General features: G+C 48.6%; 1 protein-coding gene across 1 annotated transcript; it reads left to right on the top strand.

Annotated features, from left to right (window-relative positions):
* The first annotated feature begins 447348 nt into the window (after nt 1-447348).
* On the top strand, nt 447349-1008221 carry LOC146839177 (CD5 antigen-like). The gene is made up of 7 exons (XM_085603204.1): nt 447349-447483; nt 531557-531630; nt 564983-565300; nt 743541-743855; nt 983610-983930; nt 991511-991543; nt 1004259-1008221. Exons 2-7 carry the CDS (start codon nt 531567-531569, stop codon nt 1004786-1004788), a joined length of 1581 nt encoding a protein of 526 aa, XP_085459330.1. The 5' UTR covers nt 447349-447483; nt 531557-531566; the 3' UTR covers nt 1004789-1008221.
* The last annotated feature ends 834 nt before the right edge of the window (nt 1008222-1009055 follow it).

Below are 1009055 nucleotides of genomic sequence, written 5' to 3'. Positions count from 1 at the left end.
CCGGGACTGGGGAGGCTTCCCCTGCACCTGTGGAGAATAGTTTTCCGATTCTCATACAGCGATTCTCTAAAAAATTGCCAAACTATTCTTTGATACATCTGGCCCCAAATTAATTTATTTATCATTGTTTAATAATTTGTTGTTGATTAATTGTAATTAATTAATTAGTAATTAATTATGGTAATTGAGTAATTAATTTTAGGTGTGTGTTGTGGTGCTAATAGGTGTAAATGGTGCGAAGGGTGGGAAGTAATTTAAATGTTATTGAATTATTAATTAGTTGTTAATTAATTAAAATTGGTTGTTTAGTAATTAACTATGGTAATCTTATGTGTGTGGTGTGTTGTGGTGTTTAGAGGTATAAATGGTGGGAAAGGTGGGAAGTCATTTATTTTTTATTGATGAATTATGAATTATGTGTTAATTAATTTAAATTAACTTATTAGTTATTAATCGTAATTGTGTAATTAATTTTAGGTGTGTTTTGTGGTGTTTATAGGTATAAAGGGTGGGAAGAGAGGGAAGTAATTACATTTTTATTGATGAATTATTATTTTTTTTACATGAATTTAAATTAATTAATAAGCAATTATTTATTGTAATTGTGTAATTAGTTTTAGGTGTGTGTTGTGGATATTATAGTGATATAGAATGTTTAATCAATGAATATATATTATCTTTTTTAATAATAATATATGATAAATGTATTCTTAATTATGTTAATTATAGGAATACATTTTAATACAAAATAATGATGTATTTTTTTTATTGGTGTGGTGTTATAGGGTAGGAAATAAAATAAATACATTTAAGTTTTTAATAATTTGTTTGTGAATATTTGTTTCATTTCAATAAATATTGTTTATCAATGTATTTTTTTTTTTTTTTAATAATATTTGTAGGTTTTTATTATATGTAATTAAAATTATAATATGTCTTATTTTCATATATTTAACACATTTAGGTGCCAATTCCGATCCGGTAAAAAATTTCCCCGTCCGACTCGTATCCGGATTTTTTTCCGTCCGATTCGTCAAAGTAGCGTCCCAACTGCCAAGTACGATTCGAACGGAAAAAAGTCCGTACGAATCGCATCGGGAACATTTCCCCACACGTCCTCGGGTCGGGAAAATTCACCGACACGTCCCCGGTCGAAAAACCCACCGTGCGGAAAAATAAAGTCAGACTGCGCAAGTACGATCCCTCCCGTCCTCCCCATTTCACAACCGTACGGAAAAAACATCGTCCGAACCGAACTCCCAGAGCAACCATGGAGACATGTGCCCGCATACGCGCCCAACACCCCACCACCCCCCCGCCCGCGAATGTACGCCCCGAACCCACACCCGTGTATGTACGCCCCGAACCCCCACCCGTGTATGTACGCCCCGAACCCCCACCCGTGGAAGTACGCACCGAACCCCCACCCGTGTATGTACGCCCCGAACCCCCACCCCAGCAGTGTATGTACGCCCCGAACCCCCACCCGTGTATGTACGCATCGAACCACCACCCCAGCAGTGTATGTACGCCCCGAACCCCCACCCGTGTATGTACGCACCGAACCACCACCCCAGCAGTGTATGTACGCCCCGAACCCCCACCCGTGTATGTACGCACCGAACCCCCACCCGTGTATGTACGCCCCGAACCCCCACCCCTGCAGTGTATGTACGCCCCGAACCCCCACCCGTGTATGTACGCACCGAACCCCCACCCGTGGAAGTACGCACCGAACCCCCACCCGTGTATGTACGCCCCGAACCCCCACCCCAGCAGTGTATGTACGCCCCGAATCTCCACCCGTGTATGTACGCACCGAACCACCACCCCAGCAGTGTATGTACGCCCCGAACCCCCACCCGTGTATGTACGCACCGAACCCCCACCCCAGCAGTGTATGTACGCCCCGAACCCCCACCCGTATATGTACGCCTCAAACCCACACCCGTGTATGTACGCACCGAACCCCCACCCCAGCAGTGTATGTACGCCCCGAACCCCCACCCGTGGAAGTACGCACCGAACCCCCACCCGTGTATGTACGCCCCGAACTCCCCCCACCCGTGTATGTACGCACCGAACCCCCACCCCAGCAGTGTATGTACGCCCCGAACCCCCACCCGTGGAAGTACGCACCGAACCCCCACCCGTGTATGTACGCACCGAACCACCACCCCAGCAGTGTATGTACGCCCCGAACCCCCACCCGTGTATGTACGCACCAAACCCCCACCCCAGCAGTGTATGTACGCCCCGAACCCCCACCCATGGAAGTACGCCCCGAACCCCCACCCGTGTATGTACGCACTGAACCACCACCCCAGCAGTGTATGTACGCCCCGAACCCCCACCCGTGTATGTACGCACCGAACCCCCACCCCAGCAGTGTATGTACGCCCCGAACCCCCACCCATGTATGTACGCCTCGAACCCACACCCGTGTATGTACGCACCGAACCCCCACCCCAGCAGTGTATGTACGCCCCGAACCCCCACCCGTGGAAGTACGCACCGAACCCCCACCCATGTATGTACGCCCCGAACCCCCCCCACCGGTGTATGTACGCACCGAACCTCCACCCGTGGAAGTACGCACCGAACCCCCACCCGTGTATGTACGCACCGAACCACCACCCCAGCAGTGTATGTACGCCCCGAACCCCCACCCGTGTATGTACGCCCCGAACCCCCACCCCACCCGTGTATGTACGCCCCGAACCCACACCCCACCAGTGTATGTACGCACCGAACCCCGACCCGTGGAAGTTCGACCCGTACCCACACCCCACCAGGGGATGTACGGACCGTACCCCCACCAGTGCATGTACGGACCGTACTGACGCCAAAAACACACGTACTGAACCAGGACAAACCATATTTACACAAGGAGAGTCAATTAGAGTTTCCCCACACCACCAAACATGCCCAACAACCCCACAAACATCACATACACTGACCTGCAACTGCCAAAATGCCAAACAGAGGCCCAAAACACAACCACTCCTCATAACACACCCACACAAAATTCAAACACAGCCACACCCACAAATGGACCAATAAAAAGAGACCACACACACAAACCATGAGCCTTTGCAACAGACCCACTGCTGCCAGAGCCCACAGACGACCCACACCACCATACTTGAACCTCACACTTGCATACCTTCACACAACCACCTACACAAACACCCCGTCATCACATTCACACACACACCTCCACTACCACACTCACACACCCACAACCATCCACACCCACACCCCCACAACCATCCACACCCACACCCCACGCCATGTCCACTACCAAGAATCCAAAGTTCACAAAGGAGGAGCTGGAGATCCTTGTCGACGAAATCCTCAGAGTCGAGCCACAGATCTTTGGAACATTGGTCAGACAGACCAGCATAGCCGAAAAATCTACCATGTGGCAGAGGATTGTCGATTCTGTGAATGCTGTTGGGGCCACCAGAAGGACCAGGCACGAGTGCCAAAACAGGTGGTACGATCTGCGGAGGACGGTCCGCCGCAAAATGACGGACAACCACAACCAGGCCAACATCACTGGAGGAGGGCTGCCCCGCAGACCGGTACAATACCATCCCTGGGAGGAGAAGGTGATGTCCACGATAGCGGTGGAGGGACTACACGGACTACCAGGACTCCCAGACCCTGGTGAGTACACAAACAACTCACCTCACATGGGGGGGATGCCATACACAATCATTCATGCACGCCACCCCCCCAAGCCACCACCGGACACAACCACACTCCACCAACACACACATGCCACTAGCGCCTCCATGCCCCATGCCCCAATCAGGGCCATGCCAAGTCACAGGACACACAAAACACCAACACAACACAGGAAGTGGCTGATGCTGGGAGGGGGGGGCATCAAAACTAACATTGAGCAACTCACAAGCACACAACAATGCCCTCAGCCCATATGGCACAGGGCACAGCCATACAAACTGTGTGTACCCACACAGTACTGTCTGGCCTGGAAATGGTGGCCGCCTTGCAGGATGACATGGGTCTGAAGGCACAACTTGCACATAACAGCAGACAATGAAGATGCATCGCTCTGATAGAGTCTCAGCACACACCGCCACAGCAGCAGCCTACACTCAGACACACTGCCCAATGGGTGCCCGGAGAACAGAAACTAACTCACATGAACATGCCAATGGCCATTCAAAGACCGGCTAACTGTGTGTGCCCAGGAAGCTGGCCTGAGGTGACAGAGGGTGACAAATAGAGGGAGGGAGAGGGGGAATGAGAGGGAAGGAGACAGAGGGGGACACAGGGAGACAGACAGAGTGAGGGAGGAGGCTGACAGAGGGAGACCGACAGAGGGAGGAGGGTGACAGAGGGAGGGAGGAAGGGAGACACAGGGAGACTAAATCACCTTTGGGTGGTGTGGCCATGTCCACTCGTCAGCCGGTGGACTGTGTGCATGCAGATAAGGTCTGGCAGTGCCTCAACGCCCCCCTACCGTAGATGAAGACCGGTCCATGTGTCAATCTGTGCACGAGTACATCTGTGCTGCAGGCACAGACCTAACCACACACCCAGTATACCCACCCACTGTGTCGGTAAGAACCCTGTCACAAATGCTTCAGTCACCTACCTGCATCATCAAATTGCCTTGGCAAAACACCATTTGGCCACGTACAGTGCAACACGTAAGGCGCCTATGCATGGCTTGCTACGCCCGCACACCACACTGCTGAATGTGTACCCAAATAGATGCATCAACTAAGATTGGGTCACATATGCGTAAAGCCCTGACAGCTGTGGCCAAGGGACATACCCATGCACAAGTGCACTGTGAGAGGAATGCAAGACAGATCCAACTAGCCAGAGGAAGAGTGCCAAATCAGAAATACATGAAACATGGATGTCACATGTAACACTGTTAACATTGTCTCTCTCACACACAGGTCAACGTCGTCGATCACCCCCCAACACTGGGGGGGAAGTTGCACAGGACCAGGCTCTGCGGGATGAGGACCCCACCGCCAGCGACGACTCTCACCAATCCGTGGATGACCCAGACCAACCTGGCCCCTCTGGTGTCCAACCACCTGCAGTACCTGCGTCAGGTACAACTGTGCCAACCACCACCCCCACTCCTGCCACATCCCAGGAGACGTCCAGGAGCCCTGCCCGCACACGACAACCCAGCCAGCCTGCCCAGGTGGGACACGGTCCTCCGGGCACCCAGGAGGAGGCAGGCGGCAACGCAGATGCCATCCCTCAGGGGTCCCGGAGACCCGATGCGCCCACAACGGCAGGCCAGGTGCACGTGGGCAGGGGTGGCGGGAGTGGAGGACGGCGGAGGCGCGAACCTGACCAGGGAGCTCAGGACCCGGTAGTGTGCCAGGTCAGCAACATCCTGGACACATACCGGCGTGACAACAGGGGCATGTGCCAGATTGCGTCCACCCTCAATGACATCAAGGGGACCCTCGAGGAGATGAAGACCCTGCAGGCCCAGCAACATGCCTGTCAACTGCAACACCAAGGAAGGATGGAGGCTAGACAGGCTGAGCTCGTGGCGGTGCAAACCCAAATGACCGGTGTACTCCGTCGGATTGCCGACAACATGGGCAACCCTCCCTGTGGCACCAGGCGAAGGCCATTACCAGACACAGGGAGGGATGAGGAGGAGGAGGATTCATCCGACGGAGCGTCACAGGCATCGTCACGGCCTGCTTCCGAGGGTCCCCGCAGGAAGGTGGGTCGTCCACGAAAAAGACTGTGAGAGTCAGCAGAACATCACCATCTCCCAGATCACCTGGCCTGGCACCTGGCCCTCTGGCCCAATAGCACCACATGACATTCTCTGCCACATGGACTTGCTGGTCACTGTCTGACCTATGTTGACGAAGACTGTGGCATGGACTCTGAGAATTTGCAACGGCAAGGATACCAACTCCCCCAGTGAACTTTGGATTCTACACTCCCGCAGTGCACCCCTTGTCATCCCCACAAACCCGTACCCCACCACAAATAAATTAATCACAATTACAAGATGATGCCGTGATTCTGCATTATTACAATACATGTGTGTGTCGTCAAGTCAAAGCATGCCTGATCTCAGAATTAACTCCAACCATCCAAACCGTGGGGTCTCAGTCTTGCCCAGGACACACATGGGTCCCAATGTATCATCTGATACAGACATGGAGTACCATACTCACCTGTGCTGGGCCCAACCAGCTGAGGGGTTCCCGCACAACTGTGGCTACAGACACATTTAGGGGAGCAACAGTCATGCGCAGAGGTCAGGGATCATGTGGAGTCACCTGGCATGCCGCTCCCAGGTATGTCTAGACATGTGTCCCTACCATGTCCTGCATGCTTGCGTCAGGCGGATGTTGAGAATGGTGGCTAGGCCAAGGTTGGATGCATGGAGATGCCAGAATGCAGTTTTGGATCACAGTGCCACATGGTTGTGTTGGGGTTGTGGGCTGCATCATGAGTGAGGGCGTGGATCGAGAAGGTCATCCTGCAGCTGGCTGTGAACCATTCCCCCCATCCCGTTGGGACGTTGATGTGGCCTGGTTGCCCGGATATGGACAAGTATCATGGGAGTTGAAAGGCACATGTCCGTAGACTGCAGGGTAGGAGTAGACACGGATGTTGTAGGTGCCCTGGGGGATGGTCTCTCTTGCCTTGAGGTGGATGGAACTGTGCATCTTGTGCATAATACAGATTCCAATCCCTGACAAACCGCTAGCATCTTGCTACTCTACACATAGACACATATGCACCACCTCGGAAAACTATGCCAGACATGCCGCATGCACAGTGGCAACAGGCCACCATTGACAGAGAAGAGGCACCTTGGAGACAGAGGGACTAATTTATTAGTCATGTGTGTTGGAATGACAATGCTACTCTGTCAACACATACACAGGTCATGTGGATGTACACGTGGGAGCAACACTGGCACCCCCCATTGCAACACAGATGCTGGTAATCCATTGAACTGGCACACAAGTGACGGATAATAGCTAAACACCCCCTGCTGCCACAGAGAGGCTGCTATACACCATTGAGGCCCTGATGGGGCTATCACACACCATGTCAACCCGGTGCATCCTGTATGTTCCCGAGGCCAGTGTTACACACATTGATGGCCTCATCACAATCCCCAATCCCCTGACACATGACAGTCACCAAGTCTGACCATGGCTCCAGGTGAAGCCTGCCCCATGTCATGTTCCCCATGTAGGATCCACATGGATGCAAATTGACCACACATGACCCGGAGAAGTGCACACAGACTACAAACAATTTACACACCCAAAACGCCGTGAGGCATCCCTTACCCTAAGGAGATTTCCAAACTTGCCCGTGCATGTGACGCAGAATCAGCACATGTTGCTGTGTTCATGAGGAGTAGCAGGAGCACAACAATGCCACCAGCAGACAGCATGCCCATGTACCTGTGGAAGAGAGACACACAAGGAGTCAGCCCAAAGGAGCACATCCGCAAGCATGTACTCAACACGTATCATGTTGTCAACATGACAGGTGACAATGATGACTCTCGGACAACATCCTTCCATTGCGCCATCACTCGAGTGACACTTCAATACACACCACTGACTCACTTGGCAGACATGCAGATGGACACACACATTTCAACACATGCCACACACGGCCCAATGCGTGCACACTCAGACACTGGAACTCACCACTAAGCAAAGAAGTCGCGTATGAGCCGACTCCGCATGTCCTCCACAGCCGCCTCCTCCTCCACATCACTTGCCCCGTCCCCAAGCCCTTCATCCTCCACGGGTGGATGGTCCTCATCATCTTGATCCAGTATGAGTGGAACAGCTCTCTCCACTGCCATGTTGTGCAGCATGCAGCAGACGATGATGATCTTGCACACCTTCACCGGGGCATATGGGAGTGCGCCGCCCGTCTTGTGGAGGCACCGGAATCGGCTCTTCAGAAGGCCAAACGTCCTCTTAATGACTCTCCTGGTCCGCCCATGGGCGTTGTTGTAGCGGTGCTCGGCAGCCGTGCTGGGGTTGCGGACAGGCGTCATCAGCCATGGCATGTTGGGATAGCCAGCGTCCCCTACAAGGAAACATCATGGACAGAAGTGTGTCAGCACAGGCAGTGAGATTGGAAGATGACGCCAAACACTGAACTGCCAGAGTCTACCCACCAACAATACATGCTCGCTCGTTCCGCAGCTGCAGCATCATTTCAGGCAGCCTGCTACGCCTCATGATGAAGGCATCGTGTGCTGATCCTGGAAAGCGAACACAGACATGTGAAATCACCATGTTGGACAGACACACCACAAGGGCATTAATGGAGTGGTAATGTTTGCGATTCCTATACACCACCTCCTGTGCCTGTGGTGGTACCAACGCAACATGTGTCCCATCTATGGACCCAATGACATGGGGCATCCCTCCCAGGGCATAGAACTCGCGCTTGACACCTGTCAGCTGCTCACGATTTGGGAATTTGATGTACTCATCCAGGTGAACAAACATAGCCTCTAAGAAATCATGCAGAACACGGCTGGCTCCTCTGAAAAATTTGTAGTGCAGTGATTTGCTGTTGTGTCATGCTCTCCATTGTGTCTCAGTGGCATGGTGGGTCGACAAACTGTGTGTTCCATGGCCTACATGTGTACATTGTTTTGTAGGTGTAACTCCTGTTGCTTTTCAGGCTATGCAATGTGACCTATGTATATTTGACTCATGTGACATATGTGTACAGGTGTCTGATTATCTCCTGTCTCTTCACCTTGCCCACAGCATCGCCGGGGGACACGGAAGGAGACACCAGCACGGACCGGGAGGAGGGATTGAGCACCAGTGGCAGCAGTGCTGTCCTGTCTGGCACATGGAGTGGCACGGAGGCCGAAGGGAGTGAGGCAGAGGACCTGTCGACTGCCAACACAGACTATGACGCAGACGGGTCCGAGGCTGAGCTCCCAGAGGTGTCGGAGTCTGCCCCCCCAGCTGATGGCAGCCCTCCACATCCCCCCGCCACCTCAGTTTCCATCACCGGCCTCCCACGTGCTCGTGGCCCTTCCCTCCGTGCTCGGTCCTCACATGTCTCCTTCCTGCCAGGCACCGCACCCCCTGCCCCTGTCACCACTGCTGCGGTGAGTGCGGAGTCTGTGGACATCCTGAGGCAGTTGCAGGTTGGTCAGACTGCGATGCTAAATGTCCTCCATGCCCACACCCAGGTGCTGACCCAGATGGAGGCATACATGGAGGGCATGTCGGCTGCGCAGTCTGACCAACGGCAGTTGCTGAGGTCCATAGACTCCACACTCACTGCAGGACTGGATCTCCTGCAGCGCTGCCTACCCCCCCTACCCCTGCCCCATCCACAATTCCCACTCCCGTGCCTGTCCCACGCACATCCAGACGTCAGCGTGCACGCACCCCACCAGACACAGGCACCACACCACCAGGGAAGTCAAAGCGCACACCTCCTGTCACGCACACACAGGGTGAGGAAGGCACACGCACTGGGTCGGGGGGGAAACGTACTACACGCAGCCACAGTGGGAGTCCGCAATCCCCACAACCCACTCCCTCCAAATCCACTCCCCTTAGCTCTCCTGGCCAACAGTCGGTGACTGCATCATCCACTGCAAGTGTGCCCCCCCGCCCCAGGATGACACCACCCCGCAAGCGGTGGAGGCAGGACCCGGCCAGGGGAGTTGAGTCCCCCACCCTGTCCACACCCTCTCCCAGTGGCGCTGCGACCCATCCCTCTGCCCCCCCCCCTCCTTGGGGCCTGTGGTTCAATTGGGTGCGGGGGAGTCGCTGGGGGACCTTGCCAACGTGTGCAGCGCCATTCTGTCCTCCACCTTTGGCGCTGGCACCCCCCCTGTGGCGGAATCATCCGTCCCTGCACCCACAACACCTACCCTTGCCCCTCCTGTCCCTGCGGTGCCTGTTTCCACCCTCCCCCCTGATGCCCCCTCTTCTGTGGATGAAATGGACATGTGAACTGTGCAGGCAAGCTAGGGGACACACGTCCCGATGTGTCCCCCCCCCCGGACTTTGCTGCTGGCCTGGCCCATGGCCCTTGTACATGGTGGACATTTTCTCAAAGACAATTTTCCTGCTGAATAAAGCATTTTCTTTTGGTTTTGCACACTGATGCTTTCCTGGACTTGCTGTTGGTGCTGGTGCTCCCTGAGTTGGGGTGGTGATGATGTGTTAGGGGTCTGTGAAATGTTGTAGTGTGCTGCTCATGGGGTGTACCCTGCCATCTGCGTGCCATCACAGAGGTCTCTGCCAATGGTATTTGGTCATGTTTGCTCTCACTGTATGGTGACATTGTCCCAAGGTGTGTTCCATCCTCTGTGGAGCCGGCCATTTTCCCTGCAGGGTGTCTCCCAAATGCTGTGCTGTGCTGTGTCTACATTTCCTGGATGTGTGAGGGTTGCCTTTCAATATTGCCATGCTGGCTCAGCGATGGCTCCACCTGCATCTGGGGTTTCACCCTTGTTGGTCACTGAACTTGTTGATGGGGTGTATTGTCCTATGTCTTGGCACTGCTGGGGGACTCTGCACCCAACCCTCCTGTCTCAGGGCACTGCTGGGGGACTCTGCACCCAACCCTCCTGTCTCAGGGCACTGCTGGGGGACTCTGCACCCACCCCTCCTGTCTCAGGGCACTGCTGGGAGGACTCTGCACCCACCCCTCCTGTGTCTGGGCACTGCTGGGAGGACTCTGCACCCAACCCTCCTGTCTCAGGGCACTGCTGGGAGGACTCTGCACCCACCCCCACATGTCTCTGTGCACTGATGGGAGTGATAGGCACCCACCCCCATGTCTCTGTCCACTGATGGGAGTGATAGGCACCCACCCCTCACATGTCTCTGTCCACTGATGGGAGTGATAGGCACCCACCCCTCCTGTGTCTGGGCACTGCTGGGAGTGTTAGGCACCCACCCCTCCTGTCTCAGGGCACTGCTGGGAGTGATAGGCACCCACCCCTCCTGTCTCAGGGCACTGCTGGGAGTGTTAGGCACCCACCCCTCCTGTCTCAGGGCACTGCTGGGAGTGATAGGCACCCACCCCTCCTGTCTCAGGGCACTGCTGGGAGTGTTAGGCACCCACCCCTCCTGTCTCAGGGCACTGCTGGGAGTGATAGGCACCCACCCCTCCTGTGTCTGGGCACTGCTGGGAGGACTCTGCACCCAACCCTCCTGTCTCAGGGCACTGCTGGGAGGACTCTGCACCCACCCCTCCTGTGTCTGGGCACTGCTGGGAGGACTCTGCACCCAACCCTCCTGTCTCAGGGCACTGCTGGGAGGACTCTGCACCCACCCCCACATGTCTCTGTGCACTGATGGGAGTGATAGGCACCCACCCCCATATCTCTGTCCACTGATGGGAGTGAGAGGCACCCACCCCTCACATGTCTCTGTCCACTGATGGGAGTGATAGGCACCCACCCCTCCTGTGTCTGGGCACTGCTGGGAGTGTTAGGCACCCACCCCTCCTGTCTCAGGGCACTGCTGGGAGTGATAGGCACCCACCCCTCCTGTCTCAGGGCACTGCTGGGAGTGTTAGGCACCCACCCCTCCTGTCTCAGGGCACTGCTGGGAGTGATAGGCACCCACCCCTCCTGTCTCAGGGCACTGCTGGGAGTGTTAGGCACCCACCCCTCCTGTCTCAGGGCACTGCTGGGAGTGATAGGCACCCACCCCTCCTGTATCTGGGCACTGCTGGGAGGACTCTGCACCCAACCCTCCTGTCTCAGGGCACTGCTGGGAGGACTCTGCACCCACCCCTCCTGTCTCAGGGCACTGCTGGGAGGACTCTGCACCCACCCCTCCTGTCTCAGGGCACTGCTGGGAGTGATAGGCACCCACCCCTCCTGTCTCTGGGCACTACTGGGAGTGATAGGCACCCACCCCTCCTGTCTCAGGGCACTGCTGGGAGTGTTAGGCACCCACCCCTCCTGTCTCAGGGCACTGCTGGGAGGACTCTGCACCCAACCCTCCTGTCTCAGGGCACTGCTGGGAGGACTCTGCACCCACCCCTCCTGTCTCAGGGCACTGCTGGGGGACTCTGCACCCACCCCTCCTGTCTCAGGGCACTGCTGGGAGGACTCTGCACCCACCCCTCCTGTCTCAGGGCACTGCTGGGAGGACTCTGCACACACCCCTCTCATGTCTGGGCACTGCTGGGAGGACTCTGCACCCACCCCTCCTGTCTCTGGGCACTGCTGGGAGTGATAGGCACCCAACCCTCCTGTCTCAGGGCACTGCTGAGAGGACTCTGCACACACCCCTCCTGTTTCACTATATGTACGCTTAGAACATACACATGTGTGGGTTCGCTCCTTGCATACGCGGGTGGGGGTACGTGTCGTACTTACACTGTTGGGGTGGGGGTACGCTCCTTGCATACGAGGTGGGGGTACGTGTCGTACTTACACTGTTGGGGTGGGGGGTACGCTCCTTGCATACGCGGGTGGGGGTACGTGTCGTACTTACACTGTTGGGGTGGGGGGTACGCTCCTTGCATACGAGGTGGGGGTACGTGTCGTACTTACACTGTTGGGGTGGGGGGTACGCTCCTTGCATACGCGGGTGGGGGTACGTGTCGTACTTACACTGTTGGGGTGGGGGGTACGCTCCTTGCATACGCGGGTGGGGGTACGTGTCGTACTTACACTGTTGGGGTGGGGGGTACGCTCCTTGCATACGAGGTGGGGGTACGTGTCGTACTTACACTGTTGGGGTGGGAGGTACGCTCCTTGCATACGCGGGTGGGGGTACGTGTTGTACTTACACTGTTGGGGTGGGGGGGTATGCTCCTTGCATACGAGGTGGGGGTATGTGTCGTACTTACACTGTTGGGGTGGGGGGTACGCTCCTTGCATACGAGGTGGGGGTACGTGTCATACTTACACTGTTGGCGTGGGGGGTACGCTCCTTGCATACGGGGTGGGGGTACGTGTCGTACTTACACTGTTGGGGTGGGGGGTACGCTCCTTGCATACGAGGTGGGGGTACGTGTCGTACTTACACTGTTGGCGTGGGGGGTACGCTCCTTGCATACGGGGTGGGGGTACGTGTCGTACTTACACTGTTGGGGTGGGGGGTACGCTCCTTGCATACGCGGGTGGGGGTACGTGTCGTACTTACACTGTTGGGGTGGGGGGTACGCTCCTTGCATACGGGGTGGGGGTACGTGTCGTACTTACACTGTTGGGGTGGGGGGTACGCTCCTTGCATACGCGGGTGGGGGTACGTGCGTACTTACACTGCTGGGGTGGGGGTTCGAGGCGTACATACATGGGTGGGGGTTCGGTGCGTACATACACGGGTGGGGGTTCGGGGCGTACATACACGGGTGGGGGTTCGGTGCGTACATACACGGGTGGGGGTTCGGGGCGTACATACACGGGTGGGGGTTCGGTGCGTACATACACGGGTGGGGGTTCGGGGCCTACATACACGGTGGTGGTTCGGTGCGTACATACACGGGTGGGGGTACGGGCCATACTTCCACGGGTGGGGGTACGGTCCGTACATACCCGTACCCACGCTCTGCATGCCTGGGTACGGCCTGTACCCATGCCTTTGGTGGGTGGGTACGGTGCGTCCCCCCATTGTTGCGGTGCCGTGGGGTCCGCACCGTACACAGTCCTTGGGGGCGTGGCTACGGGTCGTACCACGCGTACCCCTACATGAACCCAGCACTGCTGGTTCGAGCCGTACCCAGGCCTTTCTGAGGTGGGTACGGGCCGTGCCGCGGTTGTTGGAGTGACGTAGGGGGACGCGTGGTACGTTCCGTACCCACGCTCTTGCGGCCTGGGTAGGGTACGTACCGGTTCGCGTGACCATCCACTTCCGATGTGGCGGACGCATGCGTTGCTGGCCACGCCCCCACCCCCTGGAGGTGACCAGTCCCTGATGGTCAGGTATGTCCAGGCCATGTATGATTTGGTGCCATGTGTTGGTGTTGTGTGTCCTGCCACTGCCACCCCCTTTGCCCCTGGTTGTTGTGCTGACCTTCTGCGGCGTCTGCGTCGGTTCCTGTATGCCAGGTGGACTGCTAGGAGGGCAGGGATGGCACGTAGATTCGGGTCCATGTCTGTTCGTCGCGTCCAGGTCCTCCTTGTTCGCGTCGTCCTGATTTCCCGGCAGTTTTTGGCTGCCGGAAAATATATTCCGTGCGAGATGACGTCGGTTCGAATCGTACTTCCTGGTTCGTTAAACGTGGGCTGGATGCGTACCGACGTCAGGTCGGCGCTTTTCCGGATCGGAATTGTGTTTTGAATCTGTTCGGTCGGTGTTTTGTTCGACTCGGACGGAAATGGTGTTTCCGTCCGAATCGTACTTGCATTGTCGGATGGATTTCGCACCGGGTACGAGTCGGACGGAGAAAAGGCTCCGTCCGACGGTTCGTACCCGCTTTTTCCAGGATCGGAATCGGCCCCTTAATGGTATATTCCTTAAATATTATTTATTTATTTTTAAGGATATATATATTTTTTTAATTATTGTAATGCTGTTCGTAATTTTTACCCCTCCGCCATCCAATACTTTCCCTACGACTGTTTCACTCACTGGAGTGAGAATAGTAATTTTTACCTCTCTGCTATTCTACATTTTCCCTACTGTTATATTTATCATGTTGCAAAATGTACATTTATGTTATTTTTGTGTTAATAGTTTAATTTTAGATGTTTTTTATTTTAAATTATTGATATATCAATATATTTTATTTTTATATAATTGAAAATTTAAAAAAGTTAAATAAAGATAACTGTTAATACATTTTTAAGTAAATATATGTATATGTATGAATTATTATGTTTGTGTGTTTATATTTTTTAAATTAAGTTTATTTTTTATATTTAGTTCAAATGTATAATAAATATAATTTATTTTGTTAAAGGTAATATTAATATTCTATATTTTTAATATATATATTTTTTATTTATTTATATTTTAAAATCAATATTTTTTACATCTATATTTTTACTTCGATATTTTTACAATCTTTATTTTTACTAATAATATTCACAGTACTTGAGATTTCCGGCGGGAGGAGGACACTACGTCTTTTGATATACGGACCCGTTCACCACTAATTTTGTGCTGGAAAATCTACCACTGGGAACATCCTCGTTATAAAGTTTTTACCCGCGCCGGAGGACAGTGTGGGTCGGAATTAACACCGCTCGATAATATACACAGATAGAAGCTGTTTCAGCCTTGAAAAAGTCGCAAGTTTAATACTTGGAGGCGACTAAACACGTATTGGCATCTGGCTTTGGCTTTCTACTGAATCACAGTTTGTGAGAATACATGTTGGACCAAAGAAAAACCAAAGACTTAAGCTTCACATCATTTTATACATGAAATAATTTTTGTTCTGTTGGATTACACTTTTAATTCTGAAACGATATAACTTCAGTGTGCTAAGGGATTTGTATTAATGTATGTACTGTAATTTTACTGCAGAAATTTCAGGAGAGTATAGTGGTTCTCTTCTCCCTTATAGCACCAGACCAATATTAACATTACCTAATAACCTAATGAATTTTTCCAGGAGCGCCATCCCTATCAAATAATACCTTTATACTGGCTTGCTGTTAATATTCTCAGTGAACGATTTAACGAGAGCTTGCCCTGCCTCAACAGTAACCAGAAACGACGCACTCCATGCAGCATATTCCATGAGATATAAGCCTGTACTTTATTTATCAGGCAGGAGTCAATAGCTTGGTGGTTACCCTTCTTTAAAGTGTAAGCTTCTCTGGCACTAAAAAAACATATTGACTAAGGTGCTCATTAGGATGGTGGGTGGAGGCACTTCCGCGGTGCTGGCGGTGGCAGAAAATGTAATTTTCCACATGCCAGCAGCAGTCCTCACAGGCGCCTTATTACAATGGGCAAACATAGCCCATTTGCAGTCTGCCGCGGTGCGACGTGAACCGCCATAAAAATGCACCCATCACCGCAGCAGTGGGAGCCACTAGAGAGACCCACCGGCATGCAGATTTACGTCCCGTCCGCCGTACAAATCAGGATGCCCCAAACAGCCTGTCACACTGCAGCGGAGAAACCACCCAACCGGAGATGGCGGAAGTACGACAGCAGAGCGTGAAACCAGAATCCTGGTCCCCCCCACCCGGTCCGGCCGGCAATGGATCCAGCTCTACATGCCTTTCCGGTACTGTACCTGATCCACTACCAGCAAATAATGGACCCTCGTGGGCAACGCCACAGATATAAAATCACACAACTCTGCACACAACCACAACACACAACTCCTGGGCTGATATACGGTTCCTGTCCACATCAGACACTCTGGTGGGACAGGAACACTTCCCCAAGTGTACCCACACATATCCTACCTGTCACAAAATCACCCCTCCGCATCCGGGTCACCCATCATCCGCAAAATCACAGCAATGTCCCGGTCACGTCACTGCAGTGGTGCAGGCGCGGGAAAACATGCGCACAATGTAATAGGCAGTGCCAGCACCAGGCATGGGCAGTCCACAAAGAGTAACAGGGCCCCACCTCCACCTTTCACACACTACACCCCCACACCCATTTGGGGACATGCTGTGTGCTAATCCTGTGCCCCCTTCAAAATTAATCTGCCAGGTGTACCCAGACCCTGTACCACACACACCAAACAACCAGGGAGCCTGTCTCAGAAGGTAGGGGTGAAGAGGAACACCCTGCACAGAAGCTCAGGGGCAGGGCATTCCTCCTCCTCACACCTACCCTCCACTCATGTCAAGCAAACTGAGTCCAATCACAAAATGAACACTCACACTGCATATGAACAACTACTTAACTGTACACACTGCCTTTCAAGTCACTCAGACACACCTCACACTAACACACAGCCACATACACATACCAGATGTCAGCAGAAATGGAGGACAATAAATGGGCTAGCCAAAAGTGAAGTGGACAGTGCTGGAAAGCCATGGAGCATGCCACAAAGCAGGTGTACATCACATGCAAGAGAATGAACATATCACACCACCCTTAAGCCGTGAAATCAGACCTGGGTGACACAGTGAGTGGAATTCAACCAAAGTGACCTCTGTGCAACAACTCAGGGAGACATCAAGGCAAGCCATGCATAGGCACAGGAATGACAGGAAGTGTCTGAAGTCAAACAGTGATCAGCCACACATCTGTCTCAACTTACTTGACATGTGTATGACATCAGCACAACACACATGGCCCATTGTCACACTCCTTGACTGGCAAACACAAGTAGGACCTTCACACATACCCCTCCTCTACCCACCTCACACCTGCACCACTCAACCCCAGTGTTAAACACACAGAATGGTGCAAGTGATGTCCTATGAGTACACTGACAACCAATCACACTCCCTGGGGTGCATCCACAAACATCAGACACACACTCGGGATGCCTGAACCAATGCTGACACAAAAACAATAGCCAAACACAAACCTCTCAAACAACACTCACAGAAGTCCAACAAGCCCACATATGGCCAGCCAAACAGTGAAAAGGCAATGGGACCCCAGACAGAACAGGATTACACAACATTGTCACTCAGGACCAATGCACAGACACCATACCCCAACATAGACAAGACGTGCATCATCTCAAAACAATCGTGAACACAAACTGGGATCAATGGGACAATAAGCTAACACAGACAGACACACCACACCACCCATCAAGTCAACATGGTGTCATAGTGTACCACATGCATGCACATGCAAAATCCTGACAAGTGACAGGTCAAAGATAGGAGGACATAGCCGTTGTGTGCACTCAAAACAAGGCCAGTAATCAGAATACACCTTGCTACATGTGACACACACACAAGTAATGCACACTGCACTTGCAACACACATCAGAATGAATCACAATGCCCAAACTACTCACTCACAATGTCATGCAAATAGAACATCACACACAGAGCATCTGTCAGCAGAAAGAGCCAACACAGGCCAAACACTGCATACATACACAACAAAAACACAATAGATGCACATGCCAATCAATCACATTGCAAACTCAGCTGGACATCAGGGGATTCACACCAGGCAAGTACAAGGCAACATACACTGACAGCACTGCATGCAGGCCAAGCAGTGTGTGCACACTAACCAAATCAGGAACACACACATCTCAGTGTCACACCATGTACTCCCACAATACGAATCAGCACAGCACACAGAGAACATCACACTCAGGAAGGGTAGCAGTACCTCAGCAAACACACATACAACTAACCCAACACTCACGGATGAACAACTCGGGGACACCCAGGTGCAAATAACATGACCAGAGGACTGTGCAGCACAAACATTTGCACTGCATATGAGCAAACATGACTGCAAACCAGTGCAAGAAAATCACACATAACTTATTGGGAAACTGTCCTGAGTGGCACATTGGTCCTGTGCACAGATCAGCACCACAAAGCATAGTGTAACAAATGGCGTCGTGGGGAGGCTCACACACTGGCAACCCAAGGGGATAGGTGACAAGAGTGTGAAGTGGTTTGTACGTCAGTAGTGGACAGGTCAGGAGTGTACTATACACAAATACATGGAGGAGTCACTCACAATGGGTAGGCATCAGAAACAAAATTAGGGGATGGTATGACTCCACATCCCACATACCATACTGGAGCCAAAAATGGCTCAAGTGACAGCAATGCATGAGAAAACTCACCAACAATGTCAGTGTGGCTGAGCAGGTCTGCACAGTGAGCACAAACAGTAACAAGACAAATGGCAGATCAACAAAACACAACACATACTTGGCTGTCACACACTCTGCAGAGTCACAAATGGCAGCAACAACAAGTAGTTGTCCCCCAGGAGTGCAAGGACACACCAACACACTGCACAGTGCACAACCTACAACTCCTATATGTGCACACAAGCACAAGCACAGGGCTGACAAATCAAACAAACAGGGTCTCAGCTCCTGGGTCATACATGTGTGCAGTTGGCATTGCAGAGGCGCACACACATCAACACAACTGACCAAGTCACACCCCTTCACACTTCATGACCACTCAAGTGCACACATTCAAATGTACCCATGTGACTAGGAAGACAGGCCATCACAAGACGACCATACACCAACACTGCTGTTTACACATCGAGAAACATAACACAGACATGATAGACCCTGGCCAGCCTGCCTGTAATCCTGTGGATAGAATTCCCCTCTGTGCTGGTAGTGCACCCTAACATGCGTGTACAATTTAGCAAAGCTGACCATATGATGAGTCTGATAACAGTAGATCATCACAAACACCCATCATTGCACCCTCAAGCCTCAGAATGAAGAAGAACTAAAGTGCCCCTCACCTCTGGCAAACCCTGAACAAGTAAAAGAAGCAATTGGCAATGTCAAAGTGGCATACTGAGCATGTGTCCCATGCAACCATACACATACAGAACACACTTTTATTTAGCAAGGATACTGACAAAGCAGACAACAGGAGGAACTGTCTTTATTACAAATAGGCATCAAAAGTAGACAACAGCAAGGCCAGTGGCCAGTCCATTTATTTATGTTATTTATTTTCAGAGTTTTGTATAGCGCGAACAAGACCCTTGCAGGTATCAGAGCGCTTTACAGTTCAGATATATCAACATAAAAACGTATAACTAACTTGAACTAGGTGAATACAGTAATGGTAAACATACCAAAACAGCACATATTTACAGGGGAATATCAATGAGTCTGGTGAATTTGGCCAGAAGAATCGCTTTAACTTCTTTTTTTTAAAAAGCTGCGGATGGATTAAGTCTTGTTTCTTGGGGCAAGGCATTCCAAATCCTGGGAGCCATTCCTGAGAAGGAGCGGTAGTAGGTTTTCTTCTTGGAGAAATGTTGTGGTTTAAGTAGAATATTGTTGGAGCACCTAGTAGATCTGTTACCACCCGATAGTACCAATTTCTCTGCTAGGTGTCTCGGTGTTTTGTGATGCAAGGCATTATGTGTCATACAGGCGATTTTCAAATGGATTCTGGCCTCAAAAGGTAACCAGTTGAGGGTGCAAAGATCAGGGGAAATGTGGCAGTTTCTTTTGGAGCCTGTGATGAGTCTAGTGGCTGTATTTTTTGAGGCTCTTAGAGGAGCGGTCGTTGATCTGGGCAGGCCGCAAAGAGCAATACTTCCATAATCCACTTTGGGAATTACTAGAGATTGAACTGCCTGTTTAAAGTCGCTTGCCGGTATGAAGGGTTTCATTTTTCTCAAGGTTTTAATCTGGAAATTAGCTCTTTTGGTTGCAGCGCTGATGTGCTTCTGCATATTTAGCTTATTGTCCAAGAGTTATTCCTAGTGATTTAGCAGAATCAATGACGATAGGTTGACCATCGAGTGCTGTAATGTGCTTCATCCATTCGCGGATGGTGGTTGTTTGGTTGGGAGGAGCGATTAAGAGAAATTCTGTTTTTAGGGTGTTTAGTTTTAGATGGTTCTCTGCCAGCCAGATCTGTGTTTTATGGAGTGTTGTATTAAGGGACTTGATGTCTTCAAGTGAGTGGACCTTAATGTAGAGCTGTGTGTCGTTCATATCTCAAAGAAGGCACATGTGTGCATGAAAAGCTGCACAGGGAATGTGCATCCTAAGTGATAAACAGCAAGGCCAGCGGCCAGTCCATAGCTCAAAGTAGGCACATGTGTGCATGAGAAGCTGCACAGGGAATGGGCAGCCCTAGTAACAAACAGCAAGGCCAGTGGCCAGTCCACATCTCAAAGTAGGCACATGTGTGCATGAGAAACGGCACAGAGAATGGGCATCCATAGTGACAAACAGCAAGGCCAGTGGGCAGTCCACAGCTCAAAGTAGGCACATGTGTGCATGAGAAGCTGCACAGGTAAGGGGCACACAAAATGATAAACAGCAACGCCAGTGACCAGTCCACAGCTCAAAGTAGGCACATGTGTGCATGAGAAGCTGCACAGGGAATAGGCAGTCTTAGTGACAAACAGCTAAGCCAGTGGCCAGTCCATAGCTCAAAGTAGACACGTGTGCATGAGAAGCTGCACAGGGAATGTGCAAACAAAGTGACACACAGCAAGGCCAGGGGTCAATTCATAGCTCAAAGTAGGCACATGTGTGAATGAGAAGCTGCAAAGGGAATGGGCAAACAAAGTGACAAACAGCAAGGCCAGTGGCCAGTTCATAGCTCAAAGTAGGCACATGTGTGCATGAGAAGCTGCACAGGGAATGGGCATCCATAGTGACAAACAGCAAGGCCAGTGGCCAGTCCATAGCTCAAAGTAGGCACATATGTGCATAAAAAGCTGTACAGGGAATGGGCATCTATAGTAACCCTGGGCATAGCTTGTGTAGTAGCACTACACGTAGCTACAAGAAGCACACTTTGAACCACGCTCAACTGCTCCTCAAACTGCATAGCTGATAGTACTGTGTGCTTGTCTGCTCTGAGCAATAATTGCAAACAGTATCTTGCAAAATGCAAGATTTGACAAAATATGTATTTCTTTCTGTATAAGCTAAAATGCATATAGTCTTTTCACAAAAGTGAATATTATAAATTAGCAAGCAGTGAGAGAGGTGATGCTTTTGGGATCCTCCCTAACCGAGGGAGAGAACCAAGCAGATGCCTTGAAAACAAAAAGCACAACTTCTTGAACGATTCAGTGGTGGTCCCATCCTCTTAGGACCAACCCAAGCACAGTTATTGGCAAAAATACAATCCTAACCAAAGGCCCTGCAAAGCATTATGGGACGAGATTAGCACTGGGCAGTGAATATTATAGTATCCAATATCAAAATGATTATACAAAGAGCTGCAGTTTAACTAGTCGTTACTAGGTGTCCCTCACGAGTCAAATGCAAAAGCATTGAAATTATTATTTTTATTACATCAAGCTGCAGTTCCACTCGTCGTTACTAGATGTCACGAGTCAAATGCAAAAGCTTCATGAAAGGGTTTCAATGCTTTTGCATTTGACTCCTGAGGGACATCTAGTAAAGACTAGTTGAACTGCAGCACTTTGTAGAATTATTTTGATATTGGACACTATAATATTCACTGCCCACTGCTAATCTCATCCCATAATGCTTTGCAGGGCCTTTAGTTGGGATTGTATTTTTACCCATAACTGTGCTTGGGGTGGTCCTAGGAGGAAGGGACCACTACCTGCATTTTATTATTAAGACTCAACATGTATTGGGTGACGTTCCAATTAGTGTATGCTTTTCTTTCATTGATAGAAATCTTGCTATTCTCCATGATTTTAGCCATAACAACCATACCCTTAATCAAAGAACTATGACTGAAATCCGGATAATTCATTTGTGAAGCAACAGACCGTCTGAATTTACTTTGATATGCATTTGAGAAAATAACAAAGAATGCCCAAGCGGAACCTTCGTAGGAGAAAGGAAGAACTAGAAATGGTATTCCCTTCTCAGTAGTATGCGGCATAAGACCACATACCCAACAATCAGTTGTGTTAACCACTAATTGATGCTGGTGTAATAGTTGAACAAAAGAATTATTGTAATACTCGGTTCTTCTGACAAGTTCATGTGAAGGGAAAGTATGGAAAACGTGTGGAGAGATAGTAGAAGAAGGCAAAGAAAAGGAAGGGGAGGTGTGTCTTGGCACAAAACATAAACTATCCAACCAATAATCGCCAAAGCAATACATAATGATATCAAAACACATAATACTGTAACGACTGTACATTATTTTACAAGATGCTTTCTTTGTTTCATTTCTTCTCTCTTCAATACTTGGTGTAGTTTCCATTTTCACTAGTGGATGCTCACGGCAATCTTCCTTAATCACTAAAATCACGATACTCTACCATCCTATGACACTGAAAGATCCTGCAGACCTATTGTCACTAATCAGGTCGTGACCTAGACTCCTACCGTGACCCTGCAACCTAAACAGAACACTACACAAGGAGAAGGGGAAAAAGTCTTCAATGTTCTTTTGTCGGGGCCTAAGAGTGTAGTGATCCTTCCCAGAAACACTTTGATCTTGAAACAATGTTTTTGGTTCAGTCGTGTTCAAGCGACGGTGCAATGGAATCGCTTTCTGTAAGATGTCGTCGTCCTCTTTCTCAGACAATGTCCCATTCAGGTGTGCATCGCTAAAGGCTACGAATCGTGGAACTGTTTCACCTTCGCAGTCACTAACCCCTCTACGAACCCACTTATCGAAAGGCAAGGGCAAAGGTACTTTCTTGCAGTGCACACCGTGAATCAAATTTTTCTTTCCTTCAACTTTAATTGCTGTCCTCGTCGTGAGAAGAACCATTCGGGGCTTCTGCCATCTGGGCTCCAAATTCTTCTTCCTCTGAAAATTGCGGACGCAGACCCAGTCACCTGGATGGATGGAGTGACCTGGATCTGTGGAAGCCTCCGGCAAAGCACTCCGAACCTGTCGATGAAGGACATGCAATTTAGTTGTAAGTTCATGCAAATAGTCAATTAACATTGGGTAGGGCAAATCTGAGAACTTTTTAGGACGAGGTATTCCCCATACGTTGGCCGGACGGCCAAACACCACTTCATAAGGGCTAAGTCCCAGACGAGAGTGTACTGCTGTTCTGGTGGATAGCAAAGCTAACGGCAAAGCATCAGGCCAATTAAGTCCTGTACTTGCTTGAATTTTCGCTAACTTTAGTTTCAGGGTCCCATTGTAGCATTCTACTAAACCTGCTGATTGGGGATGATTTGCCGCATGGAACTTTTGCTTGATTCCAAGACCTGCACAAACTTTCTGCATGACTTGGCCAATAAATTCGCTCCCATTGTCACTCCAGACAATGCGCGGCAAACCAAACCTGGGGAAGAATTCTTTTAGAAGGATTTTAGCTGTAGATAGGGCTGTGTTATCCTTTAGAGGGTATGCTTCTATCCATCTCGAAAAGGCACATACTGCCACCAGAACATATTTGAGGTTGTTGCATCGATCCATATGAATATAATCGATTTGCAACACTTCAAATGGGTATGTCGGAGGAGCAAAATGACCTGCTGGAGTGGGGGTTCCCTTTCCTGGATTATACATCAGACAAACAATACAATGCTTTACTACGTTGTCTGCACATTTAGGGATGCTCTCATTCTGCCAAACTGGAGCTAACGGTTTACAAATACCTCTTGCACTAAGGTGAGCTGGACCATGAGCCATAGTAATCACTGGGAGTACGTGAGCATCTGGCAACAACCATCGTTGATGTTCAGACAATTCTACCCAACAACCCATCTCATCTAACATTCCCGTACTTTCTCTCCACTTGCTTATCTCTCTTTCTGTAGCCTCTTTCTGAATCGTTTTCACGCTTTCCACTGTATTTTCACACATTCCTCTTTCTCTAACCCAATTCGCAGGACCTGCCGTATACATTCGACTCATTGAATCTTTCGCTGTTTTCTTTGCTGTTTCATCAGCAAATGCATTTCCTCGTCCAACATCACCCATTATCCTCTTGTGAGCACTACACTTCACTATCGCAATTTCGACAGGTAAAGTAAGTGACTCAAGGAGATCAGTCACTAACTGACCATGCTGTATCTTAGTGCCATGTGAAGTTAGGTAACCCCTCTCTTTCCAGAGACGCCCAAAATTGAACGCGACACCAAAGGCATACTGACTGTTAGTGTACACGTTCACTCTTTTCCCTTTTGATATGGTGTGGAAATGAGCTCAGTAAAGGAATCAGCATCAGATTAGAAACCAGAAGGCCCTAAATTGATGGATCTCTGACATATTATCGACAGACACATTATCGAACTACACAAATATCGCATCAAATATATCGACATCAAAAATATCGACATTGTATACTTATTTAAAAAACTACACTAATATCGACACTACAATATCGTAATACAATTATATCGATCACACAAATATCGCGCACATAAATATCGCAATACTAAATATCGACATGAGTTAATAAATATGACACATGTCACAAATATCGATAACCAAAATATAGACATCAATAATATCGTTTTTTTAAAATATATCGACAATTCTAATACTAATAAAACCAATGCTTTCAACAACATAAAGACAATTTTTTCCCAAAACATACATTTTCAAATGAGATTCTACTTAAACATAAACATAACATTTATAGCGATCTCAATATTAAACAACATAATAAAAAAACACTGAAATAATTATCACATTGGCATTTCGAACACATTTAAATAAAATTACTACACATTATAAACAATCTTTTTATATATAATTATTTAAAACTCTCCTCCTTTAAAACTAAATATACTCTTAGTTAGCATTTTCCATAAAAGGAAACCAATTAACTAAAAAAAATTCAAACCATCCAATAGAAAGGCCAGATACAGAAAACAACCAATAACATTCAAGAAACAATTTGAAACCACTATATAAACCAATTAAAACAAGTCTTCTACTGTGCCTTAAACCAAAGCATTGAACGAAGAAGAAACTCTACTAAACAGAAGAAACCTACATCCTACTACTATTCTAAAAACGTAAGTAAATATTCTTTTCTAACTAAACTGCCAAATTAAACTAAAACACTAATTTATCTTTACTCAAATAAATAACTAACTTATATATTCCATCTCTTTATGTTTCCACTACAGATATTACTCCAAACAGCTAAAGAAAATATTGAAGATTGCCAGAAAAGACTCAATAAAAAGTAAGTATAGTATCAAAATACTTTATAAAATATTAATTAAATCCTACTCAAACCCCAAAACATCCTAAACCCCTAAACAAATCCATGTTCTCTTTATTAAATTTTTAAAAACCTGTATAAATTAACACCTATAGTCTATACCACTGGGCATGAGGGTAGGCTCTGTTTGCTTAGGGAGAGGTTAGGCTACTGCATCTTATTTATTAGGGAGGAGGGGCACATAGTAAGAGGGGTAGGGGACGGGGGTACATTGACATGTGGTGGGGGAGGGGGGGTAGAGAACTGGGTGGGAAGGTTGTTCATTCTCCTGAATAATTGGTCTTGATGATACATGTGTGGTACTTCCGGGACAGGTGAAGGCGGGGGAATGTTTTTTGAGTTGTTGATTTGTAAAACAATAAAATACGTTTCAACAAAAAAAATATAGTCTATACCAAACAGCAATACCACCCCACTTAAAAAACTAAACCAACCACAACAATATATTTTCTTTCACTTTCAGAGACTACATCAACTAAACAGCATTTTGTCTACAAACAACATCTTCATTCAAATACAACCAAAAACACTTGGTAAGTATCTATAAAAAAAATGCTTTTTTGCTATTTTCATTTAAATATATAAAGTACTATTGCATATATTTTAATATACATTTTTTCCAGATATCTAACACATCACGATGACAGAAGAAGCCCAATTCATAACTTCGCAGAAAGGAAAATTCCTATTGTGTTACATGGGTTACACATACACCCAAGAAAAGCAGACGGACCGAAAAGTGAACTGGAAGTGTACTAAATATTATTCTAACAAATGCTACGGACGAGCAACAACAAGAGAAACAACTGTACTATATACAAGAGAGCATAACCATCCACCCAATCTCTCTGAAATAAAAGTCAGATCAACCCTTGAAAATATCAAAGAATTAAGCACTGGTTCACAAACTGCTACAAGTGTAATCCTAAAAGAACTATTACCTAGAGTGCCCAAAGAAGCAAGAGGCCAATTACCATCAATTGCTTCTATAAAAAGAACTATTGCTAGGACCAAAAATCAACCACAACAACAATACCATCCCCTAAAACTTTTCAAGATATCATCATTCCACCAGAATTAACTATCACCCACAATAATGAACCTTTTATTTTTTTTGATAACAAAAGCACAGAAAAAAGAATCATAATGTTTGCTACTGCAAACAATATAACTAAACTGCAACAATGCCAAACATGGATGATGGATGGCACCTTTACAATATGCCCTAAACCATTCTACCAGCTTTACACAATACACGGTCAATATCACAACACTTCCGATACCTTTAATCTATGCACTATTACCTAACAAACAAAACACAACATATAATGAAATGCTAGGAAAACTAAAACAAGAATCAAATGATTTTTACCCTCAAAGAATTATCATAGACTTTGAGCAAGCCATGATAAATTCCATTCTCAAACTGTACCCCCATACAGCTATCCAAGGATGTTACTTCCATCTAAACCAATGTATATGGAGACATTTACAAAAATCTTCACCAAGGTGCCGATCACGATCCGGTAAAAACCGGGTACGAACCGTCGGACGGAGCATATTCTCCGTCCGACGCGTACCCGGCCGTAAAATTATACAAACAGGGAATTACGATTCGTACGGAAACACCTTTCCCGTACGAATCCTACAAAACCCCGACCGAACAAAATAAACCTACAAATGCGATCCGGGAAAGCTCCGACTTGACGTCGGGACGCACGCAGCCTGCCATTCACGAACCAGGAATTACGATTCGCACCGACGTCATCCCGCACGGGGAATATTTTCCGGCAGCCAAAAACTGCCGGGAAATCAGGACGACGCGAACAAGGAGGACCTGGACGCGACGGACAGACAGGACGACGTGACCAAGGAGTACCAGTGCGCGATGGACACACAGGACGACCGCTCAGCCCTCCACAGGGCTTGGTCGCCCCACTCACTGCTGCTGCTCCTGCCTGCCTCTGCCGCCTCCTGCCTGCAGATTCCTTCGCTCGCTGCCCGCTGCTCCTGGGAATTTCCCGCTGCTCCTGGGAATTTCCCGCTGCCCGCTGCTTCTTGGAATTTCCCGCCGCTGCCTCCCTGCGGCCCCGCCCCCCTGTGATTCCATTCGCCGCCCTGCTCTTGCCACCCAGCTGCTCCTCCCTCCCGGCTCCTTACTTAAGGGGACCGTAGGACACCACAGAGTGTGACCGCTCAGCCCTCCACAGGGCTTGGTCGCCCCACTCACTGCTGCTGCTCCTGCCTGCCTCTGCCGCCTCCTGCCTGCAGATTCCTTCGCTCGCTGCCCGCTGCTCCTGGGAATTTCCCGCTGCTCCTGGGAATTTCCCGCTGCCCGCTGCTTCTTGGAATTTCCCGCCGCTGCCTCCCTGCGGCCCCGCCCCTCTGTGATTCCATTCGCCGCCCCGCTCTTGCCACCCAGCTGCTCCTCCCTCCCGGCTCCTTACTTATGACGCCCCCAGAGCGACCGCGCAGCGGACGCGCGCAGCGGGAGTGCCGAACCCTCCACGCACTCAATGCCGGCCGAAACACCGCCTGCTACCGAGCCACCCCGAGACACACCCATGGACCCTTCACCTGCCTGACCTGCCGCTTCACCAGCCTCCGACCCAACACCGCACCTGCTAAACCGAGCCCCAGCAACAAACACCTGATGTGCATCTTGCTCAACACCCGCTCCGTTCACAGACATGCCGTCGAACTTTGGAATCTCCTCGACTCGACAGCACCAGACATCGCCTTCCTGACGGAAACCTGGATGAACGCCTCCTCAGCGCCCGACGTCGCCATCGCCGTCCCGGAAGGCTACAAAATCACCAGGAAGGACCGCGTCAACCAGACAGGAGGAGGCATCGCCATCATCCACAAGAACACCATCCGCATCACGACCAACTCCGATGACACCTTCACCTCCGCCGAACACCTCCACTTCCAGATACACACCGACCCCAAGACCACGCTCAGAGGCACCCTCGTCTACAGACCACCGGGACCACGCACACAGTTCAGCGAAGACATCACAGACTTCATCAGCCCATACGCCATCAATTCCACCGACTACATCCTCCTGGGGGACCTCAACTTCCACCTGGAGGACAACAAGGACCGCAACACCACTGCTCTGCTGGACAACCTGGCCAACCTCGGACTCAAGCAACTGGTAACCACCCCCACCCACTACGCCGGCCACACGCTTGACCCAGTCTTCTCATCCAGCAAATACGTCACCTTCAGCCACTCCACCAATCTCCAGTGGACTGACCACAGCTGCGTCCACTTCAGCTTCAGTAAAACGACGACCCACCACCACCCTCAACAAGCCCCCCGCAGGAGCTGGAACAAGATCACCGGCGACCAGCTCACCACCTTCCTCAGCCAGAACCCCCCTACCAGCTCAACGGACCCCAACGAAGCCGCCAACAACCTCACACAGTGGATCACCAACTGCGCAGACGCCCTCGCACCACTGAAGAAGAACCCCCCCAGCAGACGCGGCAGCAAGAAAGCCTCCTGGTTCACCGACGAGCTCATCACCTCCAAGAAGAACTGCCGCTCCCTGGAAAACACCTGGCGCACCAACCAGACCACAGACAACATGACGGCCCTCAAACACGCCACCCGCAAACACCACCAACTGATCCGCGCCACAAAGAAGACAGCCTTCAAGGAACGACTGGACAACAACACCCACAACAGCAAGGAACTCTTCAGCATCGTCAAAGAGCTCTCCAACCCCGACGCCGGAAACAATGACATCACTCCCTCGCAAGACCTCTGCGACTCCCTCGCAGCCTTCTTCCACAACAAGATCGTCAACATTCACAACAGCTTCGGCCCACCAACCACGAACCCCACCACCGAACCGATGCCCCCCACCGCCACCCTCCGCACCTGAACCACAGTCAGCACCGAAGACACAACACGCACAATGAACACCATCCACTCCGGATCCCCTACGGACCCCTGCCCACACCACATCTTCAACACGGCCAACCACATCATCGCACCCCACCTCCGCGACATCATCAACACCTCCTTCAACACCGCCACCTTCCCGGAGTGCTGGAAACACGCCGAGATCAGTGCCCTGCTGAAGAAACCAACTGCAGACCCCTCTGACCTCAAGAACTACCGCCCCATCTCGCTCCTCCCGTTTCCTGCCAAAGTCATCGAGAAGACCGTCAACAGACAGCTAGCCGCCTTCCTCGAGACCAACGGATCCCTCGACCACTCGCAATCCGGCTTCCGAGCCAACCACAGCACGGAGACCGCCCTCATCGCAGCCACAGACGACATCAGATCCCTAATGGACAACGGGGAAACTGCGGCCCTCATCCTCCTGGACCTCTCAGCAGCGTTCGACACTGTCTGCCACCGCACCCTGGTACAGCGCCTGAACAACACCAGCATCCAGGAGAAGGCCCTGGAGTGGATCACCTCATTCCTCGCCGGAAGAACCCAGAGAGTCCGCCTCCCCCCGTTCCGGTCAGCGGCCACCGAAGTCATCTGCGGCGTTCCACAAGGGTCATCGCTCAGCCCCACCCTCTTCAACGTCTACATGAGCCCCCTCGCAACCATCGCACGTCAACACAACCTCAAGATCATCACCTACGCCGACGACACCCAGCTGATCCTCTCCCTCACCAGCGACCCGGACGCCGCCAGAGCCAGCCTACACGAAGGGATGAAAGACGTCGCAGAATGGATGAAGAACAGCCGCCTGAAACTGAACTCAGACAAGACAGAGGTCCTCATCCTGGGATCATCACCCTCCGCCTGGGACGACTCCTGGTGGCCCCCCGCCCTGGGAGCCACCCCCAAGCCAACGGACCACGCACGCAACCTAGGCTTCATCCTGGACTCCTCCCTCTCGATGACCAGACAAGTCAACGCCGTCTCGTCTTCATGCTTCAACACCCTGCGCATGCTTCGAAAGATCTTCCGGTGGATCCCCACCGAGACCAGGAAGACGGTCACCCAGGCCCTCGTCACCAGTCGGCTGGACTACGGGAACGCCCTCTACGCCGGCACTGCCGCCAAACTCCAGAAGAAACTCCAACGGATCCAGAACGCCTCAGCACGACTCATCCTGGACATCCCCCGACACAGCCACATCTCCGGACACCTGAGAGAACTGCACTGGCTCCCCGTCAACAAAAGAATCACGTTCCGACTCCTCACCCACGCACACAAGGCCCTCCACGACCTGGGCCCCAAGTTCCTCAACAGCCGCCTGACCTTCCACAAGCCCACCCGCCAGCTCCGCTCCGCCAGCCTCGCACTTGCCACCGTCCCCCGCATCCGCAGAGCCACCGCCGGAGGAAGATCCTTCTCCTACCTGGCAGCCAAGACATGGAACTCCCTCCCCATCCACCTCCGGACAACGCAAGACCATCTCGCCTTCAGGAAGCAACTCAAGACCTGGCTGTTCGAGCAGTAGCGTTCCCCCCCCCCCCCCCAGCGCCTTGAGACCCTCCGGGTGAGCAGTGCGCTATACAAATGCCTATGATTGATTGATTGATTGACGACGTGAACAAGGAGTACCAGTACGCGACGGACAGACAGGACGACGCGAACAAGGAGTACCCGTACGCGACGGACAGACATGGACCCGAACCTACGTGTCATCCCGGCCCTCATTGCAGTAGACCTCCTCTACAGGTTACGCCGCAGACGCCGCAGAAGGTCAGAACAACTAAGGGAGGGGTGAAAGGGGGGGAAAGGGGGGGGGGCAGGACCAGGGGCAGGCCACAAAACCCCCACCATAGTCACACAGCACACATGCCCTGGACATACCTGACTCCCAGGCCCTGGTCACTACGAGGGGGTGGAGCCTTGTCCAGCCAAGCCAGCAACCGCCACAACGGAAGTCCTACACCACGCGAACCTGCAACACAACCAGACAGGTACGTCCCGTACCCACGCCTTAAGAGCGTGGGTACGAGTCGTACCACGCCCACACCGACGTCACCCCAACAATGGCGGGACGGCTCGTACCCACGTGGCAAAGGCCTGGGGACGGCCCGCACAAGCATCACATAGCGTGGGGACGGATATGTACGGACCGTACCCCCACCCGCGGATGTATGGAGCATACCCCCCACCCCAACAGTGTAAGTACGACCCGTACCCCCACCCGCGGACTCATGGAGCGTACCACCACCCCAACAGTGCAAGTATGACACGTACCCTCACCCGCGGACGTATGGAGCGTACCCCCACCCCAACAGTGCAAGTACGACACGTACCCTCACCCGCGGACGTATGGAGCGTACCCCCACCCCAACAGTGTAAGTACGACCCGTACCCCCACCCGCGGACTCATGGAGCGTACCCCACCCCAACAGTGCAAGTACGACACGTACCCTCACCCGCGGACGTATGGAGCGTACCCCCACCCCAACAGTGCAAGTATGACACGTACCCTCACCCGCGGACGTATGGAGCGTACCCCCACCCCAACCGTGTAAGTACAACCCGTACCCCCACCCGCGGACTCATGGAGCGTACCCCCACCCCAACAGTGTAAGTACGACCCGTACCCCCACCCGCGGACGAATGGAGCGTACCCCCACCCCAACAGTGTAAGTACGACACGTACCCTCACCCGCGGACGTATGGAGCGTACCCCCACCCCAACAGTGCAAGTACGACACGTACCCTCACCCGCGGACGTATGGAGCGTACCCCCACCCCAACAGTGTAAGTACGACCCGTACCCCCACCCGCGGACGAATGGAGCGTACCCCCACCCCAACAGTGCAAGTACGACACGTACCCTCACCTGCGGACGTATGGAGCGTACCCCCACCCCAACAGTGCAAGTACGACACGTGCCCTCACCTGCCGACGTATGGAGCGTACCCCCACCCCAACAGTGTAAGTACGACCCGTACCCCCACCCGCGGACGAATGGAGCATACCCCCACCCCAACAGTGTAAGTACGACCCGTACCCCCACCCGTGGACGAATGGAGCGTACCCCCACCCCAACAGTGTAAGTACGACCCGTACCCCCACCCGCGGACGAATGGAGCGTACCCCCACCCCAACAGTGTAAGTATGACACGTACCCCCCCCCGCGGACGAATGGAGCGTACCCCCACCCCAACAGTGCAAGTACAACACGTACCCTCACCCGCGGATGTATGGAGCGTACCCCCACCCCAACAGTGTAAGTACGACCCGTACCCCCACCCGCGGACGAATGGAGCGTACCCCCACCCCAACAGTGTAAGTACGACCCGTACCCCCACCCACGGACGAATGGAGCGTACCCCCACCCCAACAGTGCAAGTACGACACGTACCCTCACCCGCGGACGTATGGAGCGTACCCCCACCCCAACAGTGCAAGTACGACACGTACCCTCACCCGCGGACGTATGGAGCGTACCCCCACCCCAACAGTGTAAGTACGACCCGTACCCCCACCCGCGGACGAATGGAGCGTACCCCCACCCCAACAGTGTAAGTACGACCCGTACCCCCACCCGCGGACGAATGGAGCGTACCCCCACCCCAACAGTGCAAGTACGACACGTACCCTCACCCGCGGACGTATGGAGCGTACCCCCACCCCAACAGTGTAAGTACGACCCGTACCCCCACCCGCGGACGAATGGAGCGTACCCCCACCCCAACAGTGTAAGTACGACCCGTACCCCCACCCGCGGACGAATGGAGCGTACCCCTACCCCAACAGTGCAAGTACGACACGTACCCCCACCTCGAATGCATGGAGCGTACCCACATCCGTGTATGGAATGAGCGTACATGTTGTGAAATAGGAGCGGTGTGTGCAGAGTCCTCCCAGCAGTGCTCTGAGACAGGAGGGGTGGGTGCCTATCACTCCCAGCAGTGCCCTGAGACAGGAGGGGTGGGTGCCTATCACTCCCAGCAGTGCCCTGAGACAGGAGGGGTGGGTGCCTAACACTCCCAGCAGTGCCCAGAGACAGGAGGGGTGGGTGCCTATCACTCCCAGCAGTGCCCAGAGACAGGAGGGGTGGGTGCCTAACACTCCCAGCAGTGCCCAGAGACAGGAGGGGTGGGTGCAGAGTCCTCCCAGCAGTGCCCAGACACAGGAGGGGTGGGTGTAGAGTCCTCCCAGCAGTGCCCAGAGACAGGAGGGGTGGGTGCAGAGTCCTCCCAGCAGTGGCCAGAGACAGGAGGGGTGGGTGCAGAGTCCTCCCAGCAGTGCCCAGAGACAGGAGGGGTGGGTGCCTATCACTCCCAGCAGTGCCCTGAGACAGGAGGGGTGGGTGCCTAACACTCCCAGCAGTGCCCAGAGACAGGAGGGGTGGGTGCCTAACACTCCCAGCAGTGCCCAGAGACAGGAGGGGTGGGTGCAGAGTCCTCCCAGCAGTGGCCAGAGACAGGAGGGGTGGGTGCCTATCACTCCCAGCAGTGCCCAGAGACAGGAGGGGTGGGTGCCTAACACTCCCAGCAGTGCCCAGAGACAGGAGGGGTGGGTGCCTATCACTCCCAGCAGTGCCCAGAGACAGGAGGGGTGGGTGCCTAACACTCCCAGCAGTGCCCAGAGACAGGAGGGGTGGGTGCAGAGTCCTCCCAGCAGTGCCCAGAGACAGGAGGGGTGGGTGCAGAGTCCTCCCAGCAGTGCCCAGAGACAGGAGGGGTGGGTGCAGAGTCCTGCCAGCAGTGCCCAGAGACAGGAGGGGTGGGTGCCTATCACTCCCAGCAGTGCCCAGAGACAGGAGGGGTGGGTGCCTAACACTCCCAGCAGTGCCCTGAGACAGGAGGGGTGGGTGCCTATCACTCCCAGCAGTGCCCTGAGACAGGAGGGGTGGGTGCCTATCACTCCCAGCAGTGCCCAGAGACAAGAGGGGTGGGTGCCCATCACTCCCAGCAGTGCCCATGGAACGCAAAGGGTGGAGTAGCCACAGATACCATGCCCACAAATGTCAGTCAGGTGCACAAAGACCCTGCAGTACATGTACCACATATGTGCGAGGCTGGGAGTATACGCATGCATAGGGCCAAAAATAAAACATGTCCACATGAAGTCATGTCAATAGTCCACATACACAAGTACGATGACTACCAAGGATGCCACGAATGATGCAGGTGGAGAATGGCTCAGCATGCATGTGCAAAGTTGAAGGACTCCGTCACACACCCAGCTAATGTACACCCAGCTCTGCGCTAAAGTCAGGGGACACCCTGCAGGGAAGAAGCCAGGGTACACAGAGGAAGGAATACACCTTGGGACAATTGCAACATGCAGCAACTGCTTACATGAATGGAGAAAGCTAGCTAACACCGTGTGATGGCACACAGATCCCAGGGTCCCCCCATGAGCAGCACACTACTACATTTCCCACACACCCAACACATGAACACCACCCACAACCATGTAGCAGCCCCACCAACAGCAATGCCAGCAAAGCAGGAGTGTTCCAAGGGCAAAAAATAAAAAGCTTTATTCAGCAGGATCCAAAAACTGGTATGTAGGAAGTTCAATATTTACAAAGCCCATAGGGCAGTCCAGGAGTCACAGCTGGATGGGGGACACAGTGGGATGCGTGTCCCCTAGCTTGCCTGCACAGTTACAAGCCGTTGTCTTCCACAGGGGTGAGGGCATCATGTGGGGGAGAAGGAACAGGCACCGCAGGGACAAGAGGGCGAAGGGTAGGCGACGTGGGTGCAGGGATGGAGGATTCCACCACAGGGGGTGGGGCAGGGCCAAAGCTGGATTCTAGGAGCGCGCTGCACACCTTGGCAAGGTCCTCCAGGGACTCCCCTGCACCCGAAGGAACCACAGGCCCCAAGGAGGGGGGGGGGTCAGAGGGATGGGTCGCAGCGCCACTAGGGGAGGGTGTGGACAGGGGGGGACTCAAGCACCCTGACCGTGGACCTCCTTGACCGCTTGCGGGGTGGTGTCACTGTGGGGCTCAGGGACAGAGCGGCCATGAAGGAGTCTTTGGGGGAGATCTGGCCAGGAGAGCTGAGGGGAGGGGATTTGGAGGGAGTGGATTGGGTGGAATGCGGACTCCCACTCTGGCTGCGTGTCACACGTTTGCCCCCCGACCCAGTGGGTGTGCCTACTTCACCCTGTGTGTGCGTGTCAGGAGGTGTGCGGCGGACCTTCCCTGCTGGTGTGGTGCCTGTGTGTGTTGTGGTGGGTGCATGCTTACGTCTGGGTGTATGTGGGACAGGCATGGGAGTGGGAAGTGTGGAAGGGGCAGGGGTAGGGGGTGGGACGTAGCGCTGCAGGAGACCCACTGCTGCAGTCAGTGTGGAGTCTATGGAGCTCAGCAGGTTGCGTTTGTCAGCCTGCGATGAATGAATGCCCTCCAAGTATGCCTCCATGTTGTTGAGGACCTGGCTGTGGCCATGGAGGACATTAAGGATCGCAGTCTGACCAATCTGCAACTGCCGCTGGATGTCCACAGACTCAGCATTGGCGGCAGCAGTGGAGACAGGGTCAGGGGGTGCTGTGCCTGGCAGGAAGGAGACATGTGGTGACCGGGCACGTTGGGAAGGGACACGAGCACGTGGGAGGCGGCTGATGCCAATGGAGGGGGCGGTGCCAGATGTAGGGCTGCTGTCAGATGGTGGTGCAGCCACCGCCCACTCGGAGAGATCATCCTCGGACCCGTCAGCTTCATACTCTGTTGTGCCAGTCGACAGGTCCCCGGCTTCACTCTCCTCCGCCTCAGTCCCACTCGAAGTGCCAGCCCCGATGTCACCGCTGGCACTGGTGCTCGGTCCCTCCGCGCCGTCTGTGTCCATGTCTCCCTCCGTGTCCCCCAACGATGCTGTGGGCAAGGTGAAGAGACAGAAATTAATCATACACCTGTATACATATGTCACATGAGTCAAAACTACTTAGGTTACAGTGCATAGCCTGAAACAAAGGAAGAGTTACAATTACAAAACAAGGTACATATGTAGGCCCTGCAAGACACAGTTGTGTGACCCACCATGCCATGGAAAAACTATGGAGAGCATGACACAATAGCAAATGAGATGACATGGAATTTGGACTGAGGAGCAAGGCCCTGGGGACAATCCAGCACTGCATCTGCACCACACAGCGTGGCAGGAAATAGGGATGAGCAGGGACCATAGCCAGGAACTAGAGGCACATGCAGCATAGGTAATACTGAAAACATGCCCACCCTGACTGGCACACTGCACCTTGAGTGTATGTCCAGACAAACATCACACACTGGCCAGGCCCAGCAAGGAGATTACAGGTCTTGACATGTAGGCCATGCCCGCACTACCCACCCCCTACATGAGACTAATCTGTGGAGACACAGGAAGCACTTACATCTCTTAGTCTGGGTGAAATACACATGGGATGCAATAATTCAAGATTGCACACCAAATACTCAAGGTGCGCCTGTCCAAATATTCATGTACAAATGGGCATCATCAGATGATTGCAACAAGACACACAGGCACTGGCCACCGTGAGTATGAACAAGGAAAATCAGGTCAGGCTGGACACTGGACACTTCTAATACATCTCACGTCAATAAACATGGTGCCAGGGGACGATGGCACAGAGCACAACCCATGCTGTAGACACAGAGATTGTCGACATTCTCGGATTACACACATGATACCTAGGTAAATATGCCCCTGGGGACAGGTGCGGCCACACAACTCCAAGCTCCTGAATGGGAATGACTGCAACACACGCTAACATTCCTGCACTATGCGTAACGCACACTCATGCACATCATGTCACAGGCCACCACATGGGACATGCCTGCTGGAAGGCCTGGCACTCGAGATATTAACTCCCATGTCTGGACTCAGCATTAGTGCCAACTGACATGGAACCCACAAGTCCAGAACTGGACAGGGCACAGGCAAGGTCACAAAACCTGTTACACACCCCCCCCACACATGATGCTGCAGGCATTGTACACTTGGAGAAGGTGTCAGGCCACATAACCTTGTGATGGAGTGACTACACACACACCAGGGAACACATTGCAAGGAGGGGAAGGGAGGCAGGAGAGCACTGCAATACTGTGGGGAACAGGATCTGCACAGCACCATAAACCCTGGAAGTGTATCCATGGAACAGTGCACTTTCAAATGCTGGTGAAACACAACAAACACACACATGTACCTACCCCCTTCCGGCTGCTGCATGTCCTGTAGACGCCTGTCCAAGTCTGGAAAGACCACCGCCAGCACACGTTTCTGGATGTGGGAGAGACGGCGGCGCCCGCGGTTCTTGTGGCTCTCAGGTGAGTCCCCCAGCAGGACCCGTGCGATCCTATGCGTCCAGCACCAGATATCCTGCCAGCGTTTCCTCACCTGGGACAGGTGCCGCCTCCGACCATCCGCACTCCTCACGGCGCTGACGGCGTCCAGCCATATCCGCTCCTTGGCAGAGGCGTCTACCTGTGAGGATGAACAAGTGACACTACATCAATACACCTGGCACATGTCACAGGGACACAGATTAGAACACATTTTCTGTCTACAACAAGGCATAGTGTGCATCCAACGCATTGCACCTTTGTCATAGGGACATGATCCTCTGGGGGAAGGCCAAAAGCAGTACGTGCCATTGAAAGGACACAGGTGGAATGAGGGCAACTACACAATCAATGAGCCAGGCTCACACTGTGCATCACACCCACCCCTCCTGTCTCAGGGCACTGCTGGGGGACTCTGCACCCACCCCTCCTGTCTCAGGGCACTGCTGGGAGTGATAGGCACCCACCCCTCTTGTCTCTGGCCACTGCTGGGAGGACTCTGCACCCACCCCTCCTGTCTCTGGGCACTGCTGGGAGGACTCTGCACCCACCCCTCCTGTCTCTGGGCACTGCTGGGAGTGATAGGCACCCACCCCTCCTGTCTCTGGCCACTGCTGGGAGTGATAGGCACCCACCCCTCCTGTCTCAGGGCACTGCTGGGAGTGATAGGCACCCACCCCTCCTGTCTCAGGGCACTGCTGGGAGGACTCTGCACCCACCCCTCCTGTGTCTGGGCACTGCTGGGGACTCTGCACCCACCCCTCCTGTCTCAGGGCACTGCTGGGAGTGATAGGCACCCACCCCTCCTGTCTCAGGGCACTGCTGGGAGTGATAGGCACCCACCCTTCCTGTCTCAGGGCACTGCTGGGAGTGATAGGCACCCACCCCTCCTGTCTCAGGGCACTGCTGGGAGTGATAGGCACCCACCCCTCCTGTCTCAGGGCACTGCTGGGAGACATCAGGCATTCCCCCCCTGGGACCCCCCTACAGTACATAGCATGTGTGTCACACCTGGACACAATGGCAGAAGTCACAAAAAAGGGACACAGTCTGTGCCACTGGACACTGCACTCACCTGATAACCTGGTCGCCCATACAGCATGGGGTACCGTGGGAGGATCACATCCACCAAAGCCATGTTCTCCTCCAGGGTGAATGGCTGTGACCTCTCCACAGCCCTTGACATGGTTTCAGGGAATCAGTAGCAGCAGCTGGGTCGTGGAAGACAGAGATGAGCAGGCAAGTGCTCCCTCAGGGGACCTGGCTGCCTTATATCTGCCTTGCTGGCCCATCTCATGCACAGGAGTACAGAGTGATTGGTCACTCACATTTGCATCCTATGTTTCCTCCAATCCCTTCAAACCTAGCAGTCTGTGGGTTCTCAATCTCTTTTTTTCTCCCGCATGATGTCAGCCCCACAAACACATTGCAACAAAGTTGATTATTTCCAACTGACTTCTGCTGTGCACCTTCCAGAACAACTTCAAAATTTGAACTTGGTCTCCATGACAACCAGCATGCATGTAGGCCTCAATACTTGTCCCTCATGTGTCCCCTATGTAATTTGGAGCTTCACACACAGGTACGGTGCGTTCCGGGGCCCTAGGGCACCCCGAATGCATAGCAACGGCCCGTACACGCGTGCCGACGTTCACTTTGACTATGGGTGTCCTCGCGTATGCGTACTCGTAGTGGTACGGGCCGTACACACGCCTGTACGCTCCCTATCACTATGGGTGTCCTCGCGTATGCGTACTCGTAGTGGTATGGCCCGTACACACGCCTGTACGCTCCCTATCACTATGGGTGTCCTCGCGTATGCGTACTCGTAGTGGTACGGCCCGTACACACGCCTGTACGCTCCCTATCACTACGAGTACGCATACGCGAGGACACCCATAGTGGTAGGGCCGTACACACGCCTGTACGCTCCCTATCACTATGGGTGTCCTCGTACTCGTAGTGATAGGGAGCGTACAGGCGTGTGTACGGCCCTACCACTATGGGTGTCCTCGCGTATGCGTACTCGTAGTGATAGGGAGCGTACAGGCATGTGTACGGGCCGTACCACTACGAGTACGCATACACGAGGACACCCATAGTGATAGGGAGCGTACAGGCGTGTGTACGGGCCGTACCACTACGAGTACGCATACGCGAGGACACCCATAGTGATAGGGAGCGTACAGGCGTGTGTACGGCCCGTACCACTACGAGTACGCATACGCGAGGACACCCATAGTGATAGGGAGCGTACAGGCGTGTGTACAGCCCTACCACTATGGGTGTTCTTGCGTATGCGTACTCGTAGTGGTATGGACCGTACACACGCCTGTATGCTCGCCATCACGATGGGTACACATACGGCAGCACTCCCATAGTGATATGGGAACGTACACAGGCCCTCTTAGCAGCAGTACGGCGGTTTTCACACATCACAGTGGTGACAGGCGGCACACAGGAAGGAATAGGGCGGACATACTTGTCCATGGATGGACATACTTGTCCATGAATGGACATCAAGGCATCGTCTGTGCATTACTACATGTGTGGGGCACAGGTGTGACAGGCTGTGATGTGGAACATTACTCCTGAGTCGAGAAGGCACCAGAGGTATGATGAGATGTGTACAGATGTACTGTGTGACGGTGCAATGTGTGCCAGGCATGCCCTTGATTCCTTTGACATGTGTGCATGTCGTACTGCACACTTGGGATGAGCGTCACTGGCATGGCACGGACACCAACACACGCAAGTGTCCCCTGATGCCCGGTACAGGGGTTACCACACCTGACTTGTCACTACCCACGGTGCACAATGTGACTATGTCATGGATGTGTGGGGGCTTCCCATCAGGTTGATTTTGGAGCACCCTCAAAAGCTGCAGCTGTTGCAGCAACCAACATGTGTCTGTGTGTAGATTGACATTGCACACTGTTCTGCACACCATGCCACATGTGGTATCGGATGTGAGGTGCGCATGTATGCATGGGACACGGAGTAGCGTGACAAGGACATGTCTGCATCCTCTCAATGAATGTGTGGTGAGTCATGACATGTGCACCTTCATGGCAAGGTGTGTGGGCTGTCCTAGGGTAATGTCATGTGACCTGTAGCTCTAGTCTTCCGCTACCAGTCTCTGCAATCGGCATCCTACTTCTGCTGATGTGTGGGCGTATGTCACTCCTGTCTTGCGTCTGCCTGTTCACTTGCACTGGGACACAGCTAATCCCACGCCATGGCATGGGGAGGTTCTCAATCTCCGTGTGTAGCTGGCTCTCGGTAGGAGTGTCACCTGGCAGCCATACGTGTCCAGGGCATGTAGCACATACCTGACTCCCTATGTAGCATATGTGTATTGACAGATTAACATGTGCTCAGTACATATAAATTGTTGTCGTAGTGCACTCACTCTTCCTTGTCACTTCCAAATTACTGCAGAGCGCCGCCTCTTGCCCGAGCAATTCCGGACTTGGCTGCCATGCAAGAGAATGACAGTATCCGGTGCTACCGCTTCCCCCAACGGTTGATTCTGGAGTTGACGGCGAGACTGGCACCACACCTGCAACCGCTGCACAGGTATCCTACGGCACTGACACCCCAGCTGAAGGTAATGGCAGCCCTACATTTTCTTGCCACGGGTACCTTTCAATATACCATAGCTCATGTTGGTGGCATGTCCCAGAGCATGTTCTGCCGTGTGCTGCATGATTTCTTAGAGGCCATGTTGATTAACCTGGATGACTTCATCAAGTTCCCAACCCCAGAACTGTTGACTGGGGTCAAGCGTGGATTCTATGCCCTGGGAGGGATGCCCCATGTCATTGGGTCCATAGATGGGACACATGTAGCTTTGGTACCACCACACGCACGGGAGGTAGCGTACCGCAATCGGAAGCACTACCACTCCATCAATGCCCTTGTGGTGTGTCTGTCCAACATGGTGATTTCACATGTCTGTGCTCGTTTTCCAGGATCAGCACACGATGCCTACATCATGAGGCGTAGCAGGATGCCTGAAATGATGATGCAGCTGCGCAACGAACGAGCATGTGTTGTTGGTGGGTACTGTCTGTCTGTCCTGTATTTTGCATAGCCTACCAGCACGACCGCTTCACCAGTTCTAACGATGTCCATGTGCTTTCCATGTAGGGGACGCTGGCTATCCCAACATGCCATGGCTGCTCACACCTCTCCGCAACCCCATCACACCGGCACAGCTCCGCTACAACACCGCCCATGGCCGGACAAGGCGAGTGATAGAGAGGACGTTTGGCCTGCTGAAGAGCCGATTTCGGTGCCTCCACCTTACCGGCGGCACGCTCCCATATGCCCCTGCGAAGGTCTGCAAAATCTTCATGGTCTGCTGCATGCTGCACAACATGGCAGTTGAGAAAGCTGTGCCACTCATCCTGGATCAAGATGATGAGGACCATCCACCCGTGGAGGACGAAGGGCTTGGCAATGGGGCTAGTGATGTGGAGGATGTGGAGCCGCAAGAGGACATCCGGACTCAGCTCATACGCGACTTCTTCGCTTAGTGGTGAGTACCAGTGTCTGATTGTGCACGCATTGGTCCCCGTGTGGCATGTGTTGCAGTGTGTGTCTCCACCTGCATGTATGGCATGTGAGTCAGAGGTGTGTGTGGTTGTGTCACTGGAGTTATGGTGGCAGTGATGGTTGTATTTTCCAAGTCATAATTGTGAACTAGCATGTTGTCATCCATACATGTGTCGAGTACATGCACATGCAAGTGGCTGTGCTTTTTGTGGCTGACTTCTTGTGTGTCTTCCATCCCCAGGTATTTGCGCATGCCGTCTGCTGCTTGCATTGTTGTGGCACTGCTATTCCTCATGGACACGTCATTGTGGGCTGACTCAGCGTTACAGGCACGGACACGTTTGGAAGTCTCCTTAGGGTAAGGGATGCATCAGGGGTGTATTGGGTGTGGCAGTTGTTGACGATGTATGCACACTGCCTCTGTGGATGTTTGGTTCCTCTGCAGCCATGTGGCATCACCATGGGACACGACATGCAGCTGTGTACACCTGAATAGATGGTCTGACTGGTTGACAGTCACCAGTGATGGGATAGAGGATTGTGATGATGGCATCAATGTGTGTAACACTGCACTCTGACACATACGGTTTGCATTGGCTTGACATGGTGTGGGACTTCTACATCAGCGGATCAATGGTGTATGGCTGTCTCTCCGTGAGCAGCTGTGGGTGTTTAGCTGTTGGCCGACTTTTGTGTGCCAGTTCCATGGCTATCACGCATTTGTGCTGCAGTAGGGGGGTGCCAGTGTTGGACCCACATGTTACTCCACATGACGTGTTCATGTGTACTTCAAGTTGCCTCTGCAATTCCGAACACATGACTAATAAAGGTGTCCCTATGCCTCCAAGGTGCCTCTTCTCAGTCAATGCTGGTGTGTTGCCACGGTGCATCCAGCATGTCTGGCATGGTTGTCCCTGATAGTGGCCATGTGTCTATGTGTCGAGTAGCAAGATGCAAGCTGTGTGTGTGGGCTGAGACTGTGTATTATGCATGATGTCCATGGGTGTGTGGGTATTGTGACATGTGCCATCCCCATGCATCCAACGTTGGCCAGGCCCCCATTCTCTGCATCCACCAGACTCACGCTTGCAGGACATGGTTCTGCCACCTGTCTACACATACCTGGGTGCCCCCCAGGACACTGGACGGGATCCCTGACCTCTGCGCATGACTGTTGCTGTACTCAATGTGTCTCTAAGCATGGTTGTGCGGCCACCCCGTCAGCTGGTTGGGCCCATCACGGGTGTGTATGGTGCTCCATGTCTGTCTTGCCTAATACACTGTGGCCCGTGTGTCCTGTGCCAGACTCAGGCCCCAGGGTGTGGATGGTTGAAGTCACAAGAGGACTCAGGCATGTTTAGACTTTACTAGACACATGTAAGGTAATAATGCAACCAGCAGGCATCTTCTCTTCATGGTGTGAATATTTATTTTGGAGGGGGGGGTGTATGACGAGAGGGGCTTCCCGGGAGTTTAGAATCCAAAGTTCAGTAGGGGAGTTGGTGTCCTTGCCATTGGAAATCCTCAGAGTCCATGCCACAGTCTTTGTCCACATTGGTCAGACAGTGACCAGCAAGGCCATGTGGCAGAGAATGTCTCTTGATGCTGTGATGCTGTTGCTCCAGTGGGCCAGGTGCCAGGCCAGGTGTCCTGGGAGATGGTGATGTAGCGCCGACCCTCACGGTCCTTTCCGTGGACGACCCGGCCTCCTGCGGGGACCCTCCGAAGCAGGCCGTGACGATGTCTGGGATGCTCCATCGGATGTTTCCTCCTCCTCCTGATCCCTCCCTGTGGGTGGTGATGTTCTACGCCTTCTGGCACAGGGAGGGTTGCCCATGTTGTCGGCCATCCGACGGAGTGTATCGTGAATCCCCTGGAACACCGTCACTTGCTCAGCCTGTCTGTCCTCCATCCTCCGTTGGTGTAGCAGTAGACAGGCATGTAGCTCCGCATGTTGGGCCTGCTGGGCCTGCTGGGTCTTGATCCCCTCGAGGACAGCCACAACCTGGGCCATGCCCGTGGTGTCCTGCCGGTATGAGTCCAGGATGTTACGGACATGTGAATATACCGGCTCCGCAGCCAACTGGTCAGGCTGGTGCCTCCGCCGTCCTCCACTCCCACCACCCCTGCCCACTTGCACCTGGCCTGCCCTTGTGGGCACATCGGGTCTCCGGGACCCCTGAGGGGTGGCATTGGCGTTGTCGCCTGCCTCCTCCTGGGTGCCCGGGACACCGTGTCCCTCCTGGCAAGCCTGGCTGCTTTGTGGTGGTGGGGCAAGGATCCTGGGTGTCTCCTGAGATGTGGCAGGAGTGGGGGTGGTGGTTGGCCCCGTTGTACCTGACGCAGGTGCTGCAGGTGGTTGGACACCAGAGGGGCCAGGTTGGTCGGGGTCGTCCACAGAGTGGTGTGAGTCGTCACTGCCGGTGGGATCGGGCTCCCGCAGATCCGGGTCCTGTGAGTCTTCCCCCCCAGTGTTGGGGGGTGAACCACGACGTTGACCTGTGTGTGAGAGAGACAATGTTAATTTTGGTCCAAGCAACATCCATGTTTCATCAGTTTCAACGTTGACACATTTCCTCTTGGAATTAGGATCTGTCTTGCATTCCACTCACAGTGCACTTGTGCATGGGTGTGTCCCTTGGGCACCACTTTTGCCCCTTTCACTATGTGTGGCCCAGTCTTACTTGCTGCGTCAAGTGTGACTGCAGTCAGCAGTGGAGTGGGCAGGTGTGGCGAGCCATGCATTGGCGCCTTCCGTGTAGCACTGTACATGTGCACATGGAGTGGTTCCACACACTTATCTAATGCAGGCAGCTGTCGTTGTGCTCGTGAACAGGTTGTGACATAGCCCTGTGTTTTGCCATGGGGAAGAGGGGGGGTTCTGGCACTGGCCACCCTTGGCTACATGCACGCAGTCTACCTGCTAACGAGCAGACATTCCCACACACCACACGGATGATTTGCTCTCCCTGTGTCTCCCTCCCTCTCTGTCCCCCTCTCCCTCCCTCCGTGTGTCAGCCTCCTCCCTCTGTCCGTCTCCCTGTGTCTCCCTCCCTCTCTGTCCCCCTCTCCCTCCCTCTCTGTCCCCCTCTCCCTCCCTCCGTGTGTCAGCCTCCTCCCTCTGTCCGTCTCCCTGTGTCTCCCTCCCTCTCTGTCCCCCTCTCCCTCCCTCTCTGTCCCCCTCTCCCTCCCGCTCTGTCCCCCTCTCCCTCCCTCCGTGTGTCAGCCTCCTCCCTCTGTCCGTCTCCCTGTGTCTCCCTCCCTCTCTGTCCCCCTCTCCCTCCCTCTCTGTCCCCCTCTCCCTCGCTCTCTGTCCCCCTCTCCCTCCCTCCGTGTGTCAGCCTCCTCCCTCTGTCCGTCTCCCTGTGTCTCCCTCCCTCTCTGTCCCCCTCTCCCTCCCTCTCTGTCCCCCTCTCCCTCCCTCCGTGTGTCAGCCTCCTCCCTCTGTCCGTCTCCCTGTGTCTCCCTCCCTCTCTGTCCCCCTCTCCCTCCCTCTCTGTCCCCCTCTCCCTCCCGCTCTGTCCCCCTCTCCCTCCCCCCGTGTGTCAGCCTCCTCCCTCTGTCCGTCTCCCTGTGTCTCCCTCCCTCTCTGTCCCCCTCTCCCTCCCTCTCTGTCCCCCTCTCCCTCGCTCTCTGTCCCCCTCTCCCTCCCTCCGTGTGTCAGCCTCCTCCCTCTGTCCGTCTCCCTGTGTCTCCCTCCCTCTCTGTCCCCCTCTCCCTCCTGCTCTGTCCCCCTCTCCCTCCCTCTGTGTGTCACCCTCTGTCACCTGAGGCCAGCTTCCTGGGCACACACTGTTAGCAGATCTTTGAATGGCACTTGGCTAGTTGATGTGAGTTTGTTTCTGATCCCCAGGCACCCATTGGGTGTAGTGTGTGTCTCTGCGCTGCTGCTGTGGTGGTGTGTGCTGCCACTCTTTCACAATGTTGGCTGTTCATTAGCTGCTGTCATGTGCAAAAACGTGCCTTCACCCCCATGTGTTGATGCAAGGCGTCCGCCATTTGCTGGCGAGTCTTTCCTGTGTGGGGACACAGTGTTTGTATGGCTGTGACCTAGGCCATATGGGCAGAGGGCATTGTTGTCTGCTTCTGAGTTGCACTATGTGAATTTTGTGGCCCACCCTCCCGCCATCCGGGTTACCGTGTCATGTGTTGGTGTCTTCTGTGGCCTGTGACTTGACATTGTCCAGATGGGTGCATGGGGCATGGTGGCGCCAGTGGCATGTGCGTGTTCATGGAGTGTGGTTGAGTCATGCGATAGCTTGGGGTGGTTGCATGCCTGTTAGTGATTTTGGTTGTGGATGACGTTGCCCCCATGTGAGGTGCGTTGTTTGTGTACTCACCCGGGTCTCGGAGTCCTCCTAATCCTTCAACTGCCTCCACCGGCTTTATGGCCATCACCCTCTCCTCCCAGGGCTGGTAGTGTACGGGTCTGCGGGAGGGCCCTCCTCCAGTGGCGTTGGCCTGGTTGTGTTCTTCCGTCATCTTGGCTCGGACCCTCCTCCGCAGATCGTACCACCTGGCTTGGCATTTATGCCTGGTCCTTCGGGTCTCCGCAACAGCATTCACAGCATCGACGATGGTCTGCCACATGGCTGTTTTCGCTGCCATGCTGGTCTATCTGACCAATGTTCCAAAAAGCTGTGGCTCGACTCTGAGGATTTCATCGACAAGAACCTCCAACTCTCGGTTACTGAACTTTGGATTCTTGTTAGTGGGCATGGTGAGGGGTGTGGGTGTGTAGGGGGGGTGTGGATGGTTGTGGGTGTGTGGGTGTGGTTGTTTGGGTGTGTGTGTGTGTGAATGTGATGAGGGTGTGTTTGTGAAGGTGGTTGTGTGAAGGTGTGCAAGTGTAAGGTGTGGTGAAGCTTGTAGTCTGGTGCTGTGGGTTGTCTGTGGGGTCTGGCAGCAGTGGGTCTGTTGCAAAGGCTCATGGTTTGTGTGTGTGTGCCCTTTTTATTGGTCCATTGGTGGGTGTGGCTGTGTTTGAAGTTTGGGTGGGTGTGTTATAAGGAGTGGTGGTGTTTTGGGCCTCAGTTTGTTTTTGGCAGTTGCATGTCAGTGAATGTGTTTTTTGAGTGTTTGTTGGACATGTTTTGTGGCTTTGTGCCATTCGAATGGTGTATTCTTGTGTTGTTATTTATTGTCCTGGTTGTGTACGTGCGTTTTTAGCGTGTGTACGGTGTGTACATGGCCCATTTGGTTGTACGGTGCTGTCCTTGTGTGTGGCTTGGTACGACTCGTACATGCGGTTGTGATGTTGGGGCCTGGGGTGCGCTCGTACTTAGGAGGTTGTGGTGGGGGTACGACTCGAACGTACTGGGGTGTACATACACGGTGGTACGACACGTACATGGGTGGGGGTTTGACTGGAACATACTGGGGTGTACATACACGGTGGTACGACATGTACACGGGTGGGGGTTCGACTGGAACGTACTGGGGTGTACATACACGGTGGTACGACACGTACACGGGTGGGGGTTCGACTCGAACGTACTGGGGTGTACATACACGGTGGTACGACACGTACACGGGTGGGGGTTCGACTCGAACGTACTGGGGTGTACATACACGGTGGTACGACACGTACACGGGTGGGGGTTCGACTGGAACGTACTGGGGTGTACATACACGGTGGTACGACACGTACACGGGTGGGGGTTCGACTCGAACGTACTGGGGTGTACATACACGGTGGTACGACACGTACACGGGTGGGGGTTCGACTGGAACGTACTGGGGTGTACATACACGGTGGTACAACACGTACACGGGTGGGGGTTCGACTCGAACGTACTGGGGTGTACATACACGGTGGTACGACACGTACACGGGTGGGGGTTCGACTCGAACGTACTGGGGTGTACATACACGGTGGTACGACATGTACACGGGTGGGGGTTCGACTGGAACGTACTGGGGTGTACATACACGGTGGTACGACACGTACACGGGTGGGGGTTCGACTCGAACGTACAGGGGTGTACATACACGGTGGTACGACACGTACACGGGTGGGGGTTCGACTCGAATGTACTGGGGTGTACATACACGGTGGTACGACACGTACACGGGTGGGGGTTCGACTGGAACGTACTGGGGTGTACATACACGGTGGTACGACACGTACACGGGTGGGGGTTCGACTGGAACGTACTGGGGTGTACATACACGGTGGTACGACACATACACGGGTGGGGGTTCGATTGGAACGTACTGGGGTGCACATACACGGTGGTACGACACGTACACGGGTGGGGGTTCGACTCGAACGTACAGGGGTGTACATACACGGTGGTACGACACGTACACGGGTGGGGGTTCGACTCGAACGTACTGGGGTGTACATACACGGTGGTATGACACGTACACGGGTGGGGGTTCGACTGGAACATACTGGGGTGTACATACACGGTGGTACGACACGTACACGGGTGGGGGTTCGACTCGAACGTACAGGGGTGTACATACACGGTGGTACGACACGTACACGGGTGGGGGTTCGACTCGAACGTACTGGGGTGTACATACACGGTGGTACGACACGTACACGGGTGGGGGTTCGACTCGAACGTACAGGGGTGTACATACACGGTGGTACGACACGTACACGGGTGGGGGTTCGACTGGAACGTACTGGGGTGTACATACACGGTGGTACGACACGTACACGGGTGGGGGTTCGACTCGAACATACAGGGGTGTACATACACGGTGGTACGACACGTACACGGGTGGGGGTTCGACTCGAACGTACTGGGGTGTACATACACGGTGGTACGACACGTACACGGGTGGGGGTTCGACTGGAACGTACTGGGGTGTACATACACGGTGGTACGACACGTACACGGGTGGGGGTAGGACTCGAACGTACTGGGGTGTACATTGATGGTGGTACGACAAGTACAGGGGTGGGGGTAGGACTCGAACGTCTGGGTGCTGGGGGGAGTGTTGGGCGCCTAAGTGGGCACATGTCTCCATGGTTGCAATGGGAGTTCGGTGCGGACGGTGTTTTTTCCATACGGTTGTAAGGTCGGACGCACTGGATGGATCGTGATTCCTGGGTCGGACTTCACTTTTCCCATTTGTACGGTAAATCGTCCGAGGACGTGTCGGACACATTTTCCGACCCGAGGACGTGTGGGGAATACTTCCCAATGCGATTCGTAAGGACTTTTTACCGTGCGAATCGTGATTGGCAGTTTGTACGGCACTTGTACGATTCGTACGGTAAAAAGACCGGATACAATTCGGACGGGCCTTTTTTTTACCGGATCGTAATTGGCACCCAAGTGTAGAATATGCCACTAACATAAGTTTTGCACTTCAAATAAAACTTCTAACAGCCCTAGCTTATGTACCAACCACAGATGTTGCAGAACATTACAATCTTTTATTAGAAAGTCCATTCTACAAACAAAATGAAGTAAAGTTATCTCCCCTCTTAGATTATTTTGAGGATACCTGGGTGGGGAGACAACACAGATCAGGCCATAGACGTCAGCCCAAGTTCCAAATACCTTGGTGGAATGTATATGTAAGTACACTCAACCAACAAGCCAAAACTAACAACGCCGTCGAAGGCTGGCATAATGCATTCCTAACTTCTACTGGGAGAACAACTCCAACACTACAAAAACTACTAATTGCCATACAAAAGGAACAAAGTTTCCAAGAATTAAGAATGCAACAATCTGTCCTACAATTAAAACCAAAACAGTCTAGACAAACTACTCAAATGTATAATTACCTACAACAACAGGTACAGCTATACCAATCCACAAGAGGACTTGAGTACTTAAATATAATAGCTCAAACTCTCTTCTAAACCCTTTCCTAAATATTAACCCACAATTCTACTAAAACAACTATCACAACATAAATAAACCACTTTATTATATCACATATTTAATTATGTGGTCTAAAATATATAAATCAATTATATGGACATATATTTAGACAACATAATTAAACAAACCAAGTACACAACAACAATATTAAATATATAAGGTTTGGCCACCAACAATAAAAATATTTAAATGAACTTACCTGTGTAGTTGCTCCAATGGGATAATAACATTCCTTCCAAATAAATCCAGGTAGTTCAAAATCCATAGGTATCCCAAAAAAAATCCCAATAAAATGTAAAAATACAACTGTTTATCGAAAACAACGTCTACGGAAAAAAACGACTATCCATTAACCATAAAAATCCCGAAAAATATTAAAAAGGTAAATAACCGCTCCTGGAAACCCGAACAATAAAGGAAGTGTAAAATAAACATTAGTAAACACAACTAATACACACTTCCTTTAAAAAAAATAAGGTGTTTGAAACCGACGAAAATATCTTCTCCGTAAAACCTACAAAAGAGAAACAAACATTCCCACCCACCCACAAACACACAAAACGCACCTAAAAACATCACTACAAACGTTATTCAAACACTATAAAACTTTAACACACCGAGATAACAAAACACTAACAAAGCCACAAACACGGAACACAACGTAAATTATAAAACCGTATACAAACTATTACTAACACCCTAACTTCTAAAACATCAATCAATACACACTTATTACAACATTACTACTTCCACAAAACACTTAAAACTATTTAATAATAAAGAAAATAACTCTTACCTTCTCAAACGCGAAACAGCTCCCGACCGCTACCTGGATTCGACCAAAATAACCCAAAACAACAGCGAGCGGTTACAAAATAAAAGACCCAAACAAACATAACAACTAAAAAAATACCAATAAATGCCCTAACTATTTATTTAACATTACACATTACTTTAAAAATTAGTAAAACATTAGAATAAAATACTAAAAAAGAATACCTGTTTTTTTTATCAATGTGAAAATTATTTAACGTATAAAAATAAATATAATAAATAAAATATTTGTATTAATATATCAATAAAACAGTATATATTACCAAAATAAATAGATATTTATGTCCCTCGATATTAAAAAGTCGATATATAGACTGCTCACCGATGGCCGCGCGGCGCTGAAGCTCCGCCGTCGACCCAGCAAGTACGCTGCCTTTCCCGACCTCCTGATGCGGGCGCTGGGTGCCCGGCTCCGACGCTGACTCTCCCGCGGCCCCGGAACACTCCGGGATAGAGATCTGGCCCCGAATGCATCCCAGACGACCGGCGGACGACTGGGACTTGCGGACCTGAGGCCCAAGATGGCGGCCTGAATTGGCGGTCGAGGACGTGAGTGTGGGGCCGGCGGCCGGCTGGGAAGCAGGTACCCGGGGGGGAGCTGAGGGGGGGTATTGAGCACCGGGGGTGGCCTGGCGGGGGTCTGCTTTACTCCCTGCGCCGCTGCTGACCGGAGGACGGCCGGGCGCTTGGCTTTGGCCATGCGCGGCGGTCGCGGCCTCTCTCGCTGTTGCCTCCCTGGGGCCCCGGGCTAATTCGATCGGGGGCCCGGGGGGGTGGCGGGACGGCCTGTTGGCAGCGGGGGTGAGCTGGAGGGACTCCGCGCTGGGCCGTGCGCCCGGGCTGCCTCTGCCCCTGTCCTTGGGCCCACTGTTGAGGGGTCCTGTGTTCCGCGGTCTGTGCTGACCTCTCTCCTTCACCCCCACCCTGCAACACCTGGCTGAGGCTGCTGATAGCATCACTGGGACTGCCCCTCTGCTCTGTACGGATCCTGTGGCCCCGTGAGAGCGCTCCCTGGTCCTGTGGGCTGCGGTGTCGCCTTGCTGCTTCGCATCCCGTGGCAGTGGCCCGGGCCTGAGGTACTGCGGAGCCGAGACCGGTCGGATTCCCCGGAGTATGCTGCATCGCCCGTAGCACTGGACCGATAAGTTGAGGATTGAGTCGCACTGCTGAGCCGTCGCTGCACTGTCTTTAGCCACCTTGGAACTACAACAAGCGGGCTGGTTGCCGTCCGGCCGTGTGGGGGCATGGGTCGCAGGGACCCAAAGCAGAAAACGCTGCCCTTTGAAAAGCTACCTGAGCAACCGGCGGACCAACGCCCAGAAATGCCGGCCCCTTCGGAGGGCTCGTCCGGCGATCCGACGGCCTGTGCCCCGGCCCCAGGCTGGCTGCAAGAGATGCGTGCTGGGTTCAGGGCCCTCGATGGTCGCTTTGACGCTCTGGACAAAACGCTAGAAACAATGGGGGCCAAGATCCAGGCCCATGATAAGCGCTTGGTGGAGGCTGAGGCCCGGATCTCGGCCATGGAAGATGGCGCAGTGCAAGAAACCAAGCGCATAGATAGAATGGAACGCATATTGAAAGAGGTGGCCATCAAGAACGAGGACTTGGAATCGCGCAGTCGGCGCAACAACGTGCGAATCACTGGGGTTCCGGAATCCACGGCTACTGGCAGACTGGACGTTTTTGTGGAAAAACTGTTGTCGGATATTTTTGGGAGAGAATCCTTCACACCGGGCTTTGTAGTTGAGAGGGCGCACCGCTCCATGGGGCCGTGACCTAATCCGGGGCTCCCGCCTCGCCCGCTGATTGCCCGTATTATGAACTTCCGGGACCGCGACACGGCCCTGCGACTGGCTAGGGAGAAGGGTGAGATCACTTGGCAGGGCTCGAGACTCTCATTCTACCCTGATTTCACCGCCATGGTCCAGGAGGCCAGACGGAAATATGCGGGGGCGAAGGCGGTGCTCCGCAACCTAGGCCTAAAATATGGCATGCTCTACCCGGCCCGGCTGCGGGTTGAGATTGATGGCCGTGCTCGGCTCTTTGACAATCCTACTGAGGTGCAGGAATTCTGCCGCACATACAAGCCACGCAGAGGCCCTCCGGGGGGGAGATGAGGATGGACAATCTCCTCCGCGCAGTGGATCAGCAATTAGCCAAGACCTGGTTGCGGGCTCCGGGGTTGGCTGAGACAGCGCCCGTGTCCTAGCTTTGTTTTTTCCTAATGCTAGCTACAGGGGACTTTGGAACACTTTTTGTATAACTGTTTTGCAGTGCTGGGTTGATAGCGGGTCGTTGTCATCCCCCATTGGTTGAAACCGCTGGGAATACTTTTGGTTATGATGCTCTGCTTTTTCCTGTGTGCTTACAATTGGTGTTGCTATTTGGAGCTATGTTTTCTTTTCACAGGTTTGGGTTTGCCTCACGTTTGCGTGATATGGCTGGGTGGGGGGAGGGGGGGAGGAGTAGGTTACTTTGATCTTATTGTCATGGCTGTGGGTATGTTGACTTTGCTGATACACGGAGACGCTGCTGCTTTCTGGCTCCCATTGCTTGTTACATGGCATCGATGGCTCACATAGGCTTGAATGAAACCCCCATCGGCCTATCGCTAATGTCTTGGAACGTCAGGAGCCTGAACAACCAGCGGAAATGCAAACAGATACTACACTATTTAAATCGGCACCGAGTTGACGTTGCTTTTATCCAAGAGACGCATTTACATTCCTCTGTTGACGCCCGCTTTGCGGCTTCGTGGGGCGCTCATAGATACTTTTCCAATTTCAGTAATTATGCCAGAGGCACCACAGTGCTGATTCATAAGAGAGTCCCGTTTCACTGCCAGACGTTCCTGGGGGACAGGGAGGGACGTTACTGCATAGTGAAAGGGGTGTTGATGGGTCATGTGGTCATTCTTGTATGTGTGTATGCTCCTAACACAGATTCCCCGGATTTTTTTTATGCGCTTGCTGCCCAGCTTGCAACTCTTGAACCGGCCGGCCTCATACTTGGCGGCGATTTCAACATATTGATGGATGTGGATCTGGACAGTACTTCGGGGGCCACTGATTCTAAGCCTAGGGCGCGGCGCGCACTCTTAGACCTATGCCACCAGTTCTCTTTGACCGACACCAGGCGCAGGCGCAACCCGACCAACACTGACTACACACACTTCTCGGGACAACACAACACTTGGACCAGGATTGACTAATGGCTCCTGTCCCCGGGCCTGTCCCCCTGGTTCCGTGAGCTGAAGATTTTCCCTAGAACATACTCAGACCACTCCCCGGTATCACTGTGTTTGGACGTTCTGCGGCCCGAGGGTTTTGAGCGGCAGTGGCGATTCCCTGGGAGGGCGCTTTTGGACGACCTCTTTGTCCACGAGATTTCCGAGGCGATCGAAGACTACTTCACGATTAACACCGGATCGGTGGACTCATGGGCCATGCTTTGGGAGGGGTTTAAGGCATATATCAGGGGGATTTGCATAGCTAAACATGCTGGGGTCCTAAAGGCATTGCGCGCGACAATCAGGCAATTGGAGACACAGCTAGACTCGATTGACGCTGAGGCGCAACGTGCGCCTAATGACGACGTGTCCTCTAGGCGGCTGCGCCTCCTGACTGACTACCGGGAGGCAGCGGACAGAGAGATTCTATATCTGGGGAAATACCAGGCCACGCGTAGGTACGGGGAGGGGGACAGGCCGGGACGCACACTGGTGCACACTCTGAGACCGCCATATAGTAAGTCCTTGATAGCCGAGGTAAGGGGCGTAGACGGCTCGCTCCGCACGACGCCCGCTGAGATCAGGGACGAATTCCTGGCCTACTTCTCAGATTTATATACGTCCAAGTTAGGCGAATCCTCGGCCTCCCGCGAGGCCTACTTATCTGAGATCGCGCTCGTATTCCTGGATAGGGGTATGCAGGAGTTCATGGCGGAGCCCATAACGGTGGCTGAGGTACGAGGGGCGATTAAGGTGCTTCGTGGCTCCTCCGCCCCTGGCCTCGATGGCTTCTCCAGGGATTTTTACAAGGCCTTTTCTGATCTGCTGGCGCCCCAGCTTATCGAGGTATACGCGGAGGCATTGGAGCGAGGGTCCCTCCCGTCGACCCTTAGCGTAGCAGTCATAGTTCTGCTCCCGAAACCAAACAAGGACCCGGCGTTATGTGGGTCGTATAGGCCCCTCTCCCTCTTAAACGTCGATTACAAGATCCTGGCCAAAATAGTGGCCAACAGACTTTCCCAATTGATGGAATTCATTATCTCGCCCGCACAATCGGGCTTTGTCCCCCTTCGCTCGACGTCCTTGAACCTGCGGACGCTATTCACGGTTCTGCACAGAATTAATCCGGCCACGCCTGCTGCGGCGATCCTCCTAGATACTGAAAAGGCCTTCGACTCCCTAGAATGGCCTTTCTTTCTTTCCGTCATGCAACGCATGGGCATGCCGGCGAACTTCCTCGCCACCACGCGGCTCCTGTATAGCCGCCCCACGGCCCGTCTGCGTGTCAATGGTACGCTGTCCCGCCCTTTCTCTCTAACTCGCGGTACGCGACAGGGCTGTCCGCTTTCACCGCTACTGTTCATTTTGGCCATGGACCCCTTAATACGACATTTCCAGGAGCGGCATCTCCACAGGGGTCTCCAGTTTCGGACGGGTCCCTTGCTAGCTTCCCTCTATGCGGACGACACTATCCTGTATGTCAGAGAACCGCAGGTCAACCTTGCTCCCCTGATACGGGAGATCCTTCGCTTCGGTACCTACTCGGGACTGGGCATCAACTGGCACAAGTCCATCATTTTCCCGTTGACTAGCGGCACCTCCCCATGGCAGTGTGAGTTCCCGTTGGAGTGGTGCTCCGACTCGGTACGTTACTTGGGCATACAGATACATCTGAACACGGACAAAATTGTCCGCCTCAATTATGGCCGCGCAATTGCAAGGCTGGAGACACAGGTGGAGGGGTGGCTGCGGCTCCCGCTCTCCATGTCAGCCAGGATTGCCATCATAAAAATGATCGTACTCCCCAAATTTTTGTATCTATTTAATAATATCCCTGTTCCTCTCACCCGGGCCTTTTTCTTCACCCTACGGTCCCACTTGATTAGGCTGGTCTGGGGCGGGAAGCACCCCCGGATCAGCTGGAAGACTCTTACGCTCCCGCACGATAGGGGCGGCTTCGGAGTACCGGATCTGTATTTATACTACCTGGTTGCTCAGTGTGCACACGCCCACGCCTGGTACCATCCTGACGCAGGGATCCCGTTTCTTTGACCGGAGGCGGACTTCGTTCTCCCGGGTCGCTTGTCAGCGGTGTTACCCAATGGGGTACCCCGGAGCCCAGTGGATATTCAAACGGTATCCACCACCAGCTGGGCCTGGAATCGACTTTCTCGCTATTTAGCCCAGCCCCTCCTTTACTCCTCTTCTCTCCCGCTTCCTAACCCCGGGTTATTGCCTGGCACGGGCGAGACACTTGTGCAGCGTACATTAACCAAGTTTAACCTCACTAAGATCGGGGACTTATACCCTGGAGGACACATATTCTCGTTGTCAGAGGAAGCGCGATTCAGTGAGGCCACGTTCATGGACAGGTTTGTCCTACGCCGGCTTTATTGTGCGGCGCGGTCGGGAATTGTTGGATTCCCTCTCGAACCTGCGTCCTTTGAACCCCTCACTATCCTCATTGACAAAGATACAGGAGCCCATATTTTTTCTCAACTGTACAAGGCATGTGCAGCTCTGGTTCCATGTGCGGATGACCGGTTGCGGGCGGCTTGGGAGACTGACTTGGGTAGGCCTATTACGGACGAACAATGGACCGTTTGTTGCAAAGTCACTAACACGATATCACTTAATAGTCGTCACAAACTCCTCCATTACAAATTTCTTCGCCGTTGCTGCATGACCCCCGATAGACTCCATGCCATTGATCCCTCGCGGCCTCACACATGCTGGAAATGCTCTGCACCGCATGCTGATTTTGCACACATGTCATGGACATGCCCAAGACTGCAATTATTCTGGACACAGGTACACGAGACCCTGGGAGATATGTTGGGGCTGACACTGGTTCCCACGCCTGAGGTTGCATTGTTATGCTACACGGTAAATTTCTCTAAGAATGTTCGAAGGCTTGCCTCTCTGGGCCTGCTACTCGCCAAGCGGGAAATTGCAAAGCGCTGGGGGATAGAACGGCCCCCACGGCCAGGACGTGGCTCACTGCCATGGCTTCCTGCAGCACGAATAGCGAGATCTACTCCAGTCTCCTCCCCACAGTGGCGCGACCCAAGGACATCTGGGGCCCTTATAAAACATATATCGCAAACCTGCCTAGCTCTTCCCCGCCACACTCAAATTCTGGAATAGTGCCCACGGGAGTGGGGTAGACTATACAGCGCCAGAGTTATGCTTGTGGTGTGGTCGTGAAATGGATGTGGAGTGGTGGTCCTCCTTACTGTGGGTCTTGGGATGTTGGTTATACGGGCATTGACTGGTGCGGGGGTGTGGGTCGAATATAGGGGTGACCATGGAAATTGAATGATGGGTCCTTGGCGCGAGATTTTCATGTCTGAGCTCGGGCGGATGGAAACGATGGGTTGGTTGATGGGGATCTACGGTCCGATGCCTTGATTATGTGGTATTTCTTGTGTATGGGACGAAAGTGTCGTAGTGTATCTCTTCACTGGTTATCTATTGAACACACAGCCGATGTCTCTGTATTGTTTTATTTTTCAAAACTAAATAAAGCTTTAAAAAAAAAAAACTTCTGACCTAGAGTGAGATGTACGCCTGAAGGAGAACAATATATGGTAGCATGCATTCTTTTCAATAGGTCTAGACCCAACAGATTCTCACCGCAACCATTCGTCAACAGAAGAGAAGCTTCCAAATCATAAAGCCCAAATGAAATAGGCAAGGGACAAGAAACCGGATTGCGAACAGGGGCGCCAGAAAATCCTACAGAAACATTCGTTAAGCCAGACAAAGGTGCGCCAGGGAGTTTAGAATGAATGATAGAACTTCTCATTGCTCCAGTATCTAGAAGAAATGGCTCTGATACACCCATAGTAGTGACGTTGACATAAGGGCCATTTTGATCTACTGGGATTGGCACAACTCCTCTACTTTGTCCATGGCTGTCCTAGTTGGCATGAAGACTCTCATTTTCGCCTTCAACATAATGGTCCTCATTATAGTATTGAGTGGATCTCACATTTTACTGATCAAAACAGTTCATGGAATTAGGAGAAGGATGGGCACGCTGTTCTTGAGTCAATATACCTCGACCTCTACCTCTGTTTGCTGACTGGAGGCCAGCACGACCTCGTGGAGCAGACGATGCTCCATTACGCTGCAATAAAACCGGACAACTGCTTTTAAAATGACCTTCCTCCTTACAATAGGCACATTGATTAGGACCTAACAGAGGTCGTGAAGTGTATGGCTCAGGTTTCTGATACAATCTCTGAAACTGCGGTGGCTGTTGAGTTTGAGGCTGAACGTAACGTGGCGGATAAGCTTGCTGCAAGAGAACCTTTGTTTTTAGATCTTTTGTTTTCTTTTCTTGTTTTTCTTTTTCTTCTTTGTCTCTATTCTCGTAATATTGTGCAGTAGCCAATATCTGGGCAGAAGAAGAAACAGCCCAAGAACTTTCTGAATCCTTTAATTTGTGTGACAGCTCGGGAAGCAAATTGAATACAAATTTGTCCACGAATAGTCGCTGTCCACCCTCAGTAGCCATGTCCTGACCACTACGATCGATGAATGTCTCTTCAAACCGAGTAAAGAAATCAGAGACACTTTCATCTTTCTTTTGTTTACATGCTGCTAGCTTATCCCAATTCACTCTCAATGCAGGCATCATAGTTTTCATTAACGTGATGATTCCTCCAGGAAGCTCCGAAATCAAAGCGTCAGGCTTTGCACTAACCACTTGGTCTCTATCTGTATTAGCTATGACATCCCAAGTAGCACCCAGTTCCTGTGCATGATCCTCTCTACGAATCTTAGCCCATATTGTCTGTGGAACTACATTTCCCATTAGCATATCAATATCTGCCAGATTCATTATACAAGCATTGATTGTCTGCGATAATTCTTTGTAATAACCTGCAGGGTTCTTACGAGGATCTGGTAGAGTCTGCTTAAGGGCCAAAACTTAAGATCTTTTCCATGGTACATGTACCCATATACGCTGGAAGTGAGCAGGAATAGCTGGATTAGCACCTGCTGCCGCAACCTCTTCCTTCCATACTGGCGGAACGTCTCTCATAGGATAATTTTTCGATGTCAGTTTAACCGACGGATCAGAATCAAGAAAAATCTGGGAGAACAATAAGGTTCTATAAGAGATGAGTGTTTTTACAGCTTCCTCAACCTTGGAACCTACAATAAGTCCTCTTTCAAAATCAGTTTGGACATCTAATAAATCTTGTGAGATCGGACTCGAACTCACATCTTCCCATTCTTTGACGAGAATGTCGCACATTACATTGAAAACATACCTTTGTGTAGGTGCATTCCACTGCAAGGCATAATATCAGACATACTATATTGTGGACCCTTCTTAATCCATCTTCGTGCCAGAGAATCTAGCTTCTCTCGTTCCTCGGAATCTGGGAACTGACTACGTGATTGTCTTCGAGCAAAAGCCGGGGACGCATTAAGAGCTCCAAAGAAAGGAGATAAAATACTAGTGACAGAATCTGTGACACACTTACGCATAGACGGTGAATTAGACATCAGATATGGAGATAGAATATTAGGAGAATTATCAAGAATATTAGGAGAATTATCAAGAGAAGAACTAGAAATTACAGGAGGAGCAGAAGGCAAAGGAGATGATGGCTGAGAAACTGGTAATACCGGCAAGAGTGGTAGTACTGGAGGAGGCAGATACTGAAGAGCCGGAACCGGCGGAGGTACTACCAGCAACTGAGCAGGCTGCAACGGCTGAGGCACATTAACATTTTGCGTATAGGGCGGAGGCAACCTCAATAAATGAGACATTAGGGGATCTTCTTCTATATCTTTCTTGTTATCAGAAGGAGAAACAGGCAACACCGGATAGCATTTATCTATCGCCATACGATGTTGTCTTTCTGAGATTTCAGTCGCATTGTCAATTTCATCATTTTTGAACTGTTGGGCAGCCTGTATAATCGTCATACCCTGTGCTTTCCTATCTCGTTTTGCTTGTTTAATTTCTTTCTGTTTGGCTTCCTTACGCCAAAGGCGAAGAGAGTCAAACATTGCCGGCTGGGCTTTTCTTTTGAACAAAACTGTTTCTAAATTATCTAGCACATTAGGACCAAAACTACCGTTCTCTGGCCATTTAAGAACACCATCTTTCTTTGTGTATCGAGTCCATGTCTCGTTAAAGGCAATGGGGCCGATACCATGTTTCGAGTAAAGCTCATGTGTGGGAGTTCCAACCGAAGGAATCGGACAAGAGTCCTCAAGTCGGGAGTCCCTATTACAACCAAGACAACAAATTCTTCCAAACTTAGTCAGGCCAGGCATTTCACAATGACTCTGGACTGTTCACAAACTTCAAGGGAGTAAAACTCAGTTTTACGCAGAACAAATGCACTTACCCTCGGTTTTAGTCTTTGCAAAAACTAAATCTAAGTAACCTAAGGATATCAGACAAAGAACCAAGATTTGTGGGCGCGACCCACGAAAATACTTAACTTAACTAAGGACGTCTTCTTCCACCAACAGAGGCCCGTCTATCGTCTCGCTTTACCATACATCACCAAAGGAATGGGCCAAAGCAGGGCAGCAGTCAGGGTAGCGGCCACCAGTAGCCGTCAGGAAGGAGTAATCGCGCTGCAAAAGACCTTCGGACCACTTTCGACATACAGGGGTCGCTTAGTGTGGCTCGCGAACCCTCCGGAATTTTCTTGCGAGGCTCCTCACGACCTTCGAGCAGAACCGGTACCACTGAAGCCGCCCCACGATGGGCGCCAATTGAAGAACCAGAACCTTTTGGACCTGGCGGCACAGGGTACGCCCTCCGTCTCCTGGGTTCACCTGCTTCGATACACAGAGACACGGGACACTCTGTCGGCGTTAGAAGATTGAATTTATTTAGCTGCAGCTAGTACAGTTATCCTAAAAGTACACAAAGTAGGTTCTCAGGAGACTGCCACTTTACTCTGTGGCGCATCAGATTAAATACCATACAATATAGGATTATTAACAGAAAACACGCCCCAAGCAAAGAAGAAAAGAGCCAATAGGGAAAGTGGAAAACAAAGCGGAACCAGTAAGAAGGGTTCGAAAACAGAAAGATCAGATGACTCGAAGAGTCCTCTCCTCCAACTGTGTTTGTCATCCCACCCCCGAACTTAATATATTAATAGATTACAACTGACTTGCAGGTGGTGAGATACGTTTGGGTGTATTGGAGGACGGGCATGACACAGGAGAATGCTAGCAGGAGACAGTGAAGGCCAGTTGATAAGATATGATCGGGAAAGAATGGTGTGAGCCTACAGATAGTTGGAACAGGGATTAGGGAAGCAGACACGGATTAGTGTACTCGGCTAGTCCAAACACCAGCCTCGCAAACAAGGCCGAGGACGTATTTTGACACCCAGCTACGGGAAAAGCAGAAAAGACTTCGTTCACCGTGCTGCCTGAGTGGTGGCAACACAAAATGGCGGCGGGTTACAAAATGGCGAGTCGATTCGATCGTAATCGAAAATCGAAGTTCCTCAATTCCCAGAAGTGATGGGGTCTCAGCTCCAATATTTGTACTGCAAAATCCTTTGTTCTCTGAAGGCAGAGAGTGTATGTACCTAATCAAAACCAGTTCTATCCTCCTGGGTGCAGCTTCCTGGTAGGAGGTGGAGACAGCATTGTTTGAGAGCAGACCTGGCCCATGTAGATGAAATGAAATCTCCTCCCCCTACTCTCTATTCTATGAGTGCTTCGGTCAGTGAAAGGAAATCTCTGCCCCCTACTCTCTATTCTATGAGGGCTCAGGGTAGTGACAGGATATCTCCTGCACCTACTCTCTATTCAATGCAGGTCCTATTCAGCCCAGCCCTGACCCATCAAACTGCCGGAGCCAAGGCCCTGTCACTCACAAACCAGACATGGAATACACAAACCTAGCGGAGTCATGCTGGATGGTTATGCAAGAAAATACCTACTTTCTAAAAGTGGTGTTTTCAAACACAGAATGTAAAAATCACCCATATTAAAAGATGTATTTTAACATTCTGAGTTCAGGCATATTAAACTTGAATTTCTACCTAGTTCCCTGGGTCAGTTAGGATTATAAGATGTTATAATCATACTGCCCATTCTGGCCTATAGGAACAGGTAACCTTGCAATAGTGAAAAACGAAATTGGCTGTAATTCACTATCAGGACATGCCACACACATCAGGGCATGTCCTACCTTTCTCATACAATGCACCCTGCCCATGGGGGTACCTTGGGCCTAACTTAGGGGTGACTAACATACAGAAAAGGGAAGGTTTAGGGACCGGCAAGTGTGTGCACTTGCCAAGTCGACATGGCAGTCCCAGACTGCACACAGGCTCTGCAATGGCAGGCCTGAGCCATAGTTTACAAGCTGCTTTTGTGGATGCCACAACCAGTGCTGCAAGCCCACCAGCAGCATTTGATTTACATGCCCTGGGCACACATGGTGCACTGTACTAGGGTCTGACAAGTAAATCAAATAAGCCAATCATGGCATCACTAATCCATCACACCATTTACAAAAGAGAGCATATGTATTTTAGCACTGATCAGCTGTGAAAAAGTTCCCAGAGTCATAAAACCACAAACAACAGGTCATAAAAAATACAGGAGGAAGGCAAAAAGTTCAGGCACGACCCTGCAAAAAGGGACAAGTCCAACATAATGCAACTATTTTGATGTATTTGTTTTATGGCACTACTCACCACAATGCAGAGTGTCAAAGTGATTGACATCACATATACACATTATACAATGACAATAAATGATATGAGTGTAAATCAAAGTATAGGATGTGTTACAAAGTGTAGGAGTCATATGTCCCTCACAGCTGATTGTGCTATATCAGAAGGATTGCAATTCATGAACTGCAAGTAACAAAAAGATGTCTGGGTTAAAAACAATAATCCACTTATCCAGCAACATCAAATAAAAAACTGTCATCCCCATGTTACAAGATGTACTTTGCAGGAGGCACATTAACCCCCTGTGCAATTGTAATTCAGAACTGGGAATAGACAAAAAATCTATTCTCCCGAAAATACGATAACCTGCAGAGCTATCTTCCCATTATTATTGCTCCCTGAGATTTACAGGGCACACAAAGATCTCTGCAGCAGGTGCCTTAACCCCATAAGATATTTTAAAATGCAGACTTTGCAACAAATGAATCAAAACAGATGTACTGCCAAGTTTCTCCTTGTTGCCAATATTTTTCTGGCAGTTAAAAAAAAAATGTATTACTTGAGGGCAAGATTTTGTGTTGAACTTGATGCAAAATCTGGTCATGCGCTCAATGTACTCATGATAGACTCATGATTGACCTGCTGAACATATGGGTGAGGTGATAGGATCTGACGTCATTTCTTGTGATGTCAGTTCCTGCGAGGTCATGGGTTGTGATGTCACTTCTGTGATGCCACCTGTGATGTCACAAATCATGATGTCACTTGCATACTGCCTAACTTGGTTAGCCCCCCACCTCTTTCTTTTACACCTCATGCCCTGGTACATCACATAAGACCTTAAGAGAATGAAGAGATTGCTTCAAGTCTCCTCAGTGAGTTCCATCCTACAGGCGCCTCCATTGCCTCTCACTGCTCTGCTGATAATCTCAGCGAAGCTTGTCTTCTGGGGACGCAGGATGCTCATCTCAACTGCATTCATGACTTCATGTTTGTATCTCCAACTGTTCTTCGATTTGCTTCTTCTTTAGTTCTCTACATGGACAACCTTACCTTCTGTTCTCACGTTCAGCTCATATGTTCAGTTGTTTGCAAGATGTGAATAAACACTGGGCGTGAACTTGTATTTTCCACAATTAATCTAACCTGATAAAGTTAGCGAGGGAGTGATTAATAGCTTCTTTTCTATGAATGAATTACACTCTCAGTTCTTAAGTTTATCTTCTTCCAAAAGTCTGGAAAGTTCACTAACCTTGTGCTCATGATTGTCTCTGCATCGTTACCTTCTAAGCTTCTCTTGAATCACTGCACTGTCTTTGAGTCTGTGTATGTCTGGGTGTCTCTGTGTGTCTGTCTGTGTGTGTCCGCATCACTGCCCTCTTATCTTCTCTTGAATCACTGCACTGTCTTTGATTCTGTGTGTGTCTGGGTGTCTGTGTGTCTGTCTGTGTGTGTGTCTTCATCACTGCTCCCTTAGCTTCTCTTGAATCACTGCACTGTCTCTGAGTCTGCGTGTGTCTGGGTGTCTCTGTGTGTCTGTCTGTGTGTGTGTCTTCATCAATGCCTTCTCAGCTTCTTTAGAGTGACTCCTGGGTCTTTGAGTCCATTAATCGCATACAAAAGTCTTAGCAGTTCCTTTTAACTCAACACGTTTTCAGCAGAAATGGGGAATTACTCTGACTCTTGAGCACACCGCAGGTGAGGCAGGAAAACATGGGGATTCACCTGCTGTGGGGCCGAATGCTGATCTCTCCCCAGCAGCTCAGTGGAGGTGCATCACCCCAGGGGCACAGGCTCCAACTCTAGAGGGGCCCCAGTCCTTGGGAAGGGGGGCTCATCATTTTACATCACATCACTGCACCCCCACCCAGCTGTGTAGGTTGTCCTGCAAGAGTCTTTTTTAGGGATTATTGATTTGAAGGAATCCTCATTTAGGGCCTGTGCTAAATTCCTTTAGAAAAACTTAAGGGGTGAGGCATTAGTACCCAGCCCCCCCTGTCCCTTGAACACATGGAGGGGGGTCGCTCTCACCCCTGATGTTTCACCGGATGATGTGCTAAAGTGCAGATGAGGGATAGGTTTCTGATGTGTAGCCTTTACATCATAAATGTGATGAAGATGCATATATAAAATGTGTGTGTGTCTGTGTGTGAGTGTGTGTCTGTATGTGTGTGTGTCTGTGTGTCTGTCTTTGTGTCTGTGTGAGTGTGTCTGTCTCAGTGTGTTTGTCTGTCTATAGGTGTCTGTGTAAATGTGTGAGACTGTGATTGTGTCTGTCTGTGTATACGTGTTTGCCTGTGTGTATGTGTTTTAATGTGGTACTGTATACTGACAAAACATAAACAGTGACATAACACTAACTAGCCTTCTTCAAAGCCGCATAAATAGGATGTCCCCTTCCAAGAGCTTATAACTACAGTCCGCACCGGGGGCCTTTAATGGGTGAAAAATACAAGCTGTCATCTGGGATGGAAAGGGTCCCCTAGGAGGCTCTGCTGTGCATTGTTGGCACTACACACCCTCTCAGCACTAGCAGGTTCCAGAACTGGCATCAGAGACACGCGCCTGAGGTTTGAGGCCAGACAGGTGTGTAAACAAGGGACCTGCCTCAGGCAACCACTGTACCAAGGTCTGACGTGATGCATCCTCTGTGTCTCCCACCCGCGCTTTCCCGCCGCTGTGTCCCTGCAGCCCCGCCCCCGCTGTCCCTTTCGCCATCACTGTTGCCTCTCTGTTTTTGTTTGCCACCTGCTGCCTTTATTGTATTTTATTGCCGCCACTGTTGTGCCCTTTCTGACCTCGCCCCCCTGGCCCCCGTTTTTGCTTTCTGTGTCCTTTTCCTGCCGCTGAGTCCCTGCGGCCCCGCCCCCCGCTGTCCTATTCGCTGCCCCGCTCCTGCCTCCCAGCTGCTCCTCCCTCCCACAGCCCCTCATATGGAGGCCGCGCAGCGGGCGCCCTGCTCTGCACCCATCCACGCCTGGACTGCGCCCAGAGCCAGAACCCCTGGCCCACGCCAGAACCAGGGTACCCGACTGAGATACGACTCAGCCTCCCTCAACACACTCAACACCGGACGACCACCTGCCTGCTACCAAGCCACTCTGAAGCACACCCACGGACCCTTCACCTGCCTAGCCTGCAAATTCACCTGCCTCTGAACCTGCAGACCACCCACTGGACCTAACATCAACAACAACCACCTCAAGTGCATGCTCCTCAACACACGCTTCGTCCACAAGCACGCCGTCGAACTCTGGGACCTCCTCGACACAACAGCACCAGACGTCATCTTCATGACGGAAACCTGGATGAACGCCTCCTCGGCCCCTGACATCGCCATAGCCATCCCGGACGGCTACAAGATCACCCGGAAGGACCGCGTCAACCAAACCGGAGGAGGAATCGCCATCATCTACAGGAACACAATCAGCATCACGACCAACGCCGAAGACACACTCTCCGCCGCCGAACACCTACACTTCCAGATCCACACCGACCCCAAGACCACCCTCAGAGGAACGCTCATCTACAGACCCCTGGGCCCACACACACAATTCAGCCAAACCATCGCCGACTTCATCAGCCCGCACGCCCTAGCCTCACCAGAATACATCCTCCTAGGGGACCTGAACTTCCACCTGGAGAAAAACAACGATAACAACACCACCACCCTGCTCGACAACCTCGCCAACCTCGGACTCAAACAACTGGTGAACACCGCCACCCACCACGCTGGCCACACGCTCGACTGCATCTTCTCTGCCAGCAACCACGTCTCCTTCAGCCACTCCACCGGACTACACTGGACTGACCACAGATGCATCCACTTCACCTTCAAAAAGACTACATCCCACCACCGCACGCAACAGATCCCCTGCAGATGCTGGAGCAAAATCACCACAGACCAGCTCCTCTCATCACTGAGCCAGAACCCGCCAGCCGACACCTTTGACACCAACGACGCAGCCCACAATCTCGCACAGTGGATCACCACCTGCGCCGACGACCTTGCTCCACTGAAGAACCCCCCAGGCACTACCGGCAACAGGAAAACCACATGGTTCACAGACGCCCTCAAAGACTCAAAGAAATCCCGCCGAACCCTCGAAAAAACCTGGCGCCACGAACGGATAACAGGAAACATGACAGTCCTCAAGAACGCCACTCGCGAACACCAACAGCTGATCCGCACCACCAAAAGGACATCGTTCAAAGAGCGGCTTGACAACAACATCCACAACATCAAGGAACTCTTCAGCATCGTCAAAGAGCTCTCCAACCCCAGCACCAGCAACAACGACATCGCACCGTCGCAAGACCTCTGCAACTCCCTCGCCACGTTCTTCCACTGCAAGATCGCAGATATACACGACAGCTTCGGATCCCAGACTCCGCCTCCAGACACCGAACCGATGACCCCCACCACCACCCTCAGCACCTGGACCCCCATCAGCACTGAAGACACCACACACGTCATGAACACCATCCACTCTGGCTCCCCCTCTGACCCATGCCCCCATCATATCTTCAACAAAGCCGACATCATCATCGCACCCCACCTCCGGAACGTCATAAACAACTCCTTCACGTCAGACACCTTCCCTGAGAGCTGGAAGAACGCAGAGATCAACGCCCTTCTGAATAAACCCACAGCGGACCCCAAAGACCTCAAGAACTTCCGCCCCATCTCTCTTCTTCCCTGCCCGGCCAAAGTAATCGAGAAGACCATCAATAAACAGCTGACTGCATTTCTCGAGACAAACAACTCACTTGACCCATCCCAGTCCGGATTTCGAGCCAACCACAGCACTGAGACCGCCCTCATCGCAGCCACCGACGACATCAGGACCCTGATGGACAACGGAGAAACAACCGCCCTCATCCTCCTTGACCTCTCGGCAGCCTTTGATACCATCTGCCACCGCACCCTAATAACCCGCCTCTATAACACTGGGATCCAAGGAAAGAATCTGGACTGGATCACCTCGTTCCTCTCCAACAGAACCCAGAGAGTCCGCCTCCCTCCCTTCCGCTCCGCGGCCACCGAGATCATCTGCGGCGTACCCCAAGGCTCCTCGCTCAGCCCAACCCTCTTCAATATCTACATGAGCCCCCTCGCCGCCATCGCACGCAAACACAGCATCAACATCATCTCCTACACCGCCGACACCCAGTTGATACTCTCCCTCACCAAAGACCCAGCCACCGCCAAAACCAACCTCCAGGAAGGAATGAAAGACGTCGCAGAATGGATGAAGCTCAGTCGTCTGAAGCTGAACTCAGACAAGACGGAGGTCCTCATCCTCAGACAATCCCCATCCGCCTGGGACGACTCCTGGGCACAGCACCGACACCCACGGACCACGCACACAACCTGGGTTTCATCCTGGACTCCTCCCTCACGATGGCCAAGCAAGTCAACGCCGTCTTGTCCTCGTGCTTCAACACCCTGCGCATGCTCCGAAAAATCTTCCGGTGGATCCCCACCGAACCAGAAAGACGGTCACCCAGGCCCTCGTCACCAGCCGACTGGACTATGGGAACGCCCTATAAGCAGGAACCGCATCCAAATTTCAGAAACGTCTTCAATGCATACAGAACGCCTCTGCACGACTAATCCTCGACATCCCTCGCCACAGCCACATATCCGCCCACCTGAGAAACCTGCACTGGCTCCCCGTCAGCAAGAGGATCATGTTCAGGCTCCTCACCCACGCACACAAAGCGCTCCACGACATGAGCACCGAATACCTCAACAACCGCCTCTCATTCTACACTCCCACCCGCCAGCTCCGCTCCACCAGCCTCGCCCTCGCCGCCGTCCCACGGATTCACAGAACCACCACCGGAGGAAGATCGTTCTCCTACCTGGCAGCGAAGACATGGAACTCCCTCCCCGCACACCTACGACTGACCCAGGACCATCTCACCTTCAGGAAACACCTCAAGACCTGGCTATTCGAGCAGTGGCAGCACCCCCCTCCCTTCAGTGCCTTGAGACCCTCACGGGTGAGTAGCGCGCTCTATAAATGTATTGATTGATTGATTGATTGATTGATTATGTGCTGGTCCTACAGGTGCAGAACACATCACTAGTGTAGGTTGGATCACTAGCAAAATATCGAAAGACAAAAAATCGACCTACAAAAATATAGATACTAAATTATCGATAACATTATTATCAATATCACATACTTATTTAAAAAATTACAAAAATATCGAACACACAATATCGAACTACATAAATATAGATACCCCAAATATCGCAAACACAGTTAGCGAAAACCTAAAATATCGACGCTCATTAATAAACATTTACTTCATTACAAAATATCGTAAACAAAAATATCGACTACAAAAATATCTCCATTTTACAAATATCGACTATATAAAATTAAATTAAATACTACAATCAAACAACATAAATACCAAATAATGTATTTAAACTCTACACCAAATTAATATTACACAATAATATATTTACTAAATTTCAAAATCTATTAAGAGACTTAACAATTTAATAAAACATTATTAACAACCTTCCTACATTAAACAACAATAATATGGAATTATACTTTAATAATTCATGCATACAATACATAATATAACGTTTTTAAAAATACATATACAATAATACACCACAGACTACTAATTAGCGTTTTCCTTATTTGGAAACTAACTACCAGAACATTTAAAAAAAAAAAATCGAACTAACCAATAAAAACACTCCAAATTCAAACTAACCAATAAAACACAGATAACAACATCCAAAGCACTATAAAAACAGTTGAACTTCATTCACAGTCCAGAACCGAAAAAAGAAATTGAATGAAGAAGAAAATCTACAGGATTGCAACTGCAGATATAAGGAAATCAACATACAGCAAATATTTAAAACTATCAAAAGTAAGTAAACTATATTATACTCATTAAGACTCAAAGTAAATAAATTGAAATTACAATATACATACACTATAAATAAATAAATGTCTTCTTTCTATTTCATGTTTTCACTACAGGAAACTCCAAAAGAAACTAAGAAAATACAGAAACGCCCCAAAAAAGATACAACTAACAAAGTAAGTATTTCCCAACCAAAATTAAGCTAATAGATTAACCCCTTCTGTGCCCATGACGAGATGGTCTCGTCATGGAGCACAGTCGCGCTGTGCCCATGACGAGACCATCTCGTCATGACACCCACCCAAGGGGGAAGCACTGGCGCTCCCCCCGTGAGTGGTCGATCTTTTTTTTTTTAACTGGGAAGGCAGGGGAAGACCTTCCCCTGCCTCCCCCCGCCCCCCTCCCCCACATCATCAATGACGTCAGCGCGCGAGGCGCGCTGACGTCATTGGAGGTGTCCCCTTTGCTCTCCGAGGCGCAGGAAGCCATTTGCTTCCTGCGCGTCGGAGAGTAAATGTGAGTTTTGGGGCTGGGGAGGGGGAATTTTAGCGATCGGTGGGTGCTGCTAGCGTGGGGGAGTGGGGGCGAAATACAGTAAGACAGAGGGGTTGCAAAGTGCCCAGATTGATTTTATTTGCATGCAAATACACCAGCTTCACAGAGTTTGCCAGTGAAGTGCTACTTTTGTTTTCTTGTCTAACTTTGAATAGCATTGTTCAGGGGGGGGCGAAATAAAGTAAGACAGAGGGGTTGCAAAGTGGCCAGATTGATTTTATTTGCATCCAAGTACACCAGCATCAGAGTTTGCCAGTGAAGTGCTACTTTCGTTTTCTCGTCTTCCTTTGAACAGTATTGTTGTTCCCGGGGGGGGCGAAATAAAGTAAGACAGAGGGGTTGCAAAGTGGCCAGATTGTTTTATTTTTATTTTACATCTAAATACACCAGCATCACAGAGTTTGCCAGTGAAGTGCTACTTTTGTTTTCCCGTCTTCCTTTGAACAGCACTGTTGTTCCCGGGGGGGGCGAAATAAAGTAAGACATAGGGGTTGCAAAGTGGCCAGATTGATTTTATTTACATCCAAATTCACCAGCATCACAGAGTTTGCCAGTGAAGCGCTACTTTCGTTTTCTCTTCTTTCTTTGAACAGCATTGTTGTTTCCAGGGGGGGCAAAATAAAGTAAGACAGAGGGGTTGAAAAGTGGCTAGATTGTTTCTTTTTACATCCAAATACACCAGCATCACAGAGTTTGCCAGTGAAGTGCTACTTTCGTTTTCTCGTCTTCCTTTGAACAGCATTGTTTCCAGGGTGGGAGAGTGTACCATTCCTGGAGGTACTGCAAAACCTGGTTGATGGGTGAATTGGAAAACACAATGTGCACCATGGCTCTGTGTTTATGGATGTGGTCTACCATACTGCTTATGTTTTGTAAGGATGTAAGCAATGGACAGTGAAACGGTTCCCTTCAGGGCCCTCTAGTCATGTCCATAACTTTTCAGGTGAAACCACTCGCTGATTTCTGAATAGTTAGTGAGAGATCGTTTAGGTAACCATGTTGTTTCTGCTTACATTTCACATGCTTTGCATTCCCTATGAGTGGTTGCTTTTTTTAGGCAGCATATTACTCTTATCAAGTGCATAATTTGAATTGAGCCACATCCAAGTGTTTATAGCGGGCACAATTAGGTTACAGCTGAAGGCAGTGCGAGTTTCAGTGGGCAAGTATGGTGTTCAGTGGGGATGTGGCACTATGGCCAGAGCAGTGGAATTTGGAACTGGGGAACCGGGTTCCACATTCATGGCCAGTCCACCACACCACTGTACTGAGGGAGCACATTCCCATGCTAGACCGTAGAAGGCCACACTAGACCTTAGAAGGCTTGATGTCTTAGCACAAGCAGGTGAACCCTAGTGGTGTCAATTGTGGGTTAACCTTGAAGGCCTGTCCACCACAATCCATACTGAAGTCCATCTCAAATTTCCCACCTCCCAGCGTTCCCCTGGGTCTCCCAGTAAAAATGGTGCCTCACTTGTGTGGGAGGCCCAAGTACCCGCGACAGGCAAGGACCCAAAACGTAGTAAGGTGACATCAAAATTGCCTATCTCAAAACAACCTGGTTTTGCAAGGGGGGTCACCTGGGTTTTTGGCCCGGTGCTCGGCGGCCATCTAGGGAAACCTACCAAACCCATACATTTCTGAAAACTAGACACCTGGGGGCTTCCAGGGAGGTATGGCTTGCATGGATCCACGAACGTTTCCTTACCCAGAATCCCCTGCAAACCTCAATTTTAGCTGAAAAGAACACTTTTTTCACACATTTTTGTGTGGGAAAGTTGTGGCATCACCGGGCTCCCTCAAATTTCCCACCTCCCAGTGTTCCCCTGGGTCTCCCGGTAAAAATGGTGCCTCACTTGTGTGGGAGGTCCAAGTACCCGCGACAGGCAAGGGCCCAAAACGTAGTGAGGCGATATCAAAATTGCCTATCTCAAAACCACCTGGTTTTGCAAGGGGGGTCACCTGGGTTTTTGGCCCGGTGCTCGGCGGCCATCTAGGGAAACCTACCAAACCCATACATTTCTGAAAACTAGACAGCCGGGGGCTTCCAGGGAGGTACGGCTTGTGTGGATCCCCCAACGTTTCCTTACCCAGAATCCCCTGCAAACCTCAATTTTAGCTGAAAAAATCACTTTTTTCATACATTTTTGTGTGGGACAGTTGTGGCATCACCGGGCTCCCTCAAATTTCCCCCCTCCCAGCGTTCCCCTGGGTCTCCCGGTAAAAATGGTGCCTCACTTGTGTGGGAGGCCCAAGTACACGTGACAGGCAAGGGCCCAAAACTTAGTGAGGTGACATCAAAATTGCCTATCTCAAAACCACCTGGTTTTGCAAGGGGGGTCACCTGGGTTTTTGGCCCGGTGCTCGGGGGCCATCTAGGGAAACCTACCAAACCCATACATTTCTGAAAACTAGACACCCGGGGGCTTCCAGGGAGGTATGGCTTGCGTGGACCCACCAACGTTTCCTTACCCAGAATCCCCTGCAAACCTCAATTTTAGCTGAAAAAATCACTTTTTTCACACATTTTTGTATTTTCTTACGCATATCAAACGATCCATACAAAGGCCATCGTAACTCAGGATCCTTTTTGGTGTATTTCCTCCACACTGTGCTGTACATTATAGAGGAAAGACCATGCTTCACATACATATCCCTATTAGGAGTCCCCTCTGGGGGGGCTGGGCAGATTCCTCAAGATTTAACCGGTTTCCAAAACAGCAGCACCACTTACGGAGTGCGCTAAAAGCAGGCATGCTCAAAAATAATGCAAAATATGCAGTATTATCAAAAATGGCACTTAAACTTTGCGCCGTTCAGATTTAAACAACTCCGGAGAAATATCTCCACATTACCTGCCTATATGTGTTGCAGCGCATATATTCTCACAGTAATCAATACAAAATATGACCGGTCATCACAAATCAAACTCAAATAGACAACCCAGGCTTCAAAACTCGGAGCAAGTACCGTACAATGGTTCTTACCAATCAAGAGTGTCCAGATTCCAACTGCCAAGTTCCAAAATTCGCCCAAACGGCTGTCACGGCAGACCGACAGAAGAGGTCTCAGTCGAGGACCGGCGCCACCCAGATGGTCAGTTCGGAAGGGAAGGAAGAAACCTCGGGATGCCAGGACTAAAAACGCCGCTGGCAGTGATCACATCCCCGGCCAAATTCCTCACCTTCGTCACGACCAGTCCTTCGAGCATCCGAGTCGCCGATGAGCCCCACGTGACGGGCGCCAATTGATGAGTACAGGCCCCAGCTAGGCCCGCAGAATACAAGGGTTCGCTCTCCTGTAACAAAAGCTAGAAGGAAGTTGGCACGGAAACTGCAAATACAAAAACAGAGTTTATTAACCCTTAAGGGTGGTCCTACAACCTACACAACACTCTTCAGTATTGCATAGAGTAGCACAAAGAACTTGCGTACACGGTCCCCTTTTATACACAACAGAGGGGCTCATAAGTGGGTGGATACAACATAGAGCAAAATTCATTACCATTTATGGACATTTTCGATACAGGATCAATATGTGGGCGGAGTTAACAATTTCCTGAGCCCGCGAAAACATGGTCAAACAAGGACTAACTGATAACAGATGTGGTCAAGTCTGGGCATGCGCCAGACGGACAAAGGAGCTATTTATAGACTGTTACTAGGCAGATTACAAGAGCAACTAGCGAAAAGGTAGGACTCTTCTCGTGCAAAGCACGTGGAGGCATGACAATACAAAATGGAGTCCAGACTTTAGTCAGCATAAGACAAGAAACATGCTTTAACTGAAGAGAATTCATGTCTTTAGTGAATGCTTAATCATATCGCTGTTTTAGGTTTCAACAGACGACCCTTTCAGCATTTACTGAAGACATTCGGCTTATTAGGATAATCATCATATATGTCAATTTTCATCATCTCTTCCACCTCTTTGTTTAAATGTTTCTGATAGATGACATTTGCAATAGCTTTCTTATGAGGAATACAGAATGACACACATAAAGAACAGAGAAAAGGACCACACTGAACACAGATGCAACAGGAAAACAGAACTGCTTCAATAATACAGAAACCAGTTAAAACTTTCCATCCCCATGTAGTAATCAATGCCCAAAACCATCCAGAAAAGGTCCAAGTGCCATTTTCTGTATGGAGCTCAGCTGCAATTTTATGCAATTTATTAATAGCATTATAGACTGATGGCGTGTGGTCAGGAATGAATACACAACAACTACTTCTGATAATTCTACATGCTCCACCTCTGTCAGCTAATATAACATCTAATACCATACGATTCTGTAATGCAACAATTCTAGTAATTTGTAATTCTTCCGTAAGATTCCCAAGAGCAGCAGCGGTTTGATTCGTCACAGCCTCTACAACTCTTGTTAATCTTCGAACCTTCCTACTATTTAGGGCAGCTCCAACAAAGAAAAACAATCCTAAGTTGAAATCAACATACTGCTGTAAGCTAGTATCAGTTTGATCAACATCATCAATAGATAGAGTACGTTTATACCTATTTACAGTTACATTGTTCAACAACTTCAAATCTTTATGATAGGATGCAGGTGCTAAGAATACAGGGGGTAATAAAAACGCTACATAACATACTCCGGACCAGCCGGCTGGTAAGCGATAATAACCCTTATTCCCACATACGAAGTATGTATTATGGGAAGCTAAGAAAGTACTATTATTTAATCCATCTATATTCAAAACAATAATACAGTCACTAACACCAACAGGAATATGACCCACACTCTGAACACACAGATCCGCTTGAGCTTGTGCCACTTGAATCACAAATTGTTTATTCCCAGCAGTGTCTCTGGTGTTCGTGAAGATGTAGGGGATCGATTCATTGTCTGGTCGATATTCTTCCCACTCCCATATTGTCCCATTCGCTTGTGGATAGCCGTCTTTATCTTGATGACATTCCCTATTGAGGTGCCGATTCCGATCCGGTAAAAAATTTCCCCGTCCGACTTGTATCCGGATTTTTTTCCGTCCGATTCGTCAAAGTAGCGTCCCAACTGCCAAGTACGATTTGAACAGAAAAAAGTCCGTACGAATCGCATTGGGAACATTTCCCCACACGTCCTCGGGTCGGGAAAATTCACCGACACGTCCCGGTCGAAAAACCCACCGTGCGGAAAAATAAAGTCCGACTGCGCAAGTACGATCCCTCCCGTCCTCCCCATTTCACAACCGTACGGAAAAAACATCGTCCGAACCGAACTCCCATAGCAACCATGGAGACATGTGCCCGCATACGCGCCCAACACCCCACCACCCCCCCGCCCGCGTATGTACGCCCCGAACCCACACCCGTGTATGTACGCCCCGAACCCCCACCCGTGTATGTACGCCCCGAACCCCCACCCCAGCAGTGTATGTACGCCCCGAACCCCCACCCGTGGAAGTACTGCCCGTACCCCCACCCCAGCAGTGTATGTACGCCCCGAACCCCCACCCGTGTATGTACGCACCGAACCCCCACCCGTGTATGTACGCCCGAACCCCCACCCCAGCAGTGTATGTACGCCTCGAAACCACACCCGTGTATGTTCGCACCGAACCCCCACCCCAGCAGTGTATGTACGCCCCGAACCCCCACCCGTGGAAGTACGGCCCGTACCCCACCCCAGCAGTGTATGTACGCCCCGAACCCCCACCCGTGTATGTACGCACCGAACCCCCACCCGTGTATGTACGCACCGAACCCCCACCCCAGCAGTGTATGTACGCCCCGAACCCCCACCCGTGTATGTACGCCCCGAACCCCCACCCCAGCAGTGTATGTACGCCCCGAACCCCCACCCGTGTATGTACGCACCGAACCCCCACCCCAGCAGTGTATGTACGGACCGTACCCACACCCGTGTGTGTACGCCCCGAACCCCCACCCGTGTATGTACGCACCGAACCCCCACCCGTGTATGTACGCCCCGAACCCCCACCCCAGCAGTGTATGTACGCCTCGAACCCACACCCGTGTATGTTCGCACCGAACCCCCACCCCAGCAGTGTATGTACAGACCGTACCCACACCCGTGTATGTACGCCCCGAACCCCCACCCGTGTATGTACGCACCGAACCCCCACCCGTGTATGTACGCCCCGAACCCCCACCTCAGCAGTGTATGTACGCCTCGAACCCACACCCGTATATGTTCGCACCGAACCCCCACCCCAGCAGTGTATGTATGCCTCGAACCCACAACCATGTATGTTCGCACCGAACCCCCACCCCAGCAGTGTATGTACGCCCCGAACCCCCACCCGTGGAAGTACGGCCTGTACCCCCACCCCAGCAGTGTATGTACGCCCCGAACCCCCACCCGTGTATGTACGCACCGAACCCCCACCCGTGTATGTACGCACCGAACCCCCACCCCAGCAGTGTATGTACGCCCCGAACCCCCACCCGTGTATGTACGCCCCGAACCCCCACCCGTGTATGTACGCCCCGAACCCCCACCCCAGCAGTGTATGTACACCCCGAACCCCCACCCGTGTATGTACGCACCGAACCCCCACCCCAGCAGTGTATGTACGCACCGAACCCCCACCTGTGTATGTACGCACCGAACCACCACCCGTGTATGTACGCCTCGAACCCACACCCGTGTATGTACGCACCGAACCCCCACCCCAGCAGTGTATGTACGCCCCGAACCCCCACCCGTGTATGTACGCCCCGAACCCCCACCCGTGTATGTACGCCCCGAACCCCCACCCCAGCAGTGTATGTACGCCTCGAACCCCCACCCGTGTATGTACGCACCGAACCCCCACCCCAGCAGTGTATGTACGCCCCGAACCCCCACCCGTGTATGTACGCACCAAACCCCCACCCGTGTATGTACGCCCCGAACCCCCACCCCAGCAGTGTATGTACGCCTCGAACCCACACCCGTGTATGTTCGCACCGAACCCCCACCCGTGGAAGTACGACCCGTACCCACACCCCACCAGGGGATGTACGGACCGTACCCCCACCAGTGCATGTACGGACCGTACTGACGCCAAAAACACACGTACTGAACCAGGACAAACCATATTTACACAAGGAGAGTCAATTAGAGTTTCCCCACACCACCAAACATGCCCAACAACCCCACAAACATCACATACACTGACCTGCAACTGCCAAACTGCCAAACAGAGGCCCAAAACACAACCACTCCTCATAACACACCCACACAAAATTCAAACACAGCCACACCCACAAATGGACCAATAAAAAGGGACCACACACACAAACCATGAGCCTTTGCAACAGACCCACTGCTGCCAGAGCCCACAGACGACCCACACCACCATACTTGAACCTCACACTTGCATACCTTCACACAACCACCTACACAAACACCCCCTCATCACATTCACACACACACCTCCACTACCACACTCACACACCCACAACCATCCACACCCACACCCCCACAACCATCCACACCCACACCCCACGCCATGTCCACTACCAAGAATCCAAAGATCACAAAGGAGGAGCTGGAGATCCTTGTCGACGAAATCCTCAGAGTCGAGCCACAGATCTTTGGAACATTGGTCAGACAGACCAGCATAGCTGAAAAATCTTCCATGTGGCAGAGGATTGTCAATTCGGTGAATGCTGTTGGGGCCACCAGAAGGACCAGGCACGAGTGCCAAAACAGGTGGTACGATCTGCGGAGGACGGTCCGCCGCAAAATGACGGACGACCACAACCAGGCCAACATCACTGGAGGAGGGCCGCCCCGCAGACCGGTACAATACCATCCCTGGGAGGAGAAGGTGATGTCCACGATAGCGGTGGAGGGACTACACGGACTACCAGGACTCCCAGACCCTGGTGAGTACACAAACAACTCACCTCACATGGGGGGGATGCCATACACAATCATTCATGCACGCCACCCCCCCCAAGCCACCACCGGACACAACCACACTCCACCAACACACACATGCCACTAGCGCCTCCATGCCCCATGCCCCAATCAGGGCCATGCCAAGTCACAGGACACACAAAACACCAACACAACACAGGATGTGGCCGATGCTGGGAGGGGGGGCATCAAAACTAACATTGAGCAACTCACAAGCACACAACAATGCCCTCAGCCCATATGGCACAGGGCACAGCCATACAAACTGTGTGTACCCACACAGTACTGTCTTGCCTGGAAATGGTGGCCGCCTTGCAGGATGACATGGGTCTGAAGGCACAACTTGCACATAACAGCAGACAATGAAGATGCATCGCTCTGACAGAGTCTCAGCACACACCGCCACAGTAGCAGCCTACACTCAGACACACTGCCCAATGGGTGCCCGGAGAACAGAAACTAACTCACATGAACATGCCAATAGCCATTCAAAGACCGGCTAACTGTGTGTGCCCAGGAAGCTGGCCTGAGGTGACAGAGGGTGACAAATAGAGGGAGGGAGAGGGGGAATGAGAGGGAAGGAGACAGAGGGGACAGAGGGAGACCAACAGAGGGAGGAGGGTGACAGAGGGAGGGAGGAAGGGAGACACAGGGAGACTAAATCACCCTTGGGTGGTGTGGCCATGTCCACTCGTCAGCCGATGGACTGTGTGCATGCAGACAAGGTCTGGCAGTGCCTCAACGCCCCCCTACCGTAGATGAAGACCGGTCCATGTGTCAATCTGTGCACGAGTACATCTGTGCTGCAGGCACAGACCTAACCACACACACAGTATACCCACCCACTGTGTCGGTAAGAACCCTGTCACAAATGCTTCAGTCACCTACCTGCATCATCAAATTGCCTTGGCAAAACACCATTTGGCCACGTACAGTGCAACACGTAAGGCGCCTATGCATGGCTCGCTACGCCCGCACACCACACTGCTGACTGTGTACCCAAATAGATGCATCAACTAAGATTGTGTCACATATGCGTAAAGCCCTGACAGCTGTGGCCAAGGGACATACCCATGCACAAGTGCACTGTGAGAGGAATGCAAGACAGATCCAACTAGCCAGAGGAAGAGTGCCAAATCAGAAATGCATGAAACATGGATGTCACATGTAACACTGTTAACATTGTCTCTCTCACACACAGGTCAACGTCGTCGATCACCCCCCAACACTGGGGGGGAAGTCGCACAGGACCAGGCTCTGCGGGATGAGGACCCCACCGCCAGCGACGACTCTCACCACTCCGTGGATGACCCAGGCCAACCTGGCCCCTCTGGTGTCCAACCACCTGCAGTACCTGCGTCAAGTACAACTGTGCCAACCACCACCCCCACTCCTGCCACATCCCAGGAGGCGTCCAGGAGCCCTGCCCGCACACGACAACCCAGCCAGCCTGCCCAGGAGGGACACGGTCCTCCGGGCACCCAGGAGGAGGCAGGCGGCAACGCAGATGCCATCCCTCAGGGGTCCCGGAGACCCGATGCGCCCACAACGGCAGGCCAGGTGCACGTGGGCAGGGGTGGCGGGAGTGGAGGACGGCGGAGGCGCGAACCTGACCAGGGAGCTCAGGACCCGGTAGTGTGCCAGGTCAGCAACATCCTGGACACATACCGGCGTGACAACAGGGGCATGTGCCAGATTGCGTCCACCCTCAATGACATCAAGGGGACCCTCGAGGAGATGAAGACCCTGCAGGCCCAGCAACATGCCTGTCAACTGCAACACCAAGGAAGGATGGAGGCTAGACAGGCTGAGCTCGTGGCGGTGCAAACCCAAATGACCGGTGTACTCCGTCGTATTGCCGACAACATGGGCAACCCTCCCTGTGGCACCAGGCGAAGGCCATTACCAGACACAGGGAGGGATGAGGCGGAGGAGGATTCATCCGACGGAGCGTCGTAGGCATCGTCACGGCCTGCTTCCGAGGGTCCCCGCAGGAAGGTGGGTCGTCCACGAAAAAGACTGTGAGAGTCAGCAGAACATCACCATCTCCCAGGTCACCTGGCCTGGCACCTGGCCCTCTGGCCCAATAGCAGCACATGACATTCTCTGCCACATGGACTTGCTGGTCACTGTCTGACCTATGTTGACGAAGACTGTGGCATGGACTCTGAGAATTTGCAACGGCAAGGATACCAACTCCCCCAGTGAACTTTGGATTCTACACTCCCGCAGTGCACCCCTTGTCATCCCCACAAACCCGTACCCCACCACAAATAAATTAATCACAATTACAAGATGATGCCGTGATTCTGCATTATTACAATACATGTGTGTGTCGTAAAGTCAAAGCATGCCTGATCTCAGAATTAACTCCAACCATCCAAACCGTGGGGTCTCAGTCTTGCCCAGGACACACATGGGTCCCAATGTATCATCTGATACAGACATGGAGTACCATACTCACCTGTGCTGGGCCCAACCAGCTGAGGGGTTCCCGCACAACTGTGGCTACAGACACATTTGGGGAGCAACAGTCATGCGCAGAGGTCAGGGATCATGTTGAGTCACCTGGCATGCCGCTCCCAGGTATGTCTAGACATGTGTCCCTACCATGTCCTGCATGCTTGCGTCAGGCGGATGTTGAGAATGGTGGCTAGGCCAAGGTTGGATGCATGGAGATGCCAGAATGCAGTTTTGGATCACAGTGCCACATGGTTGTGTTGGGGTTGTGGGCTGCATCATGAGTGAGGGCGTGGATCGAGAAGGTCATCCTGCAGCTGGCTGTGAACCATTCCCCCCATCCCGTTGGGACGTTGATGTGGCCTGGTTGCCCGATGCAGTAGCAGAGCTGTGCAGATGCACTCCGGATATGAACAAGTATCATGGGAGTTGTAAGGCACATGTCCGTAGACTGCAGGGTAGGAGTAGACACGGATGTTGTAGGTGCCCTGGGGGATGGTCTCTCTTGCCTTGAGGTGGATGGAACTGTGCATCTTGTGCATAATACAGATTCCAATCCCTGACAAACCGCTAGCATCTTGCTACTCTACACATAGACACATATGCACCACCTCGGAAAACTATGCCAGACATGCCGCATGCACAGTGGCACCAGGCCACCATTGACAGAGAAGAGGCACCTTGGAGACAGAGGGACCAATTTATTAGTCATGTGTGTTGGAATGACAATGCTACTCTGTCAACACATACACAGGTCATGTGGATGTACATGTGGGAGCAACACTGGCACCCCCCATTGCAACACAGATGCTGGTAATCCATTGAACTGGCACACAAGTGACGGATAACAGCTAAACACCCCCTGCTGCCACGGAGAGGCTGCTATACACCATTGAGGCCCTGATGGGGCAATCACACACCATGTCAACCCGGTGCATCCTGTATGTTCCCGAGGCCAGTGTTACACACATTGATGGCCTCATCACAATCCCCAATCCCCTGACACATGACAGTCACCAAGTCTGACCATGGCTCCAGGTGAAGCCTGCCCCATGTCATGTTCCCCATGTAGGATCCACCTGGATGCAAATTGACCACACATGACCCGGAGAAGTGCACACAGACTACAAACAATTTACACACCCAAAACGCCGTGAGGCATCCCTTAACCTAAGGAGATTTCAACACTTGCCCGTGCATGTGACGCAGAATCAGCACATGTTGCTGTGTTCATGAGGAGTAGCAGGAGCACAACAATGCCACCAGCAGACAGCATGCCCATGTACCTGTGGAAGAGAGACACACAAGGAGTCAGCCCAAAGGAGCACATCCGCAAGCATGTACTCAACACGTATCATGTTGTCAACATGACAGGTGACAATGATGACTCTCGGACAACATCCTTCCATTGCGCCATCACTCGAGTGACACTTCAATACACACCACTGACTCACTTGGCAGACATGCAGATGGACACACACGTTTCAACACATGCCACACACGGCCCAATGCGTGCACACTCAGACACTGGAACTCACCACTAAGCAAAGAAGTCGCGTATGAGCTGACCCGCATGTCCTCCATAGCCGCCTCCTCCTCCACATCACTTGCCCCGTCCCCAAGCCCTTCATCGTCCACGGGTGGATGGTCCTCGTCATCTTGATCCAGTATGAGTGGAACAGCTCTCTCCACTGCCATGTTGTGCAGCATGCAGCAGACGATGATGATCTTGCACACCTTCACCGGGGCATATGGGAGTGCGCCGCCCGTCTTGTGGAGGCACCGGAATCGGCTCTTCAGAAGGCCAAACGTCCTCTCAATGACTCTCCTGGTCCGCCCATGGGCGTTGTTGTAGCGGTGCTCGGCAGCCGTGCTGGGGTTGCGGACAGGCGTCATCAGCCATGGCATGTTGGGATAGCCAGCGTCCCCTACAAGGAAACATCATGGACAGAAGTGTGTCAGCACAGGCAGTGAGATTGGAAGATGACGCCAAACTCTGAACTGCCAGAGTCTACCCACCAACAATACATGCTCGCTCGTTCCGCAGCTGCAGCATCATTTCAGGCAGCCTGCTACGCCTCATGATGAAGGCATCGTGTGCTGATCCTGGAAAGCGAACACAGACATGTGAAATCACCATGTTGGACAGACACACCACAAGGGCATTAATGGAGTGATAATGTTTGCGATTCCTATACACCACCTCCTGTGCCTGTGGTGGTACCAACGCAACATGTGTCCCATCTATGGACCCAATGACATGGGGCATCCCTCCCAGGGCATAGAACTCGCGCTTGACACCTGTCAGCTGCTCACGATTTGGGAATTTGATGTACTCATCCAGGTGAACCAACATAGCCTCTAAGAAATCATGCAGAACACGGCTGAACATCGTCTGGGACATGCCCCCGACGTCAGCAATGGTATGTTGGAACGTACCCGTGGCAAGGAAGTGTAGGGCTGCCATCACCTTCAACTTGGGTGTCAGTGCACTGGGATACCTGTGGCGCGGGAGGAGGTGTGCTTCCAGCCGGCCAGTCAACTCATCAATCAACTCTTGGCTGAATCTGTAGCGGCGTATACAGTCCCGTTCATGCAGGGCATCCAGGTCTGGCATTCGTCGAGGGAGAGGCGGAGCCCTGCAGTGAAATGGAAGGAACACCGAAGAGTGAGCACTGTACGACGACATTGTCAATGCACTGAGCACATGTGAAACAGCCAATACACAAATGCCACATTCTGAGTCATGTCTGTGCCACATTTCCTGGACACGTACGCCAGGCAGCTGACACTCCTACCAAGGGACAGCCACTGACGGAGTGGGGCAAGCTCACGATGACATGGCATGAGACTAGCTGTGGGCCAGTGTAAGTGAACATGCACATGCATCACAGGAGTCACAGACATCCACACATGTGCAGAAGTAGGATGCGTATGGTACAGACAGGTTGGTGTGCGCGATATGCACTGGTCACATGTAATAGGAAAAGGACAGGCCACACACATTGCCTTGGAGGAGTACATGTCGAGACAGAACATACATACATTGAGAGCATGTAGATATGTACTTGTTTTGATACTCCGTGTAGTTGCATACATACACACCTCATGGCAGATCACATATGTGGGCTGGTGTGCGGAACAGTGTGCCATGGCCATCTACACACAGACACATGTTGGTAGCAGCAACTGCTGATGCATTGGACCACACACCTACAGCAAAATCATGGAAACACATGCCACACACATGACATGGTTGCAGCGTGCAACGCAGCCATTCACATGACATGTGTAATATTCCGTGTACCTGGCATCAGGGGACAGGTGCGGGTGTCCATGACTGGGACATGCAAGTGACTCATGGCTCTACTAGTGTGTACGACATGCACACATGTCAAAGGAGTGGAGGGGATGTGTGGCACAATGCGCACCATCACACACGACATGTGTACACAGCTCATCGTACATATGCTTTGCCCACACCTTAGGGGTAATGTGCCACATCACATCCTGACACACCTGTGTCACACACATGTGGTATTGCACAGACAATGCATTGGTGTCCACCCTTGGCCAAATCTGACCGCTCCATTCCTGTCTGTGTGCCGGTTGTCACCACTGACAGGTGAGGTACGCACCGTACATACGCTCTGAGGGCGTGTATAGGGTCCCTGGGCCAACATGGGCGCTGGCGTGTGCGTACGCCAGAGTGATACGGTCCGTACAAGCGCTTGTAGGGTCCGGATCACAACATGGGCGCTGGCGTATGCGTACGCCACAGTAGTACGGTCCGTACAAGCGCTTGTAGGGTCCGGATCACTACATGGGCGCTGGCGTATGCGTACGCCACAGTAGTACGGTCCGTACAAGCGCTTGTAGGGTCCGGATCACAACATGGGCGCTGGCGTATGCGTACGCCACAGTGATACGGTCCGTACAAGCGCTTGTAGGGTCCGGATCACAACATGGGCGCTGGCGTATGCGTACGCCACAGTGATACGGTCCGTACAAGCGCTTGTAGGGTCCGGATCACTACATGGGCGCTGGCGTATGCGTACGCCACAGTAGTACGGACCGGACAAGCGCTTGTCCGGTTCATACTACAGTGGCGTATGCGTACGCCAGCGCCCATGTAGTGATCCGGACCCTACAAGCGCTTGTACGGACCGTACTACTGTGGCGTACGCATACGCCAGCGCCCATGTTGTGATCCGGACCCTACAAGCGCTTGTACGGTCCGTATCACTGCTTTTGGGGTGCCCTAGGGCGTGGAAAGCACCGTACCTGTGTGTAAATGTACGAAAACACATAGGGGACACATGAGGGACAAGTATAAGGGCCTAAATGCATGATGGTTGCCATGGAGACCGAGTTTGATTTTTGAATTTGAGCACCAGGTGCCCAGCAAAAGTCAGTTTGCAATAATCTACATTGTTGCAAAGTGGATGTTGACTTGACATCATCATCAAAACTGAAACCATGCAAAGCCACACACTGGGGTAGGTTTGAAGGGATTGGATGAAACGTAGGATGCAAATGTGACTGACCAATCAATCTGTACTCCTGTACATGAACAGGCCAGCCAGGCAGATATAAGCCAGCCAGGTCCCATGAGAGAGCACTTGCCTGCACATCCATTCATCCATGAGCACTGCTGCTGATAGTGATTCCTCTGGCACCATGTCCAGGACTGTGGAGAGGTCACAGCCATTCACCCAGGAGGAGAACATTGCCCTGATTGATGTGATCCTCCCACAGTACCAGAGCCTGTATGGTCGACCAGGGGTTCAGGTGAGTGCAGACTCCACTAGCTTAGACTGTGCCCCTTTTGTGTGACAGTGACTTCTGGCATTGTGTCCATGTGTGACAGACATGCACTGGTGTTTAGAGTGGGTCCCAGGGTGTGGATGGCCTCATGTCACCCATGCAGAGCATGCTGTGTTTCCTGTGTGCACTCCTCACTTGCATAGTGCCTACTGTGACAATGAATGCATGGTGCATGCCACATACTGCCGGGCTACTCCTCCTGGGGATGTTGTTTCCACAGTCCTGATGTGATCCTGTGTTCCCCCCAGTGTGACAGGTGACAGTACCCATGGATGTGTGTTTGTTCAGTGTACCTGTGCTGTGAGTGTCCACAGGCCGTGTTCGTCCCCTGCACATTGGTGTGTGTGTAAGTCCCCTGTCATGTGGGTGAGTGCATATGGGGAGTGTTGCACCCCAGCTGCATGAGGGATGGATATAGCCTGCCCATCCGATGTGAGCAGGGAGCAGTGCTGTGTGCATGCCGTGCTGAGCAGCCCCCCACCTGTGACACCCCCCGTCTACTGGCACATGGGCAGAGTGAGGTGTGTACCCGCAGTTGGCAATGCCATGTGCTTGTCCTGTGCCTGTGTGTGTCTGTGTACTCTGCTGAGGTAGCATCAGTGTGCTGGGGCAGGTGACTGCTTTGAGGTGCTGTACATAATCCTGGTGTAGCCTGTGAGGCACAGTGTGATCCCTGGGCAGTGAGTGTGTGGTACCCCTCATGCCACCCGTGTACTTTCAATGGCACGTAGTGCTTTTGGCCTTCCACAGTGGATTATGTCCCTATGACAAAGGTGCAATGAGTTGCATGCATACCATGGCCTGTTCATGAAGAGGATTGTTCTATATGTGTGTCTCTGTGTCTTTGCTCATGTGGATTAATGTATTCTCACTTTTGCATCCTCACAGGTAGGCGCCATTGCCAAGGGGGAGATCTGGAGGGAAGCCGTCAGTGCCGTGAGGGGTACAGAGGGTCGGATACGGAGCCTGCCTCAGGTGAGGAAACGCTGGCAGGACATCCGGTGCTGGACGAGGAGGATTGCACGGGTCCTGCTGGGGGACTCACCTGAGAGCCGTAAGAACCGTGGGCGCCGTCGTCTGACCCACATCCAGAAGCGTGTGCTGGCGGTGGTCTTCCCCGATATGGACAGGCGCCTACAGGAGAGGCAGCAGCAGGAAGGGGGTAGGTACATGTGTGTCAGTTGTGTGTCCCCAGCCAATGTAAGTGCGCAGTTGCATGGATACACTGCCAGGGTTTGCTTGTGCAGTGCGTCAACTTCTCCCCAAAGTGGCCCAGTGCTGTTCTCACTCACTCCCTTCCCCTCCTTGCCATGTGTTCCCTGCTCTGTCTGTAGCCACTCTTGCTCAAGGTTGTTTAGGCAGGCAGTTTATGCAGGTGCCCAATGCTAGCAGCATCATGTGTGGGGGTGATGTGTCACAGGTCTGGGGACCTTGCGTGTGCCCTGGCCAATTTCAGTCATTGTGGTGTCCATGTCACTTGGCACTGATTGTGAATCACGACATAGGGGTGTGTCTCCAAAATGTACAGCCTTCCAGCATGCATGTCCAATTGTGTGCCCTCTGACATGATGTGCCTGAGTGGGAGGCCTGCTAAGTGCAGGGACGGTTGCTTAATTTCCAGTCATGTCCATCCTAGACCATGGAGGAGTGTGGGCACTACTGTGCCCTGGGGCTCCTCTTCCTAGGTCTCATGTGCGTCATCCAACAATATGGCCATTCACTGTGTCTTCGCCATGGGTTGGGTAGGGTGGCATTGTACCCTGGGCTCAACTGTTAGGACCTACAGGTTGCTACATGTGTCCACTGTACAGGGGGACCCATTTTGCTTGTGCATACTCACAGTGGGCATTACCTGTGTGTGTTGTTAATAAAATCTGATGATGTTTGCCTGTCAATGATGTGTGGACAGGCGCACCAGGGGCAGTGTGTGTCCAGTCATGAATTAGTGTAGGCCATGTGTTTTCATCCCAGAGTAAGAGGTGTACATACTTTCTCCGTCTCAATGAGATTGTCTCAGGTGTGGGTGGTTTGTGCGTACAAGGCCTACATGTCAGAAGCTTCATCCTCCTTGCTGGGTTTGGCCTGTGTGTGATGTTTGACTGGACATACGCTCAAGGTGCAGTGACCCAGTCATGTTTGGCATGGTTTCATGTATTGCCTTAGCAGCATGTGGCAAGAGTAAATGGATATGATTCCTGCTCATCCCTTTTTGACGACGCAGTGTGGTGCAGATGCTGTGCACATTTGTCCCCAGAGGCTGGCTCCTCTGAAAAATTTGAAGTGCAGTGATTTGCTGTTGTGTCATGCTCTCCATTGTGTCTCAGTGGCATGGTGGGTCGACAAACTGTGTGTTCCATGGCCTACATGTGTACATTGTTTTGTAGGTGTAACTCCTGTTGCTTTTCAGGCTATGCAATGTGACCTATGTATATTTGACTAATGTGACATATGTGTACAGGTGTCTGATTATCTCCTGTCTCTTCACCTTGCCCACAGCATCGCCGGGGGACATGGAAGGAGACACTAGCACGGACCGGGAGGAGGGATTGAGCACCAGTGGCAGCAGTGCTGTCCTGTCTGGCACATGGAGTGGCACGGAGGCCGAAGGGAGTGAGGCAGAGGACCTGTCGACTGCCAACACAGACTATGACGCAGACGGGTCCGAGGCTGAGCTCCCATAGGTGGCGGAGTCTGCCCCCCCAGCTGATGGCAGCCCTCCACATCCCCCCGCCACCTCAGTTTCCATCACCGGCCTCCCACCTGCTCGTGGCCCTTCCCTCCGTGCTCGGTCCCCACATGTCTCCTTCCTGCCAGGCACCGCACCCCCTGCCCCTGTCACCACTGCTGCGGTGAGTGCGGAGTCTGTGGACATCCTGAGGCAGTTGCAGGTTGGTCAGACTGCGATGCTAAATGTCCTCCATGCCCACACCCAGGTGCTGACCCAGATGGAGGCATACATGGAGGGCATGTCGGCTGCGCAGTCTGACCAACGGCAGTTGCTGAGGTCCATAGACTCCACACTCACTGCAGGACTGGATCTCCTGCAGCGCTGCCTACCCCCCCTACCCCTGCCCCATCCACAATTCCCACTCCCGTGCCTGTCCCACGCACATCCAGACGTCAGCGTGCACGCACCCCACCAGACACAGGCACCACACCACCAGGGAAGTCGAAGCGCACACCTCCTGTCACGCACACACAGGGCGAGGAAGGCACACGCACTGGGTCGGGGGGAAACGTACTACACGCAGCCACAGTGGGAGTCCGCAATCCACACAACCCACTCCCTCCAAATCCACTCCCCTTAGCTCTCCTGGCCAACAGTCGGTGACTGCATCATCCACTGCAAGTGTGCCCCCCCGCCCCAGGATGACACCACCCCGCAAGCGGTGGAGGCAGGACCCGGCCAGGGGAGTTGAGTCCCCCACCCTGTCCACACCCTCCCCCAGTGGCGCTGCGACCCATCCCTCTGCCCCCCCCCTCCTTGGGGCCTGTGGTTCAATTGGGTGCGGGGGAGTCGCTGGGGGACCTTGCCAACGTGTGCAGCGCCATTCTGTCCTCCACCTTTGGCGCTGGCACCCCCCCTGTGGCGGAATCATCCCTCCCTGCACCCACAACACCTACCCTTGCCCCTCCTGTCCCTGCGGTGCCTGTTTCCACCCTCCCCCCTGATGCCCCCTCTTCTGTGGATGAAATGGACATGTGAACTGTGCAGGCAAGCTAGGGGACACACGTCCCGATGTGTCCCCCCCCCCGGACTTTGCTGCTGGCCTGGCCCATGGCCCTTGTACATGGTGGACATTTTCTCAGAGACAATTTTCCTGCTGAATAAAGCATTTTCTTTTGGTTTTGCACACTGATGCTTTCCTGGACTTGCTGTTGGTGCTGGTGCTCCCTGAGTTGGGGTGGTGATGATGTGTTAGGGGTCTGTGAAATGTTGTAGTGTGCTGCTCATGGGGTGTACCCTGCCATCTGCGTGCCATCACAGAGGTCTCTGCCAATGGTATTTGGTCATGTTTGCTCTCACTGTATGGTGACATTGTCCCAAGGTGTGTTCCATCCTCTGTGGAGCCGGCCATTTTCCCTGCAGGGTGTCTCCCAAATGCTGTGCTGTGCTGTGTCTACATTTCCTGGATGTGTGAGGGTTGCCTTTCAATATTGCCATGCTGGCTCAGCGATGGCTCCACCTGCATCTGGGGTTTCACCCTTGTTGGTCACTGAACTTGTTGATGGGGTGTATTGTCCTATGTCTTGGCACTGCTGGGGGACTCTGCACCCACCCCTCCTGTCTCAGGGCACTGCTGGGAGGACTCTGCACCCACCCCTCCTGTCTCTGGGCACTGCTGGGAGGACTCTGCGCCCACCCCTCCTGTGTCTGGGCACTGCTGGGAGTGTTAGGCACCCACCCCTCCTGTCTCTGGGCACTGCTGGGAGTGATAGGCACCCACCCCTCCTGTCTCTGGGCACTGCTGGGAGTGATAGGCACCCACCCCTCCTGTCTCAGGGCACTGCTGGGAGGACTCTGCACCCACCCCTCCTGTCTCAGGGCACTGCTGGGAGGACTCTGCACCCAACCCTCCTGTCTCTGGGCACTGCTGGGAGTGATAGGCACCCACCCCTCCTGTGTCTGGGCACTGCTGGGAGTGTTAGGCACCCACCCCTCCTGTCTCTGGGCACTGCTGGGAGTGATAGGCACCCACCCCTCCTGTCTCTGGGCACTGCTGGGAGTGATAGGCACCCACACCCCTCCTGTCTCAGGGCACTGCTGGGAGTGATAGGCACCCACACCCCTCCTGTCTCAGGGCACTGCTGGGAGGACTCTGCACCCACCCCTCCTGTCTCAGGGCACTGCTGGGAGGACTCTGCACACACCCCTCCTGTTTCACTATATGTACGCTTAGAACATACACATGTGTGGGTTCGCTCCTTGCATACAAGGTGGGGGTACGTGTCGTACTTACACTGTTGGGGTGGGGGGTACGCTCCTTGCATACGAGGTGGGGGTACGTGTCGTACTTACACTGTTGGCGTGGGGGGTACGCTCCTTGCATACGCGGGTGGGGGTACGTGTCGTACTTACACTGTTGGGGTGGGGGTACGCTCCCTGCATACGCGGGTGGGGGTACGTGTCGTACTTACACTGTTGGGGTGGGGGGTACGCTCCTTGCATACGAGGTGGGGGTATGTGTCGTACTTACACTGTTGGCGTGGGGGCTACGCTCCTTGCATACGCGGGTGGGGGTACGTGTCGTACTTACACTGTTGGGGTGGGGGGTACGCTCCTTGCATACGAGGTGGGGGTACGTGTCGTACTTACACTGTTGGCGTGGGGGGTACGCTCCTTGCATACGCGGGTGGGGGTACGTGTCGTACTTACACTGTTGGGGTGGGGGTACGCTCCCTGCATACGCGGGTGGGGGTACGTGTCGTACTTACACTGTTGGGGTGGGGGGTACGCTCCTTGCATACGAGGTGGGGGTACGTGTCGTACTTACACTGTTGGCGTGGGGGGTACGGTCCTTGCATACGCGGGTGGGGGTACGTGTCGTACTTACACTGTTGGGGTGGGGGGTATGCTCCTTGCATACGAGGTGGGGGTACGTGTCGTACTTACACTGTTGGCGTGGGGGGTACGCTCCTTGCATACGCGGGTGGGGGTACGTGTCGTACTTACACTGTTGGGGTGGGGGGTATGCTCCTTGCATGCGAGGTGGGGGTACGTGTCGTACTTACACTGTTGGCGTGGGGGGTACGCTCCTTGCATACGCGGGTGGGGGTACGTGTCGTACTTACACTGTTGGGGTGGGGGGTACGCTCCTTGCATACGAGGTGGGGGTACGTGTCGTACTTACACTGTTGGCGTGGGGGGTACGCTCCTTGCATACGCGGGTGGGGGTACGTGTCGTACTTACACTGTTGGGGTGGGGGGTACGCTCCTTGCATACGAGGTGGGGGTACGTGTCGTACTTACACTGTTGGCGTGGGGGGTACGCTCCTTGCATACGTGGGTGGGGGTACGTGTCGCGCTTACACTGTTGGGGTGGGGGGTACGCTCCTTGCATACGAGGTGGGGGTACGTGTCGTACTTACACTGTTGGCGTGGGGGGTACGCTCCTTGCATACGCGGGTGGGGGTACGTGTCGTACTTATACTGTTGGGGTGGGGGGTACGCTCCTTGCATACGAGGTGGGGGTACGTGTCGTACTTACACTGTTAGCGTGGGGGGTACGCTCCTTGCATACGAGGTGGAGGTACGTGTCGTACTTACACTGTTGGGGTGGGGGGTACGCTCCTTGCATACGAGGTGGGGGTACGTGTCGTACTTACACTGTTGGCGTGGGGGTACGCTCCTTGCATATGCGGGTGGGGGTACGTGTCGTACTTACACTGTTGGGGTGGGGGGTACACTCCTTGCATACGGGGTGGAGGTACGTGTTGTACTTACACTGTTTGGGTGGGGGTACGCTCCTTGCATACGAGGTGGGGGTACGTGTCGTACTTACACTGTTGGCGTGGGGGGTACGCTCCATTCGTACGCGGGTGGGGGTACGTGCGTACTTACACTGCTGGGGTGGGGGTTCGGGGCGTAAATACACGGGTGGGGGTTCGGGGCGTACATACACGGGTGGGGGTTCGGTGCGTACATGCACGGGTGGGGGTTCGGGGGTACATACACTGCTGGGGTGGGGGTACGGTCCGTACATACCCGTACCCACGCTCTGCATGCCTGGGTACGGCCCGTACCCATGCCTTTGGTGGGTGGGTACGGTGCGTCCCCCCATTGTTGCGGTGCCGTGGGGTCCGCACCGTACACAGTCCTTGGGGGCGTGGCTACGGGTCGTACCACGCGTACCCCTACATGAACCCAGCACTGCTGGTTCGAGCTGTACCCAGGCCTTTCTGAGGTGGGTACGGGTTGTGCCGCGGTTGTTGGAGTGACGTAGGGGGACGCGTGGTACGTTCCGTACCCACGCTCTTGCGGCCTGGGTAGGGTACGTACCGGTTCGCGTGACCATCCACTTCCGATGTGGCGGACGCATGAGTTGCTGGCCACGCCCCCACCCCCTGGAGGTGACCAGTCCCTGATGGTCAGGTATGTCCAGGCCATGTATGATTTGGTACCATGTGTTGGTGTTGTGTGTCCTGCCCCTGCCCCCCCCCTTTGCCCCTGGTTGTTGTGCAGACCTTCTGCGGCGTCTGCGTCGGTTCCTGTACGCCAGGTGGACTGCTAGGAGGGCAGGGATGGCACGTAGATTCGGGTCCATGTCTGTTCGTCGCGTCCAGGTCCTCCTTGTTCGCGTCGTCCTGATTTCCCGGCAGTTTTTGGCTGCCGGAAAATATCTTCCGTGCGAGATGACGTCGGTTCGAATTGTACTTCCTGGTTCGTTAAACGTGGGCTGGATGCGTACCGACGTCAGGTCGGCGCTTTTCCGGATCGGAATTGTGTTTTGAATCTGTTCGGTCGGTGTTTTGTTCGACTCGGACGGAAATGGTGTTTCCGTCCGAATCGTACTTGCATTTTCGGATGGATTTCGCACCGGGTACGAGTCGGACGGAGAAAAGGCTCCGTCCGACGGTTCGTACCCGGTTTTTCCAGGATCGGAATCGGCACCTGAGTCTGAAAAGTAGTCGTCCCACTGTAGGTTTCCGTGTGGCAAAAAGCAAAGTGTACCATGCTCTACAAGAGCCATTATGAGAGAAAGGAAGAGGTATAAACGGCGTTCCTCCTTTCTTCTGATGAGCTGGCATCATACCACATATCCAACAATTCGTAGCATTTGTAGCAACATGGGTATGATGCAACATCTGGATGAAAGTATTATTCAAATAAGACTGACGATGCTTTAATTCTTGATACGGAAGGGTGTAAAAATAGTGCTCCTCAGGCACTGGAGTAGTCAAGACGAGTAACTCACGGGCAGGAGTCACATCCTCAACAAACCACGTGGTTATACCAACAATAGCTACAATGATAATAAAGCTTGTCGCACAAAAAATCTTCTTCTTCTCCATCTTGTAGTAAAAGTCAATATCTTCCTGAAACTAAAAGGTTGTCAGAACTCTTCCCCTTAGGCAGCCGTTGATTTCTTCACCAGCGGGCCAAGACGGGTGTCGCTACACTAATGCAGGGCTGATCCCCCCCCCCTTGCCTCATTGGCTCTCGGTTTCACTAACCTAAGGGCCGTTCTGACAACGTATCTAGATACAGAAAAAATCACTTCCTCGGTCTGAGATGATATCTTCCTCCTCCAGGAATCGCTTGGTCCGGGAAGAGCTCCTCGGTGTCGTTCGGTTCCACAGCACGGCCTTTCTCTGAAGTCAAGATTTCTCGATGGTCGGTCAATACAGCAGGCTCCACTAATCAAGGTGGCACTTTACGACAGTGCAAGGAGTGGATCCAGTTCTTCCCATTGGAGACTCGCACAGCTGTCCTCGTTGCGAGCAAGACTTGCTCAGGACCAACCCATCTCGGCTCCAGACTGTTCGTCCTTTCAAACACCTTGATCATAACATGGTCTCCAGGCCGGAGGTTATGTCCTTCACCTGTGGACCGATATGGGAGCGCTTCTCGAACCTGTTGATGAATAGAAACCAAATTATCCGTTAACTGTGCCAGATAATCATTCATCATTACACAAGGTACATCATACACTGACTTCGGTTTTGGTGGACCCCAAATATTCATTGGGCGTCCAAACACAATCTCATAGGGTGTGAGACCGGTCCGAGAATGCGGTATCGATCTAATTGACAATAATGCCAGTGGTAAAGCGTCTGGCCAAGTCAAAGAAGTCGAAGCTTGGATCTTAGCGATCTTAAGCTTCAAAGTACCGTTATATTTCTCAACCAATCCCGCAGACTGAGGGTGAAACACTGCATGAAATTTCTGGGTAATTTCCAGTCCTTTCAGGACATACTTGATAACGTCTGCTATAAAATGAGGCCCGTTATCGCTCCACAACAATCTACAAACACCATATGGAGGGAAGAACTCCTTCAATAGCATCTTGGCTGTAGTCATTGCAGTATTGTCTTTCGTAGGGTATGCCTCAACCCATTTGCTGAAGGCACAAACCACTACTAGAACATACTTCAGATTGTTACAGCGCTCAAGCTGAATGTAATCCATCTGCAAAACCTCAAAGGGTGCATTGGGTGTTGCAAATTCTCCTGCTGGAGTTCGTGTACCCTTTCCTGGGTTGTACCTCAGGCAAATCATGCAGGTCTGCACTACCCTCTTCGCCGTACTAGCGATCTCCGGAGGCTCCCAAACTCGTGTGAGTAATTTGACAATTGCGGAAGCTCCGACATGCGCTAGTCCATGTGCCATCTGAACCATAGGTTGTACAAAAGCTGTGGGTAACTTCCATCTATCCATCTGCTTACTTCTCCAACACCCTTCGTCATCTAATTCTCCATCATTGGACCACTGCTCCCGTTCCTTATTGGAAGCGGTCCTCTGTATCTCCAGCACTTCTCTCCTAGCATCATGCCATCTTTCTGCCTGTGACTTTACAACATACATTGCAGTAGAGCCAGGCTGCATCGCCGTCTCTCGTGCCACCCGGTCTACAAAAGCATTCCCTTCTCCAACTTTATCAACCACCTTTTTATGGGCACTACATTTAACTATAGCAATCTTCTTTGGATATGTTAATGCAGTCAAAAGGTTGTGAACTAACTCCCCGTACATTATCTGTGCTCCATGTGACGTTAGAAACCCTCTCTCCTTCCAGAGTAGGCCAAAATCGTGCGCTACTCCGAAGGCATAGCGGCTATCTGTATAAACATTCACACACAATCCTGTACTGAGCTCATATGCTCGTGTTAATGCTATCAGTTCCGCTGCTTGAGCTGATTTCTGCGGTATGCGTGCTGTCTCCACTATTGTTTGTAATGTGGTAATTGCATACGCTGCTGAAGTCGTACCATCTGGTAGCTTCAGGCATGATCCGTCCACCCACAGTTCTCCATCTACATCTGTAAAGGGCGTATCCTGGAGATCAATACGACCCTTTGTCTGTTCCTCAGTCACAAGAATACAGTCATGTGCTTTTCGCGCTTCGGACTGAGTTTCCGGGAATGGCAACAATGTGGCTGGATTTAACGTTGCACACCTCTTTAACGTAATATGAGGAGCCAAATGCGTCAACTCATATCCCGTTAAACGAGCACTGGTCAAATGCTGCGTCTTTGTCTGATTAAGCAGGGCATCAACAGCATGGGGAACTAATACCAAGAGCTTATGAGATAACACAATTCCCTCGCTTTGGCGCATTGACACAGCTGTCGCCGCAACCGAGCGAAAACAACCAGGCAATGTTCGGGCAACAGGATCAAGTACAGCCGAAAAATATGCACAAGGGCGCTGCTTGTCGCCGTGCATCTGCACTAAAACTGATAGTGCACATCCATCTTTCTCATGCACATACAGTGAAAAGGGCTTCGTATAATCAGGGGTACCTAACACTGGTGTTGAACAAAGGGCTTGTCGTAATTTCTGAAAAGCAATTTCACACTCATTTGACCAAGGAAGAGGGATTGGAATGTCTTTTGTCAAAAGTGCTAACAACGGCTTAGCTATGTGTGAAAACCCCAATATCCATTGCCTACAGAAAGAAGCAAGACCCAAAAATGCACTCACATCCTTCTGTGTGGAAGGCACTGGCGTGTCCAAAATTGCTTGAATACGATCTGGTGTGAGTGCACGCCCCTCCTTAGACAAAAGGTGACTCAAATAAGTCACCTTTGGTCTACAGAATTGCAATTTCTTCCTCGACACTTTGTGATTGTGAGATGCCAAAAAGGAAAGCAAGGATAACGTACACTTCTCACACAGCTCAGGAGTGTCGGCCGCCAACAAGATGTCATCGACATATTGTATAAGGGCGACACCATCAGGCAGAACAAAGGAATCCAATTGTCTTTTTAATGCTTGACTGTAAATACTAGGGCTCTCTGTATAACCCTGAGGGACTCTACAAAATCTATAAGACCTATTATTCAAAGAAAAGCCGAAAAGGTATCGGCTATCGGGATGAATAGGAATCGAAAAGAAAGCATTTTTCAAATCAATAACTGAAAATGTGGTCGCCGTTGGCGGGACCAGAGTGAGTAACGTCGTGATATCAGAAACCACTGGATACTGAGGTATCACTATCTTATTCACTTCCCTTAAGTCAATGATAAAACGATAAACCCTAGTATCGGTATCTTTCTTCAAAATGGGTAAAATAGGACTGTTGCAGACATTGTAGGGAACTTCCTCCACCACTCCCACCTTAATCAAATCCTGCACAATCTGTATGAGTGCCTCCTCCCCCTCCTGGGAAATACGATACTGAGGGAGACGTGGTAATACCGCACCCTCCTGGACACTAATGTGGACAGGCGGGATCACCATCTGTCCCACATCAGTATCCGAAGTGGCCCACAAAGTATGAGGGAGAGAAGCTAATACAGTATCCTCCACAACCACACACATCTGTTCTGTCATAGGGTGATTATCGTTTAATATCACTCGTACTCCAGTAGGGGAGCAACGAATCGTAGCTCTGAAGTGCTTAAGCATATCAAGACCCATAATGTTGTCGGGCGTGTTCGGGGCAAGCAAAAACGGACAGGGTGCAGAAAATTGGTCAACATGAAATGCAAGGGGTCGGGATAGAGGGCTTCGAGAGAGTGTACCATCAAACCCTACCGATGTAACCATTAAGCCAGATGGGGGAGCCCTCGGAACCAATTGTTTGGACAGCGCACTGCGAGTAGCTCCTGTATCAACTAGGAACCGATCAGTAGAACCCAGAACATTTGCTGAAACATAAGGACCTTTCTGATCAACCGGCACTTCAACTGATTCCAACCCCCATCCAACGCAATCCTACGCATGCTGTGAATCATGGTACCCAGAACGGTCGTTCCCAGACAGTTGATACTGATTTTGCCAATCGAATACATTAGGTCTATCTCGTTGCTGCACGTTAGGCTCAAATCGAGCACGATCATTAGAGTTCCCTCTAAAATTCGAAAAGCCCCCTCTACCTCTCGGTGGTCCCTGACCACGTCCCTGACAAGATGCATATAATACCGGACAATCCCTGGCCCAATGACCCAACTGTTTACAATACGCACATTGATTTCTATTAACATCTGACCGACCCGAAGGGGGACCATAGAATCCTCCTCTACCTCTTTCGACACCCCGACGAGGCGGACCATACACTTGTGCTAGCATCACCTTAGTTTTCAAATCTTTCAATTTCTTCTCCTCATTCCCCTTCGCTTCTTGTTCCTGATGCTCATAATACTGAGCCATAGTCAGGAGGGATGCCGGCGACGAGGTGGACCAAGAACTTTCACTCGCTTTTAATCGAGCTGCTATTCCCGGTAATAAATTCGCCACATATTTATCAACAAAAAGATGTCGACCCGTATCATCCGTGAGTGACTGACCACTGAAATCATGAAATGTCTCCTCAAAGCGCGTAAAGAAGTCTGAAACTGATTCATCAACCTTCTGTTTACATGAGGCTAACATGTTCCAGTCAATCTTTTTAGGGGGGATAATTGTTTTCAACTTAGTCAAGATAGCGGCAGGAAGATCTAAAATAAGCTGGGGCAGTTTTTGCGCGGGTTTTCTCTCCCTATCCTCATCCTCAATCTCAGACCACCTAGCCTTAAAAGTGGTTGGATCATCCACCTTCCGCACAGATCGCCACATATCCGGTGGTAAAATGAGCCCAAAGAACAAATCTATATCCGCTAAAGTCATAGTACAAGAATTCAAGGCTTCTTCGACCTCTTCGTAAAAGGCCGCTGGATTCTTGCGGGGGTCAGGCAATGCATTCTTTAATGCCATAACATCAGTCCTATGCCAGGGAGTATAAACCCAATTATACACAAAATATCCCCTAGCATCGGGGGAAGACATGTCTGAACTATTTCCTGCTCCTTTAGGAGGAACATACAAAGGTGCCGCCTCTCGCATCGGTTTAGCATGCACTAGTTCGCTCTTATCTGAATTGTAGATAGATGATTGTTTGCCGCCGATGTGTGAATCCGATTGCTCCTTCTCCCCTGCCTTTAGGCGCGCTCTCTCTTTAAGTTCAAACGCCGCATCCCACAATGCAAACAGCCGTCGGACCGCATCGGGTACCTTAGAGGGAGAAAAAACACAGTTGCGTAATGCTTTAGCGTCCGATACTACAGCATCAGGCTCGAAAACATCTGAATATTTCCGAAAGGCAGTAATCACTTCATCAGAAAAAGTTTCAACAAAATACAGCTTCTCTCTATCCTGCCAATTTTCCAAAAGTGACAATAATTCAGTAAGAGATAGCTTGCCTTTAAGAGCACGAAGAGAAATTTTCCGAAGCTCACCCATACGCTCAGTTGATAACATGGACCGCGTGTCTACCTTATCCGAAACCGATCCAGAATCCTGTGACCTCGGGGCAGACGCGCCAACATAAGGGGGCGGAGAGCGATCTAATAAATGAAAATCATCTTCAAGATTAGTAAGGACAGGATAAAGTGGCTGGCGGACAGCATATTGACCCGACACTTGCAACCTACGCTCTTTCTCTTGTCTCTCCGCCAGTTCTCTTTCCTCCCGACGCTTCGCTTCCTGTGCTCTCACATGATCATTTTTCCGTTGCTCTTTATCAATCAGCGCTTTCTCACGATTCTCTCGCTCACGCACTTCCTTCACCCATAACCGAACACATTCAAACATGTCTTGCCGAGCACGCCGTTTACACATACACTGTTCCACATACTCAATCTTACGCATATCAAACGATCCATACAAAGGCCATCGTAACTCAGGATCCTTTTTGGTGTATTTCCTCCACACTGTGCTGTACATTATAGAGGAAAGACCCTGCTTCACATACATATCCCTATTAGGAGTCCCCTCTGGGGGGGCTGGAGCGGATTCCTCAAGATTTAACCGGTTTCCAAAGCAGCAGCACCACTTACGGAGTGCGCTAAAAGCAGGCATGCTCAAAAATATTGCAAAATATGCAGTATAATCAAAAGTGGCACTTAAACTTTGCGCCGTTCAGATTTAAACAACTCCGGAGAAATATCTCCACATTACCTGCCTATATGTGTTGCAACGCATATATTCTCACAGTAATCAATACAAAATATGACCGGTCATCACAAATCAAACTCAAATAGCCAACCCAGGCTTCAAAACTCGGAGCAAGTACCGTACAATGGTTCTTACCAATCAAGAGTGTCCAGATTCCAACTGGCAAGTTCCAAAATTCGCCCAAACGGCTGTCACGGCAGACCGACAGAAGAGGTCTCAGTCGAGGACCGGCGCCACCCAGATGGTCAGTTCGGAAGGGAAGGAAGAAACCTCGGGATGCCAGGACTAAAAACGCCGCTGGCAGTGATCACATCCCCGGCCAAATTCCTCACCTTCGTCACGACCAGTCCTTCGAGCATCCGAGTCGCCGATGAGCCCCACGTGACGGGCGCCAATTGATGAGTACAGGCCCCAGCTAGGCCCGCAGAATACAAGAGTTCGCTCTCCTGTAACAAAAGCTAGAAGGAAGTTGGCACGGAAACTGCAAATACAAAAACAGAGTTTATTAACCCTTAAGGGTGGTCCTACAACCTACACAACACTCTTCAGTATTGCATAGAGTAGCACAAAGAACTTGCGTACACGGTCCCCTTTTATACACAACAGAGGGGCTCATAAGTGGGCGGATACAACATAGAGCAAAATTCATTACCATTTATGGACATTTTCGATACAGGATCAATATGTGGGCGCAGTTAACAATTTCCTGAGCCCGCGAAAACATGGTCAAACAAGGACTAACTGATAACAGATGTGGTCAAGTCTGGGCATGCGCCAGACGGACAAAGGAGCTATTTATAGACTGTTACTAGGCAGATTACAAGAGCAACTAGCGAAAAGGTAGGACTCTTCTCGTGCAAAGCACGTGGAGGCATGACAATACAAAATGGAGTCCAGACTTTAGTCAGCATAAGACAAGAAACATGCTTTAACTGAAGAGAATTCATGTCTTTAGTGAATGCTTAATCATATCGCTGTTTTAGGTTTCAACACCTGGTCCCTGAGGTCAGCGTCGGCGAGTACGCCTATGCCCGTGTAATGAATGCAAGTATGAGTAGCAACCCCACACACTTTCCTACTCCCTGCTGACGAGAGGCAACTACCTCGAAACACGTGTCCAGGGATGGCCAACGCTACTCATACTTGCATGGTTGGTGGGTATACTCTGGCAGTCCTGTATTTAACATCATCTGCCTGTCTTACTGCTTCTCCTGACCCACTGTTGTCCATGATGTTTCCATGTAGGGGACGCTGGCTATCCCAACATGCCATGGCTGATCACTCCTCTCCACAACCCCAGCACGGCTGCCGATCACTGTTACAACAACGCCCATGGGCGGACCAGGCGAGTGATAGAGAGGACGTTTGGCCTCCTGAAGAGCCGATTCTGTTGCCTCCACAAGACCGGTGGCGCACTCCCATATGCACCGGTGAAGGTCTGCAAGATCTTCCTCGTGTGCTGCATGCTGCACAACATGGCAGTGGAGAAAGCTGTGCCACTCATCCTGGATCCAGATGAGCAGGACCATCCACCCGTGGAGGATGAAGGGCTTGGTCACGAGGCAAGTGATGTGGAGGAGGAGGAGGTGGTAGAGGACATCCGGAGTCGGCTCATACGCAACTTGTTTGCTTAGTGGTGAGTTCCAGTGTCTGAGTGTGCACACTTTGGGCCGTGTGTGGCATGTGTTGCAATGTGTGTGTCCATCTGTATATCTGCCAAGTGAGTCAGAGGTGTGTTTGGATGTGTCACTCGAGTGATGGTGCAATGGAAGAATGTTTTTCCAGAGTCATCATTGTCACCTAGCATGTTGACAACCTTATACGTGTTGAGTACATGCACATGCATGTGGATGTGCTTCTTTTGGCTGACTTCTGGTGTGTCTCTCATCCACAGGTACTTGCGCATGCTGTCTGCTGGTGGCATTGTTGTGCTCCTGCTATTCCTCATGAACACAGCAACATGTGCTGAATCAGCGTTACATGCACGGACAAGTTTGAAAATCTCCTTAGGGTAAGGGATGCAGCACGGCTTTTTGGGAGTGGTATTTGTTTTGAATGTGTGTGCACTGCTCCTGTTCATGTTTGGATACTTTACATACATGTAGAATCACCATGGAGCACATGACATGGAGCTGAATTCACCTGAATTGATGGTCAGACTTGGTGACAGTCATCTGTAATGGGATTGTGGATTGTGATAAAGCCATCAATGTGTGTAACACTGCCCTCGGAAACATACGGGTTGCACCGGGTTGACATGGTGTGTGAATTCCCCGTTAGGGGCTCAATGGTGTATTGCAGCCTCTCCGTGAGCAGCAGGGGGTGTTTAGCTGTAACCCGTCACTTGTGTGCCAGTGCTATGGATTTCCAGCATCTGTGGTGCAAAGGGGGGTGCCAGTGTTGGTCCCACGTGTTCATCCACATGACCTGTGTATGTGTTGACAGAGTTGCATTAGCATACCGACACACATGAGTAATAAAGGTGTCCCTCTGCCTCCAAGGTGCCTCATCTCTGTCAATAGTGGTCTGTTGCCACTGTGCATGCAGCATGTCTGGCATTGTTCTCAGAGATGGTGCGTATGAGTCTATGTGTAGAGTAGCAAGATGCAAGCTGTTTGTCAGGGATTAGAATCTGTGTAGGTATTGTGGCATGTCAGTCTCCATGACGGCCACTGTGCTGCATGTGAATCCATTGTGTGTGTGTGTGCCATGTTGAACCAGACATTCCTTCCTTGTCATACACCTTTTGCATAGTTCCTTCCTGAGATCCTTGTCTTTGTGTGCTACTTGTGGCATTGTTTTCTTGACATGGCACATGCTGCTGCAGGCCCTGCAGCAAGGGCACCCAGTGTCCACGCAAACGAGCTGGTGTTCATCATGGATTGCTTGCTGACATGTGCTATGCTGATCAGCAGCATCTGTGCCTCATGCGGCAGCACACTCTGCATTATGCACAAGATCCTCAGTTCCATCCACCTCAAGGCAAGAGGGAGACCATCCCCCAGGTCAACTACGACATCCATGTCTAATCATACCCTGCACTCTACGGACATGTGCGTTACAATTCCCATGATACTTGTCAACATCCAGGGTGCATCTGCACAGCTCTGCTTCTACATCCGGCGACCAGGCCACATCAACGTCCAACAGAGATGGGGGGAGTGGATCACTGCCAGCTGCAGGATGACCTTCTCAATCCACGCACACACTCAGGATGCAGCCCACAACCACAACACAACCTTGTGGCACTGTGATCCAACACCCCATTGTGCCATCTCCATGCATCCAACCTTGGCCGGCCCACCATTCTCCACATCCACCTGACTCAAGCATGCAGGACATGGTTCTGCCACGTGTCTACACATACCTGGGAGTAGCACCCCAGGACACTCCACATGATCCCTGACCTCTGCGCATGACTGTTGCTCTTCTAAATAGGTCTGTAGGCACAGTTGTGCGGCCACATCCTCAGCTGGTTGGGCCCCTCACGGGTGAGTATGGTGCTCCATGTCTGTCTTGGATGATACATTGTGACCCATGTGTGTCCTGTGCCAGACTCAGACCCCAGGGTATGGATGGTTGAAGTTACTACTGAAATCAGGCATGGTTTGACTTTACAACACACACATTGTTAGACCTGGCACCTTGGTGTGAGTCTCCCTTCCTCTTTTTCGTCGCTGTGCCTCATGTGTTTTTATGGTGTTGGCCGCTCAGCGCGCTGTGCCACTGCCAACCAGTGTCGCGGTGCAAGTGCTCGCTATGTAAGTTGTAAATGTTGGTTGGATTCCATGAATGGATTGTTTGATTTACTGTCACACCCCAGTAAAGTGCGCCAGGAGCGCCCGGGCATGTAAAGGCAAACACCGCTGGTGGGTTTGCAGCACTGGTTGTGCCACCCACAGAAGCGGCCGGTAAAATATGTCTAAGGTCTGCCATCGCAGAACCTGCGTGCAGTCTGGTACTGACATGCTGACTGGCAAGTGTCCACACTTGCCGGTCCCTCAAACCTTCCCTTAACTTCATGTTAGTCACCCCTCTGGTAGGCCCACGGGCAGGGTGCGTTGTGAGCATAAGGTAGGACAAGCCTAGATGCGTCGCATGTCCTAGTAGTGAATTACCACCATCTTGTTGTTCACTACTGCAAGGCTACCCTGTTCTCATAGGCCAGTATGGGCGGCCTGGATTGTTACACCCTATGATCCTAACCGACCCAGGGAACATGGTAGAAGATCGAGTTTAGTATGCCTGAACTCGGAATAATAAGGTACATCTTTTCCCAAGGTTTATTTTAATATTCCGGGTTTGCAAATGCCGCTTTTAGAAAGCTGGCCTTTGCTTGCCTAAACATTTCAGCCCGCCTCTGCGTGATGTGTATCTGATGTCTGGCTGGTATGAGTGACAGGGCTGGGGGAACCCAGATGGGCAGGGCTAGGTAGCCTGGTGGTGAATAGGACGATCGACAGGTAGATGGGTGGGAGGAGTGCTCCTAGGCTCTGAATAGGACAGTGCTCTGCCACCTCAATGCCGGCTCCGCCCCCTGTGGAGCGTCTGAGGACTCTGCCCTGCACTCTGAAAGAAGAAGCCTGCATCACGTAAACAAAGTGCTCAGAAACCGGACTGGACTAGGCAAGGGCCCCCCTGGCCTGGGAGAACAAAAGATTTGCTGTATAAATGGAGGAGCCCTGCTCCTAAGAAACTAGATCCGCTTTTGACCAAGAAGAATCTCTGCCTGAGGAGGAGGCACCAGGAAAGCTGTAGGAGGAAGACTGTTCCTATCCTGGGGGATTGGCCTGCAGTGGTGACCTTGCTACCAAAGGGGAGAAGAGAAACTGTTGCTGAAGACTTTGCTTTATTTTTACTTTCAAGACTTGTGCTTTCCAAAACGATCTCCAAGGGCTTGGAACTGAGCTTGCCCCCTGAACTGAGCCACAGGACCATTGGGCTCTACCTGATCTTCACTCGCCTGCCGCTGGACTGTGGTGTCCTTTCCCTCGCCGGAGCTGTGACCCTCGTGCCCCAGTCCCTCCCTGAGCCGTGACCAGGACTGCTTAGCCGCCCCCACCTTGGGAAGAGCCTCGCTTGATCGGAGCCGCTCCCCCTACGCTCTGCTGGGCTGCCCCTGTCACCTCGCTCGCTGGAGGCTCGCTGCGCACCTTCACCCTCCCGCCGGAATCGGCGTTGTTACCATCTCAAAGCCTCGGACGGCCCGGACGTAACCTGCGTGCCCGGCTGCCCCGCTTTGTTCACCCGCCACCTGCAAACACCCCGCTCTTGCCGTGAGCCTGAAGATCAGACCCCCATCGTGAAGTGTGGGAGCCCCGGACGCCGCCTCGCCCTTCTGTCGAAGAGCCGCTGAAATCCCTCACCCGCCTTCGCGTCAAGAAACAAGGTACTGTACTTACGAACTCGACCGCGAGCTCGCATCGGATCCAGGGTCCGCAACGTTCTGATTTCCCTGTCATCTGCCGTGTGCTTCCCAGGCGTCGCCTCAGCACGAAGTGCGCTGAGGTCTACAGTTACATTGTGCCCGCCTAAAGAACTTCCATAACAAAGAGACTTTACCGTATTTCAAAGAGTTGTGGCCCCATCAGTTCAATGTTACTGGGCCTTGTATTTGAATCTGCTGAAACTACATAAACGCTTATTTTTATATATTACCTGATTGGTGTCCGTTTGTGGTGCATGCAGGGGGTTTACTGTATGTATTATTGCACTTGCTTAACCGTGTACGCCTGAGACTTAGCCTAGACTGCTCGCGCCACGCACCTAGAGGGTGAGCAGGGGTTATTCTGGGGAGTCATCCTTCGCCCTGACAAGAAGTAAAGGGTCCCTGCTTGTTGTGGGTACACACCTGCGCCAACCAGAGCCCCCTCATTTCTAACATTGGTGGCAGCGGTGGGATTTACGGATTTGCATTTGCGGTTTGCGTATAGTGAACCACTGATCACCACGTAGTGAGAGCAGACCAGTAACACAGCCACAAGACTAGAATTTGTTTTTGTTTTGCCAAGAATCTCCGTTGTTTAAACCATGCCTGGTTCACTCCCCGCCGGAAGGGCAGCCTCTATAATCTCTGGATTAGATGACATAGATTGGGGAGAAGGCGCACTTGAGGGCTATACAAATGAAGAATTGAAGGGTTTTTGCTCCAAGTTCAGAATTGCCCAAACTGGATGAAAAACAAGACCCAACTCGTGAAGGCGCTGAGGGCCTGGTATGAGTCAAAGGCACCAGAGAATCAGGTGGAAATGGTTCCACCAGAAAGTGTCCATGAGTTTGGCAGAGGCCTGTCGCCAGAAGAGTTGGCAGACAGGGCAGCAACCCGGGCACACGAAGTGGAGATGGCAAAACTTCATGGGCAGATGGATATGGAAAAACAAAGATTAGCCATGGAAGAAAAGAAACTACAATTAGAGCATGACATGAAGCTGAGGGAGCTGGAGCTGAAAGCAAAAAGTTTGGAGCTTAATCCCTCTGGTGGCAGCACACCGCCAGCACCGGCGGAACCAAGAGTCTATAGTCCCAAGGATTTAGTGAATGAGTTCTTCAAGAATGACGACATCGGGCAGTGGTTCAGAGCCTACGAGGTAGCCATGTCTTCCCACCGGGTCCCTGAGAGAGATTGGGGAGCAGGGTCGTGGGGACGGTTCCTGAGTGAAGGGCGGGACACACTGTTAGATTTACCTGCTGATGTTCATAATTCTTACGCCCATATGAAGGAAGCATTGATGACTAGGTATGGGTTGACCCCTGAGTTATATAGACAGAGTTTCAGGGGTTGCACTAAGATTCCCAATAGTACGTATGTGGAGTATGTGACTTTCTTTTGCAGAGCGCTGGATGGTTGGGTAAAGGGTAGTAAGGTAAATGATTATCAAGGGCTTCTTGATTTAATGGCATGGGAGCACTTGTCCAGTAATTGTTTTCCTGAGCTACGCCAGCACCTGATAGATAGTAGGCTGACTAACCCTAGGAAGCTTGCTGAGGAGGCGGACCGCTGGGTCAGTACCAGGGTCCACAAGGGTCCCGTGGGAGATTCCGCCAAAGGTGGGCAGGGTCCCCAGCAGAAGAGTGGGGGGGACAGGGGTAAACAGAAGCAGTTCCCAAAAGGGCCCCAAAGTAGTCCCCAAGGGAACCAAGGGAAGGGTTCTCAGCCTCCACCACCCCAGAAACCGACCGGGGCCCCGACAGGTCCTCCTGTTCAGAAGGGGCCCATAAGATGTTACAGGTGTAACAATTTGGGGCATTTTGCCTCTGATGTAAAGTGTCCATTGTTTGGTAAACCAGCACCCACTGGTGCTCCACCCCGGCAGGGGACTAGTGTAGCCTTGGGGGAGGAAGGGGGTATCCAAGGTGGGTGGGGTCCCGCAGAGATGTCCCTAGTCTCGCTAGGAGACCGTGAAGTGGTCCCTCCAACCCAGCTGCCTGAGAACACTAAGAAGTACAGGCAGTGTGTGACCATAAATGGCCATAGAGTGGAAGCTCTTAGAGATACAGGAGCCAGTGTGACAGCTGTCAGGTGTCACCTGGTGTCTCAAGAGCAGGTGGTCCCCAATGCATTCTATCCCGTTGTTGCCGCTGACAACACAGAGAGGCACTGCAAGGTGGCTCAGGTTCCCTTCGAGTGGGGGGGGTCTCTGGTACTCTTCAGGTAGCTGTGAGGCCCGCCATGCCTGTAGACTGTTTGTTAGGGAACGATTTGGAGAGCTCACCTTGGGCTAAGGTGGAGCGGAGTGCTCACCTGGAGATGTTGGGTATGCCGGATTGGGCGTGTGTCACCACACGGTCCATGGCAGCCAGTAGAGGTACTCAAGAGGTCCTGGAGCCTGAGAGGGAGGCCCAGGAACCGGCCTCAGAGAGAAGGAGCAAGGGGCGCGGGAAGCCGGTCCCTGAAGTTCCCACGGTCCAGGAGGAAGCAGACCTTGAGGGGGATGCCCTGGAACCTACAGGGGAACAGATAGCTGAACTGGGAGACCTGTCGGAGCTGACCCATTGGCAGCAGGAAGAGGGTCCCACCAGGGAGGACTTTTGTAAGGCGCAGAAAGAGTGCCCTTCTCTCGTGGGTATCCGGCAGCAGGCTGCAGACCAGGCCGCAGGGGATCAGTCAGGATCACATTTTGTTTACTGGGAGAACGACCTCCTATATACAGAGCCTAAGGTTGCTGAGCCTGGGTCAGCCCGTGCGCTGGTGGTACCCCAGGACTTCAGAGCCTTCCTACTGGGGCTGGCTCACGATGTGCCATTGGCAGGGCATTTGGGGCAGGACAAGACCTTTGAAAGGCTTGTCACCCACTTTTATTGGCCTCAAATGCACAGGAGTTCAGATACTCACTGCAGGACATGCCAGACTTGCCAGGCAAGTGGAAAGAGTGGAAGGAAGCAGAAGGCTCCACTCCAGCCATTCCCTGTGGTCGGTACCCCATTCCAGCGAGTGGAGATTGACATTGTAGGGCCACTGGACCCCAGGACAGCGATGGGCAATAGGTTCATCCTGGTCCTGGTGGACCATGCCACCCGGTACCCGGAAGCCATTCCTCTGAGGACAGTGACGGCCCCCGTGGTGGGACGTGCACTGATGGGAATTTTCTCCCGAGTGGGATTCCCTCTAGAGGTGGTGTCTGACCGCGGTACCAATTTCATGTCCAAGTACATGAAATCTCTTTGGCAAGAGTGTGGTGTAACCTACAAGTTCACCACACCTTACCACCCCCAAGGAAACGGGTTGGTTGAGAGATTCAACCGAACCCTCAAAGGCATGATAATGGGCCTAGAAGGACCCATGAGGCGTAAGTGGGACGTCCTCTTACCATGCCTTCTATTCGCTTACCGTGAGGTGCCACAGAAGTCTCTGGGGTTCAGTCCCTTTGAGCTTCTGTATGGTCACCCAGTCAGAGGACCTCTAAGTCTGGTCAAGGAAGGCTGGGAGCAATCTCCCAGGAAACCTCCCCAGAATGTATATAGCTACCTGCTGGCCTTCAGGAATCAGACTAGGCGATTCAGGCAACTTGCTGAGGCAAATCTGGAAACCAGCCAGGAGGAGATGAAGCGGTGGTACGCCCAGAATGCCACTCTGGTAGAGCTTCAGCCTGGACAGAAGGTATGGGTCTTGGCCCCCGTGGAGCCGTGTGCGCTCCAGAATAAGTGGACCGGTCCCTTTGAGGTGGTGGAGTGCAAGAGTCCTGTTACCTACGTGGTGGACCTGAAGTCTCCTAGGAACCCCTTAAGGGTCCTACATGTCAACCGCCTCAAGCCCCACTTGGAGAGGTCCCAAGTGGGCATGCTCTTGGCAACAGATCCTGGGATGGAAGAGGAGACAGAACCTCTTCCTGACCTCCTGTCAGCCAGGGAGCAAGATGGGTCAGTGGATGGTGTCATCCTCTCTTCCACTCTGACCCCTGAGCAACAGGATGATTGTCGCCAGTTGCTGGGACAATTTTCAGATCTGTTTTCCCTGGTCCCTGGTGTCACTGATTGGTGCGTCCATGATGTGGACACTGGGGATAGTACACCTGTGCGGCACAAGGCCTACAGGGTGACTGACAGGGTGAGGACATGCATCAAGGAGGAGGTCTCCAAGATGTTTGCACTCGGGGTAATTGAGTCTTCTAGCAGTCCTTGGGTCAGCCCCGTGGTCTTGGTCCCAAAGGCTGCAGCGCCGGGAGCCACACCCGAACTCCGGTTCTGTGTGGACTACAGAGGACTCAATTCGGTCACTAGGACTGACGCACACCCCATCCCCAGAGCTGATGAGCTCATAGATCGGCTAGGGGCTGCCCATTACCTTAGCACGTTTGATTTAACGTCTGGGTATTGGCAGATCGCCTTGACCGAGGGGGCTAAAGAGAGGTCAGCATTTTCCACCCCAGATGGGCACTACCAGTTCCGGGTTATGCCCTTTGGGGTGAAGAATGCCCCTGCCACCTTCCAGAGATTGGTCAACCAGGTGTTGGCTGGGTTGGATTCGTTCAGTGCAGCCTACCTGGATGACATCGTGGTGTTCAGCTCCACTTGGGAAGAACACCTGCGACACCTCTGGGAAGTGTTGATGGCGCTGCGCAAGGCAGGCCTCACGATCAAGGCGAGTAAGTGCCAGATCGGGCAGGGTTCCGTGGTGTACTTGGGACACCAAGTTGGGAGTGGCCAGGTGGCACCCCTTCAGCCCAAGATAGAAACCATCCTGAATTGGGAGGCGCCCAAAACCCAGACAGAGGTGAGAGCCTTCCTAGGACTCACCGGGTACTACAGGAGGTTTGTCAAGGGATATGGCAACATGGTTGCCCCCTTGACAGCGCTGACTTAGAGGAAGCAGCCCCGGAAAGTGATTTGGACTGACACCTGTCAGAAAGCTTTTGAGGCCCTGAAAACTGCTATGTGCACGGCGCCCGTGCTCTTGGCTCCCAACTTCTCCAAAGAGTTTATCGTTCAGACAGACGCTTCAGAGTGTTAAATGGTAGCGGCAGGTTCAGTCGATAACCTTTCAAGTATTGCCCGGCGGTAACCACCTCTTATACCATTCGATGATTAACCAATAAAAGAGGCAGGCGCCGGAGACTGGAAGGCAGGAAACAAAGTTTTATTCCGTCGGAGCAGAACACATCAGATCGGACAGCAGGGTATCGTCTCGAGGTGCTCTAACCGCATCTCTGAGGCCTGGCCTCTTATACACAAGTTTATTGCTTTATTACACATGACACATTCTTGTTGAGACTTTGATGTACGGAAAGGCATCCTTGGAATCCCCACCTCAAGCTCGTTCCCACACACATCTACAGTGGAAGTCCCCACCCCACCCACAGTAGGAGATGGCTATCACACAGCTGGACATTCCGCCAATTCCCGGGGATGTGTGCGACTGGTCGGGTCTCAGGGAGTGGGGGTCTTATCCTACTGTAATCCCTTTGATGTGAGGTGTTTCCCTTACAGTAGGGGCAATAAACTGCATCCGCAGGGCTAGGTGATGGCCTGGGATCGGTTCGGACAATCGGGCGCAGAGGAAGGGGGTTATCAAGAGGATGTATGACTATGTGTGGGATGAAAGGAGGTGTTGGTCAGGCGCGGGATGTGGTACCATGGCAGGGTCGCGCAGGAGGAGAGGGTTTATGGCCTATGCATGAGGGAGCGGGGGTGGTCAGCGCACGGGGGGGGGCGTTCGCAGCGCCAGAGGGACGCGCTGGCGATCGGCAACGAGCAGGGAGAGGGGCCATGATGCCTAAAATGGTCGCCGTGTGTTTCCGCGTGCGGCGCTGGAGAGAGACAAGATGGCGCAGATAATGTTCAGTTACGAACTAAATTTCCACAGTCCTCCCTTTTAACATATCTCGCCAGCTTGTTTAGCCGACATCCACCTTAGTTAAATTCTTAGTCATGACATCGTAAATGCTTTCATGCGTTCCTGTTTTCAAAGTGCACAGTCTTAGGACAGACAGGAATAATCTGACACAATTGTACATAATCACATGTAGTTGATGTGATAGGCGAGGAGGTAGCGCATACAAAATTACATCAGCTGTGTCATATGTCAGACCCGGAGATAGGAGGAGGGAAGCTTGCTTGAACACAAACATGATGCCGTAAAAATGTTCTGGCAAAACAAGGAATATTACATACATTACTTAAGGCCTAGACTTCGTGTGGATCAAACTAGACAGCATAGTCATGTGCACGGCTGATGTTATACAATTGTCATTATACAAAGTTAATGTTTCTTAGATATCAGTGTACATTTGGAAGTGACCGATGTATTATCTTGGAAACTCGATTGGAAGATAGTCAATACGAAAGTGGTTGGGAGAGGAATTCAACTCAACATGAGTTACAGTCAGAGGGGGGCAGTGTCCAAAAGTGAGTTCTGCTTTCCAGTTTCCTATTACAGCGAGCCATCACTGGTAAGCTCTCATTGTTCTTCTTCTTTCGTTGGCACTGTTGAGCACCGACGGTGGAGCTAAGGTCCAGCTCAAATCCAGGTTTTTCGTGTTGCAGGGTGTGCCCATCCTTTGCTCTCGGATCACAGTCCTGTTTTGTCCTGTTCCCTAACTGATCTTATCATAGGTACCTTGAGACGGGGTACCCGCATTTCGTTCTTCTTTTGTCAAGTCAAGTTCAAAATCTCATATGAAAAAAGGGGGGGGGGGATAGAGGCATGCTTTGGGAGGCCGAGGGAAGAGGGGGTGGAGTGGGATCGGATCAAAAAGCGGACCAAGGAGAGCAGAATCTTTTAGCACTGAGCCCATCACTCGGGCTCGACGGGCTGGGACTTCAGGCACGAGCTGATCAGTGAGCAGGGGGGGGGCTTCGGGACAGCCCTTCTTTCTATCACTGTCCATGCTGAGAATGGTGCCTCGTCCCGCATCATTTTTCTCCGTGGCTCCCCCTTGGTCGAGGCCATAGATGTTCCATGATCCGCAGCCAGGCTGTGCGTCACGTCCGACCCCTCTCCTCCGATGACCGCATGCTATCTTTGAATGAGTACAAGAAACAAAATCTTAGAGAACAGGTAGGGAAGACGTTTACACACTTCATTCTCTCTCCCAACCCCAAGTAGTCGGGGAAACGTTTATCGGTCACTTCATGGTGGATGTCTATTAACTCTGATGTCGGTGTATGCTACTAACTCATTAATCATTGCTGTGGTGCAGACTTGCGAGGGTTCCTGCAAATTTCCATCATCGGGTCTGTTAGGTGTTGATTCCTGTACCTTATAAATGTGGCAAGAAGTCTGACATCTATCAACTTCCTTGTCTATGAAAATTCGAACCGACTTCTCCGGTAGAGACTCGTCTTTCTAACACAAGCCCTGTCGATTCATATATATATATATTTTTTTTTCAGGGACTGCTAAGTTTATGAAAAAGTGTGAGGTGCTACTGTCATGGGCTCACAAATATCTGTTTCGGGGAGGGAGACAAGCTAAACATTTTTCTTGCTGGAGACAATAGTTAACCTTTATCAGTTTTAGGCGATGTATCTTTAAAAACAAGGTCATCAGCTGTATTGCTTAAATTATCCAGGGACGGCTAGTACAGGACTGGGACTATTCTGGAAGGACGGGGTGCTTAGACGCTCTATTTCTGTGCAATGGGCGGGGCGATTCTGAGCGATGGAGGTGGAGTCGTTAGTGTCCTAAAAACAATAAAACCACTGACATATGGTTCCCGTTATAAGGGTCAGATTGGGAGACATCAGTCGTCTTACCTGTCCTTTCTTTCTCAGCCAATTAAGTTCCATCATTTTACAGAAAGGAGAGGTAGTAGTGTGGCAAAATACGGTTGTTTTGCTTCTGTCAATTTGTTTGAACACTGTCGTGTTTAGGCCAATTATACATATACTGAGGACGTACAGTGTCGTCATCTATTCAAAAAGAGGGCAAGGGAGCCTTCACCGAGGGAGAGAGAGAGAGAGAGAGAGAGAGAGAGAGAGAGTGTGAGAGAGAGAGAGAGACGTGCGCAACAAGTAGGCTATTTGGTACACGTACGACATGAAACGAGAGACAGAGAGAGAGAGAGAGAGAGAGAGCGTGTACGATTATAGGCTACTTGGTGTATACACACATAGAGCAACACGGGTCAGTTTTACGTACGAAAACACAAGCTGGGGGAAAACAAATTCAACGTTCACGTACACACAAATACCGGATAGGGTGTAACAGTACATACATCAAGCACAGAAACCTAAGACGAAGACACAGAGCTATTTTGGGTCAGGGGACCTTTCCTTTCCTGTCCTTTTTATATGCGTGCTGCGTATTTTCCGTATGTACCGTAATTCATTTTGGGGGGGTTTTGGATGAACCCCGACCTGGGGTATTCTTAACTTCTCTTATTTAGTCAGCACAGGAATCGACTCACTGGTGGTACATTCGGGTTATCAGTTGGAGTCGGGTTCGTCGTACTGAAATGATCCTTCAAGCTTCTGGTGTAAGTCACCCTCCAATTTATTAGCTAACGGGAGAGGGAGAGTCGTTTCTTCAAACGAGGAGTTACCATATTCGGGCTTAATTTCCCATCCCCTTGATCGATAGACAAGCATTTCAGTCATACAAAGACGTTCTCTCCAGTGACCCAGGCATATGCAATACATACACATTCATACCGTACAATCAGGGCACGTACGCACAGTCATACCATCCAGTTTTTCACGTTCCCAGTGATGGTCTGCACTCCACGCACCACCTCACAGCACTTGTCTATGTCTTTCCCTACAGGGAGCACGGTGCGGTCCATGTCCACTCTATTCTTCAGTCGGAACTTCCGATGTAACCTACAGAGAAAAAAAGAAGGGGGGGGGCAGCATTCAAAGCACATAAGCGCGCATAAACACGAAAAAGTTCTACTTACCACGTACCAGACTAGCTGCAGGAACGTATAATACCACAGATCTTGACTATCCCTTTTTTTTGTTTTTTTTGTTTGTGTACTATATCCTTCCTTTCTACTATACCAAAAATGCTTCATTTCATTTGTCCTAAAATTCGGGTTCCCTCTTCGTGCATTTGTTTCCCAATTAGTCATATATTATGGGACAAATACCATACCTTACATTCGACAGATACCTTAAGCTACAGCCAACCATTTTCTAACAACTCTGGAAAAAAAGACAGGTGTGACGGATACAATTTTTTTTTTTTTTCATCAATCCAAAATTTAGGCAAAGGGTCTGCATTATCTGTCTTCTATTGTTTGGAAATGACAGCCATTATTCAAAACCTTATCAACCTAGGCGATTGGTATGACGCTGATTCCATAATTCCTTCGAAAACCCTTTATTGTGAAAATGTCAGTATACAAATACGGGCCTACAACCGTATAGGCCAGCCACGGTGCAAGAGGCGTCGAGTATCATGAGCAACACTACCTTAGCGCGAAAATAAAATTGATCAATAATGAGAAGACCAGCATCAATAAGGTTGTTTGCATGCCCAGTCAGTACCCTCCCCGTCCCCCGCCCGCCATGTACAAAAAAGCCGTATACATATCCCTTAACATTAATGCCAAGTAACCGGAACACCTATAAGGAGTTGTAGGTCCCTCCCACATTGGCGCCATTTTGGGGCGAGGTTGGGTGGGCCCAGGGTACAGTCTAAATGTTTCCACTAACTAGCGCCGGACCAGAATCCCTTTCGGTAGTTCAAGAAATTTTCATTAATGCCCACAGAAAGAACAGACAGCATGAACCGTGACTCAAAACCGGGTCATGCTGAGGTTCCACCGGAACTGATTCGAGTTGGTAGTCTACAGTGTCTCCTGGTACTTCAAACAGAAGCTGGCATCAGCATGAGGGCACCACCACCTCGCAGCAACGCCGTGGTCCTTTCGGAGAGCGGGACAGCAGGCGTGTCTCTCTGCCGACGCCCTGAATCAGTCTCTCTCACGGCACAAAATAGGGACAAGATGGCTGCCGCCCGGGGCAAAGACAAGTTAACGTGGAATGATCGAGCAATAGTGGCGGTTGCCTCTACCGGAAGTCCGCGGGAGTCGAGGGCCAATGACTCCCGTAGAATCTGCAAAGCTGAGAGGACGTTTTCAAGGGTGGGGCCCATGCCCGAGCAGGCAAGCTTCCGAGTTCCAAGGTAGCCCAGAGCCATCTTTAGTGGACCAGGCCCGAATCCGAAAAGCCGGCCGCCATTTTGAGACCCACCGGAGTGGGTCCCCCGACCAACCAACTGCGGGGGCCCACTTCTTGGGTGGAACGCTAATGGAAACTTTGGTGCAGAAAGGAACCTCGGCATGGGTGGTCGTCCGGCAGGTGAAACGTTAATGGCAGTCCTGCTGCGGCTGGCCGGCGAGGGAAACGCTAAGGGGTGCTTCTACTGCAACTGGTCGGTGAGTGAAACGCTAAGGGGTGCCCTACTGCAACTGAGGAGCCTCCACCTAGGGAGGCGGGGGAGGCCCGTTCGTGTCGCCTCCCCCCAGGGAACCCCACGCCGTCTTTCGGCGCAGCATTGTAGGATGGCCAGACCAGTACAACAACTTGTTGGACACCACCTCGATGCCGTCTCGGCGCGTCGTGTTGCCTCCGGCCTATTCGCACAATGGTTCGCCACTGATGCCGCCTCACAGGCCGATGGATTTTTGTAGGCGTGTTTTATAGCCCACAGCCTACTAAAAGACAGACCAAGGCAGCCCAATGTTGCTACTCCGAGGAGGGAGGGACTGGGACTGTGTCACGTGGACGGTGAATTCCTTTGGATGGATGTTGCAGCAGGCTGCCATGTAAATAGTTGTTTAAAAAGAGTGTTTTGACATGTTTACCCTGTTGGAGTGTTGCATATACCTACAAGTTTATAAAGCGTTTCAATCATACTACTTTGTTGGAGTGTTGTATATATTTGTAATCTGGCAATGAACACAAGGATGTTACTGCATAACCAGAAAAGACATAGCCCAATTGTGCGCGATCTAGCCCAGTTCGGCGACGCCGATGGTGGGTATCAGCAGACTTCCATTTGTGTAGGGTTTTGTCGTTTTATTGGGCGGGGTGGGTGGTAGGGCAGACATGCTTAGGCAGCGAGAGCGACGGAGCCGAGCTACCTCGTGGCCATCTCGACCGTGAGCTTGGCTCCTTCCCCTAGTTTCATATTTTTCGCGAAGGGCTATTTCCTGGTGTTTCTTATTTTTGCAGGGTCAAAAGGATCCCACCAGTGGCCTACTGGTTTTGCTCAATCCCTTTTGTTTTTCTATAGCGATTTTTTATATGCCATAGTTTGCTATAAGCTACAGCGACTAGTCCATATTTAGTAAACATGTCCTTATTAGGGGTGCCTTCCAGTGGAGCCGGATGGTTCATCTCTAATAAGCGGTCCGGGCAGAACCAACTACCAATCAGTGGGGAGAAGACAGGCATGATGGGTTACAACGGGGACAAAAGTCTGCACTACCTATCTTTTCACTGCTTGCAAAGACTAGACAGAATATCTCTATTCCACGTTATTTGTAAGCAGAGAATACCTCCAAAGAACCAATATCGAACAACCAGTGTTCGGACAATCAAACAATCAAATGGTGAGAAAGAGATAGGCACGACGGGTTACAATGGGAGACAAAAGTCCGCGTTACCTACCCTTCACTATCTGCAAAGACTAGACAGAATATTTCTATTCTACGTTATTTGCAAACAGAGAATATCTCAAAAGCACTATTCGTCAAAGACAATCAATGTTCGGACAATCAATCAGTGGGGAGAAAAATAGGCACGACAGATTACAAAGGGGGACAAAGGTCCGCGTTACCTACCATTCACTATCTGCAAAGGGGGAGGGAATATTTCTACTCTTCCCCGTTTGTAGGCAGCGAATATCTCACAAAGAACAATAAAATAAGCAATACTAGTATTTTCAATCAATCAATCAATCGTTTCTCAATTCTTCGTGTTACACGACCTTACCCGGACCGCATGGACAGTTTCTCGTCTTCCGCCTCCGGTGCCCGATCGTCCTCTACTCTCCGTATTTGCCGCGGCACTCCTGATGGTTCCCAGTCAGGACCGTAGATCACTAGAGAGAGATCTGCTCGATACCAGTGAAGTTCGGATGATCGGCTGCCAGACGAGGGTCTGTCGGGCAGGAGCTCTTCCCGATCGTTGCAGTCGTTCACTCTGTCGTCGGGACCTCTCCCGTTGGATCCACGTGTCGCTGACGGGCCCCACGTTTGGGACGCCAATTGTTAAATGGTAGCGGCAGGTTCAGTCGATAACCTTTCAAGTATTGCCCGGCGGTAACCGCCTCTTATACCATTCGATGATTAACCAATAAAAGAGGCAGGCGCTGGAGACTGGAAGGCAGGAAACAAAGTTTTATTCCGTCGGAGCAGAACACGTCAGATCGGACAGCAGGGTATCGTCTCGAGATGCTCTAACCGCATCTCTGAGGCCTGGCCTCTTATACACAAGTTTATTGCTTTATTACACGTGACACATTCTTGTTGAGACTTTGATGTACGGAAAGGCATCCTTGGAATCCCCACCTCAAGCTCGTTCCCACACACATCTACAGTGGAAGTCCCCACCCCACCCACAGTAGGAGATGGCTATCACACAGCTGGACATTCCGCCAATTCCCGGGGATGTGTGCGACTGGTCGGGTCTCAGGGGGTGGGGGTCTTATCCTACTGTAATCCCTTTGATGTGTGGTGTTTCCCTTACAGTAGGGGCAATAAACTGCATCCGCAGGGCTAGGTGATGGCCTGGGATCGGTTCGGACAATCGGGCGCAGAGGAAGGGGGTTATCAAGAGGATGTATGACTATGTATGGGATGAAAGGAGGTGTTGGTCAGGCGCGGGATGTGGTTCCATGGCAGGGTCACGCAGGAGGAGAGGGTTTATGGCCTATGCATGAGGGAGCGGGGGTGGTCAGCGCACGGGGGGGGGGGCGTTCGCAGCGCCAGAGGGACGCGCTGGCGATCGGCAACAAGCAGGGAGAGGGGCCATGATGCCTAAAATGGTCGCCGTGTGTTTCCGCGTGCGGCGCTGGAGAGAGACAAGATGGCGCAGATAATGTTCAGTTACAAACTAAATTTCCACAAGAGCATGGTGTGGGGGCTGTTCTTTCACAGATTAATGAGGAGGGCCTAGATCAACCCGTAGCCTTTCTTAGCAGGAGGTTACTTCCACGGGAACAGAGGTGGAGTGCTATTGAGTGTGAGGCATTTGCTGTGGTCTGGGCGCTGAAGAAGCTAAGACCCTACCTGTTTGGGTCTCACTTCCGGGTTCAGACGGACCACAGGCCCCTCAGATGGTTGATGCATATGAGGGGTGAGAATCCAAAGCTGTTGAGGTGGTCCATTTCCCTACAGGGTATGGATTTCACGGTGGAACATCGCCCTGGTACAGATCACGCCAATGCTGACGGTCTGTCCAGATTTTTCTGACTTAGTGATGAGGAACTCCCTGGGGTAGGGTAGTTCTCCCCACTTTTCTGCTGGAGGGGACACGTGTTAGACCTGGCACCTTGGCGTGAGTCTCCCTTCCTCTTTTCGTCGCTGTGCCTCATGTGTTTTTATGGTGTTGGCCGCTCAGCGCGCTGTGCCACTGCCAACCAGTGTCACGGTGCAAGTGCTCCCTATGTAAATTGTATATGTTGGTTGGATTCCATGATTGGATTGTTTGATTTATTGTCAGACCCCAGTAAAGTGCGCCAGGAGCGCCCGGGCATGTAAAGGCAAACACCGCTGGTGGGTTTGCAGCACTGGTTGTGCCACCCACAGAAGCGGCCGGTAAAATATGTCTAAGGTCTGCCATCGCAGAACCTGCGTGCAGTCTGGTACTGACATGCTGACTTGCAAGTGTCCACACTTGCCGGTCCCTCAAACCTTCCCTTAACTTCATGTTAGTCACCCCTCTGGTAGGCCCACGGGCAGGGTGCGTTGTGAGCATAAGGTAGGACAAGCCTAGATGCGTGGCATGTCCTAGTAGTGAATTACCGCCATCTTGTTGTTCACTACTGCAACGCTACCCTGTTCTCATAGGCCAGTATGGGCGGCCTGGATTGTTACACCCTATGATCCTAACGGACCCAGGGAACATGGTAGAAGATCGAGTTTAGTATGCCTGAACTCGGAATAATAAGGTACATCATTTCCCAAGGTTTATTTTAATATTCCGGGTTTGCAAATGCCGCTTTTAGAAAGCTGGCCTTTGCATGCCTAAACATTTCAGCCCGCCTCTGCGTGATGTGTATCTGATGTCTGGCTGGTATGAGTGACAGGGCTGGGGGAACCCAGATGGGCAGGGCTAGGTAGCCTGGTGGTGAATAGGACGATCGACAGGTAGATGGGTGGGAGGAGTGCTCCTAGGCTCTGAATAGGACAGTGCTCTGCCACCTCAATGCCGGCTCCGCCCCCTGTGGAGCGCCTGAGGACTCTGCCCTGCACTCTGAAAGAAGAAGCCTGCATCACGTAAACAAAGTGCTCAGAAACCGGACTGGACTAGGCACGGGCCCCCCTGGCCTGGGAGAACAAAAGATTTGCTGTATAAATGGAGGAGCCCTGCTCCTAAGAAACTAGATCCGCTTTTGACCAAGAAGAATCTCTGCCTGAGGAGGAGGCACCAGGAAAGCTGTAGGAGGAAGACTGTCCCTATCCTGGGGGATTGGCCTGCAGTGGTGACCTTGCTACCAAAGGGGAGAAGAGAAACTGTTGCTGAAGACTTTGCTTTATTTTTACTTTCAAGACTTGTGCTTTCCAAAACGATCTCCAAGGGCTTGGAACTGAGCTTGCCCCCTGAACTGAGCCCCAGGACCATTGGGCTCTACCTGATCTTCACTCGCCTGCCGCTGGACTGTGGTGTCCTCTCCCTCGCCGGAGCTGTGACCCTTGTGCCCCAGTCCCTCCCTGAGCCGTGACCAGGACTGCTTAGCCGCCCCGCCTTGGGAAGAGCCTCGCTCGATCGGAGCCGCTCCCCCTACGCTTTGCTGGGCTGCCCCTGTCACCTCGCTCGCTGGAGGCTCGCTGCGCACCTTCACCCTCCCACGGGAATCGGCATTGTGAGCATCTCCAAGCCTCGGACGGCCCGGACGTAACCTGCGTGCCCGGCTGCCCCGCTTTGTTCACCCGCCACCTGCAAACACCCCGCTCTTGCCGTGAGCCTGAAGATCAGACCCCCATCGTGAAGTGTGGGAGCCCCGGAAGCCGCCTCGCCCTTCTGTCGAAGAGCCGCTGAAATCCCGCACCCGCCTTCGCGTCAAGAAACAAGGTACTGTACTTACGAACTCGACCGCGAGCTCGCATCGGACCCAGGGTCCGCAACGTTCTGATTTCCCTGTCATCTGCCGCGTGCTTCCCGGGCGCCACCTCAGCACGAAGTGCGCTGAGGCCTACAGTTACCTTGTGCCCGCCTAAAGAACTTCCGTAACAAAGAGACTTTACCGTATTTCAAAGAGTTGTGGCCCCATCAGTTTAACGTTACTGGGCCTTGTATTTGAATCTGCTGAAACTACATAAACGCTTATTTTTATATATTACCTGATTGGTGTCCGTTTGTGGTGCATGCAGGGGGTTTACTGTATGTATTATTGCACTTGCTTAACCGTGTACGCCTGAGACTTAGCCTAGACTGCTCGCGCCACGCACCTAGAGGGTGAGCAGGGGTTATTCTGGGGAGTCATCCTTCGCCCTGACAAGAAGTAAAGGGTCCCTGCTTGTTGTGGGTACACACCTGCGCCAACCAGAGCCCTCTCATTTCTAACACACATGTAGTGGAATAATGCAAAATGACGGCATCATCTGGTGATTGTGATGATTTCTATTTGTGGTGGGGCACGTGTTTGTGGGGATGAAAAGAGGTGCTTGGCGGGAGTGTAGAATCCAAAGTTCACAGGGGGAGTTGGTATCCTTGCCATATGAAGTCATCAAAATCTATGCCACAGTCTTTGTCAACATTGGTCAGACAGTGACCAGCAAGGCCATGTGGAAGAGAATGTCATTTGCTGATGTTCTGCTGTTGGGCCAGAGGGCCAGGTGCCAGGCCAGGTGACCTGGGAGATTATGATGTTCCGCTGACTCTCACGGTCTTTTGCGTGGACGACCCATCCTCCTGCGGGAACCCTCAGAAGCAGGCCGTGACGATGCTTGTGATGCTCCGTCGGATGAATCCTCCTCCTCCTGATCCCTCCCTGTGGGTGGTGATGTTCTTCGCCTGGTGGCACAGGGAGGGTTGCCCATGTTGTCGGCTATCCGACTGAGTGAACGGTTCCTTTCCGTGTGCACCGTCAGGAGCTCAGCCAGTCTTGCCTCCATCCGTCCTTGGTGTCACTGTTGACTGGCATGTTGCTCGGCCTGCAGGGTCTTCATCTCCTCGAGGGTCCCCTTCATCTCGTTGAGGGTGGCCACAACCTGGCTGATGCCTCTGGTGTCACGCCGGTATGTGTCGAGGATGTTGCTGACGTGTGACATTACCGGTTCATGAGCAAACTGGTCAGGTTCGTGCCTCCGCCATCCTCCATTCCCACCACCCCTGCCCACTTGCGCCTGGCCTGCCATTGTTGGCACATTGAGTCTCCGGGACCCCTGAGGGATGGCATTTGCGGTGTCGCCTGCCTCCTCCTGGGTGCCCGAAGAACCTTGTCCCTCCTGGACAGACTGGCTGTGTTGTTGTGTGCGGGCAAGGCTCCTGGGTGTCTCCTGGGATGTGGCAGGAATGGGGGTGGTGGTTGGCACAGTTGTACCTGACGCAGGTGCTGCAGGTGGTTGGACACCAGAGGGGCCAGGTTGGTCTGGGTCATCCACGGAGTGGTGAGAGTCGTCGCTGCCGGTGGGGTCCTCTTCACGCAGAGCCTGGTCCTGTGAGTCTTCCCCCTCAGTGTTGGGGGGAGATCGACGATGTTGACCTGTGTGTAAGAGAGACAGTGTTAATTGTATTACATGCGACATCCATGTTTCATTCATTTTTGATTTGGCACAGTTCCTCTGGGTGGTTGGATTTGGCTAGCATTCCTCTCACAGTGCACTTGTGCATGGGTATGTCCCTTGGCCACAGCTTTCGACACTTTACCAATGTGTGACACAATCTTAGTTGATGCATCTTTTGGGAACGCAGTCAGCAGTGTAGTGAGCGGGAGTAGCAAGCCATGCAGAGCTGCCTTACGTGTTGCACTGTACATGGCCAAATGGTGTTTTTTCCATGCTATTTGAGAATGCAGGTAGGTAAATTAACCATTTGTGACAGGGTTCTGACAAACACAGTGTGAAGAACCAGAACCTTTTGGACCTGGCGGCGCAGGGTACGCCCTCCGTCTTCTGGGTTCACCTGCTTCGTTACACAGAGACACGGGACACTCTGTCGGCGTTAGAAGATTGGATTTATTTAGCTGCAGCTAGTACAGTTATCCTAGAAGTACACAAAGTAGGTTCAACTTCTCAGGAGACTGCCACTTCACTCTGTGGCGCATCAGATTAAATACTATACAATACAGAATTATTAACAAAACACACGCCCCAAGCAAAGAAGAAAAGAGCCAATAGGGTAAGTGGAAAACAAAGCGGAACCAGTAAGAAGGGTTTGAAAACAGAAAGATCAGATGACTCGAAGAGACCTCTCCTCCAACTGTGTTTGTCATCCCACCCCCAAACCAATTCATTAACAGATTACAACTGACTTGCAGGTGGTGAGATACGTTTGTGTGTATTGGAGGACAGGCATGACACAAGAGAATGCTTGCAGGAGACAGTGAAGGCCAGTCGATAAGATATGATCAGGAAAGAATGGTGTGAGCCTTCAGATAGTTGAAACAGGGATTAGGAAAGCCAGACACGGATTAGTGTACTCGGCTAGTCCAAACACCAGCCTCGCAAACAAGGCAGAGGACGTATTTTGACACCAGGCTACTGGAAAAGCAGAATAGACTTCGTTCGCCGTGCTGCCTGAGTGATGGCAACACAAAATGGCGGCGGGTTACAAAATGGCGGGTCTTTTCGATCGAAAATCGAGGTTCCTCAGACCCTCCTTTTGCCAGAACTCAGGCAAGATAGACTCACGTTAATCTGAGTCCACATCAATAGCCATGAGATCATCAAGCTGTTGTTGTAACATCATCCTTATGTTTTCTGTTACTTGAGGTTTGGGTCTTGAAATGCACATAGTGGCACAAAGATCACAGATAGCGGGACCACTGTTGTAAATTGCAAATAACGATGTGATTAAGCATTTACTAAAGACATTAATTCCTTTGCGTAGAGTATGTATTCTCTGTTATGTTGACCGAAGTACGGACTCCATTTTGTATTGTCATGCTTCCACGTGTTCTCTACGAGAAGAGTCCAACCTCTGTGTTAGTTGCTCTTGTAATCTGCCTAGTAACAGTCTATAAATAGCTCCTTCGTTGATCTGGCGCATGCCCGGACTTGACCACATCTGTTATCACTTAGCCTTGCTTGACCATGTTTTCGCGGGCTCGAGGAGTGTGTTAGCTCCGCCCACGTATTGATTCAGTATCGAAAATGACCATAAATGGTAATGTTCTTCGGCCTCGTGTTGTATCCACCCACTTATGAGCCCCTCTATTGTGTATAAAAGGGGACTATGTACGTAAGTTCTGTGTGCTACTCCATGCAATACTGAAGAGTGTTGTATGGATTGTAGGACCACCCTTAAGGGTTAATAAACCTTGTCTTTGTACTTTGCAGTTTCCGTGCCAACTTCCTTACAGATTTCATTACAGGAGAGCGAACCCTTGTGTCCTGCGGTCCTAGCTGGGGCCTGTATTCATCAATTGGCGCCCGTCACGTGGGGCTCATCGGCGACTCGGATGCTCGAAGGACTGGTCGCGACGAAGGTGAGGAGTTTTGCCGGGGACGTGATCACTGCCAGTGGCGTCTTAGCCCTGGCATCCCGAGGTTTTTCTTCCTTCCCTTCCGAGCTGACCGTCTGGGTGGCGCCGGTCCTCGACTGAGACCTCTTCTGTCGGTCCTGCCGTGAAAGCCGTTTGGGCGATTTTGGAGCTTGGCAGTTGGAATCTGGACTCTTGATTGGTAAGAACCGTTGTACGGTACTTGCTCCGAGTTTTTGAAGCCTGGTCTGGCTATTTGAGTTTGATTTGTGATGACTAGTCTTATTGTGAATTTGTCTTTGTGAAAATATATGCGTTGCAACACATATAGGCAGGTAATGTGGAGAGATTTCTCCGGAGCTGCGTAACTTTGAACGGCGCAACGATTAAGTGCCCTTTTCTTTATAATATTGCATATTTTGCATTATTTCTGAGCATGCCTGCTTTTAGCGCACTCCGTAAGTGGTGTTGCTGCTTTGGAAACCGGTTGAACCTCGAGGAATCTGCTCCGGCTCCCCCAGAGGGGACTCCTAATAGGGATATGTATGTGAAGCATGGTCTTTCTTCCATAATGTACAGCACAGTATGGAGGAAATATACTAAAAAAGATCCTGAGTTACGATGGCCTTTGTATGGATCGTTTGATGTGCGCAAGATTGAGTACGTGGAACAGTGTATGTGTAAGCGGCGTGCTCGTCAGGATATGTTTGAGTGTGTGCGGCTGTGGGTGAAGGAAGTGCGTGAGCGAGAGAAGCGTGAGAAAGCGCTGTTTGATAAAGAACAACGAAAGAATGATCATGTGCGTGCACAGGAAGCGAGGCGTCGGGAGGACAGAGAGCAGACGGAGAGTCAAGAGAAAGAGCGTAGGCTGCAAGTCTCGGGTCAATATGCTGTTCGGCAGCCACTTTATCCTGTCCTTAATAATCCTGATGATGATTTTTATTTACTAGATCGCTCTCCACCCCCTTATGTGGGCGCATCTGCTCCGAGGCCACAAGATTCTGACCAGGTGCCGGGTAAGGTAGACACGCGGTCCATGCTGTCGGCTGAGCAAATGGCTGACCTTCGGCAAGTTTCCTTCCGTGCACTTAAGGGCAAGGTGTCCCTGGATGACTTGTTCCATACTTGGGGGCCGTGGCAGGATAGAGAAAAATTGTATTTTTTGGGTCACTTTGCTGAGGAAGTGACTGCTGCTTATTGGAAATATTCCAATGTTTTTGAGCCTGATGATGTGACATCGGATGCTAAAGCATTGCATAATGGTGTTTTTTCTCCCTCTAAGGCTCCTGACACGGCTCGACGGCTGTTCGTTTTGCGGGATACGGTGCTGGCCCTTAAAGGAAAAGCGCGCCAACAAGCAGGGGAGGAGAAGCAGTCGGATTCGTGTACAGCAGAGGGCCACTCCTCCACCTCACAGTCAGATAAGGGCGGCATAGTGCATGCTAAACCAATGCGAGAGGCGGCGCCTTTGTATGTTCCTCCTAAAGGAGCGGGGACTAGCTCGGACGTCACCTCCGCCGATGCTAAGGGGTATTTTGTGTATAATTGGGTTTATACTCCCTGGCATAGAGCTGATGTTATGGCATTAAAGAATGCGTTGCCTGATCCCCGCAAGAATCCAGCGGCCTTCTACGAAGAAGTCGAGGGGGCCTTGAATTCTTGCGTTATGACCTTAGCAGACATAGACTTGTTCTTTGGCCTTATTCTACCGCCGGATATGTGGCGATCTGTCCGAAAGGTAGATGATACAGCTGCCTTTAAGGCTCGGTGGTCTGAGCTTGAGGATGAGGATAGGGAGAGGAAGCCCGCGCAGAAACCACCACAGATTATTTTAGATCTCCCCGCTGCTATTTTGACTAAGCTAAAGACAATTATCCCCCCTAAAAAGATTGACTGGAATATGCTAGCTTCCTGTAAACAGAAAGTTGATGAGTCAGTTGCAGACTTCTTTACGCGCTTTGAGGAGACGTTTCATGATTTTAGTGGCCAGTCGCTCACGGACGATACGGGTCGCCACCTTTTTGCGGATAAATATGTGGCTAATCTGCTGCCGGCAGTTGCGGCCCGTTTAAAAGCGAGTGAAAGTTCTTGGTCCTCCGCAACTCCGACGGCCCTCCTGACTATCGCTCAGTATTACGAGCGTCAGGAGCAAGAAGCAAAGGGCCAGGAGGAAAAGAAATCGAAAGATCTAAAAACTAAGGTGATGTTGGCCCAAGTTTATGGCCCGCCCCGGCGGGGTATTAATAGAGGTAGGGGAGGATCTTATGGTCCTCCTTCGGGCCGATCCGATTTGAATAGGAACCAATGTGCGTATTGTAAGCAATCGGGCCATTGGGCCAGGGATTGCCCTGTGTTGCATGCTTCACGCCAAGGACATACCCAGGGTGGCCCGAGAGGTAGAGGGGGTTTTTCGAACTTTAGAGGGAACTCTAACGATCATGCTCGTTTTGACACCACTGGGCAGCAACGAGATAGATCCAATGTTTTTGATCGCCAGCATCAGTATCAAGTGTCGGGGACTGACCGACCGGGGTACCATGATTCTCAGCATGCATAGGAATGCGTTGGATGGGGGTTAGAATCAGTTGAGGTGCCGGTCGATCAGAAGGGTCCTTATGTATCGGCTGAGGTTTTGGGCTCTACCGATCAGTTCCTAGTGGATACAGGAGCGACACGTAGTGCGCTGTCTAAACAATTGGTTCCGAGGGCTCCCCCATCTGGCTTAATGGTTACATCGGTAGGGTTTGACGGTACACTCTCCCGAAGCCCTCTCTCACAGCCCCTTACATTTAAGGTTAATTCTTTTTCTGCACCCTGCCCGTTCCTGCTTGCCCCGTACACACCGGACAATATTATGGGCCTTGATATGTTAAAGCATTTTAGGGCTACAATCCGCTGCTCCCCTGCTGGTGTGCGGGTGATATTGAATGATAATTATCCACGGTCTGAGCGGATGTGTGCGATGTCAGAGGATGCGCTGTTAGCTGCCCTCCCTCGTGCTCTGTGGGCCACTTCGGATACTGATGTGGGCCAAATGGTGATTCCACCGGTCCACATTAGTGTCCAGGAGGGGGCGGTGTTACCACGCCTCCCACAGTATCGTATTTCCCAGGAGGGCGAGGAGGCTCTTATACAGATAGTGCAGGATTTGATTGCAGTGGGGGTAGTGGAGGAGGTTCCCTACAACATTTGTAATAGCCCGATTCTCCCCATTTTGAAAAAGGATACGGATGCCAGAGTCTATCGGTTTATTATTGATTTGAGAGAAGTAAACAAGATCGTGATACCTCAGTACCCAGTGGTTTCCGATATCACGACGTTGCTTACTTTAGTCCCGCCTACGGCAACCATGTTCTCAGTGATCGATTTGAAAAATGCCTTCTTTTCTATTCCTATTCACCCTGATAGCCGATATCTTTTTGGGTTTACTTTAAATAATAGATCTTACCGTTTTTGTAGAATCCCACAGGGCTACACAGAAAGCCCTAGTATTTACAGCCAGGCTTTGAAAAGACAATTGGACTCCTTTGTTCTGCTGGAGGGGGTTGCCCTCATTCAATATGTCGATGACATCTTGCTGGCGGCTGACACCCTGGAGTTGTGTGAAAAGAGTACGTTATCCTTACTTTCCTTTTTAGCGTCCCACAATCATAAGGTATCTAGAAAGAAATTGCAGTTCTGTAGACCAAAGGTGACTTATTTGGGTCACCTTTTGTCTAAGGAGGGGCGTGCACTCACACCGGATCGTATCCAAGTAATCTTGGACACACCGAGACCGTCCACGCAGAAGGATGTGCGTGCGTTCTTGGGCCTTGTTTCTTTTTGTAGACAGTGGATATTGGGGTTTTCACATATAGCTAAGCCATTGTTAGCCCTTTTGACAAAAGACACGCCTACCCCGATCCCTTGGTCAGATGAATGTGATGCTGCTTTTCAGCAATTACGGCAGGCCCTTTGTTCAGCACCAGTGTTAGGGACCCCTGATTATGCAAAACCCTTTTTGTTGTATGTGCATGAGAAAGATGGATGTGCATTATCAGTTTTAGTACAGATGCACGGCGATAAGCAGCGCCCTTGTGCATATTTTTCGGCTGTACTTGACCCTGTCGCCCGAGCATTACCAGGGTGTTTTCGCTCGGTTGCGGCGACAGCTGTGTCAATACGCCAAAGCGAGGGAATTGTATTATCTCATAAGCTGTTGGTATTAGTCCCCCATGCTGTTGATGCCCTGCTTAATCAAACAAAGACGCAGCATTTGACCAGCGCCCGTTTAACGGGATATGAGTTGACGCTTTTGGCTCCTCATATTACGTTGAAAAGGTGTGTAACGTTAAATCCGGCCACATTGCTGCCATACCCCGAGACTCAGTCTGAAGCACAGAAAGCACATGATTGTATTCTCGTGACTGAGGAACAGACAAAGGGTCGTATTGATCTCCAGGATACGCCCTTTTCAGATGTAGATGGAGAACTGTGGGTGGACGGATCATGCCTGAAGCTACCAGATGGTACGACTTCAGCAGCGTATGCAATTACCACATTACAAACAATAGTGGAGACTGCGCGCATACCACAGAAATCAGCTCAAGCAGCGGAACTGATAGCACTAACACGAGCATGTGAGCTCAGTACAGGATTATGTGTGAATGTTTATACAGATAGCCGCTATGCCTTCGGAGTAGCGCATGACTTCGGTCTGCTCTGGAAGGAGAGAGGGTTTTTAACATCACATGGAGTACAGATAATGCATGGGGATTTAGTTCACAACCTTTTGACTGCATTGACATACCCAAAGAAAATTGCAATCGTCAAATGTAGCGCCCATAGGAAAGTAGTTGATAAGGTTGGAGAAGGGAATGCGTTAGCAGACCGAGTAGCGCGGGAGACTGCGATGCAGCCCGGTGCTACTGCTATGTATGTAGTAAAATCGCAAGCGGAAAGATGGCATGATGCTAAGGAGGAAGTGCGAGAAATGCAAAGGACCGCTTCTGATAAAGAGCGGGAGCAATGGGCTAGAGAGGGGGAATTGGATGATGAAGGCTGCTGGAGAAATAAGCAGATGGATAGATGGAAATTACCTACGGCTTTTGTACAACCTATGGTTCAGATGGCACATGGGCTAGCACATGTTGGAGCTTCCGCAATTGTAAAATTGCTTACCCAAGTCTGGGAGCATCCAGAGATTGCTAGCACGGCAAAGAGGGTGGTGCAGACCTGTATGATCTGCTTGAGGTATAACCCAGGAAAGGGTACTCGAACTCCAGCAGGAGGATTTGTGACACCCACTGCACCCTTCGAGGTTCTGCAGATGGATTACATTCAGCTTGAGCGCTGTAACAATTTGAAGTATGTTTTAGTAGTGGTTTGCGCCTTCAGTAAATGGGTTGAGGCGTACCCTACGAAAGACAATACTGCAATGACTACTGCGAAGCTGCTGTTGAAAGAGTTTTTCCCTCGATATGGCGTTTGTAGACTTCTGTGGAGTGACAATGGGCCTCACTTTGTAGCGGATGTTATAAAGTACGTCTTGAAGGGCCTGGGCATCACCCAGAAGTTTCACGCGGTATTCCACCCTCAGTCTGCAGGACTAGTCGAGAAGTATAATGGTACACTGAAGCTCAAGATCGCTAAAATTCAAGCTTCGACGTCTTTGACTTGGCCAGATGCTCTACCACTGGCATTATTGTCAATTAGATCAGTGCCACACTCTCGAACTGGCCTTACACCATATGAGGTCGTTTTCGGACGCCCAATGAATATTTGGGGTCCACCAAAACCTAAGGCTGTGTATGATGTACCTTGTGTAATGATGAACGATTATCTGGCACAGTTAACGGATAACTTGGTTTCTATTCATCAACAGGTCCGAGAGGCGCTCCCTGATCGGTCTACCGGTGAAGGACATGGTCTCCGACCTGGTGATCATGTTATGGTGAAAGTCTTCGACAGAACGAACAGTTTGGAGCCGAGATGGGTTGGTCCTGAACAGGTCCTCCTCGCCACGAGGACGGCTGTGCGAGTCTCCAACAGAAAGAATTGGATCCATTCCCTGCACTGTCGGAAGGTGCCGCCCGGATTGGTGGAACCTGCCGTGCTGACTGATCAACGAGAAATCTTGGCTGCAGAGACAGGCTGTGCTGCGGAGCCAAATGCCATAGAGGAGTTCTTTTCGGACCCCGCGATTCCTGGAAGAAGGCGATATCATCTTCGACCAAGGAAGTGAGTTCTCCAGTACCGGGACATATTGTCAGAACGGCCCTTGGGTTAGTGAAACGGAGAGCCAATGAGGCAAGGGGGGGGGATCAGCCCTGCATTAGTGTAGCGACACCCGTCTTGGCCCGTTGGTGAAGAAATCGACCGCTGCCCAAGGAAAAGAGTTCTGACAAACATCTTTAGTTTCAGGAAGATATTGGGTTTCTATTTTGGCATGGAGAAAAAGAAAATCCTGTGTGCATCAGGGTTCATGTTGACAGTAGCTATTGTGGGGATAACCACATGGTTTGTGGAGGATGTAACTCCTGCTCGGAAGATACTTGTGTTGACAACTCCGGTGCCTGAGGAGCACTACTTTTATACATTACCATACCAAGAGTTGAAACATCGACAGTCTTATTTGAATAACACTTTCATCCAGATGCTGCATCATACCCACGTTGCTACGAACGCTACGAACTGTTGGATATGTGGGATGATGCCAGCCCATCAGAAGAAAGGAGGAACGCCATTCATACCACTTCCTTTCTCTCATAATGGCTCTTGTAGAGCATGGTACACTTTGCTTTTTGCCACTCGGAAACCGACAGTGGGACGATTACTCTTCAGACTTAATAAAGAATGTCATCAGGATAAAGATGGGTATCCGCAGGCGAATGGGACAATTTGGGAATGGGAAGAGTACCGACCAGACAATGAATCTATTCCCTACATCTTCACGAACACTAGAGACACTGCGGGAAAGGACAAATTTGTGATTCAAGTGGCACAAGCCCAAGCGGACCTGTGTGTCCAGAGTGTGGGTTTTATACCTGTTGGTGTCAGTGATTGCATCACTGTCCTAAACATCGATGGACTGAACAATAGTACCTTTCTAGCGTCCCATAATACATACTTTGTATGTGGAAATAAAGGTTATTACCGTTTGCCGGCTGGGTGGTCTGGGGTCTGCTATGTATCATTCCTATTACCTCCTGTATTCCTAGCACCAGCATCTTATCATAAAGATTTGAAACTATTGAATAATGTGACTGTAAATAGGTATAAACGTACTCTATCAATCGATGATGTAGATCAGACTGATACCAGTCTGCAACAGTATATTGATTTCAACTTAGGATTGTTTTTCTTTGTTGGAGCCGCTCTAAATAGTAGAAAGATCCGAAGATTGACAAGAGTAGTAGAGGCTGTGACAAATCAGACTGCTGCTGCTCTTGGGAATCTTACGGAAGAATTACAGATCACTAGAATTGTTGCATTGCAGAATCGTATGGTATTAGATGTCATGTTAGCTGATCGAGGTGGAGCTTGTAAAATTATTGGAAGTAGCTGTTGTGTGTTTATTCCTGATCATACGCCATCAGTTTATAATGCCATCAATAAATTGCATAAAATTGCAGCTGAAATCCATACAGAAAACGGCACTTGGTCCTTTTCTGGATGGTTTTGGGCATTGGTTACTGCCTGGGGATGGAAGGTCTTAACTGGTCTCTGTATCATTATAGCAATTCTGTTCCTTTTCTGTATTTGTATCCAATGTGGCCCCTTACTTTGTTCCTTATGTGTATCATTTTGTATCCCCGATAAGAAAGCTATTGCCGATGTTGCTTATCAGAAACGTTTAGCTAGAGAAGTTGAAGAAATGATGACAATTAACATATATGATGATTATCCTAACAAACTGGTTGTCTTCAGTAAATGCTGAAAGGGTCGTCTGTTGTAAATTGCAAATAACGATGTGATTAAGCATTTACTAAAGACATTAATTCCTTTGCGTAGAGTATGTATTCTCTGTTATGTTGACCGAAGTACGGACTCCATTTTGTATTGTCATGCTTCCACGTGTTCTCTACGAGAAGAGTCCAACCTCTGTGTTAGTTGCTCTTGTAATCTGCCTAGTAACAGTCTATAAATAGCTCCTTCGTTGATCTGGCGCATGCCCGGACTTGACCACATCTGTTATCACTTAGCCTTGCTTGACCATGTTTTCGCGGGCTCGAGGAGTGTGTTAGCTCCACCCACGTATTGATTCAGTATCGAAAATGACCATAAATGGTAATGTTCTTCGGCCTCGTGTTGTATCCACCCACTTATGAGCCCCTCTATTGTGTATAAAAGGGGACTATGTACGTAAGTTCTGTGTGCTACTCCATGCAATACTGAAGAGTGTTGTATGGATTGTAGGACCACCCTTAAGGGTTAATAAACCTTGTCTTTGTACTTTGCAGTTTCCGTGCCAACTTCCTTACAGATTTCATTACAGGAGAGCGAACCCTTGTGTCCTGCGGGCCTAGCTGGGGCCTGTATTCATCACCACAGTGCATACAAAGGCAACAGGAAAATATGATTGTCAAGATTATTCCAAGGAATGTCAATACTTTCCAACCCCATTTGGACAGTAGTCCCCAAAACCATTCCGTTAAGGACCAATCTCCTTCGTCCTGATGAATAGACTCGGAGATTATATGCAACTTGGAAATAGCTTGGTATACTGTGGGAGCGTCATTAGGAATGAAAATACAACAGCTTGACCCGATCAATTTACACACTCCACCACGATCGGCAAGAATAAAGTCTAAGGCAACTCGATTTTGTAAGGTCATAAGACGATCCGCCTGTAGTTCCGCCGTGATATTACTCAAGGCTCCTACAGTGATGTCTATTGTAGTCTCCACAACACGGACCAGTTGCCTTATATTCCTGCTGTTGGCCATTGGACCCCAGAAAGGAAGAAAACCTTTAAGGAAATCTCCTCCTTCTTGTCCCGAGGTGTCTTTGGAGTCAATAATTCCTCGGCTGAGACGGGTTCGGTGATAATTGGCAGAAGCAGTGTAAGTAGGAGGAAGAAGGAAAGCTATGTAGCAGGTACCAGAGAAACCCGTTGGCAACCAGGTATAAGCTCTATTATGACAAATGAAATAGGTGCCTTGAGACGGTACTAGAGGAGGTGAGTTCAGAGAGGAATAAATGTAGGTGTAGGAACAGTTACTTTTTGGTGCAGTGTCAGAAGAGCGATCGTTTATTTTTAAACAGAAATTACCTTGATGCGGTATAGTCCAGATTGGTGAGGATTTCTCTTTTCCCATTTTATTATTAAGACTCGACATTTATTGGGTGACGTTCCAATTGGTGTATGCCTTTCTTTCATCGATAGAAATCTTGCTATTCTCCAAGATTTTAGCCATAACTACCATACTCTTAATCAAAGAACTATGACTAAAATCCGGATAATTAATTTGTGAAGCAACAGACCGTCTGAATTTACTTTGATATGCATTTGAGAAAATAACAAAGAATGCCCAAGCAGAACCCTCATAGGAGAAAGGGAGAACCAAATATGGTATCCCTTTCTCAGTAGTATGCGGCATAAGACCACATACCCAACAATCAGTTGTGTTGACCACTAATTGATGATGGTGTAATAGTTGGACAAAGGAATTGTTGTAATACTCGGTTCTTCTGACAAGTTCATGTGAAGTAAAAGTATGAAAAAGGTGTGGAGAGATAGTAGAAGAAGGTAAAGAGGAGGAAGGGGAGGTGTTTTTTGGCTGCAAAACATAAACTATCCAACCAATAATCGCCAAAGCAATACATAATGATATCAAAATACATAGAGTGTACATATACTGTAACGACTGTACATTATTTTACAAGATGCTTTCTTTAGTTCATTTCTTCTCTCTTCAATACTTGGTGTAGTTTCCATTTTCACTAGTGGATGCTCACGGCAATCTTCCTCAATCACTAAAGTCATGATGCTCAACCATCCTATGACACTGAAAGATCCTGCAGACCTATTGTCACTACTCAGGTCGTGACCTAGACTCCTACCGTGACCCTGCAACCTAAACAGAACACTACACAAGGGGGAAGAAAGTGTCAAATGTTCTTTTGTCTGGGTCGAAGATGGTAGCGCTCTTTCCCTAGAACACTCTGATCTTGAAACAAACAATGTTCTTGGTTCAGTCGTATTTAAGCGGCGATGCAATGGAATTGCTTCCTGTAAAATGTCGTCGTCCTCTTTCTCAGACAATGTCCCATTCAGGTGTGCATCGCTAAAGGGTATGAATCGTGGAACTGTTTCGCCTTCACAGTCACCAACCCCTCTACGAACCCACTGATCGAAAGGCAAGGGCAAAGGTACTTTCTTGCAGTGCACACCGTGAATCCAATGTTTCTTTGCTTCAACTTTAACTGCTGTCCTTGTCGTGAGAAGGATCATTCGGGGCTTCCGTCATCTGGGCTCCAAATTCTTCTTCCTCTGAAAATTGCGGATGCAGACCCAGTCACCTGGACGGATGGAGTGACCTGGATCTGTGGAAGCCTCTGGCAAAGCACTCTGAACCTGTCGATGAAGGACATGCAATTTAGTTGTAAGGTCATGCAAATAGTCAATTAACATTGGGTAGGGCAAATCTGAGAACTTTTTAGGACGAGGTATTCCCCATACGTTGGCCGGACGGCCAAACACCACTTCGTAAGGGCTAAGTCCCAGACGGGAGTGTACTGCAGTTCTGGTGGATAGCAAAGCCAATGGTAAAACATCAGGCCAATTAAGTCCTGTACTTGCTTGAATTTTCGCTAACTTTAACTTCAAGGTCCCATTGTAGCATTCTACTAAACCTGCTGATTGGGGATGATTCGCTGCATGGAACTTATGCTTGATTCCAAGACCTGCACAAACTTTCTGCATGACTTGGCCAACAAATTCGCTCCCATTGTCACTCCAGACAATGCGCGGCAATCCAAACCTGGGAAAGAACTCTTTCAGAAGGATTTTGACTGTGGATAAAGCTGTATTGTCTTTCAAAGGGTATGCTTCTATCCATCTCGAAAAGGCACATACTACCACCAGAACATATTTGAGGTTGTTGCATCGATCCATGTGAATGTAATCGATTTGCAACACTTCAAATGGGTATGTCGGAGGAGCAAAGTGACCTGCTGGAGTGGGGGTTCCCTTTCCTGGATTATACATTAGACAAACAATACAATGCTTTACTACGTTGTCTGCACATTTCGGGATACTTTCATTTTGCCAAACTGGAGCTAGGAGTTTACAAATGCCTTTTGCACTAAGGGGAGCCGGACCATGAGCCATAGTAACCACTGGGAGTACATAAGCATCCTGTAACAACCAACGTTGATGTTCAGATAATTCTACCCAACAACCCATCTCTTTCTGTAGCCTCTTTCTGAATCATTTTCATGCTTTCCACTGTATTCTCACACATTCCTCTCTCTCTGACCCAATTTGCAGGACCTGCCATATACATTCGACTCATTGAATCTCTCGCTGTTTTCTTTGCTGTTTCATCAGCAAATGCATTTCCTCGTCCAACATCTTCCGTAATCTTCTTGTGAGCACTACACTTCACTATCGCTATTTGGACAGGTAAAACAAGTGACTCAAGGAGATCAGTCACTAACTGACCATGCTGTATCTTAGTGCCATGTGAAGTTAGGAAACCCCTCTCTTTCCAGAGACGCCCAAAATTGAACGCGACACCAAAGGCATACTGACTGTTAGTGTACACGTTCACTCTTTTCTCTTTTGATAGTACACAAGCTCTCGTCAATGCTATCAACTCTGCTGCTTGCGCTGAATTGTGTCTAACACGCGCAGTTTCCACAATCGTATGTAAGGTAGTTACAGCATAGGCTGAAACCGTATCTCCATTAGGCATCTTAAAACAAGAACCATCTACCCATAGAGTTCCATCTGGATTCTCTAACGGTGTGTCTCTCAAATCAATTCTTCCTTTTGTCTCTTCCTCAGTACGGAAGAAACAGTCATGCTGATCCTCAACACTCTCCTCATTAGGAAGGGGCAATAAAGTAGCTGGATTCAGAGTGTTGCATTGTTTGATGTGTACGTGACTAGCCAATAGCGTCAGCTCGTAACCAGTTAAACGTGCACTCGTGAGATGCTGTGTCTTCGTTCTGTTTAGTAAGGTATCCACTGCATGTGGCACCATGACAATAAGAGTGTTATCTAACACTATCCCAGCGGACTGTTGGATGGAAATTGCTGTGGCTGCTGTGGCTTTGAGACAACTAGGCAATGCTTTAGCTACGGGATCTAACGTAGCCGAAAAATAAGCACATGGCCTCTGTCTATCTCCAAATTGCTGTGTCAAGACTGATAATGCACAACCTTCTTTCTCATGAACATACAGCGTAAAAGGCTTAGTGTAATCTGGGGTACCCAGTACAGGAGCAGAACACAGAGCAGTGCGTAAATCAGTGAAACTCTTTTGGCACTCTTCAGTCCAAGGAAGGGGCTGAGGCGTATCTTTTAAAGTGAGTGCCAACAAAGGTTTAGCAATCAAAGAGAAGTTAGGGATCCACTGTCTACAATACGAAGTGATTCCCAGAAAAGCACGTACTTCCCTTTGTGTGGATGGTACTGACATTCGAGCAATCGCCTGAATTCGCTCTGATGTCAATCGTCGTCCCTCCTTTGATAGGAGATGACCCAAGTAGGTAACCTCTCGACAAACATACTGTAGTTTGGAAGGTGAAACCTTGTGTTTCAGCTTAAACAAGTGACGCAACAGTGCAACAGTGACATCCTTACAAATATCTCCTGAATCGGCAGCGACTAACAAGTCGTCCATGTATTGGATAAGGGCAGCACCAGACGGCAAGTGAAAAGTATCAAGATGACATTTCAAAGCTTGGCTGTAAATGGAGGGACTTTCACAGTACCCTTGGGGTGCGCGCTTAAATCGGAAGCTTCGGCCTCCAAGAGAAAAACCAAAAATGTCCCTACTCTCTTCTGCAATTGGAATAGTAAAGAAGGCATTCTTTAGATCAATAACAAAAAACCAAGTCGCTGTGGAAGGTATCATAGTCAACAAGGCAGTGATATCTGGAACAACAGGAAATTGTGGAATCACAATTTTGTTTACTTCTCGCAGATCAATCACAAACTGGTACACAGGAGGCTGAGAAGGATCAGTACGTTTAAGAACAGGAAGAATAGGACTATTGCATGCGTTGCCTCTCGTTTCTTCAACCACACCCTTCCGAATGAGATCATGAATGATTTCTAAAAGCGCCTTTTCACCTTCAGCAGAAATTCGATATTGAGGAATACGTGGTAATTCAACATTGGGCTTAAGAGTAACAACATAAGGCGGTATCTCAAGACAACCCACATCGTTCGGACCTGTGGCCCAAAGTGCTGTCGGAAGAGAAAGCAACTCGGGAGGAAACTGATCTTTAGACAGATACATTGGGGAGATCAACTTCTGACCTAAGGTGAGATGTACACCTGAAGGAGAACAATATATTGTAGTATGCATTCTTTTCAATAGGTCTAGACCCAACAGATTCTCACCACAACCATTTGTTAACAGAAGTGAAGCTTCCAAATCATAAGGACCAACGGAAATAGGCAAAGGTCAAGAAACCGGATTGCGAACAGGGGCGCCAGAAAATCCTACGGAAACATTCGTTAAGCCAGACAAAGGTGCCCCAGGGAGTTTAGAATGAATAATAGAACTTCTCATTGCTCCAGTATCTAGAAGAAATGGCTCTGATACACCCATAGTAGTGACATTGACATAAGGGCCATTTTGATCTACTGGGATTGGCACAACTCCTCTACTTTGTCCATGGCTGTCCTAGTTGGCATGAAGACTCTCATTCTCGCCTTCAACATAGTGGTCCTCATTATAATATTGAGTGGATCTCACATTCTGCTGATCAAAGTAGTTCATGGAATTAGGAGAAGGAAGAGCACGCTGTTCCTGAGTTAACATGCCTCGACCTCTACCTCTGTTTGCTGACTGGAGGCCAGCACGACCTCGTGGAGCAGATGGCGCTCCATTGCGCTGCAATAAAACCGGACAACTATTCTTAAAATGACCTTCCTCTTTACAATAGGCACATTGATTAGAACCTAACAAAGGTCGCGGAATGTATGGCTCAGGTTTCTGATACAATCTCTGAAACTGCGGTGGCTGTTGAGTTTGAGGCTGAACGTAACGTGGCGGATAAGCTTGCTGCAAGAGAACCTTCGTTTTTAAATCTTTCGTCTTCTTCTCTTGCTTTTCTTTTTCTTCTTTGTCTCTATTCTCGTAATATTGTGCAGTAGCCAATATCTGGGCAGAAGAAGAAACAGCCCAAGAACTTTCTGAATCCTTTAATTTGTGTGACAGCTCGGGAAGCAAATTGAACACAAATTTGTCCACGAATAATCGCTGTCCACCTTCGGTAGCCATGTCCTGACCACTATGATCAATAAATGTCTCCTCGAAACGAGTAAAAAAATCAGAGACACTTTCATCTTTCTTTTGTTTACATGCTGCCAGCTTATCCCAATTCACTCTCAATGCAGGCATCATAGTTTTCATTAACGTAATGATTCTACCAGGAAGCTCCGAGATCAAAGCGTCAGGCTTTACACCACCCACTTGGTCTCTATCTGTATCAGCTATGACATCCCAAGTAGCACCCAGTTCTTGTGCGTGATCCTCTCTACGAATCTTAGCCCATAATGTCTGTGGGACTACATTACCCATTAGCATATCAATATCTGCCAGATTCATAATACAAGCATCAATTGTCTGCGATTATTCTTTATAATAACCTGCAGGGTTCTTACGAGGATCTGGTAGAGTCTGCTTAAGGGCCAAAACTTCAGATCTCTTCCATGGTACATGTACCCATATACGCTGAAAGTGAGCTGGAATAGCTGGATTAGCACCTGCGGCCGCAACCTCTTCCTTCCACACTGGAGGAATCTCTCTCATAGGGTAATTTTTCGATGTCAATTTAACCGACGGATCAGAATCAAGAAAAATCTGAGAGAACAATTAGGTTCTATAAGAGATGAGTGTCCTTACAGCTTCCTCAACTTTGAAACCTACAATAAGTCCTTTTTAAAAATCGGCTTGGACATCTAATAAATCTTGTGAGATCGGACTCGAACTCGCATCTTCCCATTCTTTAATGAGAATATCGCACATTACATTAAAAACATACCTTTGCGTAGGTGCATTCCATTGCAAAAAGTTAGGCATAATATCAGACATACTATATTGTGGACCCTTCTTGATCCATCTTCGTGCAAGAGAATCTAGCTTCTCTCGTTCCTCGAAATCTGGGAACTGACTACGTGATTGTCTTCGAGCAAAGGCCGGAGACACATTAAGAGCTTCAAAGAAAGGTGATAAAATACTAGTGACAGAATCTGTGAGACGCTTACGCATAAACGGTGAATTAGTCATCAGAACTGGAGACAGAATATTAGGAGAATTATCAAGAGAAGAACTAGAAATCACAGGAGGAGCAGAGGGCAAAGGTGAGCTAAGATCAGGAGATGAAGGCTGAGAAGCTGAAACTAATGGTAATACCGGCAAGGGCGGTAGTACTGGAGGAGGCAAATGCTGAAGAGCCGGAACCGGCGGAGGTACTACCAGCATCTGAGCAGGCTGTAACGGCTGAGGCACATTAGCATTTTGCGCATAAGGCGGAGGTAATCTCAATAAACGGGACATTAGGGGATCTTCTTCTATATCTTTCTTGTCATCAGAAGGAGAAACAGGCAACACCGGATAGCATTTATCTATCGCCATACGATGTTGTCTTTCTGAAATTTCAGTCGCATTGTCAATTTCATCATTTTTGAACTGTTGGGCAGCCTGTATAATCGTCATACCCTGTGCTTTCCTAGCTCGTTTTGCTTGTTTAATTTCTTTCTGTTTGACTTCCTTACGCCAAAGGCGGAGAGAGTCAAACATTGCCGGCCGGGCTTTTCTTTTGAACAAAACTGTTTCTAAATTATCTAGCACATCGGGATCAAAACTACCGTTTTCTGGCCATTTAAGAACACCATCTTTCTTTGTGTATCGAGTCCATGTCTCGTTAAAGGCAATGGGGCCAATACCATGTTTCGAGTAGAGCTCATTTGTGGGAGTTCCAACCGAAGGAATCGGACAAGAGTCCTCAAGTCGGGAGTCCCTATTACAACCAAGACAACAAATTCTTCCAAACTTAGTCAGACCAGGCATTTCACAATGTCTCTGGACTGTTCACAAACTTCAAGGGAGTAAAACTCAGTTTACGCAGAACAAATGCACTTACCCTCGGCTTTAGTCTTTGCAAAAACTAAATCTAAGTAACCTAAGGACATCAAACAAAGAACCAAGATTTGTGGGCGCGACCCACGAAAATACTTAACTTAACTAAGGACGTCTTCTTCCACCAACAGAGGCCCGTCTATCGTCTCGCTTTACCATACATCACCAAAGGAATGGGCCAAAGCAGGGCAGCAGTCAGGGCAGCGGTCACCAGTAGCCGTCAGGAAGGAGTAACCGTGCTGCAAAAGACCTTCGGACCACTTTTGACATACAGGGGTCGCTTAGTGTGGCTCGCGAACCCTCCGGAATTTTCTTGCGAGGTTCCTCACGACCTTCGAGCAGAACCGGTACCACTGAAGCCGCCCCATGTTGGGCGCCAATTGAAGAACCAGAACCTTTTGGACCTGGCGGCGCAGGGTACGCCCTCCGACTTCTGGGTTCACCTGCTTCGTTACACAGAGAGACGGGACACTCTGTCAGCGTTAGAAGATTGGATTTATTTAGCTGCAGCTAGTACAGTTATCCTAGAAGTACACAAAGTGGGTTCTCAGGAGACTGCCACTTCACTCTGTGGCGCATCAGATTAAATACTATACAATACAGAATTATTAACAAAACCCACGCCCCAAGCAAAGAAGAAAAGAGCCAATAGGGTAAGTGGAAAACAAAGCGAAACCAGTAAGAAGGGTTCGAAAACAGAAAGATCAGATGACTCGAAGAGACCTCTCCTCCAACTGTGTTTGTCATCCAACCCCCGAACTAATTCATTAACAGATTACAACTGACTTGCAGGTGGTGAGATACGTTTGTGTGTATTGGAGGACAGGCATGACACAAGAGAATGCTAGCAGGAGACAGTGAAGGCCAGTCGATAAGATATGATCAGGAAAGAATGGTGTGAGCCTTCAGATAGTTGAAACAGGGATTAGGAAAGCCAGACACGGATTAGTGTACTCGGCTAGTCCAAACACCAGCCTCGCAAACAAGGCCGAGGACGTATTTTGACACCAGGCTACGGGAAAAGCAGAATAGACTTTGTTCACCGTGCTGCCTGAGTGATGGCAACACAAAATGGCGGTGGGTTACAAAATGGCGGGTCGATTCGATCGTGATCGAAAATCGAGGTTCCTCATGTGGGTGGGTATACTGGGTGTAAGGTTCTGTTTGTGCCTGCAGCACGGATGTACTCGTGCACAGATTGACACATGGCCCAGTGTTTATCAAAGGTTGAAGGGGGGGTTCATGCACTGCCAAACCTTGTCTACATGCACACAGTCCACCTGCTGACGAGCGGACATGGCCACACCACCCAAGGGTGATTTGGTCTCCCTCTGTCTCCCTTTCTCCCTCCCTCTGTCAGCCTCCTCCCTCTGTCCGTCTCCCTTTATCCCTCCCTCTGTCAGCCTCCTCCCACTGTCCGTCTCCATCTGTCTCCCTTTCTCCCTCCCTCTGTCAGCCTCCTCCCACTGTCCGTCTCCCTCTGTCTCCCTTTCTCCCTCCCTCTGTCACCCTCCTCCCACTGTCCATCTCCCTCTGTCTCCCTTTCTCCCTCCCTCTGTCAGCCTCCTCCCACTGTCCGTCTCCCTCTGTCTCCCTTTCTCCCTCCCTCTGTCACCCTCCTCCCACTGTCCGTCTCCCTCTGTCTCCCTTTCTCCCTCCCTCTGTCACCCTCCTCCCACTGTCCGTCTTCTTCTGTCTCCCTTTCTCCCTCCCTCTGTCAGCCTCCTCCCACTGTCCGTCTCCATCTGTCTCCCTTTCTCCCTCCCTCTGTCAGCCTCCTCCCTCTGTCCATCTACCTTTCTCCCTCCCTCTGTCAGCCTCCTCCCTCTGTCCGTCTCCCTCTGTCTCCCTTTCTCCCTCCCTCTGTCACCCTCCTCCCACTGTCCGTCTCCCTCTGTCTCCCTTTCTCCCTCCCTCTGTCAGCCTCCTCCCACTGTCCGTCTCCCTTTGTCTCCCTTTCTCCCTCCTTCTGTCAGCCTCCTCCCACTGTCCGTCTCCCTCTGTCTCCCTTTCTCCCTCCCTCTGTCAGCCTCCTCCCACTGTCCGTCTCCCTCTGTCTCCCTTTCTCCCTCCCTCTGTCAGCCTCCTCCCACTGTCCGTCTCCCTCTGTCTCCCTTTCTCCCTCCCTCTGTCAGCCTCCTCCCACTGTCCGTCTCCCTCTGTCTCCCTTTCTCCCTCCCTCTGTCAGCCTCCTCCCACTGTCCGTCTCCCTCTGTCTCCCTTTCTCCCTCCCTCTGTCAGCCTCCTCCCTCTGTCCGTCTCCCTCTGTCAACCTCCTCCCTCTGTCCGTCTCCCTCTGTCTCCCTTTCTCCCTCCCTCTGTCAGCCTCCTCCCACTGTCCGTCTCCCTCTGTCTCCCTTTCTCCCTCCTTCTGTCAGCCTCCTCCCACTGTCCGTCTCCCTCTGTCTCCCTTTCTCCCTCCCTCTGTCAGCCTCCTCCCACTGTCCGTCTCCCTCTGTCTCCCTTTCTCCCTCCCTCTGTCAGCCTCCTCCCACTGTCCGTCTCCCTCTGTCTCCCTTTCTCCCTCCCTCTGTCAGCCTCCTCCCACTGTCCGTCTCCCTCTGTCTCCCTTTCTCCCTCCCTCTGTCAGCCTCCTCCCACTGTCCGTCTCCCTCTGTCTCTCTTTCTCCCTCCCTCTGTCAGCCTCCTCCCTCCCTCTGTCTGTCTCCCTGTGTCCACCTCTGTCTCCGTCCGTCTTTCTCCCCCTCTCCCTCCCTCTGTGTGTCACCCTCTGTCACCTCAGCCCAGCTTCCTGGGCACACACAGTTTGCAGGTCTTTCAAAGGCCATTGGCTTGTTCATGTGGGTTTGTTTCTTCTCTGCGGGCACCCATTGGGCGGAGTGTCTGAGTCTGCGCTGCTGCTGTGGAGGTGTGTGCTGACACTCTTTCAGAGTGATGCGTCTTCATTAGCTGCTGTTATGTGCAAATTGTGCCTTCATACCCATGTCGTCCTGCAACGCGGCCACTATTAGCAGAAAAAACAGTACTGTGTGGGGACACACTGTTTGTATGGCTGTGCCCTAAGCCATATGGGCTGTGGGCATTGTTGTGTGCTTCAGAGTTGCTCTATGTTAGTTTTGAGGCCCAGCCTCCCAGCATCGGGGACATCCTGTCTTGTGTTGGTGTTTTGTGTGGCCTGTGACTTGGCATGGCCTTGCTTGGTGCATGGGGCATGGAGGCGCTAGTGGCATGTGTGTGTTTTTGGAGTGTGGTTGTGTCCGGTGCTGGCTTTGGGGGGGTTGCGTGCATGATTGGTATTTTGGTTGTGTATGGCGTTCCCCCCATGTGAGGGGAGTTGTTTGTGTACTCACCAGGCTCTCGGACTCCTTCTACTCTGTCTATTCCCACCGGCGGCAGCGTGGCCATCACCTTCTCCTCTCAGGGATGGTAGTGTACCGGTCTGCGGGGCGGCCCTCCTCCAGTGATGTTGGCCTGGTTGTGCTCGTCCGTCATTTTGCGGCGGACCGTCCTCCGCAGATCGTACCACCTGGCTTGGCACTCATGCCTGGTCCTTCTGGTGGACCCAACAGCATTCACAGAATTGACAATCCTCTCCCACATGGCAGATTTTTCGGATATGCTGGTCCGTCTGACCAATGTTCCAAAGAGCTGAGGCTTGACTCTGACGATTTCGTCGACAAGGACCTCCAGCTCCTCCTTTGTGAACTTTGGATTCTTGTTAGTGGGCATGGTGTGGGGTGTGGGTGTGGATGGTTGTGGGCGTGTGGGTGTGGATGGTTGTGGGGGTGTGAGTGTGGTTGTGCAGGTGTGTTGGTGTGAATGTGATAAGGGGGTGTTTGTGATGGTGGTTGTGTGAAGGAGTGCAAGTGTAAGGTGTATTGATGTATGTAGTATGGTGCAGTGCGTTTTCTCTGTGGTCTGGCAGTAGTGGATCTGTTGCAAAGGATCATGGTTCGTGTGTGCTGGGCCTTTTTATTGGTCCATTTGTGGGTGTGGCTGTGTTTGAACTTTGGGTGGGTGTGTTATAAGGAGTGGTAGTGGTTTGGGCCTCTTTTTAGCTGTTTGTCAGTTGCAGGTCAGTGTATGTGATATGTATTTGGGCTTGTTGGACATGTTTTGTGGTGTTGTGTGCATCGAATTGACTCTCCTTGTGTTTTTTTGGTTTGTCCTGGGTCAGTACGAGTGTTTTTTGCGTGTGTACGGTGCGTACATGGGCCATGTTGTTGTACAGTGCTGTCCTTTGCTATGGGTTAGTACGACTCGTACATGCACGATGTTGGGTGAGGGTGCTGGTGTGGGGGCCTGGGGTAGGGAGCGTCCAGACACGGGCAGGGTGTTGGTCTGCAACGTCCATCGGTGGTGGTGTTTCGCACCGTACATACAGGGGGGGCTGGGTGTATGGTCCGTACATACACTGGTGGGGTGTTGGTACACTCCATTCATACACGGGTGGGGGTACGGTCCGTACATACACTGGTGGGGTGTTGGTACGCTCCATTCATACACGAGTGGGGGTACGGTCCGTACATACACTGGTGGGGTGTTGGTACGCTCCATTCAAACACGGGTGGGGGTACGGTCCGTACATACACAGGTGGGGAGTTGGTACGCTCCATGCATACACGGGTGGGGGTACGGTCCGTACATACACGGGTGGGGGTACGGTCCGTACATACACTGGTGGGGTGTTGGTACGCTCCATTCATACACGGGTGGGGGTACGGTCCGTAAATACACGGGTGGGGAGTTGGTACGCTCCTGGCATACACGGGTGAGGGTACGGTCCGTACATACACGGGTGGGGGTACGGACCGAACATACACTGGTGGGGTGTTGGTACACTCCATTCATACACATGTGGGGGTACGGTCCATACATACACTGGTGGGGTGATGGTACGTTTCATACATGCACGGGTGGGGGTACGCTCCATACATACACTGATGGGGGTTCGGCGTGTACCTCCGCGGCCGGGGGGGCGTTTGGCGCGTACATGTGGGGGATGGGGGGGTTCGGCGCTTACATACGGGGTCTGGGGTGGGGTGTTCGGCGCGTATGCGGGCACATGTCTCCATGGTTGCTATAGGAGTTCGGTCCGTACGGTGTTTTTTCCATACAGTTGTAAAATCGAAAGGACGGGAGTGATCGTACTTGCGCGCTCGGACTTCATTTTTCCAATTCGTACGGTAAATCGTCCGGGATGTGTCGGACACATTTTCCGACCCGAGGACGTGAGGGGAAATGTTCCCGATGTGATTCGTATGGAGTATTTCCCATGCGAATCGTACTTGGCAGTTTGTACGCTACTTGTACGATTCGTACGGAAAAAAATCCGGATACAATTCGTACGGGGGAAATTTTTCCAGGATCCGAATCGGCCCCATAGTGAAGTTCTTATAAGTCCAGAACAAAGTATGACTTTAAACAAAGAACCATTTGTCATTTTTGATAATAAAAACAATGACAAAAGAATAATAATATTTGAAACTGCAAATAATCTCTCTAAACTACAAGAATCACAAAACTGGATGATGGATGGGACTTTTACCACATGTCCCAAGCCTTTTTTCCAACTATATACAATACACGTCCTATATCACAATTGCAATATACCATTAATTTACATATTATTACCAAACAAACATAACTCCACATACACAGAACTATTAAATACAATAAAACAAAAAACAAATAACTTTTCCACACAAAAAATCATCCTAGATTTTGAACATGCAATGATTAACACTATATTAAAAACACACCCCCATACCTCCATCCAAGGCTGTTACTATCATTTTAATCAGTGCCTATGGAGACACATGCAAAAATCAGCCCTAAGCATTGAATATGCAACTAATTCAGCTTTCGCATATCAAATGAAAAAATTAACAGCACTAGCTTATGTACCTGACACAGACGTAACAGAACATTACAACATTTTAATAGACAGCGCCTTCTACAAACAAAATGAAGAAAAACTAAGTCCACTATTGGACTATTTTGAAGATACTTGGGTCGGCAGACTACATAGATTTGGCCACAGAAGAAACCCTAAATTCTTAATTCCCTGGTGGAACGTATACAGAAGCACATAAAGGGGCCGATTCCGATCCTGGAAAAATTTTCTCCGTACGAATGGTATCCGGATTTTTTTCCGTCCGAATCGTACAAGTACTGTACATACTGGCAAGTACGATTCGCATGGGAAAAAATACATACGAATCGCATTGGGAAAATTCCCCTACACGTCCTCGGGTCGGAAAAAGTGTCCGACACGTCCCCGGACGATTTTACGTACGAATCGGAAAAATGAAGTCCGAGCGCACAAGTACGATCCATCCCATCCGTCCGATTGTACAACTGTATGGAAAAAACACCGCACGGAGGGATCCTCAATAGCAACCATGGAGACATGTGCCCGCATACGCGCCGTCCCCCCCAGCCCCCCATATGTACGCGCCGTCCCCCCCCAGCCTCCCCGCGGATGGACGCGCCGTACGCCCAGCGCCCCCAGCGGATGGACGTGCCGTACCCCCAGCCCCCCTCTGTGTATGTCCGGTGCGGACCCCCACCCCCGAATGTACGGTGCAGGCCCCCACCCCCGTATGTACGGAGCGTACCCCCACCCCACCCCCCGAATGTACGGAGCGTACCCCCACCCCCGTATGTACGGAGCATACCCCCACCCCAACCCCCGAATGTACGGAGCGTACCCCCACCCCCGAATGTACGGTGCGGACCCCCACCCCACCCCCCGAATGTATGGAGCGTATCCCCACCCCCGTATGTACGGTGCGCACTCCCACCCCACCCCCTGAATGTACAGAGCGTACCCCCACCCCCGAATGTACGGTGTGGACCCCCACCCCACCCCCCGAATGTACGGAGCATACCCCACCCCCGTATGTACGGAGCGTAACCCCACCCCACCCCCGAATGTACGGAGCGTACCCCCACCCCCGAATGTACGGTGCGGACCCCCACCCCACCCCCCGAATGTACAGAGCATACCCCAACCCCCGTATGTATGGAGCATACCCCCACCCCACCCCCCGAATGTACAGAGCGTACCCCCACCCCCAAATGTACAGTGCGGACCCCCACCCCACCCCCCGAATGTACGGAGCGTACCCCCACCCCCGTATGTATGGCGCGGACCCCCAGCGCCGTACATACGGGGGTGGGGGTATGCTCCGTACATTCAGGGGGTGGGGTGGTGGTCCGCACCGCACATTCGGGGGTGGGGGTACGCTCCATACATTCGGGGGTGGGGGTACGCTCCGTACATTCAGGGAGTGGGGTGGTGGTCCGCACCGTACATTCGGGGGTGGGGGTACGCTCCATACATTCGGGGGTGGGGGTACGCTCCTGTTAGAAGGCGACCTCAGAGGAGCCCGGAGGGGGCCCTGACTATCCTGAGACCAACCCTCGAGGTATCGTAGCCGGCCACTGGCGGGAGACTCCTCAGGGGAGGAATCTCGTATCTAGGATCATACACTCGGCACCACACGACAAAGAGACGCCACACCGTGAGTTCTTAAGAACAAATCTTTATCAAATCGGAGTCGTAGGATCTTTATGATCAGCAAGGCAAATATAGAGCACGGGCTCACAGAGTCTCGGGGGTATAGGAGGTAGCGGGACAGTCTTTGGGGATATGGATCAAATGCAGGGGCGTACCCGGCGCACAGCTCACAATCCTCGAGCTGGGGGATACGCTTGTCGTCGTCGGGGTCCGGCGGGACCAGGAGAGTCTGTGGGAGCCGCGAGTCACTCAGCAGGGCTCAAGCACAAGTTTGGAGGTCTTACGATCTTTCGGGGAGCCGCGAGTCACTCAGCAGGGCTCAAGCACAAGTTCGGAGGTCTTACGATCTTCGGGGAGCCGCGAGTCACTCAGCAGGGCTCAAGCACAAGTTCGGAGGTCTTACGATCTTCAGGGAGCCGCGAGTCACTCAGCAGGGCTCAAGCACAAGTTCGGAGGTCTTACGATCTTCAGGGAGCCGCGAGTCACCCAGCAGGGCTCAGGTGTTTCCAAAGGCGAATCTGCCGGATAGTCCCAGAGCACCCCTTGTTATAGGTCGACTCCTCTTTGATGTCCGGAGTCTGTGCAGGCAGGGGTCTTGTCACCTGGTGGTCGCTTGTCGGGGTTTCCTGCCATTGTCTTTTGATCCTTTCAGGGCCGGGTCGGGAGGAGTCCCAGACACCCAGCAGGCATGGAGCCAGCCCTCGGGGAGGCCGGAGGGCCGATCGAAACCCACCTTCCCAGGGGAGCTCAGAGGTGCGATGGAAACTGCCCCTCCCTCTCTCATCCCAATGGGAGCGTGATGTCCTCCAGCCGGAGTGGCGCCTCTAGGCCAGGGTCGCGCTGGGGTCGGGCGGCCATCATGGTGCATGAGGTGGGCATGCGGGCCCGGTGTGGCCGAAAGGAGGAAGGCCACGGATGGGGAAGTCCGGGTCGGGTGTGTGTGTGTTCTGGTGGGAAGGATCGGCTAGACCGTGTGCTCGGGGGCTGCATGAGGTGCATGGGTCAGGATATGTGGTGCGGGGACAGGGATGGCCATGCCACGAGGCCGGGTCTAACACGCGTTCTCCCCCAGCTGAAAGCCGGAGAGAACTACCCATCTTCTTGGGGGTTCTCTTCGCTGAGGCGGAAGAACCGGGAGAGGCCATCGGCGTTGGCGTGGTCAGTACCAGGGCGATGTTCCACGGTGAAATCCATCCCCTGGAGGGAGATTGACCACCGCAGTAGTTTGGGGTTTTCTCCTCACATCTGCATGAGCCATCGCAAGGGGCGATGGTCAGTTTGGGCTTTGAAATGGGTGCTGAACAGATAGGGGCGTAACTTCTTGAGGGCCCAGACTACAGCGAACGGCTTGCGCTCGATGGTGCTCCATCTCTGTTCTCTGGGCAACAGCCTTCGGCTGAGGAAGGCTACGGGCTGGTCTAGGCCTTGGTCATTCACCTGGGACAGGACGGCCCCAATGCCATGCTCGGAGGCGTCCGTTTGTACCACAAACTCCTTGGAGTAGTCGGGGGCCTGGAGGACGGGGGCAGTGCACATGGCCGCTTTCAGGGCATCGAACGCCTCTTGGCAGGCAGAGGTCCACTGCACTTTCTTGGGTTGTTTCTTGGACGTGAGTTCCGTGAGGGGACTGACCAGGCTGCCGTACCCCCGGATGAATCTCCGGTAGTAGCCCGTGAGGCCCAGAAAGGCTCGGACCTCCGTTTGGGTAGTGGGTGATTCCCAGGCTAGGATGGCGTTGATCTTGGGCTGTAGAGGGGCGACCTGGCCGCTTCCGACCTGATGCCCCAGGTAGACTACCGAACCTTGCCCAATCTGGCACTTGCTGGCTTTCACGGTGAGGCCAGCCTGGCGCAGGGCGGTTAGCACCCTCCGGAGGTGCTGGAGGTGCTCACTCCATTCGGAACTGAAAACCGCGATATCGTCTAGATAGGCAGCGCTGAACTTTTCCAGCCCGGCCAGGACTCTATTTACCAGTCGCTGGAAGGTGGCCGGGGCATTTTTCATCCCGAAGGGCATTACGCAAAAGCGATAGTGCCCATCCGGGGTGGAGAAGGCGGACCGCTCCTTGGCTCCTTCTGTGAGCGCAATTTGCAAATAGCCGCAGGTGAGATCGAATGTGCTGAGGAACCGAGGAATGGGGTGGGCATCGGCTCGGGTGACTTCATTGAGTCCCCGGTAGTCCACGCAGAAGCGGAGTTCTGGGGCGACACCGGGGGCAGCTGCTTTCGGGACCAGGACCATGGGGCTGGCCCAGGGACTGTCTGAGGGTTCGATCACTCCCAAGGTCAACATCTTCGAGACCTCGGCTTGAATGCAGGACCGGACCCGATCAGGGACTCGGTAGGCTCGGTGTTTCACCGGTGGGCTGTCTCCGGTGTCCACGTCATGGACACACCAGTCGGTGACTTGGGGGACCAGAGAGAATTGGTTCGGAAAACTGCCCTAGGAGCTGGCGGCAATCCTCACGTTACTGGGAAGTGAGGGATGGGGAGAGGTTCACTCCCTCTATGGAGCCATCCTTCTCTTTGGTACACAGGAGATCAGAGAGGGGATCTGACTCCTCTTCGGCCCCGTCATCGGTGGCCAGCAGGAGGCTCAGTTCCATCCGCACAAAGTGAGGCTTGAGGCAGTTCACGTGAAGGACCCGGAGGGGGTCCCGTGGTGACTGGACGTCCACCAAGTACGTGACCTGGCTCTTCCGCTCAATCACTTTGAAGGGCCCGGTCCATTTATCCTGGAGGGCGCAAGGTTTCACGGGGGCCATGACCCATACCTGCTGGCCCGGCTGGAACTCGACCAGAGTGGCATTCTGGTCATACCAGCGCTTCATCTCTTCCTGGCTCGCCTCCAGGTTGGCCTCGGCCAGCTCTCGGAACTTCCTAGTCTGGTTCCGGAGGGTCAGGACGTATCGGAACACATCTCGTGGGGTGTTTCGGGGCGCCGCCTCCCACCCTTCCTTGACCAGGCTGAGGGGCCCCCGGACGGGGTCCCCATAGAGTAATTCAAACGGGCTGAACCCCAAGGATTTCTGGGGGACTTCCCGGTAGGCGAACAGGAGGCAGGGGAGCAGGACGTCCCACTTACGCCGGAGGGGCTCTTCCAGGCCCGCGATCATCCCCTTCAGAGTCCGGTTAAACCGCTCTACCAGGCCATTTCCTTGGGGGTGGTACGGGGTGGTAAACTTATACGACACTGCACATTGTTGCCACAGGGACGTCATGTATTTGGAGATGAAATTCGTACCGCGATCGCTCACGACCTCGCGGGGAAAACCCATACGGGAAAAGATTCCCATCAATGCCCGGCCCACCACGGGGGCTGTGACGGTGCGCAGGGGTATGGCCTCAGGGTATCGGGTGGCATGATCCACCAGGATGAGGATAAAGCGGTGACCTTGGGAGGTGGGGGGGGTCCAGGGGCCCCACGATGTCGATTCCAACCCGTTCAAAAGGGGTACTGACGACAGGGAAGGGTTGGAGGGGAGCCTTGCGCTTTCCTCCGCTCTTTCTACTAGCCTGGCACGTGGGACAGGACTTGCAGTGGGCTTCTACATCCGCTTTCATTCTGGGCCAGTAGAAGTGAGTCATGAGGCGACTGTAGGTTTTGTCCTGGCCCAAGTGGCCTGCGAGGGGGACGTCGTGGGCCAAGCCCAGGAAGAGGTCTCGGAAGCTTAGGGGTACCACCAGCACCCGGGCGGACCCTAGCTCCACCGACTTCTGCTCGCTGTACAAAAGGTCATTTTCCCAATACACCCGGTGCGTTCCAGTTTGGTCGCCCGCGGCCCGGGCCTCTGCTTGTTGCCGGGGCCCGACCAGGGAAGGACAGGTAGCTTGCTCCCGGCAGAACTCCTCTCGGGAGGGGCCCCCCTCGTGGCGCCACTGGGCCAACTCGGGCAGATCGACTAGCTCGGTGACCTGTGCGGAGTCGGAAGGTAGGAGTTCATCGCTGGCGACCGACCCTCCTTGTGGAGGGATGTGGGGACCCTCGGCCGGGACCATCCTGTCTTCTGTGGTCGGGGCATCTTCGACTTCCCCAAGGGGGGGTCAGTCGGGCTGCCATAGATCGGGTGGTGGCGCACACCCACTCAGGGAGACCCATCATCCCTAGGTGGGTCGTGCGCTCGACTTGTTTCCAGGGGGAACTTTCCAGGTCGTTCCCCAGGAGACAGTCGACTGGCTGGGAGGTTCTCACTGCGACTTTCAGTTTACCGACCACCCCTCCCCAATCAAAAGGCACCAGGGCTACCTTACACAGACTTTCCGTATTGTCAGCGGAAATTACCGGGCAAAAGACGTTGGGGAGGATCTGGTCTTCGTTGACTAGATGACTGAGGACACCGGTGATGCTGGCCCCGGTGTCACGAAGGGCCTCTACTTGGTGGCCATTGATCGTTACGAGCTGCCCATATTTCTTCGTGTTGGAGGGCAGGAGGCTTCCAGGGACCATTTCTCTATCTCCTAATGATACTAGGGCCATGGCGGCGGGTTCCCACTCTACGGTCTCCTCAACCTCCTCCCCCAGGGCTACATTGGCTATCTGTCTAGCGGGGGGTGCTGTCGGGGTGATGCGTGGGGCCATGGGGCATTCAGGGTCGTTGGCGTAATGCCCGGGCTTCTGACAACGGAAACAAGTGATGTTCACCCGGTGCCCCCGTCTCACTGGTGGGCCGGATACAGCTGGTGGGGGCGCCGGGAAAGGCGGAGGTTGGGTTTTCGGGGGACTGGACCTCTCTCTACCCTCCCTGGTTCCCCCCTCTCTGGCGGGGTGGTCCCTGACTGGCTCGGGGGTACTCTCCTACGGGGCCCCGGGAGACCAGGGTGTTGGTCCAGCGATCCGCCTCGACAGCCAGCTTTCTCGGATCCGTGAGCTTGCTGTCGAGCAGATGCTGGCGTAGTTCCACAAAGCAGTTCGCAGCCAGGTGTTCCCACAACATGAGGTCGGTTAGTTCTTCTAGGGTGGTTACCTTGCTGCCCTTGATCCACCCATCGAATGCACGGCTGAAGAAGTTTACATACTCCACCCAGGTGGTGCCTGGGATCTTCCTTCAGTCCCGGAACCGCTGGCGGTACATCTTCGGGGTGAGGCCGTACCTTGTGAGGAGGGCCTCTTTCATGTGGTTGTAGGAGGTCTGCATGGAGGTTGGTAGGTTGAGCAGGGTGTCTCTCCCTTCGCTCAGAAATCGTCCCCACAACCCGGCCCCCCAATCCTTCTGCGGGACCCGATGGGAGGTCATGGCGACCTCGTATGCCCTGAACCACTGTTGGATGTCATCGTTTTTGTAATATTCTTTGACCACATCCTTGGGAATGTGGACCTTCTGCTCTGCCGGGGAGGCCGCCTCTTGGTTTCCCAGGGGGCCGCGCTTCTTCGCTTTTTGCTTTTAGCTCGATTTCCTTCAAGCTGCGTTCGTGCTCCAGTTGAAGTCTCCTTCCTTCGTGTTCCCGTTGGAGTTTCTTCTCTTCTAGTTCTCCTTGTACTCGCATCTGTTCCACTGTTAGCTTTTTCTCGGCTAATTTCAACTCGCCCTCGATTTTAAGTTTGGCCAATTCGAGTTTGTGATGGCGACTTCTCTCTCTGTCTGCGAGTTCCTCCGGGGATAGGCCCCCGTCTGGTACGAAGCTTCGCACCTGGTTGCTGCTGCGTTCTCCTTGGGAGGGTCCAGCTTTGTCGTGGAGCTCCACCGCTCCTTCTGGGCGGGGGGCTCCAGAATCCACCCAAGCTTTCAGTGCCTTCTGCATATCTTCTTTGGTGTTGAGACGAGTGGTAGCGATTTTTAGTTCTTTGCAGAATTGCTTCAGTTCTCTGTGCGTGTACTCTTCCAGTTGTTCCGCCTGGAACACGTTACTGGTGTTGTTTTCTGTGAGACTCATGGCGTTTCCTTCTGCCATCTTTGTCGGTAGTGCATCAGCCGTTCACGGTACGATCTCTAGATTATGGGCCCGAATCCCGTCGCTTGCCACCAATGCTAGAAGGCGACCTCAGAGGAGCCCGGAGGGGGCCCTGACTATCCTGAGACCAACCCTCGAGGTATCGTAGCCGGGCACTGGCGGGAGACTCCTCAGGGGAGGGATCTCGTATCTAGGATCGTACACTCGGCACCACACGACAAAGAGACGCCACACCGTGAGTTCTTAAGAACAAATCTTTATCAAATCGGAGTCGTAGGATCTTTATGATCAGCAAGGCAAATATATACAAGTAGAGCACGGGCTCACAGAGTCTCGGGGGGGGTAGGAGGTAGCGGGAGAGTCTTTGGGGATATGGATCAAATGCAGGGGCGTACCCGGCGCACAGCTCACAATCCTCGAGCTGGGGGATACGCTTGTCGTCGTCAGGGTCCGGCGGGACCAGGAGAGTCTGTGGGAGCCGCGAGTCACTCAGCAGGGCTCAAGCACAAGTTCGGAGGTCTTACGATATTTCGAGGAGCCGCGAGTCACTCAGCAGGGCTCAAGCACAAGTTCGGAGGTCTTACGATCTTCGGGGAGCCGCGAGTCACTCAGCAGGGCTCAAGCACAAGTTCGGAGGTCTTACGATCTTCAGGGAGCCGCGAGTCACTCAGCAGGGCTCAAGCACAAGTTCGGAGGTCTTACGATCTTCAGGGAGCCGCGAGTCACTCAGCAGGGCTCAGGTGTTTCCAAAGGCGAATCTGCCGGATAGTCCCAGAGCACCCCTTGTTATAGATCGACTCCTCTTTGATGTCCGGAGTCTGTGCAGGCAGGGGTCTTGTCACCTGGGGGGTCGCTTGTTGGGGTTTCCTGCCATTGTCTTTTGATCCTTTCAGGGCCGGGTCGGGAGGAGTCCCAGATACCCAGCAGGCGTGGAGCCAGCCCTCGGGGAGGCCGGAGGGCCGATCGAAACCCACCTTCCCAGGGGAGCTCAGAGGTGCGATGGAAACTGCCCCTCCCTCTCTCATCCCAATGGGAGCGCGAAGTCCTCCAGCCGGAGTGGCGCCTCTAGGCCAGGGTCGTGCTGGGGCCGCGCGGCCATCATGGTGCATGAGGTGGGCACGCGGGCCCGGTGTGGCCAAAAGGAGGAAGGCCACGGATGGGAAAGTCCGGGTCGGGTGTGTGTGTGTTCTGGTGGGAAGGATCGGCTAGGCCGTGTGCCTGGGGGCTGCATGAGGTGCATGGGTCAGGATATGTGGTGCGGGGACAGGGCTGGCCATGCCACGAGGCCGGGTCTAACAGCTCCGTACATTTGGGGGGTGGGGTGGGGGTCCGCACCGTACATTCGGGGGTGGGGGTACGCTCCGTACATTCGGGGGTAGGGGTATGCTCCGTACATTCGGGGGTGGGGTGGGGGTCTGCACTCTACATTCGGGGGTAGGGGTACGCTCCTTACATTCGGGGAGTGGGGTAGGGGTCCGCACCGTACATTCGGGGGTGGGGGTACGCTCCGTACATTCGGGGGGTGGGGTGGGGGGACCGCGCGTACATACGGGGGGCTGGGGGGGACGGCGCGTACATATGGGGGGCGGGGGGGCGCGTACATACGGGGGGCTGGGGGGGATACGGCACGTACCGGGTCCCCAATTCCGCTCGCATCGCGGCGTACATCGCTTTTCCGGCACTTTTTGGGTGCCGTAAAAATATTGCCGTCCGGACTGCTGACGGTTCGAATCGTACTTCCTGGTTCGTGAAACGCAGCCTGAATGCGTCCCGACGTCACGTCGGCGCTTTCCCGGATCACATTTGTATGTATATTTTCGTCGGTCGGTGTTTTTTACGATTCGTACGGAAATGGTGTTTCCGTGCGAATCGTACTTGCATGTTTGTAATGTTTTTTTCCCAGGTACGAGTCGGACGGAGAAAACGCTCCGACCGACGGTTCGTACCCGTTTTTTCCAGGATCGGAATCGGCACCTAAATGGAAAATCAAAAACTAATAACGCAGTTGAAGTATGGCATAACGCCTTCCTTCAATCAACAGGCAGAACAAAACCAACACTAGAAAAATTTATATCATGCCTACAAAAAGAACAGAGTTATCAAGAGTTCCGAATGGAACAATCCATAACTCAGCTAACTCCAAAAACCTCAAAACAAACTAAACAAATGTATAAATATCTAGAACAAGTAAAGTTGTACCCTACTACCAAAGATCTAGAATACCTAAACATCATAGCTAAAACACTTCTTTAAAACATCAATACAAACAAATGACAAATTACTCATTTTCAATCATATCAAACACATAAAATATATATATTTTATCACAAAAATAATTACTGTGTGTAACATATTTATACATATTTTAATAAATATATTAACACACATTAATAATATTTGTAATAAAATAAAAATAAACAATAATGATATAAAACAATACCCACCCACAATAAATAATAATAAATTAACTTACCAAGTTTATTCCAAACTCTGTAAAATCCATTTTTTGCTTACACAATCCAAACATAAAAAATAAATGTTTCCCAAATAAAAATGGAACAATACAACTGTCGATTAAATCCATAATCCATGCAGCAAATATCCATCGGAAAACCATGAAAAACCCGAAAATAGATAAAAATAGTAAAAAACGCTCCAGGAAAACCAAAAATTGTAAAGAAGTGTCAAAAACATATTAGTCAATATAACGAACACACACCTCTTAAAAAACAAACGACTCCATCAGAAACGAAGAACCTAGGAAAGAAAGTATAAAAACAAAACAACATACACTCCCACCCACATAAAACAACACATAAACACTTACTAACAATAGTACTAGATTTAAAAAAGTTCTAAATATACATTAAACACCTCAAACGTAACTCTCGAAACATGCCTACACAACGTTAAAAACACGTGAAAACACTACACGCAACTATAACACATAACATTTCCAAATATAACTAATATATATCCAGCTACACTAAGGTGCCGATTCTGATTCGGAAAAATAAAATACCGTACGACTCGCATCGTATTTTTTTTACGTCGAGTCGCTCAAGTACCGTACAAACTGGCAAGTACGATTCGCATGGGAAAAACTCCATACGAATCACATCCGGAAAACTCCCCCACACGTCCTCGGGTCGGAAAATGTGTCCGACACATCCCCGGACGATTTACCGTACGAGTCGGAAAAATGAAGTCCGACCGCGCTAGTACGATCACTCCCGTCCTTTAGATTTTACAACTGTATGCTAAAAACACCGTACGGACCGAACTCCCAAAGTAAGCATGGAGACACGTGTCCGCATACGCGCCGAACACCCCACCACAGACCCCGCATGTACGCGCAAAATGCCCCCCGGCCGCGGATGTACGCGCCGAACCCCCACCACACCCGTGCATGTACGGACCGTACCCCCACCCCACCAGTGTAGATACGGACCGTACCCCCACCCGTGTATGAATGGAGCGTACCAACACCCCACCAGTGTATGTACGGACCGTACCCCCCACCCGAGTATGTACGGACCGTACCCCCCGTGTATGTACGGACCGTACCCCCACCCCACCAGTGTATGTACGGACCGTACCCCCACCCCACCAGTGTACGTACGGACCATACCCCCACCTGTGTATGAATGGAGCGTATCAACACCCCACCAGTGTATGTACGGACCGCACCCCCACCCGTGTATGTACGGACCGTACCCCCACATCGTGTATGTACGGACCGTACCCCCCGTGTATGTATGTATGGATACTTGTATAGCGCACGACTACCCGGAGGCCTCTCGGCGCTTGTACGAATACCGCTGTGGAACCCATCCTGGCTTTTCCCTGTGAGGCGTCCACTCCTGGGCACCCCCAAGGTGAAGGCCAGGCATCCTTAGCGTTGTGGGGGCCGTTGTGGGGGCCGTTGTGGAGATTAAGCAAGCTATTGCCCAGAGTTGCAGAGTGGGACTCCATGATTAGAATGGCACCGAGGCGAGAATTATCAGGTCCGTGGAATTTAGAGCCCAAGACCCGCCGAGGCGGGGAATTGAACCCTGGTCCCGGGCTAGACCTCTGCATCAGGGTCTGCCGCTCTAATCATTGAGCCACACTTCTCCACGGACCGTACCCCCACCCCACCAGTGTACGTACTGACCGTACCCCCACCCGTGTATGAATGGAGCATACCAACACCCCACCAGTGTATGTACGGACCGTACCCTCCACCCGTGTATGAATGGAGCGTACCAACACCCCACCAGTGTATTTACGGACCGTACCCCCCACCCGTGTATGTACGGACTGTACCCCCACCCCGTGTATGTACGGACCGTACTCCCACCCCACCAGTGTATGTACGGACCGTACCCCCACCCCACCAGTGTACGTACGGACCGTACCCCCACCCATGTATGAATGGAGCGTACCAACACCCCACCAGTGTATGTATGGACCGCACCCCCCACCCGTGTATGTACGGACCGTACCCCCACCCCGTGTATGTACAGACCATACCCCCAACCCACCAGTGTATATACGGACCGTACCCCCACCTGTGTATGAATGGAGCGTACCAACAACCCACCAGTGTATGTACGGACCGTACCCCCCACCCGTGTATGTGCGGACCATACCCCCACCCCGTGTATGTACGGACCATACCCCCCGTGTATGTACGGACCATACTCCCACCCCACCAGTGTACGTACAGACCGAACCCCCACCCGTGTATGAATGGAGCGTACCAACACCCCACCAGTGTATGTACGGACTGTACCCCCCACCCGTGTATGAATGGAGTGTACCAACACCCCACCAGTGTATGTACAGACCGCACCCCCACCCATGTATGTACGGACCGTACCCCCACCCCACCAGTGTATGTACGGACCGTACCCCCACTCCACCAGTGTACGTACGGACCGTACCCCCACCCGTGTATGAATGGAGCGTACCAACACCCCACCAGTGTATGTACGGACCGCACCCCCCACCCGTGTATGTATGGACCATACCCCCACCCCGTGTATGTACGGACCGTACCCCCACCCCGTGTATGTACGGACCATACCCCCAACCCGTGTACGTACGGACCGTACCCCCACCCCGTGTATGTACGGACCATACCCCCAACCCGTGTATGTACGGACCGTACCCCCACCCCACCAGTGTATGCACGGACCGTACCCCCACCCCACCAGTGTACGTACGGACCGTACCCCCACCCGTGTATGAATGGAGCGTACCAACACCCCACCAGTGTATGTACGGACCGTACCCCCACCCGTGTATGAATGGAGCATACCAACACCCCACCAGTGTATGTACGGACCGTACCCCCACCCCACCAGTGTACGTACGGACCGTACCCCCACCCGTGTATGAATGGAGCATACCAACACCCCACCAGTGTATGTACGGACCGTACCCCCACCCGTGTATGAATGGAGCGTACCAACACCCCACCAGTGTATGTACGGACCGCACCCCCCACCCGTGTATGTACGGACCATACCCCCACCCCACCAGTGTATGTACGGACCGTACCCCCACCCCACCAGTGTACGTACGGACCGTACCCCCACCCGTTTATAAATGGAGTGTACCAACACCCCACCAGTGTATGTACGGACCATACCCCCACCCCGTGTATGTACGGACCGTACCCCCACCCCACCAGTGTATGTACGGACTGTACCCCCACCCGTGTATGAATGGAGTGTACCCCCACCTCACCAGTGTATGTACGGACCGTACCCCCACCCCACCAGTGTACGTACGGACCGTACCCCCACCCGTGTATGAATGGAGCGTACCAACACCCCACCAGTGTATGTACGGACCGCACCCCCCACCGGTGTATGTACGGACCGTACCCCCACCCCGTGTATGTATGGACCGTACCCCCACCCCACCAGTGTATGTACGGACCATACCCCCACCCGTGTATGAATGGAGCGTCCAAACACCCCACCAGTGTATGTACGGACTGTACCCCCCACCCGTGTAGGTACAGACCGTACCCCCACCCCGTGTATGTACGGACTGTACCCCCCACCCGTGTATGAATGGAGTGTACCAACACCCCACCAGTGTATGTACAGACCGCACCCCCCACCCGTGTATGTACGGACCGTACCCCCACCCCACCAGTGTATGTACGGACCGTACCCCCACTCCACCAGTGTACGTACGGACCGTACCCCCACCCGTGTATGAATGGAGCGTACCAACACCCCACCAGTGTATGTACAGACCGCACCCCCCACCCGTGTATGTACGGACCATACCCCCACCCCGTGTATGTACGGACCGTACCCCCACCCCGTGTATGTACGGACCGTACCCCCAACCCGTGTATGTACGGACCGTACCCTCCACCCCACCAGTGTATGCACGGACTGTACCCCCACCCCACCAGTGTACGTACGGACCGTACCCCCACCCGTGTATGAATGGAGCGTACCAACACCCCACCAGTGTATGTACGGACCGTACCCCCACCCGTGTATAATGGAGCATACCAACACCCCACCAGTGTATGTACGGACCGTACCCCCACCCCACCAGTGTACGTACGGACCGTACCCCCACCCATGTATGAATGGAGCGTACCAACACCCCACCAGTGTATGTACGGACCGTACCCCCACCCGTGTATGAATGGAGCGTACCAACACCCCACCAGTGTATGTACGGACTGCACCCCCCCACCCGTGTATGTACAGACCATACCCCCACCCCACCAGTGTATGTACGGATCGTACCCCCACCCCACCAGTGTACGTACGGACCGTACCCCCACCCGTTTATAAATGGAGTGTACCAACACCCCACCAGTGTATGTACGGACCGCACCCCCACCCGTGTATGTACAGACCGTACCCCCACCCCGTGTATGTACGGACCGTACCCCCACCCCACCAGTGTATGTACGGACCGTACCCCCACCCCACCAGTGTACGTACGGACCGTACCCCCACCCGTGTATGAATGGAGCATACCAACACCCCACCAGTGTATGTACGGACCGCACCCCCCACCCATGTATGTACGGACCATACCCCCACCCCGTGTATGTACGGACGTACCCCCACCCCACCAGTGTATGTACAGACTGTACCCCCACCCGTGTATGAATGAAGCGTACCCCCACCTCACCAGTGTATGTACGGACCGTACCCCCACCCCACCAGTGTACGTACGAACTGTACCCCCACCCGTGTATGAATGGAGCGTACCAACACCCCACCAGTGTATGTACGGACCGCACCCCCCACCCTTGTATGTACGGACCGTACCCCCACCCCGTGTATGTATGGACCGTACCCCCACCCCACCAGTGTATGTACGGACCATACCCCCACCCGTGTATGAATGGAGCGTCCAAACACCCCACCAGTGTATGTACGGACCGTACCCCCACCCGTGTAGGTACAGACCGTACCCCCACCCCGTGTATGTACGGACCGTACCCCCCCATGTATATACGGACCGTACCCCCACCACACCAATGTACGTATGGACCGTACTCCCACCCGTGTATGTATGGAGCGTACCAACACCCCACCAGTGTATGTACGGACCGTACCCCCCACCTGTGTATGAATGGAGCGTACTAACACCCCACCAGTGTATGTACGGACCGCACCCCCCACCCGTGTATGTATGGACCGTACCCCCACCCCACCAGTGTATGTACGGACCGTACCCCCACCCCACCAGTGTACGTACGGACCGTACCCCCACCCGTGTATAAATGGAGCATACCTATACCCCACCAGTGTATGTACGGACCGCACCCCCCACCCGTGTATGTATGGACCATACCCCCACCCCGTGTATGTACGGACTGTACCCCCACCCCGTGTATGTACAGAACGTACCCCTACCCCACCAGTGTATGTACGGACCGCACCCCCCACCCGTGTATGTACGGACCGTACCCCCACCCCACCAGTGTATGTACGGACCATACCCCCACCCCACCAGTGTATGTACGGACCGAACCCCCACCCCACCCATGTTCGTACGTACCCTACCCCAGGCCCACACACCAGCATCCTCACCCAACATCGGGCATGTACGAGTCGTACTAAGCCATAGCAAAGGACAGCACTGTACAACAACATGGCCCATGTACGCACCGTACAGATGCCAAAAACACTCCTACTGAACCATAACTAACCAAAAAAACACAAGGACAGTCAATCCGAGGCACACAACACCACAAAATATATCCAACAAGGCCAAATACATCCTATACAGTGACCTGCAACTGACAAACAGAGAAACAGAGGCCCAAACCACTACCACTCCTTATAACACACCCACCCAAAGTTCAAACAGAGCCACTCCCACAAATGGACCAATAAAAAGGCCCAACACACACAAACCATGATCCTATGCAACAGATCCACTGCTGCCAGACCCCAGAGACAACGCACTGCACCATACTTCAACCATCAATACACCTTACACATGCACTCCTTCACACAACCACCATCACAAACACACCCTCATCACATTCACACACACACACCTGCACACCCACAACCATCCACACCCACACCCATCCACACCCCCACCCCCACAACCATCCACACCCACACCCCACACCATGCCCACCAACAAGAATCCAAAGTTCACAAAGGACGAGCTGGAGTCCCTTGTCGACAAAATCTTCAGAGTCGAGCCACAGCTCTTCGGAACATTGATCTCCATATGGCTTAGGGCACAGCCATACCAACAGTGTGTCCCCACACAGTACTGTTTGGCTGCTAATGGTGGCTGCGTTGCAGGACGACATGGGTATGAAGGCACAATTTGCACATAACAGCAGCCAATGAAGACGCAGCACACCGAAAGAGTGTCAGCACACACCGCCACAGCAGCAGTGCAGACTCACACACTCCGCCCAATGGGTGCCCGCGGAGAAGAAACAAAGCCACATGAACAAGCCAATGGCCTTTGCAAGACCTGCAAACTCCGTGTGCCCAGGAAGCTGGGCTGAGGTGACAGAGGGTGACACACAGAGGGAGGGAGAGGGGCAGAGAGAGGGACAGAGACAGAGGTGGACACAGGGAGACAGACAGAGGGAGGGACGAGGCTGACAGAGGGAGGGAGAAAGGGAGATGGACAGAGGGAGGAGGCTGACAGAGGGAGGGAGAAAGGGAGAGGGACAGAGGGAGGAGGCTGATAGAGGGAGGGAGAAAGGGAGATAGAGGGAGACGGACAGTGGGAGGAGGCTGACAGAGGGAGGGAGTAAGGGAGACAGAGGGAGACCAAATCACCCTTGGGTGGTGTGGCCATGTCCGCTCGTCAGCAGGTGGACTGTGTGCATGTAGACAAGGTTTGGCAGTGCCATAACCCCCCCTCCAACCTTTGATAAACACTAGGCCATGTGTCAATCTGTGCACGAGTACATCCGTGCTGCAGGCACAAACAGAACCGTACACCCAGTATACCTACCACCTGTGTTCGTCAGAACCCTGTCACAAATTGTTAAGTTACCTACCTGCATTCTCAAATAGCATTGAAAGAACACCATTTGGCCACGTACAGTGCAACACGTAAGGCGGCTCTGTATGGCTTGCTACGCCCGCTCACTACACTGCTGACTGTGTTCACAAAATATGCATCAACTAAGATTGTGTCACACATAGGTCAGGTGTCGAAAGCTGTGGCCAAGGGACATACCCATGCACAAGTGCACTGTGTGAGGAATGCTAGCCAAATCCAACCACCCAGAGGAACTGTGCCAAATCAAAAAATAATGAAACATGGATGTCGCATGTAACACAATTAACACTGTCTCTCTCACACACAGGTCAACGTCGTCGATCTCCCCCCAACACTGGGGGGGAAGACTCACAGGACCAGGCTCTACGTGAAGAGGACCCCAACGCCAGCGACGACTCTCACCACTCCGTGGATGACCCAGACCAACCTGGCCCCTCTGGTGTCCAACCACCTGCAGCACCTGCGTCAGGTACAACTGTGCCAACCACCACCCCCATTCCTGCCACATCCCAGGAGACACCCAGGAGCTCTGCCCGCACACAACAACGCAGCCAGTCTGTCCAGGAGGGACAAGGTTCTTCGGGCACCCAGGAGGAGGCAGGCGACACCGCAAATGCCATCCCTCAGGGGTCCCGGAGACTCGATGTGCCCACAACGGCAGGCCAGGCGCAAGTGGGCAGGGGTGGTGGGAGTGGAGGACGGCGGAGGCCCGAACCTGCCCAGTTGGCTCAGGACCCGGCTATGGCACACGTCAGAACCATCCTGGACGCATACCGGCGTGACTCCAGAGGCATCGCCCAGGTGGTGGAGACCCTCAATGAGATGAAGGCCCTGCAGGTTGGGCATCATGCCAGGATGGAGGCAAGACATGCAGAGCACTTGGAGGTGCAGAGGGACCTGAGCCAATCCCTCCGTCAGATCGCCCAAAGCCTTGCAAACCCTCCCTGTGCCAGCAGGCGTAGAGCAGCACCAGCCCCAGGGAGGGAGGAGGAGGAGGAATCATCTGACGGAGCGTCCCTTGCACCGTCAAGCCAGGCGTCTGAGGGTCCCCGCAGGAAGGTGGGTCGTCCACGCAAGAAAACGTGAGAGTCAGCGGAACATCACCATCTCCCAGGTCACCTGGCCTGGCACCTGGCCCTATGGCCCAACAGCAGCACAGCAGCAAAGGACATTCTCTGCCACATGGCCTTGCTGGTCACTGTCTGACCAATGTTGACAAAGACTGTGGCACAGACTCTGATGACTGTCAATGGCAAGGACACCAACTCCCCCTGTGAACTTTGGATTCAACACTCCCGCCAAGCACCTCTTGTCACCCCCCCAAACACGTACACCAGCACTAATTAAATTCATCACAATCACAAGATGATGCCTCCATTTTGCATTATTCCACTACATGTGCGTGTTGTAAAGTCAAACCATGCCTGATTCCTGAATTAACTCCAAACCACCATACCCTGGGGTCTGAGTCTGGCACAGGACACACATGGGTCACAACGTACCATCCAAGACAGACATGGAGCACCATACTCACCCGTGATGGGCCCAACCAGCTGAGAGGGTGCCCGCACAACTGTGCCCACAGACCTATTTAGAAGAGCAACAGTCATGCGCAGAGGTCAGGGATCATGTGGAATGTCCTGTGCTGGGAGTCCCAGGTATGTGTAGACACGTGGCAGAATCATGTCCTGCATGCTTGAGTCAGGTGGATGTGGCGAATGGTGGGCCAGCCAAGGTTGGATGCATGGAGATGCCACAATAGGGTGTTGGATCACAGTGCCACAAGGTTGTGTTGTGGGTGTGGGCTGCATCCTGAGGGTGTGCGTGGATTGAGAAGGTCATCCTGCAGTTGGCAGTGCTCCACTCCCCCATCTCTGTTTGACGTTGATGTGGCCTGGTCGCCGGATGTAGTAGCAGAGCTGTGCAGATGCACCCTGGATGTGGACAAGTATCATGGGATTTCTAACGCACATGTCCGTAGAGTGAAGGGTAGGAGTAGACACGGATGTCATAGTTGACCTGGGGTATGCTCTCCCTCTTGCCTAGAGGTGGATGGAACTGGGGATCTAGTGCATGATGCAGAGTGTGCTGCCACATGAGGCACAGATGCTGCTGATCAGCATAGCACATGTCAGCAAGCAATCCATGATGGACACAGCTCGTTTGCGTGGACACTGGGTGCCCTTGCAGCAGGGCCTGCAGCAGCATGCGCCATGTCAAGGAAACAATGCCACAAGTAGCACAGAAAGACAAGGATCTCAGGAAGGAACCATGCAAAAGGTGCATGTCAAGGAAGGAATGTCTGGTTCAACATGGCACACACACACACAATGGATTCACATGCGGCACAGTGGCCGTCGTGGAGACTGACAGGCCACAAAACCTACAAAGCCATGGACATCATGCACAATACAGAATCTAATCCCTGACAAACAGCTTGCATCTTGCTATTCTACACATAGACTCATATGCACCATCTCTGAGAACAATGCCAGACATGCTGCATGCACATTGGCAACAGACCACCATTGACACAGATGAGGCACCTTGGAGGCAGAGGGACACCTTTATTACTCATGTGTGTCGGTATGCCAATGCAACTCTGTCTACACATACACAGGTCATGTGGATGAAGACGTGGGACCAACACTGGCACCCCCCTTAGCACCACAGATGCTGGAAATCCATGGCACTGGCACACAAGTGACGGGTGACAGCTAAACACCCCCTGCTGCTCACGGAGAGCCTGCTATACACAATTGAGCCCCTAATGGGGAATTCACACACCATGTCAACCCGGTGCAACCCGTATGTTTCCGAGGCCAATGTTACACACATTGATGGCTTCATCACAATCCACAATCCCATTACAGATGACTGTCACCAAGTCTGACCATCAATTCAGGTGAATTCTGCTCCAGGTCATGTGCCCCATGGTGATTCTACATGTATGCCAAGTAACCAAACATGAACAGGAGCAGTGCACACACATTCCAAACAAATACCACTCCCAAAAAGCCATGCTGCATCCCTTACCCGAAGGAAATTTTCGAACTTGTCCGTGCATGTAACGCTGAATCAGCACATGTTGCTGTGATCATGAGGAATAGCAGGAGAACAACAATGCCACCAGCAGACAGCATGCGCAAGTACCTGTGGATGGGAGACACACCAGAAGTCAGCCAAAAGAAGTACATCCGCATGCATGTGTATGTACTCAACACGTATAAGGTTGTCAACATGCTAGGTGACAATGATGACTCAGGAAAGACATTCTTCTATTGCACCATCACTCGAGTGACACATCCAAACACACCTCAGACTCACTTGGAAGACATGCAGATGGACATACACATTGCAACACATGCCACACACAGCCCAATGCGTGCACACTCAGACACTGGAACTCACCACTAAGCAAAGAAGTTGCGTATGAGCCGACTCCGCATGTCCTCCGCCGCCTCCTCCTCCTCCACATCACTTGCCTTGTGCCCAAGCCCTTCAGCCTCCACGGGTGGATGGTCCTGCTCATCTGGATCCAGGATGGGTGGCACAGCTTTCTCCACTGCCATGTTGTGCAGCATGCAGCACACGAGGAAGATCTTGCAGACCTTCACCGGTGCATATGGGAGTGCGCCACCGGTCTTGTGGAGGCAACGGAATCGGCTCTTCAGGAGGCCAAACGTCCTCTCTATCACTCGCCTGGTCCGCCCATGGGCGTTGTTGTAGCGGTGATCGGCTGCCGTTCTGGGGTTGCGGAGAGGCATGATCAGCCATGGCATGTTGGGATAGCCAGCATCCCCTACATGGAAACATCATGGACAAGAGTGGGTCAGAGAAGCAGTAAGACAGGAAGATGATGTTAAATACAGGACTGGCAGAGTATACCCACCAACAATGCATGCTCGTTCGTTGCGCAGCTGCAGCATCATTTCAGGCACCCTGCTACGCTTCATGATGTACGCATCGTGTGCTGATCCTGGAAAACGAGCACAGACATGTGATATCACCATGTTGGCAAGACACACCGCAAGGGCATTAATGGAGTGGTAATGCTTGCGGTTACGGAAGGCTACCTCCTGTGCCTGTGGTGGTACCAAAGCCACATGTGTTCCATCTATGGACCCAATGACATGGGGCATCCCTCCCAGGGCATAGAACTCACGCTTGACAGCTGTGAACTGCTCAGGAGTTGGAAATTTAATGAACTCATCAAGGTGCTCCAACATGGCCTGTAAAAAATCATGCAGAGTACGGCTCAACATGGTTTGGGACATCCCACCCACATGGGCAATGGTATGTTGAAAGGTACCCGTGGCAAAGAAATGTAGGGCTGCCATCACCTTCACCTTGGGTGTCAGTGCACCAGGATACCTGTGTAGCGTTTGGAGGTGTGCTGCCAGCCGTGTTGTCAAGTCCTCAATCAAACGTTGGGGGAAGCGGTAGCGGCGTATACAGTCATTTTCACGCATGTCAGCCAAGTCTGGAATTGCTCGAGGGAGAGGCGGAGCCCTGCAGTGAATTAGAAGGGACAACAAAGAGTGAGTACAGTACACCACCAATGTCAATGTACTCAGCACATGGTCAACAGGCAATACACATATGCTACATACAGAGTCAGGTCTGTGCAATATGCCCTGGACACGTATGGAAGCCATGTGACACTCCTACCAAGAGACAGCTCCACACGTTTATTCCCAACCTCATAATGCCATGCCATAAAACTAGCTGTGGGCCAGTGTAAGTGAGCAGGCAGACGCATTGCAGGAGTTACAGACAACCAAATATGTGCAGAGGAAGGATGTTCATTGTACAGACAGGTTGCGGAACACTAGAGGCACAGGTCACATGTACTAGAAAAATTACACACCACACACCTTGCCATTAAGGAGTACATTTCTGGAATGATCCCACATACATTGAGAGTATGCAGATATGTCCTTGTTGTGAAACTCCGTGTCGATGCATACACACACCTTACGTCGGATTCCACATGTGGCGTGGTATGCGTAACACTGTGCCATGGCCATCTACACACAGACACATGTTGGTTGCAGCAACTGCAGATGCATTTGACCAAACACCTACAGCAAGCCCATGGGAACACATGACACATACATTACATAGTTACAACGTGCAACGCGGGTAGTCACATGTCAGGTGTGAAAACCCCTGTAGCTGGCATGAGGGGACAGTTGCGTGTGTTGTTGACTGTGCCATGGCGGTGACGCTTTTCACAAGTGTTCTGTACTACATGCACACATGTCAAAGGAGTGGAGGGGATGTCTGGCACATACTCCACCATCACACATGACACCTGTACACATCTCATCATACAGCTATTGCCTTCACAACTCAGGAGTAATGTGCCACATTACAGCCTGACACACCTGTGCCCGACACATGTAGTACTGCGCAGACAATGCCATGATGTCCAGCCTTGGACATGTATGTCAGCTCTATTCCTTTCTGTGTGCTGCCTGTCACCACTGTCAGGTGTGAAATGCACCGTACATGCGCTCTGAGGGCGTGTGTACGTTCCCCATCACTATGGGAGTGCTGCCGTAGGCCTACCCATAGTGAAACGGGCCGTACACGCGCGTGTACAGGGTGTATCACTATGGGTACGCATACGCGAGCAAAGCCATAGTGAAACGGGCCGTACATGCGCATGTACGCGGCGTATCACTATGGGTACGCATACGCGAGCAAAGCCATAGTGAAACGGGCCGTACACGCGCGTGTACGGGGCGTATCACTATGGGTACGCATACGCGAGCAAAGCTATAGTGAAACGGGCCGTACACGCGCGTGTACAGCCGGTACGTACCCGGTCGTCAAAATTTACAAACAATGAATTACGATTCGCACGGGTACACCATTACCGTACGATTCGTAAAAAAGCCCGACCGAACAAAAAAAACCTACCAATGCGATCCGGGAAAGCGCCGACCTGACGTCGGGACGCACGCAGCCAGCCATTCACGAACCAGGAATTACGATTCGCGCCGACGTCACCCCGCACGGTGAATATTTGGCGGCTGCCAAAAACTGCCGGGAAATCAGGACGACGCGAACAAGGACCACCAGTACGCGACGGACAGACAGGACGACGCGAACAAGGAGGACCAGTACGCGACAGGACGACGCGAACAAGGAGGACCAGTACGCGACAGGACGACGCGAACAAGGAGGACCAGTACACGACAGGACGACGCGAACAAGGAGGACCAGTACGCGACAGGACGACGCGATCAAGGAGTACCAGTACGCGACGGACAGACATGGACCCGAACCTACGAGTCATCCCTGCCCTCATAGCAGTCCACCTCCTCTACAGGTTACGCCGCAGACGCCGCAGAAGGTCAGAACAACTAAGGGAGGGGGGGAAAGGGGGGAAAGGGGGGGGCAGGACCAGGGGCAGGCCACAAAACAACCACATAAGTCACACACCACACATGGCCTGGACATACCTGACTCCCATGCCCTGGTCACCACGAGGGGGTGGGGCCGTGTCCTGATAAGCCAGCGACCGCCACTACGGAAGTCCGTCACCACGCGAACCGGCAACACAACCAGACAGGTACGTCCCATACCCACGCCTGAAGAGCGTGGGTACGAGTCGTACCACGCCCACACACACGTCACCCCAACAATGGCGGGACAGATCGTACCCACGTGGCAAAGGCCTGGGGACGGCCCGCACAAGCATCACATAGCGTGGGGACGGATATGTACGGACCCCACCCCCACCCCGTATGCATGGAGCGTACACCCACCCCAACAGTGTAAGTACGACCCGTACCCCCACCCGCGTATGCAAGGAGCGTACCCCCCACCCCAACAGTGTAAGTACGACCCGTACCCCCACCCGCGTATGCAAGGAGCGTACCCCCCACCCCAACAGTGTAAGTACGACCCGTACCCCCACCCGCGTATGCAAGGAGCGTACCCCCCACCCCAACAGTGTAAGTACGACCCGTACCCCCACCCGCGTATGCAAGGAGCGTACCCCCCACCCCAACAGTATAAGTACGACCCGTACCCCCACCCGCGTATGCAAGGAGCGTACCCCCCACCCCAACAGTGTAAGTACGACCCATACCCCCACCCGCGTATGCAAGGAGCGTACCCCCCACCCCAACAGTGTAAGTACGACCCGTACCCCCACCCGCGTATGCAAGGAGCGTACCCCCCACCCCAACAGTGTAAGTACGACCCGTACCCCCACCCGCATATGCAAGGAGCGCACCCCCCACCCCAACAGTGTAAGTACGACCCGTACCCCCACCCGCGTATGCAAGGAGCGTACCCCCCACCCCAACAGTGTAAGTACGACCCGTACCCCCACCCGCGTATGCAAGGAGCGCACCCCCCACCCCAACAGTGTAAGTACGACCCGTACCCCCACCCGCGTATGCAAGGAGCGTACCCCCCACCCCAACAGTGTAAGTACGACCCGTACCCCCACCCGCGTATGCAAGGAGCGTACCCCCACCCCAACAGTGTAAGTACGACCCGTACCCCCACCCGCGTATGCAAGGAGCGTACCCCCCACCCCAACAGTGTAAGTACGACCCGTACCCCCACCCGCGTATGCAAGGAGCGTACCCCCCACCCCAACAGTGTAAGTACGACCCGTACCCCCACCTCGAATGCATGGAGCGCACCCCCACCGTGTATGTTCCAAGCGTACATATCCAGAAATAGGAGGTGTGTGTGCAGAGTCCTCCCAGCAGTGCCCTGAGACAGGAGGGGTGGGTGCAGAGTCCTCACAGCAGTGCCCAGAGACAGGAGGGGTGGGTGTGGAGTCCTCCCAGCAGTGCCCAGAGACAGGAGGGGTGTGTGCAGAGTCCTCCCAGCAGTGCCCTGAGACAGGAGGTGTGTGTGCAGAGTCCTCCCAGCAGTGCCCTGAGACAGGAGGGGTGGGTGTGGAGTCCTCCCAGCAGTGCCCTGAGACAGGAGGGGTGGGTGCAGAGTCCTCCCAGCAGTGCCCTGAGACAGGAGGGGTGGGTGCAGAGTCCTCCCAGCAGTGCCCAGAGACAGGAGGGGTGTGTGCAGAGTCCTCCCAGCAGTGCCCTGAGACAGGAGGGGTGGGGGCCTATCACTCCCAGCAGTGCCCTGAGACAGGAGGGGTGGGTGCAGATTCCTCCCAGCAGTGCCCAGAGACAGGAGGGGTGTGTGCAGAGTCCTCCCAGCAGTGCCCTGAGACAGGAGGGGTGGGGGCCTATCACTCCCAGCAGTGCCCTGAGACAGGAGGGGTGGGTGCAGATTCCTCCCAGCAGTGCCCTGAGACAGGAGGTGTGTGTGCAGAGTCCTCCCAGCAGTGCACAGAGACAGGAGGGGTGGGTGTGGAGTCCTCCCAGCAGTGCCCAGAGACAGGAGGGGTGTGTGCAGAGTCCTCCCAGCAGTGCCCTGAGACAGGAGGTGTGTGTGCAGAGTCCTCCCAGCAGTGCCCTGAGACAGGAGGGGTGGGTGTGGAGTCCTCCCAGCAGTGCCCTGAGACAGGAGGGGTGGGTGCAGAGTCCTCCCAGCAGTGCCCTGAGACAGGAGGGGTGGGTGCAGAGTCCTCCCAGCAGTGCCCAGAGACAGGAGGGGTGTGTGCAGAGTCCTCCCAGCAGTGCCCTGAGACAGGAGGGGTGGGGGCCTATCACTCCCAGCAGTGCCCTGAGACAGGAGGGGTGGGTGCAGATTCCTCCCAGCAGTGCCCAGAGACAGGAGGGGTGTGTGCAGAGTCCTCCCAGCAGTGCCCTGAGACAGGAGGGGTGGGGGCCTATCACTCCCAGCAGTGCCCTGAGACAGGAGGGGTGGGTGCAGATTCCTCCCAGCAGTGCCCTGAGACAGGAGGTGTGTGTGCAGAGTCCTCCCAGCAGTGCACAGAGACAGGAGGGGTGGGTGTGGAGTCCTCCCAGCAGTGCCCAGAGACAGGAGGGGTGTGTGCAGAGTCCTCCCAGCAGTGCCCTGAGACAGGAGGTGTGTGTGCAGAGTCCTCCCAGCAGTGCCCTGAGACAGGAGGGGTGGGTGTGGAGTCCTCCCAGCAGTGCCCTGAGACAGGAGGGGTGGGTGCAGAGTCCTCCCAGCAGTGCCCTGAGACAGGAGGGGTGGGTGCAGAGTCCTCCCAGCAGTGCCCAGAGACAGGAGGGGTGTGTGCAGAGTCCTCCCAGCAGTGCCCTGAGACAGGAGGGGTGTGTGCAGAGTCCTCCCAGCAGTGCCCTGAGACAGGAGGGGTGTGTGCAGAGTCCTCCCAGCAGTGCCCTGAGACAGGAGGGGTGGGTGCAGAGTCCTCCCAGCAGTGCCCAGACACAGAAGGGGTGTAACACATGTGTGTGATGCCGGAATCACCCACATGCATACTGCCTACAAGGGAACATGTCCCCATGAACTCATGTCAACAGACTCCACACACAAGTACAGTGATCACCCAGGATGCCACGATTGTTGCAGGTGGAGACATGGCCATGCATGCATGGCCAAAGTAGAAGGGCACCGTCACACACACAGCTCATGCAGACACTGCTCTGCGCTAAACATTGCGAACACCCTGCAGGGAAGAAATCAGGGTACACAGAGGAAGGAATACACCCTGGTACAATTGCAACATGCAGTAACTGCTTACATGAACAAAGAAAGTTAGCCAACACCTTGTGATGGCACACAGATCCCAGGGTCCCCCCAATGAGCAGCACACCACTACATATCCCACACCCCCAAACCCTGAAACACCACCCAAAACCATGTAGCAGCCCCACCAACACCAATACCAGCATAGCAGTAGTGTGATAATGAAAACAAAATTAAGCTTTATTCAGCATGAGCACAATGTCCGTGGATCGCAGGCAGTTCCATATTCACATAGCCCATAGGGCAGTCAATGATTCGCAGCCAGATGGGGGACACAGTGGGATGCGTGTCCCCTACCTTGCCTGCACAGTCAAAGGGCATCGTCTTCCATACTGGTGAGGGCATCATGGGGGGGGGAAGCAACAGGCACCGCAGGGACATCAGGGCAAAGGGGAGGCGTTGTGGGTGCAGGGATGGAGGACTCCACCACAGGGGGTGGGGCAGGGCCAAAGGCGGAGGCCAGGATGGCACTACACACCTTTGCAAGGTCCTCCAGGGATTCCCCTGCACCCGAAGGATTCAGAGGCCCCAAGGAGGGGGGGGGTCAGAGGGATGGGTCGCAGCGCCACCGGGGGAGGGTGGAGACAGGGGGGGAGACTCAACCACCCTGATCGAGGACTTCCGTGACCGCTTGCGTGGTGGTGTAACTGTGGGGCTCAGGGACAGAGCGGCCATGAAGGAGTCCTTGGGGGAGATGTTGCCAGGAGAGCTGAGGGGAGGGGATTTGGAGGGAGTGGACTGGGTGGAATGCGGACTCCCACTATGGCTGCGTGTCACACGTTTGCCCCCCGACCCAGTGGGTGTGCCTACCTCACCCTGTGTGTGCGTGTCAGGAGGAGTGCGGTGGACCTTCCCTGCTGGTGTGGTGCCTGTGTCTGTTGTGGTGGGTGCATGCCGACGTCTGGGTGTATGTGGGACAGGCATGGGAGTGGGAAGTGTGGATGGGGCAGGGGTAGGTGGGGGGAGGTCGCGCTGCAGGAGACCCACTGCTGCAGTCAGTGTGGAGTCTATGGACCTCAGCAAGTTGCGTTGGTCAGCCTGCGATGAATGAATGCCCTCCAAGAAAGCCTCGATGTTGGTGAGGGTTTTCCTGTGGGCATGGAGGACATTAAGGATCGCAGCCTGACCAACCTGCAGCTGCCGCTGGATGTCCACAGACTCAGCATTGGCGGCAGCAGTGGAGACAGGGGCAGGGGGTGCGGTGCCTGGCAGGAAGGAGACATGTGGGGACCGGGCACGCTTGGAAGGGACACGAGCACGTGGGAGGCGGCTGATGGGAACTGAGGGGGCGGTGCCAGGTGTTTTTCCGCTGTCAGATGGTGGTGCAGCCTCCGCCCACTCGGAGTGATCACCCTCGGACCCGTCAGCTTCATAGTCTGTTGTGCCAGTCGACAGGTCCCCGGGGTCACTCTCCAACGCCTCTGTCCCACTCGAAATGCCAGCACTGATGTCACCGCTGGCACTGGTGCTCGGTCCCTCCGCGCCGTCTGTGTCCATGTCTCCCTCCGTGTCCCCCGACGATGCTGTGGACAGGGTGAAGAGACAGGAAGTTATCATACACCTGTATACATAAGTCACATGAGTCAAATCTAAGTAGGTAACAGTGCATAGCCTGAAACAAAGGAAGAGTAATATCTACATCACAAGGTACATATGTAGGGCATGCAAGACACAGTTGTTCGACCCACCATGCCATTGGAAATCCATGGAGAGCATCACACAATAGCAAATGAGATGACATGGAACTTCTGACTGAGGAGCATGGCCCTGGGGACAATCCAGCACTGCATCTGCACCACACAGCATGGCAGGAAATTGGGATGAGCAAGGACAAAATCCAGGAACTAGAGGCACACGCAGCATAGGTAATACTGAGAACATGGCCACCCTGACTGGCACACTGCACCTTGAGTGTATGTCCGGGAAAACAGCACACACTGGCCAGTCCTAGCAAGGAGTTATCAGGTCTTGACATGTCGGACATGCCCGCACCACCCACCCCCTACATGAGACAAATCCATGTAGACACAGGAAGCACGTACATCTCTCAGTCTGGGTGAAATACACATGGGATGCTAAACTGCTATATTGCACACAAACTACCCAAGGTACGGCAGTGCAAAATATCATGTACAAATGGGCAGCATCAGATGATTGCAACAAGACACAAAGGCAATGGCCACCGTGAGTATCTCATTGGAAAATCAGGTCAGGCTGGACAGTGGACACTTGTAATACATCTCACGTCAATAAACATGGTGCCAGGGGACAATGGCACAGAGCACAACCTATGCTGTAGACACAGAGATTGTCGACATATTCGGATTACACACATGATACCTAGGAAAAGATGCCCCTGGGGACAGTAGTGGGCACACAACTCCATGCTCCTGAATGGGAATGACAGCGACACACGCTAACATCCCTGCACGAGGCCCAACGCACAATCATGCACATCATGCCACAGGCCACCACATGGGACATGCCTGCTGGAAGGCCTGCCACTCGAGAGATTAACTCCCATGTCTGGACACAGCATTAGTGCCAACTGACATGGGACCCACAGGACCAGAACTGGACAGGGCACAGGCAAGGTCACACAACCAGTTATACACCACCCTCACACATGATGCTGCAGGCATTGTACACTAGGAGAAGGTGCCAGGCAACATAACCTTGTGATGGAGTGACTACACACAGACCAGGGAACACATTGCAAGGAGGGGAAGGGAGGCAGGAGAACCCTGCAATACTGAGGGGAACATGATCTGCACAGCACCATAAACCCTGGAAGTGTAGCCATGGAACAGTGCACATACAAATGCTGGTGAAACACAACAAACACACACATGTACCTACCCCTTTCCGGCTGCTGCATCTCCTGTAGACGCCTGTCCAAGTCAGGAAAGACCACCGCCAGCACACGTTTCTGGATGTGGGAGAGGAGGCGGCGCCCGCGGTTCTTGTGGCTCTCAGGTGAGTCCCCCAGCAGGAGCCGTGCGATCCTCCGCGTCCAGCACCGGATATCCTGCCAGCGTTTCCTCACCTGGGGCAGGCGACGCTTCCGGCCATCCGCACTCCTCACGGCGCTGACGGCATCCAGCCATATCTTCTCCTTGGCAGAGGCGTCTACCTGTGAGGATGGACAAGTGACACTACATCACTACACCTGCCACATGTCACAGGGACACAGATTAGAACACATTCACTGTCTACAACAAGGCCTAGTATGCATCCAACGCATTGCACCTCAGTCATAGGGACATGATCCTGTGGGGGAAGGCCAAAAGCAGTACGTGCCATTGAAAGGACACAGGTGGAATGAGGGCAACTACACAATCAATGATACAGGCTCACACTGTGCATCACACCCACCCCTCCTGCCTCAGGGCACTGCTGGGAGTGATAGGCCCCCACCCCTCCTGTCTCAGGGCACTGCTGGGAGTGATAGGCACCCACCCCTCCTGCCTCAGGGCACTGCTGGGAGCGATAGGCCCCCACCCCTCCTGTCTCAGGGCACTGCTGGGAGCGATAGGCCCCCACCCCTCCTGTCTCAGGGCACTGCTGGGAGTGATAAGCCCCCACCCCTCCTGTCTCAGGGCACTGCTGGGAGTGATAGGCCCCCACCCCTCCTGTCTCAGGGCACTGCTGGGAGTGATAGGCACCCACCCCTCCTGTCTCAGGGCACTGCTGGGAGTGATAGGCACCCACCCCTCCTGCCTCAGGGCACTGCTGGGAGCGATAGGCCCCCACCCCTCCTGTCTCAGGGCACTGCTGGGAGACATCAGGCATTCCCACCCCTGGGAACCCCCCACCAGTACATAGCATGTGGGTCACACCTGGACACAATGGCAGAAGTCACAGTCACGAACAAGGGGCACAGTCTGTGCCAGTGGACACTGCACTCACCTGATAACCTGGTCGCCCATACAGCATGGGGTACTGTGGGAGGATCACATCCACCAAAGCCATGTTCTCCTCCAGGGTGAATGGCTGTGACCTCTCCACAGCCCTTGACATGGTTCCAGGGAATCAGTAGCAGCAGCTGGGTCGTGGAATACAGAGATGTGCAGGCAAGTGCTCCCTCATGGGACCTGGCTGCCTTATATCTGCCTTGCTGGCCCATCTCATGCTCAGGGGTACAGAGTGATTGGTCACTCACATTTGCATCCTATGGTTCCTCCAATCCCTTCAAACCTAGCAGTCTTTGGGTTCTCTATCGGTTTCATTCTCCTGCATGATGTCAGCCCCACAAACACATTGCAACAAAGTAGAAGAATTCCAACTGACTTCTGCTGTGCACCTTCCAGAACACTATCGAAATTTGAACTTGGTCTCCATGACAACCAGCATGCATGTAGGCCTTAATACTTGTCCCCTATGTAATTTGGAGCATCACACACAGGTACGGTGCGTTTCGGGGCACTAGGGCACCCCAAATGCATTTCAACGGCCCGTACATGCATGCCGACGTTCACTATCATTATGGGTCTGCACGCTTATGCGTACTCGTAGTGGTACGGACCGTACACACGCATCTACGCTCAATATCACTACGAGTACGCATACGCGTGCAGACCCATACTGATAGTGAGCGTAGATGCGTGTGTAAGGCCCTATCACTATGGGTCTGCACGCGTATGCGTACTCGTAGTGGTACGGACCGTACACACGCATCTACGCTCACTATCAGTATGGGTCTGCACGCGTATGCGTACTCGTAGTGATATTGAGCGTAGATGCGTGTGTACGGTCCGTACCACTATGAGTACGCATACGCGTGCAGACCCATACTGATATTGAGCGTAGATACGTGTGTACGGTCCGTACCACTACGAGTACGCATACGCGTGCAGACCCATACTGATATTGAGCATAGATGCGTGTGTACGGTCCGTACCACTAGGAGTACGCATACGCGTCCAGACCCATAGTGACAGGGCCTTACACACGCATCTACGCTCACTATCAGTATGGGTCTGCACGCGTACGCGTACTCGTAGTGATATTGAGCGTACATGCTAGTGTACGGTCCGTACCACTACGAGTACGCATACGCGTGCAGACCCATACTGATATTGAGCGTAGATGCGTGTGTACGGTCCGTACCACTAGGAGTACGCATACGCGTGCAGACCCATAGTGACAGGGCCTTACACACGCATCTACGCTCACTATCACTATGGGTCTGCACGCGTATGCGTACTCGTAGTGGTACGGACCGTACAAATGCCTGTACGCTCGCCATCACGATGGGTACACATACGGTAGCACTCCCACAGTGATTTGGGAACATACACAGGCCCTCTTTGACAGCTGTACGGCGGTTTTGACACATCACAGTGGGGATAGGCGACACACAAGTAGGAATAGGGCGGACATACTTGTCCATGGATGGACATACTTGTCCAGGAATGGACATCAAGGCGTCGTCGGTGCATTACTACATGTGTGGGCCACAGGTGTGACAGGCTGTGATGTGGAACATGACTCCTGAGTGGAGAAGGCACCAGATGTATGATGAGATGTGTATAGGTGTAATGTGTGACGGTGCAATGTGTGCCAGGCATTCCCTTGACTCCTTTGACATGTGTGCATGTCGTAATGCGCACTTGGGGTGAGCGTTACTGGCATGGCACGGACACAAACACACGGAAGTGTCCCATGAGGCCCGGTACAGGGGTTCTGACACATGACTTGTCACTACCCACAGTGCACAATGTGACTATGTCATATATGTGTGCGGGATTTCCATCTGGTTGATGTTGTAGCACCCTCAGAAGCTGCAGCCGTTGCAGCAACCAACATGTGTCTGTGTGTAGATTGTCATTGCACGCTGTTCCGCACACCATGCCACATGTGTTATCGGATGTGAGGTGCACATGTATGCATGGAACACGGAGTAGCGTGACAAGGACATGTCAGCATCCTCACAAGGAATGTGTGGTGAGTCATGACATGTGCACCTTCATGGCAAGGTGTGTGGGCAGGCCTAGTGTTATGTCCTGTGACCTGTGGCTCCAGTGTTCCGCTACCAGTCTCTGCAATCGGCATCCTACTTCTGCTGATGTGTGGGTGTATGTCAATCCTGTGTTGCGTCTGGCTGTTCCCTTGCACTGGGACACAGCTATTCCCATGGCGTGGCATGGGGAGGTTCTCACTCTCCGTGTGTGGCTGGGTCTTGGGAGGAGTGCCACCTTGCATCCATACGTGTGCACTGCTTGCCATGTAGCACATACCTGACTCCCTATGTAGCATGTGTGTATTGCAAGATTAACATGTGCTCAGTAGACATGAGTTGTTGTCGTGGTCCACTCACTCTTCCTTGTCACTTCCAAATTACTGCAGAGCCCCGCCTCTTGCCCGAAGATTTCCAGACTTGGCTGCCATGCAGGAGAATGACAGCATCCGGCTCTACCGCTTCCCCCAACCGTTGATTCTGGAGTTGACGGCGAGACTGGCACCACACCTGCAACCGCTGCACAGGTATCCTACGGCACTGACACCCCAGCTGAAGGTAATGGCTGCCCTACATTTTCTTGCCACGGGTACCTTTCAAAATACCGTAGCTCATGTTGGTGGCATGTCCCAGAGCATGTTCAGCGGTGTGCTGCATGATTTCTTGGAGGCCATGTTGATTCACCTGGATGACTTCATCAAGTTCCCAACCCCTGAACAGATGACTGAGGTCAAGCGTGGATTCTATGCCCTGGGAGGGATGCCCCATGTCATTGGGTCCATAGATGGGACACATGTAGGTTTGGTACCACCACACGCACGGGAGGTGGCATACCGCAATCGGAAGCACTACCACTCCATCAATGCCCTTGTGGTGTGTCTATCCAACATGGTGATTTCACATGTCTGTGCTCGTTTTCCAGGATCAGCACACGATGCCTACATCATGAGGCGTAGCGGGATGCCTGACATGATGATGCGGCTGCGCAACGAACGTGCATGTGTTGTTGGTGGGTACAGTCTGTGTGTCCTGTATTCTGTATAGCCTACCAGCACGATCGCTTCACCCCTTCTAACGCTGACCATGTCCTTCCCATGTAGGGGATGCTGGCTATCCCAACATGCCTTGGCTGCTGACACCTCTCCGCAACCCCATCACGCCGGCCCAGCTCCGCTACAACACCGCCCATGGCCGGACAAGGCGAGTGATAGAGAGGACGTTTGGCATGCTGAAGAGCCGATTCCGGTGCCTCCACAAGACCGGCGGTGCACTCCCTTATGCCCCGGCAAAGGTCTGCAAGATCTTCATGGTCTGCTGCATGCTGCACAACATGGCAGTTGAGAGAGCTGTGCCACTCATCCTGAATCAACATGACGAGGACCATCCACCCGTGGAGGACGAAGGGCTTGGCAATGGTGCTAGTGATGTGGAGGATGTGGAGCCGCAAGAGGACATCCGGACTCGGCTCATACGCGACTTCTTTGCTTAGTGGTGAGTACCAGTGTCTGAGTGTGCACGCATTGGTCCCCGTGTGGCATGCGTTGTGATGTGTGTCTCCACCTGGATGTATGGCACGTGAGTCAGAGGTGTGTGTGGGTGTGTCACTGGAGTGATGGTGCCAGTGATGGTAGTATTTCCCCTGTCATTATAATGACCTAGCATGTTGTCATACATACATGTGTCGAGTAAATGCACATGCAAGTGGCTGTGCTTTTTGTGGCTGACTTCTTGTGTGTCTCTCTTCCCCAGGTACCTGCACATGCCGTCTGCTGCTTGCATTGTTGTGGCACTGCTATTCATCATGGACATGACATCGTGTGCTGACTCAGCGTTACAGGCACGGACACGTTTGGAAGTCTCCATGGGGTAAGGGATGCATCTGGGGTGTATTGGGTGTGGAAGTTGTTCACGATGTATGCACACTGCCCCTGTCGATGTGTTGTTCCTCTGCAGCCATGTTGCATCCCCATGGGACACGACATGCAGCTGTGTACACCTGAATAGATGGTCTGCCTGGTTGACAGGCATCAGTGATGGGATAGGGGATTGTGATGATGGCATCAATGTGTGTGACACGGCCCTCGGGCACATACGGTTTGCATTGGCTGGACATGGTGTGGGACTTCAACATCAGCGGATCTATGGTGTATGGCAGGCTCACCGTGTGCAGCAGTGGGTATTTGGCTGTTAGCCGACGCTTGTGTGCCAGTTCCATGGCAAACACGCATGTGTGCTGCAGAAGGGGGGTGCCAGTGTTGGACCCACATGTTACTCCACATGATGTGTTCATGTGTACTTCGAGTGGCCTCTGAAATCCCGAATACATGTCTAATAAAGGTGTCCCTATGCCTCCAAGGTGCCTCTTCTCAGTCACTGCTGGTGTGTTGCCACGGTGCATCCTGCATGTCTGGCATGGTATTCCCTGATTGTGGCTATGTGTCAATGTGTCGAGTTGCAAGATGCAAGCCGTGTGTGTGGGCTGAGACTGTGTATTGGGCATGATGTCCATGACTGTGTGGGTATTGTGACATGTGCCATCCCCATGCATCCAACGTTGGCCAGGCCCCCATTCTCTGCATCCACCGGACTCTGGCTTGCAGGACATGGTTCTGCCACCTGTCTACGCATACCTGGGTGCCCCCCAGGACACAGGACTGGATCCCTGACCACTGCGCATGACAGTTGCTGTACTCAATGTGTGTGTCAGCACGGTTGCTCGGCAAGCCCCTCAGCTGGTCGGGCCCATCACGGGTGTGTATGGTGCTCCATGTCTGTCTTGCCTAATACACTGTGACCCATGTGTCCTGTGCCAGACTCAGGCCCCAGGGTGTGGATGTTTGAAGACAGAAGATGACTCAGGCATGTTGAGACTTGACAAGACACATGTTAGTTAATAATGCTACCAGCAGGCATCTACTCATCATAGTGTGGTTTATTAGGGGGGGGGGGGTGGCAAAGTAAGGGTCTTTCCGGGATGTTTGAATCCAAAGTTCAGTAGGGGAGTTGGGGTCCTTGCCATTGGAAATCCTCAGAGTCCATGCCACAGTCTTTGTCAACATTGGTCAGCCAGTGACCAGCCGTGCCATGTGGCAGAGAATGTCTCTTGATGCTGTGATGCTGTTGCTCCAGTGGGCCAGGTGCCAGGCCAGGTGTCCTGGGAGATGGTGATGTAGCAGCCACCCTCACGGTCCTTTCCGTGGACGACCCGGCCTCCTGCGGGGAACCTCAGCAGCAGGCCGTGACGACGTCTGGGATGCTCCATCGGAGGTTTCCTCCTCCTCCTCCTGATCCCTCCCTGTGGGTGGTGATGTTCTCCGCCTTCTGGCACAGGGAGGGTCGGCCATGGTGTCGGCCATCCGACGGAGTGTAGCGTGAATCCCCTGGAACGCCGTCACTTGCTCAGCCCGTCTGTCCTCCATCCTCCGTTGGTGTACCAGTAGACAGGCATGTAGCTCCGCATGTTGCTGGGCCTGCTGGGTCTTAATCTCATCGAGGCTCCCCTTGATCTCAGTGAGGGTGGACACAACCTGGGCCATGCCCGTGGTGTCCTGCCGGTATGAGTCCAGGATGTTACGGACATGGGAAAATACCGGATCCCCAGCCAACTGGTCAGGCTCGCGCCTCAGCCGTCCTCCACTCCCACCACCCCTGCCCACTTGCACCTGGCCTGCACTTGTGGGCACATCGGGTCTCCGGGACCCCTGAGGGATGGCATTGGCGTTGTCGCCTGCCTCCTCCTGGGTGCCCGGTACACCGTGTCCCTCCTGGGCAGCCTGGCTGCATTGTGGTGTTGGGGCAGGGATCCTGGGTGTCTCCTGGGATGTGGCAGGAGTGGGGGTGGTGGTTGGCACAGTTGTACCTGACGCAGGTGCTGCAGGTGGTTGGACACCAGAGGGGCCAGGTTGGTCGGGGTCGTCCGCAGAGTGTTGAGAGTGGTCGCTGCCGGTGGGATCGGGCTCCTGCAGATCCAGGTCCTGTGAGTGTTCCCCCCCAGTGTTGGGGGGTGCCCCACGACGTTGACCTGTGTGTGAGAGAGACAAAGTTAAATTTTGGCCATGCAACATCCATGTTTCGTCATATTCAAAGTTGGCACATTTCCTCTTGGAATTAGGATTGGTCTTGCATTCCACTCACAGTGCACTTGTGCATGGGTGTGTCCCTTGGGCACCACTTTGGCCCCTTTAACTATGTGTGGCACAGTCTTACTTGCTGCGTCAAGTGTGACTGCAGTCAGCAGTGTAGTGGGCAGGTGTGGCGAGCCATGCACTGTACATGTGCACATGGAGTGGATCCACACACTTATGTGATCCAGGTAGCTGTCCTTGTGCTCGTGAACAGGTTGTGACATGGCCATGTGTTTTGCCATGGTGAAGAGGGGGGCTTCTGGCACTGGCCACCCTTGTCTACATGCACGCAGTCTACCTGCTGACGAGCAGACATTCACACACGCAACACGGCTGATTGCCTCTCCCTGTGTCTCGCTCCCTCTGTGTCCCCCTCTCCCTCCATCTCAGTCCCCCTCTCCCTCCCTCTCAGTCCCCCTCTCCCTCCCTCCGTGTGTCAGCCTCCTCCCTCTGTCCGTCTCCCTCCCTCTGTGTCCCCCTCTCCCTCCATCTCTGTCCCCCTCTCCCTCCATCTCTGTCCCCCTCTCCCTCCCTCCGTGTGTCACCCTCTGTCACCTCGGCCCGGCTTCCTGGGCACACACTGTTAGCAGATCTTTGAGTGGCCCTTGGATTGTTGATGTGAGTTTGTTTCTGATCTCCAGGCACCCATTGGGTGTAGTGTCTGTGTCTGTGCGCTGCTGCTGTGGTGGTGTGTGCTGCCACTCTTTCACAATGTTGGCTGTTCATTAGCTGCTGTCGTGTGCAAAACAGTGCCTTCACCCCCATGTGTTGATGCAAGGCGTCCGCCATTTGCTGGCAAGTCAGTCCTGTGTTGGGACACACTGTTTGACTGGCTGTGACCTAGGCCATATGGGTAGGGTCAATTGTTGTCTGCTTCTGAGTTGCACTATGTGCTTTTTTGTGCCCAGCCTCACGCCATACGGGTTCCCGTGTCATGTGTTGTTGTCTTCTGTGGCCTGTGACTTGCCATTGTCCAGCTGGGTGCATGGGGCATGGTGGCAGCAGTGGCATGTGCGTGCTCATTGATTGTGGTTGAGTCATGCGATGGCTTGTGGTGGTTGCGTGCCTGTTGGTGATTTTGGTTGTGGATGCCGTTCCCCCCTTGTGAGGTGCGTTGTTTGTGTACTCACCCGGGTCTCGGAGTCCCTCTAATCCTTCGACTGCCTCCACCGGCAGTATGGCCATCACCCTCTCCTCCCAGGGATGGTAGTGTACGGGTCTGCGGGAGGGCCCTCCTCCGGTGGCGTTGGCCTGGTCGTGTTCCTCCTGCCTCTTGGCTCGGACCCTCCTCCGCAGATCGTACCACCTGTTCTGGCATTCCTGCTTGGTCCGTCTGGTGTCCGCAACAGCATTCACAGCATCGACGATGGTCTGCCACATGGCAGTTTTTGCTGCCAGGCTGGTGCTTCTGACCAATGTTCCAAAGATCTGTGGCTCGACTCTGAGGATTTGATCAACAAGGACCTCCAATTCTCGGTTACTGAACTTTGGATTCTTGGTGGTGGGCATGTTGAGGGGTGTGGGTGGGGATGGTGGGGGGGGGTGTGGATGTTGGGGGTGTGTGGATGGTTGTGTGTGTGTGTGAATGTGATGAGGGGGTTTGTGTGAGGGTGGTTGTGTGAAGGTGTGCAAGTGTAAGGTGTGGTGTAGCTTGTAGTGTGGTTCTGTGGTGTCTGGCAGCAGTGAGTCTGTTGCAAAGGCTCATGGTTTGTGTGTGTGGGCCCTTTTTATTGGTCCATTGGTGGGTGTGGCTGTGTTTGAAGTTTGGGTGGGTGTGTTATAAGGAGTGGTGGTGTTTAGGGCCTCTGGTTGTTTTTGGCAGTTGCAGGTCAGTGAATGTGTTGTTTCAGTGGTTGTTGGCCATGTTTAGTGGCTTGGTGCCATTCTAATGGTGTCTTCTTGTGTTGTTTTGTTTTGTCCTGGTTGTGTACGTGCCTTTTGAGCGTGTGTACGGTGTGTACATGGGCCATTTGGTTGTACGGTGCTGTCCTTGTATGTGACTTGGTACGACTCGTACATGCGGTGGTGATGTTGGGGCCTGGGGTGCGCCCCGTACTTAGGAGGTTGTGTTGGGGGTACGACTGGAACGTACTGGGGTGTACATAGACGGTGGTACGACACGTACAGGGGTGGGGGTTCGACTCGAACGTACTGGGGTGTACATGGACGTTGGTACGACACGTACAGGGGTGGGGGTATGACTCGAACGGACTGGGGTGTACATACATGGGGGTCGGACACGTACAGGGGTGGGGGTACGACTCGAACGGACTGGGGTGTACATAGACGGTGGTACGACACGTACAGGGGTGGGGGTACGACTCGAACGTACTGGGGTGTACATAGACGGTGGTACGACACGTACAGGGGTGGGGGTCGACTCGAACGTACTGGGGTGTACATGGACGTTGGTACGACACGTACAGGGGTGGGGGTACGACTCGAATGGACTGGGGTGTACATACATGGGGGTCGGACACGTACAGGGGTGGGGGTTCGACTCGAACATACTGGGGTGTACATGGACGTTGGTACGACACGTACAGGGGTGGGGGTACGACTCGAATGGACTGGGGTGTACATACATGGGGGGTCGGACACGTACAGGGGTGGGGGTTCGACTCGAACGTACTGGGGTGTACATGGACGTTGGTACGACACGTACAGGGGTGGGGGTACGACTCGAACGGACTGGGGTGTACATACATGGGGGTCGGACACGTACAGGGGTGGGGGTACGACTCGAACGGACTGGGGTGTACATACATGGGGGTCGGACACGTACAGGGGTGGGGGTTCGACTCGAACGTAATGGGGTGTACATGGACGTTGGTACGACACGTACAGGGGTGGGGGTACGACTCGAACGGACTGGGGTGTACATACATGGGGGTCGGACACGTACAGGGGTGGGGGTACGACTCGAACGGACTGGGGTGTACATAGACGGTGGTACGACACGTACAGGGGTGGGGGTACGACTCGAACGTACTGGGGTGTACATAGACGGTGGTACGACACGTACAGGGGTGGGGGTCGACTCAAACGTACTGGGGTGTACATGGACGTTGGTACGACACGTACAGGGGTGGGGGTACGACTCGAACGGACTGGGGTGTACATACATGGGGGTCGGACACGTACAGGGGTGGGGGTTCGACTCGAACGTACTGGGGTGTACATGGACGTTGGTACGACACGTACAGGGGTGGGGGTACGACTCGAACGGACTGGGGTGTACATACATGGGGGTCGGACACGTACAGGGGTGGGGGTACGACTCGAACGGACTGGGGTGTACATACATGGGGGTCGGACACGTACAGGGGTGGGGGTTCGACTCGAACGTACTGGGGTGTACATGGACGTTGGTACGACACGTACAGGGGTGGGGGTACGACTCGAACGGACTGGGGTGTACATACATGGGGGTCGGACACGTACAGGGGTGGGGGTACGACTCGAACGGACTGGGGTGTACATAGACGGTGGTACGACACGTACAGGGGTGGGGGTACGACTCGAACGTACTGGGGTGTACATAGACGGTGGTACGACACGTACAGGGGTGGGGGTCGACTCGAACGTACTGGGGTGTACATGGACGTTGGTACGACACGTACAGGGGTGGGGGTACGACTCGAACAGACTGGGGTGAACATACATGGGGGTCGGACACGTACAGGGGTGGGGGTTCGACTCGAACGTACTGGGGTGTACATGGACGTTGGTACGACACGTACAGGGGTGGGGGTACGACTCGAACGGACTGGGGTGTACATACATGGGGGTCGGACACGTACAGGGGTGGGGGTACGACTCGAACGGACTGGGGTGTACATAGACGGTGGTACGACACGTACAGGGGTGGGGGTACGACTCGAACGTACTGGGGTGTACATAGACGGTGGTACGACACGTACAGGGGTGGGGGTCGACTCGAACGTACTGGGGTGTACATGGACGTTGGTACGACACGTACAGGGGTGGGGGTACGACTCGAACGGACTGGGGTGTACATACATGGGGGTCGGACACGTACAGGGGTGGGGGTTCGACTCGAACGGACTGGGGTGTACATACATGGGGGTCGGACACGTACAGGGGTGGGGGTACGACTCGAACGGACTGGGGTGTACATACATGGGGGTCTGACACGTACAGGGGTGGGGGTTCGACTCGAACATACTGGGGTGTACATAGACGGTGGTACGACACGTACAGGGGTGGGGGTTCGACTGGAACGTACTGGGGTGTACATACACGGGTGAGGATGTACATACACGGGGGGTACGTCTCAGCCGTACGGGGGCGGGGGGGAGTGTTGGGCGCGTATGCGGGCACATGTCTCCATGGTTGCTATGGGAGTTCGGTGCGGACGGTGTTTTTTCCATACGGTTGTGATCTCGGACGCACGGGATGGATCGTGATTCCTCGGTCGGACTTGACTTTTCCCATTTGTACGGTAAATCGTCCGAGGACGTGTCGGACACATTTTCCGACCCGAGGACGTGTGGGGAAATATTCCCAATGCGGTTCGTATGGACTTTTTCCCATGCGAATCGTGATTGCCAGTTTGTACGGCACTTGTACGATTCGTACTGTAAAAAGACCGGATACGAGTCGCACAGGGGAATTTTTTACCGGATCGTGATCGGCACCCAAATGTCCTCCATGGCCACAGCCAAGTGCTGAACCAGATGGAGGCATACAGTCTGACCAACGCAACTTGCTGAGGTCCATAGACTTGACACTGACTGCAGCAGTGGGTCTCCTGCAGCGCTACGTCCCACCCCCTACCCCTGCCCCATCCACACTTCCCACTCCCATGCCTATCCCACGTACACCCAGACATCAGCATGCACGCACCCCACCAGACACAGGCACCACACCAGCAGGGCAGGGCAAGCGCACACCTCCTGGCACGCACAAACAGGGTGAGGTAGGCACACCCACTGGGTCGGGGGGAAAACGTAGGTCACGCAGCCAGAGTGGGAGTCCGCATTCCGCAAAATCCACTCCCTCCAAATCCACTTCTCTCAGCTCTCCTGGCCACGAATCCAGCAAGGATTCCTTCATGGCCGCTCTGTCCCTGAGCCCAACTGTGTCACCACCCCGCAAGCGGGCAAAGGAGTAAGCCTGGGTATAATACTACGCTTCGCTGACGGAGCATGCAAAGTTTGCAGTACTACGCAAAATGGACTTAGCACAGTAGAAATCCGTGCTCCACCACGTAGCGTAGCAGTAATAGCAACATAACCCACAAATGCTTTGCTACAGCAATTTTACATGCTAGAAATCATTAAACAAATTCACAAAAGTAAACTGTGAATGAAAAATGTTAGGCAATGAGAGAGGTGATGATTTTGGGGTCCCCCCTAACCTATGGGGAGGAACAAGCTGAAGCCTTGAACACAAAGAGCATATCATGCTGGTGAACGATTCCGTGGTGGTCCCTTCCTCCTAGGACCACCCCAAGCACAGTTATGGGCAAAAATACAATCCCAGCCAAAGGCCCTGCAAAGCATTATGGGACGAGGTTAGTAGTGGGCAGTGAATATTATAGTGTCCAATATCAAAATAATTCTACAAAGAGCTGCAGTTCAACTAGTCGTTACTAGATGTCCCTCACGAGTCAAATGCAAAAGCATTGAAATTATTATTACATCAAGCTGCAGTTCCACTAGTCGTTACTAGATGTCCCTCACGAGTCAAATGCAAAAGCATTGAAACCCTTTAATGAAAATTTTGCATTTGACTCGTGTCGATTCGTGAGGGACATCTAGTAACGACGAGTGGAACTGCAGCTTGATGTAACAATAATTTCAATGCTTTTGCATTTGACTCGTGAGGGACATCTAGTAACGACTAGTTGAACTGCAGCTCTGTGTAGAATTATTTATTTTGGATACTATAATATTCACTGCCCACTGCTAATCTTGTCCCATAATGCTTTGCAGGGCCTTTGGTTGGGATTGTATTTTTGCCAATAACTGTGCTTGGGGTGGTCCTCAGAGGATGGGACCACCGCCGAATCATTCAAGAAGATGTGCTTTTTGTTTTCAAGGCATCTTCTTGGTTCTCTCCCTAGGTTACGGAGGATCCCAAAATCATCACCTCTCTCACTGCTTGCTAATGTATTATTTTCACTTTTGTGAAGTGACTGTATGCGTTATAGCATATAAAGACAGAAATTCTAATATTATTGTAACTTGCAGCGTGCAAGTTGCTGTGTTATCAGCTACGCATAGATCAAAGTAGCTGAACGTAGATAAAAGTGTACTTTGCGTAGCTACGTGTAGTGCTGCTACGCAAACTACGCCCAGGCTTACAAAGGAGTCCCCGGTCAGGGTAGTTGAGTGCCCCCCCTGTCCACACCCTCCCCCAGTGGCGCTGCAACCCATTCATCCGCCCCCCCTCCTTGGGGCCTGTGGTTCCTTCAGGTGCAGGGGAGATGCTGGGGGACCTTGCAACCGTGTGCAGCGCCATCCTCACCACCTCCTTTGGCGCTGCCCCACCCCCTGTGGTGGAGTCCTCCGTCCCTGCACCCACAACGCCTGCCCTTGCCCCTCCTGTCCCTGCGGTGCCTGGTCCTTCCCCCCCACATGATGCCCCCCCGTGGAAGACAGGGTGGTCTGAACTGTGCAGGCAAGCTAGGGGACACGCGTCCCACTGTGTCCCCCATCCAGCTGTGACTCATGGACTGCCCTATGGGCTTTGTAAATATTGAACTTTCTACGAACAAACACTTTTTGATCATGCTGATTAAAGCCATTTTTGTTTCCTTTGAACACTACTGCTTTTCTGATATTGCTGTTGGTGGGGCTGCTACATGATTTTGGGTGGTGATCATGTGTTGGGTGTGTGGGAAATGTAGTAGTGTGCTGGTCATAGGGGGGACCCTGGTATCTGTGTGCCATCATGTTGGACTTGGCCCTTCTGGCAGGTTCACCCCCGAGACTTTTTGCTTTTTATTGGTAACTTGGTGTAGTGATTTTGGGTTTCTGCGCACTTTACCGCTGTGTCCCAGGGTAAAGTGTGTGCGTGTTGTGAGGTTGGCCTGCCCTCCCATAGGAATGCATGGGGAAATGTATGTGTCCTGGTAGTTCCTGATGCGTGGGGTGTGCAGGCCCGAGTTTGGTATGTGCGGACTCGTGTGAGTGAATGCTGGGTGATGATGTGTACGGCGTGCATGTACCTAGTGTGGAAGTGCCACTTCTAGAAGTGGGCACTTCAGTGTGCAGTATGAAATGTGTGGCTTGTCTGGCGATTGGCTGGTGGAGGTCATGTGACGGACTAGGGAAATCCCCAGAGTCAGGAGGAGTCACCCAGTGGTGAATGGGGAGTTAGCATGCTGATGGCTGGGGAGGAGTATACCTGGGTCCTGAATAGGACAGGGCTTTCCCCACACAATGCTGGCGCCGGCCCCTGTGGTGCGTCTAATGACCCTAGCCCTGCCAGTGAATAGGGAGAGGGGCTGAGCAAAACAAAGTGCTCAGGAACCTGTTGTAACTGGTTCGCCCCTTCCCTGCACCTTCAGACAAAGACTTTTACTGTATAAAAAGGGGCTGTGTCCCCTTACAATGTGTTCTCTTGCAGGATCCACTTGAGGGGGGGGCCTGCTGCTGCTGGGCGCCAGGAGAGACCGCCACTGGGGACTGCCTCCCTGCTGGAGGGCCCTGTGAGCTGGCTCTGGGCCCAGTCTTTGCCCCCCTGCTCTTTGAAGGACCTTTTGGCTGGACTTGGTATCCCTAAGCGCCTGGGAGCGCTTGTATTTACTTGTAGCGCCTGGGAGCGCTTTTTGGGCTTTATAGCGCTGGGAGCGCTGAGTGGCTTTGTAGCGCTGTGAGCGCTTTGATTCTGCTTGCGGGTGCCCACCCCGCTTATTTGAGTACTCTTACGGCGGGTGCCCACCCCGCCGTACATCGCTCCTATCGAGGGAGCTCACCCCTCTTATCGCCAGGAAGATCACCGCCGCAGCCCCGGCAAAACAGGAAGTCAGGCGGCCGAGGGCGGGCCTCCGGGACACCAGGACCGGAAGTAGGATGGCGGGAGCCTACCCCGCCTCCCACCGAGGACTCGCGTTGAATTGCAAGCCCCGGAGCAGGCAGGAGCCTACCCTGCGCCCCGGGGTACTGAGGAGAGAAGCTGCCTTCCAGCGGACCGGCCAGGAGCAGAGCGGAGTCCCCGGAGAACAGCCCGGTGAGTAGGGAAGGGCTGGGGGACTCCGTACATGCTCTGTGGGTGCCGGTCCCAGACCGGCCTATTCCTCGAGCGGCCCCCATACATTGCAGAGCCCCGTGAGGCTCAAAGGGGGCATGAGTGTTTAGAGTGCTAGACGCTCCACCGACGGGGACATTATTCTTTGGTGCCCAGAGCCCCGAGGAGGCTCCAACGTTGGCTGGGCATTGTTTATTCCAGAGCCGAGTGAGGCTCCAACACCCTGCATTGTTTCCTTCGAGCGCTGGTGCGCTCCAACGGCGTTGTTTGTTTAGAGCGCTGGTGCGCTCCAACGTGGGGGACATTGTGGTTGCTGAGCGCGTGGCGCTCCAACGTGGTGGCAGTATTTTACCGAGTCCGGTGAGACTCCCACGAGTGGCCCAGTATTTGTCTAGAGCCTGCGAGGCTCAGGGGGCATTGCCTGTTCTAAGAACCCAGAGAGGCTCCCCACGAGAGCGACAGATTTGTGTTTGAAAGGGCACAGTGGTGCCCACGCTCCTTCCTACAGCTGCCCAGCACTTAGTGGGCAGCTGCAACGTTTAGGTGGGGATAATTATGTTTTACTTTGCGCAGCTGGCGCAGTCTGACTTGAACACAGGGCGTCCTAGCCCCTACAAGGCCAGTTGGCCTAGGGACTGCCACAGGTGGTGGCATATGAGTCTTGCACAATTGTTCCTTTCCTTGCACCTCTGAATGTGTTTTTATGCGTCATGTGCCATTGCTTTACACCTCTGAATGTGTTTTTATGCATCATGTGTTTTCCTTCCCTACACCTCTGAATGTGATGCATCATGTGTAACGTCCTATTACCCCTACAGGTATTGTGATACTTAGGTGGTTGTTTGCTTTCTCCTAGTACAGGTGGTGCTAGTGAGGTTCCAGTCCCCTGCGTGACAGTTTCCTAAGGTAGTTAGGGTTGCGTAGGTGGTACTTTCCTGATACCAGTAAGTACTGGTTGTGTGCTATACCTATTATTTCTGTGCTACAGTAATTTTATATATTTTTGTGTTACGTTCTAAAAAGTGCTAATTCCTGACAGTGGTCCATGTGGCCCTGTCCCCTGTACATATAATCCCTTGTAAATTCTGCCCGTGCCGGTTGGCACATTGTAAAGTGTGTGTTTTTATCTAATGTGTTGTGTATAATACAAAGGCTATTTTTATAGAATACCTTGTGTGGAGTTTCCTTTGTGGTGGGCCTTGGGTGTTGTTGCTGGGTGCGCGCACAAACGCTTTACACATTGCCTCAGAGATAAGCCTGACTGCTCGTGCCAAGCTACCAAGGGGGTGAGCAGGGGTTATCTTTGGCGTGTAACTTCCTTGCCCTGACTAGAGTGGTGGTTTCTGCCTGGCTTTGGCGCAAGCCTTAGCCAACCCGAAATCCCATTTCTAACATTGGTGATCAGCGGTGGGATTTGGACTTGCGTTTGCGCTGTACCGCAGCAGCGACTGGCTACACCACAAAACTCTGCATTAGATAATCACATTTTAGGGATTATTGTTGTTTTTGAAGTTCCATTATTTTCTCTCCTAAAGGTGTCCTTTGTGAATTATGTACCCCTGTGCTAGCTCAGACACTCAGGTTCCTTGTGTTAAACTCTTCTCAGGAACGTCCGCCAAAATGGAGCCTGCTTTTAATTTCTGTGGTCTGTTTAGATACAGTAGGTTGGAGTTGGTAAGGTTCTGTGAAGAGAGGGACATGGAGGTGGGTGAGTCAGATACCCAGTCCAAACTGAGGGACAACCTGATCCTATGGCAAAAGGATGAGTGGGAGCGAGAGCGCAGTGAGGAAGATAGGGCCCGGGCCGCACGCCGAGAGGGTGGTGGGTCTGAGGGGAGCCCTGAGGAATCGGAAGAGGAGGAGGATTACCTGACAGGGACGCCAGTAGAGAGAGAAGACCCCATAGATAGGGAGTCCCTTGCTGGGTCCAGTGTCAGGAGCAGCACCCCATCCCTTTCCCTGTCCCCAGAGGAGTGGGTAGATAGGAGGGAAGAGAGGGAGCATTAGCTGGCCATGGAGAAGCTCAGGTTAGAGCATGCCCGGGGGATGGCGCAGCTGAATATAGAGGAGAAAAAGCTGGAGACCGAGAGGGTCTTAGCGCAGGAGAGGATAGAGGAGGTTGAGAGGGCCTTCACCAGGGAGAAATCAGCGCTGGAGAGTAGACTATCCCCTGCGCGCAGTCTTAGTTTTCTGGGCTCCCCAGGGAGGGTTGAGTCCAGTGGTGGCAGCGAAATAGAGTCCCGTGCGACAAGTCCCACTCCCAGTTCCCCGAGTCTGGTACCTGTTTCCCAAGAGGAGGAGTATAGGTTGAAGTTCAGGGGCAGTAGAAAACCGTCTCACAAGTCGTGGGGGTTGTTTGTGGATGACTGTCATGATGCACTGTTGGACTGGCTGATGGTCAACACGGAAGAGGATTTGGATATAGTGCTCAAAATGATTGTCAAAGAGCAGATGCTCAGTAGTTGTTCTCCAGGGTTGCGCCAACACCTGTTGAGGTATGACTGCTTTTGTCCTTGGAAGCTGGCAAAGGAAGCAGAGCGCTGGGAAAGCGCTAAAGGTTCTCTGGAGTCATTAGGGAGTGACTCCAAAAGTAGTGGTTCAGGGATCTTCCAGCCCAGCGTGGTGGAAGAGGCTCCGTGTAGCCCAGCTAGGTCCCAGGATAGCGAGGAGGGTGTAGGGGCTTACGGCCTGGCTCAGTGGAGCGGGAGTAAGTGGGTGACCGAGGGTCCCCAGACGTACGAAACCCTGCCTCAGGACTTGGATGGTTTCATGAGGGAACACCAAGTTGGGGACCTAGGCTGTCCTGTTAGCCCATTTGAGGAGGATCACCTAGTGAGTAGAGGACCGGGAGCGCCTGTAAACAGGGCTCCTGTGGTTCTAGAGTCTGGCAGTACCGCTCCGGTAGGGAGGGTACAGGAGTCCAGCATGAGGAGTGGTTGGGGGATGAGTTTCCCAGTGGATGCACCAGTGGACCAGGGACTAGCCAGTTGGGCTAGATCTTCTTGGGGGGACCAGGGTGGCGCCACTTCTGTTCTGGGGGATCTTCGCGCACTGTCAGGTGGACAGGGGGCGGGAGATCTGCGCCAGACAGACAGTCACACGACACATGGGTCATGTGTCAGCCTCAGGGGGATGGTGTGTAAGTCCCCAGAAGTCCTGGAGTGCCAGGCAATTATTCCACCGAAGGTTTTAGACCAGAGGTTGGGAGGCCAGGTTCAGGAGCAGCCTGACCTGAAGGGTCGGACTACTGTAACCAGTATCCTGGCCGGTTCTTCTTCCAGAGGTACCGCCCCAGTTGGTAGGGAGCAGGACTCTGGAAGGGGGTGCAGAGGGTGGGAGAGCCCACCTCTGACCCCGGTGCAACCTGAGGGGTTAAACCCTAGGTTGGGAGACCAGTTCTCAGGGAGGGGTCCTGAGCTGGTTGGTGAGTTATGTTACGGGGTCGCCTCTCAGAGGAAGAGAGGACGGAACCCTAGGAGAAGAGGTAGGGGGAGGAGAGCCTCACCCGTGACTTTTGGTCAGCCTGAGGGTACGGACCCTAGGCTGGAGGATCAGTGGCAGTTTAGAACTGCCCTGATGAGGGGTAGAGTGGAAAATGGTCACTATGTGCCAGGGGTTACTACCCCCCACTCTGTGGTTAGGCAAGGACCAGTGGCGCCTAGGTGGTCTAGGGCCTGGTCCTGGCCACGGACAGCTGAGGAGTACCAGGGGGGTAGCCCAGTTGGTCCGCCGAGTTTTTTCAGAGGAAACCCTATGAGTTCAGAGTGGCGTAAAACCGGAGACTGTCCCTGCCGTTGCGGGCCTGCATCCGTGTTTTATCGCCCCAAGCAGGGAAGACCATCACGGTGGTGATTGGTCTACCCTGCGTTTTGGCTGGAAGAGGGTCGTGTTGGACTTGGCCCTTCTGGCAGGTTCACCCCCGAGACTTTTTGCTTTTTATTGGTAACTTGGTGTAGTGATTTTGGGTTTCTGCGCACTTTACCGCTGTGTCCCAGGGTAAAGTGCGTGCGTGTTGTGAGGTTGGCCTGCCCTCCCATAGGAATGCATGGGGGAATGTATGTGTCCTGGTAGTTCCTGATGCGTGGGGTGTGCAGGCCCGAGTTTGGTATGTGCGGACTCGTGTGAGTGAATGCTGCGTGATGATGTGTGCGGCGTGCATGTACCTAGTGTGGAAGTGCCACTTCTAGAAGTGGGCACTTCAGTGTGCAGTATGAAATGTGTGGCTTGTCTGGCGATTGGCTGGTGGAGGTCATGTGATGGACTAGGGAAATCCCCAGAGTCAGGAGGAGTCACCCAGTGGTGAATGGGGAGTTAGCATGCTGATGGCTGGGGAGGAGTATACCTGGGTCTTGAATAGGACAGGGCTTTCCCCACACAATGCTGGCGCCGGCCCCTGTGGTGCGTCTAATGACCCTAGCCCTGCCAGTGAATAGGGAGAGGGGCTGAGCAAAACAAAGTGCTCAGGAACCTGTTGTAACTGGTTCGCCCCTTCCCTGCACCTTCAGACAAAGACTTTTACTGTATAAAAAGGGGCTGTGTCCCCTTACAATGTGTTCTCTTGCAGGATCCACTTGAGGGGGTCCTGCTGCTGCTGGGCGCCAGGAGAGACCGCCACTGGGGACTGCCTCCCTGCTGGAGGGCCCTGTGAGCTGGCTCTGGGCCCAGTCTTTGCCCCCCTGCTCTTTGAAGGACCTTTTGGCTGGACTTGGTATCCCTAAGCGCCTGGGAGCGCTTGTATTTACTTGTAGCGCCTGGGAGCGCTTTTTGGGCTTTATAGCGCTGGGAGCGCCGTGTGGCTTTGTAGCACTGTGAGCGCTTTGATTCTGCTTGCGGGTGCCCACCCCGCTTATTTGAGTACTCTTACGGCGGGTGCCCACCCCGCCGTACATCGCTCCTATCGAGGGAGCTCACCCCTCTTATCGCCGGGAAGATCACCGCCGCGGCCCTGAGGTTCTGTAGCGATCCGAACCCGTGTATTCGGTATCGTAGTACTGACACGATTTTGGTACCAATGAACCGCAAATGATCCATTATATGCATGACAGTGTTTTCGCTACGCAACTAGCATGAATTCACTGAGAAATAGGGCATTCTGTTGTAAAGTCATGGCATCCATTTTAGTTACGGCATCCATTTTGTTTCTTGCCCTCACATAGTCAATGAACGGGCGATGACCCCGGCAGAGTCACCTTGTTAAGGACACGTAAGCTCGAGCCCCGAGAAAGTGTGGAAATATGGATTTTTCTGGTCAGTTATGTCCCCTATCTTGGACCCCAACGGTTCTATGTGCATGTCGCAAGTACATGTATGATCCCTCCAGTTCCAGTAATGATGACGCAAACACATGTGCGTCCACCGTCAACATGTCCTCTGTCAGATCCGCCATAAGTGGGCTGGATATTCCATTCCTAAATATGAAAGGCCACCGGCTTTATATGGTTCACTTATGCCATTTTTCAGTTCAGGCAAGTAGGCCCTGATTCTGTCATCGAACTCCTTTTGCCTTCTGCCTCTGAAACTCCAGTTCAAGCCTGCATCCGTGACCATGAACTTTGTCTCATCCTCTGCGCGGCTCACGAAGCCTGACATCAGCCTATTCTCTGCCAAGAACTGTATTTCACCTTCGAATTATCTGCTTCCCCCTCAGCCGATGCATTCCTGCCTAGTAGCTTAAGTAAACATTCTTCCAGTTACCAAGCAAAAAGGCCCATCTTCTCTGTCCTCATGCGAGTAATTCATAGCCCTGTTACCATGGAATATTCCTACCCCCTCGCATTCAGTGTAGACACCTAGACGCTTGTACACGCACGCACAGTCAGTATAGAATAGATTCTGTCCGAGAGTCCTTCTTTTGTGGATAACATAGTTCTTTAAACATAGGATGTAGATATGATTTGGGATTAGGTTGACTTGACCCCCCAGACTTCTTGTCTCCACACGTAGAGCTAAATGTCAAGTCCTCGTCACCCCCTAGTTACACGTCAATTACACGTCAGACTGCTGCGCGCGCATCAATGCCAAGTATTATCTTATAGATCCACCTATGTATTACATCATAGCCAATCATGTTCCTTATTACTCATTATTACACCCATTTTCGGCTACGCACACCAAAACGTCAATGTCCTTATCAATTGTTACGCCTACTGTATTCACTTCATTATGATGTATGTATTATAAAAGTTACTGCTTGTCAATAAAGTATGTACTTCACTTCCTGAACTCCCGTGGTGATGGAACTTGAAGCATCCGATTATAATCGCTTATTGGAATAAAGCCCATTCTGAGACTCTAATATCACGGATTCTGCCTCTCATTTCATTGAGCTATTTTACTATGTTCCTGTATCAAATTCAGTCCCGGTAAAGGAGAAATATTTACCACATGATGGCGCCCGAACAGGGACACTTTCTCATCTCACGCGCCGGCGGTGCGTTGCAGGCCCGGTCCCCTGCCACAGCTGGACGGACAATAACGCGTACCAGCAGGATTTCCTGTATCTCCCTCCGGTCAAGCGGGGGCGACTGAGACTGCAATCAACACCCAGACGAGGCGGTGAGAAGTGCGAAGTATCCCGACCAGAGCCTAGCTGAGAGAGCAAGATCCGAGGTATACAGAGACCCACCAGTCCGACGTCAAGTCCAGTGTCCGACGAGTCGAGTCGAGTCCAGTCCAATCCGAGTCAAGTTCAAGTTACTGAGGCCTTCCGTTTCCGAAGCTACCCGGTGAGTACCATTGCTGGGGAGGCATTTCTGACGTGCACATAGGTTGTGCCGGTCAAGACGGGTTTGGGTACACAAATCCGGTCTGCACTGTTTTAGCAGTGTATCTGTACTGTTTAGCAGTATATCAAGTATTCCGAAGTATTCCGAAGTGTCTAGTTATTTATCTAGTTATTGTCGAGAATTAAGCTTGGTGATTAGTTATGCAGACGATCATCATTGTTGTTTCAGTTAAAGGTTTAATGTTAAATGTTTGAAGTGTTTAAGTATATCGTGGTATGAATGACTGTTCATTATCGTGTTTATTGTATTAAGTCTGTTCAAATTCAAGTATCAGGTCAAAATCAAGTATAAGGTCAGTTCTCAATATGCCGTTCTTTTCGAAATTAAGACAGATCACTACCAGAAAAGGGGTTCTCGAAGAAGCCGTCCCTATTCCTCCTAGGGACACCCCAGGGCACTTTATGTATCATAAACATGGATTAGACGCCATATTATTTCTTGATCTATGGGTAGACTATACCAAGGGATTACCAGAAAGTCAGAGGTGGCCCACAGCAGGGACCTGGGATGCAGAGTGCATCATGAAAGTCGAGGAAGAGTTATGGAAAAGGAAAGTCAGACAGTCACAGAAAGACGCCGTTGAATTATGGCGTAAAGAATCACATAGACGAACAGAAAAAGCACGTAGACAGGAAGAGAAGAGTAAAGAGAATTCCAATAAAGTTCGAGAGAATCTATTAATTGAGGAAGGTATCCGAGTGAAATCAGAACAAGTAGACAGACAAAGAAATGCCCTTATGAATGGTATGTATCCCCTTCTGGCCGAAGGATTACCTAAGGCTACTCCGGAAACGCCAAAAGACTTGCCAACCCCATTGTTCCCAATAAAGGTACATCCTAAGGGGCATCCTAGAACCGCAGAAGATGTTTTTCTTTCCTCTTATTTAGATGACGCAGCTCCCGAGTATGCCAATTCCGCCCCACGTAGACCGCCTACCAGGGAGGTTCAACGCCAAGATCCAGTACCCATATCCCTACGGCAACAAATCGAGTCACAAGTTCCGGCAAGCACATCTGTTTCTGTATCCGCTCCTACAGCTACTTCTATGGCTGTGTCCACACCTGTAGTTGCCGTGTCACGTTCAACGAATCCTTTTACACCCGACGCCCCAGATGGAGCCGCGGGAGGAGCTACCAATGTCTTTTCTACGCCACCCAGAATAAATAAGCTTACTTTTCAAGAGTCAGCGCATTCACGTACACCCAAACTCCTTAGTGCCCGTGCGCTTAAGGAACTTCTTATAGATTGTAGATATGACCCGGTGCCTGGAAAAGAGGACGAAATGACCCTAGCATCATTGCGTATCAGACGAGCCGCAGTGTATTTAGCGAAATTACCAGGAATGACTGCACATCTAGATAATATATATCATTTTGTCCAAACGGGGCGAGATCCAGAATGTATTTACAGAGCTATGGAATACCAGAAAGTAGAGATACAGGGGGAACTGTTACGTTTCCTCATAAATTGTGTGATCAGAAATCAAGACCGACCGGGGGTAGACCCGGAAGCCATGAGAATTCTTACAAGATGGAGCCAGAATATATCAGAAGGAAGACATGATAAACAAAATTGTATAATAGCCATGTGCCGAAAGATCCGCAAAGAAATAGAACGCCTACACGAAGAGAGATTAGAGACAGACGAGTCCGAACAAAACGAGGAAGAAGGGCCAGGACTGCCCACAGGACAGTCAGACACCATAGCCTATGTAGGAAGAGGAAGATCTTGTAATAGGAATCAGACTAGATATCATACTGACTCAATACATCCGACGTGTCCAGATAATAACAGGAATTTTCAAATACCTATAATTAATATAAGGTCTAACGAGCATTCGTTCCAAACCGCCGACAAACTACTCCGAGAACGAAGGGGTTATCATTTCCTCGATTCTATGGATGAACAAGATTTAGCCAGGGCAGCTGTCCATTGGGTGGACAGTCCCGAAAAATACAGTGATGATACAGTAGTACGCACATTTTTGAATCTTACCCCAGATGAACAAAGGTTAGCTGGGATTTATATGATCCAACAACTCATTATACTATATCGGAGTCAGCATTCGGACCCTGGTCCCTTGCCTGACATACTGACTGAATTACTTATGAATAAATGGAGAGGTCCAGGTACTGAATTAATTAAAGAAATTCTAGAATCAAGAAAGCAGTATATTCTTTTCGTATGTTCAGAACATGTTCCATTGTCCGTCAAGGAAAGAACTACGTATCACATAGATAGACAGAATCCCTTACGAGAAGTGCACCCAATAAAGGGTGAGGACAATGAGTTTAAACGCGTATTTGTATATACGCCTATATCGAAAATAGAATTATTAGAAATGAAGAAAGTAGTACCCAGTCATGACAAGGACCCAGCGGGGTTTCACCGAGAAATTAAAGACATGTTACTCATGGGAGAGTATACCTACCCCGACATTATGACAATATTAAAGGTGTTGATGCCTGCTGGCATTTATGAGAAACTCAAAGAAAAGGAGTGGGAGGTAGGTGATCAAAAGATAGAATGGTCAGCATTAGAAGCAGAAGAAAGGGCCCGAGGTCCAGGTTCGGGGCTTGGGGACAAAACTAAGGCATTACCAGGACTACTAGTACAGGTACTGCCACGTTTATTAACTACGAAGAAGGAAGATTGGGGTACAATTTCAGCCTGTAAACAGAAGCAAGATGAAGACACTAGTGATTACTATGCCCGTTTTGAAAAATGTTTTGGTATAAATAGTGGCATAAAAGCAAGTAGCGAATCATACCCACATCTGTTTGTAACAAAATTAGTAGAAAATGCTCTGCCTCCAGTAAAGAATAGAGTATTAAAATTCGAAAGTACCTGGCAAGGTAACACTCCAACACAAATGTTACAAATGTTACGGTACCACCACAATAGAATTAAAGAGGAACAAGAACATGAACACAGACGCATGAAAGACACAAAAATGAAAATGCTAGTTTCCCAGACAGTTCCAGCTGAAGGACATAAAAAGGGTATGACACATTCCGATTCAGCAGGACCTGTAAAAGGGACATGCAATTATTGTAAAAAGCCAGGCCATTACGTACACGATTGTCCAGTTTTAAAACATAACATCGCCATAGGTAAAACACAAGAAAGATCACGGCCACTCAGACAAGACCAGAATGAACAAGGAGCTATACAGCATGTCCAGGCAATGCCAGCCGCACAACAGCCAATACAGTTTGTGCCAGCTGCACCCCCATTGCCTGTTGCTGCCACACAAACAACAACACGACAAATGTATCAGACCGCACAGTATGAATATCCCGAGTATCAGCGTTACGCATGAACTAGCCTAGAGAGGGAAGTTGACTTACCCCTTATCGAGATTCCTGTAGATCAAGAAGGACCTTATGTACATAGTAAATTATTAGGTCAAGATAGAAAATTTTTACTCGATACAGGGGCAAGTCGAACAACTATAAAACATAGTGAAGTTCCAGGGGCACCCCTCTCAGGCTCACAGAATATTTCCCTGGGTTTTTCAGGCAAACCTATTGTTAATGAAGTGTCACAGCCTCTGCCACTCACGATAGGACCTCTGACCCGAACTACAGATTTACTGCTTACTAAATCATGTCCAGAAAATTTATTAGGAATAAAAACGTTAAAAGCTCTAGGAGCCATAATATGTTGTTCTCCGGAAGGAGTAAGATTGTTTTTACGTGATTTTAAAGGTCACTATGTATCTAGAGACATGGATCCCCGACTACAGATTTTACCTACACGTCTATGGGCACAAGGCCCTACTGATGTTGGTTGCATGAATATTACACCGTATCGAGTCACACTAAAGGCAGGAGTGGTGCTACCACGAATGCGACAATACAAGTTACCACCAGATGCTGTAGTGGCTTTACTACAAATCATTGACGAGCTCATTGCCCACGGAGTAGTTGTGGAAACAGACTCCAATATATGTAATTCACCGATAATACCGATTCTTAAACGAACAGATCCGAAGGCCCCGCCAGTATATCGATTGGTTATTGACCTGCGCGAATTAAACAAATGCATTGTGCCACAATTCCCTGTGGTCCCAGATATCTCGTCATTACTGACAGCTATTGATTCCGAAGCGACATTCTTCACTGTAATCGATCTCAAGAATGCCTTTTTCAGTGTCCCAATAGATCCGGAAAGCCAATATTTGTTCGGATTTAGTTTAAATGGACGTAGCTTTAAATTCTCACGCGCACCTCAAGGATTTACAGAAAGCCCCAGCATCTATAGCCAAGCATTGAAACGAGAACTTGACAGTATCCACATGCCAGTTAACACTGCTCTGCTTCAATACGTCGATGATCTGCTGATCACCGCCCGAAGCGAACCTGAATGTGAAAAAGCATCACTGACAGTTTTACAATTTCTAGCCGAAAAAGGGCACAAGGTTTCCCCTTCTAAGCTGCAATTCTGTGTCCAGCGAGTTGTTTATCTTGGACACTCGCTGGACAAGGAGGGAAGGCAGCTTACACCCGACCGCATTCAGTTGATAGCTAACATGCCAATACCCAAGACACAAAAGGAGGTGCGGGCTTTCATAGGCCTCACTTCATATTGTAGACAGTGGATCCCTCAATATGCATTCCTAGCAAAACCACTCACTCAGTTGACTACCCAGGAGGCAGCCACATCGACTGTTCTCCCTTGGACTCAGGAACATACACAAGCTTTTGAAAGCCTAAAGAAAGCTTTATGTCAAGCACCAGTTCTAGCAACACCATGTTACAGAAAACAGTTTACACTCTTTGTTACAGAACGCGAAGGTACTGCTTTGTCAGTACTCACACAGGAACAAGCAGGAGCACACAAACCATGTGCTTATTTTTCTAGTACATTAGATCCCGTAGCTCAGGCTTTGCCTGCATGCCTGAAATCAGTGGCCGCAACAGCTTTAGCAATCAGACAAAGCGATACCATAGTGTTAGGACATCCATTGACAGTTCAAGTACCACACGCAGTAGAGGTTCTTGTAAATAGAACACAAACACAACACTTGACCGTAGCACGACTTACAGGGTATGAACTTACATTGTTTCAGCCACATATAGAAATAAGACGCTGTAACACATTGAATCCTGCCACACTTTTGCCAGTAATCGGAACAGACCCACTAGCTCATGACTGTATTGAAGTCATTACTGTAACGACAAAACCCAGACAAGACTTGACCGATGTTCCATTGTCAGATCCAGACCTGACATTTTATGTCGATGGTTCATGCATGAGAACAAGTACAGGAGAGTTAGTAGCCGCTTATGCAGTCACAACAGATACTGAAGTCATTGAAACTAATCGTATAAATACTTTGTCAGCTCAAGCCGCAGAGCTCATCGCTCTGACACAAGCCTGTATTCAAGCCACGAATAAAAAAGTCAACATATACACTGATTCACGTTATGCATTCGGAGTTGTACATGACTTCGGCGTGCTGTGGCGAGAGAGAGGTTATTTAACTTCCCACGGTGCCCACATTCAGCACGGTCCCCTCATTCATGCATTATTAGATGCAATACATCTACCCACTGCAATATCAATTATGAAATGTAAAGCCCATACAAAGGTTACTGATACCATTTCCCAAGGCAATGATCTAGCCGACAGAACAGCTAAACTGACTGCTCAAACTCAAACCCCCGGTATGACAAAGACAATAGTCCCGACACCGACACATTGTATGACAGTTAAAGATCCTACTCTTGACGTAATTGACATACAGACACATGCTACACCAGACGAAATAAAGAAATGGACTGAATTAGGAGGGATCCAAACGGACCAAGGATGGATGATGAAGGAAAAGTCTGTATGGTTCCTCCCTGATTCAATGGTCCAAGTCGTAATTAACACTATACATAGTCCAGCACATCTAGGAGAAAAAGCTATGCTAGATAGCATTCAACACATTTGGTTTAATAAGCATTTACGAGCAGCAGCCAAACAAAAGGTCCGTACCTGTATGATCTGTTGCCAGTTCAACCCAGGAAAAAGTGTTCCCGTAGAACAGGGTGGATTTCAGCCTCCTGATCACCCTTTTGAAGTCCTAGAGATGGATTATATCCAGATGGAACGATGTCGAGGATTCAAATATGTTCTCGTAGTTGTCTGCGCTCTGTCCCGTTGGACAGAGGCGTACCCGGTTTCAGATTACACTGCCCCGACTACTGCCAAACAGTTGGTTCGAGAATTCTTCCCACGATACGGTTTACCACGTGTTGTCTACTCAGATAACGGCCAGCCGTTCTCATCCGAATTAATGAAACACGTTTCACTTCTGTTAGGTTATCAGTGGAAATTCCACTGTGTCCGACATCCCGAGGCAGCAGGTCTCGTAGAAAGACATAACCAGATACTGAAAATCAGACTGTCCAAAATATGCAGAGAGAAAGGTGTCGACTGGATAGTAGCATTACCAGTTGCACTCTTTTACATGAGAATGGTAGCACACTCTAGAACAGGGCTATCCCCGTATGAGGTGATCTTCGGTAGACCACCGAATATGTGGGGGACGCCCATACCACGCAAAATAACTGATATTGACTGTAATATGCTGACAGATTACTTGGCTTCCTTGATGTCTGCACTACAATCTTCTCGTTCACAGGTAGCTGCAGCCTTTCCCGACAACACTGAGGTGAAACCCCATGACGTTGTTCCGGGTAATCTTGTCTTTGTGAGAAATTTCGACAGAAAGAATCAACTGGAGCCCAGGTGGAAAGCACCCAAGTTGGTCCTGTTGACCACAAGAACAGCCGTGAAGATCGAGGGCCGCAAAGGCTGGATTCATTCAAGTCACATAAAAAAATTTCATGGACTACCTTCAGATATAGACACTGTGCCCTGCACTCCCTCACAGACTGATTCAAAACTTCCTTTGGTGGAAAAAACTGAAAGCGAACTTTACAAAGATAAGTTAAGGCCTAGGACGTCGAGCAATTTGATTGTTTAAGTCCTCTCCAAGGTGAAGCGGTTGAATTGTCTCTGACATGTATCCCCTGGACCTAAGTAGAGGAAATACCGGAAAAATGTTGAAACGACAGGCGTATTGCAAATCACTGCGTAGCCACTGCATAGTGACATTATTAATTTTGTTTTTATTGAGTCTTTTAATAATTATTACAAGTATGTTGTTGCACATATATTACCCTATTTCTAGACATGTTTATAATGTTGCTGCTGAACATTCTTTTAGTGACTTACCTCCGCATGAATTGTCTTACAGACTTGCGCTGCGCAATAACACTTTCATTAGTATGATACATTATTCCCATCAGACTAGTAACGCCACCAATTGTTGGGTGTGTGGCCGACTCCCTCCCTATCAGAATTATGAAGGAGTCCTGCCATTCTTTCCGCATCCATTTACACATAATGGCTCCTGTGGAGCATGGTTTAGTTTAATTAATTCCATAGACTCAGATACGGCAGTTTACCAAGACCATTGGATATGGGGAAACCTGAACCTAGTTTTACTCAAAGTCTGTTACCCTGACAAGGAGGGTCGCCCCAAAGGAACAGGAACTGATCTAGAAAATGAAGTATATAGATTAGGTAATTTTACACCTAATCTCATGATTCTAAATGTCATATCCGAAGTTGAGCTAGTCTTACCCACCATGTCAGTATTCCCAGCAAAAGGTGAATTGTGTGTAAGAAAGGTTGGTTCTATACATATGGGCCATAGTAAATGCACTATTACAGTAGAATTCAGTGATCAAGGCAAATCTTCATTCAGAGCTTCTCGCCACTCCTACTTTATATGTGGTCAGACTGCATATATGCGTCTACCTCTAGATTGGGATGGTACCTGTTACATAGCATTCCTTTTGCCACCTGTTTTCCTAGCTCCTCCTGATTATTACAGAAATATTCATTTAGTACACAACAGAGAGCGGAGAGATCTCCCCATTGTCGATTACACTGAGACGGCATGGGACAAGTATGTAGATTTTAATAAAGGCATCTTTCCCTATATAGGTACTGTTACTAATAGTAAGCTAATACGTAGATTAACTAGAACCCTTGAAGCAGTAGTGAATGAAACTATTTCCGCCTTAGGCAATTTAACAGAAGAACAGTCTGCTATGCGGATTGTTGTGTTTCAAAATCGTCTTGTCCTTGACGTCATCCTGGCTGATAGAGGCGGAGCTTGTAGGGTCATCGGATCAAGCTGCTGCGTATTCATACCAGAAAATTCGCCATCCGTATATAAAGCCATCACTCGCCTTCACAAGATAGTAAGCCAGATACACCAGAACCCAGGCACTTGGACTTGGTCCAGTTGGTTTTGGAATACGGTATCAGCCTGGGGATGGAGAGTTCTATCCTTCCTAGGTATAAGCTTTCTCATACTATTCAGTTGCTGTCTATGTCTGCAATGTGGACCAGCAATTTGTGGTCTATGTGCCACATCGTGCATTCCACATCAAGATTTTCATTCAAGATCCCGGAAGAAGAAAGAAGAACAAATGATGCTATATGAACAGATCAATGGATTGATGAAGATTGATATCTCTTGAAGGGCAAGAAGGGGACAAGGAGGGAATGTGGAAATATGGATTTTTCTGGTCAGTTATGTCCCCTATCTTGGACCCCAACGGTTCTATGTGCATGTCGCAAGTACATGTATGATCCCTCCAGTTCCAGTAATGATGACGCAAACACATGTGCGTCCACCGTCAACATGTCCTCTGTCAGATCCGCCATAAGTGGGCTGGATATTCCATTCCTAAATATGAAAGGCCACCGGCTTTATATGGTTCACTTATGCCATTTTTCAGTTCAGGCAAGTAGGCCCTGATTCTGTCATCGAACTCCTTTTGCCTTCTGCCTCTGAAACTCCAGTTCAAGCCTGCATCCGTGACCATGAACTTTGTCTCATCCTCTGCGCGGCTCACGAAGCCTGACATCAGCCTATTCTCTGCCAAGAACTGTATTTCACCTTCGAATTATCTGCTTCCCCCTCAGCCGATGCATTCCTGCCTAGTAGCTTAAGTAAACATTCTTCCGGTTACCAAGCAAAAAGGCCCATCTTCTCTGTCCTCATGCGAGTAATTCATAGCCCTGTTACCATGGAATATTCCTACCCCCTCGCATTCAGTGTAGACACCTAGACGCTTGTACACGCACGCACAGTCAGTATAGAATAGATTCTGTCCGAGAGTCCTTCTTTTGTGGATAACATAGTTCTTTAAACATAGGATGTAGATATGATTTGGGATTAGGTTGACTTGACCCCCCAGACTTCTTGTCTCCACACGTAGAGCTAAATGTCAAGTCCTCGTCACCCCCTAGTTACACGTCAATTACACGTCAGACTGCTGCGCGCGCATCAATGCCAAGTATTATCTTATAGATCCACCTATGTATTACATCATAGCCAATCATGTTCCTTATTACTCATTATTACACCCATTTTCGGCTACGCACACCAAAACGTCAATGTCCTTATCAATTGTTACGCCTACTGTATTCACTTCATTATGATGTATGTATTATAAAAGTTACTGCTTGTCAATAAAGTATGTACTTCACTTCCTGAACTCCCGTGGTGATGGAACTTGAAGCATCCGATTATAATCGCTTATTGGAATAAAGCCCATTCTGAGACTCTAATATCACGGATTCTGCCTCTCATTTCATTGAGCTATTTTACTATGTTCCTGTATCAAATTCAGTCCCGGTAAAGGAGAAATATTTACCACAAAAGGCTGACGCTGCATGACTAGGCAGAATCAAGCTGCCTCCCTTGCCTGAGGCCAGTCCTGCTATACTGGTTCTCGTGTCCATTGTCCTGACTGAAAGGCCGAAGACGGTAGCCATGCCCGTTTATGATCCATAAACACCTCTTATCCTACTTTTCAATCCTTTGCACCTGGCTCTGCTCCTCTCCTTCTGGGCTTTTACAATGGGGAGGTTACGATTTTTATGATGGGGAGGATCGGGCAAAGAATGGAAAACTGACAAGGGGACCTGATCGAATACCGAAAACCTACGACTAATTATTGTTTGATGTCTATTTACTGTTTGTTTGGGATACCGGGTTGGGCATGAGAAATATTCGTGTAATGTTGCCTAAAGACATTTTTCGTGTATTTAAGGAACAACCCACTTAATGCAATTTGAACAGTCTCGTAGATTCTGCCTCTGTGTGGTTCCTATGACTTCTGTGTCCCTGCAGTGAATAAATCTTGGTCTCTGACGCCACCATCGAGAAACCCGCGTCTCTGTTTATTTGTGCACCGAGACAGGAAGGAACTCAGGGGTCTTCGGGTGTTGTTTCCCTGACACCTCTGGACTCTTAAAAGTCCAGAACCTCAAATTGGCGCCCAATGTGGGGCGACGTCATCCGGTACCGGTCCAAAGCCTCAAAAGTTCGAGGAGTTTCGTGTGAAGATTCCGAAGGGAGGTACCCCGCTTCATCGATCCCTGCATGTCGTAAAAGTGGCCCGACGATCTCTTCCACGAGGGTTCCCGTTCCCAGACGGCTACAGAGGACCGCTGCCCTGACTGTCGCCCTGTCTTGGACCCGAGGTGCAGACCTTAGTACGGCGAGACGTAGACGGGTTCTCCTTGGTGACGTCTTCCACATTTCAGTTAAGTATTAAGTGGGTTATGCTCAGTTTGGTTGTTCTTTGTTGCTCTGGTTTAATTCGTAGATTATCATTGGTTGCTCTTGTTTAGATAATCTTTGTTTTGGTATTGGTTCATTTTGGTAGGCCTAAGTTCTCTGCGCATTTTGGTTGGAATTTGTCTTTGTTTGTCATGACTAACAGTAGTAATTGTTTCCTGTCCTGGTTACGTTGCAACGGGGATTCCCGGTTGGAGGATTCGTGTTCGGTTCCTCCAATTGGAACTCCTACATATGAGCTCTATTGTAAACATGGTGTGGGTCCTATAGCGTATAATGAAGTATGGGTCCGTTATACCAGAAAAGATGGTGTCCTTAGTTGGCCACCGCATGGTAGCTTCGAAACCGAAATTCTAGACAATCTAGAAATGAAGTTGTTTAAAAGAAAAGCCCGGCCGGCAATGTTTGATTCTTTTCGCGTATGGCGCAAAGAAGCCAAACAGAGAGAAATTAGGAAGACGAAGAAAGAACAGAAAGAGAAAGGGTTGACTTTAATGGAGTCTGCTAGGCAGCTGCATGTCAACGAGACTGAGAAAGCAATGGAGATGGCGAATAGAAAATATAATTTGGTAATTGATAAATGTTACCCTGTATTGCCATCTTGTCCTACTAAGCCGATAGAGGATCATGAAAAGGATCCTCTGTTGTCTTACCTGTTGAATTCACCTCCACCGTATGCACAGGGTATTACAGCACCACGGTTACTACCTGTTGTACAGCCAGCTGCTGGTCAGCCTGGAATAGTTGCTCCACTTCCTTTGATTCCAGCTCCTGTCCTTCCCGTGGTTAATGTTCCTTCGGCACCCCCTCTTCCTGGGTCGCCTGTTCCGCCTTTGCCTGTCGTTTCGCAAACTGCTTTACCTGCTACTCCCACCCTTACTATTTCATCTGCTTCAGCTGCCCTGCTCCCGAACCCTGTGAACATTCTGACTCCGCTTTCTGTTCGTTGGAAAATAACCGACTCTGTAACTAATATCTTAACTCCTCTCTACAGGTCTTTAATTGGGACCCCCGTTTTTGACTCTATACAGAGACGTAGCCAGCTTCCTGGTCCTCAGGAACGAGAAATGTTAGATTCGACAGCTCTTAGGTGGATGTCGAAAGCTGTGAAGTATGATGCACGAAGGGTGTTAGATACCTTTATGCAATGGAATGAACCGACTCAACGTTATGTTTTTGACGTGATGTGTTCTCTTGTGCGTGAGGAATGGGAAGATGATGACTTAGATTCCGTCCCCTCTGATCTGATAAATATTCAGCAGAAATTTGCCGCAGGAATGGTGATAGGTTCAGAAGTAAGGGGAGCGATAGAACTGATTTTAGCTTATAGGGATGATTCCCCTCTTCGAGCGACAAGGGACCCTGATGGTTCACCGATTACTAGGAAAAGACGAGGTCAATATCCAATGAGGGAAGTTCCACCGATATGGCGTGATGCAGTACAAGCTGATGGGGCTAATGGTATTGCAGCTGCCCCGGCACAATTCCAGAGAGTGTGGATACACATGCCTTGGAAGCGGGCCAAAGTATTAGCAGTAAAACAGGCGCTGCCGGACCCGCGTAAAAATCCTGCTGGTTATTATAAAGAGTTAACGCAGACAGTTCAAGCGTGCGTCATGAATTTGGCAGACATTGAAATGCTATTTGGTAATGTAGTGCCACAGCCTATATGGGCCAAGATTCGGCAAGAGAACCACCCAGTCGCCTTAGGAGGTGATTGGCCAGCTATTGTAGCAGCAGATGGGCAACAAGTTGGCGGTGCTAAACCTGAACCTCTGATTGCTGCCTTACCTGGCAGAATAATTAATCTGATGAAAACGCTGATGCCAGCGTTACGAGTTAATTGGGATAAACTATCGGCATGCAAGCAAAAGAAGGACGAAAGCGTCTCTGACTTTTTCACTAGATTTGAAGAGACCTTCGTAGACCACAGTGGGCAAGATATGAGTACTGAGGGAGGTCAGAGGTTGTTTGTCGACAAGTTTGTGTTTAATTTACTACCTGAGCTTAGTAACAAGTTAAAGGATTCTGAAAGTGCATGGGCAGTGTCGACGACAGCACAGATACTTGCAACTGCTCAGTATTACGAGAACAGAGAGAAAGAAGAGAAGGAAAAGTCAGAAAAGAAAACGAAAGATTTAAAGACTAAAGTACTATTGCAACAGGCGTATCCGCCTCGCTCGAATCAGTCAGATTCACAGCAGCGACCCCAGTTTCAGCAACAGCCACAATTCCAGCAAGGGACGTCCCAAAGATTTAATTATGGTTTTTCCCGACAACAGTTAGCATGGAATCAGTGTGCCTATTGTAAAAAGGAGGGTCATTATAAGAACGAGTGTCCGGTACTGCACGCACAGACTAGTGGTGTCCCAGCTCAGAGAGGTAATGTTGGGTTTATGCAAGCTCCTAGAGGTAGAGGACGTGGTACAATGACACCACAGGCTGATCGCCCATCAAATTATTTCGATCAGCGAAATGTACAACCTGCGCAACCAGGTAGATCTCCACAGTATCATGTTGAAGATTATTATGATAATAATGAAGAGATTCAGAGAAGCGAGTACTAGGACAGCCACAGGCAAAGAGAGGGAGTAGTATCAGTTCCAGTTGATCAGAGTGGACCTTATGTCGCAGTAGTTAAATCAGGCGTGGTCGAACCGTTTCTGTTGGATACTGGTGCGGCAAAAAGTTCAATTATGCATGCGAAACTCCCTGGCGCACCTTTGTCTGGCTTAACGAACACTTCAGTAGGTTTCTCAGGCGCCCCTGTTCACAATCCTGTTTCTAGTCCTTTATCAATTTCTGTTGGGCCATGCGAACTAGAAGCACCCCTTATCCTAACAACCGGTTGTAATGAGAATCTGCTTGGTTTAGATCTGTTGAAACGCCTGCATGCGACACTGTACTGTTCTCCTTCGGGAGTACAGCTCACATTAGGCAAAAGAGTCATCTCTCCAATGTATATGTCGATGGATAAGCTCCCACCGGAGCTGCGTTCTCTCCCTGATACTCTTTGGGCGACTGGTCCTAACGATGTAGGCCTCTTGGAAATTCCCCCTTATGTGGTAAGTCTGAAAGCGAATGTTAAATTCCCACGAATCCCACAGTATCGGATTTCGAATGAAGGTGAACGTGCACTCTTGCTGATTGTGAAAGACTTAATACAGAAAGATGTGATAGAGGAAACTAGAGGAAATGTCTGCAATAGTCCTGTTCTGCCGATTTTGAAACGCACTGACCAGTCTAAACCTCCAATCTACAGATTTGTGATCGACCTCAGAGAAGTTAACAAAATAGTGATTCCGCAGTTTCCTGTGGTACCAGATATCACTGCATTATTGACATTGATTCCTGCCTCAGCCTCATGGTTTACAGTGATCGACTTGAAGAATGCCTTTTTCAGCATTCCGATAGCTGAGGAAAGTAGAGACATTTTTGGTTTCTCCTTAGGAGGTCGCAGTTTCAGGTTCAAGCGCGCTCCACAAGGTTATTGTGAGAGCCCTTCAATTTACAGCCAAGCATTGAAGAGTCAATTAGATGCTCTTGTACTTCCTCCTGGTGCTGCTCTGATCCAATATGTAGATGATCTTTTACTGGCTGCTGATGACAAGGAAACCTGCAAAATAGCTTCAATTTCTTTATTACGTCATTTGTCAGACTTGCATCACAAGGTTTCACCTTCTAAACTGCAATATTGTTGCCAAGAAGTGACCTACTTAGGTCATCTCTTGTCAAAGGAGGGAAGAAGGTTGACCCCAGAGAGAATCAAAGCAATTTCGCAGATGGCTGTACCAAGCACACAGAGAGAAGTACGTGCATTTTTGGGTATTACGTCATACTGCAGGCAATGGATTCCAAAGCTTTCTCTCATGGCAAAACCATGGGTAGCCCTGACTGGAAAAGGTGTTCCGAGCCCTTTGCCATGGTCTGATGAATGTCAACAGAGCTTCTCCGACTTACGTGATGCGCTGTGTTCAGCTCCTGTGTTAGGTACCCCTGACTACAGTAAGCCGTTTACTTTATATGTCCATGAAAGAGAAGGTTGTGCGTTGAGTGTTTTAACGCAACAATTTGGTGACAAACAACGGCCTTGTGCATATTTCTCATCCACATTAGATCCGGTAGCCAGAGCATTGCCAAGTTGTTTAAGAGCTACAGCAGCAGCTGCAGTGTCTATTCGACAGTCTGCTGGACTAGTCATGAACAACATGTTAGTAGTCATGGTTCCACATGCTGTGGATACACTCATGAATCGAACGAAAACCCAGCACCTCACCAGTGCTAGACTATCAGGCTATGAGCTGACGCTTTTGGCAAGTCACATTCAGATCAAGCGATGCAACATATTGAATCCAGCAACGCTGTTGCTGACTACTCAAGAGTCGAGTGATTCAGAGCCCCATGATTGTTGTTTCAAAACTGAGGAAGAGACAAAAGGTAGGATCGATTTAAAAGATACTCCGTTACTAGATCCAGACGGCACTTTATATGTCGATGGGTCGTGTTTCAAACTACAGAATGGTGATGTGACGGCCGCGTATGCAGTTACGACTTTGAGTACGATTGTTGAGACTGCAAGAGTAAGTCAGAATTCTGCCCAAGCTGCAGAATTAATTGCATTAACAAGAGCGTGTGTTTTAGCTGAGGGAAAGAGAGTGAATGTGTTTACTGATAGCCAATACGCCTTCGGCGTAGCACATAGCTTTGGACGTCTATGGAAAGAAAGAGGTTTTCTCACGTCCCATGGGACTAAGATCCAACATGGACAGTTAGTCAGCGATCTATTGGAATCTCTGACCCTACCGAATGAAGTTGCGATTGTGAAGTGCAGTGCACATCGAAAGATTACGGATGATGTTGGCCGTGGGAATGCGTTTGCTGATGAGGTCTCTAAAGAAACGGCCAAGAACATGACGAGCCGAATGTACGTTGCAAAGTCTGCAAGATGGATTGCTGAATCAGGGATGTGTGAGAATACGATTGAAAGTGTGAAGGCAATCCAGAATGAAGCAACTGAAAATGAGAAGAATGAATGGAAGGAGAAAACGGGTAAAATGGATTCAAGTGGATGTTGGGTTGATTTGTCTGAGCAGCAGCGTTGGATGTTACCTGACGCGTATGTGCTCGCAGTAGTCACGATGGCGCATGGAGCGGCGCACATCAGTTCGAAAGGGATCTGTAAAATGTTAGCTCCAGTATGGAAGAATGATGGAATTACTAAGTGTGCGGAAAGAGTGGTGAAAAACTGCATGATATGCATAATCCTGGCAAGGGAACCCCAACCCCAACTGGTCATTTTGCTCCCCCTTCTTGTCCCTTTGAAGTGATTCAGTTGGATTTTATCCACATGGACAGGTGTAACAATCTTAAATATGTCCTAGTGGTAGTCTGTGCCTTTTCAAGATGGATTGAGGCATATCCATTAAAGGATAACACTGCTATGTCCACTGCCAAAATCCTCCTCAAAGAGTACTTCCCTAGGTATGGTATGCCACGGATTGTTTGGTCGGACAATGGAAGTGAGTTTGTAGGGAAAGTTATGAAGAGTGTGTGTACGGGTCTGGGTATCACCCAGAAATTCCACAGTGCGAATCACCCACAGTCAGCAGGTTTGGTTGAAGGGTACAATGGTACCCTGAAGCTGAAACTTGCTAAAATTCAAGCTTCCACTGGTCTATCTTGGCCAGATGCACTGCCTTTAGCTCTACTGTCCACCAGAGCGACTGTACACTCTCGAGTAGGGCTTAGCCCATATGAGATTGTGTTTGGTCGTCCTGCTAATGTTTGGGGAGTCCCTAGGCCAAAGGAATTCAAACAGATCGAACATCCAATGTTGATTGATTATCTTTATGACCTGACTGCTAAACTAAGCCTTATTCATCAACAGGTATTCGAATCCTTGCCCAAACTGACAGAGAGTCCAGGCCACACGTTGAAACCAGGCGACCAAGTAGTGGTGCGGAATTTTGAGCGAACTCGGAACCTCCAGCCAAGATTCGTGGGCCCGTTTCAGGTGCTCCTAACAACGAGAACTGCTGTACGCCTAGCTGGAAGGAAGAATTGGGTGCACGCTAGCCATACGAAGCGTGTCCCTCTCCCACTCCCCTATGACAACTGGGTTAGACAGGGATTTGGTGTATCCGAGACAGAACCTGTTCCTAGGCTCATCCCTTTCAGTGATGCAGAGTACATAACGGACCCACGAACTGAAACACAGAACTTTGACACCTCAGCAGGAAATGCTCCTTTGAACCCTGAACAGAGTGTTGTACAAAGTGAACATTTGTCACCTGTGGAGTCGAACATTTCTGCACCTGTAGACCAGCTATTTCAAGATCAGACAAGACCCGGGAAATACAGATATAATCTACGTTCTCATGCTATGAACTAATGACATTGTATAATTACCTTTTTGTTTGAAAACTGTTTTGATCTTATTGCATTCCTTTCAGTAAGGAAGTTTGCTCTAAATTTTTTTATCTTTTTGCTTTTGTTGTTCTCTCACCTTGCCGTCTGGGTTACCGTAGGGTCGTAACGTGTGCCTTGTTTTAATTTGCAGGGAACCAGACACAAGGTTGGTTTCTTCTGTTTACTTTGGGAACTCCCAGAGTAGACAGAGGCAATTTTTTAACAGGTACAAACCATCCGTTGCGAACGGTTGTAGAAGATGGAGCTTCCTGAACTGCGACGGGTTAACGTCATAAATGTGCACAAGACAAAACTATATGACATATTGTATAGCAAATGTCTTCTAATGCAATATGCTCTGACACTTCTGATTGTTTTAATAACTTTGGTAGGCGGAATTATTTTTGGTATTCAGTTGATCTTTACACCTGTTACATCTACAGTATCTCCTCATGTTCCCGTTTCTCCGACTGTTGTTTCTCTTCATTCTTTCCATCCTTTTCCTGCCCACGAGCAAGCTCGACGCTCTGAGTTTATAAATAACACTTTCATTCAGCTCTTGCACCAACATCAACTAGTGGTTAACACAACAAACTGCTGGGTGTGTGGCTTGATACCACATACCATGGACAAGGGCATCCCTTATCTGGTTCTGCCCTTTAGTTATAATGGATCATTCTGGGCATTTCAGACCATGTTCGCTTATGCCCTAGAGACCTATCCCCCACGACCTCCGCGTTCCACTAGGTATAACTCCGCTAATAGAGCCTTGGTAAAAGGAATCACTGACATGGTTAGAGATGTCAATAACACTCCATTCATTCCCAAGGATGAATTGCGAGTTTACATGGGTTGGAATGTTACAGAATATGGCATTACTTTGGGTGAGAACAAACGTAAAAGCTCGACTCTGATCTGGGTCGTACCCCACCAAGGTCAGGTCTGTTTGCAAGGAAATGGGAGGAATCCGAAAGCTCGACTAGGGAAGAGTGACTGTATCGAAACATATGTCTTCCCGTCACAGTCTTCCCCTGCATTTTTTGCTGCTAAAGGTACCTATTTTGTTTGCCAAGACAGAGCATACACATGGCTGCCTGCTGACTTCTCAGGCTCATGTTATATCGCTCAACTGTTACCTCCGACATACACTGCTGCACCGGACTATCACAAAACTAGAGTTGTGAGAGGTGTTTTCAATAAAGAAGATACTGCTGGCCAAGAAGCAGGAGACTTCTTCAAAGGTTTCCTTCCATTCTGGGGGCCTATGGCCAACAGTAGAAACTTACGTCAACTAACACGGGTAGTTGAATCCACTATCACCGAAACTGCGGGTGCCCTTAGTAACCTGATAGCTGAGCTTCAAGCGGATCGCCTCATGACGTTACAGAACCGTACGGTCCTTGATGTGTTACTTGCAGATCGAGGTGGGGTATGTAAGATGATCCAATCGAGTTGCTGTGTTTTTATCCCAGATAATGCGCCAACGGTATACAAGGCCATCTCTAAGTTACACAAAATCTCTGACTCTATTCATGTAGAGGAAGGTGACTGGTCATTAATGGGATGGTTCTGGAGTCTGTTATCTGCGTGGGGATGGAAGGTTCTGATAGTCACTGGTGTTGCGTTGGTATTTTTATTTTCGTGCTGTCTCATTGTTCAGTGTGGTCCTGCCTTATGTAGTCTCTGTGTTTCAACATGCGTAAGAAGACCACCTGTTTTCAGAGATACGCCACGGGATAGAGTAATGCTTCAACAACATATCAGTGACCTGATGAACATAGAAATGGACTCTGACATAGAGTAAGTTATTGCCTATGTAAGGGCAAAAGGACGGTCTGAGGTTCTGTAGCGATCCGAACCCGTGTATTCGGTATCGTAGTACTGACACGATTTTGGTACCAATGAACCGCAAATGATCCATTATATGCATGACAGTGTTTTCGATACGCAACTAGCATGAATTCACTGAGAAATAGGGCATTCTGTTGTAAAGTCATGGCATCCATTTTAGTTACGGCATCCATTTTGTTTCTTGCCCTCACATAGTCAATGAATGGGCGATGACCCCGGCAGAGTCACCTTGTTAAGGACACGTAAGCTCGAGCCCCGAGAAAGGCTGACGCTGCATGACTAGGCAGAATCAAGCTGCCTCCCTTGCCTGAGGCCAGTCCTGCTATACTGGTTCTCGTGTCCATTGTCCTGACTGAAAGGCCGAAGACGGTAGCCATGCCCGTTTATGATCCATAAACACCTCTTATCCTACTTTTCAATCCTTTGCACCTGGCTCTGCTCCTCTCCTTCTGGGCTTTTACAATGGGGAGGTTACGATTTTTATGATGGGGAGGATCGGGCAAAGAATGGAAAACTGACAAGGGGACCTGATCGAATACCGAAAACCTACGACTAATTATTGTTTGATGTCTATTTACTGTTTGTTTGGGATACCGGGTTGGGCATGAGAAATATTCATGTAATGTTGCCTAAAGACATTTTTCGTGTATTTAAGGAACAACCCACTTAATGCAATTTGAACAGTCTCGTAGATTCTGCCTCTGTGTGGTTCCTATGACTTCTGTGTCCCTGCAGTGAATAAATCTTGGTCTCTGACGCCACCATCGAGAAACCCGCGTCTCTGTTTATTTGTGCACCGAGACAGGAAGGAATTCAGGGGTCTTCGGGTGTTGTTTCCCTGACACCTCTGGACTCTTAAAAGTCCAGAACCTCAGCCCCGGCAAAACAGGAAGTCAGGCGGCCGAGGGCGGGCCTCCGGGACACCAGGACCGGAAGTAGGAGGGCGGGAGCCTACCCCGCCTCCCACCGAGGACTCGCGTTGAATTGCAAGCCCCGGAGCAGGCAGGAGCCTACCCTGCGCCCCGGGGTACTGAGGAGAGAAGCTGCCTTCCAAGCGGACCGGCCAGGAGCAGAGCGGAGTCCCCGGAGAACAGCCCGGTGAGTAGGGAAGGGCTGGGGGACTCCGTACATGCGCTGTGGGTGCCGGTCCCAGACCGGCCTATTCCTCGAGCGGCCCCCATACATTGCAGAGCCCCGTGAGGCTCAAAGGGGCATGAGTGTTTAGAGCGCTAGACGCTCCACCGACAGGGACATTATTCTTTGGTGCCCAGAGCCCCGAGGAGGCTCCAACATTGGCTGGGCATTGTTTATTCCAGAGCCGAGTGAGGCTCCAACACCCTGCATTGTTTCCTTCGAGTGCTGGTGCGCTCCAACGGCGTTGTTTGTTTAGAGCGCTGGTGCGCTCCAACATGGGGAACATTGTGGTTGCTGAGCGTGTGGCGCTCCAACGTGGTGGCAGTATTTTACCGAGTCCGGTGAGACTCCCACGAGTGGCCCAGTATTTGTCTAGAGCCTGCGAGGCTCAGGGGGCATTGCCTGTTCTAAGAGCCCAGAGAGGCTCCCCACGAGAGCGACAGATTTGTGTTTGAAAGGGCACAGTGGTGCCCACGCTCCTTCCTACAGCTGCCCAGCACTTAGTGGGCAGCTGCAACGTTTAGGTGGGGATAATTACGTTTTGCTTTGCGCAGCTGGCGCAGTCTGACTTGAACACAGGGCGTCCTAGCCCCTACAAGGCCAGTTGGCCTAGGGACTGCCACAGGTGGTGGCATATGAGTCTTGCGCAATTGTTCCTTTCCTTGCACCTCTGAATGTGTTTTTATGCGTCATGTGCCATTGCTTTACACCTCTGAATGTGTTTTTATGCATCATGTGTTTTCCTTCCCTGCACCTCTGAATGTGATGCATCATGTGTAACGTCCTATTACCCCTACAGGTATTGTGATACTTAGGTGGTTGTTTGCTTTCTCCTAGTACAGGTGGTGCTAGTGAGGTTCCAGTCCCCTGCGTGACAGTTTCCTAAGGTAGTTAGGGTTGCGTAGGTGGTACTTTCCTGATACCAGTAAGTACTGGTTGTGTGCTATACCTATTATTTCTGTGCTACAGTAATTTTATATATTTTTGTGTTACGTTCTAAAAAGTGCTAATTCCTGACAGTGGTCCATGTGGCCCTGTCCCCTGTACATATAATCCCTTGTAAATTCTGCCCGTGCCGGTTGGCACATTGTAAAGTGTGTGTTTTTATCTAGTGTGTTGTGTATAATACAAAGGCTATTTTTATAGAATACCTTGTGTGGAGTTTCCTTTGTGGTGGGCCTTGGGTGTTGTTGCTGGGTGCACGCACAAACGCTTTACACATTGCCTTAGAGATAAGCCTGACTGCTCGTGCCAAGCTACCAAGGGGGTGAGCAGGGGTTATCTTTGGCGTGTAACTTCCTTGCCCTGACTAGAGTGGTGGTTTCTGCCTGGCTTTGGCGCAAGCCTTAGCCAACCCGAAATCCCATTTCTAACACATCACAAGGTGTTAGCTAAGTTTCTTTGTTCATGTAAGCAGTTACTGCATGGTGAAATTGTCCCAAGGTGTGTTCCTTCCTCTGTGTACCCTGACATCTTCCCTGCAGGGTGTTTCCAATGTGTTGTGCTGAGCTGTGTGTACATTAGCTGGGTGTGTGACGGACCCCTTCAACTTTGGCCATGCATGCAGAGCGATGTCTCCACCTGCATCCTTCGTGGCATCCTTGGTGATCACTGTACTTGTGTATGTGGACTGTTGACATGACTTCATGTGGACATGTTCCCTTTTAGGCAGTATGCATGTGTGTACTCCCAGCCTCGCACACATGTGTTACATGTACTGCTGGGTCTTTGTGCACCTGACTGACAATTGTGGCCATTGGATCTGTGGGTACTCCAACCTTTTTCTTTCCATGGGCACTGCTGGGGGCCGCTGCACACACCCCTCCTGTGTCTGGGCACTGCTGGGAGGACTCTGCACCCACCCCTCCTGCGTCTGGGCACTGCTGGGAGTGATAGGCACCCACCCCTCCTGCGTCTGGCCACTGCTGGGAGTGATAGGCACCCACCCCTCCTGTGTCTGGGCACTGCTGGGAGGACTCTGCAACCACCCCTGCTGCGTCTGGGCACTGCTGGGAGTGATAGGCACCCACCCCTCCTGTGTCTGGGCACTGCTGGGAGGACTCTGCAACTACCCCTCCTGTGTCTGGGCACTGCTGGGAGTGATAGGCACCCACCCCTCCTGTGTCTGGGCACTGCTGGGAGGACTCTGCAACCACCCCTCCTATGTCTGGGCTCTGCTGGGAGGACTCTGCAACCACCCCTCCTGTGTCTGGGCACTGCTGAGAGGACTCTGCAACCACCCCTCCAGCGTCTGGACACTGCTGGGAGTGATAGGCACCCACCCCTCCTGTGTCTGGGCACTGCTGGGAGGACTCTGCAACCACCCCTCCTATGTCTGGGCACTGCTGGGAGGACTCTGCAACCACCCCTCCTGTGTCTGGGCACTGCTGGGAGGACTCTGCAACCACCCCTCCTGTGTCTGGGCACTGCTGGGAGGACTCTGCACACACCCCTCCTGTGTCTGGCCATGTACACTCCATACATACACGGGTGTGGGTACAGTCCGTACATACACTGGTGGGGTGGGGGTACGCTCCATTCATACACGGGTGGCGGTACGGTCCGTACATACACTGGTGGGGTGGGGGTACGCTCCATTCATACACGGGTGGGGTGGGGGTACGCTCCAAACGTACGCGGGTGTGGGTATGGTCCGTACATACACTGTTGGGGTGGGGGTACACTCCATACATACACTGTTGGGGTGGGGGAACGCTCCATATGTACGCGGGTGTGGGTACGGTCCGTACATACACTGTTGGGGTGGGGGTACGCTCCATACATACACTGTTGGGGTGGGGGTACGCTCCATACGTACGCGGGTGTGGGTACGGTCCGTACATACACTGTCTGGGTGGGGGTACGCTCCATACATACACTGTTGGGGTGGGGGTACGCTCCATACGTATGCGGGTGTGGGTATGGTCCATACATACACTGTTGGGGTGGGGGTACACTCCATACATACACGGGTGGCAGTACGGTCTGTACATGGACTGGTGGTGTGTGGGTACGGTCCGTACATACACTGTTGGGGTGGGGGTACGCTCCATGCATACACGGGTGGGGGTACGGTCCGTACATACACTGTTGGGGTGGGGGTACGCTCCATATATATACACGGGTGGCAGTACGGTCCGTACATGGACTGGAGGTGTGGGGGTACGGTCCGTACATACACTGTTGGGGTGGGGGTACGCTCCATGCATACACGGATGGGGGTATGGTCCGTACATACACTGTTGGGGTGGGGGTACGCTCCATACGTACGCGGGTATGGGTACGCTCCATGCATACACGGGTGGGGGTACGGTCCGTACATACACTGTTGGGGTGGGGGTATGCTCCATACGTACGCGGGTGTGGGTACGGTCCCTACATACACGGGTGGGGGTACGGTCCGTACATACACTGTTGGGGTGGGGGTACGCTCCATGCATACACGGGTGGGGGTACCGTCCGTACATACACTGTTGGGGTGGGGGTACGCTCCATACGTACGCGGGTGTGGGTACGTCCATGCATACATGGGTGGGGGTACGGTCCGTACATACACTGTTGGGGTGGGGGTACGCTCCATACGTACGCGGGTGTGGGTACGGTCCCTACATACACGGGTGGGGGTACGGTCCGTACATGCACTGTTGGGGTGTTGGTATGCCCCGTACATGCACGGGTGGGGGTGCGGCCCGTACCCATGCCTTTGGAACATGGGTACAGGCCGTACCGCCATTATTGGGGTGACGTAGGGGTGGGCATGGTACGACTTGTACCCACGCTCTTAAGGTGTGGGTACGGTACGTACCGGACTTGTTGTGTTGCCGGTTCGCTTGTACAACCACTTCCATTGCTGGACACGCCCCCACCCCCTCGAAGTGACCAGGCCCTGAAGGTCAGGTATGTCCAGGGCATGTATGATTTGTGACTTGGGTGGGGGTTTTGTGTCCTGCCCTTGCCCCCCCCCCCTTTGCCCCTGGGTGTTGTTCTGACCTTCTGCAGCATCTGCGTCAGTTCCTGTAGAGCAGGTGGACTGCTATGAGGGCTGGGATGACACGTAGGTTCGGGTCCATGGCTGTCCGTCGCGTACAGGTGCTCCTTGCGCGCGTCGTCCTGATTTCCCGGCAGTTTTTGGCAGCCGGAGAATTTTATCCGTGCGGGGTGACGTCGGTGCGGTTCGTACTTCCTGGTTCGTGAAACGCTGCCTGAAAGCGTCCCGACGTCACGTCGGCGCTTTCCCCAGATCACATTTGTATGTATATTTTCGTCGGTCAGTGTTTTGTACGGAAATGGTGTTTCCGTGCGAATCGTACTTCCATGTTTGTAATGTTTTTTTCCCGGGTACGAGTCGGACGGAGAAAACGCTCCGACCGACGGTTCGTACCCGGTTTTTCCCGGATCAGAATCGGCACCTAAACAGTATCTAACTAGGTTCAAAATTAATTTTGAAACCATCTAAAACATAGAAAACAAACCTTACCTTTGACGACGCGAAGTAACTCCCAACCGCGAACTTCCCTTCAACCCAAATGACACAAAACAACATTACCGGGTTACAAAATAGAGCGCCCAAAACATAAGAAAACATTTAACTATAGAAAATAATACTCATTAAATCAGGTAAAATGTTAATTCAAACACAAAAAGTTTTCAAATATTTAACTAAAATAGACCTCTTTTTTTCATGTACTTAAAAATTGTAATAAAATGTACCTAATTTGTAAAATTATAAAAATAAATATTAGAAAAAATACAATATTTATTATTATAATTTCTAAAAAAAAATACAACAAAACAATGTATAAAACATTGTTACAAATATTTTTCATTAATTATAAAATTATATTTATGTTAAAAATTGGTTTGATTTGAAAACATTGTAAAAACTATTAATATTAATATTTTAAATATTAATATTAATTAAAAATTGTAACATGTTTCTAATACAAATGTAAAAATGTTAAAAATGTATACATATGAAAACTGTTTACACATTGTTTGTATAAATATTTACAAAACCCATTGCTATATTAAACTTAATTTAAAACACAAAATTGTACTACGGTATTAATAACTAAAATGTACTAAAACACTGTACAAAATATAGTAAATGTACATAACATTTTTTCTGCCCTATATTCAAAATGTTTGAATTGAATTACAATGTAAATAAAGATTTTTCTGAATTATCCTACTCAAATTAATAAACAATAAAACATTTCAAAACTACAATAAAAACCGTGTGCTTTTCTTATTAATTGTGGTTCTCTGATTATTTATATTTACCTTCTATTGTCAATATTTTACATATATAAAAATTGTTTTTACAAACATAAAATAAATAAATATTATACATTTAGTGAATACCATTACCCATTATTCCAATACAAAATATTCTTTTTTTTTTCTACTAATAACATTAAATATATCAATAAACATATCACATTAAAACTTAAATTAATTAAAATGAATAATAAAAAATATACACAATTTACATACTATTATCACTACAATCAATAACAAAACATAAATAATTACCTATTTCCACTCTAATCTACAATAAATTGTGGTAGATGCTGGACAGTAAACATTAATAATTTCCTATTCCCACTCCACTGTACAATAGGTTGCAGTAGGTGCTGGTCAGTAAACATAAAAAATGTACTATTCCCACTCCAGTCTATAATAAATTAGAGTAGGTGCTGGACAGTGACCATAAATAATTTTCTATTCCCACTCCAGTCTATTAAAAGTTGGAATAGGTGCTGATCAGTAAACAACAATAATTTACTATTCCCACTCCAGTCTATAATAGGTTTGAGTAGGTGCTGGACAGTAAACAAAAATAATTTACTATTCCCACTCAAATCTATAAAAAATAGGAGTAGGTGCTGGACACTAAACATGAAACATTTACTATTCCCACTGCAGTCTATAATAAATTAGAGTAGGTGCTGGACAGTTACCATAAATAATTTACTATTCTCACTCCAGTCTATTAAAGGTAGCAATAGGTGCTGGTCAATAAACAACAATAATTTACTATTCCCACTCCAGTCTATAATAGGTTGTAGTAGGTGCTCGACAGTAAACAAAAATAATTTACTATTCCCACTCAAATCTATAAAATATTGGAGTAGGTGCTGGGCACTAAACATGAAAAATGTACTATTCCCACTCCAGTCTATAATAAATTAGAGTAGGTGCTGGACAGTGACCATAAATAATTTACTAATCCCACTCCAGTCTATAATAGGTTGTAGTAGGTGCTGGACAGTCAAAAAAAATAATGTATTATTCCCACTCAAATCTATGAAATATTGGAGTAGGTGCTGGACACTAAACATAAAGGTGCCGATTAGGATCCTGGAAAAAAATTCCCCGTACGACTCGTATCCGGTCTTTTTACCGTACGAATCGTACAAGTGCCGTACAAACTGCCAACTACGATTCGCATGGGAAAAAGTCCATACGAATCGCATTGGGAATAATTCCCCACACGTCCTCGGGTCGGAAAATGTGTCCGACACATCCCCGGACGATTTACCGTACAAATGTGAAAAATGAAGTCCGACCGCGCAAGTACGATCCATCCCGTGCGTCAGATGTTACAACCGGATGGAAAAAACACCGTCCGCACCGAACTCCCATAGCAACCATGGAGACATGTGCATGCATACGCGCCCAACACCCCCCCAGCCCCCATATGTACGCGCCCAACCACCCCCCCAGCCCTCGTATGTACGAGTCGAACCCCCACCCGTGTATGTACACCCGTGTACGTATGAGTCGAACCCCCACCCGTGTATGCACACCCGTGTATGTACGAGTCAAACCCCCACCCGTGTATGTACACCCGTGTACGTACGAGTTGAACCCCCACCCGTGTATGTACACCCGTGTACGTACGAGTCGAACCCCCACCCGTGTATGTACACCCGTGTACGCACGAGTCGAACCCCCACCGTGTATGTACACCCGTGTACGTACGAGTCGTACCCCCACCCGTGTATGTACACCCGTGTACTTACAAGTCGAACCCCCACCCGTGCATGTACACCCGTGTACGTATGAGTTGTACCCCCACCCGTGTATGTACACCCGTGTACGTACGAGTCGAACCCCCACCCGTGTATGTACACCCGTGTACGTATGACTCGAACCCACACCCGTGTATGTACACCCGTGTACGTACGAGTCGTACCCCCACCCGTGTATGTACACCCCCGTACGTACGGCCCGTACCCCCACCCGCGTATGCATGGAGCGTACCCCCACCCCAACCATGTATGTATGGCCCGTACTTACACCCGCGTATGTATGGAGCGTACCCCACCCCAACAGTGTATGTACGGCCCATACCCTCACCCGCGTATGTATGGAGCGTACCCCACCCCAACAGTGTATGTACGGCCCATACCCTCACTCACGTATGTATGGAGCGTACCCCCACCCCAACAGTGTATGTACGGGCCATACCCTCACCCGCGTATGTATGGAGCATACCCCCACCCCAAAAGTGTATGAACGGACCGTACCCCCACCCGTGTATGAATGGACCGTACCCACACCCGCGTATGTATGGAGCGTACCCCCACCACAACAGTGTATGTACGGACCATACCCTCACCCGCGTATGTATGGAGCGTACCCCCACCCCAACAGTCTAAGTACAGAGCGCACCCCAGGCCCCAACACCAGCACCCTCACCCAACATCGCGCATGTACGAGTCGTACCAAGCCAGAGACAAGGACAGCACTGTACAACAAAATTGCCGATATACACACCGTACAGACGCTAAAAACACATGTACACAACCAGGACAAAGCAAAACAACACATGAAGACTCCATTTGAATCGCACAAAGCCACAAAACATGTCCAACAAGCACAAATACAACACATTCACTGACCTGCAACTGCCAAACTCCCAAACAGAGGCCCAAAACACAACCACTCCTTATAACACACCCACCCAAAGTTCAAACACAGCCACACCCACCAATGGACCAATAAAAAGGCCCAACACACACAAACCATGATCCTTTGCAACAGACCCACTGCTGCCAGACCACACAGAGAAACAACTGCACCATACTACAACCTCCACTACACCTTACACCTGCACACCTTCACACAACCACCTTCACAAACACCCCCTCATCACTTTCACACACCTGCACAACCACACCCACACACCCACAACCATCCACACCCACACCCCCCACAATCATCCACACCCCTCACCATGCCCACTAACAAGAATCCAAAGTTCACTAGCCAAGAGTTGGAGGTCCTTGTCGACGAAATCCTCAGAGTCGAGTCACACCTCTTTGGAACATTGGTCAGACAGACCAGCATTTCCGAAAAAACAGCCATGTGGCAGACGATTGTCGATGCTGTGAATGCTGTTGCGTCCACCAGAAGGACCAGGCATGAATGCCAAGCCAGGTGGTACGATCTGCGGAGGACGGTCCGCCGCAAAATGACCGACGACCACAACCAGGCCAACATCACTGGAGGAGGGCCGCCCCGCAGACGCGTACAATACCATCCCTGGGAGGAGAAGGTGATGGCCATACTGCCGGTGGTGGAAGTGGACGGAGTAGAAGGACTCCGAGAGCCTGGTGAGTACACAAACAACTCACCTCACATGGGGGGAACGTCATCCACAACCAAACTCACAATCATGCACTCAACCCCCACCCGTGTATGTACACCCGTGTATGTACGAGTCAAACCCCCACCCGTGTATGTACACCCGTGTACGTACGAGTCGAACCCCCACCCGTGTATGTACACCCGTGTACGTACGAGTCGAACCCCCACCCGTGTATGTACACCCATGTACGCACGAGTCGAACCCCCACCCGTGTATGTACACCCGTGTATGTACGAGTCGTACCCCCACCCGTGTATGTACACCCATGTACTTACAAGTCGAACCCCCACCCGTGCATGTACACCCGTGTACGTACGAGTCATACCCCTACCCGTGTATGTACACCCGTGTACGTACGAGTCGAACCCCCACCCATGTATGTACACCCGTGTACGTATGACTCGAACCCACACCCGTGTATGTACACCCGTGTACGTACGATTCGACCCCCCACCCGTGTATGTACACCCGTGTACATATGAGTCGTACCCCCACCCGTGTATGTACACCCCCGTACGTACGGCCCGTACCCCCACCCGCGTATGCATGGAGCGTACCCCCACCCCAACCGTGTATGTATGGCCCGTACCCACACCCGCGTATGTATGGAGCGTACCCCACCCCAACAGTGTATGTACGGCCCATACCCTCACCCGCGTATGTATAGAGCGTACCCCACCCCAACAGTGTATGTACGGCCCGTACCCTCACTCGCGTATGTATGGAGCGTACCCCTGCCCCAACAGTGTATGTACGGGCCATACCCTCACCCGCGTATGTATGGAGCGTACCCCCACCCCAACAGTGTATGAACGGACCGTACCCCCACCCGTGTATGAATGGACCGTACCCACACCCGCGTATGTATGGAGCGTACCCCCACCACAACAGTGTATGTACGGACCATACCCTCACCCGCGTATGTATGGAGCGTACCCCCACCCCAACAGTCTAAGTACGGAGCGCACCCCAGGCCCCAACACCAGCACCCTCACCCAACATCGCGCATGTACGAGTCGTACCAAGCCAGAGACAAGGACAGCACTGTACAACAAAATGGCCGATGTACACACCGTACAGACGCTAAAAACACATGTACACAACCAGGACAAAGCAAAACAACACATGAAGACTCCATTCGAATCGCACAAAGCCACAAAACATGTCCAACAAGCACAAATACAACACATTCACTGACCTGCAACTGCCAAACTCCCAAACAGCGGCCCAAAACACAACCACTCCTTATAACACACCCACCCAAAGTTCAAACACAGCCACACCCACCAATGGACCAATAAAAAGGCCCAACACACACAAACCATGATCCTTTGCAACAGACCCACTGCTGCCAGACCACACAGAGAAACAACTGCACCATACTACAACCTCCACTACACCTTACACCTGCACACATTCACACAACCACCTTCACAAACACCCCCTCATCACTTTCACACACCTGCACAACCACACCCACACACCCACAACCATCCACACCCACACCCCCCACAATCATCCACACCCCTCACCATGCCCACTAACAAGAATCCAAAGTTCACTAGCCAAGAGTTGGAGGTCCTTGTCGACGAAATCCTCAGAGTCGAGTCACACCTCTTTGGAACATTGGTCAGACAGACCAGCATTTCTGAAAAAACAGCCATGTGGCAGACGATTGTCGATGCTGTGAATGCTGTTGCGTCCACCAGAAGGACCAGGCATGAATGCCAAGCCAGGTGGTACGATCTGCGGAGGACGGTCCACCGCAAAATGACCGACGACCACAACCAGGCCAACATCACTGGAGGAGGGCCGCCCCGCAGACGCGTACAATACCATCCCTGGGAGGAGAAGGTGATGGCCATAGTGCCGGTGGTGGCAGTGGACGGAGTAGAAGGACTCCGAGAGCCTGGTGAGTACACAAACAACTCACCTCACATGGGGGGAACGTCATCCACAACCAAACTCACAATCATGCACGCAACCACCCCAAGCTATCGCATGACTCAACCACACTCCATAAACACGCACATGCCACTAGCGCCACCATGCCCCATGCACCCAGCTGGACAATGCCAAGTCACAGGCCACAGAAAACACCAACACAAGACACGGTAACCCAGATGGCGGGAGTGTGGGCCTCAAAAATCACATAGTGCAACTCAGAAGCAGACAACATTGCCCTCTGCCCATATGGCCTAGGTCACAGCCAGACAAACAGTGTGTCCCCACACAGGAAAGACTTGCCTGCAAATGGCGGACGCCTTGCATGAAGACATGGGGGTGAAGGCACCTTTTTGCACATGACAGCAGCCAATGAACAGCCAACACTGTGAAAGAGTGGCAGCACACACCACCACAGCAGCAGCGCAGACACAGACACTACACCCAATGGGTGCCTGGAGATCAGAAACAAACTCACATGAACAAGCCAAGGGCCATTCAAAGATCTGCAAAAAGTGTGTGCCTAGGAAGCTGGGCTGAGGTGACAGAGGGTGACACACAGAGGGAGGGAGAGGGGGAGAGAGAGGGAGGGAGACACAGGGAGACTGACAGAGGGAGGAGGCTGACACAGGGAGGGAGGGAGAGGGGGACAGAGAGGGAGTGAGAAAGGGATACACAGGGAGACCAATTCAGCCTTGGGTGGTGTCTGAATGTCTGCTCGTCAGCAGGTGGACTGTGTGCATGTAGACAAGGGTGACCAGTGCCTGAATCCCCCTCTCTTCTCCATGGCACAACACTGGGCCATGTCTCAACCTGTGCACGAGCACAACGACAGCTACCTGCATTATATAAGTGTGTGGAACAACTCCATGTGCCCACGTACAGTGCAACATGGAAGGCGCCAATGCATGGCTCGCCACACCTGCTCACTCCACTGCTGACTGCAGTCACAATTGACGCAGCAAGTAAGACTGTGTCACACATAGGTAAAGTCTCAAAAGCTGTGGCCAAGGGACATACTCATGCACAAGTACACTGTGAGTGGAATGCAAGACATATCCAAATACCCAGAGGAAATGAGCCAACTTTGAAACTAATGAAACATGGATGTTGCATGGAACATTAATAACATTGTCTCTCACACACACAGGTCAACGTCGTGGATCACCCCCCAACACTGGGGGGGAAGACTCACAGGACCCGGCTCTGCGGGATGATGATCCCACCGGCAGCGACGACTCTCACCACTCTGTGGACGACCCCGACCAACCTGACCCATCTGGTGTCCAACCACCTGCAGCACCTGCGTCAGGTACAACTGGGCCAACCACCACCCCCACTTCTGCCACATCCCAGGGGACACCCAGGATCCCTGCCCCACCACCACAACGCAGCCAGGCTGACCAGGAGGAACACGGTGTACCAGGCACCCAGGAGGAGGCAGGCGACAATGCAAATGCCACCCCTCAGGGGTCCCGGAGACCCGATGTGCCGACAAGGGCAGGCCAGGTGCAAGTGGGCAGGGGTGGTGGGAGTGGAGGACGGCGGAGGCGCGGGCCTGACCAGTTGGCTGCGGAACCGGTATATTCCCATGTAAGAAACATCCTGGACACATACCGGCAGGACACCACGGGCATGAGCCAGGTTGTGTCCACCCTCAACGAGATGAAGGGGACCCTCGAGGAGATCAAGACCCAGCAGGCCCAGCAACATGCGGAGCAACATACCCGTCAACTGCGACACCAAGGGCGGATGGAGGACAGACAGGCTGAGCTTGTGACGGTGCTCACAGGAATTAACTGTTCACTCCGTCGAATAGCCGACAACATGGGCAACCCTCCCTGTGCCACCAGGCGAAGAACATCACCACCCACAGGGAGGGATCAGGAGGAGGAGGATACATCCGACGGAGCATCCCAAACATCGTCACAGCCTGCTTCTGAGGGTTCCCGCAGGAGGGCGGGTCGTCCACGGAAAAGACCGTGAGGGTCGGCGCAACAGCACCATCTCCCAGGACACCTGGCCTGGCACCTGGCCCACTGGACCAACAGCAGCACGTCAGCAAATGACATTCTCTGCCACATGGACTTGCTGGTCACTGTCTGACCAATGTTGACAAAGACTGTGGCATGGACTCTGATGATTTCCAATGGCAAGGACACCAACTCCCCCAGTGAACTTTGGATTCCACACACCCGGAAAGCCCCTCTTGTCATACCCCTCCAACACGTACCCCAACACAAATAAAAACTTACACGATAAAGAGATGATGCCTACATTTTGCATTATTACCTTACATGTGTCTTGTAAAGTCTAACCATGCATGAGTTTTCATATGACTTCAACCATCCATACCCTGGGGCCTGAGTCTGGCACAGGACACACATGGGTCACAATGTATTAGGCAAGACAGACATGGAGCACCATACACACCCGTGATGGGCCCAACCAGCTGAGGGGGTGGCCGCACAACCGTGCCGGCAGACATATTGAGTACAGCAACAGTCATGTGCAGAGGTCAGGGATCATGTGGAGTGTCCTGGGGGGCACCCAGGTAAGTGGAGACAGGTGGCAGAACCATGTCCTGCAAGCTTGAGTCAGGTGGATACAGAGAATGGTGGCCTGGCCAACGTTGGATGCATGGGGATGGCACATGTCACAATACCCACACAGTCATGGACATCATGCACAATACAGAGTCTAATCCCAGACAAACAGCTTGCATCTTGCTACTCTACACATAGACACATAGCCACTATCACTGAAAACCATGCCAGACATGCCGTATCATTCACCGTGGCAACACACCAGCATTGACTGAGAAGAGGCACCTTGGAGGCATAGGGACACATTTATTAGTCATGTATTCCGGAATGCAGAGGCAACTCGGAGTACACATACACAGGTCATGTGGATTAACATGTGGGTCCAACACTGGCACCCCCCTTCTGCACCACAAATGCGTGATATCCATGGAACTGGCACACAAGTGTCGGGTAACAGCTAAACACCCCCTGCTGCTCACGGAGAGGCTGCCATACACCATTGATCATCTGATGTGGAAGTCCCACACCATGTCAAGCCAATGCAAACCGTATGTGTCCGAGGGCAGTGTTACACACATTGATGCCATCATCACGATCCACTATCCCATTACAGATGACTGTCAACAAGTCTGACCATCTACTCAGGTGTATCCAGCTACATGTAATGTGTCCCATGGTGATGCGACATGTCTGCAGAGGAACCAAACATCGACAGGGGCAGTGTGCACACATCGTAAACAACTGCCACACCCAATACACCCCTGATGCATCCCTTACCCTAAGGAGACTTCCAAACTTGTCCGTGCGTGTAATGCTGAGTCAGCACACGATGACGTGTCCATGAGGAATAGCAGTGCCACAACAATGCAACCAGCAGACGGCATGCGCAAGTACCTGGGGATGAGAGACACACAAGAAGTCAGCCACAAAAAGCACAGCCACTTGCATGTGCATGTATCGACACATGTAAGGATGACAACATGCTAGGTCACAATTATGACTGTGGAAATACACTCATCACTGGCACCATCACTCGAGTGACACATCCACACACACCTCTGACTCACGTGGCATACATGTAGATGGACACACACATCGCAGCACATGCCACACGGGGACCAATGCGTGCACACTCAGACACTGGTACTCACCACTAAGCAAAGAAGTCGCATATGAGCTGACTCCGGATGTCCTCTTGTGGAACCACATCCTCCACATCACTAGCCCCATTGCCAAGCCCTTCGTCCTCCACGTGTGGATGGTCCTGATCATCTTGATCCAGGATGAGTGGCACAGCTTTCTCAACTGCCATGTTGTGCAGCATGCAGCAGACCATGAAGATTTTGCAGACCGTCAACGGAGCATATGGGAGGACGCCGCCGGTCTTGTGTAGGCACCTGAATCGGCTCTTCAGGAGGCCAAATGTCCTCTCTATCACTCGCCTTGTCCGGCCATGGCCGGTGTTGTAGCGGAGCTGGGCCGGCGTGCTGGGGTTGCGGAGAGGTGTGATCAGCCATGGCATGTTGGGATAGCCAGCGTCCCCTACATGGAAACCACATGGACATAAGTAGGACAGGAGAAGCGGTCGGCCTGGAAGTCTACGCAAAATACAGGACAGACTGAGTGTACCCACCAACAACACATGCTCGTTCGTTGCGCAGCTGCGTCATCATTTCAGGTACCCTGCTACGCCTCATGATGTAGGCATCGTGTGCGGATCCTGGAAAACGAGCACAGACATGTGAAAACACCATGTTGGACAGACACACCACAAGGGCATTGATGGAGTGGTAGTGCTTTTGATTCCTGTACGCTACCTCCTGTGCCTGTGGTGGTACCAAAGCCACATGTGTCCCATCTATGGACCCAATGACATGGGGCATCCCTCCCAGGGCATAGAATCCATGCTTGACACCAGTCAACTGTTCAGGAGTTGGGAAATGGATGAACTCATCCAGGTGAAGCAACATGGTCTCTAAAAAATCACGCAGCACACGGCTGAACATGCTCTGGGACATGCCACCAACATGAGCTATGGTATATTGAAAGGTACCCGTGGCAAGAAAATGTAGGGCTGCCATTACCTTCAGCTTGGGTGTCAGTGCCGTAGGATACCTGTGCAGCGGTTGCAGGTGTGGTGCCAGCCTTGCCGTCAACTCCTCAATCAACCGTTGGGGGAAGCGGTAGCAGCGTATACAGTCATTCTCCTGCATGTCAGCCAAGTCTGGAATTGGTCGGGGAAGAGGCGGCGCTCTGCAGTAATTTGGAAGTGACAAGGAAGAGTGAGTGCACTACAACAACAATTTATATGTACTGAGCACATGTTAACCCCTTCGCTGCTAGGCCTTTTCCCCTCCTGTGCTAAGCCTTTTTTGGGCTATTTGGGGTAGTGCGCGCTTAGGCCCCTTTAACTTTTTGACCACATTAGGTATCCACGCCAAATTTGCGTCTTTTTCTTCCAACATCATGGGGATTCTAAAGGTACCCAGGGTTTGTGGATTCTCCTAGAGGGTTCCCAGAAATTAGTCAAAATACAGCAAAATGTAGTTTTTTTTGTGAAAAATGGGGAAAAGTGGCTGCAAATGAAAGCGTCTGGGTTTTTCTCTGCAAATGATATAAAAAAAGGGTTTGTGGGGCTGAAATCACAATTTCTCCAGCTTTTAGGGAATGACAGATTTTTGTCAGAAATCCAACATTTTTTACACAGTTTTTACATTTTTCTGGGACATACCCTATTTTTGCTATTTTTTGTGCTTTGAACCTCCTTCCAGATAATGGTAAAAATGGGTAGAAAAGCAATAATGGATCCTGGAAAGCTATACATTTTTTAAAAGTAGACAAAATTCTGAATTCAGCAAGGGGTCATTTGTGTAGATCCATTAAGGTTTCTTTATAGAAACTAACAGGTAAATATAGGAAAAATTAAAAATTTGTTGAAAAAAGCAGCCTTTTGAGTCAACGTTTTCACCTGTAACTTCTTCGAATTATGACATCTCTTTGAAAGAAATGTACCGTTACATCCGGTGGACCTTCCTGGTTGTGGGGATATATAGGACTTGTAGGTTCACCAAGAGCCCAACGAACCCAGAGTACAAAACTGAGCAGCATTTTGTAATGGTTTTCTTTGTTGTTCCGGGTATATAGCAATTATTGTGGGAAAATGTATACATGTAAAAATCGGCATGAAAGACACCTATGTATTTCTGAAATGGGAACAAATTACAGAGTTTAGAAACAGTGCATATTTGGACATTTTCGAAATTGGGAATACTCATACTTGCATGACAATTATTGGTCATTTTTCAAAATGATTTTTTTTTTACACAATGTCTTTCATTTGGAAGGGAGAAATGCATCAAAAATCAATAGGTAATAACATTTGTTTTACAAATCTGAACTACCCTAAGTCTCCCGATAAAAATGGTACCTCACTTGTGTGGGTAGGCATAGTGCCCACGACAGGAAGTGGCGCAAAACCTAAGGTGAACACACCACATTTTCACACTGAAAATTTACACTTTTTTTGCGAAGAGTCTAGCTGTAGTTTTTTAACCCTAGCCCTGCCGGCACCTAGGGAAACCTAGCAAACCTATACATTTTTGAAAACTAGACACCCAGGGGAATCCAGGATGGGGTGACTTGACTGCCTCCCACCATGGTCTGCTACCCAGAATCCCTTGCAAACATAAAAAATTGACAAAAGAAATACATTTTCCCCATATTTCTGTGATGGAAAGTTCTGGAATCTGCGTGGATCCACAAATTCCCACCCACCCCACGTTCCCCAAAGTCCTACGAGAAAAATGGTGCCTCACTTGTGCGGGTCGGCATAGTGCCCGCGACAGGAAACGGCAAAAAACGCAACGTGGTCACACCTCAATTTTGCAGTGAAAAATGACCCTTTTTTGGCAAAGTGACTAGCTGTAGTTTTTGAACCCTAGCTCTGCCGGCACCTAGGGAAACCTAGCAAACCTATACATTTTTGAAAACTAGACACCCAGGGGAATCCAGGATGGGGTGACCTGACTGCCTCCCACCATGGTCTGTTACCCAGAATCCCTTGCAAACGTAAAAAATTGACAAAAAAAACACATTTTCCCCACATTTCTGTGTTGGAAAGTTCTGGAAACTGCGTGGATCCACAAATCTCCACCCACCCCACGTTCCCCAAAGTCCTACGAGAAAAATGGTACCTCACTTGTGCTGGTCGGCATAGTGCCCGCAACAGGGAACGGCGCAAAACGCAACGTGGTCACACCTCAATTTTGCAGTGAAAAATTACCCTTTTTTGGCGAAGTGACGAGTTGTAGTTTTTGAACCCTAGCCCTGCCGGCACCTAGGGAAACCTAGCAAACCTATACATTTTTGAAAACTAGACACCCAGGGGAATCCAGGCTGGGGTGACTTGACTGCTTCCCACCATGGTCTGTTACCCAGAATCCCTTGCAAACGTAAAATCTTGACAAAAAAAACATATTTTCCCCACATTTCTGAGATGGAAAGTTCTGGAATCTGCGTGGATCCACAAATTTCCACCCACCCCGCGTTCCCCAAAGTCCTACGAGAAAAATGGTACCTCACTTGTGCGGGTCGGCTCAGTGCCCGCGACAGGAAACGGCAGAAAACGCAACGTGGTCACACCTCAATTTTGCAGTGAAAAATGACCCTTTTTTGGCAAAGTGACTAGCTGTAGTTTTTTAACCCTAGCCCTGCCGGCACCTAGGGAAACCTAGCAAACCTATACATTTTTGAAAACTAGACACCCAGGGAAATCCAGGATGGGGTGACGTGACTGGCTCCCACCATGGTCTGTTACCCAGAATCCCTTGCAAACGTAAAAAATTGACAAAAAAAACACATTTTCCCCACATTTCGGTGATGGAAAGTTCTGGAATCTGCGTGGATCCACAAATTTCCACCCACCCCGCGTTACCCAAAGTCCTACGAGAAAAATGGTACCTCACTTGTGCGGGTCGGCTCAGTGCCCGCGACAGGAAACGGCAGAAAACGCAACGTGGTCACACCTCAATTTTGCAGTGAAAAATTACCCTTTTTTGGCAAAGTGACTAGCTGTAGTTTTTTAACCCTAGCCCTGCCGGCACCTAGGGAAACCTAGCAAACCTATACATTTTTGAAAACTAGACACCCAGGGGAATCCAGGATGGGGTGACGTGACTGGCTCCCACCATGGTCTGTTACCCAGAATCCCTTGCAAACGTAAAAAATTGACAAAAAAAACACATTTTCCCCACATTTCGGTGATGGAAAGTTCTGGAATCTGCGTAGATCCACAAATTTCCACCCACCCCGCGTTCCCCAAACTCTTACAAGAGAAATGGTACCTCACTTGTGCGGGTCGGCATAGTGGCTGCGACAGGAAACGGCGCAAAATGCAACGTGGTCACACCTCAATTTTGCAGTGAAAAATGACCCTTTTTTGGCAAAGTGACTAGCTGTAGTTTTTGAACACTAGCCCTGCCGGCACCTAGGGAAACCTAGCATACCTATACATTTTTGAAAACTAGACACCCAGGGGAATACAGGATGGGGTGACTTGACTGCCTCCCACCATGGTCTGTTACCCAGAATCCCTTGCAAACAAAAAAATTGACAAAAAAAACACATTTTCTCGACATTTCTGTGATGGAAAGTTCTGGAATCTGCGTGGATCCACAAATTTCCACCCACCCCGCGTTCCCCAATGTCCTACGAGAAAAATGGTACCTCACTTGTGCGGGTCGGCATAGTGCCCGCGACAGGAAACGGCGCAAAACGCAACGTGGTCACACCTCAATTTTGTTGTGAAAAATGACCCTTTTTTGGCAAAGTGACTACTGTAGTTTTTGAACCCTAGCCCTGCCGGCACCTAAGGAAACCTAGCAAACCTATACATTTTTGAAAACTAGACACCCAGGGGAATCCAGGATGGGGTGACTTGAGTCCCTCCCACCATGGTCTGTTACCCAGAGTACCTTGCAAACGTAAAACATTGACAAAAAAAACACATTTTCTCCACATTTCTGTGATGGAAAGTTGTGGAATCTGCGTGGATCCACCAATTTCCACCCACACCGCGTTCCCCAAAGGCCTACGAGAAAAATGGTACCTCACTTGTGCGGGTCGGCATAGTGCCCACGACAGGAAACGGCGCAAAACGCAACGTGGTCACACCTCAATTTTGTTGTGAAAAATGACCCTTTTTTGGCAAAGTGACTAGCTGTAGTTTTTGAACCCTAACCCTGCCGGCACCTAGGGAAACCTAGCAAACCTATACATTTTTAAAAACTAGACACCCAGGGGAATCCAGGATGGGGTGACTTGACTGCCTCCCACCATGGTCTGCTACCCATAATCCCTTGCAAACGTAAAACAATTAACAAAAAAAACACATTTTCCCCATATTTCTGTGATGGAAAGTTCTTGAATCTGCGTGGATCCACAAATTTCCACCCACCCCGCGTTCCCCAAAGTCCTATGAGAAAAATGGTACCTCACTTGTGCGGGTCGGCATAGTGCCCGCGACAGGAAACGGCGCAAAACGCAACGTGGACACACCTCAATTTTGTTGTGAAAAATGACCCTTTTTTGGCAAAGTGACGAGCTGTAGTTTTTGAACCCTAACCCTGCCGGCACCTAGGGAAACCTAGCAAACCTATACATTTTTCGAAAACTAGACACCCAGGGGAATCCAGGATGGGGTGACTTGACTGCCTCCCACCATGGTCTGTTACCCAGGCGGCATGGCTTGCGTGGATCCCCCAACGTTTCCTTACCCAGAATCCCCTGCAAACCTCAATTTTAGCTGAAAAAATCACTTTTTTCACACATTTTGGGGTGGGAAAGTTGTGGCATCAACGGGGTCACACAAATTTACCACCACCCAGCGTTCCCCCAGGTCTCCCCGTAAAAATGGTGCCTCACTTGTGTGGGAGGCCCAAGTACCCGCGGCAGGCAAGGGCCCACAACGTAGTGAGGTGACATCAAAATGGCCTATCGCAAAACCACCTGGTTTTGCAAGGGGGGTCACTTTGGTTTTTGACCCGGTGCTCGGCGGCCATCTAGGGAAACCTACCGAACCCACACATTTCTGAAAACTAGACACCCGGCGGCTTCCAGGGAGGTATGGCTTGCGTGGATCCCCCAACGTTTCCTTACCCAGAATCCCCTGCAAACCTCAATTTTAGCTTTAAAAATCACTTTTTTCACACATTTTGGGGTGGGAAAGTTGTGGCATCACCGGGCTCACACAAATTTACCACCACCCAGCTTTCCCCCAGGTCTCCCAGTAAAATTGGTGCCTCACTTGTGTAGGAGACCCAAGTACCCGCGGCCGGCAAGGGCCCAAAACGTAGTGAGGTGACATCAACATGGGCTATCGCAAAACCACCTGGTTTTGCAAGGGGGGGCACTTTGGTTTTTGACCCAGTGCTCGGCGGCCATCTAGGGAAACCTACCAAACCCACACATTTCTGAAACCTAGACACCCGGCGGCTTCCAGGGAGGTATGGCTTGCATGGATCCCCCAAAGTTTCCTTACCCAGAATCCCCTGCAAACATAAATTTTAGCTGAAAAAATCACTTTTTTCACACATTTTGGGGTGGGAAAGTTGTGGCATCACTGGGCTCACACAAATTTACCACCACCCAGCATTCCCCCAGGTCTCCCGGTAAAAATGGTGCCTCACTTGTGTGGGAGGCCCAAGTACCCGTGGCAGGCAAGGGCCCAAAACGTAGTGAGGTGACATCAAAATGGCCTCTCGCAAAACCACCTGGTTTTGCAAGGGGGGCACTTTGGTTTTTGACCCGGTGCTCATCGGCCATCAAGGGAAACCTACCAAACCCACACATTTCTGAAACCTAGACACCCGGCGGCTTCCAGGGAGGTATGGCTTGCATGGATCCCCCAAAGTTTCCTTACCCAGAATCCCCTGCAAACCTCAATTTTAGCTGAAAAAATCACTTTTTTCACACATTTTGGGGTGGGAAAGTTGTGGCATCACCGGGCTCACACAAATGTACCACCACCCAGCGTTCCCCCAGGTCTCCTGGTAAAAATGGTGCCTCACTTGTGTGGGAGGCCCAAGTACCCGCGGCAGGCAAGTGCCCAAAACGTAGTGAGGTGACATCAAAATGGCCTATCGCAAAACCACCTGGTTTCGCAAGGGGGGTCACTTTGGTTTTTGACCCGGTGCTCGGCGGCCATCTAGGGAAACCTACCAAGCCCACACATTTCTGAAAATTAGACACCCGGCGGCTTCCAGGGAGGTATGGCTTGCGTGGATCCCCCAACGTTTCCTTACCCAGAATCCCCTGCAAACCTCAATTTTAGCTGAAAAAATCACTTTTTTCACACATTTTGGGGAGGGAAAGTTGTGGCATCACCGGGCTCACACAAATTTACCACCACCCAGCGTTCCCCCAGGTCTCCTGGTAAAAATGGTGCCTCACTTGTGTGGGAGGCCCAAGTACCCGCGGCAGGCAAGGGCCCAAAACGTAGTGAGGTGACATCAAAATGGCCTATCGCAAAACCACCTGGTTTTGCAAGGGGGGTCACTTTGGTTTTTGACCCGGTGCTCGGCGGCCATCTAGGGAAACCTACCAAACCCACACATTTCTGAAAACTAGACACCCGGCGGCTTCCAGGGAGGTATGGCTTGTGTGGATCCCCCAACGTTTCCTTACCCAGAATGCCCTGCAAACCTCAATTTTAGCTGAAAAAATCACTTTTTTCACACATTTTGGGGTGGGAAAGTTGTGGCATCACCGGGCTCACACAAATTTACCACCACCCAGCGTTCCCTCAGGTCTCCCAGTAAAAATGGTACCTCACTTGTGTAGGAGGCCCAAGTACCCGCGGCAGGCAAGGGCCCAAAACGTAGTGAGGTGACATCAACATGGGCTATCGCAAAACCACCTGGTTTTGCAAGGGGGAGCACTTTGGTTTTTGACCCAGTGCTTGGCGGCCATCTAGGGAAACCTACCAAACCCACACATTTCTGAAAACTAGACACCCGCGGCTTCCAGAAAGGTATGGCTTGCGTGGATACCCCAACGTTTCCTTACCCAGAATCCCCTGCAAACCTCAATTTTAGCTTAAAAAAATCACTTTTTTCACACATTTTGGGGTGGGAAAGTTGTGGCATCACTGGGCTCACACAAATTTACCACCACCCAGCATTCCCCCAGTTCTCCTGGTAAAAATGGTGCCTCACTTGTGTGGGAGGCCCAAGTACCCGCGGCAGGCAAGGGCCCAAAACGTAGTGAGGTGACATCAAAATGGCCTATCGCAAAACCACCTGGTTTTGCAAGGGGGGGCACTTTGGTTTTTGACCCAGTGCTCGGCGGCCATCTAGGGAAACCTACCAAACCCACACATTTCTGAAACCTAGACACCCGGCGGCTTCCAGGGAGGTATGGCTTGCATGGATCCCCCAAAGTTTCCTTACCCAGAATCCCCTGCAAACATCAATTTTAGCTGAAAAAATCACTTTTTTCACACATTTTGGGGTGGGAAAGTTGTGGCATCACTGGGCTCACACAAATTTACCACCACCCAGCATTCCCCCAGGTCTCCCGGTAAAAATGGTGCCTCACTTGTGTGGGAGGCCCAAGTACCCGTGGCAGGCAAGGGCCCAAAACGTAGTGAGGTGACATCAAAATGGCCTCTCGCAAAACCACCTGGTTTTGCAAGGGGGGGCACTTTGGTTTTTGACCCGGTGCTCATCGGCCATCAAGGGAAACCTACCAAACCCACACATTTCTGAAACCTAGACACCCGGCGGCTTCCAGGGAGGTATGGCTTGCATGGATCCCCCAAAGTTTCCTTACCCAGAATCCCCTGCAAACATCAATTTTAGCTGAAAAAATCACTTTTTTCACACATTTTGGGGTGGGAAAGTTGTGGCATCACTGGGCTCACACAAATGTACCACCACCCAGCGTTCCCCCAGGTCTCCCGGTAAAAATGGTGCCTCACTTGTGTGGGAGGCCCAAGTACCCGCGGCAGGCAAGGGCCCAAAACGTAGTGAGGCGACATCAAAGTGGCCTATCGCAAAACCACCTGGTTTTGCAAGGGGGGGCACTTTGGTTTTTGACCCGGTGCTCGGCGGCCATCTAGGGAAACCTACCAAACCCACACATCTCTGAAAACTAGACACCCGGCGGCTTCCAGGGAGGTATGGCTTGCATAGATCCCACAACGTTTCCTTACCCAGAATCCCCTGCAAACCTCAATTTTAGCTGAAAAAATCACTTTTTTCACACATTTTGGGGTGGGAAAGTTGTGGCATCACCGGGCTCACACAAATTTACCACCACCCAGCGTTCCCCCAGGTCTCCCGGTAAAAATGGTGCCTCACTTGTGTGGGAGGCCCAAGTACCCGCGGCAGGCAAGGGCCCAAAACGTAGTGAGGTGACATCAAAATGGCCTATCGCAAAACCACCTGGTTTCGCAAGGGGGGTCACTTTGGTTTTTGACCCGGTGCTCGGCGGCCATCTAGGGAAACCTACCAAGCCCACACATTTCTGAAAATTAGACACCCGGCGGCTTCCAGGGAGGTATGGCTTGCGTGGATCCCCCAACGTTTCCTTACCCAGAATCCCCTGCAAACCTCAATTTTAGCTGAAAAAATCACTTTTTTCACACATTTTGGGGAGGGAAAGTTGTGGCATCACCGGGCTCACACAAATTTACCACCACCCAGCGTTCCCCCAGGTCTCCCGGTAAAAATGGTGCCTCACTTGTGTGGGAGGCCCAAGTACCCGCGGCAGGCAAGGGCCCAAAACGTAGTGAGGTGACATCAAAATGGCCTATCGCAAAACCACCTGGTTTTGCAAGGGGGGTCACTTTGGTTTTTGACCCGGTGCTCGGCGGCCATCTAGGGAAACCTACCAAACCCACACATTTCTGAAAACTAGACACCCGGCGGCTTCCAGGGAGGTATGGCTTGTGTGGATCCCCCAACGTTTCCTTACCCAGAATGCCCTGCAAACCTCAATTTTAGCTGAAAAAATCACTTTTTTCACACATTTTGGGGTGGGAAAGTTGTGGCATCACCGGGCTCACACAAATTTACCACCACCCAGCGTTCCCTCAGGTCTCCCAGTAAAAATGGTGCCTCACTTGTGTAGGAGGCCCAAGTACCCGCGGCAGGCAAGGGCCCAAAACGTAGTGAGGTGACATCAACATGGGCTATCGCAAAACCACCTGGTTTTGCAAGGGGGAGCACTTTGGTTTTTGACCCAGTGCTTGGCGGCCATCTAGGGAAACCTACCAAACCCACACATTTCTGAAAACTAGACACCCGCGGCTTTCAGAAAGGTATGGCTTGCGTGGATACCCCAACGTTTCCTTACCCAGAATCCCCTGCAAACCTCAATTTTAGCTTAAAAAAATCACTTTTTTCACACATTTTGGGGTGGGAAAGTTGTGGCATCACTGGGCTCACACAAATTTACCACCACCCAGCATTCCCCCAGGTCTCCCGGTTAAAATGGTGCCTCACTTGTGTGGGAGGCCCAAGTACCCACGGCAGGCAAGGGCCCAAAACGTAGTGAGGTGACATCAAAATGGCCTCTCGCAAAACCACCTGGTTTTGCAAGGGGGGCACTTTGGTTTTTGACCCGGTGCTCGACGGCCATCTAGGGAAACCTACCAAACCCACACATTTCTGAAAACTAGACACCCGGCGGCTTCCAGGGAGGTATGGCTTGCATGGATCCCCCAACGTTTCCTTACCCAGAATCCCCTGCAAACCTCAATTTTAGCTGAAAAAATCACTTTTTTCACACATTTTGGGGTGGGAAAGTTTTGGCATCACCGGGCTCACACAAATTTACCACCACCCAGCGTTCCCCCAGGTCTCCCGGTAAAAATGGTGCCTCACTTGTGTGGGAGGCCCAAGTACCCGCGGCAGGCAAGGGCCCAAAACGTAGTGAGGTGACATCAAAATGGCCTCTCGCAAAACCACATGTTTCGCAAGGGGGGTCACTTTGGTTTTTGACCCGGTGCTCGGCGGCCATCTAGGGAAACCTACCAAACCCACACATTTCTGAAAACTAGACACCCGTCGGCTTCCAGGGAGGTATGGGTTGCGAGGATCCCCCAACGTTTCCTTACCCAGAATCCCCTGCAAACCTCAATTTCAGCTGAAAAAATCACTTTTTTCACACATTTTGGGGTGGGAAAGTTGTGGCATCACCGGGCTCAACAAATTTACCACCACCCAGGTCTCCTCGTAAAAATGGTGCCTCACTTGTGTGGGAGGCCCAAGTACCCGCGGCAGGCAAGTGCCCAAAACGTAGTGAGGTGACATCAAAATGGCCTCTCGCAAATCCACCTGGTTTCGCAAGGGGGGTCACTTTGGTTTTTGACCCGGTGCTCGGCGGCCATCTAGGGAAACCTACCATACCCACACATTTCTGAAAACTAGACACCCGGCGGCTTCCAGGGAGATATGGCTTGCGTGGATCCCCCAACGTTTCCTTACCCAGAATCCCCTGCAAACCTCAATTTTAGCTGAAAAAATCACTTTTTTCACACATTTTGGGGAGGGAAAGTTGTGGCATCACCGGGCTCACACAAATTTACCACCACCCAGCGTTCCCCCAGGTCTCCCGGTAAAAATGGTGCCTCACTTGTGTGGGAGGCCCAAGTACCCGCGGCAGGCAAGGGCCCAAAACGTAGTGAGGTGACATCAAAATGGCATATCGCAAAAACCACCTGGTTTTGCAAGGGGGGTCACTTTGGTTTTTGACCCGGTGCGCGGCGGCCATCTATGGAAACCCACCAAACCCACACATTTCTGAAAACTAGATACCCGGCGGCTTCCAGGGAGGTATGGCTTGTGTGGATCCCCCAACGTTTCCTTACCCAGAATCCCCTGCAAACCTCAATTGTAGCTGAAAAAATCACTTTTTTCACACATTTTGGGGTGGGAAAGTCGTGGCATCACCGGGCTCACACAAATTTACCACGACCCAGCGTTCCCCCAGGTCTCCCGGTAAAAATGGTGCCTCACTTGTGTGGGAGGCCCAAGTACCCGCGGCAGGCAAGGGCCCAAAACGTAGTGAGGCGACATTTTTACCGGGAGACCTGGGGGAACGCTGGGTCGTGGTAAATTTGTGTGAGCCCGGTGATGCCACGACTTTCCCACCCCAAAATGTGTGAAAAAAGTGATTTTTTCAGCTAAAATTGAGGTTTGCAGGGGATTCTGGGTAAGGAAACGTTGGGGGATCCACGCAAGCCATACCTCCCTGGAAGCCGCCGGGTGTCTAGTTTTCAGAAATGTTTGGGTTTGGTAGGTTTCCCTAGATGGCCGCCGAGCACCGGGTCAAAAACCAAAGTGACCCCCCTTGCAAAACCAGGTGGTTTTGCGATAGGCCATTTTGATGTCACCTCACTACGTTTTGGGCCCTTGCCTGCCGCGGGTACTTGGGCCTCCCACACAAGTGAGGCACCATTTTTACCGGGAGACCTGGGGGAACGCTGGGTCGTGGTAAATTTGTGTGAGCTCGGTGATGCCACAACTTTCCCACCCCAAAATGTGTGAAAAAAGTGATTTTTTCAGCTAAAAGTGAGGTTTGCAGGGGATTCTGGGTAAGGAAACGTTGGGGGATCCACGCAAGCCATACCTCCCTGGAAGCCGCCGGGTGTCTAGTTTTCAGAAATATGTGGGTTTGGTAGGTTTCCTTAGATGGCCGCCGAGCACCGGGTCAAAAACCAAAGTGACCCCCCTTGCAAAACCAGGTGGTTTTGCGAAAGGCCATTTTGATGTCACCTCACTACGTTTTGGGCCCTTGCCTGCCGCGGGTACTTGGGCCTCCCACACAAGTGAGGCACCATTTATACCGGAAGACACTTCCTCATGCAGAAAAATACATCCCTGGTGTCTAGTGGACTTTTCTGCCCCCCCCTGGGAGCAGAAACGGACAGAAAGACGACCGATCTGCCCCCAGGGGGGGCAGAAAAGTCTTCCCATTATTTATGCCCCAGAGGAAGCGACCCTTGCCCAAGGGGTCGCTTCCTAAATTAGGAAAAAGACATCCCTGGTGTCTAGTGGGCTTTTCTGCCCCCCCCTGAGGGCAGAAACGGGCAGAAAGACGACCGATCTGCCCCCATGGGGGGGCAGAAAAGTCTTCGAAATAATTTGGCAGCCAAGGAAGCGACCCTTGCCCAAGGGGTTGCTTCCTAAATTATGAAAAAGACATCCCTGGTGTCTAGTGGGCTTTTCTGCCCCCCCTGGGGGCAGAAACGGGCAGAAAGACGACCGATCTGCCCCCAGGGGGGGCAGACAAGTCATCGAAATATTTTGCCAGCCAAGGAAGTGACCCTTGCCCAAGGGGTCGCTTCCTAAATTATGAAAAACACATCCCTGGTGTCTAGTGGGCTTTTCTGCCCCCCTGGGGGCAGAAACGGGCAGAAAGATGACCAATCTGCCCCCAGGGGGGGCAGACAAGTCTTTGAAATATTTTGCCAGCCAAGGAAGCGACCCTTGCCCAAGGGGTTGCTTCCTAAATTATGAAAAACACATCCCTGGTGTCTAGTGGGCTTTTCTGCCCCCCCTGGGGGCAGAAACGGGCAGAAAGACGACCGATCTGCCCCCAGGGGGGGGCAGAAAAGTCTTCAAAAAAATTTGGCCGCCTAGGAAGCGACCCTTGCCCAAGGGGTCGCTTCCCAAATAAAGAAAAGAACATCCCTGGTGTCTAGGGGGGCATCCCTGCTCCACGATCGCGACGCTGTGCGCGATCGTGGAGCAGGAATGCCCAGCATTGAGACATCAGGGGAGAGGAAATACTCTTTCCTCTCCCCCGATGCCTCAAGGCCTCGCAATTCCACCCCCCCCGCCAAACACCTACCTGATCCATTGGACGCGCTGGAAGAAATGAATTCCAGCGCGTCTAACACTTCCTGGTTACGTCGGCGCACGCTGTGCGCGCTGACGTCATCACGAAGTGTGGGGGGGCTCGGGGGTGGCAGCGGAAGCTCTTCCGCTGCCATCCCCCTCTGTAGGGGCACGATCGATGCCCCAGGGGGGGAGCGCCAGCGCTTTCCCCGGGGGCTGTGCTCATGACGGAACGGTTCCGTCATGAGCACAGCCCAACCGATGCTCATGACGGAATCGTTCCGTCATGAGCATCGAAGGGGTTAATCTGTCAATACACATATGCTACATACGGAGTCAGGTATGTGCTACATGCCCTGGACACGTATGGCTGCCAGGTGACACTCCTACCAAGACCCAGCTACACACGGAGATTTTGAACCTCCACATCCCATGGCATGGGACTAGCTGTGTCCCAGTGTAAGTGAACAGCCAGACGCAATACAGGAGTGACATACATCAACATATCAGCAGAAGTAGGATGTTGATTGCAGAGACAGGTAGCGGAACACTAGAGCCACAGGTCACATGACATTACACTAGGACAGCCCAAACACCTTGCCATGAAGGTGTACATGTCATGACTGACCACACATACATTGAAAGGATGCAGACAGGTCCTTGTTACGCTACTCCGTGTCCCATGCATACATACACACCTTACATCCGATACCACATGTGGCCTGGTGTGCGTAACAGTGTGCCATGTCCATCTACACACAGACACATGTTGGTTGCAGCAACAGCAGATGCTTTTGAGGGAACACCAACATCAAGCTAATGTGAACACACCACACATACATGACATAGTCACATCGTGCACCGTGGGTAGTCACATGTCTGGTGTGGTAACCCCTGTAGCGGGCATCAGGGGACACTTGCGTGTGTTGTTGACTGTGCCATGCCAGTGACGCTCATCTCAAGTGTGCTGTACGACATGCACACATGTCAAAGGAGTGAAGGGCATGTCTGGCACATATAGCACCGTCACACATAACATCTCTACACATCTCATCATACATCTATTGCCTTCACAACTCAGGAGTAATGTGCCACCTCACAGCCTTTCACACCTGTGCCCCACACATGTAGTACTGGCCAGACAATGCCTTGATGTCCATCCATGGACAAGTATGTCAGCTCTATTCCTTTCTGTGTGCTGCATGTCACCACTGTTATGTGTGTAAGGCACCGTACATTCGCACTGAGGGCGTGTGTACTTTCCCTATCACTATGGGAGTGCTGCCATAGGCCTACCCATAGTGATAGTGAGCGTACAGGCGTGTGTACGGTCCGTAACACTATGGGTACGCATACGCGAGCACACCCATAGTGATAGTGAGCGTACGCGCGTGTGTACGGTCCGTATCACTATGGGTACGCATACACGAGCACACCCATAGTGATAGTGAGCGTACACGCGTGTGTACGGTCCGTATCACTATGGGTACGCATACGCGAGCACTCCCATAGTGATAGTGAGCGTACGCGCGTGTGTACGGTCCGTATCACTATGGGTACGCATACGCGAGCACACCCATAGTGATAGTGAGCGTACACGCGTGTGTACGGTCCGTATCACAATGGGTTTGCTCGCGTATGCGTACCCATAGTGATATGGAGCGTACACACGCCTGTACGGGCCGTTGCTATGCATTTGGGGTGCCCTAGGGCCCCGGAACGCACCGTACCTGTGTGTGAATCTCCAAATTACATAGGGGACACATGAGGGACAAGTATAAAGGCCTACATGCATGCTGGTTGTCATGGAGACCAAGTTTAAAGTTAGATTTTTTTTCAGCAGGTGCCCAGCAAAAGTCGGTTTGAATGAATCTACTTTGTTGCAAAGTTGTTGTGGAGTTTACATCATGCTCAAGAAAAAAAAGAGCAAAGCCACTGACTGTGCTAGGTTTAAAGGGATTGGAGGAAACATAGGATGCAAATGTGAGTGACCAATCACTCTGTTCTCCTGTGCATGAAACAGGCCAGCAAGGCAGATATAAGGCAGCCAGGTCCCATGAGAGAGCACTTGCCTGCACATCTTTTGATTCTACAACACTGCTGTTGCTCGTGATTCCCTGGCACCATGTCAAGGTCTGTGGAGAGGGCCCAGCCTTTCACCCTGGAGGAGAATCTGGCATTGCTGGATGTGATCCTCCCACAGTACCCCATGCTGTATGGGCGACCAGGGTTTCAGGTGAGTGCTGAGTCCACTAGCACAGACTGTGTCCCTTTTTTGTGACTGGGACTTCTGGCATTGTGTCCAGGTGTGACACACATGCATTGTACTGTACAGTAGGTCCCAGGGGGGGGAATGCCTGATGTCTCCCAGCCAGAGCATGCTGTGGTGCATGTCTGCCGTCCTCACTTGCATTGTATTTACTGTGACAATCACTGCATGGTGCATGCCACATTCGGCCTGTCTTATCCTCCTGGGAATGTAGCTTCTACAGTCCTCATGTGATTATGTGGTCAGCCCAGTGTGACAGGTGCCTGTACCCACAGATGTGTGTTAGTTCAGTGTACCTGTGCTGAGAGTGTCCACATGATGTGTTCGTACCCTGGACATCGGTGTGTGTGTAAGTCCCCTGTCATGTGGGTGGGTGCATATGTGGAGTGTAGCACCCAAGCTGCATGAGGGATGGATATACCCTGCCCATCTGATGCGAGCAGGGAGCAGTGCTGTGTGTCTGACGTGCAGAGCCAGCCCCACACCTGTGAGCCCCCCCGTCTAGTGGCACATGTGCAGAGTGAGGTTTGTAGCTGCATTTGGCAATGGCAGGTGAATGTCCTGTGCCTGTGTGTGTCTGTGTACTCTGCTGAGGTAGCGTCAGTGGCCTGTGGCATGTGACTGCTTTGAGGTGCTGCACATAATCCTGGTGTACCTTCTGATGCACAGTGTGAGTCTGGATCATTTATTGTGTCGTACCCCTCATGCCACCTGTGTACTTTCAAAGGCACGTGGTGCATTTGCCATTACACAGAGACAAATGTCCCTATGACAAAGGTGCAATGCTTTGGCTGCATACTATGCCTTGTTGAAACCAGCAAAATTGTTCTAATGTGTGTCTCTGTGACATGTGGCAGGTGTATTGATGTAGTCTCACTTTTTCAATCCCACATGTAGGCGCCGCTGCCAAGGAGCAGATCTGGAGGGACGCCGTCAGTGCCATGAGGAGGACGGAGGGTCGCAAGCGGCGCCTGGCCCAGGTGAGAAAACGCTGGCAGGATATCCGGTGCTGGACGAGGAGGATCGCACGGGTCCTGCTGGGGGACTCACCTATGGGCCCTAAGAACCATGGGCGTCGCCGTCTGACTCACATCCACAAGCGTGTGCTGGCGGTGGTCTTTCCAGACATGGACAGGCGCTTACGGGAGAAGCAGCAGCAGGAAGGGGGTAGGTACATGTGTGTTTGTTGTGTGTCACCAGCATTTGCAAGTGCGCAGTTGCATGGATACACTGCCAGTGTTTAAATGTGTGGTGCAGGTCCTGTCACCCACAGTATAGCGGTGCTGTCCTTCCTCCCTTCCCCTCCTTGCCATGTAATGTAATGTAATGTAATGTAAGTGCCAATTTGTATCGTGCGGCAATCGCTCCAAGGAGCATCTAGGCGCCCAGAAAGGACCACCAGATGTTAGGTAGTCCCTATGCTTACTTGACCGAGAACCCGAATTACACTAGGCTTCTGGCAGTTATATCTTGGAGATTAAAGATCCAGGTTTTTAGATGTTTACGGAAGTCTATTTCTTTATCCAGTAATCTCAACTGGGGGGGAAGAGTATTCCATGCTTTTGCTCCCAGTACCGCCAGGGATTTGCCCCCTCGAGTTTTGAGTCTGAAACTCGGGACGGTAAGCAGGTTGGCCGTTGAAGAACGCAGTGCTCTGGTTGGACAGTATCTGCTGAATTTTTTCCTCAGATAGGACGGGCCTAGGTTGTGAACAGCTCTAAAAGTAATTAACAGTACTTTAAACAAAACCCTTTTTGTAATGGGCAGCCAATGTAATGCCTTGAGGGCTTTGGTTGCAGATGATCTTTTCGGCCATTTTAGAACCAGCCTCGCTGCTGCATGTTGCACCATCTGAAGTTTGTGTGTGACAACTTTATTTGTACCAGCATAGAGGCTGTTGCAGTAATCGATGCGCGATGTTACAAGTGCAACCGTAACTGTTTGCCATGTGTTCCCTGGTCTGTGTGTAGTCACTCTTTCACAAGGTCATCTGGGCTGGCAGTTAATCCACATGACCAATGCTTGCAGCATCATGTGTGGGGGTGGTGTGTTACAGGTTTTGGCACCTTGCCTGTGCCCTGTCCAGTACAGTACTTGTGGGGTCCATCTCAATTGGCACTGATGCTGAGTCCAGACATAGGAGTATGTCTCTGAAGTGTAATGCCTTACAGCAAGCATGTCCTATGTTGTGGCCTGTGACATGATGTGCATGAGTGTGCGATACGCAGAGTGCAGGGGCGGTGGCCTGTGTTGCAGTCATTACCATTCAGGACCATGGAATATTGTGGCCACTACTGTCCCCTGTGGCATACTTTGCTAGGTATCATGTGTGTCATCACAATATGTGGACACTCTCAGTGTCTACAGCATAGGATGTGCTCTGTGACATTGTGCCCTGGCACCATGTATATTTACGTAACGTGTTCTACAAGTGTCCACTGTACAGCCTGACCTAATTTTCCTCGTTCATACTCACGGTGGCCAGTGCCTGTGTGTCTTGTTACAATTACTGATGATGGCCATTTGTAAATGTGATCGTTGTACAGGTGCACATGGGGTATTTTGGGTCCAATATGGTTTTCTGGCAGCCCATGTGTATTTCTCCCAGACTAAGAGATGCAAGTGCTTCCTGTGTCTCATCACATTGTCTCATGTAGGGGGTGGTTGGTGCGGGCAAGGCCTCCATGTCGACACCTGAAATCTCATTGCTCGGTCTGCCCAGTGTGTGATGTTTGTCTGGACATACACTCAAGGTGCAGTGTCCCATTCATGTTGGGCATGTCTTTAAGTATTACCTTTGCAGCATGTGCCTCAAGTTCATGGAGATGGTCCCTGCTCATCCCTAGTTAGGGCTACGCTTTGTGGTGCAGATGCAGTGCTGGATTGGCCCCAGAGCCTGGCTCCTCTGTCCAATTCCATATCATGTCATTTGCAAATGTGTCATGCTCTCCATAGTTTCTCAGTGGCATGGTGGGTGAACCAACTGTGTGTTGCAGGGCCTATATATGTACCTTGTATTGTAGATGTTACTCATCTTTCATTTCAGGCTATGCACTGTAACCTATGTTGATTTGACTCATGTGACATATGTATACAGGTGTCTGATTAATTCCTGTTTATTCACCTTGCCCACAGCATCGTCGGGGGACACGGATGGAGACACCGGCATGGACCGTGCGGAGGGACCGGGCACCAGTGCCAGCAGTGACACCTTAGCTGGCACATCGAGTGGAACTGAGGCAGAGGGGAGTGAGCCGGAGGACCTGTCCACTGCCACCACAGATTATGAAGCTGACGGGTCCGAGGCTGAGCACTCCGAGGGGGCGGAGGCTGCTCCAACAGCTGACAGCAGCACAACATCTCTCCCCGCCCCCTCCATTGCCATCACCGGCCTCCCAATTGCTCGTGTCCCTTCCTGGCATGCTAGGTCACCACGTGTCTCCGTCCTGCCAGGCACCGCACCCCCTGCCCATGGCTCCACTGCTGCCACCAATGCCGAGTCTGTGGACATCCTGCGGCAGTTGCAGGTTGGTCAGGCTGCGATGCTTAATGTCCTCCATGGCCACAGCCAAGTGCTCACCAACATGGAGGCATACTTGGAGGGCATTTCAGCATCGCAGGCTGACCAACGCAACTTGCTGCGGTCTATTGACTCAACACTGTCTGCAGCAGTGGGTCTCCTGCAGCACTTCGTCCCACCCCCTACCCATGCCCCATCCACACTTCCCACTCCCTTGCCTGTCCCACGTACACCCAGACGTCAGCATGCACACACCCCACCAGACACAGGCACCACACCAGCAGGGAAGGCAAAGCGCACACCTCCTGGCACGCACACACAGGGTGAAGTAGGCACACCCACTGGGTCGGGGGGGAAACGGAAGACACGCAGCCAGAGTGGGAGTCCACATTCCTCATGACCACCACCCTCCAAATCCACTTCTCTCAGCTCTCGTGGCCAAGAGTCGGACACAGGGTCAGTCCTGCCCAGTCTGTCCATCAGCCCCAGTGTGGCACCACCCCGCAAGCGGTGGAGGCAGGACACCGGCAGGGGAGTTGAGTCCCCCTCCTGTCCCCCCCTCCAGTAGCGCTGCGACCCATCCCTGTGACCCCCCCTCCTTGGGGCCTGTGGTTCCTTCGGGTGCAGGGGAGACCCTGAGCGACCTGGCAGTAGTGTGCAGCGCCATGCTCGAATCCACCTTTGGCGCTGCCCCACCCCCTGTGCTGGAGTCGTCCGTCCCTGCACCCACAACACCTCCCCTTGCCCCTCCTGTCCCTGCGGTGCCTGGTCCTTCCCCCCAACATGATGCCCCCCCCTGTGGAAGACAAAGGAGTCTGACTGTGCAGGCAAGCTAGGGGACACACGTACCACTGTGTCCCCCATCCGGATTGGAGTCATGGACTGCCCTATGGGCCTTGTATATATTTACATTTATGATGATTTTTACTTACATCCTACTGAATAAAGCAATTTGTTTTTTCCTTTGAACACTACTGTTTATCTGGTGTTGCTGTTGGTGGACCTTCTCCAGGATTTTGGGTGGTGATAATGTGTTGGGTGTGTGGGAAATGTAGTCTTGTGCTGGTCATAGGGTGGACCCTGGTATCTGTGTGCCATCACAAGCTGTTGGCTAAATAACTTTGTTCATGTAAGCAGTTACTGCATGGTGACATCGTCCCAAGGTGTGTTCCTTCCTCTGTGTAACCTGACATCTTCCCTGCAGGGTGTTGCCACTATGTGGTGCTGAGCTGTGTCTACATCAGCTGGGGGTGTGACGGACTCCTTCAACTTTGCACATGCATGCTGAGCGATGTCTCCACTAGGCCTGGGCGGCAAATTCCGTTCCGCTCGCGGAATTTGGGTAATTTTGCGTTCCGCGGTGAACGCGAAATTGCCCAAAATTCTGCTTTCCTCGACTTCGCGAAATTCTTTGCTTGTTCGCGTTCTCAAAATGCGTGTTTGCGAGATATTTCTCCCCAAGCACGCAAACAGCGATTGTGAACAGGAAAAAAGCATCGCGAACAAGCAATTCCGCGTGCTCGCGGGATTTCTGCGTGTTCGCGGAGATTTTTTACCATTTCACGGAGATTTGCGTAACGCGGTTACGCAAATTCCGGCCACCCCTAGTCTCCACCTGCATCATTCGTGGCATCCTTGGTGGTCACTGTACTTGTGTATGTAGACTGTTGACAAGACTTCATGAGGACATGTTCTCTTTTAGGCGCTATGCATGTGTGTACTCCCAGCCTCGCACACATGTGGTACATGTACTGCAGGGTCTTTGTGCAACTGACTACCATTTGTGGGCATTGTATCTGTGGGTACTCCACCCTTTGCGTTCCATGGGCACTGCTGGGAGGACTCTACACCCACCTCTCCTGCGTCTGTGCACTGCTGGGAGGACTCTGCACCCACCCCTCCTGTGTCTGGGCACTGCTGGGAGGACTCTGCACCCACCCCTCCTGTGTCTGGGCACTGCTGGGAGGACTCTGCGCCCACCCCTCCTGTGTCTGGGCACTGTTGGGAGGACTCTGCACCCACCCCTCCTGTGTCTGGGCACTGCTGGGAGGGCTCTGCACCCACCCCTCCTGCGTCTGGCCATGTACGCTCCATACATACACTTTTGGGGTGGGGGTACGCTCCATACATACGCGGGTGTGGGTACGGTCCGTACATACACGGGTGGGGGTATGGTCCGTACATACACTGTTGGGGTGGGGGTACGCTCCATACATACGCAGGTGAGGGTACGGTCCATACATACACTGTTGGGGTGGGGGTACGCTCCATACATACGCGGGTGTGGGTACGGTCCGTACATACACTGTTGGGGTGGGGGTACGCTCCATACATACGCGGGTGTGGGTACGGTCCATTCATACACGGGTGTGGGTACGGTCCGTACATACACTGTTGGGGTGGGGGTACGCTCCATACATACGCGGGTGTGGGTACGGTCCGTACATACACTGTTGGGGTGGGGGTACGCTCCATACATACGCGGTTGTGGGTACGGTCCATTCATACACGGGTGGGGGTACGGTCCGTACATACACTGTTGGGGTACGCTCCATACATACGCGGGTGAGGGTACGGTCCGTACATACACTGGTGGGGTGGGGGTACGCTCCATACATACGCGGGTGTGGGTACGGTCCGTACATACACTGTTGGGGTGGGGGTACGCTCCATACATACGCGGTTGTGGGTATGGTCCATTCATACACGGGTGGGGGTACGGTCCGTACATACACTGTTGGGGTGGGGGTACGCTCCATACATACGCGGTTGTGGGTACGGTCCATTCATACACGGGTGGGGGTACCGGCCGTACATACACTGTTGGGGTGGGGGTACGCTCCATACATACGCGGGTGAGGGTACGGTCCGTACATACACTGTTGGGGTGGGGGTACGCTCCATACATACGCGGGTGTGGGTACGGTCCATTCATACACGGGTGTGGGTACGGTCCGTACATACACTGTTGGGGTGGGGGTACGCTCCATACATACGCGGGTGAGGCTACGGTCCGTACATACACTGTTGGGGTGGGGGTACGCTCCATACATACGCGAGTGTGGGTATGGTCCATTCATACACAGGTGGGGGTACGGTCCGTACATACACTGTTGGGGTGGGGGTACGCTCCATACATACGCGGGTGTGGGTACGGTCCATTCATACACGGGTGTGGGTACGGTCCGTACATACACTGTTGGGGTGGGGGTACGCTCCATACATACGCGGGTGAGGGTACGGTCTGTACATACACTGTTGGGGTGGGGGTACGCTCCATACATACGCGGGTGTGGGTACGGTCCATTCATATACGGGTGGGGGTACGGTCCGTACATACACTGTTGGGGTGGGGGTACGCTCCATACATACACGGGTGAGGGTACGGTCCGTACATACACTGTTGGGGTGGGGGTACGATCCATACATACGCGGGTGTGGGTACGGTCCGTACATACACTGTTGGGGTGGGGGTACGCTCCATACATACGCGCGTGAGGGTACGGTCCGTACATACACTGTTGGGGTGGGGGTACACTCCATACATACGCAGGTGTGGGTACGGTCCATTCATACACGGGTGGGGGTACGGTCCGTACATACACTGTTGGGGTACGCTCCATACATACGCGGGTGAGGGTACGGTCCGTACATACACTGGTGGGGTGGGGGTACGCTCCATACATACGCGGGTGTGGGTACGGTCCGTACATACACTGTTGGGGTGGGGGTACGCGCCATACATACGCGGTTGTGGGTATGGTCCATTCATACACGGGTGGGGGTACGGTCCGTACATACACTGTTGGGGTGGGGGTACGCTCCATATATACGCGGGTGGGGGTACGGTCCGTACGTACCCGTGCCCACGCTGTGGAGTGCTTGTGCAGCCCATACCCAGGCCTTTGGCACATGGGTACGGGCCGTACTGCCATTGTTGGGGTGACATGGGTGTGGGCGTGGTACGACTTGTACCCACGCTCTTAAGGCATGGGTACGGTACGTACCTGTATTGTTTTGTTGCCGGTTCGCGTTGTCGCCCACTTCCGTTGTGGCGGACGCTGGCGTTGCTGGTCATGCCCCCACCCCCTCGAAGTGACCAGGGCCTGAAGGTCAGGTATGTCCAGGGCATGTGTGCTGTGTGACTTGGATGGGGGTTTTGTGTCCTGCCCATGCCCCCCCCTTTGCCCCTGGGTGTTGATCTTCTGCGGCGTCTGCGTCGGTACCTGTAGACACCCCTGTACGTTCGAGTCGTACCCCCACCCGTGTACGTGTCCTACCCCCGTGTATGTACACCCCTGTACGTGTCGTACCCCCGTGTATGTACACCCCTGTACGTTCGAGTCGTACCCCCACCCGTGTATGTGTCGTACCCCTGTGTATGTACACCCCTGTACGTTCGAGTCCTACCCCACCCGTGTACGTGTCGTACCACCGTGTATGTACACCCCTGTACGTTCGAGTCGTACCCCCACCCGTGTACGTGTCCTACCCCCGTGTATGTACACCCCTGTACGTTCGAGTCGTACCCCCACACGTGTACGTGTCGTACCACCATGTATGTACACCCCTGTACGTTCGAGTCGTACCCCCAGCCGTGTACGTGTCGTACCACCGTGTATGTACACCCCTGTACGTTCGAGTCGTACCCCCACCCGTGTACATGTCCTACCCCCCGTGTATGTACACCCCTGTACGTGTCGTACCCCCGTGTATGTACACCCGTGTACGTGTCGTACCCCCGTGTATGTACACCCGTGTACGTCAGAGTCGCACCCCCACCACAACCTCCTAAGTACGGAGCGCACCCCAGGCCCCAACATGACAACCGCATGTACGAGTCGTACCAAGCCACACACAAGGACAGCACTGTACAACTAAATGGCCCATGTACACACCGTACACACGATAAAAACGCACGTACACAACCAGGACAAAACAAAACAACACAAGAATACACCATTCGAATGGCACAAAGCCACTAAACATGTCCAACAACCACTAAAACAACACATTCACTGACCTGCAACTGCCAAAAACAAACAGAGGCCCAAAACACCACCACTCCTTATAACACATCCACCCAAACTTCAAACACAGCCACACCCACCAATGGACCAATAAAAAGGGCCCACACACACAAACCATGAGCCTTTGCAACAGACTCACTGCTGCCAGACCCCACAGACAACCTACAGCACCATACTACAAGCTTCACCACACCTTACACTTGCACACCTTCACACAACCACCTTCACAAACACCCCCTCATCACATTCACACACACACCTGCACAACCACACCCACACACCCACAACCATCCACACACCCCCCCCACCATCCACACCCACACCCCTCACCATGCCCACTAACAAGAATCCAAAGTTCAGTAACCGAGAGTTGGAGGTCCTTGTCGATGAAATCCTCAGAGTCGAGCCACACCTCTTTGGAACATTGGTCAGACAGACCAGCATTTCAGAAAAAACAGCCATGTGGCAGACGATTGTCGATGCTGTGAATGCTGTTGCGTCCACCAGAAGGACCAGGCATGAATGCCAAGCCAGGTGGTACGATCTGCGGAGGACGGTCCGCCGCAAAATGACCGACGACCACAACCAGGCCAACATCACTGGAGGAGGGCCTCCCCGCAGACGCGTACAATACCATCCCTGGGAGGAGAAGGTGATGGCCATACTGCCGGTGGTGGCAGTAGACGGAGTAGAAGGACTCCGAGAGCCTGGTGAGTACACAAACAACTCACCTCACATGGGGGGAACGTCATCCACAACCAAACTCACAATCATGCACGCAAGCACCCCAAGCTATCGCATGACTCAACCACACTGCATAAACACGCACATGCCACTAGCGCCACCATGCCCCATGCACCCAGCTGGACAATGCCAAGTCACAGGCCACAGAAAACACCAACACAAGACACAGTAACCCGGATGGCGGGAGTGTGGGCCTCAAAAATCACAAGGTGCAACTCAGAAGCAGACAACAATGCCCTCTGCCCATATGGCCTAGGTCACAGCCAGACAAACAGTGTGTCCCCACACAGGAAAGACTTGCCTGCAAATGGCGGACGCCTTGCATGAAGACATGGGGGTGAAGGCACCTTTTTGCACATGACAGCAGCCAATGAACAGCCAACACTGTGAAAGAGTGGCAGCACACACCACCACAGCAGCAGCGCAGACACAGACACTACACCCAATGGGTGCCTGGAGATCAGAAACAAACTCACATGAACAAGCCAAGGGCCATTCAAAGATCTGCAAAAAGTGTGTGCCTAGGAAGCTGGGCTGAGGTGACAGAGGGTGACACACAGAGGGAGGGAGAGGGGGAGAGAGAGGGAGGGAGACACAGGTAGACAGACAGAGGGAGGAGGCTGACACAGGGAGGGCAATGTCAAGTCACAGGCCACAGAAGACACCAACACATGACACGATAAGCCGGATGGCGGGAGGGTGGGCCCCAAAAATCACATAGTGCAACTCAGAAGCAGACAACAATGCCCTCTGCCCATATGGCCTAGGTCACAGCCAGACTAACACTGTGTCCCCACACAGGAAAGACTCGCCAGCAAATGGTGGACGCCTTGCATTAACACATGGGGGTGAAGGCACGTTTTTGCACATGACAGCAGCTAATGAACAGCCAACACTGTGAAAGAGTGGCAGCACACACCACCACAGCAGCAGCGCAGACACACACACTACACCCAATGAGTGCCTGGAGGTCAGAAACAAACTCAAAGCAACAAGCCAAGGGCCATTCAAAGATCTGCTAACAGTGTGTGCCCAGGAAGCTGGCCTTAGGTGACAGAGGGTGACACACAGAGGGAGGGACAGGGGGACACAGAGGGAGGGAGACACAGGGAGACGGACAGAGGGAGGAGGCTGACACACAGAGGGAGGGAGAGGGGGACAGAGAGGGAGGGAGACACGGGGAGACGGACAGAGGGAGGAGGCTGACACACAGAGGGAGGGACAGGGGGACACAGATGGAGGGAGACACAGGGAGACGGACAGAGGGAGGAGGCTGACACACAGAGGGAGGGACAGGGGGACACAGAGGGAGGGAGACACAGGGAGACGGACAGAGGGAGGAGGCTGACACACAGAGGGAGGGAGAGGGGGACAGAGAGGGAGGGAGACACAGGGAGACGGACAGAGTGAGGAGGCTGACACACAGAGGGAGGGACAGGGGGACACAGAGGGAGGGAGACACAGGGAGACGGACAGAGGGAGGAGGCTGACACACAGAGGGAGGGACAGGGGGACACAGAGGGAGGGAGACACAGGGAGACAGACAGAGGGAGGAGGCAGACACACAGAGGGAGGGACAGGGGGACACAGAGGGAGGGAGAGGGGGACAGAGAGGGAGGGAGACACAGGAAGACGGACAGGGGGAGGAGGCTGACACACAGAGGGAGGGAAAGGGGGACAGAGAGGGAGGGAGAGGGGGACAGAGAGGGATGGAGACACAGGAAGACAGACAGAGGGAGGAGGCTGACACACAGAGGGAGGGAAAGGGGGATAGAGAGGGAGGGAGAGGGGGACAGAGAGGGAGGGAGACACAGGGAGAGCAAATCAGCCTTGTGGTGTGTGGGAATGTCTGCTCGTCAGCAGGGGGACTGCGTGCATGTAGACAAGGGTGGCCAGTGCCAGAACCCCCCCTCTTCTCCATGGCAAAACACAGGGCCATGTCACAACCTGTGCACAAGCACAACGACAGCTACCTGCATTATATAAGTGTGTGGATCCACTCCATGTGCACATGTACAGTGCTACACGGAAGGCGCCAATGCATGGCTCGCCACACCTGCCAACTCCACTGCTGACTGCAGTCACACTTGACGCAGCAAGTAAGACTGTGCCACACATAGTTAAAGGCGCCAAAGTGGTGCCCAAGGGACACACCCATGCACAAGTGCACTGTGAGTGGAATGCAAGACAGATCCTAATTCCAAGAGGAAATGTGCCAACTTTGAAACTGATGAAACATGGATGTTGCATGGACCAAAATTAACATTGTCTCTCTCACACACAGGTCAACCTCGTGGTTCACCCCCCAACACTGGGGGGGAAGACTCACAGGACCCGGCTCTGCGGGAGGCCGATCCCACCGGCAGCGACGACTCTCACCACTCTGTGGACGACCCCGACCAACCTGGCCCCTCTGGTGTCCAACCACCTGCAGCACCTGCGTCAGGTACAACGGGGCCAACCACCACCCCCACTCCTGCCACATCCCAGGAGACACCCAGGATCCCTGCCCCACCACCACAAAGCAACCAGGCTGGCCAGGAGGGACACGGTGTCCCGGGCACCCAGGAGGAGGCAGGCGACAACGCCAATGCCACCCCTCAGGTGTCCCGGAGACCCGATGTGCCAACAAGGGCAGGCTAGGTGCAAGTGGGCAGGGGTGGTGGGAGTGGAGGACGGCGGAGGCGCCAGCCTGACCAGTTGGCTGGGGAACCGGTGTATTCCCATGTCCGTAACATCCTGGACACATACCGGCAGGACACCACGGGCATGGCCCAGGTTGTGTCCACCCTCAATGAGATGAAGGGGACCCTCGATGAGATAAAGACCCAGCAGGCCCAGCAACATGCCTGTCTACTGCAACACCAATGGAGGATGGAGGACAGACAGGCTGAGCTCGTGACGGTGTTCCAGGGGATTCACAATACACTCCGTCGGATGGCCGACAACATGGGCAACCCTCCCTGTGCCAGAAGGCGTAGAACATCACCACCCACAGGGAGGGATCAGGAGGAGGAGGAAACATCCAAAGGAGCATCCCAAACATCGTCACAGCCTGCTTCTGAGGGTCCCCGCAGGAGGCCGGGTCGTCCACGGAAAGGACCGTGAGGGTCAGTGCTACATCACCATCTCCCAGGACACCTGGCCTGCACCTGGCCCACTGGAGCAACAGCATCACAGCATCAAGAGACATTCTCTGCCACATGGCCTTGCTGGTCACTGTCTGACCAATGTTGACAAAGACTGTGGCATGGACTCTGAGGATTTCCAATGGCACGGACACCAACTCCCCTACTGAACTTTGGATTCCAAACTCCCGGAAAGCCCCTCACATCATACCCCCCCACCCCCCTACAAAAATAAAAATTCACACCATGAAGAGAAGATGCCTGCTGGTTGCATTATTACCTTACATGTGTCTTGTAAAGTCTAAACATGCCTGACTTCTCTTTTGACTTGAACCATCCACACCCTGGGGCCCGAGTCTGGCACAGGACACACGGGTCACAGTGTATTAGGCAAGACAGACATGGAGCACCATACACACCCGTGATGGGCCCAACCAGCTGAGGGGGTGGCCGCACAACCGTGCTGACAGACACATTGAGTACAGCAACAGTCATGCGCAGAGGTCAGGGATCCAGTCCAGTGTCCTGGGGGGCACCCAGGTATGTGTAGACAGGTGGCAGAACCATGTCCTGCAAGCTTGAGTCCGGTGGATGCAGAGAATGGGGGCCTGGCCAACGTTGGATGCATGGGGATGGCACATGTCACAATACCCACACAGTCATGGACATCATGCACAATACACAGTCTCATCCCACACACACAGCTTGCATCTTGCTACTCGACACATAGACACATAGCCACTATCAGGGAAAACCATGCCAGACATGCTGGATGCACCGTGGCAACACACCAGCATTGACTGAGAAGAGGCACCTTGGAGGCATAGGGACACTTTTATTAGTCATGTTTTCGGGATTGCAGAGGCAACTTGATGTACACATGAACACTTCATGTGGAGTAACATGTGGGTCCAACACTGGCACCCCCCTTCTGCAGCACAAATGTGTGATAGCCATGGAACTGGCACACAATTGTCGGCTAACAGCTAAACACCCACAGCTGCTCACGTAGAGACTGCCATACACCATTGATCCGCTGATGTAGAAGTCCCACACCATGTCAAGCCAATGCAAACCGTATCTGTCCGAGGGCAGTGTTACACACATTGATGCCATCATCACAATCCACTATCCCATCACTGATGACTGTCAACAAGTCAGACCATCTATTCAGGTGTACACAGCTGCATGTCGTGTCCCATGGTGATGCTACATGGCTGCAGAGGAACCAAACATCGACAGGGGCAGTGTGCATACATCGTGAACAACTGCCACACCCAATACACCCCTGATGCATCCCTTACCCTAAGGAGACTTCCAAACTTGTCCGTGCGTGTAACGCTGAATCAGCACACGATGACGTGTCCATGAGGAATAGCAGTGCCACAACAATGCAAGCAGCAGACGGCATGCGCAAGTACCTGGGGAAGAGAGACACACAAGAAGTCAGCCACAAAAAGCACAGCCACTTGCATGTGCATGTACTCGACACATGTATGGATGACAACATGCTAGGTCACAATTATGACTGGGGAAATACAACTATCACTGCCACCATCACTCCAGTGACACACCCACACACACCTCTGACTCACGTGCCATACATGCAGGTGGAGACACACATCACAACACATGCCACACGTGGAGCAATGTGTGCACACTCAGACACTGGTACTCACCACTAAGCAAAGAAGTTGCGTATGAGCCGAGTCCGGATGTCCTCTTGCAGCTCCACATCCTCCACATCACTAGCCCCATTGCCAAGCCCTTCGTCCTCCACGGGTGGATGGTCCTGGTCATCTTGATCCAGGATGAGTGGCACAGCTTTCTCAACTGCCATGTTGTGCAGCATGCAGCAGACCATGAAGATTTTGCAGACCTTCGCAGGGGCATATGGGAGCGCGCCGCCGGTCTTGTGTAGGCACCTGAATCGGCTCTTCAGCAGGCCAAACGTCCTCTCTATCACTCGCCTTGTCCGGCCATGGGCGGTGTTGTAGCGGAGCTGGGCCGGCGTGATGGGGTTGCGGAGAGGTGTGATCAGCCATGGCATGTTGGGATAGCCAGCGTCCCCTACATGGGAAGCACATGGACATTGTTAGAACTGGAGAAGCGGTCGTGCCGGTAGGCTACGCAAAATACAGGACAGACAGACTGTACCCACCAACAACACATGCTCGTTCGTTGCGCAGCTGCGTCATCATTTCAGGCACCCTGCTACGCCTCATGATGTAGGCATCGTGTGCTGATCCTGGAAAACGAGCACAGACATGTGAAATCACCATGTTGGACAGACACACCACAAGGGCATTGATGGAGTGGTAGTGCTTCCGATTGCGGTACGCTACCTCCTGTGCGTGTGGTGGTACCAAAGCAACATGTGTCCCATCTATGGACCCAATGACATGGGGCATCCCTCCCAGGGCATAGAATCCACGCTTGACCCCAGTCAACATTTCAGGGGTTGGGAACTTGATGAAGTCATCCAGGTGAATCAACATGGCCTCTAAGAAATCATGCAGCACACGGCAGAACATGCTCTGGGACATGCCACCAACATGAGCTATGGTATTTTGAAAGGTACCCGTGGCTAGAAAATGTAGGGCTGCCATTACCTTCAGCTTGGGTGTCAGTGCCGTAGGATACCTGTGCAGCGGTTGCAGGTGTGGTGCCAGTCTCGCCGTCAACTCCAGAATCAACCGTTGGGGGAAGCGGTAGCACCGGATACGATCATTCTCCCGCATGGCAGCCAAGTCCGGAATTGCTCGGGGAAGAGGCGGCGCTCTGCAGTAATTTGGAAGTGACAAGGAAGAGTGAGTGCACCACAACAACAAATAATTTGTACTGAGCACATGTTAATCTGTCTATACACATATGCTACATACGGAGTCAGGTATGTGCCACATGCCCTGGACACGTATGGCTGCCAGGTGACACTCCTACCAAGAGCCAGCTACACACGGAGATTGAGAACCTCCACATGCCATGCCATGGGATTAGCTGTGTCCCAGTGCAAGTGAACAGCCAGACGCAAGACAGGAGTGACATACACCCACACATCAGCAGAAGTAGGATGCCGATTGCAGAGACTGGTAGCGGAACACTAGAGCCACAGGTCACTTGACATTACACTAGGACAGCCCACACATCTTGCCATGAAGGTGCACATGTCATGACTCACCACACATTCATTGAGAGAATGCAGACATGTCCTTGTTACGCTACTCTGTGTCACATGCATACATACACACCTCACATCCGATACCACATGTGGCATGGTGTGCGGAACAGTGTGCAATGTCAATCTACACACAGACACATGTTGGTTGCTGCAACAGCTGCAGCTTTTGAGGGTGCTCCAACATCAACCTAATGGGAACCCCCCACACATACATGACATAGTCACATCGTGCACCGTGGGTAGTGACAAGTCAGGTGTGGTAACCCCTGTACCGGGCATCAGGGGACACTTCCGTGTGTTGGTGTCCGTGCCATGCCAGTGTCGGTCATCCCAAGTGTGCAGTACGACATGCACACATGTCCAAGGAGTCAAGGGCATGCCTGGCACACATTACACCGTCACACATTACATCTGTACACATCTCATCATACATCTGGTGCCTTCTCGACTCAGGAGTAATGTTCCACATCACAGCTTGTCACACCTGTGCCCCACACATGTAGTAATGCACAGACAATACCTTGATGTCCATCCATGGACAAGTATGTCCACCCTATTCCTTCCTGTGTACTGCCTGTCACCACTGTGATGTGTGAAAACCGCCGTACTGCTACTAAGAGGGCCTGTGTACGTTCCCATATCACTATGGGAGTGCTGCCGTATGTGTACCCATCGTGATGGTGAGCGTACGCGCCTGTACGCTCTCTATCACTACGTGTACGCATACGCGAGGACACCCATAGTGATAGGGAGCGTACAGGCGCGTGTATGGCCCGTACCACTACGAGTACGCATACGCGAGGACACCCATAGTGATAGGGAGCATACAGGCGTGTGTACGGCCCGTACCACTACGAGTACGCATACGCGAGGACACCCATAGTGGTAGTGAACGTAGGCACGCATGTACGGGCCGTTGCTATGCATTTGGGGTGCCCTAGTGCCCCGGAACGCACCGTACCTGTGTGTGAAGCTCCAAATTACATAGGGGACACATGAGGGACAAGTATTAAGGCCTACATGCATGCTGGTTGTCATGGAGACCAAGTTCAAATTTTGAATTTGTTCTGGAAGGTGCACAGCAGAAGTCAGTTGGAATGAATCTACTTTGTTGCAATTTGTTTGTGGGGCTGACATCATGCAGGAGAAAAAAACAGATTAAGAACCCACAGACTGCTAGGTTTGAAGGGATTGGAGGAAACATAGGATGCAAATGTGAGTGACCAATCATTATGTACTCCTGTGCATGAGATGGGCCAGCAAGGCAGATATAAGGCAGCCAGGTCCCATGAGGGAGCACTTGCCTGCACATCTCTGTATTCCACGACCCAGCTGCTGCTACTGATTCCCTGGAACCATGTCAAGGGCTGTGGAGAGGTCACAGCCATTCACCCTGGAGGAGAACATGGCTTTGGTGGATGTGATCCTCCCACGGTACCCCATGCTGTATGGGCGACCAGGTTATCAGGTGAGTGCAGTGTCCACTGGCACAGACTGTGTCTCTTTTTTGTGACTGTGACTTCTGCCATTGTGTCCAGGTGTGACACACATGCTATGTACTGTAGGGGGGGTCACAGGGGGGGGAATGCCTGATGTCTCCCAGCAGTGCCCAGAGACAGGAGGGGTGGGTGCCTATCACTCCCAGCAGTGCCCAGAGACAGGAGGTGTGGGTGCCTATCACTCCCAGCAGTACCCTGAGACAGGAGGGGTGGGTGCCTATCACTCCCAGCAGTGCCCAGAGACAGGAGGGGTGGGTGCAGAGTTCTCCCAGCAGTGCCCTGAGACAGGAGGGGTGGGTGCCTATCACTCCCAGCAGTGCCCAGAGACAGGAGGGGTGGTGCAGAGTCCTCCCAGCAGTGCCCTGAGACAAGAGGGGTGGGTGCCTATCACTCCCAGCAGTGCCCAAAGACAGGAAGGGTGGGTGCAGAGTCCTCCCAGCAGTGCCCAGAGACAGGAGGGGTGGGTGCCTATCACTCCCAGCAGTGCCCAGAGACAGGAGGGGTGGGTGTGATGCACAGTGTGAGCCTGGATCATTGATTGTGTAGTTGCCCTCATTCCACCTGTGTCCTTTCAATGGCACGTACTGCTTTTGGCCTTCCCCCAGAGGATCATGTCCCTATGACAAAGGTACAATGCGTAGGATGCATACTATGCCTTGTTGTAAACAGCAAATGTGTTCTAATCTGTGTCTCTGTGACATGTGCCAGGTGTATTGATGTAGTGTCACTTGTTCATCCTCACAGGTAGACGCCTCTGCCAAGGAGCAGATATGGCTGGACACCGTCAGCGCCGTGAGGAGTGCGGATGGTCGGAAGCGGCGCCTGTCCCAGGTGAGGAAACGCTGGCAGGATATCCGGTGCTGTACGCGGAGGATCGCACGGGTCCTGCTGGGGGACTCACCTGAGAGCCATAAGAACCGCGGGCGCCGCCGTCTCTCCCACATCCAGAAACGTGTGCTGGCGGTGGTCTTTCCAGACTTGGACAGGCGCCTACAGGAGATGCATCAGCTGGAAGGGGGTAGGTACATGTGTGTTTGTTGTGTTTCTCCAGCATTTGTAAGTGCACTGTTCCATGGATACACTTCCAGGGTTTATGGTGCTGTGCAGATCCTGTTACCCACAGTATTGCAGTGCTCTCCTGCCTCCCTTCCCCTCCTTGCAATGTGTTCCCTGGTCTGTGTGTAGTCACTCCATCACAAGGTTATGTAGCCTGACACCTTCTCCAAGTGGCCAATGCCTGCAGCATCATGTGTGGGGGTGGTGTGAAACAGGTTTTGTGACCTTGCCTGTGCCCTGTCCAGTTCTGGACTTGTGGGTTCCATGTCAGTTGGCACTAATGCTGATTCCAGACATGGGAGTTAATCTCTCAAGTGCGAGGCCTTCCAGCAGGCATGTCCCATGTGGTGGCCTGTGACATGATGTGCATGAGTGTGCGTTACGCATAGTGCAGGGATGTTAGCGTGTGTTGCAGTCATTCCCATTCAGGAGCATGGAGTTGTGTGGCCACTACTGTCCCCAGGGGCATCTTTTCCTAGGTATCATGTGTGTAATCCGAGAATGTCGACAATCTCTGTGTCTACAGCATAGGTTGTGCTCTGTGCCATTGTCCCCTGGCACCATGTTTATTGACGTGAGATGTATTACAAGTGTCCAGTGTCCAGCCTGACCTGATTTTCCTTGTTCATACTCACGGTGGCCATTGCCTGTGTGTCTTGTTGCAATCATCTGATGATGCCCATTTGTACATGATTATTTGGACAGGCGCACCTTGGGTATTTTGTGTGCAATATTGAATTTTTGCATCCCATGTGTATTTCACCCAGACTAAGAGATGTAAGTGCTTCCTGTGTCTCCACAGATTTGTCTCATGTAAGGGGTGGGTGGTGCGGGCATGGCCTACATGTCAAGACCTGAGATCTCCTTGCTAGGACTGGCCAGTGTGTGATGTTTGTCTGGACATACACTCAAGGTGCAGTGTGCCAGTCAGGGTGGGCATGTTATCAGTATTACCTATGCTGCATGGACCTCTAGTTCCTGGCTATGGTCCCTGCTCATCCCTATTTCCTGCCACGCTGTGTGGTGCAGATGCAGTGCTGGATTGTCCACAGGGCCTTGCTCCTCAGTCAAAATACCATGTCATCTCATTTGCTATTGTGTCATGCTCTCCATATTATTTCCGTGGCATGGTGGGTCAAACAGCTGTGTCTTGCAGGGCCGACATATGTACCTTGTTTTGTAGTTGTAACTCTTCTTTTGTTTCAGGCTATGCACTGTAACCTAAGTAGATTGGACTCATGTGACATATGTATACAGGTGTATGATTAATTTCTGTCTCTTCACCCTGCCCACAGCATCGTCGGGGGACACGGAGGGAGACATGGACACAGACGGCGCGGAGGGACCGAGCACCAGTGCCAGCGGTGACATCGGGGCTGGCACTTCGAGTGGGACTGAGGCGGAGGAGAGTGAATCCGGGGACCTGTCGACTGGCACAACAGAGTATGAAGCTGACGGGTCCGAGGATGATCTCTCCGAGTGGGCGGTGGCTGCACCACCATCTGACAGCAGCCCTACATCTGGCACCGCCCCCTCCATTGGCATCAGCCGCCTCCCACGTGCTCGTGTCCCTTCCCAACGTGCCCAGTCACCGCATGTCTCCTTCCTGCCAGGCACCGCACCCCCTGCCCCTGTCTCCACTGCTGCCGCCAATGCTGAGTCTGTGGACATCCAGCGGCAGTTGCAGATTGGTCAGACTGCGATCCTTAATGTCCTCCATGCCCACAGCCAGGTCCTCAACAACATGGAGGCATACTTGGAGGGCATTCATTCATCGCAGGCTGACCAACGCAACTTGCTGAGGTTCATAGACTCCACACTGACTGCAGAAGTGGGTCTCCTGCAGCGCTACGTCCCACCCCCTACCCCTGCCCCTTCCACACTTCCCACTCCCATGCCAGACGTCAGCATGCACCCACCACAACAGACACAGGCACCACACCAGCAGGGAAGGTCCGCCGCACACCTCCTGACACGCACACACAGGGTGAAGTAGGCACACCCACTGGGTCGGGGGGCAAACGTGTGACATGCAGCCAGAGTGGGAGTCCGCATTCCACCCAATCCACTCCCTCCAAATCCCCTCCCCTCAGCTCTCCTGGCTACATCTCCCCCAAAGACTCCTTCATGGCCGCTCTGTCCCTGAGCCCCACAGTGACACCACCCCACAAGCGGTCAAGGAAGTCCACGGTCAGGGTGCTTGAGTCCCCCCCTGTCCACACCCTCCCCCAGTGGCGCTGCGACCCATCCCTCTGACTCACCCCCCTCCTTGGGGCCTGTGGTTCCTTCGGGTGCAGGGGATTCCCTGGAGGACCTTGCTAAGGTGTGCAGCGCGCTCCTAGAATCCACCTTTGGCCCTGCCCCCCCCTTGTGGTGGGGTCCTCCATCCCTGCACCCACGTCGCCTACCCTTCGCCCTCCTGTCCCTGCGGTGCCTGTTCCTTCCCCCCCACATGATGCCCTCACCCCTGTGGAAGACGACGGAATGTAACTGTGCAGGCAAGCTAGGGTACACGCATCCCACTGTGTCCCCCATCCAGCTGTGACTCCTGGACTGCCCTATGGGCTTTGTAAATATTGAACTTACTACATACCAGTTTTTGGATCATGCTGAATAAAGCTATTTATTTTTTGCCCTTGGAACCCTACTGCTTTGCTGGTATTGCTGTTGGTGGGGCTGCTACATGGTTGTGGGTGGTGTTCATGTGTTGGGTGTGTGGGAAATGTAGTAGTGTGCTGCTCATAGGGGGGACCCTGGGATCTGTGTGCCATCACACGGTGTTAGCTAGCTTTCTCCATTCATGTAAGCAGTTGCTGCATCGTGCAATTGTCCCAAGTTGTATTCCTTCCTCTGTGTACCCTGCCTTCTTCCCTGCAGGGTGTCCCCAGACTTTAGCGCAGAGCTGTGTGTACATTAGCTGGGTGTGTGACGGAGTCCTTCAACTTTGCACATGCATGCTGAGCGATGTCTCCACCTGCATCATTCGTGGCATCCTTGGTAGTCATTGTACTTGTGTATGTGGACTATTGACATGACTTCATGTGGACATGTTTTCTTTTTGGCCCTATGCATGCGTATACTCCCAGCCTCGCACACATGTGGTACATGTACTGCAGGGTCTTTGTGCACCTGACTGACATTTGTGGGCATGGTATCTGTGGCTACTCCACCCTTTGCGTTCCATGGGCACTGCTGGGAGTGTTAGGCACCCACCCCTCCTGTCTCGGGGCACTGCTGGGAGGACTCTGCACCCACCCCTCCTGTCTCTGGGCACTGCTGGGAGTGATAGGCACCCACCCCTCCTGTCTCTGGGCACTGCTGGGAGGACTCTGCACCCACCCCTCCTGTCTCAGGGCACTGCTGGGAGTGATAGGCACCCACCCCTCCTGTCTCAGGGCACTGCTGGGAGGACTCTGCACCCACCCCTCCTGTCTCTGGGCACTGCTGGGAGTGATAGGCACCCACCCCTCCTGTCTCTGGGCACTGCTGGGAGTGATAGGCACCCACCCCTCCTGTCTCAGGGCACTGCTGGGAGGACTCTGCACCCACCCCTCCTGTCTCTGGGCACTGCTGGGAGTGATAGGCACCCACCCCTCCTGTCTCAGGGCACTGCTGGGAGGACTCTGCACCCACCCCTCCTGTCTCTGGGCACTGCTGGGAGTGATAGGCACCCACCCCTCCTGTCTCTGGGCACTGCTGGGAGTGATAGGCACCCACCCCTCCTGTCTCTGGGCACTGCTGGGAGGACTCTGCACCCACCCCTCCTGTCTCTGGGCACTGCTGGGAGTGATAGGCACCCACCCCTCCTGTCTCAGGGCACTGCTGGGAGGACTCTGCACCCACCCCTCCTGTCTCTGGGCACTGCTGGGAGTGATAGGCACCCACCCCTCCTGTCTCTGGGCACTGCTGGGAGTGATAGGCACCCACCCCTCCTGTCTCTGGGCACTGCTGGGAGGACTCTGCACCCACCCCTCCTGTCTCTGGGCACTGCTGGGAGTGATAGGCACCCACCCCTCCTGTCTCAGGGCACTGCTGAGAGGACTCTGCACCCACCCCTCCTGTCTCTGGGCACTGCTGGGTGGACTCTGCACCCACCCCTCCTGTCTCTGGGCACTGCTGGGAGTGTTAGGCACCCACCCCTCCTGTCTCTGGGCAGTGCTGGGAGGACTCTGCACCCACCTCTCCTATTTCACAATATGTATGCTCATAACATACACGGATGTGGGTACACTCCATGCATTCGAGGTAGGGGTACGTGTCGTACTTACATTGTTGGGGTGGGGGGTACGCTCCATGCATTCGAGGTGAGGGTACGTGTCGTACTTACACTGTTGGCATGACGGGTACGCTCCATACGTATGCGGGTGGGGGTACGTGTCGTAATTACACTGTTGGCATGGGGGTACGCTCCATACGTACGCGGGTGGGGGTACGTGTCGTACTTACACTGTTGGCATGGGGGGTACGCTCCATACGTACGCGGGTGGGGGTACGTGTCGTACTTACACTGTTGGGGTGGGGGGTACGCTCCATGCATTAGAGGTGGGGGTACGTGTCGTACTTGCTCTGTTGGCATGGGGGTACGCTCCATACGTACGCGGGTGGGGGTACGTGTCATACTTACACTGTTGGGGTGGGGGTACGCTCCATCCATTCGAGGTGGGGGTACGTGTCGTACTTGCTCTGTTGGCATGGGGGGTACGCTCCATGCATACGCAGGTGGGGGTACGTGTCGTACTTACACTGTTGGGGTGGGGGGTACGCTCCATGCATTCGAGGTGGGGGTACGTGTCGTACTTGCTCTGTTGGCATGGGGGGTATGCTCCATGCATACGCGGGTGGGGGTATGTGTCGTACTTACACTGTTGGGGTGGGGGGTACGCTCCAGGCATTCGAGGTGGGGGTACGTGTCGTACTTGCTCTGTTGGCATGGGGGGTACGCTCCATGCATACGCGGGTGGGGGTACGTGTCGTACTTACACTGTTGGGGTGGGGGTATGCTCCATGCATTCGAGGTGGGGGTACGTGTCGTACTTGCTCTGTTGGCATGGGGGGTACGCTCCATGCATACACGGGTGGGGGTACATGTTGTACTTACACTGTTGGGGTGGGGGGTACGCTCCATGCATTCGAGGTGGGGGTACGTGTCGTACTTGCTCTGTTGGCATGGGGGGTACGCTCCATGCATACGCGGGTGGGGGTACGTGTCGTACTTACACTTTTGGGGTGGGGGTACGCTCCATGCATTCGAGGTGGGGGTACGTGTCATTCTTGCTCTGTTGGCATGGGGGTACGCTCCATGCATACGCGGGTGGGGGTACGTGTCGTACTTACACTGTTGGGGTGGGGGGTATGCTCCATGCATTCAAGGTGGGGGTACATGTCGTACTTGCTCTGTTGGCATGGGGGTATGCTCCATGCGTACGCGGGTGAGGGTACGTGTCGTACTTACACTGTTGGGGTGGGGGGTACGCTCCATGCATTCGAGGTGGGGGTACGTGTCGTACTTGCTCTGTTGGCATGGGGGGTACGCTCCATGCATACGCGGGTGGGGGTACGTGTCGTACTTACACTGTTGGGGTGGGGGGTACGCTCCATGCATTCGAGGTGGGGGTACGTGTCGTACTTACTCTGTTGGCATGGGGGGTACGCTCCATGCATGCGCGGGTGGGGGTACGGTCCATACATATCCGTACCCACGCTATGGACTGCTTGTGCGGGCCGTGCCCGGGCCTTTGCCACGTGGGTACAGCCGTCCAGCCATTGTTGGGGTGACGTAGGTGTGGGCATGGTACGACTCGTACCCACGCTCTTAAGGCGTGGGTACGGGACGTACCTGTATGGTTGTGTTGCCGGTTCGCGTCGTGAAGGACTTCCGTTGTGGCGGTCGCTGGCTTGGCTGGACACGCCCCCACCCCCTCGTAGTGACCAGGGCCTGAGGGTCAGGTATGTCCAGGGCATGTGTGCTGTGTGACTTGGGTGGGGGTTATGTGTCCTGCCCCTGCCCCCCCCTTTGCCCATGGTTGTTGTTCTGACCTTCTGCGACGTCTGCGTCGGAACCTGTAGAGGAGGTCGACTGCTATGAGGGCCGGGATGACACGTAGGTTCGGGTCCATGTCTGTCGCGTACAGGTCCTCCTTGTTCACGTTGTCCTGTCTGTCCGTCGCGTACGGGTCCTCCTTGTTCGCGTCGTCCTGATTTCCCGGCAGTTTTTGGCATCCGGAAAATATTCACCGTGCGGGATGACGTCGGTGCGAATCGTGATTCCTGGGTCGTGAATGGCAGGCTGCGTGCGTCCCGACGTCACGTCGGCGCTTTCCCGGATCGCATTTGTACGTTTATTTTAGTCGGTCGGTGTTTTGTACGATTCGTACGGAAAAGGTGTTACCGTACGAATCGTAATTCCATGTTTGTATATTTACACGACTGGGTACGCGTCGGACGGAGAATATGCTCCGTCCGACGGTTCGTACCCGGTTTTTACAGGATTGTGATCGGCACCTTAGTATATCAAAAAACATATCACATAAAGGTGCCGATTACGATCCTGGAGAAACCGGGTACGAACCGTCGGTCGGAGCGTATTCGCCGTCCGACTCGTACCCGGTTGCAAAACTTAACAAACATGAAAGTACGATTCGCACGGAAACACTATTTCCGTACGAATCGTACAAAACACCAACCGAGGAAAATATACACACAAATGATATCCGGAAAAGCGCCGACGTGACGTCGGGACGCATGCAGCCTGCGTTCCACGAACCAGGAAGTACGATTCGCACCGACGTCATCCCGCGTGGAGAATATTTTCCGGCAGCCAAAAACTGCCGGGAAATCAGGACGACGCGCACAAGGAGCACCTGTACGCGACGGACAGACATGGACCCGAACCTACGTGTCATCCCGGCCCTCATAGCAGTCGACCTCATCTACAGGTACCGTCGCAGACGCCGCAGAAGGTCAGAACAACACCCAGGGGCAAAGGGGGGGGCATGGGCAGGGGCAGGACACAAAACCCCCACCCAAGTCACACAGCACACATGCCCTGGACACACCTGACCTCCAGGCCATGGTCACTTCGAGGGGGTGGGGGCGTGTCCAGCAACGCCAACGTCCGCCACAATGGAAGTGGGCGACGACGCGAACCGGCAACACAACAATACAGGTACGTACCGTACCCACGCCTTAAGAGCATGGGTACGAGTCGTACCACGCCCACACCCACGTCACACCAACAATGGCGGTACGGCCCGTACCCATGTGCCAAAGGCCTGGGTACGGCCCGCAAAAGCACTCCACAGCCGTACCCCTACCCGCGTATGTGTGGAGCGTACCCCCACCCCAACAGTGTATGTACGGACCGTACCCCCACCCGTGTATGAATGGACCGTACCCACACCCGCGTATGTATGGAGCGTACCCCCACCCCAACAGTGTATGTACGGACCGTACCCCCACCCGTGTATGAATGGACCGTACCCCTACCCGCGTATGTATGGAGCGTACCCCCACCCCAACAGTGTATGTACGGACTGTACCCTCACCCGCGTATGTATGGAGCGTACCCCCACCCCAACCGTGTATGTACGGGCCGTACCCACACCCACGTATGTATGGAGCGTACCCCACCCCAACAGTGTATGTACGGCCTGTACCCTCACCCGCGTATGTATGGAGCGTACCCCACCCCAACAGTGTATGTACGGCCCGTACCCTCACCCGCGTATGTATGGAGCGTACCCCCACCCCAACAGTGTATGTATGGACCGTACCCCCACCCGTGTATGAATGGACCGTACCCACACCCGCGTATGTATGGAGCGTTCCCCCAACTCCAACAGTGTATGTACGGACCGTACCCCCACCCGTGTATGAATGGACCGTACCCCCACCCGTGTATGAATGGACCGTACCCACACCCGCGTATGTATGGAGCGTACCCCCACCCCAACAGTGTATGTACGGACCGTACCCCCACCCGTGTATGAATGGACCATACCCACACCCGCATATGTATGGAGCGTACCCCCACCCCAACAGTGTATGTACGGACCGTACCCCCACCCGTGTATGAATGGACCATACCCACACCCGCGTATGTATGGAGCGTACCCCCACCCGTGTATGTATGGAGCGTACCCCCACCCCAACAGTGTATGTACGGACCGTACCCTCACCCGCGCATGTATGGAGCGTACCCCCACCCCAACAGTGTATGTACGGACCGTACCCCCACCGTGTATGAATGGACCGTACCCCCACCCATGTATGAATGGACTGTACCCACACCCGCGTATGTATGGAGCATACCCCCACCCCAACAGTGTATGTATGGAGCGTACATGGCCACACGCAGGAGGGGTGGGTGCAGAGTCCTCCCAGCAGTGCCCAGACGCAGGAGGGGTGGGTGCAGAATCCTCCCAGCAGTGCCCAGACGCAGGAGGGGTGGGTGCAGAGTCCTCCCAGCAGTGCCCAGACGCAGGAGGGGTGGGTGCAGAGTCCTCCCAGCAGTGCCCAGACACAGGAGGGGTGGGTGCAGAGTCCTCCCAGCAGTGCCCAAAGACAGGAGGGGTGGGTGCAGAGTCCTCCCAGCAGTGCCCAGACGCAGGAGGGGTGGGTGCAGAGTCCTCCCAGCAGTGCCCAGACACAGGAGGGGTGGGTGCAGAGTCCTCCCAGCAGTGCCCAGACACAGGAGGGGTGGGTGCAGAGTCCTCCCAGCAGTGCCCAGATGCAGGAGGGGTGGGTGCAGAGTCCTCCCAGCAGTGCCCAGATGCAGGAGGGGTGGGTGTAGAGTCCTCCTAGCAGTGCCCATGGAACGCAAAGGGTGGAGTACCCACAGATCCAATGCCCACAAATATCAGTCAGGTGCACAAAGACCCTGCAGTACATGTACCACATGTGTGCGAGGCTGGGAGTACACACATGCATAGCGCCTAAAAGAGAACATGTCCACATGAAGTCTTCTCAACAGTCTACACACACAAGTACAGTTACCACCAAGGATGCCACAAATGATGCAGGTGGAGACATTGCACAGCATGCATGTGCAAAGTTGAAGGAGTCCGTCACACCCCCAGCTGATGTAGACACAGCTCAGCACCACATAGTGGAAACACCCTGCAGGGAAGATGTCAGGTTACACAGAGGAAGGAACACACCTTGGGACGGTGTCACCATGCAGTAACTGCTTACATGAACAAAGTAATTTAGCCAACAGCTTGTGATGGCACACAGATACCAGGGTCCACCCTATGACCAGCACAAGACTACATTTCCCACACACCCAACACATTATCACCACCCAAAATCATGGAGCTGGTCCACCAACAGCAACACCAGATAAACAGTAGTGTACAAAGGAAAAAACAAATGGCTTTATTCAGCATGATGTAAGTAAAAAGCAACATAAATGTCAATATATACAAGGCCCATAGGGCTGTCCATGACTCCAATCCGGATGGGGGACACAGTGGTACGTGTGTCCCCTAGCTTGCCTGCACAGTCAGACTCCTTTGTCTTCCACAGGGGGGGGCATCATGTTGGGGGGAAGGACCAGGCACCGCAGGCACAGGAGGGGCAATGGGAGGTGTTGTGGGTGCAGGGACGGACGACTCCAACACAGGGGGTGGGGCAGCGCCAAAGGTGGATTCAAGCATGGCGCTGCACACTACTGCCAGGTTGCTCAGCGTCTCCCCTGCACCCGAAGGAACCACAGGCCCCAAGGAGGGGGGAGTCACAGGGATGGGTCGCAGCACTACTGGGGGGGTGTTGGACAGGGGGGGGACTCAACTCCCCTGCCGGTGTCCTTCCTCCACCGCTTGCGGGGTGGTGCCACTCTGGGGCTGATGGACAGACTGGGCAGGACTGACCCTGTGTCCGACTCTTGGCCAGGAGAGCTGAGGGGAGTGGATTTGGAGGGTGGTGGTTGTGAGGAATGTGGACTCCCACTCTGGCTGCGTGTCTTCCGTTTCCCCCCCGACCCAGTGGGTGTGCCTACTTCACCCTGTGTGTGCGTGCCAGGAGGTGTGCGCTTTGCCTTCCCTGCTGGTGTGGTGCCTGTGTCTGGTGGGGTGTGTGCATGCTGACGTCTGGGTGTACGTGGGACAGGCATGGGAGTGGGAAGTGTGGATGGGGCATGGGTAGGGGGTGGGACGAAGTGCTGCAGGAGACCCACTGCTGCAGACAGTGTCGAGTCAATAGACCGCAGCAAGTTGCGTTGGTCAGCCTGTGATGCTGAAATGCCCTCCAAGTATGCCTCCATGTTGGTGAGCACTTGGCCGTGGCCATGGAGGACATTAAGCATCGCAGCCTGACCAACCTGCAACTGCCGCAGGATGTCCACAGACTCGGCATTGGCGGCAGCAGTGGATACAGGGGCAGGGGGTGCGGTGCCTGGCAGGAGGGAGACACGTGGTGACCTAGCACGCCAGGAAGGGAAACGAGCAAGTGGGAGGCCAGTGATGGCAATGGAGGTGGCGGGGAGAGATGTTGTGCTGCTGTCAGCTGTTGGAGCAGCCTCCGCCCCCTCGGAGTGCTCAGCCTCTGTTGGACAGGCCACACGAAGGGCTTGCTCCCTCCCCGCACGACAGGGCCCGAGCTCCGGCCCACCAGGCATAACCCCCGAAAAGCACCTGTACCCCGTCCCCCGACGGATCTTCTGCCCTCGGACCTCTACTCATCACGGGGCCCAGCCCCACCGGCTTCCCCGGCCAGTTCAAGCCGCCATCTTGGGCCCTGCACCACGAGGCCGCGTGGCCTCGCCCCGACCCTAACCCCGGGCCTGGCCGGCCCCGACATCCCGGCACCACCATCCACCCAGGAGGTGAGCGGACCACTTGGCAGGTCAGTGGGAGAACGAAGCGTCAAGAGCTCTTCCCCCGCCAGGTGCCGATCGCCTCCAGCTCCCCCAGGCGCTGGCTCCACCCCCTGCTGGGTGTCTGGACACCTTCATCCCGGGCCCTCCGACCTCCAAGTGCGAGGGTCCGGACATCAAAGGACGCCTGCCCTATAACTGGGGCAACTCCGGAGCAGGAAGGCAGTTGTATCCTGGAGTCGAGAGACACCAAGAGAACTCAGCCTTGACGGACTACTGGCGCTGCCGTAGCCCTATCCTGCGAACTATCGTCCTGCCTGCTGGCGCTGCCGCGGCCTTCTGCAACCATCTATCCTCGTCGGGACCTGCTGGCGCTGCCGCGGCCCGTTGTAACGACCATCCTCACCGGGACCTGCTGGCGCTGCCGCGGACCGTACATCGACCATCCTTCCGGGACCTGCTGGCGCTGCCGCGGACCGTGTACCGACCATCTCGACCGGGACCTGCTGGCGCTGCCGCGGCCCGTACCGGCTAAACCACCAAGCTCGAGGATTGGGAGCTAACCATCATCTCATCCGAACTACCTGACTGGTAAACAGACTGTCCCGCTACCCCCTTCCCTACTTTGAGAGACTTAAATAGAGGGGACCCCTGAGTCCAGACCTCCTTGTACCATTCAACCGTACCTTAAGAAGTGCTTATAAAGAACACTGAATCTTATCCTTGTGTGGTATCTGTCTGTGGAGAGGGAAGTTACTTGTCTGTACGATCGCTGGAGACGGCTCTCCCCGGAGACCTCTCCCCCTGACCTCGGCCGACCCTCCCGGTCCGTCTACCCTTTCTAACATTGGTGGCCAGCGGCGCGATCCGAATCAACGCGTAATCGTACAGAGAGTAGCTCACCCCACGACAAAACCACGATGTCAGCCAAAGATAGCGGTTCCACTGAGAAATTCCAAATGGATAAGTTAGAAGAGTACAACCACCGCGAACTGAAACAATTCTGCATAGAACTTGGCATTGCTACCACCGGCCTGAGTACCAAAGAGGATCTAAAGCACGCCCTTGAGTCGTGGACGGAAACTGGGATCGCCGGACCCTCCGACCAAAACAGTGTCACACCAGAGGGGAACGCCACGGCTCCCGAGGTGCGGGGAACGGGCCTCTCGCAGGAGGAGATCCGAGAGAGAGAAAGAACCCGACTGCACGAGTTGGAAATGGCACGACTCAAGATGGATGGGGAACTCAAGTTAGCCGAACAGAAAATCAACCTAGAGCACATGCGGCTCCGAGAAGAACGAGAAGAAAAGCAGAGACAGAGAGAGTTGGAGGAAAAGAGAATAACGCTCGAACACGAGCGCCAACTGGCGGAAATAGAACTTCGGAAACAGAGTAAAGAACTGGGGGTGCCTGAGCGACCGCACACCCCGGGGCCAACCGAGAAAAAAGTCCACATCCCCAAGGATGTTGTCCGCGAGTACGTCCGAGAAGACGACATACAACAGTGGTTTAAAGCCTACGAGATCGCCATGACCGCCCACCGGATCGACCGGAGCGATTGGGGAGCCGGACTATGGGGGAGGTTCGTCAACGAGGGTCGCGATGCCCTGCTGCAACTCCCAGATCACCAAATGTCGTCCTACGACCACATGAAGGCTGCCCTCCTCTCCCGCTACAGCCTCACACCCGAGATGTACCGCCAGAGGTTCAGAGATTGCACCCGGATCCCAGGTACAACTTGGGTGGAATACGTGAACTATTTCAGCCGTGCCTTCGAGGGTTGGATCAAGGGGAGCCATGTCACCACCTACGAACAACTCTTTAACCTTATGGTATGGGAGCACCTGTCGAACAACTGTTTCGTCGAGCTCAGGCAGCACCTCCTCGACAGTAAGTTGACTGACCCCCGGCAGCTCGCCACCGAAGCTGACCGATGGGAAAGCACCCGAGTGGGCCGGAAAGGGCCACACGAGCAGAACAGAAGCAACCAAGGCCAGCACCGTCCTCGGGGAGGAGGAGGGGGCCAGGGACGAGGGAGAGACGCCTTGCCAGCAACCCCCGTGGCCAGCACCCCGCCCCCGGCCGGCCGGGGCAACCCCCCTTTGCGTCCTGGGTTCCGAGCCAACGTCACGTGCCACCGATGCCAGCGAGTCGGCCACTACGCCAATGACCCGAGCTGCCCGCAGAACCAAATGCCCAAGCCCCGCCAGGTAGCGGCCGCCGCCCTGGGGGAAGAGCGATTACCGGAGGAACCAGAAGAATATGAGCCGGCCCAGCAAGAGTGGGAACCGGCCGCCATGGTCCTGGCGTGCTTAGGGGGAAGAGACATGGTCCCGCGGGCTCCCCTACCCGCTAACACCAGGAAATACGGTCAGTGGGTGACCATTAACGGACAGCGAGCCGAGGCCTTGCGTGACACAGGCGCCAGTGTGACGGCCGTCCGCTGTCACCTGGTGAAGCCCGAACAGATCCTGCCGAACATTCTCTGCCCCGTCCGCTCGGCCGACAACTCTGAGAGTATGTGTCAGATGGCCTGCGTCCCATTCGAATGGGGAGGGGTCTCCGGCCTGTTGAAAGTGACGGTCCGGGACGATGCCCCCGTGGACTGCCTCCTGGGGAGTGACCTCGAGAGTTCCCCGTGGGCCACCGTTGAAAGAAGAGAGCACCTGGGGATGCTGGGCCTCCCGGACTGGGCCTGCATAACCACCCGGTCTATGGCCGCCCGTGCCGTCCCCCGATCAGAAGAACCGGAATGGCCAGCACCTCCGCCCCCGGTCGCCCCAGTAGACGGCAACGATGAGGCCAGCCCCCCAGACCCGGCGACCGAAGGGGACGCGCAGCCCCAGGACCTTCCTGACCTGGCTCAGTGGTGTCGAGAGGGGGGGCCCACCCAGGAACAGTTCCGCCAGGAACAAAAGACCTGTCCCTCCCTCGAGGGACTCCGCCAACAAGCCAGCGCCCAGAACGCCGGGGACTCCACCGGAACTCACTGGGTCTACTGGGATAACGACCTGCTCTACAGCGAGCAAAGAATCGCCGAGCTGGGGGCCGGTCGAGTACTGGTGGTACCTCTCCGCTTCAGAGACTTTCTGCTCGACCTGGCCCACGATGTCCCCCTGGCTGGACACCTGGGCCAGGACAAAACGTACAGCCGCCTAGTGACCCACTTTTTCTGGCCGAAAATGAGGAACGACGTCCTGAACCACTGCCGATCTTGCCCCACATGCCAAGCCAGCGGGAAGAGTGGTCGGAAGCTGAAAGCCCCTCTGCAACCCTTCCCTGTGGTCACCACCCCGTTCGAGAGGGTGGGGATAGACATTGTGGGGCCTCTGGACCCCCGCACGGCACAAGGACACAGGTTCATCTTAGTACTGGTGGACCATGCCACCCGCTACCCCGAGGCGGTGCCCCTACGGACCGTGACAGCTCCGGTGGTTGGCCGGGCCCTAATGGGGATCTTCTCCCGGGTAGGCTTCCCCCGAGAAGTCGTCAGCGACCGAGGCACGAATTTTATATCCAAATACATGAAGTCCCTCTGGCAACAATGCGGGGTCACCTACAGATTCACGACCCCCTATCACCCCCAAGGGAACGGACTAGTGGAGCGTTTTAACCGCACTCTCAAGGGGATGATTGGGGGATTGGAAGAGCCCCTCCGTCGCCAGTGGGATGTACTACTCCCGTGCCTCCTCTTCGCCTACCGAGAAGTTCCCCAGAAGTCCCTCGGTTTTAGCCCTTTCGAACTCCTGTACGGGCACCCTGTGCGAGGGCCCCTCAGCCTAGTCAAAGAAGGTTGGGAGATGGCCCCCCTAAAGACCCCTCCAGACGTCTTCAAATACATCCTGGCCCTCCGCAATCAGACCCGGCGCTTCAGGGAGATGGCCAAGGCGAACCTCGAGGCCAGCCAGGAGGACATGAAGAGGTGGTATGATCACAATGCCTCCTCCGTTGAGTTCGAGCCTGGACAACAAGTATGGGTGATGTCCCCCACCGAACCATGTGCCTTACAAGATAAGTGGACGGGGCCCTTCAAGGTGGTCGAGCGCAAAAGCCCCGTCACTTACCTCATCGACCTGGGGACCTCCCGGAACACCCTTCGGGTCCTCCACACCAACCGACTCAAACCACACTTTGTGCGCTCAGAACTCAGCCTCCTGATGGCTACGGACAGTGGGGCAGAGGAAGACTCCGAACCCCTCCCGGATCTTCTGAAGACTCAGGAGAAGGACGGCTCCGTGGACGGGGTCCGGCTCTCTGACGCCCTCACTTCGGAGCAACGCCAGGGCTGCCGGAACCTCCTGCTGCAGTTCGCTACCCTGTTCTCCCTCACCCCCGGGGTCACCCCTTGGTGTTTGCACGACGTGGACACCGGGGACAGTCCCCCTGTCCGACACCGGGCCTACCGCGTACCAGATCGGGTACGGGCCTGCATACAGGAGGAAGTGGCCAAGATGCTCACAATCGGGGTCATCGAGCCCTCGGACAGTCCCTGGGCCAGTCCGGTTGTATTGGTTCCCAAAGCCGCTGCCCCCGGCACCGCACCTGAACTGAGATTCTGCGTCGACTACCGGGGCTTGAACGCTGTCACCCGGACCGACGCTCATCCGATCCCCCGAGCAGACGAGCTGATCGACCGGCTGGGGGCCGCCCGCTACCTTAGTATCTTCGACCTAACAGCGGGCTACTGGCAGATCGGCCTCACACCCAGGGCTCAGGAACGGTCAGCCTTCTCTACCCCCGATGGCCACTACCAATTCAAGGTCATGCCCTTCGGCATGAAGAATGCCCCCGCCACGTTTCAACGCCTCGTGAACCAGGTCTTGGCGGGGCTCGAAGAGTTCAGCGCTGCCTACCTGGACGATATCGCTGTATACAGCCGCCACTGGTCCGACCACCTCCGTCACCTCCAAGAGGTCCTACAGGCCCTCCAGCGGGCCGGCCTCACAATTAAGGCCGGCAAGTGCCAAATTGGCCAAGGGTCTGTGACCTACCTTGGGCACCAAGTGGGAAGCGGGCTGGTGGCCCCGCTACAACTTAAGATTGCTGCCATCCAGTCCTGGCAGCCCCCCGTCACCCAGACCGAGGTCCGAGCCTTCTTGGGGCTCACCGGCTACTACCGGCGGTTCGTGAAGGACTACGGCAGCATCGTGGGGCCCCTCACGGGTCTCACGTCCAAGAACCAACCGAAGCGGATTAACTGGACCCCCGATTGTCAAGCGGCCTTCGAGAAGCTGAAGGCCGCCCTGTGCACCGCCCCTGTGCTCCAGGCCCCCGATTACAGTCGGGAATTCGTGGTACAGACCGACGCCTCCGACCACGGCATCGGAGCCGTCCTTTCTCAGTTAAACCCCGAAGGTCATGACCAGCCGGTGGCCTTCATCAGTCGACGTCTCCTGGTCCGAGAACAGCGCTGGAGCACCATCGAGAGGGAGGCCTTCGCAGTGGTGTGGGCCCTCAAAAAGCTCCGGCCCTATCTCTTCGGTACCCACTTCCGGGTACAAACCGACCATCGACCCCTGCAGTGGCTGATGCAGATGCGGGGGGAGAACCCAAAACTCTTGCGCTGGTCCATTTCCCTGCAGGGAATGGACTTCACCGTGGAGCACCGACCAGGCCAAGACCACGCCAACGCGGATGGCCTGTCCCGCTTTTTCCGCCTCGACGAAGAGAGTCCCCAAGGAGATGGGTGACTCTCCCCGCCATCAGCTGGGGGGACGCATGTTGGACAGGCCACACGAAGGGCTTGCTCCCTCCCCGCACGACAGGGCCCGAGCTCCGGCCCACCAGGCATAACCCCCGAAAAGCACCTGTACCCCGTCCCCCGACGGATCTTCTGCCCTCGGACCTCTACTCATCACGGGGCCCAGCCCCACCGGCTTCCCCGGCCAGTTCAAGCCGCCATCTTGGGCCCTGCACCACGAGGCCGCGTGGCCTCGCCCCGACCCTAACCCCGGGCCTGGCCGGCCCCGACATCCCGGCACCACCATCCACCCAGGAGGTGAGCGGACCACTTGGCAGGTCAGTGGGAGAACGAAGCGTCAAGAGCTCTTCCCCCGCCAGGTGCCGATCGCCTCCAGCTCCCCCAGGCGCTGGCTCCACCCCCTGCTGGGTGTCTGGACACCTTCATCCCGGGCCCTCCGACCTCCAAGTGCGAGGGTCCGGACATCAAAGGACGCCTGCCCTATAACTGGGGCAACTCCGGAGCAGGAAGGCAGTTGTATCCTGGAGTCGAGAGACACCGAGAGAACTCAGCCTTGACGGACTACTGGCGCTGCCGTAGCCCTATCCTGCGAACTATCGTCCTGCCTGCTGGCGCTGCCGCGGCCTTCTGCAACCATCTATCCTCGTCGGGACCTGCTGGCGCTGCCGCGGCCCGTTGTAACGACCATCCTCACCGGGACCTGCTGGCGCTGCCGCGGACCGTACATCGACCATCCTTCCGGGACCTGCTGGCGCTGCCGCGGACCGTGTACCGACCATCTCGACCGGGACCTGCTGGCGCTGCCGCGGCCCGTACCGGCTAAACCACCAAGCTCGAGGATTGGGAGCTAACCATCATCTCATCCGAACTACCTGACTGGTAAACAGACTGTCCCGCTACCCCCTTCCCTACTTTGAGAGACTTAAATAGAGGGGACCCCTGAGTCCAGACCTCCTTGTACCATTCAACCGTACCTTAAGAAGTGCTTATAAAGAACACTGAATCTTATCCTTGTGTGGTATCTGTCTGTGGAGAGGGAAGTTACTTGTCTGTACGATCGCTGGAGACGGCTCTCCCCGGAGACCTCTCCCCCTGACCTCGGCCGACCCTCCCGGTCCGTCTACCCTTTCTAACAGCCTCGGACCCGTCAGCTTCATAATCTGTGGTGGCAGTGGACAGGTCCTCCGGCTCACTCCCCACGGCCTCAGTTCCACTCGATGTGCCAGCTAAGGTGTCACTGCTATCCGACGGAGTGAACGGTTAATTCCCGTGAGCACCGTCACGAGCTCAGCCTATCTGTCCTCCATCCGCCCTTGGTGTCGCAGTTGACAGGCATGATGCTTCGCATGTTGCTGGGCCTGCTGGGTCTTGATCTCCTCGAGGGTCCCCTTCATCTCAATGATGGTGGACACAACCTGGCTCATGGCCGTGGTGTCGTGCCAGTATGTGTCCAGGATGTTTCTTACATGGGAATATACCGGTTCCGCAGCCAACTGGTCAGGCTCGCGCCTCCGCCGTCCTCCACTCCCACCACCCCTGCCCACTTGCACCTGGCCTGCCCTTGTCGGCACATCGGGTCTCCGGGACCCCTGAGGGGTGGCATTTGCGTTGTCGTCTGCCTCCTCCTGGGTGCCCGGTACACCGTGTTCCTCCTGGTCAGCCTGGCTGCGTTGTGGTGGTGGGGCAGGGATCCTGGGTGTCTCCTGGGATGTGGCAGGAGTGGGGGTGGTGGTTGGCCCAGTTGTACCTGACGCAGGTGCTGCAGGTGGTTGGACACCAGAGGGTCCAGGTTGGTCGGGGTCGTCCACAGAGTGGTGAGAGTCGTCGCTGCCGGTGGGATCGTCATCCCGCAGAGCCGGGTCCTGTGAGTCTTCCCCCCCAGTGTTGGGGGGTGATCCACGACGTTGACCTGTGTGTGTGAGAGACAATGTTATTTTTGTTCCATGCAACATCCATGTTTCATTAGTTTCAAAGTTGGCACATTTCCTCTGAGTATTTGGATATGACTTGCATTCCACTCACAGTGCACTTGTGCATGGGTATGTCCCTTGGCCACAGCTTTTGAGACTTTACCTATGTGTGACACAGTCTTACTTGCTGCGTCAATTGTGACTGCAGTCAGCAGTGGAGTGAGCAGGTGTGGCGAGCCATGCATTGGCGCCTTCCGTGTTGCACTGTACGTGGGCACATGGAGTTGTTCCACACACTTATATAATGCAGGCAGCTGTCGTTGTGCTCGTGCACAGGTTGAGACATGGCCCAGTGTTTTGACATGGAGAAGAGAGGGGGATTCAGGCACTGGCCACCCTTGTCTACATGCACGCAGTCCACCTACTGAAGAGCAGACATTCCCACACCACCCAAGGCTGAATTGGTCTCCCTGTGTATCCCTTTCTCACTCCCTCTCTGTCCCCCTCTCCCTCCCTCCCTCCCTGTGTCAGCCTCCTCCCTCTGTCCGTCTCCCTGTGTCTCCCTCCCTCTCTCTCCCCCTCTCCCTCCCTCTGTGTGTCACCCTCTGTCACCTCAGCCCAGCTTCCTAGGCACACACTTTTTGCAGATCTTTGAATGGCCCGTGGCTTGTTCATGTGAGTTTGTTTCTGATCTCCAGGCACCCATTGGGTGTAGTGTCTGTGTCTGCGCTGCTGCTGTGGTGGTGTGTGCTGCCACTCTTTCACAGTGTTGGCTGTTCATTGGCTGCTGTCATGTGCAAAAAGGTGCCTTCACCCCCATGTCTTCATGCAAGGCGTCCTCCATTTGCAGGCAAATCTTTCCTGTGTGGGGACACACTGTTTGTCTGGCTGTGACCTAGGCCATATGGGCAGAGGGCATTGTTGTCTGCTTCTGAGTTGCACCTTGTGATTTTTGAGGCCCACACTCCCGCCATCCGGGTGACTGTGTCTTGTGTTGGTGTTTTCTGTGGCCTGTGACTTGGCATTGTCCAGCTGGGTGCATGGGGCATGGTGGCGCTAGTGGCATGTGCGTGTTTATGCAGTGTGGTTGAGTCATGCGATAGCTTGGGGTGCTTGCGTGCATGATTGTGAGTTTGGTTGTGGATGACGTTCCCCCCATGTGAGGTGAGTTGTTTGTGTACTCAACAGGCTCTCGGAGTCCTTCTACTCCGTCCACTGCCACCACCGGCAGTATGGCCATCACCTTCTCCTCCCAGGAATGGTATTGTACGCGTCTGCGGGGCGGCCCTCCTCCAGTGATGTTGGCCTGGTTGTGGTCGTCGGTCATTTTGCGGCGGACCGTCCTCCGCAGATGGTACCACCTGGCTTGGCATTCATGCCTGGTCCTTCTGGTGGATGCAACAGCATTCACAGCATCGACAATCGTCTGCCACATGGCTGTTTTTTCGGAAATGCTGGTCTGTCTGACCAATGTTCCAAAGAGGTGTGGCTCGACTCTGAGGATTTAGTCGACAAGGACCTCCAACTCTTGGCTAGTGAACTTTGGATTCTTGTTAGTGGGCATGGTGAGGGGTGTGGGTGTGGATGGTTGTGGGGGGTGTGGATCGTTGTGGGGGGTGTGGGTGTGGATGGTTGTGGGTGTGTGGGTGTGGTTGTGCAGGTGTGTGTGTGAATGTGATAAGGGGGTGTTTGTGAAGGTGGTTGTGTGAAGGTGTGCAGGTGTAAGGTGTAGTGGAGGTTGTAGTATGGTGCAGTTGTTTCTCGGTGTGGTCTGGCAGCAGTGGGTCTGTTGCAAAGGATCATGGTTTGTGTGTGTTGGGCCTTTTTATTGGTCCATTGGTGGGTGTGGCTGTGTTTGAACTTTGGGTGGGTGTGTTATAAGGAGTGGTTGTGTTTTGGGCCTCTGTTTGGGAGTTTGGCAGTTGCAGGTCAGTGAATAGGTTGTATTTGTGCTTGTTGTACATGTTTTGTGGCTTTGTGCAATTCGAATGGAGTCTTCTTGTGTTGTTTTGCTTTGTCCTGGTTGTGTACGTGTGTTTTTAGCGTCTGTACGGTGTGTACATCGGCCATTTTGTTGTACAGTGCTGTCATTGTCTCTGACTTGTTACGACTCGTACATGCGCGATGTTGGGTGAGGGTGCTGGTGTTGGGGCCTTTGGGTACGGTCCGTACATACACTGTTGGGGTGGGGGTATGCGCCATACATACGCGGGTGAGGGTACGGGCCGTACATACACTGTTGGGGTGGGGTACGCTCCATACATACGCGGGTGAGGGTACGGGCCGTACATACACTGTTGGGGTGGGGGTACGCTCCATACCTACGCGGGTGTGGGTACGGTCCATTCATACACGGGTGGGGGTATGGTCCGTGCATACACTGTTGGGGTGGGGGTACGCTCCATACATACGTGGGTGTGGGTACGGTCCATTCATACACGGGTGGGAGTACGGTCCGTACATACACTGTTGGGGTGGGGGTACGCTCCATACATACGCGGGTGGGGGTACGGGCCGTACGTACACGGGTGTACATACACGGGTGGGGGTTCGACTCGTACGTACACGGGTGTACATACACGGGTGGGGGTTCAACTCGTACGTACTCGGGTGTACATACACGGGTGGGGGTTCGACTCGTACGTACACGGGTGTGCATACACGGGTGGGGGTTCGACTCGTACATACACAGGTGTACATACACGGGTGGGGGTTCGACTCGTACGTACACGGGTGTGCCTACACGGGTGGGGGTTTGACTCGTACGTACACGGGTGTACATACGACGGGTGGGGGTTCGACTCGCACGTACATGGGTGTGCATACACAGGTGGGGGTTCGACTCGTACGTACACGGGTGTACATACACGGGTGGGGGTTCGACTTGTACGTACATGGGTGTACATACACGGGTGGGGGTTCGACTCGTACGTACACGGGTGTACATACACGGGTGGGGGTTCGACTCGTACGTACGTACACGGGTGTACATACACGGGTGGGAGTTCGACTCGTACGTACATGGGTGTACATACACGGGTGGGGGTTCGACTCGTACGTACACGGGTGTGCATACACGGGTGGGGGTTTGACTCGTACGTACACGGGTGTACATACTAGGCCTGAGCGGCAAATTCCGTTCCGTTCGCGGAATATGCAGAATTTAGGTAATTTTGCGTTCCGCGGAGAACGCGGAATCGCCCAAAATTCTGCTTTCCGCGGCTTCGCGGAATTTTTGCTTGTTCGCGATCTCAAAATGCGTGTTTGCGAGATATTTCCCCCCGAGCACGCAAACTGTGGTCGCGAACAGGAAAAAAGCATCGCGAACAAGCAATTTCGCTTGTTCGCGGAATTTCTGCGTGCTCGCGGAGATTTTTAACAATTTCGCGGAGATTTGCGTAACGCGGCTACGCGAATTCCGCCCACCCCTAGTACATACACGGGTGGGGGTTTGACTCGTACGTACACGGGTGTACATACACGGGTGGGGGTTCGACTCGTACGTACACGGGTGTACATACACGGGTGGGGGTTCGACTCATACATACAAGGGCTGGGGGGGTGGTTGGGCGCGTACATACGGGGGCTGGGGGGGTGTTGGGCGCGTATGTGGGCACATGTCTCTATGGTTGCTATAGGAGTTCGGTGCGGACAGTGTTTTTTCCATCCGGTTGTAACATCAGACGCACGGGATGGATCGTACTTGCGCGGTCGGACTTCACTTTTCACATTTGTACGGTAAATCGTCCGGGGACGTGTCGGACACATTTTCCGACCTGAGGACGTGTGGGGAATTATTCCCAATGCGATTCGTATGGACTTTTTCCCATGAGAATCGTAGTTGGCAGTTTGTACGGCACTTGTACGATTCGTACGGTAAAAAGACCGGATACGAGTCGTACGGGGAATTTTTTTCCAGGATCGTGATCGGCACCAAAAACTTAAATTAATTAAAATGAATAATAAAAAATATACACAATTCACATACTATTATCACTACAATCAATAACAAAATATGATGAATACTTAAAACACTAAACATAAATTATTACCTATTTCCACTCTAATCTACAATAAATTGTGGTAGATGCTGGACAGTAAACATTAATAATTTCCTATTCCCACTCCACTGTACAATAGGTTGCAGTAGGTGCTGGTCAGTAAACATAAAAAATGTACTATTCCCACTCCAGTCTATAATAAATTAGAGTAGGTGCTGGACAGTGACCATAAATAATTTACTATTCCCACTCCAGTCTATTAAAAGTTGGAATAGGTGCTGATCAGTAAACAACAATAATTTACTATTCCCACTCCAGTCTATAATAGGTTTGAGTAGGTGCTGGACAGTAAACAAAAATAATTTACTATTCCCACTCAAATCTATAAAATATTGGAGTAGGTGCTGGACACTAAACATAAAAAATTTACTATTTCCACTCCAGTCTATAATAAATTAGAGTAGGTGCTGGAAAGTGACCATAAATCATTTACTATTCCCAGTCAAGTCTATTAAAAGTTGGAATAGGTGCTGATCAGTAAACAACAATAATTTACTATTCCCACTCCAGTCTATAATAGGTTTGAGTAGGTGCTGGACAGTAAACAAAAATAATTTAGTATTCCCACTCAAATCTATAAAAAATAGGAGTAGGTGCTGGACACTAAACATGAAACATTTACTATTCCCACTCCAGTCTATAATAAATTAGAGTAGGTGCTGGACAGTTACCATAAATAATTTACTATTCTCACTCCAGTCTATTAAAGGTAGCAATAAGTGCTGGTCAATAAACAACAATAATTTACTATTCCCACTCCAGTCTATAATAGGTTGTAGTAGGTGCTCGACAGTAAACAAAAATAATGTACTATTCCCACTCAAATCTATAAAATATTGGAGTTGGTGCTGGGCACTAAACATAAAAAATTTACTATTCCCACTCCAGTCTATAATAAATTAGAGTAGGTGCTGGACAGTGAACATAAATAATTTACTATTCCCACTCCAGTCTATAATAGGTTGTAGTAGGTGATGGACAGTCAACAAAAATAATTTACTATTCCCACTCAAATCTATAAAATATTGGAGTAGGTGCTGGACACTAAACATTTAGGTGCCGATCACGATCCGGTAAAAAACGGGTACGAACCGTCGGACGGAGCATATTCTCCGTCCGACTCGTACCCGGTCGTCAAAATATACAAACATGGAATTACGATTCGCACGGAAACCCCATTTCCGTACGAATCGTACAAAACCCCGACCGACGAAAATAAACGTACAAATGCGATCCGGGAAAGCGCCGACGTGACGTCGGGACGCACGCAGCCTGCCATTCACGAACCAGGAATCACGATTCGCACCGACGTCATCTCGCACGGTGAATATTTTCCGGTTGCCAAAAACTGCCGGGAAATCAGGACGACGCGAACAAGGAGTACCTCTACGCGATGGACAGACATGGATCCGAACCTACGTGTCATCCCGGCCCTCATAGCAGTCGACCTCCTCTACAGGTTCGGACGCAGACGCCGCAGAAGGTCAGAACAACAAAGGGAGGGGGGAAAGGGGGGGGTGGCAGGACCAGGGGCAGGCCACAAAACCCCCACCAAAGTCACACAGCATACATGCCCTGGACATACCTGACCCTCAGGCCCTGGTCACTACGAGGGGGTGGGGGCGTGTCCAGCAAAGCCAGCGACCGCCACAACGGAAGTGCTTGACAACGCGAACCGGCAACACAACAATACAGGTACGTCCCGTACCCATGCCTTAAGAGCGTGGGTACGAGTCATACCCCGCCCACACCTACGTCATCCCAACAATGGCGAGACGGCTGTACCCACATGGCAAAGGCCTGGGTACGGCCCGCACAAGCATTCCACAGCGTGGGTACGGATATGTACGGACCGTACCCCCACCACCGTATGCATGGAGCGTACCCCCCACCCCAACAGTGTAAGTACGACCCGTACCCCCACCCGCGTACGTATGGAGCGTACCCCCCATGCCAACAGTGTACGTACGGACTGTAACCCCACCCGCGTATGCATGGAGCGTACCCCCCACCCGAACAGTGTAAGTATGACCCGTACCCTCACCCGCGTACGTATGGAGCGTACCCCCACCCCAACAGTGTAAGTACGACCCGTACCCCCACCCGCGTACGTATGGAGCGTACCCCCCCTGCCAACAGTGTACGTACGGACCGTAACCCCACCCGCGTACGTATGGAGCATACCCCCACCCCAACAGTGTAAGTACGACCCGTACCCTCACCCACGTACGTATGGAGCGTACCCCCACCCCAACAGTGTAAGTACGACCCGTACCCCCACCCGCGTATGTATGGAGCGTACCCCCCCTGCCAACAGTGTATGTACGGACCGTAACCCGACCGCGTACGTATGGAGCGTACTCCCCACCCCAACAGTGTAAGTACGACCCGTACCCTCACCCGCATACGTATGGAGCGTACCCCCACCCCAACAGTGTAAGTACGACCCGTACCCCCACCCGCGTATGTATGGAGCATACCCCCCCTGCCAACAGTGTACGTACGGACCGTAACCCCACCCGCATACGTATGGAGCATACCCCCCACCCCAACAGTGTAAGTACGACCCGTACCCTCACCTGCATACGTATGGAGCGTACCCCCCACCCCAACAGTGTACGTACGACCCGTACCCTCACCCGCGTATGTATGGAGCGTGCCCCCCACCCCAACAGTGTAAGTACGACCCGTACCCTCACCCGTGTATGCATGGAGCGAACCCACACACGTGTATGTTCTAAGCGTACATATCCTGAAATAGGAGGGGTGTGTGCAGAGTCCTCCCAGCAGTGCCCAGACACAGGAGGGGTGGGTGCCTAACACTCACAGCAGTGCCCAGAGACAGGAGGGGTGGGTGCCTAACACTCCCAGCAGTGCTCAGAGACAGGAGGGGTGGGTGCAGAGTCCTCCCAGCAGTGCCCAGACACAGGAGGGGTGGGTGCCTAACACTCACAGCAGTGCCCAGAGACAGGAGGGGTGGGTGCCTAACACTCCCAGCAGTGCTCAGAGACAGGAGGGTTGGGTGCAGAGTCCTCCCAGCAGTGCCCAGACACAGGAGGGGTGGGTGCCTAACACTCCCAGCAGTGCCCAGAGACAGGAGGGGTGGGTGCAGAGTCCTCCCAGCAGTGCCCAGACGCAGGAGGAATGGGTGCAGAGTCCTCCTAGCAGTGCCCAGAGACAGGAGGGTTGTGTGCAGAGTCCTCCCAGCAGTGCCCAGAGACAGGAGGGGTGGGTGCAGAGTCCTCCCAGCAGTGCCCAGACGCAGGAGGGGTGGGTGCAGAGTCCTCCCAGCAGTGCCCAGACACAGGAGGGGTGTGTGCAGAGTCCTCCCAGCAGTGCCCAGAGACAGGAGGGGTGGGTGCCTAACACTCCCAGCAGTGCCCAGAGACAGGAGGGGTGGGTGCAGAGTCCTCCCAGCAGTGCCCAGACACAGGAGGGGTGGGTGCAGAGTCCTCCCAGCAGTGCCCAGACACAGGAGGGGTGTGTGCAGAGTCCTCCCAGCAGTGCCCAGAGACAGGAGGGGTGGGTGCAGAGTCCTCCCAGCAGTGCCCAGAGACAGGAGGGGTGTGTGCAGAGTCCTCCCAGCAGTGCCCAGAGACAGGAGGGGTGGGTGCAGAGTCCTCCCAGCAGTGCCCAGACGCAGGAGGGGTGGGTGCAGAGTCCTCCCAGCAGTGCCCAGACACAGGAGGGGTGTGTGCAGAGTCCTCCCAGCAGTGCCCAGAGACAGGAGGGGTGAGTGCCTAACACACCCAGCAGTGCCCAGACACCGGAGGGGTGGGTGCAGAGTCCTCCCAGCAGTGCCCAGACACAGGAGGGGTGGGTGCCTAACACTCCCAGCAGTGCCCAGAGACAGGAGGGGTGGGTGCAGAGTCCTCCCAGCAGTGCCCAGACGCAGGAGGGGTGGATGCAGAGTCCTCCCAGCAGTGCCCAGACATAGGAGGAGTGTGTGCAGAGTCCTCCCAGCAGTGCCCAGAGACAGGAGGGGTGGGTGCAGAGTCCTCCCAGCAGTGCCCAGAGACAGGAGGGGTGTGTGCAGAGTCCTCCCAGCAGTGCCCAGAGACAGGAGGGGTGGGTGCCTAACACTCACAGCAGTGCCCCTGCAAAGAAAAGGGTGGAGTACCCACAGATCCAATGCCCACAAATGTCAGTCAGGTGCACAATGATCCTGCAGTACATGTACCACATGTGTGCGAGGCTGAAAGTATACATATGCATAGCGCCTAAAAGAATACATGTACACATGAAGTCATGGCAACAGTCTACATACACAAGTACAGTGACCACCAAGGACGCCACGAATGATGCAGGTGGAGACATCGCTCAGCATGCATGGGCCAAGTCTAACGAGTCCGTCACACACCCAGCCAATGTAGACACAGCTCAGCCCCACATATTGGAAAGACCCTGCAGGGAAGAAGTCAGGTTACACAGAGGAAGGAACACACCTTGGGACGATGTCACCATGCAGTAACTGCTTACATGATCAAAGTTATGTAGCCAACAGCTTGTGATGGCACACAGATACCAGGATCCACCCTATGACCAGCACAAGACGACAATTCCCACACACCCAACACATAATCACCACCCAAAATAATGGGGCAGGTCCACCAACAGCAATACCAGAAAGACAGTAGTGTACTAAGGAAAAATAAATTGCTTTAATCAGCATCCAAAACATATGTTTTTCCCTTCAAAGTTCAAAAAGTACTATGCCCATCGGGCAAACCAAAGTTCCAATCCAGGTGGGGGACACAGTGGGACGCGTGTCCCCTAGCTTGCCTGCACAGTCAGACTCCATCGTCTTCCAGAGCGGGGAGGGCATCATGTGGGGGGGAAGGACCAGGCACCGCAGGGACATGAGGGCGAAGGGTAGGCGTTGTGGGTGCAGGGATGGAGGACTCCACCACAGGGGGTGGGGCAGGGCCAAAGGCGGAGGCCAGGATAGCGCTGCACACCTTTGCAAGGTCCTCCAGGGTCTCCCCTGCACCCGAAGGAACCACAGGCCCCAAGGAGGGGGGGGCGGAGGGATGGGTCGCAGCGCCACAGGGGGAGGTTGTGGACAGGGGGGGGACTCAACCACCCTGACCGGGGACTCCCTTGACCGCTTGCGGGGTGGTGTCGCAGTGGGGCTCAGGGACAGAGCGGCCATGAAGGAGTCCTTGCTGGATATGTGGCCAGGAGAGCTGAGGGGAGGGGATTTGGAGGGAGTGGATTGGGTGGAATGCGGACTCCCACTCTGGCTGCATGACTTACGTTTGCCCCCGACCCAGTGGGTGTGCCTACTTCACCCTGTGTGTGCGTGCCAGGAGGTGTGCGTATGACCTTCCCTGCTGGTGTGGTGCCTGTGTCTGTTGTGGTGGGTGCATGCTGACGTCTGGGTGTACGTGGGACAGGCATGGGAGTGGGAAGTGTGGATGGGGCAGGGGTAGTGGGTGGGACGTAGCGCTGCAGGAGACCCACTGCTGCAGTCAGTGTCGAGTCTATGGACCTCAGCAACTGGAGTTGGTAAGCCTGCGATGAAAAAATGCACTCCAAGTGTGCCTCCATGTTGTGCAGCACTTGGCTGTGGCCATGGAGGACATTAAGGATCGCAGCCTGACCAATCTGCAACTGCCGCTGGATGTCCACAGACTCGGCATTGGCGGCAGCAGTGGAGACAGGGGCAGGGGGTGCGGTGCCTGGCAGGAAGGAGACATGTGGTGACCGGGCATGCTGGGAAGGGACACGAGCAAGTGGGAGGCGGCTGAAGGCAATGGAGTTGGCGGGGTGCAATGTTGTGCCGCTGTCAGCTGGTGGTGCAGCCTCCGCCCACTCGGAGATATCATCCTCGGACCCGTCAGCTTCATATTCAGTTGTGCCAGTGGACAGGTCCTCGGCCTCACTCTCCTCCGCCTCAGTACCACTCAATGTGCCAGCCACGATGTCAACGCTGGCACTGGTGCTCGGTCCCTCCACTCCGTCGGTGCTCATGTCTCCCTCCGTGTCCCCCGATGATGCTGTGGGCAAGGTGAACAGACAGCAATTAATCACACACCTGTATACATATGTCACATGAGTCCAATCTACATAGGTTACAGTGCATAGCCTGAAAAGAAAGATCAGTAACATCTACAAAACAAGGTACAGATGTAGGGCATGCAACACACAGTTGGTTCACCCACCATGCCACTGAAAATCCATGGAGAGCATGACACAATTGCAAATGACATGAAATGGAGTTTGACATAGGAGCCAGGCCCTGGGGACAATCCAGCACTGCATCTGCACCACAGAGCGTTGCCGAAAATAGGGATGAGCAGGGACCTTATCCATGAACTTGAGGCACATGCTGCATAGGTAATACTGAAAACATGCCCAACATGACTGTCTCGATGCACCTTGAGTGTATGTCCAGACAAACATCACACACTGGCCACACCTAGCAAGAAGATTTCAGGTTTTGACATGTTGGCTTTGCCCGCACCAACCACCACCTACATGAGACAATTTGTTGAGACACAGGAAGCACTTACATCTCTTAGTCTGGGTGAAATACACAGGGGCTGCATAAATGCAAGATTGGTCGCCAAATTCCCAAGGTGCGCCTGTCCAAAGAATCATGTACAAATGGCCATCATCAGATGATTGTAACAAGACACACAGGCACTGGCCACTGTGACTATGAACAAGGGAAATCAGGTCAGGCTGTACAGTGGACACTTGTACTACATTTCACGTCAATATACATGGTGCCAGGGGACAATGGCACAGAGCACAACCTATGCTGTAGAAACTGAGAGTGTCCACGTTTTGTGATGACACACATGACACCAAGGAAAATATGCCCCAGGGGACAGTAGTGGCCACACAACTCCATGGTCCTGAATGGGAATGACTGTAACACACGCCACCATCCCTGCACTATGCGTATCGCACACTCATGCACATCATGTCACAGGCCACAACATAGGACATGTGCGCTGTAAGGCATGACACTTGAGAGACTAACTCCCATGTCTGGACTCAGCATCAGTGCCAACTGACATGGAACCCACATGTACTGAACTGGACAGGGCACAGGCAAGATCCCCAAACCTGTTACACACTGTTAGACTTGGGGGTCTCTGGTTGGCTCAAGGTTGTCCTTGTGTCAAGCAGGAACCCTCTCCTCTACGTCAGGGCGCAGGATAACCCTTCGCGAATGACCCTTGCTCACCCTCTAGGTGCGTGGCGTGAGCAGCCAAGGCGATTCCTCAGGCGTTGTTGGTTAAGCACTTACAATCGCACACACAGTAAATACATCAATCCCCCCAGAAACGGACACCAGACTTGGATATGTAGAAAAATACGCTTCTTTATGTAAAAATAGGTATATATATCTCAGCAGACTTATCACAAGACCAATAACTTTTTCGCTATGCCACCAGGTTGTAAAGCAGGCAAAGGTTCTTTGTTCGTAGTTTCAAATGGATACTTTGTAGTCTCTCGCAAATGTTACTTGTGGTTCCAGTACTTACAGAGATCGGCTCCTGCGAACGGGGAAATAAAGCGTTTCGGGCCCCGAGCCCGATACTGGAATTCTTAAGAACGTGTAGTTGCTTTTGGGAGTCGGCACGTGAGGGTGCGACTCAGCAGTGATGGGGCACCTTTGGATCCTCTTGAGCAGGTGCATGTAGTCAGGCAGGCGCGGCCCACGACCCTCAGCACGGCAGTGCGGGGGTCTCCTCAGCGGGGGCGGCACGGCCTGATGTCAGGGCGAGATCGCGAAGCGGGGTCACAGGGCACGGTCCGTGCAGCTGGGGACCCGGCGGGGATCACGATCGTCGGACAAGAATTCCGGCAGGAGGGGCGATAGCGCTTCAGCGCGCTCCAATAACAGGCAGTTGCAGAGGTGCCGGCAGCCTAGCCCGGGGTAGAGAGCGACTCCGGTCGGAGCGAGGCTCTCAAGGGGGCAAAGGCAGGCAGGCTCCCGAGTGTCACAGCCCTAGGAGGGGCGATGAGGGGCGCAGTCTTCCTCAAGCGGGATACACACACGGCTCGAGTTTCAGGACGAGCAAAGGCACAAAGAACCCACTGGTCCTGGGGTTCTGTTCAGGGGGCAAGCTCAGATCAAGCCCTTGGAGAATGTTTAGAGCACAAAGCAGCAAAGTCTTTTCAGCAAGTCTCTTCCTCTCCTTTCTCAGCAAGGCAAGCAGCAGGCCAGCTCCTCCAGCATCTTCTTCTCCTTCTAGTCGGGCAGAGGTTCTTTGTGGTAAAACAGGATTCTGATTTCTTAGGAGCCAGGCTCCTACTTTTATACCGTGATTCTTTTGTTCCTTAGCGCCAGGGGGCCTGGGCCTGGCCCAGTCCAGTTCTGGAGCACTTTGTTATGGTGACTCTGCTCTTTCCTTTCAGCAGCAGGGCAGAGACATCAGCCGCTCCACAGGGGGCGGCGCCGGCTTTGTGGTGGCAGAGCATAGGTCTATTCAAGAGTCCAGGTGTGCTCCTCTCACCCATCCTGGTGTAATCTCTCTACCCACCACCTGGCAGCCAACCTGTCTCTGGGGATTCCCCAACCCTACTCCTTACTGTTGCTAGGCAGAACACACACACACAGCAGAGGCGTACTGAAATGGCTAGGTCAGTAAATACTAACTTTCTAAAAGTAGTATTTACAAACCCAGGATATTAAAATAAACTTGACTACAAGAAGTATTTTATTATTCTGAGTTCAGGCATACTAAACTTGACATTCTACCATGCTCTATGAGTCCACTGGGGTCACAGCGTGTAGCGACTCCAGCAGCCCATTCTGACCTATGGAGAGCAGGTAGCCTTCAATAGTGAAAAACGAAAATGGCTGTAATTCACTATTAGGACATGCCACAGACCCAGGGCTTGTCCTACCTTACACCTACAATGCACCCTGCCCGTGGGCCTACCATCGGGGTGACTAACATGAGGCAAAGGGAAGGTTTGGAGGCTGGCAAGTGTGTGCACTTGCCCAGCCAGCATGACAGTACCAGACTGCACGCAGGTTCTGCAGTGGCAGGCCCTAGACACATTTTACAAGGCCGCTTCTGTGGGTGGCGCAACCAGCGCTGCAGGCCCACTAGCAGCATTGGCATTCACAAGCCCTGGCACTCCTGGTGCACTTTACTGGGGACTGACAGTAAATCCAATAAACCAATCATGGACACCAATCAATGTATACATTTTACCATAGGCAGAGCATATGCACCTTAGCACTGGTCAGCAGTGGTAAGGTGCCCAGAGTCATAAAACAGCCAAGAACAGGTCAGAAAAAATACAGGAGGAAGGCAAAAAGTTTAGGGATGACCCTGCAAAAAGGGACAAGTCCAACACACACCACCCCCACACATGATGCTACAGGCATAGTTCACGTGGAGAAAGCGCCAGCCTACATTAACTTGTGAAGGAGTGACTACACACAGACCAGGGAACACATTGCAAGGAGGGAAAGGGAGGCAGGAGAGCACAGCTATACTGTGGGTAACTGGATCTGCACAGCACCTTTAAACCCTGGCAGTGAATCCATGCAACTGTGCACTTACAAATGCTGGTGACACACAACAAACACACATGTACCTACCCCCTTCCTGCTGCTGCTTCTCCTGTATGCGCCTCTCCAAGTCTGGAAATACCACCGCCAGCACACGCTTGTGGATGTGGGTCAGACGGCGGCGCCCCCGGTTCTTATGGGTCTCAGGTGAGTCCCCCAGCAGGACCCGCGCGATCCTCCGCGTCCAGCACCGGATATCCTGCCAGCGTTTACTCACCTGGGACAGGCGCCGCTTCCGACCATCCGCACTCCTCACGGCACTGACGGCGGTCAGCCATATCTGCTTCTTGGCAGAGGCGCCTACCTGTGAGGATGAACAAGTGACACTACATCAATACACCAGGCACATGTCACAGAGAGACATGTTAGAACAAATGTGCTGTGTACAACAAGGCATAGTATGCATCCAACGCATTGCACCTTTGTCATAGGGACATGATCCTCTGGGGAAGGGAAAAAGCAGTACGTGCCATTGAAAGTACACAGGTGGAATGAGGGCAACGACACAATCAATGATCCAGGCTCACACTGTGCATCACAAGGTACACCAGGATAATGTGCAGCACCTCTAAGCAGTCACATGCCACAGGCCACTGACGCTACCGCAGCAGAGTACACAGACACACACAGGCACAGGACATTCACCTTCCATTGCCAAATGCTGCGACAAAACTCACTCTGCACATGTGCCACTAGACGGGGGGGGCTCACAGGTGTGGGGCTGGCTCTGCACGTCAGACACACAGCACTGCTCCCTGCTCACATCACATGGGCAGGGTATATCCATCCCTCATGCAGCCCGGGTGCCACACCCCACATATGCACCCACCCACATGACAGGGGACTTACACACACACCGATGTCCAGGGTACGAACACATCATGTGGGCACTCTCAGCACAGGTACACAGAACTGACACACATCTGTGGGTACAGTCACCTGTCACACTGGGCTGACCACATAATCACATGAGGACTGTAGAGGCTACATTCCCAGGAGGACAAGACAGGCAGAATGTGGCATGCACCATGCAGTGATTGTCACAGTAAACACAATGCAAGTGAGGACCGCAGACATGCACCACAGCATGCACTGGCTGGGAGACATCAGGCATTCCCCCCCCCGGGATCCCCCCTACAATACATAGCATGTGTGCCACACCTGGACACAATGCCAGAAGTCACAGTCACAAAAAAGGGACACAGTCTGTGCCAGTGGACTCTGCACTCACCTGATACCCTGGTCGCCCATACAGCATGGGGTACTGTGGGAGGATCACATCCAGCAAAGCCAGGTTCTCCTCCAGGGTGAAAGGCTGTGACCTCTCCACAGACCTTGACATGGTTCCAGGGAATCAGTAGCAGCAGCTGGGTCGTGGAATACAAAGATGTGCAGGCAAGTGCTCCCTCATGGGACCTGGCTGCCTTATATCTGCCTTGCTGGCCTGTTTCATGCACAGTAGTACAGAGTGATTGGTCACTCACATTTGCATCCTATGTTTCCTCCAATCCCTTCAAACCTAGCACAGTCAGTGGGTTCTTATTGTGTTTTTTTCTTCAGCATGATGTCAACTCCACAAACACATTGCAACAAAGTAGATTCATTCCAACTGACTTCTGCTGTGCACCTTCCGGAAAAAATTCAAACTTTAAACTTGGTCTCCATGACAACCAGCATGCATGTAGGCCTTTATACTTGTCCCTCATGTGTCCCCTATGTAATTTGGAGCTTCACACACAGGTACAGTGCGTTCCGGGGCCCTAGGGCACCCCAAATGCATAGCAACGGCCCGTACAGGCGTGTGTATGCTCCGTACCACTATGGGTGTTCTCGCGTATGCGTACTCATAGTGATATTGAGCGTACAGGCGTGTGTACGGTCATACCACTATGGGTGTTCGCGCGTATGCGTACTCATGGTGGTACGGAGCGTACACACGCCTGTACGCTCACTATCACTATGAGTGCGCATACGCGAGAACACCCATAGTGATAGTGAGCGTACGCACGTGTGTACGGTCCGTACCACTATGGGTGTTCTCGCGTATGCGTACTCATAGTGATAGTGAGCGTACAGGCATGTGTACGGTCGTACCACTATGGGTGTTCTCGCGTATGCGTACTCATGGTGGTACAGAGTGTACACACGCCTGTACGCTCACTATCACTATGGGAACACATACGGCAGCACTCCCATAGTGATACGGGAACGTACACAGGCCCTCTTTGCGAAAGTACGGTGCTTTTCACACATCACAGTGGTGACAGGCAGCACACAGGAAGGAATAGGGCTGACATACTTGTCCATGGATGGACATCAAGGCATTGTCTGGGCAGTGCTACATGTGTGGGGCACAGGTGTGAAAGGCTGTGATGTGGCACATTACTCCTGAGTCGAGAAGGCACCAGATGTATGATGAGATGTGTACACATGTAATGTGTGACGGTGCAATGTGTGCCAGGCATGCCCTTGACTCCTTTGACATGTGTGCATGTCGTACTGCACACTTGGGATGAGCGTCACTGGCATGGCACGGACAACAACACACGCAAGTGTCCCCTGAGGCACGGTACAGGGGTTACCACACCAGACATGTCACTACCCACGGTGCACGATGTGACTATGTCATGTATGTGTGGGGGGTTCCCATTAGGTTGATGTTGGAGCTCCCTCAAAAGCAGAAGCTGTTGCAGCAACCAACATGTGTCTGTGTGTAGATTGACATGGCACACTGTTCCGCACACCATGCCACATGTGGTATCAGATGTGAGGTGCGTATGTATGCATGGGACACAGAGTAGCGTAACAAGGACATGTCTGCATCCTCTCTATGAATGTGTGGTGAGTCATCACATGTACACCTTCATGGCAAGGTGTGTGGGCTGTCCTAGTGTAATGTCATGTGACCTGTGGCTCTAGTGTTCCGCTACCAGTCTCTGCAATCGACATCCTACTTCTGCTGATGTGTGGATGTATGTCACTCCTGTCTTGCGTCTGGCTGTTCACTTACACTGGGACACAGCTAATCCCATGCCATGGCATGTGGAGGTTCACAATCTCCGTGTGTAGCTGGGTCTTGGTAGGAGTGTCACCTGGCAGCCATACGTGTCCAGGGCATGTGGCACATACCTGACTCCGTATGTAGCATATGTGTATTGACAGATTAACATGTGCTCAGTACAAATAAATTGTTGTTGTGGTGCACTCACTCTTCCTTGTCACTTCCAAATTACTGCAGAGCGCCGCCTCTTCCCCGACCAATTCCGGACTTGGCTGCCATGCGGGAGAATGACTGTATCCGGTGCTACCGCTTCCCCCAACCGTTGATTCTGGAGTTGACGGCGAGACTGGCACCACACCTGCAACCGCTGCACAGGTATCCTACGGCACTGACACCCAAGCTGAAGGTAATGGCAGCCCTACATTTTCTTGCCACGGGTACCTTTCAAAATACCATAGCTCATGTTGGTGGCATGTCCCAGGGCATGTTCTGCCGTGTGCTGCATGATTTCTTAGAGGCCATGTAGATTCACCTGGATGACTTCATCCATTTTCCAACCCCTGAAATGTTGACTGGGGTCAAGCGTGGATTCTATGCCCTGGGAGGGATGCCACATGTCATTGGGTCCATAGATGGGACACATGTGGCTTTGGTACCACCACAGGCACAGGAGGTAGCGTACAGGAATCGCAAGCACTACCACTCCATCAATGCCCTTGTGGTGTGTCTGTCCAACATGGTGATTTCACATGTCTGTGCTCGTTTTCCAGGATCAGCACACGATGCCTACATCATGAGGCGTAGCAGGATGCCTGAAATGATGACGCAGCTGCGCAACGAACGAGCATGTGTTATTGGTGAGTACAGTCTATCTGTCCTGTATTTTGCGTAGACTTCCAGCACGACCGCTTCTCCTGTCCTACTTATGTCCATGTGGTTTCCATGTAGGGGACGCTGGCTATCCCAACATGCCATGGCTGATCACACCTCTCCGCAACCCCATCACGCCGGCCCAGCTCCGCTACAACACCGCCCATGGCCGGACAAGGCGAGTGATAGAGAGGACGTTTAGCCTCCTGAAGAGCCGATTCAGATGCCTCCACAAGACCGGCGGCGCGCTCCCATATGCCCCGGCGAAGGTCTGCAAAATCTTCATGGTCTGCTGCATGCTGCACAACATGGCAGTTGAGAAAGCTGTGCCACTCATCCTGGATCAAGATGATCAGGACCATCCACCCGTGGAGGACGAAGGGCTTGGCAATGGGGCTAGTGATGTGGAGGACATGGTTCCGCAAGAGGACATCCGAACTCGGCTCATACGCGACTTCTTTGCTTAGTGGTGAGTACCAGTGTATGTGTGTGCACGCATTGGTCCCCGTGTGGCATGTGTTGCGATGTGTGTGTCCATCTGCATGTATGCCACGTGAGTCAGAGGTGTGTGTGGATGTGTCACTGGAGTGATGGTGGCAGTGATGTGTATTTCCCCAGTCATAATTGTGACCTGGCATGTTGTCATCCTTACATGTGTCGAGTACATGCACATGCAAGTGGCTGTGCTTTTTGTGGCTGACTTCTTGTGTGTCTCTCATCCCCAGGTACTTGCGCATGCCGTCTGCTGGTTGCATTGTTGTGGCACTGCTATTCCTCATGGACACGTCATCGTGTGCTGACTCAGCGTTACACGCACAGACAAGTTTGGAAGTCTCCTTAGGGTAAGGGATGCATCAGGGGTGTATTGGGTGTGGCAGTTGTTCACGATGTATGCACACTGCCCCTGTCGATGTTTGGTTCCTCTACAGACATGTCGCATCACCATGGTACACATTACATGCAGCTGGGTACACCTGAATAGATGGTCAGACTTGTTGACAGTCATCAGTGATGGGATTGTGGAATGTGATGATGGCATCAATGTGTGTTACACTGCCCTCGGACACATATGGTTTGCCTTGGCTTGACATGGTGTGGGACTTCCACATCAGCGGATCAATGGTGTATGGCAGTCTCTCCGTGAGCAGCAGGGGGTGTTTAGCTGTTAGCCGACACTTGTGTGCCAGTTCCATGGCTATCACGCATTTGGGCTGCAGAAGGGGGGTTCCAGTGTTGGACCCACATGTTACTCCACATGACCCGTTCATGTGTACTCCGAGTTGCCTCTGCAATCCCGAATACATGACTAATAAAGGTGTCCCTATGCCTCCAAGGGGCCTCTTCTCAGTCAATGCTGGTGTGTTGCCACGGTGCATCCGGCATGTCTGGCATGGTTTTCCGTGATAGTGGCTATGTGTCTATGTGTAGAGTAGCAAGATGCAAGCTGTTTGTGTGGGATTAGACTCTGTATTGTGCATGTAGTCCATGACTGTGTGGGTATTGTGACATGTGCCATCCCCATGCATCCAACGTTGGCCAGGCCACCATTCACTGCATCCACCTGACTCAAGCTTGCAGGACATGGTTCTGCCACCTGTCCACACATACCTGAGTGCCCCCCTGGACACTCCACATGATCCCTGACCTCTGCGCATGGCTGTCACTATACTCAATATGTCTGTCGGCACGGTTGTGCGGCCACCCCCTCAGCTGGTTGGGCCCATCACGGGTGTGTATGGTGCTCCATGTCTGTCTTGCCTACTACAATGTGACCCATGTGTGTCCTGTGCCAGACTCAGGCCCCAGGGTGTGGATGGTTGAAGTCAAATGAGAACTCAGGCATAGTTAGACTTTACAATACACATGTAAGGTAATAATGCAATCAGTAGGCATCTTCTCTTTATGGTGTGACTTTTTATTTTGGTTGGGGTGGGGGGGGTTGACATGAGGGGCTTTCCGGGTGTGTGGAATCCAAAGTTTACTAGGGGAGTTGGTGTCCTTGCCATTTGAAATCCTCAGAGTCCATGCCACAGTCTTTGTCAACATTGGTCAGACAGTGACCAGCAAGTCCATGTGGCAGAGAATGTCTTTTGATGCTGTGCTGCTGTTGCTCCAGTGGGCCAGGTGCCAGGCCAGGTGTCCTGGGAGATGGTGCTGTTGCGCCGACCCTCACGGTCTTTTCCGTGGACGACCCGCCCTCCTGCGGGGACCCTCAGAAGCAGGCCGTGACGATGTTTGGGATGCTCCGTCGGATGTCTCCTCCTCCTCCTCATCCCTCCCTGTGGGTGGTGATGTTCTACGCCTGCTGGCACAGGGAGGGTTGCCCATGTTGTCGGCCATCCGACGGAGTGTACTGTGAATTCCCGTGAACACCGTCACGAGCTCAGCCTGTCTGTCCTCCATCCTCCGTTGGTGTTGCAGTAGACAGGCATGTTGCTCCGCATGTTGCTGGGCCTGCTGGGTCTTGATCCCCTCGAGGATGGACACAACCTGGGCCATGCCCGTGGTGTCCTGCCGGTATGTGTCCAGGATGTTTCGGACATGGGAATATACCGGTTCCCCAGCCAACTGGTCAGGCTGGCGCCTCCGCCGTCCTCCACTCCCACCACCCCTGCCCACTTGCACCTGGCCTGCCCTTGTGGGCACATCGGGTCTCCGGGACCCCTGAGGGGTGGCATTTGCGTTGTCGCCTGCCTCCTCCTGGGTGCCCGGGACACCGTGTCCCTCCTGGCCAGCCTGGCTGCATTGTGGTGGTGGGGCAGGGATCCTGGGTGTCTCCTGGGATGTGGCAGGAGTGGGGGTGGTGGTTGGCCCAGTTGTACCTGACGCAGGTGCTGCAGGTCGTTGGACACCAGAGGGGCCAGGTTGGTCGGGGTCGGGTTCGTCCACAGAGTGGTAAGAGTCGTCGCTGCCGGTGGCTCCGTCATCCCGCCGAGCGGGGTCCTGTGAGTCTTCCCCCCCAGTGTTGGGGGTGATCCACGACGTTGACCTGTGTGTGAGAGAGACAATGTTAATTTTGTTCCATGCAACATCCATGTTTCATTGTTTTCAAAGTTGGCACATTTCCTCGGGGAATTTGGATATGTCTTGCATTCCACTGACAGTGCACTTGTGCATGGGTATGTCCCTTGGCCACAGCTTTTGTGACTTTACCTATGTGTGGCACAGTCTTACTTGCTGCGTCAATTGTGACAGCAGTGGAGTGGGCAGGTGTGGCGAGCCATGCATTGGCGCCTTCCGTGTAGCACTGTACGTGTGCACATGGAGTTGTTCCACACACTTATATGATGCAGGTAGCTGTCGTTGTGCTCGTGCACAGGTTGTGACATGGCCCTGTGTTTTGCCATGGAGAAGAGGGGGGGTTCTGGCACTGGCCACCCTTGTCTACATGCACGCAGTCCACCTGCTGAGGAGCAGACATCCCCACACCCCACAACGCTGATTTGCTCTCCCTGTGTCTCCCTCCCTCTCTGTCCCCCTCTCCCTCCCTCCGTGTGTCAGCCTCCTCCCTCTGTCCGTCTCCCTGTGTCTCCCTCCCTCTCTGTCCCCCTCTCCCTCCCTCTGTGTGTCAGCCTACTCCCTCTGTCCATCTCCCTGTGTCTCCCTCCCTCTCTGTCCCCCTCTCCCTCCCTCCGTGTGTCAGCCTCCTCCCTCTGTCCGTCTCCCTGTGTCTCCCTCCCTCTCTGTCCCCCTCTCCCTCCCTCTGTGTGTCAGCCTCCTCCCTCTGTACGTCTCCCTGTTTCTCCCTCCCTCTCTGTCCCCCTCTCCCTCCCTCCGTGTGTCAGCCTCCTCCCTCTGTCCGTCTCCCTGTGTCTCCCTCCCTCTCTGTCCCCCTCTCCCTCCCTCTGAGTGTCAGCCTCCTCCCTCTGTCCGTCTCCCTGTGTCTCCCTTCCTCTCTGTCCCCCTCTCCCTCCCTCTATGTGTCACCCTCTGTCACCTCAGCCCAGCTTCCTGGGCACAGACTGTTAGCAGATCTTTGAATGGCCCTTGGATTGTTGATGTGAGTTTGTTTCTGATCTCCAGGCACCCATTGGGTGTAGTGTGTGTGTCTGCACTGCTGCTGTGGTGGTGTGTGCTGCCACTCTTTCACAGTGTTGGCTGTTCATTAGCTGCTGTCATGTGCAAGAACATGCCGTCACCCCCATGTGTTGATGCAAGGCGTCCCCCATTTGCTGGCGAGTCTTTGCTGTGTGGGGACACACTGTTTGTCTGGCTGTGACCTAGGCCATATGGGCAGAGGGCATTGTTGTCTTCTTCTGAGTTGCACTATGTGATTTTTGGGGCCCACACTCCCGCCATCCGGGTTACCGTGTCTTGTGTTGGTGTTTTCTGTGGCCTGTGACTTGACATTATCCAGCTGGGTGCATGGGGCATGGTGGCGCTAGTGGCATGTGCGTGATCATGGAGTGTGGTTGAGTCATGCGATAGCTTGGGGTGGTTGCGTGCCTGTTTGTGAGTTTGGTTGTGGATGACGTTCCCCCCATGTGAGGTGAGTTGTTTGTGTACTCACCCGGGTCTCGGAGTCCTTCTAATCCGTCCACTGCTACCACCGGCAGTATGGCCATCACCCTCTCCTCCCAGGGATGGTATTCTACGCGTCTGGGGGGCGGCCCTCCTCCAGTGACATTGGCCTGGTTGTGTTCGTCCGTCATTTTGGCTCGGACCCTCCTCCGCAGATCGTACCACCTGGCTTGGCATTCATGCCTGGTCCTTCTGGTGTCCGCAACAGCATTCACAGCATTGACGATGGTCTGCCACATGGATGTTTTTTCTGAAATGCTGGTCTGTCTGACCAATGTTCCAAAGAGGTGTGGCTCAACTCTGAGGATTTCATCGACAAGGACCTCCAACTCTCGGCTAGTGAACTTTGGATTCTTGTTAGTGGGCATGGTGAGGGGTGTGGGTGTGGATGGTGGGGGGGGTGTGGATGGTTGTGGGTATGTGGGTGTGGTTGTGCAGGTGTGTGTGTGAATGTGATGTGGGGGTGTTTGTGAAGGTGTGTGTGTGAAGGTGTGCAAGTGTAAGGTGTGGTAAAGCTTCTAGTATGGTGCTGTAGGTTGTCTGTGGGGTCTGGCAGCAGTGAGTCTGTTGCAAAGGCTCATAATTTGTGTGTGTTGGCCCTTTTTATTGGTCCATTGGTGGGTGTGGCTATGTTTGAACTTTGGGTGGGTGTGTTATAAGGAGTGGTTGTGTTTTGGGCCTCTGTTTTGGATTTTGGCAGTTGCAGGTCAGTGATTGTGTTGTTTTTGAGCTTGTTGGACATGTTTAGTGGCTTTGTGCCATTCGAATGGTGTATTCTTGTGTTGTTTTGCTTTGTCCTGGTTGTGTACGTGCGTTTTTTGCGTGTGTACGGTGTGTACTTCGGGCATTTTGTTGTACAGTGCTGTCCTTGTGTCTGGCTTGGTACGACTCGTACATGCACGATGTTGTGTGGAGGTGCTGGTGTTGGGGCCTGGGGTACGCTCCATACGTCTGCGGGTGAGGGTACGGGTCGTACATACACGGTTGGGGGTACGACACGTACACGGGTGTACATACACGGGGGCACGACACGTACACGGGTGTACATACACGGGTGGGTGTACGACTCGAACGTACACGGGTGTACATGCATGGGTAGGGGTACGACTCGTACACGGGTGTACATACACGAGGGGGTACGACATGTACACGGGTGTACATACACGGGTGGGGGTACGACTCGAACGTACACGGGTGTACATGCACGGGTGGGGGTACGACTCGTACACGGGTGTACATACACGGGGTACGACACGTACACGGGTGTACATACACGGGGGGTACGACTCGAACGTACACGGGTGTACATACACGGGGGTAGGACATGTACACGGGTGTACATACACGGGTGGGGGTACGACTCAAACGTACACGGGTGTACATACACGGGGGGTATGACTCGAACGTACACGGGTGTACATACACGGGTGGGGGTACGACTCGAACGTACACGGGTGTACATGCACAGGGGTACGACTCGTACAGGGGTGTACATACACGGGGGGTACGACACGTACACGGGTGTACATACACGGGTGGGGGTACGACTCGAACGTACACGGGTGTACATGCACGGGTGGGGGTACGACTCGAACGTACACGGGGGTACATACACGGGGGGTACGACACGTACACAGGTGTACATGCACGGGTGGGGGTACGACTCGTACATGGGTGTACATACATGGGGGGTACGACTCGAACGTACAAGGGTGTACATACACGGGGGTAGGACACGTACACGGGTGTACATACACGGGTGGGGGTATGACTCGAACGTACACGGTGTACATACACGGGGGGTGCGACTCGAACGTACACAGGTGTACATACACGGGGGTGTAGGACACGTACACGGGTGTACATACATGGGTGGGGGTACGACTCGAACGTACACGGGTGTACATACACGGGGGGTACGACTCGAACGTACGGGGGCTGGGGGGCTGTTCGGCGCGTACGCGGGCACATGTCTCCATGGTTGCTATGGGAGTTCGGTGCGGACGGTGTTTTTTCCATACGGTTGTAACATCGGACGCACGGGATGGATCGTGATTCCTCGGTCGGACTTCACTTTTCACATTTGTACGGTAAATCGTCTGGGGACGTGTCGGACACATTTTCCGACCCGAGGACGTGTGGGGAATTATTCCCAATGCGATTCATATGGTCTTTTTCCCATGCGAATCGTAATTGGCAGTTTGTACGGCACTTGTACGATTCATATGGTAAAAAGACCCGATACGAGTCGTACGGGCCATTTTTTTACCGGATCGTGATCGGGACCAAAATATTTACTATTCCCACTCCAGTCTATATTAAATTAGAGTAGGTGCTGGACAGTGACCATAAATAATTTACTATTCCCACTCTAGTCTATAAAAGATTTGAATAGGTACTGGACAGTAACAAAAATACATTTACTATTCCCATACTATTCTATAATAAATTACAGTAGATGCTGGACAGTAACCATAAATTATTTCCTATTCCCAATCCAAATTATAAAAAATTGGAGTAGATGCTGGACACTACACATAAATAATATACTATTCCCACTCCAATCTACAAAAAATTGTGGTAAGTGCTGAACAATAAATAAAAATAATTACCCATTCCCACTCCAATCTATACAAAATTACAGTACATAATAAACAGTAAACATAAATAATTTACAATTCCCACTCCCCTTTTTAAAAAATTAAAGTAAGTGACAGACACTACATATAAAAAAATTACTATTCCCACGAAAATATATTACATTTTTGGGTAGATGCTCGACACTAAACATACATATTTTTCAATTGCCACTGCTATATAAATTCTAATTATGAAAAACTAATTACTAAACATTATCAATAATATGCCCCTAAAATTATTTAATTTTAATAACTCCCCACCCTCATCCCACATAAATCCCAAAAAAACTCTTAATATTTAATGAAAATTAATAATCCTATTTTCCTACATTTTTATGTCTATATCTGTTTTATATTTTTGTTATGTAATAATAATATTTAATACAACATATCTATTTTTAGTAAAATGACCAACCTTATCCCCTATGAACGCACCAATCCCAGAACTAAAATAATTTTTCATCTTTTCAATGCCAAATCCATTTTTTTCTTTCTAAATATATTCTGAAATGTGTAAATATAACAAAAAATATTATGGTGACAAAATAATCTTAAAAACACTCCCTACAATAATGCTCTATAAAACAAAAAACACACTCCTAACTATATTTCTAAAAATGTCATTTAATTTAAATTATTTTTTTTTAAATTAACTGCATTTTTATATTAAAGTTTCATATGATTTAATTTTACTAATACATTTTTCAAACACTACCCATCCTTAACCCTATAAACCCACCATCACACTTCTAAAATAAAATATTAGAATAACATTTTAATATTAAATTTTAACTTTTCTAAATTTATAAATAAATTTACAAATTTTTATATAATTTAATTTTATATAAATATTTTCAAAACACTACCCACCCTTATCCGCCATACAACCAAAATCCCACTCCTCAAAGTACTCCTAAAATTGAGATTTTATTATTAAATATTTTTATAAATTAGTTATTCAATTTTTTAATAAAAAACATGATATTTAACAGTATTTTTTTTTAATAAATAAATCCCCAAACTTAAAACCTACAAAGACAACATCCCACTTTTAATATTTATTGTTTAATTTAATGTAAATATTACAATTTGTACTACTAAATTAAATTCTAAATTTATAAATATTTAAAATTATATTTCATAAAAAAGGTATATTTTTAAAACACTCCACACCCTTATACCCTATAAACCCAAAATTCCACTTCTACAATTAATTTTCTTCATAAAATTAAAAAATTTCAATTTTATAAATAAATGGAAATTTAAAATTATTTCATAAAATATTAAATTTAAAATATATATTTCTAAAACACTCCCCACCCTTATCCCCTATAAACCCAATATCCCACTAATAAAATAATTTTTCTTATTAAAATTAAAATATTCCAATTCTATTAAAAAATTGTAATTTAAAATTATTTCATAAAATATTTAATTTAAAATATATATTTCTAAAACACTCCCCACCCTTATCCCCTATAAACCAAAAATCCCACTTATTAAATTAATTTTCTTATTAAAATTTAAATTTTTTAATTTTATTAGAAAATAGAATTTTAAAATTATTTCATAAAATATTAAATTTAATATATATTTCTAAAACACTCCCCACCCTTATCCCCTATAAACCCAACATCCCACTTATAAAATGTATTTCCTAATTAAAATATAAATATAGAAATTATTTTGATAAATTAAATTCTAATTGTACAAATATTTCATAGAATATTTCATTTAAAATATATATTTTTAAAACACTCCCCACCCTTATCCCCTATAAACCCAACATCCCGCTCCTAAAATTATATATCAAAATTCAAAATATAATAATAATATAATCAAAATTCTTAATTTTAATACACTTAAATAAACATTTTCTAACACTTATAAACAATAAATTTAAAAATATAACAAATTCACAGAATACTATCCTTTTTCGATATTTTCACAACACGATATTATGACATTCGATATACTATACTTCGATATTTTACTACACATAACAATATCGAAATTTTTTACATCGATATACAAAACAGAGATATTTTATACCATCGATATTTTTACTTCGATATTTCTGTATGTCGATATTAAAATTTCGATATTTTGACTACTCACCGTGTAGGTTAATGTATGTGCTGGTTCTTCAGGGATCTACAGGTGCAGACCACATCACCAGTGTAGATTAATGAATGTGCTAGTCCTCCAGGGCACTACAGGCTCAAAACACATTAACCTACACTAGTGACATGTTCTGGTCCTGGAGGACCGGCACATACATTAACCTACACTAGTGACGTGTTCTGCACCTGTAGGAACAGCACATACATTAACCTACACTAGTGACATGCTTTGTTCCTGTACGAGCAGCACATACATTAACCTACACTAGTGACATGCTCTGCACCTGGAGGACCCGCACATACATTAACCTACACTAATGATGTGCTATGCACCTGGAGGTCCAGCACATACATTAGCCTACACTAGTCATGTGCTCTGTGTCTGAAGGTCCAGCACATACATTAACCTACATTAGTGACATGCTCTGCGCCTGTAGGACCAGCATGCCCTGTACCAGGAAGAAACAAAGCAATGGGTCACGCTACAATCCTGTACTTTACAACGAAGAAATAATGCACTGTGCCACGTTGTAATCAGACACTGTGCAATGAAGAAATAATCAATGCGCCACGTTACATTCAGATAATCTGCAAGAGAGAAATAAAGCAGTGCATAGCGCACCAAGCATGTAGATCGTCAGGCACAAATGAGGTGAGGTATCATACGATAGTTTGATATTTCTTTAGCAGCAATAATGCAAAGTGTAATATGACAGTTTAGGTGCTCCGTGAACAGTGCCCCCTGTATGAATCAATGATGACCCAAAAGTACTGCTTCTCACTCCGGCCCCAGTACTGGCCCTCCTTGGGTCAGCACGGGCCGAGATCTGAGCCAAAACAACAGGCTTGCGCAGTTGACAGAAGCAAGAGGCAGAGAGAGTGAATATTGACCTGTTGAAAAACATTTTTTGCAATCTATGGTGTGGAACAGTCATATACATTTGAGGACCTATGGATGAAATATCCATTCTAGGCTGTAACATTTAAGAATATTAGTTTGACTCACGCTTGTTGATCTATGGGATTGTGACAACAATATCAATCCACTTAGCCTTGAAGAAGTCACTTGTGTGACAAAACATGTGTCGGCTGGTTTCTGGACTGCAGTACAAGCTTCTTTAAAAAATCTTTGACTCCTGTTCTCTGATTATGTTTTTTGAACAACACTGTATATGGTGACAACACCATTTATTTACTATATGTTGAGTGCTTTGGTACATCAGTTTCTCATGTTAACAGAGGTGTCTCACCAATGCATATAATGCATATTGGAAAGTATGATCCATCTGTACCATATAGCACCATAATAAGACTATTCTTTCTGTAATCTCTTTGACAAATATGCTGGCATACGCCAATAGTGGTGCAATCGAAAAAACCATCAGTACCCATCTAAGTTTTCCGAGTATTGGTATACAAGAGTATTATAGCATCCAGCAATTTTGGGGGAATACCCCATCCTGCAAGTTGCTGCCAAATTAATACTTGGGGTACTGAATCGAAAGCAGCTTTTAAATCTGTAAAACAAATGTATGGATTTTATTGTTTGGACACCAAATACCCAAGGTGCGCCTGTCCAACTAATCATGTACAAATGGTCATCATCAGATGATTGTAACAAGACACACAGGCACTGGCCACCGTGAGTGTGAACAAGGAAAATCAGGTCAGGCTGTACAGTGGACACTTGTACTACATTTTACGTCAATATACATGGTGCCAGGGGACAATGGCACAGAGCACAACCTATGCTGTAGACACTGAGAGTGTCCACATTTTGTGATGACACACATGACACCTATGAAAATATGCCCCAGGGGACAGTAGTGGCCACACAACTCCATGGTCCTGAATGGGAATGACTGCAACACATGCCACCATCCCTGCACCATGCGTATCGCACACTCATGCACATCATGTCACAGGCCACAACATAGGACATGTGTGCTGTAAGGCATGACACTTGAGAGACTAACTCCCATGTCTGGACTCAGCATCAGTGCCAACTGACATGGAACCCACAAGTACTGAACTGGACAAGGCACAGGCAAGGTCCCAAAACCTGTTACACACCACCCCCACACATGATGCTACAGGCATTGTTCACGTGGATAAAGTGTCAGCCTAGATAACCTTGTGAAGGAGTGACTACACACAGACCAGGGAACACATTGCAAGGAGGGGAATGGAGGCAGGAGAGCACCGCTATACTGTGGGTAACAGGATCTGCACAGCACCTGTAAACCCTGGCAGTGTATCCATGCAACTGTGCACTTACAAATGCTGGTGACACACAACAAACACACATGTACCTACCCCCTTCCTGCTGCTGCTTCTCCTGTAAGCACCTGTCCAAGTCTGGAAAGACCACCGCCAGCACACGCTAGTGGATGTGGGTCAGACGGCAGCGCCCGCGGTTCTTATGGGTCTCAGGTGAGTCCCCCAGCAGGACCCGTGCGATCCTCCGCGTCCAGCACCGGATATCCTGCCAGCGTTTTCTCACCTGGGCCAGGCGCCGCTTGCGACCGTCCGTCCTCCTCACGGCACTGACAGCGTTCATCCAGATCTGCTTCTTGGCAGAGGCGCCTACCTGTGAGGATGAACAAGTGACACTACATCAATACACCTGGCACATGTCACAGAGACACATATTAGAACAAATTTGCTGGTTACAACAAGGCATAGTATGCATCCAACGCATTGCACCTTTGTCATAGGGACATGATCCTCTGGGGAAGGGCAAAAGCAGTACGTGCCATTGAAAGTACACAGGTGGAATGAGGGCAACGACACAATCAATGATCCAGGCTCACACTGTGCATCACAAGCTATACCAGGATTATGTGCAGCACCTCTAAGCAGTCACATGCCACAGGCCACTGACGCTACCTCAGCAGAGTACACAGACACACACAGGCACAGGACATTCACCTGCCATTGCCAAATGCAGCGACAAACCTCACTCTGCATGTTAGAAGGCGACCTCAGAGGAGCCCGGAGGGGGCCCTGACTATCCTGAGACCAACCCTCGAGGTATCGTAGCCGGGCACTGGCGGGAGACTCCTCAGGGGAGGAATCTCGTATCTAGGATCGTACACTCGGCACCACACGACAAAGAGACACCACACCGGGAGTTCTTAAGAACAAATCTTTATCAGATCGGAGTTGTAGGATCTTTATGATCAGCAAGGCAAATATATACAAGTGGAGCGCGGGCTCACAGAGTCTGGGAGGGGGGTAGGAGGTAGCGGGACAGTCTTTGGGGATATGGATCGAATGCAGGGGCGTACCCGGCGCGCAGCTCACAATCCTCGAGCTGGGGGACACGCTTGTAGTCGTCGGGGTCCGGCGGGACCAAGAGAGTCTGTGGGAGCCACAAGTCACTCAGCGGGGCTCAAGCACAAGTCGGAGGTCTTACGATCTTTTCGGGGAGCCGCGAGTCACTCAGCAGGGCTCAAGCACAGGTTCGGAGGTCTTACGATCTTCAGGGAGCCGCGAGTCACTCAGCAGGGCTCCAGCACAAGTTCGGAGGTCTTACGATCTTCAGGGAGCCGCGAGTCACTCAGCAGGGCTCAAGCACAGGTTCGGAGGTCTTACGATCTTCAGGGAGCCACGAGTCACTCAGCAGGGCTCAGGTGTTTCCAAAGGCGAATCTGCCGGACAGTCCCAGAGCACTCCTTGTTATAGGACGACTCCTCTTTGATGTCCGGAGTCTGTGCAGGCAGGGGTCTTGTCACCTGGGGGTCGCTTGTCGGGGTTTCCTGCCATTGTCTTTTGATCCTTTCAGGGCCGGGTTGGGAGGAGTCCCAGGCACCCAGCAGGCGTGGAGCCAGCCCTCGGGGAGGCCGGCGGGCCGATCGAAACCCAGTCGACTGGCTGGGAGGTTCTCACTGCGACTTTCAGTTTACCGACCACCCCTCCCCATTCAAAAGGCACCAGGGCAACCTTACACAGACTCTCCGTATTGTCAGCGGAAATGACCGGGCAAAAGACGTTGGGGAGGACCTGGTCTTCGTTGACCAAATGACTGAGGACACCGGTGATGCTGGCCCCGGTGTCACGAAGGGCTTCTACTTGGTGGCCATTGATCGTTACGAGCTGCCCATATTTCTTCGTGTTGGAGGGCAGGAGGCTTCCAGGGACCATTTCTCTATCTCCTAAGGATACTAGGGCCATGGCTGCGGGTTCCCACTCTACGGTCTCCTCAACCTCCTCCCCCAGTGCTACATTGGCTATCTGTCTAGCGGGGGGTGCTGCCTGGGTGATGTGTGGGGCCATGGGGCATTCAGGGTCGTTGGCGTAATGCCCGGGCTTCTGACAACGGAAACAAGTGATGGTCACCCGGTGCCCCCGTCTCAGGGGGGGCCGGATACAGCTGGTGGGGGTGCCGGAAAAGGCGGAGGTTGGGTTTTCGGGGGACTGGACTGGGACTCTCTCTGCCCTCCCTGGTCCCCCCCCCCTCTCTGGTGGCGTGGTCCCTGACTGGCTCGGGGGTACTCTCCTACAGGGCCCCAGGAGACCCGGGTGTTGGTCCAGCGATCCGCCTCGACAGCCAGCTTTCTCGGATCCGTGAGCTTGCTGTCGAGCAGATGCTGGCGCAGTTCGCAGCCAGGTGTTCCCACAACATAAGGTCGGTTAGTTCTTCTAGGGTGGTTACCTTGCTGCCCTTGATCCACCCATTGAATGCGCGGCTGAAGAAGTTTACATACTCCACCCAGGTAGTGCCCGGGATCTTCCTGCAGTCCCGGAACCGCTGGCGGTACATCTCCGGGGTGAGGCCGTACCTTGTGAGGAGGGCCTCTTTCATGTGGTCGTAGGAGGTCTGCATGGAGGTTGGTAGGTCGAGCAGGGTGTCTCTCTCCTCGCTCAGGAATCGTCCCCACAACCCGGCCCCCCAATCCTTCTGCGGGACCCGATGGGAGGTCATGGCGACCTCGTAGGCCCTGAACCACTGTTGAATGTCATTGTTTTTGTAATATTCTTTGACCACATCCTTGGGGATGTGGACCTTCTGCTCCGTCGGGGAGGCCACCTCTCGGTTCCCCGGGGGCTGCGCTTCTTCGCTTTTTGCTTTTAGCTCCATTTCCTTCAAGCTGCGTTCGTGCTCCAGTTGAAGTCTCCTTCCTTCGTGTTCCCGTTGGAGTTTCTTCTCTTCTAGTTCTCCTTGCACCCGCATCTGTTCCACTGCTAGCTTTTTCTCGGCTAATTTCAACTCGCCCTCGATTTTGAGTTTGGCTAATTCGAGTTCGTGATGGCGACTTCGTTCTCTGTCTGCGAGTTCCTCCGGGGATAGGCCCCCGCCTGGTACGAAGCTTCGCACCTGGTTGCTGCTGCGTTCTCCTTGGGAGGGTCCAGCTCCCCAGGCGTGTGTACGGTCCGTATCACTATGGGTACGCATACGCGAGCACACCCATAGTGATACGGACCGTACACACGCCTGTACGCTCACTATCATTATGGGTACGCATACGCGAGCACACCCATACTGATACGGACCGTACACACGCCTGTACGCTCACTATCACTATGGGTGTGCTCGCGTATGCGTACCCATAGTGATACGGACCGTACACACGCCTGTACGCTCCCTATCACTATGGGTGTGCTCGTGTATGCGTACCCATAGTGATAGTGAGCGTACATGCGTGTGTACGGTCCGTATCACTATGGGTGTGCTCGCGTATGCGTACAAATAGTGATAGTGAGCGTACAGGCGTGTGTACGGTCCGTATCACTATGGGTACCCATACGCGAGCACACCAATAGTGATACGGACCGTACACACGCCTGTACGCTCACTATCACTATAAGTACGCATACGCGAGCACACCCATAGTGATACGGACCGTACACACGCCTGTACGCTCACTATCACAATGGGTGTGCTCGCGTATGCGTACCCATAGTGATACGGACCGTACACACGCCTGTACGCTCACTATCACTATGGGTGTGCTCGCGTATGCATACCCATAGTGATAGTGAGCGTACAGGCGTGTGTACGGTCCGTATCACTATGGGTGTGCTCGCGTATGCGTACCCATAGTGATAGTGAGCGTACAGGCGTGTGTACGGTCCGTATCACTATGGGTACGCATATGCGAGCACACCCATAGTGATACGGACCGTACACACGCCTGTACACTCACTATCACTATGGGTACGCATACACGAGCACACCCATAGTGATACGGACCGTACACACGCCTGTACGCTCACTATCACTATGGGTGTGCTCGCGTATGCGTACCCATAGTGATACGGACCATACACACGCCTGTACGCTCACTATCACTATGGGTGTGCTCGCGTATGCGTACCCATAGTGAAACGGACCGTACACACGCCTGTACGCTCACTATCACTATGGGTACGCATACGGCAGCACTCCCATAGTGATAGGGAACGTACACAGGCCCTCTGAGCGAATGTACGGTGCCTTTCACACATCACAGTGGTGACAGGCAGCACACAGGAAGGAATAGAGCTGACATACTTGTCCATGGATGGACATCAAGGCATTGTCTGGGCAGTAATACATGTGTGGGGCACAGGTGTGAAATGCTGTGATGTGTCACATTACTCCTGAGTCGAGAAGGCAACAGATGTATGATGAGATGTTATGTGTGACGGTGCAATGTGTGCCATGCATGCCCTTAACTCCTTTGACATGTGTGCATGTCGTACTGCACACTTGGGATGAGCGTCACTGGCATGGCACAGTCAACAACACACGCACGTGTCCCCTGATGCCCGCTACAGGGGTTACCACACCAGACATGTGACTACCCACGGTGCACGATGTGTCTATGTCATGTATGTGAGGGGTGTTCCCATTAGCTTGATGTTGGTGCTCCCTCAAAAGCATCAGCTGTTGCAGCAACCAACATGTGTCTGTGTGTAGATGGACATGGCACACTGTTACGCACACCAGGCCACATGTGGTATCGGATGTGAGGTGCGTATGTATGCATGGGACACGGAGTAGCGTAACAAGGACATGTCTGCATCCTCTCAATGAATGTGTGGTGAGTCATTACATGTACACCTTATTGGCAAGGTGTGCGGGCTGTCCTAGTGTAATGTCATGTGACCTGTGGCTCTAGTGTTCCGCTACCTGTCTCTGAAATCGACATCCTACTTCTGCTGATGTGTTGATGTATGTCACTCCTGTGTTGCGTCTGGCTGTTCACTTACACTGGGACACAGCTAATCCCATGCCATGGCATGTGGAGGTTCACAATCTCCATGTGCAGCTGGGTCTTGGTAGGAGTGTCACCTGGCAGCCATACGTGTCCAGGGCATGTGGCACATACCTGACTCCGTATGTAGCATATGTGTATTGACAGATTAACATGTGCTCAGTACAAATAAATTGTTGTTGTAGTGCACTCACACTTCCTTGTCACTTCCAAATTACTGCAGAGCGCCGCCTCTTCCCCGACCAATTCCGGACTTGGCTGACATGCGGGAGAATGACTGTATACGCTGCTACCGCTTCCCCCAACCGTTGATTGAGGAGTTGACGGCAAGGCTGGCACCACACCTGCAACCGCTGCACAGGTATACTACGGCACTGACACCCAAGCTGAAGGTAATGGCAGCCCTACATTTTCTTGCCACGGGTACCTTTCAATATACCATAGCTCATGTTGGTGGCATGTCCCAGAGCATGTTCAGCCGTGTGCTGCATGATTTCTTAGAGGCCATGTTGCTTCACCTGGATGAGTTCATCCATTTCCCAACTCCTGAACTGTTGACTGGGGTCAAGCATGAATTCTATGCCCTGGGAGGGATGCCCCATGTCATTGGGTCCATAGATGGGACACATGTGGCTTTGGTACCACCACAGGCACAGGAGGTAGCGTACAGGAATCGCAAACACTACCACTCCATCAATGCCCTTGTGGTGTGTCTGTCCAACATGGTGATTTCACATGTCTGTGCTCGTTTTCCAGGATCAGCACACAATGCCTACATCATGAGGCGTAGCAGGATGCCTGAAATGATGACGCAGCTGCGCAACGAACGACCATGTGTTGTTGGTGGGTACACTCTGTCTGTCCTGTATTTTGCATAGACTTCCAGCACGACCGCTTCTCCTGTCCTTCTTATGTCCATGTGGTTTCCATGTAGGGGACGCTGGCTATCCCAACATGCCATGGCTGATCACACCTCTCCGCAACCCCATCACGCCGGCCCAGCTCCGCTACAACACCGCCCATGGCCGGACAAGGCGAGTGATAGAGAAGACATTTGGCCTCCTGAAGAGCCGATTCAGATTCCTCCACAAGACCGGCGGCGCCCTCCCATATGCCCCGGCGAAGGTCTGCAAAATCTTCATGGTCTGCTGCATGCTGCACAACATGGCAGTTGAGAAAGCTGTGCCACTCATCCTGGATCAAGATGATCAGGACCATCCACCCGTGGAGGACGAAGGGCTTGGCAATGGGGCTAGTGATGTGGAGGATGTGGTTCCGCAAGAGGACATCCGGAGTCGGCTCATACGTGACTTCTTTGCTTAGTGGTGAGTACCAGTGTCTGTGTGTGCACGCATTGGTCCCCGTGTGTCATGTGTTGCGATGTGTGTGTCCATCTGCATGTATGCCACGTGAGTCAGAGGTGTGTGTGGATGTGTCACTGGAGTGATGGTGCCAGTGATGAGTGTATTTCCCCAGTCATAATTGTGACCTAGCATGTTGTCATCCTTACATGTGTCGAGTACATGCACATGCAAGTGGCTGTGCTTTGGCTGACTTCTTGTGTGTCTCTCATCCCCAGGTACTTGCGCATGCCGTCTGCTGGTTGCATTGTTGTGGCACTGCTATTCCTCATGGACACGTCATCGTGTGCTGACTCAGCGTTACACGCACGGACAAGTTTGGAAGTCTCCTTAGGGTAAGGGATGCATCAGGGGTGTATTGGGTGTGGCAGTTGTTTACGATGTGTGCACACTGCCCCTGTCGATGTTTGGTTCCTCTGCAGACATGTCGCATCACCATGGGACACATGACATGTAGCTGGGTGCACCTGAATAGATGGTCAGACTTGTTGCCAGCCATCTGTGATGGGATAGGGGATTGTGATGATGGCATCAATGTGTGTAACACTGCACTCGGACACATACGGTTTGCATTGGCTTGACATGGTGTGGGACTTCCACATCAGAGGATCAATGGTGTATGGCAGCCTCTCCGTGAGCAGCAGGGGGTGTTTAGCTGTTAGCCGACACTTTTATGCCAGTTCCATGGCTATCACGCATTTGTGCTGCAGAAGGGGGGTTCCAGTGTTGGACCCACATGTTACTCCACATGACCCGTTCATGTGTACTCCGAGTTGCTTCTGCAATCCCGAATACATGACTAATAAAGGTGTCCCTATGCCTCCAAGGTGCCTCTTCTCAGTCAATGCTGGTGTGTTGCCACGGTGCATCCGGCATGTCTGGCATGGTTTTCCGTGATAGTGGCTATGTGTCTATGTGTCGAGTAGCAAGATGCAAGCTGTTTGTGTGGGATTAGACTGTGTATTGTGCATGATGTCCATGACTGTGTGGGTATTGTGACATGTGCCATCCCCATGCATCCAACGTTGGCCAGGCCACCATTCTCTGTATCCACCTGACTCAAGCTTGCAGGACATGGTTCTGCCACCTGTCCACACATACCTGGGTGCCCCCCAGGACACTCCACATGATCCCTGACCTCTGCGCATGGCTGTCGCTGTACTCAATATGTCTGTCGGCACGGTTGTGTGGCCACCCCCTCAGCTGGTTGGGCCCATCACGGGTGTGTATGGTGCTCCATGTCTGTCTTGCCTAATACAATGTGACCCATGTGTGTCCTGTGCCGGACTCAGGCCCCAGGGTGTGGATGGTTGAAGTCATATGAGAACTCAGGCATGGTTAGACTTAACTAGACACATGTAAGGTAATAATGCAAAATGTAGGCATCATCTCTTTATCGTGTAACTTTTTATTTTTGTTGGGGTACGTGGGGGGGGGGTATGACATGAGGGGATTTCCGGGTGTGTGGAATCCAAAGTTCACTAGGGGAGTTGGTGTCCTTTCCATTGGAAATCCTCAGAGTCCATGCCATAGTCTTTGTCAACATTGGTCAGACAGTGACCAGCAAGTCCATGTGGCAGAGAATGTCTTTTGCTGATGTGCTGCTGTTGGTCCAGTGGGCCAGGTGCCAGTCCAGGTGTCCTGGGAGATGGTGCTGTTGCGCCGACCCTCACGGTCTTTTCCGTGGACGACCCACCCTCCTGCGGGAACCCTCAGAAGCAGGCCGTGAAGATGTTTGGGATGTTCCGTCGGATGTCTCCTCCTCCTCCTCCTGATCCCTCCCTGTGGGTGGTGATGTTCCACGCCTGGAGGCACAGGGAGGGTTGCCCATGTTGTCGGCTATCCCACGGAGTGTACTGTGAATTCCCGTGAACACCGTCACGAGCTCAGCCTGTCTGTCCTCCATCCGCCCTTGGTGTCGCAGTAGACAGGCATGTTGCTCCGCATGTTGCTGGGCCTGCTGGGTCTTGATCTCCTCGAGGATGGACACAACCTGGGCCATGCCCGTGGTGTCCTGCCGGTATGTGTCCAGGATGTTTCTGACATGGAAATATACCGGTTCCGCAGCCAACTGGTCAGGCTCGCGCCTCCGCCATCCTCCACTCCCACCACCCTTGCCCACTTGCACCTAGCCTGCCCTTGTGGGCACATCGGGTCTCCGGGACCCCTGAGGGGTGGCATTTGTGTTGTCGCCTGCCTCCTCCTGGGTGCCCGGTACACCGTGTTCCTCCTGGTCAGCCTGGCTGCGTCGTGGTGGTGGGGCAGGGATCCTGGGTGTCTCCTAGGATGTGGCAGGAGTGGGGTTGGTGGTTGGCCCAGTTGTACCTGACGCAGGTGCTGCAGGTGGTTGGACACCAGAGGGGCCAGGTTGGTCGGGGTCGTCCACAGAGTGGTGAGAGTCGTCGCTGCCGGTGGGTCCGTCATCCCGCAGAGCCGGGTCCAGTGAGTCTTCCCCCCCAGTGTTGGGGGGTGATCCATGACATTGACCTGTGTGTGAGAGAGACAATGTTAATTTTGTTCCATGCAACATCCATGTTTCATTCGTTTCTAAGTTGGCACATTTCCTCTGGGAATTTGGATATGTCTTGTCCCTTGGCCACAGCTTTTGAGACTTTACCTATGTGTGGCACAGTCTTACTTGCTGCGTCAATTGTGACTGCAGTCAGCAGTGGAGTGAGCAGGTGTGGCGAGCCATGCATTGGCGCCTTCCGTGTTGCACTGTACGTGGGAACATGGAGTTGTTCCACACACTTATATAATGCAGGTAGCTGGCGTTGTGCTTGTGCACAGGTTGAGACATGGCCCTGTGTTTTGCCATGGAGAAGAGAGGGGGATTCAGGCACTGGCCACCCTTGTCTACATGCACGCAGTCCACCTGCTGACGAGCAGACATTCCCACACCCCACAAGGCTGAATTGGTCTCCCTGTGTGTCCCTTTCTCACTCCCTCTCTGTCCCCCTCTCCCTCCCTCCCTGTGTCAGCCTCCTCCCTCTGTCTGTCTCCCTGTGTCTCCCTCCCTCTCTCTCCCCCTCTCCCTCCCTCTGTGTGTCACCCTCTGTCACCTCAGCCCAGCTTCCTGGGCACACACTTTTTGCAGATCTTTGAATGGCCCTTGGCTTGTTGATGTGAGTTTGTTTCTGATCTCCAGGCACCCATTGGGTGTAGTGTCTGTGTCTGCGCTGCTGCTGTGGTGGTGTGTGCTGCCACTCTTTCACAGTGTTGGCTGTTCATTAGCTGCTGTCATGTGCAAAAACGTGCCTTCACCCCCATGTCTTAATGCAAGGCGTCCGCCATTTGCTGGCAAGTCTTTCCTAGGCCATATGGGCAGAGGGCATTGTTGTCTGCTTCTGAGTTGCACTATGTGATTTTTGGGGCCCACACTCCCGCCATCCGGATTACCGTGTCTTGTGTTGGTGTTTTCTGTGGCCTGTGACTTGGCATTGTCCAGCTGGGTGCATGGGGCATGGTGGCGCTAGTGGCATGTGTGTGTTCATGGAGTGTGGTCGAGTCATTCGATAGCTTGGGGTGGTTGCGTGACTGATTGTGATTTTGGTTGTGGATGACGTTCCCTCCATGTGAGGTGAGTTGTTTGTGTACTCACCCGGGTCTCGGAGTCCTTCTAATCCATCCACTGACACTACCGGCAGTATGGCCATCACCCTCTCCTCCCAGGGATGGTATTGTACGGGTCTGCGGGGCGGCCCTCCTCCAGTGATGTTTAGGCCTGGGCGGTAAATTCTGTTCCGTTCGCGGAATTTGCGGAATTTGGGTAATTTCGCGTTCTGCGGAGAACGCGAAATTGCCCAAAATTCCGCTTTCCGCGACTTTTTTGCTTGTTCGTGTTCTGAAAATGCGTGTTCGCAAGATATTTCTCCCCGATCACGCAAACAGCGATTGTGAACAGGAAAAAAGCATCGCGAACAAGCAAATCCGCGTGTTCGCGGAATTTCTGCGTGTTCGTGGAGATTTTTCACCGTTTCGCGGAGATTTGCGTAACGCAATTCCGCAAATTCCGCCCACCCCTAGTGATGTTGGCCTGGTTGTGGTCGTCGGTCATTTTGGCTTGGACCCTCCTCCGCAGATCGTACCACCTGGCTTGGCATTCATGCCTGGTCCTTCTGGTGGACGCAACATTTTTCGGAAATGCTGGTCTGTCTGACCAATGTTCCAAAGAGGTGTGGCTCGACTCTGAGGATTTCGTCGACAAGGACCTCCAACTCTCGGCTAGTGAACTTTGGATTCTTGTTAGTGGGCATGGTGAGGGGTGTGGGTGTGGATGGTTGTGGGGGGTGTGGGTGTGGATGGTTGTGAGTGTGTGGGTGTGGTTGTGCAGGTGTGTGTGTGAATGTGATGAGGGGGTGTTTGTGAAGGTGGGTGTGTGAAGGTGTGCAAGTGTAAGGTGTAGTAAAGGTTCAAGTATGGTGCTGTAGGATGTCTGTGGGGTCTTGCAGCAGTGAGTCTGTTGCAAAGGCTCATGGTTTGTGTCTGTGGGCAATATTTATTGGTCCATTGGTGGGTGTGGCTGTGTTTGAACTTTGGGTGGGTGTGTTATAAGGAGTGGTTGTGTTTTGGGCCTCTGTTTGGGATTTTGGCAGTTGCAGGTCAGTGAATGTGTTGTATTTGTGCTTGTTGGACATGTTTAGTGGCTTTGTGCCATTCGAATAGTGTATTCTTGTGTTGTTGTGCTTTGTCCTGGTTGTGTACGTGCGTTTTTAGCGTGTGTACGGTGTGTACTTCGGCAATTTTGTTGTACAGTGCTGTCCTTGTGTCTGGCTTGGTACGACTCGTACATGCGCGATGTTGTGTGAAGGTGCTGGTGTTGGGGCCTGGGGTGCGCTCCGTACTTAGAATGTTGGGGTGGGGGTACGCTCCATACATACGCGGGTGAGGGTAGGGGTTGTACATACATGGTTGGGGTGGGGGTACGGTCCGTACATACACGGTTGGGGTGGGGGTACGCTCCATACATACGCGGGTGAAGGTACGGGTCATACATACATGGTTGGGGTGGGGGTACGCTCCATACATACGCGGTTGAGGGTACGGGTCGTACATACACGGTTGGGGTGGGGGTACGGTCCGTACATACACGGTTGGGGTGGGGGTATGCTCCATACATACGCGGGTGAGGGTACGGGTCGTACATACACGGTTGGGGTGGGGGTACGCTCCATACATACGCGGGTGAGGGTACGGGTCATACATACACGGTTGGGCTGGGGGTACGGTCCGTACATACACAGTTGGGGTGGGGGTACGCTCCATACATACGCAGGTGAGGATACGGGTCGTACATACACGGTTGGGGTGGGGGTACGCTCCATACATAAGTGGGTGAGGGTATGGGTCGTACATACACGGTTGAGGGTGGGGGGTACGGTCCGTACATACACGGTTGGGGTGGGGGTACGCTCCATACATACGCGGGTGAGGGTACGGGTCGTACATACATGGTTGGGGTGGGGGTATGCTCCACACATACGCGGGTGAGGGTACGGGTCGTACATACACGGTTGGGGTGGGGGTACGGTCCGTACATACACAGTTGGGGTGGGGGTACGCTCCATACATACGCGGGTGAGGGTACGGGTCATACATACATGGTTGGGGTGGGGGTACGCTCCATACATACGTGGGTGAGGGTACGGGTCGTACATACACGTTTGGGGTGGGGGTACGGTCCGTACATACACGGTTGGGGTGGGGGTATGCTCCATACATACGCGGGTGAGGGTAGGGGTCGTACATACATGGTTGGGGTGGGGGTACGCTCCATACATACGTGGGTGAGGGTACGGGTCGTACATACACGGTTGGGGTGGGGGTATGCTCCATACATACGCGGGTGAGGGTACGGGTCGTACATACACGGTTGGGGTGGGGGTACGGTCCGTACATACACAGTTGGGGTGGGGGTACGCTCTATACATACGCAGCTGAGGGTACGGGTCGTACATACACGGTTGGGGTGGGGGTACGCTCCATACATACGCGGGTGAGGGTACGGGTCGTACATACACGGTTGGGGTGGGGGCATGGTCCGTACATACACGGTTGGGGTGGGGGTACACTCCATACATACGCGGGTGAGGGTAGGGGTCATACATACACGGTTGGGGTGGGGGTACGGTCCGTACATACACGGTTGGGGTGGGGGTACGCTCCATACATACGCAGGTGAGGGTACGGGTCGTACATACATGGTTGGGGTGGGGGTATGCTCCATACATACGCGGGTGAGGGTACGGGTCGTACATACATGGTTGGGGTGGGGGTACGGTCCGTACATACACGGTTGGGGTGGGGGTACGCTCCATACATACGCGGGTGAGGGTACGGGTCGTACATACACGGTTGGGGTGGGGGTACGGTCCGTACATACACGGTTGGGGTGGGGGTACGCTCCATACATACGTGGGTGAGGGTACGGGTTGTACATACACGGTTGGGGTGGGGGTACGGTCTGTACATACACGGTTGGGGTGGGGGTACGCTCCATACATACGCGGGTGAGGGTAGGGGTCGTACATACATGGTTGGGGTGGGGGTATGCTCCATACATACGCGGGTGAGGGTACGGGTCGTACATACACGGTTGGGGTGGGGGTACGGTCCGTACATACATGGGTGTACATACACGGGTGTACAGTCACGGGTGGGGGTACGTGTCGTACATACACAGGTGTACATACACGGGTGTACATACACGGGTGTACATTCATGGGTGGGGGTACGTCTCGTACATACACAGGTGTACATACACGGGTGGGGATTCGACTCGTACATAGGAGAGCTGGGGGAGTGTTGGGCACGTATGCGGGCACATGTCTCCATGGTTGCTATGGGAGTTCGGTGCGGACGGTGTTTTTTCCATCCGGTTGTAACATCGGACGCACGGGATGGATCGTACCAGCGCGGTCGGACTTCACTTTTCACATTTGTACGGTAAATCGTCCGAGGATGTGTCGGACACATTTTCCGACCCGAGGACGTGTGGGGAATAATTCCCAATGCGATTTGTATGGACTTTTTCCCATGCGAATCGTACTTGGCAGTTTGTACGGCACTTGTACGATTCGTACGGTAAAAAGACCGGATACGAGTCGTACGGGGAAATTTTTTACAGGATCGTAATCGCCATCTATATGGTTTGGCTGCATCAAAAACAACGCCAGAATAATGGTTCTGAAGGCTGCAGATGGCCTCTGCTCATGCAGGGGCACCCTCTCACATAAAACCCAGCACCTGCCTTCAGGATTGGTAAGGCCTGCAATAGGGGTGATGGATTGGTTTATTTTTAAAGTGATATGTAGAGATATAGTGAACGTATATCTCAGTAAGGGGTGCATGCACCACCTTAGACAGGCTGCTGTAGCAGTCCTGTTGTGTCATTTTGGAAGGCTTCCCAGGGGTGGCATAATACATGCCGCAGCCCGTGGTAGGCCTCTGGGGTACCTATGTCCTGGGTGCATAGTATACCATATACTAGGGCATTATAAGGGTACCCCAGAATCCAATCTGGAGTGTACCTAAGGTACAGGGAATACATTTAGAGAGGAAGCAGCTAGGTTGGGGATCTGGTTGGCAGGGCCGCAGCCAGACTAAAGTCGGAAAACAGTGAAACATCAGCAAAAAGTGGGGGTAACTATAAGAAGCAGATCCTACTCTCCTGCAGTGGTGGTGCTGGTGTTGGTACTGGTGGTGGTGGTGGTACTGGTTGTGGGGGTACCACTGGTGGTAATACTGCTGGTGGTGGTACTGGTGATGGTACTGGTTGTTGTGGTGGTACTTGGTGTACTGGTGGTGTTAGTACTGGTGGTGGTAGTGGTGGTGGTGGCGGTACTGGTGGTGGTGGTACTGGTGGTGGTACTGTTGGTAGTACTGCTGGTGGTACTGCTCTTAGTGGTACTGGCACTAGTGGTAGTGCTGGTGGAAGTGGTGGGGGTTGTACTGGTGGTGGTGGTATTGGTGGTGTTACTGGTGATATTGGTGGTGGTAGTGTTGTTGGTGGTGGTATTGATGGTACTGGTGGTGGGGGTGTTTTTACTGGTGGTAGTGGTGGTGGTGGTAGTACTGGTGGTGGTGCGGGTGGTACTGGTGGTAGTACTAGTGGTGGTAATGGTTGTGGTAGTGGTGGTACTGGTGATGGTACTGGTGGTACTTGGTGGTGGTATTGGTGGCGGTGGTGTTACTGGTGGTGGTGCTGGTGGTGATGGTACTGGTAGTGCTGGTGGTACTGGTAGTGGTACTGGTGGTGGTGATTCTGGTGGTGGTGGTGGTACTGATGGTGGTGGTACTGGTACAGGTATTACTGGTGGCAGTGGTGGTGTTAGTGGTGGTGGTACTGGCGGTGGTGGTAATGATGGTGGTTTTGGTACTGGTGGTGGTGGAACAAGTGGTTTTACTGGTGGTGGTGGTGGTACTGGTGATGATGGTACAGTTGGTGGTGGTACTTGTGGTGGTGGTGGTACTGTACTGGTGATGGTGGTGGTGGTACTGGTGGTCCTGGTGGTGGTGGTACTGGTGTGGGTGGTAATGGTGATGGTGGTTGTAATGGTGGTGGTGGTGGGGGTGGGGGTAGTACTGGCGGTACTGGTGGTGGTGGTACTGTTACTGGTAGTACTGGTAGTGGTGGTACTGGTGGTGGTAGTGGTATTACTGGTGGTGGAGGTGATAATACTGGTGGCTGTGGTTCTGGTGGTTGTGGTACTGTTGGTACTGGTGGTGGTTGTGGTGCTGGTGGTGGTTTTACCAGTGGTGGTGGTGGTACTGTTGGTGGTGGTGTTACTGGTGGTGGTAGTACTGGTATTGGTGGTGCTGGTGGTGATACTGGTGGAGGTGGTGGTACTGGTGGTGGTACTGATGGTAGTGGTAGTAATATTGGCAGTGGTGTTACTTGTGGTACTGGTGGTGGTACTGGTGGTATTCATGGTGGTACTGGTGGTGGTGGTACTGGTGGTGGTGACGACACTGGTGGTGGTGCTGGTACTGGTGGTGGTGGTAATGGTGGTACTTGTGGTGATGGTACTGGTGGTAGTGGTGATGGTACTGGTAGTAGTGGTGGTAGTGGTAGTGGTACTTGTGGTGGTAGTGGTGGTGGTACTGGTGGTGGTGGTAATGACGTGGTTGTGGTACTGGCGATAGTGGTAGTGGTACTAGTGGTGGTACTGGTGGTGGTGGTACTGGTGGTGGTGGCAATGATGGTGGTTGTGGTACTTGTGATGGTGGTACTAGTGGTGGTGGTGCTACTGATGGTGGTGGTGGTACTGGTAGTGGTGGTGGTACTGGTAGTTGTGGTGGAGGTACTGGTAGTGGTGGTGGTACTGGTGGGGTAACTGGTGGTGGTAGCTAACTGGTAGTGGTGGTGGAACTGGTGGTGATGGTACTGGTGGCGGTGATACTGGTGGTACTTGTGGTGGTGGTGGTGGTACTGTACTGGTGATGGTGGTGGTGGTACAGGTGGTGGTACTAGTGGTGATGGTACTGCCGGTGGTGGTGTTAATGGTGGTGGTAGTACTGGTCCTGATGGTACTGGTGGTGGTACTGGTGGAGGTGGTGGTACTGTTGGTTGTACTTGTGGTGGTACTGGTAGTAGTGGTACTGGTGATGGTGATACTGGTGGTACTGTTGGTGGTGGTACTTGTGGTGGTACTATACTGGTGATGTTGGTGGTGGTACTGGTGGTGGTGGTACTGGTGATGGTGGTTGTACTGGTGGTGGTGGTGGTAATGGTGGTGGTGGTACTGGTGGTAGTACTGGTGGTACTGGTGATGCTGGTGGTGGTCCTGGTGGTACTGTTACTGGTGGTACTAGTAGTGGTGGTACTGGTGGTGGTAGTGGTGTTACAGGTGGAAGAGGTGGTAGTAGTGATGTTTGTGGTATTGGTGGTTGTGGCACTGTTGGTACTGGTGGTGGTTTTGGTGATTGTGGTGCAGGTGGTGGTGGAGGTACTTGTGGTTGTGGTGTTACTGGTGGTAGTAGTACTGGTTATGGTGGTATTGGTGGATGTGGTGGAACTGGTAGTGGTACTAGTGGTGGTACCGATGATAGTGGTAGTAATGGTGGCGGTGGTGTTACTGGTGGTGGTGTTATTAGCGGTACTGGTGGTGGTGGTGGTGGTACTGGCGGTGGTGGTATTAGTGATGGTACTGGTGGTGGCAGTGGTGGTACTGGTGGTGGTGGTAGTGGTACTGGTGGTAATACTAGTACTGTTGGTGGTGGTACTGGTGGTGGTGATACTGGTGGTACTGGTGGTGGTGGTACTGGTGGTGGTGAGGGTGGTAATGGAACTGGCGGTGGTGGTGCTGGTGGTGGTACTGGGGTGGTACTGGTGGTAGTGGTGGTGGTGGTACTGGTGGTGGTGGTACTGGTGGTGGTGGTACTGGTACTGTTAGTACTGGTGTAAGTGGTGGTGGTACTGGTTGTGGTAGTGATGGTGGTACTGGTGGTGGTGGCAATGATGGTGGTTGTAATACTGGTGGTAGTGGTGCTACTAGTGGTGGTACTGTACTGATGATGGTGGTGGTGGTACTGGTGGTGGTAATTCTGGTGGTACTGATGGTGCTGGTGGTGGTAATGGTGATGGTGCTTTTATTGGTGGTGGTGGTGGTGGTGGTAATGGTAGGTTGGTGGTAGTACTGGTGGTAGTACTGTCTGTACTGGTGGTGGTGGTCCTGGTGGTACTGTTACTGGTGGTACTGGTGGTGGTAGTCTTGTTACTGGTGGTGCAGGTGGTAGTACTTGTGGTTGTGGTACTGGTGGTTGTGGTACTGTTGGTACTGGTGGTGGTGGTACTGGTATTGGTACTAGTGGTGGTGGTACTGGTGGTTGTTGTACTAGTGATGGTGGTGGTACTGGTGGTGGTACGGGTGCAGGTGGTGGTACTGGTGTTGGTACTAGTGGTGGTACTGGTGGTGATAGTATTAGTGGTGGTACTGGTGGTGGTACTGTTGGTGGTGATGCTACTAGTGGTGGTTGTACTGGTGGTAGTACTAGTACTGGTGGTAGTGGTACTGGTGGTGGTGGTACTGGTGGTGGTGGTGGTGGTACTGGTGGTGGTGGTGGTGGTACTGGTGGTGGTGGTAGTGGTACTGGTGGTAGTACTAGTACTGTTGGTGGTGGTACTGGTGGTGGTGATACTGGTGGTACTGGTGGTGGTGGTACTGGTGGTGGTGAGGTTGGTACTGGAACTGGTGGTGGTGGTGCTGGTGGTGGTACTGGGGGTGGTACTGGTGGTGGTGGTACTGGTGGTGGTGGTACTGGTACTGTTAGTACTGCTGTAAGTGGTGGTGGTACTGGTTGTGGTAGTGATGGTGGTACTGGTGGTGGTGGCAATGATGGTGGTTGTAATACTGGTGGTGTTGGTGCTACTAGTGGTACTGGTGGTGGTACTGTACTGGTGATGGTGGTGGTGGTACTGGTGGTGGTAATTTTGGTGGTACTGATGGTGTCGGTGGTGGTAATGGTGATGGTGCTTTTATTGGTGGTGGTGGTGGTGGTGGTAATGGTAGGTTGGTGGTGGTACTGGTGGTAGTACTCTCTGTACTGGTGGTGGTGGTCCTGGTGGTACTGTTAGTGGTGGTACTGGTGGTGGTAGTCTTGTTACTGGTGGTGCAGGTGGTAGTACTTGTGGTTGTGGTACTGGTGGTTGTGGTACTGTTGGTACTGGTGGTGGTGTTACTGGTATTGGTACTGGTGGTGGTGGTACTGGTGGTTGTTGTACTAGTGATGGCAGTGGTACTGGTGGTGGTACTGTTGGTGGTAGTACTGGTAGTGGTGGTACTGGTGGTGGTACTGGTGGAGGTGGTGGTACTGGTGTTGGTACTAGTGGTGGTACTGGTGGTGATAGTATTAGTGGTGGTACTGGTGGTACTGGTGGTGGTGATGGTACTGGTGGTGGTTGTACTGGTGGTAGTACTAGTACTGGTGGTAGTGGTACTGGTGGTGGTGGTACTGGTGGTGGTACTGGTGATGGTACAGGTTGTGGTGGTGCTACTGGGGGTACTGGTTGTGGTGATACTGGTACTGGTGGTGGTACTTTGGTAATACTTTTACTGGTTGTGGTGGTGGTGGTACTGGTAGTGGTACTGGTGGTACTGATGGTGGTAGTGGTAGTAGTACTAGTGGTGGGGGTGGTGGTACTAGTGTTATTGCTGGTGGAAGTAGTGATGGTGGAACTGGTGGTGGTATTGGTGGTACTGGTACTGGTTGTTCTGGTGCTGGCGATAGTGGTGGTGGTGGCAATGGTAGTGGTGGTGATACTGGTGGTGGTAATTCCGGTGGTGGTGGTGGTACTGGTGCTACTGGTAGTACTGGTGGTGGTGGTGTTACTGGTGATACTGGTACTGGTGGTGGTGGTACTGGTGGTGGTACTGGTGGTACTGGTACTGGTAGTGGTGGGGGTGGTACTGGAAATTGCGGTTCTGGTTGTGTTGGTACTTGTTATGGTGGTGGGACTGCTGGTGGTCCTACTGGTGGTTGTACTGATAGTGGGCATACTGGTCGTACTGGTGGAGGTGGTACTGGTGTTGGTACTAGTGGTGGTACTGGTGGTGATAGTATTAGTGGTGGTACTGGTGGTGGTGGTGGTACTGGTGGTGGTTGTACTGGTGGTACTGGTGGTGGTACTGGTGATATGTAGAGGTTGTGGTGGTGGTACTGGGTGTACTGGTTGTGGTGATAATGGTACTGGTGGTGGTACTTTTGGTAGTACTTTCACTGGTTGTGGTGGTACTGGTGGTGGTACTGGTGGTACTGATGGTGGTAGTGGTAGTAGTACTGGTGGTGGTGGTGGTGGTACTGGTGGTAGTGCTGGTGGAAGTAGTGATGGTACTGGTACTGGTTTTCTGGTGCTGGCGGTAGAGGTGGTGTTGGCATTGGTAGTGGTGGTTATACTGGTGGTGGTAATTCCGGTGGTGGTGGTGGTACTGGTGGTGGTATTGGTGCTACTGGTAGTACTGGTGGTGGTGGTGTTACTGGTGATACTGGTATTGGTGGTGGTGGTACTGGTACTGGTAGTGGTGGGGGTGGTACTGGAAATGATGGTTTTGGTTGCCTTGGTACTTGTGGTGGTGGTGGTACTGCTGGTGGTCCTACTGGTGGTTGTACTGATAGTGGGCATACTGGTCGTACTGGTGGAGGTGGTACTGGTGTTGGTGGTGGTAGTGGTGTTGATGGTGGTGGTATTGGTAGTAATGGTGGTGGTACTGGTAGAGGTGGTACTGGTATTACTGGTGGTGGAGATACTGGTGGTGGTGGTGGTACTGGTGGTGGTATTAGTGGTGGTGGTGGTACTGGTGGTGGTAGTGGTGATAATGGTGGTACTGGTGGTGGTATCGGTGGTGGTGGTGGTACTGGTGGTGGTAGTGGTAGTGGTGCTGGTGGTGATTGTACATGTACTGATGGTGGTTCTGGTAGTGGTACTGGTGGTGGTACAGACGAATCATAGACATGGCTATAAACAAAAATGCAGAGACATGAGTCGTTCTTCCAGATAGCTCACTATCTACACACCCCATTATTACCAACTCTGGAGAGATGATGACTGGAATGTTAAGGACCCGGTTTAGGAAGCACTCGACATCAAAGAGGAATTCCCTCAGATTCGGACAAGAATGGAACATGTGTATAGCATCTGCGGCCAAAAGGCCACACCTTGAACAGGAATCACCCTTCCATGCCCCCCACTTTGAAATGTTTGCCGGTGTATAATAGAGATCGAAGATTGACATAAAACTTTGAGTCCGTAAGCTGCCAGAAACTAAGACAGAGCCTGCAAGATCTAACTCTGGCCTTAAGTCCACGCCGGTCTTGCCAAATTTAGTCTCCCACTTAGAGTTTTGAAGATCAATGTCATCAGGTAAGCTGGATATCATATGTTGATATTTTGTGCCAATTCTAGCCCTTCTTTGGATTAACTCAAATAGAATAACCCTTTCAAACAATGCAGGTATTTCATGTGTATGTTTATCAATAAAGCTTCTGATCTGGAGATATTTGAAGAAGTCATGAGAACTCAAATGAAACTTGTCCTTTAAAAGAAGAAAAGAAACCATTTGCCCACCTACACTTAGATCACCTATACAATTCATGCCTAATAGCTGCCACTTAAAAATAATATGATCCTGAAAAATAGAAGGTAAAAGCCGGGCAGCTTTAAAGGGCGTATAAAAATTAATATTAGGAATTGACCATTTATGGCAAATTTTCCGCCAGACTGAAAACATGGTAGCTATGACTTTGAACCTAGTTCTCTTAAAGTAGCTTGGCTCCAGAATACACGTTAGTATACCCTTAGCGGCCGAACCCAGGCCAATCTCATAGATTGTCGGTCTATTCGAAAGCGGAACAACTGCCCTATCTCCCAACAACGGTAAGCCTAGATGTTGTATCATGGCAGAACAATAATATAACAAGAGATTAGGGACAGCCCATCCTCCCCGATCCCTAGGAAGACACATCCACTTGGCCGCCCTTCGTGAGCAGCGATACCCCCCAGAGAAAATTGTAACAAATCCTTTCAGCCTTAACAATACTCTTTCGTGAAAACTCTAGGGGAATAGTTCGGAAAAAATAGAGAAATTTAGGGAGGACCAACAACTTGAGTACGTTGCAATGACCATACAAGGAAAGGTGCAGATGGTCTAACCTTTCAAGCTTGATATTGACTGACTTTATTACTGGGAGAATATTAAGGTCGGGGATATTATCAACCAACGCGGTAATTTTGACCCCTAAATAAATTGCTTCAGATACCACAGAGACTGCAGAGGGACACATAGCAGTTGATTGAACTACCTGCGTTTTTGAAACATTAAGCATATAGCCAGATAACAAACCAAATTGGTCAGCAAGAGTTGTTAACCTCTTCTGTGCCCATGACGAGATAGTCTCGTCATGGAGCACAGTTGCGCTGTGCCCATGACGAGACTATCTCGTCATGAAACCCACCCGCTAGGGAAGCGCCAGGCACAGGAGGGGGAAAAGGCCTGGCACCCAAGGGGTTAAAGCTGAAAACGCGGATCTGACATCACTGGTTAAAACAACAATATCGTCCGCGTAGGCTAATGTCTTGTATTCGGTAGTTTCGATCTTAATCGGCCAGATGTTTCGATTTCTTTCAATTTTACCAAGAAACGGGTCAATATACAAGGCAAACAGCAGGGGTGAGCAAGGACACCCCTGCCTTGTACCTCTACTAATATCGAAAGATTCTGATTGCTGACCAGAGATACAGTGACTTGACAGCCTGAATAAATTCAGCACTGAAACCTTTCCAGCAAAGTACAGCCCACAGGAACCCCCAGGAGACCCTGTCAAAAGCCTTCTCGGCGTCTAACAGGATCACCCCGAGGGGAGAACTAGTGGCCTTAGCCCAATCCAATAGGGCAATGACTCGACGAACATGGTCGGCCGTGTCCCTTCCCGGTATAAATCCATGCTGCCGAATGGACACTAGTGGAGTAATACCGCCGCTAGACTGGAAGATAAGATTTTGGAATAGATTTTGCTATCAGTGTTTATCAGAGAGATTGGTCGATAAGATGAAGGGTTTAATTGAGGCTTATCTTTTTCTGAAAAAGGATGATAGTGGTTTGAGTCCAGGAGTGCGGGATAATTCCCCTCTGTGCTCCCATAAAGATTGACAAAATGTCGTGGGAGATCTCGGCGCTAAATGCCCTATAGAATTCTAGAGGGATGGCATCGGGGCCGGCGTCCTTCCCGTTAGCCAAGGATTTTATTGCCAGCTCAACCTCCTCCCAGGTAATTGGGGCGGAGAGAGCCTCATTTTGACCCACTGTGACCCTTAGAGTATTAATATTCTGAAAAAAAGCGTCAAACATAGGTTGAGTTAGAGAATTGCGCTTTTCTTCCGTATAAAGTGATATATAGAACTTCAAGAACACATCCATGACAGCCTCTTGAGTGTCCTGAATATTGCCCTGTGGATCCTGAATTCTACTTATGCGATTTGAAACGCTTCTCTGTTGAAGTCTTTTGGCAAGAACTCTGCACGAATTTTCACCAAACTCGTACATCGTTGCCCGATAATGGGCAAACTTAGCAGCCAGGTCCTGCCCGAGGAACTCCAGCATTTTAGCCTTAATTATAGCAACCTTCTGGTGACTCTGCTCGGCGTTAGACCCTACATTAATATTACTTACTAATTCCATCTCTGCGGAGCGGAGCTCTTCAACACGTCTCTTGATCTGCTCCTGAGTAGTCTTATATTGAAAAGCTGCAAAACTCTTAGTCTCACCGCGTGTTGCATCCTTGACCGTATCCCACACAATACAGTCAGAGGCAGTACCCCTTTTAATGTTTAAAAATTCGGGTAACCACTTTCTCATATGTTCCAAATAAGCCGAGTTCAATAATAATTTTCTTTCAAATGTCCACGCCCTGGGTGGTCTGGGCGTGCGAGGAAGCGGGTATATAGCAATGAGAGGGTTGTGGTCTGATATGATTCTTGGATAAACCGAGATAGAGGATACCTCTGCCACCTGGTCAGACATAAAAAAATAATCCAAGCGGACCAATTTGTTATGGGGAGCAGAAAAATATGTATGCCCGTCTTCATCTTTATTATGCCTAGACCAAACATCAATAAGTCCATATTCTTGAACTAAAGTGTGAAGGGTCTTAAATACCTGAGGTTTCCTACCAGAGTATTTTGAAGCCCTAGTAAAATCAAAATTCCCGGGCAGACTAATATTCATATCCCCACACAAAATCATAGATTGAGACCATCCTGCTAATTCTAAATTTAAATATCTAAAGATTTCAGGATCGTCCAAATTAGAGCCATAAATTGTACAGATGGTTAGAGGTCTATTCTCAAAAGCTAAGTCTGCTATCGCCCATCTACCCAAGCTATCCTCCAGGACCCTTTTACAACCCCCAACTCCTCGTTTCAATAGAATAGCCACCCCTCTAACCATGGACGTCTGACGGGAACAAGCTATTAAGTCATAACCAGGAACTTTCAAGCTATCTCATTTACCCCACGGTATATGTGTCTCTTGCAGACATACAATATCCAATTGTATAGTGTGAATAAGTTTGGCAAACAGGGCTCGGTTTTTTACCATCATTTAGGCCGCATATGTTCCATGAGCTTAATCGCAATTTATCCAGCCCCATTTAATCTCACAAATGAAGCTGTACTCATATGCCACCCATTGTTCCTTTTAGTAACAGCCATAGTTGCAAATTTGAGCATAGCCCGGACGAAATACAAAAGCATAGCTAAAACATTACGCAAAAACCTTTGTTTCCCCCAAACAGCACCCCCCCTTAATCCTACCACTAGCTCTAGCCCCTCCCTTACCCCAGAAAAACCCCTGGTGGTGTTATTGGTGGCACTGGTGGTGGTGGTACTGGTGGTGGGGGAACTTGTGGTGGTGGTACTGGTGGTGGTGGTGGTGGTACTGATAGTGGTGGTATTGGTACTGGTAGTGGTGTTGGTGGTGGTACTGGTGGTTGTACTGGTAGTGGTTGTTGTACTGGTGGTAGTGGTGGTACTGGTGGTGGTGGAACTGGTGGTAATGGGGTACTGGTGGTGGTGGTTCTGGTGGTAGTGGTGGTACTGGTGGAGGTATTTTTGGTGGTTGTACTGATATTGGTGGTGCTGGTTGAGGTGGTACCAGTACTGGTGGTGGTGGTACTGGTAGTGGTGATACTGGTGGTGGTGGTGGTACTGGTGGTGAGGTTACTGGTGGTGGTGGTACATGTGGTGGTGGTACTGGTGGTACTGCTGGTGGTACTGGTACTGGTGGTACTGGTGGTGGTGGTACTGGTGGTGGTAGTACTGGTGGTGGAGACATTGGTGGTGGTGGTACTGGTAGTGGTGGTGTTCATAAAACAGGCTTTTGAAAACAACCCACAGGTGGCTTTAGTACAGATGACCTAACACAGAAGTGCTGTTGTGGTATTCAGCCCATTAGAACACGATTATGCGCTACCTGGAATTCACATGATTTAATTTGCTAATCCTTTCTAATTCCATTTTACATTGGGGGCTTTGAAAAAGACAGGAGATAATTTTGGGTTAAAGTGATTGAAAGCAGGTGCCCATGTTACGGGGCAGCCGTGCTGCTCAAAAACCACAATCATTTGCAATGCTTTAGGTCTCGCATTTATGCAGGATTAAGCTATTGGCATTGTAAATGACAATGCATATTATTTATGTTTTGAAAACTAAAAAAGAAGGCACTGTTATTTGTAAGCCTGGGCGAAGCACTACGCTACGCTCGCGTAGTTTGCGAAGTTCGCGCTACTTCGCACTACGCGAACTGCACGTAGCACAGTGCGAACACGCGTAGCATAGTGTTGCGTAGTGCTGCGGTCATTTTTTTTTTGCTTGCTCGCTGTCCTCAACGTCAAGTTGGCGACCGCAAGCAAGCAAAATGACATCCCGGCGAGACTTTTTCCTTGTTCGCGATCAGCAACATCAAGTTGGCGATCGCGAGCAAGGAAAATAAACCTCCCGGCGAGATTCCTAACGCGAGGATGTCAGGTTTCTCATTGCGAGGGGTCGCGTATGCTCGCGGCCGCTCGCGATGAGAAACCACCAGTTCGCGTTGAGAAAGCTGCCGCTCGAGTAAAAATCTACTCGAGCAGCAGAAAACTACAGCTCGCACTGTGCAAGATGCCATTTTCAATGATTGCACAGTGCCGGTTGCTTGTCCGCACTGTGCAATCATTGAAAACAACATCTTGCACAGTGCGAACATGTTACTACGCAGTTCGCGAAGTGCTACGCGTAGCTCGCGTAGTGCGAACTTCACTTTGCGTAGCTTCGCGAAGTGCTACTTCGCGAACTACGCCCACCCTTAGTTATTTGCAATGTCCCTAGCTCAAACTGGTGTATATGCGAGACTTATTGCATTGTAAATGCTTGTTGAAATAATGAGTAAAAACGCTCCCTTTTGGCCTACGCAGCATATTAATTAAATAAACAAGCCCTGCCACTAAACTGAAAGCGTATTGCGCTGCAAATAAAAAAATAGTATTGCTTACCGAGTTTTGAAGGAGACCATGTAACACTACAAGTAAAAGATCTAGTCCTCATGGAAGGTAACAAATGGTGACAGGGAGGGACTAACAAGCCTCATTATCAATTGGGGCCAGCATTGACAAAGGAGAATGACACCAGTCAATCAAAAATATGGGCGGAGAGAAGGCGAGGCTTCCACAGCATACTCGACCACTCGACCACTGCATGCCTCGCAGAGCGAGCAGCTCATGCGCCCTGCCCCTAGGCTCGGCCTAAAAAATTGAATAAACAAGGCTCATCGGAGCCAGAAGCCTGCTGGAGCCCACAGGTGACGCCTGGCGTGATCCAAACTACTGGGCAGCTGACCACAGTCACACCGTGGTCAAAAAACAACCGCCGGGGTATGCTACATAGATCACACAGCCTTGCTCGCCTGCCGCCTCTGTCCTGCTAGCTCCTGTTGGCGAGGGCAGTAGGGTGGCACAGCGTGGCAAAAACTGCACCAGTAACCCTAAACCAACTCCAATGCCCACCGCAGTGACAGACAACTCCCCCACCCAACTCTGCTCCAGCTCCCTGCTCCTTGCTTTTGATCCACAGATCGCGTCAGCTGCGTTGCTGCAATGCTGCATCACCAAAAGTGATGCATTTCAAAAAAGTACACCAACCACACTACATTAACATTATAAGATTAAGCATGTGTGATATATGCAGACTGTCAGACAAAAATTGTCCACAAAAAGCCAGGTCTTACCCGCAACAGTCGGGTCAAATAATTTCCTTAGAGTCACTTGAGAATATAGCACAGAGAATCTATCATTCCTGGATTTGATGATATATCCTCCTAAAGGCACCCTTGAGACAGAATTATACAGGAAGCCGATGGCCTGAAAACCAGGGTGGAGAGGAAACAAAGTGGGCCCTTCAGGGCCCCCTGTTGCCTCATGGCCATTGGGTGCACGGAGGGGGGCACATGATGTGCCCCCTGTGTGCATGCATCTCAATACCCACACAGCATGAATTGCATCAGTCCATTGCATGCAGGTAATGCCTTTGACGGTCTCATTGAGGGCATCCTTGAGACAGAAGTGCACAGGAAGCCAATGGCCCAGACTACGCTGCTCTCGTTTAAGAGCCACCATCCCAAAGCGTTGAGGGACAATTTACCAGTGGGACAATTCTATCGGGTGATGTGCAACTGCCCACAGATATACAAGTATAAGGACCATGCACATGATCTGGACATGCAGTTAGTACATGGGCACTATCCTGAAAACACAGCGGCCAAACGAGCAAGAACTAACACCTGTGCTGCCTTACTGGAGAAAAGATTGAAGACAAACACTCCTGACAGAACAGTCTGTGTTCTGTGTTCACACCTTCATTAATTTATCAACTACCATCAAATGGGTGGTGTGTAAGAACTGGCACATTGTAAACAAAGGGAAATTATTTTGTCAGCTACCTCTATTTGCCTCTAAATGCAATCAAACTTTAAAAGACCAACTAGTACACACAAGACCTCTCCTCCCTCTATCATCCAGACAGGACACACTGCAGACCCTACTACCCATGAGGTGGTACTTTCCAAGTGGATCCTGTGGGGTCTGTGCATACACTACACATTCCACACCTCTGGAGCTTGGACTGAGCACTCCATGGGAATTACGACAGCGACAAGCTATTCTAGCTGATCACATGACCTTGTAGTGATGATGTCCAGGAGGATCATGGTTCACATCAGTGATCACCAGAGCAGCATTTGGTGCAAACTAAACTCATCCAAGTTTACAAGACACTTTGTAGACAAGGGACACAAAGCAGATGAATTCTCTTGGACTGTACTGGACAAACCAACTGTTCCAACTAATATCCGTGATGTTTTACAATTATTTTTATCAAGGATATACGTTGAGTATGATATACCGTGGATGGCTCATTCCTAGATAGTTCAGTAAATGGGGGTGGGGGGTGGTGATTCATGGTGGTCATATGGCTTCGCATGCTGCTCTGCTCAGGTGAGGTGAGGAGTGCTCCCGTACTTGGACGGGATTTTGAAGAATACTCCTGAAAAATTCAAGGAGAATGTTTGGAACAGGCATCACCTAAATAATGACAAAAGCTTGTGGGGACACTAATTGGAATCATCAGTAGCCTTTTTATAAATTTATTTTCCATAATTTGCAAATGACAGCTGTTGTGATACCCCCATACTCCTACTCCACATGTTACCACAGGTACACATTTGGCTTTATAGAGTGTAACTAGCTCAGTCACCGGTTTATGTCCCACTTTGCTGGCAAAAGAAAAAAGTCCCTCAACCACCCTACCTACATTGTGCAACCTTGTAGTAACGAGTGGATGCCAATTCAGCTGATTGTTAAAAAGCACCCTAGTTAATTCAACATTTTCATTTTATCAATCCTCTTCGCACCCACAGCATCATTTCTAATTTTAGTCTTTTGAGGCCCACAGACCATAACATAAAATTTAGTAAAATTAACCTTTAGATCAAGTGACAACATAAAATCAGAAAAAGCATTAGGAGATGTGCTGTTAGGGCCATTAAAAAAGTATCATGCTCATAAGAAAGAAGCGAAACCTGAGTGCCCCCAATGCGTGGACAGTCAAGTTCTTTATCTGACAAGAAAGCATCAAGGCCATTGGTGTATATTATAAAGAGAAATGGAGCTAAGATGCACCCCTGCCGGACGCCCTCTGTTGATGCAATAGGCCTAGTTTGTTCGCCATTAGCGCCATATCTGATAGTTATAGTTGTAGAGGCGTGGAGCCTGCGGAGGAGAGAAACTAAAAATTCCTCAACCCCCATTTCCCCCATCAGTGCCCACAGCTTCTCCCGATTTACAGTATCAAAAGCACTGGACTAGACCATGAAGGCCAGATGAATAGAACCCTTCCTGGCCCTCATGGACTTGCCCATTATCAGGGACACGTTGAGGCGCTGTTCAGTAGTGTCCATCCCCCTCCTGAAATCATACTGTGATCTTGCGATCACCCCTGTGTCTGTCGCCCAAGTTTCAAGTCGAGCTAGACAACCCTTCCCAACAACTTTGCTGTGGCATCAAATAGGGAGATTGGCCTATAACAGGAAGGGTCACGTCTGCTAACTTTTTCGAACACAGGGACCATTATATAGCCTCCTTCCAAGATGCTGGGAGAGGGCCGATCACCACTGCTTTGAACACATTGGTGAATAATGGGGGCTTACAGAATAGCATTAGTTTTCTAAAGATCTCGTGGCTCTGGATACGGGCCAGGGGCTTTCATACTCATTCCTGTGGCTAGAGCTTCCTCATCCTCAGCCACTGAGCATGACGCACTTAGGGCAAAGGCCGCGGTTAGAGCTTGAGGCAAATCCTCACTGGTTACCTCATATTGGTGGCCTTTGGGATTGAAAATGGCCACAAAGTGTGCTTCCCAAACATCCCCCAAAATCAGGGAATCCATCCTACTCATCTCCCCATTGAATAGTGGGCGATTTATAACTTCCCAGAAGCTTTTCAAGTCCTTCGGGGAACTAGTTCTTTCCAGGTCATCCCAGGCCGATGGCCTCATTTTGTCATTCCTCTGCTTCACTATATTATTGTATGCATTCTGAGCATGCTTAATTTGTGCCTTATCTCGAGAATGTGCATGCAATTCCAGATTTAAAAATATTTGTTCTCTTGTACATTCCACGTTAAACCACCTTATCGTCGGGGGGGGGGGTCCATCTCCCTTAATTAATTTGGTCAGGTTTTTAGCTACATCCGAACAGATCTGTTGAAATTCCTGAATAATCTCTCCTGGAGGCAAATCATAGGCTAGGCACTTCATAATCGAGTCTTAATTAGTTATAACACTTTTTGCTTGAAACTGAACAGGGTTTACTGTGTTCCATTTAAGTGTTACCCCTTTATTGCGATTAAAAGAAACTTTGCAAACAGCAACATTCCCCGGCTGAGCTATTATGCTAAGGGACGCTATAAGGGGATTATGATCACTCGCGGTATTTGGATCCACCTAAAAGTCACTACTGAGTGGTAGGAACTTTTGTGATATAAATATAAAATCGATAAAACTCTTCCAACCTCCACCAACATAGGTGGGGCACTGAATTGAGGAGTTGCTAGCTAAGTCGTTAACCCCAGATCATTCTCCATAATAATAGAATTTAGAGCCTCTCCCTGGGGTGTGATTAAATGCACCAGGGGCTGCCCCTCTATGCTTATAATCCCACAGGCATGGCCAGAGCTGTTAGGGCAGATTGAGTAATTAGAATCTCCTAACTAAAGAATGCATAGGAATTGCCAAAGCTGAAGTTTTGTTAATTTCTGTCTGTAAAGCCTCGATAACATGGCAGGTGTTGTGGTTAATAATATTGTAATACCAGTTCACCACTAGTAAATTGACTTGTAGCATTTTAGAAATCACAACTAATTGAAACCATGGAGATGTGCCAACAACAGTAACTTTTATAACCTCGTAATTTACTGAGATTGGCATTGCCAACTCTCCTTTAGCACTCCCGGAGGACAAGTGGGTTGCAATAACTGTGTAAGAACAATAACCATTCAAAACAATGCCCTTCATGTACCATGTCTCCTGAAGAAAGATGATATCAAAACCTTGGATATAAGTTAACCAGGCCTTGTCACTCAGTTTAGAACCGATGCTTGCTATATTTCATGAAGTAAGTTTAAGTAGAGACTTTTGGTGTCCATCCTTTTCCGTCCCCATGACTTCATTATTTTTAACTTGGTCAGTTACATTGGTGGGGGCTCCAAAACCTCTCTGGTCGTAATATCACTTAAAATTATGTTGTGGGGAGGGGAACAATTTTTACAATTGTCCCAGTCCATCTCACAAGTATTTATTATAGGGGCGGGGTTTCAATGGGATCAACAATATCCCTATTTGTGAGTGAGTCTGTGTAAACTCCTGTCCCTTAAGCTCTAAACGGCAAACCTACACTCACCGATGCTGCTGGTAGGCTATTATTATTATTATTATTAAGCATTTTATAGAGCGCAACAGCTACCCCAAATAGGGGTGTCCCGGCGCTAAAACACAACAGCGATTGCAGCCAGCGTGAGAGAGAGCCTAGAAAAGCCACGTTTTTAGTGCTTTCCTAAAACTAGATTCAGTATGTGCCTGCCGCAAAGATTCTGGTAGGGTGTTCCACAGTAGTGCTGCACCCACTGTGAAGGTCCTCCCTCCCAGGCGTGCCCGCTCAAAACGGGGAATTTGCAGCAAAGTCTGGGAGTTTGATCGTAACACCCGATTTTGTTTATATAAACACACTCTTTGCTTTAAATATCTCGGACAATTTTCCTTTAGAGTCCGATATGTCAGAGTCATGGCCTTAAATTGGATTCGTTTCGCCACCTTCAACCAGTGGAGCTTCTGTAAATACGGAGAGACATGATGTTTAAATGGAATTCGTAACACCAGTCTCGCAGCCGCATTCTGAATCAACTGGAGGCGACCAATGGCATATTTGGGTAGACCAAGATATAGACTATTGGCATAGTCCAACCTGGACGTGACTGTAGCATGCACTATGGATTTCCGGCAATCCTCTGGTAGAAAATGGAGGATTCTCCGCAGATTTTTCAAAGTACTAAAACAGCCAGAAGACACCTGCTTGATTTGAGCCGAGAGTGAGAGATTCGTCTCCCATTTCACACCTAAATTCCTCGCGCACACGCTAGGAATAGGTGGTACCCCCATCTCTAATGGCCACCACAATTCCAGATCAGGAGCTAAGCCCTTGCCAAAAAACAAAACTTCAGTTTTACCGGCATTGAGCTTTAGTTTGTTTGCATTCATCCATCGAGCTATGTCTTGTAAGCAGCCCTTAAAATTCCTGAAAGTGTCTACCGTCCGCTCCTTAAATGGAAAGACCAGCTGGGTGTCATCGGCGTAGGAAATCGCTTTGACCCCCCAGTTGGCAATAAGGGTAAAAAGCGGTGCTAAATAGACATTAAACAGCAAAGGGCTCAGGGCTGAGCCCTGAGGAACGCCACACCTGATTTGCTTAGGTCTAGATACAAATGATTGTAGAGCCACTTTCTGGGAGCTCCCGCTTAGGTAAGATTGTACCCAGGCTAACACCATCCCGCCGAGCCCTGCATCTTGTAATCTCTGGATTAGGATGGCATGGTCTACAGTATCAAACGCCGCGGATAGGTCCAGGAGCACCAGCAACGCCGAAGCTCCTGTATCCAATGTCCATTTCACTGACTCTGCCACCTCGAGGAGAGCGGTCTAAGTACTAAAACCTGCCCGAAAACCAGATTGAGTATCATGAAAAACCTGGTTCCGCTCTAAAAAAGCGGTCAGTTGGCGTTGAACCAATTTCTCTAACATCTTTCCCGGGGCCGGGAGCAGGGAAATAGGTCTCAAATTGCTGAGGTCCCCCGGATCACCGTTTACTTTCTTCCTCAAGGGGAGAAGAGTTGCGTGTTTCCAGGAGTCGGGAAAGATGCCTGTCACTAGGGAGGTATTCCAAATGTGAAAAAGGCCCTCGGTCAAAGAAGGAGCTAACATTTTCCAAAATTTTGGCGGGCACGGATCATCTGGCGCACCCGACCTACATTTTTGTAGCTCCCCTAATGCCTCTTGATGAGAAATCTGGGTAAAGTTTGAGAGTGTTACCCTCTCACCGTCATCTGCTGGAGTGTCCAGTTTCACGGTGGCCTCAGAGGGGGTAAAAAAGTCATAAACCCTAGAGATTTTGTCATCGAAATAGCTGGCAATTTGTTCACATTGTTCAACGGATGCAGAGACCTTCAACTCACTTGCCTTAGGTTTAAAAAAAGATTGGACTACTTTAAAAACTTCTGTGCAGGAGTGATCTGCATTCTGGATGCGGGCAACAAGATAGTCCCATCTGGCAATTTTTAAAGCCTTATGAAGTTCTTTGGTTGCCTTTTTATAAACCGCTTTAGCTAGGTCGCAGTAGGCTACTCTCCATTGGCGTTCTAGCTTTTTGCATTTACTTTTTTTTTCCTTCAATATGGCAGAGAACCATGGGGCCGAGGGAGAGCATCTTGCAGGTTTCCCTGTTCTAATTGGTGCAACAGCCTCCACTGCGTTCGCAATCCATTGATTTAGCAAGGCTGCGTTAGAATTGGGGTCCTGAGACAGCTGGGGATAGCTATCTCTCAATCTGGGGCTTAAAGATTCTGCGGACAGTTTTTTCCAGTCTCTTTTTTGCACGACCTGAATGCTATTAGCCAGCTTAACAGGGAGAGTAATTGAAAATGGGACTAAAAAGTGGTCCGACCAGGTCAGTGGCAGTGGGGGCCTTATTATAATGTTATTAAGATTTGAAAAAATAAGGTCTAGAGTGTGTCCTGCAATATGTGTTGAAGAAAGCACCCCTTGTGCAAGGTTAGCCCCCTCTAGAGAGGACACAAATTGCGACGCTTGGACGCAGTCTGGGTCATCAATATAAGGTTAAAATCGCCCAAAGCCAAAAAGTTGGAATAGACTACTGATTTTTGGGTAATCAGATCACTTAGAGACTGCAGTGCAGTCACTGCATATGCAGGTGGTCTATAGAAAAGAATGCCAGCCAGAGCATAAGAATAATCTGGAAGCAAAAATGTAAACCTTCAATACCCTCCACGAGAAGCGGGGCAGAAGACACAAGCTCCCAGGAATCTCTAAAAATAGCAGCCACCCCCCCCCCCCTCTTGTCCCCCCTTCACGGTTCACAAAGCACATTTTGAACCCCGGCGGGGTAGCTAATGAGATTGAAGTCATCGCATCCACACACAGCCAAGTTTCTGTAAGAAACAGGGCATCCCAATTCTCTTCAGTTAAAATTGACCAGATCTCCTCGGCATGTTTAGTTAGTGATCTGCAATTTACTAAGCCTAAATTAATTATGGTCTTCTGAGCAGGCAGTGGTCCCTTAAAGGACTGCCCCTCCTGGGCCATCTTTCTTTGAGTCAGAATCTGTCCACATTCTCTGCAGCAGTGTGGCAATGGGGAGTGAGCTAAGTCAGTCTGATGTGCCCCCCTGCAAACCTCTCCCTGGAGGTCTAGAAGTGACTCACGAGACCACCTTAGGTGGCCCAATCTATCAAACCCAGCAGCACGGCTGGCGCTGGCCGCGCTCCGGACGCGGACGGGCGCAGACGAGCTTGCCTTAGGCGCATCCGGTGCGCAGCCGCCGTGTCTCCCGCTCCATATACCCCCAAGCCGGAAGTAATGCAGAAAGTGGGCGGAGTCGCGTCAGTCCCTCCGCAACAATCGGCACTAATTTGCCGTGGCGGACCAGGGATCGCGACCCGCCAGATACAAAGACCCAAGAGCGAGCTGTCTCCCCCAAAAGTGTCAAGTGCAGCAGTGAGCAAATTTACATCAGGTAAAAAATCGTATTTGTGTTTTAAGATCAGTGCAAAGTTTTGTTTAAAATCAGTGCAAAGGGCTAATCAACAGATAAAAAACATAGCAACAACATTAAAGTTAAAAGCAATTTCATCCCCCCAATTCTGTTCGCTTGTGATTGCAGTAAAGAAAGAATTCTATCTCACGCTAGCGCGCACTCAAATCGTGCTCAGTTAGTCAAACAATTTCTGAAAACCCAGAAAGGACATCAAAGCGGTTATAATGGCTGAAAGAAGGAGGCTGTGTAATCAGATTTATACCAGGCCCGCCCTTGAAGACAGTTTTCTCACCAAATGTTCAGGTTGCGGAGGATAGAAAAAGCCCAACAGGTAAGTCTCTATAGGGTCGCCATGTAAACAAATTGAGCACAATGCAGTCCCCACCCCCACATTTAGTCATATGACCCAAACATCTCACTCTCCTGACCATGATAATATTATCCGACCGGTTTATCTTCGATTACATTTTCTTAGAGCACCAGTGGGTCAATTTATTAATAAGGCTTTGACAGGCTTCTTCCTCACCAACTGCCAAACAGGGGCCCCCCTTCAAGATCAGAGTATACAGTGTGCATTCTGGTGGCAAATTCAACACGCTTTTGGCACCCATCCCACCCCTATATTCGCGTCCTGTCCCATTTATATCTACGTGACCTTGTGGCACACCGGTCCTGTCTGTTGTGGATAACCTTGGTTGGTTAATGTCCACCTGCCCCGGTCTCATATTTTTCCTAACGGTGTTCCTAGCCATTATGGGATCTTGGGTTACTGAAACCACAGCACTATGTGCCATAATTATTAGGCAGTGGATCTATGGGAGGAACCTGGTCATTTAGAGTAGATGTTATACTTGTGGAAATCAGTCGACTTGACGGGACACTAGAAGTGATGGCAATTACGTCAGGGTTTCTTGGGCAAGTGGTGTTATCAATTTGGTTTTGGGGTTCCAAGACATTTCCCAAACCCATTAGGACTTGGGCAAGCTGTTGTTCAATGGGTGTCAAAGTCTCTTGTACAATTTCACTGAGTTTAACTATGTTATAATCAGCATTATTATCTGGGTTCATTAATATATTAGCTCTCCCTCCTCCCAACCGAGTCCTTGAAGTATTGCCAGCTAAGGCAATACTAGTAAGTTTTCTTAGTTCTTTTGCCCCTTGGTGAATGGCCCCTTAATTTACGATCAACCCCTACCATATCCATCTGTTTTCTTTTCCCTCCATTTGCGGCTTGATTTGCAGAAGGTTTCTCCCCAGGGCCGGTGAGCGGGTCAGATTCTTAATTGGGGGCATGTAACACACACTGGCTTGAAATAATTATGGTGGGTGATAGAGGAAGTTGCGGTCTCAGCACTACTGCAGGTTCCAAGGTAGAAATTTGACAGTCCATTAGGGCAGATGGAATTGAGAAGGGAGCTAAAAAAAGTCTGCTTTCAGCTATTTCAAACTGCTTTGTTAACATGCCCAACCGCTTTTTGTAAATAGCCATCCAATGTTGTGTCTGTTGTTCTTGGTATGGGGTGGACTTCCGTTTCCCCATTGTACCCATTGTACAAACTACTGTTCATAAAAATAAATATTTGAAGGAAAATAAAATTTAAAAATGCCAATTAATTTACCTTGCAAAAACAACAATTGATGGACAGAATGCAGAACAATGTCATACATTCTCCCCAGTACAGAGATCTGGGTCCAAATCCATCGTTTTTCTGCTCACCATACCGTTCCAGTTTGAACCCAGCCATGTGCAAATCAGTCTTGAGTCTGACCCTGTGCCTCATGGGTACAGTCCAGCCCGAACTGCCAATCCAGGTCCTCCCTGGACTGGAAACAAGCATCCTAGGACCGGTTTTTGGTATCGCAATTTATTTACCTTAGCATAACCTTCCCTCAATTAGGTCCTAAACAGGTAGAGGTCCCAAGGGCAGATTGCAGAGTGAATGCAGAGCGCATGATGATGAACCAGGAGGGGTGGCCCAGGCCCAGCCTCCTCCAGGCTCTGACGGGCTCAGACGGGCATGCCCTTGGCCCGAGCTTCACCTGGGCGTGGCCCGGGCACGCATGTGCGTGGCCCATGCTGCGGGAGCCCTGTGTAAAATTTAAAGCGCCTCCTGGCGTGAAAAACCACCAGAGGCTCCTGCTGCGTGGGATATTTAGGGATGCAGTCCACGATAGCCCCTGGATTGACTTCGGTGGCGGAAATGTAGTTTCTGCAGGAGCCCTGTGCAGAATTTTAAGCGCCCCCTAGCGTGGGAAACCGGCAGCGGCTTCTGTCACGTGGGATATTGGGGGATGCAGTCCACAATAGCCCCTGGATTGACTTTGGTGTTTGGAATGAACTTTCTGCAGGAGCCCTGTGCAGAATTTAAAGTGCTCTGGGCACGGGAAACAGTCAGCGGGTCCTGCCGCTTGGGATGTTGGGGGATGCAGTTTCCAATAGTCCCTGGATTTACTCTGGTGGAGGGAATTAATTTTCTGGGCTCCCCAATACAGCAGAGTACGTGGAAGTCTCACCCAATAAAATAGATGATGTGGGATATGACAACTTCCACAGGCATTAAAGTGAGGTCATCTAGTAGGATCTCTGGATATCCAACATAGTGTCTGTTGTTGAATGTCGATATAAGGGGTGCATCCAGCCCACTGTGGCACGTGTGGATAGAGTGAAAAGGTTCTGTCACATCTTACCCGGGAACCTATACTGATAATGAAGTCGATAACATTTCCCTGTTGCACATATCATAATGCAACTACAACAAAAACCCAATCTAGTGAGAACCCAGTATTTTATTTCTTTAAAAAAAAGCATGATAGAGAAGCAGACTGTATGTTAATTATCATGTAGTCACTGACTATGTCATGAGTAATGTAATATGTGATGTCATCAGCAGTGCAATGCGGGGCACGATTTATAGTTAGCTCAACTAACTATAACGGCCGAATTTCTATCGTTTTGTACGAGTGCAATGTCCAACTAACTATAACGTCCCTAAAACCTGTGGTTTTTTGAGTGAATTTCTAGAGTTTTTTAAAGCTAATTTCAAATTATAGCATCCCTGAAACCTATCTTTTTTTAGTGAAATTCTAAGGTTTTTTAAATGCTAATTTCTGACTATAACGTAGAAGTCGCATTTAAAGAGTGGTACAGAAAGGGGCCGGGTCTCTGACCAACGCTCAGTATTTCTGCTGAGTAAGACTTACAGGAGGTACCAGGAGGGCTTTTTGGCCTCCAAAGTCCCTCAGGAGTAAAGTCGACTTTTTTTCCCAACCAGTACTGTGCCAGACCTCTCAGCAGGTAAAAGGATGGGTAGTTGGCCCCCAAGGACAATCTTGGGGGGCAACTATCCCTCCTATTACCTACAGTAAGTCCCACACAGCAGGAATGCTAAGTTCTCATAGCTGGCCATACCCCCTTTCCCCACCACTCTGCAAACATGCTCCCTGGTGCACTCTTGGATGGGGATTAAAATCCCCTTCGCTGCTAGGGGCCCTTAGGGGCCAACTAGCCTACCTGATAACTCCAGTATGCCCCAGATAGTGGGATTGCTGACATGTGGACACAGGCCATGCCCCTTTCCCCTATCACTCTGCAAACGCTCCCCCTGGCATGCTCTTGGTTGGGGGATGAAGTCCCCTGGCCTCCTGAGGGTACCTCGGGCCCACTAGCCCTCCTGTTATCTCTAGGAAGCCCCACACAGCTGGACTGCTAAGAGAGCTCTGAGTCCACAACCCCTTTTGCACCACTCTGCAAACATGCCTCATGGCGCACAGCTGCTCAGGGGATAAAGTCCGCTTTAGTCCCTGGTCCTTAGGACACAAGAGGATCTCATCGTCCCAACAGCAGTGCACCAAGAGGTGAGTTTGCAAAGTGGTGTAAAGAGGGGTGTGGCCTCAGACCACCTCTCAGCAATCTCACTGTGTGGGCTTACTGGAGGTACCTGGTGGGCTAGTTGGCCCTTAAGGACCCTTGCCATAGCAAAATGAAATGTCCCAGGGGTGGGCACCCTGGGACATTGCTGGAGCCAGCCCTGGGGGGTGGCGGTCCCCAGGGCCATATAGGGCTCCTGCAGGTGGGCGGCGTAGCCCCCCTCCCATCATGGTTGAAACCCCTGGGAGGTGGTGGTCCCCGGGGTTGGGGGTCTGCTACGAACCCCGGTATTTGCATTAAGTGTGCCCCAGGGATGTGGTGGTCCCTGGGGCAGTGTGGGGGTGGAAGCACTTAATATAAATTATTTAAGCCCTGGGGAGGAGACGGTCTCCGGGGCTTGTGGTGGCCCGCGAGACCCTCCAAAATAACTGAATGCCCCTGGGAGGTGGCGGTCTCCAGGGCAGGGTAGGGTGGCAGAAGCCTCCACCACACATTTTATTGAAAAGCCCCGGGGAGGTGGTGGTCCACAGGGCTGCCCCCCACACATAATTTAAAAAGCCTCAGGGTGGTGGCAGTCCCCAGGGCTGTAGAGTCCCGCGCGGTCCCCCGCATATATTTTGCACATTGCCCAGGGACCGAGCCTACCCAGGGGATTTTTAAAACGAAGCACAGGACATTAAAACATGCTTTATTTGGCCCTGGGGAACCCTGTGGGACCCACTGACCACACCTAGGGGGTCATGGTGTTTCTATCCTGCCCCCTTTTCTTTATTTTAACCTTTTTTCATGTGACTGAGTTCTACCGAGTCACAAGATGGTGCCAACACTTTCTGGTTTGAAGTCAGAGTCAAGGTCGTCATCGGGAGAATCCACGGTCACCAGATATCGATTTTTTTTTTAAATATCAATATCTCGGGGACTACTGAATGGATTTACACCATTTAACAAAAAGCATGCTTCCTGGACCAAAAGCTAATTTGTTGTCAAATGTGGTGTAATTCCCTTCAGCAGTTAGGGTTGTAGCCATGTCTAAAGTTTCCATTAGAAATTAACATGGAGAAAACACGTTTTGGGACCCCCCTTTTTTCTCGGCCCCGGCTTGACTAATCACCCCAAAATTTCAAGACAGGAGTGCCGCATTAGTTCTAAAAATTCCGCGAAGATTCTTCAATCGGTGCCAAAGATATTGGCAAAAGAAAAAATGCTTTTTGATTAGAAACAATTGAGATATTATCTACTGGCGGTCGCCAGTAGATAGTTATAGTTAGGACCGTGTTTCCATAGGAAATCCGCAACATTCTATTTGGAATAACTTTGGCGCCGATTGACGAATCTTCACGAAATTTTCAAAATAGGTGGGGCGCTCCTCTCCGCTTGTACCCTAAAAGTCTCGGGGGGATTCGTCAAGCGGGGCTGAGAAAAAAGGGGGGTCCCAAACCGCGTTTTTCCCGTGCAATTTTCCATAGGGACCTTTAGTCCAAGGTACAGCCCAAACGGCTGAACAGAATTACTTTAAATTTGGCAAAGAGGTAGTCCTCAGGTCAGGGATGTTCCTTTTGCATATCTGGTGTCAATCCGTTCAGTAGTTCCTGAGAAAATCAAAAGTAAAATCATATATATATCTGGGCGGAGCCTAACCACACATCTCATCGTGAGATCTGATTGGCTGTCAGCACTTCATCCAAGAAGTGTTGGCAGCCATCTTGGGACCAATATACATGATAGCACCTCATTAAAAAGCCTTGCAGTTAATAGAAGATTTTAAGACTTTAGTTACATTATAAATCATTTGTTGATGGTACCATACTCATTTTAGGAATTGTGGTGTGTTCTAAGGTGATTTTACCATGTGAAAAAGCCCTCTGCTGGGATATCATGATTGAGAGAAAAATATTTTCTCATGCTTTTCCCACAGAGGTTTGGAAGGTGATCTATAAGCTAAACTGAGAGCTTATTTTCTGTAAATTCACATTATCTTTCTCAGTCATTTTTTTTTTAAATTCACTGAAAATTCAATGTAACTCAAAGGGGAAAATCAATACCCCAGTTTTTTTTCAAAATCGCCCTCTTACCAAGTTCAAAATGTTCGCAAGTATGGTACATTGGATCATGGAAGTAAACGGGGTAAGGACATGGACTTGGATAACAGAGGACAGGAGGGACATGGAGAGGTGCACCAAACTGACCCTGCAGGGCAGGCATCAGGGTTTGCAGCAGCACAATACACCACACAGGGCATGCGGGACGAGAGTGCAGCACAACAATCCATAGAAAGCAAGAGGGAGGGGACAGGACCATGCACATGGACAACAGAGAACAGAGGGGCAAGAGGCAATGGTAGCTAGCTGACCATAATGGACAGACAGGAGAGAAAGCTGCAGCATAACAGACCATAAAGGGCAGGAGGGACGGATCAGGGGCATTACAATGGAACAGACAAGCCAGGAGGGAGGGAGTAGGGGTCTGCACATGTAAACAGAGGGCTGGGGGCAAGGGGGCAGGGCAGGAGCAGCAAGATAGCCATGGATGTCAGGCAGGATGGGCACTAGAAGCAAGACACACCATGAAGAGCAACACTGAGACTGTGATGGCATACACACAGACCATGGAGGGAAGGTGGGAGGGGGTCAGGGGCAGCTAACTGACCACACAGGGAAGGTGGGAGGGGCAATGGCAGCACAGAAGACCATGCATGGAAAGCGGGAGGGTTAGTGGCAGCACAATGGCTATGATGGGCAAGAAGGAGGGTGGAGGGGCATGCACAAAGGACCATGGAGGATAGAAGGGAGGGTCAGGACCTGGGCACAGACAAGAGAGTTCAGGGGAAAGGGCCTCACAACAGACCGCATGGGGCAGGCAGGAGGAGCAGTTGCAGCACAACAGACCTTGGAGGGCAGAAGGGTGTGGCAGTAAAATGGACCATGGAGGACAGGAGGAAGGGGATAGGGGCATGGCATGTGGACAGGCAGGGTGGAGGTGGCAGGGACAGGTTACAGTCATCTGACAATGCTAGGCAGGTGGGAGGGAAGTGGCAGCTCAATAGAACACTCAGAGTAGATAGGAGTGGCAGGTCCATGGGATGGAGCAGGGGCATGCACAAATGCACGGATGGCAGGGGGGAGGAGAATAGGGTCAGCAAGCTAAGCACAGAGGCTAAGCAGGAGGTCAATGATGGGCCATAGAATTGGGCAATGGAGGGCAGGAGGAGTGGACTGGTACATCATGCTAAATGGAGGGCAGTGGCAGCACATCAGACCATGCATGGCAGGAGGGAGGAGGCTAGTCCATGGATTCAGACAGCAGAGGATAGGGAGGAGGTGGATGGGGCAGCAAGCTAACTGTTCAGAGAAGGTGGGTATTAGGAACTTTATTGTTTTTAAAATGTGTGTCTGTGCGAACTACTTAAAATATGAACACGTATGCAGCATAATCTCACTTTTATTCAGGAAGAAGAGGGCGTTTGTGACTGTGACTCCGGGCTCACTTGGCAGAAACACCCCCTGACCCTCCACCCCCCATCGCAAAATGTAATGTCCGTGAAAAGGGTAGGTGGACGCAGTGTTATATAGAACATAGTCCTGAGAGCACGATTGAAAATGAAAGCTAGATATAGTATATGGTATAAACTATGCACCAAAAAGTGTGATATAAGATGAACCGGGGCGTGAAATATAATATGCAATACATTGTGCGCAATGACAGATTCATTGGAGAGCGCGAGATAGCACAGGCACTAGCTCGTGCTATGCGATATGCGCCTTAGAGTGTAATATGCACAGGGCAGTGTTGTGTAACCTAACTAGTCTCTAAAATTGTAATATAAAATATGTGCTGGGGAGTGTAACTTTGCATATGCACTGTGACAAAGATATGGATCCCAGATTGTAATATGTATGGCATAGCGCTGTGCGTTATAACATAGGCATCGAGGAAGGCACGTTAGATGGGGCAATATAACCCGTGCGAAGGCAAGTGTGGCACGACATATTCACAGGGTGGTGTTACAGTGCACATGGGCTAGAGAGTGTCATAGCATACGCACTAGCTGGTGGAATACAACACAGAGGTGTGAGGCACTCGGCGGGCACTGGTGGGTGTAACACAGCATTGGGCTCAGCCAGGAGCACACTGTGACTCTCAAGTGAGGTTCGTCTCCTTTCCAGAGAGTAAATTAAAAAGTATTACACATCCGGCGGTGGATGTGTGTTTTATTAACCCGTGAGGGGGGTTTCTTGCAGAGTTTGGTCGAATTTTTGTGGAATCCCCTTTGAATGGCTTCGTGTGCGTGTATATTAAATGTGCTCGTCAATAGCTACCCATGTTTGTATAATTAAACGACAAGGGTGTCTACTTGGAGAGTACCCTCTGGCGGGGGTGCCGGGATTAGGCACGGTAGGGCATCAGACACGTCACAGCTTCACTAGCGGTAGTAATACATTCCATGTGGATTCATTCTATGCATAGTTGCCTTTTAATGATTATCACGCAAATCGTCATGGTGATAGGTACATGCGGTTTGTCCAGCATGTCCTAAGTGTTTCTATAAATATATATTTTTTGAAATAATAAAAAACAAAGGCCGGCCCTGGTGGATGGGGTCCCCGGGGCCATAAGTGGCCTGAGGAGGGGGGCAACGTGGCCCCCTCCTAAAGAATAAAAAAAAAAAAGGCCTTGACCCGGGGGTTGGGGTCCCCAGGGCCGATTAAGGCCTTGGGAGGGTCAATTTATTTTTTTTTTAAACAAAGAAATGAGGGTTCAGGCCCTGGGGGATGGGGTCCCCAGGGCCAGTAAATTAGAAAAAGAAGGGGGTCCACACAGCCCTCCTTCTTAAAAAAATAAATAAAAGACCGGCATCGTGCCGGAGGCCACGCCCTCTCCTAGCAGCACTCTGCAAATGCACCCCCTGGCCAGTTGTAAGTTGGGGAATTAATTCCCTTTCAATAATGAGGGTCCCTGAGGGCCAACTAGCCCAACAGGTATCTCCAGTATGCGCCAGGGAGCCGCGTGGCAGACAGGTGTTCTGAGGCCACGCCCCTTTTTACACCTCTATGCAACGCAGCTCTGTGGCGCTTACTGGAGGTACTTAGTGGGCTAGTTTGACCCTAGGGACCCTCAGGATTCAAGGGCACTTAAATCTCTCAACTTAGAACGGCCACAGGGCGCGTTTACACAGTGGTGAAGGGAGGGGACGGGGCCTGAGGTGACGTGTGCAAACACGCCCTGTGGCGCGTTTTAAGAGGTAGTTTTAATCACCTGCCCTATTATATACTAGGGGCTTACAGAGGAGGTCATGCTGATCACAGGAGGACCCCAACGCATAGTGTTACCTAGTGTATGTAGGTGTTTTCACTGTATTCTGAGTGTCTTTTAACATAGCACTGGCTGGTTAGTCAGACTCAGTTAACACCAGTATCCGTATGAAAAAGTTGAGGGTACAGGATGATTTTGCAACAAGGCTTCTTTCTGTTCTTCTGTTTGTTCTTTCTGCACGTTATCCTTCTTCCTGCACTTTTCTTCGTCTTTGAGGACTTCTGTTGCTTCTTTCTGCATTTCTTTTTTTACTTTCTGTCCTATCTCTGTAGCCATAGTTGGAAATTAGCATTTAAAAAACCTTTGAAATTCACTGAAAAAACCATAGGTTTCAGGCACGTTATAGTTAGGAATTAGCATTTAAAAAACCTTAGAAATTTACTGAAAAAACCATAGGTTTCAGGGGCGTTATAGTTAGCTGGACTTTTCACTCATAAAAAACCATTGAAATTCCCCCGTTATAGTTAGTTCAGCTAACTATAACTCGCGCGCCCGCAATGCACTGCTGATGACGTCACATATTACATCACTCATGACATGGTCGGTGACATCACTGATGACATCACTGATGACATCACTGATGTCATCTCAAATGACATCACTGATGACATCACTGATGACATCATCCAGTGAATGTGTGTTTTTCTGAAAATTACATGTTTTATATATGTATATCTCAAGGTCGATGGAAGAATAAATGGGTATATAAGTGTCTAAATGGATGATTTGTTTTTGAAAAATAGATTGTATAACTGACTGATTAAGTGTATCTTAGTGAATACATGGCTTAGTGAGTAATGTTTAAATATGTAAATATCTGTATCAGTCTCTCACTTTGTGTATAAGTGGCTGCATGGGTTGGTGAGTAGCTACATGAGTGTCTATGTAGGTTATTAGTTGGTTTTTTGAGTATCAGTATGAGTGTCTGAGTGTCTGTATGGTTCGGTGGGGGTATTACGTAGTGCATAAGTGCATGAATGAGTGACTCACTGTTTGTATGTGTTGAAGACAGCATGTGTGCAGGACTGTATTGGTGGATGAGTGTGTGCATGGGTGTGTTAGTGTGTGAATGACTGTCTCAATAGCGTCTTTATGAGTAACTACATATGTTTTAAACTAGTATATGTGACTATTGGTGTATATAAGTGAGTATATGTGAGAGTGAGAGATTGAAAGAGTTCCTGTATGAATAAGTATGTGTTTCTATAAGTGATTGTTTAAAAGACTAAGTATGTGTACGTTTCTGTAGAAGTAAGTGTGGTGGTGTATGTATAACTGTATATGCAAGTAAATGGATGTTTGATTCTTTATTCGCATGAGTGACTATGTGTGTGAGTAACTCTATGGATGAGTGGCGTTGTGTAACAGGATGTATAGGTGTATGAGTACATATGATGAGTGAGTACATGTATGAGTGACTGTATAGGACTGTTGGTGAATGAGTGGATGTGTATGTGGATCTTAGAATTACTGAATAGGTTGTTGTAACTGATATTGGTATGTCCATTGTTTTGAAAATTTTAGTTTCTATTTTTGAATGTGTGTATCAAAGGTTATATTAGGGGGAGAGGAGGTCTGCCACTCTATCACAAAGATGATGTCATCAGTGATGTCATTTGAGATGTCATCAGTGATGCCATGAGTGATGTCACTGACCATGTCATGAGTGATGTAATATGTGACGTCATCAGCAGTGCATTGCGGGCGCGCGAGTTATAGTTAGCTGAACTAACTATAACGGGGGAATTTCAATGGTTTTGTACGAGTGAAAAGTCCAGCTAACTATAACGCCCCTGAAACCTATGGTTTTTTCAGTGAATATATATATATATATATATATCAAGACCAGGCTCCCTTTGCAAAAAGAAGCTCGAGCACACACGGATCACCAAGAAAGAATGCTCCTTTATTTTGGCATACGGCATGACGCGTTTCGTCATGAAACTGACTTCCTCAGATGCCGCCAAACTAGTCAGTACTTTCCAAGCCCACATTTAAAGCACCATGCCCCGCTGCGATTGGTTGGGACATGATGACAGGCTAGCGAGGGGAGTGTCCCGAACTCGGAACTCTGAGTCCGTGTGGAGCAGAGGCATCGGCGTCAGTGCTTCGCCAGTGGGCGGTCTCTGCTCCTTCTCCACGTTTTGCCTGGATCTCTTTGCGGGTGGCGAACAGCTCCCCGGGACCCTCACCCCACCGCTTGCACCCCACTTCTGGCTCAAGGATCCCGCCTCAGTAAGTGGATTCCCTTTGTACAAAAACAGTGCTGGTTTGCGGGATACAGTGGTGGTTCGGCGTTTCCAAAAAGTTTTTAGATTCCCAAAAGTTTGCCACTAGTCCGCCGAACAGCTTCTGGGGTGGGCGCTCAATGGTGCTCGTGGCCGCACCAAAATACCAAGACCAGGCTCCCTTTGCAAAAAGAAGCTCGAGCACACACGGGTCACCAAGAAAGAATGCTCCTTTATTTTGGCATACGGCATGATGCGTTTCGTCATGAAACTGACTTCCTCAGATGCCGCCAAACTAGTCAGTACTTTCCAAGCCCACATTTAAAGCACCATGCCCCGCTGCGATTGGTTGGGACATGATGACAGGCTAGCGAGGGGAGTGTCCCGAACTCGGAACTCCGAGTCCGTGTGGAGCAGAGGCATCGGCGTCAGTGCTTCCCCAGTGGGCGGTCTCTGCTCCTTCTCCACGTTTTGCCTGGATCTCGTTGCGGGTGGCGAACAGCTCCCCGGGACCCTCACCCCACCGCTTGCACCCCACTTCTGGCTCAAGGATCCCGCCTCAGTAAGTGGATTCCCTTTGTACAATAACAGTGCTGGTTTGTGGGATACAGTGGTGGTTCGGTGTTTCCAAAAAGTTTTTAGATTCCCAAAAGTTTATATATATATATCAAAGTAACTGCTTTTCACCAAAGTCGATTATCCTTTGCTCGGCAAGCAGACTCAGACCCAATTTTCTGTGCTTACAATAGCAGTTTAATGTCGGCCATTACGTGTTTCTGTCCAGGAAGGACCTTGATCACATGACAACGCCGTCAATGTTCACAGACCATTTAAAACGCTAACATTTTGCTGAAACATAATAGATATAGAAAACAAAATAAGCATGCCGTCATGGATTTCAGTATCGCTCATTATAGAGTTTTTAAATAACTAAAGTATGAATAATAATGATAACAAATTCAAGTGCCAATTTACAACAAATGCAAATTATCAAAATTTGATGTAAAAGGTTAAAAGATAGTAATAAATACATAAAAAACCTTGAATATAATAAGACAAAAAGATTTTTTTTTTTTTCAAATGTCATAATAAATCCTCTAAAAACGTTATAGAATATTAAAAAAACATTAATAAATATTGTGATCTAAAAGAACTTGATTTTGTTCTATTGGCTTATATATAAATATATGTTCATACAATATAAACAATGTCTGGATAAATCCAAAATTGTAGTTTAGAGTGAGATTTTACTGGCATGAGTGCAAGGATCGAAGATTCCTAATTGGGAATCAAAAAATCCTTAATAACAGAAAGTGCTGTGTGCTAATTGAGTTAAAAAACCCTTAAGTGTTCAAAAAAATTTTTTACAGTGCAAAAAGTGTGGTGTGTTAAAAAACCATTATGTTAACTGGTTTTGAATGACGTAGCAGCCTCTATTTACCCCTAGAAATGTGTCCCATGGGTTTTGTTTTCAAGTTTATTTATATTTCAAAACATTAATAACTTGATTGGGACGGCGTAAATATAGTTAGAACAATTTTCATCAAAAATAGATATATAATACAGTTTGTGCCAATAGGTAAAAAGGACGCACAGAGTTCTGGGAAACAAATGGGTCATTTTTATAAGCAGGTATATAAGTCTTCCGTATTGTTAAGACCTCCCGGAGATTTACTGTCATATTAAGAATATAGCAGGTTTCAAGTCTTCTCAGCCAGTATTCCCTATCTCCCCCTCCTTTGGTTTTAGGTATAGCATCTATCACAAAGTATGCTAAGTATTTTAAATCCTTATTGTGGACTTCTGCAAAATGCCTAGCTACAGGGTAAGTGGAATCATTATTATTAATTGCCCTGATTTGTTTCAGGATTCTTTTGTTCACCGGTAGTTTAGTACTGCCTATGTATTTTAATGGGCATGTACATTCCAGAACATATATTGCAAATTCTGTTTTGCAGTGCAAAGGTTTGTTGATTTTTATCTCCTGATTGCTGAATGCATTACTGTAACTTTTTTTGTTTATGCCATATTGGCATGCTTTGCACATTTTGCATTTTGTGAATCCGTTCGGGATAGCTAACCAATTTGTACGGTTAGATGATTCCGGGCTGCTGGAGACTAAACTGTTGTAAATTGAAGGTGCCAGTTTGTAGGTGATACTAGGTTTTATAGGGAGATCATGACCTATAATGGGATCATTTTTGACAAGAGCCTTATTTTTATGGACAATTTTTTAATTGTTTTCTCTTGGGCGCTGTAGGTGGTAATTAGTCTTAACTCATCAGAACTGGACTTATCTATTTGTATCTTTTTTCCTATATATATATGTATATTATTCATATGCAAAGAGATTCTGCCGGTCCGGCGAAAAGTCACGAGCCACTCCGGTCTCAAGGTGTAAAGGTATTTTACATTCAGCAGATAAATAAGACGTGTTTCGACCACACATTGTCATTTTCAGTAGAGTAATTTTTAAGAAAATAGAGCGTCATGAAGGAAGGAACAATAAAAGACACAAGGAAAAGATTTGAGAAGATTGAAAAAATGCTTCATTATGTTTAAAAAAAAATTGTCATTCTTTTGTAATATCTCACAGAATTAATTTGAAAAACATTAAATCAATTAAACATATTTGTAGGTGTGGACTAAGGCAATGTTAACCTAATGTAAAATAATTCATCATCTTTGTATAGTATAATGTTAAGAATTCTATAGGATTGCACCTCATGAAATGATCAAGTATAAGACACTGTTAAAAAGTTTGAGTATGTCCATTCTTAATTCTCACATGTCAGAAAAAGAGGGGGATTTTGTCATTTATATCAAGTGGGTTTAGTACTCCATGTACAAACCTTCTGTTGGTACAGTCACTTAGGTTCTATGAGTTTATCTGAGTACGAGTGCTTTCATAGTTTACGAATAAACATATTGCTATAGTAGCTCTATCTCTTGGCGTGAACATGTAAAACGTGTCACGTGATAAATTATAATCATATTAATAATCAGACCACTGCAGACTACTGACAATATGGAGAGGTGATAGTTGCTTGGAACATCTCCATTCTCCGGTGCATTTAAATTATACTTCTGGCTCTCCATGTATTCATGTCACTCGTCAAACACTGGTCCTGTGATTCAATAAGAAATATTTCAGTGCTGTACAATATTTAACAAAAATAATACATTCTCCAAACCATTCTGACTGCTGATGATGCAAACCTGCAATATTCTTGCCAACAGTCCGCATTTAACTAATAACCAGCTTCTTAATCAACTCACAGTTAAAAAAAGATTGATAATAGTTAGGAAACCTTTCTTCTTCCACACAGCAGGTGGTGCAGTATAATGCTCATAGAAAATAGTGAATTTCCTCCTCCATATCGGTGATATCATTATCAGACCCTTTCACAGATACAATCACCCTGAACCTGTGGGTCACCACCCAACTCAATGCCACTTGGATTCAAAACTAGAGTAATTGAAGCAGTAGAATCTGTATCCTGAAAGGTACCAACAGGGGACCCCTCATCACTCTCATCTCTCGAACCCTCCTCTGTGGAATGCCTACTCGAGCCCAATCAGTCACCGGCCAAAAGAATTGCCCTTTATAACTTGAGACACCTCAGGTGTGTGTCCTCGTTTCCTTGAGCACTTTCTTGGTTTCTCCAAACACCTAGCAGGAGAAAGATCACCCTGTGATGAAAGAGCATCATCAGTAGTGCATGGGGGAGATGGGGTATAAACCTCAAAGGATCATGAAATTGAACTCACAGGCAGCTCATTCATTGTGTCCATGGTGGTGCTCAGCACCAAATAGACCACGCCGCAAACCTTAGGCAGAGGTTCCTCTGCAACAGGTTCCTGCTGACATTGCTGGAAAGTCTCAAGTCCATCCATAGATCAACCTGTTTCTCCAAATGGTGGCACTGAAGAATTAAGAATGCTCCTATACCTTAAAGCATTATTTTGGAGAAAAGTATCAAATTAACTCTCAATGATTGTATTACTTTTGTTTTTTTTTGTTTTCTTTGTTTTGTTTTGTTTTCTTTTCTTCACCCAAATCTAAACACTACAGCACAACTAAACTAACCATGGAAGGTGTCAGGAAAACCTTTTGAACTAGCTAACCATGTATTCTCGAAGGAAACACTATTGCCTCAAAGTGATACAGATCTAGAAAAGCCTATGAAGGGGAACAGATGTTACACTGCTAAATTAAGGATTTGGAAATAATGCCCATAAAGGTCAAACCGTGACCTCAACTGACACCGGGAGTTTGCCCTGCCAAGCAGAGCTTTCTCAGAGTATTCAAAATTGTCTCCAAAGATGCATTAGTCTTTCAAGAAGAAACACTTAAAAGGTCACAGAGGAAGCATTAATCACCTGGGAGAACTCAGCTTCAATAAACATGTCACATGACAGCACCTAAGCAACTTGAAATGCTTGATTAAAAGTAGAGAACATTGAGAGACAGTAACAATTCAGAATAGCAGGAAAATGCAACAGAGAATATACTGTTATTCATGTTAATATTTTAAATGAATCAGGAAAAAAGAAGATGTTGTTGGCTCTCACTAGAGCAGTAAAGAAGAGGCAGGCCTGACTGGGACTGCAGTATTTATAGTGCTCCTAAAAGAGGTCAATCAATCAATCAATCAATCAATCAATCAATCAATCAATCAATCAGGATTTAATAAAGTGCAGCAAATCACCTGTGAGAGTCTCCAGGCACTGAGGTCCTCAGAGGTTACAGAAATGATTATTACAGACAGCCTGTGGAGGCAGAGTGCATTACTGTTTAAAGGAAGTCATATGGAAATATCTTCTTTCTGAAAACTGAGTTTACAGCAAAGATGACCATTGAGTTTGGAAATTGTATGCCTTATAAAGCAGAGACAGGGGAGAGCGGAACTAGGAGAAGAACCAGGAATGGAATGAGAAGAAACAGGGGGGTCAAATAAATAAATACATGTTCTCAAAGGCTTGGTCTTAGTAGCTGGCGTCAGTACCTTCCTCCTCATCTTCCTCGTCACAGTCACCCTGGAGCACATCATTCACCCATAGAAAAAAATCCCAAACAACATAGTGGCCTCACAGGAAGTACCTGTCACTTGACCTATAAGGGTGGGGCAAACCCAGACCATAAACTGTTTTTTCTATGCATTCCGGCTGGAACATCCATAGATGTGCACCACTGGTGTTCAAGCAGTGTTGAGTATGTTTTGTTTTATTTTATCGCTTGGGTAGAACTGCAAAAGCTTCTCCACTTTTTTATTGTTTTTACTTTTTCTGGGTCGCTACTCCCCTGCTGAGCATTAGGGATGGTGCTGACCATTTTCTTTTCTCTCGTACAGCCGCTCTCACGCTGAGAAATTTGGAGCAGCTGTGTGTTTTGCTATTTTTACCACTGCTCCTACTCTGAGCAATTGAGAGCAGCGATGGTGTATTTTTTTCCTGGTGCAGTATTCCAAAGCGGCACCGGCCTACTGCACCAGGGAAAAAACACACCACCTCTGCTTCCACCATGTCTGCAGTTGGTTTTGATTGTTGGCTGGGAAGGGACATGATCTGAGAAGCATAGGCTTAAGTCTTCTGGCTCTGATGTGTCAGAGCCTGCTTCCTCACATCAGCCTGTGGGAATGGATCTTGATGTCCTTCAGGCTATGATAAATAAGTCGGTGGCTTCTGCTTTTGCGGCACAGGAGGGTCCGGTGCCTAAAATTCCCAAGTTTTCTTTCCAGGCTGACCCAGACCCTAATGGATCAGATGAGGAACAGTGTGGTCGGTTTGAGAATTGTGCAGAATTGATGGAGGTGATGACCCACTAAAGGACAATTTGTCCTTTCCAACTGAGGTTCATATGGATGAGGAGTTTTTTTTTTATTGGCAGTACCGTTGGAAGGAGACTTATGTTCTTCCCATTCATAAAGCCATGTGGGGGCTTTGTACAGAGAATGGTATCATGTCGATAAGGTTGGGTTCCCTCAGTTCCTCACTAAGAAGTATCCTCTTAGTAATTGTCTGGCTAAGTTTCCCCCTCAGGTGAAGGTGGACACTCTGATGACTGGTCTGGCTTTCAGTGGTTCCATCACCTCTGATTGGTTGATAAGAAGGTGGATAATGCTGCGAAATGGGCTTGCTCTGCCGCTAACGTTTTCATCCGGGCAGGGGCATATGCCACATATGTAGATCATTCTCTCCTGCATGATTTTCAAACATTATCGGAAGAACTTCAGCAAGGGGATGATGTTAATTTGCATCTGTCCCTTATGGAATTGTAAGTGCGCTTCTTGTCAGACATTACCTTTGACTCTATGTCCTCTGCTTTGGCCATTTCTAATTCTGCTAGGCAGCACATCTGGCTGAGGTTGTGGAAAGCGGAGGCTTCCCAGAAGTCCCTCTTTTTGCATTTACCCTTTGATGGAGCTAAGTTGTTTGTCTCTCAACTCAAGGAACTGTTAAAGTAGTCTCTGGAGGATCTTAAGCTCCTGACACCTCTGAGGCCTGCGTGAGAGGTCAGGGGTTTGATAACTGAAGAGCGTTTGCGAATCCCCCTTGGCTGGGAAGGGGCGCTTCAAGCCCTTTTGTGGGAGGGGACATGGCTGTGTCACTACCTCCTCTGATAAGTCCTGGCACCAGTCTGCATGAGCTGCCCTTACCAATTCCACTACAAAATCATGACTATCTAAGAGTGGGTGGTTGAATCGGACAATTTTCATCAGCTTGGGCAAGTGACGTCACATATGTCTGGGTTTTTCACCTGGTGGTAGAGGGTTATTCTATTAACTTCTCTTCTCGGCCTCCAGATCTTTTTGTCCTGACTCTAACTCCTCTGGAAGGGTGCCATAACTCCTGTCCCAGAGAAGGAGTGGGGTCAGAGGTGTTATTCACTGATGTTACTGGTCCAGAAGGTGTTGGGGGGTTACTGCCCTGTCCTGGATCTCAAGACCGCAAATTCCTATGTGCCTTACCAGAAGTTCAAGATGGTGAGTTTGCAGAAAATGTTGCCCCTTATTTCTCCTGGGGCCTTTTTGGCTTCCTTTGACCTTTTGAATGCTTAGCTCCATATCCCTGTGCATTCTCTTTCCCGGAGGAATTTAAGGTTCTACAAGGTGGGGTATAATTTCCAATTCTGTGTCCTCCCCTTTGAATTGCCCTCAGCCCCTGGGCTGTTCACGAAGGTCTTTGCTCCCCTGGTAGGTCTGTTGGGTGCATCTGTTTCCTTACCTTGATGACAGGCTTATTACTTCCTCATCTTTCCTTAAGGCCCAAGAGGAGGAGGCATTGGTGATGAAATACCTGGAGGCCCATGGGTTCATTGTGGAACTCAGCAGGTCCCACCTCATCCAATCTCAGGAGCTCCAATTAATCCAAAACTCTGTTGATAAAGGTGTTTTTTCCACCCGCTCACCAGCTTTGGCTCAGGTCTCATCTGGAGTCCCTCCTATCTGCTCAATCAGCTTCCGCAAGGGACTGGTTGAGGTTTCAGGTAGGAAATGTCTGATTTCCTTTTCCTGGTTCCTTAGGCTCACAGGCATCTCTTCATTCTGGTGTATCCCCTTTTGTCTCACTGGAATCCGAAGTCCCAGGATTATGATGCCCTAGTTCCAGTGGCTCCCACCATTCTCTTCAGCTACAGTGGTGGTTGCTGCTGGAAATCCTGGTGAAGTTAGTTCCCTTGGATTCTCCTGAGCCCTGTTCCCTGACAACTGATTCAAGCTCTTATGGTTGGGTGGCCACCCTCAAACTCTGACTTCTCAAGGTTCTTGGTCACCCACGGGGTACTGGATGTCTTTGAATTGGAAGGAGCTGGCTGCGGTTTTCAAAGCTCTTCTGCACTCTACACCTCTTCTCAAGAACAGGTTGGTTCAAGTCTGCACAAACAATCAGGTGGCACGGGCCTATTTGAACAATTTGGTAGGACTTGTTCTCTGCTTTTGGCTCTCCTAGAGGACCAGATTACTGTTTGGGCAGAAGACAAACTGTTGGGTCCGTCTGCGATCTAGCTGCCAAGGAAGGAGAATCAGCATGCAGATCAGCTAAGTCACCTTCTCCCTTCCTCTGTTTCTCTGTCCATGTCTACTCTGGTATTTCAGGAGATTTCAGAGAGGTTTGGTAGGAATGATTGGATCTCTTTAGTTCCCCACAGTATGCTCTTTTGCTGAGGTTTTGCACCTTGGATTCTCTCCTTCTTTGATGTTTCTATCTTTGGAACCCTGTGGTTTCTTCTCCTGTTCCCCCATGGGATCTTCCTCTGGTCCTTAATGCTTTACAACACTCCTTGTAACACTCCCAGTATGAGCAACTCCCTTCTGTGTCTCCGGAATTTATGACCCTGAAGGTTTGTTTTCTGGTGGCTATCACCTGAGTGAGGCATTTGGGGAGATTGGTGCCTTGCTTTGTCACCCTCCTTTGTTGAGGTTATTTCTGGAGAAGGTGGTCCTTCGTCCCGACCAGGACTTTCTTCCTAAGCTTCCCTCTTCTTTCCATTTGGCCCAGGACATTGTTCTCTGTGCTTTTTTTCCCCAACCCCTCTACCGCGGAGGAAATCCTGCTTCATTCTCTTCATTTGACAAGGCCTCTTGTTATTTACCTTGAGTGAACCACCTCTTTTTGCCAGGTGGATTTTCTGATTGTCACTTTAGGGGTGGCTATGCAGGGTCATCGCCCTATGATGGCTACGCTTTTTCATTGGGTTAGGTCAGCTATTTCATTTTGCTATCTTAATTCAGGGGTTTATCTTAATCCTGTCATTCAGGGGCATTCCAACAGGGGTATGGCTTCCTTCTGGGCTTTTAAGGGCACCTTGTTGAAAGATATTTTTGCGGCTGCAACTTGGTCTTCCAACATACCTTCATCTCCCATTATAAATTGAGAATGGGGGAAATGTTTTCTGCGGATTTTGGTTCTGCTGTTCTTGCTGCAGTTCACTGATCAATCAATCAAATTTTGCTTTATTCGGTTAAAATATTAAAACCATCAAAGCACAGGACAGAAATTCATGATACAGACAAATGCAATTACAAAAAATAATTAACACAAAAAATTAAATACAATACTGTTTGGCGCAATATACAATAAAAGTATGATTTACAATTAATTCATTTATTCGATAATAAACATTCTAAAAAATCATGTCTTCTAAAAAGGCTCTGTCCATAACAACAAATTAGGAGCAGTGCTCATTAGAGGATAACTATATAAGCAGGGCCCTGTTTCTAGCTCTTAAAGCACCCACAATGAAACAAGCAACCCCGAAACAAGTCAAAGGAGAGTCCAACATTTGTAAATAGATCAATGCAGGCCTCGCTTGCTTAAATTGACAATTCTTCAAGATCGGCAGAATAAATTTTTTGCGCTGAGAAGAGTACAATTTACAAAAAAATAACATATGCAACAAGTTTTGTTCAGAAATGTTGTCACAAGGACAGGGCCCCAAGGTTTCCTCCTTAAAAAATCCTTTTGGGTGAGCCAGGAGCCAAGGGAGCAAACCATGCTTAAACCTTATCAGCAAAAACATGTGGAAAGGTTTGTTAATGAAGGTTAAATAGGGCTGAATCCCACTCCCTGAACTTAACATAACAAACCTCCTAACTAACGGTTTCTCCAGTTCCTCACCTTCCCTTGACAACATTGCTTTGGACAAAAATTGATGCTTAATGGCCTTAATTTGTTCTTTACTTAAAACACAAGGGCTGGTGAACAAATCCAGACAGCCGAGTGAATTCAAATTGTTTTTAATATAAAATAGCTACGGGATAGACAGGGCTTTTTCCAAGGACAAACAATCTTCGATAATTTGTTGGTTTAGGTTTGGTGGCTGTTGTGCCCAAACCCTCAACCAACCTAATAGCGGTGCAACAGCTATTTGGTCGGCAACATATCCCATCCCCAAATCCTCATGAATGTTAAAAGTGGGAGCAGACGGAGGGAGAGACAACAATTTCCGAAAGAAATTATTTTCGACTACTTGGATGTTAGGAGCAGCCTTGTAACCACAGACCTCGCTTCCATAAAGTGCCATGGGCAAACACTTTGCGCTATAAATTTTTAATAGAGCAGGAAGCGGTTTACACCCTAAGCGTTTTACAAAGCCCAACAATGCGCCAGTAGCTCTGGCTAGATTGTTCTTTTTCTGAGCGCGTTGTATAACCCAAGATGATCTGTCGTCGAATGCAATCCCCAAATAAGGGAAGGACTGAACTTTGGTTAATTCCTGCCCATTGCAGAAGAATTTCACCCTTTTTGCTCTCCCCGAGCCAATCGACATAGAGTGGGATTTTTTAAAATTAATTAATAAGTCTAAAGAGACCATAAAATCATAAAAACCATTTAAAAGCGCTTGTAGTCCTCTCGCGGTTCTGGCCAATAAAACTGTGTCATCAGTTCACTGATTTGTGCTTATCTGCAAATTATCTTTCTTGGCATCCTTGTGGTTGTTGGTTTCCTTTTTGTTTTGTCTGGCGGTTTGGTATACACTCCAGGGTAACTGTGACAAGGAAAGTGGAGGAGGAAGGTAATAACTCGTTACTTACCGGTAATCTTCATTACTCCGAGTCATAGTCTTCCTCGTCAAAGTCCTGTTCCCTCCCTCCCACCCTTGGGAATTGGGGGATGAACAAAAAGTTAAAATGGTCCTTTTGGTCGCTGCACTGGTTCTTGGGTCTTCTTTGCTTCTCTTCTTTGGTTAAGTTGTTATTTTGGGGGGTCAGGTATTGCAGGATATGGTGTGGGTTTACCCCACCCTTATTGGTCATGTTACAGGTACTTACTGTCTGGCCGCCATGTTGGGTGGGGATTTTTTTATATGGATGAATGCTGTGCCCCAAACACATAGTGCTCCGAGTGACTGTTGCGAGGAAGACTATGACTTGGAGTAGTGAAGATTACTGGTGAGTAACCACGCTATTTTACTTTATACTAGGGTGTCTGTTGAAAATAGGTAAAGCAGAAGAGAAATGAAGAAGACTTTGATGTGTAAGGTCAGCAGCACCATCAGCATTCCAAAACCTGATATGATGGAAGCATCTTTTTGACTCCTATTTGATAGCAATTGGGGGGAGAATTCTCAGCAGCAAGGAAACAGGCTGTACTTCTTCACAATCTGGACATTGAGGGACGCAATATCTATGAGAGCCTGAAAGAATTTGCAACGGGCAAGGTGAACCAAAGGATGTTTTTGAGATGTCCCTCACCATGCTGGAGTAACATTTTGGTCCACGCATAAATGTGGTGATGGAGAGGCACACGTATTTTATGAGGGCCCAGACTAAATAAGAACAGGCAGCCAACAATGTGGCTTCTCTACAAAATCTTGCACTGACCTATAAATTTGGCAAATTGACTGGTTCCCTCTTCAGGGATTAATTGGTATGATGCACATCCCTCACTCAAAAAAGCAATGGAGATAGTAGGGGTCATGAAGCATGCTTATGGGTTGATTAAGGAAATGCAAGGGAACACACCCCATCCGGTGCACAGCGTGTCTACATTTACTGACAAGGCTGCTGCTGACAAGGTTTCTGGGGGCAATCAGAAGAACATCCCTCAGAAAACCAAGTGGTGAAGGTGCAGCATCTTGCAATTGAGGTCCCAGTTCAGGAAAAGAATCCAAATCCATCTGTTTTACATGTAACAGTACTTACCATCGTTCAGAAAGTCCTAATTGTATTGCACGGAATTCTGTGTGTTGTAATTGTGGACCAAAGGGGTATTTTATCTAGTTTTGCAAGAGAATAATGGGGGATTAGGTGCTGGACGTGCCTGAGGGGAGTCAGAATGGGATTTTTGTGTGTGGTGTCTTCCTCCACAGATGATAATCATGTGGATGATATAGTTGACAATGACCATATAACGATGCCTCAATATGAGGTTGAAATAGGAGAGAAAAGCCTCACAGTTTTGGTGGCTTCTTGTCTCCATTCAGGCTGGTGGGGGATGGGAAAACATCTATGGGAAGAGTGGTGTTGTGTTGCAACCTTCTGAGATTTTCCCAGAAGGGTGCTGGGGGATAAAGATAGACTTTGTAGGCTACAAGGTGATGATTATAAATTTCAAGGGAAGAGAGATAGTGGTTAAAATACACATGGCCAAGTGGGGAGACATCCTATTGGGGTGGAGGCATCAGAGGGATTTGAGAATTGTTTTGAACCCCAATTCTTCCAATGGTGAATGAATTTACAGAAGTATTCAAAGATCAATTAGGACTTCTGAAAGGATTTAAGCATAAAATCATCTATAAAATATCACCATGCCAGTGGTGCATCAGGCAAGGAAGGTGGCCAGTCACATGATTAAGACTTTGCAATATGAGTTGAACAGGTTGATATAATTGGAGGTAAATGAGAAGATAGAGAGATATAGTCCTCAGAGTGTTTGACCCTAGTAGTTATTTTTTATTTTTTATTTTGTAAGCCCTCATTCGCCATTAGCTAAACCAAGAGGAATTCAGCTGTCTCCGCCGCCCCCCACTTAATTGGCACTGACAGGAGAGCTCTGAGCTAAAAGAATGTACTATACACAGAACCTCCCTTTCGGTCTGCTCTGTTTCTCTCTGTGCATCTCGCAGAGCAACCAGAGAGGTGAAGTAACCCAGTGTAGAGGCATAATCATTGTACTGATTCCCCCTGATGATCAAAAGTACCCTGCCATTCCTCACATGGTGCCCAAAAAATCATTTTTCTTGCTCTTTTTTTATAATAAGGCTCTATCAAGCTTCACCATGTATTAAATAGAGAGTAACCACTCTAGAAGCATGGGAGATGTACCTTTAACCCAAAGTTTACCATTGTCTCTCCTTTCAAGTAAAATTAAATAACAAAATAACTTGTTTTCCTCCAGGGACATTGACTCGTAATATGGAGACAACCCAAAAAAATACCAAAATTTTGCTCACCTGGATTCCAGGCCCAAACATGCCTTCCATACCTCTACTTACAGCGGCCCAAAAATGGTGTAACATTGGACAAGTTAAAAACATATGGACAACATCTGCTTCAGCCTGGAAAAATGTTGGACATTTTGGAGTTGGACCCTTTGTGAATGTGGATAGCTTTAAGGGAGACCAGTGCACCCTGTGGAGACAAAGTATATGATTTCTCCTTAGGTTTGCAGCTTGAAATGTGGTTTATAAGATGTTATACGATACTTACCATAAGTCTTCTGGATAGGCGCCAGGCAAGCACTCTCCCCACAGCTCCGATGGAAGTTTAAATTCGTCCTCTGCCAAGTCTACCAACAGCCGATATAAAATCTCCACCTCTTTCTTTTTCGTAATTTTCTTCCTCAGTGTCATCTCCAATTCATTAGACGCGTCAACTGTCGTACCAACAGCTTGTTGCCAGCTCTTTTGCAAATACTTAAATTTGGATAATCCATTATCCGTAAGTGTACTCAGAGAATCCCAAGAGAGCAGAGAACCCTCCGGTTCTCAACGTAATATTCCAGCTATTTTCAACTGGGTTACCAGAGAGTCCTCAGTCCATTCAGGCGGCCCGGAGCATCCCAGATAGGTGCCAATGCGCTGTAATAACCGATATTCAACAACTTCCTAACCTTGAACAATGTAGAGGCTAGACCATTTAAGATCTTTAGGTGAACCTTTTAAAAAATCTTGGGTCATTAAATGTATATAAAAAGCCCTGGTCCCCTCCCTTAAAATCTAGCAGCATCTTCTTAAACATTGTACCGATGTCTGAGCTGTCTGGTACATTAATGAGTATTTTCCTGGCCCTCATTAGGAATGCCCATGCATAAGAAACTAGATCTCGCAGACACGGCCCTCCCTTGTTTTTCTTTCTGTGATATCCTAATGCCTTTTGAGGCCCATATAAAACTGTTTATTTTTGCCTTGAGTTGTTTCAGTCCCTGTTCTTTAAATGACAGGGGGATGTTTTGTAATAAAAAAATGAGTGTAGGTAGAACCAACATTTTTACTAAATTATCTCTACCTATTAATGTTAGAGGTAGGTAAGCCCAGCTCGTTAAGGAATTATGTGAGTCTTTGCTAATCTTCTAGAAATTTGTATCAGTAATATCTTCAATGTTGGGTGTAATCATTATGCCCGGATACCTTATCACTTTTTTCGTTGGATGGACATTTGTGTCTAGGTTCCAGGCCATACCCTCAGTCTTTGATGCATTGATTTCAAAACCAGAAACCTGACCAAACTGTTGAGCCTCCTTGTAAATTATTGATATTGCAGTGTTTAAATCTGATGTAAAAACCATCAGATCATCGGTGTATGGAGCCATCTTCCTTTCCCAGGATTTTTATTTAAGCGGAAGCATTCCGGGATTTCTTCTAATCATTTTAGCTAGGGGCTCAATATATAGATTAAAAAGCAACTGGGATAACGGGCAACCCTGCCTTGTGCCCCTTCAGATTTTAACTTGAGCAGAAAGGTTCCGGTTCACTAAGATATAGGAGTTTGATAAATAGGAGTAACTGTCCTGCAAAGGTTTCCCCCCAGATAATCTCAGTATATACTTCAAGTAGGCACAGTTAACTCTGTTAAAAGCCTTTGTGGCATCCAAGGTAATATTGGCCAGTGGTGTTTTATAAAGTGTTGCTAAATCGATTGCCCCAATCAAATTATAAGTAGGATCTCAAATTTCTCTCCCTCAAATTAAGCTTTTTTGATCCCTCTGCAATAGCCCCCCTTTTATCATTCCATTCAACCTCTCTGCCAAAATATTGTAATCAAGATCTAGCAGAGAGATGGCTCGGTATGAATCACATGAAGGCGACTGTAGCTTCATTCCAAGATAGCGGCATATTCCCTCCCTTTTTAAAAGTATCGAAGAATAACTTCACCATAACAGGAATAAGGGATTCCTTTAGCGCTTTATACAGTTCCACAGGCCGGTCATCTGGTCCTGCAGCTTTACCAGATTTTCTAGCTGCTAATGCTTTCTTGATCTCATTACTTGTTATCGAGCTATTCAAGTTATGAGATTCATCCTCAGTGATTTTATTTGGGAGATCTTGGCCCAGCCAGGCCCTAATTGCTTCCTCCTGGACAGTCAGATCCTCACGATATACCTCTTCAAAATGTTTTTGAAAAGACTCTTCAATTTCTACAGGGCTCATAAGTAAAATCCCAGAGATATCAGAGTTTACTTCTTTGATGGTTCCTCTGGCCATATCTTGTTTGGTCTTCCATGCCAGAAGCTTCTTGCAGCCCTCTCCATACTCGAAGTGAGCTAGCTTGCTAGGTTGCCATCTCTTTTTCAGCCTAGAATCGATCACCACAGTCACATCTAATTTAAGAGACTGGAGGTTTGCTGAAATCACTTTGTCCGTCAGATTACTTCCATGAGAAATAAGGTTCTGCTCTGCCTTTGGATTGTGTGCTCCATCCCTTCCAATTCAGCTGTGTACTTTTTCTGTCTGTCAATTTGGAGTGACGTTATATGACCTCTCAAAAAAGCTTTATACGTGTCCCAGACAACTTCCATTGGAGCAGTGTCCATATTGGTTAAAAAAAAGCTTTTGTATCCACTATTAAATTCTCAATTACCTCTTTCTCCAAAAAATAGCACAATCTAGGGTCCATCTTCTGTGGATCAACTTTGCTGGCACTTTGATGGATAAAGTTACTGCCGAATGATCCGAGAGATGTTCCCCCAAATGTTTTTTTATCGTGCACCCATCTCTTCAAATCCAGACTCAACAAGAAGAGATCTAACCTGGACTTGTGGTCATATTTCTTGTTATGAAAAGTATGCCCTCCCCTGTTCCTCATTTTATCTCTCCATACATCAAACCATGCTAGCTGCTTCACAGCATTTTTAATCCTAGATCTCATTTTAAAATTCTAAATTGCTTTACTTTTCAATGACCTATCCAGGGCAGGGTGTAAGACCACATTAAAGTCGCCAGCCAGAATTAAGGGATCTGCAAAATTTAACAATTCAGAAAGCAAATCTCTGAAGGGAGCAGGATCGTCTGTATTGGGGCCATAGTATCCTGCCAGTGTAAGTTTGTAAGCATAACTAGTAGTTCTTGCCCTGAAAGAGAATGGTGCAAAGATCCGAATGTGCGTCAATCTCAGAGATCTCAGTCAAAGCATCTGGATCAATCACCAAACACTGCTGAACACCACAGAGGGTCTTACCACACTTAAATGGGCCATAGTGTTTAGTGTGATGGATTTGTCTGCCGCTTACCACCGGGTTTTGCTGCATGAAGATTTCGGAGCCCTCCCCTCTTTCGCCATGCCTTTGGGAGCATATAGATTTAGGAGATTTCAATTTTGGTTAGCCTCAGCCACAGTGTACTTACAAAGGTTGATGGAATTAGTGTTGGAAGGCAGAGGGTCTGTAATGAATTTCCAAGATGATATCTTGGTGTATAGAAAGGATAAGCAACAACATGATGTTTTGAGGCAGGTATTCACCAGCACTGAAGGACAGAGTTCTTACCTTGAAAAGTGTACGTTTGGGGTAGGGTCATTTGCATACCTCGAACACAAAATTTCTGGAGAAGGAAACAGTCCTGAAATTGAGTTGGCCAATTCAATCATTGAGATGCTATCTCCTTCCAATAAAGACCAAATCACGTAATTTTTAGGGGGCATTACTCTAAGTCTGTCAGGAATTTTGCCAGTGTTGTGCAGACTTCAAGGTTCCAACTTAAGAATGGTCTACTGGTTGAGTGGACTGATGAAGCTGAGAGGGCTTTCAAAGTCAAAAAGAATGAAATTGCCTGAATGCTGACTCTTGGTCATTTTGATGGTACAAGGAGAACTTTCCTAATAAATTATGAGATTTTTAAGGTACTTGGTGCAGTATTGTCCCAGGTGAAGGATGGAGAGCAGAAGGTTGTTGCTTTCATCCCACGCTCTCTCAAGGATGCTGAGTAAAGATACTCAGTTATTGAGCAAGAGACACCAGCCTGCCGCTAGGCAATACATCAATTTAACATTTTCTCGTGGTTCTGCATGGGTAATATAGGAACTACATAACAAACTCAATCCATCCTGGTTGCAGTGTTAGGAACGGATGAAGTTCGTAGATTCCAGTGTGGTTGAGAGACTTCAAGCAAAGTTAGACTCATCAGACAACAAACCTGGTGAGGTCTTTAAAATTGTAAATAAATGTATCCATCCAGATTCCATGCTTCAACACTCAACACCTTCTCTCAAACTCTGCACTCATCTTTTGATTTTATTTTACCAAAATTAAATCCCTTGTCGACTCCCTACTCCTTTTGAAAAATGTCCCAATGAGTACTGATGGCGCCTCAGCTCAGCAAGAAGTTTTATTGCCACTCAGTGTCAAATTATTGCAGGAATTTGCTCCCATCTCACTATAGGACTCTGCCCATTCCTTAAGATCTTGCAAATCTGGGTCACTGGATGACAGTTGTCTACTTCATTTCCTGGTATCCAACTGTACCGCAATCAATTTGCTCCTAAATCAGCTTCTTAATTAGTTGATTTGACTATCCATACTGCCTAGGGGTTGGAAACAAGCCAAGTTGATTCAACGTCTAGTGGCTCATGGTGGATCAGGGCAAGCAGGTTACACTGGTTCTTCTATATCCATCCGCAGCTTTTGATATGGTCCTGCATTCTACTCTCCTGCAGCGTGTTGGTGCAGTAGGTTTTGGTGGTCCAGCCTTGGCGTGGCTGCGTTCCTTTTTTGCAAAGAGACCTCAAGAAGTTTTGATGGCTCCTTTCACCTCATAATCAAAGTCATTGGGTTGTGTAGTTCCCAGAGGTGTGTACTGAGCCCCAGACTGTTCAATGTGTATATGACCCCTTTAGCGACTCTAATAGAATCGTTTGGCATACAAATTTCTTTATATGCTGACGATACACAGCTTCTCCTCACTTTGGACCATAAAACCCCCAATGGTGTGAGTAAAGGCATGTAACACACCCGTATTCCAATGGATGCATGACAGCAGCCTCTAATCTAATGCCAGCAAGACATACATCTTGCTTTTCAGGTCTCCCTCCCACTTGGAACAATGGATTTTGGCCTCAGGTTATCCTCCTCTATCCCCCCCGCTACGGTAGCGAGTAATATGGGATGACATTTGATAACACAGTGTCTTTTGCTCCTCAGGTGGCAGGGATAGTAGGTACCTGTTTTGACGTGCTAAAAATGCTAAAAACATTTTGTATCTGCTTCTCCTCGTGCAGCAAAAAACAGTGATCTAGGCATTGATCACCTCTAGGTTGGACTAGGCCAACTCACTCTACTGGGGGTTGCCTGCCTACCTCCTGAGGAGATTGCAACTAGTGCAGAATACCACCCCTCGACTCTTGCTGCATCTCCCCTGGAGGGTTCACATCCAGCCAGCTCTGGCTGTGAAAGAACGTGTCAGGTTCAAAGGCCTAGTTCTAACTCATAGCGCATTTAATCGCAAAGGCCCTCCGTACCCGTCCAACAGATCTATTCTGTATCAACTGGTCAGGTCTCTCCAGTCCTCCGATCACTTGCTGGTGGTCATCTCTCGATTAAGAAGTAACAAATGGGGCGGAGCTCTTATTTTTATGTGGCTGCCAACGAGTGGAATGCTCTTCCAGTACAACTCAGTGCCACCGGGGACATTTTCCCCTTCAAGAAACGTCTTGAAGCTGAGCTCTTTGGGGAAGCCTTTTAGTTCTTTTATTTGTTGGGCTATATTTTACTGTTAGCGCCGGGACACTCTTTGAGTACTTGTTGCGCTGTATAAAACCCACAAGTAATAAGAGTGAGTTTTAAAGCGTATACCTGTTTCCTCTGTTTTGCTTTTATTTCCTTATGTTTAGACTTTTATGTTTCTTGCTCAGTTTTGTACATTGTTGTGATGAGTGGAACTTTAATATCCATAGGAGGGAGATGTGTTGTGTCTTTCTCTTGGAATATCCCTGGCCTGGTGTTGCATCCAGTGATGCTCCTAGGGTACCGTAGTAACTGGTGGGATATCGAGAGAGTTAGTGGGCAGCTGGTGGGAGAAGAAGCAAGGTCGCTGTGTCTAAGCTGTGTCAGCTGTTGGTGGAATAAAGATCTTGAACATACCACTGCCCAGGGTATTATCTTAACAGATCTATTGTGTCAAAAGGCAAACAAGCTGCTTGACCAGTGTCGTTTACAAGTGGCGTTCGCTCTGTCACTGTTTGTACAAAATGGCAGCTGGCAAGCCCCACGTCACTCTGATGTGAGGGCCTTCCCAAGCACAGCCCAAGAGCTCTAAAGAGACTGTGGAAGTGCCACGTAACCATAAACTGGAACCTGCTGCCCCAGTAATTGGCAGGAAAGTACCATGTGTGCTGAAGCTGTTCAAAGTAAATGTCAACTGAAGTCTCTGTAGAGACCGCTGCGTCTGGAGGGAGGAAGTTGACGCCGCCTCTGTCTGCTTGTGTGATGTATACAGTTTTCTCAGGAGATCAAAGGATAAGTCAAACAACGGTCCCACAAAATGAAGCCTGACCGAAGATACGGTTCATCTTCTGATTCTATTACGTATACACTGACACCTGTCAATCAATCATATATACATTGTTGAGATACAGAGGCTGGGACACACACCATAGTGTAACAACTACCTCATTTCTGAAAGGTCCAGAGGGCATCTAATGATGCACTTTGGTTCGAGGTGAAGCAGCACAAGGATAGAGAAAGGGCAAATATCCTGATGGTAATGCCCTGTGGAGCATGCATTAATGCTGGGAGAAGCAGTACTTTGGTGGAGAATTTCATTTGAAAAGCTTTTGCCTATCGGATGGGCTTTGCTAATGGGAGGGATGAGGGCAGATGGTGTTGATTTTGAATGTGATGATTTTAAAGAGCGATATAAATGGCCTACGCTCCATAGAGCTTTCTCGATAGACTTTGGGGAGCCGGGCAGGGCCGGCTTTAGCGCTGGTGGCGTCCGGTGTGACAATGTTTGTGTTTGTAGGTGCCCCCCAATAACCACCTTCGCCATGGATTCCCTCACCACCACCCTTTACCAGTACCAAAGTATCCATAACCAGACTCTCTCAGATGCATTTAATTAGCTTTATAGCGACACTCATAAATGCATATGGTGTCAGAGCATCTTTGCATTACACACACGTTACTCAGAAACAATCAATCATACGTTTGTTAATCAGTGTTAGACCTGGCATTTGCTGTGGTCTGGGCACTGAAGAAGCTAAGACCCTACCTGTTTGGGTCTCACTTCTGGGTTCAGACGGACCACAGGCCCCTCAGATGGTTGATGCATATGAGGGGTGAGAATCCAAAGCTGTTGAGGTTGTCCATTTCCCTACAGGGTATGGATTTCACGGTGCAACATCGCCCTGGTACAGATCACGCCAATGCTGACGGTCTGTCCAGATTTTTCCGCCTTAGTGATGAGGAACTCCCTGGGGTAGGGTAGTTCTCCCCACTTTTCAGCTGGAGGGGACACGTGTTAGACCTGGCACCTTGGCGTGAGTCTCCCTCCCTCTTTTTGTCGCTGTGCCTCATGTGTTTTATGGTGTTGGCCGCTCAGCGCGCTGTGCCACTGCCAACTAGTGTCGCGGTGCGAGTGCTCCCCATGTAAATTATATATGTTGGATGGATTCCATGATTGGATTGTTTGGTTTACTGTCAGACCCCAGTAAAGTGCGCCAGGAGCGCCAGGGCATGTAAATGCAAACACCGCTGGTGGGCTTGCAGCACTGGTTGTGCCACCCACAGAAGCGGCCGGTAAAATATGTCTAAGGTCTGCCATCGCAGAACCTGCGTGCAGTCTGGTACTGACATGCTGACTGGCAAGTGCCCACACTTGTCGGTCCCTAAACCTTCCCTTAACTTCATGTTAGTCACCCCTCTGGTAGGCCCACGGGCAGGGTGCATTGTAAGCATAAGGTAGGACAAGCCTGGATGCTTGGCATGTCCTAGTAGTGAATTACCGCCATCTTGTTGTTCACTACTGTAAGGCTACCCTGTTCTCATAGGCCAGCATGGGCGGCTAGGATTGTTACATCCTATGATTCTAACCGACCCAGGGAACATGGTAGAAGATCGAGTTTAGTATGCCTGAAATCGGAATAATAAGGTACATCTTTTCCCAAGGTTTATTTTAATATTCCGCGTTTGCAAATGCCGCTTTTAGAAAGCTGGCCTTTGCTTGCCTAAACATTTCAGCCCGCCTCTGCGTGATGTGTATCTGATGTCTGGCTGGTGTGAGTGACAGGGCTGGGGGAACCCAGATGGGCAGGGCTAGGTGCCTGGTGGTGAATAGGACGATCGACATGTAGATGGGTCAGAGGAGTACTCCTAGGCTATGAATAGGCCAGTGCTCTGCCCCCTCAATGCCGGCTCCGCCCCCTGTGGAGCGTCTGATGACTCTGCCCTGCACTCTGAAAGAAGAAGCCTGCATCGCATAAACAAAGTGCTCAGAAACCGGACTGGACTAGGCAAGGGCCCCCCTGGCCTGGGAGAACAAAAGATTTGCTGTATAAATGTAGGAGCCCTGCTCCTAAGAAACTAGATCCGCTTTTGACCAGGAAGAATCTCTGCCTGAGGAGGAGGCACCGGGAAAGCTGTAGGAGGAAGACTGTCCCTGTCCTGGGGGATTGGCCTGCAGTGGTGACCTTGCTGCCAAAGAGGAGAAGAGAAACTGTTGCTGAAGACTTTGCTTTATTTTTACTTTCAAGAACTTGTGCTTTCCAAAACGATCTCCAAGGGCTTGGAACTGAGCTTGCCCCCTGAACTGAGCCCCAGGACCATTGGGCTCTACCTGATCTTCACTCGCCTGCCGCTGGACTGTGGTGTCCTTTCCCTCGCTGGAGCTGTGACACTCGTGCCCCAGTCCCTCCCTGAGCCGTGACCAGGACTGCTTAGCCGCCCCCGCCTTGGGAAGAGCCTCGCTCGATCAGAGCCGCTCCCCCTACGCTGTGCTGGGCTGCCCCTGTCACCTCGCTCGCCGGAGGCTCACTGTGCACCTTCACCCTCCCGCCGGAATCGGCGTTGTGAGCATCTCCAAGCCTCGGACGGCCCGGACGTAACCTGTGTGCCCGGCTGCCCCACTTTGTTCACCCGCCACCTGCAACACCCTGCTCTTGTCGTGAGCCTGAAGATCAGACCCCCATCGTGAAGTGTGGGAGCCTCGGACGCCGCCTCGCCCTTCTGTCGAAGAGCCACTGAAATCCCGCACCCGCCTTTGCGTCAAGAAACAAGGTACTGTACTTACGAACTCGACCGCGAGCTCGCATCGGATCCAGGGTCCGCAACGTTCTGATTTACCTGTCATCTGCCGTGTGCTTCCCGGTCGCCGCCTCAGCCCGAAGTGCGCTGAGGCCCACAGGTACCTTGGGCCCCCTAAGAACTTTCCGTAACAAAGAGAACTTTACCGTATTCCTAAGAATTGTGGCCCCATCAGTTTAACGTTACTGGGCCTTGTATTGAATCTGCTGAATCTACATAAAAGCTTATTTTTATATACTTCCTGATTGGTGTCCGTTTGTGGTGTATGCAAGGGGTTTACTGTATGTGTAATTGCATTTGCTTAACCGTGTACGCCTGAGACTTAGCCTAAACTGCTCGCGCCACGCACCTAGAGGGTGAGCAGGGGTTATTCTGAGGAGTCATCCTTCGCCCTGACAAGAAGTAAAGGTCCCTGCTTGTTGTGGGTACACACCTGCGCCAACCAGAGCCCCCTCATTTCTAACATTGGTGGCAGCGGTGAGGATTTACGGATTTGCATTTGTGGTTTGCGTATAGTGAACCACTGATCACCACGTAGTGAGAGCAGACCAGTAACATAGCCACAAGACTAGCAATTGTTTTTGTTTTGCCAAGAATCTCCGTTGTTAAAGCCATGCCTGGTTCACTCCCCGCCGGAAGGGCAGCCTCTATAATCTCTGGATTTGAGGACATAGATTGGGAAGAAGGCGCACTTCAGAATCATACCAATGAAGAATTGAAAGGTTTTTGCTCCAAGTTCAGAATTGCCCAAACTGGTTTGAAAAACAAGGCCCAACTTGTGAAGGCGCTAAGGGCCTGGTATGAGTCAAAGGCACCAGAGAATCAGGTGGAAATGGTTCCACCAGAAAGTGTCCATGAGTTTGGCAGAGGCCTGTCGCCAGAAGAGTTGGCAGACAGGGCAGCAACCCGGGCACACAAAGTGGAGATGGCAAGACTTCATGGGCAGATGGATATGGAAAAACAAAGATTAGCCATGGAAGAAAAGAAACTACAATTAGAGCATGACATGAAGCTGAGGGAGCTGGAGCTGAAAGCAAAAAGTTTGGAGCTTAATCCCTCTGGTGGCAGCACACCGCCAGTACCGGCGGAACCAAGAGTTTATATTCCCAAGGATGTAGTGAAGGAGTTCTTCAAGAATGACGACATCGGGCAGTGGTTCAGAGCCTACGAGGTAGCCATGTCTTCCCACCGGGTCCCTGAGAGAGATTGGGGAGCGGGGTTGTGGGGACGGTTCCTGAGTGAAGGGCGGGACACACTGTTAGATTTACCTGCTGATGTTCATAATTCTTACGCCCATATGAAGGAAGCATTGATGACTAGGTATGGGTTGACCCCTGAGTTATATAGACAGAGGTTCAGGGGTTGCACTAAGATTCCCAATAGTACGTATGTGGAGTATGTGACTTTCTTTTGCAGAGCGCTGGATGGTTGGGTAAAGGGTAGTAAGGTAAATGATTATGAAGGGCTTCTTGATTTAATGGCATGGGAGCACTTGTCCAGTAATTGTTTTCCTGAGCTACGCCAGCACCTGATAGATAGTAGGCTGACTAACCCTAGGAAGCTTGCTGAGGAGGCGGACCGCTGGGTCAGTACCAGGGTCCACAAGGGTCCCGTGGGGGATTCCGCCATAGGTGGGCAGGGTCCCCAGCAGAAGAGTGGGGGGGGACAGGGGTAAACAGAAGCAGTTCCCAAAAGGGCCCCAAAGTAGTCCCCAAGGGAACCAAGGGAAGGGTTCTCAGCCTCCCCCACCCCAGAAACCGACCGGGGCCCCGACAGGTCCTCCTGTTCAGAAGGGGCCCGTAAGATGTTACAGGTGGAACAATTTGGGGCATTTTGCCTCTGATGTAAAGTGTCCATTGTTTGGTAAACCAGCACCCACTGGTGCTCTGCCCCGGCAGGTGACTAGTGTAGCCTTGGGGGAGGAAGGGGGTATCCAAGGTGGGTGGGGTCCCGCAGAGATGTCCCTAGTCTCGCTAGGAGACCGTGAAGTGGTCCCTCCAACCCAGCTGCCTGAGAACACTAAGAAGTACAGGCAGTGGGTGACCATAAATGGCCATAGAGTGGAAGCTCTTAGAGATACAGGAGCCAGTGTGACAGCTGTCAGGTGTCACCTGGTGTCTCAGGAGCAGGTGGTCCCAAATGCATTCTATCCCGTTGTTGCCGCTGACAACACAGAGAGGCACTGCAAGGTGGCTCAGGTTCCCTTTGAGTGGGGTGTGTCTCTGGTACTCTTCAGGTAGCTGTGAGGCCCGCCATGCCTGTAGACTGTTTGTTAGGGAACGATTTGGAGAGCTCACCTTGGGCTAAGGTGGAGCGGAGTGCTCACCTGGAGATGTTGGGTATGCCGGATTGGGCGTGTGTCACCACACGGTCCATGGCAGCCAGTAGAGGTACTCAAGAGGTCCTGGAGCCTGAGAGGGAGGCCCAGGAACCGGCCTCAGAGAGAAGGAGCAAGGGGCGCGGGAAGCCGGCCCCTGAAGTTCCCACGGTCCAGGAGGAAGCAGACCTTGAGGGGGATGCCCTGGAGCCTACAGGGGAACAGATAGCTGAACTGGGAGACCTGCCGGAGCTGACCCATTGGCAGCAGGAAGGAGGTCCCACCAGGGAGGACTTTTGTAAGGCGCAGAAGGAGTGCCCTTCTCTCGTGGGTATGCGGCAGCAGGCTGCCGACCAGGCCGCAGGTGATCAGTCAGGATCACATTTCGTTTACTGGGAGAACGACCTCCTATATACAGAGCCTAAGGTTGCTGAGCCTGGGTCAGCCCGTGCGCTGGTGGTACCCCAGGACTTCAGAGCCTTCCTACTGGGGCTGGCTCACGATGTGCCATTGGCAGGGCATTTGGGGCAGGACAAGACCTTTGAAAGGCTTGTCACCCACTTTTATTGGCCTCAAATGCGCAGGAGTTCAGATACTCACTGCAGGACATGCCAGACTTGCCAGGCAAGTGGAAAGAGTGGAAGGAAGCAGAAGGCTCCACTCCAGCCATTCCCTGTGGTCGGTACCCCATTCCAGCGAGTGGGGATTGACATTGTAGGGCCACTGGACCCCAGGACAGCGATGGGCAATAAGTTCATCCTGGTCCTGGTGGACCATGCCAGCCGGTACCCGGAAGCCATTCTTCTGAGGACAGTGACGGCCCCCGTGGTGGGACGTGCACTGATGGGAATTTTCTCCCGAGTGGGATTCCCTCTAGAGGTGGTGTCTGACCGAGGTACCAATTTCATGTCCAGGTACATGAAATCGCTTTGGCAAGAGTGTTGTGTAACCTACAAGTTCACCACACCTTACCACCCCCAAGGAAACGGGTTGATTGAGAGATTCAACCAAACCCTCAAAGGCATGATAATGGGCCTAGAAGGACCCATGAGGCGTAAGTGGGACGTCCTCTTACCATGCCTTCTCTTCGCTTACCGTGAGGTGCCACAGAAGTCTCTGGGGTTCAGTCCCTTTGAGCTTCTGTATGGTCACCCAGTCAGAGGACCTCTAAGTCTGGTCAAGGAAGGCTGGGAGCAATCTCCCAGGAAACCTCCCCAGAATGTATATAGCTACATGCTGGCCTTCAGGAATCAGACTAGGTGATTCAGGCAACTTGCTGAGGCAAATCTGGAAGCCAGCCAGGAGGAGATGAAGCGGTGGTACGACCAGAATGCCACTCTGGTAGAGCTTCAGCCTGGACAGAAGGTATGGGTCTTGGCCCCCGTGGAGCTGTGTGCGCTCCAGGATAAGTGGACCGGTCCCTTTGAGGTGGTGGAGCGCAAGAGTCCTGTTACCTACGTGGTGGACCTGAAGTCTCCTAGGAACCCCTTACGGGTCCTACATGTAAACCGCCTCAAGCCCCACTTGGAGAGGTCCCAAGTGGGCATGCTCTTGGCAACAGATGCTGGGATGGAAGAGGAGACAGAACCTCTTCCTGACCTCCTGTCAGCCAAGGAGCAAGATGGGTCAGTGGATGGTGTCATCCTCTCTTCCACCCTGACCCCTGAGCAACAGAATGATTGTCGCCAGTTGCTGGGACAATTTTCTGATCTGTTTTCCCTGGTTCCCGGTATCACAGATTGGTGCGTCCATGATGTGGACACTGGGGATAGTACACCTATGCGGCACAAGGCCTACAGGGTGACTGACAGGGTGAGGACATGCATCAAGGAGGAGGTCTCCAAGATGTTTGCACTCGGGGTAATTGAGTCTTCCAGCAGTCCTTGGGCCAGCCCAGTGGTCTTGGTCCCAAAGGCTGCAGCGCCGGGAACCACACCCGAACTCCGGATCTGTGTGGACTACAGGGGACTCAATTCAGTCACTAGGACTGACGCACACCCCATATCCAGAGCTGATGAGCTCATAGATCGGCTAGGGGCTGCCCATTACCTCAGCACGTTTGATTTAACGTCTGGGTATTGGCAGATCGCCTTGACCGAGGGGGCCAAAGAGAGGTCAGAATTTTCCACCCCAGATGGGCACTACCAGTTCCGGGTTATGCCCTTTGGGATGAAGAATGCCCCTGCCACCTTTCAGAGATTGGTCAACCAGGTGTTGGCTGGGCTGGATTCGTTCAGTACAGCCTACCTGGATGACATCGCGGTGTTCAGCTCCACGTGGGAAGAACACCTGCGGCACCTCTGGGAAGTGTTGATGGCGCTGCACAAGGCAGGCCTCACGATCAAGGCGAGTAAATGCCAGATTGGGCAGGGTTCCGTGGTGTACTTGAGGCACCAATTTGGGAGTGGCCAGGTGGCACCCCTTCAGCCCAAGATAGAAACCATCCTGAATTGGGAGGCGCCCAAAACCCAGACAGAGGTGAGAGCCTTCCTAGGTCTCACCGGGTACTACAGGAGGTTTGTCAAGGAGTATGGCAACATGGTTGCCCCCTTGACAGCGCTGACTTCGAAGAAGCAGCCCAGGAAAGTGATTTGGACTGACACCTGTCAGAAAGCTTTTGAGGCCCTGAAAACTGCTATGTGCACGGCGCCCGTGCTCTTGGCTCCCAACTTCTCCAAAGAGTTTATCGTTCAGACAGACGCTTCAGAGCATGGTGTGGGGGCTGTTCTTTCACAGATTAATGAGGAGGGCCTAGATCAACCCGTAGCCTTTCTTAGCAGGAGGTTACTTCCACTCCACGGGAACAGAGGTGGAGTGCTATTGAGCGTGAGGCATTTGCTGTGGTCTGGGCACTGAAGAAGCTAAGACCCTATCTGTTTGGGTCTCACTTCTGGGTTCAGACGGACCACAGGCCCCTCAGATGGTTGATGCATATGAGGGGTGAGAATCCAAAGCTGTTGAGGTTGTCCATTTCCCTACAGGGTATGGATTTCACGGTGCAACATCGCCCTGGTACAGATCACGCCAATGCTGACGGTCTGTCCAGATTTTTCCGCCTTAGTGATGAGGAACTCCCTGGGGTAGGGTAGTTCTCCCCACTTTTCAGCTGGAGGGGACACGTGTTAGACCTGGCACCTTGGCGTGAGTCTCCCTCCCTCTTTTTGTCGCTGTGCCTCATGTGTTTTATGGTGTTGGCCGCTCAGCGCGCTGTGCCACTGCCAACTAGTGTCGCGGTGCGAGTGCTCCCCATGTAAATTATATATGTTGGATGGATTCCATGATTGGATTGTTTGGTTTACTGTCAGACCCCAGTAAAGTGCGCCAGGAGCGCCAGGGCATGTAAATGCAAACACCGCTGGTGGGCTTGCAGCACTGGTTGTGCCACCCACAGAAGCGGCCGGTAAAATATGTCTAAGGTCTGCCATCGCAGAACCTGCGTGCAGTCTGGTACTGACATGCTGACTGGCAAGTGCCCACACTTGTCGGTCCCTAAACCTTCCCTTAACTTCATGTTAGTCACCCCTCTGGTAGGCCCACGGGCAGTGTGCATTGTAAGCATAAGGTAGGACAAGCCTGGATGCTTGGCATGTCCTAGTAGTGAATTACCGCCATCTTGTTGTTCACTACTGTAAGGCTACCCTGTTCTCATAGGCCAGCATGGGCGGCTAGGATTGTTACATCCTATGATCCTAACTGACCCAGGGAACATGGTAGAAGATCGAGTTTAGTATGCCTGAAATCGGAATAATAAGGTACATCTTTTCCCAAGGTTTATTTTAATATTCCGCGTTTGCAAATGCCGCTTTTAGAAAGCTGGCCTTTGCTTGCCTAAACATTTCAGCCCGCCTCTGCGTGATGTGTATCTGATGTCTGGCTGGTATGAGTGACAGGGCTGGGGGAACCCAGATGGGCAGGGCTAGGTGCCTGATGGTGAATAGGACGATCGACAGGTAGATGGGTGGGAGGAGTACTCCTAGGCTCTGAATAGGCCATTGCTCTGCCCTCTCAATGCCGGCTCCGCCCCCTGTGGAGCGTCTGATGACTCTGCCCTGCACTCTGAAAGAAGAAGCCTGCATCGCATAAACAAAGTGCTCAGAAACCGGACTGGACTAGGCAAGGGCCCCCCTGGCCTGGGAGAACAAAAGATTTGTGGTATAAATGGAGGAGCCCTGCTCCTAAGAAACTAGATCCGGTTTTGACCAAGAAGAATCTCTGCCTGAGGAGGAGGCACCGGGAAAGCTGTAGGAGGAAGACTGTCCCTGTCCTGGGGGATTGGCCTGCAGTGGTGACCATGCTGCCAAAGGGGAGAAGAGAAACTGTTGCTGAAGACTTTGCTTTATTTTTACTTTCAAGAACTTGTGCTTTCCAAAACGATCTCCAAGGGCTTGGAACTGAGCTTGCCCCCTGAACTGAGCCCCAGGACCATTGGGCTCTACCTGATCTTCACTCGCCTGCCGCTGGACTGTGGTGTCCTTTCCCTCGCCGGAGCTGTGACCCTCGTGCCCCAGTCCCTCCCTGAGCCGTGACCAGGACTGCTTAGCCGCCCCCGCCTTGGGAAGAGCCTCGCTCGATCGGAGCCGCTCCCCCTACCCTGTGCTGGGCTGCCCCTGTCACCTCGCTCGCCGGAGGCTCGCTGTGCACATTCACCCTCCCGCCGGAATCGGCGTTGTGAGCATCTCCAAGCCTCGGACGGCCCGGACGTAACCTGCGTGCCCGGCAGCCCTGCTTTGTTCACCCGCCACCTGCAACACCCCGCTCTTGTCGTGAGCCTGAAGATCAGACCCCCATCGTGAAGTGTGGGAGCCTCGGACGCCGCCTCGCCCTTCTGTCGAAGAGCGGCTGAAATCACGCACCCGCCTTTGCGTCAAGAAACAAGGTACTGTACTTACGAACTCGACCGCGAGCTCGCATCGGATCCAGGGTCCGCAACGTTCTGATTTCCCTGTCATCTGCCGTGTGCTTCCCGGTGGCCGCCTCAGCCCGAAGTGCGCTGAGGCCCACAGGTACCTTGGGCCGCCTAAGAACTTTCCGTAACAAAGAGAACTTTACCGTATTCCTAAGAATTGTGGCCCCATCAGTTTAACGTTACTGGGCCTTGTATTGAATCTGCTGAATCTACATAAAAGCTTATTTTTATATACTTCCTGATTGGTGTCCGTTTGTGGTGTATGCAAGGGGTTTACTGTATGTGTAATTGCATTTTCTTAACCGTGTACGCCTGAGACTTAGCCTAAACTGCTCGCGCCACGCACCTAGAGGGTGAGCAGGGGTTATTCTGAGGAGTCATCCTTCGCCCTGACAAGAAGTAAAGGGTCCCTGCTTGTTGTGGGTACACACCTGCGCCAACCAGAGCCCCCTCATTTCTAACAATCAGCGTATAGGAAATGTTTCATAAGACAGAGACTTACAAGGCGTAGGAGTGGCAAGGCATCCCTACTGGTAAGTAGTGTAGTTTAAGAGTGCTTGGTCCAAAGAAGCACAAACTCAGAATGTGAAAAGTAACTAAGAATGACAATTTATTTCTACCCAAATTAACCCTTTTTGTAATATTCATCCGTGCTCTTATCTATACTTTGCAGTGTGCATGAAGTTCTACGATGAACGTTTATAGACCACTGCTCTATGTTAGGAATTTACCTTAGAAATTGCAAGTAAGAAAAGGATGTCTCTTTTAAAAGCAATAACCCACTGACCTGTTCACATTTTATGCACTTTGTAATCTGCATGATACATGTTTTTTGCATCAAACATATTAACACTTTGCGCTACTTTATAGTGAGTCAAAACCTCAACTTGACAAAATTCTGAACTCTCTCCAGGAAGATCTTTAATCACAGGAGTTATCTTGACATTTTTTTTGTTGCCTGAAAATTGCTGGAGTAAAGGAATGTGGCAGCAGATGGTTTAAAACCCTTTGTGAATACCGAAAGTCGTAAAGTTAGGATTTTGTCTAAAATTACTTTTGTGAATCGGGCCCGCATTGTTTGATGGCTTCTGTTCTATGATTGAATTACTCTCTCAGTTCTTGGGTTTCTCTTGTTCTAAAAGTCTGGAAAGTTCACTAACCTTGTGCTCAATATTGTCTCTGCATCGCTGCCTCTGACCTTCTCTTGAGTCACTCCACTGTCTTTGAGTCTATGTGTGTCTGGGTGTGCACTGTGTCTTTGTGTCTGTCTGTGTGTCTGTCTGTGTGTGTGTCCGCATCATTGCCTTCTGAGCTTCTCTTGAGGTTGTCACTCTACTGTCTTTGAGTCCATTAATCACATACAAAAGTATTTTCAGTTACTTGTAACTCAAAAGGTTTTCTACTGAAATGGGGTATTACTCTGACTTGTGTGCATGCTACAGGTGAGGCAGGATAAAATGGGGATTCACCTGCTGTGGGGCCGAATCCTGATCTCTCCTCAGCAGTTCAGTGGAAGTGCATCTTCCAAGGGGCACAGGCTCCAGCTCTTCAGGAGCCCAGTGCTTCAGGGGCTCCAGTCCTTACGGGCCACAGTCCTTCGGGGGGCCTCATCATTATATATTACATCTCAGCACCCCCGCCCAGTTGTGCAGGTTGTCCTGTAAGAGTCTTTTTTGGGACTATTGATTTAAAGGAATCTTCTTTTATTGCCTGTGCTAAATTGAATTCCTTGAAAAAACTTAAGGAGTTAGGATATATATCCAGCCACCCTGTCCCTTGAGCTCCTCGAGGGGTGTCGCTATCTCCCCTCATGTTTTCACACATGATGTGCTACAGTGCAGGTGAGGGATAGGTCTCTGATGTGTAACCTTTACCACATTGATGTGATGGAGACATGCAGATAACATCTGTGTGTGTGTCTGTCTGTGTGTGTGTGTGTGAGTGTGTGTGCGTGTGTGTGTGTGTCCCCATATGTCTGTGTTTCTGTCTCTGTCTGTCTAACAGTGTATGTGTGTGTTTGTGGCTGTCTTTGTGGCTGTCTGTCAGTGTCTCTGTGTGTCTGTCTGGGTGTTTGTGGATCTGGGTGAGTGTCTATCGCTGTATGTGTCTGTGTGTCGATCTGTCTGTGTCTGTCTGTCTGTCTATGTATCTGTCTTTGCATCTGTTTGTTTGTGTGTGTCTGTCTCTGTGTGTATATCTGTCTGTCTATGTGTGTCTGAGTGTGTCAGTGTGTGTGAGACTGTGTGTATATGTGTGTGTGTGTCTATGTGTCATTCTTAGCCTGTTTCTATATCTGTGTGTATGTGTGAGACTGTGTCTGTCTGTGTGTGTGTGGTTGTGTGTTTACCTAGTTTATGTCTGTGTGTGTGTCTGGGTTTATGTGGTACTGTATGCTGACATAGCATAACCTGTTATATAACACTTGTTCCCTTCCAAGCATTAGGATTGTTGTAATGTTAGAAACACTGAGATGTGTGGTCTGTGTTAAATTTTATTGGGAGACAGTCCGAGGTGTCTGAAGTGGTCTGTGCATATAACTACAGTCTGCACAGAGGAGCTTTAATGTGTGAAAAATACAAGCTGGCATCTGGGATGGAAAGAGTCCCCAAGGAGTATGTTCTGTGCTTTGTTTGGAGCTACACACCTTCTCAGCACTGGCAGGCTCTAGAACTGGCATCAGAGAGACGCAGCAAGGTTTGAGGCCAGACAGGTGTGTAAACAAGGGATCTGCCTCAGGCAACAATTGTACCAAGGTCTGACATGACGCATTCTCTGTGGGTAAATGTTTACCTGCTAGAGGCTCACCAGAACGGAGCTTTACACAAGACCTCATCCTCTAGGCGCTACAGGTGCATAGCACATCACTATTGTAGGTTAATGTATGTGCTGGTCCTACTGGTGCAGAACATGTCACTAGTGAAGGTTAATGTATGTGCTGGTCCTACATGTGCAGAACACGTCACTAGTGTAGGTTTATGTATGTGCTGGCCCGACAGGTGCAGAGCATGTCACTAGTGTACGTTAATGTATATTCTGGTCCTACAGGTGCAAAACACGTCACTAGTGTAGGTGAATATATGTGCTGGTCTTTACTGTATAGAACACACTGAGTAAAAGGCGTCCATCAAGTCAATAAGTGAGATGTGCGCCCTCAGACCCAATTATTTTGAACTGCTGTCCTGAGATAAAGCTGTTAACGTTTTGCACAGTGGTATTTATAATAGATATAGGCGCTTATGGTGAGTACACCTGGTATCTATGGGCTTAATAAATCAGTGACGGTGCTCAAGGGTAGGGGAGAACCACCAGCCTCCCTAAAAACTGCGGTCAGACCACATATAATCAAGAAAAGGGTACCCAAGCACACGTTCAAACAATGTGAAATACGGTTAGTATAAACATAAACAGATAACACAAATGGGTCTTTGTTTCTTTCTTTTGGGTTTCTTCGGTTTATTGTTCTTTTCTCAAAGTGTATTTCATAGTCTTCAAAACGTTCCCAAGCCAACACGTGTTTCGTCGCCTTTTGTAGTTTTTTACATGCGACTTGTTCACGGCTAGGTACAAATTGATACGGTAATTACATTAATTGATATGTTCTTACAAGATGCAAACATTTGTTAACAGCGTAAACAAATGTGCTCCCAGGGTGAGAGTGAAACTATGGGTAGAGTTATCCATAGATGGTATCATCAGGCTATAGTGTACTATCAAACACCGTGAGGTGTGGTGAGCACTAGCCATATCATATCAGTTGGTGATTGCCAATTCTCCTATATGCTAACGTGTGAGTGGTATATGTGAGATAATCCTGTGTGTGCCGGAACTTTAATCCAGTTCGAATTTGATCCAAAATTGCATGCGGTATGAACAGTCTAGTAAGGTAGAAAATGAGTTTCACAATACTCAATCTTAATGTGAAGTTTTCTTCTTTATGAGTAAAATTAGAGGAGTGCCAAATGGAAAAAAATGGTGATACAAATAAGACAACTGACCTGTTTACGGTTTAATATGCAGAGTCTGTGAAGTATAAACAATGCCAAAAGAAGTGTCAAAATGGTGACTATATAGACACTTTGTCACACGTATTAAGAAATGGAGAGGTATTACGTCCAAAGTTATATACATACGTCTAGTATGACGATAATTCCTGGTCATACAATCCGACGACGAGGGGGGGGTTTTATTGGTCAGTTATATCCAAATGAAATGTTATCACATTTCCGCATGTGCTCCAGATCTGAGCACCACGTCTGTAATAAAAAGGTGGAGAATCTAATTATAGGGCACAGCCTAACATAAATGGTCCGTTTTAAACCCGAAATTGCATTATTGCGGCAATGTCGAAATCAGCTATGTGTAGATATATGAGGTCTGTATATGTCTCTTCTGCGTATACTCTCAATAACCAAGGAAACTGTAAGTTCTTGGTCTCCTAAGGATCAATACATGATTTAGGTTTCAGTATGTGCAAGAGAAGTCTCTATGTACCTATTTACAAAAAATTCTCCGAATGTTATAAGTTGACTTTTTACGCATGGTTATTAGGTTAATTCAAAAAAATATATAAATCGTTGGAGCCCAAGTAAAGATCCTGATACTCCCACTATCTGGCTCATAATCTATCCGTATGTCTATTTCGGTAGGGAGTTAAAGGCTAGGAAAAGGTGACACGGCGTGCTCCGTGAATCGTTCTCCTTACGGCATAATTACAAGGTGTATCACATTAACCGATACCCTCTTACCTCTCGGTCTGTATATTTGTATCTCCCCCAACCGCGTCTGGCTCCGAATCAGAGTTGCCGGTATGCGTATAGCTCTCAGGTTTATACGTGGTTGCGAAGTCATGTGACCGGAAGTCAGACTGATGCGGATGTAAAAACCGCTTTCGAACCTAAGCGCCATATTCGAGAGGGTTGCGACATTGAGAATGGGTCTTAATTTTCTTGAGACCATTCTTTAAGTAAATGTGGAATGCTTTAAACCGGTATGTCAGTATACTAGTGTATTAGTGTGAACTACATTGTTATAATCCTAACTGATTCGAGAAAATATTAACGCAATGTAAAATTGATTTGCGTTGTTGAGACAGAAGGACCATAACTCCCCGTATCCAAATATGAGGATAATATTGATTTCAAAAACATTAGGGTGTATGTAGAGCTTCTGAGTCTGGAAGCCATCTTAGGTCAGGACACGCCAAAGGCATTCAAAGCAAAAAAACTTTATAAATGTCAAAAAGCCCAGAGACCACGACTCCACTTTAGATAGTCGTTGAGTACATATTATCCAGGCATAATTTCATGGACAAATCAAATTCCATATAATTTATCAGATTTACGGAACACAGCGCAAAAAACCTTTATAAATGTCAAAATGCCCAGAAACCACGACTCCAATTTAGATAGTCGTTGAATACATATTATTCAGGCTTAATTTACTAGACAAGTCAAATTCCATATAATTTATCAGGTTAACGGAACAAAGCGCGTGCCTGTAGTTAGAAAAAGCCTTATTTGTGTGGTGTCTGAAATGTTTCTAAACTCAAAGACTGAACATACCGTGATGTGTGTAAAGTTGATGGTGGCTTACCATATGCAATCCAGAGTGAATTACGGTGAATGGGTGAGTGACATCATGAAACATATACTCTACAGAAATTCCCATATTCTCCTCAATGGAGCCATATCTATATCACAATCAACAGGTTTTCAAAGGAAAATAACCATAGGTTTGTGCATTATCCAATACACTCAGGAGATGATACAGTAATATGGTCATTTACATTGTCTGGTTTCATTTACCTAGAAAATAATGCATTTCATCATCAACATTAATCCCTAGCTCTGTCGTGCGTAATTTTAAAATCCAGGAGGCTTCGTTCCTACGAAGCATTAGTTCTCTGTTACCCCCTCTGGGGTTCCTCATGGTTTGTTCTATACCATAGAATTTAAAGTCCCTGTGTGTAACCTGCGAGTGGCATTCTAGGATGTGTGTTGCAATTGGGTATCTATCATCACCCTGTTTTACTGCCCTCATGTGTTCCCCTATCCTGACACGTAAGGGGCGTATCGTGCTGCCCACATATTTTTTGTTACACCTACACTCGATGATGTATACAACAAAATTTGTATTACAATTGATGTTTGTCTTAATCTTGTAACTTCTCTCGTTTGGACCCATGAATTCCAATTTTTTATTGTAAGCCCATTTGCACGCTGAGCAATGTCCACATCTGTGGAAACCCTCCATATGTGTAGCCAACCAGTTTCTTCCGGTGGTGGCTATTGGATAGCTGGGGCTAAGGAGACCTCTAAGGGAATTTCCTTTTTTATAGGTGATTTCTGGTTTGTTGCCAATAATCCCTGTCATGGTGTCGTCTTTTTTGAGGATATGCCAGTGTCTGTTGAGACTCTTAACTAGCACACCCGAAATGTCATTGTAGTTTGTGATAAATCTCACTTTGTCGTCCTCTGTCTTCTTGTTAGTATTGTCCCTGAGGGTCGTTTCCCTTTTGATCCTCATGATCCTAGTTTTAGCTTTTTTTAGGATGTTGGTATTGTAACCCCTGGATTTGAAACGTTCGGTCATTTCCTCAGTGCATTTAGTAAATTCAGAGTCCAGACTGCAGTTGCGTCTGGCTCTGACAAATTCTCCATAGGGTATTGCATTGATCTGATGTCTAGGGTGTGCGCTGGTGGCATGCAATACTGCATTGCACGCCGTCTCTTTGCGATACAATCTACTGTTGATCTGATTGTTCCCTACATATAGTTCTATGTCAAGGAATGTAACTTTCATTTTGCTGTACTCGTGTGTGAATCTGATATTCCATGTGTTACTGTTGAGGTGTTCAACAAATTTCATGAGTGTTTCTACATCTCCTGTCCAGATCATTAGGCAGTCGTCGATATACCTGCCCCAAAACAGAATAAACTCTATCCATTCTGAACCATGCTGGCCCCAGATCCACTCCTCCTCAAGCCATCCCATGAACAGATTGGCGTATGAAGGAGAGAATCTGGAGCCCATGGCAACTCCCTGTTTCTGACGGTACCACTTATCCTTAAATAGAAATACATTATTGTCAAGGATGAGTTCTATCATGGTAATTAGCATTTCTGTGTGTTCCCATGTACTTGCTGATCTTGTGCTAAGGATTTTTTTGATAGCTTTCAATCCACATTCTCTATTGATGCTGGTGTAGAGGGCCGTGACGTCTAGTGTAACTAGTATCATTTCTGGTCCCCATGTAATGTCCGATAGGAGTCCCAAGATGTGTTTTGTGTCCCGTATATATGATGGGAGGTTGCAAACCAATGGTTTTAGGAAAATGTCGACATATTCTGACAGCCTTTCTGTTGGGCCCTCTATCCCTGAGATGATGGGTCTACCCGGAGGAAAAGGAAGGTTTTTGTGTATTTTGGGCAGTGTGTACAGGCAAGGGTATCTTGGTTTGTTAACCTGCAGATAGCTGTACTCATCATGATCTAAAATACCCATGCCATACCATTGTTTTAGATGTCTATTAATGTGTTCTGTCAATTTCCAAATTGGATTGCTGGGAAGATGTTCATAGCACTCCAAATTTCCTAATTGAGAGAGAATTTCTTTTTCATAGGCAAGGCTGGACATGATGACAATGTTGCCCCCTTTATCTGCCTCCTTTATAATAATGTCGTCATCCGTTCTTAACTTGTGTAGTGCTTGTCTTTCCCCATATGTTAAATTGTCATTCATTAATCGTGGTGTGTGCTTCTTTAGATCAAATCTGTCTAAATCACTGCTAACAAGTTTATGAAAAATGTCTATACTGTTCCCACTCTGTAGCGTTGGTACCCATTTGGATTTCTCTTTTAGGCCACTTTCTATTCGTACATCACTCATCACATTCAAATCACGCATAATAATATCTGCAGTGGTAATTTCATCCTCACAATCTGTTAGTGATAACAGTAGTCTAGTATCAATAATTTCTTGAATAGTCACTGCACTCAAAGGATGTGGTTGCTGATCCATAGTATCTTTTTTATTCATTTCATTTGTGAACATAAAGTGTTTCTTGATTTTCATTTTCCTAACAAATTTAAACAAATCAATTTTCACATCCACCACATTACCATGACTCTTGGGACAGAAGCTAAGGCCTTTTTTCAAAAGTGTTTCGTCATCGCTTGTAAGAGTTCTGGTTGACAAGTTAACTATATTCACAGTATTTACTTTCTCTTGTTCCAAGATCTCGTCTTCATTCCTGCCTTTTCCTCTCTTCCTGCCTCCTCTCTTCCCTCTCCTTGTTTTGGGCTTATAATAGGGCGTTTGTTCTGTTCCCTGTTCCCTTTCTTGATGCGTAAAACCTCTTGTAAAAAACGATTCCCTAACTCTGATGGGTCTGTCCGGGTATCTCCCTGTTCTGATTCGCTAGTTATTGGTGTATCCAGTGAGGTGTTACTTGAGCTTACGGGAGTTGCCTGTTTTGATTTCACGGAGTCATCCTTGGATACAAGGTGATCATATTTAGCTGCGAAGGTAAAGATTCTACCATTGCGGTAGTCAGCCTCATCTCTCTTAAGTTTTTTCGTTTTTCGTGCTTTAATTTCTGAGATGTGGTATTTCAAGATGTCATTCAAGATATTATAGTTTTTTTCAGTTGGTTCTGGAAGATTTAGAAATTTAATTTCTGCCTCTAGGGTTTCTATCTCTGTTTGTAGTTTAGCTGTTTTTCTATCGCAATTCTCAATCAGTATCTCCATAAGCTTATTAGAATTTTTGGCGTGTCCTGACCTAAGATGGCTTCCAGACTCAGAAGCTCTACATACACCCTTATGTTTTTGAAATCAATATTATCCTCATATTTGGATACGGGGAGTTATGGTCCTTCTGTCTCAACAACGCAAATCAATTTTACATTGCGTTAATATTTTCTCGAATCAGTTAGGATTATAACAATGTAGTTCACACTAATACACTAGTATACTGACATACCGGTTTAAAGCATTCCACATTTACTTAAAGAATGGTCTCAAGAAAATTAAGACCCATTCTCAATGTCGCAACCCTCTCGAATATGGCGCTTAGGTTCGAAAGCGGTTTTTACATCCGCATCAGTCTGACTTCCGGTCACATGACTTCGCAACCACGTATAAACCTGAGAGCTATACGCATACCGGCAACTCTGATTCGGAGCCAGACGCGGTTGGGGGAGATACAAATATACAGACCGAGAGGTAAGAGGGTATCGGTTAATGTGATACACCTTGTAATTATGCCGTAAGGAGAACGATTCACGGAGCACGCCGTGTCACCTTTTCCTAGCCTTTAACTCCCTACCGAAATAGACATACGGATAGATTATGAGCCAGATAGTGGGAGTATCAGGATCTTTACTTGGGCTCCAACGATTTATATATTTTTTTGAATTAACCTAATAACCATGCGTAAAAAGTCAACTTATAACATTCGGAGAATTTTTTGTAAATAGGTACATAGAGACTTCTCTTGCACATACTGAAACCTAAATCATGTATTGATCCTTAGGAGACCAAGAACTTACAGTTTCCTTGGTTATTGAGAGTATACGCAGAAGAGACATATACAGACCTCATATATCTACACATAGCTGATTTCGACATTGCCGCAATAATGCAATTTCGGGTTTAAAACGGACCATTTATTGTTAGGCTGTGCCCTATAATTAGATTCTCCACCTTTTTATTACAGACGTGGTGCTCAGATCTGGAGCACATGCGGAAATGTGATAACATTTCATTTGGATATAACTGACCAATAAAACCCCCCCCTCGTCGTCGGATTGTATGACCAGGAATTATCGTCATACTAGACGTATGTATATAACTTTGGACGTAATACCTCTCCATTTCTTAATACGTGTGACAAAGTGTCTATATAGTCACCATTTTGACACTTCTTTTGGCATTGTTTATACTTCACAGACTCTGCATATTAAACCGTAAACAGGTCAGTTGTCTTATTTGTATCACCATTTTTTTCCATTTGGCACTCCTCTAATTTTACTCATAAAGAAGAAAACTTCACATTAAGATTGAGTATTGTGAAACTCATTTTCTACCTTACTAGACTGTTCATACCGCATGCAATTTTGGATCAAATTCGAACTGGATTAAAGTTCCGGCACACACAGGATTATCTCACATATACCACTCACACGTTAGCATATAGGAGAATTGGCAATCACCAACTGATATGATATGGCTAGTGCTCACCACACCTCACGGTGTTTGATAGTACACTATAGCCTGATGATACCATCTATGGATAACTCTACCCATAGTTTCACTCTCACCCTGGGAGCACATTTGTTTACGCTGTTAACAAATGTTTGCATCTTGTAAGAACATATCAATTAATGTAATTACCGTATCAATTTGTACCTAGCCGTGAACAAGTCGCATGTAAAAAACTACAAAAGGCGACGAAACACGTGTTGGCTTGGGAACGTTTTGAAGACTATGAAATACACTTTGAGAAAAGAACAATAAACCGAAGAAACCCAAAAGAAAGAAACAAAGACCCATTTGTGTTATCTGTTTATGTTTATACTAACCGTATTTCACCTGAGATAAAGCTATTGCCGAGAGGCTGAAACAACGGGTTATTAGGCGTGTACCAACCAAAGAGGCTGCAAATTGCATACCAGGTAAATGCCGATACCATGGGCTGTGGTGTTATTCAGGTATGCACTGTATGCAGGTGTGCGAGTTTCAGACCTTGGGATGGATATGATGTGATAATTGTCCTCGTCTCCTTCCACACCCCTTTTGGACACGCTCAAACTCAGGAATTATGCAGTTAGCCTATACGTGTTTCTGCTAAATTTTATATGGTGCAATCAGAGGTGTGCGAGGCAGTAAATTAACAGGGCGACCTGAGCCAGAGTGAGCTAAGGGTCTGGCTTGGCTCTTGGAGCCACTGTGCGAGCCGAGCCCTGAAAATGTTTGCTGTGTAAATCATACAACAAACATCAGATAAAATGATTAAGTCAAATCACAGTTCAAAAAAGTGTCTGTTTCACATGTGGAGCCCTTGGCATTAATATGGCGAGAATGGTTTGACGTGCACCCTACATGTGGCCAAGATTGTTGTAGATAATTGAACATTATGCCTTTTAAACTACGGAAACGCCCTCTAAGCTGGTGATGTAGCGCGGAAACCTGGGTAACGGGAATCAGGACAAAACCCCGTACCTAATATCCTCCCTTCGTCACAGACCAATTATCACATTAATACATTCACTCCTACAATCATTGGTGGGGCCCATAACAGCAACATTCACACTTCTCTTCTCACTGGCCTGCACTTACAGGAGAGATAAATGTTCCAAGCGCTGACATGAAAGGAATACCTTATAACCTATACAGAGAAAATTATTTACACTTCTATGCACTAATACCCTTATCACTACACATCATAAACCTAAACATTAGGATACTCCTCCCTTGTGATCAATGGATCAATTAGTTGATTTGGTGTTGATGATTTAGTCCAGCTAAAGCATACTCAAAGATCCTGATCTAGCCCCTTTTCAATAAACAACCAAGCACATTTTCTTGTTAATCAATATTTTTGTTTATCTAAATAATGCAAGAATTTTAATTCCATCCATTAAATTTATTAATCATTACGCAAATTACAGAACACCATATTTACCTATTCTGGCTATTGGTCGTCCTCTAAGTCATCAAAATTAGTCGTCAGCATGCTACAGTCCCAAAGATTGGGTCAAGGACCAGAGACGTGCAAGTATCGATTAGTGCCCATAAATTTTGGAAGTCCTTAGTTCATCAAGAAATTGGGCAGCAATTCAGTCTGTCAAAGATTCAGGAACACAGCCATCACGTAGCATCACCGTCGTCTCCGTCAGCAAAGGAAACACGCAATCTATCACCAGCCTTTTTTTTCCCTCTCTATTCTACCGTCTTTTATAATAAAAGTAAGGTCTAAAAGATGAATTTTTTAAGATTTGGGCATCATCCATTGGTCAGTTAAGATCGTCCGGTGAAGTTTCACACAGTTCATGAGGTCATATCGTCAGGCATGATCCATCCGGTTCCTTGCACAAGTCCTTTGTTTGAATATTTGGCAAGCATCCCCATCGTGACTTTGCTAAGGCACAGCAAGTCTAGGGTCATGTTGAGGCCACTGGTACATGAGGTTGACGCAGGCGCACTTTGTCTGAAACCTCGTGGAATGGTGGCCGCCGAGTATGTCAGGCGGCCATCTTGATTTTAGGCCCAAAGGATAACTTAAGCGAAACAAACACAAAAAGTAATTAAAACATGGAAATAACGAATAAAATGTTAAACCCTCACTAATTCCCCTATGTGCTTGTAATAATCTAGCATATGGCGACATTTAAAGTGTTCATATTCACCCATTGATGTCATCTGGTGCAACATACAATAACGTCACAAAAGCAACATATGTCATGCAATATTCTATTTTCCTAGTATTAGTATGCGTGCATATGTTAATTACAAATTATTTTAGCCATGCAAAATGCAAATCCCACGTACATTTCATACATTAGTAATGTTGGTTAAACATCACACAAACACATTAATAATATTATAATTAATGGATTATTCTAATTAGTATAAACATGCAGAATAGGGGGGTATACAAAATTCTGTTCTACCCGCTCCATCAAACCCCCTTTGGTGATTATATCTCCACACCATTACCATTTTGTATTACTTTTCATGGAGTCGAAGTGAGTTCTTGCTTTTATTCCCAACTCAGTCTCCCCAGTCTCTTCTCTTTTTGCTTTTCTTATACATATTTTCCTTAACTTCTTCTAATTCTATTTCTTCATATTCCCTCTCTTGTTTCTTATCTTTTCACCTTAAATTTTCTCTTTTTAACTTTTTCTGAATGTTCTTCTTTTTATGGCAAAGACACCCCAATCTTAATATTAATACTAGGAAAATCACACATGTTAATGGAAATAAGATTTTTCCTAAAAAAGTACTACCTAGATTTACTAAGAAATTCTTAATAGTAGATATTTTCTTTCCAATCTTTTCCCAAACACCTTTAACCTCCAGTGGTGCAATTTCGTCATGCAGTTCAGTTATATTTTTAATATAAATTTTCAAATCTTTACTTTCGTCTGGAATGTAAGTACAACAATGTTGAACTTTCAGCATTCCACAGACTCCACCCTCTTTTGCCAATAATATATCAAGGGCAAGTCGATTTTGCATTACCATGGCAAGCATGGCAACCATTTCTGTGTTTACCAATAAAAATCCTCCAGCGGTTCTTGTTGACAAGCGATCCACTACTGTTGATAGCCTTCTAATTTTGATTGCATTCAGAGATATTCCCAATGTTGGTATCAATGCTCCAAAGATATCACCCACAATTTCTGACCAAGATTCTCTCTTCCTACGTGCTAAATAACTACCTGAATTATGTATACCATCTTCTCCTCTTCCCATATGAAAAATCTTCGAGAAAACCAGGCCTACATAACATGTGCCATACCAATGGTCTGGCAAACGATAATAAGCCTTGTTCCCGCAAATAAAGTGTAATCCAGGAAAAACTGGATCATTTCCTCCTTTAAATCCCCATCCACCCATGATTCGGTATGTATCAAGGCATTCACTATTACCTACAAAGTAATTATCATATGCAGTTTGATTCCTTCTAATACACAGTTTTCCTTTCCGAGGCCAATCTTAAGCCATAGTTGCACTAGCTTCTCCTTTCAAGTGTTTTTCCATTTCTACATCCCAGACTGTCTTCTCCACCTTTCCTTCAGATGCGTTCCTTTGCATTTTCAATCTCCTTTCTTAAACCATATCCAAAAATGTATTTTCTTCTTTCTTTAAACTGCAAGTCAAATTGTTTCTAATTATATACTCTAATGTTAGTTCTTTAGTCTCTAAGAAAAGTTCACCTAATACCTTTGCAGGTTTTACATTGTTGAGCTTGTTAATTGATGGTACTTGTGAAAATATGTTATCTACATCTGAAAAATAATACTCTAACTTCCCTGTTTGGTCAAATAAACTAGCTATTACACTACATGTTATTCCATAAGTTACTGGAAGGTGGTGATAAGTCACTCCCTCCGATACTGATGCGGGTAACTGCATACAAACATAGCAGTCCCTTGCGTCCATTGTCTTTACATATTCATACAATAATTTTGAAAATACATTATTAGAAAAATCAGTTATTGACCTTTCTTTATGCAAATAGTTTATATCTATTCTAGTTAGAACAACCTTTTGAATCTTTTCTGTATTAGTTTTGTTTTCACTATGTCCTTGTATTGTATCTATAGTAACCTTAAATGAGATCATTAGAGCAAGTATACTCCACAGAAGCATTAGTAATCCTGTACAACAACAACAACACAATTTACACCATCTTTTCAAAAATATACATCTACCTTTTCTACTATCTGTGTTTGCCATTTTTGTTAAAATGAACAGTGTCTTTTGACTTAGCCTCTTCTACTTCACAACTAGTTTGTCTAACCCAAGGCTCTAAGCACCTACTTGGTTCTACCAGTTTTTGTCTTTTTTCCCGTATTTTATTGTCTTTCCATTAGCAGCTTCCTTGTCTCATTCAGTTTGGCATCTCATCATCGTTCACCTTTCCTTCGTGATCTGAGTACAGAATGTCCTGAACATCAGCTTCTTCTCCAATATCGGACAAGATAACTCTCAGGATTTCTGATTCTTCGTCCTCCTCAACCACTTCCGGTACAGTCATCTCTGGATTTCCTTGGCTATCCGCCTCTTCTTTTACTTCAGGCAAGGCCACATATGTCCATTCTGGCGACTTATACTTCTGGTTAGAATTCCTCGTTCTTTTTAACCCTGGGCGTAGTTTGCGTAGTAGCACTACACGTAGCTACGCGGAGTATACTTTTATCAACATTCAGATACTTTGATCTATGCGTAGCTGATAACACAGCATCTTGAATACGATAAAATTAGAATTTCTGTCTTTATACGCTATAACGCATATAGTCATTTCACACAAGTGAAAATTATGCATTAGCAAGCAGTGAGAGAGGTGATGATTTTGGGATCCTCCCTAACCTAGGGAGAGAACCAAGCAAATGCCTTGAAAACAAAAAGCACATTTTCTTGAACGATTCGGCGGTGGTCCCATCCTCTGAGGACCACCCCAAGCATAGTTATTGGTAAAAATACAATCCCAACCAAAGGCCCGGCAAAGCATTATGGAACATGATTAGCAGTGGGCAGTGAATATTATAGTATCCAATATCAAAATAATTCTACACAGAGCTGCAGTTCAACTAGTCGTTACTAGATGTCCCTCAGGAGTCAAATGCAAAAGCATTGAAATTATTGTTACATCAAGCTGCAGTTCCACTCGTCGTTACTAGATGTCCCTCACGAGTCGACACGAGTCAAATGCAAAAGTTTCATGAAAGGGTTTCAATGCTTTTGCATTTGACTCGTAGTAAGCTTAGTTCTTTTGATTTTTTAATTACAACTATTTCCTCGTCTTTTGATTTCTCTTGACTCGTTACTTTATTCACTTGTTCAGCTCTTGGTGAATTTACTCGTGTCAGTCGATATCTCAGTCTTTTTATTTTACTTCCTTTATCATTCTTTTTAGTTCTCCAAGCTCTCTTTCTTAGAACTCGACCTTCAGGTACTTCGTCTTCGCTTTCCTCTGTCTCTGTTTCAACTTGCTTTTTACTTTCAACATCTTCTTTTTCCACCACTTCTTTCGTTTTCCCTACTTCTGTCCCTCCTTGAATCTCCGGCACGCAATCTTCCTGCTGACTACTTGTCCCTTCTTCTAACTGGATGCTGCAGTTCCCTATACCTCCTCGGGGGTCTTCCGCAGAAATCTTTCCCTCTCTCTCTGTATCTGGCACCTGTCCATCTAACTTGGTTATTTCAGGTGGAATTTCTCTCAATCTTTCATCTGGAACTTCTCTCTCAGTGATTTCTTTAATTGTCTTTTCACTGTCTTTTCCTTTTCTCAAACATTGAGTTCCTTGTTCAGTCTCTGAGCCTGAGCTGGTATCAGAAATCTGTAGCCTTCTTCTCAAGGAAATACTTCTGGGGATGAAAGTTAGATTTGACTCTGATTCCCCCCTTTCAGGGTTTTCTTTGGTTCTTGTCTCTTCGTCATCTGATTCAGTACTAGATTCTGATTCGTCAAAATATTCCTTTTCTGTGCTATCCATTGGATTTGGAATTCTCAATGTGTGACTTGCATGAATCCAGTTTTTCAGTCCAGCACACTTCACAGCTGTTGTTGTTGTCAAAATTACTTGTCGTGGTTTTCCCCACCTTGGAACCAGACAGTTTCTTCTTCTGTGTACTTTGATTCTTATCCAGTCCCCTGGGCTCCGATCATGGGCTTGCTTCTTTTCAAGGGTGGTGGCATCCGCTCCAACCTGATGAAACACAGAATGAACTGCGTCAGCCGGGCTTTTACATTAATCCAACACCATGTCATGAGTTATAGAAATCAGCTTGTTGACTGGTATGAACATAGGACGCATTGCTCTACCCATGATGAGTTCATGAGGGCTCAACCCTGTAGTTCTGTCTGGAATTGATCTAATAGTAGTGAGTACTAGAGGCAAGACATCAGGCCATTTCATACCTGTGGCTGAAAACATTTTCCCTATCCTGTTTTTGATAGTACCATTCATCTGTTCCACCACACCAGAAGCCTCTGGGCGATAGGCACAATGTCGTTTTTGTCGTACATTCAATGCTTCACAAATCGATTTTATGATCTCATTATGGAAATGTCTTCCTCGGTCTGATTCAATTGTTACTGGGAATCCGAATCTAGGGATAAATTCCCTCAAAGGTAATTTTGCCACTGTGATTCCATCATTTCTCCTTGTTGGGAATGCTTCCACCCATCTAGAAAACAAACAGACCATAACTAGAACATACCTCAACCTGTTACAGGGAGGCATCTCAATGAAATCCACTTACATTCTGGTAAAAGGCCCTCCTTCTCGACCTATTGTTCCTAGGCTCACTAGTGTCTTTCTTCCAGGGTTGTATTGCTGACATATAAGGCACCTTTGACAAAGACTCACTGCTACAAGTCTAAATTTTGCATTGTACCAGGTCTGCTTGAACGACCTGATCATAGCATCTCTCCCTATGTGTCCCTGGCCATGATACATCCGTGCCATGGCAGACATCATGCTATCAGGCATAACTGGTCTTCCATCTCGATAGACCCATACATGGTCCTTTTCCCTTGGTGCACATCCTGCTTTTACCCACTGCTACATTTTCTCATCTCCTGCTTCTTCCTGCAGTTGCCTTACTTCTTCCCAGGTTCCTACAGTGTTAGTAAACATTAAGGTGCAAGAAATCACTTCCTTCTCCTTCACCCTATTTATCGAATTCTGATTAAGTGCACAGTATTGAGCCATATCATTGGCGTACTTGTTGCCGATGGCGATGTAATCGCCAGACTGACTGTGGGCAGCACACTTCACAACAGCCAATTGCCTAGGCAGCTGTATCGCCTCAAGCAATTTTCAAACCACCTCAGCATTCTTCATGGGAGTTCCACTTGATGTCAGAAACCCTCTCTGCAGCCATATTTGGCCGAAATCGTGCACCACACCGAATCCGTACTGGCTGTCATTTATCACGGTCACTCTCACACTCTTCCCAATCTTACATGCCCTAGTCAAAGCAACAAGTTCAGCTACTTGGGCCGATTTTACTCCTTTCAGGTAGGATGCTTCCGTTACTGCTGCAACTGTGCAAACTGCATATGCTGCACTCAGCATTCCATCATCTGTTCCCAGGCAAGACCCATCTACACACATCACAAAATCACTTTCTGGTAATGTTACATCTTTTATTTCAGGACGTGGTTTGGTACAGAAATCGAGTACATCCAGACAATCATGATCTGCTTCATCTCTGACTTCCACATTCTCAGCATCAGGCAGCAACTTTGAAGGATTCACATTCAAGCATATCACAAGACTTACATTCGTTGAACCCAATATGACTTTCTCATACTTAGTCAGCCGACTATGTGTCATGTACTAAGTGCGACTCCTTGTTAAAAGGATTGCCACATCATGTGATACAAACACTTTCACAGGATATCCCATCACAATTCCTCCACTCTGTTCCAAACTCCGACAGGTAGCAGCCACTGCTTTCAAGCACCCAGGTAAGGCTACTGCTGCTGGGTCTAGCATTGATGAGAAGTATGCAACTGGTCTCCTCAGTTTTCCATACTTTTGTATTAGAACAGAGAGTGCACATCCAATTCTCTCACTGCAATACAACTCAAATTCCTTTTCATAATCAGGCATACCTGATGCAGGTGCTTCACACAACCCATCTCTCAATCGCTTAAAAGCTGCCAATTCTTCTTTGTTCAAATCAATGGGATCTCTCACATCACTTCTTGTCAAACGTACCAAAGGCTTTGCAATCAGAGAGAAATTGCTAATCCACGGGCGACAGTATCCAACCATTCCAAGACACATTCTCACCTCTCCTTGAGTCATGGGAGCTCTCATTCCTTTTATGATCCTGATCCTGTCTATTGTTATTGATGGAGCAGAGTACAGAAGATCTTGTGTGTACTCCGTTCAGACCAATCACCCCCATAACAAAGTCATATGTTACTTTTGTTTGCTGTGTATTAACCAAACACACACACATTACATGTGGGAAATGCTCTGCATTTACAGGTTTGATTAACATATTAATTAATGGTGTAAAACGCACGTTTAATCTATTTTGCGCATTTAAATAGAGTAATAGTGCATGTCTATGTTGTAGTGTACATTGTGCATTGCATGCTGCTTTTGCTTCACTTTAATGGCTTGCAGTGTGATGCTTTTCCGCTAGGTACCAGTTTTTAGGGGATAAATATTAGCCCTGGTGGGTGGGAGGACAGAAAACACTTATTTTCTGTGTATTCACATTTTCTTTGTGTGTGTTTATCGTAGTTTGGCTGGTGGCCAGTTTCAAGATGGCTTCGTTTTCCCGGTTCTTCGCAGTAGAGAATGCTTGCATCATCTGGCTGGAGGAAACTCATGCATGCACTGTGCTCCACTGAACTTTGCAACTCCAGCTGACTATGTTCGAGGCCATGCCGGTAGTTGCTGAGAGCCTGAATGATAGCACGAGATCAGCTGAATGCCTGCCAAAGAGAAAGAGTTGAATGCCTGCCAAAGAATGACCACGTAGCAACAGCTGAATCCCTGACACTGAACAGTTGAATACCTGCCAATTAACCTTTGAATGCCTGCTAATGAACTGTACGACAGTCAAATTTTTATCTATCAGCTTGTCAAACATAAAGTTATTCACAGACATCCTGGGAGCTGAGAACCACATTGTTATTCCTGAACATCCTGGAAGCTGAGAACTACATTGTTATGAACGGACATCCTGAGAGCTGAGAACTGCATTGTCATGACCAATCAGAGCAAGGGAAACGACATGAGTTGAAACATTTGAGGGTAGAGAGCCAGCAAACACAGGATAAATATCAGACCAAAATTGGGGTTTGTAGTGAGAAAAGGCGGAGGAGAAAAGCTGCTTTGGAGAGATGCTGGGAGCTTGGAATTATGCCAGACTGTGCACTGATGGCCCCTGTTGGTTCGAGATCGTTGGGGGACACTAGCTTGGGTGAGAGAAGTCGTCAAGGAGGTCAAGGGTTAATTAAGTACGTTGGGGTTTTAGTGCTGGGTAGGAAGGTTTTAGTGTAGGAAATCTTTAGAATTAAATGCATGTTTTTAATTATGGTTCACTGATCCTTCATTTTGGAAACCCTCTGTCAGTTACATGACCAAGGATTGATTTTTAACCATTTTGAGAATAAAGAAATGAATGCAAACCTACATTTTCTCTTCATGACTTTTATTAAACAGTTTCTTGATTTATGTCCTGAATAAATGGAAATGCTCAAGTGAAAATTAATAGTGAGAGAATAAATGATAATTTCCTTTATGCAAATTAATTACATAAAATCTTTTAACTGATTTCAGGTGTTCGTGATTCTTTTAGAATTAATTAATTATCCAATTCAATATATCGTTGTGGTGAGGTTAAGCTGCTCTTGACAATCACCATCAACCAATCCAACTAATTGGTCCGTCGACCAAGTGGGTGGAGTGCCTTGACGATAAAGCTAGGATTCTACAGATGCAGATGTACATAATGTATTTAGTGTAAATATTTTCCTTTAGGTAATAAGGTATTCCCCCACATGTCCAGCGCTTGAATTACTCATCCCTCCTGTGTGTGCAGACTCAGTGAGAGAGACGTGTGAGGGTTGGTGTTATGGGCCCCACCAATGACTGCGTGTGTGAATGAGCTAGTGTGACGTCGGATCTGCGACGCAGGGAGGGTATTGGTACGTGTTATTCCCCATTCTTCCCGGTGTCGCGCTGGAACCTTATCTTTCTCAGTCCTTTTTCAATATAATAGCCCAAATAATGTACTTCTTTCTTGAAAAATTGTAATTTTGATGATGACACTTTAAGTCCTCCATCAGCCAGATGATTCAGCAAGGCTATAGTGTCTATTTCACAAGCTTCACGGGTTTTCAACGCCACAAGAAGGTTGTCGATGTATTGGACTAACACTGAATTTTCTGGCATTTCTAAACTCTCTAAGGATTTCTTCAATATCTGATTAAATATTGAGGGGCTTTCTGTATACCCCTGTGGAATTCGGCACCAAGCCAAAATACGTTCGCCAAAACGAAACACAACAATCTGCTGGCTGTCATGGTGCAATGGAATGGAAAAGAAAGCTTGACACAAATCAATCATTGTGTACCATTCTGCATCATGGGGAATCTGATATAAAATCACAGATGGATTCGGTACAATGGGACAGCAATGCATGACACAACAATTTTATCTATGTTTCTCAAATCTTGCACTATCCTAAACTTTCCATTAGGCTTTTTCAGTCCCATAATCGGGGAATTACATGGACTGCTCATTATTTCTCTCAGAATGCCTTGTTGTATCATCTTTTCAATCACAGGAGTAACTCCTTCAATTATCTCAGGTGTCAATTTATATTGAGGGACATTTGGTTAACTTACTCCTTCCTTCACTGTTATTTTTTCTGGGTCTACATTTATCATTAGTCCCATATCTTCCCCTGAGAAATCCCAGACTTCTGCTTTTACGGTCTGTTTCAATTCTTTAGGTAATTCATCAGGCTTAAACACAGCATAGGCTTCAGTAACCTCAGTTTCCCTGTTTGCCATAGTCATTTTATATAGCACATCTTCATCAGGAGTTTCAAATGCTATCCCATCAGGGGTACAGAATATAGTGCAATTCATTTTGCACAGCAAATCCCTACCTAGCAAATTCACAGGACTTGTTTCGCAGAAAACAAAGCGGTGCATTTCTGAGAATTTCCCTATGCTAACTTTCAATGGTTCTGTAAGATAAGTTTTAATCTGTCTGTTGGATACACCAACTACTTGGATCGTTTCATCCGAAAGAGGAAGATTCTTAATATCAGCTGACCTAACAGTTTATCGAGTAGCACCAGTATCAACTAAGAAAGTTATATTTTCATTATTTATCTTCCCATCCACAAATGGGCCTGTCTGGTCTACTTCTAGAGTTGCGCCAAGTACACACTCCTCTTCCTCCCTTCGGCACCGTCAATAACCCTCTTCTGAATCGCTCTCATCGCGTTGTGGCCAATACAGTGAAACAGTGCTAGCGCGCGGCAGCTTAGTTACCTGTTCTTCGTTGTAGTATCCTGTCTCATTACTGTATTTCTGTGAGTTTTTGCTTTGTGGAAAAGGCGGTTTTGGCACCTGATTCTGTTGGGTAACAACCTGCTGCTGTCGCTGTGGTTGAACACTCACCTCATTCTGCACCTGTGGATTCAATGATGCATTTTCATTGTTAGTACTTGGGGGAAATTTACACTCGGATTTCAAATGCCCTGCTCTACCGTAATTATAACGTGGGAATTTCTTTTTAGCTTCTTCTATATTAAAATTTCCCTTACCTTTCCCAGGAATTAATTTTTGTCTAGGGCCTGTATTATTCGCTTGTTCCGCTCACTGAGCTTCCTGCCTCTCTGCCAGTTTTACTTGTGCCCACATAGCTTTCTCTTTTAATTTACGCTGTTTTGCTTCAATCTCATCACTGAAATATTTTGCATATCTCAATACTTCATCTATTTTCTTATTTTGCCAATCTACAGTATGTTGTTTGATCATTTCATTGATTTCTGGACGTAGCCCATATACAAATCTGTATACAAAATTACTTAAATCCTTTTCACTCAAATTTTCATCACCACTGAACTGTTTAAAGGCCAAAATCAGCCTTTCGTAATAGGCATGTACCGACTCCTTACTTTCCTGATGAGTTCTTTCAATTTTCACCCAATCTGTTTCTTTAGGAGGTACTTTATTTTTCAGAAAGGCAATAACCTGTTCATATTTCTTCATAACGTCTGGATCAGGGGCTCCTGTCTTTGAATCCCTAGGGTATTCCTGTGTTGGCCAATTTATCATAAGCTTGCACTCTGTCCATAAATCTGCCGGTACTATTATGTCAAATAGGCTATTCAGATCATCCATAATACTTTAGATAACTTCACAAATTTGTCCACTTGCCTATACCACTCGACAGGCTTTTCGCGTAGTCGAGGAAAATCATTTGTAAATGACAAAATATCTTGTCTAGTCCATGGAACATATACATATCCTCCTTCTGGAATTTCTCTCATGGGGCATTCTGTTACTACCTTTTCCTTTCCAATGCTGCAAATATTTTATCTGAGGCATCATCTTGTTTTCGGTACCACCTGCTTCTCCATTTATCTACATCTCCCCATTTTCTCAACAAAATAATTATCTCCTTAATCTGACTTATCCGTCCTGTAGCATTCAAATTTTGAATATATTTTTCAGTAAAATCTATTCAATATGGTTTTTGTAAAGCCTTCACCTTTTCAATATCTATACCCATTTCATTTGCTACTTCTTCTAGTCTTTCATGCAGATTTTTTGCGCTCCATGTTACACTTTTGCACAAAAACAGTAACTCCTCATCCTGATAAGTTTTTAATTTCTCTGTGGGGATAGTTCCTACTATTAGCTCTTCCAGTACCATTCATAATTTGGCCACATTTATTGATTGGGATTCTTTGTCTTTTTTCTGCAAGCTTCTCAACCATTCACTCAATTCTTCTGAAGATGGACCTACTGGTTTCTCTACGTTACTTCGTTCTGAGTCCCTTTGTGTCTCTAATACTGATTCCATTGTCATTGTATGTCTTTCTGCTAAATATGGACCTATAAATGGGTTACTCGAAACATTTAGTTCGATCATACTCCTTGTCTGTCTCCATGGATTTTCATTTTGGTTCTGCTTTGTCTTTTCAATCTGTTTATTACTATTATAAGGGACTGTTAAACAATGTTCACTATCTTTCTGTTTATCAAAAATAGGCATCACAGGGCCTATAGTCACTGGAACAGTTACAGCTTCTAATTTTTTTGTCAATTCTCTTATCTTTTCATTTAATTCTAAAGTTGTTTTTGCTAATTCTGCCGAATTTTCACCACTCATTTTATCATCTGATTTTCTTTCTAACTCTCTGATGGCATTATTTTTCCCTATTTCTTGGGGAACTGGTTCAGTCTTCATGATTCGCAAAGTTTCTCTCATTGGGGCACTAGGTGTCCACATTTCAGATTCTGGTTGATACGGAGGTGGATTTTTATAAAACATGTCATCAAGAACATCATCCTCCGATTCATTCACCCCTTACCCTCTTGATTCTATATTATGGCTTTTTTCCGTACATTTTTTACCTCCAACTTCTTCAGCAGTTCTTACAGGAAACAAACCTTCAGTCATACTCGCATTCCGCCACCTTCTCATTCTCTCATCATGAGTGTCATGTCCATATCTACCAAACTGGTACTTATACCTTGCGCCACTCCTCTGTCTCTCTCTGTCATGCATTTCATCTTCCCATTCGGTCAATGCTTCAAACTGTGTCGGTCTAGGTCTCGGTTCTAGGTTCATCATTCTTTCTCTCAAATTTCTCAAAACCGCTAAATTAAATGAACCATGCTCTGGAAATGCCAAAACTCCATCATTCTTAGTGTATTTTACCCAATTTTCTAACCAAATACAAGTATGATATCGTATTTCGCAACCATGAAGGATACAGGCGATTTTGGCGGGGGAAGCAACTATCCTTCTCTAGTCACAATCAGTTTGTCCTTTTTAAACCATTTCTTGATTTTCCCAAACCAGGACTTTTTCTCCTTTTCAGGTGGATCGTGATACAGTATTTCGTCTTTCGTGTATCGCTAGTCTTTTCCTTACGACTGTTCTATTATTTTAGCCAATAGTAGTGCGACTCACACTAACACACCAATCCGGTGTGTCTACGTCACCATGTAATTCTCCACTCCTAGCGCGGCGTACACTAACGCACCAATCAGGAGCGTCTACGTCTCTAGCTGACTGGCCAATCCCAGTGCGGTCTTACTGACATCAGCAGCCGCTGCCGCAGCTCCTGGTCCTATTAACCCCTCCTTTACAAAATTCTGTCTGTAAGCTTTTTACGTTCTTCCAATTCACAAATCTGTTAGTAACGACATAAAAACGCCACCATTGTCCGCTTCGCTAACCAAAGAACAGTCAATGACCTTTCTCACAAGAATTCCATCTTTCCCGAGAGCAGCGCTTACCTCTGCCCTACTACGGAATTGTTACTTCCGTTGATAAAGTAGCACATCCCTCTACCTTACCCTTCTAGCAAGCATTAGCTAACCATTTCTCCAGAATTAAGACACCTAGTTGGAGACCCAATGCTCCTGAGAAATAAAACCAGAGTTTCACAATTAACCTGAATGCTATTTCATTTATACACTTTCATTCGGAAAATGTAGTACATTCACACAGAATTCTGTCTTTCCCGAGAACAGCGAACAGTCTGTCCTACTACAGAATTATAACACACGTTAATAAAGTAGCACTTCCCTCTACTTTATCCTTCTAGCAAGCTTAGGGAACACCTATTACCTTTTCAGTGATAAGCGTTATCAGAGCTCCTTCTTTACTCCTGGTACCTAAGACCAAAATTTCACAGGTGACCGTCGCTACCATACACTTCTTTCATACAGGAGATATTTCTAGTGGCAACAGACGGCGATGTCACCGAACCGAACCCTGAAAATGCGTCGTGCAACTACAATCGTCACACATTTTCCCCGTGTACTTACGGGCTACATCAATTCCGTCTTTCCCGAGAGCAGCGCTTACCTCTGCTCTACAACGGAACAGTTACAAACTTCCGACTTCCTACCTCCCAGAAGTCGTGTAAACAACATAGAACCTGACGCATCTCAACATAGAGTGTTAATACATAAACCAATACCAATCAATCATCGATAAGCAATGTACAAGCAATTATCACCAAACCAAAACAATAATAACCATCATCTTGCTACCAGAAAAACTGATGTAGTGCGGAAACCTGGTTAACGGGAATCAGGACAAAACCCCATACCTAATATCCTCCCTTCGTCACAGACCAATTATCACATTCATACATTCACTCCTACAATCATTGGTGGGGCCCATAACACCAACATTCACACTTCTCTTCTCACTGGCCTGCACTTACAGGAGAGATGAATGTTCCAAGCGCTGACATGAAAGGAATACCTTATAACCTATAGAGATAAAATTATTTACACTTCTATGCACTAATACCTTTATCACTACACATCATAAACCTAAACATTAGGATACTCCTCCCACGTAATTAATGGATCAATTAGTTGATTTGGTATTGATGATTTAGTCCAGCTAAAGCATACTCAAAGATCCTGATCTATCCCCTTTTTAATAAACAACCAATCACATTTTCTTGTTAATCAATATTTTTGTTTATCTAAATAATGCAAGAATTTTAGTTCCATCTAGTAAATTTATTAATCATTACGCAAATCACAGAACACCATATTTACCTATTCTGGTTATCGGTCGTCCTCTAAGTCATCAAAATTAGTCGTCAGCACGCTACAGTCCCAAAGATTGGGTCAAGGACCATCGACGTGCAAGTATCGATTAGTGCCCATAAATTTTGGAAGTCCTTAGTTAATCAAGAAATTGGGCAGCAATTCAGTCTGTCAAAGATTCAGGAACACAGCCGTCACCTAGCGTCACCGTCATCTCCGTCAGCAAAGGAAACACGCAATCTAACAGCAGCCTTTTTTTCCCTCTCTAGTGTACCGTCTTTTATAATAAAAGTAAGGTCTAAAAGATAAATTTATTAAGATTTTGGCATCATCCACTGGTCAGTTAAGATCGTCTGGTGAAGTTTCACACAGTTCATGAGGTCATATCGTCAGGCATGATCCATCCGGTTCCTTGCATAAGTCCTTTGTTTGAATATTTGGCAAGCATCCCATCGTGACCTTGCTAAGGCACAGCAAGTCTAGGGTCATGTTGAGGCCACTGGTACATGAGGTTGACGCAGGCGCACTTTGTCTGAAACCTCGTGGAATGGTGGCCGTCGAATATGTCAGGCGGCCATCTTGATTTTAGGCCCAAAGGATAACTTAAGCGAAAACAACACAAAAAAAGTAATTAAAACATAGAAATAACGAATAAAATGTTAACCCCTCACTAATTCCCCTCTGTGCTTGTAATTATCTAGCATATGGCGACATTTAAAGTGTTCATATTCACCCATTGATGTCATCTGGTGCAACATACGATAACGTCACAAAAGCAACATATGTCATGCAATAGTCTATTTTCCTGGTATTAGTATGCGTACATATGTTAATTACAAATTATTTTAGCCATGCAAAATGCAAATCCCACGTATATTTCATACATTAGTAATGTTGGTTAAACTTCACACAAACACATTAATAATATTATAATTAATGGATTATTCTAATTAGTATAAACATGCAGAATAGGGGGGTATATAAAATTTTGTTCTACCCGCTCCATCACCGGCATCAACACGTCTCTACTATGCAGCCTCCAGACTATCCAGAACACGGCCGCCAGACTCATCCTCGGGATCTCTCGACACAAACACATCAGCCAACACCCACGCAAGCTCCACTGATCCCCCCCACGCCTTGAGACCCTCATGGGTGAGTAGTGCGCTTACAATCCCTTGATTGATTGATTGATTGATTGATTAAATCAAACACAATATATTTTTGGAGAGCTTGCATTTGTAACACAGGATTTTAAAGGTGCTGTCTTTTTCCATAGTGGAAAAAAAGGAGGAGCAATAAAATAACATCTTTAACTACAATCACTCCGTTTGGTTAAGCGGAGAATCAATGTTTAATGCAGGTTTTCTGGGTTCTTTCTGTACAGACCAGCCACGGAAGAGATATCTATTTGGGTCTCCTTTGTAACTCAGACATTAATGCTCTGTTTTGACCTCTTTGTGCATGAAGGTGGATGAGCCATGGTGCAGGCAGAAGCCATATTCAAAGCTGGGCCCAAGGGTCCAACAGAACCTCAGTGGACCCAGAGTCGGCTCCAGGGGTCGAGCTTTCAGCGGCTCACCCACCTCTAGGTGTAAACTACGCAGGCCATCACCAGAGGATGCTCAACAGGTGGACTTGTTTTAACCCCTTCAGTGCCCATGACGAGCTGGACTCGTCATGGGCCGCGGTGGCGCTGTGCCCATGACGAGTCCAGCTCGTCATAGACCCCGCCCGCTAATGCAACGGCCGGCACTGGGCGGGGAAAGGGGCGGGCACTGAAGGGGTTAATCCCACCTTTGCAAACAGGAGTTTGCTTCTGAATCAGAATTTGCTCGGAGAATAAATGAGTCTCATAGACGTGGATGGGCCCTGCTTATGTGTGGAAGAGTCTGCATATCACAAACCGCACAATATACCAACCCCAGGATCCCAACGATTCGGGAACTCAAATATCCATATCATAAAACGGAAGTCCTTTGTCAGCGTAAAAGGTTGAATCAGAAGGACTAACTTAATTCACATAAAAAGTGCATCTAGCACATATATAACGGTTTGGAAATGAAATTAAATTGCTGAAATGCAGCTTATATGATTATATATTTAGTTTAACTGCTGAGTTTCCTTGAGCAACCTCATTTTACTGGACCTATTATAACTTGAAAACCACTGCCTTATTCAGAGCAATTGAACATGGACAGAAAATAATGACCCTGAACACAGAGGAGAGCGCCCCCGTATGGGCGCACAAGGAACTGCAACAGTGTCTTGAAGGCCCATGCGCCTTGTACAATGCAGGAAGCTTGAAAAAAAGCACCTTACGCAACTTTAGAAGAGGCGGTGTCTGTCCTTTGAAAATCAGTACATACAGAAACCCTCTCACCGTTGTTAAAATGCCTTGGTCACCCAAAATCCAGACTGTGCTTCACCACCTCACCCAAAGCATCTTTAGGGCGCGTCTGGCCTTAGTGCAGTGTACATAAAGTTCTTATCTTAAGTGCCTGATAACTAGCTCAGAGGGTAATGCATGCCACATACAGGGAGTGAAAGTAAGCATTAGATTACCAGCAGTGGACCTGGTAAGATAAAGCAGCAAGTAGACACCAACGAGTTGAATCATATGAGCACCTGTTATTTACAGAGCGAGCTATCCTTATTTAATAACACATTGTTGGGACACCCATCATGAACATAGCTCCTTAGCCTGCAGCTGCTTCAAGGGCCCTCTAGGACGTTGGCATACTGCGAGGAAGCGGGAGGCATCCCTGGGGAAGAGGGCATCGGATGAAAATACCACTGCCATGATTCGAACTAGAACATCTTGGATTAATTATCCATAGTGCCGCGAGGGATGCAAAAAAATAAAAACAAAAGCAAGAACAATATACCCTGATTCACGTTAAGCTTCTTGTCGGTGCTCAATGAAAGATGTTGTTGCTTCTGTTAATGACATCGAAGAAGTGGTGCAATGAGGGATCCTTTATTCAGCAAGCTTCAGTGCTCAGGGCACGGTGCTTGGCTGGGTCCATGGGCCCTACTTGTTGGCAAGGGGTCCACGGGCCCTACTTGTTGGCAAGGGGTCCACAGGCCCTACACTTCGGCTGGGTCCACGGACCCTATTCATTGGCTGGGTCCACAGGCCCTAGGCATTGGCTGGGTCCACGGACACAGTGTGGCCAAGTCCTAGAAGGGGAGAGGTGGTTGCAGTGTGCGGTGCACAGAGCACGGTGCTTGGCTGCATCCACGGGCCCTACGTGTTGGCTGGGTCCACGGATCCTACACATTGGCTGGGTCCATGGGCCCTACGTGTTGGCTGGGTCCACGGGCCCTATACATTGGCAGGGTCCACGGGCCCTATGCATTGGCTGGGTCCACAGGCCCTAGGTGTTGGCTGGGTCCACAGGCCCTAGGTGTTGGCTGGGTCCACGGGCACAGTGAGGCCAAGTCCTGGAAGGGGAGAGGTGGTCCTGGAAGGGGGAGGTTGTCCTGGAAGGTGGAGGTGGTTGCAGTCTGCGGTGCTCAGAGCACAGTGTTTTTCTGGGTCTCACGGGCCCTACAAGGCCAAGTCCTGGAAGCGGGAGGTGGTTGCAGTGTGCAGTGTTCAGGGCACAGTGCTTGGCTGGGTCAATGGGCACTATGCCTTGGCTGGGTCCACAGGCCCTATACGTTGGCTGTGTCCACGGGCCCTATGCGTTGGCTGAGTCCACGGTCCATACGCGTTGGCAGGGTCCATGGACAGAGGGTGGCCAAATCCTGGAAGGGGAGAGTTGGTCCTGGAAGGGGGAGGTTGTCCTGGAAGGTTGAGGTGGTTGCAGTCTGCGGTGCTCAGAGCACAGTGCTTTGCTGGGTCTCATGGGCCCTACAAGGCCAAGTCCTGGAAGGGGGAGGTGGTTGCTGTGTGCGATGCTCAGGGCACGGTGCTTGGCTGGGTCAACAGGGCCTATGCGTTGGCTGGTTCCACAGGCCCTACACGTTGGCTGGGTCCACAGGCCCGATGCGTTGGCTGGGTCCCCGGTCCCTACGCGTTGGCTGGGTCCACAGGCCCTACGCTTTTTCTGGGTCCATGTACACAGCACGGCCAAGATCTGGAAGGGGAAAGGTGGTTGCAGTCTGCGGTGCTGAGGGCACGGTGCTTTGCTGGGTCCATGGGCCCTATGTGTTGGCTGGGTCCATTTGTCCTACACATTGGCTGGGACCATGGGCCTTATACGTTGTCTGGGTCCACGGGCCCTACGCATTGGCTGGGTCCACAGGCCCTATGCATTGGCTGGGTTCATGGACACAGAGTGGCCAAGTCCTGGAAGGGGGAGGTGGTCCTGGAAGGGGAAGGTGGTTGCAGTTTGCGGTGCTCAGGGCACAGTGCTTGGTTGGGTCAATGGGCCCTATGCATTGGCTAGTTCCACGAGCCCTACACTTTGGCTGGGTCCACGGGCCCCACGCGTTGGCTGAGTCCACAGGCCCTAAACGCTGGCTGGGTCCAAGGGCCATACGCGTTGGCTGGGTCCACGGGCCCTACATATTGGCTGGGTCCACAGGCCCTATGAGTTGGCTGGGTCTACGGGGCCTATGCGTTGTCTGGGTCCATGAGCTCTATGCATTGGCTGGGTCCACAGGCCCTACATGTTGGCTGGGTCCACAGGCGCAGCACAGCCAACTCCTGGAAGGGGAGAGGTGGTCCTGAAAGGTGGAGGTGGTCCTGGAAGGGCAAGGTGATTGCAGTCTGCGGTGCTCAGAGCACAGTGCTTGGCTGGGTCTCACGGGCCCTACACGGCCAAGTCCTGGAAGGGGGAGGTGGTTGCAGTGTGCGGTGCTTGGCTGGGTCCACGGTCCCTATGCGTTGGCTGGGTCCATGAACCCTACACGTTGGCTGGGTCCACAGGCCCTACATGTTGGCTGGGTCCATGGGTCCTATGCGTTGGCTGGGTCCACGAGCCAATCACTTTGGCTGGGTCCACGGGTGCTTCACGTTGGCTGGGTCCACGGGCCCTACACGTTGGCTTGGTCCACGGGCACTACACTTAGGCTGGGTCCATGGGCACAGTGCATTGGCTGGGTCCACGGGCCCTACGCGTTGACTGGGTTCACAGGCCCAATGCGTTGGCTGGGTCCATTGGCCCTACAGATTGACTGGGTTCATGGGCACAGCGCATTGACTGTGTTCACGGGCCATACCTGTTGGCTGGGTCCACAGGCCCTACACATTGGCTGGGTCCATGAGGCCCTACACGATGGCTTGGATGATGGGCCCTACACATTGGCTGGGTCGACGGGCCCTAAGCGCTGGCTGGGTCCATGGGCCGTATACGTTGGCTGGGTCCACGGGCCATACACGTTGGTTAGGTCCACAGGCCCTACGTGTTGGCTTGGTCAACGGGCCCTACGCGTTGGCTGGCGTACACAGGCCCTATACATTGGCTAGGTCAATGGGCACATTGCGGTGACGTCCTGGAAGGGGGTAGGTGGTCCTGGAAGGGGAAGGTGGTCCTAGAAGGGTGAAGTGGTCCTGGAAGGAGGGAGGTGGTTTCAGTTTTGAGGTGCTCAGAGCACAGTGCTTGGCTGGGTCTCACAGGCGCTACACGGCCAAGTCCTGGAAGGGGAAGGTTGTAGCAGTCTCCGGTGCTCAGGGCACGGTGCTTGGGTGGGTCAACGGGCCATATGCATTGGCTGGTTCCACGGGCCCTACACTTTGGCTGGGTCCACAGGCCCTACACGATGGCTGGGTCCACGGGCCCCACGTATTGGCTGGGTCCACAGGCCCTACGTATTGGCTGGGTTCACAGGCACAGCGCGACCAAGTCCTGGAAGGGGAGAGGTGGTCCAGGAAGGTGGAGGTCGTCCTGGAAGGGCAAGGTGATTTCAGTCAGCAGTGCTCAGAGCACAGTGCTTGGCTGGGTCTCACGGGCCATACACAGCCAAGTCCTGGAAGGGGGAGGTAGTTGCAGTGTGAGTCCACGGTCCCTATGCTTTTGCTGGGTCCATGGCCCTCCATGTTGGCTGGGTCCACGGGCCCTACATGTTGGCTGGGTCCATGGGCCCTTAGCGTTGGTTGGGTCCATGGGCCCTATGCTTTGGCTGGGTCCACTGGCCCAACGTGTTGGCTGGGTCCACGGGCCCTTCACGTTCGCTGTGTTCACGGGCCCTACATGTTGGCTTGGTACACAGGCACTACACTTTGGCTGGGTCCATGGGCACAGCGCATTGGCTGGGTCCACAGGCCCCACACATTGACTGGGTTCACGGGCCCTATGCGTTGGATGGGTCCACAGGCCCTACACGTTGGCTGGGTCCATGGGCTCTATACTTTGGCTGGGTCCATGAGCACAGCACGTTGGTTGGTTCCACAGGCCGTACGCATTGGCTGGGTCCACAGGCCTTAAGCGTTGGCTGGGTCCACGGGCCCTTCACGTTCGCTGTGTTCACGGGCCCTACATGTTGGCTTGGTACACAGGCACTACACTTTGGCTGGGTCCATGGGCACAGCGCATTGGCTGGGTCCACAGGCCCCACACATTGACTGGGTTCACGGGCCCTATGCGTTGGATGGGTCCACAGGCCCTACACGTTGGCTGGGTCCATGGGCTCTATACTTTGGCTGGGTCCATGAGCACAGCATGTTGGTTGGTTCCACAGGCCGTACGCATTGGCTGGGTCCACAGGCCCTAAGCGTTGGCTGGGTCCACGGGCCCTACACGTTGGCTGGGTTCACAGGCCCTACACGTTGGCTGGGTCCACGGGCACATTGCGGCGACATCCTGGAAGGGGGGAGGTGGTCCTGGAAGGGGAAGGTGGTCCTGGAAGTGTGAAGTGGTCCTGGAAGGATGGAGGATGTTACAGTTTGCGTTGTTCACGACATAGTACTTGGCTTGGTCTCACCGGCCCTACACGGCCAAGTCCTGGAAGGGGGAGGTTGTAGCAGTCTCCGGTGCTCCGGGCACAGTGCTTGGCTGGGTCCATCGGCCCTACGCATTGGCTGGGTTCTCAGGCCCTACATGCTGGCTGGGTCCACTGGCCCTACGTGTTTTCTATGTCTATGGGATCTACGCATTGGCTGGGACCACAGGCCCAACGCATTGGCTGGGTCCATGGGCCCTACGTGTTGGATGAGTCCACGGGCCCTACGCATTGGCTGGGTCGACAGGCACATCGCCGCCAAGTCCTGGAAGGGAAGTGGTGTTCCTGGAAGGGGAGGTGGTCCTGGAAGGGCAAGGTGATTGCAGTCTGCGGTGCCCAGAGAACAGTGCTTGGCTGGGTCTCATGGCCCCTACATGGCCAAGTCCTGGAAGGGGGAGGTGGTTGCAGTGTGCAGTGCTTGGCTGGGTCCATGGGCCCTATGCGTTGGCCAAGAGCTGAAAGAGGGAGGTGGTCCTGGAAGGGGGAGGTAGTTGCAGTCTCTGGTGCTCAGGCCACAGTGCTTGGATGGGTCTCACGGACCCTACACAGCCAAGTCCTGGAAGGGGGAGGTGGTTGCAGTCTGCATCATGGCTGGCAGAGTCCAGCAATGCCCTCTGTACTCAATGGTCACCGGCCCCAAAGTACACTCTGGAAAGCAGAACCCCTATGCCCTGAGAAATGCACTTTTCTGCATTTTCCATGTCTCAGGGATCAAAGATACCCTCTCACAGCCATGGTGTCATCTGTGATGTCAATCCTTCTGTCCAACCCACTAGGTTGTCAGTAAAAGGTACAAAATTAGGCCAAATATTTTCATGTTCTGCTACTATTTCATTGGGTGTCAAATCATTGCCTGTTCCATTTCTCCCCTGTAGGCTTGCATGTGCGCCATCAAATGCTAATCTCCTTAGTTTCTATTGTCCCCTTTGTAAAGGTTGTTCTGCCTTCCTGCTTTCTTCTCCCTCACAGTCATACTGTGACTGTTTTATGTTACGTTCCTCAAAACGGAACAATCTGTTTATATGTTCAGTGTTGTCATCAAATGCCTCCTCTGATCCTTCGTAGGATTTTTCTGATCCCATATTTCTTCTTCTAGATTGCTATCTATAAGAACTGTGTCCTCTGGTCCTCTTCATTCAGTCATATGTGGCCCATTTGGGGCCCTCCACTGTCCCAGGGGCCCTTCTTCCCTGTCCTGAGTCGCTCTTGGGTCTGCCTGACCCCCTCCTGCATTTCAACCCACTTGCCTACACTATTCTCCTCTGCTCCTGGGTGCATGAACCTCCAGCACCCAGTGGGATGATGTTCTGGTGTGAAAGCTAGTCTTCTTGTCTCATTTTCACTGTTGGGACTTGTTTTAAAAAAAAACTATCTTCCTGTTGTCTAGCACCAGCTGTTCTCTGCGAGTCCCTTGACCCTTCATTAAGTCCTTCCTAGAGGGGGGCATCTTATCCTCCGAATGAGGAGTAAATATGGCTTCCTCCATCCCTACATAATTTGTACTATCCCACCCAACATCTCTGTTAGACCTGTCAGTCCTAGGGTGGTCTCCCCATCTATTTTTGATCGTGCCTCATTTTTTCCACCCTCATTTTTATGTTGGACTTAGGTCTCCGGGCGCCTTTTCATTGCCAATCAGTGTTAAGGTGCAGGTGCTCCCTTCTCCCAAGATGGCTGCCACAGGCCCCTGCTACTGCAGAGTGGTCTTCATTAGTAGCACCCTAGCTGCCAGGAGCTGGCTGGGACCCCACAACAATGTTGCCACACCAGCCCGCCTTTTTTGTCCCATAGGTAGAATGGGGAAGCTCCTGGAATGTGCTGGAACCTTCTAGAAGGGAGGTGTGGTTTTTACTTTTGCCGCCTTGGTTAGAGATCACCTGACCTAGGGATACTTAACAGAGGGAGGGAACTTTTTCTAGTCAGTTGGCCAGTGGGGTAGAGCAGAGCTGGAGAATCCACGCAGGAGTTTTAGGCAGTAGGGCCTAGCCAGGGACTTATGCCTCTGAGAGTGACAGGATTTAGGTGCTGCCTCTTAAGTGAGTGAGGGATCCTGTAAAGCCCACTGATCTTGCCCAGCAGTAGGAGGATCCAGGGACCCTCTACCTGCCTGACTAGAAAGGACCTAGTCGCCAACTCAATCCCTACCCCCCAGGAACAGAACCCCCCAAGGGCGCTGGAAATATCTGCGCCATCAGGACTTCAGGTCACCCCTGAATACTGAAACTGAATGCTGAGACCTCATGTCACGACTGCATGCTGAACCTGAATGCTGAAACTGAATGCTGAGGCCTCATGTCACGACTGCATGCTGAACCTGAATGCTGAGACTTCATGTCGAACCTGAACACTGAAACTTTACGCTAAAGCTGATTGTGGAACGGCTGGAGATCAACCAGGTACCAGCGCTGAAACCCCTGCGCTCCCTGACCTGGCCTGGGATCCCCTGCATCAATCCCCGTTGAGCGCGGAGCTCTCCCGCTTAATTTGATCCCCCCCCCTCTTGGTGTGCGGGGACTCGAGCGCGCTCACCGCCGCGGCCCGGAAGCCTGAAGTGTGCATCATCACCACAGCGTTGCCCGCGGAGAAGCCCGGGGCCCCGTCGCTGCAGTGGCAGTTGCATGTGGAGGTGTGTGAGGCCGTGACCGGCCCCGTCGCGGAAGGATCTACTGTGGAGTCCGGAGCTGGGTTGGACGCCTCCAGACGTCGAGATCAAGGTAAGCCGGGAGGCTTGGGACGGACCCGGTGCGCCCCCTACAGACCGGGAGCGGCACCGCACCCCGACACCCAGATTCCCCCTCTGTTGGAGTTCCCCCCGTTCACCCAAGACTTTGACACCCCGCCGAGGGATTGCCCGTCACCTCCGAGACTGTCGAGCAGCGTTGTGCCCTACGAACTGCACAGAAGTACTTGAAGCTTGCTTAGTACGAGTAGCGCTACGTTCGCAGGCTCTGCTCTGAAGTGTTCGATGCTCCATTATTACGAGTAACGCTGTGTTCGCAGGCTTTGCTCTGAAGTGTTCAATGCTCCATTATTACGAGTAATGCTGTGTTCGCAGGCTTTGCTCTGAAGTGTTCAATGCTCCATTATTACGAGTAACGCTATGTTCACAGGCTTTGCTCTGAAGTGTTCAATGCTCAATTATTTTGAGTAACGCTGTGTTGGTAAGCTTTGCTCTAAAGTGTTCAATGCTCCATTATTACGAGTAACGCTGTGTTGGTAGGCTTTGCTCTAAAGTGTTCAATGCTCCATTATTACGAGTAACGCTGTGTTGGTAGGCTCTGCTCTGAAGTGTTCAATGCTCCATGATTACGAGTAACGCTGTGTTGGTAAGCTTTGCTCTAAAGTGTTCAATGCTCCATTATTACGAGTAACGCTGTGTTGGTAGACTTTGCTCTAAAGTGTTCAATGCTCCATTATTACGAGTAACGCTGTGTTGGTAGGCTTTGCTCTGAAGTGTTCAATGCTCCATTATTACGGGTAACGCTGTGTTGGTAGGCTTTGCTCTGAAGTGTTCGATGCTCAATTATTATGAATAACGCTATGTTCGCAGGCTCTGCTCACAAGGATTCAACGGCGCAATTATTGCGAGCAGCGCGGTAACCGCCCACTGAGGCGCTAAGGGTACCAGGGGGGTGGGAAGCCCGCGAAGTCGGCCCTGAGCCCCCACTAGTCCCCAGGGGTGGCGCTACGATTCCCAGTCCGTACAACGGATGTTAAGGTATATGAGTGTGGCCTAGGGCCTCAGAGGGAATTGCTGGTGAATATAGCGCTGAGGTCACCAGGTACCGCCTACAGCACCGTTATGTATGATTGGGGAAACAGATGCTAACCTATGTAGAGAAGGCCATTTACATCTAATGAACTGCATTTACATCTAATGAACTGCATTTACATCTAATGAACTGCATTTACATCTAATGAACTGCATTTACATCTAATGAACTGCATTTACATATAATGAACTGTATTTACATCTAATGAACTGCATTTACATATAATGAACTGTATTTACGGCTAACTGCTTAGATAAACTTGAGTTGTTTGCATAAACCCTACAGTGTGGCGTCCCTTATTGTGTTCGTTCCCTGCTTCAGAGGATGTGTGTGTTGTATGGTCGCTTTACACATAAGCCTTTGGGTGCCCAGCCGCTCGAGTCACGTTACCCCCTTAGGGCTTGGTGACCCCAGGTCTTACAATCTCCCATGGAGTATTAGCCATTCTAGGACATGGAGATATACACATGTACTCTCCATGCTTCGAAGAAGATTCTGGCTACACGGCCAAGTCCTGGAAGGGGAAGGTTGCAGTAGTCTCCGGTGCTCAGGGCACAGTGCTTGGGTGGGTCAATGGGCCCTATGCATTGGCTGGTTCCACGGGCCCTACACTTTGGATGGGTCCACAGGCCCTACTCGTTGGCTGGGTCCACAGGCCCTACACGTTGGCTGGGTCCACGGGCCCCTTGTATTGGCTGGGTCCACAGGCCCTATGTGTTGGCTGGGTCTACGGGCCCTCTGCGTTGGCTGGGTCCATGAGCCCTATGCGTTGGCTGGGTCCACAGGCCCTACGTGTTGGCTGGGTCCACAGGCACAGCGGGGCCAGGTCCTGGAAGGGGAGAGGTGGTCCTGGAAGGTGGAGTTGGTCCTGGAAGGGCAAGGTGATTGCAGTCTGAGGTGCCCAGATAACAGTGCTTGGCTGGGTCACATGGCCCCTACATGGCCAAGTCGTGGAAGGGGGAGGTGGTTGCAGTGTGCAGTGCTTGGCTGGGTCCATGGGCCCTATGTGTTGGCCAAGTGCTGAAAGGGGGAGGTGGTCCTGGAAGGGGGAGATGGTCCTGGAAGAGGGAGGTAGTTGCGGTCTCCGGTGCTCAGGCCACAGTGCTTGGCTGGGTCTCACGGCCCCTACACGGCCAAGTCCTGGAAGGGGGAGGTGGTTGCAGTCTGCGTCATGGCTGGCAGATCCAGCAATGCCCTCTGTACTCAATGGTCACCGGCCCCAAAGTACACTCTAGAAAGCAGATCCCCTATGCCCTGAGAAATGCACTTTTCTGCATTTCCCATGTCTCAGGTATCAAAGATACCCTCTCACAGCCATGGTGTCATCTGTGATGCCAATCGTTCTGTCCAACCCTCTAATTTGTTAGTAAAAGGTACAAAATTAGGCCAACTATTTTCATGTTCTGCTACTATTTCATTGGGTGTCAAATCATTGCCTGGACACACAGGGAGTACATGTGCCATATCTTCCCTTAGTGTCATCTTTCCTGCTATACCAAATGTTCCAGTTCTCCCCTATAGGCTTGCATGTGCACCATCAAAGGCTAATCTCCTTAGTTTCTATTGTCCCCTTTGTAAAGGTTGTTCTGCCTTACTGCTTTCTTCTCCCTCACAGTCATACTGTAGCTGTTTCCTGTTACGTTCCTCAAAACGGAACAATCTGTTTATATGTTCAGTGTTGTCATCAAATGCCTCCTCTGATCCTTCGTAGGATTTTTCTGATTCTTCTTCTAGAATGCTATCTATAAGAACTGTGTCCTCTGGTCCTCTTCATTCAGTCATATGTGGCCCATTTGGGGCCCTCCACTGTCCCAGGGGCCCTTCTTCCCTGTCCTGAGTCGCTCTTGGGTCTGCCTGTCCCCCACCTGCATTTCAACCCACTTGCCTACACTCTTCACCACTACTCCTGGGTGCATGAACCTCTAGCACCCTGTGGGAGAATGTTCTGGTGTGAAAGCTACTCTTCTTGTCTCATTTTCGCTGTTGGGACTTGTTTTTAAAAAAAACTATCTTCCTGTTGTCTAGCACCAGCTGTTCTCTGCGAGTCCCTTGACCCTTCATTAAGTCCTTCCTAGAGGGGGGCATCTTATCCTCCAAATGAAGAGTAAATGTGGCTTCCTCCATCCCTACATATTTTGTACTATCCCAGCCCAACATCTCCTATGGAGTATTAGCCATTCTAGGACATGGAGATATACAAATGTACTCTCCATGCTTAGAAGAAGATTCTGAGTGGGCTATACTCAGGGTCTGTCTATCCCACAGCAGGGGAATGTGAAGAGGAGGTTAGCAAGTGCAATGTACCAGGTTGCATCGTGTACATGCCCCGTACCTTTACTCTAAACTTAAATTCAAATCTTGGGAGAGAGATGGAGAAGCCAAAGGAGTGGCCTGAGGCTTTATCTTTGGCTCTGTCATACTTGTTTCACAAAAGACCTTCCATCGGTCTAATGTGGTCTTCCTTTTTTCTAGTTTACTTCAATTGCATTTGCTTTGTAGGAAGGTAGCCAGGTGATCTACCTTTGTAGTATCGAATGTGCCCTCTAAGCCTAGACTATACTATACTTTACTATATATCACACTGTACATGGACTTTTAATAAATTGATAGGGTATTTCCAAACTTCAAATAAACCTTTACTAGGCTGTGAAGGTGAACATCAAGAATATTTATCCCTAGACCACTTCCCTCACTACTCCTGGGGGTTGGTCAATTCTTTTTAGAGGCCTTCAAGAGGATGCCTTAATCACGGGAAAACAACTGCAACAGATGTTATAGATTTTAAAACAAACTCCTGTATTCTGAGTATGCACAGGTCTTGTTTGTAGTTACTGAAAGGTAGTCAATTATATTGCTATTTATAGTAGCTGATAATTCTTCTTCTGTCCGTAAACCCTCAAGAAATGTGTGTAAGCCCCAGTCTATACTGCATGGTAATTCTCCTAGCCCCCAATCTTGAGGCTCCATATTTTCATACTGGGGAGAATAGTTAGTAGTGTCAGCAGTTATTATGGGGTCCATGAGGCTATTACTACTTCTACCACGAGGACAATGGTCTTGCATTTGTTCTTCGGATGGTTCTTTTTTAATGTGTCTGGCAGGGGTGCTTCTGTTATGTTAATGTAAGTTGTATTAAGGCCTCGAGGTGATATACTATTAATACCGAGGCGTTCCTAACATTCTAACATTAAGAGGTTATTCAATGGTATTGCTATTATCGGTCTACTAAGGTCAGTTCCCTTAGAGAGGGCAGCAGACAGACCAATATAACAGTGGATAATTAATGTGGGGGTCTGTTATAATTGATTAGTTAACTGTTGGAATATTAACCTAATTCAGTCAATTACTTTAAACTTTCATGTATAATATTGTAACTGTAAAGAATAGGAAAGCTAATACCTATTCCTAAAATATACCCTAAATAGCCTAAACGTATATACTAACATTATTATGTGGCCACATTTCATATATGTACATATACATCAATATTACATTTCATAACCTGGCAACCAAAACACTACTTCATCAATTCTAAATTACATACTAGGCAAACAAAACATTACTGGTCACTTCTCTCTGGATTCGTAGAGAGGACAACATTTCACTATTTTGCAGAACATACACTGATTACTCAGCCTTAAACCCTGTTCTTCCTTGACCACTTTTGACTTATTTAGTTGAGTCACTAGTATCTTCCGGTCTTACCACTGGGATCCCTCAATATTGTGTCAATACATAAACTTGCATGCGAACAATAAAATAATATATTATTGTAATAATTGCTAAAGTCTTTACATATGAAAAGTGTTAGAAATGGGCTTTCTGGTTGGCTAGGGCTTGCGCCAAAGCCAGGCAGAAACCACCACTCTAGTCAGGGCTGGGGAGTTACACACCAAAGATAACCCCTGCTCACCCCCTTGGTAGCTTGGCACGAGCAGTCAGGCTTATCTCGGAGGCAATGTGTAAAGCGTTTGCGCGCGCACCCAGCAACAACACCCAAGGCCCACCACAAAGGAAACTCCACACACGGTTATATATAAAAATAGCCTTTGTATTATACCAAAACACATTAGATAATATTCACACAATTTACACTGTGCCAACTGGCACGGGCAGAATTTTACAAGGGATTATATGTACAGGGGACAGGGCCACATGGACCACTGTCAGGAATTAGCACTTTTAGAACTTAGCACTTAGAACATAGGATATGAAATTACTGTAGCACAAAATAACACATGTAGCACACAACCAGTAACTACTGGTAACAGGTAAGTACCACCTACGCAACCCTAACCACCTTAGGAAAATATTGCGCAGGGAACCAGGACCTCACTAGCACCACCTGTACTAGGAGAAAACAACCACCTAAGTATCACAATACCTGTAGGGGTATAAGCACTTTACACATGACGCATAAAAACACATTCAGAGGTGTAAACACAAGGCACATGACGCATAAAAACACATTCAGAGGTGCAGGTTCGGAACAATAGCGCAAAACTCACGTAAGTCACCACCTGTGACAGTCCCTAGGCCAACTGGCCTCGTAGGGGGCTAGGACGCCCTGTGTCCAGCAGAGTCAGGGCTAGACTGCGCAGGCTGCGCAAGCCAAGCGTAAAGGCCACAATCTAAATGTTGCAGCTGCCCACTAAGTGCTGGGCAGCTGGAGCAGTGAGCCTGGGCACCACTGTGCCTTTTAAAACAAATATGGCCGTTGTTGGAGCCTCTCTGGGCTCTGGGAAAATAATGCCCCCGACGTTGGAGCCTTCTAGGCTCTAGAACAGTGTGCCTTGTGGGAGCCTCACTCAGGCTCTAACAACAATGCGGCCCGCGTTGGAGCCTTTGGGGCTCTAAAACAAATATGCCCCCAAAAGCGTGGGAGCCTCATCGGCTCTCAACCAACTGTGCCCCGTCGGAGCCTCACAGGCTCTGCCAACTACTGCCCCCTTCGTTGAAGCCTCACGGGGCTCATTAACACACAATACTGTCCCGTTGTTGGACAAATGTCTCTCGCCTCACGCGCTGCCGCTGCCCACTGTCAGGCGGGGCAGCGGGAAGGAGGAACGAGCACGGTGCCCCGTCACACCCCCAGCCACCCAGCAGCTGAGCCCAACTCACCGGGGTGAATGCGCAGGTCCCGGGCGACGGCAGCGCTACGGTGGAGTCCCGCTCTGGGACTCAGGAATCCCTTGGACGCCGGCACCACTCCCCGGATCCCACTGACTTCCTCCGGGCGACGCGGGACTCTCCTCACTCAGGGGAGCTCCGCTGTACTTGGCTGGCTTCTTCCGCTTCCCGGCCGGAACTTCCTTGCGCTGGGCCAAGCCCCGCCCACGTCCTCACGAGAACTGCCTGACTTCCTGGATTTCCCCCGTTTGGGGTGGCTCGGGCCGGCGGCGGTGAAGCGGGACAAATTAGGGGTAGGCTCCCTCGAATTATAACACTGGCCAACAGAACGGCACAGATGCTGGGTGGGCACCTGCTTTTATAATAATAATTAATTAAGCGGGGTAGGCTCCCGCTCGAGCACATAAATGAACGGCAAGGTCCCAGGCGGGGTGGGCACCCGCTAGGGATCTTAATTCCCTAATACACCGGGGTAGGCTCCCGCTCGAACAGCCGAGAAAGGGGGGGGAGGCCCAGGCAGTCTCCCTTCGCTGCCAACACCCCCTGAAGCGCCCTCCTAGGGAAAGGGCAGAGCCCAGCCAGTCCTTGGGCTGGGGGGACCCCCGCAAAGCACAGCCAGGCAGGCCAGCACGCAGGGACCCTCAGGAAGCAGCAGCTGGGTCCCGCGGCGGTTCCTCCTGGCAGGGTGTCCCCCTAAAGTTAGGAATAAGTCAAAACATTTTACATGGGGTCACAGTCCCTTCTTATACACAGGTTTACTTTCTCAAGGTGCAGGGGAGGGGCGAACCAGTTACAACTGGTTCCTGAGCACTTTGTTTTGCTGAGCCCCTCTCCCTATTCAGAGAAAAGGCCAGGGTCATCAGTCGCACCACAGGGGGCGGAGCCAGCATTGTTTGGGAAAACCCAGCCCTATTCAGGACCCAGGTGTACTCCTCCCACCCATCTAGCTGCTGATCTCCCTATTCACCACTGGGTGACTCCTCCTGCCTCGGGGGATTTCCTAGCCCGTCACATGACCTCAGCCAGCCAATCGCCAGACAAGGCACATATTACACACTGCACACAGAAGTGCCCACTTCTAGAAGTGGCACTTCCATACTAGGGATTTGCACGCCGCACACATCATCGCGCAGCATTTCATCACACGAGTCCGCACATACCAGACTCGACCCTGCACACCCCACGCATCAGAAGCTACCAGGGGCACATACATTCCCCATGCATTCCTATGGGAGGGCGGCCTATCTCACCACATGCACTCAGGGTGCGCACGCCCTTTACTCTGGGACACAGGGAAAGTGCGCAGAAACCAAAAATCACTACCACCAGGTCACCAGTAAAAGCAAAAGGTTCAGGGGTGAACCTGCCAGAAGGGCCAAGTCCAACGCAACCCCCTTCCAGCCAAAATGCAGGGCAGACCAATCACCACCGTGATGGACTTCCCTGCTTGGGGCAATAGAACACGGACGCGGGCCTGCAACGGCAGGGACACCCTCCTATTCTACGCCACGGTGAACCCATGGGATCCCTTCTAAAACCACTGTCCGGACCAACTGGACTACCCCACTGGTACTCCCAAGCTGTCCGCGGCCAAGACCAGGCCCTAGGCCACCCAGGTGCCACCGGTCCTTGCCTAATCACAGAGTGGGGGGTAGTAACCCCTGGCACATAGCGGCCATTCTCCACTCTTCCTGTCTGCAAGACAGGACTAGACTGCCACTGGTTCTCCAGCCTAGGGTCTACAACCTCAGGTGGACCAGGAGTCTCAGGGAAGGCTCTCCTCCCCCTACCTCTTCTCCTAGGGTTCCTTCTCCTCTGGCGAGGGGTACACCTAGAACGCCATTCCCACCCAGGGTTTAACCCCTCAGGTTGCACCGGGGTCAGAGGTGGGCTCTCCCACCCTCTGCACCCCCTTCCAGAGCCCTGCTCCCTACCAACTGGGGCGGAACCTCTGGAAGAAGAACCGGTCGGGACGCTGGTTACAGACGTCCCACCCTTCAGGTCAGGCTGATCCCAAACCTGGCCTTCCAACCTCCGGCCTCGAACCTTTGGTGGAATAATCGCCTGGCACTCCAGGACTTCTGGGGATTTACACTCCATCCCCCTGAGGATAACAAACGACACATCTGTCGTGTGACTGTCTGTCTAGCGCGGATCTCCTATCCCCTGTCCACCTGACAGTGCGCAGAGATCCCCCAGAACAGAATTGGTGTCACCATGGTCACTACACGGGATCCTGGCCCAACTGGGTAGTCCCTGACCCACTGGCTCTTCCACTGGGAAACTCATCCCCCAATCACTCCTCACGCTGGACTCCTGTACCCTCCCTACCGGAGCGGCACTGCCAGACTCTAGAACCACAGGAGCCCTGTTTACAGGTGCTCCAGGTCCTCTACTCACTAAGAGATCTTCCTCAAGTGGAGTAACAGGACAGCCTAGGTCCCCAACTTGGTGTTCCCTCAAGAAACCATCCAAGTCCTGAGGCAGGGTTCGTGCGTCTGGGGACCTTCGGTCACCCACTTACTCCCGCTCCACTGAGCCAGGCAGTAAGCCCCTACACCCTCCTCGCTATCCTGGGACCTAGCTGGGCTACACTGAGCCTCTTCCACCACGCTGGGCTGGAAGATACCTGAACCACTACTTTTGGAGTCACTCCCTAATGACTCTAGAGAACCTCTAGCACTTTCCCAGCACTCTGCTTCCTCTGCAAGGTCCCAAGGGTCACGGTCCTCCAACCCCAACAGGTGTTGGCACAACTCCGGCCCACAACGACTGAGCATCTGCTCTCTGATAACCAGCCTAAACATGCCGTAATAACTACATTCCGTATTCTGATTCACTCATTCGGACAGTGCATCATTACATTCATCCACAAACTCCTCCCAAGATTGGTGAGACAGTTTCCTACTGCCCCTGAATTTCAACCTATACTCCTCCTCTTGGGAAACAGGTACCATACTTGGGGAACTGGGACTGTGATTTCCTACACTGAAATCTATATAGCTGCCACCACTGGACTCAACCCTCCCAGGAGAGCCCAGAAAATTAAAACTGTGCGCAGGGGATAGTCTACCTTCCAGAGCTACTTTGCCTCTGGTGGAGGCCCTCTCAGCCTCCTCTATCCTCTCCTGCGCCAAGACCCTCTCAGTCTCTAGCTGTTGCTTTTTGACCTCCAGCTGCGCCCTAGCCTGGGCATGCTCCAACCTGAGCTTTTCTAACGCCAGCTGGTGCTCCCTTTCTTTCCTCCTATCCTCCCACTCCTCTGGGGACAGGGAAAGGGATAAGGCGCTGCCTCCTACGCTGGACCTAGCAAGGGACTCCCTACCTATGGGGTCTTCACTCTCTACTGGCGTCCAGGTACTGTCATCTTCTTCCTCCTCTTCTGAATCTTCAGGGCTCCCCACAGACCCACCACCCTCCAGGTGTGAGGCCCGGGCCCTTTCCCTACTGCGCTCAAGATCCCTTTGATTCGTAACCCACCAGGTCAGGTGGTTCCTAAGTTCGTACAGAGTGTCTGACTCTCTCACCCCTATGTCTCTCTCTCTACAGAACCTTTCCAACTCCTGCATACTGTACCAAACTAGATCACTGAGATCAAAAGCAGGCTCAATTCTGGCGGACGTTCTGGTGAAAAGATTACTCAGGGAACCTAGGGGTCTGAGCTTAACACAGGAGTACACAATTCACAAAGGATTCAGCAAGCTCTCTATCCCAGAGAACTCACACTCACTTGTCTAGTGCCACACACCATTCATCCACGCACAACCCTCCCCTCGGACTGGTAAGGCAGTTTCTACCACCCCTGATTCCTCAACCTGACCACAAGTGACACAGGTACCAACTCTGGGCGCAGGGCGGGGAACAAATGTACTGGACACTATTATGCTGCCACCACTGGATCCCACCCTTACTGTGTTGAAAGAGACCTCAGCTAGGCCTACCAGTGCAAGGGGTTCGCCCTTCTCTGCACAGAGTCCTCAGACTATTGGGAAGAAGTTGGCACAGAAACTGGAATAGAAAATACAAAGTTTAATAAACCTTCATGAAGTGGAACCACATTCACCCAGCACCCTGTGGTGCTGAATGAATGTAGCACACAGAGTAGAAGAACCATGTGTCTTTTATACCCACACAGGGGCTCAGAAAGAGGGCTGTACAAGCATACACGAGAAGAGTTACATACATAGATGGTCATACAGAAATGCACAGTCAACAGTAAAGGAGGAGCCAGCAGTTGCTGACTCTGGTAGAAACAACCTGATAGTTACAGACTAAAAACAGATGTATGGACAGTTAGATATTCCTGCGCATGTGCAGGGTAGCAGAGTCTAAGTATAGCCAGTCCTTTAAAGAGAGCACAAGGGTAAACAAAATGGCTGCCAGAAATACAAAATGGATTCCATAAAATATACAGGATAGCCTCTAAATACCAGATGGATTCTGCTAACGCAAATTTAATCGCAGCCAATTTACGACGGCTGGTGAATCCAGAAACACATTTCCACAGAAGTGACACTTAAGAACAAACTTAGCACAATAATCCCTATACCATGTGACTATCTAAATGCAGAGTTTTGTGGTGCAGCCAGTTGCTGCTGCGGTACAGCGCAAACGCAAGTCCAAATCCCACCGCTGATCACCATTGTTAGAAATGGGCTTTCTGGTTGGCTAGGGCTTGCGCCAAAGCCAGGCAGAAACCACCACTCTAGTCAGGGCTGGGGAGTTACACGCCAAAGATAACCCCTGCTCACCCCCTTGGTAGCTTGGCACGAGCAGTCAGGCTTATCTCGGAGGCAATGTGTAAAGCGTTTGCGCGCGCACCCAGCAACAACACCCAAGGCCCACCACAAAGGAAACTCCACACAAGGTTATATATAAAAATAGCCTTTGTATTGTACCAAAACACATTAGATAATATTCACACAATTTACACTGTGCCAACTGGCACGGGCAGAATTTTACAAGGGATTATATGTACAGGGGACAGGGCCACATGGACCACTGTCAGGAATTAGCACTTTTAGAACATAGCACTTAGAACATAGGATATGAAATTACTGTAGCACAAAATAACACATGTAGCACACAACCAGTAACTACTGGTAACAGGTAAGTGTCACGTTCCGTGTTCCCTGGTTCCTCGGAGCTGTGCTGATGCTGAATGGGGTCCACCTCTTGACCTCCCCAAGTCCGGAATATAAAACAGCGCGGACTGGTGAAGTGGTCAAGCGAGGGAAGGAAAGGGTAGGGACAGCGGGGAAGGAGATCTGAAATGAGAGAGAGAGCGCACCATCAATATATATCTACAGAGACTTCGTGGACACAGTGTGATTACCGGATGGATACTTTATATGGGGCCTCCCCACCCCTACCTGAAATGAGAAGCGGAGGAACAGAATAGTGGATGCGGGGTTGGTCGCGGTGTGGTTTACCTCCGGTACCAGGAAGCAAGGAGACCGGTATACTCTCTGTGAGAAATATTGTCTTTCCTCAACAGAGGAGTGAGGCAAACAAGTAAAGGTGTGAGCGGGGGTTGTGTCTTACGGAAAGTGTACCAAAACCCCAATCTCATCTATACCCCGACATGACAGCCAGAAATGATACAAGAAAGCAATGTCTCCCTTGAGGGAGTCTTACTGCCGGTGGGGTGTGTCTCCTCCAGGGGATCCTCCAGCAGCTGGACTAACCGATGACTCTGGCTTGGTAATATGTGGCAAACGGCGGTGCTCCTCTGCACGAGACGTAACAACAGTCTCTCCAACAGAGGAGCGAACAGGGAACACACCACTGCCGGGTTGGTAAATGGCACATGAAGCTTTAGCGCTCCTCCGCACGAGACGTAGCAACCGTCTCTCCAACAGAGGAGCGAACAGGGAACAAAACAATGCCGGGTTGGTAAATGGCACGTGAAGCTTTAGCGCTCCTCCGCACGAGACGAAGCAACCGTCTCTCCAACAGAGGAGCGAACAGGGAACAAAACAGTGCCGGGTTGGTGAATGGCACGCAAAGCTTTAGCGCTCCTCCACACGGGACGAAGCAACCGTCTCTCCAACAGAGGAGCGAACAGGGAACAAAACAGTGCCGGGTTGGTGAATGGCACGCGAAGCTTTAGCGCTCCTCCGCACGAGACGTCGCAACCGTCTCTCCAACAGAGGAGCGAGCAGGGAACAAACAGTGCCGGGTTGGTGAATGGCACGCGAAGCTTTAGTGCTCCTCCGCACGAGACGTCGCAACCGTCTCTCCAACAGAGGAGCGAGCAGGGAACAAACAGTGCCGGGTTGGTGAATGGCACGCGAAGCTTTAGCGCTCCTCCGCACGAGACGTCGCAACCGTCTCTCCAACAGAGGAGCGAGCAGAGATAAGATCCGGAGTCGGGTTGGGAAAGGCTCAGCCAGAATACTCACGACTTGGAAACGGGAGCCTCTGGAGCTGGTCGACAGGTCTGTACGTCACACGGAACGCCGGGACTGCATACAGCATAGGAATAACCAGCGCCTGTCCGTCCTTCCGGGTTCCCAGATATAGGTCTGGCGCGCGCATACACGGTGCGTGCAAGGCACCTCGCGCTGTGCCTCATGGGAAACGTAGTCTTTTCCCGGATGTTATCGGGATGGGAACAGTCAGTGTTTACCGGGTGCTCGGCCTGACAGTACATCCACCTTTCCGAGAACACTGACTGATGCGCGGCTTACCCGGGTATCGTGCATGGAATGCAGCAACCAATCGGGCCGCGTGTATCGCGGTTGCTGGTTCCCAAGAGTTTTCCTCTGGCCCATACCCTTTCCAAGCCACCAGGTACCACAACTTGTCTCTCACCACCTTGGAGTCCACGATCCCTTGAACCTCATACTCCCGATCATGTTGTACCCATATAGGCACTGGTTGTCTTTTCACCGGACAGTGGGATGGCTTAAGCAGGGAAACGTGAAAGACCGGGTGGATCCGCAGGGATGGAGGTAACCTTAGTTTGACTGCTACAGGGTTAACATGCCTGATCACCTGGTAAGGACCTATAAACTTCGGGTGGAAAGCGCTGTACTTTCTAAACCTGATATTCCTCGTGGAAAGCCAGACCCGCTCCCCTTTCTTGTATGTGGGGCCTGGTCGTCTGTGTTTGTCTGCCTGGGCTTTATACCGCGTCTTGGCGTGGAGCAACTTATCTTGGGTATTGAGTAAAATACTGCGGATATGTTCTAGTCTTTCTTGCACTGTAGGGAACTTGGAGTTCTGATGTGGAAGGATAAGAGGAGTAAACCGGGGGTGAAAACCGTAGGGGCTAAAGAAAGGGGAGTGTTGGGTAGAGGAGTGTTCAGCGCTATTGTAAGCTATCTCTGCTACCCAGAGCCACTCCACCCACGCCTCTGTATTGCTGTCCACGTAGCATCTGAGAAACTGTTTTAGTGTCTGATTAAGTCTTTCAGATTGGCCATCAGTCTGCGGGTGAAAGCTGGTAGAAAGTGCGGATTCTATCTTGAGTTCAGAGCACCAGGTTGTCCAAAAACGGGCAGTGAATTGGGCCCCCCTATCTGATACGATGACTTTCGGTAGGCCATGAAGCCGAATCACATGGGTTAGAAGCAGCTTGGCTAAGGAGCTTGCTGTTGGAACCTGTTTACAGGCAATAAAGTGACCCATTTTGGATAGATAGTCAATGACAACCACAATAGCGGTGCACCCTTGATCTTTGGGTAACCCCACAATGAAATCCACCGAAAAGCGTTCCCAGGGGGTATCGGGGGTCGGTAGTGGGTGTAACAATCCCTGTGTGGGGCGAGGGTCGGCCTTCATTTGGGCACACGTGGAGCAGTTTTTTACCCAAGACAAGACATCAGCACGAACCGAGGGCCACCAAAATTGTCTCTGTATTTTTTCCAGGGTTTTCTTCCCTCCGGGATGTCCGGCACAAGGAAGGTCGTGACACCACGTAAATACCATCCTTCATAGCTCTTGTGTTGGGATCAGGAGTTGGTGACCTTTCATCAACAGACCCTGGTGGTTTTTCCAATCGGGGTGGAATTTCGACCAGGTCCTCCACGTAAATGTCTTTAAACCATGCTTGGTTTTCTGTAAGAACAAATCCGTGTGGATGGTTCCAATCACTCTGGTGGGTTCGATAATGGCCCTTTCCATTGTTCTGGAGTGTACTGGTGAGGTTTCTTGTCTCGTAAGATCGTCTGCTTTCCAGTTGTCTTTGCCGGGGCGAAAGGTGATAAGGAAATGGAACTCTGCAAAGAACAGCATCCACCGAAGTTGGAGAGGGGTGAGATGTCGTGCAGCTCGCATAAATTGGAGGTTCCGATGATCGGTGTAAACGGTGACTTGGTGAGCGGCCCCCAATAACCAGTGTCTCCATTCGCTAAATGCATCCTTTATAGCTAAGAGCTCCTTCTCCGCTATCGTGTAATTCTGCTCTGCGGAATTGAGCTTTCTGGACATGAAAGCAATCGGGTGGAGGTGACCCGTTTCTTCATTCCTCTGGGATAGCACCGCTCCTACCGCCACTTCTGATGCATCTGCTTCCACGATGAAGGGTATCTCAGGACGGGCATGGGCCAACACAGGAGCAGATGTAAAGGCTCGTTTGAGCAGCTCAAAAGCCCTTTGGGCGTCAGAAGACCATACGAAAGGAGCCTTCTTTCGAGTGAGCCTGGTGAGCGGTGTTACCTTATCCGAAAAGTTAGAGATGAATCTTCGATAGAAGTTGGCGAAACCCAGGAAACCCTGGATTTCTTTCACATTCCGGGGCTGTGGCCAGTCGAGGATAGCTTTGACTTTACGTTCTGCCATCACCTGACCCGATGGGGTGAGCATTACCCCCAGGAACTCCACTGTGGTAACTTGGAACTCACATTTGTATATTTTGCAGTAGAGTTGGTGGTCCTGAAGCGCTTGTAACACTTGTCCTACATGACCTCGATGCTCTTCTTCGGTAGCCGAATACACCAGAATGTCGTCGATGTAGACAACAACAAAGCGATCCAGGAATGGTCGCAGAACGTCGTTCAGGAAAAACTGAAACGCGGCTGGGGCATTACACAGCCCGAAGGGCATGACCAAGTACTCAAAAAGCCCATACCGCGTCTTGAAGGCCGTCTTCCATTCATCGCCTTCTCTCATGCGAACCAGATGATACGCCCCTCGTAGTTCCAATTTGGTATACACTACCGCTGTCTTCACTTGTTCTAGCAGAACGGGGATCAAGGGCAGTGGGTATTGATTTTTGACAGTGATGGCATTCAATGCTCTATAGTCAATGCAGCATCCCAACTCCCCGTTAGCCTTGGGTATAAAAAAAAGGGGGGATGCCGCTGGTGATCTGGACGGACGGATGAACCCCAATTGTAAATACTTGTCCAGATATTCCCGGAGATGGATGTTTTCGGGTGTGGTGAGGGCATATATTCTACCACACGGGATCTCCGCGCCCGGAACCAAATCGATCCGGCAGTCGTAGTCCCTGTGCGGGGGGAGTTCGTCCGCTTTACTGTCACTAAACACTTCTGCGTGTTTCATGTTGCACTCTGGCAGGGTCACATCCTTTTCTGCCGCTGTGGCCACGTGAAAACCAGCGACTAACGTCTTTGAGGGTCGCGTAGCGGACAAGTAGCACCCGTTCTGACAGAAGCGAGACTGGAAGGTTATCGTCTGGTTGGACCATTGTATGGTAGGCTCGTGTTTTTGCAGCCAGGGAAGACCAAGGATCACTCCGTAATGCGGGGCATGAATCACTTGAAACGACAACAGCTCGTGGTGGTATCCTCCATAGACGATTTCGTATTCTCTGGTCCTGTAACTGATAGGGCCAGACTCCAATTCCTTGCCGACCACGGCATATACCTTTTCAGGAGTTGTTTTCTGGATGAGGTGCAACTGCAGTCGTTGGGCTTCTTTGTAATCGATAAAACACCCAGTGGCGCCAGAATCCACCATGGCCTTTGTATGCCGTCAATATATATCTACAGAGACTTTGTGAACACAGTGTGATTACCGGATGGATACTTTATATGGGGCCTCCCCACCCCTACCTGAAATGAGAAGCGGAGGAACAGAATAGTGGATGCGGGGTTGGTCGCGGTGTGGTTTACCTCCGGTACCAGGAAGCAAGGAGACCGGTATACTCTCTGTGAGAAATATTGTCTTTCCTCAACAGAGGAGTGAGGCAAACAAGTAAAGGTGTGAGCGGGGGTTGTGTCATACGGAAAGTGTACCAAAACCCCAATCTCATCTATACCCCGACATGACAGCCAGAAATGATACAAGAAAGCAATGTCTCCCTTGAGGGAGTCTTACTGCCGGTGGGGTGTGTCTCCTCCAGGGGATCCTCCAGCAGCTGGACTAACCGATGACTCTGGCTTGGTAATATGTGGCAAACGGCGGTGCTCCTCTGCACGAGACGTAACAACAGTCTCTCCAACAGAGGAGCGAACAGGGAACACACCACTGCCGGGTTGGTAAATGGCACACAAAGCTTTAGCGCTCCTCCGCACGAGACGTAGCAACCGTCTCTCCAACAGAGGAGCGAACAGGGAACAAAACAATGCCGGGTTGGTAAATGGCACGTGAAGCTTTAGCGCTCCTCCGCACGAGACAAAGCAACCGTCTCTCCAACAGAGGAGCGAACAGGGAACAAAACAGTGACGGGTTGGTGAATGGCACGCGAAGCTTTAGCGCTCCTCCGCACGAGACGAAGCAACCGTCTCTCCAACAGAGGAGCGAACAGGGAACAAAACAGTGCCGGGTTGGTGAATGGCACGCGAAGCTTTAGCGCTCCTCCGCATGAGACGTCGCAACCGTCTCTCCAACAGAGGAGCGAGCAGGGATCAAACAGTGCCGGGTTGGTGAATGGCACGCGAAGCTTTAGTGCTCCTCCGCACGAGACGTCGCAACCGTCTCTCCAACAGAGGAGCGAGCAGGGAACAAACAGTGCCGGGTTGGTGAAAGGCACGCGAAGCTTTAGCGCTCCTCCGCACGAGACGTCGCAACCGTCTCTCCAACAGAGGAGCGAGCAGGGATAAGATCCGGAGTCGGATTGGGAAAGGCTCAGCCAGAATACTCACGACTTGGAAACGGGAGCCTCTGGAGCTGGTCGACAGGTCTGTACGTCACACGGAACGCCGGGACTGCATACAGCATAGGAATAACCAGCGCCTGTCCGTCCTTCCGGGTTCCCAGATATAGGTTTGGCGCGCGCATACACGGTGCGTGCAAGGCGCCTCGCGCTGTGCCTCATGGGAAACGTAGTCTTTTCCCAGATGTTACCGGGATGGGAACAGTCAGTGTTTACCGGGTGCTCGGCCTGACAGTAAGTACCACCTACGCAACCCTAACCACCTTAGGAAGATATTGATCAGGGAACCAGGAACTCACTAGCACCACCTGTACTAGGAGAAAACAACCACCTAAGTATCACAATACCTGTACGGGTATAAGAACATTACACATGATGCATAAAAACACATTCAGAGGTGTAAACACAAGGCACATGACGCATAAAAACACATTCAGAGGTTCAGGTTCGGAACAATAGCGCAAAACTCACGTAAGTCGCCACCTGTGACAGTCCCTAGGCCAACTGGCCTCGTAGGGGGCTAGGACGCCCTGTGTCCAGCAGAGTCAGGGCTAGACTGCGCAGGCTGCGCAAGCTAAGCGTAAAGGCCACAATCTAAATGTTGCAGCTGCCCACTAAGTGCTGGGCAGCTGGAGCAATGAGCCTGGGCACCACTGTGCCTTTTAAAACAAATATGGCCGTTGTTGGAGCCTCTCTGGGCTCTGGGAAAATAATGCCCCCGACGTTGGAGCCTTCTAGGCTCTAGAACAGTGTGCCTTGTGGGAGCCTCACTCAGGCTCTAACAACAATGCGGCACGCGTTGGAGCCTTTGGGGCTCTAAAACAAATATGCCCCCAAAAGCGTGGGAGCCTCATCGGCTCTGAACCAACTGTGCCCCGTCGGAGCCTCACAGGCTCTGCCAACTACTGCCCCCTTCGTTGGAGCCTCACGGGGCTCGTGAACACACAATGCGGTCCCTTTGTTGGACAAATGTCTCTCGCCTCACGCGCTGCCGCTGCCCACTGTCAGGCGGGGCAGCGGGAAGGAGGAACGAGCACGGTGCCCCGTCACACCCCCAGCCACCCAGCAGCTGAGCCCAACTCACCGGGGTGAATGCGCAGGTCCCGGGCGACGGCAGCACTACGGTGGAGTCCTGCTCTGGGACTCAGGAATCCCTTGGATGCTGGCACCACTCCCCGGATCCCGCTGACTTCCTCCGGGCGACGTGGGGCTCTCCTCACTCAGGGGAGCTCCGCTATACTTGGCTGGCTTCTTCCGCTTCCCGGCCGGAACTTCCTTGCACTGGGCCAAGCCCCGCCCACGTCCTCACGAGAACTGCCTGACTTCCTAGATTTCCCGCGTTTGGGGTGGCTCGGGCAGGCGGCGGTGAAGCGGGGCAAATGAGGGGTAGGCTCCCTCGAATTATAACACTGGCCAACAGAACGGCACAGATGCAGGGTGGGCACCTGCTTTTAGAATAATAATTAATTAAGCAGGGTAGGCTCCCGCTCGAGCACATAAATGAACGGCAAGGACCCTGGCGGGGTGGGCACCCGCTAGGGATCTTAATTCCCTAATACAGCGGGGTAGGCTCCCGCTCGAACAGCCGAGAAAGGGGGGAGGCCCAGGCAGTCTCCCTTCGCTGCCAACACCCCCTGAAGCGCCCTCCTAGGGAAAGGGCAGAGCCCAGCCAGTCCTTGGGCTGGGGGGACCCCCGCAAAGCACAGCCAGGCAGGCCAGCACGCAGGGACCCTCAGGAGGCAGCAGCTGGGTCCCGCGGCGCTTCCTCCTGGCAGGGTGTCCCCTAAAGTTAGGAATAAGTCAGAACATTTCACATGGGGTCACAGCCCCTTCTTATACACAGGTTTACTTTCTCAAGGTTCAGGGAAGGGGCGAACCAGTTACAATTTGTTCCTGAGCACTTTGTTTTGCTCAGCCCCTCTCCCTATTCAGAGAACAGGCCAGGGTCATCAGTTGCACCACAGGGGGCGGAGCCAGCATTGTGTGGGGAAAACCCAGCCCTATTCAGGACCCAGGTGTACTCCTCCCACCCATCTAGCTGCTGATCTCCCTATTCACCACTGGGTGACTCCTCCTGCCTCGGGGGATTCCCTAGCCCGTCACATGACCTCAGCCAGCCAATCGCCAGACAAGGCACACATTACACACTGCACACAGAAGTGCCCACTTCTAGAAGTGGCTCTTCCATACTAGGTACATGCACGCCGCACACATCCTCGCGCAGCATTTCATCACACGAGTCCGCACATACCAGACTCGACCCTGCACACCCCACGCATCAGGATCTACCAGGGGCACATACATTCCCCATGCATTCCTATGGGAGGGCGGCCTATCTCACCACATGCACTCAGAGTGTGCACACCCTTTACTCTGGGACACAGGGAAAGTGCGCAGAAACCAAAAATCACTACCACCAGGTCACCAGTAAAAGCAAAAAGTTCAGGGGTGAACCTGCCAGAAGGGCCAAGTCCAACAAAAAGGAATGGACCTCACACTGTTCCCACCTTAAATAAAAGTCATGCACCCTATTCCTACCCTGGCTCTTAGAAATGCAGACACTTTTACTGAACAATGGTGTCTCTTTTACCTTTAAAAGGTGAGCAAGTCACTTCTAGGGGGACTGGCAGTATTCTGGGCTGGCAGTTGTTGAGTTCAAGCAGAGGTCCTGTCTGGCATGCCAATATCATATATAGTAGAAAAATCTATTAAAGTAAGACAGAACAATTTTACACAATAATATGGATTTAATCAATCAATCGATTGGGAAAAATCAGCCAGTCTTAAACAGAGACCAAAGTCTGAAGTTCAAAGTTCAGGATTACACACAGTAGTATATATATGGGAAAAGCCACACACAACACAGGTTACAAATTCCACTATGATGCAAATACCAAGCTGGGCAGATAAGATAGAACCTAAACACTGTACAGTGATTTCTTTTTCTTCTCAGATTAAGGGTGAGATAATCATGGATAAATGTTTTTGCTTTTCTACATAGTGAGTGCTTATCTCTTGTTCGACCTCAATGGGCCCAACCCAGCATATCCAACTTTAACACATTCTCAACAGGCTTGGACTAAGGCAGAATCCACCCTTTTTGCAGCCTGTACTCAGTGCTCCATGACAAATCCAAAAAACTACTGTTGGCCTGCGGTAGTGTTTGCTTAACAGATAGAAATGTGGAGACCTTTTCTGTGACATCTATACTAATTATTTGATGTCCTGTCAAGTTTGAATCTGCAAAGAAATATAATATATTTATGGGTTTCTGCGCGGCTAAATTTTCCATGTGTCTTTCCGAAAACTAATGTGCACTGTGACCTATGTATTTCTGCGGCACCCTCAGTTATTCTTTTCAGCACATCCATTTATTGGCCTCGGACAGTTCTCTACTTGCATAGGTTTAAGACTCTCCCTCTCTTGAAATGTTTGTATTGTGGCTTGGAATTTTATATTTGTGTGTATGTGTCCACAAAATGTATTTCTATTATTTCCGCACATCACTTTCCGTGTATTGCCTGTGCCGTGCTGTTCGTCCTTTCATAATTAGCTGATGATGTGGTGTTGCTCCTTCAGTGTATTGCCTGTGCCATGCTGTTCCTCCTTTCATAATTAGCTGATGATGTGGTGTTGCTCCTTCAGTGTATTGCTTGTGCCGTGCTGTTCCTCCTTTCATAATTATCTGGTGATGTGGTGTTGCTCCTTCAGTGTATTGCTTGTGCCGTGCTGTTCCTCCTTTCATAATTAGCTGATGATGTGGTGTTGCTCCTTCAATGTATTACCTGTGCCGTGCTGTTCCTCCTTTCATAATTAGCTGATGATGTGGTGTTGCTCCTTCAGTGTATTACCTGTGCCGTGCTGTTCCTCCTTTCATAATTAGCTGATGATGTGGTGTTGCTCCTTCAGTGTATTGCTTGTGCCGTGCTGTTCCTCCTTTCATAATTAGCTGATGATGTGGTGTTGCTCCTTCAGTGTATTGCTTGTGCCGTGCTGTTCCTCCTTTCATAATTAGCTGATGATGTGGTGTTGCTCCTTCAGTGTATTGCTTGTGCCGTGCTGTTCCTCCTTTCATAATTAGCTGATGATGTGGTGTTGCTCCTTCAATGTATTACCTGTGCCGTGCTGTTCCTCCTTTCATAATTAGCTGATGATGTGGTGTTGCTCCTTCAATGTATTACCTGTGCCGTGGTGTTCTGACTTTGGTGGATAGCCTGTAATGTCGTGTGCTCCTTCAGTGACTATGCCGTGGCTTTTTGCCTTTGGTGGATAGCCTCTGACTAGATGTTCCCTTTAGTGTTTAGGCTGTGCTGTGCTGTTCCTTCTTTGGTAGACATCCTGTGCTGTGGTGTGGTGTTCCTCCTTTGGTGTATACCATGTGCTGTGGCATTCCTCATGAGATTGATAACCTGTGCTGTTGTTCCTTTGGTAGACAGCCTGCACCATGATCTTCTTCCGTTGGTAAATAGTTGTTGCCATGGTGTATTTCCTCGGGTGTGTAGTTTGCACTATGGTATTTCTGACACATAGAACAGCCTGTGACCTGGTGCTCTTTCTTCAGGAGATATGCAGAATTATGGTGGTGTTCCTTTGATTGACAGGCTGTATCATTATTTTCACCCTTCTGTGGAAAGTCTATGCTGCCATGTTCATCTTATAGCGGGCAGCCTGTGCTGTGTTATGGTGTTCATCATTTGGTGTATAATCTGTGCTGTGGTGCTCTCCTTTCAATAGACAGTCTGTTGTGTGGAGTTCTTTCTTTGGTAGACAGCTGTGCTGTATTGTGGTATCTCTCCTTTAGTGGATAGACTGTGCTGTGGCATTCCTCCTTCAGTGGATTGCATGTCCTATGGTGTTGTTCCTTCTGTGGATAGCTTTGATGAAGTGTTCTTCTTTCAGTGCATAGCCTGTGCTGTGTCATTCGTGGTGGGGCGGATAACCTGTGTTGTGGTGTTCCTTCTTCAGTAGATAGCCTGTACTGTGGTTTTACTTCTTCAGTAGATAGCATGTCCTACAGTGTTGTTCCTTCTGTGGATAGCTGTGATGCAGTGTTCTTCTTTCAGTACATAGCCTGTGCTGTGGCAGTCCTCGTGGGGTTGATAACATGTGTTGTGGTGCTCCTTCTTCAGTAGATAGCTGTACTGTTGTGTTCATTCTTCAGTGGGTAGCCCATGATGAAATGTTCTTCCTTTGGTGTAACACCCGTATCTTGTTGCCTACTTTTGGTGAATTACCTGTATCTTCTTCTATTTTTTTGAGGACAGCATTTGTTTTGGTGAAAAAAGAAGATGTTGGATGATTATTCTAAATGTTAGAAAGGGGGCAGGATCTGATGTTCCACTTAGACTCCCTAAAAACCTAAATAATCCTATATCTTTCTTTCTTCAATTATAGCTGGCTGAGCATCGAAGTCGTATGAATCATTCTGTTGTGAAGTATGAGTATTAGGATGGCGATGCTAAACAGGAGACTCTGTAAATGAATAATTCTGAACATCAGATACATCCTTACTCTGTGCTTGTATCTAAATAAACAATATGAGAACAGAGTGAGTGTATGTACTATATGTATATGTGTGTGTTTGTTTCTGCTAGTCTGTTTATGTGTATTAGTGTGTTTGTATATGTGTGTGTGTTTTCTTGAGTATGTGTGCCTTTTTTCTGTTAGTTGTATTGTGACTGTGTTTTTGTTTATGTTAATATGTGCACATGTATACATATGTGTGAATCTGCTTGCACCTTTCTTTTGTTTGTATTATGTTTGTTTATATGCATGGGTGTTGTTTCAGTTTGCCTTCGTTATGTTTGAGTGTATTTAGAATGGTCTGCATGTGCTCATTTTTAGATGTGTGTACATCCAGATAATAAACAAGTAATTGTGATTTTCCAAGGCTAGAGGAGGCTGTATAAGGTGGGTGGAGAGGGGGTGGAGAGCAGGTGGGAACTATAGCCAACAAGACTATAAGTCATCTGATCCCTTTCTTCAGAGCTACCAGTCGATGAATAGAAAGGTTTTGCTCATCACAATTCTAACTGGATGAACATTGTATTTAAAAGTTGCAGAAAAAGACCTTGCAGAAGAGGATTGGCTCAGAGTACAAACCACAAAGCTGTAAACTGTGTGTACCTGTGATTTCAGACAGTAAGTGATGTTTATTTCACTCTCATCGGAGAAGGCTCTGTTAGAGATTGTAAAATGTAGGCATTTTGTGTATTTCAGTCTCTAAGGAGTAGCCTGTGTTAGAGATTGTAAACTCCAGGCAGTTTGTGTATTTCAGACTCTGAGCAGGCAGCTGTTTTAATGACTGTAAACTCCAGACAGTTTGAGTATTTCACTCTCTAAGGAGTCGCCTGTGTTAGAGATTGTGAACTCCAGGCAGTTTGTGTATATCACTGTCTGAGGAGATGGCTGTGCTAAAGATTGTAAACTCCAGGCAGTTTGTGCATTTCACACTCTGAGCAGGCAGCTGTTTTAATGATTGTAAACTCCAGGCAGTTTGTGTATTTTACTCTCTTAGGAGAGGGCTGTGTTAGAGACTATAAACTCCAGGCAGTTTGAGTATTTCACTCTCTGAGGAGACAGCTCAGTTACAGATTGTAAACTGCAGGCAGTTTGAGTATTTCACTCTCTGAGGAGTCACCTGTGTTTGAGATTGTAAACTCCAGGAAGTTTGTGTATTTTACTCTCTATGGAGTCGCCTGTGTTAGAGATTGTAAACTCCTTGCAGTTTGTATTTTTCACTCTCTGAGGAGTCACCTGTGTTTGAGATTGTAAACTCCAGGCAGTTTGAGTATTTCACTCTCTGAGGAGTCACCTGTGTTTGAGATTGTAAACTCCAGGCAGTTTGAGTATTTCACTCTCTATGGAGTCGCCTGTGTTAGAGATGGTAAACTCCAGGCAGTTTGTGTATTTCACTCTCTGAGGAGTTACCTGTGTTAGAGATTGTAAACTCCAGGCAGTTTGTGTATTTTACTCTCTATGGAGTCGCCTGTGTTAGAGATTGTAAACTCCAGGCAGTTTGTGTATTTCACTCTCTATGGAGTCACCTGTGTTATAGATTGTAAACTCCTTGCAGTTTGTGGTGTATTTTACTCTCTGTGGTGGGGAGGATGTAACAAAGATCTGATGAGAAGTTGAAAATAGCGAGTTTTTTGTTGAGAGGACAAGGAAAAGAGGTGAAGCTGGATGCCCTAGTCAACCCCCTTAAAAACCACCTGGGATTGTACCCACCATGATACTGTGGTGAATCAGACCTTCAAATGGGTCTATTTCACAAGATATTTGTAAAATGTGTTTTTCTCGTGTAACTGTTTAAGTTGGAGGTTACATGAAGGACCTCTGCTACATTATTTTGATGCCATGGCACCACTGTCTGTGCTCTATATACAAATGCAACAGTATTTGGTCACAATCTAAATTATTGATTTTATTTGTGAGGAATGTATGGTTAGGTCAGAGACTCTAGGCAGAGCAACACTCAAAGTCAAGGAATGTGTCATGGTTCGGTGGGTGCCCTGCCCCCCGATTATCTGGTGTATGTGTGCTCCTTCACCCATGCGGAAATTAGTGTTCCTCACTCCCGTGATGCAGGCGGTTAGCTGTCCAGTTCCCTGCTACCGAAAGCTGCCGCTACGTCACTCAGCGCTTCCGGGGTAAACCGCATAACTGCAGCGGTTCTCGCCGGCTCAGCTCTTTGGATTCACGCCCTTGTCCTTGACGGATGCCTGGATCTGCGTCAGACGCCGATTACAGGTATCCCAAGGCTGAGCTGGAACGCTGCCCCGTTTCCTTTGTGACATGTCTCCTGTCTCCCTGCTAGCGCGAACCGCTGTGCCGAGGCTTTGGTTCCCCATCCAGTGCGAGCGCGCTGGATAGTGCCTTGACAGTGTTTTGTATCTTTGGCACGTACTTTGGGGGTTTGGTTATTTGGAATCTAACAGCGCAGGAGCGCTTGTCACTGTTTACTACACCGCATTGGAGTGCTATTGTTTGTTTTCCCTCACACTGCGCTGGAGCGCTTTCTTTTGTGCATACTAGACCACGCTGGAGCACTTGTTTCTGTTTTCTTTTGCACCGCGCAGGAGTGCTTATTATTTTTTTCCGCACCGCGTTAGAGCGCTTGTTGCCTGCTTCCCATTGCACCACGCAGGAGCGCTTATTTCTTTGTTCTGCACCGCGCTGGAGCGCTAGTGCCTGTTTCCCTTTGCACCACGCAGGAGAGCTTATTACTTTATTATGTAGATGGCTTCTCGTTATATGTTGTTTCCAGTTACAAGGTAATTACTGCTTTCCACATGTGTGTAAGAAGTGAACAACAGGGGGGTTTGTCTGTGCCTGTTGTAACAGGGTCTCCCCTTGTCTTCCCTCCCAACGGGTGTTTACGGTTAAACTCCGAACAGAGGGAGGTACTCTACTGGTCTTCTGGACACCATCCCCGTCATCTTTAGCTTCCTTCCCCCGATACCATCTCCATCCTGGTTTGTGAAGACATCTCAAGTGGGCTAAGGTGGGTACGGGGCGATATCTCATGTTGTCTCTGCGAGATTACTTCGCAAGCATCAGGGAAGACTTGTGGGGTACACAACAGAATGTCTGCCTACGCAAGTAGTGTACCAAGGCAGAAGAGCAGCAGGGGCATACACCAGGAAAGAACAGGCACAAAAAGCACAGGAGCATGGAAGAGAAGGCCATGCAACCTTAATGTGACCAAACAGAACTGAACCAATAATGGTAAAAGAGACTGGGCTACAACTAGGGTTGTTCACAGGTAAAACTAAGATCATCCCACAGCAACAGGGAATGTCAACATGTAACATAAGACACAGGGTGTGACAGTAATTGCATCCTGGAAACTAGATGGCAACAGCTGTCCAAAGAAATACACTTTCACACAGGTGAGTACAAATTACCTCACTGTCCAGACCCAAGAGGAGAACACAGAGCAAGCACTAGAAAGCAATCTAAGAGCTGTAGCAAAGGGTGAGGATAATGGCATACAAGGGAAAAAACATAGAACCAATGAGGCAGGACAAGCAGCAGCATTCTAGGAAATCTAACAAGCAAGAGACTAGAACTTTAAGGGAATAAGAGAGACACTGAGTAAAGGAATAATAATAAAGGGAAAAATCTAGGCAACTGGGGAGAACATATAAGACTTATGATAAACAAAGAAATATGCAAAGGGAATTAATAGCAGAAACAAAATAATTGAACTAAGAACAATTAGAAAAGAAGCAGCCCAGGACCTGCACCTGACTGAAGAAAAAAAGGCAGACAAAGGATTAAACAAAATCAAGGTAAAGATGAGAGAAATCTGTAAAAGCAACACAAGATCAAGGCATGGGCTCTGGGTAAAGCAGCAGAAACTGGACAGGAGAGCGTGCAATAAGAGGTCTGGTTCACAGATGTTCAAAATTCAATGCACAAACAAAGAGCTTCAGAAATTGGCAGCGTATAAGCAGTTTGAGACAGCAGCAAGCCCAGGGCAGAATCTCATGACTGGGTTTCACAAGACTAGTCACAGGTGGATATCATTACCATAGCTCACAATTTTGGAGGCGGAGGCGAGATTCTAGTCATCAGGAACAATGGGGCGACTCCTATTGAAAGCAGTGCACATTAGATGCCGGGTCTGAGTGAATCATTGGCAGTTAGTTATGGGACCGTAGTGCAAAGAATCATCTTTAGGTCTTCCAGTATCACACAAGGACAGTGCATGAGTTTTAGGGGTGATTTGCAAGCTGCAGTTATGCTGTGCCGCAAGAGTGGCAGAGGTGGAGGTATAGCTAACGTCTTTAACAATAAACTTAATTGCTGCATATTAGCAGACCCTCTGTCGGACTGCGAAAGCCTTGTCTTTTCTATAGACGTCTCCCCGACCAGTACCTTATCTGGCCTTCTAACCGACCGCCCTCCAGGCGCCTCGAGACAATTCCTTGATGCCCTTCCCACTACTATTGCTAACTTAGCCTTTGCTCCATCTAACTTTACTGTGCTCGGTGACCTTAATTTCCATCTAGATGACCCACCTGACAATATGGCTAACGAGTTGATTGGGAACCTCCTGGCACTCCAGCTTAACGAGAGAGTATTGAAACCCACTCAGTACAGGGGTCATCTACTAGACACTGTTTTTAGCAGCTGTAATATACTTAGTGTAGGAACTCCTGTCCCACTCCCTTGGTGTGATATCTTTCTAATCCCCTTAACCTGGGCAATGCCTGGACCCTCTCTTCCCCCAATACAATCTCGGTGCAGGAACAGAACTGGTCTAGACTTCCTACTGATCAGTGGAAACACGTCTTGGAAGCTACTAGACCAGTCAGCGATCCAAATCTTAACCGGGCCATCAAAAACTTTAATCTTTGGATCCGAGGTTCACTGGATGCTGTACTTCCCAAGAAAGCTACCCACAGAATCAGCGGGCAGAATACCACCCCTTGGTTCTCACCCAAGTTAAGAGAATTAAAACAATCTTGCAGAAGGCTTGAAAGAAGATGGAACGGGATTATTCTGACCATAGCAAATTAGAATATAGGGAGGCAATCAGATCCTAGAAACTTGAAATCAAAGCTGCCCAAGCAGCTTTTTATGAAGATAAGATTAATTTATCCACAAACTCCCCCAAAGAAATATTTCGTATTGCTAAGACCCTCACCAAACTGCCTTTGAACCAGCCTTCGTCTGATAGCGCTCTCACACGCTGAAATAACCTGGCAGAATTCTTTCTACAGAAAATTCATAACATCTATCTGTCCTTTCCGACCTTACAGAATCATCATATTATGTCAGCTATGCCAGAATCACAACATGGAACCCACTTTTTACTAGAGCAATTTCTCCCTCTAGATTCAGTTTTGTTGGGCCCAATTATGACTAAACTTAAATACGGGTCTCCAACAGATTCTGCCCCTCCTCAGATTCTCACATTAGCCACTGATATCATTTGTCCTGTTATCCTCGACCTTGTGAATTCCTCCATCTCTTCTGGTACAGTTCTTTCGGCCTGGAAATGCGCTATGGTCAAAGCTCTTTCAAAGAAACCTAATCTCAATCAAGCTGATTTGGCCAACTATCGCCCATTTCTCTCCTTCCCTGGGTGAGCAAGACTCTTGAAAAAGACATAAACACTACCATGGTGGATTTTCTGGAACCAAATAATTTACTCCATCCATCCCAGACTGGTTTTCGTCCTGGATTTGGGACTGAGACCGCCCTCCTCGCAGCAACTGAGGAGGCAAGGAGGATCTTGGATCAAGGGGGAACTGCAGCAATTACCCCCCTTGACCTCAGTGCCGCTTTCAACACTGTCAATCATAACATTCTGATCCTCAGACTTAAAAACCTGGGAGTATCCGGCGTCACATTAACCTGCTTGCAGTCCTTACTGAGTGAGCGCTCCTTCAAGGTCTTTGAAGGAGATGTTGTTTCCAATCAGCTGCCTCTCAACTGTGGGGTTCCTCAGGGCTCCTCCCTGTTTAATGTGTACATGAGACCCCTGGCGGAGATTGTCCATCCATTTGGCATAAAAATCATCACCTATGCAGATGACACACAGCTTGTGGTGGCATTAAACCAGCACAGAGGTCATCTAGCACCCAAGGCTTTTGCCTAGAGGAGGTTGCCAAATGGATGTAACTCTCATGCCTTAAACTCAATGGGGACAAGACGGAGCTCATGCTCCTGGGCAACCCCCCTCATTTAACTCTTTGCTTTGGCCTAACTGCCTTGGGCCTGCTCCAGTCCCGAAAGACCAGATTAAGAGTCTTGGCATATGGCTCTACCGCTCCCTCACCTTTAATCACCAAGCAGCCAAACTCTCAGCCACCTGTTTTGGCTTATTTAGGATGCTTCACAAGATCCTTCCCCCCTCCCTTTCCAAGCTAGAAGGATCATGGTCCAGGCCCTTATCCTCTCCCGCCTGGACTATGGGAACGTCCTCTACCTGGGAGCTCCACAATATACCATCAATAAGCTCCAGATTATCCAAAATTGCGCTACCCGCCTGCTTCTCAGATCCCTCGCAGGCAGTCTGCAAAACCAGCCCTAGAGACCCTCCATTGGCTGCCGATTCAGTTTAACCCCTTCGCTGCCAGGCCTTTTCCCCCTCCTTTGCTACGCCCTTTTTTGGCTATTTGGGGTAGTGCGCGCTGAGGCCCCTGTAAATTCTTGACCACATAAGGTATCCACGCCAAATTTGCGTCCTTTTCTTCCAACATCATGGGGCTTCTGAAGGTACTCCGGGTTTGTGGATTCCCCTGGAGGGGTCACAGAAATGAGCCAAAATACAGCAAAATGTAGTTTTTTGGGGGAAAATGGCTGCAAATGAAAGCTTCTGGGTTTTTCCCTGCAAGTGTTATTGTTAGACGGCGACTTCAGAGGAGCCCGGAAGGGGGTCCTGACTACCCTGAGTCCCACCCGTGTAGTATCGTAGCCGGGCACTGGCGGGAGATTCCCCAGGGGGAGGAGTCTCGCAACTAGGATCGTACTGCTGGCACCACACGACACAGAGTGACCACACTGGGTATTCTCAGAAAACAAGCTTTATCAAATAGGTATCACTGCAAATATGTACAAGGTGAGCACGGGCTCAAGAGTCTCGGAAAGGTAGGGGGTAGCGGGACAGTCTTTGGTGATGGTTCCAAGTGGGGACGTATCCGGCGCACAGCTCACAATCCTCGAGCTGGGGGATACGTGGTCGGAGTCGGGGTCCGGCGGGACCGTGAGAGTCTGGGGGAGCCGCGAGTCACTCAGCGGGCTCCGGTGCAGGTTCGGAGGTTTTACGATCTTCCAGGAGCCGCGAGTCACTCAGCAGGCTCAGGTACAAGTTCGGAGGTCTTACGATCTTCAGGGAGCCGCGAGTCACTCAGCAGGGCTCAGGTACAAGTTCGGAGGTCTTACGATCTTCAGGGAGCCGCGAGTCACTCAGCAGGGCTCAGGTTGGTTCAGTTCCAGGAGCCACGCACACATCGGCGGGCTCTCGTTGTTCCAGCGTCGAATCTGCCGGACAGTCTCAGAGCACCCCTTGTTATAGGTCGACCCCTCTTTGATGTCCGGAGTCTGTGCAGGCAGGGGTCTTGTCACCTGGGGGCCGCTTGTCGGGGTTTCCTGCTATTGTCTTTTGATCCTTTCAGGGCAGGGTCGGGAGGAGTCCCAGACACCCAGCAGGCACGGAGCCAGCCCGCAGGGAGGCCGGAGGGCCGATCGAAACCCATCGTCCCAGGGGAGTTCAGAGGTGCGATAGAAACTGCTCCTCCCTCTCTCACCCCCTGGAAGCGTGATGTCCTCCAGCCGGAGTGGCGCCTCGAGGCCCGGGTCGCGCTGGGGCCGGGCGGCCATCTTGTTGCAGGGAGTGGGCACGCGGGCCCGGGGTGGCCGAAAGGAAAGAGGCCATGGACGGGGATGTCCGGGGTTGGTGCGGGTGTCCTGGTGGGAAGGGTCGGCTGGGCCGTGGGCTTGGGCTGCAGGTACCAGGTTTCGGTGGTGCGGGGGCACGGAGGGCCATTCTACGAGGCCGGGTCCAACACGCGTCCCCCCCAGCTGAGAGCCGGAGAGAACTGTCCATCACCTTGGGGGGTTCTCTTCGCTGAAGCGGAAGAACCGGGAGAGGCCGTCAGCGTTGGCGTGGTCCGTACCAGGGCGGTGTTCTACGGTGAAGTCCATTCCCTGGAGGGAGATTGACCACCGCAGTAGCTTGGGGTTTTCTCCTCGCATCTGCATGAGCCATCGCAAGGGCCGATGGTCCGTTTGTACTCTGAAATGAGTGCCGAACAAGTAGGGTCGTAGTTTTTTGAGTGCCCAGACCACGGCAAAGGCTTCGCGCTCTATGGTGCTCCACCTCTGTTCTCGGGGTAGCAGCCGCCGACTGAGGAAGGCGACGGGCTGGTCTAGGCCTTGATCATTCACTTGGGACAGGACGGCCCCAATGCCATGCTCGGAGGCATCGGTCTGGACTATGAACTCCTTGGTGTAGTCGGGAGCCTGGAGGACGGGGGCAGTGCACATGGCCTTTTTTAGAGCATCGAAAGCTTCCTGGCAGGCAGCCGTCCACTGCACCTTCTTTGGCTGTTTTTTAGACGTGAGTTCAGTGAGAGGGCCGACAAGGCTGCCATACCCCCGAATGAAGCGGCGGTAGTAGCCCGTGAGTCCCAGAAAGGCTCGGACCTCCGTTTGGGTGATGGGTGGTTCCCATGCCAGGATGGCGTCGATCTTTAGCTGTAGAGGGGCGACCTGGCCACTCCCGACTTGGTGCCCCAGGTAGACTACGGATCCTTGCCCGATCTGGCACTTGCTGGCTTTTACTGTGAGGCCTGCCTGGCGCAGGGCGGTTAGCACCCTCCGGAGGTGCTGGAGGTGCTCACTCCACTCTGAACTGAAGACAGCGATGTCGTCCAGATAGGCCGCGCTGAACTGTTCTAGTCCGGCCAGGACCCTATTCACCAGTCTCTGGAAGGTGGCCGGGGCATTTTTCATCCCGAAGGGCATCACGCGGAAGCGGTAGTGCCCATCGGGGGTGGAGAAAGCAGACCGCTCCTTGGCCCCTTCGGTGAGCGCAATCTGCCAGTATCCGCAGGTGAGGTCGAAAGTGCTGAGGAATCGGGCGGCCCCTAGTCGGTCAATAAGTTCGTCGGCTCGTGGAATGGGGTGGGCATCGGCTCGGGTAATGTCATTGAGCCCCCGGTAATCCACGCAGAACCGGAGCTCGGGGGCGACACCGGGGGCCGCTGCCTTCGGAACCAGGACCACGGGGCTGGCCCAGGGACTGTCAGAGGGCTCGATCACCCCCAAGGTCAACATCTTCGAGACTTCCGCTTGAATGCAGGACCGGACCCGGTCAGGAACCCGGTAGGCTCGGTGTCTCACCGGCGGGCTGTCCCCGGTGTCCACATCGTGAACACACCAGTTGGTGACCCGGGGGGTCAGGGAGAAGAGGTCGGAAAATGGTCTTAGGAGCTGGCGGCAGTCCGCTTGTTGCTGGGCAGTGAGGGCTGGGGAGAGGTTCACTCCCTCCAAGGAGCCATCCTGCTCCTTGACACACAGGAGGTCCGGGAGGGGATCCGACTCATCTTCGGCCCCGTCATCGGTGGCCAGCAGGAGGCTCAGTTCCGTCCGCACGAAGTGAGGCTTGAGGCGGTTCACGTGCAGGACCCGGAGGGGATCCCGAGGCGACTGGACGTCCACCAAGTAGGTGACCTGACTCTTCCTCTCAACCACTTTGTAGGGCCCAGTCCATCGGTCCTGGAGGGCGCCAGGCTTCACGGGGGCCATGACCCACACCTGCTGGCCCGGCTGGAACTCGACCAGAGTAGCATTCTGGTCGTACCAGCGCTTCATTTCTTCTTGACTCGCCTCCAGGTTGGCCTCGGCCAGTTCTCGGAACCTCCTGGTCTGGTTCCGGAGGGCCAGAACATATTGGAACACATCTCGGGGGGTGGTCTGGGGTGCTGCCTCCCACCCTTCCTTACCCAAACTGAGGGGACCTCGGACGGGGTGTCCATAGAGTAATTCAAACGGGCTGAACCCTAAGGACTTCTGGGGGACCTCCCGGTAAGCGAACAAGAGGCAGGGGAGCAGGACGTCCCACTTACGCCGGAGGGGCTCTTCTAGGCCAGCGATCATCCCTTTCAAAGTCCTATTAAACCTCTCTACTAGGCCGTTCCCTTGGGGATGGTACGGGGTGGTGAACTTATAGGACACCCCACATTGTTGCCACAGGGACGTCATATACCTTGATATAAAATTAGTTCCGCGATCGCTCACGACCTCGCGGGGGAAACCCACCCTGGAAAAGATCCCCATCAGGGCCCGGCCCACCACGGGGGCCGTAATGGTGCGTAGGGGAATAGCCTCCGGATAGCGGGTGGCGTGGTCTACTAGGACCAAGATGAAACGGTGACCTTGGGAAGTGGGGGGGTCCAGTGGCCCCACGATGTCGATTCCGACTCGTTCGAAGGGGGTACTGACGACCGGGAAGGGTTGGAGGGGAGCCTTGCGCTTCCCCCCACTCTTCCCACTGGCCTGGCACGTGGGGCAGGACTTGCAGTGTGCCTCTACCGCTGCTTTCATCTTAGGCCAATAAAAATGGGTCACGAGACGGCTGTAGGTCTTGTCCTGACCCAGGTGGCCGGCGAGGGGGACGTCGTGGGCTAAGCCCAGGAGGAAATCTCGGAAGCGGAGGGGTACCACCAGTACCCGTCCGGATCCCAGCTCCACCGACTTCTGCTCACTATACAGGATGTTATTCTCCCAATAGATTCGGTGCGTTCCGGTCTGGTCACCTGCGGCTTGGCCCTCGGCCTGGCGCCGCAGCCCGACCAGGGAAGGACAAGTGGCTTGCTCCCGGCAAAACTCTTCCCGGGTGGGCCCGCCCTCGTGGCGCCAATGGGCCAACTCGGGTAGATCCCCCAACTCGGGGACCGGGGCGGGGTCGGATGGTGCGGGTTCGTCGCTGGCGACGGACCCTTCTGATGGGGGAACGGGAGGTCCCTCGGCGGGGACGGTACTGGTTACTTTGACCGGGGTGCTCTCGACTTCTCTCCGGGGAGTGAGTCGGGCTGTCATCGATCGGGTGGTGGCACACACCCACTCGGGGAGCCCCATCATTCCTAGGTGGGCCTTGCGCTCTACGTGCTTCCAGGGAGAACTCTCCAGGTCGTTCCCTAGGAGGCAGTCGACCGGCTGGGAGGTTCTTACGGCCACCTTGAGTTTACCTATCACCCCTCCCCACTCAAATGGCACCAGGGCTACCTGACACATACTCTCCCTATTGTCTGCGGAGATTACGGGGCAAAAGACATTGGGGAGGATCTGCTCCTCGGGGACTAGGTGCCTGAGGACACCGGTGATACTGGCCCCGGTGTCCCGCAGGGCCTCTACCTGGTGGCCATTGATCTTGACGAGTTGCCCATATTTCTGGGTGTTGGAGGGTAGGAGGCTGCCGGGGATCATTTCCCTATCTCCCAGGGATACTAGGGCCATCGCTGCGGGTTCCCACTCCTCGGCTTCCTCAACCTCCTCCCCCAGGGCTACGTTGGCTATCTGTCTCGCAGGGGGAATGGGGTGGCCATGGGACACTCTGGGTCATTGGCGTAGTGCCCGGGTTTCTGGCAACGGAAGCATGTGCTGGTCACCCGGTGTCCCCGTCTCCCAGGGGGCCCGGTCACTGGTGGGGGGGGCGCCGGGAAAGGTGGAGGTGGTGTCTTCGGGGGGCTAGGCTGGGACTCTCTCGGCCCTCCCTGGTTCCCTCCCCCTCTCTGGCGGGGTGGTCCCTGACTGGTTCGGGGGTACTCTCCTACCATGCCCCGGGAGACCCGGGTGTTGGTCCAGCGGTCGGCCTCCACAGCCAGTTTCCGGGGATCTGTGAGCTTGCTATCCAGCAGATGTTGACGTAGCTCTATGAAGCAGTTCGCAGCCAGATGTTCCCATAACATGAGGTCCGTGAGTTCGGCAAGGGTGGTGACTTTGCTGCCCTTGACCCACCCATCGAAGGCCCGACTAAAAAAGTTTACATACTCCACCCAGGTGGTGCCCGGGATCTTCCTGCAGTCCCAGAACCGTTGGCGGTACATTTCTGGGGTGAGGCCGTATCTTGTGAGGAGAGCCTCTTTCATGTGGCTGTAGGAGTTCTGCAGGGAGGGGGGTAGGTCGAGCAGGGTGTCCCTTCCTTCGCTCAGAAACCGCCCCCACAACCCCGCCCCCCAGTCCTTCTGTGGGATCCGATGGGAGGTCATGGCGACCTCGTAGGCCCGAAACCATTGCTGAATGTCATCGTTTTTATAATATTCCTTGACCACATCCTTGGGGATGTGGACCTTCTGTTCCGCTGGGGGGGCCGTCTCTCGGTTTCCCGAGGGCCTCCCGTCCTCGTTTCGGGCCTTGAGCTCGAGTTCCTTTAAGCTGCGTTCGTGCTCCAGTTGGAGCTTCCTTCCTTCGTGCTCCCGTTGGAGCTTCTTTTCTTCCAGTTCGCCTTGTACGCGCATTTGCTCTACCGCTAGCTTTTTCTCTGCTAACTTCAATTCGCCCTCGATTTTGAGTTTGGCTAACTCGAGTTTATGGCTGCGGTTTCTCTCTCTGTCCGCGAGTTCTTCCGGGGATAGGCCCCCGTCTGGTACGATGCCTCGCACCTGATTGCTGCTGCTTTCACTTGGGGGGGGTTCGGCTTCGTCGGGGCGCTCCCCCGTGCCTTCCGGGCGGGATGCCCCGGTCTCCACCCAAGTTTTCAGTGCTTTCTGCAAGTCTTCTTTAGTGTTGAGGCCAGTGGTAGCGATTTTAAGTTCTTTGCAAAATTGCTTTAGCTCTTTGTGTGTATATTCTTCTAGATGCTCCACCTGGAACACCCTGTTGGCGTTGGTTTCTGCGGAGCTCGTGGCGCTTCCTTCTGCCATCTTTGTTGGTCGTGCGTCCGTTGTTCACTGTACGATCTCTAGGTGATGGGCCCGAATCCCGTCGCTTGCCACCAATGTTAGACGGCGACTTCAGAGGAGCCCGGAAGGGGGTCCTGACTACCCTGAGTCCCACCCGTGTAGTATCGTAGCCGGGCACTGGCGGGAGATTCCCCAGGGGGAGGAGTCTCGCAACTAGGATCGTACTGCTGGCACCACACGACACAGAGTGACCACACTGGGTATTCTCAGAAAACAAGCTTTATCAAATAGGTATCACTGCAAATATGTACAAGGTGAGCACGGGCTCAAGAGTCTCGGAAAGGTAGGGGGAAGCGGGACAGTCTTTGGTGATGGTTCCAAGTGGGGACGTATCCGGCGCACAGCTCACAATCCTCGAGCTGGGGGATACGTGGTCGGAGTCGGGGTCCGGCGGGACCGTGAGAGTCTGGGGGAGCCGCGAGTCACTCAGCGGGCTCCGGTGCAGGTTCGGAGGTTTTACGATCTTCCAGGAGCCGCGAGTCACTCAGCAGGCTCAGGTACAAGTTCGGAGGTCTTACGATCTTCAGGGAGCCGCGAGTCACTCAGCAGGGCTCAGGTACAAGTTCGGAGGTCTTACGATCTTCAGGGAGCCGCGAGTCACTCAGCAGGGCTCAGGTTGGTTCAGTTCCAGGAGCCACGCACACGTCGGCGGGCTCTCGTTGTTCCAGCGTCGAATCTGCCGGACAGTCTCAGAGCACCCCTTGTTATAGGTCGACCCCTCTTTGATGTCCGGAGTCTGTGCAGGCAGGGGTCTTGTCACCTGGAGGCCGCTTGTCGGGGTTTCCTGCTATTGTCTTTTGATCCTTTCAGGGCCGGGTCGGGAGGAGTCCCAGACACCCAGCAGGCACGGAGCCAGCCCGCAGGGAGGCCGGAGGGCCGATCGAAACCCATCGTCCCAGGGGAGTTCAGAGGTGCGATAGAAACTGCTCCTCCCTCTCTCACCCCCTGGAAGTGTGATGTCCTCCAGCCGGAGTGGCGCCTCGAGGCCCGGGTCGCGCTGGGGCCGGGCGGCCATCTTGTTGCAGGGAGTGGGCACGCGGGCCCGGGGTGGCCGAAAGGAAAGAGGCCATGGACGGGGATGTCCGGGGTTGGTGCGGGTGTCCTGGTGGGAAGGGTCGGCTGGGCCGTGGGCTTGGGCTGCAGGTACCAGGTTTCGGTGGTGCGGGGGCACGGAGGGCCATTCTACGAGGCCGGGTCCAACAGTTATCAATAAAGGGTTTGTGGGGCTGAAATCACCATTTTCTCAGCTTTTAGGGAATACCAGACTTTTGTCAGAAACCCAACATTTTTTACACAGTCTTGGCATTTTTCTGGGACATAGCCTATTTTTGCTATTTTTTTGTGCCTTCGACCTCCTTCCAGCTAATGGTAGAAATAGGTACAAAAGCAATAATGGATTCTGGAAAGCTATACATTTTAGAAAAGTAGATAAAATTCTGAATTCAGAAAGGGGTCATTTGTGTAGATTCATCAAGGTTTTTTTATAGAAACTAACAGTTAAATATAGGATAAATTGAAAACAATTTGAATAAAAAAGCCTTTTGTGTCAACGTTTTCACCTGTAACTTCTTCTAATTATGACAGCTCTTTGAAAGCAATATACCGTTACATCCGCTGGACATTACTGGTTGTGGGGATATATAGGACTTGTAGGTTCACCAAGAACCCGACGAACCCAGAGCCAAAAACTGAGCAGCAACTTGCAATGGTTTTTTGTTATGTACCGGGTATATAGTAATTATTCTGTAAAAATGTGTACATGGAAAAATCGGTATGAAAGACACCTATGTATTTCTGAAATAGGAACAAAATATAGAGTTTAGAAACAGTAGATATTTGCACATTTCCAAAATTGGGAATACTCATACTAGCATGAGAATTATCAGTCATTTTTTAGAATGACTTCTTATTTACACAATGTCTTTCATTTGGAAGGCAGAAATGCATCGAAAGTCAATAGGTAATAACAGTTCCTTTACAAATCTGAATTACCCTAAGTCTCCCGATAAAAATGGTACCTCACTTGCAGGGGTAGGCATAGTGCCTACGACAGGAAATGGCTCAAAACCCAACGTGAACACACCACATTTTCACAATGCAAATTTACCCTTTTTTAGCAAAGCGCCTAGCTGTAGTTTTTTAATCCTAGCTCTGCCGGCACCTAGGAAAACCTAGCAATTCTATACATTTTTGAAAACTTGACTGCCTCCCACCAGGTTCTGTTACCCAGAATCCCTTGCAAACCTAAAAAATTGCCAAAAAAACACATTTCCCCCATATTTCTGTGGTGGAAAGTTCTGGAATCTATTTGGATTGCCAAATTTCCACCCACCCTCTGTTCCCCAAAGTCTTCCGAGAAAAATGGTACCTCACTTGTGTGGGTCGGCCTAGTGCCCTTGACAGGAAACGGCGCAAAACGCAACGTGGACACACCTCAATTTCGCTGTGAAAAATGACCCTTTTTTGGCAAAGTGCCTAGCTGTAGTTTTTGAACCATAGCTCTGCCGGCACCTAGGGAAACCTAGCAAACCTATATATTTTTGAAAACTAGGCTCCACCTGCTTCTCAGATCCCTCGCAGTCAGTCTGCAAAACCAGCCCTAGAGTCCCTCCATTGGCTGGCTATTAGGGAAAGGATTCAGTTTAAAGTCTTGAGTTTGGCCCACAAAGGCTTACGGCCCAGCTGTTATCCAATCCCTGATCACTCTACCAATCTACCAACCTAGGAGAAACCTCCGCTCAACGGCCACCTTTCTCTCGTTAACCCCCCAGAATAAGGAGAGTCAGATGTGGCAGACGGTCCTTTGCCTACAACGTTGAAATCTTTTGGAACGCTCTTCCACTCCACTTTCGAAATGAGCCCAACCTGAAGGCCTTCTGAAAGCTTTTAAAAACATGGCTCTTTAGGAACTGTATCTAACCCCTACCTGCTTGTTCCTCTGCTGTTTTGTCCGTAGTGCTGGGAGGCCTCAGGGTAGCCATCACGCTTTATAAATGTCATTACATTCATTCATTCATTAATTTCATACATGTTATGTTATTTAAATTTGTAAGGTGCACAGCTACCGTGAGGGGTCTTCCGGCACCGGCCAGGTAGGAAAAAAAAAAGAGTGAATTACTGATTAAATAGCCATTTCTTCACTCTTCTACGGAAACTTCCAAGAACAGTTTCCTCCCATATTGAGATAGGAAGAGAATTCCAAAGGGAGGGTCCCAGAAAGGATAAGGACCTGCCACCCATCTGACTAAATTTGATTCTGGGAATAACAAATTTGGACTGTCCAGCAGAACATAGAGGACGTGGAGGTGTGTACAGTTGGATTAAAGATTGCAAGTATTGTTGGGCTGTTCCAGATTTAATTTTAAACATAAAGCTTAAGGCTTTAAATTTAACACGATTCTCCACTTTAAGCCAGTAAAGATTGTCAAGAGAATCGGTGGCTGACACAGTCCATGGGACCCGAAAAGCAGCCTGGCAGCTGAGTTTTGCTCCACCTGCAGCCTTTGCACTATAGTTTTGTTTCAGCCTAAGTATAGAACATTGCCGTAGTCAAGCCTGGATGCAATCAGGGCATAAGCTACAGTTCGTTGAACAGAGAGGGGCATCATCCACAGAATTTTCCTTCACCATTTCAGAACGGTAAAGCAGATAGAGGGCACCTTAGTGATTTGTAGCTTCATTGACAGGTGGATGTCAATGATGAACCCCAGGTTGCGATCTTGATGTACCGGCTGAGGTAGGCTGCCCATTTCGGTGGCCAGTGTTGAGATCCCCAAATATCTTGCTCTTTTCCTAGGACCATACATTCAGTTTTGTCTCCATTTAGTCTGAGTACGGTTATTTGCATCCAGGATGCGATTTTCTCAGACCAACCTGGAGAGCAGATGAATCAGATCCCTTAGATGAAGTGAGGTAGAAGATTATCTGCGTGTCGTCAGCATAAGAAAATAGGGACAGTAGCTTGCCCCTGTACATCCTCTGCCAGAGGTGCAATGATGGAATGGTTACAGTTATATTTTGTGCTTTTCTTTATCGCTTTGGTGCTGTTTGACAACTTCCAAAAAAAGTGCATCCATTTCGGGATCTTCAATGCATGTTTCCTGTTGCAGCTGCTATTACCCATTGGTTGGAAGTACAGACTATCCCTGCACCTAATTCCCTCTCCAGATGGCCAAAGTCTGTGTGTAGGGTGGGTTGGCTACCTGCACAGGGTAGGTCACTGGGCCTGGCTGCTGGTCAGGTAAAACAGTCAACATATACTGCATTGAAATTGTGACTGTGTGTAGTAGTGGTTGCCTGCCCATGGGTTGTGGGACAGGCTCTGGGCAGATACCGGGCCCTACAACCAACCTGTGTTGCTGTAGGCCTGGCCCTGTTGTCAGCCCTCCTGCCAGAGGCCAAAAAATCTAGAGGGTGGAGTGCAGAGCCAGGCCTGGGGTCTGATCCTGCAGCCTGGCAAACATGCCAGCATTGCACAGCAGTGTTTGGCCACCAATATAGGGTGGGACATAACAAGAACCCTGCAGTCAACCATCACTGCCCAAAGCCAAAGTCTGTGGGGTTGGCTGCCTGTTATGGATTGGCAATCAACAGGGGTCTTCCTATTGTGGAGTGGAATCGCACAGTGAACCACGCTGCGGATTACTTTAATGTAAGAGCCATATATAAAATACAGAGGAATTTTGCCCCGGTGAACGAGGGAGACATCGCCCCTCTTTCTTAAAAGAATCTGAGGACCACTTTACTTTTTGTGGGACAATTCAGAAAATGTGTACAATTAGAGGATCTGCCTATCTTTCAAGTACCGTAGGGAAGCACTACTGGGGAAAGATCAAGGAAGACATCACCCATCGCCCAAGTAAGTTTAGAGGACTATATTTATCCTCCTGCAGGAAGCCCACCATAAGTAGAGGATCCCTGTACCGTCCTATTATTGGGAAAAGATTTTAACCCGCAGTGATCCCACACCAAACTATTGTTGTGGTTCATCATACACGATTAGTATTAGAGAGGACATACTACTACTTTTAATTATGAATAAGGATTGAAAATTGCGATTCCTTCTTGATGAGACGTATTCATCATAAAACATAAACCCTCAACATAATAAAAGGCATATATGACATTGTGCCAAAGTTAGGAGAGACAATAATAATTAATGTCCTGAAGAAGGTGGTTTACAAATAGATTGAGTCCACCGAAACACGTTGACGTCCTCTTTTGTATAAGTGTATTCGAGGAACATTTGAGTCTAATCATCTGAATTCTGATAGACTCCAACAGATTTGATTCAATCGAACTAAACAAGCCATGATTTTTTTTAATGTTTCACTTGTTTCTTATCTCTCGTATTTTTAAGTGTTATGTTTGTCTCATGTATGAATTTGTTGATACATATTTTTAACTGGTCTAAATTTGGTTTTGAAATTTTATGAATTTGTGAAATAAAATACATTTTGTGATATTTGAATTAGTTTTTGTCCAAGTGTTTATAATTGATATATGGGCCCTAAATTCTAAATACATTCAGTAAGTTGAGTGTTTGTAGGGATTGTGTATGGTTGAATGTAAAGCAGTTTGACGCCCAAGAGAAATTCTTTTTACATTGTATGTGCACAGAGCCTGGCTAGAGGACGGGACCTGTGTCCAAACTACTGTGACACCTGGCAAAATGCTGTGCACAGCAGGTGATTGGGAGCCTGGAGGGGAATGAGCACAAGTTCCCCCAGGGGCTTGTGTGAATGTTAAACTTTAAATATGATTAAAAACACAGAAATGCTCTGAAAAAGTGACGTTATACTTAGGAATGGTATAAGATCTTAACATATATTAAAAACAGAAATTTTCTGCAAAAAACAAAGGTTAAAGTGATGTTATAGTTAGGTGTTTGAATAAGATTTGGAGACAAAAAAACACTGCTATTCGCCAGTTATAGTTAAGTGAACAAACTATAACTGCACCCCCATCAGCCACTACTTGTGACCTCACACATTACATCACTCATGACATGTTAAATGATATCATTGATGATATGTCAGATTGCACAATTGATGACATCACTAATGACATCGTCCAGTCTTTGTGACAGTGTGCAATAGAGTTTGCGGACTTGAAGAAATCCAAACAGTTAAATGTGGACTCAAAGTTCTACCATCAATCAAGTGATAATGGACATAATATTTGACCACATGCTAGCCACATACAATATCTGTCAAGTTAACCACATTTGGCGGACGCTACCCTCTTTTTACTGTCATTCATCAACTTAAATTCTAAAATGCCTCAAAAGACTTTAATGGGGCCACCTCCTTTTCAAACCTTGAACACCATGCCAAAAGAGAGTTTGAAAAACATTCACCTTAACAGGATCACCTACTTAAATTCTTCATAATTCCCATGATTTTAAGTAAAGAGATTGATAAGCATAGGGACTCAAGAGACTCCCATCACTGCACACCAGGGTGGAAGAAGCGGAGGGGAGATCCGGTCATAAAAACATGTGGATGATGGCTTTTCAGAAAAGTGGGGACATAAAAGTAGAATGCTTCTTCAAGAACTTTGTACAAGCAATAACAATATCAGAAGATCTACCCCCACACTTCATAATAGAATGGGTCCTCCAAGCAGGAAAACTGACGATCGGAGCACCTAAGGTTACTTTTTGTATAATCGAAGAGCGGTGCAGAAGTTCCTTCATTGAATGTTTAATGCTGATTAATATCAAGATGACAAATGTTCTTTCAGACGTGTGGCTGAAGAACTGTATATCTGACACATTGTGAGAAGGTGGCCTGGTACATGCTGTCCACTAGTTCCAGTGGGCACCTTGTATCAGTCCAAACAACCCCTTATGGTGATAGGTTAAAGACAACCTTTATTGAAAGCTAGCCTAGTGGTAGCTATGGAGAGCAGCCTTCAGGCTAAGTCTTGAAGGAATGTAAAGCAGCTTGTTCTACCAGTCTATACTCTCTTGAATGACCAAATGAAAGTATCAAACAAATGGAGGGAAGAGAGGGCTTAAAGTAATAACAATGAATTATATTGTTATCAAGGTCCAGCATACATGCCCATGAATAAGTGAAAACCGAAGGTATGCAGTTCCTGGATTGAATGCAAGGTGTGAAAGAATAACTAAGGGGTACCAAGGTGGTAACAGGGAACTGAAGTGAAAAGCAGGAGTGAAAGTAACTCCTTATTTGGAAAAGAAGACCCTCACACACCCAACAAGCGGGTGTCTTGCTTCATCGCCGGGTCTTTGCTCCTTATCGGGCCGGGGGGTGCAATGCCCGATCAGGCACCTAATAGGGCCTTCCCAGAGGAGATCTTTTATTCCAACGCCGGTGAGTTATGTGTGTGTGGGGGGAAACAATTTTAAGACATAAGTGAGTGTAGGTGCATATGAGGTTAAAGTGAAGAGATTAAAACAGGGGTGGGTGATCCACTAAATAATTTTAATACAGTGTGGTCACCATCCTGGTTAAAAAATTTATGATCCGCACATATAACACCAGTAGTTATGTGAGTGTATGTGCTAACGTGATCAATAGGTCAACATGTTTCTTGCCTTTGCATATAATAAATGGCAATTCATCAGGACCGGGGAATTATTGCGGCTACCTACACCTCTTTGGTGGTGCCCAACGTCTATAAGAGATTAAGTGGTGGGCACGCGTACAGCACCCTAAAAAAGTGTGGTACCGTAGCTAAAAAGCACACCTTTGCATATAATAAATGGCAATTCATCAGGACCGGGGAATTATTGTGGCTACCTACACCTCTTTGGTGGTGCCCAACGTCTATAAGAGATTAAGTGGTGGGCACGCGTACAGCACCCTAAAAAAGTGTGGTACCGTAGCTAAAAAGCACACCCTCCTGGGCTGTGCTGCATACAGGGCCGGGGGGAGTACACACTAAATTTTAGTATCTGTTCCGTGACTACGGAGACGCCGTCCACCTAGTAACTCGCCAGCCGCTGTAGACTCAAATGAAAGGACAACCACACCAGGTATATATTTAAAATATAGTTATTTAAGATAAAACACACCCCTCTAGTCTCTTTATGAGACTGGAGTTCGAAGTACTTAAGTTACAAGTCAATATTCAACAGTAATAGCACAAATACACGTTTGGGCCCTAGGGGCGTACCAAACCATATACCAATAAAGTGGTATAAGAACCACAACTGAACTAGATACAAGGTCTAGAGCCTGTAGAAGTGCTTGGACCACAATTAACCACCCAAGGTAGTGACACAGGGGACCCATGGGGGACGTGTGCAGTGTGAGAACACTGCCGCGAAATGCTGTTTACTTCGACGGGGAAAGTCGTGATTGGAAATTTAGAGTTTAAGAACAATTAGAGGATAATAACGAGTGAACCCTTTTGGACTTAGAGGTGTCTAGGACTAACACCCACGGGAGCACTGGAGTACTCAAGTTACCTCACCCAGGGAAGTCGGGTGCATTGGTGTCAAATGGTGTCAGGTGGCGTCGCTGTTTTCAATGGAAGCTGCTCAGGAAGTGCTGCTGCCATGAAGAGGAGAAGTGTCCAGATAGACCCAAGCTCGGATCTAGGATGAAAGGAACCTGAAAGCAGAGGGGACAGAGTCTGGGTCACCTACCAGTGACCAAGAGCACGATAGACCAATGCCGACAGATGTCGGGTACTTCAGGTGAGTTGACGGGTGTCTTGACTCCAGATTGGACCCAACAAGAGAAAGGACATCGGTGCAGACCACCAAGGTCTGGGGGACTCACCCAAGCAGGGTAAGTCAGGGCACGTCTGGAGCAACCAGGAAAGGCCAATCAGAAGAGGAGTTGCATTTGTGGGGACCCACTAGCCAACGAGCTAGCGATCGCAAAGGAGTCTCGAGCGGTCGCACTGGAAACTGGCCCACTGGTCACTCGTGGAATGGAGGCCAGCAATCTTCGGTCCAGGAGGTGCTCAAGGCTGGGGCTATTCAGAGCCCAAAGCACAACTTCGAGGAAGACCAGGAAGATGATGGATCAGCAAAAGATCACAGTGTCCAGGGGTCACGGTTCCACGTCACCCACAATAGCCACGGGCCTCAGCTTTGCTGTGGACTCAGGATAACCTCGGGAAGTCTGGAAATCTACCTCTGGTGATGCTGAGACTTCGGTGTCCAGCAGGAGCTTCAGAATTGCAGACCAGACAGTTGCTTCTATCGTGCCTGCCAAGCAGGGGAGTCACTCGTTGACCCCAAGGGAGATTTATTCAGTCTTCTAGTTAAAGTAGAACATCAAATGTCCAGAAAATATGCTGCAGAGTTTTGTCTAGGGTAATCTAAAGTCGCAAGGACTGGGTTCTCATACTTATACTAAGTTTGGGGGTTGGACATACTTTTGGTACCCACCTACGGGAGGGTTTGGAAAGAGGGGTGGTTACACCCATTTCCTTTGTCTAGTTTTGCACCAGAACAGGGGCAGGTATCTCCTGCAACCATTTTGAACTGGACTATGCACAGGGACATCAAGTGTGCCCCCAGTGCAGGACTTCAAAGCACCAGAGAGTGCTCCCGCCCAGCCCCAATACACATCTGCCTGTTTGGGGAGGTGGTTACACCTCCCTGGGATAGGAAACCTATTGTCCAGGCCTCCCCTGCAGGAGTTTCGGTCAGCAGCAGGAGGCCAGGCCCGTGTCTGTGGCAGTGGCATCCATTTTGTGATGCCAGGGCTGTAGAAAATTTTTACCGGGTTACCACAGTGTGAACATGTCTCTCCCTCTAGAAGGGTGGAATCCTACCCCCGCTGCCAGAACTGGTGGGGGGGTAGTATTCCAAAGTGTTTGACACTAAACATGACATGTTTCCGTGCAGCCAGTTCAAAGTTAGCATTTACCGCGAGGTTATAATGCACTTAAGAGTATATGGTCAGGCTGCACCACAAACAGCATCAGAGGAGGTACTCCGAACACTACAGAGGGGCTCTGCTCATGCAGGGGCACCCTTTCACATAAAAACCAAGCACTCTGCCTTCAGGATTGTTAAGGCCTGCCATAGGAGTGACTTATAGGTTTTATATGTGTCTGCAATGGTAGTGACATAGGTAGCCTATACCACTGTAAGGGGTGCAAGCACCTCCTAACCCAAGCTGCAGTAGCAGACCTGTGGTGTCATTTTGGAGTGCTTCCCAGGGGTGGCATAATACATGCCTCAGCCCCTCGTAGGCCTCTGAGGTACCTATGCCCTAGGTACATAGTATACCTTATACTAGGGGCTTATAAGGCACTCCAGAATCCAATGAGAAATGTACCTAATGTACATGGAAACCATTTTAGAGAGGAAGCAGCTAAGCTCTGGTCCTGATTAGCAGAGCCACAGCCAGACTAATGTCGAAAAACAGTGAAACACCAGCAAAAAGTGGGGATACCCATGTGAAGCAGATCCTACTCTCCTACACACGTGTTGCGTCCTTGGGGCTTTGCTTTATCACGGTTGAAAAAAGTAGCTTAAAAAGTATTATTGGACCAGCAAAAGTTGTTTAAGGTAGTTATGCTAGGTAGAGTAACATATCCAATATTTTAAGTGACAAAATTCAATAAGACTCTAGTGAATTTCAAAAGACGCTGTACATTTCCTTGGAGGGTTTGGGTTGTCAAGTGCCCATAAGGTTAAGGGAACCACTGCATATTAATATTATTGAATATTAGAAAAGGCCACAAGTTTGTGTATCTGTGTGTTTAGAAGGAGAAGCTTTCGAGTCCGCGCTAAGAACCCGCCAACATTTGTGAAGGGATCACAGCCCAAAAGAGCATGTATTCTGAACTTCAGAGACTGGGGCACAATCATCCTGACGGGTCACCTGGGTGACCTACTACAGTCTGAGCATCATTCCACTTTGAGCTTTATGGATTATATTTAAAATCACAAGCTAGGTGAAGATCTTTTGTTAAGTTAAAATTGGAACTCTAAAAACCCAATGCAGTATATGATGATTTTCCCTGTCAAACTTAATTTTTAGTCGAAGGAAAATCTTGGTTTTCTGCTCCTCAGCAGGCCTGGGTGGGGTTTGCTTATCCGTGCTACGCGGAACTCCTCGAAGTTGTAAAGAAATTCTGCCGCGATATGCGGGGTTCTGCAATCGGGTGGAGTTCCCTTGTCCCGCCCATTCACGTGAGGTTTACGCCGTACATCAATGTGAAGTGTGTTCTTGGGTGGAAATATCAGGTGAACTGCACAACGCAGTTTGGATGGGCATGGCCATCTTATTTCTCACTGTGTCTATGGTGTTGGGGCCAATATTTTCATCCTTTCTCAATCTATTTAATCCTTGTCTTATAAAAGCTTTTTCCCCTCACTTTAATTATTATCCTACTTTTTGTCTTTGTGAGTCTGTATTTTACGTTTTTTGTGCTTTATGCTTTACTTCCTTATTCTTACCTTCCTTCCTTCTTTTTCCTATTTGATTTTTTTTCTCTCCCTCATTCCCCCAGCGCCATGCCTGAGAAGGTTGCAAAAAAAAGAGCAGCAGCCGCCTTCTGTTCCTTGTTTTCAGAGGTGGAGGGGGCAGCTCCAGCTCCACTCCACCCTGATAGCAGGCGACGACCATGGGTCTAGGAAAGGACTCACAGAGCACCAGCAGTGTACCGCTGCTCTCAGGTCTGGCTCACCCAGCAGCAGCTGATGCACCTGTGATCCGACTTCCTGGACCCAGACCAGGACCTGCTGGACCCGCTATGAGTGGAGGTTGAGGGACTCTGTGAGTAATTATTAATATTATTATTACTTCTCATATGGTTTTGCTAATATTATTTTCCAAATAGCAAGCAAGCTGCTCACCCGCAGTTAAGTTATGTTTACAAATATTATGTGATTGTTATTCTAGACAGGTGCTCTGAGCTACCGAATCATACTTGTTGGCGCTCGCTTGGGCTGATTCAGTAAGAAGTAATGCAGAGACTCCTTTGTCCTGTCAGTAAGATAGTGGTAGTTAGTATTAGTAATTTAGTGGTGCATGTTCTTTCACTTCAGTTCATTGAGCCTTTAATTTTTGTAGCTTGTACAATGTCAAGCAACCAATTTGGTAAAAAATGCAAACTTAGTGAATTGGCCCGTCAAAGTGAGTTGAGAGATTGCGAATGAGATGAAAAGCAAACATCATTTCTTACAAGTTATTAGTAATTCCAAAATCTAAATCTGGAATAGGGTTAGGAAAGTTTAGGGAATTTTGAATAGGAAAGGATCGTCCGCATTACTACCAGTCGATCTGATTTAGAAAAGTTAAATGTTATTGCAATTGACTTTTCCTGCCTATAAATATTTTTGGAGAGATTATTTTATTTACCACCAATCACTTTTCATCTCTTTAATTATGTCTTACATCAGCATCCAGGGTCAAGAGGTCATCAGAGGCGGGTGCAGGAGCTGGAGGGCCCTTCCAGGAAGCACGCTCCTCAGCTGATGGCTCTGCTGCCCCAGTAAGTCCTCCTGTTGTTAACATTAATATTTATTTATTCCCTAACTTTCACCGCTCCTCAATTTAAATGATTATTTCTACCCATTTCCTATTTTGTTTTCCAAATCCTCTTTGATGTATCCATTTCTAAATTCTTGTTATCACTTCATTATCCGATTTACTAACTTTCTATCTTTCAAGTTTCTGTACTTTACTTCAAACTATCTCTCTACTAGTCTGGCCGTAGCTTAATTTCTTCTGCTTTGTAAGTCAACTTTCGCTCTCTCCTTATATATTTTGTGGACCGCCCAGTGCTGGCACTGTAAGACTCAGAGAGCCCGTTGGTCATATACTACTACTAATGCTCTGCTGCGAAGGTTGCATGCCCACGTAAGGAATTCTACGCATGTTTGTTGCGATGAGAAGGCTTTTTTATTTTACTTGCTCATGTTCAATCAGTAAAACAAGAGAGTGGCCATGATCACTTTGGACACTCAACAGTTGTGTATTAGCAGCAGTTGGTGATGACCGCACACCATGGCTGGAAGGAATTATGAGTAGGACGGTCCCATTGCATTTGCCAACCAAGATCATATGTCCAGTTGTCCACCCTTTTATTTCTTTGCAAAAACTCAGATTCATCAATTGCTCTGCCACTCCTATACAGTTCGTCTTGAATTCGTCAAAAATTGCCACCGACAAAACGCCCAATCTGATATTTTTGATAGAAGATACTATAACCGAATTGTAGTGATGTGTGTGGCTGTATTTTGCTAATAAAAATGAGTAGGGGAGGCGTATTTTAGCATCTCAGAAATGTGTAATGTTTTTCGAGCTTCACAGACCACCAGGGCCGGGGCCAGCATTGATGGTGCCAGACAAGCAGCAGTGGTAGAAGAGGGCGAGCCAGCGGTTGCGGAGGGCGGTGGTAACTCATATTGCTTTCTTAGTGACAATTAATTATATACTCACTGCAAGGATGCACTGTTGACTTGTGAACAGTTGCACACACCCCCTTCAGCATATACAGCGGGAGTTGAGTAATTCACTCTTCTACCTGAAAATCAGCAGACAAACTTTCAAAAAGACCATAAATTATGATGGGCTAATGGGAAAGGGAAAGAATGATGGAATGAGAAAGGACAAGGGAAATGTAATATGATTGGAAGAGAAGGATGGGTGGGTGAAAGGAAGCATATAGTTGGCTGATAGGATACATGCATGGGTAAGGGATGTATGAAAGGGTATACAGGTGAAAGGATGCCTGCCTGGGGGGTTGAAAGTGTATGGGTGAAAGGATGCCTGCCTGGGTGGGTTTGATGGGTAAAAGGATGCATGGGTGGGTAAATGTATATTGGTGATAGGTTCATTGAGACTGTGAGCCATGTTTGGATGGATGGATATGTGGACAGATGGATGGTGTTCAATGGTGAAGATTGCATTGAGAGAATATAAAACTCGAGTGGTAAATAGCAAAGCAACGGGTGAAGAATCATAATACTAGAAGAACAATGCAATGATGATTGGAAAAATCCTTGGAATTACTTGCTTGGAATGGTTTTATCACGTTTTTGATTCAAAGGGTTAAGGTGGTATTTCAGACTTGAATGACAGGAGTTTTCAAGCGCGAAACACATTATCACTACAAAATCGAATGGCCCGAGGTGCCAGCAAATTCTATGTGCATTTAGTGCTACTGTGCCACTATATAATTATATGTGTACCTGTTTTGCTAAGAATATTGGTTACAATTTGTCTTTTTTCTTTTTGAATATAGCTACTCCTGCTGATCCAACTACTAACAGGCAGGAGACAGCAGGCCGAACCCGGCAGAGGAAACTGGAGATCATCACAACCGAATAGTAGCGGCTGGTGGTCATGGAGGCGGAGTAGGAGGTGGCAGCAGCAGCTTCCCAGGCCCCAGCCAGACCCCAGTGCCTCCAGTACACCGTCGCCATAGTCTGATGACAGCTGTCTGCCGCCATTCCATCACTGCTGCTCCCCTCTATTTCCGCGCATTTTAGCGCTGCATTACGCGGAGGCTGGCGCTCATGGAAGCCAGGCAGGAGCAATGGATGGAGAGCCACAAGAACACCATCAAAATGCTCCTAGCCCTCCTTTAGTGCCCTCTTCTGCCCCTTTTTTAATCCTTTTTTTATTGGGTGGGACTTGCTGTGGGGAGAGTGTGGGAATGTGGGAGTTGGGGCATGTTAGAAATGGGGGTCTCTAGTTGCAGAGGTAGGTACCTTTGTCCAAGTAAGGAACCTTCTTCCTAGTCAGAGTACTCACACTCCACCAGGTGTTGGCATAGCTCTGGAAAACAGGGACATAAAATATGCTCTCCAACAATTGCATCGCACAGCCCCACAAAGGTGCTAACCAAGGTACTCTTTGCCTCACCATCCAGTGCCTCACACAAGTACCCCACATTACTCTCCTGAGACTGGCAAGATAGTGTCTGACTGTTTCTGTCACTCAAACCACACTCTTCTGGGCGGTCTCCACACTCACATACCAGGACTTCTACTATGGGGGATTCCCTCTCCCTGCATCTCTCATCTAGAGTCAGTAGTGTGTCCTCCCACCACTAGTAATATGATCTCCTGTGCCAGTTCCCCAATCCCCCTCAGGGACACTGCACACCGCTGAAGTTACCTCATAAACCTGACACCCTGGTGTGTGTCAACCCCCTCCTTCCAGGCAGGTGCCACATCTCTGTGTGTATGTACTTTTCCCCAGCACTAAATAAAATGATTTTGCTGCCATCATCTGAGCTGGACTCCACCTCCAGCCCAGCCTAGCTCACTTCTTGAGCTACACACACTTCTTTTTCTTGCGCTAAGGCCTGTTGGTCTCAGCCCTCTTGAGTTCCCAGTCAAACTCTCTGACCCTCTGCCCAATAGCTAGAAGCCACTCATTTTTCTCTGGTTGCTCCTCACTGTCAGAGAAGTCCTCCTCTTCAGAATCACCCAGCAGTGTTGCTTCCCAAAGTGTGATCTCAAAAGCATACAGGCGGGCCTCAAGATCCCTCCTTGTCGATCCTCTCTCCCTTTCCTTGCAAAAAGCTTTCATCTCCTCCATCATGTAGATGTATATGTGATAAAAGTTGAATTCCATTTTGTTAAGACTTCACAGGTGCAACAACTAACCAGAGTCTCAGTAACACAAACACATCCAGGGGTACACCAAAACCATAAAAATCAGTATATGGTTGTGTAATGGTCTGCACTATCATAGTAGTGTACAACAACCATTGTATGTAAGACACAAATGCAAGTCTTAATCCACTGCTGATCATCAATGTTAGAAATGGGGTCTCTAGTGGGCAGAGGTAGTTACCTTTGTCTAAGTAGGGACCCTTCTTCCTAGTCAGGGTAAGGGGATGCACTTCAGAAATAACCCCTTCTCACCCCCTTGGTAGCTTGGCAAGAGCAGACAGTCTTATCTAAGAGGTAGTGTGTAAAGCATTTGTAAACACATACAGTAATACAATGAAAACACTACAAATTGACACCACACCAATTTAGAAATAAAGCTAATTTTATCTAAAATCAAACAAGACCAAAAACGACAAAAATCCACAATTTAGTATAAAAAAAATAAGCAGCTTTCAAGAATAAATTCAAAATACAGTTCCTTGAAGCAGGTAGCTCAGATTCGGTGCTACTGCGGTGCTGAAAACCACACAATCCAACAGTCCCGTCTGACCATGTTGGTGCAGACTGTTCTTTTCAAACCGTCGCGGTCGCGATCAGCACTGAAGCGGTGCGGTGTGCAGTTCCCTCAAGGCGCGATGCAGGCAGAGGCTTGGTGACGGTCATCCAACAGCATCGGTGAGACCAGGGTTGCACTGCGGAGTGAGGTGGTGCTAGTTGTGGTGCTGTCAGATCATGGTGCGATGACGGAGTCGGTCACAGGAATTTGGCGTTCGTCGGCCCAGGCGGCAGAGACGGTGCGTTGTGCGACTCATGAGCGTTTCCCTCAGCCATGAGTCGATCAGGAATTTTGAAGACAACAGGTAGTGACAGAGTCGGTGAGACCGGGACAGAGGTGTGAAATGAGGAGGTGCGGAGTGCTGTGCCCGCAGGTCGTGGTGCAAGCAGAGGCTCGGTGACGGTAGCGGTTGTCGTTGGTGAGACCAGGGCTACGGTGCGGAATGCGGCCGGGTGCTCTGCAATGCCCTTAGCACACGGAACCAGCAATGGAGTCGGCTGCATTTCTTCTTCTGTGGCAACTGAAACCGCAGCACCAGAAGCGGTGCCCAGAGGTTGGTGAAGTCTTTGCAGTGCCTGAGACTTCAGAACAGGAGGCAAGCTCTACATCAAGCCCTTGGAGATTTTCTTCAAGCAGGATAAACAGCACACAGCAAAGTCTTTGTCCTCTCCTTGGGAAAACAGCTACTGCGGGCCAACTCTCACAGCACGCAGCACAGGGGCAGTACTTCTTCTCAATTTCTCCAGCTCTTCTCCTTGGCATAGGTTTTTCTTGAGTCCAGAAATGATCTAAAGTCTGGGGTCTGGGTCTCAACATTTATACTACATTTTCCTTTGTTCTCTTGTGGTAGAGTGCTCTGAGCCCAGCCCTAGCCAGTTCTGTCCTCACTGGTGCAGCTTCCTGGCAGAAGGTGGAGACAGCATTGTTCAGGGCAGACAAGGCCTATTCAGGTGCAGCGAAATCTCCTCCATCTACTCTAAATACAACCCGGTCTATTCATCCCAACCCTTACTCATCCAGGAAAAGCAGGTCACATGTCAACCCCTCCCAGTGGATGTATGAAGACAATTCATATCCACAGTCTATGTCACTCCAAAACCAGGCAGTCAATTCACAAACCAGCAGTGGCACACAGGATAGTTGAGCAAGAAAATACCCATTTTCTAAAAGTGGTATTTTCAAACCCAGAACATAAAAATCATCTCAACTACAAGATGCATTTTTATAATCTGATTTCAGGCATACCAAACTCCATCTTTCTATCTTGTTTCCATGGGGAGTTATACTTATAAGATGTTATGAGTAAATCCCTATTCTATCCTATGGGACAGATAGCCCTTCCATAGTGAAAAACAACATTCACTGTAATTCACTACCAGGACATGTCACACACACCAGTACATGTCCTGCCTTTAGAATACACAGCACCCTGTCCATAGGGGTACTTTGGGCCTACCTTAGGGGTGACTTATATGTAAGAAAAGGGAGAGTTAGGGGTTTCAAGTGGGTGCACTTGCCAGGTCGATATGGCAGTGTAAAAGTGCAGGCAGACACTACAGTGGCAGGTCTGAGATCCCTTCAAAAGGCTGCTTGTGAGGGTGGCACAATCAGTGCTGCAGGCCCACTAGCAGCATTTGACTTACAGTGCACTGTACTAGGGACTAGAACACAAATCCATTATAACAATTTACACAGAGAGCATATGCACTTTAGCACTGATCAACAGTGGTAAAGTGGCCAGAGTCCGGAAACTAACAAAAACAGTGTCAAAAACAGGAGGCGCAAAAGCAAAAAGTCTGGTCGTAAACCCGCTGGAGAAGCCAGGTCTAACAGGGCATTTGGTTGGATTTTCTTTATGGACAATTTCGTATTTGGACTTTACTCTGGAAACTACTTGGGACATTGGTTGGGGACAGGGAGAACAGTGGGCCAGTTGTGGTTTTATTTTAGATTTGTTAGGGGAAAACATTTTTTGCAGTTTTACATTATGATTTACATCTTTTTTGGGTGTTATTGTTTTACTTAGCACAACTTCCTTTGCTGCAGCCCGTTTTTTAAAATCTGCTGATAATGTAACAACACAATAGTTATGCAGTACCCTCCCTTGTACTACTACTCTCTCTTCCTAGTCTCTGCTGTCTGCACCTATATTAACCCTTAGTAATAGCAGCATGCTAGCATAGTAACAGTGAAGGCATCTGAAACAAGGTCCTACTCCCTCCGAGTTAGACTAAAACTGTAGGATAAGGACTGTTCATCACAGGAACTAACTACATTGAAATAAAACTGAGTTAATACCATTATTATAAGCAAGCTTCAAAAGAAAATCAAGACAGTCCCCAGACTAGATGACTAGTACACAAAAATAAAGACAATGAAGAAAATATGATAAGCAATGCTAAATTACATTTTTCAGAACAATGGTGAGCTAGTAAAAGTTACAAAATAAAGTTGACTCGAATTACAAAGTTGACAATGGTAAGCTTTGACGCAATACAGTGCCTGAATCATGATGCTGTCAATGATATCCCTCTGAAATGATCAAACTTTGTCTTTACATGCCCTCTGAAAATACCAAACACTGTTTTTTTGTGTGTTTGAGTAAATAATAAATATGGCCAGCGTGGGCTATACTTAGAGCTCCTCGTCATGCACTGTGTTGGTGTTGCTTTCACCACATCTGCCCCACCAAGTGTGTGATCAATTAATGGTATACATTATTAAATCACTCCTCGATAAATCACACAGCCGAGGGGAAGAGGGTTAGTGGTTTGATGAATGAATGGGAAGGGGCGTTTGGGGAAAGGTTTTACAAAGAAAAGCACTATAAAAGGACAACATTCATCTTGGCAATGAGCAACCAACCATCATATATCTGTTATGGAAGGAAAAGGAAATGAAGGAATGATGAGTACAGGTGAACCAAACCAAATTGTCCATCTACACCCAGAGAGACCCAAGTTACATTACATGTCAAAATGTTCTCTGTTACCAAGCTTTCAGAGATACAAAATATATTATAAATTAAATTATCTATAGGAGTCAAGAAAACAACATACACAGTTCTAATGGTTAACAAAAGATTAAATTATACTGTATTGCCATATTGGGATTTGCATCTGCATTCCTCTTGGACTGTAAGTTAATCTTGGGTGCCTGCCGGATGCAGTCCGATAAGGAAAGCATGAGTGTTATGTTGGTTTTTCAGTTTGGTGCTGGGTAGAGGGGCCTGCGGATTGAAAACTAAAAATGATATTGTAGAATCAAGGAGGAAGAAAAATGTAAACTGCATAAGGAGTGCACCGAGAAGACTTAGAGGCAGCACAAGAGAGAAGAGAAGAATAGCCCCTTTTGCACTCATTAATGTATGCCTGGTGTATGAACAATTAGGAGAGGGCAATTTTACAACAAACAAAGATTCCCAAAAAGTGGCCACATGTAACTATAAGTATTGGGCTGATCAATCTCACAACTGGCATCGTGATCATCAATTCATTAGCATGAATAATAACACTAATATGTAACCTAACAGCACATGCATAATGTGATGATCATGCATGACTAAATGAATGTCTTCAGTTACCTTCAACAACAGGCCTCTCTCCCAACAACCATTTAGCTTCAAATTTGAGCCAGACAGCACTGAGCACACAAAGCCAGCAACAGTGCATTTTCCCAATCAAGTAAAGTCAACGCACCGCTGTCACCACTCTCCATCACTCCACAGAGTTAGGCAGGCCTGTTTAGGCCACTTTGAAGTCACCACCAAATTGGTAGGTTTCAGTGAAGTCGAAAACATCCTTCTTCTGGTGGCACTTCTCGAAGTAGTCACGCCCACGCTCGATTTCCTTCTATCATCCCTGATCCTCCTGACTCTGACTGTGTCCAGACGTAGATGCAATAGATCCACCTGTAGTACAATTTTGCTGTAGCACAACAAGAGAAACATTAAGTAATTTTTTGTTTCGACTACATTTGTGTTTGTGTTATCTAGTCTAAAGGGACTGGTTGAGACTGACTAACTCTTTAAATGAGTATAAAGCAGAAAACAATTAAACAAAGAAAAGTGGAGTGTGGACCCAGTTAAGAAATCTCGCTATCTCTCAAAGGGGAAGGAAAAAATCACCATCAGAGAAAAAATGATCAACCTTCGGTAGGCCACCAACATAGTTTATCCTCACAAATACATTTAAGCATAATAGTTATAGATAAACATACACCCAGTGTTGCTGCCTGCCACCACATGAAATATCTCAACACACCCACAAACAACAATCACTCAGCATGCCATGTATGCCATTTCTCTTCTAGTTCAGGAATGGTCACCTCAACCATGGTACACTGCAGATCCATTGTTCTCAAAACAGACAATGGGCAGTTTAAATCAAATAATGTGGGGATGTCCGGCTAGGGTAATAATAAACTAGGAAAGGATAGTTAGTCACTGTCCAGGGTTGGAGGCGGGCACACATTTGTTCATATCACCATCCAATGTCCTTGAAGGAAATGGGTGAGGGGACTTCTTCACTGCACTCAGTTGCAACTCAATTCCGGCAATAAAATGTGTTTAAGTGTAAGATGGTGGTGCTGAATTAGCCAACCAGACACAAACAAATAACTTTAAATAATGTTCCCCCATTATATCTTTTTTTTTTGGCATCAAAGAAAGAAAGCAGATCAGCGATAGAGACTGAGAAAGTTCTATAGTTGCTGGCCCAGGACAAGTAGTCAGGGATGTAGAGCTCGACCTCAAGCTTAGGTGGTTCACCCAGAAATATGTCATCTAACACACTACTTATATGAGTTCAGTCTCCCTCATCTTTCTCCTGTCGTACCTCAGGTATGATGTAATCCAGTGGTATAAAGTGCTGATTAATTTTAATCATATTAATCTCTCCACGTATTGCAGCAAGAGACTGGTCCTTCTCACTGTGACAATGGTACCAGCAGCACTAAAAACATGATCATCAGAGACACGAGCTACCGGGCAAGCCAGATAGTTTATTGCCAGCCTACTGAGCACTCTGCATACCAATACACCAATGGCATTTGATTAAGGGAGACCCCTTTTGAGTCATCCAGATAGGTCTGGACCATCGTTTCAAAGGTCAATGGTGCTCCACCTTGCACAACCTCTTTTGTCTTCGCCTCTGCACTGGACTTAAGCCTTGAGCCTTAAGAAACCATTCAGTTGCTGATTTTGGGGCTGATACTCCTGTTCTTGTTGTTGATGGTGTCCTTGTTGTTGGTGCTGGTTGCTGTGAGCACTGCCCTCAAGCTCTGAACTTGAAGGCTCTGCAAAGTCCCGGCAGCGACCTACATCCACAACCACCTCAATAGCAGTAGGTACTGCAGAGGGTCAAACGTCAAAACACCCTCCTAACACCAGTCCATGTATTATTGGCAGTGGCTCCAGCATCAAAAAGTTGACCTCCCCAGTTTGGGACTTCTTTACGTTTAGGAAGGAGAACATGAACATTGCCATATGCTCCATTTGCGAAGCGAGTGTTAGTCGGGGTAAGCTTCAGCCAGTCATTTAAAGCCCAGAAACAGCTGAGTGTAATTCAGTGTGATAATAAAATGCCAGTTAAAGTACTCATTCGGGAGTTGTCAACATGTCGGAACTCAACTTATTATATGCTTGACCCCCTGCTTGAGCAGTACAGACAGATCAATGAATATGTCATGCAAAGAGGGGATGCAACTGTGAAAGGCATGATCATTGAGATGGACTAATGGGGCCCGGTCAAATGCCTGACAGAGATGCTGCTTCCCTTTGAGGTGTTCACACGGAAAGTCAGCAAGGAGAACAGTATCATGAACCAAGCTATCCCATTGCTGCGCATGCTACAGGAACAGCTAAAGGACATGGCTTCAATGTTCACAGTTATGGAGGAAAAAAAAGATACATATGAGTTGGTGGAGAGCTTAGTCCTTCGCCTATCTGTTAATGCCAGGGTGCAAAAAGATATTGTGTCATCCAAACTTTACATCTGTGCCACAATTCTTGATCCACGGTACACACTTTCAGAACCTTCCTTTTCCCTAACCTCTTGTGGCGTGTCTCACTCTCAGACTGAGGCAGCATCCAAATAATGTCTAGATCATCAGAAGGGGGCTTGAAGAAGAAGATAATGCACCACTAACCCTCCTTTTTCTTGCTGGAGATCTGGAACACAATGGATCTTCTGAAAGAGTGGCTTCCTCTACTTCCTCAGCATGAAGTTCAATCTCCTGAACTGCTCCAACTTCGGGAGGAACTACTATTGGTAGTTGCAGCTGTTGCTCTTGTTGTTGTCCACTTATCTCAGTTTCCTGCAACGATTGGGTCCTGCTTTGTGAAAAAGATTAAGTCAACTTGAACGTCACTGCTTGTTGGCATTGCTGTGATTAGACTGGCTGCCTCTGTGACGGACATGGGCTTGAGCCTAGATTGGGGAGGGTCCACTGATGCAGGGTGCTCCTCCCAGCTTGCTCCCCCGAAGCTGGTGCGGCAGGCACAGTTTATTTCTCTCGAAAAAGTTCTGGGTCAAAATACCAGTGGTGGCAAGCTGCTTCTTGTTTTCAGTAGGCTCTTTCTTGGTAGCACCTTTCTTTGGAGCCATCTTGAAGCTGCCAGTAGGCAGGGGCACTTAGCTTCACAAGCTGAAGAGATGTCCATGATGTGTGGTCACACGTCACATCGTGCGCTGGCCTTCTGTCTAGCAGTACTGTGGGCTAAAAGAAAAGAGCCAAGAAGAACATCATTAAAACGTGGCGCTGTTGCAGTTTAAATAGTAGTACAAAGAAAAATATAATTTGTGTGGTCACTGATTACTATTATTATAAATAATTAACAACATAGTGTATCTATTAGTAAAACGGAAATCCACACCAACATAAACTTTCATGGTGTACATTCAGGAAGGATAAGAAAGAGTAACAACAACAACATGCAGATGTAACTGTTTGCTTTATGTGCATCGGCGAGGTGCAGCTGACAAATGATAATAGAATAATCCTTATACAATTAATGCTGTTGTGCAGCATTGGGAACAAAGAGAAGACATGCAGGCCTATGGCAAAAGTGCACTGGCTGGCTACACAAAAAGGATGCCAACCGCATGGTCACAACAAAAAGCAAGCAAGAAGGCATGGGTAACGAACTAAGAGCACATACAGGCCTAGGGGGAATGCTCACTGGCTGGCTACAAAAAATGGCTGCCAGCCACATGTTCATTGGTTACAACAACAACAACCAGTAAAAAGGCATGGCAACAAACAAAGAACATATGCAGGCCCATGGCTAAAGCACACTGGCTGCCTACGCAAACTGCCCCCAGCCACATGGCAACAAGAAGCAGTAGGCCTGGAAAACAATGAAAACATGCAGGCCTATGGACACTATGCAAAATGGCCCCTGGCCACATGGCATGGGGAACAAAGGCAAATGGTGGTCTATGGCAAACACACACAGGAGGCATTGATTAATTCAGCATCGACAGAGCTAAACATTTTACAACACACATCCTCCAAAAGCAATACCCCACCTATAAACTGTTTGCAGAAACAAATTAGAAATACCACAACAAATATTTTTTGTATTGTAATCCAATGCCATCCATGGCCTAGATGATGTTTCAATTTAACAGACACCAAAGAAACAGTTGTTTTTCATTCACCCACAGCTAGCACTGAGCCTACTTGCTGAAAGGCCCGTTCCATTGACAGACTAGGCTACATAATGCATTGAAAGAAGACTGAAAATGTATTAATAATAACATGGAGAACATGCACTGAACTGTGCAACAAATTTCCTTTACAAACGAAGAAAAATCACATGCAATAAACAAGAATAAACAGCAAGAAGTCATGGGCAACAAACAAAGCACACATACAGGCCTATGGCAAAAGACACTGACTGCCTATGCAAAATGGCCACCGGCCACATTCTCAGAACAACGACCAGCACGAAGGCATGGCCACAACAAAGAAAACACGCAGGCCTATGGCAAAAGCACACTGGCTGGCTACACAAAATGGCTGCTAGCCATATGGTCACAAGCAACAACAAGCAGGAGGCCTGGAAAACAAAGAACACATGCAGGCCTATGGCAAAGCACACCGGCTGCCTATATAAAATGGCCACCGACCACATGGTCAAACAGCAAGCAAGGAGGCATGGCCACAACAAGAACACATGCAACCTTTGGCAAAAGCACACTGGCTGCCTACACAAAATGACCGCCAGCCACATGGCCACAACAACAAGCAGGAGGCCTGGAAAACAAAAAACACATCCAGGCCTATGGCAAAGCACACTGGCTGCCTATATAAAATTACCACCGATCACATGGTCAAACAGCAAGCAAGGAGGCATGGCCACAACAAGAACACATACAGACTTTGGCAAAAGCACACTGGCTGCCTATACAAAATGACCGCCAGCCACATGGTCACAACAAGAAGCAGGAGACCTGGAAAACAAAGAACACATGCAGGCCTGTGGACACTAACTATACAAAATGGTCCCTGTCCACATGGGGAACAAAGCTGAATGGTGGCCTGTGGCAAACACATACTCACACCGGCCAGAAATAGGAGGTATTGGGAAGACAGCAAACACAGCCTTAATTCAGTAATGCCAAAAATAAAAATTAACAGGGCTAAAAATATTTACAACACATATTCTTCAAAGGTATTACCCCACCTAAACACTGTTTGCAGGAAGAACAAAAACATGAAATACCACAAAAAAAACACATTTTGTATTTTAATACAAATCCATCCATGGCCTAAATGATGTTTCATTTCAACAGACTCCACAGAAACAGTTGTTTCATGCACCCATGGCTAGCACTGGGCCTACTGGCGGGAATGCCCATTGGCAGACTAAGCCACGAAGTGAATTACATCAATATTGTACATTTATTAAAAAAGCATGGAGCAAAAAACAGTGAAGTATGCAAGATTTTTCCTTTCTAAAAGAAGAAAAAATATTTACAAAGAAATAATTAGGCCCCTACTGAAACTACAGGCCACCCACCGAAATAAATAAATAAAAATGATTAAACATAAAAATAAATCCAGGAGTATGGCCCAAATCAAACAAACAACACCAGCTTTTCAACTTACTTGTGAAATCTCAAATACAAAGTCCTTAGATCTAATGGTATATGAAGCAAATAAAAACAGTAATCCTTTCATCTCCATACCCCAAATCATGAGTGTTCAGGAGATGGATAAAGGACTGGGAGCAGCCTGCTGGACAGGAACAGGAAGTTGGAGACTCTTGGGCATTCCTCCAAGTTGGTAAAAAAATGTTTTTTAAATAACTCTTTGCACAAAAATAAATGCCAAAGGTCCATTTGAGGAGGTTTTTGACTCCAAATCGTCATTTCAGGAAGATTTTGATGCTTGTTGAGGAGAGAATATTCCTCAGATTGCAGCTGCAGTAGATCCTGAGTGTTAAGACAGAAAACATCCACAGGAAGTTGCTGGCACACCTGAACGGTGTGTTGGCAATCGCGAGCACCCGGCAAGGCACTCCCGTACATGCAAAAGTACATTTCAAGCATGCTAACAAAAAAGATCCTCAGCACCGTTGCCCCGGTAACTCCACGTTTCTGCGGAACGTGCAGTTGCCAAATTCGGCAAACTACGTGAGTGGAGCAGAGTTTTACACCCAGACCTACTCCTCGGTGAGGCATGGGTGTGTTTGGAGGGATGACACCCAATGGAAACCAGACAACAAGGAGGCTTGCTGACACCACAAAATGGACGGAGTTGAGAAGAAACCTCTCCCACAGAGACTATGATGGTAGAGAGGTACTTCCAAGGAGACAACTTGCAGGACTAATCTATTCTTGCAGCATAGTCAAACAGAAAAATTACTACCATTCAGTCAGAGGCAGGAGTCACACCTTCAAGACTTATCCTTTAGACCCTGCTGTATTCCCGTCATCTAGAGACTGAGGAAAGAGACACTGAAATGGAAATGGAAACAGGTTTGATGCTAATTTTGGAGAGCAACAGACACATTACGCATTGGGGAGGCAAGTAGTTCAAGACTCATGGCCCAGGTAAGGAGGGACAGGGGAGAGTTTTGTGGTGAAGGGAGTTGTCTGACATGATTGACAGCAAACAACAGGGCTTACAGGGGAACAGGTTCCAGGAACACACAGTACGCCATTGTAAGTATCATGCAAAACTGAGCTAACATTAAGGGGACCCAACCCAATCCTCTCATGAAATGGGAACAGGCTGTGCAACAAATTGTATCAACCTAATCCAATCCTTATCCTGTTTCAGGTGACCCTTTTAGTGGGGAATCATTGAGGTCTTCTTGGAAGGGGAAGCTACAAGGCCTTGTTCCACTCTAGATTCACTTCTGGCTCCTGTGCAGTCAGTATTTTAGTATGTGGGTCTCTCCCGCTGACAGTTACGGAGACATAGATGGAACTAGGAGGATGTTTCACTGCAGTGAAGGGCAACTGGAATGGGGAGCAACTCACGGGTGGCCTTTTGGTGCTTGCCCTCTGGACTACAAACCACAACACTGGGAAAAATGGGGGATTGGCTTACTAGGCTCCAAGATTCACTTATAATCAAAGGGGTGACTTCATCCTAACAATGAGAGAAGAGATAGGTATGAGTATCCGGGCTATTCACTTGATGGAGGACAGGTGGCTTCCAAATTTCACCTCTGCACTCGACATTATGGATCTCTGTTCAGGCAAGATTTATACAGGTCTGGTTCCATTTTCAGGGTGGAATAATTCCTAGTCCCAAGGGCACAGAGATAGAGATTCAGGGACGCACAATACATGGTCAGGTGATATCAGACCACTCTCCGAAATGCACACAGCTTACTCTACTTGCTACCTGGGTCATGGGTCATGGACAGAGTGAAGAATGGATCCCTGGGAGCTCACTGACTGGTGCAGCTGAAAACACCTGGCAGTAACATGGAGCAGTAGTTTAAAGACAACACAAGATCTGTGTCATCCAGAGTGGCAATCCGGGAAGCATATAAAACATATTAAACAGTCTTAAGTGAGCATTTGGTCTCACACATAACAGGGAAAAAAATCAAGGAACTATTGGCTTTAGAAGAAAGACTGTGCAGATGGGACCCACCCCCAAACACTCACATCAGATAGACTTCACCAGGGATAGGTGAAAACAACTAGATGATAGTGCAATAACTAATTGAGATGCAGCCAAGGCACAGCAGAGTAAAGCAGCACAAGCTATATGAGGTGCAGAATAAGGCAGGGAAACAGCTCACATGTCTTTCAAAAGAGAAGAGGGAAAAGGTAAATCCACAGAGTAGAAACTGTAGAAGGACTACTGGCCAGCAAAGCTGCTGCCATAGCCCAAACCTTTGCTATACACCTGGGCAGGGCATGAAATGCCTTGGAGGAGCTAGAGCTTCATCAATGAATGCGAGAAGCTGACCTGGTATATCATGTCCACTGATGTTCGTGGACACCCTGCACTGATCCAGGCAACCCTGATGATGACAACCTTAGAAAGCTCTCTAAGTGGCAGCGGTGGAGAGCAGCCTTCAGGCTTAGTCCAGAAGGAGTGTAAAGCAGCTTGTTTTTACCAGAATGCAACCTTATAGGCACATATTGAATGAAAAAGTACCACACAAGGTATTTATAAAAATATGTATTTATTATATAACACTCACTAACACATACCAATACCTCCTACCCGGAGATATGCACAATGCACATAAAACTTTGCATAGAAATCATGTAAGTAGCACAGAATACACAGTGGGCACCGGGGGGACCAAACCAAATACTAAGAAAGTGGTATAAGAACCATGACTCATTTCAAGGTAGTACCCAGAGGACATAGAAGTGTTGGGAATCCAAGGAACCACCGAAGGTGAGTGACTAGGAGCCCCACGGGCATCGGGTGCAGTGTGAAAACATGATCGTGTATTCCGTACAAGTCACCGTGTAAGTTGCGGTTGCAATTTTAAAGATTAAGGACCCTTCCCAGTGGACCCTGAAGAAACATCATGGAAGACAGAAGGTTAGAGAGCCACCCCACCCATGGATACCCTAGTACCCACGTTACCTACACCAGGGAATCTGGGTGCATAGGGGTGAAGTGGTGTCGGAAATCGCCGTTGAATCCAATGGAGGACTTCAGGAAAATTCCGCTGCTGAAGAGGGAGAAAGTGTCCGGTGGAATCTGAAGGTAGATTCTAGGTGAGAAGTACCTGCAAGCAGAGGAGACAGAGTCTATGTCACTCAGGAGTGACTCAGAGTTCTGGAAGACGAATGCCCACCGATGGTGGGTGTTGCAGGAGAGTTGATGGTGACTTTGACTCTGCAGCTGTGAGGACCAGGTAAAGCTGAGGATAACCAGAAGCCGTACACAAGCTGTCCCACATCGGATGTCGAGAGGTGAGTGGTTGGTGTCTGGCGGGAGCACCAACAAGCCTTGGCAAACAATGTAGAAGTCAAAGAAGCTCTAATGTGGGGACCAGCAAGGTCCAGGGGACTCACCACAAGCAGGGGAGTCAGGGCAGGCCCAAGCAATCAGGGGAGCCCAAAGAATTCAAAGGTGACCCTCAGAAGGACCCACAGGTGGAGGCACTTAAGTCTCAAGAGGACCTAGAGCAGCTCACAAAAAGATGCAGGCCACGGAGCAAACCATGCGGTGTGGGCAAAGATTTTGGTCAGTGGAGATGCTTGATGATGGTGCTACTTGGAGCCCGAAGATCTTGGTGGAAGGAAGCCAACACGCCTTGACAGCAGCAAGTTGATGCGGTGCACAAGTCTTCTGTTCCTGTGGCTCCCACGAGGGACACTGGCCTCAAACTTGGCAAGAGGGCAGGTCAAGCCTTGAGAGCTGGGGGGAACCACCACCTGTGTTGCAGAACCTTTTGGAGACCTTAGGAGCTCAGGATCAGCAGACCAGTCAGCTTAGTTGTGGTGCCTGCAAATGCAAGGAAGTGACTCCTTCACTTCAAGGGAGATTTATTCAGGTGTCTTTGATGCCCACAGGGCTTGGAAAATTCCTGTATGGTGCACAGACACAGACGACGCAGCAGATGAGCAGGGAGACAGAGTCGAGCCCAAACGAAGTCCATTGAAGTCCAGAGTGCCCAGACGGTTGAAGTTGAAGTAATGTCGGAGTTGAATCATGTCCCACTACAAATCTAGGGACCCACCTACAAGTAAGCCCTTAAGTACCATAAGAAAGGGTTGGGGCGATTCAGGATTCCCTCCCAGGGGAGGGACTGGACAGTAGGGAGGATACTCCCATGTCCTTTGTCCAGTTTCGTGCCAGTGCAGGAGCCAACGGCTTCCAGAGCTGGTTTGTACTGGACTATGCAAGGAGGGCACCAAATGTGTCCCTCAAGCAGAGTGAGTGGTGCTGGCAAGCACTACCATCCGGCCCCAATACACTAAATCCTTCCTGGGAGGTGGTCACACCTCCCTGTGACAGGATACCAATTGTTCTGCCTTCACCTGCTCAAGGTTGGATCAGCAGCTGGAGGGCAGAATCATGTCTCCGGATAGCCATGTTGTGCTGTCCGGGTCTAGAAGATTGGTACCTGGAGCACTGAGAGCCTAACGGAGGCCCGTTCCAGTGTTTGGAATCATACCTCACACACTGTTTACGGTGTGGGGGTATGATTCCAACATGTTTGATACCAAGCATGATAGGGTTCGTTCCAGCCAGTTTCGAGATGGTCATCGCGTAATTACGCGGTGCCTGTCAATATGTTATATGGCTGGTTCACTCACTACCCGGGAGAATGGCCTCTGTAGGATGTAGGGGTGTCCTGCTCATGCAGGGGCACTCTCACTCTTAGAACCAAGCACCCTGCCTTCAGGTTTGCAAAGGCCTGCTATAGGGCTGACTTATAGGTTTTAAGTGCGGTGACCCTAGATATAGGAAACCTATATGCTTTGTAAGTGGTGCTAGCACCAGCTTACTCCGGCTGCAATGGCAGACCTGTAGTTGCATTTTGAATGGTCTCCCATGGGTGGCATAATGCATGCTTTAGCCCATGGTGGACCTCTGGGGTATCTATGCCCTGGGTATCTTAGTACCATATACTAGGGACTTATATGGGTACCCCAGTATCCAATCTAGGATGTACCTAAGTATTTGCCATACCAATTTAGAGAAAAAAGCAGAGAGACTGGGGTCCTGATTTGCAGGAACCCAGTCAGACTAGTCTAAAACAGCTTAGCACCTGGCAAAAAGTGGGGGTAGCCATAAAAGCAGATCCTGCTTTCCCAAAATGACATACCCACCTAAATTCTGAATGGGCAAGATATGCAGGCATTTTGCCTTTGGCTAGTGAGAGGAAAAATTCACAAAGGCAATTAAAGAAAGTAAGACCCCAGGGCGGAATGTTTTTCCTTCAGAGCGCTATAAACGTTTAGCCGGAAGCTGATTGGACCATTGTGAGTCATGCTGCATGAATCCAAAGATGAGTGGTGCCTCAACAAGGACATTAAATGGGCCACAATAGTCCTTCATCACAAACAGGGTAATCCTGCAGAGAGGTGTTCCTCGTATAGTCCCATTGCATTGCTCGACATGAAGGTCTAGGTTTTAGAGAACAACCTTGCAAAATCCCCTCATTCAGGTTCATAGATAAACTCATAGCTCTCGACCAGTCCAGAGACAGCTGAAGATCTGAACCTGGCACTGGTAACATTGGGGATATGGCGGCAAAGGAGAGACGGTCATGAAATGGATTGAAGCCACCAGTGATAGTGACACGAGTACACATCCATTGCACCGAGAACCAGGTGCACAGAGGTGGAATGACCCTCAATGGGAAAGATGTGGGGGTTGGTGTCTTATCCATTGAGCCAGTTGCCCCGTATCGTTCCTATACCACATTTATTAAGTAGATGCTGGATTAGGATGCTTGATCTGAGTTGGGCAAAAGGATTTTTTCATGCATTGTTTTGCAATTAGAAAGACATGAATACAAATAAGTTAAAAGAGAAGTTGAGAGGAATGAGGTAACAACATGTCGCGCAAACTTTAGGTTTCTTCAAAACACTTTTAGTTACAGCTGGTAAAATGTGGTTTTTGATCAGAGTTAACCCTGAGGAAGGTCAGTATTTTGCCCAAAATGCATTGGGATTATCGCCTCCACGTTTAATTATAAGGAATCATGTAACTCTATGTGTCTTGGATAAAGACTTAGTGGCACTAGTTGAACTAATGTGAAGATTAAAGCACAGAAATGTATGGTTGAAACATGCATTATTTAGAATTACCATTGGAATAAATCGGATGAAACAAGGAAGATATTGTATACCTTCGGCATGGTCTAACGTTTTGAAGAACCTTACATATTGGTGTGCATTCTACCACTTTTTGATATGAAACACAGGAATGTGTGCCATGTCGACCCTTCAGTTTTGTCTGCACCATGGCATACAGCCTGCAATGGCAGTGTGCATGGCTTTGGTGACGGGACCCTAGGCTGGCACTATTTGTGCTGCTACCCTTGGGGTCCCTATTCAGTGCCAATGCCCTGGGAGCCAGGGGTACCATTTACTAGGGACTTACAAGGGTTACTGAACTTGTGTTAATTGGGAAACAAAAGGTACAGTTTAGGGAAAGAGCTTCTGGCACAGGGGACCTGGTTGGCAGGGACCCTGTGCACATCCAGTCAAGATTACATCATTTTCCAGGCAAAAGGTGGGGGGGCTAGCCATGTGCAAAAGAGGCACTTCCTACATGGCCTTCCCCCCCAAATGGAAGAGAATGAGACTAACCTTCCCCTAGAGAGTCTTCATCGTCTAAGTGGAAGAACTTGGAAAGGCCATCTGCATTGGCATGGGGAGTCCCAGGTCTGTGTTCCACTTCAAAGTCAATTTCCTGCAGGGATAGGGACCACTTTTGCAATTTGGGATTTTTGCCTTTCATTTACATTAACCAGCTGAGATGCATGTGGTCAGTTTGGACAAGGAAGTGAGATTCCAACAGGTATGGACTCAGCGTCTTCAGGGACCAGACCACAGCAAAGGCTTCCCTCTCAATGGCACTCCAACGCTGTTCCCTGAGAAGTAGCCTTCTACTGATGAAAGCCACTAGCTGGTCTTGACCTTGGTCATTTATTTGGGATAGGACTGTTCCTATCCCATGTTCAGAGGCAGCTGCCTACACATTAAACTGCTTGGCATAATGTGGAGCTTTTAGAACATTACTTTCTTCAGAATGTCAAAAGCCACTGTCCAGTTCACCTTTTTGGGCATTCTCTTGGAGGTCAGTTCTGTGAGCGGTGTCACAATGGTGTTGTAAAGCTTCACAAACCTCCTGTAGTACCCAGTCAAGCACAGGAAGGCCATGACTTGAGTCTGGGTTGTTGGAGGCACCCAGTCCAGAATGGTCTGGATCATGGGCTGTAAGTGTTGAACTTGGCCTCCACCAACAAGGCAGCCAAGATATACAACCTTCCCTTGCCCTATTTGGAACCTGCTTGCCTTGATAGTGAGGCCTGCATTCTGCAGAGCCTCCCGTACTTTCCCAAGGAAGATTAGGAGATCCTGTCAGGTGGAGCTAAGAAAGCAATATCATCCGGATAAAATGCAATAATCCAGCAAGCATTTTTCAAACCAAGTGACATCAGTGAACTGATAATGCCCATCTGGGGACTAACAAAATAATTGGGCTCTCAGATGACTCTATGACTTCCAATTCCAGCCTCTTGCTTACTTCAGCTTTGATACGCTCTTTCACATGATCAGACTGCCTGAATATTTTACTCTTGACAGATAAGATTTCACCAGTGTCCACGTCATGGTTACATCACCTAGTCTGATCAGGGATCAAAGAGAAGAGCTCAGTAAACTGATTAAAGACTTGCCTGCTGTCAGTCAGCTGGTGGGCACTGAGGGTGTCTGACAAGACCACTCCTTCCACTGACCCATCTTTTGGATAATTTGACATGGGGTCATGGAGAGGTTCACTCTCTGCTTCCTGATCCTCATATGTAAGCATGATCATGGTCATATCTGCCCTGTCATAGTAGGGTTTAAGAAGGTTTACATGGATGACCCTCTGGGGGTTCCTGCAAGAGCCAAGGTCCACTAGATAGATGACCTCTCCTTTTCTTTCTAGGATAGGGTAGCGTCCACTCCATTTATCTTAGAGAGCCCTAGGAGCCTCTGGCTCCAAAACCCACACCTTTTGCCCTGGTTGAAATTCAACCATAGCGGCCTTTTGGTCATACCATTGCTTCTGGAGCTCCTGGCTGGCCTCAAGGATTTTATTAGCTTTCTCCATGTATTCAGTCATCCTGGAGCTGAGGCCAGACATGTAGTCCACTATATCTTCTTTAGGCTAAACAAGAGGGTTCTCCCATCCTTCCTTCACAAGGCACATTGGTCGTCTGACAGGATGACCAAGCAGCAGCTCAAAGGGGAGGACCCCACTCCCTTCTGTGGCACTTTCCTATAGGCAAAAAGCAGGCATGGAGGTAAGACTGCATCTCCTTCTGAGTTTTTCAGGGAGTTCACCAATCATAGCTTCATTGGTCTTGTTGAATCTTTTAACAAGGCAATTACACTGAGGATGGTAGTGAACCAGAGGTCACTCTACATTCCTTCCACATGTGTTTTAGGCAGCCCGGCATGAAGTTTGTACCTCTGTCTGACACCCCCTCCTTAGGGAAGCCCACCCTGGTAAAGATACTAATGAGGGCCTTCAGGGGCAGTGGTAGTCCTTAGGGCAATAGCCTCAGAATACCTGATGGTATGGTACACTATCATCAAAATATATATGTTTCCTGATGCTGTAGAAGTGACAAGGGGACACACAATGTCAACCCCTCCCCTTTCAAAATGAACCCTAACCACTGGATGTGGAATTAATGGGTCTTTGGGTGATCATCTGTCTTTCCACTGGTTTGACATGTGGCACAGGAGTTGCAAAACTCCTTCATCTTCTGGTGCATCCCAGGCAAGTATTAGTGGCTGACTAGCCTACTCCAAGGTTTGGTTTGGCCAAGGTATCCAGCTAGGGGATATCATGGGCCAAAGTGTGGAGGAACTCCATTATTGGCTGAGGTACTACCACTCTCCTAGTGGCACCAGGTATGGGGTCTCTGGCCTCAATGCAAAGGATTCTCTCCTCCCAATAGGTCCTGTGGAACCAATGATATCACATCCTTTCTGTGCATAGCTCGCTGTTGCAGGCTTCAATGAGTGGGACAGGTTTTCTACCCCTGACACAAATCTTCCCGAGAAGGTCCCTGGGGCCCAAACGCTCAGCCTGGTATGGTTCAAACTCCTGAGGCTCAGTTGCCTCTGCGTCTGACTGGTGTCTTATTGGAAGCTGGTCCCCCGGTCTTCCTGCCTTTACTCTTGGAGGGTTTGGCCATTAATCCTGACTCAAGTACCCCTTTTTTACTCTGGGCTCTGCTCTGTACTCTAGGATTCACACACATCCAGTGAGGAATTCCAACCGTTCCTGCATGAATTCTCAGTTCTGCCTCAGCCCTGCTGAGAAACACCAAATCATTGCCAAGCAAACAATCAACTGGGATTGATGAAGATACTTCTATCTCTTTTTGGCCAGCACTCGCTCCCCAGTCCAAGGACACCATCGCCATGGGATGGATTTTTGTCACATTGTCAGAATTGGTGACTGCATAGGTCTTTTGAGGCAGAGAGTGTTCAGAGTACACCAGTTGATCGGTCACCATGGTGACACTAGTTCCAGTGTCTCTCAATATCTCTGCTCTAACCCCATTAATAAAAGGATGCTGTTTGTATTTTTGCATATTAGTGCATAGCTGTGGGCCAAACAGCTTACGTGACCACATCCCAATCCCCCACTAGCGTCACCTCAGTGAGCTCCCGGACATGGCCAGTTCTCTCCTGAGATCCTATCTGGAGATTAGCCTCTGAATTTACTGTAGGTGGATAGAGGCATTTTTCTTGTTTTCATAGCTAGGGTCTCCAGTCAGTGCCCTGTGGATCTACAGTCATGACACAAAGCCTTCTTGGGATCACAGTCCTTTCCCAGGTACCCACTCTTTGGCTGTGAAGAGTCTCTTGGTCCTCCCTTCTGAACAGGGTTTGGATGGCCTAGAGAAGACTTTTTTCCTAGAGTTATCCTCTTTCCCTTTGAGGGGCTTTTTGGACTCTTTATTGTGGTCTCCCCCACCAGTGGTATTTTTGGTCACCCCTGTCTTGACCCAGTGGTTCGCCATTTTCCCCAACTCTTGAGGAGGAAGTAGATCTATGTCTACCAGGAAGTGATGTAACTTCTCTTAGTAACAATTACTTAAAAGATGCTCCGTCATTATCAAAATATGAAGCCCTTCATAGCCATGCATATTGCTACCAGCTAACCAACCTCCTAGTGATTTCACTGAGTAGTCTATAACACATACCCAGGTCTGGCTCAGGGTTTTTCTAGGCTCCCTGAACCGGATTCTATACTCTTCAGTTGTGAATCCAAAGGCCTCAATCAGGGTACCCTTTATGAGATCATAGGATTCAGCATCCTTCTCATTGAGTGTCAGGGGTCTATCCCTGCACTTACCTGAGAACATTTCCCACAGAATAGCACTCCACAGATTCCTGGTAATCTGTCTGCTAAGGCAGGCCCTCTCGAAAGCAATGAACCACTTGGTGATATCTTCACCCTCAAAGAATTTTGGATCAACTCCTCTGGGGATTTTAGGGTCTATAGAATCACCTTTTTCACTATTTATTATTATGCTGCCACCACAAATGTGTCTTAGATACCAACTATTTTCTCTCTATAGCTAGGAACTGTGCTTCCATAGTAACCCTGGGTGTAGTTTGCGTAGTAGCACTACACGTAGCTACACAATCTATGCGTAGCTGATAACACAGCATCTTGCACACTACAAGTTACGATAAAATTAGAATTTCTGTCTTTTAACACATATAGTCATTTCACAAAAGTGAAAATAATACATTAGCAAGCAGTGAGAGAGGTGATGATTTTGGGATCCTCCCTAACCTAGGGAGAGAACCAAGCAGATGCCTTGAAAACAAAAAGCACATCTTCTTGAACGATTCGGCGGTGGTCCCATCCTCTGAGGACCACCCCACGCACAGTTATTGGCAAAAATACAATCCCAACCAAAGGCCCTGCAAAGCATTATGGGACAAGATTAGCAGTGGGCAGTGAATATTATAGTATCCAATATCAAAATAATTCTACACAGAGCTGCAGTTCAACTAGTCATTACTAGATGTCCCTCACGAGTCAAATGCAAAAGCATTGAAATTATTGTTACATCAAGCTGCAGTTCCACTCGTCGTTACTAGATGTCCCTCACATAGCCCTAGCACTGATTGGAGAAGTCCCACCATCTTCAAGATGGTGGGCACTAAAAAATGTACTTCCCCTTCGCTCTAGCACCTGAGGGGTGGAGATGGCTGAGGGGGTACACCTCCTTCTCTTTTTAGGTCTCGCTTAGGTAGCACACATGCGCTGCACTAGGAGATGACCTTTAGAAATCGGTCAGCTCTTTTCAGGGTAGCATCCACCTTGCGGGAGCGAGCAACGCGCGTGAAGTTCTTTACATTTCCCTGCTTACGTCACTTTCATCACTTTCACTTTCTAGTCGGCTCGTGCATTTGGAAGCAGCGGCGCACGCTTGTTTACATTCAGCGGCGCGCGCTGGAACCATCTGTTTTGCACTGTTTTCTATAATTGCTTTTGCCCTGCCTGACGTGCTCTTCGGCAAAGCACTTTTTTTTTAAACCAGCCCCACACACCTGATGTTTCACTGCTAGACTTCTTTGTGACTTCTTGAAAAGTTTATTTTCTTCTAGACTCAAATTAATATTTGTACAAGTCACTCGCCTTCCCCAAGCGCAATCTAATGTGCAATTGAAAATAAATGTTAATAATACTTTGTCGACGAGGCTCTCAGATGACCTCAGCCAGTGGAAGAGTCAGAACGAGTTCACACCATAAGCTGGGGCACTTGTGACACTGATTAAGGAAGCTGGGGTGTAAGGACCCATGTAGGGAAGGACTTGGACTTAAGCGTCAACCCTAAGCCGACCCGCTCGGATGTTGGAAAGCTCCGCCCCTCTGCAGTTCCCAGTCCCACGTCATTTAATTTTAATTCTTTGATTGAACACTATCCCCCCACGGACATTTACTAAAGACTTCACCTCAGACACCTGCATCACTTACCCAAAACTCCAGAGAAATCCTCACAGCCACAACATAAACTCCATACATTACAGATTCAAAATAGGTAAATTTACGATTGGATGCACTACAAAATAGTTGATATTAAATATTGCAGAGTAAGACAGCCCCCTCCTCCCCTGTATTTTAAGGTCTCTGTAAACAATGCTATAATCCTGACAGGTCCAACTTGGCGCTTGTATCCTGTCGTCAGACCTCCCGAGGCTTCTCCGGGAGCAACGTTAGTTTTTATTAAAACCCCCTGACTTTTACCCGCTGCCTACCTGCACTGCCTTAGAGCGCCTCGGACCCGGCGCCCTGATCCTCGCTGGCTGCCCTCTGTCCTGCACGCGACCAGACCGCCTCCGCTGACCGCCTCCTCCTCGCCTGACTCGCGGAGAGGGACGGGCGGCTCCTCCATCTTGGGCGGGTCTGGCCTCGGCGCTGCAGTTCTCTGGCTCCTCCCCCCCTGGCTGACACTTAAGGCGCTTACCTGGCTGCACTTCCTGACCTGTCGTCAGACCTCCCGAGGCTTCTCCGGGAGCAACGTTAGTTTTTATTAAAACCCCCTGACTTTTACCCGCTGCCTACCTGCACTGCCTTAGAGCGCCTCGGACCCGGCGCCCTGATCCTCGCTGGCTGCCTTCTGTCCTGCACGCGACCAGACCGCCTCCGCTGACCGCCTCCTCCTCGCCTGACTCGCGGAGAGGGACGGGCGGCTCCTCCATCTTGGGCGGGTCTGGCCTCGGCGCTGCAGTTCTCTGGCTCCTCCCCCCCTGCCACGCCCCTTTGGCCCTCCTCCCTCATGTGTCGTCCCTATATAATGGCTCCTGTCTTCCGGCGGCGCAGCGGCCGGGCGCAGCGGGCGCGACGAAGGCGCGCCTAAGTTGCGCCTAAGTCAAGCCCGTCTGCGCCCGTCCGCGACGGGCCGGGACCAGGGGCCACACATCTTGCTCCTCACTTGGTCTATTCCTCCGCTCAACTAATAGCAATATCTGCCTTTCCTTCTCCCCCCTTTTTTCCTTACATCATTTACACTCACTTGGTATCCTTTCCTCCCCTCTGTCTCATTCGATACCCACCTCTCTCAACTCTTCCTTTTTTCCCACTACATTATCCCCGGTTTCTCGTCCCTCCCCTGCCCCCACTGTTGCCTCTGCCTACTTACTGAATACCCGGTCTGCAGTCAAACACCAGACAGCACTCTTTAATTTTCTGACTACTGATTCTCCTGATTTTTTATTTCTGACTGAAACCTGGTTCACTGCCGACTCTCTTCCTGATCTTTTAGCCATCCTCCCCGATACCTATTATGCCCTCCGAGCTGATCGCTCGGATGGCAGGGCCGGTGGAGGGGTAGCGATGATCGTCCGGTCAACATTTAAATTTCAACTCCTCCCTCACTCCCTCATATCCAATGTGGACTGCCTTGTGGCCCGTTCCCTTAATTTTCCCTCTCCTCTCACTGTTGTCCTTGTTTACCGTCCCCCCCAATCGATGCCTTCTTTTGTAGCCTCTATACAGGATCTTCTAGCCACCTTGGTGGTCAACAACTCCTCCGTACTATTTCTCGGAGATTTCAATTTCTGGCCAGGAGATCCAAAGGAAGATCTCCCTTCCAAAGACTTTTCTGCCACTCTTCACTGTCTGAATCTCATTTCCCATGTCACAGCCCCTACCCACGTACAAGGTCATACTCTTGACCAAATCTGGTCTTCTCGTCCCCTTGCTTCACCCCCCTTTATTTCCCCTTGTGTTTGGTCGGATCACCATATTATTTCCTTTTCTATTCACTTGGGTGTGGTTGATAAGCCCTCTCTTCCCAAGAATCACCTTGCCCGTAATTGGAATCATACCGACCTTGACTCTCTCTCACTTTCACTGGCTTCCTCCGCTCCTGATCTTACTAACCTCCCCCTTGAGTCCCAGGCCAATGCCATCAGCACATGGCTTTCCTCTTCGTGCGATCGAGTGGCACCGCTTAAAAAGATCAAGGCGGTCCGCCCTTACGATGCGCATAAATGGTTTTCTCCAGAGCTTAAAGCTTTAAAACTCGACCTTAGGCGGTCGGAACGTCTCTGGAGACGGCAGTACTCTCCCTCTCTGCGTGTCAAATATAAAACTCTCCTCACTGAGTATAAACAAGCTATTCTTGTGGCCAAAACTTCCTATTTTACTGAGAGAGTAGCTCTCTCCGCAAACAAATCTCGCGAAATTTTCTCCCTACCTCCCCGCTTTCTTTCCTCGCCACTTTCCCCCCTATCTCTCTTGATCTATTCTACAACTACCTGACCAAGGTTAAATCTGGTTCCCCTGCTGACTGTGCTCCGGCGCGTATCCTTAAAACTCTTTTCACCGCCTCTCCTGTTCCCCCGCTCACTCTACTTAATTCTTCTTTGGCTGCTGGCTCTATCCCTTTATCATTTAAATCCGCCGTTGTTCTCCCCATCCTAAAAAAACCTGGTCTGGATCCCTCCCTCCCTGCTCACTTCCGCCCTATTTCCCTTCTCCCCTATCTAGCTAAGATCCTCGAGACCCATGTCACCTCTTGCCTCTCCTCGTACATCGAGGATAATGGCCTCCTCGCTTCCCATCAGGCGGGCTTTCGCTCAGGTCACTCAACGGAGGCAGTGGTTCTCGCGGTCTTGGATGAACTTAAGAGGAAGGCTGATTCCAACCTCCCCCAAGCCCTGGTCCTTCTCGATCTGTCCGCTGCGTTCGACACGGTTGACCATTCCATTCTTCTCGCCCGTGTCAGCGCAGCGGGCATTCGGGGGGCGGCCTTCTCCTGGCTGGCATCCTTCCTTCGAGATAGGTACCAGGCGGTTCATCTCTCCGGTTTCTCTGCCCCTCCCCACCCGGTCACTTGTGGTGTTCCCCAGGGTTCCTCTCTTTCCCCCCTTCTCTTCAATCTTTATATCTGTCCCCTCGTCACCTCTCTTCTTGAGCGGGGGGTCTCTGTGTATAACTACGCAGATGACCTCCAGCTCGTCTTTGATCTTTCTTCTTCTTCTGACTCTCTTTCTAAATTCAGTTCCACCTTAATCTTCATTTCGGAGTGGATGAGCGCCAACCATCTTAAGCTCAACCCCGATAAGACGGAACTTGTTCTCACGGGTGGTCCATCTAACCCCTGGTCCCCTGCACACTGGCCCCTCTCTTTTGGTCCCCCTCCTACGCCTTCCCCTTCTGTTCGCACCCTTGGCATCAAAGTTAGTTCTGACTTAACTATGCATAGTCAGATTAGCTCTGTTGTGTCTTCCTGCTTTCTTTCCCTTCGTCTTATCCGGAAAATCTCACGCTTTTTTACCACTGATGCACTCAAAACCATAGTCCTGGCTTTAGTTATCTCTCGCCTCGACTATGGGAATGGCTTGTACGTGGGCATTCCTGCCTACGAGTCTCGGCGCTTACAGGCCATCCAAAATCAAGCTGCCCGCCTTATTTTCTCCCTTCCTAAATTCTCTCACATTACTCCCGTTCTTAAATCTCTTCACTGGCTCCCTATCCGCTTCAGATCTCTTTTCAAACTAGCCTGCTTCGCTTTTCGAGCTCACTCCCGCTCTGCCCCTCCCTACATCAACTCCCTTATTTCATCCCATGTCACCAGTCGTACCCTTCGTTCTTCTTCTCTTTCTCTTCTGCACATCCCCCGTTTCCGCAAACTTAGAACGGGTGGTACTCGCCTCTCCGTTTTGGCCCCCCAGTTCTGGAATAGCCTTCCACTTCACATCCGTTCCATTCCCATCTACACCCATTTTCGAAAAGCCCTCAAAACTTTTCTTTTCATTCAGGCTTTCTCTTCATAGGCTCCTCGGATTCCCTCTGTGAGCTTTGACCAGGTCCCCAGCGCCAGGAAGCCGCTTGGCCGCAGTGCGCTTTATTAAATACTTTTTTCATTTCATTTCCAAGGGAGAACAAGTACCACGAATTTCGGCAATGTCCGTTATTCAATCGCATACAGGAATTCATTTAATAGGGTGCGTTTTAAATGTTTTATTTTGGGCCAAACCCCTGTTTAGGTTAGATCCCACAAAACTATTAAACACTCATCTAAATCCTATGTCATTTAACAAACAGTCATATGGAGTGTAAAAAAAACATACAACTCGGTAAACGTGTAAAAAGCTCATTAGCGTAGGCAAGATGGCAATGTAGTTTTCCCGGCAATATGGCTCGCTTTCAAAATTTCTGAAAATATGTCCACCTCTTTCAAGATCACTAATTTGGCTTTTGGTTTTCGAAAGCAGAGGGAAGCCAGCTGAATATTTTAGTTGTGGACAACATCGAAGCCACTTACACGCCACTCTTCCATAAACAGAACCCAGGCTCGCTTCAAACAAGATGGCGGCTTCAAGGGGCCTTTAAAAATTCAACACAGACTAGGATAAGTCATCTTAGGTCTTTGCATCCTAAACAGCGCCCAACTGTTTTAAAAAATAAACCACAAAATCGCCGGAGCTCTGTAATAGAAAAGTACTACACACAGTGACGGCATTGATACGTCAGGTGGGTGGAAAGAGGCCCGGCCATGATTAGTGCGGACCACATGCGTGAAGTATGTGAAACGCATTAACTGAAGAGGGTGACAAGTGCATGCAGAATCTTTTTAATACAACCAACAGGAAGCTATCTGTAAACTTCACTGGGAGTCTTTTTGTTTCACATTAGCATCCCACAAAAACATTAATTTAAAGAAACGGGTAAAGGCTCCTATTCTAATAAATATTTTTAGCACACAAAACATTTAATAATCTCTAGATATTTACATTTGGTTTTAAAGATTATATGCACTTAAGTTATCAAACAAAATTTAAAACACTAGGGGGCAAGACATGTTAGATGTAAAGGACATCTAACATGGGCTTCAATTGGAATTCCATAGAGCATATTATCAAGCCCATTATTGCCGTTTTAGCGGCAGTTTTCTGCCGCTAAAGCGGCGATAATTCTATCACCTGTCTTGATAATATGCCCCTAAATGACCGAAAATTATATTTTAAAGAAAACGAGTGCATTTATTATGCATACATTCGGGGCACGTTAAGCAGACATTGTAAAAAAAATAAGTCAGCACATGGTACCCAGTGCTTTAGCGCGTTCTAGGACGGGGTAATGGGGACGCAGTGTCTCTTTTGGGAATGAACTTAAAACTATTTGTTCCAATGGCCTCAAACATGCACTGTTGCAGAATATCCCCTCAAAGTTACCTGTTCTAACCCCTCAAGGCAAAGTGGCATTAGTGATGACAAGAAGACATGGTTTTTCAACTTCCCTATTCGACAGGCTCGCACAGATGATGGTATGACTTGTTTTCACATTGTCGAGGAAGTGTTTTTAAGATCAGATCATGTCTTCAAGTTTACAATGTATTTAAATGATGTCAGAGCACAACTCAAAGCACATACGTAACACTTAATAGCACACAGTAAATTAGCACAATATATCACGAGCCCTAGGGGCGTACCAAACCATATATCAATAAAGTGTTATAAGAACCAGACCTTAGCTAGACACATGGCCTAGAGCCTGTAGAAGTGCTGGGGTCACAAGGAACCACCCAAGGTAGTGATGCTGCAGCGTGATATCCAAAATCCTCCCTTCATCACAGACCGTATATCTCACTAATACATTCAATCAATACATTCACTGGTGGGGCCCATAACACCATCATTCATACATCATTGGTCTGTTCTTTCTGAGAGATGATTGTTCCAAACACTGACATGAAAGGAATACCTTATAACCTAAAGGAAAATATATTCACTTAACTTATGCATAATCTATATATATATTCCAACACATCTTATTCCTCCTTCTCTAGATATCCCGTCCACGTACTCGATGGATCTAAATTAGTTGTTTGGTAAGATGGATCTTCAAATGTCCTTATTTACATTATAGATTTAAACATTCTCTAAAAATAAACAACCCAACTCATTTGTAAGTAATCATTAATAAACTTTATCTTAATTAATGCAAATTAAAATGGACTGTTATTCGAGCTACAGATCACCATATTTACCTATTATGGCTAATTGTCGTCCTCTAAGTCAGTCAAGTCGTCCTGCAGCACACTACAGTCCCATAGATTGGGTTGAGACCAGAAGCGCGTACCGGTCAATCTTTGCCCATTAGATTGAAGATTTCAGTTCATCAGGAAATTGGGCAGCAATTCAGTCCGTCAAAGATTCAGGGAGACAGCTGTCCTGCAGTGTCACCGTCCTCTCTGTCAACATAACGTCAGTAAAAGAAAAAGAGCGCCAACATACCACTCACTATTCTATCGAATTTTTATAGGAAAATCAACGTATAATTGTAACAAATGTCAATTTTAGACTCTCCTCATTGGTGGATTTGGGGTGGGTCGGTGAAGTTCCCAAATAGTTCATTAAGTTAGATCATCGCACTTGCTGATTCCGGTTTTAAAGACAGTCCATTGTTCATTTTCTTTGGCACTTCTCCCGGTGTCCTTGATGGGTACAGTTTTCCTGGGGTCAGGATGAGGCCACTGCTGTCCTTTCTTGCGCAGACGCATTTCACCCAGAACCTCGTGGAGTGTTGTCAGTCGCGTCGAGTCAAAGGAGCGGCCATCTTTATGAAGGCCCGAATGGTCAACTTAAGCAAAACAAACACAAAACGTAATTAAAACATGGAAATGGCTAATAAAATGTTAAACCCTCACTAATTCCCCTATGTGTATGTAATTATCTAGCATGATAGCAACATTCAAAGCGTTTATACTCACCCAGTGATGTCATCTGGTGCGTCTTACAATTACGTCACAAAAGTAACATATAACATGCAATATTCTAATTTTCTAATATTAGTATGCGTACATATTTTAGTTTACAAATTATTTTGACCATGCAAATGCGAATCCCACGTGTAATTCATAAATTAATAGGATTGATTAATATTACACTTCAAACACTTAATATGGTTATAATTAATTGATTATTCTAATTAGTATGGACATGCAAATTGGGGGGGTATACACAATTTTGCATTACCCGCTCCAGCAGTGACACAGGGGACCCTCGGGGAACGTGTGCAGTGTGAGAACACAGCTGCGAATCGCCGTTAACTTCAATGTGGAAAGTCGCGGTTGGAAATTTAAGGATTAGGGACACCTGGAAGAGGACTTTGAGCAAACCCCTTTAGACTTAACGGTTTCTAGGGCCAACACCCACAGGAGCACCGGGGTACTCGTGTTACCTCACCCAGGGAAGCCCGGTGCATAGGTGTCTTTTGGTGTCGAGAATCGTCATTAATTTCAACAGTGATCTGATGCAAAGTGCTGCTGCCGTCGAAGTGGAAAGTGTCCGGGTGAATCCCAGCCTGGATTGAAGATGAGAAGAACCTGAAAGCAGAGGGGACGGAGTCTGGTCACTTACCAGTGACCAGGGGCACGATAGAGAAATGCCCACAGATGTCGGGTGATTTCAGGTGAAGGAGGTGAAGCTTGACTCTTCAGCCACGAAGACCAGGATGTATTGACGAGGACCAGGAACTGGATTCTAGCTGTGACCATGAAGGATGTCGAGTGATGTGGTGTTGGTGCCAGGATTGGACCCAACAATCCTTGGCAACAGCAACCCATGCAGAAAGGAGAAAGATGCTTCGGTGTGGACCAGCAAGGTCCGAGGGACTCACCACACATTGGGGAGTCAGGGCACATCTGGAGAAACCAGGGAAGTCCAAGGAAAATCAGAGTTGTCTTCACAGTGACCCATCAGTCGACGGACCAGGGATCACAAAGGGGCCTCAAGCAGTTGCACTCAGAACTGGCTCACGGAAGACTCGTGGAGTGTAGGCCAGCAATCTTTGGTGCAGATGGTTCTCGGGGCTTGGGCTACAAGTAATCCAAAGCACAGCTTCAAGATACGTTGAGAAGCGGATGCACTTGCAAATGTGCATGGTGTCCAGGAGTTCCAGTTCTACATCACTCATGAGGGCTGTGGGTCTCAGCTTTGCTGGGGACTCGGGTCAACCTCTGAGAAGTCTGGAAATCCACCTCCTGGGCTGCAGTTACTTTGGAGTCCATCGGGAGCTTCGGAGATGCAGACCGGCAAATGCTTTGTTGGTGCCTGCCAAGCAGGGGAGTAACGTCTTTACTCCAAGGGAGATTCTTAAGTCATCTGGCATTGAACAGATCGTCGAAGTTCCAGGGATATCTAAAGTCCTGTTGCCAGGGGCTCCTTACTTATACCTAAAGAAGGGGTTGGACTTACTCTGGGGACCCACCTATGGGAGGGTTTGGAAAGAGGGGTGGCTACACCCATTTCCTTTGTCCAGTTTTGCACCAGAGCAGGGGCTACCGCAACCGGTTTGAACTGGGCTATGCACAGGGACACCAAATGTGCCCTCAGTGCAGACTTCAAAGCACTCTTGCAGTGCCCCGACCCAGCTCCAATCCACTAAGGCCTGTCTTGGAGGTGGTCCCACCTCCCTGTGACAGGAAACCTATTGTCCAGGCCTCCCCTGACAGAGTTTCTATCAGCAGCAGGAGGTCAGACTCGTGTCTGTAGCTGCAACATCCATTTTGTGATTCCAGGGATCTTTAAAACTGTTACCGCGTACACCTGTGTGTACATGTCTCTCCCTCTAGAATGGTGGAATTCTACCCCCGCTGCCAGGACTGGTGGGGGATAGGATTCCAACGTGTTTGACACCAAACTCAACATGTTTCAGTGCAGCCATCCCAAAGTTAGCATTTACTGCGAGGTTATAATGCACTTAAAAGTATATGGTCAGGCTGCATCACAGACCAGCCCCGTAGAATAGGTTCCGAAGGCTGCAGAGGGGCCCTGCTCATGCATGGGCACCTTCTCACACGAAACCAAGCACCCTGCCTTCAGGATTGATAAGGCCTGCTGTAGGGGTGACTGATAGGTTTCTATGTGCAGTGATTTGAGGTAGGTTTAGGAAACCTTTATCTCAGTAAGGGATGCATGCACCACCTTACCCAGGCTATAGTAGCAGTCCTGTGGTGTCATTTTGGAAGGCTTCCCAGGGGTGGCATAATACATGCTGCAACCCCTGGTAGGCCTCTGGGGTATCTATGCCCTTAGTACCTAGTGTACCATATACTAGGGACTCACAAGGGTACCTCAGTAACCAAGCTGTAGTGTACCTATAGTACATGGAATCAATTTAGAGAGGAAGCAGCTAGGCTGGGGTCCTGGATACCAGGTCCCCAGCCAGACTAAAGTTGAAAACCATCAAAACACCAGGAAAAAAGTGGGGGCAACCATGTAGTCAGATTCCACCTTCCTACAGTAGAATATTTAACTTTAACCCCCGTGGATTAATTTTTCAGTCACCAGTGGATCAGCCGCGTGGGTTCGTCAGGCTGTTGCCATCCGTACACGGACTGTGTCCATGAACTGCACACGGTGAAGTTTAACAAGGGAAACTCATTGCCTGACAACCCATTCTCCTTGATTTGGACCCATTCTCCTTAATTTGGACCCATTCTTCTTGATTGCATAAGGCCCGTGGCAGGTATAGCATATGCAAGCGCTACTGCCTACTTGTTAACAGCAGTCCACTTATTAGGTCCCAAAGGCGAGACCTATTGGCTATGCCAATGCTTGTTTTGTTTTCCCACCTGTGTTCCCACCAATAGGGTAGAAGACAGTAGGGGGGTCTGTGCCCTCTACCAGGAGAGGCTGGGGGCACATTTCAAAGGTGGCAAAGCCTTTGAATCTTCTGCAACAGGTGGCTCTTTCTGACCGGGAGGAGGTGTGAACCCCTCTGCCCAGGACTGGCATTGTCCTCGACCTCTGAGCACGCTGGCACTCACCCCATGAGGTTATAACTCTGTGTGGCTGGCCCAGGCCTGTCGGTGACCAAACTAATGGTTAGTAGGTTTCAGGGGAGCCCTCTAAGGGGTCCTCTGTGTGCAATTATTAATACATCTGACAATGGAAGCAGTGCTGGTTTATTGAGATGAGACGATTGGTACCAAACATTCCATCATACAGTGAAGCCATCATGGGGCTGGAGAACTCAACATGATGAGTGTACAGCGCGTGTACTCCTTATGGCTTCCCTGTTCCTTACAATATCCAAGAATTGGTATGAATATTGCAGGGGCATATCTGCCCATGCAGATATGTCCTCACAGAAGATATAGTGCACCCTGCCTTAGGACAATAAGGCCTGCTATACAGGAGTCTTATCTATATCCCATTTAGTGTCTGTGTGCATGTCACACAGAGATGGATGCCACGCCGACTCTTCAGTGTTGTCTGTACCAAGGCCCTTAGTCTGCAGTGGCAGTGTGCATGCCTTTGGTGAGGGGACCCAAGGGTGACTTAATTTGTGTTGCTACCCTTGGGGTCCCTCTTCAGTGCCAATGCCCTGGGAGCCAGGGGTACCATTTACTAGGGACTTACAAGGGTTACTACAGTTGAGCCAATTGGGAAACAAAAGGTACAGTTTTGGGAAAGAGCTTCTGGCACAAGGGACCTGGTTGGCAGGGACCCTGTGCATGACCATTTGAAATTACCTTATTTTCCAGACAACAAGTGAGGGGGTGGGTTAACCATGTCGAAAAGAGGCACTTTCCTACAGTATGGACACATGAAGTAAGATGCCCAAAGAATCTCTTTTGAACAATTTCTACTCCCTCGCTAGGTTGTGGATCACCTGCTGGGATGTGGATCTTCCCTAGAAGCCTGTCCGGGCTGGTACTGATTTCTGGTGTACTGGTCAAGGCTGTGCTCCATTATTGGACCTATTGAACACCACTCTGTGGAGGTTCAGAAGGCGCTGAAGCCCTTTGGTTTTTCACCACTCTCCGTTGGATTGCTTGGTCCTGCAGTGGATGCTTAGAGACTTGGGGAGCCCAGTATGGACCAGGGCACATCTTTAAGGACACGCCCAACTGATTGTGCTGCCTGTGTCCTTGGACAGGCAGCTGCCTCACATTGGGCACAACAAACAGCACTCCTCCCAGGCATAAACCAAGATAGACAGGCTTATTGCACCTGCGGAAGGTCTGCGGCAGGCCCAGAGGCGACACAGAAGAGGAGTCCGGCCAGCCGTACCTTGGAGCTTGAAAACACAGTATGAGAACTTAAATCCAAGGTCTCTTGTCTATAGGTGATGCTCAAGACCCTAGTAGGCTGTGCAGAACATGCGGAGTACAGAGCCCATAATCTACAGTTTGTCGGCTTCCTTGTGGGGGCAGAAGGCTCAGCACCAGAAAGGTATCATGAAGAGAAACAATATTTACAAAACAGTAATTACCACGCTTTACCTTTACCGTGCATCCATTACAACGTATATGTAATGACTGCATTGTAAAGGCATGTGTGATATTGGCATAGGTGATTCTGTCATACAACCTTTCGTGAGCATTGGATCCTATCATAGATGACCACAGACTAACTCTCACCATGCTTTCCAATTGAAAGGGCACACTGATCTCTTTCGCAGAGGTCTCCAACAACTGAGTACAAACTTGGAAGCAAGAAAATACCCAATGAACGTCGTAAGAAAATCCCGCAAATTGGCCCAGATCAACCACAGAGAAACTCTCTTGGAAACCGGGCAGAAAGAAGAAGAGGACTTAATCACGTGCGTAACCACCTTTACAGTTAACTCAAGCAGGATACAGAAGGTGAATAAAAAACACCGGCGTATCATTCAGTGAGGGAACCTTGACATTCCAATGCCACGATTCACCTTCAAAAGAACTGATAACCTATGGGATATGCTGGTCCATAACCGCCCAAGGAAGAAGAAACAACAAATACAGAGAACTCTTTGGAATTTATCGGCGGTCCAGGACATTACCTCTGTGAGCAATGCACAGTGTGTCCTTTGGCAAAACACTACTAAGAAAAAGCCCTCAATGACAACCAAATTTGGACCCAAAGGATTCACACCAATTGGAAAACAAAAAACGGCATCTTTCTGATTGAGTGCCCTTGTCCATTGAGATACAACAGCATGATAACCAGGACAATAAAAACAAGAATAGTGGAGCATAGGAGCAACATCCGCTGAAAGAAGAACACAACAAAGATGAGTACACCCTTCATTGAACACCACCAATCAGCAGATGTACAGTTCTTGAAACAAACATCTCTTGGGATAAGAAAAGACTCTGAGACGGAACAGCACTGGATATTCCGCTTGTCCACTCACATTGTAGGCCTCAACGATGACTCACCTTGGCAAGAGCTTAACACATGACTTCCTATAGGGACTTATCTCCTGGGGTTCTCCGATGTACGGGCGCACTCCTCTAGACCTTACAATTGCTACTGACGTCTACCCTTGCTAAATGTACCTAACATGTGCCTTGATGTAAGAGCGTGTATGTGGGTGTTGAAAAAGAAAGCCAAGAATGCCACTAGGAGAAATCCAAACCTATTACCTGGTGAGAGGGACTGAAAGACCCCATCCTGGTCTCGAGTAGGACACCCCACGAGGGATGCCAGACCTCTGCATGATGGTGAAGCCTTATTCAGTAGCATTCGTTTTTGGCACTGCCTCGGTCTTCTAAGTCTGAAGCAGCGTCAAAAAGCTATGATTGTTGCGCCCCTTTGTTGCAGAAAACTGCGGTGAAAAGGGCATATTTACAAGATGGGATTAAGAAACATTAAGTGGCTTAGCGTCACCTTGTATATATGTGAAATGGCGCTATGCCACCGGATCATCAAATAAAGTGATGCTTCAGTGGCGAAAGGGGCTTGTAAATATGCCCTTGGGTTTTTTGATTCAGCTCTGCATGTTCCTAAAAGCTGGAAAGATTGTGACTTTAGCTCAACAAATTGCTACTTGATATCATTTTTAGGGGAAAAAACAGACCCTTTTATCCACAGCACTTTTTTCCTATTGTTATCCAAAAACTGAGATCTAGCTATATTTTGCCTATTTTCTCACCCCATCCAGAGGTATCCACAAGACCTGGGTATCTTTAGAATACCCAGGATGTTGGCATAAAAGGACGCTAATTTGGTGGCGTGGACACCTTATGTGGACAAAATGTTATAGAGGCCTAAGAGTGAATGATCCCGAATAACCAAAAAAGGGAGCAGCACTGGGGAGAAGGCCCAGCAGTTAAGGGGTTGACAATATTTTGTAAACAATATTTTTTGGTGATATTTTGTGATTCAACATTATTTTAAACAACACTGTGTCATAGATCTGTTTTAGTATGGTTCTAATCCTACATTTTAAATAGGTCCAGCTTCAATTCTGTGCCGGTGCAACAATGAGTTCCGCAAGGACCCATCCTATTTCCTACCCTCATCACTCTTTACATGGACCCCCTTGCTCCCACTTAGAAAATGTACACACCTCATTCAACGTCTCTGCTGATGACTCCCAACTACACGTAAGATTCTCCTCTCAGAAAGACTCAACAAACCTGGCTCTCGCTGAACCTTCTCCTCTCCCCACCTCACTGCAACCCTCACACACAGGGCAGCATCGCCTCCTCAATCTAAATCGACAGGATACCAGCACTTTAGAAAAGGCAAATCCCTGGGCTTTACCCTCAACATGAACATTAACCTTCACACCTGCATCACTGCCATAACAAAGCGTGCAAAATTCCAATTCAGACTTCTCAGAAGGATCAAGCGCTAATTCCTGTGGATAGTTTCAAAACACTAGTACAATCAAAAGGTTTCTCACAGCTTGACTATGGCAACTAGAGCCTAATGGGTGTTCCAAAATCCACCTAGTCTCTTTGAAGGCAGCCCTTGACTCTGTTGCCCACTTAGTCTCCAGCACAAGAGAACCCGATGATATTACCAGTCCAGACCTCACTAAAATTGCTCCCCATTAAATCAAGAAGCACCTATAAATTGGCTTGCGTCATCCACAAATCTCTTCACGAAGACTCAGCTAATTAAATTACAAACTCACCATCCTTTTTTAAATCAGTACTTCAGTATGTAACTTCTGTTGTATTAGTCAGGAAAGAAGAGTTTGTCTTCAAACTCTGGTTAATCATTCAGGTAAAATCACTTGGCAAAACTGAGACAATTGCCCAGGTCATCCTCTGTTGTTTCAAGACCATTATAATCTTTTGTTTGTTTGTTTTAATCATCACCAATCTCTTTGCTTTTTGAGGTGGGAGACTGATCCTTCTGCCTGTGACAATGGCTCCAGCTGCACTTAAAACTGGTTCTGAAAACACCCTGGCCACCGGACATACTATATACTTTATTGCCAGCCTAATGAGATCTGCCCACTGTACCCTTTTCCCATAATAATTGGTCAATAGGTCTTGATGCATGTAAACCTCTGTTGGGACATCCAGACAGTAAGGGTGGGCGCAACTCGTGGAGGTTCACTCTGTGAAATTCTGCAGATTTACATAAAAACTATGTCAGATTCTGCAGAGATCTGCAAATGTGTGGAAATCGGCACATTGTTGATTTTTAGTGCCGGACCCTTGTTTCACGCTGCAAAATCAGTACGAACATCACCACGCAGTACACCATAGGGAGCTGATTCTTTGATTAGATTTTATACCCGAGCAGCAGTTCTCTCACCACAAACGTCTGTGTTAAGAAAATCTTGCTGGGTGACTTCCTAGCACCTCAAAATGTCACAAGGAGATGCCAATCCTTGCTCATAGTGTCCAACTTACAATTGGTGAGCCATTTACGAGAAAACAACTCCACCACACCGGGGGTTGCCAGAATTTGTCTGGAACTCTGCATTAAATTTGTAGCACACAGTGGACAAAACTACGCCAACTTCACGGGTGGAGCAGAAATTATCAAACACACCTACCAGATAGTCTTGGACGATCTTCTGAATCAACATTGGTTTTGGCACTTGCTGTACCTCCTTTGACTATACCTCTGCACTTGACTTACATCCTGTTGAATTAAACCAGTCCATTGCAGAGGTCCAGTAGAATTGATTCTGTTATTGGTTGAGTTTACAAGCTCCTGGTGATGGTGTTGCTTGCGGCTGCAGAGACTGTGAGCTATCAACATTGCCCTCTCTGGAGTTTGAAGCCTGCACTTCAGAACTTCTGCCTTGGGTTTGAATTTGCTGTGGTTTATCTTTATGATCAATAACTTTACTCACAGTCCAAGACATAGGATTCTGTAAAAGGAATTAATATTGGCTGTGCTTTTTTATATCGTGTATCCAGGATCATAGCACAAATGTCTTTGTAGGAATTAATCTCTATTTGCAGCTTTTGATTGGTGTTCAAGCAAATGATTAAACTATCTCCAAAAGAAGCTGCTTCTTCATTACCATTGGTGAATGTTTGTTCCACCTTTTTCAAATGATTCTATAGCAGATGCAACAACGGGATTGCTTGCCTCAGGGTGCTTCCATCTTTTCTCCTTTTGAAAGGAAGTAGCATTCGTAACTACCCCCAGTTGTTCACTTCCATTCTGAAGGCTTTGGCAGTGGCATACCCTGTCCTTCGAATTGCATAATTGTTGATAGACTTGTGCTGCTCAAACAGGTGTTCCAGCATGCAGCAGATTGAGAAAGTCTTACTCAATTAGGTTGATGCGACGCATTGATAATGGAACACTGATATACCCATCAGCCATGGCTTTGTACTATATTACAACTAATTCTGAGACTTCTGGGTTGGAGCCATTCATATACCTTGGTATTAAACTCATCCAGGATGTTGTCCGCTGTGTTCGATCGCTCTGCGGCAAACATTGCAATTGTTGCATTCCACTAAATGTCCCAAAAATTATCATCTGTGATGAAACCAGCAGCTAGCCTTTGATTAATTCCATGGAAAATGATCCAGGGCCAGATTTACAAAGCCCTTGAGTCAAGCAAGGGCTTTGATGAGATTTACTAAGCCACGCAGAGCCACCTTGCTTATTTCGCCTCATTTTTCCTTTTTCTACATGGCCTGTATTCGTCCTTTTCCCTTGTTTCTCAGATGCTCCCGAGGTCCAATCCATGTCCAGATCATTAGATGGGGAGCTTGGAGAATATGTGGGATGCTCTTTCTTGTCCCTGCTGGAAACCATGAAGCTGATGAGGGAATAGCAGTCTTCTTAACAACATCTTGTTAGCAAGTACCTCAACCTCCTACTCTGCTTTTATATTCTCAAGATCTATTGTTGACTGCAGCACCTGTTGTTACCTTTCTTGTGATGATCTGGTTTACAGCTGAAACTATTTCATTTTATATACACCACTCTCCATGACTGCAATAATTGCAAACCTAAGAGATGTAGGCTTACGAATTGGTGGTGTTGGTGCACTTGATGCAGGAGAGATCCTCTTTCTGCCCAGAGGAGGGTGCACGAGGCACGTCATATTTTCTGTAAGCTTCTTCCTCTCCTCTCCACTGGCCACTTTCTTGGTAGGAGCTTCATTCTTTGGAGCCATCTTCTTAACAATAGCAGTTGGTACTTACCACCGGTAGAGGGACTTACAGGGAAAGGAGGACTCAGATGTCACTGTCAGCTAAATTCAGACTTGTCTTGTACACCTGCAGGCTACCAAAAAACAAAAAGTCGGTGATATGTGGGCAATTTGAATCTAGCTAATGTAACACTGTCGTAAATAAAGTATTACGCACTCATAATTTCTATAGGTATCAATAGGATCATGCATAAAGCAAGAGGCTGAGTCCGTGGTATCAGGTTCAAAAGGGCTTTATTCCAATAACTCGAGTTATAGGGAGAATAGTTCCATCACCACAAGGGATCAGGAAGGGTCTTCTGGCACTTTATTCACAGAGTACAGTATATATACATTCAATATTATACGTAAGCAGGAGCGCTTCAGGCAGAGCAAGAGAGAATGAGATAAGAGCATGTTGGCGTGTAAGTAGGCGTGAAGGTGGGCGTCCATGTGGGCGTCCACTTGATGAGTCATAGGTGAGTGTCATAGGTGGGTGGGTACCTGGAGGGGGTTGCGTGATCAGCTGGAACTTTACTGGAACTTTGCCTTACTTGTGCTCAACTCGAGCATGACGTGTAACTGACGTGGGGAAGGGCTGCTGTGCAATCGGGGAGTCTGGAAGTGAGACCTTCAGTGTCAGGACGACCAGTATATCTTGTATTATCTGATATCTAAAGTCCGGAGCAGGGACTGATTTGTGACATAGGTTGCCCATCACCAAGAGCCAATGTGGCATCTATTTCTTCATTCACTGCGTAGGCCTTACATGGGGGCTATGGGCTTTTCACTGATGTGAGCTTTGCAATCACACAAAAAAGAGACAGAAAGGCTAGGCTCTCTCCTTTGCAGACGGGTTGTGTTTATTCCTCCTTCTCCAGGCAGGAATGTGGTTCAGTAGGAGTAAGCAGATAACCGTGCTCAATACTGTCTCGGCACCTCGGACAGGGCCCCTTTGGCTGAGGCCCAAGTGTGCAAGGCCAAGGATACGCAGCTGCAGCTCTCAGAGCGTCTGAGGCCTGAAACCTCTTTTCGGCTCTGGCTGAGCCACAATAATGGGCTTTCATGAAAATGACACGAGTGCAAGAAAACATGATGCAAAACGTGTAGGCCTCAATGCAGATTTGTCGTTTCTCTCATGGGAGACTGGATGATGGCAGGCCACGTTTATAGTATAAGCATCATGATAGACAGGCCATGGAGGGGAAATGCATGGGATACATGCATGTGTACATAAAGCGTTGGGGGGCACATAGGGGACACATAGGTCTCATAACTTTTATTTCCTCATTCCCTCCTTGTCCCCTAGTGGACCCTTCATGTCACATCTATTCTCATGAGACAGTCGATCTGTTCTTGCAGCATTATTTTTCCATTTTCAATGCTCTGTAAATGGGGATGTGGAACACATGCAGTAGCACACAGACCGCAAACGGCCGGGCCACACTGCAGACATAGACAACAACTGAATATCATTAGTAGTATTAATCCACAGATGGTCAACACTTTCCATCCCCATGCCGATATTATTCCCCAGAGCCAACTGGACCAAGTCCACGTGCCTGGGTCTTGATGTATGCTTTGGGCAATCTTGTGGAGCCTTGTTATTTCTTTGTATACAGACGGTGCATTATTAGGGATGAAAACGCAACAGCTGGAGCCGATGATCCTACAAGCCCCGCCCCTATCCGCCAGGATGACGTCAAGAACAAGACGATTCTGAAGAACGACCATTCTCATAGCAGACTGTTCCTGGGTCAAGTTCCCCAGGGCTGATGCAGTCTCATTTGCAGCTGTTTCTAGAATCCTTGTTAACCTGTGGATAAGTTTACTATTCTGGACGGGACCTATGAAGAAAAAGAATCCTTTGTTGAAATCTGTATATTGCTCCCAAGCTGTCTCAGTCTGGTCAATGCCGGAGGCATCGAGCCCTCGTCTGTGTCTGATAAGTGCTAGTTGGAGATCTTGATGATAGTTCGATGGGGCCAAGAAAACGGGTGGTAAAAGAAATGATATGTAGCACGTCCCACCCCAGTCTAAGGGCAGTTGCACATAGGCTGCCTGGCCACAAATAAAGTAGGTGTGTCGTGATGCTCTGAAATAGGACTTTCCTTTGTCTTTAAACACTATTATAGTATTACACTCGCTGTGCCCCAAATGTACTGAGCCTTCTTTTCTGACACACAAGTTCCCTTTTACTGGCAGGACTGTAATTGAGGATGGACCTAAATTGTGTATGGGCTTGACATTCAACACTATAAAGTCGAGGGTCGCATTTCCTTGCAGATACTCTTCATTTTCTAGATCTGTACCTTTCCTTTGGGGAAGACCTTCTTCATCTGGGAAACATGCTTCATTCATGACTTTATTCAAGTTACCCCATACCCAGTCACCCCTACACTCCTTGTCTTGACATTCTTTGGCATCACCATTGATGGATGTCATTAAGGCAAACCATGCTCCGCAAGAACCATTATGGGAGAACGGAAAAGGGAAAAGAGGCAACACTCCCTTCACCTTCAGATACGGGGGAAGTCGGCCACAGACCCAGCAGTCTGTAGCATTGCTAGTCTGATGTGAATGGTGCAGCATCTGAATAAAGGTATTGTTGCGTAAGGCAAGTCGATATGATAGCTCATGGGATGGCAGATCACTAAATGTGTGTGCTTTATGGTATCATTAGTGGAGGAGTGTAAGAGTGAGGCAATAGGAGGAAAAATAGCATGTAGTATTAAGCTGATACATATTATCGTGATGCACAGAAGAGATAGAAAAATCAAAGTCACTATACATCTATCACGTAATATTTTACAGTATTTGCTTTTCATCTTGCTCTTTTTATGATTATCATTGTCCGAGAACTTATGCAAGCCAGAATATATGTTCAACCGCTTCACCACCTAGTGGACTTAATTGATCAAACGGGTTCTGACTTTTTAGATCTAAGTTTAGCTTTGTACTCCTGCTGGGGAGTCTCCTCTAGAAGAGGGGGCTCAAAGTCTGAAAAGTTCGTGTCCTTCTTAAAAGAATCGTTATTCCCGAAGTAGCGTTTACAATGATGAAGATGAACCCATCCTTTCCGTCCTTCGACTTTAACAGCTGTCCTCGTGGTTAATAACAATAACTTCGGCGCCTTCCACCTCGGCTCAAGAGGACTCGTTCTATCAAAGTTCCTTATTAAAACATAATCCCCAGGAGCGATGGAGTGTTCCTTGACCTGGGTGTTGTCAGGGAAGGCGGCAGCAACCTGCGAACGACAAGAGAGTAGTGCAGACATCAAGGAAGCCAGGTAATCTGTCAGCATGTTACTATCAACATCAGTAATCTTTTTAGGCATTGGAGTGCCCCACATATTCGGTGGTCTACCAAAGACCACTTCATAGGGAGATAAGCCTGTTCTAGAATGGGCTACCATTCGCATATAAAAGAGGGCAACCGGCAGGGCTACCATCCAATCTACACCTTTGTCTGCGCAAATCTTTGCTAGTTTTATCTTTAAGGTCTGATTGTGTCTTTCTACAAGGCCTGCTGCCTCAGGATGTCGTACGCAGTGGAACTTCCAGGTATACCCTAACAGAAGGGACACCTGTTTCATGAGTTCAGAGGAGAAAGGCTGACCGTTGTCGGAATATACGACACGCGGTAATCCATAACGTGGGAAAAGCTCTCGCACCAATTGTCTGGCGGTAGTTACAGCAGTATAATCAGGGACTGGATAAGCTTCTGTCCACCTTGTCAGCGAACATACTACTACCAGGACATATTTGTAGCCTCTACATCTGTCCATTTGGATATAATCATCTGGAGGACTTCAAAAGGGTGGTCAGGTGGATGGAATCCACCTTGTCCCATCGGAATGCCTTTACCTGGATTGAATTGGCAACAGATCATACATGTTCTGACTTTTTGTTTCGCTGCTGCACGCAGGTGCTTGTTGAACCATATATTCTGTAAGCTGTCTAACATTGCTTTCTCTCCTAAGTGTGCAGGACTATGTGCGGTATTTATGATCACTTGTACCATCGAATCAGGAAGAAACCATGTTGCTTTGCCCTTAGTCATCCAACCCTGATCAGTCAGTACCCCTCCTTGTTCCAACCATTTCTTTAATTCGTCTAGAGTAGCATGTGTCTGTACATCTTGTACATCCCTGGAAGGATCCCTGACTGTCATGGCTTTGGTCATTGATGGTATCTGTGAGTTTGACATGTCTAGTGGGGTCTGAGCTGTCTGTTTAGCAGTTCGGTCTGCCTGATTATTGCCTTGAGAAATGGTATCTGTAGCTTTCGTATGTGCTTTGCATTTCAGGATAGCTATGGCTGTCGGTAAATGTATCGCTTCCAGAAGGGCTTGTATAAGGGGGCCATGCTGTATTTTGGCCCCGTGAGAGGTCAAGAAACCTCTTTCTCTCCATAGTACTCCGAAATCATGAACTACCCCAAATGCATATTGTGAATCGGTGTAAATGTTTACTCTCAAGTGCTTAGCTCTTATGCATGCTTGTGTCAGAGCGATGAGCTCTGCTGCTTGTGCTGACAGTATGTCTATTCTTTTAGTCTCTATGATTTCAGTAGCAGTGGTCACTGCATACGCTGCCACTAATTCTCCCGCCCCCGTCCTCATGCATGAGCCGTCAACATAGAGTGTTAGGTCAGGGTCTGGAAGTGCAACGTCTGTCAAGTCTTGTCTTGGCTTGGTCACGGTATGTATTACTTCAACGCAGTCATGTGGGGAAACGCTTTCTGTACTGGAGGGCAAAAGAGTAGCAGGATTCAATATGTTGCATCGTCTGATCTCTATGTGTGGTTGAAATAACGTCAGCTCATAACCTGTCAGTCTCGCTACAGTCAGGTGTTGGGTTTGTGTCCGGTTCAAGAGAACCTCCACTGCGTGCGGTACTTGTACTGTCAGGGGGTGGCCCAGCACTATCGAGTCACTTTGTCTTATGGCTAAGGCCGTTGCTGCAACAGATTTTAGGCACGCAGGCAAAGCCTGTGCTACTGGGTCCAATGTACTAGAAAAATAAGCACAGGGCTTGTGTTTTCCTGCATGATCTTGTGTTAGGACAGATAGTGCTGTTCCATCCCGCTCTGTCACAAAAAGCAGAAAAGATTTGTTGTAATCAGGGATCGCTAAAACTGGTGCTTGACATAAAGCCCTTTTTAATTCTTCAAATGCCACAGTGTGTTCTTGTGTCCAAGGGAGGACATTAGTAGAAGCTGCCTCCTGTGTCGTCAACTGTATTAGGGGCTTGGCTATGTAAGCATACTGGGGGATCCACTGCCTGCAATATGAAGTGAGGCCAATGAATGCACGTACCTCCTTTTGTGTCTTGGGCTGTGAAAGGCCAGAAATCAATTGAATACGTTCTGGTGTCAGTCGCCTACCCTCCTTGGATAGCAAGTGCCCAAGGTATGCCACTTGCTGTTCACAGAATTGTAACTTCGAAGGGGACACTTTGTGCCCCTTGTCAGCCAGGAAGTGTAAAACCGTGAGTGATGCATCTTCACAGTCAGTTTCCGATCTTGCAGTGATGAGAATGTCATCTACGTACTGTATCAGTGCTGTAGTGGTAGGCATATGAATACTGTCTAGTTGTGGTTTGAGTGCCTGACTGTAGATGCTAGGACTTTCTGTGAAGCCCTGTGGTGCTCTTGTGAATCTGAAGCTGCGGCCTTTTAAACTGAAACCAAAAAGATATTGGCTGTCTGGATGTATTGGGATACTGAAAAATGCGTTCTTCAGATCGATAACTGTAAAGAACGTAGCCTCTGCATCAATAGCTGTCAATAATGAAGAAATGTCCGGTACCACAGGGTACTGTGGCACTACACATTTGTTTAATTCTCGCAGGTCCACAACTAATCTATAGACAGGCGATGCATTGGGATAAGTTCGCTTAAGAATAGGAAGAACAGGTGAGTTGCATATGTTTGAATCTGTCTCCACCACCACCCCTTGTGCAATGAGTTCATCGATTATTTTCAGTAAACCCACTTCAGCCTCAGGTGGGATTTTGTATTGTCTAATCCGTGGCAACACTACTCCTTCTTTGAGGGTGACCTGGTGTGGTGTAATGTTCATGAAACCTACGTCAGTCGGGCCTTGTGCCCATAGGTGCTGTGGTACATTTTGGAGCCTGATGTCAAAATCTTTTATTACAAAATGTCCCTTGAAATCACGTAAATACAGTCGCTCTCCTTCTGGCGAGCAACAGATAATTGCTCCCAGTTCCTTTAATGTCTTTATACCAAGTAAGTTTTCTGGACATGATTTAGTAAGCAGTAAGTCTGTTGTATGTATTAGTGGACCAACTCCTAAAGAGACTGGTTCTGAAACCTCATTAATAATAGGCTTTCCTGAAAAACCCAGGGATATGTTCTTTGAGCCCGAGAGGGGTGCCCCTGGAACCTCGGAATGACTGATGGTAGTTCTACTCGCCCCAGTGTCAATCAAAAACTTTTTATTTTGTCCTAGTAAACGTGCATGTACATAGGGACCCTCTTGGTCCACAGGAACTGGAATAAGGGGCAAGTCGAATTCCCTCTCTGGGCTGCTTCATGAATATGCTTGGTATTCTGGATAGTTAGTTTGAGCGTGCTCATACATTTGTGTTGTGGCGTGGGCTGGTGCAGGTGCATGGACAGGCGGTGGCGGCGGTGGAAACGTATCTGATGTCTGATGTGTGTTATTTCCCTTGGGAGGATAAGGACGTGGCTTTGTTTTACCTATAGCTATATTGTGTTTCAGGACTGCACATTCATTTACGAAGTGGCCTGGCTTCTTGCAATAATTACAGGTCCCACTAGTTTGTTTCGTGCTATTCTTGTTCATGTTTGTGTTAGTGTTTGCCGGTGTCGATTGGGCCACCAGCATCTTCATTTTTGTATCCTTCATGCGTCTCTTTTCCTGGTCGTGTTCCTCTCTAATTCTGTTCTGGTGGTATTGTAACATTTGTAACATCTGTGAAGGGCTGTTTGCTTGCCAAGTACTCTCAACCTTAAGTACCCTATACTTTACCTCTGGTAGGGAATTTTCTACTAGTTTGCTCACGAAAAGATGGGGATATGAATCGCTACCGGGCTTAAGGCCACTATTGATAGTAAAACATTTCTCAAACCTAGAGTAAAAATCGCTTGTGTCCTCGTCTGGTTTCTGTTTACAGGCTGAAATAGCATCCCAGTCTTCTTTTTTAGTAACTAATAATCTAGGCAAAACTTGTACAAGCAGTTCAGGTAAATCTTTAGCTCGGGGACCCAGACCAACCCCCGGGCCTCTTTCTTCTTCCTCTGTTTCCAACAGATCCCAGCTAATCTTTTTCTCTCCCACCTCCCAGTCCTTTTCTTTCAGCTTCTCGTAAATACCAGCAGGCAATAGTACTTTCAATAACTTTAGAATGTCAGCATATGTATATTCTCCTAAGCGGAGAATGTCTTTTAGTTCTCGGTGAAAACCCCGCGGGTCTTTATCATGGGAGGGCAACATCTTTTTCATTTCCAGTATCTCTAATTTCGACAAGGGGGTGTAGACATACACCCGTTGCAGCACATTGTTTGCATCTTTTACAGGATGAACCTCTCGTAGGGGGTTCAGCTTGTCGTATAACTGTCCCTTATCCTGTGGTGGAGCGGGAAGCAGGGACCTAGTCACGTATACTATATATTTGTGTCGCTGATCCAGGATGACATTAATCAATTCAGTACCCATGTTCATCCACCTGTCTAGTATTATGTCGTCCAGCAACTTATACAATAGACCAGGACCAGAATATTGACTCTCATACAACGTAATCAAATGTTGGACCATGTAAACACCAGCTATGCGCTGTTCGTTTGGTGGGAGGCTCAAGAACGTCTGTGCTACGATATCATTATTATATGTATCATATTGGGATACCCACAGGGTGGCTGACCGTGCTAATTCATTTTCGGTCGGGGTGAGGGGCTGATCGTTACCTAACCATTTATTCACCGCTTTTTCGGTGATTTGGAATAAACTTTCAAGGGAATATCTTTCTTTTATAGCCGTTCCCTGTTTACGGTGATTGAGGCCCTTGGGCCTCTCGAACCGTCGGGCATGGCCCACATATAGTAATCTGTCTTTGTCCCCTGCTTCGTCATCAGATGATAACTCAGCCTTTTCGTTCGGTCCTGCTTTGTGTGAGGCTATTATTGCCTTTCGGATTTTGGTCAACATGTGGTCTGTCTGTCCTGATTTATCATGCTGACCGGCATCTATGCGATCACTCCAACCAATATAACAACGGTCTACGTCCCCGTCACCTTCGTCTTTTTCCCTGATCAGACAGTTAATTAGGAAGCGAAGGATATAGTTCTTAATAATTACTTTTCTATTTTGTATGGCTTCTGCTATGCACTCAGGACCTTCCCCTGTTCTTATGAATGTGTACATTTTCTTTAGGTGTTTATCCATATCTGGTAATTTTTCCAAATCTGCGACTGCTCGTCTAAGCCTTAGTGAAAACACGAGCATTCTGCCCTTTCCTGGATCTGGATCATATATACATTCGGAGATGTCTACTTTTACTGTCGGCCCCCCTCCTGATGTTGTCCCGGGTCCCTCCCCGCCGTCCTTGAGCTCCTGGAGCTGGGCTGGTGTTGGGGGTGCAGGGAAAGATCCGTCCACGTATGCTGGTGGGGATTCCTCTAGGTAGGTGTTAATAAACGTTTTGGATGCTGTTGGTTTTATTTTTCGGGGTTCTTGTGGTGGCAGTCTAACGGGTCTTTCTACTGGGGCCACTCTTGCTAGTTCCTCTGAAAGGACGGGATAAATACCAGCAACGACAGTATTTCTTTCTCTTTCAGTCTGCTCTCTTTTTACCCGTTCCCCTTCCTCCTGTAATTTCTTTTCTTTGGCTTTTTCAGACTCCTGTTTACTTCTCTCTGCTTTGTGGAACTCTTTCTCTGTTCTTCTATGTGACTCCTTGCGCCATAACTCAATGGCATCCTTCTGAGCAGGTCAACATTTTCTCTTCCATAGCTCTTCCTCTACCTTCATAATGCATTCCGCGTCCCACGTTCCCGTGATAGGCCATCTATATTTTGTCTCTAAATCCTTCGTGTAATCCACCCATAGTTCTAAAAACAACACGGCATCTAAACCATGCTTACAGGACATGAAATGTCCAGGTGTGTCTCTAGGCGGAATGTTAACTGGTTCCTCTAGTACACCTTTTCTGGTACATATCTTACGCAGTTTCGAAAACAACGGCTTGTTGGAATGTAACCGAAAACAAAAATCACAATGACCCAAAAAACAAAAATCACAATGAAACAAACTTACATAAAAACCTGACACATTCAAACCTAACTGAACCTGACTAAGACAATAACATTCATACTGTTAAATCGGTGCACCTGAATACTTGACTTGAATACTTGATGCATGCTCTTGAATACTTGAAAACATACCGGTCTCACAAGTGAGACGCGTCTTTACCGTGTTCATTAAATGAACCCGTCTTTATGCAACCCCCATGAAAAACTCACCGGGAAGCAGAACTTGAAGGCCTCGGACACTTGACGCTGCGCAGGGAATGGTGTAACTTTGGTGGATCTCTAGAAACCTCGGACACAGCTCTCTCGCAGGGTGGGCTCTGGGTCGGGACGATCCGCAATCCTCACCGCCTCATATGGATGCCTGGTCACAGTCCGTCTCCTTCGTTGGCCTGAGGGAGTTTGGTGGGAAAACCCGCGACGTGCGCACTTGAAGTCCGTCACGGCTGTGGAAGGGGGCAAAACTGGACCTTCATCTCCGGCGCGTGGGAAAAGAGATTTGTCCCTGTTCGGGCGCCATTAATGTCGTAAATAAAGTATTACGCACTCATAATTTCTATAGGTATCAATAGGATCATGCATAAAGCAAGAGGCTGAGTCCGTGGTATCAGGTTCAAAAGGGCTTTATTCCAATAACTCGAGTTATAGGGAGAATAGTTCCATCACCACAAGGGATCAGGAAGGGTCTTCTGGCACTTTATTCACAGAGTACAGTATATATACATTCAATATTATACGTAAGCAGGAGCGCTTCAGGCAGAGCAAGAGAGAATGAGATAAGAGCATGTGGGCGTGTAAGTAGGCGTGAAGGTGGGCGTCCATGTGGGCGTCCACTTGATGAGTCATAGGTGAGTGTCATAGGTGGGTGGGTACCTGGAGGGGGTTGCGTGATCAGCTGGAACTTTACTGGAACTTTGCCTTACTTGTGCTCAACTTGAGCATGACGTGTAACTGACGTGGGGAAGGGCTGCTGTGCAATCGGGGAGTCTGGAAGTGAGACCTTCAGTGTCAGGACGACCAGTACATCTTGTATTATCTGATATCTAAAGTCCGGAGCAGGGACTGATTTGTGACATAGGTTGCCCATCACCAAGAGCCAATGTGGCATCTATTTCTTCATTCACTGCGTAGGCCTTACATGGGGGCTATGGGCTTTTCACTGATGTGAGCTTTGCAATCACACAAAAAAGAGACAGAAAGGCTAGGCTCTCTCCTTTGCAGACGGGTTGTGTTTATTCCTCCTTCTCCAGGCAGGAATGTGGTTCAGTAGGAGTAAGCAGATAACCGTGCTCAATACTGTCTCGGCACCTCGGACAGGGCCCCTTTGGCTGAGGCCCAAGTGTGCAAGGCCAAGGATACGCAGCTGCAGCTCTCAGAGCGTCTGAGGCCTGAAACCTCTTTTCGGCTCTGGCTGAGCCACAATAATGGGCTTTCATGAAAATGACACGAGTGCAAGAAAACATGATGCAAAATGTGTAGGCCTCAATGCAGATTTGTCGTTTCTCTCATGGGAGACTGGATGATGGCAGGCCACGTTTATAGTATAAGCATCATGATAGACAGGCCATGGAGGGGAAATGCATGGGATACATGCATGTGTACATAAAGCGTTGGGGGGTACATAGGGGACACATAGGTCTCATAACTTTTATTTCCTCAACACAAGCAAAGTTGTTATCATAATCTCAGAAGCTTAACATGAGTGTATCCAAACCACGCATGAATTATTCTTCTCATGACATACGAAGGAAAAGGTTAGTTTGTGTCCACCTAAGGCCATGAGACCCCTATGGGAGACAGGGGGTGCATGAACAAATCAATGAAATATTTATATAAGTGCCGATGTCCATCCAGGACCAAGGGGTCCACATGGAATGCATTGGGTGCAGTGAAAAATGAATACATGAATAAATAATTTAATCAATTAATGTTGGGTCATTTGACCACTATGGGAGGCAGGGGCTGCAGGAAAAATCTGAATACATTAATTGCTGATCTCTATCTAGGACCATGTGCCCCTACGGTAGGCAGTGGAGGGAGGCAAACATGTGATACAAACATTAAATAATTGTTTGTGACCCTCCAGGAACCATGGACACTATGGAAGGCAGGGGACATGAAAACAGTTTTTAAATACAATCAAACCTCCTGTTGCCCCACCAAGGTTTTCCTGATTCTCTTGGCATGGCAGGGAAGGAGCGCTGTCAGCAGATGCCAGGACAGTGTCTGGTGGTCCTGTGGTGGCTGTGGATCCGCTTCCTGGTTGGTGCCTCAGCTTGGCAGGACACACCTCTGGAGCATTGGTGAATATGCCGGGCAGTAGGAATGGGTGTGTGTCCGAGCTTCTTGCACATTTTTGACGTTAGTGTATGTGCTTTACTGCTGGAATCTCTGCATAGGAGTATTTGTTTGTGGAAGTATGTTCTTTCTTATGCTTATTTCTCATAAAAGAACATTCCTCTCCCCTTTAGAGGGCTCCAAGCACTTGGAGTCAAGGAGAGGACTGCTTGGCTTTTATGTCTGGGAAGATAACCTTATTGAAAGCTACCCTAGTGCTAGCTATGAAGAGCAGCCTTCAGGCTTACTTACTCTTGAAGGAATGTAAAGCAGCTTGTTTACCAGAATATCACCTCCTAAATGACTAAATGAAAGGAGAACCACACAGTGTTTATATAAAAATATGTATTTATTAATATAACACTCTCTGCTAGTCTCTATGTGAGACTAGGACACAAAGCACACAATACTTAATCAATAGAACATTCATAAATAGCAAAATACACAGCAGGCTCCAGGGGGAGACCGAACCATAGACTAAAAAAATGGTATATCAACAATGAATTGACTAGACACAGTGCCTGGAGCACATAGAATAACTGGGACCCCAAGGAACCACCCAGAGGAGTGACACAGGGAGCCCACAGAGGACGGGTGCAGTGAGGAAACACAGACGCGTGCTCCGTACAACTCTATGGGAAAGTAGTGGTTGAAAAAGTACAAGTTAAGGACACTTCTAAGAGGACTTCGAGCAAACCCTTTGGAACGTAGGAGGTGCTAAGGCCAACTCACCAGTGAATACCGAAGTACCCGTGTTACCTATCCCAGAGGAGCCGGGTGCTTAGGGGTCAAGTAGTGTCAGGAACCTTTGTCGTTTTCAATGGAGAGCTGCACAGAAGTCCTGCTGCCATGAGGGTGAAGAATCTCTGGGGGAATACAAGCCTGGATTCAAGCTGAGAGGAACCTGAAAGCAGAGGGGACAGAGTCTGGGTCACTTCAGGATGCCTATTGTCATGCTTTCCTCTGAGTGAGTTTGGCACAACAGCAGGAGGGCAGACCCATGTCTGTGGCTGGCAGCATCCATTTTGTTCTGCCCAGGTTGAGAAAGTTGGTACCGTGTAGACCGAAGACCCACATATGTCCCTTTGAAAGGGTGAAATCATACCTCCCACACCAGTTATTAGCATGGAGGTATGATTCCAAGGTGTATGACACCAAACACAACATGTTTCTAAACAGCCGTTAGCATTTACCTCAAGGTTATAATGCACTTAAAAATATATGTCTGGCTGCATCACAGACAACCCTGGAGAATGGTCTCCGAAGGCTGCAGAGTGGCTCTGCTCATGCAGGGGCACCCTCTCATGTAAAACCCAGCACCCTGCCTTCAGGATTGTTAAGGCCTGCCATAGGGGTGACTGATAGGTGTTTAAGTGTAGTGATTTAAATGGATATAGTAAACCTATATCTTAAGTAAGTGGTGTAAGCACCAACTTCGACACTCTGCTGTGGCAGGCTGGTCATGTCAATTTGGATGGCCTCTCATGGGTGGCATAATACCTGTTTCAGCCCCTGAGAGGCCTCTGGGTACCTATGCCCTGGTTACATGGTGTACCCATACTAGGGACTGATAAGGGTACCGCAGAATCCAATCTGGAGTGTACCTAAAGTACATGCATAGCAATTTAAGGGAGAAAGCATATAGACTGGGGTCCTGGATAGCAGGATCCCAGTCAGACTAGGCCGAAAGTGAGACATCAGCAAAAAGTGGAGGGTAACCATAAGAGGCAGATACTACGGGCCCGATTCACAGAACTAACTTAAGACAAAATCCTAAACTTACTACCATTTTGGTATTCACAGAAGGCACTTACTCATTTTGGTATTCACAGAAGGCACTTACTCATTTCGGTATTCACAGACGTTAGGAGTCCTAACTTTAGGACTCCTAAATGCCTTCTGTGAATAACGAAAGTCTTAAAATTAGGATTTTTCTCAATTTAGTAGTAGTAAAGTTAGGACTCCCAACTTTAGGACTCCTAAATGCCTTCTGTGAATACCGAAAGCCTTAAAATTAGGATTTTTCTCAATTTAGTAGTAGTAAAGTTAGGACTCCTAACTTTAGGACTCCTAAACTGAGAAAAATCCTCATTTTAAGACTTTCGGTATTCACAGAAGGCATTTATGAGTCCTAAAGTTAGGACTCCAAACTTCTGTGAATACCGAAGTGAGTAAGTGTCTTCTGTGAATACCAAAATGAGTAAGTGCCTTCTGTGAATACGAAAATGGTAGTAAGTTTAGGATTTTGTCTTAAGTTAGTTCTGTGAATCGGGCCCTACTTTCCTACAACAGGTTTCCATCCTTTCAAGCGTCAGACGGAGGCGTTCTTTTTTCTCAATGTGCTATGCCCTCTTGGTCTCCTATAACCTTTTCAAGGTTCTGCTGGGGATCTGCTAGCACGGGAGTGGTAGGCTGTAGATTATATTCCTCATTGCGATTGCCTGGACTCTACCCTGTTAGCAAGGCTGCCTCTGATCCTGCGAGCTGTACTCCTTCTCATTAAAAACACAGAATTGCTCCTCCACACAGCAGAATCAGCTACTAAACTGCACCCACAAATGCTTTGATAAAGCAACTTTACATGCTAAAAAGCATATAACCAATTCACAAAAGTGAACTATGAAATAAAAATATCAGCCAATGAGAGAGGTGATGATTTTGGGATTCCCCCTAACCTAGGGGGAGGACCAAGCAGATGCCTTAAACACAAAGAGCATTTCATGCTGGTGAACGATTCAGTGGTGGTCCCTTCCTCCTAGGACCACCCCAAGCACAGTTATGGGCAGTTCAGCTCTTTGCAGAATTTATAGTATTAGCTCTCAGCTCAGGGTTTCAATGCTTTTGCATTTGACTCGTGAGGGACATCTAGTAACGACAAGTTGAACTGCAGCTCTTTGTAGAATTATTTTGATATTGAATACTATAATATTCACTGCCCACTGCTAATCTCATCCCATAATGCTTTGCAGGGCCTTTGGTTGGGATTGTATTTTTGCCAATAACTGTGCTTGGGATGGTCCTAAGAGGATGGGACCACCACCAAAAAGTTCAGCAAGATGTGCTCTTTGTTTTCAATGCATCTGCTTGGTTCTCTCCCTAGGTTAGGGAGGATGTCAAAATCATCACCTCTCTCACTGCTTGCTAAATTTTTAATTTCTCTTTTGTGAAATGACTATATGCATTTTAGCATGTAAATACAGAGATACTTGTTATTTTGCCAAAAGTATATGAGGTCTTTGTTGACCGACCCACCCTTACTTTCATTGAGATGGTGGTAGGTAGACCCCGACCCCGGGGAGACCGCCTCCTTAATGGAGATTTCCATTATGGGTTTGACACTCTTTGGGGTACTGTTGCCTGTCATGATCTCCAAGGCAGTTGAGGAATGACTGCATGCTTTTTCCTATGGGGGTGTTATTCAGCTAGGTAGAGTGGATTTAATCCTCTGAGTCCTCCCCGAAGAGTGGGGTCTCTTCCGTTAGAGTGAGGAGCTTTAATTCTCGTTCTCTCCTAAGTGCAGGGTTCTGTCTCTGAAAAGGGGCCTTCACGTAGGGGTCTTGACACTTTCTGTCCTTGGGGGACTCTGCTAATGGGAGGCAGGATTCTGTATTTTTTCTAGTGTGGGACCATCCTGGGATGACAGGATATATCTGATCAATGGGTCCTAGCTGTTGTGGCTGTTGGGTGTGCAATAGAGTTCGAGCTTGTTCCCATGGATACTGGCATTCTTTTGACTGAGGTTCCAGCAGCCGAGGGTAAAAAGGTTGGCTCTTCTAGTTTGAATCAAGGACTTGATATCGAAGGGGGCCCTCTGCAGAGTGTCTGTTGCAGAGCAAGGAGGAGGTGCCAAGTCAATCCTGTTTTGGTTCAGAAAGTGTAGGGGCATTTGGGATGGTCCTGGATCTGAAATAAGTCAAGTTATGGTTGAGGTCTGTTTATTTACGCCCGTTGATGATTCAGGCATTTCTTCCTATGATGTTCTGGGTGTTTTTTGGCCTCAATTGTATTGTATTGTAATTGCATTTATATTGTGCAAAGAATTCCTAACGAGACGTTGAAGCATTTTTTCGGCCAGTAGCACGATACTCTGGAACCCATAAAGAATTAGTGTTGAATAAGTATAGTGAAATATGAAAGTGATTTGAGTGGTGGATATGTTAGTCAGGTATTTGTATGGAGAAGGATAGTGGAGGGATGGAAGAAGGAGAAAGGTTTGCATTTTTATAGCGCTTGCTACCCCTGAAGAGGTGTTGAAGTACTTTTTTGGTGAGTAACACGCTACTCCAATGGTTCTCCAGCATGCCTCCCTGACTGTCTCTGTCACAGTCCCCGCTCTACAGTTTCTGTGTCTTGCACTGGGGATGGTAATTTCCAATTTTTGCACTTTCCTTTGCTTCATGTCAGTAGCTGAGTTGCAGGGGACCTCGTAGTGGAGATGTGTAGGGCTGTGACATGGGATACTCCATCCACTTTTGTTCATCACTATCGGATTGCTGAGTTGAGACGTCTGGATCAGGTTTTGAGCACAGAGTTTTGTCTTCTTTGTAGGTATGGCGGTATTTCTGTATATGATCTGGGCACTCTATTACGCTGGGTGTTTAATACTCAGTTATCCTTTTCCATTTACTTGCTACGTCTCAATGATTAAGAAGGAAGGCGAGGGAGGGACGGGAGGTAATGCGTCCATTACTTACCGATAATGGCATTACTACTAGTGCTACTCCCTCGCCTTCCTTCATGGTCCCTCCCGCTCTCCCAGTACCGAACAGCTGTGTGTGTGGTTTGGCTTGTTTATGTACAGGACGAGGAGGGGGTGGGTGGTGTTTTAATTTAAAGAGGGGAGGGGTCTATTGGAGGCAAGGGATCCTGATTGGTTAAGAAGGAAGGCGAGGCAGTAGGACAAGGAGCAATGCCTTTAGCAGTAAGTAATGGACGCACCATCGCATGGCCATCAAAGAAGGAGGCATGGAGCACAAAGACAAAATGGCAGCATTTGTGGCAAAAACACACACTGGCTGCAAACAGTGGCCACCTCTGCATGAGCAGCAAAGAAGAAGTCAAGGAAAACAAAGAACTAGTGGCTGCATATGACAAACACACACATTGGCCACACAGAATAGTCACTGCTGCATGGGCAGCAAAAAGAGTAGGGATGGAGAAGAAAGAACACACGCAGCCTACGGCAAACACACACACTGATTACTCAAAATGGCCACCACCACGTGGCCAGCAAAGACAGGGACATGGATAACAAAGAAGAGGTTGCCCTGTTCTGTCAGACCACTGTCCTCTCCCATGAAGAAACAACTTAGTACATGGCAGGCAAATGATTGCAAAGATATTATTTACCCGTTCTGTCTCTGCCCACACACGCAACTGCTCTTTATCCACTACAAGCAATGGCAAAGCTGAAAATGAAATGAAGTTTGTAAATTCTCCAACCATAATATATTAATCATGTCAGACGTGCACAAACACACAAAACTGATGGTCAAGAACATGGCTTAAAATAAGGTAGACGAGAACAATGGAAGGTGTCTGGCTTCATGGGACTGGACTCCAGGAGCCACTGCCACCCGAGCCAGCAGCAGGCACACGCAGAGAAATAATAACATCTATTTTGCATGTCATACAAGGCTATCATCACAGCCTGTAGCAGGAACATGTTTTATTGACATTCATTGTATTGAAACTGCAATGGTTACCCTTTGAACATGGTTGCTGTCCATATTTATTTTATTGGTGGTGATATTTCAAAATATGGCATGTCTGGTTTTACTAATGCGGTGACACCCTGATAAAGACAGTAGGCCTGCCCCATTTAAATATCCTTCATATTGTGATGTTGCAAGAAGTATATATGCCAGTGTTGTTATCGTAGGTTCAGGATCCAAAGACATTTTCATCCACAGTATTAGAAGTATGTTTCTAATAAAATAAAATAAATCTAAGAAAAAGCACTGTTTGGCTAAACATTTATTGAGTGTTATTGTTGGTTGCTAGTGACTTGGATTAAGAGTCCACACCTCCCCCTTGAGTAGGCCGTGGACTGCTCTGATTTGCTGCACTGAGAGAATCAACGGATGCTATGAGGTAACTGGTTCCCAGTAAAGAAACACATGTAGATTTATTACTAGTTAAGGCCTCATGCCCTTCTCAACTAATAACCACTTTTCTGTAATAAGTGCTTGGGATTGAAGGACTTACCCTTCCCATCTCCTTTTAAATGCTTCTCTTTTCTGAGCGTCAGTGCATTAAGGTTAATGCTGCTACACAGAAGGTCCAGGTTCCCTGTCAAAAGAGTGAGATGTACATTTTTGTTCCTCAATGTCCAGCCCATTCTTCATTTTTAATTTACTCTGGTGTTTATTACGACTAAAATGTTTGAAAGTGAGGTACTGGCAGCCACATAAATCCTGGGTTACTGAGAGATGGAGAATGAACCAGGTCAGTCTAGAGTGAACTAGTCTTTTCATTCTTTTTTCAGAGCCTCCAAGATGCTGGTGAAGATTGTTTGCTTTCTTCAGATCCTGAGTGCTGTTGCCCTTAAGCCTGACTACTGTGAGTACGGACTGAGTCTGAGGAAGGGTAGTAATGTCATGTAATGATGATCAAAGGCTGTTGAAATTAACCTTAACTTGAGAGGTAAAGTGTGCAACATATAGCTCACTAACATCTAAATTGCTTCCAGTGATACAGAACTGGTGATGCAAGTCCAATCCCAGTGAAGAAATATGTAAAACATTAAACTATAAGATTAGTGTCTGCTGCAGTGCATGTATCTGAGCTGCTTCCTCAGATGAAGAGACTCCAGGACTGTGCAAGAGAGGCAGGTTGTTTGTACTAGTAATTCATCAAGTAACGCTTCCAAACAAGCCCAACACCATTCACACCTGAGACCTCAAGGAGCGCCTGGAGCACAAGGAACGCATTTAATGAGCTATCACTTCCACTCTGCACATTCCCCACTCAGAGACTGGGGGCATATTTACCAATATGTCATGCAGCGCAGCAAATCACCTTAATGCGTTGTGCTGCATGACAGGAAAAGGGCAGGGGTGCACCATATTTAAGACAGTACTGCACATTCCTGCCTTTTCCTAGCACTGGTGCACAATAGGCTGCATAGCTCTGCAAGACGTCTAGGCAGAGTTGGACAGAGTTGGTGCATCCAACGTAGTATTCCTTTTATCATGATTGGTTAACATCCACCTAACTAGGCCATTGCGTGATTAATAGTTGATGCCGTTTTATCTATAGTCATGGAGTACAGGCCTTTTATCTGATTTTAATCCTCTACTGTGGCTGAATATTCCTTTTTCTAATGGTATCCATAGTGGGGGAGGGGCAGGGTGACAGATCTATGTGTATCCATATGGAGATGGGATGAGCTGTGTAAGCTTCATGTGTGGGAGGCATAGGTCCCTGCTTCTGTTTGGCTGTACAGTTTGTCATTCTTCAGTTTTGGTTCCCACCCCCAGATGACATTCCCTGTGTCTATCTGGTTCAGGGAGCATACCAAGGACAACATTTTATCTGGGGGCGACAACCCTTTTGCTTGCACCCTTTCCCATAGTGATAACTGCAAATTAGTCACACATCATTTGCTCCTGCCATGTTGTCGACCTGGGTAACATTCTGCTCTGCTCGCAGAGTTTTTCCCACTCTGTGTAGAACACCGAGGGGGATATTAGCAACAAATGGCGATATTTATCGCCAATCATTGTTTAGCGCACGAATTGTTATCGCCGTTGAACATTAGAATCTATCGCCATGTTAGCGGCATATTAGCAACATGTCGCCAACAGGCAATAGCTTCCCTTTCCGGCGGAAATGGCCGTCGAGAGATTTAGCGTGACGGCGATAAAAAGCCTCACGCTAATGTAAAAAAAGTGGCAATGGGCCAATTAGCGCCTGAATCGGATCGGTAAATGGCACCAGGCCTGCATCTCTCACGTTCAGCGTGAAAATACACTACAAAAGGCCTGCCAAGCAGAAAACAAAAGAAAAAGATTTGTGAAATAGCAGAGGATCCATGGATGAAGCTGGGACCAGTGCAGAGGACACAAACAATCCCACAAATTCCCAGGAGGACAGCCAGAGACCCATGTGAAGGCCAAGAGGAATAGGAATCCCAAGTTCAGCCAGCAGGAAAACCAGGTCCTGATTGCAGAGGTGACTGAACACCAACAAGAACTGTTTGTCACCTCCACAGTGACATTGGCAAGAAAAAAAAGAAATAAGGCAGGACATAGTGTCCAAGATGAATGCTGTCAGAGAAATGAGGAGAACAGTGGACGACTGCAAGAAGCGCTGGCATGATACTAAGCGCAAGACCAAGGAGAAACTAGCAGCCAACCTGAAAGCAGCAAAGAAGACTGGAGGTGGGAGTCCAGCGCCACAGGAGGAGCTGGATGAGTTGGAGGAGCAGGTGTCCCGATTCATCAGGGATGAGGCAGTGGTTGGAGTTGTGGGTGAGGATACTGCTGAACGTGACCAGACAGAACAACAACCGGGTGAGTATCAACCAGGGACTTGGGGGACGGGGTGGATGGGCCCAATGGCACTCATGCACAATTAAATACATTGCAGTGCATACCCAAAATTACTGTGGATCATGTCCCGGATTCTCATGTGCTTCTTATGGTCATTGTCGACATTGCTAAGTTAGCATAAGCGTTGCTTGCCAATAAAATGTTTAATGCCTCTGAGCTTGATCCAACGGGGTGGTTAGTTTGACCAATAAATACAAATGCATGCCAGTTGCGTTTTTATAATGTAAAGCCTGGTTTCATTCTAACTCGACCTGACCCTCGTTATACTCTTAAACATTCGGTAACAACATATTCAGTGGGCAAATTATGCCAACAATGGGTGGAACGATCCACATTAGCATCTGTGCAACAACATCTTTCCCTCTTGTTAGATGAAACCGATTTAGCTGATTTTCTCTTGGCTCCTCATAATCCGAGGGTCAAGAGATTTATGTATGCCTCTTACAATGAAATTTTGAAACTTTCACAGATGGAAGCAGCCTACCGACTGCACCAAATTGATTAAGCAACTTTAGAAAAAGTCCTTACTTTAGTGGACCATAGTATTGACACGCTTTTTTCCCGCATTTACACCTTGGATAATATTGTCTCTTCTGTCTGGACTCCAATGGCATCAATAATTCCTGTTTTTACTCTGCTTATTAACGGCAGTTACCTTATTTTTTTTTTGTTAAAATTGTATTTATTAGCAACAAAACATAAATACAGGTCATGGCATATGTAATATCACAGAATGGACCGGCAAGCGTGGAAAAGGAGAGCGAAAGTTACAGACCCAGACCCGGACGTAGAGAGGGCAAGCTTCACCAACAATAATGTATGCTAAAGTGGGGGTACAGTAGTGCGAAATATGAGGCGAAGCAGGCCTTGAAACTATGCCCTGGGCATCCCCCATGGGCACAACCCATAGTCCAATAGTCCGGTGTCCGCAGTCTATGTAGAGAGTAAGAGTCCATGCAAGCCGCAGCCTCTGTGCCATGGAATATCAAACTTGTTTTATAGAAATCCCAACTCCCCACAAACCCTCCCCCTCCCACCCCCCACCCCATAGGGAAAAAGAGAGAAAGAACAGAAGGAAAAGCGAGAGCAATAGAGAGAGAGAAAGAGGAGAGTCTCAAGGAGGGAATCCGGAGAGCCAGGGCCGGAGGCAGAGCCATCAAGGGTGGGGATCCGGGTTAGGCCTCATCCAGGCGGCGCCGTGACCCCGAAATGGACCACCAGGGAGGTCCCACTAGTGGCGATTTCAGTAGGCTACAGTTGGAATAGCCGCAGCCCCCTAACCTGTGGCAGGCAAACAGCTGCCGGCAAACCCCGAGAGAGGAATATCACCAGCGGGCCCCAGTTAAGTTCGAAAGCAGCATAGTCATCTCTAAAGATATCCGCCATTCTCTCCAGACTTAGAAGCCTCCAAAGGCGGGAGTGCCACATCGAGGCCGTGGGAGCCGCCTGTTTCTTCCAGTTGGCAGCGATAGCCACCTTCGCCGCCCCCAAGCACAGCCACATAATGGTCTTATCTGCTCTGGTCTGGTCAGCGCAAGGAGGGGTCTCGATGGCCCAGCAGCACGGTCTCAATAGAGGTGGGGATCGGGTAGCCCAACATAGTCTTGATTTGCGCCAGTATCTCTTCCCAAAAAGGGCGAATATTCGGACAGGTCCACCAGATGTGCTGAAAGTCCCCCAGTAACCCGCACCCTCTCCAGCAGCGATCAGAGGTGCCCGGGATGATGCGCCTCAGTTTAGCTGGGTATAGGTACCAATCTACCATCACTTTCGTGTGTGCTTCCCTTATTTCTATTGAGTGGTTGTGTTTCGTGATGTCGGACCATAGTGCCTCCCATTCCCGGTCCTCAATCAGCCTATTCACCACCTCTTCCCATGTAGCCTGGAAACATGGGGTCGGCGAGACCACCGTGGCCAGAAGATGACCGTATAGGAAAGAAATTGCCCCCTTCATGGTAGTGGTAGATCTTATACATTTTTCAAACGGGGTCTGGGGCCTATTGATCGCCATTTGCATGGCAGACGACTGGAGCCAGTGACGTAATTGGAGATATCTATAGTGTTCAGTTTGTGGAAGGCTAAAGTCAGACCGACATTCAGAGAACGACATCAACCGAGAACCTCTAAGTAGATGCCCAACCATTAAGCAACCGCCCTCCTCCCAAGCAGTGAAAGGCCCCCTGATGAACGCCGGCGGTGGATGGGGGTATGAGGGGAAGGAAAAGTGGTCCATCGATCGTCCTGGGATAGAGTGTCCCAGACTCGTAACGTCGTTCTAGTAGGTGTACTAATGTACGTGTTATCTGGCCTATCTTGTTTAGGGCACCAGACCAGATCCCAAATCGTCCGTCCCGCAATCGACCTATCCATATGTAACCAATGTTTATCGGACTCCCTTTTGGACCATTCAATCAGCACACGCAGCTGCGCCGCCTTGTAATAGAGGTGGAAGTCGGGAAGGCCCGCACCGCCCGCAGAGCGGGGCCTCCGTAACAGAGAATACGACAGGCGAGCTCTCCCCCCCTGCCAAATGTAATGGGAACAGAGAGAGCGCATGGTCGAGAAGAATGAGAGAGGGACCTCAATGGGGAGGGCCTGAAATAAGTGGAGCAGCTTCGGCAAGACCGTCATTTTAAGCGAGTGAATGCGCCCCAGCCAAGAGATAAACAATGGTTTCCAGCGCGCCAGATCAGCCTTAATGTGAGCAAGAATGGGGGGAAAGTTAGCCCTATATAGATCCTCCACTGACGGCGTAAGTCGAACACCCAAATATTGAAGTGAGTCAATCTCCCACCGGAAAGTCGTGCACTGCTGCAGCCGCGGAAGCTCCTCCGTGGGTATCGTAAGGTTGAGAATATAGGATTTGTCTAAGTTGATCTTAAATCCTGCTACCCGTTCGAAGCGCTGCAGCTCTGCGTGCAGGGTCGGGAGTGACGTGGAAGGGTGAGTGAGGGAGAGGAGAACGTCATCCATGAAAAGGGATATCTTGTGTTCCTCCCCCGCAAACGGAATTCCCGATATCTGTGGATTGTTGCGTATGGCCAGCGCTAGTGGTTCGATGCTCAGGGCAAACAAAAGGGGGCATAGGGGGCATCGCTGCCTCATGCCTCTAGAAAGGGTAAAAGGCGCCGAACATGTCCCATTGACCTGGACTCGCGAGATAGGAATCCGATAGTTGGCCTGAATCATTGCAATGAATGGATCTGCAAAGCCCATCTGTCGCATAGTGGGGAATAAGAATCCCCAGTCCACCCGGTCGAACGCTTTTTCAGCATCCAGACCGACCAGGAGAGCAGGTATGCGCCTTTTTGGAGTTTTTTTCTATCAGATGTACTATACGGCGTGTGTTATCATGAGTTTGTCTCCCTGGAATGAAGCCCGATTGATCGGGGTGAATCATGGCTGCCATAAGGGGAGTGAGCCTGGCGGCCAGGATAGCGGAGTATAGTTTTGCGTCTAAGTTCAGCAGCACGATCGGGTGGTAGGAGGAGCATTGATCTTTACGTTTCCCCGGTTTCTGGATGACCGTAATGACGCCCTCTGCCATAGACACCGCTCCCTGGGCGACTAGGCGTTAAAAAGAGATTGTAGGCGCGGAGCCAGATCAGGTGCGAAAGTGCGGTAAAAGAGGGCCGTGAAGCCATCAGGCCCGGTGCTTTGTTAAGTTTGAGCGCCATAATACATTTGGTAACTTCTTCTAGTGAGATGGGGGCACAGAGGTCTGCATTGGTGGAGGCTGAAACCTTGGGGAGTGTCAAACCCTTCAAATAGTCAGTCTGCATTGGGGCCTCAAGAGAGTCAGAAGTATACAGCTTGCTGTAGAAAGATCGAAAACAGTCAGCCTTCCCCTTATCGGAGTGTATGACCGTATCTCCAGTGTCTCTTATCCCCTCTATATATTCCTTATCCCTTTTAAAGCGGAGCTGCCGGGCTAGATGCCTCCCAATTTTGTTCCCCTGAGCATATGATGTTTGGCGCAGGCGCAAGAGAGTATGTTCGGCCCTGTTGGTGTATATCGTCTTCAGTTTACCCCGTAAAGCCGTAAGGGGCCGCATGGTAATGCGGGAGGGCTTGGCCTTATGCGCCTGCTCTGCCGCCACCAGCTCTGCTTCCAAGCGTTCACTCTCCGCCGCTCTCTGACGGTTGAGCGTAGAGTTAAGGGCAATGCACCTGCCCCGAATCACCGCCTTAAAGGCATCCCACCGTGTCAACTCCGAAGTTGCCTCTGCGTCATTAAGAGCGAAGAATTCGTCAATGGCCTCACGTAGTGACTTACGCAGCATAGTGTCTCTAGTGAGAGAGGCGGGAAAGTACCACTTGGGTTAGCGATCTCGTGGGCCATCCTAATGGAGGGTGACCACGACCAGACTATGGTCCGAGATAGATAGGGGGAGAATCCGCGCGTTTCTCAGAGAGCCCGACAGAAAGCGATTAACGAAAACGTAATCCAGACGGGAGTAAGATTGATGGACATGCGAAAAATGGGTATAATCTTTTGTGGAAGAGTGTAGTGTGCGCCACACATCACACAAGCCCAGGTACGAACACCGTCGTTTGGTAGCTAGAGAGAAGGAACCCGATTCCGCCCTCTGCGCACGAGAACTGTCATGGTCCGCATGCCATACAAGATTAAAGTCCACCATCAAGATGACCGAGCCCTCCGCAAACTGCTCCAATTTAGTGCACACGGTGGCCAAAAACCCCGCCTGGCCCGCGTTCGGTGCGTAGAACGCGGTAAAAGTACATTTCTGACCCCTGATAATCCCTTTTACCATCACCCATCTCCCCTCCCTGTCTGAACGTACATCTAAGGGTTGGAACTTCACCCCGCCATGGAACATCAACATCACACCCCGATGCTTGGTGGTGGCTGAAGAACTGTATGTGAGTGGGTATGACCTATGTCGGAGCCTATGTTCATCCCCCTTGCTAAGGTGTGTTTCTTGGAGGGCAACCACATCCAGGTGGTGGTCGGATATGTATTTCAGCACCCTCTGGTGTTTCTGGGGGGAATTAAGCCCTTGCACACTCCAGGAACCTATGGTCAAAGCCATCGTGGGTCAAGTAGCGATCCTCTGCCACAATCATGTCTCATGGCCCGTTTCCCTCTCCCCCCGTCTCCCTCCATCCCTCGTGAAATTCCCCCCTCAACCCATGACAGAAAAAGAGAAAGGTAGATAGGAAAGAAAGAAAAGAGAGAAAAGAACATCCAAGCGACCCCCAAATCACATCCCATCGAGGAGTAGAGGTCTCGGAGGGCCGTGACAACCCGCCCACCCCCACCCCGGTTGCAGAATTCTAAACAAGAAAAAGAAAGATGGAAACATCCACCAATGCTGAACCCAGGTTCCATACAATGCTGGATTGAGTAAACCACCGCTCAGAGTGACCCCCCTCCCATTACCGGTATCAACCCCCTTCAGCGCATCTACCAGGCGGAGTCGATAGGGTCTGCAGCAGGCACCCAAGATCCCCCTCTGTACTTAAGTTCTCCTCAGGATGGTCTCCCTCGTGAAATCATCAGGGAGGGGAGCGACCCGCCGCGGCCCACTCCCCCGCCGTTGCCCCAAGGTCGCCGGTCGCCGTTTCTCCAGCACCCTCCTGCTCGTCCCTCGAGGGGGAAAGCCCCAACAGGGCCCGGCCGGCCGCGAGGTCCACCACAGTCCGCTGCTTGTTTTTGTATTCGAAAGAAAGGCCAAAGGGGAAAGTCCATCGGTATCTGATATGCTCAGCTCTCAACTTGGTAGTCAGTGGCCTAAAGGATTGGCGTCTCGCCAGCGTGGCCGGGGACAGATCCTGAAACAAGGAACACGTGAAGCCCTGAAACGAAACCTCCGGGGACGACCTAGCCGCCGCCAGGACAGCCTCCTTGACTTTATAGGAGTGGAATTTAGCCAAGATGTCCCTCGGGTGTCGCCTGTCACCAGGCGCCAGGAAGCCCACCCTGTGTGCCCGGTCGAGCTTGATTGTAAGAGTTTGTGGCTTCACTACCTCCGCGAAAAGGCCTTCCAGGAACTCCTCGAGATCTGGGCCCTCTGCCCGCTCCTCCAGGTGACGCACACGGATGTTATCGCGGCGGGCGCGGTTTTCCAGGTCCTCGGCCTTGAGCTGCGTCTGTGTCAATTGCTCCTGGAGGGCCTGGATCTGCCTCGAGTGGTCTGCAAACCTGCCGCCCAAGTCCTGATGTTGGGCCTCTAAATCCATCACCCGCGTGCCCACTGCATCGACATCTTGCCGGAGGCCGGACAGTTTGTCTTGGATGTTTGAGCGCAGCTGGTCGATGGAGCGCTGCACATCCCGGCCGATCTCCTCCCGTAGTTCGGCCTTGAAAACTTTCAGAGAGGCCAGGAGGTCCTCCTTGGTCAGAGCCATTGCTCCCGGGGAGTCGGCCGGCGCCCCGGAAGGTCCCCTATCCGCTGGGCCGAAGAAGTCGGTCACCGTCGCGTTTCGTTTGGCTTGTCCCTTCTTGGCAGGCATAGGGCCCCCCCCGGCTGGTCACAGCACTCTACCAAGGAAAGGGGGTGTCCCCCGGCGGGAGCGCAACTATCTCGTGGTGGCTCACCGGGCTCTCCAGGCGGGCGATGCGACGATAGCGGTTACACTGCAGGGAATGGGGTGTTCACCTATGGGCCCCCAGCCGAACCCCAGCCTCAAGGATACTCCGTGGCCGCGTGTCAGCCGCCACTGGGCCCCCTCGCCAAAGTCACGGCCACAACTGCACGGACCCCGGGGCTCTCCCGGGCGTCTCGCAAGGAGGGTACCTCCACTGCCCCCACCGCCAAGCCAGGGCCACTCTCTGCCTCCCACTTCGGGAAGTGTGTGCCCCCTGCTGGCAGGGCTCCACCAGCCCCCCGGTGGAAGGCACGAAGCATGGGGGGGTCCAGGTATGCCCAGGTGGGGTCTCCCTTGGTCGGCAGGGGCGGACACCGCACTCACCCGACGGTCCGGGGCATCTCTTCCAGCCAGCTCGCCGGGCAAGGGCTTCCGCGTCACCCACAAGGAGTCAATCGGGGACCCCGCTTCACAGCCCGCCACCAGTGCGCCGGCGGGCCGCCATCTCAGCCGCTGCATCGGGGGCCGCCATGAAGAAGCTCTCCGCTGTGGCATTGTCCGTTATGGAATAGAAACCCCTGGAGCAGATGATCGGTCCTCGACACTCCAATCCGCACTCGGACTACAGCGGGCGCACCCGAAGGAGAGCAGGCCGGCCCGCCGTGCTCTGGTATCCGCCGGCTCGTCCGCAGCTTGCGTGCAACGCGTTCATGTCCCTGGGGGCCACCATCTTGCGGGATCCAGCCGCGGCCGCACCCGTCGGACGGCGGGCACCTCATAGGTCCCGAGAACCAGTCTGGTCAATGGCGGCGTGTGCCCCATCGCTGGCTGGGGCAGTCGGTAGCAAGTAGGTCCACCCTGGGTCCCTGGAACAGCTCTGCAACCAGGGTAAGAATCAGAGTGGCATGGGAGCCGACTCGGATTAAGTCTGGTCGGCCATCTTGACTAAGCCACGCCCCAGTTACCTTATTTTAAATAACCAAGACTGCTCTGGTTTAAAAGCCGGGATCCCGTATTTAGTAACAGTTTCCCAGCGCGTGACTTTCTGTAGCAATGTCCTTTTTGCACCACGCGCGAGAGTCTAGATAGCTCAAATTGGCCTTCCATTTTGGCTTTGAAAACAGAGTCCAAAAATTTGAGCAGGCTCAAAGCTTTGCTATTCCAACAGGAGGTGGCCCTGACTTCCGCCCGTGAAACCTTCGAGGTACAGGTGGCTCGGACCTCTGGCGAAATACAGTCCCTTCTAAATACCAACCTCCCACTTCATTTTTGGGAGCTCACAAAATAATTAATGCATCTGGCACTACGGGCCTTGCACATTTTTTTAAATGTGCGGGATCTGGTCTTGTGTTTTTCTTTTAGGCTATATTTGGAGTAAAACCTGCTTTTATTCATTCCATCTTTACTAGCGTCTTCAGAGGTTTACCCTTAATATTAGCGCTAGCAGCTGGTATCCGGATTCTCATAATAGTGCTTCTTTTTTTTTTTTCTTTTTTTTTGCAGAGTTTTATATAGCGCAAACTTGACCCGCAACCGAATCGGGTATCAAAGCGCTTTACAGAGCACCAGTTATGTTAAATGAGGACACACATTCATTTTTTTTTGTTTTTTGTTAGGCACGGGCAAATTAAGTGATTTGCCCAGAATCACAGGATGTTCAGCGTCATTACCGAGACTCAAACCCAGTTCCCAAGGTCCGAGGTCGAACGCCCTAGCCGTTAGGCTGCTCGCTTTGTGGCACTACACAGACCCGTCCAGCTGCAACTGTACCGTGAACGCCTTCACCAGCCTTTTGGTTGCTTGCCTTTGGCAACGCTTAGCGTCAGTTACACGTTGACTTTCCGCTTTGCATAATATACTTGCGTACAGCCTGTCGTTTACTGTCGAAGATGCTCCTTCTATTGGGCGATGGGTTTATGCCCATCAAACACGTGGTGTTCAATCCCTGATTTCTGGCGTTTGATGGGTCCCTTAGCGGCGCACTACGAGGCTTGTTTTGCGGATGGTCAACTGACACGTGCAGCTTTACTTGGAATCTTGGATGAATGGGATATCTGTGCGGCAGCACAGCACTTCCTGTAACATAGTTTCATCGAATATCAAGCAAGTTTACCGATTCATCTTTTGGGAGCGCCTGCTTAAGAGGAACATGCTTGTTCCTTCAACTTACTTAATTGGATGTCCTCACTTTTTTCCACCGATGACAGGGATGATCTATCGGAAGGGATTGCAGTCTTCTGCACCCAAACCTTCATGGATTGACTGCCTTACTCATCAGTGGTTATTTACCATCCACCAGGGCCTGCTGGGAAGTTTTTGGAGGCGAAGAGCCACATTATCTCCCCTTTAGCTGCTAAATATAGTCATTGCCTGGTCCTTGGTGATTTTAATTTACACATGGACAATTTGTTAGCACCGGAGGTGCTCAAACTGTATGAATCCCTTGATATATTACATCTGACTCCTTTTGTACACCTACCTACTCACGACAAGGGCCATATTTCAGATTAGATTTTTTCTTCCACACCAATAGACGTTGAAGCCCCTCTTCCCCTTACCTGGTCGGACCACTGTCTGTTACATTTTAGAGTCCCTAGGGGTCTCAAAAGTTCCCGATCACAGGGAAATGTCCGCGCTAACAGTTTTAGGCCTTTCAACCTAATCACTCTTGAGGCTATACAAAGTGCTTTGCAATCCCACCCCATTCCATCTTGCGGGACCCTCGAAAACGATGTGCATTCCTTGGAACAATGGCTATCCCTTAGAGCTTCAGAACTTGCCCCCCCCTACCCTGAGAGCGGCACAGACGAATCGCTCTTCTGCCCCTTGGTATACTGAAGCGTTAAGGAAAAGTAAAACTGCTTGTAAACACCTAGAAAGGATATGGCGAGCAAACTACATGGCCCATGACAAATTGACTTATAAAACAGCTTTAAGAGATCACTACTGGAAAGTTTGCGAGCGAAAGAGATTTTTCTTCTCAACAAAAATTGACCAGGCCGGCAATAAAAGTAGAGAACTCTATAACTTTGTTTAAAATGTTGCCTCTCCCGCAGTCATTAGATGCCCGTTTGTACCATCCAGTAAATGGACTAACATGATGGCTTCTTTCTTTTATGATTACATTTTAAAAAATCTGAATTCTTTTGAAATACAGCCGTCGGATCCAACATCAGACCTAGATTTTTCTAGTGCTGCTGTAAGCTCTGAATTCTCCCTTTTGCAGTTTCCTGCTATCTCCATGGTCCAATCACTAACTCTCATGAAGTCTTTGAAATCGGGCTCACCGGCCGACCCCTGTCTTCCCAGGGTGCTGTCGGTAATTGCTGAGGCTATTAATCCTATAGTGAATCGGATTTCAAACACCTCCTTGCTGGAAGGATATATGCCTCTCTGCTGGAAACACGCTAGAATTCTTCCTTTGTTAAAAAAACCCACGGCTGATCCTGAGGAAGCCGGTAACTACCATCCTATATCTCTGCTTCATTTTTTTGCAAAGGTCTTGGAGAAATATGTTAACTCCATTCTCACTGAATATATTGAGACTAATCATCTCTTGCACCCTAGTCAGTCTGGTTTTAGGGCTAATTTCAGCACTGAAACAGCCCTATTAGAAGTATCTGAGACCATAAAAGCCATGCTTGACAGGGGAGGCAACGCGGTGTTGGTTCTATTAAACCTCTCCGCAGCTTTTGACACCGTGCCCCAGAACAGACTGGGGCAAAGATTGGTGGAGGGGGTGTAGGCGGCACTGCCTTGAGGTGGATCAGGTCTTTTCTCAGTAATTGTCTTAAAACCCTATGGTCCCCTCCTTTTGCAGCTGCTATCCCACCCTTGAATGTCGGGGTCCCGCAGGGCTCTATTTTGAGCCCTACTTTGTTCAATCTATACATGACCCCTATTGCTCGCCTTGCTGAACAACATGGGGCAAAGATTGTATTGTATGCAGACGATACTCAGCTGCTGTTCACTTGTGCGAAGGGTGTTGAATTTGATGGCCATGTAATAAATACTTGTCTTTCAGAAGTCTTTTCAAGGTTGAAGGATAATCAAATGAAATGTAATCCTGATAAACCAATCAATCAATCAATCGATCAATCACATAATTGTAAAGCGCACTACATACCTAGTAGGGTTTCAAGGTGCTAAGGGGGAGGTGTTGTTACTGGTCGAAGAGCCAGGTCTTGAGTTGTCTCCTAAAGGTCAGCAGGTCTTTGGTTTGTCGCAGGTCGAGGGGAAGGGTGTTCCAGGTCTTGGCGGCACGATGGGAGAAGGACCTGCCTCCAGAAGTGGTTCTGCGGATGCGTGGGACCGTGGCCAGGTCGTGGTCAGCAGAGCAGAGGTTCCTGTTGGGTACGTAGAAGGAGAGTCGACTGTTGAGATAGGCTGGGCCGGTTTTGTGGAGTGCCTTGTGTGCGTCGATAAGGAGCTTGAAGTAGATTCTTTTGTCGACATGGGAGCCAGAGCAGGTTCCTCAGGTGGGAGGTGATGTGTTCGCGGTGCGGGACGTTGAGGATCAGGCGTGCGGAGGCATTCTGGATTCTCTGTAGTCGGCTGATGAGTTTGGACGGGGTTCCAGCGTAGAGGGCGTTTCCGTAGTCGAGTCTGCTGCTCACTAGGGCCTGGGTGACTGTTTTCCTCGTGTTGGTCGGAATCCATCTGTAGATCTGAGATTATTTTTTTTTGGCCCTCCTCCCTGCGAGACCTGGCATAGCTGGTGGCCGCAGGATTTGTCCCCCCCTGGGTCTTCAGTGACCGTGGTTAAGAACCTAGGAGTCAGAATAGACTCCTCGCTTTCTATGAAATCCCAGATCCAATCTATAGCAGGGACCTGCTTAGGGATTTTAAGAATGGTGAAGAATTTTCTACCACTGCTTTCTGTCCCTCATAGAAGAATCATAGTCCAAGCTTTGGTTACCTCGAGTTTGGACTATGCAAATTCTTTGTACTTGGGTCTTCCCAGCTACTTGATCTCCCGTTTGCAGGTGATTCAAAATGCGCTGCTATGGCCATTTTTCTGGCCGCCCCTAGGACTCATACTTCCCCTCTTTTGTCCTTTCTGCATTGGCTGCCTGTTCAAAAGAGAATTTATTTTAAAGCTCTGATTCTTGTGTTTAAAGCTTTTAATCAGATTGGGGCTCCTTATTTAAGACATAGATTCCCCCGCTATATCTCTCACCGTACTTTGAGATCCTCAACCCAATTCCTGACTTCTGTTCCCCAATTAGTGGTTTTTTTTCTACTCCACAACTTTGAACTCTGCTTGACATTTGAACTCTGTTTAGTCTCTTAACTCTACGTCCTAAGGACCTACCAGTGAGAGGGTGTCGTGTGTTTCTTAGTATCCTTGTCGATATTGCTAAATTAGCATAATCTTAGCTTGCCTCATGCTTTTATTTTGCACACGTTACTAAATGCTTTTGTTTTCGCGACACTCTGTCTGCACCCTTCGCATGTTAAAAGTTGTTTTAATGTTCTCTGCCTTTCCATGAGCACGGTCTGAACATAACATGCAAAGTCGTTAGCAATGTCTCTTGTTGTTTTCTTCTGATTATACTATTCTGGTCAGTCCTTCGTGCCTAGACATTACATTGTGCTCACAGCTGCAGTGCTAGAGATTCGTGCTTTAATATTTCACTGCAACATGTTTTTTGAGACACTGAGAGAAAGCTGTTGGAGAAGAGCTTTGATGTTCCTATGATGTAACCTCTATATCCAGACTTTCAGGTAGGGGTCTGCCGACAGCGCCTAGAGATCTACCTTTATATAAAATAAACTACTTCTCACCAAGGGGAGGGGGGGTTAGGCCTAATATCCTAACGTTTCCCCAGTCTTTATAAAATGACTTCTCCATTTGTATTCTATGGTGTTTTAAGTTAATGCATTTTTCTACTAGTAGTGGCTTGTGTACTTCATTGCAGAGCACAATAGTTAAAATAAAAATTATGGACTATTTCAGTGACTCTATCAATTCTTATTGTGGACAAGTGTGAGTGAGCGAAAGAGTGTGTCTTGTTCCCGCAATTCCTGAGGTGAGTCGGGAGTGCTTATGTTCTGGGTTTTCTAATCATTTCGTATCTCCTTGATGTTTGTAGGAGACCGAATGAGACACTATAGCTAGTCGATTGGGTTTTTGGATACTAATGTGATAGGTGGTACACACCTATTCACTGAGGTCCTGTTTTCGTGTGCATAGTTCTGTGTATGTGCAGAATCCCTACAATAGGATACACTTGTCCATGGTGGCATAGGCACATATCATCCTACTCAAACAATACATTGCAAGACACATATTTGCGGGCACACATACTTGGAAATGTGCACAGAAAACTCAGCCCAATACAGTCCAAGATCAACATCAGACCACAAAATAAGTGCTACATCAAATGGCAAAGTGGCACATTAACTTGAGATGCATGAGGATGTCAGAATTTCCCCCTTGCCTCATCACCACACATGTACAAATCGCCTGCACAAGGACGCATCTCTCTCTGACGCCTCTGTCACGAGTAGGCATGCCACCACCAATGTCAGCAAACCTGTAACGTTGTGCACATGTTTCCGAGTTGTGTGCCAGGTTGTGTATGTGCAGTAAAGTCCACCTACATGCACATGCACATTCCTGCAGACAACTCAGACACTTGTGCACAATGTTGCACATGATCAGTCACATTCATAGTGCATCCTCATTTTGGCATCAGAGACAGATACGTCCTTGTACAGAAGATTAGTATATGCGTAGTGATGAGGCAAGGGGGAAATTCTGACATCCTCACGCATCTCCGTGCAATGTGCCCCCTTGCCTGTTCATGAGATGCAGCCCTGTGTACACCAAGTGGGGAAGCATCTAGTGAGTCTGCATACCAATACATCTTGCTAAGTAACATTTCACACCCATTTTTCATCGTTTACCCCATTTCACGCCCATTTTTCATCTTATTCCCCATTTCACACACACTTCATTATTTAACACACCGGGCACACTCAAATAAATCATTTACCACAAACGACACACTACAATTATGAATTTAGCACAGAGGACACCCTATAATTAATTATTTATGCAAAATGACAGCAACTTTTTTGAATTTGGTACCACAATTTACACCATGAAAACGCTACTCACAATTGACACATTAAAAAGCATCTCTGTACTGAGGGACATACCCACCATTAATTGACTATTGTGCTATTATTTGCACTTATTGTGCAACGTACACTTTTCAGAGAGAGTAACATGCAGGCAGGGTATGTGTTTTGTGTTTTTTATTTGCACAAACTGTGATTGGGGTCATTTTGCACTGATATACATTTGATAAGGACTGTCACAATGTGACGTGCTCAGGTGAAGAAATTGTCTATTATTCTGTTCCTGCTGCATTAACTGTGGGGTGTATCACTCCTGCCTTATCTTCATCACCATCCTGGTCATCGTCCGGTGCAGCAGGCACTTGAATCCATGGGGCATTGGTGCGCACACATATATTGTGCAGTACACAACATGCTATTATGATTTTGTTCACCATTTCATGACTGTACAGCCGTCTGCCACCTGTGATGTCCAGGCAACAAAAACGTGACTTTAGCACGCCAATTGTGCGCTCCACAATTGACCGTGTGCATCTGTGGGCCGCATTATACTGCCTTTGGGCCTGGGTGGTTGTTAGACCTGGCACCATTGGCGTGAGTTTCCCTTCCATTTTTTCACTGTGCCTCCTCTGTTTTTCTGGTGATAGATGTTCTGGGCGCTCCGCCACTGGCATTTAGTGCCGCAGCACAGATGTTCCCTGTATAAAGATGACATATGAATTGGTGTATCCCTGATTTACTTATTTGGTCTACCTGTTAGTCCCTAGTAACGTGGCCTGTGTGTGCCCAGGGCTGGTAAACCAAATGCTGCTGGTGGGCCTGCAGCGCTGGTTTGCGCCACCCACAGAAGCAGCTTGTAAAGTGTGTCTCAGACCTGCCACTGCAGTGTCTGTGTGCAGTCTGGAACTGCCATCTTGGCTGTGAAGGGCACCCACTTCCTGCCCCTGAACCTTCCCTTGGCATCATGTATGCCACCCTTATGGTAGGGTGCCTTGTATGTTTATGGTAGGACATGCTCTGATGTGTGTAGTATGTCCCAATAGTGAATTACACCCACTTTCGTTTTTCACTACTGTAAGGCTACCTGTTCTCCATAGGCCAGAATGGGAGGTTTTGGTTATTACATTCTATAGTCCTAACTGACCCATAGAACATGGTAGAAAAACGGATTTAGTATGCCTGAGCTCAGAATATTAAAATACATCTTTTAGTGAAGTTTATTTTTATATTCTGTGTTTGAAAATACCACTTTTAGAAAGTAGGTATTTTCTTGCCTAAGCCTTCCAGTGTGCTCTGCTGTTATGTGTATTGGCTGTCTGGTTTTGGAGGGACAGGGCAGGCTGAGTCAGACCCAGGTTGAATAGAGAGATCTGCCTTGGAGTGAGGGGAGGGGTAGCTCCTGCACTTAAATAGGGCTGTGCCTGGCAAGGTGAATGCTGGCTCCACCTCCCACTGTGCGTCTGATGGCAGACCCCCTCTTTCTGAAAGGAAGGGTGCAGCCTGGTAAACAAAGTGCTCCTGGGATGGGCAGAATTGGTTCTGGCTGGGTTAAGTGACTTGTAGCTTCTGAGAACAAAGACTTTTGGGGTATAAATATCTGTGCTGAAACCCCTACAATTTGTATTGCCCCTGGATTTCAAGACCAACCTCTGTCCGTGGAACTAAAGAAAGCTGCAGGAGAGGACTGTCCTGGTGTTGTGTGCTGCTCCCTGGATTGGCCTGCAGTAGTTTTCATTGGACTGGAAAAAGGAGGGAAAAGGAGCTGTAAGAGAACTTTTTAATCTTGACCCTACAATCACCCAAGGGCTAGAGAGAGAACTAGCCCCCTGACTGAAGTCTCAGGACCAGTAGACTTCATTTTCATCGCTAAGGCCTGTTAGCGAGCCACCGCAGCAGCTGAGGAGTGTCAAGAAAATCGTCGCTACACCTACAGAGCGTAAAGAAAATCATCGCATCGCTGCCGCTGAGGGCTCACTGGCCTGATCATCGCCCGCACGTTTGCGGCCAGAAAATCATCGCTACAGCTGCTGAGCGTAAAGAAAATTGTCGCATCGTTGCCGCTGAGGGACGCTGGCCTGATCATCGCCCCACACGTTTGCGGCCCGAAAATCATTGCTACAGCTGCTGAGCGTCCGGAAAATCGTCGCTAACCCCTGCTAGCGAGCGGCCGTGACCAGAGCGTGAGGAAAAACATCGCTAACCCACCGAAGCGACATTTCCTGTGAATTATTTGCCAACATCTCGGAACTGTGGGTTGAGGGGTCGCAGAGACCACTGTCCTGAACTGAACTTTACCTTACCCATTGGAACTATCTTTGCAGCATCCAGAGAGAACTATTTTTGTACAATATTGTGGTTTCCTCGTTATTTGGTCTTGTGATAAGTCTCTATTAATATAACTATTTTCTTTGATAACTACCTGTGCTGTGTTCCTTTGTAGTGTTCCTCACTGTATTTACTGTGTATGATCATCAACGCTTTACTCACTGCCTCTGAGATTAGGCTAACTGCTCATGCTACATTACCACAGAGTGGAGCAGGGGTTTTCAAGGGGGTGCAGCCCTTCACTTTGAATTAGGAAGAAGGGTCCCTGCTTGGACAGTGGCCATTCACTGCCAACCAGAGATCCCCATTTCTAACAGTGGTGAAGTTTTGGAGGGGTGTCATCATCCATGGGCTGAGTGCATATCCTTGATCACCTGTAACATATGATGGAGAGATGTGTCCATTAGTGGTTATGCATGCTGTGTTGGTAGTGTTGATAGTTTTGTGGTGTGTGATTAGTGCTCTTTTTGAATTCATGTTAGCCATGTGTCGCCTCTGACTATTTACCAGCATCAATGCTAATTACATTACCTCACAGTTGATCCTCCCGGAGCCTATTTGACTGTGTGCGCTGCTCGGTAGCCTCACTAGCAACAATGTTAAGTCCATCTGCACATATCCGCATGCATAACATGAACACCAGCAGGCACCCTAGCTCTGCTACCATTTAGAGATAGCATTCATCCGCCCTCCTCTCAGTCAACGCCATGAGAACGTTGAACTGCCATTAGGCAACAACAGACACGGCTCACGTTCAGTTCTGCTGCTGCCGCCAGACCTGCCCCACAGCACAACACATGCAGTTTCATGTACAGACCTGCCACAAAGCAACACTCAGCAGCACGCTTGCCTGCAGGGGCCACTGAGGGCAGGAACACTTCACCCACACCATCAACATAATCAGACACCACGCCGTCCACTCCCTGGACTGCGTACTCATTCCTAAGCGGAGCCTCCAAATCACATACCACGACTACTCAAAATCCATTACACTCTGGGAAATGTTTGCTGACATCAGACTGTCCCAAATCTTCACCACACTGAGCCACAAGGCAGGGCACACCTTTGACACCTTCTTCACATGTAGTGACCACAAACGCATACACTTCCTCGTCGGTAAACCCCAAGCCACCCTAAACCACATCTGGAACCACACAATATTATTGGAGCTGAGTCAATGAGGAGATGCTACACAACACCATCAACAGCAACACACACAACACTGCAGTCGACACCACTAGCGCTAGACCACAAATTACAGACATGTATCTCAAACTTCGCATACACACTTGCCCCACTATGCAACTCCAACATACAGCGTGCAATAAATGCCACCTCGGTCACCCAAAAAATCTAAGTTGGCAGATGCATCTTGTGAGAAGTTGGCCTGGTATATGATGTTCACTAGTTAAAGTGACCACCTTGTACCATGCCAAGCAACCCTCATGGTGTGGTTGTAAGCCAACCTTTTCGGACTAGCTGCCCTAGTGGTAGCATAGGCTAAGCAGTCTTTGTGGCTTAACTCGTTAAAGCGTGTTAAGCAGGCTGTTTTACCAAATGCAACCCCCCTTTATACCAATGAAAGGACACCACACAGATATATATTGAAAATATATATGTATTTATTTCTCAAAGTATCCCCTAGACTCTTTATGAGCACGGGAGCACAAATCGTTAAACAAAACAACGTTATAATATACAGAAGTTGCACTTTATATGGATGGGCCCTGGTGGCCACTCAAACCATATATTAAAATAGTGGTATAAGTACCACTAACAGGAAAGTGAGAAGGCCTAGGGCCTCTAGAATTGCTGGGCCTACAAGGAGCTAACTTCAGTTAGTGACCAGGAGGTCCACGGGTCGCGTGTGCAGTGAGGAAAGTTACACGCGGGCTCCCATAGGTTTTTAATGGGTGCGTAAAAGTTACAAAGTTACTGCAGAAAGGGTCTTCTGGGTAGACTACGATCTTAAGATTTGAAACACAGACACTAGAGATGATTCTCTACACTTGGGCACCGGAGTGCCAGCTTTACCTCACCCACAGGAAGCGGGTGCATAGCTCTCGAAGTGCGTCGGGTTTCTTCTATCGATTCAATGGAGCCTGTCGACAAAGATGCTGCAGGCGGTCGGTCCAGAAGAGATGCGGTGGATCCAAGAGTGGATCGGAGTTGTAGAAGACCTGAAAGCAGAGGGGACAGTGTTCACAGTCACTAGCCTGTGACCGGCGTGGCACCAGGTAGGTACCAGGCGATGTCGGGTGCAAACAGGTGGTGAAGGGTAGACTGTCTCCGCAGCCACGTGGTCCCTGAAGGTCGACGACGTCCAGGAGTCGGTTCACGAGCTGTCCCATGCAGGCTCTCGCTGTCGGCGGTGTCGGCGACTCAAAAGAAGCAAACAAGCCTTGGCAAAGGCAGGAGTCGTGGAAAGAGAGGAAAGCTGATTGTTCTGACCAGCGAGGTCAGAGGGGCTGCTCTTTTGGAGAGCAGCTAGGGCCAGTCTGGACCAACCAGACCAGCATTGTTGATTTTAGGTTTCGTCGCCAAAATGGCCACTAGCTAACGGGCCAGGGACCGGGCAGGCGCGTCGAGGTGCAAAGTGCAGAGGGGCCCCACGCAGATCGTGGAGATGCTGGAGGGCTCACCTTTGGTGCAGATGCTGCTCGATGGTTGGGCTTCTCAGGACCCAAAGCACAACTCGGAGGGAGCCTCGGTTGCTGCGCTTGCAGCTTGTCGTCGGTCTTTCAAGATGGCTGGCTCCACGTGTCTCGGTGCCTCCACGGGTTCCTTCTTTGCAGGGACTGTGGATCGGGCGGTGAGAGGTCTGGAGGTCCAGGTCTTGTCGGGCTCTGGGCTCGGGCTCCGGCAAGAGGCGGCGGCAAAGCAGATGTTCAATAGCTGGTTGGTGCTTGCGTTAGCAAGATGGTCACTCCCTGACCATAGGGGAGATTTCCTTCAGTCCTCTGTGCAGCAGAGCGTCGAAGTTCCCGTCTTCTTCTTGTGGTTAAGTTGATTCCAGGATGTCTGAAGTCTTAGGACACAGCTCCTACCTTTAAGCGGATTCTAGGGTCCGGACTACCTGCTAGGTCCCTCCCTAAGGGTGGGACCAGGAAGGGGGGTGGTTACACCCCCAATCCTTTGTCCAGCTCGCCCCAGGTCCGGGGCTGGTGTGCCCCAGGACCGGTTTGAACTGGCATATGCCCGCGAGGTTCATAATGCACTTAAGAGTAGATGGTATGACGATATCTGGAAACAGTAGAAGGAAGTGGTTCCGACCACTGCAGACAGGCTCAGCTCATGCCAGAGCACCATCTCACATGGAACCAAGCACTCTGCCTTCAGGATTGTCAAGGCCTGCCATAGGAGTGACTTATAGGTTAACATGTGTCCCATTTAAGGTTAGGTATAGGTATACTACACCTAAGTAAGAGGTGGTTACACCAACTTACCCCAGCTGAGTGATCAGCCAGTTGTGTCAAATTGCTAGGCCAGGCCAGGGGTGGCACAATACATGCTTCAGCCCCTGGTAGGCCTTAGATACACCAATGCCCTGGGTATCTAGTGTACACTGGTACAGGGGCTCACAGGGTGATCCAATTCCAATTGGTTATGCACCTAGGGTGCATGCAGTCCATTTTAAAGAGAGAGCAGATGGGCTGAGATCCTGAATGGCAGGATCTCAGGCCCACTAAGTCGAAAAACCAGCTAGACACTAGGCAAAAAATTGGGGGTAACCATAGTCAGATATCCACCTTCCTACACATCTGCTGACACATGGAGAAGAACTGGTGCAACACTGAGGATACCATTAAACATCACCACCTACAAGGACACCAAGCTCATAGTCTCCCTCAAAAATATGTCCACACATCAAACTGGGCTTCCAGGACGTATTGTTGTAAGTTGCAACTTGGATGATCAACAGCTGGGGGGTGCTATACGCAGAGGAGACATGAGTCCTCATCCTCGTAAGCAACCCATCAGCATGTGACATCACCTGGTGGGCCAACACCTTCGGCAGGCCCCCCCCAAATCTAGGTACCTAGGCATCGTATTTGACTCCTTACTCTCCATGATTCAACAGGTCTACGCAGTGCCCTGCAGCTGCTTCAGCTGTCTCTGCATCCTTCATGCAACCTTCCCATGGATCCCCCATTGTCAGGTAGGGCAGTCACCCACACAGTCATTGCCATCAGGCTGGACTACGGAAACACACTATATGTCCACATGGGCAGGTCTGCGCTCAGCTTACTCCTGACTGTCCAGCACAACACCGACACACTGGGCCTTGTGTACGTTCTTTCCTTATGGGTGGAGTCCCTCCATCACAAATACTTTGTTCTCACCTCTCCCGCATTTGCAAATGAGTGGTGGAGGGGCTAGGCCTTTGGGGATGGTATGTCTGCATAGCTAGCCACAGTTCCCACAGTTACTTGTGTTGCTGTGTCTGGTAAGTGGGCATGTTGATTGACATCTTGTATGTGGTATTGTAACATGTACATTCTCACAATTGTGAGTTGCATGAATGTGGTGTTGAGGGATGTGGTGTGTTCAGTTATTACTTACCAACAAGAACTGTATTTCCATGTGTGCAATTCTGGAAGCGCTGGTTTATGATGGACTGTCGGAAGATGTAGGAATCATGCACTCTCCCTGGGAACTTGGCTATGACATTGGTGAACATGCCCCGGTGGTCCACTATTGCTTGCACATTCATAGAATTGGTGTGCTTTCTTTTGCTTTATGTGTGTGCGCTGTCCACATGGGGCACAAATAGGACAAGTGTGCAGTCAATTGCCCCCAACACCTGCAGGAATCCAGCTAAAGCATGAAAGCCTTGCTTGGTCTCAATCTGTTCCTGCACAGTGTTGGAGAAGTGAAGGTGCTGGGGTATCAGGCTGAGTATGCCATCGAAGACAGTCAGGAGGAAGATTGAAAAGTCTGCCTGTGAAACTCTGCTGACTCTGGCCGTTGTTGGTTGTGCAGCACAGCCAGCAGATTTGTCTGCGGAGGCATGTTGGTTCTCCGCTGTGTTGGTGGCGTGAGCCTGTGGGCTATCAGGTTCATGATGTGTTGGATGGATGTCCATTTGAGCCTGTAGTGGGCAATTACATCTTCTGGCGTTAGGTTTGCGAGGCTGAGACGTCTGTGCAGGGCCTGCTGTCTTCTTTGGAGCTGCCTTAGTGGTGGTCCTGGGGGAGGTGGCAGTAGCGGTGTTGGTTGTTGGCTTCGTGGTGCTCCAAGCTGAATGATTAGTACCTCCATGGCATCAGTCGGTCTTCAGATGGGACTCTAAGATTGTCTCCCTTGTATACCTCCCTTTATCACCATTTTTGGACCAGCTTTTTCCTGGTCTTAAGTTCCTGCAGCTAAAGGGCCTTAGCACGACTTTTTTTAACACTTTGCGGGTCCGGGTCATCATTGCTAATAGTGCGATGTTGTGTTAGCAACATTTTTTCAGTAATTTTGAGAGGGAACGCCTATTTTGCATGTCATTAGCGATAACTATTGCTGGCATACAAGGCGATAATAAAATTGGCTGCTATCGCCGGAAAGTTGTTGATAAAGCCTGTTAGAGACAGCTTGTTAAAAGATTGTTCAGAAAAAACTGCATTAGCGCCACGAAAGTGCCGCTAATGCAGTGATAAATTGCTTGATATTATGCCCCGGAGTTCGGAAAAGCGCCACGTAGTGGCGTGGAGTGGAGTTATACCTCTCTCGCAGCTCTCCAACGTTAAGTTAACTTGCAAGGAAAATTGCATGCTAGACCACCTCCTGGTGAGATTTCACAATGCGGGCGGTCGCAGCAGGTCACCACCGCTGTCATTGAGAAAGCTGCCGATCAAGTAGAAAATCTACTAGAGAGGCAGAAAGAAGTTGCACCCTCTTGCGCTGTGTGTGGTGCCGTTTGTGCTGATTTTACAGCACATAACAAACTCCTAGTGCTAAAAATAAGCGCAAGCAGCACAACTTACCTCACTCCGCTGCTTGGGGAACTCAGCCCAGACATGCATAATAGTTGTGTGGAATGCAAGGACTTTTATGTGAATGAGTGTAAGTACATATGTGTGTATTCAGAAGTCACTTCTCCACAGGGAGCCTATGTTGGGTGGATTGCATTCTCCATCAGGATGGGGCGGGGAAGAAGTGTCCAGTGATAAATCCAATTGGACTATGGAATGTTCCAATATGCTATCTGGTGTCATCCTGGTATCTTGTGCGGTTGGAAATAAATTCCTTGTCAGTCAGATTGAAGGCTTGGATCTGGTCCTTCAACACTGTCCTGTGTCATAAGTTGGATGGGTCTGAAGGCCTGGATCTGGCCTTTCAACACTGTCCTGTGTCATCTGTTGGTGGGTCTGGAGGCCTGGATCTGGCCTTTCAACACTGTCCTGTGTCATCTGTTGGTGGGTCTGGAGGCCTGGATCTGGTTTTTCAACACTGTCCTGTGTCATCTGTTGGTGGGTCTGGAGGCCTGGATCTGGTCTTTCAACACTGTCCTATGTCATAAGTTGGATGGGTCTGGGGCCTGGATCTGTCCTTCAACACTGTCCTGTATCATCTATTGGTGGTCTGGAGGCCTGGATCTGGTTCTTCTATCCCTGTCCTGTGGCATCTGTTGGTGGGTTTGGAAGCCGGGATCCGGTCCTTCACCACTGTCCTGTATCATATGTTGGTGAGTCTGGAGGCCTGGATCTGGACCTTCAACACTGTCCTGTGTCATCTGTTGGTGGGTCTGGGGCCTGGATCTGTCCTTCTAACACTGTCCTGTGTCATCTGTTGGTGGGTCTGGAGGCCTGGATCTGGACCTTCAACACTTTCCTGTGTCATCTGTTGGTGGGTCTGGAGGCCTGGAACTAATCCTTCTAACACTGTCCTGTGTCATCTGTTGGTGGTCTGGAGGCCTGGATCTGGACCTTCAACACTGTCCTGTGTCATCTGTTGGTGGGTCTGGGGGCCTGGATCTGGTCTTTCAGCACTGTCCTGTGTCATCTGTTGGTGGGTCTGGGGGCATCTAAAGTTAGGATCCAGTCGCCATCTATCACAGCTGTGGTTCTGTTGAACTCTATCATATGTCTAATGAGTTGTGTTAAAAGGTTTTCTTCTGTAAATTAGATGGGTATACTGTACCCACTATTAGGATCTTCCCCATTGCTCTGAGCTTTGCAGACATGTATCATCCTTCAAGGTCTGTCCAAGGCATCTGTACTTTATGGGAGAGAGTCTTCATAATTAGCATAGCCACTCCATATTTTCTGCCACAGGCCTGTTTGTGGGTGCGTAGATGTGTCTGCACATTTTAAATACCCTGCCCTTCCAGTCTCATTCCACAGTGGAGTAGGAGCGTCTCCTGAATTAATGCTTCATCTATTATTAGGATATTGCTGCTGAACATGCCTTTAAAGTTCCTGGTCAATATCCTTAGTGGTTAGGTCATAATCTCCTGTTTCTTTGGCGCTTCATGATTGGCTGTGGACTGTGTGTGCGAAGGGTTGCAATGTGGGTGCCTTAGGAGTCTTCGTAATCTAGGGGATGGGAAAGGATCATTATTTCCACATTCCTCCTGTTATGTGATCGGGATTATGTGACTCAAATGTTTTAAGCTGGTGGTATTTGGATTCTTCTCTCTACTCTTGTCAATATGTAGCTATACACATCTTTTCATTATGCACCAGATGTACTCCTTTACTTTTAACTGTGGGTATATGTCCCATGTCACCCACTCTCAGTGCTTTTAGGCCTACGCTCAAATCTAGGACTAGGGCTGTCAGTGTGATATTCTGGTGTTATGTTTGATTTTGTTCTGCTCAAGAATTATGACACATTCGACTGTTAATGAGGATGTATGCTTAATAAAGCGTGACAAGAACATTTTGCCGCAGTTCCAGTATTTATGTCCTGCTTGGGTTCAACCATGTCTGACTGTCCATCCTCTCTCTGCATTGTGTTTAGTGTTGTTTGATTAGTATCAGAGTTGACTCCCCTGTATGGTCCTGTACTAATGCCATCTAGGGATTAGCCGACAATATACAAACTTCTTGAAATAAAAAACAATCAAACACCAAAAATAACTACAAGTCTGAATACTTTCCTTAGGCATCGATCAGTGGGTCTTGGTAGTTCTTATTGCTCCTTCCTCAAGTATGTGGTCTGTCTTTCAAAGGAGAATGCTATGTCTATCCCCTCCAACACTCTACTTGGACCTCCTCAATCGGAGTGTCTAGTGCCAAGTTTGTTGTATGTCATGACCATTTAATTTGTGAGAATGTGTCCAGAAAGATTGCCAGGTCCTCCGGTTCTTAAAACTCTGCTGTTTTCCCCTCATTATTCTAACTGTCATGTTTCCGTCTTGCAGACTTGTCTGCTTGGAAAGCAACATTTCTGTTTGATGGTATTTTCTTTATATTCGGAGTTTTCTTTAAATTATGTTTTCAGCAACTGTTTCAAAAACAAGTTTCTGAACAGAGACATCATTTTGCCTTTCTCCATTTCCTCTGTTATTCCGTACAGTCCAAAATTATTCCTCCTTGATCTGTACTCTGCATCTATTAGATTCTGACACAACTGTACTTTCCCCAATCCAAAAGCTCATTAAGCTATAATTCCACCATGTTCAACTTTCTATTGGTGGAAATCAACCAATCAACCAATAAATCAATCAATCAATCAATCAATCAATTCAGATTTGTAAAGCACTGCTTATCACCTGTGTGGGTATCCAGGCGCTGGGGGTAGTTGCTGCTAGGCCTGGTCAGACGAACAGCAAGGTTTTAGCCCGCTTCTGTACTCCTGCAGGGATGAGGACGTCTGGATGTGGATGGGGAGGCTGTTTAAGGTCTTGGTGGCCAGTTGTAAGAAGGAGCAACCACTGCTACTGCTTCAATGGAAAGTGAGGAGTGTGAGAAAGAGTGAGGGAAGAGGAACGCAGATGTCTGAGGGGTTGATGAAAGTTCAGCCTGTGGTTAAGGTAGGCGGTCCTGCATTGTGCAGGGCCTTGTACGCTTGGGTCTGCATTTTGAACTGGAAGTTCTTGTGGACAGGGAGCCAGTGGAGTATTCTGAGATGAGGGGTGAGGGGTGTTGTGGGTTCTCCTCAGTAGTTCAAAGATGAGCCTAGCTGCTTGCTGTGTTTTGGATGGTCTGAAGTGTGTTCAGCAGCCGAGAGGTGACGCCAATATAGAGGGTGTTGCAGTAGTGCAGGGCTGGTGATGTGGGCCAGAGTGACAGTGCGTCTGATGCTGATGGGATGCCACTTGAAGATTTTCTGGACCATCGGAGAGTGAAGCAGCAGGTTTAGGTCATTGTGTTTATTTGTATTCTCATTGTGAGATTGCTATTGAGTATGATGCCAAGCTTCCTAGTTTGTTCTGAGGGTGTGGGAGGGGGCCCAATTCTGCTGGCCACCAGGACTCATCATCTCATGGAGATGTGTTGCTTCCGAAGATGAGTGCCTCCGTTTTGTTGGTGTTGACTTCGATGCAGTTGTTTTGCATCCAGCTGGCGATGCTGGTCATGCACCTGTGGATGTTGGCTTTGGTGTTCATGGGGTCGGCAGATAGGATCTGATCAGTCTGGCCAGAGGGGCCATGTATGTGTTGAACAGGGTCAGGTTCAGTGAAAACTCTTAGTGACGTCTTAGATGATGTTCTTTGGGCCCGAGGAATAGGGTGGGAGGTGGATGCTCTGGGTTCTTCCGGTGAGGAAAGATGCGACCGATTTGAGGGCATCTCCTAGATCCCCATCTGTTGTAGTCTTTTTAAGAGGGAGTAGTGGGACACGGAGTCGAAGGCTGCTGAGAGGTCGAGGAAGATTAGGGCTGCGGTTTCTCCCTGGTCTAGGAAAGAACTGATGTTGTCGTTGGCTACAAGTAGGGCGGTTTCTTGCTGTGATTTGAATGGAACCCTGATTTGGATGGGTTCTCAGGGTAGTTTGTGAACTGTTGGTTGATTGTTTTTTCCAGAACTTTTGCAGGGAAAGGCAGCAGGGAGATGCTAGGGGGTGTGAGAACTCTTTGATGATGCTGAAGAGTTCCTTACTGTGGTTGAAGCTGGCTTCGAGGATGGTGGCCAGAGAGTCCTTTTTTGCTTTCCCCAGAAGACAGTGGTATTTATTGAGAGACAGTTTGAAGTTGTCTCCTTGCTGGTGTGCCAGATCATTTCCAGTCATTTGCATGTACTTTTTTGGGCTTAAGTTCCGGGGTGATCCAGCAGGTGTATTCATTGGGTCTGCCTGGTCTGCCAGCTTTGAGGGGGTGGCAATGTTGGTGCAGTTAGTGATGCATAAGTTGAGGTGTTGACAGCCACCTCAAAGGTGGAAGAGGCATCAGGGGCAGAGGCAGTGAGGGTGTGGGCGAAAGATTTTTGGCCTCCTTGTTCCAGCTCCTGTGAGGTGCTGGTCTGGTCTAGGGGGGTTTTGAGGGTGGATGTGATAGAGAAATGTACGATTAATTGATCTGACCATGTGAGCTGGACTACTTGGATGATGTCATAAGACAGATGGCTTGTACACTGTGTATGTGTCATTGCATTGAAAGTTGCATAGAGTGACTCGGTTCATCCCCTATGGTTTTAGGAGGGGTCCTTGGTTATCAAGATATTTATTAGACCCACCATCTTGAGCAGGTTCCCTACATTCTTGTAGGGAGTCAAACCCAGTTATCCAGATTGTGTACCTCATGTCTGTTGCTTTCATTCTTGGACCGCTTAAAGCATGGCTTGACATATTATGTTGTAATTTGGGGATAAAAACATTAACATTGTCCCCCTTGAGTTTTTTTGCGTCACAATGCCAATGTTGTAGGGGGTATTTGTTGCAATGTTTTTCTGGTGGATGTCAAACCTGGTTTATTACTGAGTGAACCAGTCTTTGTGCGACTGGCCTGGTTGTCTGACAGAATATCAAGGAAATCCATATTCTGTGGACAAAAATATAGTGTCACAAATATTGCATGTGATAGTACACTTTACAAAATACATATAACATAAACCTGCCTGGTTCTGTCTTCTTTAAACCAAACTTTTTGTAATCCATTATATACAGCATAATACAAATAAAAATGAATCTAAAATAATGAGTCACCAAGGAACATTCTGTATTGAAAAGCTAGGGAAAAACCATTAAAGTCTTTTATGTGTGATTGAGGGAGAGAGGGAAGGAGGGAACAGGAAAACATAAAAGGATAAAAGAAAACATCTTATCCTACATCATGAATATTATGGCAAACAATAACGTCACTCCCATCTATATTTTAGCCTCTAAAAATAAAGAGCACCTTTATAAATAGAACATTAAAATTGCATTTACATGTAAAAGGAGGACAGAGAGATAGAATATTCCTGGAGGATAAAAGGTTTCAGATAATATAGGTATAGAACTTGGGACACCACTGTCAACTTGGGTAAGAAACGTACTAAGAGGTAACCATAACCATAACAATTTCACACTATGAGAAGGTTAACATTTGGAATATCTTTGTCTCATAAGATGAATAGCGTTGGTGTGGATACTAGGGACCAATCCCCGACATTTTTACATTCTCTTCACAGATGCAGGCATTAGCAACGGTCGTGCTTTGTTGAACAGGGAGGCGAAAGCAAACAGGTTATACGCCCCTGTGACTGGTTGGTGGCTGGTATGTGGGCCCATAGCTCCAACTAGGTAATATACCTGAGTTCAGAGTCATGGAATTTTTTCCATGATTATTATGAATATACATATGAGTTTTATTGAGGACATCCCGTTGAACTAACTAAGCTGTATGTTGTCTCTTTGTGTTCGTCAGTCCTTTTTATTGTTATGTGTCCAGGGAGGGGATTTTTTGACCTCTATTGCCCTGATGAATTTGCCACAAATTAATTGGCAATGAAACATGTTGGCCGTCATTAATAAGGTAATCAACATGCTGTGTTTTTAAACATCGGGATAGACTCCTTACAAGAATAAAAGTATATTTGTGAGTCTAACCCCTTCTTTGTCTTCTTTGGCACATTGTTTGTGTTTCTGTTTTCACAATACACATTTCTTTTGTTGTGTTTTTGTATCTTCTTGCACTGGACACTTCATTTTTTTCTTATGAGAAAGCTATCAATGATGAAATAGACGTGGGCAAGCTGGTGAGAACCAACCAGTAGCTCCTCTGGTGGTGCGCACGTGAGATACTTTCTCTCCCTTTACATATTTTTCTTACCTACTTTCTTTCTGAGATTGAGGGTGTGTGTAGAGTGAGCAAAGTTGTTTATTTAACCTGTGGACTGACCCTACACTTTCTTGTTTCTGCCTTTTCTGTTGTCTTTGCAATTTTAAATTTCGGTAGCACACTGGATGGGGTTATACCATATGATTTAACGGGTACTAGAGGTTTTTGATAAAGTATTCTTTCTTCCACTCATTCCAGATTACACAAGATTATGCTACATGGTGCCAGTTCTTTTTTGTTGAAACTGTAGTTGATTGGAGGGTGTTCTGGCACGTCTTCCCTCTGTAGCTCCTTTTTGATTCAATGCTACTGCAAGAAGCCAGGTGCAGAGTGGGCACTTTGGATATGGCCAGATCCTGGACAGCTATCCTTGCCATCATATGGACACCTTCATATCTCCTGAATCTGACACTCCTATACACTCCTCGTTAGGATCCCGCATAGCCGGTTCACACTGAGACCCTACTGTAGGAGGGAATGATGCGGGGACTCCAAGAATACTGAGGGAATCTGGCTTGTTTGGTGCCCAGATGGGCCCTACCTGCTTCTTCATGCCAGCTCCACGACACACAGAAAAGGGCACACATTGGTACTGACTCAGAGGGAGAGGGATGGAAATGGTAGAACTGCTTTTATCTCTTTGCTGCTTATTTCTTACAGAGGAGGAGATTGTACACAGTTCACGCGCTAAAGCTTTCAGATCCGTAACATAAACTTATTGCTGGTGTGTAATTGTGCTGAACCTTAATAAAAATAGGGAGAGCTGATATCTGCTTGTTGACATAACAACCTACCCTCACACTCTCTATCACTGTCTTTCTAAGTACTGCACACAAGCCCTGCTCAAAGAGCAACCAACATTGGTGTTTGGGTAAAGTCACACACACACCCCACATAAACCTGTGCTGAACCCAATGCTAGTTTGGCAAAAAGCAGTCAGATTTTTTTTATAACATTTTATTGCTTTTGGAAAACTCAGCACGTAAAAGATACACCCTTTGCAGTCCATTCAAGGGGACACCAGGGGCCAGTTACAGTAAAACCTCCCTCTGCATGGAACCTCTTCCCCAACTTGGGCTCTCCCCATGCTGACTCAGTAGTATGCCCACCATCGTCCCCAAAGTTCAGAACGTTTCTTGGGGCATCCACGTGCTAAGTAGATGGGTCCTTTTAATTTGACACATCTGTCCACACCTGCTCTCCATTCCCTCATGAAGGGGAGTGGGGCATACAGCGCCTTCCAATGCTTGGCGATGTCACATTTTGCCAGTAGCTTTCCCAGCCCTACAGATTTCTGTCAGCCCTCGGGCCACCCATGTCATCCAGGAGACCAAGAAGGGCAATTTTGGGGGAGGCCCCAATTGTCAGACCCACCCCTCCAGGAGGGTCCTGGATATTTTAAGCCAGTATCGTTGGATGACTGGGCAGCCCCACACCATGTGGAAAAGCCTCTCATGTGCTTCTGACCCATTAGTAGCATTTAATTTACAGGCCCTGGGAATATATTACACTACTTTACTGGAGAGTTGCAAGTAAATTAAATGTGCCAATCGGGTGTAGGCAATTTCACCATGTTTAAAGGGAGAGGCAAAAATCACTTTAGCTCTGGTTAGCAGATGTAAAGTGTTCAGAATCCTAACAGCCTACAGAAATGGGTTCAGAAAGCAGGAGGGTGAAAGCAAAAATTTAGGGGCTGACCCTGTAAAACGGTCATGTCCAACATGAGGTTATAATGTCCATTCCATTGAATACGTTTTTTCTCCACCTGAAAAGTAGTTTTGAAAGTGCATTCCCCACTCTTCTTGTCAACATACTTGCTTTCTCTCTCAGTGCTGCAGCTGAACTCCTAAGAATAACAGATCCCTAACGGCTGTCTTTGATTTAGTTTCTAAAACTAGAGTGTCACAAATTAACTTTTTTGTGTTGCAGATTTTTGTATTTTATTTGTCTGTCTGATGCACTGAAAATCGTTAATATGAGTTCGAAAAACATCTGTTAAAATCCTCTGCCAAGGACTGTGCATCATTGATGGAAATTGATCCAGACCAGTTGCTACTGGTGTTATTATAATTAAGCCTGGGCAAAGCACTACGCTACGCTCGCGTAGTTTGTGAAGTTTGCACTACTTCGCACTACGCAAATTGCATGTAGCACAGTGCAAACACGTGTAGTGTAGCTTTGCGTAGTGCAGCGGTCATTTTTTGCTTGCTCGCGGTCCGCAACCTCAAGTTGGCGACTGCAAGCAAGCAAAATGACAACCCAGCGAGACTTTTTCCTCGTTCGCGATCAGCAACATCAAGTTGGCGATCGCGAGCGTGGTAAATAAACCTCCCGGTGAGATTCTCAACGCGGGGAGGTCAGGTTTGTCATTGCGAGTGGTCGCGTATATGCACGCGACCGCTCACGATGAGAAACTACCAGTCCGCGTTGAGAAAGCTGCAGCTCGAGTAAAAATCTACTCGAGCGGCAGTAAACTACAGCTCGCACTGTGTAAGATGCCGTTTTCAATGATTGCATAGTGCCGGATGCTTGTCCGCACTGTGCAATCATTGAAAACGGCATCTTGCACAGTGCGAACAGGGTACTACGCAGTTCGTGAAGTGCTGCGCGTAGCTCGCGAAGTGCACTTTGCGTAGCTAAGCGTAGCGCTACTTCGCAAACTATGCCCAGGGTTAATTATAATGCAAATATGTAAATGTGAAGGATGTTCAACCATTGACAAGGACAAGGTACTATCATGCCTTGAAGAGAAGCCAGAATGTGCATTATCCATACTTAGGCCCATTGTTTTTCCAACCTTACATAAGAAATGTGTTTGTGAATGAAATCTTCTTTCTGCATCAGTGAATTACCACTGATTCCAAGATTATGTAACAAATCCTGTTGGACTAATCTGTTGGATGGTGTCTACAGGCTTTTTTCCCGATCATGCGCTTTCTGTATGAGCTGGAAAATTAGTTAATTGCATGTAATAAGATTTAAGTGTCAACACTTTAGAGGCATTTCTTTAACGCAGAACAGTGTGATAGGAACTGACCTCTGACTTCAGAAGTAATCAGTGTCTGCATAAGTATGATTAATACCTCTTTATTTTGCTGTCTCTCTATTCCTTTAATTATGTTAGACAGTGGAAAAAAAGAACTTGATATTGTTGAATAAATATAACTGTTTATCTATAAATATTATCTCTTTCTTTTAAGACACAGCAAGTGTTCGACTGACAGGATCCAAAACCCCCTGTGCTGGGATTGTACAGGTGTCGGTGACTAACGACTGGGAAAGAGTCTGTGACAGGCAATGGGACATGAAAGATGCCACTGTGGTGTGTAAAGAGCTGAACTGTGGAGTTCCAATTTCAGTCCCTCCAGCCTCAGCCTTCGGGGCACAAAAGAATGACAGAGTTGTGATTTCTGATGTCCAGTGCAAAGGCGATGAAAATAACTTGCTGCAGTGTCCTTACAACAAAAAGATTCAGACCTTTTGTTATGACAGGAGGTATGCAGCAGTGAACTGCACAGGTAAGAACTACAAAACAACTTCCGACTGCCATGGAACCCAAACTCAATGGAAAACAGGCAATGGAAAGTACAGGACAACCCCATCTTCAACCTCATGATCACCCTTCTCTTGGAGGTTTTGAGTGCTCCCAACTAAGTTGTATGAACTATCAGTGCAACTACACCTCCTCCACCAGCACTTCTTCATTTCCATCCAGTGGGATTACACCTCCTCCGACAGCACTTCTTCCCTTTCTATCCAGTGTGATCACACCTCCTCCTACAGCACTTCTGTTCTTTCCATCCAGTGTGATTACACCTCCTCCTACAGCACTTCATCCCTTTCCATCCAGTGTGATTACACCTCCTCCTGCAGCACTTCAGCCCTTTCCATCCAGTGTGATTACACCTCCTCCTACAGCACTTCATCCCTTTCCATCCTGTGTGATTACACCTCCTCCTGCAGCACTTCATCCCTTTCCATCCAGTGTGATTACACCTCCTCCTACACCACTTATTCCCTTTCCATCCAGTGTGATTACGCCTCCTCCTACAGCACTTCATCCCTTTCCATCCAGTGTGATTACACCTCCTCCATCTTCACTTCTTCCCTTTCCATCCAGAGTGATTACACTTCCTTGTACAGCAATTCATCCCTTTCCCTCCAGTGCGATGACACCTCCTCCTACAGCACTTCATCCCTTTCCATCCAGTGTGATTACACCTCCTCTACCAGCACTTCTTCATTTCCATCCAGTGTGATTACACCTCCTCCTACAGCACTTCGTCCCTTTCCATCCAGTGTGATTACAACTCCTCCATCTTCACTTCTTCCCTTTCCATCCCGAGTGATTATACTTCCTGGCTGACGAGGGCTGAAAGCCCGAAACCGGTCCTAGGATGCTTGTTTCCAGTCCAGGGAGGACCTGGCTTGGCAGTTCGGGCTGGACTGTTCCCATGGGGCACAGGGTCAAGACTGATTTGCATATGGCTGGGTTCAAACTGGAATGGCATGGTGAGCAAAAAAACGATGGATTTAGGCCCAGATCTCTGTACTGGGGTGAATGTATGACATTGTTCTGCATTCTGTCCATCAACTGTTGTTTTTGCATTTGTCACCCCGAGCGGGAAGGGTATGCTCAGACGTGAGTCCCTTGCTCTCCATGCCACTGGAATCAGGCTATCCTGGCTGACGAGGGCTGAAAGCCCGAAACCGGTCCTAGGATGCTTGTTTCCAGTCCAGGGAGGACCTGGCTTGGCAGTTCGGGCTGGACTGTTCCCATGGGGCACAGGGTCAAGACTGATTTGCATATGGCTGGGTTCAAACTGGAATGGCATGGTGAGCAAAAAAACGATGGATTTAGGCCCAGATCTCTGTACTGGGATGAATGTATGACATTGTTCTGCATTCTGTCCATCAATTGTTGTTTTTGCATTTGTCACCCCGAGCGGGAAGGGTATGCTCAGACGTGAGTCCCTTGCTCTCCATGCCACTGGAATCAGGCTATCCTGGCTGACGAGGGCTGAAAGCCCGAAACCGGTCCTAGGATGCTTGTTTCCAGTCCAGGGAGGACCTGGCCTGGCAGTTCGGGCTGGACTGTTCCCATGGGGCACAGGGTCAAGACTGATTTGCATATGGCTGGGTTCAAACTGGAATGGCATGGTGAGCAAAAAAACGATGGATTTAGGCCCAGATCTCTGTACTGGGGTGAATGTATGACATTGTTCTGCATTCTGTCCATCAATTGTTGTTTTTGCATTTATACTTCCTTGTACAGCAGTTCATCCCTTTCCCTATAGTGCAATTACACCTCCTCCTACAGCACTTCATCCCTTTCCATCCAGTGTGATTACACCTCCTCTACCAGCACTTCTTCATTTCCATCCAGTGGGATTACACCTCCTCCTACAGCACTTCTTCCCATTCCATCCAGTGTGATTACACCTACTCCATCTTCACTTCTTCCCTTTCAATCCAGAGTGATTACACTTCCTTGTACAGCAATTCATCTTTTTCCCTCCACGGCGATTACACCTCCTCCTACAACACTTCGTCCCTTTCCGTCCAGTGTGATTACACCTCCTCCTACAGCAATTCATCCCTTTCCCTCCAGTGCGATTACACCTCCTCCTACAGCACTTCATCCATTTCCACCCAGTGTGATTACACCTCCTCTACCAGCACTTCTTCATTTCCATACAGTGTGATTACACCTCCTCCGGCAGCACTTCTTCCATTTCCATCCAGTGTGATTAAACATCCTCATCAAGCATATCATCCCTTTCCATCCAGTGTGATTACACCTCCTCCTGCAGCACTTCTGTTCTTTCCATCCAGTCTGATTACAGCTCCTCCAACAACACTTCTCCCCTTTCCATCCAGTGTGATTACACCTCCTCCACCAGCACTTCATCCCTTTCCATTCTGTTTGATTACACCTCCTCCTACAGCACTTCTGCTCTTTCCATCCAGTGGGATGACATTTTCTCCTGCAACACTTCTTCCCTTTCCATCCAGTGTGATTAAACGTCCTCCTGCAGCACTTCTTCCCTTTCGATTCAATGTGTTTATACATCCTCCTACAGCACTTCTTCCCTTTCCATCCAGTGTGATTACACCTCCTCCTACAGCACTTCTTCCCTTTCCATTCAGTGTGATTACACCTCATCCACCAGCACTTTTTCCCTTTCCATCCAGTGTGATTACACCTCCTCCTACAGCACTTCTGTTCTTTCCATCCATTGTGATGACACTTCCTCCTGCAACGCTTCTTCCCTTTCCATCCAGTGTGATTACACCTCCTCCTGGACCACTATTTCCCTTTCCATCCAGTGTGATTACACCTCCTCCAACAGCACTTCTTCTCTTTCCATCCAGTGGGATGACACTTCCTCCTGCACCGCTTCTTCCCTTTCCATTCAGTGTGATTACACCTCCTACATCTTCACTTCTTCCCTTTCCATCCAGAGTGATTACACTTCCTTGTACAGCAATTCATTCCTTTCCCTCCAGGGCGATTACACCTCCTCCTACAACACTTCGTCCCTTTCCATCCAGTGTGATTACACCTCCTCCATCTTCACTTCTTCACTTTCCATCCAGAGTGATTATACTTCCTTGTACAGCAGTTCATCCCTTTCCCTATAGTGTGATTACACCTCCTCCTACAGCACTTCATCCCTTTCCATCCAGTGTGATTACACCTCCTCTACCTGCACTTCTTCATTTCCATCCAGTGGGATTACACCTCCTCCCACAGCACTTCGTCCCTTTCCATCCAGTGTGATTACACCTCCTCCATCTTCACTTCTTCCCTTTCAATCCAGAGTGATTACACTTCCTTCTACAGCAATTCATATTTTTTCCCTCCAGGGAGATTACACCTCCTCCTACAGCACTTCGTCCCTTTCCGTCCAGTGTAATTAAACCTCCTCCTACAGCAATTCATCCCTTTCCCTCCAGTGCAATTACACCTCCTCCTACAGCACTTCATCCCTTTCCACCCAGTGTGATTACACCTCCTCTACCAGCACTTCTTCATTTCCATCCAGTGTGATTACACCTCCTCTGGCAGCACTTCTTCCCTTTCCATCCAGTGTGATTAAACATCCTCATCAAGCATGTCATCCCTTTCCATCCAGTGTGATTACACCTCCTCCTACAGCACTTCTTTTCTTTCCATCCAGTGTGATTACACTCCTCCTACAGCACTTCTTTTATTTCCATCCAGTGTGAGTACACCTCCTCCTACAGCACTTCATCCCTTTTCATCCAGTGTGATTATACCTCCTCTATCAGCACTTCTTCATCTCCATCCAGTGTGATTACACCTCCTCCATCTTCACTTCTTCACTTTCCATCTAGAGTGATTACACTTCCTTGTAGAGCAATTCATCCCTTTCCCTCCAGGGCGATTACACCTCCTCCTACAGCACTTCGTCCCTTTCCATCCAGTGTGATGACACCTCCTCCATCTTCACTTCTTTCCTTTCCATCCAGAGTGATTATACTTCCTTGTACAGCAGTTCAATCAATCAATCAAAGACATTTATAGAGCGCACTACTCACCCGGAGGGTCTCAAGGCGCTAGGGGTGGGTGCCGCTACTTCTCGAACAGCCAGGTCTTGAGCTTCTTCCTGAAGGAGAGGTGGTCTTGGGTCAGGCGCAGGTCGGTTGGGAGAGAGTTCCAGGTCTTGGCGGCCAGGTAGGAGAAGGACCTTCCTCCTGTTGTCGCTCTTCGGATGCGGGGGACGACGGCGAGGGCGTGACTGGTTGATCGGAGATGGCGTTTGGGAGCGTAGAAGTTGCGGCGGTTGTTGAGGTAGCTCGGGCCTTGATCATGTAGGGCTTTGTGTGCGTGGGTGAGGAGACGGAAGGTGATTCTCTTGTTGACGGGGAGCCAGTGCAGGTCTCTCAGGTGTCCGGAGATGTGGCTGCGTCGGGGGATGTCGAGGATGAGTCTGGCTGAGGCGTTCTGGATCCACTGGAGTCTCTTCTGGAGCTTTGCGGTGGTACCAGCGTAGAGGGCGTTGCCGTAGTCCAGTCGGCTGGTGACGAGGACCGGGGTGACCGTCTTCCTGGTCTCGGTGGGGATCCACCGGAAGATCTTACGTAGCATGCGCAGGATGTTGAAGCAAGACGAGGAGACGGCGTTGACTTGTCTGGTCATGGAGAGGGAGGTGTCCAGGATGAAGCCCAGGTTGCGTGCGTGGTCTGTCGGTTTGGGTGCGGTGCCCAGGGCGGGGGTCCACCAGGAGTCGTCCCAGGCGGAGGGCGAGGAGCCCAGGATGAGGACTTCCGTCTTGTCGGAGTTCAGTTTCAGGCGGCTGGTCGTCATCCACTCGGCTACGTCTTTCATCCCATCGTGAAGGTTGGCTCTGGCGGGGGCGGGGTCGTTGGTCAGGGAGAGGATCAGCTGGGTGTCGTCCGCGTAGGAGATGATGTTGAGGTTGTGTTGGCGTGCGATGGCCGCACGGGGGCCCATGTAGACGTTGAAGAGGGTGGGGCTGAGTGAGGAGCCCTGAGGAACGCCGCAGATGACTTCCGTGGCTGCAGATCTGAACGGAGGTAGGCGGACTCTCTGTGTCCTTCCAGCGAGGAAGGAGATGATCCACTCCAGTGCCTTCTCCTGGATTCCGATGTTGCTGAGGCGCTGCACTAGGGTGCGGTGGCAAACAGTGTCGAACGCCGCGGAGAGGTCTAGGAGGATGAGGGCCGCTGTCTCACCGTTGTCCAGCAGGGCTCGGATGTCATCGGTGGCAGCGATGAGGGCGGTCTCGGTGCTGTGGTTGGCTCGGAAGCCAGACTGTGAGGGGTCGAGGGATCCATTTGTCTCGAGGAAGGCGGCCAGCTGCTTGTTGACGGTCTTCTCGATGACTTTGGCTGGGAACGGGAGGAGCGAGATGGGGCGTTAATTCTTGAGTTCGGTGGGGTCCACTGTTGGTTCCTTTAGTAGAGCGCTGAGTTCGGCGTGCTTCCAGCTCTCAGGGAAGGTGGCGGTGTCGAAGGAGGTGTTGATGATGTCCCGCAAGTGGGGTACGATGACAGCGTCGGCCTTGTTGAAGACGTGGTGGGGGCAGGGGTCGGTCGGAGATCCGGAGTGGATAGAGTTCATCGTGCAGATGGTGTCTTCTGTGTTGATCTGGGTCCAGGCGCTGAGGGTGGTGGTGGGGGGCATTGGTGCGGTCGTTGGGAGCGTTGTTTGTGGGCTGAAGCTGTTGTGTATGTCAGCGATCTTGTTGTGGAAGTAGGAGGCGAGGGAGTTGCAGAGGTCTTGCGACGGGGTGATGTCGTTGTTTCCGGCGTTGGGGTTGGAGAGCTCTTTCACGATGTTGAGTTCCTTGCAGTTGTGTGCGTTGTTGTCCAGCCGGTCCTTGAATGCTGTTTTCTTGGTGGCGTGGATCAGTTGATGGTGCTTCCGGGTGGCGAGCTTGAGGGTGGTCATGTTGTCCGGTGTTGGCTCCCTTCTCCAGGCTTTCTCGAGGGCTCGGCAGTTCTTCTTGGAGCTCTTGAGTTCGTCGGTGAACCATGGGGCCTTCTTGCGGTTCGTCGTGGGGTTGTCGGCGGCCTGGCTGGGGTTCGCTGAGCTGGTGGGAGGGTGCTGGCTCAGGGAAGCGCCGAGCTGGTCTGCTGTGATCTTGATTCAGTTTCTTCGAGCAACCTGTTGCTGGTGGTGGTGGATCGTGGATCTTCTGAAGGTGAAGTGGACGCAGCTGTGGTCCGTCCAGTGGAGTCCGGTGGCGTGGCTGAAGACGATGTCCTTGCTGGATGAGAAGACAGCGTCGAGTGTGTGTCCGGCGAGGTGGGTGGGGGTGGTCACCAGCTGCTTGAGTCCGAGGTTGGCGAAGTTGTCAAGCAGGGTGTTGGTGTTGCGGTCGTTGTTGTTCTCCAGGTGGAAGTTGATGTCCCCCAGGAGGATGTAGTCAGCGGAGGGGAGGGCGTGCTGGCTGATGAAGTCGGCGATGTCTTCGCTGAATTGTGTGCGTGGTCCCGGGGGTCGGTAGATGAGGGTGCCTCTGAGGGTGGTTTTGGGGTCCGTGTGGATCTGGAAGTGCAGGTGTTCGGCGGTTGTCAGGGTGTCGTCGGTGTTGGTCATGATGCGGATGGTGTCCCTGTAGATGATGGCGATGACTCCTCCAGTCTGGTTGCCTCGGTCTCTTCGGGTGATCTTGTATCCCTCTGGGATGGCGATGGCGATGTCTGGCGCTGAGGAGTCGTTCATCCAGGTTTCCGTGAGGAAGGCGACGTCAGGAGCTGTGGTGTCGAGGAGGTTCCAGAGTTCGATGGTGTGTCTGTGGACGGAGCGGGTGTTGAGTAGAATGCACTTGAGGTGGTTGCTGCTGGTGTTCGGCTTGGCGGGTGCTGGTGCGGGGCAGGTCCGGATGCAGGAGAACTTGCAGGCGTTGCAGCAGAAGGGTCCGTGGGTGCGTCTCGGGGTGGCTCGGTAGCATCCCGGTAATCGGCCGTTGTTGAGTGCGTTGAGGGTGGCGGCGTCGTACGTCCAGCGGGTGGGCTGGGGTCTGCGGGGGCCAGGGGTCCTGGCACTGGGTGCGGTCCAGGAGCGGACGGGCGCAGACGGGCTTACCTTTGGCGCACCTTCGGCGCTCAATCGGTGCTCCCGCTGCGCGCGTCCGCTGCGCGTCGCTCAGGGGGCGTCATAAGAAGGGGGACGGGAGGGCGGGTCTGCTGGGCTGGGCTAGCGGCTGGGCCAATGGGCCGGTGGTGGGCAGGGCCGCAGGGGGCCAGTGGCGGGAAAAGTGGCGAGCGGGCTGCTCAGCTGTGGCTGGGCCGCTCGGGGGTGCTGGGGGGCGACGGTCGGTGGCGGCAGGCAGGAGGCTGGCAAGGAGGCTGGCTAGCAGGATCAGCAGGCGAGGGAGCAAGGGGGTGACCCGGCCTCGAGAGGCACAGTGGTCACTCCCGCGGCAACCAGGCTCTCCCCTTAAGAAGGTGGACGGGAGGGCGGGTCTGCTGGGCTGGGCGAGCGGCTGGGCCAATGGGCCGGTGGTGGGCGGGGCCGCAGGGGGCCAGTGGCGGGAAAAGTGGCGAGCGGGCGGCTCAGCTGTGGCTGGGCCGCTCGGGGGTGCTGGGGGGGCGACGGTCGGTGGCGGCAGGCAGGAGGCTGGCAAGGAGGCTGGCTAGCAGAATCAGCAGGCGAGGGAGCAAGGGGGTGACCCGGCCTCGAGAGGCACAGTGGTCACTCCCGCGGCAACCAGGCTCTCCCCTTAAGAAGGGGGATGGGAGGGCGGGTCTGCTGGGCTGGGCGAGCGGCTGGGCCAATGGGCCGGTGGTGGGCGGGGCCGCAGGGGGCCAGTGGCGGGAAAAGTGGCGAGTGGGCGGCTCAGCTGTGGCTGGGCCGCTCGGGGGTGCTGGGGGGCGACGGTCGGTGGCGGCAGGCAGGAGGCTGGCAAGGAGGCTGGCTAGCAGGATCAGCAGGCGAGGGAGCAAGGGGGTGACCCGGCCTCGAGAGGCACAGTGGTCACTCCCGCGGCAACCAGGCTCTCCCCTTAAGAAGGGGGACGGGAGGGCGGGTCTGCTGGGCTGGGCGAGCGGCTGGGCCAATGGGCCGGTGGTGGGCGGGGCCGCAGGGGGCCAGTGGCGGGAAAAGTGGTGAGCGGGCGGCTCAGCTGTGGCTGGGCCGCTCGGGGGTGCTGGGGGGGCGACGGTCAGTGGCGGCAGGCAGGAGGCTGGCAAGGAGGCTGGCTAGCAGGATCAGCAGGCGAGGGAGCAAGGGGGTGACCCGGCCTCGAGAGGCACAGTGGTCACTCCCGCGGCAACCAGGCTCTCCCCTTAAGAAGGGGGACGGGAGGGCGGGTCTGCTGGGCTGGGCGAGTGGCTGGGCCAATGGGCAGGTGGTGGGCGGGGCCGCAGGGGGCCAGTGGCGGGAAAAGTGGCAAGCGGGTGGCTCAGCTGTGGCCCTTTCCCTATAGTGCGATTACACCTCCTCCTACAGCACTTCATCCCTTTCCATCAAGTGGGAAGACACTTCCTCCTGCAGCACTTCTTCCCTTTCTATCCAGTGTTGTTAGAAATGGGGGTCTCTAGTTGGCAATGGCTGGCCACTGTCCAAGTAGGGACCCTTCTTCCTAAGTCAGAGTAAGCAGCCTACACCCTTTGACAACCCCTGCTCAACCCTGTGGTAACGTAGCACGAGCAGCTAGGCTTAACTCAGAGGCAGTGTGTGAAGCATTTATGACCATACACAGTAATATAATGAGGAACACTGCAAATGGACACCACTCAAGTAGTTATGAAAAATAGGTATTTTTATGTAGACTTAATCACAAGACCAATAACAGTAAAAATCCACAATACTATAAAAATATAATTACTTTAGAAATGCTGCAAGGAAAAATAGTTCAGGATGCACAAAATGATGTTTAGTTCAAGGCAGTGGTCTCGGCGACCCTTTTACTCACAAAGTATCTGGTTCCTGGAGCAAAGCAACAAAAATGTCGCTAAGGCGTTGTAGCGATACATTTCCTCACGCTAACCAGCGATGCGTTGAATCCTTACCGCAAGGGAGGATGATGCGCTGGGTTGCGGGCAGGACAAAGCGACAAACTTCCTTACGCTAAGCCGGTGATGCGATGAAATCCTTGCTGCGAAGGGAAGATGATGCACTGAGCCTGTTGCGTGTGCGATCTTGCTGCGATGACAAAGATGGCGCTCCGCGAGGAAGCGACGATCCGGATTCGATGCGGGGAAAAATGGCGAACGCTCGGCGTCCGCGCTGCGATGATCCTGTTGCGATGATTTCCAGATAGCGGGCGTTTTCAGGCCCACAGACAGGTGCTGCGACGATCTTCGGATAGAGGGCGTTTTCAGGCCCGCAGACAGGTGCTGCGACGATCTTCGGGGTTAGCGAGCACTCGGCGACAGCGGAGCGGCGATTTTTCTCACACTCACCAGCTGCAGCGGCTCGCTAATGGAGGTTGGCGACGATTTTCAGCGCTCTCTTCTCAGCAGTAGAACTAGAGGCCCTGGAACACACAGGAGCCTCACCTGCAGATAGTAATCCTCGCTGGGAGGAAACAGGAGGCTGAAGGTGGAGTCTGATGTGCCTGAGACTCCAGCAGGAGGCTAGCTCTCTCCCAGCCCTTGGGTGATTGCTGTAGCACAAAAATAAAAGTCCAATCAAAGTTCTTTTCCTCTTCTTGAAGTCCAGTAGTAACAGCTGCAGGCCAGTCCCAGAAACAGCACACAAGCACAAGGACAGTCCTTCTCCTGCAGATTCTTGTAGCCACACGGACAGAGGTTCTTCTTGTTATCCAGGAGCAATACCAATTGTAGGGGTTTGTGCACAAATATTTATACCCCTTTAAGTCTTTGTTCTTAGGGGTCCCAAGTCTCTGAACCCAGCCAGAACCAGTTCTGCCCAGCCCTGGAGCACTTTGTTGATCAGGCTGCATCCTTCCTTTCAGAAAGAGGGGGTCTGCCTCAGACGCACAGTGGGAGGTGGAGCCAGCATTCACCTTGCCAGGCACAGCCCTATTCAAGTGCAGGGGCTACCCTTCCCCTCACACCAAGGCAGGTCGCTCTATTCAACCCAGGTCTGACTCAGCCTGCCCTGTCCCTCCAAAACCAGACAGCCAATACACATCATAGCAGAGCAAACTGGAAGGCTTAGGCAAGAAAGTACCTATACTCTAAAAGTGGTAGTTTCAAACACAGGATATAAAAGTAACCTTCACTAAAAGATGCATTTTAATATTCTGAGCTCAGGCATACTAAATTCGTTTTTCTACCATGTTCTGTGGGTCAGTTAGGACTATAGAATGTAATAGCCCAGACCTCCCATTCTGGCCTATGGAGAACAGGTAGCCTTACAGTAGTGAAAAACGAAATGGGGTGTAATTCACTACTAGGACATGCTACATACATCAGGGCATGTCCTACCTTACACATACAATGCGCCCTATCATAAGGGGGACTTACAGGATGCCAAGGGAAGGTTTAGGGGCTGGGAAGTGGGTGCACTTCACAGCCAAGATGGCAGTTCTGGACTGCACGCATACACTGCAGTGGCAGGTCTGAAACATACTTTACAAGCTGCTTCTGTGGGTGGCACAAACCAGTGCTGCAGACCCACCAGCAGCATTCGGTTTACCAGCCCTGGGCACACACAGGCCACGCTACTAGGGACTAACAGGTAAACCAAATAAGCCAATCATGGATGTACCAATTCATATGTCATCTTTACAAAGGGAGCATTCGCGCTGTGGCACTGAATGGCAGTGGCACAGCGCCCAGAGCATCTATAACCAGCAAAAATAGAGGAGACACAGCGAAAAAATGGAAGGGAGACTCACGCCAATGGTGCCAGGTCTAACGCACGTCCCCTCCAGCTGAAATGTGGGGAGAACTACCCATCCCCTGGGAGGTTCTCATCACTAAGGCGGAAAAATCTGGACAGACCATCAGCATTGGCGTGTTCTGTACCAGGGCGGTGTTCCACCGTAAAGTCCATACCCTGTAGGGAAATGGACCACCTTAACAACTTGGGATTCTCACCCCTCATCTGCATTAACCACCTGAGGGGCCTGTGGTCGTTCTGAACCCAGAAGTGAGTCCCAAACAGGTATGGTCCCAGCTTCTTCAGCGCCCAGACCACAGCAAATGCCTCTCGCTCGATCGCACTCCACCTCTGTTCCCGTGGAAGTAACCTCCTACTGATGAAGGCTACAGGTTGGTCTAGTCCCTCCTCATTCATCTGTGATAGAACAGCCCCCACCCCATGCTCTGAAGCGTCTGTCTGGACAATAAATTCCTTAGCAAAGTTGGGCGCCTGGAGTACGGGTGCTGTACACATGGCCGTTTTGAGAGCATCAAAAGCTTTCTGACAGGTGTCAGTCCAGTTCACAATCTTGGGCTGCTTCTTGGAAGTCAGCTCAGTCAAGGGGGCAACAATGCTGCCATACCCCTTGACAAACCTCCTGTAATAACCCGTGAGTCCTAAGAAGGCCCTCACCTGGGTCTGGGTCCTTGGGGGCTCCCAAGCCAGGATGGTCTCAATCTTGGGCTGTAGAGGGGCCACCTGGCCACTCCCTACCTGGTGTCCTAAGTACACCACCGAACCCTGCCCAATCTGGCACTTACTGGCCTTGATTGTGAGGCCTGCTCTGCGCAGCGCCATCAACACTTCCCAGAGGTGGCGTAAGTGGTCCTCCCATGAGGAACTATATACAGCAGTGTCGTCCAGGTAGGCGGCACTGAAATCCTCCAGCCCAGCCAACACCTAGTTGACCAACCTCTGAAAGGTGGCAGGGGCATTCTTCATCCCAAAGGGCATCACACAGAACTGGTAGTGCCCATCTGGGGTGGAGAATGCGGACCTCTCCTTTGCCCCATCAGTTAAGGCGATCTGCCAGTACCCAGACGTTAGATCAAACGTGCTGAGGTACCGGGCAGCCCCCAACCGATCTATGAGCTCATCAGCTCTGGGGATGGGGTGCGCGTCGGTCCTCGTGACCGAATTGAGACCTCGGTAGTCCACACAGAACCTAAGTTCTGGAGTGTCACCAGGCGCTGCAGCCTTTGGTACCAAGACCACTGGGCTGGACCAAGGGCTGCTAGAGGACTCAATCACCCCCAGGGCAAACATTTTGGAGACCTCCTCCTTAATGCAGGCCCTTACCCTGTCGGTCACCCTGTAAGCCTTGTGCTTGACAGGGGGACTGTCCCCGGTGTCTACCTCATGGACGCACCAGTCAGTGACACCAGGTACAAGGGAAAATAAATCTGGGAATTGCCCCAACAGCTGGTGGCAATCTCTCTGCTGTTCTGGGGTCAGTGTGGTGGAGAGGACCACACCCTCCACTGACCCATCCTTTTCTCCTGCACACAGGAGGTCAGGAAGAGGCTCACTCTCCTCCTCCATCCCTGAATCTGTGGCAAGAAGCATGCCCACTTCAGACCTCGCAAAGTGGGGCTTTAGGCGATTCACATGCAGGACCCGCAGGGGGTTCCTGGGAGATTTAAAGTCCACCAAATAGGTAACTTGACTTTTTCGCTCCACCACCTCAAATGGACCGGTCCACTTATCTTGGAGCACACAGAGCTCCACTGGGGCCAGTACCCAAACCTTTTGACCAGGTTGAAACTCGACCAGAGTGGCATTCTGGTCGTGCCAACGTTTCATCTCCTCCTGGCTGGCTTCCAGATTTGCCTCAGCAATGTTTCTGAAACGCCGAGTTTGGTTCCTGAAGGCCAGGATGTAGCTAAACACATCCTGGGGAGATTTCCTGGGAGATTGCTCCCAGCCTTCCTTGACCAAACTCAGAGGCCCTCTTACCGGATGGCCATAGAGCAGTTCAAAGGGGCTGAACCCTAAGGACTTCTGTGGCACTTCACGGTATGCAAACAACAGGCCTGGCAAGAGGACGCCCCACTTACGCCTCAGGGGCTCCTCTAGGCCCATGATCATGCCCTTCAAGGTCCGGTTGAATCTCCCAACCAGACCGTTACCCTGGGGGTGGTAAGGAGTGGTGAACTTGTAAGTCACCCCACACTCCTTCCACAGAGACTTCATATACTGGGAGATGAAGTTGGTCCCCCTGTCGCTCACCCCCTCTCTGGGGAACCCCACATGGGAGAAGATCCCCATCAGTGCACGTCCCACCACGGGGGCCGTCACTGTCCGGAGCGGGATGGCTTCAGGGTACCGGGTGGCATGGTCCACCAAGACCAGGATGTACCTGTTGCCCATGGCTGTCTTGGGGTCCAGAGGCCCCACAAAGTCAATGCCCACTCGCTCGAATGGGGTGCTAACAACTGGGAAGGGTTGGAGTGGGGCTTTGATCTTCCCCCCACTCTTCCCACTTGCCTGGCAAGTCTCACAGGTCCTACAATACGTATCTGAACTCTTGCGCATCTGGGGCCAATAAAAGTGGGTGACCAGCCTTTCAAAGGTCTTGGTCTGCCCCAGATGTCCTGCCAATGGAATGTCATGAGCCAACCCCAGTAGGAAGGTTCTGAAGCACTCGGGTACCACCAGCACACGGGCTGACCCCGGCTCAGCAACCTTAGGCTCGCTATACAGGAGACTGTTCTCCCAATAAATCAGATGTGAACCGGACATATCACCTGCTGCCTGGGCTGCAGCCTGTTGCCGCATACCCTCAAGAGAGGGGCAAGTTCTCTGCTGTTCACAAAACTCCTCCCTGGTGGGCCCCCCTTCCTGCTGCCACTGGGTCAGCTCAGGCAGGTCCCCCAGGTCGGTACTCTGCTCCCCGGTAGGCTCCAGGGCATCCCCCTCAGGGTCTGCTCCCTCCTGGGCCGTGGGAACCAAGGGGGCCGGTTGCCCGCGCCCCCTGCCCCCTCCCTCTAAGGCAGGGACCTGGGCCATATTCTCAGGCTCCAGGTCTTTCTCAACACTCTCTTTGGCTGCCATGGACCGAGTGGTAGCACCTGCCCACTCAGGCAGTCCCAACATTTGCAAGTGAGCTCCCCTCTCCACTGTAGCCCACGGTGAGTTCTCTAAATCATTGCCCAACAGACAGTCCACAGGCATGGCGGGCCTCACAGTCACCTGAAGAGTTCCTGAGACCCCCCCCCACTCAAAGGGAACCTGAGCCACCTCACATTGGCTCTCTGTGTTGTCTGCAGACACTACTGGGTAGAATGCATGGGGCACAACCTGCTCTTTGGACACCAACCGGGAGCTGACAGCAGTTACACTGGCTCCTGTGTCCCTCAGAGCCTCAACTCTATGGCCATTGATTTGTTCCCCACTGCCTGTATTTTTTAGTGTTATCAGGCAGTGCAGGCTTAGGAACCATTTCAAAGTCTCCTAGTGAGACAAGGGTCAACTCTACGGGGTCCCACCCACCTGGGGCACCCATCTCCTCCTCCCCCAGGGCTACACTAGCAAGCTGGCGGGGCGGTGCACGGGGTGGTGCAGGAGTATCCTTTTGGGGACACTGGGGGTCAAAGTATCTGTGGCCCACCTGGCCACACTTAAAACAAGTAGGGGGCCTCCTTGGAACAGGATTACCAGTTGGAGGCACTGGCTTCTTATCTGGGGGAGGCTGGGATACCACTGCCTGGTTCCCTTGGGAATTATCTTGGGGCCCTCGGTGGAACTCCCTTGGTTTACCCCTGTCCCCCCACCTCTCTGCTGGGGACCCTGCCCACCTTTGGCGAAGTCTCCGACTGGACCCTTGCGAACCCGGGTGCTCACCCAGCGGTCCGCCTCCTCAGCAAGCTTCCTAGGGTTAGTCAGCTTGCAATCTATCAGATGCTGGCATAGCTCAGGAAAACAGTTACTAGAAAAATGCTCCCATGCAATCAAGTCATACAGTTGCTCAAAAGTTTCTACTTTGCTGCCTTTTACCCAGCTCTCCATTGCTCTGCCAAAAAAAGACACATATTCTACCCACGTGGTACCCTCTATCTTCTTGCAGGTTCTAAATCTCTGCCTGTACATTTCAGGGGTCAAACCATAGCGGGTAATCAAAGCTTCCTTCATGTGGGCATAAATCATCCTACTTTCTGGGGGTAGGTCCAACAAGGTATCCCTCCCCTCACTCACAAAACGTCCCCACAACCCCGCTCCCCAATCCTTCTCAGGGACCCGGTGGGACACCATAGCTAATTCATAAGCGGCAAACCATTGCCCAATATCCTCACTTTTATGAAAATCCTTAATAACCTCTTTAGGTATATACACTCTACTCTCAGTATGCACTACTGGTATGCTGCCACCAGAGGGGGAGATCTCAATACTCTTGGCCTTGATCTCCAACTCCCTCAAAATTCTCTCATGTTCAAATTTCATCTTCATTATCTCAACTTCTAACTTCTTATTCTCTAGGTCTCTCTGACCATCCAATTTGAGCTTAGCCATCTCCATATTATGCCGCCTATCTCTCTCCCTGTCCTCCATCTCTTCTGGAGACAGACCCCTTGAGGACACACTAGTGCCCGGGCTGGAAACTGCTTTATCCCCTACCAAATCTACAATTTCTTCCTGCTGCTCTCCTGCATTCTCTCCCCCTCCACAGGCCCTTCCTCATTCCTAGGGGCATCCCTGGCTTCTAGCCAGGCCTTCAATGCCTTGTAATACTCTTCCCTTCTAGTGAGACCTGTGATAGGGACTGTCAAGCGTTTGCAAAAATATTTGAGCTGCTAGGCATTGTAGGTGTCTAATTTCTCTTCTTCCCAGGAGAGATCCTCAGAGGCATTGGATCTGGGCTTGCCCATTGTGGCAATAACTGGCAATAACGATCAAAAATAGAATCAAAAAATCTCAACAACGTACGTGGTTATGTTATGGTCTGCACTCACTAGTAGTGTACACTATAATTACTGTATGCAATCATAAATGCAAGTCCAGATCCTCACCGCTGCCACCAATGTTAGAAATGGGGGTCTCTAGTTGGCAATGGCTGGCCACTGTCCAAGTAGGGACCCTTCTTCCTAAGTCAGAGTAAGCAGCCTACACCCTTTGACAACCCCATCTCAACCCTGTGGTAACGTAGCACGAGCAGCTAGGCTTATCTCAGAGGCAGTGTGTGAAGCATTTATGACCATACACAGTAATATAATGAGGAACACTACAAATGGACACCACTCAAGTAGATATGAAAAATAGGTATTTTTATATAGACTTAATCACAAGACCAATTACAGTAAAAATCCACAATACTATAAAAATATAATTACTTTAGAAATGCTGCAAGGAAAAATAGTTCAGGATGCACAAAATGATGTTTAGTTCAAGGCAGTGGTCTCTGCGACCCTTTTACTCACAAAGTATCTGGTTCCTGGAGCAAAGCAACAAAAATGTTGCTAAGGCGTTGTAGCGATAAATTTCCTCACGCTAACCAGCGATGCGTAGAATCCCTACCACAAGGGAGGATGATGCGCTGGGTTGCGGGCAGGACAAAGCGACAAACTTCCTTACGCTAAGCCGGTGATGCGATGAAATCCTTGCCGCGAAGGGAGGATGATGCACCGAGACTGTTGCGTGTGCGATCTTGCTGCGATGACAGAGATGGCGTTCCGCGAGGAAGCGACGATCCGGATTCAATGCGGGGAAAAATGGCGAACGGTCGGCGTCCGCGCTGCGATGATCCTGTTGCGATGATTTCCAGATAGCGGGCGTTTTCAGGCCCGCAGACAGGTGCTGCGACGATCTTCGGATAGCGGGCGTTTGGCGACAGCGGAGCGGCGATTTTTCTCACTCTCACCAGCTGCAGCGGCTCGCTAATGGAGGTTGGCGACGATTTTCAGCGCTCTCTTCTCAGCAGTAGAACTAGAGGCCCTGGAACACACAGGAGCCTCACCTGCAGATAGTAATCCTCGCTGGGAGGAAAAAGGAGGCTGAAGGTGGAGTCTGATGTGCCTGAGACTCCAGCAGGAGGCTAGCTCTCTCCTAGCCCTTGGGTGATTGCTGTAGCACAAAAATAAAAGTCCAATCAAAGTTCTTTTCCTCTTCTTGAAGTCCAGTAGTAACAGCTGCAGGCCAGTCCCAGAAACAGCACACAAGCACAAGGACAGTCCTTCTCCTGCAGATTCTTGTAGCCACACGGACAGAGGTTCTTCTTGTTATCCAGGAGCAATACCAATTGTAGGGGTTTGTGCACAAATATTTATACCCCTTTAAGTCTTTGTTCTTAGGGGTCCCAAGTCTCTGAACCCAGCCAGAACCAGTTCTGCCCAGCCCTGGAGCACTTTGTTGATCAGGCTGCATCCTTCCTTTCAGAAAGAGGGGGTCTGCCTCAGACGCACAGTGGGAGGTGGAGCCAGCCTTCACCTTGCCAGGCACAGTCCTATTCAAGTGCAGGAGCTACCCCTCCCCTCACACCAAGGCAGGTCGCTCTATTCAACCCAGGTCTGACTCAGCCTGCCCTGTCCCTCCAAAACCAGACAGCCAATACACATCATAGCAGAGCAAACTGGAAGGCTTAGGCAAGAAAGTACCTATACTCTAAAAGTGGTAGTTTCAAACACAGGATATAAAAGTAACCTTTACTAAAATATGTATTTTAATATTCTGAGCTCAGGCATACTAGATTCGTTTTTCTACCATGTTCTGTGGGTCAGTTAGGACTATAGAATGTTATAGCCCAGACCTCCCATTCTGGCCTATGGAGAACAGGTGGCCTTACAGTAGTGAAAAACGAAATGGGGTGTAATTCACTACTAGGACATGCTACATACATCAGGGCATGTCCTACCTTACACATACAATGCGCCCTATCATAAGGGGGACTTACAGGATGCCAAGGGAAAGTTTAGGGGCTGGGAAGTGGGTGCACTTCACAGCCAAGATGGCAGTTCTGGACTGCACGCAGACACTGCAGGTTTGAGAGATACTTTACAAGCTGTTTCTGTGGGTGGCACAAACCAGTGCTGCAGGCCCACCAGCAGCATTCGGTTTACCAGCCCTGGGCACACACCGGCCACGCTACTAGGGACCAACAGGTAAACCAAATAAGCCAATCATGGATGTACCAATTCATATGTCATCTTTACAAAGGGAGCATTCACGCTGTGGCACTGAATGGCAGTGGCACAGCGCCCAGAGCATCTATGACCAGCAAAAACACAGGAGACACAGCGAAAAATGGAAGGGAGACTCACACCAATGGTGCCAGGTCTAACAAGTATGATTACACCTCCTCTACCAGCACTTCTTCATTTCCATCCAGTGTGATTATGGTGCAGATCAGAACTTCCCAATCCCCTTTACTTCCACGGACGGAGTGATTTCACAGACACACGCACATACACACATCACACGCTGGTGGGGCCCATAACACCAACATTCAAAGTACCACTCTATCCGTCTACATATAGGGGAATCACTTTTCCTCTCTTTAACCTATCTAATCTGCATGTACCCTAAGGTCAATGGCATCAGCTAGTTGCTATAGATCTGGTAAATCATTCTAATAATCACAAATATATTCAATGACCAATGACAATAAAATAACCATAAAATAATCACCCGACTCAGTAATTCAAACAGAAAATATGTTTATCTAAAATTGTCAGAAAAGCCAATAAAATGCTTGATCATTTCTTTCATATTTACCTATTCTGGCTAAAAGTCATTTTCTAAGTCAGAACCAGTCCTCAGCAAAAATAGCAAAGTTTCTAGCCGTCATGTAGAGTCACAGTCCTCTCCGTCAGCGTCGGGACCTCTGATCATGGATTCGGGAAGAAGTGGCGCTAGACCTCTCTAGTCTACTAATATTTATACCAAATTTACATTCCAAATGTTGCAATCATATTGTACAAAACGGATGAATGGCGGAAAAATAATGTCGTCTTGATGCATGGGGTTACATTGGTAGTTTTTCACACACATTGGTCATCTTAAATAATGAATAGAGTCCATAGCTAATTCGTAACTTTTACGGATGTTTCTTTTAGATAATTTTGTATCCTATTCGTGGGATCATTACTAGTTTATAAGTTTGGTATTTGGATTTGTAACAAGTTTTGTGTTCAGGGGCACTTGGCATCTCTCCTGGATTTGTCGTCATGATCACGGCTTTTCAGTTCGACAGGAGGGCAAGGTCACAGTCAGCGCGAAGCCTCCTGGTAACGTTTCATCTTCTCGAATACAGGCTGCGGGTGGTACCCATTTTCTAACAGGCCACAATGGTTAACTTAAGCAGAAAAAGAGACAAAACATAATTACTGCATGGAAATGATTATACAGTGTTATTCCCCTGCTAATACCCTTATGTGTATGTATTTATCTAGCCTTATGCAACATCACAAGCAATTAATATATATTAATTATAAGCGCAAAACACAATAACATCACATAAGCATCATTTATTTAGTCAATTGACTCACCAACTTAGTTCACTTTATTATTTTAGCCATGCAATAGCATTCCCATGTGTAATTTCTTCTGTTAATAAGGTTGGTTAGACAAGACTTCAACAACGTTAATATTTAATAATTAATCAGTAGTATTTTTAATAATAACACACAAAATTAAAATAGATATTTGGTTTTATAATAAAACCCTGCTCCAGCAATCCCCCCTTTGGTGATATATTATCACCAAACAAAATCAAAACCCAAAATCAAATTTTAATTCCCCTTTTTGAAGAAATTCAAAATGTCTTTTTGTTCATCACTTTTTCAAACCCTTGTTTCTTTCTCATTTTCTTTCTTTGTTTCTATATACATACTTTCCCTCAATTCTTCCAATTCTATTTCTTTTGGATCTCTTTTTGGTTTCTTTTGTCTCTTTTTAATATTTTCTCGTGTTATTTTCTTTTTATTTCTTCTATATCTACAACACATACACCCTAATCTAAGAATTAATAGTGCAACAATCACACATGTTAAAGGAAACAATATCTTACCAAATATGGTACTACCTATCTTTGCAACAAAATTCTTAATAGCAATCATTTTATTAGCCATTTTAGTCCAGATACTTTCAGGTTCCAGTGGTACTAATTCTTCATGCAAATCAGTAATATTTTTAATATAGACTTTTAGATCTTGACTTTCGTCAGGAATGTAAGTGCAACAATGTTGAACTTTCAGCATTCCACAGACTCCACCCTCTTTTGCCAAAAGAATGTCAAGGGCAAGTCGATTTTGCATCGCCATGGCGCGTAAAGCAACCATTTTAGTATTTACCAAAAGAAAACCTCCAGCGGTGCTTGTTGACAAGCGATCCACCACTGTTGACAGTTTCCGAATACCAAATGCATTCAATGGAATTCCCACTGCTGGAATTAAAGCTCCGAAAATATCTCCTACAATTTCTGTCCATGTTTCTCTTCTATAGCGTGGTAATGGATTAGTTTGTTCTGCATTTTCTACTCTATCCATGTGAAAAATCTTTGGAAAGACCAGGCCAACGTAACATGTGCCAAACCAATGGTCAGGCAAACGGTAATAAGCCTTATTCCCACAAATATAATACACTCCCGGGAAAACTGGATCTTCTCCTCCTCTAAATCCCCATCCGGTTGCAATAAAGTATGTATCATGGCACTCACTTGTCCCTATGAAATAATAATCATACTGGGATCTCTTCCTGGTAATGCATAATTTGCCTTTCTGCGGTGCATCTATAGCCATTGTTGGACTGGCTCCATTCTTCAATTCCTTTTCTTTCTCAATATCCCACATTGTTTCACTCATTTTATGCCCTTCTGCTTTCTTTTGCATGTTTAACCTTCTTTTCTCAACCATATCTAGGAAAGCTTTTTCTTCTCCTTTCAACTTGCAAGTTAAATTATTCCTAAAAACATATTCTAATGTTAATTCTCTTGTTTCTAAAAAAATCTCACCTAAAGTGTTAGCTTCTTTTGCAGGATTCAATTCTTTATTCATAGGCAACTGCCCAAGAATGTTATCTATGTTAGACATATTATAATCTAATTTCCCTAACTGATAAAATATACTAATCAACACACTACAGGAAATTCCATACGTAGCCGGAAGATGATGATAAGTCACTCCTTCCGAAACAGAGGCAGGTAATTGCATGCAGACGTAGCAATCCCTTACTTCCATTGTCTTTACGTACTCATAAAACAATTTAGAAAAAACATTGCTAGAAAAATCGTTAATTGACCTATCCTTATGTATATGCACATTACTAGTTCTAGTCGGTACTATTTTCTGTGGACTTTTCCCTATATTAGTTTTGTTCTCAATATGACCTTCTAAAGTGTCTATAGTGACTCTAAATGAAATCAGTAGAGCAAGCACGCTCCAAAGCAGCATTAATAAACCTGTACAGCAGCAGCACATCTTGCACCATCTTTTCATGAAGGTACATCTACTTTGTTTATTATCAGTGTTAGCCATCTTGTTAAATTGACCGTGTCTTTTGACTTAGCCTCTTCTACTCCACTACTGAACTTCAGGGCAACAAGTACCCAACAGGTTATTACAATCTACCAGCTTAAATTCGTTACTCTTCTTTTCTTTACTAAAACCTTTTTTGGGTTTTATTCAATTTGGATTTTCATCACTTTTCACTGTTTCCTCATCATCGTCAAACTGTATTAGATCCTGAACATCCGTTTCTTCTCCAATGTCGGACAAGATAACTCTCAGGATTCCCACAGCTTCTTCTTCATGAACCACTTTCAGCAAAGCCTCCTCTGGACTTCCTTGACTGTCTGCCTCTTCTCCTTGTTCAGGCAGTGCCACATACGTCCATTCTGGTGACTTATACCTCTGGTTTGGTTTTCTTATTCTTTTAGTTCTTTCAGATATTTCTGTTTCTTCTTTGTCTGATGGATTCTGACTTGACACTTCGTTTACTTGTTCAGCTTTCGAAGAGTTAACTCGTGTCAGTCTATATCTCAATTTCTTTATTTTATTTGGCCAAAGATCTCCTTTAGCATGTCTCTTTTGTCTTCCTTCTTTATTGTTTCTTTCTCCAATCCAAGTTGTCTTTCTCAGAACTCGTCCTCCTGGAATCTCATTTTCACTTTCATCAGATTCTGTTTCAGTTGCTTCTTGTTCATTAACAGTTTTCTCTTTTCCAACAAGTTCTTTTTCTCCACCAGTCTCCTTTTCCACAAATTGAGATTTCCCTACTTCTATCCCTCCTCGGGTCTCCGACACGCAATCTTCTTGCTGTCTACTTGTCCCTTCACCTAGCTTGTTGTCGATGTTCCCTACGCCTCCTCGGGGTTCTTCCGCAATCTGTCCCTCTCTGTCTTTTTCTGTCCCTTCTTCTCCAGTAACTATCTCAGGTGGAACTCGTCCAGTTTCTTCATCTGATTCTGGTGTTACTTCTGTTGGAATGTTCCTTTCTTTTCTTTCTTTCTTTTTATGTTGGTCACTGTTAATTGGGATTTCGGACACTCCCTCAGAATCTGAATTCACCTCTTCGCTTTGCAATGTACCTTTCACAACCTTTTCTGGTGGGGTGAAAATTTCTCTTGCGTCACTTTCCCCTTCCCTATTGGACAGTGGGTTTCCCCTTTCAGGGTTCTCTTTTCTTTTTACTGTCTCACTGTCCTCATCATCACTGGAATCTGATGCTTCAAAGTATTCTTTTCCAGTGCCGTCTTTTGGATTTGGAACTCTCAGTGTGTGACTTGCATGTATCCAATTTTTTACTCCAGCACACTTCACAGCGGTCGTTGTGGTCAGAATGACCTGCCTTGGCCTTCCCCACCTTGGAACCAGGCAATTCCTTCTTCTGTGGACTTTTATCCTCACCCAGTCCCCCGGGCTTAGATCATGGGCTTGTTTCTTTTCAAGTGTGGTGGCGTCTTCTCCAACCTGGTGAAACACAGAATGAACTGTGTCAGCCAGGCCTTTATAGTAATCCAAAATCATGTCATTAGTTATAGTCATCAGCTTGTTCACTGGTACATATGCATGTCTCATAGCACGTCCCATGATAATTTCATGTGGACTCAAACCTGTTGTTCTGTCTGGAGTAGACCTGATTGTCATCAAGACTAGAGGCAAGACATCGGGCCATTTCATTCCTGTGGCTAGGCACATTTTGCCAATTCTGTTTTTGATGGTACCGTTCATCTGTTCAACCACACCAGAAGCCTCCGGTCGGTATGCACAATGTAGCTTCTGCTGTACACTCAATGCTTCACAGATCAGACCCATGATTTCATTATAAAAATGTCCTCCTCTGTCTGATTCAATGGTCACTGGGAACCCATACCTTGGGATAAATTCTCTTAACAGTAGCTTGGCCACTGTTATCCCATCATTTTGTCTGGTTGGATATGCCTCCACCCACCTGGAGAACAAACAGACCACCACTAGAACATACCTCAATCTATTAACTTGGGGCATTTCAATAAAGTCTATCTGCATTCTCGTGAAGGGTCCTCCTTCTCTGCCTATGGTTCCTAGGCTCACCACTGTTTTCTTTCCAGGATTGAATTGCTGACATATCAGGCATCTCTGACAGAGACTCTCCGCTATCAGCCTGAATTTTGGACTATACCAGGTCTGCTTAAAGGCCCTTATCATAGCATCCCTCCCCAGGTGTCCTTGGCCATGATACATTCTCGCCATTGTTGACAGCATGCTATTCGGCATAACTGGTCTTCCATCCCTGTAGACCCACACATGGTCTTTTTCCCTTGGTGCACAACCTGCTTTCACCCAATCTCCCATTTCCTCATCTCCTGCTTCATCCTGTACCTGTTTCACTTCATCCCATGTTCCCACCTCATTAGTAAACATCAAGGAACAAGAAGACATTTCTTTTTCTTTACCTCGATTAATTGAATGATTATTCCTTGCACAGTATTGGGCTATGTCGTTGGCGAATTTGTTACCAACAGTGACGAAATCATCACCTTGACCATGAGCTGCACACTTTACAACTGCTAGTTCTTTAGGCAGCTGTATCACCTCTAGCAATTTCCCAACCACCTCAACATTCTTTATGGGAGTTCCACTCGAGGTCAGGAAACCTCTTTGTAGCCACAACTGGCCGAAATCGTGGACAACTCCGAAGCCATACTGGCTGTCAGTCATCACAGTTACTTTCACATTCCTTCCAATTTTGCAGGCTTTCGTTAGTGCCACCAATTCTGCCACTTGAGCGGATTTAACTCCTTTTAAAGGTGATGCTTCCACAACTCCTGAAACCGTACACACAGCATATGCAGCACTCAATGTGCCTTCCTCAGTTCTCAAGCATGATCCATCCACAAACAACACATGATCACTCTCAGGTAGTGGCAGATCTCTTATGTCAGGTCTTGGTTTTGTACAGAAATCAAGCACATCCAGGCAGTCATGATCAACTTCATTTCTCACGACCACACATTCAGCATCAGGCAATAGTGTCGCTGGATTCACATTCAAACATCTCTCAAGACTCACATTTGTTGCACCAAGAATGACTTTCTCATATTTAGTCAGCCGACTATGAGACATGAATTGTGTTTGGCTCCTTGTTAAAAGGATTGCCACATCGTGAGGTAAGAATACCCTTACCGGATATCCCATTATAATTCCCTCACTTTGTTCCAGACTTTTGCAGGTAGCAGCTACTGCTTTCAGGCAACCTGGTAAACCCACAGCTACTGGGTCAAGTGTTGAAGAGAAGTACGCTATAGGTCTTCTCAGACGTCCATGTTTCTGGATTAACACTGAAAGTGCACATCCATTTCTCTCACTACAGTACAGCTCAAATTATTTTTCATAATCTGGCATTCCTAGGGCAGGAGCTTCACATAGTCTGTCCTTTAACTCCTTAACCCCTTCGCTGCTAGGCCTTTTCCCCTCCTGTGCTAAGCCCTTTTTGGGCTATTTGAGGTAGTGCGCGCTTAGGCCCCTGTAACTTTTTGACCACATTAGGTATCCACGCCAAATTTGCGTCCTTTTCTTCCAACATCTTGGGGATTCTAAAGGTACCCAGGGTTTGTGGATTCTCCTAGAGGGTTCCCAGAAATTAGTCAAAATACAGCAATTTTTTTTTTTTTTTGTGAAAAATGTGAAAAACGGGCTGCAAATGAAAGCTTCTGGGTTTTTCTCTGCAAATGGTATCAAAAAAGGGTTTGTGGGGCTGAAATCACAATTTCTCCAGCTTTTAGGGAATGACAGACTTTTGTTAGAAAACCACATTTTTTACACAGTTTTGGCATTTTTCTGGGACATACCCTATTTTTGCTATTTTTTGTGCTTTCAACCTCCTTCCAGTTAACGGTAGAAAAGGGTAACAAAACAATAATGGATCCTGGAAAGCTATACATTTTTGAAAAGTAGACAAAATTCTGAATTCAGCAAGGGGTCATTTGCGTAGATCCATCAAGGTGTCTTTATAGAAATTTACAGGCAAATATAGGAAAAATTAAAAAATTGTTGAAAAAAGCAGCCTCTTGAGTCAACGTTTTTACCTGTAACTTCTTCGAATTATGACATCTCTTTGAAAGCAATGTACCGTTACATCCAGTAGACCTTCCTGGTTGTGGGGACATATAGGACTTGTAGGTTCACCAAGAGCCCAACGAACCCAGAGTAGAAAAATGAGCAGCATTTTGTAATGTTTTTTTTTTTGGTCCGGGTATATAGCAATTATTGTGTGAAAATGTATACTTGGAAAAATCGGTATGAAAGTCACCTATGTATTTCTGAAATGGGAACAAATTACAGAGTTCAGAAACAGTGCATATTTGCACATTTTCGAAATTGGGAATACTCATATTTGCATGACAATTATTGGTCATTTTTCAAAATGACTTTTTTTTTACACAATGTCTTTCATTTGGAAGAGAGAAATGCATCAAAAATCAATAGGTAATAACAGTTGCTTTACAAATTTGAACTACCCTAAGTCTCCCGAGAAAAATGGTACCTCACTTGTGTGGGTAGGCATAGTGCCCACGACAGGAAGTGGCTCAAAACCTAAGGTGAACACACCACATTTTCACACTGAAAATTTACACTTTTTTTGCAAAGAGTCTAGCTGTAGTTTTTGAACCCTAGCCCTGCCGGCACCTAGGGAAACCTAGCAAACCTATACATTTTTGAAAACTAGACACCCAGGGGAATCCAGGATGGGGTGACTTGACTGCCTCCCACCATGGTCTGTTACCCAGAATCCCTTGCAAACGTAAAAAATTGACAAAAAAAACACATTTTCCCCACATTTCTGTGATGGAAAGTTCTGGAATCTGCGTGGATCCACAAATTTCCACCCACCCCGCGTTCCCCAAAGTCCTACGAGAAAAATGGTACCTCACTTGTGCGGGTCGGCCTAGTGCCCGCGACAGGAAACGGCGCAAAACGCAACGTGGTTTTGGAGTGAAAAATGACCCTTTTTTTGGCAAAGTGACTAGCTGTAGATTTTGTACCCTAGCCCTGCCGGCACCTAGGGAAACCTAGCAAACCTATGCATTTCTGAAAACTAGACACCCAGGGAAATCCAGGATGGGGTGACTTGACTGCCTCCCACCATGGTCTGTTACCCAGAATCCCTTGCAAACGTAAAAAATTGACAAAAAAAACACATTTTCCCCACATTTCTGTGATGGAAAGTTCTGGAATCTGCGTGGATCCACAAATTTCCACCCACCCCGCGTTCCCCAAAGTCCTACAAGAAAAATGGTACCTCACTTGTGCGGGTCGGCCTAGTGCCCGCGACAGGAAACGGCGCAAAACGCAACGTGGTTTTGGAGTGAAAAATGACCCTTTTTTTGGCAAAGTGACTAGCTGTAGATTTTGTACCCTAGCCCTGCTGGCACCTAGGGAAACCTAGCAAACCTATACATTTTTGAAAACTAGACACCCAGGGGAATCCAGGATGGGGTGACTTGACTGCCTCCCACCATGGTCTGTTACCCAGAATCCCTTGCAAATGTAAAAAATTGACAAAAAAAACACATTTTCCCCACATTTCTGTGATGGAAAGTTCTGGAACCTGCGTGGATCCACAAATTTCCACCCACCCCGCGTTCCCCAAAGTCCTACGAGAAAAATGGTACCTCACTTGTGCGGGTCGGCCTAGTGCCCGCGACAGGAAACGGCGCAAAACGCAACGTGGTTTTGGAGTGAAAAATGACCCTTTTTTTGGCAAAGTGACTAGCTGTAGATTTTGTACCCTAGCCCTGCCGGCACCTAGGGAAACCTAGCAAACCTATACATTTTTGAAAACTAGACACCCAGGGGAATCCAGGATGGGGTGACTTGACTGCCTCCCACCATGGTCTGTTACCCAGAATCCCTTGCAAACGTAAAAAATTGACAAAAAAAACACATTTTCCCCACATTTCTGTGATGGAAAGTTCTGGAATCTGCGTGGATCCACAAATTTCCACCCACCCCGCGTTCCCCAAAGTCCTACGAGAAAAATGGTACCTCACTTGTGCGGGTCGGCCTAGTGCCCGCGACAGGAAACGGCGCAAAACGCAACGTGGTTTTGCAGTGAAAAATGACCCTTTTTTTGGCAAAGTGACTAGCTGTAGATTTTGTACCCTAGCCCTGCCGGCACCTAGGGAAACCTAGCAAACCTATACATTTCTGAAAACTAGACACCCAGGGGAATCCAGGATGGGGTGACTTGACTGCCTCCCACCATGGTCTGTTACCCAGAATCCCTTGCAAACGTAAAAAATTGACAAAAAAAACACATTTTCCCCACATTTCTGTGATGGAAAGTTCTGGAATCTGCGTGGATCCACAAATTTCCCCCCCCCCCGCGTTCCCCAAAGTCCTACGAGAAAAATGGTACCTCACTTGTGCGGGTCGGCCTAGTGCCCGCGACAGGAAACGGCGCAAAACGCAACGTGGTTTTGGAGTGAAAAATGACCCTTTTTTTGGCAAAGTGACTAGCTGTAGATTTTGTACCCTAGCCCTGCCGGCACCTAGGGAAACCTAGCAAACCTATACATTTCTGAAAACTAGACACCCAGGGGAATCCAGGATGGGGTGACTTGACTGCCTCCCACCATGGTCTGTTACCCAGAATCCCTTGCAAACGTAAAAAATTGACAAAAAAAACACATTTTCCCCACATTTCTGTGATGGAAAGTTCTGGAATCTGCGTGGATCCACAAATTTCCACCCACCACGCGTTCCCCAAAGTCCTACGAGAAAAATGGTACCTCACTTGTGCGGGTCGGCCAAGTGCCCGCGACAGGAAACGGCGCAAAACGCAACGTGGTTTTGGAGTGAAAAATGACCCTTTTTTGGCAAAGTGACTAGCTGTAGATTTTGTACCCTAGCCCTGCCGGCACCTAGGGAAACCTAGCAAACCTATACATTTCTGAAAACTAGACACCCAGGGGAATCCAGGATGGGGTGACTTGACTGCCTCCCACCATGGTCTGTTACCCAGAATCCCTAGCAAACGTAAAAAATTGACAAAAAAAACACATTTTCCCCACATTTCTGTGATGGAATGTTCTGGAATCTGTGTGGATCCACAAATTTCCACCCACCCCGCGTTCCCCAAAGTCCTACGAGAAAAATGGTACCTCACTTGTGCGGGTCGGCCTAGTGCCCGCGACAGGAAACGGCGCAAAACGCAACGTGGTTTTAGAGTGAAAAATGACCCTTTTTTTGGCAAAGTGACTAGCTGTAGATTTTGTACCCTAGCCCTGCCGGCACCTAGGGAAACCTAGCAAACCTATACATTTCTGAAAACTAGACACCCAGGGGAATCCAGGATGGGGTGACTTGACTGCCTCCCACCATGGTCTGTTACCCAGAATCCCTTGCAAACGTAAAAAATTGACAAAAAAAACACATTTTCCCCACATTTCTGTGATGGAAAGTTCTGGAATCTGCGTGGATCCACAAATTTCCACCCACCCCGCGTTCCCCAAAGTCCTACGAGAAAAATGGTACCTCACTTGTGCGGGTCGGCATAGTGCCCGCGACAGGAAACGGCGCAAAACGCAACGTGGTTTTGGAGTGAAAAATGACCCTTTTTTTGGCAAAGTGACTAGCTGTAGATTTTGTACCCTAGCCCTGCCGGCACCTAGGGAAACCTAGCAAACCTATACATTTCTGAAAACTAGACACCCAGGGGAATCCAGGATGGGGTGACTTGACTGCCTCCCACCATGGTCTGTTACCCAGAATCCCTAGCAAACGTAAAAAATTGACAAAAAAAACACATTTTCCCCACATTTCTGTGATGGAAAGTTCTGGAACCTGCGTGGATCCACAAATTTCCACCCACCCCGCGTTCCCCAAAGTCCTACGAGAAAAATGGTACCTCACTTGTGCGGGTCGGCCTAGTGCCCGCAACAGGAAACGGCGCAAAACGCCACGTGGTTTTGGAGTGAAAAATGACCCTTTTTTTGGCAAAGTGACTAGCTGTAGATTTTGTACCCTAGCCCTGCCGGCACCTAGGGAAACCTAGCAAACCTATACATTTCTGAAAACTAGACACCCAGGGGAATCCAGGATGGGGTGACTTGACTGCCTCCCACCATGGTCTGTTACCCAGAATCCCTTGCAAACATAAAAAATTGACAAAAAAAACACATTTTCCCCACATTTCTGTGATGGAAAGTTCTGGAATCTACGTGGATCCACAAATTTCCACCCACCCTGCGTTCCCCAAAGTCCTACGAGAAAAATGGTACCTCACTTGTGCGGGTCGGCTTAGTGCCCGCGACAGGAAACGGCGCAAAACGCAACGTGGTTTTGCAGTGAAAAATGACCCTTTTTTTGGCAAAGTGACTAGCTGTAGATTTTGTACCCTAGCCCTGCCGGCACCTAGGGAAACCTAGCAAACCCACGCATTTCTGAAAACTAGACACCCGGAGGCTTCCAGGGAGGTATGGCTTGCGTGGATCCCCCAACGTTTCCTTACCCAGAATCCCCTGCAAACCTCAAATTTTGCTCAAAAAATCACTTTTTTCACACATTTTGGGGTGGGAAAGTAGTGGCATCACCGGGCTCACACAAATTTACCACCACCCAGCGTTCCCCCAGGTCTCCCGGTAAAAATGGTGCCTCACTTGTGTGGGAGGCCCAAGTACCCGCGGCAGGCAAGGGCCCCAAACGTAGTGAGGCGACATCAAGATGGCCTATCGCCAAACCACCTGGTTTTGCAAGGGGGGTCACTTTGGTTTTTGGCCCGGTGCGCGGCGGCCATCTAGGGAAACCTACCAAACCCAGGCATTTTTGAAAACTAGACACCCGGCGGCTTCCAGGGAGGTATGGCTTGCGTGGATCCCCCAACGTTTCCTTACCCAGAATCCCCTGCAAACCTCAATTTTTGCTCAAAAAATCACTTTTTTCACACATTTTGGGGTGGGAAAGTAGTGGCATCACCGGGCTCACACAAATTTACCACCACCCAGCGTTCCCCCAGGTCTCCCGGTAAAAATGGTGCCTCACTTGTGTGGGAGGCCCAAGTACCCGCGGCAGGCAAGGGCCCCAAACGTAGTGAGGCGACATCAAGATGGCCTATCGCCAAACCACCTGGTTTTGCAAGGGGGGTCACTTTGATTTTTGGCCCGGTGCGCGGCGGCCATCTAGGGAAACCTACCAAACCCAGGCATTTCTGAAAACTAGACACCCGGCGGCTTCCAGGGAGGTATGGCTTGCGTGGATCCCCCAACGTTTCCTTACCCAGAATCCCCTGCAAACCTCAAATTTTGCTCAAAAAATCACTTTTTTCACACATTTTGGGGTGGGAAAGTAGTGGCATCACCGGGCTCACACAAATTTACCACCACCCAGCGTTCCCCCAGGTCTCCCGGTAAAAATGGTGCCTCACTTGTGTGGGAGGCCCAAGTACCCGCGGCAGGCAAGGGCCCCAAACGTAGTGAGGCGACATCAAGATGGCCTATCGCCAAACCACCTGGTTTTGCAAGGGGGGTCACTTTGGTTTTTGGCCCGGTGCGCGGCGGCCATCTAGGGAAACCTACCAAACCCAGGCATTTTTGAAAACTAGACACCCGACGGCTTCCAGGGAGGTATGGCTTGCGTGGATCCCCCAACGTTTCCTTACCCAGAATCCCCTGCAAACCTCAATTTTTGCTCAAAAAATCACTTTTTTCACACATTTTGGGGTGGGAAAGTAGTGGCATCACCGGGCTCACACAAATTTACCACCACCCAGCGTTCCCCCAGGTCTCCCGGTAAAAATGGTGCCTCACTTGTGTGGGAGCCCCAAGTACCCGCGGCAGGCAAGGGCCCCAAACGTAGTGAGGCGACATCAAGATGGCCTATCGCCAAACCACCTGGTTTTGCAAGGGGGGTCACTTTGGTTTTTGGCCCGGTGCGCGGCGGCCATCTAGGGAAACCTACCAAACCCAGGCATTTTTGAAAACTAGACACCCGGCGGCTTCCAGGGAGGTATGGCTTGCGTGGATCCCCCAACGTTTCCTTACCCAGAATCCCCTGCAAACCTCAATTTTTGCTCAAAAAATCACTTTTTTCACACATTTTGGGGTGGGAAAGTAGTGGCATCACCGGGCTCACACAAATTTACCACCACCCAGCGTTCCCCCAGGTCTCCCGGTAAAAATGGTGCCTCACTTGTGTGGGAGGCCCAAGTACCCGCGGCAGGCAAGGGCCCCAAACGTAGTGAGGCGACATCAAGATGGCCTATCGCCAAACCACCTGGTTTTGCAAGGGGGGTCACTTTGGTTTTTGGCCCGGTGCGCGGCGGCCATCTAGGGAAACCTACCAAACCCAGGCATTTCTGAAAACTAGACACCCGGCGGCTTCCAGGGAGGTATGGCTTGCGTGGATCCCCCAACGTTTCCTTACCCAGAATCCCCTGCAAACCTCAAATTTTGCTCAAAAAATCACTTTTTTCACACATTTTGGGGTGGGAAAGTAGTGGCATCACCGGGCTCACACAAATTTACCACCACCCAGCGTTCCCCCAGGTCTCCCGGTAAAAATGGTGCCTCACTTGTGTGGGAGGCCCAAGTACCCGCGGCAGGCAAGGGCCCCAAACGTAGTGAGGTGACATCAAGATGGCCTATCGCCAAACCACCTGGTTTTGCAAGGGGGGTCACTTTGGTTTTTGGCCCGGTGCACGGCGGCCATCTAGGGAAACCTACCAAACCCAGGCATTTTTGAAAACTAGACACCCGGCGGCTTCCAGGGAGGTATGGCTTGCGTGGATCCCCCAAAGTTTCCTTACCCAGAATCCCCTGCAAACCTCAATTTTTGCTCAAAAAATCACTTTTTTCACACATTTTGGGGTTGGAAAGTAGTGGCATCACCGGGCTCACACAAATTTACCACCACCCATTGTTCCCCCAGGTCTCCCGGTAAAAATGGTGCCTCACTTGTGTGGGAGGCCCAAGTACCCGCGGCAGGCAAGGGCCCCAAACGTAGTGAGGCGACATCAAGATGGCCTATCGCCAAACCACCTGGTTTTGCAAGGGGGGTCACTTTGGTTTTTGGCCCGGTGCGCGGCGGCCATCTAGGGAAACCTACCAAACCCAGGCATTTTTGAAAACTAGACACCCGGCGGCTTCCAGGGAGGTATGGCTTGCGTGGATCCCCCAACGTTTCCTTACCCAGAATCCCCTGCAAACATCAAATTTTGCTCAAAAAATCGCTTTTTTCACACATTTTGGGGTGGGAAAGTAGTGGCATCACCGGGCTCACACAAATTTACCACCACCCAGCGTTCCCCCAGGTCTCTCGGTAAAAATGGTGCCTCACTTGTGTGGGAGGCCCAAGTACCCGCGGCAGGCAAGGACAACAAACGTAGTGAGGCAACATCAACATTGCCTATCCCAAATGTCGCCTCACTACGTTTGGGGCCCTTGCCTGCCGCGGGTACTTGGGCCTCCCACACAAGTGAGGCACCATTTTTACCGGGAGACCTGGGGGAACGCTGGGTGGTGGTAAATTTGTGTGAGCCCGGTGATGCCACTACTTTCCCACCCCAAAATGTGTGAAAAAAGTGATTTTTTGAGCAAAAATTGAGGTTTGCAGGGGATTCTGGGTAAGGAAACGTTGGGGGATCCATGCAAGCCATACCTCCCTGGAAGCCGCCGGGTGTCTAGTTTTCAAAAATGCCTGGGTTTGGTAGGTTTCCCTAGATGGCCGCCGCGCACCGGGCCAAAAACCAAAGTGACCCCCCTTGCAAAACCAGGTGGTTTGGCGATAGGCCATCTTGATGTCGCCTCACTACGTTTGGGGCCCTTGCCTGCCGCGGGTACTTGGGCCTCCCACACAAGTGAGGCACCATTTTTACCGGGAGACCTGGGGGAACGCTGGGTGGTGGTAAATTTGTGTGAGCCCGGTGATGCCACTACTTTCCCACCCCAAAATGTGTGAAAAAAAGTGATTTTTTGAGCAAAATTTGAGGTTTGCAGGGGATTCTGGGTAAGGAAACGTTGGGGGATCCACGCAAGCCATACCTCCCTGGAAGCCGCCGGGTGTCTAGTTTTCAAAAATGCCTGGGTTTGGTAGGTTTCCCTAGATGGCCACCGCGCACCGGGCCAAAAACCAAAGTGACCCCCCTTGCAAAACCAGGTGGTTTGGCGATAGGCCATCTTGATGTCGCCTCACTACGTTTGGGGCCCTTGCCTGCCGCGGGTACTTGGGCCTCCCACACAAGTGAGGCACCATTTTTACCGGGAGACCTGGGGGAACGCTGGGTGGTGGTAAATTTGTGTGAGCCCGGTGATGCCACTACTTTCCCACCCCAAAATGTGTGAAAAAAGTGATTTTTTGAGCAAAATTTGAGGTCTGCAGGGGATTCTGGGTAAGGAAACGTTGGGGGATCCACGCAAGCCATACCTCCCTGGAAGCCGCCGGGTGTCTAGTTTTCAAAAATGCCTGGGTTTGGTAGGTTTCTCTAGATGGCCGCCGCGCACCGGGCCAAAAACCAAAGTGACCCCCCTTGCAAAACCAGGTGGTTTGGCGATAGGCCATCTTGATGTCGCCTCACTACGTTTGGGGCCCTTGCCTGCCGCGGGTACTTGGGCCTCCCACACAAGTGAGGCACCATTTTTACCGGGAGACCTGGGGGAACGCTGGGTGGTGGTAAATTTGTGTGAGCCCGGTGATGCCACTACTTTCCCACCCCAAAATGTGTGAAAAAAGTGATTTTTTGAGCAAAAAATGAGGTTTGCAGGGGATTCTGGGTAAGGAAACGTTGGGGGATCCACGCAAGCCATACCTCCCTGGAAGCCGCCGGGTGTCTAGTTTTCAAAAATGCCTGGGTTTGCTAGGTTTCCCTAGATGGCCGCCGCGCACCGGGCCAAAAACCAAAGTGACCCCCCTTGCAAAACCAGGTGGTTTGGCGATAGGCCATCTTGATGTCGCCTCACTACGTTTGGGGCCCTTGCCTGCCGCGGGTACTTGGGCCTCCCACACAAGTGAGGCACCATTTTTACCGGGAGACCTGGGGGAACGCTGGGTGGTGGTAAATTTGTGTGAGCCCGGTGATGCCACTACTTTCCCACCCCAAAATGTGTGAAAAAAGTGATTTTTTGAGCAAAAATTGAGGTTTGCAGGGGATTCTGGGTAAGGAAACGTTGGGGGATCCACGCAAGCCATACCTCCCTGGAAGCAGCCGGGTGTCTAGTTTTCAGAAATGCCTGGGTCTGGTAGGTTTCCCTAGATGGCCGCCGCGCACCGGGCCAAAAACCAAAGTGACCCCCCTTGCAAAACCAGGTGGTTTGGCGATAGGCCATCTTGATGTCGCCTCACTACGTTTGGGGCCCTTGCCTGCCGCGGGTACTTGGGCCTCCCACACAAGTGAGGCACCATTTTTACCGGGAGACCTGGGGGAACGCTGGGTGGTGGTAAATTTGTGTGAGCCCGGTGATGCCACTACTTTCCCACCCCAAAATGTGTGAAAAAAGTGATTTTTTGAGCAAAATTTGAGGTTTGCAGGGGATTCTGGGTAAGGAAACGTTGGGGGATCCACGCAAGCCATACCTCCCTGGAAGCCGCCGGGTGTCTAGTTTTCAAAAATGCCTGGGTTTGGTAGGTTTCCCTAGATGGCCGCCGCGCACCGGGCCAAAAACCAAAGTGACCCCCCTTGCAAAACCAGGTGGTTTGGCGATAGGCCATCTTGATGTCGCCTCACTACGTTTGGGGCCCTTGCCTGCCGCGGGTACTTGGGCCTCCCACACAAGTGAGGCACCATTTTTACCGGGAGACCTGGGGGAACGCTGGGTGGTGGTAAATTTGTGTGAGCCCGGTGATGCCACTACTTTCCCACCCCAAAATGTGTGAAAAAATTGATTTTTTGAGCAAAAAATGAGGTTTGCAGGGGATTCTGGGTAAGGAAACGTTGGGGGATCCACGCAAGCCATACCTCCCTGGAAGCCGCCGGGTGTCTAGTTTTCAAAAATGCCTGGGTTTGCTAGGTTTCCCTAGATGGCCGCCGCGCACCGGGCCAAAAACCAAAGTGACCCCCCTTGCAAAACCAGGTGGTTTGGCGATAGGCCATCTTGATGTCGCCTCACTACGTTTGGGGCCCTTGCCTGCCGCGGGTACTTGGGCCTCCCACACAAGTGAGGCACCATTTTTACCGGGAGACCTGGGGGAACGCTGGGTGGTGGTAAATTTGTGTGAGCCCGGTGATGCCACTACTTTCCCACCCCAAAATGTGTGAAAAAAGTGATTTTTTGAGCAAAAATTGAGGTTTGCAGGGGATTCTGGGTAAGGAAACGTTGGGGGATCCACGCAAGCCATACCTCCCTGGAAGCCGCCGGGTGTCTAGTTTTCAAAAATGCCTGGGTTTGGTAGGTTTCCCTAGATGGCCGCCGCGCACCGGGCCAAAAACCAAAGTGACCCCCCTTGCAAAACCAGGTGGTTTGGCGATAGGCCATCTTGTTGTCGCCTCACTATGTTTGGGGCCCTTGCCTGCCGCGGGTACTTGGGCCTCCCACACAAGTGAGGCACCATTTTTACCGGGAGACCTGGGGGAACGCTGGGTGGTGGTAAATTTGTGTGAGCCCGGTGATGCCACTACTTTCCCACCCCAAAATGTGTGAAAAAAGTGATTTTTTGAGCAAAAATTGAGGTTTGCAGGGGATTCTGGGTAAGGAAACGTTGGGGGATCCACGCAAGCCATACCTCCCTGGATGCTGCCGGGTGTCTAGTTTTCAGAAATGCCTGGGTTTGGTAGGTTTCCCTAGATGGCCGCCGCGCACCGGGCCAAAAACCAAAGTGACCCCCCTTGCAAAACCAGGTGGTTTGGCGATAGGCCATCTTGATGTCGCCTCACTACGTTTGGGGCCCTTGCCTGCCGCGGGTACTTGGGCCTCCCACACAAGTGAGGCACCATTTTTACCGGGAGACCTGGGGGAACGCTGGGTGGTGGTAAATTTGTGTGAGCCCGGTGATGCCACTACTTTCCCACCCCAAAATGTGTGAAAAAGTGATTTTTTGAGCAAAAAATGAGGTTTGCAGGGGATTCTGGGTAAGGAAACGTTGGGGGATCCACGCAAGCCATACCTCCCTGGAAGCCGCCGGGTGTCTAGTTTTCAAAAATGCCTGGGTTTGGTAGGTTTCCCTAGATGGCCGCCGCGCACCGGGCCAAAAACCAAAGTGACCCCCCTTGCAAAACCAGGTGGTTTGGCGATAGGCCATCTTGATGTCGCCTCACTACGTTTGGGGCCCTTGCCTGCCGCGGGTACTTGGGCCTCCCACACAAGTGAGGCACCATTTTTACCGGGAGACCTGGGGGAACGCTGGGTGGTGGTAAATTTGTGTGAGCCCGGTGATGCCACTACTTTCCCACCCCAAAATGTGTGAAAAAAGTGATTTTTTGGGGGATCCACGCAAGCCATACCTCCCTGGAAGCCGCCGGGTGTCTAGTTTTCAGAAATGCATGGGTTGGAAAGGTTTCCCTAGATGGCCGCCGAGCCCTGGGCAAAAAACCAAAGTAACCCCCCTTGCAAAACCAGATTACCTATTGTTACTACAGCGTGAGAATTTAGGAATAATACTGCAAAGAAAATGTGGCAGACAATTTGAGGTTTACAGGACAATGGGGATAAAAAATATTTTTCAAATCACTAGAGAGACATCACCATGAACTCCCAAGGGTTTTCGACAATATCTACAGTTGGTGGGTTATTCTTACATGGAAAGTGTACCTTGGCAGAGAAACAAAAGACAAAGATTCCTGCACAACCATCTATTCCTCAAACACACACACATACTGGTTGTATTTGGCACGAGGGCAAGTCATGGTTCAGTGTATTAAATTTTATTAACAAGAGATTTCACAAAAATGAAATGCACTGTCAATAATTAAATTCACAAAAAACCAAACCAATGACTTGCAGCTCGTGAGCTGTAAAGCCACGTCAAGGCACCAACCGCTTTACAGGCCATTCACACACCTTTCATACGTGATACAAACAAGACCATTCGCACCACCAGGTACAAAAGCAACACAGTACAAAAATCACCAAAAAGGGACAAGGTACACCCTGCTTCAGAAAGACAAATATTACTGCACAGTCATCTAACCCGCAAGCACACACACATACTGGTTGGATTTGGCACGAGGGTGAGTGATGGTACAGTAGATAAAATTGTATTACCAAGTGATTTCACAAAACATGAAATGCACTGGTAATAATTGAAAGGGCAAGAAACTGAACCATTGACTCACAGCTCGTGAGCTGTAAAGCCACGACAAGGCACCAACCTCTTTACAGGCCATTCATACACCTTTCATACGTGTGAGACATACAAAACCATTCACACCGCCAGCCGCGGGCCCATCACATAACAAAACTCACACCAGCACACAGCGCCATTCAAGGGCCCATCACTTTCACACGCCCACAATCCAGACACAGCAACTACACAGGCTGAAGGATTGCGTGGAGTGGCACTCAGCTAGCAGTGTGTGTAGTGACCAGCAGAAAGTCACTACTCACACACAGCCAGCCAAGCACCAGTCGACACACACCGCTAGCCAAACGCCAGTCCACGCACACCGCTAGCCAAGCGCCAGTCCAGGCACACCGCCATCCAATCGCCAGTCCAGGCACACTGGCAGCCAATCGCCAATCCACCTACACCGCCAGCCAAGCTCCAGTCCACGGACACCACCAGACAAGCACCATTCCACGCACACCGCCAGCCAAGCTCCAGTCCACACACACCACCAGACAAGCTCCAGTCCACGGACACCACCAGCCAAGCTCCAGTCCACGGACACCACCAGCCAAACACCAGTCCGCACACACCACCAGTCCACACACACCACCAGCCAAGTACCAGTCCACGCACACCGCCAGCCAAGCACCATTCCACGCACACCACCAGCCAAGCACCATTCCACGCACACCGCCAGCCAAGCACCATTCCACGCACACCACCAGCCACGCACCAGTCCACGCACACCGCCAGTCCATGCACACCGCCAGTCCACGCACACCGTCAGCCAAGCACCATTCCACGCACACCACCAACCAAGTGCCAGTCCACACACACCAACAGCCAAGCGCAAGCCTACACACACCGCCATCACATTTTGGATTTTTTTAGAAAAAAATAAAAACACAAACAAATTGCAAATAGATACAAATCTTCTAACAGAAAATCAGCAACTAAATACATTGCACTAACACCAACCTTGAAACAGAATCATATTTTCCAAAGAATACAGACCAGGCAGTTCACTTTACCACTCATGAATCTTCCCAGAAGTTTTTACGCGTGTGGTACGCTCGGAAACAAGCAGAGAGACACAGTGCAGGATGAGAGGGACAATCGGGGCAGTACATACGACTCTCCTTCCGCAAACCTCTTCGCCAACAGACTCTACATCTCCTACTGGGAAAATCTTTTGCGGGTGTGGGAGGAATGTGATCTGGAAAGTGGCGTTCTTTCAATCTAGCAACATCCTCCACCAGTCCAACTCTAGGAACACTTGCCTGTTCCACTACAACAAGGCTGCCTATTACAGACTCCTGAAACTTAGCAAAAGTCATCTTTGACTCAGGGCAAGAATCCTGGAACACAACAAAAGCATTAAACATTGCCAAGTGGAAAAGATGGATAGCCAACTTCTTGTACCAAATGTAAGCCTTACGAAGAGCAGTGTAAGGTTCCAACCTCTGATCTACTCTGTCAACACCACCCATGTACCTATTATAGTCTAAAACACATACAGGTTTGCGCGCTTCAGCGACCTGACCCCAAACAGTCACAGGTGCAGTGCTTTCATCATGGATGGAAGTCAGCATGTAGACATCTCTCCTGTCTGTAAACTTCACAGCAAGAAGCTCCTGGCAACGCAACGCACTGCACTGTCCCCGCACAAGCTTTTGACAAACAAGTTCTTTCGGAAAACCTTTACGGTTACAGCGGACTGTGCCACAAGCAAAAGTGTCCACTTTGGCCAATTCCCTGAACAACCGTACACCAGTGTAGAAGTTATCTACATATAAATGGTGGCCTTTGTTAAAAAATCCTCTACCAAGTTCCCAAACAATTTTCTCAGTCACTCCAAAAGTGGACGGACAACCAGGGAGGTTAAACCTAGATTCCTTACCGGTGTACACCCTGAAATTAGAGACATATCCAGTCCTACTGTCACACAGCATATACAGCTTTATTCCATAGCGTGCCCTCTTACTAGGAATGTATTGCCTAAAAACCAAGCGGCCCTTGAACAACACCAAAGACTCATCCACTGCAATTTCTCTACCAGGGGCATAAATCTCAGAAAATCGATGAACAAAGTGATCAAGGACAGGCCTAATCTTAAAAAGACGGTCACAATCAGGGTGATCTCGTGGCAACGCTAAACCATTATCTACAAAGTGCATCATCCGAAGCAGAAGCAAATACCTGTCACGACTCATGACTGCCGGAAAAATAGACGTTGCCATCAAGGGACTGCTAGACCAATATGAAGCCAATGATGGCTTCCTTAGCAAGCCCATCAAAAAAGTTAAACCCAAGAACTTCTTCATCTCTTCAACATTTGTGGGAGTCCACCGGGTAGCTCTAGAGTGTGGCTTAAGACTGGCACTGTTGTCCCTCAAAAACTGTTCGGCATACAAATTAGTCTGCTCAACAATCTCTGCCAAAAACACATCGTCCATAAACAACTGAAAATAATTTACAGGCAAAAAGTTCTCGGTATTCACTCTAGACCCTGGAACACCAGTAAACTCAGGAAATTCCGGCTGCACCATGCCAGGGGCAACCCAGAGGTCATCACTTTCAACGGGAAGACTTGCAGCCCCAGCCTGCAGCCCAGATGTCTCTTGCCGCACTACACCAACGGAAAGGCTTGCAGCCCCAGCCTGCAGCCCAGATGCCTCTTGCCGCACTACACCAACGGGAAGCCTTGCAGTCCCAGCCTGCAGCCCAGATGTCTCTTGCCGCACTACACCAACGGGAAGCCTTGCAGCCGCAGGCTGAAGCCCAGATGCCTCTTGCCGCACTATCGGCACATCAGTCTCCTCCTCTAACACAGGCACTTCATCCGCACTAAGAGTATCTTCATCATCCGATGACCCCATACGGAGAGAAAACTCACTGCCAGAATCGTCCCCTGCCCCCTCTCCCTCAGAAGCAGAGTCAGTCTCTGACCCAATATCAGAGGAAGACTCAAACAGCAAACCAACAACCTGCTGAGCAGTCATCCTGCGGCTAGCCATTATACCTACTAAGATAGAAGACTGCACAAACAAGTCAACAACAACCAACAATGTGCAAACCAAGTAAGTAAAGAAATGTGTACCTTATATCAATAAGATCAATGTACTCAAAAACTATACAATCCAAAATCAAAAGAGACAGCTGCACTCACCAGAAACAAACTCTGCAGTGACACAGCAAAGACCAACGATATCAAACTAGAAAGAAGAAAAAAAAAAAAATTACTCACAAGACAACAAAATACGCATCGTGCACCAATGCAAAAAGTTTTTGAAACTCAAAAACCAAACACACTGCTATTATTACACCATTTGCAAAAAAAAACAGGCAGAGAAATCAAACACATTTGCATTGTACAAAAAAACAGTCTCTTACCAAACTACACAAACAGCAAAACCACCAGAACCAAAACGTCACCGTGAACAGAAGAAAAGCCTTCACCTAGAACAAAAAAGTAAACAAAAAAAACATTACAATTGGAAATCACAAAAAATATAACAATAAACATTATAACATGCCATGTCACTACCCAAATGGTCAATCGGTTTGTGTGCCAGGTCAGGCAGAAAACAGCAGGAAAAAAAAGGCTATTCAGTCCCGGGGCAGGTGAGCCAAATACATATAACAAATTGCACCCTGGAAGCGAGGGGTCACTTCTATTTTTAATTGAACTAATTCCCTGGTGTCTAGTGGGCTTTTCTGCCCCCATATGGGAGCAGAAACGGCAAAAAAATAAAACCGATCTGCCCACAGAGGGGGCAGAAAAGTCTTCAAAACATTTAGGGGCCCAAGGAAGCGACCCTTGCCCAAGGGGTCGCTTCCTACAATAATATTTATATCCCTGGTGTCTAGTGGGCTTTTCTGCCCCCCCCCCTAGGAGCAGAAACGGACAGAAAGACGACCAATCTGCCCCCAGGGGGGGCAGAAAAGTATTCTAAATAATTAGGCCGCAAAGGAAGCGACCCTTGCCCAAGGGGTCGCTTCCTACATAAAGAAAAAGACATCCCTGGTGTCTAGTGGGCTTTTCTGCCCCCCCTGGGGGCAGAAACGGGCAGAAAGACGACCGATCTGCCCCCAGGGGGGGCAGAAAAGTCTTCTAATCACTTTACCACCCTAGGAAGCGACCCTTGCCCAAGGGGTCGCTTCCTACATAACGAAATAGACATCCCTGGTGTCTAGTGGGCTTTTCTGCCCCCCCTAGGGGCAGAAACGGGCAGAAAGAAGACCGATCTGCCCCCAGGGGGGGCAGAAAAGTCTTCAAATTATTGGGCCCCCCAAGGAAGCGACCCTTGCCTAAGGGGTCGCTTCCTACATAGCATAAACGACATCCCTGGTGTCTAGTGGGCTTTTCTGCCCCCCCTGGGGGCAGAAACGCGCAGAAAGCGGACCGATCTGCCCCCAGGGGGGGCAGAAAAGACTTCCAAAAATTTTGCCCCCAAGGAAGCGACCCTTGCCTAAGGGGTCGCTTCCTACATAGTAAAAACGACATCCCTGGTGTCTAGTGGGCTTTTCTGCCCCCCCTGGGGGCAGAAACGCGCAGAAAGCGGACCGATCTGCCCCCAGGGGGGGCAGAAAAGACTTCGCCAAATTTTTATCCCCAAGGAAGCGACCCTTGCCTAAGGGGTCGCTTCCCAAATTCGAAATACCAAATCCCTGGTGTCTAGTGGGGCATCCCTACTCCACGATCGCGACGCTGTGCGCGATCGTGGAGCAGGAATGCCCTGTATTGAGACATCGGGGGAGAGGAAATACTCTTTCCTCTCCCCCGATGCCTCAATACTACAGATTTCACCGCCGCGGCCCCCACCGGACTACAAACACCTACCTCTGCTCCCTTGGACGCGCTGGAAGAAATGGATTCCAGCGCGTCCAACGCTTCCTGATGACGCCGGCGCGCGCTGTGCGCGCTGACGTCATCAGAAAGCGTGGGGGGGCTCGGGGGGGCTCGGGGGTGGCAGCGGAAGCTCTTCCGCTGCCACCCCCGTAAAGGGGGTGAAGATCGCTGCACAAGGGGGGGAGCGCCAGCGCTTCCCCCGGGGGCTGTCCTCATGACGGAACGGTTCCGTCATGAGCACAGCCCAACCGATGCTCATGACGGAACCGTTCCGTCATGAGCATCGAAGGGGTTAAATGCTGCCATTTCTTCTGGGTTCAATTCAAATGGGTCTTTCACCTCACTTTTTGTCAATTTAATCAATGGCTTGGCAATCAGGGAAAAGTTACTTATCCACTGACGACAGTAACCAACCATTCCCAGAAACATTCTTACTTCTCTTTGAGTCATTGGGGCTCTCATTCCTCTGATGATTTTAATTCTGTCAATAGTCACTTTCCTCATACCTTTTTCAATATTATGTCCCAGATACTGGACCTCTTTCTTGCAAAATTGCAATTTGGCTGGAGATACTTTTAATCCTCCATCTGCCAAGTGATTCAGTAAAGTGATGGTGTCTACTTCACAGGCTTCACGTGTTTTTGATGCCACAAGCAGGTCATCAATGTATTGTACCAAAACTGAATTTTCGGGCATTGTCAGACTTTCTAGAGATTTCTTCAGCAATTGATTAAATATTGAAGGGCTCTCTGTATACCCTTGTGGAATTCGGCACCATGCCAAAATTCGCTCTCCAAATCTAAAAGAAAAAATCGGCTGGCTGTCATGATGCAACGGGATTGAAAAGAAAGCATGGCACAGATCAATTACTGTGTACCATTCTGCATCATGGGGAATCTGATACAAAATCACTGATGGATTTGGCACAATGGGACAACATGACACAACAATTTTGTTAATTCTTCTCAAATCCTGTACTATTCTGAATTTTCCATTAGGTTTCTTTAATCCCATAATTGGCGAGTTACATGGGCTGCTCAATATCTTCCTTAACACCCCCTGCTGTATCATTTTCTCAATTATGGGTGTTATTCCTTCAATTATTTCAGGTGTCAGTCTGTATTGTGGGATGTTTGGGTAAACCACTCCTTCCTTTATGGTAATTTTTACTGGATCTACATTTCTCATCAGTCCCACGTCTTCACCAGTAAAATCCCAAACCACTGCCTTCACTGTCTGTTTCAATTCTGGGGGTAATGCATCTGGATTAAATACAGCATATGTTCCCACAGCTTAACTTTCCCTGTTATCTAGGGTCATTCTGTATAGGACATCCTCATCTGGTGTTTCAAAAGATATTCCATCTGGAGTACAGAATATAGTGCAATTCATCTTACACAGCAGGTCCCTGCCTAGTAAGTTCACAGGACTTGTGTCACATACCACAAATCGGTGCATGTCTGAAAATTTCCCTATTCTTACCCATACTGGTTCAGTGAGATGAGTTTTTATCTGTGTGTTAGACACACCAACTACTTGGATTGCTTCATCCGAGAGAGGAAGATTCTTTATATCGGCTGACCTGACAGTTAATCTCGTAGCTCCTGTGTCAACTAAAAAAGTAACACCCACACCATTGATTTTCCCATCTACAAAAGGTCCTGCCTGATCTATTTCTAGAGTTGCGCCAAGTACGCACTCCTCGTCCTCTCTTCGGCACCGTCATAAGTCTATCTCAGAATCACTTCCCTCATTCCTCAGCCAATACTGTGATACAGCACCTGAGCGTTTTGATTTTTTTACCTGTTCTTCGTCGTAGAACCCCGAATCCTGGCAGTACTTCTGAGATCCTTTTATTTGTGGCAAGGGTGGTTTTGGCACATGATTCTGCTGCTTAACAGCCTTCTGCTGTTGCTGATGCTGACCACACCCCTCACTTGCACCTGTGAATTTAATGATGGATTGTCATCATTAGTAGATGGCGGATTCTTACACTCGAATTTCCAGTGCCCTAATTTTCCGCAGTTGTGACAGGGACATTTTTTCTTTGCTTCCTCTATATTGCCTTTCCCTTTTCATGGGCCATACCTTGGTTTATTCCCTGTGTTATTTGCTTGTTCAACCAACTGAGCTTCCTGTCTCTCTGTAACTTTCACCTGAGCCCACATTGCCTTTTCTTTCAGCTTTCTTTGTTTGGCTTCAATCTCATCACTGAAGTATTTCGCATGTCTCAGGATTTCATCTATCTTTTTGCTCTGCCAGTCTACTGTATGCTGCCTGATCATTTCACTGATTTCAGGTCGCAAGCCATACACAAATCTATATACAAAATGGCTCAGATCCTTGTCACCCAGGTGTTCATTTCCACTGAACTGTTTGAAAGCCAGTATCAATCTTTCATAGGAAGCATGGACTGATTCCTTCACTTATTGATGTGTTCGGTCTATTTTAACCCAATCTGTTTCCTTGGGGGGTACCTTATTTTTCAAGAAGGCCATAACCTGCTCATACTTTTTCATGACCTCCGGGTCTGGAGCTCCTGTCTTTTGATCTCTTGGGTATTCTTTAGTGGGCCAGTCTATGACAATTTTACATTCTGCCCACAAGTCTGCTGGTACAATGATGTCAAACAGACTATTCAGGTCAATCCACAGTACTTTTGACAACTTCACAAATCTGTCCACCTGTCTATACCACTCGACAGGTTTCTCTCTTAGTCGAGCGAAATCATTTGTAAATGACAAAATATCCTGTCTGGTCCATGGAACATGTACATACCCTCCTCCTGGGATCTCCCTCATAGGATAAGCTGTCACTGCCTTCTCCTTTTCTTTCATAGGGAATGCTGAATAAGTCCTATCTGTTGCTTCCTCTCGTTTTTTATACCATCTATCTCTTCATCTCTCCACATCTCCCCATTTTCTCAGCAAAACAATCATTTGCTTAATCTGCCCTATTCGACCTGCATTATTCAGATTCTCGATATCTTTCTCAGAGAAATCCACTCGGTGAGGTTTTTGTACAGCTTTTACCTTGTCCATGTCGATCCCCATTTCACTGGCTATTCCTTTTAATCTGTCATGTATGTTCTTTGCTTTCCAGGTGATACTCTTACAGAGAAATAGAATCTCCCTTTCCTGGTAATTTTTCAGCGTTTCTGTAGGGATTGTTCCTACAATCAGCTCCTCAATTTCCATACGTAGTCTAGCTACATCAATTCCCTGTGATTCCTTCTCTTTCTTCTGCAAAGCTTTCAGCCAATCATTACACTCATCAGCAGTTATTCCCATGGATTTTTCTACACCCCCGATTTCTGACACTCTTTGTGGTTCTAGGATTGATCCTCTGTTCCCCTCCACACATCCAGAGTTCAAACTTGAGTTAGTCTGCATACTCAACTCTCCCCCACATATGGTATGTCTCCACTGATTTTCTCCTGTGTTCCACTGATTTCCTTCTGTTCTCATTTCGACCTTTTCTGGTGAAATACTCAATCTATTGCCTACATACGGAACTGTCAAACCGCTTTCCCCAGTCCTCTGCTTTTCGAAAATTGGCATAACTGGACCTATTGTCACAGGCACCGTAACTGCCTCAAAATTTTTAGTCAGTTCTCTGATTTTCTCTGTCAGTTCAAACATTGTTCTTGCTAGTTCTCTGGTCTTTTCATCCTCAAGTTCATTCTCTCTTTCTCTCTCTCTTTCTCTCTCTCTTTCTCTCTCTCTTTCTCTCTCTCTTTCTCTCTCTCTTTCTCTTTCTTTCTCTCTCTCTCTCTCTCTTCCCGCAAGAGAACAACTGCTTTTCAACTCAGGAGTCATAACTTCTGTCTTTATATTCCTCAGGGTGTGTCTCATTGGGGTAACTGCTGATCCTGACTCTGGTTCTCGTCTATATGGGGGCGGTCTCTTGTAAAGCATATCCTCTAGTATATCATCGTCAGACTCATTCGCCCCATATCTCCTTGTTTCTACATTATGTTCTTTCTCTGTACACTTTCTCCCTTCATTTTCCTCTGCAGTTCTTACAGGATATAATCCATCAGTCATACTGGCATCTCGCCATCGTCTCATCCGGTCATAATGGGTTTCACGATCATATTTCCGCCCAAACATTGACCGGTAATTTCCTCCACTCCTCTGTTTTTCTCGCTCATGCATTTCATCCTCCCATTCAGTTAATGCCTCAAACTGCGTCGGCCTAGGTTGAGGCTCTAACTCCACCATCCTTTCCCTTCAAATTTCTTAAGAAAGCCAGATTAAATGAGCCATGTTCCGGAAAATCTAGAATTCCATCCTCTTTAGTATACTTTACCCAATTGTCTAACCAGATACAGGTATGATACCCATATTTTGCAACCATAAAGGATGTGGGGTTTCTTGTCGGAGGAAGTAACTCTCCTTCCCTAGTCACAATATCTTTGTCCTTGTCAAACCAGGTCTTAACCTTACGAAACAAGGATTTCTTTTTCCTTTCCTCAGCGTGGTAATACATTTTCTTGTTTTCCGCAACCCTTTAGTCTTTTCTACAACTGTACGATCTTCTGTCCAATTGCAGCGCGACTCAAACTAACGCACCAATCCGGAGCGTTTACGTCACGGACTCGGTCCACGAATCCCAGAGCGACTCACACTAACGCACCAATCCTGGAGCATCTACGTCACCCTGTATGTCTCCCAATTCTTGCACGGCGTACACCAGCACACCAATCACCGTGCTTCCACCGGTCTAACCCGCTGTCCAATCACAGCGCGGTCCTCCTGACGTCAGCAGTCGCTGCAGCAGCTCCTGCTCCTGTCTCCTGTCTCTCGTCTACCCCTCCTCTACAAAACTACACGGTAGACTTTGTTTCAACTTCTACGAGTTTGTTAGTTACAACGATCCCTTATACCTAAGACCAGAACTGCACAGATAACCTTTTACTATCATAAACACTTCTCTCATACAGAAAATACGTTTCTAATGGCAACACGCGGCGATGCTACCTCATCGAACACAGACAATGTGACGCGCAACTTCAATTGTCACACGTTTTCCCCTGTCTACATACAGGGCCAACAATCCCGCTTCTTCCGAGAGCAGTGCTTCCCTCTGCCCTACTACGGAACTGTCACCGACTTTCTACGTCCCAGAAGCCGTATACACTCACATACAACAACTTTGAAATACAGTGTTATTTCAGATATCAATATCAATCAATATTCAATAAGCCTATATACACGCAAAATCTGCCAGATCAAGACAATAGCTAACCATCATTCTGCTACCAAGAAACTGGTGCAGATCAGAACTTCCGAATCCCCTTTACTTCCACGGACGGAGTGATTTCACAGACACACGCACATACACACATCACACGCTGGTGGGGCCCATAACACCAACATTCAAAGTACCACTCTATCCGTCTACATATAGGGGAATCACTTTTCCTCTCTTTAACCTATCTAATCTGCATGTACCCTAAGGTCAATGGCATCAGCTAGTTGCTATAGATCTGGTAAAACATTCTAATAATCACAAATACATTCAATGACCAATGACAATAAAATAACCATAAAATAATCACCCGACTCAGTAATTCAAACAGAAAATATGTTTATCTAAAATTGTCAGAAAAGCCAATAAAATGCATGATCATTTCTTTCATATTTACCTATTCTGGCTAAAAGTCATTTTCTAAGTCAGAACCGGTCCTCAGCAAAAATAGCAAAGTTTCTATCCGTCATGTAGAGTCACCGTCCTCTCCGTCATCGTCGGGACCTCTGATCATGGATTCGGGAAGAAGTGGCGCTAGACCTCTCTAGTCTACTAATATTTATACCAAATTTACATTCCAAATGTTGCAATCATATTGTACAAAACGGATGAATGGCGGAAAAATAATGTCGTCTTGATGCATGGGGTTACATTAGTAGTTTTTCACACACATTGGTCATCTTAAATAATGAATAGAGTCCATAGCTAATTCGTAACTTTTACGAATGTTTCTTTTAGATAATTTTGTATCCTATTCGTGGGATCATTACTAGTTTATAAGTTTGGTATTTGGATTTGTAACAGGTTTTGTGTTCAGGGGCACTTGGCATCTCTCCTGGATTTGTCGTCATGATCACTGCTTTTCAGTTCGACAGGAGGGCAAGGTCACAGTCAGCGCGAAGCCTCCTGGTAACGTTTCATCTACTCGAATACAGGCTGCGGGTGGTAGCCATTTTCTAACAGGCCACAATGGTTAACTTAAGCAGAAAAAGAGACAAAACATAATTACTGCATGGAAATGATTATACTGTGTTATTCCCCTGCTAATACCCTTATGTGTATGTATTTATCTAGCCTTATGCAACATCACAAGCCATTAATATATATTAATTATAAGCGCAAAACACAATAACATCACATAAGCATCATTTATTTAGTCAATTGACTCACCAACTTAGTTCACTTTATTATTTTAGCCATGCAATAGCATTCCCATGTGTAATTTCTTCTGTTAATAAGGTTGGTTAGACAAGACTTCAACAACGTTAATATTTAATAATTAATCAGTAGTATTTTTAATAATAACACACAAAATTAAAATAGATATTTGGTTTTATAATAAAACCCCGCTCCAGCAATCCCCCCTTTGGTGATATATTATCACCAAACAAAATCAAAACCCAAAATCAAATTTTAATTCCCCTTTTTGAAGAAATTCATAATGTCTTTTTGTTCATCACTTTTTCAAACCCTTGTTTCTTTCTCATTTTCTTTCTTTGTTTCTATATACATACTTTCCCTCAATTCTTCCAATTCTATTTCTTTTGGATCTCTTTCTGGTTTCTTTTGTCTCTTTTTAATATTTTCTTGTGTTATTTTCTTTTTATTTCTTCTATATCTACAACACATACACCCTAATCTAAGAATTAATAGTGCAACAATCACACATGTTAAAGGAAACAATATCTTACCAAATATGGTACTACCTATCTTTGCAACAAAATTCTTAATAGCAATCATTTTATTAGCCATTTTAGTCCAGATACTTTCAGCTTCCAGTGGTACTAATTCTTCATGCAAATCAGTAATATTTTTAATATAGACTTTTAGATCTTGACTTTCGTCAGGAATGTAAGTGCAACAATGTTGAACTTTCAGCATTCCACAGACTCCACCCTCTTTTGCCAAAAGAATGTCAAGGGCAAGTCGATTTTGCATTGCCATGGCGCGTAAAGCAACCATTTCAGTATTTACCAAAAGAAAACCTCCAGCGGTGCTTGTTGACAAGCGATCCACCACTGTTGACAGTTTCCGAATACCAAATGCATTCAATGGAATTCCCACTGCTGGAATTAAAGCTCCGAAAATATCTCCTACAATTTCTGTCCATGTTTCTCTTCTATAGCGTGTTAATGGATTAGTTTGTTCTGCATTTTCTACTCTATCCATGTGAAAAATCTTTGGAAAGACCAGGCCAACGTAACATGTGCCAAACCAATGGTCAGGCAAACGGTAATAAGCCTTATTCCCACAAATATAATACACTCCCGGGAAAACTGGATCTTCTCCTCCTCTAAATCCCCATCCGGTTGCAATAAAGTAGGTATCATGGCACTCACTTGTCCCTATGAAATAATAATCATACTGGGATCTCTTCCTGGTAATGCATAATTTGCCTTTCTGTGGTGCATCTATAGCCATTGTTGGACTGGCTCCATTCTTCAATTCCTTTTCTTTCTCAATATCCCACATTGTTTCACTCATTTTATGCCCTTCTGCTTTCTTGTGCATGTTTAACCTTCTTTTCTCAACCATATCTAGGAAAGCTGTTTCTTCTCCTTTCAACTTGCAAGTTAAATTATTCCTAAAAACATATTCTAATGTTAATTCTCTTGTTTCTAAAAAAACTCTCACCTAAAGTGTTAGCTTCTTTTGCAGGATTCAATTCTTTATTCATAGGCAACTGCCCAAGAATATTATCTATGTTAGACATATTATAATCTAATTTCCCTAACTGATAAAATATACTAATCAACACACTACAGGAAATTCCATACGTAGCCGGAAGATGATGATAAGTCACTCCTTCCGAAACAGAGGCAGGTAATTGCATGCAGACGTAGCAATCCCTTACTTCCATTGTCTTTACATACTCATAAAACAATTTAGAAAAAACATTGCTAGAAAAATCGTTAATTGACCTATCCTTATGTATATGTACATTTCTAGTTCTAGTCGGTACTATTCTCTGTGGACTTTTCCCTATATTAGTTTTGTTCTCAATATGACCTTCTAAAGTGTCTATAGTGACTCTAAATGAAATCAGTAGAGCAAGCACGCTCCAAAGCAGCATTAATAAACCTGTACAGCAGCAGCACATCTTGCACCATCTTTTCATGAAGGTTCATCTACTTTGTTTATTATCAGTGTTAGCCATCTTGTTAAATTGACCGTGTCTTTTGACTTAGCCTCTTCTACTCCACTACTGAACTTCAGGGCAACAAGTACCCAACAGGTTATTACAATCTACCAGCTTAAATTCGTTACTCTTCTTTTCTTTTCTAAAACCTTTTTTGGGTTTTATTCAATTTGGATTTTCATCACTTTTCACTGTTTCCTCATCATCGTCAAACTGTATTAGATCTTGAACATCCGTTTCTTCTCCAATGTCGGACAAGATAACTCTCAGGATTCCCACAGCTTCTTCTTCATGAACCACTTTCAGCAAAGCCTCCTCTGGACTTCCTTGACTGTCTGCCTCTTCTCCTTGTTCAGGCAGTGCCACATACGTCCATTCTGGTGACTTATACCTCTGGTTTGGTTTTCTTATTCTTTTAGTTCTTTCAGATATTTTTGTTTCTTCTTTGTCTGATGGATTCTGACTTGACACTTTGTGTACTTGTTCAGCTTTCGAAGAGTTAACTCGTGTCAGTCTATATCTCAATTTCTTTATTTTATTTGGCCAAAGATCTCCTTTAGCATGTCTCTTTTGTCTTCCTTCTTTATTGTTTCTTTCTCCAATCCAAGTTGTCTTTCTCAGAACTCGTCCTCCTGGAATCTCATTTTCACTTTCATCAGATTCTGTTTCAGTTGCTTCTTGTTCATTAACAGTTTTCTCTTTTCCAACAAGTTCTTTTTCTCCACCAGTCTCCTTTTCCACCAATTGAGATTTCCCTACTTCTATCCCTCCTCGGGTCTCCGACACGCAATCTTCTTGCTGTCTACTTGTCCCTTCACCTAGCTTGTTGTCGATGTTCCCTACGCCTCCTCGGGGTTCTTCCGCAATCTGTCCCTCTCTGTCTTTTTCTGTCCCTTCTTCTCCAGTAACTATCTCAGGTGGAACTCGTCCAGTTTCTTCATCTGATTCTGGTGTTACTTCTGTTGGAATGTTCCTTTCTTTTCTTTCTTTCTTTTTATGTTGGTCACTGTTAATTGGGATTTCGGACACTCCCTCAGAATCTGAATTCACCTCTTCGGTTTGCAATGTACCTTTCACAACCTTTTCTGGTGGGGTGAAAATTTCTCTTGCGTCACTTTCCCCTTCCCTATTGGACAGTGGGTTTCCCCTTTCAGGGTTCTCTTTTCTTTTTACTGTCTCACTGTCCTCATCATCACTGGAATCTGATGCTTCAAAGTATTCTTTTCCAGTGCCGTCTTTTGGATTTGGAACTCTCAGTGTGTGACTTGCATGTATCCAATTTTTCACTCCAGCACACTTCACAGCGGTCGTTGTGGTCAGAATGACCTGCCTTGGCCTTCCCCACCTTGGAACCAGGCAATTCCTTCTTCTGTGGACTTTTATCCTCACCCAGTCCCCCGGGCTCAGATCATGGGCTTGTTTCTTTTCAAGTGTGGTGGCGTCTTCTCCAACCTGGTGAAACACAGAATGAACTGTGTCAGCCAGGCCTTTATAGTAATCCAAAATCATGTCATCAGTTATAGTCATCAGCTTGTTCACTGGTACATATGCATGTCTCATAGCACGTCCCATGATAATTTCATGTGGACTCAAACCTGTTGTTCTGTCTGGAGTAGACCTGATTGTCATCAAGACTAGAGGCAAGACATCGGGCCATTTCATTCCTGTGGCTAGGCACATTTTGCCAATTCTGTTTTTGATGGTACCGTTCATCTGTTCAACCACACCAGAAGCCTCCGGTCGGTATGCACAATGTAGCTTCTGCTGTACACTCAATGCTTCACAGATCAGACCCATGATTTCATTATAAAAATGTCCTCCTCTGTCTGATTCAATGGTCACTGGGAACCCATACCTTGGGATAAATTCTCTTAACAGTAGCTTGGCCACTGTTATTCCATCATTTCGTCTTGTTGGATATGCCTCCACCCACCTGGAGAACAAACAGACCACCACTAGAACATACCTCAATCTATTAACTTGGGGCATTTCAATAAAGTCTATCTGCATTCTCGTGAAGGGTCCTCCTTCTCTGCCTATGGTTCCTAGGCTCACCACTGTTTTCTTTCCAGTATTGAACTGCTGACATATCAGACATCTCTGACAGAGACTCTCCGCTATCAGCCTGAATTTTGGACTGTACCAGGTCTGCTTAAAGGCCCTTATCATAGCATCCCTCCCCAGGTGTCCTTGGCCATGATACATTCTCGCCATTGTTGACAGCATGCTATTCGGCATAACTGGTCTTTCATCCCTGTAGACCCACACATGGTCTTTTTCCCTTGGTACACAACCTGCCTTCACCCAATCTCTCATTTCCTCATCTCCTGCTTCATCCTGTACCTGTTTCACTTCATCCCATGTTCCCACCATATTAGTAAACATTAAGGAACAAAAAGACATTTCTTTTTCTTTACTTCGATTAATTGAATGATTATTCCTTGCACAGTATTGGGCTATGTCGTTGGCAAATTTGTTACCCACGGTGACAAAATCATCTCCTTGACCATGAGCTGCACACTTTACAACTGCTAGTTCTTTAGGCAGCTGTATCGCCTCTAGCAATTTCCCAACCACCTCAACATTCTTTATGGGAGTTCCACTCGAGGTCAGGAAACCTCTTTGTAGCCACAACTGGCCGAAATCGTGGACAACTCCGAAGCCATACTGGCTGTCAGTCATCACAGTTACTTTCACATTCCTTCCAATTTTGCAGGCTTTCGTTAGTGCCACCAGTTCTGCCACTTGAGCGGATTTAACTCCTTTTAAAGGTGATGCTTCCACAACTCCTGAAACCGTACACACAGCATATGCAGCACTCAATGTGCCTTCCTCAGTTCTCAAGCATGATCCATCCACAAACAACACATGATCACTCTCAGGTAGTGGCAGATCTCTTATGTCAGGTCTTGGTTTTGTACAGAAATCAAGCACATCCAGGCAGTCATGATCAACTTCATTTCTCACTACCACACATTCAGCATCAGGCAATAGTGTCGCTGGATTCACATTCACACATCTCTCAAGACTCACATTTGTTGCACCAAGAATGACTTTCTCATATTTAGTCAGCCGACTATGAGACATGAATTGTGTTTGGCTCCTTGTTAAAAGGATTGCCACATCGTGAGGTAAGAATACCTGTACCGGATATCCCATTATAATTCCCTCACTTTGTTCCAGACTTTTGCAGGTAGCAGCTACTGCTTTCAGGCAACCTGGTAAACCCACAGCTACTGGGTCAAGTGTTGAAGAGAAGTACGCTATAGGTCTTCTCAGACGTCCATGTTTCTGGATTAACACTGAAAGTGCACATCCATTTCTCTCACTACAGTACAGCTCAAATTCTTTTTCATAATCTGGCATTCCTAGGGCAGGAGCTTCACATAGTCTGTCCTTTAACTCCTTAAATGCTGCCATTTCTTCTGGGTTCAATTCAAATGGGTCTTTCACCTCACTTTTTGTCAATTTAATCAATGGCTTGGCAATCAGGGAAAAGTTACTTATCCACTGACGACAGTAACCAGCCATTCCCAGAAACATTCTTACTTCTCTTTGAGTCATTGGGGCTCTCATTCCTCTGATGATTTTAATTCTGTCAATAGTCACTTTCCTCAGACCTTTTTCAATATTATGTCCCAGATACTGGACCTCTTTCTTGCAAAATTGCAATTTGGCTGGAGATACTTTTAATCCTCCATCTGCCAAGTGATTCAGTAAAGTGATGGTGTCTACTTCACAGGCTTCACGTGTTTTTGATGCCACAAGCAGGTCATCAATGTATTGTACCAAAACTGAATTTTCGGGCATTGTCAGACTTTCTAGAGATTTCTTCAGCAATTGATTAAATATTGAAGGGCTCTCTGTATACCCTTGTGGAATTCGGCACCATGCCAAAATTCGCTCTCCAAATCTAAAAGAAAAAATCGGCTGGCTGTCATGATGCAACGGGATTGAAAAGAAAGCATGGCACAGATCAATTACTGTGTACCATTCTGCATCATGGGGAGTCTGATACAAAATCACTGATGGATTTGGCACAATGGGACAACATGACACAACAATTTGTTTAATTCTTCTCAAATCCTGTACTATTCTGAATTTTCCATTAGGTTTCTTTAATCCCATAATTGGCGAATTACATGGGCTGCTCAATATCTCCCTTAACACCCCCTGCTGTATCATTTTCTCAATTATGGGTGTTATTCCTTCAATTATTTCAGGTGTCAGTCTGTATTGTGGGATGTTTGGGTAAACCACTCCTTCCTTTACAGTAATTTTTACTGGATCTACATTTCTCATCAGTCCCACGTCTTCACCAGTAAAATCCCAAACCGCTGCCTTCACTGTCTGTTTCAATTCTGGGGGTAATGCATCTGGATTAAATACAGCATATGTTCCCACAGCTTAACTTTCCCTGTTATCTAGGGTCATTCTGTATAGGACATCCTCATCAGGTGTTTCAAAAGATATTCCATCTGGAGTACAGAATATAGTGCAATTCATCTTACACAGCAGGTCCCTGCCTAGTAAGTTCACAGGACTTGTGTCACATACCACAAATCGGTGCATGTCTGAAAATTTCCCTATTCTTACCCTTACTGGTTCAGTGAGATGAGTTTTTATCTGTGTGTTAGACACACCAACTACTTGGATTGCTTCATCCGAGAGAGGAAGATTCTTTATATCGGCTGACCTGACAGTTAATCTCGTAGCTCCTGTGTCAACTAAAAAAGTAACACCCACACCATTGATTTTCCCATCTACAAAAGGTCCTGCCTGATCTATTTCTAGAGTTGCGCCAAGTACGCACTCCTCGTCCTCATTTCGGCACCGTCATAAGTCTATCTCAGAATCACTTCCCTCATTCCTCAGCCAATACTGTGATACAGCACCTGAGCGTTTTGATTTTTTTACCTGTTCTTCGTCGTAGAATCCAGATTCTTGGATGTACTTCTGGGATCCTCTTCTTTGTGGCAAGGGTGGTTTTGGCACATGATTCTGCTGCTTAAAGGCCTTCTGCTGTTGCTGATGCTGACCACACCCCTCACTTGCACCTGTGAATTTAATGATGGATTGTCATCATTAGTAGATGGCGGATTCTTACACTCGGATTTCCAGTGCCCTAATTTTCCGCAGTTGTGACAGGGACATTTTTTCTTTGCTTCCTCTATATTGCCTTTCCCTTTTCCTGGGCCATACCTTGGTTTATTCCCTGTGTTATTTGCTTGTTCAACCAACTGAGCTTCCTGTCTCTCTGTAACTTTCACCTGAGCCCACATTGCCTTTTCTTTCAGCTTTCTTTGTTTGGCTTCAATCTCATCACTGAAGTATTTTGCATGTCTCAGGATTTCATCTATCTTTTTGCTCTGCCAGTCTACTGTATGCTGCCTGATCATTTCACTGATTTCAGGTCGCAAGCCATACACAAATCTATATACAAAATGGCTCAGATCCTTGTCACCCAGGTGTTCATCTCCACTGAACTGTTTGAAAGCCAGTATCAATCTTTCATAGTAAGCATGGACTGATTCCTTCACTTATTGATGTGTTCGGTCTATTTTAACCCAATCTGTTTCCTTGGGGGGTACCATATTTTTCAAGAAGGCCATAACCTGCTCATACTTTTTCATGACCTCCGGGTCTGGAGCTCCTGTCTTTTGATCTCTTGGGTATTCTTTAGTGGGCCAGTCTATGACAATTTTACATTCTGCCCACAAGTCTGCTGGTACAATGATGTCAAACAGACTATTCAGGTCAATCCACAGTACTTTTGACAACTTCACAAATCTGTCGACCTGTCTATACCACTCGACAGGTTTCTCTCTTAGTCGAGGGAAATCATTTGTAAATGACAAAATATCCTGTCTGGTCCATGGAACATGTACATATCCTCCTCCTGGGATCTCCCTCATAGGATAAGCTGTCACTGCCTTCTCCTTTTCTTTCATAGGGAATGCTGAATAAGTCCTATCTGTTGCTTCCTCTCGTTTTTTATACCATCTATCTCTCCATCTCTCCACATCTCCCCATTTTCTCAGCAAAACAATAATTTGCTTAATCTGCCCTGTTCGACCTGCATTATTCAGATTCTCGATATCTTTATCAGAGAAATCCACTCGGTGAGGTTTTTGTAAAGCTTTTACCTTGTCCATGTCGATCCCCATTTCACTGGCTATTCCTTTCAATCTGTCATGTATGTTCTTTGCTTTCCAGGTGATACTCTTACAGAGAAATAGAATCTCCCTTTCCTGGTAATTTTTCAGCGTTTCTGTAGGGATTGTTCCTACAATCAGCTCCTCAATTTCCATACGTAGCCTAGCTACATCAATTCCCTGTGATTCCTTCTCTTTCTTCTGCAAAGCTTTCAGCCAATCATTCAACTCATCAGCAGTTATTCCCACGGATTTTTCTACACCCCCGATTTCTGACACTCTTTGTGGTTCTAGGATTGATCCTCTGTTCCCCTCCACACATCCAGAGTTCAAACTTGAGTTAGTCTGCATACTCAACTCTCCCCCACATATGGTATGTCTCCACTGATGTTCTCCTGTGTTCCACTGATTTCCTTCTGTTCTCATTTCTACCTTTTCTGGTGAAATACTCAATCTACTGCCTACATACGGAACTGTCAAACCGCTTTCCCCAGTCCTCTGCTTTTCGAAAATTGGCATAACTGGACCTATTGTCACAGGCACCGTAACTGCCTCAAAATTTTTAGTCAGTTCTCTGATTTTCTCTGTCAGTTCAAACGTTGTTCTTGCTAGTTCTCTGGTCTTTTCATCCTCAAGTTCATTCTCTCTTTCTCTCTTTCTTTCTCTCTCTCTTTCTCTCTCTCTTTCTCTCTCTCTTTCTCTCTCTCTTTCTCTTTCTCTCTCTCTCTCTCTCTCTCTTTCCGCAAGAGAACAACTGCTTTTCAACTCAGGAGTCATAACTTCTGTCTTTATATTCCTCAGGGTGTGTCTCATTGGGGTAACTGCTGATCGTGACTCTGGTTCTCGTCTATATGGGGGCAGACACTGCAGGTTTGAGAGATACTTTACAAGCTGTTTCTGTGGGTGGCACAAACCAGTGCTGCAGGCCCACCAGCAGCATTCGGTTTACCAGCCCTGGGCACACACCGGCCACGCTACTAGGGACTAACAGGTAAACCAAATAAGCCAATCATGGATGTACCAATTCATATGTCATCTTTACAAAGGGAGCATTCGCGCTGTGGCACTGAATGGCAGTGGCACAGCGCCCAGAGCATCTATGACCAGCAAAAACACAGGAGACACAGCGAAAAATGGAAGGGAGACTCACACTAATGGTGCCAGGTCTAACAAGTATGATTACACCTCCTCTACCAGCACTTCTTCATTTCCATCCAGTGTGATTATGGTGCAGATCAGAACTTCCCAATCCCCTTTACTTCCACGGACGGAGTGATTTCACAGACACACGCACATACACACATCACACGCTGGTGGGGCCCATAACACCAACATTCAAAGTACCACTCTATCCGTCTACATATAGGGGAATCACTTTTCCTCTCTTTAACCTATCTAATCTGCATGTACCCTAAAGTCAATGGCATCAGCTAGTTGCTATAGATCTGGTAAAACATTCTAATAATCACAAATATATTCAATGACCAATGACAATAAAATAACCATAAAATAATCACCCGACTCAGTAATTCAAACAGAAAATATGTTTATCTAAAATTGTCAGAAAAGCCAATAAAATGCATGATCATTTCTTTCATATTTACCTATTCTGGCTAAAAGTCGTTTCTAAGTCAGAACCGGTCCTCAGCAAAAATAGCAAAGTTTCTATCCGTCATGTAGAGTCACTGTCCTCTCCGTCAGCGTCGGGACCTCTGATCATGGATTCGGGAAGAAGTGGCGCTAGACCTCTCTAGTCTACTAATATTTATACCAAATTTACATTCCAAATGTTGCAATCATATTGTACAAAACGGATGAATGGCGGAAAAATAATGTCGTCTTGATGCATGGGGTTACATTGGTAGTTTTTCACACACATTGGTCATCTTAAATAATGAATAGAGTCCATAGCTAATTCGTAACTTTTACGGATGTTTCTTTTAGATAATTTTGTATCCTATTCGTGGGATCATTACTAGTTTATAAGTTTGGTATTTGGATTTGTAACAAGTTTTGTGTTCAGGGGCACTTGGCATCTCTCCTGGATTTGTCGTCATGATCACGGCTTTTCAGTTCGACAGGAGGGCAAGGTCACAGTCAGCGCGAAGCCTCCTGGTAACGTTTCATCTTCTCGAATACAGGCTGCGGGTGGTACCCATTTTCTAACAGGCCACAATGGTTAACTTAAGCAGAAAAAGAGACAAAACATAATTACTGCATGGAAATGATTATACAGTGTTATTCCCCTGCTAATACCCTTATGTGTATGTATTTATCTAGCCTTATGCAACATCACAAGCAATTAATATATATTAATTATAAGCGCAAAACACAATAACATCACATAAGCATCATTTATTTAGTCAATTGACTCACCAACTTAGTTCACTTTATTATTTTAGCCATGCAATAGCATTCCCACGTGTAATTTCTTCTGTTAATAAGGTTGGTTAGACAAGACTTCAACAACGTTAATATTTAATAATTAATCAGTAGTATTTTTAATAATAACACACAAAATTAAAATAGATATTTGGTTTTATAATAAAACCCCGCTCCAGCAATCCCCCCTTTGGTGATATATTATCACCAAACAAAATCAAAACCCAAAATCAAATTTTAATTCCCCTTTTTGAAGAAATTCATAATGTCTTTTTGTTCATCACTTTTTCAAACCCTTGTTTCTTTCTCATTTTCTTTCTTTGTTTCTATATACATACTTTCTCTCAATTCTTCCAATTCTATTTCTTTTGGATCTCTTTCTGGTTTCTTTTGTCTCTTTTTAATATTTTCTTGTGTTATTTTCTTTTTATTTCTTCTATATCTACAACACATACACCCTAATCTAAGAATTAATAGTCCAGTGTGATTACACCCCCTCCATCTTCACTTCTTCCCTTTCCATCCAGTGATTATACTTCCTTGTACAGCAGTTCATCCCTTTCCCTATAGTGCGATTACACCTCCTCCTACAGCACTTCATCCCTTTCCATCCAGTGTGATTACACCTCCTCCTACAGCACTTCTTCCCTTTCCATCCAGTGTGTTTACACCTCCTCCTACAGCAATTCATCCCTTTCCCTCCAGTGTGATTACACCTCATCCTACAGCACTTCATCCCGTTCCACCCAGTGTGATTACACCTCCTCTACCAGCACTTCTTCATTTTCATCCAGTGTGATTACACCTCCTCCATCTTCACTTCTTCCCTTTCAATCCAGAGTGATTACATTTCCTTGTACAGCAATTCATCTTTTTCCCTCCAGGGCGATTACACCTCCTCCTACAGCACTTCTTTTCTTTCCATCAAGTCTGATTACAGCTCCTCCAACAACACTTCTCCCCTCACCATCCAGTGTGATTACACCTCCTCCACTAGCACTTCTTCCCTTTCCATCCATTGTGATCGCACCTCCTCCTACAGCACTTCATCCCTTTCCATCCTGTTTGATTACACCTCTTCCTACAGCACTTCTTTTCTTTCCATCCAGTGTGATTACACCTCCTCGTACAGCACTTCTTCCCTTTCCATCCAGTGTGATTACACCTCCTCCTTCAGCACTTCTGCTCTTTCCATCCAGTGGGATGACATTTTCTCCTGCAGCACTTCTTCCCTTTCCATCCAGTGTGATTAAACGTCCTCCTGCAGCACTTCTTCCCTTTCGATTCAATATGTTTATACATCCTCCTAAAGCACTTACTATCTTTTCATCTAGTGTGATTATACCTCCTCCTGCAGCACTTCTTCCCTTTCCATCCAGTGTGATTACACCTCTTCCTACAGCACTTCTTCCCTTTCCATTCAGTGTTATTACACCTCATCCACCAGCACTTTTTCCCTTTCCATCCAGTGTGATTACACCTCCTCCTACAGCACTTCTGTTCTTTCCATCCAGTGTGATGACAATTCCTCCTGCAACGCTTCTTCCCTTTCCATCCAGTGTGATTACACCTCCTCCTGGACCACTATTTCCCTTTCCATCCAGTGTGATTACACCTCCTCCAACAGCACTTCTTCTCTTTCCATCCAGTGGGATGACACTTCCTCCTGCTCCGCTTCTTCCCTTTCCATCCAGTGTGATTACACCTCCTCCTACAGCACTTCTTCCCTTTCCATCCAGTGTGATTACACCTCCTCCTACATCACTTCTTCCCTTTCCATTCAGTGTGATTACACCTCCTCCAACTTCATTTCTTCCCTTTCCATCCAGAGTGATTACACTTCCTTGTATAGCAATTCATCCCTTTCCCTCCAGGGCGATTACACCTCCTCCTACCGCACTTCGTCCCTTGCCATCCGGTGTGATTACACCTCCTCCATCTTCACTTCTTCCCTTTCCATCCAGAGTGATTATACTTCCTTGTACAGCAGTTCATCCCTTTCCCTATAGTGCGATTACACCTCCTCCTACAGCACTTCTTCCCTTTCCATTCAGTGTGATTACACCTCCTCCTGCAGCACTTCTGTTCTTTCCATCCAGTGGGATGACATTTTCTCCTGCAGCACTTCCTACCTTTCCATCCAGTGTGATTAAACGTCCTCCTGCAGCACTTCTTCCCTTTCGATTCAATGTGTTTATACATCCTCCTAAAGCACTTACTTTCTTTCCATCTAGTGTGATTATACCTCCTCCTGCAGCACTTCTTCCCTTTCCATCCAGTGTGATTACACCTCCTCCTACAGCACTTCTTCCCTTTCCATTCAGTGTGATTACACCTCATCCACCAGCACTTTTTCCCTTTCCATCCAGTGTGATTACACCTCCTCCTACATCACTTCTTCCCTTTCCATCCAGTGTGATTACACCTCCTCCAACTTCACTTCTTCCCTTTCCATCCAGAGTGATTACACTTCCTTGTATAGCAATTCATCCCTTTCCCTCCAGGGCGATTACACCTCCTCCTACCGCACTTCGTCCCTTGCCATCCAGTGTGATTACACCTCCTCCATCTTTACTTCTTCACTTTCCATCCAGAGTGATTATACTTCCTTGTACAGCAGTTCATCCCTTTCCCTATAGTGTGATTACACCTCCTCCTACAGCACTTCATCCCTTTCCATCCAGTGTGATTACACCTCCTCTAACCTGCACTTCTTCATTTCCATCCAGTGGGATTACACCTCCTCCTACAGCACTTCTTCCCTTTCCACCCAGTGTGATTACACCTCCTCTACCAGCACTTCTTCATTTCCATCCAGTGTGATTACACCTCCTCTGGAAGCACTTCTTCCCTTTCCATCCAGTGTGATTAAACATCCTCATCAAGCATGTCATCAATTCCATCCAGTGTGATTACACCTCTTCCTACATCACTTCTTTTCTTTCCATCCAGTGTGATTACACTCCTCCTACAGCACTTCTTTCCTTTCCATCCAGTGTGAGTACACCTCCTCCTACAGCACTTCTTCCCTTTCCACCCAGTGTGATTACACCTCCTCTACCAGCACTTCTTCATTTCCATCCAGTGTGATTAAACCTCCTCTGGAAGCACTTCTTCCCTTTCCATCCTGTGTGATTAAACATCCTCATCAAGCATGTCATCCCTTTCCATCCAGTGTGATTACACTCCTCCTACAGCACTTCTTTCCTTTCCATTCAGTGTGAGTACACCTCCTCCTACAGCACTTCATCCCTTTCCATCCAGTGTGATTATACATCCTCTACCAGCACTTCTTCATTTCCATCCAGTGGGATTACACCTCCTCCTACAGCACTTCTTCCCTTTCCATCCAGTGTGATTACACCTCCTCCATCTTCACTTCTTCCCTTTCCATCCAGAGTGATTACACTTCCTTGTACAGCAATTCATCCCTTTCCCTCCAGTGCGATTACACCTCCTCCTACCACACTTCGTCCCTTTCCATCCAGTGTGATTACACCTCCTCCATCTTCACTTCTTCCCTTTCCATCCAGAGTGATTATACTTCCTTGTACAGCAGTTCATCCCTTTCCCTATAGTGCGATTACACCTATTCCACCAGCACTTCTTCCCTTTCCATCCAGTGTGATTACACCTCCTCCATCTTCACTTATTCCCTTTCAATCCAGAGTGATTACACTTCCTTGTACAGCATTTCATCTTTTTCCCTCCAGGGCGATTACACCTCCTCCTACAGCACTTCGTCCCTTTCTGTCCAGTGTAATTACACCTCCTCCTACAGCACTTCATCCCTTTCCACCCAGTGTGATTACACCTCCTCTACCAGCACTTCTTCATTTCCATCTAGTGTGATTACACCTCCTCCTACAGCACTTCTTTTCTTTCCATCCAGTGTGATTACACTCTTCCTACAGCACTTCTTCCCTTTCCCTCCAGTGCGATTACACCTCCTCCTACAGCACTTCATCCCTTTCCACCCAGTGTGATTACACCTCCTCTACCAGCACTTCTTCATTTCCATCCAGTGGGATTACACCTCCTCCTACAGCACTTCTTCCCTTTCCATCCAGTGTGATTACACCTCCTCCATCTTCACTTCTTCCCTTTCCATCCAGAGTGATTACACTTCCTTGTACAGCAATTCATCCCTTTCCCTCCAGGGCGATTACACCTCCTCCTACAGCACTTCGTCCCTTTCCATCCAGTGTGATTACACCTCCTCCATCTTCACTTCACTTCTTTCCTTTCCATCCAGAGTGATTATACTTCCTTGTACAGCAGTTCATCCCTTTCCCCATAGTGCGATTACACCTCCTCCTACAGCACTTCATCCCTTTCCATCCAGTGTGATTACACCTCCTCCATCTTAACTTCTTCCATTTCAATCCAGAGTGGTTACACTTCCTTGTACAGCAATTCATCTTTTTCCCTCCAGGGCGATTACACCTCCTCCTACAGCACTTCTTTTCTTTCCATCAAGTCTGATTACAGCTCCTCCAACAACACTTCTCCCCTTTCCATCCAGTGTGATTACACCTCCTCCACCAGCACTTCTTCCCTTTCCATCCATTGTGATAGCACCTCCTCCTACAGCAATTCATCCCTTTCCATCCTGTTTGATTACACCTCCTCCTACAGCACTTCTTTTCTTTCCATCCAGTGTGATTACACCTAATCGTACAGCACTTCTTCCCTTTCCATCCAGTGTGATTACACCTCCTCCTGCAGCACTTCTGCTCTTTCCATCCAGTGGGATGACATTTTCTCCTGCAGCACTTCTTCCCTTTCCATCCAGTGTGATTAAACGTCCTCCTGGAGCACTTCTTCCCTTTCGATTCAATGTGTTTATACATCCTCCTAAAGCACTTACTTTCTTTCCATCTAGTGTGATTATACCTCCTCCTGCAGCACTTCTTCCCTTTCCATCCAGTGTGATTACACCTCCTCCTACAGCACTTCTTCCCTTTCCATTCAGTGTGATTACACCTCATCCACCATCACTTTTTCCCTTTCCATCCAGTGTGATTACACCTCCTCCTGGACCACTATTTCCCTTTCCATCCAGTGTGATTACACCTCCTCAAACAGCACTTCTTCTCTTTCCATCCAGTGGGATGACACTTCCTCCTGCAGCACTTCTTCCCTTTCCATTCAGTGTGATTACACCTCCTCTTACATCACTTCTTCCCTTTCCATCCAGTGTGATTACACCTCCTCCAACTTCACTTCTTCCCTTTCCATCCAGAGTGATTACACTTCCTTGTATAGCAATTCATCCCTTTCCCTCCAGGGCGATTACACCTCCTCCTACCGCACTTCGTCCCTTGCCATCCAGTGTGATTACACCTCCTCCATCTTTACTTCTTCACTTTCCATCCAGAGTGATTATACTTCCTTGTACAGCAGTTCATCCCTTTCCCTATAGTGTGATTACACCTCCTCCTACAGCACTTCATCCCTTTCCATCCAGTGTGATTACACCTCCTCTAACCTGCACTTCTTCATTTCCATCCAGTGGGATTACACCTCCTCCTACAGCACTTCTTCCCTTTCCACCCAGTGTGATTACACCTCCTCTACCAGCACTTCTTCATTTCCATCCAGTGTGATTACACCTCCTCTGGAAGCACTTCTTCCCTTTCCATCCAGTGTGATTAAACATCCTCATCAAGCATGTCATCAATTCCATCCAGTGTGATTACACCTCTTCCTACATCACTTCTTTTCTTTCCATCCAGTGTGATTACACTCCTCCTACAGCACTTCTTTCCTTTCCATCCAGTGTGAGTACACCTCCTCCTACAGCACTTCTTCCCTTTCCACCCAGTGTGATTACACCTCCTCTACCAGCACTTCTTCATTTCCATCCAGTGTGATTAAACCTCCTCTGGAAGCACTTCTTCCCTTTCCATCCAGTGTGATTAAACATCCTCATCAAGCATGTCATCCCTTTCCATCCAGTGTGGTTACACCTCCTCCTACATCACTTCTTTTATTTCCATCCAGTGTGATTACACTCCTCCTACAGCACTTCTTTCCTTTCCATCCAGTGTGAGTACACCTCCTCCTACAGAACTTCATCCCTTTCCATCCAGTGTGATTATACATCCTCTACCAGCACTTCTTCATTTCCATCCAGTGGGATTACACCTCCTCCTACAGCACTTCTTCCCTTTCCATCCAGTGTGATTACACCTCCTCCATCTTCACTTCTTCCCTTTCCATCCAGAGGGATTACACTTCCTTGTACAGCAATTCATCCCTTTCCCTCCAGTGCGATTACACCTCCTCCTACCACACTTCGTCCCTTTCCATCCAGTGTGATTACACCTCCTCCATCTTCACTTCTTCCCTTTCCATCCAGAGTGATTATACTTCCTTGTACAGCAGTTCATCCCTTTCCCTATAGTGCGATTACACCTATTCCACCAGCACTTCTTCCCTTTCCATCCAGTGTGATTACACCTCCTCCATCTTCACTTCTTCCCTTTCAATCCAGAGTGATTACACTTCCTTGTACAGCATTTCATCTTTTTCCCTCCAGGGCGATTACACCTCCTCCTACAGCACTTCGTCCCTTTCTGTCCAGTGTAATTACACCTCCTCCTACAGCAATTCATCCCTTTTCCCTCCAGTGCGATTACACCTCCTCCTACAGCACTTCATCCCTTTCCACCCAGTGTGATTACACCTCCTCTACCAGCACTTCTTCATTTCCATCCAGTGTGATTACACCTCCTCTACCAGCACTTCTTCATTTCCATCCAGTGTGATTAAACCTCCTCTGGAAGCACTTCTTCTTCCTCTGGGATCGAAGGGGGGAGAGAGAGACTGTTTAGATTGTTGCTCAGACCACCGCTTCTTAAAATCTTATACTTTTAAAACATTGATTGCTCCTGTTGAATTTGTACTGTGATTTTAACATATTTTTAAGGAGGGGAATCTGTGTGCAATTACATTTCAGCGCGTAGCCCATTTCGGAGCAGCCCTCCCGAAGTGAGTCAGCGCTCTAGTTTCCGGGTCGCACACTATAAAGCACGCTATGACGCGACCGCGCACCTGATCGAAGGGGGGAGAGAGAGACTGTTTAGATTGTTGCTCAGACCACCGCTTCTTAAAATCTTATACTTTTAAAACATTGATTGCTCCTGTTGAATTTGTACTGTGATTTTAACATATTTTTAACGAGGGGAATCTGTGTGCAATTACATTTCAGCGCGTAGCCCATTTCGGAGCAGCCCTCCCGAAGTGAGTCAGCGCTCTAGTTTCCGGGTCGCACACTATAAAGCACGCTATGACGCGACCGCGCACCTGATCGAAGGGGGGAGAGAGAGACTGTTTAGATTGTTGCTCAGACCACCGCTTCTTAAAATCTTATACTTTTAAAACATTGATTGCTCCTGTTGAATTTGTACTGTGATTTTAACATATTTTTAACGAGGGGAATCTGTGTGCAATTACATTTCAGCGCGTAGCCCATTTCGGAGCAGCCCTCCCGAAGTGAGTCAGCGCTCTAGTTTCCGGGTCGCACACTATAAAGCACGCTATGACGCGACCGCGCACCTGATCGAAGGGGGGAGAGAGAGACTGTTTAGATTGTTGCTCAGACCACCGCTTCTTAAAATCTTATACTTTTAAAACATTGATTGCTCCTGTTGAATTTGTACTGTGATTTTAACATATTTTTAACGAGGGGAATCTGTGTGCAATTACATTTCAGCGCGTAGCCCATTTCGGAGCAGCCCTCCCGAAGTGAGTCAGCGCTCTAGTTTCCGGGTCGCACACTATAAAGCACGCTATGACGCGACCGCGCAGCGGACGCGCGCAGCGGGCGCGCCGGCGGCGCGCCGAAGGCGCGCCAAAGGCAAGCCCGTCTGCGCCCGTCCGCGCCAAGACCGCGACCAGCGCCATGTGCCGTACGGCCGGTATCAGACTTGGGTACCAGCCGGATGAACTACGCGCCCTAAACACTGGTAAATGTCCGCGGCCGACTCCTTTGGTCGACCATGATGTAATAGGCCCTAATTGCTGCTCAATGTGTGGCCTAAAGACGGCCTTCTTTGCGCCTTATGGTACCTCTGCCCCTCTGAATCACTCCGATCCTAGCCCTCCAATTCAATGTTCTGAACAAAAAGTCCCCCGTGATCGGAACGTTAGCTCGGCCAATACCGCAAAATCGTGTAAGGAGCTGCTCTGTATTCTCCTGAACACTAGGTCAATGGCAAAACATAAGTACGAACTGGAGGATCTCATCTCAGCCACCAGTTCTGACCTGATTTTTCTTACAGAAACCTGGTCATCGGTTACCTCTGCTCCAGACTGGAACATTGCGGTCCCCCCTGGATATTCATTGGCGCATATAGACCGGACAGGATCGGTTGGGGGGGGTATTGCGCTTATCTATCGCTCCCACCTCAAAGTTTCCTTTAAACAAGAATCCTTACTAGAGGCCGAAGCCATGTCATTTATTATAAAACTTAATAATGTGGAACTTCTATCCGGCCTCCTGGTCTATCGACCCCCTGGAGTAAGAGCCCCTTTCACAAAATCTCTACAGACCTTCCTTGAATCGTGTTATGATACCACAACTCTTACAGTCCTAGGTGATTTTAATTTCCACCTAGAAGATTCTACCAGCTCAGACTCCTCCAACCTTGTTGACATCCTGGCAGGTTATGGACTCCGCCAAATCATAACTCAATCCACCCACTTGGCAGGCCATACTTTAGACGGAATCTTCACCAATAACGATAGGATTGCTGTTAAAAATATTCAACGGGTCCCTTGGACGGACCACGCAATAATCCTCTTTAAGGTGGACCTCCATCTACTTATAACGGGACGAAAATCCCGCCCTCGGCTGGTCAACACTCGCCCTTGGAACAACATCCAAGGTATCGAACTAGCTCAAGCCTTGCTAGAGGGTATCCCTCACCCTAAAGATAGCATTGGCGGGGCTATCAAATTTGATTCCTGGATCAGCAAGGCAATTGATAACCTAGCCCCAGTGAAATCTACTCAGCCAAAAAAACGCCTATTGACTTCACCTTGGTACACACCAGAACTGAAACTTGCTAAAATCAAATGCAGACGGCAGGAACGTCTTTGGAGATCAGATTATAGTCCTGCATTAAAGAAGGAGTACAATCGTACTCTGGATATGTACAAGTCCTTAATAAAACAAGCCAAAGTCACTTACTTTACTAATAAAATCCAAGAGGCTAATAGTTCGTCGAAGGAACTCTTCAGAATAGTGACTCTGCTTTCTAGGAGTCCCAATGATTCCATTTTTTGTCCTGACCAAAAATTCATCGACAATCTTGCCCTTTTTTTTCAACGCAAGATTCAAGATGTCTATAAGGAACTCCAGGAACTACAATCTGCTCCTGGGAATAACATAGGTCAGCCTTTGGAGCTCCTTACACCACTCCACAGCCTGTCCCAATTTTCTCCTCTCAGTGAGAAACAGGTCAGTGACATACTTCTCCAAATCAAATCTGGATCTCCTCTAGATCCCTGCCCTCCTCGCATTTATCACCTGGCCCCTACGGTGATAAGCGCATCTCTGACTCCCCTGCTAAATGAGATCATTAGCTCAGGCGTCTTTCCTTCAACCTGGAAAAATGCGTGTATAAGGCCGATTCTTAAGAAGCCTGCACTTGACCCCCAGGTCACAAAACATTATCGCCCTATATCTTGTCTTCCTTTGCCTGCCAAAGTCTTAGAAAAAGTGATCAATCAGGAGCTAATGCAATTCATCGATACTAGCAGTGCCTTAGATACCACACAACACGGTTTCAGACCGCGCCACTCCACTGAATCTGCCTTAATTATGGCTACAGAGGAAATCCGAAGAGCCATGGACAGTGAGGGCAGGGCCACTCTTGTCTTACTGGACCTAACGGCGGCGTTTGACACCGTTAATCATGTAGTTCTACGTGACAGACTGATCCAGCTGGGCATAAAGGACTCTGCTCTGGCGCTCCTCCAATCCTTTCTCGAGTCCAGATGTCAGCAGATCCACTGGGATGGTCTCCAGTCTGAAGAACTTCCTCTTCCTTGTGGTGTGCCTCAGGGTTCAGCATTATCCCCCACATTGTTTAATCTTTATGTTACCCCACTGGCTAAATTAATAAAGGATCATGGGTTAAACTTGGTTTCTTACGCTGACGACACACAGCTAGTAGTGTCCTTGTCACAAAGTGTTGAAGCTACAGCGGAGAAATTTAAAACCTGTCTATCCAGAGTGATGAGCTGGATGAGCCGAAACTTTCTAAAACTTAACACTGAGAAGACGGAGGTGATAGAATTTGGCCACAAGCCGTCCATCTGGAACCATCTCTGGTGGCCATCTGAGGCGGGCATCTGTCCAGTCCCCGCACCAAAAGTAAAGAACTTGGGATTCCTGATGGACAAAGACCTTTCATTGACGTTCCAAGTCAATCAGGTGACCTCGGCCTGTTTCCTCATGATTAAAATACTTCGGAAGGTCCTCCCTTTCATCCCGTTTACCTTGCGGAAAACAGTAGTGGGGGCCCTAGTCCTCTCCCGTATTGACTACTGCAACGCATTGTATATCGGGACTGGGGAGCGTCAACTTGCTAAGCTTCAATCTTTGCAAAATGCGGCTGTTAGAGTTCTGCTTGATCTTCCGAAGCATCATCCCACATCTTCTTACATGAGGAAGCTCCATTGGCTTCCTGTTCGTAACAGGATCCAGTTTAAGACTTTATGTCTAGTGCATAAGGCTGTACATGGAGGAGGGGCTGATGACATGAAATCCTTATTTTCTACCTATGTCCCCCCTCGCACACTCAGATCTTCTACCATGGGCCTAGTTTGCCCTTCAAAATTTAAGAGGGCGCGATGGGGAGGCAGGGCCTTTTCGTTCCAAGCAGCAAAACTTTGGAACACTCTACCAACAGCACTTCGTTTGGGAACTAACATGACCCCGTTTAGAAAGGCCTTGAAGACCTGGCTGTTCACCAAATCTTAAGCTAGCCCCACCTCGTCCCTTCTATCACAGCGCCAAGACGCCTCGGCATAAGTGCGCTTAATAAATAACTCAGTCAGTCAGTCAGTCTGGCAGCACTTCTTCCCTTTCCATCCAGTGTGATTAAACATCCTCATCAAGCATGTTATCCCTTGCCATCTAGTGTGATTACACCTCCTCCTACAGCACTTCTTTTCTTTCCATCCAGTGTGATTACACTCTTCCTACAGCACTTCTTCCCTTTCCCTCCAGTGCGATTACACCTCCTCCTACAGCACTTCATCCCTTTCCACCCAGTGTGATTACACCTCCTCTACCAGCACTTCTTCATTTCCATCCAGTGGGATTACACCTCCTCCTACAGCACTTCTTCCCTTTCCATCCAGTGTGATTACACCTCCTCCATCTTCACTTCTTCCCTTTCCATCCAGAGTGATTACACTTCCTTGTACAGCAATTCATCCCTTTCCCTCCAGGGCGATTACACCTCCTCCTACAGCACTTCGTCCCTTTCCATCCAGTGTGATTACACCTCCTCCATCTTCACTTCACTTCTTTCCTTTCCATCCAGAGTGATTATACTTCCTTGTACAGCAGTTCATCCCTTTCCCCATAGTGCGATTACACCTCCTCCTACAGCACTTCATCCCTTTCCATCCAGTGTGATTACACCTCCTCCATCTTAACTTCTTCCATTTCAATCCAGAGTGGTTACACTTCCTTGTACAGCAATTCATCTTTTTCCCTCCAGGGCGATTACACCTCCTCCTACAGCACTTATTTTCTTTCCATCAAGTCTGATTACAGCTCCTCCAACAACACTTCTCCCCTTTCCATCCAGTGTGATTACACCTCCTCCACCAGCACTTCTTCCCTTTCCATCCATTGTGATAGCACCTCCTCCTACAGCAATTCATCCCTTTCCATCCTGTTTGATTACACCTCCTCCTACAGCACTTCTTTTCTTTCCATCCAGTGTGATTACACCTAATCGTACAGCACTTCTTCCCTTTCCATCCAGTGTGATTACACCTCCTCCTGCAGCACTTCTGCTCTTTCCATCCAGTGGGATGACATTTTCTCCTGCAGCACTTCTTCCCTTTCCATCCAGTGTGATTAAACGTCCTCCTGGAGCACTTCTTCCCTTTCGATTCAATGTGTTTATACATCCTCCTAAAGCACTTACTTTCTTTCCATCTAGTGTGATTATACCTCCTCCTGCAGCACTTCTTCCCTTTCCATCCAGTGTGATTACACCTCCTCCTACAGCACTTCTTCCCCTTCCATTCAGTGTGATTACACCTCATCCACCATCACTTTTTCCCTTTCCATCCAGTGTGATTACACCTCCTCCTGGACCACTATTTCCCTTTCCATCCAGTGTGATGACACCTCCTCAAACAGCACTTCTTCTCTTTCCATCCAGTGGGATGACACTTCCTCCTGCAGCACTTCTTCCCTTTCCATTCAGTGTGATTACACCTCCTCTTACATCACTTCTTCCCTTTCCATCCAGTGTGATTACACCTCCTCCAACTTCACTTCTTCCGTTTCCATCCAGAGTGATTACACTTCCTTGTATAGCAATTCATCCCTTTCCCTCCAGGGCGATTATACGTCCTCCTACCGCACTTCGTCCCTTTCCATCCAGTGTGATTACACCTCCTCCATCTTCACTTCTTCCATTTCCATCCAGAGTGGTTATACTTCCTTGGACAGCAGTTCATCCCTTTCCCTATAGTGCGATTACACCTCCTCCTACAGCACTTCATCCCTTTCCATCCAGAGTGATTACACCTCCTCTACCTGCACTTCTTCATTTCCATCCAGTGGGATTACACCTCTTCCTACAGCACTTCATCCCTTTCCATCCAGTGTGATTACACCTCCTCCATCTTCACTTCTTCCCTTTCAATCCAGAGTGATTACACTTCCTTGTACAGCAATTCATCTTTTTCCCTCCAGGGCGATTTAACCTCCTCCTACAGCACTTCGTCCCTTTCCGTCCAGTATAATTAAACCTCCTCCTACAGCAATTCATCCCTTTCCCTCCAGTGCGATTACACCTCCTCCTACAGCACTTCATCCATGTCCACCCAGTGTGATTACACCTCCTCTACCAGCACTTCTTCCCTTTCCATCCAGTGTGATTACACCTCCTCTACCTGCACTTCTTCATTTCCATCCAGTGTGGTTACACATCCTCCTACAGCACTTCATCCCTTTCCATCCAGTGTGATTACACCTCCTCCTACATTACTTCTTTTCTTTCCATCCAGTGTGATTACACTCCTCCTACAGCACTTCTTTCCTTTCCATCCAGTGTGAGTACACCTCCTCCTACAGCACTTCATCCCTTTCCATCCAGTGTGATTACACATCCTCTACCAGCACTTCTTCATTTCCATCCAGTAGGATTACACCTCCTCCTACAGCACTTCTTCCCTTTCCATCCAGTGTGATTACACCTCCTCCATCTTCACTTCTTCCCTTTCCATCCAGAGTGATTACACTTCCTTGTACAGCAATTCATCCCTTTCCCTCCAGTGCGATTACACCTCCTCCTACAGCACTTCGTCCCTTTCCATCTAGTGTGATTACACCTCCTCCATCTTCACTTCTTTCCTTTCCATCCAGAGTGATTATACTTCCTTGTACAGCAGTTAATCCCTTTCCCAATAGTGCGATTACATCTTCTCCTACAGCACTTCATCCCTTTCCATCCAGTGTGATTACACCTCCTCCATCTTCACTTCTTCCCTTTCAATCCAGAGTGATTACACTTCCTTGTACAGCAATTCATCTTTTTCCCTCCAGGGCGATTACACCTCTTCCTACAGCACTTCGTCGCTTTCCATCTAGTGTGATTACACCTCCTCCTACAGCAATTCATTCCTTTCTCTCCAGTGCGATTACACCTCCTCCTACAGCACTTCATCCCTTTCCAACCAGTGTGATTACACCTCCTCTACCCGCACTTCTTCATTTCCATCCAGTGTGATTACACCTCCTCCAGCAGCACTTCTTCCCTTTCCATCCAGAGTGATTACACTTCCTTGTACAGCAATTCATCCCTTTCCCTCCAGTGCGATTACACCTCCTCCTACCACACTTCGTCCCTTTCCATCCAGTGTGATTACACCTCCTCCATCTTCACTTCTTCCCTTTCCATCCAGAGTGATTATACTTCCTTGTACAGCAGTTCATCCCTTTCCCTATAGTGCGATTACACCTCCTCCTACAGCACTTCATCCCTTTCCATCCAGTGTGATTACACATCCTCTACCAGCACTTCTTCATTTCCATCCAGTGGGATTACACCTCCTCCTACAGCACTTCTTCCCTTTCCATCCAGTGTGATTACACCTCCTCCATCTTCACTTCTTCCCTTTCCATCCAGAGTGATTACACTTCCTTGTACAGCAATTCATCCCTTTCCCTCCAGTGCGATTACACCTCCTCCTACAGCACTTCGTCCCTTTCCATCCAGTGTGATTACACCTCCTCCATCTTCACTTCTTTCCTTTCCATCCAGAGTGATTATACTTCCTTGTACAGCAGTTCATCCCTTTCCCTATAGTGCGATTACACCTCCTCCTGCAGCACTTCATCCCTTTCCATCCAGTGTGATTACACCTCCTCCATCTTCACTTCTTCCCTTTCAATCCAGAGTGATTACACTTCCTTGTACAGCAATTCATCTTTTTCCCTCCAGGGCGATTACACCTCTTCCTACAGCACTTCGTCGCTTTCCGTCTAGTGTGATTACACCTCCTCCTACAGCAATTCATTCCTTTCTCTCCAGTGTGATTACACCTCCTCCTACAGCACTTCATCCCTTTCCAACCAGTGTGATTACACCTCCTCTACCAGCACTTCTTCATTTCCATCCAGTGTGATTACACCTCCTCCGGCAGCACTTCTTCACTTTCCATCCAGTGTGATTAAACATCCTCATCAAGCATGTCATCCCTTTCCATCCAGTGTGATCACCTCCTCCTACAGCACTTCTTTCCTTTCCATCCAGTGTGAGTACACCTCCTCCTGCACCACTTCTGTTCTTTCCATCCAGTGGGATGCATCCTGCAGCACTTCTTTTATTTCCATCCAGTGTGATTACACCTCCTCGTGCAGCACTTCTTCCCTTTCCATCCAGTGTGATTACACCTCCTTCTGCAGCACTTCTTCCCTTTCCATTCAGTGTGATTACACCTCCTCCTACATCACTTCTTCCCTTTCCATCCAGTGTGATTACACCTCCTCCTACAGCACTTCTTCCCTTTCCATTCAGTGTTATTACACCTCATCCACCAGCACTTTTTCCCTTTCCATCCAGTGTGATTACACCTCCTCCTACAGCACTTATGTTCTTTCCATCCAGTGTGATGACAATTCCTCCTGCAACGCTTCTTCCCTTTCCATCCAGTGTGATTACACCTCCTCCTGGACCACTATTTCCCTTTCCATCCAGTGTGATTACACCTCCTCCAACAGCACTTCTTCTCTTTCCATCCAGTGGGATGACACTTCCTCCTGCACCGCTTCTTCCCTTTCCATCCAGTGTGATTACACCTCCTCCTACAGCACTTCTTCCCTTTCCATCCAGTGTGATTACACCTCCTTCTGCAGCACTTCTTCCCTTTCCATTCAGTGTGATTACACCTCCTCCTACATCACTTCTTCCCTTTCCATCCAGTGTGATTACACCTCCTCCAACTTCACTTCTTCCCTTTCCATCCAGAGTGATTACACTTCCTTGTACAGCAATTCATCCCTTTCCCTCCAGGGCGATTACACCTCCTCCTACCGCACTTCGTCCCTTTCCATCCAGTGTGATTACATCTCCTCCATCTTCACTTCTTCCCTTTCCATCCAGAGTGATTATACTTCCTTGTACAGCAGTTCATCCCTTTCCCTATAGTGCGATTACACCTCCTCCTACAGCACTTCATCCCTTTCCATCCAGTGTGATTACACCTCCTCTACCTGCACTTCTTCATTTCCATCCAGTGGGATTACACCTTGTTAGACTTGGGGGTCTCTGATTGGGGCAAGGATGCCCTTGTGTCCAGCAGGGACCCTCTCCTCCAGGTCAGGGCGCAGGATAACCCCTTTGGAATGACCCTTGCTCACCCTCTAGGTGCGTGGCGTGAGCAGCCAAGGCTATTCTCCAGGCGTTAGTTAGTTAAGCATTTGTAACCATACACACAGTAAATACATCAATCCCCCCACAAATGGACACCAGGCTTGGATATGGAAAAATATGCTTCTTTATGAAAAAATAGGTATATATATATCAGCAGACTTATCACAAGACCAATAACGTTTTCTCTATGCCACCAGATTGTAAAGCAGGCAAATGTTCTTTGTTGTAGTTTCAAATGGATACTCTTTAGTCTCTTAGAAATGTTACTTGGGGTTCCAGTTACTCACAGGTGATTTAGGCCAGTCCAAGCCCTTCGGTGCGCTTCGTCGCGCTTCCCTCTCTCTCCTGTCAGAGATCGGCCTGGACCCTACCGCGGCTCAAGCATCGGGCGTGGGCACGCATACGCCGTGTTCGGCTCTTCCCAGCGGCTCGGAGGCAGAGCTGGAGGCGAGACGGGCTTGCGGTGCGGAGGGTGCTACGGGGGGGGGGGGGGCTCCGAGGAGCAGGGCGCCTGTCAGAGGGCTTGAGGTCCCAGCGGTGAAGACGGAGGTATGCGCTCACTCTCACTCACCCGGGAGGACTCTGGAGAAAGCACAGCCCTCTGGCACGATCGTCTCCTGATGACGGGGAAATAAGGAGTTGCGGGCCCCGAGCCCGATACTGGAACCTTGAGGAACTTTGCAAGTTCATTGGGAGTCGGCACGGGTCAGTGCGACTCGGATGATTAGGGGGAGCACCTTTGGATCCTACGTCAGTGGGTGCATGCACTCAGGCAGGCGCGGCCCACAACCCTCAGCACGGCGGTGCGGGGGTCTCCACAACGGGGGCGGCGCGGCCTGATCCAAGTCCGGGATAGCGAAGCGGGGTCACAGGGCACGGTCCGTGCAGCTGTTGACCTGGCGGGGATCACGATCGTCGGAGAGGAATTCCGGCGGGAGGGGCGATAGCGCTTCAGTGCGCTCCAGTAACAGACGGCGGCAGAGGAGCAGGTATCCTAGCCCGGGGGCAGAGAGCGACTCTGGTCGGAGCGAGGCTCTCACGGGGACAAAGGCAGGCAAGCTCCCGAGTGTCATGGCCCTAGGAGGGGGCGATGAGGGGCGCAGTCTTTCTCTAGCTGGATGCACACACAGCTCGAGTTTCAGGACGAGCAAAGGCACAAAGAACCCACTGGTCCTGGGGTTCAGTTCAGGGGGCAAGCTCAGATCAGGCCCTTGGAGAATGTTTAAAGTACAAAGCAGCAAAGTCTTTTCAGCAAGTCTCTTCCTCTCCTTTCTCAGCAAGGCAAGCAGCAGGCCAGTCCTTCCAGCGTCTTCTTCTCCTTCTAGTCAGGCAGAGGTTCTTTGTGGTAAAACAGGATTCTGATTTCTTAGGAGCCTGGCTCCTACTTTTATACAGTGATTCTTTTGTTCTTTAGCGCCAGGGGGGCTGGGCCTGGCTCAGTCCAGTTCTGGAGCACTTTGTTATGGTGACTCTGCTCTTTCCTTTCAGCAGCAGGGCAGAGACATCAGCCGCTCCACAGGGGGCGGAGCCGGCTTTGTGGTGGCAGAGCACAGGTCTATTCAAGAGTCAAGGTGTACTCCTCCCACCCATCCTGGTGTAATCTCTCTACCCACCATCTGGCAGCCAGCCTGTCTCTGGGGATTCCTCAACCATGCTCCTTACTGTTGCTAGGCAGAACACACACACACAGCAGAGGCGGACTGAAATGGCCAGGTCAGTAAATACTAACTTTCTAAAAGTAGTATTTACAAACGCAGGATATTAAAATAAACTTTACTAAAAGAAGTATTTTATTATTCTGAGTTCAGGCATACTAAACTTGACATTCTACCATGCTCTATGAGTCCACTGGGGTCACAGCGTGTAGTGACTCCAGCAGCCCATTCTGGCCTATGGAGAGCAGGTAGCCTTCAATAGTGAAAAACGAAAATGGCTGTAATTCACTATTAGGACATGCCACACACTCAGGGCTTGTCCTACCTTACACCTACAATGCACCCTGCCCGTGGGCCTACCATAGGGGTGACTAACATGAGGCAAAGGGAAGGTTTGGAGGCTGGCAAGTGTGTGCACTTGCCCAGCCAGCATGACAGTACCAGACTGCACGCAGGTTCTGCAGTGTCAGACCCTAGACACATTTTACAAGGCCGCTTCTGTGGGTGGCGCAAACAGAGCTGCAGGCCCACTAGCAGCATTGGCATTCACAAGCCCTGGCACTCCTGGTGCACTTTACTGGAGACTGACAGTAAATCCAATAAACCAAACATGGACACCAATCGATGTATACATTTTACCATAGGGAGAGCATATGCACCTTAGCACTGGTCAGCAGTGGTAAGGTGCCCAGAGTCATAAAACAGCCAACACCAGGTCAGAAAAAATACCGGAGGAAGGCAAAAAGTTTAGGGATGACCCTGCAAAAAGGGCCAAGACCAACACAACCCCCTTCCAGCCAAAACTCAGGGTAGACCAATCACCACCGTGATGGTCTTCCCTGCTTGGGGCGATAGAACAAGGACCTGGCCCGCAACTGCAGGGGCAGTCTCCATTTCTACGCCAATCTGAACCTATCGGACTCCCTCTGTTCATACTGTCAGGGCCCACCAAGCCAATCCATGGGGAACCCTTCTCCTCACCTGTGGACACCACCTGTGCAGCACCTAACCTTAACTGGCCCACAGGTGTGTCCCAACAGACAGACAGCAAAATGCTACAGTGGCCACTGACAGTAGTCATGGATGAGACCCAGGCCGTATGCCTCCCAGGGCTCTCAATCCTCTGTGGCGCCAGGGAGTGGGGGGCAGTAGCCCCAGGTGCTTGGCACCCTTTGTCCAGTCTCCCCCTTGTCAGGTCAGGTATGACATCCTGGCACTGACCCACCAGCCCCAATCATGTACCCGGCGGCTGGACCCAAGACTGGGGTGGCCTCTCCCACACCCGGTCCTTCTCCTTGGGGCTCTGTACCCTTCCACCTGGAGTGGTACCCCCTTCCAGAATTGCCAGGGCACCTGGGGCAGGTGTCCTGCGCAATTCGCCCACCAGTTCAGGTGTTCTATCCTGCAACTGGGCAACCAGGTCCGGGGGGACACCCTGAACCTGGCCCACCAACCTAGGGTCTAAACCCGTCAGTTGAGCCTTGGTCAGAGGCGAGGACTCCCTTCCTCTGCACCCCCTTCCAGAGTAATGCCCACTCCCAACTGGCGTGGTACCCCCAGAAGCAACATGGGTCAGGACACTGATTACAGTAGTCCCACCCTCCAGGTCAGACAACACCTGAACCTGGCTTCCCAACCCTGGGACCAACCCATGCGGTTGAACGCTCGCCTGGCGCACCAGGACTTCCCGGGGAGCACGCATGCCCCCCCTGAGGGTGACACATAACTCCTGTGTCGTGTGACAGTCTGCCTGGCGCTGATCTCCCGACCCCTGTCCATCTGACAGTGCCTGAAGATCCCCCAGGACAGAAGTGGTGTCACCATGGTCACTCACGGGGGACGCAGCCCTTCTGGCTGGCCCCTGACCCACTGGTTCTTCTACTGGGGACTCTTTCCCCCTCTCATCCCTCACTCTGGACTTCTGCACCCTCCCAACTGGAGCGGTACTGCCAGACACCAGAACCGAGGAAGGCCTGCTTACAGACACTCCCCGTCCACTAGACACTAGGGGATCCCCCTCAACGGGCGGACCATCAGGACAGCCTAGGCTCCCCGCCTGGAGTTCCCTTAAAGAACCATCCAGGCTCTGAGACTGGGTTTCGGGCACCTGGGGTCACGCAGCCCCACACTCACTCCTTTTCCACTGAGACAGGACGTGAGCCCCTACACCCCTCCCACTACCAGGGGACCTAGCTGGGCTACTCTGCAACACTTTCATCATTCTGGGTTGGAAGATACCTGAGCCACTCCCCACGGGGTCACTCCCCAATGCCTCTCCCGACTCTCTGGAATCCACCAAAAGGTCTGCCTCCAATGTGGGCTCTCTGCGGTCAGAGAACTCACCCTCACACAGGTATTGGCATAGCTCTGGAAAACAGGGACTTACAATATGCTCTCCCACAATTGGATCACACAGCCCCCTAGCAGGGTTAACCAAACTATCCTTCACCTTACCATCCAGTGCCTCACACACGTACTCCACACCACTCTCCTGAGACTGGCAAGACAGTATCTGACTGTCTCTGTCCCACAACCCACACTCTTCTGGGCGGTCTTCACACTCACCCACCAGGACTTCAATTTTGGGGGAACCCCTCTCCCTGTACCTCTCAGCTAGAGTCAGTAGAGTGTCCCTCCCTCCACTAGGACTATGAACCCCTGCGCCAGTTACCCTATTCCCTTCAGGGACACTGCGCACTACTGGAGCTACCTCATGCCCTTGAACCTCCTGGTGGATGTTAACCGCCTCCTTCAAGTCAGGCGCCACATCTCTGGGTGTGCGTACTACTCTCTCAGCACTGTAAAACTCAATATTGCTGCCACCAGAGGGAGAGCGGTCTAAACTCTTGATATTGAGATCCAACTCCCTCATTTTTAGATCATGATCCATTTGGCGTTGTTGTGCCTCCAAGGCCAACTTCTTCTTCTCCATTTCCATTTGTCCTGCCAACTTTGCCATCTCCATTGCATGCGCCCTGTCTGCTGCCCTATCCGCCAGCTCCTCTGGGGACAGGACTCTGCTGGGCTCCACAAGGTTGTCGGGTGGGACGATGTCCCCCGCATTCTGTGGGTCTCTTGACTCTTTCCGGGCTCTCAACGCCTTGAGGTACTGGTTCTTCTTCTTGAATCCAGTATGGGGAACTCTGAATTTTACACTGTAGCCTTTCAATTGCTCTTGTGTGTAGCCCTCCAGTCTCTACTAATCCACCTCATCCATTCCAGAAATCACAGAGAGCGCTCTTCCAGCAGGGAGTGAGCCAGGCATGGTTGCAATAATGGCAGATGTCCCAACAAAGTTCAAAAATGAAAACCTGTGGCTGCGTTACTTGGTCTGCTCTCACTATGTGGTGATTAATAATTCACTGTATGCAAATTAAAAATGCAAATTCGAAATCCCAGCCGCTGCCAACAATGTTAGACTTGGGGGTCTCTGGTTGGCGCAAGGATGCCCTTGTGTCCAGCAGGGACCCTCTCCTCCAGGTCAGGGCGCAGGATAACCCCTTTGGAATGACCCTTGCTCACCCTCTAGGTGCGTGGCGTGAGCAGCCAAGGCTATTCTCCAGGCGTTAGTTAGTTAAGCATTTGTAACCATACACACATTAAATACATCAATCCCCCCACAAATGGACACCCGGCTTGGATATGCAAAAATATGCTTCTTTATGAAAAAATAGGTATATATATATCAGCAGACTTATCACAAGACCAATAACGTTTTCTCTATGCCACCAGATTGTAAAGCAGGCAAATGTTCTTTGTTGTAGTTTCAAATGGATACTCTTTAGTCTCTTAGAAATGTTACTTGGGGTTCCAGTTACTCACAGGTGATTTAGACCAGTCCTAGCCCTTCGGTGCGCTTCGTTGCGCTTCCCTCTCTCTCCTGTCAGAGATCGGCCCGGACCCTACCGCGGCTCACACATCGGGAGTGGGCACGCCTACGCCGCGTACGGCTCTTCCCAGCGGCTCGGAGGCAGAGCTGGAGGCGAGACGGGCTTGCGGTGCGGAGGGTGCTACGGGGGGGGAATCCGAGGAGCAGGGCGCCTTTCAGAGGGCTCGAGGTCCCAGGGGTGAAGACGGAGGTATGCGCTCGCTCTCACTCACCCGGGAGGACTCTGGAGAAAGCACAGCCCTCTGGCACGATCGGCTCCTGATGACGGGGAAATAAGGAGTTGCGGGCCCCGAGCCCGATACTGGAACCTTGAGGAACTTAGCAAGTTCGTTGGGAGTCGGCACGGGTCAGTGCGACTCAGATGATTAGGGGGAGCACCTTTGGATCCTACGTCAGCGGGTGCATGCACTCAGGCAGGCGCGGCCCACGACCCTCAGCACGGCGGTGCGGGGGTCTCGACAACGGGGGCAGCGCGGCCTGATCCAAGTCCGGGATAGCAAAGCGGGGTCACAGGGCACAGTCCGTGCAGCTGGGGACCCGGCGGGGATCACGATCGTCGGATAGGAATTCCGGCGGGAGGGGCGATAGCTCTTCAGCGTGCTCCAATAGCAGGCGGTGGCAGAGGCGCCGGTGGCCTATCCCGGGGCAGAGAGTGACTCCGTTCGGAGCGAGGCTCTCAAGGGGGGCAAAGGCAGGCAAGCTCCCGAGTGTCACGGCCCTAGGAGGGGCAATGAGGGGCGCAGTCTTCCTCAAGCGGGATGCACACACGGCTCGAGTTTCAGGACGAGCAAAGGCACAAAGAACCCACTGGTCCTGGGGTTCTGTTCAGGGGGCAAGCTCAGATCAAGCCCTTGGAGAGTGTTTAAAGCACAAAGCAGCAAAGTCTTTTCAGCAAGTCTCTTCCTCTCCTTTCGCAGCAAGGCAAGCAGCAGGCCAGTCCTTCCAGCGTCTTCTTCTCCTTCTAGTCGGGCAGAGGTTCTTTGTGGTAAAACAGGATTCTAATTTCTTAGGAGCCAGGCTCCTACTTTTATACCATGATTCTTTTGTTCTTTAGCGCCAGGGGGCCTGGGCCTGGCTCAGTCCAGTTCTGGAGCACTTTGTTATGGTGACTCTGCTCTTTCCTTTCAGCAGCAGGGCAGAGACATCAGCCGCTCCACAGGGGGCGGAGCCGGCTTTGTGGTGGCAGAGCACAGGTCTATTCAAGAGTCAAGGTGTACTCCTCCCACCCATCCTGGTGTAATCTCTCTACCCACCATCTGGCAGCCAGCCTGTCTCTGGGGATTCCCCAACCCTGCTCCTTACTGTTGCTAGGTAGAACACACACAGCAGAGGCGGACTGAAATGGTCAGGTCAGTAAATACTAACTTTCTAAAAGTAGTATTTACAAACGCAGGATATTAAAATAAACTTCACTAAAAGAAGTATTTTATTATTCTGAGTTCAGGCATACTAAACTTGACATTCTACCATGCTCTATGAGTCCACTGGGGTCACATCGTGTAGTGACTCCAGCAGCCCATTCTGGCCTATGGAGAGCAGGTAGCCTTCAATAGTGAAAAACGAAAATGGCTGTAATTCACTATTAGGACATGCCACACACTCAGGGCTTGTCCTACCTTACACCTACAATGCACCCTGCCCATGGGCCTACCATAGGGGTGACTAACATGAGGCAAAGGGAAGGTTTGGAGGCTAGCATGTGTGTGCACTTGCCCAGCCAGCATGACAGTACTGAGGTTCTGGACTTTTAAGAGTCCAGAGGTGTCAGGGAAAACAACACCCAAAGACCCCTGAGTTCCTCCTGTCTCGGTGCACAAATAAACAGAGACACGGGCTTCTCGATGGTGGCGTCAAAGACCAAGGTTTATTTACTGCAGGGACACAGAAGTCATAGGAACCACACAGAGGCAGAATCTACGAGACTGTTCAAATTGCATTAAGTGGGTTGTTCTTTAAATACACGCAAAATGTCTTTAGGCAACATTACACGGATATTTCTCATGCCCAACCCGGTATCCCAAACAAACAGTAAATAGACATCAGACAATAATTAGTCGTAGGATTTCGGTATTCGATCAGGTTCCCTTGACAGTTTTCCATTCTTTGTCCGATCCTCCCCATCATAAAAATCGTAACCTCCCCATTGTAAAAGCCCAGAAGGAGAGGAGCAGAGCCAGGTGCAAAGGATTGAAAAGTAGGATAAGAGGTGTTTATGGATCATAAATGGGCATGGCTACCGTCTTCGGCCTTTCAGTCAGGACAACGGACACGAGAACCAGTATAGCAGGACTGGCCTCAGGCAGGGGAGGCAGCTTGATTCTGCCTAGTCATGTAGCGTCAGCCTCTCTCGGGGCTCGAGCTTACGTGTCCTTAACAAGGTGACTCTGCCGGGGTCATCGCCCGTTCATTGACTATGTGAGGGCAAGAAACAAAATGGATGCCGTAACTAAAATGGATGCCATGACTTTACAACAGAATGCCCTATTTCTCAGTGAATTCATGCTAGTTGCGTAGCGAAAACACTGTTATGCATATAATGGATCATTTGCGGTTCATTGGTACCAAAATCGTGTCAGTACTACGATACCGAATTCACGGGTTCGGATCGCTACAGAACCTCAGACCGTCCTTTTGCCCTTACATAGGCAATAACTCACTCTATGTCAGAATCCATTTCTATGTTCATCAGGTCACTGATATGTTGTTGAAGCATTACTCTATCCCGTGGCGTATCTCTAAAAACAGGTGGTCTTCTTACGCATGTTGAAATGCAGAGGTTACATAAGGCAGGACCACACTGAACAATGAGACAGCACGAAAATAAAAATACTAACGCAACACCAGTGACTATCAGAACCTTCCATCCCCACGCAGACAACAGGCTCCAGAACCATCCCATTAATGACCAGTCACCTTCCTCTACATGAATAGAGTCAGAGATCTTATGTAACTTAGAGATGGCCTTGTACACCGTTGGCGCATTATCTGGGATAAAAACACAGCAACTCGATTGGATCATCTTACACACTCCACCTCGATCTGCAAGTAACACATCAAGAACCATACGGTTCTGTAACGTCATGAGGCGATCCGCTTGAAGCTCAGCTGTCAGGTTACTAAGGGCACCCGCAGTTTCGGTGATAGTGGATTCAACTACCCGTGTTAGTTGACGTAAGTTTCTACTGTTGGCCATAGGCCCCCAGAACGGAAGGAAACCTTTGAAGAAGTCTCCTGCTTCTTGGCCAGTAGTATCTTCCTTACTGAAAACACCTCTCACAACTCTAGTTTTGTGATAGTCCGGTGCAGCAGTGTATGTCGGAGGTAGCAGTTGAGCGATATAACATGAGCCTGAGAAGTCAGCAGGCAGCCATGTGTATGCTCTGTCTTGGCAAACAAAATAGGTACCCTTAGCAGCTAAGAATGCAGGGGAAGACTGTGACGGGAAAACATATGTTTCGATACAGTCACTCTTCCCTAGTCGAGCTTTTGGATTCCTCCCATTTCCTTGCAAACAGACCTGACCTTGGTGGGGTACGACCCAGATCGGAGTCGAGCTTTTACGTTTGTTCTCACCCAGAGTAATGCCATATTCCGTAACATTCCAACCCATGTAAACTCGCAATTCATCCTTGGGAATGAACGGAGTATTATTGACATCTCTAACCATGTCAGTGATTCCTTTTACCAAGGCTCTATTATCAGAGTTATACCGAGTGGAACGCGGAGGTCGTGGAGGATAGGTCTCTAGGGCATAAGCGAACATGGTCTGAAATGCCCAGAATGATCCATTATAACTAAAGGGCAGAACCAGATAAGGGATGCCCTTGTCCATGGTATGTGGTATCAAGCCACACACCCAGCAGTTTGTTGTGTTAACCACTAGTTGATGTTGGTGCAAGAGCTGAATGAAAGTGTTATTTATAAACTCAGAGCGTCGAGCTTGCTCATGGGCAGGAAAAGGATGGAAAGAATGAAGAGAAACAACAGTCGGAGAAACAGGAACATGGGGAGATACTGTAGATGTAACAGGTGTAAAGATCAACTGAATACCAAAAATAATTCCGCCTACCAAAGTTATCAAAACAATTAGAAGTGTCAGAGTACATTGCATTAGAAAACATTTGCTATATAATATGTCATATAGCTTTGTCTTGTGCAAATTTATGACATTAACCCGTCGCAGTTCAGGAAGCTCCATCTTCTACAACCGTTCGCAACGGATGGTTTGTACCTGTTAAAAACTTGCCTCTGTTTACCCTGGGAGTTCCCAAGATAGACAGAAGAAACCGACCTTATGTCTGATTCCCTGCAAATTAAAACAAGGCACACGTTACGACCCTACGGTAACCCAGACGGCAAGGTGAGAGAAACAATAAAAACAAAAAGATAAAAATTTTGAGCAAACTTCCTGACTGAATGGAATGCAGTAAGATCAAAACAGTTTTCAAACAGAAAGGTAATTATGCAATGTCATTAGTTCATAACATGAGAACGTAGATTATATCTGTACTTTCCGGGTCTTGTCTGATCTTGAAATAGCTGGTCTACAGGTGCGGAAATGTTCGACTCCACAGGTGGCAAATGTTCACTTTGTACAATACTCGGTCCAGGATTCAAAGGAGCGGTTCCTGCTGAGGTGTCAAAGTTCTGTGTTTCGGTTCGTGGGTGGTCCGTTATGTACTCTGCATCACTGAAAGGGATGTGCCTAGGAACAGGTTCTGTCTCGGATACACCAAATCCCTGTCTAACCCAATTGTCATAGGGGAGTGGGAGAGGGACACGCTTCGTATGGCTAGCGTGCACCCAATTTTTCCTTCCAGCTAGGCATACAGCAGTTCTTGTTGTGAGGAGTACCTGGAACGGACCCACGAATCTTGGCTGGAGGTTCCGAGTTCGTTCGAAATTCCGAACTACAACTTGGTCGCCTGGTCTCAACGTGTGGCCTGGACTCTCTGGCAGTTTAGGCAAGGATTCGAATACCTGTTGATGAATAAGGCTTAATTTAGCAGTCAGATCATAAAGATAATCAATCAACATTGGGTATTCAATCTGTTTGAATTCCTTTGGCCTAGGGACTCCCCAAACATTAGCAGGACGACCGAACACAATCTCATATGGGCTAAGCCCTACTCGAGAGTGTACAGTCGCTCTGGTGGACAGTAGAGCTAAAGGCAGTGCGTCTGGCCAAGAGAGACCAGTGGAAGCTTGAATTTTAGCAAGTTTCAGCTTCAGGGTGCCATTGTACCCTTCAACCAAACCCGCTGACTGTGGGTGATTCGCACTGTGGAATTTCTGGGTAATACCCAGACCCGCACACACACTCTTCATAACTTTCCCTACAAACTCACTTCCATTGTCCGACCAAACAATCCGTGGCATACCATACCTGGGGAAGTATTCTTTGAGGAGGATTTTGGCAGTGGACATAGCAGTGTTATCCTTCAACGGATATGCCTCAATCCATCTTTAAAAGGCACAGACTACCACTAGGACGTATTTAAGATTGTTACACCTATCCATGTGGATATAATCCAACTGAATCACTTCAAAGGGACAAGAAGGGGGGAGCAAAATGACCAGTTGCAGTTGGGGTTCCCTTGCCAGGATTATGCATCAGGCATATCATGCAATTTTTTACCACTCTTTCCGCACACTTAGTAATTCCATCGTTCTTCCATACTGGAGCTAACATTTTACAGATCCCTTTCGAACTGATGTGCGCCGCTCCATGCGCCATCGTGACTACCGCAAGTACATACGCATCAGGTAACATCCAACGTTGCTGTTCAGACAAATCAACCCAACATCCACTTGAATCCATTTTACCCGTTTTCTCCTTCCATTCATTCTTCTCATTTTCAGTTGCTTCATTCTGGATTGCCTTCACACTTTCAATCGTATTCTCACACCTTCCCTGATTCAGCAGTCCATCTTGCAGACGTTGCAACATACATTCGGCTCGTCATGTTCTTGGCCGTCTCTTTGGCGACCTCATCAGCAAACGCATTCCCATGGCCAACATCATCCGTAATCTTCCGATGTGCACTGCATTTCACAATCGCAACTTCATTCGGTAGGGTCAGAGATTCCAATAGATCACTGACTAACTGTCCATGTTGGATTTTAGTTCCATGGGACGTGAGAAAACCTCTTTCTCTCCAGAGACGTCCAAAGCTATGTGATGCGCCGAAGGCGTATTGGCTATCAGTAAACACATTCACTCTCTTTCCCTCAGCTAAAACACACGCTCTTGTTAGTGCAATTAATTCTGCAGCTTGGGCAGAATTCTGACTTACTCTTGCAGTCTCAACAATCGTACTCAAAGTCGTAACTGCATACGCGGCCGTCACATCACCATTCTGTAATTTAAAACACAACCCATCGACATATAAGGTGCCGTCTGGATCTAGTAATGGAGTATCTTTCAAATCAATCCTACCTTTTGTCTCTTCCTCAGTTCTGAAACAACAGTCATGGGGCTCTGAATCACTCGACTCCTGAGTAGTCGGCAACAGCGTTGCTGGATTCAATATGTTGCATCGCTTGATCTGAATGTGACTTGCCAAAAGCGTCAGCTCATAGCCTGATAGTCTAGCACTGGTGAGGTGCTGAGTTTTCGTTCGATTCATGAGTGTATCCACAGCATGTGGAACCATGACTACTAACATGTTGTTCATGACAAGTCCAGCAGAGTGTTGAATAGACACTGCAGCTGCAGCTGTAGCTCTCAAACAACTTGGCAATGCTCTGGCTACCGGATCTAATGTGGATGAGAAATATGCACAAGGCCGCTGTTTGTCACCAAATTGCTGCGTTAAAACACTCAACGCACAACCTTCTCTTTCATGGACATATAGAGTAAACGGCTTACTGTAGTCAGGAGTACCCAACACAGGAGCTGAACACAGCGCGTCACGTAAGTCAGAGAAACTCTGTTGACATTCATCAGACCATGGCAAAGGGCTCGGAACACCTTTTCCAGTCAGGGCTACCAATGGTTTTGCCATGAGAGAAAAATTTGGGATCCATTGCCTGCAGTATGACGTAATACCCAAAAACGCACGCACTTCTCTCTGTGTGCTTGGTACAGTCATCTGCGAGATTGCTTTGATTCTCTCTGGGGTCAACCTTCTTCCCTCCTTTGACAAAAGATGACCTAAGTAGGTCACTTCTTGGCAACAATATTGCAGTTTAGAAGGTGACACCTTGTGATGTAAGTCTGACAAATGACGTAATAGAGAAATTGTAGCTGCTTTGCAAGTTTCCTTGTCATCAGCAGCCAGTAAAAGATCGTCTACGTATTGGATCAGAGCAACACCAGGAGGAAGTACAAGAGCATCTAATTGACTCTTCAATGCTTGACTGTAAATTTAAGGGCTCTCACAATAACCTTGTGGAGCGCGCTTGAATCTGAAACTGCGACCTCCTAAGGAGAAACCAAAAATGTCTCTACTTTGCTCGGCTATGGGAATGCTGAAAAAGGCATTTTTCAAGTCGATAACTGTAAACCATGAGGCTGAGGCAGGAATCAACGTCAATAATGCAGTGATATCTGGGACCACAGGAAACTGTGGAATCACTATTTTGTTAACCTCTCTGAGGTCAATCACAAATCTGTAGATTGGAGGCTTGGAAGGGTCAGTACGTTTCAAAATCGGCAGAACAGGACTATTGCAGACATTTCCTCTAGTTTCCTCAATCACATATTTCTGTATTAAGTCTTTCACAATCAGTAAGAGTGCTCGTTCCCCTTCATTCGAAATCCGATACTGTGGGATTCGTGGAAATTTAACATTCGCTTTCAGACTTACCACATAAGGGGCAATTTCCAAGAGGCCTACATCGTTAGGACCAGTCGCCCAAAGAGTATCAGGGAGAGAACGCAGCTCCGGTGGGAGCTTATCCATCGACATATACATTGGAGAGATGACTCTTTTGCCTAATGTGAGCTGTACTCCTGAAGGAGAACAGTACAGTGTCGCATGTAGGCGTTTCAACAGATCTAAACCAAGCAGATTCTCATTACAACCGGTTGTTAGAATAAGGGGTGCTTCTAGTTCGCATGGCCCAACAGATATTGGCAAAGGACTAGAAACAGGATTGTGAACAGGGGCGCCTGAGAAACCTACTGAAGTGTTCGTTAAGCCAGACAAAGGTGCGCCAGGGAGTTTCGCATGCATAATTGAACTTTTTGCCGCACCAGTATCCAACAGAAACGGTTCGACCACGCCTGAGGTAACTACTGCGACATAAGGTCCACTCTGATCAACTGGAACTGATACTACTCCCTCTCTTTGCCTGTGGCTGTCCTAGTACTCGCTTCTCTGAATCTCCTCATTATGATCAAAATAATCTTCAACATGATACTGTGGAGATCTACCTGCTTGCGCAGATTGTGCATTTCGCTGATCGAAATAATTTGATGGGCGATCGGCCTGTGGTGTCGTTGTACCACGTCCTCTACCTCTAGGAGTTTGCAGAGATCCAACAGTACCTCTCTGAGCTGGGACACCACTAGTCTGTGCGTGCAGTACCGGACACTCATTCTTATAATGGCCCTCCTTTTTACAATAGGCACACTGATTCCATGCTAACTGTTGTCGGGAAAAACCATAATTAAATCTTTGGGATGTCCCTTGCTGGAATTGTGGCTGTTGCTGAAACTGGGGTCGCTGCTGTGAATCTGACTGATTCGAACGAGGCGGATACGCCTGTTGCAAAAGAACTTTAGTCTTTAAATCTTTTGTTTTCTTTTCTGACTTTTCCTTCTCTTCTTTCTCTCTATTCTCGTAATACTGAGCAGTTGCAAGTATCTGTGCTGTCGTCGACACTGCCCATGCACTTTCAGAATCCTTTAACTTGTTACTAAGTTCAGGTAGTAAATTAAACACGAACTTGTCGACAAACAATCTCTGGCCTCCTTCAGTACTCATATCTTGCCCACTGTGGTCTACGAAGGTCTCTTCAAATCTAGTGAAAAAGTCAGAGACGCTTTCGTCCTTCTTTTGTTTGCATGCCAATAGTTTATCCCAATTGACTCGTAACGCTGGCATCAGCGTTTTCATCAGATTAATTATTCTGCCAGGTAGGGCAGCAATCAGAGGTTCAGGTTTAGCACCGCCAACTTGTTGCGCATCTGCTGCTACAATAGCTGGCCAATCACCTCCTAAGGCGACTGGGTGGTTCTCTTGCCGAATCTTGGACCATATAGGCTGTGGCACTACATTACCAAATAACATTTCAATGTCTGCCAAATTCATGATGCACGCTTGAACTGTCTGCGTTAACTCTTTGTAATAACCAGCAGGATTTTTACGTGGGTCTGGTAACGCTTGTTTTACTGCTAATACTTCGGCCCGTTTCCAAGGGATGTGTATCCACACTCTCTGGAAATGTGCCGGGGCAGCTACAATATTATTAGCCCCATCAGCTTGAACTGCATCACGCCATATCGGTGGAACTTCCCTCATCGGATATTGACCTCGTTTTTTCCTAGTAGTAATCGGTGAACCGTCAGGGTCTCTTGTCGCTCGAAGAGGGGAATCATCCCTATGAGCTAAAATCAGTTCTATCGCTCCTCTTACTTCTGAACCTATCACCATTCCGGTGGCGAACTTCTGTTGAATATTTATCAAATCAGAGGGGACGGAATCTAAGTCATCATCTTCCCATTCTTCACGCACAAGAGAACACATCACGTCAAAAACATAACGTTGAGTAGGTTCATTCCATTGCATAAAAGTATCTAACACTCTTTGTGCATCATACTTCATAGCTTTCGACATCCACCTAAGAGCTGTCGAATCTAACATGTCTCGTTCCTGGGGACCAGGAAGCTGGCTACGTCTCTGTATAGAGTCTGAAACGGGGGTCTCAATTAAAGACCTGTAGAGAGGAGTTAAGATATTAGTTACAGAGTCGGTTATTTTCCGACGAACGGAAAGCGGAGTCAGAATGTTCACAGGGTTCGGGGATAGGGCAGCTGGAGCAGATGAAATAGTAAGGGTAGGAGTAGCAGGTAAAGCAGTTTGCGTAACGACAGGCAAAGGCGGAACAGGCGACCCAGGAAGAGGGGATGCCGAAGGAACATTAACCACGGGAAGGACAGGAGCTGGAATCAAAGGAAGTGGAGCAACTATTCCAGGATGACCAGCAGCTGGCTGTACAACAGGTAGTAACTGTGGTACTGTAATACCCTGTGCATACGGTGGAGGTGAATTCAACAGGTAAGACAACAGAGGATCCTTCTCATGATCCTCCATCAGCTTAGTAGGACAAGATGGCAATACAGGGTAACATTTATCAATTGCCAAATTATATTTTCTATTCGCCATCTCCATTGCTTTCTCAGTCTCGTTGACATGCAGCTGCCTAGCAGACTCCATTAAAGTCAACCCTTTCTCTTTCTGTTCTTTCTTCGTCTTCCTAATTTCTCTCTGTTTGGCTTCTTTACGCCATACGCGAAAAGAATCAAACATTGCCGGCCGGGCTTTTCTCTTAAACAACTTCATTTCTAGATTGTCTAGAATTTCGGTTTCGAAGCTACCATGTGGTGGCCAACTAAGGACACCATCTTTTCTGGTATAACGGACCCATACTTCATTATACGTAATAGGACCAACACCATGTTTACAATAGAGCTCATATGTAGGAGTTCCAATCGGAGGAACCGAACACGAATCCTCCAACCGGGAATCCCCGTTGCAACGTAACCAGGACAGGAAACAATTACTACTGGTAGTCATGACAAACAAAGACAAATTCCGACCAAAAATGCGCAAAGAACTTAGGCCTACCAAAATGAACTAATACCAAAACAAAGATTATCTAAACAAGAGCAACCAATGATAATCTACGAATAAACCAGAGCAACAAGGAACAACCAAACTGAGCGTAACCCACTTAATACTTAACTGAAATGTGGAAGACGTCACCAAGGAGAACCCGTCTACGTCTCGCCGTACTAAGGTCTGCACCTCGGGTCCAAGACAGGGCGACAGTCAGGGCAGCGGTCCTCTGTAGCCGTCTGGGAACGGGAACCCTCGTGGAAGAGATCGTCGGGCCACTTTTACGACATGCAGGGATCGATGAAGCGGGGTACCTCCCTCCGGAATCTTCACACGAAACTTCTCGAACTTTTCAGGCTTTGGACCAGTACCGGATGACGTCGCCCCACGTAGGGCGCCAATTTGAGGTTCTGGACTTTTAAGAGTCCAGAGGTGTCAGGGAAAACAACACCCAAAGACCCCTGAGTTCCTCCTGTCTCGGTGCACAAATAAACAGAGACACGGGCTTCTCGATGGTGGCGTCAAAGACCAAGGTTTATTTACTGCAGGGACACAGAAGTCATAGGAACCACACAGAGACAGAATCTACGAGACTGTTCAAATTGCATTAAGTGGGTTGTTCTTTAAATACACGCAAAATGTCTTTAGGCAACATTACACGGATATTTCTCATGCCCAACCCGGTATCCCAAACAAACAGTAAATAGACATCAGACAATAATTAGTCGTAGGATTTCGGTATTCTAACAGGTTCCCTTGACAGTTTTCTATTCTTTGTCCGATCCTCCCCATCATAAAAATCGTAACCTCCCCATTGTAAAAGCCCAGAAGGAGAGGGGCAGAGCCAGGTGCAAAGGATTGAAAAGTAGGATAAGAGGTGTTTATGGATCATAAACGGGCATGGCTACCGTCTTCGGCCTTTCAGTCAGGACAACGGACACGAGAACCAGTATAGCAGGACTGGCCTCAGGCAGGGGAGGCAGCTTGATTCTGCCTAGTCATGTAGCGTCAGCCTCTCTCGGGGCTCGAGCTTACGTGTCCTTAACAAGGTGACTCTGCCGGGGTCATCGCCCGTTCATTGACTATGTGAGGGCAAGAAACAAAATGGATGCCGTAACTAAAATGGATGCCATGACTTTACAACAGAATGCCCTATTTCTCAGTGAATTCATGCTAGTTGCGTAGCGAAAACACTGTTATGCATATAATGGATCATTTGCGGTTCATTGGTACCAAACTCGTGTCAGTACTACGATACCGAATTCACGGGTTCGGATTGCTACAGAACCTCAGTACCAGACTGCACGCAGGTTCTGCAGTGGCAGACCCTAGACACATTTTACAAGGCTGCTTCTGTGGGTGGCGCAACCAGCGCTACAGGCCCACTAGCAGCATCGGCATTCACAAGCCCTGGCACTCCTGGTGCACTTTACTGGGGACTGACAGTAAATCCAATAAACCAAACATGGACACCAATCGATGTATACATTTTACCATAGGGAGAGCATATGCACCTTAGAACTGGTCAGCAGTGGTAAGGTGCCCAGAGTCATAAAAGAGCCAACACCAGGTCAGAAAAAATTCCGGAGGAAGGCAAAAAGTTTAGGGATGACCCTGCAAAAAGGGCCAAGTCCAACACACTTCCTCCTACAGCACTTCTTTTCTTTCCATCCAGTGTGATTACACCTCCTCGTACAGCACTTCTGCTCTTTCCATCCAGTGGGATGACATTTTTTCCTGCAGCACTTCTTCCCTTTCCATCCAGTGTGATTAAACGTCCTCCTGCAGCACTTCTTCCCTTTCCATCCAGTGTGATTACACCTCCTCCTACAGCACTTCTGTTCTTTCCATCCAGTGTGATGACACTTCCTCCTGCACCACTTCTTCCCTTTCTATCCAGTGTGATTACACCTCCTTCTGCAGCACTTCTTCCCTTTCCATTCAGTGTGATTACACCTCCTCCTACATCACTTCTTCCCTTTCCATCCAGTGTGATTACACCTCCTCCAACAGCACTTCTTCTCTTTCCATCCAGTGGGTTGACACTTCCTCCTGCACCGCTTCTTCCCTTTCCATCCAGTGTGATTACACCTCCTTCTGCAGCACTTCTTCCCTTTCCATCCAGTGTGATTACACCTCCTCCAACTTCATTTCTTCCCTTTCCATCCAGAGTGATTACACTTCCTTGTACAGCAATTCATCCCTTTCCCTCCAGGGTGATTACACCTCCTCCATCTTCACTTCTTCCCTTTCCATCCAGAGTGATTATACTTCCTTGTACAGCAGTTCATCCCTTTCCCTATAGTGCGATTACACCTCCTCCTACAGCACTTCATCCCTTTCCATCCAGTGTGATTACACCTCATCTACCTGCACTTCTTCATTTCCATCCAGTGGGATTACACCTCCTCCTACAGCACTTCTTCCCTTTCCATCCAGTGTGATTACACCTCCTCCATCTTCACTTCTTCCCTTTCAATGCAGAGTGATTACACTTCCTTGTACAGCAATTCATCTTTTTCCCTCCAGGAAGATTAAACCTCCTCCTACAGCACTTCGTCCCTTTAAGTCCAGTGTAAATAAACCTCCTCCTACATCAATTAATCCCTTTCCCTCCAGTGCGATTACACCTCCTCCTACAGCACTTCATCCCTTTCCACCCAGTGTGATTACACCTCCTCTACCAGCACTTCTTCATTTCCATCCAGTGTGATTACACCTCCTCTGGCAGCACTTCTTCCCTTTCCATCCAGTGTGATTAAACATCCTCATCAAGCATGTCATCCCTTTCCATCCAGTGTGATTACACCTCCTCCTACAGCACTTCTTTTCTTTCCATCCATTGTGATTACACTCCTCCTACAGCACTTCTTTCCTTTCCATCCAGTATGAGTACACCTCCTCCTACAGCACTTCATCCCTTTCCATCCAGTATGATTACACCTCCTCTACCAGCACTTCTTCATTTCCATCCAGTGAGATTACACCTCCTCCTACAGCACTTCGTCCCTTTCCGTCCAGTGTTATTACACCTCTTCCTACTGGAATTCATCCCTTTCCCTCCAGTGCGATTACACCTCCTCCTACAGCACTTCATCCCTTCCCAACCAGTGTGATTACACCACCTCTACCAGCACTTCTTCATTTCCATCCAGTGTGATTACACCTCCTCCGGCAGCACTTCTTCCCTTTCCATCCAGTGTGATTAAACATCCTCATCAAGCATGTCATCCCTTTCCATCCAGTGTGATTACACCTCCTCCTACAGCACTTCATTTCTTTCCATTCAGTGTGATTACACCTCCTCCTGCAGCACTTCTTCCCTTTCCATCCAGTGTGATTACAACTCCTCCTCCACCGCTTCTTCCCTTTCCATCCAGTGGGATGACACTCCTCCTGCACCGCTTCTTTTTTTTCCATCTAGTGTGATTACACCTCCTTCTGCAGCACTTGTTTCCCTATCATCTACTGTGATTACACCTCCACCTACAGCACTTCTTTTCTTTCTATCCAGCATGATTACACCACCTCCCACAGCACTTCTTTTCTTTCCATCCAGTGTGATTACACCTCTTCCACCAGCACTTCTTCCCTTTCCATCTAGTGTGATTACAACTCCTCCTGCACCACTTTTTCCCTTTCCGTCCAGTGTGATTACACCTCCTTCTACCGCACTTCTTTTCTTTCATCCAGCAAGATTACACCTCCTCCTACAGCATTTCTTTTCTTTCCATCCAGTGTGGTTACACCTCCTCCTACAGCACTTCTTTTGTTTCAATCCAGTGTGATTACAGCTCCTCCAACAACACTTCTCCCCTTTCCATCCAGAGTAATTACACCTCTTCCACCAGCACTTCTTCTCTATCCATCCATTTTGGTCACACCTCCTCCTACAGCAATTCATCCCTTTCCCTTCAGGGCGATTACACCTCCTCCTACAGCACTTCGTCCCTTTCCATCCAGTGTGATTACACCTCCTCCATCTTCACTTCTTCCCTTTCCATCCAGATTGATTATACTTCCTTGTATAGCAGTTCATCCCTTTCCCTATAGTGCGATTACACTTCCTCCTACAGCACTTCATCCCTTTCAATCCAGTGTGATTACACCTCTTCTACCAGCACTTCTTCCCTTTCCATCCAGTGTGATTACACCTCCTCCATCTTCACTTCTTCCCTTTCAATCGAGAGTGATTACACTTCCTTGTACAGCAATTCATCTTTTTCCCTCCAGAGCGATTACACCTCCTCCTACAGCACTTCGTCCCTTTCTGTCCAGTGTAATTACACCTCCTCCTACAGCAATTCATCCCTTTCCCTCCAGTGCGATTACACCTCCTCCTACAGCACTTCATCCCTTTCCACCCAGTGTGATTACACCTCCTCTATCAGTACTTCTTTTCTTTCCAGCCAGTGTGATTACACTCCTCCTACAGCACATCTTTCCTTTCCATCCAGTGTGCGTACACCTCCTCCTACAGCACTTCATCCCTTTCCATCCAGTGTGATTACACCTCCTCTATCAGCACTTCTTCATTTCCATCCAGTGGGATTACACCTCCTCCTACAGCACTTCTTCCCTTTCCATCCAGTGTGATTACACCTCCTCCATCTTCACTTCTTCCCTTTCCATCCAGAGTGATTATACTTCCTTGTACAGCAGTTCATCCCTTTCCCTATAGTGCGATTACACCTCCTCCTACAGCACTTCATCCCTTTCCATCCAGTGTGATTACACCTCTTCTACCAGCACTTCTTCCCTTTCCATCCAGTGTGATTACACCTCCTCCATCTTCACTTCTTCCATTTCAATCCAGAGTGATTACACTTCCTTTTACAGCAATTCATCTTTTTCCCTCCAGGGCGATTACACCTCCTCCTACAGCACTTCGTCCCTTTCCGTCCAGTGTGATTACACCTCCTTCTACAGCAATTCATCCCTTTCCCTCCAGTGCGGTTACACCTCCTCCTACAGCACTTCATCCCTTTCCACCCAGTGTGATTACACCTCCTCTACCCGCACTTCTTCATTTCCATCCAGTATGATTACACCTCCTCCGGCAGCACTTCTTCCATTTCAATCCAGTGTGATTACACCTCCTCCTACAGCACTTCTTTTCTTTCCATCAATTCTGATTACAGCTCCTCCAACAACACTTCTCCCCTTTCCACCCAGTGTGATTACACCTCCTCCACCAGCACTTCTTCCCTTTCCATCCATTGTGATCGCACCTCCTCCTACAGCACTTCATCCCTTTCCATCCTGTTTGATTACAGCTCCTCCTACAGCACTTCTTTTCTTTCCATCCAGTGTGATTACACTTCCTCGTACAGCACTTCTTCCCTTTCCATCCAGTGTTGTTAGACTTGGGAGTCTCTGGTTGGCGCAAGGTTGCCCTTGTGTCAAGCAGGAACCCTCTCCTCTACGTCAGGGCGCAGGATAACCCCTTGTGAATGACCCTTGCTCACCCTCTAGGTGCGTGGCGTGAGCAGACAAGGCCATTCTCCAGGCGTTAGTCAGTTAAGCAGTTGCAATCATACACACAGTAAATACATCAATCCCCCCAGAAATGGACACCAGCCTTGGATATGTAGAAAAATACGCTTCTTTATGTAAAAATAGGTATATATATCTCAGCAGACTTATCACAAGACCAATAACGTTTTTCTTTATGCCACCAGATTGTAAAGCAGGCAAATGTTCTTTGTTCGCAGTTTCAAATGGATACTTTGTAGTCTCTTGCAAATGTTACTTGTGGTTCCAGTACTTACAGAAAATCGGCCCGGGCCCTACCGCGACTCACGCATCGGGCGTGAGCACACCTGAGCCGCGTACGGCTCTTCCCAGCGGCTCGGAGGCAGGCCGGGAGGTGAGACGGGCCGGCGTTGCGGTGGGGGCTATGGGGCGTCTGTCAGAGGGCCCGAGATCCCAGGGATGATAGACACACGCTCTCACTCACCCAGGCAGACTCTTGAAGACAGCACGGCCCTCTGGCACGATCGACTCCTGCGGACGGGGAAATAAGGCGTTGCGGGCCCCGAGCCCGATACTGGAATTCTTAAGAAGGTGTAGTTGATTTTGGGAGTCGGCACGGGAGGGTGCGACTCAGCGATGATGGGGGCACCTTTGGATCCTCTTAAGCGGGTGAGTGTAGTCAGGCAGGCGCGGCCCACGACCCTCAGCACGGCAGTGCGGGCGTCTCCTCAGCGGGGGCGGCGCGGCCTGATCTCAGGTCGAGATTGCGAAGCGGGGTCACAGGGCACGGTCTGTGCAGCTGGGGACCCGGCGGGGATCACGATCATCGGATAGGAATTCCGGCGGGAGGGGCGATAGCGCTTCAGCGTGCTCCAATAGCAGGCGGTGGCAGAGGCGCCGGCAACCTAGCCCGGGGCAGAGAGCGACTCCGGTCGGAGCGAGGCTCTCAATGGGGGCAAAGGCAGGCAAGCTCCCGAGTGTCATGGCCCTAGGAGGGGCGATGAGGGGCGCAGTCTTCCTCAAGCGGGATGCACACACGGCTCGAGTTTCAGGACGAGCAAAGGCACAAAGAACCCACTGGTCCTGGGGTTCTGTTCAGGGGGCAAGCTCAGATCAAGCCCTTGGAGAATGTTTAAAGCACAAAGCAGCAAAGTCTTTTCAGCAAGTCTCTTCCTCTCCTTTCTCAGCAAGGCAAGCAGCAGGCCAGTCCTTCCAGCGTCTTCTTCTCCTTCTAGTCGGGCAGAGGTTCTTTGTGGTAAAACAGGATTCTAATTTCTTAGGAGCCAGGCTCCTACTTTTATACAGTGATTCTTTTGTTCTTTAGCGCCAGGGGGCCTGGGCCTGGCTCAGTCCAGTTCTGGAGCACTTTGTTATGGTGACTCTGCTCTTTCCTTTCAGCAGCAGGGCAGAGACATCAGCCGCTCCACAGGGGGCGGAGCCGGCTTTGTGGTGGCAGAGCACAGGTCTATTCAAGAGTCAAGGTGTACTCCTCCCACCCATCCTGGTGTAATCTCTCTACCCACCACCTGGCAGCCAGCCTGTCTCTGGGGATTCCCCAACCCTGCTCCTTACTGTTGTTAGGCAGAACACACACACACAGCAGAGGCGGACTGAAATGGCCAGGTCAGTAAATACTAACTTTCTAAAAGTAGTATTTACAAACCCAGGATATTAAAATAAACTTGACTACAAGAAGTATTTTATTATTCAGGCATACCAAACTTGACATTCTACCATGCTCTATGAGTCCACTGGGGTCACAGCGTGTAGTGACTCCAGCAGCCCTTTCTGGCCTATGGAGAGCAGGTAGCCTTCAATAGTGAAAAACGAAAAGGGCTGTAATTCACTACTAGGACATGCCACACACGTCAGGGCATGTCCTACCTTATGCCTACAATGCACCCTGCCCTTGGGCCTACCAGAGGGGTGGCTAATATGTAGTTAAGGGAAGGTTTAGGGACTGGCAAGTGGGGGCACTTGCGCAGTCAGCGCGACAGTACCAGACTGCACGCAGAGTCTGCAGTGGCAGACCCTAGACACTTTTCACCGGGCCGCTTCCGTGGGTGGCGCAACCAGTGCTGCAAGCCCACCAGCAGCATTGGCATTCACAAGCCCTGGCACCCCTGGTGCACTTTACTGGGGACTGACAGTAAATCCAATAAACCAATCATGAAAATCAATTACAGGTACACTTTACCTACGGAGCACTTGCCCTGCGGCACGGATTAGCCGTGGCGCAGTGCCCTGAGCGGACAACACCAGCAAAACATTTGAGGCACACCATCAAAAAAGTGGAAGGGTGTTAGACCTGGCACCTCGGCGTGAGTTTCCCTTCCACTTTTTGATGGTGTGCCTCGATTGTTTTGCTGGTGTTGTCCGCTCAGGGCGCCGCGCCACGGCTAATCCGTGCCGCAGCGCAAGTGCTCCCTAGATAAAGTGAAAACTAAAGGAAATGATGGACGGAGTGTTGAACATTGCAAGCACTCACCCCCAGTCAACTGAACTGGGTTTAATCCATCAACCTTCTTTAGCCCACTCTGCCACCCCAGTTCAGACATGGCCATATGCAAATCAGTCTGACCCTGTGCCTCATGGGAACAGTCCAGCCCGAACTACCAAGCCATGTCTTCCCTGGACCGGAAACAAGCTTCTAAGGACCGGTTTCTGGCATTTCAGCCGTCTTCAGCCAGGCTTGCTTGAATCCAGTGGCAAAGTGAGCAAGGGACTCACGTCTGAGCATACCCTGCCAACTTATGGCGAACAAAGCAAAAACTAAAGGAAATGATGGACGGAGTGTTGAACATTGCAAGCACTCACCCCCAGTCAACTGATCTGGGTTTAATCCATCACCGTTCTTTAGCCCACTCTGCCACCCCAGTTCAGACATGGCCATATGCAAATCAGTCTGACCCTGTGCCTCATGGGAACAGTCCAGCCCGAACTACCAAGCCATGTCTTCCCTGGACCGGAAACAAGCTTCCTAGGACCGGTTTCTGGCATTTCAGCCGTCTTCAGCCAGGCTTGCTTGAATCCAGTGGCAAAGTGAGCAAGGGACTCACGTCTGAGCATACCCTGCCAACTTATGGCGAACAAAGCAAAAACTAAAGGAAATGATGGACGGAGTGTTGAACATTGCAAGCACTCACCCCCAGTCAACTGATCTGGGTTTAATCCATCACCGTTCTTTAGCCCACTCTGCCACCCCAGTTCAGACATGGCCATATGCAAATCAGTCTGACCCTGTGCCTCATGGGAACAGTCCAGCCCGAACTACCAAGACATGTCTTCCCTGGACCGGAAACAAGCTTCCTAGGACCGGTTTCTGGCATTTCAGCCATCTTCAGCCAGGCTTGCTTGAATCCAGTGGCAAAGTGAGCAAGGGACTCACGTCTGAGCATACCCTGCCAACTTATGGCGAACAAAGCAAAAACTAAAGGAAATGATGGACGGAGTGTTGAACATTGCAAGCACTCACCCCCAGTCAACTGATCTGGGTTTAATCCATCACCGTTCTTTAGCCCACTCTGCCACCCCAGTTCAGACATGGCCATATGCAAATCAGTCTGACCCTGTGCATCATGGGAACAGTCCAGCCCGAACTACCAAGCCATGTCTTCCCTGGACCGGAAACAAGCTTCCTAGGACCGGTTTCTGGCATTTCAGCCGTCTTCAGCCAGGCTTGCTTGAATCCAGTGGCAAAGTGAGCAAGGGACTCACGTCTGAGCATACCCTGCCAACTTATGACGAACAAAGCAAAAACTAAAGGAAATGATGGACGGAGTGTTGAACATTGCAAGCACTAACCCCCAGTCAACTGATCTGGGTTTAATCCATCACCGTTCTTTAGCCCACTCTGCCACCCCAGTTCAGACATGGCCATATGCAAATCAGTCTGACCCTGTGCCTCATGGGAACAGTCCAGCCCGAACTACCAAGCCATGTCTTCCCTGGACCGGAAACAAGCTTCCTAGGATCGGTTTCTGGCATTTCAGCCGTCTTCAGCCGTCTTCAGCCAGGCTTGCTTGAATCCAGTGGCAAAGTGAGCAAGGGACTCACGTCTGAGCATACCCTGCCAACTTATGGCGAACAAAGCAAAAACTAAAGGAAATGATGGACGGAGTGTTGAACATTGCAAGCACTCACCCCCAGTCAACTGATCTGGGTTTAATCCATCACCGTTCTTTAGCCCACTCTGCCACCCCAGTTCAGACATGGCCATATGCAAATCAGTCTGACCCTGTGCCTCATGGGAACAGTCCAGCCCGAACTACCAAGCCATGTCTTCCCTGGACCGGAAACAAGCTTCCTAGGACCGGTTTCTGGCATTTCAGCCGTCTTCAGCCAGGCTTGCTTGAATCCAGTGGCAAAGTGAGCAAGGGACTCACGTCTGAGCATACCCTGCCAACTTATGGCGAACAAAGCAAAAACTAAAGGAAATGATGGACGGAGTGTTGAACATTGCAAGCACTCACCCCCAGTCAACTGATCTGGGTTTAATCCATCACCGTTCTTTAGCCCACTCTGCCACCCCAGTTCAGACATGGCCATATGCAAATCAGTCTGACCCTGTGCCTCATGGGAACAGTCCAGCCCGAACTACCAAGACATGTCTTCCCTGGACCGGAAACAAGCTTCCTAGGACCGGTTTCTGGCATTTCAGCCATCTTCAGCCAGGCTTGCTTGAATCCAGTGGCAAAGTGAGCAAGGGACTCACGTCTGAGCATACCCTGCCAACTTATGGCGAACAAAGCAAAAACTAAAGGAAATGATGGACGGAGTGTTGAACATTGCAAGCACTCACCCCCAGTCAACTGATCTGGGTTTAATCCATCACCGTTCTTTAGCCCACTCTGCCACCCCAGTTCAGACATGGCCATATGCAAATCAGTCTGACCCTGTGCATCATGGGAACAGTCCAGCCCGAACTACCAAGCCATGTCTTCCCTGGACCGGAAACAAGCTTCCTAGGACCGGTTTCTGGCATTTCAGCCGTCTTCAGCCAGGCTTGCTTGAATCCAGTGGCAAAGTGAGCAAGGGACTCACGTCTGAGCATACCCTGCCAACTTATGACGAACAAAGCAAAAACTAAAGGAAATGATGGACGGAGTGTTGAACATTGCAAGCACTCACCCCCAGTCAACTGATCTGGGTTTAATCCATCACCGTTCTTTAGCCCACTCTGCCACCCCAGTTCAGACATGGCCATATGCAAATCAGTCTGACCCTGTGCCTCATGGGAACAGTCCAGCCCGAACTACCAAGCCATGTCTTCCCTGGACCGGAAACAAGCTTCCTAGGATCGGTTTCTGGCATTTCAGCCGTCTTCAGCCGTCTTCAGCCAGGCTTGCTTGAATCCAGTGGCAAAGTGAGCAAGGGACTCACGTCTGAGCATACCCTGCCAACTTATGGCGAACAAAGCAAAAACTAAAGGAAATGATGGACGGAGTGTTGAACATTGCAAGCACTCACCCCCAGTCAACTGATCTGGGTTTAATCCATCACCGTTCTTTAGCCCACTCTGCCACCCCAGTTCAGACATGGCCATATGCAAATCAGTCTGACCCTGTGCCTCATGGGAACAGTCCAGCCCGAACTACCAAGCCATGTCTTCCCTGGACCGGAACCAAGCTTCCTAGGACCAGTTTCTGGCATTTCAGCCGTCTTCAGCCAGGCTTGCTTGAATACAGTGGCAAAGTGAGCAAGGGACTCACGTCTGAGCATACCCTGCCAACTTATGGTGAACAAAGCAAAAACTAAAGGAAATGATGGACGGAGTGTTGAACATTGCAAGCACTCACCCCCAGTCAACTGATCTGGACTTAATCCATCACCGTTCTTTAGCCCACTCTGCCACCCCAGTTCAGACATGGCCATATGCAAATCAGTCTGACCCTGTGCCTCATGGGAACAGTCCAGCCCGAACTACCAAGCCATGTCTTCCCTGGACCGGAAACAAGCTTCCTAGGACCGGTTTCTGGCATTTCAGCCGTCTTCAGCCAGGCTTGCTTGAATCCAGTGGCAAAGTGAGCACTTCCGGGTTCAGACGGACCACAGGCCCCTCAGATGGTTGATGCAAATGAGGGGTGAGAACCCAAAACTGTGGAGGTGGTCCATCTCCCTACAGGGTATGGACTTTACGGTGGAACACCGTCCTGGTACAGATCACGCCAATGCTGACGGTCTGTCCAGGTATTTCCGCCTTAGTGACGAGGAACCCCCTGGGCAAGGGTAGTTCTCCCCACATTTCAGCTGGAGGGGACACGGGTTAGACCTGGCACCTTGGCGTGAGTTTCCCTTCCACTTTTTGATGGTGTGCCTCGATTTGTTTTGCTGGTGTGGTCCGCTCAGGGCGCTTCGCCACGGCTAATCCGTGCCACAGCGCAAGTGCTTCCTAGATAAAGTGTGCATAATTGATATACCTGATTGGTTTATTGGATTCACTGTCAGTCCCCAGTAAAGTGCACCCGGCGTGCCAGGGCTTGTGAATGCCAATGCCGCTAGTGGGCTGCAGCGCTGGTTGCGCCACCCACAACAGCGGCCATGTAAAATGTGTCCTGGGTCTGCCACTGCAAACCCTGCAGGCAGTCCCGTACTGTCCCGCCGGCTGGGCAAAGTGCCCACACTTGCCAGCCTCCAGAACCTTCCCTTAGCCTCATGTTAGTCACCCCTATGGTAGGCCCGTGGGCAGGGTGCGTTGTAGGTGTAAGGTAGGACAAGCCCTGGTTGTGTGGCCTGTCCTAGTAGTGAATTACCGCCATATTCGTAGTTCACTATTGCAAGGCTACCTGTTCCCATTACGCCAGACGAGCTGCTGGAATTATTACACCCTATAATCCCAGCAGGCTCAAGGAACATGGTAGAGAGATATGTTTCGTATGCCTGAACTCGGAATGATAAAATACTTCTTGTAGCCAAGTTTATTTTACTATCCTGGGTTTGTAAATACGACTTTTAGAAAGTCAGTATTTACTCGCTTAATCATTTCAGCCGCCTCTGCTGTGCGTGTATCTGACTGTCTGGGCTATGTGAGTGACAGGGCTGGGGGGATGACAGGTAGCGAATGGTAGGAAAACACCTTGGTGGGAGGTGGGGGTGCCCCTTGGACTCTGAATAGGGCAGTGCTCCACTACCACAATGCTGGCTCCGCACCCTGGGGAGCGACTGATGACTCAGCCTGCACCTAGCCCCGGACGGGCGAAGCGCTGTCCACAAGGTGCTCCTGAAAGTACTTGTCCCCTGAATGCCGGCTCCACCTCCTGTGGAGCGGCTGATGTGCCTGCCCCTCACAGTGAAAGCAGAAGTCAGAGTACCCCCAACAAAGTGCTCAGGACTGAGAACGGTTATGCGAAGGCCCCCCTGGCCTGAAAGAACAAAAGAAATGTGGTATAAAAGTAGGAGCCCTGCTCCTTGCAAATCGGAATCCTGTTTTACCACAAAGAACCTCTGCCCGACTAGGAGGAGAAGAAGACGCTGGAAGGACTGGCCTGCTGCTTGCCTGGCTGAGAAAGGAGAGGAAAAAGACTTGCTGAAAAGACTTTGCTGCTTTGTGCTTGAACATTCTCCAAGGGCTTGATCTGAGCTTGCCCCCTGAATTGAACCCCAGGACCAGTGGGTTCTCTGTGCTTTTGCTCGTCCTCCAATTCGAGCCGTGTGTGCATCCCACTGGAAAGAGACTGCGCCCCTCAGCGCCCCCCTCCTAGGGCCGTGACACTCAGGAGCTTGCCTGCTGCAACCCCGTGAGAGCCCCGCTCCGTTCGAAGCCGCTCTCTGTCCCCGGGCTAGGTTGCCTGCGCCCCTGTCACCGCCTGCCACTTGAGCGCGCTGAAAGCTCTGTCACCCCTCCCGCCGGAATCCTTCCGACGATCGTGATCTTTGCCGGGTCACCAGCTGCACGGACCGTGCCCTCTGACCCCGCTTCGTTATCTTCGGAACACCCCGGGCCGCGCCGCCCCTGCTGTGGAGACCCCCCCTGCACCGCCGTGCTAAGGGTCACTGGCCGCGCCTGCCTACCTGCCCACACCTGCTGATTGAGGACCCAAGAACACTTCCCCAAGCTGAGCGTCGCACCGACCCGTGCCGACTCTCCACACACGTTCTTAAGAATTCCAGTATCGGGCTCGGGGCCCGCAACGCCTTATTTCCCCGTCCGCAGGAGCCGATTTTCTGTAAGTACTGAAACCACAAGTAACATTTGCGAGAGACTGCAAAGTATCCCTTTGAAACCGCAAACAAAGGACATTTGCCTGCTTTACGATCTGGTGGCATAAAGAAAAACGTTACTAGTCTTGTGATAAGTCTGCGTATTGAGATAATTATTTTTATATAAAAAAGCTTATTTTCACATACCTAAGCCTGGTGTCCGTTTCTGGGGGGATTGATGTATTTACTGTGTGTGTGATTATAAGTGCTTAACCAACAATGCCTGGAGAATCGCCTTGGCTGCTCACGCCACGCACCTAGAGGGTGAGCAAGGGTCATTCCAAAAGGGGTTATCCTTTGCCCTGACGTGGAGGAGAGGGTCCCTGCTTGACACAAGGACATCCTTGCGCCAACCAGAGATCCCCGAGTCTAACATTGGTGGCAGCGGTGGTATTTCGGATTTGCATTTGTAATTTGCATACAGTGAATTATTAATCACCAGATAGTGAGAGCAGACCAAGTAACGCAGCCACAGGTTTTCATTTTTTGAACTTTGTTGAGACATCTGCCATTATTGCAACCATGCCTGGCTCACTTCCTGCTGGAAGAGCACTCTCTGTGATTTCTGGAATAGATGAGGTGGATTGTGAGGAGCTGGAAGGATACACAGTAGAGCAATTGAAAGGCTACAGTGTAAAACTCTGAGTTCCCCATGCTGGATTCAAGAGGAAGATCCAGTACACCAAGGCGTTGAGAGCCTGGAAGGAGTCAAGAGACGCACAGAATGCGGGGGACATCGTTCCACCCGACAACCTTGGGGAGCCCAGCAGAGTCCTCTCGCCAGAGGAGCTGGCAGACAGGGCAGCAGACAGGCCGCATGCAATGGAGATGGCAAAGTTGGCAGCACAAATGGATATGGAAAAGCAGAAGTTGGCCTTGGAGGCACAACAACGCCAAATGGATCATGATATAAGATTGAAGGAGTTGGAGCTGAAGGCGAAAAGTTTGGACACAGCTCCTTCTGGGGGCAGCACTCCGCCGGTGCAGGTAGAGTCCAAGGTGTACATCCCCAAAGATGTAGTTAAGGAGTATTTTAGAAAGGATGACATAGGGCAGTGGTTTAGAGCCTATGAGGTAGCCATGTCTTCACACCGGGTCCCTGAGAAAGACTGGGGAGCGGGGTTGTGGGAAAGGTTCCTTGCTGAAGGGCGTGGCACACTTTTAGATTTGCCCCTAGATCTCCAGGCCTCATACCCCCATAAGAAGGAAGCTTTAATGACCAGGTATGGGTTAACTCCTGAGCTATATAGACAGAGGTTCAGGGAGACTAAGAAGATCCCTGAGAGTACGTATGTGGAGTATGTAACTTTTTTCTGTAGAGCACTGGATGGTTGGGTGAAGGGTAGCAAAGTGAATGATTATCAAGGGCTGCTTGATTTAATTGCATGGGAGCACTTGTCCAGTCAATATTTTCCTGAGCTACGCCAGCACCTGATTGATAGCAAGCTGTCCAACCCGAGGAAGCTTGCTGAGGAGGCGGACCACTGGCTCAGCACCAGGGTCCACAAGGGTCAAGTGGGAGACTCCGCCAAAGGTGGGCAGGGTCCCCAGCAGAAGAGTGGGGGGGACATGGGTAAACAGAAAGGGTTCCAAAAAGGCCCCCAAATTAATCCCCAAGGGAACCAGCAGAAGGGTTCTCAGCCTCCCCCACCCCCGCAGTAGAACGGGGGCCCGACAGCTAGGCCTGTTCCAAAGGGGCCCTTCAATTGTTACAGGTGTGGCGACCCGGGTCACATTGCCTCTGATCCTAAGTGTTGCCTGTTTGGTAAGACAGCACCCACTGGTGCTCCACCCCGGCAAGTAGCTCATGTTAATTTTGGGGAGGAGGTAGCAGTCCAGGGGGGTGGGGGTCCTGAGCATATGACCCTAGTCTCGCTAGGAGACAGTGAGATGGTCCCTGAAACCTACTTACCCTCTAACACTAAGAAATATGGGCAAGTAGTGACCATCAATGGAAAGAAGGTTGAGGCTCTTAGAGATACAGGAGCCAGCGTGACCTCGGTGAGGCAACACCTGGTGTCTCAAGAACAGATTGTACCCAATGCCTACTGTAGGGTTGTCAATGCTGACAACATAGAGAGTCGTTGTCCAATGGCTCAAGTTCCCTTTGAGTGGGGGGAGGTCTCTGGTACTCTACAAGTCGCTGTGAGAACTGACATGCCTGTAGACTGTCTGCTAGGGATCGACCTGGAGAGCTCCCCTTGGGAAAAGGTGGAGAAGACCACGCATCTGAGGATGGTGGGTCTACCCGACTGGGCGTGCGTGACCACCCGGTCCATGGCAGCCAGTAGGGGTGTTGAGAGGGTCCTGGAGCCTGAGGGAGAGGTCCAGGAACCGGTCTTAGGGAGAAGGCGCAGGAGGCGCGGGAAACCGGCCCCCGAAGTTCCCACGGCCCAGGAGGAAGCAGACCCCGAGGGGGATGCTCTGGAGCCTACCGGGGAACAGATTGCGGAACTGGGAGACCTGCCTGAGCTGACCCATTGGCAGCAAGAAGGAGGTCCCTCCAGGGAGGAATTCTGCAGGGAGCAGAAAGAATGCCCTTCTCTCGTGGGTGTGCGGCAGCAGGCTGCAGACCAGGCCAATGGTGTTCAGGCCAAGACACACTACGTGTACTGGGAGAGTGACCTCCTGTATTCAGAGCCTAAGGCTGCTGAACCTGGGTCAGCCCATGTGCTGGTGGTACCCCAGAAGTTCAGAACCTTCCTACTGGGGCTGGCTCATGATGTGCCTTTAGCAGGACATTTGGGGATGGACAAGACCTATGACAGGCTTGTCACCCACTTTTACTGGCCCCAAATGCACAAGAATTCAGATTCCTACTGCAGAACCTGTCAGACTTGCCAGGCAAGTGGTAAGAGCGGAGGGAAGCACAAGGCTCCTCTGCTGCCCTTCCCCGTGGTCGGTACGCCATTCCAGCGAGTGGGTATTGATATTGTGGGGCCTCTGGACCCCAAGACAGCCCTGGGCAACAGGTTCATCCTGGTCTTGGTGGACCATGCCACCCGGTACTCTGAAGCCATCCCTCTGAGGACGGTGACGGCCCCCGTGGTGGGACGAGCACTGATGGGAATTTTCTCCAGAGTGGGATTCCCTCTAGAGGTGGTGAGCGACAGGGGGACCAATTTCATATCCACATATATGAAATCCCTGTGGAAGGAGTGTGGGGTAACTTAGAAGTTCACCACTCCTTACCACCCCCAAGGAAATGGGTTGGTTGAGAGATTCTACCGAACCCTCAAAGGCATGATCATGGGCCTAGACGGTCCAATGAGGTGTAAGTGGGACGTCCTCTTCCCATGCCTGCTCTTTGCTTACCGAGAGGTACCACAGAAGTCTCTAGGGTTCAGCCCCTTTGAGCTTCTGTATGGTCACCCGGTAAGAGGACCTCTGAGTTTGGTAAAGGAAGGCTGGGAGCAATCTCCCAGAAAACCTCCCCAGAATGTATACAGTTACATGCTGGCCTTCAGAAACCAGACTAGGCGTTTCAGGCAACTTGCTGAGGCAAATCTGGAAGCCAGCCAGGAGGAGATGAAGCGGTGGTACGACCGGAATGCCACTCTGGTAGAGCTTCAACCTGGACAAAAGGTGTGGGTCTTGGCCCCAGGGGAGCCTTGTGCACTTCAGGATAAGTGGACAGGCCCATTTGAGGTTGTGGAGCGCAAAAGTCCTATCACCTACTTGGTGGACATGCAGTCTCCCAGGAACCCTTTGAGGGTCCTACATGTTAACTGCCTTCAGCCCCACTTAGAGAGGACCGAAGTGGGCATGTTGCTGGCCACTGATGATGGAATGGAAGAGGAGACTGAGCCTCTTCCTGACCTCTTAGTAGCCTCTGAGAAAGATGGGTCAGTGGATGGAGTTAACCTCTCACCCACCCTGACGCCTGAACAACAGGAAGATTGCCGCCACTTGCTGGGGCAGTTTCCAGATAGGTTCTCCCTGGTTCCTGGTGTCACAGATTGGTGCGTCCATGATGTAGACACAGGAGACAGCTTACCTGTGAAGCACAAGGCTTACAGGGTAACTGACAGGGTCAGAGCTTGCATCAAGGAGGAGGTCTCCAAGATGCTTGCGTTAGGGGTGGTTGAGTCCTCCAGCAGTCCTTGGTCCAGCCCCGTGGTCTTGGTCCCCAAAGCTTCTGCGCCGGGAGCCACACCTGAACTCTGGTTCTGTGTGGACTACAGAGGACTCAATTCAGTAACTAAGACTGACGCGCACCCCATCCCCAGAGCTGACGAGCTCATTGATCGGCTGGGGGCTTCCCGGTTCCTCAGCACGTTTGATTTAACGTCTGGGTACTGGCAGATCGCCTTGACCGATGGGGCCAAAGAGAGGTCAGCATTCTCTACACCAGATGGGCACTTCCAGTTCCGGGTCATGCCATTTGGAATGAAGAATGCCCCTGCCACCTTTCAGAGGTTGGTCAACCAGGTACTGGTTGGGCTGGATGAGGTCAGTGCCGCCTACCTGGATGACATCGCAGTGTTCAGTGCCACCTGGCCCGAGCACTTGCGCCACCTCTGGGAAGTGTGATGGCTCTGCGCCGAGCAGGCCTCATGATCAAGGCAAGCAAGTGCCAGATCGGGCAGGGTTCCGTGGTGTACTTGGGACACCAAGTGGGGAGTGGCAAGGTGGCACCCTTGCAACCCAAAATTGAGACCATCCTGGCTTGGGAACCCCCCAAGACACAGACCGCAGTGAGGGCCTTCCTGGGGCTCACTGGGTACTACAGGAGGTTTTTCAAGGGCTATGGAACGATTGTTGCCCCCTTGACAGATCTGACTTCCAAGAAGCAGCTCAGGAAAGTGATCTGGACTGACACCTGTCAGAAAGCTTTTGACACCCTGACGACTGCCATGTGCACGGCGCCCGTGCTCTTGGCCCCTGACTTCTCCAAGGAATTCCTAGTACAGACAGACGCTTCAGAGCATGGTGTAGGGGCTGTTCTCTCACAGATGACTGAGGAGGGCTGGGACCAACCCGTAGCCTTCATCAGTAGGAGGTTACTTCCACGGGAAAGTAGGTGGAGTGCAATCGAGCGAGAAGCATTTGCTGTGGTCTGGGCCCTGAAGAAGCTAAGACCCTACTTGTTTGGGTCTCACTTCCGGGTTCAGACGGACCACAGGCCCCTCAGATGGTTGATGCAAATGAGGGGTGAGAACCCACAACTGTGGAGGTGGTCCATCTCCCTACAGGGTATGGACTTTACGGTGGAACACCGTCCTGGTACAGATCACGCCAATGCTGACGGTGTGTCCAGGTATTTCCGCCTTAGTGACGAGGAACCCCCTGGGCAAGGGTAGTTCTCCCCAGATTTCAGCTGGAGGGGACACGGGTTAGACCTGGCACCTTGGCGTGAGTTTCCCTTCCACTTTTTGATGGTGTGCCTCGATTTGTTTTGCTGGTGTTGTCCGCTCAGGGCGCCGCGCCGCGGCTAATCCGTGCCGCAGCGCAAGTGCTCCCTAGATAAAGTGTGCATAATTGATATACCTGATTGGTTTATTGGATTCACTGTCGGTCCCCAGTAAAGTGCACCCGGCGTGCCAGGGCTTGTGAATGCCAATGCCGCTAGTGGGCTGCAGCGCTGGTTGCGCCACCCACAACAGCGGCCATGTAAAATGTGTCCTGGGTCTGCCACTGCAGACCCCGCGGGCAGTCCCGTACTGTCCCGCTGCGTGGGCAAAGTGCCCACACTTGCCAGCCTCCAGAACCTTCCCTTAGCCTCATGTTAGTCACCCCTATGGTAGGCCCGCGGGCAGGGTGCGTTGTAGGTGTAAGGTAGGACAAGCCCTGGTTGTGTGGCCTGTCCTAGTAGTGAATTACCACCATATTCGTAGTTCACTATTGCAAGGCTACCTGTTCCCATTAGGCCAGACGAGCTGCTGGAATTATTACACCCTATAATCCCAGCAGGCTCAGGGAACATGGTAGAGAGATATGTTTCGTATGCCTGAACTCGGAATGATAAAATACTTGTACCCAAGTTTATTTTACTATCCTGGGTTTGTAAATACGACTTTTAGAAAGTCAGTATTTACTCGCTTAATCATTTCAGCCGCCTCTGCTGTGCGTGTATCTGACTGTCTGGGCTATGTGAGTGACAGGGCTGGGGGGATGACAGGTAGCGAATGGTAGGAGAACACCTTGGTGGGAGGTGGGGGTGCCCCTTGGACTCTGAATAGGGCAGTGCTCCACTACCACAATGCTGGCTCCGCCCCCTGGGGAGCGACTAATGACTCAGCCTGCACCTAGCCCCGGACGGGCGAAGCGCTGTCCACAAGGTGCTCCTGAAAGTACTTGTCCCCTGAATGCCGGCTCTAACTCCTGTGGAGCGGCTGATGTGCCTGCCCCTCACAGTGAAAGCAGAAGTCAGAGTACCCCCAACAAAGTGCTCAGGACTGAGAACGGTTATGCGAAGGCCCCCCTGGCCTGAAAGAACAAAAGAAATGTGGTATAAAAGTAGGAGCCCTGCTCCTTGCAAATCGGAATCCTGTTTTACCACAAAGAACCTCTGCCCGACTAGGAGGAGAAGAAGACGCTGGAAGGACTGGCCTGCTGCTTGCCTTGCTGAGAAAGGAGAGGAAAAAGACTTGCCCCTGTCACCGCCTGCCACTGGAGCATGCTGAAAGCTCTGTCACCCCTCCCGCCGGAATCCTTCCGACGATCGTGATCTTTGCCGGGTCACCAGCTGCACGGACCGTGCCCTGTGACCCCGCTTCGTTATCCTCGGAACACCCCGGGCCGCGCCGCCCCCGCTGTGGAGACCCACCCTGCACCGCCGTGCTAAGGGTCGCTGGCCGCGCCTGCCTACCTGCCCACACCCGCTGTTGAGGACCCAAGAACACTTCCCCAAGCTGAGCGTCGCACCGACCCGTGCTGACTCCCACACACGTTCTTAAGAATTCCAGTATCGGGCTCGGGGCCCGCAACGCCTTATTTCCCCGTCCGCAGGAGCCGATTTTCTGTAAGTACTGGAACCACAAGTAACATTTGCGAGAGACTGCAAAGTATCCCTTTGAAACCGCGAACAAAGGACATTTGCCTGCTTTACGATCTGGTGGCATAAAGAAAAACGTTACTAGTCTTGTGATAAGTCTGCGTATTGAGATAATTATTTTTATATAAAGAAGCGTATTTTCACATACCTAAGCCTGGTGTCCGTTTCTGGGGGGATTGATGTATTTACTGTGTGTGTGATTATAAGTGCTTAACCAACAACGCCTGGAAAATCGCCTTGGCTGCTCACGCCACGCACCTAGAGGGTGAGCAAGGGTCATTTCAAAAGGGGTTATCCTTTGCCCTGACATGGAGGAGAGGGTCCCTGCTTGACACAAGGACATCCTTGCGCCAACCAGAGATCCCCCAGTCTAACAAAGGGAAACTCACGCCAAGGTGCCAGGTCTAACACGTGTCCCCTCCAGCTGAAATGTGGGGAGAACTACCCTTGCCCAGGGGGTTCCTCGTTACTAAGGCGGAAATACCTGGACAGACCGTCAGCGTTGGCGTGATCTGTGCCAGGACGGTGTTCCACCGTAAAGTTCATTCCCTGTAGGGAGATGGACCACCTCAACAGCTTTGGGTTCTCACCCCTCATTTGCATCAACCATCTGAGGGGCCTGTGGTCCGTCTGAACCCGGAAGTGAGACCCAAACAAGTAGGGTCTTAGCTTCTTCAGCGCCCAGACCACAGCAAATGCTTCTCGCTCAATTGCACTCCACCTACTTTCCCGTGGAAGTAACCTCCTACTGATGAAGGCTACGGGTTGTCATCTGTGAGAGAACAGCCACAACACCATGCTCTGAAGCGTCTGTCTGCACTAGGAATTCCTTGGAGAAGTCAGGGGCCAAGAGCACGGGCGCGTGCACATGGCAGTCTTCAGGGTGTCAAAAGCTTTCTGACAGGTGTCAGTCCAGATCACTTTCCTGGGCTGCTTCTTGGAAGTCAGCTCTGTCAAGGGGGCAACAATCGTTCCATAGCCCTTGACAAACCTCCTGTAGTACCCATTGAGCCCCAGGAAGGCCCTCACTGCGGTCTGTGTCTTGGGGGGTTCCCAAGCCAGGATGGTCTCAATTTTGGGTTGCAAGGGTGCCACCTTGCCACTCCCCACTTGGTGTCCCAAGTACACCACGGAACCCTGCCCGATCTGGCACTTGCTCGCCTTGATCGCGAGGCCTGCTCGGCGTAGAGCCATCAACACTTCCCAGAGGTGGCGCAGGTGTTCGGGCCAGGTGGCACTGAACACTGCGATGTCATCCAGTTAGGCGGCACTGAACTCATCCAGCCCAACCAATACCTGGTTGACCAACCTCTGAAAGGTGGCAGGGCCATTCTTCATTCCAAATGGCATGACCCGGAACTGCAAGTGCCCATCTGGTGTAGAGAATGCTGACCTCTCTTTGGCCCCATCGGTCAAGGCGATCTGCCAGTACCCAGACATTAAATCAAACGTGCTGAGGAACCGGGCAGCCCCTAGCCGATCAATGAGCTCATCAGCTCTGGGGATGGGGTGCGCGTCAGTCTTAGTTACTGAATTGAGTCCTCTGTAGTCCACACAGAACCGGAGTTCAGGTGTGGCTCCCGGCGCAGCAGCTTTGGGGACCAAGACCACGGGGCTGGACCAAGGACTGCTGAAGGACTCAACCACCCCTAACGCAAGCATTTTGGAGACCTCCTCCTTGATGCAAGCTCTGACCCTGTCAGATACCCTGTAAGCCTTGTGCTTCACAGGTAAGCTGTCTCCTGTGTCCACATCATGGACGCACCAATCTGTGACACCAGGAACCAGGGATAACCTATCTGGAAACTGCCCCAGCAAGTGGCAGCAGTCTCCCTGTTGTTCAGGCATCAGGGTGGGTGAGAGGTTAACTCCATCCACTGACCCATCTTTCTCAGAGGCTACTAAGAGGTCAGGAAGAGGCTCAGTCTCCTCTTCCATTCCATCATCAGTGGCCAGCAGCATGCCCACTTCGGTCCTCTCTAAGTGGGGCTTAAGGCGGTTAACATGTAGGACCCTCAAAGGGTTCCTGGGAGACTGCATTTCCACCAAGTAGGTGATAGGACTTTTGCGCTCCACAACCTTAAATGGACCTGTCCACTTATCCTGAAGTGCACAAGGCTCCACTGGGGCCAAGACCCACACCTTTTGTCCAGGTTGAAGCTCTACCAGAGTGGCATTCTGGTCGTACCACCGCTTCATCTCTTCCTGGCTGGCTTCCAGATTGGCCTCAGCAAGTTGCCTGAAATGCCTAGTCTGGTTTCTGAAGGCCAGCATGTAACTGTATACATTCTGGGGAGGTTTCCTGGGAGATTGCTCCCAGCCTTCCTTTACCAAACTCAGAGGTCCTCTTACCGGGTGACCCTACAGAAGCTCAAAGGGGCTGAACCCTAGAGACTTCTGTGGCACCTCTCGGTAAGCAAAGAGCAGGCATGGGAAGAGGACGTCCCACTTACACCTCATTGGACCGTCTAGGCCCATGATCATGCCTTTGAGGGTTCGGTTGAATCTCTCAACCAACCCATTTCCTTGGGGTGGTAAGGAGTGGTGAACTTGTAAGTTACCCCACACTCCTTCCACAGGGATTTCATATATGTGGATATGAAATTGGTCCCCCTGTCGCTCACCACCTCTAGAGGGAATCCCACTCTGGAGAAAATTCCCATCAGTGCTCGTCCCACCACGGGGGCCGTCACTGTCCTCAGAGGGATGGCTTCAGGGTACCGGGTGGCATGATCCACCATGACCAGGATGAACCTGTTGCCCAGGGCTGTCTTGGGGTCCAGAGGCCCAACAATATCAATACTCACTCGCTGGAATGGCGTACCGACCACGGGGAAGGGTTGCAAAGGAGCCTTGTGCTTCCCCCCGCTCTTACCACTTGCCTGACAAGTCTGACAGGTTCTGCAGTAGGAATCTGAATTCTTGTGCATTTGGGGCCAGTAAAAGTGGGTGACAAGCCTGTCATAGGTCTTGTCCATCCCCAAATGTCCTGCTAAAGGCACATCATGAGCCAGCCCCAGTAGGAAGGTTCTGAACTTCTGGGGTACCACCAGCACACGGGCTGACCCAGGTTCAGCAGCCTTAGGCTCTGAATACAGGAGGTCACTCTCCCAGTACACGTAGTGTGTCTTGGCCTGAACACCATTGGCCTGGTCTGCAGCCTGCTGCCGCATACCCACGAGAGAAGGGCATTCTTTCTGCTCCCTGCAGAATTCCTCCCTGGAGGGGCCTCCTTCTTGCTGCCAATGGGTCAGCTCAGGCAGGTCTCCCAGTTCGGCAATTAGTTCCCCTGTAGGCTCCAGAGCATCCCCCTCAGGGTCTGCTTCCTCCTGGGCCGTGGGAACTTCGGGTGCTGGTTTCCCGCGCCTCCTGCGCCTTCTCCCTAAGGCCGGTTCCTGGACCTCTCCCTCAGGCTCCAGGACCCTTTCAACACCCCTACTGGCTGCCATTGACCGGGTGGTCACGCACGCCCAGTCGGGTAGACCCACCATCCTCAGATGCGTGGTCTTCTCCACCTTTTCACAAGGGGAGCTCTCCAGGTCGTTCCCTAGCAGACAGTCCAAAGGCATGTCAGTTCTCACAGCCACTTGTAGAGTACCAGAGACCCCCCCCCCACTCAAAGGGAATTTGAGTCATTGGACAATGACTCTCCATGTTGTCAGAATTGACAACCCTACAGTAGGCATGGGGTACAACATGCTCTTGAGACACCAGGTGTTGCCTCACCGAGGTCACGCTGGCTCCTGTATCTCTAAGAGCCTCAACCTTCTTTCCATTGATGGTCACTACTTGCCCATATTTCTTAGTGTTAGAGGGTAAGTAGGTTTCAGGGACCATCTCACTGTCTCCTAGCGAGACTAGGGTCATATGCACAGGACCCTCACCCCCCTGGACTGCTACCTCCTCCCCAAAATTAACATTAGCTACTTGCCGGGGTGGAGCACCAGTGGGTGCTGTCTTACCAAACAGGCGACACTTAGGATTAGAGGCCATGTGACCCGGGTCACCACACCTGTAACAATTGAAGGGCCCCTTTGGAACAGGCCTACCTGTCGGGGCCCCGTTCTGCTGCAGGGGAGGCTGGGAACCCTTCTGCTGGTTCCCTTGGGGATTACTTTGGGGGCCTTTTTGGAACCCTTTCTGTTTACCCTTGTCCCCCCCACTCTTCTGCTGGGGACCCTGCCCACCTTTGGCGGAGTCTCCCACTTGACCCTTGTGGACCCTGGTGCTGAGCCAGCGGTCCGCCTCCTCAGCAAGCTTCCTCGGGTTGGACAGCTTGCTATCAATCAGGTGCTGGCGTAGCTCAGGAAAACATTGACTGGACAGGTGCTCCCATGCAATTAAATCAAACAGCCCTTGATAATCATTCACTTTGCTACCCTTCACCCAACCATCCAGTGCTCTGCAAAAAAAAGTTACATACTCCACATACGTACTCTCAGGGATCTTCTTAGTCTCCCTGAACCTCTGTCTATATAGCTCTGGAGTTAGCCCATACCTGGTCATTAAAGCTTCCTTCATATGGGGGTATGAGGCATGGAGATCTAGGGGCAAATCTAAAAGTGTGTCACGCCCTTCAGCAAGGAACCTTCCCCACAACCCCGCTCCCCAGTCTTTATCAGGGACCCGGTGTGAAGACATGGCTACCTCATAGGCTCTAAACCACTGCCCTATGTCATCCTTTCTAAAATACTCCTTAACTACATCTTTGGGGATGTACACCTTGGACTCTACCTGCACCGGCGGAGTGCTGCCACCAGAAGGAGCTGTTTCCAAACCTTTCGCCTTCAGCTCCAACTCCTTCAATCTTATATCATGATCCATTTGGCGTTGTTGTGCCTCCAAGGCCAACTTCTGCTTCTCCATTTCCATTTGTCCTGCCAACTTTGCCATCTCCATTGCATGCGCCCGGTCTGCTGCCCTGTCTGCCAGCTCCTCTGGGGACAGGACTCTGCTGGGCTCCCCAAGGTTGTCGGGTGGGATGATGTCCCCCGCATTCTGTGGGTCTCTTGACTCCTTCCAGGCTCTCAACGCCTTGGTGTACTGGTTCTTCCTCTTGAATCCAGCATGGGGAACTCGGAGTTTTACACTGTAGCCTTTCAATTGCTCTACTGTGTAAACTTCCAGTCTCTCCCAATCCACCTCATCTATTCCAGAAATCACAGAGAGTGCTCTTCCAGCAGGGAGTGAGCCAGGCATGGTTGCAATAATGGCAGATGTCTCAACAAAGTTCAAAAATGAAAACCTGTGGCTGCGTTACTTGGTCTGCTCTCACTATCTGGTGATTAATAATTCACTGTATGCAAATTACAAATGCAAATTCGAAATCCCAGCCGCTGCCAACAATGTTAGACTTGGGAGTCTCTGGTTGGCGCAAGGTTGCCCTTGTGTCAAGCAGGAACCCTCTCCTCTACGTCAGGGCGCAGGATAACCCCTTGTGAATGACCCTTGCTCACCCTCTAGGTGCGTGGTGTGAGCAGCCAAGGCTATTCTCCAGGCGTTAGTCAGTTAAGCACTTACAATCATACACACAGTAAATACATCAATCCCACCAGAAATGGACACCAGACTTGGATATGTAGAAAAATACGCTTCTTTATGTAAAAATAGGTATATATATCTCAGCAGACTTATCACAAGACCAATAACGTTTTTCTTTATGCCACCAGATTGTAAAGCAGGCAAACGTTCTTTGTTCGCAGTTTCAAATGGATACTTTGTAGTCTCTTGCAAATGTTACTTGTGGTTCCAGTACTTACAGAAAATCGGCCCGGGCCCTACCGCGGCTCACGCATCGGGCGTGAGCGCACCTGCGCCGCGTACGGCTCTTCCCAGCGGCTCGGAGGCAGGACGGGAGGTGAGACGGGCTGGCGGTGCGGTGGGGGCTATGGGGCGTCTGTCAGAGGGCCCGAGATCCCAGGGATGAGGACAGAGATAGACACTCTCTCTCACTCACCCAGGCAGACTCTTGAAGACAGCACGGCCCTCTGGCACGATCGACTCCTGCGGACGGGGAAATAAGGCGTTGCGCGCCCGAGCCCGATACTGGAATTCTTAAGAATGTGTAGTTGCTTTTGGGAGTCGGCACGGGAGGGTGCGACTCAGCGATGATGGGGGCACCTTTGGAACCTCTTGAGCGGGTGCTTGTAGTCAGGCAGGCGCGGCCCACGACCCTCACCACGGAAGTGCGGGGGTCTCCTCAGCGGGGGCGGCACGGCCTGATCTCAGGTCGAGATCGCGAAGCGGGGTCACAGGGCACGGTCCGTGCAGCTGGGGACCCAGCGGGGATCACGATCGTCGGATAGGAATTCCGGCGGGAGGGGCGATAGCGCTTCAGCGTGCTCCAATAGCAGGCGGTGGCAGAGGCGCCGGTGGCCCAGCCCGGGGCATAGAGTGACTCCGGTCGAAGCGAGGCTCTCAAGGGGGGCAAAGGCAGGCAAGCTCCCGAGTGTCACGGCCCTAGGAGGGGCAATGAGGGGCGCAGTCTTCCTCAAGCGGGATGCACACACGGCTCGAGTTTCAGGACGAGCAAAGGCACAAAGAACCCACTGGTCCTGGGGTTCTGTTCAGGGGGCAAGCTCAGATCAAGCCCTTGGAGAATGTTTAAAGCACAAAGCAGCAAAGTCTTTTCAGCAAGTCTCTTCCTCTCCTTTCTCAGCAAGGCAAGCAGCAGGCCAGTCCTTCCAGCGTCTTCTTCTCCTTCTAGTCGGGCAGAGGTTCTTTGTGGTAAAACAGGATTCTAATTTCTTAGGAGCCAGGCTCCTACTTTTATACAGTGATTCTTCTGTTCTTTAGCGCCAGGGGGCCTGGGCCTGGCTCAGTCCAGTTCTGGAGCACTTTGTTATGGTGACTCTGCTCTTTCCTTTCAGCAGCAGGGCAGAGACATCAGCCGCTCCACAGGGGGCGGAGCCGGCTTTGTGGTGGCAGAGCACAGGTCTATTCAAGAGTCAAGGTGTACTCCTCCCACCCACCCTGGTGTAATCTCTCTACCCACCACCTGGCAGCCAGCCTGTCTCTGGGGATTCCCCAACCCTGCTCCTTACTGTTGCTAGGCAGAACACACACAGCAGAGGCGGACTGAAATGGCCAGGTCAGTAAATACTAACTTTCTAAAAGTGGTATTTTCAAACCCAGGATATTAAAATAAACTTGACTACAAGAAGTATTTTATTATTCTGAGTTCAGGCATACTAAACTTGACATTCTACCCTGCTCTATGAGTCCACTGGGGTCACAGCGTGTAGTGACTCCAGCAGCCCATTCTGGCCTATGGAGAGCAGGTAGCCTTCAATAGTGAAAAACGAAAAGGGCTGTAATTCACTACTAGGACATGCCACACACATCAGGGCATGTCCTACCTTAAGCCTACAATGCACCCTGCCCGTGGGCCTACCAGAGGGGTGGCTAATATGTAGTTAAGGGAAGGCTTAGGGACTGGCAAGTGGGGGCACTTGCGCAGTCAGCGCGACAGTACCAGACTGCACGCAGGGTCTGCAGTGGCAGACCCTAGACACTTTTTACCGGGCCGCTTCCGTGGGTGGCGCAACCAGCGCTGCAAGCCCACCAGCAGCATTGGCATTCACAAGCCCTGGCACTCCTGGTGCACTTTACTGGGGACTGACAGTAAATCCAATAAACCAATCATTAATATCAATTACAGGTACACTTTACCTAGGGAGCACTTGCACTGCATCATGGATTAGCCGTGGCGCAGTGCCCTGAGCGGACAACACCAGCAAAACATTTGAGGCACACCATCAAAAAAGTGGAAGGGAAACTCACGCCAAGGTGCCAGGTCTAACAAGTGTGATTACACCTCATCCACCAGCACTTTTTCCCTTTCCATCCAGTGTGATTACACCTCCTCCTACAGCACTTCTGTTCTTTCCATCCAGTGTGATGACACTTCCTCCTGCAACGCTTCTTCCCTTTCCATCCAGTGTGATTACACCTCCTCCTGGACCACTATTTCCCTTTTCAACCAGTGTGATTATACCTCCTCCAACAGCACTTCTCTTTCCATCCAGTGGGATGACACTTCCTCCTGCACCGCTTCTCCCCTTTCCATTCAGTGTGATTACACCTCCTCCTGCAGCACTTCTTCCCTTTCCATCTAGTGTGATTACACCTCCTCCGGCCGCATTTTTTCCTTTCTACCCAGTGTGATTACACCTCCTCCTACGGCACTTCATCCCTTTCCATCCAGTGTGATTACACCTCCTCCTTCAGCACTTCATCCCTTTCCATCCAGTGAGATTAAACCTCCTCCTACTGCACTTCCTTTCTTTCAATCAAGTGTGATTACACCTCTTCCTACAGCAATTCTTTTCTTTCCATTCAGTGTGATTACACCTCCTCCTACAGCACTTCTTCCCGTTCCATCCAGTGTGATTACACCTCCTCCTACAGCACTTCTTTTCTTTCCATCCAGTGTGATTACACCTCCTACTGCATCACTTCATCCCTTTCCATCCTGTTTGATTACACCTCCTCCTGCAGCAGTTCTGTTCTTTCCATCTAGTGGGATGACACTTCCTCCTGAAACACTTCTTCCCTTTCCATCCAGTGTGATTACACATCCTCTGAAAGCACGTCTTCCCTTTCCATCCAGTGTGATTACACCTCCTCCACCAGCACTTCTTCCCTTTCCAACTCGTGGAATGACACTTCCTCCTGCACCGCTTCTTCCCTTTCCATCCAGTGTGATTACACCTCCTCCTACAACACTTCTTCCCTTTACATCCAGTGTGATTACACCTCCTCGTACAGCACTTCATCCCTTTACATCCACTGTGAATACACCTCATCCTACAGCACTTCTTCCCTTTCCATGCAGTGTGATAACACCTCCTCCTACAACTCTTCATCCCTTTCCATCCAGTATGATTACACCTCCTCCTGCAGCACTTCATCCCTTTCCATCCAGTGTGATTACACCTCCTCCTACAGCACTTTTTTCCTCTTTCCATTCAGTGTGATTACACCTCCTCCTGAAGCACTTCTTCCCTTTCCATCCAGTGTGATTACACCTCCTCCTACAGCACTTCACCCCTTTCTATCCCGTGTGATTACACCTCCTCCTACAGCACTTCTTCCCTTTCCATCCTGTGTGATTACATCTCCTCCACCAGCACTTCTTCCCTTTCCATCCAGTGTGATTACACCTCCTCCTGCACTACTATTTCCCTTTCCATCCAGTGTGATTACACCTTCTCCTACAACACTTCTTCCCTTTCTACCCAGTGTGATTACACCTCCTCCTACAGCATTTCTTTTCTTTCCATCCAGTGTGATTACACCTCCTCCAACAACACTTATTCCCTTTCCATCCAGTGGGATGACACTTCCTCCTGCACCGTTTCTTCCCTTTCCAGCCAGTGTGATTACACCTCCTCCTACAGCATTTTTTTTCCTCTTTCCATCCAGTGTGATTACACCTCCTCCTGAAGCACTTCTTCCCTTTCCATCCAGTGTGATTACACCTCCTCCTACAACACTTCATCCCTTTCTATCCCGTGTGATTACACCTCCTCCTACAGCGCTTCTTCCCTTTCCATCCTGTGTGATTACATCTCCTCCACCAGCACTTCTTCCCTTTCCATCCAGTGTGATTACACCTCCTCCTGCACTACTATTTCCCTTTCCATCCAGTGTGATTATACCTTCTACTGCAGCACTTCTCTTATTTCCATCCAGTGGGATGACACTTCCTCCTGCTGCACTTCGTCACTTTCCATCTAGTGTGATTACACCTCCTCCTGCAGCAATTCTTCCCTTTCCATCCAGTGTGATTACACCTCCTACTGCAGCACTTTTTCTTGTTCCCTCCAGTGTGATTACACCTCCTCCTACATCACTTCTTTTCTAAACACCCAGTGTGATTACACCTCCTCTTACAGCACTTCATTTCTTTCCATCCAGTGTGATTGCACCTCCTCTTACAGCACTTCTTTTCTTTCCATCCAGTGTGATTACAGCTCCTCCAACAACACTTCTACCCTTTCCATCCAGTGTGATTACATCACCTCACCAGCACTTCTTCCCTTTCTATCCATTGTGATCACACCTCCTCCTACAGCACTTCATCCCTTTCCATCCAGTGTGATTACACCTCCTCCTACAGCACTTCATCCCTTTCCATCCAGTGTGATTACACCTCCTCCTACTGCACTTCCTTTCTTTCACTCAAGTGTGATTACACCTCTTCCTACAGCAATTCTTTTCTTTCCATTCAGTGTGATTACACCTCCTCCTACAGCACTTCTTCCCGTTCCATCCAGTGTGATTACACCTCCTCCTACAGCACTTCTTTTCTTTACATCCAGTGTGATTACACCTCCTACTGCATCACTTCATCCCTTTCCATCCTGTTTGATTACACCTCCTCCTGCAGCACTTCTGTTCTTTCCATCTAGTGGGATGACACTTCCTCCTGAAACACTTCTTCCCTTTCCATCCAGTGTGATTACACATACTCTGAAAGCACGTCTTCCCTTTCCATCCAGTTTGATTAAATCTCCTCCACCAGCACTTCTTCCCTTTCCAACTCGTGTAATGACACTTCCTCCTGCACCGCTTTTTCCCTTTCCATCCAGTGTGATTACACCTCCTCCTACAGCACTTCTTCCCTTTACATCCAGTGTGATTACACCTCCTCCTACAGCACTTCATCCCTTTACATCCAGTGTGAATACACCTCATCCTACAGCACTTCTTCCCTTTCCATGCAGTGTGATAACAACTCCTCCTACAGCTCTTCATCCCTTTCCATCCAGTATGATTACACCTCCTCCTGCAGCACTTCATCCCTTTCCATCCAGTGTGATTACACCTCCTCCTACAGCACTTTTTTCCTCTTTCCATTCAGTGTGATTACACCTCCTCCTGAAGCACTTCTTCCCTTTCCATCCAGTGTGATTACACCTCCTCCTACAGCACTTCACCCCTTTCTATCCCGTGTGATTACACTTCCTCCTGTACCACTTCTTCCCTTTCCATCCAGTGTGATTACACCTCCTCCTACAGCACTTCTTCCCTTTACATCCAGTGTGATTACACCTCCTCCTGCACTACTATTTCCCTTTCCATCCAGTGTGATTACACCCCCTACTGCAGCACTTCTGTTATTTCCATCCAGTGGGATGACACTTCCTCCTGCTGCACCTCGTCACTTTCCATCTAGTGTGATTACACCTCCTCCTGCAGCACTTTTTCTTGTTCCCTCCAGTGTGATTACACCTCCTCCTACATCACTTCTTTTCTATACACCCGGTGTGATTACACCTCCTCCTACAGCACTTCATTTCTTTCCATCCAGTGTGATTGCACCTCCTCTTACAGCACTTCTTTTCTTTCCATCCAGTGTGATTACAGCTCCTCCAACAACACTTCTACACTTTCCATCCAGTGTGATTACACCTCCTCCTACATCACTTCTGTTCTTTCAATCCAGTGTGATGACACTTCCACCTGCAGCACTTCTTCCCTTTCCATCCAGTGTGATTACACCTTCTCCTGCACCACTATTTCCCTTTCTATCCAGTGTGATTACACCTTCTCCTACAACACTTCTTCCCTTTCTACCCAGTGTGATTACACCTCCTCCTACAGCACTTCTTTTCTTTCCATCCAGTGTGATTACACCTCCTCCTACAGCACTTCTTTTCTTTCCATCCAGTGTGATTACACCTCCTCTAACAACACTTATTCCCTTTCTATCCAGTGGGATGACACTTCCTCCTGCACCGCTTCTTCCCTTTCCAGCCAGTGTTATTACATCTCCTCCTACAGCACTTCATCACTTTCTATCCCGTGTGATTACACCTCCTCCTACAGCGCTACTTCCCTTTCCATCCTGTGTGATTACATCTCCTCCGCCAGCACTTCTTACCTTTCCATCCAGTGTGATTACACCTCCTCCTGCACTACCATTTCCCTTTCCATCCTGTTTGATTACACCTCCTCCTGCAGCACTTCTGTTCTTTCCATGTAGTGGGATGACACTTCCTCCTGAAACACTTCTTCCCTTTCCATCCAGTATGATTACACATCCTCCGAAAGCACTTCTTCCCTTTCCATCCAGTGTGATTACACGTCTTCTACAAGCACATCTTCCCTTTCCATCCAGTGTGATTACACCTCCTCTACCAGCACTTCTTCCCTTTTCAACCCGTGAAATGACACTTCTTCCTGCACCACTTCTTCCCTTTCCATCCAGTGTGATTACACCTCCTCCTACAGCACTTCTTCCCTTTACATCCAGTGTGATTACACCTCCTCCTGCACTACTATTTCCCTTTCCATCCAGTGTGATTACACCCCCTACTGCAGCTCTTCTGTTATTTCCATCCAGTGGGATGACACTTCCTCCTGCTGCACCTCGTCACTTTCCATCTAGTGTGATTACACCTCCTCCTGCAGCAATTCTTCCCTTTCCATCCAGTGTGATTACACCTCCTACTGCAGCACTTTTTCTTGTTCCCTCCAGTGTGATTACACCTCCTCCTACATCACTTCTTTTCTATACACCCGGTGTGATTACACCTCCTCCTACAGCACTTCATTTCTTTCCATCCAGTGTGATTGCACCTCCTCTTACAGCACTTCTTTTCTTTCCATCCAGTGTTATTACAGATCCTCCAACAACACTTCTACACTTTCCATCCAGTGTGATTACACCTCCTCCTACATCGCTTCTGTTCTTTCAATCCAGTGTGATGACACTTCCACCTGCAGCACTTCTTCCCTTTCCATCCAGTGTGATTACACCTTCTCCTGCACCACTATTTCCCTTTCTATCCATTGTGAGACCACCTTCTCCTACAACACTTCTTCCCTTTCTACCCAGTGTGATTACACCTCCTCCTACAGCACTACTTTTCTTTCCATCCAGTGTGATTACACCTCCTCCTACAGCACTTTTATTCCTCTTTCCATCCAGTGTGATTACACCTCCTCCTGAAGCACTTCTTCCCTTTCCATCCAGTGTGATTACACCTCCTCCTACTGCAATTCATCCCTTTCTATCCCGTGTGATTACACCTCCTCCTACAGCGCTTCTTCCCTTTCCATCCTGTGTGATTACATCTCCTCCACCAGCACTTCTTCCCTTTCCATCCAGTGTGATTACACCTCCTCCTGCACCACTATTTCCCTTTCCATCCAGTGTGATTACACCTCCTACTGCAGCACTTCTCTTATTTCCATCCAGTGGGATGACACTTCCTCCTGCTGCACCTCGTCACTTTCCATCTAGTGTGATTACACCTCCTCCTGCAGCAATTCTTCCCTTTCCATCCAGTGTGATTACACCTCCTACTGCAGCACTTTTTCTTGTTCCCTCCAGTGTGATTACACCTCCTCCTACATCACTTCTTTTCTATACACCCGGTGTGATTACACCTCCTCCTACAGCACTTCATTTCTTTCCATCCAGTGTGATTGCACCTCCTCTTACAGCACTTCTTTTCTTTCCATCCAGTGTTATTACAGATCCTCCAACAACACTTCTACACTTTCCATCCAGTGTGATTACACCTCCTCCTACATCGCTTCTGTTCTTTCAATCCAGTGTGATGACACTTCCACCTGCAGCACTTCTTCCCTTTCCATCCAGTGTGATTACACCTTCTCCTGCACCACTATTTCCCTTTCTATCCAGTGTGATTACACCTTCTCCTACAACACTTCTTCCCTTTCTACCCAGTGTGATTACACCTCCTCCTACAGCACTACTTTTCTTTCCATCCAGTGTGATTACACCTCCTCCTACAGCACTTCTTTTCTTTCCATCCAGTGTGATTACACCTCCTCCAACAACACTTATTCCCTTTCCATCCAGTGGGATGACACTTCCTTCTTCACCGCTTCTTCCCTTTCCATCCAGTGTGATTACACCTCCTCCTACAGCACTTTTTTTCCTCTTTCCATCCAGTGTGATTACACCTCCTCCTGAAGCACTTCTTCCCTTTCCATCCAGTGTGATTACACCTCCTCCTACTGCAATTCATCCCTTTCTATCCCGTTTGATTACACCTCCTCCTACAGCGCTTCTTCCCTTTCCATCCTGTGTGATTACATCTCCTCCACCAGCACTTCTTCCCTTTCCATCCAGTGTGATTACACCTCCTCCTGCACCACTATTTCCCTTTCCATCCAGTGTGATTACACCTCCTACTGCAGCACTTCTCTTATTTCCATCCAGTGGGATGACACTTCCTCCTGCTGCACCTCGTCACTTTTCATCTAGTGTGATTACACCTCCTCCTGCAGCAATTCTTCCCTTTCCATCCAGTGTGATTACACCTCCTACTGCAGCACTTTCTCTTGTTCCCTCCAGTGTGATTACACCTCCTCCTACATCACTTCTTTTCTATACACCCGGTGTGATTACACCTCCTCCTACAGCACTTCATTTCTTTCCATCCAGTGTGATTGCACCTCCTCTTACAGCACTTGTTTTCTTTCCATCCAGTGTGATTACAGCTCCTCCAACAACACTTCTACACTTTCCATCCAGTGTGATTTCTTCTCCTCACCAGCACTTCTTCCCTTTCTATCCATTGTGATCACACCTCCTCCTACAGCACTTCATCCCTTTCCATCCAGTGTGATTATACCTCCTCCTACAGCACTTCATCCCTTTCCATCCAGTGGGATTACACCTCCTCCTACTGCACTTCCTTTCTTTCACTCAAGTGTGATTACACCTCTTCCTACAGCAATTCTTTCTTTCCATTCAGTGTGATTACACCTCCTCCTACAGCACTTCTTCCAATTCCATCCAGTGTGATTACACCTCCTCCTACAGCACTTCTTTTCTTTACATTCAGTGTGATTACACCTCCTACTGCATCACTTCATCCCTTCCCATCCTGTTTGATTACACCTCCTCCTGCAGCACTTCTGTTCTTTCCATCTAGTGGGATGACACTTCCTCCTGAAACACTTCTTCCCTTTCCATCCAGTGTGATTACACATCCTTCGAAAACACTTCTTCCCTTTCCATCCAGTGTGATTACACCTCTTCTACAAGCATGTCTTCCCTTTCCATCCAGTGTGATTACACCTCCTCCACCAGCACTTCTTCCCTTTCCAACCTGTGGAATGACACTTCCTCCTGCACCGCTTCTTCCCTTTCCACCCAGTGTGATTACACCTCCTCCTACAGCACTTCTTCCCTTTACATCCAGTGTGATTACACCTCCTCCTACAGCACTTCATCCTTTTACATCCAGAGTGAATACACCTCATCCTACAGCACTTCTTCCCTTTCCATCCAGTGTGATAACACCTCCTCCTACAGCTCTTACTCCCTTTCCATCCAGTATGATTACACCTCCTCCTGCAGCACTTCATCCCTTTCGATCCAGTGTGATTACACCTCCTCCTACAGCACTTCTGTTCTTTCCATCCAGTGGGATGACACTTCCACCTGCAGCACTTCTTCCCTTTCCATCCAGTGTGATTACACCTTCTCCTGCACCACTATTTCCCTTTCTATCCAGTGTGATTACACCTTCTCCTACAACACTTCTTCCCTTTCTACCCAGTGTGATTACACCTCCTCCTACAGCACTTCTTTTCTTTCCATCCAGTGTGATTACACCTCCTCCTACAGCACTTCTTTTCTTTCCATCCAGTGTGATTACACCTCCTCCAACAACACTTATTCCCTTTCCATCCAGTGGGATGACACTTCCTCCTGCACCGCTTCTTCCCTTTCCATCCAGTGTGATTACACCTCCTCCTACAGCACTTTTTTTCCTCTTTCCATCCAGTGTGATTACACCTCCTCCTGAAGCACTTCTTCCCTTTCCATCCAGTGTGATTATACCTCCTCCTACAGCAATTCATCCCTTTCTATCCCGTGTGATTACACCTCCTCCTACAGCGCTTCTTCCCTTTCCATCCTGTGTGATTACATCTCCTCCACCAGCACTTCTTCCCTTTCCATCCAGTGTGATTACACCTCCTCCTGCACTACTATTTCCCTTTCCATCCAGTGTGATTACACCTCCTACTGCAGCACTTCTCTTATTTCCATCCAGTGGGATGACACTTCCTCCTGCTGCACCTCGTCACTTTCCATCTAGTGTGATTACACCTCCTCCTGCAGCAATTCTTCCCTTTCCATCCAGTGTGATTACACCTCCTACTGCAGCACTTTTTCTTGTTCCCTCCAGTGTGATTACACCTCCTCCTACATCACTTCTTTTCTATACACCCGGTGTGATTACACCTCCTCCTACAGCACTTCATTTCTTTCCATCCAGTGTGATTGCACCTCCTCTTACAGCACTTGTTTTCTTTCCATCCAGTGTGATTACAGCTCCTCCAACAACACTTCTACACTTTCCATCCAGTGTGATTACATCTCCTCACCAGCACTTCTTCCCTTTCTATCCATTGTGATCACACCTCCTCCTACAGCACTTCATCCCTTTCCACCCAGTGTGATTACACCTCCTCCTACAGCACTTCATCCCTTTCCATCCAGTGGGATTACACCTCCTCCTACTGCACTTCCTTTCTTTCACTCAAGTGTGATTACACCTCTTCCTACAGCAATTCTTTCTTTCCATTCAGTGTGATTACACCTCCTCCTACAGCACTTCTTCCCATTCCATCCAGTGTGATTACACCTCCTCCTACAGCACTTCTTTTCTTTACATCCAGTGTGATTACACCTCCTACTGCATCACTTCATCCCTTTCCATCCTGTTTGATTACACCTCCTCCTGCAGCACTTCTGTTTTTCCATCTAGTGGGATGACACTTCCTCCTGAAGCACTTCTTCCCTTTCCATCCAGTGTGATTACACACCCTTCGAAAACACTTCTTCCCTTTCCATCCAGTGTGATTACACCTCTTCTACAAGCATGTCTTCCCTTTCCATCCAGTGTGATTACACCTCCTCCACCAGCACTTCTTCCCTTTCCAACCTGTGGAATGACACTTCCTCCTGCGCCGCTTCTTCCCTTTCCATCCAGTGTGATTACACCTCCTCCTACAGCACTTCATCCCTTTACATCCAGAGTGAATACACCTCATCCTACAGCACTTCTTCCCTTTCCATCCAGTGTGATAACACCTCCTCCTACAGCTCTTCATCCCTTTCCATCCAGTATGATTACACCTCCTCCTGCAGCACTTCTTCCCTTTCTATCCATTGTGATTACACCTCCTCCTACAGCACTTCATCACTTTCTATCCCGTGTGATTACACCTCCTCCTACAGCGCTTCTTCCCTTTCCATCCTGTGTGATTACATCTCCTCCACCAGCACTTCTTACCTTTCCATCCAGTGTGATTACACCTCCTCCTGCACTACCATTTCCCTTTCCATCCAGTGTGATTACACATCCTACTGCAGCACTTCTGTTATTTCCATCCAGTGGGATGACACTTCCTCCTGCTGCACTTCGTCACTTTCCATCTAGTGTGATTACACCTCCTCCTGCAGAAATTCTTCCCTTTCCATTCAGTGTGATTACACCTCCTACTGCAGCACTTTTTCTTGTTCCCTCCAGTGTGATTACACCTCCTCCTGCAGCACTTCTTCCCTTTCCATCCAGTGTGATTACAACTCCTCCTGCAGCACTTCTTCCCTTTCCATCCAGTGTGATTACACCTCTTCCTACAGCACTTCATCCCTTTCCATCCAATATGATTACACCTCCTCCTACAGCACCTCTTATCTTTCCATCCAGTGTGATTACACCTCCTTGTACAGCACTTCTTATCTTTCCATCCAGTGTGATTACACCTCCTCCTACAGCACTTCTTTTCTTTCTGTCCAGTGTGATTACACCTCCTCCTACAGCACCTCTTATCTTTCCATCCAGTGTGGTTACACCTCCTTGTACAGCACTTCTTATCTTTCCATCCAGTGTGATTACACCTCCTCCTACAGCACCTCTTATCTTTCCATCCAGTGTGATTACACATTGAAGGTAGTGACTCGCTAGGTTCACCAAGGTCACTCTCGACCTCATCTTGCCTTGCAACAATGAAAAGTTGATAATGCAGTACAGAATACAAGCTAACTAGTTTATTCACAAGATACACTGCCGTGGAGTCCTGTCTGACCAGCCTCCTATGATGGCTGATGAGGGACTGACTCTAACAAGCTTAAAGCTACATTATGTAGGTTACAGAGCCAACAAAGACCCGCCTTTTATGGAAAAATACTGGTAGCTGCTCGTAATAAAATGGGGGCACAGAACATAAGTTTCGATTCCGCAGCCTGGTACAAGCTATCTACTATCCAAGGTCGCCTGGCCTAACCTCCCTTCTAGACAGGTGGGAGAAGGCTTCTCTTTAACAGAAAAGGCATGCGTTAATGAGAAAGTTTCAGCATTGGAGAAACGAAACTTACCAAGAACCATTTCTCGTAAATGAACAAGCAACAGTCTCGATTACAATTGAAAATGGCGACTTCAAGAGCTAAAATGGTGGCACAAATGTCAACCTAACAAACGCAGCACCTGTATTTACTGATTGCATCTAAGCACAACAAGCATATATAATGTATTAACCATATAAATGCTAACATAATATTGGGTAAAGCACGAGTAAGATGACAATGTTACGTTTCAATTCTATCAGGCCCTCCTTTTAGCATTTTATGCTGAAACGGATAACCTTTATTCTTGCAACCAGGTAAGGGTCTTTACAATTCTAACAGAGGAAAGGAAAATATTGTTATAAAAACAATAATATATCAGGTACGAATAAGTATATAGATGGATCCTGCGTAAAGAGAAATATAACACTAAGGGCACCATTAGTATGGCGGGCGGACACGCCCGCCATACCCTCGGGTAATGAGGGTGCGGTGGTACCGCTCCCCCGATTAGCATGCGCCCGCCAGTACACATCTGCAACATTGCGACGGGCGGTGCAGAGAGCACCGCCCGCCACAATGCCACAAATGCAGCCTGTGCCTTTCAATGCACAATGTGACAGGCACCACCCGGTAGTACTGTTAAACGGGAACAGGGGTGGGAGGCAATGATATTCTATGGAAGGAAATTCAAGTCCCGCTCCCCCGAATAGCATGCCCCTGCCAGTTGTACATTGAAATGCAGAGGCTACCACAGGTACCCCCCATGTGCACCCCCCACCCCCAGGATCCCTGGTGTCACGCTAAAACCACCTGCAGCATTGCCACCACGTAAAGGCAGGTCCCCGTCTGCATAATATTATGGATGGCAGTGTCTACGAAACACCGCCACCATATAAAATGCTTTTCCGCCTGGTAGGCAATCGGGCGGATTGCCTACCGGCGGAAAACCGGCGGACAGTCTTCCCATCTGCCGGGGTGCCCCCCGCCATGGTAGTGTGGCAGGGGGGGGAATTTGTAGCGGGTGGAGGTTTTTGGCAGATGGATCGCCACCGCCATACGAGTGGTGGCGATCTGCCCATTATCCTAATGGACCCCCAAGCATTAGCAGTACAATTAAAATCAGGAACAGAACCTGCAAGAGAAGTAGTTTAACCAACTGCATAATAGTATCAAGCTCTTTTTGAAGCATTGCAGTTGCATTTGTATCATGAATCGAAATTCTTTTGGGAGCAAGATATGTTCTACAATATGAGCATCATAAGGGAAGTCACTGGATCAAAACAAAGCAGCATACTAAAAGGACAATGAAATATATCACCTTTTCGAAAATCCAACCCAAACCACCAAACACAGACCAGCTCCAATTTCGGCTCTCCATCCCTTTAACATTTTCCAAAATGTCTAAAATGTGCTGTGTAATATTCTTTTCCATATTTGTGATACCGACCACTCACTGCTCTCCTATTATTGCGCATGCACCACTATTTTTGGCCAGAATAAAATCAACTGCATATCTCATTTGTTCGGAGTATATGTGCATGCTTTCCAACTGAGTGGGGATGTCCCGTAAAGCTGCCACTGTAGAGTTCGATAAAATTTGCAACTTACACCCGAAATACTCTCTAGCTTGTTCACCCCTGGCCATGGTGGTACCACCAAATGTAATAATAGAGGAAAGGATATATTCAAAGGTTATACCATTACGATAATTATTAACTTCTAAATCGGTAACTCCCTCACAAAATTCCTTGGTCAATGTTCTTTTTACCCATCTTATATTTGGTCTACTATACCTACAAGGTACCCCAAGAGGTAGCACCATTCCCAAAGCCACGTCCTCTGTACCATTGTAAATATTAGAATATGTACCATTCGATAGGAAATAGAAACCTGGGTGTGTGCAAAGAGTGTACCTTGATAATCTAATAGAGCATATCTAGTATTCATTCCCTTCATAGTAGGATCATCCTTTTTCCCTAAATGCATTACTTTTTGTTCACTACTTCTCCAGAACAATTGAGATACAAATAAGCGTCAGTACTGTTTATTTCAGGGCAGCACGCAGGATAAATACCTGCGTCTTGAGTGACAGATCTTGGTAGTGCCAACCTGTCAGGGTGATATTCCTTCTACCAAGGTACAGATCACCACAATACATTTCAGGCATGCATCCAGGGTACCCTGTTCCCCTCGGCTTTCTTTAATATAAGCAAGGTCCAGGATATCCCAGGCGGAATTCACCTTTTACACCTATGAATTAGGGAGGATGAACATATGTGTAATTCACCAATGACAAGGGTTAGGCGGTCCATAAAATTGTAACAGAATCAGTGGGATAACATGCAATGCTATCCCCCCAAAAAGTTTGATGTGTGTCTAAAAAGACATTGCTATACATGGTTCTTTTGCTACGAACTGAGGAAACAGCCTGATATAGGACACATGATGAGGTAACTTCAGAGCACTCCAATATCCAGTAAACCCCCCTCCCACCAATAGGAACAACAATGTAACTACAACCCAAAATATTTTCTCCTGAGCAACCATTCAAAATCAATCTGCCCCGGGCGCAGGGCAACAAGAAACTGTTCATCTACTTCAAGAGGTCGACCAAACAGAGACATGTTTGCTACAATCTTACAAATCAACTCACCAAAGAAAGAGATGTCATATGATGGAGCCAATGACGAAAAGGACACAAAAAAAACAAAAGAAAAAAACATTAAAAAAAGTATCAGGGTCCGTTCCAAGCCTTCCTGGCAGGCTTCTATTGTTCAATCCTCGGTGGTGTTATTGAGCACGTCGCAGTGGATCCACACTGTTATAGCTTATCTGCAAATGTTCAATGTTCTCAGGATGGGGCACTCTCCTTCCTTGAAAATACCATCGGCTTATCCCGTCCTGCATCACAAGCAGTGCACCAAATCTTCCAATCCCTAGTCTAATGGGACAATGCAGAAACAAGGGGCATTGGTACTAATCTTATCCAATGAAGTCCATCCTTTACTACACTCACTTCTCTTTCGGTGCACTACCCTTCCGTCGAGGACTCAAAGTCTACCTTTCTACTCCAGGCACCATCTCCTCCCGGAGAAAAATCTGAAATTCAGGGGGCGCAGGGGACTGAGACTAAGGTCCATGTGGATCAGACGAAGTGAAGACCTGAGCTGCCTTAATTTCTGGGGGAACTGCCACATTTAGAGTAGCATCATATTCTTCCTCTGTCTGCGTCCACACTAGTTGGGCATCAGAGAATGGAAGAAATCCTGGGACTTTCTCCATCTCATGGTCTCCAATGCCATTACGCTCTCAGGCATCGTAGGGAAGGGGTAGCGGTACCCATCTGCAGTAGGAAGCGTAGATCCAGTAGTTTCGACTCTTACCGCTGTCCTTGTTGTGATGAGGACCAGATTGGGTCCCTTCCATCTAGGCTCCAAACTGTCTCGCCTCTAGAAACTCTTTATGAGTATATAATTGCCAGGCTGAATAATGTGCCCGGGCCCCTCAAGTGCTGAAGGTAACACCTCATGTATCTGTTGGTGAATAGAACTCAAGCTTTTAGTGAGTTCATACAAATAATCAACCAATAAAGGATAATCTATCTCAGAAAACTTCATCGGTCTAGGGATACCTCACACATTGGCTGGATGACCAAAGATCACCTTGTAGGGTGATAATCATGTTCTAGAACGGGCTGTCATTCTGGTGGACAATAGGGCAAGAGGTAATGCATCTGGCCATTGCAACCAAGTACTCGCCTTAATTTTTGCCAATTTTTGTTTGAGAGTACCGTTGTACTTCTCAACTAAACCTGCTGACTGGGGGTGATTGGCTGCATGACATTTTTGCTTGATGTGCAGACCATTGCACACCAGTTGGATCACCCTTGTGTTGAGGTGACTTCCGTTGTCACTCCAAACCAAATGGGGCAAGCCGTAGCGCGGGAAAAACTCCTTAATAAGAGCCTTTTCCATTGCCATGGCAGTGTTTCCTTTGTTGGGTAAGCCTCAATCCATTTGTTAAATGCACAAACTACCACTGACACATATTTCAAATTATTAACTTGCTGTAGCTCTATGTAATCCATTTGGAGTACCTCAAAAGGGAAAGAAGGGAGTGAAAAATTACCAGAAGGTGTAGGGGTTCCCCTCCTAGGATTGTATTTCAAACAAATCATACAGTGCTTTACTAGATGAGAAGCAACTCTTGAAATATTGTCATTTTGCCACACAGGTTCTAGCAATTTACAAATTCCTTTGTCGCTAATTTGGGCCGGACCATGTGCTATGGTAACTACGAGAAGTACATATGCATCTGGTAGCATCCATCTCTATTTCTCGGATTTGTCAGTCCAGCATCCTTTGTCATCTAGAGAGAAAGTAGGTGGGGTGAACCACTCGGGAACTTCATGTACCAGCTTCCCTTGGGGCGACCCGGAGGAGGGGCTAGCGGTGTGCGCTCCATTGCGGTTGTTTATAAAAATGGCTCCCTCGAGCTTTGAGCTGACGAGCTCCTGGACGACGCACCTGCGTGCCTGTGCGGGCACTGAGGCCTTTGACGGTTGCTTGGCGGCCCTCTCTTCCACCCCTAACTATTTTCTCTACTGAGGAGGGAAGTTATCCCGAAACCCGAGCCATGTCTCGGGCGATATTTTAAAACCCGGGACATGTATCGGGTCTAGAGATCGAACAAGTACTTACTTGCACCCACTGGGGTGAACCACTCGGGAACTTCATGTACCAGCTTCCCTTGGGGCGACCCGGAGGAGGGGATAGCGGTGTGCGCTCCATTGCGGTTGTTTATAAAAATGGCTCCCTCGAGCTTTGAGCTGACGAGCTCCTGGACGACGCACCTGCGTGCCTGTGCGGGCACTGAGGCCTTTGACGGTTGCTTGGCGGCCCTCTCTTCCACCCCTAACTATTTTCTCTACTGAGGAGGGAAGTTATCCCGAAACCCGAGCCATGTCTCGGGCGATATTTTAAAACCCGGGACATGTATCGGGTCTAGAGATCGAACAAGTACTTACTTGCACCCACTGGGGTGAACCACTCGGGAACTTCATGTACCAGCTTCCCTTGGGGCGACCCGGAGGAGGGGCTAGCGGTGTGCGCTCCATTGCGGTTGTTTATAAAAATGGCTCCCTCGAGCTTTGAGCTGACGAGCTCCTGGACGACGCACCTGCGTGCCTGTGCGGGCACTGAGGCCTTTGACGGTTGCTTGGCGGCCCTCTCTTCCACCCCTAACTATTTTCTCTACTGAGGAGGGAAGTTATCCCGAAACCCGAGCCATGTCTCGGGCGATATTTTAAAACCCGGGACATGTATCGGGTCTAGAGATCGAACAAGTACTTACTTGCACCCACTGGGGTGAACCACTCGGGAACTTCATGTACCAGCTTCCCTTGGGGCGACCCGGAGGAGGGGCTAGCGGTGTGCGCTCCATTGCGGTTGTTTATCCTTTGTCATCTAGACGCCCTGTACTCTCCTGCCACACTGCCAACACCTCTACTGTTACCTCACTCTGTATCTCTCGAACACTCTCCAGCAAATTCTCAACCATACCAACGTTTGGTACCCATCTAGCATGACCTGTCACAAACATTTTCGCCGTTCTCAACCTTGCTCTCTCTTTTGCTATCTGATCTGCAAAGGCATTTCCCCTTCCTGAATCATTCGTAATTGCTTTATGAGCACCACATTTGACTAGTGCCAATCGTTTGGGAAGGGTCAAAGCTGTCAGGAGTCTCTCTTTCAATGGACCATGCTGAATTTTGTTCCCATGTGAAGTCAAGAATCCTCTCTCTGTCCAGAAGCGTCCAAAATTATGTCTGGGGTGGCAGTAGTGCTGGGCAACAGGTCCCCTATGAGTGGGGGTGGCAGTAGTGATCGGCAACAGGTCCCCTATGAGTGGGGGTCGCAGTGGTGATGGGCAACAGGTCCCCTATGGGTGGGGGTGGCAGGGGTGATGGGCAACATTAGTCCTATGGCTGGGGGTGGTAGTAGTGATGGGCAACATAAGCCCTATGGCTGGGGGTGGCAGTAGTGATGGGCAACATAAGCCCTATGGCTGGGGGTGGCAGTAGTGATGGGCAACAGGTCCCCTCTGAGTGGGGGTGGCAGTAGTGATGGGCAACAGGTCCCCTATGAGTGAGGGTGGCAGTAGTGATGGGCAACATACTCCCTATGAGTGGGGGTGGCAGTAGTGATGGGCAACATACCCCCTATGGGTGGAGGTGGCAGTAGAGATGGGCAACAGGTCCCCTATGAGTGGGGGTGGCAGTAGTGATGGGCAACAGGTCCACTATGGGTAGGGGTGGCAGTAGTGATGGGCAACAGGTCCCCTATGAGTGGGGGTGGCAGTAGTGATGGGCAACAGGTCCCCTATGGGTGGGGGTGGCAGAGATGATGGGCATCATAAGCCCTATGAGTGGGGGTGGCAGTAGTGATGGGCAACAGGTCCCCTATGGGTGGGGGTGTTTGTGTTGCTGGCCATGTAACCCCTATGGTGGGCTGTTGTTAGTGGCCAGGATGTGGATCCCCTGTGTGTGTGTGCCATTTTGCGGGTACGTGTCGTTTGTTTATGTGGTAGGTGTCTGACTTACCGCCTGCGCCGTCGGCATCGGTTCCTGAGCCGGTCATAGATGTAGAGTACTGGTATGACCTGCGCGATGGGATTCATGATGTGTTCGTGTCGTACACGCTGCTTGTTTCTCCGTCTCGTACCCACTGCAAGCTGGTCTGTCTCGTAACCATGGATTGAGTTGTGGTGCGAATCACAGCTGATATGTTTGTTTTACGGCTGCTGTGACGTCCTGTACCTGGCGACCCGTTCGGCGTGTAGGAAGTACGCATCGTACTTGTCAGGCCGGAAACTGTTATAGATACTGCTTCTAGGCGACTCGGTTCAGCGTTAGGAGTTACGGCTTGGATTGAGAATGGAGCTTGAATCACAGTGTATGTGTCAGTCGGGTTTTTGGCAGTTCTGCGCATCGTTCTTCCTCTGCAGGACGAACCGGCTACGGGTACGTGTCGGTCGCACGGTAAGGCTACGGACAGCTCTCGGAGAGCTGTCCGACCCGGTATCGGGATCGGCTCCTAAATATTTAGTTAGTACCTATGCAGTGTAGGAATTCTCTTGTCAGTTCCATGCACTTCTCCAGTCACCCATCCATCACTATGTACTTTTCCTACCACTCTGCCAATATGTAAGCAGTTATAAATTCATTATGCACTCTGTTTGCAGCAGTGTAATCAATCCAGTTTCTAGTCATGTACTTATGGAATGGCCTATACAGTAACAGTAGTACAGCTACGATATTCTGTGCACTATGCATGCAGACTTCTAACCAGCTACATACTATTGATACACACTTGTAAATACCCAGTTAGTAACCAAGCAGTCTAGGAATCCTCCTGTCTGTCCCATCCAGCACTATCTACTTATCCTATCACTGCAATAAACCTAAGTAGTTATAGATTTACCACACACTCTGTTTGTAGCACTGTAATCATTCTAGTTAGTAGTCATGGTCTTATGAAATGGCCTAGCCACTAACACTAGTATAGATACAATATACTGTGCACTATGCATGCAGAGCTGTAACCAGCCACATTCTATTGATACACTCTTCTAAATACCCAGTAAGTATCTATACAGCGTAGGAATCTTCCTGTCAGTCCCATGCACTTCTCCAATCACACATCCAGCACTATCTACTTATCCTATCACTCCGCCAATACCTAAGCACGTATAACTTCACCATACAGTCTGTGTGCAGCACTGTAATCATTCTACTGCAAGGAACTCTTCAACATCGTGAAAGAGCTATCCAACCCCAGCGCAGGAAACAACGACATCACCCCATCGCAAGACCTCTGCAACTCCCTCGCTTCCTACTTCCACAACAAGATCGCGGACATACACAACAGCTTCAACAACCAACCAACGAACACCAAGACCGAACAACCACCCCCCACCACCACCCTCCACGCCTGGACCCCGATCAGCACCGAAGACACCACCCGCACGATCACCCCGGATCACCCCGGATCACCGACTGACCCCTGCCCTCACCACATCTTCAACAAGGCTGACGCTGTCATCGCACCCCACCTGCGAGACATCATCAACACATCCTTCGACACCGCCACCTTCCCTGAGAGCTGGAAGCATGCCGAACTCAGCGCTCTTCTCAAAAAACCCACAGCGGACCCCACCGAACTCAAGAACTACCGCCCCATCTCGCTCCTCCCGTTTCCAGCCAAAGTCATCGAGAAGACCGTCAACAAGCAGATGGCCGCCTTCCTCGAGACGAATGGATCCCTCGACCCCTCACAGTCCGGCTTCCGAGCCAATCACAGCACCGAGACCGCCCTCATCGCCGCCACCGATGACATCCGAGCCCTGATGGACAACGGAGAAACAGCGGCCCTCATCCTCCTAGACCTCTCCGCGGCATTCGACACTGTCTGCCACCGCACCCTAGTACAGCGCCTCAGCAACGTCGGAATCCAGGACAAGGCGCTGGAATGGATCATCTCCTTCCTCGACGGAAGAACACAGAGAGTCCGTCTATCACCGTACAAGTCAGAGGCCACCGAAGTCATCTGCGGCGTCCCTCAAGGATCCTCTCTGAGCCCCACCCTCTTCAACGTCTACATGAGCCCCCTCGCGGCCATCGCACGCCAGCACAACCTCAACATAATCTCCTACGCCGACGACACCCAGCTGATCCTCTTCCTGACCAACGACCCCGCCGCCGCCAGAGCCAACCTGCACGAAGGGATGAAAGAGGTAGCCGAATGGATGACGACCAGCCGCCTGAAACTGAACTCGGACAAGACGGAGGTCCTCATCCTGGGCTCCTCACCCTCCGCCTGGGACGACTCCTGGTGGCCTCCCGCCCTGGGCACCGCACCCAAACCGACAGACCATGCACGCAACCTGGGCTTCATCCTGGACTCCTCCCTCTCCATGACCAGGCAAGTCAACAACGTCTCATCGGCATGCTTCAACATCCTTCGCATGCTACGGAAGATCTTCTGGTGGATCCCCACCGAGACCAGGAAGACCGTCACCCAGGCCCTCGTCACCAGCCGACTGGACTACGGCAACGCCCTCTACGCCGGTACCACCGCCAAGCTCCAGAAGAGACTCCAGCGGATCCAGAACGCCTCAGCCACACTCATCCTCGACATCCCACGAACCAGCCACATCTCCGGACATCTGAGAGACCTTCACTGGCTCCCCGTCAACAAAAGAATCACCTTCCGCCTCCTCACCCACGCACACAAAGCCCTACACGACCAAGGCCCGAGCTACCTCAACAGCCGAGTCAACTTCTACGCTCCCAAACGCCACCTCCGATCAACCAACCACGCCCTCGCCGACGTCCCCCGCATCCGAAGAGCGACTACAGGAGGAAGGTCCTTCTCCTACCTGGCCGCCAAGACCTGGAACTCCCTCCCGACCGACCTGCGCCTGACCCAAGACCACCTCTCCTTCAGGAAGAAGCTGAAGACCTGGCTGTTCGAGCAGTAGCGGCACCCCCCCCCCCCCCAGCGCCTTGAGACCCTACGGGTATGTAGCGCGCTCTATAAATGTCATTGATTGATTGGTTAGTAGTTATGTACTTATGGCATGGTCTAGCCACTAAGACAAGTACAGCTACAATATTATATGCACTATCTATGCACACCTCTTACCAGCTACATACTATTGGTACACTGCTATAAATATCCAGTTAGTCCCCTTGCAATGTAGGAATCCTCCTGTCTGTCCCATGCACTTTTCTAATCACCCATCCAGCACTATCTACTTATCCTATCACTCCACCAAAACCTAAGTACTTATAAATGCACTCAGGCACTCACTCCCCTTGTAGTATTGTAATCTTTTAGTCACTAGCCATGTATTCATGGAATGATACAGGTTCTAACCATGCAGTTCCACAATCAGATGTGTACTACTAATACTGTGCTCTAGTATCTTTCACACTACTCATTCACTACTACAATTATGCAGGTAGCACTGTTCCATTGCTGAAATCATTGATGTAGTTTCTTTGTATGTATTTTTATAGTTATACATGTGAATATTTATATATCATTATTTTAATTATATTAAATTATTTTCAAAAGTTTTCTTTTTACAGATATGTTACATAATTATTAAGAAAGAGTTACAATGAAACAGCAAAGAAAAAGAGAACAAAGAAAAGAGTTTTATTTAGAAAATTTTAAAAAAGGAAAAGAGCAATTAGATTAAGTACAACATGGATAATGCAGCGTATGAAGGACAAATGTGAAAGAAAAAGAATTGTAAATAGAACAAATATAGTACAGAACCTTTTTCAACAAAATAACTTAGTGCATGCGGTTTATACCTGTGGTCGTTGTTACGAAATGCAAAATGGTTGTCCAATTGAAAAAGAAAATATAGTTACTTGAAATGTTGAAGAAGTAATAGCTGAGGAAGTTCAAGGGAGACGTACCCAGGCTTTAGTGTTTACATGGGATTGTAGTAGTATTTGTAGTATACGTCAACAATTTATTGATATTTTACTAAATTTCTTAAGAGAATATGGAAGAAAACTGTGAATTTGAAGATTAAGATATTTCAAGGACTGGATCCTTGCAAAGTGAGAAAAAATACAGGGTTGCAAGGTCATTCTCTGGCTTGTCTTTCTAGGAAAGTGTGTCAAAGTCGTTTTCATCATTTGAGAATGTTAGCAGTACATCATTCCGAAATGCGGAAGTTAGTTAGAAGATTATACTACGTGAAAAGTCCTGCATTATGTCTAAATTAAATTAATACAGCTCTTTTGCATGGTTCAGTGTTGGATGTAAAAATAAGTCTGTGATGATATAGAGTTACGTTTCTTTGCTTGTCAAGAGGAGTGTAGAGAAAGTGAGAGTTTGACGAGTGTTGGTGTTGAAGAAGAGGTGAAAGATACTACTGATGTTAAGTTTAAAAAAGAAATAACAAAGTTTAAGGTAGTTTATGGTGGAAGTCCCAACTAAGGGGCCAATTACGATTTCGGCCGCAAAACGTACCAACCGACATGGACCCAGAACGGACACTGACCGACACGGACCGGCGCCGTACGACCCATGCAGTATGATGCAACGAGTGAGAACGGACATGTATGGAATACAAGCTGTATGAAGGAGCTGTATGGAAAACAGTGACTCGCACGGAAAACGGACGCGATTAGCACTGACCGACACGCTCCAGGAATGAACCCGACCGACACGTACCCAAGATGTCTGTTCTGAGCAGTACGATGCAATGCATGTAAAACCAGACTGACTCGCACGGAGCCCAAGCCGCATGACTGACACGCACAACAAACAGGGACCTGAAGCAATAGAGATCTCCGCGACCGGCACGTATGAAACACAGAAGAAAGTCAGCGTGAAAGACCCGGAGAAGCCTGCACGAGCCAACATCAGCATCCATCTCGGTCAGAGGAACATCTCCTTCATGCCTAGAAAAACCAAAGGAAAAAATACAAAAAGAGGACCAAACAAGCAATGACAAAGTCAATAAATATAAACAAAATTGTGAACAAAGACACACCCACAACTGCACCTAAATCAAGGACACCAATCCCTACCATGATACTTTGCAAATTGAATACAACAGCCAGCAGAGAACACCATCACACAGCAACCACAGACACACCCACAACTCACCCCTCACACAACTTCCACACCATTAGCACCTCACCAAAAGCACTCACATATACACCTAGCAAATCCGACACCCACCCACCCCACCTGCACCCTCAAACACACATCACTCACCACCACCACCCATCACCATACCCCCAAAGAAGAATCCAAAGTTCACAGATAGTGAGTTAGAAGTGCTGGTAGACAAGATCATCAGAGTAGAGCCACATTTGTTTTGTACATTGGTCCAAAGGACCCCCATATCACAGAAAACAAAGATGTGGGCGAGGATTGTAGACAAGGTGAATGCACAAGCACCAACGTTGCGTATAAAGGATGATATCCAGAACAGGTGGTATGACTTGCGCAGGAGGGTCAAGAAACTCATCGGGAAAGATCACGCCTTGAGTCAGCACACTGGTGGTGGCCCTCCTACCAAACCAGTATACCAAACCAGTATACTTCAGGTACTGGGAGGAGAAGGTGCGGGACATCCTACCACCAGAGTGCGTCCATGGTCTAGCAGACATACCAAAGCCTGGTGAGTACACAAACAACATACTCAATATTGTGTGGAAATGGGACAGTGAAACTATGCATCGTTAGCAAAGCCACAGTAACCAATAGATAATCATCCCAAGATGTGTATGCCAGTCAGACAAAAACAATACCTGCCATCACATAGTGACTTGTAACTGTGTCCTGACATGTACAAACCTACCAACAAATAGAGCAAAGCAGTGGTACAAAGCTAAATAAACACTGCCAGACAGTTTGCCAACACAAACACACTACCTAACAGTGCAGTTGACTGACAGGCAGGAATAGTGGGTATGCAGGTGAAGTGAGTGAATCAAAAATCCCCCCCCCGAAGAAGAAGAGGGGTCATCCTAAGAAGGACAAATGAGACGCAGATGGCCATGCACATCCCCCAGGGCCTCAAAACCTGTTCTGGAAAATGTCCTTTGTGCGCAAACCGTTCACCTTGTCGTATCTAACCCAACTCACCTACATGACATGGAGGGTTCATGTTGGTCCAATGTAGCAGATGACTGTGGACTTTACTCTGGGCATTTCAGCTACCAACATTTCCAACTCTTCTGTGAACTTTGGATTCAAAACCCAATGTACAGCACCCACCATCCTGTGCACTATCCTCACAAATGTATGTAAATAACATCACTGGTACACTATACTTGCCTCTGTTGTGATTCCAACTTTGTATGTGTCATGGAGATGTTGATCAGCTAAAGAACACAGTGCATGCCAACTACCACAGCAATGTGATCACCATTATGTGATTCATGGTGATGTGACACATATGAGGGAGACACACCACAATGGCACCACAACACATACTCACCATGGCCATGTAACTCATCGCCTACAGTGATGTTGACATGAAATACAGTGGAATGCACAAATACGACACCTATCCACAGTCAGTGGTAATAAGCCCACCCCACAGGTGAGGTAAGCAAATGTCAGTCAGATGTGGGAAGACAGACAACGCACATAACAAAGCATAGCACAGGTTCATTACACATCAGCAACATGTTTATTCCACCACAGTTGCAAGGTAATCCTACGTGACAGTGGACACACGGTCACAAAGTGTCGGAGAATTGAAGTCCATAGGTGTGTGGTCAATCACTTGATGGGAATCGACTATTTCCACCCTGGGATTGGCTTCTGGGAGTTGTGGGTCACAGTTGAACAAACAACAGTCAATGTACCCTGGGAAGGACAGACATGAGACACAGTCAAAAGCACAGTAGAACAGGAGAGAAATGCAATACACATGCACAAAAAATGTCACTAGAAACCTACCAAGAAACAAGTTAGCATGTCGGCACTATTGTGGAGTACAGACTACCTGAAAGGACACATCACAACACGCATACAGTCAAGTAGCACACAGACACACTCAAACAGCAACAAAGCGGCCACAACACATTTCAGGCAAATTAAAAAAGTTGAAATAGCAACCCTGTAAACTCACATTCAGGTGAAGAAGTTGTTGATGAGCTGCGTGCGGACATCACCCTCATCATCATCATCACTGGCATCGTGGCCCAGGCCTGGATCCTCCACAGGTGGCGGATGTAGGTCATCGTCATCCTGGATGAGAGGCAACTTCTTCCGCACTGCCAGGTTGTGTAGCATGCAGCATACAAGGATAATTTTGCACACTTTTGCAGGGTCATATGGGAGGGCCCCTCCGGTTTTGTCCAGGCAGCGAAAACAGCTTTTCAGGAGACCAAATTTCTGCTCAATCACCCTCCTAGTCCGACCATGTGCCTTATTGTATCGCATCTTGGGTGGTGTCACAGGGTTCCTGAGGGGTGTCAGCAACCACGGCATGTTGGGGTATCCAGAGTCACCTACATACAAACAATTTAACAATTAGCTGAGTTTGGAAAGAGGGTGAAATACAACATTGCCAAACACACACAATGGTAAACAGTCAGTACACACCGACAAGCCAGGCACGCTTGTTTGGCATCTGTGACATCAGCGTTGCAATGCGGCTACTCCTCATTATGTAGGCATCGAGCGCAGAACCGGGGAAACGTGCACACACATGTGTGATACACATGTCCGCTAGACATATCACCAGTGCATTGATGGAGTGGCAATGTTTCCTGTTGCGGTATATCTGCTCATGTGCCCGTGGTGGTACCAGTGCCACATGTTTACCATCAATAGATCCGATGATGTTCAGCTTCCTCCCCAGTGCATAAAGGGCATCCTTAATGTCAGTGAGTTGACCTGGGCAGGGAGACTTGATGTACAGGTCAAGGAAATGCAACATCCCCTCCAAGACATCGCGTAGCACACGACTGAACATAGTCTGTGACATACCACCAGCAGTAGCCACTGTGTACTGGAAGGTACCAGTAGCAAATAAGTGCAGGGCTGCCATCACCTTCACCTCTGGGGTCAGTGTTGTGGGGTATGTCTGGCCAGGTAGCAGATGTGGCGCCAACTGCTCCGCGAACTCCTCAATCAGTGGCCTGGTGAAGCGGTACAGTCGGATACATTTGCGTTCCTTCATGGTTTCAAGGTATGGGAACGGTCTGTGGACAGCTGGTGCCCTGCAGTACAGAGAAGAACAAAGGAAGATTGTCGAGTCATCCACCCATGTGGCTGTGAACAAGCAAAATATCACATGATACATCATGACAATGCACAATATACTGAGGTGTGTGCTGTTGGGTATGGACACATATGTCACCTACATGCCCATCTCATCACATCTACAGTCCACATGTCTACAGAAGTTCCATGTAGTGCAATGGCCAAGCATTGGGGCTGTGTCACATGACCTATGTACTGCTGTCACGTTCCAAACACACACCACAGTGACAAGTGAGGCCTGATATCTCCCAGGCATCACAGCTGTTTGACAGGTGGATACCCTGGGTCCCTGCATTGCCACATGGACAATTGCATGACATGGCATATCATGTACACGCCACAAAACAACCATGACTCCCACAGGCAGTGGCCACTGTTGTCCCTGCAGGTCCTACATGGATGTATCGTAGACACACACACAACATCAATGTTCATTCACAAACCACATGGATGTGGAGACTGTCTCCCATTGGGCACATTTGAGTCACATCTGAGACACAACATGCACACAGACTGTGGGTGTACATCAGAATTGGGGCAATAGGTCTCACTGTGACATACATACCATCACCCCCAGGACTCAGTGTGTATGTGACATGTCCTAAACATATTCAACCTGCAACTGTGTCCATGACTCATGACCATAACTGTACAGTTGCACATCACAGTGGTAATGTGCACAACACACAAAGGATTGTGTCCCCATGAACACATGCACAGCCTGAGAGTGGCTGCACCAAAGTGCCACACAACAAACCAAATGTTCCCCCCCCCAAAACACACAGGTAATGCAGCCTTACATGCCATGGGACACAGTGTGGCACATGTTGTAGTGTGGTAGGTGTGCACCTGAGTCCCTGGCAAGTAATTGAGTGTGGAAGCCGTCAAAAAGTCACACCAATGTCAACCGACGCAGGTGACTTCTCCAGGGACTCATTGCACAGTTCAGGACCGAGCCGTGCATACACTTAGCCACTGACAGCAATGCTAAACCGATGCGGGTGACTATCATGCGTACGCATTGCACAGTTCAGGACCGAGCCGTGCATACACTTAGCCACTGACAGCAATGCTAAACCCATGCGAGTGACTATCATGCATACTTATTGCACAGTTCAAGACCGAGCCGTAGGTATGCTTAGCCATTGACAGCAATGTGAACCAATGCGGGTGACTAGCATGCGTACGCATTGCACAGTTCAGGACTGAGCCATGCGTACGCTTAGCCATTGACAGCAATGCAAACCGATGCATGTGACTATCATGCGTATGCATTGCACAGTTCAGGACCGAGCCATGCGTATGCTTAGCCATTGACTGCAATGAGAAAGGATGCGGATGACTATCATGCGTACACATTGCAAAGTTCAGGACCGAGCCGTGCGTACGCTTAGACATTGACAGCAATGCGAACCGATGCGGGTGACTATCATGCGTACGCATTGCACAGTTCAGGACCGAGCCGTGCTTATGCTTAGCTATTGACTGCAATGAGAAACGATGCGGGTGACTATCATGAGCATGCAGTGCACAGTTCAGGACAGAGCTGTGCGTATGCTTAGCCATTGACAGCAATGCGAACTGATGTGGGTAACTATCATGCGAACCCATTGCACAGTTCAGGACCGAGACCTGCGCACGCCTTGGCCATTGAATCGTATGGAGACGGGTGCGTGTGTATTTTCAAAGTACGCGTTGTACAGTCAGTTGACCGAGCCGTGCGCACCCATTGGCTCAGGACTGTCATGGAGACTGATGCGGATTAAAAACTTGTACGAGTGGTGCGCTGGAAATTCAGTTGGATGCCTACAACAATGTTTCAATTACTAGGGTTTTGTGAAGGTGAAGATTTGAACAATGGGGAAGACGTGTACAAGTCATACAATTCTATGGATTGGCCAGATTCATAGAATGCAACCATGTTGGACCTATCACTTGGGACACATGACACAGATTCTGCCTCTGCAGCACAGATTTAAGGCTTGCTGGCCCCCAGGGAGCTCACTTGCCTGCACTACATGCTACTGGACCACATCTCTGCCACGACTGCTGCCGTCTCTGCATCCTCTGGCCACTGCTATGGCACGTACTCTGGAGAGGGCCCCAGCCTTCACTGAGGAGGAGAACCAGGCCCTGCTGGACGGGCTCCTTCCACAGTACAGCAAGCTGTATGGGAAACCAGGGAAACAGGTGAGTGTGCAGTCCACTGCCTTCCTAATTATGCATGTTGTCTGACTAGCAGTACTAGCAGTGTGTACACCAGTAGCAAGCGTACTCACTGAGTACTTTCATCCCCCAAAGTGTGTAGGTACATGTAATGAACAGGTGTTCTGCAGCTAAGGTGCATTAATGCAAGCTTAAACTTGCCAGGCAATGTTAACATGTCAGACATGCAGGGCATTTGTCCATTTGCATGGGTGCACTACCTGTGTAAATCATTATCCTTTGTGATGACGACATGTATATCCAACTGTATGCAGCATAAATATGGGGCATGTGTGTTAATGGACTTTTAACTTTGTCATCCTCACAGGTTGATGTCCACCAGAAGCAGGAGATCTGGCTGACCATCGCCCGGGCAATTCAATCAGTGGGGGTCTACAAGAGCCGGATCCACAACTGCCAGAAGAGGTGGTAGGACCTTTGGGGCTGGACCCGGAGGATCGCAAGGATCCAGATGAAGCTGTTACCTCCTCGCAGGAGGGGTGGACATCGGACCCTGACCCCCCACATGCTCAGGATTCTGGCGGTGGTCTTCCCGGACCTGGATGGCCAGCTGAAGGCCAGACAGCAGCAAGGAGGGGGTAAGTCCATGCCTAATCTGTGTACTATGTCTGACATGCTCTTTGCAGTCTTGTGGCCGGTCACACTTCCACATTATGTAGGTCTTGTAGCCCAGGACTCATTTCCATCTATTGTGTGAAGCACCCTCCTCATCTGATCCACAGGTGTGGACCCTACAGTCTGTGGCTTGTGTCACTAGGGCACTGTGTCCCTGCAGTCAGCTATGCTTCAGATTCCAGACAGCATCTGTTACCGTGACTCTGTTGTGTGTTTCATGGGTGGGTCAATTGTTTACACAATGCCTGAGATCTGACATGTGATCTGTGTGTGCCCTTGACATGTGTTCCAACTGCTGGTCTCACTCGCCACATGTGCCTGGGGTATTTTACACACACCCATGCAGCAGGGGATTTCAAATTGTGGGCCTCAGGAGTATGTATATCAAGTGTGTCACACCTGCTTAGCCACCTGTCCAGGGCTATACACTGTTTCACATAGGCCTTGGCAGCCATGCCTACTCAAGGGCATTTAGAAGCACTCTGTAGTCCCACTCCTGCGTATCAACTTGCTTTGTGACATGTGCCTTCAGGTGTCTGCCTCTGTGTCATCGTGGTGTGGCTTCCTTTTCTGGACAACTGGGGTGTTCATGAGGTTGAAGGTCAGCAGGACATCTGAGATGTGACGATCAGAGACAAGACCTGTGTGACATATAGGTGTGTGACCACTTGACAGTGCACAATGGTGTATGCAACTGAGAAACTTCAGGCATCTGTGTTTCATGCACAGCAGACTGTGATGTGCTCATGTATAGAGAGTTGTGTTCGCAGAGACTCATATGTCTGTTTTGTATGTTGTGGGGTCATCTGGGTCCGAGATATGTTGTTTGCAGGGGATGGAGAGGTGCACTTGTCAGCTGCAGAGTTTGCTTTACCAATGACCTAAGATTGTGACACTGCTGTTGTCTGTATGCCCTGCCCCTGTGACAGGAGACAGTGATGACTGACTTTCCAGGCATGCCTGTGCCATAGCATTTAACTTGCTATGAGTGATCCTGCATTGTGTTCAAGTGTGCTCCATGCACCCCATTGTGGCATTGACTATTAGGACATGAGACTCTGGCCATACCTTCTTCCTGACACATGTACTGAGTCAGTGGCAAGAGACGTGATGTGTTTATAGTAACATACTCCTACATGTCCACTTGCATGTCCCACAAATGTGTAGGTGGTGCATGTGTGCACATTGAGGTATTAGCATCCAACATGCAACAGACATATAGGTGCAAGTCCAGGAGGGATATGAGTGCCATGGTTGATGGTCAGACTGACAATTGGCTTATTCTAAACAGTGTGAGCACTTTGAGCAGTGTTCAGCTGATGATGCCAGGGCTTGCCCTGTGATGTGCGGTACTCACCGTGTTGAGTGCGGTCAGTGCAGGTGACTGATGTTGTTCATTTTTTCTTATTTATATCCAGATACATCCACGGCCACAGGAGGGGACAGCTCCCCAGACCATGATGAGCCAGTGAGCCAGACTGGGACAGAGAGCGAGGATTTTGAGGGACCGAGTGGCAGGGAGGGCGAGTGGAGCCACACTGAGGAGTTCTCAGCACCATCCACCCCAGCTGAGGGCCACAGCAGCTCGGAGGAGGACTCCCTTGTGGAGGCAGGTGTCAGCAGCCACCAAACCCCAGCTAGTGAGGCTGTCCCTGCCACCCCCACCCCCACCACCATCACCAGCCTCCTATCGCCTCCCATCCCAGAGGTCTGTGGAGGCTCCCGTGTTCGGACGCATGCCTCCTTTGTACCAGGCACCGCACCCCCTGCCCCTGTGTCCCCTGCTGCCCTAAGTCTGTGGACTTGCTTCGACAGATCCATGTAAGGCAGACATCAATGCTGAGTGTCCTCCATGCACACACCAGTCTGTTGACACAACTGGTGTCGTTCATGGAGGGCATTTCATTGGACATGTCTGCCCTACAGAGGACCATTCAGTCCATGGCCTCCTCCCTGACGGCAGCAGTGTCTCTCCTTCAACAGTCCCTCACCGCTCCTACTCCTGCCCCATCCATGATTCCTAGCACCCTACCTGCCCCAAGCACACACACACACCAGCACATTCACCCAAATCCACAGACAGGGGCAGCACACAAACACCCAAACCAAGGTCTAGACGTGCACACAAGCAACCTTAGGGGACCGATAACACACTCACAGGGGATGGTTTGCAAACACACACACAGGCATCCACAACCACTCTGCAGTCCTCCGATACCTCTCCATCCAAGACCCCTTCCCTTGTCTCACCTGCAACCCCATCTCCCAGCAGCTCTTCCTCTGTGACCTTGGCCTCTTCCCCACCGATCCAGCAGATCCAGCTTACAAGGGGAAGAAGAAGTCCCCACACACAGAGGGGAGTGCCCCTCACACCCGGATACCCTCCCCCAGGCCCAGTCAGACTGAGGCCCCCACCCGCAAGTCCCCCTGGAGCCGGAAGAGCAAGACCCCACCCTCGCCCCGCAGCTCCACAACATAGTCTCCGTCCTCCATCCCCCAGGTCACCACTCAACAGATTACCCCGCCACACCCTGCCCCAGGTTTTCTCACCCACAGGTACACCATCCCCAAAATGCTCAGTCCCTCCCCCCCACTACTTGCTCTTCCACCCCCACCCCCTTGGTCAGCCTGTTTGTGCCACTGGTGTGGGGACCGTGTCATCCCTCTGTCCTGCCAACCTCACCTGAAACCCATTCCGCTCCCATGGAATTGGGCACCGCAGTGGAGTCCACAATGTCCCCATCTGACTTGGGCACTGCAGTGGGGACCCAGTCCACTCCATCTGACCTGCCCACTGCAGTTGTGCCGGCACTGACCCCATCTGACTTGTGCCCCACAGTTGTGACTGCACCCACTAATTCAGACACCTCCACTGCAGTTGCCAGTGACTCTCCTGCATCTACCACCCCTTCACTGCCTCCTTTCACTGAGCCCTGATCCTGTCCCTGCGGTGCCTGGCCTGCCCCCATGTATGCCCCTCCGAGTGGATGTCCCCTGTCCTTACCAGTGCAGGCAAGCAACGTGTGACCGTTGTCACTCATATCACATTGTTGAGTTTTGGATATGGACTGGCCATTGGCCTTTGCTTTGAAAGGACTTTGCATTTGCATTTCAAACTTACGGAATAAAGCATTTATATTTATCCTTGTGAATCTGATATGGCTGTACATTATGTTGATGATGTTTAGCATGACCTTGCAGTTATAATGCTGGATTTCCAATGTTGAATACCGAGGTGTTGATGTGATGTACTCCATGTGGTCCATGAGATATGTATCCTATTCTTTTTGGTATCCATGTCATCCTTTACAGGTAACTGGGTGTGTCCTGGTTAACAATTTGTGAACATCTCTGTTGACATTTCATTTGCATGGTCATATCTGTGGCTTGCACCCATGCACATATGATGTGCTTCCCAGTTTCCAATGTATCTATTTCCCTAACTGTGGGTGCATCTCCAAAGGACCTGCAGGTGTGGGTATCATTGGTGCGGGGGCAAATGGGTCCTCTGTGCAACTTGCTGGACATGTGTATTGAGTATGTGCAGATGAGTTGAGGGACACTCCCGTACCCAGGCTGTTGTGACCAGAGCCGTCATTGATTGGTAACTGATGGCTGACTGTACAAATGTTCTGCTGACATGACTGAGACCTGCTGGGACTATGTTTGGCACAGCTGAGCTTCAACAGGAGTTGAGTCCCCTCAAGTGAGTTGTTGTTCCGTGACATTGCCTGGGCCCATGGTGTGTGTTGTATGTGCATGTGTGTGTGTCCACATCCCTTTTTATACACAGGCAGAGTTCCCTTGATATGTTCCTGTTGTTGATGCTTGCTGATTTGGACTGGGTTCATCCCACATCTTTGTCCTGGGCTACCAGATGTGTGGGTGCATGGCACACTACTGTTAATTGGTGTTTCATCATTGTGACTTGTCAGTTCTGAGTGTTGATGATGTGGTCAGATGCAGATGGAACACAGTCAGGGTTCCCCAAGGCACTGCTCCCACCCGTCAGGTTCAGGGCTGCAATGTTGGCAGGTGTCAGCATGTGTGCCTTGTGGTTCTTCTTGGCTTGTGCGTTGTCCTGGGACTGTGGCAGGGATTCCGAAGGTTATGGGAGCTTTGACATCATGGCCATGTACCGCATACTGTGCAGTATGTCTGTCATTCACCAGGGTTGTGGAGTGTCCATGTGTGATCAGTCTGTGTACCTTAGTTCCTCTCAACATCACTGTGTTTGTCATGGGTGCATGTGCAATGTCACCAGTCCATATGGGCTTCACAGATGTACATTGTTGCAGTTCGGGTTGTGTGGTGTTGAGGGTGGACAGATGTGGATGTTTGCAGGGATTGGCACCTACCTCCAATGTGTCCCTGGATGATGGGCCATGCAGAGTGATTTGTGTTTGTGTAGGTGTGATGTACGTTTGTGGCACAGGACACATGTCTGGGTTTCACAGTTTGTATGTCATCTACCTTTGTCATCACAGTGGACGTCTCATGCATGCTTGTGTCATCCAAATGTATGGTCCCTGGGGGTAGTGCTGTTGTGTGTCAGTCTCTTTATGTTTTATTTTCTATTCATTCCAGCTTGTGTCACATGCGTCTGTGGGGCTCTCTCTCATCTCACAATACCTGATTGCTCACTGAGGGGGGGCACTGGTGGGTTACTTTTGTATGGCACTGTGTCCACATCTGTCTCACTGTGGTTCAGCCCCCCTCATGTGTTGTGTAGTTGCCTGCGGATACTGAGACACACACACACATGTTGTGTCAGATGTGCAGTGTGAGGTTGCATTTTTGTGTATCTGCACCGGTACATTGGTATTGCTGTTGTGGACCATTTTCTGGATGTTGGTTTGGTGATTTGGCATGCTGTCCCTGTGAGTCATATAAACAGCAAAACACAAGATGATGGACGGAATGTTGCACATTGCCAAAACATTCACCCCCAGTCACAGATCTGCATTTAATCCATCGTTATTTTGCTCACCACGCCACCCCAGTTCAGACATGGCCATATGCAAATCAGTCTTGACCCTGTGCCTCATGGGAACAGTCCAGCCTGAACTGCCAAGCCATGTCTTCCCTGGACCAGAATCAAGCATCCTAGGACCGGTTTCGGGGTTTCACACCTCTTCAACCAGAATAGCTTGACTCCAGTGGCGTTGTGAGCACGGGACCCATGTCTGGGCATACCCTTCCCACATAGGGTGAACAGCAAAACACACAAGATGATGGACGGAATGTTGCACATTGCCAAAACATTCACCCCCAGTCACAGATCTGCATTTAATCCATCGTTATTTTGCTCACCACGCCACCCCAGTTCAGACATGGCCATATGCAAATCAGTCTTGACCCTGTGCCTCATGGGAACAGTCCAGCCTGAACTGCCAAGCCATGTCTTCCCTGGACCAGAATCAAGCATCCTAGGACCGGTTTCGGGGTTTCACACCTCTTCAACCAGAATAGCTTGACTCCAGTGGCGTTGTGAGCACGGGACCCATGTCTGGGCATACCCTTCCCACATAGGGTGAACAGCAAAACACACAAGATGATGGACGGAATGTTGCACATTGGCAAAACATTCACCCCCAGTCACAGATCTGGGTTTAATCCATCGTTATTTTGCTCACCACGCCACCCCAGTTCAGACATGGCCATATGCAAATCAGTCTTGACCCTGTGCCTCATGGGAACAGTCCAGCTCGAACTGCCAAGCCATGTCTTCCCTGGACCGGAATCAAGCATCCTAGGACCGGTTTCGGGGCTTCACCCCTCTTCAGCCAGCATAGCTTGACTCCATTGACGTTGTGAGCACGGGACCCACGTCTGGGCATACCCTTCCCACATAGGGTGAACAGCAAAACACACAAGATGATGGACGGATAGTTGCACATTGGCAAAACATTCACCCCCAGTCACAGATCTGGGTGTAATCCATTGTTATTTTGCTCACCACGCAACCCCAGTTCAGACATGGCCATATGCATATTAGTCTTGACCCTGTGCCTCATGGGAACAATCCAGCCCGAACTTGTTATTTTCTGCTTTGACCATGATGTCACTTACCTATTGGACACTGTGAGGAAGGGGGTTTTAGACCCCATTACCACAATGCTCAACATTTGCTGCAGTTTGGAACCCCACACTTAACTTCTGTTTTACACAGTGATGGGGGGTTTAGACCCATTACCACAATGCTCGACATTTGCTGCAGTTGGGACCCCACACTTAAATTTTGTTCTACACAGTGAGGGGGTGTTAGTGCACATTGACACAGTGCTATTGTGGTGCTTGCCTTGTGTAGGCCACACTCAGTTTTTGGTCACACATGTGATGGTAGTTACATTGTATGTTTGAAGTCATATTCACTGTTGTGGGCATTTGTCACAGACTACACACTGTTGTCATGATGTTTGGTGGGATGTATTTTGCTGACATACCTAATGTTGGTGTATGATGGATGTGTGGCGCATCACGCATCCTATGCGTGGTGGTGTTGATATTGATAGCCACACAACACCCTAAGGGTGGGGGTGGCAGCGGTGATGGGCAACATAACCCCTATCAGTGGGGGTGATAGTAGTGATGGGCAACATAACCCCTATCAGTGGGGGTGGCAGTAGTGATGGGCAACATGACCCCTATGAGTGGGGGTGATAGTAGTGATGGGCAACATTACCCCTATGGGTGGGGGTGGCAGTAGTGATGGGCAACAGGTCCACTATGGGTGGAGGTGGCAGTAGTGATGGGCAACATAAGCCCTATGAGTGGGGGTGGCAGTAGTGATGGGCAACATTACCCCTATGGGTGGGGGTGGCAGTAGTGATGGGCAACATAAGCCCTATGGTTGGGGTTGTGGCAGTAGTGATGGGGAACAGGTCCCCTATGGGTGGGGGTGGCAGTAGTGATGGACAACATACTCCTATGAGTGGGGGTGGCAGTAGTGATGGGCAACATTAACCCTATGGGTAGGGGTGGCAGTAGTGATGGGCAACAGGTCCCCTATGGGTAGGGGTGGCAGTGGTGATGGGCAACAGGTCCCCTATGGGTGGGGGTGGGGGTGGCGCTAGTGATGGGCAACATACCCCCTATGAGTGGGGGTGGCAGGAGTGATGGGCAACATTACCCCTATGGGTGGGGGTGGCAGTAGTGATGGGCAACATGTACCCTATGCATGGGGGTGGCACTAGTGATGAGCAACATACCCCCTATGAGTGGGTGGCAGTAGTGATGGGCAACATTACCCCTATGGGTGGGGGTGGCAATAGTGATGGGAAACATTACCCCTATGGGTGGGGGTGGCAGTAGTGATGGCAATATTACCCCTATGGGTGGGGGTGGCACTAGTGATGGGCAACAGGTCCCCTATGGGTGGGGGTGGCACTAGTGATGGGAAACAGGTCCCCTATGAGCGGGGCTGGTAGTGGTGATGGCCATGCCACCCCTATTGCAGCCTGTTGCTAGTGGACAGGATATGGATCATCTGGGTATGTTTGACAGTTGGTGGGTACATGTTATTTGTTTGTGTGGTGGTTGTCTGACTTACCATCTGCGCCGTACGCGTCTGTTCCTGATCCGGTCATAGATGTACAGTACTGGTATGACCTGCGCGATGGGATTCATGATGTGTTCGTCTCCTACACGCTGCTTGTTGCTCCGTCTCGTACCCTTTGCTAGCTGATCTGTCTCGTAGACATGGATTGTGTTCTGGCACAAATCGTACCCGATATGCTGCTTTCCCGGATGCTGTGACGTGCCGTACATGGCGACCCGTCCGGCGCGTATGATTTGCGCTTCGTACTTGTTCGGCCTTAAACTGCTGTGGGAACTGCTTCCGTGTGACTCGGTTCAGCGATCGGAGGTAAGGCTCATACGGAAAATGAAGCTTGAATCGCAGCCTACGTGTCGGTCGGGTTTGTGTCAGTTATACGCATTGTACTTCATTGCCTGGACGGACCGGCTCCCGGAACATGATGGTCGTAAGGTAAGGCTACAAACAGCTCTCTGAGCGCTGTCCGACCTGGATCTGAATCGACCCCTATGTTTGTATTTGTTGCCGACGTACTCATTAAAAAATTCAAACTAGGAATGAAGATGTGTTTTTAAAAAGTGAAAAGGAAACAATGATAAAGGGAGAAAATTTGCTTCTTATCTGTTTGTGGAAAGTCGTTTTGAGTAAGGTACTGTACAATCTATTTGTAAATATTGTTACAATAAATTAGAAGAAAACAAGATGTCAGCTAGAGCTGTCCATAATGACTTAGAATTAGTAGCTAAACCTCCAGAACTTAAAGATTTAAATACATATGAGGCTATCCTTATATAATATGTGCACCCTTTTCAGGCTATAATTCGTATGGAGCCTAAAACAGGTAAGCTGCCTCCAACAGATCTACAAAGAGGTTTAAAAGGAAGAGTTGTGTATTTATCTTTAGATTTTAAGAAAAATGTTGAAACCGTTGGTGTAGAAAGAGAGGATACTGAACCTGTAGTCATTCTTGTCAATGGTGTACCCACAAAGAGTCGGAAAATATGGCAAGAGTTAGTAGATGTCACAAAAGTCCAAAAGCTACATTCTATCTGGTGTAAAACAATATTAACTATAAAAATGTAAATGTAGAAGAAGAAGTAATGACTTTAGAAGATGAAACAGAAATTTCAAGTGGACAAATAGAAAAAGTGGAGAACTCAAGAAAAGAAGAAATTTATGAACATTATACTATACACCCTCTACTTTCAAAAGAACTGATAGGAGATACTATTGAATGGTTCTAACTGAAAAAAGCAAAAGGAACTCCCATGAGTGTGTGGGAAATAAGTTTTGAAGCTTGTTGTTTTCCACAGCTGTTGCCTACTGGAAAAGGTGGACAATATGATGAACGAGCAGTTCAGATTCCAGCTGCAGAATCGTACTATACGACTGTACTCAGAAGGTCCAAGATTTCGTTAGTGTATTCCATATTTGTTTCATCTTTTATTTGAGAGTGATCTGTCTTCACTTTCATATGCAGTCAACCATATATCAAAAACAGGAACGCATAATTTACATGTTTCTGTAAAGGAATTTTAAGACAAAGTTGAAGAAAGAGTCGAACATTTAGAATCACAGTTAATTAATTTGATGGCATGTCAATGTGGCACTAATGAATATTGGTATTGACGTCATGGGGAATTAAAATGAATGTTAAGAAACTGAGGAACCCCTACATGGTTTGTTACACTTAATTGTGCTGCGTACGCATGGGATGATTTACTGGATTTTCTACGAGAAGCAAATTCAAATATAGAAAATATTGAATTGAAGACAGCTGGAGAATTGTGTTCCCTGGATCCTGTACATGTTTGCAGATATTTTAATCATAGGTTTGAAGGTACGATGTCTTTCATCTGTAATAAAAAAAAATCCACAGTTATTGATTTTTTGGGGAGAAAAGAATATAAAGCTAGAGGTGCTCCTCATATATATATATGTTTTTATGGATCAAGGATGCACCCAAATTTGGAACTGATTCGGATGAGACTGTTTTATCTTTTATGGAAGACTATGTTACCTGTGCAATTCCAAAAACAGGAGAAGAAAATATCTGAAGACAGCAAGTTTTACGGTTTCAGAGTCATCGATGTGGAAAATATTGCAGTGAGGCATACCATCACTCGAATATCACCCAAAAATACTTATAATATAATAAGAACAGAAGAATCAAAGTACATTAATGATTACAATCCGATGATTCTGAAGATGTGGAATGAAAATATGGACATGCAATATGTTGCAGATAACTCAATTGCTGTTGCTCGCTATGTCACGTCATATATTACCAAGTCTGAGAAGACAGAATTGAAAGAAATGTGTGAGGAAATTTCGCAGGAGAAGACACTTAGCAAAAATTAAACAGCTTCAGCTTGCAAATGCTTTCACATCGAGAAATTGGATCCTACGAATGTTCGGATCGATTGACATCTGCAAGTTCATATTCAAAGTCAAGAGGGATCATCTGGATAAGTATTGGTCTTCCTGCAGCACAAAATTGAGTTTTGAAATCTGTACAAGAAATTGAATACTTGGCACCGAATGAACCGGAAAGTACAAATATTCTGAAAACAAATATGTTGGATACGTACTATCCAAATATAAGTCCATACCTTGAAAACATATGTCAATATGAAATACTGCAACATTATAGTTAAAAAAAAAATGTTACAGAAAATATAAATGAAGGAAAATACGCTGTAATTGGATCTGAAGGATGTTTGGTAAAGCATGACAAAAGAAATCTGATTAATCACAGGAAATTAAGGTGTGATACTGCAGATAAAAGAGAGTTTTTCTATTTAGCTCTTCTGCAACTCTTCAAACCTTGGCAGACTGAAATGGAATTACTTGGACATTGTGACTGCTATGATGATTCTTTCAATGCATGTAAAGATAGCATTGAATGTACAATTTTTCTAAATTATCTCCAAATGTTGAACAAAGAGATTAATCAAGAACAAACTATTGCAGCTGACATAGTTAGAGATAGTTCTCAAGATAGTCAGAGTTCTGCTCCACAAAGTCAAGATCCACTAGGAGAAGCCATACTTGAAAATGAAGCGGCAATAGTAATGAGTGAAGTGGAAATGTTGATGCAGCAAGCACAACAGGAAAATATTGATTTGGAAAATTTAGAGGAACGTCTGAATACTGAACAGAAAGAAATATATCACCAAGTTACACAACAGATAGAACAAGGATTACTGCATGAAAAGATTGATTGCCAATGTACATCATTTAGCCCTATTCTTATGTACATCAGTGGACAAGCTAGAATGTGTAAAAGTTTTTTGATTAAATGTTTGTCAAGTTATCTACAGAAAACAACAGATTCACATTTGTCTTGAGTTGTAACTGCTCCAACTGGGATAGCAGCACACAACTTTGAAGGGATTACATTACAGGGTCTACTTATGTTACCAGTAGAACATGAAGATAAGTTGGAATACCACAAGCTATCTGGAGAAGCTTGTTTTGAAGTTTCAAGAGTACTAAAGAAAATGAAACTTCTTGTAATTGATGAAGTAAGCATGGTCTCCAACTTAATGGTTACGATTGTACATTTAAAGATGCAGCAGAGTTTAAAAACAAATTATGATGTTTTATTTGGAGGAAAAGATGTAATTGTATTTGGTGATCTACTGCAACTCACACCTGTGAAAGGCCAACTAGTTTTTAAAACCCTTCTTCATGAAGACACTAAAAACATTTTGGGGAAGTATTGGAAATGTGAATATTTGAAGTTATTTTGAATATAAGGAACTTATTAAGAAAATGCGGCAAGCAAATGATGAAGATTATGGAAATATTCTTCAAAATATTAGAATTGGTGTCTTAACAAGGGATGGAAAAAATGCTTTAGAAAGTCGGCTACTAAAAATCTTGTTTCCAAAAGAAAATTTTGCAACTGAAACAATCTACCGAAGAATTGCAGAAAAGAAATCTATAATTTGCCTTATGCCAACACTGAAAAAATGCTCTACATTCAATGAAGAACTGTTGAAACTGGAGAATGAACCGATAATGAACATGGTAGCTATTGATAAAATAGAAGATGAAGGACTAACTATTCTTTTGTCAGAGAAATTGCAGTTAAAATTAGACTCTTTGGAAAAATCAATATCCATGACTGCTGGTTTGGAAAAGACCTAATATGTCTCTGTAAACTACCGAGTAATACTACGGTGTAATTTAGATTTTGAAAAAGTTTTAGTAAATGCAGCAATGGGGAAAGTTGTTGACTTTGTTAGTTATACAAATAGAGATGAGATTGAATTTTTGAAGATTACATTTGATCAGATTGAAGAGGTGAAACAAATTGAACGCTGTTTTGTTCGTTTCTTGCTCGTAAAAGATTTGTATGTTCATAGAAATAAGTTTCCTGTTTGTTTAGCAGATGCAGTGACTATTCATAAATCTCAAGGTCTAAGTGTAAACAATGCTTGGGTAAATATTGGAAGTTCTGTGTTTAAAGAGGGTATGGCATATGTTGCATTGTCTCAATTAAGATCGTTATCTGGAATGTATTTTATTGATTTTGATGAGCAAAAGGTTAGTGCAGATGTAAATTGTGTAAAGGACTACAATAGGTTAAGAAGACTCTATGCTCCTAACTTAGGTGAATATCCTATTTATGAAACACGTTTAATACGTCCAAAACAAAAATATGATAAAGATTTTACTGAGGTTGCAAAGAAAAAAAGAATTGAAAAGAATGACGAGTCTTGAAAGAAAATGGAAGGATACACGGCTGCTAATATTGTAGGATGTCAGTTAGAAAATAGTTCAGGTATCAACTGCTATGCTAATGTAATCGTGAACGTTGTCTTTTTTTTAGAAAATCTACAGCATGCAATTATGGAAAATCGAGAAACAAGATTTTGTTCTTTGTTACATTATATTTTTGAGAAGATGAAAATCCATACTGCTTCTGATGTGCGGAATCTTCTGGAGATATGTTCTGTTTCTTCACAATTTACACAGAATGTACAGCAAGATGCTCAGGAATTTCTTATGTTTATGCTTGCATTAGAATTTTTTTGTGGCAGGTCAAGTGTCAATTTCAGGAAGAACTTTTAAAACAGTGGCTTTTGTTTTCCACAATGGACCTACTTCAACATCTGGACACCATACTGTGTATTTAAAATGTAATAAAGGATGGACTTTATGTAATAATGCACATTTAGAGTATACATGTTGCTTGCCTATTGAATTACCAAATTCATACTTAATATTTTTTTATGCCAAAATTCTAAGAAGATATCAACATGAATTACTGAGTATATTTTGGATATTTCCACTACAAATGATTTTAGAAACATCATTCACTCTATTGGAAACATGTGAATATGATTTTAGAAGTGTATGTTGGATATCCTCATTGAAAATGTTTTCAGAAACATCATTCGGCCTATTGGGAAGGTGTGTATATGAATTAAAAAGTTTATTTTGGCTATACTCAATGGAAATATTTTCACAAACATCATTCGACCAATAGGGAAGATGTCCGTAATTACGGTTTCATTTATTAATTCCGTTCTTTCATATTGCGTTTGAAAAATTGTGTTCGAAAGAAGGTTGTGATATATTTGATCTTTGTCTTGTATACTATGTTACTAAGGATGCTTATTAGTGAAAATTTAATTACCAAGTTGCGTTGGTTGTAGAAATTTTGAAGAGAGGTATGGGTTTTTTCAACAATCTAATTGATTGTATTTTTTTGCCCACTGTCATCTGATGATTAACATTGAAATCACTGTTTACGGTGAAATTCAATACAATCTGAAGACAGCAAAAAAAGGCAAATTGAATATGTGATGCAATTGTGTACTTATGTTGTGTTCCGAAAATCATAAAATTATATGTAATAACAAAAATAATTCTTCTCTTTTACAGACCTCACTACTAAAGTTAAAAATACTTTAAATTTGCTTTAAAAAAAAGAAGAAAAAATATATTATTATTAATTTCATATCTACTTCAAAACAGGTAAGATTAATCCACCCAGGTACTACCCTTGCAGTCTATCAAAGACACTGTGACTCGCCATGCCCATCTCCAGTCACCCAGCCAGTACTATACACTAATGCAATCTCTCCACTAATACCCAAGTACTAAATTCACCTTACACTCTCCTTGTAGTACTGTAATCATCCAGTCACTGCTGATGCACTCATACAATGGCACAAGCACTAACACAAGCAGTGCTACAATTGTCTGTTCACTATCCATACAGACCTCTAAGCAGGTACACACTACTCATTCACTACTGGAAAAGCCCTGGTAGCACATATGCACTCTAGCAATCACCCTGTCAGTCCCCATGCACTTCTCCAATCACCCATCTCGCACAGTGTACTTATCCAATCACTTTGCTAATACCAAAGCACTTATAAATATACCATGCACTCTCTTTACAGCACTATAATCATCCAGTTACTAGTCACATACTTATGGAATGGACTAACTACTAACACAAGTACAGCTACAATATTCTGTACACTTTCCATGGAGACCTCTAACCACCTACATTCTATTGATACACTCTTCTAAATACCCAGTTATTACCCATGCAGTCTAGGAATCCTCCTGTGAGTCCCATGCACTTCTTCACTTACCCATCCAGGCAATATCTAAGCACTTATAAATTCACCATGCACTCTGTTTGCAGCACTGTAATTATTCCAGTTATTACTCAGGTACTTATGGAGTCGACTAGCTACTAACACAAGCACCCGCTATTATTATTAATAGTAGGTTTCAGGGAAGAAATAGTTAGAAAGTAGCATTAAAAAAACTTTGAAATTCAGGGATAAAAACCATAGGATTCAGTGAAGTTATAGTTAGAAATTACCATTTAAAAAAACCTTTGAATTTCACTGAAAAAAACAAAGGTTTAAGAGACATTGTAGTTAGAAATTAGCACTTAAAAATCCATTGAAATTCACTGAAAAAAACATAGATTTCAGGCATGTTATAGTTAGAATTTAGCTTTTAAAAAACCATAGAAATTCACTGACAAAACCATAGGATTCATTGACGTCATAGTTAGTTGGACATTTCACTCTTACAAAACCTTAGAAATTCTACTGTTATAGTTAGTTCAGCTGACTAAAACTCGCGCCCACGCAATGCACTGATGATGACGTCACATATTACATCATTCATCACATGGTCAGTGACATCACTGAAGACATCTCAAATGACATCACTGATGACATCACTGATTACATAATCCATGTGACAATCTGATGCACCTTCTCACACCCTAATATAACCTTTGATACACCGTCTCCAAAATACAGAATACCATTTTCGAAACCAGAGACACACCAATATCAGTTACTACATATCTAGTCACTGGTTCTTAGGTCTACACATACATCCACTCATTCACCCATACAATCACTCATACATGCAGTCACTCATCAATACAACACTAACATAACATGTTTATTTGTAATGCGCACGTTCACCACTACGGGTATCTTGGCGCTGTTTGTTGTTATCCAACTCAATGGTACTCATTTTATCAACCTAAGATGGATGAAAGGCTGAGTGGACCACCCGCTGGGATTTGAACCTGTGACCATGAGGTCAAACACAGGCCCCTGCAGTAGACGCGGTAGGCACATTAGTCTACTGAGCCACCAGACCCGACATATGTACTCATACACCTACACAGACACTCACACACCAGCACTCATCCAGAGTTACTCACACACCTAGTCAGTCAGACAAAGAATCAATCATACTTCCATTTACTGACCTATACCTGAAAATACACACAACACATCACATATGTAAACAGAAAGAAACAAATAATTACTCTCTTATACAATCACTGATACAAGTGCGCACTCATCTATGCAGCCACTCTCACAATCACTGACTTTCACCTATAGTCATTTATATACTCCAACTCTCACATACACTGCCTTTTACATATGTAGTTACTTGGACATGTACCGCTGAGACATCCATTCGCTCACTAACACACCCATACACACACTTAATCACCCATACAGCTGTTGCCACATGCACTCTTGAACCCATACACCCAGTGAATCAACCACTCAAACATGTATGCACAGAGTTACACACCTCCCACGCAACCACACACAAATCAGGCACCCATACAATTACTCTGGCAACCAATCAATAACCTATATAGACACTCATGTAGCTACTGACCAACCCATGCAGCAGCTTATACAACTGCAGACAGACTGATACAGACATTCAAACGGGCTATTCACTAACCCATGCATTCAGTAAGACACTTTTAATCACTCACTTAAACAGTCAGTCACACACCTACTAAATCCTCCATCCAGACACTTATACACCCACTCATTCTTCAATACTGCTTGGCATATATATAATACATATTTAAAGTTGAAAGAAAAACACATTCACTGAATGATGTCATCAGTGATGTCATCAGTGATTTCATTTGAGATGTCATCAGTGATGTCACTGACCATGTCATGAATGATGTCATATGTGACATCATCAGCAGTGCATTGTGGGGGCGCGAGATATAGTTAGCTGAACTAACTATAACGGCAGAATTTCTCTAGTTTTGTATGAGTGGAATGTCCAACTAACTATAACGTCAATGAAACCTATTCTTTTTAGTGAATATATATATATATATATATATGTGTATATATATATATATTCACTGAATAAACCCTAGGTTTTAGGGGTGTTATAGTTAGCTGGACATTTCCCTCATACAAAACCCTAGAAATTCCCCTGTTATAGTTAGTTCAGCTAACTATGACTTGCGCCCCCGCAATGCACTGCTAATGACGTCACATATTACATCACTCATGACATGGTCAGTGACATCACTGATGACATCACTGATGACATCTCAAATGACATCACTGATGACATCACTGATGATATCATCCAGTGACTGTGTGTTTCTGTAAAGTTTAAATATGTTTGATATATTTATAGTGAAAGAACCTGTGGAAGAATGAGTTGGTGTACAAGAGTTTGAATGGATGATTTTCTAGGTGCGTAACTGACTCTGTAAGTGAGTCATTAAATGTATCTTACTGCAGACTAGTGACTAAACTGTGTGAATGTCTGTATGTGTCTGTGTGTAGGTGTATAAGTGGCTGCATGGTTTTGTGAATACCTATATGAGTGTCTATATGGGTTATTGATTGGTTGTCTGAGTATCTGTATGGGTGCCTGAGTGTTTGTGTGGGTAGGGTGTGTGTGACTCTATGCATAGATGTGTGAGTGGGTGATTCTATGGGAGCATGGTTTTAAGAGTACATCTGTGATGAACTGTATGGTTGGGTGAGTGTATGTATGGGTGTGTTAGGGATTGAATGTATATCTCAGTGGTACATGTGTGACTAACTACATATGTGAAAGGCAATATATATGTGTGTAAGAGTATATAAGTGGGTATATGTGAGAGTGTGTGATTGTGAGAGTGGCTGTATGGATGAGTGTGTGCTTGTATCAATGATTGTATAAGAGCGTAAGAATGTGGTACTATTTTTATGAGTAAGTGAACTTGAGTGTGTTTAACTGTATAGGTGAGTAAATTCGACTGTGTTTAATTACTTGCATGACTGACTAGGTGTGTCAGTACCTCAATGGATGATTGGCGGTGTGTGAGTGTTTATATAGGTATATAAATGCATATGATACTCTTGTACGGAGTGACTGTAAGTATGAGTGACTGTACAGGTGAGTGAGTGGAGGTGTATGTAGACCTAAGAGTTAATGATTGGGTATTTAGTTATTGGTATTGGAGTATCTATGGTTTTCAAAATGCCCACCTGAAATTTTGAGTCGGTGTATGAAAGGTTAAATTAGGGTGTGAGAAGATGCACTAATTTATCACATGGCTGATGTCATCAGTGATGTCATCAGTGATGTCATTTGAGATGTCATCAGTGATGTCACCGACCATGTCATGAGTGATGCAATATGTGATGTCATCAGCAGTGCGTTGCGGGGGCGCAAGTTATAGTTAGCTGAACTAACTATAACAGGGGAATTTCTAGGGTTTTGTACAAGGGAAATGTCCAGCTAACTATAACACCCCTGAAACCTATGGTTTTTTCAGTGAATTTCTAAGGTTTTTTAAATGCCAATTCCTAACTATAACGCCCCTGAAACCTTTGGTTTTTTCAGTGAATTTCAAAGGTTTTTTAAATGCCAATGCCTAACTATAACGTGCATGAAACCTATGGTTTTTTCAGTGAATTTCAAAGGTTTTTTAAATGCTAATTCCTATCTATAACTTATCTCTGATGATATCATGAAAAGCATTCTTTTTTAAAAGTAGGGTGCACATTAGTTTTGAGGGAAAGCATCTTTGTGATTGGTTAAGAAAAAGCAGTTTCAACGTGGAGTACATATCATAGGATACAATTTCCTCAGCTCAACCACACATGCTACTTGCATTTGGAAGGCACTGTTCGAACTTAAAACAATCGTCAACTTTTAACCTGCACGTGTCGTTAAATGTTCAAGAAAATGTTACAAAAAAATATCTTAAAGTTTTAAAACATTTATGAACTTTTAACCTGCACGTATTGTAGAATGTTCTAGAAAGTGTGTTGATAGAATACGTTGCAATTCTGACTTCTATGTGTTGTTGAATATTTTTAAAAACGGTTCATATAGAAAATTAAAAAGAAACCAATAGAGAAGTTTTGAAACCTAAAATAATCAAGGAACTATTGTAATTTATTCTTTACATGTATTTATGTGTGCAGCAACAAAATTATAGACACAACAGCACTAGGAAGAGGAAGAAGCAGGGAGAGGGGGAGTGGGGGAGATGGGCAGAATGGTACACATGCACAATTAAGTACAACACACATATAGACTAACAATGGCCAAAATGAAACACACCAACAAGGAGCACAAGTCACACAACCTGCCAACATCACACCACTGAACGAGCATAGAAGTTAAAACCACGCTGCATTCATACAGGATGTGTACAAAGGCCAGTCGTTAGTGTTGTGGGATGTCTGAGACCGTGGTCATCATGGATGAGATGCCCAGCATGTGGCACATGGTCGAGTTCACTGTGTGTTATGTTATGTTGCCAAACGCCTGTTCCTCCTTCCAACGAGCCCCCACACTTTTGTACGGTGAGCTGTTGTATCTCGTGCACTCGTACGGCACGCCATTGTAATGCCTATTTACGCATGTCCTGCTACATTCCAACTACAACATCACAGTGCCGTTTGGAGGTGGTGCATGCCACTTTACAACATCGACTGCTGCGGCTCTTGTAACGGGCCACACCAGAACACAGAGACACACTTATCGCACTTCCTGTACACGGACATGTCCGAGACACCCCATTCCCCTTGCCGGATAGGCACACCCCTGCACTGACCTGTGAACGACAGACCAGCACACGCCAGTTGTGCATGCAGGAGGATGCGTACGTAGCTACACATCCAGGCTCACTGCCAACGCTGAGGTGACAGCACACTGTGATGTTGCAGGGCTTGTGCCTATCATGCTAAGACAATGACCACAGGGACACACTTACTAAGATGTGGGTTTGGGGGGCATTGGCGGTGTCAGGAAGGCCAAACGGAAACTCTCCACGGAGGCAGAATGAAGATAAGTTCCCAATGCCCTCCTCCCAGAGCTCACTGCGTTAATTCAGCTGCTCCAGGCAGGGGGAAAGGGGAGTTGGACAGAGAAAGAGACACTCGAGCTGGCCTGGCTCCCTCCTCAATCTTCAACAGGATTTCAGGGAGACCTAATGCACAGAAGGAGACAGAATGCCTTTCAATACCTTTTCTAGCCTACTTAACAATTCTTGTTCACCGCTCTCTCTCTCTCACTATCTGAGCCTTTCTCCTACCAGATCTTTTGCTTGAGTATTGCCTCTCTTTATATTGTTCGATGTTGTTCTGGTTCACGGCTTTCTATTAACCTGTATATGCACAGAAATACACTGGGTTACTCTCCACTCACTTCCTTCTGAATTCCACTATAACATTACTCTTCTATTCTTTCTTACCAGTCTATGATCTTAGCTGATATGACAATTCGTAACCGCAGTTCTGAGAACCTGTAGTTCTTTCTTCCACTACCAGTCTTTGCTGCTTGGAAGGATGGTTGCAGAGAAGTCTCAAGTCTCCCTTGCTCTCTAGGAAACGCGCAAAAAGGGACAGGGAAGGATAGACAGGAGGAAGGGAAAGTTCAAGGAAAAGCGCTGAGGGCGGGATGGGGAGACAGAGCTTGAGACGAAGCAGAGTTCTGCTGAATGAAGAATGAACTGGACACCAGTCTCTCTGAATCTGCTACTTGAGATACTGAATGAACACTCTCACCGTAACTGCTGCCAGTCTCCAGGCGGACTCCTTACTCTACGGTAAGCCTACCGGAGGACGAGATACCCTGGATATACTGGGGTCACTCTGGAACTCTGATATCTCTTCTTATCACTTCCGCGACTCAGGTTCAGTTCTCCAACTGACTAAGATTATTTCTCTCTCTCAGGCTTTGAGCTTACAAACCACTCTGAGATGTGTCTCCATCCACGGACTAAAGTTCTGTGGAGACAAATTGATTTCCTCATACCAAGAGTTCTTTTGTGAGGAGCGTGAACTAAAGCTCCCTCACACGACTATGGTCAAATTGAAGTGCGCAGCAAGGCGCGCTTCGTGAGGAGACGAAATCTCGTGATCCCGCGAGACTTCAAACGTAATGGGCTAATCAGGAAAACTCGGCGGCCATCTTTGAACGAAGTCCAAAGCTCTAAATACTTGTCCATAAATTGCAGAGGGAGGGCTTAACCCAAACTCGATGCAGTCCTAACGAACTGCGCGGCGCGATTGTAGCATTCAGCCCCATCCTGACAGTACCCCCTCTCAAAGACCGATCCATCGGTCTTGGTTTCAGGGGATGTTGTGCATGAAATCGTCTAATTAGTCTCGGAGCATGTACATTCTTTGCAGGTTCCCATGACCTTTCCTCCGGACCAAACCCCTTCCAATCCACTAAATAGTGTAGGGTCCCTTTGCTCCTCTTGGAATCTAGCACTCCCTTTACCTCGTATTCTAAATGTTTGTCAACCCTCACTGGGGGGGGAGGTCTGTTTAGTCTGAGGTTAGGAGCTGTCTTCTTTAGAAGGGATACATGAAACACTGGATGAATTCCTAACTGAGCAGGTAATTTTAATTTGACAGTGACCGGACCCTGAATTTGTTCGATGACAAAGGGACCTATGAAGCGAGGTTGGAACTTCCTATTTCCCTTTAACCTAAGATGCCTTGAAGACAACCATACTGAATCTCCAACTTGATACTGTGGTGTCTTCCTCCTGTGTTTGTCTGCCTGTTTCTTGTAGCCTGCCTTAGCCTGGTGTAAGTTGGATTCTGCAGATTTACGAGCCCTACTCAGATCTGTGAATAAATCACTGACTGCTGGAACTCCAAAATCTCCCTGGTTACTAAAGGGATTAGGATGTAACCCAGAGTTTAGATAGAAGAGAGAATACCCTGTGGAAGCATGTTTGGCATTGTTATGCGCAAATTCAGCCATCCATAGTAAATCTGGCCAGTCACCTCCCTGATCTAAGAGAAACAGACGCAAGTACTGTTCAAGCTCTTGGTTCACTCGCTCGGTCTGACCATCGGTCTCAGGGTGATAGCTAGTAGATAGTCTGACCTCCACTCCCATTCCCTTCATGAACGCCTTCCAAAAGTGTGACACAAATTGGGGTCCCCGGTCTGAAATCACTATCTTGGGAACTCCATGGACCCTTACGATGTTTTCCCTGAAAAGACGGGCTAATTCAGAAGCTGAAGGGATCCCTTTGACTGGAATGAAGTGACTCATCTTGGTGAAGGTGTCTACTATTACTAAGATGGTGTTGTAACCCTTACTCAGTGGGAGGTCTACTATTAAGTCTAATGTGACGGTGTGCCAAGGATGTGGTGGTGTGGGCAAAGGCTGTAACAACCCCTGTGGAGCCTGCCTACTGGCTTTTCCCCGGGCACAGATCTCACAAGACTCTACATATTTCTTTATTTGAGAATTCATATTAGGCCACCAGAAGTATCTTTGGACCAGATCAATGGTCTTCATTGCTCCCTTGTGGCCAGCCAACGGCTGATCATGGCAGTCTTTCAAAACTTGTTCTTGGATCTCCTTAGTAGGAAGGTATAAGGCCCCGTCTTGATAAGGCAAGGAATTAATTACTTGCCGACCTTCTTCTTGACTGGCCCACTCGGCCATCTCTGCTTCTGACATTAGCTTCCGGATTGCATCTTGATAATGGGCTTCAGAAATGGAGCACACAATCTTGGATTCTGGAATTATGGGTTGTGGAGTCACAGAATGATCGGTGTCTTCGGTTTGAATCCGGGACAAGGCATCCGCCTTCCCATTCTTGTTTCCTGGTCGATAAGTTATCACAAAGTCAAAATCTGCGAAGTATAGAGACCATCGTAGTTGACGGGGAGTTAACGTTCTTGCGGATTTTAGAAATTGAAGATTTTTGTGGTCTGTAAACACTGTAACGGTGTGTCTGGCCCCTAACAAATGATGTCTCCATTCGACAAAGGCGTCTTTCACAGCCAGCAGCTCCTTTTCAGCGATGGTGTAGTTCACTTCAGCTGAATTCAGTTTCCGAGAATGATAGGCCACTGGATGTAGTTGCCCCGTTGACTTGTGTCGTTGAGACAAAATTCCACCAATTGCTTGATCAGAAGCATCAGCTTCCACAAAGAAAGGTTCTGTAGGGTCCGCATGAAGCAGGATGGGAGCAGTGGTGAAACTCTTCTTGAGGAACTCGAAAGCATGTTCAGCCTCCACTGTCCAATGGAACTTCACGCCTTTCTTCAGCAATCTGGTAATTGGAATGATTTTCTGCGAGAATCCCTGGATGAATCGCCGATAGAAATTAGCGAATCCTAAGAATCTCTGAATCTCTCTCACATCCTTTGGTGACGGCCAGTCGACCACCGCTTGTACCTTCTTAGCTTCCATGGTGATTCCTCCTGGAGATAACACGAAACCTAGGAATTCCACAGTTCGCACATTGAAGGCGCATTTCTCCAGTTTTACAAAAAGTTGATGCTTGCGCAATCTCTCCAAGACAGCCTTTACATGATTTGAATGTTCTCTTGGGTCAGTGGAGTATATCAAGATGTCATCCAAATAGATCACTGCGATCCGATCCACCAAATCTCCCATAATATCGTTAATGAAATGCTGGAAGGCTGCTGGAGCGTTACACAAGCCAAAAGGCATGACTTGATACTCAAATAGTCCGTACTTCGTCCTAAAAGCAGTCTTCCATTCATGGCCTTCTTTCATTCGGATGAGATGATAGGCCCCTCGAAGATCCAATTTTGTGAAGATCTGCGCGTCCTTTATCTGATCTAGGAGGACCGAAATCAGAGGCAAAGGGTAGCGGTTCTTGACCGTTACCCGATTGATAGCACGATAATCGATGCAAGTTCTCAGAGACCCCTCCTTCTTCGGAATGAAAAATAGTGGCGAAGACACTGGGGACTGAGATGGTCGAATAAATCCGTTAGCCAGGTAACGATCTAGGTATTCTTTCAGATAGCCGTTCTCCGCTTCCGTTAATGCATAAACCCTACTGCAAGGTAATGCTGCCCCAGGTTCCAGATCGATGGTGCAGTCGTAGGAACGATGTGGAGGGAGTTTCTCGGCCTCCTGTTCACTGAAGACTTCTTGGAATTCTTGATACTCTGCTGGAATTTTCATGGTGTTTATTACTCCAATAGACTCTCCACTAAAAGACAGCAAGGTGGCCAAAGATGGTTCGGGAGGTTCGCCCACAGAAGAAAAGCAATGGTCAGCACAATAGGCGGAATCCATCTCGATGGTTCGATCTTCCCAATCGATGGTAGGATTATGCAAGGTCAGCCAAGGAAGTCCCAAAATTATCTGAAATTGCGGGGCATCAATCAGGTTGAACTGTAAGGCCTCGCTATGACCATTGGACTGAATCAATTCCACCATTTCGGTGTGATGAGTGATCGGACCTGACGAGAGGTTAGTACCATCTACAGCCCGGACTGATTTCTTCTGCTCCTTACGCATAGCCAGGATTCCCATCTTCTTGGCAAATTTTATATCACAGAAATTGCCAGTGGCACCTGAATCGATCATTATTGCCACTCCTTGCCGCTCCTGCCTCCTAAATCTTAATTTCATCTGTAAAGTTAAATGGGGTGCCCGAGTCTGAAGGGTGTTCAAATTTGGTGATCTCTTGGAGTCTGATTTTTCTCCTTCGCCATCTGAGCGACTCCGCCTACAGATGGTTTTGGGAGTTTCCCGGATTTGGGGTCTTCGGCCTCTTCGGACACTCTCTCACAAAATGCCCAGATCCTCCACAATACATACATAGTTTCTTCAGTCTCCTTTGATCCTTCTCTTCCTTACTCAAAGGGCCACGAACAGACCCAATCTGCATTGGTTCACTTTCTACCGTTCCACCAGTAGACTTACTGGGTTCTGTCTTCATTCGATCAAAGCGTGGATAGTTCCAGCGAAAGTCCTTCGTCTTCCTTTCACCTCTTCTCTCTGCACTGCGGAAATCGATTTCAAGAACTAAATCCACCAACTCCGAGAATTCGATAGGTCGCTTTGGAATCTGTGCTAAGGTATCCTTGATGTCATCACGTAGGCCTCGATAAAACAGAGCTGATCTCTTCTCCTCTGGCCAGTTGGTCTCCACCAATAGTTTATTGAACTGCGTTAAGTAAGAGATAAGATCCTTATTACCCTGACGCAGTTCTAAAAGTTCATTATCTGTAGCCTGAGATACTCGACGTCTGTCAAAGATTCTGAGGAATTCTGTCTTGAACTGTTCTAAATTATATAAAAAAGGATCGTCCCGAGATACTAATGGCATGGCCCAATTTGCAGCATCCCCTCCCAAATAGGACAAAATAAAAGCCACTCGTGATTGAGCATCTGGGAATAAATTGGCACGACACATAAAATGTAAGGAACATTGGGTGAGAAAGAGCTGCGCCTTCTGAGGGTCTCCACAATATCTTTCGGGGGGGGCAAAGGAATGATGGGGGACACGGAGTGTACAACCTGAGCTACAGTGCGTGGGTCTTGTTTTGTTTGTGCATCACTAGGAAAGGTTTGAGCGGAGGTTCCCCCTGAGGATATCTCACTAACTCTCTGGGACAATAACAGTGTCTCCTGTCTAGAAGCCATAACCTCCTGCCTTAAACTCTTATTTTCATCAGTTAGGGTGCCTAATTCCCTCTGAATCCCCTCCAACATATCCCCTAAGGCCTTTAAACTGAAACCCTCCGCCATTCTGCCCAGGTGAAGGAAAACTCGTGGGCACTTCAATCTGTCAGGAAGGCCAAACGGAAACTCTCCACGGAGGCAGAATGAAGATAAGTTCCCAATGCCCTCCTCCCAGAGCTCACTGCGTTAATTCAGCTGCTCCAGGCAGGGGGAAAGGGGAGTTGGACAGAGAAAGAGACACTCGAGCTGGCCTGGCTCCCTCCTCAATCTTCAACAGGATTTCAGGGAGACCTAATGCACAGAAGGAGACAGAATGCCTTTCAATACCTTTTCTAGCCTACTTAACAATTCTTGTTCACCGCTCTCTCTCTCTCACTATCTGAGCCTTTCTCCTACCAGATCTTTTGCTTGAGTATTGCCTCTCTTTATATTGTTCGATGTTGTTCTGGTTCACGGCTTTCTATTAACCTGTATATGCACAGAAATACACTGGGTTACTCTCCACTCACTTCCTTCTGAATTCCACTATAACATTACTCTTCTATTCTTTCTTACCAGTCTATGATCTTAGCTGATATGACAATTCGTAACCGCAGTTCTGAGAACCTGTAGTTCTTTCTTCCACTACCAGTCTTTGCTGCTTGGAAGGATGGTTGCAGAGAAGTCTCAAGTCTCCCTTGCTCTCTAGGAAACGCGCAAAAAGGGACAGGGAAGGATAGACAGGAGGAAGGGAAAGTTCAAGGAAAAGCGCTGAGGGCGGGATGGGGAGACAGAGCTTGAGACGAAGCAGAGTTCTGCTGAATGAAGAATGAACTGGACACCAGTCTCTCTGAATCTGCTACTTGAGATACTGAATGAACACTCTCACCGTAACTGCTGCCAGTCTCCAGGCGGACTCCTTACTCTATGGTAAGCCTACCGGAGGACGAGATACCCTGGATATACTGGGGTCACTCTGGAACTCTGATATCTCTTCTTATCACTTCCGCGACTCAGGTTCAGTTCTCCAACTGACTAAGATTATTTCTCTCTCTCAGGCTTTGAGCTTACAAACCACTCTGAGATGTGTCTCCATCCACGGACTAAAGTTCTGTGGAGACAAATTGATTTCCTCGTACCAAGAGTTCTTTTGTGAGGAGCGTGAACTAAAGCTCCCTCACACGACTATGGTCAAATTGAAGTGCGCAGCAAGGCGCGCTTCGTGAGGAGACGAAATCTCGTGATCCCGCGAGACTTCAAACGTAATGGGCTAATCAGGAAAACTCGGCGGCCATCTTTGAACGAAGTCCAAAGCTCTAAATACTTGTCCATAAATTGCAGAGGGAGGGCTTAACCCAAACTCGATGCAGTCCTAACGAACTGCGCGGCGCGATTGTAGCATTCAGCCCCATCCTGACAGGCGGTCCTGGAGTTGTTGAGAAGAGTCTTCTGGCCCTCATGGGTATCCCTGTATCATGTTCATTGACTCTATGGTACCTGTGGGTGTTCTGGTGTGGCTCTTGGCTGTGTTCCCTTTCATGGTGTAGGTAGTTGTCCTGCTTAACATCAGCAGAAAGCAGGTGTAAAATCGTGTCTTTTCGCCGGAATCTTATTGTCATTGTGGAATTCAGCACTCTTACTATCATTGTAGGATGCTGCACTCTCACATTGTGAGATGCTTCTCTCTTAATATCATTATGGGCTGCCGTACTCTCACTCTAATTGTGGGATGCTGCGCTCTTAGTTTCATTGTGGGACTCCACACTCCTAATATCTTTGTGGAATACCACACCCTCACATTGTAGGATGCTGCATTCTTACTATAACTCTGGGATGCTGCACTCTCACATTGTGAGATGCTGCATTATTAATATCATTGTGGCATGTCGAACTATTATTATCTTTGCAGGATGCCGCACTCTCACATTTAGAAAGCCACACTCTCACTATCATTGTGGGATGCCGTATTGATACTGTCATTGTGGGATGTGGCACTCTCACATTGTCGGATAACACACTCTTACTATCATTGTGGGATGCCTCACTCCTAATATCATTGTAGAATGCCACACTCTTTCTATCATTGTTGGATGCCACACTCTCACTATCATTGTGGATGACACATTCAGACTATCATTTCAGATGCTGCACTCTCACTTACATTTTTAGATGCTGCACAATCACTATCACTTTGGGATGCCGCACTCTTACATTGTGATATGCTGCACTCTTGCTATCATTGTGGGATGCCACACTTCTAAAACCATTGTAGAATGCTGCAGTCTTCCTATCGTTAGTGGATACCGCACTCTCAATATCATTGTGGATGCCACACTCTCACTATCATTTCGGATGCCGCACTCTCACTATCGTTGTGCAATGCTGCACTCTTAATTTCATTGTGAGACACCACACTCTCAATTTGTGGGATGCCGCCCTCTTACTATCATTGTGGGGTGCCACACTCTCACATTGATGGATGCAATACTCTCAATATCATTGTGGGATGCTGCACTCACATTGTGTGATGGAGCACTCTTACTATCATTGTGGGTTACTATGCTATTCCTAACATTGTGGGATGGCGCACTCCCAATCAATCAATCAATCAGGTGTTTTTTAAGTACGGCTACTCACCCGTAAGGGACTCAAGGCACTGGGGTGGGGTGCAGGATCCAGTCCATCAAGGAGGGGCTCTGTCGAAGTGCCAAGTTTTGATATTTCTCGTGAAGGTAGGCAGCGATGTTGGCTTCCTGAGGTGGGCCGGTAGGGCGTTCCAGGCTCTGGCCAAGAGGAAGGAGAAGGATCGGCCTACCGATCTGATCTTACTGGTGCGGGGGACCATGGCTTAGGAGAGCTGGGCTGATCGTAGGGTCCTTTGGGGGGCGTGTAATTTGAGTCGGCTGTTCAGGTATGCCGGTCCGGTGTTGTAGAGGGACTTTTGTGTATGGGTGAGAATCTTGAAGGTGATTCTAACCTTGATCGGGAGCCAGTGGAGTGTGCGCAGGTGCTGGGAGATATGGCATGTCCAGGATGATTTCAATGTTGCATGTGTGGTCCGTGGGGGGTAGGTGGGCTTCTGATGGCGGGCGGCCACCAGGTGCCATTCGAGGCTTTGGGGTTTGGGCCCATGATGAGTACTTCTGTTTTGTCGATGTTGAGTTGCAGGCAGCTGCTTTTCATCCATTTGGCGAAAGCTTACATTCCTTCTTGAAAGATGTGCTTGGCTGTGTTGGGTTTGTTAGATAGGGAGAGGATGAGTTGGGTATCGTCTGCGTATGACACAATGTTGAGTCCGTGGGTTCTGACGATGGGGGTGAGCGGAACAATGTAGACGTTGAAGAGCATGGGGCTGAGGGAGGACCCCTGGGGGACTGAAAAAGTGGTTGGTGTAGGGTCCAAGAGGAAAGGAGGGAGTCTGACCCTCTGCATTCTGCCTGAGAGGAAGGAGTGGATCCAGTCAAGGTCCTTGTCCTGGATCCCTGCATCGTGGAGTCTGCGTGTTAGGATGCGGTGGGAGACTGTGTCGCAGGCAGCTGAGAGGTTGAGGATGATGAGGGCTACTGTTTCTCCTCTGTCCAGTAGAGAGTGGATGTCGTCTGTTGAGGCGAGGAGGGCGGTTTCTGTGATGTGTTTTTTTCTGAAGTCAGATTGGGAGGAATGAGGTTGAGGATGTTGTGCTCTTCGATGGAGGTGGCAAGTTGGCTGTTGATGGCTTTCTCAATGACTTTCACTGGGAACTGGAGCAGGTAGATGGGTATGTAGTTTTTGAGGTCAGTGGGGTCCGCCAAGGGCTTCTTCAGGAGGGGGTTGATCTCGGCGTGTATTCAGTCGTCGGGTAAGGAGGTGATGGTGTGGCGGAGTATGGGTGCAATTGTGTCAGCGGCTCTGTTGAAGATGTGGTGGGGGCAGGGATCTGTGGGGGCCCCTGAGTGGATTGACTTAATTGTCTTCATTGTGTCTTCGGTGGTGAGGGCTGTCCAATTGTCAATTGCTGGCTTCAGGGTGTTGGGGTTGGCTGGTGAGGGTTCAGTGTGTTGGTTGTCTTCGTCGATGTTGTCGTAAATGTTCTTGATTTTGTGGTGGAAGAATGTGCTGATATTTGTTGCAGAGGTTTTGTGAGGGAAGAAAGTCAGTAGACTCGCTGGTGGGTTGGGCAAACTCCTTAATGATGCTGAAGACTTCTTTGTTGTTGTGCGTGTGTTTGGAGATTCTGTCTTCGATCGCTTTTTTCCTCGTTTTTCTGATGAGTTGGTGGTGGCCGTTGGTGGCGGCTCTGAAGTTGTTGTGGGTTCTGTGGATTTTGAGTTCCTCCAGGCCTTTTCGAGGTGGTGGCATGTGCGTGTGGAGTCTCAAAGTTCGGTGGTAGACCATCTGGATTTCTTGGCATGTGTGGTTGTTCTTCTTGAGGGGGGCTATGGTGTTGGTGCTGTTGGAGCTTGAGGGAGGCTATGGTGTTGGGGCTGCTGGGCTCTTAAAATTATTGTGGGATGCTGAACTCTGACTATAATTGTGGGATGACGCACTCTTACTATCATTGTGGGATGCTGCACTCTCACATTGTGGGATGCCTAACTCCTACTATCATTGTGGGATGCTGCACTCTTACTGTCATTGTGGAGTGCTGCACACTCACTATCGTGGGAAGCTGCACTCTTACTATCATTGTGGGATGCTTTACTCTCAGTATCATTGTGAGATGCCACACTGTTTTTATCATTGTGGGATGCCGCTATCTTACTATTTAGCTACAATTCAACTGAGCTTGAATAGAATGCAAATATTATGACCTTTTACCTGCTGTTCCTGCTCTAATTATTACCCAAATGTTTACAATGAACCACAAATGGACTGGGCTTATGTTTCTTGTGCTTGACATTTTTATTGATATATTCCCATTGTACATGTAGTGTTTTGACTGATGATTTGCAATGATTTTTTATTAATCTTGCACAAATAAAGTACCTTGAACCTTTCAGACAAACATAAAATGTTGACACATTACCTGATGTTGCCGCTGTTGCTTGATGTGTCTTCTGCACATGTGTTTCTAGGTCCTGATGAGGTCCGGTTGGTTAACGGCGCATCTGTCTGTTCCGGGAGAGTGGAGATCAAACGCAATGGTGTGTGGGGGATGGTGTGTGATGATTCCTGGGATCTGAATGATGCTTCAGTTGTCTGCAGACAGCTTGGATGTATTTCAGTGCAAGAACATGAGTACAATTCAACATTCGGAAAGAGTTCTCTGCCTGTAAGGATGAGCAATGTTCAATGCACAGGAAATGAGGCTGCTCTATGGAAGTGCCCACAACAAGGCGGGGAACACAATACCTGTCCTACAGGAAGAGATGCTGGGGTGACCTGCACAGGTAAGGATGGAATCCAAGTGAAATAAAGTTATCTTTGCTCAAAAAATGGAGTGAATGGACAGTGCAAGAACATATCTCAGGCAAGATGCAAAGTGAAAGATTACAACAAACAATAGTCTGACTGTAATAACTATAGGTGTAAGTTCTAGCCTGACTTTCCTCTAAGAAACTCACAGATTCTCACCCAACACATAGGCAACAGTCACCCTGATTCAGTGGCACTGACTCTTCTGCACCAAATTATCAGAGCACTCACTTGCCAGCATCTACCCACAATCTGGCACCACTGAAGAGCATTCTGCACATGGCTGCTAGATTCTCTAGAGTACTGAGGGATCACTCCCAGATCTGTCTAGAATGATCATTCCCCCACTTCTGAAAGTAAGTAACGAGTCACCTCTTTAAGGAACTTCTTGACTTGTAGAATGGACACCTCTTACAGTCTCAGCACTGGATTTTATCCCTGGAGAGACCCATTTACCTGTCCCCCACAGTAAACTGTACTTCCTCCCTTCATGTACAGTGCTCAGCAGCTGTGTAGCTAGGTTTGCTCTCTATTGTTCCCCTACACACAGACATTGAGTCTGATACACGTCATGATCAACAATTATATTTATGTACACCAGAACAGTTTGTTTACAATGCTGTAATACTACAATCATTAGCACAGAAAACACCTAGTCATGCATGTGGTAAACCAAACACAGTACACCAAACCAACACAGTAAACCAAACACAGTACACCAAACCAACACAGTACACCAAACACAGTGCACCAAACCAACACGGTAAACCAAACACAGTACACCAAACCAACACAGTAAACCAAACCCACTACACCAAACCAACACAGTACACCAAACACAGTGCACCAAACCAACACGGTAAACCAAACACACTACACTAAACCAACACAGTAAACCAAACACACTACACCAAACCAACACCGTACACCAAACACAGTGCACCAAAGCAGCACAGTAAACTAAACACATTCACATAGTATTAGCCTGTGCTCAGCACTGAATCCCATTAAGTGATCCTCAATTCTGACAGTAAATGTTTCCCACAGCTCTCAGACTCAGGCAGTAGACACCAGGATGAAAATTATACCTAAATGTTCTTTCAATATATCTGTGTCTAATAATGTTTGTTGTAAAAGGCCCCAGAGCATACATTATATGGTAAATAGTATGGTATATGTGTGTGTTTATAGGGAGATGCTAACATCATAGCTCACTGGAGTGAAAATGTGGGATTCCCTCCATTCCACGTGGGAGGGGAGGAAGGAGATTTGTTCCCGCATGATGTTAGGATGACCTCTCACACAATACCTTCCCACTGCAAGATTAGGGATCTGGTAATCTGAATGGATGGAATTGGATAAGGCTTCAATTCCAAAGTTCCTGCAGAAATTGTACACGATGGACCAATCAGATAATGCATCTCCTCATTCCAATAAGGTGGATGCCAGTCTGGCAACCTTAAGTGGAAGAACATCACTGAATCCTGGGAATTGATTTCCAACTGAGACCACAAACAAGAAAGTAGTTTCAGCTTTGGGAAAGGAATGTGCCCTGATAGATGCACCAACACTTTTATGTGGTGCAGTCCAGGGTTAGAGACTTTGATAAGTTATCAGAAGCCATTCATAAAGGTACGGACTGTGCAGAGTTATTGATGGCAACGGAACAACAATCACAATTTCACTTGACATAATCAAGACTAGAGCAAATGTCAGCTGAGTCTGTGGACTCAGTGTGAAGGAATTTATGAAAGTGAAAGTGGAAATCAGAAGCATCAGAAAACTGATTTCTTTTTTTTTTCATTTCAAAGGAATTTTATTATTTTAAAAGCGCAAATATGACACATAAGATATAAACCAAAGTGATACAATTGATATCAGACAATAAGATAATAAATACATTAATATAAAATTAATTGGTAGGAGCGCAATTCATTGTCATTCATTAATCTGCAGACATCAGATAAATAAATACTTAAGGAGGGAAGACCCAAAATGATGTCTGGCAAAGACATACATCAAAAGTATCACCTTCAGATGACAAATTAGGGAGAAGAGGAAAGAGAAGAAAGGAAGAAAGAAAAGACAGAAAGAATAGGAAAGAGAAGAGGAAAGAAAAAGAGAGACAGAAAGAAGGAAAGGAAGAGGAGAGGATTTCCAGAGGAATCACCCAACACACAAGACAACACTAACCAGACAAACCAAAGGGATATTGTTCCACCACCCCTTCAGAGGCCAACTTCATGTATGAATCTAGGGCTTCCCATACACCAGAGGAAATAGAAGGAGAAAGATGAGCATGATCCACTGACGTATGAGCACTACGTAGAAAGGAAACCCAAGCCCACCAAGTATGGTAAGAGACAGACGAAAAGGATTTCCACTCCATGAGAATTACTTTGACTGCAATAGTTAACAAGAGGTCCAACAACTGGAGCTCCATGGGATCTAAAGGCGGAGGGACTGGGGCCGCCAACGGACCTAAGAGAATTAATGGAAGAGACAGTTGGAATTTGATGTTAAAGATGAGCATAAGGTGTTTGTGAACTAAATCCCAAAAGGGTTGGAGAAGGGAACAATCAAGGAACATATGTTGAAAATCGCCTGGTAGAAGCCCACAACTCCAGCATAAATTGTCATCTTTGAGATTAAGTGAATACAGACGACTGGGAGTCCAATGAAGAAGATTAATAGAGAAAAACTTAGACTGTGTTAGAGAGGGGGCAATTTTGTTACGAAGAGAAAATTTACCAATATCTTGCCAGGTATCAGAAGAGATATGGGCAATAACAGTATGATCAAAATGATGTAACCATTTTTGCTGTGTGACAGTATGGGCAGGGAGTGTAGAGGACGATAAAAATTTATAAATCCGAGACGCAACATGACCAGTCCTGATCCAAAGCTGAAAGAGCGTAATCAACGGGGAAGAAGGATGAAGGTGTACTTTAGCAAGTGCAACCTTAATCTTAAGGAAAGTATAAAAATCTAAATTAGATAAAGAAAAATGTTGAGCAAGGGATGAGAAAGGGGAAGGATCATTGTTGGAATCATAGAGATGTTTAACAAGTGAGACACCTTTCCCAGCCCAGTAAGACATCAACTCAGGGTCAATATTAATTTTAATTTTAGAATTGCACCAAATAGACGACCATCTAGTTTTATGTATTGGAACTGCTACCTTCTTATCAACCTTAAGAACCGCAGCAATAGTGTCTAAAATAATAGAGCGAGAAAATGGAATAGAAAGGGTGTTTGTGGTCAAAAAAGATGCAGTCGGAAGAGGAGAGGCCAGTTCCTGTTCTATTGTCAACCATGCTGGAGCACGAATAGATGGGGAAGAAAACCAGAGGGCACCCTGGGACGCCAGAAAAGCAGTTTGATACTTCCCCCAATCAGGAAAATTACAGCCCCCCATATCATAAGATTTCCGTAAAAATTTATAAGCAATCCTAGCCCGTCTATCATTCCATAAAAATTTAGAAGTAAGCAGATCAAGTTCGTGGAAGAAGGAATCAGAAAGCCTTACTGGAAGCATAGAGGAAACAAAATTAATAATAGGAGTGATCATCATTTTTAGAGTCTGCATACGGCCCCACCAAGAAATATGCTTCCGGACCAATTTTCTAAAAGACGTCTCACCTTAAGAATAGTTTGGGATTCATTATAAGAAGCCGTAGCATATAGGGTGGAACAAAAATAGATACCCAGATATTTTAATTGTTGGGATTGCCATTTAAAGCCCGCCGAGCCCATATGAGAGGAGAAGCAGTAAGCATTTAAAGGAAACATCTCTGTCTTATCTTTGTTCAGAGTGTATCCTGAAACTTTTGAAAAAAGAGCAATCGTATCCGAAATAGCAGGGATGGCCAGAGCAATATCATCAGAAAAAATGAGAACATCATCTGCATATGCCGCAGTTTTTATCTGATGAGACCCAAAAGAGAACCCTTTAATATCTGGATGCGAGTCAATCATTCTGAGGAGAGGATCAATGGACAACAAAAATAGGAGAGGGGACAAAGGGCATCCTTGTCTAGTGCCCTGACAAAGGTTAAAAAAGGAAGACGTAGCACCATTCACCCGTATATTAGCTCTAGGTCGGGAGTAAAGAGCCATAACCATACGAATAAAGGAATCACCAAGATTGTGTGCACACAGGACCGCTCGTAGAAAAGGCCAAGAGACCTTATCAAAGGCCTTCTCAGCGTCAAGGGCCAAGGCTGCCGCCGGAAGATTCGATCGTTTAGCGGCTCCAAGAATATGACAAAAAGTACGAATATTATCCCTTGCAAGACGCCCCTTTACGAAACCTGTTTGGGAGGGATGAACCAAATAAGGAATAAAAGACTCTAATCGTTTAGCTAAAATTTTAGCAAAGATCTTGGCTTCCATGTTAAGGAGGGATATGGGACGAAAATTTTTGGGATCTGCGGGATCCTTCCCTTCTTTGTGGATAACTACAATAGTAGCATCCGCCGCAGAACCAGACACAGAGCCATCCTTAATAAACGCATCAAAAACGGACTGGAGTTTCGGGACAATCACGGGAATAAAGGTTTTATAAAACGCAATAGGATATCCATCAGGACCAGGAGCTTTACCAGACCGAGTAGCTTTAATCGCGGAAATGATTTCCTCAGCAGTAATCGGGCAATTTAATGATTGAGTATCTTCCTCCGAAACAACTTTCAAAGGAACCGACTTCAAGAACTCCTGGCATTGTTCAACAGAAGCTTGATCCGACGGGGTATATAAATTGTTATAAAAATCGCGGAACACCTCAAGAATTTCAGCAGTTTGAAATTTTTTCCTACCAAGCTGGTCAGTAATAGAAGGAATTTGGAAAGTGTTACAAGAAGATTCCTGGAACTTTAAAGTGGCAGCAAGAATCTTGCCCGCACGATTTTTTAACAGCAGTCTCTTAGATTTCTGAGCCTGCAGGCCAATATGAGCTCTCTTAGGGCCTCATGTAGGTAGCCAAATACCGGTCGGTAACGGCCGAAATTCGGTAAATTTCCAGTTACCGACCGGTATTTAGTCAAGTGAGATGTAGGAGGCCAAAAACCTAAAATCGGTAAATATGAAGCGGTAAATACCGATTCATGTTTACCGAGTTCTAAAATACCGATTCATATTTACCGAATACGTGTTTACCGATTCGGTAAATATGAAGTGGTAAATATGAAGTGGTAAAACGGAAAAAGAGATGTAGGTAAATTCGGTATTTTAGAAATCCATGAAATTCGGTAAATAAGAGTCGGTAATTAACACAGATTGAAAGCAGGTGGTAATCATAAACAGTGCATAAAAGAAATCCCAAAATGCATCAGCGTGGACAACATGGCCGCTCTGTATGTCATTGCAAGGCGGCTACGTCTACAGGCAGCAGGACTGAGGTTTTGGAGAAGGGCGGAACGAATTTACAGACAGCGCATCACACTTTTCCAACTGACTGAGGATGAGATACATGAAAGGTACAGGCTACACCCCCAGACCATCATGGACCTAATAAGGGACCTGCACCCACTCCTGGAGCAGCCAACACCAAGGGCGCATGCCATACCACCACATGTGCAGGTACTCTGCAGCCTACATCTCCTCGCATCTGGCAGTTACCAGGTGGTGATAGCTGCGGTGGGCGGTGTATCCCAGAGTTGCCTGTCCCGTTTCTTCAGGAAGTTCCTGGATGCCATGATGCAGAGAATGCACCACTACATCAGCTTCCCAAATACACAGGCTGAGCTGCAGAAAACTAAAACTGACTTTTATCGCATGGCACAGTTCCCCCATGTAATTGGCTGTATTGATGGCACACACATCCCAATCTGCCCCCCAGCTGCCACTGAGCACATCTACCGCAACAGAAAGTCCACCCACTCCATCAATGTGCAGGTCATCTGCGATGCAGGGAACATCATCACTGACATTTGTGCCAAGTTTCCTGGAAGCACCCACGACTCATACATCTTCCAGAACAGTGGGATCTACACACGACTGCTTGCCGGAGAATTTGGAGAGGGATACCTGCTAGGTAAGTAACAGTGATGCACCATGAAACTAGCAAATGTAAGTGTATTGAGGCATGTGACTGATGGTTCCCTTTCACTCACCCAGGCGACAGTGCATATGCCGTGCGCTCATTCATCCTCACTCCCTACCTACACCCATCAACCCAGAGTGAGAGACGATACAACGTGGCGCACAAATCAACTCGCAACGTGGTGGAGCGCACGTTTGGACTACTGAAAAGCAGGTTCCGCTGCCTCCACAAGAGCGGAGGCGCACGCCAGTACACACCCATCATCTGTTGCAAGATCATCGCCACTTGTGCAATGCTGCACAACCTTGCCACAAAGAGAGGTACAGCGGTGGAACTCACAGATTTCGAGGACAATGAGGATGAATCAGGACAGCCAGAGCCCAACGCAGATGGAGTGCCAACAGCAACAGATGGGAGAGTGAGACGGGCAGAGATCACATGCAACTATTTCTGAGTAAGTAAGGGGACACAGGCAGGTGTTGGTTGTCATGTCGTAGTTTTATTATGCGCCACTACGCCACGAAACAAAGATAATGCAAATCAGGTAACTTTGCCAATTCACAAGTGTGAAGACCAGGGTTAAGTCACCCAATAGTCTATTGCTACGCGGTGCAGCATCAAAGTTTGCGGCCACGCGCTACATTGTGAGATGGCACGGATTCAGCCTCCTCACTGGTGCCAGCCCCATGCCGCCTGCTTCTCCTGCGTGTTTCTGGGACGGGGGGCGTGATGCTGCTCCTGCTGCTGGTCTCGATGCTTTCAGCAGCATCCCCTGCACCACTTGTGGCCGCCTGACTGGTCAATAGGACCTCCAGGGCACTGGTGACCTGCACCATCCCCCTAGTGACGTCGCTGCTGCAGTGGGTCAGGCCCTCCTGCATGTTCACTGAGCGCCGGCAGAGCAGTGATGTTGCAGTCGCAATGCGGTTGAGTGCCCTGGTGTGCCTGTCTCCCCTCTGCCGTTCCCGGCGCCTTGCAGCTCTCTCTGTGTCCAACTTGCTGCACAACAGCTGCATGGACTGTGAGACGTCCCGCAGGCCCACTGCCATGTCAGAAATCCCCGCCGCCATAGCGCCAATGTTCCTGTCCATGTGTCTGAATGTTGTTCTGAGTCCCCGCACATGCCGCTGTACTGAAAGTACTGCCTTCGTTTGCAGGCGCTGTTGCTTTAACATGCTGGCCTCAAGGCCCCCAAAGACCCCATGGCCGAGATGGAAAGGTGGTGGAGTTTGCTCACGCGACCTGCGGCGCTGTCCTGCACCCGTGTCGGCTCCCTGTGAGGTGGAGGGACCAGTGGTATGTCTCCCATCCTGGGGCATAGGATTTGGCTCCGGGCCCCTGCTGTCATCGGAAGATGTGTGCAACACGCGCAGCCTGGCAGCAGCACGCCTCCTCGACCTCACTATTGTGGATGGTGATGTGGCCGGTGACTCCAGCAGGAGTGGTGATGCTGGCTCAGGTACTGGGGATGCAGGCTCAGGTAGTGGGGATGCTGGCTCATGTACTGGGGATGGTGGCAGTGGCAACGCTCTCTGGCCCGAACTTGTGCTGGCCGTAGCTGAACTGGATTGACGGTGTGCCCCCTCTCCTGTGCCATCTGGAGTCCTGCGCGATGTTACGTCTGTGGACAGAAATGCAACATCAGCTCAGTGTATCTGAAGGCATGCATTGCAAGCATGACAATAAATTGTTCTAAGACTCTCACATTGTCCTCTGTGTGCTTTAGGCTAATGTCTGTACCATGCATCATTGTTCTGTGCTATTCTGTTCATGGTGGGGGATCCCTGACTACATCTCCCATAATGCATTGCCTGTCTGCAGTAACACATGGACTGGAGTGGGATACTCATTTCACATTGGGGGATGTGGGATAGGGGTAGGGGGGGATACATTGCTGTGCATTCCTCTTACCTTGTTGGGTGGCGGCTCTGGCAGAGCTGTCGGCATCCCCAAGGCCCACGACACTCTCAGGCTCGATTGTCGACTGCACCAGCTCCTCCAGTTCAGTGAGGGCAGGTGCCCTGTTAGTTCCACCTCCTGTCCGGCTGGCCTCCTTCTGTATGTCCCCCATCTTCCTCTTAGTCACGATGCGCAGGTCGTACCATCGTTTTTTTAGAACGTCTATGTCCCTGTGGGTCACTCCCACGGCATTTACCTGCGCCTGGATTGCCAGCCAAATGGTGCGCTTCTCACACTCTGCCACTTGCAGGGATTGCCTCCCAAATAGCTTCTGGTGCTGCCTCACCACCTCCTCCACTAGCACCTGGAGTTCCTGGGGGCTAAATTTCACCTTGCGCCTCCTTTCCCCTCCTGTCCTCTGGCTGGACATGGTGTAGTTTGGTCTCAAGAATCAGCCACTGGCTCCCTGCCTCTCCTCTGCACTTCAAGCCTCTCCTGAGTCAGTTGATTGTGTGCACCTGCCTGGGTGTGGCCACTTCCTACTTGGGTGGGGTTTGGTTGCACAGGATTGGCTGTTTCAAACAGTCATGTGATTTTTTTTCCGATTCGGTATTTTCCGAATCGGAATTTACCGATTCGGTAAATACCACCTCGGAATATACCGATTCGGTATATACCACCGCGGTATTTACCGATTCGGTAAATTCCGATTCGGAAAATACCGAATGTTACCGATTCGGTAAATTTTACCGACTTGTTACCTACATCTAACTTACCGATTCTTAAATACCGATTCGGTACGGTTCGGTATTTAAGAATCGGTAAATTTTATTTACCTACATGAGGCCCTTAGTGACTATAGTATTGTATGAATATTTTAGATTTTTAATAGATTGGAGGCAGGTCTTGCTCTGAGAATGGCGGAAAAGGGATTCCTGACGTTTGATCTCATCTGCTAAGTCCGTGAGTTCCTTTTTAATGGCTGCGTTTCTCTTTGACATACATTTAATGACCTGACCACGAAAAGTACATTTAAAAGAGTCCCAGAGAACAACAGGGGAACTGACTGACCCAACATTCTCAATAAAAAAAGTCTCAATGTCATTGGAAAACTCTCGCACCAAGGACTCATCATGTAAAATTTCTGTGTTGAGTCTCCACGAGCGAGCTCGTGCCCTAGGGACAAAAGACGTAAGAGTAAATGTGACTGCGGCGTGGTCAGAAACTAAAATAGGGTGAATAATCGGAGAAGAAGAAAATTGAACCAGAGAAGAATGAACCAAAAGATAGTCAATGCGTGAAAAGGACGAATGAGGGGAAGAAAAAAAGGAAAAGTCACTACCAGTGGGATTATGAAGACGCCATACATCCTGAAGATGGGTAAGAGAGCACATATTAATCATTTGTTTGTGTGCTTTAGGGGGACGAAAGTTAAAAGCAGAATTCCTGTCCAAGATAGGATCCATTGGCAAGTTAAAGTCACCACCTACAATAAGATTACCAGAGTGAGGAGTGTCCTCAAGCGTTTTGGTAATCGCATTCCAAAAGGCCGGGTCATCCTTATTGGGGGCATAAATATTCATGACAAATAAGTCAGCATTACCATCGGACAACTTAGATAGTAACCAACGCCCCTCCGTATCCTGTTCAGAGGAAACGATAGATAAGCCAGAGTGTCTAGAAACTAAGGTAATTACTCCATTCCTTTTACCACAAGCATCTGAACAAGCAACATCCAAGACCCACTCTTTCTTCAGAAACAACGCCTCCTTGGCAGAGAGCTTTGTCTCCTGAAAAAGGACGAGATCCGAAGAAAGAGATTTACAGTAATCCAAAATCTTTGACCTCTTGACTGGATGATTTAACCCTTTAACATTAAGGGAAAGTATATTTAGTCCAGACATAGAACCATTATCAGGAAAAAAAGATATTCCATATGTGGCAAATGAAGCGCAACACCCAGGAGGGCTACCCAGCAGACATCAACAGCCAGCACAACACAGGGTGAGACCAAAGCGGAAATCCGAAGAGAAGAAAGGAAAGAAGAGGAAAAAGAAAGCAAGAGAGTACAGAGAAAGAGAGAGAGAAGAGCCAATCCGGCAGGTCTGAAAAAGACCAAATTCATACAAGGGGGGACATGGAAGAAAGAGAGAGGGGCCAACAGGAGAAATATCAACCACAGCATAAGAAGCCCCAGAGCAGTGCATGACCGGTTATACATTTAAAAGGAGAGCACTATCTAAAAGCTAAGAACCGGAGATAATTATCACATATTAGAAGACAAAGCGAAATGAGAAACTGTAAAGGCAACACATTTGACCAAATTAATGGATATATAACAACTAAAATAAATCATAGAGAACAGTAGGCGCAGAAAAGAGAGAAAAAGAAAGCACGAACAGGCATTAAGAGCTGGTGGAAAGAGAACTAAGAGAGAACAGTAATATTTAGGTAGAGCCAGACCAAAGCGGACTCCAACAAAAGAAAAAGGACCATAATGAAGAGAAAAGAAGAAATACACTCTAAAGCATACTGTATGATATAATATGGGAAAAAAAATACGTGAAACATAATTAAAAAACGGTAAATAGCATCTTAGCAATATAGCAATCAGTGAATCCCTCTGGCAATTAAATAAGAGGCCTAATACTATATATAAATATGTAAAGTCTATATACACACTCATAGATGACTTGGCATGAGTAAATAAGGCCATGTACACGCAAGCTGGTATAATAAATATGCTTGGCTAAGTAAGTAAACATGTAGATAAGAGAGGCATAAATCTATCAAGAACAAAGCATCTCTAAAACAAACTAACCTACTCGAAACAAACAATTAATGACACAATGTAATCAAATCACGCAATGAGAAAGTCAATAAAGGAGGTATCTATATGAGACAATATGGGAAAAACAAGTGAAACATAATAAGAAACGGTAGGGAGCATCTTATCATATACCAGTCAGAGAAAGCCTTATGGCAGCTAGATAAGAGACCTAATACTATATATATAAATATGTAAAATCTATATACAAACTTAAAGATAACTGGCCATGAATAAATAAAGCCCTATACACACAAACTGGCAAGATAAATATGCATGCCTAAGAAAATGAACATGTAGGTAAGAGGGGCATATGACTGCCAAGTACAAAGCATCTATAAAAAGAAAAACTAACCTACTCGAAAGAAAAACAAATAGTAACACAATGTAAACAAATCACTCAATGAAAAAACAGTAAAGTAGGTATAACTAGCAACTATATGAACGACCTATGTTGACTCTAAGTATAACCATAAATAAACACTTAATAAACATATATGAATAAAACACCTGGACAAACCAAGCAACAACACGATGAGAAAGCCAAAGAACAAGCAATGACCTACTCCATAACGTACGAAATAACAAAAAACAAACATAAAGCAAAAGGAAAGACCACAACAAAATACGATAAACCAAATTTCACCACAAAAAACAACGCGCATACCAAAGACACACCCCTGGAAGGAAAAGGACCATGACCTAATACATCGAAAGACAAACTGGGGAGGCAATGGATAACAGGACGCTACGCTGACAAAAGTGAAGTCACGCCAACAAAAGAAGTTACCACAAAAAATTGAAAAGTTTATACACTAAAACTAACAACACTAAGGACCAAAACGCCATAACGATACTACGGGAGCACCAAGAGACGACAAAAATACGTCAAGACCAATGGACATAAAGACCACTACGCAGATCTACAAGCAGCTAGACCTAATAGGTCTGACAGAGATTAAAGACAATGCATTATGTATAGCCGCCTCAGGTGCCAGAAGAACCAGGAGCATGTGAAGCCCCCGTATGAAGATCCATCTGTAGCTCCATTTGATTATCCAGAAACGAGGCCAAATCCGCAGGTTCGTCAAAAATTCTGACACGACCCTTGAAAGTAATGCGGAATTTTGAGGGACCAGCAAAGGAGAAGGGGATATTCATTTCAGATAAACGCTTCCGGAGATTAAGAAAGCCTTTCCTCCTTATCACCGTGTCTCTGGCAAAGTCTTGAGAAATTGAAATACGATGGCCATTCCAAGAGACAGCTCTAACCTTCCGCATATGCGCCAAAATCTGCTCTGTATGTTGGTGACGCAGCGGCTTAAAGATTATCGCTCTTGGTTGCGTAGCAGACTTGGGGCGAAAGGAGGGGACACGGTGTGCCCGTTCCAGTTCAAACTCTTTGTGGAAAGAGATTTGTAGTGTTGACGGAATCCATTGATAAAGAAACTCAATCATGGAAGATGCATCTTTCTCAACATCTTCAGGAAGACCAAAAATACGCAGATTGGATCTACGATTACGATCCTCTTGTTCAGTGAGGTCTTTCCTCAATGCTGCCATAGAACGCTCTATCTGCGTGAGAGATCTAGAATGCTTTTGCATGGTATCCTCTGCACCACTAATCCGTGCTTCTGTACCTGAGACACGAAGGGAAAGGGCCTTGAAATCATTCCTGATGGCTAACACCTCCACCTGCAGTAAATCTGTATTAGTCTTAGTAGACTGCGCAATCTCATAAACCTCATTAAGGCGCGTCAGAATGGACTCAAGAGTCGAATTAGTGTCTTTAGGAGCAGACTCAGGTGTTGGGGAAACCTGTTTGGACCTCTTAAGAGATGCTTTAGATTCCTTAACGTCTTTGGCATTCGGTGAAGGGGCCATATTTTCAGCCATAGGGCAGACCACCTCAGCAGAAACAAAAATACACCTCCTCAGATAGAGTGAGAACAAGGAATGCCAGGGGTTGTAAAAACCTCAATGTGTGAGAGGAAAAATGGGCAGGAAGGAATCATGCACGTGCATCAGAACGAGCCGGGCAGAAAATAACGCAGGCGGACCCAGTCAGAAAAAACACCTCACAAAAAGAAGCATGTGCTACAGGCGCCAGTAGTCAAGCACCGACTACGAAAACCACCAGGATCAAGCCCAGAACAAAAAAGCCTCACATAAGGGAGTGGCAGTGCGTTTGACAACGAGGAAAAAAAAAAACAGAAATCTCAAAAAGTTCACACAGTGGGTCTCTCAGCAATAGGCGATAGAAAAAAGAACAAAATAAGCACAAGAAAAGTGAAAAAACGTCACCAGCTCCTGAATGCCTCCATTCCTGACAGGATAGACCAGTAGCGTCGTCTTGTAGAAGCGAGAGAGAAACTCCCTCACAGAAGAAACAAAATGGCGGCCGCTCGTGAAAGCCTGAAGCGTCACTTAAAACTGCCGATAAATGAACTCTGGCCACTCTTCACCACCAGGAACCTCCCTCATAGCGTGCACGGCAGTTTCCCATGCAAGATAACAGCTTCTGCGCAGAGCGGGGCAATATTCAGCGTCAGCAATGTCTCCGTCGGCCCTCTCTCTTTACGGAGCTCAAGCGCGATCCGCCATCTCGCAGCGGCGCGCAAGCCACGCCCCCCAGAAAACTGATTTCTTAAAGATTTCATTTGATAGCAAAATGCAATTTGGATCTCAGCTTGATAGCTTGATTACTAAGGTATTTAAAAATCACAAACATGTGCTTCCATACAAAAACAAAACATCTTTGTTTTACCAGATGGCCTGGACCTACACATAATGATTTTCACTGAAGAGAAATTATTAACAAAATTCAAATTTAAGGAAGAAGTATCAGCCAAGAAAATCCTATACCAATGGCGAATACCCTAAGCAGATGGGGCAAACTGTAAGAAGTCCTGACCACAATGGATCTTGCAGGATCTCTGTGGGAGCAAAGATCCAGAACTTTCTAATGATCTGGGAAGTAATCTGTGTCTGATCAATGGGTTCTGGGTGTAATCAGAGAGAGCTGTGCTATGGATTATGTGAAGCGCCCTCCAGACACATGATTGGTTGTAACCGACATCCAAGGAACAATACGAAAAGGAAAGCCCTTCTAGAAGGGGTACAGCCTTTACTAGACAAAGCTAGAGTAGTGCTGATCTAAAATAAAAGAGCCAGAAAAAGGATCTTATTCAATGTTACTCCTAGTCAAGAACATTTTAGAGACTTTCAGACCAGTGCTAGACTGAAACTAGGCTTTCAGACAAGTGCTAGACTTAAATTAGGCAAATACATGAGTAAGAACTACACGTTCTGCATGGTGACTCTGCAGCCAAACATTTCTTGAGTGAACAAGGTTGATTTTCTTACATCAATAGATTTGCAAGATGCCTATCGACATGTTTCAATCAGACAATCTCACCAATGAGTTCTATGATTCACTATAGAAGATCAACACTTCTAGTTCAGAGTGCTCCATTTTGCTTGAGAATCCTCACCTACAGTATTCGCAAAAGTGTTGGCACCTCTTGTCTACATCTTCTATCAGGAGCAAGTTTATATACAACCATTTTTGGTTGACTGGTTAGTTCAAGCGGTATCAGAGGAACTAATGATTTGTCATACAGAAAAAATGCTCAGGTTCTTACACGAACATATATTTCTAGTGAACAGGGAATAAACAAACGTATCCCCTTTACAGGATCCGTCCTTCATAGGTGCCAGATTACAAATAGCTCTGGGTTCTGTTGGGTCATTGCCAGAATGGATAATTCAATAGATCCACTCTCATGCACAAAGCCTGATGTTTCAAAATTCTCCAAGAATAGTGTCTTGGATGAAATTTCAAGGAGATTTAGAAGTCACTCTATTTCTTGAGCCTTGGTCGAGATTCCCTCTCTATCAAATAATGAGATTACTGCCGAACAATTGGTCTCCAGCTTCGCTAGATCCCAGAAAGAGAGTCACAATGAGTCAGAAGATGAAGCCAGATCTTTCATGATGGTTGGTGAGCGAGAACATACAGAAAGGGGTCTGATTATCTCCCACTCCATCTCTGGTGTCACCACAGATACAAGTCTGATAGATTGGAGACCTTGGTTGGGTCTACAGCAAACGTTTCTGGACTCTAACACAAAGTCAAAAATCCTCCACTGAGTGGGAGGCATTAATGAGAACCTTGAACAGTTTCCCCAAATTCATTTGAGACAAGCATGTCCAGGGCTTTTATCAATAGATTGGGGGAACAGGATCCCTCTTGGTGAGAAAAATATTAGACAAGGTCTTTGCACGGGCACAGAATACAGTGTTCACTGTGCCTGTAATGTTCAGGGGATGCAACAACGGAGTTGAGACAGTACTACAAGCCCCAGTAAGCCTTGTGAGGAGGCAGGAGGGAGGAATTCAGCTCTATCTGAGTGCTACTTAACTGGCACAGTTTCTTCATGGTGTAAGACACAACAACAAAGCTTGGGCAGCACGACAAGCCCCAATGAGCCCTGCGACGAGGCAGGGGAAGGAATTCAGTGTCAATCTGGCATTACTTAACTGGCACAGTTTCACAGTGGCATGGAATGTATGCGGGACATACCATAACATCACATAACATGTGTATTTGTAAAGAGCACGTTCACCGCTATGGGTATCTTGGCGCTGAATAACAGATGTTTGTTGTTACCCAACTCAATGGTAATCATTTTTTTGACCTCAGATGGATGAAAGGCTGAGTGGACCCACCGGGATTTGAACCTGTGACCATGAGGTCGAACACAGGCCCCTGCAGTAGACACCTTAGTCCACTGAGCCACCTGACCCGGGACATGCTCAAGCATGCGCCCCATCCAAGATCGGGCCGAGGCAGACCCATCTTCAACAGTCATCAGCCTGAAGAGGCCAGGTCAGGTTCCCCACTATGGTGGGAAGTAGTAAGTGCCTCCAGTTGTTTAGGGTATATCTTTGGATCACTCTTCATCAAGAGCATTGAGGAGAAGTGCAATAGTGGACTTTGTGCATTGTCTCGACTACACTTTCAAGCATGCTATCTCTTCTTAAGTAAGGTCTGGGACAAGCTAAAAGTCTAAAACTGATCAGTTTGCATTTGAAGTAGACATGGGAGACATGGACTCAGATTTTGTACATGTTTACAAAAGCCTTAGAAGACTTTGTCAGGTCATTTATGCCCGATCGATGGCCTATTGCTTCTTTGGGATTCTGGGGAGCCTACAACCTCGAACCATCTTTGGATTGCTGTCCTTAATTCTGAGGCTTTGATTAATTCTATTTTGTCTCATGGGGAAGAGGAAAGTGGAGGTAATTAATGTGACTGATAGGAGCTCTAGAACCAGCGGCACCATGTTATCTTTTTTAGATAATGCGGCCGGTGCTGTCTTGTGTTGCGAAACAGTTGATACAAACCTGCCAGAAGACAGATCTGACATGGGAATAAAGGGATCGCACGTTTTTGGACGTTAATTTACAGGAATTTTCCAATATCAGGAATCACAGGTTACAGCTTCTCCCTCTCATACACAAGTTCATGTTTCAATTTTAAAACAGACGGGAGGGTGTGCAGAGGGAGTGAGGCCTAAAAATAAAAAGGGGTCCTCTCCTTATAATCCACCAGTAGGTAATAAAACGAACAGAGGTCTTAAAAGGGGTCAATTGACAGCTACACGAGAGAACTATCTGATACAGGACTTTCTCCATAATATGGAAACTGAAATTTCTTCCATATTTGAGACACTTATTCAAAGAATGGTCAAAGTGGAGGAAATGGGGAGGTGATGTCATCACGGGGTAGGAACATGGCGGCGGCAGGCTGAGGCCCGTCGCAGGAGTCCCGAGGCCGGCAGACAGGCACAGCATGTAATGTGCGCTACATGATCAGGAGTTTCCTACCGTATAGGTGAGCATGTATCGTCTGTCTCCTACCTCTTCGGTAAACGGATAATTTGCCTTTATTTTGCTTTTCCTCCTTGGTTGAGACGCCGGGTGAGGAGCCGATTCCATCGCGCTCGGAGGCACTAGGACCCTTGAGACGCGAACACTGACACTGACACGGATGTTCTGTGCCGACGCAGAGGTAGCGGTGGCGGTTGGGAGAGACGAACGGCTTCGAGAAGCCCCCCAGGAAGCGAAGAATATATCTGTTCAGCAGCAGCCCGGTATGCCGTATTTCCTTTCCTTCTTGCCAAACAGCAACAACCTTGGTAAGGAGCTTCCAAAGAGGGAAGGGTGGTTTGCATGATTATATGGATCTGAATTCCACGGAGACTAACTTAGATACTTCCTGCTGTGTGGTGGGCGCGGTGGGAGAAGCAGAGAAGCAAGGAGTTGTTGAGGTGCAGGCCCTTGACACTTTGAGGAGGAAAAATTCTAGAGACCCCCCGTTTGTACATAGAGCGCTATCAGTATCGCCTTTAAGAGGTAGAAACAGATATCAATTGAGGTCTCAGCAAGAGCTTATGTCAAACGGGGTGTTAGATTCCGGTATAAAGGAGGGTCCAACTCCGCTTACTCCCTTTAAGAAGAAGAGAAAGCAAGGAGACATCAAGAAAACAAAAGCCCCTAAGGGTCCACAACCTCAGAAGAATACACCGTCACTTAAGACTTTTTTCAAAATTATGCAGCAGGTTGGGGCTGGGGATGGGGGGGGCTGTACCAATTCAGGGAAGCAGTAATTCTCCTTTAGAGTTGATAAATCGATATGCACCCTTATAGAATACGCTAGTCCCGGAGGATGATGGTGAAAGTGAAAGTGGGGACCAGGCCCCCTCGGTAGGTAGTTTATCTCTATCCCAAAATCCACATCCCTCATCAAGGGCCTCACCTACTCCGCTTGTAGTTGGCTTGGCTGGCCAGTGTCAAGTTCAAACCCCGATTCAGAAGGCTCCTCAGTTGTTGATGGATAACCCGGATGGAGAGGGGAGTATGCTTGGTTCCCTGTTAAAGTCCCTGAAGGGGGACCTTATGGCTAAATTCGAGATCTCTGAGAGCAATCAAAAGAGCATCCACGATAGATTTGACACTCTCGAGTCCAGGCTGGATGATATTTGTGCTCGAACTGGGTCTTTGGAGCTTAGAGCTTCTGCATTGTCAGAGTCGGTTCAAGAAAATTCTAAGGTAATTAATACATTAAAAAAGCAGAACCGGTCTCTTGCAATGGACATGGAACGGCTAGAGATGCAAGCTCGCAGGAATAATCTCAGAATCTTGAAGATTCCGGAAGGTGAAGAGCGGGAGGATATCAAGGATTTTGTCTGTAAACTTTTGAGGGAAGGGGTTCTGAAAGACCGTCCCGATATTGTTTTGGAGAGTGAAATTCAAAGGGTGCACAGGGACCATTTTAGATTACATCCAGACAGGAAAGCACCGAGAAAGATCCTGGTGAATTTTCAAACTTATAGTGTCAAAGAATTAATTCTAGGCAGATGTTTATCTAGCACCAGTCTCCTCCATAATGCACATCCATATCAAATTAGATCCGATATTGGGGGGAAAACTGCGCAGAGACAGTGGGTTCTAGAATGCCAGAATTAAGATCTTTAGGTGCACAAGATCAGATGAAATTTCCTGCCCTTTTGAAAGTGATGTGGAGGAACATAAGCATAACTTTAGCCAGCCAGAAGATGTTGCCATTTTCTTATCCCAGATAAAAGAGGAAGAGGGTAAGGGGAATTGAATGTGAATGTGAAATGAGAGAGTAGGGAGGAAAAAGTTTCTGAAGGAGAGGGGAATGTGGAGGAAGGTGAGTGGGGGGGAATTAATTTTCTTTTTTAAGGAGGAAAGGAAAAAAAAAATACATATAAAATAAAATAAAATAATATGGAAAAGTAGGGGGAAGAGATAGGCGTATATAAACAAATGTTTTTGTTGTGAGCACAAATGGTATATGATGAAATATGTTTTGTGGATGGTAACTCCTATTTTCTTAGGGTTTAGATTTGGCGTGATATTTACATGCCGTTGCCACTGGGGTCTGGGATTCTGAATAGGTGATTTCAACGGCAGGTATGAAGGGTGGGTTCCTCACGGGAGGGTGCGGGAAGGGTCATAGGGGGGTTAGGAAATTTGTAAAATTGTCCTTGTATTGCGCAAGACTGCTTTTTCGCGTTAATTGCTCTAGATGTTTGGTAAGATCAGTATTGTATGAGTGGATCAGTTAGCATAAAATTTCTCTCCTGGAACGTTAATGGTTTAGGATGCAGCAGGAAACAATGGAGGGTATGCGAGTATTTAAGGAGTACGGAAGCCCACCTCATTTTAGTACAGGAAACACATTCAGAGGCAAAATTATGTGAACAAGTTTTTCGTACATTGGGGTGGGTTCAGGATGTATTATGTTCACATCAGACAGGTTGCACCAGAGGTGTTGCCATAATTATTAGATCGAACAGAGAGATTAAGGTCCAGAAATGGGAACCAGACAATTCAGGTAGATGGCTAGTGGCGGCTCTCTCTATAGCTGGTTTGGCCTTTACGTGTGCAGTATATTACGGCCCGAATGAGGATGATCCAGGTCCCATTCTTAAATTGAGTGCATGCCTGTTACAGTACCCTGCCCCGGTTATCTTAGGGAGAGATTTTAATTTGGTTGTCGATGGGCAGGTAGATCGGACCTCGAGGGCTAAATATTGTGTTCCAACTAAAACTTTAATATCATTGAAGAATATTATGAAGGATTTTAATCTATTGGATCTTTGTAGAGTGAAAAATCCAGTTCAAAGAGAGTATTCCTTCTACAGTAGGAAATATAAGCAATTTTCAAGAATAGATTTTTTTTTGGCGGATCAATCTTTGCTTTCTAATATTGTCTCGGCCGCTTATACCCCGGTGAGCCTTTCCGACCATTCAGTGGTCGAACTCGTTCTTAGTTTAAGACTTACGAACACAGTAACTAGATGGACACTCGATAGATCACTCCTTACGGATGATAAAGTGAATGTCCTAATAAGAGCAGGAATAACTGATTTTTTTCATTTTAATCTTGGTTCCGCCACAGTACAAATGGTTTGGGAGTCCTTCAAAGCTTATTTAAGAGGCCTGTTAGGCTCGCAAATGTCATACAGGAGGAAAACTCGTAAGAGAGAAGAATTAGATGATATTAAAGTTATAAAAGATAAAGAATTAGATTTACAAAGGGCTGCTTTGGTAGATAGGGAGAGGATTCCTAAACTTGAGAGAGAACTGCTGGAATTATAAGCAGCGTTTAGCGTGAGGTGTGATAAGATTAATAAAGAAAAGTGTGAGGCCAGCAGGCTGAAAAATTTTGAGTATGGAGAAAAGTGTGGAGCTCTCTTAGCCTGGAAATCAAGGGTGGATAGGGTTAGGAATAATATAAAGGCTGTAGTACAAAGGGAATCTGGCGTATTAACTTCAGAGGATGAATTGATTAGAGATGAGGCCATGGGGTTTATGTCCACGTTATATCAAGAGGATACTAGAGTTGGATTGGGCGAGGTAGATGAGTGGCTCAATTCGGGCAATTTGCCCCAACTGACAGAGACAGAGAAAACCTATTTAGCCAGCGAAATTAAAGAGGGCGAAATACAGAAACAATTAAAGAAAATGAGCAGAGGAAAAGCCGCTGGCCCAGATGGGCTACCGACAGAAATCTATTCCGATAATTCTGAAACGGTTGTCCCCGTCCTTAAGACACTTTTTAATAGTATTCTTCTACAAGGAGAGCCTATCCCCCCATCCTGGTCGGAGCAAGACCCCCTGCACTAACCACACACCACTGCCCTACACTAAACCCTAAAACACTACCCCCAGCAGCACCCCTATACTACCCAAACACCACTGCACTACCCTAAACCCTAAAACACTACACCCAGCAGTATCCCTACACTACACAAGCACCACTGCAAGACCCTAAACCATAAAACACTGCCCGCAGCACAACCCCCTACACTATCCACACACCACTGCACTACCCTAAACCCTAAAATACTATCCCCAGCAGTACCCTCTAACCTACTCAAACACCACTGCACTACCCTAAAGCCTAAAAACTACCCCAGAAGTACCCCCTACACTACCCAAACACCATTGCACTACCTTAAACCCTAAAACACTACCCCCAGCAGTACACCCTACACTACCCAAACACCACTGCACTACCCTAAACCTTAAACCACTACCCCCTGCAGTACCCCCTATACTACCCAAACACCACTGCACTACCCTAAACCCTAAAACACTACCCCCAGCATGACCCCTACACTGTCCAAACACCAGTGGACTACCCTAAACCCTAAAACACTCCCCCAGCATGACTCCCTACACTACCCAAACACCACTGCACTACCCTAAACCCTAAATCTATCCCATCACAACCCCCTACACTACACAAACACCACTGGACTACCCTGAACCCTAAATCACTACCTGCAGCATTACCCCCTATACTACACTAACACCACTGCACTACCCTAAACCCTAAAACACTTCCCCCGCATGACCCACTACACTACCCAAACACCACTGCACAATCCTTAGCCCTAAATCACTACCCGCAGCATGACCCCCTACACTGCACCAACACCACTGCACTACAATAAACCCTAAAACACTACCCCCGCATGACCCACTACACTTCCCAAACACCACAGCACTACCATAAATCCTAAAACGCTACCCCAGCACAACCCCCTAACTACCCAAACAACACTGTACTACCCTAAACCCTAAAACACTACCCCCAGAAAGACCCCCTACACTACACCAACACTACTGCACTGCCCTAAACCCTAAACCACTACCCCCAGCACAAACCTCTACTGTTCACAAACACCACTGCACTACCCTAAACCCTAAATCTACCCTAAGCACGTCCCCCTACACTACACAAACATCACTGCACTACCCTAAACCCTTAAACATTACAACCACCACAACCCCATACAATATACAAACACCACTGTACTGCCCTAAACCCTAAACACCACCCCCAGCAAGACCCCTACACTACACAAACACCAATGCACTAGCCTAAACCCTAAAACACTACCCTCAGCACAACCCCCTACACTAGCCAAACACTACTGCCCGAACACCACTACACTGCCCTAAACCCTGAAACACCAACCCCAGCAAAGACCCCCTACACTGCCCAGAACACCACTGCACTGTCCAAAACCCTGAAACTCCAGCCCCATACATCCCCATACACTGCCCGAACACCACTACACTGCCCTTAACCCTGAAACACCACCACCAGCACGACCCCCAACACTGCCCGAATACCACTGCTCTGCCCTAAACCCTAAAACACTACCCCCAGCATGTCCCCCTACAATTCTCGAACAACACTACACTGCCCAAAACCCTAAAACACTAGCCCCAACGCGACCCCTACACTGCCCGAACACCACTGCACTGCCCTAATCCTTGAAACACTAACCCAGCACGACCCTTTAAACTGCCTGAACACCACTGCACTGCCCTAAACCCTGAAACACTAGCCCCACCACGACCCTCTACACTGCCCGAACACCACTGCACTACCCTAAACCCTAAAACACTACCCCCAGCAGTACCCCCTACACTACCCAAACAGCATTACCCTACACCCTAAATCTACCCAAGCACGATCCCCTACACTATCCAAACACCACTGTACTACTCTAAACCCTAACTCTATCCTCAGCACAACCCCCTACACTACTAAAACACAACTGCACTACCCTAAACCCTAAATCACTCCCCCCAGAACAACCCCCTACACTATCCAAACACCACTGCCCGAACACCACTACACTGCCCTAAACCCTGAAACACCAACCCCAGCAAAGACCCCCTACACTGCCTGAACACCACTGCACTGTCCAAAACCCTGAAACTCCAGCCCCATACAACCCCATACACTGCCCCAGGACGACCACCTACTCTAAACAAACACCACTGTACTACATTTGGCCCTAAATCTACCCCAAGCACGACCCCCTACACTACACAAACATCACTGCATTACCATAAAACCCTTAAACACTATCACCAGCACGACTCCCTACACTAAACAAACACCACTGTACTACCCTAAACCCTAATACACTACCCCCAGCACGACCCCCTACACTACACAAACACCAATGCACTACCCTAAACACTAAAACACTACCCTCAGCACAAACCCCCTACACTACCCAAACACACTGTCCAAACACCACTGCACTACCCTAATCTCTGAAACACCAGCCCCAGCATGACGCCCTACACTGCCCAAACACCACTGCACTGTCCTAAACCATGAAACAACACCCCCAGCATAACCCCTACACTGCCCGAACACCACTGCACTGCCCTACAGCCTGAAACACCACCCCCAGCACGACCTCCCACACTGCCCAAATATCAGTGCTCTGCCCTATATCCTAAAACACTATCCCAAGCACAACCCCCTATGCTGCAAAAACACCACTGCTATGCCCTAAATCCTAAAACACTACTGCCAGCACGACCCCCACACTGCCTGAACACCGCTGCTCTGCCCCAAACCCTAAAACACTACCCCCAGCACGTCCCCCTACACTGCCCAAACAACACTGCACTGCCCAAAACCCTTAAACACTTAGCCCAGCACGACCCCTACACTGCTCGAACACCACTGCACTGCCCTAAACTCTGAAACACTAACCCCACCATGACCCCTACACTGCCTGAACACCACTGCACTGCACTAAACCCTGAATCACTAGCCCCAGCACGACCCCCTACACTGCCCGAACACCACTGCACTACATTAAGCCCTAAATCTACCCCAAGCACGACCCCCTACACTACACAAACATCACTGCAATACCATAAAACCCTTAAACAATATCACCAGCACGACTCCCTACACTAAATAAACACCACTGTACTACCCTAAACCCTTAAACACTACCCCCAGCATGACCCCCTACACTACACAAACACCAATGCACTACCCTAAACACTAAAACACTACCCTCAGCACAACCCCCTACACTACCCAAACACACTGCCCGCACACCACTGCACTGCCATAAGCTCTGAAACACCAGCCCCAGCATGACGCCCTACACTGCCCAAACATCACTGCACTGCCCTAAACCATGAAACACCACCCCAGCATAACCCCCACACTGCCCGAACACCACTGCACTGCCCTAAACCCTGAAACACCAGCCCCAGCACGACCACCTACAGTGCCCGAACACCACTGCACTGCCCTAAACCTTGAAACACCAGCCACAGCAAGACCCCCTACACTGCCCGAACACCACTGCCCTAAAGCCTGAAACATCACCCCCAACATGACCCCCCACACTGCCCAAATATCAGTGCTCTGCCCTATATCCTAAAACACTACCCCCAGCACAACCCCCTACGCTGCCCAAACACCACTGCTCTGCCCCAAACCCTAAAACACTACCCCCAGCACGGCCCCCTACGCTGCCCGAACAACACTGCACTGCCCAAAACCCTAAAACATTAGCCCTAGCACGACCCCTACAATGCCTGAACACCACTGCACTGCCCTAAACTCGGAAACACTAACCCCAGCATGACCCCTACACTGCCTGAACACCACTGCACTGCCCTAAACCCTAAAACACTAGTCCCAGCACGACCCCTACACTGCCCGAACACCACAGCACTGCCCTAAACTCTGAAACAATAACCCCAGCATGACCCCTACACTGCCCGAACACCACTGCACTACACTAAATCCTAAATTTCTACCTCCAGCATGACCCCTACACTGTCCAAACAACACTACACTACCCTACACCCCAAATCTACCCCCAGCACGACTCCCTACACTACCCAAACACGACAGCACAATCCCTGAACCCTAAATCTAACCTCAGCATGACACCATACAATACCCAAACACTACTGCACTACCCTAAACCCTAAATCACTACCCCCAGCACGACCCCCTACACTCCAACACCACTGCATTACCCTAAACCCTAAAACACTATCCCTGCATGACCCCCTACCCTACCCAAACACCACTGCACTACCCTAAATCCTAAAACACTACCCCAGCACAACCCCCTACACTACACAAACACCACTGCACTGCCCTGAACCCTAAAACAATACCCCAGCACGACCCCCTACACTACACAAACACCACACCACAGCACTACCCTAAATCCTAAATCTACCCCAAGCATGACCCCCTACACTACACAAACATCACTGCACAACCCTAATCCCTTAAACACTACCACCAGCATGACCCCTACACTACACAAACAGCAATGCACTACCCTAAATCCGAAAACACTACCCCCAGCGCGACCCCTACACTACACAAACACCAATGCACTACCCCGAACCCTAAAACACTAACCTCAGCACAACCCCCTACACTACCCAAACATCACTGCCCGAACACCACTGCACTGCACAAAACTCTGAAACACCAACCCCAGCACGACCCCCTACACTGCCCGAACACAACTGGACTGCCCTAAACCCTGAAACACCACCCACAGCACGACCTCCCACACTGCCCAGATATCAATGCTCCGCCCTATATCCTAAAACACTATCACCAGCACAAACCCCTATGCTGCCCGAACACCACTGCTTTGCCCTAAATCCTAAAACACTACCGCCAGCACAACCCCCACACTGCCCGAACACCACTGCTCTTCCCCAAACCCTAAAACACTACCCCCAGCACGTCCCCCTACGCTGCGCAAATAACACTGCACTGCCCAAAACCCTAAAACACTAGCCCCAGCATGACCCCTACACTGCCCGAACACCACTGCACTGCCCTAAACTCTGAAACACTAACCCCAGCATGACCCCTACACTGCCTGAACACCACTGCACTGCCCTAAACCCTGAATCACTGGCCCCAGCACAACCCCCTACACTGCCTGAACACCACTGCACTACATTAAGCCCTAAATCTACCCCAAGCACGACCCCCTACACTACACAAACATCACTGCAATGGCATAAAACCCTTAAACATTATTACCAGCACGACTCCCTACACTAAACAAACACCACTGTACTACCTAAACCCTAAAACACTACCCCCAGCATGACCCCCTACACTACACAAACACCAATGCACCACCCTAAACACTAAAGCACTACCCTCAGCACAACCCCCTACACTACCCAAACACACTGCCCGCACACCACTGCACTGCCCTAAACCATGAAACACCACCCCCAGTATAACCCCCACACTGTCCGAACACCACTGCACTGCCCTAAACCCTGAAACACCAGCCCCAGCACTACCCCCTACTGTGCCCGAACACCACTGCACTGCCCTAAACCATGAAACACCAGCCCCAGCACGACCCCCTACACTGCCCGACCACCACTGCACTGCCCTAAACCCTGAAACACCACCCCCAACATGACCCCCCACACTACCTAAATATCAGTGCTCTGCCCTATATCTTAAAACACTACCCCCAGCACAACCCCGTACGCTGCCCAAACACCACTGCTCTGCCCTAAATCCTAAAACACTACCCCCAGCACAACCCCTACACTACCCGAATACCACTGCTCTGCCCCAAACCCTAAAACACTACCCCCAGCATGGCCCCCTACACTGCCCGAACAACACTGCACTGCCCAAATCCCTAAAACACTAGCCCCAGCACGACCCCTACACTGCCTGAACACCACTGCACTGCCCTAAACTATGAAACACTAACCCCAGCATGACCCCTACACTGCCTGAACACCACTGCACTGCCCTAAACCCTAAAACACTAGTCCCAGCACGACCCCTACACTGCCCGAACACCACTGCACTGCCCTAAACTCTGAAACATTAACCCCAGCATGACCCCTACACTGTCTGAACACCACTGCACTACACTAAATCGTAAAACACTACCTCCAGCATGACCCCTACACTGTCCAAACAACACTACACCACCCTACACCCCAAATCTACCCCCAACACTACCCAAACACGACAGCACTACCCTGAACCCTAAATCTATCCTCAGCATGACACCATACACTACCCAAACACTACTGCACTCCCCTAAACCCTAAATCACTACCCCCAGCACAACCCCCTACACTCCAACACCACTGCATTACCCTAAACCCTAAAACACTATCCCTGCATGACCCCCTACACTACCCAAACACCACTGCACTACCCTAAATCCTAAAACACTACCCCAGCACAACCCCCTACTCTACAAAATCACCACTGCACTGCCCTGAACCCTAAAACAATACCCCAGCACGACCCCCTACACTACACAAACACCACACCACAGCAGTACCCTAAACCCTAAATCTACCCCAAGTATGACCCCCTACACTACACAAACATCACTGCACAACCCTAAACCCTTAAACACTACCCCAGCGCGACCCCCTATACTACACAAACACCAATGCACTACCCTAAACCCTAAAACACTAACCTCAGCACAACCCCCTACACTACCCAAACATCACTGCCCGAACACCACTGCACTGCACTAGAACTCTGAAACACCAGCCCCAGCACGACCCCCTACACTGCCCGAACACCACTGCACTGCCCTAAACCCTGGAACACTGGCCCCAGCACGACCCCCTACACTGCCTAAACACCACTGCACTGCCCTAGACCCTGAAACACCGACCCCAGCATGACGCCCTACACTGCCCGAACACGACAGCACTACCCTAAACCTTGAAACACCAGCCCCAGCAAGACCCCCTAGACTGCTCAAACACCAGTGCACTGCCCAAAACCCTGAAACACCAGCCCCAGCACAACCTCCTACACTGCCCGAACACCACTGCTCTGCCCTAAACCCTAAACACTAACCCCAGCACAACCCCCTCACTGCCTGAACGCCACTGCACTGCTGTAAACCCTGAAACACTAGCCCCAGCAAGAACCCTACACTTCCTGAACACCCCTGCTTTACCCTAAACCCTAAAATACGACCCCCTATACTACACAAACACCGCTGCACTACCCTAAACCCTAAAACACTACCCCCAGCACAACCCCCTACACTACACAAGCACCACTGCACTACCCTAAACCTTAAAATACTACCCCCAGCAGTACGCCCTACACTACTCAAACATCTCTGCACTACCCTAAACTCTAAAAACGACCCCAGCGCGACCCCCTACACTACACAAACACCAATGCACTACCCTAAACCCTAAAACACTATCCTCAGCACAACCCCCTACACTACCCAAACATCACTGCCCGAACACCACTGCACTGCACTAAACTCTGAAACACCAGCCCCAGTACGACCCCCTACACTGCCCGAACACCACTGCACTGCCCTAAACCCTGAAACACCGGCCCCAGCACAACCCCCTACACTGCACAAACACCACTGCACTGCCCTAGACCCTGAAACACGGACCCCAGCATTACGCCCTACACTGCCCGAACACCACAGCACTACCCTAAACCCTGAAACACCAGCCCCAGCAAGACCCCCTACACTGCCCAAACACCACTGCACTGCCCAAAACCCTGAAAAATCAGCCCCAGCACAACCCCCTACACTAGGGGTGGGCGGAATTTGCGAAATCCACTTTTGCAAATTATTGCGAAAATGTATTAAATTATCGCAAACACGCGGAAATATCGCAAAGATGCGGAATTTTTTTCCCCGCATGTTCGCGAGATTTTCTGCATGGTTGCTGCTCGCCAACTTACCCATGTGGTTGCTCGCGGGCGCGGCCATCTTGTTTTCAGTTGTCTCGCGGTGCATGATCGCGAGAAGAAAGACGTGATCGCGTGACGCATGATGTCACTGCGGGCGCGAACTGTCGCGAGACAGAGCAAATGGCTAAAAACAATACAACATCTCATGGAGAACGCGACCGGATCAAGAAAACTTGTCGGCGAACGCAGGGATTCAGGTAAGGCGATCGCGCGTGTGCGAGAATGTATTATTTTACAGCGCGAGCAAGAAACAAATTATCGCCAGGCTGCGGAATGCGGAAATTTTGACATTTTCGCGCTTTCCACGGAACGCGAAAATGTCAAATTATCGCAATTTCGCGAACGGAACGAAATTTTAGCCCAGGCCTACCCTACACTGTCCGAACACCACTGCTCTGCCCTCAACCCTAAAACACTTCCCCCAGCACGTCCCCCTACAATGCCCGAACAACACTACACTGCCTAAAACCCTAAAACACTAGCCCCAACGTGACCCCTACACTGCCCGAACACAACTGCACTGCCCTAAACCCTGAAACACTAACCCCAGCACAACCCCCTCACTGCCTGAATGTAACTGCACTGCTGTAAACCCTGAAACACTAGCCCCAGCACGACACCCTACACTTCCCGAATACCACTGCTTTACCCTAAACCCTAAAATAGGACCCCCTATACTACAAAAACACCGCTGCACTACCCTAAACCCTAAAACACTACCCCCAGCACAACCCCCTAGACTAAACAAACACCACTGCACTACCCTAAACCATAAAACACTACCCCCAGCACAACCCCCTAGACTAAACAAACACCACTGCACTACCCTAAACCTTAAAATACTACCCCCAGCAGTACGCCCTACATTACTCAAACACCACTGCACTACCCTAAACCCAAAAATCTACCCCAGCAGTACCCCCTCCACTACCCAAACACCATTGCACTACCTTAAACCCTAAAACACTACTCCCAGCAGTACGCCCTACACTACCCAAACACCACTACACTACCCTAAACTAGGGATTTGCGAAAGTGACTTTCGCAAATTATCGCAAAAATGTTAAAAATCTCCGCAAACACGCGGAAATATCGCGAAGATGCGGAAGTTTTTTTCCCGCCCGTTCACGGTATTTTCTGCGTGGTCGCGGCTCGCCAACTTACCCATGCGGTTGCTCGCGGGCACGGCCATCTTGTTTTCACTCTTCTCGCGGTGCATGATCGCGAGAAGAAAGACGTGATCGCGCGACCAATGACATTACTGCGGGCGCGAACTGTCAAGAGACAGCGCAAATGGCTACCAACAAACCAACATCTTGTGGAGAATGCGGCCGGATCGGGAAAACTTGTCGGCGAACGCGGGGATTCAGGTAAGGCGATCGCGCGCACGCGAAAATGTATTATTTTACAGTGCGAGCAAAAAACAAATTATCGCTAAGCTGCGGAATGCAGAAATGTTGACATTTTCACGCTCTCTGCGGAACGCGAAAATGTCAAATTATCGCAATTTCCGCGAGCGGAACGGAAATTTAGCCCAGGCCTACCCTAAACCTTAAACCACTACTCACAGCAGTACCCCCTACTCTACCCAAACACCACTGTACTACCCTAAACCCTAAACCATTACCCACAGCACGACCCCCTACACTACCTAAACACCACTGAACTACCCTAAACCCTAAAACACTACCCCCAGCATGACCCGCTACACTGTCCAAACACCAGTGAACTACCCTAAACCCTAAAACAATCCCCCAACACGACTCCCTACACTACCCAAACACCGCTGCACTACCCTAAACCCTAAATCTACCCTATCACGACCCCCTACACTACCCAAACACCACTTCTCTACCCTCCACCCTAAATCTACCCCAGCATGACCCCCTACACTACCCAAATACCACTGCACTACCCTAAACCCAAAAATCTATCCACAGCATGACCCCCTACACTACCCAAACACCACTGCACATTCCTAAACCCTAAATCACTACCCACAGCATGACCCCCTACACTACACCAACACCACTGCACTACCCTAAACCCTAAAACGCTACCCCCGCATGACCAACTACACTACCCAAACACCACTGCACTACCCTAAATCCTAAAACGCTACCCCCAGCACGACCCCCTACACTACCCAAACACCACTGCACTACCCTAAACCCTAAAACACTACCCTCAGAAAAAAAAACTACACTACACAAACACCACTGCACTACCCTAAACACTAAAACACTACCCCCAGCACAAACCCCTACTCTTCACAAACACCACTGCACTACCCTAAACCCTAAATCTACCCCAAGCACGACCCCCTACACTACACAAACATCACTGCGCTACCCTAAACCCTTAAATACTACCACCAGCACAACCCCATACACTACACAAACACCACTGTACTGCCCTAAACCCTAAAACACCCCCCCAGCATGACCCCTACACTACACAAACACCAATGCACTACCCTAAACCCTAAAACACTACCCTCAGCACAACCCCCTACACTACCCAAACACCACTGCCTGAACACCACTACACTGCCCTAAACCCTGAAACACCAACCCCAGCAAGACCCCCTACACTGCCCGAACACCACTGCACTGCCCAAAACCCTGAAACTCCAGCCCCATACAACCCCATATACTGCCCGAACACCACTGCACTGCCCTTAACCCTGAAACACCACCCCCAGCACGACCCCCTACTCTGCCCTAATACCACTGCTCTGCCCTAAACCCTAAAACACTACCCCCAGCACGTGCCCCTACAATGCCCGAACAACACTACACTGCCCTAACCCTGAAACACTAACCCAGCACAACACTTTTCACTGCCTGAACACCACTGCACTGCCCTAAACCCTGAAACACTAGCCCCACCACGACCCTCTACACTGCCCGAACAACACTGCACTACCCTAAACCCTAAAACATGACCCCCTACACTACACAAGCACCACTGCACTACCCTAAACCCTAAAACACTACCCCCAGCAAGACCCCCTACACTGCCCGAACAAAACTGCACTGCCCAAAACCCTAAAACACTATCCTCAGCACGACCCCTCCACTGCCCGAACACCACTGCACTGCCCTAAACCCTGAAACACTAACACCAGCATGATCCCCTACACTGCCCAAACACCACTGCACTACCCTAAACCCTAAAACACTGCCCCTTACACTACACAAACACCACTGCACTACCCTAAACCCTAAAACAGTACCTCTAGCAGTACCCCCTACACTACCAAAACAACACTGCACTACCCTACACCGTAAATCTACCCCAGCACGATCCCCTACACTATCCAAACAACACTGCACTACCCTAAACCCAAAGTCTATCCTCAGCACAACCCCCTACACTACCTAAACACCACTGCACTACCCTAAACCCTAAATCACTACCCCAGCACGACCCCCTACACTACCCATACACCACTGCACTGCCCTAAACCCTAAAACACTAACCTCAGCACAACCCCCTAAACTACCCAAACATCACTGCCCGAACACCAATGCGCTGCACTAAACTCTGGAACACCAGCCACAGCACGACCCCCTACACTGCCCAAACACCACTGCACTGCCGTAAACCCTGAAACACCAACCCCAGCATGATGCCCTACACTGCCAGAACACCACAGCACTACCCTAAACCCTGAAACACCAGCCCCATCATAACCCCCTACACTGCCCGAACACCACTGCCCTGCCCTAAACCCTGGAACACCAGCCACAGCACGACCCCCTACACTGCCCAAACACCACTGCACTGCCGTAAACCCTGAAACACCGACCCCAGCATGATGCCCTACACTGCCGGAACACCACAGCACTACCCTAAACCCTGAAACACCAGCCCCAGCAAGACCCCCTACACTGCCCGAACACCACTGCTCTGCCCTAAACCCTTAAACACTACCCCAGCACGTCCCCCTACAATGCCTGAACAACATTACACTGCTCAAAACCCTAAATCACTAGCCCCAACGTGACCCCTACACTGCCCGAACACCACTGCACTGCCCTAAACCCTGAAACACTAAAGCCAGCACAACCCCCTCACTGCCTGAACACCCCCGGAACTGCTGTAAACCCTGAAACACTAGCCCCAGCACGACCCCATACACTGCCCAAACACCACTGCTTTACCCTAATCCCTAAAATACGACCCCGTACACTACACATACACCGCTGCACTACCCTAATCCATAAAACACTACCCCCAGCACAACCCCCTACACTACACAAGCACCACTGCACTACCCTAAACCATAAAACACTAGCCCCAGCACAACCCCCTACACTACCCACACACCATTGCACTACCCTAAACCCTAAAATACTACCCCCAGCAGTACCCCCTACACTACTCAAACACCACTGCAATACCCTAAACCCTAAAAACTACCCCAGCAGTACACCCTACACTACCCAAACACCATTGCACTACCTTAAACCCTAAAACACTACCCCCAGCAGGATGCCCTAAACTACCCAAACACCATTGCACTACCCTAAACCTTAAACCACTACCCACAGCAGTACCCCTACTCTACCCAAACACCACTGCACTACCCTAAACCCTAAACCATTACCCCAGCACGACCCCCTACACTACCTAAACACCACTGCATTACCCTAAACCCTAAACCACTACCCCCAGCATGACCCCTTACAATTTCCAAACACCAGTGAACTTCCCTAAACCCTAAAACACTCCCCCAGCACGACTCCCAACACTACCCAAATACCACTGTACTACCCTAAACCCTAACTCTACCCCATCACAACCCCCTACACTACCCAAATACCACTGCACTACCCTCCACCCTAAATCTACCCCCAGCATGACCCCCTACACTACCCAAACACCACTGCACTACCTTAAACCCTAAATCTATCCTCACCATGACCCCCTACACTACCGAAACACCACTGCACATTCCTAAACCCTAAATCACTACCCGCAGCATGACCCCCTACACTACACCAACACCACTGCACTACCCTAAACCCTAAAACACTACCTCCGCATGACCCACTACACTACCCAAACACCACTGCACTACCCTAAATCATAAAATGCTACCCCCAGCATGACCCCCTACACTACCCAAACACCACTGCACTAACCTAAATCCTAAAACGCTACCCCCAGCATGACCCCCTACACTACCCAAACACCACTGCACTACCCTATACCCTAAAACACTACCCCAGAAAGACCCCCTACACTACACAAACACCACTGCACTACCCTAAAACCTAAATCTACCCCAAGCACGACCCCATACACTTCACAAACATCACTGCACTACCCTAAACCCTTAAACACTACCACCGGCACAACCCCATACACCACACAAACACCACTGCACTACCCTAAACCCTAAAACACTACCCTCAGCACAACCCCCTACACTACCCAAACACCACTGCCCGAACACCACTACACTACCCTAATCCCTGAAACACCAACTCCAGGAAGGCCCCCCTACACTGCCCGAACACCACTGCACTGCCCAAAACCCTGAAACTCCAGCCCCATACAACCCCATACACTGCCTGAACACCACTGCACTGCCCTTAACCCTGAAACACCACCCCCAGCACGACCCCTTACACTGCCCGAATACCACTGCTCTGCCCTAAACCCTAAAACACTACCCCCAGCACGTCCTCTGACAATGCCCAAACAAAACTACACTGCTAAAAACCCTAAAACTAACCCTGGGCGTAGTTTGCGTAGTAGCACTACACGTAGCTACGCGGAGTACACTTTTATCTACGTTCAGCTACTTTGATCTATGCGTAGCTGATAACACAGCATCTTGCACACTGCAAGTTACGATAAAATTAGAATTTCTGTCTTTATATGCTATAACGCATATAGTCATGTGAAAATGATACATTAGCAAGCAGTGAGAGAGGTGATGATTTTGGGATCCTCCCTAACCTAGGGAGAGAACCAAGCAGATGCCTTGAAAACAAAAAGCACATTTTCTTGAAAGATTCGGCGGTGGTCCCATCCTCTGAGGACCACTCCAAGCACAGTTATTGGCAAAAATACTACCAAAGGCCCTGCAAAGCATTATGGGACAGGATTAGCAGTGGGCAGTGAATATTATTATCTACTGGCGTTCGCCAGTGGATAGTTATAGTTAGGACCGTGTTTCCATAGGAAATCTGCAACATTCTATTTGGAATAACTTGGGCGCCGGTTGACGAATCCTCGCAAAATTTTCAAAATAGGTGGGGCGCTCCGCTCTGCTCCTACCCTGAAAGTCTCGGGGGGATTCGTCAAGCGGGGGCTGAGAAAAAAGGGGTGTCCCAAAACACGTTCTCCCCATGCAATTTTCCTTAGGGAACTTTAGTCCAAGGTACAGCCCGAACGGCTGAACAGAATTACTTGAAATTTGGCAAAGAGGTAGTCCTCAGGTCAGGCATGTGCCTTTTGCATATATGGTGTCAATCTGTTCAGTAGTTCCTGAGAAAATCAAAAGTAAAATCACATACATATCTGGGCGGAGCCTAGCCACACATCTCATCGTGAGATCTGATTGGCTGTCAGTACTTCATCCAAGAAGTGTTGGCAGCCATCTTGGGACCAATATACATGATAGCACCTCATTAAAAAGCATTGCAGTTAATAGAAGGTTTTAAGACTTTAGTTACATTATAGATCATTTTTGATGGTACCATACTCATTTTAGGAATTGTGGTGTGTTCTAAGGTGATTTTACCATGTGAAAAAGCCTTCTGCTGTGATATCACGAACCATGTTTGAGAGAAAACTATTTTCTCATACTTTTCCCACAGAGGTTTGGAAGGTGATCTATAAGCTAAACTGAGAGCATATTTTCTGTAAATTCACATTATCTTTCTCAGTCATGTAAGAATGAAGTCTGACATTCTCAGTAAAACATGTACATCCAACAAGGGCAGAGACTGTCAGTTGATTCCTTTGTGTTCTACTGCAGCTTCCCAGAGTGCTCTAAAGAACAACTAGAGCGCTAACAGTCTTACTTATGACAAAAGTATGGCACACCTGAAGCCATCTGGATTGGAAAAAAGTGGTAACACTTAAAACATTTAATTTACAAAGGAACAAAATGAGGGGGTTCATTTTGCCATATAAATTATGATTAGGGCTGCAGAAAGAAAAACTAGGGCACATTTTGACTTCTGAAATCCTCTTTTATTTCATAAAAACATTCTGACATGCAGACTGAAACATGCACTTTGAATACCAGCAGCAGACTTGCCTGGTGAGCAGTAGATTTACTACAGTGATCTAATGAGCAACTAGAGTGCTAACATTCAGAATTTATGGAAAATGTGTGACACATCTGAATGCCTTCTTTATGGAATCAAAGTAAAAAACTGAAAGTATTTCCTACTGAGGAGACTGCAGTAAATGAGGAAATTAGGAAACTTCATAACAAATAAATCTCCCAAGATGGCCACCAGAGACAAAAGAGCCCAAATGTAGCCCAAATATCACCCAGATGTAGCCCAAGTATAGCCCAATGACAGAATGTCCCAGAGTGTTCTTAAGAACAACTAGATCGCTTACTATCTTACTTATGACAAAAGTATGGCACACCTGAAGCCATCTTGATTGGAATAAACTGGTAACACTTAAAACATTTAATTTAAAAAGGAAAACAATGAGGGGGTTCATTTTGCCATAGAAATTATGATTAGTGCTGAAGAAAGAAAAATTAGGGCACATTTTGAGTGACTTCTCAAATCCTCTTCTATTTCATTAAAAAATTCTGATATGCAGACTGAAACATGCACTTCTAATACTAGCAGCAGACTTCCGTGGTGAGCAGTAGCTTTACTACAGTGATCTAATGAGCAACTAGAGTGCTAACATTCAGAATTTATGGCAAATGTGTGACATATCTGAATACCTTCTTGATGGAATCAAAGTAAAAAACTGAAAGCATTTCCTACTGAGGAGACTGCAGTAAATGAGGAAATTAGGAAACTTCATAACAAATAAATCTCCTAAAATGGCCACCAGAGACAAAAGAGCCCAAATGTAGCCCAAATATCACCCAGATGTAGCCCAAATGTAGCCCAATTACAGAAGTGTGCAAAACACTTATTTGTTGTGTATTTGCAGTTTTATATAGTGCAGACTTGTCAGGTATTGGAGTGCTTTACATGAACATTGGTTACATCACACAAGATCAAATTCATTTTGGTTGTAGACATGGGGAGATTAAGTGATTTGACCAGAATCACAGAATGTTGAGCTGAAGCAGAAACTCCAACCTGGTTCTCCAGTTGCAAAGTCTGCAGCTCTGGAAGTAACACCACACCCTCTCCCCTTGGATGCAACATTTAATCAAGTGGTCAACTGGATAAAAAAACTAAGATTACAAATAATTTAAAAGTTCTTTGTCGCTATATGAAAACTCAGAAAATATGTCCTCATTTTAGTTTTTTAGAGCACTAACCATAATTTTGATGCAAATAAGACCCTCTCATATATGTAATTTCTAAAGGAAATGCTCTAGGCATTACAGTTTTGATTACATCAAGATGACGTCAGGCATTCCACACTTTTGTAATAAATATAGAATGTTAGCAATCTAGTTGTTCATTGGGATACTGTTGAGAGGCAGAGGCAAGGGGCACGGACTCTGAAAATTAAAGGCAGGTAGGATAGTGCAGAGTCAACAATTTGACCACACTAGGCAGACAGGAAGGGCAGTGGCAGCACAACAGACTATGGAGGGCAGTGGAAAGGGGGGCAGGGGCAACAAACCAACAATACAGGACTGGCAAGAGAGGCTGTGGCAATATAATAGACCATTGTGGGCAGAAGGAAGAGGCAGTGGTCATACAACCATACATGCCAACAGACCCATTTCAGCCAGGAAACGTCCAATGTTTTTAAGCTCAAATGGGCTTTACTTGATCTGTTTCCTGTCTACAATCTTCTCTTTTTCAATGTAACTCAAAGGGGAAAATCAATACCCCAGTTTTATTTCAAAATCTCCCTCTTACCAAGTTCAAAATGTTAGCAAGTATGGTACATTGGATCATGGTAGGCAGGAGGAATTGGGGTAGGGACATGGACTCGGATAACAGAGGACAGGAGGGACATTGAGAGGTGCACCAAACTGACCCTACAGGGTAGGCATCAGGGTTTGCAGCAGCACAATACACCACACAGGGCATGCGGGATGGGAGTGCAGCACAACAATCCATAGAAAGCAATAGGGAGGGGACAGGACCATGCACATGGACAACAGACAACAGAGGGGAAAGAGGCAATGGTAGCTAGCGGACCATAATGGACAGACAGGAGAGAAAGCTGCAGCATAACAGACCATAAAGGGCAGGAGGGACGGATCAGGGGCATTACAATGGAACCGACAAGCCAGGAGGGAGGGAATAGGGGTCTGCAGCACATGGAAACAGAGGGCTGGGGGCAAGGGGGCAGGGCAGGAGCAGCAAGATGACCATGGAGGTCAGGCAGGATGGGCACTAGAAACAAGACACACCATGGAGAGCAACAGTGAGACTATGATGGCATACACACAGACCATGGAGGGAAGGTGGGAGGGGGTCAGGAGCAGCTAGTTGACCACACAGGGAAGGTCGGAGGGGCCATGGCAGCACAGAAGACCACGCATGGCATCTGGAGGGTTAGTGGCAGCACAATGGCTATGATGGGCAAGAAGGAGGGTGCAGGGGCATGCACAAAGGACCATGGAGGATAGAAGGGAGGGTCAGGACCTGGGCACAGACAAGAGAGTTCAGGGGAAGGGGCCTCACAACAGACCACGAGGGGCAGGCAGGAGGAGCAGTTGCAGCACAACAGACCAGGGAGGGCAGAAGGGTGTGGCAGTAAAATGGACCATGGAGGACAGGAGGAAGGGGATAGGGGCATGGCATGTGGACAGGCAGGGTGGAGGTGGCAGGGACAGGTTACAGTCATCTGACAATGCTTGGCAGGTGGGAGGGGAGTGGCAGCTCAACAGAACACTCAGAGTAGATAGGAGTGGCAGGTCCATGGAACATGGTGGGCAAAAAGGATGGAGCAGGGGCATGCACAAAGACATCGGAGGTCAGGGGGAAGGAGAATAGGGGCAGCAAGCTAAACACAGAGGCTAAGCAGGAGGTCAATGATGGGCCATAGAATAGGGCAATGGAGGGCAGGAGGAGTGGACTGGTACATCATGCTAAATGGAGGGCAGTGGCAGCACATCAGACCATGCATGGCAGGAGGGAGGAGGCTAGTCCATGGATTCAGACAACAGAGGATAGGGAGGAGGTGGATGGGGCAGCAAGCTAACTGTTCATAGAAGGTGGGTATTAGGAACTTTATTGTTTTTAAAATGTGTGTCTGTGCGAACTACTTAAAATATGAACAAGTATGCAGCATAATATCACTTTTATTCAGGAAGAAGAGGAGGTTTGGGACTGTGACTCCGGGCTCACTTGGCAGAAACATCCCCTGACCCTCCACCCCACATCGCAAAATGTAATGCCCGTGAAAAGGGTAGGTGGACGCAGTGTTATATAGAACATAGTCCTGAGAGCACGATTGAAAATGAAAACTAGATATAGTATATGGTATAAACTATGCACCAAAAAGTGTGATAGAAGATGAACCAGGGCGTGAAATATATGCAATACATTGTGCGCAATGACAGATTCATTGGAGAGCGCGAGATAGCACAGGCACTAGCGCTTGCTATGTGATATGCGCCTTGGAGTGTAATATGCACAGGGCAGTGTTGTGTAACCTAAGTAGTCTCTAAAGTTGTAATATAAAATATGTGCTGGGTAGTGTAACATTGCATATGCACTGTGACAAAGATATGGATCCCAGATTGTAATATGTATGGCATAGCGCTGTGCTTTATAACATAGGCATCGAGGAAGGCACGTTAGATGGGGCAATATAACCCGTGCGAAGGCAAGTGTTGCATGACATATTCATGGGGTGGTGTTACAGTGCACATGGGCTAGAGAGTGTCATAGCATACGCACTAGCTGGTGGAAAACAACACAGAGGTGTGTGGCACTCGGCGGGCACTGGTGGGTGTAACACAGCATTGGGCTCAGCCAGGAGCACGCTGTGACTCTCAAGTGAGGTTTGTCTCATTTCCAGAGAGTAAAATAAAAAGTATTACACATCCGGCGGTGGATGTGTTTTTTATTAACTGTGAGGGGGATTCTTGCATAGCTTTGGTCGAATTTTTGTCGAATCCCCTTTGAATGGCTTGGTGTGCATGTGTATTAAATGTGCCCGTCAATAGCTACCCATGTTTGTATAAATAAACGACAAGGGTGTCTACTTGGAGAGTACCCATCAGCGGGGGCGCCGGGATTAGGCACGGTAGGGTGTCAGACATGTCAGAGCTTCACTAGCGGTGTGAATACATTCTACGTGGATTCATTGTATGCATAGTCGCCTTTTAATGAATATCACGCAAATCGCCATGGTGATATGTTCATACAGTTTGTCCAGCATGTCCTAGGTGTTTCTATAAATATATATTTAAAAAAAAAAAAAAAAAACAAAGGCCGGCTCCGGGGGATGGGGTCCCCGGGGCCATAAGTGGCCTGAGGAGGGGCCAACACAGCCCCCCTCCTAAAGAATAAAAAAATTTAAAAAAGGCCATGACCTGGTGGTTGGGGTCCCCGGGGCTGATTAAGGCCTTGGGAGGGCCAAAGAAATTTTTTTTCAACAAAAAAAATTAGGGTGCAGGCCCTGGGGGATGGGGTCCCCAGGGCTAATAAATTAGAAAAAGAAAGGGGGCCACACAGCCCTCCTTCTTAAAAATAAATAAATAAAAGACCAGCATCGCGCCGGAGGCCACGCCCCCTCCTTGCAGCACTCTGCAAACGCGCCCCTGGCCAGTTGTAAGTTGAGGAATTAATTCCCCTTCAATACTGAGGGTCCCTAAGGGCCAACTAGCCCAACAGGTATCTCCAGTATGCGCCAGGGAGCTGCGTTGCAGACAGGTGTTCTGAGGCCACGCCCCTTTTTACACCTCCATGCAACGCAGCTCTGTGGCGCTTACTGGAGGTACCTAGTGGGCTAGTTTGACCCTAGGGACCCTTAGGATTCAAGGGGACTTAATCTCTCAACTCAGAACGCCCACAGGCCCTGTGGCGCGTTTTTAAGTTGGGGAAATAATTCCCTTTCAATCCTGAGGGACCCTGGGGTCCAACTAGCCCACCAGGTGCTTCCAGTAAGCACCACTACTCTGCGTTGCAGAGAGATGGTGCAGGCCGTGTCACTTTTTACACCTCTCTGCAACGCAGCTCTGTGGCGCTTACTGGAGGTACCTAGTGGTCTAGATGGACCCTAGGGACCTCAGAATTCAAGGGGACTTAATCTCCCAACTTAAAACGGCTACAGGGCGTGTTTACACAGTGGGGAAGGGAGGGGACGGGGCATGAGGTGATGTGTTCAAACACGCCCTTTGGTGCATTTTAAGAGGTAGTTTTAATCCCCTGCCCTATTATATACTAGGGGCTTACAGAGGAGGTCATGCTAATCACAGGGGGACCCCAACACATAGTGTGCCCTAGTGTATGTAGATGTTTTCACTGTATTCTGAGTGTCTTTTAACATAGCACTGGCTCTAGGACTGGTTCGTCAGACTCAGTTACCACCAGTATCCGTCTGAAAAAGTTGAGGGTACAGGATGATTTTGCAACAAGGCTTGTTTCTGCTCTTCTGTTTGTTCTTTCTGCGCGTTATACTTCTTTCTGCATTTCTTTTTTTTCTTTCTGTGCATTTTTCCTTCTTTCTTCACATGTCCTATCTCTGTAGGCATAGCTAGAAAATAGCATTTAAAAAACCTTTGAAATTCACTGAAAAAAACATAGGTTTCAGGCACATTATAGCTAGGAATTAGCATTTAAAAAACCTTAGAAATTCACTGATAAAACCATAGGTTTCAGGGGCGTTATAGTTAGCTGGACTTTTCACTCGTACAAAACCATAGAAATTCCCCCGTCATAGTTAGTTCAGCTAACTATAACTTGCGCGCCCGCAATGCACTGCTGATGACGTCACATATTACATCACTCATGACATGGTAAGTGACATCACTCATGACATCACTGATGACATCTCAAATGACATCACTGATGACATCACTGATGACATCATCCAGTGAATGTGTGTTTTTCTGAAAATTACATATGTTTTATATATGTATATCTCAAGGTCAGTGAAAAGTATCCAATATCAAAATAATTCTACACATAGCTGCAGTTCAACTAGTCATTACTAGATGTCCCTCACGAGTCAAATGCAAAAGCATTGAAATTATTGTTACATCAAGCTGCAGTTCCACTCGTCGTTACTAGATGTCCCTCACGAGTCGACGCGAGTCAAATGCAAAAGTTTCATGAAAGGGTTTCAATGCTTTTGCATTTGACTTGTGAGGGACATCTAGTAACGACTAGTGGAACTGCAGCTTGATGTAATAATAATTTCAATGCTTTTGCATTTGACTCGTGAGGGACATCTAGTAACGACTAATTGAACTGCAGCTCTTTGTAGAATTATTTTGATATTGGACACTATAATATTCACTGCCCACTGCTAACCTCGTCCCATAATGCTTTGCAGGGCCTTTGGCTGGGATTGTATTTTTGCCCATAACTGTGCTTGGGGTGGTCCTAGGAGGAAGGGACCACCACGGAATCGTTCACCAGCATGATATGCTCTTTGTGTTCAAGGCTTCAGCCTTCCATAGGTTAGGGGGGACCCCAAAATCATCACCTCTCTCATTGCCTAACATTTTTCATTCAAAGTTCACTTTTGTGAATTGGTTATATGATTTCTAGCATGTAAAATTGCTGTAGCAAAGCATTTGTGGGTTATGTTGCTATTACAGATACGCTACGTGTTGCCCTCGTTAATTTTTCTATGGGTAGTGGTGCTTGTCACTTCGCTGCCCCGCCGGTGCACACGACCGGGCTCCACAACTTGTCTGCCATCTGCAGGGTCTCTGCCCTTGGATCAATGGTTTCGGTTTCTGGAGTGGCAACATAAACAGTTGCTCCTAAAGGACTAGCCTGAACACTTAGTTGAATATCCCCTGTGCCAGAATTCTGTGGAAATTCTTTCCTAGCTCTCCCACATCGACGATGATGTCATAATAGCACGGCTCCGTATGACGTCATAGGAGCCATAAGAGGACCCCGTCAGCTCCACCCATTTGTTCCGTGCCACCGAGGTAAACAGGTGGACCGACACATTTTCACATGTATTCATAGTATACTAAATGTATATACATATATATATTCAGTGAAAAAACCATAGGTTTCACACACGTTATAGTTAGGAATTAGCATTTAAAAAACCTTAGAAATTCAGTGAAAAAACCATAGGTTTCACACATGTTATAGTTAGCTGGACATTTTACTCATAAAAAACCAATGAAATTGCCCCGTTATAGTTAGTTCAGCTAACTATAACTCGCGCGCCCGCAATGCACTGCTGATGACGTCACATATTACATCACTCATGACATGGTCAGTGACATCACTCATGACATCACTGATGACATCTCAAATGACATCACTGATGACATCATCCAGTGAATGTGTATTTTTCTGAAAATTAAATATGTTTTATATATGTATATCTCAAGGACGATGGAAGAATAAATGGGTATATAAGTGTCTAAATGGATGATTTCTTTTTGAAAAATTGATTGTATAACTGACTGATTAAGTGTATCTTAGTGAATACATGGCTTAGTGAGTAATGTTTAAATATGTAAATATCTGTATCAGTCTCTCACTTTGTGTATAAGTGGCTGCATGGGTTGGTGAGTAGCTACATGGGTGTCTATATAGGTTATTAGTTGGTTGTTTGAGTATCAGTCTGAGTGTCTGCATGGTTCGGTGGGGGGTATTACGTAGTGCATAGGTGCATGAATGAGTGACTCACTGTTTGTATGTGTTGAACAGAGCATGTGTGCAGGACTGCATGGGTGGATGAGTGTGTGTATGGGTGTGTTAGTGAGTGAATGACTGTCTCAATAGTGTCTTTATGAGTAACTACATATGTTTAAAACTAGTATATGTGACTATTGGTGTATATATGTGAGTATATGTGAGAGATTGAAAGAGTTCCTGTATGAATAAGTATGTGTTTCTATAAGTGATTGTTTAAAAGACTAAGTATGTGTAAGTTTCCGTAGAAGTAAGTGTGGTGGTGTGTGTATAACTGTATATGCAAGTAAATGTATGTTTGATTCTTTATTAGCATGAGTGACTATGTGTGTGAGTTGCTCTATGGATGAGTGGCATTGTGTAACAGGATGTATAGGTGTATGAGTACATATGATGAGTGAGTACATGTATGAGTGACTGTATTGGACTGTTGGTGAATGAGTGGATGTGTATGTGGATCTTAGAATTACTGAAGAGGTTGTTGTAACTGTTATTGGTATGTCCATTGTTTTGTAAATTTTAGTCTCTATTTTTGAATGTGTGTGTCAAAGGTTATATTAGGGGAAGAGGAGGTCTGCCACTCTATCACAAGGATGATGTCATCAGTGATGTCATCAGTGATGTCATTTGAGATGTCATCAGTGATGTCATGAGTGATGTCACTGACCATGTCATGAGTGATGTAATATGTGACGTCATCAGCAGTGCATTGCGGGCGCGCGAGTTATAGTTAGCTGAACTAACTATAACGGGGCGATTTCATTGGTTTTTTACGAGTAAAATGTCCAGCTAACTATAACATGTGTGAAACCTATGGTTTTTTCACTGAATTTCTAAGGTTTTTTAAATGCTAATTCCTAACTATAACGTGTGTGAAACCTATGGTTTTTTCACTGAATTTCTAAGGTTTTTTAAATGCTAATTCCTAACTATAACGTGTGTGAAACCCATGGTTTTTTCAGTGAATTTGCAAGGTTTTTTAAATGCTAATTCCTAACTATAACGTGTGTGAAACCTATGGTTTTTTCAGTGAATTTGCAAGGTTTTTTAAATGCTAAGTTACTTTACGCCATTCGTGGCGTGCGCGCCCACTTAACGCCACCAAAAGCACAGGGGGTGGGGTCAATGTGGATAGTGGTTTTTTATTTCGATTTTATAATTTTATTATAATTTAATGCAATTTTTTTTTATTTCATTTTTTGTAAGCCTTTTTTTAATAATTTATGTACTATATCCTGCATTATCGAAAGGTTTTTTTTTATGCATTTTTTTCCGTGCGCGTACGGTAAGCTGACGCTACGCGCTTGTAAAATACGCGTACAGTAAGCTGACGCTACGCGCTCTGGACGTAATTAGTGCAGCGCGCCTACGTGATACGTGCGTGCTGTACGCGTATACCCGGAAGCAACGTCGCGGTTACGCAGGGGCGTGTAATGCGCATGCGCGATACGTGATACGTGCGTGCCGTACGCGTACACCCGGAAGCAACGTCGCGGTTACGCAGGGGCGTGTAATGCGCATGCGCGATACGTGATACGTGCGTGCCGTACGCGTACACCCGGAAGCAACGTCGCGGTTACGCAGGGGCGTGTAATGCGCATGCGCGAAAGTGACGTAAGCGCTGCGTAAGCGCACCGTAAGCGTCACGTGCGCGCACGGTAGGTCATGTGACTTACAAAGAACACTTTTTATTGGTTGAAATTACTTTCACTTCCAGAAACTTCCCACACCACACCCCTTCCCCTCTTTACTGCTTGAAAGAACACTTTTCATTGGTTGATACTACTTTCAGTTCCAGATTCTTCCCACACCACACCCATTCCCCTCATTTCTGCTTGTGATTCTCTAGGAGCAGGAGCTGGATTGACATTGGGATACAATGGCAGAACAGCACACCTCTTCTGAGAGTGAGGCCAGCAGCACCACCATGATCCAGAGAAGGAGGAAACAAAAGACTTCTTTTGTATGGGAGTATTTCACTTTTCCAGAGGAGGAGAAAAAGGTCAATGCTCCAAAGGTCACTTGCATACTTTGTGATCGTGTTTTATCAAGAGGAAATCCAAGTAGGAAATATTCCTTTGGAAATCACTCTATGATGAGACACCTTCAGGACAAACACCCAAGGACCTTTGCTCAACATACTGGAGAAAACTCTTCAGTAAGTCACCAGAGCCCAGCCTCAGATGCTCAGCCGAGTACATCATCGGCAGCTCAGCTGAGCCCTCCTTCGGTTGTTGGAGCATCACCTTCTTCTTTTCCTTTGGACATCAACCCTCGATTTGCGAGTGTTGAAATGAGGTGTACAAAATGTGGTGGTCTTATTGTTTTTGGGGAGGTCAGTCTTCCCCTTATTAACAATAAGATAGACCAGCATGTTTGTAGACGCTCATAATACTCCCATTCTTTCTTTCCTCCATCCCTGTATGAACCCAACGGCTCTTATAAGAGCCAACCTTACCTCACAATTTTTTTTATTTTTTTTTAAGCTTTCCTTTTCGCAAAATTTTTTTTCCCGTGCGCGCACGGTACGCGTAATTCCGCGAATTTCGCGGAATTCCGCAGGCCGCCGTGCGCGTACGCTACGCGCATACGGCGATTTTTCGAAAAATATTTTTTTTTTATTTTTGCCCTTGAGGGTCCTTCTGGGACCCCCTGACCAAGGCTAGGGGGTCAGGAACTGTCGAGCCTGCCCCCTTTTCACATTATCCACCTTTTTTATTCACCCCCCTGACAGTTCGAGAGAGAAAATGGCGGCCGCCGCTTCCTGGTTTCGGCCGATTCGAATGTTTACTAAGATCTCACAGCCAATCAGAATCGCGCTCGCGCACGGCACCGTACGCGTACCGTAAGCTTACCGTAAGCGCACGGTAAGCGCACCGTAAGCTTCCACAGATATATATATTGATTTAAAGGCTATTTTCTCAGGATCTACTGAACAGATTTACACCAAACCTACAAAAGGCACTTCCTTGACCTGAGGACTACCTCTCTGCCAAATTTCTAGTAATTCTGTTCAGCCGTTCGGGCTGTAGCTCGTTCTAAAGGTCCTATGGAAAAATGCATGGGAAAAACGCGTTTTGGGACCCCCCTTTTATCTCAGCCCCCGCTTGACGAATCCCCCCGAGACTTTCAGGGTAGGAGCGGAGCGTAGCGCCCCACCTATTTTGAGAAATTCGCGAGGATTCGTCGACCGGCGCCAAAGTTATTCAAAATAGAATGTTGAGGTTTTCCTATGGAAAAGGGGTCCTAACTATAACTACCTACTGGCGACCGCCAGTAGGTAATATTACATATATATATATATATATATATATTTTGTCAGCAATGTGATCCCTTGTTCCCACGCGCTCAATCACGGGTGCTCGGCGTTGGGGCCGGATCCTGGCCCGATTTGCTTCAAATTTACACAAGAGATGCGGCACTCAAAACTTGGCTTTTTAGCTTTTTAATACAGCATTTACAACTCAGACCAACGCGTTTCAGCCTGCTCTCGGCTTTGTTCACGGTAAGTGAGTCATCATTTGTTTCTACTATATATCCCATATTTGCCTCAATGTGGCATTATGGGAGTTGTAGTTTAAATTTACAATTATTAATAATGAAAATAACAACAAAGATTATTACATGTTTAAATGTTTACCACATATTTCCACAATGTTTAGCGTATTTGGCTTTAATTTTCCGGAAGTTTTATGTGAGACAATATTTTTTCACTATTTCATGGTGTAGTACCTGTATTCTTTGCGCATTTACCAGTGCTCTTTTATACGCACTCTCTTTTACTTAAAAAATAATTGATAAAGTATCAATGTTAAACCAAAACGAAGGTCACTTAGTGCATACATTGACCTTATTCATAATTCTTTTATGTATAAGTACATCACCACTGGGTATAGTACCCTTAATAGATGCTATTTATATCATAGTTTCAAGCAACTTCATTACCAATATAAAGTGACAGTATTTATCAAATAGGAACAGTCTCTTTCTTAATCTAGATGTACAAAAAGTTCCTCATCATGGTTCATCCCTATTGGGATTTTAGTTTTTAGTCTAATGATTAGCTTTGATTCTGCTTGTCGCAGTTTTTTCATCCTATTACCACCTCGTTCTTCTTGGGGTATCATCCGTATTCTGTAGTAGTTCATGGCTCTCCAATCGCTGTTCTGGCACAACGCCATGTGTTTGGCTGTTGCATACGACATGTCTTTGTTTTTCACGGCTCTTATATGCTCTAGAATCCGTTTTTTCAGCATGCACACTGTGCTTCAGACACATTGCATTCCGCATTTACACTCAATAACATATACCACATGAGTTGATGTACAGAGAATGTGTTGTTCAATTTTGATGACTTGCCCACTTGGGTCATTGATGGTGCTTTTGTTTTTGCCAATTTTACAGGCTTTGCAGACATTACATTTTTAAAAACCCTTTTGTTGGTTGCTTAGCCAGTTCTCTGTTTCAAATGTTTTGAAGTGACTTGATACGAGTGCATCTTTGAGACAGTTTGCTTTTCTATAGGTAATCATCGGTCTTTCTCCCAACATCTTTCCAATGTCTGGATCCCCAGAGATTAGATGCCAGTATTTCTTGATTTTGGTTGCTATTAGGCCACTTTCCTTACTGTATGTTGTTAAAAAGCGTGGGGGACCATGTTCCTTGTCTTTTTTAGTATCTTTGGGTATCAAGGTTTCCATTCTTGTTTTACTGTCAATTTTTTTCTTGCATTTCTGTAGAATTCTTTCATTGTATCCTCTTGTTCTCAATCTGGTCATCGATTCTTGAATCTTTTTCTACGCATCTACTTGTTTGGAGCAGTTGCGTTTCATTCAAGTAAATTCCCCATATGGGATACTGGCCAGTAATGTTCTCGGATGGAAACTTGTCCCATGTAGTATACTATTTATGGACTTTATTTTCGAAATAAGGTAGAATGAATTTGGAAACTCTGAAACACCAGCACCAGCACGACCCCCTACACTGCCCGAACACCACTGCCCTGCCCTAAACCCTGGAACACCGGCCCCAGAACGACCCCCTACACTGCCCAAACACCACTACACTGCCCTAAACCCTGAAACACTGACCCCAGCATGACCCCCTACACTGCCCAAACACCACTGCACTGCCCAAAACCCTGAAACACCAGCCCCAGCACGACCCAATACACTGCCCGAACACCACTGCACTGCCCTAAACCCTGAAACACCACCCCCAGCATGACCACCCACACTGACCGAATACCACTGCTCTACCCTAAATCCTAAAACACTACCCCCAGCACAACCCCCTACACTGCCCGAACATCACTGCTCTGCCATAAATCCTAAAAGACTACCCCCAGCACGACCCCTACACTGCCCGAACACCACTGCACTGCCCTAAACCCTGAAACACTAACCCCAGCACGACCCCTACACTGCCTGAACACTACTACACTGCCCTAAACCCTAAAGCACTAGCCCCCAGCATGACCCCCTACACTGCCCGAACACCACTGCTCTAACCTAAACCCTAAAATATGAACTCCCACACTACACAATCACCGCTGCACTACCCTAAACCCTAAAACACTAACCCCAGCATGACCCCCTACACTACACAAGCACCACTGCACTACCCTAAACCCTAAAACACTACCTCCTACACTACCCAAACACCACTGCACTAGCTTAAACCCTAAAACACTACCCCCAGCAGTACCCCCTACACTACCCAAACAACACTGCACTACCCTAAACCCTAAACCACTACCCCCACCACGACGGCCTTACACTACCCAAACACCACTGCACTACCCTAAACCCTAAAACATACCCCCAGCTTGCCCCCATACACTGTCCAAACACCACTGCACTACCCTAAACTCTAAAACACTCCCCCAGCACGACTCCCTACACTACCCAAACACCACTGCACTACCCTAAACCCTAAATCTACCCCAAGCATGACCCCCTGCGCTACCTAGACATCACTGCACAACCCTAAACCCTTAAACTCTACCTCCAGCACGACCCCCTACACTACACAAACACCGCTGTACTACCCTAAACACTACAACACTACCGCCAGCACGACCCCCTGCAATACACAAACACAAATGCACTACCCTAAACCCTAAAAAACCTTCCCTCAGCACAACTCCCTACACTACCCAAACACCACTGCCCGAACACCACTGCACTGCCCTACACCCTGAAACACAAGCCCCAGCAAGACCCACTACACTGCCCGAACACCACTGCAGTGCCCAGAACCCTAAAACACTAGCCCCTACACTATACAAACACCACTGCACTACCCTAAACCCTAAAACACTACCCCCAGCACAACCACCTGCACTAACCACACACCACTGCACTACCCTAAACCCTAAAACACTCCCTATCAGTACCCCTACACTACCCTAACACCACTGCACTACCCTAAACCCTAAAACACTACCCCCAGCAGTACCCCTAAACAACCCAAACACCATTGCACTACCTTCAACCCTAAACCACTAACCCCAGCACGACCCCCTACACTACAAAAAACATCACTGCACTACACTATATCTTAAAACACTACCTCCAGCGTGATCCCCTACACTGTCCAAACAACACTACACTACCCTACACCCCAAATCTACCCCCAGCACGACCCCCTACACTACCCAAACACGACTGCACTACCCTAAACCCTAAATCTATCCTCAGCATGACCCCATACACTACCCAAACACCACTGCACTACCCTAAACCCTAAATCACTACCCCCAGAATGACCCCCTACACTCCAACACCACGGCACTACCCTAAACCCCAAAACACTACCCCTGCATGACCCCCTACACTACCCAAACACCACTGCACTACCCTAAATCCTAAAACACTACCCCCAGCACAACCCCCCACACAACACAAACACCACTGCACTGCCCTAAACCCTAAAACACTATCCCAGCACGACCCTCTACACTACACAAACACCACAGCACTACCCTAAACCCTAAATCTACCCCAAGCATGACCCCCTACACTACACAAATAACACTGCACAACCCTAAACCCTTAAACACTACAATCAGCACGACCCCTACACTAAAAAAACAGCAATGCACTACCCTAAATCCTAAAACACTACCCCCAGCGTGACACCCTACACTACACAAACACCAATGCACTACCCTAAACCCTAAACACTAACCTCAGCACAACCCCCTACACTACCCAAACATCACTGCCCGAACACCACTGCACTGCACTAAACTCTGAAACACCAGCCCCAGCACGACCCCCTACACTGCCCGAACACCACTGCACTGCCCTAAACCCTGGAACACCAGCCCCAGAAAGACCCCCTACACTGCCCAGACACCACTACACTACCCTAAACCCTGAAACACCAGCACCAGCAACACCCTCTACACTGCCCAAACACCACTGAACTGCCCAAAAACCTGAAACACCAGCCCCAGCACGACCCAATACACTGCCCGAACACCACTGCACTGCCCTAAACCCTTTAACACCACCCCAGCATGACCACCCACACTGCCCGAATACCACTGCTCTACCCTAAATCCTAAAACACTACCCCAGCACAACCCCCTACACTGCCCGAACACCACTGCTCTGCCCTAAATCCTAAAACACTACCCCAGCACGATCCCTACACTGCCCGAACACCACTGCACTGCCCTAAACCCTGCAACACTACCCCCAGCACGACCCCCTACACTGCCTGAACACCACTACACTGCCCTAAACCCTGAAGCACTAGCCCCCAGCATGACCCCCTACACTGCCCGAACACCACTGCTCTAACCTAAACCCTAAAATATGAACTCCCACACTACACAATCACAGCTGCACTACCCTAAACCCTAAAACACTAACCCCAGCACGACCCCCTACACTACACAAGCACCACTGCACTTCCTTAAACCCTAAAACACTATCCCTACACTATCCAAACACCACTGCACTACCCTAAACCCTAAACCACTACCCCCAGCAGTACCCCCTACACTACCCAAACAACACTGCACTACCCTAAACCCTAAGCCACTACCCCCAGCATGACTCCCTACACTACTCAAACACCACTGCACTACCCTAAACCCTAAAACACTATCCCCAGCATGACCCCGTACACTGTCCAAACACCACTGCACTACCCTAAACCCTAAAAAACTCCCACAGCACGACTCCCTACACTACCCAAACACCACTGCACTACCCTAAACCCTAAATCTACCCCAGGCATGACCCCCTACGCTACCTAAACATCACTGCACAACCCTAAACCCTTAAACTCTACCTCCAGCACGACCCCCTACACTACACAAACACCGCTGTACTACCCTAAACCCTACAACACTACCCCCAGCACGACTCCCTACAATACACAAACACAACTGCACTACCCTAAACCCTAAAAAACCTTCCCTCAGCACAACTCCCTACACTACCCAAACACCACTGCCCGAACACCACTGCACTCCCCTAAACTCTTAAACACCAGCCCCAGCAAGACCCCCTACACTACCCGAATACCACTGCACTGCCCTACACCCTGAAACACCAGCCCCAGCAAGACACCCTACACTGCCCCAACACCACTGCAGTGCCCAAAACCCTGAAACACCAGCCCCAGCACGACCCCCTACACTGCCCGAACACCAATGAACTGCCCTAAACCCTGAAACACCACCATTAGCATGACCCCCACACTGCCCAAATACCACTGCTCTGCCCTAAATCCTAAAACACTACCCCCAGCAAAACCCCCTACACTGCCCAAACACCACTGCTCTGTCCTAAATCCTAAAACACTACCCCCAGCACAATCCCTACACTGCCCAAACACCACTCTCTACCCTAAACCCTAAAACACTACCCCCAGCACGTCCCCCTACAATGCCCGAACAACACTACACTGCCCTATACCCTGAAACACTAACCCCAGCACAACCCCTTCACTACCCGAATGCCACTGCACTGCTCTAAACCCTGAAACACTAGCCCCAGCACGACCCCGTATACTTCCCGAACACCACTGCTTTACCCTAAACCCTAAAATACGACCCCCTACACTACACAAACACCACTGCACTACCCTAAACCCTAAAACACTACCCCCAGCATGACCCCCTACACAACACAAGCACCACTGCAGTACCCTAAACCATAAAACACTACCCCCAGCACAACCTCCATACACTACCCACACACCACTGCACTACCCTAAACCCTAAAATACTACCCCCAGCAGTACCCCTACACTACTCAAACACCACTGCACTACCCTAAACCCTAAAATACTATCCCCAGCAGTACCCCTACACTACTCAAACACCACTGCACTACCCTAAACCCTAAAAACTACCCCAGCAGTACCCCCTACACTAACCAAACACCATTGCACTACCTTAAACCCTAAAAAACTACCCCCAGCAGTACTCCCTTCACTACCCAAACACCACTGTACTACCCTAAACCTTAAACCACTACCCCCAGCAGTACCGCCTATACTACCCAAACACCACTGCACTACCCTAAACCCTAAACCATTACCCCCAGCACGACTCCCTACACTACCCAAACACCACTGCACTACCCTAAACCCTAAATCTACCCCATCACGACCCCCTACACTACCCAAACACCATTGTACTACCTTAAACCCTAAAACACTACCCCCAGCAGTACGCCCTACACTACCCAAACACCACTGCACTACTCTAAACCTTAAACCACTACCCCCAGCAGTACTCCCTACACTACCCAAACACCACTGCACTACCCTGAACCCTAAACCATTACCCCCAGCACGACCCCCTACACTACCTAAATACCACTGCACTACCCTAAACCCTAAAACACTACCTCCAGCATGACCCCCTACACTGTCCAAACACCAGTGCACTGCCCTAAACCCTAAAACACTCACCCAGCACGACCCCCTACACTACCAAAACACCACTGCACTACCCTAAACCCTAAATCTATCCTCAGCATGACCCCCTACTCTACACCAACAGCACTGCACTACTCTAAACCCTAAAACGCTACCCCGCATGACCCACTACACTACCCAAACACCACTGCACTACCCTAAATCCTAAAATGCTACACCCAGCACAACCCCCTACACTACCCAAACACCACTGCACTACCCCAAATCTTAAAACACTATCCCCAGAAAGACCCCCTACGCTACACAAACACCACTGCACTACCCTAAACCCTAAATCTACCCCAAGCACGACACCCTACACTACATGAACATCACTGCACTACCCTAAACCCTTAAACACTACCACCAGCATGACCCCCTACACTACACAAACACCAATACACTACCCTAAACCCTAAAACACTACCCTCAGCACAACCCCTACACTACCCAAACACCACTGCCCGAACACCACTACACTGCCCTAAACCCTGAAACGCCAACCCCAGCAAGACCCCCTACACTGCCCGAACACCACTGCACTGCCCTTAACCCTGAAACACCACCCCCAGCACGACCCCCTACACTGCCTGGATACCACTGCTCTGCCCTAAACCCTAAAACACTACCCCCAGCACGTCCCCCTACAATGCCCGAGCAACACTACACTGCCCAAAACCCTAAAGCACTAGCTCAGCGTGACCCCCACACTGCCCAAACACCACTGCACTGCCCTAAACCCTGTAACACTAACCCAGCATGACCCTTTACACTGCCTGAACACCACTGCACTGCCCTAAACCCTGAAACACTAGCACCACCACGACCCTCTACACTGCCCGAACACCACTGCACTAACCTAAACACTAAACATGACCCCCTACACTACACAAGCACCGCTGCACTACCCTAAACCCTAAAACACTACCCCCAGCACGACCCCCTACACTGCCCGAACAAAACTGCACTGCCCAAAACCCTACAACACTATCCTCAGCACGACCCCTACACTGCCCGAACACCACTGCACTGCCCTAAACCCTGAAACACTAACACCAGCATGACCCCCTACACTGCCCGAACACCACTGCACTACCCTAAACCCTAAAACACTGCCCCTTACACTACCCAAACACCACTGCACTACCTTAAACCCTAAAACACTATCCCCAGCAGTAACCCCTACACTACCCAAACACCATTGAAACTACCTTAAACCCTAAAACACTACCTCCAGCAGTACGCCCTACACTCCGTATACACCACTGCACTACCCTATACCCTAAACCACTACACCTAGCAGTACCCCCTACTCTACCCAAACACCGCTGCACAACCCTAAACCAATACACCTAGCACAACCCCCTACATTACCCAAACGCCACTGCACTCCCCTAAAACACTACCCCAGCACGACCCCCTACACTGTCCAAACACCACTGCAGTACCCTAAACCCTTAAACACTCCCCCAGCACAACTCCCTACACTACCCAAACACCACTGCACTACCCTAAACCCTAGATCTACCCCCAGCATGACCCCTTACACTACCCAAACACATCTGCACTACCCTATACTCTAAATCTACCCCAGCTCAACCCCCTACACTGCCCAAACACCACTGCACTACTCTAACCCCTAAATCTATCCTCAGCACCACTCCCTACACTACCCAAACACCACTGCACTACCCTATACCCTAAATCATTACCCCAGAATGTCCCCCTACACTACCCAAACACAACTGCACTACCCTAAATCCTAAAACACTACCCCCAGAAAGACCCCCTACACTATACAAACACCACGGCACTGCCCTAAACCCTCAAACACTACCCTCAGCACCACCCACTACACTACACAAACACCACTGCACTAAACTAAACTCTAAATCTACCCCAGGCATGACCCCCTACACTAAACAAGCATCACTGCAATACCCTAAACCCTTAAACACTATCACCAGCACAACCCCATACACTACACAAACACCACTGTACTACCCTAAACCCTAAAACACCACCCCCAGCACGACCCCTACACTACACAAACACCAATGCACTACCCTAAACCCTAAAACACTACCCTCAGCACAACCCCCTACACTACCCAAACACCACTGTACTACCCTAAACCCTAAAACACTACCCTCAGCACAACCCCCTATGCTACCCAAACACCACTTCACTAACACCACTGCACTACCCTAAACTTCCGGTGAGAGAGTGGAAGAGTTTGTTTGGATCTAGAGGGGTTCTGCTGTTGGACGGGGCAGGCACGACACATCATCAGAAAACACAGCTAATGGAAAGCGTTGTCCCTGAAGTGTGGAGCAGTGCCATAAGAGGTCAACGAGTGTGCATCCCACTGCAGTATGACCGTTACCCATGTGCCGCCTCCACTGTATGGAAGGCAGAAGCGGCATCCATCGCAGGTCCTCTTGAAGACTGTTGTAGCACTAATTCTACATTTTGTAACTAGGTCATTTTAACCTTGTTGTTCCTGCCAGATACAAAGAGAAGATCCTGTGTTATTCAGTGCCCTTGTTAATTTTTCTATGGGTAGTGGTGCTTATCACTTCACTGCCCCGCCGGTGCACACGACTGGGCTCCCCAACTTGTGTGCCATCTGCAGGGCCTCGGATCACTGGCTTCGGTTTTCTGGAGTGGCAACATAAAAAGTTGCTCCCAAAGGACTAGCCTGAACACTTAGGTGAATATCTCCTGTGTCAGCATTCTACGGAAATTCTTTCCTAGCTCTCCCACGTCGACGATGATGTCATAATAGCACGGCTCCGTACGACGTCATAGGAGCCATAAGAGGACCCCGTCAGCGTGCTGATGTCAGCTCCAACCATTTTTTCCGTGCCGCCGAGGTAAACAGTTGGACCGACACATTTTCACATGTATACATAGTATAATAAATATATATACATATATATATTCACTGAAAAAACCATGGGTTTCACACACGTTATAGTTAGGAATTAGCATTTAAAAAACCTTATAAATTCAATGAAAAAACCAAAGGTTTCACACATGTTATAGTTAGCTGGACATTTCACTCATAAAAAACCATTGAAATTCCCCCGTTATAGTTAGTTCAGCTAACTATAACTCGCGCGCCCGCAATGCACTACTGATGACGTCACATATTACATCACTCATGACATGGTCAGTGACATCACTCATAACATCACTGATGACATCTCAAATGACATCACTGATGACATCATCCAGTGAATGTGTGTTTTTCTGAAAATTAAAAAAGTTTAATATATGTATATCTCAAGGTCGATGGAAGAATAAATGAGTATATAAGTGTCTAAATTGATGATTTGCTTTTTAAAAATTGATTGTGTAACTGACTGATTAACTGTATCTTTATGAATACATGGCTAAGTGAGTAATGTTTAAATGTGTAAATACCTGTATCAGTCTCTCACTTTGTATATAAGTGGCTGCATGGGTTGGTGAGTAGCTACATGAGTGTCTATATAGGTTATTAGTTCGTTTTTTGAGTATCAGTATGTGTGTCTGAGTGTCTTCATGGTTCGGTGGGGGTTAATATGTAGTGCATAGGTGCATGAATGAGTGACTCACTGTTTGTATGTGTTGAAGACAGCATGTGTGGAGGACCGTATGGGTGGATGAGTGTGTGTATGGGTGTGTTAGTGAGTGAATGACTGTCTCAATAGTGTCTTTATGAGTAACTACATATTTTTTAAACTAGTATATATGACTATTGGTGTATATAAGTAAGTATATGTGCGAGTGAGAGATTGGAAGAGTGCCTGTATGAATAAGTATGTGTTTCTATAAGTGATTGTTTAAAAGACTAAGTATGTGTAAGTTTCTGTAAAATTAAGTGTGGTGGTGTGTGTATAACTGTATATGCAGGTAAATGGATGTTTGATTCTTTATTAGCATGAGTGACTATGTGTGAGTAACTCTATGAATGAGTGGCATTGTGTTACAGGATGTTTAGGTGTATGAGTACATATGATGTGTGAGTACATGTATGAGTGACTGTATAGAATTGTTGGTGGATGAGTGGATGTGTATGTGGATCTTAGAATTACTGAATAGGTTGTTGTAACTGTTATTTGTATGTCCATTTTTTTGAAAATTTCAGTCTCTATTTTTAAATGTGTGTATCAAAGGTTATATTAGGGTGAGAGGAGGTCTACCACTCTATCACAAGGATGATGTCATCAGTGATGTCATTTGAGATGTCATCAGTGATGTCATGAGTGATGTCACTGACCATGTCATGAGTGATGTAATATGTGACGTCATCAGTAGTGCATTGCGGGCGCGCGAGTTATAGTTAGCTGAACTAACTATAACGGGGGAATTTCAATGGTTTTTTACGAGTGAAATGTCCAGCTAACTATAACATGTGTGAAACCTTTGGTTTTTTCATTGAATTTCTAAGGTTTTTTAAATGCTAATTCCTAACTATAACGTGTGTGAAACCCATGGTTTTTTCAGTGAATTTCAAAGGTTTTTTAAATGCTAATTCCTAACTATAACGTGTGTGAAACCCATGGTTTTTTCAGTGAATTTGCAAGGTTTTTTAAATGCAATTTTTTTTTTTTTCTTCTTTTTTTTTTACATATTTTTATTTTAATTTTCTATCCTTTTTTAAAGACTATGGTTAAATTTTTAAAATTCTACAATATGTTTTTATTTTACATTTTTTATAAAATAAATATGTAAAATTTATTAGCAATACATTTTTTCCTTTTTTTTAAATTTTTTTTAGTGCCCGTACGGTAAGCTTACGGTAAGCGTACGGTTTACGCAATGTCCGTAATTTATCTACGCTGTTTGCGTATAGTTACGCAATTTGCGTAGCCGCGCGTACTCCGCGTGGGGCGCGTACGCGAGTACGCTACACGCGCACGTTACACGGAAATGTTGGGGAGTGACTGTTATGCGCATGCGTGCGAGCGCGTGTCTTTTTTACGCGCATGCGTACTTTTGCCGTAAGCGCACCGTAAGCGTACGGTGGGTCATGTGATCATGAAACACAACTTTTGATTGGTTGAAACTACTTTCAGTTCTAGAACTCTCCTACACCACACCCATTCCCCTCAGTTCTGCTTGTGATCCCTTAGGAGAAGGAGCTGGGTTGTCTTTGTGATACGATGGCAGAACAGCAGAGCGCTTCTGAGAGTGAGGCTAGCAGCACTACCTTGAGGCAGAGAGCGAGGAAACAAAAGACCTCTTACGTATGGGAGTATTTTACTTTTCCAGAAGGCCAGCAAAAGGTAAATGCACCCTTAGTGACTTGTAAGCTGTGTAAGCGTGTACTTTCAAGAGGGAATCCTGACAGGAAGTATTCCTTTGGGAATCACACCATGATGAGACACCTTAAGGATGTACACAGAAGGACACATGCTCGACTTACTGAAGGTAACCCTTCAGTAAATCAACCAAGCACATCCACAGCAGCTCAGCCTGGACCATCATCTGCAGGGCCGAGTCCTTCTTCTGCAGGTCAGGTGAGCCCTTCATCTGTGGGGGGAGCATCTCCTTTTTCTGGTCCTCTGGAAATTAACCCTCGGTTTGCGAGGGTTGAAGTACGGTGCGCCACTTGTCATGATCTAATTACTTATAGGGAGACCAGTATTTCCCTAGTGAACTGTAAAATAGATCAGCACACTTGTCGTACCATCTAATATTCCCAATCTTTCTTTCCTCTGTCCCTGCATGAACACAACGGCTCTTTTAAGAGCCAACCTTACCTTTCATCTATTTTTTATATATGTTTTTAAAAACTTTTTTTTTTATTTTTTTTACCGTACGTGTACGGTACGCGTAATTTTTTTTTTTTTTTTTTAAAAACACTAAAAATCAATTATCACATTACAAGGTCCTTGAGAGACTACAATTAAAAACTGAAAATGTGATTGTAGAGAAGTGGAAAAAAGGGACCATGATATTATTGACTTACCATACCCACTCAAAAAAAGATTTATTCATTTAATTTTTTTTTAATTGCTTTAAAAATGGTTCTAGTTTTCGAAAATTTTCTATCTCAATCTGAAAAAAAAGAAAAAAGTATGAATATTTAATAAAACATTTTATAATACAGTACACATATTTACATATTTTTCAAAAAATATTTTTGCCTTTTTTTTGCTGTTTTCAGAAAATATTGCATTTCACTATAAATTGTGAAAGCAATTGCATTCATCATTTAACAGCAGGCAAAAAAAAAATTAACAATCTCAAAGATTGTTTTAAAAAAGCCCACAATCTCTTTTTGCATAAACATAACTTTATAGAAATGCATAATATTCTTAAAAAATATCATCTAATATCAATACTTATTTCTTTAAAATACCGTCTGATATTTTTGTTTCAGAAGTATAATCACAATAATATATCTCAAATAACTCCACAATACATCGGGTTCCATTTCCTTTAGGCCAAATAGTAATTTTAAAATTCTTTTTTTGTTAAATTTCCAATGGTAATCCAATAAAAATCTAAAGTTTAAATTGTACAGATGTCACCGATTCTCTGTAATATTTTGGTTTCCGAAAGATTAATTATTAATTAAATAAGTCCACAATAGAATTGTTTACCTTTCCGCATGGCCAAATAGTAATTTTAAAAATCTTTTTTGAAAAAATTTCCAATGGCAATCCAATAACATTCCAAAATTTAAATTGTGCAGATGTTACCGATTTTTTCTAAATTTTTGGTTTTCCAAAGTTTCCTTAAAAAATGGAAAAATTCCACATTACAATTGGTTACCTTTCCATTAGGCCAAATGATAATTTGTAAAATCTTTTTATTTGTAAATTCTAAATGGTAATCCAATAAAATGGTAAAATTGTTTTGTCCAGATGTTGCCAAATCTCTCTAAAATTTAGGTTTCAGGAAGATTAGATAGGAATTTGCTAAATCAATAGGCAAACGTTGCTTAAAAATCAATTGGAAATCATTACACAGTGTCCAGCCTTTTTCACATTTAAGATAAACTGTGTAATGACCAGAAGTTACAGTAGGCCCATCATGGAAAATTATTGCAACTGTTACAAAAGTTTTTCCTGAAATTGATAATTGCTGTCCTGTAAACTTCTTTATTAAAGTATCCAATTTTGAACCATCAGCTCTACATCGTTGCATCATTAAAATTACATACTGTCTGTATTCCTTTAAAATTAATGTTGAAAACATGTCAGATTTACACTCACCGCATTGCATGCTATGATTAGCATCTTTAACTAATTTAGCAAAAGTGACTGTTTTACTCTCTGGCAATGTTAAATAAATAAACCTTTCAGAATCAACATTAGAGCCACATATATTATAACAGTTTTCACAACTATGTTCCCATTTATAAGAGAGACCAAATAAATTTTCAATGGGAACCCCTTCTTCTTCCAGTACCTGAAGAAAATAAATCAAGAATTCCTGTTTGTCTTGCTGTACATTTTGAGAAAACTGTGTTCGTCCTGAACATACATCTAAAACTTTTCTAATTTCAGTAGCACTTTCTATTTGAGTTTTATCATTACTCAGCTTTTCAAAAAGGAGACTCAGCACAGAACAGAATCTTTTTCCCTGATTTACTATTATCTGCTCTTGCAAACTTTCCAGATAAAATGCAACATTCAGCACTACATTAGCGTAGCAGTTGACACCAGAGCTATTTTCAAAATTACATCCGACAACCTGTTCTTCATTTTCCTTATTCTTTTTGCTTGCAATTACATCACTCCTCTTTTTTTTCCTCCTCTCTACATCTTCATTACAGATATTCTCATTTCTCCTTTTACGAGAAACTACACGTTTCTCCAACACAGGATACTGACCTAAATGAGGAGCATAGCTTCTTCTTAATCTATTATACTCCTTTACACAATTTGTATCAGCACTAACTTTTGAATCATCAAAGTCTATCATGAATAAACCTGATAATGTTTTCACTCGTGACAAAGCAACATATGCCATACCTTCTTTGAACACAGTTGAACCAATGTTCACAAATGCACAATCTACAGTCAATCCTTGAGACTTGTGAATAGTTACAGCATATGCTAGCGAAAACGGAAACTGCTTCCTACGTACATATAAGTCTTTCACAAGCATGAAACGAACTGAACAACGACAAATGTCTTTAACTTCTTCTATCTGATCAAATTTTATTTTTAAACATTCAATTCCATCTTTTTTCTGATAATTAATAAAACCCACAACTCTTCCCATAGCTCCATTAACTAAACCTTTTTCAACATCCAAATTTCTCCTTAAAAATACTCTACAGTTCATGCAAACATATAGATTTTTTTCTAATCCAGCTGTTTTGGAAATGTTCTTCTCTAGTGAATCCAATTTATTTTTCAGTGTGCCTGTTAATGTGACAGTAATTCTTCCATCCTCAATTTTGTCCACTGCTTCCAATTTCCTGATATCTTCCTTTTCCAATTTCAAAAGCTCCTCATTGAATATTGAGCATTCACGTAGAGTTGGGATTAAGCAGATGACACTTTTGTTTTCTGCAATGTTCTTGTATATCTTCTCTGCAACTATTTCTTCCTTTGGAAATAAATTATGTAGCAGCCGACTCTGTAATGCTTTTTTGCCAGCTTCAGTGAGTAGTCCAATTCTGATATCTTTCAGAATACTTCCATATTCTTCATCGTTTGCTTGCCTCATATTAGTAGTAAGTTCCTTGTACTCAAAGAAGGACCAAATATTTGTATTACCGATGCTTCCCAATGACTTCTTCGTGTCTTCATGTGTCACAGTATTAAACACTGGTTGTCCTTTAACTGGAGTAAGTTGCAAAAGATCTCCAAAAACTATGACGTGTTTTCCTCCAAATAACACGTCATAGTCTGTCTTCAGAATTTGCTGCATTCTTAAATGCACAAAGGCAAGCATTAAGTTTGATACCATGCTCACCTCATCAATAATGAGAACTTGCATCTTCTTCAATACTCTTGAAACTTCCAAGCATGCTTCTCCAGTTAGCTTGTTGTATTGTATTTTGTTCTCATGCTCCACTGGTAACATTAGCAAACGATGTAAAGTGATTCCTTTTATGTTATATGCTGCTAACCCAGTTGGAGCAGTAACCACACAAGACAAAGTAGAATCCGTTTTTTGCTGTAGGTAGCTTCTGATGACTTTTATTAGGAAACTTTTTCCAGTTCCAGCTTGTCCGCTTACATACATCCTGATTGGATGAAATGATGTGCATGAGCACTCTTTTTTTTCATGTAGAAATCCGTGATCAATTTTTTTTCTGATCTCTTCATAAATTTGTTGCTGCTCTTCGTTCAGTTGTCTTTCCAAATTTTGTAAGTCTATAAATTCTCCTTGAGCTTGATTCATAGCCGTTTCCACTTCATTCATGGCTATTGATGCTTCATTTTCAACGATTGGTTGTCCTAGGGGATCTTGACTGAGTGTTCCTGAACTTTGGCTGTCCTGAGAACTGTCTCTAGCTATTTCTGCTGCAATTGTAGTTTCCAGTTCAATTTCTTCATTTAACATTTGCAGATAAGTTGTGAATGTATTGCATTGTATGCTGTCTTTGCAAGCATTAAAAGAATCTTCATAGCTTTGAAATTCTCCCAGTAGTTCATCCTCCGTACGCCATGGTTTAAACAGCTGTAAAAGAGCCAAGTAGTAAAATTCCTTTTTGTCAGTAGTGTCGCAACTCAGCTTCCGGTGATTTATCAAACTTCCTTTTGTTTGCTTCACCAAACATCCTTCCTCACCAATGACTTTATATTTTCCATTGTTGATGTCTTCTGCGGCTTTCCGTGAATAAATGTAGTTCTGCAGCACTTCATAGAGACACATGTTCTCCAGATGATGACTTCTCTTGGGATAATATGTGTCCAACATGTTTGATTTCAAAATATCTGACTTTCTGGGTCATTCTCGGCCAAATATTCAATTTCTCCAACAGATTTCAGTACCCGATTTCTCATTGCTGCAAGGCCTAAACTTGCCCAAATTATTCTTCTTGATTTCGAGTAGAGACTTGCAGAAGATAACCTATCTGGACATTCGTAGGATCCAATTTCTCGATGCGATAACATCTTCAAACTGAAACTGTACAGCTTCTTACTGACAGTCTTCTCGTGAGAAATCTCTTCCCACATTTCCTTCAATTCTGTTTTTTCTGATTTCGTAATGTAAGACGTTACATGTCGAGCAACAGCAATGGAATTGTCAGCTACATACTGTATATCCATGTTAGCGTTCCACATGGATAAAATCACTGGGTTGTAGTCATTTATATTTTTTGATTCTTCTTTTCTTTTAAGGTTGTAGGTATTCTTAGGTGATTTTCTTGTGATAGTATGTCTCACAGATGACATAAAACTGTTAACTCTTCCATTTGAAAGAACAGGTCTAGGAAATCCAAATCGACATTTAGTGTAGTATTTATCTTTGCTCTTGTATTTCCGTCGACAGTATTTTCCACACCGATGACTTTGGAAACGTAAAACTTGCTCCTTTAACTTTTTCTCTTCTGTGCTTTTTGGTATAGCACATGTTGCATATTCTTCAATGTAAGATAACACTGCTTCATCAGTATCTGTTCCAAACTTAGGGGCATCCTTGATCCACAACAGCATATGAATATGAGGAGCACCTCTTGCCTTGTACTCTTTTCTCCAAAAGAAATCCACTACTTCTCCTAGAGGTGGATTTTTTTTATTGCAGATGAAGGACATCATAGCCTCAAATCTATGATTGAAATATCTGCAAACATTAACCGGATCCAATGAGCACAGTTCTCCTGCTGTCTGGTATTCGATGTTTTTAATGTTTGAATTTGCCTCTCGTAGAAAATCCAGTAAATCATCCCAAGCGTACACCGCACAGCTTAGGGTAACGAACCATGTTGGTGTTCCTAAATTCCGTAACATGCATTTTAATTCACCATGGCGTCGGTACCAATATTCATTTGTCCCACGCTGACAAGCCATCAGATTGATCAGTTGTGTTTCCAAATGATCATCTCGGTGCTGCACTTTCTCCATAAAATCCTTAGCAGACACATTTTGCAAATGTACTCCACTTTTTAAAATGTGGTTTACTGCATAAGACAATGCAGACAAGTCGCTTTCAAATAAAAGATGGAACAAATAAGGAATACTTTGTCGAAATCTGGGATCTTCAGCATATAGTCTTGTAGTCCGATACTCAGAAGCTGGAATCTGTTCCGGACGTTCATCGTATCGTCCTCCTTTTCCTTTAGGAAACAGCTGGGGAAAACTTCGAGCTTCCAAGCTCTCCTCCCATACACTCACGGGAGTTCCTTTTGCTTTCTTCATCTGAAATAGATCAATATTGTCTCCCATAACTTCTTTTGAATGAAGAGGATGTATGCTAAAATGTTCATAAATTTCTTCTTCCTTTGACTTGTCCACTTTTTCAATTTGTCCAGTTGGTGTTTCTGTGTCTTCTTGTAAATCTTCTTCTTCTTCTTCTTCTATATAAATTGATTCATACCATTTGTTATTCCTTTTCAAATACAAATTTGCTCTTTGTACTTTCCGTACATCTACCAGCTCCTGCCAAATCTTCTTATTCTTTGTAGGTACACCATTAACCAGAATAATTAATGGTTCAGTTTCCAAAGTATCCGCATCAATAGTTTCCATATTTTTTTTCAAATCCAAGGGCAAATACACCACTCTACCTTTTAAACCACTCAGTAAATCTGAAGGAGGTAATTTACCAGTTTTGGGCTCCATACATACTATGGTCTGGAACGGATGAACACATTGAATGAGTATAGACTCATATGTATTTAATTCAGAAAGTTCAGCAGGAATAGCATCCAATTCTAAATTATTATGTACAGCTCTGGTCGGCATTCTATTTTCCTCTAACTTGTTGTAACAGTATTTACAAATACGCTGAACTTCACCCAATTCAAAACAATTTTCAAGAAATATATATGTGGCAAAATCCTTCCACTTATAATTATCTTCATTTTCACTCTTTCTGTAGAGATCAACATACCTGGTTTGTTTTCTATAATGAGTTCTGCGGCAACAAATACAAGTAATATTTGGTCTTTCATTAGAGATTATTGCAAATTTTGTTATGTGATCATTAAATGTCTTACTTACAGAGGGTTCTACATTCTCTTCCACTTCTTCCTCATTTACTGTGTCCTTCTCTGCACTGTTTTGTTCAGGACCAAAGTAACAAAACTGAATTTCATCAACAACCTTCTCTACATCTGATACCGTTCCACGGAACAGAGCCCTATTCAATTCATCTAACTTTATTGCTGGACTTTTAGCAAAATACAACCGTCTCACAAACTTTCTCATTTCAGTATGATGAACAGCCAGCATCCTAAAATGATGGAAAACACTATTACACACTTTTCTAGATAGACAAGCCAGAGAATGACCCTGCAAACCAGTATTCTCTCTCACTCTGCATGGATCCAAACTTTGAAGCACCTTAATCTTCTGTTTTACACTTTTTTTACTATATTCTCTTAGAAACTCACGAAATTTATCAATAGATTCCTGACGCACAGTGCAAATACTACTACAATTCCAAGTGTACACTGGGGCTTTAGGACGTCTCCCCATAGCCTCATCCGCCATCACTTGTACCTCATCTCTTGGAACCATTATCTCCTTCTCCATTATGCAACCATTTTTCACTTCATAAGCACGACCTCTGGTGTCAACTGCATGCAGCAAACTATTACTTTGAAAATAACTCTCTTCATTAAAAAAAGGTTCACTACTTGAACTATGCATCCATTTTCCTAAAAACACTTTAGAAAAGTTTGTTCTGTTCACTACTCTTTTCCTTTTGCTATGTGATTTCAGTACATTAACCATTTTGTCTAATGTACGCATCCTATTCAAAATTAAAATGAATAGTTTCCTTTTTAATTCTAATGCCTTTGCTGCAATGGCTTCAATTTCTTTTTTTCTCTTATAAAACTTAGCCTTTTGCTTATATTTCTTCACATCCTTTATCAAATTGGACATAACTCTTCTTTGAAACATTTTTCTACATATCTCTTTAAACGCTGTTTTTCTGTTTAAGTTAATCTTTTTAGTTGCAGAAGGTATATTTGCATTAACTAAATTCTCAATTTTTTCCTGTCCTTTTCGATTGAAATCATTCTTTCCAGTACAGACATTTTGTACATTTTTCCTTTTTTTGAATATGTTCTTTAGAAAATTTTTTGTCTGCTTACCAGAAGATTTTTTCTTTTTCCCAACATGAGCATCTTCAACTAACTTAGGTCCTCCAGTTGTCTTCAAATATAGGTTTTTTTTGTGGTCTTTTTTTACTCTGGATTTTGTAGGCATCTTAAATTTTGTTCACTGCTCTTCAGCAATACCCGAAAAAAACTAAAAAAAAATTCCTTTATTTTATTTAAATATATTACTACATTTGTTTTCACATTAGTCACAAAACGAAATTTCTTTGCCAATTTGAAAGCACACTTACTACTCTTTTTTTTGGCAAGTGATAATCACTTTTACAGACTGACACATTATGAATCCACTTTTCAGATTTTTTAAAAAGCACATGTCCAACCTGCTTTTTCAGACCAGCACCATTTGTAACCTGGGTGACTGCCTACACTCCAGCAAGGGCAACCAGCCTTAGTGATGCTGAATGTATTTGCATTACTGACTGAAACCTCAAACCCCACTCGCTTGTGAATACTGTGCATGATTCCACATGGTAAGCAGCTGGCTGTGTGCTAAGAGTCTGCTTCTGCACCAAAAAATGGCTCCCCCTTTCCATCTAATGCAACTGTGAAATCACCAGAGCAATACGCAATAAATCTCTGCCTGTAATTCCTATTTGCACACAGAGTCATGTTTTCACATTAGTCACAAAACGAAATTTCTTTGCCAATTTGAAAGCACACTTACTGCTCTTTTTTTTGGCAAGTGATAATCACTTTTACAGACTGACACATTATGAATCCACTTTTCAGATTTTTTAAAAAGCACATGTCCAAACTGCTTTTTCAGACCAGCACCATTTGTAACCTGGGTGACTGCCTACACTCCAGCAAGGGCAACCAGCCTTAGTGATGCTGAATGTATTTGCATTACTGACTGAAACCTCAAACCCCACTCGCTTGTGAATACTGTGCATGATTCCACATGGAAAGGAGCTGGGTGTGTGCTAAGAGTCTGCTTCTGCACCAAAAAATCGCTCCCCCTTTTTCCTACTAATGCAACTGTGAAATCACCAGAGCAAAACGCAATAAATCTCTGCCTGTAATTCCTATTTGCACACAGAGTCATGTTTTCACATTAGGCCCTTAAACGAAATTTCTTTGCCAATTTGAAAGCACACTTACTGCTCTTTTTTTTGGCAAGTGATAATCACTTTTACAGACTGACACATTATGAATCCACTTTTCAGATTTTTTAAAAAGCACATGTCCAAACTGCTTTTTCAGACCAGCACCATTTGTAACCTGGGTGACTGCCTACACTCCAGCAAGGGCAACCAGCCTTAGTGATGCTGAATGTATTTGCATTACTGACTGAAACCTCAAACCCCACTCGCTTGTGAATACTGTGCATGATTCCACATGGAAAGGAGCTGGGTGTGTGCTAAGAGTCTGCTTCTGCACCAAAAAATCGCTCCCCCTTTTTCCTACTAATGCAACTGTGAAATCACCAGAGCAAAACGCAATAAATCTCTGCCTGTAATTCCTATTTGCACACAGAGTCATGTTTTCACATTAGGCCCTTAAACGAAATTTCTTTGCCAATTTGAAAGCACACTTACTGCTCTTTTTTTTGGCAAGTGATAATCACTTTTACAGACTGACACATTATGAATCCACTTTTCAGATTTTTTAAAAAGCACATGTCCAAACTGCTTTTTCAGACCAGCACCATTTGTAACCTGGGTGACTGCCTACACTCCAGCAAGGGCAACCAGCCTTAGTGATGCTGAATGTATTTGCATTACTGACTGAAACCTCAAACCCCACTCGCTTGTGAATACTGTGCATGATTCCACATGGTAAGCAGCTGGGTGTGTGCTAAGAGTCTGCTTCTGCACCAAAAAATAGCTACCCCTTTCCATCTAATGCAACTGTGAAATCACCAGAGCAATACTCAATAAATCTCTGCCTGTAATTCCTCTCTGCACACAGAGTCATGTTTTCACATTAGTCACAAAACGAAATTTCTTTGCCAATTTGAAAGCACACTTACTGCTCTTTTTTTTGGCAAGTGATAAACAATTTTATAGACTGACACATTATGAATCCACTTTTCAGATTTTTTAAAAAGCACATGTCCAAACTGCTTTTTCAGACCAGCACCATTTGTAACCTGGGTGACTGCCTACACTCCAGCAAGGGCAACCAGCCTTAGTGATGCTGAATGTGTTTGCATTACTGACTGAAACCTCAAACCCCACTCGCTTGTGAATACTGTGCATGATTCCACATGGTAAGCAGCTGGGTGTGTGCTAAGAGTCTGCTTCTGCACCAAAAAATGGCTCCCCCTTTCCATCTAATGCAACTGTGAAATCACCAGAGCAAAACGCAATAAATCTCTGCCTGTAATTCCTATTTGCACACAGAGTCATGTTTTCACATTAGGCCCTTAAACAAAATTTCTTTGCCAATTTGAAAGCACACTTACTGCTCTTTTTTTTGGCAAGTGATAATCACTTTTACAGACTGACACATTATGAATCCACTTTTCAGATTTTTTAAAAAGCACATATCCAAACTGCTTTTTCAGACCACCACCATTTGTAACCTGGGTGACTGCCTACACTCCAGCAAGGGCAACCAGCCTTAGTGATGCTGAATGTGTTTGCATTACTGACTGAAACCTCAAACCCCACTCGCTTGTGAATACTGTGCATGATTCCACATGGTAAGCAGCTGGCTGTGTGCTAAGAGTCTGCTTCTGCACCAAAAAATGGCTCCCCCTTTCCATCTAATGCAACTGTGAAATCACCAGAGCAATACGCAATAAATCTCTGCCTGTAATTCCTATTTGCACACAGAGTCATGTTTTCACATTAGGCCCTTAAACGAAATTTCTTTGCCAATTTGAAAGCACACTTACTGCTCTTTTTTTTGGCAAGTGATAATCACTTTTACAGACTGACACATTATGAATCCACTTTTCAGATTTTTTAAAAAGCACATATCCAAACTGCTTTTTCAGACCACCACCATTTGTAACCTGGGTGACTGCCTACACTCCAGCAAGGGCAACCAGCCTTAGTGATGCTGAATGTGTTTGCATTACTGACTGAAACCTCAAACCCCACTCGCTTGTGAATACTGTGCATGATTCCACATGGTAAGCAGCTGGGTGTGTGCTAAGAGTCTGCTTCTGCACCAAAAAATGGCTCCCCCTTTCCATCTAATGCAACTGTGAAATCACCAGAGCAAAACGCAATAAATCTCTGCCTGTAATTCCTATTTGCACACAGAGTCATGTTTTCACATTAGTCACAAAACGAAATTTCTTTGCCAATTTGAAAGCACACTTACTGCTCTTTTTTTTGGCAAGTGATAAACACTTTTACAGACTGACACATTATGAATCCACTTTTCAGATTTTTTAAAAAGCACATGTCCAAACTGCTTTTTCAGACCAGCACCATCTGTAACCTGGGTGACTGCCTACACTCCAGCAAGGGCAACCAGCCTTAGTGATGCTGAATGTATTTGCATTACTGACTGAAACCTCAAACCCCACTCGCTTGTGAATACTGTGCATGATTCCACATGGAAAGGAGCTGGGTGTGTGCTAAGAGTCTGCTTCTGCACCAAAAAATCGCTCCCCCTTTTTCCTACTAATGCAACTGTGAAATCACCAGAGCAAAACGCAATAAATCTCTGCCTGTAATTCCTATTTGCACACAGAGTCATGTTTTCACATTAGGCCCTTAAACGAAATTTCTTTGCCAATTTGAAAGCACACTTACTGCTCTTTTTTTTGGCAAGTGATAATCACTTTTACAGACTGACACATTATGAATCCACTTTTCAGATTTTTTAAAAAGCACATGTCCAAACTGCTTTTTCAGACCAGCACCATTTGTAACCTGGGTGACTGCCTACACTCCAGCAAGGGCAACCAGCCTTAGTGATGCTGAATGTATTTGCATTACTGACTGAAACCTCAAACCCCACTCGCTTGTGAATACTGTGCATGATTCCACATGGTAAGCAGCTGGGTGTGTGCTAAGAGTCTGCTTCTGCACCAAAAAATAGCTACCCCTTTCCATCTAATGCAACTGTGAAATCACCAGAGCAATACTCAATAAATCTCTGCCTGTAATTCCTCTCTGCACACAGAGTCATGTTTTCACATTAGTCACAAAACGAAATTTCTTTGCCAATTTGAAAGCACACTTACTGCTCTTTTTTTTGGCAAGTGATAAACAATTTTATAGACTGACACATTATGAATCCACTTTTCAGATTTTTTAAAAAGCACATGTCCAAACTGCTTTTTCAGACCAGCACCATTTGTAACCTGGGTGACTGCCTACACTCCAGCAAGGGCAACCAGCCTTAGTGATGCTGAATGTATTTGCATTACTGACTGCAACCTCAAACCCCACTCGCTTGTCAATACTGTGCATGATTCCACATGGTAAGCAGCTGGGTGTGTGCTAAGAGTCTGCTTCTGCACCAAAAAATGGCTCCCCCTTTCCATCTAATGCAACTGTGAAATCACCAGAGCAATACGCAATAAATCTCTGCCTGTAATTCCTATTTGCACACAGAGTCATGTTTTCACATTAGGCCCTTAAACAAAATTTCTTTGCCAATTTGAAAGCACACTTACTGCTCTTTTTTTTGGCAAGTGATAATCACTTTTACAGACTGACACATTATGAATCCACTTTTCAGATTTTTTAAAAAGCACATATCCAAACTGCTTTTTCAGACCACCACCATTTGTAACCTGGGTGACTGCCTACACTCCAGCAAGGGCAACCAGCCTTAGTGATGCTGAATGTGTTTGCATTACTGACTGAAACCTCAAACCCCACTCGCTTGTGAATACTGTGCATGATTCCACATGGTAAGCAGCTGGGTGTGTGCTAAGAGTCTGCTTCTGCACCAAAAAATGGCTCCCCCTTTCCATCTAATGCAACTGTGAAATCACCAGAGCAAAACGCAATAAATCTCTGCCTGTAATTCCTATTTGCACACAGAGTCATGTTTTCACATTAGTCACAAAACGAAATTTCTTTGCCAATTTGAAAGCACACTTACTGCTCTTTTTTTTGGCAAGTGATAAACACTTTTACAGACTGACACATTATGAATCCACTTTTCAGATTTTTTAAAAAGCACATGTCCAAACTGCTTTTTCAGACCAGCACCATCTGTAACCTGGGTGACTGCCTACACTCCAGCAAGGGCAACCAGCCTTAGTGATGCTGAATGTATTTGCATTACTGACTGAAACCTCAAACCCCACTCGCTTGTGAATACTGTGCATGATTCCACATGGAAAGGAGCTGGGTGTGTGCTAAGAGTCTGCTTCTGCACCAAAAAATCGCTCCCCCTTTTTCCTACTAATGCAACTGTGAAATCACCAGAGCAAAACGCAATAAATCTCTGCCTGTAATTCCTATTTGCACACAGAGTCATGTTTTCACATTAGGCCCTTAAACGAAATTTCTTTGCCAATTTGAAAGCACACTTACTGCTCTTTTTTTTGGCAAGTGATAATCACTTTTACAGACTGACACATTATGAATCCACTTTTCAGATTTTTTAAAAAGCACATGTCCAAACTGCTTTTTCAGACCATCACCATTTGTAACCTGGGTGACTGACTACACTCCAGCAAGGGCAACCAGCCTTAGTGATGCTGAATGTATTTGCATTACTGACTGAAACCTCAAACCCCACTCGCTTGTGAATACTGTGCATGATTCCACATGGTAAGCAGCTGGCTGTGTGCTAAGAGTCTGCTTCTGCACCAAAAAATGGCTCCCCCTTTCCATCTAATGCAACTGTGAAATCACCAGAGCAATACGCAATAAATCTCTGCCTGTAATTCCTATTTGCACACAGAGTCATGTTTTCACATTAGGCCCTTAAACGAAATTTCTTTGCCAATTTGAAAGCACACTTACTGCTCTTTTTTTTGGCAAGTGATAAACACTTTTACAGACTGACACATTATGAATCCACTTTTCAGATTTTTTAAAAAGCACATGTCCAAACTGCTTTTTCAGACCAGCACCATTTGTAACCTGGGTGACTGCCTACACTCCAGCAAGGGCAAACAGACTTAGTGATGCTGAATGTGTTTGCATTACTGACTGAAACCTCAAACCCCACTCGCTTGTGAATACTGTGCATGATTCCACAGGGTAAGCAGCTGGGTGTGTGCTAAGAGTCTGCTTCTGCACCAAAAAATGGCTCCCCCTTTCCATCTAATGCAACTGTGAAATCACCAGAGCAATACGCAATAAATCTCTGCCTGTAATTCCTATTTGCACACAGAGTCATGTTTTCACATTAGGCCCTTAAACGAAATTTCTTTGCCAATTTGAAAGCACACTTACTGCTCTTTTTTTTGGCAAGTGATAAACACTTTTACAGACTGACACATTATGAATCCACTTTTCAGAGTTTTTTAAAAAGCACATGTCCAAACTGCTTTTTCAGACCAGCACCATTTGTAACCTGGGTGACTGCCTACACTCCAGCAAGGGCAACCAGCCTTAGTGATGCTGAATGTATTTGCATTACTGACTGAAACCTCAAACCCCACTCGCTTGTGAATACTGTGCATGATTCCACATGGTAAGCAGCTGGGTGTGTGCTAAGAGTCTGCTTCTGCACCAAAAAATGGCTCCCCCTTTCCATCTAATGCAACTGTGAAATCACCAGAGCAATACGCAATAAATCTCTGCCTGTAATTCCTATTTGCACACAGAGTCATGTTTTCACATTAGTCACAAAACGAAATTTCTTTGCCAATTTGAAAGCACACTTACTGCCCTTTTTTTTGGCAAGTGATAAACACTTTTACAGACTGACACATTATGAATCCACTTTTCAGATTTTTTAAAAAGCACATGTCCAAACTGCTTTTTCAGACCAGCACCATCTGTAACCTGGGTGACTGCCTACACTCCAGCAAGGGCAAACAGCCTTAGTGATGCTGAATGTATTTGAATTACTGACTGAAACCTCAAACCCCACTCGCTTGTGAATACTGTGCATGATTCCACATGGTAAGCAGCTGGCTGTGTGCTAAGAGTCTGCTTCTGCACCAAAAAATGGCTCCCCCTTTCCATCTAATGCAACTGTGAAATCACCAGAGCAATACGCAATAAATCTCTGCCTGTAATTCCTATTTGCACACAGAGTCATGTTTTCACATTAGTCCCAAAACGAAATTTCTTTGCCAATTTGAAAGCACACTTACTGCTCTTTTTTTTGGCAAGTGATAATCACTTTTACAGACTGACACATTATGAATCCACTTTTCAGATTTTTTAAAAAGCACATGTCCAAACTGCTTTTTCAGACCAGCACCATTTGTAACCTGGGTGACTGCCTACACTCCAGCAAGGGCAACCAGCCTTAGTGATGCTGAATGTATTTGCATTACTGACTGAAACCTCAAACCCCACTCGCTTGTGAATACTGTGCATGATTCCACATGGAAAGGAGCTGGGTGTGTGCTAAGAGTCTGCTTCTGCACCAAAAAATCGCTCCCCCTTTTTCCTACTAATGCAACTGTGAAATCACCAGAGCAATACGCAATAAATCTCTGCCTGTAATTCCTATTTGCACACAGAGTCATGTTTTCACATTAGGCCCTTAAACGAAATTTCTTTGCCAATTTGAAAGCACACTTACTGCTCTTTTTTTTGGCAAGTGATAATCACTTTTACAGACTGACACATTATGAATCCACTTTTCAGATTTTTTAAAAAGCACATGTCCAAACTGCTTTTTCAGACCAGCACCATTTGTAACCTGGGTGACTGCCTACACTCCAGCAAGGGCAAACAGACTTAGTGATGCTGAATGTGTTTGCATTACTGACTGAAACCTGAAAACCCCACTCGCTTGTGAATACTGTGCATGATTCCACATGGTAAGCAGCTGGGTGTGTGCTAAGAGTCTGCTTCTGCACCAAAAAATAGCTACCCCTTTCCATCTAATGCAACTGTGAAATCACCAGAGCAATACTCAATAAATCTCTGCCTGTAATTCCTATTTGCACACAGAGTCATGTTTTCACATTAGTCACAAAACGAAATTTCTTTGCCAATTTGAAAGCACACTTACTGCTCTTTTTTTTGGCAAGTGATAAACACTTTTATAGACTGACACATTATGAATCCACTTTTCAGATTTTTTAAAAAGCACATGTCCAAACTGCTTTTTCAGACCAGCACCATTTGTAACCTGGGTGACTGCCTACACTCCAGCAAGGGCAACCAGCCTTAGTGATGCTGAATGTATTTGCATTACTGACTGCAACCTCAAACCCCACTCGCTTGTCAATACTGTGCATGATTCCACATGGTAAGCAGCTGGCTGTGTGCTAAGAGTCTGCTTCTGCACCAAAAAATGGCTCCCCCTTTCCATCTAATGCAACTGTGAAATCACCAGAGCAATACGCAATAAATCTCTGTCTATAATTCCTCTTTGCACACAGAGTCATGTTTTCACATTAGGCCCTTAAACACAATTTCTTTGCCAATTTGAAAGCACACTTACTGCTCTTTTTTTTGGCAAGTGATAATCACTTTTACAGACTGACACATTATGAATCCACTTTTCAGATTCTTAAAAAAGCACATGTCCAAACTGCTTTTTCAGACCAGCACCATTTGTAACCTGGGTGACTGACTACACTCCAACAAGGGCAACCAGCCTTAGTGATGCTGAATGTGTTTGCATTACTGACTGAAACCTCAAACCCCACTCGCTTGTGAATACTGTGAATGATTCCACATGGTAAACAGCTGGGTGTGTGCTAAGAGTCTGCTTCTGCATCAAAAAATGGCTCCCCCTTTCCATCTAATGCAACTGTGAAATCACCAGAGCAATACGCAATAAATCTCTGCCTGTAATTCCTATTTGCACACAGAGTCATGTTTTCACATTAGTCACAAAACGAAATTTCTTTGCCAATTTGAATGCACACTTACTGCTCTTTTTTTTTGCAAGTGATAATCACTTTTACAGACTGACACATTATGAAACCACTTTTCAGATTTTTTAAAAAGCACATGTCCAAACTGCTTTTTCAGACCAGCACCATTTGTAACCTGGGTGACTGCCTACACTCCAGCAAGGGCAAACAGCCTTAGTGATGCTGAATGTATTTGAATTACTGACTGAAACCTCAAACCCCACTCGCTTGTGAATACTGTGCATGATTCCACATGGTAAGCAGCTGGCTGTGTGCTAAGAGTCTGCTTCTGCACCAAAAAATGGCTCCCCCTTTCCACCTAATGCAACTGTGAAATCACCAGAGCAATACACAATAAATCTCTGCCTGTAATTCCTATTTGCACACAGAGTCATGTTTTCACATTAGTCACAAAACGAAATTTCTTTGCCAATTTGAAAGCACACTTACTGCTCTTTTTTTTGGCAAGTGATAAACACTTTTACAGACTGACACATTATGAATCCACTTTTCAGATTTTTTAAAAAGCACATGTCCAAACTGCTTTTTCAGACCAGCACCATTTGTAACCTGGGTGACTGCCTACACTCCAGCAAGGGCAACCAGCCTTAGTGATGCTGAATGTATTTGCATTACTGAGTCCAACCTCAAACCCTTAAACTATTCTTTTTTTATACCAGTACACCTTAATTTATTGTGAAAACATAGTCCATATTATTTTACTTGTACCTCACATTTAAATTTCTCCCAAAACAGAAAATAATAAACACAACTTCAACAAAAGAATTGCATTTCTATTATTCATTTCTTAATTTACCATATACATCCCCTCTCAAACTCTAAACTCACCTTTAAAATTAGTTAGTTGTGAAAGAAATGTGGCACTCAAACAGCAGATTATCAGAGCAAGGATCTCTGTTCTTTACACCTCTCTCCTCTCAGCAGAACCAGATAATGGCAAACGTTCCCTCTCTTTTTCCACATATATACATGTTAATTTCAAATCTCAGTGCTTCCCCCTTTTTTTCAAATGTAATCACACATTTCTATTGGTTGAAAACCAACCCTTTTCCAAAAGTACCCTTCCCCCAACTTGACTTCTGCCTAGTACCCTTCCCCCAACTTGACTTCTGCCTGCTACCATAGCAACAGCTCATGGAACACTGCTGTGTGGAGTTAGGTCAGAAGTTCGCCAAACAATGTTTCAATTCCACAGAGCAAGAGTGCTTGACTTTTCAAACCTAACAGCAAATCCATAGTACTGTTCTTTGGTAACACATTTTTCTGTACCAATACAAAACATGCTTCTATTAATTTACACATACAGCCTAGTTTTTATTCTAGAATGGTATGAAACAGCCAATCAGTTCTTTTTTTTATGAAAAAAATATGTATGCCTCCATTTCCAAACTGTTTTTCATTTCTTTTTACCATTCTACTGAATTACACCTCCTGAGTGCATCCAGTTCTCCTTTGAAGATGTTCACAGTGTGGATTGTAGGGCACAGCTATGTCTTCTGGAGTGAAAAGTTTGCAGAGAAAACAGGTATGGTGAGAGACCTTGCTTTGCCAAATGTAGACATTAAATGGATTGGTCAGAGAGGGTTAAAGTGGCACCAATTGATGCCATTGGTGAAATCCTTCATGCAAAACCAACACCCTGACCTCATAATAGTGCACTGCGGTGGCAATGACCTAGGCACTTTGACTGGGGTAGGTCTGGAAATGCTTATGAAGGACACCTTTGCACAACTGTTTTCACTTTTCCCTAAAACTGCCTTTGTGTTTTCTAACATATGCCAAAGGCAAAAATGGAACTAGTCCAATCATTTCTGTCCACAGATTGACAAAGCAAGAAAGCACGTCAACAAATCTGTTTCTGCTTTCCTCCGTGACTATGGTATGGGTTCCATTTACCACAACAACTTGCGTTACGACATGCAAGACATTTATAGAGGAGATGGTGTGCACTTCAATGACGAAGGGAACAGAGTCTTCCTCTTGAACCTTAGACTCTGCATCGGTACTTACTTGTAGGTACCACTTAAAAATCACTTCATAAACACAACGGCTCTTTTTAGAGCCCCCTAATATCTAAACTCTTAAATCTGCATTTCATTTCTTTTTTTATTTTATTTTTTTACTGTGCGCTTACCGTACGCGTACCCCGTGATTTTTTTTAAAATCAATAAATGTTTTCTTTGTACTTTTCTGTCCTTCTTTGACCCCCTTACAAATGTTAGGGGGTCTGTAACTCTCCTCCTTGCCCCCTTTTCTTGTTATCACTCTTTTTTTTCTGAGTGAAACACACGAAATGGCGGCCGCCGCTTCCTGGTTTTGACCGATTCGAATGTTTACTTAGATCTAAGAGCCAATCAGAATCGCGCTGGCGCACGCCACCGTACGCGTACGGTAAGCGTACCGTAAGCGCACCGTAAGCCGGCTCAGATATATATATTGATTTAAAGGCTATTTTCTCAGAATCTACTGAACAGATTTACACCAAACCTACAAAAGGCACTTCCTTGACCTGAGGACTACCTCTCTGCCAAATGTCTAGTAATTCTGTTCAGACGTTCGGGCTGTAGCCCTGTCTAAAGGTCCTATGGAAAAATGCATGGGAAAAACGCGTTTTGGGACCCCCCTTTTATCTCAGCCCCCGCTTGACGAATCCCCCCGAGACTTTCAGAGAAGGAGCGGAGCGTAGCGCCCCACCTATTTTGAAAAATTCGCGAGGATTCGTCGACCGGTGCCAAAGTTATTCAAAATAGAATGTTGCGGATTTCCTATGGAAACGTGGTCCTAACTACAATTTCCCCCCCCCGTGTGCAAAAGGTGCCCGCAGGGCATCTTTTGTGCCTGGCATATACTGCTCAATGAACATTTAATCGATAAACTTTCACAACGAAGCGCATAATATGTCCTCCGTGTGCGGACGGTGCGCGAAGCGCATCGTGCGTACATGGCCCATCCAGCGTAACGTAGGCACCACTGCGTAAAGTGGGCGCGCGGTGCACTTAGCGCACCGTGCACGCACGGAACGAACTGCGTGAAGTGGGCGCGCACGCCACGAACGGCGTAAAGTAACTTAGCATTTAAAAAAACGTACAAATTCACTGAAAAAACCATAGGTTTCACACACGTTATAGTTAGGAATTAGCATTTAAAAAACCTTGCAAATTCACTGAATAAACCATAGATTCGTCGACCGGCGCCAAAGTTATTCCAAATAGAATGTTGCGGATTTCCTATGGAAACAGGGTCCTAACTATAACTATCTACTGGCGACCGCCAGTAGATAATATAGGTTTCAGGAACGTTATAGTTAGTTGGATTTTTACTCATACAAAACCATAGAAATTCTAGCGTTACAGCTAACTTTGTGTGCTGCCATTAGGTGGCCTGACTGCAATTAATCCTTAGGCATTTCCCATTCTGGGCCTTCCATGGGGAATGGAAGGGATACTTTATCTGGGCATCAAGACTGCCTACTCAAAACAGAAATTCTTGGACTTAAATATGGACAGAGCGCTGAAAGGTCTAGGAGCAGCTGATGGGCAGATCCTCACTGGTTAGGATGGTAGCATTATACACCCTGCAGTCACTTTATATGAGATCCTCAGGAAGTACTTTCTTGAATTAAATCAATTGACTGTAGACCTCCTCTGGGCCACTAAGAGAAAATGGGTGGGAGCTCTATTATCTTGCAGCGCACCTTCCACATGTGGTACACTACATGTATGAAGGAGATAACTGCGAAAAGAGACTTCTGAAGGGCTTCTATGGAGACAATAAGCTCCCTGGGCTACGAATGTGTGGAGCTCGGGTCCAGCAGAGATGCAGATGCTGATATGACATGGGGGTCGGGTGTGGGAGCAAACATTTGCACTGGTTCTGCGTCACATACCTAATGAGCATGATATACCACTTTGGGCGCTAAAGCCATTGCAACTACTGCAGAGGGGATATCCGTGAAGAAGTGGCAGGAAGGGGGTTGGAAGGTATCAGTAGATCTTTATCTGGGCGGCCAATTTATTAAATGTGATGAAGCAATAGCTTCATTTGCATTGGCCTACAAAATGCCAAGATATTGGCAATGCCCGAGAAATATGGAATTGTTTTCCAGAAGAGCCACTACCCTTGTGGATGCTGGAAATGCTACGGACACTGTCCGGAGGTCGCCAACTGATATCACATTTCTACGGTGCACTGAGGGAGGACCTGTTGAGAATCGTGCCTAAGGCACATGGGAAATGGGGGGAGGTGCTGGGTGGGACCCTCTCCATGGGTATGCGCACTGTGAGCTCCAATGCACGCTTCAAGCTAATACAATATATTTAAATTCATCAAATGTGTCTCTCGTCTAGGATATTACACAACGTACACACCACACAATCTGTCCCGTGTGCTAGGTATGGAACCCCTGCTGCGGACTTTGCTCATGTCATGTGGAGTTGCCCATTGTTGTTACCTTACTGGGGGGAAATGGTGCAAAGTGTAAATGGGGCAACTAGCTAGGAAGTTCCAAAAGCCCAATGGGTGTTAAAAAGTGTTTTTTTAGTAGTGATAAGTAGGGGTTCAGTGATTAAATATCGAGGGACATAATATAGAATGCCCAAAATATCGACGCCAAAATATAGAAGGACAGAATATCGACTTCCTATCTACAAACAGGTAAGTACTAAAATATCGATTCCAAAATATAGAATGTTAAAATATAGTTAGCTAAAATATCGAATTTTTTAAATGTATTAAAAATGATATAAAAGTAATTGAATATTAAAAACAATTAAATAAAACATACATAATATAATATAAAAAAGCTTAAAATGTAAACATAATAAAAGTAATGTAAAAAAAGTCGAGATTTTGTTGGATAGTGAGAGCGTAAAAATTACTATTCCCACTCCAATGAGTGCGACAGTAGGGAAAGCGTTGGATAGCAGGAAAGTAAAAATTACTATTCCCACTCCAGAGAATGTAACAGTAGGGAAAGCGTTGGAGAGCGGGAAGGGAACAATTACTATTCCCACTCCAGTGAGTGCAACAGTAGAGAAAGCGTTGGATAGTGTAGGGGTAAAAATTACTATTCCCACTCCAGTGAGTGCAACAGTAGGGAAAACGTTGGATAGCGTAGGGGTAAAAATTACTATTCCCACTCCAAAGAGTGCAACAGTAGGGAAAGCATTGGATAGCGGGAGAGTAAAAATTACTATTCCCACTCCAGAGAGCGCAACAGTAGGGAAATTGTTGGATATCGGAAAGGGAAAAATTACTATTCCCACTCCAGTGACTCCAACAGTAGGGAAAGCATTGGATAGCGTAGGGGTAAAAATTACTATTCCCACTCCAGAGAGTGCAACAGTACGGAAAGCATTGGATAGCAGGAAGAGAAAAATTATTATTCCCACTCCAATGAGTGCAACAGTAGGGAAAGCGTTGGATAGCGTAGGGGTAAAAATTACTATTCCCACTCGAGTGAGTGCAACAGTAGGGAAAACGTTGGATAGCGTAGGGGTAAAAATTACTATTCCCACTCCAAAGATTGCAGCAGTAGGGAAAGCATTGGATAGCGTAGGGGTAAAAATTACTATTCCCACTCCAGAGAGTGCAACAGTAGGGAAAGCGTTGGATAGTGTAGGGGGAAAAATTACTATTCCCACTCCAAATGGAGTAACAGTAGGGAAAGCGTTGGATAGCGGGAGGGTAAAAATTACTATTCCCACTCCAGTGAGTGCAACAGTAGGGAAAGTGTTGGATAGCGGGAGGGTAAAAATTACTATTCCCACTCTAGTGAGTGCAACAGTAGGGAAAGAGCTGGATAGCGGGAAGGTAAAACATACTATTCCCACTCCTGAGAGTGCAACAGTAGGGAAAGTAATGATTTCATTTTAAAATAAGATAACATTAATTATCAATACCAATAAAAACGTAATTAAACATAATTACAATTAATAAAAATTAATGACCATTGAAAACAATTATTTACCAATTAATAAAAATGAATTACCAATTAATAATTAATTATCAATTAATTATCAATACATATAAATAAAAATTAATATTTACTTTATTACAATTAATTTACTTCCCACCCAATTCCCCTATAAACCCACAACCCACTCCCAATAATAAAAATTACAATTAACATTATCAATTAATCAATTAATAAAAAGTATTTAGCAATTAATACAAATTAATTAGCAATTCATACAAATTAATTACTCATTATTACAAATTAATTACCAATTAAGAATTAATTATCAATTAATTATCAATACACAAAAATAAAAAAAATAATATTTACTTTATTACAATTAAATTACTTCCCACCCAATTCCCCTATAAACCCACAACCCACTCCTAATATTAAAAAATACAATTAACATAATTATCAATTAATCAATTAATGTAAATTAATTACCAATTAATAAAATTTAATTACCAATTAATAATTAATTATCAATCAATTAATTATCAAAACATATAAATATAATTAATATTTAATTTACCATAATTAAATTACTTCCCACCCTATTCCCCTATAAACCCACAACCCGCTACGGAATTAAATGATGCAAAAATTAAATGACATAACATTCATTAGTTTAAAAAAATTAAACATACATTACAAAAATAATACATAATTTTAACACATATACTACCATACATAACACTAAAAAAAAATCGATATTATGGAATTCTATATTTTTAAATTCGATATTATGGAATTCTATATTCTTATATTCTATTTTATGGAAATCGATATTTCATACCCCAATTTCGATATTCTGACCTATCTATATTTTGATATTTCGATATTCTGTCCTATCTATATTTCAGTGTCGATATTCTGTCCTGTCTATCTTTTGGATTCTATATTTTGGTCGTTCACCATAAGTACGGACCTACCAGTAATGATAAGGCCACAAACACAATAAAAGGTTCAGTCAAGCTCTCAATAAATTATTTCCTTACTCTTGATAGCTGGCTCCGAGCAGGCAGGCTTAACTTAGGAGACAGGTGTGTAAAGCATTTAAGAACACCAATACATTAAATCAGTAAAACACAACACACAATAAAAACCAAACTCCAGTTTATAAAAATAGATATATTTGTAAGAACAAAATGACAAAAAATCCAATGTAAGGAACAGGAGATATGAATTCTTAAACGAATAAGCACTTTCCACTAATTAAAAACCTATAGTGCCAAATTAGGATATCTGGTCATGCTCTCCCGGGACAAAGTTTGAGGCTGACCGTGGTAAAGCACTGGTAGGAAATAATAATCAGGAGACGTTGGTCAAAATGTTACCTTTCTATGTCTATGTGGGGGTACTTGTAGAGTGCACTGTTACTCCAAAGAGTGTCCTGGCGCTAAGCTGAATGGTAGTAGGATGGGAGAAGAAAACGTAAGGGCAAGAGAAAAGCCATGTTTTCAGTTTTTTCCGAAACAGGGGAGTAGATTCAATGCTTCTCAGATGAAGAGGAATTTTCTTCCAGTGGAAGGGACCCAGGAAACAGAGAGACTTACCTCCTAGCCTGGCCTTTTAAAAACGGGGGACATTGGCCAACAACAGATTGGCAGAGCGAAGATTTCTACGAGGAGAATAGAAGGAAATACAACATTTAAGGAAACCTGGTTCCTCCCCGTAAAGGGCTTTCTGTGTGACGAGCAACATTTTAAAAATTATTCTTTTTCTTACAGGGAGCCAGTGCAGGCTCCTCAGAAGGTTTGACACACTCAAAGTTCGAGGAGCTAAAAGATGGTACGGGCTGCTGCATTCTGGACAAGATGAAGCCTGTCCAGCAAAAAGCCAGGCATGCCAAAATAGAGTCTGTTCCCATAATCCAGCCTGGATATAATCAGAGCTTGAGTCACCTGTAGTCTGGAAGCTTTGGACAGAAATAACAAAACTTTCCATAGAAGATGCAACAGAGCAAAACAGGCACCAACTACTGCATTAACTTGAGAGTGAAATAGCAGCTGGTTGTCCAATTTAAACCCCAGATTTTTCACCACCAGGCTGTTCGCTGAGGGGGCAACAGCGTCCGCTGGTCAAAAGACATGTAAAGGAGTCTCCGCCGCTTTACCAAAAATAGAGTAGCTCTGACTTACCAGCATTACATTTCAGCTGTTTAGAGGCCAGCCAACCAAAGATAGCTGCAAGGCAGGAACTAATTAACATACCCAGGCAAGGCTCGTTAGCCTTCCATGTACACAACTGTGTGTCGTCTGCATAGGACAAGATGTTGGCCCCCTGTGATTCAGCCACCTTCGGCTAAAGGAGTGAGGTAGATGTTAAACAGGATTGGGCTCAAAGCCGAACCCTGTGGGACTCCCACCTTCAGTGAAGGTGAGGAAGCTGAGAAAGGGCTGCACTTAGAAACGTTTATGGAGCTTTTCCCTTTGATGTGGAAGCTCCTCTTCAGGCCGGATTTGCTGCAGGTTCATCGACTTGACTTTTCCACAAGACCCCGGTCAAATCCTGAATATCTGGAGCTCCGGAGCTTTTAGGGGGAAAAACCTTAAATCTGGGGGTGTTTGCTATTGAAGGTCATTGGCTTGACTCTCGATGTTGAGTCGGTCACTTTATGGAGCTTTTACCAAACAGTTCCCAAACTTCAACAAACCTCAGGATCTTCTTCCAGAAGGTCTCCTTGAGGGTTCAAATGGCCTAAACACAAATCCAGTGGCCTGGAATTTCCTACATGGTCCTTGGGATGTCTGGCATACAATTCCCACAATGCACCTGCCCAAATCCTTAAATGTCCACTGGATGCACTACCGGCTTGCAACTCTTGGTGGAGATGATGCAGGTGGGCTCTGTTAACCTGCAGATTGCATGAAGCCCACTCATTAATCCTTCTTGAAGCAAGGCAAAGTATTTATGGCTGTAGTTTCAGAATGTGCAGCAGGTACAGTCCTTCAGAGTGCAGACCTTTGGGGTTTAGATCAGATTTTTATCCTGTAAGTCCTTCTTCTCCTTGTAGTTTTAGGCAGCAGATTTGAGTTGCTTGTCAACTCTTCTATAATTATTCGGTGTTCCTGGGCGTCAAGCAGGGGGAGCTCCTGACCAATGGGGTGCAGGGTGATACCTAGGTATGTAACCACTTCCTACAAACTGTGGCATATTTTTACCCCAGACAGCACCATTCTTCTAAAATCCAACATGGAAAGAATCTCTCCTGAAGAGTTATTTGGGGCTTGGCCAACCCACTGATGTGGCTAAGAATCTCTACACCTCTCCTTCAAATACCTTCCCTAATCTAATTACAGGGACTCCTGTATGGCTGGGGCAGCAGGATTTGGGAGTTCGCCTGTCCCTGTCCTAAAGTGTCATTCTCTTTTTGAAGACCAGTTTGGCTACTCCTCCCCCCTTCCTGCCTGTAGCTTCAGCAGCTATAGTTCTCCACCCATAGGACATCTATTGTCTCTCTAGCAGCTACTTCAAACTTCATTAGGACAGCTTGGCTAAGCCTGGCAGAACCTGACCAGTCAGGAGAAGGCAGCTGGGAAGCTGGATTTTGGCTTACTGAAATAAAAGTTTATTAACTTATTTTCCGTGATAGCTATTATAAAAATAACAGTTGCAAGTTGTTGGATTTATCATAACTAACATTGCAATACATCTAATTACAGGTTTCTCTTGTTCCTGTCAATATTTAGGTGCCGATTCGGATCCTGGAGAAACCAGGTACGAACCGTCGGTCGGAGCGTTTTCTCCGTCCGACTCGTACCCGGGAAATAAACATTACAAACATGCAAGTACGATTCCCACGGAAACACCATTTTCGTACGAATCGTAAAAAACACCGACCGATGAAAAAATACATACCAATGTGATCCGAGACAGCGCCGACGTGACGTCGGGACGCATTCAGCCTGCGGTTCACGAACCAGGAAGTACGATCCGCACCGACGTCACCCCGCACGGATAAAATTCTCCGCCTGCCAAAAACTGCCGGGAAACCAGGACGACGCACACAAGGAGCACCTGTACGTGACGGACAGCCATGGACCCGAACCTATGTGTCATCCCAGCCGTCACAGCAGTCCACCTGCTCTACAGGCACCGACGCAGACACCGCAGAAGGTCAGAATATCACCCAGGGGCAAAGGGGGGGGGCAGGGGCAGGACACATAACCCCCACCCAAGTCACAAATTACACATGCCCTGGACAAACCTGACCTGCAGGACCTGGTCACCTCGAGGGGGTGGGGGCGTGTCCAGCAACGCAAGCGTCCGCCACAATGGAAGTGGATGTTGATGCGAACCGGCAACACAACAATACCGGTACGAACCGTACCCAGGCCTTAAGAGCGTGGGTACGGGTCGTACCCACGTTCTAAACGCCTGTGTACGGTACGTACCAGCATTGTTGGGGTGATGTAGGGGTACGCGTGGTACGACCCGTACCCACGCTCTGAAGGCCTGGGTACGGTGCGTACCCCTACGGCACCCCATTGGGGTCTGCACCGTATCCAGGCCATCAGAGCGTTGGTACGGGTTGTACCACGCGTACCCCTACATCACCCCAACAATGCTGGTACGGCCCGTACCCAGGCCTTAAGAACGTGGGTACGGGCCGTACCGCCATTGTTGGGTGATGTAGGGGTGGGCGTGGTACGACCCGTACCAACGCTCTGAAGGCCTGGGTACGGTGCAGACCCCCAATGGGGTGCCGTAGGGGTACGCACCGTACCCAGCCCTTCAGAGCGTGGGTACGGGTCGTACCACTCGTACCCCTACATCACCCCAACAATGCTGGTACGGCCCGTACCCAGGCCTTAAGAACGTGGGTACGGGCCGTACCGCCATTGTTGGGGTGACATAGGGGTGGGCGTGGTACGACCCCTACCAATGCTCTGAAGGCCTGGGTACGGTGCAGACCCCCAATGGGGTGCTGTAGGGGTACGCACCGTACCCAGCCCTTCAGAGCGTGGGTACGGGTCGTACCACGTGTACCCCTATATCACCCCAACAATGCTGGTACAGCCAGTACCCAGGCCTTTAGAAAGTGGGTACGGGCCGTACCGCCATTGTTGGGGTGACGTAGTGGTGGGCGTGGTACGACACGTACCCACGCTCTGAAGGGCTGGGTACGGTACGTACCCAGGCCTGCAAATCATGGGTACGTTAATGTACGGAGCGTACCCCCACCCATGTATGAATGGAGCGTACCCCCACCCTTGTATGAATGTAGCGTACCCACACCCCACCAGTGTATGTACGGAGCGTACCCACACCCGTGTATGGCCCGACCGTACATACCCAGACATAGGAGGGGTGTGTGCAGAGTCCTCCCAGCAGAGCCCAGACACAGGAGGGATGTGTGCCTATCACTCCCAGCAGTGCCCAGACACAGGAGGGTTGTATGCAGAGTCCTCCCAGCAGTGCCCAGACACAGGAGGGGTGTGTGCAGAGTCCTCCCAGCAGTGCCCAGACACAGGAGGGGTGGGTGCCTATCACTCCCAGCAGTGCCCAGACATAGGAGGGGTGTGTGCTTATCACTCCCAGCAGTGCCCAGACACAGGAGGGGTGGGTGCAGAGTCCTCCCAGCAGTGCCCAGACACAGGAGGGGTGTGTGCAGAGTCCTCCCAGCAGTGCCCAGACACAGGAGGGGTGTGTGCAGAGTCCTCCTAGCAGTGCCCAGACATAGGAGGGGTGTGTGCAGAGTCCTCCCAGCAGTGCCCAGACATAGGAGGGGTGGGTGCCTATCACTCCCAGCAATGCCCAGACATAGGAGGGGTGGGTTCCCATCAATCCCAGCAGTGCCCAGACGCAGGAGGGGTGGGTGCAGAGTCCTCCCAGCAGTGCCCAGACACAGGAGGGGTGGGTGCAGAGTCCTCCCAGCAGTGCCCAGACACAGGAGGGGTGGGTGCAGAGTCCTCCCAGCAGTGCCCAGACATAGGAGGGGTGGGTGCCTATCACTCCCAGCAGTGCCCAGACATAGGAGGGGTGTGTGCCTATCACTCCCAGCAGTGCCCAGACACAGGAGGGGTGGGTGCAGAGTCCTCCCAGCAGTGCCCAGACACAGGAGGGGTGTGTGCAGAGTCCTCCCATCAGTGCCCAGACACAGGAGGGGTGGGTGCATAGTCCTCCCAGCAGTGCCCATGAAAAAAAAGGGTGCAGTACCCACAGATACAATGCCCACAATAGTCAGTCAGGTGCTCAAAGACCCTGCAGAACACGTAACATGTGTGCGAGGCTGGGAGTACACACATGCATAGTGTGTAAAAGGGAACATGTCCACATGAAGTAACTTCAATATACTCCACACGCAAGTACAGTGACCACCAAGGATGCCACAAATGATGCAGGTGGAGACATTGCCCAGCATGCATGGCCAAAGTAGAACGGATCCGTCATACACCAAGGATATGTAGACACAGCTCAGCACAACATTTAGGAAACACCCTGCAGGGAAGATGTCAGGGTCCACAGAGGAAGGGACACACCTTGGGACAATGTCACCATGCAGTAAGAGCATACATGAACAAAGTTATTTCACAAATACCTTGTGATGGAACACAGATACCAGGGTCCATCCCATGAGCAGCACACCACTACATTTGCCAGACACCTAACACATTATCCCCACCCCAAACGTGGAGCAGCACCACCAACAGCAATACCAGAAAAGCAGTAGTGTGCAAAAGAAAAACCAAATGCTTTATTCAGCAGTCAAAATAAATTGTTATAAATGTCCACTATTTACAAGGCCCATGGGCCAGGCAATCAGCAAAGTCCTGGGGGGGTACACATCGGGACGTGTGTCCCCTAACTTGCCTGCACAGTTCACATGTCCATTTCATCCACAGAAGGGGGGGCATCATGTGGGGGGGAAGGACCAGGCACCGCAGGGACTGGAGGGACAAGGGTAGGTGTTGTGGGTGCAGGGACGGAGGACTCCACCACAGGGGGTGGGGCAGCACCAAAGGTGGAGGTCAGAATGGCGCTGCACACGGTAGCAAGGTCCCCCAGCGTCTCCCCTGCACCCGAAGGAACCACAGGCCCCAAGGAGGGGGGTGGGTCGGAGGGATGGGTCGCAGCGCTACTGGGGGAGGGTGTGGACAGGGGGGGGACACAACCACCCTGACCGGGGACTCCTTTGACCGCTTGCGGGGTGGTGTCACTTTGGGGCTCAGGGACAGAGCGGCCATGAAGGAGTCTTTGGTGGAATCCTGGCCAGGAGAGCTGAGGGGAGTGGATTTGGAGGTAGTGGGTTGGGATGAATGTGGACTCCCACCGTGGCTGCGTGTCTTCCGTTTGCCCCCCGACCCAGTGGGTGTGCCTACTTCCCCCTGTGTGTGCGCTTGGCCTTCCCTGGTGGTGTGGTGCCTGTGTCTGGTGGGGTGTGTGCATGGCTACGTCTGGGTGTGCTTTGGACAGGCATGGGAGTGGGAAGTGTGGATGGTGCAGGGGTGGGGGGGGACGTAGCGATGCAGGAGACTCACTGCTGCAGTCAGTGTTGAGTCAATGGACCTCAGCAACTGGCGTTGGTCAGACTGCGCAGCTGAGATGCCCTCCATGTATGCCTCCATCTGGGTGAGCACCCGTGTGTGGCCATGGAGGACATTAAGCATCGCAGTCTGACCAACCTGCAACTGGCGCAGGATGTCCACAGACTCGGCATAGGTGGCAGCAGTGTAGACAGGGACAGGGGGTGCGGTGCCTGGCAAGAAGGAGACACGTGGTGACCTAGCACGGCGGGAAGGGACCAGAGCAAGTGGGATGCCGGTGATGGGAATCGAGGGGGTGGGTAGAGATCGAGTGCTGCTGTCAGCTGTGGGACCAGCCTCCGCCCCCTCTGGGAGCTCAGGCTCGGACCCGTCAGCGTCATAGTCGGTGGTGGGACTGGACAGGTCCTCCGCCTCACTCCCCTCCGCCTCTGTGCCACTCGATGTGCCAGACAAGACAGCACTGCTGCTACTGGTGCCTGCTCCCTCCTCACGGTCCGTGCCAGTGTCTCCCTCGGAGTCCCCCGACGATGCTGTGGGCAAGGTGAAGAGACAGGAAATGATCAGACACCTGTATACATATGTCACATGAGTCAAATCGACATAGGTCACAGTGCATAGCCTGAAAAGCAACATGAGTAGCATCTACAACACAAGGTACATATGTAGGCCCTGCAACACACAGCTGGTTGACCCACCATGCCACTGAGAAACAATGGAGAGCATGACCCAACAGCAAATTACTTGTCATCAAATAGGACAGAGGAGCCAGGCTCTGGGGACAATCGTGCACAGAATCTGTACCACACAGCGTTGACAAAAAAGGGATGAGCAGGAACCATGTCTATTAACTTTTTGCACATGCTGCAAAGACAATACATAAAACCATGCACAACATGACAGGGTCACTGCACCTTGAGTGTATGTCCAGACAAACATCACACACAGGCCAGACCTAGCAGGGAGACTTCAGATTTGGCCATGTAGGCCTTGCCCGCACAAAGCACCCCCTACCTGAGACAATGTGATTGTGAGAGAGGAAGTACTTACACCTCTTACTCTGGGATAAAAACACATGGCCTGCACTTAATCCTGATTGTACACAAACTACCCCTGGTGCGCCTGTCCACATATATCATTGAATCAACCATCATCAGATTGTCGTTCCAAGACACACAGGCACTGCCCACTGTGAGTATGCACAAGCAAAATTGGGTCACACTGTACAGTGGACACATGTAGCACAGTTTACGTCAATACAGATGAGGCCAGGGTACAATGCCACAGAGCCCAACCTATGCCGAAGACACAGAAAATGTCCACATAGTTGGATGACACACATGATACCTAGGAAAAGGTGCCCCAGGGCACGGTAGTGGCCACACACCTCCATGGTCCTGGATGGATATGACTGCAACTGAAGCAACCGTCCCTGCACTATGCATTACTCCCACTCATGGACATCATGTCAGAGGGCACAACATTGGACATGCATGCTGGAAGGCAGTACACTTTAAAGACACACTCCTATATTGGGCCTCAGCATGAGTGCCAACTGACATGGACCCCACAATGACTGAACTGGCCAGGGCACAGCCAAGGTACCAAAACCTGTCACACTCCACCCCCACACATGATGCTGCAAGCATTTGGCACTTGGATTTACTGCCAGTCTAGATTACCTTGTGCAAGAGTGACTACACACAGACCAGGGAACACATGGCAAGGAGGGGAAGGGAGGAAGAACAGTACCGGTTTACTTTGGGGAACTGGTTATGCACTGCACATGTAAACCCTGGCAGTGTATCCATGCAACTGCGCACTTCCAAAAGCTGGTGACACACAACAAACACATATGTACCTACCCCCTTCCTGCTGCTGCTTCTCCAGTAAGCGCCTATCCAAGTTGGGGAAGACCACCGCCAGCACACACTTCTGGATGTGGGTCAGACGCCGGCACCCACGGTTCTTCCGGCTCTCAGGTGAGTCCCCCAGCAGGACCCGTGCAATCCTCCTCGTCCAGCACCGGATATCCTGCCAGCGTTTCCTCACCTGGGCTAGGCGCCGCTTCCGACCCTCCGTATTCCTCACGGCACTGACGGCTTGCGTCCATATCTCCCCCTTGGCATGGACGCCTACCTGTGAGGATGTAAAAGTGAGAATACTTTAATTCACCTGAGCAATGACACAGAGACACACATATTAACAAATGGCCTTCTTTGAACAAGCCATGGTATGCAGGCAACTCATTGCACATTTGTCATAGGGACATAATCCACTGTGGAAGGCAAAATGCACTACGTGGCATTGAAGGTAAACAGGTGGCATGAGGGGTGCCACACAATAAATGATCCTGGATCACATTGTGCATCACAAGCTACACAAGGATTATGTACAACACCTCAAAGCCGTCACATGTCCCAGCCCACTGATGCTACCTCAGCAGAGTACAAAGACACACACAGGCACAGGAAAATCACCTGCCATTGCCAACTGCGGGTACAAACCTCACTCTGCCCATGTGCCACTAGACTGGGGGGTGTCACAGGTGTGGGGCTGGCTCAGCACCGCAGTCACACAGCACTGCTCCCTGCTCACATCACATGGGCAGGGTATATCCATACCTCATGCAGCTGGTGTGCAACACTCCCCATATACACTCACCCACATGACAGGGGACTTACACACACACCAATGTCCAGGGGACGAACACATCATTTGTACACTCACAGCACAGGTACACTAAACAAACACACATCTATGGGTACTGTCACCTGTCACACTGGGGGGACCACAGAATCACATCAGGACTGTAGCAACAACATTCCCAGGAGGAGTAGCCAGGCAGAATGTGGCATGCACCATGCATTGATTGTCACAGTAAGCACAATGCAAGTGAGGAGTGCACACAGGAACCACAGCATGCTCTGCATGGGAGACATGAGCCCTTCCCCACCCTCTGACCCACTCTAAACAACATTGCATGTCTGTCACACAGGGACACATAGCCAGAAGTCACAGTCGCAAAACAGGGGCACAGTCTAAGCTAGTGGAGTCTGCACTCACCTGCTCCCCTGGTCGACCATACAGCATGGTGTACTGTGGGAGGATCACATCCACCAACGCAATGTTCTCCTCCATGGTGAATGGCTGGGCCCTCTCCACAGACCTGGACATGGTGCCAGAGGAATCACGAGCAGCAGCAGAGTTGTGGAATGAAAGGATGTGCAGGCAAGTGCTCTCTCATGGGACCTGGCTGCCTTATATCTGCCTTGCTGGCCTGTTTAATTTACAGGAGTACAGAGTGATTGGTCAGTCACATTAGCATCCTACGTTTCCTCCAATCCCTGTAAACCTACCCCAGTGAGTGGCTTTGCATGGTTTAAAAATTGAGCATGATGTCAAGTCAACAACCACTTTGCAACAAAGTATATCTTTTCAAACCGACTTCTGCTGGCCACCTGATGCAATAATTCAAACTTTAAACTCGGTCTCCATGACAACCAGCATGCATTTAGGCCCTTATACTTGTCCCTCACGTGTCCCCTATGTTATTTCAAGATTTACATACATGTACGGTCTGTTCCATGGCCCTAGGGCACCCCAAATGCAGTCATATGGACCGTACACGCGTGTGTAGGGTCCCTATCACTATGGGAGTGCTGGCGAATGCGTACGCCACAGTGATACGGACCGTAAACGCGTGTGTAGGGTCCCTATCACTATGGGAGTGCTGGCGAATGCGTACGCCACAGTCATACGGACCGTACACGCGTGTGTAGGGTCCCTATCACTATGGGAGTGCTGGCGAATGCGTACGCCACAGTGATACGGACCATACACGCGTGTGTAGGGTCCCTATCACTATGGGAGTGCTGGCGTATGCGTACGCCACAGTGATACGGACCGTACGTAGCTGGAAAATGGTGATAAGTAACACCTTCTGAAACGGATGCAGGTAATTGCATACAGACGTAGCAATCCCTTACTTCCATTGTCTTTACGTATTCATACAACAATTTTGAAAAAACATTGCTAGAAAAATCATTAATTGACCTATCTTTATGTATGTAAGTGTTACTAATTCTAGTTGGAACTACTTTTTGTGAACTCTTCTCTACATTTGTCACATTCTCAGTATGTATTCCAAAAGTGTCTATTGTAACTCTAAAAGTAACTAGTAAAGCTAGTACACCCCATAATAGTATTAATAATCCAGTACAGCAGCAGCACATTCTACACCATCTTTTCAAGAAGGCACATCTACTTTGATTATTCTCTGTGTTAGCCATTTTACTACTTTGGCAGTGTCGTTTGACTTAGCCTCTTCTACTCCACTACTAAAATTTAGATCTTTATATTATCTCAAACAGCTAATCTCAGATTTTCTTTTTTTTCACTTTTCTCCAAGTGACTCCTTTAGTTCACTCAATTTGGATTTTCATCACTTTTCACTTCTTCTTCAGCAACATCAAACTGTATCAGATCTTCAACAACATCCTGAGCATCCGACTCTTCTCCAATGTCAGTCAAGATAACTTTCAGGATTCCAACAGTTTTCTCCTCAACCACTTCTCGTACGGTCCCCTCTGGATTTCCTTGACTTTCTGCCTCTTCACCTTTAGACAGTGCCACGTACGTCCATTCCGGTGACCTATACTTCTGGTTAGGTTTTCTTATTCTCTTGATCTCCTCTGGTTCTTTTGTGACCTTTTGTTTTTCACCTTTTGCTTGATTCTGACTCGACACCTTGTTCACCTGTTCAGCTTTTGATGAATTTGCTCGTGTCAGTCTGTACCTTAGCCTCTTTATCCTGTTAGGCCAAAGATCTCCTCTTACACTCCTCTTCGGTCTCACTTCTTTATTATTTCTTTCTCCGATCCAAGTTCTCTTTCTCAGAACTCGACCCTCTGATTTCTCATTCTCACTCTCATCTGATTCTGTTTCATTTGCCTCTTGTTCTTCAACAATTTTCTTTCGCTCCACAGTCTTTTCCACCACCGATTGAGATTTCCCTATTTCTGTCCCTCCTCGGGTCTTCGACACGCAATCTTCTTGCTGTCTACTTGTCCCTGCACCTAGCTTATCAGGAATGTTCCCTACACCTCCTCGGGGGTCTTCCGCAATCTGTCCCTCTCTATCTTCTACTGACCCTGCTTCCTCAGGTGTAATCTCAAGTGGATTTTCAACCTCTTCATCTGATTCAGGTGTAGTCTCTGTGGAATTGCTCTTTTCTCTTCTTTCTTCTCCACTGCTTGTTGGAACTTCAGGCACTCTCACAGAATCCGATCTCTCCTCTGAGACTCTCAATGTTCCTCTTGAAGCCTCTCTTGGAAAGAAAAAATAATCACCTGACTCTCTTTCTCCTTCACCCCTTTCAGGATTCTTTTTTCTTCTCACTGGTTCAGTTTCTGCATCATCACTGGAATCTGACTCTTCAAAATACTCCTTACCAGTCCCATCCTTTGGATTTGGAACTCTCAGAGTATGACTCGCATGCACCCAGTTTTTCACACCGGCACACTTTACTGCAGTTGTCGTAGTCAGAATGACTTGTCTTGGCCTTCCCCACCTGGGAACCAAGCAATTTCTTCTTCTGTGTACTTTAATCCTCACCCAGTCCCCTGGACTCAGATCATGGGCTTGCTTCTTTTCAAGTGTAGTAGCGTCTTCTCCAACCTGGTGAAACACAGAATGAACTGCGTCAGCCAGGCCTTTACAGTAATCCAAAATCATGTCATCAGTTATTGTCATCAACTTGTTGACAGGCACAAATGCATGTCTCATAGCACGTCCCATTAATATTTCGTGCGGACTCAACCCTGTGGTTCTATCTGGAGTAGACCTAATAGTCATAAGCACTAGAGGCAAGACATCAGGCCATTTCATTCCAGTGGCTAAACACATCTTACCAATTCGTTTTTTTATTGTGCCATTCATCTGTTCAACGACGCCAGAAGCCTCTGGTCTGTATGCACAATGTAGCTTCTCCTGTATGCTCAATGCTTCACAAATTAAACCCATGAGCTCATTGTAGAAGTGTCCACCTCTGTCAGACTCAATTGTCACTGGGAACCCATACCTAGGAATCAACTCTCTTAACAGTAACTTTGCAACTGTTATTCTATCATTTCTCCTAGTTGGATAGGCCTCCACCCATCTTGAGAACAAACAGACTACCACTAGAACATACCTCAATCTGTTCACTTGGGGCATTTCAATGAAATCTATTTGCATTCTGGTAAAAGGACCTCCTTCTCTGCCTATTGTTCCTAGACTCACCACTGTCTTTTTCCCAGTATTGAACTGTTGACAAATCAAACATCTCTGACAGATGCTCTCTGCAATTAACCTGAACTTTGCATTGTACCAGGTTTGTTTGAAAGACCTAATCATTGCGTCCCTCCCCAGATGTCCTTGGCCATGATACATTCTTGCCATTGTCGACAGCATGGAATTGGGCATGACTGGTCTACCATCTCTATAGATCCAAACATGATCTGTCTCTCTTGGGGCACAACCTGCCTTGATCCAATCCCTCATTTCCTCATCTCCTGCCTCATCCTGCAACTGTTTCACTTCATCCCACGTTTCTAGGACATTAGTAAACATCACAGAACGAAAAGACATTTCCCTTTCTCGTGCCCTATTAATCGAATGATTGTTCTTTGCACAATACTGTGCTATGTCATTGGCAAAACGATTACCAAGAGTAACAAAATCATCTCCTTGTCCATGAGCAGCACACTTCACAACTGCTAGTTCTTTAGGCAGCTGTATCACCTCAAGCAACTTCCCAATCACTTCAGCATTCTTTATTGGAGTCCCACTCGACGTCAAGAAACCTCTCTGTAGCCAAAGCTGGCCAAAATCATGCACAACTCCAAATCCATACTGACTATCAGTCATCACAGTCACTCTCAGATTTTTCCCAATTTTGCAAGCTTTCGTCAATGCCACCAATTCAGCCACTTGAGCAGATCTTACTCCTTTCAAAGGCGAAGCTTCCATAACTTCTGAAACCTTGCACACTGCATATGCTGCACTCAGCACACCATCATCAGTCCTTAGACATGATCCATCCACAAACAACACATGATCACTCTCAGGTAACGGCAAATCTCTTATGTCTGGTCTAGGTTTTGTGCAGTAATCAAGCACATCCAAACAATCATGATCAACATCATCTCCCACATTCACATTTTCAGCATCTGGTAACAACGTTGCTCGATTCACATTCACACATCTCTCAAGAGTCACATTTGATGCTCCCGGAATGATTTTCTCATATTTAGTCAGTCGACTATGTGACATGTACTGAGTCCTGCTTCTTGTCAAAAGAATTGCCACATCATGAGGTACGAATACCCTTACAGGATATCCCATTATTATACCCTCACTCTGTTCCAAACTTCTGCATGTAGCAGCTACTGCTTTCAGGCAACCTGGCAAACCCACAGCTACGGGGTCAAGTGTCGATGAGAAGTACGCAATCGGCCTTCTCAGTTGTCCATGCTTCTGAATTAACACTGAAAGTGCACATCCATTTCTCTCACTGCAGTACAACTCAAACTCTTTCTCATAGTCCGGCATTCCCAAAGCAGGAGCTTCACACATTCTGCTCTTCAACTCTTCAAATGCTGCCATTTGTTCTCCATCCAGTTCCAACGGGTCTCTCACCTCACTTTTAGTCAATTTAATCAATGGCTTTGCTATCAGGGAGAAATTACTTATCCACTGACGACAATAACCCACCATTCCCAGAAACATCCTCACTTCTCTCTGGGTCATCGGGGCTCTCATTCCTCTGATAATCTTGATCCTGTCATCGGTCACCTTTCTCAGACCTTTTTCAATATTGTGTCCAAGATAATGCACCTCTTTCTTGCAAAATTGCAATTTGGCTGGAGATACCTTTAACCCTCCATCTGCCAGATGATTCAGTAAAGCTATGGTATCTACTTCACAAGCTTCACGTGTCTTCGATGCCACAAGTAAGTCATCGATGTACTGCACTAGTACTGAACTTTCAGGCATGATCAAACTCTCCAATGATTTCTTCAATAACTGATTGAATATCGAAGGACTCTCTGTATACCCCTGTGGGATACGACACCATGCTAAAATACGCTGTCCAAACCGAAATGCAAAAATCGGCTGGCTATCATGATGCAATGGAATTGAAAAGAAAGCATGACACAAATCAATTACCGTGTACCACTCAGCATCATGAGGAATCTGATACAAAATCACTGACGGATTTGGCACAATGGGACAACATGCCACCACAATTTTGTTAACTTTTCTCAAATCTTGCACAATCCTGAACTTTCCATTAGGTTTCTTTAGCCCCATTATCGGTGAATTACACGGGCTACTCAGTAACTCTCTCAAAACACCCTGTTGAATCATCTTGTCAATTATACGAGTTATTCCCTCAATTATCTCTGGTGTCAATCTGTATTGAGGAATATTAGGATAAACAATCCCCTCTTTCACTGAAATCTTCACTGGATCTACATTATTCATCAATCCTACATCTTCTCCAGTAAAATCCCAAACGGCTGTTTTCACTGTGTGTCTCAACTCCTGAGGCAAATCATCTGGTTTAAACACTGCATATGAACCAACAATTTCACTCTCTCTATTATCTAGAGTCATCCTATACAAAACATCCTCATCTGGTGTCTCAAACGCTATTCCATCCGGAGTACAGAAAATTGTACAATTCATCTTGCACAATAGGTCCCTACCTAACAAGTTCACTGGACTAGTGTCACAGACTACAAACCCGTGCATGTCCGAAAATTTCCCTATTCTTACCCTTACTGGTTTGGTATTAGCTACACCAACCACTTGGATTGCTTCGTCCGAGAGAGGAAGATTTCTAATATCTGCTGACCTGACAGTTGATCTCGTCGCTCCTGTGTCTACCAAGAAAGTAACACTCTCCCCATTTATTTTTCCATCTACAAATGGTCCTGCCTGGTCTATTTCTAGAGTTGCACCAAGTATGCACTCTTCCTCCTCTCTTCGGCACCGTCAATAGTCCCCTTCAGACTCACTCCCCTCATTCTTTAACCAGTACTGTTGTACCTGGTTTGAACGTCTCGGTTTGTTTACCTGCTCATCATTGTAGAATCCTGAGTCCTGGTTATACTTTTGGGACCCTCTATTCTGCGGCAAGGGCGGTTTTGGCTCTTGGCTCTGCTGTCTGACAACCTTCTGCTGTTGCTGCTGATGATTACACCCCTCGTTCTGCACCTGTTGATTTAAGGGTTTATTTTCATTACTCACTAATGGTGGATTGGTACACTCGGATCTCCAATGCCCCAATTGTCCACAATTGTGACAAGGGAACTTCTTCTTTGCTTCTTCTAGATTCCCCTTTCCTTTTCCCGCATATATAGGTCTATTTCCTGGATTATTTGCCTGTTCCACCAACTGTGCTTCTTGTCTTTCAGCAACTTTCACCTGTGCCCACATTGCTTTTTCTTTCAGCTTTCTCTGTTTTGCTTCAATCTCATCACTGAAGTACTTTGCATGTCTCAAGATTTCATCAATCTTTTTACTCTGCCAATCAACTGTGTGCTCACGTATTCTTTCACTGATTTCAGGTCTCAGGCCATATACAAATCTGTATACAAAATGACTCAAATCCTTGTCACCCAGGTGTTCATCTCCACTGAACTGTTTAAAAGCCAGTATCAGCCTTTCGTAAAAAGCATGAACTGATTCTTTCGCTTCCTGATGTGTTCGATCTATCTTAACCCAGTCTGTCTCTTTCGGGGGTACCTTATTTTTCAGGAACACAATTACCTGATCATATTTCTTCATAACCTCTGGATCTGGTGCTCCTGTTTTTGGATCTCTTGGATACTCCTTAGCAGGCCAATCTACAACTATTTTACACTCTGCCCACAAGTCTTCTGGAACAATTATATCAAACAGACTATTCAGGTCAATCCACAGCACTTTTGACAATTTCACAAACCTGTCTACCTGCCTATACCACTCGACAGGCTTTTCTCTCAGTCGAGGGAAATCATTCGTAAATGACAAAATATCCTGTCTAGTCCATGGGACATGTACATATCCTCCTCCAGGAATCTCTCTCATAGGATAAGCATCCACTGTTTTTTCTTTTTCTCTCATAGGAAAAGCTGAATAAGTCCTGTCCACTGAATCTTCCCTTTTCTTGTACCATCTATCCTTCCACTTTTCCACATCACCCCATTTTCGCAATAAGGCAATCATTTCCTTAATCTGTCCTGTTCTGCCAGTACCATTTAGATTCTCAATATCTTTGTCAGTGAAATCCATCCTGTAAGACTTCTGCAAAGCTTTCACCTTATCCATGTCAACTCCTTGTTCACTCGCTATTGCTCTTAACCTGTCATGTGTACTCTTAGCCCTCCAGGTGATACTCTTGCACATAAATAACAACTCTCCATCATGATGGTTTTTCAGTATATCTGTAGGAATTGTTCCTGCAATAAGCTCCTCCAATTCTATGCGCAACCTGGCTACATCAATCGCCTGTGAATCTTTATCCTTCTTTTGAAGAACTTTCAACCAATCATTCAAATCCTCAGCTGTTATTTCTGTAGACTTTTTCACTGTACCCACTTGTTCTGCCATCCTCTATGGTTCCAAAATCGTTCCTCCCAAACAACCAGTATTCAATCCTGAATTAGACTGCACATCTAATCCTCCACTACATGTGTCATGTCTCGACTGTCTCAAATTATTTTCTCCCGTTCTCATTCCTGATTCCTCCAAAGTGCAAGTACCAACCAAACCATTTCCAACATAAGGAACTGTCAAACCATTTTCACCCATTCTTTGCTTATCAAAAATAGGCACAACCGGACCTATGGTTACAGGCACTGTAACTGCTTCTAAATTTTTCGTCAGCTCTCTAATTTTCTCAGTCAGCTCAGATGTGGTTCTGGCTAATTCTCTTGTCTTCTCGTCACTTACTCGATTCTCTCTCTCCCTTTCCGTGAAAGAGCTACCACTTTTCAGATCAGGTGTCACAACCTCAGTTTTAACAATCCGCAAAGTATCTCTTATTGGAGTAGCAACTGGCATACTCTCTTCTGGTTCTGGTCTATATGGAGGTGGTCTCTTGTAAATCATGTCATCCAAAACCTCATCCTCGTAATCATTAGCCCCATACCTTCTCACTTCTGCATCAGGCACCTTTTCTGTACCCTTCCTCCCTTCCGCTTCCTCAACTGTTCTCATAGGATATAATCCCTCTGACATACTAGCATCTCACCATCTCCTCATTCGATCATGATGAGTTTCACGATCATATTTCCTCCCGAACATATACCTATAATTGCCTCCACTCCTCTGCTTTTCTCGCTCATGCACCTCATCTTCCCATTCCACCAACGCCTCGAACTGTGTCGGCCTTGGTCTAGGCTCTAGACACATCATTTTTTTCCGTAAATTTCTCAACACGGCCAAATTAAATGAACCATGTTCTGGGAACGCTAAAACACCATCGTCCTTAGTGTACTTAGCCCAGTTATCTAACCATATACAGGTATGATACCCATATTTCGCAACCATGAAGGATGCAGGAGTTCTTGTCGGAGGTAGCAATTCACCTTCTCTAGTTATTATGTTTTTATCCTTGTCGAACCACCTTTTAATTTTACCGAACAAGGATTTCTTCTTCTTTTCCTCAGGTTGGTAATACATTTTAACGTTTACCAATATTCTCTAATCCCTTCCACAACTGTACGATCTTTTTGTCCAATAACAGCCCGACTCACACTAACGCACCAATCCTGGAGCATCTACGTCATCCTGTACTCCTTCCAATCCCTGCGCGGCTCACACCAACGCACCAATCCCAGCGCGAGCACTGTTCTGATCCACTACCCAATCACAGCGCGGTCTGTATGACGTCAGTAGTTGCTGCAGTCGCTTCTGCTCTGTCTCCTATCACTTATCTACCCCTCCTTTACAAAGCCTTCTCAGTAGACTTCGTTCAGATTCCACAAAATCTATTAGTTACGACATATAAACATCTCCATTGTCTGCTTCGCTAACCACAGAATAGTAAAGAAATTCTTTTTCACAAGAATCCCGCTTTTCTCTAGAACAGCGCTTACCTCTGCTCTACCACGGAATTATTACTTTAGTTGACACAGTAGCACATCCCTCTACTCTGCCCTTCTAACATGCATCTATTAACTGTTTCCTCTAGGACTGCTCCAAAGAGTCTTACAATCAACTAAATGCTCTTACATTCACGCACTTTCATACCAGAAAAAATATAGCACACCCACACAGAATCCTGCCTTTCCCGAGAACAGCAACAATCTGTCCCACTACAGAATTATAACACACGTTAACCAAGCAGCGCTTACCTCTGCCCAGTCCTTCAGACAAGCTCAGAGAATACCTATTACTTCTCCCGCGATAAGCTTTAACGGCGAACCTTACGGATCCCTGGGACTTAAGACCAGAGTTTCACAGATAACCTTCGCTACCATACGCACTCCTTTTATACCGAAAATATGTCTCTAGTATTAACACACGACGATGTCACTGATTCCGAACCCAGACAATGTGACGCGCAACTTCAATTGTCACACGTTTTTCCTGCATACATACAGGTAATTCCAACAATTCCGTCTTTCCCGAGAGCAGCACTCACTTCCCTCTGCCCTACTACGGAACCGTCACCAGCTCCCAAGTTCCAGAAGCCGTACACACTACATAGAACTCAACACGACGACTTCAACATATAGTATTAGTACATATACCAACATCAATCAATAAATCAATAAATCAAAAGCCTATGTACAAGCAATCTATCAGATCAAGACAATAATCTAACCATCATACTGCTACCAGGAAACTGCTGCAGATCGGCGCATATAAATTCTCCCTACTTCCACGGACAGAGTAAACCTATAGTCGCACGCACATACACTCATCATACGCTAGGGCCCATCACACTAAAATTCACACTATTACTCTATCCACACTGAATATAGGTGAGAAACCTAAACCAATCTGCATCTAAAGCGAGGTCAACGCGACCATAAAGTTATTGTCCTGAGTCATGATTTTAAACATAGGGAAAACATTTGAAACTCAATAAATGACAAAGAAATAACCACCCGACACTGGAATTCAAACAAATGTTTGTTTATCTAAATTAGTTCAAATGAAAGTCAATCAATAGCAATATCATTATTCTCATAGTTACCTATTCTAGCTACATGGGTCAGGACAGGTCTCTCAGCAAAGTATCTCGTGCCGCCGTCCTCAGCATAGGTTCAGGAAGAAGTGGCCTCAAAAATTCTGAATGCATTGACCCAGACCCTCTCTAGTCTAGTATATTTATAACAAAACTATCGGAATAAAAGTTACAAACAAATTCTGAATATCCGTTGAGCCGCTGAGCAGAGCGAGCAGGAAAGGATGTCACTTGGTAACATTTAGAAAACCTCCGCTCAGGAAAAATCACAAAAATAAAAACACGGAAGAAGGAAACTCGAGTTTGCAAGTGATACATTTATGAATGCTCTTCCTTGGTACCATAGCAGAGCCACCGCAGGTTTATCTTTGTCCATTGTGACTTCATTCTTCTCCAAGGACAATTGGAAGCACGCCCGGAACTGCTGTCCTCACGGAAACTTTTAAATCAGGCAGAGGCTGTGGTCAGGTGACTTTCAACCATGTTCAGCAAGGCCTCTCGTCAAAATCAATCACTCGAGCGCAGGCTGTAAATAGCAGCCATCTTGGTTTAGGCCAAAACGGACCATCTTAATTAAAAGAAACACAAAACAACGTTACCACATCATAATGATTATACAGTGTTAACTCCCACTAATACCCTTATGTGTATGTAATTACCTAGCCGTCTGCAACACAAAGAAGCATTAGCACACGCTATTTTAAAGCTCAAACACGAAACAAATAGCACTTTTGCGACACTCATTTAATTAAGTTGCACCTATTATTAAGCAACATATATGCATTCCCACGTGTAGTTTCTCTCGTTAATAATGTTGGTTAATCAAGACTTTTAACAAAACTAATAATTAGTGATTATAAATTAGTAATTTTAATCATAACATATAAATAAAACTGGAGCTTAAAACTCAATAAATTTTCAACAGAAAACTCTGCTCCAGCACCACCATCAGTGTGCAAGAGGGGAGACCTCGAAGGGCACTGCCACCGTTTGTGTGCGAGAGGAGAGACCTCGGAGGGCACTGCCACCATCAATGTGCAAGAAGTGAGACCTCGGAAGGCACTGCCGCCGTCAGTGTGCGAGAGGGGAGACCTCAGAAGGTACTGCCACCGTCATTGTGCAAGATGGGAAACCTCAGAGGGCACCAGCAATATGTGAGGGTGAGACCTCGGAGGGCACTGCTACTGTCAATGTGCGAGAGGTGAGCCCTTGGAGGCACTGCCACCGTCAATGTGCAAGAGGTGAGCCCTTGAAGGGGACTGCCACCATCAGTGTGCGAGAGGGGAGACCTCGGAGGGCATTGCCACCATCAATGTGAAAAAGGGAGACCTCTGAAGGCACTACTGCTGGAGCAGGGTTTTTACTTTTAAACCAAATACCTGTTTCATTTTCGTATGTCATTATTAAAAGTACTACTGATTAATTAATAATTACTAAAGGTTTGTCGAGTCTTGTCTAACCAACCATATTAACAGAAGAATTACACATGGGAATGCAATTGGATGGCTAAAATAATAAGTGAACTAAGTTGGTGAGCGAATTGACAGTAATAGATGTTGCTTATGTGATGTTATTGTGTTTTGTGCTTATAACAAACATGCATTAATGGCTTTTGATGTCGCAAATGGCTAGATAAATACATACACATAAGGGTATTAGCGGGGGAATAACACTGTATAATCATTTCCATGTAGTAATTATGATTTTGTGTTTTCTTCGCTTAAGTTGACCATTGTGGCCTGCTGTAAAATGGCCACCACCCGCAGCCTGCATTTGAGTATATGGAAATATGAAAAGAGGCTTTGTGTTGACTGCGACTCTGTCCTCTGATTGAACTGAAAAGCCATGAACATGACGACAAATCTGGGAGTGTTGCCAGACGCCCCTGAACGTGAAGAATTGTTACAATTTTAAATCCGACCTGATGAACTTATAATGGTCCCATGGATGAGATACATTTTATCCTAAAGAGACATCCGTAGAAGTAACGAATTAGCTATGGACTTCTAATTTCTATTCAGAATTTGAAACTATCAATACATGAGAAAATCTAATGGTGTAGCTTAAATGTACCAAGACGACATAATTTCCGCCAATCGAATGTTTTGAAAGATATGTTTGCAACATTTGGAATGTAAATTTTGGTATTAGTAGACTAGAGAGGTCTAGCGCCACTTCTTCCCGAACCAATGATCAGAGGTCCCGATGCTGACGGAGAGGACGGTGACTCTACATGACGGCTAGAGAACTTTAACTATTTGCTGAGGACCAGTTCTGACTTAGAAAACGACTTTTAGCCAGAATAGGTAAATTTGGAGAAAATGATCTTGCATTTAATTGGCTTTTCTTACAATTTTATATAAACAATATTCTGTTTGAATTTCTGTGTCGGGTGGTTATTTTATTGTCATGTTTATTGAATATTTAAGTGTAAGTTGTTTCACCAAATCTATAGCAACTAGTTGATGCCATTGACCTCAGGGTACATGCAGATTGGTTAGGTACGGAAAAGTGTATATATATATATTTCCAAAATTTCAAAATAAATGGCCCGCTCAGGTCAACCCCTGTCTTGAAAGTTTTGGGGTGATTTGTCGAACGATGGCCAAGAAAAAGGAGGGTCCCAAAACGCACTTTCTCCATGTTAATTTCCATAGCAGTCTTTAGACATGGCTACAGCCTGAACTGCGGAACGGAATTACGCTAAATTTGGCAAAAAGGTAGCTCTTGGTTCAGTCGCACTCTTTTTGTTAAATAGTGTAAATCCGTTCAGTAGTTCCTGGGAAATTTAAATATTTCTCATATATCCAAGTTGGAATGTGGAGGATCCTCGATCCCTCCCGATCTCGTGCCTGCAGTCTGATTGGCTGTCATACCAGGAAGCATTTCAGCCATCTTGTGACTGAGTCAAAAGAAAAAAGACAAAAAAAAGATGAGAAAACAAGTAAAGGGATCAGGGTAGAAACACCCTGACCCCCTAGGCCTGCTCAGGGGGTCCCACGAGGACCTCAAAAAGCATTTTTTTAACTAAAATTCAACAGGATTCACGTTGGATCCACAAATCCGTCCGGTTGGGACAGGTCCTGGGTCAATAAAAAATAATGATGCTGGGGCACGCGTGGGCTAATTTTCAGAATTGTGGGGGGCACTTGGCCACCTGCGCAGCCCCAGGGACTGCTACCTCCCTGGGGATAGTTTTTTTTAAATGCGGGGTGCCACATGGCCCCCCCGCAGCCAAGGGACTGTCACCTCCCCGGGGCTATATTTAATTAGAGTGCATGATTGGGCTCAAGCCCTTCCTCGGAGCCCCGGGAACTGACTCTTCCCCGGGCTCTGCAGAAATCCGGAGGGGGCCACGCGGCCCCCTCCTGGAGCTGTAAATGGCATTGGGAAACAAACCCCCAGGGCCAGCTCCATCAGTGTTCCGGGGTGCTCACCCCTGGGATATTGCAATTTGCTATGGTACGGCAGGAGCACTGCTAACACCATGCCATAGCAAACTCTGCTTCACTTCATTGGAAGTGAGAGCATTCAAAATGCTCTCACTTCCATGAAGCAAAGCAGAATCACTTTTGGGCAGGGGGAGCTGCATGTTGGCAGCTCCCTCTGCCAAAATGTAATGCTGGTTCCGGCAGGAGGCAGGGAGATGGCAGGGACCATAGAGACCTTGAGGCTCCCCCGTGGTGCCCAATGTCGTGGTAATGCCCCTGGGCATGGGGTCCTCGGGGCAACATCAGCCCACTCAGCCCCCATACCAATTTTTAATTTATTTTAAAAAAATCGATAAGGCCTGGACACAGGGGATGGGGTCCCCTGGGCCAAGATTTCATATTTATGTATAAATTGCAGGGCAAGCCCTGGGTGATTAGGTCCCCGGGGATGAAAATGGTTCCCCCCTCCATTACAAATAAATAATAAAACAAAATTAGCCAGGCCACAGGACTCCCCTCCATTTTTAATTTAATGAAAAAAATGGGTCAGGCCACGGGGAATTGGGTCTCTGGGTCCCAAAAAGACAAAAGGGAAGGGGGGCCTCACAGCCCTCCTCTTAAAACAAAAAATAAATGAAGCCAGCAACTCGCAGGGAGACCTGCTTCCTTTTACAACTACTCTGCAAACACGCCTCCTTGCGCAGTCTTGGTTGGGGGATTAATTCTCCTTCAATACTGAGGGTGCTTAGGGGCTAACTAGCCCACCTGTTATCTCCAGTAGGCCCCACACAGTGGGATTGCTGAGCGGTGGTTAAGGTTACGCCCCTTTTTACACCACTGTTCAATACTTCCCACTTGGTGCACTGCTGGTGTGGCAATGAAGTCCCCTTGTGTCCTTAGGACCTCAGGACTAAAGTGGACTTCATCCCCCAAGCAGCAGTGCACCAGGAGGTGCGTTTGCAGAGCATTGGAGAAAGAGGGCATGGCCTCGGACCACCTCTCAGCAATCAAGCTCTGTGGTGTTACTGGAGGTAGCAGGAGGGTTAGTTGGCCCCCAGAGACCCTCAAAAGACAAGGGGTCTTCATCCCCCAACCAAGAGCACACAAGGAGGTGCATTTGCAGAGTGGTGGAGAAAGGGGTTGTGGACTGCAACCAACTTTTAGCAATCTCACTGTGTGGGGCTTACTGGACGTAACAGGTAGGCTGGTTGGCCCCTAAGGATGCCTAGCAGTGAAGGGGACTTCTTCCCCAACCAAAAGAGCACCAGGAAGCATGTCTGCAGAGTGCTGGACAAAGGGGGCATGGCCTGCTATCAGACTCAGCAATCTTTGGGGGCCAATTACCCCTCCTGTTACTTCCAGTAAGTTCCACACAGTGGGATTGCTAAGAGGTCTTTGTGGGCCACGTCCCCTTTTTCCACCACTATGCAAACGTGCCTTCTGGCTCACTACTGGTTGGGGAATGAAGTCCACTTTACTCCAGAGGGACCTTGGGTGCCAAGAAGCCCTCCTGGTATGTCCTGAAAGTCCTATGCAACAGAATTCCTGAGCACTGGTTGGAGGCCCAGACCCCTTTCTCCACCACTCTGCAAAGGTGACTTCTAGCTAAACTTCAAAATTCACGGAAAAAAACAAAGGTTACATGGGCGTTATAGTTAGGCTGACATTTTACTTGTACAAAACCAGCAGTTATAGTTAGCTGAGCTAACCATAACTTGCACATCCCGCAATGCATTGCTTATGACCTCACATATTACATCATCATGACATATTCAGTGACATCACTGATGACATCATGCTTGACATCTCAAATGACATCACTGATGACATCATCTACAGCATCTCCGAGGCACCCACTCACAATCATATACAATCTTTTATTCACCCACTGCCACTCCCACACAACCATTCACAAACCCATTCATGGAGACATACTAATTCTTACATATCCACTCAATGATTCATTTATCTATATACACATCCACTCACTCACCCATACTGTCACTCATAGACCCAATCATTCACTAATACAGCCATAGAAATATCCACCCATACAGCCATACAGTTGCTCACACACTGAGTGAGTCACAAATAGAAATACTCACACACCTAGACACTCAACCATACAGTCAATAATATAGCCACTTACTCACCCAAACAGTTACACACGCACCCACTTACTCATACAAATAGTAACACATACTCACTCAGCTATACAGTCACTGTCAAAAGCATGCAATCATCTATATAGCCACTTTCACATTCACTCACTCACTCACACATGTATTCAATCATATACCCTATCACTCACATATACTGCCTTTCACATACTCAGTTATTCACCCATTCTGACACATGCACTCAGTCGTTGACACAGCCATACAGACACTCACTCACCCATACAACTTCTCACACATGCAACAGTACCCCATACAGCCACTGACTCAGCCACTCACTGATCCTAACAGGCAGTCACACACCTCCTGACCCACAAACACAGACACCCAGACAACCATAGACATAGTCAGACAACCAATCAATCACCCATATAGCTATTCACATACGCACTAACATACTCATAACTCACAGACAGATACACACATTCACACAACCAGTCACTTACCCATACATTCACCGAGATACCTAATCACTCTCTTAACTCGGTCATGCAGCCACTGAGTCATCCATACAGCTACTCATACACCCACTGATTCACCAATACACCTTGGTATATATATTTAACACTCAACAACTTTTAAAAACACTCACAGTCACTGGATGATGTTATCAGTGATGTCATCAGTGATGTCATTTGAGATGTCTTGTGAGATGTCATCAGTGATGTCACTGGCCATATCTTGAGTGATGTAAAATGTGAGGTCATAAGCAGTGCATTGTGGAGCATGAATTATAGTTAGCTCAGCTAATTATAATGGCTGAATTTCTCTGGTTTTGTACAGGTGAAATGTCAGCCTAACTATAATGTCTCTGAAACCTGTGGATTTTTCAGTGAATTTCTAAGGTTTTTAGATGCTAATTTCTAACTATAACATCCCTGAAACCTGTGGATATTTTTTGTTCACGTATATGGTAATTAAACTACTCTGTGATTTTCAATATCCTTATAATGCATAGAGAATGGAAGGTACACCAGGAAAGAAGTCAAAATCATAGAAGTAAGTCCATCAAATTCCTTTATTATTCTTGGTAATACAATATGGCCATCAGCCACCGCATTTTGTTCCAATGAAGGAACTTCATCAGGGCTGAAACAATTTACACAAGACATAACATAAGTCATGACGCACAGTAACTGACAAAACATAACATACATATGTATTCATAAACATGTAAAAAAATTGGTAAAAAAGCCACATGAAAAATGACACACATTATCCAGTTAAAATCACAACATCAAAGACGGCCCACAAATATATATGCATTACCTACAAATATGATACATATATACAAACACACATATAAAATCCAAATGAGAAAAGAAAAAGGAAAAAAGAGAAATGTAAAGACCCAATATTTACATTGAACCCACAGTTAATAAATATATGGTATTGTCACCACACATACAACATTTTTACCGATTAAATAAATAAATGGAAATGCATACACTGCAAAAAACCAATGTTTAGAAAAAGGGGAAAAAACAGAAGAACAGAATAGAGCACAGGAAGATTCAGAATAGTAATTGAAAACATTATGCCTCATGTCTCACCTTTGTATAAAGAGTGCAATAATCAACACGTTATTGAATTTATATCAGAGAACAACAAGAAGAGATTCGTAGGAGAGCCCCACAATACGGGTCCAAATGTATCAAATCCAGCCTTGCAGTCTGTGTAAATAACACCACATTGGCCAATATTAAAGGCAAGCAGAAAGGAACATATCTTGTAACCTATACTATATGACCTGAAAGCACAAGGGACCTTTCTGGCAATATTTAAGGTTATAAGACAATTCTTTCCGTACCTTAATAAGCAGAGTGCAATGTAAGAACCATGTTGTTTGTACATATGAGGGCATGTAACCACAATGTCCACACGTAGATGATCATCCCTTCTGCCAATGATAAGGCAGTATAAAAATATAAAGGTCATATGTTGCAGCACTTTATGTAATAAAACATATCCGTACCTATTAAAATGGGCACAGCGTTACGCAAGAAATTTACAAAGCGTGTATGCTAAGGCATGTGCATACAAAGTCCACATTCAATTGTTGTCCCGCACAACCCACGGCAGAGCCATGTCAACGTACAAAGATCTGAGGGGCCAATATAGAGAAAAGTGACCACGCTTAAAAACTTTAAATGCCCCCATCCCATCATTGCTCACATTTATCGTCTGTGCCCACCAACATGCAGTACCAATACAAACATTGCAAAAGCAAGCACCCATGTCAGCACAGAATCTCAAAACCAACGCGCCACCGCACCGCCAATCAGCTTATCTGGATAATCTCCTTCCCAAAGTCCGGCAAGTGCGCCCAATGTAAAGTGTAAACCATGAGCCATATCGAAATCAATTTAAGCAATATTGCATGTACGCGTCGCAACGTAATGACGTCAGACCTCTATCAAGCTCGCCTAGCCTCAACAGTTAAGACCACGAGAATGGCCGCCATCTTATTCTTGCAAAAACACCCTTTCACTCAATGTCAAAATATAACAACCCAAATCTAATGGATGATTCTAACTGCAACCGACATAGAAGTAAAGTGTAAATACACTAGTACAATTAATAATGTGGTCCAGATCATCAATAATCCCAAGGGGAAAGAAAAACTAAAACAAAAAAATATTTGTTAAAATAACACAAAACATCACGATTAGAGGTGAATAATAAAATGATATCCATCTGCCTCCGACCTGAGGGGGAAGTTCCTCATTTATAAGTATAACATGAGTCACCGGAAAGTCAAAGAGAACATAACAGGGCAAAGTATGCCGCAAACTGTCACTCCCTATCATGTGAATGAAATGACCGCGTCATACAAACTCAGCCTGACGCGCTGTGCGACATACTCATCTACTATGAGTAGAAAGACCCCAAATACCATAAACTAAGATCCAAGAAAATGGTTCACTTCCATGACACAATGTTGTGAGAAGTTGGCCTGATATATGCTGTCCACTAGTTCTAGTGGGCACCCTGTACCTGTCCAAACAACCCCTTATTGGTTATAGGTTAAAGACAACCTTTATTGAAAGCTATCCCAGTGGTAGCTATGGAGAGCAGCCTTCAGGGTAAGTCTTGAAGGAATATAAAGCAGCTTTTTTTTACCAGTCTATAATCTCTTGCGTGGCTAAATGACAATCATACCAGGTATATATATAAAATATATGTATTTATTTCTAAACACAGCCTTATAGACTCTTTATGAGAGTAGAGGTCAAAACACATAAGTTACAGTTCAAATATCACAGTAATAAGCACAAATACACGTCAGGCCCAGGGACGAGCCAAAGCATATACTAAAATAGTGGTATAAGAACTATGACTTAACTAGACACAAGGCCTAGAGCCTGTAGAATCACTGGGACCCCAAGGAACCACCTAAAGTAGTGACACAGGGAACCCACGGGGGCCGTGTGCAGTGTGAGAACACAGCTGCGAGCTCCCGTTAGCTTCTATGGGGAAAGTCGCGGTTGGATTTTTAAAGATTAGGGACACTTAAAAATGAGTCAGGACCAAACCCTTTGGGACTTAGGAAGTTCTAGGGCCAATACCCACGGGAGCACCGGAGTACTCGTGTTATCTCAACCAGGGAAGCCGGGTGCATAGGTGTAAATGGTGTCGGGTCGCGTTGTTGATTTCAATGGGAGCTGGCAAAGAAATGCTGCTGCCGGGAAGATGAGAAGTGTCCTAAGAGATCCAAGCCTGGATCAGAGTTGAGAAGAACCTGAAAACAGAGTCTGGGTCACTTGCCAGTGACCAGGAAGGCGATACGCGGATGCCCACCGATGTCGGGTGATTTCAGGTGAAGAAGGTGAAGCTTGACTCTTCAGCCATGAGGACCAGGAGGCATTGACGACAACCAGGAGCTGGACTCGAGCTCTCCCACGAAGGATGTTGAGTGCTGCAGCATTGGTGCCTGGATTTGACACAACAAGCCTTGGCAACAGCAACCCACGCAGAAAGGAGAAAGATGCTTCGGTGTAGACCAGTAAGGTCTGAGGGACTCACCACTTGGTAGGGAATCGGGGCACATCTGGAGCAACCAGCGAAACCCAAGGAAAATCAAAGTTACGCCCTCAGGGACCCATCAGAGATCGCAGAGGGACCTCAAGACAAAACACAAAATGGTGGCACATGGGTGTCTCGGGGTGATTAGGCTGACAATCTTTGGTGAATTCTGTGCTCGAGGTGGGGGCTACAGGTGAGCCCAAGCACGACTTCAAGAGATGTTGAGAAGTCAATGTACTTGCAAAAGTGCATGGTGACCAGGAGTTCCGGTTTCATGCTACTCACAAGGGTTGTGGGTCTCAGCTTTGCTGGGGACTCGTGTCAGCCTCTGAGATGTCTGGAAATCCTCTTCCTGGGCTGCAAATACTTCGGAGTCCGGCGGGAGCTTTCAAGATGTAGACCGGAGAAATGCTTCATTGGTGCCTGCCAAGCAGGGGAGTCACTCCTTGACCCCAAGAGAGATTTCTAGGGGTGGGCGGAATTTGCGTAATGGCGTTACGCAAATCTCCGCGAAACGGTAAAAAATCTCCGCAAACACGCAGAAATTCCGCGAACACGCGGAATTGCTTGTTCGCGATGCTTTTTTCCTGTTCACAATTGCTGTTTGCGTGCTCGGGGAGAAATATCTCGCGAACACGCATTTTGAGAACGCGAACAAGCAAATATTTCGCGAAATCGCAGAAAGCATACTTTTGAGCAATTTCGCGTTCTCCGCGGAACGCGAAATTACGCAAATTCCGCAAATTCCGCGAGCGGAACGGAATTTACCGCCCAGGCCTAGAGATTTCTTCAGTCCTCTAGTCTTTAGTAGAGTGTCAAAGTTCCAGGATTCAGCTTAAGAGTTTCATCCAGGTATATTTAAAGTACTGGTTACAGAGGTTCCTTACTTTACCTAAGGAAGGGGTTGGACTAGCTCTAGGGACCCACCTATAGAAGGGTTTGTCCAGTTTCACGCCAAAGCAGGGGCTGGAAGCCCCTGAACCGGTTTTAGCTGGACTATACACAGGGACACCAAATGTGCCCTCAGTGCAGGACTTCAAAGCCCTCAGAGAGTGCTCCCACCCAGCCCCAATACACATGAGCCTGTCTGGGAGGTGTTTACACCTCCCTGTGAAAGGAAACCTATTCTCCAGGCCTCCCCTGCCGGAGTTTCGGTCAGCAGCAAGAGGCCAGACCCATGTCTGTGGCTGCTGCATTCATTTTGTGATGTCAGGGCTCTATTAGATTTCTACCGGGTATACCAGTACAGTCATGTCTCTCCCTCTTGAAGGGTGGGATCATACTCCCACAACAGTTACAGGTGTGGGGGTATGATTCCAAGATGTTTGACACCAAACACAACATGTTTCCGTGCAGCCAGTCCAAAGTTAGCATTTACCGTTTGGTTATAATGCACTTAAGAGTAGATGGTCAGGCTGCACCACTGACAACCCCAGAGAAGAGATGCCAAAGACTGCAGAGGGGCTCAGCTCATGCCTAGGCACCCTCTCACATATAACCAAGCACCCTGCCTTCAGGATTGATAAGGCCTGCATAGCGGTGACTGATAGGTTACTATGTGCAGTGATAGGTGAGGTATAGGGAACCTATACCTCAGTAAGGGGTGCATGCACCACCTTACCCAGGCTGCAGTAGCAGACCTGTGGTGTCATTTTGCATGGCTTTCCAGGGGTGGCATAATACCTGCTTCAGCCCCTGGTAGGCCTCTGGGGTACCTATGCCCTGGGTACCTAGTATACCATATACTAGGGACTCACAAGGGTACCCCAGAACCCAATCTGGACTATACCTAAAGGACATGGAATCATTTCAGAGAGGAAGCAGCTAGGCTGGGTCTCTGGATAGCATCCCGTATATTTTACATTGTGGTGGGCGGTGCTGCAAAATATACATATACATGTTGTGCTTTTACATGCACAATGTGACAGGCACCACGCGGTGCCTGCCACATTGTACATGTAAATGCAGGGGGTACCATAGGTACCCCCCATGTGCACCCCCCACCCCAAACCAAACCCTGGTGGCCCACAACGGGCCCCCAACAGCAGGAACCGCCAGCCTTTCCATGGTGGCAATGCAGCCATAGAAAGGCTGATCTCAGCCTGCATCGTAATATGGATGGCGGTGTCTTCCAGACACCACCACCATATTAAACACGTTTTCCTCCGGTCGACGAGTCGACTGGCGGAAAAGCGGCAGACAGTCTTTCTGTCCACCGCGGACCCTCCAGCCACCATAATATGGCGGGGGGGTCTTTGCTGTCAGGATGGCGGGCGGATCGTCCCCGCCGGCCCGGCGGTAAGCTCCACCGGACCGGCGGGTGCGTTCCGCCCGCCATCGTAATCGGCCCCTTAGTCAGAAACCATCAAAAACACAGGAAAAAAATGGGGGCAACCATGCAGTCAGAATCCACCTTCCTACAGATGTGAATCTAGTTTAATCCATAAAACACCTGTCATGGAAATAGTACAGCAAACGCCATAACTAACTAAGTGGACATAAAGGATTTAACAAAATGACACCTTCCTTTGCTTGTATGGTCGCTAACTGCTGTCATAGCAAAACCAAATTACAAATGTGGAATCATGGTCAATCAAACAATTAAAGAGAGTATCCATTAAGCAGGTATACACTCCTCAGAACATACACAGGAGTCAATGTATTTTGTGAAAATCTTACAAATGGCCACCATTCGAATATGCTCCAAGTCTAATGAGAGTTAGAGCAAGATAAAATGCAATACATGACCAGGAACACATTTGTCCCAAGGTGATGCAAAGAACTACAAATGTAGACACAGAGAGTACAAAATGGAAGGAAGGAAAGGATAGACCAATATGCATCCAAAATGAGAGGAAATATAACAAGTAAACAGATATGGGTACAGAATTTAGACATTTTTGGTCTTGAGCCACAGAACGTAATGGGTTGTGGTAGTTGTCAGAAAAGGCGTTAAGTTTAAAAAGGGAACTCTTACAATAATCACAATAAAGCACATCAAAACAGCAAATTACTGTAAAAAGTAATGCATCTCCCCATTACTATTGTGGCCAAGGATAGCAGCCTTCAAACGGCAAATCCATGTTGACTTTGTCTGAGTAATAGCTCCCTATTACCAGCTCTCTTATTCACAGGGACATGGTCAATACCATGAAACCAGAAGGTGACATCCTCAGGGTGTTTGCCATTGTACTGATCCGTCATGGGATATCTGTCATCCTTATTTCTTAATGCCCTGCTGTGCTCCTGTATACGAACCTTGAGGCACATTATCATGCTGCCTACGTATATTAATCCGCGTTGGCAGCCAAGAATATACACTAGATGGGTAGTATTGTAATTTATAAAATGCCCAATAGTATGTATTTTGGGAGTGTTGTACGAAAAGGTTTTAATTCTCTTTCTGCCCCATGGACAGATGCTGCATGTTCCACAGTTCTAAAAGCCATTCGATTTGGGCGTCAGCCAAGTATCATTATTTACAGGTGTGGTAGCATAACTCGGGCATAATGACCAGGGATTTCCATCAAGAGATGCCAATTTTTTCTAAAGATATTGAATATCTTATCACTATGCATAGTATATTGTCTGACACACCTAGCTTTGCCGCTGGTTGTCGTATCTTTCATGGCACTGGGTTTGTCCCTAAGCGTTCACTCTCTTTCTGTCTGATATATTCTAGATTCAGCTTTTTCTAAAATCCTACAGTCATACCCTCTTCCTAGGAATCATTTTTTCGACTCAAGGATGTTTGCCTGAAAAGCACCATCTTCGCTACAATTTCTCATAATGCATGTCATTTCACCAAAGGGGATGTTTCTAAAGACAGAACTCGAATGTGCACTGGAAGCGGGCAGAACTCCATTGCACACTGTCTCCTTTCTATACAGTGTACTTTGTATAGTGCCATGTTGAATGTAGAATTTGATGTCTAGAAAGTTTATGCTCTCCTTGTGGAAGGACATAGTGAATTTGATATTAAATACATTATTGTTAATAAAGAATAAATATTGATGTAACTGGTCCGCAGACCCCAACCATAGACAGATGACATCGTCTATGTACCTCCCCCTGAACACAATGAATTCTGTCCAGGGGGAGGCACCCTTGCCTCAGGCATGCTCCCTCTCATACCAACCCCCTGGAGGCAGACATAAGAGGGAGCAAACCCGGAGCTCATCGTGGTCCCCTGTATCTGTTGGAACCAGCGATTGTCACAAAGGAAATAGCTCTTCATCAATATAATGTTCATCATCTCAACAATCATAATATTCGTATAGCTCAGCACCCTCCATATCCAGGAAGGATTGCACCACCATCAGTCCATATTTCCACTCAATGCAAGTGTAAAGACTCTCGACATCAAAGGTAACAAAAATAAGTTCCTCTGACCACTGAAAATATTTAAATTTCACCAGAACATCTTTACTGTCCCTAACATACGATGGTAAATTGAGGACATGTTTTTGTAATCTGAGGTCTATGAATTCAGACAGTTTTTCAGTGGATCCCATCCCTGAAATGATAGGTCTCCCTAGGGGTATTTGCCCTCCCTTAAAAATATATACAGGGGAAGGTTGGACAATCCACCCTCAGGTATCAAAATTCGTCCTCAGTGAGAAGACAGATATCTTTCCATTCATTTAACCTTGCAATGATCATAACTGCAAGGTTGGGGATGGGATTTCCAACCATCTCCCTATGGCACAGATTGTTACTCAATTGACATTCTATTTCATTCATATAGTCAAGGCGATTCATTACCACAATGCTACTACCTTTATCGGCCTCTCTGATTACAATGCCTGAGTCACTACGCAATTTGTTAAGTGCTTGTCTTTCAGGAAAGGAAATATTCTGGCGGGTCGTCGATGTGAATTTACTGGGTATTTCCAGGCTACATAGGTCTTCCGAAACTTTGTTATGAAAAGCATCAATGTTCAGTTGATAGGCACTGGAGGGTACAAATCTGGACTTGGGACATAGTCCAATATCCATATTGGTGTCCTATGTGATATTAAAATCTTCTAATAGAGATGTAATATCATATACCCCATCTTCACTGAGTGACAACAAGCAATGTACATTGCAAACATCGGCAATTGTATGAGTTCCAATATTCTTATCCACAGGTGCTCCCCCAGACTCCAAGACCCTGTTTGAAAAGTAATCTTTAAGCTTGAGTGTTTTTGTGAATTTATATAGATCTACATGGATATTTGAAAAATCCCCACTCTGAGAGGGGGCAAAAATGTAGACCCATACTTAGCAATTTAATTTCATCTTCATCAAAAATGTTAATAAACAGGTTGACAATTTTTAAATCATGATTATCAATTGATACACCATCAGGATTGTTAACATCACATCTTATGTTGGATGGACCTTCGTGGCCCTTGTCACAGCATTCACCTTGTCGGCCGTTCCTCCCTTGGAACCTACCCATGAGTGATGTAAAATGTGAGGTCATAAGCAGTGCATTGCGGGCGCACAAGTTATAGTTAGCTCAGCTAATTATAATGGCTGAATTACTACGGTTTTGTATGAGTGAAATGACAGTCTCACTATGTCTCTGAAACCTGTGGTTTTTTCAGTGAATATATATATATATATATATTTTCACTGAAAAAACCATAGGTTTCAGGCACGTTATAGTTAGAAATTAGCATTTCAAAAACCTTGGAAATTCACTGAAAAAACCATAGGTTTCAGGGACGTTATAGTTACTTGGACATTGGACTCAAATAAAACCATAGAAATTCGCCTGCTATAGTTAGTTGAGCTAACTATAACTCGCGCGACCCAATGCACTGGTGATGATGTCACATATTACATCACTCATGACATGGTCAGTGACTTCACTCATGACATCACTGATGACATCTCAAATGACCTATGGTTTTTTCAGTGAATTTCTAAGGTTTTTTGAATGTTAATTTCTAACTATAATGTGCCTGAAACCTATGGTTTTTTCAGTGCATTTCTATGGTTTTTTAAATGCTAATTTCTAACTATAACGTACCTGAAACCTATGGTTTTTTTCTGTGAATTTCTAAGTTTTTTTAAATGCTAATTTCTAACTATAACGTGCAGGAAACCTATGGTTTTTCAGTGAATTTCTAAGGTTTTTTAAATGCTAATTTCTAATTATAATGTTCATAAAACCTATGTTTTTCTCTGTAATTTTGAAAAAAAATGATATTTTGTAACTTTAATATCCCAAAAATTGTTTTTGTAGTTTTGTTATTTCTTATTTAATATCTTCTTGTTTTTTAAATATTAAACAACTACACACAGTATGAAAGGTAGCCCAGCCCAGAGCCACATCTGAAGACCAACACATGTCATAGGCCTACTGATGAAGCAGCTCCAACACCCAAGAATGCCACAACACCCCCCCCCCCCCTCAGGACCCCCTTGTCTACCACCGAGGCAGTGCAGAACAAGACAGCAATCTTTCCGGAAACGGCATGGCCCCTCAGCCACACAATAGCTGAATATTGGGACAGGTGTGAACAAACTATATGTGAAGGAAGCAATTCACCCATGAATAACAATGCACACAATGCAAAGAGAAGCGGTGATGTGCTGGACACATCTCAGTATGCAGAACACACACCTCTCCCTGTGTACAAATACTACTGGTACATGTAGTGTTGTGGACAGTGGACCCAACCATGTTACATCAAACACTAGGGACTATCTCAGTCTTGTAGCTGTATCATCCCCTCCTGTAGGCGTAAGGCTAACCGGAGTGGGCTGGTCTGACGTACGCCACTTCAGCTAAGAGTTTGAATAAATAGGCCAGGGCACTGGGCGTGGTTCACTTGTGAACTGTGAAGACCAACGACTGTGCCAGAGCGGCGGGCCTCACCGTGCCACGAGGCTGCTGCCATGACCGTGGCTCTCCTTGGTACAGGCCCCCTGCGAACCCAGCGGCACAGCACTGCAGACTTATGTCTGTACAGACTACTGTCTTCGATCTACACTGCGGACAGCAGGCCTCACAATTCAGATGAAGTAGCGATTGCAGATGACGTAGTGAAGTACGCAAGATACATTGCTCCCAGTGCAGCCCTCTCAGACCACGCATCATCGCAGGGTGCACCCACGCTGACTACTTCAGATGCGACTAACTCAGTGCACCACAAGTCATCGCCACGTGGCCTTACTGGGGCAGAATTCAATAGACAAAAGACATTGGTCCGAGTGCGCCCCCCCCCCCGGACCACGCATCATCGCAGGGTAGGTCCACTCTGAGCGCCAATGGTACTATTAAATCAGTGCACCACAAGACATCGACATGTCGTCTTACTGAGGCAGAATTCAATAGACAAAAGACATTGGTCCGAATTTGGCCCTCCCAGACAACGCATCATCACAGGGCACGTACACGCTGAGTGCCAAAGGTACTACTAAATCAGTGCACCACAAGACATCGACACGTAGCCTTACTGAGGGAGAATTCAATAGACAAAAGACATTGCTGTGAATGGGGCCCTCCCGGACAACGCATCATCGCAGGGTACGTACACGCTGAGCGCCAAAGGTAGTACTAACTCAGTGCACCACAAGATATCGACACTTCGCCTTACTGAGGCAGAATTCAATAGACCAAAACAATTGCTCCGAATGCGGCCCACCCGGACAACGCATCATCGCAGGGTAGGTACACGCTGAGCGCCAAAGGTACTACTAACTCAATGCACCATAAGTCATCGCAAGGAAGAGTGAACAGTTTTATGTCAGCAATGAGGCATAATATCACTCGAAAATCCCCCAAAAATACTTATAATATAAAAAGAACAGAAGAATCAAAGTACATTAATGATTACAATCCAGTAATTTTTAAAATGTGGACTACAAATATGGACATACAACATGTTGCAGATAACTCAATTACTGTTCCTTGCATATTATCCAAATAGAAGTCCATACCTGGAAAACATACGTCTATATGAAATACTGCAACATTATAGTTTTATAAAAAATGTTACAGAGAAAATAAATAAAGTGAAATATGCTGTAATAGGATCTGATGGATGTTTCTTAAAGAATGCCAAAGGAAATTTGATTATTCAAAGGAAATTAAGTTGTGTTACTCCACATAAGAGAGAGTTTTTCTATTTAGCTCTTTTCCAACTTTTCAAATCTTGGAGGACTGAAATATAATTACTTGGAGATTTTGACTGCTTTGAAGATTCTTTCAAAGCATGTAAAGTTATTCCTACCAGTGAGGTCCGCCAGGACCACACATCATCGCAGGGTGCACACACGCTGAATTCTTCAGGTGCCATGAACTCACTGCAACACAAGTCATCACCATGTGGACTTATTCAGGCAGAATTCAAATGCAAGCCGCAACACATGGTGCCACTAACCCTGTTCAACACAAGCCGGCGACACGTGGTGCCACTAACCCTGTTTAACACAAGCTGAACGATCCCACATGTGTAACTGTGTCCTGAGTCCTGAATGGCAGTGACCCCAAGTCCATGGCAGCGACCACAGCACCAGACTACCTTTGCTCAGTTTTGCATATTTCCATGTGCAAGGCCGGCGACACGTGGTGCCACGAACCCTGTTCAACACAAGTCGAACCCACATGTGTAACTGTTTCCTGAGTCCTGAATGGCAGTGACCACATGTCCGTGGCAGCGACCACAGCAGCATACTCCCTTTGCTCAGTTAGGCATATTTCCAAATGCAAGGCCGGCGACATGTCGTGCCACTAACCCTGTTCAACACAAGCCGATCCCACATGTGTAACTGTGTCCTGAGTCCTGAATGGCAGTGACCCCAAGTCCGTAGCAGTGACCACAGCAGCATACTCCCTTTTATCAGTTACGAATATTTCCATATGCAAGGCCGGTGGCACGTGGTGCCACTAACCCTGTTCAACACAAGTCGATCCCACATGTGTAACTGTGTACTGAGTCCTAAATGGCACTGACCGCAAGTCCGTGGCAGCGACCACAGCAGCATACTACCTTTGATCAATTAGGCATATTTCCATATGCAAGGCCAGCGGCACATGGTGCCACTAACCCTGTTCAACACAAGCCGATCTCACATGTGTAACTGTGTCCTGAATGGCAGTAACCCCAAGTCCGTGGCACCGACCACAGCAGCATACTCCCTTTGCTCAGATAGGCATATTTACATATGCAAGGCCGGCGGCACATGGTGCCACTAACTCTGTTCAACACAAGCCGATCCCACATGTGTAACGGTGTCCTGAGTCCTAAATGGCACTGACCCCAAGTCCGTGGCAGTGACCACAGCAGCATACTCCCTTTGCTCAGTTAGGCATATTTCCATATGCAAGGCCGGCGACACGTGGTGCCACTAACCCTGTTCAACACAAGCCAATCCCACATGTGTAACTGCGTCCTGAGTCCTGAATGGCAGGGACCCCAAGTCCGTGGCAGCAACCACAACAGCATACTTCCTTTGATCAGTTAGGCATATTTCCATATACAAGGCCGTCGACATGTGGTGCCACTAACCCTGTTCAACACAAGCTGATCCCACATGTGTAACTGTGTACTGAGTCCTGAATGGCAGTGACCCCAAGTCTGTGGTTGCGACCACAGCCGCATACTCCCTTTGCTCAGTTAGGCATATTTCCATATACAAGACCAGCGACACTTGGTGCTACTAAGCCTGTTCAACACAACCCGATCCCACATGTGTAACTGTGTCCTGAGTCCTGAATGACAGTGACCCCAAGTCCGTGGCAGCGACTACAGCAGCATTTTCCCTTTGCTCAGTTAGGCATATTTCCATATGCAAGGCCAGCGGCATGTGGTGCCACTAACCCTGTTCAACACAAGCTGATCCCACATGTGTAACTGTGTACTGAGTCATGAATGGCAGTGACCCCAAGTCTGTGGTTGTGACCACAGCCGCATACTCCCTTTGCTCAGTTAGGCATATTTCCATATACAAGACCAGCGACACGTGGTGCCACTAAGCCTGTTCAACACAACCCGATCCCACATGTGTAACTGTGTACTGAGTCCTGAATGGCAGTGACCCCAAGTCCGTGGCAGCGACTACAGCAGCATACTCCCTTTGATCAGTTAGGCATATATCCATATGCAAGGCCAGCGGGACGTGGTGCCACTAACCCTGTTCAACACAAGCCGATCCCACATATGTAACAGTATCCTGAGTCCTGAATGGCAGTGACCCCAAGTCTGTGGCATGGACCACAGCAGCATACTCCCTTTGCTCAGTTAGGCATATTTCTATATGCAAGGCCAGCGGCACATGGTGCCACTAACCCTGTTCAACACAAGCCGATCCCACAAGTGTAACTGTGTCCTGAGTCCTAAATGGCACTGACCCCGTGTCTGTGGCAGTGACAACAGCAGCATACACCCTTTGTTCAGTTAGGCATATTTCCATATGCAAGGCCGGCGACACGTGGTGCCACTAACCCTGTTCATAACAAGCCAATCCCACATGTTTAGCAGTGTCCTGAGTCCTGAATGGCAGTGACCCCAAGTCCATGGCAGCGACCACAGCAGCATACTCCCTTTGATCAGTTAGGCATATTTGCTTATGCATGGCCAGAGGCACGTGGTGCCACTAACCCTATTCAACACAAGCCGATCCCACATGTGTAACTGTGTCCCGAGTCCTGAATGGCAGTCACCCCAAGTCCGTGGCAGTGACCACAGCAGCATACTTCCTGTGATCAGTTAGGCATATTTCCATATGCAAGGCCAGCGGCACATGGAGCAACTAACCCTGTTCAACACAAGTCGATCCCACATGTGTAACTGTGTCCTGAGTCATAAATGGCAGTGTCCCCAAGTCCGTGGCAGCGACCACAGCAGCATACTTCCTTTGATCAGTTATGCATAGTTCAATATGCAAGGCCAGCGACACGTGGTGCCACTAACCCTGTTCAACACAAGCTGAATCCACATGTGTAACTGTGTCCTGAGTCCTGAAAGGCATTGACCCCAAGTCCATGGCAGCGACCACAGCAGCCTACTCCCTTTGATCAGTTAGGCATATTTCCTTATGCAAGGCCAGAGGCACGTGGTGCCACTAACCCTATTCAACACAAGCCGATCCCACATGTGTAACTGTGTCCTGAGTCCTGAATGGCAGTGAACCCAAGTCCGGGGCAGTGACCACAGCAGCATACTTCCTTTGATCTGTTAGGCATATTTCCATATGCAAGGCCGGTGACATGTCGTGCCACTAACCCTGTTCAACACAAGTCGATCCCACATGTGTAACTGTGTCCTGAGTCATCAATGGCAATGACCCCAAGTCCGTGGCAGCGACCACAGCAGCATACTCCCTTTGCTCAGTTAGGCATATTTCCATATGCAAGGCCAGCGGCATGTGGTGCCACTAACCCTGTTCAACACAAGCCGATCCCACATGTGTAACTGTGTCCTGAATCCTGAATGGCAGTGACCCCAAGTCTGTGGTTCCGACCACAGCTGCACACTCCCTTTGCTCAGTTAGGCATATTTCCATATACAAGGCCAGCAACACATGGTGCCACTAAGCCTGTTCAACACAAGCCGATCCCACATGTGTAACTGTGTCCTGAATCCTGAATGGCAGTGACCCCAAGTCCATGGCATTGACCACAGCAGGATACTCTCTTTGCTCAGTTAGGCATATTTCCATATGCAAGACCGGCGGCACATTGTGCCACTAACCCTGTTCATCACAAGCCGATCTCACAAGTGTGACTGTGTCCTGAGTCCTAAATGGCACTGACCCCAAGTCTGTGGCAGTGACCACAGCAGCATATTCCCTTTGATCAGTTAGGCATATTTCCATATGCCATGCCGACGACACGTGGTGCCACTAACCCTGTTCAACACAAGCTAATCCCAAATGTCTAACAGTGTCCTGAGTCCTGAATGGCAGTGACCCCAAGTCCATGGCAGCAACCACAGCAGCATATTCACTTTGACTAGTTAGGCATATTTCCATAAGCAAGGCCGGCGACACGTGGTGCCACTAACCCTGTTCAACACAAGCCGATCTCACATGTGTAACAGTGTCCTGAGTCCTAAATGGCACTGACCCCAAGTCCGTGGCAGTGACCACAGCAGCATACTCCCTTTGCTCAGTTAGGCATATTTCCATATGCCAGGCTGGCGACATGTGGTGCCACTAACCCTGTTCAGCACAAGCTGATCCCAAATGTGTAACTGTGTCCTGAGTCCTGAATGGCAGTGTCCCCAAGTCCACGGCAGCGACCACAGCACCAGGCTCCCTCTGATTAGTTAGGCATATTTCCATATGCAAGGCCAGCGACATGTGGTGCCACTAACCCTGTTCAACACAAGCCGATCTCACATGTGTAACGGTGTCCTGAGTCCTAAATGGCACTGACCCCAAGTCCGTGGCAGTGACCACAGCAGCATACTCCCTTTGCTCAGTTAGGCATATTTCCATATGCCAGGCTGGCGACATGTGGTGCCACTAACCCTGTTCAGCACAAGCTGATCCCAAATGTGTAACTGTGTCCTGAGTCCTGAATGGCAGTGACCCCAAGTCCATTGCAGTGACCACAGCAGCATATTCACTTTGACCAGTTAGGCATATTTCCATAAGCAAGGCCGGTGACACGTGGTGCCACTAACCCTGTTCAACACAAGCTGATCCCACATGTGTAACTGTGTACTGAGTCCTGAATGGCAGTGACCCCAAGTCTGCATACTCCCTTTGCTCAGTTAGGCATATTTCCATATACAAGACCAGTGACACGTGGTGCCACAAAGCCTGTTCAACACAAGTCGATCCCACATGTGTAACTGTGTCCTGAGTCCTGAATGGCAGTGACCCCAAGAACATGGCAGCGACCACAGCAGCATACTCCCTTTGATCAGTTAGGCATTTTTCCATATACAAGACCAGCGACATGTGGTGCCACTAACCCTGTTCAACACAAGCCGATCCCACATATGTTACACTGTCCTGAGTCCTGAATGGCAGTGACCCCAAGTCCGTGGCATCGACCACAGCAGCATACTCCCTTTGCTCAGTTAGGCATATTTCCATATGCAAGGCCGGAGGCACATGGTGCCACTAACCCTGTTCAACATAAGCCAATCCTACAAGTGTAACTGTGTCCTGAGTCTTAAATGGCACTGTCACCAAGTCTGTGGCAGTGACCACAGCAGCATACTCCCTTTGATCAGTTAGGCATATTTCCATATGCAAGGCCAGCGGCACGTGGTGCCACTAACCCTGTTCAACACAAGCCGATCCCACATTTTTAACTGTGTCCTGAGTCCTGAATGGTAGTGACCCCAAGTCCATGGCAGCGACCACAGCAGCATAGTCTCTTTGATCAGTTAGGCATATTTCCTTATGCAAGGCCAGAGGCACGTGGTGCCACTAACTCTGTTCAACACAAGCCGATCCCACATGTGTAACGGTGTCCTGAGTCCTAAATGGCACTGACCCCAAGTCCGTGGCAGTGACCACAGCAGCATACTCCCTTTGCTCAGTTAGGCATATTTCCATATGCAAGGCTGGCGACATGTGGTGCCACAAACCCTGTTCAACACAAGCTGATCCCACATGTCTAACTGTGTCCTGAGTCCTGAATGGCAGTGTCCCCAAGTCCATCGCAGTGACCACAGCAGCATATTCACTTTGACCAGATAAGCATATTTCCATAAGCAAGGCCGTCGACACGTGGTGCCACTAACCCTGTTCAACACAAGCCAATCCCACATGTGTAACTGTGTCCTGAGTCCTGAATGGCAGTGACCCCAAGTCCGTGGCAGCAACCACAGCAGCATACTTCCTTTGATCAGTTAGGCATATTTCCATATACAAGGCCGTCGACATGTGGTGCCACTAACCCTGTTCAACACAAGCTGATCCCACATGTGTAACTGTGTACTGAGTCCTGAATGGCAGTGACCCCAAGTCTGTGGTTGCGACCACAGCCGCATACTCCCTTTGCTCAGTTAGGCATGTTTCCGTATACAAGACCAGCGACACGTGGTGCCACTAAGCCTGTTCAACACAACCTGATCCCACATGTGTAACTGTGTCCTGAGTCCTGAATGGCAGTGACCCCAAGTCCGTGGCAGCGACTACAGCAGCATACTCCCTTTGATCAGTTAGGCATATATCCATATGCAAGATCAGCGGGACGTGGTGCCACTAACCCTGTTAAACACAAGCCGATCCCACATATGTAACAGTATCCTGAGTCCTGAATGGCAGTGACCCCAAGTCTGTGGCATCGACCACAGCAGCATACTCCCTTTGCTCAGTTAGGCATATTTCCATATGCAAGGCCAGCGGCACATGGTGCCACTAACTCTGTTCAACACAAGCCGATCCCACAAGTGTAACTGTGTCCTGAGTCCTAAATGGCACTGACCCCGTGTCTGTGGCAGTGACCACAGCAGCATACACCCTTTGTTCAGTTAGGCATTTTTCTATATGCAAGGCCGGCGACACGTGGTGCCACTAACCCTGTTTATAACAAGCCAATCCCACATGTGTAGCAGTGTCCTGAGTCCTGAATGGCAGTGACCCCAAGTCCATGGCAGCGACCCCAGCAGCATACTCCCTTTGATCAGTTAGGCATATTTCCTTTGCATGGCCAGAGGCACGTGGTGCCACTAACCTTATTCAACACAAGCCGATCCCACATGTGTAACTGTGTCCCGAGTCCTGAATGGCAGTCACCCCAAGTCCGTGGCAGTGACCACAGCAGCATACTTCCTTTGATCAGTTAGGCATATTTCCATATGCAAGGCCAGCGGCACGTGGAGCAACTAACCCTGTTCAACACAAGTCGATCCCACATGTGTAAATTTGTCCTGAGTCATAAATGGCAGTGTCCCCAAGTCCGTGGCAGCGACCACAGCAGCATACTTCCTTTGATCAGTTATGCATAGTTCAATATGCAAGGCCAGCGACACGTGGTGCCACTAACCCTGTTCAACACAAGCTGAATCCACATGTGTAACTGTGTCCTGAGTCCTGAAAGGCAGTGACCCCAAGTCCATGGCAGCGACCACAGCAGCATACTCCCTTTGATCAGTTAGGCATATTTTCTCATGCAAGGCCAGAGGCACGTGGTGCCACTAACCCTATTCAACACAAGCCGATCCCACATGTGTAACTGTGTCCTGAGTCCTGAATGGCAGTGAACCCAAGCCCGTGGCAGTGACCACAGCAGCATACTTCCTTTGATCTGTTAGGCATATTTCCATATGCAAGGCCGGCGGCACGTGGAGCAACTAACTCTGTTCAACTCAAGTCGATCCCACATGTGTAACTGTGTCCTGAGTCATAAATGGCAATGACCCCAAGTCCGTGGCAGCGACCACAGCAGCATACTCCCTTTGCTCAGTTAGGCATAATTCCATATGCAAGGCCAGCGGCATGTGGTGCCACTAACCCTGTTCAACACAAGCCGATCCCACATGTGTAATTGTGTACTGAGTCCTGAATGGCAGTGACCCCAAGTCTGTGGTTCCTATCACAGCCGCACATTCCCTTTACTCAGTTAGGCATATTTCCATATACAAGGCCAGCAACACATGGTGCCACTAAGCCTGTTCAACACAAGCCGATCCCACATGTGTAACTGTGTCCTGAATCCTGAATGGCAGTGACCCCAAGTCCGTGGCAGCGACCACACCAGCATACTCCCTTTGATCAGTTAGGCATATTTCCATATGCAAGGCCAGCGGCACGTGGTGCCACTAACCCTGTTCAACACAAGCCGATCCCACATATGTAACAGTGTCCTGAGTCCTGAATGGCAGTGACCCCAAGTCCATGGCATCGACAACAGCAGCATACTCCCTTTGCTCAGTTAGGCATATTTCCATATGCAAGGCCAGCGGCACATGGTGCCACTAACCCTGTTCAACACAAGCCGATCCCACAAGTGTAACTGTGTCCTGAGTCCTAAATGGCACTGACCCCGTGTCTGTGGCAGTGACCACAGCAGCATACACCCTTTGTTCAGTTAGGCATTTTTCTATATGCAAGGCCGGCGACACGTGGTGCCACTAACCCTGTTTATAACAAGCCAATCCCACATGTGTAGCAGTGTCCTGAGTCCTGAATGGCAGTGACCCCAAGTCCATGGCAGCGACCCCAGCAGCATACTCCCTTTGATCAGTTAGGCATATTTCCTTTGCATGGCCAGAGGCACGTGGTGCCACTAACCTTATTCAACACAAGCCGATCCCACATGTGTAACTGTGTCCCGAGTCCTGAATGGCAGTCACCCCAAGTCCGTGGCAGTGACCACAGCAGCATACTTCCTTTGATCAGTTAGGCATATTTCCATATGCAAGGCCAGCGGCACGTGGAGCAACTAACCCTGTTCAACACAAGTCGATCCCACATGTGTAAATTTGTCCTGAGTCATAAATGGCAGTGTCCCCAAGTCCGTGGCAGCGACCACAGCAGCATACTTCCTTTGATCAGTTATGCATAGTTCAATATGCAAGGCCAGCGACACGTGGTGCCACTAACCCTGTTCAACACAAGCTGAATCCACATGTGTAACTGTGTCCTGAGTCCTGAAAGGCAGTGACCCCAAGTCCATGGCAGCGACCACAGCAGCATACTCCCTTTGATCAGTTAGGCATATTTTCTCATGCAAGGCCAGAGGCACGTGGTGCCACTAACCCTATTCAACACAAGCCGATCCCACATGTGTAACTGTGTCCTGAGTCCTGAATGGCAGTGAACCCAAGCCCGTGGCAGTGACCACAGCAGCATACTTCCTTTGATCTGTTAGGCATATTTCCATATGCAAGGCCGGCGGCACGTGGAGCAACTAACTCTGTTCAACTCAAGTCGATCCCACATGTGTAACTGTGTCCTGAGTCATAAATGGCAAAGACCCCAAGTCCGTGGCAGCGACCACAGCAGCATACTCCCTTTGCTCAGTTAGGCATAATTCCATATGCAAGGCCAGCGGCATGTGGTGCCACTAACCCTGTTCAACACAAGCCGATCCCACATGTGTAACTGTGTACTGAGTCCTGAATGGCAGTGACCCCAAGTCTGTGGTTCCGATCACAGCCGCACACTCCCTTTACTCAGTTAGGCATATTTCCATATACAAGGCCAGCAACACATGGTGCCACTAAGCCTGTTCAACACAAGCCGATCCCACATGTGTAACTGTGTCCTGAATCCTGAATGGCAGTGACCCCAAGTCCGTGGCAGCGACCACACCAGCATACTCCCTTTGATCAGTTAGGCATATTTCCATATGCAAGGCCAGCGGCACGTGGTGCCACTAACCCTGTTCAACACAAGCCGATCCCACATATGTAACAGTGTCCTGAGTCCTGAATGGCAGTGACCCCAAGTCCATGGCATCGACCACAGCAGCATGCTCCCTTTGATCAGTTAGGCATATTTCCTTATGCAAGGCCAGAGGCACGTGGTGCCACTAACCCTATTCAACACAAGCCGATCCCACATGTGTAACTGTGTCATGAGTCCTAAATGGCACTGACCCCGTGTCTGTGGCAGTGACCACAGCAGCATACACACTTTGTTCAGTTAGGCATTTTTCTATATGCAAGGCCGACGACACGTGGTGCCACTAACCCGGTTCATAACAAGCCAATCCCACATGTGTAGCAGTGTCCTGAGTCCTGAATGGCAGTGACCCCAAGTCCATGGCAGCGACCCCAGCAGCATACTCCCTTTGATCAGTTAGGCATATTTCCTTTGCATGGCCAGAGGCACGTGGTGCCACTAACCCTATTCAACACAAGCCGATCCCACATGCGTAACTGTGTCCCAAGTCCTGAATGGCAGTCACCCCAAGTCCGTGGCAGTGACCACAGCAGCATACTTCCTTTGATCAGTTAGGCATATTTCCATATGCAAGGCCAGCGGCACGTGGAGCAACTAACCCTGTTCAACACAAGTCGATCCCACATGTGTAACTGTGTCCTGAGTCATAAATGGCAGTATCCCCAAGTCCGTGGCAGCGACCACAGCCGCATACTTCCTTTGATCAGTTATGCATAGTTCAATATGCAAGGCCAGCGACACGTGGTGCCACTAACCCTGTTCAACACAAGCTGAATCCACATGTGTAACTGTGTCCTGAGTCCTGAATGGCAGTGAACCCAAGTCCGTGGCAGTGACCACAGCAGCATACTTCCTTTGATCTGTTAGGCATATTTCCATATGCAAGGCCGGCGGCACGTGGAGCAACTAACTCTGTTCAACTTAAGTCGATCCCACTTGTGTAACCGTGTCCTGAGTCATACATGGCAGTGACCCCAAGTCCGTGGCAGCGATCATAGCAGCATACTCCCTTTGCTCAGTTAGGCATATTTCCATATGCAAGGCCAGCGGCATGTGGTGCCACTAGCCCTGTTCAACAGAAGCCGATCCCACATGTTTAACTGTGTCCTGAGTCCTGAATGGCAGTGATCCCAAGTCCGTGGCAGCAACCACAGCAGCATACTTCCTTTGATCAGTTAGGCATATTTCCATATGCAAGGCCGGTGACATGTCGTACCACTAACCCTGTTCAACACAAGTCGATCCCACATGTTTAACTGTGTCCTGAGTCATAAATGGCAATGACCCCAAGTCCGTGGCAGCGATCACAGCAGCATACTCCCTTTGCTCATTTAGGCATATTTCCATATGCAAGGCCAGCGGCATGTGGTGCCACTAACCCTGTTCAACACAAGCCGATCCCACATGTGTAACTGTGTCCAGAATCCTGAATGGCAGTGACCCCAAGTCCGTGGCAGCGACCACACCAGCATACTCCCTTTGATCAGTTAGGCATATTTCCATATGCAAGGCCAGCGGCACGTGGTGCCACTAACCCTGTTCAACACAAGCCGATCCCACATATGTAACAGTGTCCTGAGTCCTGAATGGCAGTGACCCCAAGTCCATGGCATCGACCACAGCAGCATACTCCCTTTGCTCAGTTAGGCATATTTCCATATGCAAGGCCGGCGGCACATCGTGCCACTAACCCTGTTCATCAAAAACCGATCTCACAAGTGTGACTGTGTCCTTAGTCCTAAATGGCACTGCCCACAAGTCTGTGGCAGTGACCACAGCAGCATACTCCCTTTGATCAGTTAGGCATATTTCCATATGCCAGGCCGGCGACACGTGGTGCCACTAACCCTGTTCAACACAAGCCGATCCCACATGTTTAACTGTGTCCTGAGTCCTGAATGGCAGTGACCCCAAGTCCGTGGAAGTGACCACAATAGCATACTCCCTTTGCTCAGTTAGGCATATTTCCATATGCAATGCCGGCGACACGTGGTGCCACTAACCCTGTTCAACACAAGCTGATCCCACATGTGTAACTGTGTCCTGAGTCCTGAATGGCAGTGACCTCAAGTCCATGGCAGCGACCACAGCAGCATACTCCCTTTGATCAGTTAGGCATATTTCCTTATGCAAGGCCAGAGGCACGTGGTGCCACTAACCCTGTTCAACACAAGCTGAATCCACATGTGTAACTGTGTCCCGAGTCCTGAATGGCAGTCACCCCAAGTCCGTGGCAGTGACCACAGCAGCATACTTCCTTTGATCAGTTAGGCATATTTCCATATGCAAGGCCAGCGGCACGTGGAGCAACTAACCCTGTTCAACACAAGTCGATCCCACATGTGTAAATTTGTCCTGAGTCATAAATGGCAGTGTCCCCAAGTCCGTGGCAGCGACCACAGCAGCATACTTCCTTTGATCAGTTATGCATAGTTCAATATGCAAGGCCAGCGACACGTGGTGCCACTAACCCTGTTCAACACAAGCTGAATCCACATGTGTAACTGTGTCCTGAGTCCTGAAAGGCAGTGACCCCAAGTCCATGGCAGCGACCACAGCAGCATACTCCCTTTGATCAGTTAGGCATATTTTCTCATGCAAGGCCAGAGGCACGTGGTGCCACTAACCCTATTCAACACAAGCCGATCCCACATGTGTAACTGTGTCCTGAGTCCTGAATGGCAGTGAACCCAAGCCCGTGGCAGTGACCACAGCAGCATACTTCCTTTGATCTGTTAGGCATATTTCCATATGCAAGGCCGGCGGCACGTGGAGCAACTAACTCTGTTCAACTCAAGTCGATCCCACATGTGTAACTGTGTCCTGAGTCATAAATGGCAATGACCCCAAGTCCGTGGCAGCGACCACAGCAGCATACTCCCTTTGCTCAGTTAGGCATAATTCCATATGCAAGGCCAGCGGCATGTGGTGCCACTAACCCTGTTCAACACAAGCCGATCCCACATGTGTAACTGTGTACTGAGTCCTGAATGGCAGTGACCCCAAGTCTGTGGTTCCGATCACAGCCGCATACTCCCTTTACTCAGTTAGGCATATTTCCATATACAAGGCCAGCAACACATGGTGCCACTAAGCCTGTTCAACACAAGCCGATCCCACATGTGTAACTGTGTCCTGAATCCTGAATGGCAGTGACCCCAAGTCCGTGGCAGCGACCACACCAGCATACTCCCTTTGATCAGTTAGGCATATTTCCATATGCAAGGCCAGCGGCACGTGGTGCCACTAACCCTGTTCAACACAAGCCGATCCCACATATGTAACAGTGTCCTGAGTCCTGAATGGCAGTGACCCCAAGTCCATGGCATCGACCACAGCAGCATGCTCCCTTTGATCAGTTAGGCATATTTCCTTATGCAAGGCCAGAGGCACGTGGTGCCACTAACCCTATTCAACACAAGCCGATCCCACATGTGTAACTGTGTCCTGAGTCCTAAATGGCACTGACCCCGTGTCTGTGGCAGTGACCACAGCAGCATACACACTTTGTTCAGTTAGGCATTTTTCTATATGCAAGGCCGACGACACGTGGTGCCACTAACCCTGTTCATAACAAGCCAATCCCACATGTGTAGCAGTGTCCTGAGTCCTGAATGGCAGTGACCCCAAGTCCATGGCAGCGACCCCAGCAGCATACTCCCTTTGATCAGTTAGGCATATTTCCTTTGCATGGCCAGAGGCACGTGGTGCCACTAACCCTATTCAACACAAGCCGATCCCACATGCGTAACTGTGTCCCAAGTCCTGAATGGCAGTCACCCCAAGTCCGTGGCAGTGACCACAGCAGCATACTTCCTTTGATCAGTTAGGCATATTTCCATATGCAAGGCCAGCGGCACGTGGAGCAACTAACCCTGTTCAACACAAGTCGATCCCACATGTGTAACTGTGTCCTGAGTCATAAATGGCAGTATCCCCAAGTCCGTGGCAGCGACCACAGCCGCATACTTCCTTTGATCAGTTATGCATAGTTCAATATGCAAGGCCAGCGACACGTGGTGCCACTAACCCTGTTCAACACAAGCTGAATCCACATGTGTAACTGTGTCCTGAGTCCTGAATGGCAGTGAACCCAAGTCCGTGGCAGTGACCACAGCAGCATACTTCCTTTGATCTGTTAGGCATATTTCCATATGCAAGGCCGGCGGCACGTGGAGCAACTAACTCTGTTCAACTTAAGTCGATCCCACTTGTGTAACCGTGTCCTGAGTCATACATGGCAGTGACCCCAAGTCCGTGGCAGCGATCACAGCAGCATACTCCCTTTGCTCAGTTAGGCATATTTCCATATGCAAGGCCAGCGGCATGTGGTGCCACTAGCCCTGTTCAACAGAAGCCGATCCCACATGTTTAACTGTGTCCTGAGTCCTGAATGGCAGTGATCCCAAGTCCGTGGCAGCAACCACAGCAGCATACTTCCTTTGATCAGTTAGGCATATTTCCATATGCAAGGCCGGTGACATGTCGTACCACTAACCCTGTTTAACACAAGTCGATCCCACATGTTTAACTGTGTCCTGAGTCATAAATGGCAATGACACCAAGTCCGTGGCAGCGATCACAGCAGCATACTCCCTTTGCTCATTTAGGCATATTTCCATATGCAAGGCCAGCGGCATGTGGTGCCACTAACCCTGTTCAACACAAGCCGATCCCACATGTGTAACTGTGTCCAGAATCCTGAATGGCAGTGACCCCAAGTCCGTGGCAGCGACCACACCAGCATACTCCCTTTGATCAGTTAGGCATATTTCCATATGCAAGGCCAGCGGCACGTGGTGCCACTAACCCTGTTCAACACAAGCCGATCCCACATATGTAACAGTGTCCTGAGTCCTGAATGGCTGTGACCCCAAGTCCATGGCATCGACCACAGCAGCATACTCCCTTTGCTCAGTTAGGCATATTTCCATATGCAAGGCCGGCGGCACATCGTGCCACTAACCCTGTTCATCAAAAACCGATCTCACAAGTGTGACTGTGTCCTTAGTCCTAAATGGCACTGACCACAAGTCTGTGGCAGTGACCACAGCAGCATACTCCCTTTGATCAGTTAGGCATATTTCCATATGCCAGGCCGGCGACACGTGGTGCCACTAACTCTGTTCAACACAAGCCGATCCCACATGTTTAACTGTGTCCTGAGTCCTGAATGGCAGTGACCCCAAGTCCGTGGAAGTGACCACAATAGCATACTCCCTTTGCTCAGTTAGGCATATTTCCATATGCAAGGCCGGCGACACGTGGTGCCACTAACTCTGTTCAACACAAGCTGATCCCACATGTGTAACTGTGTCCTGAGTCCTGAATGGCAGTGACCTCAAGTCCATGGCAGCGACCACAGCAGCATACTACCTTTGATCAGTTAGGCATATTTCCTTATGCAAGGCCAGAGGCACGTGGTGCCACTAACCCTGTTCAACACAAGCTGAATCCACATGTGTAACTGTGTCCCGAGTCCTGAATGGCAGTCACCCCAAGTCCGTGGCAGTGACCACAGCAGCATACTTCCTTTGATCAGTTAGGCATATTTCCATATGCAAGGCCAGCGGCACGTGGAGCAACTAACCCTGTTCAACACAAGTCGATCCCACATGTGTAAATTTGTCCTGAGTCATAAATGGCAGTGTCCCCAAGTCCGTGGCAGCGACCACAGCAGCATACTTCCTTTGATCAGTTATGCATAGTTCAATATGCAAGGCCAGCGACATGTGGTGCCACTAACCCTGTTCAACACAAGCTGAATCCACATGTGTAACTGTGTCCTGAGTCCTGAAAGGCAGTGACCCCAAGTCCATGGCAGCGACCACAGCAGCATACTCCCTTTGATCAGTTAGGCATATTTTCTCATGCAAGGCCAGAGGCACGTGGTGCCACTAACCCTATTCAACACAAGCCGATCCCACATGTGTAACTGTGTCCTGAGTCCTGAATGGCAGTGAACCCAAGCCCGTGGCAGTGACCACAGCAGCATACTTCCTTTGATCTGTTAGGCATATTTCCATATGCAAGGCCGGCGGCACGTGGAGCAACTAACTCTGTTCAACTCAAGTCGATCCCACATGTGTAACTGTGTCCTGAGTCATAAATGGCAATGACCCCAAGTCCGTGGCAGCGACCACAGCAGCATACTCCCTTTGCTCAGTTAGGCATAATTCCATATGCAAGGCCAGCGGCATGTGGTGCCACTAACCCTGTTCAACACAAGCCGATCCCACATGTGTAACTGTGTACTGAGTCCTGAATGGCAGTGACCCCAAGTCTGTGGTTCCGATCACAGCCGCACACTCCCTTTACTCAGTTAGGCATATTTCCATATACAAGGCCAGCAACACATGGTGCCACTAAGCCTGTTCAACACAAGCCGATCCCACATGTGTAACTGTGTCCTGAATCCTGAATGGCAGTGACCCCAAGTCCGTGGCAGCGACCACACCAGCATACTCCCTTTGATCAGTTAGGCATATTTCCATATGCAAGGCCAGCGGCACGTGGTGCCACTAACCCTGTTCAACACAAGCCGATCCCACATATGTAACAGTGTCCTGAGTCCTGAATGGCAGTGACCCCAAGTCCATGGCATCGACCACAGCAGCATGCTCCCTTTGATCAGTTAGGCATATTTCCTTATGCAAGGCCAGAGGCACGTGGTGCCACTAACCCTATTCAACACAAGCCGATCCCACATGTGTAACTGTGTCCTGAGTCCTAAATGGCACTGACCCCGTGTCTGTGGCAGTGACCACAGCAGCATACACACTTTGTTCAGTTAGGCATTTTTCTATATGCAAGGCCGACGACACGTGGTGCCACTAACCCTGTTCATAACAAGCCAATCCCACATGTGTAGCAGTGTCCTGAGTCCTGAATGGCAGTGACCCCAAGTCCATGGCAGCGACCCCAGCAGCATACTCCCTTTGATCAGTTAGGCATATTTCCTTTGCATGGCCAGAGGCACGTGGTGCCACTAACCCTATTCAACACAAGCCGATCCCACATGCGTAACTGTGTCCCAAGTCCTGAATGGCAGTCACCCCAAGTCCGTGGCAGTGACCACAGCAGCATACTTCCTTTGATCAGTTAGGCATATTTCCATATGCAAGGCCAGCGGCACGTGGAGCAACTAACCCTGTTCAACACAAGTCGATCCCACATGTGTAACTGTGTCCTGAGTCATAAATGGCAGTATCCCCAAGTCCGTGGCAGCGACCACAGCCGCATACTTCCTTTGATCAGTTATGCATAGTTCAATATGCAAGGCCAGCGACACGTGGTGCCACTAACCCTGTTCAACACAAGCTGAATCCACATGTGTAACTGTGTCCTGAGTCCTGAATGGCAGTGAACCCAAGTCCGTGGCAGTGACCACAGCAGCATACTTCCTTTGATCTGTTAGGCATATTTCCATATGCAAGGCCGGCGGCACGTGGAGCAACTAACTCTGTTCAACTTAAGTCGATCCCACTTGTGTAACCATGTCCTGAGTCATACATGGCAGTGACCCCAAGTCCGTGGCAGCGATCACAGCAGCATACTCCCTTTGCTCAGTTAGGCATATTTCCATATGCAAGGCCAGCGGCATGTGGTGCCACTAGCCCTGTTCAACAGAAGCCGATCCCACATGTTTAACTGTGTCCTGAGTCCTGAATGGCAGTGATCCCAAGTCCGTGGCAGCAACCACAGCAGCATACTTCCTTTGATCAGTTAGGCATATTTCCATATGCAAGGCCGGTGACATGTCGTACCACTAACCCTGTTCAACACAAGTCGATCCCACATGTTTAACTGTGTCCTGAGTCATAAATGGCAATGACCCCAAGTCCGTGGCAGCGATCACAGCAGCATACTCCCTTTGCTCATTTAGGCATATTTCCATATGCAAGGCCAGCGACATGTGGTGCCACTAACCCTGTTCAACACAAGCCGATCCCACATGTGTAACTGTGTCCAGAATCCTGAATGGCAGTGACCCCAAGTCCGTGGCAGCGACCACACCAGCATACTCCCTTTGATCAGTTAGGCATATTTCCATATGCAAGGCCAGCGGCACGTGGTGCCACTAACCCTGTTCAACACAAGCCGATCCCACATATGTAACAGTGTCCTGAGTCCTGAATGGCAGTGACCCCAAGTCCATGGCATCGACCACAGCAGCATACTCCCTTTGCTCAGTTAGGCATATTTCCATATGCAAGGCCGGCGGCACATCGTGCCACTAACCCTGTTCATCAAAAACCGATCTCACAAGTGTGACTGTGTCCTTAGTCCTAAATGGCACTGACCACAAGTCTGTGGCAGTGACCACAGCAGCATACTCCCTTTGATCAGTTAGGCATATTTCCATATGCCAGGCCGGCGACACGTGGTGCCACTAACCCAGTTCAACACAAGCCGATCCCACATGTTTAACTGTGTCCTGAGTCCTGAATGGCAGTGACCCCAAGTCCGTGGAAGTGACCACAATAGCATACTCCCTTTGCTCAGTTAGGCATATTTCCATATGCAAGGCCGGCGACACGTGGTGCCACTAACCCTGTTCAACACAAGCTGATCCCACATGTGTAACTGTGTCCTGAGTCCTGAATGGCAGTGACCTCAAGTCCATGGCAGCGACCACAGCAGCATACTCCCTTTGATCAGTTAGGCATATTTCCTTATGCAAGGCCAGAGGCACGTGGTGCCACTAACCCTATTCAACACAAGCCGATCCCACATGTGCAACAGTGTCATGAGTCCTGAATGGCAGTGACCCCAAGTCCGTTGCAGTGACCACAGCAGCATACTTCCTTTGATCAGTTAGGCATATTTCCATATGCAAGGCCAGCGGCACGTGGAGCAACTAACCCTGTTCAACACAAGTCAATCCCACATGTGTAACTGTGTCCTGAGTCATAGATGGCAGTGACCCCAAGTCCGTTGCTGCGACCATAGCAGTATACTCCCTTTGCTCAGTTAGGCATATTTCCATATACAAGGCCGACTACATGTGGTGCCACTAACCCTGTTCAACACAAGCCGATCCCACATGTGTAACTGTGTCCTGAGTCCTAAATGGCAGTGACCCCAAGTCCGTGGCAGCAACCACAGCAGCATACTCCCTTTGATCAGTGAGGCATATTTCCATATGCAAGGCCGACGACACGTGGTGCCACTAACCCTGTTCAACACAAGCCGATCCCACATGTGTAACTGTGTCCTGAGTCCTGAATGGCAGTGACCCCAAGTCCGTGGCAGTGACTACAGCAGCATACACCCTTTGATCAGTTACACATATTTCCATATGCAAGGCCGGCGACTCGTGGTGCCACAAACCCTGTTCAACACAAGCCGATCCCACAAGTGTAACTGTGTCCTGAGTCCTAAATGGCACTGACCCCAAGTCTGTGGCAGTGACCACAGCAGCATACTCACTTTGATCAGTTAGGCATATTTCCATATGGAAGGCCAGCGGCACGTGGTGACACTAACCCTGTTCAACACAAGCCAATCCCACATGTTTAACTGTGTCCTGAGTCCTGAAAGGCAGTGACCCCAAGTCCGTGGAAGTGACCACAGCAGCATACTCCCTTTGCTCAGTTAGGCATATTTCCATATGCAAGTCCGGCGACACGTGGTGCTACTAACCCTGTTCAACACAAGCTGATCCCACATGTGTAACTATGTTCTGAGTCCTGAAAGGCAGTGACCCCAAGTCCGTGGCAGTGACCATAGCAGCATACTCCCTTTGCTCAGTTAGGCAAATTTCCATATGCAAGGCCAGCGGCATGTGGTGCCACTAACCCTGTTCAACACAAGCCGATCCCATCAGCGCACTAGCTCGCAAAGGTATAGAGCTGCGAGCTGACAGACTGGCTTCTAACGGCATAGCTGTAAAGTGGTGATGTTGGGCAGAGGCAGTGTAAAAGAGTTATCTTGCAGAAACAGAGCTCTGGTATATTAAATTGCCCCTGAGACCTTTCTTTTATATTTTCACTCGATGCAGGAAAGCCCGCTTTCTGGACCAAGACCTTGCTCCCTGCCAAATTTGACGTAATTCCCTTCAGCAGTTTGACCTGTAGCCTTGTCTAAAGTTTCCTATGGAAAATCCATTGAGAAAACACGTTTTCACACCTCCACCTACCTACCTGATGCAGGCGTACTCGCTGTTTGTGTGCAGGTCAGTGCTCTGGTTGTCAACATGTCACGGCCACTCCCTGAGGGCAGGTTTGCACACACACCACACCCATCGGGCACATGCGTCACAGACCATGTGACCACACAAATATAATGCATCGACAACGTCACATCCTTTATTGCTGGTGGTGACTGGATGGCGGACGGTCCATGGGTCTGAATCAGAAAGAGTCTATGAAGAATTGCACAGAGGGTTAGTCGCACCCTGATTTACATGGCCGTCAGGGGCCTACTACCACGTGGCGCGGACTTGACTTGCACAGGGTTAATGCCACCCGAAGCTGATGTGTCCGACAGGGGCCTACCACCACGTGGCGATGACTTGAGTTGCACAGGGTTAGTCGCACCCTAAGTTGTATGGCCGTCAGCGGCCTACCACCACGTGGCGCTGACTTGCGTTGCACAGGGTTAGCTGCCCCAAAAGCTGATATGGTCTCTGCCATTGATGACTCAGGACTCAGCGAAATGTGTGAGATCTGCCGGGCCACGGAGAAGCTAATGTGGTCTCTGCCATTCATGACATCTGTGCGATCTGCCAGGCCGCAGAGCTTTGACGGGCACGTGGAGTGCCAAATGGTAAACACTCTGGTGGCAGCAGGTAATTATTTGGTCATGGCTGTGCAGTGGTGGCAGTGTCTCTCTCTCTCTCTCTCTCTCTCTCTCTCACTTTCCTCTCTTCACTCTCTCTCTCACTCTCTTCCTTCCTTTCCGTCTATCTCTCCCTTCTCCCTTTCTCACTCTGTTTCTTTACTTCCCTCTCTTTTTCACTCTGGCTTTTTTTTCCTTCTCTCTTTCTCTGTGTCTCACTCCTCTGATATGCACATTACACACGTCCTTATTTTGTGCTTTATTTTCCAGGCTGTGTCGTCGACATTGATGGACCCAACAGGAGTCTTCCATCTTGTTGTGTTGAGTTTTTTAAATTTCAATAAGGTTTTTGTTTGTTACTTAAGTGCTTTCTCGTTCTTATTACTGTTATATGGTGGTGTCCACCATGGTGTTACATTTTGGGGCAGTTATCACGGGAATACTGGTGATGTCTGCAGTTTGCACCAACTCCTGAATAGTGTGTTAGATTTATCTCAACTTTAGTTGCATTAAAGTGCTGATAATGAGATGCAGAGTAGGCGTTCCCGTGCAAAAACACACAAGGTTCACCTTTGCGATCTATTCTAATTACTAAAATCCTGTATTGAATTCCACTGTGGTAGTGGGTGCATTTACAGTGTACACACAAACTGGCACATGCATCAACAATGCCATTTGCGATTCCTTAATAGCGAAAAATAAGGATTCGCTAATAAGGAATAGCAAAAGGCTATGCATGTAGAAATCGCTTACAAAATAGCGATTTCTAAACATTCCTTAATTGCTACTCGCAAATTGTGAGTCGCAATTAAGGAATACCTCGCCATTGATTCCTATGGGCCTAGAGGCCCATAGGAATGAATGGGAAGACTTTCTCAATTTGCTAATCTCAATTAGAGAATCGCAAATTGCTCCTGCTATTTCAAGGGTGCCAGGGTGTCAAAAAGACACCCTGTTGCACCCCTGAAATCTGCATATGAATACATCTTGCACACACACATTCCCCAAGGGCATGTGTGTGTGTAAAATGGAACTTTGAAAAATGCACTTTAGTGCATTTTTCAAAGTTTTTGCAAATTACCATGAAGTTCAACTTCATGGTAATTTGCTCCCCCTATTAGCGAAATCGCTAATTTTTTTACTTTCATGCATCGCATTTATGGAATCTCAATTTGGGATTCCTTAAATGCAATAGCAATTTAAGGAATCGCAATTTAGAGATTCCTTAAATTGCGATTTTTGCATTTGGGATGATGCATCCCAAATGCAAAAATCCCAGTCGCAAAGGGGCAGATTCTGAGAATCTGCCCGTTTGCGACTGGTTTTTGCTTTGATGCATGTGGGCCAAAATCAATAAAGAAATCTCATTGTATTTATATTGATTGGGAATAGTGGGTCAGGTGCTGGATCTCGACGGGATACACTGCCCAGTTTGTTTATTTTTCTGTACACGAAAAAACCACATCACAACTTTCACAACGAAAGCCAAAATGTACGAAGGAAAACAAATTCCGGCGGTTAGCCGCGTTAGCACCAGCTTTCTGCTGGTGTTAAACAGGACAACTACCTGCAGCATGAAAGGAACACAGCCAAGAGCCACACCTGAACACCCACAGGTGCCATAGAGTCAAAGAGCATGATGCACGGATACCCATGAGGGCCATAACACTCCTCGCAACAACCCCAGGACCGCCAACGCCCTTGAACTCGCATCTGAGCAAGTATGTCCGTGTGGTCCTTGTGTTAGCATCATAGGCACCGGCCCTGCAACATCACAGAGTGCTGTCTTCTGCGGACGTTACCATGTCATCTCAGTGTTGACAGTGAGCCTGGAGATGTAGCTACGCACACATCCTCCTGCATGCACAAGCAGCAAAGGGAACGGGGTGTCTCACACATGTCCGTGTGCAAGAAGTGAAGTAAGTGTGTCTCTGTGTTCTGCTGTGGCCACCACAAGGGCCACAGCAGACGATGTTGTAAAGAGGCATGCACCACCTCCAAACGGCAGTGTCACAGTGTGATTGGAATGCCGCAGGACATGCGCCAATAGGCATTACAAAGATGTTCCGTAGGAGTACATGGGATACAACAGCGCAGCGCACAAATGTGTGGGGGCTCGTTGGCGGGAGGAGCAGCTGTTTGGCAACGTAACACACAGTGAACCCACCCATGTGCCACGTGCTGGGCATCTCATCCATGATGACCAGGGTGGCAGACATCCCACAACACCCACAACCTTCCTTTGTACACATCATATATGAATGCACCTAAAGAAGTTACTGTAAGGATGAAAGGTTCTTTGTCTGAGCTATCTTGTGTTAACACATCTGCTGCTCTGAGCAGGAACATTCAAGTAGCCAGCCCCCCCTGACAGATACGATAATATTTGCATCAATCTCCCACACTACCCACTGCCCAATTTGAGAAAAACAAGTGGACATCCCACACTCAAAAGTAGTTTGTCGTAGGTAACGTGCGTGAAAAGGCCTTCACACGTACTCCCACCACAACCCTGCCCTGCACCCATTGCACACAGACCTGGCTCATTGCACCAAGCTGTGCAGGGGCGTAACACAGTCACCCGCAGCCCCCTTTGGTGCAGGGGGATCCCGAGCTACAGGGGACCCCCTCAGCACAATACTCAGATCCAAAAGCTCTGGATTAAATCCAAAGTGGGGGCCCCTCCATGTACGTGGCAGGGGGGCCCCCTCAATTCCCTTCCCCTTGAACTTCGTTCCATCACCCTCTATTCACAGTTCCGCAAATGCCTTAAAACTCACTTATTCACAAAATCCCTTGTATAAACGCTCCCCCTTCCCTCCCTGTTTTTAACCTCAGTTTCCCGTCAGCCATAGCGCCAAGAAACCGCTGGTATACGTGCGCTCTATAAATACTTTCAAACTCAAACTCAAACTCAATGTTCGTTACGCCACTGAAGCTGTGCCATTTCATCCACAAGACTGGCACATGGCAAGCCAGTGCAGCTACAAGCAGAGCTACTGACGCATAGCAGGGCATCTCGAACACATGGTTGACTCCATTCACATCCACCTATACCTTGCATGTCTGCTGCATGTCCTTGGTGCACTGCCTTTGCAAGTGCTGCGGATCACTTACCAGCACCATATATCGTGTTCCAAACAAAACTTCCTCCTACTACGTATAAAATATTGCTGACACTACTTGGACAGGTGTGGCACAATGCCCAGAGCACATGACTTCACAGCATAGGACACACAGTTTGGGCTCACGGTTTCATCCCCGAGTCCAGCAGCAGCTCAACTTAGCAGCATCACACTCTAGGCAATACCTTACTTAATTTCCGTACCCCGCACTTTCAGGCCGGTAGGGGTCAGTAGTTCAGCGCCTTTATCCCCGAGTCCAGCAGCAGCTCAGCTTATGCCCGCAGCGCGGATGTATGATATTAAAACGCGGGTTTTTACCACGCGTGCAGTTACATCGCATGCGTTACAACACATGCGATGTTACAACGCTATGCCATTAGAACGCAAGTCTTTACATCGACTTGCTCTAGATGGCGTGCTGACATTAAAAAAGTGTAATTTACTATTCCAACCCCAGTCCACTTAACAGTAGGGAAGGTGTTGGGATAGTAAACTACACTATTTGTAATGTTAGCACGCCATCTAGCACAAGTCGATGTACAGACTTGCGTTCTAATGGCATAGCGTTGTAACATCGCATGCGTTGTAACGCATGCAATGTAACTGCACAGCGTGGTAATAACCGCGTTGTAATGGCTGTTCCCCCCGCAGCGCCATCAGACCCATGCAGTGAGTAGTTTGCAGTTTCCAAATACCGAATTGATTTGATACGCACAAATTTACCTTCGTACTCACAGTATAACACCCCCTAAACACCATATACAATTTACAATATTCGAAACAAAAGTTCCTCTGAGTAGGTATAACTACATGCTGACTAGGGGTGGGCGGAATTTGCGAAATTCACTTTCGCAAAACATCGCGAAAATGTTAAAAATCTCCGCAAACACGCGGAAATATCGCGAAGATGCAGAAGTTTTTTTCCCGCCCGTTCGCAGCATTTTCTGCGTGGTCGCGGCTCGCTAACTTACCCATGCGGTTGCTCGCGGGAGCGGCCATCTTGTTTTCACTTGTCCTGCGGTGCATGATCGCGAGAAAGAGGTGATCGCGCGACGAATGACGTTACTGCGGGCGCGAACTGTCGCGAGACAGCGCAAATGGCTACCAACAATCCAACATCTCATGGAGAGCGCGACCGGATCGGGAAAACTTGTCGGCGAACGGGGGGATTCAGGTAAGGCGATCGCGCGCACGCGAGAATGTATTATTTTACAGCTCGAGCAAGCAAAAAATTTCCTGTAAAATGCGGATTGAGGAAATTTTGACATTTTCACGCTCTCCGCGGAACGCGAAAATGTCAAATTATCGCAATTTCCGCGAGCGGAACGGAATTATAGCCCAGGCCTAATGCTGATACTACTTGTACAGATGTGGCACAGCGGCCAGAGCACATGACTTCACAGCATATGACACACAGTTTGGACTCACGGTTTCATCCCCGAGTCTGGCAGCAGCTCACCTTACTCTAGACAATACCTCACATATTTTCTGTACCAAAGCACTTTCAGACCAGTAGGGGTCACTAGTTCGTCCTAGTAGGTATAAACACATGCTAACACTACTTCCACAGGTGTGGTGCAACGGAGTGGGCACCTGACTTCACAACATAAGACACACAGTTTGGGCTCACGCTTTAATCCCCGAGTCCCCAGCAGCTGCTCACCTTAGCAGCATCAGACTCTAGTCAATACCTCACTTAATTTCCGTAGCCCAGCACTTTCAGCCCGGTGGGATGAGTAGTTCGCATCCCTGTATAGCACACCCTAAACACGCCACAGAGGTTACAGTGCTCCTACCCTCCTCTTCCTCCTTTTTTCCCCTTTTTTCCCCTTACTCACTTAAACAGAATCACAAAATTGCTGCCAACACTTCCTAGTTGCAACCGCTCGCACTGCTCGCAGCCAATAAACAGCAAGCTTGTGCTCATAACCCCTCAGCCAATCAGATGGCAGATATCTGTAAATTTCGATATTTCTCCAAAACTACTGAACGGATTTACACCAAATAAACAAAAGCGTGCTTTCTAGACCAAGACCCTTCTCCCTGCCAAATCTGGGGTAATTCAGTTCACCCGTTCGACATGTAGCCTTGTCTAAAGTTTCATATGGAAATTGCATGAAGAAAACATGTTTTGGGACCCCTCTTTTTTCTTGGCCCACCCTTGATGAATCACCCCCAAACTTTCAACATAGGAGCTGATATGAACAAAGAATTTATTTTAGAAAATTTCATGAAGATTCATCAAACGACGCCAAAGTTATAAGCAAAACAATAAATGCTCTTCCTATGGAAACTTGGTCCTAACTATAACTACCAACTGGCGACCGCCAGTAGGTAAAATATATATGTATATATATATATATATATATTATCTACTGGCGGTCGCCAGTAGATAGTTATAGTTAGGACCGTGTTTCCATAGGAAATCCGCAACATTCTATTTGGAATAACTTTGGCGCCGGTTGACGAATCCTCGCGAAATTTTCAAAATAGGTGGGGCGCTCCGCTCCGCTCCGCTCCTACCCTGAAAGTCTCGGGGGGATTCGTCAAGCGGGGGCTGAGAAAAAAGGGGGTCCCAAAACGCGTTTTCCCTATGCAATTTTCCATAGGGACCTTTAGCCCAAGGTACAGCCCGAACTGCTGAACAGAATTACTTGAAATTTGGCAGAGAGGTAGTCCTCAGCTCAGGGATGTGCCTTTTGCTTATATGGAGTCAATCTGTTCAGTAGTTCCTGAGAAAATCTAAAGTAAAATCATATATATATGTGGGCGGAGCCTAACTACACATCTCATCCTGAGATCTGATTGGCTGTCAGCGCTTCATCCAAGAAGTGTTGGCAGCCATCTTGGGACCAATATACATGATAGCACCTCATTAAAAAGCATTGCAGTTAATAGAAGGTTTTAAGACTTTAGTTACATTATAAATCATTTGTTGATGGTACCATACTCATTTTAGGAATTGTGGTATGTTCTAAGGTGATTTCACCATGTGAAAAAGCCTTCTGCTGGGATATCATGATTGAGAGAAAAATATTTTCTCATGTTTTTCCCACAGAGGTTTGGAAGGTGATCTATAAGCTAAACTGAGAGCTTATTTTCTGTAAATTCACATTATCTTTCTCAGTCATGTGAGAATGAAGTCTGACATTCTCAGTAAAACATGTAAATCCAACAAGGGCAGAGACTGTCAGTTGATTCCTTTGTGTTCTACTGCAGCTTCCCAGAGTGTTCCAAAGAACAACTAGAGCGCTAACAGTCCTACTTATGATAAACGTATGGCACACCTGAAGCCATCTTGCTTGGATTAAAGTGGTAACTCTTAAAACATTTAATTGAAAAAGGAACAAAATGAGGGGGTTCATTTTTCCATAAAAAGTATGATTAGTGCTGCAGAAAGAAAAATTAGGGCACATTTTGAGTGACTTCTCAAATCCTCTTCTATTTCATTAAAAAATTCAAACATGCAGAATGAAACATGCACTTTCAATACCAGCAGCAGTTTTCCCTGGTGAGCAGTAGCTTTACTACAGTGATCTAATGAGCAAAAAGAGTGCTAACATTCTGAATTTATGGCAAATGTGTGACACATCTGAATGCCTTCTTGATGGAATCAAAGTAAAAAACTGAAAGTATTTCCTACTGAGGAGACTGCAGTAATGAGGAAATTAGGAAACTTCAAAACAAATAAATCTCCCAAGATGGCCACCGGAGACAAAAGAGCCCAAATGTAGCCCAAAATCACCCAGATATAGCCCAAATATAGCCCAATGACAGAAGTGTGCAAAACACTTATTATTTTGTGTTGTTGCAGTGTTATATAGTGCAGACTTGCTTTACATGAGCATTGGTTACATCACACAAGAAAAAATTCATTTTGGTTGTAGACATGGGGAGACTAAGTGATTTGACCAGAATCACAGAATGTCGAGCTGAAGCAGAAACTCCAACCTGGTTCCCCAGTTGCAAAGTCTGCAGTTCTGGAAGTAACACCACATCCTCTCCCCTAAGTGCAACATTTAATCAAGTATTCAACTGGATAAAAAAACATAAAGATAACAAACAATTTAAAAGTGCTTTGTCGCTATTTGAAAACTCAGAAAATATGTCCTTATTTTAGTCTTTTAGAGCACTAACCATACTTTTGATGCCAATAAGACCCTCTCATATATGTAATTTCTAAAGGAAATGCTCTAGGTATTACAGTTTTGATTACATCAAGATGACGTCAGGTGTTCCACACTTTTGTAATAAATATAGAATGTTAGCAATCTAGTTGTTCATTAGGATACTGTTGAGAGGCAGAGGCCAGGGGCACGGACTCTGAAAATTGAAGGCAGGTAGGAGGGTGCAAAGGCAGCACAACAGACTATGGAGGGCAGTGGAAAGGGGGGCAGGGGCAACAAACCAACAATACAGGACTTGCAAGAGAGGCTGTGGCAATGTAATAGACCATTGGGGGCAGAAGGAAGAGGCAATGGTAGTACAACCATACATGCCAACAGACCCGATTCAGCCAGGAAACGTCCAATGTTTTTAAGCTCAAATGGGCTTTATTTGATCTGTCTCCTGTCTACAATCTGCTCTTTTTCAATGTAGCTCAAAGGGGAAAATCAATACCCCAGTTTTTTTTCAAAATCTCCCTCTTACCAAGTTCAAAATGTTTGCAAGTATGGTACATTGGATCATGGAAGGAAATGGGGTAGGGACATGGACTTGGATAACAGAGGACAGGAGGGACAGGGAGAGGTGCACCAAACTGACCCTGCAGGGCAGGCATCAGGGTTTGCAGCAGCACAATACACCACACAGGGCATGCAGGACGGGAGTGCAGCGCAACAATCCATAGAAAGCAAGAGGGAGGGGACAGGACCATGCACATGGACAACAGAGAACAGAGGGGCAAGAGGCAATGGTAGCTAGCTGACCATAATGGACAGACAGGAGAGAAAGCTGCAGCATAACAGACCGTAAAGGGCAGGAGGGACGGATCAGGGGCATTACAATGGAACAGACAAGTCAGGAGGGAGGGAGTAGGGGTCTGCGCATGTAAACAGAGGGCTGGGGGCAAGGGGGCAGGGCAGGAGCAGCAAGATAGCCATGGAGGTCAGGCAGGATGGGCACTAGAAGCAAGACACACCATGAAGAGCAACAGTGAGACTGTGATGGCATACACACAGACCATGGAGGGAAGGTGGGAGGGGGTCAGGGGCAGCTAACTGACCACACAGGGAAGGTGGGAGGCGCCATGGCAGCACAGAAGACCATGCATGGCAAGTGGGAGGGTTAGTGGCAGCACAATGGCTATGATGGGCAAGAAGGAGGGTGCAGGGGCATGCACAAAGGACGATGGAGTATAGAAGGGAGGGTCAGGACCTGTGCACAGACAAGAAAGTTCAGGGGAAGGGGCCTCACAACAGACCGCACGGGGCAGGCAGGAGGAGCAGTTGCAGCACAACAGACCAGGGAGGGCAGAAGGGTGTGGCAGTACAATGGACCATGTAGGACTGGAGGAAAGAGGATAGGGGCATGGCATGTGGACAGGCAAGGTGGAGGTGGCAGGGACAGGTTACAGTCATCTGACAATGCTAGGCAGGTGGGAGGGGAGTGGCAGCTCAACAGAACACTCAGAGTAGATAGGAGTGGCAGTTCCATGGAACATGGTGGGCAAAAAGGATGGAGCAGGGACATACACAAAGACATCGGAGGGCAGGGGGAAGGAGAATAGGGGCAGCAAGCTAAGCACAGAGTTTAAGCAGGAGGTCAATGATGGGGCATAGAATTGGGCAATGGAGGGCAGGAGGAGTGGACTGGTACATCATACTAAATTGAGGGCAGTGGCAGCACATCAGACCATGCATGGCAGGAGGGAGGAGGCTAGTCCATGGATTCACACAACAGAGGATAGGGAGGAGGGGGATGGGGCAGCAAGCTAACTGTTCAGAGAAGGCGGGTATTAGGAACTTTATTGTTTTTAAAACGTGTGTCTGTGCGAACTATTTAAAATATGAACAAGTATGCAGCATAATCTCACTTTTAATCAGGAAGAAGAGGACGTTTGTGACTGTGACTCCGGGCTCACTTGGCAGAAACACCCCCTGACCCTCCACCCCCTATCGCAAAATGTAATGCCCGTGAAAAGGGTAGGTGGACACAGTGTTATATAGAACATAGTCCTGAGAGCACGATTGAAAATGAAAACTGGATATAGTGTATGGTATAAACTATGCACCAAAAAGTGTGATATAAGATGAACCGGGCGTGAAATATAATATGCAATATATTGTGCGCAATGACAGATTCATTGGAGAGCGCGAGATAGCACAGGCACTAGCGCATGCTATGCGATATGCGCCTTGAAGTGTAATATGCACAGGGCAGTGTTGTGTAACCTAACTAGTCTCTAAAGTTGTAAAATAAAATATGTGCTGGGGAGTGTAACGTTGCATATGCACTGTGACAAAGATATGGATCCCAGATTGTAATATGTATGGCATAGCACTGTGCGTTATAACATAGGCATCGAGGAAGGCCTGTTAGATGGGGCAATATAACCCGTGCGAAGAGAAGTGTGGCATGACATATTCACGGGGTGGTGTTACAGTGCACATGGGCTAGAGAGTGTCATAGCATATGCACTAGCTAGTGGAATAAAACACAGAGGTGTGTGGCATTCAGCAGGCAATGGTGGGTGTAACACAGCATTGGGCTCTGCCAGGAGCGTGCTATGCCTCTCAAGTGATGTTCGTCCCCTTTCCAGAGAGTAAAATAAAAAGTATTACACATCCGGCAGTGGATGTATGTTTTATTAACCGTGAGGGGGGTTTCTTGCATAGTTTTGGTCGAATTTTTGTCGAATCCCCTTTGAATGGCTTGGTGTGCATGTGTATTAAATGTGCCCGTCAATAGCTACCCATGTTTGTATAAATAAACGACAAGGGTGTCTACCGGGATTAGGCACGGTAGGGCATCAGACATGTCAGAGCTTCACTAGTGGTGTACATACATTCCACGTGGATTCATTGTATGCATAGTCACCTTTCAATGAATATCACGCAAATCGTCATGGTGATAGGTACGTACGGTTTGTCCAGCATGTCCTAGGTGTGTCTATAAATATATATTTTTTAAAAATAATAAAAAACAGTGGCCGGCCCTGGGGATTGGGGTCAAAAAAATATAATTAGGAGACAGGCCCTGGGGGATGGGGTCATCAGGGCCAATAAATTAGAATAAGAAGGGGAACCACACAGCCCCCCTTCTTAAAAAATTAAAATAAATAAAAGACTGGCAGCACTCTGCAAATGCGCCCCCTGGCGAGTTGTAAGTTGGGGAATTAATTCCTCTTTAATACTGAGGGTCCCTGAGGGCCAACTAGCCCAACAGGCATCTCCAGTATGCGCCAGGGAGCTGCGCTGCAGACAGGTGTTCTGAGGCCAAGCCCCTTTTTACACCTCTCTGCAACGCAGCTCTGTGGCGCTTACTGGAGGTACCTAGTGGTCTAGTTTGACCCTAGGGCCCCTTAGGATTCAAGGAGACTTAATCTCTCAAGTTAGAACAGCCACAGGGCGCGTTTACACAGTGGTGAAGGGAGGAGACGGGGCCTGAGGTGAAGTGTGCAAACACGCACTATGGCACGCTTTAAATTGGGGATATAATTTCCCTTCAATACTGAGGGCCCCGGGGGGCTAACTAGCCCACCAAGTGCTTCCAGTAAGCGCCACTGAGCTGCATTGCAGAGAGGCGGTCCAGGCCGTGCCACTTTTTACACCTCTCTGCAACGCAGCTCTGTGGCACTTACTGGAGGTACCTAGTGGGCTAGTTGGACCCTAGGGACCCTCAGGATTCAAATGAACTTAATCTCCCAACTAAAAACGGACACAGGGCGTGTTTACACAGTGGTGAAGGGAGGGGACGGGGCCTGAGTTAACGTGTGCAAAAACGCCCTGTTGCCTGTTTTAAGAGGTAGTTTTAATCCCCCTGCCCTATTATATACTAGGGGCTTACAGAGGAGGTCATGCTAATCACAGGGGGACCCCAACGCATAATGTTCCCTAGTGTATGTAGGTGTTTTCACTGTATTCTAAGTGTCTTTTAACATAGCACTGGCTCTAGGACTGGTTAGTCAGACTCAGTTACCACCAGTATCCGTCTGAAAAAGTTGAGGGTACAGGATGATTTTTCAACAAGGCTTCTTTCTGCTCTTCTTTTTGTTCTTTCTGCACGTTATCCTTCTTCCTGCACTTTTCTTCGTCTTTGAGGACTGCTGTTGCTTCTTTCTGCACTTCTTTTTTTTCTTTCTGTGCCTTTTTTCTTCTTTCTTCACATGTCTCTGTAGGCATAGTTAGAAATTAGCATTTAAAAGACCATTGAAATTCACAGAAAAAACCATAGGTTTCAGGCACGTTATAGTTAGGAATTAGCATTAAAAAACCTCAGAAATTCACTGAAAAAACCATAGGTTTCAGGGGTGTTATAGTTAGCTGGACTTTTCACTTGTACAAAACCATTGAAATTCCTCCGTTATAGTTAGTTCAGCTAACTATAACTCGCGCGCCCGCAATGCACTGCTGATGACGTCACATATTACATCACTCATGACATGGTCAGTGACATCACTCATGACATCACTGATGACATCTCAAATGACATCACTGATGACATCACTGATGACATCATCCTTGTGATAGAGTGGCAGACCTCCTCTCACCCTAATATAACCTTTGATACACACATTCAAAAATAGAGACTAAAATTTTCAAAACAATGGACATACCAATACCAGTTACAACAACCTCTTCAGTAATTCTAAGATCCACATACACATCCACTCATTCACCAACAGTCCTATACAGTCACTCATACATGTACTCACTCATCATATGTACTCATACACCTATACATCCTGTTACACAATGCCACTCATCCATAGAGTTACTCAGACACATAGTCACTCATGCTAATAAAGAATCAAACATACATTTACTTGCATATACAGTTATACACACACCACCACACTTACTTCTACGGAAACTTACACATACTTAGTCTTTTAAACAATCACTTATAGAAACACATACTTATTCATACAGGAACTCTTTCAATCTCTCACTCTCACATATACTCACTTATATACACCAATAGTCACATATACTAGTTTAAAACATATGTAGTTACTCATAAAGACACTATTGAGACAGTCATTCACTCACTAACACACCCTTACACACACTCATCCACCTATACAGTCCTGCACGCATGCTGTCTTCAACACATACAAACAGTGAGTCACTCATTCATGCACCTATGCACTACGTAATACCCCCCACCAAACCATGCAGACACTCAGACTGATACTCAAAAAAACAACTAATAACCTATATAGACACCCACGTAGCTACTCACCAACCCATGCAGCAACTTATACACAAAGTGAGAGACTGATACAGATATTTACATATTTAAACATTACTCACTAAGCCATGTATTCACTATGATACACTTAATCAGTCAGTTACACAATCAGTTTTTCAAAAACAAATCATCCATTTAGACACTTATATACCCATTTATTCTTCCATCGACCTTGAGATATACATATATAAAACATATTTAATTTTCAGAAAAACACACATTCACTGGATGATGTCATCAGTGATGTCATATAGATGTCATGAGTGATGTCATGAGTGATGTCACTGACCATGTCATGAGTGATGTAATATGTGACGTCATCAGCAGTGCATTGCGGGCGCGCGAGTTATAGTTAGTTGAACTAACTATAACGGGGGAATTTCAATGGTTTTGTACAAGTGAAAAGTCCAGCTAACTATAACACCCCTGAAACCTATGGTTTTTTCAGTGAATATATATTAGGCCTGGGCAGTAAATTCCGTTCCGCTCGCGGAATTTCGGTAATTTCGCGTTCCGCGGAGAACGCGAAATTGCACAAAACTCTGCTTTCCGCGACTTCGCAAAATTTTTTCTTCTCAAAATGCGTGTTCGCGAGATATTTCTCCCCGAGCACGCAAACAGCAACTGTGAACAGGAAAAAAGCATCGCGAACAAGCAATTCCGCATGTTCGCGGAATTTCTGCATGTTCGCGGAGATTTTTTACCGTTTCGCGGAGATTTGCGTAACGCGGTTACGCAAATTCCGCCCACCCCTAATATATATATGTGTATATATATATATATATATATATATATATATATATATATATATATATATATATATATAACCTACTGGCGGTCGCCAGTAGGTAGTTATAGTTAGGACCGTGTTTCCATAGGAAATCCGCAACATTCTATTTTGAATAACTTTAGAGCTGTTTGACGAATCCTGGCGAAATTTTCAAAATAGGCGGGGCGCTACGCCCCGCCCCTACCCTGAAAGTCTCGGGGGGATTCGTCAAGCGGGGGCTGAGAAAAAAGGGGGGTCCCAAAATGTGTTTTCTCCATGCATTTTTCCATAGGACCTTTAGTCCAAGCTACAGCCCGAACGGCTGAACAGAATTACTTGAAATTTGGCAGAGAGGTAGTCCTCAGGTCAGGGATGTGCCCTTTGTAGGTCTGGTGTAAATGTGTTCAGTATTTGCTGAGAAAATAGCATTTGAATCAATATATATATCTATCGGCGCGCTCCGAGCGCGTACGGTAAGCTTACCGTACGCGTACGGTGCCGTGCGCGAGCTTAATTCTGATTGGTGGTTACATGACTGTAAACATTCGAATCGGTCGAAATCAGGAAGTGTCGGCCTCCATTTTGTGTGTCTCACACTGATAAACAAAGGAGGAGAACGTGGAAAGGGTGCAACGAAGAGAGTTGCAGACCCCCTAGCGTTTGTCAGGGGGTCCAAGAAGGTCATAAAAGTATGAAAAATAAATGTAATTTTTTTTTTTAAAGAAATCGCGTGGTGCGCGTATGGTAAGCTTACCGTATGCGTACGGTAGAAAAAAAATAAAATAAAAAAAATAGAAGTAAAAAACAAATTTAGGTGTTAAGATATTAGGGGGCTCTAAAAAGAGCTGATGTGTTTATGAAGTGTTTTTGGTACCTATAAGTAAGTACCGATGAAGAGCCTAAAGTTCAAGAGGAAGACTCTGTTGCCTTCATCATTGAAATGTACACCGTCTCCTCTATAAATGTCTTGCATGTTGTAACGCAAGTTGTTGTGGTATATAGAACCCATACCATAGTCTCTGAGGAAAGCAGAAACAGACTTATTGACGTGCTTTCTTGCTTTGTTAATTTGCGGACAAAATTGGTTGGACCAGTTCCACTTTTGCCTTTGGCATATGTTAGAATATACAAAGGCAGATTGAGGAAAAAGCGACATCAATTGCACAAAGGTGTCCTTAATAAGCATTTCCAGACCTACACCAGTTAAAGTGCCTCGGTCATTTCCACCACAGTGCACAATAATAAGGTTAGGCTGTGGGAGATGTTGAAAGGTTTTCACCAAAGGCAATAATTGGTGCCACTTTAACCCTCTCTGACCAATCCATTTAATGTCTACATTTGGCAAAGCAAGGTCTCTCACCATACCTCTGTTTTCTGCATACTTTTCACTCCAGAAGACATAGCTGTGACCTACAATCCACACTGTGAACATCTTTCAAGGAGATCTGGATGCACTCAGAAGGTGTCTTTCAGTAGAATTGCAATATGAAATGAAAGACAGTTGTAAAATGGAGGCATACATGTTTTATTTAAATAAAAATAACTCATTGGCTGATTCAAATCTTTTTACAGTAAAAAGTAGGCTGTATGTGTAAATTTTTAGAAGCATGTTTTGTATTGGTTCAGAAAATTGTGTTCCCACAGAAAATTAGTTTGGATTTGCTGTTAGGTTGGACAGGTGAAGCACTCTTGCTCTTTGGATTTGAAACATTGTGTGCTGAACTTCTGACCTCTCTCCTCACAGCAGTGTTCCTTGAGCTGTTGCAATGGTAGCAGGCAGAAGTCAAGTTGGGGGAAGGGTACATTTGGAAAAGGGTTGAAGTTTTCAACCAATAGAAATGTGTGATTTCATTTGAAAAAAAGTGGGAAGCACTGAGATTTGTAATTAACATGTATATGTGTGAAAAAAGAGAGGGAAACATTGCCATTTACTGGTTCTGGAGAGAGGAGAGAGGTGTAGAGCTCTGATATTCTGACTCTGATAGTCTGCTGTTTGAGTGCCACATTTCTTTCTCAACTAACTAATTTTAAAGGTGAGTTATGAGTTTGAGAGGGGATGTATATGGTGATTTTTGATATAAATATTAGAATTGTGATTCTTCTTTAAAAGTTATGTTTTACGTTTTGTGGTTTGGGAGATATTTAACTGTCTTTAACTATTTAAATATTATGGAGTGTGTTTTTACCATAATTTAAGGTGTACTGGTATCACTGAGGAATACTGTTTTGTGCCTAGAATCAACCCATGAGTCTGTGTGCACACAGGAATTGTTGTCAGAGATTTTAATAGTGATGGTCCGGTTCTGTAAGAATGACATTTGTAGGAAAGGGGCAGCTTTCTTTTTGTAAATATGATGGTTTCCATTCAGCATAAATCAGTAAGACACAAATGGGAGGCAAATGCTAACAGATTTGAAATTGATATCGCAGATTTTGCTTCTCATCATGCAATTGCTGAGCTTGGTCATACATATACAAAACTGCAATTAAACCTTGCCACACATGTACTTTTACATACATTACTACAATGTTTATGCTGTTATGGATGCATGCATGCATATGTCTCTTGCAACTGAAAATACACAGTCTGCATAAGCAGACTCTTAGCACACACCCAGCAGTTTTTCCTGTAGAATCATGCTTAGTATTCACAAGTGAGTGGTGTTTCAGGTAGCAGTGAGTAACGCTAATACATTCAACATCACTAAGGCTGATTTCTTTTGCTGGAGTGTAGTCAGTCACCAAGGTCACACATGTTCATGGTCTCAAAAAGCTGTTTGCACATGTGCTGTTTTCTGTATTTGAAAACTGTAATGAAAATGTATGCGACTGTTAGAGTACTTAACACTTGCAGAAAAAAACAGTAGTAAGTGTGCTTTGAAATTGGCAAGCACATTTCATTTTCTGCCTAAAATCACAGAAAACAGTAGTAAGTGTGCTTTGAAATTGGAAAGCAAATTTCATTTTCTGCCTAGAATCACAGCATGAGTCTGTGAGCACACAGGAATTGTTGTCAGAGATGTATTTCGTGTCACTCTGGCTCTTTTTGGATGTATCCATGCATATGTCTCTTGTAACTGGAAATACACAGTCTGCATAAGCAGACTCTTAGCACACACCCAGCAGTTTATCCTGTAGAATCATGCTGAGTATTCACAAGTGAGTGGTGTTTCAGGTAGCAGTGAGTAACGCAAATACATTCAACATCACTAAGGCAGATTTCTTTTGCTGGGGTGTAGTCAGTCACCAAGGTCACACATGTTTATGGTCTCAAAAAGCTGTTTGCACATATGCTGTTTTCTGTATCTGAAAACTGTAATGAAAATGTATCAGACTGTTAGAGTACTTAACACTTGCAGAAAAAGACAGTAGTAAGTGTGCTTGGAAATTGGCAAGCACATTTCATTTTCTGCCTAAAATCACAGAAAACAGTAGTAAGTGTGCTTTGAAATTGGCAAGCAAATTTCATTTTCTGCCTAGAATCACAGCATGAGTCTGTGAGCACACAGGAATTGTTGTCAGAGATGTATTTCGTGTCACTCTGGGTCTTTTTGGATGTATCCATGCATATGTCTCTTGTAACTGAAAATACACAGTCTGCATAAGCAGACTCTTAGCACACACCCAGCAGTTTATCCTGTAGAATCATGCTTAGTATTCAGAAGTGAGTGGTGTTTCAGTTAGCAGTGAGTAACGCTAATACATTCAACATCACTAAGGCTGATTACTTTTGCTGGAGTGTAGTCAGTCACCAAGGTCACACATGTTCATGGTCTCAAAACGCTGTTTGGACATGTGCTCTTTTCTGTTTCTGAAAACTATAATGAAAATGTATCAGACTGTTAGAGTAATTATCACTTGTTCTAACACAGTAGTAAGTGTGCTTTTAAATTGCAAATCAAATTTCGTTTTCTGCCTAGAATCACACCATGAGTCTGTGCGCACACAGGAATTGTTGTCAGAGATTCAATTTATGAAACTCTGCTTCATTTAGAATTGCATTCGTATGAAAGGCGAAGCTTGATTTCTGGAAATGTGATGGTTAGCATTCAGCCCAAAACAGTTTCTAAAATAAGAGGCAAATGCTAACATATTTGAAATCAACATGGTAGATTTTTCTTCCACTCTTGCAATGGGTCATGTAGTTGCTACATACAAAAAACTCATATTAACCCTTACCACACATGTAGTCTTACATACATGTTTACAGTGTTTAAGCAGTTATGTAAGGGTCCATTCAAGTCTCTCTTGCACCTGACAGTAGACAGTCTCCAGAACCACACTCTTAGCAGAGAGCTAGCTGTTTTTCCTGTACACTCATGCTTACTAATCAGCACTGTGTGGTGTTTTAGGTAGGAGTGAGGAACGCTAATACATTGAACATCACCAAGGCTCATTATCTTTGCTGGAGTGTAGTCAGTCAGCCAGGTTACACATGTACATGCTCTGAAAAAGCTGTTTGGACATGTGCTCTTTTCTTCCTCTCTAAACTATAAAGAAAATGTGTCAGACTGTTAGAGTAAATAACAGTTGCAAAAAAAAAAAAGTAAGTGTGCTTTTGAATTGCAAATCAAATATCGTGTTCTGCCTAGAATCACACCAAGAGTCTGTGTGCACACAGGAATTTTTCTTAGAGATTAAATTCGTGTTGGTTTTGTTGTGTTTTTCACTTGTAGGAAAGGGGTAGATAGTGTTATAAGATTAGAAAAGATCATAACAAATATAGTAATATATTTAAATTACAAAAAGGCATTTTTTTACTTTCTTTCAGGTATTGCTGCAGAGCAGTGAAGGAAATATAAGATGCCTATAAAATCAAGAAAGCGAAAACAACAGAAAAAACATGTATATTTGAAGACAACTGGAGGACCCAAGTTAGTTGAAGATGCTCATGTTGGGAAAAAGAAAAAGTCTTCTGGTAAGCAGACAAAGGAATTCTTTAAAAATATATTCAAAAAAAGGAAAAATTTAAAAAATGTCCCCATTGGAAAAACTGTTTCAAGTAGAAAACAACAGGACAATAATGAGAATTTACTAAATGTTAATGTAGAAGCACAAGCAATAAAAATTGACTTGAAAAGAAAATCAGCATTTAAAGAGATCCGTAGGAAAATGTTTCAGAGAAGAGTGATGTCCAATTTGCTAAAGGATGTGAAAAAATATAAGAAAAGAGCTAAATTTTACAAGAGAAAAAAAGATATTGAAGCCATTGTAGCTAAGGCTTTAGAATTAAAAAGAAAACTATTCATTTTAATTTTGAACAGGATGCGTACATTAGATAAAATGGTCAATGTAATGAAGTCACAAAGCAAAACGAAAAGAGTAGTGAAAAGAAATAATTTTTGTAAAGTGTTTTTAGGAGAATGGATGCATAGTTCAAGTACTGAACCATTTTTTAATGAAGAGAGTTATCTTCAAAGTAATAGTTTGCTGCATGCAGTTGACACCACTTGACGAGCATATGAAGTAAAAGATGGTTGTATAATGGAAAAAGAGAAAATGGTTCCAAGAAATGAGGAAGAAGTGATGGCAGCTGAGGTTATGGGGAGACGTCCTAAAGCACCAGTGTATACTTGGAATTGTAGTAGTATTTGTACTTTGCGACAGGAATCTATTGATAAATTACGTGAGTTTTTAAGAGAATATAGTAAAAAGAGTGTTAAACAGAAGATTAAGGTGCTTCAAGGACTAGATCCATGCAGAGTGAGAGAGAATACTGGTTTGCAAGGACACTCTCTGGCTTGTCTATCTAGGAAAGTTTGTAAAAGTGTTTTTCACCATTTTAGGATGCTGGCAGTTCATCATACTGAAATGAGAAAGTTTGTGAGAAGATTGTATTTTGCTAAAAGTCCAACACTAAAGTTAAAGGAGTTGAATAGGGCTCTGTTCCGTGGATCTGTATCAGATGTAGAGAAGGTTACTGATGAAATTCAGTTTTGTTACTTTGGTCCGGAACAAGAAAGTGCAGAAAATGACACAGTTATTGAGGAAAATGTGGAAGAGAATGTAGAACCCTCTGTAAGTAAGAAATTTGAAGATCAGATGACAAAATTTGCTATCACCTCTAATTAAAGACCAAATATTACTTGTATATGTTGCCGGAGAAGCCATTACAAAAATCAAACAAGGAATGTTGATCTGTATGAAAAAAGTGAAGAAGAAGATAATTATAAGTGGAAGGATTTTGCAACATATATATTTCTTGAAAAATGTTTTGCTTCGGGTGAAGATCAGCGTATTTTCAAATATTGTTATAACAAGTTACAAGAAAATAAAATGCCTGCTAGAGCTGTACATAATAATTTAGAACTGGTTGATATTCCAGTTGAACTTTCTGATTTAAATACGTATGAGTCTATACTCATTCAATGTGTTCATCCGTTCCAGACCATAGTACGTATGGAGCCAAAAACCGGTAAATTACCTCCTTTAGATTTACAGAGAGGTTTAAAAGGAAGAGTGGTCTATTTGCCGTTGGATTTGAAAAAAAATATGGAAACTATTGATGCAGATACTTTGGAAACTGAACCATTAGCTATTCTGGTTAATGGTGTACCTACGAAGAATAAGAAAATTTGGCAGGAGCTGGTAGATGTACGGAAAGTACAAAGAGCAAATTTATATTTGAAAAGGAATAATAAATGGTATGAATCAATTTATATAGATGAAGATGAAGAAGATGTACTAGGAGACACAGAAACACCAACTGGGCAAATTGAAAAAGTTGACAAGTCAAAAGAAGAAGAAATGTATGAACATTTCAGCATACATCCTCTTCATTCAAAAGAAGTAATGGCAAACACCATTGATCTGTTTCAAATGAAAGAAGCCAAAGGAACTCCCGTGAGTGTATGGGAGGAGAGCTTGGAAGCTCGTTGTTTTCCCCAGCTGTTTCCTACAGGAGAAGGTGGACGATACGATGAACGCCCAGTACAGATTCCTGCTTCTGAGTATCGGACTACAAGATTATATGCAGAAGATCCAAGATTTCGTCAAAGTATTCCATATTTGTTCCATCTGTTATTTGAAAGTGACTTGTCTGCACTATCTTATGCAGTAAACCACATTTTAAAAAGTGGAACACATCTACATAATGTGTCAGCTAAGGATTTTATGAACAAAGTGCAGCAGCGAGATGATCATTTGGAATCACAATTGATCAATCTGATGGCTTGTCAGCGTGGGACAAATGAATATTGGTACCGACGCCATGGAGAATTGAAGTGTATGTTACGGAATTTAGGAACTCTTACATGGTTTCTAACCCTAAGCTGTGCCGAGTACGCTTGGGATGATTTACTGGATTTTCTACGAGAGGCAAATTCAAACATTAAAGACATCGAATACAAGACAGCAGGAGAACTGTGCTCATTGGATCCGGTTAATGTTTGCAGATATTTCAATCATAGATTTGAGGCTATGATGTCCTTCATCTGCAATAAAAAAATCCACCTCTTGGAGAAGTTGTGGATTTCTTTTGGAGAAAAGAGTACCAAGCAAGAGGTGCTCCTCATATTCATATGCTGTTGTTGATCAAGGATGCTCCAAAATTTGGAACAGATGCTGATGAAGCAGTGTTATCTTTCATTGAATAATATGCAACATGTGCTATACCTAAAAGCACAGAAGAGAAAAAGTTAAAAGAGCAAGTTTTACGTTTCCAAAGTCATCGGTGTGGAAAATACTGTCGACGGAAGTACAAGACCAAAGATAAATTCTACACAAAATGTCGATTTGGATTTCCTAGACCTGTTCTTTCGAAAGGAAGAGTCAACAGTTTTATGTCAGCTGTGCGACATACTATTACAAGAAAATCTCCAAAAAATACGTACAACCTATGAAGAAAAGAAGAGTCAAAATATATAAATGACTACAACCCAGTCATTTTATCCATGTGGAATGCTAACATGGATATTCAGTATGTGGCAGACAATTCTATTGCTGTTGCTCGGTATGTCACATCTTACATCACTAAATCTGAGAAAACGGAATTGAAGGAAATGTGGGAAGAGATTTCTCATGAGAAGACTGTCAGTAAGAAGCTGTACAGTTTCAGTTTAAAGATGTTATCACATCGAGAAATTGGATCCTACGAATGTTCAGATAGGTTATCATCTGCAAGTCTGTACTCGAAATCAAGAAGAATAATTTGGGTCAGTTTAGGCCTTGCAGGAATGCGAAATCGGGTACTGAAATCTGTTGGAGAAATTGAATATTTGGCCGAGAACGACCCAGAAAGTTGAGATATTTTGAAAACAAACATGTTGGACACATATTACTCAAAAAGAAGTCATCATCTTGAGAACATGTGTCTCTATGAAGTGCTGCAGAACTACATTTTTTCACGGAAAGCCACAGAAGACATCAACAATGGAAAATATAAAGTCATTGGTGAGGAAGGATGTTTGGTGAAGCAAACAAAAGGAAGTTTGATTAATCACAGGAAGCTGAGTTGTGACACTACTGACAAAAAGGAATTTTACTACTTGGCACTTTCACAGCTGTTTAAACCACGGCGTTCAGAGGACGAACTACTTGGAGAATTTCAAAGCTATGAGGATTCATTTAATGCATGTAAAGATACCATTGAATGCAGTATTTTCAGGAATTATGTCCAAATGTTAAACGAAGAAATTGAACAGGAAGCTACAATTGCAGCTGAAGTAGCTAGAGACAGTTCTCAAGACAGTCAAAGTTCTGGAACGCTCAGTCAAGATCCACTAGGACAGCCAATCTTAGAAAATGAAGCTGCAATAGCCATGACTGAAGTGGAAACGGCTATGAATCAAGCTCAGGAAGATTTAATAGACTTACCAAATTTGGAACAACAATTGAATGAAGAACAACAACAAATTTATGAAGAAGTCAGAAAAAAAATTGATCACGGATTACTACATGAAAATAAAGAGTGCACATGCACATCATTTGAACCAATTAGGTTGTATGTGAGTGGACAAGCTGGAACTGGGAAAGGTTTCTTAATTAAAGTCATCAGAAGCTACCTACAGCAAAAAACTGATTCAACTTTGTCTTGTGTTGTTACTGCTCCAACTGGGTTAGCAGCATATAACATTAAAGGAATTACTCTCCATCGCTTGCTAATGTTACCAGTGGAGCATGAGAACAAAATAGAATATCACAAGCTAACTGGCGAAGCATGCTTCGAAGTTTCAAGAGTTTTGAAGAAGATGCAAGTTCTCATTATTGATGAGGTAAGCATGGTATCAAACTTAATGCTTGCCTTTGTGCATTTAAGAATGCAGCAAATTCTAAAGAGAGACTATGACGTGTTATTTGGTGGAAAACATGTTATCGTTTTTGGGGATCTTCTACAGCTTACTCTAGTTAAAGGACAACCAGTGTTTAATACTGTGACACATGAGGACACGAAGAAGTCATTAGGAAGCATTGGTAATGCGAATATTTGGTCATTCTTTGAGTACAAAGAACTCACTACCAATATGATGCAAGCAAACGATGAAGAATATGGAAGTATTCTGAAAGATATCAGAATTGGACTACTCACAGAAGTTGGCAGAAAAGCATTACAGAGTCGGTTGCTACATAATTTATTTCCAAGTGAAGAAATAGTTGCAGAGAAAATATACAAGAACATTGCAGAAAAAAATACTGTAATTTGCTTAATGCCAACACTACGTGAATGCTCAATATTCAATGAGGAACTTTTTAAATTGGAAAAGGAAGAGATTAAGAAAATGGAAGCAGTGGACAAAATCCAACATGAAAGAATTACTATTACATTAACAGGCGAACTGAAAAATAAATTGGATTCTCTTGAGAAGAACATTTCGAAAACAGCTGGATTAGAAAAAAATCTATATCTTTGCATGAACTGTCGAGTATTTTTAAGGAGAAATTTGGATGTTGAAAAAGGTTTAGTAAATGGAGCTATGGGTAAAGTTGTGGGTTTTATTAACTACCAGAAAAAAGAAGGAATTGAGTTTTTAAAAATAAAATTTGATCAGATTGAAGAGGTAAAAGACATTAGTCGTTGTTCAGTTCGTTTTTTGCTTGTGAAAGACTTATATGTACGTAGGAAGCAGTTTCCATTTTCTCTAGCATATGCTGTAACTATTCACAAGTGTCAAGGATTAATTGTTGATAGTGCATTTGTAAACATTGGATCTACTGTGTTCAAAGAAGGTATGACATATGTTGCTATGTCACGAGTGAAAACATTATCTGGTTTATTCATGATAGACTTTGATGACTCAAAAGTTAGTGCAGATGCAAATTGTGTAAAGGAGTATAATAGATTAAGAAGAACCTATGCTCCTCATTTAGGTCAGTATCCTGTGTTGGAGAAACGTGTTGTTTCTCGGAAAAGGAGATTTGAGAATATCTGTAATGAGGATGTAGAGAAGAGGAAACAAAAAGAGAGTCATGTAATTGCAAGCAAAAAGAAAAAGGACAATGTTGAAGAGGTTGTTGGTTGCCATTTTGAAAATAGCTCTGGTGTCAACTGCTACGCAAATGTAGTGCTGAATGTTGTATTTTTTCTTGAAAGTTTGCAAGAGCAGATAATAGAAAATCATGAAAAAAGATTCTTTATGAGAAGCTGAGTGTTGATAAAGCTAAAATAGAAAGTGCAACTTAAATTAGAAATCTATTAGATGTATGTTCAGGACGAACACAGTTTTCTCAAAATGTCCAGCAAGATGCACAGGAATTCTTGATGTACATCCTTTTGGTACTTGAAGATGAAGGGATAGAAATTGAAAATTTGTTTGGTCTCTGTTATAAATGGGAACATAGTTGTGAAAACTGTTTCTACACATGCAGCTCTAATGTTGATTCAGAAAGGTTTATCTATTTAACATTGCCAGAGACTAAATCAGTGACTTTCAGTAAATTAGTTAAAGATGCCAATCATAGCATGGAATGTTGTGAATGTAAATCTGACATGTTTTCAACCTTACTTTTAAAGAAATATGGACAGTATGTAATTTTAATGATGCAACGTTGTAGAGCTGATGGAACAAAATTGGACACTTTAATAATGAAATTTACAGGACAGCAATTATCAATTTCTGGAAAAACTTTTGTCACAGTTGCAATAATTTTCCATGATGGGCCTATTGTAACTTCTGGTCATTACACAGTTTTTCTTAAATGTGAAAAAGGCTGGACACTGTGTAATGATTCTCAATTGGTTTTCAAGCAACGTTTGCCTTTTGATTTAGCAAATTCCTATTTAATTTTTCTGAAACCAAAATTTTAGACAGAAATTGCAACATCTGTACAAAACATTATTGCAATTTAATTGGATTACCATTGGAAATGTCAACAAAAAATATTTTAAAAATTACCATTTGGCCTAAAGGAAAGGTAATAATTTGCATTGTAGACTTCTTTGACACAAATTATTTTGGTGATTATGCTTATGCAACAGAATTTTCAGACGATATTTATTGGAATTAGTTATTGTTCTTAGGTGAGATTTTTATTGCAAATGTTACATTTCTATTACGGTATGTTTTAGTGAGAAGAGATTCTGGGCTTTTTTTAAACAATCTTTCAGATTGTTTTTTTTTTTGCCTGCTGTTAAGTGATGAATGCAATTGCTTTTACGATTTACAGTGAAATGCAATATATTCTGAAAACAGCAAAAAAAGGGCAAAAAAATGTTTGTTGAAATATGAAAATATGTGCACTGTATTCTAAAATGTATTGTTAAATATTAATACTTTTTTCTTTTTTTACAGATTGAGAAAGGAAAAATATGAAAAATAAACTTCTTTATAGAAAGTTAAATAAATCACTTATTTTTAAGTAAGTTATTTTGATTGGCAGGTAAGTGTGACATTTCTGGAATTATCACACATTTACTTTAATGCTCACTTATTTACACTACTCTTCTCTATGTTTTTCTCATTTCTGTATTAGTCCCTCAAGGACCTTGTAGGGTGATTAAAAATGTTTTGTTTTAAAAAAAATAAAAAAAAGTGATTAAATTTTTTTTTAAAAGTTAAGAGGTAAGGTTGGCTCTTAAAAGAACCGTTGTGTTCATAAAGGGAAAGAGGAAAGAAAGAATGGGAATATTAACAAGGACCACAGATGTGGACGGTAGGAATTCACGTCCTTTGGGTTTTTCCCCTTCTTGACAAAGCTGACAATTACGGACTCTTTAAAACTCGATGGAATATCAGAGCCGTTTTTAATAACATTGTCAGGAAGGGAGTCAATTCATTTGAAAATATTTTATATAGTTCAGCAGGAAAGCCATCGGCCCCACATGCCTTTGCTCCTGAAATAGAATGTATTGCTTGCGAGACCTCCAATTCCGTAATCTGTTGACCCATGTGCTCGGCTCGAAATTCTGAAAGGCACGGTAAAGTAACTCCCTCAAAATATTTAATTATCTGCTCCTGGGGTGGCTCATAATTTGTGGTATATAGCTTCAAATAATGCTCGATAAAAACTTTATCTATTTCTTCCTTTTCACTCGTTGTATTCCCGGTTTGAGGATCAGTAATCTCAGACACCAGTGCCGCTTCCTGCTTAAATTTCATCGCCCCGGCTAACAGTTTGTCTACTATCTGGCTCTCCTCATACACCCTCTGTTGGAAGGTTTTAGTGCTATTAATCTCTTCCATTAGAAAAAATTCCCGAAGGGATTGTTTGGCCTTCTCGAGCAAACACTCCACATTAGTAGAACCTTGCGAGCTATTTCGAAGCTGGAGTGCACTTTCTACAGTCCACTGGAGTTTATCAATTTTATCCCGGCGTAATTTGTTCTGCGCTGCCGAATAGGCTATCAGCTGGCCTCGCAAAGTTACTTTAAATGCTCCCCAGACTGCAAAAACCCCTGCAGACTCTTGATTACGAGTAAAAAACTCAGAAATCCAAATCCTCATATTCGCTACCCAAATTGAATCTTGGGTAAGGCGACGATCCATTTGCCTCCTGGAACGAGAAGCTGTTTTTACGGTGATTTCAACCTCTAATTTAATAATAGAGTGGTCAGAAAAAGAGTTTGCCCCTATTTCTGAACCAAGACACTTCATTGACTGGGAGACCAGAAAAAAATCTATCCGGGAAGCGGAGCGAAATTGACGAGAATAACAAGTATATTTATGATGAGAGGGATACATATAACCCCAAGGGTCATGAAGATGATGCTCCATTTTAAGGGCTTCGAGCATCTTCTTGGTACGGGGTTTTAGCTCTTTTTTATTTATGTTGGAAGTATCTTTTTTAATATCTTGGATAAAATTAAAATCACCTCCCATGATTATTTTTCCTGGGACTCCCCTTATTAAGTCCGCTATTTTTATTATCTGGGAAATCTCATCTACTACCGGTCCATAATAATTTATGAAATTTAATATAGTACCACTTAGTTTAGCCACAATCCAAATCCATCTCCCTTGTTGGTCTCTCTCAATTTGGCCAAATTCCCAAGGGAGGCTCCTGGAGAAATAAACTGCAACCCCTCTTTTCGCTAAGCCAGATGAAGCGTAGAACACATGGGAGAAAAATCTAGGAAGAAATAGCTTAGGGAAGCTAGTTTTCAGATGCGTCTCTTGTAAGAATAATACATGAGGGGAAAAGGAGGTGAGCCACCTTATCAATCCTCCATATTTTTGCTTATTTAAGATCCAGTTAACATTGACTGACATCACAGTACATTTATTACCTTTATCAGCCATTCTTTTGTAAAATGTTCCTGATTTTCAATTTCCTGAATTTACCAAATATGTCATTTTCCCTGATACCGCTCATTTTATTATTTTTAATACCAACCCCCCAACCCAACCCCCACCTACCCTCTAGAGATGTAGAAAATTCCCGCTTACTACATCTCACCCTCCCAAACCGCATGGGGTGCCTTGTTGCTGCACCCTGTGTGACCTTTAACCCCCCTTCCCCCCCGGTGAAGACAGTAACCATTTTTTTGTTTTTTGTTTTCCATTTCCCTTCTCTTTTCCTCTTTTCCTTTCCCTTTGCCTCTTCTTCTTCCTCTTTCGTCTTTACCTACCCACTGGGGGTCGTGCCCTTCACCTTTCCCCCATATTTCTTAATTTTTTTTTTAACCCCCTACCCTATCAAAAGAGTATTCTACCCTGGAGAAAGCTCTTTCAATAATTCCTGTGCTTCTTCTACCGATGAAAACATAAGAAATTTCCCTCTTACTAGAACCTTTAATTTAGATTGTTGTGCTATGGAGGCTTGTGCCCCCTTGGCTTTAAAAAGATGCAGGAGTTTAACAAATTCTTTTCGTCTTCTGGCTGCCTGAGCTGACATATCTGAAAAGACTCGGCATTTTGATGACTCATTAACCGAAAATTGTCTTTGTTCAATCGCCTTGCTTAGGATTCTCTCTTTGACTCTAAAGTCCGCAAAATTCACCAAAATGGTACGAGGTATCAAAGAGTTTGGGAGAGGATGAGATGGTATCCTATGCGCCCTGGTAATTGTTAAATCATCCGTGAACCCTGGAAGTATTTTCTGTTTGATGAAGGATTCTACCCACTGGATCGGTTGTGTTCCTTCACTACCCTCCGGGGTCCCTACAAACCGGAGGTTAGAACGCCTGGAATGGTTTTCAAGTTCCTCTAGTTTATTTTCCATCGCTCGTTTTTCCTTGACCCCCTCTTTAACTTTCAGGGACAAAATACTCATCTGGTCTTCCAAATCAGAAACCCAAAGGACGTGAATTCCTACCGTCCTATTAGTTTGCTCAACGTAGACTATAAAATTCTGATGAAAATATGGGCACAGCGGTTTACACCAGCCGCTCAAGAATTAGTTCATAGTGATCAATCTGGCTTTGTAGCTGGCCGCTTCATGTCATCAAATACTGGGTTTTTAATTCAAGCCCTTGACTATTTCACCTGTAATAAAATCCCATCAATGTTTATGATGGTCGACGCCGAGAAGGCTTTTGACCTCGTAAATTGGGAGGCATTATTTATTGGGCTAAATAAATTTGGATTTCCGCTTTCAATCATACATATGCTAAGGAATATATATCAGGGGGCTGAAGCTAGAATAGTTGTGAACTCCAAGCAGATTGGGACAGTGTTTATTAGGCGGGGGACCAGGCAGGGCTGCCCCCTGTCCCCCCTAATATTTACTTTTTTTATTGAGCCGTTGGCAATTAGAATTCGTGAAAACCCCGAAATTAGAGCGCCCATAGATGGGATGGAGAAATTGAAACTCTTCGCGGATGATATTATTCTTTATCTGCTTCCTGACAAATCTAATTTAGAGCGGCTTTTAGCCGAGTTCACTAGCTTTGAAGCTATAGGGGGGTATAAAATTAATCAAAATAAAACAGAAATTATCATGTTAAATATCAATGATAACTCTTTTTTACCACTTATTCTGCAAAAACAAGCATCTAAGTCAGCCCCCATACGATATTTGGGTATATTCATCTCTAAATCAATAGATCAACTGTTTACATTAAATTACTCGGCTATGCTGATAAAAATAAAAAGCCTGTTGGATAAATGGTCAGTACTTCCTTTGACAGTTATAGGACGTGTGGCGCAGATAAAAATGTCCATCCTCCCTCTTCTGGTGTTTCTCTTTAGTAATGTCCCTCTAAAGATTAATGCGAGCTATTTCAAAGAAATTGATTCTCTATTCAGGAATTTCATATGGGCAAAGAAGGCTCCCAGGGTGAAACTTGAAGTGCTACAACTGGAGGTAGATAATGGGGGGCTAGCACTTCCCAAAATCCGCACTTATTACGAAGCTGCAATCCTTGATATGGTAGCTCGTTTATTGGACTTTAATAATTTAGAAGATCATTTTTTTCTAAATAGAATGGTTCAGGAGGCAGGTGTACAACTCCCTACTTTCTTAAAAATTATTAAATTGCCAAAAAACACAAGATATAAGACATTACGTGATCTATTTTCCAGACATCAATTGCTATTTAAACAGCATACTTCTCCAGGCTGGGGTTATTTAAGGCTGCAGGAATGTAAGACTTTAGGTCTATTGCTTCATCCCTCTCGAATTTCGAAGTGGAGGGAGATTGGTATTGAGGAATTGGGTCATCTCTATACGAATAACAAGGTGATCTCGTGGCAGGAGGTCCAAAACAAGCTCATAGATCAAACTATACCCAATTTCCTCGATTACTTGCAGGTCATCAATTTTCTAAAAAAGGCCAATTTTCCCTCCCCTTCTGCGACGATGAATTTGGCTTCCCTGCTCTACAAAACCAAAGTTAAAGGCATAGGAAAATGGTACACTCTGCTCCGGAAAGATAGTGAGATCCCTATCCTACATACGTTTTTGAGCAAGGTTGAACGGGAAACAGGGTGTGCCTTGTCCTGTCAAGAATGGCAACTTCAAGCCCGGCTCGGCCATAAGGCTTTGAGAGCGGCTAATTTTAAACGTATGGCTTTTTTAAATAGATGGCTAGCATACTATACCCCCAAGACTTTGAGTAAACGATATCCAGATGTGGAAGATAGATGCTTTCTTTGTCAGGCTGAGGAGGAAGGAAATTGGCTCCACATTTTCTACACCTGTCCTAAACTTAATGAGTTCTGGGGAAACATCTTCATAGCTATAAGTCAGGCCATCCAAAAGCCGGTAGATCCTGAAGTTGAAATTGCCTTATTCGGAATCTCCAGAGTTAAACCAGGACTGACCAAATATGAAGAAGCATATGTAATGATCTGCTCTTTGATGGCACGTTCATTAATTCTTCAAAACTGGAGGTCTCTGGAGATTCCCTCTTTTATGAAATGGGTTAATAAAATGAAGCGGACGAGGGGTTTTGAGGAAGCGTATGCCAGGAGGGCGGGAGCAATAAATACATTTGTAAAGATCTGGCAGTTATTCGATAATGGTACTATGCACACTCTTTAAGTAGACACTTCCCAGCATTTAATATTTTAAATTATTATTTCACTTTAGTTAAAGAACTTCCAGGTATTGGATTACCAGGAAAGAGGGCGTAATGTTTCAAGATAATGTAGCTATGGATGATATGTTTTATGAATTGATTTAATATTGAGTTAGTAATATGCAGCAAATTCTGTTTTAAAATTCATATGTATTGTATTGCGACATTTTTGTAGCAGCATTAGATTTTATGGTAAGGAGAGAGAAAAAGAAAAAGGAAAAAGAACCTTTTTTTTTTTTTTTTCTCTTTTTTCTCTTTCTTTTTAGTTATAGTAGTGTAGTACATTAATGTCTTATGGTCTCAGGTGCTATATTATAAGGATCATGATTGACTTGTACATGGAGAATTTTTCCTGATTGCTTGTTGTTGTTACTATCCCTGTTCTGCTTAATAAAAAAAAAAAAAAGAAACCAAAAAAAAAAAAAGAAAAAAAAAGGACCACAGATGTGCTGGTCTATCCTATTGTTTATTAGGGAAACACTGGTCTCCGCATGAACAATTAGGCCATGACATCTTGTGCACCTCATTGAAACCCTCCCAAAACGAGGGTTTATTTCCAGAGGAGCAGAAGAGGGTGATGCTCCCACCACAGAGGAAGGGCTCAGCTGAGCTGCCGAAGATGTACTCGGCTGAGCTTCTGCAGGTGTGCTCGGGTGACTTACTGGAGATGTTTCTCCAGTATGTCGAGCATAAGTCCTGGGATATTTATCCTTAATGTGTCTAACCATAGAGTGATTACCAAAGGAATACTTCTTCCTTGGATTCCCTCTAGATAAGACACGCTCACAAAGTGAGCAGGTGACTAAAGGAGCATTTACCTTTTTCTGCCCCTCTGGATAGGTAAAATATTCCCATACAAAAGAAGTCTTTTGTTTCCTCCTTCTCTCTCTGATGATGCTGCTACCAGGCTCACTCTCAGACGAGGATTGCTGTTCTGCCATCGTATCTCAAAGACAATTCAGCTCCTTCTCCTAAGGGGTCACAAGCAGTAATGAGGGGAATGGGTGAGGTGTAGGAAGGTTCTAGAACTGAAAGTAGTTTAAACCAATCAAAGGTGTTGTTTCTTGATCACATGATCAACCGTACGCGCACGTTAAGCTTACCGAGCGCGTACGGTAAAACTACGCATGCACGTACGGAAGACACGCGCACACGCGCATGCGCATTACAGGCACGCTCGTACACTTCCGCGTAACATGCGCGCGTGCGCGTGTAAAGCATGCGCTTACGCGTCGCCTGGGTAGTACGGACGCCTACGCAAATTGCGTAACCATACGCAAACAGAGTAGAAATATTACGTACATAAAGCGAAACGTGCGCTTACGGTAAGCTTACCGTACGCGCACAGTAAAAAGTTAAAAAAAAAAAAAACATTTGTTAAAAAAGATTCACTATGTTATACATTAATATCTTACCTTTTTTTTTTTAAAAAAAGGTGAAACTTTATATATTCCAGAATGCATTAAATTTTACCAAAGTGTTTAAAGGGAAAAAAAAGATGTAAAAAACCTTGCAAAGTAAAAAAAAAAAAGAAATGTTTCACACACGTTAAATTTAAGAATTAGCATTTAAAAAACCATACAAATTCACTGAAAAAACCATGGGTTTCACACACGTTATAGTTAGGAATTAGCATTTAAAAAACCTTGCAAATTCACTGAAAAAACCATAGGTTTCACACACGTTATAGTTAGCTGGTCATTTTGAAATTCCCCCGTTATAGTTAGTTCAGCTAACTATAACTCGCGCACCCGCAATCCACTGCTGATGACGTCACATATTACATCACTCATGACATGGTCAGTGACATCACTCATGACATCACTGATGACATCTCAAATGACATCACTGATGACATCACTGATGATATCATCCTTGTGATAGAGTGGCAGACCTCCTCTCACCCTAATATAACAATTGATACACACATTCAAAAATAGAGACTAAAATTTACAAAATGTTGGACATACCAATACCAGTTACAACAATCTGTTCAGTAATTCTAAGATCCACATACACATCCACTCATTCACCAACAGTCCTATACAGTCACTCATACATGTACTCTCTCATCATATGTACTCATACACCTATACATCCTGTTACACAATGCCACTCATCCATAAATTTACTCACACACATTGTCACTCATGCTAATAAAGAATCAAACATACATTTACTTGCATATACAGTTATACACACACAACCACACTTACTTCTACGGAAACTTACCCATACTTAGTCTTTTAAACAATCACTTATAGAAACACATACTTATTCATACAGGAACTCTTTCAATCTCTCACTCTCACATATACTCACTTATATACACCAATAGTCACATATACTAGTTTAAAACATATGTAGTTACTCATAAAGACACTATTGAGACAGTCTATCACTCACTAACACACCCATGCACACACTCATCCACCCATACAGTCCTGCACACATGCTGTGTTCAACACATACAAACAGTGAGTCACTCATTCATGCACCTATGCACTACGTAATAACCCCCACCGAACCATGCAGACACTCAGACTGATACTCAAAAAACCAACTAATAACCTATATAGACACCCATGTAGCTACTCAGCAACCCATGCAGCCACTTATACACAAAGTGAGAGACTGATACAGATATTTACATATTTAAACATTACTCACTAAGCCATGTATTCACTATGATACACTTAATCAGTCAGTTACACAATACATTTTTCAAAAAAAAATCATCCCTTTAGACACTTATATACCCATTTATTCTTCTATCGACCTTGAGATATACATATATAAAACATATTTAATTTTCAGAAAAACACACATTCACTGGATGATGTCATCAGTGATGTCATCAGTGATGTCATTTGAGATGTCATCAGTGATGTCATGAGTGATGTCACTGACCATGTCATGAGTGATGTAATATGTGACGTCATCAGCAGTGGATTGCGGGTGCGAGTTATAGTTAGCTGAACTAACTATAACGGGGGAATTTCAATGGTTTTTTACGAGTGAAATGTCTAACTATAACGTGTGTGAAACCTATGGTTTTTTCAGTGAATTTGCTAGGTTTTTTAAATGCTAATTCCTAACTATAACGTGTGTGAAACCCATGGTTTTTTCAGTGAATATATATATATATATATATATATTAACTCTGCTCTTACAAAGCTGGGGACACTGGAGCCATTGGTTTCATATAGATTGCTTCATAAAAATTGGACAAGGGCTTGTAAGGTGCTTCTTGCTATCTTAAACAAATTACTCAGAGATTATAGTGAGATAAAAAGGCATAGAGCCCTATAAGGGCCTATGACACAGTATGTGTTCATATTAACTCTGCTCTTACAAAGCTGGGGACACTGGAGCCTTTAGTTTCATGTAGATGGCTTGATACAAATTGGCCAAGGGCTTGTAAGGTTCCTCTTGCTGTCTTAAACAAAATATCCAGATATAGTAGTGAGATAAAAAAGCATATTGCCCTAAAAAGAGTGGGGATAAGGGAAATAAACCATCACAAAGCTCTTGTGTGCGATGGCAAGAGCTCCTCCATGGCAGTTGGGGCGGTCCGTCCTATTGATCTTATACCTATGGGGGATGGCGGTGGCGATGTCGGGGGCGGAGGTGGAGTTGGTCCAGGTTTTCCGTGAAGAAGGTGATGTCTGGCGAGAGGGTGTCGAGGAGGTCCCAGATCTCTACGGCATGTCTGTGCATGGATCGCATGTTAAGGAGGATGCACCTCAGGGCTTTGGTGGTGTTGGCATACGACATGGGGGCGTTGGCCGTGATGGTGCGGAGGGTGGTGAAGGTCTGGCGGCAGTGATGGCAGGAGAACTGTCCATGGGTGGAGTTCAGCCTGCACAGCTGGCAGTTGTTGTTCCTTCTGGGGATGAGTGCGAGAAGGGCAGCTGAGTTGGGCACGGAGGACAGAACAGGACAATAGGAAAGAGAGTAAAGTACAAAGTAAGATACAAAGTAAAAAAAGCACAATAACAAGACACCAAGGGCACAATAACAGGCACAAACAAGGACAGCACAGAAAACGGGCACAAGCAGAGAGACAGACAGAGAGCCTTGATCACCTACTAGCAGAGGTGACGCAGGGTCAGCGGTGGCAGCCCAACAGCGGAGCTGCTGGGGGAGAGAGAAGGTCTCTGGTCAGGAGGTCTGATGCCTTGCTTGCACACACTCGCAGCGGCCACCATTAAAAAGGAAAGGGGGAGGGAAGCGCAGCTGGGAGGTGGGAGCGGGAAACCAGCAAGGGTAGGGGCCACATGGGCAGAAGCATCCTGAAGAACCTGGCATGGAAGACACAACAGGACAGGAAAGACAGTAAAGTGCAAAGTAAGGCACAAAGTAAAAAAAGCACAATAACAAGACACCAAGTGCACAATAACAGACACAAACAAGGACAGCACAAAAAACTGGCACAAACCGAGAGACAGACAGAGGGCCTCGGTCACCTTCTGGCAGAGGTGACACGGGGTGATCTGAGGCTCTCTGGGGGAGAGAGCAGGTCTCTGATCTCTGGTTTACAAAGTGAAGTGCATCCCCTTGGCCATGTTTGTTTATGAGATATGGGGTTATGCCAACATTGCTCCTATCAGGTGGAAAAAACATGTTTATGAGGGGCCTCTTAGGCATGAGCTAAGGCGATCATTTATGAAGACCTGGGCATGGGCTACATTGCAGGTTTTTTCAGCCTTCGTCTTTTTTTAGTGTGATGTAGAGTCCGGCTCAAGAAGGAGTTAAATTTAAACAGGCTAATTATTCAGGACTGCTTGAATCCGAATAATATGTCTTAGATACCTTGGTGGCATTATGTAAAGACCAATTTTAAAGCTCTGGGGAGGCCAGAGTGAATTACTGATCATGAGGGCATCACAAAAGATGACATGGCATGGCTGAAGCAGGCCTTTTCTTTTAGGGAGGCTTCTGCTTTAGCCGAACAGTCGATGCATCAGTATTGCACGGTAAAACCAGAAGATGGAATAGAACCATGTCTTCTGTCAGAGATGCCGAATCACCATCAGCATTTATTGACATATTTTAGATTGGGTATATTTCGTCAGCTGTTATTTACATTTTGGTTTAAAATGATTGATTTACCACCATGTGCCGGTGGCGAGGTTTCAATCTCGGGCACTATGCACATTGTTCTTATTTTCCCCAGATTTAATATCCTTCAGCATAAATTTATAAGACCCTTCCTTTTATACACAGAATTGAGACAAATTAGACTCACCTTTTTATCTTTACAGCTTTTATCTACACCAAAAAGTTGTTTCTCTGTATTATGGTTTTGCCTGGGATTTTAGTTCTAGATATTGGATCATTTTTAGTGGGGATCCTTTGTTTTTGGTCATGCTGCTGTAATCCCTCCCGACCATTTTTAAGCATTCTCCCGAGGAGTCATTATAATTTGTGACATTAGGTCATAGATGTTTGCATTTGGTAATGTATTTCTATGAAACTGTTTCTTAAATGTTTTAATATGCGCTGTATTACTGACTTTTTGCACGTGGAGCTGCATTTTGCTCTTTTTTGGATGTATATGATGAAATGTTATTTATTTGTTTACTTGTATGATTTTATATAAAATCGAAAAAAGCTATATATGATCATCATCATCACGTTCAGGGAGTCAACAAAATGTGAGCAGACTGCGTGTTCTTTTTAGTTCATTTTTCTCTTCATCCTTGGATCTTCAGTCAAGTATTTTGGATATCGGGGATGCCTTTATTGGACATTTGTGCATCAGAGACAAATACAAAGATTCTGAAATTGTGAGCCTGATCAGCAGAGGAGAAAAGGCTGGGGCAGTGAATAGCCTGTCACACAGGTGAACGTGGGTCTCCTCTAAGTCGTTCTCCTTTTTCTCTTGATTCAGCCATTTCTGGTTAGTTCCATCAATCATTAATGAAACTTAATTTGACAGCTTGCAGGTTGAGAGGAGGGGTTTGAGAGAAAAGGGTCTCTCAGAGGACTGGCCTCAACTTCTCAAGCATCAAGGGGATCGTCAACTCCAAAATCTTATGCCAAGCATTGGAGGGCCTTTAGCCCTTGTTGTGGACAAATGAAATTGGATGCTATACCAGCTAGTCTAGTTAACATTTTGCAATACTGGAGAGATGGGGCATCAATAGGTCTGAATCTGCAGAGGGCACCATGGTCTACTGGAACGCTTCTGGGCCGCAACTAAAATGTCCACTCTTTGATTTTGATGTTCAAATTGAACTGTCTGGATTAAAGGAATAGGAGGGAAAACAAGTAGTAGACCCTTTGGCCATCTGGCTGATAACACATCCACTTTCAACACTGATGGGGCTGTAAACCTGAAGCAAAATGTGGGGAGGAGATTGTTCTTGTCTGAAGAAAAAAGATCTACTTTCGGGAGACCACATATCAGGCAAATTTGCTGAATAATGTCCTGAGAGAGACTAAACATTTCTGAGGAGGTGAATGTTCTGCTCAAGTAATTCCAGGATTTTTCAGAGATAGGAACTCCTCAGCCACATCGCCTTCCTCAAAAGGGCTGTAACTGCTTTCTTTCATATTGTTGGGGGAAAATTATCTGGTGAATAAATGTCCTTCTTGTACTTTGTGGTTTGATTGACATTAACAATTTTCTGCCTTTCACTGATCCTTTAGGGTTGTATCATTTTAATTGATTTTGTTACAACTTCCTTTGCCTACATCCACTGGCCGGCAAGATGATATGAAGAGTGGGAGGGGAAACGGGGGAGAGGGGCAAGGGATGTGTCCAACATAGGAAGAAAAACAGAGTTGCAATACACGCATATATATTGGGCATATGAGTTCGCAGTATATGTTGCATAGGTGTTTTATGCACTTTCCCCATGTTTTCTCAAATTTGGGTTAAGAATGACTTATACCTGGCATTAACTTTTCCATCCCTAATACATCCCAGAGTTTGTGCAACCAGTCGGTGTGCATTGGGACAGGGTCCGTGCCCCATTTTGATAGCAGGATCTGCTTCGCTGTGCATAGCACCAGGGTGATGGCCTTTCCCCTAGAAGAGTGCAGTGAATATGTTTGAACATTGGGCAGGCCCAGTAAAATATAGCTGGGGAAGTGGGATATTTTGGTGTTAAACATCTGGTCAACATCTGCCAGGATGTCCGTCCAATAGCAGTGAAGCTTGGGAGAGTGCCACAGCAGGTAGGAGAGTGTGCCTGTGTGAGTGCAGTGACACTAGCATTTGTCATCTTTCCTTCTCTGCCACTGAGCTAAGCTGGCTGGGGTATAATGCCAGTAGTGGACGATCTTTAGCAGGGTTTCATTACCAGAGGCGCTAATGGCTGATATGCGGGTGCGATGTAAAATGTCTGTCCACTCTATGTCCGTGAATTGGCGTTCACATTCTGTCTCCCATCTTTTCCTGGCGAGTGTGTGTGAGGGGTTAGTTATGGTGTTTAGTAATGTGTATATATCCGACAGTAAGCGACGGTCATCTCTTCTGAACAGAAGCCAGGGCTCGAATAGGGTCAATTTCCTGCTTGCATGGAGCCGTATTGTTGGTAGCGTTACCCAATGCTGTACTGCAATGTGGTGCTAGTGATCCGTGTACGGGAACCCAAAGTCCTGTTGCACTCTTGTAAAGTCCATCAGGCCCTGTACATCGAACAGAGCTCCAATGCATTTGAAATTGGCTTCTTGCTAACGTGAGTAGGTCCGTTCCTGCATCACCTGTGGAAAGTTTGGGTTTTCTATGATTGGGGTGAGAGAGGAAATCGGGCGGAGAGTTGTTTGGAATACCAGGCCTTATGTCAAACTCCTATTGTGGCCCTGACCACTTGGGAGATATATACTCCTAGCGGGTGACTTTTACGCAGGAGCCATGGTATTTTCCATATGTGTATCCCAGCTACTGCCTGGTCTAGAAAACACCAGTGCTTCTCGGTTAGTGTGCGTTGCCACTTCACCATGAAGTGCAATTGTGCGGCATGGTTGTATTGTGTTAGATGGGGTGTACCCAGTCCTCGTTTGGCCACTTGGAGATATGCTCGGTCCTTTGCCATTCTGGCATGCTTGCTGCCCCAGATGAAGGCCTCTATGGTGGACTGTAGTTTCTTTAGAATGGAGATGGGTGGTGTCAGTGGCATTACCTGCATAAGGTATAGGATCTTTGGTAGGACAGACATCTTGACAGCTGCTATATGCCCTAACGAGAAAATGGAGCCCCGTGCCAGGACTGGATAAGGGATTCCACCGGTTTCAATAATTCAGAGTAGTTGTAGGATACCGAGCTGTCTACAGTGTGTAGTTTGTGTATGCCCAAGTATGGGATTCCGGTGGGGTCAATGTGAAGGGGAAGTCAGTAGCGAGACGTGATTGTTCCTCTTGCGGGATGGTGATATTGAGTGCTTGGGACTTGGAGTTATTCACCTTGAAGCCAGAGACCTCGCCAAATGTTTTAAGTTCCTCTAGCAATGGGGACTGTGACTGTGGAGGTTTGGTGATGGCTAGTACAACACCATCTGCGTATAAAGCTATCTTATGAGATTGGCCCCCCATCCATACTCCTTCAATGAGGGGGGTGTCTTTGAATGCATTTCACTAGTGGCTCCTTGTAGAGCTCAAACAGGAGTGGTGAGAGTGTACATCCCTGTACCGTCCCTTCGGAAATGGGGAAGGCAGGGAATAAAGAGTTATTGACTCAGACCAGCACTCACGGGTCCGCAGAGCTAGCCTTAATACCATTGTCGAGAGAGAGGGCCCAGGCCAAAAGCCTCCACCACCACTCGCAGAAATGGCCAATGTACCCAGTCGAAAGCCTTTTCGGCATCTATCGACAGAAATAATGTTGGTGTCTGAGCTTGTTGGGCCTTATATGGTAAGTGGAAGAGACACTTGGTATTATCCCCACATGTACGGCTGGGTATAAATCTTGCACATCGACTGTAAGTACCCCAGAAATGCTAAAGGAATTGGATAGCCGGACTAACACCAGGGACAATAGTGTTACATAATGTGTATAAAAGGCGGCTATGTACCCATCCTGTCTGAATGCCTTCTCTAACTTAAGTCTCCTTGTAGCGTCCCGGACCTCCTGCTTGGTTATGTCAGCCTCTAATGGTGCTGCAGTGTGCTCTGATATTGTTGTCAGTGGAGTCTGATCTATGTAGGAATTGAGTCCCTCGGTGATTGCCTGTCCGCCCACATAGCTGGGTGTACAATCGGCCAAATTTACTTGCAATGTTTTCATCTTGTCTTTTACGTTTTTGATCTTGGTCTATCAGGCTATTTATGTGGCTGGAGTGTGCCTGCGCTCGCAAGCTATGGGCCAATACCTTACCAGCCATATTACCCCCTGCGTAATATTTCTGCTGCTTGCAGAGTAGAACATGCTCTGCCGCATCCATGTCAAAGGCCTTGAGTCAGCCCGGGTGTGGTGAACTTCGCTCCGCCAGTGGAGTTTTGCCAACTCCGCGCTCCTTTTGAAAGCGGAGGTCAGGCAAAACTCCAATGATGCAACGTATCGAAGTTAGCCCCTGCGCCCACTGCCAAAAACAGGAAAATCACTTACCTGTTCTGGTGTCTCCGGGCTGCCCTCCTCCTCGCCGTGGTCTCTCCTCCTCACCACCCTCGCTGATCGCAAACCCCTAATTTGCACATCTTGGGAGGACTGCGCATGTTCCAGCACTAGACCCAGGATCTCCGCCGCTTCAGGTGGTGTGCAGACTATTTGAGTTTCTCCATTCCAGGCAAAGACTAGGCAAAAGGGATGCCCCATTTGTATCTCACCCCCTTCGCTCTCAAGAATTCTGTTATGGGCCTCATAGTAGGACATTGTTGTAGGGTAATAGTGGACAGATCCTGGAATAGGCAGACTTTATTTCCCTCTAATGCAATGTGAGATTGATACTGCACTGCAGCTATTATAAGTTCCTTTTGTCGTAACCGTGGAGGCATGTGAGAATGTCTTGTGGGGAGCTGGGTGCTGATGAAAGATGTCCCACCCTGTGTGTACGATTAAGAGGGCAATTCTACACCCTAATTCCGGAACAATGTGGCGGAACAGTCACAGTACGTAATCTTCCAGGTGACCTGCATCAGCCTGTAACAGGACGCCATTATTACAGATGTTGGATCTGCGGGACATGTTTTCCAGGTCTTCCAAGTGATAGTTGAGGTAGGCTTTGTGGTCTTTAAGTTCTAAGGTCTCTCTGTGGCACTCTCCAGTTCTTCCTCTCTAGCATCCCCCGACTGTTCCACTGAGTCCACTTATTGTTCCAATTGACTCATTTCATGGCGTAAGTCCTTGACCTCTTTGGACACCTCTGTACACAGGGTCCTCTCATAGGGTGTTGAAAAGGGCTTCGATGAATCTGCGTGTGATGGGGGTCTTGTCATTCATTTCTTGCCTCTCAGAAGGACCAGCTGCAGCACGAATCAGAGAAGTCGGGTCTGGGGTTGTCCCCGTCTTCTTGGTGGAACCCTTTGTTAGGAGGTCTTTGATGGTGGTTGTGCCCCGACAACCACAGAGATCTCCGCCCCCATGGCCACCATCAGCACCGACCCCCTGCTCTCCTGGACCAGCATAAACAATGACAACACCATCAAAATCATGAACACCATCCACTTCGGATCTCCGTCAGACCCATGCCCACACCACATCTTCAACAAAGCCAGCACTGCCTTGGCACCCCATCTACGGAAAGCCATCAACATCTCCTTCGATACAGCAACCTTCCCGGAGATCTGGAAGTGCGCCGAGATCAACGCCCTACTCAAAGAACCCAAGGCTGACCCCAAGGACCTCAATAAATTCCGTCCCATCTCCCTGCTCCCGTTCCCGGCGAACGTCCTCGAGAAGACCGTCAATAGACAACTGACCTGCTACCTCAAGGAGAACATCATCCTGGACCAATCCCAGTCCGGATTCTGCAGCAAACACGGCACCGAAACTGCCCTCATCACCGCCACCGATGACATTAGGGCCCTGCTGGACAACAGAGAAACTGTGGCCCTCATCCTCCTGGAGCTGTCAGCCGCCTTCGACATCGTCTGCCACCGCACCCTACACACACACCTTCACGATGCTGGTATCCGAGACAAGGCTCTGGACTGGACCACCTCCTTCCTTTACGGCAGAACCCACAGCACCCCCCTCCCCCTTCCGCTCCGAAGCCACCGAGATCATCTGCGGCGTACCCCAGGGCTCATCCCTCAGCCCGACATTGTTCAACATCTACATGGCACCGCTCGCCCACGTCGCCCGAATGCATGACCTTAACATCATCTCATATGCCGAGGACACCCAGCTAATCCTCTCCCTCACCAAGGAACCCCTCACCGCCAAAAGCAACCTCCATGAAGGAATAAAAGGCATCGCCGAGTGGATGAAGAACAGCTGACTGAAGCTAAACTCGGACAAGACAGAAATCCTCATCCTCGGCTCCACCCCCTTGGCCTGGGATGACTCCTGGTGGCCGACCGCATTGGGAACAGCTCCAACACCCACCGACCACGCACGCAACCTAGGGTTCATCCTTGACTCCACTCTCTCCATGACAAAGCAGTCCTCCTGCTTCAACACCCTCTGCATGCTCCACAAGATCTACAGGTGGATCCCCAACGAAATAGGAAGAATGGTCACTCAGGCCCTCGTCAGCAGCAGGCTGGACTACAGAAAAGCCCTCTATGCAGGAGCCTCAGCCAAACCCCTGAAATGACTGCAACGCATACAAAATGCCTCTGCATGCCTGATCCTCGACATCCCTCACCACAGTCACATCACACCCCACCTGAGAAACCTGCACTGGTGACCCGTAAACAAGTAGATCACTTTCAAGCTCCTCACCCACGCACACAAGGCACTCCAAAACACCGGTCCAACATGCCTCAACAGACAACTCAGCTTCTACACTCCCAACCGCCAGCTCCGTTCCGCCGTTCTCGCCCTCGCCACAGTCCCCTGCATCCGAAGAGTGACCGCCGGCAGCAGATCGATCTTCCACCTCGCCGCCAAGACCTGGAACACCCTACCCATCCTCCTACGGCATACCCAGGACCTGCTAACCTTCAGAAAACTCCTCAAGACCTGGATATTCGAGAAGTAGGAGCACCCCACCCCCCCAGTGCCTTGAGACCCTCACGGGTAAGTAGTGCACTTTACAAATGTCTGATTGTTTGTTTGATTGATTGATTCATTGATTGATTGATAGTCAATTAAGTCAAACACAAGAGAGATATTTGTAAAGCACTGATCCTCATGAAAATACATTTTTTCACACATAAAAGAAAATAAACATGGAGGTAAAATGCAGTAAAATAATTGCCTACAATCAAAGAATTTGGTCAAGTGGCCAAGCCGGGATTGGTCCCAGATTTTCTGGTCTCACATTGTGTAATTCATTCACTAGTCTCACGGCTCGAGGTCCTCAGGCACAGTACCCGCCAGAGGCACCTTCAGGCAACTCCGACTCTGATTACAAAAGAAAAGAGAAACAGGGTGGCCAGATGGGGGAAGGGAAATTAGCAGAGCTACACCAGGGAAGGATATCTGAAAATCAAAATGGCAACCAGCTAGAATGCAGGTGCATTGGAAAGGGGATTAATAATAGTGATAAGTAGGGACCTACTATGCAATAAAAGGGTCAGTCAAGGTCTCAATAAATGATTCCTTTGCTCAACACATGGTAGCAGGCAACAAGCCAGCAGGCATAACTTAGAAAACAGATATGTAAAGCATTTAACCTCTTCCATGCATAGGACGGCCCCCGCCGTCCAACGTTACGGTGGGCATGGGCGTCGGACGGACGGTGGCCGTCCAATTTGCGCACGCATGGAATTCTCCGGCACAGCGGGGGAATTTGCGCCGCTGCAAAGCGGTTAAAGACATCAATACATTGAATAAGTAGGACACAATACACAATGAAAATCCAACACCAATACATTAAATAAATAAGACACAATACACAATAACAATCCAACACCAATTTACAAAAATAGGTCATTTTTTATGAAAAAGTAGACAGAAAAACAGCAAACATCCAATGTAGGCAACCGGAGATATGAATTTATAAAATATAAAAACTTTTTAGTGCTTAGAAAAAAATAGTGCCAACTTTGGATATCTGGTCGCACTTGACTGGGGCAAAGCCGAAGTTTGAGGCTGACTGCGACGGAGCCCTGGTCAGATACACTAAGTGAGAAGCCTCGGTCAAAATTTTAACTTTGCACTTGGAAACTGTTCTTGAGGATTTTCTCTCTTGGTGTTGAGCGGGCCTCTCCAGCAGGCCGAATTCTCTGTGGCTTCATCGACTTGGTCCAGAGGGAGACCCTTGTCATCTCCTGAAGGTCTTGAGCTCTGGAGCTTTCAGCAGTAAGAACTTAAAATTCAGGATGATTTGTGGTTTGATGTCCCCGGCTTGACCATCGATGTCAAATTGGTCACCTTACAGAATTTCTTCCAAAAGTTGCTCCAAACTTCTCAGAACTTCAGAAACTTCTTCCTGAAGCTCCAATTGTGGGTTCAAAGTGTCCAAAACACAAATCCAAGGGTCTAGAAGCTCTGAGATGTTCCTGGGAAGTTTGGGATAACAATTCCCACAATGCACCTGGCCAAATCCTTAAAAGTCCAGTGGATGCACTCCAGGATGGGGACATCTTGAGGAGATAATGCAGATGAGCTCTGTTAACCTGTAGATTTCAGGGAGTCCACTCCTTAGTCCTTGTGAAGCCAGGAAAAGCTGTTAGGGCTGTAGTACCAGATTGTGCAGTAGGTGCAGTCCTTCGGAGCGCAGTCCTTTGGGTGTAAGCAGGAGTGTCCTTCTTCTCCTTGGTGTTTCAGGCACCAGCTCTGAATTGCTTAGAAACTCTTCCATATTTATGCTGTGTTCCTGGGCATCAAGCAGGTGGGCACCACTGACCAATGGAATGCAGGGTGCCATCTCAGGTGTGACCATTTCCTCCAAAGTGCGACATATTCTTGTCCCAGAAAGCACTGTTGTTCCAAAATCCAAGATGGAGAAAGTCTTTCTTGAAGATTTAGATGTGGCTAAGGCAAATCCATTCTCTAATCCTCTCCTTACAACCTCCTCACTAATCTATTTTCATGGGCTCCTCTGCTTGGGGTGCAGGAAGCGGGGGTAAGCCTGTGATATCCCAAAGTGTCATTCTCCCTTTGAATATCAGTTTGGCCACCCCACCTCCATTCTGCCTTCTGCTTCTACAGTTTCAGTTCTCCTCTCCTCACACACTAGCAGACCACTTCACACTTCATTAAAACAGCCAGGCTCAGCCTGGAAGAGGCTGGCCAATCAGGAGAGGCCAGCTGGAAGCTTGGATTCTGGCTTCCGGAAAAGAAAGGTCTATAACGTATTTTCTGTAGCAGTTTTTATTAATCAAACAGTGGCAAGTTGTTGGATGTTTCATAACTATCATGTAAGTCCTTAAATTACATTTCTAGCTCACTCCTTTCAATATTTGTATTTAAACAAAATATTCAATGTTAGCCTATGAAGCTAGTTGTCTACAATGGTGGGAAATTAAATTGGCAGTGTTTCCCGCATTAGGGCTTATAAGACATCTTTTATAATGTCCCTGCTTATAATTACAGGGCACCCTACCCCTGAGGCACCTCGGGGAGACCTTAGGAGTGTCATATATAAAAATAAGGTAGTGGAAATGTTGGAAGTACCTTTTAATTCAAAGTCAAATTTGTATATAAATGTGATGTAAAGGCAGTCTAAAAAACTGCTCCGCCTTTAACATGTCAGCAGGCAACACAGTAGTACACACTTAAGTGCATTACGTCCAGTGGGTCTCTGAACCTACATACCCTATATATTTGGGACTTACATCTAGGCTGTCAGTACCAATTGTAACTAACTCTGCAGTACTACATTTGTTTGTGTCTTTAAAGGAAGCTTATACTTGCTGGTACATTAGTACCGCATTTGTTACGTGTCTTTAAAGGAAGCTTATACTTGGCGGTACTGTAGTACCACATTTGTTCGTGTGTTTAAAGGAAGCTTATACTTGGTGGTATTATAGTACCACATTTGTTTGTGTCTTTAGAGGAAGCTTATACTTCTGTTACTTTAGTACCACATTTGTTACGTGTCTTTAAAGGGAGACTGTGATGCTCTTGAGCGGTGCTGTACATCTAACGTGTGAGTGAAGGAGTCCCTGCGCTCCTGCTTCCTGTGTGCTATCTATTTCTGTGTGATTTAGGTCTGACCAAAAGACTGTTTTAGCTGTCTCACCAGTCTCATGTTTTCTCAAAATTAGTACATAATATTGCTTAGAGAAAATGGCTTCAGGTAAGCCCACTAGGGATATTCATCAGACTGTGTCATTCATGTATCAGTTCATCCCTTCAGGACAGCATCCATACTACTGGGCAGTGGATCAACTCTCTTCAGCCGATGGCATGGTACCAATGTTTGGCTCTGCTAGCAGATAATCGCTGCCCTTTGGGTCATCAGGCAGTCTGAGTAACAGTATTTTGCCTGCTTACTCTGTGTTCTTCTGCATCCAGAGAAGTCTGACCTCAGGAGATATTTCCTTTAGTTTAACCCCAGCAGTTCACTTGCAAGTGCAGACTAGTGATAATTGAGTAGTGACAGCACCAGCTACTCCACTTCCATTGCTACGGGACAACAGCTTTCCTCTGCAGAGCGCCAGGCGTCACTGCTGCAAGTTTCAAAACGGTGCCACCATTCTGCATACTCCATCATTCTTTACTGTTCCAAGATGGCAGACCAGTGTTTATTGAAGCACATGCCATCCACATTTACTTAACTTTTTTTCTTTTGTTTTTCTTAAAAGTTTTCTTTCTTTATTTTAGCATATGTTTGCACTACACTGAACAACAAAATCACCACCCTGGTTTTTAGAAGGCAATATTTTTTTTCTGCCAAGTCTATTCCTTGCAAAGGTCCATTAAGAACAGACTCGCGTAGTCTGCATTGCTTGTCTGAGTGTGGCTAATGGGAGCTTAGATAATCTCAGCTGACATTCGGGTCCATATATACTAACATTCCTGCAACGCAGTGTACCAAGGCAACCTGCTGTGCTGCATTGTGTGAAAGGGAGAGGGCAGAGACGTGCCATATCTACTTCAGGCAGCCTAGTGTCAATACAATCACCCTTCCACAATGGTGCAAAGGTGCCTGCCTACAAGGAGAATTGTTTTTGTGCAGGAACAGTTAATTTCCACAAAAGTGGCGCATCCATGACAAATCTTTTAGTAAATATGCCCCCGATGCTTTAGTGTAACTTACTTCAAGAGCTTTGAATTACACCAGTGGACCGATGTTCCAGAGTCTCTACCTGTGCCTCCTCTGCCACCCTAAGTTCAAACTGTTCTCCATCCTAGTGAGTGATTTACCTGTGTGTGAGTGATGTCCTTGCGGGAGTGCACAATATCCACCATGTTTTGTGAGTGCATTGCGAGGAATTCATCTGTGTGGATGTCTGAATAACATTGGCTTTGTGAGTGCAGGGTAAATGATCTACTGATCGAAAGTTGTCGGTGTGTGAGTGCAGATTAAAGCTAATTTCTGTGTGAGACCAGCATATGCCTGGACGAGACTAGTCTGAGAAACATGCCAGACGAAAACCTTCCTTTTTAATGCATATTCATTGCTCGTATTGTAGGCACTACACAGCCCAAAGTACAGTGTGCAGTGTATTTAAAAATTAGCACATGTTCTTTTAAGTTTTACATGTTTACAAACTCCTAAAATTGTTTCTCACCACTGCGAGGCTTGCCTCTCTGATAGGATAATATTGGATTGCATTATTTTACTTTCTAAGGGCCAGCTTGTGAATGGGAACAGGTCACAGCTCATGTTGGACATCTTTGGAATTGTAATTCAAATTTTTCTTTAATGGTAAAGTGAGATTTTAAATGATAATTTTGAAAATTTCACTTTTAGAAATTTGGTGTGTTCCTGACTTAGTCATTCAGTGCCTGCAGTCTGTTCCTGGATCACATGACTTAGTGCATTTGGCAAATGAACTTTCCTCCCACCTAGCCACACACAATAGAGAGCTTAGGTGTGTCTGGAGGGGCCATTGCTGGCAGGATGGGGTGCGGAGCTGGGCACAGACCCACTTGCAACTGAATAGGCTGTGTCCTGACTTCTCACAAAAAATAGCATACCCCTGGTAGTTAGGATGGATCTAGTGAAGAGGAAGCAGGAAAAACGAGCATACCAATGGGAATTCTCTAGAAACGTCCCCCACTTCAAAGAAGGCACCATGTATAAATGGTGGACATCAGACACCTCCTATTCTGTACTTCTCTGGACCTGTAGAAAACTTTGCCAGGAAGAAGGACTGCTGTGCTGCTGAAGAACTGCCACTCTACTAGACTGTTGCCCTACTGGACTACTCCCCTGCTGGATTGCTGCCCTGCTGCTCTGCTTCCCTCTTGCATGAGTGAAAGGGACTGGACCTGCACCTTGAACTCAGGACCACCAGAGTGACTGCAAGAGCTAGTAGACTGGTCGCCTGATCAGGGACAGAACAGGCTCCAACAACCTTGAACCTAGAACCTGGGCTCTGTCCTCTGTGATTCAGGTCCTCCCAAGTAGTGCCACCCCAGTCCTGGACCCTTGTAAGTGGGCCTAAAAGTCCTCTGCCTGCCCAACTGTGGTCCCAGCAGAACCAACACATCACCTGTGCGGAACAGCACAAACCAGAGCAGAATCAACATATCTCCTCTGCTGTGTGGTGTGTCCCTGATGTAGGACTTGAAATCGCAGCCGGCAGCCCATCAGGTCTGCTGCTGCCTGACACATCTACACCCAAAGACTTTGCATTAACAAGCCATCAGAACCGCTTCTGCACAACACATCTCCACACAAGCTCTTTACATCGTTCCTCGAAGGCCATCGGAACCATGCTGCACAATGCACCTCCTCGCACTGAACTTTGAACTCCTCTGCTGCGTGATGCAACCTTGATGTGTGACTACGCAACCAGGATCTAACATACTTTGCATGTATCCTCGCTCCATCATGAGCGGCCTGAACTAGTGAGTTTGGGTTGGTCTGGCGTGACCGGATTACCACAGTTTGCTCTTTTGTGCTTTTTGGTTCGATTTTCACTTAAATCTTTAAAATTGCATATCTGCTGTTTTATAGATTGGATTATTGTTGCTTTGGTCTTGAATTATTTAATACATTTTACACTATTTTTCTAAATTTGTGTGGGATCCTTATTGTGTGGTATTTTCACTTTATTACTGCATAAATACTTTACACATTGCCTCTTCTTTAAGCCTGACTGCTTTGTGCCCACCTATCAGAGGGTTAAGCACAGGTTAATTTAGGGTTTACTTTTAACTTCACTCTGAGAAGGATTGTGGTTGCTGCTTGAGTAGAGTTTTAAACCCCTCAACCAGTAAGTCAATTTCTTAAATCCACTTATTGTTTTTAGATACAGTAGGGCTTACTCCGCTTTGGACGTAAAGAGCAAGTTTAGAGCCAGTTTAGCTACTTATAGATGTTGTAGGACCAATGGAGAAGGGTGGTTTGCATATTTTTTGTCAGGGTTCGCACCTTTTTTTCTATGCATCACTGCTTGTCAGAGAGAGGGTTCCTATTTATGAATGGCGAAATCACATTGCCCCATAGCACAGTCTTTCCATTAGCCTAGAGAATATTGGGAGAAGGCACAGATTCCTCTTTCTCAGGATGGTATCAATGCAGATGGTCAGTCAACCTCTGCTTGTCCAGGCGCTGTTTGTAATTGAACATGCTGAGAGGCCAGTGTTTCACCACTGGTGCTACATGTGATTAGTCCAGGCCTAATAACACCAGGGTGTGTTGAGCGATTCCCCCTTCCAGTATTCTACAGTTTCTCAGTGCCACCAGGTGCAGTGGACCCCACAGAGGTAGGTACATTCCCTATCCCAGTAGTGGGCATGGCCCCATGGATCTGTCAGTCTAACATTACATCAGTCAATAATGCATGGTCTTTTGTTTTCATCCTGTCATCACAACTTCCCATCCTATCATTGTACAGATCCAGGGACAGCTTCCAGTTCCGTCCCACCACAAGCCAGTTGTGTCCAAATTCAACAAAGAGTCTTGACAGAGAAGACAGGAAGTTGCTCTTTTGGTGTTCAGTGCATAGACTGCCTCCACCAGGATCTTCGAGCCCATGGTAGTGATCCTTGCAAAAACATAGAGTCCCTCATCGCACACCCACGTTTTTTGGATCATACACTGGAGTGACATCCTAAATAGGATAGCAACCCACATTTCTAAGGGTTTCTTAGTGACCCCTATATTCTACAGGATGCGGATCTCTGCCAAAATTTCGAAGGTCAGAAAATCGACCTACAAAAATATCGCAACAAAAATATCGATGTCAAGAATATCGACATCCTATCTACAACATGGTAAGTACAAAAATATCAAAAATAAAATATCGATGTCAAAAATATCGTTTTAAAAAATATTGTTTTTTTTTGGTTACAAAAAATATGTAAAATAAACATAATAATACTTATAAATAAAATAAACATAATTAAATATATTTCATAATGTTAAAAATTAATAATTAATCAATATAATTTAATGAAAACATAATTAAACATATACATATAATATATAATATATATACTTACTTAATAATGTTTTTATAATTATTTTAATAAATTATAAATTATTGAAAAATATTAAAAATTGCAAAAACATTACACACATAAAACAATAACATAAATAAAAATTAAATAATTATATATAACAAATTTAAAAAATGTCATTTAATTTAAATATTGTTAAAATTAATTATATACTACATTAGCTAAAATAATAAAAAAAATATTAAATAGCAGAGACAATAAGGTGCCGATCACGATCCGGCAAAAACCGGGTACGAACCGTCGGACGGAGCACAATCTCCGCCCGACGCGTACCCGGTCGTCAATTTTTACAAACAAGGAATTACGATTCGCACGGGTACACCATTACCGTACGAATCGTAAAAAAGCCCGACCGAACAAAAAAACACCTACCAATGCGATCCGGGAAAGCGCCGACCTGACGTCGGGACGCTCGCAGCCAGCCATTCACGACCCAGGAATAACGATTCGCACCGACGTCACCCCGCACGGTGAATATTTTGCGGCAGCCAAAAACTGCCGGGAAATCAGGACGACGCGAAAAAGGACCACCAGTACGCGACGGACAGACGACGACGCGAACAAGGAGGACCAGTACGTGACGGACACACAGGACGATGCCACCAAGGAGGACCCGTACGCGACAGGACGACGCGATCAAGGAGGACCCGTACGCGACAGGACGACGCGAGCAAGGAGTACCAGTACGCGACGGACAGACATGGACCCGAACCTACGAGTCATCCCTGCCCTCATAGCAGTCCACCTCCTCTACAGGTTACGACGCAGACGCCGCAGAAGGTCAGAATAACTAAGGGAGGGGGGAAAGTGGGGTGGGGTGGGGGTGGCAGGACCAGGGCAGGCCACAAAACAACCACATATGTCACACACCACACATGGCCTGGACATACCTGACTCCCATGCCCTGGTCACCACGAGGGGGTGGGGTCGTGTCCTGATAAGCCAGCGACCTCCACAACGGACGTCCGTCACCACGCGAACCGGCAACACAACCAGACAGGTACGTCCCGTACCCACGCCTGAAGAGCGTGGGTACGAGTCGGATCACGCCCACACACGTCACCCCAACAATGGCGGGACGGATCGCACCCACGTGGCAAAGGCCTGGGTACGGGCCGCACAAGCATCACATAGCATGGGGACGGATATGGACGGACCCTACCCCCACCCCGTATGCAAGGAGCGTACCCCCCAGCCCAACAGTGTAAGTACGACCCGTACCCCCACCCGCGTATGCATGGAGCGTACCCCCCAGCCCAACAGTGTAAGTATGACCCGTACCCCCACCCGCGTATGCATGGAGCGTACCCCCCAGCCCAACAGTGTAAGTACGACCCGTACCCCCACCCGCGTATGCATGGAGCGTACCCCCCATGCCAACAGTGTAAGTACGACCCGTACCCCCACCCGCGTATGCATGGAGCGTACCCCCCACCCCAACAGTGTAAGTACGACCCGCACCCCCACCCGCGTATGCATGGAGCGTACCCCCCATGCCAACAGTGTAAGTACGACTCGAACCCTCACCCGCGTATGCAAGGAGCGTACCCCTCAGCCCAACAGTGTAAGTACGACCCGTACCCCCACCCGCATATGCATGGAGCGTACCCCCCAGCCCAACAGTGTAAGTACGACCCGTACCCCCACCCGCGTATGCATGGAGCGTACCCCCCAGCCCAACAGTGTAAGTACGACCCGTACCCCCACCCACGTATGCATGGAGCGTACCCCCCAGCCCAACAGTGTAAGTACGACCCGTACCCCCACCCGCGTATGCATGGAGCGTACCCCCCACCCCAACAGTGTAAGTACGACCCGTACCCCCACCCGCGTATGCAAGGAGCGTACCCCCCAGCCCAACAGTGTAAGTATGACCCGTACCCTCACCCGCGTATGCATGGAGCGTACCCCCACCACACCAGTGTAAGTAGACTCGTACCCTCACCTCGAATGCATTGAGCGTACCCCCACCGTGTATGTTCCAAGCGTACATATCCTGAAATCGGAGGTGTGTGTGCAGAGTCCACCCAGCAGTGCCCTGAGACAGGAGGGGTGGGTGCCTATCACTCCCAGCAGTGCCCTGAGACAGGAGGGGTGTGTGCAGAGTCCTCCCAGCAGTGCCCTGAGACAGGAGGGGTGGGTGTGGAGTCCTCCCAGCAGTGCCCTGAGACAGGAGGGGTGTGTGCAGAGTCCTCCCAGCAGTGCCCTGAGACAGGAGGGGTGGGTGCCTATCACTCCCAGCAGTGCCCTGAGACAGGAGGGGTGTGTGCAGAGTCCTCCCAGCAGTGCCCTTAGACAGGAGGGGTGGGTGTGGAGTCCTCCCAGCAGTGCCCTGAGACAGGAGGGGTGTGTGCAGAGTCCTCCCAGCAGTGCCCTGAGACAGGAGGGGTGGGTGCCTATCACTCCCAGCAGTGCCCTGAGACAGGAGGGGTGTGTGCAGAGTCCTCCCAGCAGTGCCCTGAGACAGGAGGGGTGGGTGTGGAGTCCTCCCAGCAGTGCCCTGAGACAGGAGGGGTGTGTGCAGAGTCCTCCCAGCAGTGCCCTGAGACAGGAGGGGTGGGTGCCTATCACTCCCAGCAGTGCCCTGAGACAGGAGGGGTGTGTGCAGAGTCCTCCCAGCAGTGCCCTGAGACAGGAGGGGTGGGTGTGGAGTCCTCCCAGCAGTGCCCTGAGACAGGAGGGGTGTGTGCAGAGTCCTCCCAGCAGAGCCCTGAGACAGGAGGGGTGGGTGCCTATCACTCCCAGCAGTGCCCTGAGACAGGAGGGGTGTGTGCAGAGTCCTCCCAGCAGTGCCCTGAGACAGGAGGGGTGGGTGTGGAGTCCTCCCAGCAGTGCCCTGAGACAGGAGGGGTGGGTGTGGAGTCCTCCCTGCAGTGCCCTGAGACAGGAGGGGTGTGTGCAGAGTCCTCCCAGCAGTGCCCTGAGACAGGAGGGGTGGGTGCCTATCACTCCCAGCAGTGCCCTGAGACAGGAGGGGTGTGTGCAGAGTCCTCCCAGCAGTGCCCTGAGACAGGAGGGGTGGGTGTGGAGTCCTCCCAGCTGTGCCCTGAGACAGGAGGGGTGGGTGTGGAGTCCTCCCAGCAGTGCCCTGAGACAGGAGGGGTGGGTGCAGAGTCCACCCAGCAGTGCCCTGAGACAGGAGGGGTGGGTGTGGAGTCCTCCCAGCAGTGCCCTGAGACAGGAGGGGTGGGTGTGGAGTCCTCCCAGCAGTGCCCTGAGACAGGAGGGGTGGGTGTGGAGTCCTCCCAGCAGTGCCCTGAGACAGGAGGGGTGTGTGCAGAGTCCTCCCAGCAGTGCCCTGAGACAGGAGGGGTGGGTGCCTATCACTCCCAGCAGTGCCCTGAGACAGGAGGGGTGTGTGCAGAGTCCTCCCAGCAGTGCCCTGAGACAGGAGGGGTGGGTGTGGAGTCCTCCCAGCTGTGCCCTGAGACAGGAGGGGTGGGTGTGGAGTCCTCCCAGCAGTGCCCTGAGACAGGAGGGGTGGGTGCCTATCACTAACAGCAGTGCCCTGAGACAGGAGGGGTGTAACACATGTGTGTGAGGCCAGAATTATCCACATGCATACTGGCTACAAGGGAACATGTCCCCATGAACTCATGTCAACAGACTCCACACACAAGTACAGTGATCACCAAGGATGCCACGATTGTTGCAGGTGGAGACATGGCCCTGCATGCATGGCCAAAGTAGAAGGGCTCCGTCACACACACAGCTCATGTAGACACAGCTCTGCGCTAAACATTGGGAACACCCTGCAGGGAAGAAAGCTGGGTACACAGAGGAAGGAATACACCCTGGGACAAGTGCACCATGCAGTAACTGCTTACATGAACAAAGAAAGTTAGCCAACACCTTGTGATGGCACACAGATCCCAGGGTCCCACCAATGAGCAGTACACTACTACATATCCCACACACCCAAACCCTTACACACCACCCAAAACCATGTAGCAGCCCCACCAACACCAATACCAGCATAGCAGTAGTGTGATAATGAAAACAAAATTAAGCTTTATTCAGCATGAGCACAATGTCCGTGGATCGCAGGCAGTTCAATCTTCACAAAGCCCATAGGGCAGTCAATGATTCTCAGCTGGATGGGGGACACAGTGGGATGCGTGTCCCCTACCTTGCCTGCACAGTCAAATGGCATCGTCTTCCACACTGGTGAGGGCATCAGGATGGGGGGGAAGCAACAGGCACCGCAGGGACATCAGGGCAAAGGGGCGGCGTTGTGGGTGCAGGGATGGAGGACTCCACCACAGGGGGTGGGTCAGTGCCAAAGGCGGAGGCCAGGATGGCACTACACACCTTTGCAAGGTCCTCCAGGGAGTCCCCTGCACCCGAAGGGACCTCAGGCCCCAAGGAGGGGGGGGGTCAGAGGGATGGGTCGCAGCTCCACCGGGGGAGGGTGGAGACAGTGGGGGAGACTCAACCACCCTGACCGGGGACCTCCTTGACCGCTTGCGTGGTGGTGTAACTGTGGGGCTCAGGGACAGAGCGGCCATGAAGGAGTCCTTGGGGGAGATGTGGCCAGGAGAGCTGAGGGGAGGGGATTTGGAGGGAGTGGACTGGGTGGAATGCGGACTCCCACTATGGCTGCGTGTCACACGTTTGCCCCCCGACCCAGTGGGTGTGCCTACCTCACCCTGTGTGTGCGTGTCAGGAGGGGTGCGGTGGACCTTCCCTGCTGGTGTGGTGCCCGTGTCCGTTGATGTGGGTGCATGCCGACGTCTGGGTGTACGTGGGACAGGCATGGGAGTGGGAAGTGTGGATGGGGCAGGGGTAGGTGGGGGGAGGTCGCGCTGCAGGAGACCCACTGCTGCAGTCAGTGTGGAGTCTATGGACCTCAGCAAGTTGCGTTGGTCAGCCTGCGATGAATGAATGCCCTCCAAGAAAGCCTCGATGTTGGTGAGGGTTTTGCCGTGGGCATGGAGGACATTAAGGATCGCAGCCTGACCAACCTGCAGTTGCCGCTGGATGTCCACAGACTCTGCATTGGCGGCAGCAGTGGAGACAGGGGCAGGGGGTGCGGTGCCTGGCAGGAAGGAGACATGCTGTGACCGGGCACGCTGGGAAGGGACACGAGCAAGTGGGAGGCGGCTGATGGAAACTGAGGGGGCGGTGCGAGGTGTTGTTCCACTGTCAGCTGCTGGTGCAGCCTCCGCCCACTCGGAGACATCCTCCTCGGACCTGTCAGCTTCGTAGTCTGATGTGCCAGTCGACAGGTCCTCGGCCACACTCTCCTCCGCCTCTGTCCCACTCGATGTGCCAGACCCGATGTCACGGCTGGCACTGGTGCTCGGTCCCTCCGCCTGGTCTGTGTCCATGTCTCCCTCTGTGTCCCCCGACGATGCTGTGGGCAGGGTGGAGAGACAGAAATTAATCAGACACCTGTACACATCTGTCACATGAGTCCAATCTACATAGGTAACATTGCATAGCCTGAAAAGGAAGATCCCCAACATCTACTGAACAGGGTACCGATGTAGGGCATGAAACACACAGTTGGTTGAGCCACCATGCCACTGAAATACCATGGAGAGCATGAGACAATAGCTAAACACAGGAAACGGAGTCTGACATAGCACCCAGGCCCTGGGGACAATCCAGCACTGCATCTGCACCACACAGCGTTGGCAAAAATACCGATGACCAGGGACCATGTCCATGAACTTGAGACACATGCTGCATAGGTAATGCTGAAAACATGCCCAACATGACTCGGTCACTGCACATTGCGTGTGTGTCCAGACACATCACACACTGCCCAGACCCAGCAAGTAGAAATCAGGATTTGACACATAGGCATTGCCCGCCCCAACAAGACCCTACACGAGGCAAATTGTTGAGACACAGGTGGCACCAACATCTCATAGTCTGGGTGATACACACAGGGGCAGGCAAAAAGCAAGATTGGACGCCAAACAGCCAAGGTGCGCCTGAACAAATAATGAGGTACCAGTGCCCATCCTCAGATGAGTATAACAAGACACACAGGCACTGGCAACTGTGAGTATGAAGAAGGACAATCAGGTCAGGCTGCACAGTGGACACCTGTACAAAATAGCACGTCTATATACATGGTGACAGGGGACAATGGCACAGAGCACAACCTACGCTGTAGACACTGAGATTGGCCACGTTTATGATGACACATACACCACTGAGGAAAAGGTGCCCCAGGGGACAGTAGTGGGCACGCAACTACATGCTACTGAATGGTAATGACTGCAACACACGTCACCATCCCTGCACTATGTGTATCGCACACTCATGCACATCATGTCACAGGCCACTACATAGGACATGCGCGCTGTAAGGCATGACACATGAGAGACCAACTCCCATGTCTGGAGTCAGCATCAGTGCCAACTGACATGGAACCCACATGCAGTGAACTTGACAGTGCACAGGCAAGGTCCCACAACCTGTTACACACCACCCCCACACATGATGCTACAGTCATTGTTCTCGTGGACAAAGCGCCAGCCTACATTACCTTGTGAAGGAGTGACTACACACAGACCAGGGAACACATTGCAAGGAGGGGAAGGGTGGCAGGGGCACAGCGCTATACTGGGGCAAACAGGATCTGCACAGCACCTTTAAACCCTGCCAGTGAATTCATGCTACTGTGCCCTTACAAATGCCGGTGACACACAACAAACACACATGTACCTACCCCCTTCCGGCTGCTGCATCGCCTGTAAGCGCCTCTCCAGGTCTGGAAAGACCACCGGCAGCACACGCCTGTGGAGGTGGCTCAGACGGCGGCGGCCGCGGTTCTTGTGGCTCTCAGGTGAGTCCCCCAGCAGGAGCCGTGCAATCCTCCGCGTCCAGCACCGGATATCCTGCCAGCGTTTCCTCACCTGGGGCAGGCTCCGCCTCCGACCATCCACACCCCTCACGGCACTGACGGCGGTCAGCCAGATCTGCTCCTTGGCAGTGGCGCCTACCTGTGAGGAGGAACAAGTGACACCACATCAATACACCAGCCACATGTCACAGAGAGACATATGGGTACAAATTAGCTGGTTACAACAAGGCATGTCATGCAGCCAACGCATTGCACCTTTGTCATAGGGACATCATCCCCTGGTGAGGGAAAAAGCAGTACGTGCCACAGTGGGTACACAGGTGGAATGATGGCAATGTCACAATCAATGATCAAGGCTCACACTGTGCATCACACCCACCCCTCCTGTCTCAGGGCACTGCTGTGAGTGATAGGCCCCCACCCCTCCTGTCTCAGGGCACTGCTGTGAGTGATAGGCCCCCACCCCTCCTGTCTCAGGGCACTGCTGGGAGGACTCTGCACACACCCCTCCTGGCTCAGGGCACTGCTGTGAGTGATAGGCCCCCACCCCTCCTGTCTCAGGGCACTGCTGGGAGACATCAGGCACCCCCCCTGGAACCCCCCCGACAGTACATGGCATGTGTGTTACACCTGGACACAATGGCAGAAGTCACAGTCACAACATAGGGACAGTCTGTGGCAGTGGCCTATGCACTCACCTGATAACCTGGTCGCCCATACAGCATGGAGTACTGTGGGAGGATCACATCCAGCAGAGCCATGTTCTCCTCCAGGGTGAATGGCTGTGTCCTCTCCACAGCCCTTGACATGGTTCCAGGGAATCAGTAGCAGCAGCTGGGTCGACGAATGCAAAGATGTGCAGGCAAGTGCTCCCTCATGGGACCTGGCTGCCTTATATGTGTCCTTCTGCCCAGTCTCATGCACAGGAGTACAGAGTGATTGGTCACTCACATTTGCATCCTATGTTTCCACCAATCCCTTCAAACCTAGCAGTCTATGGGTTCTCTATCGGTTTCATTCTCCTGCATGATGTCAGCCCCACAAACACATTGCAACAAAGTAGAAGAATTCCAACTGACTTCTGCTGTGCACCTTCCAGAACAATTTCGAAATTTGAACTTGGTCTCCATGACAACCAGCATGCATGTAGGCCTTACTTGTCCCCTATGTAATTTGGAGCATCACACACAGGTACGGTGCGTTTCGGGGCCCTAGGGCACGCCAAATGCATGGCAACGGCCCGTACATGCATGCCTACGTTCACTATCACTATGGGTCTGCACGCGTATGCGTACTCGTAGTGGTACGGGCCGTACACTCGCATGTACGCTCACTATCACTACGAGTACGCATACGCGTGCAGACCCATAGTGATAGTGAGCGTAGATGCGTGTGTACGGTCCATACCACTACGGGTACGCATACGCGTGCAGACCCATAGTGATAGTGAGCGTAGATGCATGTGTACGGTCCGTACCACTACGGGTACGCAAACGCGTGCAGACCCATAGTGATAGTGAGCGTACATGCGTGTGTACGGCCCTATCACTGTGGGTCTGCACGCGTATGCGTACCCGTAGTGGTACGGACCGTACACACGCAGCTACGCTCACTATCACTATGGGTCTGCACACGTATGCGTACCCGTAGTGGTACGGACCGTACACACGCATCTACGCTCGCTATCACTATGGGTCTGCACGCGTATGCGTACCCGTAGTGGTACGGACCGTACACACGCATCTACGCTCACTATCACTATGGGTCTGCACGCGTATGCGTACCCGTAGTGGTACGGACCGTACACACGCATGTACGCTCACTATCACTATGGGTCTGCACGCGTATGCGTACTCGTAGTGATAGTGAGCGTACATGCGAGTGTACGGTCCGTACCACTACGGGTACGCATACGCGTGCAGACCCATAGTGATAGTGAGCGTACATGCGTGTGTACCGCCCTATCACTATGGGTCTGCACGCGTATGCGTACTCGTAGTGATAGTGAGCGTACATGCGAGTGTACGGTCCGTACCACTACGGGTACGCATACGCGTGCAGACCCATAGTGATAGTGAGCGTACATGCGTGTGTACGGCCCTATCACTATGGGTCTGCACGCGTATGCGTACTCGTAGTGATAGTGAGCGTACATGCGTGTGTACGGTCCGTACCACTACGGGTACGCATACGCGTGCAGACCCATAGTGATAGTGAGCGTACATGCGTGTGTACGGCCCTATCACTATGGGTCTGCACGCGTATGCGTACTCGTAGTGCTACGGACCGTACAAATGCCTGTACGCTCGCCATCACGATGGGTACACATACGGCAGCACTCCCACAGTGATTTGGGAACATACACAGGCCCTCTCAGCAGCAGTACGGCGGTTTTTACACATCACTGTGGTGATAGGCGACACACAGGTAGGAATAGGGCGGACATACTTGTCCATGGATGGACATACTTGTCCAGGAATGGACATCAAGGCATCGTCTGTGCATTACTACATGTGTGGGGCACAGGTGTCACAGGCTGTGATGTGGAACATGCCTCCTGAGTGGAGAAGGCACCAGATGTATGATGAGATGTGTACAGGTGTACTGTGTGAGGGTGCAATGTGTGCCAGGCATGCCCTTGACTCCTTTGACATGTGTGCATGTGGGACTGCGCACTTGGGGTGAGCGTCACTGGCATGGCACGGACACCAACACATGGAAGTGTCCCATGATGCCCGGTACAGGGGTCATGACACATGACTTGTCACTACCCACAGTGCACAATGTGACTATGTCATATATGTGTCCGGGATTTACATCAGGTTGATGTTGTAGCACCCTCAAAAGCTGCAGCCGTTGCAGCAACCAACATGTGGCTGTGTGTAGATTGTCATTGCACACTGTTCCGCACACCATGCCACATGTGTTATCGGATGTGAGGTGCACATGTATGCATGGGACACGGAGTAGCGTGACAAGGCCATGTCAGCATCCTCACAAGGAATGTGTGGTGAGTCATGACATGTGCACCTTCATGGCAAGGTGTGTGGGCTGGACTAGTGTAATGTCATGTGACCTGTGGCTCCAGTGTTCCGCTACCAGTCTCTGCAATCGGCATCCCACTTCTGCTGATGTGTGGGTGTATGTCACTCCTGTCTTGCGTCGGGCTGTTCACTTGCACTGGGACACAGCTATTTCCATGGCGTGGCATGGGGAGGTTCTCAATCACCGTGTGTAGCTGGGTCTTGGAAGGAGTGTCACCTTGCATCCATACGTGTCCTGGCCATGTAGCACATACCTGACTCCCTATGTAGCATGTGTGTATTGCCAGATTTACATGTGCTCAGTAGACATGAGTTGTTCTCGTAGTGCACTCACTCTTCCTTGTCACTTCCAAATTACTGCAGAGCGCCGCCTCTTGCCCGAAGAATTCCAGACTTGGCTACCATGCAGGAGAATGACAGGATCCGGCTCTACCGCTTCACCCAACCGTTGATTCTGGAGCTGACGGCGAGACTGGCACCACACCTGCAACCGCAGCACAGGTATCCTACGGCACTGACACCCCAGCTGAAGGTAATGGCTGCCCTACATTTTCTTGCCACGGGTACCTTCCAAAATACCATAGCTCATGTTGGTGGCATGTCCCAGAGCATGTTCAGCGGTGTGCTGCATGATTTCTTGGAGGCCATGTTGATTCACCTGGATGACTTCATCAAGTTCCCAACCCCTGAACAGATGACTGAGGTCAAGCGTGGATTCTATGCCCTGGGAGGGATGCCCCATGTCATTGGGTCCATAGATGGGACACATGTAGGTTTGGTACCACCACACGCACGGGAGGTGGCGTACCGCAATCGGAAGCACTACCACTCCATCAATGCCCTTGTGGTGTGTCTGTCCAATATGGTGATTTCACATGTCTGTGCTCGTTTCCCAGGATCAGCACACGATGCCTACATCATGAGGCGTAGCGGGATGCCTGATATGATGATGCAGCTGCGCAACGAACGGGCATGTGTTGTTGGTGGGTACAGTCTGTCTGTCCTGTATTCTGTATAGCCGACCAGCACGACCGCTTCACCAGTTCTAACGATGTCCATGTGCTTCCCATGTAGGGGACGCTGGCTATCCCAACATGCCTTGGCTGCTGACACCTCTCCGCAACCCCATCACGCCGGCCCAGCTCCGCTATAACACCGCCCATGGCCGGACAAGGCGAGTGATAGAGAGGACGTTTGGCATGCTGAAGAGCCGATTCCGGTGCCTCCACAAGACCGGCGGTGCACTCCCTTATGCCCCGGCGAAGGTCTGCAAGATCTTCATGGTCTGCTGCATGCTGCACAACATGGCAGTTGAAAGAGCTGTGCCACTCATCCTGAATCAACATGACGAGGACCATCCACCCGTGGAGGACGAAGGGCTTGGCAATGGGGCTAGTGATGTGGAGGATGTGGAGCCGCAAGAGGACATCCGGACTCGGCTCATACGCGACTTCTTTGCTTAGTGGTGAGTACCAGTGTCTGAGTGTGCACGCATTGGTCCCCGTGTGGCATGCGTTGTGATGTGTGTCTCCACCTGCATGTATGGCACGTGGGTCAGAGGTGTGTGTGGGTGTGTCACTGGAGTGATGGTGGCAGTGATGGTAGTATTTCCCCAGTCATAATTGTGACCTAGCATGTTGTCATCCATACATGTGTCGAGTAAATGCACATGCAAGTGGCTGTGCTTTTTGTGGCTGACTTCTTGTGTGTCTCTCTTCCCCAGGTACCTGCGCATGCCGTTTGCTGGTTGCATTGTTGTGGCACTGCTATTCCTCATGGACATGACATCGTGGGCTGACTCAGCGTTACAGGCACGGACACGTTTGGAAGTCTCCATGGGGTAAGGGATGCATCTGGGGTGTATTGGGTGTGGCAGTTGTTCACGATGTGTGCACACTGCCCCGGTCGGGGTTTGGTTCCTCTGCAGACATGTGGCATCCCCCATGGGACACGACATGCAGCTGGGTACACCTGAATAGATGGGCTGCCTGGTTGTCATCAGTGATGGGATAGTGGATTGTGATGATGGCATCAATGTGTGTGACACTGCCCTCGGACACATACGGTTAACATTGTCTTGACATGGCGTGGGACTTCCACATCAGCGGATCTATGGTGTATGTCAGGCTCTCCGTGTGCAGCTGTGGGTATTTAGCTGTTAGCCGACACTTGTGTGCCAGTTCCATGGCTATCACGCATTTGTGCTGCAGAAGGGGGTGCCAGTGTTGGACCCACATGTTACTCCACATGATGTGTTCATGTGTACTTCAAGTTGCCTCTGCAATCCCAAAAACATGACTAATAAAGGTGTCCCTATGCCTCCAAGGTGCCTCTTCTCAGTCAATGCTGGTGTGTTGGCACGGTGCATCCTGCATGTCTGGCATGGTATTCCCTGATTGTGGCTATGTGTCAATGTGTCGAGTGGCAAGATGCAAGCTGTGTGTGTGTGCTGAGACTGTGTATTGGGCATGATGTCCATGACTGTGTGGGTATTGTGACATGTGCCATCCCCATGCATCCAACGTTGTCCATGATCCCATTCTCTGCATCCACCGGACTCAAGCTTGCAGGACATGGTTCTGCCACCTGTCTACACATACCTGGGTGCCCCCCAGGACACTGGCCAGGATCCCTGACCTCTGCGCATGACTGTTGCTGTACTCAATGTGTCTGTCAGCACGGTTGTTCGGCCACCCCCTCAGCTGGTTCTGCCCATCACGGGTGTGTATGGTGCTCCATGTCTGTCTTGCCTAATAAACTGTGACCCATGTGTCCTGTGCCAGACTCAGGCCCCAGGGTGTGGATGGTTGAAGTGAACAGATGACTCAGGCATGTTTAGACTGTACAAGACACATGTTAGGTAATAATGCTACCAGCAGGCATCTACTCTTAATAGTGTGATTTATTATTGGGGGGGGGGGGGACAAAGTGAGGGGCTTTCCGGGATTAGGGAATCCAAAGTTCAGTAGGGGAGTTGGTGTCCTTGCCATTGGAAATCCTCAGAGTCCATGCCACAGTCTTTGTCAACATTGGTCAGCCAGTGACCAGCAGGGCCATGTGGCAGAGAATGTCTCTTGATGCTGTGATGCTGTTGCTCCAGTGGGCCAGGTGCCAGGCCAGGTGTCCTGGGAGATGGTGATGTAGCAGCCACCCTCACGGTCCTTTCCGTGGACGACCTGGCTTCCTGCGGGGAACCTCAGCAGCAGGCCGTGACGACGTCTGGGATGCTCCGTCGGATGTTTCCTCCTCCTCCTCCTGATCCCTCCCTGTGGGTGGTGATGTTCTCCGCCTTCTGGCACAGGGAGGGTCGGCCATGGTGTCGGCCATCCGACGGAGTGTAGCGTGAATCCCCTGGAACGCCGTCACTTGCTCAGCCTGTCTGTCCTCCATCCTCCGTTGGTGTACCAGTAGACAGGCTATTAGCTCCGCATGTTGCTGGGCCTGCTGGACCTTGATCCCCTCGAGGACGGACACAACCTGGGCCATGCCCGTGGTGTCCTGCCGGTATGAGTCCAGGATGTTACGGACATGGGAAAATACCGGATCCCCAGCCAACTGGTCAGGCTCGCGCCTCCGCCGTCCTCCACTCCCACCACCCCTGCCCACTTGCGTCTGGCCTGCACTTGTGGGCACATCGGGTCTCCGGGACCCCTGAGGGGTGGCATTGGCGTTGTCGCCTGCCTCCTCCTGGGTGCCCGGGACACCGTGTCCCTCCTGGCAAGCCTGGCTGCATTGTGGTGTTGGGGCAGGGATCCTGGGTGTCTCCTGGGATGTGGCAGGAGTGGGGGTGGTGGTTGGCACGGTTGTACCTGACGCAGGTGCTGCAGGTGGTTGGACACCAGAGGGGCCAGGTCGGTCGGGGTCGTCCGCAGAGTGGTGAGAGAGCATTTGCGCCTTCCTTGTAGCACTGTACATGTGCACATGGAGTGGATCCACACACTTATATGATGCAGGTAGCTGTCCTTGTGTTCGTGTACAGGTTGTGACATGGCCCTGCGTTTTGCCATGATGAAGAGGGGGGGTTCTGGCACTGGCCACCCTTGTCTACATGCACGCAGTCCACCTGCTGACGAGCAGACATTCCCACACACCAAAGGACTGATTTGCTCTCCCTGTGTCTCCCTCCTTCTCTGTCCCCCTCTCCCTCCCTCTCTGTCCCCCTCTCCCTCCCTCTCTGTCCCCCTCTCCCTCCCTCTCTGTCCCCCTCTCCCTCCCTCTCTGTCCCCCTCTCCCTCCCTCTGTGTGTCAGCCTCCTCCCTCTGTCCGTCTTCCTGTGTCTCCCTCCCTCTCTGTCCCCCTCTCCCTCCCTCTCTGTCCCCCTCTCCCTCCCTCTGTGTGTCAGCCTCCTCCCTCTGTCCGTCTTCCTGTGTCTCCCTCCCTCTCTGTCCCCCTCTCCCTCCCTCTCTGTCCCCCTCTCCCTCCCTCTGTGTGTCAGCCTCCTCCCTCTGTCCGTCTTCCTGTGTCTCCCTCCCTCTCTGCCCCCCTCTCCCTCCCTCTCTGTCCCCCTCTCCCTCCCTCTGTGTGTCAGCCTCCTCCCTCCCTCCGTGTGTCAGCCTCCTCCCTCTGTCCGTCTCCCTCCCTCTCAGTCCCCCTCTCCCTCCCTCTGTGTCCCCCTCTCCCTCCCTCCGTGTGTCACCCTCTGTCACCTTGGCCCAGCTTCCTGGGCACACACTGTTAGCAGATCTTTGAGTGGCCCTTGGCCTGTTGATGTGAGTTTGTTTCTGATCTCCAGGCACCCATTTTGTCTGCTGTGTGTCTGTGCGCTGCTGCTGTGGTGGTGTGTGCTGCCACTCTTTCACAATGTTGGCTGTTCATTAGCTGCTGTCATGTGCAAAACAGTGCCTTCACCCCCATGTGTTGATGCAAGGCGTCCGCCATTTGCTGCCAAGTCATTCCTGTGTTGGGACACACTGTTTGTCTGGCTGTGACCTAGGCCATATGGGCAGAGGGCATTGTTGTCTGCTTTTGAGTCGCACTATGTGATTTTTGGTGCCCAGCCTCCCGCCATCCGGGTTACCGTGTCATGTGTTGTTGTCTTCTGTGGCCTGTGACTTGACATTGTCCAGCTGGGTGCATGGGGCATGGTGGCAGCAGTGGCATGTGCCTGCTCATGGAGTGTGGTTGAGTCATGCGATGGCTTGTGGTGGTTGCGTGCCTGTTAGTAATTTTGGTTGTGGTTGCAGTTCCCCCCATGTGAGGTGCATTGTTTGTGGACTCACCCGGGTCTCGGAGTCCTTCTACTCCTTCAACTGCCTCCACCGGCAGTATGGCCATCACCCTCTCCTCCCAGGGATGGTACTGTACGGCTCTGCGGGAGGGCCCTCCTCCGGTGGCGTTGGCCTGGTCGTGTTCCTCCTGCCTCTTGGCTCTGACCCTCCTCCGCAGATCGTACCACCTGTTCTGGCAATCCTGCTTGGTCCTCCTGGTGTCCGCAACGGCATTCACAGCATCGACGATGGTCTGCCACATGGCTGTTTTGGCTGCCTGGCTGGTGCTTCTGACCAATGTTCCAAAGATCTGTGGCTCGACTCTGAGGATTTGATCAACAAGGACCTCCAACTCTCGGTGACTGAACTTTGGATTCTTGGTAGTGGGCATGGTGAGGGGTGTGGGTGGGGATGGTGTGGGTGTGGGGGGTGTGTGGATGTTGGGGGGGGTGTGGATGGTTGTGTGTGTGTGTGAATGTGATGAGAGGGTGTTTGTGAGGGTGGTCGTGTGAAGGTGTGCAAGTGTAAGGTGTGGTGTAGCTTGTAGTCTGGTTCTGTGGTGTCTGGCAGCAGTGAGTCTGTTGCAAAGGCTCATGGTTTGTGTGTGTGGGCCCTTTTTATTGGTCCATGGGTGGGTGTGGCAGTGTTTGAAGTTTGGGTGGGTGTGTTATAAGGAGTGGTGGTGTATTGGGCCTCTGTTTGTTTTTGGCAGTTGCAGGTCAGTGATTGTGTTATTTTAGTGGTTGTTGGCCATGTTTAGTGGCTTTGTGCCTTTCGAATGGTGTATTCTTGTGTTGTTTTGTTTTGTCCTGGTTGTGTACGTGCGTTTTGAGCGTGTGTACGGTGTGTACATGGGCCATTTGGTTGTACGATTATGTCCTTGTGTGTGGCTTTGTACGACTCGTACATGCGGTTGTGATGTTGGGGCATGGGGTGCGCTCCGTACTTAGGAGGTTGTGTTGGGGGTGCGCCAGGAACTACTGGGGTGTACATGGACGGTGGTACGACACGTACAGGGGTGGGGGGGTGTACATTGACGTTGGCACGACACGTACTGGGGTGGGGGTACGACTGGAACGTACTGGGGTGTAGGTACACGGGGGGTATGACACGTACTGGGGTGGGGGTGGGGCTCGAACGTACTGGGGTGTAGGTTCACGGTGGTACGACACGTACTGGGGTGGGGGTACGACTGGAACGTACTGGGGTGTACATAGACGGTGGTACGACACGTACAGGGGTGGGGGGGTGTACATTGACAGTGGTACGACACGTACAGGGGTGGGGGGGTGTACATTGACGGTGGTACGACACGTACTGGGGTGGGGGTACGACTGGAACGTACTGGGGTGTAGGTACACGGGTGGTATGACACGTACTGGGGTGGGGGTGGGGCTCGAACGTACTGGGGTGTAGGTTCACGGTGGTACGACACGTACTGGGTGGGGGTACGACTGGAACGTACTGGGGTGTACATAGACGGTGGTACGACACGTACAGGGGTGGGGGGGTGTACATTGACGGTGGTACGACACGTACAGGGGTGGGGGGGTGTACATTGACGGTGGTACGACACGTACTGGGGTGGGGGTACGACTGGAACGTACTGGGGTGTAGGTACACGGGGGGTATGACACGTACTGGGGTGGGGGTGGGGCTCGAACGTACTGGGGTGTAGGTTCACGGTGGTACGACACGTACTGGGGTGGGGGTACGACTGGAACGTACTGGGGTGTACATAGACGGTGGTACGACACGTACAGGGGTGGGGGGGTGTACATTGACGGTGGTACGACACGTACAGGGGTGGGGGGGTGTACATTGACGGTGGTACGACACGTACTGGGGTGGGGGTATGACTGGAACGTACTGGGGTGTAGGTACACGGGGGGTATGACACGTACTGGGGTGGGGGTGGGGCTCGAACGTACTGGGGTGTAGGTTCACGGTGGTACGACACGTACTGGGGTGCGGGTACGACTGGAACGTACTGGGGTGTACATAGACGGTGGTACGACACGTACAGGGGTGGGGGGTGTACATTGACGGTGGTACGACACGTACAGGGGTGGGGGGGTGTACATTGACGGTGGTACGACACGTACTGGGGTGGGGGTAGGACTCGAACGTACTGGGGTGTAGGTTCACGGTGGTACGACACGTCCAGGGGTGGGGGTACGACTGGAACGTACTGGGGTGTAGGTACACGGGGGTATGACACGTACTGGGGTGGGGGTGGGGCTCGAACGTACTGGGGTGTAGGTTCACGGTGGTACGACACGTACTGGGGTGGGGGTACGACTGGAACGTACTGGGGTGTACATAGACGGTGGTACGACACGTACAGGGGTGGGGGGGTGTACATTGACGGTGGTACGACACGTACAGGGGTGGGGGTAGGACTCGAACGTACTGGGGTGTAGGTACACGGGGGGTATGACACGTACTGGGGTGGGGGTACGACTGGAACGTACTGGGGTGTAGGTACACGGGGGGGGTATGACACGTACTGGGGTGGGGGTACGACTGGAACGTACTGGGGTGTAGGTAGACGGGGCTATGACACGTACTGGGGTGGGGGTGTGGCTCGAACGTACTGGGGTGTAGGTACACGGGGGGTACGACACGTACTGGGGTGGGGGTACGACTGGAACGTACTGGGGTGTAGGTAGACGGGGCTATGACACGTACTGGGGTGGGGGTGGGGCTCGAACGTACTGGGGTGTAGGTACACGGGGGGTACGACACGTACTGGGGTGGGGGTGCGACTGGAACGTACTGGGGTGTACTTAGACGGTGGTACGACACGTACAGGGGTGGGGGGGTGTACATTGACGGTGGTACGACACGTACTGGGGTGGGGGTACGACTGGAACGTACTGGGGTGTACCTAGACGGGTGGGGGTATACATATACGGGGGGTACGTGTCGGACGTACGGGGGCTGGGGGGAGTGTTGGGCGCGTATGCGGGCACATGTCTCCATGGTTGCTATAGGTGTTCGGTGCGGGCGGTGTTTTTTCCATACGGTTGTACGCTCGGACGCACGGGATGGATCGTGATTCCTCGGTCGGACTTGGATTTTCACGTTTGTAAGGTAAATCGTCCGAGGACATGTCGGACACATTTTCCGACCCGAGGACGTGTGGGGAATGATTCCCAGTGCGGTTCATATGGACTTTTTACCATGCGAATCGTGATTGCCAGTTCGTACGGCACTTGTACGATTCGTACGGTAAAAAGACCCGATACGAGTCGCACGGGGGAATTTTTTGCCGGATCGTGATCGGCACCTAAAACTACTACTCCAGCTCCAAAAAACAACAACAGAAAGGAAAATTTTGGATAGCGGAGGACTAAAAATTACTATATCCACTCCAGATAGTGTAACAGTAGGGAAAGTGTTGGATAACGCAGAGGTATAAATTACTATTTCGACTCCAGGGAGTGCAACAGTAAGGAAAGTGTTGGATAGCGTAGGGGTAAAAATAACTATTACAACTCCAAAGAGTGCAACAGTAGGGAAAGTGTTGGATGGCGTAGGGGTAAAAATTAGTATTCCCACTCCAGACAGTGCAACCGTAGGGAAAATGTTGGATGGCGTAGGGGTAAAAATTACAATTCCCACTCCATACAGTGCAACAGTAGGGAAAGTGTTGGATAACGTAAGGGTAAAAATTACTATTCCAACTCCAGGGAGTGCAACAGTAGAGAAAGTGTTGGATTGCGTAGGGATAAAAATGTATTCCCACTCCAGACAGTGCAACAGTAGGGAAAGTGTTGGATAGCGTAGGGGTAAAAATTACTATTCCAACTCCAGAGAGTGCAACAGTAGGGAAAGTGTTGGATAGCGTAGGGGTAAAAATTACTATTCCAACTCCAGAGAGTGCAACAGTAGGGAAGGTGTTGGATAGCGTAGGAGTAAAAATTGCTATTCCAACTCCAGAGAGTGCAACAGTAGGGAAAGTGTTGGATAGCGTAGGGGTAAAAATTACTTTCCAAGTCCAGAGAGTGCAACAGTAGGGAAAGTGTTGGATAGCTTAGAAGTTAAAAATAACATACTGATAAATACAATAATTCTTTAAAATGATTAATATTGTAATTATTAAATAACTCAAAATTACTTTCAAATACCAATAGATATTTATTAAAAACATAACTACCAATAAATAATTAATTAGCAATAAATTATTAATAAATACCAATAAATAATAATTAATGAATATTAATTACCAATTAAAAAACGTACTGGGGTGTACCTAGACGGGTGGGGGTATACATATACGGGGGGTACGTGTCGGACGTACGGGGGCTGGGGGGAGTGTTGGGCGCGTATGCGGGCACATATCTCCATGGTTGCTATAGGTGTTCGGTGCGGGCGGTGTTTTTTCCATACGGTTGTACGCTCGGACGCACGGGATGGATCGTGATTCCTCGGTCGGACTTGGATTTTCACGTTTGTAAGGTAAATCGTCCGAGGACGTGTCGGACACATTTTCCGACCAGAGGACGTGTGGGGAATGATTCCCAGTGCGGTTCATATGGACTTTTTACCATGCGAATCGTGATTGCCAGTTCGTACGGCACTTGTACGATTCGTACGGTAAAAAGACCCGATACGAGTCGCACGGGGGAATTTTTTGCCGGATCGTGATCGGCACCTAAAACTACTACTCCAGCTCCAAAAAACAACAACAGAAAGGAAAATTTTGGATAGCGGAGGACTAAAAATTACTATATCCACTCCAGATAGTGTAACAGTAGGGAAAGTGTTGGATAACGCAGAGGTATAAATTACTATTTCGACTCCAGGGAGTGCAACAGTAAGGAAAGTGTTGGATAGCGTAGGGGTAAAAATAACTATTACAACTCCAAAGAGTGCAACAGTAGGGAAAGTGTTGGATGGCGTAGGGGTAAAAATTAGTATTCCCACTCCAGACAGTGCAACCGTAGGGAAAATGTTGGATGGCGTAGGGGTAAAAATTACAATTCCCACTCCATACAGTGCAACAGTAGGGAATGTGTTGGATAACGTAAGGGTAAAAATTACTATTCCAACTCCAGGGAGTGCAACAGTAGAGAAAGTGTTGGATTGCGTAGGGATAAAAATGTATTCCCACTCCAGACAGTGCAACAGTAGGGAAAGTGTTGGATAGCGTAGGGGTAAAAATTACTATTCCAACTCCAGAGAGTGCAACAGTAGGGAAAGTGTTGGATAGCGTAGGGGTAAAAATTACTATTCCAACTCCAGAGAGTGCAACAGTAGGGAAGGTGTTGGATAGCGTAGGAGTAAAAATTGCTATTCCAACTCCAGAGAGTGCAACAGTAGGGAAAGTGTTGGATAGCGTAGGGGTAAAAATGACTTTCCAAGTCCAGAGAGTGCAACAGTAGGGAAAGTGTTGGATAGCTTAGAAGTTAAAAATAACATACTGATAAATACAATAATTCTTTAAAATGATTAATATTGTAATTATTAAATAACTCAAAATTACTTTCAAATACCAATAGATATTTATTAAAAACATAACTACCAATAAATAATTAATTAGCAATAAATTATTAATAAATACCAATAAATAATAATTAATGAATATTAATTACCAATTAAAAAATATTGAACAATTACATTTTTTTAACCAATAAATAATTATCAAACTTTAATTACCAATTAAAAAATATTAAACAATTGCATATTTTTTATACCAAAAATAATAATTATTATACATTAATTACCAATGAATAATTACTTATTAATATATTAATTAGAAATATCAATACATAATATTTGAACATAGCTAATTACCAATTGATTATTAATCAACAATAACCCAATTTTCATAACCAAAATGTTATAATTTAAAATATTTACCAATTAATAATTAATCTCCAATTAATTAATTATCAATACCCAGCAACAAATTTAATAATTACCTAATTAGATTTCAATTACTTCCAACACTAGTCTCCTATAAACGCACGAAACACTCAAATAATAAAATAATACAGTTAACATAATTATCAATTGATAAAAACTAAGTACCAATTAATAAAAATTAATTACCAATTAATACTTAATTAACAAAAATCTAATTATCAATATCAATAAATAAATAAAAATATTACTTAATTACAATTAAATTACTTCCCACCCAATTCCCCTATAAACCCACAACCCGCTACAGAATTTAAACGCAAAAATTATTTAAAATTAATTTATAATTCCTAAAAATTTATAATTAATTTCATATAATTAAATTACTTCCCACCCTAATCCCCTATAAACCCACAACCCGCTACAGAATTTAAACGCAAACATTATTTAAAATTAATTTATAATTCCTAAAAATTTATAAATTATTTCATATAATTAAATTACTCCCACCCTGTTCCCCTATAAACCCACAACCCGCTACAGAATTTAAACGCAAAAATTATTTAAAATGAATTTATAATTCCCAAAAATGTATAATTAAATTCATATAATTAAATTACTTCCCACCCTATTCCCCTATAAACCCACAACCCGATACGGTACTAAAACACAAAATTAACTTAAAAAAAACATTATTAACATATAAAAATTGTATACATATATTTTAAAACCAGTAGAACACTTAACAATAAATAATTAACACATACATATTAAATACATAATAAAATACATAGCAATATTATACATATCGATATTAGTGACATCGATATTAGTAACATCGATATATTTCATATCGATATTACTAACTTCGATATTACTAACATCGATATAAAAAAAATCGATATTACTTACCTAAGGGTCGATATTCTGTCCATCGATATTCTTGACATCGATATTCTGACCCTTCGATATTCTAGACTCGATATTATTGTAGGTCGAAATAAAATTTTCGATATTTAGACTGCTCACCACAGGATGCATCTAAACCACCGCTTTAATTGGAGCTAATTGCTCTCCCCACCAAATCCTGTTACATTTTGTACGATTCCAGTCAGGAGAGGTGGGTTACTTGCAAACGGGCATTGTCCGGTGATTTAGTAGCTCTATTATCTTGTTATGTTATGTGGATTTGTGGAGCACACTTATCACCCGTGAGAGTATCCAGGATCTTGAGCTGCTTACTAGGACGAGCGCAATACCATATACCAACGGTGGAGGATCTATGGTGATTAGTTGAAGAGCCAGGTATTCATCTCATGGAAGTCAAGTAGTAAAGAAGAGGTCCTGATGTGTTGGGAGAGGTCGTTCGAGGTAATGTAGGAAAAAGAGTTGCCTCTGGCTCTGGTACTGCGGATGATTGGCATCTGTGTGAAGAAGAGGGCCAATGAGCGCAGCTTTCTGGTAGGTTGGTAGAAGTGTGGGGAGTGGTTGAGGTAGGCAGGTTCAGTATTGTGAAGAACCTTGAGCGTGTGGGTGAGCAGTTTGAATTGGCAGCATTTACGGATGGGCAGTTGAGTTTCCTGAGGTGGGTTGAGATGTGGGTGCAGTGAGCGAGGTGGGGAGTGAGTCTAGCGGTGACATTCTGAGTGGTCTGGAGTCTCTATAGGAGGTGCGTTGAGATTCTGGTGAAGAGTGTGTTGCAGTAGTCCATGTATGCAAGGACCTTTTCTTGTTTGATGAAATGGGTGAGTCCATTTACATTGAACAATAGCAGATGCAATCTCTTGGGATGATTGCGATCCATCTGCAATTAGTGCACAGGTTCTAGCATTGCTAGTGAGAGGGATCTAGCTTCAAGGTGAAAAAAGGAGGTTGATGAGGGGAGAGAAGACATGGCCAAGAGGCTTTGGAGTCAGCCCTGAGGAGGGTGCAGGAGACTGGTGAGAACAGTCATTTTGGGCAGAGATTTGGGAGCTGTGGTATGTCCAACTCAGAGCGATGTTGAAATTTCAAGGAAAGTGAGAACGCCATTTCAGTGAGTTAAGGTAGGCTGAACGCAGTGAGTGATGACTATGGTGCCGATTACGATCCTGTAAAAACTGGGTACGAACCGTCGGACGGAGCATATTCTCCGTCTGACGCGTACACGGTCGTGACAATATACAAACATGGAAGTACGATTCGCACGGAAATACAATTTCCGTACGAATCGTACAAAACCCCGACCGACGAAAATAAACATACAAATGTGATCCGGGAAAGCGCCGACGTGACGTCAGGACGCACGCAGCCTGCCATTCACGAACCAGGAAGTACGATTCGCACCGACGTCATCCCGCACGGAGAATATTTTCTGGCAGCCAAAAACTGCCGGGAAATCAGGACGACGCGAACAAGGAGTACCTGCACGCGACGGACAGACATGGACCCGAACTTATGTGTCATCCCGGCCCTCATAGCAGTCGACCTCCTCTACAGGTTACGACGCAGACGCCGCAGAAGGTCAGAACAACAAAGGGAGGGGGGAAAGGGGGGGAGGCAGGAGCAGGGGCAGGCCACAAAACCCCCACCAAAGTCACACAGCACACATGCCCTGGACATACCTGACCCCCAGGCCCTGGTCACTACGAGGGGGTGGGGGCGTGTCCAGCGAAGCCAGCGTCCGCCACAACGGAAGTGGTTGACGACGCAAACCGGCAACACAACAATACAGGTACGTCCCGTACCCACGCCTTAAGAGCGTGGGTACGAGTCGTACCACGCCCGCACCTACGTCACCCCAACAATGGAGGGACGGCTGTACCCACGTGGCAAAGGCCTGGGTACAGCCCGCACAAGCATTCTACAGCGTGGGTACGGATATGTACGGACCGTACCCCCACCCCCGTATGCATGGAGCGTACCCCCCACCCCAACAGTGTATGTACGACCCGTACCCTCACCCGCGTATGTATGGATCATACCCCCACCCCAACAGTGTATGTACGAACCGTACCCCCACCCCGTATGCATGGAGCGTACCCCCACCCCAACCGTGTATGTACGACCCGTACCCTCACCCGTGTATGTATGGAGCGTACCCCCACCCCAACAGTGTATGTAGGACCCGTACCCTCACCCGCATATGTATGGAGCGTACCCCCACCCCAACCTTGTATGTACGACCCGTACCCTCACCCGCGTATGTATGGAGCGTACCCCCACCCCAACAGTGTATGTACGACCCGTACCCCCACCCTGTATGCATGGAGCGTACCCCCACCCCAACCGTGTATGTACGACCCGTACCCTCACCCACGTATGTATGGAGCATACCCCCACCCCAACTGTGTATGTACGACCCGTACCCTCACCCGCGTATGTATGGAGCATACCCCCACCCCAACCGTGTATGTACGACCCGTACCCTCACCCGCGTATGTATGGAGCGTACCCCCACCCCAACAGTGTATGTACGACCCGTACCCCCACCCCGTATGCATGGAGCGTACCCCCACCCCAACCGTGTATGTACGACCCGTACCCTCACCCACATATGTATGGAGCGTACCCCCACCCCAACCGTGTATGTACGACCCGTACCCTCACCCGCGTATGTATGGAGCGTACCCCCACCCCAACCGTGTATGTACGACCCGTTCCCTCACCCGCGTATGTATGGAGCGTACCCCCACCCCAACAGTGTATGTACGACCCGTACCCCCACCCCGTATGCATGGAGCGTACCCCCACCCCAACCGTGTATGTACGACCCGTACCCTCACCCGCGTATGTATGGAGCGTACCCCCACCCCAACCGTGTATGTACGACCCGTACCCTCACCCGCGTATGTATAGAGCATACCCCCACCCCAACCGTGTATGTATGACCCGTACCCTCACCCGCATATGCATGGAGCATTCCACCCATGCCAACAGTGTACGTACGAACCGTACCCCCACCCCTGTATGCATGGAGCGTACCCCCCACCCCAACAGTGTATGTACGACCCATACCCTCACCTGCGTATGTTCTAAGCGTACATATGCTGAAATAGGAGGGTTGGGTGCAGAGTCCTCCCAGCAGTGCCCAGGCACAGAAGGGGTGTGTGCAGAGGCCTCCCAGCAGTGCCCAGACACAGGAGGGGTGTGTGCAGAGTCCTCCCAGCAGTGCCCAGACACAGCAGGGGTGGGTGCCTAACACTCCCAGCAGTGCCCAGACACAGGAGGGGTGGGTGCAGAGTCCTCCCAGCAGTGCCCAGACACAGGAGGGGTGGGTACAGAGTCCTCCCAGCAGTGCCCAGACACAGGAGGGGTGTGTGCAGAGTCCTCCCAGCAGGGCCCAAACACAGGAGGGGTGTGTGCAGAGTCCTTCCAGCAGCACCCAGACACAGGAGGGTTGTGTGCAGAGGCCTCCCAGCAGTGCCCAGACACAGGAGGGGTGTGTGCAGAGTCCTCCCAGCAGTGCCCAGACACAGGAGGGGTGGGTGCAGAGGCCTCCCAGAAGTGCCCAGACACAGGAGGGGTGTGTGCAGAGTCCTCCCAGCAGTGCCCAGACACATGAGGGGTGTGTGCAGAGTCCTCCCAGCAGTGCCCAGACACAAGAGGGGTGTGTGCAGAGTCCTCCCAGCAGTGCCCAGACACAGGAGGGGTGGGTGCTTAACACTCCCAGCAGTGCCCAGACACAGGAGGGGTGTGTGCAGAGTCCTCCCAGCAGTGCCCAGACACAGGAGGGGTGGGTGCAGAGTCCTCCCAGCAGTGCCCAGACACAGGAGGGGTGTGAGCAGAGTCCTCCCAGCAGTGCCCAGACACAGGAGGGGTGTGTGCAGAGGCCTCCCAGCAGTGCCCAGACACAGGAGGGGTGCGTGCAGAGTCCTCCCAGCAGTGCCCAGACACAGGAGGGGTGGGTGCCTAACACTCCCAGCAGTGCCCAGACACAGGAGGGGGGTGTGCAGAGTCCTTCCAGTAGTGCACAGACACAGGAGGGGTGTGTGCAGAGTCCTCCCAGCAGTGCCCAGACACAGGAGGGGTGGGTGCCTAACACTCCCATCAGTGCCCAGACACAGGAGGGGTGTGCAGAGTCCTCTCAGAAGTGCCCAGACACAGGAGGGGTGGGTGCAGAGTCCTCCCAGCAGTGCCCAGACACAGGAGGGGTGTGTGCAGAGTCCTCCCAGCAGTGCCCAGACACAGGAGGGGTGTGTGCAGAGGCCTCCCAGCAGTGCCCAGACACAGGAGGGGTGTGTACAGAGTCCTCCCAGCAGTGCCCAGACACAGGAGGGGTGGGTGCCTAACACTCCCAGCAGTGCCCAGACACAGGAGGGGTGTGTGCAGAGTCCTCCCAGCAGTGCACAGACACAGGAGGGGTGGGTGCAGAGGCCTCCCAGCAGTGCCCAGACACAGGAGGGGTGTGTGCAGAGTCCTCCCAGCAGTGCCCAGACACAGGAGGGGTGGATGCCTAATACTCACAGCAGTGCCCCTGCAAAGAAAAGGGTGGAGTACCCACAGATCCAGTTGCCCACAAATGTCAGTCAGGTGCACAAAGATCCTGCAGTACATGTACCACATGTGTGCGAGGCTGGGAGTATACACATGCATAGCGCCGAAAAGACAACATGTCCACATGAAGTCATGACAACAGTCTACATACACAAGTACAGTGACCACCAAGGACGCCACGAATGATGCAGGTGGAGACATCGCTCAGCATGCAAGGCCAAAGTATAACGAGTCCGTCACACACCCAGCCAATGTAGACACAGCTCAGCACCACATATTGGAAAGACACTGCAGGGAAGATGTCAGGTTACACAGAGGAAGGAACACACCTTGGGACGATGTCACCATGCAGTAACTGCTTACATGAACAAAGTTATGTAGCCAACAGCTTGTGATGGCACACAGATACCAGGATCCACCCTATGACCAGCACAAGACTACAATTCCCACACACCCAACACATTAACACCACCCAAAATAATGGAGCAGGTCCACCAACAGCAATACCAGACAGACAGTAGTGTACTAAAGAAAATGAAATTGCTTTATTCAGCATCCAAAAAAGTGTTTGTCCCTTGAAAGTTCAAAATGTACAATGCCCATAGGGCAATCAAAACTTCAAATCCAGGTGGGGGACACAGTGGGACGCATGTCCCCTAGGTTGCCTGCACAGTCAGACTCCATCGTCTTCCAAAGGGGGGAGGGCATCATGTGGGGGGAAGGACCAGGCACCGCATGGACATGAGGGCAAAGTGTAGGCGTCGTGGGTGCAGGGATGGGGGACTCCATCACAGGGGGTGGGGCAGGGCCAAAGGCTGAGGCCAGGATGGCGCTGCACACCTTAGCAAGGTCCTCCAGCGACTCCCCTGCACCCGAAGGAACCACAGGCCCCAAGGAGGGGGGAGGTCAGAGGGATGGGTCGCAGCGCCACTGGGGGAGGGTGTGGACAGGGCGGGGGACTCAACCACCCTGACCGGGGACTCCCTTGACCGCTTGCGGGGTGGTGTCACTGTGGGGCTCAGGGACAGAGCGGCCATGAAGGAGTCTTTTCCGGATATGTGGCCAGGAGAGCTGAGGGGAGGGGATTTGGAGGGAGTGGATTTGGTGGAATGCGGACTCCCACTCTGGCTGCGTGTCTTACGTTTGCCCCCGACCCAGTGGGTGTGCCTACTTCACCCTGTGTGTGCGTGCCAGGAGGTGTGCGTTTGACCTTCCCTGCTGGTGTGGTGCCTGTGTCTGTTGTGGTGGGTGCATGCTGACGTCTGGGTGTACGTGGGACAGGCATGGGAGTGGGAAGTGTGGATGGGTCAGGGGTAGGGGGTTGGACGAAGCGCTGCAGGAGACCCACTGCTGCAGTCAGTGTCGAGTCAATGGACCTCAGCAAGTTGCGTTGGTCAGCCTGCGATGAGAAAATGCCCTCCAAGTATGCCTCCATGTTGGTCAGCACTTGGCTGTGGCCATGGGAGACATTAAGCATCGCAGCCTGACCAACCTGCAACTGCCGCTGGATGTCCACAGACTCGGCATTGGCGGCAGCAGTGGAGACAGGGGCAGGGGGTGCGGTGCCAGGCAGGAAGGAGACATGCGGTGACTGGGCACGCTGGGAAGGGACACGAGCAAGTGGGAGGCGGCTGATGGCAATGGAGGGGGCGGGGAGAGATGTTGTGCCGCTGTCAGCTGCTGGTGCAGCCTCCGCCCACTCGGAGAGATCATCCACGGACCCGTCAGCTTCATAATCTGTGGTGGCACTGGACAGGTCCTCGGCCTCACTCTCCTCCGCCTCAGTTCCACTCGATGTGTCAGGCACGATGTCACCGCTGGCACTGGTGCTCGGTCCCTCCGCTCCGTCTGTGCTGATGTCTCCCTCCGTGTCCCCCGACGATGCTGTGGGCAAGGTGAAGAGACAGCAATTAATCATAGACCTGTATACATATGTCACATGAGTCCAATCTACATAGGTTACAGTGCATAGCCTGAAAAGAAAGATGAGTAACATCTACAAAACAAGGTACATATGTAGGGCATGCAACACACAGTTGGTTGACCCACCATGCCACTGAAAAACTAAGGAGAGCATGACACAATAGCAAATGACATGAAATGGATTTTGACAGAGGAGCCAGGCCCTGGGGACAATCCAGCACTGTATCTGCACCACACAGCGTCGCCGAAAATAGGGATGAGCAGGGACCATATCCATGAACTTGAGGCACATGCTGCATAGGTAATACTAAAAACATGCCCACCATGACTGGCTCACTGCACCCTGAGTGTATGTCCAGACAAACATCACACACTGACCAGACCTAGCAAGGAGATATCAGGTTTTGACATGTAGGCTTTGCCCGCACCAACCACCCCCTACATAAGACAATTAGTTGAGACACAGGAAGCACTTACATCTCTTAGTCTGGATGAAATACACATGGGCTGCATAAATGCAAGATTGGACACCAAATACCCAAGGTGCGCCTGTCCAAATAATCATGTACAAATGGTCATCATCAGATGATTGTAACAAGACACACAGGGACTGGCCACCGTGAGTATGAACAAGGAAAATCAGGTCAGGCTGTACAGTGGACACTTGTGCCACATTTTACGTCAATATACATGGTGCCAGGGGACAATGGCACAGAGCACAACCTATGCTGTGGACACTGAGAGTGTCCACATTTTGTGATGACACACATGACACCTATGAAAATATGCCCCAGGGGACAGTAGTGGCCACACAACTCCATGGTCCTGAATGGGAATGACTGCAACACACGCCACCATCCCTGCACCAATGCGTATCGCACACTCATGCACATCATGTCACAGGCCACAACATAGGACATGCGTGCTGTAAGGCATGACACTTGAGAGACTAACTCCCATGTCTGGACTCAGCATCAGTGCCAACTGACATGGAACCCACAAGTACTGAACTGGACAGGACACAGGCAAGGTCCCTAAACATGTTACACACCACCCCCACACATGATGCTACAGGCATTGTTCACGTGGATAAAGTGCCAGCCTAGATAACCTTGTGAAGGAGTGACTACACACAGACCAGTGAACATATTGCAAGGAGGGGAAGGGAGGCAGGAGAGCACCGCTATACTGTGGGTAACAGGATCTGCACAGCACCTTTAAACCCTGGCAGTGTATCCATGGAACTGTGCACTTACAAATGCTGGTGACACACAACAAACACACATGTACCTACCCACTTCCTGCTGCTGCTTCTCCTGTAAGCGCCTGTCCAAGTCTGGAAAGACCACCGCCAGCACACGCTTGTGGATGTGGGTCAGACGGCGGCGCCCGCGGTTCTTATGGGTCTCAGGTGAGTCCCCCAGCAGGACCCGTGCGATCCTCCTCGTCCAGCACCGGATATCCTGCCAGCGTTTTCTCACCTGGGCCAGGCGCCGCTTGCGACCCTCCGTCCTCCTCACGGCACTGACGGCGTTCATCCAGATCTGCTTCTTGGCAGAGGCACCTACCTGTGAGGATGAACAAGTGACACTACATCAATACACCTGGCACATGTCACAGAGACACATATTAGAACAAATTTGCTGTTTACAACAAGGCATAGTATGCATCCAACGCATTGCACCTTTGTCATAGGGACATGATCCTCTGGGGAAGGGCAAAAGCAGTACGTGCCATTGAAAGTGCACAGGTGGAATGAGGGCAATGACACAATCAATGATCCAGGCTCACACTGTGCATCACAAGCTACACCAGGATTATGTGCAGCACCTCTAAGCAGTCACATGCCACAGGCCACTGACGCTACCGCAGCAGTGTACACAGACACACACAGGCACAGGACATTCACCTGCCATTGCCAAATGCAGCGACAAACCTCACTCTGCACATGTGCCACTAGACGGGGGGGCTCACAGGTGTGGGACTGGCTCTGCACGTCAGACACACAGCACTGCTCCCTGCTCACATCAGATGGGCAGGGTATATCCATCCCTCATGCAGCCCGGGTGCTACACTCCACATATGCACCCACCCACATGACAGGGGACTTACACACACACCCATGTCCAGGGTACGAACACATCATGTGGACACTCTCAGCACAGGTACACAGAACTAACACACATCTGTGGGTACAGTCACCTGTCACACTGGGCTGACCACATAATCAAATGAGGACTGTAGATGCTACATTCCCAGGAGGACAAGACAGGCAGAATGTGGCATGCACCATGCAGTGATTGTCACAGTAAACACAATGCAAGTGAGGACGACAGACATGTACCACAGCATGCTCTTTGTTGGACAGGCCACACAGAGGGCTGGCTCCCCCCCCGCACGACAGGGCCCGAGCTCCGGCCCACCCAGCATACCCCCGTGACAAGCCCCTGTACTCCGTCTCCCGACGGACCCTCTGCCCTCGGACCCCTACTCATCACGGGGTCCAGCCCCACCGGCTTCCCCGGCCAGGTCAAGCCGCCATCTTGGGCCCTGCACCACGCGGCCGCGTGGCCTCACCTCGACCCTAACCCCGGGCCTGGCCGGCCCCGACATCCCGGCACCACCATCCACCCAGGAGGTGAGCGGACCACTTGGCAGGTCAATGGGAGAACGAAGCGTCAAGAGCTCTTCCCCCGCCAGGTGCCGATCGCCTCCAGCAGCCCCCAGGCGCTGGCTCCACCCCCTGCTGGGTGTCTGGACACCTTCATCCCGGACCCTCCGACCTCCAAGTGCGAGGGTCCGGACATCAAAGGGCACCAGCCCTATAACTAAGACAGCTCCGGAGCAGGAAGGCAGTTGTATCCTGGAGTCGAGAGACACCGAGTGAACTCAACCCTGACGGTCTACTGGCGCTGCCGTAGCCCGCTCTTGTGAACCATCGTCCTGCCTGCTGGCGCTGCCGCGGCCTTCTGCAACCTTCATCTTCCTGGGACCTGCTGGCGCTGCCGCGGCCCGTTGTACCGACCATCCTCACCGGGACCTGCTGGCGCTGCCGCGGCCCTCTGCAACCTTCATCTTCCTGGGACCTGCTGGCGCTGCCGCGACCCGTTGTAACGACCATCCTCCCCGGGACCTGCTGGCGCTGCCGCGGCCCTCTGCAGCCTTCATCTTCCTGGGACCTGCTGGCGCTGCCACGGCCCGTTGTATCGACCATCCGCACCGGGACCTGCTGGCGCTGCCGCGGCCCATACCACCTAACCACCCAGCTCGAGGATTGTGAGCTCATCACCATCTCATCCGAATTACCTGATTGGTAAATAGACTGTCCCGCTACCCCCTTCCCTACCTTACGAGACTCTAATCGAGGGGACCCCTGAGTCCAGACCTCCTTGTACCCTTTTACCGTACCTTAAATAAGTGTCGATAAAGATCACTGAACCTTATCCGTGTGTGATATCTGTCTGTGGGGGGGAAGTTACTTGTCTGTACGATCGCTGGAGACGGCTCTCCCCGGAGACCTCTCCTCCTGACCCCGGCCGACCCTCCCGGTCCGTCTACCTTTTCTAACATTGGTGGCCAGCGGCGCGATCCGAATCAACGCGTAATCGTACAGAGAGTAGCTCACCCCACGACAAAGCACGATGTCGACCAAAGATAGCAGCTCCACCGAGAAGTTCCAAATGGAGAAACTAGAGGAGTACAACCACCGCGAACTGAGACAATTTTGCATAGAACTTGGCATTGCTACCACTGGCCTGAGTACCAAGGATGACCTAAAGCACGCCCTTGAGTCGTGGACAGAAACGGGGGTCGCAAGACCCTCCGACCAAAACAGCGTCACACCAGAGGGGAACGCCACGACTCCCGAGGAACGGGGAACGGGCCGATCACCGGAGGAGATACGAGAAAGAGACAGAGTCAGACTGCACGAATTAGAGATGGCACGACTCAAGATGGATGGGGAGCTCAAGTTAGCTGAACAGAAACTCAACCTCGAGCAGATGCGGATTCGAGAGGAGCGAGAAGAAAAACAGAGACAGAGAGAGCTGGAAGAGAAAAAGATAACGCTCGAGCACGAGCGCCAATTGGCAGAGATAGAACTGCGCAAACAGCATAAGGACTTGGGGGTGCCTGAAAGACCACACACCCCGGGACCAACTGAGAAAAAAGTTCACATCCCCAAGGATGTGGTCCGCGAGTATGTCCGAGAAGACGACATACAACAATGGTTTAAGGCCTATGAGTTCGCAATGACCTCCCACCGGATCGACCGGAGTGATTGGGGAGCCGGACTTTGGGGGAGATTTATCAACGAGGGTCGCGATGCCCTGCTGCAGCTCCCCGATCACCAAATGTCGTCCTACGACCACATGAAGGCTGCCCTCCTCACCCGCTACGGCCTCACGCCCGAGATGTACCGCCAGAGGTTCAGGGATTGCACCCGGATCCCAGGTACCACTTGGGTGGAATACGTGAACTATTTCAGCCGGGCCTTCGAGGGTTGGATCAAGGGAAGTCAGGTCACCACCTACGAACAGCTCTTCAACCTCATGGTATGGGAACACCTGTCAAACAACTGCTTCGTCGAGCTCCGGCAGCATCTACTCGACAGTAAGCTGACTGACCCCCGGCAGCTCGCCGCCGAAGCTGACCGGTGGGAGAGCACCCGAGTGGGCCGGAAAGGGCCACACGACCAGAACAGAAGCAACCAAGGCCAGCACCGTCCTCGGGGAGGAGGAGGAGGCCAGGGGCGGGGGAGAGACGCCTTGCCAGCAACAACCGTGGCCAGCACCCCGCCGCCGACCGGCCGGGGCAACCCCCCGTTGCGGCCTGGGTACCGAGCCAACGTCACGTGCCACAGATGCCAGCGACTAGGCCACTACGCCAACGATCCGAACTGCCCGCTGAACCAAACGCCCAAACCCCGCCAGGTAGCTGCCGCTGCCCTGGGGGAGGAGCAGTCGTTGGAGGGTCCCGAGGAGTGTGAGCCGGACCAGCAAGGGTGGGAACCGGCCGCCATGGTCCTGGCATGCTTAGGGGGAAGAGACATGGTTCCGCGGGCTCCCCTACCCGCCAACACCAGGAAATACGGTCAGTGGGTGACCATTAATGGACAGAGAGCTGAGGCCTTGCGCGACACCGGCGCCAGCGTGACGGCCGTCCGCTGTCACCTGGTGAAGCCCGAGCAGATCTTGCCGAACATTCTCTGCCCCGTCCGCTCGGCAGATAACTCTGAAAGCATGTGCAAGATGGCCTGCGTCCCGTTTGAATGGGGAGGGGTCTCCGGCCTACTGAAAGTGACGGTCCGGGACGATGCCCCCGTGGACTGCCTCCTGGGGAATGACCTCGAGAGTTCCCCGTGGGCCACCGTCGAGAGAAGAGAGCACTTGGGGATGCTGGGCCTCCCGGACTGGGCCTGCATAACCACCCGATCCATGGCCGGCCGGGCCGCCCCCCGATCAGAAGAAACCGAATGGCCGGCACCTCCGCCCCCGGTTGCCCCCGTAGAGGACAACGGCGAGGCCGACCTCCCAGACCCGGCCCCCGAAGAAAACGCGCAACCCCAGGACCTTCCGGATCTGGCTCAGTGGCGGCAAGAAGGGGGGCCCACCCAAGAACAGTTCCGCCAGGAGCAAAAGACCTGTCCCTCCCTCGAGGGGCTTCGCCAACAAGCCAGCACCCAAGCCGCCGGGGACACCACCGGAACCCACTGGGTCTACTGGGATAACGACCTGCTCTACAGCGAGCAAAGAATCGCCGAGCTGGGGGCCAGTCGAGTTCTGGTGGTACCGCTCCGCTTCCGAGACTTTCTACTCAACCTAGCCCACGATGTCCCCCTGGCTGGGCACCTGGGCCAAGATAAAACGTACAGTCGACTGGTGACCCACTTTTTCTGGCCAAAAATGAGGAATGACGTCCTGAACCACTGCCGATCGTGCCCCACATGCCAAGCAAGCGGGAAGAGTGGCCGGAAGCTTAAGGCTCCTCTACAACCCTTCCCGGTGGTCACCACCCCGTTCGAGAGGGTGGGGATAGACATTGTGGGGCCGCTGGACCCTCGCACGGCACAAGGACACAGGTTCATCTTGGTACTAGTGGACCATGCCACCCGCTATCCCGAGGCGGTGCCCCTACGGACCGTGACCGCTCCAGTGGTTGGCCGGGCCCTGATGGGGATCTTCTCCCGGGTAGGCTTCCCCCGAGAAGTCGTCAGCGACCGAGGTACGAACTTCATATCGAAGTACATGAAGTCCCTCTGGCAACAATGCGGGGTCACATACAGATTCACGACCCCCTATCACCCCCAAGGAAACGGACTAGTGGAGCGGTTCAACCGCACTCTCAAAGGGATGATTGGGGGATTGGAAGAGCCTCTCCGTCGCCAGGGGGATGTACTGCTCCCGTGCCTCCTCTTCGCCTACCGAGAAGTACCCCAGAAGTCCCTCGGCTTTAGCCCCTTTGAACTCCTATACGGACACCCTGTGCGAGGGCCCCTCAGCCTCGTGAAGGAGGGCTGGGAGTTGGCCCCCCTAACGACCCCTCCAGACGTCTTCAAATACCTCCTGGCCCTACGAAACCAGACCCGGCGCTTCAGGGAGATGGCCAAGGCGAACCTCGAGGCCAGTCAGGAGGACATGAAAAGGTGGTATGATCACAATGCCTCCTCCGTTGAGTTCGAGCCTGGGCAGCAAGTATGGGTGATGTCCCCCACCGAACCATGTGCCCTGCAAGACAAGTGGACGGGGCCCTTCAAAGTGGTCGAGCGTAAAAGCCCCGTCACTTACCTCATCGACATGGGGTCCACCCGGAACCCCCTGCGGGTCCTCCACACCAACCGGCTCAAACCACACTTTGTGCGCTCAGAACTAAGCCTCCTGATGGCGACCGACAGTGGTACAGAAGAAGACTCCGAGCCCCTCCCGGATCTCTTAAAGACTCAGGAGAAGGACGGCTCCGTGGATGGGGTCCGGCTCTCCGACGCCCTCACTTCGGAGCAACGCCAGGACTGCCGGGACCTCCTGCTGCAGTTCGCTGCCCTGTTCTCACTCACCCCCGGGGTCACCCCTTGGTGTTTGCACGACGTAGACACCGGGGACAGTCCCCCTGTCCGGCACCGGGCCTACCGCGTACCAGATCGGGTACGGACCTGCATACAGGAGGAAGTGGCCAAGATGCTCACGATCGGGGTCATCGAGCCCTCGGACAGTCCCTGGGCCAGTCCGGTTGTATTAGTTCCCAAGGCCGCTGCCCCCGGCACCGCCCCTGAACTGAGATTCTGCGTCGACTACCGGGGCTTGAACGCTGTCACCCGGACCGACGCTCATCCCATCCCCCGAGCAGACGAGCTGATCGACCGGCTGGGGGCCGCCCGCTACCTTAGTATCTTCGACCTGACGGCGGGCTACTGGCAGATCGGCCTCACACCCAGGGCTCAAGAACGGTCAGCCTTCTCCACCCCCGATGGCCACTATCAATTTAAGGTCATGCCCTTTGGCATGAAGAATGCCCCCGCCACATTCCAACGTCTTGTGAACCAGGTCTTGGCAGGGCTCGAAGAATTCAGCGCTGCCTACCTGGACGATATCGCTGTATACAGCCGCCACTGGTCCGACCACCTCCGTCACCTCCAAGAGGTCCTCCAAGCCCTCCAGCGGGCCGGCCTCACCATTAAAGCCGGCAAGTGCCAAATTGGCCAAGGGTCTGTGACCTACCTGGGGCACCAAGTGGGAAGCGGGCTGGTGGCCCCACTACAACTTAAGATTGCTGCCATCCAGTCCTGGCAGCCCCCCGTCACCCAGACCGAGGTCCGAGCCTTCTTAGGGCTCACCGGCTACTACCGGCGGTTCGTGAAGGACTACGGCAGCATCGTGGGGCCCCTCACGGGACTCACATCCAAGAATCAACCGAAGCGGGTCCACTGGACTCCTGATTGTCAAGCGGCCTTCGAAGAGCTGAAGGCCGCCCTGTGCACCGCCCCGGTGCTCCAGGCCCCCGATTACAGTCGGGAATTTGTAGTACAGACCGACGCCTCCGACCACGGCATCGGGGCCGTCCTCTCTCAGCTGAACCCCGAAGGCCATGACCAGCCGGTGGCCTTCATCAGTCGACGTCTCCTGGCCCGAGAACAGCGTTGGAGCACAATCGAGAGGGAGGCATTTGCAGTAGTGTGGGCCCTCAAAAAGCTCCGGCCCTATCTCTTCGGTACCCACTTCCGGGTACAAACCGACCATCGACCCCTGCAATGGCTGATGCAGATGCGGGGGGAGAACCCAAAACTCTTGCGCTGGTCCATTTCCCTGCAGGGAATGGACTTCACTGTGGAGCACCGGCCAGGCCAAGACCACGCCAACGCGGACGGCCTGTCCCGCTTTTTCCGCCTCGACGAAGAGAGTCCCCAAGGAGATGGGTGACTCTCCCCGCCTTCAGCTGGGGGGGACGCATGTTGGACAGGCCACACAGAGGGCTGGCTCCCCCCCCGCACGACAGGGCCCGAGCTCCGGCCCACCCAGCATACCCCCGTGACAAGCCCCTGTACTCCGTCTCCCGACGGACCCTCTGCCCTCGGACCCCTACTCATCACGGGGTCCAGCCCCACCGGCTTCCCCGGCCAGGTCAAGCCGCCATCTTGGGCCCTGCACCACGCGGCCGCGTGGCCTCACCTCGACCCTAACCCCGGGCCTGGCCGGCCCCGACATCCCGGCACCACCATCCACCCAGGAGGTGAGCGGACCACTTGGCAGGTCAATGGGAGAACGAAGCGTCAAGAGCTCTTCCCCCGCCAGGTGCCGATCGCCTCCAGCAGCCCCCAGGCGCTGGCTCCACCCCCTGCTGGGTGTCTGGACACCTTCATCCCGGACCCTCCGACCTCCAAGTGCGAGGGTCCGGACATCAAAGGGCACCAGCCCTATAACTAAGACAGCTCCGGAGCAGGAAGGCAGTTGTATCCTGGAGTCGAGAGACACCGAGTGAACTCAACCCTGACGGTCTACTGGCGCTGCCGTAGCCCGCTCTTGTGAACCATCGTCCTGCCTGCTGGCGCTGCCGCGGCCTTCTGCAACCTTCATCTTCCTGGGACCTGCTGGCGCTGCCGCGGCCCGTTGTACCGACCATCCTCACCGGGACCTGCTGGCGCTGCCGCGGCCCTCTGCAACCTTCATCTTCCTGGGACCTGCTGGCGCTGCCGCGACCCGTTGTAACGACCATCCTCCCCGGGACCTGCTGGCGCTGCCGCGGCCCTCTGCAGCCTTCATCTTCCTGGGACCTGCTGGCGCTGCCGCGGCCCGTTGTATCGACCATCCGCACCGGGACCTGCTGGCGCTGCCGCGGCCCATACCACCTAACCACCCAGCTCGAGGATTGTGAGCTCATCACCATCTCATCCGAATTACCTGATTGGTAAATAGACTGTCCCGCTACCCCCTTCCCTACCTTACGAGACTCTAATCGAGGGGACCCCTGAGTCCAGACCTCCTTGTACCCTTTTACCGTACCTTAAATAAGTGTCGATAAAGATCACTGAACCTTATCCGTGTGTGATATCTGTCTGTGGGGGGGAAGTTACTTGTCTGTACGATCGCTGGAGACGGCTCTCCCCGGAGACCTCTCCTCCTGACCCCGGCCGACCCTCCCGGTCCGTCTACCTTTTCTAACACTCTTGCTGGGAGACATCAGGCATTCCCCCCCTGGGACCCCCCTACAGTACATAGCATGTGTGTCACACCTGGACACAATGCCAGAAGTCACAGTCACAAAAAAGGGACACAGTCTGTGCTATTAGACTCTGCACTCACCTGATACCCTGGTCGCCCATACAGCAGGGGGTACTGTGGGAGGATCACATCCAGCAATGCCAGCTTCTCCTCCAGGGTGAAAGGCTGTGCCCTCTCTACAGACCTTGACATGGTTCCAGGGAATCAGGAGCAGCAGCTGGGTCATAGAATCCAAAGATGTGCAGGCAAGTGCTCCCTCATGGGACCTGGCTGCCTTATATCTGCCTTGCTGGCCTGTTTCATGCACAGGAGTACAGAGTGATTGGTCACTCACATTTGCATCCTATGTTTCCTCCAATCCCTTCAAACCTAGCACAGTCAGTGGGTTTTTATAGTTTTTTTTCTTGAGCATGATGTCAACTCCAGAACCACATTGCAACAAAGTAGATTCATTCAAACTGACTTCTGCTGTGCACCTTCCGGAAAAAATTCAAACTTTAAACTTGGTCTCCATGACAACCAGCATGCATGTACGGTGCGTACCGGGGCCCTAGGGTACCCCAAATGCATAGCAACGGCCCGTACAGGCGTGTGTACGGTCCGTATCACTATGGGTACGCATGCGAGAGCACACCCATAGTGATAGTGAGCGTACAGGCGTGTGTACGGTCCGTATCACTATGAATGTGCTCGCGTATGCGTACCCATAGTGATAGTGAGCGTACAGGCGTGTGTACCGTCCGTATCACTATGGGTGTGCTCGCGTATGCGTACCCATAGTGATACGGACCGTACACACGCCTGTACGCTCACTATCACTATGGGTACGCATACGCGAGCACACCCATAGTGATACGGACCGTACACACGCCTGTACGCTCACTATCACTATGGGTGTGCTCGCGTATGCGTACCCATAGTGATAGTGAGCGTACAGGCGTGTGTACAGTCCGTATCACTATGGGTGTGCTCGCGTATGCGTACCCATAGTGATAGTGAGCGTACAGGCGTGTGTACCGTCCGTATCACTATGGGTGTGCTCGCGTATGCGTACCCATAGCTCACTATCACTATGGGTACGCATACGGCAGCACTCCCATAGTGATAGGGAACGTACACAGGCCCTCTGAGCGAATGTACGGTGCCTTTCACACATCACAGTGGTGACAGGCATCACACAGGAAGGAATAGAGCTGACATACTTGTCCATGGATGGACATCAAGGCATTGTCTGGGCAGTACTACATGTGTGGGGCACAGGTGTGAAAGGCTGTGATGTGGCACATTACTCCTGAGTCGAGAAGGCAACAGATGTATGATGAGATGTGTACAGATGTTATGTGTGACGGTGCAATGTGTGCCAGGCATGCCCTTAACTCCTTTGACATGTGTGCATGTCGTACTGCTCACTTGGGATGAGCGTCACTGGCATGGCACAGTCAACAACACACACAAGTGTCCCCTGATGCCCGCTACAGGGGTTACCACACCAGACATGTGACTACCCACGGTGCACGATGTGTCTATGTCATGTATGTGTGGGGTGTTCCCATTGGCTTGATGTTGGTGCTCCCTCAAAAGCATCAGCTGTTGCAGCAACCAACATGTGTCTGTGTGTAGATGGACATGGCACACTGTTACGCACACCAGGCCACATGTGGTATCGGATGTGAGGTGCATATGTATGCATGGGACACGGAGTAGCGTAACAAGGACATTTCTGCATCCTCTCAATGAATGTGTGGTGAGTCATTACATGTACACCTTATTGGCAAGGTGTGTGGGCTGTCCTAGTGTAATGTCATGTGACCTGTGGCTCTAGTGTTCCGCTACCTGTCTCTGAAATCGACATCCTACTTCTGCTGATGTGTTGATGTATGCCACTCCTGTGTTGCGTCTGGCTGTTCACTTACACTGGGACACAGCTAATCCCATGCCATGGCATGTGGAGGTATACAATCTCCGTGTGTAGCTGGGTCTTGGTAGGAGTGTCACCTGGCAGCCATACGTGTCCAGGGCATGTGGCACATACCTGACTCCGTATGTAGCATATGTGTATTGTCAGATTAACATGTGCTCGGTACAAATAAATTGTTGTTGTAGTGCACTCACTCTTCCTTGTCACTTCCAAATTACTGCAGAGCGCCGCCTCTTCCCCGACCAATTCCGGACTTGGCTGACATGCGGGAGAATGACTGTATACGGTGCTACCGCTTCCCCCAACCGTTGATTGAGGAGTTGACGGCAAGGCTGGCACCACACCTGCAACCGCTGCACAGGTATCCTACGGCACTGACACCCAAGCTGAAGGTAATGGCAGCCCTACATTTTCTTGCCACGGGTACCTTTCAATATACCACAGCTCATGTTGGTGGCATGTCCCAGAGCATGTTCAGCCGTGTGCTGCATGATTTTTTAGAGGCCATGTTGCTTCACCTGGATGAGTTCATCCATTTCCCAACTCCTGAACAGTTGACTGGTGTCAAGCGTGGATTCTATGCCCTGGGAGGGATGCCCCATGTCATTGGGTCCATAGATGGGACACATGTGGCTTTGGTACCACCATAGGCACAGGAGGTAGCGTACAGGAATCGCAAGCACTACCACTCCATCAATGCCCTTGTGGTGTGTCTGTCCAACATGGTGATTTCACATGTCTGTGCTTGTTTTCCAGGATCCAACAAACAAATGATGGATGGAATGCTGACAATGCAGACATTCTCCCCCAGTCAAGAGATCTGGGTTAAATCCATCGTTCTTTTGCCCACTACGCCACCCCAGTTCAGACATGGCCATATGCAAATCAGTCTTGACCCTGTGCCTCATGGGAACAGTCCAGCCCGAACTGCCAAGCCATGTCTTCCCTGGACCGGAATCAAGCATCCTAGGACCGGTTTCTGGCTATCAGCCGTCATCAGCCAGGATAGCTTGACTCCAGTGGTGTAGTGAGCACGGGTCCCACGTCTGGGAATACCCATCCCAATTAGGGCGAAAAGCGTTCCAACAAACAAATTATGGACGGAATGCTGACAATGCAGACATTCTCCCCCAGTCAAGAGATCTGGGTTAAATCCATCGTTCTTTTGCCCACTACGCCACCCCAGTTCAGACATGGCCATATGCAAATCAGTCTTGACCCTGTGCCTCATGGGAACAGTCCAGCCCGAACTGCCAAGCCATGTCTTCCCTGGACCGGAATCAAGCATCCTAGGACCGGTTTCTGGCTATCAGCCGTCATCAGCCAGGATAGCTTGTGTGCGGTGAATTCCCATGAACACCATCACAAGCTCAGCCTGTCTGTCCTCCATCCGCCCTTGGTGTCGCAGTAGACAGGCATGTTGCTCCGCATGTTGCTGGGCCTGCTGGGTCTTGATCTCCTCGAGGATGGACACAACCTGGGCCATGCCCGTGGTGTCCTGCCGGTATGAGACCAGGATGTTTCTGACATGGGAATATACCAGTTCCGCAGCCAACTGGTCAGGCTCGCGCCTCCGCCGTCCTCCACTCCCACCACCCCTGCCCACTTGCACCTGGCCTGCCCTTTTGGGCACATCGGGTCTCCGGGACCCCTGAGGGGTGGCATTGGCATTGTCGCCTGCCTCCTCCTGGGTGCCCGGTACACCGTGTCCCTCCTGGCCAGCCTGGCTGCATTGTGGTGGTGGGGCAGGGATCCTGGGTGTCTCCTGGGATGTGGCAGGAGTGGGGGTGGTGGTTGGCCCAGTTGTACCTGACGCAGGTGCTGCAGGTGGTTGGACACCAGAGGGGCCAGGTTGGTCGGGGTCATCCACAGAGTGGTGAGAGTCGTCGCTGCCGGTGGGTCCGTCATCCCGCCGAGCCGGGTCCTGTGAGTCTTCCCCCCCAGTGTTGGGGGGTGATCCACGACGTTGACCTGTGTGTGAGAGAGACAATGTTAATTTTGTTCCATGCAACATCCATGTTTCATTCCTTTCTAAGTTGGCAGATTTCCTCTGGGAATTTCGATATGTCTTGCATTCCACTCACAGTGCACTTGTGCATGGGTATGTCCCTTGGCCACAGCTTTTGCGACTTTGCCTATGTGTGGCACAGTCTTACTTGCTGCGTCAATTGTGACTGCAGTCAGCAGTGGAGTGGGCAGGTGTGGCGAGCCATGCATTGGCGCCTTCTGTGTTGCACTGTACATGGGCACATGGAGTTGTTCCACACACTTATATAATGCAGGTAGCTGGCATTGTGCTCGTGCACAGGTTGAGACATGGCCCAGTGTTTTGCCATGGAGAAGAGAGGGGGATTCAGGCACTGGCCACCCTGGTCTACATGCACACAGTCCACCTGCTGACGAGCAGACATTCCCGCACACCCCAAGGCTGAATTGGTCTCCCTGTGTGTCCCTTTCACACTCCCTCTCAGTCCCCCTCTCCCTCCCTCTGTGTGTCACCCTCTGTCACCTCAGCCCAGCTTCCTAGGCACACAATTTTTGCAGTTCTTTGAATGGCCCTTGGCTTGTTGATGTGAGTTTGTTTCTGATCTCCAGGCACCCATTGGGTGTAGTGTCTGTGTCTGCGCTGCTGCTGTGGTGGTGTGTGCTGCCACTCTTTCACAGTGTTGGCTGTTCATTAGCTGCTTTCATGTGCAAAAACGTGCCGTCACCCCCATGTCTTAATGAAAGGCGTCCGCCATTTGCTGGCAAGTCTTTCCTGTGTGGGGACACACTGTTTGTCTGGCTGTGACCTAGGCCATATGGGCAGAGGGCATTGTTGTCTGCTTCCGAGTTGCACTATATGATTTTTGGGGCCCACACTCCCGCCATCCGGCTTACCGTGTCTTGTGTTTGTGTTTTCTGTGGCCTGTGACTTTGCATTGTCCAGCTGGGTGCATGGGGCATGGTGGTGCCAGTGGCATGTGCGTGTTCATGGAGTGTGGTTGAGTCATGCGATAGCTTGGGGTGGTTGCGTGCCTGATTGTGAGTTTGGTTGTGGATGATGTTCCCCTCATGTGAGGTGAGTTGTTTGTGTACTCACCCGGGTCTCGGAGTCCTTCTAATCCGTCCACTGACACCACCGGCAGTATGGCCATCACCCTCTCCTCCCAGGGATGGTATTGTACGGGTCTGCGGGGCGGCCCTCCTCCAGTGACGTTGGCCTGGTTGTGGTCGTCGGTCATTTTGGCTCGGACCCTCCTCCGCAGATCGTACCACCTGACTTGGCATTCATGCCTGGTCCTTCTGGTGGACGCAACAGCATTCACAGCATCGACAATCCTCTGCCACATGGCTGTTTTTGTGAAATGCTGGTCTGTCTGACCAATGTTTCAAAGAGGTATGGCTCGACTCTTGTTAGTGGGCATGGTGAGGGGTGTGGGTGTGGATGGTTGTGGGGGGGTGAGTGTGGATGGTTGTGGGTGTGTGGGTTTGGTTGTGCAGGTGTGTGTGTGAATGTGATGAGGGGGTGTTTGTGAAGGTGGGTGTGTGAAGGTGTGCACGTGTAAGGTGTAGTAAAGGTTCAAGTATGGTGCTGTAGGTTGTCTGTGGGGTCTGGCAGCAGTGAGTTTGTTGCAAAGGCTCATGGTTTGTGTCTGTGGGCCCTGTTTATTGGTCCATTGGTGGGTGTGGCTGTGTTTGAACTTTGGGTGGGTGTGTTATAAGGAGTGGTTGGGTTTTGGGCCTCTGTTTGGGATTTTGGCAGTTGCAGGTCAGTGAATGTGTTGTTTTTGTGCTTGTTGGACATGTTTTGTGGCTTTGTGCCATTCGAATGGTGTATTCTTGTGTTGTTTTGCTTTGTCCTGGTTGTGTACGTGCGTTTTTAGCGTGTGTACGGTGTGTACTTCGGGAATTTAGTTGTACAGTGCTGTCCTTGTGTCTGGCTTGGTACGACTCGTACATGCGTGATGTTGTGTGAAGGTGCTGGTGTCGGGGCCTGGGGTGCGCTCCGTACTTAGAATGTTGGGGTGGGGGTACGCTCCATACGTACGCGGGTGAGGGTACGGGTCGTACATACACGGTTGGGGTGGGGGTACGCTCCATGCATCCGCGGGTGAGGGTACGGGTCGTACATACACGGTTGGGGTGGGGTACGGTCCGTACATACACGGTTGGGGTGGGGGTACGCTCCATACATACGCGGGTGAGGGTACGGTCCGTACATACACGGTTGGGGTGGGGGTACGCTCCATACATACGCGGGTGAGGGTACGGGTCGTACATACACGGTTGGGGTGGGGGTACGCTCCATACGTACGCGGGTGAGGGTACGGGTCGTACATACATGGTAGGGGTGGGGGTACGGGTCGTACATACACTGTTGGGGTGGGGGTATGCTCCATATGTACGCGGGTGAGGGTACGGGTCGTACATACACGGTTGGGGTGGGGGTACGCTCCATGCATACGCGGGTGAGGGTACGGGTCGTACATACATGGTTGGGGTGGGGGTACGGTCCGTACATACACGGTTGGGGTGGGGGTACGCTCCATACATACACGGGTGAGGGTACGGTCCGTACATACACGGTTGGGGTGGGGGTACGCTCCATACATATGCGGGTGAGGGTACGGGTCGTACATACATGGTTGGGGTGGGGTACGGGTCGTACATACACTGTTGGGGTGGGGGTACGCTCCATACGTACGTGGGTGAGGGTACGGGTCATACATACACGGTTGAGGTGGGGGTACGGGTCATACATACACTGTTGGGGTGGGGGTAAGCTCCATATGTACGCGGGTGAGGGTACGGGTCGTACATGCACGGTTGGGGTGGGGGTATGGTCTGTACATACACGGTTGGGGTGGGGGTACACTCCATACATACGCGGGTGAGGGTACAGGTCGTACATACATTGTTGGGGTGAGGGTACGCTCCATACATTCACGGGTGGGGGTACGTCTCATACATACACGGGTGTACATACACGGGTGGGGATTCGACTCGTACATTGGAGGGCTGGGGGGAGTGTTGGGCGCGTATGCGGGCACATGTCTCCATGGTTGCTATGGGAGTTCGGTGCGGACGGTGTTTTTTCCATACGGTTGTAACATCGGACGCACGGGATGGATCCTCCTTGCGCGGTCGGACTTCACTTTTCACATTTTTACTGTAAATTGTCCGGGGACGTGTCGGACAAATTTTCCGACCCGAGGACGTGTGGGGAATTATTCCCAATGCGATTCGTATGGACTTTTTCCCATGCGAATCGTACTTGGCAGTTTGTACGGCACTTGTACGATTCGTACGGTAAAAAGACCTGATACGAGTCGTACGGGGAATTTTTTTACAGGATCGTAATCGGCACCTATGTGTGCTAGGTCCTGATTGGCTATGATTTCCTAATTCATGTGGCATCTGACTTAATAGTGTTTTTGGAGCGCGCGTACCCCCTCAGCCCATGTGGGATTTATTGGGGCAATCTCCCCAGACCATTGTGATGACGCTGCACCGATCTGTAGGATTGAGCAAGAGTTTCCTGCTTGTGTGTTTGCCTGCCAGCAATGCACCCCCCCACCTGTGACCCATCAATCAGTAATCCCGGACCTAGGTCGCAGGCCCTAACTGACTACATACTCACCAGGCGCTTTACCAGCATGCTTAATATGTGTCGAGTTAGATGTGGAGTTTGGGACAGATGATTCTAATAATGAGGACATCAATTTATTTTTAACAATGAATGCATCAATATCCATATTAACAAAGTGCCGCAGTCAATTGCACCTCCAGTGGGCTGCTTGCTGTCATCAGGACCACATGTTTCCCTTGCAGCTTGTCTAGTCTACCTCTATCTTGTCATGTGTCCCAGTTAGGCCTAGTAGGACCCGCTGCCATGTTTACATGAACACGGCTCTTTCCTAAAGTTGGCTTCAATTTGCCACATTGACGTTTGACACACATTTGCATTCATGACACTTGAGTTAGTTTCTTGGAAAAAACGACCTTTCTAACATGAATAAACTTCACAAGAATACAATCACACTGCCTTGGTATTGTGTACAAGGCCCTCACAGGTGTTGAGCAAATGTGTTAATGATGTACGTCCATATGGCGACACAGCTATCTGTGAATACAAACAATGGCAGCCTGATCATAATATGGGCAAGGATGTCTTTTTATATATAGAACCTTTTGTTTCCAAGCATAATCAGAGAAGACACTTTGGCTTACTTCGAGAGGTGCAAAAACAACAGTTGGTGGACATAATGCAGAACAATGTCATACATTCACCCCAGTACAGAGATCTGGGCCTAAATCCATCGTTTTTTGCTCACCATGCCATTCCAAATCGAACTCAGCCAGATTGAAATCAGTCTTGACCCTGTGCCTCATGGGAACAGTCCAACCCGAACTGCCAAGCCAGGTCCTCCCTGACCTGGAAACAAGCACCCTAGGGCCGGTTTCGGGGTTTCACCCCTCTTCAATGGATTTAGGCCCAGATCTCTGTACTGGGATGAATGTATGACATTGTTCTGCATTCTGTTCATCAACTGTTGTTTTTGCATTTGGTCTGCCAAGAATCCTCCTTCTGGAGGATATAGCCCCTTTACCTGGTGGGTAAGAGTGTTGGAGCCCCTCTTGGTCACAAACTGAACACCCCTCAGGTAGGTGTCTGCCAGCTGCTAGTCAAAAACCTCAGCATGCAGGGACCCCTCGAAGTCAGCAGAAGTGGCTTCTCTCATTATGTTAAGAAACAAAAGGCTATTTATAGAAAATGTCATCCTTGCCTCAGGCCGAGATTGTAATTGGGTAACCATTGTGTGTGTTTTACAGATAGCTGCGTCGCTTTATGGACGTAAATAACAAACACATTTGTATCACGCATATGAGGGCCTTGCACCTAATGCCAAGGCTGTGTGATAGTGTTCTCACAAAGTTCTTTTGTGTCAGCAAGGTCAGTGTTTCTTACCCAAGCATTGTAAATGCAAATGTGTGTCAAAGGTCGATGTGACAAAGGCAAGGCAACTTTAGGAAAGAACCATGCACATGTAAAGTGACACTATTTCCTTCCTGGGCTTACTCGTGCACATGACAGCCCCAGAGCCTGAGCGAGCATCGTGATTGCATGTTTCCTGTCTCTCTCTTCACAATTGAAAGAGCCATGGTGTGAGAAGGTGAGGTGGGACGGGGAAGAAAGGACCGCAGCAGCTGGCTTTCACACCAGCAAATGAGCAAATGCCTGGTAGACAGGAGTCAACTTGACAGCGTAGGCTTAGGAACCTTGGAGGAAGCATGCGGGTGTCACACAAGTGCAGTAGAAACACCCACTCCTGATAAGAAAACAGCCCACTAGTGGCATGACAGAAGGAAGGAGAAAAAGACAAATGAACCCACCTCGAGCAGCTGATTCAAAGGGCCACATTAGGGTCTGATGCTCACAAAACAAATGGCACATTGGACTGCAGTGTCCCAGGAGGCCTGGAAGGGACTGGCTCGCTTGTTGATTGGCCTTTTCATAAAGCAGCTCTCCTTGTCGTATTAGGAACACAGGGGAATCCTGTAGTTTTAGGGGTTATGGCTTGCTGTTGCACAGTGTGTTCGAGTTGCCTCCAGCATAGGATCACCAGGGTACATTAAGAGCCTCATTTATATTTCGGAGAACGGGTTACTCCATCAGAAAAATGACTGATAAACCGTCTACCAACATATACATTCCATTATGTTCCATTCGATTTATATTTTGGCGGATGGGATATCCAACACCATTTTAATAGAGTAACCTGTCCACCCACATATAAAACATGCCCTTAGTGGATTATTTGACCTTTGTTACCTTTTCTGCTGTGCGGTCCAAGGAAAGTGGTTTATTACAGGGTGCGGTTGTGTGACCTCACAGTTTTGATAAACTCACTACCTGTTCTGGGTCCAGTGAGGCTCATTTGTGAAACCTCAGATCAACCCAGTTTAATGTTCATGGCCCGCTTGTGAGGGCTTGCCCGAGGGCTAAATGTAATTTTCTAACTTTGCAGACTCATAGTGAGTGTTATCTTTAGGTGGAAGCACCCAGCAATGGATTAATGCTCACCTCTGATGTCTGCTGTGCCCTACACATCATGAGCTCAGAACCTGGAACTCAGCTTCTCAGGGTCTGTGGTGAATAATTTTAGTACCAATAAACTAAGTAAACAACAGCTAAATTTAGAGAATGTATGGGATGAAGCATTCTATAGGTGCTATAAACAAAGGAATTAATAAGGGCAACAGTAAGAAACGTTGGCTGCCAAACGCATAGTCAGCTTACCCAAGCGGACCACCAGGGTTACACTAATAGAGCAAAATGTACTCCTTCAGTGTAAATCTTTCTCCGATGTCCAGAGAAAGCATGAGACGTCGGAGGTAAGCCATTCAACCACCCACCCTTTATAGAACGGGTGGTCAGATGGCTTTTTTTACTGCCTGTCAAATTCACATATATCCTGGCAGTGAGGGGCAATTAAAATAAAAAATGAAATACACCTACACTGTGGGAGAAAAGAAAACTTCCTTGGTGTTGGGGCCATTTGTTTTTACTTATCCACAAACAAACTCCCACTCTACATGACTTTGTATAAAGCGCTGCGATGGTGGTTCTTATAAACCCATAGAGTGGTCCTAGGGCCGACAGTGGGCTTTAAATTTGGTGGGTGAAGTATTGCTGGACATACCACCCTGGCTGCCTTTACTCCAGCGCATTCCACCCTGGATGCCTTTACTCCAGCGCACACCACCCTGGCTGCCTTTACTCCACCGCAAACCACCCTGGCTGCCTTTACTCCAGCGCATACCACCCTGGCTGCCTTTACTCCAGCGCATTCCACCCTGGCTGCCTTTACTCCACCGCATACCACAGTGACCACCTTTACTCCAGCGCATTCCACCCTGACTGCCTTTACTCCACCTGCCAAACTCTAAACCAAGCCACCAGCGTGGGAATCATAGACGGCTGAATTCTATAGTCTAATAATTTGTTAACATTCTTCTAGGAAAGACTCTCATATTTTTAAAGTTATCCATCCAAAAAGCCCTCAGGGAACTGATTTTATTTTGCAGATGCACATGATTGTTTAAGACCTGTAAGTAATGTTGTATCATGTATTATCAACAGCTTATTCATACACATTTAATATACTTATGTATTTAATGGTGAGCTTGTGCTAATATGCCAGAATCTCTAAATGGCATGATTCATTCACAGACCATTTTTTTTAGATATTATTAGGGCTATAAATTCAGGATTTACAGCAGGACAATGCGCAGCTTCTCAGATCTGTTTTGCCCATCTGTGATCTCAGGGAGGAGAAGCAGTGAAACCTGCTGACTGCTGATATTGGATCTCAAACTGACCTTTGATTGTCTCCCTTCTATAAGTGGTCAATGTCCTCAATATCTGTTCTCTTCTCTCCACTGGTCACAGGTGGTGTCGATGAGATATTGTATCTCTTTACTGACCTTTGAATGTCTCCCTTCTAGAAGTGGTCAATGTTCTCAATATCTGCTCCCTTCTCTCCACTGGTCACAGGTGGTGTCGATGAGATATTGTATCTCTTTACTGACCTTTGAATGTCTCCCTTCTTGAGTGGTCAATGTACTCAATATCTGATCCCTTCTCTCCACTGGTCACAGGTGGTGTCGATGAGATATTGTATCTCTTTACTGACCTTTGATTGTCTCCCTTGTCTCCCTTCTAGAGTGGTCAATGTACTCAATATCTGATCCCTTCTCTCCACTGGTCACAGGTGGTGTCGATGAGATATTGTATCTCTTTACTGACCTTTGAATGTCTCCCTTCTTGAGTGGTCAATGTACTCAATATCTGATCCCTTCTCTCCACTGGTCACAGGTGGTGTCGATGAGATATTGTATCTCTTTACTGACCTTTGATTGTCTCCCTTGTCTCCCTTCTAGAGTGGTCAATGTACTCAATATCTGATCCCTTCTCTTCCATTGTCAACAGGTGTTGTCAATAAGATCCGCTTGGTCAATGCTGGTGACGAATGCAACGGGAGGGTAGAGATCAGGCATGGGAAGCGATGGGGGACGGTCTGCGATTCTCACTGGGATATGAAGGATGCTGAGGTGGTCTGTAGACATCTTGGATGCGGATCAGCTTTAAGAGCACTAAACAACAATGGAGTGTTCAGAGCAGGATGGCACCCAGTGTGGCTGAGTCGCATTCGATGCAAAGGAGCAGAGGCGTCCTTCTTCGACTGTCCTCATGATGCGTGGGGACATAACACCTGTCACATCAGAAGTGATGCTGGAGTGGAATGTTCAGGTAAGAGAAAGAAGTACAGAGGAACAATTAAGTTATGAAAACTAATTTCATGAAAGATACGAATGTAGTATGCTATGACTGCTGAAGGATTGGATTGGATTCACATCAATATGGGTATCCCAGAGTGTGATGCAGGATGACTCATTGATAGCGACAGCCAATCACAGTGCATATGTCTCTCTTGTGCACTGTAGCATCATGGTAGGGAATTACCATATAATATAAATGCCAACACCTCTACTGGGTCATGCATGAGAGGAGGCAGCAGAGCTTCAAGAGTCAATCAACAAGCAGGTATCTTCAGTCAGGCACTGTCTACTTCTGAAGAAACCCCCAAATCTGGAAAGGAGGCTTGGGGGCCTTGAATGTTCAGCCCTTTGCATCCGTGCTTCCTTGGGAGCTGGGCTGGTGATGGTTGGAGCAACAGGGAAGGTGAATAGAAGGATAAGTGACAGAACAGACAGACAGGAGCGAGCAGAAAGGAGAGAGTTGGGAAGGTTGGGATTTTATTTAACTGGGTTAATAGTTTTAAGGTGTTTTTTTTCATTTCATTGTTTTGATTTATTTTATTTAAAATAATGTTTATATAATGATGAGGAAGCTGTCTGTTTTTATCTACCTACCTCTAATTATTGGTGTTTTCTAGGCCCGTATCGAAACTTTAATTACGCCGGAGTAATTGGAGTAATTTCTGTATACCAGCTCACGTCATTTGGAGGATAAATCCTGCCATGAGAGCACATTTATTGAGCATGAGTGGGTGATTGTGCTCGCTACTTACATTCTGCTTCATTCAGTAAATTCCACACACAAAATGCTTCTTCACAAACATTTTGTGTTAATAAAATAGTGCTAAAACATGGATTAAGTTAGGGGAAAATCTGAATCTTAAAGCACATTTGGTGAGTGGCTGCTCACGCTCACTGTTCATGTTCTGTTGCATTCAGCATATTTCTTGCCTCACATCCAATATGGACATAAGAAATAGTATTAAGACCAGAATTATGCCCACCCATTGTTTTTTAGATCTCGCTAGCATAGGCTGCGTGCACGCGCAGTCTCGCTGGCGAGATGTAATGATATGGGGTATTTTCTGTAAGGGCATTAAGCCCCGCCCCTCTTTTCCATTGGCCGGTGTTACCGTTTATGCTAAACGGTGGCCAGCCATTGGAAAAGAGCTCCTGGTGACATATTCGCTCAGCTTTTTCAGCCGTCCCATTTGGACGGCCTGGCATGCTTAGCGTTCGTCGCAAAAGGTTTCTTATCTTTATGGGGCAATGTGTTTTAAACACATGGCCCCATGAGGACAAGAAAGCTTTCGCGATGGAGGAAAGTGAAAGCGGAGCATGCTTGTTGCAATTATTACCCGTTACACCCGCATGTATCCGATGTCCCGCTTTTGTTTTTTGGCACACAGCTTCCCGCGATATCTATGTTCCTTTCTGAAATCTTTAAACCTATCGGCCTCACCCGCCTGTCAGCAAGGGCGTAGACACCCTTCCTAAGCAGCCGAGAATCAACTTTCTTTCCTCCCACATCCTTCAATACCTGAGTACGACTGCTTGTTCCCCTCCGTTCACACCACCTATACTTATCATGAATATATGCTGACTTCAGCATACACACTTGGCTCTTCCTTGTTTCTTTAGCACACCAACAAAACTGGCGCACCAAAAACGTGAAATCACCTCAAGTACAATTAGCCCCCGCGTTTGTGTGTACCTCGCTCTTTATGCAAATGGATAGATGGACACTGGACACACAAGACTAGTGCAGCGCCTCGTCTGGGGTAATAAGCGCTATATAAATGCAATGTAAAAAACACATTGTTCTCTGAGGGTCCTGTTGGTTGGTTGTCCAGCTCACTTGTTTATTACCAGTGCTTGTTACCACAAACTCACAACTTCACAACACTGCCACTGAGTGTCTTTTTAACACAAAACTGGTAAGCGTATGGACAGTATTGGGTGGTGTCAGGCTGTGGCAGCTCACCTTCAGTTAGAACATTAACATGCGTGGGGGGCTTCTGTTCTTCTGGGTCAGCAGAGCCTGGCTTTTGCAAAACAAATCGGTGCATGCAGGTAGTTCAATTTTCGCTGTTATAAGTAACCTTGCAGAAGAAATCTGGTGTCCTGCCAATACTGAGGCCTGCAGATCCTGCTTAGCGCCATCCTAGAGGCAGATCTCCGCAGCAGGTGCACGAATCCCCTGAGCTGCCGCGCACCATTGCTCCTGGTGATGTGAGCTGGGTGCAGGGCAGGCGAGAGTTCGGCATGGGGTTCTCTTACGCATGACAGGGAGTTTGATTTCAAAAGGGGGTGGCAGGTAACAAGTTTGGGCAAGCGGGCAGGCTGGCACACCGGCACCTCCCGCCGTGCATCACTGGACTTGTGAAAAGCGGTGTGCACAGCTCCAAAGGGCACGGCAGGGGGCATGGGGGTGTGGGCAGCCTCGCCCCTCCCTGCTGCTGCAGCCTCCCTTCAAAGACACTGCTGGTTAGTGACTCCCAACTCAGGGGGGCCTGGAGAGTCCAGGACTCCCACCAGGAGGGGTGCCCCGCAGCCAGACAGGCCCCTCCCGACTCCGCCCTCCCCACATACAGAAGTGCCGGAGCGCACACGGCCGGGAGAAAACAGGAACTCGGCAACTCACGGAGCCCAGGAGCACACATCGCGGAGTGCTGGTGGTGTAACCTGTGTTCACTTCCCTGAAGTGCCGGGGTCCGCTTCCTTGTAAATGGAAAATCCAGAAATGGTCACATGGAAATGTTAAAGTGTGAATGGGCATCTGCTGGCCCTGCAGAGGGGCGGGGCTAACAGGTGGGGGAGGGTTGGTGTTAAAAGGAGGAGCATTCCAGGCTTAGAATTTCAGTTCTGCTTAGGGAACACTCCTCCAAATCTCAGCGGGTCTTGGGGTTCAGTAAGGTAACTCCCACAATGGCTTCATCAAATGTCCCCCCAAAATGTTCTCACCGCATATGAGCAGGTAATATACCTCAGTGGGTTTAGGCACTTGCTTCAGCGTTGTGTACATCCTGAAGATCAGTGCCCGTGACAGCCACCTCATTTCATCCTTATAAAGTCGATGAAAGGGGGAACATATCTTTAGTTAACTGTAGCATCACGCTGAACTCTAGCAGTGTGACCAGTACACCAGGTCCAGATGTCTTCTGCCAGGGCTGATATTTGTGGTACTAGTACTAACAAGACACAAATACTACTTAGCGGGGTGGCGCTGGGATAGCTCACGAGCGCTGTTAGGAGCTATTATTGGTCTCACATTTTAACATTTTATAGAAAGTCCACCCATGTCCCACTGAACCGGGAGTGGGAACCATTCACTTCTTAGATCCTCGTCATTGTAAGCGCTTGACTTGTAATGATTTGAAGAAAGGTCCGTTCTCAGATTAAATAAACCCCCACATTAAAATGCTGTAATAATATATGTTGTTTGATGCCTTTGTTGAAGTTGTTAAAGTATCATTGCCTACTTTCAATATAGCGCTTACTGTGGCGGCCTATGGCTTCAAAGCAGTGGCCATAATAGCTGATGGTATAAACCACCCAGACACTACTAGCAGTTTGATTTCCTCTTCAAAGCACTAAGTGCTGAACGGATTTTTCACTGTTGGAATCTGACACTACTAGTCTCTAAGAGTTCCTATAGCAGTGCGTTCACCCAATGAGCTATCAACAGAGTTTGCAGAAGGCGCGATTTGTGTCTCCTGTGCCCTCGGGACATTCACTGGGCTGGTGAATACTCCATTAATATTACATGTGTGTCAGGCGGGTCACATGACGTATCTGATGACAAGCAGCACAACGCTCTTTTCACAGAGTTCACAAACTGAAGAGTGTGTTTGGTGCAGTCAGTTTAAAATAAACTTTAAAGACAAGAGCCTACTCCCTGGTGAATTGGGGCATTTTATGTTTTTAATGATGTGTCTCTTCACGTCCTTGCTAAGCACGGATGTCAGGGCCAGTATCACGCAGAGTGTATACGAAATCTGGTTATTCACTGCTGTGACATGGCAACAGTGAGAAACAAAGTGACCTGATTGCTCCATAGAGCAGAGCTCAGGGAGAGGGGGAGGGAGGGCCCAAAGGGGGGTAAGAGAGGGTAGCAAGAGGCCGGATTTGTTTTTTATGTTTAAATCAGGGCGGAGAGGCCATGTTATGTATGGCTCGCTCTAGTATTCCTCTGTCCTGAAGGATCAGTTAAAACCAAGGGCCGATGACTTTGAGGGGCCATACATAACATAACAAGCATTGAAAATGCAATAGGTTTCGCCTTTGATTAAGTTAAAGCCATTTGCTTTCCTAATGGTATTGTAGAGCAAACCAAATGGATTTAACTTAATAAAAGGCGAGACCTATTGTTTTTTTACTGCTTGTTCTTCTAGGTGCCTGGGCCCCAGATCACACTCACTTTGGACTGGGCATCTGACCAGTCTAAGGCCCTTCTCAGACCCGACTCTCTGCCACGAGGCCTCCCCTCACTCCGCTCCTCCTGTCTCCCTCTCCATCTACTCTCACTCTGCTCCACCAAATCCTTCCCACCTTCGCTTGGACTTGTGCTTTGTACTCTGCCTTTTCTGCCTTTTCTGCTGTATTGTGCTTTGCGTCTCTGAAATTTGTTTTCTGTGCCCTTTTGTCTTTTGTGCTTTGGCTCTTGTGCTCTTTTGTGCTTTTTCTGCTTTGGTGCCCGTTTGTATTTTGTGCCTTTTGTCTTTTGTGCCCATTTCATAGCTCAGCCCAGTCTTCTGTGTTCTTTCCCAGTCATTTTGTGCCTGTATTTGTGCCAGTTATTGTTGCATTGACTTGTTGCTTTTTCTGCTTTCGCTCCTCTTGTCTCTCCCACTTCTCCCTTTGCCCAGGAACTCCCTCCTCCCTCCCTTGCTTTTCCCGCATCCATCCTCCTCCCTCTCCTACCTGTTCTCCCCGTGCCTTCTCCCACAATGGTTTCCCACCCGTCTGTAGCTTGAACCTTATGCTCCTCCCTCTCCCAGGACATACTTAATGGTGGCCACTGTGCGACCCCATTGAGCAGGTGCCTGGGCCCCAGTTTCCACTTACCTTGGTCTGGTCCACTAACCAATCAAAGGCCCTCCTCGGACCCAGCCATCTGCCTCACTGTGCTCCTCCTTTCTCCTTCTCCATCATCTCTCATTCTTCTCTTTGTTCTTCCAGGGGCTTTCTTTGGACCTTTGGATTATAACATCTTTAATATTTGAGTCCTATTTGAGGAGCCCCTGGTTTAAGGTAAATATTACACATGTAGGTAACCGCTCCCCCACCACCGCTCGAGTGTTCTCAGTCTTCAACATGCAAGGTGTGAGGAAGTAACCCCTCCCCCACTACCATCTTATCATATATCAAATGCTGCAACACATTAATTGTTTTTCTTCCAACGGTATAGATACTTTTTTCAGACAGTAGCTCAAATATTGTTCAACCAACAGACACTGAGAAAAACTATGCTACAATGAAACAACCGCATGTGTCCCTCTCCTTGATAGAAGGCTTTTCACAGAAACAGCATTGATTCTCCTCAAACTCTCGGCAGCCTTTGACACAATATCCCACCACACACTGATCGAAAGACTCCACCACATCGGCATCCAAGGGAACGCGTTTAGATAGATCACTTCACTCCTCACAGGAAGTACCGAAAAGCTCCACCTCCCAAATTTCACCTCTGAATTCAAGGAGATCACCTGTGGTGTCCCCCAGTGCTCATCCCTTAGCCCCATGCTTTTTAACACAAATATGACCCCACTGGCCAACATCATCAGAAACAACTTTCACAGATGCGTGACAAACATCACTGACTGAATGAAGAACAACTGACTGCAGCTGAACACAGACAAGATGAAAGTACTGATATTTGGCAACAGCAGCTACACATCGAATGACTCCTGGTGGCCATCAGACCTAGGACCCGCACTCTCTCACTCCGATCATGCCAGAACCCTTTGAATCATCATTTACAACAAGCTCACCATGAAATCACAGATCAACACCATCTCCTCCACCCCTGCACTGTGCGCATGCTACATAAGATCTTCATGTGGCTACCCCTTCACATAAGTCACAAGCCCTCATCACCAGCTGACTGGACTACGACAATGTCCTCTATGAAGGTATTGCCACACACCTCCTACAGAGACGTCCAACTATACAGAACAATGCAGCCAGACTCATCCTTGGCCTTCCCTGATAAACCCACATCCCACCCTAACCCAGGCAACTCCACAGGCTACTCATACAGAAGATATGCCAATTCAAGCTGCTGACCCACTCACACAACCTACATTACCCACCACCTGAATGTCCACCAATGGTCGAGAAGACTATACTCCGCCTCCCTTTCACTTGCCCATACTCCCCACATCTACCTGAGCAGAAGTGGAGGACGCTCCTTCTTCCACATCACAGCAAAGACCTGGAACAGTCAACCCACACACCTCTGGACCGTCACCTCACCTCTGGAATTCTCAATGGCCCTCAAGACCTGGCCGTTCGAATAACCTGCAAGCGCCTGGATACCTTATTGGGTGATTAGCCACACTTTATACATCCAGAGTGATTGATTGACAATCTGTTGCGTGATAGTTGAGACATTCCTTGCAGCTACACTTGCGTATCTTGCTTCTAAATCAATATTTCTAGTTTTGTATGCACTACACGGAGCGCATTATTGATCAGACAGGACATCTAAAGACTTACAGAGGAAGCCAGTTCACCTCAACAGGCTTTCTTTGAATATAGACTGAGCCAGGTTTATTAATGGATTACGTTGTCCTTGCGTCACACGAGGTGATGCAAGGGCAGCGCCAGCCATAGATCACATTTGCCAAGCCACGCAAGGCCACCCTGTGTGGACCTCTGTGGCTTGGTAAATCTGAAGTAAGACTAGGTAGCGCAAGTTGCTGTCTGCATGAATCTGTCATGGGAGGGCATAAAATATTAACCAATAATAGTAGACATGGGAAAGCCTCAGAATTCCACGCCTTCCCAGGGGAGAAGCTACAAGAAATGTCTGTACTTCTACTCGTTGTTTTCTCTTTCTAAGTGGGCAGCATTCTGCACTTAGAAAGAGGAAAACAACTCTGACAATTGTTTCTGTGCAGGAAAGTGTACATTTCTACACAAAAACAATCCTGCCTGTAACCCAGGCACCCGTGCACCATGGTGTAAGGGTGTTTGCGTTGGCACTAGGCAGCAGTTTGTGCACAAGCTTCGGCAGAGAACAGGAATGTGTCATATCTTGATAGAGATGGTGCCTTCCTGCCCTCTCCCTTCCATGCAGTGCAGCAAGATGTCTTGGTGCGTTGTGTTGCATTAACAAATTGTAAATCAGGGCCTGAGACTCTAGAACAAGCACCTTTTGATCCTTAAACATGCTGGTTTGGTGAAGAGATCCAGGGAACGTCTGAGAACAGACTGTATCATTTCTCCTCTACACACTCTGAGACATTTGCTGATATAGTCTGCATTTGTACACATTTATTGTTCAGACATCTATTTCTATTTAAAACAAGGATTGGTGATTTTATCTTCATTTGTTTCTCTTTATAGAGAAGAGGAAACTTCAACCACAGATGTACAAAGGTAAATTCATTTTCAACAATTTATGCAGACATTTACACATGTTTTGCCATAGGATATATTTTGATTAATGTTTCTGCATTTTTCTTATATAGCTTATCACAGTTTTGCTCACACTACTGACCACACTGATAAGTGCTTAGCTCTTACCTTGTGTCCCTACCGACACACCCTTAGCACGTGGCCATGATTGTGAATGAACGGTAGTGTAATCGCTTCTACTAGATTTGGAATATCTGCTTTTCAGCTCCATCAGAAAGCTGCCGAGCAGTTAGGAACCAAGGGCCACATATATTAATAGATTGCTTTGGCCTTGCATCAAGCAAGCTAACATAAGGTTCAACAAGCCACGCACGCCCACCTCGTGTGGCCCTGCATTGCTTGGTGGTTCTGGAGTAACACAACGGAGGGCAAGTCGCGGCCCAGAGGTACACTGCCCTGAGAAGGCATTTAATGGGTGGAGCGTGGGTGTTACCACACATCCACCAATGGTTTCTGAAGCATTTCCAGATTTACCAACACTGTTGCCAAATATATTTATATTTTCTCCTCGTTGTTTCCTCTGCTGCACATATAGAAAGAGGAAAACGACTCAGAGGACTGTTTTTGGGCAGGAAGGTGTCCCTTCCTGCCCAAAACAATTCTACCTGCAACGCAGGCACCCTTGCACCATGGTGCCAATGGTGCCTGTTTTGGTGCTAGGCAGCAGTTTGTGCATCAGAGCAGGCAAAGATCAGAAATGTGCCATATGTTTACAGATACGGCTCATTCCTGCCCTCTTCTTTACATGCAACGTAGCGCTGTAAGGTGTTTTGCTGGATTTCATTGTGTGAAATAATGATAAAGCAGGGCCTGTAAATCAATACTTCATAGAATAGGTTATAGGTGTTCACAGACATTGTTCGACTGTCCCTCAACAGAAACCATTGGCACAGATCTCAATAGATCGCCCACTTTGTGTGGCCTTGCCTGGCTTGATAAATCTAGAGTAATGCAACGGAGCAGAAATCGCTGCGTTGTGTTTCTCTGACTTGGGAAGACTTTGCATTGATGAAGCATGGGTGTTCCCATGCATCGACCCCTGGATTTTAGTGCATTTCCAGATTTACCATTACTGGTAAACCTGGCAATGCAGCAAACCCTGCGCCTCCCCAGGTGGGATATAATGAGGGAAAACATCTTTGTTTCTCCTTCTTTCTTCCTCTTCACTTGTGTGCTGCACCAAAGGCTAAAGTAAAGAAAATGCCAACTTTCTAAAAGTTTCAAAAACAAAAATAAACTAACCGTCATTTTTTAATTGCTGTTAACATTTTCTAAGAGACTAGGACCATTGAACAAATCATATGGTCTGAAGTATTTACTTTCTTGTTAATTTCGTTTTTTTCAAGAATATAACTCATGCCTTTTTTTGAGTCAGAACAAGGGTTACATTATCATATATACAATTGGCATATTCAATTTACCTATATGTCCCTAGTAAACTGCACTACATGTGCCCAGGGCTTGTACAATAAATGCTACCAGTTGGCCTGCAGCACTGATTATACTACCCACTGCAGCAGCCCTTCAAACATGTCTTAGGCCTGCCATTGCAGAGCCTGTGTGTGCAGTTTAAACTGGCATGCGGACCTTGCAGGATAAGCCCCTGGTTAGGCCCAACACTTCCTTTTTTATTACATATAATTCATCCATAGTGTAGGTTCTTGAAAGCCCCAGTGGCAGAGTGCAGTGTATTTAAAAAGCTGGACAGATAGTTTGAAGTTTTAGAAGTTCTGGTAGTGAAAAACACTTAAACTTATTTTCACTATGGCATGGAATTTCTCTCCCACAGGTTGACATTAGGATTGCCTTATTTCATTTTACAAGTGTAATTTCTAATTGAGAAGAGATAAGACCCCAAAGTCTGGTGTCTCTTTTTAAAAAAGCTTTATATAGCGCAAACCCAACCCTAAAGTATTCGAGTGATTTACACGAGCACCAGTTACGTTACACAAGGACACATTCATTTTTGGTAAGCACAGGGATATTAATTGTTTTTCCCAGAATCACAGGATGTTGAACCGAGACTAGACCTGGTTCCCGAACTCCAAAGTTGGTAGCTCTGGCTGTTACGACACATTTAAAATCACAACTTATGGTAAAGTTGCATTTTAAATTTCAATTCTTAAAATGCCAATTTTAGAAAGTTGCCATAAATATAGGGGTTTGGCCCAAGACAGCTAGAATGGGCCTAACAAGATTCAAAAACAAAAATAAACTAACCGTCACTTTTTAATTGCTGTTACCATTTTCTAACAGACTAGGACCACTCAACAAATCATATGATCTGAAACATATATTTACTTGTTCATTTAGTTTTTGTCAAGAATATAACTCATGTATTTTTTTTAGTCAGAACAAGGGTAAAGCCTTCCCGACACTAAACACACTAGGGTTCACATATGAAAACATGACAGTTGTACAAAAAACATGAATTACAAACATTGGCCCAGTCTTGTTATTTAAACGAGCACCACCCTTGGAGCTGATTTTACAAAGAAATTCCTCATCAAGATCATGGTGCTGCTAAACCACAAGGGAATATTACTTCAACATTTGGTGGATTCTAAGTTGTATTCTCCCAGAGTGCTAGGGAAGGCGTACCAACAAAAGATACTCCAATACCATATACTCACCTGGGCCCATAAGCACACTTACAATTGAGTAAACCGCTGGAGTCAAAGTTTATGATTTTTACAATTCATAATTAGCTATTCCTTATTCCTAACTAACCTTTCACTGATCAAAAAGTTATTTCCTCAGGTCGATGGACCATTAGTTGAACTAGATGATGGTGAAAATTAACACTGACTCTATCTTATTCATTTAAACTAAATAACCACTGACTTCGGAAATTTTAAAACCTTTATCTAAAGTAAATTCATGTGAACCATCTCAAATAAACAGTGCAGTCATCATCATTCTTAGGAGACAATATTTCAATTAATTAATCATCAGACTCATACTTTGGACTCACACAATGATAAATGCTCAGAAAGGGAGAGGACAGAGAGAAAATAACATCTGCAAATAACGTGAAAATATAATTACCAAGAATGGTGTGAAGACCAACCCCCTGGCCAAAGGGCTGGTAAGGGTCCCCCGGGAAAGATCAGGTGACAAAGACTTCAGGACCAGACTTTGGACAGGATCGATGACCTCTCTAATACCGACGGTTGCGTGGCACCCCTCTCTGACACTCTCTTCCTCCTCGAGATTCTTCCGTAATCTTCTTATCTAACCCAATTAAATTAGGATAGAAGGTTCTGCATTCGGCTTCTTCATCAGCATCTCACAGCGTCTCTCCCAGCATCAGCATCTCCCGCTCACAAACAGCATCTCGTGCTCAGCATATCTTCATCTCTTGTGCTCACTAACTAACTAAAGCTATCTCAATTATACCTTTTGTTCTTCATGTACCACCTACTAAAGTTTCAATATCGTAATAATTTGAAATCTAATTGGTCAGAAACAAGGGTAAGATCATCACACCATGCTTACATGTCACTTTACTCCATTAGACCATTGTTCACAAACCCATCCCCTTAATTGTTATTCATGCTTAATTTTCCCGCCCGCATGCACATTTCATCTGCAACATTCGGTAAAAATCTAACATGTAGGTCCATTCAGTTGAACTTCTCACCGTCCTTTCTCAGGCTGAGACACTTTACGACCTTGACTGTTATTCAAACTCTGTGTCATCCTTCCGGTTTCACTCTCAGTAGTCATGCGCAGTCATCACATGGCTCAGCTTATTTCAGTTATACACAAGAGGCCCAAATGCGCACTAGTGATAAAGTCAGAAAAACAAATGTTACTTTAAAAAATAAATGGTTTCACTGTATACCACCCATCTCTACTCTATTTCACTTTATTTATTAATACCTTACCCGCATTAGCATTAGTAAAATAGCTTATTTTTGCTTCAGCTAAGCAGGTGGCTTGCAAGCGAGTCTTTAAGACTTCATTTTGTGCCTTCTGCTCATGCGCAAGAATTTCCCTCCAAGCATTATTTCGTCACGTTGCCTAGATGCAGTTGATGCATGCGCGGTAAAGATTTCCTCGTTAAAATCTGTTTAGTCCTTCGTTCGAGTTATTAGTGTTAGCAAACTCATAGGTAAGAGTCACTAACCCACGTGTTCATGTGGTGCGCATTAGTTTTACACAAAACGTAATTAATAACATGTTAGTGAGTTAAATGAGCGGACTGCTTATGAGCAAGTCTCTTTTCTACGAGTCCTTGCTCCATCAGTAGGGATTACCAAGGTAAGAATTTGGATCCTACAAAGGCATCTGGAACATGATTTGACTGTCACCAGTCAGGGCAAAAGAGAGGAGATCCAGCATGCTCCAAAAAGCCCCCCGTGGTGGACAATCCAAAGGATTTGCTAGCATAGGTGTGGGGATGGAAGTGTACTCTGGAGAGTCCAGAGGATGTACTGAAGCTACTTTAGTTTTCATGGGGGGTTGAAGCCCTGGCTGTCTTACCTTCAAGCCTGAAGAAGTATAGAAAAGGCCAAAGGTCAATGGGACTGAAGTAGAAGATCCGAAGGATACAGGTGCCAGTGTCAATATATTGGAATCCAAACTGGTTTCCCCGGACCACATGATACCTGGTGTTTGTCACCAGGTGACCAGTGCTGACAAAGAGACTTAGCTCCATTCAATTACCTTGGTAAGCATAGAGTGGAGAGGGATTACTGCTTCAAAAAAGGTAGTTGTGTCCCCTGCCATACCAGTGGAGTGTCTGTTGGGAAATGTTCTTGAGACTTCTGCATGGACAGAATTCGAAAGGAAGGTGCATGCAGAAAGGCTGAGTCTCCCTGAGCATGGGCAGCACGTCAGGGAAGTCATGGGAACTTAGGTCCTGCAACAGTGACCCTAGGGACCCAGAGAAAGAGAAATGGCAAGAAGTCTGCTAGGGCGGCTTCAAAGAGGCCACAGGACCAGGTGGAGAGTTCACCTGAGGTAGATGCCCTGGTGACTGAGAAGGGAACTGAAGCTGAAGGAGCCTGGCCTAACCTGGCAGAGCTTCTTAGTGCAGGGGGACCCTTCAGAGAGGACCTATGCTAAGGGCAAAAGTTGAGCCCTGCTCTTGAAGGCCCTAGGCAGCAAGCTGCAAGGCAAGGAGAAGTAGATGTCAGTTGCACCCACAGGATGTACTGTGAAGATGAGTTTATCTACACTGCCGCCAGGGACCCCAAACCAGGGGCAGCCAGGAGAATGTTAGTCCCCCAAGAGTACAGAGACTTTATTCTGACCTTAGCTCATAACATCCCTGTAGATGGACATCTGGGGCAAAGAAAAACCTGCGACTGGTTTGTTGCCAATATGTATTGGCCCCAGATGTCTGAAAAAGTGAAGGAGTTTTGTCACCTGTCAAGCCAAATACAAGACAGGGGGACAACCAAAGGCTCCCTTATTACCATTTCTAGTGGTTGGGGCTCCCTTTGAGAGGGTACGGTTTGACATTGCTGGCCCCCTTGACTCTCCAACTGCATCTGGGAACAGATTAATTCTAGTACCCAGAGACTATTCCCCTCAAGACTTCTACTGACTCTGCAACATCAAATGCCTTACTTGATATTTTTACCACAATGGGGTTTCCTAAAGAGGTAGTTTCAGATAGATGGCCAAACTTCATGTCTGCATACCCAAAGGCTATATGGAATGAATGTAGTGTGAGGTATAAGTTCAACACATCCTATCGCCCCCAAGCCAATGGTTTAGTTGGAAGGTTCAACAAAACATTAAAGGGCATGATAATGGGACTCCTTGAAATTCTCAGAAGGAGATGGGATGTCCTGTTACCCTGTCTCTTATTTGGCTACAAAGAGGTGCCACAGAAGGCAGCTCGCTTTAGCCCCTTTGAACTTCATTCAATCCATCAATCAATCAATCAATCAATCAATCAATCAATCATCACGCAATCAATCAATCAGGTTTCTTATAGAGCCCATTAGGGTCTCAAGGCTCTGTGGAGCGAGAGGGGGAAGGGGGTGGGGAGATCTGTGGTTCAGTCAAAGAGCCAGGTACTGAAGTCCTTCCTGAATGGTGATTGCCCGAGATGTAGAGGCAGGGAGTTTAAGGTCTTTGCAGCGAGGTAGGAGAAGGATCTTCCTCCAGCTGGCCAGGATGGCCAAACTTCTGTTTGTCCATCCTGTAAGAGGTCCATTGTGTCTAGTTAAGGAAGGCTGGGAGGAGTATCAAAAGAGCCCTTGTAAGAAATTGTGGACTATATACTTGACCTGCGTTCACTTATGGTTGAATACATGAAGAGGGCACGCAAACATCTGAAGGTCACTCAGGAGCTTCTCAAGCTCAGGTATGACCAACCATCAGCACTGTTTGAGTATGAAGCAGGTCAGTTGGTGTGGATGCTGGACCCTGTGGCTCCCAGGGCCCTCTAGGACAAGTAGCCTAGGTGCTACTCTATTTTGTAGAAGAAAGGAGAAGTTTCCTACTTGGTAAACTAAGGCACCCCAAGACAGGGCTGACATTACCATGCTGATGGTCACTAATGGTGGTCAGGAGTAGGAAATTGAGCCTCTCTGTGACTTACTATCAAACAACCCGGAAGATGGCTCAGTGGAGGGTGTTTTCTTGTCAGACTCCCTTACTGACCAAAAGAAGACTGACTGAAGGCAAGTAATAAATTAGTTTCCTGAGCTCTTCTCCTTGACCCCTGGTCAGACAGCATGGTGTGTACATGATGTGGACACTGGTGACTGTCTCCCTGCCACATATATGATATAGAGACTGTCTGACCATGCCAACAGTTACATCAAAACTGAACTAAGCAAGATGATAGAGCTGGGAATGATAGAACCTTCTGACAGACCCTAGACTAGCCCAGTAGCACTGTTCCCCAAACATCACCCAAAGGGTGGAAAGCCAGAGATGAAGTTTTGTGTGGATTTTAGGGGGTTGAATCCAGTGACTTAACCTGATGCACAACCCATCCCAGGAAACTGATAATCTCAGTAACCCCTCCTAGGCTACCTTGTGGGTAGAGGACAAATGCAACGTCTCCAATCAAGATTCATACCATTCTGGAGAGAGAGGTTCTCAAGACAAAGTCCCAAGTCTGGGCTTTCTTTGGCTTGACTGGGTACCACAGGAAGTTTGGGGAGGGGTATAGCACCATTCACTCAACCTGCCTCCAAAAAGCAGCTTAAGAAGAGCATTAGGATTAAGGGTGGGCATAGTTGGCAGAGTACTACTATGCAGAATTCCTCAGAGTTAACAAAAAGTGTATTCCACAACGTTAAACAAAAAGTGAATTCCGCAACTTCACTCCATCTGACTCCCAATTAATAAAACAGAGACCTCATACACTTTTGGTAAAATAACAAGTATCTCTGTCTTTAAATACTATAATGCACATAGTCATTTTACGAAAATGAAAATGTAGCAAGCAGTGAGAGAGGTGATGATTTTGGGATCCTCCCTAACCTAGGGAGAGAACCAAGCAGATGCTTTGTAAACAAAGAGCACATCTTGCTGAACGATTCGGTGGTGGTGCCACCCTCTTAGGACCATCCCAAGCACAGTTATGGGCAAACATACAATCCCAACCAAAGGCCCTGCAAAGCATTATGGGACGAGATTAGCAGTGGGCAGTGAATATTTAAGTATCCAATATCAAAATAATTCTACAAAGAGCTGCAGTTCAACTAGTCGTTACTAGGTGTCCCTCACAAGTCAAATGCAAAAGCATTGAAACCCTTTCAGAAGCTGCAGTTCCCCTAGTCGTTACTAGGTGTCCATCATGAGTCGAATGCAAAAGCATTGAAACCCTTTAATGAAGCTGCAGTTGCCCTAGTCGTTACTAGGTGTCCCTCATGAGTCGAATGCAAAAGCATTTGACTTGAGGGACACCTATCAATGACTACTTGAACTGCAGCTCTTTGTAGAATTTATAGTATTAGCTCTCAGCTCAGCCTGAGAGCTGCTGCCCCTTGAGGAATGTTTTGATATTGGATACTATAATATTCACAACTCACTGCTAATCTCGTCCCATAATGCTTTGCAGGGCCTTTGGTTGGGATTGTATTTTTGCCCATAACTGTGCTTGGGGTGGTCCTAAGAGGATGGGACCACCACTGAATCATTCAGCATGATATGCTCTTTGTGTTCAAGGCATCTGTTTGGTCCTCCCCCTAGGTTAGGAGGGACCCCAAAAACATCACCTCTCTCATTGCCTGATATTTTTCATTTTCAAAGTTCACTTTTGTGAATTGGTTATATGCATTTGTGGTGCAGTTTAGTAGCTGACTCCGCTACGTGGAGGAATGGAGTTTTTGCCTGATTTCTGTGTTTTTAATAGGCCTTTGACACCCTGAAAAAGGCTATGTGGGCCTGTCCTGAAGGCACCTGACCATGGAAAGGAGTTCATTGACCAAACAGACACTTCTGCACGTGGGATTGGGGCAGTGTGGTCACAATGCCATTGAGAGGGAAGCCTTTGTTGTTGTCTCATCCCTGAAGAAGCTGAGACCCTACCTGTTTGGGACTTACTTCAACGTTCAAACTATCCATATGCCTCTTAGATGGCTGATGCAGATGAGACAAGAGAATCCAAAATTGTTGAGGTGGCCCATCTTCCAACACCGTATGGGCTTTACAGTGGAACACAGCCCTGGGACTGACCATGCCAATGCAAATGGCCTTTCCAGGTTTTTCTATTTAGAAAATATGAATTACCAGGGAATAGGTTAGTTGCTCATCACCTTTCGTCTGGTGGGGGTTATGTAGGAAAGTTCCCTTTTGTGACTTCACCCCCACACTTTTTGCCCCAATGCTGATGGTTATGACTCTGAGAGTGCACTGGAACCTGCTGCCCAGGCCCCAGTGCCAGCGCTCTCTCCCTAAACATAAAGTAGCTACTTGGTACTCCCAGTAGGCAAGGACTTTAATCCCCTAATAAGTCCCTAGAAATGTTTTACCACGGGTAACAAGGGTACCCAGGGCATGGGTGCTGAAGGGGTCACCAGGGCCTGAACCACTATATGTGCCACCCTGAGTGACCCAGGTTAACAGATGTACAAGGGCCTGTCATTGCAGACTGCAGGAACAGTGCAAATTGCTCCAACTTGAATTTGCTCCCACCATGAGTGTCAAGGTCAAAACACTGTCTTTAATATATGTCAGTCACCTAAGGTAGGTCTCAAAAGCCCAGGCAGCAGGGTGTAGTATAGTAAAGGCATGGACATATAAATGCAAGTTTATATGTCCCTATTGTAGTCCTTTCCATTAAAAAAAGTGATCAGCAGTACATAGGATAACATGACCTGGTGTCCGGGCACACTGGAGGTCGCCAGCTCCATTACAGGGCAGTCAAATAGGGTCATGTGTGGTATCAAATAACATGCCTCCTCACACCTGACATGATTTTACTGTCAGGACTTATGTGGCATGCACCCAGGTTGCTGCTTTAGAAGTTGCCCACCTATTTGCCGCTACCTTTCTTGTGCTCTGACTGGCAGTCTGCAGCTGCCATACCCCAGACAGGAATCTGAGCTCCTGCCTGGTAGTGTGAATGCTCCCAGGAGTCAGAATAAAAGGCCTGGTTGGGAAGGAGGTGTCATGTGTTTCCCGCGTGGCCCATTGTAGTTTTCCCTATGTTAGCCTAAATGTGCATGTTGTAGGCCGCATTTTCACTTGCACATGTTACTGTGTAAACACACTTGCTTTGTGCCACACTCTACTTTCACATGGAACCTGTTATGTCTTCATGTTTTGTTCTTTTCCTGATATTTAGAACATCCTAGACAAGATCAAACAACAATTCCCCTTGTTATTCTCTCTGGTCAGGCACCAGCACCATGACATAGCATGAGAGCGCAGCTACTGTTTATGAGCACATATATATTGTCATATAACAGAGTAAGAAAACACTCATGGAGCGAGAGTTCAGAGACAGGATCACTACGTCATCTGAGATGAAGAACGTCCATCTGTGTATGCTAAGGTATGGGGTTCGCTACTAATCCCAGAGATCTTTGATATATTATCATTTAGCTTCAGGAGGACAAGGGGGGATTAGGTTACTCTGTCTTATATCATGACAGGGCTTTTTCTAGGATATGGTTCAATAGCCATGCTAATCAGGCCTGGGCGTAGTTCGCGGAGTTTTGCTGCACGGAACTCCGCGAAGTGACTAAAAGAACTCCACTGAGTTCCGCAAGTAGCGGAGTGCAGTGTGAACTGCCATTCGCACTGATCTTCCTGCAGCTCGAGTAGAAGCTCTACCCCAGTGGCAGCTCTCGCTCTTGAACTTACCGTTGGTGAGCACGAGCAGTGAGTTTTCTACACTCCTCAAGCTCCGTGGAGCGTGGAGTGTATAAAACTCTGCAAATTCTGCGAACGGAGTGGAGTTCACCACCCAGCCCTATTTACACTTCAATAGACTATGTGCTGCCTCCACACAAAAGAATGAATACCCCCTGTAGATAGTCAAGAGCCAGGAAGGTGAAGGCATGATGCCTGGGGACCTCACAGGGAAACTTCTGGAAGCTTATCCCCCAAGTTCAAAGGCATAGTTAGGAAGAACTACACTAGCTTCTAATTAAAAACAGTGTTGATTTCAAAGCCTTATGTGTAGCTCACAAAGCTCTTAACTCTTAACTGAAAGGGCTCTGAGAACCTCAAGAGAACATTTTGTGGGTGTGCACCAAATAGACATTTACGGTTGTCTGGCTCCTGAAAGGTGGTGGTGCCAAGAGTCTACAGAGCCTCCTGGGCGGCACAGTTTCTGTCTACTCTACTTCCCAGTTCGGGAACCAGATGCCTCAATTTTTGTGAGGTCCGTCCAATCTAGAGACCTTTAGAAATAAACTAAAGACATGGCTTTTCACTTTCTCACTAAAGTTCCTAACTTGTGCTGTTGGATAGCATCAAGAGGCCTTCGGGTATTCATCATGTTCGAAAAAAGCAATATCATGTATCACTGTTGCCACGTGGATAGGAACCATTTCTAAGACCCACATCACTTGGAAGCCTGTCTTCACATCGGTACTGCCACTGCTCAGTGCTTCCTTGACACAGGCCCTCACATCTCTTGTCGATGTCAGCCTCAATGGCGATGACAGACTCTGTATCACAGCCTCGTAGCTCCTCAAAACCGACACATTGCCTCGACTGCGCAATGCATCCTCGACACCTGACTCAGCATCGCAAGCCCTTGTTGACAGGATCCTCGTCACCTCTACAGGACCTGGCACCCCAGCCTCTCGTAATCAATACATCGCTTCTTTTGTGCAGCACACCTTCAACGCATGGAGTCCTGTACCTTATTGTTGGATAGATGCAATCAGAAGCCGGGGTCTGCATGCAGTCCTGTCCCTTATTGTTGGATGGATGTAATAGGAAGCTAGTGTCTGCATGTAGTCCTGTACCCTATTATTGCATGGATGTCATAGGAAGATAGTGTCTGCATGTAGTTCTGTACCCTATTGTTGCATGGATGTCATAGGAAGACAGTGTCTGCATTTAGTCTTGTACCTTATTGTTGGATGGATGTAATGGGAAGCCGGTGTCTGCATGAAGCCCTGTCCCTTATTGTTGGATGGATGTAATAGAAACCCGGTCTCTGCATTGAATGGTTGTAATTGGTAGCCTGTCTTGGATAAAGCCCTGCCCTTTGGTTCAGGAGGTCTTGTGTGGACCACAATGAGTATTTGACTTGATTTGTTACTCCTACAGGAACTAAGAGATACCTTTCAGTCATGGATTTACAAGGGTGTGTTTCTGCTGAATATAGACATAGTGACATTCCTGTTTCAGTCTTTTCTCATCCTCTCGATCTTTTACAGTGTAGATAATAATGAGCTACCTCAGGTCTGACCCACCTAGAGGTCATGTGATAACATTGGGGAGAGAATTTCTTTCTAAACAAAAATATAGCAAACATGATCAGAGTGAACTGGAGATAATCTTCCTTATAGAATGTCTGAAGGAATTTCCAGGTTTTCTTGTCATCGTAAAGGTAGTATTTTTCAATTCAGAGGTTTCTAATATTTGGGTTTATTTATACTGTCTCAACAAATGAAGAGAGGTGGACAGACAGGAGGATGCACAGATGGACGACGGGTGGTGTATACAAGGTAAAAGGGTTGACAGAAGGAAGTCGATGGGCTTAGAAGGGTGGAGATAGATCAGAAAGAGAGGCCTGAGAGCTGGAGACAGGAGATGGTGGATGATGGAGAGATCAGAGGATGGACGAGAGAAGAAAGCTCCTGGGGTCAGAAGGGTTGAGAGGGATAAGAAGGAGCAGAGAGCTGGACAGACAGGACCATGCGCAGATGGACAATGGGAGATGATGGGGAGATGGGAGGATGGATGACAGACGGACCTGAGAGATGGATAGACAGGAGGATGTGCAGATGGACAATGGGGGATGATGGAAGGATAGATGACAGACGGACCTCAGAGATGGACAGACAGAAGGATGTACAGATGAACAATGGTGGATGATGGAGAGATGGAAGGATAGATGACAGACGTACATGAGAGCTGGACAGACAGGAGGATGCACAGATGAACAATGGGGGATGATAGACAGATGGAAGGATGGATGACAGAAGGAAGCTGCTGGGCTCAGTGGTGTGAAGACTGATAAGAAAGGAGGTCCTCCTGACATCTCATCAGAGTGACCTTGTCTTTTTCTCCTCAGAAACCATCATCCTGGATCCGAACACAGCTCATCCTGCACTCAACATCTCTGCAGATGGAAAGCGAGTCACAAGGCTTCGTGTTGAACAAAAGTTTTCCAATAGTGCAGAGAGATTTCGGCACCCTTCTTGTGTTTTTGGAACTGTAGGCTTCACCTCTGGGAAGCATTACTGGGAGGTGATGGTGCCCAAATTCAGACTTAATGCATTTTCTGTTTTATTGTGGTATGTGGGGGTGGCCAGGCAGTCTGTTACTAGGAATGCCTATGCACCAACAGTTGAGCCAGAAATTGGCTTCTGGGTCTTGTCACGCTTTGAATATTTTACTAAGATTCACTCCATGCCTGTTGTCCTTTCGGGAATGCTACCATTAGTAAGTCACATTGGAGTTTACCTGGACTTCGAGGGAGGGCTGGTGTCCTTCTTCAATGCTAAGACCCAGGAGCACCTCTTCACCTACACAGATACCTTCACAGAGAAGGTCTTTCCTTTGATTTGTAACCACATGTCCTCAACCATAGAGCTGAGTTAAACAGTGGAGGAGCAGGCCTGTAGATGTGTGTCTTTGATCATTTCTAAAATTCACTTCCTTAGAGGAAGAGCTGCTGTAAAACATGTTCAGAACTGATTTAGCTATTTCAAGGCAGTAATTTCTATTTATAAATATGCTGGATTTTGGATTTAAATTATTCATGTGTTTTGGTTCATGCTGAAAGTTGCCTCAACATGTATACAAAAGTAACAGACATTTGTTTCTGCCACTTCAATGCTTAAAAAAATGATGTGCTAGTTTACAGATCATGCAAGTCTGTTGTCATTGCTCTCACTTCAGCACTCATACTGTCAGGTCCATTCAGCCCATGGATCACTTCATTTCTGCTAGACGTTGAGACTTAAGGTAGAATATAGCTCATTGGCTCAAGTGCTTGCTGCAGAAATCACTTTGGAACCTTGCAGGCCACAGCGGCTTTCATGTTTTGTGTGAGAAGAAACTTCTATTTTGTTCAGAAATAACACCCCTTTCTCATTTTGTCAGCAGTGGTAGTTTAGCTATGCTTGATCTGTCCGCAGCCTTTGACACCATCAAGACTGGTTTCATGCTGGGCTGAGGCCTTAAGCCAGCTGGAGTCATTTTAGTGAACAGAACTCTCACAGTCAGCTCCACAGACTTTAGAGCTAAACCTTTCCAAATTCCCTATGGAGTCCCGCAGGGTTCTTCCCTCTACTCTATTTAACCTGTGTGTCTCCCCTCATGCAAAACTCGTGTACTCCTTCGATTCCCACGTGTTGTCCTATGCAGATGACACCCAAATCATCGTGTTCATCTCTGATGATTGGGAAGGCAAGGCAGAAGGTTTAGGTCCTGTATGGATGAAGTCAGCATTTTGATGAGGGAGAACTGGCTAAACAAAAACTGGGAGAAGGCTGAGATTGTGGTTTCTGGCGTGGAAAATTTGATTTGGACCGACTGTTGGTGGCTGAAAACCTGCGGCACTCTACCTGTTGCGGTGGCCACGACAAAGAATCTGGGGTGATCTTTGGCAATACTTTGGCATTTGATACCCAGGTCAATAGAACTGTGAGTTTGTGTTCTTGTTTTTGGATCATTAAGACCTGGAAGAAAATGTTTCCCTTTCTTCCTGGGGAGCTAAGGGTGTCAGTATCCATTGCTCTTATTACATCTCACCTTGATTACTGTAATGAACTTTATTGAATGCCAATCAGTATTCGTTGAATAAGCTTCTGGTCATCCAAAATGCAGATGATATTCGGTTGGTCTTGGATCTGCCTGAAAAAACCTCAGTCAGGGAGGGCTGTAGGACTCTCAGGCGGCTTTTAAAACCCTGTGCCTTGTACGTAAGGCTCGCCATCAACAGGACTCATGTTATCTTAGGAGCACCTTCACCTGGTATGGTCCTACTAGACCTCCGAGATCAGCAGGACCGAGAAAGGTGATAGTTCCTAGGCTCTGGAAAGCGAGAGGGAGAACGAGCTTTTACGGTCGTAGCCACCAAGTTGTGGAAATATTAGGAGGCTGGAATTATACTCTATTTTTCATTTTCAGGCGAAAACTCAGTTATCTGTATAATTTCATTGTCTTGGGCGACCTTCTGATGTTTTTATGCATCCTCTTTACTAGGATTGTCCCCTCCCTCTGGTTCCTTACTTGGCGACAGCGGCTCGATGCCTATTGGTTTTATGCACTTTATGAATTCAAGTTCCAAATTCAAGTCGTACTATATCAAATATCACACCTTTAGACACTTGATAGTTCAATTTAGTGAGTAAACCACGTTAAGTACTAAAATCCTCACACTATTCCAATAGATGTGACTTCCTATTCAACTCAGATCGTTCCACCCACCTCTGTGCAGCCTCTGGATTTGACGCCTTTGAGCCCATTGCGTATATTCCATATTTGTATCCTTAGTTAGAGACAACCATAACTGTTTGGAAGAGTTTACACCATCAGCCACGGAGTTGTGACTGTGATGGCGCTTAGATAATCTGTATCTGGTGGCCCCCAGTTTGCATAGTTGGGAATGGTGGTTCTATGAATAATGTTCAAAATAACATATAAGAACAAAATTCATAAAGAAAAGACTGACTCAAAAAGAGAATTTGAGAGCAGTAAATTAGAGTAAACTATGAAGCTTTATTAAAATATAAAGGTACAATATAGAAGTAAACTATAGCCCGTTCAATAAAGCGTCAAAAATGATTTGCCATGGAGGCTCGAAGCTTTTAAAACAGATGCAGCAACAAGGGAAATCTAAAAGAGACTCAGGTCCAGATTTATAATACTTTCACGCAGCGCCGCGAGCCACCTTGCTGCGCTGAGTGAAAGGGAAAGTACAGGAATGCACCATATTTTACATAATGCAACGCATTGCTGTCCTCTCCTTGCACTGGCGCACTTTTGGCTGCATAGCTCCAATGCGGGCACCCTTGCGTCATGGCGCTAGGGCGCCTGCGCTGTAGTGATACAGTGGGAAAACTGCTAAACGCGCAAACGACAAATAAACCGACTTTGACACCTTTTGAAGAAACCATGATAGACGTGCACAGATTATATGTTAGAGAAAATGTCAAGAAATATCAGGTGCTGCATCATAAAAGCCTGCAGAAGAGTGCAGACTAGACACAAATAATAAATAAAATAACATAGGTTCAATTTCACTAAGTTGCAATGGTATATTCTTTTGATGCATTATCGAAAAGTGATTACTCACGTGTTATGAAGATTTTATTAACCATTCTTATTAAAGAATTAATCTATGTGAAGAATTAGTGAAAATACATATTATGTGCTAATGGCGAGTTTCATTCTAAAACTCCATCTTTGCTTATGTGAGAACGGGCACCGAGAGATAAAAGAGAAAATGGTGCTGCACCTATGTATTAAAAGCTGAGGCTTTGAAACTTTCAGAGAATGATCTTCATATATGTACTAATGTAAATCACCTGATACAATATTAGCTATTAGGAATTTGAAATAATTTTGCACATTGGTACTTTGAAAATGCAGTAATACATCACAGTTACACATGCTATTTACAATGACAAGTCACCCTATACAAACTGACCAATGGACTGAGCGGTCTGACCAAGTGAGGTGACCAAGGAGGCGTCGCCCTAGAACTTGTGGATTATATTCGACACGGGTTTGACGTAAACAGAAGAACTCTCATCCACCTTTCTCAGGAGAGCTTTCATTCCTGCGGATTTTTCTTTGCTGATCCATTCTTTGGATCCAGATGTGCCTTTGTGGACTCCGGACTGACGCACACGCTGTGCGCACCTTGGTGGTCTCTTTCCCTCGTGGGAGACTCCTTTGAGCTTGCATAGCTCATGCCCCCTCCTGAACTTTCCAGAGCTTTGGTCACTTTATGCCAAATTTGACTTAATTAAGCTATTGTGCATTTTGAATCATGCATAAGTACTAATGCCTTCTTAAATCTTGATAAAAGTTAACTAAATCAGACTGCCTCTGTCTTACTATGGTTTATTTTCATTTGATTGTGCGTTCCAATTGATTTATTGATAACTGGAAGGGATCACATTAGAGAAATCTCTGGATATCGAGTACTAATGTTGTTGTTCTGTATAACATTACCTGAAGTACTGGTTTGTATGATATTGGCCCATCTAAATTTCTTCAGGAGATTTGGTCACTAGACCTAATCCTTTATTTGTATATTGTAGTCTTGAGAGTCGTATATATGAATTTAATTATCAGTTTGAAGAGCAGTTATCCAATTCCTGGCCCTCATTGGATGGCTGATTGAGCCCCCTATATCACACCCCTCTCGGCACAAAGCAAGGTCCATTGGAGGACCAAGAGATGACAAAAAGGGCCCAAAATGCTAGAATAGTAATTCTGGTAGCGTGTCAGATAGTTTTCTGTCCGATGAAGTGAGGATAATAGGGGGTTTCTACTAAGATCCATATTTTGAGATCCCTAAAGCAAATTTTTGCCCATATTGCCCAAATCCATGTTCTGTTGAGGATGCCAGTACTGGAGGATTGAGGCGAAGACGATTTAAAACAGTGGTGTGAGTATCAACAGGGTTCCGCATTACAAATGCCCTCGCTTAAATTGCAGTAAAGTGATTTGGATGTGTGAGGTTATGGGAAGTGGTTAGAGTCCATGGTTGGATGATGCACTTTATGCAATGAAGTTAAAGTTGTTGTCAGGTCCAAGGTGCCCTAAGATCCCTAGATAGATACATACACGTACAGGCGATCTCAGTGTGGAATATGCTGAGAAAGTTGTCTGCTGTGTTTTAAAGGTGCTG

The sequence above is a fragment of the Triturus cristatus genome, chromosome 4_2 (assembly GCF_964204655.1).
Source record: "Triturus cristatus chromosome 4_2, aTriCri1.1, whole genome shotgun sequence".
Lineage (NCBI taxonomy): Eukaryota > Metazoa > Chordata > Amphibia > Caudata > Salamandridae > Triturus > Triturus cristatus.
The sequence above is the reverse complement of the archived record's forward strand: the minus strand, read 5'-3'. Positions and strand labels throughout refer to the sequence as shown.

Coding starts and splice junctions, on each gene's coding strand:
- LOC146839177 (XM_085603204.1), top strand. CDS start 531,567: ATGCTGGTGAAGATTGTTTGCTTTCTTCAGATCCTGAGTGCTGTTGCC. Junction 531,631..564,982: donor TGCCCTTAAGCCTGACTACT/GTGAGTACGGAC, acceptor CTTTCTTTTAAG/ACACAGCAAGTGTTCGACTG. Junction 991,544..1,004,258: donor TCAACCACAGATGTACAAAG/GTAAATTCATTT, acceptor TTTTCTCCTCAG/AAACCATCATCCTGGATCCG.